This window comes from Mesoplodon bidens (assembly GCF_964165515.1).
Source record: "Mesoplodon bidens genome assembly, chromosome: 15".
Taxonomy (NCBI): Eukaryota; Metazoa; Chordata; class Mammalia; order Artiodactyla; family Ziphiidae; genus Mesoplodon; species Mesoplodon bidens.
Window position 1 is genome coordinate 74461959 of NC_138171.1, and position 912447 is coordinate 75374405.

At 38.4% G+C, this 912447-nt stretch overlaps 1 protein-coding gene across 2 annotated transcripts; it reads left to right on the top strand.

Moving 5' to 3' along the window:
• The first annotated feature begins 40272 nt into the window (after window positions 1-40272).
• PLCB1 (phospholipase C beta 1) lies at window positions 40273-739573 on the top strand. Of its 2 annotated transcripts, XM_081257139.1 has the most exons (33): window positions 40274-40691; window positions 58439-58516; window positions 275821-275889; window positions 507828-507965; window positions 538038-538117; window positions 539905-539958; window positions 541071-541146; window positions 548776-548876; window positions 550451-550617; window positions 571355-571501; window positions 583498-583655; window positions 594079-594161; window positions 600398-600482; window positions 601814-601991; window positions 606654-606721; window positions 608967-609063; window positions 611217-611301; window positions 612890-613014; window positions 616950-617104; window positions 620058-620222; window positions 622145-622244; window positions 623280-623384; window positions 624400-624509; window positions 636999-637131; window positions 639028-639081; window positions 642582-642801; window positions 647098-647278; window positions 666353-666429; window positions 666535-666624; window positions 667093-667150; window positions 667747-667833; window positions 676497-676623; window positions 736337-736446. In XM_081257139.1, exons 1-32 carry the CDS (start codon window positions 40593-40595, stop codon window positions 676590-676592), a joined length of 3519 nt encoding a protein of 1172 aa, XP_081113265.1. In that variant the 5' UTR covers window positions 40274-40592; the 3' UTR covers window positions 676593-676623; window positions 736337-736446. The 2 variants fall into 2 exon arrangements, with proteins under 2 accessions (XP_081113264.1, XP_081113265.1); XM_081257138.1 differs by lacking the exon at window positions 676497-676623 and having other exon boundaries at window positions 40273-40691; window positions 736337-739573.
• Window positions 739574-912447: the final 172874 nt, after the last annotated feature.

The following is a 912447-nucleotide window of genomic DNA, read 5'->3' on the forward strand; positions in this document are numbered from 1 at the left end:
ATTCTGGAAGAGATAAATTACTTGGAAACAGATTTTTTTTTTAGGATCTTGCTTTTATAATTTTTTTGGTGGATCCATGAGGATATTTAGTCTAGGGTTAAATATTCCCCACTACTGAGGTCCACTACTGAGTACCTTCTGGGTACTAAGTCCAATGTCTTGTCTTGTGAAGTTGGAGGTAGTTGGTACAGCCACAATTACCAGTACTGAATGGGTGCCAAACAATGTTACAGTGATTCTAATCCTTACATAGGATATTTTCCTGGCCTTGGGTAGTTTCTTTTTATGCACATGCTGATGGATGCTCTGCTGAATATTCCAGAGAGGCCCTCTACATACCTCCAGAGTTCTCCCTCTATTTAGCTCTCCCCTTTCCAGTGCTCTATCAAGAGATCTGTTGACAACTAGCTCTCCTTAGACTCAGCTATCTCTCACCAACTCATGGAATCTGTTGGGCCCTTTTTTCTCCTTCTCTGTGCCAGGACATGGAAATTCTCTCAAGGCTAAAAACTGGGTCCATTATAAGGCTCATCTGTTTTTTTGTTTCAAGTCTCTTGAGGATTACCATTTTTGGGTGTCTGATGCCCACTGTCTTGAAAACCATTGCTTCTATATTTTGTCTAGTTGTTTTATTATTTCAGATGTAAAGACAAATCTAGTCCCTATTATTTCAGCTTTTCTGTAAGTAGAATAAGGAATAAATAATTCCTTAATGTAATTTAATATATGAGTAAATTGAAACAAAGAGAGTAACTTCCTCAGGTGGTGAAGACAGAAGTCAAATGTAGATTTTCAAACTCCAGAGCATTGATTTTTGACCACTACTCCCTACAAATTATGTAAATACTATTCCAATATTTGCCACCTAATTAGCACTCAATAAATATTACTTATTTTGATATATTAACAACAGCTATTAAACTGAAGTAAAAAATTTTAATGGAACCAGAATTTTTTTTAAGGGTCAGATTAGTCACACACAATAGTTAGTTACAATTAGTAACACACAATAACAGATTAGTTATACACAAGGAACTCTAGATCTTATAAACTTATTACGTGAAATTTGTGACAAAAGTAATTCAAGTATAGACATTAAAAGGTTGTTTTGGAATAGCTAAGATTGACCAAGAAGAAATAGATCTAAATCATAATGCAATGGATTTAGATTAAACTTTAAGAAGTTTTATTTTTGAACACTTAAGAGCTCTTTACTTGAGTTACCAAAAGTTGTGAATCAGATATGCATACATGGATCTGAAACGGATTTCTCCATTGAGTTTTCCCTTGAAAGCCACTGACTTAAATCTTAACAGAACTGATTCATGAAAAATGAGCCAAAATTTCTAATTAGTTCATTTTTTGGAGATATGTGAATGAGAAGCCCAGGTGGTATGTCTGAGTTAAGAGTAAAAAAAGAAGGTAGACTTCACCAATAACCTATTGTCACTTTTTTTTTTATATTTAAAAAGGGAGTATATTTATCATTTTGTTTCTGAAGCATATATCTAAAAGTTTATACTGAATTAATACATATATTTCCCAAACCACAAAAGGCTGATAAACCTAGAAGTGGGATCTTAAAATCTCTTCTAGCCCGATGATTCTACCTGATTAATTCTAACCATTTCTCATTACTTGCTGAAGCTGGCAAGTAATACTCTGTATTTGGCCACTGATAAAGTGATGTCTGTTGCAAACCCTGAAGTGGGAAAATATATGAAATAGTCCCTCTTCTTCATCCCTCTCTGTCTCCATACAGCTAGAGAAGCTGGCCTAGTGCCTGGTACAGAGTAGGTGCCTAATAACTGGCTTCCTATGTTTCTATAAATGAACACTTGGGGGGATAAAAATCTTATTGAGGGAAGAATAATGTGGAATTTGAGAGAAAGGAAAAGAATAAGAGAGGATAGTGTAGCATGGCACTCAGAATAATTTTTCATTCACTCAGAAATAGGAAAATATGTAGAAGGGATAGATAAAACAATGGAGAATGTAAGGAATCTATTTTTCTTTTGGACCAAGATCAAGTTAACAACTTATCCAAAGGCCCTAAAAGGGATGAAGCATGCGATAAGCATAGCTAACTACCATATCAACTGACTCGTGGGACAAACTTTATTTTCAAGAAAGTTTTGAGGCTACTGAATCAAGAAAAGAAATGCAAAGCTGAAGGCTTCAACAGGATCGCAGAGGATGAAGGAGAGAAAATTATATTTTAAAAGTAGATATTCCAGGATAAGTGATGTCAGGCTTGGACAACAAATGCCTCCCCCATCTTTGGTAATTCTATGCTGACTCTAGTGGCTTTTTTCTAATTCAATTACTAATGCTTCAAATTTTTAAAAATGTTATGCATACTTAACTTCATTGAAACGGGATTTGAGTATATAAAATACTGTAAATATTTAATGGACTATCTACATATTTTATCAGACAATTTTATACAGTGAGTATAAACCTCATATTTTTCCTTTTTTTAAAAAAAAGAACTACCTCGGGACTTCTCTGCTGGTGCAGTGGTTAGGACTCTACGCTCCCAATGCGGGGGGCCCGGGTTCAATCCCTGGTCAGGGAACTAGATCCCACATGCATGCCACAAATAAACAGCCCACAAGCCACAACTAAGGAGCCCACCTGCCGCAACTAAGACCCAGCACAACTAAATAAATAAAATAAATATTTTTTAAAAACCAAAAACATGTTAAAAAAAAAACCTTCCAATATCTCATATCAACACCTCTCACGAAATTCTTCAGATGAGATTTGCTCTTTTCTTTTGTAATTTATTAGTAGTTTTGTTTCTAAGCCCACTGTACTGAGTCAATTTTTACTCACATCTGTAGTCCCCATGTGTTTTTTTCCTCACCTTTTCAGACAATAGAAATATGATTATTATGGACAATGGTTTTGTTATCTGCAACTCCCAGAAGACACAGTGCCTTAGATATTCTAAGTATTTCATCATAGGCCCCACCAATGTACATTTAGGAATGAACTGATAAGAACTGAGTGTCCACTTGAGCAAGATATTTTTGTGGTTGCAAAAATTATTCTGGAGAAATTACATTTTTCCTCCTCCTTCTTATCATTTAATAGCATGCTTTGAAGTGCATACACTTTAAGGGGAAATATGGTTTCTGTACAGTGGGGTTATTGCTGAGAGTGTCCCCACTGAACTTTTTTCATCAAACCCACATCAACTCTTTTTCTGGACCCATTTTCTTTTTGTCATAGATGTATTTAGCTCTGAATTGGAAAATAAATGGTATCCAGGGCTGAGTGACTTAGCAAACAAATGATGCATGGATATTGCAACGCCATCTACTCTCTTGAATTGTCTCACAAAATTGTTTAATGGGAAGGAGATGACAATTAACTTTTTCCAGTTATCATTTCTCTAATTCAACATTCTGTTGCTGAGTGTCAAAGGGAGCTCCACAAATCATTCAGGGGTCAACAATTAAACTCCGTGACCAGAGTTTTAATGATTTCACTTTCTCTTTTTAAATGAATTTTGATAAGCTTTAAATGTGTCTCCTTCCTTTTCAAAATATTAAGGCTGTGGGCTATGCCTCTCCTTTGCTCCAAAAACAGGGGGAAAATATCTTTTTGAAATCCTAAGGCTTCAGAGAACTTCTTTATCTTTATCTAGATGGGAGGAACCACAGTCTAAGACCAGGGCATTTGGGATCAAGAAAAACTGGATCTGAATCTCAGCTCTTCCCTTCTTTGCTGTGAGATAATAGGCAAATTACATAGTCTCTGGGTCCTTCTCTGTAATATGGGAGTAATATTAGCGATTTTTTTTTTACAGAGCTGCAATGAGGGTTAGATGAATTAACATATGTAAAGTGCCTGACCCCCCAAAAAAAAATCAATTCCTTCTGTATTCACGGTAAAACACCTACTGTGAGTTTGAATCTTGTTAACTGCTAATGGTGGAAGAATCAGGGAAGTATCAATACGTACCTTCCAGGATTTATGGCTTGCAGTGATATATGAGCCAATTTAATATTATAAGGGATTTTGTCCTCTCTTAGATTTTTTCCCAAGAAACTTGTGTAATTCATCTTAGCATTTCTCACCCATCACAGTCCTGAAGGCAACTAACTGCTGTGATACATATAAATAAAACTGGAGGAAAACCTATTAGTTTATCTGGAGCTTAGCAGATTCTTTGAATCTTGCTAGTCTACCCTAGAGGCATGCTCTGAATCAACTCTAGGTTGCCCTAAAACCACATCTTATCCTCTAAATTTGCAATATCCAACATTTTGATCCCCAAATGCTCATCAGTAAAAGCAATTTGTGCATACCATCTTTAAAATACATTTATTTATAAATGATATATATGTTCTTCTATACTGCGGCAGTTCACACATTTTAAAAACATAGATAAAAAACAAGTTGAAATGGAAGTTCCAATCTTTTCTTGCCATGTTCCAATAGATCATCTTGTACTTTCTTTGGTGTGCCTCCCCTTTGAGACAGGATGTTTTTGCTGTTGAATCTCACACGTTGGTGGAGAATGCATGAGGCAGATCAGTGGATGTTGGAGACTAGCATTGCTTTCTGTCGGCCATATTTATGACATGGCAGGTTCTCCTGATCTTATTTTACAGGGAGCTGAGTCAGGTTCCTTTACTTTGTCAACAAGGACAGGAGGAAACTGGACTCTTGGTCCATTGCCAGCCAACCCTTTTTTTGGCTTTATGCTTTTATAATCAAATATTACATCGTGTGCTTTGAGATTTACAAAATTGGCTTGAATTCCCACTCTGAGTCCTGTGTAAATGTTCTTGCCCTCTCTAAGATTTCCCCAAGCTCCAGGGTGGATTTATATCCCCACGGTTAGCTCTCCCTCCACTTTCTTACTCTTTGAAATTTTCTATCTTGTTTACTTTTGCCCAACAAGGGTTCTCTTCTCTCATCTTGTGCCACTCAGGGGAAGGACAGGGGGCACCAGCATGGGACACAGTTGTAACAGCTGAAGAGGGTGTTACATCATGGCACAGAAGAGCAGATATTTACAATTATATATTACTATCCTGTGATCTTTACTTTTAGATTCCCTTAGTCCTTATCTGTCTCTGTGCTGAATTTCCTCTTAGATGTACCTGGCCTTTCACTATGATGATATGTCAATCTCTCTAAAGATTATCCAACCATCACCCACTATCTTGGGCAAATTTTTTTCAGAGGTGAATTCCAGAACATGGGCGGGGGGGTGGGGCAAGACCATACCTATATGACAGTACTTCATACAACTGTTGATCCTAGTGTCACTACATTGATGTGTCACAATCTATTGTGAAGTGAAATGCAAGTAATTTCTTACTATCACACTGTGAATAATCTTTATTACCAAATGAGGATGGATTCAAAGTTACTCCTGCAAAAATGTCGTTCTTATTTCTTTGCATTGTAATATAAATTCTAGAGTGGAAGAGACAGGGGTAGAGTTTCAAAAAGTGTGTTGGGAAATGCACGTAAAAATGGTACATCCATGAGAGTGTGCCCCATATGTGAACATCAACCATCATTAAGGCTTTAGCAGACAGGTGTTGTTTCTCACTTATTCAGACCAATGTATCTCCAGTGTGGGGTCTGTACCCAAAGGATTGAGCAAGGTGATTCAATGAGGCAAAAAGAAAATATTACAACTTATATTGATGTTTATTTTTATCTCATGGTTTTAACTTTATCTTTTGAGTGTATGTAATGTCACGTGCAGAAGGGTTAAAACACAACCAAAATTCTCTGACATTTTTCCTATGAAGAGATAGGTCCTTGTCTTCTCCTCTTGAATTTGAATATACTTTTATTAATAGAGTATGGCAGAGGAAAGACCATGCAACTTCCCAGCCTAGGCCATGCAGCCTTCATCTTGTTTGCTGAAACACTTGCCCTGGCAACCCTGAGCCACCATGTAAGAAATGCAAATACCTTGAAACCACTATGCTGTGTGGGAATCCAAGCTATAAAACACCCTGATACTTCACAATTATAGCCGAGCCCAGCCTAAGCACCAGACATGTGAGTAAAATAGTCTTTAGATGATTCCAGCAACTGAACTTCCTAATTGAAGCTCCAGGCCTTATGGAGCAAAGTTAGACCATAATTCCTTGTCTGAGTTCCTGATCCACAGGGTACATGAGCATAAGAAAATGCTATTTTATATTATTAGGTTTTGTGATGCTTTTTCTTGCAATAACAGTGATTTGAACAAAAATGTGTAAATATATTAGTACATGGACAGATATATGTTTTGATGGTATATGAAAAAATAATTTTTACTGATGGAGTGCAAGGTCAAGAACTTTAAAGACTACTGAAGCTAGATAAACCTTAGATAGTGATCATAGGCATACAGAAACTAAAGATAAGAAGTTCGCATAACCAAACAGCCTAGATTGATCCAAGTATAGAGCTGAACAGCAGAGAGAAAATACAGCATATTGGTCAAACAAGTGGTCAGAAATCAAACTGGATAAATGCAAGAATCAAAGACTCCATGGAGATTAGATAAAACAAATGCAATTGCGTAGGCAAAGTAGGCAAATTACCTCAGATACTTTGAGATGACCTAGAGAACTAGAGGAAAATTTCAGCCCCATCAACAGCTCTCATGAAACATCTATTAGGGTAGAAATAAACTTCAGGCCAGTGAGGCAGCAGAAATAGGTAGGTAATGCTCCAAACTGGAAATAAGGGCTGAGAAGCAGCGCTGAGGACAGTCCTGGCAAGTTAGGATTTTCCTGACTGTAGGAGACCTGTTACTTTCTCCTACAGCTCTTCACATTTCCTTCAAAGTATTAAGATATAACTCACACATCATAAAATTTACCCATTAAAAGTGTACAATTCAGTGGTTTCCAGTATATTCACAAAGTGGTACAACAGTCACCACTATCTGATTCCAGAATATTTTCATCATACCATTAAGAAACCTTTGAAAATATTAAAGTGGGAGGAATTGGCCTGTTTGGTTTTAAAAATTTTATACAGATACAATAGTCAAGACTGTGGTATTGACAGAGGAGTAAGTGCAGAGAATAATGGAAGAGAATAGAGACCCAAGAGAACCAACACAAATATGCCCATCTGACTTTTGACAAATTTGCAAAAGCAATTCAGTGGAGGAAAGTAAGCCTTTTCAACAAATGGTGTTGAAGCCATAGGCAAAACATCCATAGGCAAAAAAAGAAAATGATATAAGAACCTCAATTTAAATGTCACGCTTTATCCTAAAATTAAATCAAAATTGACCACAGACAAATATAAAATGTAAATCTATAAAATTTTAGAAAAAAAAATCACACAAGAGAACCTTTGTGATCTAGGGATAGGCAAAGAGTCCTTAGACTTGACACCAAAAGCATGATTAAAAAAATAAATCATAAATTTGACTTCATCAAATTAAAAAAAATTGGTTCTGGGGCTTCCCTGGTGGTGCAGTGGCTGACAGTCCACCTGCCTATGCAGGGAACACGGGTTTGTGCCCCGATCCGGGAGGACCCCACATGCCGTGGAGTGGCTGGGTCCGTGAGCCATGGCCACTGAGACTGCACGTCCAGAGCCTGTGCTCCGCGGCGGGAGAGGCCACAAGAGTGAGAGGCCCGTGTACCGAAAAAAAAAAAATTTGTTCTGTGAAAAATCATGTTAAGTGAATGAAATGACAAGCTATATAGAATGGCAGAAAATATTTGCAAATCACATGTCTTAGTCCATTCAGGCTGCTATAACAAAAACAAAACAAAAACAAAAAAACAAAACCAAAAAACACAGACTGGGTGCCTTATATAAAACAGAACTGTATTGCTTACAGTCTTGGAGGCTGAAAGTCTGATATTAGGGAGCCAGTATGGTCAGGTCACATATGAAACAAAAGACTAGTTGGTATCTAGTATATATAAAGAACACTCAAAACTCAATAATAAAAGACCGAGCAATCCAATTAGAACATGGTCTAAAGACATGAAGAAACATTGTTGCTTTGCAACCTTGGGAGTTCCCCCAGTGAAATTTGAAACTGCTTCCTGTTCTAAGAGGGCAAGAAGAGACAGACCACTCCAGATTGGTATGTGTCAGGGTTTTTTTTAAATATTTTTTTTAGTTGAAGTATAGTTCATTTACAATGTTGTGTTAGTTTCAGGTGTACAGCAAAGTGATTCAGTTATACATATACATACATATAGTCTTTTTCAGATTATTTTCCATAGGTTATTACAAGATATTGAATATAATTTCCTGTGCTATATAGTAAGTCCTTGTTGTTTATTTTATATATAGTATTGTGTATATGTTAATCCCAAACTCCTAATTTATCTCCCTCCCTTCCCCCTGCTATCCCCTTTGGTAACTATAAGTTTCTTTTCTGTCTTTGAGTCTATTTGTGTTTTGTAAATAAGTTCCTTGGTAACATTTTTTAAGATTCCACATATAAGTGATATCATATGATATTTGTCTTTCTCTGTCTGTCTTACTTCACTTTGTATGATAATCTCTAGGTCCATCCATGTTGCTGCAAATGGCATTATTTCATTCTTTTTATGGCTAAGTAATATTCCATTGTGTGTGTGTGTGTGTGTGTGTGTATATATATGTATGTGTATATATATACATATACATATACATATACATATATATATATATACATATATATATATATATATATATATATATATATATATATGTATATATATATAACACATTCATCTGTCAATGGACATTTAAGTTGCTTCCATGTCTGGGCTATTGTAAGTAGTGCTGTTGTGAACAGCACCACTGGGGTGGGATGCACATACCTTTTTGAATTAGAGTTTTCACCTTTTCTGGATATACGTGCAGGAGTGGGATTGCAGGATTATATGGTAACTCTATTTTAGGTTTTTTAAGGAACCTCCATACTGTTCTCCATAGTGGCTGTACCAATTTACATTCCCACCAACAGTGCAGGAAGGTTCCTTTTCCCCCACACCCTCTCCAGGTAGCTGTTAGTGTTTTTTTTTGTTTTGTTTTGTTTTATTAAGTCTTGAACTGTTTCTTTTGTTTTTTTTTTAACCAAGTGAATTTTTTTTTAGAAGATGTTGGGGGTAGTAGATTATTAATTAATTTATTTATTTTTGCTGTGTTGGGTCTTCGTTTGTGTGCAAGGACTTTCTCTAGTTGTGGCAAGCGGGGGCCACTCTTCATTGCAGTGCGTGGGCCTCTCACTATCGCAGCCTCTCTTGTTGCGGAACACAGACTCCAGACGCACAGGCTCAGTAGTTGTGGCTCACGGTCCTAGTTGCTACGCAGCATGTGGAATCCTCCCAGACAAGGGCTCGAACCCGTGTCCCCTGCATTAGCAGGCAGATTCTCAACCACTGTGCCACAGGGAAGCCCTAGCTGTTAGTTTTTAATAAGCAAGGGAACTTACACATGAAACTTTTCTTGGGCAGTCGAAAGATAAGTAGATTTCTGCACCCACCCACTAGAATCGTCAGAGTTTATATAGAGGTCTTAACTGGGTTCAGTCATGTATCCAGCCCAGATGGACTCAATAACACATTGCTCTCTAAGGTTGTGTCCCTGAAGTGGCTCCTAGTGCAGAAATAGTGGGTGGAACTGCATTGCAAGGATAAAGGAGGGAGTAAGGAGCCTTAGATTGCCCAGGTCCAGCATGAGGTTGACCCAGCAGCCATGATCTCTCAATGACCTACTCCAACAGAAATTGTATCAAAAAAGATATACAGATGGCAAATAAGCACATAAAAAGGTGTTCAACATCATTAGCCATTAGGGAAATACAAATTAAAACCTCAATGAAATATCACTACATGCCTAGCATAATGGCTAAAATAAAAAAAATATTGATAACACCAAATGCTGGCAATGATGGAAAGAAGCTAGATCACTCAGCCCTTGCTGAATGGAATGTAAAATACTAGAGCCACTCTAGTGACAGTTTCTTAAAAAAATAAAACATGCAACAACTATACAACCCTGCAATTTTATTGCTGGTTATTTATCCCAGAAAAATAAAGACATTAAAAACCTGTACACAAATGTATGTAGCAGCTTTATTCATAAAAGCTTAAAACTAGCCAGATATTCAACAGGTAAATTGTTAGACACTTTGTTATATGTCTACACTAAGAAATACTACTAGCAATTAAACTATTGCTACATGCAACAACCTGGGTGGATCTCCATGGTATTATGCTGAGGGGGAAAAAGCCAACCCCCAAACGTTTTATATTATATGATTCTACTTATATAACACTACTGAAATGACAAAATTATAGAAATGGAGAACAGATTAGTGGTTCTCAGGGTTAAAGAGGGGTTGGGGTTAGGAGGTAAGTGGATGTGGTTATAGCAAGACAACTTGAGGGATTCTTCTGGTGATTCTGTATCTTCACTGTATCAATGTCAGTATTCTGGTTGTGATATTGTATTATGGTTTTCCCTTTGGGGGATATTGGGTAAAATGTACAAAGGATCTCTTTATATTATTTCTTAAAACTGGATATGGGGCTTCCCTGGTGGCACAGTGGTTGAGAGTCTGCCTGCCCATGCAGCGGACACGGGTTCATGCCCCGGTCCGGGAAGATCCCACATGCCGCGGAACGGCTGGGCCTGTGAGCCATGGCCACTGAGCCTGTGCCTCCGGAGCCTATGCTCCGCAACGGGAGAGGCCACAACAGTGAAAGGCCCGGGTATGGCAAAAACAAAACAAAACAAACAAACAAACAAAAAACTGGATATGAGCCTACAATTATATCAAAATAAAAAAAGGTAAAAAAATATAAAGATGGAACTGACACCCTCAGTAGAAGAATTGCAGGACCCTTTAGCCTGGATTAGATTATGATAGCATCAGGATGACATGATGCTGTTGATTTGTTACTACAGAACAATCCATTAAGCAAAAGAGGAAAAAGAACTAAGCTTTCCAGAAGGCAGGTGTCTAGTTGGTAAACAGTAGCCTCACAGGTGCAAGGCTTGTGTGTGAACAAAACAGACTTTTCCTCTGAAGATGCCACCCATTGGGACATTTAGCTTGGCAAGGGGAGAATGGAGTAGATTTTAGTTCCCAGTAGCTGAGGACAACAAAATCCCTTCTGATATTGTATGACAGGGATTGTACACAGAACAGAAAGAGGGGTCATTTTCAGTCAAAGAGAATGGTCAGTCAGAAAAGTGCTGCAAAGGAAACAGGAAATTTCAGGGGGACTCTTTAGGATGCTGATTGTAGAAGATGATTTGCAAGGACAACCAAACTAGCCTACCATGTTAAAAGCTCCTTCACTAAGCAGTGTACACCAGCTGTGGGGAATTTGCTTACATTTAAGTAATCTTTGACTTTAAGGTGGAATTCAGTGGGAAAAATTAGAAAGTGTTTTTAACCACATTCACACTGCAGATACTCATATGGTGTTCATATCTTGTTTTTGCTGTTTTAGTGAACTTATTTCCAAGACCAGTTTTCCTCATCTGTAAAATACCTATAAAGTTATTGGAAAAGTGGAAAACATGCACAAATTCCCTATGACAGTGACTGATACATGAAAATTAGAACTTTTGAGAGATCATCTCTACTCCTGATCTTATATGTACTTGATAATATTTCGAGTTATTCTCTGTGAAATTATCTTCTACAATTAGATGTGACAAGTATAATAGGCATTGGGGTATTATGTGTATCTTTTAAACCTGTATTGTTTTAGTTGCAACCTCATAGACTAATTACAGAATTAAAAATTTGCTATTAGTCAAATGACTAGTTATATCTGCCCTGATTGCCTATTATATTCTAGACTGCAGCTTGACTTGGGGGAAAGTTTAAAAGTTGCTTTTGTAATAGACAGGCTTTTCTATTTGCATTACATTATAACAGATGACATTTCTGGTGTTCGTCAGTGCCTATCATATCCGCACATCATCCATGAATGGTGTTTTGGATTTCTTTTTAAGGCACTCTACTTTATTCTTTAAGTTTAAGTGAAAATGAGGAACAGAAAACCAAAGTTTTAAATTTTGTTAATTTCTTATAAAAGTAAAACATACATATAGAAACAAAAGTTTAAACAAAATGGAACAGTACAAATGAAAAGTAATTGTCTCCTTCCTTCTGACTCTCTAGCCCCAATTTTCAGAGAAAATCATTTAAAAAATTGTATTAGTTACTTCCTAATTCTAAATAATTGTGTTAATTCTTCTATTTCACTTTGCAAATTTTAAACTGTATATTGACATTGATTTTAAAAAGTAACTTTCCTCATTTCTATCCCAGACCTATTTACTTCCTTCACTTTTCAACTTTTGTTAGTCTTGTTTCAATTTTCAGTTGTTTCATTGGTTATCTTTATAATTTCACATAATATATTTATTCCCAATTCTTATTATTTTCTTACTTCCAGTTTCCTCAAAGTTCTTGAATTTCCTTTGTATTTGGTTAAGGTTTACTCTCAAGTAGAGTTTCCACAAAATCAATTTGAATCTTTTCATGTGAGGAGACATCATTTTCTCTTATACTTGCTAGGCTGATAGTTGGACTGATTTGGAATTCTTCGTTTAAACTAATTTTCTCTCCAAACTTGGAAGGCATTATTATACCATTTTCTGGCATCTATCTGATGTCATTCTTACTCTAGTTCTTGGGAAATTACCTTACCGTTTTTTTTTTTCCTCTTTGAAAGTTTCTAGGTTCTATTTTTTTTCAGTTAAAAAAAAAATTGATTTCAGAAATTGATCTTTTTAATTTACCCAAATCCCAGTGAGCCTTTTAGGCAGAAGACATGTGTTTTAACTTGGCAATGAGAAATTTGTTGCTATGATTTCTGTGATTATTTCCCCCAGTCCTCAACCCCTCACCCAACTTTCCGTTTTCTTTTTTTGGAACTTCTCTTATGTATCAATAGGTGTTAAATTTCCTAAACTGACCTTTGATGATTTTAACTGTGCTTTAAAATACTTTTTCTGAGTAGTGGAGACCTTCAAGATGGCGGAGGAGTAAGATGTGGAGATCACTTTCCTCCCCACAAACACATCAAAAATACATCTACATGTGGAACAACTCCTACAGAACACCTACTGAACGCTGGCAGAAGACCTCAGACTTCCCAAAAGGCAAGAAACTCCCCACGTACCTGGGTAGGGCAGAAGAAAAAACAGAGACAAAAGAATAGGGACAGGACCTGAGAAGGAGGAAAAGTTTCCACACACTAGGAAGCCCCTTCACTGGCAGAGATCCAGGGTGGGGGAGGAGTGGTGGCCGGAGGGATGCTTCAGAGCCATGGAGGAAAGTGCAGCAACAGGGGTGCAGAGGGTTAAGCGGAGAGATTCCCGCACAGAAGATCGGTGCCGACCAGCTCTCACCAGCCCGAGAGGCTTGTCCGCTCACCAGCCAGGGCTGCTGCGGGCTGGGACCTAAGGCTTGGTCTTCGGAGGTCAGATCCCAGGGAGAGGACTGGGGTTGGATGCGTGAAAACAGCCTGAAGGGGGATAGTGCGCCACAGCTAGCAGGGAGGGAGTCCGGGGAAATGTCTGGACCTGCCTAAGAGACAAGAGACCATTGTTTCAGGGTGCGTGAGTAGAGGGGATTCAGAGCACTGCCTAAATGAGCTCCAGAGATGGGCATGAGCTGCGGCTATCAGCGCGGACACCAGAGATGGGCTTGAGATGCAAAGGCTACTGCTGCAGCCACCAAGAAGCCTGTGTGCAAACACAGGTCACTATCTACACCTCCCCTCCCAGGGACCTGTGCAGCCTGCTATGGCCAGGGTCCTGTGACCCAGGGACAACTTCCCTGGGACAACACACCTTGTGCCTCAGGCTGGTACAACGCCATGCTGGACTCTGCCGCTGCAGGTTCACCCTGCATTCCGTACTCTTCCCTCCCCCTCAGCCTGAGTGAGCCAGAGCCCCCTAATCAGCTGCTCCTTTAACCTCATCCTGTCTGGATTGGAACAGATGCTCTCAGGCGACCTACAAGCAGAGGCGGGGCTAAATCCAAAGCTGAACCCCAGGAGCTGTGCAAACAAAGAAGAGAAAGGGAAATGTCTCCCAGCAGCCTCAGAAGCAGTGGATTAAATCTCCACACTCAACTTGATGTACTCTGCATCTATTCAGGAATACCTGAATAGACAATGAATCATCCCAAAATTGAGGCGGTGGACATTGGGAGCAACAGTAGACTTGGGGTTTGCTTTCTGCATCTAATTTGTTTCTGGTTTTATGTTTATCTTAGTTTAGTATTTAGAGTTTATTATCATTGGTAGATTTGTTTATTGATTTGGTTGCTCCCTCCCTTATATATATATATATATATATATATATATATATATATAGTTTTACTTTCTCTGTTTTTGCTAGTGTGTATGTGTACGTTACTTTGTGTGATTTTGTCTATATAGCTTTGCTTTTACCATTTGTCCTAGGGTTCTGTCTGTCCATTTCTTTTTTTACTTTGAATAATTTTAAAATTTTTAATTCTTTTCCTTTCTTTCTGTCTTTTTTTTTTTTTCCTCCCTTTTCTTCTGAGCCATGTAGCTGACAGCGTCTTCGTGCTCCGGGTGGGTGTCAGGCTTGTGCCTCTGACGTGGGAGAGCCGCATTCAGGACATTGGTCCACCAGAGACCTCCCAGCTCCACAAAATATCAAAGGGTGAAAGTTCTCACAGAGATCTCTGTTTCAATGCAAAGACCCAGCTCCACTAAAAGACCAGCAAGATACAATGCAGGACATGCTATGCCAAACAACTTGCAAGACAGGAACACAACCCCACCCAATAGCAGAGAGGCTGCCTAAAATCAAAATAAGTTCACAGACACCCCAAAACACACACCAGATGTGGTCCTGCCCACCAGAAAGACAAGATCCAGCCTCATCCACCAGAACACAGGCACCAGTCCCCTCCAACAGGAAGCCTACACAGCCCACTGAGCCACAATTATCCACTGGTGACAGACACCAAAAACAACAGGAACTACGAACCTGCAGCCTGTGAAATGGAGACCCCAAACACAGTAAGCTAAGCAAAATGAGAAGACAGAGAAATACACAGCAGATGAAGGAGCAAGGTCAAAACCCACCAGACCAAACAAATGAAGAGGAAATAGGGAGTCTACCTGAAAAAGAATTCAGATTAATGATAGTAAAGATGATTCAATATCTTGGAAAGAGAATGGAGAAAATACAAGAAACGTTTAACAAGGACCTAGCAGAACTAAAGAGGAAACAAATGATGAACAACACAATAAATATAATTAAAAATTCTCTAGAAGGAATCAGTAGTAGAATAACTGAGGCAGAAGAACGGATAAGTGACCTGGAGGTTAAAATAATGGTAATAACTACTGCAGAGCAAAATAAACAAAAGAGAGTGAAAAGAATTGAGGACAGTCTCAGAGACATCTGGGACAACATTAAATGCACCAGCATTCGAATTATAGGGGTCCCAGAAGAAGAAGAGAAAAAGAAAGGGACTGAGAAAATATTTGAAGAGATTATAGTTGAAAACTTCACTAATATGGGAAAGGAACTAGTTAATCAAGTCCAGGAAGCACAGAGAGTCCCTTACAGTATAAATCCAAGGATAAACACGCCAAGACATATATTAATCAAACTCTCAAAAATTAAATACAAAGAAAACATATTAAAAGCAGCAAGGGAAAAATAACACACAAGGGAATCCCCATAAGTTTAACAGCTGATCTTTCAGCAGAAACTCTGCAAGCCAGAAGGGAGTGGCAGGATATATTTAAAGTGATGAAAGGGAAAAACTGACAACCAAGATGACTCTACCCCGCAAGGATCTCATTCAGATTGGATGGAGAAATCAAAACCTTTACAGACAAGCAAAAGATAAGAGAACTCAGCACCACCAAACCAGCTTAACAACAAATTCTAAAGGAACTTCTCTCAGCAGGAAAAACAAGAGAAGGAAAAGACCTACAATAACAAACCCAAAACAATTAAGAAAATGGTGGTAGGTATATACATATCAATAATTACTTCAAATGTAAATGGATTAAATGCTCCAACCAAAAGACATAGACTGGCTGAAAGGATACAAAAATGAGACCCATATATATGCTGTCTACAAGAGACCCACATCAGACCTAGGGAAACATAGAGACAGAAAGTGAGGGGATGGAAGAAGATATGCCATGCAAATGGAAATCAAAAGAAAGCTGGATTAGCAATTCTCATATCAGACAAAACAGACTTTAAAATAAAGAGTATTACAAGAGACAAAGAAGGACACTACATAATGTTCAAGGGATCAATCCCAGAAGAAGATATGAAATTTGTAAATATTTATGCACCCAAAATAGGAGTACCTCAATACATAAGGCAAACATCCATAAAAGGGTAAATTGACAGTAACAAAATCATAGTAGGGGACTTTAACACCCCACTTACACCAATAGACAGATCATCCAAAATGAAAATAAATAAAGAAACACAAGCTTTAAATGGTACATTAAATAAGATGGATATAATTGATATTTACAGGACATTCCATCCAAAAACAACAGAATGCACTTTCTTATTAAGTGCTTATGGAACATTCTCCAGGATAGATCATAGCTTGGTTCACAAATCAAACCTTGGTAAATTTAAGCAAATTGAAATTGTATCAAGAATCTTTTCCAACCACAACGCTATGAGACTAGATATTAATTACAGGAAAAAAATCTGTAAAACATACAAACACATGGAGGCGTAACAATACACTACTAAATAACCAAGAGATTACTGAGGAAATCAAAGAGGAAATCAAAAACTACATAGAAACAAATGACAACGAAAACACAATGACCCAAACCCTATGAGATATTGCAAAAGCAGTTCTAAGAGGGAAGATTATAGCTATACAATCCTACCTCAAGAAACAAGAAACATCTCAGATAAACAACCTAAAGTTACACCTAAAGCAATTAGAGAAAGAAGAACAAAAAACCCCAAAGCTAGCAGAAGGAAATGTATCATAAAGATCAGATCAGAAATAAATGAAAAAGAAATGAAGGAAACAATAGCCAAGACCAATAAAACTAAAAGCTGGTCCTCTGAGAAGATAAACAAAATTGATAAACCATTAGCCAGACTCATCAAGAAAAGAAAGGAGAAGACTCAAATCAATAGAATTAGAAATGAAAAAGGTTAAGTAACAACTGACACTGCAGAAATACAAAGGATCATGAGAGATTATTACAAGCAGCTATATGCCAATAAAATGGACAACCTGGAAGAAATGGACAAATTCTTAGAAAAGCCCAAGCTTCTGAGACTGAACTAGGAAGAAATAGAAAATGTAAACAGACCAATCATAAGCACTGAAATTGAGAATATGATTAAAAATCTTCCAACAAACAAAAGCTCAGGACCAAATTTCTTCACAGGTGAATTCTATCAAACATTTAGAGAAAAACTAACACCTATCCCTCTCAAACATTTCCAAAATAGAGCAGAGGGAGGAACACTTCCAAACTCATTCTATGAGGCCACCATAAGACTGATACCAAAACCAGACAAAGATGTCTCAAAGAAAGCAAACTACAGGCCAATATCACTGATGAACATAGATGAAAAATCCTCAACAAAATACTACCAAACAGAATCCAACAGCACATTAAAAGGATCATACACCATGATCAAGTGGGGTTTCTCTCAGGAATGCAAAGATTCTTCAGTATACACAAATCAATCCATGTGATACACCATATTAACAAATTGAAGGATAAAAATCACATGATCTTCTCAATAGATGCAGAAAAAGCTTCTGACAAAATTCAACACCCATTTATGATAAAAACCCTCTGGAAAGTAGGCATAGAGGGAACTTACCTCAACATAGTAAAGGTCATATATGGCAAACCCACAGCCAACATAGTTCTCAGTGGTGAAAAACTGAAACCATTTCCTCTAAGATCAGGAGCAAGACTATGTTGTCCACTCTCACCACTATTATTCAACATAGTTTTGGAAGTTTTAACCACTGCCATCAGAGAAGAAAAATAAATAAAAGGAATCCAAATCGGAAAAGTAGAAGTAAGGCTGTCACTGTTTGCAGGTGGCATGATTCTATACATAGAGAATCCTAAAGATGCTGCCAAAAAACTACTAGAGCTAATCAATGAATTTGGTAAAGTAGCAGGATACAAAATTAATGCACAGAAATCTCTGACATTCCTATACACTAATGATGAAAAATCTGAAAGAAAAATTAAGGAAACCCTCCCATTTACCATTGCAACAAAAATAATAAAATATCTAGGAATAAACCTATCTAAGGAGAAAAAAGACCTGTATGCAGAAGACTATAAGGCACTGATGAAAGAAATTAAAGATGATACAAACAGAAGGAGAGATATAGCATGTTCTTGGATTGGAAGAATCAATGTATTGAAAATGGCTATACTACACAAAGCAACCTACGGATTCAATGCAATCACTATCAAACCACCAATGGTATTTTTTACAGAACTAGAACAAAAAATGTTACAATTTGTATGGAAACACAACAGACCCCAAATAGCCAAAGCAATCTTGAGAAAGAAAAAGAGCTAGAGGAATCAGGCTTCCAGATTTCAGACTCTACTGCAAAGCTACAGTCATCAAGACAGTATGGTACTGGCACAAAAACAGAAATATAGATCAATGGAACAGGATAGAAAGCCCAGAGAAAAACTCATGCACATATGGTCATCTTATTTTTGATAAAGGAGGCAAGTACATACAATGGAGATAAGACAGCCTCTTCAATAAGTGGTACTGGGAAGACTGGACAACTACATGTAAAAGAATGAAATTAGAACACTCCCTAACACCATACACAAAAATAAACTCAAAATGGATTAACGGCCTAAATATAAGGCTAGACACTATAAAACTCTTAGAGGAAAACATATGCAGAGCGCTCTATGACATATATCACGGCAAGATCCTTTTTGACCCATCTTCTAGAGAAACGGAAGCAAAACAAATATAAACAAATGGGATCTAATGAAACTTAAAAGCTTTTTCACAGGAAAGAGTAACCATAAGCAAGATTAAAAAACAACCCTCAGAATGGGAGAAAATATTTGCAAATGAAGCAACTGACAAAGGATTCATCTCCAAAATTTACAAGCAGCTCATGCAACTCAAGATCAAGAAAACAAACAACCCATTCTAAAACTGTGCACAAGACCTAAATAGACATTTCTCCAAAGAAGATATACAGATTGCCAACAAACAGATGGAAGAATGTTCAACATCACTAACCATTAGAGAAATGCAAATCAAAACTACAATGAGTTATCACCTCACACCAGTCAGAATGGCTATCATCAAAAAAATCTGTAAAGAAGAAATGCTGGAGAGGGTGTGGAGAAAAGGGAACCCTCTTGCGCTCTTGGTTGGAATGTAAATTGATACAGCCACTATGGAGAACAGTATGGAGGTTCCTTAAAAAACTAAAAATAGAACTACCATAATACCCAGCAATCCCACTACTGGGCATATACCCTGAGAAAACCATAATTCAAAAAGATTCATGCACCACAATGTTCATTGTAGCTCTATTTACAATAGCCAGGACATGGAAGCAACCTAAGTGTCCATTGACAGATGAATGGATAAAGAAGAAGTGGCACATATATAAAATGGAATATTACTCAGCCATAAAAAACGAAATTGAGTTATTTGTAGGGAGGTGGATGGACATAGAGTCTCTCATACAGAGTGAAGTACATCAGAAAGAGAAAAACAAATAATGTATGTTAACAAATATATATGGAATCTAAAAAAAAAAGTTTTGAAGAACCTAAGGGCAGGACAGGAATAAAAATACAGATGTAGAGTATGGACTTGTGGAAATGGGGAGGGGAAGTTTAAGCTGGGATGAAGTGAGACAGTAGCAAAGACATGTATACACTATAATATATAAAATAGATAGCTGGTGGCAAGGAGCCACATAACACAGGGAGATCAGCCCGGTGCTTTGTACCACCTAGAGGGGTCAGATAGGGAGGATGGGAGGGAGACGCACGAGGGAAGAGATATGGGGATATATGTATATGTATAGCTGATTCACTTCGTTATAAAGCAGAAACTAACACACCATTTTAAAGTAATTATACTCCAATAAATGTGTTAAAAAATAAAATTAAATACTTTTTCCTTTTTACCCCTTATATCTGTGGTTTTAGTCTTGGCATTTTACCCAACACAGTAGCCAGAGTGAACTGGCCTTAACATAAGTCAGATCATGACATTCTTTATTCAAACCCTGCAGTGGCTCCCCCTTTCTCTGAGAGCAAAACCCCTGCAATAGCCAATAAAATCCTACATGATCTTCCTCTTGCACCCCTCTGTCTTCATCTTCTGCTACCTTCACCCTGCTCATTCCAATCCAGCAATATTGCCTCTTTGTTCTATCTCTATCTCTCTAGGCTCACACCTGCCTTAGAGACTTTGTGCAAACTATTCCCTCTTCCTGGAACTCCCATTTCTTTTAGGTACTCTCTTGACCCACTCCATCCTCCTTCTCAAGTCTTTACTTATAACTTAATTGCACAGTAAGCCTGGCCCCAATGGTCCCATTTAAGTTCCAAAACCTGCCCGTCCCAGAGGATTCCCAAGTTTGTTCCCATGCTCTTATTTCTTTCCTAATATGCTGACATTTATCTATTTATTATGTATATATTTATTGTTCTCCGGCAGCTAGAAGGTCAGCTCTGAAGGACAGGATTCCGTGTTTGCTTCCACTAGTATAACTGAAGAATCTAGTATATACTATCAGAACCAGGCACATAGTAGGTATTTAATTAATATTCATTGACTGAATACATAACTTTGTGTCCTAGAAAATTAAATTATTTTCTGTTCCAGCTCCTCAATGAAGCATTTTATTCAGTAATTCTATTTTGAATTTACATGAATCCTTTCTTTTTCTCAAATTACTCCTTGATCATAGCTTCTTGTTTTTCTCTTACATTCACAGCATCATCTCATATTGCTTTGAAAGTAGTAATATTTCTAAGTTCTTTTTTCCTCGAATTTTCTTAAGCAAAAAGGTGAATCCTAATTTCCAATTAATTCAGTCATTTTCATTTTAAGTTATATGGCAGTATACAATAATCGACTTGATTGTCAAAAAAAAAAAAAAGAACTTGGGAGTGAATATAAGTAGCTCATTGTTTAAAATAGAAAAAAAAAAGACTTGATTGTCACAGCTGGATATGTAAATCAAATTAGCTTAAGCAAAGAAAGGATTTTTTTTCCTCTTTTTTTTTTTTTTTTTTTTTTTGCTGTACGCGGGCCTCTCACTGCTGTGGCCTCTCCCGTTGCGGAGCACAGGCTCCGGACACACAGGCTCCGCGGCCATGGCTCGCGGGCCCAGCCGCTCCGCAGCATGTGGGATCTTCCGGGATCGGGGCGCGAACCCGTGTCCCCTGCATCGGCAGGCGGACTCTCAACCACTGCGCCACCAGGGAAGCCCTTTTTTCCTCTTTTTACTGATATAATTGAAAAATCCATGGGTTTATCTGTCTTAATTTATTGCTGAATCATCTATCTCACTCTCGATCATTTGAATACCCTCTATTCATGAGGGCAAGATGCCCAGGGATACATGGGAGCCTTTCTAAGTAGTCACAGCAGAATAGTTTCAGTGAAGTTTCTGATTGGTTTGCCTTGGGTCACATGACTAATGTTAAGCCAAACTTGTGGTCAGGTATTTGAGATTCTCTGATTGTTTTAGACCTGGATCTTGTGTTCCCAAGGTGAAAAGAGGTAAAAGATGAGCAGCTTAACCTAAACTACATGAATAAAGTTCTCCCAAACAAAGAGATATTAATATTGCTGTAAGAAGGGGAAGACAAAATTTTTGCATCAGTCATAATCTTCATGCATTTTGAGGAAAACAACTGGTGCTTAGTTTCACCTAGAAGTTTAGCTAAAGATACAGAAGAGCATTTATCTTCAGGGAAAGCCACCTGAGTACAACTAGCAAACTATTTTATTAATTGCTTTTTAAATTAGTTGAAGCAGTATCTTCAACTCTTACCTGGACAGATTTATTTTTGACTCAATGGAATCAACAGTATTCCCTTGACTTTGTGAGTTAATTTTTATAGTCTATCATAAATACTGCTTGCTGAATCTGAGACTAAATTCATAAGATTAGATAGGCAAAATGTTTATTCTTATTTCTTCAAAATCATGCCAGGGAAAATTTTTCCTGGAGAGAAGTAACACCTAAGTTTCTGATAAAGGTGGGGAGGAAAAAACACTATAATTAATTCGTTTTAAAAGGATAAGGAGGGACTTTCCAGGTGGTGCAGTGGTTACGATTCCGTCTGCCAATGCAGGGGACGTGGGTTTGATCTCTGGTCTGGGAAGATCTCACATGCCACAGAGCAACAAAGCCCATGTGCCATAACTATGGAGCCTGAGCTCTAGAGCCTGCGAGCCACAACTACTGAGCCCGGGTGCTGTAACTATTGAAGTCCCGTGCCTAGAGCCCATGCTCTGCAAGAAGAGTAGCCAACATGATGAGAAGCCGCACACCACAATGAAGAGTAGCCCTGGCTCGAAGCAACTAGAGAAAGCCCATGCACAGCAGCAAAGACCCATCACAGCCAAAAATAACTAACTAACTAAATAAATAAATAAAAAGGAAATAGGTTAAAAAAAAAAGATAAGAAGTAAAGCAAGTAACATAATAATAACACAATAATAAGTAACACTAGTAATACTTCTACTAATAACTTTACTGTTGAATATTCTTAAGTCTTTCAAAATATTTTCACCTATACTATCAAATCACTTGTTTTCTCATCTCATGAAATCAGCAGGACAGATATCATTGTGTTCATTTACCGAACAAGAAAACTGAAGGTCACGTAGGTAAATATAACATTTATACAAGCCAATACACAGTTTGTTCATGCTGTATTCGAGATCTTTATTTATGTCTCTACATCACCTGTTTGGATTATGAGCATTATGGGGGTGGATATCTTGTATTATTTACTTGTGTAGTCCCAGATCTTAGCCCGAGCCTGGCATATATCAGATAACAAGAAAAAAGTTTTCAAAATAGAATTTAGTTGCCTGTGGTCACAAAGCTAAGTCACATATGGCTGGGATGAAAACCAAGTTCTTGTGCTTTTCAATACAGCATGTAGACTGCTGATTAAATTGCAATCAACGTGTCACATATGTTTTAAAATAAATGAACACAATAACCTTGAGTCTAGTGAGATGCCATCGAGCAAAGTGTGAGTCAGGTGTCCCAGCAGGGAGAAGATGACACACTCAAGCTGAGTAAATGAGGAAGGTTAATAAAAGGACTATTATAAAGGTCAAGGAAGAAAACAAGGAAGAGTGCAGGGCACTGGGACTAGTGATAACAGCAGGGAGAATCTACCACCCCTATAGACCTGGAGAGGCAAGGAGAAGAAGTTCCAGGAGCCCACAAAGAGAGCATTACATAAGGGCAACTTGATGAGAGCTGGGGTCCTCAGGAGATGGGACCAGCTAACTTCCAGGGATCCAGAAGGCAGTGAGCCAGGAGAATAAATACCCTAACTTTACCTTCCTCCCATCTCATCTTGGTATATACCATGGCTGAAGCCAACCAGAAAACAAAGAGCAGATACTTCTATTGGTAAATCCATCCAGATTAGCATCGCAAGGGCCAGGGCAGAGAGCAGGATGGAAAAGGATGGAGAGTGGAGGGGTCAACAGAAGATATCTAACATGGAGGATTGGCTACCCCAAACCTTCAGTGACAGAAGTGAAAACTCCCTTGAGTACTTAGGCCACACTTGACTAGAGACTGAGGAAGCTAATGTACTTGGAAGGATCTGGTGTGCTAACAGGGCTGCTGCCAGTCTTTGGAAGAGGAACTCATTCTTGCCAAGAAGCATAATAGATGGGGTCTGTGGTTTAGCTCACCACTTCCATTGTGTGCAGCTGTCAGTTGTGGCTACAGTCCTGGATTCTAGAGGATTGCAGGCTGTACTATGTACCTCAGATCTTCCAGAGAACTACTGGCATACTCTGCCCGTTAAGTACAGGCACAATCTATCCACACTGCTAGAATCAAAGGATATTTTTCATTAATTGAATGTGACAGTGCATTTACCCCTCTTGTTTTTAGAGAACAAAATACTGATTCAAAGATTGTTCTGACTATGAGCTCCAAACAACACACACCACAGAAGCTAATGACTCAGTTTGGTCTATTTCTTTATGAATAGATTCTTCTGTGTGGCGTGTCCAAGTGAGTCCTAGCTTGCAAATTCTCAACACTGCTCACCCAGCAGTAGTCTCCCTTTAACTTACTTGGCATGGCTTTTCCTCTTGGGCCATGATGATTTCAGCTGTGTTGGTGTGCAACTTGTACATGCAGAATATTAAGGAAATGACCTGAATAAATCTCCTTCAAGCAAAGGGTCAGAATCAGGCTTCTGGTAACAGTGTCTAAAAACTGGGATGAAGCACATCTGTTTCCACCATTGTATGACCCTGTGAACTTGTTAACCTCTATAAACTTTGGTATTTCCATCTATGGAAAGGAGTCATTTATCTCCCCTTCCTACATCCCCAGATTTTAGAAATCTCTGAAGTGCTGCCTAATTATAAGATATTATAACCCCATAATATATAGTTATTAAAGATAAACATTAATTTTAAATATTTTAACGGGTTTACATATGCCTCTTGTTTTCTCCAGAATAGTTGCTGGGGCTTATGAAGTAGCATGTCTTAATTAAAATAAAGGAAATGTGCTTTTATTTCAACCTATCATGAAAAGTTGCATAAAAAAGGAAAAGTTACTATTAATTTTAAGATTCAGACTTTCTATGTGAGAAATGGGGATAATAGGAATTTACTTTCTGAATTTTCTCTGGAACTAAAAGAATAAGTGCTTTTAAAAAAATGAAGTGTTATAAAAGTGAAAGTTACTTTTTAGGTTAGTTTAGATGAGTCATAATATTTGATAGGTCAATTTATTTTCATGTTATGTAAATAGTGTTGTGCCACTCTTGACTAATATTAGAGTCAGAATTCTACTCTATGAAAATGGAATATTTCAGTATTTCTAAAAAGAAAATATGAAAGTCATGACCTAAGTGACTCTGGTCAAGTGGAAGAAACCCTGGATGTGCAAGAGAAAGAACACTAAAGAACTGATTTTTTTAAAAAGTCTTTTATAGGTTTAGCAAGATTTTGATTTAATAACTAGGGGTATCCATACTCATAATTTATCTATTGCTGCTACAATGTTGTGTTATAAACCACCTCAAAGCCCAGTGGTTTAAAAAAGCAGACATTATGATTGCTGTTGAGTATGGGGTGAGTTGGACAGGTCTTCTGCTATTGGCTAGGCGCATTCATATGTCTGCAGAGGTAAGTCTGTTGACGTTGGCTGGGTTCTATCGCATATTTGGAGGTGGGCTGGCTTTAAGCTGGTTTGGATGGGTTCAGCTGGAATGACTAAGTTTTTGTTCATTGGTTTCTTACTCACCTCTAGCAGGCTAACCGGGGCTTATTTTCATGATGGCTAGACGTGGTAGAGGCTTAGGCTCAAAAGAAATCTATTGCTACTTCTGCATCATTTTTTTCTGGGCAAACCAAGTTATAACACCAGGCTAGATTTGAGGAGTAGACAAAGACTCCACTGCTGGATGGGAGAAGCTACAAAATCACGTTGCAAAGTGTATGGATACAGGAGGAAGTAGAGGATTGGGGCCATCTTTGCATTCAGTCTACCACACTTCTCTACTTAGATTGTCTTGTGGGCAATAGGCAAGAGCTTAAAAACATCGGGGAGGTTTCAAAACTTTGGACATTGCTATATCAGTGTGCCACTACAACAAGCCATCTGCATAGAGCAAGCCAAGTTTGTACTTAAAGGGATCTGTAAGACATGCCCGACTACTCTTATAAATGTACAACTTTGTCTGACATACATTTTTTAATATCTGGAATATCCCATTTGTGCAACTTAAGCAATCAAATCAGATTCAGTAACTGGTTGTATGACACCTTTCTCAGCCACCCTTTTAAGAGGATAATTCTTAGGCTGCTATTTATTTTACATATTGGATTTACTTTACAGAATAAACATATGTCATTTTCTGAAAACTTCCATCTCATTTGCTTATATTTTTAGAGGGAGGAAAATTATCTTTACTTAATAATATTTGGAAATGTGGGCCTTTGTACAAAGGGCTGTTATATAGCACAGTGCTCCCCAATCTTTTCGGCACCAGGGACCGGTTTCGTGGAAGACAATCTTTCCATGGGGGTGGGGAGGGACAGATATGGTTCAGACGGTAATGTGAGTGATGGGGAGTGGCTGTAAATACAGATGTAGCTTCGCTCACTCGCCCACCGCTCACCTCCTTCTGTGAGGCCCAGTTCCTAACAGGCCATGGACCGGCTGTGGTCCGTGGCCTGGGGGTTGGTGACCCCTGATATAGCATATTTATTTGTAACTCAACACTAAATAGGGTGTATGTAGCGGGGGGAAGCTGGGGAGTATTTACAATTCTTCGCTTCTGCAGTGTAGATTATTTCTTTACTTAAACATGGAGCTTCAAAGAGGAATTTAGATCAATGAAAATAACACATTTGCTTGGCCTTTGTTAATAACAAAGATTTTTGCCTGTATCTTCACGAATATGGAAAAACTAGAATTAAAAATATTTGGGAAAGTAAAACCAGATAATTATAATAAAACCAGTTAAATCAGATGCAAACTATTATATATAGGATGGATAAACAATAAGGTCCTACTGCATAGCACAGGGAACTATATTCAATATCCTGTGATAAACCATAATGGAAAGGAATATGAAAAAGAATATATATATGCATAACTGAGTCACTTTGTTGTACAGCAGAAATTAAACACATCGTAAATCAACTATACTTCAATAAAATTTAAAAAAATAAATCAAAACAGAAAATTTTAAATTATATAATTGAGAAAACGGTGACTATAACCCCATGGATGGTTTTGGATATTTCAGAATACAGCCTGGCCATGGTCATTGCTAAGAGAAAGTTTGAAGTTATAATAAAATGTAGCCGTAATGCATTTAGAGGAGTCAACCGCTTTCTAACTAGTCATAAAGTAGAAAAATAATCTTTCACGTTATTATGCAACCTGCAACGTTTTTACTAGTTCTAGTCAGGATTAAAAATGTCAGTTAATGTATATAATATATACGCAGTGGGATTATATGAGAAATTTACTGTTACTCCAATATTTCATTGTCCAAAGTTCTAACTAGAATTCTTGTTTCTTTCAAGTATTCATTCTCCTTAGCCTGTTAAACTGCCTTTGAACCCAAAGGCCTGTGATAATCTACAGGCTATGTGTGGAGACTAAAATCCTGTGCTAATCTTCTGTTTCAGAGTTCTGTTTTGGCTTTATTTACTGAACATTAACTGATTGTCTATTGTAACCTCTTGTTCACTGAATTCACGTATTAAGTGGGGTATTTATAATATTTTAAAATAATAATTATTTTTAAAGCTATGGTGGAGAAAGGTGAGTTTAAGATTCAAATCCTGGCTCCTACATTACTAATGAGATGACTTTGATAAGGGGGTGGTTCGCCTCCTAAGCCTCATCTTCTCATCTTTAAATTGGAGATAGTAATGTTACTGATCTCATATGATTATTATAATAATAATGAAGTAATATGCAGAAAGTAAAAATGTAGTGAGCTTTCAATAAATAATGATAGCTGGTAGTCAGACTTTGTTTAAAATACACCTGTATCCTAACCCCTGGAAGAAACTTTGCTGGGAAATCTGACCAACATAAGAGAAAAGACTGTAAATGCTGTTATTTAAGTTACCCAAGGAAATATTCCAGTCTGATTATCTTACAACCACATTTAATAAGCTCTGCCCATGTCTTTAGAGCTTTTAATCAGTTTTTTTTTCTTTGCTCTACTCTTTTAAATAAACTAGCAGCCAAAAATCACCAGATATTTGTGGGAAGTGTCTGACATGAAAGATAGAGACAAAGCAAGCAGGAGAAAGCAACCAGGTGGGAACAAAGACTAGCCATGGGAAGAAAACTTTAAAAATAAACAGACTCAATTAACATCATGGATGGAATTGGAAATGAGACCAGGATGCTATAAAAATGATCAGAGAACAAAAAAAGAGCTCCTTAAAATTCAAAACATGATAGCAGAGAGGAAAACTGAAACAGAAGAGATGGGAGGTAAAGTTAGAAAATGCCACAGAATGTAGAACAAAAAGATAAAGCAGGCAGACAGGAAAAAGAAAGATAAGAAAATTAGAGGAACAATCCAGAAAGTTCAATACCCAAGACAGGAGGTGTTCCAGAAGAAGAGAAAATTAAGAAGAGGAAGTAATAAATAAAATATTTCTGGAGAATAATTTCTAGAACTTTTCCCAGAATTATGACATGATTTTCTAAATTGAAAGAACCCAATGGATGCCCAGCATAGTGAATAAAAATAACTCGAACCAAAGTTCAAAATTCATGTAAATTCAGGACATTGAGGGCAGAGAGAAAGTCCAACAAATTTTCAGAGAAAAAAAATTTTTTTCATATCAAGAAAGAGAACTAGGTTTACAACATTGGAAGCTAAAAGATAATGGAAGAAAGCCTTCCAAATTCTGAGAGAAAATCATTTCTAAACTAGAATTTTCTGTTCAGCCAAAATATCAATTAATTTTGAAGGGCAGAATAAACGTATTTTCATACATATCAGGTCCCAAATAATATACCTCCCTTGCATACTTTCTCAGGAGGCCACATAAAGATAAAATCTTTGAAATCAAAGGGTTAAGAAGAAAATGAGGAAGAATTGGGAGTTCCAACACAGTAACAAGGCAAAGGTAATCCATTCTCAACCTTATGAAGAAAAATCCCCAGAAGACAGTGGTACAAAATCTGGACGGAGAATCCAGGTTGGAGAGGGTCAGAAGTGCCCGGGAAGACATCTTCAAGAAAAAGATGAGAGAATATCAGCATGTCCTCAAGACGAAGAGATTTCAACAACTGTAGCTATGTGGAATTAACAGTAAGTACAAAACAATCTGATCAACTGAGAAAACAAGGTATAGAGAACAAAATATTGTGCAGGAAATGAAAACTAATTATGACAGTTGCATGACAGCTATGAATATACTATATATATACACATGTATGTTTAGTAATGACATGTAAATATGAAATATAGAGCTAACCAAAATTAACATAAATCTACATTAACATAAATCTAAATCTACATAAATCTACATTTATGTTACATTCATATAACATAAATCTACATCTATGGTGGGATAATCTACATCTATGTAGATCAATCTACATCTATGTAGATCCATAAATCTACATCTATGGAGGGCAGGGGAAAGATGAGGAAAGGATGATGCCAAAACCAAGTTCCTCATCTTCCTCATCTTCTCAATTCTTGATTGAGAAATCAACAGGTAGTGAACAGAGTGAATCAGTCAGTTGTGATCTAAAAGTATTATTTAACGATATGGAGTTAAATGGCAAAAGAATCAGGTAACGTGATTAAAAGTACTTAAACTGAAGAGAGAGACATTGGGTGGGGTTGGGACAGGAAGCTTCATCTATTTATGAGAAGCTTTATACATTTATTTGGCACTTAAAAACTAAGAGTTTGTATATTTGATAAACATGAAATCTAAAAAGCAATGTGTCTATGACATTGTTTTTACTGATTCAATTTTTTGAAAAATGTGGACAAATATTTCCCCAAAGAAACAGGTTTCTGAGAACTTTTAAACATGAGCACACTCACACACACACACACACACACACACACACACAGACATTCATCACTGTCACCAAGCAACTATTTTCTATCAATAAATGTGAGATGATTTTTCCCATGTGTGAGTACTGCAGTTCTTTGCCTAACTTTTGTCTGTAGATTTAACGTCACATTCTTGAGAATCAAACCTACCGAGCACATTTACAGCTAAGGCGAGTCCACAAGAAAGCAGTGACCAACTTTCTCCTCTGTCCCTTCCTCTGGAATAAAAAGCAATTATACAAATATATAACCTATTTTATTATTAAAAAATGCTTCTAAAAATAGAACTAGATAATTGGTCTCATCAAAATTTATGTCTTTGCCTAAAAGAGGGATCAGAAATGAAACACATATCAATACAAAGGAGACACATCATTATATAAATAGGAAATCTCAATATTTAAAAATTCAAATATCAACTATTAGCAACAGTGCATTTTTTTGTAGTAGCCCTGGTTATTGTACTATGAGGAAAAAAATCTATTCTCTCAACATTCAGGGATGAACAAGAGAGAGGCCATTAAGACAAACGGATTTTCTGAGTATAGATATTAAGCAGCATGTTAGATTTCTCCTGTGGTGCAATCTTAGTTTTCCATCACAGCACGTAAAAACATATTCTAATATCAGTAACTAGCCAGTTGGTATGTTACCCATGGAGTGTGGAGTCAACATGGATTTTTTGCCCAACTTCAACGGCCCATGAAAGCTTAGCGTGTGACTCCATTATATGGAGTTGACTTCAGCTGTTTTGTAAAGAGCTTACCTCTCAGGAGATGAAGCTTAAGATGTATGCCTAAAAGACACTATGATTATTTTATAAGTAATAAAATTGATTCTCCTCAATGCCAAGATATTCCTTGAGAAGAAGTTAGTTCCTTAGGAAATTGGAATCAGGACTCCAGGACACTGGAGAATCATTTGCTTGCCTGTGGCTCTAATACACTTCACAGGTACTTCTCAGCTCCTGTGTGCACACCAATCCCTCGGGCTTTTGGCTAAAAGCACACTGTGATACAGTCGGTCTGAGGTGGAGCCCAAGATTCTGTATCTCTAAAAAGCTCCCAGGGGATGCTGATGCTGCTGGTTTGTGGACCACAAATTGAGTGGTTAGGTGCTAAATGATACAATAAGCTTCTTGTTGACTAGATTGCTAGGTTTCCTATGTTGGCATAAAAGAGAGAAAACTAATTGTAGAGTTTAATAGATTGCTTATCACACAGTAGGAATTCAATTTACATCTTTTGAGAGACTATGCTCTCCTCAGATAAGTATGGAGTTGAAGAGAACCCCTAGAGGACATATCTTAGGCATATTTAATGAGAACTAAACTCTATATCTCTATATCCTTGGTGCAATTTTATATTTCATTTATACAAATAATGTAATGAGAAATGCTATTTTAATAACAATTTCTCACATATTTGCAGAAAAGATTAATTTGAATAATTATAAATTATACACCAAACATTATTTTATGGGGAACGTAATTTTGCAAGATGATTTCCTTAGATTTTTCTTTATTGTAGGTTTTGCTGTTGTCAGGCTGTTTTTGTCACTAGGGGTTGTTATGGGCCAAAATTTATATTCACTTATATTCACCTAGTTCAGACAGTTGCCTATCTTCATGTTTAAAACATATTTTGCTTCCAATCTGCTATATTGTGTGGGCTTACTTCTTTATAGTTTATTAGTAGAATTAACTAGACCTACACATTCCATGCCATAGAGAAATAAAGAAATAGGACACTTATGAGGCAATAATGCTCAGTGACTTTAAGGGAAAGGCTCAAGAAGTCTTGAACTTTTCCCTTCCTATAGAACAGGGGTTTGCAGACTATAGTCTATGGACCAAATCCAGCCTGCCACCTCTGTTTGTAAATAAAGTTTTATTGGAACACGGACACACTCAATGTGTGTGTGTCTATACTGTCTAAAGCTAATTTCAGTCTACAATGGTGGAGTTGATAGAGATCATGTGGCCTGCAGAGCCTAAAATATTTACTCTCTGACCTTAAAAGTTTGCCTATTCATTCTGCCATACAGTTAAAGAGTATATTCTTTCTAATAAATTAATTTGAATAGGTAACAGGAGACAACATTCTTATCTTCACTCAGACTAGAATTAGAATGTAGGGTGATGCAAATCTTACATTGTTTCCTCCTTTGGAAGGTGCAGTGGCAACAACATAGCTCAAATAACAGTATATATATTCTGTTTGGTGGGGAGGTTCTCTCCATTGTCTATTTGCAACTTAATTTTTCTTTTTTAACCACTCCCCAAAACAAACGTGACTACTTGTTATTAGAGTATTTTCATTTTTTTCTCTGTAGTCAAGAAAAGAGGGTGTTTTGCATCTTCATATTTATGACCTGAATTTTTTTACTACAGTTTTAAGTAAACCATTTTCCAAGTTATTTTTCTTTTCAGATTTGTAACATAATCACTGCCATCTGTTGCTTGGCTTGGCTGTTCTCTGCTCCTTGTACATATTTGTATATGGGAATCTGATATTTAATATGTACCAGTGGAGGTAACCTATACTGGGGAAATGCGTACATGTTTATAAAATATCTGTATTTACCCAATAAATATATGTACAACTTGATTCAATTTTTTAAATCTGCCTTAAATTGCTAACCTGGTACGATTTTTGTGAATGCAAAATCCCAGCTCAATATTATTCTTTATCTATATGATTCAGTTTGGCATTACAAAGCTGAGTCAGCAAAGATGTGGGATTATTTATTTATTTCCATCTTTAAAATCAGAAGGAAACTGGAATATATGTCTTTCTTTTTAGTCATGCTATTTAGTTAGATAAAGAATGAAATCATCCAAACCCTTATTCTGTCAATTCTCTAGCATATTATAATGTCAGCATTAAAGTAAAAGATGGTATTCAAGTGAGAAAAAGCACAAGTTCACAGTCTCTGTAAATCATCATAGATTGACATACATGGCAACATCTATCTCTAATTATGTAGCTGCTACTGTAGCATTGGGGCCTATTTTGAATAAAATGCAACACTATGCCAGCTCCCTCATTACTTAACCTCACAAATACTTTGAGTACAATTCTTTTCCATGAAAATCAGTGTTTCTACCCTGATCCTGAATTGGTGGAATGACTGAAAACCAGCAATTTCTTCAGAAACAGAAACCCCAGGGAAATACATGAAAAGACAAAAGGCATTTTTCATAACCTGCTGGCACAGAGCACTGAAAGGCATTTAGAGAATCGAAGTGGAACAAAACAATAGCATCAGAAGCCACAAGAGTGTTCGGTGTTTGCTTTAGTACCAGTTAGGGCTGTTTGTGGCTTCATGGGCTGAAACCTCCCCAAATTGTAGGGATTTAAATGAGATAGAAACCTTTTTCTGATTTAAAATCTAGGTGATCCAGGATGATGTGATTGTTGGGAGACCCAAGAACTTCTATCTTCCTGCTCTACCCACCTCACTTCTGACTTCCATTCTCAAGGTCACCTCAGGGCTGAAAGTTCAGCCCTCAAGTGGGCATTCCATGGAGCAAGAGGGGGAATGAGGGCAGGTGAACAAAGCATACTGTCGTCCCAAATTAGATTGGAGTCTGTTGGAGGAGGTCATCGAGAGGGTGTGACATGTTGTCCCGCGAGCTTGATCTGGGCAATTGGAGGTTCCTCACCTACCCCCTCTCCCTGAAATGTACCTTCTGCAAAATATTTCACAATGGGAGCCATTGTCAAGGATGCATCCTTGAGAGAGCATGAGTTGTTGAGACCATCTGGATGGGATACGTGACTGAACCACGTTAAGTACAAACTTTAAGATTCTGGTGGGCCGGTGCCCGATATAAGCCTGGTATGTAAATTCCCTTGATTTTAACCTGTCATCTACCAGTCTAGAGTGTCTGCTTCTTTCTTTGGTCTCTTCCTGCCCTCTGTGTACCTGGAGCAGTTTCGAATTCCCCCCCAGGGAACTTTTGAGGTTTCAAACCAACAGAATCCTACTGCCACTGGTCTCTAGGAGAATGGATACTGGGTAGGCAACCAGACTCTTTCTAACAGGGACTCCCTGATGAGCATCTTTCCTCACTGCTTTTGTATGTTTTACATAATAATATGATTGGTTATAACAAAAAAGTTTGCTCTTAGACCCCTAAGGTGGGGCGACTATAGAGAAATGACAGAATGCCAGAAAAGAGAAGTCCTGATTGGAAACAAAGTCATGTTCTTGTTTGTTAAAGCCCAAGAAAACGTGAAAAGATGGTTATCCATATTTTATAGATGTTAGTGTACCAGTAAATGGTGACTGAAGTCTTTGCATAAGAAGAGGTTCAAAATTGGGAAATTTAACTTCAGTTTAATTAAGGAGGGGAATTTTTATCTGAAACTAGTCAATAGACCAAAAGATTTTTTAAAAGTGTGAATTCATTCATATGTTCAAAAGCTCAAAAATAATAATAAATTTCCTTTAAATTCTGGTGAGATATCACTAGAGACCCAAAGGCTGGTGGTTATATTTGAAGTGAGAGAGGATTGGGGGGTGCTGATATTTATTTTTATAGAATAGAGAAGACAGAATGACTCATGAAGATTATATTGTGACACTTGCCTGTTGCACCACTCTGTCAGAGGGTCTGGAGATGGCAGGAGGGAAGCAGGGTGAGGTGGAGAGGTCTTTCCTAGATGCTTCTTGTTCTGAGGCGTTGTTTCCATGGGCCACACTCCCTAACACCTGCATTTTCTGTGAAATCGGATTCTTAAAGCATCTCTCCTTAGACATTTTTGGATCTGTGCTTCCAAATTCTTTTTTCTCAAAATGGTGTTTAAGGTGATCAGACAGATTTCAATAAAAGCTTTTACTTTAAATGAAGGATGAAACAGAGCTTAAATGAATATCGGGTCATTTTCTTTTTCAAGAAGAAAAAAACCCACCATTTTTTTAACATAACTAAAGCAATCTGAAAGCTCTTTTCTTTTGTGTGATAGAATTTAGAGAAAATACATTGTGCTATTAAGAAAGGGTTCAAAGGAGAGCCTCTGGGGAGGGAAAGCATAGATTTTTTCCATGCACCAGTGATAATTTTAAGCTGTCTTCTTTTGAGTCCCTGCCTGTCCCAGGGTTTTACTTGATAATAGAACTCACTGAGTCAGAACTTGGCAATTTCATCATGATGCCTGTTCTTATTTACCATCTAAGATGTATAAATCTTATCTCTTATATTGCTGTGAAATGTAATAATGGTAATAATGTTGCTAATGACATTTACTTCTTAGCTTGAATACTCTCAACATATAGTTCTTGTTCACAGAATTATACTGTGCAGGTGATCACGTGAAACTCACCCTGCGGTCCCTTCAGGGACCCAGGCTAACAGAGGCTCTGCTTTCTTCAATGTGTGGTCCTCAAGGTCACCGTAGGGATCATCTTCATTCCAGACAGGCAGGGATGGAAAGGGTATGGAGTAGCACAGATGGAGGGTTTTATGTACCAAAGGCTATTTAATGTAACCCAGATGTGGTTATTATAAAGCTGGTTCTAGGCGGTTTTTCCTCCCTATCTCTCTGTTATTTCCAAAAAGATAGAGTTAGAGGAACCCTGATGCTTAGATGCAATTAGAACACATTTATTGGTAATGGAAAAGAACTTTTGAATTCTAGAAGGTTAGAGATGAAAATGGCTATGATTAAAGTTTATAGAATCAATGCAGGCAGAAAGAAGTTGACTAAATCACAGACCACAGAATTAGGATGCTGCCTTTGAATACTGCTCATAAAAAGTTATTCTAGGGCACATAAAGGCAATATAGTACAACTTTAGAATAATTATAAGTGCATTAACTACTATTGATTAGCACTATGTGACAGTGACTTGCATACATGATTTCATTTGATCTTCACAATAACTCTTCAAGAAAGCGTAGTGTGGTGATTAAACATGTCTGCTCTAGGGCCAAGCTGCCTGGGATTTAATTCTGGTTCTTCCACTTACTAGCTGGAAAAGCCTGTACAAGTATTTAATCCTTCCTGACTCAGTTTTCTCTACTATAAAATGGAGATGGGGCTTCCCTGGTGGCACAGTGGTTGAGAGTCCTCCTGCCGATGCAGGGGATACAGGTTCGTACCCCGGTCCGGGAAGATCCCACATGCCGCGGAGCAGCTGGGCCCGTGAGCCATGGCTGATAAGCCTGCGAGTCCGGAGCCTGTGCTCCGTCCGCAACGGGAGAGGCCACAACAGTGAGAGGCCCGTGTACTGGAAAAAAAAAAAAAAAAAAAAAAATGGAGATGATAATGATAACCCAGTTCATGGGGTTAATGTGAGGATTAATGAATTAAAAGTTTAAAACCCTTATAGCTTTCATCATCATTATTATTTACCCATTAATATATTAGGCTTCTGTATTTCAGAAGGAGGAAGATACTTTCCCAATGTCACAAAGCGAGTCATTGGTAGAGCTGGCACTTAGAAAGTATGTCTGTTCGAATCAAAACACCCTTCCTTCCCACTGTGGCAGACCTCGAGTGAGTGATGCACTGCTAAGAGACAGGGCTACAAACCACAGTTTTCTAGAGGAATTGGGAATATTTACATTATATTGCAGTTGAAAGTAGGGAAAAACTACTCAGATCTGAGTTGTAAGTTCTAGAGGTGACTAGCATGGTGGTTGAGAGTTAAGTTCTCAAATCAGAGATCCAAGGTGTCAAACCTGGTTCCAAGTTGGGTAACCTTAAGCGGGTTAATTCACCTCTCCAAGTCTTAATTTTATAATCAATAAAACTGGGGATAATTATATGGTCCACCAGATCAGCTGAGGCTAATAGTAAGGCTTAAGCAATAAACACACTTATTGCCTCACTTATCAGGAAATCTAGATACTTGCAAAGGGCTAACAATCTCATGAAGGACTGATTAAGGCTCTTTGCATGTTTCTAGTTGGCTGTCCTCTTTACAAAGGTAACAGAGAGAGAGAAAAACAGAGAGGGCGAGACAGACAAAGTCAGAGGGAGACAGAAAGGAGCAGGCCCTACTCCCTTAATCCATTGGGCAGATTTGGGTCTCCTAATGACCTCCTAAACCAATCAGAGAGAAGGAGAATGTGATTTTATAATTGCTTTAGACCAATAGACCAATCGCAGTTCATTTCCTGGGAAGAGGGAGGAGCCACCTTTCCTAAGCACATTGCCAGCTGAACCAAATCAGGGTTTGCTTAACAAGGAAAAGGGGGTGGGAGTGTGTTATTGAACAGTAAGTGTTATGTTACCGAGTATCTGGGAAGTGCTTAGCCTAGTGCTCTGGCCTAGAGTTAATTCTCAGTAGTGGTTAGCTTTGCCAACTCCCTGAGGCTGACATTCCCGAGGGCAATTCTGTGCTCTCACATAAAACAGACCTTTTTATTGTTTTAAAAACAGAACAGATCACTGAACTGGATGGATCACAGGCCTGGCTCGCACAATTTTGGATGTTCTTACCAGTCCCTTTGCATGGCAAAAATCCCCACATGTTAAAACTACTTCTGTCTTGTATCTTAACCAGAGGTGTGGAAAATGAGGGAGTTGAACCAAGCTGCCTCAAGCCTCATCTTACATGTTGAAGGGGGTCATCCCATAGCTCTCCTGGCTCAGACTGCATCCTTCTGCTGGCAGAAGGAGTTCCCACAGTCCATGCTTGTCTTGAAGACAAACACTGTTCCGAATTCTACAGCTTTATTCTCCTTACATTCACAACAACAAGCAACAGCTGGGAAGGATCAAGACTACTAGATGAGTGACTCAACCAGCTACTTCCCACAATAATGGTGCATAATAAATGATCCCCCAGTCCCTGGCCAGATCGGTGGATTCAACAATGAGCATATATTGTCATGCTCATAAGTCTTCAGGTTGTCTGGGTTCTGGCAGATCTCAGACGGGTTGTGTTGGATTTGCCTCTAGGCTGCAGATTGGGCCTACATCTGCCCCGTATGGCTCTCTGAGACATGTTTGTCTCACGGTAATAACCAGAAACTCCAGAGGGCACATATATTTCCCACCCATCCCCACAAGTATATTTCAAGCCTTTGCTTAGGTCACATCTTCTAGCATCTCATTGGCCAATATCAATGGGGTGAATGAATACACAGGTCACCATAAGGTCACATGGCAAAGTGTGTGGATACAGAGGACAAGGAACAGAGAGAGACGATGCAATCAGCCACCACGAAGAGGCTCATTCTACCTTCTCATTTAGCCTAGAGCCCATTTCTAATCCTCCAAACTCGGCTTCTAGAGGGCACATCTCTGGTCTATCTTGCCTTCCTACATCATTCTGTTGTTAAGCCTATTTGGTCAATAATCTTTTCAGTACAAAACTGAGGGCAGTGGAGAAATAAAAGAGAGAACAGAAGAGAAAAGAACAAGTCTGGTAGGATGAATTATAAGCACAATTGAGAAGGGCAGGAACGCTGGAAGTAGAGTTGTGTTGCTGTTTTCAAGAGAAGCAGTGTGAAAATGTGATGATGCTTTCTGCACTTAGCAAGCCAAGGCCACTGGATAGAGAGTCTTTGGACAATATACTCAGGTTTTAGTTTAGGGACATGTGATCAAAATGAAATAAGTCAGTCTTTAGAGAGATTCTTTGTGGCAAGTGGCTTCCAAGGACCAGGTAAGGCCCCCAAAAAAGAGCAGGAGTCAGGGGTCATGTTCACCAGGTTATCCTTGGTGGTTATCGTAGTGCCTAGCATACAGCTGCTAATCAACACATATGTTTTGAATGCATTGAAATATTTAACAGCAAATTTCCCCATCAGATTTTGGGTAATGTTTTGACCGAGTTTATAAACATTGGGCCTTGGAAGCCTCTGGGGCAGAGGAAAAAAGACAAACACTTAAGAGAAAAGAATGTTTCTCTCCTTCTTTGTTCATATTCTGTTTCTTCTTTTGTAAAATCAACTTTATTGAGGTACAATTTACTTACAATAAAACATACTCATTTTAGGTATACAGTTCTATAATTTTGACAACTGTGTACACACACAATATGGAACATTTCCGTCACTCTCAAAAGTTCCCTGGTTCACCTTCCCTGTCAATCCCTGCCACTCCTGGCCACAGGCAACCACTGATCTGCTTTCTGTCAACATAGACTGGTTTACCTGTTGTAGAATTCCTCAAGTGGAATTGAACAGTATGTAGTCTATTGTGTCCAGCTTCTTTCACTAGGCTTAGAGTCTGTGGGATTTATCTGTGTGGTTGTATGCCCATTACTTTTATATTGCTGAATGGTATTCCATTGTTTGGCATACCACATTTTGTTTATCCATTTACCTGTTGATTGACATTTGTGGTTTCCAGTTTTGGGATATGATGAAGAAAGCTATGAGCATTACTGAACAAGTCTGTGAGAACATATGTTTTCATTTCTCTTGGGTAAATACCTAGAAGTGGAAGTTCCGGGTTTTATGATAAGTAAATGTTTAACTTCATAAAAAAACTGTTTTTCCAAGTGGCTTTACCATTTTATACTCTCTCCAGCAGTGAATGAAATTTCCAGTTGCTCCTCATTCTGTCAACACTGGTATTATCGGTCTTTTAAACTTGATCTATTCTGGTGGGGCTATCTCTTTCTTTGTTTTAAAAGAAATGAGAAATGTCTGTTGAATGAGTACAAACATCCTTACACCTATGTTCCTAAATGAGCAAGTTCCTATCAGTTAGACACCTCTCTCTCTCTTTCTCTCCTCCTCTGTCTCTGTCTGATACACGCGCGCACGTGCACACACACACACACACGCACACACACACACACACTCACACACACAGGGGCCTTCTGTCATCGTGGGAAATAAAAGCATTGTTTCTCTTAGAATGGGCTTGCTTTCTCAGAAACACAACTTAACCGAAGAATGCCCGGGCTTCAAGACCAGCGCGCTGCAAATTCTCAGGGCTGGCAAGGTTTCCCCAAAGAGCTCTCACTCCATGCCTCTCAAATGCTCTCTTCTCTACTAATAAATAATAATTGTCTTTTCAAAAAGCTGGTTTGTGGTCAGCGCTGGAGAGCTCCAGCTAGAGGGGAAAGCAGTGGGTCGCTTCTCCGCTCCCTCCGACGGCTCCATTTTCCCACCCCGTTTGGACCCAAGGACATTTCCAGGCTCGGGCTCACGTTCCCCAGCAAACCCCCAGGAACGTCTGGCTCCCGGACACCCCAGCACCCCCAGCACCCCGCCACCGGGGCACCAGGCATGCTCAGAGGCGCGGCGGCGAAGGCGTTGGCTGCAGTGAAGGCCGGGAGCCGGGAGGTGCCGCTGCGTCCCCGCTTCCCGGCGCCTGACCCAGTGCGCAAAGTTGGGCTGGAAGCCGCCGAGGGAAGGAGGGACTGAGCGAGCGCTGGTGGCGGGGAAGGGGGGCGGGAGGAGGAGGGAGGAGGGGAAGGAGCAGGGCGGGGGGGCGCCGAGCGTGTGTCATTCGCGCTCTCCCTCCATGTCTAGAGGATGTGCTGAATGGTACGCCAGGAGGCGGCGGCGGCCGAGGAGCAGTATCCGGAGGCGGCTGGCAGCCCTGCTTGGCGGCTCTTTGCCCTCCGAGGCTCCGCTTCCACCGCGGGCGCCCGACCCCGCGTGCCGCCCGAGCATGGCCGGGCGCCTCGCCCCCGCGCGCCCCGCCTGCTGAGCCGCTCCGGAGGAGGTGCGGAGGCCGGCGCGGGAGCAGAGGCGAGCGCCTCTGGAGCCGGGAAAGGAGCCCGCGCCCTGCGCCCCGTCCCTGCCGCGCTCGCCCGGGCCGCCCGGAGCCCCGATGAGCCCTGATGGCCGGGGCTCAGCCCGGAGTACACGCTCTGCAACTCAAGCCCGTGTGCGTGTCCGACAGCCTCAAGAAGGGCACCAAATTCGTCAAGTGGGATGATGTAAGTCGGGGCGGCTGGCGGGGGTGCCGGCTGGGCGCGGGGCAGGCGCGGGCCTCTCGTGGGGGTGGGGCGAGGGGTGCGTTATGCAATGGGCGCACCCGGGCGGGCGCGGGGGCTTCGGAGCGCTCAGGTCGCCGCCGCCCGGGCGGGTGGCCGACAGCGGCGGCTGGGCGCCCGCTCCTGGGTCATTGGGTTCAGTAGTTGACGTCCTGGCTGGGTCTGGTCCGCGCCCCCTGAGGTCTGAAATCTTTTGGGCCAGTGGAGCCGAAGGGGCCGGCGTTGCCGGTGACGGGTCCTGAGAGTTTGGAAAGTGGGGAGGGTGAAGTTGGGACCCGCAGGAAAGCGCTGCGGTGTGAACAAGTCGCGCCCCTCTCCGCGCGCAGATGCACCCCCTGTTACCTCCTTTGGTCCCTTTCGAGAAGGAACTGCCTGGGAGTCCGAAACTGTTGAATGATTGCTCAGCGTCTTAGCGCTTTTCTGGGCGCCCACGCGGTAGAGGCAGAGGACACAGCGGTCCAGCCGACAGGTGGTCGGTGATGCCAAACTTTAGCGCCCGGGCTCCGCAGAGAAGGGCCCTGAGAAAGGCTGGGGAGGACACACCAGGGGAGGGCTGAAGAGCAGAAGGGGGTCACTGAGGGGTCGATGAGGGCTCGGTGGGCCTGCAGGCTAAGCGGGAGGACAAGTTTCTGAGAACTGAGCTGGCTGGAGTCTTCAGTTCGAAATAGACATAGAACACAAGACATTACCTCAGTTTACCTTCATCTTATGCCAGGAGGGGCTGGGCTAAGTCCAGTACTTTACAGGAACCCTGGACCCTAGGACTTCAAGTGAACCCCCCACCCCGCGCATTGCCTTCAGACACTTTAATAATCTTGCTGAATACATGGGGATCTTCGGATGGAGGACATTAGTTTATCAATTTTATGGCCTAGATGTCATTCAACAGGTTTGATAAGAACAACCCATGGGAATAAACCTGAGCTGCTGGATCTAAGGAAATTTGGGTCCAAATGACTAAGACATCTCTTAAACAGGAGGAGTTATAGGAGAATGAGGCATTCTTCTTGCTGAAAAGATTTTCCACCTAGTAAATTATAGCCTGTTATTCTCCAGGGTATTTTTCTTTAATCTTCTTAAGCCATTTTCCAGTGTCTGAAAACAATTTAAATATTCCAGGTAGAGAATCCAGTTACTTAGCTGAGCGGGTCTGTGTCTATATTTTGTCCATTTGGAAGTGCAAACAGGACTTGGAGGCTGAGCCCACAGCTTCCTTGAAAGCTCATACCAGTTATTAAATGCTGTAGGCATCCTTTTACTATGGACTTTACACTTGTCTCTTTCTGTCCTAGTCTAATGACCGGATGCTTTGTAAATGGATTATTCCACACTCTAAACAATAAGTTCAGACAGATGAAATGCTTTGTCTGTGTCAAGGAAAAACAGAGAAAATGAAGTTCAACAACAAATAAAGCAGTCTTGCCCATCTTGAGATCAGATAGAAAGCTAATATGATGATGGGTTTACTGAGAAAGAGAATGAAGAACAGAAGGAAGAGAGAGAGAGCAAGAGAGAGAGAGAAAGAGACTATGCAGAATAAGAAGGGTATTCCGGGATAAGCTCTGGATTTACTCACAGAGATGATTTTAAACTGCATTTTAAATAATTCTCCAGATGAACCGGTTTGCAAGGCAGAAACAGAGACACAGATGTAGAGAGCAAACGTATGGACACCAAGGGGGGAATGTGGCAGGGGGGCGGTGGTGGTGGGATGAATTGGGAGATCGGGATTGACATATATACACTAATAAGTATAAAATAGATAACTAATATAAATAATAATGAATAAAATAAAATTTATTCAATGTTTGAAGAAAAAATAATTCTCTAGAATGTCTTGTTTGGAAGAAAATATGAGTGTCACTTTGAAAATGAAGTTCTTCTGTGGAAACACTTTTTGATACATCCAGGTAGATGACTTTTATTATGTGAATTTATGTCACATATATTTCTTCCTCACCTACTAATGCCAGGCCCTGGATTAGAGCCTGGTGTGATGAAGAAAGCAGCAACCTCCCTGCTGTTACCGACCTTACATACTAGGTGGAGGAGACAGAAAATTATCAAGAACACCAATGATATAGAGATTATGAGGGCTGCAGGGAGAGTGATGGAGAGGCTGCTAGTCAAACGCCACCTGCAGAAGGTGAGAAGGGCTCCCTCTGAGCATTGAACAGTGAGTTTCTGGGGCAGTCCAGTAGGAAGGATATAGACACTAAGGAGAGGGCCAGGGGAATCTCAGATCTTTCATAGGGGAGAAACAAGACTGCATCCAGGAGTCAGGTTATGTGGAATGCAATGGACTATCCTGTAAGTTCCTTGGTTGGCCTTCTTGGTCTCCATGGTGATCTGTGGAGTAAGACGGACCCAGACTTTCTTAGGATGTTTTTTTCCTCCCCAGGTGTCACCCTTCTACTCTCCCCCGTTCATATTTGTCCTTCTAGTATCAAGCCAGTTTAGGTTATCTGGCTAATTGTATTGCATATTAGTGAGACTGTGTGTTGAAGACACAGAGAGCTAGATCTTGAGTCCAAAGGCCTGGGCGTACCTGCTGATTCTTTTACCAGTCAGCTGTGTGACTTTAGCTTAATCACTTTACCTCTGTGAATCTTTGCTGCCTCTTGCTCAGACTGTGAGAATGCTACCTTTCCTACCTATTTCATCTAAACGTTGGCAGCAGCTGATAGGTAAAGCAGCCCTTCTCACACTTGAGCGTGCATCAGAAACATGTGGGGGGATTGGTAAGATTCAGACTGCTGGGGCCCACCCTCAGTTTCTGATTCAGAAGGTCTGAGATGGAGCCTGGGAATTTGCCTTTCTCATAGGGTCTTGGGTAGTACTGATGCTGCTGGTTGGGGAACCACACTTTGAAACCACTGAGATAAGGTTTGTGAAAAAAAACTTGGAATGTATGGTAGAGAGCACAGTCTTGCTGGCCTGTGTACATTTTCACTGGTTTGTAAGTTTAATTTTATCTCTGTGTTTGTATTTTGAGAAATTCTTCCAATTGTTACCTTTCTACCTACCTAGGAGGTAGAAAAAAACTCAGTGACATAATCGTGGACAATCTTTTTAGATCTTCTGGGATATTTAGGAAGTGTCTCTGATGCCCAGGTTGACTTAACTCACATTCTTGCATTTCTTTTGAATTTCTTATAGGCAATGAAACATTTTCAGCATTTTCATCTGCTTCTAGTGGGAGTGTTAGAAAAGGAAAGGAAAGAGAGAAGCTTCTCGAGAGGCTGTCTAGTCTGACTTCCTGCCTCTGAGCAGGGGGGGCTGCTGTGTTTTTCCTTTTAGCTCTGACTTTGGGAAATACCTGCTACCCACACCCCCACCCCCAAGGGTGTGCCCCATCTGCTAGTGAGGAAAAGTAAATGCTGGAAATAATTTAAAATATCTCAAATATCTGATCTCACTTAAAAATTGTAAACCCTCTTCTCTGATCTTTAAGACAAAGGATGGGCAAACTCAAAACAGATTTTCAATAGCCCATTAGAAAGCATAATGGTACATTTGAAAATGATGAGTGTGGGCCTATTTAGAATTGTGTAGAGATTCTGTCTTGTTCTTTGAGTGGCTAAAGCACCATAATCACCAGTCCTGTTGTCCTGACCACCATGTAGAATGGGGGATGTCACCCAGAGGGCGCAGTGCCCTGCATAGTCTGTTGGCTACCTACTACCAATGTCATGGTGAGGCTGTGGATCCTCTAAGGGTGGTAGCCAAAAGCTTTGACATTGGCGTTAACTAGTCACAACAGACAGCAGGGGGGCAGTGGAGCTGGAGTGGAGTCCTGGAGACATCCTGTTCCACCAGGGCCAGGCATAAACCATGCTTTTGCCTGATCCTGGGAATGTCTGCGGGTCCCCAGTGTCTGTGGGGGCATGTGGAAATATTTCCATTTTTGAACAACTAGTAATGGTGTATAGGTATATACAGTCTGAACATCAAGGCCAAGCCTTGTCCTCCAGAACTTGGCCAACAGATAAAGGACTGACCTATGGTGGCTATGTGTTTCACCAGTGATATGAAAGGATGCACCTTGCTTTTATTGTGCGTTTGTATCTTTGCTTTCATTTTGCATTTGTATACGATCAGTCTCTGGTAGTAGGAGGTGGGCATACAGGACTGGGTGCTTGAGAGTGAGCTAACTTTCTCCATCTCAGCTAGGGAGCTTGGGAGATTGTGAGCCTGGCCCCTCTTGTTTCTCTGTGTTGGACAGGATGTGGAGGGAAAGACGAAGGTTTCCCAACCCCTGATTTGCCTCAGACTCCTCATTTTCAAGTGTACCATTATGCTTTCTAATGGGCTGTTGAGAATCTGTTTTCTGAGTTTGCCCATCCTTTCTCTTAAAGATCTGTGTCTTTGTTCTACAACCTCTGGTGCATGGAGGGCTTCTCATTTGGTTGTTTTCTTTTTCTCCACTCTCACCCTCCAAATTCAGAGCTCACAGTGGGTGAATTGCTTAATGCATCTCAACCTGTTTCCTCATGTGTAATGTAAGGATTGTAGTATCTCCTACTGCACAGAACTGCTGTTACCATTAAAGGAGTGAAGGCACATGCATTGCTCTGTGTGGTGCCTGACATTCAACACTCAATAAAATAAGTTGTTAAAAGTGATGGTCCCCCAATAATTAGAGGGCCATGAACTTTATCAAGGTGGTCAGTTTGTGTTGGATGATTCTTTTATTCTATAGGTGGGAAGATCCAGAGCTTCCTTCCGTTCCCTTTAAAGTGTGTTTTGAATTTCATATTTTATGATTTGAAAGGGAAAAATGTTCTTTTACCCTTTTAAAAAATATAGGTATCTCAGAGAAAATGAATCTATGTAAAAAATGCAGGACTCTTTCTCTTTAAAGGAAGTCAGTTTCCAAAGCATCCGAAAGTTTTACTTCTACTTAAAAACCTTAGAGTACACACAACACACACACACACACACACACACACAGAGTAAGTGCACAGGTATGATGCCCAGAAGGAAAAGGAAACAGTTAAAAAAACTTTTGTAATTTAGCAAGAAAAAAATTATATAGAGATAGATATATGTAAGTCTCACATCATACATCATGTCTCAGAAGCGTAATCTTACATTCAAAGGTCATAATTGCTAGACTGGCTAAGTTGTTTGAGAAGAAGGCTGAAGAAGCTTGGAGGTTTGGATGTGCTGAGCGCCCCGTGGATTTGAACAAGTAACTCCCTCACCCCTCTCCACCACTCTGCCCTCCCCACCAAAAAACCCACAGCTAAAACAGGGAATAATAATAAAAAATCATGTTAGTATACTGCACATTTCCCAGCATCCTACACAAAAGCTCAGTTAGAACTTTTGCATTATGTAGAATCTGTAGTTGCAGTTTCCAAAATGATGACAAGGTGACACTGACAAGATTAATGAGGGAGCAGGGGAGAAGCGTTTACAAGGTGGTCAGTCAGCAGCATTGACTTTGGACAGGTTATAGGGGAAAGAGGGCAGAAACAGCCCTGGTTGGTAGGTGGTGGATCCAAACGCAGCCCCCAGAGGGCTGGCAGGTGCCCTCTAAAATACTACTTAACTATGTCCAGATTTGTCCCTTTTTCATGTCCAAAGAGCTTTTGTGAATTTCTCATCGACAGTGATTACTGTAATCTAAGTGTAAGAATATCACTTTTCCAAAGTAAGTCAATAAAGCTATTTTAAGCTTTTGATCAGAGTGTAACGTTCATGAAGTAAAACACGCAAATCTCGGGTCCACCTGGGTCAGTTTTCACAAAATGAACACTCACGTGATCAGCACCAGATGGAGAAACAGCATCGCCAGCCCACCAAGCCCCTGAGTGCTCCCTTCTGGCCCCTACACCCGCTCTCCTGACTTACAGCTCCGTAGGTTGGTTTTGCCTGTCTTGGATCTAAGAAAGCTATTTTCTTCTTATTTTCAATGAAAACAAAAGCCTAAAGCATTTTTATTATTGCTTTAGGACCCTCTTCAACAGTAACAAAAATGACTTATCCTGGGTTTAGATGGACCTTGATTAGGTCTTTATCTAGCCTAAGGTAAGGCCTGGGAAGTGAAGCAGGTGTAGTAAATGCCCCAAAGGCGAAAGCAGTTAAACAAAACGGTAGTAATTGAGCAAGGAAATGTAGTGCCTACAGGCTGTTATTGGCATAACAGAGCAGACTAGTAGAGTGCTGTTTCTGGAATATAATTTTCTCTAGTAGTTTTTCTCTTGCATCTTGCCTGACTTTGATATTCCCACCTATGGTGCAGTAGGATAATTTACTCTGGCTATTAGCATATCTCTAATCCTTCCCAGGAAACTTTAGCCTATCAGTAAATAGCTTCAAATGATATTTACATGCAATGACTGTTTAAATGGGACAGGAACGTTTTGCTTTTTTACATTGAACTAGTTAATCTGTAGTTAAATGTTTCTTTATCAGGATTGTTTCACATCATCATGAACAAGGAGTGCCTGGCAGAAAATGGAATGAGATTGATTGTGAATTGTCGACTAATGCTGTGGGTCTTCACCTAAATAACAAATATTTCGTGACTGAAGACCTTAGTTTTCCCGTTACTGGAGCTAATATGAGGTTCAAGCAGCCTTTTCAGATTGTATCATAAATTCCATCTGCCCAGAAAGATTTCATAATGCTCCCCTCCCCCCATCTATTCCATGTCCCATCCCACAGTCAGAGCCAGTGCCCCTGTATATCAGTAAGGAAAGGAACTAGGACATATTTCTGAGATTTACATGAGATTTTAAAGAAGCTGTCGATTTCTGTTAAAAACTAAATGAAATAGCATATAAAGAAGGCTAGACTCTTGAAGAGTTCTTTGGCTTCCCCTTTGATCTCTTTGTGCTCTGATATTTGATTTTATTATTTTCTTCATATGTTAATTTTCAATTTGGGGAAATTTTTATTTTAATTTTGTTCTGAAAAAATGCTTAGGTATATGCTTAGATATAATTGATGTTGACTAAATCTGTGTACATTTATCAGGAAACTAAATTCTTGTCAGTGGAGAGACATTATTCTATAAAATAAGAAAAAAATATTTAGCGTTAAAAGAGAATTAAAAGCATCCTACATATGGTTTCATTTCAAGGACTTTTTTAGTTCGCAGTACTTTCTCAGTGTTTTGTTTCTTTTCATCACAATGAAGTTTTATGAACAAGTTTAAGGAAAATGAATTAGTTAACAAAGCACTTTTACCTGAACTAGTCATTGTGGATCTTAATCTATAGCATTGATACATAGGAGATTAAGAAGTTATTTTGCTGTTAAAAAATCAAAATTTCATTGGAACTTGTTTATGAAGTAGGTAAGGGAAAGTTAATTTGATTCATTTTATAGAAGAGGCCATATAAACTGAAAAAGGAAGACCCCAGAGCAAGTCAGCAACTGGTCCCGTAGATTAAAAAAAAAAAAAAAAAAAGAAGGATACTGACTAGGATGCTTTCTCAGGTTTGCTGTTTGGTTGAATCTCACTTAGTCTCCATCCCCACATCCTCTTAGTACGACTTCTTATAATACAGAATCAGGGAATCTCAAGGTACATTTACTAGACTTCCTTGAGGCGTCTAATATTCTGGCCGTAAATTAATTCCACCAGTATGAGATGCACTTAAACAATATGTGAAGGAGGCCACTTCTCTGCATTCTTTGGTTTGTCTCTACAGACGTGTGGGATGTTGAAGGACGAAGTATGATCTTCTGTAGTCGTTCTTCTGTGTTTGGTTATAAAGAGGCAGTGGTGACAGTCTCAGATTACTCTTCTTTTGTCTTCAGCTAAGCTGGCGTGTATTTGACCCTAGCAGTTCCTCCTTGATTTCTCTCTCACCTTTCTGAATGTGGTGGAGGCAACAGCTCTCCTCAAGGGTCAGTGTTTCATGTTCTGGGGTCATTCACAGAGGCTCAACCTGAAGCCTATGTCTCCAGTCCTTCTAGTGATACTGTCAAGTACCTGTAATTAAACTCCTTTATGTTCAAAGTTTCTAGAGAGGTTTTTGTTTTCTTCATCTACCCAATACGGCCTTTTATGGTTCTAGGATTCCATGAATTTCAGTCTTAATGTGCAATAACCACTCACACATCCTATGTAATTCTCTTCTTCAATATCACAGTTGAGTAAAATGGAGTTTTGCTATAATGCTGCCTCTCAAGTTCAATACTGAGAGTGAGTCCTAATAACAGGCCTTGTTATTTATAAACCGCTCTTATTTATTTACAGTCATGCTCCTTCAGTCTTCAAGACCACCTCGAGTGGTAGGAAAAGGCCAGATGTTATTATTCCCATCTTACATAGAAGCACACTGGGGCTAGTGAGTGGTGAGTTGCCCAAGGCACACAACTAGTTAGAGCCGAAGTCAGGTTAAAAGCTAGGTCTTCTGGTTAAATTCAGGACCTTTCCAGTCTACCATGATATCTCCAAACAGGATCCTTGTGGTAACAAAAGGCTTTTAATAGAATCCAAATGATTACCAGCTGAAAGAGGTTCATTGACTTCTCCAAAGAATCCCCCTGATTTTAGGATTCGTACAAATGAGGCTTAAAACCCTACAAATGCCTCCCTCTTTGCTAGTGTCTTCAAAAACAGCATTTTTTTAATGATATGTATACAAAGCCCATTTTTGTTCCACAATGTAGGATGTGGGAACATAGGAAAACTCCATTGCTGCTTTGAGGCACAAAGACCAGGGTACAGTCTAGTTTACAAATGTTCTACATCAGTCAGTCAGTGTAAAACATGCTCACGGAAAGATATTCAGGAACCGTGTTAAAACAAAGGTCATTTTTTTCATTACCTAATAAGTGACACTTTTGTATCTGGCAAGACTCATTACATGTGCTTTTCCATCTTTTTCTTTTCCAAACATACTTGCAAATGTTGTCTTTTGTTGGATGCCCATTAAGACTGGTCCCATGGCTTCCTATGGGAAATCTTTGATGTTGGAAGATGAAAGATAAAGTGGGCATGAAGTAAGTGTAGAGGATGCCACTTGCACCCAAACGTGAGGCAGAATGGCTTGGAATTCAAGGTGCTGTCAATTGAGAGTCCAGATGTAGATTGCCAGTGCAGGAGGGTGCATGCCGGGAGGTGGTTATGCCTGGTCTATACAACAACTGGACCAGGGTTCCTCAAAGACTGTAGCTTTGTGTTATTTATCTTCTTCCCTAAGGCAAAGCATAGGCCTGGCACTGAGTTGGTGCTCAGGGAATCTTTGTGGAATGAAGGAATGATCTGGTGTGTTTCTGGGTCACAGTGGGTTCATGGGAAGGGGGAGTGTGCAGTCATGAGGGAGGGTGGTCATGCTCCCAAGACACCTGCATGACACACTGTGTGTGGCATTGGTTAGAAAGCCCTGCCCTCCATCCTTCCATTCCGTCTGACATCTCCCAGAGTCCGAGGGACCCTGTGGCCTTCTTAACTTTGGTTTCTCCATGTGAGTTCAAGAAGCAAAATATTTATTGTCAATACAGAGCTGATTGCTGTCATAGCACGGGTTTCCCGTAAGGGCTAAATATGGCTTAAGGTTGAGTGTGTAGTCAATTGTGATTCGATATTGGTTGAAAGTTGTGATGCTTAATGTATTTACATCTCTTATTCAGAATGTTACAAGTGGCTTCTGTTTTCTGAAAAAGATACACATATACCGAGATTTTGCAAGGAAAATTGCCCTTAAATTCAGAAGTGTTGGGAGTCACAGAGCAAAAGACTGACGGTTGTGAAAACATCCTCTCTATCTGGATAATGATTCAAAAGGAGAAAAATGGATATGTGAGCTTTATTGCCAAAATGAGAAAACTATTAATGACAGATAGCTTAAAAAATATTATTTATAATAAAAATTCTACCTACACTATTTCTTCTGTATAGAGGGAATGGAAGTTACTGGGACAATATTATTGACATCCTCCCTTCCCCACTCCTAGTTCAATATACTTGGGCCACCTCTATGGTCCCACCTTCCCTCCTGTCCCTGGGAAAGCTCTATGTCCTGGAGCCCATGCCTCCTGGTTTCTTTGGATTCTAGATTCATAATTATCCTCCCCTTGGACAGTATCTGTGAAAGATTCCCTTCTGTTGAAGCTCTTCTAAGAACATAGAAATATGCTTTTTAGTCATACAAATGCCAACATAGACCCCAGCACAATGTCCCCCCCTGACCACCTTCCTCCTACAGTTACTGACCTTTTTTCCTCATCCTTCCCTCCACAAGGACCATGCAGCTTCTACCCACCTTCTCCTCTCCTCACATCCCACTCACTCCTTCTCTGCCCTCCAAAGCCTTATGCTGCCTTTGCCATTGCTTTGAAATGTCTCTTGCCACAGCTTCTGGCAACCTGTTGGGTGCCAGCCCAATTGATATTTTTCAGAATCTACCTTGATTCTTTTTCTGCAGTTTCCTTCCATCTACCCGTTCAGTGTTCATACTTTAAATTTGTATGGATGCCTCTTATAAACTGGACATTTTGCTAGTGTTGTGGATTTACAAGGGTAAATGATTTGGTTCTTGCCCTCACGGAGTTGGTGCTCCACTGGGGGAGATAGATGCTCAACAAAGAGAGGTAAATGATGTTACTATAATTGTGATAAGTACTATGGGAAAAAGTACAAAAGTACAAGTGAGTATGAGAAGTTTGGAAGGTTTCCATGGAGAAATTCTGTTTAAGGAAAGACCTGAGTTATAAGTAGGACTTAAGCCAACATGAGGATGGGGAGTGTATTAGGTCAAATGTACAGGACATGTGGGCATCCTAAGGAGGGAAGGCACATGGGACTTTGAAGGACAGGGAAGGATAAGCAAATGGGGCACTTGGTGGCTCAGATAATGAGGCGGGATGGCAAGGAGTGTGTATATGCTACTTAGTCCACTGCAAAATTTTATCATGAAGTCAGTAGGAAGCCATTAAAGCTGTGTTTCTGAACCTCAGTACTATGGACATTTGGGGCCAGACAATTCTTTGTTATGGGGTTTGGCTGGTGCATTGTAGAATGTGTAGCAGCATCCCTGGCTATCTACTAGATTCCAGTAACAAAATCCCCAGTGTAACAACCAAAATTGTTTCTGGACATTGCCGATATTTCCCTGGGGTGCAAAACTGCCCCTGGTCCAGAATCACTGATTAAAATGTAAACCACTGATTTAAATCTTAACTGATTTTAAAAAGTACTGGGCCACTGCGTGCACACGTGCATGCACACACACGCACGGCCAGTAGGGACATGAAAAGATGTTCAACAGCATTAGTCATTAGTCATCAGGGAAATGTATATTAAAACCACAGCCCACCAGACCTATAGCTTCCTGAAATGATTGGTTTACTCATCTGATGCCCCCACTAAACAGCGAGCACCTTGTATGATGGGGAATCTGGACTTTCATTTGAATCCCTAGTGTAGGCCTGCAGTTATCTTGCATGGTATTTGAAGGAACATGCTTCCAACTTTTTGCTGTATTTTGTTAAAAGAGATTTTTATACCTGTCAGTAAAAGGCAACTTTTTAATGGTACTTCTCTCCCCTGCTTTGCATCCTCCACCCTGGACCTTCTTCCCTCCTCTGCTTTCCTTTCCTCGGGGAAATTTCAGACCTGACAGGCTCTGGGAAGAAAATCCTCTTCCATGCTGGTGCACATAGGAGATTTACTTCACCGATCCTAATCTCACAATCTATCATCTAAGACTGCCTTTAGTGTGTGTGTCTTTGTATGTGCGTGTGTTTCATAGTCAGGGCTGCATTGCTGACGCTTGTTGGGCATCACATCTGATTTTCTGTGACACTTGGAATTTCTTTTCCTTCCACAGCTGTTTGTGTATGTGTTTGCCGTCTTTGGCTCTGCTGCTTTCCGAGGCAAGTCTTGGTCAACCCCGGTGGAGCATGGCTGTTTTTTTTTCCCTTGTTGACTCTGTAACATTGATTAGTTGAGACGTGCACATCTCTAGCCATGTGTGTTTTCTGTTTCACAACATGAGGATACGAAATCCCTGTGGAGTCAGGATCGTGGTCAATCTTGGCCAGTAGACTTTCTGACAGTGGCACCAATGGGTGGGCTGTTTGTCTGTGGGTCTGTGAGCTAGCTGGTCCTTGACATTAGCCTTAATGGGTTATAGCTTGTACCAGTTTTGTAGGGTGTCCATGACAAAGTAGCACGGACTGAGAGTCTTAAACCACAAACATGTGTTCTCTCACAGTTTTGGAGGCCGCAAGTCTGAGATCAAGGTGTTAGTGCAGTTGGTTCCTTCTGAAGACCCTGAGGGAGGGATCTGTTCCAGGCCTCTCTCCATAGCTTGTGGGTGGCTGGCCTCGCTGTGTTGTCACATCACCTTCCTTCTGTATGTGTCTGTGTCCAGATTTCTTCTTTTTATAAGGACACCAATCCTATTGGATTAGGGCCCACCCTTAATGACCTCCTTTTAATTTAATTGCCTATGTAAAGACTGTTAACCATATAGGGTTGCACTTTGAAGTACTGGGTAGGACTTGAACATATGGATTTTGGGGTGGGGCACAATTTAGCTCATTACTAACCTGAACCTGGTAAAGTAGAACTCAGAGGGCAGCAACATATTGGCTCTCTTCAGATACTTGAAGAGTTGACACTTAGAGAAGCAACTAGATTGATTTTGTATAATTGGGCTGTCTAAAAATTTCATTCAGAAAAACCCAAATGAACTTCTTGGCCAACCCAATAGTTAGGTGTTAAAACTAAATGGTGGGCTTCCCTGGTGGCGCAGTGGTTGAGACTCCGCCTGCCGATGCAGGGGACACGGGTTCGTTCCCTGGTCCGGGAGGATCCCACGTGCCGCGCAGTGGCTGGGCCTGTGAGCCATTGAGCCTGCGCGTCCGGAGCCTGTGCTCCTCAATGGGAGAGGCCACAACAGTGAGAGGCTTGTGTACCGCAAAAACGAAAACACAAAAAAACAAAAAAACCTAAATGGTAGCTGCATATGTGGAAAAAAATCCCAAAACTTTCTAGCTGGCATTATCTGACCAAGTTTGCTTTGTGAAAAAGATTTCCCTGTTAAGGAGAAAACTTATTTTCTCGTGAAGATTTAGAGCTCCACTGCCCAGTAGAAATATAAAATGAGCCACACTTGAAATTTTAATTGTTTTAATAGCCACATTAAAAAAGCTTCAAAAAAAACAGGTGGAATTAATTTTAACAATATAGTTTGTTTAACCCGATATATTTATTTACATATATAATTAATAGAAAAATTATTCATGAACTACTTTACATTCTTGTTTTCATTGTCAGTCTTTCAAATCTTATGCACATCTTAGCCAACTCGCCACATTTCAAGCGCTCCGTGGTCTCAGGTGAGCCCATATTCAACAGTGCAGGTGGACAGTGTTGCTTTCTCAGTTGGGGCCAGATCATCTCCAAAGAAATGAAAAATGGTTCTTGAGGGACAAAATTCTTATTCTTTACTTTTTATTTTGTATAAAGCACAGTATACATATAGCATATAAATAGATATACAGAATATCTGTGATATTAACATTTCATGGAAGATGATTAGGAAAACAAATGTTGAAAAAAGCCCTAATTTAGCAGATCAGCAATGAAATTGTTGAGTGACCTTGGTGTAGAGTCTGTCCTTGACGTTTAATTCCAGTGCTTCCCTTACTAGCTTAGCTAGGTTTCCTTGGACCTAGTCATTTAAGCTAAGCCTTTATCTATTTATATGTAAAATCGGGATAAGTGTCTACCTCTTAAAATATTATAAATATCAAAGGAGAAATTCCATTTCCAGTTCATATTGCAGTGATTGGCTCAGACCAAACATTTAGGATGTGTCTATTATTTATTTGGTCAGGGAGTTTTGTAAAGAATATTCTGGTATTGGGAGAGAGTTTGGACTGTTTTGTCATTTCCTCCCAGTTTCTTTAGGACATTGTATTTATTGATTGATTGATTGATTTATTATTATATTTGCCTTATTATATTAGTTTTGGGTGTACAGCATATTGATTCAATATTTTTATAGATTATACTCCAGGGTATATAATTTGTTTTATGGTGATTCATTTATTTTCACATTTCATCTTTTTTTGAGATGTAAATATCATATAACATTGCATTAGTAGTATATGTTATTCATTTATATCAGCACATTGATGCACAAATCATAATAAAGAAGTTATAGGACTTTGTAATTTTAATATTGATTGCAGTGACTCTTTTTCTTACTGAAATATCTCTCATTCTTTTGGATGTTGAGGTTTTAAGAAGTCCCTTTACTTTGTTCCTTGACTGTCCTTTATTTAACCTAAAATCTTTTTGGAGATTCATGTAAATTGTAGAATAGCAGCTTCTTATATCATTATATTAGTCTTCATTTTTAATAAGATGGGATGAGAGTAAAATGGTTTCTGTCAATGAAAGAGGAGTAAATAGAGATTTACTGTATGTTACCCACAATTACTAACTTAAGACAGGTATGTTTATTAGTGTTCTTCTTTTCAAGGTAGATGTTTATTGGAAAAAAATACCTTATCACTTTAAATAAGCAAATTAAAGTTGAATTCCTAGTTAGAAGCCATGTACTTATAAGACACAGGGATGTCTACATTTCAAGCTCACTGGTGCTCCTGGGCATTTACATCATTGTATTCCTGATTCAAAGCCTCACCCATTGTCGGCCTGTGTCAGTGGATCTGAGTCTGGTTCCTGGACCAGTAGCAGCAGCATAACTGAAAATAAGTAGAAATGCAGATTCTCAGACTCTATTCCAGATCTCCTAAGTGAGAAACTCCAGAGAAAGGGCTCTGTAGTCTGCATTTTAACCCGTAGTCCTTGTAAATCTGATGCACCCAAAAGTTTGAAAACCACCTTCTTATGGAATACACATCTTACGGATATTGATGGAGGGAGAAAGAATAAAACATAGACCATCTGAGAGTTATCTCCATTATTCTGCAGTAAAATGCTACAGTTGCCTTGGAAATGAAGGATGGCCATATATTTCAAACTTCAACTACAGCATATATTCTGATAATTAATAGTACTTGAGATCTGGGTTGAGTAGGGGGAGAATATAGGCACTTGCAGCTATGTGAGAGGTGTGAAAAAAGGAGGTGGAGTTGAAAATGGATATTCACGTATTTCTGGGTCAAACCCTGCCTTGCATGGCAAGAATACCAAGTTCCAGCTGATCTTGGAATGTTAAAGGTGATTATGGAGGAAGCAGGCAGGGAGCCCAGATAAATGATCATTTAGTAGAGGAACTGTGGCCGGAAGAGTGGGGTCAAGAAAGTACTGAACAAAGGAGCTTTAATTTTGAAGGAGGAAAAGGAATAAGCTAGAAAAAGCAGTATCCGAAACAATGAGGCAGCCTAACACAATGTTCCAACATATAAATTTGAGCTGTTTTGCTCGGCTAACCTTAAATATTTTATTGTCTGGGATTCTTGCAGTGAATTGTCACTAAGATTTTGATTAGAATCTTATCAGATGCTCTTGTCAGACACTCTGATTAGGAAAGTAACTGACGTGAAAATGATAAGTTACACCTACAAGTTAATTCCAAATTTACCTGGAAATTGGGATGTGTGTTCTGTGAAGCCTATTGGAAACTTTTATTTCGCCCAACTCTGGAAGAGTAGGTGATGAAACAGAACTGAAAATATTGCTATGATTTACTGGAAATATTGCTCTGAACTTTTATGCATGTAATCTCATAGGAGAAGCTTCAAATATTTTAAAATTTATCCTTCCATTATAATATCAAATTTGTTTCCAAATGTCTTTTTTTTAACATTTAAAAGTAATTTTGGAATTTAAAAATTCCAGCTGAAGCTCTATGTAACAGCACAAGCCTTGTAAAAGATATTTTCAGACTGCATGTTAAGAATGAATCTTAAGACTATCAGGATAAAACAGCAAGGCAGTTGCTCAAAAAATTAAATATAGAACTATCATATGATCCAGTTATTTCACTTCTGGGTATATATGGAAAAGAATTGAAAGCAGGGACGCAAACAGATATTTGTAGGCCCATGTTCATAGCAGTGTTGTTCGCAATAGCCAGAAGGTGGAAAGAAACAACCCAAATGTCCATCAGTCAATGAATGGAAAAACAAAATGATACAGACATATAATTGAGTATTATTCAGTCTTAAAAAGGAAGGAAATTTTGACACCTACTATAACATGGATGAACCTTGAACACATTATGCTGAGTGAAATCAACCAGATACAAAAGGAAAAATACTGTATGATTCTACTTATATAAGGTACCAAAGAGTAGTCACATTCTTAGATACAGAAAATAGAATGGTGATTGTCAGGGCCTAGGGGGAGGAGGGAATGGTGAGTTAGTGTTTAACGAGTGTGAAGTTTCAGTTTGGGAAGATGAGGATGGATGGTGGTCATGGTTACACAGCAATGTGAAAGTACTTAATGCCCCTGAACTTTACACTTAAAAATAGTAAGTTTTATGTTATATATACTTACCACAATAAAAAAAGAATGCCATGATAAACTTTCATTTAATATTTTAATAAATCAGGTTTTAAACATAATCCACTAGAGTAATAATGAACATTTTTATGTGCCAAGAATTGATCCAAGTGCTTTACCCAAATTATCCTGTTTAATTCTCACAACAAAACTCTGAGGGAGGTATGATTATTATCTCTTTTTTTTCCAGTTGTGGTTGTGCAAAATGAGGCACGAGGAGGGGACAGGCAGAGATTTGAGCCCGAGGGGTTGGCCTCCAGAACCTGGCTCTTATAATAAAACTTACCCTGTGTACAAAAGCCTTAGATCTGCTCTAACCATCAGGAAGACAATCCCAAATTCCAAAATTATCTCTGCAAGTTCTAAATTTATTACAAATCTTTTTAATCAGATAGAGGATATGACATACCAGAGTTACAATGTGTACGAAAAAGTTGAAATAAACTGGTTATTTATGTCTCTTTAAAAAATGCAATTCCTGCAAAGGTCCCAGTATTTCAGTATAAAAATCCATATCCAGTGACATGTGTTTCTTTGTGCAGATGGTATGCCTTTCTGAAAATTGCCAAAAGAAAAGAACACATATTTTAGAGATGTTTAATATTATAATTACAATACAGGCAGTTTTTGCTTTATAATATGCATGCTTTAAACTCAGAAGACTGTTTATGATGTTTTATTTTATTGTGTGAAATTTAAATTTATAACAATTTTGTGTATAGCCTTCCGAATATATAGAAGATGGCCTTATTTACTGTTACCTTGGAAACAGCAATGCCTAAATGCTGTGTTTACTCTCTTCAGTACAATTAAAAATCATTTTATAGAGCAAATGTGATTTAAAATAATATCCTGAAGAATGGATTTTAATTAACTTTAATCTTATAAAATATGTAATGATGTTTAGTGTTAAAATTATTTGGAAAACCAAATATAGCTTTTTGTTAGAAAACATGCCAGTGCCTTTAAAAACTTGCCTTAATCAATAAATACATGCATCACTGGCCTTTTCCTTTATAAGTAATGTCCCAAAATTCTAATTATTAGTAAAGTACCTCAGTTATATAATTAACAATCCTATGATGTTAAAGATATCATGTTTAATTTTTTATTAGTTTTACTAATAATTGATGACCTTGGAGAAACTTAACAATTATAACTTGTTAAGTAATTCACAGGTAAGGCTTTCTATAGTGGCATATGTTGATATACGTGTATTTTCTTACATTTCTAGGACTCCACTATTGTCACTCCAATTATTCTGAGGACCGACCCTCAGGGATTTTTCTTTTACTGGACAGATCAAAGCAAGGTAAGAAGTGAGATATGTCTTTCTTACATTTTCCAGTTAGCTGCTGATTTGCGAAGCATTTAGCTTTCTATCCATTTCATGGATGGCTCTTTGTAATTTATTTAAAGATTCTACTTAAAAAGAATATCTTAGATAGAAATGTCTTGGGATTTTCCAAGGTCTGAAATATTAGCTGTGCTAAATCCTAGAACAATTGACATTTTTCAGGGTAAGAACATGGCATTGTGAATTACATTTGTTGTAGAGGGAAGTTAGCCAGTATTACTGCTGTTAAGTCTCCCACCAACTCTACCCATAAAAAATGAAGAAACATGATGAGAAAGTCATTTTTGTTGCTGATGACTGTAACTGTGGCTTTCCATTTCTCTTCATTCTCCCCTTTGCTGCTTATTAAGGGTTCTCCCAGCCTCAGCAGGAATTTGGCCTTGATAATTAGTTTTTTGTTAGAAAATCAGGAATAAGATCCCTTTAGACTATACCTTCACTTTTTCAGGAATTTCTTCCCATTTTAGCTTTCTGTCCACCATACCATGAATTTAGAATCTCATTTATTATGAAACCAATTGAGATGATTCCATATTGAATTATTAAAAGCTAGACTGTCTGCAGATCATAAGATTTCTTTGGAGTTTAATGGGTAGTTAGGTCAGAATATTCATAAAAAGTAGGTTATTATTTCCATAGATGATGCTATGGTTCTGCACTTGAACATACAAGGCCACAGACCACAGAATATTTTGGTCCTATAAGTTCTGATATTTGGAAAGATGGGACAGGCTTTATTGAGTGTGCTAAATCCATACTGAAACCAATAAAATACCTGGCATCAAACTGTGAGGTGCCTTTTCACGTTCTGGTGTTAGTTCTCTATATCTAAGGTTACTGGTGTTTGTCAGCTTAGCTTTTGGCCATTGGGGGCAACCTGAACTTCACCAGTGAGTAGTGGTATGGAAACTGCTCTGTGCAGTGGCATATTTGGGGTCAGAGTAGAGCCTGGGGAAACTCTTAGGGTGCTAGACAGTAATATCTGGCCCCCAGGGCCAGTCCTGAATGGGTCTGTTAACACGTCATCCAAAAGACAGATTTTAGCTTTGTGGTCCTGGAGTTACTTTCTGAATATGGGTGCCCTGTAATCATCTCTGGCCACAGACATGGGCCTAAAGCATAGACCCCAGCTAACGTCAAAAACAGTATTTGAGTAAGATTTCATACTGACTGTTCATGTTTATTACTGGGTGTGTTAATCACTTTGGCTTTGACATTCTGTTTGGTTTCCTGCTGTTATGTATAAAACAATGGCTTGAAAGAGGTTTTTTATTTTTTTCCTCCTAAAGGCTATTTTTAGAACTGTTGAAGCTATATTCATGAAAGATATATTTATAATGCCTAGAGCATTTTTAAAGGTTGGGTATTTGTACAAGAGACTAGACTGTCAGTTTGATTTTTTAACTTGTAAATCAAGCTTCTATAAAAGCAACAGAAGGTATTTTGGGGTTTTAAAATAATTCATAGCAACTCAGTTAAGCTCCCCTTTAAGACCAATAATAAATATTTCTTTGCTTAAGAAAGAGAAAGTGTTTAGGACCAGAGGCTCTTTGATGTACCTCTATTGTTCTGTGAACCCAGTATTTTAACTCATGCTTATTTTCAAATGTAGAAAAATCTCAGTTTTTTAATACTAACCACTTTCTCTTTGTTGTAATGCTGTTTATGACCAACTTAAACAAATACTGTGGTAGCAATACTTCTGTCTCTTTATTTATTTTCTTTTCATCTATATTAATCTTCCAGTTCTAGCCAAGAGATGGGAATTTCATTTTTCACTTTATAAGTCAACCATCAGTCATGTATCAGAATTTTGAGGTTTATTTTTTTAGTTAATGATCATATATCAGTATCTAAAAGATGAGACGATTTAAGAAAAAAATTAAACTTTCCATGATTCTAAGTTTGTCATTTTCTTCTGGCTCTAAGCCCAGTCCTGGAGTCAGAACGAGTGATGAATCCACTTCTAGGAGGTGGACTCCTGTAAGTGATATATTAGGAGCATAAATGTACGCAAGCAGAGATGGTACCTGCAAGTGAGTGGGGAGGGCACACAAACTTTAAGTCCATGTTTTTGCATAAAATCATTTGAAGGGATGGGCTTAATGTTGCAGTCAGATGATGCTTAGAGGCCCAGTTTCTTTAAGATATTTTTTTCTGACAATCAGTCTTGTTGATATGAATCTATCACATGTACTACAGAGGTTACGTCTCAAAGAAAAAATGTGATACTTTTAAGTTTATCCCCTGATTCCCTCCCTGCACCTGTTTGGAAGCTTGCGTTGGTATCTGGGTGATGTGCCTCTCTTCTCCCTGGAGCTTCTTCCTTTGTCTTTGTCCATGTTTCTCCTTGGTCCATGAAGCCTGTGCCGAAGCCCTTTGATTAGTGATCCCTTGAAGCCTACTCTGCTCAGAGGCGAGCTGAGTGGCTTAAGAAGCTCTTGGTAAAGAATATTGTTACAAGATCTTTCTCTTTATAACCCTGGAGGAGAATTCTCACATTTGACAGTTTCTCATCCATGCCTTCTCTCCTGTCATGGCCACATTGTACCATGCACCACTGATTTCAAGTCACTGGTTTCACTCTCTGTGAACATTGACATGCTTCCTTCTGTAACCCCTCCTTTGATTTGTCACCATAGAAATGATAGGTGGCAAAGAAGACAGACAGCCCAGGTGATTTAAGAACTTAAAAAACAGAGCTGGAAGGTAATTTTTAGGTAGCAGAAATGTGCTCTGATGAAACATTGAAAGAAAGTTTGGGGTTGGTTGGGAGCAGATAAATATGAACATTATCTTAAGGGATAAATGTTCATACTTTGTACCAGCTCTGGGCTTATTTTAATCATTCTTTCCCTTTTATTGTTGGCTCTGTAAATCTTATTGACTGTAATTAGCAAGAATGAGTTTCTGAATATGACTATTTTAAGCATGGTTGTTTTTCTTATGTCAGTGTGTGTTATGTAAAGAGGATCAGTTTATTTGTAATCATGAGTGAGAAGGGGCTCCTCTACAGCCTGAGTATGGAAGAGGTTGCCTACATTATGCTATGACTTTCCTTGGGAGCTCTGCCATATCAGGACCATAAACCAACATAGGAAGTGTTAGCCGTGAAGACCATGCGAACTACAAGAAGAATCTGTATGGGAGCTAAAGAAGAAAAAAGGGTCAGTGTAAAAGGCTAATAACAAAAACCTATCCTGCTAGAACATGAAACATAGTAAGCTGATGCCCTGCTTCTGTGCCAAGGTTGGTGTAAAAATAAAACTACTCACTACTAGATCCAAGAAATTCAATATAGTTCAGTAAGCTCTTCCTTGTATCCCTAAAACAGGAGCTTGGAGGAGGGGAAAGAGGAACATATAATTAAATTAACAAGGAAGAGGAGGAAAAACACATTTTAAAGGAAGGATTCCTACTACTTTATCTTTTTTGTTACAGATATTATTTATTTTTTTATTTTGTGGATAATCCACTAATAGGTTCTTTTTGTAAGAGAGTAAAGCAGTATTGATGCCTTTGACTCCTTCCCACCATTGACCCAATCCTTGTCTCTTCCAAAGTCAATTGCTGATAACAGTTTCATGGTATCTTTCCAGGTCTCCTTTTAATGAGTTTGTGCATACATTAACTATGGAAATATTTCATTTTGTTTCATTTATATCCATTTGTACCCTAAATAACATCATATTATTTTTACTGTTCCACAAACTGGCTTTTCACTTTACAGTATGTCTTACAGAACTTTTTGTGTAAGTACATATGAATCCACTTTATTCTTTTAAATTGCTCTATGTATCCTATAGAATGGATGACCAAATTTCATTTAAAAATAAAAAAAAATTCTCATTGATGGACTCTTGGTAGTTATCTGTTTCTAGTCCACAGAAAACAATCCTGAACTATAGAGTAATAGTCGGCCACGTGTATCCCTCTCTGAGTATATGGGTCAGGCGTCCCTGAGGTAAATTTTGAGAAGTACGATTGCTGATTGAAGGTTATATATATCCTAAATTTTAGTTAATGGTTGTGTCATTTTATAACTTTGCCAGTCTTGTGTGAGAGGAACTGTTTCCTCAATCCCCACCAACACTATTAAGAAACATTTTAATTTTTGCCAATCTGGTGCAACCATTGTATCTCTGCTCTAATTTGCTATTGCCTGATTTGCTACTGAGCTGTGTACATTTTCTTACATTTGTGGACAATTTCTGTTTTCTCTTACAGGAGTTACCTGCTGAATTTCCTTGCCTTGTGTTGAGAGTTGTCCAGGTATTCTGGATGTTAATCCTTTAGCTGTTAGGGACGTTGCAAATATTTTCTTCCTGTCTGTGGCTTGTCTTTGAATTTCTTAAGTTTTAACTTATGCATGACAAAAGATGACCTGACATTCTCAAATTTGATGTATTCACATTTCAACCTTTTTGCTTTTTTTTTTTTTTTGCTTTATTTAAAGCCTTTCTTATTCATCATCCTCATAGCCATCATTATTATTAGTTTAGATTTTTAATTCATGTATAGTTGTCTTAGTCCACTTAGGCTGCTCTGACAAAATACCATAGAATGGGTAGTTTATAAATGACAGATATTTATTTCTCACAGTTCAGGAGGCTGGAAGTCCAAGACCAGGTTATCAGCATGGTCCAGTGAGGACCCTCTTATGGGTTGCAGACTTCTGGTGTCCTCATGTGGTGGAAGGGGCTAAGGATCTCTCTGGAGCCTCTTTTATAATGGTGCTAATCCCATTCAGGAGGACTCTGCCCTCAGGACCTAATCACCTCCCAAAGGCCCCATCTTCTAATACCATCCTTGGGCATTAGGTGTTCGACATATGAATTTGGCCTGGGGGGTAGGGACACAAACATTCAGACCATAGCAATCATATAATGTATTTTGAACATCGATGTGAAGTTTGGTTCTAAATTTAATTTCTTCAAATGATTAGTCTTGTCTGTGGGTGGCTCCTCATTCTTTCCTTTAGGAGCCAGCTCTGATAGCACCGTCTCTTCTGTAGCTTTCTTCTGGCTGAGAGTGGAGGGTGTGGGAGGTGGGAGCTGCGTTGGTGGGTTGACCTGAGTTGATGCTCCCATTTCATTCCTAGTGCTAATACCTTCACCACCTCTTTGGGTGGCCCAGATCTACTCCTATGTTTTAATGTCTGTGGGTTTCTGGGATGTCATTTCCTACTTCCTTTTTATTCCATTTATCTTTTGTCTTCCATTCTTTCAGATTGAACAAGTACAATCCTTTCTGTGTACCCATAATCCTAGATGATAGACATATATTTACACCTGCATATCTAGTCATTTCTAGGGACCCAGGACCAGAGGAGGGCTCCACCATCTGCACCATATGCCATCTTTTTCTGGCCTATGATTTTGCATGAGACAACCATTTGGGATCCTTGTAGAGCAATGATTAAGCTTCTATTAAAGACAACTAAAGACCGCATTCTCTTATGGTAGCCTTAAATTTCTATACAGAGTTCAAAAGCAAAGTTTAAAAATTAAATATTTACATAAGACACAGTGATGTTTTCAGCATAAAAGTCCAGAATTCAAAAATATTTAAAATGATGCCTCATAGGGCTTCCCTGGTGGAGCAGTGGTTGAGAGTCCGCCTGTCGATGCAGGGGACATGGGTTCGTGCCCCGGTCTGGGAAGATCCCACATGCCGCAGAGCAGCTGGGTCCATGAGCCATGGCCACTGAGCCTGCGCGTCCAGAGCCTGTGCTCCGCAACGGGAGAGGCCACAACAGTGAGAGGCCCGCATACCGAAAAAAAAAAAAAAAGAAATGATGCCTCATAAACCTCTAAGAAAATCTAGAAATATCATGTTAAAAAAAAATAGTCTGGCCTCCAAAAGAACCACCAGGCACCACAGATTTCATTAATCATCATTTAGCAATGGCGTTTCCTCTTTCACACACACTTCCCTAGTATATCCCAGAAACATCAGTTTTGGACTTTCTTGTCTATGGTGAATGGGGTAAGACACTCAACAGTCAACTGAGTGCAGTGATATGATTATAAATTAAGAAGATCAACTCTATTCACTTTTATTTGGCAGTTTTCCCCAAACCCTGAAACAGCAACTGATTTACCTTAGAAAACAGCAAAGTACATGTGAGTATCACTCTTGGAGGGCTGGGATCATTGCTTGGTCTGCAGCAGTGCACCAATCATTGCCAACAAATCAGCAGCATCTATGGACTAAGTCTTTTCTTTCACCCTCCATGAATTTCCTTCACATAAAGAAATTAATAGAGCAGACATGGCCCAAAATCTAAGCCCACGTCCTTACTACTCCTGAGGCCGAGAGTTGGACCCCAGTGGCCAGCATTTGCATTCCTTTGCTTTTTCTGGCCTCTGGAGCTCATGTCACTGCCTGAATTAACACCCACCCAACCAAAGAAGTTTGATGGGCAAATACCACAGCTCCCTCACTTCTTGGATGGGATAACTCAAAGGTGCTAGCTTTCTGTTTTCTTCCAGTGCCCTCCAGGGTTAATAAGCCCATTTACCCTCAGTGGTAACTGGCTTGAAAACACACCTTTCTTGGGCTTCCTTCTCTTCCTGTCTCGATTCCCCATGTATCCTGGAACCACCTCTAAAATAAACTCATTTTACTAGAATCCTTGTTTAGCAACTGCTTAATATGGTTGCTTTGTACCTAACAACTTAATATAGATGCCCCATAGTTAAGGGCATTAAAAAGATTCCTTAGTAAGAGACACTGGAAACTGTTAGGTATATACTTTAAGCCAGGGAGGTTTTCTTTTCTTTTTCTTAAAAGAGTCCTGATGTGGGAGGCCAGAACTTGAAGTCGGACAGATGTGGGTTGGAGTTCTAGCTCTGCCTTGTACTCCATGAGTCATGTCTGGTGAATCTCTTCAACCATTTAAGCCTCTGTTTCCTCATCTGCAAGATGGGGTATAACTTTCTCAGAGTTGCTCATAAACATGATGCATGTGTGTAGCACAATGCTTGGCAGTTTGTAAACTCACTCTTCATGGTGGCAAACTCACTCTTTGTGGTGGCTTTTTAAAAAACATTTAATTTTAAAATTAGTTTAATTTTTTAATTAAATTTTAAAATTTCAGCTTTCCTGAGGTATGATTGACAAAATTTAAGATAGTTAAAGTATACATCTTGGTGATTTGATGGACATATCCATTGTGAAAGGATCCCCCCATCTAGTTAATTAGCACATCCATCACCTACCTCACTTATTTTTATGTTTGTGTATGTGTGAGAATATGTAGGTTCTACTCTCTTAGCAAATTTCATTTATATAATACAGTGTTGTCAGCTGTAGTCACCATACTATACATTAGATTCTCAGCCCTTATTCATTTTATAGTTGAAAGTTTATAGCCTTTGACCAACCTCTCCCTAGTTCCCTGGCACCCCAGCCCCTGGCAACCACTTTTCTGCTCTCTGTTGCTATGAGTCTGACACCTCAACCCTTTCTGAAGATTTCACATATAAGTGATACCGTGTCATATTTGCCCCTCTCTCTCTGGCCTTATTTCACTTGGCATAATGCCCTCAAGGTTCACTGTGGTGGCTTCCATTATTAGTATATAATGGACAGTTAGTCTCTGACTAAACCATTAGTCCCTAACTAATTGTTAGGGACCACAAATGTGCTGTTTTGAAAGCCAAGTGACCATCTATTTACATATATTTTAAAAGAGTTTTTCTTCTTCTTCAAGGTACTAGTAACTTGTTTTCTGTTTAGACTCTGCTGTGGTCTTTTGATCTAAAGCATTGAAACTTAGGTCTGTTTGGGCAAACAAGATGTTTATTTATGTATTTTGTAATGTTTTGGGAACAGAACTATGCAAGGCAAAAGAAGGGATTTATTGTTGAGAAGACTTTCCCACTGAGGGTAATTTGCTAATAAATACTGCATCATAGGTGAAAGGTTTTTGACCCTCGGGAATCAGAAGCATCTTATGAAATAAACTTTAAGATGATTTAAAAGTCTTGGATAGGAGAAAATGCTATTATTCACAAGAAGAATTGGGGTCCACCATGGTTGTCTGTGTCTTTTTTCCTAAGATAATCACTTTGGGATTGGATTTTCACTGCTATATTGGCACCAGGAGCTCCTTTTCCTCCATACTGATCAGATCCTTAGAGATTAAATTTTAGTGTTTGTGAGAATAATTTAGTCAGTGCTCTGTTGGATTGCTGAGGAACAAACTTATTCTCATCAGTTCTACTTCCAGATTAAGCTTTATTTATTATCAAGACTTCCTTCTTTTCACTGCCTTGAGTCCCAAAACTTTTGCCTCAATGAACTCTAGCTACTGTAGGACAGCTAATATGATTGCTTAGACTATGCAGATGCAATAGAAGAAAACATGCTATTAGAAAGGAAATTTTTACAAGGTTGTGAATCATGGTTTTTTAGTAAATGCATTTTAAAATCAAGCTGATTATTATGAAATGGCATCATTGTTCTTTCTTTGGAATCATTTCTAGGGTGTAAGTGCATTAACCTGATTTTCATGTCTCCATCATAGCACTTTATCAGGCAAATAACAACAGCAATGCTTGTTTGAATACACTGTAACCAGAGTTTATTACTCCTAATATAATTTAATTACAAAATTATGCCTCAGTTTTATGAGTTGCTTATTATTTAGCTCTTCCTAGTCTTGTAGTAGAAATTAAATTGGATGCTTTCCATGCTATGAAGTTATTATAATGGGATATTTGTACCTTTTGATACAAAATTAGTTTGAGATGCTGGATTAAAGGAATGTGTAGAGGATACATTTTGTATGTTGTTCATAATTTTATTTCTTGTTATGTGGAAAACCCATTTGCGCTTGCTGTGAGTAGAATTCACAAATACCTTGGTATTGACCCAATGTCTTGCTCCTTTGCTTGAATTATAGATGTTATAGATAGAGTGAGTCTATTTGTTTGACCTCTGGTTCCTTTTCTTGCCAATTAAAAATTTTGTGATCCTACTGATGGGGTCCTTGTCAAGCTCTTTCTATATTTAATAGCAGGACAAGCCTCTTTTTTCCTTCTGGTAACATAAATGGAGACTTACAGTTGAGTCATTTAAGCATTTACCAAAATAAAAATAGACTTAAATAAAAATATAATTATTTTCCATTTTTCACATTTTATCTTCGTTTGTTTCATTTAAATAGTTTTAAGAGGCAAAAACATAAACTTTAAACTATATGACAAACCTACAGCCAATATCATTTTCAGTGGTGAAAAACTGAAACCATTTCCTCTAAGATCAGAAACAAGACAAGGTTGTACACTCTCACCACTATTATTCAACATAGTATTGGATGGTTTAGCCACAGCAGTCAGAGAAGAAAAAGAACTAAAAGGAATCCAAATCGTAAAAGAAGAAGTAAAGCTGTCACTGTTCACAGATGACATGATACTATACATAGAGAATCCGAAAGATGCTACCAGAAGTCTACTAGAGCTAATCAATGAATTTGGTAAAGTAACAGGATACAAAATTAATGCACAGAAATCTCTGGCATTCCTATACACTAATGATTAAAAATCTGAAACAGAAATTAAGGAAAAACTCCCTTTTACCACTGCAACAAAAAGAATAAAATACCTAGGGATAAACCTACCTGAGACAAAAGACCTGTATGCATAAGACTATAAGACACTAATGAAAGAAATTAAAGATGATACAAACAGATGGAGAGATATACCATGTTCTTAGATTGGAAGAATCAACATTGTGAAAATGACTCTACTACCCAAAGCAATCTACAGATTCAATTCAATCCCTATCAAACTACCAATGGCATTTTTCACAGAACTAGAGCAAAAAATTTCACAATTTGTATGGAAACACAAAAGACCCTGAATAGCCAAAAAAGTCTTGAGAAAGAAAAACAGGGCTGGAGGAATCAGGCTCCCAGGCTTCAGACTGTACTACAAAGCTATAGTAATCAAGACAGTATGGTCCTGGCACAAAAACAGAAATATAGATCAATGGAACAGGGTAGAAAGCCCAGAGATAAACCCATGCACCTATGGTCACCTTATTTTTGATAAAGGAGGCAAGAATATACAATGGAGAAAAGACAGCCTCTTCAATAAGTGGTGCTGGGAAGACTTGACAGCTACATGTAAAAGAATGAAATTAGAACACTCCCTAACACCATACACAAAAATAAGCTCAAAATGGATTAAAGACCTAAATGTAAGGCCAGACACTATCAAACTCTTAGAGGAAAACATAGGCAGAACACTCTATGACATAAATCACAGCAAGATCCTTTTTGACCCACTTCCTAGAGAAATGGAAATAAAAACAAAAGTAAACAAATGCAACTTAAAAGCTTTTCACAGCAAAGGAGAATATAAACAAGACAAAAAGGCAACCTGCAGAATGTGAGAAAATATTTGCAATTGAAGCAACTGACAAAGGATTAATCTCCAAAATTTGCAAGCAGCTCATGCAGCTCAATATCAAAAAAACAACCCAATCCAAAAATGGGCAGAAGACCTAAATAGACATTTCTCCAAAGAAGATATACAGATTGCCAACAAACACATGAAAGGATGCTCAACATCACTGATCATTAGAGAAATGCAAATCAAAACTACAATGAGGTATCACCTCACACCAGTCTGAATGGCCATCATCAAAAAATCTACAAACAATAAATGGTGGAGATGGTGTGGAGAAAAGGGAACCCTCTTGCACTGTGGGTGGGAATGTAAATAGATACAGCCACTATGGAGAACAATATGGAGGTTCCTTAAAAAACTAAAAATATAACTACCATATGACCCAGCAATCCCACTACTGGGCATATACCCTGAGAAAATCATAATTTAAAAAGAGTTATATTAGCACAATGTTCATTGCAGCTCTGTTTACAATAGCCAGGACATGGAAGCAACCTAAGTGTCCATTGACAGATGAATGGATAAAGATGTGGCACATATATACAATGGGATATTACTCAGCCATAAGAAGAAAGGAAATTGAGTTATTTGTAGTGAGGAGGATGGACTTAGAGTATGTCATACAGAGTGAAGTAAGTCAGAAAGAGAAAAACAAATGCCGTATGCTAACACATATATATGGAATCTTAAAAAAAAATATTGTTCTGACAAACCTAGGGGCAGGACAGGAATAAAGACACAGACATAGAGAATGAACTTGAGGACATGGGGAGGGGGAATTGTAAGCTGCGACGAAGTGAGAGAGTAGCATGGACCTATATACACTACCAAATGTAAAACAGATAGCTATTGGAAAGCAGCTGCATAGCACAGGGAGATCAGCTCGGTGCTTTGTGACCACCTAGAGGGGTGGGATAGGGAGAATGGGAGGGAGGCACAAGAGGGAGGAGATATGGGGATATATGTATACGTACAGCTGATTCACTATGTTATATAGCAGAAGCTAACACACCACTGTAAAGCAATTATACTCCAATAAAGATGTTAAAAAAAAAGCAATCGATTTATTAAGTAGTTGGTGTCACATATTTTAAGGTGTTTTTTATATGCACTAATTCAATATTTTATTTTATTTTTAAAAATTTTTATTGGAGTATAGTTGATTTACAATGTTGTGTTTTTTTCAGGTGTACCACAAAGTGAATCAGTTATACATATACATATATCCACTCTTTTTTTTTTTTTTTTTTTTTGCAGTGTGTGGGCCTCTCACTATTGTGGCCTCTCCCGTTGCAGAGCACAGGCTCTGGACACGCAGGCTCAGCGGCCATGGCTCACGGTCCCTTCCGCTCCAGCGGCATGTGGGATCCTCCCAGACCGGGGCACGAACCTGTGTCCCCTGCATCGGTGGGTGGACTCTCAACCACTGTGCCACCAGGGAAGCACCCCCTTTTTTTTTTTTTTAAGATTCTTTTCCCATCTAGGCCATTGCAGAGTATTGAGTAGAGTTCCCTGCGCTATACAGCAAGTTCTTATTAGTTATCTAGTTTATATATTGTAGTGTTTAAGCACATTACTTTTAATTATTTTTTTATTATCATTGTTATCATAATCACCAATAATAGCAATCACATATATGGTGTTTTCTGCGTGCCAAACACTGTTCTGATACATGTGTACATGAGCATGCCCACACACACACATGTGCGTGCACGCACACACACACACACACACACACACACACACTTACTTAATCATTTCCATGAACCTGTGAGGCTAGGGCTGTTATCACCCCCATTTCTAGATGAGGACATTGACATGCACACAGAGGTTGAGTAATGACCTTGGTCATACGGTTTGTGAATTGAGGCAGAAATAGAACCCAGGCAATCTGGCTCTGTGTCTGGCTCTTAACTTCTTGCTTTTTAAAGACCCTGTTTAATTTTTCAAGTTAAGTGTCTTTCTGAGATTTTTTTTCTCATAGATTTGTCTGAAAATAAACCTCAGTAGGTATACTGCATGTGCATGGAAAAGGCAAAAAATATGAAGTGATTCTCAACTTGGGCTGCACGTGGAAACACTGAAATCACTGGTGGAACTTCAAAAAGTGCTGATGCCTGGGCCCCATCCCCAGAGAGTTTGATTTAATTTCTCTAGGGTGCAGTCAGGACATTGGATTTTCTTTTTTTGTTTTGGAAAGCTCCTCATTTGATCTAATGTGCAGCCAAGGTGAACACTGAGAGGAAACAAGCTGACATCACAAATCAATTCAGTGAACATCCTGAGGGGTTGTGCTCACTCTACCTTTCCTGTCCGTGACCTCATTTCTATCAGAAGTCAGACTCAGCTTGAGCACCCAGAGGCCCTACAAGACTCTGAATTACTTAGCTATGATTGAATAATATTCCCTATACTGTACTTAGAAAGGCAGGAAATTACTAGCATTTTTTAGAAAGATTCTCAGTATCCAAGATTGAATCAAAATAGATATTTTTGTTATATTCAGTTAAGATTCATTTAATTTTCCATTCCCCAAATGTTCCAGGTACTAGCTATTTGTTTTATTTTTACTGAACATGTCCTCAGCACTCAAGCCCTGTTTATTAACCTTTATGTTTATGTTTTTAAGATCCCCTAGTAGACCAAGTTACTGCTTGAATTCCATATTTCATTAAATTAGTTTCACTTTTGAATAAGCAAATGTGGTTTTAAAAATGATTTTATATAATTATTTCATATCTTAAATTTGTATTATAGATACAAAAGCAGATATCATCTTGGTAAATTATGATGCCATGTCATTTCTTATTAATTTGTAGGAATCCTTCCTTTATTGATACATAAGCCCAGCAGGGAAACCAGAGAGAGCCAGGTCATATACAGGTGTGACAGGAAGCTTGTGATGCAATTACTTCTGTGTGATACATTTGAGTGGTAAAATTTGTGTTTCTCCCTTAAGAATTCTTAGTTTTCACTTCTGTCTTCTATGTGGATTGTGATGGGAATGATTTTGCATAAGATTTCTCTTTAGCGTTTTACATAGTGAACAATGCACCTGTTTGAAGTGAGTGCCTCAATGAAAAGTTTTATGGGGCAGAACTAGATGCTATGCTAAGAAACTAAGGGCTGTGCTGATATACATAATGGATTCTATTTTTAGTTGAGCATGTGTTTCTATAGCCTGGCTTCATTATGCAAGAGGCCAGCAGTTTCAGCACTACATTGTGAATATTGAGACATTAGATGATCAGAAGAGGTGGGACTTTAGGTTGTGAAATTTTCATCTATTTTAGCCCTGACAGAGTTCATGACTAGAGGGAAAAATTAAAAATGAAACAAACAGATTAACATATACACACTACTGTATATAAAATAGATAACCGATAAAGACCTACTGTATGGCACAGGAAACTATACTCAATATGTTGTAATAACCTATAAGGAAAAAGAATCTGAAAAAAGATATATATGTATAAATTTATCACTTTGCTGTATACGTGAAACTAACAGCATTCTAAATCAACTATACTTCAATAAACAAAACAAAACAAAAAAACCCATGTTCTGGCTATTGTAAATAGAGCTGCAATGAACACTGTTATAAAGCAGAAACTAACACACCATTGTAAAGTAATTATACTCCAATAGAGATGTTAAAAACAAACAAGTTCTAAAACGACTTCAGCTTTATGGTGTTTGTAGGGTGCGTTCTTCCAGAAGCTGACCCCAAGACAAAGATTCAAGCTCAAGTACTTTATTTGGAAGGTGACCTCATGAAGCGTGAACAGAACAGTGGGGAATTGAGATAGGCAAGGGAAGACAGCCCATAATGGCTGAATTATCAAATAGGTTACACTCTGGGCAACTGAAGCTCCAACCCACTGGGGAGCCCTGGGGGACATTGTGGCACACACCACAGCGAGAGAGCTGTGATGTTTACCTATCTGTTCCCGCCTGTCAGTGTTTGAGGACATCTCCTCCCTGGGCTGTTATGTCCTCAGCACTTTGTCAGCCCCTCTCCATGGCCAAGGGGCCTCCAGATCAATGGGCCTCAGGCTTCAAGAAAGCGCTCAGACATAGTTGTGGTTAGAAGTTGTCAGTGGGCATGCGTAGGAACACATGGGCACCAGCAGCAGCGACTACTCTGTCGGCCTTTATTTTCAGGTCAGACTTTATAGATCTCTACCACAGGTGCAAACAGGTGGCTGAACCCATTCACAGGCAGACAGATCTTGCTTGGCCTGCTTAACATATTAAAATGTAAAGGCCAGCATTTAAAGAATCTGGGGAGTTAATATGTAAATCTGGATTTCTCAGAAAATCACAAGGCCTGGCAACACTGTTCACCAGTACCCCCATGGCCACATTTGACCACCTGCAATCAGGGCATGTGGGATCCAGTCGACCACTGTCCCCACCAGGCCAGCCTGCTTGCCTCATTGACATGGCCACTTAGGCTCATTTAGACTTTTGAGCATAGAGTATCAGGCGTCTCTGGCAACATCCTTTACTGGAAGTTTCAATAAGCTAATGATTACGAAGCTTCCTGTGGAATGAAGTCAGTTCTGTCACAATAGGCCTGTTGGTTGCTGTGGCGTAAAGACCGATTTTACAGTGGAAAATGGCCGAAGGTCAGCAAATCCAGGCCCTGCTCATAACTGCCAGAAGCAAAGCAATTGATACCCCAAGCCCATTTTCTTTGTGAGTTATGGATTTGAAGTGTGTGAGCCTTGAGGTCACTCCCAGCTTTAAAAGGCTATTATTCCAAAGTGACTTTCACACAGCATTGTGCTAGGTTAGATTTATCAATATGACTCCTCGGCAAAGGATTTCATGTTGAGTTGGGCCATTAATCTATGGGAAATAAAAATGGTGGGCTCTGGGACACCAGGCAGAACAACTTCCCTTTGTGGAATGAATGGCATTAACTGCATCCCCGTTCAAGGCAATGGGCACTGACTAGTTTAGCCAACTACTGTAACCTGACCTTTCCCCATTATAGAGCTTCACTGTCCCATATGGTGGCCACTAGATGCATGTTACATTTTACATTTAAATTGTAATTTATTAAAATAAAATAAGAAATGCTTTTCCTCAGCCACACTAGCCACATTTCAAGTGCTCTGGAGTCACCTGTGGACAGGTACAGTTAAAGAACATTTCCGTCACTAAAAGAAAGTTCTACTGGACGTCACTGCATAGAGATTGGGTCAGAAATGGTCTAGTCAGAGCCAGTGCAAAGCAAAAGTTTCCTTGAATTTATAGAGAAAGAACCTTTCTCTCTTTTGCTGCATCATGTCCTGCAAGGATGTTGAATGGACCTGACTTTGTTCTTTGGTTCCCAATGATGAAGATGTTCAGGTGCTCTAGATACCACTTTGGGAGCCTAATAGGTAAGCTAACCCTGCAGAAGAAAAACCAGTGAAGGACCAGATCCTCAGTGATGTCATTTGAGATATAGATCAGACCATTTCAAATCCATGAGTTAATCAGTCTCCTTCACTGTCTAAGCCAGTTTCAGATGGGATGTTGTGCTAGGTACCTTGAAGATAATGACTCTTAGTTGGAGGGTTAAATGCAGTGTTTTTATTCCATCACAGAAATCAAAGAAATGTAGTGGTAAAAAATGCTAATGTTTCAGACAAAATTGGCATAAAATCTTTCATTTTAGAATTGGACCAGGCCTTAATTAAGTTATCACATCTAATCCCTTCATTTTTCTCTCTTGTAATCTAGGGACAGGGAATGGGGTCTGGCACAATTACACAGCTAGCTGGTAAAAGAACCCAAGTTAAAATGCACATCTCTTAATTACCAACGCACATTCTTTCCACTATATCACACCCTCATTTCCCAAAAATGTAAAATATTCTAATACTAATGATTAATTCAGGTTGTGTTATTATATAGTGGTGTGGTTGAACATATGGTAAATAAACCCACTTTACAAAAGAAAAAGCAATGTTTGATCATTCCTTATTAAATTTTGTCCATTGAGAGAGATTCTCCCTTTATCATTCTCTTCCTCCCTTAATTATCTCTTGTAGTTATTTACAGAATAAATATATCAGTCACCTTCTGTTGTGCAGCAAACCACCCCCAAACTTAGTGCCTTAGAACAACAACCATTTATTTCAATCACTCCTGTGTGGGCTGATAGTCTGGTGTGGGCTCAGGCAGACACTTTTTCTTGTTCAGCCGGGCTCCTCTGGCATCTGTAGGTAGCTGGGAGATGGATGTGAGGCTCTGCTGATCATGGCTGGCCTCTCATGTCTGAGGCTGCATCTGGGATGGCTGGGATGGCTCAGATCTGGTCCAGGTGGTCCCTCATCCTCCAGCTTATTCTTGTGGTGGGTTCTGAGACAGAATGGAAGTTTCAAGGCCCTAGAGGCAAAATTGCCATATTGGCACTTCTGCCCCATTTTATGTGCAAAACCAAATCATTCATAGGGTGAGGAAATAGATGCCAGCTCTTTATATCAAGTTCTACAAAGAGGCCTGGATACACATAATGGAATGATTTGTGGCCATTTTTGCAATCAAATACAGAAAAGGAATTGTTTCCTCAAATCATAGGAGACTCTCTCTGTTATAGTGAAGTGTCTCAGTGGGGCAGAACTGACCAATGGCTTCTGAAGCTTCCTGAAATATCAAGGCAGTGCTAAATACCCTAGCCAGACAATTGTGTTAACTGCATACATGCAGCATTTGACCCTTATACTGCTGTGAGGTAGGGTTGTCTCTTCATACCCTAGACTTTGGGTCCTCCATTGATGTTCAGAGAAGAAAGGATCCCTGTGAGGTGATGGGGAAGTGGAGCCATATTCCAACCCAGGATGCACTTGGACAACACCCTGCTAGCAACAGCTCTTAAAACCAGAGTGTTTTTAAGTGTATTGAGGAATGAGGCTGGGAGCGGGCAATTGCAACAAGAGAGGGAACTCTTAATTAGTCTTCAAGGGTATGAGTTTGCTGTTATAAATCTCTCAATTTTTATTCCTGTCCTGCCCCTAGGTTCTTCAGAACAATTTTTTTTTTTTTAGATTCTATATATATGTGTTAGCATACAGTATTTGTTTTTCTCTTTCTGATTTATTTCACTCTGTATGACAGAATCTAGGTCCATCCATTTCACTACAAATAACTCAATTTTGTTTCTCTTTATGGCTGAGTAATATTCCATTTTATATATGTGCCACATCTTATTTATGCAGATGTAGAGAATAGACTTGAGGACATGGGGAGGGGGAAGGGTAAGCTGGGATGAAGTGAGAGAGTGGCATTGACATATATACACTACCAAATGTAAAATAGATAGCTAGTGGGAAGCAGCTGCATAGCACAGGGATATCAGCTCCGTGCTTTGTGACCACCTAGAGGGGTGGGATAGGGAAGGTGAGAGGGAGATGCAAGAGGGAGGCGATATGGGGATATATGTATACATATAGCTGATTCACTTTGTTATACAGCAGAGACTAACACAGCATTGTAAAGCAATTATACTCCAATAAAGATGTTAAAAAATAATATGAAGAATAAATGAATGGAAAGTAGAAAAAAACATAAAAATAATAAATTAAAAAAAAAAATAAGGGCTTCCCTGGTGGCGTAGTGGTTGAGAGACCGCCTGCCGATGCAGGGGACACGGGTTCGTGCCCTGGTCCGAGAAGATCCCACATGCCGCAGAGCGGCTGGACCCGTGAGCCATGGCCGCTGAGCCTGTGCGTCCGGAGCCTGTGCTCCACAACGGGAGAGGCCACAACAGTGAGAGGCCTGTGTACCGCAAAAAAAAAAAAAAAAAAAAAAAAAAAAATCTCACAGCTTCTGTGCTATTTTTTCCTCTTCCTAAATGATTTTGAAGTGATTTTTCTGTGCCTAATATAGCCTTTTTTTTTTTTTTCAAGTATTCCTGTGTTGGGAACATGGAAATAATTCAAAATCTGTAAGAACACTGGGCAAGTGGAAATTAAACCTCAGGATTCTTTACTTCTGGAAAATGATCGTGGGGTTTTTTCCATAGTAGAGAGGTAGAAATCTTTCTAGATCTCTTCTTCTAGCCTGGGCCACAACATGCATTTTTCTGGGATGAAAACACATGAGTTTGACCAAGGGAGAGTTTGGTAGGTTTTGTCAATGAAGCATGGGAAGGGATCAGTCCTTACTCTGAGCTCATCTTTTTTTAAGCTGAGTGTGCTCTGGGAAGATGCAGGCATCAGCGCATTTATATCTGACAGAACCAACAGAGCTGCAGTGAAAGGGAAGAAAGGCCATTATCTAGTGAATGTATATTGAGCTGGGAGACACTGAGGTTAAAACATTCAGTTTATTGCCATCTCTTTGTATTTTATAGAATTAGTCCGCGACCTCCATAATTGTTCTTTTGTAAGATACTCTGTGTAAGATCATGGACTCTGAAATCCAATTCTCTGGGTTTGAAACCAAGCTCAGCACTCTGTGTCTCTGAGGAAGCCATTTAACCACTCTGAGCTTCCGTTTCCTTTTCTCTGAAATGGGAATAATACATCTCTTTCATAGGAATCTTGTGAGGATTAAATGACATCACACATCTGAAACACTTGTTACAGCACACAGAGTAAGTGCTCCACACTTGCTAGCTACCTTTAGTAGAAATTTTAGTACATTTAGAATATATATATATATATTCTGTGTGTGTGTGTGTGTGTGTGAGAGAGAGAGAGAGAGAGAGAGAGAGAGAGAGAGAGAGAGAGAGAGAGAGAATTTGATCTATGGCAGGTGTTCAGGTACTTTTGGTTCATAGTTTAAATCTTTTTTTTTTTTTACTCAATTTGATTAAAAAGTTGGGATCTCCAAGGAATGCCAGTGTCCCAGGTTGCAGATGTCCTCGTAAATGAGTGTAGATTGGGAGGCTGTCAAATAATTAGTACGTCAACTAGATGCCTGAAGTCAGAGAGGACATGGGGCATGTGACCTACATCAGTGGATGTGAGGAATGGAAGGCTGAGCGGGAAAAGACACTTTGTCACCTAAACCAAGGATCTGGACAAGCTTGATGGGCCCACTTGCCAGGTTGGCCTTGGAAAATGAGATCCAGTTCTCTGTGTTTTTGAAAACAGGAGCCATATTTGATTTCTCTGTGTGTCTCTGGCAGCTTTTAGCAAGGCTTCTTATATTAAAAGAATGGCGATAAGGTCTCAATCAGGACGGCCTGAGGCAGTTAGAGGGAAACTGATTTAGTCCCTCTACTGGTCAATGTCAACCAGTGTTGCACCCAGATTCCCTGGGATCCCTGTGTGCCCGTTACTTTTGATGTGCTCTTCTTGTTGTATCTGAACTCTCGCTAGTGAGGCCTGCTCAGATCAATACATTATTTTATCCTCCTTGGATAAATAGAAAATCATACTCATTCTGAGGAAAAATTGGCATATCTCAAAGCCGAAAGTAGCTCTGGTTGGATATTTAAAGAACACATGTAATAAACTCTTTTAAAAACCAGAGGTAAGAAAGGGGAAGCATTTGAAAGTATAACTTTGCAGTAAATCACAGTTTCATTCAAATGTAAGTGGGAAAATTGGAACAGGAAATAATGTCACTTACAAATTTATTTTAAATCATATTTAAATTTTTAGTCTTGCAAGGACTGGGCAGGATGAAAGAATGTAATTGCTTAGAACTTCTTAGCAAAACAAATCAGTACATTAGTAAGAAGTAGCCTATGCAGTAGGCATTATTCTGCTTTCTGACCTCGGAAAACATATTATATTAAAAGGGTAAGCTAGGTACATAGAATCAAGGCAGCCTTTAATCTCTGACTTTTTATAGACATAAAAGACATGAATAGAAATGACTGATTCTAAGCAGAAAAACAAAGAAGCCCTGAATCTCTTAAGCTGAGCCATATGAAATTGCCATAATTGTAGGTCAAAATTGGTCAAACATGGGCAGTTTCACATAGTCAACAAGCCAGTCATTAGGAAGAGCAAGTGTTACTTTGCTAAACTGGCCATCTAATGATGACAGTGTAGAGCCAATATTGATGCAGCAAATAGGAGTCCACTTCTTCTATTGTTAATGGATCTGATTTTATTCTAATAGATTAGTACATGGTGCAACGTTTCACAAATAACAGGAGATAATACTCTGCTTTTACGATTCTGTATAGGCTTCTTATATTTCATCATATGCATGTAATTAAGTGCAAGCATAACTTTTGCTTAAGAGGTCAGCTTCCGATTCAGGTTTGGGGAAAATAAACTTGGAGTTAGCTTCCTACATATTTATCATTTTATTTGCTCATGAGTTATGTTCTCTTTTTGTTGTGTAGGAGAAAAACTGATTTAGGTTGCTTCCTTTGCAGTATAGGTTGGCAGTTAGTAGTACAGACTCTGAAACCCCTCTGCTTGGGCTTGAATCTCAGCACATTAACTTGTGAACTGTGTGACTTAATCCATTTGTACCTCAGTTTTCACAGAAATAAAAAGGGGATACTGATAACACTTCCTTGAGAGGTTGCTGTAAGGGGTACATGAATTAACAGAAGATGTGTAGATCAGTGCTTTCCATATTGGAAGCGTGAGTGTTTATTGTTTTTCATTGTGGTCCTATTTATGAAACTTCTGTACCTGGGCTTTCTGGAGACTGACTAGTTGCTCTTCAGCTTCAGAAGCCATCCTAATTCTCCTGTAGTACCAGAAATTCATCTGTGAGGAGTGTCACTTTGTCAATAGAAAGTCCACACAAGTTGGTGAACCTAGAGGGTGGGGTTTCCTTAATTAGTTGGCATTTAGTGAGGATTGGTTGGTGGGAGTAAACTGCTCTGAGTATTCACATGGCTGGGAACTACCCCACCTGCGGTTGCCTTTCGAATGCTCTAGTACAATTCCTTTGCAGGTGTCTTCTTACCCACAGAGCAGTAAGTGGTGGTTGGGTCTATGTACTATATGCATGTGCATCCTGTTATTCATTCATTTATCCAGCACAGTTTTACTGAGCACCTACTAAGTGTCAGGCGTTCTTCTAGGTAATACACAACAGCCTTATTTGCACTGTAAGTCAGAGGGTGTGCTAGCAACAGTGCTGAGAGCACTGGGAAGAGCTGGGAGCAGGGGTGGTGGTGACTGTGTAGGTGCTCAGGGAAGGCATCTCTGAAAAGCTAAGTTTTTTTTAATCAGTATATTTTTAATTGAAGTATAGTTGATTTACAATATTGTGTGAATTTCTGCTATACAGCAAAGTGATTCAGTTATATATATATATACTTTTAAAAATATTCTTTTCCCTTATGGTTTATCATAGCATATTGTGTAGTTCCCTGTGCTATACAGTAGGACCTTGTTGTGTATCCATTCTATATATAAAAGCTTACATCTGCTAACCCAACCTCCCCCTTCATCCCTCCCCCAATCCCCTTCCTTTTGGCAGCCATCAGTCTGTTCTCTATGTCTTTGAGTCTGTTTCTGTGAAAAGTTGAGTTTTTGAGCAGAGACTTAAAGGAGCTGGGGGACAAGCCAGGTGGAAATCTGAAGGAAGAATACTCTAGGTAAAAGAATTAGTAAGTGTGAAGTTGTGTGACCTGGGATAGTTTGATGAACAGAAAGGTGGCTGTTTGGCTGCAGCAGAGTAAATGGGGGCTGGGGCAGTAGTAGGAGACAATGCCAGAGAGGTCACTGTAAGGCAAGGTCAAGTTATGTTGGGTTTTATAGACTATTTAAAGGACTTTGGCTTTTCTCTGAGTGAAATCTGAAGCCATTATAAGGTTTTGAACAAAGGCATGAGTGTGTTTCAAAAAAGGATCCCTATAACTTATGATTTGGACAAAATGGCGTAGATTCATGTCTCTCCACTTTTCTCCACTAAGTACAACATAAATACTGGAAGTAATGCCAGAGACAACCAGCAGAGAACTCTGACAGGTACTGACAGGAAGGAAACTGGTTTGTGACATCAGGACTAGAGGAGCAACACGGTGGCAGCAGGGCATCTCCTGTTCTTCCCAACCAGCAGAAGAAAGTGACCCGGGTCCCACATTGCATTGCATGAGCTCTGATGTAGAAACACAGGGTCGCCCAGGAAGCTCCTCCGTTCCGTGAATCTAGTGGGAGTTCTTCCACTGTCACCAGGAGAGCCTGGCACCACTGGCAAGGGGGACCAACTGGGATCTCAGCTAGTGACAGAGGCTGGAAGAAGTGCTCTCCTTCCTCCCTATGTCTGAAACTCTTCTCCGTCATGAGACTCAACCTGGGGGTGGCTGAGGCACTGGCAAAATGGAACCCACTGCAGCAAGCAGCCCTGGACTGGGAAACCTCTTGTTCCCATGGGCCTGAGGCTGCCCTCCTCTGCCCAGGGACACTGGGACTGCTGGGCAGCTCCAGGAATAGAGATTCCACTGAAGGGAGCACTTGGCCTGGAGAGTCTACTTGTCCCCACAGGCCTGAGGCTCCCCTCCCTGAGGTGGACTGAGGAAGCAAACCCCTTCTGCCCCCTCAGGCCCAAGGAGCCCCTGCAGTATCATATAAATCCAGCAGATCAAAGTAATACAGCAAAGGCTCTGAAAATTAACCTGTCCTTGGAACCATAACCCATGAAAGTACACCAGGAACCTCATGATAAACTAAACAGGGTGATTGCCTGCTAGAATAAAAGATGTGAGGAGGGTTCAGAGTATTCTACCATAATAGACAAAATGTGCAGGATACAGCTGACAACTGCCCAGCATACTAAGAACCAGGAAAATGAAAATGTGGATGAGAAAAGATAATCAACTGATGCTAACACCAAGATGAATCAGAGGTTGGAATGATCTGATATGGATTTTAAAGTCGCAGGATAAAAATACTTCAACAATCAATTAAGAATTCTTTTGGAATAAATGCAAAAATAGAGAACCTCAGCAAGGAGATTGAAGTTTTAGAAAAAGAACCAAATGGAAATGATAAAACTGAAAAAATGTAATAAAACAAACATATAATAGACACATATATATATATTAATAGCCAGAGCAATCACTATGAAAACTATACAAAGATGTCCACTTAAAAAAAAAATATATATATATGTATATATATATATATATATATATATATATATATATATATATATATATATATATATATAAACATAGAATCCTAAAAAGTGTTCAAGTAACTCCCAAGAAGGCAAGAAAAGGAGGATAGAGGAGTGATAACCAGAGTAAACAAATAGAAAACAAATAATAAAATGGCAGAGTTAAACTCCAGCATATCAATAATTAACTCAAAGATAGTAGCATGGAAAACCCAGAAACAAAACTACAAAAATATGAACAACAATTTTTGACAAGGTGCAAAATCAATTTAATGGGAGAAAATCTTTTAACAAATGATGCTGGAGAAGTTGGACATCCATAGGCAATAAATAAATAAATAAATAAATACTCAATGTAGCTTCACACTTTACACAAAAGTGAACATAAATAAATTATGGACATAAGTGTATAGCATAAAACTATAAAACTTAGGGAAAAAACATAGGGAAATATTTGGACCAAGGACTAGGCCAAGAATTGAAACCAAAATCATGACACATTGAAAGAAAAGTTAGCTCTTATTAGAATTAAAATCTTTTGCTCTGTGAAATACTCTGAAAAGAGAATTAAAAGACAAGCTACAGACTGGGAGGAAGTATTTGCAAATAATACACATAATACAAGTTCTGGTATGACAGAGAACTTATATCTAGAATACATAAATAAACTCAACAGTTAAAAACCAAAACTGAACGATCCAATTAGAAAATGGACAAAAGATGCTCAAATAATCCACCAAAGGGGATGTATAGATGACACATAAACATATGACAGGATGTCCACCATTATTGACCATCAAGGAAGTGCAAATTAAAATTCCAATAAGATATCACTACACACTTCTCAGGTTGGTTAAAATGAAAATAGTGACATTACCAAATGCTGGCAAGGCTGTGGAGCCTGATCACTCACACGTCGCCAGTGGGAATGTAATATGGGACAGAACTTTCGAAAAGAGTTCGGCAGTTTCTTATAAAACTTACCATGTAACTATTATATGACACAGCAATGTCTTGAGCACTTATTTCAGAAAAGTGAAAATGTATGTTCACACAAAAAAACTTTACACAAATGTTCATAAAAACTTTATTCACAATAGCCTCAAACTGAAAACAGCCCAGATGTCCTTCAGTAGGTGAATGTTGGTACTTCCAGATTATGGAATAATACTCAGCAATAAAAAGGAACGAATTATTGGTACACACAGCAACCTGGATAAATCTCCAGGATGCTGAATGGAAAAAGCCATTCCAAAAAGATTATATACTCTATGATCCCATTTACATAAGTGTTCCGAAATGACAACATTTTAGAAATGAAGAACATATTTGTGGCTGCTCTGTGTTAGTCACAGACATATGGAGCGAGGGAGGTTGGTGTGGTTGCAAAAGGGTAACATGAGGGATCTTTGTGATGATAGTACTGTTCTATATCTTGACTGTGGTGGTGGATGCATGAACCTGCACATGATAAAATTGTATAGAATTAAATACACACATATGCATAACACACACACGCATACACAAATGAGTACAAGTAAACCTGGGGAAATCTGAATTAGATCCGTGGATGGCATCAATGTCAATACCCTGGTCGTGATATTTCACTATATTTTACATGATAGTACCATTAGGGGAAACTGTGTAAAGGGTACTTGGGATCTCTATGTATTATTTCTTAAAACTGCCTGTGAATCTATAATTATCTCAATAAGAATTTCAGTCATATAAAAAGAAACACCCAAAGTAGCACCTGAAGATTTTCAGTAATATCCCTGACCTCAGGACATCCTTAGACAAAAATAATAGTGAGTCTCCCTTTTCGAGGCATTTTTCATAATGTGATATCGTTACTACTCCCTTCTCAATAGTAAGTATGATGTTCATAGGAAAACAGCTCATGTTATATCAGTAAATGTTAGTTGCTATTGCAGACTAATATGCAAATGAAGGACAGGCTTAATTATCTGGGTGTTGTTTACATTTTAGGAAAATAATTTTTAAATATATATGACTGCTATGAGAGAGATGATTCTGGACAATATGGTTTTATGCTGTGTGATCCGACTCCAGGCTGCTACTCCCTTCTATAAAACACAAGGACAGAAATTAGCAACTCCAAACTCTGCTCATGAAAAGTGCCATGCAATGCCCAAGTCGTTGTCTTCTTCTTCTCCTTCTCCTTCTTTCTTCTTTCTTCTTCTTTCTTTCTTCTTCTTTCTTCTTTCTTTCTTTCTCTTTCTTTCTTTTTCTTCTTCTTCTTCTTCTTCTTTTTCTTCTTCTTCCTCTTCTTCTTCTTCCTCTTCTTCTTTCTTCTTTCTTCTTCTTTTCTTCTTCTTCATATCCTTATCAGGAATTGTATTTTATCTCTAACAGGAAGATGAGTTCAGGATAAAAATTTTGGCAAGTACAAAATGCTATGGAAATATGCATTTCTGGTTGAATTTGGAAATAGGTTTGTAGTAGGCCCAAAATAAGAAATATAAAATGTGTGTGATATACTTTCTGAAATCCATAGTCCAGCTTATTAAAAAAAAAGTTTATTTGTTAATTCTCTTCTTTATTACAAGTGAGAATTTGAGGTAGCTTACAGAATATATAGTACCCAGGGTAACAATAAATGAGGCTAAAAGTCTCTAAGTGTCTGGTGATATGGGGTTGCTTGATTCATGGTACTTATAAACAATGCAGCCCTAAAACTCATGCTATAGGTGTATCATTAGTACAATGGAAAACTATGATATATTAAATTTAAAAAAATGGAATTTCACTTTTACATGTTGTATACATATCAATAAATGTGTATATATGTGTATATATAAAAAGAAGAAAAAAAAACTAGAAAAAACTAGTCAGTTTGGGCTGCTATAACAAGAACACCATAGACTGGGGCGCTTAAACACAGTACTTATTTCTCACCATTCTGGAGGCTGGAAATCCAAGATCAGGGTGCTAGCATGGTTGGGATATTGGTGAAGTCTCTCTTCCTGATTTATGGCCATCTTCCTGTATCCTCACATGGCATAGAAAGAAAGAGGAAGTGAGTTCTCTCCTGTCTCTTCTTATAAGGCTCCACCCTCATTACCTAATTACTTCCCAAAGGCCCCATCTCCAAATACCATCCTGTTGGGGCTTAAGGTATCAACACTTAAATTTTGCGGGGACACAAACATTCAGTCCATAGCAATATGCTAGAATGTTAGCAGTTACCAGTAGTGGTGCTGTTAGGAATATGTGTGGAATTAATTTTCTTTCTTATGCCATTCATATTCAGACTTTCTTATGATGACTTCGTATTATTTTTGAAGCTGGAAACTAATACAATAAATGGGGTTTTCTTTTTAAGGAAAATGTCAGAGCAAAGAGAAAACTAGGATATGAGAAAAAAATGATGAAACCAGAGGTATAGCTGGTACACCAAAAAGGGCATGCATAATAACTCAAAGCGATTTACAGTTTGACTCTGAGTTTCCTAGCAGCACATACAAAGACTCTCAGTGCTGATTAGAGCAAACAGACTTAGCTATTCAGAAGTTTTATGGTGACCATAGCTAATATTATAACTACCATTGATACGGACACCTAAGAGTTTTCTCTGGTGTGTCCCTATAAAGAAGATCACGCCATCTCTTTTTTTAGTGAGTGATGCCTGCAGTAACATCTCTGTAAGACACAGAGGCAATAGCATTCACAGAGTTTGTCTCATGTCTTTCTGAAACAGAGGTCAAAAACTACTCAGTACTAGCCGTTCTAGGAGAAATAAACCATGTGAACCTTGTGTGCAGCAGCTATACTATTTGTGGCCTCAAATTTTCCCTTCTCTGTCTCCACCCCTCTTTGTAATTTCACTTTGTAGGTCCTCCCATAAAAAGGTGGAGATTATTCCCTCACTCTTTGGTTTGGACTGGCACTGTGACTTTCTTTGTCCAATAGAATGTGATAGAAGTGATGGGTTGTCATATCTGAGCCTAGACCTCAAGAGTTCTTTTGTGCTTCTGCTTCTTCTTCTGTCAAGAGAACAAGCTCAGGTGAGCCTGATAGAAGCCAGCAGATCACATGGGACAGAGCTGAGTCATTCTAGACTATCTGGCTTCCACGTGACTTGCTAGTTGATTGCATGTGTGTGAGCAAGACAAGCTGAGTTCAGCTGAGCTGGCCCAGATTGGCAGATCCATTGATATGGCCCATACTCTCATAAGGAAAGATAACTATTTATTCTATGCCCTTGAAGTTTTATAGTTTATATGCAGCATTATTGTAGTAATAGATAACAAACACATCTGGCTTCATCCATTACAAGGAAAGAGATGGACTATATAGCCTTTAGGGTTCCCATTCTGGTTCTGCATTTAACTAGATAGGTGACTTTCAGCAAATATTTTAACCTCTGTTGAGTGGCATATGTAAAATGGGAAAGAAAAAAGATTATCTGTCTAACTCACAAAATTGCTAGTGTGAAATGAAGTATCTGTGAAATAATTTAGTAGCTGTGAAGTACAATTCAAATTTAGGTTAATTTGAAACTCTCTGCTCTACAGTAATACACCAAGTTTAAGTTTTCTCCAATGTAGTTGATCTTTCACCTGCTAAATAAAACAAACAAACATAAAGAGTATTTTAATGCCATGCCAATCATTGTTAGATCAATCCAGGCATGTTTTGATATCTCACTATCAAATATAAAATTAGCTAGAGGAGAAAAATTTTTTAGTTTTTATAAATATGGCTTACAGAAGGTGATCTTTAAGTAAAATAAAGCAAAACAAGCTTTGGCTTACTCAAGGCAACTTTTTAGTTCAGAACATCTAATATGGCTGTCAGGCTCCAGGCACGTCAGGGTGTGAACCTGCCGCACACTTGAGGTATAATTTGCGTGCTCTAGTCAGGTAATGGCATGTGCAAAGAGAGAATTAATTAATAATTGGATGAATGGATAAAGAAGATGTGGCACATATATACAATGGAATATTACTCAGCCATAAAAATAAACAAAATTGAGTTATTTGTAGTGAGGTGGATGGACCTAGAGTCTGTCATACAGAGTGAAGTAAGTCAGAAAGAGAAAGACAAATACCGTATGCTAACACATATATATGGAATCTAAGGAAAAAAAATGTCATGAAGAACCTAGGGGTAAGACAGGAATAAAGACACAGACCTACTAGAGAATGGACTTGAGGATATGGGGCGGGGGAAGGGTAAGCTGTGACAAAGTGAGAGAGTGGCATGGACATATATACACTACCAAATGTAAAATAGATAGCTAGTGGGAAGCAGCTGCATAGCACAGGGAGATCAACTCGGTGCTTTGTGACCACCTAGAGGGGTGGGATAGGGAAGGTGGGAGGGAGGGAGACACAAAAGGGAAGAGATATGGGAACATATGTATATGTATAACTGATTAACTTTGTTATAAAGCAGAAACTAACACACCATTGTAAAGCAATTATACTCCAATAAAGATGCAAAAATAATTGGCTTTATTTAAATGCATTTTCACCTTTTTGTTTCATGGTCTACAGATCCCTGTAGGATTTTGAAATATAGGAAATAATTTCTCAAATTAAATCTCAACAATATTCAGTTGTTTTATTTGCAGCCACAGAGATAAAAGTGACTCTTGATATCTGATTTATTTATTTTTAAACAAAAATTAAATAAAATTTAAATAAATTTATAAAGTAATTTTTCATTTTAATTAATTTAATTTATTATTAGAATAACCAAAAAATATTACTAAGGAAAATGGTTTTCTTGGTTTGGCTGTAAAATACATTCTTTGCCTATATTATCATCTTGAAAATTCTGGATATTTCTAGTTTACAAATAATGGCTTTTTTCTAATAATGGTATATAATCATTATAAAATTTAAAATAATAATAAAATATACAATAAAATAAAATTTTCTTCAGATACTTTCACCCAGAAACACATTAACTTCTAGAGAATATAATTTCAGATATTGGCCTGTACATCTATACATATAGAAGGGTAACACATAAATAGGAATACTTTTAGAACAACTGGAACATGTGATACATTCTAATTCAATTAACATTTTAGATTTCATTTTAGTTCAAGTTAAGCATGAAAAATAAGCTGAATATAATCTAAAGGGCTGAACTCCAGATAACAGTTTCACTGAGGATAAGTTGTTTCTAAAGGATCCCTCTAAAATTAAGGAAAAAAGTGATTATAAAGAAATTGAAGTTCAAGTCAGTACTTATGTAACCAAACTTTTGCCCTTTAACCATATGCAGTTCTTGCTGTGAATAATTAATACATTAGATAATGTATGCTTCTTTTTCACTTTATTCTCACAGCCCCTAAATGTATTAGTTATAAGATTATTTTTACATTTTTAAGGCTTCTACCATGTCATGATACTCTGTGGTCATTATTCCTGAAATTATTTAAAATTAATTTAAAAACCAGCAATCAGATTAAAATGGGAAATGCAAAAAGTGCTTAGATATGAAAAAGGAGACCCAAACTTATTCATAATAGTAGAAATGCAAATTATAACCACAGTGAATTTCCATTTTTTACCTGTCAGATTGTCAATGATCTAGGAGTCTGACAACATCTTCTAATGGTGAGGCTGTGGGGAAATAGACCTTATCATGCATTGCTGGGAAAAGTGCAATTGAAGGGTATTCAGTAATATCTACCAGGACTATAAATGCATTTATCTTTCGACCCAGCAATTTCTCTTCTGGGTATTTACCTTTTTATGTATATCTGCACATGTACAAAATGACATATGTACAAGGTTATTCATCTCAGAGTTGCTTATAAAAGCATATCTTAGAAACACCCTAAGTGTCCATCAATAGGGAACTTGTTGACATAATTTATTCATTTATATTTTGCAGCTAAGGAGGAGAGAGGGGATAGGAGAAATGAGAACTCTTCATATTAATGTATAAAGATCTCTAAGACATGCTGATCAGTAAAATGTTCATGTTCAGAAGGTGTATAATAAAGGGAAGTGATAAGAATATTCTTGTCTATATTTGCATATAGACAGTTATGTATGACATTAATGAAAGTATTTGCCTGGTGTGGGAGGGGCTGGAGCAGAAGGGGCACTGGTGGACTCTAGCTCTCTGAATTATTCTGCTTTATGAATCAGTGACCATTACTTATTACAAAAAGAAAATTAAAGCATTAACTGAATGGATTCAGTTCTCAGCAGCACTGCTTTTGTCTCAGACTCTTCATTTCTGACTTCTTTCATTTGATTTGCTTTTTGGTTAGCTGGATTTTTGTCACACAGCTAATTTAAAAGAAAGATTCATGAGTATTCTATGTCCTAAATTCCTGCATGAGGGAGAATATCTGTCTATCACAGTTTTGTTTGTGAATCCTTACTTGAAAACACTTACAATCCTTTGGTCTCCCTTGTTTCTGCCTCAAAATATTGTTAGCATCATTTCACTTTCTTCTGGAATGGGACTGCGGCATTTTCACCAAAGTAGATCTTTTTTTTTTTTTTTTTTTTTTTTAACCTCTACTTTTGTTGTTGTTGTAGTGTTGGAGATTTTTTTAAGGTGGAGTAATTCACTGAAAATGGCTCATACTCTTTAATTTTACCCAGAAGTTTGGCTTTCTTTTTAGAATATCTATTAATATTGCATTATTTTGTGAATCTTTGCTTTATCTCTTAACTCTTGAGTATAAAATATATTCAGGGAGGAATTTTAGCCCTTAAGAGGTTTAATTCAAAATTTTCTTTGTGAAATTATTCCTATATTCTCCATGAGTATGTGAATGAAATACAAGAATAATCTGAAGTTTTGTATTTGTTTGAATTGCCTGTATCATGAAACTGATGCTAATGTTTTTAACTCTTTACTATATTGCTTAGGTTTTGAATTGTATGAGTGCTCTTTAATAGAGAGGTAGGTTACTTAATAGCTATATTCTTTATTGACTGTGATATAGGCATTGTAGATAAAGATTTTTCTATGTGCAGATAATACAAAATGTCTTGCAAACCTCTATGAGTTTGCCTGTGCAATGCTAAAACAATCTGATTGAAACAATAAGGGGAGGAAAGTCACCTGGGTACCTCTACGTGCCTGTAGTAGTCCAGATGATCTGAGAAGCAAGTGCCAAGATGGGATTAAATGTTAAAAGGTTTAATTAGGGGAAATGTGTGTGACTGAAACAAGGCAGAGAGCTGGGGGAGGTTGGTAGAGCCTTCTGACTGCGATGTAAGTTTGGTCCAGAGTGAAGGAGAGAGGGAGAAGAGGTTGGTTGGAAGTATCCTGGACTGGCATGTCTTTTAAGGAAGGTACAGCAAACTTGAAGGTGAATCTTTGAGGCAAAGTCAATTGTCAGAGGAGTCCCGTGTCTCCTAGGAAAGGGCCTGCCTTCATCTCTTCGTAAGTATTACTCATTGCCTGCGAACACCAGTGGGGGCTGTGGCCTCATCATAAGTGTGGTGATGGCTTTCAGAGGAGCTGTGCAGGCTGATTCCATCTTTCCCAGGCTTACACTGGGCCTCCTCCTTTGTATTTGTTCTTGGATGACCTCATCCACTCCTAGCACATGGTCTGTCACTTAGTCTCAGTCTGTAGTTTTGGTCACTATCCTATCTGACATGCCAAAACTATTTTCCAATTGCCTTCTGTATATTTCCACCTTGCTGCCCTGAAGACCTTCCCAACTCAACACCCTACAATGAACTCATGTTCCTTCATCCCTCCCCATTTCCTCTAACTCTCTATCACTGTCTTAATTCACCACTTCATCTTCCTTCCCCTTTCCAAGTTAAAAACCTTGGAGGTATCTGTATCTCTTCCTCTCTTCACCTCAAATATCCAACCAGCTGCCTTGACCTTTCGTGTATCTAAAATTCTAGACTTTGGTCTCTCCTTCCATTTCTATTGTAACAGTCCTAATTTAGACTACAAGTTTCTCTTCATGGTTAGATAGATTTAATTTAATTTGATTTAAGTAATTTGATGCACTTTTTGTTTAGCTAGATTTTATCATCTAGCTAGATTTTGTCATCTAGCTAATTTTAAAGGAGGATTCATGAGTGCTCCATTACCCAAATTACTGCTTAAGTGAATGGAATAGAGTGGATAGGGCCTGCCATTCCATTTCCTAATGGTAGTGACTGACAGGCAACTCTCCTCTTCCTAGAATTCTCATAGTTGATCACCTCTTTTTTGACAGTTCTTCAGCCGTTATGTTTGTATGAAAAGCCGAAATCTGCAATGAGGGATGCTGGCAGAGTCATGGTGATTTTTCTACCTCTGCTTGTCACATTGGTATCGTGAATGATATTTTTTTGTGTGTCATGGGAAAGTTCCAGATGCTACAGTCCACACTGCATAATCCAGTATAGAAGTACAGAAAGTATCAAAAGTTGGTAACTAAATCAGTAAATGTATAAGACTGTTACACATTTTATGGTGGTGTGTGTGTATAAATATATAGACAAGATAAAGCATTACATAATTAATTACTGTATCAGTAAGTTATTTGTGTAACAAACAACCACAGATTCTTTGTAGCAGACAGCTATGATCAATGTTTCTAGGTCTCTTGTCTATGGGTTGCTGGAGTTTAGCTGATCTAGGCTTGGCTCAGCAATGCTTGACTTCAAGTCTACTCCCAGATCTGGCTGTGGGTTAGGCTCTAGTCTTTTCTACATGTTTTCATTGTGGAGCCCAGGCTCAAGAGCCAAGCCCATAGTCATCTGGAGAAGGCTCTTCTAAGGGTGATGGCAGAAGTGCTAGAAAGCAAGACCCATTGAACAAGTACATTTGAAGTCTCTGCTTTATCATGTCTACTAACATCCCTTTGGCCAAAGCAAGTTACATGAACAAACCCAGCCTCAGAGAGTCCAGTGAGAGGAACTGCAAAAAAAATAGACATAGGGAGAGGTGAAGTACAGGGAAAAATAACGCAGTCTTACCCAATTATAATTACTGCTTTCCGTAAAAAGAACACAAATATAAAAAACCTGGGCTCTGTTGTGTGTACATGCCTTTCATGCTGTATGTTTAATCTCTTTGGGAGGAGAGACCCATTTTCCTGTGAAAATTAAATCAGAAACTAAAAAGAAGGTAATTTGTATTTTTAGACAATAGATTTTTGGCATTATTACATGCTAATTCTCTGATAAGAGTAGCCACCAGCTGACAAACAACTTTCACAGTTCCTTTGGAGACTTCCTGGGAATTGTTTATTTTCATTCACATTTGTAATCCCTGACCAATTCAAAGAGCTAAATATAGTGTGATTGTTTTCACTTTTCAAAACTAGTCTCAACCAACTATGTTAGTGTCTCATAAAATGAGCTAAATAGTCAAACATTAACACATAAGCATTTAATATGGATTCCCAGGAAGTGGATTCCTGAAAGGTGAATTTATAATTCTTAAAGCATTGTGTAGTTGACTGTTACAATTAGTATATAATTGGTGCTATTGTGATTTGATTGGTAATTAAAATATTTTGTTAAGTGTTTCAGAGGAGAAGGACTCTATAAATCAAATGATTCAGAAATTAAAATGAGACCTGTCCCAAGAGGTGAGTAGTTGTAGTATTTAAACATAATGTTGCCTAAATGAGCATGATTTAAGTTTCCTATTACTAATATTATGAAGAATTTTAATTTTCTATGTAAGCAGAAGACACTTTCATTTGAATTTTATATAGAAGCAAAGATATTACACACAGAAAATGAGTCTCTTCCTTCTATACCGGAAATGTTGGCAGGTATACTTTTATCCAGTCATAGGAAACACAATGAACTTGTGGTTGAATGTGCTAGAATTTTCTATCAAGTTGTGAAATTTGTCAAAATTGCAGTGCATTATCATCTATGTCTTTAAGAAACACGGATATGATAATGTCTTTAATTTCAGTCACTCAGTCACTCAGATTTTCTACAGTCAGGTTATTCCTGGTGAAATTCATTCAATAAATTTATCTTTTTCAAATTGGAAGGATTCAAGAAGTGACAACTTCCCACCTCTTTCATATTTGTCATTCTTAAATTCCCTTAGAAACCACAATACTTAACCATTTACCATGAGTTAAGGGAATGTTTTACTAGAAAAAGAATTGCACAAGTGTGGGAGAGAAAAAAATACAAATTTTATCAAATAGTCAAGAAAAGGTCATGATGTGAAAACCAGATAACATATTCTTAGCATGTCCTGAATTAATAATGAGCATGTGGCTTCACTGATCTTTTTTTTCCCCATGTATGGATATATAAATATATGAAAAATACGGATTCCATACCAAGCAATAAAATCAGAGTTCTTACTTATTCTTTTAAGTATTTTATTTTATTTGGCCACACCATGTGGCATGTGGGGTCTTAGCTCCCTAACCAGGCATGGAACCTGTGCCCCCTGCAGTGGAGGTGTGGATTCTTAACCACTGGACCACCAGGGAAGTCCCTGTAAGTTATTTTTTTGAAAAATTAAATTCTAAATGGCAGGTGACACCAGTACCATTGTGTTCTTGAAGTATGGTCTGCATTCCCCATTTTGTTCATAGCACACATTCCTAATCCCCTTTTTGTGAAACCCAGTTAATTATTAAATAGGTCAGAGTGTACACACTACCTGAAATTATCAGATAAGTTGTTTCTTAATATCTCCTTTGTATTTACTACTTAAAAATGTTAGCATTGTTTTTGCTTGATTCTGTGAAATTGTTCACTTCTACACTTTCTTTTCTAACCAATTGTTCCTAACTAATAATTTTGAAGTTTGAAACGCCCTGGCCTTCCCTGTCGTGCACAAATTCTGCACTTAATGGGCTTGATACCCGCATACAGCTCCGTGTTTATGATGGCACAGCAAAGTGAAGGTTTCAGACAATCATCTTGACAGTCAGGCCTCTGGGTTGGCTGGCTGCTGTGTTTATAGGCAAAGCAAGCTGGCCGCTGGGCTGTCTGCAGACAACCTGTTAAGTATATAATGCTCTGATGGCTTTTTGTTCTCAGTGCCCAAGTCACTGGCTGGTGTAAGTTGGGTATTTAAGGGTGAGCATTAACTCTCCAGGGTTACCAGGGAACCATTTAATAAGTAACCAGAGGCCTGGAGATGTTCATGTAATTCTCTAAATACCCAGGTTTTGTGCAGTTCACTGAAGGTCACTCCACAGTTTCAAATATTTAATGTCCTTTCCCAAGTGAGGGACCCAGGTCTGGTAGACAAGCTGCTTGATTCCTTATTTGTAGCTGGCCAGTACATAGTCAGCAAATCAAGTACATAATTATTATATTCTGGCAAGGAAAAGCTGATCATCAGATGAAATAGGAGTTCAGAGAGGCTAAAATAAATCTGAGGTATAACAACTTTCATTAGATAAGAGTCTATATATTCATAAGGATTTTTGAGCTGAATACATTTTGGGGGATTTTTTTAGGTAACTTTTAATTTTGATATATTTCAAACTTAAAGAAAATTTGTAAGACTAAAACAAGGAACAGCTATATATCCTTTACACATATTCACTGATAGTGTCTAATTTTTCCCACTTGTTTCATCATTCTCTCTATCTACCAAGCTATCAATCCACATGAATTTTTTTTTTTTCTGAACCATTTGGAGGTAAGTTGCAGACACTATGTCCCTTGACCTCTAGGTAATTCCGTGTATATATTCTAGAACAAAGACATTTTTAACATTACCAGAGTGTATAATTTTCAAAATCAGGAAATTTAATAATGATGCGTACTTAATTGTGGGTGTGTTTTTTTTGATAAATTATATGCTATATAGAGAAACAAGAATATGCAAGTGAATGACTACAATTCCCACATTAGTTGTGCTGGAGCAGATTGTTATGCTACAGCAATGTGAAATAAAGAGGACTTAATTATTTAATGGTCACATACTAGGCTAAATTTCATTTATAAACTTGCTAGATGATCCAAAAGCTGATTAGATGAGGGTCACTTTTTCAATAACTCCTTTGTGTCTTTTAGCCACTTCGAAGCTTTCTCTTTTTTCCCAGTGACTTACCAAGGAAATGATTATTGGCACTTAAGCACCAGTTTACAGTGTATTTGTATATCAGGTTTGAATTAAAAATCAAGGAAGATTGACTTTGACCTTAATATTCAGCCATAACTGCACCTCTTTGGAACTGAATTTTTAGGTGAACTTCATTGCTGGCATCCTTGAACTTGATCACCATATTGGATTTCTAGTTTTAAGTATGGAATTTAGTACAAATATAATGAAGATAGAATAAAAGGTTGGCAAAATCCATCTAAAATAAAAAGAACTGCTAATTTAACAATGTACCCTATGGGATAATCAGTGTAACAATATACGTAACACAAACAAAGCATACTTGTAAGAAATCAGATTTTTTAAAATGTCATAAATGTATTCAGACCTTCTAGTGTAGCACTACTGTAGTAATAATTAAGAAGTTTAAATCCTTCTTCCTGATGATTTTAGGCAGATGCCTGCCCATTAGAATCATCTGTTCCTACCTGACTCTCTCCTGTTCATTTTCCAAGTCTGTGTTTCAAGATATGGTATTATGCCAAGTGGAGTTCTTTTGCCTTAGAAACTAATTCAAAAAATGTATGGCTGAAGTGTAGACTGCTAAGTGATAGGGTTAAGATGAACACTGAGGAATAACATAAAGGCAGGTGTAGCCAGGAGGATTACCCACCTGTGAGGATGAGTTAGAGGTGCAGAAGGAGGGCCCATCTTCAGCTATACATCCAGAGTATCTTAACATGCAAGCCTCTTAGTTGGCATTGGGAGTTTTTGAAAAACAAATGTAGCATCACCTGGATGATCACGTGAGTTATGGAGGTATGATGTACATCAGTCCCAAGCCAAGTATGGAAGCAGGATGGAACTCAAATCATGGACAGGAGTAAATGCCATCTGAGTGACACCAGTGTAAGTACCTAAGGATTCAGGGGGTGAAGAGAGTGTCTTAGAGACAAATAGAGAAGACTTGGGAGGAATTGGACATGGACAAAGGTGGGAAGAAAACTTTCTAATAAATGTTTTAAATAAAATTATATTGCTGCAGAGAAACAGGTAGCTGCTGAGTGTAGCCAAATATGATGGGAGCTAGGGGTCAATGTGTATGTCAGAGATCTCCAGTTTGATGTCAGTTCTCATGAAAATAGGGTGCAAAGGAAATGGTCTCTAACATCCAGTTAGTAGAATAGACTGTCCCTAATGGGTGAATGACTTTCAAATATCCACTTTTAATACTATATATATATATATATGTATATATATATATATACATATATATATATATTTATTTATTACATCTATAACTCTGCTATGATATTTGTTCATTCATGTTACCAACGTGAGGTCCAGCCTGGGAATTTCTGCCTTTGCATACAGAAGTTATGACATAAATCACAGGAAGAATAAGATGCTGACAAAGAATATCCAGTATAAAGAGGACTGTTAACTTGACACATTTTGTAGAAGAGGCTGTGGGAAAACAAACACATTCACATGTTGCTAGTAGGAGTGTAAATCATTACAATACACATGTAAATCAACTTGGTGATATCTATCAACAATACAAATATGCTCTTTGTCCTTGAAGTCCAGCTTCTATAATTTTTCTTACATATTCACTTATGCAGAAGAACTTTTGTGCATTGTTTGTAACAGAAAAAGACAGAAGCCCAAACTAAATGTTTGAAAATGGGGACTGGAAAAATCAACCCTGGTAGATCCAGCCATGGAATACTATGCAGCTGTAAAAGAAAAGTAAAAAAGAAGAGGAATGAACACATGCTCTATGTGCACATTTGGAAATAGCTCCTAGAGGGAAGGCAGGAATAATCTCATTTGCATGTATTTACATAAAGAAACTGGAAGAATATATAAAAAATGAATATAAGTGTTGTGGGGTGGGTGGAAACTGGCAGATGGAGACAGGGGTGGGTGTGAAAGTCTTCACTGTGTAAACCTTTTTATACTTTAAAAATTTTGAACTGTGTTTACATACTAGTTAATGAAAAAAATTAAAAAGAAGACTATTGCATTCTTATAGGAATGGCAGAGACTGCTAGTTTTCTACCCAAACATCTATCCTAATTGTTTTGATTTTAAACCAGAATGTTGTCCTCTAGGTTTAAAATAATATTTTCCCAGCTTCCCTTGCAGCTAGGTGTGGCTCTGTGACCAGTAAAATATCATGAGAAGTGTTATATACATTGTCATACTTTTTACATGGATCTATTCATCCAGGAGGGCCTTTCTCCCTTGGTTTTTTCTTCCTAAATATAGATTTGATGTCTGGAGGCTCAGCAGATATCTTGGACAATGAAATGACCTTGAAATTGGAAACCATGTATTAAGGCAGCAGAGCAGAAAGATAGAATCATGAGTCCCTGTGGGCACTGTGGATCCAACGTATTGGCTCCTTCCTGTTTTCTGTTATATGAAAAAAAAAATCTGAACATCAAAACAAAACAAAAAACTAGCTCCTATCTTGTGTGCATCACTCTTATTTTGACCGTTACTTTGTGGATTATACATTACAATCGAATCCAGTATTTACCCTCAATGTAGGAGAATCCTGTTTTCCTTAAGATCTTTTCTTTTGTGAACTTCATTAGGGCACTCTCAGCCTCTGCCTTTGTTGCTCCTTCAAATTTAGTCACTCTTTGGGTTGAAATAATATGGCTTGTGATAAATCTTTCCAGAGAATCATGAGATGTGACTCTTACCTGTCACTGTGTTTTACAGTCCAAAGTACTGGTCTTGGAAAACTTCCCATAAGTGCATCATGCCATTTTTCTTTTTAATATAGATGTACAGCTGAATTTTTAAAATTTAATATGCAGTTAAAATAACCATACTTGTCATGTCAGAATAAATGTTCAAATTCTCAATCGTGGACTTAAGGATGTGGAAATACATTGATTTTTGGAAAGGGACATGTCTGTGTTATTGCCATACCTATAATTCAGGCAAAAAGTATAATGAGTAATAAAGAAAAAGACATAGAGACATGGATGAAATTTATTTCTTAGACTCATGGGATATTTGTTTAGTGGTGGGAAGGGCTGATGTATTTTCAGCAAGACATCTGTTAATGTGACTAAATAAACAGTATCTATTAAGTAAACATTAACTTTTTTTCAAAAAGATATATTGTTATCTCATTGCTGGAAGACTCACAGTTTGTTCATATTAGAAGCAGGCAATTTCATCATGGTTGCACAGTACCATATGTTTAAATCAAGATTTGCTCACTGAATAGTGATGTAATAACTTCACTAAAGAGAAATCTTAATAGATTGAAGAAGTAAACAAATTCAATTGGTGTTTCATAATATCTAATTTCCCTTAGACCTTAAATGACTTCTGGGGCCCTTATACTGATTCTAATTTTCACACACAATTTAGCAGCCTCTTTCTCTGCTTTAAGTAGAAAAAAATATTCTACAGCACATTTTTACATAATTATTCTACATTATGGAGATGGGCTTTCCCACATGCTATTAAGTAAAAAATCTTTTAGGAAAGTAAAGAAGAAACTATGCAAAAAGAAAATACTTTTTTGGAAAGAAGTTTAGAAGATATAGCAATAATTTGTCTTTATGTCATGCGATATAAGGCTTCTTCTCCTCATCATAATACAATAGTTTACACAGATAAAGGTCATATGGCCTTTATACCAAGTATATTCTTTATTCATTCATTTCTGTATTCATTATTCTGAACATATTTATTGATCATCTACTTTGTGCCAGAACCTTGGAGCTGGAGATAATAGAGTTGGTCCCTAATGTCATTAGAGCTGTGTAAAGTAGTCTTACAAGAATGAATTCCTCAATAAATGCTGGTGACTACAAACTGAGATAGGTGCTATGGTGGGAGAGTAGGCCATCCTGCAAGAGTGCATGACAAAGGAACCTGACTCAGCATATGGGCTCAGAAAGCCCTGAGCAAGTGGGAGCTGAAGCTAGGTAAGGTGTGGGTAAAAGTGGGGTGCACCTCATGTTCTAGGTGGATGATTCCTTGACAGTTCCTCAGTCTTTCCTTGTCTTTCACGTCCTTGATACTTTTAGAAAGTATTGGCCAGTTATTTTGTAGATGGTATCTCCATTTGAGTTTGGAGATTTGGGATGTTTTCTCATGATTAGATGGAGGTCATGTGTTTTGGACAAGAACATCACAGAAGTGATCCTGTGCCCTTCTCAGTGCATCATAACCAGGGAGAAAATGATCTTTTGAAGTATCATTTGACAATGGGCTGTTTGATCAATTTGCCTCTAATTTGAGCTCTGCATCCTTATTGAGCAAGCTCTTGATGGCTTGCAATTTTAGCTGCCTACTCTCCATTTTACTCACAAATTCATAGAATAAGGAGGGAAAGATGGAATTACTTTACAATTTAGCATTTTAGTCTGATATTTTTTCCTACATATGTTGAAATGGAAAACTAAAATTTCACACCCAAATATTGCAAAGTGTTCTTATAAGCTGGGGTAGGAGGAGGGGTAAAGACAGTTGCACTGAAGTGGGCTTGGGGAGGGGGGTGCTGCTCAAGTGCACCTACCCCTGCAAACAGCCTCAAAGGCATTCCTTTCAGTCTTGCTGTCTGTCAGAACTTTTGCTCCTTTTCCAAGGAATCCCTTCCCTATCCCAGTTTGCAGAGGCTGTGACACCATGGAAGAAGCAGTAGTAATGGACAAATGGACAGGCACAGACAGGCAGAAGCACCAGAACCCACTATCTAGACAGAAGCATGTTAACTTTTGAGTATATTTTGAGGTTTTTTCCTGTGTGCTTACACATAACTGTTTACAAATATACAATTATATTTACCCAAATTAGGAAAATTATACACACACACAACTTAGTTGCTTTTAATAATAGACATATTTTCCTTGACTATGAATACAGAGCAATATTATCATTTTTCAAGGCTCAGCAGTATTCCCTTCTGTATTCTATATTCCATACTGGCTTGAATTGGTCTCATATTGTTGGAAACTTCACCATTCTCAACATTGTTGCAATGGACATCTTTGCATGTTGATTTTGCATTCTGCCCAGGTATTTCCCTTTGGATAAAAGTCTAGAATTGGAATTATTAAATCAACCTTATAAACATTTGAGTCTGGTTTCATATAAATTGACTTCCAGAATAAGATTGTTCCAATTTTAACTCCCACCAATATGAAACTGTCCATTTCTGTGAACGTTTGCCAAAATAAGAAAATTTCAACATATGAAGATATCTCACTGTTGTCTCAGTTTTATTTCTTTGATTGCTTTGAAGTTGAACCTCCTTGTATATATTATACCTTCTTTTATTTTATCATTTATTTGTAATTTGTTAGCTATAGTTTACTTATTTTTCAACTAGGTTGTATGTCTTATTGATTTTATAGATTTACATATTAGTGATGTATCAGTTATATTGCAAATAAATCTTCTATTTTGTACCTTATTTTTTAACTTCATAATTACTTAAATATTACTTATGAAATAATTAAAAATGCAAATAACATAATAGGCATCTTTGTACCTATGGCTCATATTTAATATATAATAATGAAGCAATACTTTTGATTATTGTGACAGATACTTCTCCACGAATTTATGAATTTTAGCTTATTTGATCCTCATAAAAATTATTTAAGAGAGGTCCTGACTTTATATCCATTTTACAAATGAGCATACTCAGGTACACAGAGGTTGAATAAGTTGTCTAAGCTCACATAGCTACTGAATGGAGACACTGGGATTTAAAGTCAGACAATTGGTTTTTGAGTTCATGCTCTTACCACTACATTTTATTATTAATTTAAAAAATCTTTATTTATGGTGGATACTAATTCTTTGTTGAATCATTTGCACTGCAAATATCTTCTTCCACTTGGAAGTCTCCCTTTTAATTTTGCTTATGCTATCTTTTGACATGAAGAAGTATGTCATAACTGTTTTATGACCATAATAATGAGGTCAGTTTTATCAATCTTTTCCTTTGTGGGTTATGCTTTTTTGTGACATTCTTAATAAAACCCATCCCAACTCTTGTATCATAAAGGTAGGCTCCAATACGTTCTTCAAAAAGTCTCCAATATTTATTTCATTCAGAGCCTTAATCAACATGGAATTGATTTTTCCGCTTGGTATGGGATAGGAACTTCATCATTTCCATTTTGTCATAGAAAACTTATAGTCTCGGTAGTATTTGTTAATCTAATTTCTTTATAAAGAGCTTGGACCTCATATTTTATTTACTTCTAGGTGCTTTTAAAGTTTTCTTGTTACAGAGAATGAACTCATTTTGTTTACTACCTTGGTTATTCTAGTGTGTAGGAAATGCTTTTGTCTTGGAATGTTGATTTATTAACCATTAACCTTGATCAACTGTCTTTTGCATTCTAATCATCTTTTCTGAAGATTTCCTTGGATTTTCCATGTAGAAAAGTTATAAGTATATAATCTATACATAACCACATTTTTTCTTTCCAAACCTCTTTACGATTTAACTTTTTTCTTGTCTTCTTGAATCATCTAGGGTCTCTGGCACAATACTGAATAAAGGCAGAGCTGTCTGGATCTGTGTGTTTTCCCTGATCTTAGGAGTGCTTGTCATGTTTACCGTTAAGCATGATGTCTGCTTTAGATTTTTAGAAGATACTCCTTAACAAGTTAAGGAAATTCCCTTTTATATCTGATTTGCTGAGGGTTTAGAACAGTCATAAATATGTGTTAATTTTTGTCAGATGACTTCTCTGTATGTATTGAAATGAACTTTTCTCTTCTCATATGTTAGGATAAACCCTACTTGCTCATTGCTAAAATCTGCGTGCTAATATTTTATTTTGCTTCTTTATTCACAAGATAGACATAGAATTATTCTTTCTTATACTGTCCCTGTTCAATATCAAGATAATATAGCTTCATAAAATGTTTGAGAAATGTTCTTATTTGTTTGTTTCTGTATAGTTATTTAATGTTTTCTATGTTTCCAAATCTTCTCAGTTATTTCCTTTTAGTCCTTGGTTAATGTGTTACTAAGAAGGGGCTCCCTTGCCAACGTTATAAAGAGTCAACTCCCTTTATCTTATATTTTAGATATAGAATTTTGTTTGTTAACCTTTAAATCTTAAATGAGGTTCGCTCCTTATCTATGATAGGATTTCCTTCTCTATATACATGACCAAGATGGGGTTATGCAATTCTTATTTTAAAACCAGAGAAAAAAGTCCAAAGCCATTTTTAGCAGAAGCCTCAAATATATTCTTCATGGTACCAGCTGGGGTGCCCAAGAGAATTGCTATAGTTTTCAGGCTTAAAATAAATCTAAGTCTCTACCTAATTCAACAATATGATTCCCTACTCAATGTGGAAGTAAGCCTTCATCTCTAAATATAACAGAGAATAAAATATACTTGGGAAATCTTCTTAACTCATATAGACTATTACTCAGCCAGAACTAAGGATTTACTTTGCAAGCAGTTAGAATTCCCAAGCATACAGGAGCAAGGTGAATAGCGCAAAAAACAATGTGATGTTTTGCACATCTGGAGCTAAATTTTCTCTTAAGGATTTGCAATCAATGATAATACCATTGACATGATTTTAGATTAACATTGAAGGAAAATTATAACTTTTTAAAAAATGAGCAGGTGCATGAAGAACACAGTTTACTTTTCACATGAATGAAGACTCACAGAGTTTTTACCTGTGTTGGGTTTTATAGGTCCTTCTTGATTCTTCCCCGTATTTAATATGTATGTTAGAATGAAAATTTCCAACATGTTTCATCTTAATATTAATTTTATTCCTCAGCCAGTATATTCAGGAAGGCAGTATTTGGGGATGTTGTTCTTTATTTCTTGGTATTTGCTTACTTATTTTTTGACTCCCGTTAATGTTAATGTTACACTGTTTGTTACTTCAGCTGCTGTGTGCCTGCATACTGCTCACACTTATTATAAAGTCTGTTTCTACAGTGATATCTATCTGTCTCTGGATATTTAAGACATACATGCAGACATTAAAATGCAGAAGATATTCAACTATTTGTTGAACTAAATAATTCTGATATCATACATGGGAGGTTGCTTGTTTGTCTATTTAATTCAGTAACATATATTGAGAGTACATTGTGTGCCAGGCAATGCATTGTGTTCTGGCGTTTCACACACAGATAAAAATTTCATAATAGAGAGGGGAAGATTGTCTGCAACAACAGTCACATCAGATAATGTGATGATTGACAATCCAGTATCATGAATAATATGTTGAGGAAGCACAGGGGAGAAATCAATCAGTTTTTCAGAGGTTTGGGGGTGGATGTGACAGCAGAGATGAGGAAGGACATAAAGAGAAAGTAGAATTTGGTCTAGGCCTTGAAGGGAGGTGTAATTCAGATAGAAGGGGACCAAAGCATTGAATCATGGATGCTCTTTGCTTCCTTGGGGAATGGCAGATTGTATAGGGTATATATGTTGAGCAGTGAATGGTGATTATGGACCAGAAGAGTTTAGGCTGAATGGGTTTATCCATTGTGTTTTTTATATAGATTAACCTGGCAGCTATATGGAGGGTCATGTACAATGTGGGGAAAGTAAAAATCACTACACAGTTGAGAATTCAGTTCAAAGTCTGAACAATGTTGTAATAGTAATAGGAACGTGGGCGAGAGGTGGAATTGATGGCAATTTAATGTGGAGAATAAGGTAGAGAAGAAAGCAGAGATGATGTAGAGGTGTCTAGTTTGAGAAACCAGAGGGAAGGTGATGTCATAAATGGAATGGAGAATTAGAAAGAAAAAAATGTTTATTTTGTTTTATTTTATTTTAAAGTGATTTCCAGTGTGGCGATGAAGAGTAAAAAGATAGTGAATTGGGTTTTGAACAGGAGCTTACCTAACTATTTAGATGGAGATGTCAGTATACGATGGGGACGATGAACTTGGAGCTCATAAGAGTGAGATGTACATATCACCAGGACACGGGTCATGGTTGTAGAAAAGGGAGAACATGAACTTGTTCAGAGAGTGATGCACAGAGAAACCAGGTTCCTGATCAGTAGAAACTTTTAAGGTTTATCATGGGAAGGAGCCAGCCTCTTGCTGAAGAACAGTCAGTGAGATGAGGGAGAAAAGTTGGAGGATATTTTCTTGAAAATTGAAGGACAAGTGGTTCCCAAAGGGAATAGCCAAGAAGAGTGTAGATAGGAGTTGTCTAATAAATCCCTCAGCTCTTTGCCCTTTCATTGGTACAACCTTGAAGCAAGTTCCACATAGTCTTTGAGAATTCTCCTGCAGGGTTCAGCCCAGTTGCTCACAGTGAGTCACTTTTTCATCAGAATACACCTTTCATTACATTCCTCTCTTCCTGTCTCACTTCTCAACTCCCCTCCCTGGGGTCACCTCAGTATAACCAACCTGCAGTCAAATCCTTGAATCAGGGTCTTTTTCTGGGGGGAAACAAACCTAAAGCAAAATGGAAGTTTGGTTTTTTTCTTCCTAAAAATTAAAGGCTGAAACAGTCCAACTACTCACTCTTTGGACATTTTAAGAGGAGAGGCATGTGACTAGTCCATGGGGCATACAAAGGCACAAATACATACTACAGGAAATTGATAAGCTGAGGAAAGAGAGAACTTGGATGTGATGAGATAGAGAAGCCATTGATTAAGAGTCAAACCAGAGGAGGATCAAGGGCTCTTCATCCCTTGAGCAACAAATGAAGAGATTGGAATGAATCAAGTTTGAGGTGTGGTCATTCTTGATCATTCATTCTATCATTTCCGACAGAAGGAGACAGACTTGTTTTCAAGCATACCCCGGGATAGTCCCTTCATTTCAATATCTATGGTCATTATTCATTCAACAAATAATGTTTATTGGTATAAAGCACATACTATGTGACACACTTGTGATTTTCTGTCTTAAAGACAGGTTCCCCTTCTATCTTTTTTTTTTCCTTCCTTGCAATTTATTTGATAACACTTGTTGCTTCTACTTTTCTGACATTGAGCTCAGTTAAATGTATGCTACTTGTGCCACCTGTGATAATAAATTATTATCCTAGAAATACGTTTTGCATTTAAATGGAATATCCACATGAAGTTGCTGTAAATTCTTTGTGGTAAAATCCACTGATCATAATAATCAGGAAAGACAAAGCTAAAAAATTAAATAATTTAAAATAGTGATTAAGAGTGTTGCTGTGAAATATAGTGGGACTACAGAAGGTAGTTAATATTCTAAAACTTGCTGAAATAAAGAAAAATGAATTTTTCTTATCTCATTCTGTTATCTGGTTCTTCTCTGGCATCTAACTGTATTAGTGTGCACATATTGCATTTATATAATTAAAAGTCTTGTTGATACACCACCTATGGAGTAGTCTTGGCAAAAAAAATCAAACCTGACATTTATGAAACCTCTAGGTCCAACTACTGACTCTTTGGAAATACTAAGAGGAGAAGCATATGATTAGTCCATGGGGGATACATAGGCACAGTACATATTACAGGAAATAGGAGACTCTTTAGGACAATCAACCTGGTTTACTGAATAAATAAATTGCACGAAAAAAATAAAATAAAACAGAAGGAGAAACTATAGTTTAAAATACTTAAACTATAGGCTCTTCCCTGGCGGTCCAGTGGTTAAGGCTGTGCGATTCCAATGCAGGGGGCATGGGCTCAATCCCTGGTTGGGGAACTAAGATCCCACATGCTACCTGGTACAGCTAAAAAAAAAAAAATAAATAATAATAATAATAATAAACAGAAGTGTTAAAAAATACTTAAACTGTACAGTCATTTTAACCAGTTGCAATGTATAGCCTTTATTAAGATTGTGGTTTAAAAAAAGAATTATGACCTTTATGAGATAACTTAAACATTGAGTATTTGATGATATTTAGGAATTGTTGCTAATTTAAAGGTCTTTTTGTTGTGTTAAAAGATAGAATCCACATCTTTAGAGATGCATTCTAAATTGCTTATAGATGAAATTACATGATACCTGGGATATAATTTAAAATAGAACAGAGCAGTGGGAGGAGAGGATGGTCTGTGGATGGGGCAGATGGGCCATGGGTGAATAATTTGAGAGTGGTTTACAGCTCTGAGTGTTCATTATACTCTTCTGTGTACTTTTGTGTATGTTGAAAATTATACATGATAAAAACATGAAAATTAAATTAATAATATAAAAATAGATCACCTCCAGTGTATGAACAGAACATGATTTATGTTTCTATGAAAAATGTTTTATTATATAATACCATGTTTTTTTAAATTCATATGTTTGATAGAAATAAGGTTTACCAGTTCAAGACTCAATTAAAATCATCCTACGATAAGTTTCATTGCAAATCCAGCTCTGACCTTTGTTCACAGAAGAAAAGAATATGAAAATCTCACATTTGTGCATGTTCTTTCCCTTACTCATGGCTTGTATAGATGTTAGCATTTTTTTTTCTGAAGATATTTTACCCTTCTCCCATCTTTCTATTACCCTTCTTTAAATTTTAATCATTACTATATATTGCCAGTATTTTGAATAAGATGTCTAAATCTTATATGCTGTTCCTCCATTAAATTTGCTTAGTTTCAGAACTGCATAATTCAATAAAATGTGGTAGAAGTGATAGGTAATTTAATAATGGAGTATAAAGGTATTGCTATATTTGTTACATTTTTAAAGGAAATGTCCTTAATCTGAGTTGGAAATTCTTACAGTTGCCTATGTAATATAGTAATTTGGTAAAATTAATAAAATTTATTTTTGGAGCTGCATTTAGATTTTGCTTCTGCCTAAAATATGAAATACAAAATAAATAATGCATTGTACTGTGTCTTCACTAACACACGAAGTTTTTAATTATTTTTATTCCTAAGAATGGTATGTATGAAAAATTATCAGAATTGCTATGCTGAATCATATAAATGTATCCCAAGAAAATATTTCAAAAATCAAAATATACACAAAGATAGTCACTATAGTATTTTCTAGACTAAAATAATTAGACATGAGTTGAATGATAAAAAGTTGCAAAAGGTAAAAGTAAATCATGGTATTTCAGCAAATTGAATTATTGAACTGCTATGAGAAATGGATTTTTAAAATGAAGCAATATGGAAATGTTTAGATATGAAATTAGGGAAAAAGACAAGCATAATAAAATGTATGCTTTCACTCTGCTAATAAATATGTAAAATATGTTCATTTATAAAGACTGGAAGATTATATTTAAAAATGAAGCCAGCTGTTGCATTATAGTGGTGCCATTAAGGGTGATTTTTTTTTCTTTAAAATTCCCTTTTGTTGTTATCATGAAAAAACAAAGTTGTAATGAAACAAATATACAGAAAACAAAAAATTCTGCTATGAAAAGCTCTAATTATTTCAAATGTAGTTCTAAAAGGAAGAAAATGAAAGATTCATTTTAAGTCAACCCTAAGAAATACAATAAATAAATTGCAATGAACTGACACATATTTTAGGTCTAGATTATAAGAGACAATGCAGGACATCTCATGGCTCTGTCCTTCTTAAACAGAAAGGGGAAATGCTTTGTACATTCTATACTCTTAATGAATCATTGCATCAACAAGAAGATGAACTCGATCCATTTACAGCAATGACCAGTGTCCAGTACAGTGCCTGGCCCCACGTCATCACTTACAAAACACTAGTGGAGTGGTTGAAGGGATGCTCTTGAGTCCCTGCCTCCCAGAAGCAATATTTTCTACAACGATGTCACATTTTATTTCTCTTCAAGTTCCTTTTTCAATAACTGCCTCCCTTTCCCACCTACATTACAGCTCTGGAATTATAGATAAAAGTTTTCCAGTTCTGGCATTTGAGTCCTACTCTCTCTATATTCTTGAGGGGTATTTGCATTGCTGATGTAGGGAAGAGGTTGGGGAAGGAGTTGACTTTTTGTTGGGGGTTATTGAAGTGCCAGGCATTTTCAAAACATCTGGTTGTTTGTTTCCCATTGTCAGGATCCCAAAGAGTAGACAGGCATTTGAATCAAACTGTAGAAAACTGTTTTTGTTTTTCTCTTTCTTCCCCCCAGACACTGTAGGTCCTCTTCTAAGGTTTTGTCCCATAGAGTTAAAGAAACTCTTGGAACGTGGGGTCAGAAGGCAAGATCATGCTTTGGAATGTTTCTAGAGCTTATTCCTTTTTACTGTACAATTAACTTAAAATTAGAAACTCTGACAAGCTGGCTTCTTTTTGAAAGGAGATTATGGACACAACTTTTGATAAGGGCTGGCAATGGTAGGGGAAGGGAAGAGGTGTCATTTTTCTGTATATTAGTAAACACAGACATGCTTGGTTCATTCCACCACTCACATATTGCTACTGGGAAGCAAATATTTCCCTCTCTTGTTTATGCAGTACATTTAAAAAAGTTAATTAAAGGGTTTAACAGGCATTATTTCACTAAGCACACAGAAGTCTTAATAGAACGTAGACCTATGCTTAGTATCATTACATTCTTTTTTTTTTTTTTTTTTTTGGCGGTACGCGGGCCTCTCACTGTTGCGGCCTCTCCCGTTGCGGAGCACAGGCTCTGGACGCGCAGGCTCAGTGTCCATGGCTCACGGGCCCAGCCGCTCCGCGGCATGTGGGATCTTCCCAGACCGGGACACGAATCCGTGTCCCCTGCATCGGCAGGCGGACTCTCAACCACTGCGCCACTAGGGAAGCCCTTACTTTCTTTTAAGATGTAGTTTTCTTAGAGTGTGAAAATACGGTCTCTGTGCCAAGTTTACATGTGCTTTTTGACATACATGTTGTATAGATATCAAATATGAGAAATTTGCAAATCAAATTAGCAATGAGGACTAAAGTAAAGTTTTTCATTTATTTCATGAGACTTGAAAATAACTTAATAAAAAATGAAAATATTGTTTCAGATAAGTTAGTGTGCAAAATAAGCATTTTATTGATGAACTTAATTTGTTTAAGCAAAGCTACAGATCAATGAAGTAAAATGGAGCAGGGAAGAGATTTTGGTCCTGCATGATACTAACATTTTCCTCAGCTTTTGTCTTGGCTTTTTTAGTGAAGGTTATGGTCAGGTAGTCAAGATTGAATTAATGTGTTTGTTTCTAAAAGTGCTTTGCTCGCTGTTATATTTGGAGAGTATGATTGATACTGGCAGAGATAACAGTGAAGAAAAACTGGTTCTATGGACTGTACAGATGGTCTTTGAGGGGCAGCCGCCCTGGCCATAGGAACTCTGATTGCTATTTTAATTAAACTTGAGGGCAGAAGAAAAGAGCCTTTTTGAAAAAAAATAAATAAATAAGTATTGAGGTTACACAATGTGTTTAACCTTAAGGTATGTCAACAGTTGTAGAATAAAATGAACAGTTCACAGGAACAAACCAGTATGCAGTTTTACAGGTTAGCCACCAAGATGACTTTTCCATTGTAAGTGAAAGTAGGAAATAACTTTCCTTGGCACATGTAACATCTGTTCTCAGAGGAATTATTGTCTTAAAACAATGGGTATATGTAAAATGTTATTTAGGAAAAGAAAAGGAATGTGTCATTTTATGGTAATTTTGCTGTGGGGTGTTATATTGTTTTACTTCTCTAAACTTAAAAATGTGTTTTAGTCATTTTTTAAATTACAAAAGTAGTACTTGCTTAATGAAAGTAGTTGCTGATTGTCAAACTCCAAAGTCAAAATCCCAGTTGGAAAAGAAAAACCAAATGTATCTGTATGTGAAATAAAAGTATAATTTCTCTTCATTTCCTGGCCTTTACAGAAGTCATGATTGGGGTCAGTTTGGTGTGTTGCTATACAGAGTATTTTATTCTAAGTATCAATAGCATTTTAATATGTTATTCTAAGTAAGAGGAAAACTTACACATACATATACTCATCATATTTAGCATTCATGAGTGTTTATCCCAGCCCTGCCTCTATTTAAGTGCTTTTATACACATTTGCCATTTAAATTTTACAGCCATCTATGATACAGATATCATCCTCCATGTTATAAAGGAGAAAACGAGACAGAGAGAGGTTAAAAGCAACTTGTGCCAACTCACACAGTTAGTAAAAGGCTGAATGCGGATTCGAGCCTGGGAGTATGTACTCCAATGCTTAATTACCACATATAACCCTAAATAAATAAACAATATCTGTGTATGTCCAGATGTATAATATTTGTTTTTGTAATAAAAAATAGGATTACTCTATGCATATTCTGCATTTTCCTTTTTTAATTAACAATAAATCAAGCCCATCATTCCATGTTTGTGTACATAGCTCTGTTTTATTGTTCCTAAAAGTTTATGACTTTTAATAATTCCATAGTTTGTATACACCATCATTTGTTTTAGAGATCTTCTCTTTATTGAAGGCATTTAGGTTGCTTCTCTTTGAGTCCTGTGAAAACGGTGATGGACATTCTTTTATATACATCCTTGTGCTCATGTGGAGGTATTGCTGTAGTATTGATTCTTAGAAGTAGAGTTGTTGAGTCAAAAACTGTGTTGACGTACTACTAAATACTCTACCACCTTACACTCCCACCAAAGGGCAGTTTGTAATAAAGCAGGAAGGACCACCCAAGAGAAATGTAGTCATTTATTCAATAAGTTAATTGAGTTATATGCCATGCATTCAGGAGTACTATCAAAGAAGAGCAAAACATGATTCTTTCCCTCTGGAAACTTCTGATTCATTTACATAGGCCAGAAATACAGTCAGACTGACACAGGCAATTTCTGCAGGCAAGCAATTCCATAGATAATGTTGTTTCACGGTCTCATAACTTTGACCTCCTTCTAGGGACACACATCACGGGTAGCAGAGACTTGAACTCCACTTAGCCTGATCTTTTATATCCAAGGTGATCAAATGTTTTAGCTAATGTACCCTTGAAAATAATTTTGATAATCTATATGTCTCTTCACAAATGTTTAACATCTACATTTTTTAAATCTGAAGTTTAGATAGCCACAAAAGATGTAAATTCTGCCTTTATTATAAATATGAACATTAAAAAAATTGATCACCCAGAATGTCTCCCATGGAATCCAAAAGCCATAGTTTTTTTATGCCAACATTATCCAATTAGAAAACACCTAAGTTCTCTTTAACAAGAGATTTATGTTTGGGTTTTGCTTTAACTTGAACCTCTATACTACTTCTCCCATAGAATTTTAACCTAACATACTTATGATTGAAATTCTTGTACTGATTATTTTATCATTTTTCTGCAGCAAAAGTATATATGTATGTGTGTATTTATATGTGAATTAAAAAAATTCTGTGACCATAGTCTCTAAGTGTTGAAAACATTATTCTGGATGGAATATTTTAATTATTTTTGGTTACAGTTGACAAACACAACTATTTCTTGGTAAATAATTATTTAATATTCTATAATTTATATATTATAATAATTCTAAAATAAAAAGTAAAACTTTATTGGAATTATATCTCTTAGTGTGACAAACAAGGCTATCTTTTAAAAATTCATGCATCTGGGGTGAAAATTATGATTGCTAAAATGAAATAAGCTTCAGCATCTAGTGTATTCTTTTTATTAATGCACATGCTGAGAAGTATGCTTATATAAATAAATGGATGGTAATGGAAATACTTTTCTTATAGCAATGTCCCTCAAGTCTTTGGATTCCTAAGCTATGTATCAAAAAATATCATCATTGATATATCACTAAAAGTAATTTTATTAATCTATTGGCTGACAACTTAGACTTGCTTTAAATTTTGTTAAATTTAAATAATTGGAAACAATTTGACTTGTAAAAGGCTTTGTTTGCCAATTTTGAGGTCTTTTACTTTCTGAATTTCCAGGAAAGACATCAAGAGATCATTCTCTATACCAGTTAGTCTTTCACGTAGAGGCAGCATGTGAAATCTTTGTAGGTTTCAGAAGAATCGGAATATTGGTAATCTCAATACACTTTGACTATATAATATTTTCTGAGAAAAGCTTTCATCATAATTTTATTTCTATCCAAACCTTGGAGCTACAGTCTTAACTCATTCAATTTATGGGAAACGTTCATCCTATAGTCTAATTAGGAAACCTAGCCGTCATTGTCAGATAAAGTCTGACTTCATTTATAATTCAAATAAACATGTTAATACAAACAGCCATCGTGCTGCAATGATCTGCCTCTCATTTCTGAATTCTGAGTGGGAGACAGAAGAGGCCCAAAGCTTTGCCATGCATTGTTGTAGCACTCTGCTGCTGTCAAGATGTTTTCCAGCTTTGTTTCCATTTGTTCTCATGGGACTCCCCCTCAGGATGGGTGCATTCATCCTCCAGAGTAGGGGATTGGAGAGGCAAGTGTGTTAAATGAAAATTGTTAGCCCTCCCATTGCCTTACTTGACAATATATCTGAACTCAGAGTGTACTAATGATGGATGGTCCAAAGCACCATTGCAAGCTTATATATGATGTTTGGATAAAAGAGCCTGTTATCATCCCTTCATTTGGGTGCCCCTGGGATAATGCCCTTTAGTAAGATTCTGATTGGATGAGGGGCAGGCTTTGCTTGGTAAGGAGCGTGAAGGGTGCCAGGGAAAGGGTGGGTGGGAGAGAGAGTGACCAGTGTTACTAAGCTGTCTTCTCAGGTTGCTCAGACTTAAGAAAGATCAAAACTTGCTGGAATCCCATTCCCTGAAAACTCTCCATGCCTGTGTTTCTCTTGGAAAATGTTGGTGTACCCTCACATCTCCATTTGAGTAACAGCATTCTAGCTGGTGTGTCAGAAGAGTTAGTTGGTTACTAAGAGAAAAATGCCAGTGATGAGCATTAACTAATTTTCCTGAATTCGAACTTTTGGATTCTCTACACATAATTATATTCAAATGAAATTGTCAGGGGTGTGGATTGGTCTATAAAGGTCTTCAAAAAGGGAAAAGATGCAGAACTGTGGGTGTTAATGATGAAATAAATGAGGAAAATATTTACCGTGTTGTCTTTGGTTGCTAAAATTCTTTTAAGTTTTTCTTAATTTTGTATTTTATAGTGGTAGGTGTGTTTATTCCAATTGCTGTTGAAATCTATTGCAATTCTTCCATGAATTATGATTGGGAAAGATTGCAAAATCTCCTTGTGTCAATTTTCCTAAAATAAATTATTCAAAGCAGTTCATTATCTATAATTCTATCCTGAGTTGAAATAAAAATCTGCTTTCTAGGTCAATCTTCATTAAGCTATTTATATCCTTTTCATATTATAAGGCTTCTTAATTTCCTTTATTAGTAACTGCAAGCCACTGAAATACAAATGTCATTGCTTTGAGTATTTATTGATATTTGAATTCTCTTTAGCAGTTTTGCTCTGATGTCAGCAACCTTCAGTCTAGTACACATAGGTATAAGGTCTTTATTTACTGACATATATACAGTAAATAAATATATATATACTATACATATTTAGGCATATGTATTATGTATGTATATGTATATATACATATTTATGTTTTTATTTTACTTCTGATGATAGACATGCCTCTTTTCTGTAATTTGTATGACAGCAAAATGCAAAATTGTCACACAAACAGTTATTGTTGCATTTGGAAAAGCTGAAACTTTATTATCCTACTTTATGTTCAAGAACATAAAAACCTTGAGGATAAATAAATGAGATGTCAACTTAAAAAGTTCAGAACAACATCTGAATTTTTGGTTCATTATGTTAATTGATATGCAGTTTTTTCAAAAAGAATATCTATACATTTTAAATATATTTTATTCTAAACAAAATATCAAGGAAATGTGATAGGTGGAAAAAGCACTGGCATAAGAGTCCAGCTTTTCCTTCAGTTCTGTGACCTTTGCCCAGTGAACCCATCTCTGGGTCTCTTGGTGAGTCTCTTTGTCCCAAGTTATAAAATGAAATGATTGAAGCATGGTGATTATTCTTATTCCAAGTCCTGTATTTTAGGACCTCACAGAGTCATAAGTTTAATTGCTATTGTGTCTTAGGATTATAAAAGTAATATCATATAGAAAACAAAAACCATATAGATATACATAACACAAAAGGCAAAATATTTCCACAGTTTCCAACCTTGGATAAAAGCACTGTTCACTGTTTGCTGACAACTGACTGGTGTGCCCTTGCATGAATACACCATTGTTTATTTATCTATTAAAGGATATTTAGAGCACTTTTAAGTTTCAGTTACACCCCACACGCAGAGACTCCTAAAGTACATTCTTGTACAGTTTAGAATTCTTACATGAAAATGCTTCATCAAAGTATGTGAGAATTTAACTTTTTACCTGTGCTACCACAAAAGCTATGCCAAAAATCAACATTATGAATTTTTTATTGTTTGCACATTTGAAAACTGGAAGCCAAGTTCTCTCCCTTCTTGAGTCCCTTCCTCCACCCACTAAAGGCTCTGCGGCTTCCCTTTAGATTGTACACCATGTTTCCTGCTGGTACTCGAAGACTCTATATTGTCTCAAAACTTGATGGTGATCAAAAGTATATTCACTAATTCACCCAAGAATTTACTGGGTCCGGTATTGCACTGGAGGCTGAGGCCACAGTAGTGAACAAAAGCAGTATCTCCCATAGCTGCTTTTATGGAACTTACAGTCCAGGTGGTCAGGACACAGATGTCACTGAGATAGTTGCAGGAATGCATGTGGATTTTGCAACTGTGGGAAGAGACCTGTGAGTACAAAAGGACCTGTTTCAGTCTGATGGTAGTGGCTGGCAAGGAAGAGTTCACTGGGAAGAGATCTTAGCTCTGAAGATGCATAAAAGCGAATTGCTCATCATGGTGGGGGTAGTAAATGGGCTGGGAAGAAGAGCTTTGTAATCAGAGGAGACTGAACATGCAAAGCCCCTGTGGCAGGAGGCAACAAAGCGAATTTGAGGAGCTGAAAGAAAGGTGTGTGGCTGAGCTCAGAACACAAGTTGAAGTTTGGTGAAAGGTAATGCCAGAACAGGGGCAAGAATTAAGCCTGCCCTGTTGGTCAGATTTTTTTTCTTAAATGCAGTAGGAAGCTAGTGAAGAATTTAAGCAAAGGTGGAAGTCAAGGCAGGGATGGGTGTTATGTGTGTGTGTGTGTGTGTGTGTGTGTGTGTGTGTTTACAGGCAAGTAACATGATTATATATGCATTAACATAAATTGTAATAAAATATGAAAAGAACGCTTAGATTTTAAAAAGTTATGATCCTGCTTACCTTGTACCAGTTACCCATGTTAGCAGATAGTTCATAATTCTTTTGGAAGTAGTTCTTTTCAACAATGCAGTGATTTTCCAGAGTTAGCAAAGAAATACTAATAAAGTCATTTTCCTACTGGGCAGAGAGTCCCAGTCCAATTTAATGCCCATAACTAACAGTTTCAAAATAATTTAATCCTTAACTACTCGATCGAAGCTGGGACAATGGTAAACATGTTTTTAAAATCCTCGTCATTAAGGCTGCTAAAAAGCAAAAATTAAACAAAGGTGGTGGAAATAAAGAACAGCTTTAGATGGAATGTTTCAGCTTTGGGAATGATGTACAAATAATGACTTGGTAGAAATGGGTCCAATATATGCTGATGAAAGTAGCTGTGTCTTCATTCATTAAAAAGCTCCTGAGGGCCTCCCTGGTGGCGCAGTGGTTGAGAGTCCGCCTGCTGATGCAGGGGATACGGGTTCGTGCCCCGGTCTGGGAGGATCCCATATGCCGCGGAGCGGCTGGGCCCGTGAGCCATGGCCGCTGGGCCTGCGCGTCCGGAGCCTGTGCTCCGCAACGGGAGAGGCCACAACAGTGAGAGGCCCGCATACCGCAAAAAGAAAAAAAAAAAAAAAAAAAAAAAAAAAAAAAGCTCCTGAAATGTACCTCATACTACATTTTGCAGCCTTGCTTTTCCCCTATTTAGGACTAATGTCTTTTGTTTTATGGACAGATGTAGGCTCATTCCTTTTTTATGTGATAATATTCTCTGATGTGGCCTTTGTGTTGACCATTAAGAAATTGTTGGGCTTAGAATGGTGGTTTGGTGGTACTGTGCTATTTAACTTGTCTTCTATTCTCTCAGATACAAAGGGCCCAGGCACCACTTCTGAATTATATGGAAGACTGTTTGCACTTTCTTGCTTGAGGATTGTGTCTGTGGCGTTGCTAAAACTATAAAAAAAAGCCAAGCTAACTTGAAAATGGTGCAGTTATGGCTGAAATATGTCTCCCACCATCTAATTCCTTTGTGTCCTACTGGCTAAGAAAGGCTTTCCTTACCAGCTCCATACCAGCTTCTTCGGGACTTTTTACATCTCATCTACTAGGCCTAATGCAGAAGCTATGTGTTTGCCATGTGAGTTTAAGGCCACTTAGAAGACTGTTTTGTTTTTCTGATCTCTTGACTCCCAGAAAGCTCCCATCATCCCTTTCTCTCCCACCTACTGCCACCACACTACGAGTAGAAGCCAGCCCATAGGCATTTTACATTTCTAAGTCAGTTTGTGAATCTCAAAAGGTCATAAAAATATTAAACTTAAATAGCTAACAGAGAAAAAATGTTGAACAAATTCCTGGATGACTTTGAAGCTAGGATGTTTGGGGAGCATCTTTGTTGTTTGCTGAGGGCTTAGAAATGACAGAGTCCTGTCACAGAGCAGGACATACAATCCCTTTGAGTTATAGCCAGTCAGAGGCCATACTTTGTTTGGTAAGGTGGTGAAGGCCAGTTTTTTCCCCTTCAGATAGCTGACAGTTCACTGCCCCTGCCCCCTTTGGAGCACTACAGCCCTAGATTATGCAATCCGTTTGGAATTCTCCCTCAGCATTCTTAGTTTGAGGCTCAGGCTGGGTTGTGAACATTGAGAGCTTTGGTCTGTCTTGACAAACTTGAATTTGTTGGATGTTCTGTTTTGGTTATATAGACCAAGTGCTCTGGGCTCAGATCCAAAACTTGAACAAAATGATCAACCCTGGAAAGAAGCCTGAAAATCTTTGAGTACTTAAATGGGGCAAAATATTAGATAATCTACCATATTTTCAATTTTATATGTAGTATATACTTACATATATATATATATATTTACATTTATTGAAGGGGGCAGTACACACACCATGAATATAAGAGAGATATGTAGTTTATGCAGAGTTAATTTGCTGATACGCTAACCACTCAATAATTCAGTGTTGGACTTTCTTTCTTTTATTCTTATCATTTAAAAAGCTATTTGTGTGATTTTGAGGGGTTTGTTCAAATGAGCTGATATTTTAAGATCCTTTTGACATTTTACATGATTATAGGATATGGGGACATAAGTTCAGAAAAACTGGAAGGCTCTCAGTCACAGAACTGCCATATTTGGAAGTTGTTGGCAAAGTTTTATGTAAACTGTATGTTTTTGACCCAGGAAGTCTTTATAATGGAACTAAGTCCATACTTTGTACATGGACTTCTAGCCACAGAAGGAATATAGCAAATCTACTGAGAAAGATAGAATTTGAATCAGAGAAAGGAGAATTTGCAGTTAGAGATTGGAGAGAGTACTGTACAGACCTAAGGGCATGGTGGGTCTTAGGTTCGGCACTAGGCTGTAGGATTTTCTCCTGACACTTGAAACAGACAGGAACCTGGGACTACACTGGAATTGTGAAGTTATCTTCCAAAGAGCCAAAGCAGAGTTTGTTGTGTTCTGTTTTCGTCTTCACAGTTTTAAAGGGATTTGTAAAACCAAGACAGACTTCAGAGATGTATCTGAGTTTCAAAAGAAAATTTGGAGAAAAGACAGAAAGTGGGTATATTTAAGTAGAAGTAAAAAATCTGATCAAGATATATGGTGTCCACTCAGCTCAGGGTAGATTTCTGGGAAGTAGAAGATCCTTGCCCTCAAAGAGGTCAACGTCTATTAGAGAACCACACACAAAAAAGGATATAGCATAAAAGAGAGCAATTCAGATGATTTCCCTCACTATACATGAACACAAAAATATCTGTTATCTACTATATAGAAACCCAAGTACTTAGAGCTCTAAGTCTACTAGTGGAACATTCAGAAGCCAGAATAAACTGAAATGGTAAGTCAGCCAGTTTCTCTGACCTGACACTATTAAGAGCAGAGCCTCCCTGTCCTCCTGCCTCCCCAGAGACATTCTTCCTAATGTGTCATCTGTATACAACTTACCTCTGAGGTGGGTTGACTCACTCCCTTTCTCTACATAATTTCAGTCTATATGATGGTGAGTGGCTGCCGTGAAGCCTTGGTCTACCTCTCCTAAACCTTGTTTCAAATTCACCCTACTTTACTAAAGGTGACGTTATTCCCAGTCATTCCAAGACCACATTCCTTATCCACATCTTTTTAAAACCAATCGGAACCTTGACACTGAAACCAAAGTGTGTTATATATTTCTGAGTAAAGACCCCTTGGGATGCAAGGGGTCTAGGTTAGTGTTAGGAGAGAGTCTCCACAGCAAGTTGGGGTGAAGAGACAGGGTCAGGGTGTTAGGAGATGGGAAGAGTTGAAAATAAGCTGATCAGTTAGCTGACAGCGAAAAAAGCTCAGGGGAGATTGAAGGGATTGAGTCAAGCAGAAAAAAAGTGACAGGAGATGGAGCACCCCATCTCTCCCTGAGGGTGGAAGGAGGGTGGGTAGGGGGAGACCAGTACAGAGGAACTTGCAGGTGGGGGGAAGTGTGGATATATGCAATAACCTGGAGGAGACAGAAAGGAATTTGTGGGCATTTGATATCAGTGACTATAAACTTCTTGCCAAAGTACGAGATGAAGTCATCTGACAATAGCATGAGGCATGCAACTGAAGGTCCTGAGGAGAGCTGGAAAGGGTTGGGTTAACTGCTGAAGGAGGTGAATGTTTAATTCACACTTACCCATCCATTCGACAGTATTTAGATTTCTCATCATTACATATCCAAGGCTCAGAGGGACACGTGCAGTGAACCAGGCAGGTGTAGTCCTTGTTTACATCAGTGGGGAATGTGGTGTGGTACCTTGCTCTTCCAAGTCTAATGGACAGATGAGCAGCAACTGCTTCCCTGGGAGGATGTAAGAGATGGGCAACTCCATGTACATAAGTGGGTAGCATTGGTATAGGGCATTGATTCTAGAACCATACTTCCTGGGTACAGATCTCAGCTTCTACCTCTTACTAGCTCTGTGGTCTTGGGCAGGTTTTAAAATCTTTATTTTCCCTTACCTAAACTGGTAAGAAGGATAATAATACTTACTTCATAGAGTTGCTTTGAAGATTAACTGAATTAATGTTTATAAAATGTCTTGGCACATGGTAAACACAATGTAAGTATTGGTAAATAACAATAGGCAGTTAGCTAGACAAAATTCAGAATGTAATAGAGAACAGAGAGCATGAACTAGTGGGTGCGAGATAGTACCATGCTCTAGATCTAGACTATGTTTTAGAATTTTGTGGGGGGGTTGGTTGTGCAATTGACTGGGGAATATAATGGGAAAGGGCTAGCACATCCTGCACAAGTTTCAAATTTCCTAGCAGATGTTCAAGTAGGTGAAACGAAAGTTTATAATATTCTGAAGTTCCATTAACTCCATCTTACATGTAGTTGCAAGAGTAAGGTGTTACAGGGTTTCATTATGCACTGAACTTTACAGGGCTGCAACTGCCTTGCAAATTGAGGGATGATCATCCTTTATTTGGTTCAGAACATTACCAAGAATTATTCACCAATTCAGAATGTCACTAATTCAACATCAATCCCAGCATGAGTCCTGATGCAAGGCAACTCTGTCAGCCTGAAGCACTCACTGTGGTTCTCCTTATTTGTACAAAAATCCAGAGACTTCCCATGTCTTCTAGTGAAGCTGTGGCCAAGCATTGATATATTGAAATACATGTGCTTTTGGAGTAATTTACTTTCTTATTTCTTGGTATTACAATAAGAGCATTATGTTGGTCTTTAAGTCCTTATATCAGTGGATGGCTAGATAATGGTTACGTTCTCAATGAATTTTATTTTATTACCAATATTTGTTAGACGGTGGCAGAACTGGGACTGATATGGGTGGGATCCACTGGTACAAGCAAGTGCCCTGGGGAAGCGTCCGTGAGAGGTGTGGAGCCTGGGCAGTTGTTGCAGGCTGGACCATGGCTTCTGTCCATGAGGAAGGTATTTGTTAAATGGGCACAAATTGTCCCATGAGGGATTTAGTGTAGTCTTAGCTTGCCAAGCTCTGTTTACTTGAAGAGGATATTGACACTTCTCTCTGAACCTTTATAAACAAGGTAGAGGTTAATATCTTTCTGGTGGAAAACAGGCACTACACCTAAACCAGCCTTGAATGTATGTCTAAATCCATTCACATACTCACTCACTTCTGGACTTAAGCTCGGTTGCTAACAGGAGATTGTTTTCCTAGACCCCTTCCTTCTGCCAACGAGTGTGACATTATTACACAGATATATAAGAATTTGAATTGTTATATATTAAAAACTTACTCTTTCACGAGTGTAATACATTGTTATTCCTAATAAGTATATATGGTCAGTTTAAAGAATCTGGATTTCACAAGTGATTTTTTCTTCCAGGTTGCAAACTATTTGCAGACAGGGAGTCAATTTTGAATATCTTTGTGAACCTTGTAACTAAAACAGTGCCTGGCATAGAGTAAGAATGCAGTACATCTTTGACGAATGGATGAACCATTGTGTGGGGCACTGGTGAGTTTGGGAAGGTAAACTGAGCTGGAGTCATACATTCTAGGTTTTACTTCCAGATTTGTCACTCAAGTGAGTTTTGAACTTGGGTTCAAATTTTAGAATTTTGGTTTCATCATCCAAAAGCTGAGGTAATATATTTCTTGCCCAGATTATGTATAATGTTTTTAAAATCAAAAGAGAGAAATCAGATAAAACCACTTGAAAACAATAAAGTCCAAACCAAATGCAAGCTTTAATAATTCTCACAAAAAGTGTGGAATCAAATTTGGGTTTATTCACAGAAGAATGGTGCATTCATGAGGGGTGTAGTAGACTGAATAGTGTACAAAATTCACATCTGCCGGGAACCTCAGAATGTAACCTTATTTAGAAATATTATTGTTTTTTGCAGATTAGTTAGTTAAGATGAGGTCATCCCGGATTAAGGTGGGCCCTAAATCCAATAACTGGTGTTCTTATAAAGAGGAGAGAGGGGAAGAGGCCCATGTAAGGATGGAGGCAGAGATTGGCGTCATACAGCTACAAACCAGGGAATGCCAAGGACTGTCAGGGGCCACCAGAAGCTAGGAAGAGGCAAGGAAGACTTCTTCCCTGGAGCTTTCAGAGGAGCCTGGCCCTACTGACACTTTGACTTTGGGCCACTAGCTTCCAGAACTGTTTAAAGTCACCCAGTGTGTAGTACTTTGCTATGGCAGCCCTAGGAAACTGATACAAAGGGTAATCGCTTTTTCCTCTTGTGAAGAATTGGATAGGATCAGAGGTAAAATTGTGCTTCTGGAAGTTTGCCTGGTGTCCTTGGCATCATTATCATTAACCAGACCTTCGTGGAAAGAGAAGCAGCTAGCACAGGGTTTAAAAGCAGGGCATTCGGGCTTCCCTGGTGGCGCAGTGGTTCAGACTCTGCCTGCGGAGTCAGGGGACGCGGGTTTGTGCCCCGGTCCGGGAGGATCCCACATGCCGCAGAGCGGCTGGGCCCGTGAGCCATGGCCGCCAAGTCTGCGCATCCGGAGCCTGTGCTCCGCAACAGGAGAGGCCACAACAGTGAGAGGCCTGCGTACCACCAAAAAAAAAAAAAAAAAAAAAAGCAGGGCCTTTGAGACAGACTCAGTTGGAATCTGGTTCTGCCATTGGCAGCACTGTGGGGGGCTGGGCACACTCCACCTTCCAGCTGTAAAATCCAGGTGGTAGTAGCTGATCAGAATATTAAATGCAGCTTGGAATATATTTTGTATATGTAACTTGAAGTAATACCTTTTAAGGTTTACTGGTTATTGCTGTAAACTGGGTAACTTGAGGCAACCATAGTCCAATTCCATATAGTTCTACTTTACCAAGGTATCAACAAAGAACTTGATTCAGCATTCTTGATCACCGTGCCCTCAAAGCATCAGAATTCGCCTTTGTCATGATGACGATAACCAGAACTGAGAAATTAACCTCATTTGGCTGATGTCCATTCTAATTGTAGATGTCTTTTTGTTATATTTTTTAAGTTACTGCAACAACTTTTTGCCACTATTTTACAGGAACCCAGGAATAGAAAGCAGGAATTTGAAAAAGTCCTTGACCTTGCAATTGCTTTAAAGTCTTGGCTTATGTTTCAAAATAAAAGCAAGATTTTATTTTATTTATTTATTTTTTAAAATTTATTTATTTATTATTTTTGGCTGCATTGGGTCCTCATTGCTGTGCGTGGGCTTTCCCTAGTTGCGGCGAGTGGGGGCTACTCTCCATTGTGGTGCGCAGGCTTCTAATTACAGTAGCTTCCCTTGTTGTGGAGCACGGGCTCTAGGCGCATGGGCTTCAGTAGCTGTGGCATGAGGGCTCAGTGGTTGTGGTGCACAGGCTTAGTTGCTCTGGGGCATGTGGGATCTTCCCGGACCAGGGCTCGAACCCGTGTCCCCTGCATTGGCAGGCGGACTCTTAACCACTGCGCCACCAGGGAAGTCCCTAAAAGCAAGATTTTATTCCAAACTGGCTTTTTGTCAGTGTTTTTTTTTGTTTTTTCTTAATATTTTTTTAATTTAAAAATTTTTAACATCTTTATTAGAGTATAATTGCTTTACAATCGTGTGTCAGTTTCTGCTTTATAACAAAGTGAATCAGTTATACATATACATATGTCCCCATATCTCTTCCCTCTTGCATCTCCCTCCCTCCCACACTCCCTATCCCACCCCTCCAGGTGGTCACAAAGCACGGAGCTGATCTCCCTGTGCAATTTTGACAGTGTTTTTGATTGAGAGACAAGCAGGCCAGATCCTCCTCACACACTATCACTACCTTCTGTGAAGTCAGAAAGCCTTCTGGGCTTTCCTGTCCTCTGTCAATGAACGGTTCTTCATTAGCTTTAAAATCTCAGATAGCAACCCAAATGCATTAACAAAATAGGTATTATGAGAAACTTACAGAGAAGTTCAAAATTCAAATTCACAAAAAGTTTCAATATTTGAGACCTGAAAATTCCGTATTCCGTAGGTTTGTATATTTAGCTGTACTTCCGCAACATCTGCTTGTATGTGTTGTTAGACTGAATTGAAGTGGAAAGATCAAATGTCTGGAAATTTAGGCTTAACATTATTTTTCAAACAGTTTAATTTGAAAGTTTTAAAAACATCATTAATATTGTACCATGTCTTATGGAAATCATGCAACCCTATAGGCCCATTTATGTGGTTCTTGGTTCCTTAGTAGTTGTATGTTAGTTACATCTACATTCATTCTGATCCCAACAAGACAATGTTATAATTTTGCTTTAAGCAGTATTATATATTTTTAAAGAAATTCAGAGGAAGACTATCTGTAAAAAAAATTACCCACATATTTACTGCTTCCAGTGTTCATTATTCATTTCTGGTGATTCAAGTTTACATTTTGTATCATTTCCTTTCAACCTGAAGAGCTTCCTTTGGAATTTGCTTTAGTTCAGGTCTGCTGAAGAAAAATTCTCTTAGTTTTATGCTTTGAAAATGTCTCTATTTTCTCTTTATTCCTGAATGATACTTTTTCTGGATATAGAATTCTAGGGTGACATTTTTTCCCTTTCAGCACTGTAAAGGTGTTCGTCTAATTCTTGTACCCATAACAGTCATTCAAATCATTGTTCATCTGTAGGAAATATCTCGTTTTACTCTAGCAGCTTTCAAGATTTTTTCTATAGTGCTGGTTTTCAGCATTTACAAAATGATGAGTCTAGGTGTGTTTTTCTTTGTGTTAATTCTATTTGGGTTTTGTTGAGTGTCTTTAACTGCAAATTCATATCTTTCACCAAATTTGGCAAAATTTCAGCTATTATTCTTTAAATATCTTCTGTTCCACTTTCTCCATTCCTTCTGGGGCTCCAATTGCACGTATGTTAGACTTTTTTATATTGCCCCACCTTACATTATTTTAAATAATTTTATTCAACATATATCTTCAGTGTTGCAATCAGATACAAATAAATTGGCTTTCTCAACCTTGGTTACTATGGCATTCTTGGTGAAATAAATCCAATGCTTTCACTATATCCTTTTCATATGGGTTATTATTTGTTTGTTTAAAAAAAATACTGTTCAACTGTCCAACAAGTATGTGTGACCAGGCCTTTATGTAAATCTGCTAGATCACCATTTTACTCATGAGCCATATTTATAGGTCAATATTTATTGACTATTTCAAATCAAACAGCTCGTTCAGTTACAGTGATCAAGCTTCCACTGATAGGTAAATGTTCCAACCTTACTGTAGCACTGAGCAGTGCTTCTTTTAAGTGGAATTCTCTTCTGCTCCAGCCTTGTTAAGCTTTCTTGTTTACGACCCTTATAAGGACTTGGTTGCATTTCTACTATAGAAACCATAGGGCAGTTCTGAGGAGTCTTACCCTTGTAGCGAACTTGTTATTCAAATAACTTGCCTTCTTTGAACATTTATATTGTCTTACAACTCTATTTAGAGCAAGGCTGTGAGACCTCTCTGTCCTGAGTAAGACTTAAAGACTCTTTCTTACCGTCACATTGGCAAATACCCTGGAAGCCAGCCATTTGGAGGAACCCTAATTGAACATTCAAGCCTGAAGGCTTGGTAGAGTCCCAACACTGACCTTTTAGTCTTTCTTTCTTTTCTTTTTCTTAAGAAAATAGAATGACTGCTTACTATTGATTACAACGTGTATCAACTTTTAAAATTCAGCAGTTGAGTAGTAAACTTGTTTTACTGTGCACATTTGCTTTTGTTGAATTAAGTCCAGGTCTCTTCATTTCCCAGGGCATAAAATCTTGGTTAAATTCCATGGGAAAGGATTAAGTTCTGGATATATAAACATCTAACCAAATACTTGTAAAATTCAGAAAGAGCATACATTCTTAACAGTGACTCAATTCAAACACATGCATGTAGATTAAATCTGTTTTTCAAGGAGGCATACTGTTAGTAGTTTTGAAAATGACTTTTCCAAGCCCGATTCAAAGAACTCCTGTTCTTCAGAATAAAATACACCTTCCATTCAGGTGGGAGAATTAGCATCACCCCTAAAGTACTTGCTTGGAGGGAGGCAATTAAATTTTAGAAAGCACAAGAGGCATAGAATCGTTATGTGAATTATAGTGAGATTTGGCACATGTGAGGTTAGTGGGATTTTTAAAAGTAAACCATTGCTTACAGTTTCAAATTGTTTTCATTTTGAGTTATTTTGGTTAAAAATAGAAACCCAAATTTAAACAAACATCCTGCTTAATGTAAAATAAACATGTAACATAATTTGCACATTTGTTGGATGCTTGTTTTGGAAATCATTGTGGTGAAATGGAAATAGTCACATAGTTTTCTGAGCCAGGTAAGTGTGGGTTTGAATCCTGGATGACTAGCTCTGTGGCTTTGATCAAGTCACTTAACTCCTTTGAGCCACAGATTTCCTTTTTTATACGTTAGAAATGATGTCTACCTTTTAGGGTGGATTAAGGGGTAAGAGATTCAACCAGCACCCAGTGGGTCTTCAACAAATGCTATTATTATTGGGAATAGACAAGACCAGAAAATGAGAGCATTTTATTTATGACTGATAATTTCTAGGTTGTTTTCTTAGTGATGTTGCTGGGTTGAAACAATTGAGACTTTATATTAAAATCTCTTTAATTCTTAAATATGTACCACACATACAATGCATAAACCATAGATGTATGTTAATAGATTTAATGGTAACAATTACTCAATATTTCAGCTTTTTGAGGAAACTTTAAAAAAACTTTTTAATGGAGTTATACATGTAGAAGAGTACACAAGTAATAAGTGTACCAGTCACAATAATTTTCACAAAATGAACAAATCCTGTAGCCATTGTCCAGATCAAGAAATAGGACATTCCCAGCACCAACTGGAATCCCTATATGCTCCCCCCATTCTACCCTCCCCTCATCAAGGGTAATGTGACTTCTCATACATGAGATTAGTTTTGCCTGTTTTTTAACTTTATATACATGGAATCATATCATGTGTACTCTCTGATTTCTGGTTTCTTCAGCTCACTATCATGTTTCTGATATTTATTTACTTATTTTTAAAATTTATTGAAGTATAGTTGATTTACAATGTTGTGTTAATTTCTGCTATACAGTGTTTCAGTTATACATACTTATATGTTCTTTTTCATAATCTTTTCCATTATGGTTTATCACAGGATATTGAATATAGTTCTATGTGCTAGACCATAGGACCTTGTTATTTATCCATTCTCTGACATTTCTTTTTAAAGATTTACTTATTATGGAACATTTCAAATGTACACAAATATAGAGAAAGCACAGTGAATCCAAACATGTTCACTAACTGTTTAAAACCAAACTTTCTTTGTTTCATCAGAACAGCCACCTAATTTCTTCCTGCCCCAAAGCACTGGATGACTTTCCTCAATCATTCTATCATAAATATTTCAGTATGAGTCTCAACAAGAAAAGGATTCTTTTTGTCACACCTAAAAATTTAACAGTAATTACATTCTATCAGTATCCTATTAGGAACCAAATATTTCCCCATTGTCTCAGAAGCGATTTTTTTTCCAGTTAGATTTTTCACAACACGGTCTGAATAAGGTATGCGTAAACCTTCTTTTAAATGCCCAATGTAAGGTTGGGGATCGTGTTCTATTTATATACACTGAATATTTGAGTGGGGATATGGTTCTTTATCACATAAGAAGAGAGAGAAATTCTGAATATATTCAAATTACATTGGTTGCTGGGGAGTTCTACAAATTGAGATAGTCTTTTAATTTCCTGACATGTCTTGGCATTCTTCAGATCCCTCTTTGGCTTTGGAGGTGAACTTTTTGCCTGATCTATCTTTTTGCCTTTGGTATTATAGAGTCCTATTTTTTTTTTTTTTTGCTGTTTTATTCCTTTGATTTACCTGCAAAGTGACAAGCACAATGGGCTATTTTAGCTCGGCTCGTCTGAAGGAATTCATCACTGAGCCCAGAGAATGTTCCTTGAAAGGAGCTCTATAGAGAAAGCCAAAGTGTTCTCAACCTCAAATTATCACTTCTCCAAGTCGGGCTGGAATTTAACAGTAAAGCTGACACAATCAGATGTTTGTTCAAATGATTTTTCATAGAAAACATTTGAAGTTTCCAATTAAATATCTCTCAGTTTTTTCCAATTTAAGCCTCAGGTCACTCATTGGCCTTAGGTTTCTGCTTCCATACCTGTCACCTGTGCAACAGTTTGGCTTTTTGTCCCTTCCATCACAAGATGGCACCTGGGTGCAGGGGGAGGGGCATCTTGCCCTTAACAACTGTCACAGGTTGATTGAGGGCTCTCTTCTTGTCTTTTTTTTTAATTTTTATTTTATTTTGGAATATAGTTGATTAACAATGTTGTGTTAGTTTCAGGTGCACGGCAAAGTGATCCAGTTATACAGGTATCTATTCTTTTATCATATTGTTTGATGTCAAGCCAAGTTTTCTGTGGTCACTGAGAATTCAGTATCTTTTGGAGGTCATCCTGGCACCCCTTGTTGGTGACCTTCACCTTCGCCTCTAGTCACAAGCTCACCTCCCATTATGAACTCCTTGCCCCAACCCCAGGCCTTCATCTGTCCACTGATCCTTGGGACTTGTACCCTCCTGGCTGCTTTCTCTTCACCTGCTGTGGGGTGCTGACTCTGTGAGGCCACCCTGAAGCCCAGTCACCTCCCTCACCTTTGTCATTTGATTGTGCCTGAGTCATACTGAGCACGCTGCCAGGGTGATGGCTGAGCTTAGATTATACACATATGGAGAAGCAGGGAACCAATAGAATTGGTTTTGAAATCTTTGAGCCTTGGATGAGTGCTTCTCCCTCATCTTCTAGGTGTCTTTGGAGAAGTAACCAGGACTCTTTGAGCTCTTTCCTCCTTATCTCCTTTATATCATAACCTCCTACTTCTTTCTCTAGTGCTTGCAGTAAAGTTCTGTGCTTTTCAGTCTTCCAAGGTTGATTTGGTGCCTTCCTTTAAGTTATATAGGTAATGTTAAATATTCTAGTGGCCACTTTAAGAGAAAATAAAAAGAAACAAATGAAACTAATGTAAAACTATTTTTATTTGACACAATATATCTAAAATATTATAATTTTAACATGTAAATAATATAAAAATAATTGAGATATTTTACATTCATTTTTTTGTACAGAGTCTTTGAACTCCAGTGTATATGTTTTATACTTATACATGCCAATTTAGACCAGCAGCATTCAGGACTAGTGTGACCACCATACTGGACAGCCCAGGTCTAGGCAATCCAAGGTCCTATACAGGAAATCCACTAGATAACTTTAAAAGAAAAACAAACAATAAATAAACTAAGCAATTAGAATGGTGCCGTTTTGCCTGCCTTCTCAGCTTCTGAGTGAGCACATTTTAGTTATCTAACCCCAGCTCCCCAGTTCTGTACACCCTCCCTTTTTATTTTAAGGTTCATACAGCCACACTTGAAGATTTCATTATGCAGCATTTGGGAGTTAATAAAGAGAACTGGAAGCTGTACAATAAAAGTGGAAACTGTAGGACTCGAATAAAGCATGCCTCAAAGATTTAAGAATGAGAGTCAGAAGTGGTCACTTTGACTTTAACACTCACAAAAATACAAGTAAAGTATATGGGATTAGGAAACTTTCTGGAACAACCCACACAAAAGGATGATTTATCAATAGAAGGATGAGGCTAGATTAACTCCAAATCTTATCTAAAAATATGTTTATTGATAATATATGAAAGTGATAATTCTAATTAAATGTATTTCGATAAATTGAAAAATTAAGTCAGCTACATCCCCTAGGAGTGTGGCATTACTCTAATGACCACCCCCCCCCAAAAAAAAGGAAAAAATTCTACCCCTGGAGGAGGATGTTGGCTTTAGTGACCAGCATTAGTTCTTTTTCTTTTTTTAAATAAATTTATTTATTTTATTTATTTATTTTTGGCTGCTTTGGGTCTTTGTTGCTGCGTGTGGACTTTCTCTAGTTGAGGCGAGTGGGGGCTACTCTTTGTTGCAGTGCTTGGGCTTCTCATTATTATGGTGGCTTCTCTTGTTGCAGAGCACGGGCTCTAGGCGCGCGGGCTTCAGTAGTTGTGGCACATGGGCTCTAGAGCCCAGGCTCAGTAGTTTTGGCGCACAGGCTTAGCTGCTCCGTGGCATGTGGGAACTTCCCCTACCAGGGCTTGAACCCCTGTCCCCTGCATTGGCAGGTGGATTGTTAACCACTGCACCACCAGGAAAGCCCCAGCATTGATTCTTGATGTAAGCACACACCCTCCACCCACATGCATCCACTCAGTCACCAAATCTTGTTCATTATGCCCCTTCAATTCCTCTTGCAGCTACACTTGCTTCTCTGTGTCACTGTCCACTTGATTTCTGGAATGGCTTCCTAGCAAGTCTCTTTGCCTTATGTTTACATCCCTACCTCCACATTTGTCCTCTAGGCTAGTGCTTTGCTAATGCTCAGTGGCAAAGACCACTCAGTGGAGGAAAGCTTGATGAGACAATGCTGATCTAGTCTCTAGTTCAGCATCCACAGGTCAACATCATCTGCCCCTGCCTATCTCTTGAGCTTCAAATCCTGTGGTGCCCCAGGTTGACCCTTCTCTCTGAGATAAATGATCATGTAGTTTAGTTCTCATGTGTCTTCACACCTGCTGGTCCTTTGTCTTGAACACAGTTTTTCCCTTTCCTTCTCTCTACCCACCTCCCCATATTCTTCAGTTAATGTGTATGTTCATCTCATGGGTAATCTGCTCCAAAAAGCTTTTCTAGAAACCATCCACACCCCACACCCCCTACACACACACACACACACACACACACACACACAATTTAGATTGTCCCCTTTCATTTCTTAGGTAGAAGCCTATTTATGCATGTATCACATTCTTTGTTATGGTTGATATATTCTCTCCCTTTAGATCAGCATTTCTCAACCTCAGTACTTTTAACATTTGGGGCCAAATAATTCTTTGCTAGGAAAGTAGAGAGCTGTCCTGTGCATTGTGGGATGTTTAGCAGCATCTCTGACCTCTACCCACTGGGTGTTTGTAACACCCCCAGCTTGTCTCCAGACATTGTTGTATGTTTCTTGGGTGACAAAATCGCCAAAGGTTGAGAACCACTACTTAGACCTATAAACTCTATAAGGGGAGTCTCTCAAGCTGTATGAGATACTCTGAATCCATAACACTTCAGTTTCTGCACACAACTGGCATTATGTTGTTACAAATGTTAAATGAATGATTGTCGGGGAAATCTGTCATCATCAGGTCTTTCCTTGCTTTGTTCCTTTCTTCTTTTTTTCTTTTATTCCATTTCTTTGCACAGTAAGCAATGAGTTCTCATGTCTAATTTGATTTCCTGAGTGAACTCACCAACCAGGAGGGAGGGTTCAACAGAAAGGACCGTCTCTGGTCGGGGGTGTCTCCCACAGTCAGTTGGTTTGGTTGGCTGATCCACAGTAGAAGGATGGATAAAAATCATCAACCTCCTAAACTGAAGACTTGGGCTGGGAGTGAATCAGAGGTGACAGCCCCCCTGTGATACTCAGTTTTACTGTTTTAACTGTGAGTCAGAGTTGGCAGATCCGTTAGCTTTTCAAGCAGCTATTAGCTAAAGATTTTAGACTTTGGAGGAACCTAAAAGATCATGCATTCCAGTAGCCTCATTTTATCTACATGTGGATGATTTTTGGGTCCTATTCCAGTCATCATCAGCATCCTGGATGAACATAGAGTTTTGTGGCTCCATCATTTACAGCCAATTAATGCAAAGTTGCAGGACAGTGTAGTTCATGACCTGAAATCCCTAAGCTTTGTAGTCTGCTGCATGCTGCTCTCCAGGAAGTCCCCTGGCACTGGAACAGTGTTATGGTGATACAGCTTAGCTCTGTGTTACTGCTCCAGTCAAGCAGAAAGGACCCAGAAGTTATACCCAAGGTCTCCAGCATCATTGAGGTCGGCTTTTCTGCTTTGCGCTTCTTTCTAGGATCCTCTGAGAAGACTGAACCCCCACCTCCACATTCTGAAAACCTGTACTTCATAATGTGTGTCCTTCATGCTGGGTACCATTTCTGCCCAGGGGTTTCCTGTGTGTCTATATGCCAGGCTCTGATTGTCAAGGCATTGCCATTCTCTTGTTTTGGACTGGCAGGAAGATGGTGAAGTCCTCTCCCCTGTCTTGTTTCATCACTTTTGCCACTGCCTTTCTAGAGCTTGATAGCATTTGATCTCCACAGACATCTGATACCCTTGTAGCAGCTTATGTTAGCATCTCACTCTGACATTGCCTTGAGTCTGGGCTTGAAATGGAAATGTGTCAACATTTCTCTTTCGTATGTGGTAGGTAAAATATGTATAACATAAAATACTGTCTTTATCCTGAGTTCAGTGGTATTAAGTACACTCATATTGTTGTGCAACCATTACCACCATGCATCTCCAGAACTCCTTTCATTCTGTAAAACTGAAACTCTGTATGCAATAAACAATAACTAACCAAGTTCCCCTCCGCCCAAACCCTGGCAACCACCACTATACTTCCTTTTAAAAAAATCTCCCCTTTTCTCCTACCACCTACCCCAGCCTTTTGTAATCACCATTCTACTCTCTGTTACTATGAATTAGACCTTTTTTTTTTTTTTTTTTTAAGATTTCACATGTAAGTGAGATCAGGCAGTATTTGTCTTTCTATGTCTGGCTTATTTCACTTAGTAGAATATCCTCCAGGTTCATCCACATTGTTGCAAATGGCAGGATTTCCTTCTTTTTTAAGAATGAATAATATTCCATTGTGTGTGGGTGTGTGTGTTCTTTATCCATTAATCTGTCAATGGACATTTAGGTCATTTTCATATCTTGGTTATTGTGAAGGTTGCAGTGAATGTGGGAGTGCAGATACTGCTTTGAGATCCAAGGAACTAAAATTACTTTCTTGAGGAAATGTGTATACAGTTCTTCACAGCAAAAGTGGGTTGCCTCTCTAGCCCAGGAGATGCCTTTCTCAGCCCTAACACACTCTCAGCTCTGGGTAGCTGTTCTTAGCTTCCTTTGTATCTCAACCACATGGTCAGTTAGATGGACTGAGAGAAAGACCCACAAGTCACCTGGGACCTACTCATCAGTCCTGGAGCTTTGTTACAGACTTTCATTCAATCCCATCAAATATTTATCAAATACCTGCTCTGTTCTAGCCCCTGTGCATACAATTAAGATGTTATCTTTTGCTTCAAGCTGCTGGTCATCCAGTAGGACTGGAAATGAAGCAAAGACATGATTACATACAGTGTGGAATAATTATACAAAGTGATATGGTAACACAGATAAGGGGCGAGTCAGAGAATGATGATAAGAATAAATACTCTTTGGAGGGGCAGACTTTATGCCAGACACTATACTAGTCATTTTATTAAAAAATGTACCCTTCTGTTTAAAGTCTCACAACCATTTGGTTAGGTGGACAGGTATCCGAGATAAGGGAAAGCCCCTTTAGAAATTGATGCCTGTCTGAGCGTTTTTCTTTCTCTCTTCCTTCCTCCCTCCCTCCTTCCTCCCTCCCTCCTTCCTTCCTTCCTTCCTCCCCCCTCCCTCCCTCCCTCCTTCCTTCCTTCTTTCCTTCCTTCCTTCCCTCCTTTCCTTCCTTCCTTCTTTCCTTCCCTCCTTCCTTCCTCCCTTCCTTCCTTCCTTCCTTCCTTCCTTTCTTCCTTCCTCCCTCCCTTCCTTCCTTCCTTCCCTCCTTTCCTTCCCTCCTTCCTTCCTCCCTTCCTTCCTTCCTTCCTTCCTTCCTTCCTTCCTTTCTTCCTTCCTTCCTTCCTTCCTTCCTTCTTTTCTTCCTTCCTTCCTTCCTTTCTTATATATTTTTTATTGAAATATGAAATACATTTAGAAAAGTACACAGTTCCTGAACTTTTACAACCTGAGCATATCCATGTAACCAGCACCCTGACACCCAGATTAAGAAACAGGACATTCCCAGCATCCCAGAAGTCCTCACATGCCCCCAACCTAACCCTCTGTACCCCTGCCTCGCTCATCCTGCTTCCTTCCAGATGCTACTGCCCCTCCCCCCAAGGGTAATCTCCTGACTTTAACAGCATAGATTAGCTGTGTCTGTTTTGTACTTTGTGTCAGTGGAACCATAAGGCAGGTCTTCTTTTGTGCTGAGTTCTTTTACTCAACAAAGTGTTTGGAAGACTCATCCGTATTGTCATACGCAATTGCAATTCTCATTGCTGAAAAGTATTCCTTTGTGTGAATGTTCCAACATTCATTTCATTTATCCATTGTAAAGTTACGGACCTTTGGCTAGTTTCTAGTTTGGAGCTGTTATTAATGGTACTGCAATGGATTTTCTAGTGCACATCTATGTCGTGTATGTGAAAGCTTGTCTTCTGGGCATGTACCTCAGAGTGAAATTACTGAGTTATAAGCAGTCGTGTACTCGACTGCAGAGTGGAGAGGACCTGTGTACAGTGGGCTTATGAGCTGGTGGGCGCCAGCTTGGCACACCACTGCTTACAGACAGTGCATATGTCCAGCTTTAGTAGATACTAACAGTTTTCCAAAGTGCTTTTACCCAGTGCTCAGTTTCAAGGAGCAAGTAAGAGCCAGAGGGTTAAAAAGAAAGCAGGAAATAGTTTTCCAGCAATGCACAGTGTATGATTGTCAAAATTGCTTGTTACTGGTTTAGCCATGTGCATGAATTTGAAATCCTGCCATGGGCTCGCCTTGCTTATTCTCGCCTGAAATTTCCAGCCACTAATGGAATGTAACACTTTACCCTTTTTGAACTTCTTCCTTCTCAACGCAGTACCACATTAAAGGTCAACTGTAAAATTTCCACATCCTATTAAATCCTGTTCCTGGAGCCAGATATGATACTTCAAAATGATACTCCTGTTCAAAGGCATACACATACTCGTTGTCATGGGAGGATATAGTGAACGTGAAATTTTTTGTTTGAAAATCCAGAGGTTTTTTTGGCTTCAGTTGTCTTTGCTTTGACTTTGTGGATCTGACAAAAATTGATACTTTCTTTTTTTTTGAGTAGAGGATTATTAGGTTAAACAGTATTTTACTAAAAATAGACCTCTTGGCTGACTATTAGTGTCTCAAGAGACAATGTGAGTGAGTGTCTGTTTCTGTTTACCATGATGTTAAGTATCACCGGGAACGTAATGCTGACAGCTTAACCCCTTTATGTCTACAATATTATGGTTAGAATTCCTTTCCCCTCTTTGTTAGAATCTACCTTTGGGGGGTTCAGAATTACAGAATTCATCTGAATGTGCCAGATGAATAATGCTTTCTGAGGTAGTCATTAAAAAAAAAAAGTCATTTTCCCTAAAAGGTAGCAAAAAACTGCCTTTTTGCCAAGTGCAATTTGTGTAACTTCTTTTCGGGTTAAGAGGCTGTTTATTGGACGTTTCTGAACATATGCTCTGTATGTGATTTTCCTGGAAAGCATTACCTAAGATAATTTTATAGCCTTTCTTCCAACCATGTAGAAATATGTGTGGAGCTTTGAGAAAATGAAAATATTACATGCATTATTTCCTATTAATTCATATAATGTATTCCATTTATAAACCACACTGAAGAATTATTCTACTGGGTGAATAAGATTGAAGGTGTCTATACATAAAATCTAGCATTATAAGAAACATACAACATAATAAAGTAGAGATTGATCCTCAAATGTAAGAATATTCTAATATTGGAAAACGTATCTATATTGGCACTACTTTAACAGACAAAAGGAGGAGAACCACGAGATCCTGATACTGATAAGTGACAAAAAGACATGTGTTTAACATCTATTCCTAATAATTTTTAAGAGATCTTACAAATTAAGAATAATAAGATACTAATGTCAAACTGGCAACCAACATCATGAATAATAGTAACATTTTGGGGACATCCTTCCATTAAATTAAGAAGAAGCCAAGTTTTTCACTCTCATTCGTATTAGTGAACAAGGGCCAAAAAAATTAAATAAGGACTATAAATATTAGAATAAAAGTTATTTTATAATTTGCAGATGACATGATTGTCTACCCTAAGAACACAAGATCATCTGAAAAGATTAATGCTAAGAAAGAATTCAATAAGGAGAATATTTCCACAATAAATTTAAAAAATGAGAAGTTTCCTATGTTTGGTAATAAAAAGTTTGTGAAAATGATATTCAAAACAACAACCCAACCCAAAATATAAAATACCTACATTTTAAAAAATTTTATGGAGTATATGGAATTTATACATTAAAAACAATCTAAAACATACTCAAAATAATTTTAAAAAACAGTTTTAAATAAATAGAGATGCCCTATTTCTAGATAGGATAATATTTTAAGACACACATCATTCCCAAATTAAATTAATGCAAATTCAAAGGTGGAAAGTTATTTTATAAATTTGGAAAACAACTCAAGTTAATCTGAAAATTTTTGGAGAAACTACTTGAGAAACACTAAGAGGGAATTTTGGTAATCAAAATTTCAAACACAGTGTGAAACAACTAATACAGCATTTTATTGACAATGGAAACCAACACATCAGTAAAACAGAACAGAAAGTTCATAAACATACCTAATGACTATAAAGCAAACAGACAAACAAAACGAACACATAATAAAGGTACTAAATCAGTTGGGTAAGAGTGGATTGTTCAATAAGAGGCAGAATCTACAAAAGGAAAGTTAAATTTGACAGCATTATGAATAATACTTCCACATAAAGCAATTCACAAATTAAAAAAACAAAATACAAAGGCACAACAAAACAAAGCAGACGGAATATTTTTTGCAAAATAAATAACATTTAGAAGATTTAGATCCTTATTTAGTACCTAGAATATAAGAAAAACATAAAAATGTGCAAAGAATACAAATGGGCAATTAATGAAAAGAAAAGCAAGAGAAAGAAAGGAAGAAAGAAATACAAGCATAAATAAGTTTAAGAAAATTATTAACTTTACTATTAACCAAAGAAATACAAATTAAAATAGCAGTTATTTTCACCCATAAAGTTTCCTTTTTTCTAAAACTAAGAGAGCTGGTGGTTGGCAATGATGAGGTTAAATACCACTCTAAGCTATTTGCAAAGAATTTAAATTGATTCATCTTTTCTGGGTAGCTTTTGACTTATTTATCAAACGCATAAAAACCCTCAAGTCCTTTGATCAAACAATTTCACTTTTAATGCATTGTTCTAAGGAAATTTTCATGAAAGTGGGTAGAAATTATAAAGAAGTTCATCGTGTTACTGATCAATAGCATAATAAATTGGAAAATAAACTATAAATATTCAACAATAGGAAATCAGTTAAATAATTAGGATATATGTCTACAATGGAGCCTTATGCAGGCATTAAAAATGATGTTGCCAAATTAACTAATACATAAAAATGTTCATGTTCTAATGTCAAGAGAAATATGCAGACTACAAAGGAAAATGAACAAAAATATCTTATTTTTTAAAAAAGAGAAAATGCTTAAAAACTGTATGGATAGGCACCAAAATAACAGTGGTTTTCTCTAGCTGATGGGCGTATGAATGATTTTAATTTACTTACTTGTAGTTGCCTCACATTTGCAATTTTCTCTACAGTGACTATACATAACTTTCATAATTTATTGTAATAAAATCATATTTTACTTTACAAGAGATGTGTTTCAGTTTTTAAAGATAGAAATCAGGAATTGAATGATTAGAACTATTGATTAAATTCAGAGTTTGAAAGAGGAATCTTTATTCACTGGTTTCTCCATTACTTTTTTTTTTGAATAAACTGGCTTTTTCGTTAACTTCAATGCAGACACAAATAACATTAACAGTATAATCTAGGCACCGACCATAGAATTACTTAGTTAACTGTTTACTTGAACTGGATCCCAATTTCAACAATCATACTTATGCAAAGAATGTCCTTTTCTTTGCAAAACTAGTGAAGTACCAACTTGTAAAATGAAGTCTGTTAACCTGTTATAAAAAGCTTGTGTAATGCCCTGAGAAAAGATTTAGAATGTTCAAGTTGAAGATGACCTTTGAAAAATGGGTTGATTTGAATTCAATATTTACCTCTTCTCTAAGGACTTAAAAGTTTTCTCAGAAAGAAAATAAGTGCTCTGAAGACTTGACAAAATATTTTCTAAATGAGTTATGCCCTCAGGGTGCCCCCTGTAGGAATTAGAGTTGAATGAGTTGAATAAGTGATGATTTATACTCTTGAGAAACTTACTGGAAAGAGAGGTGGCTTGGAGGGTGTAGGTGGGAATAAGCAAGGTAAAACTGTGATTTCAGGTAAGATGACTTGAGGAGCTGGCAGGTTACCCAGTGGAAATATCCAGCAGGCATGTGGGAATATGGAATTGGCCCTTGAATCAGACATGTCAGGGGCGATGATCCTGATGTGAGGACTCAGTTGCCAAAAGTGAAAGCTGAAGCACAGTGAAAGTATGGGTTCCGGGTGGGTTCAGAGGCCCCTGATCACACAATTCCCAGTCTGAGAATAGTTCTTCTTATTCTGTTCTTTGAAGTTATGCTCCAGGGCAAGCCACTCACATAAACTGTATTAAGAACAATGCCCTTTTCATGCCTTCATCATGCAAGGTGGCGCATACTAGATGAGTTCTCTCAGCAGAGCCAGACAAGATGTACAAGGACTCACATTTACATGTAAAATGAGAGAAGGGAAAACAGGAGTCAGTGGACTGGTAAAAAATGGGAAGAATGAAAAGGGGCAAATTTCAGGGAGTGTTAGGCCCATGGTGTCATATGTTGTAGATTTACTGTAGATAGTAAGAACCGAGGCAGGCCACTGGGCCTCAAAGTATAAAGAAATGGAAAATCCTGGAGACAGTGGAGTCCACTGAGCAAAGGAGAAGACATCAAGGCACCGGGAAGCAGAGGCCCGTCCCTGGGGAGGAAGGAAGACTCTGCGTCCCGAGTGTAGTATCCCTGATTGAAGGACTTGTATTTCTATTTAGAGAAGCCTGAGCATTTCTATGTAGAGCAAAAGGAATCAGGGGAAAGGAGGAAATTGGAGGTGCAAGAGAAAGAGGGGAAGATTAATCAAACAGAGTCACAAGGAAAGAGAGATGGAATTGGATCAATATACCAAGACAAGAATTGGCCCTAGAAAAGAGAAGGAATGCTCATTTCTCAGGATGAGACTGAGGTAGACGAGGAATTAACTCTTTCCAGAAGAGAAGTGGGTTAAGTCATGGAATCCAACTTAAAATCTGGTTGGAATGTGAAATAAAGGGAGAGACCTGAAGTCACGAACGAGGTCTCTTGCAAGCTCACAGTCACTAAGTTTCTTGTGGTAGTGCAGAAATACTTTTAAGTCATTGTATGCAGTACTAATAATAATCTTTCACTGTGTCACCATCATCGGATGTAATACAAGGGGGACCAATTTACAGTTTTGCAAATGGGCCAGTGATGAGCATGGATATACTGCCAAATGCAGCTTGCAAACTTGTTACGTTTTGCCTCCAGTAAATTGTGTTTAGTTTTACCAAACAGTGCTTCGGTGTTTTCTATACCTGTGTTTCCTCTCTCTAATATTTGAAAAAAAAATGATAAAGCCAGGTCAGGTATACTCTGAGATAACTGTTGAGAAAAGAATATTGAATGGGATATTGAGTTGATTGGTTAACACTTTAGAAGGATATGATGCTTTATAGAGATCCTTTTTATTAAACACAGGAAATAGCATTTCATTCTGTGCCTTAGAATTTTGTGGTAGAATTGACAACACTAGAGTACTTTGAGTTCTTTTAGTCCAGAAAGGCCCAGCACTGTAGCCACTAACACACTGTAAACTGGGTCCTTTGTTGATGCTGACTTGGAAACCGTGTTAAATATCCTGCCCAAGGCTCTGAGGATTTGGCTAAAAATCTATAAAGGTATTTCACATTTGTGTCACTTCCTTTTGAAATGATAGGTAATTCCCAACTCTTTGCTTGTAAATCAGATATGGGTTTACAAAATACTAGACTCACAGATAATAAAGAGTAGTTAAGTGTAAGTATGTTACAATATGAGATATAAATTAAGACTTCCAATTAATAAATCATCCATACTTTCTCAACAAACAGAGAACTCAGAAGGGACTTTGAGATTATCTAGACTAGATCTCTAAGTTCTTAAAAAATTCATTGTAATTACACATACAATCTATGAATATCTTCTTCGTGCGAAAACCAAAAACAACACAAATGAGGTCAGCATCCTCTTTGGCACTTCCGTTTCCCAAACAAGCACGAGTGGTCAGTCTGCTGTGGAACCTTCCAAACTTGTCACGAACATTGACATACAAATACATGTATCTGCAGGAAATATGAAATATCATTTAGTGTATGTGCAATAAATAGCACCATGTTTTATGTAACTTGCTTTTTATATTTAATGACATGTCTTAGAGACCTTTGCGTATTAATAGACATAGAGCTACTTCACACTTTTTATCAGATGCAGAGTAGTTCATCATATGGATGTCCCATAGTTTGTTTCATGTCATTCTCTTCAGATGGAAATTTGGCTTGTTTCAGAATTTTCCCTATTACAAATAATGCTGGAACGCAAGTGCTTCCTTGCACTGGCTTTCTTTAGGATGCATAGAGAAGGGAAATGCTGGGCCAGAAATTATAAGCATTTCACATTTTAGTAGGCATTGCCAAATTACCCTTTAAAAGGATTGTACTAATTTTCTCTCCCATCAGCTATCTTTTAATTTCATGAATGAGGAAAATGAGGAACAGAAATTATATAACTTGCCAAATATCATAAAAATCTAAGGAATAGGAATCAGATATCCCATCTCCCTGATAGATTTCTAATGCCTGCACCAAATTTTCTCCAAATTTATAAAAGAAGAAAAGAACATATATTAAGCTAGCTTCCTTGAAACTTTGCTTTATATTTTTCCTATCTTTTACTAACTTTGCAAAACCATTTCTGATTGGTCATTTAACTCAATGAGTTGAAGAATAATAAGAATATAATTTTCAATTTAGGGGTTATGGGAAACTATTAAAAACACAAGATTCTTTACTTGTTGGCTTTAAGTTATGATTTCTGGGTTGTATGATCCTGTAATCTTATATCTGCTAAAATTTTCATGGTTGAGGTATATCCTAATATAATTGAAATTCTTCTGGTTTAGAAATTTCATTTTCATATACTTATCAACCGAGTCATCTTTATTTCTTCACTTGATGTGTTTCCAGAGTAATAAAATATGCAGAGTGAGTTGATGGGAAAAATACATACAAGTAATATACTTGAAAAATCAAACCTTTACTTTCTAGAAAAAAAATCATTTTAATGGAGTTTGGGTTCACTCTCCAGAAGTCCTTTCATATCCTAGAGTCAGGATGGGTCATAAACATCTAGTGATCCAGACTAGGCATTCAGTTAACCCCACTTGGGTTCTCTTCACCTCTTGATCTGGAAGAACATATCACTTGAACTTTCTGATATTTGAAGATAATTGGGCCCACATCATACACATTTCTGAATAACTGACATGTCTTTGTTGCTACCTGGTGGCAGCTTGATGTTGAAGCAAAATTCTATAGGAATCAAAAAATAGAAGAAATGCAATGGACTATTCAGTGGGCATGGAATAGAGCAAGGAACAGGCTAGGCATTTTCATGTATGTTCTCTAATGTAGGCTCACAAGAAACTCATATAGTAAATTTTATTTTACTCGATTTCCATATCAGGAAATAGAGCCTGAGAGGGGAAAGTAAATATAAAGTTTCCCAAGCCTTCCCTGACTCCCTTCTTGGTAGAAATCAGTGAAAGCTGGAGCAAAGAGAGCCTCCTGGAAGAAGTGGAGTGGAGTTTAAAAGTCCAAAAAGGTGGCCTAGAGTCAGATGCGGGGGGCAGGGGTAGTGCGGGTAGCATTTAAGGACGGGGAGAGGGCTTCCCTGGTGGCGCAGTGGTTGAGAGTCCACCTGCCGATGCAGGAAGATGCACAGCTGGAGGCAGGCATGGTGCTCAAATAAGGCTTAGGCAGATTTATCCACAAGGAACAGAGCCCTGTCCAACTGGCTTTGGGCAGTATAATTTTGGAGGATAAAGGGCTTTGGCAAGAAACTCAGTAGGCCCTCATGAAAAATAGCAGCCAGAAATTAGGAGTCAAGAGCTCAGATGACTACCTGTGTCTCTCCAGGAAATTTAGTGTCTCTTCCCTACTTCTTTGACCTTCTGCTACATACTTCTTTGTCTCTTTAGAAGGGCTTGTTTGCTTTGCTTCATGTGTGGCCGCCTCACTACAGCAGAAATGCACCAGCATCACTGAGCCTCGATGCCAGATTTCAAAAGCCAGATGTCCATCTCTGGTCTAGTCAGCTGTGATGAGAAGAATGGCTTTCAGTGGTCACTTCCCTTGGCCCGGGAGCAGGGTCTTTGATAGTGTGGCTCAGGCTGCTTCTCTAAGAAGGAATGATTGGCATTTGAATCACAGGAGCAAGAGAAATGGGAGATCGATAGGGTCCAACTTATAGAGAGGATCTCAAAGGCCAGTGGAAACACATGCACTTGGTTCTCTAATTGAGAGGAGAAGGTTTGCAAGATGGAGGGGTTTGGTGCGGGGCAAGTTGCAAGTGTGGAGAGACTGTGGCACAGAAGTGAGCTAAGAGATAATGGCATAGGACATAGTAACTAGACTTAGAGGGTGGGAAAGGAATGATGATGGCAGAGGAGACAGGAGCTACTTTGATAGGCCAAGCAAGATTTATTGACTGGTTATAAAGAAAAGGCAGCTTTCACCACCAGGGACAGGGACAAGGTGTGTGACTTTGGGAGATAAAGAAGGAGGAGATGGAATGTAATTTCAAAGAGAGGGAGAATGCATCTATTTGGGGGAATGTTGTCTCAGATTCATCTGAGGTCTGTAAACACCGGCCATAGGCTACAGGTTCTGTGGGAAAAGGGAATTGGATAGGATGTGAAGTCATGTTAATCTGAAGTTAAAGAATTGATATGGGGGATGGACTTTGGAGGAAAAGGGAAATCGAATCCGTGGCCAATAGCCTTCCATCCAAATTTGCATCATTGTAGGACAAGCTGTCTCTGAGTTTGTGACTGAACTTCCAGGTGGACAGGTCAGGTCATGAGGTGGTTTTCTAAGGCTGAAACACCTGAAAAATATCATGACCTAATACTGTGCTGAAACAGTGATGATAGATGAGGTCCCTGCAGTGAGGAAAACTCTAGAAGCAAGTCAAATTTTACTGTGGATAAGACCGATGCTGGAACCTGCTTTAAAGACTGTGCTAGGCTGATGGTCAGTGATTCCCAAAGTGTGCCTTAGACCACCAAAGCAAACAGGAAATGGTTAAATTTTCAAATAAGAGGAAAAATATTTCTTTCTCTTATATCAATACTAATGGGACTTAGCCTAATGCAGTCAACATTGGTCTGAAAGAATGGATGTGTTTTGGCCAAACCACAAACTCCTTTTTGAGATTCTGCCAGTTCCTGGTGGAAGCCAGGAAATATATTTTTAGGTCTCTATAACTTGAGCTAAGGGAACTATGTACTGCCTAATGGTTGTCATCCAATGGATATAAATAGAATCTTTAAGGAGACAAACCATATGCTTTGTAGTGGTTACTTTATTTAACTCCAGATCTGATTTACAATCACTTTAATTCCCAAAACCACTCAATTTTATTCATTAAGAATATGCATTGCACATAGGAATGCTTTGTAATTTGGCTGTGGAATCAGAAACCAAGAATACTTTCCTCCCCAAAACTTGTAATAAGGTCAAACACTGAAGGCTTATAATTGTTTTTAGCTGTTCTCTTAGAATTGAAAACAAATGTTATCTAGTTTCCCAAAAGTAGTATACTGTTAATAATGTATTCGTATAGTATACTTTCAATTTCTTTATCATTTTAATGCATTATCTCAAAATTAAATGTGGCAAATGCTTTAGTCCTCTAATTCCTTTTTTTTTTTTTTTTTTTTTTTGTGGTACGCGGGCCTCTCACTGTTGTGGCCTCTCCCGTTGTGGAGCACAGGCTCCGGACGCGCAGGCTCAGTGGCCATGGCTCACGGGCCCAGCCGCTCCGCGGCATGGGGGATTTTCCCAGACTGGGGCACAAACCCATGTCCCCCGCATCGGCAGGTGGACTCTCAACCACTGCGCCACCAGGGAAGCCCCAGTCCTCTAATTTTTGAAGAATTAAAAGGGCTGTTTTTACTAATTAAGATCAGATTTATGCTCCTCTGTATCAGAGATTTTTATGGTAAAAATTAATATAGCAAACTTATAATGACATATACTTCTACCCAGTGTAAAGATATGCTGCATGCCCACCAGAAGGACAAAAATTGAAAAGATGGACAGCATTAAGTTTTGCAAAGATGCCGATAACTGGAACTCTCTTGCAGTGGGAGAGCAAATTGGTTGGGAGTGTAAATTGGTTACACAACCACTTTGGAAAACTGTTTATTAGTATTTATTAAAGGAATGCTTGTGTTTACCATATAAGCCTAAGAGAAATGAGCATATATGTTCCTCAGAAGACAGTTATTAGAATGTTCATAATGTTTTCTATTTGTAATAATCCCAAACTGCAAACAACCCAATTGTGTACCAACAAGAGAATGCATAAACACATTGTTAGAATGAACTATTAATACATGCTACAATAGGGATGAAATCTCATAAATGTCATGTTGAATGAAAGAAGCCAGATATAAAACATACAGAAGATTCCTTTTGTATGAAGTTCAAGAAGAGGCAAAACTAATCTCTGGTGATAGAGATCAGAATAGTAATCTACTTTCCTCTTGAGGAAGGTAATGTTGGAAAGTGGCACCTGAGAAATTTGGGGGTGATATGGAAATGTAGATCTTAGTTTGGATGGTGCCTCCATGAGTGTGAACATATGTAAACATTCACCCAACTCTGCTTTAGAGTACTTCACCACGTGTATGTTATACCTCAGCAAGTGTATAGAATTCATGTTTTATGTTTCAGGATGATTCACAACAAATTATTTTCCTCTTTCCAATTCCAATGAGAGTGCAGAGGCTAATTCTAATGTAAAACATTGATCCTCAGCTAAATTGGGGCAGAGATGGATGCAACTGAAGTATTGAGACAAATACAGGGGGCTTTAACTTCCCTGTATTTATTGCAAAGAGTTCTACTGTGAAAGTAGTAAAATGGTGTGGCTTTGGAGAGATCCTGTTTTTTTTTTTTTTTTGCCTGTAGAACAAGTAATAACACTTTTATATTTGATACCACATCACATCAGATATATTCAAAAAGAGAAAAATATTTTTAATTTTAAGCATATTAAAAAATTTTATATCTACATATCCATATATATCCATCTCCTATAAATAAGATCATATGCATGCTTGTAGGATTCTTTAGTACAGTTTTTTTTGGGGATGATTTTCCTGTTTCTTCTCACGTCACTTCCTCTCTTAGTGTTACAACCTACTGTGTATCTTACATACTTTTCTTTAAGCTCATGTAATAAGGCACACTTATTATATATACATAGATATTTGTATGTATGTATATGTATACGTCCATAGATACAAATTTCTTTGTCTTTGTGCTACAAAAGTAGTATTATACCATACACATTTTCTTGCATCTTGCTTTAATTCTCCCAATAAAACTCCATGAAAATGCCTGCAAGTCAAGTGGTATGTCATGGTAGCCTAATAGTCCATGGAGTGGATAAAGCATAATTTACTCAACCAGTCCTTTGTATATGGGCTTTGGTTGGGCAAGGTCTTTTGTGCACTGTGTTGGGACAGCTTTGGACTCAAAAATAGCGACTAGGGTTATGTCACTTAAATTGTCTGAGCCTGTGTCTCCTCATCCATCAAAGGGGATGCATTTATACCTCCCCACCCACAATACAGGGAAACTATATGAATCAGAAAGATGGTATGGGGCTTCCCTAGTGGCACAGTGGTTGAGAGTCCGCCTGCTGATGCAGGGGTCACGGGTTCGTGCCCCGGTCTGGGAAGATCCCACATGCCGCGGAGTGGCTAGGCCCGTGAGCCATGGCCACTGAGCCTGCGCGTCCGGAGCCTGTGCTCTGCAATGGGAGATGCCACAACAGTGAGAGGCCCGCGTACAACACACACACACACACACAAAGATGGTATGTAGGCATATACATGTTTGACATGATGGGAAGAGCTTTGTCATTGTAACCATCACAATGTATTTGTGTTTAGTGCTTGTTATGTATGAAGCACCATTCTAAGGGTTTTAAGTGTATTCATTTAATTCTCATGATAACCAAATGCGACACTGTGTGTTATTATTTTTCCCATTTTCCAGATGAGAAAAGTTGAGGTAACTTATGCAAGGCCAGCAGGAGATATCAGATTCGAATCCTGCATGTCCCATTTTAATTTTTTCTACCATGCAACACTGCCTCTCAAATGTTATGCTCACTAGACATTTTATTTTATACATAAATATTCACAGAACACATAAAATAGAATGGTTCTCAAAAAATGATGGAATTACATTGTCAGTTGTAAACATTTAAAAACAAAAGCAGAAGCATGTATTAGATAGCTATTTATGTGTAGGAAACCATCAGAAATGTAGTGGCTTAAAACAACAACAATGTATATAGGTCACTATCCTGAGTCAGCAATCTGTGCTGGGCTTAGTTGGATGGTTCTTCTGCTTTTATCTGGGGTCACTCAAGAATCTGTGGTTAGCTGCTGGGTCAGCAGGGCAGCACAGCCTGGAGATTTCCTGACCGTAAACTGGGATAATGGGGACAGTTGGACCATGGGGGTCTCATCCTCCAGCAGGCTTTGTCAGGCTTATGCAAGCAGTGATAGTGTGGTTTCAAGAGGGAGAAAGGAAACACATGGGAATTCTTGAGGCTAACAATTAGTACTGGCTCACCCTGGCTTCTACCACATTCTCTAAATCAAAGCAAGTCACAAGCCTAACCTAGATTGAGCCCCTTGATGGGAATAACCACCAACTCACATGGCAGAGAGGCTAAGATCTAGGTTGATGAAAAATTTCTGTCTCATCCAATGTGGGAAAGAAAGGAAAAAATGTCTTACTATTTTCAACTCACAGAGCCCCAGAACTGGTTTCTTATTAGTATCAATACTATGCATGTGTTTGTGTATGTGTGTGTTTCTGCTGAGTATGCCTCCTATATATTATCCTCTGGCTTGCAAATAGCTGGTTTTCTTTTGGGGGGACGTTTCTTTCTGAGATAGTGGCTTACTCTGAAAGTCTAAGCTGAATCAAATCTCCCATGCTTTAGAGCCATCCTCATGTTCTTGATTAAAGTCCCTCTGTCTTGAATGATTTTAATCTGTATTTCTCAGGCAGCCAGAGAACATGATATTTCGTTATGGCTTTCCAAAGAGCAGGACTATTTGGCTACATAATCAATGTATCACGACCAAATTTTCTAATTCACATGGCTTATAATATGTGTAAGTTGTACATTTTACAGTGAGCACTGTCATGCTTTCTTTCCAAGACAGGTACCCTTGCTACACCTTCAGCATCCTCTTTTCATACTCTCTGTTCCCAGCATCCTTGCCCCATTGTGTTAAAGAAGGACACACATTCAACAGATAAGTAACCTGAGACACAGGAAAATATCTGTCAATTTCATACAGAGTTCATGGACTGAGATGCAAGATTTTCTCATTTCTTGGCTGCTGACCATATGCACTGTCTAATGTGATTTTCAGGTTGTTCCAGGATATTCTAGGGACCACCTCTTTTTTTCTTTTGAAAGCTTAAAATGATATATTGATTAGCTCATCCTTTCAACATATTTCTCCTAGCTGCAGAGAAATGATGGTGTCTTTGCATAAGGGGCCTTAGAAAACCATGTAAAATTGGTTAGTGAATGTTCCTTTTTTTGCTTTAGTCACATGGCATAGTAGATGAAAGTATGGATTCAGGAATAGACCAGATTAAGATTTGTATTCCAGATCCACCACTTACAAGATGTGTGACATTAGGCAACACACACACACACACACACACACACACACATACACATACACATACATTAGCATATGTTAGGGTGGCACATTGTGGTAAAAATTCAATAAATGTTTATTATTATTATTTTTATTGAGGTATAATTAATGTATAATATTATATTAGCTTCAGGTATACAATATAATGATTCAATATTTGGATATATTGAGAAATAATCACCACAATAAGTCTAGTTAACATCCATCACCACACATAGTTACAGTTTTTTGGTTTTTTTATCTTTTATTTTTTTGCGGTACACGGGCCTCTCACTATTGTGGCCTCTCCCGTTGTGGAGCACAGGCTCTGGACACACAGGCTTAGCGGCCATGGCTCACGGGCCTAGCTGCTCTGCGGCATGTGGGATCTTCCCAGCCCGGGGCACGAACCCGTGTCCCCTGCATCGGCAGGCGGACTCTCAACCTCTGAGCCACCAGGAAAGCCCCATAGTTAGTTTTGTTTCTTGTGGTGAGAACTTTTACAATTTACTCTCTTAGCGACTTTCAAATGTGCAGTACTGTTTTAACTATATTAGCCATGCTATACATTATATCCCATGACTTATTTGTCTTATAACTGGAGGTTTGAACCTTTTGACTCCATTCACCCATTTTGCCCACTCCCCACCCACTGCCTCTGGCAAAGAACAATTTGTTCTCTGTATCTATGAGCTATTTTTGTTTTACAGATTCCACATGTAAGTGAGAGTGTATGGTATTTGTATTTCTCTGTCTGACTTATTTGACTTAGCAAATGCCCTCCAGGTCCATCCATGTTGTCACAAAGAGCCAGGTTTGCTTTTTATGGCTGAATAATATTCCATTGTACATCTGTGCCACATTTTCTTTATCTATTCATCCATCGATGGACACCTAGGTTGTTTCCATATCTTGGCTATTGTATATAATGCTGCAAGGAACAGGGGTGTGTGTATACCTTTCTGAGTTAGTGGGTGTTTTTGACTTCAGATAAATGTTCAGAAGTGGCATTGCTGGATCAGATAGTGGTTCTATTTTTAATTTTTTGTGGAATTTCCATACTGTTTTCCATAGTAACTCCACCAATTTGCATTCCTATCAACAGAGCATGAGTGTTCTTTTCTCTCCACATCCTTGCCAACATTTGCTATTTGTTGTCTGTTTGATGATAGCCATTTTAACAGGTCTGAGGTGATATCTCACTGTAGTCTTGATTTGCATTTCCCTGACGATTAGTGACATTGAGCATCTTTTCATGGATCTATTGTCCATCTGTATGTCTTTAGTATTCTTGCTCTTGAAAACAAGGGGCAGAATAGATATATGCCCTTCCGACGTCTGATGTGGAGGCCACAGGACAAAGGTTCACTTGCGCAGACTTCCTTGTGTTTCTCTACCTTAGAAGATCCATGTCTCACCCTTTGGTAAGAGCCAATAAAATAATATATATGAAGTGCCTAGTGCTGGGTCTGTAAATATTAGCTTCCTTCCTGTTTTACTCCCTCTCCTCCTGGAGACTGAACAGTCCTTACACCAGCATTTTGTCTTAGTTTGGTTTCCCCAGAAGCGGACTCTGAGATGTGGGTTGTGTGCAGGGGAATCCTAGGGAAGGATCCCAGGAGAGAATGGCAAAGGAGTGGTGGGAACAGGCCAGGGATGGGGACGAAGCCAAATAAGGGCTCCATTTCGGGGGCAGTCCAGGCTTCAGCATGATGTTGTGGGGTGCTCTAGAGCATAAATATGCCTCAGAATATGTCCCGCCTTGAGGCAAGAGACCCTTCCTTTTCATATTCCTGCACCCGTCTCTTATTGGTCATGGGCCACCCTGGTGTAACTTCCAGACACATCTAGCTCTCCATACTGAATGGGCAGTCCCAGGGGCCCAAGGAGAGCCCCTGAAGAAGGCTATGGGTGCAAGCATTTAGAAACAGAGCACATAGAAGCTGGGGGTAGGTGCATGGAAGCTGCAAAAATGATGGAGGTAACATATCTGGGTGGGCAAGAGCTGTGTCCACTTCACCCTCTCAGAGTTTATAGGGACCAGGTAACAAGTCTCTGGTTAAATGGTGGCCTTTCAGTGGGAAAGGCAAGGCTACCGTTTAGGTCAAAGTCATGCCTTATTTTTGTAAGCGGCTACTAAAGCAATATCAATCAGCAAGAATAAGTCCATATCTGAAGATCAAACACCCAGGGAATCTGTGTCAAGCTTCAGTCTCCCCTGTTAATCTTCTGCCAGATGTGATCTGAGTGTGGCTAGGGGTATTTGATGAGCGCATTAGTGATAAAGGCAGATAGTGTTCAAGAATCAGCTTTACTGTAGTGTTCAAGAATCAGCTTTACTACTATCCCTTTTAAGGAAACAACTGGTGATTAATTTTCAGGCCATATAGGGCTCTTCCTCCTAAAAGAATGACTAAACTGAGAGATTTACTTCTAAAAGTGTAAACTTTTAACTGGAGCTTTTAGGAAGGAGCAGCTTAGAAAGAAAGCAAAGAAAGTTTCAGGATTGAGAAGGAATTCTGAAATTCCTCTTTTGGGAAATGAAATACTAAGAGTTTCATGGATATTTGTTAAAATAAAAATGAAATGTTCTGGTTACACAAATCTTCCATTATAGTCTTTTAGTTGATGAAATGTAATAATGAAAAAAATATCCAAGGGCTTGATTTAAATAAGAAATAGAGTTATTAGAAAGGAAATTTCCAAAAAGCTGCTCATGGTGTTTGACATATTAAAAAGGGCACTCATATTTGTGAAAAAATGAACTATTTTAAGTGTAATTATTTCTAATGTTCCTTATTTTGGGGTCTCATGAGAAATTAGAAATTGCTGATAACCGATTTTGAATATTTTGGAGATAAGCTAATAAAACACTTTATCTGTGATTCATGGCTTTTTATCCTTCTTACATTATTCTTGTCTGGGTTAAGGATCTGTCCATCACTGGAAGCAGTTGGAAAGAAAACTTTGCCTGAAGCTGCTTGAGAACTGGAATCAGAATCTTAAATGGTGAATGGTGGCAAGATTCTAAAATTAATTATGAAGGCTACTGAAATGATGTGACACTTTTCAACCTATTTTGTTTGACAAGAGGTATCATAAATGGAGAGCTCATTTTCCATTTCCCCTTGCTTCCCTGTGATTTTAGGTCTCATGACTCTGAAATCTGAGCCTCCATGGAAGCCATGTCTTCATGTATGTCAGTCTGAAGCAGCAAAGACGAGACAGCTTGTCTGTGTATGTGACTCTGTAGAGTCCCCAAACCAGAAGGCCTTAAGCTTCAATTTGTTTCTTTTGATCATTGGCAGATTGCTGTCTGTGCTCTCTGATGTAACTGTTTGAGCATATTAGCTATGCCCTCCCTAATTATTCATGCTTCCAGCGTTACCCATTCATAATGTATGACCATAAGGACAGTGGATTAGAAGCCTGAGGAATTTGGGCTTAAGTCTGCTGCCAGAGATTTATTGTCATTATTTTAGTTGCAGTGTATTAACAGGCAGGCCAAGTCACTCCTGTTCCTGGCTTTTGGTACATTTAGTGTAGGATTATCTGAGAAAGAGTGCATTTTCTCTGACACACCAGAAAATAAAACAAATAAGGAGTTGTTGAAAAATAGGATTTAAGTTTAAGTCTGTTATTCTGTATCTGATGGGCATCACCCCATATCTGTGAAAATCTGATGCTGGGGATGTGCAGGCTTAGATAGATGCTTTCAAGGTGTGTCTCAAAGGCTGTCTTATTCCTTTTGTTCCCCATTTAATACTTTGCAAGTTTTCCTTAGTTAATTAAAAAGAAAATCATTGACTAATCATATAGCATATATCACTGCTATAAATACCTCACCTGATGTGACACAATGTCTTATTTATTTTACTTTATTATTATGACCTGTTGACTTTTGTGACCTAGTGCTTCAAGTGCTTTTGCATTTGTAAGGTACTTAGTAATTAGATACTCTTCATCATAACTTTTGCCATCTTTGAATGGTCTTTTAAACCTTTTTTAAAAAAAAATCCCTAAATGTATAGTTTAAGCAAATTAGGAAAAACTACCTATAAAGTATACTGACAAGTTCCATTTTAAATTTTTAGTGAACTGATGCATTTAATCTTCCTTTCTCTCTGTCAGTCAACAAATATTTATTGAGCCCAGCAATATACTGGAGGTATTGCTGGCTGCTGGGTCACGGGGCAAGAACACTGATGCATTTCATCTTACTTTGAGGCTGTCAGTCCCCAAATATTTATTGAGCCCTAACAATAAGCCAGGGATTTTGTTAGCTGCTGGGGATTCAGAGCTGGAAAGACATAGTTCCCTTTTTTCACAGAATTTATAGAAGAGACACAAACAAGACAATGTAGACTTAAGGTACATACTATGATGAAGGGCTAGGCCAAGTACAGTGAAGTCTTCACAGGGAAAGGTTTTATGGCTGCCAGGGAGAGTAGGAAGACAGCCTTGGAGCTGAGACTTGGTAGATAGAGAGGAGTTTGCCAGGTGGATAAGAGCATGGAGGGGCATTTAAGGCAGGGGAAACAACATGGTCAAAAGCACAAAAGCCTGCCAGGGCCCTCAGGATCTACCAGTGACTCTACATTATTGGAGAATGAAGTGTAAGTCAAGGAGCAGCTGCAGCTGAGAGGCATGGGTGGGTGGAGGTCAGATCATAAACAGATGTAAATGCTGTTCAAAGTGGTTCATATCTTACCTACGTCCTTCTAGGAGGCAACTGTTATGGTTAAGACAACAGGAAAGAGAATTTCCCAGTAGCAGAAATTACATACTTGCAAGTGATACTCAAACCCAGATCTTCTTGCCCCTCAAACCTTTAGAGTTGGAATAGATTTTGTGATAAAGTTTGCGCTCATTTGTTTGTTGTGGTGGTGATGATTAGAATTGAGAATGGCCATAAATGAAGGATATTTATTGCTCTAGACTTAGGGATCTTGGTATGAGTGTCTTCTTATTGTTGGGTCAGCACTGACAACTGCCCTTTGCAAGTTCTTTGAAAAGGCAGGAGGCTCTGAAGGGCCTGGATGATGTTGCTTGAGGGCTCAATCAGAGATCGATATTCAAGATGAGAGAGGAAGGTAGTAAGAAATTATGGATGATGAGAGAACAAGGGTAGAATGGTACATCCACCATAGACTGGAAGGGAAAAAAAGAAACCTAAGGGGAACTTGGGAGCCTCCTGATACAGCTGCCCAAATAAGCATGGAGATGCTGTCCTTGGCCAAACTTGACTCCAAAGGGGCACTGCTTGGAATCAGGCAGCTGCTGGCCCCACGTCCAGGGGGAACATAGCTCTTCCAGTTTGTAATGAATGATACCCAGGGTTCTCAGATGGTGTGAAACTACCAGCTTCACTTGGAAAAACTGTCTAATTCAACACAGGTGTAAACGGTCACTAACAACAAGAAAACCTTACATGGTAACTCCTTTCTGTTATGCCTGCTGAGTGTTGCGATGAGGGAAAAAATAACGAGAAGAAGGTCCTATAAATCAGTAAATGGCTAATTCTGATCCAGTGATCTCATATAACATTAGAGTAAATATGAGCTTCATTTTGAAGACATTTCAGTTTTATTAAATAGCTGTTTTCATGCATAAGCAATACAGCTGGACCACACTATTCCAAAGATTACTTTTAGTAATGCCTCATTAACACACCAAGGCAAATTGAATTCTCACTTGATTAACCCTCCCACCATCACTCATTTACCTCTGCAGTACAGAGCACTGAGTGTAGAATTTCACAGGCCACTCCATTGAGCATTTGATGGAGAAGTGCATTTAGGGAACGACCTTTATTTACACCATGTCTTCCTCTCAAGGCTAAAATTAGTATCAATTCAACAGGCATGAGATAAAACAGTATCTATGGTAACATTATAGTTTTCGTTTGCCTTGCTTGTATTTAGGTGACCACATGTTCAGGTTTATCTGGGACAGTCCCATTTGAGTGACTTTACATGTGTGGGTCTATTTTTGGACTCTCTTCTAATCCATTGATCTACCTTTATACCGATACAAGATAGCTGTATTTATCCCCAGGTCACTATAATTTGTCATCAGACTTGAGCATCACTCGTTAAGATAAATCATGATTCAATGCCTAGGGCTAAATGCATTGCTGATCTAAATGAAATTGGGATTTTCTTCACAAAGAAGTTATGAGTATTGAATTGACAGATAACAGTGACTGCTACATATGTATTTAAATCATATGTTGTATTAAGTGATATTTTTTATGAATAGTGCTTTTACCTTACTCATTTCATAGAACCTCCCCCACCCTCCAAATCTTCACATGACTTTTGGGCACATTGCCTTTTTATTTTTTACCACTGGAGCATCTTTTGGAGTCATCTAATAGAGTTTTCCGGGATAAATCTATCCACTTCCATTTATATTGTTTGAAATGCAGCAATTTTTGAAATGTTATATGATACAGCCACTGGAAATTTTAGCCCAAGCCATAAATATCATTTGCAAAAAGTATGATAGTTTTTTGACCATTAATCCTGCATATATTAGAGGAGATCTGTGAAACCACTTACTGTATTTATGTTTAAAGTGATCCTGAAAAGGCCCCTTTAAATTATCTACAATATTTGCAATTGTGAGGTCATGCCCACCTGGGAATAATCCTCTTACTTTCTGTTATACTAGTTCTGTTTACGTAAACCTCTAAAGGTATCTAAACTAGGATTAATAGAAGTAATTTCAAGCTAGGTATCATCTCCAAATATTATCCTGTTGTTCAAAATAAAATAATTAAGAAAACATGGTAACATTAGTGACTTTATTAAAACCTGACTATATAAATCAGGCCCTTTGTTTCTGAGGGACACTTATCAAGAATAAAATGTTGCCACTTATACACAGGCAGGCTTATATAATTGTTTTCTGAGTAGAAATCTTTTAAAAAAATTTTACTGAAGTATAGTTGATTTACAATGTTCTGTTAATTTCTGCTGTACAGCGAAGTGATTCAGTTTTATGTATATATTATTTTTCCTACTCTTTTCCATTACGGTTTATCACATGATACTGAATATAGTTCCCTGAGCTATACAGTAGGACCTTGTTGTTTATCCATCCTATATATACTAGTTTGCATCTGCTAATCCCAAACTCCCAGTCCATCCTTTCCTACCCCCACTCCCCTTTGGCAACCACAAGCCTCTGACTACAGATCTTTGACCTTGTAACTTCTTTTGACCATGGTTTGAAGTGGTAAATTCTAAACAATTTGAAAACTGCAATCTAACATGGTTGTCTTATTTTATATGGCTATGAGAAGCTTTTTGGTTCAAATAATGTGTACCTTTTCCAGAAAATCCCTGCACATCACACATTCAAAACTAACTAATTTACCAGGACATGGGAAAATGATGTGAGGTGTCTTAACTTGCTGAAGTTTCACTTTATCTTGAATAATGAAATTACAGATCTACCTAGAATTAAACTTAATTGCACAATATTGTGTTTCCTTTGCCAATTAACCCAATGGAAGTTTGAAGTAATATATATGAAAACTGCTTTGTAATCTCAAAATCACTAGGCAGTTGTTAATTGTTGTCATTACTATATTGGAAGAACTACCTGTGGCCACTCAGAGTGGAGAAAAAGTCTTAACTGTGAGTAAAGAACAGCTCAACCCTTAGGCAAGTACTTTATCATGAAAACATTTTCCAATGATTGTGATTCATAGCAGATGGAAACTAACTCCTAAGCCAGTGTTTTCAAACTAGAGGTCTTGACCCATGAGTAGGTTGTGAAATTAGTTTATTGGTTAGAGACCAGCATTAAAAGAAAAAGAAAAGAACAGGAGAATAGAATATAACAGAACATAGAAGAAAATAAATACTAGAATTGTATGGACACATATTGTTTTGATATATATATTTACACAAACACTGGACGGAAATTAAAATGTTCTTACTGAGAATCACTGCTTGAAAACAAAGCAAAACAAATCCTATAACAGTGAATACCATTGCCCTAATCTTGTTTCAGAATTTTAAGAACATTACAGTTGTCCTTAGACTTGGCAATTATTTTATTAAATTTAAATTGTGACAAAAAATCTTAAGCGTTTTGTATATTATAAGATCATTATTTCTGAATCCAGAATAAAGGTTTTTTAATTAATATTTTTCTCATAAATCATTGAGTTATTAAGGACAACCAGATATCCAGTTTGATTCAACACGTTTATTGAGAATTAGGCATATATAAATGTTACATCAAGCAAGAGGAATTAAGATAATTATGTAATTATACTATATGTTAAGTGACAATTTAGTTTCTTCTGTGAGATATAAATATTTCATAAATAGTATTTAAAAGGCTGACACAAATTTTAAAATATTATTTGAATTATTTTTACAAATATTTTCCTGTATCAGTTAGCTATTGTTGTGTAACAAACCATTCTAAAACATAGCAACTTAAACAGCAGCCATTTATTTAGTGCCAATTCCATGGGTCAGCAATTTAAGCTGGGCTATCCTGGGTTGTTCTGGTCTTGGTTGGCTCCCTATGTGCATGGTCAGCCCTGAGCCTGCTAAGCTGCTCTGGTTCTAAGAGCTGGTTGGCTGTTGGCTGGGGTGCTTCAGCTCTCCCCTACCCCAGTCATCTCTCATCGTCAAGAAAGCAGTATCTTCAGAGGGCAGAGACAGGGCTCTGAGTGACAGAGAGAGAGAAAGTGAGAGACAGAGAGACAGAGACAGAGAGAGACAGAGAGACAGAGAGACAGACAGAGAGAGAGAGAGAGAGAGAGTGAGAGACTGGGAATAGAAAACATGCTGAGGCTAAATTGGAACTGGAATGGTGTTACGTTGGCTGCATCCTGCTGGCTAAAGCAAGTCACAGGTCAGCCAGATTTAAGGGGAGGGCACATAGACTCTACCTCTTGATAAGAGAAATGGCAAAGTAGTCACAGGGCAAAGGATAGAGATACAAGAAAGTCATTAATTGGGACCATCAGTGCAGTCAACCTAACATTGTTTTTTCCTTGCCGTCCTGTTCTTTGGTGCAATATAAAGGAATTCTTCAGACAAATGTCCATAAAGACCCTCTGTCCTGCTTCTCTCTGAGCTTCTAGTAAAAAGAAGATAAATGTGGAAATTAATCTAATCCATGCATTAGTAAGTAGAACATTTACTTAAACTGGTCAATTTTTCTCTCAATTTGATTGCAATAAATATTATGCTTTAAAAAGTCTAATATTGCTAACAGAAGGATCGTGTTTGCTCTGAGAACATTATGAGGCACGCCTTACTTAATAAATGCTTTCCTAAAAGTGTGTGGGTAAATAAAATTGTAGCTCAAACCAGATTTTTTATATTGAGACTAAAGTTTAAAGAGATCATTTTACATGTATTCTCTTTCCATAGGTGTCTCTGAAAGTCCTAGTTTTTAGATGACACATTCCCCAAAGTGACCTTCACCTGTAGAACATAATTGCTATATTTAGCCCAAAACTTGGGCCAGAAGGGCTAATGTGTCATTTAAAACTTGCAGATAAAATGAATATAATCTGCTGAGAATAGTTTCATCAACTAAGTCTAGAAATAACTAGGTACTCGAGTGATTTTTACATAATCATTTGTTTCATTTTGAACAAATTAGAAAGAAAATTAGAGGAATCTAGAAGGAAAATTAGAAAGGGTGGTGCTAAATACCTATCCATATGGTAATAATTTTACAGTATAAGGAAAACTTAAGCAAAATATAGCATTTGTGTATATCTATCTTGCCTGTGAATACTGTAGTCTATTATAATTAGCAAGCTAATATTATGAAGTAGAAGATGACTGACTCCAAAGACAGACTGCTTGGATTTGAATCTGAACTTCATCATGTGTTACCTTTGCGTTCCACATTATTTTTTTACACCTCCCAGTAGAATGGGGATGATAATGGTACCTAATTCATAAGTTATTGTGAAGATTCAATAAGGCACAGGGCAATGACCATACATGGTAAACATTCAATAAATGTTAATTCTCACTATCAGTACTTACGGTTTGTTTTTATTTCAAACTTCATGTATCTTCACGGATTCATTCCAGACTTGTTTCGACTCACATGTTCTGTCTTGTGCCAGCGGCCTGGGAGACAGAGATGAAAAACAAAGGCATTCCCCCAAGTAGCTGGAAGCATTAGATGAGCGCCCCCCCCACCCCGGCTGTTTACATGGTGATGCACCCATAAAGGGGATATCAAGCTTGAAGGTCATTGAGAATGTCCATGAGACTTGTTTCTTTTTTAAAAAAAAAAGATTTTACACATACCGTTCCCTGAACCAAGGTGCATACTTTCAGTTGTTAACTAAAGTGTATCGAATTAGCTGGATTTACTGAAGTTTACACTCAGCCTCTATATTTCTCAGAAATATACATAAAATATATTATTAACTATCTTAAATTATTATACAGAAATGTCACAATATTATGTAAGGCATGCTTTGTAGATAGAGTATATTAAGCCTTAGACAAGGGGCACAATTCTTCATTCTTTCAGTATTTAAGGATTTTAATCTTCATTTGGTGGTTCCTAATTGTCCGCTGAAAATGACCCCTCCATGCCAACCTTAACATTGACTGAATTCTTCCAAAAAGGAAAGGAAGTGGTTATAATTCTCTTTATAGATCCCGGGATCCTGTAAAAAGCACTGGTTGGTTGTGGAGCTTGCCTGGAGAACAGGCTATGTCAACAGCATAAAATCTTTACTACCGCCTTTGCTACTCTTGGTTCGGTTCCATCCCCTTCCCTTCAGTGGATTCACATTTGCTTTGAGCGTGGTGAACTATGTAGTAGGAAAAATTGTGGTGTATGAATTTCATTTGCTCTTTGAAGAAATGGGTCTTGAGTTCAACTTTTCCTGCCAAGTCCCAGACTTTGTGTCAGTCCCCAAAATGTAGAGTTGACAAAGACCTCCCATAACTGCAAGCCTGTAGAGAAATCAGAGGTGGATTCACTTTGGCTTTTATCTGCTCCTGGGTCATCAGAACAGGTCCAGCACATGCAGCATCTGGGCGACTTCCTTGTCAAAGAGATATATTGAAACATATTTAGATGGGATTGACTTTTTGGAGGGCTACTTTGAATGTGTTTTACTCTAACAATCTGATCTGCAATGGATTTGACTATGAATGGATTTGACTAACTATGAAGGAGAATTTGTTACAGATTAAAATTAATTTTTTGAGGACACAATATTTTGAAATTTCTCTTAGAATTCAAGATTCTGATGCTTGCAAATTAAAAATGGGCAGAGATTTTTAAGGCTATCAATACATTTATGAATTATGTTTTAAATTTTATTGTTATTTTTGGCTTATATAACAATAGGTTTATTGGTAAGCTGTGCTTTCTTTTTTAAAATTTAGGTATAATTTGTATAGAGTTAAAATTTACCTCTGTTAAGTCTACAGTTCTGTAAGTTTTAACAAATGTTAAATGTTGAAGTCTTGTAACCATCACCACAATTAACATATTGAATATTTCTGTCAGCCCCCCACCCCACCCCAAATTCCCATGGACCCTTTTGTAATCAGCCGTTTCCCCCCGTCCCTGGCAAAAACTGATTTGTTTTCTTTCCCTATAATTTTGACTTTCCCAAAATGTAGTATAAGTGAAGTCATACAGCATGCAGTCTTTTGAGTCTGGCTCCTTTCATGTAACATAAGGGATTTGAGATTCATCCATGTTGTTGCTTTTGTCAGTAATTCATTCCTTTTATCACTGAGTAGTATTGCATTGTATGGATACAATATGGTTCGTTTATCCATTCCCCATTTGAAGGACATTTGTTTCCAGTTTTTGTTAATAACATGTATTATCACTTAATTATGTTTTTACTCATTTTGGAAAAGGTCAAATAAGATGGTGAAAGAAGTACTTTGTGTGTACAGGGGTGAGGGTAGGGGTGGGGAAGTCTTAGTCCATTTGCATTTTCCAAATCTTAAGTTTTTCTCTAATGAACTGTTTGAAATACCTTGGTAACTCACAGAGCATAAAATGATACCTGGTTTGGCACAAAATCATTACATTGATTTTCCTGAAATTGAATCAAGTAATTTGGGGGTGTACCATATAATCATGTAACTGCCAGGTGCTCCATCCCTCAAAAAGAGTATGCCATATGGAAAAGATTCTAAATTAATCTATCAGGGTGTTAAAATAGGACTCTTCTTGTGCCAGTTTTGGCCAAGGCGTAAAGACAATGGCCACTACATTGCTTCATGAAGATCACCAGGAACAGAAGAGAGGCTTGGAGAGTCTGAGGAAGTGGAGACTAGAATTTGGTGGAGGATTTGCGGGAGAGCACTTAATGTTCTCTGATTCCCATCATACACCTTTGGTCTCCTTTTATCCTTTCCATGGGGCTTCCAGGAGGGGCAACCAGAGCCTGGCAGAGAAAAGCTAGGATTATCTATTCTTAGTGCTGAGGAGGGAATGAAAAATGAGCTACAGGAAAATGCATTGTGCCCATCAAAAGGGCTGCAGACAGAAGGGCTCTAGTCGGGGGAGTGAGGTTAGCACGTGTTAGTTCTCTGTCCATATCTTTACCTGAGGAGGTGCGTCCATTCTCAAGCGGCTGTGGGTACCAGCTGCTAACAGCTCACAGCTGACCTTATGCTCTGGAGGACTGCCCTTGGCTGATAGGAGCCTCCTTGCCCAGAGCTGCCTCGTGGTTTATACCTCCCATCAATCTGGAGGCTGCCCATGGCCACTGACTGAAAAATAAAGAAGTGTAAAAACTCAGCATCTTTGCCTCAAGGCATTAGAGCCATGCTCCAGAGCTCTCCATGGCTCAGGCTGATAATAAACTTCAGCTGAAATAAGCTCTTTGCCAAGCTCGTTCTCCTGTCCCATCTCAGTCCCTTAGAGGTTTCTTCCGAGAGTTCTCCCTCGAAAATTATTTACACAAGAATCCCTATCTCAGGCTCTACACCTAGGGCACCTAACTTAATATAGGGGTCTCTGAAGAATCCACAAAAGCATGAGAAAGTGAGAATGAGAGAGACACACACACAGACAGGGATCATGCATTTTAAACATGCGCTGAGCTTACAGAGGTTAATTTCAGCTTGCTACTGTAGCAGTCAGGTAAGAACTTTCCTGCCTCCCCCATCTCTTCAGTAAGTTTCTCGAAGTGTCAGAAACCATGATAGCAGGGCAAGAAGGAGATGCCTAACCAAGCTGTTTAGGGAAAGAGAGCATAAGTCAATCATGGACCTTTCCTTCCTCCAAGATTCTGGTTTTTTCACTGGCCTTGTGCCTTAGGAGGAAAAGCCTTAATGCAAAAGCAACATGACTTTTCCATGATCCAGGATACTGATTGAGGGACCTGGGAAAGTGTAACCAAAAATTTCATGGGGTCTGCCTAAGTTTTCATCTAGGAGCTAGAGAGTAATCAACTCACCCAGTCCATTTAAGGAGAGAGGGGGGAAAAGTGCTTAATGATTGTATCTCATGAGTCTTGCCCATGTGGTTACTTGTTACCCTAGAATAATTGAAAGGGCAAAAATTTAATAAATTGCTGGACCCTGAAAGATGAAGGCAGAGAACTTACCTTCCTTCTTAAGCTGAGGGTATGAGTATTCTAATTAGTACTGACATTAATTCTCAGTGAGATATATTCTGTTAAACACACAAGTCTCTATGCCTTAGTCATCCTGGCAGTCCCACAGATACCTCTGACAGGGAAGTCTTTTTCTCACAACTTTATTGAGGAATAAGTGACAAATGTAGTTATACATAACATGATAATTTGATTTACATATACACCGTGGGATGATTATCGAAATCAATATTAACACATACATCACCTTCCATCATTAACTCTTTGTGGGTGTGGCAAGAATGCTTAAGATCTGCTCTGCAACTTTCAGGTATCTAATGCTGGATTATTAATGACAGTCACTGACACGGCACTCTTAGTTGCTTTCTTCTTCTTCTTTTTTTTTTTTTTTTGCGGTACACGGGCCTCTCACTGCTGTGGCCACTCCTGAGGATGCGCAGGTCCAGCGGCCACGGCCCACAGGCCCAGCCGCTCCGCGGCATGTGGGATCCCCCCGGACTGGGGCTCGAACCCACATCGCCCGCATTGGCAGGCGGACTCCCAACCACTGCGCCACCAGGGAAGCCCAGTTGCTTTCTTCTTGATAGCAGGAGGATCTTTTTCTTTCCTTGCTTAACACAAGAAATACCCAGATACCTGGAGGAAAGAAAGAGTGGGGAATGAATAACCATGAAGTCCTTGTTTTATGAAAACCCCAGTGAAAGGAGAGAAACAGGAAGACACAGCTTAGAGCACAGGACTGAGCAGAAGAGAATCAAATTTAGAATTGCCTTCAGTCGTTGGAAAACCTTTGGTGTGACTGATGCTTTTAGATGCCTAGAAGCCCAGTTTCATTTTTTGAATTTCTTACGTTCCCCTATATTTCTAGTTCTAATGCAGTATAGAGGTAATAAGAGTCAGTGTTGTAAACTGACTACCTGAGTGACCTTGAACAAGTTATTTAATCTCTTTAAGACTTAATTCCTTCATCTATTAAATGGGGAAGAATTAGCTAAAATTGTATCTGACACATACTAAATATTCAGTATTTTTAATTGTTAGCTTAGACAAAACTCTGGAGTAGTTAATTGAGAAATAGCAATTATTTCATTAATATGGAGGTGCTGAGCATCATATTATTAATGAAATATTCTGTTGATCTGATATTTCAAATAGTGACATTAAATATTCTGAGGTTGTTTCCTTAAACATGACAGTATCAGTTGACTCAATTCAGAAGAAAGTTGAGTGCCTACATAATGTAACACAAAAGTTGAGAATTCAGTTCTAGTTTTATATATATATATATATATAAATATATAATATGTGTATATATATATTTCTTACTCTCTCATACATGATTAGGTTTCTTCATTAATGTGATATAGAAGGTCAATATTTATTGGCACTGAAGGATGTTTTCATCTTAGCAAGAGCCAGATATGAAGTCTCACGCTAAAAATTTTTTGTACTTTCTTCCTGTTTCCCAAGGAAAATTTAGCAATTCTCCATGACTCACCAACATGTATAGTTGTGGATGCATTATGAGAAATGATTAATAAGGAAGTCTTGAAAGCTGGACCCAAATTCTCCAGCTCTTAGAGAGGAAATTCCTCATAAGTCCAGGACCTGGCCATGTCAAGAATAACTTATTTGTCTAACATTATACATAATTCTGAATGTTTAAGAGCACAGGGTTTGGTGACAGGCATATTTGAGTTCAATCCTACCAGTCATTAGCTGTGTGATTTGGGGCAGTGTCAGTTTTCTCATCCATAAAATGGGAAAAGCAGTGTCTATCCTGTAGGACAGTTGTGAGACTTAAATGAGCAATGCATATAGAACACTTGGTCCTGAATCTGGCATATGGTAGCACTAAGGTAGTTATTATTGTTGGAATTGTCTGATTCGAAACATTTTCATTTTACAAGGGAATGATGAAGTATCGTTTAAGACTTGCCAAAGGGTGGGAGAGCTCTTTAATATCCAAGTAATGATATCACTGATAATTTCTAATTAACTTGAGGTCATTCCATATTTTTAGTGCAAGGGAACTTTTAGTAGAAGCCAGCTCTGTCATAAGTATTTTCATCCTTTCATTTATGCTTTAAAAAATGTTTTTGCAGTACATACTATTGTGGGTATATCCCAAATTTACATCTTAATGTTGTCTTGTACTTAATCTTCTTTGATTCTGCACTGCCTGCACTTCAGTAATTTCTAAAATAGAGAATTGTGGAGCATAAATACATGTATCCATTTTTTTTTTTTTTTTTTTTTTTTTTTGCGGTACGCGGGCCTCTCACTGCTGTGGCCTCTCCTGTTGCGGAGCGCAGGCTCAGTGGCCATGGCTCACAGACCCAGCCGCTCCACGGCATGTGGGATCCTCATGGACCGGGACACGAACCCGTGTCCCCTGCATTGGCAGGCAGACTCTCAACCACTGCGCCACCAGGGAAGCCCGACATGTATCCATTTTTAATCATGTTTGCTATGTCTTCACAATATTATTAACAAAATCATAATCTTTTCACTGCAACAGTGACTTAACAGAAAGAGCATGTGCCAAGACAAATAACAGTTTTTAGTGATTTTTGAACCACTGTTTTATTATTTTTATTTTTTCTACAATCACCATTAGGAAATCATATGAGTGTCATGGTAGAAATTAAGTCATCAGATTAGGGTGGAGAATTCATTTTTTATTGTAATAATAGCCATATTGACCTGGATGTTTATGTAGAGTATAAGTAAGATTGGCTAACTTTTAAAGCCCCTTACTTTATCAAACGCTGGGTTACATGCTGCTGAACCTCCAGATTCTCCTTGGACAGCCAATGACAATGCTGAGGCTTTGTGTGTTGAAAACTTTGAATTGTGTATCAGTTGACTATTGCCACAGTAATGCTGTGTAACAAGCAACCCCAAAACTCAGGGATTAAAACAACAACCACTTATTGCTTCTTGCAGTTCAGTTGTGGTGGTCCTGCTGATCTGAGCATGTCTCAGCAGGATGCATTCAAGCGTCTGCAGTCGGCTGTGGGTTAGCTAGGTGGTGTCATTGTTCTTGGCTAGGTGCTTACATGGCTTGGCCTCATCAGAGAGGATTAGGCTTTGCTCCATATGGCAACTCATACTACAGCAGGCTAGCTCTGCCGTTTTCTCAGGCTAGCCCAGTTATATTTTCATGACAACCACAAAGCAGCAAAAGAGAGAGTAGGAGTACTCAGACTTGGCATTGACACCTAAGAGCATAGGTAGATCATTCAAATTGAGTCTCAATATCTTCATATGCAAAATAGGAATAATATTCCTATTGTGAGAGATTATGTTGAGAATTGTTAAATGTGATAATGCACATCAAAGGACTTTGTTAAGGGGCAACAGAGATGTTACTTTTACTTGTAGTGTGCCAATAAAATAGAGTAATGGAGTAATAAAGAAAACTGATTTTATGCTTACTATTTTTTTAAATGGATTTTGTTGCTCACTTTTTTTTTTAATGATTTTGTTGCTTACTATTTCTATCACTTAGTTGAAATTGAAACATAAGTTTTATATCTCTATCCAGGGGATATGAAGACACATTTTTGGCTTTAATCACATCAGTTTAGTAAGATAGAGGAATGTTCACTTCATTTTAACATTATATTTTGACTTCCTCTTATAAATGCTACTTCAAGCATATGGCAAAATAAACTTTCAAAATTAGTAAGCTTTGAGGAATAAATGATGATTTAAATATTCTTTTTGTGTGAAATGTACATACTTTTTTAAATTTAAATATTTTATTTTATTTTTTAACATCTTTATTAGAGTATAATTGCTTTACAGTGGTGTGTTAGTTTCTCCTTTATAATAAACTGAATCAGCTATACATATACATATATCCCCATAAATTCTGCCTCTTGTGTCTCCCTCCCACCCTCCCTATCCCACCCTTCTAGGTGGTCACATAGCACAGAGCTGATCTCCCTGTGCTATGCAGCTGCTTCCCACTAGCTATCTATTTTACATTTGGTAGTGTATATGTGTCCATGCTACTCTCTCACTTCGTCCCAGCTTACCTTTCCCCCTCTCTGTGTCCTCAAGTCCATTCTCTATGTCTGCATCTTTATTCCTGTCCTGCCCCTAGGTTCCTCACAAACTTTTTTTTTTTTAGATTCCATATATATGTGTTAGCATATGGTATTTGTTTTTCTCTTTCTGACTTACTTAATTCTGTATGACAGACTCTAGGTCCATCCACCTCACCACAAATAACTCAATTTTGTTTCTTTTATGGCTGAGTAATATTCCATTGTATATATATGCCACATCTTCTTTATCCATTCATCTGTTGATGGACACTTAGGTTGCTTCCATGTCCTGGCTATTGTAAATAGAGCTGCAATGAACATTGTGGTACATGACACTTTTTGAATTATGGTTTTCTCACGGTATATGCCCAGTAGTGGGATTGCTGGGTCATAGCATAGTTCTATTTTTAGTTTTTAAAGGAAACTCCATACCGTTCTCCATACTGGCTGTATCAATTTAAATTTCCACCAACAGTGCAAGAGGGTTCCCTTTTCTCCACACCCTCTCCAGCATTTATTGTTTGTAGATTTTTTGATGAGGGTCATTCTGACTAGTGCGAGGTGATACCTCATTGTAGTCTTGATGTGCATTTCTCTAATGATTAGTGATGTTGAGTATCCTTTCATGTGTTTGTTGGCAATCTATATCTTCTTTGGAGAAATGGCTATTTAGATCTTCTGCCCATTTTTGGATTGGGTTGTTTGTTTTTCTGATATTGAGCTACATGAGCTGCTTATAAATTTTGGAGATTATTCCTTTGTCAATTGCTTCATTTGCAAATATTTTTCCCCATTCTGAGGGTTGTCTTTTTGTCTTGTTCATGGTTTCCTTTGCTGTGCAAAAGCTTTTTAGTTTCATTAGGACTCATTTGTTTATTTTTATTTCCATTTCTCTAGGAGTTGTGTCAAAAAGGATCTTGCTGTGACTTATGTCACAGAGTGTTCTGCCTATGTTTTCCTCTAAGAGTTTTATAGTGTCTGGCCTTACATTTAGGTCTTAATCCATTTTGAGTTTATTTTTGTGTATGGTGTTAGGGAGTGTTCTCATTTCATTCTTTTACATGTAGCTGTCCAGTTTTCCCAGCACCACTTATTGAAGAGGCTGTCTTTTCTCCACTGTATATTTTTGCCTCCTTTATCAAAAATAAGGTGACCATATGTACATGAGTTTATCTCTGGGCTTTCTATCCTGTTCCATTGATCTATATTTCTGTTTTTGTGCCAGTACCATACTGTCTTGATTACTGTAGCTTTTTAATATAGTCTGGGTCCAGGAGCCTTATTCCTACAGCTCCATTTATCTTTCTCAAGATTGCTTTGGCTATTCGGGGTCTTTTTGTGTTTCCATACAAATTGTGAAATTTTTTGTTCTAGTTCTGTGAAAAATGCCATTGGTAGTTTGATAGGGATTGCATTGAATCTGTAGATTGCTTTGGGTAGTAGAGTCATTTTCAAAATGTTGATTCTTCTAATCCAAGAACTTGGTATATCTCTTCATCTGTTTGGATTATATTTAATTCCTTCCATCAGTATCTTATAGTTTTCTGCATTCAGGTCTTTTGTCTCCTTAAGTAGGTTTATTCCTAGATATTTTATTCTTTTTGTTGCAGTGATAAATGGGAGTGTTTCCTTAATTTCTCTTTCAGATTGTTCATCAGTAATGTATAGGAATTCAAGAGATTTTGGTGCATTAATTTTGTATACTGCTACTTTACCAAATTCATTGATTAGCTCTAGTAGTTTTCTGGTAGCATCTTTAGGAATCTCTATGTATAGTATCATGTCATCTTCAAACAGTGACAGCGTTGCTTCTTGTTTTCTGATTTAGATTCCTTTTATTTCTTTTTCTTCTCTGATTGCTGTGGCTAAAACTTCCAAAACTATGTTGAATAATAGTGGTGAGAGTGGACAACCTAGTCTTGTTCCTGATCTTAAAGGAAATGGTTTCAGTTTGTCACCATTGCGAACAATGTTGGCTACGTTTTTTTTTTTTTTTGCGGTATGCGGGCCTCTCTCTGTTGTGGCCTCTCCCGTTGCGGAGCACAGGCTCTGGACGCGCAGGCTCAGCAGCCATGGCTCACGGGCCCAGCCGCTCCGCGGCATGTGGGATCTTCCCGGACCGGGGCACGAACCCGCGTCCCCTGCACCGGCAGGCGGACTCTCAACCACTGCGCCACCAGGGAAACCCTTGGCTACGTTTTTGTCATACATGGCCCTTATTATGTTGAGGTAAGTTCCCTCTATGCCTGCTTTCTGGAGAATTTCTATCAAACATGGATGTTGAATTTTTTCAAAAGCTTTTTCTGCATCTCTTGAGATTATCATAAGTTTTTTATCCTTCAATTTGTTAATATGGTTTCTCACATTGATTGATTAGTATATACTGAAGAATCCTTACATTCCTGAGGTAAACCCCACTTGGTCATGATGTATGATCCTTTTAGTGTGCGGTTGGATTCTGTTTGCTAGTACTTTTTTGAGTATTTTTGCATGTATGTTCATCAGTGATATTGGCCTGTAGTTTTCTTTCTTTGTAACATCTTTGTCTCATTGTGGTGTCAGGGTGATGGTGACCTCATAGAATGACTTTAGGAGTGTTCCTCCCTCTGCTGTATTTTGGAAGAGTTTGAGAAGGATAGGTGTTAGCTCATCTCTAAATGTTTGATAGAATTCACCTGTGAGGCCATCTGGTCCTGAGATTTTTTTTTTTTTTTTTTTGCGGTACGCGGGCCTCTCACTGTTGTGGCCTCTCCCGTTGCGGAGCACAGGCTCTGGACACGCAGGCTCAGCGGCCATGGCTCACGGGCCCAGCCGCTCTGCAGCACGTGGGATCTTCCCAGACCGGGGCACGAACCTGTGTCCCCTGCATCGGCAGGCGGACTCTCAACCACTGCGCCACCAGGGAAGCCCCTGAGATTTTTTTTTGTTGGAAGATTTTTAATCACAGTCTCAATATCAGTGCTTGTGATTGGTCTGTTTATACTTTCTATTTCTTCCTGGTTCAGTCTCGGGACATTGTGCTTTTCTAAGAATTTGTCCATTTCTTCCAGGTTGTCCATTTATTGGTATGTAGTTGCTTGTAGTAACCTCTCATGATCCTTTGTATTTCTTTAGTGTCAGTTGTTACTTCTCCTTTTTCATTTCTAATTCTATTGATTTGAATCTTCTCCCTTTTTTTCTTGATGAGTCTGGCTAATGGTTTATCAATTTTGTTTATCTTCTCAAAGAACCAGCTTTTAGTTTTATTGATCTTTGCTATTGTTTCCTTCATTTCTTTTTCATTTCTTTCTGATCTGATCTCTTTTCTTTTTTCTTTCTTTTTTTTTTTTTTTTTTTGCAGTACACGGGCCTCTCACTGTTGTGGCCTCTCCCGTTGCGGAGCACAGGCTCCAGACACACAGGCTCCGTGGCCATGGCTCACAGGCCCAGCCGCTCCATGGCATGTGGGATCTTCCCGGACCAGGGCACGAACCCGTGTCCCCTGCATCGAGAGGCAGACTCTCAACCACTGCGCTACCAGGGAAGCCCTCTGATCTGATCTTGAAGATTTTTTTCTTCTGCTAACTTTGGGGTTTTTTTTGTTGTTGTTGTTCTTCTTTGTCTAATTGCTTTAGGTGTACGTTTTGGTTGTTTTTTTGAGATGCTGCTTACTTCTTGGGGTAGGATTGTAGTGCTATAAACTTCCCTCTTAGAATTGCTTTTGCTGCATCCCATAGGTTTTGGGTCATCGTGTGTTCATTGTCATTTGTTTCTAGGTATATTTTGATTTCATCTTTTATTTTTTCAGTGATCTCTTGGTTATTACATAGTGTATTGTTTACCCTCCATATGTTTGTATTTTTTAGTGTTTTTCCTGTAATTGATATCTAGTCTCATAGCATTGTGGTCAGAAAAGATACTTGATACAATTTCAATTTTCTCAAATTTACCAAGGCTTGATTTGTGACCCAAGATATGATCTGTCCCCCAAGATATGATCTGTCCTGGAGAATGTGTCATGAGCACTTGAATAGAAGGTGTATTCAGTTGTTTTTGGATGGAATGTCCTAGAAATATCAATTAAGTCCAACTTGTTATCTTATTTATTTTCATTTTGCATGATCTGTCCATTGGTAAAAGTGGGGTTTTAACATCCTCTATTATGATTGTGTTACTGTCGATTTCCCCTTTTATGGCTGTTAGCATTTGCCTTATGTATTGAGGTTCTCCTATGTGGGGTGCATAAATATTTACAATTGTTATATCTTCTTGGATTGATCCCTTGATCATTATGTAGTGTCCTTCTTTGTCTCTTGTAATAGTCTTTATTTTTAAATCTATTTTGTCTGATATGAGAATTGCTACTCCAGTTTTCTTTTGATTTCCATTTGCATGGAATATCTTTTTCCATCCCTTACTTTCAGTCTGTATGTGTTCCTAGGTCTGAAGTGGGTCTCTTGTATACAGCATATTTATTGGTCTTGTTTTTGTATCCATTCATAGATTTTGTATCCATTTATAGACATATCCATCCAGTCTATGTCTTTTGGTTGGAGCATTTAATCCATTTACATTTAAGGTAGTTATTGATATGTATGTACCAATTACCATTTTCTTAATTGTTTTGGGTTTGTTATTGTAGGTCTTTTCCTTCTCTTGTGTTTCCTACCTAGAGACGTTTCTTTAGCATTCGTTTTAAAGATGGTTTGGTGGTGCTTAATTCTCTTAGCTTTGGCTTGTCTTTAAAGGTTTTAATTTCTCTGTCGAATCAGAATGAGATCCTTGCTGGGTAGAGTCATCTTGGTTGTCGGTTTTTCCCTTTCATTACTTTAAATATGTCCTGCCACTCCCTTCTGGCTTGCAGAGTTTCTACTGAATGATCAGCTGTTAAGCTTATGGGGATTCCCTTGTATGTTATTTGTTGTTTTTCCCTCGCTGTTTTTAATATTTTTCTTTGTATTTAATTTTTGATAGTTTGATTAATATGTGTCTTGGCATATTTCTCCTTGGATTTATCCTGTATTGGACTCTCTTCACTTCCTGGACTTGACTGACTATTTCCTTTCCGGTATTAGGGAAGTTTTCAACTATAATCTCTTCAAATATTTTCTCAGACCCTTTCTTTTTCTCTTCTTCTTCTGGAACCTCTATAATTTGAATGTTGCTGTGTTTAATGCTGTCCCAGTGGTCTTTGATACTGTTCTCAATTATTTTCATTCTTTTTTCTTTATTCTGCTCTACAGTAGTTATTTCCACTATTTTACCTTCCAGGTCACTTATCTATTCTTCTGCCTCAGTTATTCTGCTATTGATTCTTTTAGAGAATTTTTAATTTCATTTCTTGTTGTGTTCATCATTGTTTGTTTGCTCTTTAGTTCTTCTAGGTCCTTGTTAAACGTTTCTTGTATTTTCTCCATTCTATTTCTAAGATTTTGGATCATTTTTACTATCATTACTCTGAATTCTTTTTCAGGTACACTGCCTATTTACTCTTCATTTGTTTGGTCTGCTGGGTTTCTGCTTTGCTCCTTCATCTGCTGTGTATTTCTCTGTCTTCTCATTTTACTTAAGTTACTGAATCTGGGGTCTCCTTTTCTCAGGCTGCAGGTTCTTAGATCTTATTGTTTTTGGTGTCTGCCCTCAATGGGTAAGGTTGGTTCAGTGGGTTGCATAGGCTTCCTGGTGAAGAGGACTGGAGCCTGTGTTCTTGTGGATGAGGCTGGATCTTGCCTTTCTCGTGGGCAGGACCATGTCCTGTGGTGTGTGTTGGGGTGTCTGTGACCTTATTATGATTTTAGGCATCCTCTCTGCTAATGGGTGTGGTTGTGTTCCTGTCTTGCTAGTTGTTTGGCATAGGGTGTCCAGCACTTTATCTTGCTGGTTGTTGAGTATAGCTGGGTTTTAGTGTTGAGATGGCAGTCTCTGGGAAAGCTTTCACCATATGATATTATATGGAGCTGGGAGGTCTCTGTTTGACCAATGTCCTGATCTCAGCTCTCCCACCTCAGAGGCACAGGCCTGACATCCAGCCGGAGCACCAAGACCATGTCAGCCACACAGCTGAGAAGAAAAGTGAGGAAAAAAAAAGAAAAAGAAGGAGTAAAAAAATGATTAAAGAGAAAAAAAAGGCAAGAAATAAAGAAGAGAACAACAAAACCAAAAAACAAATCCACCAATGATATCAAGTGCTGAAAACTATCCAAAAAAAAAAAAAAAAAAAGAAAAAACGGATGGACTGAACCCTAGGGCAAATGTTAAAAGCAAAAGTATACAGACAGAATCACACAGAGATTCCTACACATACACACTCACAGAAAGAGAAAAAGAAAAAAAAAATATATATATATATTTAAAAAAAAGGAAGAGAGCAACCCAATCAATAAGCAAATCTACCAATGATAATAAACTCTCAATACTAAATTAAGATAAACATAAAACCAGAAACAAATTAGATGCAGAAAGGAAACCCAAAATCTACAGTTGCTCCCAAAGTCCACTGCCTCAATTTTGGGATGAGTCGTTGTCTATTCAGATATTCCACAGATGCAGGGTACATTAAGTTGATTGTGGAGACTTAATTCACTGCTCCTGAGGCTGCTGGGAGAAATTTCCCTTGCTCTTCTTTGCTCGCATAGCTCCTGGGGTTCAGCTTTGGATTTGGACCCGCCTCTGAGTGTAGGTCCCCTGAGGGAGTCTGTTCTTTGCTCAGATAGGACGGGGTTAAAGTAGCAGCTGATTAAGGGCTCTGGCTCACTCAGGCAAGGGGGATGGAGGGGTACAGAATGCAGGGTGAGCCTGTGGCAACAGAGGCCAGCGTGAGGTTGCAATAGCCTGAGGCACGTCGTGTGTTCTCCGGAGGAAGTTGTCCCTGGATCACAGGACCCTGGCAGTGGCCGTCTGCACAGGCTCCTTGTAAGAGAGGTGTGGATAGTGACCTGTGCTTGCACACCGGCTTCTTGGTGGCTGCAGCAGCAGCCTTAGCATTTCATGCCCCTCTCTGTGGTCCGCGCTGACAGCCGCAGCTTGCACCTGTCTCTGGAGCTCCTTTAGGTGGTGCTCTGAATCCCCTCTCCTGGAGCACCCTGAACAATGTTCTCTTGCCTCTTAGCCAGGTCCAGACTTTTTCCTGGACTTCCTCCCGGCTAGCTGTGGCACAGTAACCCCCTTCAGGCTGTGTTCATGCAGCCAACCCCCGTCCTCTCCCTGGGATCCGACCTCCAAAGCCCAAGCGTCAACTTCCAGCCCCCACCCACACCAGCGGGTTAGCAGACAATCCTCTCAGGCTGGTGAGTGCCGGTCGGCACCGATCCTCTCTGCAGGAATCTCTCTGCTTTACCGTCTGCACCCCTGTTGCTGTGCCCTCCTCCGTGGCTCCAAAGCTTTCCTCCCACCCAACCCCCATCTCCAACAGTGTGTGGAAACTTTTCTTCCTTAGGTGCAGGTCCTGTCCCTGTTCTTCTGTCTCTGTTTTTTTCCTTTTTCTTTTGCCCTACCCAGGTACATGGAGGGTTTCTTGCCTTTTGTGAAGTCTGAGGTCTTCTACCAGCGTTCAGTAGGTGTTCTGTAGGAGTTGTTCCACATGTAGATGTATTTCTGATGTATTTGTGGGGAAGAAGGTGATCTCCATGTCTTACTCCTCTGCCATCTTGAAGGTCTCCTAGATATTTTTCTAAAAACAAAATTCAGTGAATTTTATTTAATTCTACTGAGCTGTAATAATTATTGTATATTAAGATTGGCAGATTGTAGATTCAAGTTGAAAATGACACTTTTCTTGGTACCACATTGGTGGTAAAATTTACGTGTATTTTGAGTTAGTGTAGGGTTAAATTGAAAATAATCCTTTTTAGGGTTGTGGCCAGAATGATTAGTAAACAATCTACAAAAATAACTATTTTTTCTTAATGAAAATAAAATGCTGATGGGGATTTTGCAAAACACTATGAATCAAATTCACACACTCAGAATGCTAGTGTCTGCAAACAAATCCCCTCTTACGATCACGTTTCTAATCACACTGCATTTTTATTCACGTCTTTCTTTTTCCTCCCTTTTACTTGGTGAAATACACACTGTATTTCCTTTCTTAAATACTTTTTCTGTTAAAAAATATTTTTTTTTAGGAATTTGAAAAGTTCAAGGGAAAGCAAAAATGATAGTAGACTTAAATTCCAATAAAGGTTGATGCTGCTTATTATGTAATGGTAGGTGTGTAATAAATCTCCAAGACTGTTGATACTCGCTAGTGTTTGGGGGAACTTTGAACACAGATGTTCACATGTATTACTGCACCTTCATTTAATGAGGGAAAAAATATGCATTTAGATTGATAGAATAATTGACCAAGCAAGAGATTGATTAATCTGGGGAAAAATAAGAGGATGGAATTTGGCAAAGAAAACCTAGTGATGAGAATTATTAAGTTTAAGATTTTAAAAATTCTTTTTCTTTGAATTTGCCCTCTGGTGTGTGCTAATCTTGATGTCTGTGATTAAAATCCAACTTTTGCTCTTCTACTTTTTGAAAGTGAAAACGGGTGGATGGTTCTTGTTTCTTTCTATCAGTAATGTTTGGAATAAGTCATCTGTCTTTGGATGAAATGCCTCAGTCATATAACAGCATTTAAAAATTATAGAGCTGCAGTTATATAATTGGCCTCAATCACATCTTGTACCCCTTCTTCTGATATAGCAAAACATACTTATGCAAATATGGAAGAAATTGTCTACAGCAGACACCAACCCCCGTGCAGTAGAATGCATTGTTTTACCTAAATTCAAGATGAAAATACTGAACATTCTTCAACCATGGCCGTGTGTTACTTGTCATACCATTGGGTTTTGTTTGCTATTTAAAAAATTATCTTTACAGTAAGTTTTACTGAAAGTGGTAGGAATCATTCCCCTTGAAGCTTTGGTTTGCCTAGAAGAAATGTCAGAAAAAAGAAAAGAAAAGAGAGAGAAAGGGAGAGATGGGGATGATTCTGGCTTCCTCCCATTTTCCCCCCTGGGGTTTGGTCTAATCTCCTCATCATTTTTTGTTGATTGTATAATATTAACCATTAAGACATTCAATAGCAGATTATATGATTGAAATTTCTGGCCATCTGACTCATATAACTTGAGCTTTCATGAAGATTTTGCTACATTCCTCCCCAGTATACTCACAAAATCCCACTGTTTCATTGTCACCCTTGAGAGAATTAACCATATTCTAAAATTAATTAAAACCTGAAAATCAGATTAAATTTATTTTAAGGAAAACAATGTATATTGCTTTAAACCTGTGGTTATTCTTTGTTCCCTACATTGTTATTGCTTTCTGACTCTCTTTTGATCTAAGGCAGAGAAATTTCTGCATAAGATTATCTAAGAAGTATAGCATATAAAATAGCTGGGGCATAAGAGAGTTTGACTTATAAATTGTCTGATTAATAGAGAAAAGAGGCAAGGCAGAGTATCTTGTATTCAAAGATAAAGTTGTCCTTAAAAGTGTAAAATTAGAGCTTGAATGTCTTGGAATCAAAGGACAGAAATAAAATTAATATTAATGTAGGTGTATGGGCTTAAGCATCCTACAACCCAATTATATAACAGGGACTAAATGAGGTAACCATGGTATAACATCTTGTAAAAGAAGAAGTGAAGTTATATAATTAGTCTGCATTTATCAAGCAGCCCATTCCTCCTACATAGGCTCTGAAGAAAGATGGAGGAGGTGGATAGGGAAGGATTTCTAAGGAATAATGGCTAAGAACAGTTTGATATGTGCATTTGTTTCATCCTTTCAAACTTTTTTTGGTATCACGCAGAATATCACTCAGGTGCCTGATGACCTAGTTTCATTCTTTAAAGTTCTTGATCAAGATGGTCTTTGGAGCAAAAAAAAATGAACTCAGTGATTTGAGAAACAACCAATGCTTGCCCTATAAGAACTGAGTCTAAGGAAAGAAGGCAAGAACCTCTAACTAAGAACGTATTTATTTGGATAGATTGTCTTTAGTATTGGGAAGGAGAGTTATTAGGTGTGTAGAGAGCATGTCTTTTGTTCCTTGGGATGTGTGAGCTAGAAAATTGGACTAATATATTATTAGCACAGTTAAAGATAATGCAGGTAATATGGTATGTTTTATTAGTTCCACAGTATCATGGTAAGGTACAAAAGAGAGAAGGAAAAGTAAGAAGCTAATAAGAGGCTATATTATAGTAATCAATAGTTCTGGTTCTAAGGGGCAATCAATACAGCAGAATCATTCCAACCACCATGCTTACAGTTGTTTCCAGTTCTCTTATTCAATAGCAGTCTTAATAAGACTTTTCTCTCTCCTGTGCTATTAAATCTGAAACAAGAGAAATTCCTGATGAAGAAGTGTACTAACTGTCCTTGAGTACACCCAAATTGGAAAAATCTGAACTGATTTCCAGATTGTTTCTACTATTTTCTCCAAAGTTGGAGCTTGTCAACAGTAATGAGCCAGCTAGAAATATGTCCTGATACCATCTCTGCCAGACACCAGGAATTTAATGTCTTTTGCTTGTTTCAAATTTGGGGTGGCAACTTAAAGACCCTGATGAATTAAATGTAATTGCTGAAATTGACAACATTGTAATTAATACATAGCTATTTTGCTACCTACGTTGATGCTTCCTTTGAATGTCAAACATCTGGTGATGAAGATACAATGCATGTGTGACTTCCCTGTTTTCAAGTGAACTATTCACTCAGCAATAGAATTTTGAAACTCAAGGAACAAATAGGAGTTCACCAGTGACAATAAACATTTAAAAGTTCCTGAAACCAGCTAAAGAGGTAGCAGTAAATGGAAAATAAACGTTATCAAGCAGGTGAGAAAAATTATTTCAAATTCTACCCTTTAGAAATTACCATCATTAATGTTGGATGAACTAAATTTTAACAAGGGAGGCTGGCAAATAGCCAAGTTTGTATTTAAAGACATTTGGTGGGTAATGTAATCGTTTCATAGTATTTATCTCTCATTTTATGACTTGGCTTTTTATTTCATTAATATAAACCAAAAACGACTTACTTTTGGCTCTGATGGACTTAAATCTGAATGTTTCAAAAATTGAAATTGGCAAGAGTGAATTGAATTGCTTTTTAAACTCATATCTGATGGTTAATTTGACTTGTTTTAAGATGGGACTATATTTTACGTATATGTCATTTGGCAACAGTTATTTGCTTCTAAACTTTTACAGTGGAAAATAAATCACCAACTTGGTGGTAATGTAGATAGGTCCTAAATCAGTGAAATTACCCCTTTGCTGCTTCAGAGCATCCAGCCTGAGAATGTTTATAAGCAGGCAAACTGCCCACTGGCTGAACTGAGGTAAAGAACTGCCTCCCATGCGTTCCCTTATATATTAATTTTTCAAGCCTCCTTCAAACTATTGGATTTTAGGAATGGTAACAATTTCCATTTATTTCATGAAGTTGATTTCCAGTAGACTTCAAAGGTATTACTTTTCTACATAGATTCATTTTTAAAAATAGGGTAAGAAAATAAATTATTCCTAAAATGTTATGGTGTAAATACTGCGGGCCCTGGCTTGAGACGGATCTGGGTACTGATGTCACCTCTTCCATATAAGGTGTACTTGGGCAAAGCTGTTTCCTGGTCTGTAACATTCAGATACCAATAGTTCGAAAGGTAACAACATAGAAGATGTAAAGATGTCTCCATATATAAACACTGTTGAAAGTGTTATTCTAGGGAAGTACAGGAGAAAAATCATATATTAATAGATGCTATGAGTGCGGACAGGAGAAACTGATTGGGACTTTCAATATCAAACCTTATTTTAAATGATAAATAAACAGTGTTAGCAACTTTCCATGTTTACTTTCAGTCTTTTGTTTTTTTAATGTGGCATTGTTTTTGTAATACACACATATATTCACGTATGTGTATATGTATATGTGTATTCAGATAATGAAAATAGGACAAAAGTCAAGTAAAAAAAATCACCTGAAATCCTAATACCCAGAAATAACCATCATTAACATTGGGTTAATGTCATTCCAAATATATTTCTAAGCATATATGCAGATAAATATATAGATAAAGGGATTAAAAATTGTTTTATAAAAATAGGATCATTCCAAAGGTACTATTTTAACATGAAGCCTTAAAATTTTGATCTTGTACTGAATGCCTCTCTATGAAGTGTGAAAACATTCACCCCTAGTGTGTCTCACCCTTTCCACGTGGCCCCATGTCTCTATATTTGTAACTTGTGTTATGTTTACATTGTTACATTAAAACATTCACACAGGGAACTCTGCTCAATGTTATGTGGCAGCCTGGATGGGAGGGGAGTTTGGGGGAGAATGGGTACATGTACATGTATGGCTGAGTCCCTTTGCTGTGCACCTGAAACTGTCACAACATTGTTAATCAGCTATACTCCAATGTAAAGTAAAAAGTTAAAGAAACAAACAAAAAATTCACATTGTCCTAGAGCCATAATTTCCATGTTTGACTAGTATTAAGAGTATATTTCAATGAAATCAGTGTTCTCCACCCATCATTCACCATGGCTTTGCATTTCTAAACAGTTTGTCGTCTCTCTAAATTGGCTCTGTTTCATGGTCAAAGTCTATGTAAAGATAAATTTCAGAAGGGCTCATAGGTGCATGTATATCATGAGGTCTTCAATGTTTGCCAGTGTCACTCTTTTACCTTAAACATGAATACTACTAAACCTCAATGCTATATTCTTGGGTCACATTTGTAGCCATTGTTCCATGGTCTTCTAGCACTAGATGTTGCTGCACAAGTCTAAGGAGAACCTGAACTTTCCCTGCAAAGGGTTATTTGTTTTTTATGCCCAGATGCTTTAAACATTCTTTTCTTTATTTTCCTCTAGACTGGGATATTTTGCATAGCTTCTCTGCTTTTTTTCTTCATCTTGTTTGAATGGCCCTTTTCAAACATACTGTTTTTGTTTTTTTTTTTCCTAATAAAGTATTGCTGACTTCTTGACTGTCTCCCTTTATCTGAGACCAGAGTGCTTTCCCTTCAGAGGCTATGGTTTGAGAGCTGAGAGTTCTTAGTTCTTTCTGTTTCTCTTCAGATAGAAGGCTGGAGGGAGCACTGATGGCCGTATACATTCTTTCTTAGAATACTAGGGTCTGTTTTCCCTTCTGACATTTTGGTAAATGTCCTGTATCAGGGAGAAGGGGTATCTCCCTTTCCTATAGGGAGACATCCTCAGTATTGAGGTAACTTTCTCAATTCATTATGAAGCACTGGATGGATTCCTCCCTTATTTCAGAGAGAAGCATTCTCTCCCACATTCCTCACTCAGAGGCATGTCTGTATTTCTCAGACAAGGGAAACTGTAAGGAAACCTATTCAACTTATGTTTTTCTCAATTTGTGGTTTTGGACGCGAATTCTTAGTAAGTTTGGACTCAACCATTTGCTTGGGGGAGGGATCAGTGTTTGAAGTCAGACAGTGACTCACAACAACTCTCTGCCCCAGAAGTTTCTCTTATTTTCTTAGCTGCCGGAGCTACTGCACTGGGTCAAGCTTCATTTCTTGTTTGTTTGTTTTGGTTGTATTTTGTGTTTAACTGTTTTTGCTCTTTTTAAAAATGTATTCTGCAAGGCAGCTTTCATCCTTCATCTTAACCTGAAAATCAGTACAGGATTTTGACCTGAGCCCAGAAAGCTTCTCCTCTGGTCTTTGAAGGTGGTGTGTTGTCCCTGTGGGGAAACTCTCTGGAAGAGTACAGCCTCCTGTGTGAGCTAAGCTTCTGAGAAGGATAGTTAACCAATAGCCTCTTTTATTTTTTTACTCTTAGCTCTCGCCAGTGTCAAGTGTCCTGCATTTTCCCCAGTTTTGTTGTTGTCGTTACTGCTTAGAAGCTGAATAAGAAAGAAGACTCACACCTCCCTGACTTTCCTGTGGTTGGGAAATTCTTATATTTCTTCTTGATTTATTCTTCTTTGCTCTGAGATTTACAACCCTAAAGGGAAATGGGGAGCAATCAGATAAGACACACTACCAAGATTGTTTAAAACTCCAGCATCTTTAATGATTGGAAAGAAAAACTTTAAAAAAGAAGTAGCTAAAATAAAGTAAGCCTAAAATTGGAAGGCCTTTTCCTTTCCAAAATGTGTTTCTGCAGGAATTCGCTCAGGTTTGAAAGGCAGAATTATATCAGGTTAATATCTCCAGGTGGAGAGCTAGCTTTCTAATGCAATTAATTGACTAATATTAAATTTTTTTCCTAAGCATCCATCTTGTTCACGTATGAGAATAACGGGGTGGAGTTAGGTTTTCCTCCGTATTCTTCACTGTGAAGAGCACTGCTTGAGAAACCTGCCTCATACCATGGCTATGAGGATTAAGTGAGCAAATATTTAGAGAGCACTTGGTAAATGCTTGACGGCAACAAGGGGAGTTTCCTCATTTGTCTTTGTTCTTATTGAGCATTCTCCTTGAGGTGTTTTGGCCTTAAATGAGATTTTGCACAGTATTTAAAGCATAAACTCTACTGGTTTTCCATTTGAACTTTTGTCTGGAACATGTTGGTTTCATTGGTTAAAGCACAATGTAAGTAAAGTTGATGGGTTTTGTTGAGGACAGGCCTCAGGTGCACTTTTTATAATGGTCCCCAGCAACAGGCTTAGTCTTCTTAACCTGTGTCCAGGCCCAGGGAAGTAAGGAAACCACATATACGACAACACACCCATAGCCCTTCCATGAAAAATGTCACTGAAATTGAGGATTTGGATTGCTATACCCTTGACTTCAATCTTGACCTCACTCAAGCGTAGTTCACCGTTCATTATGTTGCATTTCTCCGAGAGGTTTATTCCCTTTGCACACGTGAAAATTAGACACGGAGTCATTTATGTATGAGGATGCCATCGTACTGAGCCACCCACAAAAGAGAAGGTATTTTTATTATAGCATCCTAAATCTGGATTATTTTAAATAAGTGATTATTTTACTTGATTTGCTTTTAATTTCTTCGTTAAGTTGCTGCAACTGTTTTATACCATCCATGATACTCAGGTGGGTCCTTGGATCTGCAGCTTGGGCACCACCTGAGACTGTGTTAGGAATGCAGAAGCTCAGGCCCCAGCCCAGACCTTCTGAATCAGAATTTTCATTTTTCCAAGATTTGCCAGAAATCCACATAGACATTAATGTTCAATGTTATAATACCAGTGTAGCTGAGACCTTCTTTGATAGGGGAAGCCGTAACACTCAGAAGAAACCTGGATATAAAAGACCTTTAAATATATGACACAGAAGCTGATAATGATAATGAATTGTAGTCTTAAAATGGTTAAAATGGTCAATATTATGTTATGGATGTTTTACCTTAAAAAAATACAAATTACAGCATGTTCACAGAAAACAATAGAGATGAAAATAAAGGTAGTACGGCTACACTCAGTATGATGAATCTCTCAAATATAAAGCTGAGTAAAGAAAGCTATATAGAACATAATGTATAACATTAAATGTATGTAAGTTCATTTATATAAATGACAAAGTAGGCAAAGCTAAAATATAGAGTATAAGGGTGTAAGTGAAGTGATTAATGTAAAAAGAAAAGCACTGAGGTAATTACCATAGAAGGCAGATTGGAGATTATCTTTACTGAGGGGGGTAAGGATCAGAAGGGCAAATGAAAGGTCCTCTGGGGTGCTGTCAGTGCTCTATTTATTTAGGTATTCACTTGATGAAATTTTAAGTGTGCATTTTAAATGCATTTTTCTGTATGTGTTATATTTCACAATAAAATGAAGAATTATAAAAGTGGTTATGTGGTAAGGATACTAGTGGAAGAACTGGATGGAGTGAGTATGATTCTTTTAATTTTGTGCCATTTCTATTTAATGTTTTTAACTATGAGGTTATTACATTTATTTTTGTTAATTTGAAATACTATATCAGTAAGCCATCAAATGACCTGGATTAGATAACTGCGAAAAAATCTTGATTTTACATATTCAATCTCTATCACCTTCCAGAAAATACAAAGACTTTTTGTGCAAATATAAATACAAATGTCTTAAAGGTAAGTATTAAATTTGGTTTCTCTTCAAAATCCAACATTCTGTATTAAGTCCCACTTGGAAACCCTACTTTTTGAACTAGGTCATTAAACACTAGGCATTTAATTATTACAGATAAAAGGAAAACTTTAAAGAAAGATGAATTTCTTTGTTCCTTTTTTCAGACCGAACACCACTTAGCCAGGGCCTGTACCAGGGTAGCAGTTCTCCCCACAGTGAGGCCTCACAGCAAGCCAAATTAACTTTCTTGTTTGGGTCACACATTACATTTCCAAATAAAGCCATTTCCCTACCGAAGATCAGGAAATGCTGATGTGCAAGAAGGTTAGGCTTCCAAGTTGAGAATATCATCTGTTACCCTTGGCCCATTGGTCGACTACTTCTTCCCTTGTCTATGTTCCTTGTTCAGGTGTCCTTCTGAATAGCTACACAAAAAATTAATAACCCCTTCTAAAAGTAAAAGTCTTATTTTGGGGGAAGATGGCATTGAAAGTTGAATAAAAATTCAGGGTAAACAATGTTAACGTGTTTCTTTTGAAAAAATACATTTAGCTCTGAAAGCAGCATCCTGTTGGAAATCCAGAGAATGGCTTATCAAGGACAGCCAGTTTAGGAAAAGTTATATACTTTAGGAAGCTTATGGGTTATATTTGGGCAACCATTCTTTACTTAAAATCACTGGGGGCTTCCCTGGTGGCGCAGTGGTTGAGAGTCCACCTGCCGATGCAGGGGACACGGGTTCGTGCCCCGGTCCTGGAGGATCCCACATGCCGCGGAGCAGCTAGACCCATGAGCCATGGCCTCTGAGCCTGCGCGTCCGGAGCCTGTGCTCCACAATGGGAGAGGCCACAACAGTGAGAAGCCCGTGAACCCAAAAAGAAAAAAAAAAAAAAATCACTGGGACTTTTTATTTATGTTTAAAAAAGTCATGTGAGTAAACCTAGGACACTTTTGTTTTAAATTGAAGTATAGTTGATTTACAGTGTTCCGGGTGTATAACAAAGTGGTTCAGTTATACATACATACATATGTGTGTGTGTGTGTGTGTGTGTATATATATATACACATACATACATATATGTTCTTTTTCAGCTTCTTTTCCATTATAGGTTATTACAAGATATTGAATACAGTTCCCTGTGCTATGAAGTAGGTCCTTGTTGTTTACCTATTTTATATACATTAGTGTATATTTATTAACCCCAAATTCCTAATTTATGCCTTTCCCCCCTTCCCCTTCCCCTTTTGTAACCATAAGCTTGTTTTCTATGTAGGACTCTTTTTAGAGCAATTTCTTCCTTTTTTTCTCCTCGGCTATGTGTTTGATTAAATTATTTTTGAACATTTTACTGTGTTGTAGGCACCATGAACTATATTCAGTAAATAATTCAGCAGCAAAGATTGGATTTTAAAAGTGCATATGAAGTGAGGATGTTTGTTTATTAGATACCTTTAAACTTTTAGACTCATTTTACCAATAAATCTTCACACATCAAAAAACAAAGATCTACACAAAGATTTCAATTAGGTAACCCTTCTTTCTCTCCTTAATTCATCTCCAAATTGACTTTGTGTCTTTGGCCTAAAAAAATTCTCAACAGTGTAGGTAGAATTTGGGTGAAGATGTTGCCTAGTGTTATTGTCTTCGTATGGTTGTTTTTAATTATTGCCTTTTACTTTTTTCCTAATTTTTCTTTTAAATTAACTAATAATAACTGCTATGCTTATCATTCAACAAATACATGTTTCCATTTAGAAGTCTCCCTTCCTTTTATCCTTTAACATTCTAGTTGTGGAAGATACTGCATACATATTACAATAACAGGCAGTATTCTAAATTATGTCTATTTAGTAATTCTGAATTTGAGATGCTTGATTTTTTTTCACTTTATTGTTGTGTATTCCTAGTATTTTTGCATCTACTTATTATTTTCATTAAAAAGAAAACTTTGGATAAACTATCAGAGGAAAATCTGACCTGGAACCTGTAAAAACATTTGAAAAATTCAAGTGTTCAAATGCTCAAGCTATCATTTCATATTTAATACCTTGTAACTATTATATACATTGGTTTGCATGTAATACAGTCACCGTGATCTCCTATTAGAATGTACCATTTTTATTTAGTACAGTTTCTCTGGCAGTGTGGATGATACCTACTATGGGGATCAGCTGTACATCCAGCATTTACGTTGTCCTTCCTACTGGTTTTAGTTTATGGTAAAAAGGGGAAGAGGATAAAGATGAAATAGAAGCAATCCAAGGTGTGTAAATCGTGCTTTCTCCCCTTATTATCCTAATCTTGGCTTTTATTGCCTCATTTGAGGACAAGATTGTGTATACCCATGCTATTAGACCTAGGTTAGGTCAGCTGGCCACATTGGGTAAGAGAGCTCTTTGGCTCTCAGCTTTTAGTCATCTGATGTTTTAAGTTTGCATTGGGAGGCAATGAAGGCGTATAAACCATATTCTCTGTTCCTTCCTTTAGCAGGAAGCTGTCTTAAGTCAACTGTTTGTTCAGATATCTGGTTAAAAATGAAATAATCTTCATTTTGTGCTATATGCAGCAAAGAAAATGACAGCAGCAATATGGAAGCAGGATATAAGTAGATTTTATTACCTCAAATCTACTTGTTTAAAAAAGAAACGAGCAGGGGCTTCCCTGGTGGTGCAGTGGTTGAGAGTCCACCTGCTGATGCAGGGACACGGGTTCATGCCCCAGTCCGGGAAGATCCCAAATGCTGCGGAGTGGCTGGGCCCGTGAGCCATGGCCGCTGAGCCTGTGCGTCTGGAGACTGTAACGGGAGAGTCCATAACAGTGAGAGGCCTGCGTACCACAAAAAAAAAAAAAAAAAAAAAAAAGAGGAAAATAAGGGAAAATAGTCCATCTAAATGGTTATATTGGGTTGGCCAAAAAGTTTGTTCGGGTTTTTCTGTAACGTACACAACCTGAAAGAACTTTGTGGCCAACCCAATAGCTTGTTTTATTTTTTTGACTATGTACTTCCCAATTAGGTCAAACACACGGCTTTCAATTAAACCTCCATTTCTATTTCTTTTAATATTGCTTTTTTCCCTCATAAAATTCATAAGGTATTATTGTAGAAATTTTGGAAAACGTCTAGCTACTGTAACAAAGATTCAAGTGTCTTATGATTAGAGTTTATTTCTGTCCCATATTACTCTGAGATAAGCAGTCAAGAGCTGATATAGTGCCCTGTCGTGTCGAGGACCTGGACTCTTTCCATGTTACTATGCTAGCCTCCTCAAACATTGCTTTTGCCTTAAGGTCTAATATGGCTGCTTCCACTCCAGCCTTCACAGCCACCTTTCAGCAAGAAGCAGAAAAGAGAAAAGAATATTCTGGACATTCCTAGAAGCCTTATAGCCTCATCACTTCCATTTAAATTCCATTAGTCTATGCTTAGTCACAGAGCAGAAACTGAAAAGCTTAATCTTAATTTCAGATAGTCATGCGCTCAGTAAAATTAGTGGTTCTATTACTACAGGAAGAGAAGGAAGGCTGAATATTTGGAAACAGCTGGCAATCTTTGCTGCCATACATAAAAGTATAAAGAAGAAGATAATTATCTCCCATAAACTTACCACCTAAAGATAATCTCACCTTTAACTTTTGGCACATTTCCTTTCATTACTTTAATGCATTCAGTATTGTAAAACAGAATTACATTGTATGTTAAAATATGCTGTCTTCGTTTTTTGTGACAGCTTACTGTTGAACACCTCCCCCCAAATTTAATGACCTTCACTACATTCTTTTTAATGGCTGCACAGTATTACATACTATGTATGTATCATAGATTTAACTGAAGTCATACTTTTGAATATTTAGATTTTTCTGAAGCCATCAGTGTTTATAAATCTTTTTGTGGAAAAATCCTTAACTTAGAGATACAATGAACATTTTAAAGTTATGAATAATTTGGAAAAGGTGATACAAACTTATACTCCCATAGTTATGTCTAAGAGTACTTATTGCACCAAGCATTTCCCACTACTAACTAGTATAATTTTTAAGGTTTGAGAGTTAACAAGTGGTCTCTTATAATTGTTTTTTTTTAACATCTTTATTGGAGTATAATTGCTTTACATTGTTGTGTTAATTGCTGCTGTATAACAATACATATATCCCCATATCCCCTCCCTCTTGCGTCTCCCTCCCACCTTCCGTATCCCACCTCTCTAGGTGGCCACAGAGCACGGAGCTGATCTCCCTGTGCTATGCAGCTGCTTCCCACTAGCTATCTATTATACATTTGGTAGTGTATATATGTCAATGCCAGTGAACACTATTGAAACTTAAAAAATGTTCTCGGTAATTTGAGCATCTAGTTTAAATTTCCTGTGTATGACATTTATCTCTTTCCCTACTTAAATTATGAAAGTTCTTTGTATGATAAAAATATTATTAATATGTTTTTAATTATGTTCAAATAATTTCCCAGTTTCAAGTTAGTCTTCTGTTTCATTAAGTATTTATATTCTTGGAAATTTGTTTTGTTACCATATTTACAAGTTTTTATTCACATTTAGTAAGTAATCAGTAAATGTTTATTTAGAAATAATGCCATCTGCAGCAACACGAATGGACCTAGAGATTATCATACTAAGTGAAGTAAGTCAGAAAGAGAAAGACAAATACCATGTAATATCACTTATCTGTGGAATCTAAAATATGACAGAAATGAACTTATCTATGAAACAAAAACAGACTCACAGATCTAAAGAACAGACTGTGGTTGTCAAAGGGGGGTGGGGAAGAGTAGGATTAGGAGTTTGAGATTAGCAGATGTAAACTATTATGTATAGGATGGATAAAAAACAAGGTCATACTGTATAGCGCAGGGAACTATATTCAATATCCTATGATAAACCATAGTGGAAAAGAATATGAAAAGGAATATATATATATATATATATATATATATATATATATATATATATATATATATAACTGAGTCACTTTTCTGTACAGCATAAATTAAACACAACATTGTATTTAAAAAAATAAATGTTCATTTAATGAGAGGCTGAAAGAGTAAGCAATTAGATTTATTAACAGGTTTTATGGTACTTGATTCTACTGCTAGTTTTTTCTTCTTTTTATCAGGACTCCCCCATTCTGAAGCTTTAATTTTTATTTCTAACTTGCTTGACTAGAATATATATTTTAGTGATACTTTAGAGAAAGATTTCATATATATTAAGCTTGATGTTCTCATGCATATCAAAATATCATTCTATTGACTTTACCCAAATACTTGGATGATTGTATAGAATCCTTCATTACAGCTATTTCCCTTCAAAACTCTGTTGACCTTCTTCCCTTATCTTCTGGTATGTGATAGGAGAGGTGCAGGCATCCTGATTTTTATTTCTTTGTAAGAGATTGTTGCTGTTTTTATCTTCCTGAAAGCTCTAAGGACTCTTTCTCTCCCCTTGAAATATTAAAAACAAAATCAAGTCATTATAATATGTGTTGACATTGATAATGTTTCATAACTTTTGCCTCGAATCTTGGGAACTATTTTAGATAGACAGATTTGGAAATGTTCCCTTCTGCCTTGTCCTTAATTCTTACTTCTTGGTCTGTCTGGCCTTAGCCTCTGGAGTATCAGTTTGCACTATTTGGGTGTATTTTTCATATGTATTCCTCATTGTTTTTATCTTTTTTTTTTCCTTCCCATACTGTGAGAGTTTAAAAGGTTTGTTTCTGCACCAGTGACTCAAATTTTCTTCTCTGACAATTATGTGCCCCATTTCTAATAAAGACTTTAATTTTGTTATGGTATTTTCCTTTCTTGATGTTGTCTTCTTTGGCTATTCAGCTCTTGTTTTGTTTCTGCCTGTCTTAGCTCCTGTTTTATCTCATCCTCTGGCCCTATCCTCTCATTGTTTATATGCTTCTTATTTCAAGGAATTTTATTGTTCCTATAAAACAGATTCCTCACTTGTTTTGCTCTATTAATATTTCTCCAAATATATGTTCCTCCTCTTTGTTTTATTTATATATAGTGCAGTATCTTTAGGGCTCAAGCTTTTAAAACTTTTTTATTCTTTTTAATATTTATTCATCTTTGAACAAAGAGTCATCTAGATGTAGACCTGACATTTGCCCATAGCCATGAAATAATGATGGTTGGATTCTTGGATCCTTTCATGTATCTATAGTAAAAGAAAAATTTTAAAGGAGTCCTTTTCTGGGTGTCATATTAATATATTTATATTGCTAGTTCAGTGACCTAGCTACTTGAAGGACATGGTGGTTTTCTCTATTTAACTTTCTTCCTGGCCTGGCCTCCTTATCAGGTATACAATGTGACTAGACATGACCTTCTTCTACCTGCTGCATCATCGAAATATACTCCGGGTCAGGAAGATGATCAAAACTTTTCTTGCATAGCTGGTTCATAAGGCCAGGGCCTCTCCACTGTGGCAGCTACTTGTAGCCTCCTCACTTGTACCCACCATTTGGGGGGTGGTTTCCTAAGATCCTGCAAGGATTACTTTTAATCATGTTATGTTTATTTCTGAAGATGGAAGCATGCAAGGTAGCCCTTGGCGTTTTCCTTCAATTTCCCTTCTGTGTAGCAGAATGTGTAGCAGAAGTTTGATGTTAAATATTGTTGGTGTTGTTTTAGGGCTAATCTATTATTTCCTGCATATTATAGTCCACTGGTGATTTTAGAATGGATCTGAGAGGCATAGCATAAGATAGTAAAGTGTGTTTTCTTAGGCTGCCATCTAAGTGCCAAGTTTATATCAATGCCATTAACTTAGCCTATAAATACTTTTATGACCTGCATAGTATATAATGAACACATCTCCATATTATTTGATATTCTGACAAAAGTTATTTAGATGATTTCCTTCTAGTCCATGAAATTATCATACATAAGTTTTCTACTTTCTCTTGTTATCTGGCCCAGTTCCACCCATAAGAGTCAGTGATTGGCCAAGGTTGACCACAGGATAGATCTGTAGGCTCCAGGTGAGGCAGCTCCCATTTGGATGAAGGCAGTTTTCAAAAAGGGTAACTATGAGCGGTTAGGAGACAACATGAAGGAGCTGGAAGATGGGCCTTAGGAGGAGCACCCACAGAATCTCATGCATGAATCCTGTGCATTCCCTTCCATGTGAATTGTATGTGTATGCTCTTTATCCATTTCCCTGTTTGCTAATTAATTGTTAATTACTGAACAAATAGTTATATAGTGCCTATTACATGTTAGAGATCTTGAATATTTGTAAGAGATTTCCTTCAGTGAACCTCCAGAGATCCACCGATCAGAGGTCTTTATATTAAGGAGAGGATCTCTTCAAAATAAGGCCATTATCTATTTTATTTCTAATAAAATGCCTTCCTAATTTTCTCTTTTCTTTGTAAGATATATGATGGTTTTAGCCTAGAGAAGTTGATAATTTACTGTTGAAATTATCAGTGGCTTTGTTTTTAATTCTTCCATTTGTTTTATGTGTGAAAAAATATCCAAGTGATCAATAAGGCTGATATATACCCAGATCCATAGTTTTCATCTTTTATTTTAATATTTACCTTTTTAAAAATCCAACAGGAATTTACTTTGAATTTCTGTGATAAGTGAGATTCAAATGAATGTATTTGCTTCAGAAGTCACCAGCTAATTTTTAGAGTGTTGTTTATTAAGTATTTCTTACCTGTTCATATGTGACTTTCTTTATCCTGTACCCAAAAGGATAACACTTCAATATTTTATAATTGTATATATATAGTGTATGTATATATGCTTATATTTATGTATACATATATATTTATAATGTTATATAAACTGGCATACAATACATTTATGTTATAATATTATTTGATATAATATGAACATAAATTTATATATTTGTGTATATATATTTAGCATAGTGTTGCAGGTGTCAGGGATGTTTAATAATACAAAATTTGTGATTAGAATAAAGAAGGAGACAGGATGCCACCAGCTTATTGATGAGTACTGCCACCGAAAATACTTCATTCTGACCCCAGTAGACTTGCTGGGCATGTGGGGGAGGGATGGAGAGCCAGATGGTGCCTGTGGTTCCATGTCAATGATTCCTACAGGGTTGGAAAGCAATTACTCAGCACTGGTCCCCTGGGAAGCTGCCGACAAGGCAAGCATGTTCCCTGCATTCGTCTCTACAAGGTGTAATAATTAAGCCAACAGAATCATAGCATCCGCCTGATAGATGTACAGAGAATCAGCATGGACCCTCTTGGCTTGTTCATCACCTCAGCGTTACCTACACAGACTATTAATTGCTCAAAGAATTTATGACATTTACATGTGACCATGAGTTTTGTCTCATTACTGCCTCAGAAACCTTAAGTACATTGGACAGTTAAAAATTTGTTTATGACCAGTGAAGCTTAAGCACTGGGGGTTAGGTAGCTTTTACTGATGTCACTCTTATGAAAGAGTTTAGATGTTTTCATCAGGAAGAGGACCAAAGGTATGTCCTGGATTTGGCCATTTTGATATGTGAAGTTGGCAACTGTACATATTAAGTGCAATATAAACTAGAGGATTTCTCTGTTTGTGATGTAATTGTCAATTACGGGTCTCTCCATGACTCAGGCTAGTTGCCAGGAAGCTGGACAGCAGCCGACCCTCGCAACTGGTACGTTGAGAATTCTTGGCAGATCTTGAAGTCTGTTTTATAGGTCTGGCCTTCCCTACTCTTGCATTCCCATCAGGAGGCCAGTGCAAATGGAAATGGGGCCTTTTGATACCCTGATTCCTCTCCTGGAGGGCCCTGGAGGCTACAAGGAAGTGAGAGAGAAGTGGCTACTCATATAGATTGGGACTTTGGCCGTGGGACACTGCAGGAAAGAGAATTCTGGAGAGAAGAGAAGTTACTATCTTCTGTTGGGGCCCCTAGAAGCAGAGCCAGAGAGTGGGATTCTCCTGCAAGTAATGTATTGAGTGAATCCTCTCAGGAGAAAGAGAGTGAGGGAATCCGAATAGCGTAGAGCTGGAAGGAAGTAAAGAAGGTGAGGGAGGGGTCTCGCCTGTCCCTCAGGAAGCTCTGGAGTAGGAATTGCCCCACGTGGACCCCAGCCCATCCTTGGCTACCAGCAGCTTCCCCAACCCAGAGGTGGGTTCCAGCCACCTCCAGCCAAGGTGGTGCTGCTCAGAAAAGGATAATTACCCCCTGAGAAGAATGTGGGTGGGAGCTGTTAGCGGGCATCTGCGGCATCTGCGGAGTTGGGTCTCCCACCCAGCACAGGGGACCTAAGTGGGGCACTGAAGCACCAGCTATAGTTTCTGACTTCACCTTCCTCTCCCCACCCCGGCAGTCACTCTATTACTCTGTGAATATAGTCTTAGCACATATCAGTGGCTGGAAGTATCTCGTATATCTATGTGTTTACTGTTTTTTGTCTCTCTCTTCCCCACTAGATTTCATAAACTCCATACCATATTTCATCAATACTCTATCACCAGCTTCTAAAACAGTGCCTGGCTCTTAGTAGATAATCAGGACATACTTTTTTGAATACAGGAATGAGTGCCAGGGGGTGGCGTGAGGTAGGATGGCAATGGGGCCCATTTGGGACCATCAGACATCTGGGTAGTGCCCAGCTGTAGTGGACAATATCAGTTCCCTGCCCCGATCACAGCAGATCCCTGCTTCTTGGTCCTGGGTTCCCATCCCCCACCTGTCACATGCTTCACTCCTAACACCTGCTCCCTGTTTCAGAGGATAGCCCTTAGCTCCTCTTCCAAGGTGCCAGGAGTGCCTAGGAGTTTCCTCCTGGAGAAGTCCTGGCCAGTGATTGACTGGGGTATGAGGATGAATGTCCAGCTCCCTTGCCTCAAGGCTGGAAACACTGATTTAATCTATCCTATGGAGTTCCCTGTAGGATCAGGCTAAGGTCAGGGCTTTGCCTGAAATCATAACTTGCTCAGCTTCTTTCTCTTCTCCACCCTGTTTTTTCCTGTCTCCACTATATGTTTCTCCTTAAGTCACAAATCACGTGTGTATGTACCTTTCCCTCAAGGATCTCCTTTTAGAAAATCAGATCTGTGATATCATGTAATAAGTCCATGAGAAAGACGTGAATCAAGGAGCTAGGAAAAATATGTAAAAGGATGACTGTGGCTTGTGCCACAAAAGAATGGTCTTATAGAAGCACTTACATGACTCTTGGAGATCACTAAAGACTTTCCTGGGGAAGTGTCTCATCAGCTGAGATAATAATAGCGAAAATTGATTGGGCACATTCATCTTGTCGAGCTCTGCTTCAAGCACTGGGCATGTGTTAGTCGGTGCTTCTCAGGTTTTATTGTGCACCCCCCCCCGAGGATCTTGTTAAAATGCACACTCTGGTCCAGGGGGTCTGGTAGGGGGCCTGAGGAATTTCTATCCAGCTCCCCAGTGCCGATGCTGCTGGATGTAGCTTAGCTCATTAATCCTCATAACAGCTCTATGATGTAGATTCTATTATTATTTCCATTTTGCAGATGAGAAAAGTGAGGTGCAGAGAGGCTAAGTAATTTGCTCAAACTTACACAGCTGGTTAGAAGTGGAGCCAGGGTTTGAACCCAGGCAGCCTGACTCCCAAATATATCATCTTAAGTGCTATAAAGGAAGGTCTCTGCTGAAAGATGAAGTTATGAGGGGGTTTGATCAGGCCAATAAGTGAAGCCAGTGATCTCAAGGTGAACAAAGCCTTGATACTATCCCAGGAAACTCAGAGTCACTGAGCTTGTGTGACTCAAAGAGAGACTTTTCTACCATTTTTCTCTTCCAGCCTCCCATCACTTGGACCCATTAGGTGCTGGGTTCTGACAGTGTTTCCCAACTGCTTGAAAGTAACTAATGAGTGAGTGCCATTGCCTAATAGAGGTGAATGACAACAGTTGTAAATAAGTTCTCAAAGATCATTTGATTTGTCTTTTGTGATATTTCAACATGTAATGTTAAACAGCAGGCAACTGGAGATTTATAACCTGATTCACTCTAATTGATTTCTTGGCTTCCTTGGGTCTAATTAACTTTTCCTGTGTACCTAAAATAGTGCAGTAGGCTTCCTGAAAGCTGTTAGAAGGCAGCTGTATCACAGTTATGAAAAATTGAGACCTGGCTTTTATTTGGTAGTTAAATAGAAATTGATTTTACTGTTGAGGTCCAGACATAAAGGAAGAAAATTGACTCCAAAACTCAACAGACCACTGTGGATTACCCTGTCTTGGTTTGAGTTCCCCCTGGAGGAGATTCTGAGACAAGGATTTCTGTGCAAGTAGTTTTTCAGAAAGGCAGTGCCAGGAAAACCCCTGTAAGGAATGGGAGGAGAGACAGGGAAAGAAGAGTCTGTAACACTCACGGTGGGTGCGTTGTCAAACTAGTTACCGCTGTGGGAGCTCCGTCTCTGGGCTTCCCTGGGACACGGTGTAGACCTTCCACTTCAGAGTAAGTCCAACGAAGGAACAAGTAAACTGGGATATTTATTCAACCCTCCCATCAGTCATGGGTGAAGGGCTGAGCCTTGGGGAAAAGGGCATGAACCCCCAGCACTTCTGGCCATAAGCCTGGCAGGCTAAGGCAGCCAGAGAAAACCCTTAATCAAAAAGATGGAAGTGATTTTTCACTTGGAGTCATAGGGTTGGGCCTGCAGAGAGGTGGTGAATGCCAAGGGGATGTGAGCAGGCCACCTACAGCACCTGTTACAATGTCCATAAATCAGTTGTGTTGCTTTGATCTTCTTTTGTGCACAAGAAACGCCCCACTCCCCACCCCCAGTTCCCAGCCTCTTGCACCTAACCTTGCCTAGATCCCAGAATCTAGACTATGCCACTGACTTGGAGACATTTAACTAAGGCAGTTACCTGTCTTACATTTTATAGTACAACACTGTATCCCAGTCTAGAAGAATAGAAATTAGACTACAGCTATGGATGGGGTTATGCAGACTATAAAGTACTTTAGGATTGTTTTCATCAGTTTATTCAGAAAGCCATCATGATGATGACTTGGCCTGGAGTGGACCCTCAGTAACAGTGTTTTGAAAAAAGAAAAAAGAATTCCCAGCCAAACTGAAAATTTAATAGAAGCTTCTATGTTGCAATACTTTTTAATGGGTTTAAAAATTAATCTTGAAAATGCAACATTTATGTTTAGCATTATCAGAGGAGAAGGAAGAATAACACAGTGCATTCCAGGCCAAGGAGAAATAAATTTGGCTCCTTCCCAGGGGCAGCTACCTCTGTGGTGTCATTTCCTCGGTCTTTGGACTTGCACCACACAGGCTGTCTTACCACCTCTCAGACCCAGCTGCTGTTTGCCCACCTGTGTGCCTTCGTCCTACCCACAGGAAGAGAAACAAAACAGAAACAGTGTGATCTGACACCAGACTCAAGGTTCAAGAAAGACTTTGCCCTCTGGTTCTATTGTCCCCAGCGTGAAGCTACTCAGAGAGGCCCAGGAGCATCTAGCTGTTGACCTGTAGGCGTCAACCACTTCCTTAGGAATAACATGCTTTATGGGCACTTTAGACCAGGAGAATGATTCACAACCTCTCTCTGATTTACTATTTGATATTGGAAATGTACGTCCATTTTTGTGTGCTTCATTACGTAACTCGATAACACATTTTCATTTTCATTTTATTTTAATTAACAAAGCGTAGTTGTTCACCATATGCTGGACAATATCCTAAGCATTTGGCAAATTAACCTCATTTCCTCTTCATCACTTTGCCATGACGTAAGTGCTGTTTTTATCCCCATTTTACAGTTGTGTAAATTGAAGCACTGAGAAGTTAGCATGGTGGTATTCTCAAGAAAACAGCATTTAGACTGATGAAATGCATGTATTAACTCATTTTGACTCCTAGGTTAATCTTTCTACCCCTCCCTGCTCCCACTCCAGATGGCTTTAGGTATGTTATTTTTCAATACATATTAGAGGGTTTTTCTGTGTTCTCTCTAGATTATTGTAAGAAAAATGGTGCCCTGGTTTAGTTATAGTGAAGGATGGTTTTAAAGTCAGTCCATAGGGGAGAAAATGCCACAGAGTCAAAATTGCCCTTGAAAATGCTCCCAAACATCTCCGAGACACTTCTCTGTGATTTTTTGTGCACAACTCTCTGTAGTAATTCTAAGGATGCTGAAATTCTAGAACAAAAGATCTTGACTAAAGAAAGGAACAAAAAGTCTAGATAGATTTTTGGGCTCTCAAATCAGCAGCTTTTAAGATAACCATCGAATCCCTAAGTATAAATGAGGGTTGGATGAATGAATCACAAAAGGTTTTGCTTGTCTGCCAAGTAGATTCCTTTCTATTTTCACATCAAGCTTCTAAATCTTAATTACTGTTAATTGGTTAATTTGTCACATTTGAGGATGTGAACTCAAGCACAATTGTACTTTACAAGTATAGCCTAGTGGTTAAGAAAAGGATCTCAAGGAGCAGAAGGACTGAGTTTGACTCTTCTCTTCTTAGATATTTAACACTGGCAAATTACATAAAGTGTTGAACCTCAGTTTCCTCATGTGTAAAATGGGCACATGATCTGTACTTACCTCCTAGGATTAACTTCCATGAAGCTCTTTGAAGGGTATCTGGAACTTAGTAAGGATGCTCTGAATGTTTGCTGCTATTATTATTCTAGAGTCAGAGGGTAATTTAAAGTGTTTGTGATGAGATTAAACTCTATCATACTGTCCTCCATAATAGTACTATGATGAATAGACTTAATAAGCTCTTGTTTCCATTACTTGAAAGCTTGGGACATAATCAATATACTCAACTTCCCTAAGGCTCACTTTCCCCAACTGCAAAATGGGATTATTATTATTTTTTTTTTGCGATACGCGGGCCTCTCACTGTTGTGGCCTCTCCCGTTGCGGATCACAGGCTCTGGATGCACAGGCTCAGCGGCCATGGCTCACGGGCCCAGCCACTCCACGGCACGTGGGATCTTCCCGGACCGGGGCACGAACCCGTGTCCCCTGCATCGGCAGGCGGACTCTCAACCACTGCGCCATCAGGGAACCCCAAAATGAGATTATTAATACTGCTTTTCTCATAACATTATTTTAAGCATTAAATTAATTAATATATGCAAAACTTCTAGGACAGTGTCTGGAATTTTTGTCTTTTTGTTATTACTTCTCTATTCCAGAACCTAGCCCAGAGTAGGTGCCCAATAATGAATCAACAGCCACAGTAGAGAAGAACTTTTCACACTAAAGTGTCATCTTTGGTTGATACTGTAGTTCCCAGGACATATTATGTGGTCTTAGCATGAACTGATTTCATATGTGGGCCATTCATTAATATTATTACTACCAGGCTTCCCTGGTGGTGCAGTGGTTGAGAGTCCGCCTGCCAATGCAGGGGATACGGGTTCATGTCCCGGTCCGGAAAGATCCCACGTGCCGCGGAGCGGCTGGGCCCATGAGCCATGGCCGCTGAGCCTGTGCGTCTGGAGCCTGTGCTCCGCAACGGGAGAGACCAGAGCATTGAGAGGCCCGCATACCGCAAAAAAAAAAAAAAAAAAAAAAAAAAAAAATTGTTACTACCACTGATCTCATCAGAAAAGTCTGTAAGCGTTGAGAAGCTGTCAAGCTCATGGTGATGGATACAAGTTTTCCAAAATAATTTTTGCTTAGAAGCTTGCATTTTATCTCTGGAAACAAATACTGTTAGTTATTTACCTCGAAGTGACAGACTCTCTTCATTAATTTTCAAGAAACTGTCTGCCACGTCCCCAAGTCTGAATAACCCCGATTTCCCTGTCAGGCATTTCTTCAAGTAAAAAAAAAAAAAAAAAAAAAATGGTTTACACGGGAAGAACAACTTTAGTTCAAAATTCAGACGATCCCATTATGCTTCAGTATCCTGCAGGAGTAATACTTCTGCATACTTCCTGTTTTGCCACACAAAGTACTTTTTAAAATATGCTCTTAATAATCAAGATTTAAGAAAATTGATAATTGTTACTGCTTCAAGAAGGTCATATTTTCTAACAGTGTGTGAGAATGAAGAATCCAATGACTTCTGGTACCCTAAAAGTGTGGTACCGTCATCTTGATCCTTGTGAATTTACCAGCAGTTTTATCCACCATTGCTTTTGTATAAAGTGTGATTGTCAACATAGTGAGGAAAGGAATAACCTCTTAGGATCATTATAAAATCCTTTTGACCCCAGGGATGCTCTGAAAAGGGTCTTAGGATAACCCAGTGATCTGTGGACCATGCTTTGAGAATCACTGAGCTGTAGACACATTCAATAGGTAAAACTGGCAGGATTCTGTCTTCAGTGAATGAAGGCATGAAAGGTATAAAAGAGTCAGGGATGATTTAATGTTCCATTCTGAAAATGGGGGTGGGCATAGGTGTCACTACAGAGAAGGCAGAGACTACAGGAAGAATAGGTTTGGGGTAGAAAAGATTACTTCCATTTGGGGGCATGAGGTGGTTGGAAGATATCCTTTTTGAGTTGTTCATTTTAGGGCATCTTGTGCAATTGTTCATTCATGAAAGATTTCTGGAGCACCCAGTGGTGCTGGGGACAATAATACTGTGTTTTGTTCTGAACTTTTTTCATGCAGGAGTCATTTTCTTAGTGAAATTGTAAGCTTCCTTAGAGGATGATCTGAATTGTACATTTAGAAAAAAAATTTTATGACCCGATCATGGTGCAAGGCAATGACAAATTATCCCAGTTTGCCAAAGACAATATTCTCCTCCTTGCCTCCCCACAATAACATACAGTTTTCCTCCTTCCTTTATCCCTGGTCAGATTAATATACACAGCTATTCTAACCCTCATCATTAATCAGGGAAATGCAAAGATCACACAAAATGGTATCTACTCAATAGATGGGTGAAAATTTAAAGTTGGCCAATCCCAAGGGTTGAGGCTGGTATGCATTAACAAGACTGCACATAGTCTTCCACTTAGGAGAGGAGATGAGTACTGCCATCTGGAAAACAATTTCACAATGTTTTGTGAAATTGAACATTATATTCCCTACAATCCAGAGAATCTGCTAGAGAGAGACCCTACCAAAAGTCTGGCACAGGTGCACCAAGATAACTCTAAAAGAAAATGGATAATAGCATGTTCATGATGACAAAAGAAAAAAAGATGGGGTTAGCAATCTAAATGACCATCAGGTGGGAAGCAGCCACGTAGCACAGGGAGATCAGCTCAGTGCTTTGTGACCACCTAGAGGGGTGGGATAGGGAGGATGGGAGGGAGGGAGACACAAGAGGGAAGAGATATGGGGATATAGGTATATGTATAGCTGGTTCACTTTGTTATAAAGCAGAAACTAACACACCATTGTAAAGCAATTATACTTCAATAAAGATATTAAAAAATAATAAAATAAAATAAATGACCATCAGTTGGAGACTAGTGATATATTCCTACATCAGGATACTATACTATAGTTAAAAGGAATGAACTGCTAAATGCAATTATATCTGGAAATCTTAGAAATACAAGCTCAAAAAAAAGGAAAACTCTAGAAGACTACATACTGTAAGATACACTTTTTATAAAGTTCAAAGCAAACAAAACTTAAATGTGTTATTTATGGATATGTACATATTTGATAAAACTATACAAGAAATAACACAGGCCTGCAGTCAACCCAAAATTTTAAGGAAATGTTTTCTTCTGGCAGGTGTGTAGACAGAAAGATGTGATATGGGAGGAAAATACAGGCCATGCAATAGTATTGGTAATCTATGTTTTATATTAGAAAGGTAGGTAAGTCAGTGTTTATTTTATTAAAATGATTTAGAATATATGCATATATCATATATATATAGTATATATATATGTTTGTAACAAAATATATGCAAATTTTGTACATATATATTTGTAATAAAATATGTATACAAATATATATATATTTGTAACAAAATAGTATTAACATGAAATAAAGGAAAAATATCCATGTTAAGGTTGTTCCTCACTATTTAGTCATTTTTGTATTTTTCACATTGTACTGTGAATGAGTTTATCTGCATGTTTCCTGAAAATTACCAGAGCTTCCAGGGCAAAATTCTAATTTTAGTCATGTTTATATCCTGCCTTAAAGAAAAACACCAATTTTTAGGATATGTAAGGCACCAAATCTGTTTGCTGACCAAAAAGAATTAGTTAATATAAATAAATAAATAAACAAACAAACAAATAAATAAATAAATGGAATCTACTTTCTGTATTGATCTGTAAGCAAGAAATTCACTGACTTTTCATTTGGCTGTACTCAGAATATATATAAAATTCTCAATTATTTGTCCTACATAGGATTTTAGGTAAATATTCTGAGGATTATATTTTATATGCACACAAGAAGGAATGTCTTTTTTTATTTGGTTTAATACTAGTTGTTCAACCTAATGCAGCAATGAATAAATTTTATATTTTTTTAAGTAGGAGAAGGATTGCTGGGCTGATTTTGACTGTTTATTGAGTGAGTTTGCCTCAACCAGCTAAGACAGGGAATTGACATCTATACTAAGATAGTTACTACAGTTATTTTCATGATAACACCGTCTGTCCAAACAATGCCACATTTTACAAACAAATATGTAGTAACCAGCCACTGAATATGTCAATCTAATTACATCAGTTAAGCTTTGCTGTGGCTTGACATGAGAAACATACACATTTATTTAGTGCAATGTTGTATTTTAATAATGTGTGTGTATGTGTGTAGAGTGTGTTCAGCTATCCTGCAGAATTATCTGGAGTCATTTCCCATAGCCCATTAGTATCGTTTAGGGAATCACAAGGATTATCATTGTCCTCATTTCTCGTACTGTGTCCTGCTCCCCTTAAACCTTCATATAGTCATGACAGTGGGGCATAGAAACAAATACGCGCTCACCAAGGACTGTGAGTTCTCTACATCTTGTCCAACTGAGGCAATAACAAGTTTATTGGCCTAGAAAAGTTCTTTTCTGTCCCTTTTCCCATTAACTTTTTAGTTGTAAACACTGGTCTTGAGGTTAGGAGGAAAGGTGATTTGAGGAAAACAAGGGAGGAAAGGGAGGGAAGATGTGAAGAGTCATTTTCTCCTGAATTATCCTTGTTTTGTGTTCCATCCTTTGGGTGTTTTGTTAAGTCAGCCAAGGTGTGTCCAACTTTTATTGATCCTGTTCTCCCACCAGCAAATCAGGGAGCAGATGGAAGATCTCTGGAGCAATTGGGCTTCTTCATAAAGCGTGGGACAGGTACAGAGAAAGGTTATAAAAACGACAGTAGCTTTGCACGTGCTGTAGCTTCATCCAGATATGACTTGTAGATGATGAAGCAATCATATGTTGGAGTAACCATATATAGAGAAAATGAGAGGGTTTAAAAGTTGACTTTTTGATACAAAATAATTTTATTCAGATACAACTTATGCTGTGTCATTTTTGCATATATATATGATATATATATATATAATTTATGTATATATATTACGTATGTTTGTGCATGTATATATAGGCATATATATATATATATATATATATATATATATATATATAATCAAGGATTAGATGGCTCTGATATGGAACTGTATCACTTGAGGACTTTTTCCTTATATTGAAAGCTATCAGCCTTTTTCCTTACCTGCAGGAAAGATAAATTTAAACTCAGAAAGGGTGATTAGTCATGTGAGTGGTAATAATGTCCAATATGCAGAGATCAGCTGAGTACATTGATGTCCCATACAGTCAATACCAAAGTAACATAGGAAAAAAACACGCTAAATAACATGTTCTCTTTAACTGTTTATTGATAAAAATTCTGAAGGGGAATGGGAGAAAATGGGGAAGGGCAATTTCATGGCAAGTCATAATAATGATAACCACTGCGGGACAGCTGAGCGAGGATGCTGTTGTTTGGCTGAAGAAAGCTTTCTTGGGACTTTGAGGATGTCAGTATCATTAATGCATGACCATGGGGAAGGATTTTAAAAGGTGAGGTACAGACACAGTTGTTAGAAATAAAAGCAAGACATTTTTCAGGAAGGTTCAAGGAATTCTGGTCAGTCAAGAGCTATTAATTTCAATGCATTCTGTGTGTGTTCTATGAGCAGCTCCCCTGAGGGGCCACCTTTGATCTTGAACCTCCACGTTCATTTCCTGTCTCTCTACCCTAGTGGCGTTCTCTTCCATTTTGTTGCCCAAAGCTTCCCTGTGTGATTTGGCAGGCTCACACCCTCCTCATTTGCCGTTTTAAATCAAAATCCCACCAAATGCCTGTGCTCTTTTATAAGATGAAGCAAGAATTTGAATCAAGATCATAAAGCTGAAAAGAGTCATTAATAGTTTCCATACTCTGTTCAACAGTCCTTGCAGCTCACAGGTACTGAGAGAAAAATACATTTTGTTTCCCTGTTCCTCAAACTATTCATTATTTTAAGAAATATGACTTAGTCATATTTCTAATATTTGTTTTTTAATCTGATATACTTTAAAGTACTGAAAAAGGCTTTATTCACTGACTGAACAAGGACCTCTATTTAGAAGTGTGGAATCTGGGCTTATTTTCCCCTTACCATGGAATGAGCCAGGGTGAAGCACTGATTCTTTATTCATTAGAGTATTTGAATTTTGTTTTGTTTTTGCTCTTTGTATGTGGTATTTTTTTTGTTGGTCAGAAAAATAAATAATTGCGTGTAAAAACCATCTATTCTTCAATTTCAGAAGTATTTATTCAGCACTTATAGTATTGTAAGCTTTGATGGTATTACACGGCATGTGGGAATTTATTTATTTATTTATTTATATTTATTATTTTAACATCTTTATTGGAGTATAATTGCTTTACAATGGTGTGTTAGTTTATGCTTTATAACAAACTGAATCAGCTATACATATACATATATCCCCATATATGTATGGGGATATATACATACATATATATATATATATATATATGTATATATATACATGTGTGTATATATATATATGTGTGTGTGTATATATATATATATATATATACACACACACGTATATATGTATATATCCCTCCCTCTTGCATCTCCCTCCCATCCTCCCTATCCCACCCCTCTAGGTGGTCACAAAGCACCGAGCTGATCTTCCTGTGCTATGCAGCTGCTTCCCACTAGCTGTCTATTTTACATTTGGTAGTGTATATATGTCCATGCCACTCTCTCACTTCGTCCCAGCTTCCCCTTCCCTGTGTCCTCAAGTCCATTTTCTACGTCTGTGTCTTTATTCCTGTCCTGCCCCTAAGTTCTTCAGAACCATTTTTTTTTAGATTCCATATATATGTGTTAGCATACGGTATTTACTTTTCTCTTTCTGACTTCACTCTGTATGACAGTCTCTAAGGCCATCCACCTAACTACAAATAACTTAATTTCATTTATTTTTATGGCTGAGTAATATTCCATTGTATATAAGCACACAGGAATTTAAATGCAGTGGAGCATCCCAAAGGACCCAACAGAGGGATGGGGCATGTATTCTCCTAAAAGGAAAAGATATCTAAAGTACCACCCTAACTATAAACATGTTTCAGTACAATTAGAGAAACACAGAGAGACAGAGAGGAGAGAGAGGGAGAGACAGAGAGACAGAGAGAGAGAGAGAAGGAGGGAGGGAAGGAGGAAAGTCGAGGGGGTGGGGGTAGACAAACTACATTTATTCATTTATTTATTTTTTTACCAAAAAAATAGCTAAAGGGAGACTGTAAAACTTCCCAAATTCTCTTAAGGCAAAGAGTCCTAATCTTACAGCAGCTGTTCTTCACATGCTTCATTCCCACAACCACTGCTTTCTAGATCTATTTTCTTCCAGGTGTGTCTCCATGAATTTTCTGATGGAAATCTATTTGGACTCTTTTCTTAGACCATTCTATCCATTATGCTGATCAACATATAAAGGATTAGGAGCCAAGCAACCCCAAAACTATGCCTTAGAACAGTGTTTTTGAGGTTTTTTGTTTGGTTTTGTTTTTGATGTAGTCCCAATAAAACATATTCTATCATGTACCTCAAGGTACAAATGAACAACATACACACACACACACACACATTTCTTTTATGCCCAGGCTTCTTTTATTCTCGATGAATAGTCTTGCTCAGGGTCGTATTCAATCTCATGAATACACCTGCTGTCCACTCCCAAATTCATATCATCATTCCTTCTCTATGCTTCTTTTGATCTTGAAGTTGTCTGACATTGCCACTTGCACGTCTGTCATGCACCCTGATTCCTCATCTGCCACTGAACCCGCAGTTTCCATACACCCCCAAATTGCTACTCCTCCTTCCTTCCTTTTTAATAAATTCCATAACTATCTACTGAGTTGCCTAAACTGGATACGTAGGGATCACCCTTGGGTACCTCTTAAACCCTTGTCTCCCACTATCTGATCTATCACAGTGTCCTGTTGATTTATATGCAGTATCCATCTAGAATCCACGCACGACCCTCCATTTGCATTTTCTCTCAAGGCTCAAAGTCTTCCCTGGATTTTCTTGGCTACCTCTTCCTTAGGGCTCAACTCTAATGTCACCTTATGTATCAGTGATCTCTTGCCACTTAATGGTGTGTCATAACCACAGAACCTCCCTGGCATACAATCCAACAGTGGGCATTTGTTGTTCACACATTTTGGGGGGTGATATATACCTTGATAACTCTCCCTGTCTTAGCTGAGCTCACTCACCTGTCCGGTGTCCAACAATGTGTTGGCTGATCTAGGATGGCTTCAACTAGGAAGGCCAGGATGGCTTGGTCCTATCCACAACTCATCCTCCAGCAGCCCAGCTGGAGAATATTCTCCAGGTGTATGGTAGAGACACAATAGCACAAGTAGACACCCCACGTCTGTTCAGTGCTCTGGTTTGTCACATCTCCCAACATCCTATTGGCTAAAACAAATCACATTTCTGAACTTGGGATCAAGGGGCAGGGTATTAGACTTTGTTTCCTGAGTGAAAATCTGCAAATTCCATGGTGAGGGGCATGGATGGAAGGAGGACAATGACTTGGGGCCATTAAAGCAATCAATCTACCACACTGGGGTCAGAGATGCTCTTCCCCCCAAATTAGAGTCTCACCTTCCCCATTTATACTGTCTCACGGCATCCTTTCGATTACATCATATCCATATGTTTGGAAGTGGTTACTTTTCAGTACCTATTTACCATTTAAAACTATTATCCTTCTGAGAAAGGAGCTCCCTTTTGTTTCTTCATTCTCAGAGCCTAACACAATGCCTAGTTCGTCATAAGTGCTTGATAGTTGTGGAATATGTGACAGAGCAGAATCAGCAGCGGGGGGTCTCAGGATGCCCCAGACTACGGTGCTGTTTACATCTGCAGGTAGAGAGAACTTCAGGTCAGTGAATTAGCCCATCCACCATGAGATCTCTGACATCATGAGCCTTTTGAGAGATGCCCCAGTTCCTGAGGCTGTGGCTGTGATGTCCCTCTCTCCATGGACCAGAGATGCAGGCAGGAGTCATTACTATAACAATGAACTCAGAGGCACCTTCCCTACCTATTTCTGCCTGTTAGACTCCTGCCTGGAATCACAGGAAGCAGTCAAGGGAGCTGGAGAAACCCTACCACTCCCTGAAAATTCAGCTCCCTGGAAATTCAACTCTCCTTCGAGGAATGTATCCTAAGGCAATGTATACCCTGCTAATGGCAGGTGAGGCAGTATCATCTTCTGTTCAAAGGGCAACATTTTTGTTAGTAAAATTTTCTTGCAGTTCAAAAATAGGCCATTTCAAAGAGCTGAGTTTGGTACTTCACAATTTAATAGTTAAGTCATTCTCTGTCTATTATAAAGAGTTTTCAAGAGAATTCATGGTGAACTAGGATGCCCTTGAAAGGTCCATAATACTCTTCTTTTCTGACCAAATAGCGAATGCAAGCTACATTAGAACAGCTGAGCACAGCTGCATGGATTCAAGAGGAATCTATATCCTTTGAGAGAAAAGGCAGCCAGAACTCTGGTAAAGAGAGCCCCCACCCACTGCTCTACCAAGACCTGCCGTTATGCATCCCGTCCCATCCCCCACATGCTGAACAAATGAAACTCCCACTGCTGCTGGATCGGGATCCCTGTCATCCTGCTGCACATGCTGTTTCCACCATCTGGAATACCCTCTTCCTCCCTTCCTGCCAGTCCAGAGTCTATGCGACATCTAGGCACTAGGTATTATGGAAATTTAAAACGTGCATATGCTTTGACCCAGTGCATTTGTCTTGAAGGATTTATTCTAAGGATGGAATTGAAGTTGTGCTTTGAGATTGCATGGCAAGACTCCAGAACATCAGCAGTATTTCTGTCATCTCCAGGGATGGGAATTTGGTGACCAGGGACGTGGCTTTGACATCACATTGCCTGGATTCAAATCCTGGCTCCACTATTTGCCGGCTGTATGACCTTGGCCAAATCAGTTAACCTTTTGGCCCCAAGTATCTGATACATAAAATGGAATTAATATTAGCAACTACTTCCAGGGGCTGTTGGGAAAATTTGAAGTATCAGTAAACGTGATGTATTTTGAACACTGCCTGGCACCCAGTAAGAACTCGGTGCATATGAGCACTTATAGTTTCCAGTATTTTTGGATTTTTCTTCATTTTTCTTGTGCAGTTGCTACTACTAGCAGAGTTAGATCCTACTCTTTGTTGAGGCCTTTTACCTGGGGCTTTAGCTAGTGTAGATGTTCCATGAATAATTGTTAACTTGTCAAGAAAAATAATGAAGATTCTTAAACTAAACTAATTTCTCTTAGAGGAACACATGCCAACTCTTTAATTTGGGGAAACTACTTCTCTTTTATGATATCATCTGAAGATGTCATGATAGTTATTCAAGACATTGGCAACTGGATAATAGGCCCAGATATGTGGTCAATTTAAATTACTATGAGTCCAATTTAAACAGGCTTGATTGGGCCAAAATTAGCCTTTTAATTATACTCTATCTAACATCAGGAGTCAGTGTTGTGCTTTATCTATTTAAAACTTTGGCTTTCAATTAGAAATGTAATAGCAATGCATCGCATCTTCTCATTGCATGTGCAGAATGTAGCTTTCTAGTTTATTTCTCTCCTTCGATTAAAGGGCATTCTAATCACAGCTGCTGAGAGAAGTTGCTAGTTGCATGCTCTGATGCCTCTTTCAATGTTTAACTTTCTTTTATTTTTTAACACTCTTATTTATTCATATTCAAACTGTGTCTGAGATGAATTAATTCTGTCTTCCCTTTCAAGTAAAACCCAGGGTCCTTTTTTATTTTCCAAAGAACAAGTTTATTTATCAAATGTCATATTGTGTCATTAATGTAGTATCTGGACAATGAATGGAGTCTTAAAGATGGTAGGAGACAGTCTTGGTGTAAGAAGATGAAAAAGGAAAATAGACAAATAGAATTACAATGGATTGCATTGATTGCAGGTAGGGAATCTATTACAGGGCTTGGTGTACATGGAAAGAGTTGGTGGTCTCTCCTAGGAGAACAAGTAGAGGTGAGGAATATTCTTTCCTAGACCAGGCAGGGTTGACCCCATCTCAGTGTCCTGCTGTGTATCCCTAAAATGGAAGGTCTTCTCCCATGAACAGCTCCTGAAAATATGAGAACATCTGGGCTGAAAGAAGGCTTCCTGTTCCCTCTTTGTTACATTAGTCTTTATATAGATCTGGGTTTTCAGATGAAAGGTCATGATTTTATCTCCTGGGTTATTTTGTCTCTGGGTTGGTTTGCCTTTACAGCAAGGGGAGCTGCTACTTCCTGACCCTACCAAGAGGGCTGGGCTTCACCTCCTGAGCAGATGGAAGCTAGAAGAATACCACAAAGATAGATATAAATTTTAAAAGGGGTTTGGGAGAGAAACAAGGGAAATTCAAGGGTGATAAATCATGTTTTTACTACCCTTCTTATATATGGTGTATTACTTCTTTCAAAAAGAACCAGAGAAGCACAATACAAAGAGGGTCATTTTTAAATCTCCAAACAGAGAACATTCTTTTTTTTTTTTTTTCTCCAAATTGGCCTTTTATCTCCAGTCCTAGGTAGAATTTTTTTTTTTCTGGCAAAATCAGCAGGAACTTCCAGGTGGCTAAAATCCACCCCGCATGTTGTTGCAGAGAACATTTATAGCACATTGTTCAAAGCAGAATAACTGAGAACGACGGGGGGCTCTTGAAATATGCCTCTTTGAGCCCCAAATTGGAGACCTGTTTTTGTCATTTCAAAGTTTCGACTGGGGTCTAGGATTCAAAGCAAATACCAGCTCCTGTGGAACACAAACCTTAATTAATTTCCAGCAGGAGATGAGTGATTGCCAATAAGCCATGAATTAAAATGGAATGGTGCACCAAAGGCCAGGTTCTCATCTTAAATGAATAGCATTTCTTGCTGTTTTCTTGAAAGATCATCTCATACGGAGAGGTGAGCAAGCTTCCACGCCAGCTCTCCAACTGTGAGGGGTGAGCAGTACTGGCAAACGCAAAGAACTAAGTTCTGGTCCAGCAGAAAAAGAGGAACACACCTGATGGACTCAAAGGCATTTTGTTAGTGTCCGCAGCAGTAATAGCTGTGATATTTATGGAGCATTTATTTTCCTGGACTCATTATTTCTCATATCATCATAAACCTCGGTCTTGGGAGGGTTCGTGAGGGTTGTCTGTTCCCATCACTCAGTGGAGGCTTGTAGGGACCACTTGTGCCAAATGCATATCCAGGTGCTGCTTGAATCCTCCTGTGACCTGAAACTTCCTCCCTCTAGGAACAGCCTGTTTCATCTCTGAGCAACTCGGCCAGTTTCCATTTTTTCCTAAACTGGAGCCAAAATGCATCCCCTACTGCTTTAATCCACGGAGGCTGATTTATCCCTGAGGGCCAAACACAATGAATCAAAACCCTTGTCATGCTTGACAGCTCTTTAATAAAAGGGAAGGCAGGTCTCGCACTCCCCCTGAGGTGCCTCCTTTATGGGCAAAGCATCTCTGAATCTTTCAAACAGGCTTCATTGGGCATGATTTGTGTGTGAGTGTATGTCCACTTGGTCTTGGGCAAATGATAATAATAGTCTTTATAATCATAAATAGCACTTACAGTGAGCCAGGCAGTGTTCTAAGAGCTCACATACTCCCCACCGCAACCTTATGAACTGGTTACTAGGATTATCCCATTTTATAGATGAGGAAAAATGAGACAGAGGTTAAGTAACTTGCCCACCAGGATTTGAATCCAAAATTTACACTCCTAACCATGACATTTCAACATTTCCCCTGCTCTTGTCTATTTCAACCATACCTTTCCAGAAGACAGGAGCCATTCACAGTTTCCTGTGGGAAGCTGATATTTCTAACATTTGCTCCACACTGGACATGTGCCTGTAATTTGAGATTTATTGTCTTGATTAAGCCTCTCAACACTCAGCAAACATTATGAGCCCCATTTTTCCTGCTGAGAAATGAACTCAAAGTGGTTAAAGATAACAATGCAGTAGAGTCAGGATTTGAACCCAGGCACTTCTGGGTCAAAACCATTCTACGGTCTGCCTTAAGATCCATGGCCAGTTGAGGTTTGCCACAAGCTTCAGCCACCTGTGGTGAATGAATGAGGAGATATTTCCTGCAAAGTGGAGCGGGGCTATCTCGACTAGTGTCCCCTAGTTGTGTGAGAGATGGGGCGAGGGGACTTCTAGTTTATGGTTTGACCTCAGGCATTCAGAGGCAAAATCACCACAAAGCTGGTTCCCTGAACCCCCTTCAGTCTTGTTATTTATCTTTTCCTTAATCCTGAGGTCCTCACCTCACATGCACTGCCATGTAGATTCAGCCTTTAGCAACTGTCCAGATTATCTACTGAAATGCTCATTTCTGTGCCAGTGCGATGGCTAGCTTTGACTTTTATAGAGCTGCATGCAAAGAGAGAGTCTGAGAGTGAGAAGCTTGATTTGTGGGTTGCTAAAATAACTTGGGTCTGTGAATGTGGCCCTCTAATGATGAGAGGCAAGTAGCAGAGGGTGTGCAGGGATGCTCCCTGGAGTGAACCCTAGGAGCCTAAATGAAGGCCTATTCTTCCATGTCTGCCACGGACAGGACGGTTAGGGGTTTGTGGAGATTAACACATTCCTATTTTGGAGCGTAAATACTCTCAGAGGATGTGAAGCCAGTGGATAAATGTCATAGAATAAATTGCTTCATTGGGTTGCAATTTACAGAGATTGACTTTAGGGAATAAGTGATTTGTTGGAAAAGAAGGAACCCAAGAGGGTGGAAAGATCAAAGGCCCATCTTAGTTATGAATCATTAGGGCTGGGAGGTCCCACTTGGATTCCTGGACACGTTTAGAAGGAATGTCCCAGAAATACCACCTGCAGGTCACTGGTCATGCCAATCTGTGGAATCTTGTATACAAGTCAAGTATAAGAAAGAAACTCATTACCTTTTGATCACATTTACTCAAGTGTTGGATGTAATGCTAGGTCAGCTTCTCACTTTGGGCAAATTCTTTAATGTCTGCAATCCACAGTGTTTTCATCTGAAAGTGAAGCTTATAATACTAACTTTTTGAGACTTAGGGATTGAGCTAATGTCTTACATATCAGAGACAGACTAGTGCTGACACGTGACGGATGCTCACTAAAATATAATACTATTAAAATTATTGTTGTTTGAATATTATGTTGTGGACTTATTGAAAAGTGAATGAAGGGCTCTCCTCTTATACAGTTTTCTTTTCAGTTTAAATAAACACTTGATTTGGAAACAGGGAATCCTTACAAGTTACCATGAAATGTTACCATCTGAGAACTGCCCCTGCGATTTATAAACATTAACCAAATCCCCAAGAATTAAACTAGAACTGAGTGCTTTCTTAACGAGGCAGTTTGGAGTTTTCAGACACATCTTTTTTCCTTTAGCTCGTTTGCAAATACTTATCTCTGATTTAAATCATTCAAATGACTTCAAAAACACAATGGAAGCAGTGCAGAACTAACTGTTTCCAACTGTCAGTTCTGGTGAGGGATGATGTAAAATGGGACGTTTAGCTGGCATCCTGCAATGGTCTCTAAATAGAATAAACAAAAGCATCATGTTTAGTGGCTAAAAATAGTGTTTCTTGTAAATGCAGTGTGCCTGGAGATCTCAGGGTGGGAGTGGGTGCCTCTGGGAATGGGCAAAGTGCCTGTGGGCAGGGGCACTCTGAGGGTCAGTTAAAAGGTTCTTAGTCTCTGGATTCAACTTTAATTGGATAAAATTAAGTAAAAATGGCCTTTCTTCTCTCTCCGATGTCATCTTCAACTGAATTATGGACTGAATCTGCAGGGGTAAATCTGGTGGGAGAACTGAACAATCCATTGATTTACTACAGATGATCAGTTGGAATAGTCCACTGAAGACCTGACTGCAAAGACGAGACTGCTCCCCTTTACCTTCAGACAATATTTCAATGTTAATGAGACTTTTTGTTTGTTTTTTTGTTTTGTTGTTTTTTTGGGGGAGTTCAGCAGATTCCCCTCCCTGCCCTGCTAATCGTTAATTATGTTGTTAGTTAAGAACATGTGTACTTGACTCATGGAGCTTTATTTCTTTTCTACAGATTATACAGTAGAGCTATTTATTGTCTGTTTTATAGGGAGCTTTAAATATCAAAGTGGTTAATCCAGAAATTTTTTGCTTGGATTGAACAAGCAAAATACATGACTGTTTTCTGCACAAGACCTGCTTTGAATAAGGGGACAGTGTTGCATAGCCAACAATGAAAAGCCAGATCGGATAGGAAGGCCATACAGAATTTTTTTCTGAGCAAAACATTTGCTTTCAATTTATTATTCAATACATGCATATATAGCACTTACCATCTGCCAGGTAATCTATATTCTTTGCAAACATTATTTAATCTTCATAATGATTAAATGAGTGAAATACTATGAACTTTCCCATTTTACGGATGAGTAAACTAAAACACACAGTGAAGTTGAGTAACTTGTCCAAGACTGTATACATAGTAAGTGAAAAAGGTGGGATTTGAACCCAGGCAATGTTCATGAGCTCAGTCAGCACTCTGTCTGTACTTTTGTTCATACCTCTTGATTAAGATATAATAATGACAATAAAGCCTGCCAACATAAGCATTGTCACTCTTTTGCCTTTATAATGCTGTTCATTCAGAATCCCAGATAGAAATTCTCATAGAAGCTTTCTTTTTAATATTAAAAATAGCCTCAAATTTGGGGATTTAAAATAAAGATCCAAATAGAAAATTTCCAAAATGTGGACTTAGAAGTGAGTATTATTGGGAGAAAACATTGTAGACTTAGAACCAAGTATTACTGGGGAAAACATTATGTTTCAGTCAATAGTGTGGTCTTTGGGATCATCACCTGATGGGGCTGGGAGGCTCAATATTTTTTTCTCTTTGTTTTTGGAGATGAAGAACCTGAGATGTGGAAGGGAGAGTGGCTGGACCAGGGTTTTACGTCCCACTAGTGATAGAGATCCATCTGGGCATATGATTCCCAGCTCCTAAACCAGCCTTTCTGCTGGACCATTTTCCTGAAATAGCTTCAGACATCACAGCCCAGAAGCCAGGTCAAGGACATGCCAAAGTCTGAATCCAGCAGATGCCCTTAGTCTTTTCTGTATTCCCCAAGCAGCTTAAAGCAACTTCACAGTTTTTCCATAGGACCTGGAGCAAGGTGGGTGCAAGGGCTGTCTGACTTTTTGGCAGGAAGGAGCCAGTTGTCTTTTGAAAAGATGAACAGCCGATGAGTATCACCTGGACTTGTGTTAATTGATGATGAGTTTTTTAAGTTGGTCCAATCTCAGTTTCCCTACCTGTCAGTGATGGTGTTGGATGACCTTCTAGAGTGAGCCTGACTGGTGCTTGACTTTGAAAAACCAGAGTGAGGAAACCCTTTGGTGGAGCACAATTACCATATGCCCCTTGCCAGTTTTCAGAGGTTGGGAGACCACTGCAGGGTTGGGGGCTCCATTGCTGCCTGTCTCAGTGTAGGATGTCATCTTGCCTTAACTGGAGGGGGGCTTTTCTCTCAAGCCATCAGCACCTTGCAAGGTGTCCAAGCATTCCTCCCATCTGTCTTGGGCTGGGGAATGGATGGCACAGTGAGTCTGATGAGTGTCTTGGGCTATGTTTGAGGATTGTCCACGTGGGACTGGCTAACTGGATGGGGGCCTGGAGAGATTCTCCGAGCAGAGATGCGGGCACTCACACTGGGCAATTTATGAGCTCTGGGCTGATTGTGGATTATGGGTGGCAACTCAAGGGTCAGTTTAGTGCTGATTTGGCTTTCCTGAAGCTCCAAGGTACTGTTAGGATATCAGGGGTTTTTAACATCTTCTGAGTCCTTGGCCCCTTTGATGAAACCCTTGGAATAATATTGTTGTTTTCAGTACTTTATTGAGATAAATTTACGTATTATAAATTGAACATATCTTATGTACAGTCATGACAAATGTAAACATAGTCACCATCATCCAGACCAAAATAAGAACAGTTCTATTATCCTAGAAAGGTTCCTCATTCATTTCCCAATTAATCTTCCCTACCCTAGAGTCCACTACTTGTTTCTACCAGCACAGACAGTTGTGAACTTCATACTGTTGTCTTTTATGTATAGCTTATTTCCTGCCTTATCATGTTTTTGAGCTTAATCATGTTATTGTGCATATCAGTGGTTTGTTTTCATTACTACATAATTACATAAGGTTTTTGAGTATATAATTCTATACATGCAAAGGAAAACATTTTGAAATACAATTGTCAGCATATTTTTAGAAAACATTGATTATGTAGTTTGGTATGTATGCCTCTTTATTAATGCATTAATATCAAGCTCTAGCCATGGGTCTAATAGTCTAGTAACTACTGTAATTGTGAAGTAGCACTGAACATATGCAGTGGACATCTGGCATATCTGTAACATCATATGAAAACATGTCATTTTTTATTGGTGGCAAAATAACAAATATTACCAATATTAATGTGGTTTATTATCTACATTCTTAAAGAAATTACTTTGTTAGAGGCTAGTAAAAATAAAGATATTTTGCCATCCTAATCACTGGCCCCCTGAATTCCGTGGATGCCATGTTGTAAACCCTGGTGATCTGTGGTTGTTACGTGGGATGGTTCTCCTGGCTGAGTCATTCATTGCTTCTCTTCACTTTTTTGGCCTTTGAAATCTCTAATAAAGTCTTTGGGGGCTGGACAGCGGCTTCATCCAACTCCTCTCTTACATGTGGAATGGGAGCTTTTAGCCAAAAGGTCTTTTCAGGTCTCCATTTTCATACAGCCCTAGGCTGTCTCTCTGAGTAGACTCAGGGAGGCACTTGGGATAAGAGAAGGACTTCTGTGAACAAGAGGGTATGGTTTTCTAAGAGAGCTTTGATTAGTCCTTGGAAATATCCCTCCATGAGGCGTTGAGAGGGAAATTCTCTCTGCCCCCAGAAGAACGCCCAAGACATTCCTAGACCACAAGGGTCATGCCAGTAGAACCAAGGACAAGAGAATTCCTGTGCCCACGAAGTAGCTGACATAGAAAAGCATTTATTTTGTTGTTTGAACACAAAATATAACATTTGAAGATTTCTACAAATATATTCCTTAGATCTGGAAACAGTAACTAAAATAATGTCACACATTGATGTCTATATTCTAAATGGCTAAGATTTTGTCAGCAGAGGCTATGAATGAGAAACAGAGGCCCCATGATGACCTAGTCCATTCAAGTGTCAAGTTTAAGTCTCCTGGTTCAGAATTAAAGGGAGCCATAGGGTGAGAAGCAATCTGTGTCCATAATCCTGTCGACAGCACTTTTCTTCAGGCTTTGATTCAGAGCTCATCTGCTCCTTGCAGATAACCCGATAGCCCGGAGCTCAGCATTGCCAGGCTGGTTTCCATGGAGCTGATGTGCATACCAAACCAGGACTTGTAGTTTTGTGTTTGCCTCACACATTTCCAGTGCTAAGTGTTCTTCTAAGAAAGGGATTAGCTGCTAGCCAATTGAGAGAGTATGCCAGAAATAAAGCACCCAGGGAATTATTCTTCAGGTTATATTACTGCTGCTATACCCAAGAACAGAAAAACGGATGATTGGCTTTCTTAGGCCAGCACTGAGTTTTAAAGATAAAATGTCTCCAGTGAGGTCTGTAGTGGTTTCTTTCTTTCAATTTTTTTTCTTATTATATCTTTTTTTTTTTTTTTTGCGGTACGCGGGCCTCTCACTGTTGTGGCCTCTCCCATTGCGGAGCACAGGCTCTGGATGCGCAGGCTCAGCAGCCATGGCTCGCGGGCCCAGCCGCTCCGCGGCTTGTGGGATCTTCCCGGACCGGGGCACGAACCTGTGTCCCCTGCATCGGCAGGTGGACTCTCAACCACTGCGCCACCAGGGAAGCTCTGAATCAGCATTTTAAATCAGCTTTAATCATCAGAACTAAAGCTGGAAAAAGTTTGGTTCTAAAATTTCTCCATTGAGGACTTCCCTGGTGGTGCAGTGGTTGAGAGTCCACCTGCCGATGCAAGGGACGCGGGTTCGTGCCCCGGTGCGGGAAGATCCCACAAGCCGCGGAGCGGCTGGGCCCGTGAGCCATGGCCGCTGAGCCTGCGCATCCAGAGCCTGTGCTCCGCAATGGGAGAGGCCACAACAGTGAGAGGCCCGCGTACCGCAAAAAAAAAAAAAAAAAAAATCTCCATTGAATACCACTCAGCAACACAAAGGAGCGACGAGTTGATGCAGCCACATGGATGAATCTCAAATACATGATGCTGAGTGAAAGAAGCCTTTGACAAAGGAGTATATACTGTTTGATTCTATTTAGAGGAACTTCTAGAATAAGGGAAATTAATCAATGGGGAAAAAAGGAACAGTAGTTGCTTCTCAGTGATGGGGGCAAGGATTGGAGTGAGAAAATGTTTCATATTTTGAAGGGGTTTGGGTTACATGTGTGTGCATTCAAAACTCAGGAAGGTATACTTAAGATTTATGTGTTTCACCCTACATACATTTTACCTCAAAAGAATAAAAGAATAAAGTTCTCCATTGCAAAATCTGGGGTTATTGTATCAGATATTTAGAAAACCTAGGAGCTCCATGGCACAACTGGTTAGCGTGTGGTACTTGTACACAACAACTCGACTCTGAGAAAAAGTGGCGTAATCAGTGACAGTTCAACCAGCAATATTTGGAAATTATGTGTGGCTGTGTTCATTCTGCTACTTCAAATATTTACCTGAGTCTCTAGCTACCTGTGGAAAGGAGTCTGCTTCCAGAAAGCACTACCTTGGTTTATAATTTTGTTTGGTCAGCCATGATTTGATTGGATGGGAAAGTGGACCATTTGGACTTCGTTTTGATCCATCTTCCTTTTTAGAAATGTGAGGAAACGTATCAGTGACCATGCCTTTGACTGGGTGGCATTTGATCACCCAGTTTCTCAGGGAAAGTTTAGTTTTTATCTCTTTTAAATGTATCAGTTCTCAGACAGTGGCCCGTCTGATGGCTCAGAAAGTCTTGGCTTCCTAAAATACTACTACAACCCTGGAGTGATCTTTTGCTTTTACCAATGCTTTGACTTTTCTAAGTTGCCATTTGAACTCGGCAAGGAAGCTGAGGAAGTGGTACCTGAGGTAGTTGAATCTGATGGAAGTTGGCTCTGAAGTCCTGCCTTGAAGTTATGGTTGATCCATATTACACAAGTGACAGAAACATGAATGTACAGATGTGGGCTTAGAATGTGAACAATGAAGTACACCTAATGTCTAGGCGGGAGGAGAACGCATTCTTGATCTCCATCTGCTTGATGGATTTTCTCTCTGTTGATGGCCCTCTCTCCTCTCACCACTCAACCTCTGAGTCCATGCTGCTGTAGAAATCATTGTGGTGGCTCATCCAGATTCCCTTCACAAGGCTGTGTATCTCCATGCCAGCTGTGAGTGGTTCTGAGGCTCACAGCTGCCTCTCTTCTCAGAGAAGTACCCTTGGCTGATGGCAGCTGTCTTGTCAGGGAAATACAGATCCACCCCCAACACACACACATACACAATTCTCCCTGTTGCCACAAGTAGTAAAAACTCTGTGGTGTGATTCATGCTCCAGAGCTCCCTATGGGACTGGGGTAAAGACTGCACTCAAACACGTGTCTTCCTATTTATCTTCCCCATGAAAATGGTGAAAATCCTCAGCAGAACTCTAAAGGACTGATTCAGATCAGGATTCTTGGCCTTCCCCAATCAATAGACTTTAACCAGAGGCCAGTCAAGAAATTCAGGCAAGGTTTTATTGGGGCCCCTGCAGCTTCAGGGGGGAGTGAAAACAAGCAACAGGTTCCTTTGCTCGATCCCTGAGGAGGAGGGGGGCCGAGTTCGTTCCCTATAGGGGGTGATGGTAGGGGTGTGTCCAGGGGTCGGGCTGGAGGTGTGGCTTAGGTGGTTTGCCTACCGTTTTGGTGGTGTTGAGTGCAGGGGGCATGTGCAGTACGCTGATTTTGCTCCTGACACCCTGATTTTGCTCTCGGCACTTCAGAAGTGGCAGTTGGGGTTTTTCTGGTCTTTTTGTAAATTATCATCCATAATTTGCCCCAATTGAGCATGCACACAGTTATTTTTACTCCCTTATAGTTTCTTTGTATTCTGTTGCTCGAGGAGACATTTGTCTAGGTGCAAGCTCTGCAGCCAAGGGTCCCAGGTCCCAGGTCCCAGTCTGTCTCAGGACCAAGGCACCCACCTTAAGGCAGCAGCAGTGACTGCCTCTAAGATGAATTTACATGTGCATAGTTGGGTCCATGTAATTAGGTATTGGCCATTTTCATGTTTTTCCTGCCGTGAAACCAGCTGATTGTTGTGCTTGGGGAGAGCAACAATTCTTGTATGAAACAGAACCGAGAGTATTTAACCTCCCACATGTTAATACTGGAGGGAAAACCAGGAAAAGCATGTTTTTAACATTTTACTTCTCTTGCTTCCCTACCCTATCTGAAAGGGCATCACTGATGCTCATTCCATCTGTAGAACTTTTAACAGGAGGGACACATACAGAAATATAAACCCTAACCTTGAGCCATTAGAATATTCATCCCAGATATTTTGTAGCTTCTGGAAGCCAAGAGCCTCTATGTTTTCCCTCTGGGGAAAAAATGACTTCACCCTTCAGTTGGCTCTACCATGTATTGAAAGGGCCACCATTTGTTGCAAAGTGACTGTTCTCTTCAAAATAACTGTGATTATAGAGTCACAGAAAAAGTATAACTGTTTATTCTGCTTACTTTACATTGAAAATAATGTTTATGCATATTTGTATTTTAATGAAATGTGAAAGGAAGGGAAATCCATTTCTTTCTCTTTAGAGTAAAATTTGGGTTCCCTGGAGGGCTTCTCAGCCTGCCTGCAGTATAAATTTTATTTAAAGCAGAAAATACCGGCAGTTTTTTTTTTTTTAAGTAAAGGGAAGCAACAATAACAACAAAATGCATCAAATATTTGTTTACAGAATAGTGCTGTGTAGTGAGCTCAGGAGTCTGTGGTTCACCAGGAGAGATGAGGCTCATTTGGTGGTTCTTCTGGTCCTGGCCAGGCTCACTGATATGCCTGGTGGTCAGCTGGTAGTTGACTCATGGCTGGAGCCATGGAGACAACTGAGCCATCTCTCTCTCATTCTCCAGCATCCAGCCTGAACATGTTCTCCTGGAAAGCAAGGATGAGAGCAAGCAAGTCCACTTACCTAGTTTTCATGCCCCTGCTTGTGTGACATTTGCTAAGATCTCATTGGCTAAACTGTGTCACATAGTCAAGCCTAGGGTCACTGTAGGAGAATCTATAAGATTAGTGGCCAAAGGTGTAAATACTGAGAGGGACAAAGAATTGTATGCATTGAAGCACCAGCTTTACACAAATCCATAATTTTATCAAGTGAAGCAGAAACCTCCCTAGCTAGAACCCTAAAGAACTTGATATTTTCTATCTTTTCCTTTCCAGACACCTGCTTCTACTCATTTTGACCTTTTTCATTTATCATTAGAAATTTTGCACCCATCATTTCTCCTTCTTGAATTATCTTTTTTTCTCTTCCCTTTATCTATCCAAATCCTAACTATTTCCCAAAACCCAGCTCAAATTCACTTTCCTGGAAACCAAATGCCGGTGTCATTGCTCAACATTTACAAACTACCTTATTTAATAATTATTTTTATGTGTGTAAAGGTCTGGATTACTCCAATATAAGTTCCAATAAGTTCCTTAAAGTCAAGGACCTTTAAGTCCTTAAATTATGTCTTATAATTATTTGTGTCCCCCAGGTGTGCTTATTCTATAGTAAGAGCTTAATAAGTATGTTGATTAATTTCCTCTTCCTTGTCTCTACCAACATTATCTACTTCTCTGAGTTAGCATCTTGAGTGTCATCTTCAGTCAATTAGTACCAGCTGCCATAGCTGTAGTATTGAGAACTCCATAACCAGGAAGAGTTGTAATAAGCATCATCATCGATTAGTAATATCTGCCATGGATACAAGAAGAGGATAGGCCATTCATATTTGGTACCAAAACAGTTCTTAGTTCTTCTCTGAATAGCATTACATGTTCTAAACTCTGGAGGAAAATAGTAGTAATAGTCATTCAAAAGCCATACATTCAATCAAAGTATCTTCATAAGCATTAGTAAAATGCTAAGAATGGGGCCTCAGTCAACCAACCTGACTTTAAATTATGGTTTTGCTGACTTCTAACTCTGTGCCTTTGGGAAAGCTATATAATCTTAGGTTTCCTGAGTTTCCCCATATGCTAAGAAATGACACCATGTGACACAAAATGCTTAGGATTGTTCTTGGTCCCTAGTAAGCACTCAATAAAAACTAGCTACTATTTTATTACTAAGCAGTAGTAAAATTTACAAGGAAGTAAAATATACATTTAAAATGAAAATAAATATAACTCCTGAAGTTGGAAATCTTAAATGATGGTAGTTGATGAGAAGAATGGAAGGTTAGTGACCCTGGGTCTAACATTGCTTCAGGCCATTCTCAGCATACCAGGAACCACGTTGAGCAATGATTCCATCAGCACCTAATTTCAGTCAAGTTGAATTCCAGTTGGAAAACCATTAATATAGATTTGTTATAGGGTTTTATGACAATTATAACTTAGACAATTGTGGGAGCTACTAAACAGTCTCTGTAGGTCTGTTGTTTGCACATCTGAAGCTGGAGCTTGAAGGGAAGATGGGTGTAATGTAGGAGAGAACAGGACAGGCTGGACCTCGTGAGTATGAATGGGATGGATGCCACCAAAACAGACTGGACCTGTGACAGTTCTCACTTCCTCCGAACTTGACAAACAGGTGTTCTGCAGGAGAAGCCTCATCATGGAGCTGAACATGAGACTTAGCAGGAGTGGACAATGTGAGAGCAGGAAAAGGCAGAGCAATTGCCTGCCCATTAAGTAAGCCATCAAATAAGTGACAGAAGTGACAGTGAACATGAACTACAAAGCACAGTGTGACCCTCTGAGTGTGAGGAACAGTATGGCTGCTGCTTCACTTCTTCTTCTAACTCCTACAAGGCATCTTCTGTGACCCACCCTAATCAGAAACATCCAGGGAAGGAAACTGGGGAATTTTGTTCAGCCCAGCTAAGCTGACACATTACAGAGTCACCACGTACCTCTAGTGACCATGTTTTGCAGCAGAAAGAGAACTGGCCTTCAGACTGGGAGATCTGGCCATGTGACTTTAGGCAAAACCATGTAACCTCTCTCTCTGGGTTTTAGGTCTTAATACTCTCATGTGTAATAGTGAGTGTAGGGTGGACTTTTTCATCCTTAAGACCCCTTCCAGCTCTAAGTCTATACTTTGTCATCCCACCTCCATTATGTTTCTTGTGTCTGCCAGTCTTGTTTACACATTTCCTGTGATTCTGTCCCAGGGCAGTCAGCTAAGCCAGAAGCAATGCCAGGCAAGCAGAAGGAGCCCGTGTGTTTGCCTAAGCTCTCAGAGCTGCTGAGGTAAATGCTGGGGGCAAACGGCAGTTGTCAGTGATGGAATTAAATATTTACCATGTTAACCATGACCACTCATGGATTTCAGGGCAAGTTGACCATACTGACTGAAACGTTTCACTCCAGTTTTTCCAATGATGTGCAATCTTGACTAAATTTTCCAGCTCTCAGAGGGCTGCACGCTATTCAGCAACATTAATTTCTTTGCCTCCTTCCAGTTACGAGCAATTATCATCGTGGCAGATTTACCTTCCTTGAATAAGCACGTGCACACTTTCTTGAAGTCTGGCAGGGCTGACGCCCTCCACACAGAGACCCACTTAGGGTTTCGACATGAACTTGACAGAGTGCTCCCGCTGCAGAACCACACTGCAGAGCGTTCTGGGGGAAGGTGTTATCATGGAATACTCTGGAACAGAAGATTTCAAGAAAGTTGAAGGGAACTGGTTTGGGGTCTCTTACACCTTTCCCCTCCCGCCCAAATTGGTGAATTAACCAGTCATGGTAAGGTACTAGTTACTGGTTCACAATCTCTTATTGGCAATCCCCTCTTTAAGAACTGGCATTGCCTGGAGAGAGCTATCTTGCCCATAGTCACGTCCTTTCCTGCCACGCACATCCAATGAGTGTTGATTCCAGTATATGAGACCCCACTCTCTCTGTCCAGTTCAGGACGACTCTGTAGGGCCATCTCAATTCAGAGCCTTAGGGAGGTTGGCTGAGACTTCTTTAGCAGCTGTATCACAGCCTAACTTCTCCTTCTGCCCTCACCAGCTCCCTTCCCTTCCCTCCCCCTTCTCCCTTCACCTCCCTTATATAGTTGCTGATCCCACACGCATTCCCTAATAAATGCTTGTGTAAAAATATCTCAGCATCTGCTTTCCAGGGAACCAAAGCTGCAACTGCAGTGACATGGTGAGACATTAACGTTTGGGAGGCAGAGACACCTGGGTGAAAGCTACCTAGTAACTCATAGATCTTGGAAGTGGAGTTTCTTTTCCAATTTATAAATTGGTTTTGTTGAGAGGATTAAAGGCCACTCACTTAGTACAGATCTCTGGTCCCTGTTGGGAACATAAACACTCTCACAACACTTATTACCTTCTAGCTTATCTAATTTGTTCATGTATTATGTTTTATGTTTTTTGTTTACTTTCTGTCCACCCTCCCCTTTGCCCAAACACCCACAAACAAGAATGCAAACTTCACAAGGACAAGCATCTTTGTTTCGTTTGCTAACATGTTACAAACACATAGTGGTGTCAATAAATATTAAAAGAAAGAATGAATGAATGAGTGAAAAGACAAATAGAGACACAGGGAGACCAGTTGGGAGGCTGTGACAGTAAGGTAGGTGAGAGGCGATAGAGGCTGAATGACACAAAATAATGCAAATGAGAAGAAGCGGAAAGATTCTAAGGTTTTGGGGAAAGTACAGTACACAGAAGTGTTTTAAAAACAACCTCAACTTCTCAAACTTGAGGGTGCATCAGATTCCCCTGGAGGGGTTCCTGGGCCGCATCCCTAGAGTGTCTGATTCTAGAGGTCTGGGGTGGAGCCTGATGGTTTTCATTTCTTACACATTCCCAGGTGATGTTGCTGTGCTCATCTGGGTTCACACCAGCTTAGAATAGCCTGCCTCTGGCTTCCCCCAGGTTTCCAGCCTTATCCCCTGTCCTGTCCCCTGTGCCCACCCTGCTTCCTTCACAAAAGTCTCCTTCCAGTTCATCAGACTCATCACTGTTTCTCCTTATCTTCCTTTCGCTTTGAGATCTTCACACCTTTGAGACCTCAAAGCCAAAGCGCTCAAAGTGCTCACTTGGCGAGTCCTTGGAGATGCCTTCCTGAGCCTCCCAGGCTAGCATAAGACCTTCTGTGAGTCACTGCAATAAGCAATTTGTAATACCAGCCTCATTTCGATAATGCTTTCTTTAAGGAATGTCCACCATCATGGACTGGGAGCTCCATGGCGGCGGGGGCTGCGTCATGCTTATTACACGCTCTCTCCTCTTACCTACTGGAGTGGTTGGCACAAGTGAGCACTCTCGAAGTATTTGTTGAATGAGCAATTTTACCCCCTGCCCCAAACCCATGCAAATATGTGAAGTCGGGGAACTTGCAAATCCTTTGTATCGCAAAGTGAAAATAACAATTCTTATACCCGAGTTGTTACCAGATTCGATATGCAAAAGAGTTCAACATCCAACCCAGGCTGTTGTTAAAGCTGTACAGCAGGAGAGGATCCTCAGCCTCTTCTGGTACTTGCTTTTAGTATTTATTGTTTACCCATCTTGGTTCAGTTTAACAAGGTTTTTGGTTATTTTGTTCATTGTAGACATAAGGAGTAAAATGTTAGTGTTCACCTGGTAACAATAAAACTTCATAGTTTTAAAGATAATTATTAAAAAACCCATTCATCTGCTCTCTTTTAGATTGTTTTAAACTCTCATTATTTATTTCCTCTTGAGCACTATTGGCATTATTTTCCTTCCATGGATAGTACATTAAGAGTTATTTCTTTTCTTATTTTTTTTTTTTAATTTAGCATCTCAACTCCTATATTAGAATGCAGAGACCTGTTAACAGTGAGCTTGGAATTCATAAATAAAGTGGCAGTTATAAACAGACATTATTTCTCTAAAGCCTGATTTCTGTGATACATCCTAGTATTCATCCTAGGGCTTTAATCAAAAAAAATTTGTAATTTTTTGTATAGTTTATATGACCGTCGGGTTTTTTTTTTAATTCTTTAACTATATCAGAGATAGATATTTGTATTTTTTTCTGACATTACAGTTATTCAAGTTCATTATTAACTCCTACTTTGATTTTCCAGGGGAAAATACTTTTATTGAATATAATGAACCTGAATTAAGACCATTTTGACTAGTCAAATGCAGATCTTCTGAACCTTTCATTTCAGAACATTTTTAAGGTACTAGACTAGCTGTTGTTTTATAGAAACTCCTCATTCTTTTTTTTTTAAAATAATATTCTGTGTTGATACACAGTTACACAGATAAATTAGCAAAGGACCAAGGCTGCTTTATTCATCCCTGGGTTCCCACTGGTTAGCACGGTGCCTTCCACATGGTAGATGCACAGTGAATGTTTGTTGACTGATTGTCATTAACAAAGTTTTATTGTTATTTCTTTACCCAAGGGCACTGTGTTTTCTTGTGTGTATATTTTGTGGGTTTGCATGACAATATTATGTTCCTTGAAAAGCAGACAAGAAAAAGTTAGAAAAAAATGATGTTTTTGGTGAACCAATAAAATGCTTATCTTTGGGTATAATTTTGTGCTCTGATTTTCAAATAATATTGAGAGTCAAAGAGTAAAATCCTTAAAAAAATAATGATTTATAATCCATTAAGTATTAAAAGTGAGAGTGGTGCTCCCTGCTTGTTTTTATAAAATTGTCATTTATTTTTTGTTTGGCCAAGGTGATATATTTTTACCCTCCTTCCAACAGCTAAACTGTCCTACTTAAAGTAGGCTTTGTTTAGTTGTACTGTATTATATCTACGTCTACTCAGTATATCTTTTTTGTAATGTAATGTATTATATATATATATATATATACACACACACACACACACACACACACACACACACACACACATACACATATATTTTAATTATGCAGTGACTGCTGTTTTACAGCTTCAAGAACAGAGGTCTTGGAGTCACAAAACTAATGTTGGAATCTTACCTCCATTATTGTATCAGTTATCTATTGCTGAATCATGCTGTGTAAAAAATTACTCCAAAACTCGGTTGCTTAAAAAAATAAACATTTATTTAGCCCCTGTATCTGTAGGATGGAGATGGACAGGGATCAGCTGGACAGTTCTTCTGGTCTTCTGGTCTGTCTCACCTGTATGTCTGTGGTTGTTTGACTACAGTGACAGGGGTGACTGGGTCATGGGTCTCACTTCCAGTGGGATGACCCAGGCATGTTCACACATTGACTGGGCTGGGCTCTGAGATAGAGAGAGATAGACAGAGAGAGAGATAGAGACAGAGACAGAGAGAAAAAGTGCAGGCCTAGGCTCCACATGACATACTCTCACTTCTGGTGCATTCTTATGGCCAAAGAACATCACAAGGCCAGCCAGATTCAAGAGATGTGGAAAGAGACCCAATTTCTTGATGGTAGAGGGTATGGTTACAGGGAAGTTGGTGACCTGGGGCCATTTATGCAGTCTTCCACAGCTATTTACAAACCAGCTTGGAGCAATTTCCTCATACCTCACCTGGGTAAGGGAGGGTTCACGCTTTTCTTTTCCTTATTGTGACCTCATGGGTGGTGCATTACTTTGGTGAAATAGAGACCCTCCTCACTCAACCAAGGCACTGAGTGAGCCCCATGCCTAGGGTCACTACGAATGAGATGAGGGGAGGAGCAACCTCAGTGAAGATATTATCACCAGGTTTGTAGTGACAGGGTAAGATGTGTGACTTGGTATTGTGGCTGTCTGGGTACACCTGGATTTAGAACAATGCATGGAACCTTTTCCATAAGTATATGATACATGAATAAATGTTCTTCTCTTTGTGTTGTTATTGAGTTGTTATTAATAAAGTAAGTATGTTTTAACTTTAGGATCTTTCATTGGAGCATGGACCCACATACATATGAAATTGAGGATTGTGGGAATCAACCACAAACATCTGAGAGTCTGTGTAGCTGCAGTTAATGCTTATGGAGGGTCTGTTATATGACAGGCTCTGTTCTAGCTCCCTTCTATTAGCACATTTGAGTTTTAGAAGGTACATGTAAGGCATCATGGAAATTCCCCGTTTTGCAGATGAGGAAATTCAAGTTCATAGACATTGACTTGCTCCAAGTTACACAGCTAATAAAGGTCAATGGCGAGATTTGCCCTCAGACAGGATTGTTCCAGGCTCAGAGCCCTAAACCATTGCTCTGCAGCTTCTGCTTCAGTGAGTACTTCCTTATGTGGTCCCCTTTCCTTCAAGCCAACTCTCAGGGAAACCAAACCATGACTTTCAGATCATTCCATGGACATTGTTCATCCAACTCTGGCTTTGCCCTGATACCCACTCAGTACCTAAGTACAGTAATAAGACTTTCCTTTGCCATCCATTCACATGTTATCTTATCGAGGAATGTCAATCATTTTTATGAGAAGTAGTTTTTTTCAGCTTTACTGAGACCTGAGTGACAAATAAAAATTGAATATATTTACACTGTACAACATGATATTTTGATATACAAATACTTTTTAAATGGTTACCACAATCAAGCTAATTAACGAATCCATCACCTCGCATAATTGCCTTTTTTTATGGTGAAAACATTTGAAACCTACTTTCTTTACCAATTTCAAATTACAAATTATTATTGACTAGAGTCACCATGCATACATTAGGCCACCAGAACTTAATTGTCATGTAACTGAGAGTGTATATCCTTTGATCCATACCTTCCCTTCTTCCCTACCTCCTAGTTTCTGGTAAGCTCCATAAAGAAAGAGGGGAGATAAATAAAGAAAAAAGGAAAAATAAAAGGGCAGAGAGAGAGGAAGGGGTGGAGGGAGAGGAGAAGACAAGAGAAGAAAAGAGAAAAAAAGCAAGCAGAGTGGATGGCAGTATTTTTCTATTGTCCTCAGTTTTGGGCTCATCCAGTCATCACTATGAACTTCTCTGAGAGCACACATCATTGAAATAAACTATTTAGGTAGTAAACTAATTTTCTATGTTCAAAAGAAGATGGTACACAATCTCACAACTCACAAAAGTATTCTTCTCTCTTTATTTTGTTTGTATAGTTCTGTACTTGTTCCCTTTTATAACAAAATGTAAACACATGTGAGAAAAATTCTGATTCAAAACAGATTTTAAATCAGGAAGCCCTTTGCCTGCTCCGAATTGTTATTCATCAGACCCCTTATTGTCATATTCTCTAAGCATTTCATAAATGTGTTTTTCAGTCCTCTGGTTTCCTCATATAAACCTTCATGTCTGTTGCCTATGTGCTTGGTATATTTGTTAGTGAAAATCAACTCTTTCAATAAACACTTTTGGTGCCTTGGAGGTTAGGAGAGAATCTGAAGCAACTGGAGGGATGATATGGGTCCTGAGATGGGAAAAGTAGGCTTCTGATAATAAGCCAAAGAGGGCAAGGGGTCTTTTAAATATTTTATCAGTACTCTGTGATTCTCAAAACAGCACAGGGTTAACAACAAAATTAGACTGGCTTTGGTAATGATAAATGATCTAGAGCTGTGTTAACCAAGTCATCAAGATGTCTCCATGTAAGTAAAAATCCCTAATTAAAAACCACCATCATATATCTGGTCTACCCTGAGCATGGCGTTGGGGAGGACATGGGCTGCTGTAGCATGCATGTCGGTGCCCCGCCCATGCTCCCTTGGCAGTATCTCTGCTGCTAGCTTCTTGCTGTAAGTACTTGTGACTTTCTAACTAAGAGAGCTCTCTGGCCTCTAAAATGTTCTCAGCATGTGCTGGGCAGGCTGAAAGTGTAGAGAGTTAAAGCATCTGGAAGCAGCGCTCTGCCAATTACAGATGGGCTTCGTAGAAGCCAAATCCCTCGGCTCTCAGTTGGGATAAATCTGTGGTACTTTCTCCCCAGCAGGATGGAGACCCGTTACCAGCAACAATTACCTGTTTAATAAAAAACCAGCTTCTGGCTTCCTTCACCTTCCTGCCCTGCCTCCCCACTTACCTTGTTTCTTGGGATCACTTTTCCCATACAAACTCCTTGCACACCAGCCTTTATCTCAGGTGTGTTTTGTGGGGAGCCCTACTGAAGACATCTATCATAATATTCCAACAGTTAGATGACTGAAGCCATCCTAATTTTTTTTTTTTTTTTTTTTTTTTTTTTGTGGTACATGGGCCTCTCACTGTTGTGGCCTCTCCCACTGCAGAGCACAGGCTCCAGACGCACAGGCCCAGTGGCCATGGCTCAAGGGCCCAGCCATTCCACGGCATGTGGGATCTTCCTGGACCAGGGCAGGAACCCGTGTCCCCTTCATCGGCAGGCGGACCCTCAACCACTGCGCCACCAGGGAAGCCCCCCATCCTAATTTTTAAATTAAGTTTTTCTGTCCTTTTCTTTCCTCTGTCAACCCTTTTCCCTTTCTCCTTTTCCCTTGCATTGTAAGGTTATGCCCCATCCTACAAGGTAAAAATCTTTGGGATAATGTATAAGGAACACACCAGAGAAGGAATAATGTATAAAGTAAGAGAGTAGGTAGGTAGAATGCAGCACTGGAATCTTAATAATTCTTGTGGATGATGCCCTTAAGATAAACCAAAACATTAAATTCTAAGATAGAAGGTGGTTATAAAAATAGAATAAAGAGATAGGAGATATTCTACAAGCATTTCTTAAACTACTTTTAAAGAGCTTTAGATCATCAGACATAAAGTAGAAAAACACTTATCTAAATCAACACATGGTATTTCTCAGAAAGTAGAGGAGCCCATAAATTTACTTCCAATGTTTTGAATGAAAAATGGCAGGTGAAGGTATACATTTGGAAACGCTTCCTCAGAATTCTCCTTCTCTGGGTAGAATGGGCAGCCTACATGGTCTGTCAGGGGACAGGAAGTAGCTGCTACTGACCAGGCAGGCGTTGAATTGTTTAGGGCTGCACCACACGTCAAAGTGTGATAGAACTGACATAAAAAAAAATATACCTCACGTTGTGTTAGAATTGAAAGGAACTGTTTGTGTTCATTAGAGAAGTGAAACTTTTCAAAAAAACTGCCTGCTGCAGTCAGAGCTCCATCCCACTGAGTGAAAAGGGTTTCAAATCCAACCCAGTTCACCGATTGCTTTGGAAACACAGTCCCAAGAGGGATTTGATGCCAGAGTGAACTTCACACACCTAAATAATTTGGCCCTTCTTTTCTTTCTAATATGTTTTTCATCCTTTCTAAAATATAGTCTCAGATACTTTAAAGTAGGACAATTTATTTACAAGTATATAATGTGACAGTTATCAACTGATATATAATATACCACCCCAAACTTAGTTTTATAAAACAGAAATAATCACTTGTTATCATTATATACTATGGTTCCAGGTTCATGTAGGTAGTCATCATTGGAAGTCTCTCGGGAATTTGCACTCAGAAGGTACCTGGGGCCAGTGTTACCTCAAAGGCTTCCTTCTCCACTCATACATTTGTTGTCTGTCTGGGAAGACTCCAACAGCTGGGGTGAGGAAGAGCTGGGGCTCCTGAGCTTGGATGTCTATTCTTTCCATGTGGTCTTTGAGCAGCATGGATTCAGGAGAGCTGGGCTTCTCACTAGTGCCTCAGTGCTCCAAAGGGGCAATGTCTCGAGAGAGAGAACCAGGCAACCAGCTGGCTTGCCCTTTGGGACCTAGGCTTCTGTAAGTTAGAAGCAAATCACTAAAGCCCCATGTTTAAGAAAGAGACTCCACCTCTTGCGGGAAGGATTATCAAAGAATTTGAAGACTTTTTTTAAACCTTTCATCATTACAGGGCCTTATGTAAGCCCACTGGCTTGTAGCATCTGGCCTAATGCCATGCTCAGTCATTGCTGAAAAAAAGTGGCTAATTTAATATATCAAAATTGTCATACAGCAATACTTTTGCTAACTTGAATGTGGAGTACAGCTGTTCTTTTAAACATGTCTATCTAGAGGGAAGGGTTAAGTGGGAGAACTGGAGATTCAGAAGTAAGATGTTGACTTCTAAATCAAGAAGAAATATGTACTATTGTTTTTTTTCCTTGAATTCAGCTGACATCTACAGTGGCCGCTATAAGTGTCACCGTGCTAGGCTGCTGTGATGAATACAGCTCACTAACACAACATTGTAAATCAACTATACTTCAATATTTTTTTTAATTCAAAGAGTATTTATAATATAGATGAACTAAACAGAAGGGAATGATGGTGAGGGATAAGGGAACAGAAAGAAAAAATAAAAATAAAATAAAATTATAAAATAACTTAGTCCCAGGTCTTTCAGGAGCTCACAGTCGTGTGTGTGTGTGTGTGAATGCACACAAGCGTGCACGTGCACAAAATTCATTAACAAAGATTATTTAGCCATCATTGCAGAAGTTGCGCTAATGAAATATTATGGAAAGATATGTGTTAATATTCTGTAGAAGCATCAGGCAAGAGTTCCCAACATTCTCCCAAATCCATAATCAATCCAAAGGACATTTTAAACAATAGGCTTTGTTAGAGAGGGTACAAAAAAGGTTAATCACATCTGGTAATAATTACCTGGTTGATATTTTTTCTGTCCTACAAATTAGGATTTATGTATCATAAATATCATGCAAATGTTTGCTGAATTAATGAGGCTTTACCTAGTATCATTGGGCAAAACCTGCCATTGAGAGATCTATCTGGGGACCGGGGACTTCCTGAGCTCTTTTGAGAGAGAACTGTTGAAAGGGAATAAAAGCACTAATTTCCTCTCACTTCATTTTATAAAAGTGTAATCGATATAAAGCGGCATTTTCTCATTGGTCTTCAGTGTTATTTTGGTCTCAAGAATGCATAAACGTTAGTATCCCAACCTATTTCCAGAATCACTTTCTCAATGAGCAGACACAAGTTGTGTTTACTTGTTAGGTTCTTTCTCTTAATTATTTAAGTTATTTTCCTCTCAGAGTTTATAAGTGGACAGAGGATTAGCTAGGTAGAGCGGGTGCCATCAGCATCTCCTCCCATTTCCCTCAAACCTTTCGCTGTGCTCCAGCCCTTTTCCAAAAGCTGGGATCTACAATGTGTGTCTGAATGCTGCTCCTTTTATTTTTTCTCAAAATTCTGACTGCTGCTCTGCTAGAATGTGTAGCAGCTGGATGTGCCGTTGAATTTGGTAACCACAGGAGCAGTCCTTAAACAGTGACTTTCCTGAGTTGGTGTATAAATGCCTGGGCTCCCTCCAGCCTTGGGCATGATAATGTGACACGTGTTTACTCGGGCTCTGAGAGTTCTAATGAGACCTTCCTGAAGGTCTGCAGAGCTGCCTTTCTTGATATCACACTTTCATTGGCTTTTGGGCTCTCCCTCTCTCTCCTTTTCTCTCCCTCTCTCTCTTGCTTTACCTTCCAAAAAAAAATGACCGTGCTCAAATCCTTGTCACAACCGCTGCTTCTGAAAACCCAAACTAAGATGCTATGACTGGGGTGCTAGGTATTTGCCAGGTATTCATAGGGACTTTCCACGTAAGCAGAATTTTCTAAATGATTTTCAAAGAATGAAAATGTTAAATTAAAAATGTTGATGCTATTAGACACTGACACAGTAAGGAGACACATTTTCAGTTATTTTCTTGTGAAACAGTGCCTTTAAATAGAAGGTTTTTTCATGTAACAATCATGATATATGCAATTAGAGACACCAACTATTCACAGGAGTGGAAGTTATGGCAGTTAAAAGGTGAGATGGAAAAGAAGAGACATTTCAGACTTTTGCTATAATAAATAAACGACTTAAAACTACACATAGTTTTCTTGGTTAGATAAATTATTGCATATTCTTTAAAGCAGTAGTTTAGATTTCCAGACACAGGTTTTCAAAGGAAGGAAAGCCATTCTGAGCTAAGATTTTGCATTTTAGACCATTATTCTGGAATCTTCTCTTGAGATAATTTTGTTGGGTTGTGGCCATCCCAGCGTTTCATGAAGCTATGTTTCCACTGGAAAAGTTTTAAATATTTTAACAGCGGTACTCACTTGTAAGATTCATAGTATGCTTGAAGCTGGTGTGCCATGGTGTTAACCCACCTTTCTGTTTAAATAAGTTCTTATTAGATACCTGTGGAATCAGGAACTGACTTGAAAAAACACTTATGTGGCACTTACTATGTGCCAGGCACTTGTCTGAGAAATTTATTGTGTATTAACTCATTTAATCCTCAGACTTGCTTGCACATTTAATACTATTGCCTATTTTAGAGATTGGGCTCAGGAAGGTAAGGTAACATGCCTAAGGTCATGTGCACATGATTTGGTGGAACAGGATTTGAACCTTGCCTATCTTTAGAGTCCATGCTCTTGAACGTATGTGAGGTTCCATCTAGGGCTGTTTTCAAGGAGTTCCTAGTTAAATAGGAAGGCAGTGGAGAAACAAATAATTACAGAATTAAGTGATATAGTAGAATGCTCAGGAAGTGCTAGAAAGTGCAGAGGATGAAAGGCTGACTTTGCCTGGCATATTTGGAAGCTCCACTGAGGATAGCACCCTTGACCTAAATTGCAAAGGACATAGTTCGTTGAAGAAGCTGTTATTTCCAGGGAGCAAAATATTTTAGAATATATTGAAAATATGTGTGCAGCTACAAAGGACTTATACCCACTTTTCTACTCTAGTTAAGAGTAATTAAATGTTTATTCTTTTAAAAGAGATTTACCCTTTGGGATTATGTAAGTAAATATTTTGCTCCTTGTTAAGTATTCCTGCTTGGAATTGTAAATATCTGCTGATGTGTTTACCTGGGTCTCTAACTTCAAAAAGATTCCTAACCTATTTTCTTAAAACTCTTGATACTAAGAATTAATTCTCTGGGAAATTATGGAGTAAGTATTGACCTCTAAGAAATAAATTTTTAATACAAGGTAATTTATATGGATTTAATGTTGTGTTGTTGCTCATTTGTCAGCTTGTAAATGTTCACCCATGTACCTAGAATAAGACTATGGAGCTGGAAGGTCTGCATTCCAGCCCAGCTTCTGAAGCAGAGCAGAATGATGGCCAGGGTAGGTAATTTGCAATTGTTCTAAAGCTTTCTAGGAATGATAGGTTATGGTTTTTCTTGGCCTATGATTAAACCAGTCCTGAAAAATACATTTCTTTCTCATGACTCAGAAAATTGTTCTTGGTGTAGGTTATTTACATCTTCAAAGTTCTACTGGTGACTTAATTCAACTACTAAGCAATGACATTCTGAAGCCACAAAGTGCCTGTTACTAGACATACCTTCTGTCCAGGTAACCCCCAATGTTTTCTCCTTTTTAAAAACAAACTTTAAAAAGAAATCAGAGCCAGGTCACATCTTGTTTCTATTTTACTTCTGTGGCTTTCCAGAAATTTCTCAAACATATACCTGGTTATCAAGCCTGAAACATACACTGAAACAAAAGTTAATATTTGATATTCAATAAAAGTTGAATGTTGACATGGCTACTTTCAAGGGATGTAAACAGAAGATCTAAACAAGATGGAAGGTTTATTTCTTTTCCATGTTCTACTTCATGTCTGAACCTATGGACAATTTAAGGTGACCCCACCCCATGTGGTTGTCCAGATACCCTGGCTTCTTTTATCTAGATTCTGCCGTATATATGCTGGAGTAGTTCTGTGGCTGAACATGGGTTACAGCACCATATCCTCATTCCAGCTGTGGAAAGGGAGAAGAAAGTGGAGGACAATAGTTTCCTTTTAAAGATGTGAGGTAGAATGTTATATATCCTGATGCTTACATCCTATTGGTCAGAACAGTCAGATGACCATGCTTAGCTGCAAGAAAAGATGGGACATGTAGTCTCTAGCTCAGTGGGCAAGAGTCCATCCAACACTTAGAGGTTGCACTTACCTAAAGGAAGAAAAGTAGCTTGGATATTGAAGAGCAATTAGCAGTCTCTGCCAAAGAAGGCTTGCTCAACATAGTTTAGTTTGGTGGAAAAAAGGGTTCTTCCTAATTTCACTTCACGCATGTTCTATATTCCAATTTTTAAATGAACTTGTGGTATACTTAGGCCTCCAGATACTTTTCTGAGACTTTTCTGTCTGGTAAATTATTTCACACATGGTTGAAAAAGTATACTGTCTTCTAGTTTTCACCATATAAAACTAGTTATCTTTAATTCATTTCACTAACAACAAATATATATTATATATAATACATACATAGTGATATATATAAACATATATGTAGTAATACACATACGTGCAGACACAAACACCTACATGAGAAAGTGATGAGGGGTAATTTTCTTATACGGTTCACCAGACGTTTTTCTCTCATTTCTTTTGCTGGACTTCTTTGTCATAGCTTAAATTTGAATTCTGTTGCTCGTGCAGACAGTTCAAAATGGAAAGTGGAGGCAGATGCAGGAATTGCAGGTGTCTGCAGCCAGTCCTTCTTGTCACTGTGTTGGCTTTTATTATCTTAATTTTTAAACATATGAGTCATGGGTTTTTTTGTTGTTGTTGTTTTGTTGTGGTTTTTTTGGTGCATTGCCTGATAGTGGTCCTAAACATTCCATTCTGATTTTAATTTTTGTTCTACATCATTTCTATTGGTATGTTTTATATATTTATTTATTTACAGGACTTATACATATATATTTTAGGTATTATTATATAGGACTTATATGATTTTATGAATCAAATAAATTTATAGACATATAAAACCATAGCTTACTACAACTCTACTGCTTTTCTACCTTGAGCATATTAAAGTTGAAGCTGTTTTAAGTTTTGATATGCTCTGAGATAAATGCCCCAAAATAAAATATCTCAAGAGAGTTCTTGCTGCTCCAGGGTTCCTAGAGGACTCCCTTGGGGAAGGAGCAAGGGAATTGCTTAGAAAGAAAAATAAACCATAAGCATTACATTATGGTATTGCCAAATAATCCTGGACATTTAGTCAACTAACTAAGCAGATACAAAAGACACAGCATTGAGTGAAAAGTCAAGGAAGTGCTTTCAACCTTGAACAGTGCCAACATTTTCAAAATCCAGTGTCAAATAAGAATGAAACATTCCAAAAAGAGTCATGTACCACAATGTTCATTGCAGCACTATTTACAATAGCCAGGACATAGAAGCAACTTAAGTGTCCACTGACAGATGAATGGATAAAGAAGATGTGGCACATATATACAATGGAATATTACTCAGCCATAAAAAGAAACATAATTGAATTATTTGTAACGAGGTGGATGGACCTAGAGTTTGTCATACAGAGTGAAGTAAGTCAGAAAGGGAAAAACAAATACTGTATGATAATACATATATATGGAATCTAAAAAAAAACAAAAAAAAAAACATGGTTCTGAAGAACCTAGGGGCAGGAGAGGAATAAAGATGCAGATGTAGAGAATGGACTTGAGGACATGGGGAGGGGGGAGGGTAAGCTGGGACGAAGTGAGAGAGTGGCACTGACATACATGCACTACCAAATGTATAACAGGTAGCTAGTGGGAAGCAGCTGCATAGCACAGGGAGATCAGTTCGGTGCTTTGAGACCACCTAGAGGGGTGGGATAGGGAGGGTGGGAGGGAGGTGCAAGAGGGAGGGGATATGGGGGTATATGTATACATATAGCTAATTCACTTTGTTATACAACAGCAACTAACACAACAACATAAAGCAATTATACTCCAATAAAGATGTTAAAAAAAAAAGAATGCAAGATTCAGGTGATATCCTCACTCAATTTGCTAGCTTTTGGAGCTCTTAAATAGCAAAATTTAATTCTGTATACCTGTATTTATAGCCAGTATTTTTTTTTTTTTTTTAATTTTTTGGCTGTGCTGTGCAACATGCGGAATCTTAGTTCCCTGACCAGGGATCTAACCTGTGCCCCCTGCAGTGAAACCGCGGAGTGTTAACCACTGGTCTGGCAGGGAAGTCCTGGCCAGTATTTTCTGTATAAGAGACGTTTGGTTTTATATGTGTTCCTATTAATCTCAGCCTCTTCCAGAGAAGATTTCTAAAATGTTTACTTGCTTTTCTACCAGATGTGTTTGGAAATGGTTGAAACTCTCTCAACCAGAGCTGCCAGATCTTTGAAGACAGACAGCATTTTGTCCCATTACCCTAAAATAAAGAGTCATTTTCTATCTGCCGCTTTTACAGCCATTGTTTCCTTTCCACCCTTGCATGCAGACAACTGGAATGTTGGCTTCTTTAATCTGCAAGAAATGTCAGTGATCTAGCTTCCTCTTGAAGCTACCATATTTTGTCCCATGTGCAATGATAATGCCACAAATGGCAATGACTTCTTCCTCTGCTAGTGGAGCCCAAAGCTAGATTTACAGTGATACTGTTTAGTATCGTTCTTTTATGAAAATCATCATTTGATTTGGGTTGTGATTCACTCATAGAGTTTGCTTCAGAGTCGACCCGTGCATTATTCAGAGCTCTGCCCCAGCATGTACTTAGTTAGTTAGGTCTCTTTAACTCTAGACTGGCTCACCACAGTGCCAACTCATGAGGGCCTTGCATTATGAATTTCATGAAATCTCCTACAGCTGAAATGTGCAATAAAATAAGCATTACTTCAGTGTTTGTAAAGGAGATGTGTTTCAGGCTGCTTTCTTGTCATTAAACGCTTTTTTGTATTTAAAATAGGAAAATAGGTAGGCGACAAAGTCTTCAGGAATCATTCTTCCCTGGTTGCAAAACCCACTTAGTTAAAGACCCTCCCCCACTCCTGCTAAGAAAAAAATGTAGGATACAACTTGGGAGCCTTAGAATGAATGGAAACAATTATTTGCTTATCCAATTGCTGGGCCTTGTCCTTAGAATTGTACACTGTATTAACTCAATCATTACAGCAGCTAGAGGGGGCAGACCTTACTCTCATTTTCTGTTTTAGATGGGAAACTGAAGCACAGAGAGGTTAAGTAACTTGCACTGTCTCACAGCTGCAACCAAAAAGCTGAGATGTGAACCCAGACCATCTAATTCCTGAGCCTGTATGCTTAACAAGTACACAGTTCTTCCAAGTGTTGTATGTAAATGCTCAAGAGGCTGCATTTTATGGCCATAGAAGAGCCATGCTGCATTAGTATAGAGTGTTCATTGAAAGTCTCTCGAATGTTACTCTAGCTGACTGGGTGGGATTATTCAACCTCCTTTCATGGGTTCAGTTGCATCAGACCAGCACTCATATCTCATATCCACTGATCAGTTCTCAGTTCTGTAATTCTGATGAACATATGTCATTGTATGGAGCTTACTTGTTTCTGTAGAAGAGACTGGTTCAGGATATCTGTTTTCTCAATAGCATTCAAGCTTTCCTGCAAAGTCAGCAATGTTCCACAAGCCTATTTTAAGGATAAACTCGTTGTCATGTAACAGATTCTGAAAGACTGTGTCTGGGCATTTTGATGGCATTTGTTGTTGGTTGAGTTGAAGGAATATTATCTGGGTCTATGATAAGAGCCTCTTAAGTCCTTTGCTGTGTCATAAAGGATGGATGTAAAACAGAACGAACTATGAAGGAGAGAACTAGGAAATACGATGTCATATTCTCCCAGGGCATAAAGTAGGTTTTCGGTGTACCTTGCATAGTTCATATATCTTAGGCACTTCTTGAATATATGAGGTTGCACCCTAAGACATAGCCATTTTTGAAGGTCAAAAACAGCCGACTAGAAGAAATTTCACTCACACACGTGCACACATATGAACAGACTCACATGTACATACATATCGAAGGATACTTACGCTGTCAACTCAGTCAGTAAAACAAACAAAGCTCAGAAGTACCCAGTGGAGGGCTTCCCTGGTGGCGCAGTGGTTGAGAGTCCGCCTGCCGATGCAGGGGATACGGGTTCGTGCCCCGGTCCGGGAGGATCCCACATGCCGCGGAGCGGCTGGGCCCGTGAGCCATGGCCGCTGAGCCTGCGCGTCCGGAGCCTGTGCTCCGCAGTGGGAGAGGCCACAACAGTGAGACGCCCGCGTACGTACCGCAAAAAAAAAAAAAAAAAAAAAAAAAAAAAAAGTACCCAGTGGAATTTTGCTTCACCTCTAGATGATATTAAAATCTTGCATAGCTGAAATTGAGTTGGCTGTGAGAACTCATTCTTAGGGTTCTATCTGAAAATAATATTTTTGAGACTGAGACTTGCTTTTGGAATACTATGCTTGCCATCCTATTCTCAAGCCCAAACTTATACCCTAAAATAATGATACTCAATCCATGTGATTTTTTTTCCTTATTAAAATCAGGAGAAGCATGTTACCCAGAGCTGACATATGAGATTTTTTTTTTTTTTTTACACTATTCTGCTGATGACGAAGACACTGCTCTTGGCAGGCTGATGCCTTTCATGAGGTTCTGTGGTTGGGGGCATGTCTGTGCCAAAGTGATGGGAGCGATTTTTCATGCCTCATCTTTTTGACAGAAGTTACTGAGGTGTGATGTCCACATCCACCAAACCATTTCATCTTTAACTATCAAGGCTCCAACGGGAAGAAGAGCTTTGGAGTATTTTGGTCCTAAACAAAGAGCTTGTCATTGGAGTAAAGTTCCTGTTTTTCGTTCAGCTTTGTTTTTATTAAACAAGTAAGGTCAAGTGCTCACAGCAGGTGGGGACTTACCTTCAATTTGGGGGAAATATCCCTTAAACTGGAAGAGGCGTTTGCGTATGGGAAATTGACGGCTTCTGGAAAGGTACTCTGTAGACTTCTGTATTTGCCTCAGGTAGCTTAATATCACTTCACTTTGTAGAACTGTGGAATATAAAGTAACAGAGATATGAAAGCACCACAGGTAAGACAACTGGCCCAAGAATTGGCAACTGTGGCTTTGGGACTCATGTCTCCTATTTTTTTTTTAACATCTTTATTGGAGTATAATTGCTTTACAATGGTGTGTTAGTTTCTGCTTTATAACAAAGTGAATCAGTTATACATATACATATATCCCCATGTCTCCTCCCTCTTGCATCTCCCTCCCACCCTCCCTATCCCACCCCTCTAGGTGGTCACAATGCCCCGAGCTGATCTCCCTGTGCTATGCGACTGCTTCCAACTAGCTATCTATTTTACATTGGGTAGTGTATATATGACCATGCCACTCTCTCAATTCATCCCAACTTACTCTTCTTCCTCCATGTGTCTTCAAGTCCATTCTCTATGTCTGCATCTTTATTCCTGTCCAGCCCCTAGTTTCTTCAGGACAATTTTTTTTTTTTTTTTAGATTCCATATATATGTGTTAGCATAAGGTATTTGTTTTTCTTTTTCTGACTTACTTCACTCTGTATGACAGTCTCTAGGTCCATCCACCTCACTACAAATAACTCAATTTCCTTTGTTTTTATGACTGAGTAATACTCCATTGTATATATGTGCCATATCTTTATCCATTCATCTGTCAATGGACACTTAGGTGCTTCCATATCCTGGCTATTGTAAAAAGTGCTGCAATGAACATTGTGGTACATGACTCTTCTTTAAATTATGGTTTTCTCAGGATATATGCCCAGTAGTCGGTTTGCTGGGTCGTATGGTAGCTCTATTTTTAGATTTTTAAGAAACCTCCATACTGTTCTGCATAGTGGCTGTAAGAATGTACATTCCCACCAACAGTGCAAGAGGGTTCCCTTTTCTCTACACCTTCTCCAGAATTTATTGTTTGTAGATTTTTTGATGATGGCCATTCTGACTGCTGTGAGGTGATTATAGTTTTGATTTGAATTTCTCAAATGATTAGTGATGTTGAGCATCCTTTCATTTGTTTGTTGGCAATCTGTATATCTCCTTTGGAGAAATGTCTGTTTTTGTCTTCTGCCCATTTTTGGATTGGGCTGTTTGTTTTTTTGATATTGATCTTAATCCTTTGTCTGTTGCTTCATTTGCAAATATTTTCTCCCATTCTGAGGGTTGTCTTTTCACCTTGTTTATGTTTTCCTTTGCTGTGCAAAGGAAAGTTTCATTAGGTCAAAACTAAGTTTCATTAGGTCCCATTTCTTTATTTTTGTATTTATTTCCATTTCTCTAGGAATTGTGTCAAAACGGATCTTGTTGTGATTTATGTCATAGAGTGTTCTGCCTATGTTTTCCTCTCAGAGTTTTATAGTGTCTGGCCTTATAATTAGGTCTTTAATCCATTTTGAGTTTATTTTTGTGTATGGTGTTAGGGAGTGTTCTAATTTCATTCTTTTACATGTAGCTGTCCAGTTTTCCCATCACCACTTATTGAAGAGGCTGTCTTTTCTCCACTGCATATTCTTGCCTCCTTTATGAAAGATAAGGTGACCATATGTGAGTGGGTTTATCTCTGGGTTTTCTATCCTGTTCCATTGATCTATATTTCTGTTTTTGTGCCAGTACCATACCATCTTGATTACTGTAGCTTTGTAGTATAGTCTGAAGTCAAGGAGCCTGAATCCTCTAGCTCCGTTTTTCTTTCTCAAAATTGCTTTGGCTATTTGGGGTCTTTTGTGTTTCCATGCAAATTGTGAAATATTTTGTTCTAGTTCTGTGAAAAATGCCATTGGTAATTTGATAGGGATTGCACTGAATCTGTAGATTGCTTTGTGTAGTATAGTCATTTTCACAATGTTTATTCTTCCAATCCAAGAACATAGTATATCTCTCCATCTTTTTGTATCATCTTTAATTTCTTTCATCAGTGTCTTTTAGTTTTCTGTATACAGGTCTTTTTTCTCCCTAGGTAGGTTTATTCCTAGTATTTTATTCTTTTTGTTGCAGGGTAAATGGGAGTCTTTCCTTAATTTCACTTTCAGATTTTTCATCATTAGTGTATAGGAATGCAGGAGATTTCTGTGCATTAATTTTGTATCCTGCTACTTTACCAAATTCATTGATTAGCTCTTGTAGTTTCCTGGTAGCCTCTTTAGGATTCTCTATGTATAGTATCATGTCATCAGCAAACAGTGACAGGTTTACCTCTTCTTTTCCAATTTGGATTCCTTTTATTTATTTTTCTTCTCTGATTGCTGTGGCTAAAACTTCCAAAACTGTGTTGAGTAATAGTGGTGAGAGTGGGCAACCTTGTCTGCTTCCTGATCTTCGTGGAAATGATTTCTGTTTTTCACCATTGAGAACGATGTTGGCTGTGGGTTTGTCATACATGGCCTTTATTATGTTGAGGCAAGTTCCCTCTATGCTTACTTTCTGGAGGGTTTTTATCATAAATGGGTGTTGAATTTTGTTGAAAGCTTTTTATGCATGTACTGAGACTATCATTTGGTTTTTCTCCTTCAATTTGTTGGTTATTCAGTAGCATATTGTATAGCCTCCATGTGTTTGTATTTTTTACAGTTTCTTTTTTTTCCTATAATTGATGTCCCATAGTGTTGTGGTTGGAAAAGATACTTGATGCAATTTCAGTTTTCTTACATTTACCAAGGCTTGACTTGTGACCCAGGATATGATCTATCCTGGAAAATGTTCCACGAGCACTTGAGAAGAAAGTGTATTCTGTTGTTTTTGGATGGAATGTCCTATAAATATCAGTTAAGTCCAGCCTGTTTAATGTATCATTTAAAGCTTGTGTTTCCTTATTTATTTTCATTTTGGTTGATCTGTCCTTTGGTGAAACTGGGGTGTTAAAGTCTCCTACTATGATTGTGTTACTGTCAATTTCCCCTTTTATGGCTGTTAGCATTTGCCTTATGTATTGAGGTACTCCTATGTTGGGTGCATAATTATTTACAAGTGTTATATCTTCTCTTGGATTGATGTCTTGATCATTATGTAGTGTACTTCTTTCCCTCTTGTAATAGTCTTTATTTTAAACTCTGTTTTGTCTGATATGAGAGTTGCTACTCCAGCTTTCTTTTGATTTCCATTTTCATGGAATATCTTTTTCCATCCCCTCACTTTCAGTCTGTATGTGTCCCTAAGTCTGAAGTGGGTCTCTTTTAGACAGCATATGTCCAGGTCTTGTATTTTGTATCCATTCAGCCAGTCTATGTCTTTTTGGATGGAGCATTTAATACATTTACATTTAAGGTAATTATTGCTATGTATGTTCCTATTACCATTTTCTTAATTGTTTGTTATTGTCGGTATTTTCCTTCTCTTGTGTTTCCTGCCTAGAGAAGTTCCTTTAGCATTTGTTGTAAAGCTGGTTTTGTGGTGCTGATTTATCTTAGCTTTTGCTTGTCTGTAAAGGTTTTAATTTCTCTGCCAAATCTGAATGAGATCCTTGCTGGGTAGAGTATTCTTGGTTGTAGGTTTTTCCCTTTCATCACTTTAAATATGTGCTGCTGCTCCCTTCTGTCTTGCCGTTTCTGCTGAAAGATCAGCTGTTAACCTTATGGGGATTCCCTTGTATGTTATTTGTTGTTTTTCCCTTTCTGCTCATAATATTTTTTCTTTGTATTTAATTTTTGATAGTTTGATTAGTATGGGTCTTGGCATATTTCTCCTTGGATTTATCCTGTATGGGACACTCTGCACTTCCTGGACCTGATTGACTATTTCCTTTCCCATATTGGGATAGTTTTCAACTATAATCTCTTCAAATATTTCCTCTGACCCTTTCTTTTTCTCTTCTTCTTCTGGGACACCTATAATTCAAATGCTGGTGCATTTAATGTTGTCAAAGAAGTCTCTGAGACTGTCCTCAATTCTTTTCATTGTTTTTTCTTTATTCTGCTCTGTGGTAGTTATTTCCACTATTTTATCTTCCGGGTCAATTATCCGTTCTTCTACATCAGTTACTCTGCTATTGATTCTTTCTAGAGAGTTTTTAGTTTCATTTATTGTGTTGTTCATCATTGTTTTTTTTTGCTGTTTAGTTCTTCTAGATCCTTGACAAACGTTTCTTGTATTTTCTCCATTCTATTTCCAAGATTTTGGATCATCTTTACTATCATTACTCTGAATTCTTTTTCAGGTAGACTGCCTATTTCTTCTTCATTTGCTTGGTCTGGTGGGTTTTCTGCTGCATATTGCTCTGTCTCCTCATTTTGCTTAGCTTACTGTGTTTGGAGTCTCATTTTCACAGGTTTCATCGTTCCCATTGTTTTTGGTGTCTGCCCCCAGTGGGTAAGGTTGGTTCAGTGCCTTGTGTAGGCTTCCTGGTGGAGGGGACTGGCACCTGTGTTCTGGTGGATTAGGTTGGATCTTGTCCTTTTGGTGAGAAGAACCACGTCTGGTGGTGTGTTTTGAGGTGTCTGTGACCTTATTATGACTTTAGGTAGCCTCTCTGCTAATGGATGGGATTGTGTTCCTGTCTTGCTAGTTCTTTGGAATGGGGTGTCCAGCACTGGAGCTTGCTGGTCATTGAGTGGATCTGTGTCTTAGCATTGAGGCAGAGATCTCTGGGAGAGCTATCACCGTTTGATATTCCATGGGACCAGGAGGTCTCTGGTGGTCCATTGTCCTGAACTTGGCTCTCCCACCTCAGAGGCTCAGGCCTGACACCTAGACAGAGCACCGAGTCCCTGTCAGCCACACGGCTGGGTTCCAAGGGCTTTCCACTCTCTGGACCTGCCAAGGCTCAGCCAGGACCCTCTGCTTCTGCTCTGAGAATGGCCATGGCAGATAGAGGGCTGGTGTTTGGGCCAGACTTGATGTCCTGCCTGCTGCCTGAGGTGGGTTCACAGCCTTTGCCTTGCATGGCCGGAGCCGCCATTTCTCCTATTAAACCATCGATCTTCTTGGCCCTTTGTTTCCTCATCTGTAAAACAAGATGACTCAAAACCATGGACTGGAAAGTGAGGTTGGGTGCTGGGTTTCTGTTCTTGGCCCTAGAGTTTCTGGCCGCTGAACTGGCAGAAGAACACAGAAAGCATTTGACCTTGCTTCCATCTTTCATGATCCTCCGTGCTGCCCTTGGTATTTAAATGCACATGATTCTACTGCCTTGTCGTCAGTAGGGTTTGCACTCTGGGCTGCTTTCCAGCAGTGGGGATGGATTCACCCTGATTCATCTGCACTTTCTTCCCCAGATGCCTCCTCTCTCTGTTTCTATTGTAGAAATGAGCAAATCTGCTAAAGTCAAAGAGCATTTATCTGTTCTTTGTAATCAGGCTAATGTGGACAAACCCAAAGACACCCCCAAATTCATAGAATTTAAGTGTGATGTATATTAGCCAGAAAATTCTGTAAATTTATAGATAATGTATTATTTATTTCTTGTGGCATGATATCAATAGCCAAAATTTATTGTACATTGTCTTCAGTACTTTCCATGTATCATCTCATTTAAACTTCATTATCCCCCGATGTGAAAATGGTGGCTCTGAGGGACTAAATTCTTTTTTGATGTCACATACAACCATCAGTGGCAGAGACAAGTCAGACTCCAGCATCAGTGCTTATAACATCATCCCTCTTTGTAGCTAATGTCACTCTCTGCTCTTCTTAATATTTGTCACCGGCCTTGTAGTTGGAAACTGTCAACTGTGATTCAGACTGGGGTGCTGTCTCTAGGATATCACCCTCAAGTCACAGGAACTATTCGTGTACAAACTTCACCATGTGTAAAATGGGGAAATAACACATATACAATTGCAATCATATTTGCCTAACTTACAGGGTTCTTATTAGGCTGGAATATTTATGCAGCTGCTTTGGAAAATGCAGAGCTGTGGTACAGATGGCTAGAAAAAACACTAAAAATACCTACTCCTTTCCATAATGTAGGGTTATTGTTGGAAGAAGTTTTCTCAGTGCAGGACTACCTGACCATTTTCCACCAAAAAAATGTGAGGAGTGATGTGTGATGCTTCCAGGCTGATGTGGTTACACAGAGGTTGTTCCATCCTTACCAACTCCCCTCACCACCCTGCCCCTGGCCCGAATGGAATGGAGGGAATTCCAGTCATGTGTTAAATATGATGGAGCCAAAGACATAAGGAGATGGGGTTCCTGCGTGATCATCTGGAATTAAGCCATCTGACAGACACACCTACACTGGATTGTAAGGAATAATCTTGCAATGAATTAAGGCACTGAGATTTTATCTGTTATAGCAGCTAGAGTTACTTAGTCTAACTACCATAAAGGCCAAGGACAAAAGTACTGTTGCTTCAGTCTAGGTCCAAAGTAAAAAAAAATGAGGATTCTATTATTGTCCAGCCTTTAAATTGCTGAGCAAGTATCAGCTCAGGGCAGTGTTTCTCAAATAGAACAGTTTTGCCCTCGCCCTCCCTCTGCAGGGAGCATTTAGCAATGTCTGGACACATTTTTGGTTGTCACAACTTGAGGGGGCACATCTAGTGGGTAGAGGCCAAGGATACTACTCAACATCCTACAGTGCACATGACAGCCCCTTACAACAAAAATACCATATGGCTCCAAATGTTAATAGTGCTGAGATTGAGAAACCTTAGAAGCATATTTGGAGCCACAGCTATGAACAGTTATAGTGCTCTTGAGACGTGTAGCAAGAACTGGTGGAGATATTGTCCAGTTCCTACTCCATTGGGGTCCTGTTTTCTAGGTCTATCATTCAGGGCACATACTCTTGACAAGACCCTTTTGGTCCTCAGGTAGCATGTCGTGGGGGAATAAACATTGGGTGGAGTGGAAGACTTTGACTTTAAAGCTGGATCTTTCTGTTAATAGCTGTATGATTTTGGGCAGGTTAATAAACCTCCTTAAGTTTTACTTCTTTCATTTGTAATAATCTCATAGTTTATAAGCATTAAATGGAATGATACATATTAAAACATTTGTTATAATCTCTGACATAAGAAGCATTCAATGTCAGTATTCATTTCCTTCCCAGGACTTTATAAATGTGAGAAAAATAGCTTGTTAACAAGATCTGAAACCACACAGTGGTATAAATCAGAAATAATTTACTGAGCAGCATAATGTTCCGACCCATATGTTTATACAATGTGAGTTTATTAGTTGAATAAACAACTGGTTTACAAAAAAAACCTAAACTAAACTTAATGTTCAGCTGTACCTCATATAGTTCTAGCTTTAATTCCAGGCCCTTCTTGACAAAGAAGTGGGAAACCCTCTATTAGCAGTGAGCTGGAAAAATGTTACTATGCTGACCACTATGCTGTGGTCATTCTGGTTCTTTGTAGCCTTTTGCTCTTTTGTTTCTCTTTCATATCCTAAGCTAGTCTGTGCCCCATACGTACGTCTGCTCCATGCTTTTCTGTGCATGGCTGCTCGTGTTCTTGTATCATGGCTGATAGGCTAGTGCAGAATATGCTCAGGTGTTCTTTGCAGTGGCTCTAAGTTCAGACATTGGATTAGAATCTTTATCTACTTTCCCATAACCATAGGTATTTCTGAACCAAATAATGTCAGCACAGATTAATGCAGTGTTCAGACTTAATGAACAGGGGTCTACCCATCAAGGCTTGCATTATAAATGTCTCTTTCTGTTGCATGGGGAATATTTTCTTTGCTCCACTGCGATGATGTATGTTTTCAAAATAGCCGTGGAAGTTGACAAGAAAAAATATCTTTTTATACCAGGGCTTCTGAATAAATATTTTTGTGTGGGAAAAGTGGATCAACATACATAGGAAAAATATAATGTGTCTGAAGTTCCCTGAGTGCTGGACGTGACCAGCTGGGGTATTCAACTGACCAGGTGACCAGCTGGGGTATTTCAAACTTCGTGTGAAATTGTCTTTTTTATAGTTCCATGTATCCCTTAACATGGAACTATAAAAAAGACAATTTCACACGAAGTTCTAACCCTCAGCCCCTTAAATATTTCCTTGTTCTTCATTTATATTTTCCGGGCTATTATATCAGTTGTCACCTTATTTGTAGGAACTCAATTCAAGGTTCTTTACTGTTCCTGTTGGCTAACCTTGAGTGTCTGTATGCATATGACCAGAACTCCCTCCTGCCCATCCCCCAATGCTTTTTCTCCTTCTGTCTTGGGAATTGCTTGGTGCCCCTGCATGGTCTTCCTTCAAGGACTGTACACATGATAGTTATTCTTTTGTTTCTGTTCTGTGCAGTCAATGCCATTATAGGGCCCTTCCTAACATTTCCAATACATTTGGGGCATCTCAGAAGAAAAAGACTATAATAACTTATGTGACTTAAGGACTAATTTCTTTCATGACTTTTAAAATGACATTTCAAAATGAAGATTTTTTTTTTGCTATACGCGGGCCTCTCACTATTGTGGCCTCTCCCATTGCGGAGCACAGGCTCCGGACGTGCAGGCTCAGCGGCCATGGCTCACGGGCCCAGCCGCTCCGCAGCATGTGGGATCTTCCCGGACCGGGGCACGAACCCGCGTCCCCTGCATCAGCAGGCGGACTCTCAACCACGGTGCCACCAGGGAAGCCCCAAAATGAAGATTTTATTAGCCGAGAAGAAAGCAGTCCTGGAGATCAACTGATTGCTATTAATAGTGCTTGTCAGGGATATCTGGGTTCTGGCACTGCTCCTAAGAGACCTGTTGACAGTGTGGAGGGATCTAGAAGGGGGAGGTAAGGGTGGTAGAAGAGCAGGAGCCACTGACAACATTTGGAGACTTTAGTCTGGAGGAGAAAAGTCCAAGAGGTGGCAGAGAGTTATTTTCAGCTCTGTGAGGAAGAATTAATAAAACTGACCTTGAATTTTCCAGCTGACAAGAACTAAGAGTAAAGGGTAAAAAAAAAAAAAAAAGTAGTCACAGATTCAAACAGAGCATATAAAAGTTGCTTACTAGTGGCTACAATCGGGTGATATCCTCCCAGAAGTTTTTCTATGTAAACTTAAACATACACCTACCTACTTACATATATATATATATATATATATATATATATATATATATATATACACTTTATATCGTACGTATATATTTAACCATATTTTAAAAAATGATATCGTGGTCTATATATTTTTCTTAAACTGGGAGGCAAATTTGGGCTTCATATAATAAAGACCTTCTAAGAATTGGGAATATCTAGGAGTGGAACAGCTGCCTCATGTGTAGTGAGCTTGCCACGAGTACAGGTAATTAGAATAATATAGTCCAGCTTGTCTCCAAATTTAATAAGCATGCAGATCCCCTGGGGATATTATTAAAATGCACATTCGGATTCAGTAGGTCTGGGGTGGGGTGTGAGATTCTGCATTTCTGATAAGCTCCCAGGTAGTGCTAGTACTAGAACCATATTCTGAGTAGCAAGATTCTAACTGAACATCTCTAGGGATGCTTAGAATGGATGCCCGTCTTGGGTTGGGATAAAATAGTTCTAAATTCCCTTCAAACTGGAATGTTTTATGTTATCTCGATTACGTATACATCTATGGAAGAGAATGTTTGTTATATATAGGTGTTTTCATTTACTGTTTCACCATCACATAACAGCTTTCTTTTCTCTCCTTTTCTCTTTTCTCTAGTACAGACTGCACCACTATGCTGATAATCATGTTTATCATCTTTCCTATTTTAACATTCAAAACAAGCATTATAATCCTTAACTTCCACTGGTTCCATGTATCTTTATTTAGAAAAAAAATATGTATTTATATTAAGATTATTTCTATGTGTCTAAGTTAATTCCCATAGTAATAGAAGTGTTATATTTTTTTCCCTGTGAGAGCAACCCTGTAATATTTAATTTATTATTTAGACATTAATCTGTGTATTTGAAGCAAAATTCTTCACTGATGGAAGCTTTTAGACTGGAAAAGCAGATAGCTGGATCATGCCAAGGCAAGGGCACAGAGCTATAGAAATCCTCAAAACTGCTGCAGGGTGTGTGGCCTGGGCTACCCTCCTGGACAGCAGTGTGACACTTCACTGTGAAACTAAGGATATGCACACCAGCAATACCACTCCTTTGATATACATGGCACCATGCAGATATCATTTCTTTTCTGGTCTAATTCATATAATATGACTGCTTGTTTTCTTTGCTTTTGGTCTGGTTACTAACGATTTGTGCATCTCTTTGTGAGCTTATTCCTTATTGTGTGTTGTCTGTAGAAGTGTTATATTTAAGTGCTGTCCCTAGTAATGCTAATAGAAGGAACCAGAATAAAAATAATAATAAATATTAATGGCTGAGAACAATTAAGCACAGCTTACATCATAGGCACTACTTTAAGGGTTTTATATTCATTAAATGATTCAATCTAAAATACAGACTGATGAAATAGGCACTATTATTATCCCTTTTTATGGCAAAAGAGAGTGAGGTGCAGAAAACTTAATTAATTTGCCCAAGGTCACCCAGCTGTAAGTGGCAGAATTAAGATTTGAACCCAAGCAGATTGGCCCCCAGTTGGCAATATCAACTATTACAGCCAGATTAGGAAAATTCATTGGGGTGATATGAAATAAGATAGTAACTTAAACTTGTATCAAAGTGTAGGTTTTCATTTTATTATCATTAGGGTGCCATTTTTGTGATAACTTAGTCTTTTAAATATACATTACTTAGCATTTGAAAGATCCATGCTGCATTTTGTAAATTCTAACTTATTTGTGAAATGGTCTTAAACACATGGAATCTGTTGGACTAACCAATTTCATAACGTAAAACTTAAAATAACACTTGTAGGATGCATATGAGACTTTTGTAAATGTATTATTATAATTTTATCACATTTGCTGAAAGTAAAGGATACCTGCATTTCAGTATTGGTTTGAGTAATTTAATTTTTTTCTTTGCAAAATTACACCATCTTTAAGAGAGAAGTTTATTCAGATATGCAGTTTTTTTTTCCAAAGAGGGTTATTTTCTTAGTAAGTTAACTATGCTTAAGTCAGTATTTACTCTTTACATTTTTTTTTTCCTGTAAGCAAGATGAAAAGAAATAATTAAATGAATAAGAGTGAGTTCCTGGTATCTCAAGCCACACAGGTGTCCATAGTCAGGAGATCGGCCCATTTCAGCACATGATGGCCATTGCTAAGAGCTGGAGAGGAAGATGAGCAGTGAAATAGGGCCTATGCCCCAAAGGTTCCTGTGACCGAGATTCTGGTGCCCAAGAATCTAGAGAGACTAGAATGTCAGTGATGTGGGGGCATTGGTGTTCCTTGTGGAGTGATTCGCAGTTCTGGGAATTAGCAGGGGCTGTTTGTTTCTATTTTCTAAATACTTAAGTTTATTAAGTTTGAATAATATATAATATATTCCCATGATTCCAAAAACATGAAAGGCAGGATTTTAACAATGAGAGGCCTGCTGATTATTCAGAGCTTGGCACATTCCTAAAGAAAGCTCAAGTACTGTCCTTTTTCTCTGTGGGAGGATACCCTGCCAATGGAGCTCCAGCATCATAATTATTTTGTTAATGTTAATGCTAGGTATGTCTTTCTATCAATACCCTCTTACAGGAAGAAAGTGATAAAATGGTCCACTACAGGGATAGTTGTTGAGTAGCTCTGGTGTGGGTTCTCTGATGCGTTGATCTCTTTGCTTTTTGTGATGTGTGGTGATGGTCAAGAACCTGATTAGCAGACCTGGGACAAGGGTGATAAACTTAAAAGTCATCAGTGAAGAGGTTTCCTTTCCCCAGCCCTCAGAACAAGGGCAATTTTTAATATTTTTATTTTGTACACTATGGTTCTTCTTTAAGACACAATTTATGTACAGTATAATGCACAAATCTCAAATATATCAATATCACTGAATGAATTTTGACAAATGTGTATACCTGTATAGAGTAGCTCAAGATGGAATATTATCATGGCCCCAGATCTTTTGCCCTTTCCAGGCAGTATCTCTCCTGCTACTCTTGCACGTACAGGAATACCCAGGGACAACTATTATCCTATCACCCAGCTTAGCTTTACCTATTCTTGCCCTTCTAAGTGGAATCACACAGCATGTTTTTGTGTGTCTGGCTTCTTTCACTCAACACAGTGTTTTTGAGATTCATCTGTGTAGCTGCATGTTGTGTTGCTCTTATTTATTGCTGTGTAGTATTCCTTTGTGTGACTTTACCACAATTTGTCCATTCTCCAGTGGATGGATGTTTGGTTTGTTTCCACTTTTGAGCTATTGTGAGTAAAGTTGCTATAATCAATACCATACAGACTTTTTGTGAAGATACCTTTTCATTTCTCTTGGGTAATTACCTAGGAGGGGACTTGTTGAGTCATAAGGTAGGTGTCTATTTAACGTTATTAGAAACTCGCAGTTGTCCAAAGTGATGGTGTCACTTATACTCTTACCAGCAGTGTATGAGCAGACAAGGATGGTCCTGATCACAGTGAGAAGCTTCCTCCACTCCTAATGTGGGCACCTTCTCAGTCTTATGTATCCCTGAGCTGGAGAGAGTAAGAGAGAGTAATGGGCTGGGGATGGGAGGCACTGGAATTAGAGTTAGTGCACTGGAGAGCTAGCCATCCTTCCCCTGCCAGCAGGACGAGCTCGTTTGCTCCCAGAATCTCTCCCCAGCCCAGTGATGCGTTCCAACCTTCCATTAAGAGTTACGCACTACTGGGCATATACCCTGAGAAAACCATAATTCAAAAAGAGACATGTACCAAAATGTTCATTGCAGCTCTATTCACAATAGCCCGGAGCTGGAAACAACCTAAGTGTCCATCATCGGATGAATGGATAAAGAAGATGTGGCACATATATACAACGGAATATTACTCAGCCATAAAAAGAAACGAAACTGAGCTATTTGTAATGAGGTGGATAGACCTAGAGTCTGTCATACAGAGTGAAGTTAGTCAGAAAGAGAAAGACAAATACCGTATGCTAACACATATATACGGAATTAAAAAAAAAAATGTCATGAAGAACCTAGGGGCAAAACGGGAATAAAGACACAGACCTACTTGAGAATGGACTTGAGGATATGGGGAGGGGGAAGGGTAAGCTGTGACAAAGCGAAAGAGAGGCATGGACATATATACACTACCAAACGTAAGGTAGATAGATAGTGGGAAGCAGCCGCAGAGCACAGGGAGATCAGCTTGGTGCTATGTGACCGCCTGGAGGGGTGGGATGGGGAGGGTGGGAGGGAGGGAGATGCATGAGGGAAGGGATGTGGGAACAGATGTATATGTATGACTGATTCACTTTGTTATAAAGCAGAAACTAATTAAAAAAAGAAAAAAAGAAAAAAGAAAAAAAAGAAAAAAAAAAGAGGAAAAAAAAATAAAATAAACTACTATTTTTTAATGCAAAAAAAAAAAAAAAAAAAAAGAGTTACGCCATCGGCAGACTGGCTGTGTTACAGAATTAATTCCGGGACTGGCTTTCAGCCCACCTGCACCTTGACCTCATCTCTGCTTGTTCTCTCTCCATACCCACACAACATTCATCCAGCTTCACAAAACCTCTGTCCTTCTATTTTTGGTAATTAACTTCATTGGCCTTCTATCACTGAAGCGTCAGAGTCATGAGTTCTCTCACTTAATAAGAAGTGTGTAACTTTGGGCAAGTTACCTAACATCTCAGTGCTTCTGTTTCTTTGTCTGTGAGATGGGGATGGGGATGGGGATGCTGTGAGCGACAGAAAGTTGATGCAGCTGTTCCTGCCTGCAGAGGACGCTGCACAGGCTCTGGTGCCCTTAGTGTGTGCTCAGTAAATGCTGACTCTGCTGATGCCTGCACGACCCCCTCCTGCTGTGCTTCTTACCCACTCCCCTGGGTCTCTTTAATTGATAATTCTAGTAAAAAGCCCTCCTTGGAACTGCCTTACGAATACTTATCCAAGTCCCTTCCAAGGCTCAGCCAGAAACTCACTCTGAGAAATAGTTAAGATGAAACAGGAACCATTTCTACTGCAGACTTTAGAGTTCCTGCCAGTTTGACCTGGGGCCCTGTGGATTTCCTCTTCCCTATTTCTCAGGATGAGGAGTAAACTTTAAGGATGCTATACTAAATCTAGATCTCCCTTTTGCATTTTCGAGGATTTTAATGGACTGGTACACTCTGGTCTTGACATGTAGAGTGCCTCCCCCTTAGCACATGCTGAGCACGTGAACACTATTCCCTAGGATCGCATGGATGTCAAGGGTGCCTTTCAGATGACAACAGAGGGGACTTAGTGGGTCCTGGGAACAGAGAGGTCATTGCTTTTTTTTTTTTTTTTTTTCGGTACGCGGGCCTCTCACCACTGTGGCCCCTCCCGCTGCGGAGCACAGGCTCCGGACGCGCAGGCTCAGTGGCCATGGCTCACGGGCCCAGCCGCTCCGCGGCATGTGGGATCCTCCCGGACCGGGGCACGAACCCGCGTCCCCTGCATCGGCAGGCGGACTCTCAACCACTGCGCCACCAGGGAAGCCCCATTGCTTTTATTGTAAACTCTGCTGCCATCTAATAGCAGCTCCGTTTTTTTCCAAGCTCTCCATCTTGCAGCATTCAGGCAGGATGCCCGTAACCAGTCTGGCTCACGTGGTCACTCCCTGCCACCTCTTGCTCCCGCTTGGGTACCCTGAGGCTGCATGCGGACCTGGCTGCTTGCCCCATGCACCGTGATCCCTCCCCCGGAACACACGCCCCATGCTTCTCTTCTCCATGCCTTTACTCACCTCACCCCTCTCTCTGGTGAGTGCTTCCTTTTCACTGTCTTGGGATCACCTGATTTTCTGTCCACTTCGCGGCAGGACTCTTTAGTGAGCCCTCCACTCCTGGTCTCTACTTGTTCCCCTTCCTTTCTCTCCCCAACTCACCGCTGGAAAAGGTCTTTTCACAGTCACCCTGGTCCAACATCTTGTCATCTGTTTTCATCTCACTTGGTCCCTTAGCATCACTTGATATAGGACACGGCTCCCAGACCTACTTCTTCCTCGAAATTCTCTCTTCTTGTAGTTTCTGAGGCACCATCCTTGCTGCTTTTTCCTACTGAATTCTCTTCTCCTAGATCGTCATGGCAGAGCCACTTCTCATGGATTTAACCAGCTTGCAGAGGCCTGCTTAGTCCTGGACTGTCCTAACCAGAGCAGCTTCCATTGCTCCTTTGCCTCACTTTCTAACTTAAAAAAAAAACAAACCAGCATTTATCCATACCTGACACTCTCATTGATTGATACGCATGTTAACATTTCATGGGACAGTTTCTATCAAATCGCACATTGGGCAATAATGATAGGTGACATTTATGATGACCATGCTAGTGCACTTAGCACTTTGCACTTTGCATACGTTAGTTCATTTCATATTCATGATAACCTTGTGAAGTAGGAAGTATTATCTTCATTTTACATATGTGGAAACTGAGGTACAGAGAAGTTCAATAACTCGTACTTGGTGTCAGTAACTGTAGGTATCAGAGCAAAGATTCAGATCTGGACATTCTGACTCCAGGATCTGTGAGCAGAATCACTGTGGTGAAAACTACTGAATTATGCTGCTTCCCCATGCTTTCTGAGAGGACACAGGAAGACTTGGGTCAGAACATCTTCAGTGACACCAACTGGGGAGAACCAACATTTTATGTTTCCTCTGGAGCACTGAGAATTTCAAGGTTTGGTTTTGTGATGACTCAAAAAGTAATAGATCAGACACAGTAAAGTATTCATTACATTTTGCACTGAGTGTGGCAGAGATTCATTACGTGATAAAGAAGTGCATTGTAAGCCTTGCAATAATGTCTTAGGATACGAAAATACACATTTCTGAAACGTGTAGTTTATAAATAACAAGATATGTTAACTTACTTGTTAACGAATCAGTAATCTGGGCTAAACCGGAACTAGCTCCCAATTAAAACAAAATAAAGACAATGAGCTGGTCTCTATTTTCTGCCCTTTGACTCTCCACTTAATCATTAAAGCTAAGGCCTTCTCGAATTATTGGCAGGGGACAGCTGGCAATAAGGCATTTTGCAGCTAGAGAGAGCAGGCGTCTCCCACCTGTTGGGTTTTGTCTCCCAAGATGAACTTTGCCTCCTTTACCCCAATCTGAAGCACAGATTGTTAGCGTTCCTGTAAACTGTTGATCTGTGCCTGGCAAGCCTGCATGGCCCTGGGCCAGAGCCAGCTGCCCCAGAAACCCTGAACTGGGGCTCACCTGATTCCAGCAAATCCCATCTCTGCCTGCTGGGTGGCTCCTTATGGCACCCTCACCTCCTGCCTGTGGTTCCCAAAAAAGAGGCCAAAACCTCAGTGGAAGTGTTATATTAATGGATTCATATATCCCCCCCTCCCAGAAATGTTTGCATTTGGGGTGAAGAGGACAGTTAGAAAGGTTGATTGTGGAACCCCACAGGATGAAATATCTCTGTCATTCAGCCATGGTAGACCCTGAGAACCCTCAAATCCCAAAAGGCCAGCAAAGCAAGTCCCCGCTGGCATCTGAAGGGTAGTTTTATATGATTGGATTACCAATGAAGTGTCAGAGCTGTTCACTAACCTTCCCAAGCATCCCTCCAGGCTGTACCTCTTCCCCATACCCACAGCGGCTCCTTCTTTTAGCATCTTATTCACCTCCTAGTCCAGCCTTTCAAACTCTAATGTACCTATCAAGCACCTGGGCTCTGGATAAGACACAGATGATGACTCGGCAGGTGTGGGGTAGGGCCTGAGAGTCTGCATTTCTAACCATCTCGCTGGCTGGAGCCCTCTCTTTGAGAACCACTGCCCTCATTTATTAGAGCAGCCCCCGACTTGTCTCCCTGCCCCTTCTACTTCCTTTATCAGTGTCCTACCACCAGAATTCTCCCTAAAATTCTGAAAATGCTAATTTTGTACACTTTCTCACCTTGTTAATATAACTGCTAATGAATCTCAGCGGACCATCTAATGCACTTCTAGATGCTTCGGCATGGTATCACACACAGCTGGAAATAAGCATCCCTGAGACAGAATTTTGTCATAAGCCTGCCTCTCTGGTTAGCTAATGGCAACTGTGAGCCAGTGCTCATGTCTGCGTTTATCAGGGCTTAAGCAATCCTTTATTTCAGGGACTTCTGCAGACAACAGAAGCATTTATTGAGAATGAATAAACATACACTAGAGAATGACGTCTACAAACTTTTTAGTAATCCGTAATCAAAACATAATACCAGCAATGGACTCATTAGACCATACATCAAACTTCTTCTGTCAACCCCATGTCCAATGTCTTGAGAAACTGACCAGCGTCAGCAAGAGATGCTTCTCCACTCTCTCCTGACCTGAGCTGCCCTTTGCTTTGCAATAGTCTTACTAATTCTCTCCTGTGAGACCCAAGCTATTTCTTTTCCAGGCTTCTAGATGCGAGGATTATTTGTTGTTGTTGTTGCTTGTTTTGTTGTGGGAATCTTGGTCCTAATTCTTTTTCTCTGAATCTGTAAATAATCCAAGTGCAGTCCATAAAGAGGCTTGACTGGCCTCCAGAATACACTGCCAGATGCTGGCTTCCAGCTTTACTAACAAACCCAAGAGCTGGATTTTGTGGGTTTGTTTGGTCTCGTGGTTTGTACCAACTGGGCACCCTGTGCTTGGTCCACCTTCTTCTCTGCACACAAGTACAGAAGAGGACATGTTATTCCTCTCCCTTGGGTGGAAACAGTCACTTTACTTATGGAGTCTGAACTAAAATTTGATTTCCTGATTGCCTGATGCTCTGGCTTTATCTGTGTAAATTACTATTTTACCATTTCATGGCCAAATTCTTCTAGGCTTCTGAGAGCATCTGAGCCCTTGGTGGCCTCGGTCTTCCTCTCAGCCTCAGCTCCTGGCACTGGGATGCCTCTACCCCAGGGTCCCTCAGGAAAGTCACAAACTGATACCTCCCTGCCTCTGCTTATTTACTTAGTTCCCTCTTCTCAAAATGTCCTCTGCAGTGGCTTCTCCTCTGGTTCCACCCCAACCTGGTGAAGCCCACAATGCAGGCCTACTCAGACCATACACTGATCTTTTTAAGCCCAATGGAAATCAAGTGGTTTGTCCCCAGAAGGCAATAGCCTCTAACTTGTCTCAGTTTTCCTTTTGTCTGTTTTTCCTAGGAATGTGTGTGAGAGAGGGAAGGGGGTATTTGCTGCAGGCAAATATTTGAACATCCAGGCAGATTTAAGGGGAGCAGGATATAACAGTCTGTCAGTGTGGGCACAGCTGATGCAGACTTGGCATACGGAAAGGAATTTTTGTCCCTTAATGATCTCTGCTTTCTTTTTTTAAATAAGACCTAAGGCAATTAAAAGCAGAAAACAACTCTAACCAAACTGATATTTATTTTTCAGTATATTTGGTACACTGTATACTCATTCTCCATATTTTTAGAGTTTTTGAAAAGTAAAAAAGCTTTAAAACTGTCAAAGCCAGCTCTTCCTTCACTCTTCACTATGCCTTAGGAGGCAAAAGGAAAGAGCTGGGCTGTTTGCCCTAGGTTTTTTATGCATTGACACAGATGCATTTGAAGGATTTGAAATGAATTGCAATTTGAAACTTGAGTTCGTTTTACTCTTCATGTTGTTTTGTGTTTTCACCCATTGGTACCCTTGACTGATATTATATATTGTTCATGTCAGGGAACAGACCACGGGTTTAGGACTGATGTTTTTGGGGAATAGGGCAGAATGTCCTTACACCTAAAAGGGAGCTAAAAATTCATCATGTCTGAGGTTTTAAGATAGTATTTTTTAAATTATGCACCTATTAATGAGCAGCAGCTTCCCTCTTTAAGACTATGAATTTGGAAGCCTTGAATAGCAGATGATGTCAGTCTACTGACCAGAACCCTTTGGGGTCAGTGCACCCATCCTTCTGCTGTTACAGGTACTGGCCTGGGCATTAGGGGATAATCAGCAGCACCCACGTCCTCTACCCATGGATGCCAGTAATGCCCCACCAGAGTGGCAACCAAAATGCCTCCAGACTTTAGCCAAATGCCCAGGGCTCGAGGAGGGGAAGCAGTGGGCAGCAAAACTACTCCCTGTAGGGAACCATCGGTCTTCTGAGAATCTAAAAGTGAGCTGGGCAAAAGCTAGGTCTTTCCCTAAAACTTTTCCAGGAACAAAGGAGAGCAGAGATATCCTGCAAAACAAAGACTACATTCTTTTATTTTTTTCACATGGTATCACCATTTCACTTCCCTCCAATTTTAACTGAACTTTTACAGGGAAGACTTCCTCAAATGTCCAAAATGGCAGAAGAGAGATGAGATGCTATCTACTTTGAAGAATGCAAAGAGGTTAAAAACGGTCCTGGTTTAAAGTAGGGAGGCCAAGGATATTCATGTTTTACATTAGATTGTGGCAGGATACAACATTTTAAAAGAGGTTTAATAGTTTCCCAGACTTCTACGATATTTTTTGAAAGAAAATAACGTATTGAATATAACTGCCTGACATTATAAAGATGGAGACAAGCTATTCAATATGTTACCCCCAAATCATGGGCCTGACTAAACTAATTTTAACCTTTTCTTGCTGATAACTTTCACTCTTTTTTAATCTGCATTTGCAGCTCAACCCTTCAAATGTATCCCTGACAGAAGACCTACACATGATAGAGATAATTAAGCCAATCTGATTTTCAGGGCTTGAATAATTAACTACAATGATTTTGACATTTTAAGAATGTTATGTTGACCTTGTACTTTGCTCAGTGAGGAGAATTAAATGCAAGAGATGTGCATCAGAGCAGGGCCCTTAGAATAATAAAGATTTAATTTATAATGTTTCCTAACGTTCTCTTCTTTTTGGTTTACACTGCCCGCATTGTGCCTTTTCCCAAAGTAATCATTAGTTATTATTTGAACTATTAAACACACACCTCCTTCATTTTTTATTATGTTGTTCCATTAATCAAGGCAGTGACAAGCAAAATTTTGTCCCAAAATCTTAACCTGCTTTAAAATAAAACTAATGTTCACTTTTTAAATGAGCCATTGAACATATTCCCTGAATTTTGGGGTGAAAAATATTCTCCTATCTTGGGAGCTAAAATTGCACTTGACAGTTGCCTTTGGAATGTGTTCCTTCTCCCAAAGAGACAGGCAACAGCAGGAGTTGTGTCCTTGGAACACTTCTTCAGTTCCAAAAGGTAATTTCCATACTCTCCAGAGAGAAATCAAAGAGGAAAGGCAAGAATCATCTGAAAGAGAACCCAAGAAGAAATTACACAGCTTGGTAGAAAGCTAGCCAGCAAGAGAGAGAGACGGAGGATACAGAATTGTGAGAGAAATGGGAATTTTCAAGTGTTTGCAGGGTGGAGGAGAGATGACTGTAAACAAAGCCATGAGCTAAATATAGAAACTATGGAAATAAATAGCCCATGCTCCCTGGATAGCCTTAGCTTTGATGTGAAGCAGTAAAGCAGCTCCAAAAGTGTTCCTGTCTAAAGCTGTAAACAGGAAAGCCTTAAGAATATGCTGATTAAGAGAAACAAATATGTTTTACCTCTGGATTTTGCTATTTATGGAATAAAAAACAAGACTGTCAGAGTAAGCATTTTTGTCTAATTAAAATTCTAGAGCATATGGAGGGGAAAAGGCATACCATCCATTGTTTTGAAATACCTATCACACAATCTGTTGCAGTGGAGCTTTAAAAGAGTAGGTGCCTCATTCTAATTATCCTTGCTGACCAGGAAAGAAACCATGGCCATGAACTCTGAGGAGCAGGACTGAAACCAAACCAGAAGGTAGAGTGGGAATGAAGGGAGAATCTAATTGGAGCTAGGTGACATATCTAAAGTACACTTCATGTGTACTTTCTTTTTTATTTCCTTGGCTTGGTTATCATGTAAATTTCCATTAGTTGGGTGACACTGGGTACATAATGGACAGGGGCACTTAGTTTATTTGCTGTTAGTTGAGAATGTGGCTATTTTAGGGGAGTTGGAATGGTCAAAAAATATAAGTAGAATAGTTCCTCAGAATACTGTTATACCTACTGTTTCTTTTAGATGTACTTATGATTTTTACTTACAATGTTACCATTACAGTGGACTGGCTTAGACCTTAGAGTTAAGACAAAACTTAAGGATGATGAATTTTTAAAGTTAAGTTTCCATTTAATTCTATGATGACACCTACATCTACACATCTACAAAATCTCAAATTTGCTTTAGTTTCAAGTCGTTGGAAGACAAAGAAGTCCCAGCTCCTTAAGAAGCCAGGTGGTAAGGTGGTAAGTCATTCCCCAGGAGAAAAATAGATGGGAGTATTCTGGTGGGAGATGTGATTGTAGGAGCACTGCAAGTTTCTGTTGAAAAAGAGGTCTTTGGAGTCATGGCTGAGAGAGAATATTCTGGAGAAGGTCATTGGGCAATCCCCAAAAAGGAGGAATTATTCATCCAGTGACTTCACTGTCTTTTAGCAAATGCTTATTTCAGGACTGTTGGATACACAAGTTGTGTTGATTCACACACACATATGCAGAAAAAAATGTTCTTCCACTAGACAGAGGAAGTCTGCTAGAAGTTGGGCCATATCCATTCCCCTTTACACTTCCCAGCATCCCTTGCAGCTAGGTGTGCCTATGAGACTAAATTCTGGCCGAGAGGTATAAGCAGAAGCCTGTGAGACTTCTGGAACATCATTTTCTTATAGGGAGGGCGTGTGCTTTTTCAACCTTCCCCCTTTGCTGTAGGACTAAATGTTGCCAATATGAACTGTATTTGAGCAGCCATCTCTACCATGAGGTTGGTGTCATATGCTGAGGATTGAGAAACTGTCAGATAGAAAAAGCTGGGACACAAACCACCTAGTGGTGCAGCCCTACCAAGCCTGGGCTCCTACCTCCAGGACTTCTTTTATCTGAGAGAGAAGTAAGTCACTATCCTGTCTAAGCTACTGTTATCTTGGTTTTTTTTTTTTTTTTTTTACTTATAGCTGAACATACATTAACGGTTGCACATTCATTATGATTATAAGTAGGATTAAAAAACATTTATATTTAGAAATTTAAATCATTTCCCCAGTTCATGCTAAAACTAGGGCAGTATCTTTCATTAAAAACAAATATTAATCAATTAAATGTATTTGATTTTATGTGGATTGAAAAGAAGTATGAATGGAATTTTGGCCTTTGAGAGACATTCTTTAAAGTGAAAAAAAAATTTAAAAATGTGCCTACACACACACATGCATACATACAAAACACTATAAAACAACCCATTGTGTAACAGTTCAATCCAATATAACCAGTGGAGCAAAGAGCAAAAGATTAGCACAGACAATAAAGTCCTCAGCAGTTCAGAAGAAATAGCTGAAAAAGACTGAAAGAGACTGGAGAGTTTGGGCAGAGAACTAGATTTCGAAGATTAGAAGAAAATATTAGACAGGTGACAAGAAGAGGAAATGGGATACAGTGAATATATTGTCAACAAAATGAAAGAATTTGTATTATCTTAATATGACATATTGGCAGTCAGAATCCTGGTTAAAGGATCTTTTGCTAATGCTCATTTCTTTCAGCTGGTCTTGATGGAATGTAACACTGCCATGATAGACCACACAGTTCCACTGGTGGCATTTTCAGGAAAACTGTGCAGTTGGTGTCTGGATTCTTTCTATGAAGAATCCTTACCGTTTCCATTTCAACTGGCAATTCTGTGGTCAAAGAGACGAATGGATGACTGCAGTGTGGTGATTGTGTCTGGAAAGGAGAAAAGTACAACAGGATGCTTTGGTTTCTGTTGGCAGCATTTCTCACGGAAGTTGGAAAGTTAGGGAATTTAAAAAGATGAAGCGAGAGGAACTAAGTAAGATGGAGAAATGCAACAAGGAGGTTTGATGGGATCAGATGGAGAGAGTCAGTACTCTGAGGAGAAGAAATATGGGGTTGGTGGGGGCTGTGGAAAAAGTACCAATTATGGCCCAATTGAGGAGGAAGAGAATTAGTGAATTAAAACAAACAAACAAATAAATAAATAAAATTGTCTTTACTCACAAATGACATGATATTTTATGTAGGAACCCCTGAAGAAGCTATGAAAAAACTCCATCTTGGGCTTCCCTGGTGGCGCAGTGGTTGAGAGTCCGCCTGCTGATGCAGGAGACACGGGTTCGTGCCCCGGTCCGGGAAGATCCCACATGCCGCGGAGCGGCTGGGCCCGTGAGCCATGGCCGCTGAGCCTGCGCGTCCGGAGCCTGTGCTCCGCAACGGGTGAGGCCACAACAGTGAGAGGCCCGCGTACCGTAAAAAAAAAAAAAAAAAACTCCATCTGGTTATAATAAGAGAGTCCAGTAAGATTCTAGGATACAAAGTTAATGTATCAATATAAAAAGTCAATTGCTTTTTGTATTGGAATCAACAATGAAAATTGGAAGTTGAAATGTAAAAAAAATATAATTTATAATCACACCAAAAATTGAAATAATTAAGGTTAAGTCTAACAATCTACGTCAAGGATCTTGCATGTGAAAAACTACAAAACACTGATGAATGAAGTCAAAGAAGATCCAAATAAATTGGGAGATATTCCACACTCATGGATGGGAAAATTCAATATGGTAAAGATGACAGTTCTTCCAACTAAACTACAGATTCAATGCAGTCCCAACTAAAAACCCAGAACAATTTTTTTAAGATATCAACACTCTTAAAAAATTATATGGTAATGCAAAGAACTGGGGATTACCCAACTCAGTACAAAAAAGGAAGAACAAAGTTGGAGAACTCCCACTATCAGATTTCAAGTCTTACTATACAGTTATAGTAATCAAGACTCCTGTATTAGAGAATGTGTGCTGAAACTTCAATGAGATTCTGTCTACCAAGTCAGAGAACTGAGTTAAGCCAAGTATGTTGAGATTCCTGGAGTATTAGAATCCTCAGCCATCTAGGGGTCTCAGTCTCACCATCTATAAAATGGGGATAAAATTAGTTTTTCACTTACTTACAATTTTTTCCCATTTTTAACTTTCTGTGTATGTATTTTCAATGTTATCCAGAGAAACAGATCTATCTATCTAGAAAGAGAGAGATACATTGTAAGGAATTAGCTTACATGATTATGGAGGCTGAGAACTCCCACAATCTGCTGTCCAAGTCCAAAGGCCTGGGAGCCAAGGGAGTTGATGGTATAAGTCCCGATATGAGTGCAGGAGAAGATTGTTGTTTCAGCTCAGACAGTCTGGCAGAGAGGGAATTCTTCCTTTCTCTGCATTTTTTGTTCTATTCAGGCCGTTAGGGGATTCGATGATGCCCACCGAAATGGGGAGAGCAGTCTGCTTTCTCAGCCTACTGATTCTAATGCTCATCTCATTCCAGAAACACCCTCATCTGGGCACACCCAGATGTTTGACCAATATCTGGGTACACCGTGGCCTGGTAAAGTTGACACATAAAATTAACAATCACAATGTGTCTGTGATGTTTTATAACCTAAAATAGTGGAATTTGACTTTTTTAAAAAAGGTCATATAAGCCCTATATAAACTGGAGTAGCCTAACTATTATAAAAGATAAACTCTAGAATGTCAATGGCTTAACACAAGTATTTCTCATTCACTTAAGAGTCCAGTGTGGGTGTATCTGGTCTGGAGACAGCTTTTCTCTACCTGGTGATTCAGGGACCTAGGCTTTTTGACCACTGTGTAAAGGAAGAAGGGGAAGGAAAAAGGCTCTGAAATGATCCTTATCCCTTCTATTTACGTTCTGTTTATGAAAACTAGTCATGTGACCCTCCTTAAATGAAAGGCATGCTGTGACATGTGGTTTATGACTAGGCAGTGATTTTGCTGTAATTCTCTACAGTGTGTAAGGCAAAGTGCAAACTTGTAATGGAAAGTTAGTCACCTCTGTCTTAAAGCCTGCACTGCCCATCAATGCTGAACTGCACAAGCTCACCCACCTGGGTATAGGGAACAGTAGCACCATAAGAATACAGTCCTTCAGAAATCACCAAGTAGTATGGTGCAGTTAAACCCTTAGGTTTCTGTGCCCTGTAAATGACTTAATACTAATTCTATCAGAAAATGTTTTAAAAGCACTTGGGGGCCTCCCTGGTGGCTCAGTGGTTGAGAGTCCACCTGCGATGCAGGGGACATCGGTTCGTGCCCCGGTCCGGGAAGATCCCACATGCCGCGGAGCGGCTGGGCCCGTGAGCCATGGCCACTGAGCCTGCGCGTCCGGAGCCTGTGCTTCACAATGGGAGAGGCCACAACAGTGAGAGGCCCACGTATCGCAAAAAAAAAAAAAAAAAAAAAAAGCACTTGGGTATGCTTACATATTACTAAAATAATATTAAGGAAATCACTCATTCCAGTCTCAGCATTAAATGATACTTTATGTTACAAAGAACCCCTCCATGCTGTATTTTTCTTCTTTAAAAATAGATTTGCAGGGCTTCCCGGGTGGAGCAGTGGTTGAGAGTCCGCCTGCTGATGCAGGGGACACGGGTTCGTGTCCCGGTCGGGGAAGATCCCACATGCCTCAGAGCGGCTAGGCCCGTGAGCCATGGCCGCTGAGCCTGCACGTCCGGAGCCTGTGCTCCGCAACGGGAGAAGCCACAGCACGGAGAGGCCCACGTACCGCAAAAAAAAAAAAAAAAAAAAAAAAAAAATAGATTTGCAGAATGGATATGACATAAAATGAGGACCATCATGTCTGAAATTTGTCTTTATATTTGCACTGATAAGTTCTCTTTCCCTCTTTCTCTTTCTTCCTCTCTCCCCTCACATCTCAATTTTCAATTACTCACGTATTTTATTTTAAAATAGCGTCTGATCATTGTTAACATCAGTGATTTTCTTTAAAGAAGATGAGATGCTTTTTCTGTGTGCTTTAATCTAAATATGAGCTTTTATAAGTCAGGGAATTATTAAGAACAAGAAAGCCTGTCATATCCACATGCTATTTGTTACCAATTTATGTGTGTCCGTGCCAGTGGTTCTCAAACTTGAGAGTATATCAGAATCATCTGGATCGTTTTTTTATAACACAGCTTTCTGGATCCCACCCCCAGAGTGTCCTATTCATTGGGTCTGGGATGGGACCCAGGAATTTGTTTTCCTAACAAGTTCCTAGGTGATGCTGATGCTGCTGGCCCAGGGACCATACTTTGAGAATCAATGACCTTTCTATCAAGTAATACCAAATAGGTAGGCATGATGACATTGAATCTACACCTTTGGACTATTTGATGTGTCCCAGCTTTTGTACTAAAAAAATAATGCCAAAAGACATACAGTGCTTAAGACTCAAGTTAATTTAATTCCATAATCATAAGGCAGAACAGTACCAATTTCAGTACATGGAGAGTTCTGTACTTAATTTTGACTGACCCACATAGAGCAAATGTGATTCATCTGACTTAAAATTGAAAACCCAAATAACCTCGGTTGTGAAACACAATATATTTTTATGATGGGGCCTAAAAGGAGACAAATTGGTTATTAGAATGATAGGAGTGATTTGGCCAAAGGTACACAGGGAGTAAGTTGCTCAGACATTAAGCAAACTAACAAGAAAATTATGAAAACTTTACGAATAAGCAGGGTGGAATATTTTCACTAAACATGAGTCCAGGGTCTGAGCTATACAGATTTAATAATTTTCTCCTGAATATTTACTTTCTTAGTTATACAGGGGAAGTAATTCTGAGGAAGATTTATTTGTAAGGTTTACTTTCATCTAAGCAAGAAGAAATCTATTGTGCAATAATAAAAAAAAAAAAAGGTCTGTTCTCTGGGTGTTCAACACTTATGTTAAGGATTCATGAGTTATTTATTTAGAAAATCACATACCCAGGGACATTGACCCTGTTCAAAATTTAGGCTTTATAGGAAATTATAAAATTCAGTTGCTGTATACTCTAGAGAGTAAAGTAGTTCACCCTAACATGAAAAACTGTGAAATGAAAGAACAAGAATTACAGTGGGTCCCTTTTTTGTAAGTATGGAGCCTGCCTGGAATCAGCCTACAGGACTCGCTTCAAAAGGTGAACAGTGATGACGATCAATAATGTGATTTTTCTAGGAGATGATCTGGAACAAGAAGATAATTCACATACCAAGAAGGTAATATTCAGACAGCCAAGGAAGCTAATGATTATTTCTTCTGACTATTCTGCCCTTGATGCAAAATTTTAATACAATTATCTTTTTCTCAGTTATATTTACAAAGGAGACATTAGCAATGAGAATGTCTTTATTTGAAGAAAGGAGAGGATACAAAGAAATTCTGCCCTGCCTTCTGCCAGTGACAGTTTTATTTGGGAGCAGTTCCACTCTCCATTGCTCCTTCTTTTATCACCCGATTTAATATTTCAGAAAAGTTATCCAAGAACGGGTTCTTGTGGTTGTCTTTCTTGGCACCATTCTATGGCTTCTCTGTGTATTCAGAGTGTTCTTCTGCCTTGAGGAGGTGAAGTTCATGCCTAAGCATGTACAGAAACCCAAGGTCCAGTGCCCCTCCCAGGGCCCTCAGAGTGAGTTTTCAGGAAGTCAAGTTGGCACACCTGCCATCCATCGTCATCAAGCAGCGTCATCAGGAAGGGAGGTGGCCCTGTGGCCCCACTGTTTCTTTCCCTCTCTCCCATTTTCAGTCTTGGGTGTGTCCTTCCTGCCCTGACTCTGTCCAGGCATGGCCAGCCTATGAGATGACCCCAGCATATCTGCTTTCCTCGTACTCTTGCTCCATCACCTCACAGAGCTACCAGAGATGGAAAGCTCCATGAATTTCTCGTGACAGTCAAGACACGGATGGGTGGGGAAAAGACAGTGTCTTCTATTAACTGTCCTCTGTCTTGTTTCTACCTGTTCTTCTGAAGCTGTAATTGGAGTAAACATAAGGCCTCATAAAAAAGTTTTACACAGTATGATTTCCTTTCTTGTTGTGGAGTGCAAATGCAGAGCATAGAGGTATGTCACCCCATCCTTCCCTTTTCGTCTCCAAGCTGAAGAATTCCAACAAAATCATGCACTCAAGCTTCCTCTTGACAAGTAGCTCACTTCCCACCTCCCAGTTCTGTCCACATCTTACTCTGGCAACTAAAAGTTCTGTATTCCCTCTTTAAAACATTTTAGTGTTTAACGAACTTACAGAGTTCATTAAACTTAATGTTTAATGAAATTCCCTCCTTTCCATGTTAGCTACTAAAATCTGATTCCTATAAAACTGTAAGCCCCAATTTCATCTTCTCGTCTAGATCTGTGCCATCTCTGTGTTATCCCAAAATTCCTGTTGGGTGACCTTTACGAAGTCACTTGACTTGTTCTTGAACTTTATCCTTGTTTGACCCTTTAATGATTATCAGCTCTTTTCTTTTCCCTCTTCCTACAGGGTTCTCCCCTCAAGAGCTGTAACTCTTCAATTTCACAGTCTTCCCATACATTGCCTTTCAAATCTGTCCCACACTAGGTCTGACTGTGTTTGCTTTTCACTTAACTCCCTCGCCATTCATAGAGAGGTAGTAATACTAAACTGGTAGTGTTTGTGAAGAACACTTAGAAAAGTGATGTTACTTATATAAAAGCTTTTAAAAATGTCATCTTTATTCACTTTTGAAGTTTTAATGAAATTATGAAATGAATTACTTTTCTTCATCTTTGGAGTAAAATTTGTATGTTTAAGGTTATATTTTTTTTAAAGAAGGGAAGCCAGAGTAGCTGGTTGAAATGGAATAAATCCTTACCAAAAAGAAAGTGACCTAAAATATAGTGGGTATGAAAATATTTCTTTTTATCCCTGAATATGACAAAAATGAACTCTGGTTTGGGAATTAGGTAAGCTGATGCTTTTTATAGTTTTTTCTCACTAAGAAAAAGAGAAAACTATTTGCACATTAAATTAGATGATATATATTCATATATGTATTTCCTAGGAAATAGTCAAAATATTTTAAAACCTGATTAAAGATGATACAAGATAAAATACAGTGTACAGTGACCGAGAACTCACTGCTTCAAAAAATGCTCATTTAGTAGATATATCATAATGATTAAGACTGTTTTCAAAGAAAATTTAAGGATTCTAAAAATCTGCAGAAATATATCAAAAGCCAAAGACAATAATAAATATACCAAATATATACAGAAATATATCAAAGGCCAAAGATGATAATAAATATAAAAATGTGATTCAAAAAATTGCATTTATGTGATTCAGAATGCTTTTGAGTTTAAGAATAACTTCTAAGTTGATTATTTGCAAATGATAGCTGTCTTGGATCATGTTCTCCAAAGAGACCTAAATACAAGTGGCTGCGCACAAGAGATTTATTAAGTAAGGGTTTCCAGGAGATAAGAGTAAGAGAGTGGAGGAAACAGGACAGTGAAGGAACAGAAGCCAACCCAGGATGAGCTTTCAGGTGAAGTCCCAGCCTCAGCCTGGGAGTGTGTTCTGCCCCAAGGCAGGGTAGCTGGGCTTTCATGCCCCTGCACCTGTCACCCCTAGCTGTAGCGCTCTGAGCAGAAATAGCCTCCCAGGCATTTCCCGTTCTCTGTGCAAGGGGGTCAAGTGCTCCAGGAGGCCAAAGACAGTCAAAGGTCAGAGGGTCAGTTGTTAGGAGGGAATCAGGCAGGCCCTGGGGAATGGATGTCCAGCCAGTAAAGGGAACCAGCAAGCATCAGGGTGGGTGTTAATAGTTTCCTATAGGAGCTTTATTAAAATTTCCTGGAAAGTAGAAAATCACCCTGGATTTAGTGAACTTTCTATTATATAAAGTTCTTGACATGAACAGCTGGCTTCATTACGTGTACTTACATTATGGTTGAGGTTGGTCAATAGTTGAATGAAAAAGAGTTTACCTCTGGTGAAATTACAGCATCCAGGCAGGACCTTGGGAATGATGTGTTCACTGACTAAGTGACTATTCTTCTAGGGACAATTCATTGGTACTCCCCATTAGACATATCCAGTCCTTATCCCAACAAATGAGCATTGGAAGAAGCTCAGCTGGATTCCTTTTGTCTTACCAGAAAGCAAAAAGTGATCTTAAGAAGCAAGTCTTCTTTGAAAAGAAAAAAAAAGTGACATTATTACATACTTGTCAACTTCAAATATTTCATTTTAGAAGCTATATTAACTCCTTGCATGTTCAGGGTGTCATGTGAGATTAAAAGTTCATCAAAATCCTATGGTTGCTGCTTTTCCTGCATGCCATAAGTTCTGGTATATTGTGTTTTCATTTTTGCTTGTTTTAAGATATTTTCTATTTTCCCTTTTGATTTCTTTTTTGATTCATTGGTTGGTTGTTCAAGAGTATGTTGTTTAATTTCCATGAATCACAGGTTTTAAAAAAGCCTTAGAATGTCCTTGATTAAGCAGTAAAAATTTTATTAAATCTTAAAAAAAAAATCTTGTGGTTGCCAGAATCCTGGGAGAGGCATGGCAAGGTAAAAAACAAACTTCTGGGCAGGAACATTTGTGATAATATGTAGGAATGATTAGCTGAAGGAGAAAAATGAGACAATCTGGTTAGACATTACAGTGTGGCTACCAGGGAAGGAAAGGATAAATGCCATTTTTGTATACTTCAGAAAATTTGGAAGTCATCAGACATTCCATGATTGTGTAATTGAAAAGAAAAGGAAATACATCAGTTGCCAGGTCAGTTGTCTCATGCACAAGGTTGAATCACAACATCAGGAAATAGGCGAAGCATCTTTAGAACCTCTTCTTGACTTTGTGTGGGCTCCAGGGCACAATGAGGAAATCACTGCTTTAATCTATAGTGTTATTGATGCTACCAATAAAGACAGTAGTCTGAAGAAGACTTTTCTCAAACAGTCTTATTATCAGTTCTCTCATTGTTTCTAGGATTCTGTTGCAACTGTTTCTTAAATGGATCTAGGCAGCTTGTCCAATATCTTACAGAATGTCCTACAAGTTCTAGCCCTGGGGAATTAGCCATCTCTATGCGTAGCTGTTGTCTTCTCTTTAATATCTAGGACAGAGGATCTCAAACTTCAGATTGCTTCTGAATCATCCCAAAGTTTAATTAAAATACAGATCGCTGGACCCCACCCCAGAGGTTCAGATTCAGTAGGTCTCGGGTATTACCTGAGAATTTGCATTTTGCACATATTCCAAGGTGATGTTGATGCTGAGCCTGTTGGTCCAGGGGCCACATTTTAAGAACTACTGGTCTAGGGAAATGAAAGAATTTAAGTCATATAAGCAGATAAGTGATATTCTCAAATATTACAGTAGGATAAGATTAAGAGACTAGAAGCAGCTTGCACTACCAGATTAAAAAAAAACTTGGCTGGTTGTTCAGCCATAGGGAAATAGGTGTAGACCAGAAATAACATTTTAGATGATTTAAGGGGAAAGTCTGGCTATGTTTAAATTATCTGGACTTCTCAAGCGGAAATAGCTTGCCTGATTAATCGATATCATTTCCATATTTCTTTTCAAGAGACCTTTTATGGAGATTGGATTTTATGCTCACCCAAAATACCCACAAAGATAGTTTTCCACAATTATGACACTATTTGCCAAATGATGAATGCTGTTTCTAGTTAATCTGATTAGACTGAAATCAGGACTTTTGCTGAGCACAGGCTTAATAGAAAAATGTGACAATGCAATCTTTATCACTGTAATACAATTAAAAAAAAACTCTGAGTCTTTAACAAATGCAATATCATTATTTGTCCATAAAAATGCATGAATCCCTCCATGAGATGCCTGTTAATAAATACAAACTAGGAAAATAAAACATTGGTCATCAACTTTCATTATATTCTGAATTTATCTTTAGCATATGCGTAGATCTTCCATGTTGATTATAGAGTGTTTTTTTTCAGTTTTTAAAACGATAACCAAATAAGTTTAAAATAATCCCAGTTACTATTATTTTAAATCTCCCCAGTTTTTCATTTATCATTTTAAAAAATTGCTAAAAGATATTTTCTGAAGTAATATGGCCTAGAAACTTTTCCTTCTGCAATCGTACATGCATGGAATTATGAATGTATCAAGTTATAAACATACATGTTGTTAGAATTAAGTTTTATTAACATTATATCTTAATAAAAGGTTTGGTACTATGGACATAATTTTATGTTCAGCTGCGTTACCTTTCAACTTAAGCAACTTTTCATTATTAGATGAATATATAAAAGTTTCTCAGGGCGCTAAAGAAGGAAGTAAGAAGGAGGAAATTTGGCTATTGCATAACCAGGAGCTGAACTGTCTTGCTGATTATGTGCAAAGGAAAAGTTAAATAGTTATTTGCCAATACACTTCACATTGCCTTGTGGGGACCCAGCCTCACAGCCTCTTAAAATTACTGTTACATTCTATTTATCATGATATTTTTTTTCTTGTACATGAACAAAGAAATGTTATTTTTCTATTTGTATCACTCAGTTAATATTCATGCTATTTTATTAATACTGAAAAATAATTCTTTAGCAAAAAAATCGGTCTGGGGGAATATGAATTATTTTCCTATCCTGTACTCAGTCTCAATGATCTTGATCAATGGGTATATTTTTCTCTGGGACTCAGTTTCCTCATCTGCAATCTCCCCCCATTCCCAAAGTCTGTGGTTCCATTACAGTAATTGTTTCCTGTTGGACATATTCAAAAAAAATGACAGCATTGCAGTCATTTTTATACTGGGAAGGGTGCCAACATATGTAAAGTCATTTGTGTTTTAATTAAATGCAGTAGAAAATGGAAACAATGGGGGTAGTGTATTAGTTATCTATTGCTGCATAACAAATGACCACAAACTTAGTGGCTTGAAACAACACACATGTATTATCTCACAGTTTCAAGTGGGTTAGGGTCTCACCTGCCTGGGGTCTCACAGGCTGCAGTGAAGGTGTCTACTGGGCTGTGTTCTGTGGATCTGGAGTTCCTCCTCCAAACTCATTCATGTTGTTGCCACAGTTCAGTTCCTTGTCACCATAGGACTGAGGCCCTTAGCTCTTACAGGACTTCCCTTTTCATAGACAATACAGGACAGAGCCAACACGTAAGCATCTCTGCTGCTTTGAGTCTCTCATTGCTGGATCTCTTTTGAAAGACACCCAGGATATCTCTCTTTCAGTTAAATTTAAGTCATCTGTTCAGAGACTTCAATGACACCTGCAAGATGCCTTCACATTTGCTGTATAAGGTTACATAATCATGAGAGGAATAGTCCATCACATTTGCCATACTCTGTTGGCTAGAAGCAAGCTGCAGGTCCTGACCGCATTAAGCGGGAGGGGATTGCACAGAGGCATGGGCGTCAGGGGCGGGAGTCGTGATGGCCAGCTTGGAATTCGGCTTGCTACAGGTGGGCAAAATGTTGGGTTCCTGATGCAGTTGTTTAACTGACTAGCAATTGTCACTGAAGGTCTCCGTCAGTTCTCTCATCTGCAAAGGGGAGGAATATAATACTCATGACAGTGGTGCTGCCAAGACTGGTGAGATAATATGTACGAATTATTTTACAATTCTCGGCACGTGGTTGGTTCTCTGTTGTTAAAAGTATTATTGCTGTTGTTATTATTAATTATATTATTTGACTTTGCCTCTTTTAGTGATAGGAACCTTTTATCTCATTACATTAATTTTTCAGTTTTATTTCATTGGCTCAAAATTGTCAATAGTTACAGTTCATAACGCATGAACTAGTTCATTGCTTTTTCTCCATTTCAAATATTAATCTTATTGATATTTCACATTTAACTGCAACATTAAAAGTACAACAAATTTCCTCTACAAGTTGCCTCTTACTTTGTTCTCTTATTTTGTTTTATGAACTATCTCTGGAGTACTAGATTTTCATATCACGTTTTGTTTGTTTCTTTGTTTGCATTCTGTGCTTTTCTTCTAGATGCTTTACGTATCCATTTTTGGCTTTTCTACTGGGGTCTTTTCCCTTTCACTTAGAATGGGAACTATTACAAGAATAAGGATTTATATCTACACAGGACTCCCTGCTTGCTAGGTGGAGATCTCAGTTTAATATCTCAGTTGATTGAACAGCAGCCCACTGAGAAAGGTATTGCTGATGTTGGCATCTCTGTTTGACAGATAAGGATTCAAGGCACAGACATCTATGGTAACTGGCTTAATAATGCATAGGTTACAAATGATAATTCTGAGAGACAACTTAAGTTTTCTGCCTTCTAGTTCTATGAAATTTGCACCATATTAAACCTAGAATTTCTTAAATAAAGAAAGCCAGATGTATCAACTTTCTTTTTTCTCTGCTGCATTGGTATTGATGACCTGGGCATCTCATTTCCTTGGATGTTTCCTACTCTGAGTCTCCATTGCAGACTGGGAAAAAAAGAGAAAAATCGAGAATAAAGACAACAAGAGACCAGGTGAAACAGGGTTCAAGGATTTTTTGAGAGGTATACTAAATACATTTTCACTCCCTCAGAAGTGGAATCAAGTTAAGGAACAAAGAGTCTATTTTATCTGTTTCTCTTTAAAATAAAACACTTCATTAACTGACTCTAAAGTTGTTTTATTTAAACATTGGACATTTTAGGCGGGGTTGGCAGTCAATAAAACATATTAATGTCTTTTACTTTTGGGTAATCGAGGTTGAACAACTTAATGCATATACCACATGGGGAGGTATACATACCCAGCCATTAATATCTTCCCTGTATAATGTTTATGACTGTAATCGTTGCTCTGATTATATATTGTGTGAACCTGAAGCACATTATTATACTGGGTGACAAATGGAATTTGGTGACAATGCACAGAAATTGGTATTCTGGAAGAGGGTTGAGTTTTAAATTGTATTCTTTCTTGAGTTTTCAGTGCATTTCATGGATCATCTACTTCACAGTGTGTTGGTGGTTGATGGATTGAAATCCTTCTGCTGAATAGTAAATATCAGAGACAATTTTGGCTTCCCTTAGCTCGTCTGTCTCAGTTTTCTCATCACGCATTCAAATTATCAAAAGTAAATCCTTGATTACTGTTAATTCACTTTTGTCCATACTGACCTAGAGAAAAGGCACATCTGTCAACACTTCAGGGCATGTATCGGGGGTCCTAGGAATGTGGTCTCCAAGCTTTGCAGGGGCCATTGTGGGCCTTGGAAATAAAGGGGTTCTGTTCATTCTTCCTTTGCTGGTTCAGGTAGTCCACAGGCCTTTGGGCACCCCAACAACCTTTCCTTGTTGGATGGGCTTAGAGGCAAGAGAACAAATTTCCTCCTTTCACTTTTCTAAATGCCTCTAATGTTATGAAGTGTAACACAAAAGATATATAGTGTAGCATTTTCAACAAAAATAAAACAATTTCAATGATTGCTTGAATTTCTGAACAGAGGCATTTATTCTACAGAGTAAAATTTAATGCTAAGGACACATTAGAATAGGAGTTAGTGGCATTTGTCATTCGATAGTTTATGTTTAATAAGTCAAATCTGAGCCTAGGTTATTCACCATTAGGCACACTTTTGCATTCAGTAGGTGTAAAATTTTTATTTGACAGCTCCCTATATAAAGAAATGACTGTTTTAAGTTCATCATACAACACAGTATAAGTAGTGTATAGTTTTATCAATCATGTTCATCTAAAAAGCCTTATAATAACAACCCTGTGAATTAGTACATCAATGCTTTTCAGTATGCTCCATGGACCAGTGGCAACAGCATCACCTGAGAGATGCAGATCCTCAAGTTTGTCTCAGTCCCGCTGAACCAGAAACTGATGGATGGTGCTCAGCCAATCTATGTTTTAACAGGTATTCTAGGTGACTCCAATGCAGCCTTTGATATAGAAAGTATTATCATACTCATTTTATAGAAGATATAATTAATGCTAAGTGTGGTCTGATAATTGGCCAAAGACATGACTAGTTAATTTTAGGGCCCTTCTTCAAACCCAGGTTTTCCACTTAAAAATCACGGGGCTTCCCTTTCTTAAAGAAAAGAGTAGGGCTTCCCTGCTGGCGCAGTGGTTGAGAGTCTGCCTGCTGATGCAGGGGACGCGGGTTCGTGCCCCGGTTCAGGAAGATCCCACATACTGCAGAGCGGCTGGGCCCGTGAGGCATGGCTGCTGGGCCTGTGCGTCTGGAGCCTGTGCTCCACAATGGGAGAGGCCACAACAGTGAGAGGCCCGAGTACCGGAAAAAAAAAAAAAAAAAAAGAGTAAAGGAATAGTAAATCCCATAAACTGGAAAACAGTAACTCTTAATTGAGAAAGGAAGCATTTTCCTGCTTTCTCATCATGAAAGTGGGATGTTAAAACTATTAACACAAGAAAATTAACCTAGAAAAGTTTTAATGACACAAGTAACATTTTTGTGGTCCCATGCATTGAGTTCCTCATTTTCTTTTTAGTGGAGGAGCAAATAGGATGTAGTTAAATCCCAGAGGTGTGGCTGTTGTGTGTTAATAGAAGTGGGAGACTATTTTAATCATGGCTTTCTAACCGAATGAGTCCGTGGATGGATTTCCACCTGGGTCTTTCCTATGCCACATTACCCACGCTGAGAGTGCCCTGCGGTGGTTTTCCTGCACGCACAATTTTACACATGCTTCAGAGTCGCTATGCTATCAGAATGAAACCCTAGGGCAGCTGGCGCTAACTACCCCCCTGTGACTTGAGAAATGAATGTTTCCTCTTGAACTGAAAGTAGAAAACAGCGTTCATGATCTGTAATAGAAAAGTCTATAGAATGCTGCCTGCTAAGGTCTATTTCCTTGTGAACTCAATTTGGGCTTTGTGTGTAAAAACAAATAAGTAAAGTTTAAGTCTATTGTTAATTCAACTGGAATTTCCTTGAATAGAAAATGTTATACAATTAGGAAAATGTACCGTGTATGTGTGCGTGATTTTTATTCTGCATATATATAAAACGTCATGGCACATTTATGGAAAAGTGCATCAAACCATCAAACATACATGTCCGTGTTTTGTGAATAATTACAAAGAGGATGTGCAGATAACTACTGCTGAGGTCACACACAGGACTCCTGACTCTGTGCATTTGTAACTGCTGTTTCCTCTCCCTGGAACCCTCCCCACCGAACACACAGAATTATAAGGCTGGCAAACTCCTTTTCCTCCTCGTGCATCAGCTGAAAAGATGCCATAGCCCTTTGTAGTCCACGTCTGCAGTGCACTTTGAAATGTCTCCTTTAGAGTATAATCATTAGCTTTGTGCACGAGCTCCTCTTTGTATTTTGAGATATCATTCCTCAGTACCTAGCCTGTACCTAACACACTGCAGCATTCAATAAGTAATGCTCGACTGAATTAATGACTGGCATTTCCACTTGGATAAAGCCCTCAAGCCAGCATCTCCAAAATGCAGTATCATTTTGTCCAAACTTCCAAGTCCCAGCGAGGAAGCTGGAACCCCTAGAGCTGTAGACGCCTCCTGACTTTCCTTTAGTCAATTCTACCTCCATATCATCACTCTCTTCTTTGTCCCTAACACCTCTACCCTCATTTGGTCTCCTGTCTCTCAACACTCCACTCAGTTCTGGTCTTCTAGATAAAGCCTCTTCAAGCTTGGTTCTCTTCTTGTTTCTCCTCTTTTAACAAATGTTTTTGCTGTCATTGCCATGGAGATGAAGAAACCTGGGCCAAATGCTCCACCTCCTCACGTCTGAATGCTTTGTATGCATTTGCCTAAGTGAGGCCTTGAGTCCAGCAGTTGATTCCATTGGTTTCTAACAATCACTAGGTGACCTTTGATATTGTGGCTGGTGCATCCTTGGGGGAACCATGGCGCCCGCTACTCTGTCTTGCAGGATTCTTGCTGGGTTGCCACCTGTCACGCCCCAGGCTTTGGGAGGGTTTCCACAGAGTCATGCACAATAGAGAATGGGTTAAAAAATTCACTAAAATGGGGGAAAGCAAACTCTCAAGGCCAGTGTGAGCAAAAGAAGAGAAGACGCTGTTTCCTGGTCTCCCTGCAGTCCACGGAGAGGTGTGCGGAGCCAGGTGTTCTGTTGGACCTGCTGTGTTGTTTGCACCCCAGTGGAGAGATTCCACCTCATCTTTGACCCTTATTATGCTGCAATCATGACATCAACCTTAGGCTCAGGAAAATAATCAGACCATTTTGCACCAAACATTTGGAATCAGGGGCAGCTGTTTGAAGGAATTGTCTGGGAACCCATGGTGCCAGTCCTTGTAGATGTTGGGGCCTATGAGAAATTACAGCCGCTCCTGTCCAGATGCATTTCCTCCCGCTGGGAGATGGGGGTAGATGCCTGAATCCCACTGGCTCCTTCTCTAGAAAACAGGTTGGATGGCTCTGCTTATTGCACCACAGTCTCATCTGGCTGGTGGCAGAGTTCACCGTATAACTCGGTGACGTGTGTGTCCCAAATTTCATGGCTCAGTGCCCTTAGCCAGACTTTCAGGGTTTCCATCCTTTTGCCCAAATCCCTTTCTGGTCTCATCTCCCATGATTTTTCTTCATATGTTCTGTGCCCCAGCAATGGAATTCTGAATGTTGTCCATGTGGATCCCCTCCCCCACTGCCACTGTGCCTCCCTTTGTGATCTTCCTCACTCTTGGATGCCCCCTTATCCCCCTCTTCTTCCCACCCACTTCCCATGCATTTTTCTCCTGCTCTGAGCACTAAGGGCCATAAAGACCTCAAGGTTATGCCCGAACCTCTGGTCCTCTCTTGTCTGGATATTTGCTCATGTGGTACACTCCAGCTGGGTGAGCCCCTTCCCTCCCCACTTCTCTGTGCTCCACAAACCTTTTTCTGAGCCTCTCAAGGAAAAATGATCTTTTCTCTGTTGACCACACCCCCCACCCCAGCAGTTACCTTTAAAGTTGGCATTAGCATGCTCTCCCTTGTCTTATGCGTATACTTTACTCCACAGGTCCATCCAGAGAAGCAGCCATATCTTATATGTCTTGTACCCTAGAGTAACTTGCATGTTATAGGTGTTCAATAATATATAATGAATAAATGAAAAGATCAGGGCATAAGGGATGTGTGCAGAAGGCTGGGGTGCAGGTAGGGGAGGCAGGTCTGCGTCTTTACCTGGCCAGGTGGGCTGGGTATCCTGTGAGCTGAGGGGAGCACCTCCTTCCACTTCCCCATCCTAATCCCCCACCCCACTCACAAATCCTCACCTGCACTCAGAGTGACTCTCAGGATTATTTTTCAGCAAGGGAACAGGAAGGCCTGATTCATCATGACTTAGGGGTGGCTTGCAGGATAGGGTGGGGACCCAAACCACACATATGATAAATTCCCAAATGTATTATGACATATATATATATATATATATATATATATATATATATATATATATATATAACTGAAGAACTAGCAGGTAGCTATCTTTTTGTTTCCATTCCAATTCGATTGATAGGCAATGCATGTAAGAGGAAAAATATCCCAACAGCGGATAAATTTTCAGGCCAGTCTTAAGATAATATTATTTTTAAAGTGATGTCAATGCTATAAAACAAAGAAAAAAGATCTGTGTGTATGCTTAACGATTTCACATTTTTGCCTTCCAGGAGACGGAGCTGTTAGATCTCAGCCTTGTCAAAGATGCCAGATGTGGGAAACACGCCAAGGCTCCCAAGGTAGGAAGTGGAGTGTAGTACACATGCCAGCTGCTGCCTTGATTATTTAGCTGTGTCCTGGTATCCATTAATTGCCCCAGTTAAAATTTTCTCTGTTGTAGATGTTATAAAATGCAATAAAACAGCCAGTCCTTTCAGAGACCAGTATGCTCTCAACACTACCATTTTTGTTAAAAGACGGAAACAACGAGCAAATATAGAGGCAGTTGGACATGGGGCTTGCTTTATGCCCTCAAATCTTATTTTTGTTTTGGAAAAAAAAAAAAAAAACAATGCCAAAGTTACTGGGTAATTCTAAATATTCAAAACGTGCTTAAAAGTATTTAAAAAATTCCTTGAGCCTCGTAAGCATACGTGAACTAACCTTTTAGACAGATAAACAAGACCCTTTAGCTCAAATGCTTTGCAGTTGGAATCATTCCATCCATGAAGCCAGAGAGTGTCAAATCTTTCTGCAAATGTTCCTAGTGAACACCCGCAGACTTTGGGATCAGTTATGTGGAATGTCAACTAGCTTGGGTTTGAAAAACTTACTGAAGAAATATCTAAAGCAGTGTTTGCAGTTTATTTAGTTTTGGAAGATGGTTTAAAAATGTTGAATATGGGACTTCCCTGGCTGTCCAGTGGTTAAGACTCCGTGCTTCCACTGCAGGGGGCGTGGGTTCATTCCCTGGTCGGGGAACTAATATCCCGTATGCCATGTGGTGTGGCCAAAAAAAAATTATTGAATAAAACATACATATATTTTAAAAATTTAGATTATCTGGTAGGGTATAGTAGCAAGATGTGTTGACTTGCCATCAGAGTGGGAAACTACTCTTTACTTTATTTAAATTTTAGTACTTTAAAGACTTCTTTTGTAGCACAGAGAGAATATTGGCAAATAGGGAAGTACAGGTGCCATTCAGGGACTCTTGCCTCCTTCCATAATTGGTATAAAACTAGCGATTTTCTATTTGAGTATCTACCTGCAACTTTTGTTTTATTCCTTAAAAAGTCAAAACACTTTCTTTGACATCAAAAATTAGCTGTTGCTGTGGAGATGCAGGAAGGGAAAAAGTCACCTACAATGATTATTCTTCAGATACCTAACAGTGCTGTAGTTGCTGGTAAATTTTTTCATAGAGCAAACAGGCAAATACTGTTTTTATTGCTGAAGGGGTTAAGATGATCTACAGGAAAATGTGGAAAATGAAAAGAGAGAAAAATCGGAATTATTTTCAAGAAGGTTTCTATAAGTGTTTCATGTGAAAACGGCCCATTATTTACATTCATCTCTTAGTAATACAATGATATTTCAATGGTTTGGTCTTTCGGTTTTGTATCAAGCTTATCATCATTAATGCTTTGTTGATGATTTAAAATTGTTCAATTTTCAGGGTAGAAAACAAATTTTTTCTTCTTCTCTCAACAACATTTCAACCAGGTTTCATGTAAGCCTGTTATTGATAGCTCCGAGAACTATATTGATAACAGTTATAAAGTTTGTCTTTCAACGCAAGTTTATTGGCCTAACTTGAAGTTTCATTGTCAATATTGGTTAAAGACAGTTGCCTACCCTCTGTCAGACCCCCTTTGTTTCTGGGCTTAGGGAATTCAAGTCAATTCTTCTGACACATGGAGACTTTCTTTCAGGCTTGACTCTTTTACTGCAGCCCACAGCCTGCTTATCAGTTAAGTGTTTCATTTCTGTACGTGGTTTGATAAATGTCTGTTGAATGATGAGAAATGAACAGAACTAGGGTGTGTACTCTGCTCAGTTGATAAACCACTATTAGATTCTAAAAGGCTTTTATTGAGGACAGATTTCAACACTCAGAATGCTCTGGTTTTTACTGGTTTTTTTCCACTAAGATTTGCTTTCTCTGTGGATTATCCATGTTCTTGGCTTTTTTTCACTTCCTATTCCCTGCTGGGGTTCAAACACCTCAATCTATTTTAATATTTTCAAAGCCGGGTTCTGTCACATGTTACCTATGTGGAATTCCTGAGACTTCTTCCTCACTGGCTAAATAGTGATACTACTAATACCTAATGCTACTAATAATAAATGACTACTTCATATCATTGCTGTAAGGATTAAATAAAATAATTCATTGGCAAAGATTTAGGAGAGAAATTCTCAAATTTAAGAGCCTGTAGAATTACCTGGAGAGCTTTAAAAAAAGGCTGATCCTTGTTGTCTACTTCCAGAGATGCTACAAGAATCTAATTAAATGTGCAATGTGGCATCAGGGTTTTGAAAAGTAAATTTGCCACAAAATTTGAACACCGCTGCCTGAACTCATCACCACTCTATAGTAAATACCCATTAAGTAGTAGCCACTGTTGTTGGTATTATCATCATTATATTTGTGTTTATTATTATTAAAATTACAATTCAGATTTGCAGGAAGTCAGATACATTTATTTCCCTCAACTTGGAAAAGTTGATGTTATAAAGAGAGATTGGAGCAGGGGCTTGGCTGAAAGGGGCTTGGTGGATAGACAGGCAAGAAAGAAGTAAGTATTAATACAAGTTCTAAAATCTTTAAGTTGCACAAGAAAACCTTGGCTTGAACTGGATAAATAAAAAGATAATTTATTAAAAAATGATTGGAATCTATTGAACAATTCAATGGAATTTCTGGGTTTAGATGAATTCGCATTCAGCTGCTCAAACAATTGTCACCAAAGAATAGGTACCTCTTTCTCTCACCAAACTAGCTTCCAAGGGGCTGGAAGGGATTCCCTTTCCATCCTCAGGGTCCCCATGGTGGCCACCTCTGCACACCATCCCTGGCAGCTCCCAGCTTCCCATGTGGCAGCAGTTCTATGTGGCAGGGACCAAAAGAGAAGCTTGTTTCCTCCAGAGTATTCCAGAATGATTGCAGCATAGCCACCTCATAGAAGGGGGCATATGGACCGGAGGAGGAAAACTAAATAAGAGGGGACCACTGTGTTGGCTAGAACAGAAGCAGCAGGACAATTACAAAGTGTGAAGACACCAACCAGTATGGAGTGAGAAAAGCTTGGGAACTTAGGACAAGAAGGCAATATAATATGAAGACAGATTGAGTGGAAGACTTTCTGCGGGGGCTTATAGATCAGAGAGGAAGGCAGAACATGTGTGGAGCAGATACTACTTATCAAAATACCCAGGCACCCTGCAAATATTTATCTGTGTATTCATATTATTTTTGTTTTTCACAGCATCTCATTATATAAAAATTTACAATCTAGTTGAAGATGAACTGTTTTCTATGCCTGCTGTGATTTGAAATAACATTTATAGGACATGAAAAAGCTTCTACGTGTTGCCCCATTAATGAATTTTAAATGTAGACTCCCAACACAATGCATACGATTCCAGATCTGCTTTTCTGTACACAGCTTTTGTTCAAGTTATCAGTTTTGAAATTTCTCACTGGAGAGAAATTGGGAGATTTTTATCCAAAAGGAAAAATCACACTAAAAAAATCTTATCCTTTGAAATCTAAAATGTATTTGTGTTTCCTTTCTTGCTCTTTCCGTTGTCTCCCCGTCCACCTTCCCTAACTTGCCGGCCCGCCTCCCGCCCCCAGGTTTATGAAGCACATGTAAAGAGAAAGGTTCTGTGTTATATACATCTTGTCTATGCCATATACACATGCTCTCTGGATCTTCGTTTCAAAAGGATCTTTGCTTTTGAAAGGAGTGTTTATCACTGTGGTTTCTGATCTGTTAGTGGCATAGCATTAATAAAATGAATTAGGCCTAACTAGAATGAAAAATATCAGTGTATTGTGCAGAGCAAGTTTTCTGATACTTTTTTTGTGTGTGTGTGAGTGTATGTTCTAGAACACAACAAGAAATGTATTTTTTCTATAGGCTATCTCAGAAAGTGTTCAGCATTTCTGAATGCATTTCTGATTAAGATAGTTTCTTTTTCTTCAGGATTCTTAGGAATTATTTCATCCTTAGGAATGTTGAAAAGTAGATGGGACTAGGAAACTGAAGATGTTTTTGGGTGGTTTTGGTTGCCCACTCTGCCATTAACGAGCTTAAGTTGTTCTTTCTATCTGTACCTCTACTTCCTCATCTATGAAATGGGCGTCAGGGGAGCACAGGATTTTAGGTGTGTAAGTCTTGTTAAGTATTGATTCCAACTTTTAAGGGCAGTTAATCAAGCCAAGGTACTCCATCTTACAGATTATAAAACATGTCCAGCAGGTTTACATAACCTAAAACTTCTCACTTTGGTCATAGCAAATCAGGTGAACTTAAGAAAAAAAGTCAGGTAACATTTGAACCACGATAAGGTCTTATGCAAACAAAAAGAAAAGAAAAGAAGAAAGACATGTCAGATTTTTCATGTGAACTTCTTGAAAGTTCTAGGATTGCTTTGGATTCCTGAGGGAGTAATACCACAGTTACAAAGTCCCTCCCAGGTTTTAGTCCATGAAAACGATGTGCTGCCTGTATTCAAGTCTCCATATGCATGCAGCAGTATCACTGAAAAATATGTCTATGGTAGTACTTTCAAACTGTATTTTGTGTAAAGAAAACTGCTTCTTTTGCTTAACTGACAATTACCTAGTTCCTCCTATCGGTAAAAGGCAGTGTATTTCAAATGTGTGATATTAATTTGAACACAGATACCTTGAATATATCGAGGTCACAATTAAATTCTAGGTGGCACAGGTACTCCCTACTTTTCGAAAGTTCACTTTACACCACTTCGATTTTTTCGAAAGGCCTACATTAGTATGTGTTTTAGCTAAATGAAAGAAATCTGAAGAGGATTTTCACTTTTACAGAACATGGCAAAAAGCAGAAAAATAGCATTCAGCTTTTGTTTGCGGCAGAGGGCCGCTTATAGAGGCAAGCCTTGAGCGGGGCACCACCAAGCTCCTTCCCTGGGAACTGTACTCAGCATCAAGCCACCCCAGGTTTGTGCTATGTCTGTGAGCATCTCTGCTTTTTCTCAGTTTATTTTGTGTCCCCCTTAGCAAGATGTGTCCTAAGGTAATTGCTTCTTCACTTTATGCCATTTCAGCTTGTGCAAACTTTCACAGGGATGCTCTACTTTTCGATAATGGGGGAAATCTGTATATAATATCACCACAATCACATAAGGTAGATTAGAGTAAAATTAATTTTAAAAAGCTGATCAGGTTTTGTTTTCCTAATCCTTATTTACAAATGATGGCTTTTCAATTTCATTATTGTTTTGACAAATGGACATTGAGTACCTGTTTCTGCCAGCCACTGTTCTGGGCACTAGGAAAACAACAATGAACAAAAAAGACAAATAACTCTGTTCTCATATAACATTCCTTTTCAGAGTAGAGAACGTTCTCATATAACATTCCTTTTCGGTGGTAGTGGTAAACTGGCTTTCAAAAAAAGAGAAAGAAAGAAAAAGAAAGGAAGGAAGGAAGGAAGGAAGGAAGAGAGATGGAGGGAAGGAGGGAAGGAGGGAAGGAAATCCCTGGTTTGTTGTGTTTCCTGGTTTCCTTTGGGTGAATATTCCGAACCTGATGGGTTTCAAACCACACTCTGACATCACCGAGAGTTGGAAAGCAGTATATACCACAGCCTTCAGCCCTGTGAGCAGGCTCCCTCTGGCACCCCTCTGGGTGAGGGAAACAGATAACTGATAAGTCCCACAGAGACAAATACAGCAAGGACAGGAGACCATAGACCATGAGTGATAAAGAGGCTTCTTGTTTAATTGAGCCCTAGTGAGTAAGTTCTCTTGATAAGATGAGATCATATAAGCAGAGACATGAATTAAGAGAAGGAGAAGCATTCCAGGCAGAGGGCACAGAAAGAGCAAAGGCCCTGAGGTAGGAACAAGCTTGGCATATTTGAAGACCAAATATGAGGCCAGTATGGCTACAGTGGAGTGCAGCAAAGAAAGGTGAAAGTCAGAGAGGTGGCTAAGGGCCACATTATTTTGGGCTTCGTAGGCCATGCTAATGATTTTTGGCTTTTCCTCTGAGAAACATGGGAAAGGATCTGAATGTTCTGAGCAGGGGAGAGACAAAGATCTGACCTAGCTTTTGAGAACATCACTGGCCACAGCCTTGAGAACAGACCACAGAGGATAAAGAAAAAAGCAGAGAGACCAACTAAATGGCTGTTGCAAATATCCTGGTCAGTGTTGATGATAAATTTCGACCAAAAGGTGTAGAAAAACACCAAAATCTGAATATGTTTTAAAGGCAGAACCACAGGATTTGTCAATGCATTGGATGGGAAGTACTGGGAAAAGAAAGGATTCAAGAACAACTCTGAGTGCTTTGACCTGGGAAAGTGGGAGAATTGAGTTGCCATATCCTGAGATGGGAAGGAAGAAGCACATTTAAACAGAAAAATTCAGCTTGGTTTTTGGATATTTAAAGTTTGAGATGCCTATTAGACTTCTATCTGATATCATATTTGGATCTACAAATCTGGAGGTCAGGGGAAAGGTTGGCCATGGAGTTATAAATAACTTTGATTCTTTAAAGCTCAAAGCCAAGGGAGGTCTCCTAAGGAAGGTAGGTGTCCAAGAAAGTTCTGGTATCTAAACCCTGGGACCTCCAGCATTTAGACTTTGAGGAGATGAGGAGGAACCAATAAAAGAGACTGAGACTGGTATATTCCCCCAAAGAATGGAAAGCAGGAACCTTAAAGATACTTGTATACCCGTGTTCATAGTAACATTACTTACAATGACCAAAAGGTGAAAAAACCCAAATGTCAATCAGTAGATGAATGGATATACAAAATGTACTAGATACACAAAATGAAATATTATTCAGCCTTAGAAATGAATGAAATTTTAACACAGGCTACAACATGGATAAATTTAGGAGAAAGTATGCTAAGTGAAATAAGCCAGACACAAAATGACAAACATGTGACTCCACTTATATGCGGCAGCTAGAGTAGTCAAATCCATAGAGCAGAAAGGAGAATGGCGGTTTCCAGGGACTGGGGGTAGCGGGTAGGGGGAGTTACTGTTTACTGGGGACAGAGTTTCAGTTTGAGATGATGAAAGTCTCTGCAGATAAATGGCGGTAATATTGTGCAACAACCTAAATTTACTTAATGTCACTAAGCTGCATCACTTGACAACCATTAAAATGATAAATTTTATGGTATATATATTTTGCCACAATAAAAAAAAAAAGAAAAAAGAGAGACTGAGAAGAAACAGCCAGTGAGGAGGGAGGAGAATCAGAAGAGAGCATATCTTGGACACCTAAAGAAGTATTTCAAGAAGGAGGGAGTTGTCATTTGGGTAAAATGTTGGAATTTCCTTCTAGTCCTTTTTTTTTCACTTTTACATACTTGTAACTTTATTGAGATATCATTTTATATATGCTTTAAATGTTTTCCCTATATCAATAGCATCAAATATATTATTTATTTAAGGGCTGTCAAATCTTCAATAGCTCATCATAGAATCTGGATGCCAATATGTAAATCTCATAATGAGCTGTTATTTGGATGTTATACAACAGTGGTTTCAATGAATCATCCATGAGTACTGGAGTTGTGCTTTATTTACTGTCCCCTTTTGTTGATTATAAGCTATTTCCCTGACTTTGAACAGATTTCACCATTGTGTGAAGCCACAGTCATGAAATTTGGTGTAGATATTTGAGGTTTACTAAAGAATAAGAAAACCCTTTATACAACAAAATAAAGGTTTCTCTCTCTCTCCATTCAGTTGCTGAGGAGATTTACCTTCAGCCCATAATCTTGGTTCCAACTATTTCTTAATTTACCTGACATGGTGCAATAGTTGATTTGGGGGTGTGGGGTGTGCATTTTGGGGGGTAATTTTGTTTACATAAATGTTTATTTACATCTTTACGAAATGGAGAAAATAGGGCTAAAAATCCACAGAATTATCAGTGTGTGTGTAATGGTTTTGACAACTATTCACATTTATCTCCAGATGTAAATTATATGGCATAGTTCCTTTTTCATGTTCATTAAATTCCATAGATGTCAGTGGTTTCCTTGGAAACGAAAACCTTTATATAACTAGTTGGAGATTTGGTAGCAGAAATATCAGGATGCTGAGGGAGGTAAGGAATGGTTCCCTCAGTAGATCTTTACATTTAAAACTCCTCTGTCTTTTCCACCTGCCCCTCAACCTCATGGCTGTTCAATAGTGAACAAGATAAGATTTTTAAAGCTGCCATTAAAGTATGGAATATCTTCTCTAACGGTTAAAAACTTTTAACTTTTTTATAAGCAATCACAGCTAAGCTACGTCTTGTCTGGGATGTTGATATAAATTCCCAAATTTGAGAAGGCATTGGATTGTCTCTTATCAACAATTAAATCTGAGCATTTGAGTGATGCCACCATTACTCAGTATATATATATATATATATATATATATATATATGTGTGTGTGTGTGTGTGTGTGTGTGTGTGTGTGTGTGTGTCCATCTGTAAAATATGGTGAACTAAACATGTGTATGGCTGAATAAAGATTCCATTTTGCTTTTTTTTCATTTTGCTTTTAATAATAGCAAGCATCTGTCTTAGTATCTACTGCCACAGAGTTCAAAAGGCCCCTGAAGAGTTGTGGAAGGGGAAGGGGGAGGCCGCAGTTCTGGCAAAGGTTAATAAAAGATGAAAGACATGGCAGCTAAGAGCATTCTCACGATGACCAGAGTGGACCCCTTGTCGAAGACAGTATTCGTTCCATGTGGTAACTAAACCCCAGGTCTTTTCAGAAGGTTCCGACTCATTCTATCACTGCTTCTATCTGGTGTTAATTTCAATCTAAGTCCAATCTGTTTTACATACAATGGTACAGAGTTGCATTTTGGAAACATTTCTCAATTTTAATTCTTTTGAATGAAATATTACGCCACCTTGTGGATATACTTGATATTAATTTCTTAAGTTAATTCAAAATAGTGAACTGCTCTCTAAGCCAGGGTTTTCAAACTTTGGTTCTAATATAAAGATATGAGAGGCACCGGAGGAGTTTTTAAAATCTCGATGCCCAGGCCACATCCATATCAATTAAATCAAAATGTCTGATGTGGGGCTTAAGCATCACTTTTTTCTTTAAAGCTCCCCAGCGATTCCTGTGTTTAACCAAATCTGAGAACCATAGCTCTCAGTAAAGAGTGTCAGCTTAAATGGATGTTTCTCTTTTTAAAGTAAGGACTCTATGCAGTAAGGCATTGAGAACTTTCCTACAATATTCTCTTGTCAAAAGGACTACTTTTCAGTCTAGTCTTCCTTCAACTTGCCCAGCTATACTTAATATAATAAGTGTGCCATAGTACTTGTATGAGAGTTTTCCAGCTGCCATAACAAAGTACCAAAGACAGGGTGACTTAAACAACAGAAATTTATATTCTCATCATTCTGGAGGTTTGAAGTCTGAGATCAGGTGTTGGCAGGCTTGGTTTCTTCTGAAGCCTCTCTCCTTGGCTTGTAGATGGCTGTCTTTTCCCTTTGCCTTCATATGGTCCTCCCTGTATACCTATCTGTGTCCTGGTTTTCTCTTCTTATAAGGACCCCAGTCATATTGGACTAGGGTCCACCCTTATTACCTCATTTTAACATAATTAACTCTTTAAAGACTTTATCCTCATATATAATCATACTCTGGCAGGGGCAGTTAGGGATTCAACATATGAATATAGGTGGGGGGAGCACAACTCAGCCCATAACTGTATTTTCTCACTACATTACAAAGGATTATTTCACAATAGATCTAATATAAATAAGTAGATTTTTTTCTTTATAATCAATAGTCAAAATGGATATAAATGTGTAGCTGGAATCATTTCAGAAATAGATATCATTTATTGCTTTTACAGAGGGCCTTTATTGCAGCTTAGGTTGTTTTTGTTTCATCAGCACGGTCATACACATTCTTCTATACCCCAGACCCCCAATAAGTGTCTTTGCACATCTAAGTTCCTAATACAGTATAGTCATTATGTGTACAAACTTTGGGGTCAGATGCCCAAGCCTCAAAGCCAATTACTAGCTATATAACCCAGGAGGTTATTCCATATCTCTGAGATTTAGTTGCCCTGTTTGACTTTTGGAAATAATCTCTATGTCTATCTTATCTGGTTACTATAAGGACTCAGCATTACAATGCATGTAAAGCCCTTAACACAACTCTCATGTTCATTGTATGTGTTAAATACATTTTAGTTATCATCCTTAATGACTTTTAGTAAGTAAATAAAATGTATAACTGATGCTCATGTGATGTACTGTAGTAGGCAAAAGCAAATTAGAGTTTCATAATTTACCTATTTACAGTATAACTCAGGTACTGCTATGGGCTACTCCACATGAGAAATTTATACTTTTGTAGCTTTACTTAAACCTACCTGTGAAAATCTATTTTTATATATTAACTGTAGAAAACTCAAAACACATTTACCTTTGCAGCCAAACCACTGTCCACAGCGAACCATCACAGCAACCCATTGTACTAAGGTTTACAGTTCTTATTTAGAAAACTGCCTAGATGAGCAAAGAGTTAAATAGATTTTCCCAACAATCAGAATAATTTTAGAGCAATTTACTTTCAGTTAAGAGCAGTTAAGAACATGTTGGTATCTTTTTCTGTGTAATGAAACTGTTGAAGTAAAATTGGAAACACTGTTTGGAAATGGAAGACTACACTTAGGGTTAGAGAGACCAAATTCAAATCCCAGTGCACGTATTAACTGAGGGATCCCAAGAAGGTTTCTTAGCTTCTCTGTGGGAATAATACCCATTAGATAGGGTTGTCTGGTAAGTTGGAATATAGTTGGTAACGAGACATGCATCCTAATAGTGGACACACTTTAGGAGCTCACTCCTTGTGACTTAACTGCCTACCTGCCTTGGGTTCAATGTTGGTTTATTCTTCTTAGCACTCAGTGAGTCTGATGGGTAATTAAGCATATATATTACTTGAGCTACCTTCTTGTTGGAGATTAGGTTCTAAAGTATTTTTCATGTAATTTGACACGTGACCAACAGGGAAAAAAACTGGAATGTGATTTGACTCATTATATAAGAGAAGAAAAAGTCGGGGGAGTAAAAGGAATGTTTATGACTACCATGGAGTCATTGTGAGAATTGAATGATGCATATGCCTGAAATGGCTTCGCCAGTCACAGTGTGCTATATAGTAATATTAATTTGTGAGCAGCTTGGTAGAATGGAAGGAATTTAAGAATATGTACTAGGTCTTACTGTATAGCAGAGAGAACTATATTCAATATCCTATGATAAACCATAATGGAACAGAATATGAAAAAAGAATGTATATATATATATAGCTAAATCACTTTGCTATTCAGCAGAAATTAACACAACATTGTAAATCAACTATACTTCAATAAAAATAAAAAGAATATGTACTAGAAATTCATTTTTATCATCCTTCAATGGAAAATGACTGAAAATTCCTAAATTCCTTCTATTTACCACAAAAGCATAAAATCCCAGATTGCGGACTTGGAATATGATACCTAACACACAGTAAGGTATTTTCATGGATGAAAGAATACTTTCACCGTAGTTTTTCTCGTTCCTTGATGTGAACACAATTAACATTCTTAGCTGTCTAAAATGTGAAATTTCAAGTGCCTGAAGAAATAGCCTTGATTTTGTGTAAAGAGTGACATTTAAAAGACAAAATGACGTAGTGAAATATTTGCTACTTCATAGATCCTTGTTAAGGGCAGAAATAAAGTTTTCTAAGGCTACTGAACGTAACATCCATAGAGATTAATAGGAGATGGAATAGCCTAACTAATTAAGCAGAATATGTGTTGTTTGCCTGTGAAACAGGATCATTGGTTCTAACAGGTCAGAAAATTCCCATTTCAGTCTCACACACCAACACATTGTCTCCATGCCATCCAGATGTTTCTTGATACTGTAATTTGTATTCGAGCTTTACCGATTTCAGGAAAGACCAGTGGAGCTGGAAGAAGAGCTTGTTGGTCACTATTGGCTGTGAATGGATGTAATGTGAAGATGATTCACTTTGTTTTCTCTTAGGGACAGAGAAAACTTTAAAAAAAAATAATTAACTCAGTATTTCTCTAAGTGAGTTCCTTGGAGTACTAATAGTTGTTATGAGATAGAAGTGTCAGATAAGTTTCTGAATGTTGTTTCTTTACTACAGGACTTCTCAGAGCCTGTGATATGTTAGACATGGATGGGGCCGTTTTCCTTTTTTTTTTTTTGGACAACAGGCCCCTTTGTTAAGCATATCTCATAGGACTACTGTTATGCTGAATTAGCTTTGGTGAATGTTTCTATAGTCAGTTCTTATGAAGTTAATCATACTCCATATTGGGACTGGAACACCAGTTTAAGAGTGGTGCTTGTTCCTACAATAATGCAGATACCTAATTAGAGATGTTTAAAAACCAAATTCTTGAGTGATCTAAACCATACTTTTACCTTTCTTTAGGTAAAAATCCCTTGATGATATACAATTGAATTTTCTCTTGTATTATATCGTGTATTGTTTTTAATTTTAAACTTTATTAGCATTATCCCACTTTTTTTTTTTAACATAGACCTTGGCTTATGACAGAAGGTCATCAGCATTGTCAGTACCTCATTTAAAACACAAGAGTTCAATTTATTTCCACAGTATCTGGGATGTAGTTTGGCATTTAGACCAGCTTAATGCATGGTGCAATGCTAGGGTGGGATTCCAGGTCTACTGATAATTCTGGAGATCATTTTCCTACAGCTTTACATCTTATCATTTGTTTAAAACTGATACCACTTAGATTTTTGGAAAGATCTGAAGTCAAGATAAAGCTTGAATTGAGGGTAAATTAAAAGTAAGTAACAGTTGGGCTTCCCTGGTTGTGCAGTGGTTAAGAATCCGCCTGCCAATGCAGGGGACACAGGTTCGAGTCCTGGTCTGGGAAGATACCACATGCCTCAGAGCAACTAAGCCCATGCGCCACAACTACTGAGCCTGCGCTCTAGAGCTCGTGTGCCACAACTACTGAGCCTGCGTGCCACAACTACTGAAGCCCGTGTGCCTAGAGCCTGTGCTCCACAACAAGAGAAGCCACTGCAATGAGAAGCCCACGCACGGCAATGAAGAGTAGCCTCTGCTCGCCGAGATGTTGCACACAGCAACGAAGACCCAACGCAGCCAAAAAGAAAAGTTACTTGGGGAGCAATAATTTTTAAAACCATCGCTTCTTCCTGGTTCCCTTATGGGAGTGTGTGTGCGTGTAGTTGGGGGCAGGGGGAGGCAGTGCTGATTCTCTGATCACATGAATTGACTTTAATACTCTGAAAATGAGGCTTTAACTCTGTAACCTCGTGTTAAAGGGACAGCAGTCGTTCAGAGCCCGAACCAGTGTTATCTTTGTGGCCACAATCGGTCATCAGTTTCTTCATATCTTGATTTCCTTATTCATAAAATGAAGTTCATAATACTGTTTCTCAGGGTTGTTGTGAGGATTAAAGGCCATAATATATGTTTCATAGGGCTCTGTAACCATAGCTATCGTTATCCCAAAAACCAAAGGTCATTGGCACATACGTTTAATAGACTTGAACTCAGGGTCATTATTTGACAAATTAGACTCTTTGCTTGATCAGCTATAGTTTCAATTTTTTCCTTTAGATACTTACATTTGCCATCTATATTATGCAGTCTTTTCACTTTCTGTCAGTTTTCAATTTTAATCATATCTTGAACAACATTTAAAAAAAAACTTTGCTCATTATTCATATTTCAAATATTTAATTTTTAAATTGAACATTTCCTTACAAGAAGTTTTCAGGATTTGTAATATATGGTCAAAAATTGCCAAGCATAACTTTTCTTTTTACAAATATTAATTAAAAATTAAATTTCATTGTTTGTAGTTGAAATTAAGTATGTCCTTTTGTATCTGTGCATGAATTACATTTGCTTTCATCCTTAGAGTACCTTAGTGTGAATTTAATAAAGAAGTTTCATGGGTTGGGACATACACAAAGATCTGAGAAATTAACTATTGCCTTGATTATTTTTGTCATAGGTAAACCCCTACTGTCTAAAATAGGAATTAATGAGTGAGATTTATTTATTTATTTTTGGTTGGGTACTCTGAAAACATGCTTCTATATTAAGTTCCACCCATGCAGTTTTATTTAAAGATTAAATAATTTAGAAGGCATTGTCTACATATTTTTACTTACAAATATAGATACCAGATGAAAATCTAAATAAAATTAAGATCTCATATTAGTTTTGTCTCACACATATGCTGAAGTATGTCGAATAGCTGAAAACTGAAAATCAACTTCTTCGTTTACACATCTTTAAAGTCAATAATGGTTTCAAGTAAATTATCAACATACAACATTGAAAAAGAGAAGCTCTTAGAACATCAGAAGTTAAAAGATGATTGAATGAGATATTTCATGAGTTAGTGGTTGATAGAAATTTTGGAAAGTGTGTTAAAGAATAAATTGTGTCACTAATAGCAAACTAGACTGGATATCTAATTTTGTGGCTACCTGCTCAAAATTTCATAGTTCCTGTTGATAGTTCTTAGTCAAATAATTTATTTGAAGGATACTGTAGAGCATTTGAAATACTGTAGAGGTGTGACTAGAGCCCTTATTTTTTTCCATAAAAAAAGCAAATTATTATTCCAGTGCAAAAATTTTAAAAAGTCATATAGATTGATTCTCTGCTCTGTAAATATTTCCCCAGATACTTAAGTTTGCTACATTACTCTAAAATCTTTAAGTAAATTCTTACAAATGTTCTAAGAACCAAGAAATTCATCATGCTTCTTTTAATCACATTTTAAAATGTTCTGCTTTTTAATTGACCAATATTCATGCCCAATTCAAGATTATGAATTGAGAAATTATAAAGTTACAAGAGAAAAATAATATATTGTGCTGAAGGAGACCTTGCCTTTGTAAGTTGAGCTAGTTTCTCTGGCAACAAGATGTTACATGATAAATCATGTATCAAAAACCATATAGTTTTGGAGGTGGTGAGGAGCAGGAAATTCAGGGCTGTCATCTGACTTCTGTTGATGGTATCTTTGCCACAATGAATAAGGTGTGGCCTCGTTAACTCAAGGGCAGAAATTCAGGCTGTGGTGAATCCAAGTCCATTCACAATATTTCCTTTAATCATAACAAAACATATTGCTTTAATCGCATTTGTTAGTATTAGTTGCATGTGGAAAAAATTTCATGCACTATTAATTCTTTTCTTTTCATGCACTATTAATTCTAACTCTACATTGGAACGCTAGAATTATGCCATCTTGGCTCTAAATAAATCCTCTTGGCTCTGGCTGAGAAGAGAAAACCAATTATTTTAGGGGCCAGTCCTGAATTATTGCCTTAATACAGGCTCAGTCACCAATAAAGGAAGCTTGCATAAAGAATAGTTTAAGAACAAGTTGGAAGGGCTTCCCCGGTGGCACACAGTGGTTAAGAATCCACCTGCGAATGCAGGGGACACTGGTTGGAGCCCGGATCTGGGAAGATCCCACATGCCGCGGAGCAACTAAGCCCATGCGCCCCAACTCCTGAAGCCCACAGGCCTACAGCCTGTGCTCCACGACAAGAGAAGCCACCGCAAAGAGAAGCCCATGCACCGTCCCCGCTGTCCGCAACTAGAGAAAAGCCCACGTGCAGCAACGAAGACCCAATGCAGCCAAAAACATAAAATAAATAAAATTTTAAAAAAAATTACAAAAAAAAAAAGAACAAGTTGGAGAAAGTGATGGAAAGGGATTCTGTCCTCAATTTTGGCAACATTGAAGATAATTACAAAAAAATTCCTTTGAAAAAATACTTAAATTGCCTTAAAGCTTGAATAATTGCAAATACGCAAAAGAAAAACCGGGTCATGTGTTTATCTTCCAGAAGATCACACTGTGTTCATCTATGCATTTGCATACATGTCATAGTAAAGTTCTTTTATTTAACATAACAGCTTAAGTACAGCCATGGTGCTAAATATTTTTTTTCATATTTATCACTTCTATAGCTGAATAATAATACATTGAAATCATGTGAATATTTACCATCAATTTACTATTGAATAGTTACACAATTTCCATTTTATTTTTATTATAAGTAACTTTGAAGCAAACATCTGTCATTTTGCATTTTTCTTCTCTATTGTTATTTCCTTAAATTGTAGTCCTAGCAATGTAATTACTTGTTCAAATGCATCTGATTTAACCCATTACCATAGGGATCTTCCTCATTTTCTCTCCTTAGGGCGCCCTGTGGGTGGCCATGCACTCCCTGGTGTACAGCTAAGGAGGGAACTCCATATTGGTCCTGGAGATCGTTTTCATTCTTTTATATGACAGTGTATTATTCCACCACATAGTGTACTGTAGTTTATTCAAACAAACAGTCTTATGTGATGAACATTTAGGTTGTTTCCAATATTTTACTGTTTGTATGAGGCTGCAATTTATAAAACAAAACAAAACAGAAAATAGCTCTATGTATGTCTTGTCATACATATGCAGAGGTTCAGTTTCAGGGTAAATTCCTAGGATTGGTTATTTTGCTAACTTCTCCTTCATAGGATTTTTGCTTTGTTTCATTTTGTTTTTATCATTTTCTATTCCCCCTGCAATGTATAAGATGATCTTTGCCCCCTCAACCCCAGCCTTAACATAAAGTATACTGTCAAGTTTTAGATTTTTGTCAGTTTGGTAAGAAATGCTATCAATATAGTTTTAACTTGCATTTCTCTTACTATGCTTGAAATTAAGCATCTTTTCATGTGTTTAAGAGCCACATATATTTTTACTATGAATTTCTGTTCATATATTTTGCATTTTTCTACCTGGTCTCTTAGCCTCCTTAATTTTTTTTTACAGCTCTTTAGGAGAATTATCTCTTTATCTATCATAGAGCTGCAAAAATGCTTTCCTGGTTTGTCTTTTGAATTTGCTTATGGGGCTTTTTGCCATGTAAGTTTTTGTTTGTATTTTTATGTAGTCAAGTTGTTAATTATTGCTTTTGGATTTTGAGTCACAGAAAGTCTTTTTCCATATCTAGTTTATGAAGAAATTCACCCATAGTTTTTTCCTAGTATGGTTTCATGTTTTTACATTTCAATCTTGGATCATCTAGAAGTTTTTTTATGTTGTATGTTGTGAGGTATGGATCCAATTTTATCCTTTTCTAACTTGATATCCTTTTATTACAACACTATATATATATATATATATATATATATATTTTTTTTTTTTTTTTTTTTTTTTTTGTGGTATGCGGGCCTCTCACTGTTGTGGCCTCTCCCATTGTGGAGCACAGGCTCCGGACGCACAGGCTCAGCGGCCATGGCGCATGGGCCCAGCTGCTCCACAGCATGTGGGATCTTCCCGGACCGGGTCACGAACCTGTGTCCCCTGCATCGGCAGGCGGACTCTCAACCACTGCGCCACCAGAGAAGCCCAAAACACTGTTTTTTAAGACCATCATTTGTCCTAATCTGGTGTTGAGGTGTTTCAATATAATTTAAAAATCAAATTGTATTTTTCTTCAACTTGCTATACACTTGTGCCTAGACCATTTATTATAAAGTCCATTTTTGGCACCATTTATTTAGCAGTCTAACTTTTGTCCTAGTGAGTTGAGATACTACTCTTTTCATATATAGTATTTCCACATGCGACTGAGCCTATTTCTGGACTATATTCTATTTCACTATTCAGTCTGACTATTAATATACACTATAGTACTTTAAATTCAGATTCTACAAGGGAAAGTTGGATTCTTAGTCCAGAATTACAACAAAAAATAGGAAGTTATAATTTTTTATCAACCTATTATGTCTGCTGAATTTTGCTTTCAATAATATTCTCTCCTCTACTCTTAACTCCTCATGGAAAAATTATTTTTCTCTAAGACAATTTTTGTTTGTTTCATATATTTTATGTAGCTATGGCATGCCTTTGCTAATTTAAAAAAATAATTTTTTTAATTTTATTTTTTAAAATCCTTAGAAAACAAAAAAACAAAATCATTATCAGTTAAGCAATTGACATTGATATCTTGTAAATTTAACCACGAGGTCCAGGAAATAAAAACAAGAGAACATGGGTGCTTATTCTATCTGTCTTACCAATCTGACTTTTAGAAATCTATGCCATCGTTGAGTTCTGTTCTATAATTTCTGAGCACGTTTTACATAAAAATAACTCCTGTGCATTATTCATGTTGACAGGCCCTTTAAATAGTCGTATAAAACGTGGGAGCAGATTAATGCTGCATCTGCCCTGTGCTTTTTAAGTCCATCAATTTTATGGGATAGAAATCTTGCATAATGTCAGAAGTTTTTTTACATTCTCCATTGCTTGTGGTGGCATAGGGAAGTACCCGAGCTGCATTATGTGGGTGAAAATGTCACATTTTCTGATTGGATTTTTATCTAAGGAAGGTGAGAGCTGTCAGTTTCACTTCCTAACTGTTAGAACCATGTTCCAGGTTGACTAAGTTTTCTTTTAAAAGAATGTCAGGAATAGCAAGTGTCTGTGACCTGTCTATTTGAGTCAGAATTTTTCTTGACAGTGATTACCATTCTTACCGTTTATAACCTTTGAGATGTGAAAATTCAAATGACATTAGCCATTTGGGTAGCAGTGGAATTGGTCTGGTTTAATGTACTTAAATTGTTTTTATTTTTGGAAAAAAGTAATTCATGCATCTACTAAAAAGGTAAATTCCAACAGTGTTAAAGGTTATCATTAAAAAGTATACACTCTACCCTCATTTCTTCTGTTCCCTTCCCAGAAACAGCAATTCATAGTTATTTCCTTTTTTTATTTCCCAGGACATCTATGCATTTACCAGCCCAATTAAAAAATTAAATTCTATATAAATGATGGCATACTATCAAATGTTATTTAAATGCAACAATGTGTCTCAGAAATTAAACCATATTATTACACATATATCTACTTCATTCTTTTTTTAGAAGCTATATTTTATTTTATAGGTGCATCAACATTTATTTATTGAGTCATCTCTTAATAGGTATTTTGTTATTTCCACTTTTTTGCTGCTCCAAAAATGCTTCAGTATAGATTTATTAAATATATTTTGGGACATAATATGGGTACATTTGAATTTCCTACAACTGACATTCCTGCATCCACATGCATTTTAAATTTTGAAATGTGTTACCATATTGCTCTACAAAGAAATTGGATCTATTTATGCTTCCATCAATAGCATTCAAAATTACCTATTTGTTCACATTCTTACCAGCATGGTGTTTCATTAACCTTTTTTTGATTTTTGTAAACATGGTAAATGAAACATTGGTAGCTCTTTATTATTTAAATTTGTATTTCTCCCATTATGAGTGAAGAAGAACCTTTTTCTCCTGTGCAATATATTTGTATTGTTTCATATAAACTTTGCCCATTTTCCAATAGATTGTTGTACTTATTACTTTATAAGATATTTTGATATATTAAGAGCTGTCTGTCATGTATCGCCAACTTTTTAATTTGACTTTGTGGAATTTTTGCTTTCCAGATTTTTTTTGGTCATTAGATTTATTAATCCTTTTCTTTATGAGTTTTCAATTTGGAGTGCTACTTATAGAAGTTATCCGTTCTAAAATAATAAAGATAATTTTGTGATTTCTTCCGATGTTTTTATGTTTTAATTTTTGTGATTGTGTCTTTACGCCATCTGGACCTTATTTTATGATGGTGACAAAGAGATCTTCACTAGTCAGGATAGGCTAAGGTAGTCCCTTATAAAAAACAACTGCTCAATGTCAGTGGAAAAACACATCAAAAGTTTCTCTCCTCCCCTGTTTGCTGAAGGTCTGAAACACATTCCAAGCTACCCTCAGCAATGTAGGCTGTTTCTATTTTGAGCTCTGCCATCTCAACAAGAGGACTTTGCTTTTGCTGGGTAAGGAGAAGAGAAGCAGCTGGAGAATCAAGAGGGACTTTTCAGTGGGTCAGCCCAGAATTGACACCTGTCCCTCTGCTCACATTTCATTGACCAGATCTAGTCACATGGCCCAGCTCAATTGCATGTGGGCTGGGAAATGTAGTCTCCAATATGCCCAGGGAAGAAAGGAAAACTAAACAATAGTGAACTGGTAATGTCTACTACAATACCAATTTTATTGAACTCTGCATGGCTGCCCCATTGTCCAACATTAATTATTACATAATCTATTTCTTTTTCTCACTGATTTGAAATGCTATCCTGATTATGTACTGAAAGCCTGTCTATATTTCCATTCTTCCCTTTGGTATCATTGACCTTTCTATATATTTTAGACTAATAATAAAGTGTTTTAATTATTATAGCTTTATAATATATTATTATTTAATAGATTTAGTCCTACTTCATTAGTTTATTTTTTTCATTTATTTTTATTTTCATATGAATTTCAGGATCAATTTATATTATTTTCCAAAAATTTCTGTTGATTATTTATTGGTGTTACTTAAATATTTAGATGAATATAGTAACAGTTTATATCTTTAGCATACTAAGTATTTCCATCCAAGTAAAGAGTATGTCTTTACTTTTATTCAAGTTTATATCTTTAGTTTATATCTTTAGCATACTAAGTATTTCCATCCAAGTAAAGAGTATGTCTTTACTTTTATTCAAGTTTATATCTTTAGTTTATATCTTTAGCATACTAAGTATTTCCATCCAAGTAAAGAGTATGCCTTTACTTTTATTCAAGTTGTCTTTTATATCCCTTCTTAATGTTTTCAAGTCTTCATCATAGAGATCATATACATTTAAAATTAAGCTTTCCATCATTTTGATGCTGTTCTAAATAGAGCTTTCATTTACATTTCTAAGTGCCTTGTATTTAATGAAGGAAAACTGATTTGGGGTGTATCATTGTATACCCAGGAACTTCATTGAATCTCTTTGCAATATTTTTCACTTGATGTTTTCATTCTGACAGGTATGCAACCATACCCTATATAACAAATGATAATGTTGTCTCCTCATTTCTAAATTTTATATCTATTTTTTCTTTATCTTTGAACTTAAGTTTATGTACTTTGATGATTTGGTAAAGTTCTTATCCCTTTATGGCTGGGCAAAAATTAATCAATATTGTATACAATATCATTTTATTAGATTCTGAACTCTTTTTGAATTAGAACTATCTAATTCAATAAAAAATATTGAATATCTCCCACAGGAAAATCCCTATGATTTGTCCCAAATGATATAAAAAGAGAAATAAAACAAAGTTCTTGTTCTCATAGTTCTTATACTTGAAACAAGAAAGCAGCAGGAAGTATGCAAATATCTATAATTCAGATTCAAATGTGGTTAATGATACAGTTGGAAGGCAAGGAAACATTCGGGGATAGCAAGATTTTAATTTTCCCCAGTTGGGCTGGGAACTGATATGTCAGGAATGGGAGAAGATGGGCAAGGCATCACTGCAAAAGTAGCATTTAAATGGAATCTCAATAGATGTTCAGAAAGGAGACACGAGGTGCATTGCTCAGGTGGCCAGTTGAGATCCAGGGGCCAATCTGGACTCATTTTTGAAGTTTAGTTTTATTCAACACCTAGAATAAATATACCCATCCACATTCAATATCATTTGGAGACTGCATGTCTGTGAAAATAAGACACTAGTAGCTCATTTGTCTTTAATTGAATTGAATGTCCGTTCTATTGGAAATTAGGATAATTTCTTTTTCATTAATTTCATGGGTTCTCTATAATTTATTTTTTTCTTTTCTTTATTTCTTTTTTATACAGCAGGTTCACAAAGATCAAGAAGATGCAAGGCAGAAATAGAGACACATATCTATAATTTCATTTATTGTTCAGAATCTACCCTAGACTTTGACTTATAAATCAGGCTTTTTTTTTTTTTTTTTGGCTCATAAGTGTTTATATATGGACAGAGGTTTTCTACTTTTTATCTATTTTTAATAAGTGAAGAAGGCAACATTCATTTTGTAGCAAGAGTAAAATTGTTTTTTTTCTTTGCAGACACATTTTAGTTTAATGCCAGTCTACCTTCATTAAAAGCAATGAGTTTTATGATTTTATGGGAAGAATAATCTGTGCTAAGAGTTAACTGACTAAGTTTTTGTTTCAGGGCTTTGGTCAAATATCTGTATATCTGTAAGCCAGTTGCTATCAGTTTCCTATTGTGTTCAATCAAGATATGGGATCATAACATTCCTAAGTTCCTTCTGTCCTGAGTGGTTTTAACCAATCCCAATTTTGCCTTATATGTCCAATGGTTTGTATTTCTCTATGCAAAGCACATGTTCTGGTGCTGACCTAAAGATAAGAGATTAAAAAGTACCTAGTACAGAGGACATAAGAGACGGATCCCAAGATTATTTTGTCTTCCATTCCTTCTTTCCTTTTTCACCTTACTCCTCAGAGAAGCAAGATATCAAGCTCTTTGGGAAATAGAAACATTATGATAAGTTATTATACCTTTGGTTTATTGTATACATCAGAGTCTTCTCACGGCACCTGTATCTCTTGATGATAAAGGCTCTTCAGTGTTGTTCCCAGTTCGAGACATACTTTGTGTTTCTCCAGAAAGATGCCCTAGCAAGGCTGTGTGTAAGAATCCACAAAGATCCAGTCATAGAAGTGACCCTGAGTATTCTAGGACTTTGCCTTTAGATATTTGAATTTATTTCCCATCACATTCTTGATTTCAAAGGTTAAGCTATCTAATCTTCCTTGTGCTAAATTAAAACCCCTCGTCACTTGTTTCCCTTTCCTTTTGAATACTCTGCAGGATAAGAAAATGTGTATTATATGAAGGAGATCATAGGAGTCTTACTCTTCAAAAATCTTACCACATTAAAAAATAATGGATGAAGTATTTTCTTGCCATTATATTATTTCTACTACCAATAAGGGAATGGTGCGTTTTGAAATAGTGAAGCCATTTGATTCCATACATCAGTAGCAATCTGATTATGGTGGCTGGGGTAGCAGTCTATGATTTGAAGATTCAAATTTAAAAATATAAAGATCCTTTCAATTATCCTTCCCCCCTGAAATACTAGTATTTTCTAGTGGTATTTTTTTAAAAGCAAGTCTTAGTTTTCACAAGATATATTCAATATTGAATCCATAAACCATAGTAAGAATATTCTGGAAATATGACTCTAGCATTTAAAAATGGCAGAATTCTTGCTGATTATGACTAGAGTTTGGAATCTAAACAATATACCAAACCACACACATGTCCAGATTAGCAAAAAAAGCAGTATCTCTCAACTGCGAATCAACCTGCTGCCTGATTTCCTCTGATATTGTCAGCAGTCCTCTACTTGCTTCCAGCAATTGTCCAGATGATTATTCTCTTTTTCTTAGTTCTCAATACAGAAGGCAGAAGTCAGTCTTATTCTCAAGCTCTACCAAACCTCCCCAAAATTCAGGGTCATAAAACAATAAATATTTGTTATTGCAAATGAGTCTACAGGTCAGCTCCATGGTTCTGGCTTACCCTGGGTTAACTTATATGTCTATGGTCAGCTGTGGGTTGGAGAAATGACTCTGCCAAATTTTGTTTGGGCTTTTGCACGTGTTTTGGAGTCACCTGGCTCTAGGTTGATCTGGGCTGGCCTCCACCCATCTCTGTGTGTCTTGCATCCCTCAGAGTCAGTCTAGCCTCGACCTGTTCTCATGGTGGAGTCAAGGGTGCCAGAGCAGGCTAGCCTGAGAGTATTCTCAAGGTGAAAGCAGAGGGCTAAGAGAGAGACTAAAAGCACACAAGGCCTCTGGAGGTCTAGACCCCAAATGGGCATCCCATTAATTATGCCACATTTTTTAGCCCAAAGCAAGTCTCAAGGTCAGCTGAGATTTGAAGGTGGCATAATAGACCACCTCTTGATAGGAAGAACTGCAAAGTCACATTGCAAAATGGTGTGGATACAGGGAGAGTGGGGAATTTTGGCCAGTTTTGCGATCAGTCAAGCTTGATTGTTTCCACCGATATCAGAACCATCTGAAACCTGGATAATCAGTGGCCAAAACCCTTCTTTGTAAATGTTAGTATTTTTGAGTTGGCTTTTACTAGCTTACAGAGCCAGCTGTTAAACAAAGCTATTAAATTACATAAACTTTAAAGTAAATACATTACACTGAAAAAAGGATACTACTAAACCCCCACCACTCCCTGATTATTTTTATTATTATCTATGTTCTCAAGGTTATTTATAACAATAATATCTAAATGGTGGAAACGCTATATAATGGATCACTATTACATATAGCTGCACAAATCTGTGCTATCATGTTGGTAGCTTGAAACTGGCCATGGGAGTATTTACGATTCTGGAATTGGCAAACACTACTAATCAGGGCCCTTTTTTCTTGTTTTGATATCTGCTTGTTAACATTTACCAACACATCAGTGACTGTAAGTGTGATGGAGGATTTGGAGGCTTAAGTCAAGTCCTTCTTGTACTTTGTAGCATGAGTTACAGATTCACCTTATTTATTCTTTTTTTTAAAAATTGAGATATAATTGACATAAACATTACATTTGTTTCGATATTGGTATGTATTTTGAAATGATCGTCACGAGTCTTTTTAACATTCATCACCACACATAGTTAGAGGATTTTTTTCTTGTGATGAGAACTTTTAAGAGATACTCTCTTAGCAACTTTCAAATATGCAGTACAGCATTAGTAACAATCCTCCACAGTAATCCCCATGACTTATTTTATAACTGGAAGTTTGTGCATTTTGAGCCCCTTCACCCATTTCATCCACCAACCCCCACCACCCGCCTCTGGTAACCACAAATCTGATCACTTTTTCTATGAGTTGGGTTTTTGTTTTGTTGTTGTTGCTTTTAGATTCCAAATACAAGTGAGAGCATACAGCATTTGACTTTCTCTGTCTGATTTATTTGACTTAGCGTAATACCCTTAAGGTCCATCCATGTTGCCACAAATTCACCTTATTTATTCTTTTATGTTCTGCTTTCGTTTAAGAAAGGAAAGGTATGGATGGAGTAATTACAGAAACGAAATCTCCTAAACGTGAAGTTTTTAAATCAGTGAACACCATGGTGGTAAAAAAATGCTTTTCTCTTTCTTTGGTAAACTCAAATGTCTGTAACTGAAAACATAAATTAATTCAAGTTACTAGTGTTAAGGTACAAGCCTAACCTTAAGCTTATATGGAAGGATAAGGCAGGCAGTATTTCACATGATAGCCATGGTCATAGCTTAGGGTAGATGCATGCAGGAAAATAATTGCCTTATATTAAGTGCTTTCAACACATTGATTTCAGGATGAGTTTTTGTCTTGAGAAGCAACAAAAAACAAGTGAGTTACTGCATTTTATCTCCTTGTTAATGGAGACCAGGGTATTTATTTTCCTGAGTCAGATGGTTTGATGTTTGCTTTCCAGTATTCCTGTACAGCAAAAGGTAATTCCATCTACACAAAAACCTGTCAAGCAGAGAGCCTTTTCAGACAGAAAATTCACTGAAAAAGCACTAGAAAATAGATAAAATACAAAAAGTAGGGCTACTCTAATTCTGTTCTTTTGTTGTACCAACTTAACTATGAATTCCCAGAAAAAGCAAGAATTGCAGCACTTCTGTGTGAGGGATCAGCTTGGCTGAGCTGTTCCTTATTTTTAAAATCCATTTATTAGGGGGGCTTTGATTAATTGTTGGACTATGGTATGGCATGGTGGCAACTTAGGATAAATGATATGATGTTTCAGAGTGAGAAAAATTAGACTGGTAACTAAGTAAAGAATCAGGATTCTATCTCTAAGCCTCTTGTAGCTCTAAGAAGGTCATTTTCTTAACTTTCAGCCCATAGCCTCCTGATACTTTAATTGTTACAGATAACCAAGGGGTGAAAGGTAGAATGAATCATCTGATACTAGAATGAGACATCAGTGTGAACACATGTTTAGCTTAATATATATACAGATAGATTAATAGGGAAATAATTATAGATATGTGTACATATACAGGTATATATATATATATATATATATATATATATATATATATATATATATATATATATATAATACACACACACACACACACACACCTATATTTTCTCAAGCTCTGCCCATTAACAAAACTTAGGAGCAACAATACCACCCAGAAGCAATAAGCACATCTCTTGCCCAGATCTTGGTTTCTAATACCATTCTCCAATAAAAGAACCAGGGCTTCTTGGAGAAGTGGCTGATTTCTGGAGCTGTGACAGGGAATTTACATGATAATCCTGGATCATTTGTGGTTCCAGAAAGCAAGTAAGTAAGTTCTCAAAAAAGTAAAAAATGAGGGTATGTCAATGGAACACCAGAGCCACCTGAAGTATCTCCTGATGGTCATGCTGGAACCATGTGAACAAGAAAATAAATAAGTTAATATTAGCTTGTAACCCAAAGTATTAAATAAACATCCATGAATCCATGCTGATGTAATTATGTGATTTAATAAAAATTTTAAATGCTAGTTAATAGACAATAATAGAAAATTCTCCCATACAGAAAAAATCCAAATAATTAATGTAAGTAATGCCCCCTTAATAGGGTGGATTGTAACTCGAGACTTAAGTGTGGACTTCACATAGTGCCTGCCTTCCAAAGAGAACAGTATGGAAACAGGGAGAAAGAGTAACTTTACGGTGGGAAAACCTGCCAGCCACTGCCTCAGTCAGGGGATCAAGGTCAGCATATCAGCATTGAGTCAGGTTGATGGTATGTAACCTTTATATGATGTCATAAAGGTGACACTTTAGCTTGTGACTTTCTCCTTAAAACTGATAATCTGGTCCAGTCATGAGAAAAACATCAACCAAACCCAAATTAAAGGATATTTTACAAAATGCCTGAACAGTGCTTCTCTAAACCATGAAGGTCATCAAAAACAAGGAAAAGTCTAAGAAACAGCAACAGTAGGGTACCCTAAGGAGACATAAAGACTAAACATAATGTCTCAATATTATCCTGAGTGGAATCCTGGAACAGAAAAAAAAATGTAGATTAAAAACTAAGGAAAAATTATTGAAGTATGAGCATTAGTTCAAAATAATGTATCAGTATTGGCTCTTTAGTTGTAACAAATGTATCATATATTTGTAAGTTACAACTGGGGAAACTGGATGTGGGTGTAGTTGGATTCTCTCTACCATCTTGGCAACAGTATTGTATATCTGTTGACAGAAATCTAATATAGTTGCTGTAAAAACATTCCAAATTGGAAATTTATCATTTTTATTTTACTGAGGTATAACTGACATATAACATTTTATTAGTTTTAGGTGTATAGCATAATGATTTGAAATTTATATAAATTATGAAGGAAATTTTATTAAAAAATTACAATGACATAAATGCTAGATTTCCCTTACCAAATATTCTTATATTTTAAAGAAGATGCTTGGACATATTATGGTGTTCGGTTTTAAAGTCAAGTGTCTGTAGTGTAAATCTGTAGGTAGTAGATAACAAGCCATGCTGAGTACAATGATGCTTAATTTTGGAAAGCTTTACACCTTGAAGCATATTAGCATTTTAATCTAAGTAGTTGAAATCACACTGTAAAAAATTCAACTGTGTTATGGTCTATTTCTAGCTGTGCCACGATCCAGCATGGCAACTGAGACAGATTTCTTCATCTCACACTCATCAGCTTTTCTGCCAAAGCCACGCACATATTACAACCTGCTCAGGACACTTGTGAACCCCGTATATCTAGTAATAGTAATAATAACTATTTTTCTATTACTAATAACCATGCAATTTCATTACTAATATTAATCCTTTGTGTTCTGTGTGAATAAACCCTCTAGAACCCAAAGTACAGTTGATTTTCTATCAAATAAGTCTAATTTTCAATATTTTACATAGTGTTGAGCTTTGAAATTTAAAATTTTCGGAAACAAGTAGCATTGTAGTGTGTTGTAGATTGATGGGGAGAGATCATACCCATATCCACTCACCACGTGGTCCCAGCTAAGTTAGCTGAGATGCAAAAAAGATCTGTCCATATCCTGAATCCCAGAAGTTGTGAATGTTACCTTATTCGGAAAGGGGTCTTTGAGGGTGTCATTAAGTATCTTGAGATGAAAAGATCATCCTGGATTATCCAGGTAGGTCCTAAATCCAATGAGAAGCATCCTTGTAGGAGACACACAGGGAAGACTTGAAATAGACAGAAGAGAACGAGCTAGCGTGAAACAGAGGCAGAGATTAGAGTGATGCAGCCACAAACTAAGGAATGCTTAGTACCACCATAACCTGGAAGAAGCAAGGAACAGAACCTCCCCTAGAGCCTTCAGGGGAAGTACCACACTCTGCTGACATCTTAATTTTGAACTTTTTGCCTCCAGAACTATGAGAGAATAAAGTTCTGTTGTTTTAAGCCACCAAATGTGTGGCAATTTGTTACTGCAGTCGAAGGAAATTAATACATTGAAATAGACAATTTATCACATTATCTAAAACCATACCATCCAATATGGTAACCACTAGCCACATTTGAGATGTAGCTGGTCCAAATTAGATGTACTGTACCTATGAAATATCCAATGAATTTTGAAAACTTAGTATGACAAAAAGGCATGTAAAGTAGTTCACTAGTAGCATTTTATGTTATTAATATATTGAAATAATATTTTGGATATATTAGGTTAAATAAAATATATTATTAAACTTAATTTCATCTTTTTTTTGCCTTTCTAAAAAATGTGGTTACCAGAAAATTTAAAAGAATACATGTGGCTCACATTATAGTTCTATTGGACAGAGCTACTCAAATACAACAGTGAAAACATGTAGAGGTCTGTCTGTAAGAAGTACAACCTTGCCAATCCCAGTTCACCATAAAGTCATCCTTTTACTCTTTATTCATCCTGTAAAAGAATAAAGACTCTTATTGTTTTGCTGTTTTCAAGTTCTGTTACACAGCTTGTTTGGGGTACAAACTCAGACATCCTGTTTTTCATTTTTGTAGTTAAACTGAGTCTGTAAAGACAATCCTTTTAGCAAAAGCATGTGGATTTCTTACCTGACAAACAGGCATTTTCCCTCATGACCTTGTCATTTCCTCATTAAAAAACTGACAAACTTAATAAGAAAACTACGGATCAGCTTACCCTAGTTACTGCATGCTAATGAATACATTGCAAGGTTTATTCGTCAGTTTTTGCTGCAGTAAAACTGCATGAAAAGAAAAGAACCTCAAACTCAATAGTTTACAAAACATGCATTTATTTTCTCGTCCAGGGATGTGTAACCAGCTATGTTATGCTGTGCTATGTTGTGTGGTGGCTGAGTGTCTCAGATCTCAAACTGGGTTCAGATTTTCTCTTCTGGTCTCTGTAATCTCTGTGAAGTAGTACTTACCTGAGGCTGTTCTTCTATGGCAGTGCCAGGAAGTGAAAAAGATGAGCAAAATCCTCCCTGCCACTTAAAACCTTGAATCATGTCTGGCATAATCTATTTCCACCACATTTTATTGGTGAAAAACAGTCATATGGCCAAACCCAAAGTCAGTGGGACAGGGATGTATACTCTACCTACTGAACCCCACTATGGGGTCCCAGTAGTGAAGGAGTGAAAAACTGAGAACAATAATACCATCTACCACACAATCATACACTGTTTTCCTCTTCTGCCTTTCCTTTCAATATCAGGTTTACATTAATCAACTATCTAATAGGTGATCCAATTCTTCAGCAGGAAACATGGGACTCAGAAATGAGGAAACAGCCAGGCCTTGCCTTATAGAACTTTATAGTCTAATGGAGAACACAGGTCCATTATTTAACACATTTTACTTCCTCATCTGTAAAGCAGAGATAACACTGTTGCCTGCCTTGTACAGTTACCAGGAAAATTCATGTGGTTACACCTAAGAAGAGTGTGCACAGCACCTGGCACATAAAGATTATAAAGATTATAGCTGTTGTCTGTATCTGTCTCCTTGTCCATTTAGCTACTTAGTTTGATCTTAATTTAAAAGAATGAACTATATCTGTATTTATATGTACTTTGCAAAGAAAACCAACATGGAAGAAACACACCAGCATATTAATAGTGCCTACATTTGGGTTTTGGCATAAGGAAGGATTTTTTTTCTTATGCATTTAGGTAGTTTAAAAAATGTCTACAATGATCTATACACATTTTAAAAGGTAATTTACCCAGTGTATTGGATCACATTGGGAAATTCCAGCTCCAAATTGTTTGTTTCCTAAAGACTTTCACCAAGTTATGTAAATAATTATGCAAAGATTAAAGCTTGTTTTTTTTTTTCTTTAAATTATTTATTTATTTATTGCTGTGTTGGCTCTTCGTTTCTGTGTGAGGGCTTTCTCTAGTTGCGGCAAGTGGGGGCCACTCCTCATCGTGGTGCGCGGGCCTCTCACTATCGCGGCCTCTCGTTGCGGAGCACAGGCTCCAGACGCGCAGGCTCAGTAATTGTGGCTCACGGGGCTAGTTGCTCTGTGGCATGTGGGATCTTCCCAGACCAGGGCTCGAACCCGTGTCCCTTGCATTAGCAGGCAGACTCTCAACCACTGCACCGCCAGGGAAGCCCAAAGCTTGTTTTGTTTTCATAGATATCACTTGGATTCTTTAGAAATTTTTTATTGTGTATATATGTGAATTTGATTTCTAATAATTGATACAAATTTTATTTTAATACTACATCTGTTCAAACTCTGTAACCAATAAAATCATCCATTTCTTTCTTGCCTTACCCTCTGTTGTTTAACATGGTCAAGTATTACTTGATTTCTTCTCTTGGACAAAGATGGGTGTGTACTACCACAATAAACACTCATTATGTGCAGGGTCTCCCAGGTTCATTTTAATTGTAAAAACTTAATGGCATGAACACAGAACAGTGAGCAATCTGTTTTTTTTTTTTCTTTTTTCAAGTTGTCAACGTAAATAAGTTAGGGCTTTTGAAAATATGAGCTTCTGCTTCCACTAGCAGTTTCAGTAATTAATGTGCAGAAGGTTTATCAAACATTTGAAATAAGCTGAGTATTTTGCTGAATTTGTTCCAGATCTTGGAGTTGAGTCGATCACTACGTGCTACTTTTCAGACACTTGTTCAAAGTACTCTAGCTAAATACAAAAGGAGTAAGATTGGAAGGTTCACATCACTGCTGTTTGACCACGAAGGTAAAGGACAACCAGAAGACAGCCCAGTTCTAGATCCTTCTCTATTTGCAGTATCAGAAGCATTTTAACATGTTCTAAATCTTTCATTTTTTGCAACAATTCCTGTCTCAAATTCGATTTTAAAACTCAAGAGCTAGAATGATTGAAGTGGTGCCATTTCTAGCACCTTCCATGAAAGTTTTGCCACAGCATATTCTGCCATCAACTGTAGCTTTCTAAACCTATTTGCATTTCATTATAATCAAGCGATTCATGCTGCATTTGAACTTTGGGTGTATCTTTATTTTCTAGAAAGATTGTTATCTAACAGCCAATTTTGACTTCCTGAGACATTAATAGATTAATTGAGAAACAAACAAGTATATTTCTAAAGCATTTACAGCTATTAGAGAGATAAATTATTATGTGAGTCAATAAAAAGTATCATTTTTATGAAAAGGTAGTTTGAGAGAGCACTATCAGGACAAAAGCAGAAATCTGTTTTGTTTTGTTTTTTTTCATTAGAAGTGCCCTATTTTCTCAATCTTGACACTACGAGATGAATGACTTCTTCACATATTCTGGTTAATAAAATTGAGAAAGATTATTGCTGTAGTTCATATTCTAAGAGGACATTTAAGCCATATCAAATTTAGGGTGTTTGCCCCAAACTATCTGACTGAATATGTTATTCACTAAACCTACAAAAAACAGACTAGAAATAAGGATAGTTATGGAGGGTCTATTGTCTTGATGACCTTGGAGTTTCGACCAATTCTTTTAGAAGAAATGTATCCACAAGATGCCTGTGAGCCCCCCATTGCAGAATTTTTTATGAAAGTGTAAAAAATAAATCCACAAACAGTGTAGGGAATTGGAGGGGAGTAGGAAGGAAAGATTAACAGAGTGAAAAATCAAAGAAAAATAAGATATCTGAGAACATCTCTCCAATGTTTAAAGTAATTCTATTCAATGAACTTTTTGCACTACTGGAAATATTCTCTGTCTGTACTCTCCAATATGGTAGCCACTTAGCCTCATGTGGCTATTGAGCACTTTAAAACGTGACTAATGTGACTGAGGAAACTGAATTTTTAATTGTATTTAATTTCTAATTTAAATAGGCGCACGTAGCTAGTGGCTGCCTTAGGGGAATGCGCAGGTTCACAGTTTTACCACTCACAGTGTGGTCTTTGCACCAGAAGCATCAACCACATCTGGGAGCTTATTAGAAATGCAGACTTGGCTCCCACTCAGACCTGCTGATCCAGAATACGTGTTTTAACAACATCCTAAGGCAAGTGGTATGAAAGTTTGAGAGGCACTGCCCTAGAGCAATTTTCACTTGCTAATTAATCACCCATTCAGAAAAAATCTCGGTAATCTCTATTTTTACCATGCACTAACAAACATTAGCAACATATTCATTTTACCCTCCAAAGAGTGTGTGATGCAGTAGGAGTGAGTTGTAATCCCGTTGGAACTGCTTACTTTAAATCTTTTCCAAATGTGAACAAAATGTACCCCCTTGATTGATCCGTTGATTCATCCACTTATGAAAGAAACACAGAGTCCTTACATGGAAGGTGCTGTCTGAGATTTATTGAGCATCTCTAGTTAAATTTGGGCATGTGTTTTATTTCTCTGCAGTGACAGGAAAGGGGAGGAAATAAACAGATTACCAGGTTCACTCTTGAGACTGAGATTAAAAATTACCATTAAAAATTTTAAAGCAAGAAAACATCTTCAGAGCTAGAATTGGAGAATGATGTTGATTAAACAGTTTATTGTGTTTGACTCTTTACCATATGTCTTAATTTGAATTCCCCTAAATCTGAGTCTGAGATAGGAACTTGGGTACAAGAAGTCTAGTTGACAATAATCCCAAGAACCACAGTGAATGGAGTGGTGAGAGTGAAGCAGGGGCGGGAAGAAGGACAATAAAGGGCACATTGCTGTGTGTTACAGATTTGGGAAACTGAGGTTCGGTCCCTCTTGGGGGACATCTGAGAAGCTATAGGTATTTGAGGGAGGAAGACGTCAGCATGTATGGGAACTATCCACCTAAGCTTCTGGTGACTTCCTGAGTGGTGGTGGAGGTGTGGCACACCTGCAGGGTCTTCTCCACCATAATGTAAATTGCTCCTGTAATGGGATGCTACCCTGCAGAAAGACATCAAGGGCTGTTGGGAAGTGAGAACTAAGAGCCAGTGAGACACACAAATCTCACCTAGGTCTCCTGTTGTTTAATTATCTGGCTTAGGTACATTGCTCTGGGCCCCAGAGTACAGCAGAGGCTTTGGATTTGGTAATCAGAGAGATTACTCCCTGCTCTGAGGTCAATATTCTTCTGCACCCTTCCTTACCAATATCTGTTATCTCTATTTTACTGAAACTTACCTTTTTCATCTCCTTCCCTATTCCTCCAGAGAACATTAAAAATAACCTATAGGCTAATGAATCTCAAAAACACAGGTATGATTTGCTAGAAGTTCCATTTGGCCCATGTGTGTTTAGCTACTTCTAAGTTCAAGACATTGTGAGTATTTGAATTATATTTGCAGAATCAAGAGAATGAGCATGCATGGTATGATAAAGGAGATTTTCTGTTCTTTGTATGGCTTCATTTATGTTTATCTCAAAAATGATTTAAAACCACTTACATAGGTGCCTAGTACAATAAGTTCTGGATGGATAGAAAATAAGGGCAAGTATTTATAGAAAATAACTCTTTTAGATTTACAAATGTTACAGTAAATCAGATTTAGCTATATATTATTGAGTTGACTTTCCTACGTAGAACAAAATTCTAAAGGCTCTACAATAAAATCCAGGGCAAATGGTCACACTAATTGCAGAGGATGCAAAGGTACATTCACTTACCTTAAGTAACCTAGTGTCCCTTTGGGAGGAGGTAAGATATATCCCCAAGAATAGGGAACATAAGCTTATAAGAGCACATATTTTATGCACAGTCACATGAGTAGGACTAGAATGAGATTCTGTATATATTTGGGAGAATGTGTGTGGAAAGCCCAGGGGAGACACAACGCTGTCTTTTAGCATCCTCAGCAAGGACTCTTTTGGACATGGGGGCATTTGAACCAAGCCTTGAAGAATTACTGACAGGTGTAGAGACTTCCAGGGAGATTATGCAAATAGTGCTTGGCTTGATTGTGTTGGGTTTAGGGGACTGTGTGTAGATTGCCTGACTGAAGAAGAATATTTGGCAGAAAAGAGAAGACACAGTTGGATATACCAGGGGGAAACATGAGTGCCAGGGCTAGAACTTTAGTGGCATAATCCTTGGGATCTCTTCTACAGCTGAACAGACTAGGTTCAGTATACATATACTTTTTGCAAAGTGGAATTGATCATGGCAATAGGACATTATTACCCCTATAGTTCATTTTCTTTTTAGTCCCGTATAAGAAGAGTGTTTATTCATTAAAGAGTTCATCCATTTATTTGCTTTTGTTGAGTGCCTTGGACTAGAACTGCAACACTGAACAGAAGAGCTCACCCTACAGGTAGATAAATGTTCAATGCAATAAATCTTAATAAAAGTGCTCATGAAACTATATACGGTCTAATCCGATTCTCTAATTGATGTGTTATTTAATTCTTATTTTCAATGGAGTCCCATATACTTTGTAAGAAGACAGAATGTCTGGCAGAAAATCTTACAAGAGAAAATCAGAAAACCAATATGTCAGACACTAGAAGCCCATTTTTTATTCATGCATAATAGTTCTTCTAGCAGGATGTTCTGATGCATGCTGTAATGGGCCTGCAGACCTACCTCTAGGAAAGCCAGGCTGCCCACAAGCATTATACATGGGGTATCACTCATCTGCAGTCATTTTGCTGGAGTGGGCAGCAACCTGCAGTCCCTGAACTCTGGCTGGATCCTTTCCATTAAGTCCAAGGCCGAGGCTCCTGTGCAGTTCTCTGGTGAAGGATGCCAGGGTCTTCTGCAGGTCAGCTGAATTGAAGGTTGGAGGTGGTGAGAGTCAGACATAGACTCCTGGTTGTCCTCACTGCTCCCCCTTTCATTCCCATCTTTCTTTACAAATTGCTTGATGTACAGTTGTGTGGGTCCCACCAGTAGATGCAAACGTGCCGATCTTCCACAGATGTCTTGACCAGTTCCCACGGTTTTGTAAGATGGAATTGCTCTAGTAAACCCTACTTCCATGTCATTTTGAGTGGCTCTGCCTCCCTGATCTGTGCCGGTTGCATTAGTACCTGTTCACTCCACCCCCTTCATCAGGCCACCTCCAAGCCTTAAAGCATCACACGACACACTTCTATGATTGAATATCTTCAGAACATTAAGATCATGGCTTTTTGTTCACCTGCCCTAAAAAGACCTTAGAAATGAATATATGGAAGTTCTTAGGCTGTTGAAATCTTCAGTGAGTGATGAATGGCAATCCCTTATCTATCAAGGGGGCACTTTTTTAAAAAATAAATTTATTTATTTATTTTTGGCGGCCTTGGGTCTTCATTGCTGCTTGCGGGCTTTCTCTAGTTGTGGTGAGTGGGGACTACTCTTTGTTGCAGTGTGCAGGCTTCTCATTGTGGTGGCTTCTCTTGTTGCGGAGAATGGTTTTCAGGCGTGCGGGCTTCAGTAGTTGTGGTACGCGGCCTCAGTAGTTGTGGTTTGAGGGCTCTAGAGCACAGGTTCAGTAGTTGTGGTGCACAGGCTTAGTTGCTTCGCGGCATTGTGGGATTTTCCTGGACCAGGGCTCGAACCCATGTCCCCTACTTTGGGAGGCAGATTCCCAACCACTGCACCACCTGGGAAGTCCCTCAATGGAGCACTTTCTAAATGCTTTCTTTGTTCTCTCTTTTTCTTTATTTTTTCAAAGATGATCTTTGAGTTTTGCAAAAGTGTGTTGTAATGAGAAAATCAAAATCTTTACATTTTAGAAAAAGGGTAACTACTTTGTGAACTTCTTATCTAATTATAGTCTATTTTTCATACAACTGCTAAGTACTCTTGATTCATGGGTTGGCTCAAACACACTGATGACCCTGTTTATCTTACCCAACCATCCTGGGGAGAAATTGGAAGAAATGACACCCTTTCTCCAAAGCCTCTGGAGCCTCCTGCCTGCACAAAGGAGAGGGGGCAACACTGAAATTTCTCAGAGTCCCAGGAGAACCTTTGTGAAATCCCCATCTGTATAAAATACTTCGAGTATGTTTCCATTAGCTCAGTAATGTAATTTCCACATGATTATTGCAGTTAAGCTCATAATGTAATTTTCACATGATTATTGCAGCTAATGATTATGTAAGCATCCCTGATCATATGGAAAATTAAAGATGTTAAATTAAAATATTGACACTGATGTTAGTGGGTAATGGTTGTTTATAAGATGTATAAGTTTTGAAAACTTTTAAAATGTAATCTTTTAAAAATCAAAGTTAACATGTCTTTGATGTACAGAATTAAACATGTGACACTCATTTTGAACCTCACACAATGCTTAACAGCTTTTGTAATACTTTTTTTTTTTTTTTTTCGGTACGCGGGCCTCACACTGTTGTGGCCTCTCCCGTTGCGGAGCACAGACTCCAAATGTGCAGGCTCAGCAGTCATGGCTCACGGGCCCAGCCGCTCTGCGGCATGTGGAATCTTACCGGACTGGGGCACGAACCCGTGTCCCCTGCATCAGCAGGCAAACTCTCAACCACTGCGCCACCATGGAAGCCCCTCTTTTTTTTTTTATTGAAGTGTTGTTGATTCACAGTGTTGTGGTAGTTTCAGGTATACAGAAAAGTGATTCAGTTATATATATATATATATATATATATATATGTATATGTATTCTTTTTCAGAGTCTTTTCCATTATAGGTTATTACAAGTTATTGAATATAATTCCCTATGCTATACAGTAGGCCTTTGTTGCTTATCTATTTTATATATAGTAGTATGTATCTGTTAATCCAAAACTCCTAATTTAACCCTCTCCTCTTTCCCCTTTGATAACCATAAGTATTTTTCTATGTCTATGAGTCTATCTGTTTTGTAAATAAGTTCACTTGCATCATTTTTTCAGATTCCACATGTAAGTGATATCATATGATATTTGTGTTTCTCTGTCTGACTTACTTCACTGATGAATATGATAATCTCCTTGTCCATCCATGTTGCTGCAAATGGCATTATTTCATTCTTTTTTATGGCTGAGTAGTATTTCAGTGTGTGTGTGTGTGTGTGTGTATGCCACATTTTCTTTATGCATTTACCTGTTGATGGACATTTATGCTGCTTCCATGTCTTGACTACTGTAAGCAGTGCTGCTGTGAACTCTGGGGTCCATGTATCTTTTTGAATTAGAGTTTTTGTCTTTTCCAGATATATGCCCAGGAGTCAGATTGCTGGATCATATGGTACCTCTATTTTTAGTTTTTTAAGGAACCTGCATACTGTTTTCCATAGTAGCTGCACCAATTTACATTCCCACCAACAATGTAGGAAGGTTGCCTTTCTCCACATCGTCTGCAGCAATTATTATTTGTAGACTTTTTGATGATGGCCATTCTGACTGGTGTGAAGTGGTACCTCATTGTAGTTTTGATTTGCATTTCTCTAATAACTAGCGACATTGAGCATCTTTTCATGAGCCTGTTGGCACTTCTGTAATACTTTTATGGGGCTTCTGCATTTGTCATGAGAAAGACCTTTTTTCTGAATCAGCTTATATTTTCAGAAATGTGACTTCAGTCACAGGTCTGAGACAGTGCTTGGCTTATAAAAAGCATCCAAAATGTTAGTGATTATTAGGATAATTTCGCAGGGAGGGAACAGTAGGAAATGGGACCATTTGTTCAAAAGTACGGTTTATTTGTAACTCAGATGTTTATGTATCCAGTTTGCTTATAATGTCTGAAAATTTTGAGGTAACTCTATGGTCTTAACATTGTGGTAGGTTTGTCATTGTCTTTGATTTGTAGGCCTCAGGTATCTACGTGAGCAGCATTTTGTATCTGAAATTATTATAAATGGATTTACATGTTAGAAATGAGCCTGTCAAAGCTCCATTATTAAATAAGGTCACAGCAGTAATTCTGATTAATGGAGCTGATTCTTGACAGCTCTGAGGATACTTCCAAGACCTTTATAAATATACACTTTCATAACAGAAAATGCCCCTCATTTCCTTACCTGTAAAGTATGGGTAATAAATACCTGCCCTATGTATTATAATGAAAGTGAGAGAGGTTCCTGAATGAGCTAAATGAAAACAAACAAGCAGAGCTGAGATGCAGGTACCGGGCCTTCAGTCAGTCAGTTTCAATGGTCTACACATCCTGTTCCTGACTATGATCCTTGCAGAAGACACGACTCCAGTTTGTAATTTTTAACTATTCTGTGAACCCCCAGGTTTGTTCGGGATTATTTGAAACCATAAATATGAAATCTTAGAGTGAAAAGATTCTACTGAATAGCTATAGTGGCATTTTTTAATGCTATCTTCAGTAGATACAATTTTGGAAACCCTGTACATTAAATCAATGCACTTAAGTAGCTAAAAGAAGAAAGTCATAACACAATGCAAGACTGTACTTCAAAAATTCCAAGTGTATCTGTGAGAGTAACAGAAAGATCCAAATCAGAAAGAAAAAATTGCCATCATTGTTCGGAATTTCTTAAGCTTACTGGCAGTGCATACTTTTCTGTCTGTTTGTGTTTTAAATACCCTGATGGAATAGACCAGTTTGACAATCTGAAAAAGAAATTTAAAAACTCAGCTGTCAGGCAAATATCATGTCCCTAGCAAGAGGCATACTGAGGAAAGGATATAACTTAGAAAAATGACACAGGGCTCAGCTTTCCCAATTAAGCTAGTGAGAGGAATGAACAGCATTGTTACAGTGTGGGAAAAATGAATCCTATAACCTTATAATTATTTGTGAAACTCAGGGATGCCATTAATTTTCTTAGGTTATATGTTACACAGCTTTATATGCATCCACTTGTCCTTGTTTTTAGGCAATAAATTGCCAAATTGTACAAACGTAGCCTTCTGGGTCTGAAAGCTTGTGGAACCTGTCATTTCAGAAAGGGAAAAGCAGAAATAGGAGTACAAAACAATGGGAAGTTTTGTGTTTTATTTATTATTTTCAAGATAATCAAATCCTTGAGAGAGTTTCCTTGGAAATAATAGAAGTTTAGGTTCAGAAGGAATCTACAAGGTCCTCTCACCCTACTGGAGGGGTAACGGACCCATCAGATGCTCTTCAAAAAAATGCTCCCTGATCTAATAAACTTGGGAATCCTCATATACTATATTGCTCTCTTGGAGAATAACAATTCACATTACCATGTTAAAGGTTCTGATGAGTCCTGTCTTAAAGAAACCATTTTAAGTTTAACCTAGTGACTCCCAAATTTATTTGACCAGTGTCCTTTTTATGCCCTAAACCTTGGCACATGGGTAAATGTTTATTTAATCTGACCTTGAATATGTCCTGAGTACTCAACCTGTGATCTTTGGACTAGCAGCATCAGCATCACCCAGAACTTGTTAGAAATGTAGAGTCTCTGGCCCAGCCCCAGACCTGCTGAATCAGAATTTGCATTTTAACAAGATCCTCAGGTAGTCCATGGGCAGGTTCAAGTTTGAGAAGCACAGGTCTATTTCCATTCTAATTAACCACCTTCACTTCCATGAAGTTAGAGGCCTACTGAAAAAATACCTCCTGCACAGAATTTAAATAACTGGGGAACTACAGGGAAGTTGTTGAACCCAAGCAGTGTCTGCATGTGCCTTCTCTCTAGTTTCTGTGATTCTGGGAGATGTCTTTGGAGACCTGCTCTGTTGTTCATTGGGTTATGAGTGATGAATCTCTAGATTACAAACAGTGAGCAGCAGAGCCCATGCCCTCGCCTAGGCACGGTGTCAGCTGATGGAGTGTATAGAACCAGATGTATTGAACCAAAATCAGAGCATGACTAACACTTCAAAAGAAGATATGCATATGCACAAAAAAGGAAAGAAAGTACAGAATTGCAGCTTGCTGTTGAAAATTGCAATGGATGTTATAACTTTCAAATATGATTACTGGTTTGTCCTGGAAGGTGAAACATTTATGAGAGATCAAAACACTGCTCAATATGCAAAACTTCCGCAGAAGTATCTCTACCAGAAGCAACTAAAATAGATACAATTTACTGAGAAGAGGCAAAAGGGACCTTTCTGGGGTGATGGAAATGGTATCTTGATAGAGGTTCCATGGGTATATGCTTTTGTCAGATTTGGTGAATTGTTCACTTAAAATTTGTATATTTTACTGTATATTAATTATACCTCAATAAAAAAGTAAAATATTTTATTTTATGAAATTTGAGTACAATTGGTATTAGATGCAGCAGTGTGGGCTGTCAAAACTCCTTTGATGAAAATGTGCATTTGGAAATGCCCTTTACTTGGTATAGGTATAGTATTGCATTAGAGGGCATAGCCGTATGGATTGTGTAGGCTGGTTTACATTGACCTCATAGGCAGGCCAATCAGGGTGCCAGCTCTCCAGGGAAGCCATACACAGGGGTTGTAGAGTAGCGATAAAATGGCAATGATAAATGTATTGTTTTTTGGACTGCTGGTTTTGAAGACTGAATGATTTAATATTTGTAAAGAACTTAGAATAGTCCTAGCACATAGCAAACACTGTAAATGTGTTTATTAGGTAAGTAAAATGGCTCCAATAAAGTAACTACTACAACCACCATTACTCTCATCTCTGCCAGTTTTATTTTCTCAACAGCACTTTTCACTGTTTAAAACGATCCTGTTGTGAATCTTTTTTTTTCATGTTATTGTCAGTTACCCACCCACCTATTCCATGAGCCCCAAGATATAAGGAACCAACCTGTACTGTTCATTGCTGTACCTACCCTCCGCCCCACCACCCGGCACTAGAACAATGTCTTACACACAGTAGATGATCAGTAACATATTGAATGAACGAATATGTGAATAAAGTTTAAACAAAACCAGTTCTTAGAGAAGTGAATTCTGAGATGTAATCTCATTTTCTTAAATACTGAATAAATTATTGTGGACCTATCAAGAGCACTTAGTGATATGTAAATAGATTCCTGGAGCTGAGGTGTCTGCTTTGATGAGATCAAGAAAGTCTCTTGAATAAAAGAGCCAACAGCTGGAAAAACCAAGACATGAGCATTCCAGGTAGAGGGAAATGCCAGTGCCAAGCCCTGAATATTGAATGGTTGTAGCTCATCCCAGAATCTGAAGAAAGTGTGAATATCAATACTTAGACTAAGATTTTGTCTCCAGAGAAACAAAAACTTGTTTTTCAGGAAACTTTATTACAGCATCTAATTATGCTAGATTTACCTTTTTTCCCTTTAGGATATACATCAACTAAGATTAAGGCAGTTTATATTATGACTGGGAATAAAGCCAAATTAACAACAGGAAAGTTTTGACCTTCAAATCTGGCAAGTGCTATATTTCCATTAACCCCTGCACCTGGCTTCAAACTGCAAGGGGAGGGACCTAATCATGTTCCTCTGTGTACCTTTTAGTATCTTCCCAAAGTAACTTGCACTTAATAAGCACAATTAATATATAATCAAGTTATATAAATTGAATTTAAAAATGTAGACCACATGCCCAAGAGCTTGAGACCCAGGATTTAAAGAAAGGCTTAGTGTTTCACTAAGACTTTGCCTGCTGGAAGGACAGAGAGTCCACCACACAATCCAGAGGTTGGGCCCATTCCTTATAGCTCACAATTTTCTTACTGACCTTGCTAGGCCTGCAGTTCATCTCCCTCGCCAAAAAAAACAAAAAACAAAAAACAAAAAACCTCCAAAACATAGTAATGAACAATAGATTTGCTTCCAGTATCATGAGTTTAGATAAAGAAAAGAAAAATGCACAGGGGAAAAAATGTAGTGTCAGTAGAATGGGCAGGATTATTCACTACTAGTTTGTATACTCCATCATCAAAAATCACTTGTAAACTACAAAGATGTACAAGTGAGTAAAGGGATCCACAGACAACACCTGGGAAGACACAGAAACTTCTCTTTTCTTACTGGATGTCATATTGGTTTCCTGAAGGCTTTTAAGAAGCCTTCTCTTTCAGGAACCATCAATGGCACCTGAATCACAAATCTAATGCATAATCCGCAAGTTCTCTATTAACTGTCATGGGATAGACTGAAAACTTTTTCCACTTAAGATAAGCTGCTGGGAGCAAGAGTTTACAACACTGCAAAATATGTTGTGAAGATTTATGTTTGAGTCAAAGGATGGGAGTTCAAACGTTTATTTCCAAGGAGCTCAGATAACACACGTTTGAAAGATGACAAGATATTTGTTCAATAACACATTTACTGTTTTGTTGAGATGAACTTACCTTCTGTGATTTTCACCGTGCAACACTGTTTTGATAGGGGGCTGAAGGGGGTGACTTGTTTTAGCATTTGCAGAACATTTTAGGGGAAAAAAATATTTGATACAAGATCAGATGATTGTCTCTTTCAACTATCTCCTCTGACTTGTGCTTCTGCATTTTTTTATCATAAGGATACATTAGCCCTCTGGGTTGCCTTCTGCCTTCCCCAACATCATTTTCAGAGCTGGAATTAAAACAATGTCTGTCTAGCATTTAACAGAACTCATCCACCTGTACACTTACCAACACTCAGAGAGACCCAATCAAGTCAGCTAGGACAGTGCTTTTCAAGCTACAAAGTGCATCCAGATCCCCTGGGGAGCCTTTAAAAGGCCCTTCTGATTCCACAGGACTGGGCTGGACCTGAGATTCCATATACGTAACAAGGTCCCAGGTGATCTCATGGACTACACACTGAGTAGCAAAGGTCTAGAAGGAAATCCATGTGTCTTCTGGAACTGATCCCTTTTTTCTTTTTCTTTCTTTCTTTCTTTTTTTTTTTTTTTTACGAAATCTGGTTTTAATCCTTGAAACATCATTGCGTATCTTTTGCCTCTGAAATGGATGGATATAAACCTCCTAGGCAATGAGTGCCAAAGAAGTTAGTCTTACACACCATCAGCAGCCATGTCCAGGAGAGCTGAGTACTTAATTTCTGGATTTTCCCTTGCAGTGGGCTGGTGTGTATGTCTACACTGCATTCAATTTTAGAAAAAAGAAAGTTTTTGCAAATTTCTTCAAGAGAGAACACTTCTCTGCTGTTTTTAAAACCTACTTCTCGGGCTTCCCTTGTGGTGCAGTGGTTGAGAGTCTGCCTGCAGGGGACACGGGTTCGTGCCCCGGTCCAGGAAGATCCCACATGCCGTGGAATGGCTAGGTCCGTGAGCCATGGCCGCTGAGCCAGCACATCTGAAGCCTGTGCTCCGCAACGGGAGAGGCCACAACAGTGAGAGACCCACGTACTGCAAAAACACAAAAAACAAACAAACAAAAAAAACCCTACTTCTCATTTTCCTGGTATCTTCCAGCAGGCAATGGAGAAACCTGATTAACCTCACCCCTCTTTCACTTTGAGTTTCATGGTGACACTTTTCTGGCACCATCGTCAGCAGATCCTGCTTTTATGTGGAGTTGAAAGGACCACGGGAAGCACTGCTTCTTTTCTCTCGGGAAAATCCAGGGACTCGCTGGCAATGTGATTTCTTTCCCTGAAATGTGGAAGGATGATTGGCAAAAATGAAACATAGCACAGCAGTCATTCTTCACTGGGGGCCAAGTCCATGAGCAATGACGTACTTTAACTCTTAGTAGTTTCTGGACAAGGCTTAAAATAAATCATAATCCTAAGGAAAGAAAAGTTCTATTTCTTTCCAGTGGTGTCTGAGAAAATAGGAAATCTATTACAATTTGATTTTCACTCCATTCATGGAAAACCAAGCAAGTTAACTAGTTTTCTTTATTTGTTTGCACACACATATGCTTGCATATGTACACACACACACACACACACCACAAACTTGAAGTTCAGAATAGAAAATTGATGAGGAAAATAGAATATAAATTTAAGCTATTTTACAGTCTAAGCTTCAGACCCTTATATAGGCTGAGATATTCAGAGCACAGAGGAAAATAATGAACTGGATGAGGATGAGAAAGTGCCAAAAGTGGAAAAAGTTTGTTATAACAAGATAACAATGCAGATTAGGAATCTGGATATACCCAGATTCGCAGTATAGACTCATGGAAGATGAAAGTCCAGTTTGTTCCCCCTACTAGAGAGTCTAGTAGGAAACCAGGCATCTGAGGATTTGAAGATTTAAACCTTGAAATTTGATTCTCTAATTATAATTGGTCTTAGCTAAGTTAGAAAATACAGGGGTGGGATGGAGCTTGAATGGAGACGGGAGAGTTGCACAGACAGCTGTCTGGAGAGGGAGACAGTTAAAAAGACTGTTTGGGCCCAAATGATTCAGGACATACTCAGCTAAAGCTTCTATGACCTGAGTCTCAAAAAACTAAATCTGAGTTTGACAGTAAGGGTTTTTATGGCTATGTTTAGATAAAAGAAAAGAAAAATGCACAGGGGAAAAAATGTAGTGTCAGTAGAATGGGCAGGATTATTCACTACTAGTTTGTATACTCCATCATCAAAAATCACTTGTAAACTACAAAGATGTACCAAGTGTCATTAAGAACAAAGTGTGACAGATTAAATAAGAAAGATGAGTTTAGAGATCTCAGTGAAACGTGACCGTGGACTCAGGTAGTCCAGTCTGTCTTTGGGAAATGATGGAGAATAAATGTGGTGTCAGAAGTTAGGAGCTTCTTTGACTTCCATCTAGAGTTTTGCTTGGCATCTTTCTCAAATACTTCTCAGAAATATTAAAATTAAGTGGAAAAAGTTTTCAGTCTATCCCATGACAGTTAATAGAGAACTTGCGGATTATGCATTAGATTTGTGATTCAGGTGCCATTGATGGTTCCTGAAAGAGAAGGCTTCTTAAAAGCCTTCAGGAAACCAATATGACATCCAGTAAGAAAAGAGAAGTTTCTGTGTCTTCCCAGGTGTTGTCTGTGGATCCCTTTACTCACTTGTTTCCTATCCTCTTCTCTCCTGGGAACATGCTCCAGGTAGGAGAGACCACCTTCCTGCCAGTCTTGGACATTTTAGGTATGTGCTGGGAACACCAAAATAGCTGCTGCAAGTAACTACTCAGTTAATTTTAATTTCCAGAGTAGGAACAACTGACTTGAATTTTTTAATTTTTTGAACTCTTTAATAACTAAGTAAAATAACTTGTGGTGGGAAGATAAGAGAATTTCCCGTAGACCTTTTGAACTAGAGCTCATAGATTTCAGTGCCGTCACTGGCTAAGGTGATACAATGAGGTTATCAATCAGTGCTTTTCAGGCCTTGACCTGAATGATTATGAATTCCATTTTGAGGGTTGGGAACTACAATATTAAAAAATGAAATAGAATATAATAAAGTCAAATATAATATAGTGGAAAACACCAGAGCATATCACAACTAATAAGGTTAAGTGCTGGTTTGCGTATGTTTCAGTTACATATATACCTGTGTGTATGAGTGTACTGAGTGGTGATGTGCATTTTGACTGAGGGGCGTGATCAGAAAAATGTAAAACTACTGACAAACACCGATGTATTTCCGTTAGAAAGATTTTTAAATGAAGCTCTTTATGGTAAAAGGAAAGAAGAACACAGAATTTTCAGGATCTACTCTACAAAGGCACTTTTATCCTTTCAACCTCTGATTATTAAGCATTATGTTTTACTGTGTTTATGGATGAACTCTCAGTGGCCTAAAAAGGTGAATTAACTTCAGTGACTTAAAAATATAAATTACCTTGAGTCTTCCCTGTTGCTTGTAAGTGTCAGAGCCTGAATTCGAACATGAATCTGCATTAGCCACACTAAATCCATATGTTTGTTAGAGTTCAAGGTTGGGCAACAGAGGGGCAGGTCAGCTTGAGAAGCTGTAAGCGTATGATGAAGGCTGAGAGTCTGAACCATGGAGTAAAGTCAAGGGTTATTTACTTTGTGGTTGGGCAAGTAAAAGTGTGAATCTGAAGACACGTCTGAAACTAGAAGATAAGCCCATGGGAGAAGTAGGAAAATGTGACGTGAGTTTGAGTTATATTTGCAGAAGAGCAAAGCTGAGTTCACGATGGAAGAATTTCTACGTAAGTAGAGAGGGTAGAGGTGATCAGCAAAGGCTGAGGTTGCTGGAGAGAGGCTGCAGATGATGTGAAAGCCAGGCATGTTTAGAAGCGAAGGGAATAGGAAGGAGGTTCTCCCAGGTCAGTTTTAAGGCTGAGATTATACTTAGGAAAACTGGGCTCATGGTTGGAGCAGGCTGAGCTGGTGCGTCTGTGGACAGTAGCCTCAGGACCACCCTGCCTGGGAACAGGATGGACCCAAAGCTGGGCTGAGAGTGCAAGTTGCAGGTGCATGTTTAATGAATCTAGCTGAGAGAATTAGGGAACGAAGGATGTTAGGATTCAAACTGGTTCTGATGTGAGAGTTTCTTTTTCAAAGACGAAGCTAACAGAACTCTAGCAGTGCTGATGATGAAAATTTCTATTTTTATTTTTCATCAAAAGAAAGAAGAAAAAGTGGAAATTAAAGAAAAAATCTTTTCCCATTGTTTCCCATTGTTTATCTTTATTGGTTTAAAACATGAAAAGAATTTATATTATGTTATTATTACATATTATGTATTACTAAACAATTATATATTGATTTAATATGCATTTTTTAAACATCTTTATTGGAGTATAATTGCTTTACAATGGTGTGTTTGTTTCTGCTTTATAACAAAGTGAACCAGCTATACATATACATATATCCCCATGTCTCTTCCCTCTTGCGTCTACCTCCCTCCCACCCTCCCTATCCCATCCCTCTAGGTGGTCACAAAGCACTGAGCTGATCTCCCTGTGCTATGCGGCTGCTTCGCACTAACTATCTATTTTACATTTGCTAGTATGTATAAGTCCATGCCACTCTCTCACTTCGTCCCAGCTTACCCTTCCCCCTCCCCATGTCCTCAAGTCCGTTCCCTACATCTGTGTCTTTATTCCTATCCAGCCCCTAGGTTCTTCATAACCTTTTTTTTTTTTTTTTAGATTCCATATATATGTGTTAGCATACGGTATTTGTTTTTCTCTTTCTGACTTACTTCACTCTGTGTCACAGATTCTAGGTCCATCCACCTCACTACAAATAACTCAATTTCCTTTCTTTTTATGGCTGAGTAATATTCCATTGTATATATGTGCCACATCTTCTTTATTCATTCATCTGTCGATGGGCACTTAGGCTGCTTCCATATCCTGGCTGTTGTAAATGGAGCTGCAACGAACATTGTGGTACATGACTCTTTTTGAATTATGGTTTTCTCAGGGTATATGCCCAGTAGTGGGATTGCCGGGTCATAGGGTAGCTCTATTTTTAGTTTTGTAAGGAACCTACATACTGTTCTCCATAATGGCTATATCAATTTACACTGCTACCAACAGTGCAAATGTGTTCCCTTTTCTCCACACCCTCTCCAGCATTTACTGTTTGTAGACTTTCTGATGATGGCCATTCTGACTGGTGTGAGGTGATACCTCATTGTAGTTTTTGTTTGCATTTCTCTAATGATTAGTGATGTTGAGCATCCTTTCATGTGTTTGTTGGCAATCTGTATATCTTCTTTGGAGAAATGTCTATTTAGGTCTTCTTCCCATTTTTGGATTGGGTTGTTTGATTTTTTGATATTGAGCTGCATGAGCTGCTTGTAGATTTTGGAGATTAATCCTTTGTCAGTTGCTTCATTTGTAAATATTTTCTCCCATTCTGAGGGTTGTCTTTTCATCTTGTTTATGTTTCCCTTTGCTGTGCAAAAGCTTTTCATTAGGTCCCATTTGTTTATTTTTGTTTTTATTTCCATTTCGCTAGGAGGTGGGTCAAAAAGGATCTTGCTGTGACTTATGTCACAGAGTGTTCTGCCTATGTTTTCCTCTAAGAGTTTTATAGTGTCTGGCCTTACATTTAGGTCTTAATCCATTTTGAGTTTATTTTTGTGTATGGTGTTAGGGAGTGTTCTCATTTCATTCTTTTACATGTAGCTGTCCAGTTTTCCCAGCACCACTTATTGAAGAGGCTGTCTTTTCTCCACTGTATATTTTTGCCTCCTTTATCAAAAATAAGGTGACCATATGTACATGAGTTTATCTCTGGGCTTTCTATCCTGTTCCATTGATCTATATTTCTGTTTTTGTGCCAGTACCATACTGTCTTGATTACTATAGCTTTGTAGTAGTCTGAAGTCAAGGAGACTGATTCCTCCAGCTGTGCTTTTCTTTGTCACAGTTGCTTTGTCTATTCGGGGTCTTTTGTGTTTCCATACAAATTGTGAATTTTTTTGTTCTAGTTCTGTGAAAAATGCCATTGGTAGTTTGATAGGGATTGCATTGAATCTGTAGATTGCTTTGGGTAGTAGAGTCATTTTCACAATGTTGATTCTTCCAATCCAAGAACATGGTATATCTCTCCATCTGTTTGTATCATCTTTAATTTCTTTCATCAGTGTCTTATAGTTTTCTACATACAGGTGTTTTGTCTCCATAGGTAGGTTTATTCTTAGGTATTTTATTCTTTTTGTTGCAGTGGTAAATGGGAGTGTTTCCTTAATTTCTTTTCCAGTTTTTCATCATTAGTGTATAGGAATGCAAAAGATTTCTGTGCATTAATTTTGTATCCTTCAACTTTACCAAATTCATTGATTAGCTTTAGTAGTTTTCTGGTAACATCTTTAGGATTCTCTATATACAGTATCATGTCATCCGCAGACAGTGACAGCTTTACTTCTTCTTTTCTGGTTTGGATTCCTTTTATTTCTTTTTCTTCTCTGATTGCTGTGGCTAAAACTTCCAAAACTATGTTGAATAATACTGGTGAGAGTGGGCAACCTTGTCTTGTTCCTGATCTTAGTGGAAATGGTTTCAGTTTTTCACCATTGAGAACAATGTTGGCTGTGGGTTTGTCATATATGGCCTTTATTATGTTGAGGTAAATATGCCTACTTTCTGGAGGGTTTTTCTCATAAATGGGAGTTGAATTTTGTTGACAGCTTTTTCTGCATCTACTATTGAGTTGATCATATGGTTTTTATCCTTCAATTTGTTAATATGGTGTATCACATTGATTGATTTGCATATATTGAAGAATCATTGAATTCCTGGGATAAACCCCACTTGATCATGGTGTATGATCCTTTTAATGTGCTGTTGCATTCTGTTTGCTAGTATTTTGTTGAGGATTTTTGAATCAATATGTATTATTAAGCTTTTTTTAAATTTAATTAATTCTAAACTCCAAATGAGATAGAAAAGAAAGCAAAACAGTCAAAAATGCTACTCAGTTTTATGCACTATTCTGAATGTTGAAGTTCTTTATGAAAATTAACAGAACCTCTAAGATTATTATCAGTAGGTGATTTTCATTGTCACTAAGTAGGCATAAAGATTGGATTATGGTCATGATCTGAAAGCTATACTAGAAGAATGTTTACCTGAATGGAAACATCACTCTTTTTTGTTTTGAAAAAGAAACAGAAGCAGAGGAAAAGCAGAAGTACTTGGAGGAGAAAAAGAAAAAAACATCTTTCCAACAAAATGCAACAAATGTATGAATCCAAAAGTGATTTTTAAATACCATAAATTGTTTCACATTCTTTCTTGATAAGTTTTGCCACCAAATGAGTTTACTACAAACTCATGGCCCGATTCGTGGTTTTCAGAGGTTTTAGGGTTTCCAGATTATGGGTGGGGGATTATAGACCTGTATTTGGTATGCAGAGTTTTGGCAAGGGGCTTCAATATTCATTCTGATGTCCCCTTTCTGGGTTTCTGTCTGTGTCAGCACATTCTTCACAATGGTGTAAAGTTCTCCTGACAATTTAGTGTCAGCAAAGATTACTTTGGAGGTCACGTTTTCACATGAGGGTCTTGGAAAGAGCAAAGTATTAGTTGAAATTTAATTTAACAATTTGATTTGAAGGGGCTTAGATGCTGTAATTAGTCTGCTCAGGCTGCCTTTAACAAAATACCAGAGAATGGATAAACTACAGAAATTTATTTCTCATATTCTGGAGGCTGGGAAATCCAAATTCAAGATGCCAGTAAGATAAGTTTCATTTTGAGGCTCCTTCTCTTGACTTGTAGACAGCTGACATCTCCCTATATGTGCATATGACCTCTCTATCGTGTGTACCAGGAGAGTAAGAAAGAGGGAGAGAGATAGAGAGAGAGACGTCTCTGGTGTCTCTTCTTATAAGACCACTAATCCTATCATACTGGGACTGCACTCTTGTGATTATTGGATTTTCATTACTTACCTACATATAGTCACATTAGGGGTTAGAGTTTCAACATATGAATTTGGGTGGACACAATTCAGTCTGTAGCATAGGCTGAAATTCAGAAATGCCTTTCACTGCTTACCAGATGCTTATGTGCTGTGGTTTGTGGCAGTTTTTCTTTTAAATCCTATTTTTTTTCAATTCCATGTTTGCTTCTTTTCTAAGAAATTCTTTCCCACATGATCAAAGAGACAGGAACCTAAAAGTGGCATTTGAAGTTTTCAACATTAAACCTTTGATCGATGGAGCCTAGTTACCAGTAGAGCAAGGAGAAGAGAGATCACTCAATCATCTAAATTTGCAGGGCAGAAGTGCCAAAATCCAGTTGGCATGGAAAATATTTCCTGTCCTGAGTTAAATTTAGTACTGAACCCACCATTTCTGGATGATTTCTCCCAGGGGTGCCTGTAGGGGCCAGCAGTGTGTGACCCCTTCTGCTTGTGCCATCTGTAGGTTTTCTCATCACACATGGGATCCATTCACCAGTCCTGGCTAGAAACAGTTTCCCAGAGTGAACGGATTCAGCATCATGGATACAGTCAGCTGAGGTTAAACAAGCTTCTAATTAGACCCAGGATGGTTTATTAACACGGTTAGCTTTCTGGAGGACAGTTACAAGAGGAAGCAAATTCCTTGCAGCATCCTGTCTTTTTTTTGAGCAATGTTAGTTGATCAATAGGGAAACCTCAGAATCAGGAGTGTAATTGTAAACATCTAGGAATTTAACTTTCTAATAACTGTAAAATTTTAACTGTAAACTTTCTAATAACTGTAAAGGAATATGTAACTTTCTAAGAACTGTAGCACAAGAATGGATCCTAGAAAAATTGCTGGGAAATTAATTGTTAAAGTGCTGAAGGTTTCAAATTTGGGAAGAATATAGTTATTTTGATTTGCAACATGAAAGCTGTTTTTGCCCATGCTTTCTGGAGGTTTCCTGAAAAGAGGGGACCTATGAATTGCAAAGTCAAGCATAGACTGTGGAGTGACATTGTTGGTGTCATATTCTATCCTTGTGACCTTTGCCAAGTTCTCTAATCATCTGTGTCTCAGTTTCCTGAGCTGTAAATGCAAGTAATAAAAAGCAACTGTCTCACAGGATTGTTGCAAGGATTAAATGAGAAAATCTACAGAGAACATAAAAGGGGAGCTGGCATCAAGTGAGTGTTCCGTAAATGATGGATATACCATCATCATCATCATCATCATCATCTTCTATATTATCAGCACCATTATCATCATCATCATGGATGGGCTTTATCAGATGATAATCATTGTATCCATCTGATAATGTTCCACTGCTAATTGCCCCAGGAGTAGTGTGAAAGAAGTCTGTACATAGGTGCTGAAAGTGTTTAATTCTAACAGTATGATATCTGCAGTATCTGATGCTAATGGTATCAGAGGATAAGCTGATTCTCTGGAAGAAGGGTATACTTGCTTCTATTGAAAAATATGAATTAGTCAACCCATCATACTTTTTGTTCTTGCCCTTATTACCAGAAAATTACAACATGATTTTCAATCACAGTGGCTATTAGTTTCTGTGACTAACATGTTTATTTCTTTCCTTTCTTATGAATTTGATTTTCTGTTCATAAGCTAAAAAACACACACATTCTAAAATATGTGTACCAGGAAGAGACAGGAAGTTAGCTGACAATTGTTTAATTCCTGTATTCATTCCAGTTAGTTAGTGTCTGCACTTCCTTCTGAAATGTAAACATTTTTGGAAGTATGGCCTCTATCTTGTTATTTTTCATTCTTTCATTCATAAAAACTTGGGTGAAGATGTCCAAAATGCTAGACACTAAGGTTTCACAGTGGTGAAGCACCTGGTCTCTATCTTCAACTGTATAGCATTGAGCAGAGGACAAATTTATAAAATAATAATTATAATAATAATAATATCTACTATCTATATGAACATGTAAGATCAGGAGGGTGAGAATTTCTTTCTTATTCACTGCTTTATCTCTACTCCTAAGAGAGTGCCTGGAACAGATTAGATGCTCAATTGATATTTCTTCAATAAATTACTATGCCAAGCATTTTACATATATTAAAAATATAAGAACTAACATATATTGAGCAATTCATATCTATATGCTAAACACTATACTTGGCATTTCACAATACCATGAGAAACAATTATTAATACTTTGAAACCAAAGTGAACATTAAGGTCTAGAGAGATTATATAGTTTGCCCAGGGTCACGCAACTAATAAGAGCCAGGCAGAGGGCTGGTTCCAGAGTCCATACCCTTAACCAATACCTCCATCTTTTACACTGTCTTACCCTAATACCACAGAGGTGGAGAGATAGTTTCCCCCACTTCATGGGTAATGAAACTGAGACTTCCTAATGCAGGACCTGCTTAGTGAAAGTCACGTTCAAACTGACACTCTCAGTACTCCAAAGTATACACCCTTCCACTATACCACCCAGCCTCTCATGCACATAGACAACTAGACCTATACATGTTCTAATGAAAGTCTGTACACATTGTACTGGGACCTTGTCATGTAGTCACAGTTCTTGATTCCATGACATGTGACATGCCTGAAGTAGAATACCTGTTGAGTTGAGCTACAAAGTTAACCCATTGGTGATGGAATTTGGCATGAAACTTACAAGCTACCCATTGATTTGCATTGGTCACCCTTCGCTACACTGCTTAGTTCTTGTGTAGATATCCTCTAAACATTAAGGCAGTTTCTATTCTTGCCATAGAGAATTGTGGAACATAGATGTGTTAGACAGAATTCTGAGATGGCCCCCCCTAACCCCCACCCTGTGTTGTCCATTCTCTCCATAATTCGCTCCCCTGGAGGGTGGGCAGGATCTAGGACTTTCTTGTAGCCAACAGAATATGAGAAAGGTGAAGGAATTCTCTGCAGATATAATTAAAGTCCCAAGTCAGCTGATTTAGAGTGAATCAAAAGAGATCTCCTATCCTAGATGGGTTTGACTTAATTAAGTAGAAGCCCTTAAAAAAATAGACTGGGCCATTCCTGAGATGAGAGCCTGTCCTCACAGACTTGATGAAGTTGGTAGCCATGTTGGAGGGGCCCACATGGAGAGGACATGTGACAGGTTCTAGGAACTGCAAGCAACCTACCTCTGGGATCTATGGAAGCCAGTAAAAAGCCAGGGCCTTCAGTCATACAGCTCAAGAAATTGAACTTAGCCAACAACCTGAATGATCTCAGAAGAGGACTATTCCCCAGTCAAGTCTCTCGGTGATAACACAGCCTAGCCTAGCTGACACCTTAATAGCAACCTTGTGAGCCTCTGACAGAAGATTCCGTGAGGCTGTGCTCAGACGTCTAATCTGTGGACACAGAGAAAATGTGTGCTGTTTAAGCTGCTGGATTGGTGGTAATTTCTTATGTAGTGATGGAAAACTAATACTGGTGCCTTAGTGTCACGTCAGTTGTAATCCCAAAAGGTTAGTTAATGCCACCATTATGTCACTGGCCTTATTCCTGTGGTTTCATTTCTTACAAGTAAACTTTTGGATTCAGTTAAAAGTTAATGTTCCATTTCCCCTTTATCAGATAGACTAAAATTCAAAGAGTTTTTTTCAAGGAAGCTGTATGTTCTAAAATACCATTATTGTGGTTGAGTAACTCCAGGTGGAAAGATGAACTATAACAAGATTTCAAGCATCTCTAAGGATAAATTAGAAAAATGCTAGGTGATCCCAAGATGAGCTGTGCTAAATTTCCTCTCCATATGAGGTAGATAATGATGTGTTTCTCTACTTCTTTTGAAAATTCCATCATTAAGAATATTGAATATAATATGTGAGTACATACATTATTGTTTTTGATCAATGACTATTACTGCTTCACTAAATCTAGAAACCTCACTTTGTGTTCAGAAAAACAAGCAAGCTCTTCAAGGTAAGCTTTCACACTCTTACTACATGGGAAGAGAATTTTAATTAAACAAATCTGTTATCACCTAACACTGTTCGTCTTCCTTCTCTCCCTCTCCTTTCTCTCTTCCCCCATCATTTCTCAGATCTTAATATCTGTTAGCTCCCCTCCACATAATCCAATCCCCCACCCCCACTCTAGGTTTACATCCTTCTAGCTCCAAATTCAACAGAGAGCCCTGGTCCCATATACTCCAGCAAGAACCCTGGCATAACTTTCATTGGACCAACTTATGTTGTGAGCCAACCCTTGACCTAGTTGCTCTGGCCATGGGCTTTGATGATCTGGTAGCCAGGCCTGGAATTCACGCCCTTCCCTATAGTCAGGAGCAAAGTTGGTTAATCAAAACCATGTGGACTGGAGTTCTGTTTTCGAAAAAAGGGAAATGGATGAAAAGTTTCTTTTACAGAAACGACTTCCAAAAAAAAGCAGAAGTTTTTCCAGGGGGTGGAAGTTGAGAAACACATTTAGAATCATCTGAAGATTGGAGGGAGTTGGGGATAGAAGAAAGGACATTCTAAAGCACCTATTTATTAAAATATCACCTACTAGTACAAGTAGAGGCAACTAGATCAGTGGAATAGAAAAGATTAGAAGCTGTTCAAATAGGCATGACTCATTTAGAATGGCTGCATGAAATGCTATTTCATTATAAAGCTATTGTTTTAGAAACGTTTTTAATAAACTATACACAAACACATGAACACAAAATCTTACAGTTCTTAGTGCATTTAATATTTATTTCTCAAAGAGCCAGTCATCTAGTAGAGTGACAGCTTATTGGATTCACATCAATTTATTCTCTCTGATGTAGTGTCTATTTCTAGCAGTATTTTGTATTATCATGAACATTTCTGAGCTAAGATGGCTGATAAAAATGTGCATATGTTAGCTGTGGCAGTGCGCACAAGAATGGCAAAGAAAAATATCCAATTTGATGTTAAAATACCACTTTTACTGGGTCTCTGGGCACTCACAAGATGATGATCAAGGAAATACTAGGGAAAATTAACAATTATATAGTTATTAGGTATTAGGGAAGATCTTTGAAAACTTAATAGATCATATACTCACTGCTGCAGCCTCAGAAGACTGACAGCTGGAGAAAAAGTGAGATTGCATCTCTATATAGAGACTATGCCATAATGAGGAGGTCATGCACTCAAACATAAATAAATCTACATGAATAATTTTATACATTTGATATATTTATAAATACGTTTTATTGCATATATTTATCATTTATGTAATTACTGTATTCTATATAATTTATATATTTATATTACACTTTTATTTTTTATATTTTAGTATTTTAATGTGTATGAGTAATTTCATATATGTTTATTTTTGGTAATTAAGCACCAGGTGTAAGTGACATTTCCAATTAATTGGGAAATGGTATCTTTTGTAAGGGTTTTGGGACAATGTATAAACATGTAATGTGAGTAATTTTGGCACCCTGCCTTACACCATATAAATAAATAAGTTCCAGTTGGCATAAATATCTAAAACATTGAAGGAAATCCAAAATTGCTAGAATATGCAAAAAATACTTTTTATAATTGTGGAGGGAGAGAAGACATTTCTAGACATGATACAAAACCCAGAAACCAGAAAGGAAATCATAGGCAGATTATCTGTTTAGCATTGTTGACTGTCTGATTGGCCAAAGATGCAACAAAGGTAAAAGATAAGTTATAGACTGAAAGAAAACACATATGATATATATTTATAACTATTATATATATATATATCAAATCAACATGAAATGAGGTTCTTGGGCATCTCTGAATGTAAGCCCCACTTGTCTCCTATCTACAAGGTCTAGAGTGCTTCAGGAATCAATTCCTACTGCCCCTGGCCAGGTGCTCTGAGGTCTGCGTCTCTATGGCTTCTGTACAGCAATCTTTCCCAGAGGATCCTTGGGACCCAGCTCCTCACCACCCCTTCTCAACAGAGCCACAAAATTCTCAGTCCTCACCCCAAACCACAAGGAGAGTATCTCCTTAATCACTGGCCACAGGCTATCTCACCTGGTCCCATGATGAAAGAAGCACACCCCCTGTTCTTCTTTGACGATTTGGCACACTCCTGGCCTTACATGTACCCTCCAGGAACTGACTGTTTACTCTTTGGATGTTAACTTCACTCCAGAAAGAAAATTGTGAAGAAAAGAGGGTCAGGAACATACTCTCAGAAGGCCATCTCCTCCGAATCCCCCTCTCTGCAGTTAGTTTTGAGCATCTCTTTTTTTTTTTTTTTTTTGAAAAGTTTACTGAAAACTTTTATTGTAATCAAAAGGTGACATAACGGAGTTGTAATGAATTCAGCAAATCATTCTGCTGATATTTTAGAACTGATATCAGATTTTGCCAGGCAATTAAAAAAATTCAAATGTGAAAATTTCACAGTACAGTAAACTCCACCCCAACTAATTCATGGTGGTTAAAAATAATAGGCCCTAGCAAAACCTCTCATGTTACATGGTCACAACTCACAATTCTGTACAAAAGTTCGTGTTATAAAGCTCTGATGTAAAAATCAAATAATCAAGCAGCAATATTTTAAGTGCATCTCTTGAGAGCCTGTAAGGTTCCTTTAAACTACGTTTGTATCCCCAGTGCTTTGCATAGAGCAGGCATTCAGGAAGTATTTTAGCAAGACTGAGCAAAGGATTTAACAGTCGACAGAGAGCAAATTGCCGACTCCCTCTATCTTTTCCATCCACAGGATTCAGGTTTGGTGGCTGAAGTAGTTGTAGTAAAGATGTCAAGCTTTGAGGTATCTAGTGGACATTAGCACACTGGCATGTTTCTTAAGACTAAGGGATTCTTTTATTGACCCTTTCCAAACAATACCTAAAACAAAAACCTCTTATTTTAAAGCCTTCAAGTGATGACAGGATGTATTTTTCCCTAAAATTCATAAATACAAGTAGCATAAACCGTTATTATTTCATAAGAAAAACTGTGCTACAGAAATACTCAGATGCTTAACCAAGGGAGCTGGGTTTTCTGTCACATTTTTATTTGAAGTCATATGGATCATACTATTTAAACCACATCCCAAACAGGCATCTATTACTCTTTAAAGTTGTGTGGCATTTGGATATTTAGATTTATGACATTTAGGTATTTGGATAGATATGTGGGTAGCAGATCTATAAGTAAAACTTAGATCTTTTCTAATTTTATCCTAATTCTACAGTATTTTCTAAATTCTGCCTTCTATTTGATTTATACATTTCCCTGCCTTTTCTTTTTTTTTCCTATATTATTGGCCCTTATCCAGACATAGAAAACTCTACTTATCATGTACCAAAAATCTTAAATTTTTAAAAATGTCCTTTGACTAAATCATCCCTTGTCCTCTTCTGAAACTATTATGATCTTTACTTTCTATTTTATTTGAATTAACAATATCTTAGAGATTTGCAAGCTTATTTGTGGGTGCATATATATTATCTTGTTAAGTATACAGGAGTGATGCATATAAAAGATTATGTTAGTTTCAAAGAATTTTGCGCTAAAGAAATGATAAGAATCCTAAATAATAGAATTTCACATATTCAGAGCTTCTTTCATTAGAACATTTGAAATATGAGCTGATCACATCAAGGTCACCCTGAAGTAGGATGATTTAAACTAGTTGTGTTTGGACAGGAATACCTTGTAGCTTGAAAGCCAGCAATCAATCAGTGACTGGAAAACATATCTCAAAGGCTGGAGAATTATTTTAATGGTGGCCAATATTCTGCTGGCAAAAAGGCTTAAACATTTGAGAAGCCCATAGCTAATATTGATATGAGTGATGATAAATAAGGACACATTAATTTTATTGTTCTGTTTTCTTTCTTCAAAAACCTTTGGACTTTTTTATTCACATTTTTATTGTCTAAGAAAACTTCTTAACAGTTATAGCTGGGACCTTGAAAGGAGAAGGGAAACTCAGAGCAAAGGGGTCCGCAGAGATTCCTTATGTTTTTTGGACTTTCTGCAGGAATTGATTGCTATATGTTATTCCGTCTCACACCTTTTAACCGGTAAAACACTTATCTCTTCGGGGCTTACTCGTGTTTCCATATATCTGGAAAGTTTGTATATTACAGCTAGCACACAGCTAAGAAATTAACACAGATGCACTATTTTACAGTAGAAGGGACTTGAAACAGAACAAATTCAAACGACTTTACTGCAGTCATTCAGCAGAATAATCTTTTCCAAAAGGCATCATCACAAGAAATCTGATTATGTCCCTGCAAATAAGTAGCTACATCTCTTAACAATGTTCCAATTATTATTATTGTACACAATTAAAGATAAATCATTGTTTCTAACTGTTGATATTTCAGTTAAAGCAGTATCAGCATTTGTTCATTGAAGTCAAGCATGGTTAGCTCTGCCGAATTTGAGTGAAAATTTCACCCATGTGATTCTCTTTAATAAAAAATAAATTCAGAATTACATGGTAGTATTTGAAATCTATGTGCAAATATCAATTTCAAACTTACAGACCATAATAAGATACTTACAGAAGAGCCTGATAATGAAGACCATCAGCCAAAGACTTCCTGAATATTATATAAATTTCTGAAGAGTAGAGTGATTTGCTATAAGAGAGAATTGCTTTGAATACATTTTCCAGCCAAGGCTTTTGATACTTTGCATTGTACTCGTTGCAAGATAATCTGATCACAGAATAAGAAATTTGATCCGTGTAGTTCCAACTCATGTCAGTAAGAAATAATAAATACTCCTTATTCTGGAGGTTTGCTGAGTGACTTAATATTTATCTAAATATAGATGGTCTTGCATGAACACTGAGAGCTATGTTTGCTTACTAATGAACCAGGCAGATATGAAACATGAGCAATGACTACCCAGGGCAGAAGGTGTCTCTGAAATTATTCATGCTTCCAGCAGAAGTAAGAATTCCTATGGGGGATGGGGAGGGGACTGTTGCCTCTTCAAACTTTGCTTAGGAAGGATGACCATTCCCCTTGGCTAGCTCAACTATGAAGCTCTTTGTATTGGAAAAATTCCTTAAGCCAGTTTAAATATCAATACAGGAGGATTAAGTAACTGAGCAGCAACAATAAGGCACCTTACCTCTACCTGTGATATAATTAATATAAAGAAGCATTGTATCAAGATAAATGAATGTGGACAAAATAAAGATTTGGTTTCAAGAAATATATTTTGTCTAGTTCTAATTTCACATAAAAGAAAATAAGGCACACTGAATATAACTGAATCCAGAATATACATAGAAATAAAATAATATTCCCTTTGTGTGTATGTTTGTGTGTAGAAGATATAGTTTAATGATTCTGTCATCTTTTATTTTTATTTTGAGAGTTTTCTAAAGAAGTCTGTATATGTTTTAATAACTTAATTTTACCTCTTTATTGTTTTAAGAATTTTCCTGATATTTAAAAAAAATGTAAAGCCCAGTTCAATGAATAGCTACATTAAAAGTTCAGGGGCTTCCCTGGTGGCGCAGTGGTTGAGAGTCCGCCTGCCGATGCAGGGGACACGGGTTCGTGCCCCGGTCTGGGAAGATCCCACATGCCGCGGAGCGGCTGGGCCCGTGAGCCATGGCCGCTGAGCCTGTGCGTCCGGAGCCTGTGCTCCGCAAGGGGAGAGGCCACAACAGTGAGAGGCCCACGTAACAAAAAAAAAAAAAAAAAAAAAAAAAAGTTTAGTGAAAGCCCCAAATCAAAATTATCTTCTTTTGCAAGTAATTCAGTGGATATTCTTGACATCAATTTATCAAGATTTACAATACCATCTATTCAATTCTTCTTGGTTTTATTGATGAAACCCAGGAGATTCAAGTACTTTTGCCATGTTGTAGAAAAACCAGTAAATCAGCCAAACATAAAAACTGAGCATGCTGGGATAATACTATTTAATTATGAAATAGCTACTGAGTCATATTTATTTCCTTGAACATTAGTACAATGCAATAAAACTCAGTAAAGCCCAGTTTTCCAGAGAGTAGAAAAAATTGCATTTGACATTTTGATATAAAAACTGTACTGTGAAGTTTAATGCAAATGACACTTGATGGTGGGTCCTGGCCTTGGACTACATTTTTCTCAAAAATTATTGGCTGGTGTGGAAGAGGCCAGTTCTTCCATCTCAATGGGATGAGACCTCTGATTTTTACCTGGTAATGGAAGAGTATACCATTCACTATCAATTTAAAAATCACTTTTACCAATGTGAAAAAGAAATTGGCAAGAAAGCTTATAGACCATTAGCCAAACTGGAGAAGGGACATATGCTTATTTTTCACTCTTTGCTGCCTCCCAATCACTCCCTCTCACCCAAAATCCAGTTTCTACCATTGTCTTCTCCATTCCGTGGGTGCCCTGGGAAGGTGACTCTCGGGGAAAGTTTGAGTTTAGCCAGCGGGATACCCAGTCAGGCTATTAGAGGGTGTAGGGATAGAGATGTGAGGTGTTTATCCTCTACTCTCCTCTCCTTCAGCACCACACTTCTGGCAGTGGCAGAATATCTCTTCAACTACAGCTCCCAAAAGGCAGCCCCTCTTTTATGGCTCCAGCTCTGACCACATACAGTCAGTCATTCTCTTCCCATCACACCCCCTTACTTCCACTTCAGGCCCAGGAGTTATGACAGCTCCCTAAAGTGGCTAACCCTGCATGAACCAGCTTCCCGTGTTGGCTGTCCTAACTTGCCCTATACCTCTGAGTTCTATACCTTCATTAAAGCCTCTTCACTTAATATATATTCTCATTAAAATTTTGAGGGTGTGGGGGGCTAGGATCTTGACTGCTATGGGGTTTTTAAGTCCCTGGTTTTGGAACACTTAGGAAAGAACAAGTTGAGCATTAGGAGTCTGCATGAGTAGGTCATTTAGTCAAGCAAATTAGTATAGTCATTCCCAATGAATGGGTGTTTATGATGGATTATATCTCAGTGTTATAGCCTTCCTCTTCTTCTGATCAATTATTTTTATTAAGCAGTTCTATGAAGCCATCATAGAAGATGCTGTTTTCTTTTTCTTTTTTTTAAATAGATCTTTATTGGAGTATAATTGCTTCACAGTACTGTGTTAGTTTCTGTTGTACAACAAAGTGAATCAGTCATATGCATACACATGTCCCCATATCCCTTCCCTCTTGAGCCTCCCTCCCACCCTCCCTATCCCACGTCTCTAGGTCATTGCAAAGCACCAAGCTGATGTCCCTCTGCTATGCTGCTGCTTCCCATTAGCTACCTATTTTACATTCGGTAGTGTATATATGTCAATGCAACTCTCACTTCGCCCCAGCTTCCCCCTCCCCTGTGTCCTCAAGTCCATTCTCTATGTGTACGTCTATTCCTGCCCTGCCACTAGGTTCATCAGTACCTCCTTTATTTATTTATTTATTTTTTTAGATTTCATATATATGTGTTAGCATACAGTATTTGTTTTTCCCTTTCTGACTTACTTCACTCTGTATGACAGAATCTAGGTCCATCCACCTCACAAAAAATAACTCAACTTTGTTTCTTTTTGTGGCTGAGTAATATTCCATTGTATACATGTGCCACATCTTTATCCATTCAACTGTTGATGGACACGATCTTGAGAAAGAAAAATGGAGCTGGAGGAATCAGGCTCCCCGACTTCAAGCTATACTACAAAGCTACAATAATCAAGACAGTATGGTACTGGCACAAAAACAGAAATATACATCAATGGTACAGGATAGAAAGCCCAGAGATAAACTCACTCACATATTGTTACTTAATTTACGACAAAGGAGTCAAGAACATACACTGGAGAAAAGACAGCCTCTTCAATAAGTTGTGCTGGGAAAACTGGACAGCTACATGTAAAAGAATGAAATAAGAAGCTGCTATTTTCAAATGTTATGTGATGCACAATTTGGAGATATGGTTGATTCATTGAATAATAGCATGAAGACTCAAAGAGGTCTCAGTGATCTGGAATCCTGGATGTGCAGAATTGGAGTTTCATTGAAATTGCACACAAATTACAATAAGAATGTATGAATGTCAAGAAACTGAGTGATTTGCTTTGATCATAAATTCAGTGTGAAGTAATATTGTGATTTGGCTGTTTAGAAATATTCATCACATTCTAGAGATCATTAAAATAAGTCAAAGACCAACTATAATCTGCACCAATCAGACCCCACCTGGAGACATGCTTCTAGTTTGGGGCACTACCATGAACAGGTAACAAACAAGAGAGCTGTGTGGCAAATGGTTCCAAGCACAGGATTTTTTTTTTTTTTTTAAATGCTTGGCTTATTTATTTATTTATTTATGTCTGTGTTGGGTCTTAATTTCTGTGTGAGGGCTTTCTCTAGTTGTGGCAAGCGGGGGCCACTCTTCATTACGGTGCGCGGGCCTCCCACTATCGCGGCCTCTCTTGTTGCGGAGCACAGGCTCCAGACGCGCAGGCTCAGTAGTTGTGGCTCACGAGCCTAGTTGCCCTTCAGCATGTGGGATCTTCCCAGACCAGGGCTCGAACCCGTGTCCCCTGCATTAGCAGGCAGATTCTCAACCACTGCGCCACCAGGGAAGCCCCAAGCACAGGATTTTGAGTGGCTGGATTTTAGTGGCCTGGGTTTTGCTATCAACTCTTTTAGTTACTAGCTGTGAAATTTGGGACTGCTGCATACCTCATGTTCCTCATCTCTTAAGTGGGGATCCCAAGACCTTGGAAGTAGTCATTGAGAAAATGTACATAAAGCTGTGCCAACAACATTCCAAATGCTCTACAAATAATACCTAGAATACTACTGATAAACACTAGGGTGTGACTGGTCTGGAAACCAAGCTACATGAGTAACAGTCCAGGAAACTGGAGAGAGTTTTGTTTCTAGTAGAAAAGACATGCTGAGGGAGGGGCTCGGCTTCTTCAGAAATGTGAAAGATTGTTCAGTAGGAAAGAGAGTTGCCCTAGGGAGTCAGAAGGAGACTCTCAGTGCAAATTACAGGGAAATGTAATTTTGCCCAATATCAGAAATACCTTTCTAGTTTCTTCATGTCCATCAAGGAAGCAGGCTAACGAGAAAGTCTTTTTGAGTTATTTGTCAACAAAACTGGATAATTACAATGTGGAATATGATTTTAGCAGGAAATCCTGCGATAAGGGCTGGTGTGGGGGGAGGGCCATGACAGAAGGAAAAGGTGACAAATGACCTTCAATTCCCTTTTGGGACTCTATGATTTCCAACTCTGTGTATATTGGACAGAATATCAGGAAAATGGCTGCAACCTTTGTTTGTATTCATGTTGCCTCTTTCAAATCAGCCCTTTGGCAGTAGCCCTGAGACATGTTGTCCCAGCTAGGCTTGGTAATCCCACCTATATTTTCCTGTGGAGAGGATTTTGCCTGCCAGATTTTGCCTTTAGGTGGCACACAATGGCTTCTATGTCACCAGCTTTGTAGACTTCTTCAAGAAACTGTTTCTGGGGCTAGAAGCTTACTAACTTGGGCTAAATCCCTTTCAAAAGGGATTTCTTTTCTTGACCAGAATGAAAAATATATTGAGCGGGAGAAGAAACCTCGCAGTGTTTGTGTTTTCTTTTGTCCCTGCCAGGTATTTTTACCCTGATTGAGCCGGCTCTGGAAACCTTCAGCACACATCAGTCTTGTGTCTATTTCTGTTTGTACCACTAGGAGTTGATAATTACAGCTTTTCAAAGATACTCAGCATATGCCATGTTTTTGGTGAGAGCAAAGCCTTTGCGTGGAAAAGTGGCTGATATACTTCTAAGTAAATCTGTAGATGTGTTATGTTTAGAAGGCAGCGGAAGAAGGCTGAGCTGGCAGAGTAATTGCTGTGCTAGGGCGCCACTGAAGACAAATAGTGCACCCAAGATTGTGAACACCCTGTGTTATAAAAACTTGTTTCAACATCAAGACTCCTACTGGGACAGAAATAGCAATGTCTACCATTTCTGAGCAAATTTGGAGAAAATGTCAGTGTAATAGCTCAAGGATAATTCATTTTCGAAAAATGGACGTCCTTTCTACTGGCTACTTCTTTTTGGAGGGACATTTTTAGCTTCTCAAACTGTGCTTTCATGCCCTGTATGGATTTTAGCCATTTATATGAGTGGTGATGACAACAAAGTAAAGAAATGAGTCTCACACAAATCAGTCTCAATTATTTAAGGTCAATAGGTGGCTCCTAGTTAAGAAAGGAAATTCTGTCTGTTGAGAGGCATGGCACAGGCAATTGGGTGGGCTGAACTGGGAGGTCCCTTCCTGCCCTGATATTTTCTGATTCCATGAGCATAGCAACTGCCAGGGAATGTGACATTTCATAACTCATCAATGGGCTATTTCAAATGCCAACTAAAGTGAGAAGTGGAGTAGAATAGTCTTCAATGAAAATTAAATGAAAAGAGTAACAGAAATTGGATATATTTCCTTGGTTTGTTGAGCATTTTTGGCAATAAAAAAGATGCTTGAAAATATTTCTTTAGGAAAATGAAAACAATTCATTTCCCTGAATGCCTACTACATGCTAGGTCCTTTATTTTATATGCATTATGGATTCTATTATTATCACCATCTTATGGATGAGGAAACTAAGGATTGTAGATTATCTGTAGTGGTGTCATGGAGTTGACACTAAACAAACACTCTCTCAGCTATTATGTCATCCTGCATCTCTATAACAGATGGTGAGTTATCAAGCACCCTTGGCCCCTAGATATTGGAGCAAATGTCATAGACACTTCATTGCATATTGCCAGTGCTTCACCTCTAGTGCACGTGGGAGGGAAATTGGAAAACCAATCAGTGGGCAGGTGCAACATAGAATACAGGGGATTTAACATCCTCAATGGACAGCTCTTAACCAATGGAATGATAGTGGGTAATTTCTGGGTAAACACACAGCCCGAGGCACAATTTCTGAGGGTGGCCCCAGCAGGACTGAGCCACCACTCAGTGAAAAGTGGTAATAAACTCATTTCTGTATCTTTCATTAAAAACTCTTCCTTCCCTCTCTCATTGTCCATACTCCTCTTTTCTGCTTCTGGGGTCACCTCCTAAATCAACTTCCTGTACTCACATCCTTGTCTAAGATGCCATTCTCAGGGGAAGCCACGCTAAGACATTCCCTAAGTACAATATGTGTAACCGCTATATTTGTTATAGGCGTAACCCCACTAATGGACTACAATGTCCATTGCACCGTGGGGTTGACTATCACAAAACCTAAGTTAATGGAGGAATATTTCCATGGCATCAAATCGCTAATTACATAATGGAAGTTAATGATAATGTATTGAACTTTGCTCTTTGGAATTCAATTATTCAATAAAATAAAAGAATCTATACCCTTTGAAGTCTTCAAAAAGCCTAATGATTTAGCATGAATATTTCAAGATCATTTTTCCTAGGCTTCCTCCCAGACCACTCCTGGAAGTGTCTGCTATTTATTTCCTTTGTGGTCTTAGATGTGTCAGAGATTGTAGGTGAAATGATTGTGTTCCTATTCCCTTTGAAAAATTTAATGCTAAATCTCTTACACCTACTTCAACCCTAATATTTAGCTCTAATGGATTAAAACAACTGCATCTATTTGGGGAAGTGACTGTAGTGAACAAAATCATCACATACATTTTTCTTTCAATTTCTTGTCAATCTCTGAAATTAATGGAAAGGTAGAAATGTCCATTAGTTGGGACCATTTTTTGGTGGTGTTTTTTTATGTGAAAACAATGCATTTCAGGAGTGATAAGACTTGTCCACTATTGTCTCATCAGAATTCTACCAATGTACTACTGTTTTCTTTTCATCTCTCCTTTATTTAATCTCTGCTCCTCAACTATCTGGTGGATTTACTTTATGCTTCAAGGAGAGTACTGGATTATGCATACCTTTCTTCCTTAGCCTTATAGAAAGCATGCTCCCTTTTTAAGGATTCTCTTTTTAGTGAAACATCCATCAGAGATTCCACATTTTTGTGCCAACAACCAATCTAGCTGCATGATTTTCTTTGAGGAATTATACCATCCTCCATTGATGCCATATGACCAACTCAATACTATTGGGCTAAAGATAAGAACTGGTTCCTGGAAGCATGGACAGTTGACAAACATTCTTGTGGTATTAGAACAAACACCAACTAGTAGAAGCCCCCAAACTAGACTTCATCACTTTGCTGCTAAGTTGTAAAGAGTGGGCTTGTACCTGATGAAAATATTTTTGCAAATTTGTATGTGATGCCAGGGGGATATGCAACAAAGAGCAAGCAGAGATAAGATTCTCACTGCTGCTATGCTCAAGAACTATACTAGCAGTGAGCTGAATGCTAAACTTTACAATAATATAGAAACTGTATGCTTCTTTTTCACCAGTGATAACACAGTCTTCATTTTTGAAACACATGGTACTCATTCATGGATTCTATATTCAGCTATACCTATATATGTTCATATCACAAGATTATTTTCAGGTTAAAAAATCACTCTATCTTTGTGGTAAGAAATAAAAGAATTAGCTCAAAGAATAAAAATTGTAATTTGTATTTGGATATAAATTTTAAGTGGACTTGCTTATTTCTGACTCATCCTGTGAACCCCTTTTAGCTTGCCTTCTTTAAAAAAAAAGCATCTACTTCTTACAAGCAATTTCTTTCCTTTCTTCTTTCCTTCTTTCTTTCACTCATCTAAAAATCCTGTACTATAGATGTTTGGCGGAATTATTTTAGTTTTTATATCCACTACAAGATTCCCTGGAACTCAGTCATAGAATTCTGTCCTGTTTTTAAAATTGCTACCAACTATAATAAGAGATCTACTAGGAAAGTTTGAAACAATTTCAATTGTATTTTGTTAAATGGTAATATTCATGAAACAGCTGTATTTGAATGGTTCTGAATTTGCAAAACAATATTCTGTTTTAATTTTTAACTCTTTTCTTATGCCACTGCTGGAAATAAATACTTTCTGGTAGAAAAAGATTTTTCCTTTTTTATAGTTTTCTTTTATATTTTCATTTTTACTCACCTCTTAACCTTTTTTTGCCAGAGCCAGAAGTTCAAGAGAAAGGTGAGCAGGGCCCCTCCTGGGAGTTTGTTAGCCATGTGAGAACATATGCTAAAATGACTTAAAGAGATTCAATACAGCCTCTGGAAAAACTTTTAGGGAGAAAAATTAGATTCATTTCTCAGCTCTGCCATTAGTTAATTATCTTGGGCAAGCATCAAGATCCTCATCTGGAAATTGAAGTTCCATTTCCAAACATTTATTGCATTTCTCCAAAGTACTAAGCATATATTGGCATGCTGGAGATGTAAGATGAATAACATATAGGTGGTGAATTTCAGGAACACCACAGAAGACAGTATGAGCTGAAAAAAATAATGGTTTGTATGCCAGAATAGAGCCAGCTTCTACAGTGAAGAGCTCTGTTAATACTGCTCAGTGAACCCTGGAAAAGAAGCATTTGTTTCTGTACAAAGAGACAGGGAGCAGAAAAAGTCAAAGAGAATAAATGATATTTGATTTGGATTTTGAAGGATGAATAGAATTATACCAAATGAATACATTGGAGAAAACCTTTCCTCATAGTTGTGGCATGAGTTAAATAACTCAGGACTGAAGGAGGGCTTGTGAGTAGAGTGTATGAGATGGAAATTTTGTTGGCATAATGATGATATGTGATCAACAACACCATCTTCGCTTCCCCATTAAATGCCCCTGAGCACACCAGCTGTCTTGGACACCAGAATTCCAGTGATGAGAATGTTCCTCTGTTCATTTCAAACTTAGGCACAAATTTGTTCACCCAGGACCCTGCTATACTTTGCATCCTTGTTTCTTCATCTTATCTACTCCTCTGTGAGTGAGGTAACCCAACTGTGGAAAGATCACTCTGTTTCTGGCACAGCATCCTTCCTAGGATGCTTCTTCCTGCAGCTACACTTCACCTCCAATATTTGGGCAAGAAGCCCACTGCCTCTGAGTCCCAGGACCCCCTCATCAAGCCAGTTCCGTGCCCTGTAGATTCTGACGGGAGCTCAACAATTACAGTAACTCATGTAGCCATCTCATAGGGCTGTTGTGAAGAACAGAGATGATAATACATGGAACCTGTTCACTTGGGAGGTAAGCAGACTTGGATTTAAATCCTGTTTCTGACCGAGGGAGCCAAGGCAAATTATTGAACTTCTCTGATCATCAGTTTTCTCCTCTGTATGATGGGGCTAATAGCACCCACTTGGTATAAATGCTCTGAGAGTTTTCATCCAACTAATAGGGACACTTGCTATATATAGGTTACTATTCTAGGGCCTGGAAATACAGCAGAGAACAAAGTCCCTGCTTTATAGGACTCAGACAGGAAATGTAATATCAGGTAGGGATTGGAGCCAGGAAGAAGAATAACAAAGGGTAAAGGGAGAGAGAGAAAGGAAGAGTGAGAGTACTATTATTGCAAAGGGTGATCAAGGAAAGCCTCATGTCCACATGAAGAGAAGGAGCCAACCATGCAGAAACCTGGGAGAAGAGCATCTTAGGCAGAAAGAACAGCAAATGCAAAGGCTCTGTGATGGACTGAATTGTGTCCCCAAAATTCCTATGTTGAACCTCTAACCTTCAATGTGACTGTATTTGGAGATAGAACCTTTAAGAAGGTAATTAGTATTAAATGAGGTCAGAAGAGTGGGAATCTAATCCATGGACTGGTGTCCTTATGCGAAGCAGAAGAGATCTCTGTTTCTGTCTGCACGTGCAAAAGGAAAGACCATGTGAGGACACAGCAAGAAAGGAGCCGTCTACAAGCCAGGGTGAGAGGTGTCACTAGAAACCAACCCTGATAGCACCTTGATCTTGGACTTCCAGCCTTATTTCCTCAACAGTGAGAAGATAAGATTCTATTGTTTAAGCCACCCAGTCTGTGGTAGTATTTTGTTATAGTAGCCCAAGTAGACTAATGCAGGCTCTGAGGCTGAAAGGAGCTGGCAGGGGGCTGCAGCAGAGTCAGTGGTGGGAAAGAGGTCTGGGAAGTCAGGTGGAGAAGGAGCCAGAATGCAGGACCCCTCTGCTCTGACGAGGAGTCAGCATTTTACGCCAGAGGTAATACATGCTGGAATATAAGCTTCCAGAAGTAAAAGGATAGGATGTATGTTTTTTAAAAGGTCAGTCTGGCTGTGTGGAATTGACTCTGGGCCAGGGAAGGCATGGCCTTGGGGAGAGCAGTTGGGTGGATGAGGGTGTGAACCTAGAGTAGAGATGGAGAGAAGTGGCTGGGATAAATTTTGGAGATGGAGGTGTAAGAATGCAGTGATGGATTGGATGGGAAGTGATAAAAAACAATTCAGGATGACTAACAGGTCATTGGACTGAGCAGTCGGGGGAGTGATAGTGCTTTGGTGGAGATTCCTGCTCTCATGTCTGTAACACTGTGCTCCAGATTCCAGCATGGCTCACTCCCTCCTGTGTGTCTTCACCCAAGTGTCACCTACGAATAGAGGCTTCCATAACCAGCATTCTTAAAATTGCACTGTCTCTTCATTTACTTTCATGCTTTACTTTTCTCTATAGCATTTATCCCCACCTAACATATTATATATTTTACTCACCAACTTTGTTTGTCTTCTAGAATGTACACCTCATGACAGTATATATTTTTGTCTGTTTTGTTTACTGCTTTTGGTTCATCGTGCCTAGAACATTGTCTGGCACATAACAGGTAGTCAGTAAATATTTGTTGAATATACAGATGAATGAATGAAAGAATGGGTGAAGCCTGAGGAAGAGGAATCAAGAAAGCTGTCAAGATGCCTACTAAACAGCCAAATGGAAATATCTAGTGTGTCATCACCCATGTGATTAACTGAGATAAGGCACATGCAATGTGTGGTGTCCTGCCTGCCACATAGTAATGATTATTATTACAAGTATTATAATTCTATTTCTAAGCCCACTGCGTCTGCCTCTTACTGCACTTGGGTTGAAATTATCTATGAACTGTAATTCTTAGTTCTATGACTCTGTGGGTATGTGGTTGGGGGGAAAGTGGTGAGGGAAGTGGCTACAGATCACCTTTGTCCTTTTGTAGCCACCCACTCACCACCATCACACAAATGGACGCTTATGCAGATTCCCTACTTTCTTCATAGGCTCTCATCTTTGTGCTGAGTATTAATTCTCATCTGCATTCAAGGATCTTAATCAAGCAGGGGCAGTAATCAAAATTTTGTGTACAGCAAAATCAAAGCTTTTGACATCAAAATCAAAACCACACGGAAAATTAGAGGAATACGTGTTATGGTTTAATCAATGACTCTGATCTTGCTTTCACAATTGATACAGAGAGAATCAAAGATTAGGTTTAAAAGTGGCCAAGAGGAAAGCATTATGAATTTATCTCATAAACTTAGCCTGTTAAGACTTTTTTTTTTTTTTTTTTTTTGCGGTACGTGGGCCTCTCCCTGTTGTGGCCTCAACCGTTGCGGAGCACAGGCTCCGGATGCGCAGGCTCAGCGGCCATGGCTCACGGCCTAGCTGCTCCGCGGCATGTGGGATCCTCCCGGACTGGGGCACGAACCCGTGTCCCCTGCATCGGCAGGCGGACTCTCAACCACTGCACCACCAGGGAAGCCCAAGACTTATTTTTAAGTAATACGATTTTGCTGTATGTCTCACTATACTACCATTCTCTTTTGGCACATGAGGACCAAAAACAAAAACAAAAACAAAAAAAGAAAAAGAAAAAGAAAAAACCCGTAAAAGAGAAAACTTTTAGTATCTGCCTTTACGTAGTGCGTTGCAGAATGACCTGTCCCACCCCCGACCAAAAGAAGTTCTTTACAAGTGACATGATATAGGCATCAGAAAAAAATGGCTAATGTGCTTATTCCACAGCAATAAGCAGACTCCTATCTTTGCTGTGCTTTGCGAGCAAAAGATTTGGGGTGATTTTTTGTTTCTTTCTGAGAAGTGACAACATCATTAGTTTATTTGGTGGCACTGTCTTATCTTCACAAGTTAAAGAGTTGATATTTTTTACCTGACCCTCCCCTTAACAGTAGCAGTTAAGGAATAGATTTATCTTTTAAAGGATGCATTTTCTGCTTTTAAAAGTTTATAATTCACATATGGGAAAGTACATAAATTCTAATATAAAAGGTAAGAATTAACATGCATAGGAGGGAAAAAATCATTTTACCATCTTCACCTCTGGTGCATTTTATCCAACAGTATTCTCCTTGGACTTCTGTAGAGGTCGTTAGATTTCTTAACCTATCGCTGTTTTATACAGGAACGTATTTTTACATGCACATCATCTCCACTTGCAAAAGGATCTCCTAATGAGGTCATGCTTCTTTATAAATGTACCGAGAGAGTTCAAGTGTGGAGCAATGTCCACTGTCATTCAGTGTCTAAGTCTACCTGGGACATGAGATGTTCAATAGGAGTAATGTGAGCTTTCCAGAAGTCATCTTGACCTTGTGTCCCAGGTCCACCACATAGCAGGTGTTCTTAGTTATTGCTGTGATTTACTTCCTAACCTGTTCTTCTCCATGAGCATGCCACCTAGAAACCTGGAGTGATTCTCAGTTTTTCTCTTGTCTCTACCCCATCTTGTAAGTTGTGTGTCTGTAACATAAATATCATCTCTCTTATTCTGTCCTCATTTCTGTCCCCACTGCCAATGTTTAGGTCTTTAGCATCTTTCATCTGGGCCACAGTGATGATTCCCTAGGCATACTCACCTCATGGATTGCCTACCATCCATTCATCTTCCATCCTGCTGCTAGAGTAACATTTCAAAAATTCAAGTTAAATCTCATTAGTTCCCCATTTAAATGTTTTCACTGTTGTCCATAACTAAAGGATAAACTTACAGACTTGCAAGTTTGTCATTTGAGGTCCTTCATCATCTTCCTGGCCTCTTTGTTCAAAGTCATGTCACACTTATACTCCCAAGTGCACACACCCCCCCCCCACACACACACGCCACTCTACCCTCCAGACACACTCAGCCACCAGTACAACCCTTGGTGTGCCATCCTGTGCATAACTCTCAGTGCCTTAGCTCTTTGTAAAACCTCCCTCTCCATCCACTTACTGGATCACTTTATAAAGTTGATTTTAATATGTGTTAATGAAAATAAATGAAGACCATGCAAATGTGAATAAACAAAAGCTATTCATTTAGAGCTTGCAAGGATATCAGCAACAATTACTTGCACTTGGCAGAGACTCAAAGGCCAGCAGAAGAATAGGAAACCTTTATAGTAAAACAAACAGAAATTTGCAGGTGGACTTTTCCAGGAGGATTTTGGCATGGGGAAGCTGAAATTGGGCTAACTAGAAGTGGGCATTTGATGCACTTGGTTTGGGAAGCATACTCGGCTTTCTCTGGTTGGTTCTGAGTTGGAAGGAGAGTGGGGAGAAAAATAGGAAAGATGAAAGCCATTGACCAAATCATGATTGTTTGTGTCCAGTTGCTGCAGAGGTTCTGGTTTTGCTTCCTGGTCTAGTTACTGGAGAGTTTGTGGTGTGGCTCCTGGTCTGGTTACCACAGAGGCTGTGGTCAGAGTTCTGTTGTCATGTATGGCCTGGTCATTATCTGTTTGTATATTCAGTCTCTCATGGTCAATCAATTTTTGTTGAATGAGTAGATGAACATTTCAGCTTAGTAAGTGTTCATTCCCACCACTTCCAACTTGATAAAATTCCAATATCCTAGCTTATCTCTCAACAAATTATATGTTCTTTTCTTAAGGTGTAGGTCTTCCACATATGTCTAGATGTGTTGATTCCAAGGGAAAGAAGATTTCCTTGTCCAGAGAAATGTCCCAAGCCTTTACCCTTAAACACTAGGCAATTCCACCATCCTTAGATGAAACAGAAACTTGGGAACACATGTTTTCTTCTGTTACACTGTCCATTCCTATTGCTTGTCTGATTTGGCCTGCTTACCTCATTAGCATTACCTGCCTGGAGTAAAAGACAGTTAAGATTGTAGTTCTGGACTCTTATGTAACTTCTTCCTTCAGATAAAGAAGCTGACCTTGAAAGCTAACTTTTCCCACTAAAAAACAGTGATAATAACATGCCGTCCACTCCAGAAATGAGATCATGCAGATGAAAAAAATAATGTTTGTACAGAGCTTGGCACTCTACTAAATATTCTAATAACATGGTGTCCACTCCAAGAAGTGTTTAGATCTATTTCAACAGAATTAAAAGCCAACATAGGATAAAATGTAAATCGTCTGTCATGCTTTTTCATGGAGGCATGAGGCTACATTGATACCATTTGACAGTTTCAAAGCTGAGGTCTAGCAAAGTCTCTGAAGAATGTTATTGGTTTGGAGGGGAGGAGGTGATGTTGGTATTTGTTTAAATCCATCTTTGTAGAAAAACAGTGGGCTACAATGTGAACCAAAAAACACTTATGCAGCTAAATCACAGAAATCTGTCTACTCATCTCCAGGGGAAAGTTTTGGCTAAGAAAGTTAATTTTGTCTTAAGGCATTTGCATAGTAATTGTATTGGGCCTGACTGTGCATCTGCATGGAGATCATTTTTTTTTTCTTTCAATCATGTTCTTTGGACAGGGATTAATATAGTTCCTAGAGAATCATTATATAATAGATTATTGATGTTGAGTGCTTAATTACTTTTCTGGTTTGGTCCTTTATAACTTGATGCTTGAAACTCTAGCCTGCTATGTGTTGCACCTGCCTTTATTGTTGTTACCAGGTAATGGTCACTTGAATTTTGTGTGTGGCCTTGGTTTGGGGCACTAGTGAATGCCCTCACATAGTGTAAGGTTTCAAGTATTATTAGAGAATGATAGTTAAATATGCTTTTATTGACATAATCCAGTATGAATCAGAAGGGACCCCACAACTACTTTCCTGGCATCCCCTGAGAGCTGGGAAGGGATCATCTTACACATGGCTTAGAGTATCATTTTTAGATACATGACCATGTGCTTGCCGACACTCAGTGCATCTGCCTTAAGTGCACCCCACTCAGCCCTGTGAATGCATCCTGTAGATTATTCTGCCTAGTCAAGGTTCATTGGAAACATTCCCTCCTCTCAAACATTCATCAAAACACAAAGTGAATGCATTATCAGCACCAATCACTGTTTGAAATTCAAGGTCCATGAAATTACTTTAACATGTGCAAAGTCTCTATTTGATGCCTGGCATGTAGGTCACCCATAGTTGATGACCATTACCTTTATTATTGATCTTTTAGTGTTTGTTCTGAATGTAAAGTCCTCTGTATTCTGTTAAATGTTCCTCACTGTTGCCCGCACCCACCCACCAGCCCACATATTTTACTTGGTAAAAGTGTTTGGGGAAAGCTCTTAAAGCTTTTCTCTAAGAACCCATTTAATATGTTAATGTTCACATGGGTCACTGAGGGCTCTTGCTATTGTTCTGATTCAGTAGGTCTAGTTTGGAGCCTGAGATTCTTCATGTCTAACTAGCTCCCAGTGATGACGATGGTGCTGAGAGCACCCCTCGAGTAGCAAAGCCCTAGAGCAGTGCCTTCTAATAGAACTTGCTGCAGCGATGGAAATATTCTGCATCTGCATTGTCCAAAGCAGTGGTCACTTGCCCCATGTGGATGTTGAGCACTTGAAATGTGGCTAGTGTGACTGGGGAACTGAAATTTTATTTTTTGAATTTTAATTAGTCTACATTTCAATAGCTGCCTACCATATGTGACTATGGCAGAGGACTTAAGGTTTTTATAGTTCATTGGCTTTCCCCAGTCTCGAGAAGGGTGATCTCGAGATTGAGGGCTTCTTCCTACTTATCTCTGAACGTCCAGGATCTTGCACAGGGACAAGCACATTATGTGTGCATATAAATGGCCTTCCTAATAAGAGATCTACTCTCCAGTTATGGGAGCAGATTCATAGAACTGTCATATAGTAAAAAAGGTTCTACTTTAAAGCTATAACACATAGTGGGTAGGTAGTTCTGCCTCCCCCAATTATGGGATAATTTCTGGTAAGTCACTTAATCGCTCTAAACATCAATTGACGCATCTCAAAATAGCACTCATGATTATGGTAATACCTACCACACAGGGTTGCTGTGTTATTCACATGAAATTTTTGCCAAATCACTTTTTCAAGTGGTATTGGCTCTGCAAATGCTAGTTTTTGTTGTTATATTATCATATGTTCTTTCCCTCCCCTAAATATTTATATTTTTGGTGAAACAATATAGAAATATGCCTTATGTGGACAGGACTGCTGTCTTAATTGAGAGGTGAAATAATCACACAAACCCATGTGCAGTTTTGTATGTTTCCTCATGTGGATAAAACAGTTCTGATGGTCAAGGAAGAAGGCTTTAGCAAGTTTCTCTTATTGTATTGCCTTGTAATTTAATTTATGTGGAAATAAATATAGCATTTTTGTTTCAGGTTTTTGTGTTGTTTTACTTAATTCCCTAATAAAATTGGGGTCACAAATGTCTTGCTAAGTCTAATTGTAATTGTACGAGCCCATCTTATCTTAAAAATACACCATTCTAACCTGCCAAATACCTAATTTCCCACTTGTTTGTAGTGATAAACAACAGACATTTTCTTAAGCAGATTGGCTTTGGGATAGCCTTTTTTATTTTTTCACATCCTCTTTTGATAAAGCTTTGCCAGCTTCATGGCTATAAGAAAAATCACAGTAATTAACATTTAGCAAGTGTGCAAAGCACTATTCTGAACACTATGCATGTATAAACTCATTGAGTTGTCATGAGACTGAATAAACCTTTTAAGCTCTTTTACTGTTTATGAATGTGGTGAGTTCTAAAAATATTGATGGCCTTCTTATTACTGGTGATGGCCTGGAGCAACTATCCAGTGACCTTTGTACAGTCATGATTTATAAATGGGTTGAACTGAGAGCTTCACCAGAATGATTTAAGAATGATTGATTAAGACAAATCAAGGCATTTCAAAAAAGGACAGATTGATTTTATGTTTCTTAGTTGAAGTGTTTATAGCTTGTAATGCAGCTGTCTGCTTTTATATACTCTTAAACAAGCTCCATAGACCTTATTAAATAATTTAAATGTTTTGCTTAAAACTTGATATTGCAAGTGAATTCAACCTCCTCTTTGCATTCATCAGTGTTTCTTTATAGACATTTTACCTTCATTCTAGATTACATTTTAAAGTAAATCAACCAGTCTGGTTAAAGGTAATATCCATGGTGTGTTAACTGTTAACAGTCTCTCAAGACTGAGTTAATCCTGTCTTAGGTCTGAGTTTCTATGGCAGGAAAAAGACCTAAACTCTGACTCTCTCACCCCCGCTGCAGTGTGCTTTCTTCCCTGCCTCGCTCCACAGTAAGACTTAGATGCAAAATACTTGATTTTCCTAATCGCCTCTCAAATGTAATAGACTATGAACTACCAATAAGCAGAAAACAACTAGGGAGGACCTCCTTCCATGAATAGAAAGGCAAAGAATTGTGAGAGCACCTTTCTGTGTTATTCCAATATCAAATAAATGAGAAGTGGAGGTCTAGTAACCATCTTTTGACCATGGAGACAAAATCCACAGGGTGAAAATATCAGAGCAGAGAAAAATAAAGAACCCAGAACCCTAAACGGCCGTGACAGCCCTACAAACCTGCAGACATCTCATTATGTAAGAAAAAGAAAACCCTATATGTTTGCTGTTTTCTCTGAGCCAAACATCCATAACTAGGAGTTCCACAATTGAAGCAGAAACCAGAGAATTGCAGGCTACTAATGTAGAAATATGGTGTAAAAAATGACCATATGGTGTAAAACATGACCAGAAAAATGTAAAAAACAGTTCTGGACAGCCTCTGATAACCTGATATCTTTAAAGCAAGAGAGATGTCTCCATGAGGTATAAAGAGACCCAAAGGGAAATTTTTATATCTGCGGATTGACTATAAGATGTTTTGAAAGTTATCTAACACCAGAATCCTTGTAAGAAGGCTAAATGTTTCCTCATGCAAAGACATCACCATTTCCTGAGTCGCCAAATTTCACCTCTGGACCATGTCTGAGAAAGAGAGCAGAACGTTTTCCCTTTAACTAACTTGAATCTGTATGTCTCCATAAACTTCCATGGATCAGTACTAACTTTTCCCTTGGAGCCGTCTAACCAGTTGATTGTATAAAAGGCACCCAAATATTTGAAGAGTATTTTCCTGAGGTCATTTAACTTCTTCATTCTCCAATGGAAAAACTGCCATTAATTCATGTATTTGCACAATGCACTCTGGTTTCTAGGCACCTTCCTATCCTGATGTTTTTTATTTTTTCAGATTGTTCATTTGTCTCCTTAAAGTGGGGTTTCTACAAATGAAGGCATTTTTTCCAGCAGCAATCTTACCTGGCACAGAGCAGCATATTAGTGTGTGTGTGTGTGTGTGCACACACGTGCACCCATGCACACACATGCTTTTGTGTATTGAATATATACTAAAATGTTTATAATATGTATAAAAGATTCAAAGAATAATAAAATGAGTGTGTGTATAACTACCACCAGCTTGCCCTACCTTAGAAACCCTCAGTGTATCCCATCCCAATCCCCTGCTTTTTTTCCCACCAAAGTAACCACTGTTATGAATTTCGTGCTTATTTTTACCATCCTTCTCTTTATAGTCATACTACATACAAAACAGCTCTAAAAATATATTGTTAAATTTTACATGTTTTAGGATCCTGTAACAAAAAATCACACTGAATATAAATGGAATCATATCGTATACATTCTTGTGAAACTTGATGTTTCATTCAATATCATTACTTGAAATTTATTTATGTTGGTGCAATTAGCTACTGTCATTCATGTTTCACTGTTCTATATTTGTCTCAATTTTTCCAGGTTTATTTATTTTTTTCTTTTCCCTATTGAGCTAGTTTGAAATTATATACTATACTCTTTTTCCCCAACCAAGGATTGAACCCGTGCCCTTGACAGTGAAAGCACAGAGTCCTACTCACTGGACCACCAGGGAATTCCCCTGTACTCTTTTTTCTAATCTCTTGGTTACCCCGGAAATGTTTAGCCTAATACTTAATTCTTATTTGATCAACATCTTTATGTTTGTCTTAAGTAATAAAAATGTGTTAAGCATTTAAGCTTCAGCTATTATCCAGTATTTACTTTTATCTTCTTTAACCACACAAAATAGATATTTTAATATAATCAATGCTTATTTAAATTCACTCCCATGTTTACTAGTTTCTTAGTTTTCCTCTCTGTGCATCTCTGACTTTGCATTCGGAATTATTTTCCTTCTGCCTGGAGTATTCTGTATGAATGCCTTTAGTGAGAATCTGTTGTTAAACATTTTCCTTTTTTTTTTTTTTTAATGAAAATGACTTTCTTCTATCCTTTATAATGAAAGTTAGATACACTGGGTTCTGGTTCCGGGTTGACACTGGTTCTGTCTTAGCATATTGACAAGAGTCTCCCACAGTCTGGTACCCACTGGAGCTGTTGGCAAGCCAGCTGTACATCCAATTGTTCTTCCTGAAGTTACCTTTTCTTCTGGCTGCTTCTAATATTTTTATGTTATCTTGTGTGTTCTGCAGTTTGACTGTAAAGTTTCCAGGTGTGGGTTTCCTTTTAATTATCCCTCTCAGGATTTGTTCAGCTTCCTAAAATGAGGACTAGGTCAGTCAGTTCTGAAGCATTTACAGCTGTGTTGTCTTCACTGCCTCTCCCATTTCATTTCTCCCGGGGGTATATACGAAGGAGTGCATCATATGGTAACTCCATACTTAAAATTTAAGGAAGTTCCAGACTGTTTTCCTAAAGAGTTGCACTGTTTTACATTCCTACCAGCGGTGCATGACAATTCTAATTCTCCATATTCTCACCAACACTTGTCATTATTTGTCTTTTTGTTTATAGCCATTATAGTGGGTGAGAAGTGGTATCTCACCATGGTTTTAATTTGCATTTACCTAATCTTAGTGATGCTGAGCATCTTTACATGTGCTTATTGGTCATTTCTATATCTCCTTTGGAGGAATGCTTATTCAGATTCTTTGCTCATTTTTTTTAAATGGGTTACATGTCTCTTAATAAATGAGTTGTAAAAATTGTCATTTTTTTGGGTAGGTTTGTATGTTTTGTTCTTGTTTGATTAACCATTTGCTATTGGTTAAAAGTGAGTAATTAATGAAAAAATAAATGAAAAAATAAAGGAATGGGTAAGGGGATAAGAGAGAGAACTAAATAGTGTGGAATACTTGCAAACATAACTAAGTTTTACCAATTAGGAACAGGTTAATATTTGTTTTACTAGCATAGGGGAGGGAGAAGTTTCCTTTGACCTTCTTAGGATCCCTGGCTATATCTGAAAATTAAACTGACAGAGGCAGATTAACAGGCAAAAAGCATGCAAATTTATTTAATGTAAGTTTTACTTGACAGAAGAGCCTTCATAAGAAAATGAAAACCTGAAGAAATAGTTGATCCTGAGTATTTTTATGCCAGATTTGATGAAGAGTGGACAGTCCTAGAGTAATATGATACATGAAGGAGTGCAGATAAGTGTGATAAACTCGGGAAAACTTAGCAAGGCCTATGTTTTCCAGAATATTCCTGGCATCCATTTATCTTTGGACCTAAGGTTGCTCCTTTCCTCCAGGTGAAGGGAGAGTACCTCTTTCTGGAGGTTTCTTTGACCTGTTTCAGGGAAGACGGGCAGAGGGAAGGTCAGAATGACCTTCCCCTTTCTGCTCTTTTCTCAAACTCCTATAGTTTAAAATATTCAATTTGCCAAGGTGCCATATTTTGTGGTGGTGTGTCCTGAACCCCATCACTAGTTGGAAAAATATCATGGGCAACCTACATGTTGGTTTTAATATAGTAATTAATTCATATCTTCTACGCTATATTTAATATCACCATTTCCCTAATTGGTCCATTGAATGTTACTAGGTGTTAACAACGAGAGGTTCTGTAGCTTAATATGCCTAGAACCTCAGACCCGATAAATAGAATTCAGTGTCTTTACTAAAGGGCTTCCTTGAGCCTTTAATATTTAAATGAACAACATAAATGTTCTGTATGGAGGCTGGGCTTCAGTCTACAGTAGTCTCCCCTTATCCTTGGGGGATATGTTCCAAGACCCCCAGTGGACACCTGAAACCTATTTATACAGTGTTTCTCCTATATATACGTACCTATGGTATAGTTTAATTTATAAGTTAGGCACAGGAAGAGATTAACAATGATAACTAATAATAAAATAGAACAATTAAAACAATATGCTGTAATAAAAGTTATGAGAATGTGGTCTGTCTCTCTCAAAATGCCTCATTGTACAAATTTAATGCCTTTTCACTATTAACTATGCACTCATCATGCACTGTGGCTATAACTGTTGCAGTTTAACAACAAAATCCGCACATTTTTTTTTTCCTTTATAGTTTCACAGATAGAAGATTCCTTCCTTTTGTAGATCTTAGCAAGCTGAGCATACAATTTTTTTTCTTTCTTTATGAAGTAGAGAATTTTTACCTTTTCACTTAAAGGAAGTGCTTTACAGTTCGAATTGTCAACATCACTTCTTGTGCTTTTGGGTCCATTATTAAGTAAAATAAGGGTGAGTTGGACACTGTTATTGAGATACTATGACAGTTAATCTGGTAACCGTGGAGGCTACTGGCTACTGTGTGAATAATGGGGGCAGAGGGGCAGGGGACAAAGGGAGGTTTCACAACCTCCCTTGGAACAAGAACAGCTGAGATATCACACTACTCAGAACAGTAGCAATTTAAAACTTATTGAACTATTTCTGGAATTTTTCATTTAGTATTTTCATACCAAGGTTGACCAAGGGTAACTGAAACCAAAGAAAGTGAATAGAGGGGATTACTGTAAAACTCTCTTCTTTCCCTAATAATCTTGTTTTGAGATTCATGTTCTAAGGAACATACTGAGGAAAGCATTGCTTTAAAGACATTAATTTCCCTAAAGAGAGAGACTTGCCATAGTGAGCTCTGACTGTGATAATAAGACAGGGATGATGGCCATGTGAAGCAATTGATAAGTTGCCTGTTACAAGGTCAGAATTAATATTGGAAGGAGCCTGACATTTTACCAAATGAAAATTAACATTAATTAAACAGAAACAGGAAAAACCTGGGAATATTTGAGACAGTGATTCCTCTCCACTAGCTGCCATGTTTATTTTTCACTAGAGTTCATGACTGACCCCCTGCTAAGTGAATTGGAGTTTGCAGGCCTTCTTTGTTAGGTATTTCAAAGAGCTCTAAATTCAACACATAGGTGTACGCTTTCACCAGCCCTCCATTTATGGCCTGTAGTCTAGCTGGGAAAGTTTCTCTGTCTGTTAAATTAGAACACTAACTTTTTTAATGAAGCCAATGTAATTCTGGAGAATCTTCTCATTTACATAATATTTTGGTGACTCTGATGTTTTCTTGTAAATGTATAGGGAATGGAGCTGTTTCTGGAAATATGAATTGAGAGTTTATATGTTCCTGACTCTCTTACTGCCCATATCAGAACCACAACAAAATATCCTTTGCCAGTCCCCATTGCTGTGGGATATAGATATAAGATATAAAAGATTTTTAAATGATTCCATGTTCATAATACATGAAAAAAAGAATCATTTAACAAATTTCCCCTAAGGATACTAGCGATGTCTTCCTTAGGAAATTTAGCTTTTATTTTTTGTTTTACTTTTGGTGAAGTAGCTGAACTTTTGTTTCAAGGCAAATTAAGCATAGACAACTTGATTGTAAAGATATTATTGTTTGCAAACCTCTGTGGAATTTATTTTGAGTCAAAATAAACCATTACATATAACTCAAAAGAAAAGTGTTTTTTTCTTTCACTGTTATTTTATTTCATTTTACTTTATTTAATATTTTGCTTATTTCATTTATTATTCATTTTATTTTTGTGCGTATGGTATCAGGGATGGTGTTCTGGCGGTTACTTAGTTTTATCGTTAGGTAGAAGGTAGATGGTATGTGAACCAACCCCTGATGTAATAGTTAAAGTCATCTCCGCCAGCTACACTGATATGATAAAACTTAGTCTGACCCCAGATACTCCATCATTTTGTAGAATGACTCTCTCTGGAACAGAGAAGTTTTCTTAATCTTTGAGATCTGTAGACTGAAAGAAAAATGCACAACCTAAAAGTTGAGAATTATATTTTATTTGGTGGACTTTCTGAGGACTTCAAGCACAGGAGACAGCTTCTCAGAATAGCTCTGAGGGACTGCTATGAAGAAGTAAGGGGGGAGCCAGGATATATAGGAGTTTTTGCAATGAAGACCAGGTAGATGGAACATCAAAAGATTACTGTTAATTAAAGAAAACCAGATATTTCAAGTTAATGAATTTAGGACTTTTCTGTGTATGGGAAGATGCAAGAGTCTGGGTTCATTGAAATCATCCCTTTGATATGTACCTCAGCTACCTGGGGCCAGTATCCTGTTTCTCTCCATCCTGAGTCCCCTTAGGGTGTGCAGTTGGGGGTGGCTGCAGTGGCTGAGGGCTTGGCAGTGGCAGCGGTTTGTCTCCATCCTGAGTTTCCTCAGAGCTCACCATATGCCAGCTATAGTGGCTTGATGGCTGTGACATCCTTTTTTACTGATATGGCAGGTAACCTTTTCAACAGATCTTACAGTGATCACTCAATTATTCTGGATAATTGAAGAATGACAGATCAAAGCACTGGACTATAAAGACAGGATGTAGGAGAAGGATGAGGAAGGGGGCGGTTTTCCTCTGATGCTGGATGCTGGAAAAGATGAACTTCCAAATCTCAGGAACTTGACACTAGAGAATTCTGTTTTGTTGTTTACAAAATGCTCCTTATGGTAGACTGTTCTCTTACAGGCCGTGGTTTACAGACCCAGGATTCTTACATTTTGTAGGTCCATCATCTTCAAATAGGGACTTCCAATTTACTCTGCTAGGCTGCAGCAGGCCAAAAGGGGAAAAAACATGGAGGATTACCAATGGAAGGTTGTTGTGAACACATATTTTAGCTTTTATTCCACTGGCTCAAAGTTAGTGTCACTCGACCACATCTTCCCTCTGGGACAAGGGGTCCAACCTGATGCCTAAAAGAGGAAATGGGTTCTTTTGAACATGTAACTATCTCTGCCACAACTCTCTCAGGATATTTGCTTTTTTGTATTTATGGTGTTGAAATTAATTTGAGTCATGAAATAGAGTTAGTTATCTCCAAAGGAAATAAAATTACACATGCACATTAATTATACATTTAAAACCAGCTTAATAATTAATATATAACATTTTAAGTAATTTCCTTAATAAGTTCTTTTCAAATTCCTTCAAAGATGTTTTTTGGCATTCCTGGAAGGCAAATTTTATTGAGCAAAGGCTCTGGTCTCAGTTTAAAAAACAAATAACCAGCTTATTTTTGTATCTCTGGAATCGCCTTACAATATCAAGACTGAATAGCTAAGCATCACACCTGGCTAGAGAATGGATTTTGACAGCCCAGCCTTGTTAGTTATCATTCAAATGGGTACCGTTAGCAGGAAGATGAAGACGTCTGCCATAGCTCTATATGCTAATGGAAGTAAAGATCTATCCAAGTTCCCTGGCCTCCTTTTTGAAATAGAAAATGACATCATGTAATTGGTTTTGTCTGAATTGCTCAGTGGGTGAAAATGTGATTCACAGGAGTTAAGGCCTGATGTCATTTTTCCCAAAGCAGACTGTCAGGGAAGCTGGGTGCTTAGCAGCCTGATTCTTGGAGCCAGCAGCAGTACATAAAACTGGTGAAGAACTTTAATCTCATTAGTACAATGTAGTGAGTTTCTTCTAAAATGGAAACATGGCGGGTTATTTTTGAAAATAGGGAATATGCTCCAGAGCACTATTGATACCCTTAAGAGAACTTGTTGGGTTAAAGAATTGTCTGTGTTGGTCTGGTCACTGTCTCACCTAAGCATGTATTCTGGACTAGGTATGATGATCTTCAGCTTATTCCAATCCTGAGTGGCAAAGAGGGGCAGAATATGGAGATTTTTTTATTTACATATTTAGCAATACTGACCACTTGCTATGTGCCTGGTAGTAAGCTAGGTGCTGAAGATTTAGCTGTGAATACAATAAAATTTTTCTTCTTATAGATAATAAGCAAATAAAAACATAATCTAATACCAGGTCGGAGCTAAATGCCAGGAAGAAAGATGGGTGGAGTGCTAGAGAGGGATGGAGTAATGACATGTCATGGAAAAAGGTGGTCTGAGAATATGACATTTAAGCAGAGAGAGACCTAAGGAAGTGAGGGAAATATTATGTGGAAATTTGGGGGAAGAAAATTGCAAGTGGTGGGAACAGCAGGGGCAAAGGCTGGGAGGCTGGGAGCATGATTGACAAGTTTATAGATCAGCAAAAGTGAAGGAGAGGGGCTGGCATCTGCCAGTCTCCATCCCAAAGAGCACCTCAGCAGTCCCCAAATGTGAGTCAAAGCAGATGCCTGCATCTCAGGCTGATGCTCCAAGACAAGCAAATGAGCCTCTTCCAAACACAGTCCGGGAGCCCCTTGCTGGGCAACTTCCCTCCTGGCCCCTGAGGCAGATTCAACAAAGACATCCAGATGGCTCTTTGTGGCATTTTGAGAGCAGACCCTGTTGGAAGCCGTGTGGCAGACAGAGTCTTGGTGCTCCAGCTGGGTGTCAGGCCTGTGACTCTGAGATGGGAGAGCCGAGTTCAGGACACTGGTCCACCAAAGACCTCCCAGCTCCATGTAACATCAAATGGCAAAAGCTCTCCTAGAGATCTCCATCTCAATGCTAAGACCTAGCTCCACTCAACGACCAGCAAGTGACAGTGCTGTACACCCTATGACAAACAATTAGCAAGACAAGAACACAACCCCACCCATTAGCAGAGAGGTTGCCTAAAATAATAATAAGGTCACAGACACCCCAAAACACACCACTGAACGTGGTCTTGCCCACCAGAAGGACAAGATCCAACCTCACCCACCAGAACACAGGCACCAGTCCCCTCCACCAGGAAGCATACACAGGACACTGAAGCAACCTTAGCCACTGGGGGCAGACACCAAAAACAATGGGAACTATGAAACTACAGCCTGCGAAAAGGAGACCCCAAACACAGTAAGTTAAGCAAAATGAGAAGACAGAGAAATATGCAGCAGAAAACCCACCAGACCAAACAAATGAAGAGGAAATAGACAGTCTACCTGAAAAAAAATTCACAGTAATGATAGTAAAGATGATCCAAAATCTTGGAAATAGAATGGAGAAAATACAAGAAACGTTTAACAAGGACTTGGAGAAAGAAAGAGCAAAAAAACAATGATGAACAACACCATAAATGAAATTAAAAATTCTCTAGAAGGAATCAATAGTAGAATAACTGAGGCAGAAGAACGGATAAATGACCCGGAAGATAAAATAGTGTAAATAACTACCGAGGAGCAGAATAAAGAAAAAAAGAATGAAAATAATTAAGGACAGTCTCAGAGACCTCTGGGACAACATTAAACACACCAACATTTGAATTATAGGGGTCGCAGAAGAAGAAGAGAAAAAGAAAGGGACTGAGAAAATATTTGAAGAGATTATAGTGGAAAACTTAACTAATATGGGAAAGGAAATAGTCAGTCAAGCCCAGGAAGTGCAGAGAGTCCCATACAGGATAAATCCAAGGAGAAAAACGACAAGACACATATTAATCAAACTATCAAAAATTAAATACAAAGAAAAAATTTTAAAAGCAGCAAGGGAAAAACAACAAACAACATACAAGGGGATCCCCATAATGTTAGCAGCTGATCTTTCAGCAGAAACTCTGCAAGCCAGAAGGGAGTGGCAGGACGTATCTAAAGTGATGAAATGGAAAAAACCTACAACCAAGATTACTCTACCCAGCAAGGACAACATTCAGATTCGATGGAGAAAATAAAACCTTTACAGACAAGCAAAAGCTAAGAGAATTCAGCAACACCAAATGAGTTTTACAACAAATGATAAAGGAACTTCTCTAGGCAGGAAACATAAGAGAAGGAAAAGACTTACAATAACAAACTCAAAACAGTTAAGAAAATGGTAATAGGAACATTCATATCAATAAGTACCTTAAATGTAAATGGATTAAATGCTCCAAACAAAAGACATAGACTGGCTGAATGGATACAAAAATAAGACCTGTATATATGTTGTCTACAAGAGACTCACTTCAGACCTAGAGACACATACAGACTGAAAGTGAAGGGATGGAAAAAGATATTCCATGCAAATGGAAATCAAAAGAAAGCTGGAGAAGCAATTCTCATATCATACAAAATAGACTTTACAATAAAGACTGTTACAAGAGACAAAGATGGACATTACATAATGATCAAGGTATCAACCCAAGAAGAAGATATAACAATTGTAAATATTCACGCACCCAACATAGGAGCACCTCAATACATAAGGCAAATGCTAAGAGCCATAAAAGGGGAAATCGACAGTAGCACAATCATAGTAGGGGACTTTAACACCCCACTTTCACGAATAGACTGATCATCCAAAAGGAAAATGAATAAGGAAACACAAGCTTAAATTATACATTAAATGAGATGGACTTAATTGATATTTATAGGACATTCCATCCCAAAACAACAGAATACAATTTCTTTTCAAGTGCTCATGGAACATTATCCAGGATAGATCATATCTTGGGTCACAAATCAAGCCTTGGTAAATTTAAGAAAAATGACATTGTATCAAGTATCTTTTCTGACCACAATGCTGTGAGACTAGATATCAATTACAGGAACATATCTGTAAAAGATACAAACACATGGAGGCTAAGCAATGCACTACTAAATAACCAAGAGATCACTGAAGAAATCAAACAGAAAATCAAAAAATACTAGAAACAAATGACAATGAAAACACAATGACCCAAAACCTATGGGATGCAGCAAAAGCAGTTCTAAGAGGGAAGTTTATAGCAATACAATCCTATCTCAAGAAAAAAGAAACAACTCAAAGAGACAACCGAAGCTTACACCTAAAACAATTAGAGAAAGAAGATCAAAAAACCCCCAAAGTTAGAAGAAGGAAAGAAATCATAAAGATCAGATCAGATAAGAAATAAATGAAAAAGAAATGAAGGAAACAATAGCAAAGATCAGTAAAACTAAAAGCTGGTTCTTTGAGAAGATAAATAAAATTGATAAACCATTAGCCAGACTCATCAAGACAGAAAGGGAGAAGACTCAAATCATTAGAATTAGAAATGAAAAAGGAGAAGTAACAAATGACACTGCAGAAATAAAAAGGACCATGAGAGATTACTACAAACAACTATATGCCAATAAAATGGACAACCTGGAAGAAATGGACAAATTCTTACAAAAGCACAACATTCTAAGACTGAACGAGGAAGAAATAGAAACTATAAACTGACCAATCACAAGCACTGAAATTGAGACTGTGATTAAAAATCTTCCAACAAACAAAAGCCCAGGACCAGATGTCTTCACAGGCAAATTCTTTCAAACATTTAGAGAAGAGCTAACACCTATGCTTCTCAAACTCTTCCAAAATATGGCAGAGGGAGTACTCCCAAACTCATTCTACAAGGCCACCATCACCCTGATACCAACACCAGACAAAGATGTCACAAAGTGAGAAAATTAGAGACCAATATCACTGATTAACATAGATGCAAATATCCTCAACAAAATACTAGCAAACAGAATCCAACAGCACATAAAAAGGATCATACACCATGATCAACTGGGATTTATCCCAGGAATGCAAGGAATCTTCAGTATACCCAAATCAATCAATGTGATAAACCATAGTAACAAATTGAAGGAGAAAAACCATATGATCATCTCAATAGATGCAGAAAAAGCTTTCGACAATATTCAACACCCATTTATGATAAAAACCCTCCAGAAAGTAGGCATAGTGGGAACTTACCTCAACATAATTAAGGCCATATACGACAAATCCACAGCCAACATCGTTCTCAGTGGTGAAAAACTGAAACCATTCCCTCTAAGATCAGGAACAAGACAAGGTTGTCCACTCTCACCATTATTATTCAACATAGTTTTGGAAGTGTTAGCGACAGCAATCAGAGAAGGAAAAAAAATAAAGGAATCCAAATTGGAAAAGAAGAAGTAAAGCTGTCTCTGTTTGCAGATGACATGGTACTATATAGAGAGAATCCTAAAAATGTTACCAGAAAACGACTAGAGCTAATCAATGAATTTGGTAAAATAGCAGGGTACAAAATTAATGCACAGAAATCTCTTGCACTCCTATACATTCATGATGAAAAATCTGAAAGAGAAGTTTAGGAAACACTCCCATTTACCATTACAACAAAAAGAATAAAATATCTGGGAATAAACCTACCTATGGTGACAAAAGACCTGTATGCAGAAAACTAGAAGACACTGATGAAAGAAATTAAAGATGATACAAACAAACAGATGGAGATATATAACATGTTCTGAGATTGGAAGAATAAACATTGTGAAAATGACTATACTATCCAAAGCAATCTACAGATTCAATGCAATCCCTATCAAACTACCATTGGCATTTTTCACAAAACTAGAACAAAAAATTTCACAATTTGTATAGAAACACAAAAGACCCGGAATAGACAAAGCTATCTTGAGAAAGAAAAGCAGAGCTGGAGGAAATAGGCTCCCAGACTTTAGACTATACTGAAAAGCTAGAGTAATCAAGACAGTATGGTACTGCACAAAAACAGAAATATAGATGAGTGGAACAGGATAGAAAGCCCAGAGATAAACTCATACACATTTGGTCACCTTATTTTTGATAAAGGAGGCAAGAATATAGAATGGATAAAAGACAGCCCCTTCAATAAGTGGTGCTGGGAAAACTGGACAGGTACATGTAAAAGAATGAAATTAGAACACTCCCTAACACCATACAAAAAAATAAACTCAAAATGGATTAAAGACCTAAATGTAAGGCCATAAACTATCAAGCTCTTAGTGGAAAACATAGGCAGAACACTCTATGACATAAATCACAGCAAGATCCTTTTTGACCCACCTCCTAGAGAAATGGAAATAAAAACAAAAATAAACAAATGGGACATAATGAAACTTACAAGCTTTTACACAGCAAAGGAAACTACAAACAAGATGAAAAGGCAACCCTCAGAATGGGAGAAAATATTTGCAAATGAAGCAATTGACAGAGGATTAATCTCCAAAATTTACAAGCAGCTCATGCAGCTCAATATCAAAAAAACAAACAACTCAATCCAAAAATGGCAGAAGACCTAAATAGACATTTCTCCCAAGAAGATATACAGATTGCCAGCAAACACATGAAAGGATGCTCAGTATCACTAATCATTAGAGAAATGCAAATCAAAACTTCAATGAAATATCACCTCACACCAGTCTGAATGGCCATCATCAAAAAATCTACAAACAGTAAATGTTGAAGAGGGTGTGGAGAAAAGGGAACCCTCCTGCTCTATTGGTGGGAGTGTAAATTGATACAGCCACTATGGAGAACAATATGGACGTTCCTTAAAAAACTAAAAATAGAACTACCATACAACCCAGCAATCCCACTACTGGGCATATACCCTGAGAAGACCATAATTCCAAAAGAGACATGTACCACAATGTTCATTGCAGCTCTATTTACAATAGCCAGGTCATGGAAGCAGCCTAAGTTTCCATCGACAGATGAATGGATAAAGAAGATGTGGCACATATATATAATGGAATATTACTCAGCCATAAAAAGAAATGAAATTGAGTTATTGGTAGTGAGGTGGATGGATCTTGAGACTATCATTCAGAGTGAGTAAGTCAGAAAGAGAAAATCAAATACCATATGTTAACACATATATGGAATCTAAAAAAAAAAATGGTTCTGAAGAACCTAGTGGCAGGAAAGGAATAAAGATGCAGACATAGAGAATGGACTTGAGGACACAGGGAGGGGAAACAGTAAGCTGGGACAAAGTGGGAGAGTGGCATGGACATATATACACTACCAAATGTAAAATAGATAGCTAGTGGGAAGCAGTCGCATAGCAGAGGGAGATCAGCTCAGTGCTTTGTGACCACCTAGAGGGGTGGGACAGGGAGGTTGGGAGGGAGATGCAAGAGGGAGGAGTTATGGGGATATATATATATATGTATATGTGTAGCTGATTCAATTTTTTAGAAAGTAGAAACTAACACACCATTGTAAAGCAATTATACTCCAATAAAGATGTTAAAGAAAAAAGAAAATTGAAGGAGAGGGAGAGGGGTAGGGAGTATGGTCGGGGGGCAGCAGGATGGGAGGAAAACCTGAACAGCACTGGTGTTGACCATCATAAGTGATTGTATGTAGAACCATAATGCTATGCCTTTGAGGCTTCTCTTTCATGAAGAAGCACCGGGAGCAATGATCCTCTGTAGTCACTGACCTCTGCATTTGTCTGCAGACTACAATTGGCCTTTGTTGGGCCTTGGGTGATTGGTTAAGTTTAGGAGGTCCTGAGTTCAGGCAATGAGGAGATGCATTATCCATAAAGAACTTTAGAACAATTATAAGCTGTCTTAAATTTGATCTACTCTTTATTATCATAATGCTTAAACAATTTCAGGGGTAAAATACTCTTCCCCACAGGGCCAGAGTACCTTCATCTTCCTGCATCCCTTGGTACCACCACTGCTTTCACCTTGAAGTTGGCCAAGAACAATCAAACACTGACTAAACAAAAGCCTCCAGACATCTAATAATAATATATAGGTGTTTAAAAAAGAAGACTGTATGTATTCACAGACACATATACAAACACACACACACATACATACATATTCTTTAACATATATAACAAGGACAAATCATGGCGTATATAGATTTAAAATGAAATTTGAATTTATTTTTTATTTTTATTTATTTTTTATTTATTTATTTTTTAATTTTTTTAATTAGTTTCTGCTTTATAACAAAGTGAATCAGTCATACATATACATCTGTTCCCACATCCCTTCCCTCATGCATCTCCCTCCCTCCCACCCTCCCCATCCCACCCCTCCAGGCGGTCACAAAGCACCGAGCTGATCTCCCTGTGCTCTGTGGCTGCTTCCCACTATCTATCTACCTTACGTTTGGTAGTGTATATATGTCCATGCCTCTCTTTCGCTTTGTCACAGCTTACCCTTCCCCCTCCCCATATCCTCAAGTCCATTCTCAAGTAGGTCTCTGTCTTTATTCCTGTTTTGCCCCTAGGTCCTTCATGACTTTTTTTTTTTTTAAATTCCGTATATATGTGTTAGCATACGGTATTTGTCTTTCTCTTTCTGACTTACTTCACTCTGTATGACAGACTCTAGGTCTATCCACCTCATTACAAATAGCTCAGTTTCGTTTCTTTTTATGGCTGAGTAATATTCCATTGTATATATGTGCCACATCTTCTTTATCCATTCATCCGATGATGGACACTTAGGTTGTTTCCAGCTCCGGGCTATTGTGAATAGAGCTGCAATGAACATTTTGGTACATGTCTCTTTTGGAATTATGGTTTTCTCAGGGTATATGCCTAGTAGTGGGATTGCTGGGTCACATGGTAGTTCTATTTTTAGTTTTTTAAGGAACCTCCATACTGTTCTCCATAGTGGCTGTACCAATTCACATTCCCACCAGCAGTGCAAGAGTGTTCCCTTTTTTCCACACCCTCTCCAGCATTTATTGTTTCTAGATTTCTTGATGATGGCCATTCTGACTGGTGTGAGATGATATCTCATTGTAGTTTTGATTTGCATTTCTCTAATGATTAATGATGTTGAGCATTCTTTCATGTGTTTGTTGGCAGTCTGTATATCTTCTTTGGAGAAATGCCTATTTAAGTCTTCTGCCCATTTTTGGATTGGGTTGTTTGTTTTTTTGTTATTGAGCTGCATGAGCTGTTTATAAATTTTGGAGATTAATCCTTTGTCAGTTTCTTCATTTGCAAATATTTTCTCCCATTCTGAGGGTTGTCTTTTGGTCTTGTTTATGGTTTCCTTTGCTGTGCAAAAGCTTTGAAGTTTCATTAGGTCCCATTTGTTTATCTTTGTTTTTATTTCCATTTCTCTAGGAGGTGGGTCCAAAAGGATCTTGCTGTGATTTATGTCATAGAGTGTTCTACCTATGTTTTCCTCTAAGAGTTTGATAGTTTCTGGCCTTACATTTAAGTCTTTAATCCATTTTGAGCTTATTTTTGTGTATGGTGTTAGGGAATGATCTAATCTCAAACTTTTACATGTCCCTGTCCAGTTTTCCCAGCACCACTTATTGAAGAGGCTGTCCTTTCTCCACTGTACATTCCTGCCTCCTTTATCAAAGATAAGTTGGCCATATGTGCGTGGGTTTAACTCTGGGCTTTCTATCCTGATCCACTGATCTATCTTTCTGTTTTTATGCCAGTACCACACTGTCTTGATTACTGTAGCTTTGTAGTATAGTCTGAAGTCAGGGAGCCTGATTCCTCCAGCTCCGTTTTTCGTTCTCAAGATTGCTTTGGCTATTCGGGGTCTTTTGTTTTTCCAAACAAATTTTGAAATTTTTTGTTCTAGTTCTGTGAAAAATGCCAGTGGTAGTTTGATAGGGATTGCATTGAATCTGTAGATTGCTTTGGGTAGTAGAGTCATTTTCACAATATTGATTCTTCCAATCCAGGAGCATGGTATATCTCTCCATCTATTTGTATCATCTTTAATTTCTTTCATCAGTGTCTTATAATTTTCTGCATACAGGTCTTTTGTCTCCTTAGGTAGGTTTATTCCTAGATATTTTATTCTTTTTGTTGCAATGGTAAATGGGAGTGTTTTCTTGATTTCATTTTCAGATTTTTCATCATTAGTGTACAGGAATGCCAGAGATTTCTGTACATTAATTTTGTATCCTGCTACTTTACCAAATTCATTGATTAGCTCTAGTAGTTTTTCGGTAGCATCTTTAGGATTCTCTATGTATAGTATCATGTCATCTGCAAACAGTGACAGCTTTACTTCTTCTTTTCCAATTTGGATTCCTTTTATTTCCTTTTCTTCTCTGATTGCTGTGGCTAAAACTTCCAAAACTAGGTTGAATAAGAGTGGTGAGAGTGGGCAGCCTTGTCTTGTTCCTGATCTTAGTGGAAATGGTTTCAGTTTTTCACCATTGAGGACAATGTTGGCTGTGGGTTTGTCATATATGGCCTTTATGATGTTGAGGAAAGTTCCCTCTATGCCTACTTTCTGCAGGGTTTTTATCATAAATGGGTGTTGAATTTTGTCGAAAGCTTTCTCTGCATCTATTGAGATGATCATATGGTTTTTCTCCTTCAACTTGTTAATATGGTGTATCACATTGATTGATTTCCGTATATTGAAGAATCCTTGCATTCCTGGAATAAACCCCACTTGATCATGGTGTATGATCCTTTTAATGTGCTGTTGGATTCTGTTTGCTAGTATTTTGTTGAGGATTTTTGCATCTATGTTCATCAGTGATATTGGCCTGTAGTTTTCTTTCTTTGTGACATCCTTGCCTGGTTTTGGTATCAAGGTGATGGTGGCCTCGTAGAATGAGTTTGGGAGTGTTCCTTCCTCTGATATTGTTTGGAAGAGTTTGAAAAGGATGGGTGTTAGCTCTTCTCTAAATGTTTGATAGAATTCGCCTGTGAAGCCATCTGGTCCTGGGCTTTTGTTTGATGGAAGATTTTTAATCACAGTTTCAATTTCAGTGCTTGTGATTGGTCTATTCATATTTTCTATTTCTTCCTGAGTCAGTCTTGGCAGGTTGTGCATTTCTAAGAATTTGTCCATCTCTTCCAGGTTGTCCATTTTATGGGCATAGAGTTGCTTGTAGTAATCTCTCATGATCTTTTGTATTTCTGCAGTGTCAGTTGTTACTTCTCCTTTTTCATTTCTAATTCTATTGATTTGAGTCTTCTCCCTTCTTTTCTTGATGAGTCTGGCTAATGGTTTATCAATTTTGTTTATCTTCTCAAAGAACCAGCTTTTAGTTTTATTGATCTTTGCTATCGTTTCCTTCATTTCTTTTTCATTTATTTCTGATCTGATTTTTATGATTTCTTTCCTTCTGCTAACTTTGGGGTGTTTTTGTTCTTCTTTCTCTAATTGCTTTAGGTGCAAGGTTAGGTTGTTTATTCGAGATGTTTCCTGTTTCTTAAGGTGGGATTGTATTGCTATAAACTTCCCTCTTAGAACTGCTTTTGCTGCATCCCATAGGTTTTGGGTCGTCGTGTCTCCATTGTCATTTGTTTCTAGGTATTTTTTAATTTCCTCTTTGATTTCTTCAGTGATCACTTCGTTATTAAGTAGTGTATTGTTTAGCCTCCATGTGTTTGTATTTTTTACAGCTCTTTTCCTGTAATTGATATCTAGTCTCATAGCATTGTGGTCAGAAAAGACACTTGATACAATTTCAATTTTCTTAAATTTACCAAGGCTTGATTTGTGACCCAAGATATGATCTATCCTGGAGAATGTTCCATGAGCACTTGAGAAAAATGTGTATTCTGTTGTTTTTGGATGGAATGTCCTATAAATATCAATTAAGTCCATCTTGTTTAATGTATCATTTAAAGCTTGTGTTTCCTTATTTATTTTCATTTTGGAAGATCTGTCCATTGGTGAAAGTGGGGTGTTAAAGTCCCCTACTATGATTGTGTTACTGTCGATTTCTCCTTTTATGGCTGTTAGTATTTGCCTTATGTATTGAGGTGCTCCTATGTTGGGTGCATAAATATTTACAATTGTTATATCTTCTTCTTGGATTGATCCCTTGATCATTATGTAGTGTCCTTCTTTGTCTCTTCTAGTAGTCTTTATTTTAAAGTCTATTTTGTCTGATATGAGAATTGCTACTCCAGCTTTCTTTTGGTTTCCATTTGCATGGAATATCTTTTTCCATCCCCTTACTTTCAGTCTGTATGTGTCTCTAGGTCTGAAGTGGGTCTCTTGTAGACAGCATATATATGGGTCTTGTTTTTGTATCCATTCAGCCAATCTGTGTCTTGTGGTGGGAGCATTTAGTCCATTTACATTTAAGGTAATTATCGATATGTATGTTCCTATTCCCATTTTCTTAATTGTTTTGGGTTCGTTATTGTAGGTCTTTTCCTTCTGTTGTGTTTCTTGCCTAGAGAAGTTCCTTTAGCATTTGTTGTAAAGCTGGTTTGGTGGTGCTGAACTCTCTCAGCTTTTGCTTGTCTGTAAACGTTTTAATTTCTCCATCAAATCTGAATGAGATCCTTGCTGGGTAGAGTAATCTTGGTTGCAGGTTTTTCTCCTTCATCACTTTAAGTATGTCCTGCCACTCCCTTCTGGCTTGTAGAGTTTCTGCTGAGAGATCAGCTGTTATCCTGATGGGGATTCCCTTGTGTGTTATTTGTTGTTTTTGCCTTGCTGCTTTTAATATGATTTCTTTGTGTTTAATTTTTGACAGTTTGATTAATATGTGTCTTGGCGTATTTCTCCTTGGATTTATTCTGTATGGGACTCTCTGTGCTTCCTGGACTTGATTAACTATTTCCTTTCCCATATTAGGGAAGTTTTCAACTATAATCTCTTCAAATATTTTCTCAGTCCCTTTCTTTTTCTCTTCTTCTTCTGGAACCCCTATAATTCGAATGTTGGTGCGTTTAATGTTGTCCCAGAGGTCTCTGAGACTGTCCTCTGTTCTTTTCATTCTTTTTTCTTTATTTTGCTCTGCAGCAGTTATTTCCACTATTTTATCTTCCACCTCACTTATCCGTTCTTCTGCCTCAGTTATTCTGCTATTGATCCCATCTAGCGTATTTTTTATTTCATGTATTGTGTTTTTAATCGATGCTTGATTCATCTTTAGTTCTTCTAGGTCCTTGTTAACTGTTTCTTGCATTTTGTCTATTCTATTTCCAAGATTTTGGATCTGGGAAATAGAATCTTGGATCATCTTTACCATCATTATTCTGAATTCTTTTTCAGGTAGACTGCCTATTACCTCTTCATTTGTTAGGTCTGGTGGGTTTTTATCTTGCTCCTTCTCCTGCTGTGTGTTTTTCTGTCTTCTCATTTTGCTTATGTTACTGTGTTTGGGGTCTCCTTTTTGCAGGCTGCAGGTTCGTAGTTCCCGTTGTTTTTGGTGTCTGTCCCCAGTGGCTAAGGTTGGTTTAGTGGGTTGTGTAGGCTTCCTGGTGGAAGGTACTAGTGCCTGTGTTCTGGTGAATGAGGCTGGATCTTGTCTTTCTGGTGGGCAGGTCCACGTCTGGTGGTGTGTTTTGGGGTGTCTGCGTACTTTTTATGATTTTAGGCCACCTCTCTGCTAATGGGTGGCGTTGTGTTTCTGTCTTGCTAGTTGTTTGGCATAGGGTGTCCAGCACTGTAGCTTGCTGGTCGTTGAGTGAAGCTGGGTGCTGGTGTTGAGATGGAGATCTCTGCAAGATTTTCGCCGTTTGATATTATGTGGAGCTGGGAGGTCTCTTGTGGACCAGTGTCCTGAAGTTGGCTCTCCCACCTCAGAGGCACAGCACTGACTCCTGGCTCCTCAATTTGGGATGATTTGTTGTCTATTCATGTATTCCACAGATGCAGGGTACATCAAGTTGATTGTGGAGCTTTAATCCGCTGCTTCTGAGGCTGCTGGGAGAGGTTTCCCTTTCTCTTCTTTGTTCTCACAGCTCCTGGGTCTCAGCTTTGGATTTGGCCCCTCCTCTGCGTGTAGGTCGCCGGAGGGCGTCTGTTCTTCGCTCAGACAGGACAGGATTAAAGAGCAGCCTCTTCGGGGACTCTGGCTCACTCAGGCCGGGCGGGAGGGAGGGGCACGGAGTGCGGGGCGAGCCTGCAGCGGCAGAGGTCGGCGTGACGTTGCACCAGCCCGAGGCGTGCCGTGCGTTCTCCCAGGGAAGCCGCCCCTGGATCCCGGGACCCCGGCAGTGGCGGGCTGCACAGGCTCCCGGAAGGGCGGTGTGGACAGTGACCTGTGCTCGCACACAGGCTTCTTGGCGGCGGCAGCAGCAGCCCCAGCGTCCCACGCCCGTCACTGGGCTCCGCGCTTTCAGTCGTGACTCGCGCCCGTCTGTGGAGCCCCTTTAAGCAGCGCTCTTAATCCCCTCTCCTCGCGCACCAGGAAGCCAAGAGGGAAGAAAAAGTCTCTTGCCTCTTCGGCAGCTCCAGAGTTTTCCCGGACTCCCTGCCGGCTAGCTGTGGCACATTAGCCCCCTTCAGGCTGAGTTCTCGCCGCCAGCCCCAGTCCTTTCCCTGCGCTCTGACCGAAGCCCGAGCCTCAGCTTCCAGCGCCGCCCGCCCTGGCGGGCGAGCAGACAAGCCTCTCGGGCGGGTGAGTGCCGCTCGGCACCGATCCTCTGTGCGTGAATCTCTCCGCTTTGCCCTACCCAGGTATGTGGGGAGTTTCTTGCCTTTTGGGAGGTCTGGGGTCTTCTGCCAGCATTCAGTAGGTGTTCTGTAGGAGTTGTTCCACGTGTAGCTGTATTTCTGGTGTATCCGTGGGGAGGAAGGTGATCTCCGCGTCTTACTCTTCCGCCATCTTACCCGGAAGTCTGAAATTTGAATTTAAATTTAAAATATTTGGAATCAAAAAATCCTACATGGAAAATGTTAAATTATTAAGGTAGAGAAACTAATATATACTCAGTACCTATTATGTGCCAGGCTGGTTTTTTTCTTACATTTTCATTGGTTCAAAATCCATTTTGTGGAACTTACCTGTGCTGCTGAAGAAATAAAGAAAGACATAAGTGATATGCTTGCAACAAACCACAAAGTATGGCTTGACTATTCCAATTTTACAAACAAGAAAACTGAGGTTTGGAGGAGTTCAACCTGTACTAGGTCCACAGAGCTGGTAACAAAGAGCTGGAACTTAAATGCCATTGTTCCTACGCCTTGTCTCTTGTTTGAAAAAAAACAAAAACAAAGTTCAGATACTTGCGCTATTCTTAATTGTTTGAGATAATTGCCATGTGTGAAGTATTGCTATCCACATGGACTATTTGGATGGATGGCATCTAAGAAGATCTATTTTTTAAATATATATTTATATATTGATTTATTTTTGGCTGTGTTGGGTCTTCATCGCTGCGCATGGGCTTTCTCTAGTTGCGGCAAGTGGGGCCTATTCTTCTTTGAGGTGTACGGCTTCTCATTGCAGTGGCTTCTCTTGTTGTGGAGCATGGGCTCTAGGAGCATGGTCTTCAGTAGTTGTGGCTCACAGGCTCTAGAGCGCAGGCTAAGTAGTTGTGACGCACGGGCTTAGTTGCTCCACAGCATGTGGGATCCTCCTGGACCAGGGCTTGAACCCGTGTCCCCTGCATTGGCAGGCGGATTCTTTACCACTGTGCCAACAGGGAAGCCCAGAAGATCTAATTAATATCTGCTCAAGAGCAATGTTTATATGCAGTATAAAAACAATTAATAAGAATCTAATACAAGTAGAATCTGCTCACCAGAATTAATTAATACTGGGATAAATGGTAGAGAATATATGATCTTGTCTTTAAGAGCAAGTCTTCATCCCCCTGTGGTACCTTATATCAGTGATTCTGTGACTTACAATCATGCACATGGCTGCTTCTCCACACCTCTCCTGGGACAATATCTAACACCATGTCACATACCACTGCTTCTCAAATTTTAAGATGCATATGAATCTTAGGAATGTTGTTAAGCTGCAGATTCTGATTCACATGTCTGGGTGGGGCCTGAGATTCTGAATTTCTAACAAGCTCCCAGGTGATGGAGATGCACTGGTCTGCACACTTTGAGTTTAAAGTTGTTACAGTCATTTCTGGCACCAACCAGAAGCTGTATCTTGGACTCCAACTCCACCATTGGTTCCTTTTGCAAGAGTGTTTGCTGGGCAGACCTTCCAGTAGAGCAGTTTACAGGGTTTGAAGAAGGTATAGAGTAATGGTAGGGGGATAAAAGGAAAGGAGTAAGTGTTCCAATGGATGCTGTACCTCATTCCTAAAGCAACCACAAGCCAATCATTTACTCCTTGTCATGAGGGTCATAGGCAGCAAAGCCATTGGTCACCTTGAGGAATGAGTATTCTGCTCTTTGGTATAAGCTCAGTTTTATCTTGCTGAAACAAAACAGAAAGAAGCCAATAGTTAAAAAAAAAATAAGCCAATAGTACATTCCCTCATATTATTCATTCTGGCTGGATGCTAAAGTTAATTTTCTTAAGTGCTTTGGCCACTGTATTAAAATTATCCCTTTTATGAAATGGATTAATGTGAATCATTTGAAAACATGCAAGAAAATTTCATTTGAGCATTGCTTCTGAAATTTTAATGAGCAAACAAATCACCTTGGAATCTTATTAAAATATAAATTTTGATTCTGTGGGTTTGGAGGTTTGGGGTGGAGACTGAAATTTTGCATTTCTTAAAAGCTCCTAGGTAAGGCTGACACAGCAGATCCTTGGGCCACTCTGAGTAGAGAGGCCTTAGAATGCTTGACTTTGTCTTGCACTAAGATGGCACTTGTGTGTATGTGTGTGTGTGTGTGTGTGTATGAGGTTTTCAAAGTGGAGAGGAAGTTATGTATTGACAGATAGCTTGAAATGTTGGAAAGGAGGAATCCTCCTCATCACACAGGCCGGTTATTAAAGATTTCACAGTCACATTATTTCCTTACCATGAAGGACTATTCAAACACCAACATTACAAGAAAGGATATTTTTCAGTAAGATGATGGTCCATTTTAATTTTTCTGAGGTCAAGCTCTATTTTAGATCACTCAGCAGATTCTAAAAGCATAGATACTCAGGGCCCACTCCAGACCAACTAAATCAGAATCTTTGGGCCTGGATCTAATGAGTCATCTTTAGACCAGCAACATCAGCAGCTTATTACACATATAGACTCTCAGGCCCCTTCCAGATCTACTGAATACAAATGTGTAGTTCAAAAAGTTCCCCAAGCATTCCAATCCATGTTCATTTTCCAGAGACACTGCTGAGTGGGAGGCAAACCTGGATAGTTGCCACAGCAATGTAATTGTAAGGTATTAAACACTTCCTTTCCTGTCTGATAGTTTGGGCCTCTGCCTGATATGAAGAACAAAAGAAGACAGACAGATATAATGGTACTTTGACTGAACCTGAAGCATCTGGGATGGTGTAAAATAATAGGCAGCAGGTACAGAAAAAGTACCCATTTTCCTGTAATGAGCATTTTTACATCAGCAATTCCATCTCTTCTTAGCTCTTCTTTTTTTTCTTTTTTTTTGGAGTTTATTAATTAATTAATTTATTTTTGCTGCATTGAGTCTTCGTTTCTGTGTGAGGGTTTTCTCTAGTTGTGGCAAGCAGGAGCCACTCTTCATTGCGGTGCGTGGGCCTCTCACTATCGTGGCCTCTCCTCTTGCGGAGCACAGGCTCCAGACGTTCAGGCTCAGTAGTTGTGGCACACGGGCTTAGTTGCTCCGCAGCATGTGGGATCCTCCCAGACCAGGACTCGAACTCGAACATATTTTCAATAGTTATAACTTTCATTATTTTTTTCCTCAAGGGTATGGATTATGGTGTTTCCTGGTAATTTTTGCTAACTTCAAAATGGAAAGCATAAAGGTTTAATGAAATATTAATATTTTAAAAAGTTTTCCTGCTAGTAATGATCTAAAAACTGAAAAGTGTTCATTTGAGCAGGTTCTTGCCATAAATTAAAAACGCTCAAAATTGCTTAGATGTTATAGACTGATATTTCATGAACTTCATTCAACTATACTTCTAAAATCTTCACTATGTGGTTTATAGATAGAGGCAATTTTGCAGTCTGGCAGTAGTTATGCCTAATTCTATAGATAAATATTATTTGGAATTTCTGTTGTCATTAACTTTTACTTGTGGGAAATGGGATTTATAACTCCAGTCTAAATAAGTGTTCTCTATTTTGGGGTAATAATATTAATGTGCTAATAAGAAGTGCATGTATTCAAAATAGTACAGAATGATATGCCCAATAAATTCATGTATTTGTCTTATATCTTTACTTTTATTATCAACTCTGCTTATTTGACCTTATCTACTTTAGAAGGCTAATTGTAACAAATTACATTATTATAGAATAGGTGTAGGCCACCAAACTGAACATTTGTATGGAAACATTTTTATTTAGATTGTAGATAAATGCAATGTATTCTCAACAATAAGGTAGTGCTGAAACATATTACAGAAGATACAGTATTTCTAAACCTCACAAGAACTTGTAAAACACCCGCTTACATGAAATAATTTCTATGCTCTGTCAGCTTTGATATTATAAAACCTATGGCTATTAACTGGCACTGGAAGTTGTAGGAGGAAAATGGTTGTGTGCTGTATATGCCTCCACTGATAGAAGATATTATCAAATGTGTACCACTCACTAGACTGCAGACTTGTCTACGACACAGCCATACCCTACTCACTTTCACAGCCCGAGCAGCCATATGAATAGCATCATGTGCTCACATCTCTCTTGGTCCCCATCTTTTCTACGGCTGGGTGTGGGTCAAGTAAACGTTAGCAGACTCCACCATAGTACAGTTCCTGCAGACACCAGTCGGTACCCACAAAGCACCTCCATGCTGTCATGTCTTAGTTCTGGGATTTCTGTGTATGGGCATCCCCTGAGCTGAGCTCCAGCATATGATGCTCGTGGGGAAATATCTAAATATTGGTTTCTAGAGGTTTTCTGAGTAGTGGGACAGTAGCCAAGAAACAGAGGAGAAATCAGCTAGGCCAGCAGCCTTCCCCATTTCTGGGGCTCCAGATACTGGTTCAAAGTAGTTCAGAGACACAAAGGGACAGCATTAGGGTCAAGTGCTACCAGAAGGTTCCACAAGCCATGACTTGGTTCCTGAGTGGGTGGTGAGCCAGGGTCCCTGTCCAATGCTCCAGCTGGGCAGAGGGTAAAAAATCGGGGGTATGATTAAGCTCATATTCAACAGTACAAAATGAACAGGAAAATACCAACACAAGTTTGCCTGACAACTGGTAGTTCAAGGAATGAGAAAAGGAATGAGGAACAAACTTGAAGCACTGGGAAAGGGAGTGGGGAGGAGTTGTTCCAAAGGAGATCGCTAAGAAAGGGATATTTATCCTTGAATGAGTGCTCTGGTATCCGACCGCAATTTAAGGTAGTTTTCGTGGGGACAGATTACAGCCGTTGGGTGCAACTTCTGTCACAAATGGGGAGGGCACGGTTCCATATCTACTGATAACTGCTATAAAAGGGAGGTTTCCTATCATGTGCTCCAAATTCTAACCAGGCAATAATCCCAGGGAATCCGACAGTGCCTGGATTGAGGGAAGCTTCTGAAGACAGTCTGAGAACCACGATAGGAATGGTGTTGAAGTTGGCTTTAAAAAGTAAAAACAGAGAACTCTGCTCAACATTATGTAACAACCTAAACAGGAAAATAATTTGAAAAAGAATAGATACATGTATATCACTTAGCTGTACACCTGAAACTAACACATTATTAATCAACTATACTCCAATATAAAATTAAAAGAAAAAAATAAAAAGACTGATCAATTGGTGAGAAAAAAAAATAGGAGACAAACTGTCTGCTATTTCAGTTCAGGGAACTGAAACTGAAAGTTTACTTTTGCAGACAGTCAAATTTTAAATGTATTTGTTATTTGAAAAATTAAATTGTAGTGTATTAAGTTTTTATACTATGTTATCACCAGGCAGATAACAAAAATCTCCACAGATATTACCTTGAAAGTGTCTCGAGGTGTCTTCTGATATAATTGCTAACAAATTCCTAGTAAAATTGAACTAATTTGAAAATGCTAATTATTGTGAATTTTTGGATGACTTCCAATACATATATTTTATTTTGAAAGTATTGGGTTTTTTTCTCTAAGAATACTAACACTCAATATCCATCTTATCTTTCATTTATAGCTGATTATTGTGTGCTATTTGTCCTGTACTTAAAAGGTAGGGCTTTGGGAAGCCCTGTTGCTACTAGTGGTGGTTGCATTTAGTCTGACCAAACTGAATGCTTAATAAACATTTTGTATTGTTCTTTCTTGGCTGTACAATTAATTTAGCTCATTTTTGTTAATTTTCTCAAAAGGAATCATAGATTACCTTATATGTAATAGTCCTTAATTACCATTTTAGAGGGAACTATTTTTATATGCAATTTGTTTTTCCCCCACTAGATTGTGCCTTATTTATCCTTCTTTGTCTTTTACTTTGATAATATTACATTGAACATTATGTAGTAGGCACTAAACAAATAAATAATTTGAATTGGTTCTTTGATCTGAATTCACAGATAATAAAAGCAACTGAAAGCCAGTGCTTTCTGTGAATAATTTTTTTCATTTTAACCAAGTTGGAGTTGGTGTCTACTTAAATATCCCTCTCTTATGAAAGAGGAAAAATTAAATATAGGAAAACTTTCAGGCTTAGAATTAAAAAAAAAAATAAAGCTTAATAGTGATGTGAATTTTCATCAGCATCCACAGCTAAGAAATTATTTAAGTATGTTATTTATTCACAGTTTAATAAAAATCTGTGTTTTTCTACAGCTTGACTTATTTTGTGCTTGAAGGAAAATTTAAAACTGATTCTGTAAGCCCAGGGTGAGATGTATGTCTTTTGTCTAGCTTCACAAAGCAGCATACCATTAACCTGAAGTAGTGAATAAAAAGGACATTTCTCAAAAGTATATATTTGTATAACATCTTATAATACACCCTTACTGAAAGTAATAAGAGCAATATTTTCAAAACTATTTAGCTCTCAAGTCAACCACATACAATCTTGATTGTAGGGAAATGTGTTCCGTTTTTGAGACTGCTTCTTGCAGGTCCCATTTGCACTCAGAAAAATAAAAAGCAATTTAATTACAAAGGACTCGATTTTATATATTGGAAAAAATATAAAAATGTGACTGCTTGACAAATGGGAGTGTGTGTAATAAAGTGGGTTTTTAAAACTTATGCTCAAAACATAATCAGAAAGTCACAAGAGTGTGAGCCTCATAAATAACATAGAGATATTTGGCCAATATAAGCAGAGCAGGCAGTCTGACTTTCTTTTTTACCTCTTTCTCTAAAGGTCCTCTTCTGAATTGAGCAGAGTTGTTTGAGGGTGGGGAAGTGGTAGTGGGAGAAGCTTTTCTCTCCACTTATCTGAAACCTGTAACATCACTCTAGTCATCTATGGTAACAAAAAGAAATGAGACAGGCTAAATAAAACCTTAGTTGATTAACCAGACCAGTATTATTTGAGAGCACAATTCTCTACACCAGCCCTCTTTTTCCTCTAATAAACATTAAACTCAAATACATAAAAACATGTATTCTCTTTCCAATTCTGCTGTAAGCTCCTTGAGACAAAAGTCTTCTGTCCTCTATTTTGTCCTCTTGACCAACAGCTGATACAATATTCTATCCATAGAAGACCCTCCAGAATGTTTTCTGCTGAGATTACTGATCTTACTCTTCCTAAATGTGAGGCTTTTGGCATTTAACTAGCCTTGTACCTCAGTCTCTTCAACCATACAGTGAGGATAATAATTCCACATGCAATTAGCATTGAAGATAATGGGTACAAATTACCTGGTATACAGTAGGGCTCTAGGCTGATGCACCCTCTGTCTCAGCATAGAGTTTCCTGATTATTCTTGTTCCATCCTTTCTCACTATTTCATCTCCCCTACTCCATAATGTGGCACGCACACATACCTTATAAATGCACATATATTTTCTTTTTTTTTAAATTTATTTTACCAAAATATAGTTGATTTACAATGTTGTGTTAATTTCTACAGTACAGCAAAGTGATTCAGTTACACATATATATACATTCTTTTTAATATTCTTTTCTATCATGGTTGATCATAGGATATTGAGTATAGTTCTCTGCACTATACAGTAGGACTTGTTGTTTATTCATTCTGTATATAATAGCTTGCATCTGCTAAGCTCAAATTCCCAGTCCATCCCTCTCCCACTTACCCCCTTGGCAAGTCTGTTCTCTATGTCTCTGAGGCTGTTTCCTAGATAAGTTTGTTTGTGTCATGTTTTAGATTCCACACATAAGTGATATCATACACATATATTTTCATAGTTTCATTAATCACATGCCACATGCTAACAATACCAGCTTAAACTGTTTCATCAAATTGTTAAAGTTAACATTAGTGATATGAAGTTGGTCCTCAAAAATATGGAATACATTTTTTACAGTGATTTATTGTTCAATATTATCCTCCTAAATGCCTGCCAAGTGACTTGCCTGATCAGCCTTCCTCTACTTCAGATCAAAAGCACTTGAACCCATAGTTCTTCTTTGGGGCCTTTCTAATTAAAAGTATTGAGGTCAGTACCTTAAATTTATAAGCAACTTTGGGGCATTTGATTTGAGTCAGGTTAGAACAATACTGTCCAATAGAAATTCAATGACAACCACATATATAATTTAAAATTTTCTAGGCAAACAATGTTGCAGAGAATGTACTACCACTTCAAACAAAGAATTGTATCTTGCTAAAAACATTTAATTCTTCTGGCTGTCTTGCTTCATTCTATAACGGATCAAAGACAACTGAGACAAAGTATTATATATTCAATAAAATAATTATAAGATAAGAATTGGAACCCCCAAGATAGGAATAAATTAGGAAACCAAGAGCAAAGAAAATGAAACACAAATACACAGACCTAACACCCAAGCTGGCTCACATCTTAGGGCCTTTGCACATGCTCTTTCCTATTCTTGGACCAATCACTTTCCCAGATCTTTTGATAGCTTCTTCTTTCTTATGCTGTGTGTCTCTCTTTGAGATTTCACTATCTCCAAGATGTTCTCACTGACCACCTTTTCTGAACAAGCTTTCAAGTCTCTTTTGTCACCTCCGTTTGCTTTATGTTCTTTGGAATATTCATTAAAACCAAGTAATTTCTTGTTCACATATGTGTTTATATTTTGTTATCTTTCTTCCCCAATTCTGATACCAACTCAAGGAGAGCAAGAGTGTTGCTCACTACTGTATCCCCCAACTTTGAAAATTATGCCCAATATAAGAGGACTCTTTATAAATAATGTTAAGTGAATAAGTGTTCTTATGACATTGTTATGTGGCCCTAAGCTTTCTGGAAGTCAAAATGAAGAGAGGAGGATTCTTCCCAGTGCTTGTATTGCACGGGACCCCATTCGGTGGGTACTGACTGATGCAGTGAGCAAGGCTCCTTATATTCCTACAGTAAACTTGAGAACAGGAGCCTTACAGCTATTTCTTAAGGTTTCTTCAATCACAATTAAAAAGAGGGCTTCCCTGGTGGTGCAGTGGTTGAGAGTCTGCCTGCCGATGCAGGGGACACGGGTTCGTGCCCCGGTCCGGGAAGGTCCCACATGCCACGGAGCGGCTAGGCCCATGAGCCATGCATGGCCTCTGAGCCTGCACGTCCGGAGCCTGTGCTCCGCAATGGGAGAAGCCACAACAGTGAGAGGCCCGCGTACTGCAAAAAAAAAAAAAAAAAAAAAAAAAAAAATTAAAAAGAATGTGAAAGGCATAATTGTCAAATAGAACTTTGTGCAGGAGACAAACTTATATGATCCTCATCTGGGGCTTTCTGCTAGGCTGGCTCCATCTGAACATAGAACTTAGGTTAAAGGAGTAAATAACTGCATATTCCTCAATTAACCCTCCACAAATCTCATTTCTCTCCAATGGAATTTTGATAGGAGCTGGGAAACAAACAAACAACAATAACAAAACAAAACAAAAAATAGCTATTCATTAGTTTTTTTTTAAAGTTTCCTTTTGTTCTTGTATTCATGATTCATTTTAACTCCTCAAATAAATTGTAAGCTGCTTAAGGGCAAAAACTAGCATACTTAATATTTCTTCTTATCCCTAGGACATAAGATGGCCCCTCTACAAGACAGGTATTAATTAAGAATCAAGGTTTGGTGATGCTAATGCTATTATATGGATTCATTAGTCAAATAGAAATCCATTATGTACATAAGCAAATTTTATTATCTGTACCCTTTCAAGGCAAGTTCTGAGAAGGAACATTAGCCAGAGTGGCACAGAACTTCAGAGTCAGAGGTCCTCAGCCAGGGAACTTGGGCCTGAATTAGCACAACTAATTAGTGGCAGAGCCTCATTCTGCTATACCAGTGTTAAAAGATAAACTGGAACATATTTAAAAAGCTAAGATTTTATGAGCAAAAATCAATTTGAATCAGCAACACCAACTGGAAATAGTAAGGAGTACTCCACTGACAGGAGCCGAGGAAAGACTCTTATAGAGAAGATGTGGAAGCAAAGCAAGGAAAGTATTTGATGGGCTTTAGCATGAGCGATTGCCTTATTTGGGAATGTCTATTTGGCTGTTTGTGATTCGTTGTAATTAGGTTTCAATTTCTTAACTTTGAAGCTTAGGTTTTTGGTTTGCTGCTAAGGCATTAAGGTCATCTCAGTCTAGTGGCCTTATTGTTTAATTAATTTAATGCCAGTGATTCTTCAAAGTTAGTGTGTTATCTCAGTTACATAGGGAAAACATTAAAAATGTAGATGCCTACTTCATACATATGCAGGATGCACAGGGATGTTATTTAAACCCTCCTCAGATCTTGGAGGGATACACTGAGATTCAAGGAGAATAAATGAGGTATCTGGGAAAAGTAGAGAAACAAAGACAGAGGGATCTACTAAAATGAAGGAAAAAAAACTACTCCCAAACTTAAAGGCTTGAAACAACCATTTTATTATTGTTATTGCCATGGGGGTGGGCAGAGCACTGTGGGTAGAGACTTGTCTCAGCTCCACAATGCCTGTTCCATCCTGAGCCAGAGAGTGGAAACAGCTGGGGGTGGTTAGCATCTGTTTTTCTGGAGGCTCAGACCTGTCTAAGGGTTTCTCACCTTCCCTCCCAGCGTGGCAATATCAGGTAGACAGGCTTCCTGGGGCTCAGGGTATTCTGAGAGGCTCGAAGAGGAACCTGTCAATCTCCTAAAGCCTGGTCTCAGAAGCTAGCACAGCACCACTTCCACTGCATTCTGTTGGTCAAAGAAGAGCCCACCAAGAATTGGAGATGGGAGGGAGAGACAGAAACACTTCCTCTCCTTGGGAGGTGTGTCAAAGATTTCATGACTTTCAGTCTACAACTCGAAGATGTCATGACCTTCAGTCTACAACTCGTACAACCTTGAGAAATTCTAGTCTGACTTCACAATTGTAGCAGTACATTTTTTTCTAGCTCACCAAATCAAGAGCAAGAGTTGGAAAGTTTTCTAACAATACAAAATATTGATTTTACACTATAAACCCTAAAATATGTGGGATTTAAAACGCTTTTAAAATTAGACTTGGATAAGTTTGTTAATTTTTTTTATTAATATATATGATATAGGATTGCAGTATAATTAGTCCTGTGTTAATTTATTATAGATTGATTTTTATTTGAATATGTAACAGAGAAAGGAAAATTTAAATGATAGATAAAATGTTTCAATGTTATGTTAGGAAATGGAAATTTTTTTTAGTGTAGCTATTTTAAGAGTTTTTCTGGTTATTGTTAAAGCCAAAAAAATGTTACATTGTTATGAGGAAAGAAAATATAGAAATTAAACTTTACTGAATTGAATGCAAATGTCAACACATTCAATGTTTATAAGTGTCAAGTGGAAAAATAATCTGGGTGGAGTTAGAAAAGTTAATTTCAGTGTAGGCATAAAAATCTCTGGAGCATTTTATACTGAAAATAAAATGCCAAAGCATTTCTAGGCCAATGAGAAAGCCATTGTTGCTTACCTTTTTTTTCTGTCCTACCCAGTTCCCTCGCTTTTGCTTAAACCTATGCTCTCAGAGTTTTCACAGGCTTGAATAATCACCTATTGTCTTAAACTTGAAGGATACATAGTACTTTTAACTCAGCAAAATATTCTAGTAAGGGTGGTTTCCCCCAGGCCATTGCATTTTAGCTAACTGAAAATTAGTCCACTTTCTCACACTTTAGTCTCTTAGCAGATTAGCCATCTACAATGGGGAGACTTTTGTTTTGATTTTTGTTGTTGATATTTTAGTGATTTCATTAAGAATGTATTTTAGAGCACTCTTAGATTCCCAATTAAGTACCTGACTCACCACTTTTATACCTCTCCTGTCTTTAACTGTAGGTGACTTTTATGGTATATTGTTTTTTTTGTTTGTTTTATATTAAATAATGATGGTTTTGTAACTAGCAAAGACTCGCTGTGTGGTTTTGGTATTAAAAAACAGAAGAGAAACATTGAAGTGGATTATTTATATGGGTTAGACCAAAACAGTCATTGCTTCCACTGGAAATGCAATTAGTTGTAGACTTTTATAAGAAGTTTTTGTGTACTGTTATTTCTTAAAAGTGGCTAAATGCTATTTCCAAATGCTCATCATTTGGAAATAAATGATATGCTTCTTGGTAATGCAGATGGCTTTCTAAATAAGGACATATGACTTGGATTTAGGAAGAGTCAGTGTGAACTGACTCACTATGGAATAGATGCCAAATACAGTTAAGATTTTGATTTCGTAATGGAGCTCAAATTTTTGCTATTATCTATAACAAATCCATCTTCTCTAACTGGCTTCCCCATTTTACCCAAACCTTTTACATCATCTACTTCTCCAGCAGTTACTTTGTAATAAGCAAGTAAACTAATTTATTCTTCACTCTTATGGCATAAACTAAACATATTCTTGAAAGATATATAGTTGTCCCGGATGGTAACAGACTGGGATCACATCTAATTTGCTGATCAAATCCAATACAATGAGAACTTAATAGGCAATCAGATGATGCTTATTAAAGTCCTCTCAAAGACCTTCTATGTAAAATACTAAAGGAACTGTAGGCTTTTAGTCCTGATGTTTGTCAATAGTGGCATATTTAGAAGGACCCTTGTTTTGATGAATAATAAAAATGAAACTTCCATTCTCCATAGGAATGAATAAAAGAGAAGTAGCTTGATGGTGTCTATATACCCATTACTTTGAGTTTCTGAATGATTTTCTGGGAACACAGAAATTTGTTATGTAATTAAATAATATAGTCTAACCTATTTTGAACAAACCACTGCAATGTACACTCCATAAAAATGAGATTTTGTGGGGGTTTTATCTACTACAGTATCTCCAAAACCTAAACCATTGCCTGACATATAATTAAGTTCTCACTATCTGTTGGATAAATGAATGAAACTCAATGTCCTGGCAGTTGTGAAATCTGGACATTGCTATTCTAACTCTATAATTTAGCCAACACATGAGGAAGCATGTTAGTTGATCAAGCTGTCCTTGTCCACTAGTTAAAAAGAATCTTAATCTATTCAGGACAGTTAAAGCAGAAAAAAGCCAAACTCCAACCGAGTATCTCAGGTATCTGTGATTCTAACCCACTCAAATCTATACATTTGTCCAATGCCACAGTTACTTTCCTAGTTTAATCTTTCAAGTTGGAAAAACATTTGAGATTCAGAAAGATAAAATAGCCATGTAGTAAATGCATTTTTCATTTTTTTCTTCTCAATTGCTCCTATCCTAAAATCTTCTTGAGTTGCTGACCCTTGTGCAGGTATGTAAAAGAGAAATCGTATTTGTTTATGAACATTCTCTATCAAAGCACCTTCTAAGCACTTTTGTAATTCTGATGTGAACAGTAGAAATAGATCTTTGCATCCTGATCAGGAATGGATGCAAGTGACATCAGGTTTGTTTTTTCACAAAGTCCTAGCCCTTTAAACTCTACATGGAAAGAAATCTTGTCGCATATACAGCAACAGACATCTTGACAGAAATGTGAACGTTTCAACTGCTTTAAGTTCACAAATTCTTCCTAACATTTCCCTCTTTCTCATATTATAAAATGAGCCATGTGACTTTGTGTACATGTGGATATGTGTGTGTGTGAGTTCAAAGGCTTATCCAGTTACAAGATAGAATCAGAAGATGGAGTCCTTGCTATTCTCAAGTTATTTTTTTCTTTGTTCATATATGTGTATTTTTAAATTTAAGTATAAATACTTATACAAGACATGTTAGAGATATTTTGTGAATAAATCCTAAAATTTTCAAAATAGGTCATGCACAACATTTGTTTTTCCTTTGGGTGCTGGTTTGGCCATTCTTGGTTGGATTTCTGAAAGTAAGGAGTAGAGGTTTTCCAGCTACACCTTTATTAATGCTTCCAGAAGACATAGAAATGACTCCAAATACTCTTGTCCTGGACTTCCTCCAGGAGATCAGCACTTGCCTTGCAATAACCATCTGTGATTATGACACGGGTTTAGAAGGGTTTGCAAGAACTACTTTGTAATATGGGATTGGTCTTCTACTTCCTCTGGGATGACTGGAATTTTCAACACAGGACAAGTACCAAGTCTTTCTTAATTGGTTTGAATCAGATAGGGAGGGGACAAGCGGATATGTGGTACTTCCAGGTCGGGTCTCTTCTTAAGCTCCTCAGAGAATTTCTACAGCAACCCAAGGCCTATCTGTTTAGATAAAAGAGACACTTTGATGAAATTATTTGTTTCACTAGATAACCCCCTTCAGAGGTTGGCCTGAAGAAGATGGAGTATATTTTTTAACATCTTTATTGGAGTATAATTGCTTTACAATGGTGTGTTAGTTTCTCCTTTATAACAAAGTGAATCAGCTATACATATACATATATCCCCATATCTCTTCCCTCTTGCGTCTCCCTCCCTCCCACCCTCCCGATCCCACCCCTCTAGGTGGCCACGAAGCACCAAGCTGATCTCCCTGTGCTATGCGGCTGCTTCCCACTAGCTATCGGTTTTACATTTGGTAGTGTATATATGTCCATGCCACTTTCTCACTTTGTCCCAGCTTACCCTTCCCACTCCCCGCATCCTCAAGTCCATTCTCTAGCAGGTCTGAGTCTGTATTCCTGACCTGCCCCTAGATTTTCATGACCTTTTTTTTTCTTTTTAGATTCCATATATATGTTTTAAAGATAACCATTTTATTTTTTAAACAGCTTTCTTAAGGTATATTTATACACATATTTATTTTTGTAAAAACATTTGAGGGCAGAATATGAAGGACCTATTCATTGTAGAAAATTTGAAAAATACAAACAAATATGAACTCAGAATTCTCAGATAATCCCCTCTTAAAAATTTGGTCTATTAACCCCAATTTTTTCCTTTATTGATCTATATATACATAAAGTAATTGGGATAATATTTGATATAGATTTTTATAATTTGAATTTTCATTGAAAACACAAAAAAATTAACCTCTCATCATAAATTCTTCAAAAATCTTATACTATTATTTATGATGAAACAATATGTTTGACCTTTACTTCAAAATGATCAGAGAAGGGGAGTCAAGCCAGTGAAGGAGATATAGATAAAACAAGCTTGCACTTAGGTGATATTTGTTAAGGTTGAGTGGTGAGTACTTATGGGATCTTAATGTGTTTCTTCTGTATACTTTCATATGTTTGATATTTTCTATGATAAAACTATGTACAGCCTTGTTTTGAGCAGTTATGCTATATTTCAATGCAGATGTTTATTAAAGATTTAGATTGTTGATAGTTCCTTACTGTTGTAAACAGCACTGTGATAGACAGAAAGTGGGTTTTTTAACAATAAATGTGTTGGTGCCTGGTCCACATCCCTTTCTCTAGGCTGGTGCACCCAGCTCTCAACTAGACCCCCCAGATCATTTAAAACTTCATTGTTCTGTCAGTAACCAATGGGCATTTTTAGAATTTGTCTGTCTCCTCATCACAAAATAGTATCAAAATTTGTGGAACTGCATTTGGTGGCTGTATTGTTTCCCATTAAACATAGTAAAATTCCAAATAGAGAAATTCAGTGTATCTATGTAAATTTCCTAGATTTACTGACTCTGTTCTGGACAGTGTTGTCATAGAGATCAACAGTTAATTGATGGTTTATATTATGAAAAATATAACATGGTAAAGATTCATAGTCCTGTTTAATCTCAGCAGTGGCATGTTAAGAAGACAAATGGAGACTAGGAAACATTTCCCTAAATACAATACCTCATTTTTTGTGGTTCTGATAAGCAGAGTTTACAGCATGAAATAATTTAGTACTCATTGAGTACCTTAAAAGTATGTATACTCTGGTAGGGACTGGGAACCCAGGGTAGTAGAATATGGATCCTACTCCCAAGAAGACAGCACAATCTATTCTGGGGAAGGGATGGGGTGACATGGTAGTTGAGGGTGAGCTCAGACCTGTAAATAACTTATAAGTAAACGTATATACACCAGACCTGTCTATAGCATGGCAGAACACAGGATGTGACTTTAGCAAGGGAATGAGCAAAGTACAAAGGGAACTCTGAGGAAAGCTCTGCTGAAACTGAATATTCTTTTTCTCATTAAGGTTAGTATTACATAACTAAAATACTTCAGCTGAATGACCTAGAAAAATAAACAGTCATGGGAAATGAAAACGTCTTCATATCTTTATACAACTGTTCATTTTGTAGAACGCATAACTTGGTGGCACACCTTTTCTTTTTACCACTTGCTCCACTAAATTCTTGGAGTTCAAAAGGTATCTTTTTGTTTGTTTGTTTTGTTTAACATCTTTATTGGAGTATAACTGCGTTACAATGGTGTGTTAGAATCTGTCATACAGAGTGAGATAAGTCAGAAAGAGAAAAACAAATACCATATGTTAACACATTTTTTGGAATCTAAAAAAAAAATGGTTCTGAAGAACCTTAGAGGCAGGACAGGAATAAAGACGCAGACATAGAGAATGGACTTGAGGACACGGGGAGGGGGGAGGGGGAAGGGTTAGCTGGAGGAAGTGAGAGAGTGACAAGGACATATATACACTACCAAAAGGTATCTTTGACGTAGTAGGTTTTTCAAGATGTTTATGTTGTAGCAAGTTATGGTTTGGGGGAGGGAAGTGATGAAAACCATAACTGCCTCCAGAGATCTGGTGGGTCCAAGCCATGGATTGGTAGGGTCCTGGTGACCTAAGGTTGGACAGAGTACAGTTGCAATGCAGCTAATCACAGTACCAGGATAATTCTAAAAAGCTGTCACTTTGGGGAAGTATTGGTTTGAAAGATAATTTTCTAGGGTGATCATGTTCACCCTGGAAACTTCCACCTCTGAATCTAAAGAGGAACTCTTGCTTCTCTGCAGATTTGGGATTCTCTAGGATGTTCTTCCTCTAAAGAGGAGCTCTTCCTTCTCTGCAGATTTGGGATTCTCTAGAATGTTCTGGGGCCCCAGTGATTCCATTGGGGTAGATATTTGGCTTATTTGGCTAAGAGTCTTTCTTCCTTGCTGACATCTGAGGATTGATTCACAGTGATACAGTCATCTCTGGAGGTAAGATAAAAGGAATCCAGGTAGAGCACTATATAAAGTGTCTTGAACAAGGCAAGAGAGGACTCTAGTACTGTGGTAGGTTGAATTATTGTCAAAATATTTGCAGCCCCTTCCATCTGTTCTTCCCTATCGAGCCCCTCCATTTTAAAGGACTATCCTTCATTCCCCACTGCTCTAAGGATGGAACATATGTCTTGCTTTGAACATTGATATGTAAGAGAAGCAATGTAATCCATTTTCTTGCAAAAGAGACATTAGTGGTTAAGTTGTGCAATCTCTTTGGTCATTCAGCCAGAGTCTGGAGCTTCAGAATCATTTTGTCAATTTCTACAAAGAATTTTGGATTTTGATTGGGATTATGTTGAACATATAGATGAATTTAGAGAAATTTTACTGTTTAAAAAATACTGAGTTACCTGACCTATGAACATGGTATGTCTTCCCATTTATTTAGTTTTTCTTTAATTTCTTTCAGTGATGGTTTTCAGTGTACATGATTTTGGAACCTTTTTTTTTAAGTTATTTGTTGCCATATACAGAAATAAAATTTATAGAAATAAAATTAAATTTTATATTGATCTTGAGTACTACAATTATGCTAAACTTGTTTATTTCTTATAATAGCTTTTATAGATTCCACTGGATTTTCTACAGAGACAGTCATATCATTCTTCCTTTCTAATCGAATTGCCTTTCCTTATTGCATTGGCTAGAACTCCCAGGACAATGCTGAATAGTAGTGGCAAGAGTGGATCTATTTGTCTTGTTCTTGATCTTAAAGGGAAAGTGTTTATATTTTCATGATTAAATATGATATTACCTGTAGGCTTTTCATAGATGCCCTTTATCTAAGTGAAAAAATCCCTATTTTGTTGAGAGTTTTTATCAGGAATGTATGTTGGATTTTGTCAAATGTTATTCTGCATCCATTGAGATGAGCATATGATTTTTCTTTTTAGTTTGTTATTATGATGAATTACATTGATTGATTTTCAAAAGATAAGACCACTTTTGCATTCCTAGGATAAAACACTCATTTGATCATTCAATATTGTTTTTTGCATATATTATTGGATTCAGTTTGCTAAAATTTTGTTTCCAAATTGGCATCTATATTGATGAAGGATACCAATCTACAATTTTCTTTTCCCATGATTTTGTCTGATTTTGGCACTGGGGTAAAGCTGGCCTCATGAAATGAGTTGGAGCATTCAATTTTCTTTTAATTTTCTGTAAGAGTTTGTAAATAATTGGTATTATTTCTTTTTTTGTATGTTGGGTAGAATTCACCAGGAAAGCCATCTGGGCTTCTAGTGTCCTTTGTGGGAAGATTTTACATCTCACCTAGTGTAATTTTATTTCTAGAAGTTTGACTGGGTCTTTTTTTTTTTTTTTTTTTTTTTTTTTCTATTTTTGCAGTATGCGGGCCTCTCACTGTTGTGGCCTCTCCCGTTGCAGAGCACAGGCTCCGGATGCGCAGGCCCAGCGGCCATGGCTCACGGGCCCAGCCGCTCCGCGGCATATGGGGTCCTCCCAGACCGGGGCACGAACCCGTATCCCCTGCATCGGCAGGCGGACTCTCAACCACTGCGCCACCAGGGAGGCCCTGACTGGGTCTTTTTTTATACCCTCCATGTCTTTACTTAACATTTTGTACATGTGTAATAGAGTCATGAAAACTGTTTATTATGTCCTGGTATGCTAATTCTAACATTTGTATCTGGTCTAGGTCACTTTCAATTGCTTGATTTTTCTCCTCATTATGTATTCTATATTTCTACTTATTTGAAAATCTGGTAATTTTTGATTGGATACCAGACATTGTGAATTTTACATTGTTGGGTACTGGATATTTTTCTATTCCAATGTCTTTGGCTTTGTTCTGGACACAATTAAGTTATTAAGAAAGTGTTTAATCCTTGTGGGTCTTGCATTTAAGCTTTTTTAGACCACAGCAGTGTTCATTCAACCTACTGTTAAGTATTTCTCATTACAGAGACAAAACCTTTTTGTTTTGTCTCTCCAGAGTTCTTTCTCTCTGCAGCTCTCTCTTCTCCAGTCCTCTTGACTTAGTCTGCCTAAATTCTCAGCTCCAACTCCTCACCTCAGGGAATCCCTGGAGTCTGCCTGGGTTCCTTCTCTCCGAACCTCAGACTGCCAACTTCCTCTAGACAATAGCTGGGTCACACGTAAGACTCACCTCATTTGTTTAACCATCACCCAGAGATCACTGTTCTTTGTAATTTGATGTTCTGTGTCTTGAAAAGAGTAGCTTCATACATTTTAGCTGTCATTGTTGTTTCAGGTAGGAGGGCTATTCTGATCTCTGTTACTCCATTCTGACTAGAAGCAGAAATGACTAAATTGATTTAGAAATCAGTACATATTCATGGTTCAAAGTCTGGTGGGCTAAAGAAGTTGTCTCCAAATTGTATTATTTATCTTGGCCACATCATTTACTACTGTCGACTTAAAAAAAACACACAATGTGAGAGTTGCGAGTTAAGTTTTAGTTGGGACAAAATGAGGACTGCAGCCCAGGAGACAGCATCCCAGATAGCTCTGAGAAACTGCTCCAAAGAGGCAGGGGGGAAGGTCAGTATACATGTGATTTTCGTGAAGGGGGAGTACATGCAACTGAGCACATATTTTTTTTTACAGAAGGTTTCTGCTAGTCTCATGTGGGTTACTGCTAGTCACGAGGAGTAGAAGTCACAATGAAGGATTTTAGTGCTTTTCTAAGTATGAGGAGATACAAGAATTGGACTCATAAAATTGGCTCCTGAAAATATCTAACTATCTGAAGACCTGTTCTGCCAGTTTTTCCCAGAGCAAAGAGTACCTCATTTCTGCTCTCCACCTGAACTCCTTTCAGGGGGTGTTGAAAGTCAGCAGCTGCAGCAGCACATGATTTAATCCTTGTAGAGGTAGATGGCAAATGCCAATTCATAGTTGACACTAACAAACCTGCTCATTTTTAATGAATAGCTGCTTTGCCAACCATTTATATCCAACCAGTACCTCTCTGTTTGTTTTTCTTTTAAAAAATTCTTGCCCACTTCCTATTGACTTACGTGGAGTTCCATTATTTAGGATTCTGAAAACAGCCTTTCTGTCGTGTAAAGAAGGTATTTAACTGCATGTATGAGTCACTCACTTTTGTATAGTTTGAATAGCTAACTGTATCTTCCAAAAGGAATTCTGGTGATGTTGATAAACTGTTCAAATAGGTCTTTTGTAAGTTTGCATCAAAGAAAGTTTTATGGACATGTTTGGCATAACTGTCTTTTCTTACCTTTTTAAAAATAACATGGCATAATGGTAAATAATTTAAGCAGGAAATATTTGGGTTTTTTTGTTGCTGTATTTTTGTTTTGAGTCAGATTTCCACCTGTACCTCTGTTAGGGAATAATTTTAGCAGCTTATAGTTTCAGTGTGATAAAATGGGGGAAAATGATGCATTTCCTTTGGGCTTTGGCTTGAATTATAATGTAGACTTAAGTCAGGAACTAAGAAGATCTGCCTTGGAATACATAATAGGATTAAATCTAAGCACAGATATTCCCAGAGGTAGATTTTTTCATGTAATGACTTAGTCTTGAATTTGGAAATTTTTTTCATGCCTCAATTTCTATAACACAAAGTTTATTTTATATACATTCATTTTTTTCTGTTTATTTCTTGATTTTTTTTAATTACATACATACATGAGTAATGACAACATTCTCATTGTAAAGAAGTCAAACAATTCAAATAAAATAAAATTCCCCTGGTGTCTTCTTATCTCCAATCTCTTTCTTTCCCAGGAAGTAATCATTGAAATTAGTTTGATGTGAATAACTCTCAATGATGGTCCCCAAATCCTCTTCTGCACCTATACCTGCCACCTTTGAGGTGTGAACACTTATGGGCAGCTCTCTTCTTTTGTTAAAGTCTACCCATGCATTACGATTTTCTGTTTCAATCAGTCCTATGCTTCACTCATCTTTCATTGATTTCTCAAACTTTCTGGTCATCAAGGGCACTACTTGTTCTATTGCTTGGAAGATAAATTGGTAAAAAATGAACACTAACTTTTAAAAATATATATTCCAAAAGCAATTTCTGAATTTAGGACAAAAGTAAATTAATTTAATTTTTGTTTAATTCCAAGATCATACATCACTAGATTTTAACACTAGATTTGATTTTATGGCAGGTTCCAAATGTGGCACTATTTAGGGTAGATGAAGGGCTCTGGTTTATTTTTGGTCTCCGGAAAAGTTATTAAATCTCTGTATGATTTTCAGAACCTAGCAAATGGGAAGGTTTTAATACTTCATTTCTTGTAAAGTTTTCAGAGTGCTGCTTAGTTTGGCATGATTAAAAGGTGAACGTCAGGTAGTCCTTACTTTGATTTGCATTTCCACTTTAGAAGATTCTGAAACTGAATAAATAATAATGAATTGAGCATTTGATAAACTAGAAGATTATAAGAAAACATTTTGGAGCATTGTTTTCCTTCTGCTTTTTAAACGTTTCTATTTCTTTTTCTCTAGAGTTTTCGGTAGATGTTTGGAGGTATTTGGGGTTGAATTATTATGTATTTAAGGAATTCTAAGACAATAATTACCAGGAAATTAACTCAAATTACATAAGAATGTATTCTAGACAAGATAGGTCTTGTATTGTTGTAGTGGGGGAAATGCCAGGATCCATCACAATATTTTAAAATTAGTAATGTATTTTAAATACTTGAACATTTTCTTTCATCTCAGAAGCTAGTCTGCTCTTAAATCAGAAAAGAAAGCCAGCTGCCAGAGGGAAGGAAGTACTTTAGGAACTAAAAGAGGAGAGAAAATAGGCTTTTCTCAGTCTGTAATTCTGGGTGTTCTTTAAATGTGTCAAAATGCTCCCCTTGTCAGTTTTTTTGGTGTAAATTTCTACTTCTTTATTGCTCAAAGGGTTCTATAATTCTTTTCCCTCCAAAACAAGTTGCATACTCTCCCCCTAACTTGCTCGCTTGCCCTTCCATCTTCCCTCCCTTTCTCCCTCCCTCCTTCCCTCCCTCCCTCCCTCATCCCTCCATCCCTTCCTTCCTTCCATCTCTACATCCTATGGTTTACATACCAGCTCTACTTCTAGATTCTTTTGGACCTTGAGTAGTAACTTAACTTTTGACTTTCAGTCTCCTGATCTGTAAAATGCAGGTGATACTTACCTATGTCAAAAGTTTCTTATGGGGGCTTCCCTGGTGGCGCAGTGGTTGAGAGTCCGCCTGCTGATGCAGGGGACATGGGTTCCTGCCCCGGTCCAGGAAGATCCCACATGCCGCGGAGCGGCTGGGCCCGTGAGCCATGGCCGCTGAGCCTGCACGTCCGGGGCCTGTGCTCCGCACCGGGAGAGGCCACGGCAGTGAGAGGCCCGCGTACCGCAAAAAAAAAAAAAAAGTTTCTTATGATAATGATTGAGCCACAATACCATAATACGTGAGAAGACCAAACATGGTGTTTAGTATCTAATACTCAATAAATATTATTTTTCATTTTCTCTGTCTCTTTTTTTATGCTACTCTGAGATTTTTTTCTTCATCTGAGATTTAGTTCAAAATCTTAAAAAAAAAGTCTTATGGAGAAGAGGAAGAGTTATGAATCCATGAACAGAAGGAAAAGAACACCATCAACAGCAATGAACTGAGAATATTGATCACTTATTATAGCTGGTCATCATTTTAAGCCCTTCACTTGCATAAATTCATTTAATCTCATTACAATCCTATGAAATAAGGGTTATCATTATGTCTAGTTTATACTTAAGGAAAAAAGATCTTAGAGAGGGTAAACAAGTAACTAATAGAGTAAAAATGTAGCATTTTGGTTTCAGACCCTGCAATCTCAGCTCAGCTGGAGTTTGGAGCAGAATTGATATTCATAAAATGTGATCTGGCTCTACTTGGTCTGGCCTTACTTGTCTTTCTTATCAATCATGCCACTGACTTGCATTGGCTTCAAAATCCAACTTCTTTCCTACCTCAGGGCCTTTGTATATGCTATTTCATTCTCTCTGCAATTTTTCCAGATCTTCCAAGCTCAGCAAAATATTATTTTCCCAAAGAGCCTTCTGTGATCACTCTCTTCAAAGTAATAGAGTCTTTTCCCACCAACCACTCTTGGGTTTCCATAGTTTGCTTTGTTCAGAATACTTATCACAGTAGGATATTATCATCTATATTTACTAGGTTTTATTCCCTGTCTTCTGTCTGTCCTCTGAAGGAGGTAAGCTGTAACAGAGCACAGACATTGCTTTTTCACTTCCTGCTTTGTTTTCTGTGCCAAGTATTATCACTGGCATATACTACATGTGTACTGTGAATGAACAAACAAGAGGTTTGTATTTTACACTGCCGTGAAGGTTTGTCCCAGGCTTACAGCATTTAAAGAGAATTTACTCTTCAAAAATGTGGGGTCATTCAGATGTATCCCAACTTTGCCATGATTTAGTAACTAGAGATTTTCTCAGTTCTGTCTTTCTTGTGGGCCTTTTAAGGAGAAGCTGATGGACAGTGTCAACAGACTACACCTTAAAGCCACTTATAAAGGTAGATTTTCCAGGGTAGTTTTTGGCACAGAGTTGACTAAGGACATTTTTAAATGCTGTCTACATTGATATAACTTGGTAATCGGTCAGGCAAAGCCTGTGGTAAAGTGGACCCTAAGTTAATGCATGAACCCCACAAAATATAGTCTTTTGTTCAGTACCAAACTTTCATACTCATATTGATGCTTCAAAAATTAGCCTTCATGCTCATTTTTATAATAATGCTGAATGTAAGTCAACAGATAATATCTTTTACAGATAAAAGAACTGAGTCACAGAAGTAAGAGACTTACTTACATAAACTAGCCTGTATAGGGTCTCTATGTACTAGGTCTGAACTACTTTGAAGATATTAGAAGCTTGCTTGACATAAAGTTATAAAGGACTATTTCAGTTACAGGGAATGTTTTATATAATATATGTGTGTCTGAGGAATGTGACAAATAATTATACATTAGATGTGTTAATGAATTTAATTGCTTGGAAATGAAGGAAAAGATCTACAAAATTTTTATTTAGGCTCATGCATTTTATGTAGAAAAAAAACATTGAAATTTGGAAGCAAATAAAAAAACTGCATCTTATTTTATATATACCTGCTGCCCATATATTAATTGCAAGATGTTTTAAGTATTTTAATTTATTAAATGCATTGTTGAATATTTGAAACACCCATATGATATTTGTTACTGAACTTAAAAATGGTATATGAGGGTTTAGCTAAATACCATCTGTCCAAAAGTAATTTTGGAAAGTAATTTAGAAGATAATATTTTGAACACAATTCTGGCAACAATTATTAAATATGTTTTGAGGAGAAAATTACTATCCAAATTCCCCATCTTATCTTGGCAATTTCTGAAAAACAAGATAAAGATTTTATTTTCTTTTTAGTTTTTGAAGGCTGTTCACAGCAATTAGAAGCCAATTAATTATAAAAGATTTAACCATGCACTTGACCATAAAATGTATTGGTTGTGACTGCTGGATTATAGTTTCAGATGATTTTATGTAGATCCATGCATTACTCTGACTTACTGATTATTATGATGATTATCTGTGTGAATGATCAAAAAAAAATCCCAATAAGATTAAGATATTTTTCTTGGTAAAGTACAGACTATGTTTGAATAAATCAATAAAGTTAAATAAGGTATGGAAAAATATCTGAACACCTCATGAATTTTTAAAGTCAGTTAATAAATAGTAAAAAGGCAAGAAGCTCATTAACTACAGACTTTTAGTCATTTCTTAAGGAGTGTTTCTCTTTAATCACTGCATTCATTTGCTCATCTAGGGCATAATATTTTTCACAAGTACTTAAGGTCCTCATTTGTCTTTTTTTTTTTTTTTTTTTTTTGCGGTACGCAGGCCTCTCACTCTTGTGGCCTCTCCCGTTGCGGAGCACAGGCTCCGGTCGCACAGGCTCAGCGGCCATGGCTCACGGGCCCATGGGATCTTCCCGGACTGGAGCACAAACCCGTGTCCCCTGCATCGGCAGGCGGACTCTCAACCACTGCGCCACCAGGGAAGCCCCTCATTTGTCTTTTTATGTGATATTGACTTTCTGCATATTTTTTTTTAATTTCTTGGTCACTAGTTATCTTTTAGGTTATCTTAAAGTCCACCACAAACATTTATTCTTATAGTAAGCTAAATGCCAAGAATTGAAATATTCATTTTATAGGTTATTTTATTTAAACTTCAAAATAATTCTATGAAATAGATACATTTTTTCACTCCACAAATATTTATTGAGCAACTAATAAGTATGAACTCTTCTAAGACCTTGGGACACGTGGTAAAATAAGGTTGTCAAAGGTCTCTGCCCTTATAGAGATTCCATTCTGAAGGGGAAGAAATATCCAATAAAGAGGATAGTCACAGTTTGTGATGCATTACAAAGGACATATGACACTGTAATAGTGACCAACTCATGGACAGTAGGTGAGCTTTTACTTCATCACAAGCTACCTCAAAATTTAGTGACTTAAGACAACCCTTTATTTAGGCTCGTATTTCAGCTGGTTGCAGTACAGCTAGGCTCAGCTTGCTGGTTCTGCTGATCGAGGCTGGGCTAAGTTGATCTCAGTTGGAGGCTGGCCGAGGGTGTCCTCAACTGAGATGTTTTGTGTCTGCTTCCCAGGTCTCTCCTGTTCTAGCAGTTGATTCCAGATTTTTCACTTGATGGTGGTTACATGGGTCCCAAGCACAGCAGAGATCCTTATAAAAGTTAACATTCCAGACTTTCCTTCATTCTTCTGAGTGTATGCCATATACAAATTGATCAGATTATCCACAAACCTTCCTGTATCACTTATCAGGGTTGAAAACCCATGAGAAAAATAAGGTTCATTCTGCTGATGGAGTGATAGTAGTGAGCTTTTCAAAATCTACCCACAAGCCAAGATGTATGTTCTTTGAATTTTGAACCAGTATGTGATTTTCATTCAGAGAAAAACTATTTTACTATGACCACCCTAATGAGTTAGACCTACAATAACTTAGGAACTTATGGGCTATTTCAGGCAAGGGTGAAAAAAAAATGATTCAGAGAAAAATACAAGTATTGCTTTTTTCTAATATTCTCCTGCTTCCTTCTTACTTTAAAAATGGTCCACATCAAAAAAATCTTTAAAAAGAAAGTTATGCTTGGTCTATACTATAGTCTATTAAGTGTGCAATACCATTATGTCTAAAAAACAATCTACATACCTTAATTTTAAAATATTTTATTGCTAAAATATGCTAACCATCATCTTGAGCCTTTGATGAGTCTTAATCTTTTTGCAATGGTAACATCAGACATCACTGATCACAAATCACCATAACAAATATCATCATAATGAAAAAGTTTGAAAAGCAGTGAGAATTACTAAAATGTGACACAGAAACAAAAAGTGAGCAAATGCTGTTGGAAAAATGGCGCTTATAGGACTTGCTCGAGACAAACCGTCACAAACCTTCAATTTGTAAAAAGGCAATCAAGTGAAATGCAATACAAGGAGGTATGACTGTACAGAGTCAGTGCCAGATAATTTGTAACAGGTGTTCAGTGAAGAGGAGGTAAAGAAGGTCGTCATGTAGCAGAGACCCATATTTCTATACTCTGGTCCATAAAATTTAGAGTATTTTGGTTCTTATTTAAATTCACATAACATACATAAAATGAAATCAAGTAGGGAAAAATGCTATAATGTTACATTTGAATTAGAAATATCAACTCATTATATAAAGAAAAAAAATGCTTCTTAGTTCTGTCCACTAATCATTTAAACAATGGTATTCCAGTAGCAGTACCAGACCTAGCACCCCATCTTGGTTTTTCACATGCTTATTAGCCATTTGCATATCTTCCTTTGTAAAGTGTCTGCTCAAATCTTTTCCCTGTTTTTATTGGAGTGTTTGTGTTTCTTATGATGGAGTTGAAGGACTTCTTTCTGTATTCTGGATAGGAGTTCATTATCAGATAGGTTTTGTGAACATCTTCTCTGATTCCATGGCTGTATTATTTATTTTCTGGGTGAGCAGTTTTTAATTATGATGAAGTACAATTTATCCATTTTTTTCCTTTTATAGTTATTGCTTTTCTGTGTCTTGCCCCAAAAACCTTTGCCTACCAGTAAATTACAGATATACCGATACTCTTCTTGTGTTTTCTTCTAAACGCTTTATAGTTTTGCTTTTTATATATAAGTCTATGGTCTATCTGAAATAAATTTTTGGATGTATTTCTTTCATTAAATACCATCAAGTGCTTAATCAGAAAAGAATAAATTCATATAATCTTGTATTCTTGGTATGTATGCCAACATCTCTCTTTCAAAGTTTGTTGAATTAAAGTACTCAACTCTCCTACACTTCTAATAAGGGAATAGGTATGTAAATTTGTTGCATTTTAAGAAAAACAGGACTACACATAAAAGTAAATATTTGTGGAGGTTTCTATGTGATTCACAGTTTTTCTCTTTACTGATATTTTTCATTAATTCACTCAACAAATATGTATTAAGCACTTACTATGTGCTAAGCATTGTTTTAGGTGCTAGGGACACATTGATAAATGAGGCAGGAATGGCCCTGCTCCCCTTGAGCTTATAGTATGTTGGATATTATGTGGACAACTCAGTTTTTCTACTTTTTAAAAACAAGCTGCTGATATTTTTAACAAAAATCATAATATAAGAAATTTACCAAAGGAATTCAAAAAACATTACATGACAATTGAGCTGGATCCAGTATTCTAGAAAGGTTTTATTTTATTTTTTAGCAGTTTATTCATTTAGGAAGAGGTCACTTTGATTTGAAACATCTGTAAATTCAGCCCATGAGGTAAAAAGAAGCTAAAGGCAAAGAAGCAGGGTCTAAGCAAGTACACAGAACATGGTAGAGACCTTTAAATTCTCTTTCTTACCATACAAATTGGTCTCTCGAGAATTCAGATATTTACAACCAATACAACAAATGTTTGGGTATGGGTTCTATATACTATTCTAGGCTACAGAATTGTAAAGATATTTAAGATATGTGAGAAACCGGTCCTGCCTAAAATGCTAATATCTTTGCTGACATCTAGAGCTTTGCATGCTCCCTTGTCGTATGAGCAATGATGGTAGAAATCACAAAATGATAGGGATCACGGAAGTTGTACTGAGAATTCTCTATGTGTGCAAAGAGTTCATAGTCTTTACACATTGCTTTTTTCTTGTAATATAGGAAAGTAAACTTTTACCAAATCTTCATCTTTATTATGTGTCTCTTATTAGTGATTACAAGCCCATGTGCAGATGTTTTCCTGTCTGAATCCAAGTCTTATAGTCACTCTTACTATTTTTACTGCCTTGGGCAAGTGGCTTAACCACTAAGACTTAGTTTCCTCCTCTGCAATGTGGAATTCATGGGGTTGGCCCTCACTTGCTGGCAGGCTGATCATGAGGCTTAAATGAGATCATGCCTGAAATAATTTACAACAGAGCCTGGAGCATCAGAAGCACTCCCCAAATCTTGGCTATTTTTATTACTATTTGTATTTGTATTCATTTTTGCATTAGTTCTATTATATGTGTATAAAATGTGCCACTGTTTACTCATGTAGCTTGAAAGAATAAAAGAGAAAGGTCTCCTTTCTGTTTCTTGCTCTTAGTTAAGGGACAATGTCCTCTTTTTAAGATTTTCAAGAATCTGAAAAAGAATACATATGTATCTGAATCACTTTGCTGTACACTTGAAACTAACCCAACGTTGTAAATGAACTATACCTCCATTAAAAGAAAAAAAAAAAGATTTCCAAGATATCCCAACAGTTCAAGTCCAGACAACCCATTGGGACACCAAGACTGATCCCAGTCCCATCCCCCATTCTCACACTGCCAGCTGCTCTAGAAAAAATGCTCTGATGTAACGTGGACCAGCCAGACAGAGGGCACATTCCACTCACAGCCTGGGACAGATAATGCTTCTTCCACAGAAAAGACCAACCTCTGCCAAACCAAATCACTTGGCACAATTTCCAACTCCAAATTCACTTCTTCACTTATTTGCTTAGTAACTGTCTTCTCGGCAGTCAGCCAGCCTGAGAGAGACAGTGGACGTGCCTTGCACACAGCAGGTTCCTAGCAGAGTGCCTGAGTCCCTTAGTGTGCTCCTTGAAGAAACCAAGCCAGCAAAGTGACCTCTGCATTGGAAGCAGCGTGCTCCAAGCAGGTCACCTCCACTGTGCCTCCCTATGAAGCCTTCTGAACGTTCTCCCATGGCTTGAGGCTGCCCTGCAGAGAAGCCCACCAGCTTGCTGCACAGTCCCTCTTCAGCTACTGGACAGTAACCCCGGCCCTACTAGATTTTCAGGCTGGGTCAAGGGAAATGTCAATCTGAAAAATTCCATGCCATGGTCTGGTCTGCTGCATGATTCTTCTGTGGAGCTAATTTTCCCTTAAATTAGTGGTCTTTGCTTGGCACTGTGCAGTCTTAAGATCTTAACATGTAGTTCCAGACAGTCTTCTTTCTAAAAGATACTAAAAGTGCAGCAGTGTGTATCATATGCTACTATTTGGTGGTGGGGGAGTTATACACATACTTTGGGGTTCTCTTGCTTCTATTTATGCCTGTGTTTTACTTCTTCTAAGGTTGATACTTTCTTCTAAGGCATGAAGAATGCAATTCAAAAATAAATAAATAAAAAGAAATAAAATTTATTGTCTATGACTTCCCTTCCTTGTTGAATTAATTTAAGTTATATATCTTCTTTATTACTAAGATTGTTTTCCATTTTTAATGTATATAATGACTACTGTTTAAAAAGTACTGTTGTGTAAACTAAAATTAACAATGTTCTATGGGTTGGCTCTAAAGATAGTATAACTATTAAAAAATATATATTTTTTTAAAGTATTCCAGAAGGGAAGAATACTGGACATTAACTGTTCTGTCATATAAATCTTTTCTTATTCGTGTCAGCACTGTCACAGTAAATGACCAAGGTGGTATTAATAGCCAAACATTTTTTCTGAAAATTAATTTTCTAACATCTTTCAATTGACAAGGCCAGATGGACATATTTACACTTTGAAAATATTTTATTGTATTATTTGCAGATAAATAAATCTACTATATATATATGTGTGTGTGTATATATAAATATATATATGTATGTATATATATATGTATGTAAGTATATGTATGTATGTATATATATATATATATATATATATATATATATATATATCCTTGTTTCGAGGAAATAAAATGATTATTTTCTGGCACACTGACTTGAATTTAATTAAGTACAGCTTTTTTTCTATCTAAGTGCATTTATCTATTGAACATTTTCAAGTTCTTGTTATTCTTTAAACAACTGCATTCTCATAGATTAGAAGAAAATAACAGCAACTCTATTGTTAGTTCTAAGTGGTTTTCCAAGTGCTAGTCTCCAAACTTTGGAGAAAATATTTTGTTCTCTGTGCCTTTTTGCAGAATTCTTAGACTACTCGCTGGTAGAATAGTTGTACAAATCCCCAATCCAATACAATATTTTGACATTTTGTTGATAATTCTTAGAATACATTTGCAAAATTAGTTTAATTTTATTTTATTCCTGTGTCTCATGTTTTCCCATCTCCTTTCCCCGAGTCATAGAAAATTCATAAACCTTGGGCAGATTTGGTGTCCTCTCTTCTACTCAACTTCAGCTGGTCACCTCTCTTCCACAGTCCTGGGTGTGGCTGAACAGAAGGACCAGTTATGTGCTGGGGAATCTTGGCAATTGAGTTGACCATTATCTGGACCATGAAAAATGAGACCCACCTAAGAACTTAATATGAAGATCAAATTAGTTAGTAGAGGGGAGGACACATTGGACAGTGAACCACAAAAGCCACCAGTAGTAGTAGAATACTAAGAAGTAATCTTTCTAACCCCCAATTGATGAAGTGTTTCTTCCAATACACCTCCAACAATACAATGTGTCCAAACTCCTTAGAATAACATTCAGCTCTCTAACAATGGCGGTAGCTGCTTGGACCAGCTATTTCTTCCATTTCTTAGAGATACTGCCCATGGTTTTACCTTTCCCTGCAATTCCTGGCAAGATACTTCTGTCCAATTCCTACACACAGTTCAACCCCTGTCTCCTCCTTGACACAACCTCTTCCCTCCAACTCTGTTCATTTCTCTCTTACCTGAAGGTTTAGCAGACACTTTGCTACATGAATGTACATGAAACATACTTCACAGACCAAATCTCCAAAATATCAGCTTTTGTCCCTTCTCCTTTCTTTCCTATTGAATCAGTCACGTGGACAATTTATTGGATGAATATGGAGAGAAAAGAAATTTACTTTATTTCTTATCTCACAAACTTTTAATCAAGTTCTATTGGTTTATTTTCCCTTTCCCTGATAAATTATGGTGATTTAGATTGTTATCATATATTTACACATAGTCTCTTTTTAAAAAGATATTTAACATGACAGTGTATATAGTACGCTACCACTGAAATAAAGTGTAAAAGTCTCTGGAAGTATAAGTGAGTATGAATGGGAGAAAATATTTGCAAATGAAGCAACTGACAAAGGATTAACCTCTAAAATTTACAAGCAGCTCATGCAGCTCAATATCAAAAAAACAAACAACCCAATCAAAAATGGGCAGAGACCTAAATAGATATTTCTCCAAAGAAGATATACAGATTGCCAACAAACACATGAAAGGATGCTCAACATCACTAATAATTAGAGAAATGCAAATGAAAACTACAATGAGGTATCACCTCACAACAGTCAGGATGGCCATCATCAAAAAATCTACAAACAGTAAATGCTGGAGAGGGTGTGGAGAAAAGGGAACCCTCTTGAACTGTTGGGAGGAATGTAAATTGATACAGCCACTATGGAGAACAATATGGAGGTTCCTTAAAAAACTACAAATAGAACTACCATACGACCCAGCAATCCCACTACTGGGCATATACCCTGAGAACACCATAATTCCAAAAGAGTCATGTACCACAATGTTCATTGCAGCTCTATTTACAATAGCCAGGACATGGAAGCAACCTAAGTGTCCATCAACAGATGAATGGATAAAGAAGATGTGGCACATATATACAATGGAATATTACTCAGCCATAAAAAGAAAGGAAATTGAGTTATTTGTAGTGAGGTGGATAGACCTAGAGTCTGTCATACAGAGTGAAGTAAGTCAGAGAGAGAAAAACAAATACCAAATGCTAAAACATATATATGGAATCTAAAAAAAAAAAAAAGATTCTAAAGAACCTAGGGGCAGCACAGGAATAAAGACGCAGATGTAGAGAATGGACTTGAGGACATGGGGAAGGGGAAGGGGAAGCTGGGACGAAATGAGAGAGGGGCATGGACTTATAAATACTAGCAAATGTAAAATAGATCGCTAGTTGGAAGCAGCCGCATAGCACAGGGAGATCAGCTTGGTGCTTTGTGACCACCTAGTCGGGTGGGATAGAGAGGGTGGGAGGGAGATGCAAGAGGGAGGAGATATGGGGATATATGTATATGTATAGCTGATTCACATTGTTGTAAAGCAGAAACTAATACTCCATTGTAAAGCAATTATACTCCAATAAACATGTTAAAAAAAAACCTAAACAAAAAGGAATTGAGGGTTAAGACGGGGCTGATAGAATCAGAGGTTGGAGAGAGACTTCACTGTATACACTTTTTGAATTTTGAATCACGGGAGTATATTTCTCATTTAAATATTAAACAACAAACATTTAACATAAAATTTTAAAAGTCTAGGAGAATCTAATATAAAAGTTTTATTCACTCAAGTAGTCTGTAAATTCCCTGACTCATAAGCTTACAGGGGAGAAAATAATGTGGTCAGCTTTGTTACTGTTTCCACCTTTGTCTATTTTTCCTACATTACTCAGTATGACACTTCTGACATCTCTAGATCTGGAGCCAGGACAGGGAGAGGAATCAGGGGAATAAAGGTTTTACTTCAAAAGTATAGTTTTAATTGGGTATTGACAGAAGGGCTTAATACAAAGCATACTTCTCAGTCAAGCTCCACTGCAGTCAAATTCCTCTGTAGATTGGTAGGTGCTGTGCTCCATATCATCTTCACTCTGAAGTCCCTGTGATGGAGCAGCCACTGTTTGTTGCATCAAATTACTATGCCAGTTGCTGTGGCAGAAGGAAAGGACAAGTGACAAATGATGTGCTAGCTCTTAAAGTGTCCACCCAGATATGACCCAGGCCGCCTCAGCTGACATTTCTTTGGTCAAAACCAACCACAGGGCTACACCTAACTTCAAAGTGGGTGGAGAGATGCAATACCTCCATGTGTTCAGAAATATCAAAAATGATGGCAAACACACTGATAAATATTTTCTGAGAAATATGTCAAGAGTGGAATTCCTTTAAGGTACTTATTTAGTTGTAATCTGGGCCCCAAGATGTTTTGGGTTACACATGTAACTAAAAATTAATAAGTGACTATGCCTCAACCCTCCCCCCACCCCCCGGCCCAGACTTTCTTCTCTTTCTCTGTTCTTGTTCTCTTTCTTTCCTATGTCACCAGAAAAACAAAACAAAACAAAATAATACCACCTGGATGCCCTCTAAAATATTTGGTACCCCAAAAATATTGAAAGCAGGTTACCAGTGGATTGTCCAATATCGCCAGCATGGCATTGAGACACGGGCAGTTGTGTTCTTTGGTACCTTTTCTCTCCAGAAGGAAGATACAGGGTAGTTCTTACTGTGATGAAGAAACCACAAGCCTTTATTCAAGGAGGACCACTGGCAATTCTTTTTGCCCTACCCTTCCATCAACGGTTCCAGCAGGGCCATTTCTTTTTCTTGTGTCTGTTGCCTCCTCTCTGAATTAGGACAACACACTCTTGAGACTCAGCAGTTTGCTCTATGTCAACCCACTGTGACTAAGAGGGGAACATGGGCTGGGATGTAGGGAATGGATATTGGTTTTAGTTACCCCTCTGGAGGCATTTTGAATTAATGCAACTGGTACATAAAACAGCAATGGAATGTTTATGTCCTTTTCCAATTAGTGGAGGAAAGGAGTAGAAAGAATAAAGAAACAGAACCTAGTAGTCTGTTTGGTGTGTTCCAAATATAAATTTAAAAGCCTCTGAAATCTTTGCAATGACGAATTTCTCATTGCTGAGATATCGAGTGAAATGCTCTGTAAAATATATCCTGTTTTGCTAGATGTGATGGAGACAATTTTCTGAAATTGTCAAATTGCTTGGTGAGATTAACTCTTCAAGAGACCGCTGGAAATTTTAGCATCTAAAAGAGAGAGGAGGGGAAATACAGTTGGCTCAGTTGAGAGGCAGTCCTTTGGAGCTGATAATTATGTCACATCTGTTTGGAGATACAAGTTGGCCTTTAAGGGAGTGAATGGAGTAACAACTTAACGATGGGTTAGATTACATGAAAATTACTTGCTATTATTATTGGAGAAATCTGTTAGAACAGACAACTGGGAAAGCACTGCTTTCCATTTTTCTTGAGGGAACAACTCTTGACAAAGCAGGAGAATTTAACTTGCTTTATTGGATGTAAGTTTTAACTCCGGTGTGTGGATGGAGATCATTGCACCCAGTCTGTGCATTTCCCTGTTTTCTCTTTCCTTTTCTTTCTTACTCAGGTGCTGTTCATTCATAACTCGGTTTGATGTAACACTTGAGCCAACAGAGCATTATGTGGTTTTCAGTTGCCTTCTTTGGTTTGCAGGAATTTTAGAAACAATCATTTGCCTTAAAAAAACTGAAAAGCTGGTTTAAATATATATATATATATATGAGCATATAGTCCATAATTCTAACCTGGTATTTTTACCTTTGTGGGTTTGAAACTAAGTCAACGGAAATTCTTTATCTAATAATAACTCATTTTCTCTCCCTAGTATTGTCTTTGAGATATTAGAAGGCTTATAAACAACTCATTCTTTCTCAGTGTGAATTTATCTATATCACCCTTTTTGATGGTATTCTCTATAAGGAACATGGAAATTTAATATTTTAACATGTCAAACAACTAGCAAAGAACTTCTCTATGAATAATGAACTTGAAAATTATCCATTTTAATAAGCTGAAGGACATCTCAAGAAAAATCAACTTTAATGAAGCTACAATTGTAGATGTGTTTAAAAGGACACTAGGTCCAGAATTTCCATATGTTGGCTGCTTATTTATAGGGTGAATTGCCAAAGAAGAGTTCAAAAAATCAGTCCATCTAAATAACCACAATTAATCTAAAAATGCTCTCTATAAACCCAGGAAAGTTATGAAAAGAGTGATGCTTTACTCCATTTTATTTTATATAATCTCCGATGACATTTGTTGTCCAGTTTATCATTTGTCCAAGATTTTTAATTTTTAATAGTATGCTATTATGGAAATTTTGTTTTTAAAATAGCTTCAATAAAACTATTATATATGCCTATTAATATAATAAAATGTACTTCTTAGACAAAAACCTTTTAGTCTTACAAGTGTCATGGTTTGAACAATAAAATGTAAGGTCACAGTCTCACTAGGTAGAAATTTGACTTCAATAAATTTGAGGTTACTTCCTGACTGTCAGGATGTGAGAAAGTAACTGGGAAGTAACAGTTGCCAAAGATCAGAGTAAGTAACAAGTTGCAAACCCTTTAGGATAATGAAAGTGTTAAGGAGTATGTTTTTCCCACATGCTACAATCCACAGTAAGCAATGATTAAAGTCAAGGTAGAATGGGAATTTATATTTAAATAAGTGCTATGACTACATTATGGAACACTTACCATCATTTCTGGCAACGGTTATAATTTCTGACCTATAGTGGAGGATTGCATAATGCCTTGTTTGATTGACTGATTAATGTAGATCTCATGGCTGATAAGGGGTAAAGAGTCTGAGAAGATTATCTAGGAATGTAAAAGTCGTCATTTTGTCACTATGTATGAGTCCCAAGTAAATAAATGCAGTGAGAGAGAGAGGGAATTGTATTTCATATGCATATAATGAAAATTCAGTAGTAGCCTCAGCAACTGTTTAAATCAACAAAGAGGGTTTTTTTGGGTGGGGGGATGGGGGGTGGTATTTTATCACTGACATTATTAAGAATTGCCAGGGAAGGATGATAATAAAAAGCAACCAACTTATAGTTATAAATGCTTAGAAGTTCTTTCAGATAATTCATTCCTCTGTTATCTGCACCTAGAGCAGCCTACCCTTGTCTACATGACTGCCTAAACAGTCTTATATTTTAATTATATTTTTCCTTTAATGTCAGTTAAAAAAATTATAACTCATTGGCTACCAAAGCCTTACACTTTTTTAGTAGTAGCAATTCAGTGTTAAATCTTCACTAGTATTTAATAATCCTAGGTGTCTTCGTGCTGTACTGCAGCAGAAACATCATGCTAGTCCTCTGCCTGGGTCTGGCTAGACAATGGAAATGGTGCCTTGCTTCAGAGTGCCTCCAAACCACATGTCACAGGAGAGAGCACTAATCCTTGTAAGACAACTTGGAAATGAAGTCATCAATTTCAGCTGAAACAGGGAGATTATTGAACATATTTTCCATGTGCTTTGGAAATAAACACAAATTCAAAGGAAAAATCCTTCAGTGAGGTCTAATCAAAGGCAGTTGATGTTTGCCATTTTTTTTGTATTCTAAGAGAAAGCTGGTTAATGTTATTCATCAAACTATATTATTCTTTCTGCTTATAAAATACAGTGAAGAGGGAGTAAAGAGAAGAGTGGCTAGATGAGTTAATTAACCTAAAGTTGTTTCAGTTCTTAGACAATGGCACCCTCTAGGAAAGACACTGGCATGAGAAAAACCATTAAAAATATTAGAGGTCAGTTAAAAAAATGTTATTTTGGCAATATTAAGACTATTAAGTTGAGGTGACCTCAATCTAGCTTTCATTCTGAAGACCCAGGAGTAAATGTACATTTTCAAGTGACTGCTTGATACGATATTGCTCCATTAATCCACTGAAGAGCTTGTGTAGACATGAAAAAGCATTGCCATCTTTTTTGTTGCTTGTGTCCTTGCTTATATTTCTGCTTTCTTTTGAGGGACTACATTATGGAACACTTTCCATCATTTATGGCAGTGATTATAATTTTATGACCCACAGTTCAGGACTGCATAATGCTTGATTGATTGACTGATTAATGTAGATTCTGTGGTTAACAAGGGGTAAAGGGTCTGAGAAGATTTTCTAGGAATGTAAAAGTCATCGTTTTGTCTACTATGTATGAGACCTAAAGATTTGGTAATTTCATAGTGAATCTAGTATCAAGTATAATGAAGATCTTGCTTATTCTATTAACCAAGTGAGTTCAGAACTGGGACAGGTTGCTTCCAAGTGAGGAATATTCCACTAGCCAAATTGAATACTCTATATTCATAACAAACTTAATTGTGTGAAATTTTTTAGGATAATACTGATCTCTTTTAAACTGTAATTTTAAAATTTACTGTTCTCATAGAAGAAGTGAATTGATTTTTAATTACTGTTCTGCAGAAGCTAATTAAACTTCAGCTGGACTACTTGTAAAGGAGAGAACTTTTTACCATGATTTTACCTAAACTTCTTGAGATAAGACAACCACTATTTTAAATAGAAGCAGTAAAAAAGTTTTGTATTCTGAAATTTCAGTCTATATGATTGAAATATTTATTGGATTTGTGATTAAATGATCAGTTATTTTGGAATTAAAAGTTGAAGTTTTAATCAGAAATCTATAAAGTTAAGAGTGCAATCATCACTTTTAGTATATTTCTTATTCATTGAGATAGTGTGAGCATTTACTGAAAAAACGATGTAAATAAGCTGTAAATAAGTTACTCTTTCATATCAGAAATCACATTTAGACATAGGTGCTTTAGTTACAATTCTTAAGTACTTTTAATACATTTCATAGATTTTTAAGCTAGTATTACTAAATAGTTTTTTTTTTTTTCTCTGTGGCTGTATTTGGAGAAATTATTGAAGTTTTGTAAATATAAACCTACTACAACTGTTCCAAAATATTTTTTAAATGAATTGCTTTAGATTATTGAAGAATTTGTCAATTTTCTCCCCTTTTTAATTTTTAATTTTGTGGTTTCTTTTTTTAAATGTTTAAACAAAAGGATTCAATATATAAACCTGACACAAACAAGTACATACTATATTATTCTATGTATATGATGTACAAGAACAGGTAAAATTAATCAAAGAGAAGAGACTGGAGGAAAACTTCAGGGATAGTGGAAATATTATTTTATCTAAAAGGAGATCACACAGGGATATAGATGGGGACAAATTTCTTCAGCTATGAACTCAGTATTAGAGCCCTGGTAGTAATGAAGAGAACACACATACACTCACTCGTTTACATTCAGGAAAAGAAGTCTAGTAAGTGAACATCAGGGTGCAGAATGAGCGTTAGTTCATGTTAAGTTGCAATAAGACGAATTATATTTTCTCTACAGTGTAAACAGTTATCTTCATTTAAATGCACAAAGTGTGTTAGAATACACTGGACAATTCAAAATGAAGACATATACTACATGTACAGCAAGTGCTGAAAACAAAAGAATTACATCCCTGTTAAAGTCTTGTAAAAATTCTATTCCCTTTCTGCCAGTTGCTGTCATTAAATAGTCTGTGAAATAAGATGGTGTTCCCTAAAACTTACTGGGAGAGGATAGGGCCAAACTACGTTCAAACAAATGATAAAGGGCTACCAGAGCTGAGGAAACAAAATCATTTTAAACTTTATTATTAAAAAGAAAGATTATCTATTATAAAATAGCAAAAAATCCCATCTCTAATCAATATTATACCCCATAGAGTAAAGCCCTTTCTTTTCTCCCATAATGTTGTTTCTGCCATAACAAAGAAAACTAAGGTTAAAAGTTAAAACAGTATATTTTAGTTTATTCATGATATATTGCATATAGTGTGCATGAATGAATACTCTCATATTATCTTTTGCTTCACATATAAAGAAATTATTTAGAAAGGGAAATTAGAGGTTTGCTTCTCAAACTGTTATATACAAACAAATTACCTGAAGATCTTGTTAAAACTGAGATTCTTCTACAGTACTGCTGGGGTGGGCTGTGGTGCTAGATTCCTAACAATTCCCAGGTGATGCTAAAACTGCTGCATAGACCACACTGTGAGTATTTAGACTTTGATTCAGTTATATAGAATTACCCCCTGAGTTTTACCATAGAAGTTTGGATAGTAGATTGTAATACATCTTTATAATATGAAGGAGCTATTTTTTTTTATAACAGCTTTGCATATTTCAATGTGCATATGAATCTTGCTAAAGTTGGATTCTGATTCTGCAGTTCTGGGTTGGGACCTACAGATCACACTTTGAGTAACCAGGTCTTAGATTAAAAGATATTCAGACTCGCTGATACTGATTAACTTATAAAAGTCAGAGATGAGGGTGGGGGAGAATGAAAGGCAAAATATTAGTCAAGGCACAAAATACAGTTGACCCTTGAACAACATGAGTTTGTACTGCGTGCACTTATATGCAGATTTTTCTTTTCAGTGAATGAGTAGGTACTACAACTTCGCGTCCACAGTTGGTTGAATCCATGGATGAAGAACCGTGGATAAGGAAGGCCCACAGTAGAGTTATACAAGGATTTTTGACACTGCGGGGGTGGGTGCCCCTAACCCCTGTGTTGTTCAAGGGCCAACTGTATTGCTATGTAGAAAATGGTATAAGTTTAAATATATTCAACCCTGGAGAAACAACCCCACACTTTTAATAGTACCACTACTTCTTTACTGTTTCTGTTTTAATGTGACTATAACAATAGCCCTTCAATTAGAGAGCTGTTTCAGTAATAGCATCTGCTTTATTAGAAGAGTGGTTTTATTAAACTAATAACTGTTAGCATGAAGACATCATTACTGTAAATTATATTTATAATTATGACAGTAAATATACTCAGGTTGTATATAATTGTTAGAAAATTTACCCTAATTATTATTTACCTCTCCCACGGCTTTCTTGCTGTCATACACTCTGAATTTGTGTCAGTGTAGGCCAGCTTTTAGATGTAGCTGTTTTCCTGTATCTCATATAGCTATTCAAACTGATGCATGGTCTGTCCAGAAGCTTGGGTCACCAGCTTAGAGAGTAGTTAATTAGAACTTTCTCGCCAATTTCTACTTCCCACAATGTGGGTCAGGTCAATGTTTAGGGCCTTAATCAGAAATAATTTGGTCTCTGGCTGTGCCTGGCACTGAGGGACGCACCAAATAAAGAAAAGTTTAAATAAGAAATGCACACATTAAGTGTTGATGCATAGCAAACACCCCTAAGTGCAGAGGATTAAACCAAAACCCATTTTTTCTCACTCCTGTCAGGTCAGCCTGTCATGCTTACCTAGACTCAGCTCAGAGTGGGGATTAGGTATGTGTGTGTGTGTGAGGGGGGTGTCTGCTCTACACACACCCACTCTGAGCCATGCCCTCCTCCTAGCGATGGCCCGTGCCTATGGGAGCACTTCCAACAATGGAAGCACATTGCAAGCCTCCACTGTGTCATATCTGCTAATATTATTACATTGGTCAAAGCCAGCCACACAGGTCAGCCCAATGGCTAACCACTATGCTCCTGATGAGGCTGAAGGAAGTCACATGACCAAACCCAACTTACATGGAGCAGAGAAATGTCATCCTCCCATGGGATAGAAGGGGAATGAGTGATCCTCATCCTAGACTGTAGGATAACAGTCTAACCTACCAGAGGCAGTTTTCCTTTTATATGTGTAAGTACAAGTGATATCTAAAGTCTGTGAGTCAGTTATTTTTATAACATGCCAAATAGCCATAGCTATATTTAGCCAAATCAGAAACATTGGGATTGCTTTGTTTCTTTAAGAATCTCAGGTTTTAATAGGCAGGGAGCAATTAATGTCCTAACATCTGAGTATGCATTATTGTTTCAGTTTAGTTTTATATATTACTAGTCACAAATAAGGGCTTTTTTTTAAAACATCTTTTTTGGAGTATAATTGCTTTACAATGGTGTGTTAGCTTCTGCTTTATAAAAATGTGAATCAGCTATACATATACATATATCCCCACATCTCTTCCCTCTTGCATCTCCCCCCCTCCCACCCTCCCTATCCCCCCCACAACCAGGTGGTCACAAAACACCAAGCTGATCTCCCTGTGCTATGCGTCTGCTTCCCACTTTCAAAAGGTCTGGTGACTAAAGTCTCAGGCAAGAGAGATATAACAGTCGAGTCATGGTCAAGGTTGTAGAGCATTCATTCAACCAAGAAACCATTCATCAAAGCTTTTCCATGTACCCTTTGTTATGGCCACAGAGTTGAATTCAACACAGTTCCAGGCTTTACAATTCTTACACTATTTACAGACAAATGAACAGAACATTCAGTAGAAGGTGGTAGGCTCTATATACTGTGTGTATGCCACCTCTCACAGAGAGTGAGTTTAACCACCTGATGGAAGGGGCGGGGGGACAGGCTGGATCTGAATGTTGACGGATGAGAAAAAATTCACCAGGAGGATAGAGGAGTTAGGCATTCTGTATAGACAGATGACATCATGCTCCATTCAGGGAACTGCAAGTAATGGGTTAGGAGTGTTGTTTCTGTCCAATACCTTCTCCCTGACATCCTGTCCCGAGGGTGTTAAACCCTGAAGGGGCCTGTGTCATAAGCCTGGAGCCTAGTGAAGATACAGGAACAAGACAGGATTGCCAGAACATGAAAAGATATAAAGCAGAAGTAGATGCTCTAAAAGGCATTGTCTATGTTTAAAACTGGAACCAGTGCCAGGCTGATGAGACCATAGGGTCATCAGTCAGAGCCACTGGAGTCTGACAGCCAGTGAGAGTTCACCTTCCTATGAGCAGTGTTAGTTTGATTCAGGATAGAGAGAAATGAAGTTAGAGGATCCAGTGATTCATGTGTCCCAGAAACAGCTTCAACAGCTCCAGCAACATTCATGTTCTTCCCTCTTCTTCCTGGGTACACATTAGGTTGCATTTTGAGCCTGCCTTGTAGTTAGAGGGCCATATACCCGAGCTCTGGTCAACAGAATGTGAGTGGAAGTGGTGGACCCACCTCTAGAGCCAGCCCATCTGCTCATCACAAACAGAAGATTCCGAGACCAGGAGAAGAGCTGAGGGGAAGATGGAAGGAGTTTGAGTCCCTGAATGACTGTGTGGAGGAGAGAAGCATGTCTTTCTTAACCCACGTGAACTATAAAGTGATCTTAGTAATTAACTTGTATTGTGCCACTTAGATCTAGAAGTTTCTTAGCATTATTAGCCTACATTGACTAATAAAATCAGAAATACTGAGTTTGCTTTGTGTCTCCTCTCTCCCAGCTTCAGAAATACTACGTGTTTGGGGATAAAGAACTTTCTCATAGATCACAGAGGATCCTCTCAAAGAGGTGGGAGGAAAGATAGGACTGAAGAAAGAAAACCCAGCTGGGGAGAAAATGGAGAATGGAGACTGGGTATCACAAGGTGGCCACTGGGCTCTTCACTAAGGGAGCAGTTAATGTTTTTCTCCCAGTTTAAGTTCAGAACCTTGTCGGTTTCAGAGGGAAGTTTCATTAATTCATTGATTTATTCAGACATATATGCATCCAGTAAATACTTACTGAGCATTTACTACAATGCACCAGGCAATACGGCTGGGGCTGAAATTGCAAAATGAGCAAAAACAGACACAGTCCTTTTCTCAGTAGCTTCTGGTGTGTAGAGAAAGAAAGAAATTACAACTGTGGTGAATACTGCAGAGGGGAAATAGGCAACATGTGAGTGTGTTTAGTATGAAAGAGGAATAAATCTATGGGAGGGAAAGATAAGGAAAAGCTTCTCTGATTAAGGGACTTGGAGCTGAGATCTGAAAAAAAAAAAGTAAAAGTAAACTAGATGAACGAGGATGGGAAAAAGGAAGTCGGAAGTAGAAAATATGAAACAAAATACAAAATATCATCAATAACAGCAAAGCCTCTTCATCCTTTGTAATCCCTTCCCCACTCAATGATGATTAAATGTTTAGGGAAGGATTTGCTCTTAGCAATCTGAATATTTTTGTATAATTGCTCCCATTTTGTATAATTGCCTAATTTTACTAGAGCAAATAAAGACAGAAGACATGAAGACACACTAGGAACCAAACATGGAACTCTACAACTCCAGAAACCCATCAAAATGATATACAAATATTCTATGTAGATGTCCTACTTTTTTCCCAAAAAATCCCATATTGAAAATTAATTTTTGTATCTATAATCTCATTTAGCTCAATAATTTTAAGGCACTGTTAGAACAACATTCATTAAATCTTGAAAAATTTTTAGTTCTCACATTTCTTGTAGGATATTTCCTGACCCATAATGTGCAAAAGGACGTGGTATTTGGCCAGAGCAACCACTGTAATTTCTGTATCATAAGACAGCCTGACTCAGCTCTTTAATAATAGTTTCCTTTTTAAATCATGAATGCTTTAGAGTTCATGTTTTAGTCAAGGGGGAATTTGGGTTTTCTCAAGCCTGACAGACACAGAGAAAAGCTACTTAGAAAATCACAGTTAGGCAACAGAGTGATAACAAAAGTCCCTGTAGTGGTTATTAGCACTTTGCCTGAAGAAAAACTGTTGGAGGATCCTCTTAACTTTTTAAGTTACAGAGGCATCAGAAGCTAACACATCATTGTAAAACAATTATACTCCAATAAAGATGCTAAAAACAAACAAACAAAAAAAAACAAAGCAAAACAAAAACACTGTTGAAAAGTTCTTAGTGAGACAAAGACTTGATGAAGGAGAAGTTTATTTTGGAATTTCCTTTTCAGAATTTCAGGACATCCCATTGGTTTATTTAAAGTTAGCATCCAGTTTGCAAAGATAGCAGATTGTAATTGAAATTTCCACCATAATCAATATCTAAAATTTGTACTAGGTGATGGGACAAAGCCTGCAGTTTGGATAAATCATAGAAACATAGGACACTGTTATCTAAGTACTCTTCCAGTTATCTGTACTCAACTGTTTTTTTTTTTTTTTCTGTGTTCACCATCTCTCTAAAGTTGGATCTAAGATTCAAGTCACAACCTATGCATCTTTTTGCTAATAATACTTTATTAAGGTATAATTTACTTTCAGTAAAATCTGTAAGTGTTAACTGTGCAGCTCAAAGAACCTTGACATATGTGCCAACCTATTTAAAAATCACCCAGTTTTGGAATATCACCATCATAAGTTCCATATTGCCCTACTCCAGCTAACCACACCCCACCTCCAAAGGCAACTACCATTCAGTTTGTACGGCCATAAATCACTTCTGTCTGTTCTTGAACTTCATATCAATAGAACTATAGAGTATGTAGTATTTGGAGTCTGGCTTCTTTTACTCAAAATCTGTGCATTTTGAGGAGTTCTGAAACTTTAAAGATACCCAGGGCTTCTGCAAACATGGGATGCACACATAACTTCATCTATCTATACTTGTCAGAATTAACCTAATACTTCTTAACCTGAAAGTTTCTGATTATGATGACATGTTACTCTAGGCAGGGACTTTGTTAAGTTAGTTACACACTATTGAAGAAAGCTATCCTGAAACAAATTAAAAATAGAAATAAAATTGTAGGCAGTAGAAGATACCTAATCTTCTTAGAGATAAGCTCATCCTAAGTACTTTTCAAGTGCAAAAGAAAAGACATTATAAAGTATTCTTATCCATGTATTAAGACTACTCCCTTAAGGACCAATCCTAGGTAATGCTTCATCAACCTTGTATCAGTTACTTATTCTTGAATTTCAAAAATTCTTTTTTTTTGATAATTTTTATTAACTCAGAAATTTTCATTAATTCAGGCAGGCCCTCCTTATCATTTGTACAAATTAGTGAGGTGGTTATATATATGTGTAGTCCTGGAGATTCATCTTAAGAAGGAGAAGGAAGAGAAAGAGAAAAAGTAAATGTATTAAGGGCCTACTGTGTGCTCATGGTCCAGGGTACTTTCTCCTACATTCATAACTTAAATCCTTCCAATAAATTGTGATGCACAGAATGCAATACACCCAATGGAGTACTAGTTAAAAATCATTGGTACTTAAGCATGAGCTGCATTCTAACAGTTCACCTCAAAGTTAATATTTTACCATTAAAACACAGATATAAGTAAAGACTACTTTTCTAAAATGGTCAATATACCGTTATGTGGATAATAGAACATATTTTATCAAATCTAAGAAGCTGCTGACTATAAAAGGCACCCTTATTCATGTAACCAGCACTAAAGGGAAAAATTGCCAGTTATTATGGTATATCACATTTAACTTCTGAGATCTTAAAATGTGCAAATATGTCTTAGAATTAATGGAATACAGTGCTTGTGTAGAACTGGAATCAATAATATAGCCAAGAATCAATAATTGAAGTGCGGAGGAGAATCAAGAGCTCAGAGCAGTGAAAATATTCATTCAAAACCACTTACAGCAGAATGAGGAAAGTAAAGAGATGCTGGGAGACTCAGCTGCTGCCCTGAACCAACAGTAATAATAACCAAAAGGAAGAGGAAACACAAAAACCTTCAAGAAAGGGTGAAATTTATATTTAAACCACACAGAAACCAAGCAGAGTTCAAGAGTGCAAACTAGATCTTCTCTCTTAATACAGGATGTCTCCACTGTAGCAAATGTAGTTGGTGCCCTGTCTAAATCACCCAGCTGCTGTGTGTGCCTTTGCTAAAGCTCAGATTTGCAAATGCCTCTGAAAGATTGTCCTTGAGTGACTGGGGTCACCTTCTGTTGAGGCGGTGGGGAGTCTCCTATTATCCCCATGCCTCCTAAATCTTATAAGCAAAGACTATCCAATCCTGTGGTATGAAAACCCAGCCACCTTGTATCAAGGCTAGATGAATTCTGAGATGCAGTTCACACTCCAGAGTTCCCCTTGGGAACAGGCTCCTTCTCCTGTTCTAGCCTGCTTTCCCTACTCTCTTACTGGCTTCTCCTGAGAGCACCCTTTATAAGGATCCCTTATAAAGGTTGCATCACTTTATAAGGATCCCTATCTCAGGCTCTGCTTCTAGGGAACCCAGCTTAAGATAGACTTTTTATCTATGTTGTAGTCCTCGTGCTGCCCTGAAGCTACACTAACAGCTGTCTTCTCCCAAAGACAGGCAAAGTCAATTTAAGGAAAGTGACTGCAGTGATGAAACAGATTGTCTTCCATGCGTGGAAAGCAGACAATGCTGTTGTAAGCACATGTAATTTAAAAACAAAGAATTAAAATTCCTTATCACAATAAATATAAGAATAAGCTTTAAAAAATGTTCTAAACCACAAAAAAAGTGAAAAATATTGTACATTATTCTAAACATAGGAGGATAATTAAGACAAGAATATGAAATGAAAGTTTAATATTTATTTGAGACAAATCTACTGAAACAAGAAAGATAGGGGGATACCTCTGCTTCTCAAATGAGGACATCTCAAATTAAAGCAAGGCCAAATCAAGCTGGCTGAAATGCAGGCCAAACTATCGGTAGAATGTTGGCCATAAAACATGGTTTATGGTTCTCAATGGAATAAGCAGTTCAAGATATCACTATAGATTCTCATCATCCTCTACCAGAAAGAAATGGTCCATTGTGAGGTACTGGCACCTTACATGTTTGAGTACCTGCTATGTGCCAGGCATCAGTCTAGACAATCAGGATATGGTGGGAAAGAGGATGGGTAAGGCCCAGAAAGCTTGTGATTTTGTGAGGGTTCAGAAAAAAAGATCAGAATGTCCATGGAACAAGAATTCGATTGAAGAGGAGGCTTTGTAAATGATCATATACATACATACATACATACATATATAGATATATATATATATATATACCACCCTCAAAGACCAAAAAGGAAGGAAAAGCACATGATCATCAGCAAATAGAATGGAATAGTAGGAGGATTTAATTTAATTTAAAGTCTCAGGAAGATGTGAGACAGAGCAATTTGTTTGGTAACAGTGATGGTGTCAGTGAACATCAATTGCGTTATTTTTTTTTATTTTTATTTTTTTGCGGTACATGGGCCTCTCACTGCTATGGCTTCTCCCACTGTGGAGCACAGGCTCCAGATGCGCAGGCTCAGCGACCATGGGTCACGAGCCCAGCCGCTCCGTGGCATGTGGGATCTTCCCGGACCAGGGCACGAACCCGCGTGCCCTGCATCAGCAGGCGGACTCTCAACCACTGTGCCACCAGGGAAGCCCCCTCAATTGCGTTATTAACCCAAGGTTTTAGATCCACTGGAAGGAGACAAATGGTATTTGCACAGCGTCTAGAGGGTGGAGATGACACTCAGATCAATGTGCAGTGGGAGGGGGAGGAGATCCTCGTGTGTTATGAGAGTTTATGTGAGACTCTGAGTGCGTGCGAGATGCCCAGTGATACAGAGAGGCATAGACTTGAAGGGATCTGAAGACCACGCTTATGGCTTCTTGTGCCCAGAGGCCAGTATGCAGAGCACATATTACATGGAATAAGACAGGACAGTGTTACCTTTCAAGATTTAACAATAATTAATTAGTTTGTTGTTTAATTAATTCATTTTAAAATTCCCAAAACTTCCAACATACATTTCAATGTTTTGTGTAAAATTTGAAAAATCACAACCAAACAAAATTACAAAAGACAGAAAAAAATCTCCATTCATTTCAGTGTCATGTATTAAAAACCTTTATCCATAAAGTGAAAAGATTGTTTTATTCAGATACCCCAGTCACAACTGTAATATTCTGTAAACTAATATTAGAGAAGACATTTAAGAAAAACAGATATGTAAATACCACTCTATGACTTTGGCAATTCAGAAAATTCAATAAATCATGAGGAAAATTAATCTCTCTGGGTTTTTTTGGAAGGGATGAGAACACTTTTTTTTTTTTAAACACGATTTTCCAGGCTACCCAAGTCTGGGTCAATTTTTTTAATAACTCAAGTTTGCTAATCAGTTATGGCACTTGTTTCCCTTATTAAATGCAAATTAAGATGAGAGTAACATTGTGTGTCTGTCTTTTCAAGGTCATGTTTGGCCAAGAGAGTATCAGCCAGGGTTTCTTTTTCCTCTTAAGCAAGCAGCAACGACCTGATTAAATATTTATAAGTCCAGTTAGGTAAAGTTAAATGGAGCAGAAGATATAATTAAGAAGTAAAATCAAGTATCACACTGCAGTGTCTATTTACATTATATAAAACATTGGTATCGTAAAACTTTGGGCACTGTTTTTAAGCCAGATTTGGGTTGTTTGGTATGATAAGTGAACAGTGATTTCTAAGATTTATTAATCAATGTTGCAAAGTTTTCTAAAAATACTGAGTAATTTATGCCCTCTCCATTTTCTCCAGAAATAGTTCTACTATTCCCCAGTAGGGGTGGGGTGTAAGAGGGAAGTGGTGACTGTTATGTTTTACTGTCACAGCTGTGGACACTGCAGCATCCTCTTCCAAAGTGCTATCATAGACACCTTTGGGGCTTGCTAAGAATATCTGGAGAGATGTGAGCAGAGGTTAAATGTTTGACCACTTGCTTTCAGAAAAAAAATTATAAGGAAATCATGATTAGCAACATACATCCCTTCAGTTACTTTGACAGCCTTCCAGTGACCATGACATTTATGCAAATTTAAAAAAAAGAAATAAAGAAAAGAAAAGAAAAAAATAATTTTTCAATCTCAGATTGAATGCTGGTGGATGGAGAGGTGAGCATAAATTCATTATCAAATATCTTCTTCACCCACACATAGATAGGAGGAAAGGAGCTAACTGCAGACCAATTACAGAAGGAGCTTAACCTTGGCAGAAATGGATGCTCTTTAATTATAATTAGTATTATGTATTCATAAGCATTTTCAAGGTTTGTATTTATTTGTGGTTGAAATGTCATAAATATTTGTCTGCGTGGTAATATTCTAGTTAATTTGATCATAATGTCGATAAGGCCAAGTTCAGGTAATCAATCTCAATCAGGCTAGTTAGTTTCACACTAAAAACTGTACCAAGGGGACACAGTTCACTCCACCTCTAGCTGACCGTGTTGTGCCTTTGGGCCCTAGGAGATCGTGAAAAGCAGATCTCAGGGTAATCACTCTATACAAATACTGGAAAAACAAACTCAATTTTAACACCTTACCAACAGTCAGTTGTGTTGCTGTTGTGTATAGATGAAGTAGAACTTCAACGGAAAATAGGTTGTGTGATAGATTAATAACACCCAAATTAAGTGAAGTAAAATTGAGAAAAATCAGTAAAAAATGAGGGAAAATGAAATTTTCTTTTTACTTGGGGGCTGAAGAGGGATGTCAAGTTTTCCTTCAGTAACTCTATCCTGTAAAATCGTTATGAAACTTGTTCAACTTCTCAAATGCAAATAGGCATTAGGTTACGATTTTCATTATTCTTTTCCTAAAGTATCAGTTGAAGTCTTGCATTACTATGAATGATTATCCTTAAGGTGAAAGAACAGTGGTTACTTTTGGAGTGGTGTAGTAATGAGTAGGGGTATGTGGGTAGCTCCTGGGACACAGTAAATGTTGTATATCGTGATCTGGGGAGGGGTTACCTGGTGTGTTAACTGTGTGAAATACCATTGACTTGTGCACTTATGATTTATGCACATACAGTTTTACCTCTTTTATATTCCAAAAGTTTTTTAAAAGATTTCTTTCATTAAAGTATAGTTGATTCACAATGTTGTGTTAGTTTCAGGTGAACAAAAAAGTGATTCAGTTATATAGATATATATTTTTTTCTTTTCTTTTTCAGATTCTTTTCCATTATAGGTTATTACAAGATATTGAATATAGTTCCCTGTACTATACAGTAGGACTTTGTTGTTTATTTATTTTATATATAGTAGTTTGTGTCTGCTAATCCCAAACTCCTAATTTATCCCTTCCCCCTTCCCCAAACTTAAACATAAGTTTGTTTTCTATGTCTGTGAGTCTGTTTCTAAGTTCATTTGTATCACATTTTAGATTCCACATATAAATGATATCATATAATATTTGTCTTTGTTTGACTTACTTCACTTAATATGATAATCTCTAGGTCCATCCATGTTGTCACAGATGGCAATATTTCATTCTTTGTTATGGCTGAGTAATATTCCATTGTATATATATATATATATATATATATATACCAGATCTTCTTTATCCATTCATCTGTCTGTCAGTTAAAGGAATTATTTTTTAAAAGTTGGGTTCCTATATCCCTTCCTATAAACGAAGTTGTCAAACAGACCTGAAATTTTATTTAAGTACTGGCTGCATTATTTTCTTTGATGTTGGCATGTTTCCTGGATACGTGCATTTTTATCAAAGGTATTCTAACATTTTTCTTTGATTTTTTTACTGGGACCTTGTTACCGTAATGCAAAACCTGTTTGCAGTTTCCAATATATTATAAAATTAATATCTTCTTCCCAGTTGGGATTAGAAAATCACTTGGTTTTAATGGTGTCCCAAGCTTCCAGCTACCTTCAAATATAAGCCCTAGCTTTAATTTATCTTTCTAGCATCCATTCCTGGGCAGTGAGCATCCTTATTATCCTCCAGTATGGTAAAATATTCTGTGTAAGAGTCTCTCTACTCACAGTATACTTTTGAATCCATACTGTTTTTCTGGCATTGGATACTCAATTCATTACATTCTGTATAATTTTGTATACTGATGTCTTGGGGAGTAATAATTGCATTTTAATGAATAAATGGCTTGGATTAGCAGTAATATGAGGAGCTGTGCTCTACAGTGTTAATATACACCCACTGTTTCAGTTTTCTAGTAAAGCTGATAATGACTGAAGAACAAAGGTGATTCAGAAAATCATGCCTGGCAACTGTATCTGTCATCATGTTGACTTTTTGTTTGTTTGTTTGTTTTTGCGGTACGCAGGCCTCTCACTCTTGTGGCCTCTCCTGTTGCGGAGCACAGGCTCCAGACGCGCAGGTTCAGCGGCCACATGACATGGGCTCAGCCGCTCCGCGGCATGCGGGAGCTTCCCGTACCGGGGCACGAACCCGCGTCCCCTGCATCGGCAGGTGGACTCTCAACCACTGCGCCACCAAGGAAGCCCCATGTTGACTTTTGATGCTTCATCTCTAGCAGTTTGCATTTAGCTTTTATTGAAGAGTGGAGAAAAGCAGCGTCAGTGCAGACATCCTCTGATGCTTGTTTAGATCTTTTACCTGGTGCTCAAGCGTTTACAGTTCTAAAGAACTGGTCTCTAGTAATCTTTAAAGCATGGACTATGATATCAGACATAGCTGGGTGATGTTAGTCACACCTGGTTACTCGTTCTTGCTGAGTCTTGTACTAGCCTTGTGAGTTGGGCAATCTAGTTTCCAGTCTTAGACTCAGATTTATTATCAGGAAATGGGTATAGTTGTATCTTTCTTATTGGGTTATTGAAAAGATCAAATGAGATTATGCATGTAAATTCCTTAGATAGCACCTGGTGTGCATTCCTGAGCTCAACAAATGGTGACCTTTATTTTTATTAAATACTGTGTTGTAGCTCATTCCAATCAATATCAGAAATTAAGCTCTACTTTGTCTTTTAAACCTTGCATATGAGAATAAATAGGTATAATGGTATGATTTAAATTATGTAAAGTTTAAACACAAGCACAGTCATTTTATGGGATCAATATCAGAGTAGCAGGTCCCTCTGTGAGGCGTGGTAGCGTCTGGAAGAAGCATGGAGTTTCTAAGGTGCTAAAAATATTCTTTCTTGATCTAGGCCATAGCTATTGAATTTTACATGTGTAAAAATTTATCGAGCTGTACACTTAAGATCTATCCTTGTTAAAACTCGTTAAAATAGAAAGAAGTGGCTTAAAAATAGTACATTTCAGGGCTTCCCTGGTGGCGCAGTGGTTGAGAGTCTGCCTGCCAATGCAGGGGACACGGGTTCGTGCCCCGGTCCGGGAGGATCCCACATGCCACGGAGCGGCTGGGCCCGTGAGCCATGGCCGCTGAACCTGCGTGTCCGGAGCCTGTGCTCCGCAACAGGAAAGGCCACAACAGTGAGAGGCCCAAGTACCGCAAAAAAAAAAAAAAAAAAAAAAAAAAAAAAAAATTGTACATTTCTCAAATTTATTGAGGGAGTATAAATTACTACAGACTTTTGGGAAAGTAAGAAGTCATGATAATACTCTAACTCTGCCCCTTTTGTCTCAAATAAATATTCCGACAGCAGAAATATTCCCACAACAGCTAAAAATTAATTGCATGAAAAATTTAATTGCAAAATTTCTTATTTTTTAAAAATAAGTAGTATTGAAAACAATATAAATTAAATGTCCAATAATCTAGAAAAAAATACTTATTTGGTGATGTGTCAATTCCAGAATTATGCAGTCATCCAAAATAATTGCAATATGGTGGTGCAGCAATTTTAGAGGACTCCTTAGCAGTGTTTTATAAAGCTAAATATACATTGGCCCTATGACCCAACAATTCCACTTCTGGATCTTTACACAATACAAATGAAGACATATGAGTCCACACAAAGACTTGTGCATGAATGTTCACAGCAACCTTATTCATAGTAGCACAAAGCTGGAAACAACCCAAACACCCCTCCATAGGAGAATGGATAAATGGTGGTATATTCATACAATGCAATACTACTTAGCAATTACTATAACATGAATGAATCTCAAAAAAAGTTAAAGAATCCAGATACAAAAGATTACATGCTGCGTGATTCCATTTATATGTGTTCCAGAAGAGGCAAATTAGTCTGTAGTAGTAGACACTAGAACAGTGGTTGCCTATAGTTGGAAGATGGGGGATTGCCTGGTGATGGCCATAGTCTTCACCTTGTTTGGCAGAATCTGCAGCAGCCATCTTGTGACCTTGAGGGTTTGCCCAGTAGAACTGTAAAGATACCAGTCTTAAAATTGTTGAGCTGATGGGCCTCCCTGGTGGCGCAGTGGTTGAGAGTCCGCCTGCCGATGCAGGGGATACGGGTTCGTGCCCCGGTCTGGGAGGATCCCATATGCCGCGGAGCGGCTGGGCCCGTGAGCCATGGCCGCTGGGCCTGCGCATCCAGAGCCTGTGCTCCGCAACGGGAGAGGCCACAACAGTGAGAGGCCCGCATACCGCAAAAAGAAAAAAAAAAAAAAAAAAAAAAAATTGTTGAGCTGGTGACCCAATGCCAAGACTCATATACTTCCATACTTCTTAACATAAAAGAAGGTAAAGTCATATTTATTCAACCACTGTAACCAATAACATCCTATAAGAGAAGACTCAAGGAAATGCTGTTCTAATTTATGTCAATGTAACAAGGAGTTATTAATGAGGGCTGCAGGAATTCCAGAAGCCTTCTGGCAGTCTCTCTGGCCTTATAGAATGATAGGGATAGAAGGGACATTAGTATTTATAGAAAATGACACCAAAGCCCAGAGAGGTTATGTGTCTTGCCCAAGGACACATACGGCCAAGTTTAGGTCATATAACATCCAATTCTCAGTCTCCCATATGAGGAAAAAGAGATTAAAAGAACTGTGACAATTCCCAGAGAAACTGAAAGGGTATTTCCTATATAACTCTAAAATAGCACAACATATAAGATAAAAAAGTTTGAGGAGAAGCTTTGACACTGAAAATATAGTTCTACACAGGAGTCTCCTAATGATGTCTCATTGTGGAGGCACAGGTGGATCCATGTGTGGATAGTTGCATGTCCAGTCCCTTCAGTATCAGATATTTATCACAGCTCAAAGTCACACACTTGATGTTTTTACTTTTCACTGAAGTTTTTACCTGTTTGTTCTCGTTCTATATTAAGAAGTGTTGATGATAAGTTTAAATTGCATTCTCATCACGAAATTTATGAAAATCTGTAGCAATTTCATGCTTGTATTTAATTATGTATCCATTTATCATTTTCCAAAAAATTAAAATATGCAAAAATATGCCCCTGTGATCTTTATGGCATTATTAACAGTTTCCTTTATCTACGAGAAAAATATAATTTTAATTTTCTCCTGTGTTATTTAAATATGTTCTACAACTCCTCCTGCAGGAGGCTCTGAACAGCAACACTTACCCCCACAACTTGTCACATATGCCCAAGGAATATTTGTAGGTGTTTTCAATAACCCTGTTGCTTCTTGTGATATGCTTTTATAGATAAGGAGAAGTTCCATCTTTTAAGAAAGTGTTATTTCTATGGCATTTGACTAGTCATTGCCAGATTTTTGGTTCAGTCTCTGGACAGAGCCCTACTGAATGAGAACTGGGCGGTTTTATTTTCTATTTTTTAATGTTATTTTGTTTATTTTATCAATAGTTAATATAAGCATTGTGTTGCAGTCACAAAATTCAAAATGAACAAATAAATGATGAATGATAAAAAGGGTGTGAGTCAACCTCACATCTTTCTCCAGTCATTCTGTTCCCTTCCCCAGAAATAATATTTTCAAATAGTTCAACATAGAAACTTACATACATATATATGTATTTTCTTCATCCTAGTTTATACATATATTGTTGACATATTATACACAATGTTTTATACCTTTTCTTAAACTTAACACTGTCTTTGAGATCTTCATGTATTGTCATAAAGAGCTTGAGCAATATTTTCTGTAGCTCCATTGTATTTCATTGCATAGATGAACCATAACTCAATCAACCAATCCCTTAGTGATAGGAGTAGGATGTTTCTGATATTTTACTCTTACAAATACTGCTGCAGTGAATAACCTTAGATGTAGATTATTAAGTGTGTTTTGCAGTATTCATTCTTATAAGAATATGTGCTTTGGCAATTTTAGTTAATATCACCTTGCTCTCTGTAGAGGTTACTATGGTAATAAAGCATGTTCCTGGAACCCTAGACACTCCCTGCAGGCCCCTTTAAAAACCCATCCCTAACACTCTTCCCACTTCCAATAGAGATAAACACTATCCTGAATTTTTATTTATGATCCTCCTTTTCTCTTTCTGCTTTTACCACTTCCATATATGTGTACATTTCTAAGTAGCACAGAAATATGTATAGATTCCTAAATAGCATATTATTTTTAAATATAGGTACATAAATAGAACCATACAGTATAAATTCTTCTGTAATTTGCTTTTTCCTCAGAACATAACAGTTTTGATGTCATTCATGTTGATCCAAATAACAGTAGTTCTTTCATTTTCACTTGTGTGATGTGCCATTGTAGGAGGAACACGCTGCAATTCATTTATCCATTCTAGTGATAGACATTTTTGTGCTGATTAACATTTTTACTATTTCAGCATTGCTATGAATCTTCTTGTCAATGTCTCCTACTGTACACGTTTTCAAAAGTTCTGTAAATCTTGGAGTATAACTTGGAGTGCAATTTCTGCATTGTGTGTGCTGTGTGTGCTAGGTATTTTCAACCTAGCTATGTTATTATTAACTTTTCCAAACAAATGGTCTAATTTACCATCAGGAGTGGGTGAGGGTTGTTGTGGCCCCACAACCTTGCTAGTACCTAAAGTCAGGCTTTTCAATGGAGTGGGTGAGAAATCATATCTCACTGTGGTTAAAATGCACATGTTGTGGATAATAATAAAATTGATCATCTTTTCAGATGCTTATTTAGGTTTTTGCTTACATGAATTGTCTCTTCAAGTATCCTGCCCATTCTTTTTTTATTTTCTATTGGGTTGTTGGTAATTATTTTTCTTATTGACTCATAAACTGATCTTTATATACTTTGGATTTAGGTATCTGTCAATTATATATTTTTTAAATCCCTAAGTTGGATGCAGCATTCCCTAATTTCAAACCTGTCTTATTCTCTCTAATGTAAATATCTAAGACTAGTTGATTTATCTTAAAGTATTAGTTTATCTTAATCTTACAAACTTTGATGCATGGTATGTGTGCTGTATTTCATCTCAATATGTATAGTCTAATTTCCATTATTATTTCTGCTTTGACCTATAAATTGTTTAGAAGTGTGTTTTTATATTAATAAAATTAAAGATGGGCTATTTCTTGTAATTTTTTTATTATTTATCTAAATTAAATTGCATGTGATCAGAGAATGTGTTCAGTATGATACCAATACTTTGAAATTTGATAACATTAACTTTATTGCTATGTAATCAGCTTTCAAAAATGCCTACATATGCTTGAACATAATGTATATTCTCCACTAAATCAAAATTCTAAATTACACTTTTCAAGTATTCTATATCTTTACTGTTAGACCCACCAATTACAAAAGAGTCTTATTTGTCTATTATTAGTATAACTAATGCTTTCAGTTTTTATATACAAGCCTTTGGTTTGTTCTGGGTTTATTTTGATATAAAGTGTGAGGTAGGGATCCAACTGTTTTTTCCAGATCCTAATTATAACAATAGCTTTTATAATATATATTTATACAATAGTGGAATATATAAATAAATGTATATAAATATGTATTTATTTAATATATTTTATGTATAAGTAATAAATATAAAATATATTTATACAATAGTGGAATAATTCATTATTTTCACTACCTATTTATTATGTCACCTTTATTATATACCAACTTATCATGTTTTTGGTTTACTTGAGGATCTCTATCCTATTCCATTGATCTTTATATTCATATAAGGATGAGTCTTTTTGATTAGATGACAATCAGCAATGAAAATTAAAATTGGGCCCTTATGGAAACATATGTATATGTATAACTGATTAAATTTGTTATAAAGCAAAAAATAAAAAAATAATAAAAAAAAAATTGGGCCTTGATGGAACGATACACTGAAGGGCGAGAGGCAGACAACTGAAGCAGAGACTTTAGAAAGATGGATAGGATCATAGTCTTTTTTGCCTAAAGAGGAGTAAGCCTAGAATGGATGAAAATGCAAGTTTCATCAGAAGGAAGTGCACATTGTTAGCAATTTATTTAAATCGTATAACAAAGTACTCTGCAATGCTTTGCTCTTTAAAAGGCATCATATTATGGAGATAAACATCACACTAAATTATACTTGTAGCATGTACTCATGTCTCCAGAGAAACGGGTGAATATGGTTAATGCATGTTTTATGCTGTTTTGACTCTAGTCTAAACCAACTAGATTAAAGAAATTTAGTTTTTGAACAAAAATGGCAAGACATGGTGGTTGCAATTAGAATGTGATGTTAAAGTTAATATATCTGTATTCCTTATACCTAAAACACACCCTCCTAGTAAATTAAGCCAGTGTTTCATGTTTGTACTTATAATCTATTCTCTAGGATACGTGGAGTTCATACAAATTAATGTTCATTTACATAATTTCATCGATGCTTCTTCCACCTCTAGTTCTCCCCTTCTTACGCATTAAAAGAATTCATCTCGACCACCCCAGGAGGCTGTGGGTAGAAGGGAAAGAGGGATAGAAAAAATAGTTCACCAAGATTTTACAAATTCTTCCAGGATAAAAAATACATATTTTGAAAGTGTTGTGATGATGTTATATCAAAAACAAAATTGTTACCACTCATACAAGGTTTTAGGACCTATGAATTTTTTAAAGTTTAAGTCATTTTTTAAATAACTTTTAGTTTAATTTCACTTGACTGTATTTTTAAAAACTAGAAATTAAAAGTAATATATAGAGAGCAATGTTAATAGTGAATTTAATGGTGAAATCTGATCTACTGGGTTTTGCTCAACCTAATATCCAAAGCCCAAGTACTAATTAAGTTGGGGTATGGAGAGGCCTGTTACATTCTTAGGGACATTATTATTTTTTCCTTCCTTAGTGTAGGAAGTGCCTTATTTGCCAATCTAATGTTTTATGAACCAATTCTATGCTGCCTGAATTTATTCCTATTTAAATAAAACAAAACGAGCATTTAAATTGGAAACTTACTGAATTCTTCTGAGCTATTGGTAATATCAGATTCTTCAGCAAGAAAGCTGTTTTGTCAGTTGCTAAACACACAGACACTGCATAATCTTGCCCAATAAAAAGCCAGGTCAGGTACACATTTTGGTGGTTGCTAGGCAGCTGTTATAGAAGTAATCCCTTCCAGACCTTTGGCTCACAGGACTGCATTTCACACCAACCTCCCCAAACTTGCCAAAGAGTTGCTAGAGAGGTTTGTCATTTCCCTGTCATAAGCACACCATTGGTGTGTCAGCTTTTATCAGGGATATTTCTGGGAGGTAAATATGGTAAATTTATATTAACTGATTCTGAAGATTCACATTGAACAGAAATAGAACAAAGCCATAAAGCCATTGTGGAATTTGAGAATGTGGCTGAGAATATATTAAGATTAAAAGGCAATCTCTATTACACTTCTATTTTCATGAAATTTGGTAAAACTTCTTCAGAAGAAGAGGAAAAAGTGGGACAGTGAAAAGGAGAGAAGAAAGGGAAGAATGGAGGGATTCAGGGAGGGAAGAAAGGAAGGAAGGGAGGGAGGAGGGTAGGGGAGATGAAAGGAGAAAATGCACGTTTTAACACCTCGATAAATACTGTATGTGAATGTGAACTGTCATGGAATATTCCCTATGTGGCAGACGTTTTATGCTCTTTGGCTAATTGTACTATGTCAATTCCTTTTTAAAAACATATTAAAAACCATTCAGTTTTATTAATAAACATACATTAAGTTCACCTATAGTCTAAATAAAGCCTTTCACAATTCATTGTCTGATCTTCAATAAAAATTCAGATTACAAAAAAAAATTCAGATTACAAGAATTCATGAACATTCTTCTCCTTCTGATATAATGATCTGAAAATTGTAATTTTTATGGTTTACATAACAGAGGCTAATATTTAGTAAACTTGGATGTACATTAATTCTATGACCTCTTAGGCAAGGGTTACCTATACTTTTCTTGGATATCTGTGAATATGTCTTTTTTTTCAACAATGTTAACTAATATTTATGACTTCTATCTGTTGATTTTATGAGTATTTATCAGGATTTTAATGAACTGCCATCTTTTCTTACTAAAAAGTAAATGGCACAACCATTTAAAATTTAGACTGATAATCTGTCTTACTTTAATACAGAGGATGATTCCCTGAACTCTTACCTAATAGTCACCTATGGGCATATTTAAATCAATGACAAACATCATCTCCATTTAGTTTTCACTGGACAAACCTCGCCCACATAGTGGTTGAGAGCTTTGGCCATCATACCTTGAGCAGGAATGGAGTGGATAAGGCAGACCTGTGGGAGGGGCTTGTAGATTCCTTGAAAACAAAGCCAGTTGTGGTAGCCCACTGAGAGAGGTCTGCCCCACTCCTTGAACATCATGCAACTGGAGTAAAACAACAGGAGGCCATGTTTCCAACCATCTGAGAAAGAGAGTCATGCTTGATAGCTTTCTTTCAAAGACAGGGGATGTTCACAGCAGGCATCAGAGAGAGCAAAAAAGCCATGTTTTAGATTCTCTTCCTGACACAAAACAACTGAAATTTTTGTTTATCTTTGGGGGTGGCAGGCACGAGGGGATAATGGGGCTTTGGTAGTGATGCAAGGGAACAAGAGGGCTGCAGTTAATTATCCATCATGACAGTATAGACACAGTCTGGGGAGCCTGCTCTGTCTTCCCTGTTCAAGGAACAACCAGAGCAAGAAGCCTACGATTTTCCCAAACCAGCAAGTCCTTTACATTGAAACAGTTTCACTCTTTGCTTTCTGAATTCAAATACAGACTTCCCTTATGAAGGGCTAAATTTGGCAAACTGAGAAAAACAGCAAACTAGAATGATATTTTCAAGTCCCTTCTCCTGGTTGACAGAAATAGAACAATTCTTTTTGAAAATAATTTTTCAACTTTTAAAGTAAAAACAAAACAAAACAAAAAAGATAGATGCAGTTCAGAATTTATTTGCTGACCATTCTATAGGAGGGTAGATTCTCAGACAATAATTACAATTAGCAAAATAAATGACTTTAATATAACTGCCTAAGTATATTATATAGCTTAAATATACTATTTTGTTATAATTCATTATACTATATTAAATAAACCTACATCTATACTAAAATGTGTTGCTGCCCTATAATTCATATAACTGTAAACCTTTTGGGGAAGGAAATTTGGCAGTATACATCAAAAGCCATGCCAATGTCATTCTCTTTAACATAATAATTCCATTTCTAGGAGTTTAACTTAAAGGAAAACGTTAAAAATTGAATAAAATAATATTCATGAAAAGGCTTCAGTTATAATGGTTAGAAAGGAAATAATATAAGTAACCAGAGTAGGAGGTTTATTATGGCAGTGGCTCTCAAGGGCAGGGTCAGTTTTGTCCCCTAGGAGACATTTGGTAATGTACAGGACTGTCCCCCTCAACAAAGAATTACCGGCCCCCAAATGTAAATAGTTCTTCTAAGGTTCAAAAACTCTACCTCAGGGAAATTAGAGGACACTGACTCAAAAGAAAAATATGCAATCTTTAAAGGTCATATCATAAAGGATAGGCTTTGACATGGAAAATCATTTTGATATAATATGAGAGAAAACAAGATATAAATGTATATATTCATTACAGTCAACAGCAATTTACCATGAAGCTAATGAGACCTAAGATGAAGGGCCTCTCATTTACATAAACCCCTTCAAAAGCTCTTAGAGACTTTGTACAATGTGTTTCATATGGTTATAGATTTTTGAAAAGAAATTTTTCAAGTTAGATTATTTAAATTTCCTCTTGAACTAAGATTTTTCCTTTTTTCCCCATTATGTTTTACAAGCTTAAGGTACCACTAACCTAGATCCCCTTTTGGTTATAATTTTAATATAACATAATGCACATGATCAAGGAAAAAAGAAACGAAAACCTGATGGGAAATTCCCAAAATAGCTAACTGCAATAACGTAAGGCTTGTAGGGTCAGGGAAATGTTTTCTTCTTCTCTAGTTTCTGAATGTTTTGCAAAGCTGTTGTACTAGTTTATAACGAAAGAAATTATTTTTAAGAGAAAGAAAATTATAGACATATGAGAAGAAAAATACGTGGAGGAAAACCACCATTTTAAGCTCCTTATGAGATTTTTATGGTTTAAATCTTGATCTTCTCATGCTGCCCCTTCTGTCCTATAATTTACCCTGGTCTCTGTCACTCGTACTAGTGTTCAAATCTTGGCCTAAGAGAGCACATGTTCCAGTCACCTATTGCTATATAACAAGGCATCCCACAGCCTAACAGGTTGTCTGGTATTTGCAGGGTGGTTCTCCTTAGGGTATGTGGTTGCAATAAGAGGGTGGTTGGAACTAGAATCATCTGAAGGCTCATCTGGGCTAGACGTCCCAAATGGTCATCACTCACATGTCTGGTGTCTCAGTGCTCCTGCCTGTGGCCTCTCTGGACAGTACAGTAGCCTGGTCTCCCTACATAGCAATCAATAGTCCAAGAGGCAGGAAGAGGAAAGTGCCAGTCCTCTTAACCACTAGACCCAGAACTAGGAGAGCATCACTTTTACCATATTCTATGGTTCAACACAATCATAAGTTAGCCCAGATTGAACAGGGTGGAAGAATAGACACCTTCCCTCCCTGGTGGATTGTCATGTGCATATAGAGAAGGAACAACTTGATGGCAGCCATCTTTGAGCACCAGCCAGGGACATGTGGTTTCTGGAATTGACCCAATATAGGGAGGGGTCTGCAATATAGAGCAAGGACCTTCCCTACAGATAGGGATGTGATGAAAATTCCTACCATATGATGATATCCTCATGTCCATGATGTTCAAAACTTTTCTTCCTTAAGTCCAGGAACATTTCTTAAGAAAAAAAAATCAGGATTATTGGGAATAACCTCAACAGATGTCAGACTTCCCTTACTTCTCAATAAATTTGGATGTTCTGCATTCACTTGAAATATGACTTGTCTTACCAATCCTAAGCATGCCCATTTCTTGTTTCTCAAAGTAAGGCCCCCATTACTAGGAAATGACTTCACAGCTGGGCACCATTTACTCTTCTACTCATGCCAGTCCTGAAGATTCTGTTCTTAAACCTGTGTTATACTGTTGTCACCTATGAGAACATCTTTAAAAGTTAATGGATCTATTATAAAGGAAAATGGGTGAGTCTTACACTGGAATCACAGTTCCCCTTTTCCTCAACTGTTTAGTACTGCAACAGTGTGAGGAATTTTGACTGATGGGTATTGCAGATTCTCCTGGGCATTCAGAGGAAATAATGAATTACATGTGGAAATGAATTGCATTCTCAAAAAACAGTATCAAGACATATCCATACTTACAACATGAAGAATATCTGACCATCAGCTATAGAAACTAAAAAACTCTTAAGCAGCATTTTTCCAACTAGAATGCTCTAAAAAAAGGACCTTCCTGAAATCCTCCAGTGTAATTTTCTATTATGAAAATTAATCACAATAGAGCAATTACATCTAGCTGAAATTTCTAAATATTTACTTGTAATAGCACATAGATATATATAGATATATATATGGATAGGAAACTAATATTTGGATTAGAAACTTCTTTACAAGAGAAGATGCAGACTACTTTCTACTGAAGAAAAGTGTCTCAAGCTAAAAAAACTACCTTTCCATGATTGTGGAGTACCTGGTAGAGTAACTAGTGGATGAAGCAGAGCTCACTAAAGGCCACCTGAGTCAGCACTGAATTAATCAGGATTCTTGGCTAGTCTCCCTCTTTACTGGATCACTGGGAATTCTTATTATGTTTCTAAATGTATGAGTAAGTGATCAGGGCTGTTGTTTGCTTTGGGGATTGATATTCCATGGATTCAGTTAGTCTTACTTTCAATTAATGAGCAAATAGTCAAGATAATTATAATATGTACACATTTAATGAAATAAAGAGACAATTTGCAAGTATCAACACAGAAGGACAGACTCAGTCCACTTATTAGAAGCATGCCACAAATTAATCAGCATTTAGCATTATTTTACTTTCTTTGTCCCACATTTCATGCTACTTCTGACATTTCTGTCAAAGATCTCCAGCAATCCTATTTCTTGATATCAAAGCACAATGCCTCAAATCTGTGACTGTAAGATAATAAATTTAAAATACTTTACAGTTTCCATCCCCCATTGTATTTTATGGCTAACTTCTTAACCATCTTGCCCTTAAAAAAGTCATCAAGGGCTTCCCTGGTGGCGCAGTGGTTGAGAGTCCGCCTGCCGATGCAGGGGACACGGGTTCATGCCCCGATCCAGGAAGATCCCACATGCCGCGGAGCGGCTGGGCCCGTGAATCATGGACGCTGAGCCTGCACGTCCAGAGCCTGTGCTCCACAATGGGAGAGGCCACAACAGTGAGAGGCCCGCGTACCGCAAAAAAAAAAAAAAAAAGTCATCAAATATTTCCACCATACTCTTAATTCTCACAGCTGGAGCAGAAATGCCATTTAAAATGAATAGAGAACAATTTCTTCAGTCATTTATATGGCAAAAGGAACCACTTATGAGAGTGCTAGGCCTGATGTCATGAAGACTCTAAAGAAATACTCCCGGGAAAATAATTTAAAATCATGTGTCTCTGATTTTGGATGCATTTTCAAACGAACTTCTATAATATGTTTTCCCAACCTGTAACATACCTGTTCGTGTTCATTTATTCAACGACCAAATCAGACACCCAATCAATACATATTTGTTAACTATTCTAGGTGCAATGCTGATGCTTAGGTTATATAATTAAAGATAAGTTACCGTCTCTCCCTTGGAGAACAGGGAAGGACTCAGCTGTCTTGTTTGCTGTCGTATCCCCAATGCCTGAGGTTATGCTTGACACAGAAGAGGCACTCACAATGGTCATTATTTCCTTCCTTCTTTCTTTCTTTCTTTCCCTTCTCTCTTCCTTTCCCTCTTTCTCTCTTTCTTTCTGCTTGTCCTTTTTTCTTTTTCTGTTTTTTAAATGAGTGACATTTTAAAAACACAACCAGTGGAAATACACAGAGATAAGAAGATAACAAGCCTAACAGACCGAGATTTGACCAAGTGGTTTTCCATATCTTAACAGCCCTCGTAGGGTTGAGGTTATGTCAGTCTTACTCCCCAGTGAACCTCCAGCATTACCCCAGTGACTTGACAAAAGAAGTAATCAATTAATAATTGATATTGAAAGGAATGATTCAGTATATTTGCCACCTAGGACAGCATACTCATGGATGCTCATAAGAATCATATCAGTCTATTGAAAAAAGGTTAAGTGATGCCCTTTATACTTTACTCAAAGGAAAAAAAAAAAGGTTTAAAGTTTTTTTTTCATTCATCTGGAAAATTCATTTACACCAAAATCCTTATTTAGCTTTGGTGTATGGTGAATGAGCGGTTACTTGATATTCTCTTGCTTTGTCAATAACCGTTTCATCTAGAGAGCAGGGTGGGATTTCCCATTTCTCTAGCTTTCTTGACATGGTAAAGCTTCTGTCAAAATGTGTTCTCTCACTGGGAACACACTCCGCAGTTTGCAGAAGCCCACAGGTTGTTGAAACCTAACCCAGTTGTAAATCAAAACATGGAAAAAGTCTTGCATATTTTAGAAGACAGAAAAGAAAATAACTTGTCAGCCAGCAATCAGAAGCACATTGTATCTCAGAAAGCCTGTCCCTTGTACCTGTTGGGCTAAATGGCTCCTTTCACACAAACCTTCTTTCCAATTCATTTGGAGCCTCCAGACAACTCCCTCCCTCTCGTCTCTCAAATTACCCCACAAGTCTCAATGACACCACAAGTTTTAGTTTTCCTTTAAAATGTTTCCAAACCACTGGAACACACCTCATCATAGACCCCTATTGATGAAAAGTAGGATGGAGGTTGTGCCAGATATAATTAATGATTAGAATTATTCCCACCTTCTCCATATTGTTGATAGACAATGAATAAAGGCAGCATTGTTACACCTACAATTGATCTGTTGAAGTTAAGACTTGTTTTTGACTCATGAAAATACCACCTTTTGCCAGGGCTGTTCTAAGCCAATGATTTAGAGCCCTGATTCCCGATATTTATTTTTTAAAATAATTCTCCTACTGCTCATGCAATGAGGCATGCTATTATTATTATGACTGCCTGGTTTTGGACAGTGCACGTGTGTCGTACGCACAAACTCATGGAAAGAAAAAGCATACAGATCTTGCGTTCAAGTAGAAAAGGAAAAGACACCATCATTGTTTTCATTCTGTCTCTTCTATTTTAAGGAATGAGGTTGTTAGCCCAGTCAAGCACTTCTGGCTTAAGGATAGATTGTGTGAGAAGCTGTATGAGTAGAAATTAGGAGTTAAGGCTTTGGAACCGGCCCCATGAGGGTTGGTTCTAAAATGTGGGCTCCACCATCTAGTAGTGATGTGACTGCTCGGGAACTACTAACCCCCTTCAAACTCTGAGGGAGGTTTTGAAGGTCCTTCCAAGATGTTTAGACTTTCTTCTGCAGTCAGAAGAGAGCCTTTGCAGAAGAGTAACATGGTTAAGAGGGAAGACTTGAGATAACTTGCAAAGGAGAGACGTCAATGACAGGGCTTGCTAAGCTCCATTCTCCTTCTGGACACACAGACGTGCTCTATGTCTGGCACTGTTGATTCTCCTCATTTTATAAACAAACAAACAAACAAAGTTGCTGTAAATGACTGTGATGATTGAGTAATTAACCAACAAATCCAAGTAAAGAAAGAAAGACGATGAAATGGGGACATGTAGACTGACTGATGAGAGTTCAGGACAGGGTCCATAAGTTACTTATCTTTTGAATAATTTATATTCATTTTTTTGAGAATTACCTGAGTAAAAGACATAATTTGCTCCATGCCTCATGTAATGATTTAATAATCCAGTACTGAATCAACAGTGACCTTCAAGCAATGTCTCAAATCCAGAAGCCACAAAGAGTTCTGAGATGTAATTTTCCCTTCAAACTTCCCTCCATTTATATTTGCATAAGATTTTGAAATAGCAGTACAATTTAGATCAGATAAAGAGGAATGAGGTGGCTTCGGCTAGCTGCAGAACAGAGATGTGACTTCATTACCTAGCTATGAGTAATTTTCCCCCCAGTAGGAGGTAGAATTTTGAATAGGCTGCAAGCATATTCTGTAGCAGGAGCACTGCACCCAAGATGCTCTGTCAATGCAGGCATTCATTTACTTAACTCATATAGTGGCCTCAGATGGTCACCCTTCCTCTTCTTTCTGCCATGATGAATGCAGCTATGAATGGCCAGGTCAACAGTCCGGAAGTGAATGGTCCCCAGGCTTCTGTGTTTTCATGACCTGTTCTTTCATAGACATAAACTTGGCCATGTGGAACCCACTGGTGTCTCAGGCACTTACCTAATCTTTGCCTAAACAGAAAGGGCATATTTCTTAAACCCCAGGAAGCGAAACACAAAAGCAAGGGTCAGTGGGAATATTGGGAATAACCTGGTGAAACTGGCAGCTACTTTTGATCATTTTAAGCAATAAATGTGTTCTCCCCACATTCTCCAGATTAATGGCTCACTCTTGTCAAATGCCTCACTGGGTATTATGTGGATTTGCCTAAGAATCCTTGTAGCTGTGAATATGGTCTGGGCCCTTTTTCTTTTTATAATCTTCAGCAGACAACTGTTCTGAAATCACATGCTGGAAGCTCTTGACCAGAAATGGGGGAGAGAAGGGGAAAGAACAACATTTAAAAAAATCGAAGAGCTTCAGTGACATTTGCAAAATTGCCTTTCTTTCTGATTTGGTTAGAAAATTATTTTTCAGATTCTAGGGAGTTATTGTTCTCACATACTTCATAGAATAATATGCTTCAAACCAAAAAGGCCCTTCGAGGTGATGTTCAGTGTCCTTTGTACAGATCAGGAAACTGAGACTCAAAGTTAATTGACCTACATTACAGTTGTGAATGCAAAGCACAGCTTTAAATGTTAGGCAGACAGAGAGCAGATCAGTGGTGGCCTGGAAATGACTAATGGGCTACAAAGGGTGATAGAAATAGTCTATATCTTGACTGTGGTGGGAATACATATGGATTGTCAAAACCCATCTAATAGTACAGTTAGAATGAATGCATTCTATTATAGGAAATTATCCCAAAAAGTTAAAAAGAAAAAAAATGTTAGGCACATCCTAACCAGGACATGACATGACATGACATAACTTAACATAACATAACATAACATAAAGTAGCAGTGAGATAAAAGCTTTTGCAAAGTGTCACTGTTGAAGCCACACTTCTCTCCAAACCTGGGGAGAAATGGGATGTGTGGCATGTACAAGATTGTGCACTTCAAACAATCATTCTGGGAACCCAAAAAGCTTGGGAGTTGGCAGAATAAAAGAATAGAGAATCCAACGAGTTACTGAAATGAAGAAACACCTGGTCAGCGTCTAGAAGACAGATTCTGTTTCTGCTTCCACTTCTATTACTTCCCAGCTTTGTGACCTTGGCTAAGTCACTTCTTCTCCTTGAGAAGGCAGTTTTCTTCTCTCTCAAGTAGTGATCAGAGCACCTGTTCCCACTTTGCTCTTTAAAGGTCAAGTTCAGCGTAAGAGCTTTCAAAGTGTTTTGAAAGTTCCAAGTAACCATATACATGTAAGTGATTGCTAAAATTTCCTTCTCTGTTTGCATTCATATCAATGAGACCAAGAAGCTGGAAATGACTCCAAATATAAGGCACTAGTGACACTGACAAAATTTCAGGGCCTGGTCAGCTTTTACTGATGTTCATGCAAAATTCTGTGCTGAAGTGTTCCCAAAATAGGTCCAGCCTCCACACTTCTAATACATATTTTAGGTAGATTTTTCTCAATAAAAGACAAAATGGTGAAAAGCAAAAATGTGTTTTGTAAAGAAAGGGCACATGGAACAAATTTGAAAGTCACAAAGTAGATTTGATATAGACATTTACATTCATGTATCCAATGACATTTTTTGACCATCTGGCATGAGCAAGGCCTAGAAGTATATACAAAGATGAAGAAAACACAGTCAAGGAGAAGGATAAATAAAACACAGATTCATTGTCATCTGGAAGGATGGATCATATACTTCTAAAAGTAACTTGAGTGCAAAACCATATGTGGAAAATATTATCAGAAAAAAATTAGTGCAATGGAGTTGGATAAGGGGGTAAACACTTGTCTCTTGGAAGCCTTCATGAGAAAGGTGGTATTTGAAGTGAGCATTGAGGAGTGAGTAGGAATCCCGTGAGAACAAGAAAGGTATCCCAGGTGGATGAATAGATTGAGCCAAGTCATAGAATTGGGAGAATACAAGGCATTTTTGGAATGATATGATGGCTGGTTTGGCTGGAGAAGAGTTTCTGTTCAGGGCATTAGTGTGGGAGGTTAGGCTGAAGAAGGGGAATTGACGACAGGACCATGGAAGGCTTTATGTGCCAGGCTTTCTTGGCTGGAAATGAGAAACAACTGGAGGTTTCTGAGCAGTAGTATGACTTGAAGTGTGCCAACGGAAAATGAATTTGGCAACTTTGCTCTAGGTACACTCATGTTGGGAGAGACCACTGCTAGGGAGGCCAATTAGAAAACAAATACAAAGATCAAGGGGAGAGAAAATGAGGTTTTGAACTAGTATAGTAGGTAGAGATAGGAAGGTAAGTGTTGCAGGAAAATGGAATGCGAGAGGAGGGTTATGTCCCAGGTCTCAGGTGAGACCCTGGGACGGGTCGTCAAGTGAGGGTCCTTGGCTTCATCCAGGAAATAATTCAAGATCGAGCCATAGTAAAGTGAAAGCAGGTTTATTCAGGGAGATACACACTCCATAGGTAGAGTGGGGGCCATCTCAGAAGGGGAGAGCAGCCCCGAGGTGTCCAGTAGTTAGTGTTTATGGGCTGGGTAATTTCATAGGCTAATGAGTAGGAGGAATGTTCTAACTATCTTGGAGAACGGGTGGGGATTTCTAGGATTTGGGCCACTGTCCACTTTTTTGGCCTCTTATGGTAGGCCTCAGAACTATCATGGCACCTGTGGGTGTGTCATTTAGATGCTAATGTATTACAATGAGTGTATAGTGAGGCGAAGGTCTACTGAAAGTCAAATCTTCTGCCATCTTGGGCCTAGTAGGTTCTAACCAGTTTTGGTGACATCCTGTTTCTCTTAATGGTTGTGTCATTCTTTTAATGGTTGTGCCCTGCCCGCTTCCTTCCTGTCTCATAAGCACAAATACAAGTAACATTGGTATTTAAAAAATTTGGCTGGACTTTAAAACTTCTTGGTGTTGGAGGTCAATAAGGAGTATCAAAGAAGACGCTCAGATTTCCAGCCAGAAAATCCTTGGAAGAGTGCATTGGGTGAAAGATAGTATATTTATTTTTAAGACATGCTGAGTTAGTGGTGCAAGTGGGACAGCTAAGATTATTGGGTATTTCTTTTATACTGTACACATATACATGTATTATCCTATTTAATCTTCCAGATGCTTTGCAAGAAGAGTAAGGTCATACCATTTTACAGATAGAGGGATTTAAGCTCAAGAGGTACAGTCACCTGCCTAAGGTGGCAAAATCATCATTCAAAAAGAAATCTAAATATTGTGTTCTTTGTATATCACCACTGCAAAAACTCTAGCAGACAGCTGGATGTGGAATCCACATAGTGGCTTTATTGAGAAAATGCATTTTTCCCTTCCCTGACACAGTACAGAGCACTATAAAATCTATTCAATACATCTGCATAGTCTTACAATCTCTAGAGCATAGAGGTGATTTCCTGGTCCAACGATAATTTCTAATGTATATCAAAGAATCATTCCAGTGAATTTCTCAGTAGTATTTTGCTAACATATGATGCATACAAATTAGTTCCTAAACTGCATTTTGAGAGTACACTGTGATTCAGAATATTCTTATATTGCCAAGAATGCCACTCTGATTCTACACGCAAATCCATACCATACACTAAAGATCTGGGGGGAAGGTAATGTAATGCAACTTGTGTATCAAAGGTCAGTCACCCCCTAAACAGACCTTGCTACAAAAATAAGTATATTCAGAACACAGATGATGAATCTCAGATCTGTGGCTGAAATTAGAAGTTGATGATATCCTAATAAACATCATTACCATTGTTGTGTTCTGGCTTCTTATTCAAGTTGTGTGTTTGTAGGAAATGACTAGTATCATAAAGCTTCCTAACAAAAATCACATTTCTATTTTGCAAATAAGAGTTTTTTTTGTTTGTTTTTTGTTTTTTTTTTTATGCCACAGCAAATGAGTTCTTTTTTTGAATTCAGCTGTACTTTTCTGAATATTATCTGCTGGTAATGGCTTTGGCTTATCTCTACTCCGCTGTTTCCAGATAGCCTATTTTGCTATATGTATCTGAAGGTGTATAATTGCAGCTCCTGGTTGGACATCAAGGGTTAGCATTAATTAACAGTTACTGGTAAAATGTCACACTGATAAAACAAATGCATACATTTCTAGAATAATAACTTCAATTCTTCTCTGAAGAATCTGAAGTGGCAGGCTATCACTTCACAGAAGTTTCTTATTTTCCCAGACTTGTACTAAAGCCAGCTTATTGTTTCTTCAGGCTACTAAGCATCAAGCAATTTGTTTTCTGTGCTCATTCTGTCTACTCTTGCTTTTCTGTTCACTGAAGCCCTACAGCTGACTCCAGGATCATTTTTTTAAATAAACAATTACAGTACCTTTGAATATGGATATTATCAAAAAGGGATCTAATTGTCCATCACAGATTTGGACCAGACAGTTATTCCGTATAAAACCTAAGGTTGATTCTAAGGAAATAATTCCTGCATGGGGACACAGGTCAAATGCATTATAAAAGCACCGCCTCCTTGGTTTAAATGGTGTCACCTGCTTCCATCCAGTTTTGCAGACTGGGAATTTAAAAGTCATCCTTTATACTTTGTCCTTCCAACCCATTTCCAACACATTCAGTGTTCTGAAGTGTTACTTCTGGAATCCATCCTAGTAAGTCCTAGATGTATTCATTTTTCTCTTTTCCACTGCCCCTCTCTGTCCGTTGATGTTTCACAGTGGCTTCCGAACTAGTCTCCCTACCATTCGCTTGTGCTCCTCTCCAGCATTTTTTCCACACTATAGTGAAAGTGATATTTTCAGATTAACAAGTACATCAATTGAGCCCCAGGTTGAAACCCCTTCAATAGCTTTCATTGCTCTGAGTACCAAGACCAAAATCCTTATCATGACCTTCAAGGCTCTGTGTGTTCTAGCCCCACTTCTCCAGACCATTTGTTACTATTATCCTCTTCTCTGGGGGGAAGAGATCCCCTCCATCAAAACTGCTTCTTCTCTCCCATCTCTTCTCTTGGATAATTCATTTCCTTTGTCTTTGTATCTCAAGTGCCACTTCCTCAAAAAGTCTTCCTAACTACCTCACACCCCCACCTCCAGGATCAATCTTTATCTGTCAATCATCTATGTATCTATCTATCTATTTATCATCTATCTCTCCATCTTTATATGTACATATTCAATAGGACTGACTCTATGTACTTCAGAGCCTTTATTTCCATTTGTAAATGTATATTTATTTGTGTCCACAATCTCCACCACTAGACTGTAAATTCCATGAGAGCAATGGTTATATCTGGCATCGCTTAACTTTATATGTTCAACATCTAATTCAATGTCTGGCACAGGTGGTTCTCATAAATATTCGTAAAATAAGTTAAAGTGTTTTGCTGTGCTTTGAATGTAGATCAAGAAGACTTAACCACTGGCAAAATACTAAATTCCAAGAAAATGAAGTACTTTATCACTTCTCAGCAAATGGTTTTCAGTGATGCAGAGAGGAAAAGGAAGACATAATTCTTGAAGATCAAAAGAAATTAAAAGGGGTATGAGGAGGTAAATAAAGCACATAAAAATGAGACCCTTCCTTTAGCTACTCTTATCTTATATTTGAAATAAAGTGAAATTGAAGAAGATTGTCTAGGCCCAGGTTGCCAGTGCTTGCTTTTATGTATTCTCATTTTTTTTTAGCCAATTAGTAATTAAAAGCAGTTCAGGATCCGTTTATGACCCATTGGAAAGTCCAGATGGCAAAGGGACATTTGAGTTTTTTAAATTTATTTTACTGAAGTATAATTGATTTACAATTTGTGTTAATTTCTGCATATAGCAAAGTGATTCAGTTATACAAAACATTTGATTCTGATTACTAAAATAAGCCCTAGCTCATACATACCCCAAACCTCCCTTCATTCTCTGGGCCATCACAGTGCCTTCAGTATATTCTTAGAGTCAAACTTTAAACCAGTACTTTGCTTTTGTTTTTTCTATGGTTTCTTGTGCACCTTACATGAAATTCACCACATATAATGAATTAAGAGAACAACTCCATGCAGTTAAGAGGGAGAATCCCAGCTAACAGCTCACTCATATTCTCTCTCTCTTTTTCTCTCTCTCTCTCTTTCTCTTTCTCATTCTCTCTCTCTGAATGATGAAATATTTACCAGAAGCAGATTAAAAGATACACCAATTTAGATTCTAAAACAAAGAATGACAAGTGGGATAGACAAAGAACAGACATTAACACTTTGCATCAAATAAGGTCTGGGGCTCATTGTCCTCTGTTCCCAAGGTTCTTTCAACTGATTAACAGGAATAACTTGAATTAAGTGTAATATCATAAAATATTAGTGACTGCATTTCACCACAAATCACTCATAAATTCCTCTCTTGCTAAATTAGGGGCTTTTAGTTTAGTATAACTGAAGAGTAGAAATTTTACCTTTAGGTTAGCTATAACCAAAACTACAAAACACACACACATATCTTAATATTATTTGTAGTTAATTTGACACCTGCCTGACCTGATTTAAAGTAAATTTCTTCCTTTGATTACTGGGTAGAGAAGAACTTGAAGCTCTATTCCCCTAACTCAGTCTTTATTACTTCTCTGAATAGACATCCTTTGGCCCTTGGTGTCCCACTGATACATGCTAGATTTGTAGGGATGTGGTTAGAAGAGAGAGACAGGAGAAGGAAGGATGGAGAGAACAATCAATACCTGATAAACTTCTAAGAAATCTTGTCAGCATTTCAATTTCAGCTGCCCTTACAAACAACAGTATGCCTACTAGAATACCATGGATTGGACTTTCCTGGGATAATGCTTACATTTCTGCCTCTGCTTTTTTTTCTAGATTGAAAATGTTCATTAGGAAAGAAATGTAAGACCAAGCCTCTCCACCCCCACCCCCAAAGCACACACACACAATTCCATAGTAAATATTTGCTCTTTGACCAGATATGTGTGGTGGATTAAATTCCAGGCCCAGAGCCATATGCCAGAGCCACTACCCACATCACCACCCCCAGGTAGCAGACATTTAACATCTGGTCCTGCATTCTCAGATCCCCATCCAGGTTGTAAGTTTTATAGCTGGAAAAGCATTTTCACGCTGATTTCATAGTGATTATGTGTTAATCACCTTGGGGAGTTATTAAGAATTCAGGATAACCTTGGGTTGGCAAGCAAGGAGCATGTGTCCAAAGGACAGCTATTCCTGAGATGCACCCTCATAGATGTGATAACCCCGGAAAACAGTCCGATTTGCATCCATAACTGCCTTCTACGGAGTGGGGCTGAAGCTTCAGAAGCTGAGTTTTCTTACAAATGCCCAAGTCTGGGCCACAGATAAATCAGATATCAGTACTAGGGTGATTTTATAATCTGTATTCATTTTATAGTTTCTCATGACACACACAGTAATCACGAAGTTCAAAAGACACACTATTTACACTATTTACAAGTGTGAAAAAGGCAATTTCAGGGTTCCTTTTGGTTTTTGTTGTCATAAGGCAGGATTTAGATCCAGCTTCTCATTATTTAGATTCGCTGCTGAAGTTTTAGTGGAATGCCAAAAATTTCAGTTAACGAATGTCAATAAATGATGTCAACACAACTCCAAGTTCAAGGTGGAATAACTTCTTGAAATAAAGCAAGAATATGATGCACAGAAATCTTGTTTTGAGTTTTTTTTTTTTTTTTTTTTTTTTTTTTTGTGGTACGCCGGCCTCTCACTGTTGTGGCCTCTCCCGTTGCGGAGCACAGGCTCCGGACACACAGGCTCAGTGGCCATGGCTCACAGGCCCAGCCGCTCCGCGGCATGTGGGATCTTCCCGGACCGGGGCACGAACCCGTGTCCCCTGCATCAGCAGGCGGACTCTCAACCACTGCACCACCAGGGAAACCCCAGAAATCTTGTTTTAATATCCACAAACTTCTCAGCCCTTGAAGTCTCTTTGTTAAAAAAAAAAAAAAAGAAAGAAAGAAAAAACAGGTCTTCCCTGTTGGTCCAGTGGTTATGACTCTGCGCTCTCACTGAGGGGGACGTGGGTTCAATCCCTGGTCAGGAAACTACGATCAGTGCAGCCAAAAAACACCACCAACACCAACACCATATTCTTATACATATATAAGTATACTTTTCTCCCATGTGACTGTTTCTTACATTTGTACACACACACAGTAAAGTGTTGGTTTTGGGTTTTTTTTCTAATCTTTAATTCTTGTCTACAATTGTTGATAGCATTTGGAATGTGGAAATGTTTTAAAAAACAAAAAAAATCAAGCAAATGAAGCTAGAGAAAAATAGGAGCCTTAATAAAATCATTTACTAACCCCAAAAAAGCTATTCTACAACTACATACTCATTAAAATGGCTAACATTAAAAAAAAAAATTCTAACAAGAGCAAGTGTTAACAAGAATGTAGAATAACTGAACTCTCAGGCAGTGGGATGTAAAATGGTTCAACTACTTTGGAAAACTTTTTGGCAGTATCTAATAAAGTTAAATATATACCTACCTACCCTTGACCCAGCAATTCCACTCCTAGGTATTTACCCAAAAGAGATAAAATATATATCCACATACTGATCTGTAAAATAATGTTCATAGCACCTTTATTCAAAATAAGCCCAAAAAGGAAAAAAACCCAAATGTCCATCACCTGGTGAATGAATAAACAAATTGTAGTATACATATATCAGAATACTACCCAGCTATAAATAGGGATGAATTACTGATACAAAATGATTGAATCTGAAAAATATACTTTTCAGTAGAGTTGAAGAGATACAAAAGAGAATATATTTCACAATTTCATTTATACTAAGTTCAGAGATAGGCAAATACTCTATAGTGATAGCATGATTGACTCTGTAGTGCAGGACGGTTGGTTGGAAAAGAGCACGAGGAGAGTTTTCTGGAGAGATGAAATGTTTTATACCTTGGTCTGGGTTATGATTACTTACATGGTCCTCTTCAACTGCCAAATTACACTGATCTGTATGTTTAATGTGTGCATTATCTGTATATAAATGACACCTCAATAAAGGGCTACTAACATTAGCTAAAGTGATTACCCAGCTTCTGAGCTCCTGTTTGACTATATTATGTGTTGTTTTTATACATTAGCTTGGAGGCCAAATTCAAATTCAGCATATGGCAGGATCTAATTCATGTGAAATTACTGGGATGTGTACTGTTCCATTTAAGGAAACTCTCCAGAAAATTGAAACTTCCCCCTTCAAGTGCCAAGCCTAAAAAAAAAATAAAGAAAAAGAAAAAAAAAGAAAGAAAGAAAAAACAAAGAAAGAAAGAAAAGAAATAGTTAACCAGTTTCATGTCAAAATCTCCTGTGATTGCATTTTTTTTTCCTTCTTGGTAGTGCCTCATATTGACCATCTCAAGTTGCATTGGCAAAGTATTTTTCCCACAATTTTAATATTCTTCAAAGTAGCTGGACAAGTATTTTCTATACACTAGGACATTTCATACATTAGAAAGATTTTCACCGTGTGGAATGTACCACAATTCCCTTTGCTTGTGTCTTTCTCTAGTCCTATTGCTTGATATTAATTAATATGTAGAATTCTTTGGGACTCGAGAAAAGCAAAATGATTAAACTGGGAGAGAAGAGATGGATGTGATCACAGGGTCAGGTTGAGGGAAGCTAACAGACACCCAAGTGATCAGACACATTAACCCAAATAATTTTTCTTTTCTTTTTCTTTTTTTTTTAATTATTGGAGTATAGTTAATTTACAATGTTGTGTTAGTTTCAGGTGTACAGCAAAGTGAATCAGTTATACATATACATACATCCACTCTTTTTTAGATTTTTTTCCCATATAGGCCATTACAGAGTATAGAGTAGAGTGCCCTCTGCTATACAGTAGGTCCTTATTTGTTATCTATTTTATACATAGTAGAGTGTATTAGTCAATCCCAATCTTCCAATTTATCCCCCTCCTTACCCACTGATAACAATAAGTTTGTCTTCTACATCTGTAGTTCTATTTCTGTTTTGTAGATAAGATCATTTGTACCCTTTTTATAGACCCCAAATATAAGCAATATCATATGATATATATCTTTCTCTGTCTGACTTATTTCACTCAGTATGATGATTTCTAGGTCTATCCATGTGGTTGCAAATGGCATTATTTTGTTCTTTTTTAAGGCTGAATAATATTCCATTGCATATATGTATCACATCTTCTTTATCCATTCCTCTGTTGATGGACATTTAGGTTGCTTCCATGTCCTAGCTACTGTAAATAGTGCTGCAGTGAACACTGGGGGTGCATGTATCTTTTTGAATTATGGTTTTCTCCAGATATATGCCCAGGAGTGGGATTGCTGGATCATAAGGAAGGTTCCCTTTTCTCCACACCCTCTCCAGCATTTATTGTTTGTAGGTGTTTTGATGATGCCCATTCTGACTGGTGTGAGGTGATACCTCATTGTAGTTTTGATTTGCATTTCTCTAATAATTAGTGATGTTGAGCATATTTTCATGTGGTTTTTAGCCATCTCTAAGTCTTCTTTGGAGAAATGTCTATTTAGATCTTCTGCCCATTTTTTGATTGGGTTGTTTGTTTTTTTTGATATTGATCTGCATGAGCTGTTTGTATATTTTGGAGATTAATCCCTTGTCAGTTGCTTCATTTGCAAATGTTTTCTCCTATTCTGAGAGGTGTCTTTTCATTTTGTTTATGGTTTCCTTTGCTATAAAAAAGCTTTATTTATTCCCAATAAATAAAAAAGTTTATTAGGTCCAATTTGTTTATTTTTATTTTCATTAAAATACAGTCTCTTCATTAAGTGGTGCTAGGAAAACAGGACAGCTACATGTAAAAGAATGAAATTAGAACACTCCCTAACACTGTACACAAAAATAAGCTCAAAATGGATTAAAGACCTAAATATAAGGCTGGATACTACAAAACTCTTAGAGGAAAACATAGGCAGAACACTCTGACATAAATTACAGCAAAATCTTTAACTTAAAGAATTTTTCAATCCCAACATTAACCTAGATGTTTGGTTATTACCAGACAGATCTTTGATCATGCAACAATGGGCTGCCCAGCGTATCAACAGACATTCTTGGCCACTTAGTAAATTTATCTTCATTTAAAAATCATTCCTATGACTCACTGTCTCTTTCATGTAATTTTAGTGAGGTCTAGAAATTATTTTAAAAATTATTTCTGAAAATAATATTTATTATTTTTTGATGGAATAGAGAAAATTGGATCTATCTTTATTGGTAAGAATTTTTTAAGTTGTCAGTAACTGATATTTGAGGCAGATATAGAAATTATAGTCTATTCCCCTCCAACTTAAGCAATCTTCTGATGCTTTTGATGAAGCCCTAACAACCAAATAGCTCCTGTAACATTTGTGATGAGAGCACATGCCATATCCTACACTGACATACACACTGGACCCAACTTTATCATTAAACAAAATGCTTCCCCTTGCCTTTTATTTGTCACATTTGAAAGAAATACTTAAGAATTGAAAGAAAGCCAGAGATTTATAGAAAATGCAAATGTATGACTTTTCCAGAGAAGTCTTCAGACCAACCAGGAGGGAGAAAGTATGTCTTCAGAAGTACTTAAATCATAAAAGCTACCTCAAGTAGCTCAAACCAAGGTCCTACATTGAGTGAGGTGCCGCGTTCCAGGTTGTGGTGGATGGTTTTAGTCTGTGAGTTGGTGCTTCTGGATTATATGATATAAGTGTGGGGAGAAGGGAGAGAAGAGAGGGAATGTGTGTCCAGATTGTGTCAGAACTGCCTCTTTTACTTCAAAGCTCATACCTTTGCTTGACCTGCCTTTTGAATCCCATTCAACCTTATTAAAAGTACAGGGTTATGAGTGTGACGTTTAGTGGTCAAGTCAGCAAAAATAGCAGATTGGGAGCTCCAAGGGTCCAGCCCTCCACAGAAACACCAATAAAACTAGCAAAAAACTGTCATAATCAACTCTATCAGAACTCTGGAAAATAGCCAAAGGTTTAAAGGAACCAAGCCAGGGACTTCCCTGGTGGTCCAGTGGCTAAGACTCCATGCTCCCCATGCAAGGGGTCTGGGTTCGATCTCTGGTCGGGAAACTGGATCCCACATGTCACAACTAAAGATCCCACATGCTACAACTAAGACCCAACACAGATAAATAAATAAATATTAAAAATAAATAAATGAAATAAAGGAATGAGCAAAAGGTGACTCAAGGAAAAGGCCACTTAAACACTATAAGGGAGCTTTGTGGCATTCTACCTTAGCCTTGTCACCCATCTCTCCTCAGCATGGTGGTGGTGTAGATGGCAGCCCATGTTCTCAATATGGGTTCCTGGTTCTAGAAGGAACAGAGTGAATCTTGTTATCAAGGAATTGTGTTTGTCTGTTTTGATATCCAGGGGTTCCCTGAAGGAATGACACAAGGTGTTTGCTTTTTTTTTTTTTTTTTTTTTGCTTAATTTGAGGTTCTCTCAGGACAGAAAATAAGTTATGCAGAGGGCATTCTTCAAACACATTGAAAGACAAATGAAAAAGCTGCTCCCACCAGGGACAAAAGATTACAGTTGGGGCAAACATTAGTCATGCCTAAAGCCTAAGAGGCAAATCTGCAGAGAGAGTTGCTTTGAGGAATAATTGTTTTGAAAATACCCCAATTTAACAAGGAATCTAAAAAGCCATGCAGATGCCCAGAATAGGATGTATGCTGAGAAAAGATTCGAGGAGACTTTCACCTCCAACTTTCACCTCCAACTGATCTTTAGGTTCCATGACAGCAGAAAGTCACAGCTAAGATAGAGCTGTAAAAATTGAAAGAATGTCTCACAGGACTTGAATAGAAATTTCTCCAAAGAAGATATACAAAATGCCAAAAAGTACATAAAAAGATCTTCAACATCACTAATCAAAATCACAATGAGGTACCACTTCACACCCATAAGAATGAGTACTCTATCAAACAGAAACAGAAAATAACAAGTGTTAGTAAGGATGTGGAGAAATGGAAACACTTGCACATTGCTGGTGAGAATGTAAAATGTTGCAGTCATTGTAGAAAATAGTAGAACATTTTCTGTAAAAGGTGAACATAGAATTACCATATGATCCAGCAATTCAACTCCTGGTATATATCTCAAAGTGTTGAAAGCAGGGATTGGAACAGATATTTGTACACTCATGTTTATAGCAGCAAATATCTGCTCCAATCAAAAGGTGGAAGTAACCCAAGTATCCACTGATGGATGAATGGATAAATAAAATGTGATGTGTAAATACAATGGAATATTATTCAACCATAAAAAGGAAGGAAATTTTGACATGCTACAACATGGATCATTATGCTAAGTGAAATAAGCCAGACACAATTTGTGTGATTTCACTTATATGAGGCAGCTAGAGTAGTCAAGTTCATAGAGGCAAAAAGTAGAGTGGCAGTTTCCATGGGCTAGTGGGAAGGAGAATGAGGAGTTATTGTTTAATGAGTATAGCATTTCAGTTTGGGAAAATAAAAAAAAGTTCTAGAGATGTTGATAATGATGACAGCACAACACAATATGAGTTCACTTAATGTCACTGAATTATTATGTATACTTAAAAATGGTTAAAATGGGGGCTTCCCTGGTGGCACAGTGGTTGAGAATCTGCCTGCCAATGCAGGGCACATGGGTTCAAGCCCTGGTCTGGTAAGATCCCACATGCCACGGAGCAACTAAGCCCATGCACCACAACTACTGAGCCTGTGCTCTAGAGCCTGCGAGCCACAACTACTGAGCCCACGAGCCACAAGTACTGATCCTGCACATCTGGAGCCTGTGCTCTGCAACAAGAGAGGCCACGACAGTGAGAGGCCCACACACTATGATGAAGAGTGGCCCCTGCTTGCCGCAAGTAGAGAAAGCCCTCACACAAAAACAAAGACCCAACACAGCCAAAAATACATAAATAAATTTATTTTAAAAAATGGTTAAAATGGGAAATTTTATGATATGTATATTTTGCCACAATAAAAATAGTTTATAAAATTCACTAAACAAAGAAACAACCCCAACCCATAGCAAGGAGCAACAACAAACCCTGAGGAGGGGAAAGAATCTGATTTCCAGAGTCATCACATAATAATATTCAAAGTGTCTACTTTTCAACAAAGAATTATGAAGCATGCAAAGAAACAAGAAAATATGGCTCATTCACAGGAAGAAAAAGAAAAAGAAATTAACTGAAAGTCTTCCTGAGGAAGAACAGACATTGAACTTACTAGATAAAGACTTTAAATCAACTCTTAAATATGCTCAAAAATATAAAAGAAACCATGGTCAAAAAAGAACTAATCTAACTAATCATACACTTTTCCCATCCAATCTTTGGCCATATGTGTATATTTTATCCAGATCATACATGTGCAATTTGAAATTCTACAAGAAAATCTTTAGGCCGCAGAATGATCTTTCCTTGTTCACTGAGGAAAGACAATAAGAATAAACCCTCATATCAGCAGGATAATTTGGATTTGTCACTAGAAAGAACTTCTTGGTCAGTAGAGTTAAACTGTTCAAGAGGTGAATGTGCTGATTAATCAAGTTATAGCAGACATGAACAGAGTCCTGTCTAAGAGGTCGGGTGATGGGGAAATGGCCATGGAGAGACGGCCTGGGATTGGTCAAGGGTGGTTCCAGATAGAGTGCTGAACACGACTGGTAGAAATTACTTGCCTATTCATATATCTTTCGCTTAGATGTCCTTCTGTATATACTTTACCATGTTATTGTAGTTTGTGGATATATCTTCTAGCCTAAAGGAATGGAAATAGATTTACATTTCCCATTGTACAATTTGGTTTCTATAACTTAGAACATAATATGATTATGACTCGTGTAAATAAGATTTGCAGTTCGAGCACAGGGATGATATGTAATTCTAGGGCCCTCATCCTTAGTCTGTGTTTCTAAGACAGTTGGGACATGAGCAGCTTGAAGACACTTCTCTTAGTTAGTTCAAGTGGATGCCAAGCCTCAAAAAGCATTGGAGACTTGAAATCTAATGGGTTTGACATTTCAGGTAGATGTTCAAAACCACTTTCTATTCTGTCTAGATGTCACATTGAAGTAACTGCTATGGTTTAATTCTATGAATACAAGTAATACAATGGAATATTACTCAGCCATAAAAAGGAATGAAATTGGGTCATTTGTAGAGATGTAGAAGGACCTAGAGACTATCATACAGAATGAAGTAAGTCAGAAAGAGAAAAACAAATATCTTATATTAACGCATATATGTGGAATCTAGAAAAATGGTACAAATGAACCGGTTTGCAAGGCAGAAATAGAGACACAGATGTAGAGAACAAACATATGGACACCAAGGGGGGAAAGCGGGTGGGTGGTGGTGTGATGAATTGGGCGATTGGGATTGACATAAATATACTAATATGTATAAAATAGATAACTAATTAAAAAAAAGTAAAGTTTTTTGTTTAACTTCTTTCCGTCCTCATTACCTTTCCTCATTTGTGTCCAATAAGTTTGCTTCAATGCCTCAGTTTGCACGAGGGTTAACTTTCATTAACAGATGCAATTAGAGAGTGTGGTTTATAGAATAAATCTGCTTTATACCCTAACCACATAGACATCAAGATCATCAGTGCAATTGATTAGAAATCCTTTAAAGAAAGTCATTTCTACAGTTAATAGATTTTTTTATATAAAACTAAGAACATTCACTACAATCAACATATATGAACTAATAAATCTGGACCCCCTCACCCCATCACCTGAAATTATAGAGCTAGGTCAGTTTGATATTCTTGCAGCAAGTAATTCTCCCTGGCATGAGATGAAACAAAGTCTGCTTAAGCGTGCTTTCCGTTTTCCTTTTAGCAGATCTTCCCCTGGGTGAAGAAAGATGGAGGGGAGGGAGAGGTCTTTGCTCAGTTCGCTCTTGGCCTGTTTAACCACACTCCATCATAGCTAAGTATGGAAAGGCTGCCTGCGTGGGAAGTATAAATTAAGACCCACATCCTACTCACATCTTGAGCCTTGTCTCTTTACAGCAGTGGTGCTCAACCATGGCTGTTGGTTAGAATCACCTTGGGTGCCTTAAAAATTATAATGTCCAGCCCCACTCCAAGATTTTGATGTGCTTGGGCTGGGGTGCAATCCAAGGACTAGGAATCTGAAAAGCTGTTCAGTGATCTAAAAGTATGGTCACGTTTGAGAGCAGCTGCTTTATAGGAAGCAGTGCTTTACCTAAAACAGGTAAAGCAAGGGTGTGCCTGAGACTTCGGGAAAGGAAAGACACTTATCTCAATAAGAGCCGTAAAGCAGACTAAGTGTCCTCTGCTCATCGAAATATTTTTTCCCTCTTTTTGCATATTTAAGTAGAAACCGTGCCAGGGCAATCTCATTTTCTCTGGCCGCACTTGTTTTATGAAGCCAACCAGTCTAACAGAATGGTATGCAGTCTTTTTGCCAAAGAGTACACCAACTCCTCTATGGACAGGAAATTGCTCTTCAAAAAAAATGGGTGGCATTTTTAAGAAGTGTAACCCCAGTTTAAATATAACCAACTGAAAGTCTAAGCAGTTAGGCAACATGGCTTCACATGGGGGTAATCTTAACATTAGTAAAACCTGAAATGAAATTATTTCTAGAATATTGCAAATCTCAAATTACTACCTTTGGTAACATTTTGGGTGGTACGTTATTTTTACTAACTAGAGTAAACTCTAATCCAGGAAAAGTACATCATTGAGGCCAATCTGTGGACCATTAATGGCATTACCTCTCCCACTTGCATGAAACTGCACCTTCCTGGTGACTTATAGTGTAGACTTATGAGACTGAGCCAAAAAAAAAAAAAAAAAAGAGTGTACATATTATGTTTCATCAAAAGGCAAGAAAGTAGCCAATTTGTAAATAATTACCGATTGGAACAGCCCTTCTGTGAATTGGCAAATAAAACTTGCATTCACACAATGGATTGAAAAGTTTTGCTTAAGAATTGGAAAGCAAGTTATTGATTTTTTAAAAAATGGTGTGGGGGGAGTAGAATAGCTTTATAGAGGGAAAAAAACAAATCAAATTAAAAGGTCTCATTTGAAAAATGATTTAGTTTCCATCTACAAGGGGTCTGGCCTTAGCTAGAGCAGGAGGAATAAAAGCTCCATCATTTCCCTCCTCCCAACTTTCAGTCTCCTGTGGGAGTTCTCATTGTCCAAACTCAAAAGGAAGCTGGAGGGTGAAGGCTGGTGGGTCACTTCATTAAGGTCTGTTCCCTGGGGCCCAGAACTGGGTGGGGAAGGCTGGAAAGTGGGTCTGAATGTGTACACAGAAAATATACAGTGTATTTGCTCAACCAATATTCTTTCTCTCCTTCTCCTTCAGTAACATTCACGGTGGCACTGTAATCAGCTAAAAGTCTAGGTTTGGTCATGTGACTACTTTCTGAGCAATGTGATATAAGCAAAATCCTAAGGTGGAATTTTAAGGAAGGTTTTTTCCAAGAGAGTAAAGACAGCTGGGGTTTGCAGTTTATCCACCCTCCCTTTCTGCTTCCTGATGCCTTATACTACAGAGGTGAAGATTGAAGCTTCAGCTGCCATTTTGGACCAGGAAGCAACCTTGCAGTTGGAAGTCATTGCTAAGGATGATAGAGCAGAAATTTACAAGGGGCTTGGGTCTCTAGTGAATGAAACTACTGCCCCAGACCCGGATCCCAACTTTGGGTTTGTTCCATAAGATGGAAAATTAATTCTTATATATTAAAAAGAATCCTCAATGGCTCAAAAGTTTCATCTCATTATTTATTTGTTATCAATTATATAATTAAAGTATGATACAGATATTTTAAAATCATTCCTTTTTAATTTTTAAAGTTAGTTTTAAGCCCCCAACCTGTTTGTGATTTTACATAATATATTTGACTGCCTTACAGTAGCCACTCTCTGCTTGTGAGCTATATTCATTTGAAATGAAGTTTGTGCCTCATTAATAGATGGAGACATCATTAAATATAAAGAATGTCTCTTTAATGGATCAAGTGAATATGTGAACAAAGCACCCCAACTTACATTGTTTTTTTCAGTCTATGAACCAAGTGCATACTTCATCAAAAAGTTGCTTTTTTTCTAATAAACACAACAACAGATATCCCAGCACCTTCAAAGTCAAAGAGAAATGATGCAATGATGTGTGATTTATCCTTGAAAATGTGAAAAACATTTCTTCGGAATCATGTGACTATGAATGAGATCATGATCATTATTTAAATACCACCAAATAAACATAACATTTCCACTGGACACCTTTTAAGCAGTTGGAGTTTCCATAGAATATATTTTAGCTTTGTTTTGCTTGCTTGATAATCATAACACTAAATTTAATAAATAGATATATTACTGAACTTCCTGGGAATGTTCCCAGTGATGTGCACAATTGACTCTGACACATGACTATTTATCTATAATACTTAAGGGTACTGAAGGCTGTTTTAGATTTTCTGGACCTCAGTTACCTAGCTTGAACTATCTTGAAAGTTAATTCACTTCTTTTTCTTTTTTAATTTTTACTGGAGTATAGTCGATTTACAATGTGTTAGTTTCTGCTGTACAGCAAAGTGGATTGATCAGACTACATCTAGTTTTTCACAATGAATGTACTATTGGTATTCGGGGCCATTATGTGATATGGACCTGGAAATTTTTCTTATAAAAACTGGAAAGGAGTAGCCCTCTGACCCAGCTAAAGTGCTAGGGGTTTCCAGGGTAGCCTCTTGATTTGTGTGTTCTTAACCTTGAGCTCCAAGTGGGATGGGCCAAATCTGGGGTTAAGTATTAGAGTTTGGGAAAAGTATTGCAATTACAATGAAATGAAGACTGCTAAAACAGTGACCCTGACAGTGGTCTGTGGTGATTTCATTTGGTCTCCCCCTTTCTCTTGAACCCTTTCACTCAATTGCATTAACAACTTTTAGCCTAAATTATCCAGATGCCTCAATCTTCACACTTCATTCTGCCCTTGTAGGACAGCCTGAGTCCTGAGTTCATGATGTTCATAGATGGAATATTCTACAATAACGTCAAGATCTTGATGGAAGATCTCTCTAAATTGTGATGGCAAAAATCCTCCTTGCAAATTACAAATATTTTGAGTGAACATCATGATGCCCATAAACCTGTAACTTCATTGGTATAAACCAAAAACTATTTTATGGTACTTTATTTAAAATAGATTAAGCAATAATCATTATTAGTAGGTGGTACCTGCTTCTATTTTGCTTAAAAGCAATGAATGTTTAAATGCCCATTGAAGTTGTTAACATTTCTTTAAAGATATTATTTAGAAGTTGTGACTTAGCAGTCAAAGCTGTGGCTTTAAAGTAAATTTATACTTTAAAGGGAATTTATGATCAGTTGAGTTTCAGATCTCATGCTCAAATATCTAAAGAAGTTAGAAGTTCTAAAATGCAGTGTTTGGAAATAACATGCATGTATCATTGTGATATTGTCTTGGCAACAAACTTTCTTTTAAAAGAAGAATTTCTTTTTACGTTATCAATCCTTAGAACAGAAGGTCATATATACTTGGAAAACAGGCTCTTCATGAAATCTGTAAAACACCATTTAAACTCCAAGTGAACCTCAAACAGCCCAAACCAAATATATGCTAGAAAAAGTGTATTGTGGTTGTTGGAAAACTTTAAAATATGAAAAGTTCTCATTACTCTTGGTATTTTACCTCTGAGAATTTTCTAGCCAAAGTTCTATTTGAACTGAGGTCAACAATCAGTTACTGTGTGGGCTTTTCTTACAGGATAAATTTAATGAAAGGGCCTAGTTATTGCAACAGATGCTGCCTTCATTTCAAAAGATTTCCTTAAAGCATGATGATTAAGGCCTAGGGAGAAATAAATTTTTACTTATCAAAAGCTCTAAGAAATCCCCTAGAGAAAAAAACTAAGTCCCAAAGCCATGATATAATGAATAAATACTCCTTTTAGCTTAAAAATCATAGCAAATTGTTAGTTATTTTTGCTTCTTTTTCTTGAATGTGCTTTTGGAATTTTAAAAGACTGGTGTACATTGTACAGAGTACTTCTGTCTGTCTCTAAAGAAAAGTGAACTGCTTTATTTTGAATTTTGTCATTCTTTTTTTTTCTTTTTTTTTTACATAGAGTAGGGAAGTTTTCAAATTCTTCATAAGTATTTTTTAAAGCCTAAGTAAGTCATTATACTACAGTAAATCTCATATGATATGTGTCTTAAGACACATTCCCTAGAGAGAAAGCCTGAGAGAAGGTTTTGGGTACAGAATTTATTTGGAAGGTGATGTCAATAAGCACCAGTGTAGGAGTGAGGAGTGACACAGGGAAGGGAAGGGAGCCAACATAATGTGAGTCATCAAGCAGATTTCCACTATGGACAACTGGAACTTAATCCCACTGGGGTGTTCTGAGTGAGAATGTAAAAACCTGACCTTACTGTTATCCACATGAGGGAAAGGGAGCTGGGGTAGTTATACAGCAATTTCCATCAGTCTTTGAATGATGGATGCTTTTGGTTTGTGAGGGAGGGCATTTGACTCAGCTACTTCCTGCTCATCCCATACTTTGGCCTAGTGGGCACCAGCAACAAAGCTTTTTTTTTTTTTTTTTAAACATCTTTATTGGAGTATAATTGCTCTACAATGGTGTGTTAGTTTCTGCTTTATGACAAAGTGAATCAGCCATACATATACATATATCCCCATATCTCCTCCCTCTTGCATCTCCCTCCCACCCTCCCTATCCCATCCCTCTAGGTGGTCACAAAGCACCGAGCTGATCTCCCTGAGCAAAGAACTTCAACTGTTTTCTGTGAAAGTAATTGGTCTTAGTACATGGGAGTGATGAGGCCCCAGAAGATATTGCTAGGACACTGATAGCATCTACCACAATGAGTCTGAAAAGTTGACTATAAATTCCGACTACAAAGTGACAAAAGTTTTCCAGAAGAATAAATATCAATACATATCAGAAATTATCCAAATACCAGTTAATCAGAGAAGATGCAAATTAAAACATATGAAAAATCAATTATTAGGTGCATCTAAATTTTTGTAAAATGTAAGTTTGTTATAAAGTCTAATACAGGCAGGATACTGATGATATTAAAATATTTAAATCATTTTAAAAAGCAATATGGCATTGTATTTCAAGAAGTAAAGCAATTGCCGTACATTTTGACCTAATAATTATATTTCTGGGAAATAAACATTAAATAAATTAATCAAAGCATGAGAAAAGTGATAATACCCTATGTGTCTGAAAAATGGACAAATGGTTAAGTTATAGTATATGCAATCAATGGATATTTATATATCAAACAAGATTATGGTTGTGAAGATAAGTATTAGCATAAGAATAAATGCTATACTGTAACAATAAGTAGAAAAAATAGTACACAAAATTATATATGCATTCTGGTTACAACCATCTTATCTTTAAACAGCATTAAAATTTCCTAGAAGAAAATACCCCCAAAATGTCAACAGTAATTAGAATTTAGTGTCAATGTCAAGTACAATGTTTTATATGCAAATAACAGAAAATCCAGCTAATACTGGCTTGAGCAATGAAAGAACTTATTGCCTTGTGTAACTGGAAAGCCCAGTGGTCAGGCTTCAGGTTTGATCCAGCAGGTCAATCAGGTCATTGAGTTCAGTTGCTTACTTTCTCTTCACTCTGCCTTCTGGAATGTCTGTTTCATATGCAGGCAGGCTCTTCTCTTGGTTGTCATTTTGACATCAGCAGAAAATAGAACTAGGTGCTGCCTTGGTCACACTGAGGCTCAGAATAAAGTTTCGTTTCCTCAAATATTGAACAAAATTGCAAAGTTCTGGGTTATATGCCCATCACTGAATCAAAAAATATGGCCAGATGATAAGATTGGCTTTAAGCCAATTAGGGCACCCCTCTACAACTGTGCTTGGGTCAATTCAACTCTAAATCCATGGCTGCTTCACAATGAGCATAAGTGCTGAGGAGACAATGCCAATATCTACTACTATATGTAAATATACATGTATATATGTGTTTATACATGTGGGTACATATATGCATGATATAGACATACATACACACCCATCTCCAGAGGAAGCACAACTGAACTACCAAGCTGATTCATTTGTTTATTTATTCATTTAGTAGACCTGTATTTACTAAGTACCTGTCTTGTTTCCAGATACTATTCTAGGCACTTCAGACACAACATTAAATGAGAAAAGGAAGGTCTCTTATCTCATGGAGCTGACATCTCTGTGGGAGAAAACCAACAATAAACAAATAAATGAATAAACAAGAAAAATGACACGAAGGAATTAAAGCAAGATGCCTGTTGCAGTAACAAGATGGATATATATATATATATATTTGGAGTGGTTGGTTAAAGGACTCTTTTATTTAATTTAATGTTTTTAACATCTTTATTGGAGTATAATTGCCTTACAATGGTGTGTTAGTTTCTGCTTTATAACAAAGTGAATAAGCTATACATATACACATATCCCCATATCTCCTTCCTCTTGAGTCTCCTTCCCACCCTCCCTATACCACCCCTCTAGGTAGTCACAAAACAATGAGCTGATCTCCCTGGGCTATGTGGCTGCTTTGAAGAGGAAACATTTACGCTAATATCTGTATGAAAAGAAGAGCTTCCCAGGCAAAGATCAGAGTGTAGAGCACATCAAGAAGGTCCATTAGAGTAAGAGGCCTAAAAGTGCAAGGAATCCTGAGATTCTGGAGAAACCACAAGAAGCCCTGTGAGGCAGAGATATGGGGTATGAAAAAGAGTGTGGGTTGAGTAGAGTTTGGAGCAGTACGTAGATACCAGGGTATGTAGAACTTTGGAAACCATAGTAGAAATTTGAGTTTCATGCAAAGAACAATGAGACACATTGGAGCATATTTAGCAGGGAAGAGCAAATCTCTTTGCACATCTTTAAAAGATCTCTTTAAAAGATCTCTTTTGAACCTACTGCCAGTTTTATATATCTTTTCTAAATTTTTGGACATTAGAACTGTTTCTAAATATATTTTTTCCTAGTTTAAAACAATATATGTATGGATTTTATGTATACATCTGTTTTACAAAGTGGTTGTACGAATTTACACTTCCACCAATAAAGAAAAGAGCTCCCCCAAAAAAAAAAAAAAAAGAAAAGAGCTCCCAATTATTCACATCCTCATTCATGAGTGTTAGACTCTGGCCATGTGATCCTTCTGACCCCTCTGTAAAAAGATCAAGCTCTCAATGGTTTCACTTTGATCTCTGCTAATCAAGCCATTCTCTAAGCTCCCAAAGGCATAATGAGTTTTTTTTTTTTTTTTTTAATTTTCATTTGTTGTTTCTGTCTGAGCAGAACTCTAGAGTATCAATCGGTGAATACAGCAATAGTTTCTGTCATGACTTTCAGGACAAGATCAAATATAAACAAAACAAAAATCCAAGAATTCCACTCCTCTTTAAGCCTGTTATTTCAGGAAAATTGAGCACTTACATTTTTCAGTCTGTAGTTGATGAACATCATTTCATGGGCAAAAGAGGAGTAAGATAAATGTGGATCTTTTTAGAATTTCCTCTAAGACTTTGTTTTTAAAGTCTGATTCATGTTTGAAGCATAGAGATTCGATCTCAAAAGTTCATAGCAATCAGTGTACACAGCAAACGAGAAGGAATCAAGAGGCAAAGAGCAATCTTATCTAAAATGATAAGGTTAAAAATAAGGAATCTTCAGCTCACACAATGTTAGAGTCAGTAGAAAATTGAATTAATAAATATTTATGATTCTTAATTATTTTCTACCACAAAACACTTAATGGTGGAAAGTATCTTAGTCTGATGCTGGTCCTAAGTCAAGGATTTGAATAGAAATAGTTTATTTTGAAGGAGTTTCCAGGAAATAGCACTGGAGGTATGGGGGAAGTGAGACAGGGTAGGAATGTAGTCATATAGGATGTTATCAAGCTAGTTACCACTGTGGGCAACCAGAGTCAATCCCACTGGAAACTGGGAGACAGGATCAAATACGATCCTCAGGTTTTCCTGCCTGAGATGCAAGGGAGCTGGGGTATTTATCCACCAACTTCCTTTAGTCATTGGTTGAAGGCTGTTTACGGGGGATATTAATTCTGCGGTACTTCCAGCCTGCTAGACACTAAGCAGTCTCTGGCCACAGGAAAATCACTCCACCCAAAAAGATACAAAGGCTGGTAGTTGAAAGATCAAGTCCAAATGCAATCAAATGGTAAAGGGGAACATCAGAGCGGCACGAACAGAGGCCTGGTGGGAGGAGACACAACGGTAATTAAAACAAAGCTCCTCTAGTACTTGTTTCTAATACTATTCCAAACAAGCCCACCACAACCCCGCTGGAAATCAGCCATTGTGTCTAACCCAATGACTGCTATATGGGGACACAGAGGCTCAGTGACATTTAGGGACTTGCTCCAAGATGCACAGATGTAACAAAGAAATCAGACATCATGATGTTTATTCTATGAGTCTGATGAGCATCAGTAAATTGTGCATCTTCAAATATTTAGAGAGGAAGAAAATAGCTGTCTTGGACTTTCAATTGAAGCATTTCAAAGTGGGGACCGTCTAACTTATCCTTTCTTCCAACTAGAGTCAGAAGCAGACACGGAGACTAGAGTAGACAGCATCAGGACCCCAAGAGGTGTCTTCTTCTCGCCATGGAGGCTGACTATTGTGCCCGCAGAATACGTCTGTGGGTAGATAGATTCCGTGTGACTCCCATGTTTTCTTTCTTGACTCAGACATAAATTTAGCAAAGGGAAGTCATGAGAAGTGAGGAGACTACTCCTTTTGTCCTTTGAACTAGACCTGGACCAAGCAGTGACCCCACCTTAGCATTTCATCTGGAGATAAGTTCTCCTGCTTTGGGGTTTTAGTCATCCCTTTGGTGGACAGATTTGATTCACCATTAGTGGGGAAACTCTTGGCTGTTTCTCAACTCACCCAAGAGTGCTAGCAGAGGGGGTTCATATTCATCTGTCTTGTTTATAAAGTAAGGCTGGATTTCAGGTAGAATTCTGACCTGTAATCATCTTGCTTTGATTTGCCTTTGACCCAACATCATATAAGAGTTGATATCCACCCCACCTTCAGAAATTGTGGTCCCTGCCACTTGTTTTATCCCTTTATTTTATACCAATAACAAGCTTAGAGATGTACATCAATCACCACTTGAAACTGGTTGATCAAATTGAGTAGGAAACAAACCTTCCTGCTCCATGGAGGACACCCATACTTCAACATTTGCATATTCAATAAGTCATAAATAGACTAGACTAATTTATACAATACAATAAAAATATTATCCCAGTTAAAATCATATATGCTCTCACATATTCAGGGGCAGTATGCTTTTCAAAAAAATTGTTTAGGAAATATAATTTCTTTAATTTTATAAATTACTTCACAATTGATCAAATTAATATTTGAAAAACATCTGATAGTTGGTGGGCATTTCTACCTAATTTTCATTAAAGGCAAGTAGTTGAGCCTGTCCTCCTGAAACACTTAAACTGATTTCATATCTTAATGTTTTTTAAATGCAGTTTAGGATTTCAGAGACTGTGCTAGGCTGTGAAAGGCATTCCTGTGAGCCCATCTTTAGGCTGGGATGAACAAGGTGTAAAGCAATAAATAAGAGACCAAGGAGAATAAAAGAACTCTCTCTGACTAGACATTCTTAATTCTAAATAGAGTTTAACAGGAAATGACACAACAATGACATACTTTTAAACAGTATTTTCAGACAATAATTTAAATTTATGATTTTCCAATTTTTCATATAAGTATTATACATATATATGTACTTTCACATAAGTGCATACATGTATATGCATACATACATAAAAGTAATATATACGTATATATGTGTACACACGCTAAAATAATGGAAGCTCATTTTAGAAGTATTTGAGGAACATGGATCTGTAGGGATCAGAAAATAATTCATTACTCATTTTTCTTAGTAGTATTTTTAAGCATTCATTCATTTTTCACTTTAGCTGAACTAAAATTGAATGTGGGATTGTGTTTCCTGCCATTTTTTGTTTTAAATTTTTAAGTGGTATTCATTAATGATCTACGTAATATTCTATATATTCCCTAAATTTCTCAGATTTTAAAACCTATGAGTGATGGTGAGTGAGACCTGTAGCTGAGATGAGGAGCAAACAGAGATTACTGTAGGAAGTAAAGAAGTAATATTGCAGAACTGACCTTAATTCTCTAAGGCCAGGTCTTAGAAAGGGAGTAAAGAACCCCAACAGAGGAACAGAGGGTAAAGCAATGAAGGGCAATGATGAATGTTGTTAAGGAAACAATCAAATCATGTATTATCTGTAGATGTCACAGATAAATATTTTTAAGTCTTGAAAGCAACCACATTCAGTCACAAGATAGTTTCACATATTCTTTGATGACCTTCTAATATAAGCAATCTTATACCGGCAAAAGAAAAAAATAATTAAAAATTCTCTCCCAATATGGTGTCCTAGTTTAGTATCTAAGGAGTCTGATGAAAACTGACATTAAAAAAAAAAAACAAAAAAAAAACCTTCTTTAAATAAATTTAAAAGGCTAAACGTGCATGCATATACAACAAACCATGCTAATTCTCTTCTCTTAGCTAATTTATAGGTTATCAATTACTGTTGGCTTTTTTCCCTCTTGTCTTCCTTGTTTGATTTTGTGTTCAAAGTTAAAATGCCAAGGAGCTCATTACTGCTTACTGTGTTTGGTTGTCCTGTGAAAACCACTTGTGCTTTGTTTTTTTTGTGGTACGCGGGCCTCTCACCATTGTGGCCTCTCCCGTTGCAGAGCACAGGCTCCGGACACAGAGGCCCAGCGGCCATGACCCACGGGCCCAGCCGCTCTGGGGCATGTGGGATCTTCCTGGACTGGGGCACGAACCCATGTCCCCTGCTTCGGCAGGTGGATTCTTAACCACTGTGCCATCAGGGAAGCCCCCACTTGTGCTTTTATATACACCAGATTCTCATTACAACTGAGTCCATGCAATGTGGGCTGTGGGGCCTCCGCCTTTGTGAACATGTCCTAAAAAATTGCTCCAGCAACTAGTAAATCTGACCCTTTAGGCCATAGAGAGCTCTTTCATCCCTGTATTCTAGTAAAAGTTACTAACAAGTAACTATAATATTAACTGTTGTAAGCCTTTGTAATTTACTTTTGGTGTACTCATTTCTTTGTCTTCACTGATGAATAGCTTAGTTAGGGCAAGGACAATGCAAACATTGTGCTTTTGTGTGTTTTCCAGACACCAGTCCAGTGCTTGGTATATATTATATCTGCCATTAATATTTTTGCTGAATGAACCAACTTTGTTTGGATGGACATGAGACAGTCACTTCTGTATAATACATTCTTGTCTCCAGGGTAATTAAAGCCATAATTTCAGTGTGTGAAGGTTATAGGTGATCAGAACTGAACAGTCTTTGATCTGTTGAAGCACAGTGAGTGAAGGAAACAAAGATATTGACCCATAAAAATTAATGAATAAGAAATAACCTCTCCTAAATAAGAAATGGAATACAAAGGATCTGTTGATTGGTCACAAGGACCATAATTGGAAGTTATGATGGAAAACATATCTAACGTATTTGTAAGAGAAGTCAATATGTTACAGATAGAAAGTTCTATGCAAAGATTGTTCCAACTATTATTGTTTAAAGGACTATCCAGAGTGTAGAAATTAGATTAAATTTTTTGGGGGAAACAGCCCTTCCTGTTCCTCAGTTATTTCTCTCTTTTTTTTTTAAATTTATTTATTTTTGCTGTGTTGGGTCTTCGTTTCTGTGCGAGGGCTTTCTCTAGTTGTGGCAAGCGGGGGCCACTCTTCATCATGGTGTGTGGGCCTCTCACTATCGCGGCCTCTCTTGTTGCAGAGCACAGGCTCCGGACGCACAGGCTCAGTAGTTGTGGCTTATGGGCCTAGTTGCTTCGTGGCATGTGGGATCCTCCCAGACCAGGGCTCGAACCCATGTCCCCTGCATTAGCAGACAGATTCTCAACCACTGTGCCACCAGGGAAGCTCTTTTGTTTTTTTTAAACATTACACTTTTCTTCTTTGTCCATTACCACTCAGGGTCATCAAAAAAGAAATCAACCATGACCTGGATTCCTGAGAAATAAATCACACTGTTTCATATCTTCCAGTGTAACTTGAAGCAATGATTCAAACTCTTCTTTAAGCCTCTCATATATAAGCACAAGTGAGTAGATCAATAATAAGATGGATAATCATATACAAACCTGAGTATATTTCCTGTAGCAGTCACAACATCTTGATAGGAATAAATATTAGTTCAATGGAAATAATTTAATAAACCTATATCTGCATTCCCAAGCTTTATGCAGATGATAGAATATTAATCTAGTTTGTTTTCAGAGTACTCATTTCCCTTTAGGTGTACTTGCTGCTTTTTACTTTGTTGGAAGATTGATTGCATTACTGGCCCCATTTCTTCACTGTCACCACCCCCTGTAACCATGCCCTTAGACATGTAACTTTATAATTACCTTGTACTCTGACTTTGAGCTCAACAATGTGACTCACAGTGGCAAATGAAATGTTGGCAAATGTGAAATTCACAGACATGAATTCACAGTGCAATTGGGCTTGTTCTTAGAGTTGCCCTCTGACACCATGAAAAGGATATGCCCAGACTAACCTGCGAAAAGAGGAGACACATGGAGCAGAGCTGGTATCCACAGCTGTCCCAGTCAAGACCATCCTAAGTCAACCAACAGCACATCTACTTGCAGGCATGTGAGCATGCCAGGTCAGGACCAGCAGAACCACACAACCGACCCACAGAAGTGTAAGCAAATAGTTACCTATTGTTTTAAGTCATTATGTGTTGAGGCAGTTTGTTTCATGGCATTAATATGATAATTCCTACCTGACACAATTTGATTTCTCAATATGTAAGTATATAATTAATTGTTTCTTATTAATTGAATGTATGAAAGCACATGGACAATGAACAGTGATTCCTCAAATATGTCCATGATTCTATTTTAAGGATATGGTATCAAATTAAAGTAAAAATCACAATGCATTTTTTTTTACAAAGTTCTGAGAATGTTCGAACTGTGATCTCTTCCTTTTTTCCCATAACAAGAGTTAAGCAACCATAGAGGAATCCAGCTGGCCTATATCTTGAGTTCTCTAGAATTATATGAAGTTTTTCCAATTGATAATATGACAGTAGACTTTAGTAATGCTCTGGAAGGCAGTCTCCTCAGCTGCATGGGATAGAGTAGAATAATGAATGTTTATTATTTCTCACTATTCTGTGGGTTGACTAAGCAGATCTGGTCTGAGGTTGCTCGGTAACAGCTTAACAGCCATGAATGGCCTCGTCACATGTCTAGGGTCTCAGCTAAGATAGCTGAGACCTCTCTCCAAGAAATCTTTTATCCTCCAGTGGGCTGACTTGAGCTTGTCCATTGGTAGCAGGAGGGTTCCCAGCAGCAAGGGAGGGTAAGACCAACGAGCAAAAACCTTTAAAACCTCTGCTGCAATCACATTTACTGTTGTCCCATTGGCCAAACCCAGAGTTGGTGTCAGGGGAACGAGGGGTCGGCAGTGGGGAGGGGAACCTGGCAAGGGCATTGTTACAGAGAGAAGAATCATGGTGGCCATTTTGCAAAGAGTCTACCTCTTGTATCATACCTAAATCTTCTTGATGGGGGACTAGAACTCTACATGCCCATTTCTGCAAGCTATTCAGTAAGTCCTACACTCTGGCCCATGCAAGACAATTCCACCCCTGTTTTAAAGTGTAGGTTTTATTATTATTAGTTATGGTGAGACCAACAGATCAGAAGACAACTGCCATTGGAAAGATAGTTTGCTACTCATAGCTCCCAAAAGGAGGGGGCACACCATGCTACAGGGTGCCATATGGGGAAGCACCAGGGTCAGTCAGGAGATGGAAGGAGCAAAGGGAAAATGTGGGCAAGAACTTTACTGTGGTTTCCACTGGAAGGAATGGGCAAGGCTGAGGATAGGCTGGTTTGAATAATTTCAGTTTGCTTTGGGGTGTAAGAGTTGGCCTGGGTGATTAAGGCAGGAAGTATAAGGGCCCAACAGAGGAAGTCGGGGGTTGGAGGGTAGGGTTCTGGATTTGTTGGTTTGCATATGAACCTTTAGTGTGAGTTGTTTACTATTCTAGGAATTAGCTTGCCCCAGAAGGAGCAGTCCCTTCAGTGTCAGCAAGGCCCCAGATGTCAAAGCATCAGAAAAGCAGAAAATAAAAAGACATGGTTAATACACCACCCCACTTCAAAATTATATTCCTAAAGCAATTACTGTTCTGAGAGACAGAAGTTCAGGGAGTCTGAACTTTACTTCATAAAATCATGTCAATTGGCCCTGCTGGTGATACAATGACCACAACATTCTCAAAGTATTTTTTAAATGATTTCTCAGTCCCATATGAGGTGTGTAACATTGACTTCTTGCTATACTGTCTCATTTCTAGGATTTTCTTTCCAGTTTTAGACATTAATGTAGGACCATCTTAGCATTCTGCTAAGTGCCCACTCTAAATGTGTGTGAAAAATATCTGACATGCTCTCTGAATGCATGAAAATTTTGGGGGGAAAGAAATGTCAGATAAATAGAAGGCAGCATTAACTAAATACACTTTAGCGATGAATTATTTGGTACCTACTATGTGCCAGGCACTGTGATAAGTGCTGTGGGATTTTAATCAAATGCCATTTAGGCTCTCAAGGGGCTCACAGTTTACTGAGCAATCAGGAAGAAACAATGTTAAAACATGTAGCACTTTATGGGGTCTGCTAAAAGTTTAGGGTTACCTGTCCAGGGTTGAGGAGTTTCTCAGGATGCAGGAGGAATTTTCTGTGCCAAAACTGAGATAGCCCCAGGCAAACCAGGATGGTTGGTCACCGTAGTTCTGCTTGGTCATACCACCTGCAAAAAATGGCTAATGATGGGACTTCCCTGGTGGTCCAGTGGTTAAGACTTTGCCTTCCAATGCAGGGGGTGTGGGTTTGATTCCTGATCGGGGAGCTAAGATCCCACATGCCTTGTGGCCAAAAGACCAAAACATAAAACAGAAGCAATATTGTAACAAATTTAATAAAGACTTTAAAAATTGTCCACATTAAAAAAAAATCTTAAAAAAAAAAAGGCTCAGACGTAGTTCTCCTCTGAATTCAGAAATTTCGACTAGAGAGATCTGGACTTCTCCAAACTTGTGTATCTCAGCTACCATTCAGTTATGTTGACCATGAATCCTGATTTGCCAGGATAGGGAAGAAAGTGTGGATGCTATAAGCCAGTGTTGTGCTCGTATCAACTCGCACGAGCTCACAAGAGCTGGTTCTGCTCATTGCTTCCCAACTCCACATTGAGTGAGTCATGCTGATAGATCAGAATTGGCCATGCTGGGAGAATTTATATGATGGAAATTGGCAAATAGTACTATAAATCAGGGCTCCTCTCCTCCATGCCCAACCCCAGAGCTGGGTTTTAAACATTTACCAGCACACCACTGCCCAAAGCTGAGTTGAAAAATCTGGCAGCCCAATAGAGATGCAGTTGATGCTCTACTCCATCGCTTTCCTAAGGCAGTGCATCCATCCCCCAGATGCTGTGTGTGCTGGTTGCCAACAACTCTTAGTTACCCCCTTCTTCTGAGAAGTGTCCTCAGCTGACAGGAGCTGCCTTGCCTGTAAATGCATGGGAGGTAATACCCTGTACCCAGTGGTGGCCTGTAGCCAGTGACGGACTTATGGAGTGATATCAAAGGTCAGCCCTCTTGCCTCAAGTCGGGAGAACACTATGGTACCATGCTTGTGCCAATACCTCCTCTGAGATCAGGCTGAGACTAGTCACCAGATGGAACCACATCCTTGCCCACCTGCTTCCCCTTCCCTATCTTGCTTCTCTTATTTCTTTATATGTTTTCCCCAAGAGTCTCCCTTAAAAAAATCACTGGCTTAAGAGTCCCCATCTTGACCTGGAGATGATCATACTAAGTGAAGTAAGCCAGACAGAGAAAGACAAATATAGTATGATGTGTCAAATCTTAAAAAAAAAAAGGTACAAATGAACTTATTTACAAAACAGAAATAGACAGACAGACATAGAAAACAAACTTATGGTTACCAAACAGGAAAGCGGGGTTGGGAATAAATTAAGAGTTTGGTATTAACATATACACACTCCTATATATAAAATAGATAACCAACAAGGACCTACTGTATAGCACAGGAAACTATACTCAATATTTTGTAATAACCTATAAGGAAAAAGAATCTAAAAAAGAATTATATATATATATATATATATATATATATATATATATATATATATATCTGAATTACTGTGCCGTATACCTGAAACTAACAGAGCATTGTAAATCAACTCTGCTTCAATTTTTTTAAAAATGGGCAATAAAGAAGAGTCCCCATCTTAGGCTCTACTTCTAAGGAACATGACGTAACATACCCAGCCCAGGAGAATCTCTAGAGAATGAACATTTGATCCCTAGTATATCTCATGTACTAACTTATGAATTGTTGAGAGAACTTTTTGATCTTCATCCTTCCTTTGAGCAAAGAGCATCCCCTTGATTCTTGAGCTTTCTGGAATCTCATTTGTAATTTTCCTTCATTTCCTTGTGCATACCTAGTAGTAACCACAAAATGCTTTTGAGGGCAGTTTTCAGTTTTGCATTTTGAACTTTGGATCCTCCTTTATTTAACTAAATTGGGAGAAAGAGAAATGAAATTCCAGTGTATTCACATGACATTTAAGGTAGAGAAATTTAGTGGCAGTAGGCAATCACGTGTAGCAGCCATTTATGACTGAATTATACCATTTGTAACTACTTAGCATGCTGAACCATTCCTCTCTGTCTGGAAAAATCATAAAAAGGGACCCGTCAGCACTCTGAGTCACTGCTAAGAAGCTTATGAATCCTCACACCTGCATTTAAATGAGTGTTTGCAGGGCACAAATATAAAGACCTTAGAAAAATGAAATGAAGCACTCTAGCAGAGAAAAACAATATTGGTCTTTGTCTACATTTGTAAATTGACTGCAGGAAGAACACTTCTGGAATTAGCTTATTAATAAGAATCATTTTGAGTAACTTTTTTACTTCATATGTTTTTTAAACGAGGGTAGATCATATAAGAATGATTAAAACCAAGTGGCAAATTTTGATAATATCCAAAATATGAAGGAATAGTAAATGGTAGCATACTTTGTTCCATTCCAAGTAGGAATTCTGTAAATATGTGAATACATAAATCATATCAACAGTAGGATTCAAAACCAGGAACTGTGAATACCTCATCTTTAGTTTCTACTTTCTTAAATTTTACATTTTATTACAGTATAACTTACAGCAAGTATAGTGAATAAATCTCAGGTGTAAGTCTTGATAAATGTATAGACACACACACACACACAATCACCACTCATATAGAAATTGAGCATTCCTGGTACCCCAGCAAGCTTCCTCAATTACCTCCCCACCAAAAGGTAACCACCATCTGACCTTACACTGTAGATTTTCCTAGGTTTTCATGTTTCTGTGGAATAATTTTTTCCCTGAATAGCAGCAGGAGTCTAGTCATAGCACCTCTTGTTGCCTATTTCAATCATCCCTTTAACCCACCATTATCTGAAGAATCATTAGCCTTTTGCTACTTATACTCAGAAGAGATCACCCTCCCATTGTCCCCACTGGGCATCCTTACCCATGCTATGGCCACATTCTCAATGTGATCCTTGGAGCTTTTGCCCACTTTCTGGGAGCAAAATACATGCCAGACTCTCAGTGCTTCTGTTCTAGGTGCATATCTACAGGTTCTAGGACCTGTATCTAGATCCTTTCAGGAACTCTCACATGCCAGAGGTAAGACATGTCCTCAAGGCAGTGCCACCATGCTGTCATATGAGCAAGGGCCATATGGCAGTGGCAGACTCCATTGCCAGTCCTCCAGTTTACTGACTCTTAAATGTGCACACCTCAGAAGATGTCACAGTTTGGCTCAACCGGAGACCAGTCTCTTGCAGAATGGTTCAAGGTGAGGTACAGTTGGAAAAAACTACAACCTCTTCTATTTGCATGATGCTGTATATGCATTTTATTCCATTATAACCCAACAGAGCCTAGTTTCTGGTATCCCATGTTGGTTCATGTCTCCCTGACTTTAATCATATTACTACATCTTTTTAGAACTACCAAGTTTTTACCTTTCTTGACTTCAGTTCTTTTCTTTCTCTCAAGTCTTGGCTGAGTTGTCACATCCCAGGATCTCAAGTTTAGCTGAGTTCCTCTTCTCTGGGTCCTCATGTTAATGTGCTAGTTTTTAGCATTACTTCCAGTGTTTCCCAAACTTGAGGTGGCCGCTGCTCCTTGACAGCTCCAAGTGTTCAAATATTCTTCATTCTTTAAATTCAAATTTGGATACTATCTCCAAATTTCCAGCTCTTCTCTAATGAAGCTTATTGCTTCCTCTCTATACAAATTTGACAGTTTGTTAATACCTCCTCATGGTTTTCACATTTTATATTTCCTGCCAAATTATAAAAATGCCTTGAGAAGAGGAACCATGTCTTATTCAATATTGTATTCCAATCCACTCCAGCACCCAGCTCAGCACCATTCAATTAACTCCGGCTGAATGCATGCAGACCTGAGTGAATAAGCACGCCTCATTGATTAATCACATCAGTTAAACTGGGTCAAAGACATTTTTATTAAAGCGTTTCCATTGTCTGACTTTTGGAAAAGCAATATGACCTACAGAATTGACATGCCCTTGATATCACAGAGGATGTGTCTGAAGAATCATCTTTCTGGATCACTTCACCAACTCCACCCTTTGGCTTTTGTTCCAGGCACATTTTTCACAAAGAAACACGTTAAACAACTAAATGTGATGATGGCAGATTTATTATCAACATGATATGGAGTAGAGAAAAACAAATTTGCATTTAAAAGCAGATAGTGGGCCAGTGGCTAGGCCAGGCTTGCTAATTTCCTCACTTCCTTATGGCCTTGTATAGTCTGATGCTCACAATGACAAATCCCAATGGGCCATAGACCCTAGTGGTCACTCTCAAATAGGAAAAGCTTGGAATTTTAAATTTGCAGATTCAACAGGTCTCCTTTGCCCATTTGTTTGCAAAATTTGTTTTGATGAGAATTAGATTAAGAACAATTTGTTTCCCATAGAAGTACACCATAGGCTGTACATGCAGCACTACCCTCAACCCCTCTATACCTTTTAAGCAAACAAAGCTCACAAATTTTAATTTCAAAATCCAGAACCATGATATTAACTCAAAAGTCTGAGTTGCAAAAACTGGGACACATATAAACAGTGTGGAATCTTTGAGACATATATCTCCAGCATCACATGGTATGTTTTAGTTTAGTAGTTTGTAAAAGTATAGAGGATGAACTTTTGCTGTAAGTTATATAATGATGATATTTTTATTAAATCTGCAGGCCTAAAAATATCTTTTAGTAGATGAAAGTATTTTAACTTACAAGAAGCATTATATAGTTTGTAAAATTGTGCCAAAATTTTAAGAGCAAAAAATGATCTGCTTTCTTTGCTATTTTGGAGGACTAATGCCAGAGCTATCAAATTTAAAAACTTTTGGGAACTCCAAGAGGGGGATCATGAAGGATCTACTTAGCTCTGAGCGGTACCAATAGAGAATTCTCCCAGGGCTTATACTAAATGAGTTGGGTTATTATTAATTAGTAAGAATTAAAACAATTATCTGATAATGCACAGCACTGCTCTTAATGTAGTCTGCCTAGGGACCCTCTCAAGAGGGGGTCTTGCAGTTTGACTCTTTGCTTTCTTATATAATAATATCAATATGGTCCAAGCAAGGGGGAAGTCCAACAAGAATGTATTCAAGCCCATTCAAAAGAGGTCTCCATGACATTTCAAGGAGTTAAGGAAAAACAGAAAAACAAACGTGTGAGCAGAGACATTCCTTTTTGAAGACATTAAGAGTCTTTTGTTTTTCTATTTTCTAATTTTTCTTTCTATTTTTGAGAGTACTTGCATTCATCCTGCAGGCTTACATGGGGAAGAAATAATATAGTTGTACATTTGTCACCATTGTGTCCCAGCTTATAACACTCTTACCTGAGATTATAAATTTTTCAAGTTAGTGGAGTTTTAATACAGAATTGCTCATACAGAGATTTGTGTATGTAACATAATAATTAAAACCCAAGAGACAAGTAATACATGAAGTCAGAGGCCCTGGGTTCTAGTTTTCCCTAGCTGGGTGGCTATGGATTAATTATTAAACATTTCTGATTGTTCCAGTCCATGACTATAAAATAGAAATGTTGAATCATGTGATTTCTCAAGCCACTTTAGCTTTTGAAATTGTAAGATTTTACATAATCACTTCAGTCCCCATCAAAATTAAAATTTCCAAAAAAAAATTGAAGCCACGTTTGCTTGTCCCTTTTGGTGTTCGGGTGAATAGCCATAACTATCAGTTACTATAAAAAAATAGCTGAGACTTAATGTAAGATATGATTCAATAAATGCTTATTGAGTATGTATTACTTCATGTGAGGCTCTGCACTTGGACTTGTAGACAAGTTCAAATATATTTAAAACATAGCTTCTGGCATGGTGTCTGGTCTGAAGAGGCCTCCCGGGGAGGTGGAGAGATAAAGGAGATATTTAGCAAAATTATTTTGGGGAATGGTGGAATAGTCACCATAGTAGTGATCCGTCTCTCCACCAGATGCTTATATATTGCCTTGGGATTTGTTTTAACTTGGTTATTTTCTCAATTCTGTGTGGAACCAGAACTCATGTTGTATTATTTACATAGTAGATGTTACCAACTGAACTTTGTCCCCAGAAATTCATACGTTGAAGCTTTAACCCCCTATGTGACTATATTTTGAGAGTGCCTTTGAAGAGGTAATCAAGGTTAAATGAGGTCATACGGGTGGTGCCTTAATCCAACATGACTGGTGTCCTTATAAGAAGAAGAAGAAACATCAGGGATGAACATCCACAACAACAGGCCATGGGAGGACACAGTGAGAAGGCTACCTACCATCTGCAAGCCAAGAAGAGAAGTCTCAGGAGAAACCACACCTGCTTATGCCTTCTTCCAGTCTCCAGAACTGTGGGAAAATAAATTTCTGTTGTTTAAGCCTCCAAGTGTGGCATTTAGTTATGGCAGATCTAGCAAACTAATTCAGTTTATTTCATGCAATTTCATGTTTTCTACACTGTTGTGCTTCTGATGTTTATAATCCCCTTTTCAATCAGGAAAGTGGAGTATCTATATGGGGGAAAGACTCTTGTCCCCACCTCCTGCCCCCCAGCACAAACACCCTGATATAAATATCTATCAAAACAACCCAAATTTGGTAAGTGTCTTGTGAGTGATGTCAGGCTTCATGACAGGTCAGCAAGGGAGAAACCCCTGGGTATCTAGAGTGCCCAAGGCAGGCTCTAAAGATACTGAGCTGGACCAGGTTAACTTCCATCACCACTTTTGCCTCTGGGCTTAGCTGTGCTCCCTCCTCCAACTTCTTAGGGCAGAAAGAATGGGTTAAGGCATGAACATGTTTTGAAAACTGTTCCTTGATGTGCCCAGTCCTAGGTGCTTGAGTTACATGAGTGACCAAAACAGACCGAAATCTTGCCTTTCTGGAATTTATACTCTGGTAGAAGGAGGAGAATAAGACACCCCCTGCCTCTGAGAAGTTCATCTTGTGGCAAGATAGCCCTACTTAAACTAATGGTATCAATAAAATGATAGAAATAGAGCAAAGGAAGCCTGAACAGGGAGTTTTAGAAGGACCTAGAAGGAGCCTGAAGATTATTGAGCTGATGATTCCTTGAAGATTTCATTTGTCCAGAGAGTACCAAGAAAAAAGCCAGCCCAATATGCCTATCACAAACTCTGAAATAATATCATCTGAATTGTCTTCTTTATATTCAACTTACTGTATAAATGTAAAATGCAGAAGAAACATCAGTTGAATTATTTTTAGCTCCTTTTGTAGGAATTTAATTGTTTATATAACTAAATATAGTCCAGTAGTAGGTAAAATTGATAGTCTTTATTTTTTCCCCCACAAATTTAGTACCTTCAAACAACACAAATTTATTATCTTACATTTCTGAAGGTCTGAAGTCTGACACGGGTCCTACTGGGCTAAGATCAAAGTGCCAGCAGTGTGTGTTTCTTCCTGGAGGCCCTGGGGAAAATCTGTTTCCTTGCCTTTTCCAGTTTCTAGAGACCACCTTTATTCCTTGGATTGTGATCCTGTTCCTCAATCTTCAAAGCCAGCAACATTGGACTGAGTCCTTCTCACCCAGACTTCTCTCTGGTTCTCTTTTCTGAGTCCCTCTTTCAATTTTAATGACCATTGTGATAACAGTGAACCCTTGAACAACATAAGTTTGAATGGTGCGGGCCCACTTATATGCAGAATGTATACAAAGGATCTGCAGTTGGTCGAATCAGTGGATGTGGAACCGTAGATACTGAGGGCTGACTGTCAAGTTCTGTGCAAATTTTCAACTGTTCTGAGGGTCACTGCCCCTAACCCCCATGTTGTTCAAGGGTCAACTGTACATTGAGCTCACTGGGATAATTCAAGATGATCACCCTAGATCAGCTAATTAGCATCCTTAATTCCATCTGTCTTTAACTTCCCTTTGCCTTGTATCCTAGCACATACACAGGTTCCAGCAATTAAGAGATTTTGGCAATCCATTACTCTGTCTACTACTCTAGTGTATTACATATATTCTGATCACCAGGAAAAAATAATAATAATAAGCAGAAAATAAACCAACTGAAAGAAAAAAGTTTGTCTACCCGGCAACCCTAGAGAACAGAGAAAATCAAAGAGCTCTATTTTTCATTTCAATCATTTTGACAAGATAATAATGTAGAAGGCAAGATAAAGAAAGACAGATTTTTTTTTGAAGGCACAATTCAGATTCAGTGTTCCCTCAAGTAGTGTCCACCTGTGCGTATGGGGCGGGTGGTGTCAGTGATAATGAGACATTATCTTCCGAGCACTTGCAGTAGATGTGCTCTACACTGTAGAGCCATGTGGGAATTCCCACTTGAGAAGCATTTGCTGTTATACAATTTTCTTGCCTGTCTTCTCCTCACACTGTACACACTTCAGAGGCAGGTATCAGTATTGTGCACAGCTCTTCACATATTTTGGTGGGTGACTAAAACACATTTCATTATATGCAACTCCTAGTCACCCAAAACATTATGGTAACAATAACCACTACCTTTTATTGAACCGTTACTAACTAAGGGCCAAGGCTCTGTGCCAAGTGCTAGACATATATTATCTCATTTAAAGGTGACAGCAATGCCACAGGGAAGGTACCACCACGCCCAGTCTCACCTTGACTACACATTAGAGCCACCTGGGCAGCTTGTAAAACTCCCAAAGCCCAGACTGCATGCAGGCCAACGAATCAGAGCCTCTGAGGGTGGGATCCAGGCGTCTTTTTTTTTTTTTTTTTTTTTGCGGTACGCGGGCCTCTCACTGCTGTGGCCTCTCTGGTTGCGGAGCACAGGCTCTGGACGCGCAGGCTCAGCGGCCATGGATCAGGGTCCTAGCTGCTCCGTGGCATGTGGGATCTTCCCAGACCGGGGCACGAACCCGTGTTCCCTGCATCGGCAGGCAGACTCTCAACCACTGCACCAGCAGGGAAGCCCCAGGCATCTTATTTTTTAAAGCTTCTGGGTGATTCTGACATGCAGCCAAGGTTGAGCCTAGGTCCTAATATATTGGATCCCAAGCCCAAATACTTTCCTTTGCCAAGTAAGCCAACTGCCCAGGCCCCTCCCACCTTCTGCCCCCACCATCCCCATTGTGACGCTTGCCAGTCTCTGCCATGGACTCTTCTACTCCCAGTTAGATTCTTGCCCACTTCACACAAGCTGAACATTCTTGAAGTCTTTAGTATGATCCCAGTGACCATCTGACATTGCTTCCACCTAAAATACCCTTACTGTTCTTGGTATTTTTTTAGTTTTTTCTTGGGAGGGGGTACCTTTATCATTAACAGTACTAGTATTTTGCAAAATTAATTATAATAGCTTGAAATTTACCACGTTATTTTATATACCAGACATTTTGATGGACTTTACATGGCCTTGTGACACTTTGCGGAAGGTTCTGTTATTGTGAGTGAAGGGAGGATGACCCTCAGTGACACTGCCTGCAGGGGGTGACATTCAAGACCAGACTGGGTTATTTCAGAACATCAGCTTGTACCCTCCCCTTAGTTTTCCAAAACTGACTGCTAATAAATCTTTCTTGAGCATCTTGTTCACTTCCTGAAAATATGCATTAGCTAGTGGTGTTCCAGGGATAGACCACCACATGAAAAGACAGTGGGCCCTTAAACAATGGTTCATTTGAATTGTGAGGATTTTTTTTCAATAGTAAATACTACAGTCCTACAGGATCTGAAGTTGGTTGAATCTGTGGATGCAGCACCTTGGATAGGGAAGAATTGCATATAGGGAAGGCAGACTATATAGATGGATTTTCAACTGCATGAATTGTGGGCGCCCCTGACCCCCACATTGTTCAAGGGTCAACTGTATTTCCTCAGATCAGGGCTTCTCAGAAGTTCATGTGCAAACAAGTCACCCAGGGATCCTATTAAAATGCAGATCATGACTGAGTAGGTCAGGGGTGAGCCTGAGATTCTGTATCCCTCCCTGGATCCCAGGGCATGTGATGCTGCTGGTCCACAAACCACACTCTGAGTTGTGACCCAGTGTCTGTGAACTGAGTTAAGTTTTCTGAGAGCACTGTTACTCTCTATTCATTGTTGCATCTTTCTCATACACTGATTTGCAAGAATCCCCGAGTATGTCCTTGAGGAAGCAAAAAAAAAAAAAAAAAAAGGCACTTTTTAGACAATGGGATCACTAAGAGCTCAGTGCTTTAAATGAATTTTACAACTAGAACAACAGATAAATTACCTTTTCTAGAAATAAAATATTTAATCAACTACATCTTTTACCCATTTTACATTAAACCCATGTCTGTTTTATTCTTAGAAAACAGTTCTTCACCCAAACTGGGTTCTTAAAAAGGCATTTCTTACAGGAATAACATATTATCTTAATCTCTGATTTGTTTTAAAGTGGGTTCTACATTTTATATTCCATATGCTAGCACCTTGGTACTTTTTTTAGGATGTGCCTGTGAATTTTCATTCAAGAGGATGTACTCCTAGGTGCAAGATTTTTATATTTTATACAGATTTTTTAAGGCAATTAATAACCCTGTAAAAATACAAGGAGAAAAAGAAGACTTTTAATGAGACTAAAACTAACTTAAATGTACCAAACAAGAGAAAAAATAAAACTGACCTCATTTTTAATTCATTTCCCAGAGTTGTGATTCCCAATGTGAAATGTATATAAACCACAGATTTTAAAATAATACTGGTAATAACAGCAATGTTAAAGAAAACCAGAGCCAGACAAAAATTAAAGTGGTAGAGGCAGATTTTATTCAGGAACCTTTTCAATAAGGGAGAGGAGACCATGGTTATAGGACTGGGCTCAATTCTGAATACAGCAGGGCTGGTGGGGATTTATAGCCAAGGAGCAGGGTTGGGGCAGTGGATGGAAAATTCCTAAAAGGCAACATCAGCGGTAAGTGTGAATGTTGTCTAAACTGATTTCACAGGATTCTTGCTGAAGGCAGGCCAGGATGGTCAGATACCAAGGTTATGGATGAGGAATTTGATCAGATATTGAGGTGGCCAGACGTGAAGGGTGGGGGGTTCTCTCCAAACTGACTTAGCACCATCTTTGCTTGAGGAGCCTGACTGGAGTTAGGTCAAGGAGGGTGTCTTATCAAAAGCAACGTTAAAAACTCACATTTAATGAGCACTTCCTTTTTACCTATGTACTAATCAGTAGGCAAAACAATAAGCCTCTTAGGCAAGTGCCCTCTGAACCCTTGTATAGATGAGGAAATGGAGAAGTGGAAGAGCTTACCCCACTTACAGAGCTTGTACAGGGCAAAGCCAGACACACTCAGGTGTTCATTTCTAAACTAGACACCTCTGAGCTAGTTTTCTTTGTACTGGAGTAAAGTGGAGGGGCTCATACTCATTGGAAAGCTTTTAGACGTTGATGGAGTGCCACGTTTAAAGGAAAAATCATCCAAACCTCCTAATGTTAACTGGTGTGCTCTCCCCTTGCTTTTAGACAAGGCTTGTTCTGGAAGACTTGTTACTTTCACAGTTCTGTTTATCCCTCCCATCCTCCCTCCCTCTTCCTAGCACCACTACCTCCACCACTACCACCATTTTATCTCCTAGGACTGTATGAGTTCCAGGTTTAAGGAGACCTGAAGTTCTAATGTCATGTTCTTAAAAACACATTTTAAACACATTTTCACATGGGGCATCACCTTTTGTAGCTTCAGATCCGATAAGAATTAAAGTTCTCTGATAAGACTAGTTTGAAAGCTGATCGTAAGAGACAAAGAACAATTTTCTAATATCCATAAGGAGGTTCTATATATAGGAGAGTGTTTGACACCTTTGGTGGGCCTTTAGTTTTAATCAAACAAAGGCAAGGTTGACTCTTGCAAATCCCAGAAGAGGAGCTCTTATAACAGACCTTAAACAGCCTTAATTTAAAGCAGGCATATAAAATACAAAATGGTATTTAAAGAGGTGTAGAGATATTAATTAAACCGGACTTAACTGAAATGCCAGGAATATCATCACTTCTGAAAATTGAATTACTGAATGTCAACGGTGAATTAAAATGAATAGACTTATCTATCTCTGTCCAAAGGTATTTTATTCACAAAATGTGTAATACATGACAATTAGTCAGAGGTCATGGATTCTAGCTGAAACCCAATCAAATTCTTCAGAATCCTAATAGAGGAATGCATTCAGGTCAAAGAACATTAACAGAAAAGCTTCCATCACTGAAAGGGCAAGCAGAGGGAGTCTTTAAAGAAGTGCTAGAAATATGCTCAATTGTTCTCTTCTTGATCTATTGTTCTTGATGATGTAGAAAACCTGTGTGCTGCAAGTTAAGCTACATTAATTACAGTCATGTCAAATATGTAGGCCTTTCTTTTTTTTAAAAAAAAAAAGCTTAATTTCTATGGCTTCTGAAAGTGAGAGAAACTGAAGGCACTTTTAAAAACTGGTATATCTGTTGAGAACTTTTTCTGCTTTTCCCAAACAGTAGAATTTTTCTAAAGGCTTGCCTGTTGGAGAACCGGGGTCCAAAGGCAGTTAAAGCTCCTGTTAGAGGTCCAGCATCTAGCACTTTTGTTTTGTTTTGTTTTTTGTCCTCAGTACACCTTGGTTTCAAAAAGCCCCAGATATATAAAATTCACTGTTAAAGCACCACATTGTTTGTGTACTAGGATCATTTGAACTATATTAAGAATTCTGAAACTATGGAGAATGAAAGAAGATTTATTGTCTATGATAAACAGGATAAATGTTCTAGCAAAAAAGAAATTTTGATTTTCACCTGTTATTTAAAAACATGAAATGCTCCAGATGCTTTTATTTATTTGTTTGTTTATTATTATTATTTTTGCTCATTGACCTTAACTCATATGAAAGGAATCTGTCACTAAAAGTACATTTCAAGAATCACGTGCCCTTTTTTTGTATACATCCCTCTAAATCTATGACGAAGCCCAGTGTTTACGGTTTTGAAAGTGGCTCTAATCCAAAATGAGGTTAACATTTGCACTTTCCCTGAAGTGGGACTCCAAGATGCAGTTCAAACAACCTTTTGGGTAATCCTCCCTAGTGGGTTTTAGCATCGCCAGCTGGCTCCAAATGGGCCATTTGTTCTCTCTACAAAGAGGAGAGAGCCTTAAACACTTAAACAAGAGTCAGAGCATGTCAATTCAGCTGTTTCTGAATTCATAGATCTGTGGTTATCACAGTGGTGCAGTCCCTAGACCAGCATCCTCTAGGAACTTTTTAGAAATTCAAATTCTCAGGTCCCGACCTACTGAATCAACACTTCTGGGATGAGGTTCAGCAATGTGTATTAACAAGCCCTATAAGTGATTCTGATGCACACCAAAGTTTGAGAACCACTTTTGTAGACACTTCGTTCTTTCTTTTTTTTTTTTTTTAACATTTATTTATTTACTTAGTTGTGCTGGGTCTTAGTTGCAGCATGCAGGATCTAGTTCCCTGACCAGGGATCAAACCCATGCCCTCTGTGTTGGGAGCATGGAGTCTTAACCACTGGACCACCAGGAAAGTCCCTGTAGATACTTGTTTCAACTTGATACTAACCAATAATTCTACCATTTAGAATTAGCAGCTTTCATTTTTATGATCATTTATGTTGGACAAGTAAAAGTGACCAGTTTCAACTACTTAGAGCACCAGGTTTTATTCTGGGTTGTTGAAAATGTTTTGGAACTAGATAGAGGTGGTAGTTGCATAACACTGTGAATGTAATAAATATCACTGGATTCTTCACCTTAAAAATGGTTAATTTTATGTTATGTGAATCTTACCACAATGTTTTAAAAGATGTAATATAAATGAAAGCATTTTGAAATGCAACTGCTTCAGGCATGCCAGTCTAGACAATAAACCTACAGATTAAAAAATTCTCTAACCTATAATCATGTGATTTGGGGTACATCCTAATTTTAATATTTTTTCCTAGACACATATGAGGTATTTTAATTGCACAATTACTAAAGTTTACTATGTGTACATGGAACATAGAGTATCCATAAAGCTGTGATTTAAGTGATGGCCATGGAAGGTTTCTTATTAGAATTTCTTCATGAGTCAAACCATAGTTTCAACTCTAAACAGAACAAGGGAAATTTTTTCTTGCCTATCATTGTTAGCGTGAGGATTAGAAAAGAGGTAGAAAGAATAAAAATGAGGCTTTTAAAATTAAATTTCAGGAAATGTCTTATAGGGCCTCCACCCTATGACTCATTTATTCTGTGAGTAGAGTTTTTTTTCCTTATGGAGTCTACATTTTTTATATTATTTTCCATTATGATTTATGATAGGACACTGAATATAGTTCACTGTGCTATACAGTAGGACCTTGTTTATCCTCTTTATGGAATCTAGTATAGAATATTATCTTTTATAATATGCTCTGAGAGTGTCCCCTGCAGTTGTGCATCACAGAATTCTTGGAGTATTGTGTTTTGTGGGTAAAGGATTTGTTAGCTACTGAACACATATGTGTTTCATTAAGGAATTTTTTTCAGTAAATAAAAAAAAATCTATGAAGATTTACTTAATGTGAAAAACAAAAATCAATTAAGGCTTAAAATAACATTTTATTTTGTTATATAACCCTATAACCTCATCTCCCAACTATCTATTTATCTATCTCTTATATTTATAGATATAATGCATTATAATTTAGAATATTAGAAAATATGAAAAATATTAAAAAAAACAATTTTCCTGAATTTTCACAACTGAGAAATAACATCTGCTGTATCTCATGAAAGTGTGTATGTGTGAGCACACAACACACATGCTTGCACAGATTACAGTCAATAACACACAACATATTCCAGTTTGAAACGTATTTTCTCCTTAGCATATCATATTCTCCTTGACAAGAAATGCTCTTCCACAATATTAATACAATTTTAAAGGCTGCATAGTATTCCAACCTAAGGACTTAATTTACTTGATTAATTGCCCACAAATGAATATAATAATTGCATCACTGTGACTAACATCTTTACATATGTGTTTTTGTGATTTTGCTGATTATTTTTCCATTATATTGATACGTAAGATCTCTTTTTACACTAAAAATGTCAGCCTTTCTATTTATCTGTCAAATATTTTTCCCAGTTTGTCATATTCTTTTTAATTTTGGTTTTAATGCCTGTTTTATGGTCAACATTTTCTTTCATGATATTGTCTTCCTATCCCATTATATAAGACACCTGTACTTTCATCATCATGGTTTTGTTGTTTACATTTAACACTTTATTTGAACATCATTATGATCTGTGAGATGGTAAAGAGATCTAAATTAATTTTTCCAAATAATTAAAAAATATTTAATTGAACGATACAATGCTTTCATCACAGATTTGGAAAAAAGCTTATCAGACTAGGTGTGTAAAATAGGTGTGTAAAATGTGCCTTAGTTTCTTCCTCTGACAAAATGAAGACACAGCACCTCCCTCAAAAGGCTAATATAAGGGAAGAATTTAAAAGGTGTCTGACGCAGAATAAACACTTGATCATCATCAGATTACCACTATTGCCATGATATGTAACATTTAATTATTATTGCTCTCTCCAGCTCAACATGCTACTATTCTTTCTAGGACATTTACATGTGTATTCAGAAGTGAGTGGTCTGTGTTTCTTGTGTTTATGTTAACTTTGTCAGGCTTTGAATAGGGACTTGATAATTTCACTTTTTTTTCTATATTATAAATGTAAAATTTATTTTACATTACATTTCATTTACATTACAATTGAAAGAATTCCTCTCAAACTCTTATGAGCCCTGAACTTTTCTTTAAGACAAGACTTTGAAAACCATTTCAGGGTTTTCTTTGATTTAGGGTCTCTTAAAAACTTACTCTTCTTTTGGATCAGCTTTGGTAAGATTTTTGTCTAGAATGAATTATTAGGAACATGCCTGAAAGAAGACACCAGTAAGGAAGTTGTTCTAACAGTGTAGGCAGTAGATGTTGGTCCCTTCTCCTAAATTCATCTCTTTCTTAGTACTTTCAGACTCAGTAAATGACCACACCTTCATCTCTATCAGAAGTCTCCCTGGGAGCCCCTCTTAATTCCTTCCTTTCCTCAGTACCACCTACCACCATCCCCCCATCCCATCCCTCAATAAGGCCAGTTGCCTCGTATCTAGATCACATCTAGAATGCATTCACTTCCATCCCCATTGATTCCACGTTAATCCAACCACCATGAAATAGACTTTAAAATAGCTTCCTAACTGGACTCCGAGTCTCCAGCTTTGCACACAGCAGTGTGAACTTCCAAAAATATAAATCAAATCATGTCACTTCCCTGCATTAAACCTAACAGCTTTCCTGTGTTCCAAATACAAATCCAGACTCCATCCCTACAAGAACCCAGATGACTTGGCCCAGCGTTCAGCCCCCATCCACCTCACCACAGATCACTGTCCCCTTCTCTTGCTGTGTTCCAACCTCTCTGGTCTTTATGTTCCTTGAACAAGCCAAAGCATTCCCACCTCAGAGCATTAGCACTGCCTGGAACATTCTTCTCCAGACTTTTGTGTGCCTCATCCTTCTGCCATCTGGGTTTTGTACTATGGGTACCTCCCTTGCCACTCCTTCTAAAGGTATCCCCCTACCCCCAATCCACTCACGACTCTACCTTCTCTCGTTTTATTTTCTTCATAGACTAACCACTTTTTGAAATTTTATTGTTCATTGTAGTTGTTTGTTTACTGCTCTTCTACACTATAAACATGATAATGTGTTGTTTATGTATCTCTGGCAGGTGTTTGCCTTCAATAAATATGCATCCAGGGAATGCGTGAATGAATGAATGAATGCAGTCAGGATGATAAAACAGGTGAATTTAAGAGATTGAAGAATGAGAATATTTAAAAGTTAGATATAAAAATGACTACAAAATATGTACATTAAGCCGTACACTTAAAATTAATGCACTCTGTACTCTTTAATACATGTGTGTTATCCCTTAAAATAAATCCATGAATATTTGATTTAAATAGCTAGAGAAAGCACAAAGCTTAAATAATATGCCCAACTCAGAAGGTTCCATTTTCACATACTTTAGGACATAACAGCCTGTGCAAATTAAACATTTATTTGAGAATAAGGTTGGGTATTTTGTAAAGATTTGGGGCTCTACCGTGAGGTTGATAAACAAAATTGCTCGCTTTGTTCAAGGTAGTAAGTGGACCTCATAATGAGCTGGTAATCATCTCTGGTTAAAAGAAAAGGGTATGCCCATAGGGCAAACTTGTTTCAGCCCAAAAAGCATTTTATCATGCCCATCTAAATTAGATAGCTTTACATTACCATGTGACATTTGTTAAATATCCAAATGAAATAGTCCCTGATGTTTAGAAAATGATACTTAGATTTATAGAGTGGTTCCTTGAATAAGACAGTAATGTTGTTCATAAGACGTCTCATAAATGGATTTCATATGAATCATTTGGCACAGAGACACACACAATGTAGAAGCTCAAATCTTTTCTGAATAAATAAGTGAATGGGGATAAAAAATAAAAAATTAGAGGTAATTAGTCAGGCTCTAAACAAACCTTTACTTTATTTACAGATCTTAATATTTGAATTGATTCAATTTTCACTTTATCATAATTGGAAGACTGCAACAATTGTCAATTAATTGTACAACAGTGACGGGCTGTGTAATTCAGTAATATTAGCTCCTAAAATGTTTGAGACATATAAATACAGACACCCTAGTCTTTTAAGTGTACCTTAAAAAATGGGGCCCAGAATTTCTGGAACTTTTAAGCTCAGGCAAAATTAAATACCTTTCTCTGATTCCCTGCCCAATAAGAAAAAATTTATTGATTGGAAAGTGTTCTTTTCCTCCAACTTTTTTGCATTATTTTACTCATTTACACAGCAGGGAGGTCAGTAGAACAAAAACAGTGTTGGTTACTGGGGCTTAGATTCCTGATTTTAGATAGACATATGCTGTAACTATACATTTCCCAAAGAAGCTAGACCTAGTTCAAGCATTTATATTTGTGGCTTAGAGCATAAGAATGAGGAGATTACAAATTTAGAAATTCCCCAGCATTTGGGAGAAGTGGGCAAGGTGAGGTTCAGCCAAAGGGAGTTAAGTCACTGGGCCAGGCTACCTGTATCCTTCAAAAGCTGTGCATGTTATAATTGCTGACTCCAAGCCATCTACCTAGTTAGCCTCTGCTGTTCTAAGCATCTCCTTCCCCTTCAATTCACTACCTATTATTAGGCCAAGAAAACCCCATCACCTACCAAGAATAAAAATATTTGAAGCTTTCTCCAAAAACTGAATTCCATGATTCACCCATGTCTTCTGTCTGAGACATAGAGCAAATTTTTCACAGCATGGTGGGGGGAGGTGGTGGTACACAAATGCTTTAGGGGGTGCATGAGTGAATATTTGTATTCACACCCCAACTAGTTAACCCCTCCAAAGTGTACAGTTCAGTGGCTTTTAGTATATTCAGAGTTTTACAGTCATCACCACTATACAATATTAGAATATTTTCATCACTCTAAAAAGGAGTCCTCTATTCATTTACAATCACTCCCTTTCCTACCTCCACCCAGACCCTGGTAGCCATTAATCTACTTTCTGTCACTATTGATTTGACTATTCTAGAGATTTAATGTAAATGGAATCATACAATATGTGGTCTTTCATGACTGGATTCTTTAACTTAACATGATATTTTTAAGATTCTTCCATGTTGTGGAATGTAACAGTACTTTGTTGCTATTCATTGCTGCCTACTATTCCACTGTAGAGGTAGACTGCGTTTTGTTCCTACCTTCACCTTTTCATGGACATTTGGCTTGTTTCTACTTCTTGTCTGTTTTGAATGATGCTACTATGAACTTCCACGTACAAGATTTTGTTTGGACATGTTTTCATTTCACTTGATTAGGTATTTAGGAGTGGAATTGCTGGGTCACATGGTCATGCTATGTTTAACACCTTGAGGAACTGCAAAGCTGTTTTCCAAAGTGGCTGCACCATTTTCTGTGGCCACTGGCAGTGTATCTATTAAATCCCTTATCAGATAGAATTTAAAAATATTATCTCTTATTTTATGTGTTGTTTTTTTTTTTTACTTTTTTATAGTGTCCTTTGAAGCACAAAGTTTTCAGTTCTGATGAAATCCAATTTATCTCTTTTTTTCTTTTGTTGCTTGCGCTCTCAGTGTCTAAGAAACTACTGCTGAACCCAAGGTCACACGATTTACACCTGTTTTCTTCTAAGATCTTTGTAGCTTTACCTTTTACATTTAGGTCTCTGTTTTATTTATTTATTTATTTATTTATTCATTTATTTATTTTTTTAATTTTTTTATTTTTTTGCGGTACGCGGGCCTGTCAGTGTTGTGGCCTCTTCCGTTGTGGAGCACAGGCTCCGGAGGTGCAGGCTCAGCGGCCATGGCTCATGGGCCCCACCGCTCCGTGGCATGTGGGATCTTCCCGGACCAGGGCACAAACCCATGTCTCCTGCATCGGCAGGTGGACTCTCAACCACTGCGCCACCAGGGAAGCCCTCTGATTTATTTTGAGTTAATATTTTTTATATAGTGTAAGGTTTATGTCCAGTTTCATTATGATAATGATAAGAAGTTTCATTTTAAATTAGTGTATTTTAATTAAGAAATTTGACAACTAAAATAAAAACCTTAAATGAATGCTAAACTGTAAGCATCTAAGAAATGTGCCATATCTTTTTCAGGCTTTCTAGAAAAATCAATCTAGTTTCCATATTACTAAGGGAATTTATACTTAAATTTTAACTTTTATTTACTTTTAATTTATAGAGGGTTAGGATGGAATAGAGGAGTATACATAGATACACAAATATGTTCCAAGCTCTGTGTGAATGCAAAATTTTATTTTAAAGTAAAAGCCCTTGTGTTTTTTAAGGTCAGGAAAGCATGTATGAAAGATGGACCTCATCAAGCCCCATCTTCTTGAGTTATTAGTTATGAAATACAGAGGAATACTTTGTCTTTGGTAAGGTTAAGCCTTAGTGTTAAAAGTCCTTATATAAGGTTAAAATTAAAAACTACATCAGTATCTTTAACAAAGGGATTACCAAGAGAGATTTCCACTGTACTCAGTTCATTCACATCAAGTTACCTGCTGTCTGATTATCTGAAAATGTTAGAAGCCTCTATTAAGACTTTATTTTAATAATAAATAAAATTATGGGTTACTCAATCCCTGGAAACATGATTTCCATATGTTTTTCATTTGTAGAAGCTGTAAAAACAACTTTTTCATGAGGACTAGGATTACCAGGAGGGCTAATAACATGAACTAGAAGAAATTTTATTGGCCAAATACAGTTTATGAGGTTTTATTGGCTGAGTGTGCAGGGAATACTGACTCTTTGATCACTTTTCCTAGTATTTCTACTGGTATTTTCAGAACATTTCCTTTGCACTATTCATGTGTCTGCAAACTCTTAAGAGATACAGTCTTAAGGAATCTTTTCTACCAGCTTTGTAGCTGGTTTTAACTTCCTTAAACACAATTAGGTGGCCTTCCTCAATGCTCCAAAAGCATTTATCCCATTACACACTAAGGATCTATGTACATTTCTCCTCTACCAGATCATTAGAACCTTAAGGGTAAAGATTATACCTCAGTAATAAACATACCCCTAGTATAGAGAATGGAAATACAAGCATAAAGTTTGTTGAATTAAAGCGGGGTGGGGGGAGTACAAATGAAAGAACACCTGAAATTAAAAAGTATTTTTATAGTATTTTAAAGCTCTCAGAATATTCAGTTGTACATAGGTGAATCAATTCTTGTACTAAATGTCACCTAAGTAAACATTCACAGTTTTCCTGGGATTCTGTGATATAAAGATCCAAAAAGCAATTTTGAAGAAGGCTGACCTTAAGGCCTCATCTTTGTTGTTCACTGGATGGGCAAAGTAGGGAAAGGGTGGTATATAAATGTGAGCTAGTTGTCTCTCCTCAACCCAATGCCCTATACGTTTCAGGTCCCATATTCTCATAGCCTTGTTTTCCTGCACCCTGCAGTTCTCTCCTTTACCATGACCAAGTGGAATTCTAGAGCAATAGGAGGACCATTACCCTCTGCTTACACAGAAGCATTACATGCCCTGTGTTCCCTGGGTGCATTCAGTTATCATGGACCCATAAACCCCATAGCTCTCCTTAAAAGCTATATATGTGCCTACATGTATGTACACTTTTCTTCAAGTACTCAGGTGTTAGAACATGATCATTATGGAGCCATTTCAAGGTCTTCTAAGGGTGTTAAGTTCAACAATAGCAACATTTGGGTACTGACTTCAGGGACATTAGCTGTACTCATTAAGCATCCCTATGGGTATTGTAATAACCTCACAAGGGGAAATTCAGAACATAGTCTAGCGCTGACTCCCTTCTGTGCTAGTATGTAACCTTCAGTCAATATCATAAGATTCTCTTATGAAGTCTAGCATTAGTAAATGCTCATCTATAGACTGTAAAGAAACTAGTAGCATAAGTTCCCATTTAAAAGAAAACTTGATTCTTAGTTGTTTTAAAAAACATTTTCCTCATTATATTTTTATTGATACTACAATGATGTATTAAAAGTGCATGGTCCTTGTAAACATTTGTAAATTACATAAAGGATATTGAAGAAATAAATGCTTATAAATTGAATATTTCTGTGATGTCAAGATAAGGAAAGTCTTTCACACATGACAATAAATCAGAAAATAATTTAAAAGACTGATAGATTTGAATATAAAATTGTTTTAAATTTCTATAGGGGAAAAATACATCATGACAAGAATTTAAGGCAAATGATTTAGAAAAAATATTACAACATATATGCCAGGGAAAGGGTCAATAAAAGCAAAAGTTTCTTATAAATTAATAAGAAACAGAGAAATATCCTACTAGAATAGAGGGGTAACAGCCTGAACAAACAGTTCATACTATAAAAGACATGTGAATAGCCAATAAATAAAGAGATACCCTCACAAGTAATTTTTAAAACAAATAAAAACAGTAAAAAGATATAATTTTTCTTCCAGTAGACTGCCAAAATGAAAACATTGCCAATAACCCATGATTGTGACCTCATCTGCTATTTGTGGGGCTGTAAACTAGTAAAGACTCTTTAGAGAGCATCTGGCAATATGTACCAGAAGTTAAACACGGATACCCTTGACCCTGCAGTTCTCTGCCTAGGAATTTATCTCAAACAGATCTTCAGTCAAGTACATGATAACATAGATACAAAGATGCTTGTTAAAGCATCATTTATAATAAAAACCTGTCCAATGATGAAAGATATATTAAATAAATTGTGGTACATCTGTATAATGGGAGGCTGCAGGATCAATTAAAAAGGCAATATATACCTGTATTTATATAAACATTCCAGTAATATATTAAGTGGCCAAGTTAAAAATAAATATGTGTAGTTTGGTCCCATTTATATACAATTATTTGGATATTTAGGTATGTGTCTAAGTAGAGAAATGTTTATTTTTTTCACATTTTTATTGGAGTATAATTGCTTTACAATGTAGTGTTAGTTTCTGCTGTACAACAAAGTGAATCAGCTATATGCATACATATATCCCCATATGCCCTCCCTCTTGAGCCTCCCTCCCACCCTTCCTATCCCATCCCTCTAAGTCATCACAAAGTATCGAGTTGATCACCCTGTGCTATGCAGCAGCTTACCACGAGCCATCCATTTTACATTTGGTAGTGTATATATGTCAATGCTACTCTCTCTCTCTGTCCCAGCTTCCCCTTCCCCCACTGTGTCCTCAAGTCTGTTCTCTATGTCTGCATCTTTATTCCTACCATGCCACTAGGTTCATCAGTACCGGTTTTTTAGAGTCTATATATATGCGTTAGCATACGGTATTTGTTTTTCTCTTTCTTACTCCACTCTGTACGACAGACTCTAGGTCCATCCATCTCACTACAAATAACTTAGTTTCATTCATTTTTTATGGCTGAGTAATATTCCATTGTATATATGTGCCACATCTACTTTATCCATTCATCTGTCAATGGACATTTAGGTTGCTTCCATGTCCTGGCTATTGTAAATAGTGCTGCAATGAACATTGTGGTCCATGTATATTTTTGAATTATGGTTTTCTCAGGGTGCATGTACAGTAGTGGTATTGCTGGGTCATATGGTAGTTCTGTTTTTAATTTTTTAAGGAACCTCCATACTGTTGTCCATGGTGGCTGTATCAGTTTACATTCCTATCAACAGTGCAGGAGGGTTCCCTTTAGAGAAATGTTTAGAACTACACAGTTCAACTTGTCAACCAGTGGCCTCACATGATTATTTAAATTTAAATTAATTTAAATCAGATTAAATTAAATGAGATTAAAAATTAACTTCCTCAATTGCAATAGACACATATCAAGCATTCTATAGGCACTTGTGGCTAATGGCTACCATATTGGACAGCACAGATACAGAACAATGCCATCAACACGGAAAGTTGTATTAGGAAACACTGATCTAGAAAGATGTTTTCCAACATGTTTTCAGTGGTTGCTTCTGGGTGGTAGAATTCAGAGTTAATTTTGTTTCACTATCCTTTTCTAAATTACTTGAATTTTTTTATAAGTGTATGCCACATCTTCATATTCAGAAGTTATTTTCATCTGAAGAAAGAAACAGCATCTTACAATGTAGATATGAGCATTGCTAATAGTTTGTTATATTTCCTTGAGTGCTCCCTGTACTTATAGTTGCACAGAATTAACACCATGTGTACCAGTTCTTAGGGTTGCTTTTATACCTAATATTATACCATCAACATGATTTTTAAAAGCTGCATAAAATTCCATCCTATATACTTAAGTGATTTTTGTTTTATATGTTGCCTTAAAAATATTACTAAAATATTTAAGAGTTTTGCAAATCACTTGGATTTGGGGAAATCAAATTCATAATGAAACTCATAGTTCTTTTGTTATAGTTACATAAACATCTAATATATCACACTTTGAAGATGCTTTTTTTGTTCTAAATCACTATTCAAAACCACCCTCATAAAACATAATAGCCTTAGAAGTCAGTGTTTTTGATGAAGTACCTTTATAATGCAAACACCCACTTCCACTGTTGAATGTAACAATACACAGAAATCTTTGTTAACATCTGTCTTCTGTGGAGACTTATCCAAAATGTATCGCCTCTCTTTAAGTCCTTTAGAAGCTGTTCTTTAAATGTACATCCTTCATTTGGCTTCCTGGGGCTACATTTTGATACATATAAAAGGATTTAATGATGTGAATCAAAGGGAAAAAATATTTGAGGGATTAAAGAACAATGACCCAAAATCCACGGAAGAGGAGAAAGTGTAACAAATCCACTTGTAACAAATCCATCTTACTCTGCAGGATGTTTTTGCTGTATTTAGAGTTCTATCCAGAATAAAACTGAAATCAGGGACTCTGTTTCTGTAACCATTCTCTGGTAGATAAGACTTTTGCAAGTGGATTTATGATCCACAAATAGGAATAGTCTCCAAAGCACCTCAGACTTAGCGTATTAAAAACCCAACTCATTACCATACCATCTACTCCCCCAACACCTATTCCTTCTCCAGGTGTCCCTGTGTCTCTTGGCTACACCACGTCTCAGTTGTTCAGAACCTGCTAACACCTCCATCTCTTCAATCCCAGTACCTAATCCAACATCAGATCAAGCTAGTTTTGCCTCTTCCGTGTCTTTCAAATGTGTCCAGCTACACCATGATGCCCCTGAAATGCTGCAAGTGCCTCCCTTCCAGTCTGTCCTCTGTATTCTAGCAAATCACACCCTGTTCTTCCTCTGCTTGAACCCATTCAATGGCTCCCCTTTGTTCACAGACTTAGAACTCCCTAAGCAGCACAGACCATACCTCTTAGTATAGTCTGGCTCCCTACCTATCTCCCAGGTTCATTTCACCCAAGCTCCCTTCCCGCTTTGAACTTTCTCTTACTTTGAACTTTCTCTTACTTGATCGTCTTCCTCCACCCACAAGGCATTTACATATGTTGTTTCCCCTGACTGAAGGGCTTCTTACTACTCTCCCTTCACCTGCTAAAGACTCTTCCTCATTTTTCAAATTTTAGTTCACCTAATACTTCTTTAAGGAAGCTCTCCCTTATTCCATTAAATATATCATAACAAGCTCTGTCTTGTTTATTTAGACTCTTTGATTAATTTAATGCTTCTGTCCTCACAAGATTATAAATATCACCAGGGTGTATAGTATCTGTTTTTTTCCCTAATGTAGCTTCATCAACCAGCACCATGCCAGGTAAACAGCAGGTACTTATAAGCATTTGTTCATGGGATGAATAAAGAACTTGTGGCAGATACCCACAAACACTAGGAACACTCTAAATGTTCTTCCACAAAGGAGCCTTTGGAACATCTGTCAATAGCAGAGTGTCTCTAGACAACCAGACTCTCTAATGAGGAGAAAACCATGCTAGTCATTGTACTTTGGAGTGAAATGCTCTTATTACATTTCACTTTGAGTTGGACTATAATTGTATTTGAAGGTGAGAGTTCAGGACCCAGCCCTATAGGTTTAGAGCCCAGGAAGCTGGGATCTACCCAACAGAACCATTCTAGGGGAGTACCCAGAGTGAGGTCCTCTTACATGTGTCAGATAAGGACCGAGGAGAGGAATTTGTGACAATAAAGCAATTGTGAAGCAATCTCCAGCCAGGAAGAAAACCAGAAAGAAGCTAAAATAGATAAATTGATGCCTATAGAGATTTGGGGGTGATGCTGTTCAAACGGACACGTTTCCCTATTTCCCAGAAGCATAGCAGTCTCTTTTAACTTTTACACACCACCTCTGGACACAACTAGTGATGAGCTGGAGCCAGCTCATACCAGTTCATGATAGTCAATTGTTAAATTTTTGGTAAATGTGCTACTGGTTGTTAAACACAGCCATTATTATAAATTAAATAAGATGAATTTGCAACTAAATAAATTATATTAAAAACAAAGGTAATAAATACTCAAAACTCATCACTTTCTATTTATTTTGTTATATTTTATGATTATCTATGATCTTGAGGCTATTTATAGCTCTTGTATCTGTACAGTGAAATATTATATAATAGTATGCCACATCTGTAGCACATCTGTATATCTCTTTCCTCTTCTGAATCCAATGATGTTATTTGGGTAGTTTGAAATTGCCTATAGTGGCAGTATTTACATCATGAAAAGTGGTAAGTGCTACAATTCAGGGATATGGGGATTTTTGTTCTTGTTGTTTGTTTGCTTGGGTTTTGTTGGTTTTTTTTCCTTTGAAAGCCTTAAACATGTACCAGCATACCATGAAATGCAACCTATTCATGGCTCAGTGCAATCCATTTTTTGTAATTAATTGTTGAAACTAGCCAACAATGCTAGGAAATCACTAGATTGAAGTGAAACTCTGAGCGAATCTTCCAATATCTTCTACAGTATATTTCACAAGAAGGTATCAAGTGGGAATCTTTAAAGAAAAGAAAGGAAAGTGCATGAATCCTCTTACTCCCACTTTGTAGACAACTCTGTTTCTTGAGTCCCTAAGTCAGTGTTTGCTATGAATTAATCATAAAGCAAGTATTTGAATGAATTGGAGAACTCAAGAAGTGGAATAATTTGAGTTGATCCTTGACAGTAGGATGATTTATCTTTATATGAAACTGGGTTACATTACAGTTCATCCTAAAACAGTCCATGCCTTAAATGTTGTCTTCTTAAGATGATATAAAAACATTTAGTTTGCCAGTTTCCAAAGGCTTTACAAAATCCCCCAAGGAATACTTTGGTAGGGGAGAGAAAAGATGACTGAGTGGGAAGGACAGAAAAGGTGAAAAGAGGGATAAATGATATTTGAGAACAAAGTTAAAATAAATTACTTCAAAAGTGATTAGTGCAGGTCGACAAGTAAAATGCAAAGAATTAGCTACTAATGTCCTGGGAATACTTACTTGTTTTTTTGTACAATTTTTGTAAAATTTTGAGAGCCTCATAACTCATTGAATTCTTTTTACATTCCTGTTTAGAATTGTACTAGCAATCTTGGCGATACCGTAATGGCATGGAGATATTATTAACCTGCCTGATTTTACTGACTAGACACATTCAAATAACTCTCAAGATAGCTGTTTTCTCATGGAAAGTTGAGGCCTTAGAGATGACAACTTTGGTCTTCATGTGTAATGTTGGATTATTTGATGGATGGATAGCAAAGAATTTTAGAAGACATTTTCTTACTTTCAAAGAGAAGCACACACATAAAAAGATATATTTAAGACAGGGCTTATTTAGATGCTATTTGTTATTTCTTATAAAAGTAGACATCAGACCTCCTCCAGACTTTGAATTTCAAAGAGTTTTATATACCTGTGTTTCTGAAGGGATAATACATTATTGATCTTTATTCATTATGGAATATAGTTAACTCATTTATCTAGAGTAATGGAAAATAAAAGAGATATAAATAAAACAAAGAGATAAATGTGAAAATCAAATAATATTTAATCCTGAAATATTTTTAGAACCTTTAATAGACACACATTCATATCTATATTTAGACACTGCTAGATAACTTATCTATTTACTTCAAACTCCTTTAGTTTCCTATAGCAAATTGACAGGAAAATTTCTTTCCTTTAAGCTCCTATATCCCTTTTATAATTTTAATAAGAAAAAGATAAACAGCTGCAATTTTTCACTGCTATTTTTCATGTCATACTTAAAATAAATTAATTACATAAGTCACCACAAAAATATGTGAATTCTTTCTTTACACGTGACACAGTACAGTTTGCAGATTCAATTTTGATTACCACACTAATGTTTTAAGGTGAGAAGACCTTTCTTTATTATCATTCATTTTTAGTAAAAACTAAGCTGAAACTCAGAGAAAAAATTTGCCTAATTTTCAAAGCTAGTTGAGCACAGGAGCCAGAAACATAAAAGTTCTAGAAATGTCTTTTAGCACTCTTTAAATTATGCTTCCCATGGAAGAGCAAATTAAGGAAAATATAAAGGAAAAGTGTGTGTGTTTAAATATAATATAATAAATAGATACAAATGTAAATACAAATATAATTCTTGCTTGATAAGTCACATATATATATTTGTAGTAACATGTTCTGGTGTCCATAAGAAATTAAATTATTCAGTAGATGCCCCTATACTGTCTTTCATTTTCAGGCTATTGATTTATTTTTCACATACTCACAGCTTGTTATGTGCTGCCCTGAGCACTTAACATATAATTATTCATTTATTCCTGAAACAAAGAAACTGAGTCATAGAAGGATTAAGAGAACTCACGAGGTTACATTGCTTTTAATTGGCACATCTGAAACTCAGAGTCAGATAGACAGGATACAATTTCTGCTGTCTCCCTCAAAGTGTCAGAAGTCCTTAGCATCTACGCTAAGCATATGGATTTTCCAGAAACTGCAAAGGGAGCATTGTTTGTGTTTGTCATTGCTAAGGAATTGTTGAGCCTTCTTTTTTTAATATGCTAGATTTTCCCTTCTGTTCTGAGGTTTCAGAAGCCCCTTTGGTACCCTCTAATTGTATCAAATACCTTACAAGGAGGCAGATCCCACAACAAAATAGGAAAAAAAAATATCTCACCAATTAAAGAACTCATGGAGCAGAGAGAGCTTAGTAAATATTATCTGCATTCTTTTAACAAACACGCCTCATTATTCTAAAACTTAGAAACAATGATAATGAAACTTACCCAGAAACACCATGCTCCCCCTCAACCCACCCCACCCCCCAAAATGTAAGGCATGTCACCCACTCTGTGGGGGATTTTAACCAGGAAGGAACATATGAGGGCTAATTGCCTGCTTTGCACACACTGCTAGCCCTCAGTACCTGTGGCTTTTTATGCACTGGAGTGGAAATGACTGTGTATACGAATTTTACTAGGAGTTAGGTGGTTGCATGTGTCACAGAAGGCCTGGGGAGAGTTTGAAACATGAATGACAAGCTATCTATACTTTAGAATTTTTAAGTTTGACAAATACTGACTCGATGAGGAAGAGGAAACTCACTTCTTTTCCCACTGACTTTAAAAAAAAAAAACTGCTATATATTTCATGCACTTTGACTTTCAGTAAAGATTACTGTACAAATGATGATTGAACTTGGCTGTTTGGCTTCCATTCTTTCCTAGCAAGACAAGTGGTAACACTAGACCATATTTCTTTCCTATTTTAATTTCACATTTGGATTATTTTGTATCTTTAGGAACTGCCTAAAATATCACTAAGGGAGACGACTTGAATGGATGCTGATTTATTTAAGTTTATTCTGCCATTTGAAATATTTGCACTATTTTTATATCAACTCCGTCAAATTGGCTACGCTTTTTAACACAATGTGATACAGAGAGGGCTTAGACTTTATGATCAACTGTACCTGGCGGCAAACCTTCCTTCCCCCATTTTATAAAACTGGGCAAATTACTTTACCCACCCCCAAACCTCAAGAGTTCTCATTTGCAAACTGAGGGGAAGAAAAACATAGCTACCTTTCAGCATTAGTTTGCAGATGAAGCAGAGGGAAAAATATAGAAAAGCTAGGATGGTGCTTGACAAACGATTACTAATTAGAACTTACTGTGGCTATATTTATTATTTTTTATAGAGAACTGATCAGTTAGGAATCTAAATCTATTTGCCCTAATGAAATTCCTTCAAATGTAGATCCCATAGAATACATGAAGTTTAATCAATATCAGGACCAAATTTTATTTTACAGTCATTCCTTCAACAGTGTAACAGACATTTTCTGTGCACCCATATTCCACTGGCCCACCCCAGTGTTTACCTGTAGAGTTCCTACATAGTCCTGAGAATGTTTTCTGGCCATAATACAAGGGAGTGGGTATCCCAGGAGAGATGCTCCATCAACAAAAGACGGGAGTTGACAGATCAGTACTCCAGTTTCCAGGATCCTTGGGGGTGTGTTCACACTGTCTTAGGGTGGCGCTGGTTGGATTGAGCCTCAGTTGCCCAAAGTGGTAATCTGCTCTATATCCTACATACTGTAAACATGCTATCTATTGGTTTTCTTTCCTCCTTGTCTTACTCTCTCATTGTACTTCCTGTGATCACCTCCAAAGTAATGTATCAATACTTGCCCCCAGATCATTGACTCAGGTCTGTTTCTGAAGTATCAAGACAAGCATCCTGTTACCTGAGCATGTTTACTGTGACCTAGGAACCTAGCTCAGATAATGCAACTTCTTGAAATAACAGCATTTGTGTAGCTCTAACAAGTATCACTTGGACATCTCTACATTCTAGGACTTACTTGTTCCCAGGAATCTAGGCACCTTATTTTAATCCCCTTTTTCTTCTCCTTCTGAGTGTCAGCTGGCTGAACGCCTCCAGCACCAACTTCCTCTTCCTCTTCATTCTTTGAAACTATGTAGCTTTGAAACTATGTTAAAACCACACCCTGAGCTTGTTCACTGAAAGGAGGAAAACCTCAAGCAGTTAAATTTTACATCAATCACTAGAATGCTAGTTGGAGATTTTCCTTGAATTTATATCTCTCTCCTCTTTAGCCATTCCCAAGGATAAACAAAATTTTAGCTGCATAGATATGCCTATGATCAAGGGGAATATTTTTCAGGGTGATTGCATTTACATTTCTTCTAAACTATTTTTTTTCTTTTAGATTTGAAAAGTCTGTTAGTTTTTAGCTCAATAAACTCATGCCTGGCACCTTCAGGACACTTTATTTTGGATGGAGATGCATAGCCAGGCCAACTAAATGTTTTCTTCTCCTCCAACAGATTTTTTTACTTGTACATGGAGGTGTCCCATGAGTGCAGTGAAGACTGTGTATACAACTTCATCACCACTCTATCCAAACAAGTATAAATAATCTTTTTATGATAATGCCTCTGTCAGATATGAAGGGCTGAACTGCTCTTTTTCTTTCTAGTATTTGCCCATAGTCACTTTTCTTTATCATAGTCAGTCTGTTCTCACTTTGTTATTCCCTCCTTCTAAAGAAATAGCTGAAAAATATTCAAGCCACCCCCGTCCTCACTTACAGGGAAAAATGGATAAACAACGTCCTCCAAGTCTTCCCCTCTGTGTAGGAGAATGTTCATGGGACCACATTTCAGAGTTTAAAATCCATGCAAGTGGAAACTGTTTTATCTAAAAAGGCTTGCTGGTTGTGTGAGCTGCCTAAACTACTGGTATATCCTGAAGAAGAGAATAGTATTCCTCATGATGTTCAAAAAAAGAGCAAAACTTTTGCAGTGAGAGGTGTGAGAATAAGTATTGATTCCAAGGGGTTTGTTCATCTATTTTTTATTTTCCAAAAGGTAAATGTTAAATTCAAAACCTTGATGGAAAACCACCCTTGACATAAGATTATATCTTTCCTTTACAACAGATTTAAATAAAGCATAAACATGCTAATGCCATTTTAATCTAACAAGGAATCTATCTCTTTCATTTCTGACTGTTGTACTGAGTGTTAATAGAAAGACTTTTATATACCTGGTTCTTTTTCTGAATGATGGATTAAAGTTACATCTATATAATTTTAATTCAGATCAAAAATGTTGTATTAAGTGCTGGGAATAAAATTAACCTAATATGCAAATTGTTCAATAAGCCTAACATCCAGTAAAGATATATTTTATGGGGATGAAAAATGAGTGAGGTATATTTTCTGCACCAAGAATGTTTTTGGTATCAAAATGAAATCTAAGGTCTTGAAAGACTTTTTTTATTTTGCATATATCTGACATAAAAATAAAATAGCTTTTCTTTGAAAGTCATATATATTAAGGAATGAAGGTTGAAACTGGGATTTGACTCTTTTAAAAAGCATCTTTTAACATGTGATTATCCTTTTTATTAATTTCTATTTTGTTGAATGATATGTTATAATTATAGTAATGCATACCTGTGTCTAAGGTGTAGACGGGTCTTGACTTTCTTCAGTTGCCTAGTACCTGGAAATGGGAATCATTAATCTGAGCAACTTCGCTTTCTTTGCAGCAGAACTGAGGTAGTTTAATCACAAATCCCAATGATCAAGAGAAAATGAACTTATTTAGTCAGACAGTCTCTATTTTGTAACTCTTATGGGAATGAATAGAGATGATCCTGCACTTAACATTAAAATTACACTTAAATTATAGCTGCCAGGATTCTTAGTTGGTCTGGCTAATTCCAATGGTGGAGACACATGTAGGATATTCTCTGGGGAAAGCAGGCCTGAGTGCCAGCTTAGTGACACTATGAAATTTCAAGTTCACCTCACCTCTTTTTTTCTTTTCTGAGCTACATTCTTTAGTGTTCTGCAACAGAGAAATTGGACATTTTTATAGAGTTGTGGGGATAGCTTGTTTTCTTTGTAAAATTTTCAAAGAATTTATATCATTGCAGGGACCAAGAAATATGTTTGAACTTGGTAGTAACCTACGTAAGTAAATCCTTTTCTGAAAACTGGTCAGGAAGTTCAATCAATAAGAAACAGAAATAAGATTCCTTAGTAGAATAGATTTTGGGAAGAGGGTGGTTTTATGCAAACTGTCTAGAGGTTTTTGTTATTGTTACAACATATTTTGATTTTGTTTGTTTTTGAAATGCAGCCACTCATATCCCCAGACCTGAGAAACAACCCCTGAGAGACAACCATTTTTTAGACATATTTACTTTATTTTTGTTTGTTTTTGTTTATGTTTTGGCCATCCCACGTGGCTTGCGGGATCTTAGTTCCCAACCAGAGGTTGAACCCTGGGCAGTGAAAGCACCGAGTTCTAACCACTGGACTGCCAGGGAACTCCCTAGACATGTTTACTTTAAATCCTTCCACTTACAAGTTTCTCCAAACACTGGGTGCCTTGCTGTTTATTCTTCTAGATAATTTCCCCCTTTTGCCTATTCTCTGAGGGTCTTCTTTGCTGAAAACAACTGAGGGCAACTTTTGGTACTTGAAAGGACAGATATCTTTTCCAAGTATACCCTTCACATAACAATCTGCTCAGTAATGAGGAATGAGATTTGAAGCCACCACATCAGCTTAGGATGTTGTGTTCAAAATAGAAAGCGTACAAGTAAAAAGAAAAGTGAAGTCATGTCTTAAGAGAGATTTCTAACATAACAATGTTTGGTGTTGATAAAAATGAAATAGATGAAGAAAAAGTATAATTTTAAAGAGAAATAAAATGATTAATGATGGAAAAGAAAGTAAAATATAGTTTAAAAATTAGTATGATCCATCACCAAGAAAAGGTATTAGTAAGAAAGTTTGTTATATATTTAAACAATATCTCTTCTTGCTTTCAGAACTACATAACTTTAAAATATTGTGGTTTCTCTTGAAGTTCTAAATTTTATTTCTAAAATTTCTTGCTCCTCCAGTTCATGCTCAATATTTTTAAAAATTTATTATTGATATATAAATGTTAACTATCTCAGATGTAGACAGATATATAACAATGAACCCTCAAATACCTACCCCTCAGATTCAATCATCATCATCATTTTGCCAGACTGCATTATCTTCCCAATCCCATACATATATATATATATATATATATATATATATATGTAACCATTAAACCATTAGTGGGAAAACTTAACAGAGCTGCCACAAAGAGTTGGTCATCTTTCTCAAAACTTCCTGTTTACTGTACCTAACAGTATTGTTAGGGACAGTGTGAATCCGAGAATCCCTTTTCCAGAATTTTTTTCTATTCTGGACACCTTCCCTCGGTCCTCTGTACTTGCCCGGGGTTCCTATTTCTCAAGGAAAACTCAAATGAATCCCTGAGCCCCACACCTAGTCCCTGAAGTTCTGAGAGGTGACACTCTTTAATCCATCAACTATTAATAAGTGGGCAAAAGTATTTTTAATGGATATGTGAATTAGGCAGGGAAGTAGTATAGAAGGAAGAGAAAATACTTGAAAGAGAAAAGAGCCAGAGGGTGAGTCACATGACTGTCAATGGAAGGAAAGAAAGGATAGAAAATATAGAGCGCATTCAATTCCAAGTATTGTCCCATTAAATGTTGTAGACCCAAAGATATTGATGGACTTTGTAATCACTGATTTAACGCTAGGGATTTATAATTACAAGTTTCAGGTGGTTTCTGAAGTTTATTTTTCTCTTCTAAGTACACACAAAAAAATTTTAAGTACTGATCAAATGTATTTTCTCTTTGAAATTTGCCTCAATGGTGATCAAAACCTGAGATGCAGTTAATTGTTTCACAGAACAGCTGGTATCATTCTTTAAGTAGCCTTCACAAAAAGTCCATTCTTTTGGAACATTCTCCTTTAATCTTTCATTAATGGTAAAATGTTAAACATTTCCCTTTTTGCTATGATTGTTTATTTAATATTTTTTTTACTGTGTTCCTCTCCTTTTCTAGGTCATGCAAATTGATACTTTTGTGATAGCATTTGATCTTTCAAGGAGGGCTGATGTCTTGATAAATTATCAGCTTGTTAGTCAAGTTGAAGTTTTGATTATATGGGGCACAGCTTTGAAATGGGATTTCCTCTCATCATAACTTACCTGAAAATGTTCCTCTTCATTCAGCTGAACAGAGGAGAAAGTTTTATTAATTAAAGAGATAATTAATGTCACCAAATCAAATAACTCAGCTCGAAAGGTTTTGTTGTTTCTTTCTTGGTTTTTTCAAGTCTGCTTTTTCTTTATAAGGGTGCTGTATATAAAAACCTCAGAAGGGAGATCAGAATAACCATCCTAAGTCATTAAGCGCTGTTGGCCCAGCATTTATCTAAATAAATAAGAATGTAAGTTGTTTCCTTGCTCAGAAGCTGGCTGAAAATTTGCTAAGTGATTGATTTGATGCTAATTTTCTGCATGAAGTTCTTATCTTCTTCAAGGCCTGTATGAAAGGAAAATAAATTCAGCCAAAATGACGGAGCCCTATGTAGATTTTGTTTTGAATTCAGAAAGTTTGGAAATCTCCTTTGCCCAGCAGGACTAGATCTCCAAGGGACCCATACTTATGATATCACAAAGAAGGCAACTTGCTCTTAAAAGACTGCAGAATTTCTCTATGTCCACATCCCAGTACTTTTTGAGGATAGAACTGAAATAACATATCCATGGCAGGCGCCGCCATGTGGCTCACTCGAACAGTCCTCTCTGTCAGTGTTCAGTGTGGAGAAAGTCCACGCTGTGACCCTCAGCTAGGTTTCTGCCCCAGCCCTAGTTGGCATTGTTGTGTTTTGATTTTGCCAAACCACCCTCTTCATTTCAATGTGTTCATGAATTGAGGAGAAGGATGAGATTTTACATTTCAATATGTGATTCATGGGATGATTGGAGGAAATAAGGGGAGAATTGTGACACATAAAAATGTGTTACTGAATGACAGTGTGACAGAAAGAGCTCTTGACTTAGGACCGTAAGTCTTTTTTCCAGCTTTATTGAGATATAATTAACACACAATATTGTGTAAGTTTAGGTGCACAGCATGTTGATTTGTTACACTTATATATTGCAAAATGATTACCACCAGATTGTTAGCTAACGCCTCCATCACCTCACATAATTATCATTTCTTTTTTGTGGTGAGAACATTTAAGATCTACTCCCCTAGCATTTTTCCAATATATAATACAATATTATTAACTATAATCACCATGCTATACATTAGATCCCCAGAACTTATCTTGTACCTGTAAATTTATACCCTTTGACCAACATCTCCCCATTTTTCCCACCCTCCAGTCCCTGGTAACCACTACTCTAATATCTGTCACTATGAGTTCAGTTTTTTTTAAATCACATATAAGTGATATCATGCAGTATTTGTCCTTCTCTTTCTGACTTATTTCACTTAGCATAATACCATGAGGATTGGGACTTCTCTGGTGGCGCAGTGGTTAAGACTCCACGCTCCCAATGCAGAGGGCCCAGGTTCTATCCGTGGTCAGGGAACTATATTCTACATGCATGCCACAACTAAGGAGCCCACCTGCTGCAACTAAGACCCAGCACAACCAAATAAATAAATTAATATAATATAATATATTATAATATAAAAAAAAATACCGTGAGGATCTGAGGATCATAAATCTTTATGCAGAAATACTCTCTTCACAACCTTTGGGCAAGTTATTTCACCTCTCTGGGCCTTTCTGGGTTGAAGGACTTCAACTCATACCAGTTTCTAGTAAGAATAAAAGGCAACTTTACCTAGAGATTATCATACTAAGTGAAGTAAGCCAGACAGAGAAAGACAGATATCATATGATATTGCTTATATATGGAATCTAAAAATATGATGCAAAGGAACTTATTTACAAAACAGAAATTGATCCACAGATGTAGAGAACAAACTTATGGTTACCAAAGAGGAAAGGAGGGACGAGGGATAATTTAGGAGTTTGAGATTAACATATACACACTACTATATATAAAATAGATGACGAACAACGACCTACTGCATACCATGGGGAACTCTACTCAGTTTTTGTAATAATCTATAAGGGAAAAAAATCTGAAAAAGAATATATATACATATATATCTCCAAATCACTTTGCTGTACACCTGAAACTAACACAAGATTGTCAATCAGCTATACTTCAATAAAAATTTAAAAATTAAAAAAAGAATAAAAGGCAACTTTGTTTTTAAGTCATTCTAACTCTAATTCTTTTGATATTATGCTCTAAAATCTCTAGCTAAAACTAAATATTTCAACATTTATTATTATCCAGGACCCCAAATTACGTGAACTTCTGGATGTGGGGAACATCGGGCGCCTGGAACATCGCATGATAACAGTGGTGTATGGGCCTGACTTAGTTAACATCTCCCATTTGAACCTCGTGGCTTTCCAAGAAGAAGTGGCCAAGGTATGTGGATTGAAACTTCTGGAGCTTGTCACCTCAATCTGAATCCGTATGATATTGTCCTGATTCTTATGAAAGACTTTGAGTTTTTGTCATATTTAGCATGTGTTAAAATTCCATCTAAAAATCATTCTGCTGCCAAGTAGAAGTGTAATTCAAACACTTCCAAGTAATGACATTGGCTTAGAATAATGGATATTTTACATTAGAAAATAAGGCATTTGAAATAATTTCTTTGCAAAAGAAAATATAGATGAAACCACATTCCATTTCACCTAAACCTCTTATCCCAACCCATTTTCTCTTAGCCTTACCATCTTCTTTCCATCCCTTTCCTAGAGGGCAGACATTTAAGTACCTATTTAACTTCTTTTACCATGTGCACACTTAACCCATGATTACACACATAGTAGCTGCTCAATTAATATGGGAAAGAATGAAAAGTTTAAAATTTTAAATAACAATTTAAATAATAATAAATATTCATTCAGCCATGGACTAGAAAGGTGAATTAGGCATGGCCCTCTCCATTAAGGAGCTGCTAGTTTACTAAGATAGTGAGTCTTTCAGATGCATACAGAAATAACCAGAACAAAGGCAAGATATATCAAACAAGAAGCTATGAACTTCTGGGAAACTTGGACTCAAGTTTGATGCTTTCTCTAAAAATGTCCAACTGCCATTAGAAGAGAACTGAAATGAACATATTGAAAGAAAAGATTTCTTTTTCCATGTTTATGGTTTATAAGATACTAGTGATGATCCTGACCCTTCATACAATTTCTTTCCAGAGTTAAGAATATGAATCTAGGAACACTTTGAAGTCTGCATATCATGTCTGTGCCCTTACACAGTTCTCATATGACGGATCAGAACTATGGGGTCATGTCAGGCCAGTGTTCATTGCCTGAGCATTATGATCTATAATTTTTTAAGCCTCAGTGCTCTGATATTTTTTTGAGCTACACCAGATAATCTGACCTGACCTCTAATTCTTTAGTGATTACGGTAGAGGTTTATTCCCAAAAGTTGCATAACATCAACTTCAATTCTTATAATGGAATAAATAAAGTGCCAACTAGTTTTGACACACTGAGGTCTTTAGAAACTACTCATCAAGGCTGTGTTACAAACCCCATCTATTTTCTCTCTTTAAGAACCAAGTCACCCATTTACTTCTATGGTATCATTTATGCTTGGAGAGAGACTTCTGTTCAGTGAAACATTGTCTGCGTGACAGCATCGTACTTGCTTGCAATCACTCTTATTCTGGTACCTGCTGGTATTCTGTTGAGTGTATACACTTCACTTCTCAATATATGTATGGATGGTTGGATGGATGGATGAATATAGATAAACAAGTACTAAATATTTCTAAAATATTTTTAAACTATCATTCCTGAAATACAGTCGTATTCAGTTTTTTTAAAAAATGACCAATTCATGATATTCATTAACTCTCAGTTAAAAGCATTCACTAAATGACAGTGACTTTCAGGGAGGCTTTTACTGTGAGTGAATATAGTTTTATATTACAAACCAATCTGCATATCTTATATTGCATTAAACCTTTGTGTGGTTGAGTTGAAAACATTATAATTTCCTCCTCTCTTTAATTTCCTGTGGGCTTCTGCTCACTAATTGCCTTTAGGGATTTTGATTACTGAGCCCTGTAGTATTCCCTCTCAGAACTGAATCTATAGACGTTTTTCCAGCAGCTACTTGCTTAGTATAATTAATGAAGATACAGAATATGTTGTGCCTTCCCAGACTGTGATATTCTATAGGACAATTTTCCTCAATTGAAATTGCTCAGCCAGAAGATTAAAATTTGCAAACACCATGTACTCTGAAAACTTAATTTCCACCCTTTTAATTGTCAGCACTGTCTCATAACATCACACCTTCTGTTTAGTCTTCGGAGCCAACATACCTAGTACCTTGCATAGTGCCAGCACCAAAGTAAACAGTTTCCTTCATTATGTATAACACCCGACAGGAACCTGAGTTTCTTTGAAAGTCAAATGTCTTCAGAAAAATTTGTTTACCAAGGGATTCTGGCTCATTCATTCATTCAACACACATTTGTCAGGTGCCTTCTGTGTTCCAGTGTCAGGGACACAGCATTCTGGAGGAAATAAAAAGATAAATCACGATGATGAAGTACACTTACTGTACTGTACAGACCTAAGATGGAGGTCTGTGTGGAAGGATATAGCAGGAGGAGAGGGTATGAGGATGGGGGAAGGGGATTATTTCTTCATGGAGTGCTCAGAGAAGGCAAAAATCTGAAGAAAGTTGCAACAATATCATAGATTCCTGAGAAATCTCTTGAGTCGATTAAAATTGTTTTTTATCAGAACCAGGACTTCAGCTTTCCTAAATATATTATTCCAGATTTGCATGCTTTCTTTCTTACATAAATCACTTGAGATTGATTTTTTTTATTTATTCTTTAAGACAAGTGACTCCTTTCAAAGGTGGATTTGGGGAAAACTGTCTTTCAATTTTTCCCTCTGTAGTTGGACTAGAAGAGTGGTATCTTTTGCAGTTAAGTAAAAGTCACTCTCCTTGTTATGCAGCATGATTTGCCAACTCTCTGTGTCCTAAAGATGGACTTTCCCTGATCCCTCGAGGGATACCTCCCTTTAATATACCTGAAAAATGGGTGGTTTGTTTCACATTTGCCCTCTGAGTCTCACACTTATTCCTGCATCTCCTGCTGCCCTGAGGACCAATGAACACATCCACATTTGCTACTCCTGGAACTCCTGGACTTCAAGCCCCCTCTCCGGGATGCCCTGAGCCCTCCTCAGAGCTTCAGGGGGGAGGTGAATACCATCATCCTTCCCTTTACTCTCCCACTGTTAATTCCCAACAGTCCTCCACGCACAGCTATGTGAATCCTGGCAAAGGTGGAGGTACCAGCAAAGGAAACTAGCAAAGGCAACAGATGTCGATTTCTTGTATTGTGATGTAGGCTTCTGAAGGACTTTGGCTTTTATTTTGGGAGATGGAAGCCATTGGAGGGTTTTGAGCAGATGGTGGACTTGGTCTGACTTAACTCTTTAGTCAATAATGGACCGCAAGGGCAGAGGCAATATTGGAAGCAGGGAGATCAGGTAAAAAACTACAGAAATATTTTAAGTGGGTTATTAGTATCTTGGACCAAGGGGGAGCTATGTAGGAGATAAGAAGGGGTCTGAATATCTATATCTACATCTACTTAAAGGAAGAATCCAGAGCATAACAATCACAATTGTATGTTGCATGTGAAAGAAAGAGAAGAATCAAGGATGATGTTAGAGTTTTGGTCCAAGAGACAGGAAGGATGGAAATGCCACTTACTTCATAAGGAAAGTTTAAAGTAGAACACATTTGGTGGTATACAACAAGGCTTCAGCTTTGATTATGTTCAATTTGAGATTATTATTAGATATCCAAAGAAACATGTTGAGTAGGCAGTTAGATATATGAACCTGGGGTTCAATGCCAAATATAATGCAACAGTTTGAAAGTCATCAGGTTATAGATAGTATTTAATGAGACAGGATGAGCTCAGCCAGGAAGTGACTGTAGATAGAGAAGATGTCCAAGACCTGAGTCATTGATACTCCAACATGAAGAGATTGAGGAGATAAGAAAGAATCAGAAAAAGTAGGCTGAGAAGGAGTAGCCAGTGAGGTGGCAAAGAGGCCAGTATGTGTGTTTGGGAGCCAGGTAAGCAAAGTGTTTCAAGAAGAAGAGAGTGATCAACAGGATCAAATGCTACTCATAGGTCAAGTAAGATGAAGGCCAAGAATTGATGGGTGGATTTAAGGATATAGAGGTCATTGGTGACCTTGATTAGAGCAACTACAGTGGAGTAGCAGGGTCAAAGCCTATTGGAGAGGTCTCTGGGGAATATCAGTAGAGGCAAATTAAGAAACCAAAAGAGATTGCTCTTGTGAGAAGTTTTGATGTAAAGGGCAGGGGAAAAATGAGAAAGATGCTAAAAGGGGGAAGTGAGACCAAGAGATAGTTTTTAAGATGGGCGAAACCACAAAATACATGTATGCTTGTGGGAATGATCCTGTGGAGGGAAAACAATGTAAGTGAGTCAGAGAATTGCTAGAGCATGTCCTTGAGCGGTCGAGAGAGTGGTAGGATCTAGTACAAGGCTCAGTAAACTACAGCCTGAGACCAAGTCTGACCCACCACTTGTTTTTATAAATAAAGTTTTATTGGAACATAACAATGCCTATTTGTTTACAAATTATCTATGGCTGCTTTCACTAGACATAGTTGAGTAGTTATGACATAGAACATATGGAGTACAAAGCCTAAAATACTTACGCTCTGGTCCTTTACCAAGAAAAAGAAAATTGTTGACTCTCTCTTATTCACAGATAGAGGGGCTGTGCTCAGAGAGGAGCAAGGGCATTAAATCAATAAGAGGAGGAAAACTGGAGTCCATCAGTAGAGATGCTGGTAAATCATCCATGTAATAGAGGGAACTATAGATGTTTTTTGATTGCTTCTGTTTTCTCAGTGCCAAAGACAGAAGTCAGTAGCTGAGAGTAAGGACTATTAAATCCTCAAGGCTTTTTTCCACACCAGTTGGCGAATTTCTTTAAATATCTGACTGGTAAGGTTAACACGGACTGCAAAATACAGATCATTTACATCAGCTCCAAAAAACAGTGCCATTTGAACAAGTTAACTGATTTATCAGGTCAATGCAAAGTTTTCTATTGGTCAAGAAGTCTGAAGATAAAATAATTCTCTTCTTCCTGCCCAGTTCTAATCCCCTTTCTAATATTGTGCTTTCCTTTGAGGTGGGAGACTACATAGAGATGTCTAATTGTGCCTACTTCTTCCTGCAGTCATGCAACCTAAACACCATTGTGTAGGTTAAAACAGATTGCTCTGAGCCAGGAGCAGGGTTCACAGGATTGCCATATGCTGATGTTTACTGTCAGGTCTCAGGGATCCAGTATGTAACTCGTGGGAGATCACTCTTCATCAAGAGAATTTCAGTAAGAAATGAATCTGTCTCAGGATTAGTAAAGAGGAATCTCTGTGTGCAAAGGCAACAGAGGTGGAGACTTCCCTGTTTGGATTTAGAAATCTAAAATGATTTTCAGCATGTCTTCCCTCTGGGTTCTGGTCCCTGGAGGCTCACCCTGTCACCCACCTGCCCAATTCCTATCCCAGATCCTTGTTCAATCCAATGGCCTATCACCCCGAGAGACAGGATTTGAGATTCCAGCTCTGATATTCAGTTCTAATTGGTTAGATATTCTGATAGGCCCCCTGGGTAGATACATTGTTGAACCACCACCCAGTTTGGCAAATTTCAGCCCAGACATTGTTTCAGTGTATTAAAATGCAGTGGATTATGACAGCAAGGACCCAGGGGGTTAAGATTGAGATGTCTAATGACAGAGCCATGAAGGGGAAATTTCATGTCCACTTCTCTGCACAAGAATTGAAAGACGCCATTGTTTCCAATCCTTAATATTTTACACACTGAATTCTCTTGATCATTTATAAATTGGAAAAACAAAATAAAAAATATTTTTTTGTTTAGCCATGCTACTCGTAGGGACTTGACCTGATTCTTTTTTAACTTTGATTGAAATATAATATACACAGAAAAGTGCACAAGCTGTAACTATATAACTTGATGGATTTTTGAAAAAAGCACACACCCATGTGAGCAGCACCCCAATAAAGAAACAGAGCATCACCAACACCCCAGGTGTCTACCCTATTAACACACCCTATTTTAACCTGCAACTTTATAAATTAGTTTTACCTGTTTTTAAAATTTCTGTAAATGAAATCATAGACTACGTTTTCTTTTTGGTCTGACTTCTATTACTCAAAATTTATATTTATGAGATTCGTCTACATTTTGCATGTGGTTGTACTTTGTTCATTCTCTTTGCTAAATAGTATACCATAATTTATTTATCTATTCTATAGTTGATGGACATTCAGGCAGTTTCCAATTTGAGGTTATTACAAATAGTGTTGTTATAAATCAAAACTACAACAAGGTATCAACTCACACCAGTCAGAATGGCCATCATTAAAAAGTTTACAAATAACACATGCTGGAGAGGGTATGGAGAAAAGGGAACTCTCCTACCGTGTTCTCCTACAGGGAATGTAAATTGGTGCAGCCACTATGGAAAACAGTATGAAGGTTCCTTTAAAAACTAAAAGTAGAGTTGCCATATGATCCAGCAATCCCACTCCTGAGCATATATCCAGAGAAAACTATAATTCGAAAAGATATATACACACCAATGTTCATAGCAGCACTACTTACAATAGCCAAGACATAGAAGCAACCTAAACGTCCATCAACAGATGAATGGATAAAGAAGATGTGTTTTATATATGTGTATATATATATATATATGTATATATATATATGTATGTATATATTCACACACACACACACACACAGTGCAATATTACTCAGCCATAAAAAAGAATGAAATAATGCCATTTGCAGCAACATGGATGCACTTAGAGATTACGTACTAAGTGGAGTAAGTCAGAAAGAGAAAGACATGGACTTACCCAGTGGTCCAGTGGTTAAGACTTTGCGCTTCCAATGAAGGGGGCGTGGGTTCAATCCCTGGTTGGGGAAGTAAGATCCCACATGCCATGCAGTGTGGTTAAAAAATTTAAAAAATAAAATAAAATAAAATAAAAAGAAAGACAAATACCATATGATATCATATGTGGAATCTAAAATATGGTACAAAATGAACCTATTTATGAAACAGAAACAGACTCACAGACATAGAAAACAAACTTATGGTTACCAAAGGGGAAAGTGGGTCGGGGAGGGATAAATTAGGAGTTTGGGATTAGCAGATACAAACTACTATATATAAAATAGATAAACAAAAATGTCCTACTGTATAGGATAGGGAACTATATTCAATATTCTGTGATTAAACCATAATGGGAAAGAATATGAAAAAATATATATATATATATGTAACTGAATCACTGTACACCAGAAACTAAAACAACATTATAAATCAACTATACTTCAATTTAAAAATAAAAACAAACAGTGTTGTTATAAACATATGCCTTTCTGTGAAGTATGTAATTGATGGCCATAGGTCTTCCTATGTCTAACCTTGATGGATATTGCCAATTTCCCAAACTGGTTGAGCCAGTTAGTTTTCTAAATGTTAATTCACTCATGCAAAAAAAAAATCTTTAACAGAGGATCTCTGTCTGTTAAATTATTAGATTTTGAAGTAACTGTCACAGAATAAATGTGCTCTCCAAAAATATGTTCTATAAACTGACATCAGTTTTCAGTAGCTATTTCAGAATTTGGGGGTAACCTCTGTCACCTCTGCAGGTATGAATATCATAGGCAATCTAGTTTACTCATTTGGGGAGTGTGATCTGGGATTTCCTGGAAGTTTACCTTAACTGCATCCACACCATTTGCTTGCCCACCATCCAAATAACTTGCAAGCTCTCTGAATTTCCTAATTAGCTCTCATATCTCTTTCCTCATCCTGCTCCCCCCGCCCATCTTGTTCAAGTTCTTGATGGGTCCCATCTGTAGATGCCTTCTACCTCCTTTCCTAGAATCCTCTCTTTGCTCTCCAACTCTGTGTGTCTATCTGCTAGGAATGATCCTAAAAAAACCTCAAACCTGATCATGCTTCAAATAATTTTCATTGCATATTACCCACAAAATGAAGTTTTCTGCCCATATCATTCAGTCATTCATTTAATGAACAAATATTCATTGAGGGTGTAGTACGTGGCAAGTACTAGGGATTTATCCGTGACCAAAACAAACGTAGCCTCTGCCCTTAGGTGCCAGTGAATCACCACTTGGACCCTAGCACCATTCTGCCTCAACTGTTCTTAACCACCTGTGATTCTTTCTTCCTTTATAATGGTAATTCTTTGCCCTCAGAAGTGTGTGCTTTCCTAGATGTCCCTTCTCATTCTGTCCAGGAGAATTTCCAAGCCACCGCAGGGACTCAGCTTACTCATCCATCTCCCCTTCTATTTCATGTGTTCACGAAAAACTGATGGTTCCTTCCTGTTCTTTGATGAACCCTATGCATATTTGCTATTGCATTTCTCACACTTTAATTATCTGTCAGTGTGTCTGACACCCTACCCTGGATTTGTGAGCTGCTTAAAATCAGAAAACATAGCTTAGTCATTTGTGTTCCCAAGATCTATCTTAGTGCTTAGCTGGTATTAGGCACTCAATAAATGTGTGTTTTGGCAGAAAAATAAAAAGAAAGAAAGGAAAAAGGAGGGAGAGGGGAAGGGAAGGAGCATGAAAGGGAGAAAGAGGCTTATGAATTCTTGAAAGCAATTGATAGATCATGAAAAATTGTAGAGCCATGGAGACTTTGAGCATCATACACTCCAATATCCTCATTTTTGAGTCCAGAAAATTGAGGCTTCTGAGCTAGTTGCTCCAAGGTCCCTTCCCCCCAGCACTGACCTCTCCCCAAGGTTTGCCAGGATTCTTGGTGGCTTCCAACCTCTTCATCTTTCCTGATCCCAACCTTGTTCCCACTCAAATTCATTGTCACTGTCATCTCCCTCTACCCACCAGTTACCACATGTTTTCTGGAGAAAAGAGAAAATATCTTCAGCTGGCCAAATAATTGAGGCCTTTTAGGGGAAGGAATAAGAGAAGGTGCCACAAAGGGGGTGGGGGCTTTTTTTAAGAAAAAGAAATTATAGTCTACTAAATGAAATAGAAAAGAGAAAGAGGGACTAGTGAAGGGTCCTGCCACAGCCTCCTCTGGCCATTCTTGTTATAGAACTTGATTCCTCAAAAACCTTGGGACTTTTCTTAGACTGTCCTTCAAATTAATAATATAGATATTTAAAACTGACCTCAATAGACACAAAGTTCTTACATTTCTTTTTATTCTGAAACATGTACATTGAGATAATAATTTTCAAACACTAACAGATATTCTGTACAAAATGTGAAGTTGATCTCATTTCCTTTTTGAATTTAGCACCAACTTATGGTAAGTGAGCAATGGATATGTTTTGCTTTTCTTTAAATGAAAATAATTAAGAAAAAGAGAATGAGGTACCATATATTCTTTTCAGCAATGTATTTTGGGACATAATGAAAACTGTGCTGATTTCCTTGGGGATAGACTATATGTGCCAAAAATATTGCCATACTGAATATATATTGCTTTTTACACATGTGAAGATTTAGCCCTCTTGGTTATTGTGTTTTATGTGATCATCATTCACTGCTATTCCTGGCCTTCTCATATGCCTATGTCATCTTAGGATATTCCCCCCACCCAATCATAAATAAGGACCAAGTTCTTGACAGGTCAATACATTGCACTGTTAGTCTTGGGATTTTACAGTTGTGGATGTCCTTTGTTGGAAAATGAGATTTACCCCCACGTTCTGCACTTGAGTTTTGGATGAGTGTGGGGCAGGTGAAAGATGTACATTATAAACTTTCAACTTGTGGAAGTGTTACCCATCTGGAACATCCATATAAAAGTTTAAAAGTTCAAAAGTAAAAAAATAAAATAAAATAAAAAAGACATTCATTAAAAAAAAAATAGAGGGGAAACAAAAGGCAACTCAGATGATAATCTCTTCTTACACTCAGATAAGAACCAGCAATTGCAATTCTGTTGATTGTGGAAGAAATCACCCTTGCCCACCTTCCCCTGCTGTCTCTTCTCATTCCTTAAACAAGAGCTTCTTTTGAACCAGGCATTGTTCAAGGATGCCATGAAAATGAATTAATGCTTAACTTAAGGGAAAGTACATATGCAAGGACACAGAAATGATCATGATTTCAGACTGTGGGCTACTGTTAGTCCACTTTCCCCAGGAAAAAAGACAGGAAACTGCTTAAGCAGCAGCATCTTCACTTTTCTTCCATCCATTCCATAACACAGAAATAAGCTGCTTCCCACTCGTTCCTCTGCCTCCCTGTCTTCTGAGCCTGGCAGCTGAGAAAGCCCTAATTGTATTATCTGCATACCTTACCTTAAAGCAGGCACAAAGATACATTTAAAAAAATCAGGGCTTCCCTGGTGGCGCATGATTAAGAATCCTCCTGCCAATGCAGGGGACCCTGGTTCGAGCCCTGGTCTGGGAAGATACCACATGCCATGAAGCAACTAAGCCTGTGTGCCACAACTACTGAGCCTGCGCTCTGGAGCCCATGAGCCACAACTACTGAAGCCTGAGCAGCCTAGAGCCCGTGCTCCACAACAAGAGAAGTCACCACAGTAGAAGCCCGTGCACTGCAATGAAGAGTAGCTCCACTCGCTGCAACTAGAGAAAGCCCTTGTGCAGCAACAAAGACCCAACACAGCCAAAAATAAATAAATAAAGAAAAAAATTTAAAAATCACCATAATTTTTTATTATGAATACACAATGATGAAGAGAATGGATAGGTCACTAAGACATGACATAAAGGAAGAAGAAATCTAAGAAAATTTGGCTTACATGTTTAATTACTGTGGAAAAATACCTGCTATCCTTTGAAAGTGGCATGTTGACCTGTTTCATCTAATGCCTTAATGTCAGTTGTTATGTTTAGGTTTCCAATGCATTAAATGCTCCCAAGGAATAAGATGTTCCTAAGAATAAAACATTTTTTTTGAAAATACTTTAAAATAATCTTCCTATTGGCTATATAATAATAATCATTCATTCATTCACTCAACAAATACTTAATTTCCTACTGTGTACCAGGTACAATGTTGACTGCTGGGGATAAACTAAATAGACAAAAATGATTGTCTTCATGAAGCTTACTTAATGGTGGGTGTAGGGTGATGATAACAAAATAAATAAGATGGTGATAGGTGCCAGGGGGAAATAAAGCAGGGAAGAGAGATAGAAAGTGTTGCAGGGGTGTGTGTATTTCAATTTTAAATAAGTTGGTCACATAAGGTTACACTGATATGATGAAGAAAACCGTGAAGATGTTGGAGTGTGTCAAGTGGTTATCATGGAGGAGAGTGATGCTGAGATAGATGTGACACAGTGTGTTGGTGGAAGAGAGTGATAAGCAGGGAGGAGAACAGGGAGAGGTGAGAGGAAGAGGCTGGGGGATGTGACAGGTGACCCAAATAGTGGTGGGTGGCCACTGTGAGAATTTGGTTTTACTCTCAGTGACGCAGGTATCTATTACATCATTTTGAGCAAGGGATGGATTTGGGTGATGTATTTTAACAGGATTGTTCTGGTTGCTCTGTTGAAAAGCCACAGTAGGGCTATAGAAACAGAAATAAGGAGAGCAGAGTGCTTGGGTTAGAGATGGTGAGAAATGGTTAGATTCTGGATGTATTTTGAATGTGAAGCCAAAAGAGTTACTGAATGTATCAGATACATGAAATAAGAGAAAGAGAGAGCTAGGGATGATCTCAGGGCCTTTTGGAATTTCATTTATTGAGAGAGGGAGTGAGTTAGGAAGGGAAAATCAGAAATTTGGTTTTGGACATAAAATTTAAAGCAGTGTTAGCCCAAAACAGCAAAATGAGCACAGGTGTGATCTCTTATCTCTCTTGAGTTACTGTGAATATGATGATAAAAGAATACAAATACACAATGATGAAGAGAATGGACAGGTCACTAAGACATGACATATTTTAGTAAGTTTGCAGGAGAAGAAAATGGAAAGAGGAAAGTGTCTGATAGAGTCAAGAAGACCACAGTCTAGGTTACATAGAGAGTTACAGCCAAGAAAGCTCCTGACCTACTCAGAAACAATTGAGACATACTCTAGACTCGAGTTCTACCAGCCCAGCAGAACACGGAGTAAGAATTGGGGGTGAGAAAACTAACCTTCCACTCCTTCCTCCTGATGCTCATGTAGAATTAATCAATAACCAATTACTTCCTGGGTCAAAGATCTGAATGTCTGTCTTTTATGAAATTGAACAAATAATTTGAAAAATATTATGGTGGCTAGCATTGGAGTTCAGGATCCAGAGTAAAGCTCTTCTCATTCTAGCATTTGTGGGTACTACACCATGGTGGCTGGCACCCACATGCTCACTGGGAAAGAAGTCTGCAAGCTGGTCATTCTCACTCCCCCACCCAGAGCTCCCAGTTGGCCCTCCTATTGCCCCATCTAAGATGTGAACTAACAATAAAACATCCACAGACTGTAGAGAAATGCTACAATACTGAATGACAAAGGAAGCCAAGATGAACAAAAAGAGAATAATAGACACACAGGATAATTAAAGAAACAAATAATTAAAATAAAAAATGAGAAAATATCTTCAGAGAGAATTTTAAATATATTTTATCCTTAAGAAAATAACAAGGACTTCCCTGATGGCGCAGTGGTTAAGAATCCACTTGCCAATGCAGGGGACACAGGTTCAAGCCCTGGTCCAGGAATATCCCACATGCTGTGGAGCAATTAAGCCCGTGTGCCACAACTACTGAGCCTTTGCGCCACAACTACTGAGCCCGAGTGCCACAACTGCTGAAGCCCGTGCACCTAGAGCTGGTGCTCTGCAACAAAAGAAGACACTGCAATAAGAAGCCCACACACTGCAACCAATAGTAGCCATGAGGGTTTTGGACAGAACCACTTCAAGAATATGGTTGAGTGACATGAACACTATGGAAAGGATGCTTTGGGTATTTCATATTGGGGCATTTGATGGACATTTTCTCAGTTGTGCAAATTAGCAATGACTCAGGAAACTAGCTGGAGAGAGAGACGGGTGTCTCCTCAGCTGATGCTCAAAATATGTGAGACTCACAAAGATACAACTGAAAACCTCTCATCATGAAAACATAACCAAAGCAAACATTTTTCTCTTTTCTTCCACTCTGCGCCAAGGATGTTGCACTTTCGGGTGTTTTATTTCTTTCCATTTGAAGAATTCTCTTAAGGTTCATTTTAACTTGATATCACCACATTAAACTTTTCCCATTGGGCAGGAGAATATCAAAAGGTGTTAGAACAGGGCTAGGGATATACTAGACCGTTAGCTCTCAAAACGTGGATCCTTACATCCACATCTCGTACACTGCACTTCCAGGCATGTAAACTCTTCCTTAGACCATCAGGATAGAGCAGTGCTTCACTTACCCAGGGAAAGATAATTGGGCAAGAATCTTCAGAATACAGCCCAAAACATAAAACAAAGCATAAAGCATATCTATAAAGCCAATGCAGATGCTCTAAGCCCTAAAATTAAAGTTTCTGTACTTTATTAACTGGAAAGTCCCCTCAGCCCCATGCTAAACACAGGACTGTGAGTTCTTATAACTTATTCCAGCATAGTTCAAATTACAAGAGGAAATGTGTAAAGCTATTATCCAAAACCCTGTAGCAAACCATGATGAATGAATACTTATGACAATGAAGAAGACATAAAAATTAATTTCACAAACAATAAATTATAAAGCATGGATGTAATTCTGTTTCATTTACACATTCATTCATTCATGCAGTCAACTCAGGTCAACAAGTATGGATTTATTCCCCAGTGTATAAAAAACTGGCTGCAGGGCTTCCCTGGTGGCGTAGTGATTGAGAGTCCACCTGCCGATGCAGGGGACACGGGTTCATGCCCCGGTCTGGGAAGATCCCACATGCCGCGGAGCAGCTGGGCCCGTGAACCATGGCTGCTGAGCCTGCGCGTCCGGAGCCTGTGCTCCGCAACGGGAGAGGCCACAACAGTGAGAGCTCTGCCCGCATACCGCAAAAAAATCAAAAACAAACAGACAAAAAACTGGCTGCAGAACTATGAGATCTCACACAAGTTGTGGGATGATGCACATCCTTTTCTTCCTACTCCTATGAATGGTTATATGCAGTGTTTTCTATACTCCTCCAGTTACAATGATTTGATTGTCATGGACACTAATAAGTTCTTACTCAAATAGATTGTTCTAGAGGTAGAGCAATCAGAGACCTTTCCCAGGATTTTTCATATTGGATATGAGGAAGTCAATCAGACTCTCTCTGGTGGTGGGAGGCGCCATATGTGACAACTCTTGGTGCAGTTGGTGGCCATGGGGAAGAAGTTGGTCAGTCAGGAAAAAAATAATGACATCAGGAAGAGAGAGCAGTGAAAAAGCAATGAAGAGGGCTTCCCTGGTGGCGCAGTGGTTGAGAGTCCACCTGCCGATGCAGGGGACACCGGTTCGTGCCCCGGTGCGGGAAGATCCCACATGCCGCGGAGTGGCTGGGCCCGTGAGCCATGGCCGCTGAGCCTGCGCGTCCGGAGCCTGTGCTCCGCAATGGGAGAGGCCACGACAGTGAGAGGCCCGTGTGCCGCAAAAAAAAAAAAAAAAAAAAAAAGCAATGAAGAAATCCTCCCTGGTATCCAGACCACAGTTTCCTGATACTCTGCAAACTGCAGTTTGTCAAATTTTTCCTTCAGTTACAGGAAATACTCAGTGTCCTTGGCAAATTCTCCTATTTCCTAGGCTAGTTTGAGTTGTGCTTTTGGCAACTGTAGCCTAAAGTCATTTGAAGAACATGCACCTTTCCTTGATATTACATTATATGAGTAATATGGATTCTAGTGTCCCAGTGCTGATAATACTGGGTTGTAATATGCTTCCTGGTATCAGTAATTATATTGTATTTGACAACTATTTCTCTTTGAATATGAGATCAACATTTTGACTATAAAATATAAATCTTCACTGCCACCCAAAACAGAGGAACTGTGCCGGAAATTTTGCCAAAATTCTAAATACTCTACATAGACCTGTAAACACAGTTACTTCTCAGACAGTCTTTTCTGCTTTTAATGAAAGCCTTTGCAGCTCATATTCCATCTTTCACCATGAAAAGATTCTTTACTGTGCCATTAAGACAAATGCACGGCAAGATGAATTCTGATGCCTGCCAGCAGGTGGGAGAAATGTGCTCAGCCATGCAACTCAACCCTGAATGAGCTGTGCATTGTTCCTTCTTACTCAAATCCCAACCTGCTACCTGATGCTGAGCAGAGGTAATGGGAATGACACCCTTATAAGTGATGGCAATAGGGGTTTGCCAATAAATTAAAAATAAATGGAGAGCTATTAAAAATTGTTAGGACTTTCATATGTCTCACAAATATTAAAATACCCTGTTTTAAATTATTATTTATTCCAGGAACCTTTTATTTAAAAAATACAATAGATTGAGACTTCCGAATCAGGTATTTTGGAAATACCTGCTTTTAGATTATTGTCGTCTGTCACTCCTTTTACTTCATTAGGGTAACCATTGACTCATAATTGCTTATAAAATTATAGATTATAATTTTATATATATACCTACAGAGAGAGAAAGAGATTTGGTATTCCTTTTAGAATATTCTCATTTCCCCAAAGAACTCACTGAACAAATACATGTTTTTGAGGACAGAGTTCACATTCTGCCTTTTCTCTGTGACTCTAGATGCTTGGTATCAGTTCACAGCCATGGACTGGGTGCCTGGCATGCCACGATCACGGGTGACATTTACAAGACACAGTTACTATGTTTAATTTTGTTTCTATCTATAGGACTAAGACTGACCACCACCTTGTGCTTGAGCTTAAACCTCAAACAAACAAAAAAAAAACCCTCCCCTTTTTAAAGACAATGAGTACAAATACCCAAAGAAAAAATGGGTTAAGAATGTGAGCAGGACCCCGGAGGAAGATGGCGGAAGAGTAAGACGCGGAGATCACCTTCCTCCCCACAGATACATCAGAAATTCATCTACACGTGGAACAACTCCTACAGAACACCTACTGAACGCTGACAGAAGACCTCAGACCCCCCAAAAGGCAAGAAGCTCCCCACATACCTGGGTAGGGCAAAAGAAAAAAAGAATAAACAGAGACAATAGGATAGGGACGGGACCTGCACCAGTGGGAGGGAGCCGTGAAGGGGGGAAGGTTTCTACACACTACAAGCCCCTTCGCGGGCGGAGACTGTAGGTGGCGGAGGGGGAAAGCTTCGGAGTAGCGGAGGAGAGCACAGCAACAGGGGTGCGGAGGGCAAAGCGGAGAGATTCTGGCACAGAGGACCGGTGCCCTCAGGCACACACCAGCCCGAGAGGCTTGTCTGCTCGGCCGCCGTGGCGGGCGGGGCTGGGAGCTGAGGCTCGGGTATCGGCTTTCAGTCGGAGCGCAGGGAGAGGACTGGGGCTGGCGGCAGGAAGAGAGCCTGAAGGGGTTAGTGCACCACGGCTAGCCCGGAGGGAGTCCGGGGAAAGGGTCTGGAGCTGCTGAAGAGGCAAGAGACTTTTTTCCCTTTTGTTTCCTGGTGCGCGAGGAGAGGGCATTAAGAGGGCTGCTTGGGGAAGCGCCGGAGACAGGCACGAGCCGCGGGTAAGGCACGGACCTCGGAGACGGGCGTGGGCCGCCGCCGCCCGCCGCCGCGGCCCGCCGCCGCCGCTGCTGCCGCCGCCGCGGGGCCTGTGTGCGAGCGCGGGTCACTGTCCGCCCCGCCTTCCGGGGGGCCTGTGCACCCCGCCACTGCCGGGGTCCCCGAGACCCGGGGACGGCTTTCCCGGGAAAGCGCACGGAGCGCCACGGGCTGCTGCAACGTCACGCCGGCCTCTGCCGCCGCAGGCCCGCCCCACACTGCGCGCCCCTCCCTCCCCTCTGCCTGAGTGAGCCAGAGCCCCCGAATCAGCGGCTCCTTTAAACCCGTCCTGTCTGAGCGAAGAACGGACGCCCTCCGGCGACCTACGCGCAGAGGCGGGGCCAGGTCCAAGGCTGAGACCCGGGAGCTGTGAGAGCAGAGGCAGGGAAATCTCTCTGTGCAGCCTCGGAGGCAGCGGATTAAAGCTCCACGGTCCATTTGATGTGCCCTGCGTCTGTGGAGTGCATGAATGGACAGCGAATCATCCCAAATTGAGGAAGTGGACTTTGAGGACAAGATTTAAGACTTTCCCCCCTTTTCCTCTTTTTACAACGAATTATTCCAAATTAAGGAGGTGGACTTAGAGAGCAAGATTTCAGACTTCTCGCCCTTTTCCTCTTTTTACAACGAATTATCCCAAATTGAGGAGGTGGACTTGGAGAGCAAGATTTTTTATTTTTTCCCCTGCTCTCTTTTTGTGAATGTGTATGTGTAATCTTCTGTGTAAGATTCTCTCTGTATAGCTTTGCTTCCACCATATGTCTCAGGGTTCTATCGGTCCGGTTTTTTTTTTTTTTTTTTCAATAATTACTTTCTAATTTTAATAACGCTACTATATTTCATACTTTATTCTATTTTACTTTACCTGCTCTTTCTTTTTTTCCTACTCTCGCTTCCTCCCTTCCTCCCTCCGCTCCTCCTTTCCTTCTTTCTTTTTCCTTCCTCCCTCCCACCCTTCTTCTTTCCACTTTCTTTTTCTTTCCTTCCTCCCTCCCTCCTGTCTTTCTTCCTTTCCTTCCTCCCTCCCTCCCTCCTTTCTTTCCTTCTTTCTTTCCATCCTTCCTCCCTCCCTCCCTCCTTTCTTTCTTCCTTCCTTCCTTCCTTCCTTTCTTCCCTTCTTCCTTTCTTTCCCTCTCTCTTTCTTTCTTCTACTAATTCTTTCTTTCTACTTTTTCTCCCTGTTACTCTGAGCCGGGTGGATGAAAGGCTCTTGGTGCTGCAGCCAGGAGCCAGTGCTGTGCCTCTGAAGTGGGAGAGCCAACTTCAGGACACGGGTCCACAAGAGACCTCCCAGCTCCACATAATATCAAGCAGCGAAAATCTCCCAGAGATCTCCATCCCAACACCAGCACCCAGCTTCAGTCAACGACCAGCAAGCTACAGTGCGGGTCACCCTATGCCAAGCAACTAGCAAGGCAGGAACACAACCCCACCCATTAGCAGAGAGGCTACCTAAAAACATAATAAGGCCATAGGCACCCCAAAACACACCACCAGACGTGGACCTGTCCACCAGAAAGACAAGATCGAGCCTCAACCACCAGAGCACAGGAATTAGTCCCCCCCACCAGGAAGCCTACACAACCTACTGAAACAACCTTAGCCACTGGGGTCAGACACCAAAAACAACGGGAACTACGAATCTGCAGCCGGCAAAAAGGAGACCCCAAACACAGTAACATAAGCAAAATGAGAAGGCAGAAAAACACACAGCAGGTGAAGGAGCAAGATAAACACCTACCAGACCTAACAAATGAAGAGGTAATAGGCAGTCTACCTGAAAAAGAATTCAGAATAATGATAGTAAAGCTGATCCAAGATTCTATTTCCATGATCCATAATCTTGGAAATAGAATAGACAACATGCAAGAAACAGTTAACAAGGACCTAGAAGAACTAAAGATGAATCAAGCATCGATTAAAAACACAATAAATGAAATGAAAAATACTCTAGATGGGATCAATAGCAGAATAACTGAGGCAGAAGAACGGATAAGTGAGGTGGAAGATAAAATAGTGGAAATAACTGATGCAGAGCAAAATAAAGAAAAAAGAATGAAAAGAACAGAGGAGAGTCTCAGAGATCTCTGGGACAACATTAAACGCACCAACATTCGAATTATAGGGGTTCCAGAAGAAGAAGAGAAAAAGAAAGGGACTGAGAAAATATTTGAAGAGATTATAGTTGAAAACTTCCCCAATATGGGAAAGGAAATAGTTAATCAAGTCCAGGAGGCACAGAGAGTCCCATACAGAATAAATCCAAGGAGAAATACACCAAGACACATATTAATCAAACTGTCAAAAATTAAACACAAAGAAATCATATTAAAAGCAGCAAGGCAAAAACAACAAATAACACACAAGGGAATCCCCATAAGGTTAACAGCTGATCTCTCAGCAGAAACCCTACAAGCCAGAAGGGAGTGGCAGGACATAATTAAAGTGATGAAGGAGAGAAACCTGCAACCTAGATTACTCTACCCAGCAAGGATCTCATTCAGATTTGATGGAGAAATTAAAACGTTTACAGACAAGCAAAAGCTGAGAGAGTTCAGCACCACCAAACCAGCTTTACAACAAATGCTAAAGGAACTTCTCTAGGCAAGAAACACAACAGAAGGAATATACCTACAATAACGAACCCAAAGCAATTAAGGAAATGGGAATAGGAACATACATATCGATAATTACCTTAAATGTAAATGGACTAAATGCTCCCACCAAAAGACACAGAGTGGCTGAATGGATACAAAAACAAGACCCATATATATGCTGTCTACAAGAGACCCACTTCAGACCTAGAGACACATACAGATTGAAAGTAAAGGGATGGAAAAAGATATTCCATGCAAATGGAAATCAAAAGAAAGCTGGAGTAGCAATTCTTATATCAGACAAAATAGACTTTAAAATAAAGACTATTAGAAGAGACAAGGAAGGACACTACATAACGATAAAGGGATCGATCCAAGAAGAAGATATAACAATTGTAAATATTTATGCACCCAACATAGGAGCACCTCAATACATAAGGCAAATACTAACAGCCATAAAAGGGGAAATCGACAGTAACACAATCATAGTAGGGGACTTTAACACCCCACTTTCACCAATGGACAGATCATCCAAAATGAAAATAAATAAGGAAACACAAGCTTTAAATGATACATTAAACGAGATGGACTTAGTTGATATTTATAGGACATTCCATCCAAAAACAACAGAATACACATTTTTCTCAAGTGCTCATGGAACATTCTCCAGGATAGATCATATCTTGGGTCACAAATCAAGCCTCGGTAATTTTAAGAAAATTGAAATTGTATCAAGTATCTTCTCCGACCACAATGCTATGAGACTAGACATCAATTACAGGAAAAGATGTGTAAAAAATACAAACACATGGAGGCTAAACAATACACTACTCAATAACGAAGTGATCACTGAAGAAATCAAAGAGGAAATTAAAAAATACCTAGAAACAAATGACAATGGAGACACGACGACCCAAAACCTATGGGACGCAGCAAAAGCAGTTCTAAGGGGGAAGTTTATAGCAATACAATCCCACCTTAAGAAACAGGAAGCATTTCGAGTAAACAACCTGACACTGCACCTAAAGCAATTAGAGAAAGAAGAACAAAAATACCCCAAAGCTAGCAGAAGGAAAGAAATCATAAAGATCAGATCAGAAATAAATGAAAAAGAAATGAAGGAAACGATAGCAAAGATCAACCAAACTAAAAGCTGGTTCTTTGAGAAGATAAACAAAATTGACAAACCATTAGCCAGACTCATCAAGAAAAAAAGGGAGAAGACTCAAATCAATAGAATTAGAAATGAAAAAGGAGAAGTAACAACTGACACTGCAGAAATACAAAAGATTATGAGAGATTACTATAAGCAACTCTATTCCAATAAAATGGACAACCTGGAAGAAATGGACACATTCTTAGAAATGCACAACCTGCCAAGACTGACTCAGGAAGAAATGGAAAATATGAATAGACCAATCACAAGCACTGAAATTGAAACTGTGATTAAAAATCTTCCATCAAACAAAAGCCCAGGACCAGATGGCTTCACAGGTGAATTCTATCAAACATTTAGAGAAGAGCTAACACCTATCCTTCTCAAACTCTTCCAAAATATAGCAGAGGGAGGAACACTCCCAAACTCATTCTACGAGGCCGACATCACCTTGATACCAAAACCAGGCAAGGATGTCACAAAGAAAGAAAACTACAGGCCAATATCACTGATGAACATAGATGCAAAAATCCTCAACAAAATACTAGCAAACAGAATCCAAGAGCACATTAAAAGGATCATACACCATGATCAAGTGGGGTTTATCCCAGGAATGCAAGGATTCTTCAATATACGCAAATCAATCAATGTAATACACCATATTAACAAGTTGAAGGAGAAAAACCATATGATCATCTCAATAGATGCAGAGAAAGCTTTCGACAAAATTCAACACCCATTTATGATAAAAACCCTGCAGAAAGTAGGTATAGAGGGATCTTTCCTCAACATAATAAAGGCCATATATGACAAACCCACAGCCAACATTGTCCTCAATGGTGAAAAACTGAAACCATTTCCACTAAGATCAGGAACAAGACAAGGCTGCCCACTCTCACCACTCTTATTCAACATAGTTTTGGAAGTTTTAGCCACAGCAATCAGAGAAGAAAAGGAAATAAAAGGAATCCAAATTGGAAAAGAAGAAGTAAAGCTGTCACTGTTTGCAGATGACATGATACTATACATAGAGAATCCTAAAGATGCTACCGAAAAACTACTAGAGCTAATCAATGAATTTGGTAAAGTAGCAGGATATAAAATTAATGTACAGAAATCTCTGGCATTCCTGTACACTAATGATGAAAAATCTGAAAATGAAATCAAGAAAACACTCCCATTTACCATTGCAACAAAAAGAATAAAATATCTAGGAATAAACCTACCTAAGGAGACAAAAGACCTGTATGCAGAAAACTATAAGACACTGATGAAAGAAATTAAAGATGATACAAATAGATGGAGAGATATACCATGCTCCTGGATTGGAAGAATCAATATTGTGAAAATGACTCTACTACCCAAAGCAATCTACAGATTCAATGCAATCCCTATCAAACTACCAATGGCATTTTTCACAGAACTAGAACAAAAAATTTCAAAATTTGTTTGGAAAAACAAAAGGCCCCGAATAGCTAAAGCAATCTTGAGAACGAAAAACGGAGCTGGAGGAATCAGGCTCCCTGACCTCAGACTATACTACAAAGCTACAGTAATTAAGACAGTCTGGTACTGGCATAAAAACAGAAAGATAGATCAGTGGATCAGGATAGAAAGCCCAGAGATAAACCCACGCACATATGGCCAACTTATCTTTGATAAAGGAGGCAGGAATGTACAGTGGAGAAAGGACAGCCTCTTCAATAAGTGGTGCTGGGAAAACTGGACAGGGACATGTAAAAGTTTGAGATTAGATCATTCCCTAGCACCATACACAAAAATAAGCTCAAAATGGATTAAAGACTTAAATGTAAGGCCAGAAACTATCAAACTCTTAGAGGAAAACATAGGTAGAACACTCTATGACATAAATCACAGCAAGATCCTTTTGGACCCACCTCCTAGAGAAATGGAAATAAAAACAAAGATAAACAAATGGGACCTAATGAAACTTCAAAGCTTTTGCACAGCAAAGGAAACCATAAAGAAGACCAAAAGACAACCCTCAGAATGGGAGAAAATATTTGCAAATGAAGCAACTGACAAAGGATTAATCTCCAAAATTTATAAACAGCTCATGCAGCTCAATAGCAAAAAAACAGACAACCCAATCCAAAAATGGGCAGAAGACTTAAATAGGCATTTCTCCAAAGAAGATATACAGACTGCCAACAAACACATGAAAGAATGCTCAACATCATTAATCATTAGAGAAATGCAAATCAAAACTACAATGAGATATCATCTCACACCAGTCAGAATGGCCATCATCAAGAAATCTAGAAACAATAAATGCTGGAGAGGGTGTGGAGAAAAGGGAACACTCTTGCACTGCTGGTGGGAATGTGAATTGGTACAGCCACTATGGAGAACGGTATGGAGGTTCCTTAAAAAACTACAAATAGAACTACCATATGACCCAGCAATCCCACTACTGGGCATATACCCTGAGAAAACCATAATTCAAAAAGAGACATGTACCAAAATGTTCATTGCAGCTCTATTCACAATAGCCCGGAGCTGGAAACAACCTAAGTGTCCATCATCGGATGAATGGATAAAGAAGATGTGGCACATATATACAATGGAATATTACTCAGCCATAAAAAGAAACGAAACTGAGCTATTTGTAATGAGGTGGATAGACCTAGAGTCTGTCATACAGAGTGAAGTTAGTCAGAAAGAGAAAGACAAATACCGTATGCTAACACATATATACGGAATTTAAAAAAAAAAATGTTATGAAGAACCTAGGGGCAAAACGGGAATGAAGACGCAGACCTACTTGAGAATGGACTTGAGGATATGGGGAGGGGGAAGGGTGGACTGTGACAAGGCGAAAGAGAGGCATGGACGTGTATACACTACCAAACGTAAGGTAGATAGATAGTGGGAAGCAGCCGCATAGCACAGGGAGATCAGCTCGGTGCTTTGTGACCGCCTGGAGGGGTGGGATGGGGAGGGTGGGAGGGAGGGAGATGCATGAGGGAAGGGATGTGGGAACAGATGTATATGTATGACTGATTCACTTTGTTATAAAGCAGAAACTAATTAAAAAAATAAATAAATAAACTTAAAAAAAAAAAAAAAAAAAAAAAAAAGAATGTGAGCAGGAAATTTGCAGAAAAGAAAAAGTGGAACAACCCTGACATATGTAAAACAAGGCTCAACCAGGCAGGTGAATCAGGGATGCCAATTAAGACCAATCCAAGGTCCCACACTGCATACATCAGATATGCAAAAAATTTCTGAAAGGCTGATAATAGCAAGTTGTTTTTGAAAATGTAGGAAAGTACAAGCTCTCCTACACTGCCAAAAGGAACACAGAGTGTCCTTACTGCTTTGGTGAGCAAGCAGCTGCCTCTAGTACTGCTGAAGATGCATGGATCCTAAGAATACATCATGATAATAACCCTAGAGAAACTTCTGTCTGTGGCCTGAGTCAACAAAAAATAGGTTTGTGCAAATAAACATTTTTGAAGGAAAAAACCACATATGTTCATCAACAGAAGAATGAATTAGCTATACATTCTTATAGTGGAATAATATAGTAGTTAAAATTAATGACCTAGATCTACATGAGAAGCAAGGACACGTTTTAAAGACATAATGTTGATTGCAAATAGCCATTGGCCAAAAGATGCATACAGTATGATATGATTTATGTAATACTTTAAATAAACATATAGGAGTCCATACCAGGGACTGGCAAACTTTTTTCTGTAAAGGGCCAGCTAGTAAATACTTTGCCCCTTGGGAGTCTCTGTTGCAACTACTCTACTGGGCCACTATAGCATGAAAGCAGCCATAGACAATACATAAATGAATGAGCATGGCCGTGTTCCAGTAAAACTTTATTTAGAAAAACAGGTGACAGGCTGGATTTAGCCCTCAGGGGTTTGTTGAACCCTGATAAAGACCACTGTCCACAGAATCCATATGAAAATAGATAAGGTATTGATATCTGCTTTTCAAAATAGAGCTTGCTCCTGGGAAAGTGAGAAGAATGGAATCAGGGAGAAGCACACCATAGAATAAGTCTGCACTGCAGTGTCTTAAGAATATAATTTTTATAAAGCACGGAAACAAATATCACAAACTGGTAACATTTGTTAAACTTGGATATGTGTTAGTTACGCTGTTCTATGCATTTTCAGGTGTAACAGAGATACGTAATGCTAGAAAAAGGAAAGATTAAAAAATACATTAAAATACTAAAGATAGCATGCATCAGAACTATGGGAAACAGAAATATCTGCAAGAATGATATTTCTTCCAGAAGGTTCTGTCTTAGTCTGTATACCACTTGTGTTCATAAGTTGAGCCAAAAAGTTAAGAGGTGTGAATTGTCGATGGGAGAAATTTCTCTCTGTTCTCAGAATTATGAACGGTTGTTGAATAGCTTCATGACTAGTATTTGGATCTAGGGCGGCTAGATCTAAAAGTTATTGAATCTCTCTCTTCACATTAGTTCAGTCACATTCAAGTTGAATCTGTGAGTTCCTCTATCAAAGTTCTAAGACTTTAGAGCTGCATTTTGTGATGGACCTCACCCCTCTCTCCATCTTATCATTTTTCCTCTACCATCATCATCATAGCATAGTGGTAAGGTGTATACTTTATGAACTTCACACTTTATTTCATCACTGTAACATAATGGTAAAGTGTTCAGACTCCAGAGGCAAACTTCCTGGGTTCAAACCTCGGATGTGCCTCTAACCAGCTGTGGGACCTTATGCTAGTCATTGCATGCCTCTGTGCCTCAGTTATCTCATTTGTCAAAATAGTGTGGTAATAACAGAGTACATCTCATAGGGTTGTTGTGAGTATTAAAAAGTTAATTACTGGGCTTCCCTGGTGGCACAGTGGTTGAGGGTCCGCCTGCCGATGCAGGGGACACGGGTTTGTGCCCCGGTCCGGGAGGATCCCACATGCCGTGGAGCAGCTGGGCCCGTGAGCCATGGCCACTGAGCCTGCGCAACTGGAGCCTGTGCTCTACAATGGGAGAGGCCACAGCAGTGACAGGTCCGCGTACCACAAAAATAATAATAAATAACTAAATAAAATAAAATAAAATAAAATAAAATAAAATAAGATAATTACTTACAAAATGCTTAGAACAGTACGTAGCTCATAGTAAGTGCTAAGTCAGTGTTTTAAACACAGCATAGTTAAGTGGATTTATTTATCATTTTTATCTCTTTGAACTGTATGTAGCAGCCATCTTAAAGTGTTCTAGGACAAAATGACAGAAAGCACAGTATCTAAGAGTACAGGTTTTGGAGCCCAAGAAATCAGTGATCTAACCCCAAACTGTGATCTTATTAACTCTGAGGATATAAATAAATTTTATAAGTGCTTTGAAACTTTGAATCCTCATCTGTAAAATGAGGCTAATAACAGTACCTGCCTCCTAGAGAATTACTGTAAGAATTAATTAAGTTGTTGGATGCAAAGAATTTAGCTCAGTACCTAGTAAAAACTCAAACAATACCTATGAGGGTAACTGAAACTTGTAAAATAATTGTTAGTAGTATTAAGCAAACACATAAATCCTATGGCAAGAATGACAGAAATTAAATAACTTTAGAAATAAAAGTACATTAACTTTGTGACATGTTAGGAAAACTTAATGGTGGCAAGACTGGGATCTCAGTAACGACGCCGGGGTGAGGGAATTGCAGAAATCATCTTGTGGTGGAAGATACGAACACGTGCATTTAAACTCCAGGTGAAATCCCACAGAAGTTGATCTTTAGATCCATTTCCTCTAGTTCAGGTCTGTAATCCCCATCACAAGAAGAGATCGATCCTACGGCAGAAAATGTCACTTAAGAAGCTTCAAGGTTTAAATAGCAGGGGCTGACCCAAGCTTAGTAGCAATCATCAGAACTTTGCCTCAGAAAGTAGAAAAACAAATACTCCAGATTAAATAAGAAGCTGTCCTTCCAATGCCATACTAACTAGGGCCCAGCGCTGGATTTATGAGAGCCCTGCCAGGTTGGGAGCCGTCTACCCTGCAGCAAAGCATATGTCATAATCTCATGATGAGCGGAGGCTGAGGCTGCTTTAAGCTGCTCTGGCCACATCTCTTAGCCATGTTGTTCTTAATACAGCTGTAAGGGCTTTTTGGTTATTCTAAAACAAATGACCAAAATATTTCTTTATTTGCTTGGGAAGCAAGTAGACAAAGATTAGAATAATGCTTAAAGTTCTGACCCTGGCCCAGCAGTACACTTCAACATGCATAAAATATATAAAAGTTTCTTGGAAAAAATGCAGATTTTGAGTCAGAAATCTGGTGTGGAGCTGACAGTCCTACATTTCTATCAAGCTTTCCGTCAGTGCTGTAAGTCCTCTTGCTACTCATAGCATCATCTGACATAGCCCTCACTTGGGATACAGATTCTTTGCCACCCCCTCCCCAGCACCTGCATCAGCATCTGCATTTTAACAAGACCTCCAGTGATTTGTATGCACATGAAAGTTTGAGAAGCCCTGCTCTAGAACGTATGTGAACCAATTTCTCCAACACTTTGGTTGCACATCCCCTATTTACACAATGTAGCTACTTCTGGTACCCAAAAGTCCTGAAATTTGTTATCCATCTGACTCTAACAGTGCTCTACCCATATCCCCTCCAATTCATTCACCATTTTCATATAAAACTCCCCGATGGGGATGGGCTTTCACTTCCAACAGCCAACACCCATGTCTCTTTGTTGTATGCACCCTCTGGATGCTGGAACCCCCTTTGCCTACTATCGAGGAAAGCAGGAAGTGCCTGGGGATTTCCATCCCCTCCAGCAAGCCCTGACCCAAGACTAACAGGCACAGGGATCACCATACTCCAGCTCCTTTTCTGCTCATCAGAAAACTCAAGTTTCAGGAGTGGTCTACACAGGGAAAGATTAAGCCAAAATTACCATCTGCAGAGTTTGCTTGGTATCTCAACTGTCTGCCTTCTTCGCTTCCCAATCCTTCTCATTCCCTTATAATGTTGCCAGGGAACACTTTGTAATAAACCCGTTTCTCATAAATCCTTGTCTCAGGGTCTGCTTCTGGGGAACTCAAAGTAAGACACATGGTGTTTTAGCTCAGTGTAATATAGACTGAGACCAGTACCCCACCAAGGATTGAGTTATTTCTCAAGTTGCTTTGGTTACTGCTTTAGACCCTGAATTTTGATTCAGCCTGGGTCAGATTTTCTGCATATCTCACAAGGCTGCAGGAAGTCCATGGATTCTAGGAATTCCACACTTGGAAATTTAGATGCTCACATTCCGAGAATGTGGTAAAATAAATTATGCCTTACTTTCTGAAACAGCTGTGGCTGTGCAGTGAAGGTGGTGATGATGCAGTCCTTCAGCTGGCTTTATAAAGGACCCATAGAAAGAGCGAAGGATCTAGAAGACCTGCCTTGACTAATGCTGCAGCCACGGCTCCCAGCTATGTGTGGCTGTTGAGCACTTGAAAGGCTGCCAGTGCAAATTAAGACGGGCATTCAGTGCAAAATGCACAGCTCATTTCAAAGACTAAAGCACATAAAAAGAATTATATAATAGCTCAATAATTTTTATGTTGATTACATGGCTAATAATATGTTTGAAATATTGGGTTAAATAAAATATATTATTAAATGTGTTTCACCTGTTTATTTCTACATTTTTTAAAGTGGCTACTAGAAATTTAAAATTATATGTGTAGTTCACATTATATTTCTGCTGGACTAGATGTAATAGAGGTCTTATCTTTCAGCCTTAAAGGTCAGACCCAATTAAATCTCCCCAGCTCTTCATAATGCCTTCTCTGTACCTATTTCTGCTGTGGAAGTGGCCCCCAGTAAACATACAAAATGGTACATTGCCCCCAATTATAAATACTTTTACCAAAGCATAAGGTTGCCATGGATCCAGAAAAGTCTAAAGTTCGACCCCTAGTCTGGAAAATATTATACCAGAAACATATTTTGAAAATCAATGCCAGTAGTTATTACTCTTAGTTTAAAATAATCTAACTTGAGGATATTTTATTTTAAAGCTGATAAAAAGTTATTCCAAAGCTTTTCTGTGTGTCCATCAAGTTTGTTTCACTGATAGCTCTTCTGTGCTGTCTTCCCCAAGCCCTCCACTAACAGTCCATAGAATCCAAAGCCTCACTACATCTCACCTGGACTGTGACAGCTTCCTAATTGAGTTCCCCCGTCTGGTTTCTCAGCCACAAATCCACCCTGCATTTGGCTGCCAAATAACCTCCTTAACCAACCATCTAGCCCCGGCTCTCCTTACCTTCACCCTAAAAGAGAGGCCTTCAGTGATATTATATTTTTTTGCCAAATTCTCTCCAGAAGGTCTTCCCTGGTGGCGCAGTGGTTGAGAGTCTGCCTGCTGATGCAGGGGACATTGGTTCGTGTCCCGGTCCGGGAAGATCCCACATGCCACGGAGCGGCTGGGCCCATGAGACATGGCCACTGAGTCTGCGCGTCCAGAGCCTGTGCTCCGCAACGGGAGAGGCCACAACAGTGAGAGGCCCGCATACCAAAAAAAAAAAAAAAGAAAAAAAATTATCTCCAGAAAACTGAACAGACATTAAATGCTCTCCATACTCTCATCCGAGCTCTACTTCTTTTTGTTGCAACTTCCCCTCTTTCTTCCAATTCCTTTTAGGCTACTCCACATTCCCACTAAGTCCTGCTGCTAAAACATACCAAAAAGAATAATGTAAATCTTCTTATAGCACATAGAGTGTTGTCATCTGGGATTTTTCTGTAAAGTCCAAGTATTTCAGGTGATAATGTAAGCTGCTTGATCACACTTATTTGTGCAAAATTGACTTGCATTTAATGTGAATGTTTTCCTGCTTAATTTCATATAACCTCAGAATTTAAAAGACTTCAAGGGAAGTTAAAGGTCTTTCATTTGTGTGACAGTTTTTACTGTGCTGATTTTTAAAATAAACTCAATATTTTAAAGTAAAACAAACACCTAAACAAACAAAAAACACTGCTTAGAGTGCCCTCTTACCTCTCCCATGACTCTATATGCCAAGTTCTACCTCAAATGTTACAGTATTACATGGCAGTATATTATCAGGGCCTTAAATCAGGAGGCAAAACACAAAAGACCAACAAAGCTATAGTAGAAATAATAAAACTAGGTGGAAAAGCTGTTGAACTAAAAAAACATGATTTCGTTGAGGAGGGAGCCAAGTCAACTACAACATCAGATGATCACATTACTTAGCTCTTATGTCATCTTCTCTTACTTTTTATCAGCCTGGAATGTTAATTGTGTGCTCAAAATCATCACCCAGAATGGAACTTCAACTGTTTTTTGTAGATTTGTTCTTTCCCATTTTCTTGGAAGCTAAGAGAGATCAGTGGTGAATGGTGTGAGGTAGGGATTGAGATTAGGTCAGCAGTAAGGAATGGACTCAGCTCGGGTGTGGGGGGCAGTACTGGATATTGTATGACATTGTGACTGTACCTAGTTTAGAGAATTTCTAGAACTGTAATTAACATTTAAAGAGTTCCTGGTATAGTTGCTTTGACTTGAGTAGTAAAATAGGAAGATCTTATTTGCAGGTGTGTTGAAAAGATAATTGACTATATTTTAAACTCTTTATCTGTTTATAATGCAAGGAAAGGAATAAAATATACTTGATTATTAAAGGCAACATACCAGGTCTCTATCTGTAGGGATTTTAAAAAGCAGATAAAATTTGTTTATGGGTAAAGAATATTTCCTTAGGAAAGGAGTAATCACTCAGGGATTTGAATTTAATTATGTCATTTTTACAGGATAAAAACAGGAAAAAAAAAACCCTTAGGCATACAAATTGAGCTAATTTGTCTTCCTAGTAGCCTAGCTAAAAACATGTGTCTAATGACTGTACAGTAGTTAAGCTAATGCAAGTGTGATTTACATTTTTCAGGAATGGACAAATGAAGTTTTCAGTCTGGCAACAAACCTGCTGGCCCAAAACATGTCCAGGGATGCATTTTTGGAAAAAGCGTAAGTAGCTCTAATTTTATTGCTAAGGGTGCTGCTTCATTTGAATCAGTTTCCTTTCTCCTTTGTGAGTCTTTTGTTTATACTGCACTGGCTTCTCACATTGATAAACATAAATTTCCCTCTGGGACTTGTTAGAGAACTGATACGTCCACCATTTCAAACTGGAAGACTTCCAATAAAGATCGCTCTTTCCTCTGAGCCACACATCAGGGTTACACTGAGCTTGCCTGAATGTCAATGCCTTTGACACACAGTAAGCAGATACTTCTAAATCCTGGCAGCTGTGCTCAGAACCAAAATTATTCATCTCAGGGTGTCTTCAGCCCTACATCTGCCTGTGTTGTATCAATTATTAATCTGAGGAAGAGAATGAACAACAACAATGATCTTAGACTCAATTCTCTCGAGTCTAAGATCTCTGATAGATGCTACTTAAATCAATAGGCTGATGTCCTGATTCCTATCCTTATAGACAATCACAACAACTGTTAGTAAGAGAAGAGAACGGAGATGTAGAGGAAAGAGCAAAAGGAAAAGGAAAAGGAAAGAAAGCAAATCAGGATTACCCAGTCGCTCTCAAATTACAGTCTTTCTGAAATTTATTTGACCAAGGAAAATAATGATTTCTGCCAGATGAGCAGCTAGGAAAGCTGGTGTGTTCAGTTTGGAAACAGTGGGTATCCAGGATTTTGGGGAGCCTTGAAATGAAAACCACAAGCGGAAACATTACTAGGTGGTCCTCTATTTTATTTAATAACTTTCTTCTTCTGTAAGACATACCCATCATTCCAGACCAAAGACTCCAGACCACATTTCTTTCATACTCTTCTATGAAATCCTTTTACTGTTAGTCAGTACTCACAGGTCTTCACTTAAATGCTCTTTCATGTCATCATCTCATCTCCTTACTTTGTCACCTTCAAGACCTTCCTATGTGCCTCCCCCTTCCCTCTTCCTCTATTCCTCATTTTTTAAAAATTGTCTTTGATCTTACAATTCTTCATCTAACAGACATTTCTGGAACATCTGTTGTGCCATACAATGTTGGTGGAAGGTGACACAGAGAGAGATAAGATGTTTTACCTGAAACATAGCATGTTATAGCTCGTAAAACATCTAGCTGGCTAACAATATCTATTGCAAATGTCCATTTCAAATAGGCATCTCCCTATGAATAGCTGCTATGGACATTCTAGAACATGCCTTTTGATGAACACACTGTAAGCATTTCTGTTGCATCTACACCTCGGTATGGGATTGTTGTGTCATAGCATGAGCTGCTGGTGGTCCCAGTTTACACACCCATCAGCAGAGTTTGTAAGCTCTCCTGCCTCTTCTCTCTATCCACATGTCCAGAAGCAGTGGAAGAGAAAAATGTAGTTGTATATTCACACAATAGAATACCATACAGCAACAAGAGTGAAAGATCTACAATGAACAGCAAAAATATGGATGGATCTCAAAAACATAATACTGAGGGAAAGAAGCCAGACACAAAAGATTGTGATTCCATTACGTAAAGGGCAAAAATAATCTGAGTTGTTTAAAGTCAGGATAATGGTTCCCACTTTGGGGATAGGCCCTGGAAGGGGGCATGACAGGGGCTTCTGGGATGCTACTAAGGTGATAATATTCTTCTTCTTGATCTGGGTGCTGATTGCAGAAACTTGGATGATTGGTGAAAATTCAGTGAACTGTACATATGCAGGAGCCCTTTTCTATGCATTTTATTCTTCAATAAAAAGCTTTTTAAAAAACTAAACACTTGTTTTCTGCTTCTCCAACAGCTATACTAAACTTAAGCTGCAAGTCACTCCAGAAGGACGCATTCCTCTCAAAAAGTAAGCTTCATGAGCATTTCCCATTATTCTTTTTCTTTTTCTTTTTTTCCTCAAAGATGTGAATATGTGTGCCATGGCTCTGTTTTGGTCCAAGTAGGAGCATGGGAATGTGTGGTAACCCTGTTCTCCCACACACTCCATATGCACATCAGTGCAGCTGGTTTTCTCATAGAGATTTCCTGGGCCTCCCCACTTCCTATGGCATCATTCTCGAGAAACACCAAAGCAGGAAGGGGGTGGAGGGGATGGGGGACCCTTGCTGTTAAACCTAAAAGACCATCTGAGACTCAGATCTATTCTAGGAATAGAAATTGGGCAACCACAATGCCTCTTTCTTCCAAGATGACACTAGCCTTGAAGCAGGAGTTGCAAACTCAAATGTCAACAGAAGCCAGGCAGGGAACATGTATGATGAAGCAGGCCAGGAACAGGAAGGAAAACTGAAGAGTGAAACCCCATCTCAAGGAGACAAGGACAACTCAACTCCACCATATTCCCTGTGGGACTGGTGGGCTCTGGATGCTAGATTTTCTAATGTTTCAGTGGAACCCATATATCCAAATTGTTATATTAAATTGTTCAGTACTTAAGTTATATTTTTTAAGACCAAATGACTGACCAACAAAAGCACATCTCTAGAGCATGTTCAGTCAAAAGTCTTTAACCTTTGGCCTACTAACTCCAACTGGGCTTCTGCTCATAAAAATGTTACATTATTAATAATAATACTATTAATTAATTGTTTATTATTAATAATATTAGCAACATACACCTTTAGAGCAGTGAGTAGCAGCAAGGAGACAGAGTTGTCAAGGATGTTGATTTTAGTGCTTAATAAAATACCAGGGGCTATTTAGTGCAATGTTTTTTAACTGGGTCATCACCACTGTCTCAAAATATTGATTTTATTTTAGGCACTTTGATTTTACAAAGCACACACATGGATCTTCCAGAACACATAGGCTGACGCTAGAATAATCAGTATCTTTTAATTCTCTAAAGATGAATTATAAGGAGGTTTGATTGAATGGAATGTTTCAGCCGGTGTCATCTACAAGTGTGACCCAAATGCCTTTTAAGCATCTCTCACGTGGTGTGCTTTCACTTCACAGCATATACCGCTTGTTCTCAGCAGACCGGAAGCGAGTTGAAACTGCTTTAGAGGCTTGTAGTCTTCCATCTTCAAGGGTGAGCATGTTGCCTTCCTGAAACTAGCACTGCTAAATAGCCCTGAATTATCATACTAAAATATATCTTAAAAAAATAAATAAATAAAAATAAATAAAATATATCTTGCCCCAGTATTATCCAAACATTTTTAAAACTAAGAAGTCCATAGGACTTATTTGTTAATATGTACAATGTACGGGGTCACTGTATTAGTTTCTTTCACTCCCATAACTCCAACATTTTCAATTAGAAAGACCCTTTGCAAGTTGGAAAAAAAATAAATAAATAACCTATTAATACAAAAAAAGTACCGGTCAAAAATATTAATGTTACTAGGAATTTAAGCTTCTTATTAATTATAAATCCTTTCTTGATGTCTGTTGAGATATTAGCTAATGATTATAGATTATGATCAGTAGTATTTTAAAATATTAATTTCATCTTATCCCCCTTTTTAAATGTCTAGGTCTAATATATTTAAGTTAATAAGCAATTAGAATGGTAGTACATTTATAAATAAATATATTTATGTACATTGCAGGGTGGTTCTCAAAAGGCTTTTGCAAGAGAAGTACAGGATCAAAGCAGTTTGAAAATTGCCTACTTTGCTCCTATGGTAGTCAAGTAGATGAGAGGATAAGCTTTTTTTTTTTTTTCTCCCAATACATTTGAGGCACTTAATATACACTGACCACTTAAAATAAAGTAATTTGCCTTCATTTCAATGCATTTCTACATACCTGGCTCTAATTATCGTTGTTCCTGGGATAGCTGGGTCTGTTGCATAAAACCTTTTTCTTGTGCTATATGCAGAACACTCCTTTCTATTATGAATTATTTTTATCCCAGTATCTAAGCAACAAGTAAGCAAGAATAACACTTATAACCAAAGAAGAAACTTTGAGTCTCTTGAAACATGCTGGCAGCGTTGAAGTTGCACTGAATGAAGTTGAGAAGCCATTCTTAAATGTACGGTTAAGTTATGAAAAGTATTGAGAGCTGTTTCATCAGTTACATCAGCCAATTCTTGTGAATATTTTTCAGAAAAATGAAGTTTATTAACGACTTTGGTCAGTAACAGAAAAGAAAAAAAAAAAAAAGTCACTCTCCACTATTAGTTTCTTCCTATCTGTGGAAAAAGCTGCTGATGCTGCAAACACTGGGCAGAGCTGTGGAAAGGCCCCCAAACATTTAACCTTCACTTTAATAAAGCAAAAGAAAATGATCAAACCTGTTTATTATTGATCTTTCGTTTGATGCTTTAGAGCAGGGAAGATATAACGGTTAAGGTCTTGTCCTTGACTCAACAAATATTTTTTTTATTTGACCTATATTTTTTCTTTTTTTTAATTGAAATACAGTTGACTCACAATGTGTTAATTTCTGTTGTACGGCAAAGTGATTCAGTTATATATATATGTGTATATATATATATATATGTGTGTGTGTGTGTGTGTGTGTGTGTGTGTGTGTATACATTCTTTTTCATATTTTTTCATTATGATTTATCACAGGATATTGAATATAGTTCCCTGTGCTTTAGAGTAGGACCTTGTTGCTTATTTATCCTATATATAATATTGTAGTTTGCATCTGCTGATTCCAAACTCCCAGTCCATCCCTCCCCCACCACCTTTCCCCTTTGGTAACCATAAGTTTGTTTTCTATGTCTCTGAGTCTGTTTCTGTTTCATACATAAGTTCATTTGTGTCATATTTTAGATTCCACATATAAGTGGTATCATATGGTATTTATTTTTCTATTTCTGACTTACTTCACTTAGTATGATAATCTTAAGTCCATCCATGTTGCTGCAAATGGCATTGTTTTGTTCTTTTTTATGGCTGAGTAGTATTCCATTATGTATATATGTACCACATCTTCTTTATCCGTTCAGACTCAACAGATATCGCTTGAGCTCTTACTATGTGCCCTCCATCGCTGAGAATATGGTAGTGAGCAAAATGAAGTTCCAGTCCCAGAATTCAAGGACCATATACTCTCTGGAGGTGCTAGTCAAACACTTTGACTGACGTGTGTAAATTGGGGGGAATGCCATGAACAAAAGGAATGGAGCACTGCCACTGAAAATAAGGGAAGTTCATTCCAGAAAAAGAAAACAATGTGTGCAAAACCCTGAGGCTGGAAAAAAATTTACTGGTTTGAGTAACTGAAAAAAGACCACTGCATTTAAGCATGAAAAGAAAGTGTGAGACACAAATTTAGAAAGACATGCAAAGAATTTTTTTTTTCCTCTGCAGTTGCTCCTGAATTGACCTTTACTGGATAACATCTTGTGGAAAAAAAAAAAAAAGATAAAAAATGTTAACTTATTACTATAAAACTAGCTAAGGGAAAGAAGGAATAGAAAAATGAAGCTGAATAGAAAATCAAATCCATCAATCAGTCCTCTGTAAATTGCAATTTTCTAAACAATTGGATTCTGACAATTCAGTCGATAAATACAAATTGAGTTTTTACAATCCACTATGTCTATTATAGGTTCACACTTTCAAACCAATGTCAACTGGAGACATTTTTAAAGGAAAATGAGTTTCAAATAACAGGAGTTATGTTTAAATTGGAAAAAAAATATTTGTCTTTAGTAAATTAAATGTTATGACAATTTTCTGAGAACAAATTGGAGATTTTTTAAAAAATATAATCAACCTCCATCATTAAGTTTTGAAAGCTCATTATTCACAGTAAAGTATATTTTAGTTGGAGGACTCGTAGAATTACAATGCTGTAAAAAGATCTAAAAACCAAAGTCAGTTTCAGAGCTAGGAAATAAATGTTTCCCTGAACTGACTATATTTTAAATCCTTGTTGTAAGTTCATATCTACAGAACAGTGGCCCTGGGAAATATCCACTAATTAGCAAAGTTATACTGACAAGAGGTGTTTTAAACACTCCACAGAAGAAAAGGTTATGTAAATGGTAGACAGTAGTACATATCTGGGAGCCTTATATAGCCAGTGGTTGTTCAAACTAGATTTAATTGTGTTCTGTAAATAGATACATTACCAGAAATACTGTGGATATCCTGTTGAGATTTTTTAAACATTATCTTTGTGCACATTGTTAGGGATAATTAATTCACTTGAACTTGTATCCTGACCAACATGATCCATTGAAATAACACATTCCTTAAAGGGTACTCCTTTCAAATGCTTGCTAAAGTTACCTTAATTGTTAAAAAGTAGTACTGTATCTAAAAAGAGAGACAAAGCAATTACTGTCTTCTTTAATAATCCAAACGTATTTTCCAGTGAGAGCTTTGAAGACTTTTCCATATTCAGAAAACTACTACTTTACTCACAAACTTTCTGAGAACAGAAAATAGTGTGTTTGCACCAAATTCCCTTTGATTTAAGGCTTTATTAACTTGAAAAAAAAAGCTCACTGACATTTGGAATCATATTATAGTCTTGGCATAACACTGATCTTTTAATGAAGAAGATAAGAATAAATCCATACTTTTTTATAAAATAAAGTTTACCATAGTTATCAACATACATGTAATACTAAAGAAAACAGCGATTATTTTGGATTTAAAGAATTCCATAAATTTTACTAAAAAATACTATGAATAAAATTTACAAAAGAACTTCTCCCAGGATAACTGTAATAGGTTGCCTTTCTCCTATGCCTTATACTCAGAATGTAAATTAGAAATTATAGTTATTCATTCAGCTGTGATTCTTACAATCACTAATATCACAATTCCATTTTAGAACCACATTATGTATTCAGTTCATTATCAGTAGTTTACTTGTAATTATTTCATGTACTCTCTGGCTGTCTCAACTTTTGATTTATAACTTTAGAACAAAAATACTGAGAATAGATTGAAATCCTGAATTTACCGGAAAATAATTCATTGATTTGTGAAGATAAAATCTGTATGTGGACTCCTTATCCATTAAAGTCCACTGAATTAAATTAATATGTTTTTGAATAACATTTCTGAATGTTAAATACCTGTTCATTATAGAATTGTTTTTTAAATCTACAAATGTATAAAGAAGAAAATACAAACAGTATCCAAAAACTGATATGCAATTTAGTTTTCTGGATTGCAGTGTGAGTTGAGGAATCAAGAGACCTTACTTCAAAACATAGCAACCGCCCCACCTCCCCCAATTTGATGCCTTAGACAAGCTTTGTAACCTCCCATCTGTTCAGTGTATGTATCTGTAAAAGGGGTCCCTAACCATGCCAACCTCATAGAGTTGACTTGGGATTAACTGAAAACATTCAAGTAAAGCTCATAGAACTATATACTTGACATACAGTAAGTGCTCAATAAATATTAATTCCTATTATCCTCTGAGTATTTTTTCATATGCATATATATGTGAGTTTTTTCTCTTTTTTTATTTTCAATTTGGCATGTGGATATGTCATAACCTGGTCTTTGGAATCTGGAAATATAAATGCCACCAGTACTATCATCAAGTTTTTTGTTTAATCTTTTCTCTTTTGAGATTCTTTGTATACAAGCATGGAATTGAAGCAACTACATTTTTAAAGTAAGGAAATTCTTTGTAGTTTCTGGAATAAATGGGCCTGATTCTGACTGTATTGATCTTCTTAGTTCTCCCTCAAAAAGTTTGGATAACAATGGCAACAAATAATCACTGATAATCTGTTTTGTATTGGAACCATGGTGTGGTGAGCCAAGTCCTGGACTACGAGACAGAAGACCTAAGATCTGGTCCCATACCTGGGTTCAACCAACAGACATTGATTAGGTGCATATTATATGCCAGGCATCATTCTTGGGACACAAAGGAATTAAATAAGAGATAGTCACTTTGCTCAAAAACACACAGTCTAGTAGAGCATCAGAAATATAAAAAATAAAGGAAAAATCGTGTGATGGATGCTCTAAGGAAAGTATATAAAGGTGGATTGTGGACACAAAAAAAGAATGTGTCATCTCTACCTGGTTTGGTAAGGAAGGGTTCACAGAAGAGTATTTGTACTTTGGGTACAATCTTAAGAGTATCGGACTTTAAGTTTCCTCCTGCTTAAACAGGACAATGAATCTATTCTATCCACTTCACCAAATCATGAGGTCCAGGAAAAGAAAATAGGTGAATGACCTTTGTGAATTTCAGCCTTATTTAAAATATACAGAATTGGTAATTGCCTGTAGCTTTTCCCTAAGTATCTCCCCCATACTCTTTCACTTGAGTTTTCAGTGGTGCTCATTTTAACTTATTTCTCCAAAATATACTTTCTCCCATTTTCACCCACTGACCCTAAAGGGTATCCTCATCAGTCAAGTTGGGCAAGAGAAAAATGAAGCTGTATTGAAATGTTTGTCCATTTTCTATGTGCTAACATCCAGCTGGTAATAAAAATAATACTGTATTTATTCAGCTTATTTCATCAATGTGTCCTCTCTAATAGGAAGTTCTAATTCATAGCTGGTAAGTAAACATGGTTAGAGTTTTAGTAAAGCATATTGCTCTATGAAATTATGTTTATGGAATATTATGCAAATGGATTTAGTTGAATCTGATGTTCTGTGGGGAGCATACTTGCTGTCAACTTCCACTTCTGTCATAAATTACCCTCATTCATTTAGTAAATATTTATTGTGGACCTGCTATATGTTACAGATTGAGCAGTTAACAAGCAACACACAAGTCCTAGCTTGTGTTGATCTGAAGGTTAGCAAGTAATACAGAGAACTGTACAGCTGGGAGCACAAAACAGTTAAATAAGTACTGAAATATGAGATAAGTGTGGTGTGATGGTAGCACAGAATGGAAGACAAAACCTGGTCTCAGAGGAAGAGATTTTAAGCTAAGACAAAAGGGAGAAAAAAAAAGAAGTCAGTAAGAAAAGGAAAACAGTGATTGATATCCTTAGACAAAATCTGTTTATTTGTATGCTGAGGGGAGGAGGAGGTAGAGTGAGCTCTAAATAGTAACTAAACAGTAAGGAGACTGGGAGAACAAATTTGGGGTTCATCAAATCCAATAAAGTCTGATGCTTGAGTTGGCCGACAGAGCCACTGAGTATTTCCTTGAGATTTGTTTTTAAATCTCTCTTCCCTGTATCTCTCAGCCAAAGAGTAGGAGAGAGAGGCTCATTTCTGGCTATTTTAAAAACTACTTAAAAGAGACATGGGAGTCTAACTCTGAGAGAGGGTGGCACTAAAAAAGTGTGCATTGTCCAGCCAAAAGGTTTTCTTTCATTTTGTATCAATAAATTAAATGTAATTTTGGAAGCCTGTTTATAGGTTATACTTGTCCCCATCTTTTGAGTGGCAAAACACCATGAAACAATTTATGGGAATTTCCCATTGTTCTAGGAATTGGCCACTTGTGCTCATGATTTCAAAGTTGGTGTTCAGGTAACTGAACTTAATGGTGTAATGCATCTTGCTGGATATAAATGATACATGTGTTGTTTGGTTGTCTCAAAATGCTGTTTTGCAAAATGGATTTTTTTTTCTGCCCTATAAATTGATTTAGTAAAGAAAATATTATTTTATTCGTTCATTTCTCAAATATGGGACTCCTGCTGTTTGCCAAGTGGTGAGCTAAGTTTTCTTATCTGTTAGCAAGCAGTGTAGTCTCAGACCATAATTCAGACAATAATTTGTAGATATTTCTGTAAAGGTACATTTCCAAAAATAAGAATACGGTAAAAGGAAGGGTGTTTTCTTTGGTTTAAGGACTTGAAAATAAAAATAATCATATAAACACATACCTGAAAAAGGAAAAACGGCATGAAGAATGTCCTTCCTGTTAACAAAGGCTTGAATACATGCTTCCGGTTTCCATGGCAGCCCGACTAAACAGAAAAATAAGTCATAGAAGTCACTTTTTATATCAATGACTTGCTTTCCAAACAATAGCACCAAGAGGAATCAGTAAGAAATAATGACTTATGTCCTACTTATGAAAAGTGTTTTGCAACTTATCAGATTACTTAAACCAGAAAGAACGTTGTTTGAAAAAAAGACACAAAATTGGGATTTTATCTTTTCATTTTGAAAATGTCTTTCTCCAGGTTCTTTACATTAAAAAAAAAAAAAAACATTCATTCAAAAGTCTGCTAAACAGCACATAAACAATGTGAATGTGCTTCATGCCACTGATTTGTACACTTAAAAATGGTGAAATGCTATATTTATCTTCTGTATATTTTATCACAATTAAAAATGAGATTAAAGTCACCAAAAACAGCAACCTAAAAAAAAAAATCTGCTGAACAGACGCTGTTTTCACTAGGTCTAACCTTATTTATTGAATGTACTTCAGAAATTGCCTTAACATCCCTTTAGAAGGAGAAAATTCTTAAGCTTAAAATATAATGAAAAAACAGAAAATAAGGCTTTTGATACCTCAAAGCCAGTGTCCAAGTGAACTACACCGCTTGCCTCATAGATGTTTTCTGAATGTTCACCCTGGCCTCCTATTTATCTTATGGAAAAACCCCGAACGAACTTTTTGGCCAAGCCAATAAAAGAAAGAAAAGAGAAAGGAAGGAGGGAGGGAGGGAAGAGAGAGAGAGAGAGAGAGAGAGAGAGAGAGAGAGAGAGAGAGAGAGAGAGAAAACTGGGAGGATGAAAGATAACAAAGAAAAAGACCACTTACTGACCCTCTTGTTTTATTCCCCAGAATGAATTGATACCTCAAGAAGATTTCACTCCAGAAGTGTACAGAGTTTTCCTGAACAACCTTTGTCCTCGACCTGAAATTGATAACATCTTTTCCGAATTGTAAGGGAACACATTTTAACTCGTTTTGTTCCACCTTGGTGATGGTACTCAGGGTGCTAGCTAGGGCAGGATTTTGAGCAGTAGAGGGAGATGGCAGAACCTGTTTGTACACGATAAATAATAGCAGTGGTTCTGTGTAATGTGATGGTGGCAATCACGCATTCCTACCCCTGAGGTTCAACCACTTTTTTTTAATTAATTAATTTATTTGTTTTTATTTTTGCCTGTGTTGGATCTTCGTTGCTATGTGTGGGCTTTCTCTAGTTGCAGCGAGCAGGGGCTACTCTTCATTGAGGTGCACGGGCTTCTCATTGTGGTGGCTTCTCTTGTTGCAGAGCACAGGCTCTAGGCGCACGGGCTTCAGTAGCTGTGGCACGCAGGCTCAGTAGTTGTGGCTTGTGGGCTCTAGAGCACAGGCTCAGTATTTGTAGCACATGGGCTTAGTTGTTCCACGGCCTGTGGGATCGAACCCTTGTCCCCTGCATTGGCAGGTGGATTCTTAACCACTGCACTACCAGGGGAGCCCTCAACCACCATTTTTAATGAGTGAAGTTGGCTATGATTTGTTGCAGGGTGTCTCTGTTTTAGAATCCTCAGGGGGCTCTGTGTGGTTTGAAGATTATGGCTAGAACAGAGAAGCATCTAGGCTTACTTTGTGGAGATAGACTGTTACAGAAAGAATGCTGACCTGGGAACCCGTCATATTATCTCTTTGCATCACATTAATGAAAGGAGAAGTTTGGATTACTAAGAACCTTCCCATCTGAAAATTATTTGCTTTTATGTTAGAAATCATATAGGCATTACTTTTTAAAAAATGAATGAAAAAAAAAGAAAAACACATCAAAACACCAAGGCAAATATGGGGAAGTAGCAGTTTCTTGATATACTGAAATCTATGTGATGACAGACCAATCCAAAACTGACAGACTAAATAAAGATTTCTTCATATGAAAAACAAGCAAACAGTGCTGCTGAGAATAATATCAGATGTACTCACTTTGTCATGTTCATTGCCATCAATTATTGATTGAACATCTGCAATATCTGTACTATTGAACTTGTCTTTGGGTTGTCAACAGGATTGAAATGGGAAGTTTGAATCACACTGTATTGCAGAGTTATAGATTCTTGCTGAAGCATAATTTTAATGAAAAGAAAAATGTGCCCAAACATATTGGGTGTTTTTAATAATGAGAAATAAATACATCTTTAGAAGATTAAGTGGGATATGAGAATTTGATGACTAAACCAGAAGTTTAGCTTCATAATCAAAAAACAACCCACGCTCTGTGTTCCATTTAGAGTGGTGCATCTTCACACACAAGATACAGTATTTCCCTATTGTGGTTTTCTTATGCATATGGTATAGTTCAAGGGCATTGGGATTTGGTGGCAGTGATTGAAAAAGGTTGTGATGGAGCAACACAATGTTTTTAGGGCAAGACAGGAACTCCAGTACAGGATGCTCTTGCCAGGTATGGCAGGAGTTTGTTTACACATAGCTAATGCAAATATATGAATGAGACTTGGTGGAAAAACCTTCTAATTTTCTTGTTTTTAATTGTTTTTAGTGGTGCCAAAAGCAAACCATACCTTACGGTTGATCAGATGATGGATTTTATCAACCTTAAGCAGCGAGATCCCAGGCTAAATGAAATTCTTTACCCACCTTTAAAGCAAGAGCAAGTCCAAGTGTTGATTGAGAAGTATGAACCCAACAACAGTCTTGCCAGAAAAGGTCAGTCCACCTTTTCCCACACCAGAGCAAAGATCGAGTTCTAATTGTGAGTGGGCCACTCTTGGTAGTCATGGACATCAAGGATTATTCAGGAGGGTTTCCCACATTTATATGCTTGCTTTTCTTTCTGACTTAAATCACTGGTGGTTTAATCAGAAGATTTTTTTAGAGTTTGGTATGTGATGTTTTTGTTGTTGTTATGTATATATGTGTGTGTGTGTGTGTAACATTGTTTTTTAAATGTCTAATCATTTGTTTTGTTTTAAATTTTCCCAGTTACTGAATGCATCTTGTTTTCAGACAGGAAATTCATTGTCTTAAATGTTGCCCTTTTGGGTCTGTTTCTAGCTCTGCGACATGACCCATAGATTTTTCTAAATCTCTAAAACTGAAGAGAATATTCAGTCCATTAGAAGCTTATCTTATAGTAGTTTATAGTTTACACTACTGATGAATTTTTCCACTTGAAAAGATATTTTAAACTTTGGCCTTCTGTGTTAAAAAAAATTAGTGTTTTTAGGGAGAAAAAAAACTGGTATCAGAAAGACAGCACTAAGATGCCTGAAAGTTATTGAGAAATTTATATTTTTGATTCTGGAGAAATGACTTGCCAAAATAAGATCATGAAAATTCAGCTGCCAGGAGTTTTCAACTATATGTGGCATCATGGTCTCTAAACTGGATCATCCTTTACCACTAAGACCAAGTTTCATCTGGATTGAAATTCCTTCACTGAGAATATTAGTGTGTTATTACTGATGTTATTGTAAATTGACTAGATATTCCATAGGGAGGAAAATAAAGTGCAATTAACCAATTATTAAGAAATAAATTGCATGTTAATATGCAAGTAATTTATAAGTAGCAAATAGCTCTGGCAAGCTTGTGGTCATTAATAAGATGGTTATATTAAAACTATCTTCTAAATGAAAATTGAGAGTATTTATTAAATATCAAAGTAAACTCTTATCACTAATTCTATCTTACATGTTATTAGTTGGGAATTTATAGATGAATTATTTTAGTTTTTAGTTTTATCATTTTACATATTTTAGTTTTAGTCTTAGTTTCTTCACCAGGCACTTTGCCTTTGTTGTTGTCATCATTATTACTGTTGCCGAGGTCAAAGGAAACAACTGACCCAACAGTACCTGTTGGCGTTTCCAGGCCTGCCCCTCCAACCCCCTCAGATCTGACACCCTTTCCCTGATGTCACAGAGATGGGATTTCTCCTTTCATTAAACCAGGAGAACTCCTTGGAGATTTCTCATAGATAGCTTGACAGTTCCTTTTTGAAATCCAAACTTCGCCAAAAATAACTAACACAGTGTTTTAACAATTCTGACAAGACTTCTAAAAACGGTTAGCCCATGACACCAGGAAAACAAAAATCTTTTGTGAAACCAATGAGGCACTTCAGAACCTAAACTTTTCCCTTTTCTCCTCCCTTCATACCACTTTGCTGGTGGTCCAGGCTTCATCTAGTGCGTGATGTCCCCATACATCATACTCTGATGACTCGGACAAAGTAGAGGATACAAAGGAAAATACAATAGATTATTGTAAAACTCTATCATCCTGGAAGAACTGATTTTGATTCTAATGGAAATTAAGACTATATCTCTTAACAGTTGCATGAGTATTTAGTTCCATCTTATAGCTGTACTAAGTGTGAATTCCATAATCATGCAGACATGTAAAATTCAGGTATATTTAAAAAATAGCAACTTGATTTTTCTACAACTTAATATGATATTGATCACGAAGCCTCTCTGTCAGCACTGATGTGATTTTTTTAAATCACAGTATTCATTTCTCAACCCCAAAACTCCAGTAGGAAGATGAACTTGAGATGTCTCACACCAAGTCATTTTGTTTGCTGCTTTGGCTCTGTTTATGTGAACAAAGAAGATTAGAGAAGATTGTTTTATTCTAGCAATTGTTGTTTCACAGTCAAAAGGATAACAATTTTGAAATCTTTATTTGTAGGAATAAGAAATTGTTGAGTTAGACCTCAATTCTTTAGTAATCAAAAGTTTGAAATATTTTTTCCAAGGATGAAAATCATTTTTTACTTGATTTTGCAGTTTATAATATCTGATGTTTGACTTTAAGATCTTTACAGGAACTCCTTTTTATATGCAACGAAGTACAATTTAAGAAAGTATTTATTATATGGCTTCAATGATGACTGATATGCAAGGAAATTAGCTCTCACTTATCATGTGACTTTCAAAATGTGCGTTTTCATTTTACGAAGAAGAAAACCAAAACTTTGAGGTCAAATGACTTACCTAAGATCTCATACCAAGATGCTCTTCAGGAAAGCAGAGTTTTTAACTTTCAGTCAACTAGTTAATATGTTTTAATCAATAAACACATAAGAAAATAAGTAGGGAAGTTTAATATTACATTATCATTTTTTTCTGTGGCACCTTACATTTTTACTAGTTCTTCAAATGTGTCCAAGCATTAATTAAATTGACCACAAACTCAGTTTTATTTATCAGAGAAAGACACTTCCATATTGCCTATATTTGATATAAAATCATGGGAATAAGATACATACAGAAAATCCGCATATAATAGCATAAATAAATAAATAAATAAATAAATAAATAAATAAATAAATATATATATATATATATATATATATATATATATATATATATATACTATCTGATACAAGAAACATTTTAAAGTCGGTGTTAAACAAATAAACAATACACAAAATTGACATATGCTGTTTAGTTTTTATACCATTTAATATAATTTTGACATAAAAGGTAATCTTAAATTAATGAAAAATTTTCAATGTGGCTAAAAGCCTAATGGCTAAAGCTGAGCTTAAGTGAGCTGATTGATGGCACAACACCTGGAAGTGTGAAGTGAAAACCCAGAAGAGCTGACCAACAGTGATGCTCTGTTGACCCCCTGTCATGAGGACATTACCCACATTCCACGCTGGAATTTCTGTTTCTGTAGTGTATATTGGTTATAAATAATCAGAAGGTTTCTGTGCAGTCTAAGGCCAAATGTTCACATGTTTGGGTTTCACAGAGTTGAAATCTTGCTGCAGAAGATACTATTCTCAAGGGAGTTAGGTTTATTTTTACAGTTTAAAATCACACACTGAAAAATGTTGAGGCCCCAAGTCAGCAAATGTTTCTTCCTTACCATGTTGTTTGCACTGTAGGCCTAACCGTGCTTAACGCAGGGCTACACAATGACTCCTGCCTCTTCCAAACAAAAGGGTCATGAATGTCAGTTTGAAGACTCATGTCTCTTAGAGTTATTTTGTTTATAATTTAAACTCTTTAGAAGAAAGGCATTGAGTAAAATTAGCATAAAAAATGAAATAGTTATTGGTGCCTTAGGTAACAGGCTGCAGACCTCTAGATTCAGCAACTTTGTCTATAAAAGAAGGTCAAATTATGATTAAACGGCCAAACTGAAAGAAAAGAGTTAAGTTTGTTCATATGTTTATTCTTCTGTGAAGAGCAGGTGTTCATGAGTATTTGTTAAGCAATTGAATTAATATAACAGATCATAATATTAGCAGATGTTTCAAGCTACGTTTCTTTTTTATCAGCAGTTCTTCCTCTTAAATGTTTATACAGTGTAGTATAAAAAAGCTTCCCTGCTTTGTTGCAATTAAAATGAAACTAAAACTTTTAGTATTTGATCAGTACTCCATGAGCTAATAGTTTAATAGTTGAACTCAAAATTAATAATAGCAGGACAATTTGTTTTTAAGCAAACCAAATAGAAGTTCAGGTATAGCAAGCATGTTTGCTCCAAATAGACCTAAGCTAACAATGATTTGCATACTAGAAATAACCTTATTGCATTTTTAATATTGTTTTATTTAAAAATATTTATGTAAGTGAACTATACTGTGTCATTATTATCAACAACCAGAAGCACCCAGAGTGTGCTAGAGAGAGCACTGGACTTGGAAACTTGCAACCTGTAGTATTAGGTGGAAATACTTCAGTTGAAAAATGACAAACTTAACTCAGGCTGAAGCACAGAAAGGAACTGACAGGTATATATAAGCGAAAAGTGAGGGTGTTAATGACTTCAGGCATGACTACATCCAGGGGCTCAAATGACGTCATCAAGACCTGTCATCTCCCATCATGTTCTCTGCACTGGCTGTAATTCTTGGGCAGACTCTCCTGAAGTGACAAGAAAGCCACCAGCAGCTCCAGGCCTACCAATCTCATAGTTGCAACAAAATACCAGAAACCAGAACATGGCCCAAGCCAGCCAGGACCACTCCTGAACTAGGATCATTGCGGCCTGGAGGATGGAATGTATTAATTGGACAGAATTTGGTCACATGACTCTTCCTAGAGCCAATAAGGAGTCAGCTACCTGAACCATGTGGAATGACAGTGGGAGAGGGGTGGTTCCCTGAAATTCACCTAGAGTGTGTACCTGGAAAAAGGAGGACTAGTCACCAGGCAGATAAAAACAGCAGATCCCACTAAAACTGGTCACAAATCAACAACTCATCATCTCTGTTTACCTTACCTTAGGAAGCCATTTAATCTCTTTGACCAGTTCCACCCCCTAGTTTTCTGATCTTTGAAAATATTCTGAGAGAATTTCTGGGAGAATTAAGTAAGTTTCTTATGATAAGAAGGTTGTATGTATTAATTGTTACCTATTAAACCCTTGTTGATCTGAACTAATGAAAAATGAGAATTGGCATTTGTGCCAAATTATTTATGAGTCTGGAAGTGAGATTCAGAGCACTAGGCAGAGGCATTTCTGGATGTTGCTGTCTCTTGGCTAACAGGCTTATTTTACTTATTGCAATTAATAAAAAAAATTAGACTTATTTGGTGATGAAACCTGAAAAAATATGGTGAGTCATATCTGTGCACAAATGTTCATTTCTGACTCATCAATATTTTATCTATATTTTTATTAAAATGGAATTATAATTATAGTTTAAAACGTAATGATTTACACTGGAATCTTACTATTTACTTTATCACTTAATTTTCCTAATAGAGTTTTTAAAATTTTTATTTTCCTAACACCATTTCCCTTTACTAGGTAGAAGTTATAAAAAATAATGGTTATTTTTATTAATATGTATTATGCATTCTTGAGACATCAAACATGCCGTAATTAAGGAAAGAGACTGGCACTGTATTATGGTTAAGCCAGTTAACCTCAGGCAAGTGACTTCACTTGCTTGAACTTCAGCTTCCTCATCTGTAAAATGGGATGATACCAGTTCTAGCAAACATCAGTGCTTATCCTGTATCCCTCGGAATACATGGTTCCAACACAGTCAACAGCATCTTCTGCAAATCTCTGGGACTTTCTCTCAGCCCAGCCACAGACAGCCTACAAGTGCCCAGGAATTCATGGCCCCAGAAGTAATTTTCACTCAGGTGGTAGTACCTCTCTTCCTTGCCCCTTGTCTGGGACATTTCTGATACGTATTCTTCACATTCTCCCAGAGTTCCCATGTATGAATGAGCCCCAGTTTCCCACAACTGCAACCTGCTTGATTAGGTTCCCTTTATTTGCTGCCTTTTCTTCCCTTCTCTTTTCTCCACTCCCCTACTGTTAGTTCCTGGGTTATCTCCCAAATAACCTGCTTGCACTCAAATCCTTATCTCAAAGCCTACTTTTAGAAGAACCAAAACTAAGACAAGCACTTCGCAATAAATGGCCTTAACAGAATCTAAAGTGAAAGATGGGTAAGGTCAGAGTAGCTGAGCATTGAGAGAAAAAAAAAAAAAAAAAACGGAAGGGCTGTGCCCATGGCTCATCCCTTCCAGCATGTCACATGTTGTCTTAGCTGTTACCATTCCTGAAGTCCTGGCTGGTAGCCTCAAAATCACGGGATCTCCTGTCTACAAGGGACTTAGCCATTTAGCCCCAACTCTCAGGTCATAGAAGAGGCAGCTAAGGGACAATGTTGAGAGTAGGACTATATTTTCTGTGTCCCAGTTCTTTGCACCACTCCAGACTCCCACGTGGAGCCCTCCATTAGGCCTTGCTCAAAAAACGCAATGCCAACTCTTTAGAAGTTAGCAATTTGCATCCATAGCAGTGGTTTTCAGACTGTCCTTGACATAGCATCCTTTTATTTGTGTTTGTTTCTTCTCACAATGTCTCATAGGATTGGTCAATGTGTAGGAAGAACCTTTAGAAGCACTGTTTTGGTTGAATGAGCGGAGCCTGCATTGTAGCTGGTGATGGCTGCCCTACTCCTGTTTATTCTCCTGCTCCAGCCCATTCTCTGCAGGCACTTCTGCCCAAACCCCAAGAGATTCGAGATGCTCAGTTTAAAAACCACACATCTGGAGGAGATATTCACTGGCCTAATGATCTTCTCACCATTAAGCTGGCATTCGTTTAAATATTTGTATATAGATGACCTGTGTAGCAATAAAAGAAAAAAAAAGAACAGAAATGAGTGAACAGAGGCAACTCAAATGAGATAGATTTTCTTCCCAAAAGACAAAGACAGATGAAAGCTGTTGGATGTAGCCAGTTCTTTTCATATCTTAAGTTACTACACTAAGAAAGCTGCCAAAAAGCCACTCTAGTATTGTATTGATTACAATCCCATTTAAATCCCACCTATTGACTTGTTAGCCTCTGTGGAAGGTCATAGAAGAGTGACATTACCATCTGTGAGTATATTCCAAGCTCCTCTTAGCTCTGTGTTTTGTTTATTCATAGACTTCTCTGAAGTATTTGAGACTGGCAAAAATGAAAAAAAATTATTTTCAAGATGGCCATTATGGGGCTTCCCTGGTGGTGCAGTGGCTGAGAGTCCGCCTGCCGATGCGGGCGACACGGGTTCGTGCCCCGGTCCGGGAAGATTCCACATCCCACGGAGTGGCTGGGCCCGTGAGCCATGGCCACTGAGCCTGCGCGTCCGGAGCCTGTGCTCTGCAACGGGAGAGGCCACAACAGTGAGAGGCCCGCATACCACAAAAAAAAAAAAAAAAAGATAGCCATTATGAATTCACTGTTCATCAGTTGGCTTGATAACTTCCTTGAATTTCCTTTCTTGATTGCATTTCCTCCTTTCCCAGGAGGGAGGAACTGGGCTTGAGGAAAGCACAAAAAAAACAGGAGTCCTTGTTTTTTTCTCTTGCGTCCTTTCTTTCTGTGACCTCAGTGTCCACTCAGAATTACAGCTCTAGCCAGAAAGCCACAACCATGTCCATTCAAAGCTGAAACAGCTTTTGTTCAGAAAACAACCAGTCAGGAAAAAAAAAAAAAAAAAAAAAAAAAAAAAAAATATATATATATATATATATATATATATATATATAAAGACAAAAACCAATGCAAGTTTTAAAGAGGTGCAGTAGTGAACTTGGTAGAATAATCCACCCATCTGTTGAGTGTTTTTAAAACCTCTTTCCCTCATCAGACTATACCTTCCCAAGATGCCTTGCCATTGTGGGTGAGAACTAAGGGGACAAAGCAGATAATGGCTATTTTCTCCTAGAGGTAACCTCCCATCAGAACAAAGCATTAATAATCACTGACTGTTACACCTTTTCCCTTGCCAGCAGGGGTGAGGGGGCAGGCTATGGCTCAGTTAGAAGGAATGGCTTAGCAGCTTGCACTGTGCTGCAGAAAAGCCAGGAAGCCACAGGCATTGGACCCCAACATCTACTTTTCCCAGAGCTGACTTTTGTTGATAGTTGATTTTACACCAAATAAGCGGGAAGGAAGCTGATTGAATGCAGAGAGAATCAACTCCGTGGAAAACATATGGTGACCACAAGGAAGCCAGATGAGGTGAGGGGTAGACTGTCTAACCTAACACTTCACAGGAAAGCTGAAAAATGCACCGTGGCAATGGGTGAAATGTCGGGAAGCTGAGAATGACCAATAATTTCATTCATTCATTATAGAGATTCTAGGAGCCCTGTCTGAACCACTGCAGTCTGTAGGACTCCATTTGCAAAAGCAAAATTACCTGCAGAGTAGGGATGGCACCATTTTAAGAGGAAGACTTAACTGAGGATGTTTGAAAACATTAAATTTCTCACCTAACACCCTACCTTACGTGTAGAAAAGGAGTCCAAAATGCTTCTTATTAATGTTATTTACTGTTACCTAAAAACTGGGTTCGCCTCTTGGTGGGTATTGAGCCAATAGACACAGCCAAGCCAAAGATTGGGAGAAGGAAGGATTATTAATTGTAGTAAATAAGGAAAACACCAGGGATCTTTCCTAAAGCAGTGTCTCCCCTAACAGCAAAATTGGGGAAGTTTTAAGCTAAGGCTACTTGCATATTCATGAAGGAGCTAGAGCCAATGAGAATTCAGCATAAAATTGAGGCAAAAGTCGAGAGAGTCCAAGCTTTAATTGATTGAAGTCAGGAGGGTCAACATCACAATTCCATCTTCCACCTGGGAGGGGGCCTTAGTTCCTGCAGAACTCAGAGATACATTATTACTATTTATATCCCTTGAGGAGGAACTAAGACTCTGCTTTATCATTGCACTACTCTTTGACTGCCTTTTCTTTGTCCCTGCATTCCTTTGTTTCCTTAATATCATTGATTCCTGAGACCTGTTCAAGGGTAAGCGTTGTAGCCAGGCTTAGATCACTAAATGGCTTAGACCAAAATGGGTTCTTTTATGTCGAGAAAGCCATGCCTGGTTCTCTTTCTCCAGGGACTCCGCCTAACCTATCTGCTTACACTACTTGCCTTTGTTTAGGTTTCCCCAGCAGTGACCCTGGGAGAAGAATCCAAATATAAGGAGTTTATTTGAAAGGTGATCCCAGGTAGCACCAGTAGGACAATTTAGGAGGTGAGAATGAGGAATGGTAGGCAACCATTAAATGTTGCATCATCTCTCAGTCCTGGGCAAAACTAATGTCCATCTTACCCAAGGAACATGACATTCTCATTAAGGATCTAGAACATTTTGCTCTCCTTTGTGTTATGGTCAAGAACCATTGTGAAGGGTCTCCTCCCATGGAACAATGTGATGGTGCACTAATAAAATGCGACAGACTTGTTCCCTATCCTCTGAGAACCTCTAGCCCTAAATGATCAATCAGCCATTACATAAATCTAGTGAAAAAGACTCCAAGCCCATGTTTAAGAGAGTAGGGTACCAATCTGGATTCTCTTTTTATCTAGCCATGTCAACTTAAAAGGACTGTTTAATCTCACTGGGTCAAAGTTTATCTGTCCTGGGCTTCCCTGGTGGCACAGTGGTTGAGAGTCCGCCTGCCGATGCAGGGGACACGGGTTCGTGCCCCGGTCTGGGAAGAGCCCACATGCCGCGGAATGGCTGGGCCCGTGACCCATGGCCACTGAGCCTGCGCATCCGGAGCCTGTGCTCTGCAACGGGAGAGGCCACAACAGTGAGAGGCCCGCGTACCGCAAAAAAAAAAAAAAAAAAAAAAAAGTTTTATCTGTCCTGTTAAATAATAAAATGCTGTCTTACCTACCAAACAGAACAGTGTGATGTAAATAAATTGCAGATGTGAGAATACTTTGAAAAAGGGAAAGTGCTAAATCAAAGTTAGGTGCTATTATTAAGAACTTTCACACAAAACCACATTAACAAGTTCAGCTGAATACAGGGAGAACTACAGGGCCACAAAAAGCCAGGACAGCTGGGTCGTGGGGTTGATCTGCAAAGGCTTTTGAGAAGAGCACATATTCATTTAGTGGATATTATTACACGATATCTTGGACTTGTATTTGTACATAATTATGGTAATTGATAATTAGTAATTTTGCAATCAAGATGGAATATGAATGCATGACACTTTTCAGCCTAAGATAAAAAAATAATGCCTGAGAACATGTATAGAATATACTAACTCCAGGATTGAAAAGAAATGGATAAAATAGGCAAAGAAACCAGCAAAGTTCATACACTATACAAAAACACAGTTAATTGGCAAATGTAATAGGAAATTCTGTGCCCAAGCAAAGAGAATTGAAAAGGGAACATTTTATAGATTATTTCTGTAAGCAGGCAAATAGATTTTGGTGAGCCATGGGATATTAGAACCATCTGTACTTACTTTCTCTGAGCTGGTCTAGCAGAACTCACATAAGGTTCAAAGCACCAGGAATAAATGTGAGCCAAGGAAATACCTTCTCAGAGCTGTGCTTGGAAGTGATTTTAGGAGGTGCTAAGCCGTTGGACCAGTAGCTTTCCAACATGCCCTGGTAACATTACATTAGGACTGAGGATTGAATGGTGATGAATGGATTCTCAACCATCTAATCTCAGTGACATCCAAACATGTGAGTGCCAGATCCTGCCTAATTGGCATTTGGCTCAACAAAGTGAGGCTGTTGGCCATGCTAGCTGGCAGACACATTGTTCAGTTTGCCCATCCTAACTGTGTGATGATTCTGTAAGGATTTATAGGCCATCTGTCTTCCAAGGCATAATTTGTCAAGATTTCTCTGTGCTTCCATGCTTTGAAAGATGTTATTTGCATGTGTTTGGCTATTCCTTTTAAAAGGTAACCTGTATATTTATTTTTCTTTGCAAAACCCACAAAACAATATCATATTTTCTGTTTAGCATTTCTGTTGTCCTCACATTGGCATAACACATTTTTTTGTTGTTGTATTTTATTTTTCTTCCTACAAGTTAGACTCATGGATTGGAGAATAAAAATGTTAGAGGGTGCCTTTGAATTACTTGTGGAGATTAGAATGTAAATTGAGTCTGGAAAAGAATTTTAGATCTTGATAGACAAATCCAAATCAAAGAGCTAATCCTCACGCCTCTACTAGATGGGTCATTTGTCCTGCCTGAGCCCAGCTTCTTTTAACAAAAAGATTAAAGTCACACGTTTTAAAGAGGTAAGTAAATCATGGGAAACAGCTCTTCCTTGGTCACATTCAGGGCTATTTTTAGGACTAATCCATGTCGCCTCAATTGAAGCCAACAGCTACAGAGGCAGGATCCTCTCCTTTTCATCATCCTTGTCCCTCATCCAGGCCAGTGCTGGGAAAGTTATGTGGATAAACATCATCAGTTGCACTCACCACCATCTGCCTTTCTGTTGCCCTGGCACCACCTCCAGATCCAGCTCTCACACTGAGTACCCCTGTGACCTTAGAAAAGTTGCTTACCTCTCTAAGCCTCAGTTTGCTCATCTGAAAATGGGAAGTAAAAAGTACCTCTCTTATAGGATTTCTGTGCCTGCCACATGGTCAATGCTCAGGTAATGCTAGGTCTTCCTGTTATGAGGATGATGATTGTGATGATGATGAGGATTACGATTTACCTTCTCCTAGTACTAGATTATGTGCTGTACAGCAGGATAGCTGTAGCTAGTAGTTAATGGCATGGAACACAAAGCCTGACTTTGGGTTCAAATCCCATTTTATCCACTTGTAAGCCATGCAATCTTGGGCAAGATACCTGAGTTTCTCACTCATAAAATAAGCATAAAAGTAGTACCCACTTCATAGAGTTATTATGAGGATGGAATGAGTTAATATTTGCATATAGTAAATAGCATATAAAGGTGTATAAAATAATATATGGGAGATAGACTAAATTCATGAATTTCTTCAAAGGCTGGCTCTCTTTTCCTTTACCATCCTGCTTGCACGTATATAAATGTACTTCCTTTCAAGTCAGAATCCATTCCTTTTTTTTTTTTAAGTACTATATTTGTAGACACAGCCAGCCACATTTTCTTTCTTTGACTCTCCACAGAATTATTTTTCACTTTAGCACTTCGCCACTGTTACCTTACATCTGCTTTTAGGACAAACGAGGTAGCAGTTCCATGTTGGTGCTTTGATGCCATGATGAGGTCATTTCCAAGGTAACCATCCCAGTAAAAAACACACACTGAACAGGAAAGAGCCTGACTTTCAAAACTTTCTAGTCACCTTAGTAATGTGCCATGAATTCTATTTAGAGATTAGCTTGCGACCATGCCCTGTTGTCCTTTTCCCTTTCCTGGTCACAGAGCCCATGTAAAGTGTCATGTGAAAGTCTGGTGCTCAGGACTTGCCATCAGACTCCTCATCTGTGCAATGAGGAGCATCAGCTTTTGTTACATAACCCTATTGAAAGTCACTTTCATAAGCTTCTAGGTAGAAGGTGAGGGTTATGGATTTATTTCAAATAAACTTCTTACTTGTGAATTTCAAAAGAAATTCTAGCATTGCTGAGCAAAAGTGTTAGAAGGAGAAAGTATTGACAGGGCAGGTAACTTGTCATGTCAGTGTCATGAAGGACAATCAGCTCTTTCGTTGTTTAAGGATTGATTTGTTCTGTTGTGAATTATCCTAGTCCCCTATTTCTATGTTGATGGCTTTAGACATTTAATGCCATCTGATTAGTGTTTCTGCCAGGGACGAGGCAGAGGGATAGAGTAAAGATAAAACTCTCCTTCTGTTCCAGCCACTGGGGAACACCAGGGCTTGGAACTTTCTAGAGCATCTCCTAGAAGGGAGCCACAGGCTTCTCTCTTCAGGACTTGGGACTTCCCCTAGGCTTGGGGACAAGTAAGCCTTGGTAGAAGAGTGCCCTCAGAACCAAGCCGAAAAGGTACTCTTAAGTTCTCCCTTCTCTTCCATCCCTCCATTCCCTGAGACAAAATTAGAATGCTGTGTTGCTGCCTGTATTGGAGAAGAGTGAGAGGGTCTTGGAAAGTATAAGGGAGGAAATATCTTGTCTGTTAAATACTCCCGCCTGATAAATACCTGGGAGCTCAGGCTGCCTCTGTGACTCTGACATTCTACCTGGAAAAAGACACAGCAAGGAAAACTTGACTGACAAATTATCCATATAGTGCCATCTATGGTGAGATATTAGTCACTGCATACTTCTCACTAAAAAGATTTGAATGAAAGACAACGAAGGAGATCCACAATAAGTCCCTGACCAGGCAAAGCAGGTCTACAGCAGAAGACCTTCAGTTTCTCCCATCTGATTTATTTTGCCTAAAAAATAGTAGGAACAAAAGGATAAAGCATGTGAAATCTGATTTTTTTAACTTAATCAACAAAATTCTGCAGTCTGGTATAGTAGAGAAATCATGGATCATCAGGATAAATAGAATGAATAGTCTAGACATATTCAACTAATTAAACTCTCTCTTGAAACCACACTAAAATTGCATTGTATTTTTTTAAGGCATAATCTGGCAAGGGTGGAGATAATAGGGTAAGATACAATAATTACACAATTTTGGCAACTACCTATAGGTTTACAGCTATAACACATCTGAGAAAACTGATCATAGGTTTAGAGTTACAGCCTAAAATAAGGAGGGTTGGTTGACAGCTGTTTAAGGAATAGTCAGAACTCCCACCTGGGAGAAAACTAAAGGTTTACCTTCTGGAGACAAGAAAGCAGAGGGTCTGAGGATAACACAATCCCAGGTGAAGGCGGGGTTACCCTTTGAAAGCAAAGAGATAAAGTGATCATAAACATTCTGCCCCTTCCCCCATTTGGCTCTGGAAGGCTGGCATCCAGGCCTTTATTTTCCTGGCAAGTGATTAAACAGATCTTCTCTCAGGACTTGATCAGCTCAAGAAGAAATAACTAAAGGTATTGACATTAGGGGTTACTCCAAAGAGACAAAGACTGATCCCTCTACAATGATGCCTTATTAACTCTTATACTTTGCAGGTTCATATTCAGATATACAGATGCTTTGAAAAGTCCAATCAGCTTTTTAGTCCACCCATTTGAAATATGAACAGGCAATTAAAAATCACTAGACATATGAGGAAAACTTACTTAAAAAGTAGAAATAAGCAAGAATAAAAGTAACCTTAGGGAAAACAATGACTATGTAGTGAGAAGAAAACTTTAAATATACATATATCATTAATATTCTTAGAAAGGTAATAGAACATATTGAACCACTGAAAAAAGAACAATGCTACTTTTTGAGGAAATGTCAGAGAACATAAACTGGCTCTTAGATATTAAATAGAGGATAGCAGAAACAAAACACTCAAAGAAGAGTTGGAAATAAGGTGTGGAAAGCTCCCAGAGAGTAGAGCAAACAAATAAAATGAAAAATTGGAGGGAGAATATATGAAAAGGTAAAATTTGATCAAATAATATTCCAGAAGAAAGAGAACAGAAATTAGCATCGAGATAATTTATTAAAATGTTCCAAATAGAAGAATAATAGCTTTCAGACTACAAGGGCTCCAGGAGTGTCCAGCACAGGGGATAAAAATAAACCTATACCAAAGCACATCATTGTGAAGTTTCCAGAAACTGGAACTGAATAAGATGCTAGAAATTTCCAAAGAGACAAAATAAAAAAAACAGGCCACATATGTTTTTAGGATGATGAAATAGTAATTCTTCAAATCTCTTAACCCACTAGAAGCTAAAAGACAATGAAGCAAATTTTCTCACAAAAATCTAAAAGAAAATTTTCTTAACCTACAATATTATACCCAGATAAACTAACAATAAAGTATACAAATGTCATAAAGCCATTTTTAGATGTACAAGGCTCAAAAAACTTAACATTCAGGAACCCTTTCTCAGGAAGCTACTGACAAATGTGCTCCCACTGAAATGAAAAGCTATCTATGAAGGAAGAAGATGCGGTTTACAGAAAATAAAAGAGATTCAACAAAGAATAGAATTTAAAAAATGCTAATTGATTAATCTAAATTGTATTAGGTCATAAGACTCTAGGAAAGGTTTCATCAAGAAAATGAAACTGGGAGAACACTTGTTTCTGAACATATTGCAAAGAGGTTTAGATAACTGTGTCTTCTTCCTGGAGAGACTTAAGCTGAAACATATTTTCTTAGATGCCTGGAACAGGAGGTCAAGCTGGAAAGTTCTGTTGGAAGTAGGTTTCAAGAAGTCAATTAATAAAAGGGGTCAGGACCTGAGAAAATGGGAGAAACAGTCCACAAACATCTTTAGACTGTTCCATTCTGTTCTCCAGAGCTCCCTTTTCTGGACACAGATCTTCCTCTTCTTAATTTTTCCCAAGGCCTGGGACTTCCCTGGTTGTCCAGTGGTAAAGAATCTGCCTTCCAATGCAGGGGACGTGGGTTTGATCCCTGATTGGGGAACTAAGATCCCACATGACACAGGGCAACTAAGTCCACGCACCACAACTACTGAGCTTGTGTGCCTCAACTAGAGAGGAGCCCCTGCACCACAACGAAGAGCCCATGCTCCATAATGAAAAATCCTGCATGCCTCAACGAAGATCCCACATGCTGCAACTAAGACCCGACACAGCCAAAAATATAAAAATAAATTAATTGTTCCCAAGGCCCATAGGATGGCCCCAGGTTTAAAGAAGGCAAGGGAGTAGCTTGTTCCCCAGTATATATCCAAAGGCCTTGGCATGCACTTGTAAGCATGAAATGCATCCAGCTGTGTGTCCCTGGATATACCACAAGGTTTAAAAGCATCCCTGGAAGGTCTCATTTTGTCACAACAAAATTTCAAATTTTTGTCTTCCTGACATTTTCAAGAGGACACCAGTGGAGCCTCAGTCATCATCTACCCCAGGGGAAGGAGAGAGGCATAAGGAGGCAGAGGTACAGTTCCTGGCCATGGTATATGTGTACAGCCGCCTGACATTTGAGAGTTTCTCTGCAGCGAAGATATTGCTGAAGAATGACAAGCCATATAAATGGCCATTGGGGACGATCATTTTGTCATGCCACTTTCCTCTCATATCCCTTTGAAGATGGTTCCTCCCCACTGAAGTCAGATCTTTTCACATTTGATCACCAGCCTTCCTTTTTCAATATACACTAGAACTTCTTTTGAACGAAAAAGCTTCATAGAGCAGTGTTTTCTCCATTCCTTGAGACTTATATTTTTCCTACTTTGGCTCTAAATGGTTCAAATAATATAAATGCTTATAAAGATCTTTAGGTGTCATTATATGAATGGCATGTCCACTTGGAAGCATATCAATCTTTTATTAAGATAATATAGAAAGGACTTTATTTTTAGCCTTTGTCAGCTGACATTATCCTTCTGAACTTAACTTTTCTTCCTGTTGTTTTTATTCCAGAAAATCATCACATTGTTTTTAATTGTGGTTTGATGTTTTATAATCTCATTCTAATATGGACATTTTGTTTTAATTTAGCTGGTAATCATCCAGAGTGTATTAAACCACTTGAATTCATAGAACTTTAGAGCTGAAAGAGACATAAGAGCCCATCTAGTTTTCTGATCCTATGGTTGAAGAGTTTGTCGCTGATCAATTACTGCTGGCAGGAATGGAAGCCGCATTTCTTGTACTGTTACTAATTTGACTGGTTTAGAAAAACTGTTTTTCCCATCTTAGTTCTCAAGGCTTTTAATTTTTCTATGTGCCTTAGTGGACTTGAAAAAAAATCGTAAGCAGTTTCGCAAAACCAGTGACGGGTTGGTGGAAAAGTACTGATGCATTTAAGTCAATAGCAACAACAGTATTCCAGCTGTAGGTTACATGCAACAAAGGAAAATCCTCTAAGGGTCTGTTTTCGTCCAAAAGCCTTTACTGGTCAGAACTATATTTTTAGGCTAATTCATTATGCCAAAAACATCTACATTTTTGCAAATGAACTCTTGACCCCTCAGCTGATGCCTTGCAATTTATAAACCTCCAACTCCTGATCTTTACTTTTTCATTGGCTTTTCTTGACTTTGACATAACTCTGCCTAGTCATTTGGTATATCAAAAGTCTTGCACATTTGCTCCTTTAGTTAGCAAGGCGAGCTTTGGGGTTGAAAAGTTGCTCTGCCTACTTGCAGTCTACAATCATATTCTGAACTGTCCTCCAAATGCATATATTGTTCCTATTCAAAGTTAGGTAAATTCCTCAGTGGGGGATTTTTAAATTATTTGACATAATTAATTGTAAATAATGCTTACAAACACTGATTCACCTAACTCTTGTTTTTACTACTTTTTTTTTTTTTTTTTTTTTTGCGGTACGCGGGCCTCTCACTGTTGTGGCCTCTCCCGTTGCGGAGCACAGGCTCCGGACGCGCAGGCTCAGCGGCCATGGCTCACACGCCCAGCCGCTCCGCAGCATGTGGGATCTTCCCGGACCGGGGCACGAACCCGTGTCCCCTGCATCGGCAGGCGGACTCTCAACCACTGCGCCACCAGGGAAGCCCAACTACTTTTAATCTATGTTAAAAACTCTGTTAAAATCTTCGACTCCTAGGAAATAGTAAAAGTAGAGAAGGTAACCCAAAGATTATATTAATTGACCTTTAGGACTTTAAGCAGGTTTATATTCAATTTAGCAATATTTTAATAGGTTTGGGGTTTTTTTTTGGGGGGGGGAGAGTTTGCTGACACGCATATATGTATGTATCAATATCCCATAGCTTTCTTTGAAATGGGTTTGTCATCGTCCTGATTTTCTCATTAATGAATTAAATAAAACTTTGACACATGTTCTTTGGCATGTTGCAGAGCATAACTTAATTATAATATCCTGGTTTGAGAATAACAAATATATAGCTTGCATACCCCCACTTTTCTGAAGTGCCCAGAAGGCACTGGAGACAATATAATGGAAATCCATGCTAAAAGTTAAAATTAATTTGTTATCCATGCCGTATTGGCATATGTTTTGTTTTAATTACTTTTAAAAGTTGCTGATCACACCAAGGGATATTTATTCCCAAGATACCAGATACAAACACAGCCTCCACCAGAACCATAAAGATGGTATGTCTTGGTCACACCATATTGTATTGCTGTCATTTGCATGCCTTTAGAAGGAGCATATACTTGTGAGTTTTACTTGGGTACACTTTATTCCAGGAGTCACATTACTTTATTTTGTTGGCCCCTAAAGCCACTTGCATTTATTGCCTGTCCTTTGAGGAACAGCTGTGGTTAGAAATTGAGATGTATGAAACTGTCATTTGCATAAGTTAAAAACACCAAATATTAATAATTTTATATGATTTGACCCAATCAGATAAAAGAATCAAAATTATGCCATCTTTGGTGATCTCACGGTTTCAAAACCATTTATTTTCTCTTTTGAATCACTAATTGTCAAAAGTAAGTGCTGATTTTACAGCTACAGTGCACAGAGAATCATGGTAGATTCCAAGAGTGACAAAGATAGAAACACACATCCTGCTCTGGAGGAGCGCATGCCTGCTGTTCAAGGGGTGAATGGTCTTATTTTCTATTAGATTATGAGCTATTTGAAGGCATAGTCTGTGCTTTGCTCTGCTTTATTTTTCTGTGTATTCATCACATTGCAGGCGTTCAATAAATGTTTGTTAAGTGAGTGGAAGGTAAAGAGATGGGAGAAGGAAGGGAAAGATGGAGGGAGGAATAGACACTCATTTGAGAAGAAGGTGACAAGATGGCGATAAATCAGAGTAAAATGATTATTGTCCACAATGCAGATGAAGGATCACCCCAAACCTCAAACAGAAGACTGAAAGTCACTTAACAAAAAAGTAAATAAAATAACACCCATTTTTCTATTTTAAAAAGTGCCAGCTCTCGAGTGCCAAAGCATGGAAATACCCAGGACCCGGGACTCCAGTAACACTGATGCTCGAGAGGATGGGCCACCCTGGCTTCTAAAGCTTAATTTAAGCATCTCAGATCTTCATCTTTTGTATACCTGCTCTATGATTTTCGTTCCTACTAATGAAAGGAACGAAAAGGAAGACTATGAAGAAATTAGATTTTTTAAAAAAATACTTTATCTCTAAATGTTTCATGTTTCAAAATATTGTTGAAAGCTATCTATTGAGATAACTTTGGCCCTAAGAGGCACTGACTTTGGTTTGTTTCCAAAAATTGAAACCAGTCTGAAAGAGTATATGCATTCCACCATAAATGAATTTCAAAAGAAGGCTTAAAAGGCAATAACCAAAGTGTTCTCATCAATGACAGCATGATTGGAAAGATCACCTTGGTAGGTGATGGTTATTTGGAGGTATAAACTATGGCATCTATAAGATTTTTCTTTTTGTAAGATACAGCTCCACTCGTCAAACGCCAATAACCAAATTTCTTTCTATTTATTTATTCCTGGAAAATATTAAAGGTGATTTAGCGAGAATGTTTCCAGAATTATGAAACATACTCATCGGTTATTTTGATAAACTTATTGAATGTAAAAAGATTTACACTGTGGGTAAACAGTCAGTGCTAACTTTTCCATTTGCAGATGACACATCTCTTACCATACAAGAATAAATAATGCTCAAATCAATAAAAAATATAATTATTAGATATCATGTTTATCCCTACGAGTTTGGCATAGGGGTGAAGAGAAGGCAAACCACTGGTGAAAGAGTAAATTGCTAGAACTTTAACAGAAAGCAAATTGGTTATGTGTAGTAAAAGCTTTAAAAATATGCATAGTCTTTGAACCAGCAATTCTATTCCTGGAAATTCATTCTCAGGAAATAATTAAAAGTTTGTACAGAGATTCAGTTACCAGAGTATTCCATACAATGTCATTTATACTAGTGAAAAATGAGAGACAATGCCAAAGATAATGGAATATTACCTAGTTATGTGAGGGCTATATATTTTATAATATATAAAACGTAAATGTTATATAATTATGACAGTGTTCATAATATATTGTTCAGTTAATATAAACAAAAGTTTCTAAATCATATACAGATATATAGGATTGCAGCTTCATAAAAGAATTGCACACACACACACACGTATACACACTTTTTTTTTTTTTTCTGGAAGCATATACAAGATTTTAATAGTAATTGTCTCTGAAGGAAGAGTTAGGCATGTTCAGAAAAGTTTTACTTTTCCTCTCTGCTCATCTCATTTCCTAATTTTTCTTCCATAAACATATACCACTTTTATATTAATACAAAACTTTTTCAACAAGGAAAAAAACTTACTGCCCTCTAACATTTACTAGCAAGATCTTTACTGCTCACAAATGCACTGGTGATTGTGTTTGTTTTGTTTGTTTGTTTGTTTGTGGCTTTGATTGTTAAGGTTGAAGAAACAAACTATGATGATGAACCAAAATCATGAAGATGGCCCTTTCTATGTATTATATAAAATTCACTTTAATAAAGAATTATCTCAGTATTTAGTATTAGTCACATCAGAAAGGTTACAACAAAAGAAAAATTCTAAATACAATCTGAATAAACTAAATAAAGTGAGTCATATTTCTTTCATTTGAAGTAAAGTCATTCTAAATAAGAAATTTAAAGACCTTCTTTTTTATGAGCATTGAAATTTTTATTCCTCAGTATGGTCATCTTTATTTTCTGTTTTAGAGAAAAAAGATCATTATTTGAAAACATTTTCACTTTATTTTAAATAATAAAACCACTTGTGAATAACTCTTTTAATTATAAAAGTAACATATTTTCATGATAGAACATTGGGAAGTGCACTCCTAATTCTATCACCTAGAGATAAGCACTAATAACATTTTGCTGTCCATACACAAAGTTGATAAGCATTCTTATATTTAAAAACAGGAGATCAGTGTTCAGGTATTTAACTCCTCTGAAAGTCTGTGATACTCATGTAACTACATTTTCCTCTATTATTTCTGGCATTTGGAGATAAATGTAGTGAAATAGCATGATCCTAGACTACTGTTTATCCACATTAAATTGCAATTGGGGCTACTTCTTCCATCTTGGATGCTACCAGAGTTTTCTGGAAAAAAAAAAAAAGTTAAAGCAACATGACGCCAGAAACCCATGAAAATAATACATTCACATTCTTCTTAACTCTTCATTTCCTCCAGGACAGATATCAGTGGATGGATTTATGCGCTATCTGAGTGGAGAAGAAAATGGAGTCGTTCCACCTGAGAAACTGGATTTGAATGAAGATATGTCTCAGCCACTTACTCACTATTTCATTAATTCCTCACACAACACCTACCTCACAGGTATGAGTTCATAGTTCTTTGACAATTATTTTAGCCAGTCTCACCAAATGTCACAAACCTCTGCTTACTGTTGTTCAGAAATGGAGGCGTATTTCCTTTCGCTTCCTGTGAAAAGCCTCTGAGAACTGGGATGACATGAGCAGAGGCTCCACTCACAAGCAACAGTATCATTTCTTCACATCTCTTCCTAAGTTTTCATGTCATCTAAAATATATTCATATCTGGTATCTTCAGACCAATGGAATTTTTGCATAACTGAATTCTTTCTTCAGTAGACTTCAAGCCACTTATAAAGCCACCTAGTTCTCTGGACTGTTTTCATCTACAGGAAAGTTCTGTCCTAAATAACTTCCACTCAAGGCAAATTAATAATTTTGCTCAGGTGGACAGGGCTTTAGATATAAACAAATTTCTTTGTGAGTGACAACTTATACATACTTTGTTGCAAATATTATAATAAAGGAGTGTGTTTCCTAACTTAACCCTAAATTGAGCACTGCCATGGTTTTTAGTAGATTGTTAAATATTAAAACATATTAAACATATTAAAAATATTAAAACGTATATATAATATATATTATCTCAATATAGTTTAGAATAAAAATTTTAATAAATACCAATTTCAATAAACTAAAAGTGTTTTTATAATCAAAATACATTTCTTGCAGAATACTCTCTTATTACCAGCCTTAGAAAGACTTTGTAAAAAAAAAAAACAAACCTACTGGTTAAAAAAAATGGACTTTTCAAAACTTTGTCACTTTCTTGCTTCATCACCCAAATGAATATAAGACTGCCAGACCTTAAGACCCACAATGCAACCAAAGTCTGGGGTCTTATTTGGTATCTGTAAGTTATAGGTACTTGCCGTGCCTTGGGGGAGGTTTTGATGTGCTTGTGGCTCATTGCCTAGGGGTGTGTGGTTTGTGTGGTAGGATAGACCAGCAATGCCATACACATAATGGCAGGGAGGTCCAGGCACTAGGTATTCATGAGAGTGTTCAAGAGAATTTCACAGGGTTCAGCCATCTGGCAAATAAGCAGTTCAGTCTTCTGAATTCCTTAAGGGGATCCCTTCCTCTAGGCACAAATGTATGTTGTGCTAGCATCAAATCCAGCGTTAGCCTGGTATCCCACACTTGGTGAAAAATAGCTTAGAATAGAAATGACTCTTGGACAGAGATAGCAATGTGGCCCCTGGACTGCTAGAATGAGCTACTTCAGGATGATTCCATATCATTTGAGACCATCTTGTCAGAATCATACACTCTGAGTTCTACAGGCAGTTGAACTGCAACTTGCATGTTCTTCATGAAAATCGGACTGCTCTCATGCTACTTGCAGCCTGTTTTGTTTCAACTACATACCTACTAAAAGAGATTCATGCTTTAAAACTAATTAGATTCATGTTTGGCTCATCCTAAACCCTATTCTTGTCATTTCTTACTGTATAACCAATCACACCAAAACACAGGGACATAAAACAGCCACCATTTTATTTTGACCATATTCTATATGTCAGGAATTCAGACAGGACACAGAGCAGATGGCTTGTTTCTGTTCCCTGGTGTCTTGGGGTACAGCTGGGAAGTGAATGCCTGGGGTGACACAAAAGCCTTGGTTGTTGGAATCATCTGGAGGTTTCACCACCAACATGTCTGGACCTGGGCTAGTGACCCAACAGCTGGGCTCAGTTAAGACTGATGACCTAATTACCTAAAATTGGCCTCCCCATGTGTCTTTGTCTTCCTCACAGCATGGCAGCCCCAGGGTAGGTAGACTTTTTACATGGCAGCTTATAGCTGCAAAAACAAGTGTCCCCAAAGAACATGGAGGAAGCTTAATTGCTCTTTTGCACTTAGCCTCTGAAGTTCCATACTGTCACTTCTTTCTTTATTTGTCAAACATGTCACAAACCTACCCAGCTTCAAGGTAGGGGACATGGACCACAGCTCTCAATGGGAGGAATGTCAGAATATTCTTAGTCCTGTTTTATTTTTTTTATAAATTTATTTATTTATTTGTTTGTCTTTATTTTTGACTGCGTTGGGTCTTCGTTGCAGTGCATGGGCTCATTGTTGTGGCTTCTCTTGTTGTGGAGCACAGGCTCTAGGAACGCAAGCTTCAGTAGATGTGGTGCGTGGGCTCAGTAGTTGTGGCTTGCAGGCTCTAGAGCACAGGCTCAGTAGTTGTGGTGCACAGGCTTAGCTGCTCCGCGGCATGTGGGATCTTCTTGGACCAGGGGTCGAACCCATGTCCCTTGCATTGGCAGGCAGATTCTTAACCAATGCGCCACCAGGGAAGCCCCTTAGCCCAGTTTTAAAATTACTACAGGTTTCATAGCTTCAAGAAGAGAGTGTCCACTTTGCCCACTTTCTTGGATTCAGTTTCTTAGACTTACTACAAAAATTTTGCAGCTCCCACTCAAATAGCTAAGAATTTGTAAAGGATTGTTTCCTTCCCAGAGGTCCTTAATCTTATTTGGTATCATTGATGTATCTGGCAGTCTGGTGAAGCCTATGGACCCTTCTAAGAATGTTAAACGCATAAAATAATGTACATAGAATTAAAGAGGAAAAACTTCCATTGAAATATTTTGATCAAATATTGAAAAACAAATTTGGATAAAATTGTATATATTTTATTAACACAATTTTTAAAAATTGCATAAATAATATGTGTGATATTTGCAACAATTGGAATATGATATGAAAAGATCTGTGATTTCTACTGGTGACAAAGTCACTGTCCTGCTAGTACTACAGTGATTTGTGGCCTACATTCATAACTTAAGAGAATGTTAAATTGCACATAGTGATTTGAGTTAAAGATGTAATCTTTTTTCTCATTCAAGTTTGAGGAGGTCTATAGAACCTCAGGTAAAAGTCTAGATCTTTGACTTGACAGGATCCTAAGGAATATAACATTAAAGACTTTGACACATGATTGAATCTTGCATTTATCTTGTACTTAGGACCCCAAAATGCTTAAAAGTACTTAAACATATGTTCAGTTAAATTTTGGACACTGCATGTTGTTTTATCTATCTGGAAGTCACACTATGCAATAATTTTACCAATAGTTTTTTTTTTTTTTTAAGTCCAAAAATGAATATATTTACATCCATTAGTATCTGTATTATTTGCCATATAACAAATCAGGCAATGATACCAAAATGACTGAATGACAAGACTGACTGGGTATATATACGTTCTATTCTTTTTACCTTCTTCCAGAGTATATTAATTTTTCCCTTTTTGCATATCATTATGGACAAAGTTTTCAGAGTTTACATAGGTTCACTCAACCACAGCCACTATTCTCCTTTTGATGTTCAAATCATCTCAGCTTTGGTCAGTGGAAACATATTTTAGGCTGGCTTCTCTCTCCTCTTGACATGACCCAATGATCTTTGAAAAATGTCCTTGTTTTCTGGCACATAAAGATCTTCCAGGCTCATCTTTCTGCACCACGCATGGAATCAGACTTTTCCCCCAACGATCCCTTGTTCCTTTTAGTGTGAAAAAATATGCATATGGGTAACAGCAATTTGAACGCTGTGCTATGGAATGTTGTTTCTGGACCATTTCAGTGAACAAAGCAAGAAAAGATACATTTTTCTTCTTGTTAAGGCACTATAATTCACATAAAGATTTCTACTCCTATCTTCCAATTTAAATTCTTGATTCTATAGCTGTGCTTCTTATATCAATCTTGATACCTAACAAATTATACATAATTACTCATTTGCTTTACTGACAACACAATAATAGTTCCAAGAAAATTGTTCAATATCAACACAAACAATAGAACTACAAAATACTGTTCAATTTTTCTCAGCATTCTTTTTGTTTTTTAACTGCATTTTACTAAGGATTTTTAGTCCAACTAATTTCTTCCAGAGTCATTCATTTGCCCTCTCTCTGATTAACTTGGTCAGCACAAATATGGTAGAGAACTTGGCTCCATTGTGTCAGTTGGGTTTGGGGTGTTACCATATTAATGGCCAATAGTTTTCAGAAAGTAGAGTTTTCAGCTACTGTAAAAGAGAAGGGTCCACTCTACATTTTGCTGAAGAAAGAACTCAAAGAGCTGTCTCCAAATTTCTGTACAATGATTTCATATTATGACCATCTGATATACATGATTTCTGACTAAGTAAACCAACTCTCTCCCCAATTTTTAAATTTCTAGTAGGATTAGAATTCACATCTTTTTAAATATTCAATTTTTAAAGCTATGTTACCTATGTTAGACCATGTTCTGATCTTTAAGGTTTTTTTTAAAACTTATCTTCCTCACGTTTCTGAGACATATATTTTCATACCAAGGTTTGCATTATGTAAATCTCCATTCTTACAATATTACCTTGTCCCAATACCAGTCAAAATCTCTTATCTTCTTGCAGGGGAACTAAGGAGAATTCCATATAATTAATTTTAAAATTTACATATAAATTCTAATATAGGTTCTTGAGGTTTTGCCTAAAATCCTCTTCTAACAGGTAAATTTTGGTTTTACTCCATATGATATTATTAGTGTCCTTGTTTTAATTATAGAGAGTCAGAACTCTTATGTCTCAGAGACCTTTGGGTAAACATCTATAATATAGAAATTCAAACTTCCCAAAGCCTATTAAGAATGTTATAAAATAAAATTATAACCAAGGTATAACCCGATAAAATCCAGTTAAATGTTAAAATCAATACCTAGAAAATGAGTTAGATTTTATACTTTACAAGCAGTTCCAGAACAAGTAGAAATATTTTCTACAGAGACGTTATTTCATGGAAGGGGTATGTGATGGAAAAAGAAAAGTTTTCCTGTTCAAATGAGATTTTAAAATGCTAGATTCAAAAAACGGTTGGCATCTACTGCAGTATGTTTCCAATATAGGGGAAAAAAGCTCACAGATTCACTCACACTAATGTTATGATCAACCCTCCTCCCCCAGTCATGACCATGCTAGGTACTTCCTTGGAGCATTTTAAGAACAAGTATTCCTGAGAAATGCCAGTATAAATTCAAATAAGGAGAACTTTAATATTTGGAATGTTTTCTTTTGAGCATTCAAAGGAACCATAGAGATTAAACATACAGTATAAAAACCAATCAATTTAGCAATGCATTATTATTATGATGTCTATTTCTCTGCTCATTATTGCCCCTTTGTTGACTGTCAAGACACCCAGAAGGAAAAATAAAATCCAATCACTGAGAGAAATACATTCACAGAATGAGTTGATGTTTAACTATGATGGTCATTTTCTAGGGTTTTGGATAGACTTGGCAGTACATCAGGTAGTGATTATGGAAATTTAAGTTATTGTTTTTCCTTGAGGAATCTACCCTTATGACTCAAAACAAGATTCTCGGGGCTTCCCTGGTGGCGCAGTGGTTGAGAGTCCGCCTGCCGATGCAGGGGACACGGGTTCGTGCCCCGGTCCGGGAAGATCCCACATGCCGTGGAACGGCTGGGCCTGGTGAACCATGGCCGCTGAGCCTGCGCGTCTGGAGCCTGTGCTCTGCAACGGGAGAGGCTACAACAGTGAGAGGCCCGCGTACCACAAAAAAAAAAAAAAAAAAAAAAAAAAAAAAAAGATTCTCTCAGGACTGAACAGTGTGCATTCATTTCAATTACAGTTTTTCAGCTCTTCATAAATCTTTCCATACTCTAAACCATTTGGGAGATAATGGCTCCATATACTCAGGAAAAGCAAAGTGGCATATCTCTGAATAATTAACATTTTTATTCAACTTGGGAAGTAAAACATTAGATTGGAGGTTTTAGTTATCCCTCTGATGAATTAAACTATCTGATTATTCAATTCCACTCCTAAGGTATATGTTCTTGTCTGAAGAAAAGTTCAAAAAACGGTATAGTTTTATCCTTTAAGGTATAGTTTTTCCCTTGCCAATCCACTACCAACCCATGCTTAGTGTCACTCCCTCTCTTTACATCTCTCCTACTCATTTAGTCCTTAGCATATGCAACTTTTTTTTTTTTTTTTCCGGACGTGCAGGCTCAGCGGCCATGGCTCACGGGCCCAGCCGCTCCGCTGCATGTGGGATCCTCCCGGACCGGGTCACGAACCCATGTTCCCTGCATCGGCAGGCGGACTCTCAACCACTGCGCCACCAGGGAAGCCCACAACTTTTTATAATTTATTTTTGGTTTAAAGCACACACAAACCTATGAAAGTTGGGTGGTAGAATGGAAAGAAGTTGAGCTTAGCAAATAAACAGACCAAGTTTCAATTTGCCTTTAAGTAAATTAAGTCTTCTAAGCCTTAATTTCTTCATGTGAAAATGAAAGTAAATTGAAACAGCCAGGGTATTTTTGGGCTATGAATAAGAGGATACTATTACTTAATGGCTTAAACATTAAGAAATTTACTACCTCACACAGCAAGAAGTCCAGAAGCAGAGTGGTTGAGGGTTGATTAAATCAGGAATTCATTGATGTCATCAGAGACCCAGATGCTTTCTATCTTTTTGCTCCTCTTATGGTTTCTTTTCCTTTTTTTTTTTTTTAATATTTATTTATTTATTTTGGCTGTGCTGGGTCTTAGTTGCGGTATGTGGGATCTTTGTTGCAGCATGTGGGATCTTTACTTGTGGCATGTGGGATCATTTAGTTGCAGCATGCAGACTTCTTAGTTGTGGCATGCATGCGGGATCTAGTTCCCCGACCAAGGATCAAATCCTGGCCCCCTGCATTCGGAGCATGGAGTTTTACCCACTGGATCACCAGGGAAGTCCCATCCTCTTATTGTTTCAAGATGACTGTGCACCCTGATCATTGCCTCCATAAAAAATAAGCTCCAGGCCCAGGGAACATCCGCATCTTGTGGCACTTTGTATGAGTGAGGTTTTCCCCAACCCACCCGGCAGACTTTCTTTACACCCTATTAGATGTAACCCAGAGTTAAACCATACAGCAATGCCCTACAATAAGTACTAACATGGACCACAGAACCACTGTGATTGGCTGAGAAGAATTAAGATTTATCCCAGGGCTGGAGAGGGGACCCTGAAGCATATCAGAACCTAAATAGATTATTCTGTTGGCAAGGAAAAAGAGAAAGAAATGACAGCCAGAAGTGTAATAGTGCAGTGAGGGTGTAAACTTCCTGGCACATAAGAGCCTTCTTCTTTGTTTCTACTTGCCTCTTTACCTAAATGGTAAGGTAAGGAAGATGTCTTGTGTCATTTTTGTATCCAAAGCAACCAGTATTTTGCCTCCCACAGAGAATACTTGAGAATATGCATATATCCTAGTGATGAGGCTCCTGTAATCAGTAAGGCATATGCTTAAAGTTCTTTGCCCACTTGCCTAAGCCATCCCATGGCAATTGGATCTATGTTCAAAAGAGGTTCATGGTGATAAACCATAATGGAAAAGAATATAAAAAAGAATGTGTGTGTGTGTGTGTGTGTGTGTGTGTGTGTATATATATATATATAAAATGAATCACTTTGCTGTGCAGCAGAAATGAACACAACATGGTAAATCAACTATACTTCAATTAAAAAAAAATAGACCTTAATGGTCTTACTGGGGCAGCAGACAGATAACGTAGAAGAGAGAGATCAGATCAAACTGATGGCCCTAGAGACGGTCAAGATGAACAACACATCCTCTGTATTTTGGATAGTTCCCTCAAGTGTAGCTGTTGGTTTCACAGCATTGAAAGCAAGGAGAAATGGTTCCCATATCCATTTATTGAAGGGGACAGTGTTTATTGAAGAAAGCCACTGGATTAACAAAAGTTTCACAATATGGAAACTTCTTACCCTAAAGACTGAAGAGAAGACAGTAAATAATGATAAATATAAATAGAGGCAATTAATCATCACACTCCACAAGATGAGAAATTTCTCAGAAGCTTGTGTTAATAGACACATTGTTATTTTCAATTTTCTGGGCTCTTCCATCCATGGATGCCTTGGGTAATCTGAGACAAAGCTCAAGTGAATGAAGCCAGCTGCCCAAAATGAATGCAGTCAAGTGAGAAGTTTCAGAGCTCTGACTCGGGGCAGTATTATGAATTAATCTGAGATGGAGCTTCAGCTCCAAAGTTCAATCATAGGCTTGTAATGTACTCCAGAGGGTGTTCACAGCCAGGCAGAGATGATGCCAGATGCTAGTTTCAGAAACAACAAGGGTTGAGTGACTCATGACATATCATTAATCCAAACCTGTGGCAATCCCCTGGCCCCAGAAGCTTTATTTATTGGATCTAATCAAATGGAAATATAATGGTTGGATAGGATATAATAATGAGGAGTTAGGAATTTTAGGGAAGAAAAATAAATCAGCTTTGAGACTAAGCGGAAAACGAGAGAGTAGTGGCGAATATTAATTCACATATTTGGAAAAAATCTCCATAAATGAAGGAAAACATACAGAAAACCTAATATGCATTCCAAGCAATAGGACAGTTATGGATAAATGTGTATTTTCTAATGCTTTCTTTGGAAGATTTCCTTTTCTAATGCAGATTATTCATTTTAATAATGAACAAATTTACCTTAGAGGAATTATTTTGGGCTTAGATGTTGGACAATAAACACAACACAGGCACACAGGCACACATACACAAACACATATACACCCTCCTCCCCCATTCTTTTTTTTCGCAATCATTTCCATCTCTAACCCCATGCCTTACCATGTCTTTCAAAACATTAACTGATCAACATTCAAAAAGTACATCAAATTGCTTCTATTCTCTCTCTCTCTCTCTCTCATATATATATATATATATATATATATATATAGCAAGCAAATCCAAAGAAATGTTTCTGGAAACTTCTTGAATCTTTTATGACAGAACACTCTAGTGTGGGTTAGGTATTTTTCTACCTTCAATCTATTATTAGATTGAAGCAACTTGCTTACTGGCAAGTTCTTTACTGGCAACTCCCTTACAGAAGTTAGTAACACTTAACAGAATATTAATGAAAATGCACATTATTGGATATAGTCAGTAATACACTTAAACAGTTTCCTAGGTAGTACACAAGAAAATCTGCTCCACTCTTGAATGGCTGTTCAGTGGTCTGAAGGAGCTAGCATTTTTAAAGAATTAACCTGATAATTGTTTGAATTCTTCACTTCTTTAGCTAAAGTAGCCCTCCTTTAAGTTTAGGAATAACATATAAATGATCATCTTTTCCCCTTTACTACCACTCTCCATTTTTCCTTTATGCAGCAAAGACCTTTATTACAACAAACTTTGAAGCAATTTTAAATGGCAAATTGATTATCTAGCATCAGGAACTTTCTAGATTATTTTGTCAGCATTTCTGCTTTTGCAAACACTTGTGTATTTAAAATGTCCTATTTTTTCCAGTAAAGAAAAGTGATTATGCAAACCTACTTAATCAGCCTTTCAGTGCATTTACTAGGGCTCTAAAGAACCGAAAAATGTCACCCTTTTGTTATGCTGATATCGGATGTTGTGACATGCATATAAAAATAAAATTTAACCAATAGGTTTAATCCCATTTTCTTTGTCCTGTGTGTCTCCACTGGAAAGATCTTGTCCATTTCAAAGTCATTTTGACAGTTTTCATCAATATGTCATCTTTTAAATGACTGCTAAAAAAAATGATGGAAGCTTACAGTGTATAAGTCACAGAAAATCTTTAATATGGAAAAGCAAAAACTTCCATTTGTGTGTTTGATGTTGGGCTTGTCTCAAAACTTATTTATTATTAATCTTTTTTTTTTTTTTTTTTTTTTTTTTTTTTTTTTTGCGGTATGCGGGCCTCTCACTGTTGTGGCCTCTCCCGTTGCGGAGCACAGGCTCCGGATGCGCAGGCTCAGCGGCCATGGCTCACGGGCCCAGCCGCTCCGCGGCATATGGGATCCTCCCAGACCGGGGCACGAACCCGTATCCCCTGCATCGGCAGGCGGACTCTCAACCACTGCGCCACCAGGGAGGCCCTATTATTAATCTTTTAAAAATAATTTATCAAGGGAATTCCCTGGCTATGCAGTGGTCAGGACTGAGGGCTTTCACTGCCGTGGCTCAGGTTCAATCCCTGGTCAGGTAACTAAGATCCCGAAAGCCACATGATGCAGCCAAAATAATAATAATAATAATAATAATAATAATAATAATAATAATAATAATAACTTATCAAAAAATTAGTACCTTCCATCGACTTCTTAAATGAAGCAGAAATAGCTTGGCTTCTCTTTCTGCCCTCAGATTTCTTGGGTTCCTTGATTATTACAATTCTTATCACTTTACTAGAGGATTTCAGTTCTCCTTCCAAAGGTTTTTAATTTTGATAAATTTTATCTATTTTCTTCCTTTGCTACTTGTGCTTTTGGTGTCATATCTGCGAAACCATTGACTAATTTAAGTCACAAAGATTTACCTCTACATTCTCTTCTAAGAGTTTTATAATTTTATCTCTTACAGTTAGGAGCTTAATTGATTTCAAGTTTTTTTTTTTTTTAATACGATGTGGTAGGAATCCAACTTCATTATTTTCCATTTAGCAATCCAGTTGTCCCAGCACCATTTCTTGAAAAGATGATTTTCTGCAATGAACTGTTTTGACACCCTTGTTGTAAGTCAATAAATGTGAGAGTTTATCTATGGGGTCTCAATTCTATTCCATTGATTTATGTGTTTAATCTTATGCCAGTACCACGCTTTTTTTTTTTTTAACATCTTTATTGGAGTATAATTGCTTTACAATCGTGTGTTAGTTTCTGCTTTATAACAAAGTGAATCACCTGTACATATACATATATCTCCATATCTCCTCCCTCTTGCGTCTCCCTCCCACCCTCCCTATCCCACCCCTCTAGGTGGTCACAAAGCACCAAGCTGATCTCTCTGTGCTATGCGACTGCTTCCCACTAGCTATCTATTTTACATTTGGTAGTGTATATATGTCAGTGTTACTCTCTCACTTCCCCCTCCCTGTGTCCTCAAGTCCGTTCTTTAAGTCTGCGTCTTTATTCCTGTCCTGCCCCTATGTTCATCAGAACCTTTTTTTTTTTTAGATTCCATATATATGACCACACTGTCTTGATCACTGGAGCTGTGTAGCTAAGTTTTGAAACTGGGAAGTGTGAGTCTTCCAAATGTTTCCTTATTTTTTAAGATCATTTTGGCTATTCTGAGTCCTTTAAATTTCCATATGAATTTTGGGATCAGCTTGTCAATTTGTGCAAAAAAAAAAAGCCAGATATGATCTGGATATGAATTGAATTTGTAAATCAATATGGGGAGTAGTGCCATCTTAACAATTTTGAGTCTTCTGCTCCATGAACATGGGATGTCTTTTCATTTACTTAGGTCTTGTTTCTTTAACACTGTCTTGTAATTATAAGTTTTATACTTCATTTGTCAAATTTAAATTTATTCCTACAAATTTATTTCACTTTTGCTAAGAGAATATTTAGCTATCCTAAGCATTTGTGCCTTGGACAAACATGACAGAAGGTTTGACTTTTATAATAGAATAGCCTGTCAACAATACCCCTTCATAGGGAGGGTCAGAATTAAAAGACTGAGTTTTGAAGTTATAATCCTGATCCTCCACTTACCAGCTTTGGAAACTTGGGCAAATAATATGCTCTATGCTATTTTCATTATTAGAAAATAAGCATTTAAAAGTAAAGGTAGTTCTACCAGGTAGATTTTTATGAAGATTAAATGTAGTAATATATGTAAAGTCCAAAGAACTATAATTGGCACATGGTAAGCCGTTAATAAACATGAGTTATTGTTATTGTTACAATGCTCTCCTCCTTCTATTCTCTCTTCCCCAAACCACTGCTAGGAAGCCACAGTTCCATTTGGGATTGTGCCACTACCTTCTGGTATGCTGAGGCAGGAGAAAGACTGAGAACTGCTCAAGGTCTTGAACTCTGTTTTCCTATTGTTGATGAGCTTTTCTAGGAAGCCACCAGTGTCTTCCTTGCTTTGTGGGAGTCTGAGCTTCATTTCGTTGGCGTTTTACAGCTGGCCAGCTGGCTGGAAACTCCTCCGTCGAGATGTATCGCCAAGTGCTCCTGTCTGGTTGTCGCTGTGTGGAGTTGGACTGCTGGAAGGGAAGGACCGCAGAAGAGGAGCCAGTCATCACCCATGGGTTCACCATGACCACGGAGATATCCTTCAAGGTAGAGTGAATGAATATTGCTAAGAGAGGAAGCTGGGGAGACCTGACAACTTTTTGGGTAAAGTCTGCTAAGGTGGAAAGTCCCAGTGGTCCCAATTAAGTCCATAGGCTATTAATCATCTATGCAATTTCAGAGGCTAAAATTTAACAATTCACCCATGATTAACTGGTATCAGGGGAACTTCTAACCAAAATCTAAAGAAACTGTCTCGTTAGAGGAAATATCAATTTATTTGTCTATTTAACACTCATTTTTTATTGCATTTTATCTTTGTGAAATATAACATACATAAAGAATACATAAAACTTATCTGTACAGTTCAACCAATGGATATAAAGTGTACACACATGTATTTACCACCTAAAGCAAGAAGTAGAAAATTATTGGCACCCCAGAAACTCCCATGTACCTATTCCTATTAGAATGACCTCCTTACCTCCAGAGATGACCACTTTCTTGACCATTATAGTGATCACTATTTTGCTTTTCTTCAGATTTGTACTAGTTTATGTGCAGCTCTAAACAATGTAGTTTCACCACTGTTTTAACTTGATATAAGTGGATTCATGCTGTAGTATGCATTATTTTGTGTTGTGCTTTTTGAACTCCATGTTCTTTGGGAAATTCAACAATATTATTGCATGTTTCTCTAGCTTCTTTGCTTTCTTGATGATGATGATGATGATGATATTTGGACACCCAAGCCCAAATATCCAGGTTCTATTCACATTCCCTGCAAAGAGCTGTCCGCAGGAACTTGGGGTCATTTGGGCTGGGGAAATCTGGTGTCCTAGGTAACTAGAGAGAGGTCTAGAAAGAGGATATGTGGGCTTTTGGCGACATGTTCCCTTGGCTGACTCAAGTTTCTCATCTCTTTGGAAGGGATCACAAAAGAAGGGCCAGAGGATAACTCTAGAGCATAGGGTCCCAAGGCATGAGCCCCATTACCTGGGTTACTTGGGTCTCAGGGCAGTACTGGTTCTGGGTCACTAACTCTTGCCCTAAGTAACCAAGGAAACAGAGCTCAAGTGGGTGGTAGGTAAGGTGGATTGGGGAGAAGGCCATTGAAAATGGGGAGGTTGGAGTGCTGAGAGGCCAGAATATTGGATGAGTTAGATGTTAACATCACCAAGACTGGTGACAAAGCTCTGGATGAAGAAAAAGTGAACCACTTGCCAAAGTCTTTGCTGAAGGAGGGGACATTCAGTAGATGGCAGAACTGAAGAAGTGGTACAAGCTGGTTTGGCTGCTGCATGAAAACTGGGTTTGGTTTTTTTTTTTTTTTTTTTTTTTAAGATAAGAAGATTGAAAGGTAATATTTCAGAAGTAGCATTGGGAGCAAAAATATTTCCAATATCCAGCCTTTAGCCCTGGAGCACTTGGGATGTGATAAAATAAACATCTGTCTTTTGAGAGGGCAGCAAAAAGAAGCAAGATTTTCAAGGGACAGCCAGGTTTCAGTTTAGACAAATGAATTTCCTGATCAAAGATACTATACTTGACAGCAATAAAAATGTGCTCAGAAGGAATATTAGCACCTTAAAATATATTTGCTATGTTGTGAAGTTGACTTTTCATGATTTCTGAAACTTAGGCTATTACATAGCAATTAGTGAAAAATAGCACCCGTCATTAAATTTTACAACAAAGTTTAATATGGAGTTGACCTTAGTTCTGATCAAAATCTTTGTATCTGCTTCTGAAGTTGAGCCCTCTTAATGTCATTTGGTTTTTCTTTAATGGAAAATCAATGGGTTACTGTTCCATTTCCATAGTCCCCCACCTTCCCAGCTCCTGCCATGGTCCCTCGTCAGCTAAGATACCAGCCCTAACCTATTGGGCTCTTTTAAAAAAGTGGGGGACACACGACCCTTGTGTGGAGTGGATGCAATTTGTGCTCATCCATCTGTTGATGGATGGACAGGGTCCTGGAAAGGGAGACAGCACACCCTGATGGAGCCGTTGCTGAGCTAGGGGACTGATGGCCTTGTGCACACACCCACTGCCAGGAGGGCCACCCAAACCCCCACCCACCATCCCCTCAAGAGTCCCTGTGAGGAGCAATTATATTTTCTTAAGCATTTATAATCCTCGAGGTTCTTTGATTTCCTTTGGGGGAAGGGGAGACTGTGGGTGGTGGGGGGAGATAAAGCACATTCTAAGCCATATTTATTTTGTGTGAAACTTTGGCTTCTTGGCCTTGGCCATCAAGTCAGCTTAGAGTGGCTCTTCCTGTTCACTGGACCGTACAAGTGGTCCTTCAATCACATCTGTGATCCCAGAGTCATGGGCCGATTGAGCATCTATTCCTGGGCTCCGGAAGCACAACTTCCCACCACATACACACACTTGCTGACAGATTTAGGGACTGAAAGACTAAATCTAGCCCAGAATTCTGCTTCCTCTCACTGCCTGCTGGACTTGGGGGTGGGGGGGGCTGCCAAAAAAGAGCAGGAAACTCGTCATCCTGGTGGTTGGTTGGTACAGCTTTGCTTCCTGCTATTGTGCATTTGCAGGATAGATAATTCTGGCAGAGATGTGGGTGTGTGTGTGGTGGTGGTGGTGGTGGGTGGGGATGAATGTGAGGACTAGAAATGCCAGCCTGTTTTGTGGACAAATACACAGAGCAGGAATTCTCTGCATCAGGACTAGGACTAGAGTGAGTCAAGGAAGCATCTCTCATGCAAAATTTAAGGAGGTGCTTATTCTCACTGACATATAAATGCGGACTTGGCACCTGAGATTGAGTGTCTCTTTAAATTTTGCACTTTCACGCCTCACTTGCCTCACCCAAGTCCCAGCCCTCTCTGCCTGATTATCAGCAGGCAGTCTGCTTTTCCAGAAACTACTGTGTAAAATGACTTTGTAAGACAGGATGCAAAGAGAAATGGGGGACAAAGCTCCATGTGATCTCTCTCCCCCTCATCACCCCTTTTCCCCTCACTCACATGGCTGGGCTCTGTGTGGTCCCCTGACCATGATAGGTAGGTCCTGCCTCACAGCCTTTGCAAGGTTGCCCCTCTGCCTGAAACACTCTTCCCCCAGGTATCTGCATGGTTCACCCCTTACCTCCTCGAAGCATTTCTCAAATGCCACCTTCTCAAGGAGGCATCCTGGGACATAATTAATACTGTGACCAGTACTCCCACACTCCTGATAGGCTCCCCACCACTTTATTCCTTCTATTTACCAAGAGGCACTTATCACCTTCTACCACTCTGCTTAATTTACTCAGTTATCATGTTCTTTCTTTATTGTCTGTGTCCTTCTGTCAATAAGAGCATTGAGCTCCACAAAAGACAGGGATCTTTCTTTTGTTCCCTGATCTGTCCCAAGCACTTTAAAAAGAATCTGGCATATAGTAGGTGCTCAATAAATTTTTAATGACTTTTTTCCATCCCCAGGAAAATAGACAAATTATAGTATAGCCTTCATTTTTAGTCTTTCTTGCCTCTGTTCATCAGATAAATGAATTTTGCCTTTCTCCATTTTTGCTGTGAAATTCCATATATCGGTAGGTGGTGAAAAGATTCTCCCAATGTTTGCCAGTTTGGGCTATCCTATAGATTTGGACCTGATCTTCACGGTGTAATCAGACTATATTCTATAGCCACAGCATGTATTGCAGCAGCAACATAAACCAATTGCAAAAGTTCATCATTTTTATGTCACACAGTTTATCTGCTCTGAGTCTATGTAACCTGGAAAGCTTCCATGCGATCTATGATAAATCCCCAAAAGCAAAAGTTCCTGTTGGCATTTACCGCCTGTTTATTCTTGGGCCAAAATAAAAAATTGTGCTCTGGGAAAACAGACGTGCTATAATTCAGCCTCTTTATGGAAGATTTTTTTATTTTTCACTCTGGATTTATTTATTATATATCCCATATATCGGCTCTTCACTTTCTTTGCCTCATTGCCTGAGCCTTTCCAATGGTCATGACATACAACAGTTTGCCACGTGGTCTGCAGACTCTCTGCTTCCACTCAGTCTCCTCCACCCCACACCCATCCCCACCCACCTTCTCCATCCCCGAGCTGCTCCTTTCTCTCACCCCTCCTTTGCAACCAGCAATTGCATAAGATGGAAAACTGAGTAAAGTGATGAAATACATAATTAAAATATATTAAATTTGAGTATGTGGTTAAATGGAGCATTTCTGAAAATAAAGTGTTATTCTCTGAGAGAGTAATAATTTAGGATGCAATTTAACTGCCACATACGTGCTCACATAAAATGGATATCCAAATACACCCTGCTGTTGTCCGTCAAGGGTAAAAGATTTCAAGGGCAGTTTTTCCCCCTGGAGGTTGGTAACTGAGCCATATGGTTTATAGATTATTGGATCCAGTGTTAGAGGTCTCTGAAAAAATGATTTGGGCTTAATGAGGAGCAGTCGAGCAGTCAGGTACTTTCAAATCCATTGTCCACTGAGGACAGCTTATGTAAAAGAACCAAACTTAAAACCTAGACTAACCTTATCCTCAGTGATCAGGTGCTCCGTGCAAAGTATTAGAAAGGTATGAAAAACCAAAAGGGAACTTCCAGAGTTTTCAGGTGCTCCCAGCTAAAATTGTTAGATGAAATTCAGTAAATGTTTTCTTTAAATGTTCCAAAAGCTTTCCTAAACTGGTGACTAGAGTTGTGGTAGAGATGGGGGGAGGGAGGAGGGAGAGGCTGAGAAGGAAAGAGAGAAAGGAGACCATAGAAGTTTAGAATGCAGCTCTAGGGCTGACGGCCAGGGTTCCAGTACGCCAGCAGTGACTGGCTGCAAGGCCAGGAGAAGCTCCCTTACAGGCCGAGCCTCTTGTTCTAAGCCATGTCTGTATATTAAGTAGGGTCGCTGCATGCTGTTGTTCTAAGCATTCAGTGAGCTTACTTAACATACAGACATGGCTTAGAACAGTGCATGACATGCAGTGAGTACTCTATAAATGTTAGCTACTGATATTATAATTGAAAAATTTAAAGCCACACTTTAGCTTTCCTTCTAGAAATATAATGGTAGGGTATTATATATGCAAGGAGTTGTTAAGTCAGGGTGAGGGCAGGGAGTTGAATGAAGTCATTTGTGAAGCTGCCATGGTAGAGGATGTGGGTGACACCCAGACACAACCCCTGGCATCCACTTTACCTCTAGGAAGAGGCCAGAAGCCCAAACCATGTGACAAATGAAAACACAGTCCAGCCTTGGTAAGAGGCCCCGTGGGAGCTGAGAAGAGTGTAACCAGTGAGCTTGGAGGTTTCACTGCAAACATGGGGTCCTTGGTCAAGTGCACAAGACCAAACATGTACAATGTCAGAGGTAGGAAAAGGGAAGAAATAGGATACATCAGTCAAGAAACTCTAGGAACCCCAGAACCCTGTGGCAGTTCAGGGTACACCAACATCCCTGCTGTGGGAAGAGAGAACCGCACCCAGAGAGCTAGGAAGACAGGTAGGGGCATGAACTCTCTACAGATGTCTGTAAGAGGAGGCCCAGAAAAACATGGACATTTCATTGGCTAAAGATAAAGAGAGATAGGCCCTTGGGTTTTCACTCACCTTCAGGCCTGACTCTCACTGGCCCAAACGTGATGGGTTGGGTCTATGATCAACATTCATTATTAACAGCAACTGGAGCAGTATGCATATAGCCAAAGTTGTCAAAGACTAATTACACTATCATTTGAAAGACTTTTTAAAATTTAAGACTTGATCTTGATTGGAAATTTTGCCCAAGAAATTATTAAAGTTAACCGGGCTATTGAGTATGGAATCAACATTCAAATTCCTGTAATACAAAATTACATTTACCTTTGGTTACAGTCAAATTTTAAGATTTGCTTAGGCCAATGATCAGACCTATCCAGGGGCTGATAACCTATCTTCTGCAGCCCACATTCAGCCTGTCACTTGCTTTCGTAAATTCAGTTTTGTTGGAACATAGGCACATCCACATGTTTGCATATTATCTGTGGCCACTTTGGGGCTACAAAGGCAGAGTTGAATATTTGCCACAGAAACCATATAGCCCACAAAGCCTAAAATACTCACCACCTGGCCCTTGATGGAAGAAATGTGCTGTCCTCTGAAAGAGTCAGTAGAGAAATAAATGGGGACACAAGTAGGCAGATTGTGTCTCTCTTCTATTAATGATTTTAAGAGTCCATTTATTCATTTGGAAATATTTAATGAGCAGCTATAATGCTCCATAGTAGTTTCTACATCCTAGGGGCAGAGCAATGGAGAAAACTGAGTTCTTACCCTCAAAAAGCTTACATTCTAGTGTGGAGAAATAGACCAAAATAAACACACCACATGGCACATGGAAATATCCCTTTAAGACAATGTTAATCAGTATTGAAGGCAAAGAAGGGCTAGAGGTATGCTATTTTCAGCAGGGTGGTGGGAGAAGACCCTGGTGATGTGGCATTTAAGCAGAGATCACCACCCCTCAAAATTAAGGAAGTAAGCCTTGCTGTCAGATAAGAGTATTCCTGAAAGAAGTAACAAGGATAAACAAAGAAATGAGAGATGAACAAAGAGATGAAGTAGTGCTTGGTCTATTGGAGGGAAAGCAAGAATGTCAGTGGACTGTAGCAGTGTGAGCAATGGAAAGGATGTATTTAGTGAGATAGCAGGTGCAGGATCTGATAAAGAACTTGGATTTCACTCTGTGAAATTGGAGGCCATTGAGAGTTTACTCCAAAGGAATGAAATCGAAATCATCTGACTCATGTTTAGGAGCAATCACTCTGGCTGTGGTAGGCAGTACAGGAGGCAAACATAGAAGCAGCTAAAAGCTTTATTAGTCAGCCTCCACTAGGTTTTGCTGCAAAAACTAGAAACTCCAGAATCTCAGTGGTTTAGAAACACACAGGTTTATTTCTTGCTCAGGTTAGATGTTGACTGTTGCTGCCATCAATATTGTCTGCAATCTATACAGAAAGAACAGCCCCAATATGTGATATCACGAGGCTCACAGCAGTGGGGAAAGAAAGGTGACAGAACCCAAGATGGCTCTTGAAGACTCTGCTCAAAAGAACGATGTGCCATTTTCACATGCATTACAGCAACCAAAACAAAACAGGGCCATGCCTATGGTCAACAAATCTCACAGGAAGGATAGTGAATATGTGGGAATGACAACAGAATCTATCCCAGAAGTTACTGCAAGGGTTTTTGGGTCAGGATGATAGAGGTGGAGGTGCTGCTACGTGGTTATATTCTGATTATATTTTGGACAGGATTACAGATGAATTGAAAGATGTTATAATAAGAGGAATCAAGGATGGTTCTCATGTGTTTTGCCAGTAGCAAATAAAACAGGGCCAAATGTAGGAAATAAACAATACTCCCCATACTTACTACCCACTTCCTTTAGATATCTATTTGCAATTATTTTATTTTTTTAATCAAAGTAGAATTGATGTAAAATGTTGTGCCAATTTCTGCTGTACAACAAAGTCAGCAAAGATACTCAGTTTTATACATATATACATTTTTTAATATTCTTTTCCATTAGGGTTTATCCCAGGAGATTGGACATGGTTCCTTGTGCTCTACAGTAGGACCTTATTGTTTATCCATTCTCTATATATAATAGTTTGTATCTGCTAATCCCAAACTCCAATCCATCCCTCCCCCACCTACCTCCCCCTTGTCAACCACAAGCCTGTTCTCTATGTCTGTGAGTCTGTTTCTGTTTTGTAGATAGGTTCATTTGTGTCATATTTTAGATTCCACATGTAAGTGATATCATATGGTATTTGTCTTTCTCTTTCTGACTTACTTAGTATGATAATCTCTAGTTGCATCCTATGTTGCTGCAAATGGCATTATTTTGTTCTTTTTTTATGGCTGAGTAATACCCCATTGTATATATGTACCACACCTTCTTTATCCATTCATCTGTTGATGGACATTTAGGTTGTTTCCATGTTTTGGCTACTGTGACTAATGCTGTGCAATTCTTTTGAGGGCTTTGATCTTAGTTGGTTAAGGTCATTAGCTGCATGGGAGTTACTGAAATGGTTAAGGGAATAAACTCTAGAGTCAGACAAACTTTCCTGGGGTTTCCTGGACTCTCCTCTCTGTGACCCTGGGCAAATTGGTTAATATCTCTGAGTTTCCATTTTATAATCTGTGAGATGACAGATAATATTTTCCTTAGGGAATGTTTATAGCAGGAGATAAGATCTGTATCTGGAATGCAAATGCTCATTTAATGGCAGCTCTTGTTTGTATTAGTTGGGTTTAGGGTGAATGGGGAGGGGGCACCAGCAAGCTGAGTAACCTTAGTTGTTTTGAGAATATCTGCCCATCACGAGCTGTGTCCTTTACCTCCTCTCGCTGCATCCTTGTAACAGGCTTGTGGAATGAGGCTTATCACTCTTACTTTACAGGCCAGCAAGCCAAGTGCACATAGGCATTAAGTTATTTTTCTCAAGGTCACACAGCTTGTAAGGATAAGAAGAAGGATTCAAACACAAGCCTGTTGGACTCCAAAGCCTGTACTCAAAAAAGTCAAATAAAGAGTTTAAAATTTGGGCATTGCTTACTATTTATAGTGTACTTATTTTTGATGGTATCAACTATCATAATGGACAAAAGGCAATCTGTGGATTCACTTTTAAGAAACAGTGAGTGATTCTTTTGCTCTGTGCAGGCAAATCCTTCTTAGAGGATATATGCAAATGTAGTACAGAATTAGAAAGCCTTATTTATACTCTGGGGCTGGAGAAATAGCTTTCTGGCATGGATAGAAAGCAAACTACGAATTGTTTAAGGAAGGTAGAGAAGATGATGGAAAAGCCTCAGGCATAAGGGATCAGAGTTCCTACTTGAGAGGAGAAGATGTAAAGAATAAATGTAACTAAAAAACAAACAAAAAAAATGGATGTGAAGCCACAGGAGTATTGGCATTGATATAATCAAAAATAAATGAGATCATCCTTTAATACCAGTTCAATAAGGAAAACATTTTGAAAAACTAATGCCCAAAGCTGGTGAATGAATATTCATTGAAATCTGGTCCTTCATATATTACTCTAGGCAATCTAAGATGAAAAGTAATTTGGAGAAACACAGGAGACTGTAAAAATATTCCTATTTTTTAATTTAATAGTTCCCCTTCTAAGAATCCATTTCCTGAAAATAATTCAAAATATCAGGGAAAAAAATGAAGAGGTTCTTTGGAGAGTTCTTTGAATGATAGCTCTTAAAATATGTCTGTCCAACAATTGGGTAGTGGTTAAATCAGTTATGATACTGCCACTCCCTAGAATTTTATACAGATACTAAAACTATGACCTATATATTTTTTCTAAATACAGACTGAGGGATGAAGTACTGGCACATGTTACAGCATGGATGAACCCTGAAAGCAGGCTCAATGAAAGATGCCAGACATAAAAGGCCACATATTGTATGATTCCATTTATTTGAAATGTTAGGAATAAGCAAATCTATGGAGACAGAAAGTAGATTAGTGGTTGCCTAGGTCTGAGTCTGTGGGGTGGGTTTGGGGAAATGGGGAGTGACTGTTAATGGGGATATGGCTTTTGGAGGGGTGATAAATATGTCCTAACTTAGACTGGGATGATGGTTGCACAACCCTGTGAATATTAAAAACCATTTAGCTGTACACTTTAAAAGGGGGAATTAGATCTCTTAACGATGGTTAAAAATACAAATAGAGTATTTACTGTAATTAAAACTATGTTATACAGATATACGAAAAACAAACTAGAAATAAATATAACCAAATGCCAGCAGTGGTTTGATTCAAAGGGTGAATTTAATTTATTTATTTTTGCTGTGCTGGGTCTTGGTTTCTGTGGGAGGGCCTTCTCTAGTTGTGGCAAGCAGGGGCCACTCTTCATCGCGGTGCGCGGGCCTCTCACTGTCGCAGCCTCTCTTGTTGCGGAGCAGAGGCTCCAGATGCGCAGGCTCAGTAGTTGTGGCGCACAGGCCTAGTTGCTCCGTGGCATGTGGGATCCTCCCAGACCAGGTCTCAAACACGTGTCCCCTGCATTAGCAGGCAGATTCTCAACCACTGCACCACTAGGGAAGCCCCTCAAAGGGTGAATTTATGGGTGAAAAATGTTGCCTTCTCTTGTCCAAAGTTTTTATAGTGTGATCTGATTTCTTTCATTATATATATAAAAAAGTAGATATAATTACCAAAGAGGAGAACCATTCACCCTCACAGTTATGACTCCCCCTCCACCCAAATCCAGTTTTCTTTCTTTTATCTTCCTAAATCAAGAGTAAGAAAATTTATAATCCAGTAGCCTGCAAACCACTTCTAGCCATTTTAGGCCATTTGATACAATTCTATGAATGAAAAAGACAGTGATATTAAAGGGTGGAACCCCAAAGAAAAAACTATACACATTAAAATTCTGTCTTACTGAATATAGGTGTTCTCATTTTTAGGAAGTGATAGAAGCCATTGCTGAGTGTGCATTTAAGACTTCACCTTTTCCAATTCTGCTTTCATTTGAGAACCACGTGGATTCGTAAGTATTCAACACATTCAGTAGGGAGTCTTTTCCCCAAATAGGGCATGTTTAGTCATTGTTCATCAGATATAAGATTATTTGATGTTACTAATGGTGTTCCTCAATTATGCTATATATTAAGCGGCATGTGTTCATCTGTATATAATGGAATTCATTCATTTAAATCTCGTTAACATTAAAAAGATCCATTGGACTTGTGGAATCTATTTTCATGCCATGGTAGGATTTAAATTAAGGACTCCTCTTTTTACAATGGAGTGAAACCCATTTCCTTGTATCACAGGTGTGTCTATTTCAGGGGACCACTTTTATAATCCTCCTTCGTTTGCTTCTTCTATGGTGTGCAGATTTATAGTCAGTTTTACCACCCTAAAATGGCCAGTTCTGTACATGCTGGAGCTGGTGTAGAGAAAGCTAAATAAATTAAAGAAATTCTATTCTGCCACTTTGAACTTACATAGAACTCAGACCACCAAATTCTCCCTCCTTCCTGTTTTCATTGGTTTCCCCTGTTTGTTAGTATTTGTAAATATTTTCCTATTTCATAATAGCCTACACTTTTTGCTGAGCTACACAAAGAATAGGTAATTTTGACTTAACTCTTATACTCATTTTATGACAAAGGATCAGAGTAAGACACATCTACATCAAACACCTGGATGTTAGTTTATCATATACTTATTCCATCTAAAGAGCCTCAACATGAAAGATTCTCATCTATTACTGAATCAAAGTTCAAGAAACTAAAATTCTAGTCCCTGGAATTAATGTCTGAAGACTATGCAGTAGTGACCATCACTGCTCAAAAGAGTATTTGGTACCGCAAAAAAAAAAAAAAAAAAAAAAAGAGTATTTGGGAAGTCCTTTGTTTCATGCAACCACCTAAGCCAGTTTTCTCAACTAAAAGCCTACAACACCTTTCCTAATTTGGCTCACAAGTTCCTTAGATCCTTTTTTATCCTCCTTCCTATCAAAAATCTTTCCCAGGTCACTGATTCCCTTTGTCCAACTAATTTGCAACACATGCTTCAATTCACTAATTCTTAAAGGATTTACTAAACCTTAAAGAACCAGTTAGGTAGTGACCAAATTTCAGCTTGAGGAATTTCAAAGTAGTTCAATGTGATCATTTGTTAATGTATATGTGGAGACGTATACCTTATTTTGAAGTAACCAAATTATAACTCTCTGTATTTCTAGCTTACCCTCAGGAAATCCATACTACATTTACCAGCTCATGACTCTGTTTCATTAGGAAACAGTCATCCAGTGAATAATGTAATCATTTGGCATATAGTTTTTCTACCACTTCTGAGGGCCAACTGAAGAGACAAGAATTTATTCTGTTTCATTACTATGTCTTTTCTAAGTAAAGGGAGAACCTCTTTAGGTACTGTATTTAGTACTTCGTTTTCTGTGACAGCTCTGATTTGCATGTGACTTTCCTCATCTCAGCCTGTCCATTTGTAATTGGGCTCTACAACGCCTTAGCACCTTTTTTTCAGGCACTCTAGTTCCTAGACAATCAGTCATTTCCTTTTTGGAGAAATATCTCCAAATCTAGCACATTTATTTTTTTCAAGAAATGTTTCTATATAAATTAGACAAATTGAAAAACTCTGCTTCCATTCTTGATAGGCATACCCGCTACATTGGACTCTGCCATGCATCCAGAGAGGTATCAAGAGCCACCACTACCACAAACATAATGACAGCTAATATTTATTGAATGTATATTATGTGCTGAGCAACGTTCCAAGCATAAGCTCATGTAACCCTCACCACAAAGCCAGGTGCTCCTAAGAATAAATATTATTACTTTTATCCCTATTTTACAAATGATGAAACTGAATCCCAAAGAGGGTGAGTTACTTCCCCAAGGTCATGCAGCTAAAATGTGGCAGGGGTTCAAAGCTGGCTAGTACGGCTTCAAAACTCATCTGTTTAACCAACTCCATCCCCCACACCTAAACAAAAGCATCACAGCCTTCCAAACATCGAATTAAGACAACCAGAGCATCCCACAAGGCAACTGCCTGTGAGTGGTCACATTTTTGTGGCTCGTGACCCTTAACCACAGCATATTTTTTTCAGTCTTCAGCCTCAATGCTACAGAGAGCCAAACTGAGCATGAAAACTAAATCCACATTGAACACAAAATCAAAAAAGATTGTACCATAATACAGCCCTTTCTGGTTTAAAAGTGAGAAATTTAGCTGTTAAAAGTTCATTAATAATGCATGAATACAAAAGAAAACAGGATAACAACCTTCCCTGGATGCCATGATATTGATCCCGAACCACTGAGATAACCGAATGGCAGTGAAATACTGAGATACTGAATTCTATTGTGGAAGGAAGTTTTTGCTTCCTATTTCCATTGTCCTTGAGCCTCACACACATATCAACATCATTCAACTGCAATTCTACCCTGGGTGGACTATCACACACCCAAAGAAAACCTGCAAGCTTTTCCTTTGCTGGTAAAACCCTGTGCTTGACATGCAGGCCATCCCACCTCATTGCTGAAAGAACCCGTGGCAGACACCATTCATCAGCAACAGCAGTCTTCCCCACGAAACTAGATACACTCTCAGAATCCTACCCGACACGGTCACAGCCCCCAAAATATCTGAAACCTATACGTTACCTCTAGCAGCAGTTCTTTATTTTCTCCTTTGTGCTGTGTATACAAAATACCAGATTCAGAACCCTGGCCCCAGGCCACTTGAGCCGTACTCCAAAACAAACCCACACTGGAAGAAAGGAAGAAAACCTCTTAATTTTCTGGTTCTCTCTCCAAATATTTGAAATCACCTATCCATGGACAACAAGGAGAAAGCTGCCATGAGCCACTGGTGACTTATCCTTCTCCACCTGCTACATCAGAATCCCATAAAATGCAGATTCCTAAGCTTCCCCCCCATACCTTATTTGAATTTCTGCAAATAAAATTTGTTTAAGTCCTAATTAACTGATGGGACACCTAGTTTGTGAACTAGCATTTTCACTAACGGAGTTCTCCACTGAAATCAAGTGCAGAAACCACTAGCTCTGGTTCAGCCACAGAGAATGTGAGATTTTGGACAGGTTCCTTAATAGCTGTGAGTTGTAGATCCCTCATCTATAGAGAAGGAGGTTGGTTTAGTTCAACTTGGAAGATGTGGCCCTGTTCCTTGGTCAGAAAACTGAACACTTTGCCAGGTGTTTAAATGTGTCCAGATGGGTCTGCTGTGGCCTGAAGATCAAAATGTATTTGTGAATATTTTCCTCTCGCTTCGTCTCCATGGTAGCTGATGTTGATGTTCCAAATGCTTCAGGATTTTTTTTTTTGCTCTCTCGTGGCCAACGCAATGTCTTGTTTCTGCAGTTCTGGCCCCACAATGAAAGTCGTTTTGTTTTCCTCTGACTTTTTCTATTCAGTTTGCTCTCTGCTCTGATTCAGTGCCCTGTCAGGTGGGCATGTGTGTTTGTGGAGAATACGAAGAGCTTGATTATCAAATAGCACATTTTCCTTTCTCCTTGGACACCTGCCTCTTGCTCTCTCCAACTCAGTGATGCTGAAGCAGGTTTTTTTAGAAGTCTAGGTCAGACAGATGCTTGCTCTTCAAAGTGGCATTGATCCATCGACCCGCAGCATCTGCGTGACGGGGAGCTTGTTAGAAATGCAGTCTCGAGCCCCACCTCAGACTTTGCCTTGGAATCTTCATTTTCTTAAGACCCCAGGTGATTTGGTGAAGTGTCAGAGCACAGTTGTAAACACCAGAGTCCATTAACCACCTGCCTCAGAATTACTTGCAGGCTTGTTACAAATGCAGGTTCCAGGGCTCTGCTCCCAGCTCAGTGTATCAGGGGATTGGGCACAGGGCCCTGCTACCTGCAGCATTAACAGCCCAGTTGATTCTTTAGTGGAATTGAGTAAGATTTTGCTCCAGCAAAATCCTTCAGGGCCTGATTTGGGGACAGCTTGGCGGAGGACAGAGGACTCTGCCTGTCACCTGCTTAGGGGCACCTGGAACACCACCCCGAAGTCCCTCTACTGGTGAGCCTATGGCTCCACTAGAAGTCCTGAAAGCAGGGTGTTGGGGTACAATGCTTCCTTTTCCCTCCAGGCCTCTGATTAAAGGAACTTGGGGCTCTCAAGTTCCAGCCCTCAAGAAAAGTGTCATTTACTTAAGCACCTGGTGACTTGGTTCATCCATCACAGTGGTTCTCGAACTTGAGTGTGCATGAGAATCCCCCAGAGGGTCTCTTAAGACCCCCTGAGCCCTGCTTCCCCAGAGATTTCTACTCAATTTGCCTGCCTTCCTAGGAGGCCTTGAATCTGCATTTCTAACCAGCTCCAGGCCCTGTGGATGCTACTGGTCTATGGACCACACTTGGAATAGCAAAGCTCTATTTAATAGTATCATTCCATGAAAGTGAAATGGGAGGGTTGGACAACTTCTTTTGTGCAACCTGGAAAGTGTAGGCCCAGCACAAATGGATTTGTCTCAGCTACAGACACAGAGCTCGCTGGCTTGGTGGAGCCCCAGGGCCAGCAAGGGTGTCTGAATTGTGGACGCCCAGGGCTGCTCTGCTAAATCAGTCACTTTTCTGCTTGTTCCCTAACTATAACACGTCATTCCTAAACAACCAGTCCCAGTGCTTTCCAGGATCAGTTCTCCAATTGGTAGGTTTTCCTCCCTCGGTCATAATGCTGGGGAAATCTGCAGGATATTCTGAGGGCTACATGAGCTGCCCAGTAAAATCTCTTACAGGTCAAAAAAGGCATGATGAGAATTTGGGAGTTTGTCATGTAGGTCTTCTCTGAATCTTTCCTTTGCCTCCCCTTGCAGTTCCAAGAAAGCAGTGACCTTGGGCTCATATTTGAAGCCCAGAGAATTCATCTGATCCCAAAAATATATGTTTTTTTAAAAAGGGTGATATAAATAGTGTTTTTCCCTGTAGACCATCGCAGTATGATTTGAAACCACAAAGCACCCCCCTTCCCAGGAAAAAACAGTTCACGATCCAGGTTTAACAGTCATGGTAGAAGGAATGAAAATAAGAATCACATTTTATAATCGATTTGAATTGTAGTTAAGAAGGATTTTTATCACTTACCTATTCTTACTACCGTCCCACTTCTGCTGAAACATATTAACATTGCAGCACATAGAGACAACTATTGGAAATCAAGTCCGACAGCCTATAGGTCAAAATCACAGTCCATAAAACCCGATGGAATTGGATACCTTTATAATGATGTTTAACACCCTACAGAATGAGAATTGCTTTTTTAAAAGGTCAAGGGAAGCAGGAGTTTTGAAAGACTAAGGAAGTTCCCTCATATCAACTGTGTTTACATGTAAGCAGACACTCCTTTGTCTCTTCTAGCTGGTGGAGCCTGCCTTGCATCTCTAGGATCAATCATCTTACATTTCAAAGTGTTTTCATCTATTACTTCACTTCATCTTCTCAGCATCCTCTGCCCCTTTCCAAGAACAATTACTTTCCTCTGCGTTTTATAGATCCCGAGTGGTTGAGAGCCTGGAGCTCAGCTCAGTGAACCCAGCAGCTCCAACCTTTTCCAATCAAACCAGGTTCCTACTGGCACCTCGTCAGGCTAACACCACATTTGCTTCCCTCTAGTGCACAAAAGGGCTGCAGACACCCTTCCCCAAGGTGCCTGCGTCTCTTGTCTTTCCTCCAGGTCCCCCTCCCAAGTGGACACACTTCTGCCTGTCAGCCTTTTCTCGTCTGCATTTTGAGATTCTCTCTCCCTCTCTCTGTCCAGCTCCCTCTCCTCTCTCCCCTCACCTCCTTGTAAACACTTCTTTGCAGTGCAGCTCTGTCCGTTAGACACATTTCACCCAAGAATTCACGTAGAGTTGAATGAGTTACACCCCCCAAGTATCTGGCACTTGACTTAGAATCAGGACCTTAAGCAAAAGGGACTGAGTCTCTAACTCTGCGACATTCAAACCTCCAGTGACAGGCAGGTGACCTTCTATCCTCTCCATCTACGTCCATGCCGCTCATCTTTGTGAAGAGCCTCCTCTGCCCACTTGTGTGTGGCATTCAAATCCACACAAGTCAGAATTGTAAACAGGGATTTAGAATAATAAAGACAATCCTGACAGGTAGGAGGAGGAAATGACCTGTCTCTGTAACTGATAACACAACGTCATCCTGTCTGGCCTCTTTGAATAACCTTCTTGCTTCCTTGCTTTCCTTCTCTCTCCCCTCAGCCCAAAGCAGCAGGCCAAGATGGCAGAGTATTGCCGGCTGATCTTCGGGGATGCCCTTCTCATGGAGCCCCTGGAAAAGTACCCAGTAAGCAGTTTTGATGCTCATCCCGAAGGAATGCACACCTTCTTTATGATTGGATTAGGGAGAGACTTCCTTACATTCTTTCCATGTTTATGTTTCTTGGTATGAGTTGACAATGAGCCCTCTGACCAGTGGAGGCCGGCAGGGACCTCCTGAGGGGGACAGACCTGCATCTGTCCTCTTCCTCTGCCCACAGCTTTCTCCCTCCCTCACTCCCCGATGTGAGCCAGTCAGGACTGCAGAATTCCCACAATCACAATCAGCCCACAGAGGGAGTCCCAAGGGACAGGCTCTGGCCACCTCCCAGGGAACCTCATCACACCCCTTTGAAAGAAATGGGTCAGCAAAATGGGACATTGAAGGTGGCACAATGACATTCCGGCCTACCCCTGCTGGCCACCCCTCACTTCCTTGCACTCTCCCAGCTGAATCCAGACCTCCTATTGCCGTGGTAACAATCCTTGCTTTGAGAAGGAAAGCAGCAGAAAGATCGTCAAGTAGCCTCTTCCTTCTTCAACGCTTTCCCCAGTCTCCACACATCCTTGCATGATTTCATATCAGTCCCTGGACTGGTTGCAAGTGAAGAATAGAGGGCCTGCTTACAGGAGTTCATAGATTTCTAAAAATAACCTGTTTTGGGACTTGCATACGTGCTGTCTGTTACAATATATAACCTTCTCAAGGGAAATTGATTTTCCCATAGATGTACAAGCTGGACACACCAGAAAGAAGGCTTGCAGATAGCTTGAATCTCAGGGCAGCCAGGAAATCTAAAGCCACCTGGTCCACTTCTGCTGATGCCAAGAAGATGTGCCACTTAACTACCTCGTGCCAGGATGAGGATTTTGCTGTTTGCAAACTGCATCTGAAAAGTTGATTCTAAGGGCTTGCCTGGAAACACCTGCCTGTCTTTACCATCCTCCTGGCAGATGCCACACTCTAACTGGCTTCCATCCTTTGAAAATCCAAGCCAAGGCTGTACTATCTGTACTAAATCACGATGGTTGGATTCAGAGGGTCCATCAGAAAACTCATGAACCTTTAGGTTAACATGCCAAATCACCCAGTACATTTCTGTGGTGTTATTCATGTAGATTTCTCATGGAAAAATAATTACAGTACAGTAATTAAAATATACGTTTCATGTGAAAAAAGCAAGAACTATGAACTACTACATAAGACACCCTTAGAGCAACTTAATGAGCTGTGTTGAGGTAGTAAAGAATAATATAGAAGCCCTTGGTATCTAATGCAGTCCTGGGAGTTTGTTTTGGGGAAGGAACTTGAAAGGAAGAGACAGTGTTTTTAAAGAATGTGTCTTTTCTTTCCATTAGCTGGAATCTGGAGTTCCTCTTCCAAGCCCTCTGGACTTAATGTACAAAATTTTGGTGAAAAATAAGAAGAAATCCCACAAATCGTCAGAAGGAAGTGGCAAAAAGAAGCTCTCAGAACAAACCTCCAACACGTACAGCGACTCCTCCAGTGTGTTTGAGCCCTCGTCCCCAGGAGCTGGTGAGGGGCTGGTGGGCTCTCATTCCCCTATTATGTATGGATTTAAGAATTGCTGCCCTGGAATTAACTTAGAAGGACTTTTAACATTTCTACCTGGCACAGTTTTAGAACGTGTTGTTTTTTTGACTTCTGTTATAAACCTGGAGGCTTAAAACTACACAAACATATGAACACCCAGTTCTGCAGGACAGAAGGCTCACATGGCCCCACTGGGCGAAACTCTAGGTGTCAGCAGGGATGCTTTTGTTTCTGGAGGCTCTAGGCAATATTATTCCCTGCATTTCCAGCTCCTAGAGGCCACCCACATTCATTGGCTTGTGGCCCCCTTCCTCCAGCTTCAAGCCAGGAATGTCCCATCTCACTTCTTCTGTCATCGTATTTCCCTTGGACCACAGCTGGAAAAGGTCCTTTGCTTTTCAGAACTCATGTCTTTCCATTGGGCCCATCCAGATAATCTAGAGTAATCTCTTGCATTTCAAGGTCCTTAACTTAATCTCATCTGCAAAGTCCCTCTTGAAGTGTATTCACAGGACACAAGAGATATTCATAGGACATGGGCATTTTGGGGGAGGCCATAATTCTGGCTACCACATAAGCCAAATAATCTTTGGAGTGACCATGTTATTTTAAGCTTCTCAAGCGAAGGGATCCCTTGACATTAACCACAAGTCTGGACACAAGATATTCATCAAATGGATTCTCATTGATGATGTGCTGAAGAGTTCTGGGCCATTCAACTTATCCATATTCTACAGAGCTCTTTTAAAATATGAAATGGTAAAGTTAGTTGAATTATCTATCAAAGCTACTAGGTGATATTTACTGTCACTAATTTTTGGTTTAGATTTAAGTTGAAATAGATTTTTGTGATTGATGATGAGAAAAGAATTCAAAGTGGTCACCCATTTCCTTTGAATTATTTGTCATTTAGTCTAAGTTCTTTTCCAACTCTAGTCAGTGTCTTGGCAATCTTAAAAGTGCATTACAGATATGTTCACCCTGATTGGAGGGTGAACAAGTAAAGGAAACTTTAAGCGTAAATCTAGAAAGTTCTTCAATAAAAAGTTTAGCTAACCTTGGAATAATCATTTTTGAAAACTGTTTGGCAGCATCTACAAAAGCTAAGCTGAACATATGCATATGAACCCCCTCTGCCCCAGAGAATTCTATTCCTAGGTATATACGCAACAGAAATGCATGTAGATGTTCACCAGGAGACATTGGTGAAGAATTGCTTAAAGCAGCACTATTCAGAATAGCCCATCAACAGATAAATACAGGGCTTCCCTGGTGGCGCAGTGGTTGAGAGTCCACCTGCTGATGCAGGGGACGTGGGTTTGTGCCCCAGTCCTGGAAGATCCCACATGCCGCAGAGCGGCTGGGTCCGTGAGCTATGGCCGCTAAGCCTGTGCGTCCGGAGCCTGTGCTCCGCAACGGGAGAGGCCATAGCAGTGAGGCCCGCGTACCACAAAAACAAACAAAAAAAGAAAACAAAAAAAACAGATAAATACATGTGCTATATTCACCCCATGGAATAATATGTAGCAATAATGATCTACAGTGCATACAACAATATGGATGAATCTCATTTTAGAAACATAATGTTGAGTAAAGAAGTCAAATGCAAAAGATAAGTATCCACTGTCTGATTCCATCTATATAAAGTACAAAAACAGCAGAACTAACCTGCACTGTTAGAAGTCAGGAGATGGTTACCCCTCGTGAAAAAGTGACTAAAAGGGACCCAAGTAGGCTTCTGGACACAGTTATGTTTTGTTTCTTGATCTGGGTACTGTTTCCTAAGGTCTGTTTGGTATGTTAAGGCACTGTACACGTGTGGTATGTGTACTTTTCTGTATACTTATCACATGTCAAGTAAAAGGTTTAAAAATAATTTTAAAAAATTAAAATACAAACTCTATGGCATTCAGGAAAAAAAAGCTTGGCCAAGACTCTGATTTATCTTTTCCTGTATTTTTCCATTACAGTTACCAATTAGTTTTTTCTCCCCCCCACCCCCGCAGCTGCGTTGGGTCTTCATTGCCGCACATGGGCTTTCTATAGTTGTGGTGAGCGGGGGCTACTGTTAGTTGCGGTGCGCGAGCTTCTCATTGCGGTGGCTTCTCTTGTTGTGGAGCATGGACTCTAGGCGCCCGGGCTTCAGTAGATGTGGCTCATGGGCTCACTAGTTGTGGCTCGTGGGCTCTAGAGCACAGGCTCAGTAGTTGCGGTGCATGGGTTTAGTTGCTCCACGGCACGTGGGATTTTCCGGGACCAGTGCTCGAAACCATGTCCCCTGCATTGGCAGGCAGATTCTTAACCACTGCATCACCAGGGAATTACTTTTATTGTTTAGATTAACATCCTTGTCCACAGATGTTATGTGATTCCTTGAAAGAATTTTTTTTGGGGTAGTTTTTAAATGTGTGTTTCAAACGTTATTACACAATTCTGATTCTTTTTTCAAAAATAACTTTTGTTCTCAGTGAAAATGTTCTTTTTGAAGTTTTGGAAAGAAAAGTCACTAACAGGCCACCTATTTCTCAGCACGATTCTATCTCTAGTTTTAGCGAGTAAATTGTATCTTCCTTTTCATGTGGGAGCTTGTCGTTTTACCATCTGCCTTCCCCAGTTCTCTTCCCTCTTATTAACCGGATGCATAACACAAATAACAATTTTTAACAGGCAGTGAACATTATTGCTTAGTTCAGAGAAAGAGCAGCAATCTGTTACTAATTTGGTAGATTTCCTAAGCTAGCCCCATACTCTGTTGTGCAATTTTCATTTATTTCAATGGAAATTTTTGGACATTTAAATATGTAGGTAGGGCCCTGAATAAACAGCACTGCTAATTTACCATTTGGTTTGTAGATGTTTTCAGTATTGGGAACTCAAATAACTTGAAAAACATGTTTCTTATATCAAAGCTAATCTACTTATCATGGCGCCTGTTGGCCAGATCTTCCCCCCAAGAGATCCAGTTGTTTGCCTGTACACTTGTCTTAAAGAACTAGAATATATTTTTTTAAATTTTTCAACAAGATTCCTCCAGAAACTTATAAGGGAGAAATCAGGTCCCTGCTCATAGAGCAAAGAATGACAAATTCTTTCCTTTCCACATAAACTAGAGAATGGCCTGATTATTTGAAATTCTGGTGTGTTGCTAATGTAAAATGAAGCACTGTCCTGCTAAACTTCTTAAATTACTCAATAAAAAGAACCCCTTCTCTAATTAAATAAATAAATAAATAGCTACAAAAACTTGAGGCTACAAATTTGACTCTAAAAAATTTTGTGTCAACCTCCTAAAAGAATGTCTCTAATAGGATGACCTATGTTTTCTGTTCAAAGTGGAATTGGTTCCCCTTATTAACTAACCAATACTAACATCATAAAGCAGTTGTATGTGGCTTTCTTTAATAAACAAGCTGCAAATAATAAGCCATGCTGGTCCCAGACATCCTTTCCCTCTAAAGGTTACTTCACTAATGCTAACTGCTATCATTAGTAATCGATTGAACTTTGTCAGCCAAATGAAAACATTTATAAGCTTCTTGGAGGCAGTGCTGTGAGCAGTGTCATTGATAGAGATTGCGCAGGGCAGCTAATTTGTAGAAGGCAGGGAGGGGAGGTACTGGCCCCTGTAGGTTGCCTCACTGTTGAACCAATATTGCCATCTTCTGGGCTTATTATCCTATTGCATTGTATGGACCCTGACAGAAGTCAAATCAAACAATTTAAAAGTATGCTTTCTTCACTTTATACTTGAAAATCTTTTTACATAAGTGATATTACTGGGTCTGACTGAATCCCAGAGCTGGGAAGAATGTAATGCCTCATACCAAGCTGGTGGAATCATCCACCTAAACTTTGGAGAGAAAAACAATTTATTGAAATGACTGTATATTGACTACATGTGAAGCTGCATTATATCTGACTGAGGTAGATTTACAGGCATAATTATTTTAAGAGTTCACCCATTTTATCCTGCCATCTTAAACAGAACATCTCCATTTTTAAAGCTATGTGCATTGTTTAGACAACAATGCCTCCATCAAATAAGCCTGCAGGCAAATCATAAGATACAGGTGGTACCTTACAGTTTTGTAGAATCAGGTGTGCTACTATAGCCTCCATTCCTGTCCCAGCTCTTGTCCTCTACCTCGGCTTCTGTGATGTCCTCTCTGGCCTTGGAAAAATAGCTACAAGGTCACTGAGCTCTGGCCAAGCATCACACAGAAGAGTCAGGACCAGGAAGAAGAGGGAAATGTGGTAAAGTGATAGTTTATCTGTTTTAGGGTCATGGAGACACTAAAATAGAATGTATACATCAAACTAGGATATGTGCACCAGAGAGAGCTAACTGTATAAGATGCCTTATGTTTTGTAAAACATATAGATAAAAATGTAAAGACAAGCATCTTTTATAGAACTTGGAAATTTCAAATGGTATTCACAAATCAAATTTAGAAAAATAAATCCATATTCAAAATGTCAGTATAATTCTGTGTAATTAATAAAATTAAAAAAAAAACCCAAAAGAATAACTTCAGAATGGTGAAAGGCCAACTTCCAAGGAAATTTTGGGTAATGCGCATGTCACATGTGCCTCGAACCTGTAAATGCTTATTTACTTCATGATCTGTTATTAAAATTTGACAGGAGAAGCTGATACGGAGAGTGACGATGATGACGATGAGGATGACTGTAAAAAGTCTTCGATGGATGAGGTAGGTTTCTAGGGCTTGACTTCTGGTCACAGAAGCTTTCAGCTAACTTGCCCATCCAGACTGCGCCCTCTGGATTGTAGCTCCTGGTCGCCTTCTGCCATCTAGTGGTGAAAAGAGTTTGAGAAATGAAGATGCAAACTGGTCGCTAGAGGAACAAGCATTGCATTAAGCAAAGTTCTCTATAAGGAACAGTGTTGCTGAGGCTGCCTTCCATCATATGTGGTATGTTGAGAATGAATTCAAAATTTGTGACCTCGGGCTTCCCTGGTGGCGCAGTGGTTGAGAGTCCGCCTGCCGATGCAGAGATCATGGTTTCGTGCCCCGGTCCGGGAAGATCCCACATGCCACAGAGCGGCTGGGCCCGTGAGCCATGGACGCTGAGCCTGCGTGTCCGGAGCCTGTGCTCCACAACGGGAGAGGCCACAACAGTGAGAGGCCCGCGTACCGCAAAAAAAAATAATAAAAATAAATAAATAAATAAATAAAATTGTGACCTCCAACTGCCCGCTTCAATTTTTGAGGCAATTAAATGGATTGGCAATGGTCCAGAATCCAGAGAAGACATGAGCTTTGGAGAAATGTTTATAAACTCGACATTAATTTCGTTGTTATAATTTTGACCCTTTTTTGGCTTATGGGATCTTAATTCCCCCACCAGGGATTGAACCCAGGTCCCCGGCAGTGGAAGTGCAGAGTCCTAACCACTGGACCGCCAGGGAATTCCCCATTGTAATTTTAGAACCACTAGCAGTATCTACTGACATAAGCTCAAGCTTCCCAAATAACTTCATCAGCTCAGAAATATTAACTGCACAGAATCCAGAAACAAATCAAGGATAGGTCCATTGGAATTTTAAAACTTTGTTTTAGTCTTGTTCAAAAAGTTTAAGCTGAATCTGCTTTCAAATATATTGGAAAGTATCTGTCTCAGTATTTGTATCTTTACATTTTAGTTAATAAAGATAAATAACAAATAATAAGTTGTTCTCACATAATGTTCTTCCTCTTATAATTATTTCCTTTAATATAGTCTAAATTTTTGATTAATTATGTTTCCCCACTAAATTTCAACTCAATATCCAGAAGGAAAACTGTTACAGAGTAGTTTTTCCAGAATTATTTCAATTGTGTAAACTTTTTGTCAGTGATTTTTGATCATTTTAAAACTATCTTACTAGCTGGATGGCCGTTTGCAAATGAATATTTTCCAATTAATATTTAACCTTAATATTGCTACAGAAGTTTTCAAAAGAAACCATGTCTCCATGTAGTTTCTCTTCTAAAAATGGGAGAAAATATTAGATCAGCCTACAGAGGTCTGTCCACATGAATACTGCAATATTGGCTTTCTTCTTTCTTAAATACTTTATCAAAGTGGTATGTAATACATAAGAGTAGCTAAAGTAACACCAGGTTTTACTATGTGCCAGATACCGTTCTGAGCTTTCACATAAATTAATTCATTTAATAATCACAAAAACCCTACATGCTGTTGGAACTGATTTTATCATAATTTTACAGGTGAGCAAGCTGAGGCACAGAACAGTTAAGTGACTTGCCCAAGAATGCACAGTTTCTAAGTGGTGGGCTTGGGATTTAAAATTAGACAGTCTGGCTCTAGACCCTGAGCTACTGACCTGCACTGTTTTGGGCTGCTTGCCTAATAGGTGCCCAGGAACCAGAAAGGGAGGAACAGAGGAATGTTTGTAAAAAAAAAAAAAAAAGCAATATATGTTTGCCCATCCCCACCCACTTCCACCGGCAACGTTTTTCTATAACAGTTCGTGATTCAGCCAGTGGTCACCTACAACTCACTTTCGTATTGTACAGTGAATTCTTGGTATGTAACTTCAGACATCACCTGTGGACTCCTTGCTTTGGCAGATGAGACACAGCTCAGGGCTTCTTAAACTTTGCTGTGCGTTTGAATCACCTCAGTAAAATTCAGACTCTGGTTCAGGAGGCCTGCGCAGGGGGCTGAGAGGCTGCATCTCTCACAAGCTCTCAGATGGTGCTGATACCGCTGGTCCCAGAGTGCCCCGGGAGCTGCCCCTAAACCTCCCTCCTCCCATCCTGCAGTGTGTAACGTGAGGTGTTGCTTTTCCTTTCTCCCGTAATCCATTTTCTGTTGGCGATAATCGTTTTCAGAAGAGGCGTGAAAATCTGCTCTCTTGGGTCATTTGATCATTGCCCTGGGAAAACATAATGCTGACTCTGGGAACGTTATTTTTACTCCTGCTTCCAGGGGACCGCTGGGAGCGAGGCCATGGCCACAGAAGAGATGTCTAATCTGGTGAACTATATTCAGCCAGTCAAGTTCGAGTCATTCGAAACTTCAAAAAGTAAGTTTTCCCTGGAGAAAAAGCCCTAATGTAGCATATGATGAGTATATTTTAAACACAAGGTTATTAGACCAAAAAATGAGATGCTTATTAGAACTATTCTATGAAGTCTTGAGTATATGTGTGAATTTACTATCTGTTTTTTTGTATATCTAAATAAATATATATAACTATATATAAGTATATTTTATGTATATATATATATATATATATATTTATAAAACCATATGAAAAAGTATTCCTTGATATGTTTTCCCAAAATTCTTAATAGAGCTAGAGGCCATACGTGGTTATCTAAAAGATATTAGACCAGAGTACAGCTAACTGAGTATTTTACATTATTTTTCATTTGTGACCACATGGGCATTCCATCAATTATATAAATGAGAGTGTTGAAATAAACTATTTAACCATCCCCTCGAAAGGAAGCAATCAGAGACTTGATCAGTCTCAATATTGAATAGAAATAAAACCAAATCAACCAGTTCATCCACATTCCATTTGTTCAGCCTATGTTTTATATATTTAGGAGAACATATCATTAACTTCACATTACTTGGTGTTTTCCGCTCATCCAACTACCCATCCATACTGGATGCAAATTATATATGTACATTATCTCTCCTCATCCTAGAGAAAGGAGCCCTTTTATCAAATCGCCCTTTGTGTTTGCATGAACTGTAAAATACTATTAGGTTAAGAGAATCCTTGGGACAGTTTAGCTACTTTTATAAGCATATGCTCTTAAAAGCTGAATTTTTTCTTAAACACAGCAGTCTCTTATAAAGGAGAGTTTTATAGATATACTAAACTCTAAGCCTCTACATTAACACACTTATGTGTAATTGTATAATTTTTCCCAAAGAGTCTTAACTTCATAACATATGGTATCTAGATCTCTACAACAAAGAATTTAACTTCCAGTAAGATTTATACATAAAGATTTCAACAGTTTGTTTGATGTTATAATTACTGGTGTTTCTTACTACAAGCTGTTCGTTGTGAAACATACTATAAAGTAGTTATTTTTATATTACTATAACTTCCTTTGGCTGTAAAATGAGTTTTCGTAATTCATGAGTCAAAAGCTCCCAGACAAGTAGCTAAACTGAGAAGGGGCTGATATATTTAGGTCCTTAAGAACCTGGTGACAACATCACCAGCGAAAGATTTACAAACAAGTACTTTTCTCCCTGTGTTTTATATCATTTTCTCACTTTTTTAAAAAGAACACTGCACATATTTCACAAAGAATGTATTAAATTGACTTAATTTTAATTAGCAGTCATGCTTAAGATAGTCATATGAAAGGCTTTAATTATGGAAAGTGGGCATCAAAGAGGAAAGATGCCTCAAGGTAACTCAGTTTAAATCACCGAGCTCCAGATAACACATCTTAGTCTGTATGTAACAGTGTGATTTCTTTCTAGATGGGAAGAGGACAGAGAAGCTGTTTGACTCTTAATCTTTCTAAACTAAGATAACTTTGTTTGGTTTCTCTCACTCTAATTGGAAGCTTAGCTTTCACTTTCAAGATGTTTCTCTGTGTCCAAGAATATTGAGCCCTCTAGTACATTCACCTCTACAGCCTCTGTCATCTAATCTGAAAATGAGGCTATCAGACTGGAAAATGTCCAAGGAGACTTCTGCTTTAAAATAACAAAATTCTTATGTCAAATTAGTTGTTTCTAAAGGGTCTCTACAAACTTGAGGCAATGACAGTGTGGGTATAAAAGAGAGTCAGCATCTAGCAGGAGTGTACACACGGTCTGTATTGTTAATTCTCAGTGATGGCTTCCAGAAAGCAATCTGAATGGATTTAGAGCAACAGATTCCCACAGGGCCCCTGCTCTTTTGACAAAATAGCTTTCCTGGCCACACTCTCCAAGTCTAAAATTCATTTTCCCACCCTAACGCCATCATGTCCCTAACTTGCCCAACACCTGGCCCAGGTAGCAAATATTAGAAGAGGCAAAACTAAGACTCAACTTTTGTTACAGGTAAATAGTCCACTGAAAACAACATTAAATATAAAAGTTGTTTGAGGATTCTTTGCCCTCAACTTCACAGAACATTTGTCTACATCTTATGTGCTATCATTTATAATATTGAATTTTATTTCTCACTTTTTGTTGTTGTTGTTGTTAACTCAGAAAGAAACAGAAGCTTTGAAATGTCTTCCTTTGTGGAAACCAAAGGACTTGAGCAACTTACAAAGTCTCCAGTGGAATTTGTAGAGTATCCTTGATTTGACGGACGTCTGCTGAATCGACAGGAGTGAAATGGTGTTATTTGTTTAATTTTTTGTCTTTAACAAAGGAGAAAGGTGCATGAGATGGCTTAAGTCTGTCACCTGGGCAATAAATAGTTTCAGGTTTCATATGTAATGGTGAGTGGGATAGTCTGGCATGTGGAAAAGAGAACTGGCCTTGGAGTAAAGGAAGCCCAGATTTCCAGGATACCTTCAGACCACCAACCTCTTTATCCCTTGGTAATTTGCATAATCCTTCTGAGTTTTCTCACCTGTAAACAGAAATGATGATACCAGCTTTATGGCTTGCTGTTGGGTTATGGACAACATATGTAAAATGTGTGTGTATGCTTTATGCATATATAAAATATGACAGGTATAAAGTGTATATATTATATGTATATAATATAGACACATTTTTGGTGTCTCACATCCTTGCATGTAATAGATGTCCAATCGAAAAATAGTTGGGATGATGATGATGAGAAAATACATTACTAATAATGGCTTCGTTTGATACTCCTGACAACACAATTTTTTTAGTTTTTATCCCTGAATCAAAATGAAATGACACAGATCTTTAAAATTTTTTCATAAAACAAATATTAAATGTCCCAAACAGCCCAATTTCATGAAAGTCCTATAATAAAAAAGTCACCTTTAAAACTCATCAACAATAGAGGAAACAAGTGTAAACTCCATAAGCAAAGTGACAGTACATCATGATCATTAGTATTCATCAAGTACTAACTATGTGATAGACCTTTTGTTATATGTCTTATTTAATCCTTACAATAGCTGTATAATGTAGGAATTCACATCTTTTATCGATGAGGAAACTGAAGCACAGAAAAGGGAAATAACTTGTCTTGAATCATACAGCTAACAAGTTCCAGAATTTAAGTTTCAAACTCTATTTGGCCTAACTCCCCTGCCGAGCTCAGAACCTGAGCTAACCTCTACCAAACTTGGTAATAGAAATAGTCAGTTGTGTTTTAAAGACATAGCATCCTTCAATAACTAAAAAGTTCTCAGGATGGAAAACTGATGACGGTAGGAACCAAAATATGAGACAAGGTCAAAACCTTCTGTGCTATATTTACCTTGTTATCAATCATAAAGAGTACCACAGTCTTGGCCAATAGCATTCCCTGAGAAGGTTAAGAAAATGAGCAGAGAGCATTTCAAAAATAGCCGTACAGTTCATGATATCTGCTTCTGCCAAGCACAATATCATCCTGTCACGTGACTTGCTATGCTTGGACTTCCTCATGTGTCTTTAATTGCTAAGCCAGTCCTTAATAATCTCCACAAAATCACATTGACTCAACCATCTTTGCACCTCATTACTTTTCACCCACAGGGCTCTGCAAAGGTGATGCTACATTTCTATTATAAAAGCACATTTATTCTGTTTGTTCAGAAAGCTTTTTACCTATTTCACCCACCAGCCCAGTGAGATCATCAATCTTTAATTCATTTCCCCAATGGAGAAAGATGGAAGGCAGCTTCTCAGCTAATATTATTGGCTAATTCTTTTTATAATTGTATTCACTACTTAACATGATGGTCCAGATATAACAAAATGCAGCTTAGCAGGATATATCCAAAAGGAACACGTGTGGATTCATCCAACTACATGCCCCAGCTCTTCTGGAATGCAGGCTGCCAAATGGTTGCACTTAATTTCCAAACAGTGGGTAAGTAGCACAATTAATGTTCATTTCCTTTCTATTATAAAGCCACATCTCCCCGTGGCTTTATAACCATTCCCAAGGAGAAAAAAACTGTCAGACTTGACTGAAAAAACAAACAAAAGCACATTTTCATAAAGGAAATACCATTGCAAAAAAAAGTGAATTTTGAAAATTGAGAAATTGTCTTCAATGGTTTATAAACAAGTCTTTATTTCTACTTGTTTTGCATTATTTTCAAGCAAAAACTTTTATGCTTTTTAAAGTAATATGTATTTATTATAGAAAATGTAAAAAATTCAAAAATACCATAAAGAAAAGAATAAAACTGTGAGGAATGTTACCACTCAGAGATTCAACATTGTTAACTTTTGGCATTGTAATCTGTAAGGTTTTTTGGATACGCATATACATGCTTTTTCACTTAATAACTTGTTTAAATATATATATCTTTATATATATTTAAATGTGATACAGAGACATGAATTTTAATAGCTGTATATTAAGCACATCTCACAATTCACTAAAACCCATTTCCTATCACTGAACGTTAGGGTATTTTATTCCTGCTATAAATAGTGCCCTGAGAACAGCCTTGAATATAAATTGTCAAGTCTATCTCCTAATGTTCTTTTGGAACAGCTCCTTGAAATAGAATTAAAAGAAGTGAACGTTTTAAGAACCTTTCTGCACAATGCCAAATTGTCCATCAAAAATGTTGTACTAGGGCTTCCCTGGTGGCGCAGTGGTTGAGGGTCCGCCTGCCGGTGCAGGGGACGCGGGTTCGTGCCCTGGTCCGGGAGGATCCCACATGCCGCGGAGCGGTTGGGCCCGTGAGCCATGGCCACTGGGCCTGCGTGTCCAGAGCCTGTGCTCTGCAATGGGAGAGGCCACAGCAGTGAGAAGCCCGCGTACCACAAAAAAAAAAAAAAAAAAAAATGTTGCACTAGATTTCTCCTCCATCAGCAATGTATAAGTTGTTCTCTGTCACTTGAGATCTTGGTTAAGTATTATCATTAAATAATAACAACAACAATAATAATAATAATAATAATAATAATAATAAATTCAGAAAAATACCTCCTTGTCCTTTTTTATTTCATTCCTTTGATTATTGTTGAGGTTGAACATTTTAAGTATGTGTTTTGATTTTTACATTTCTGCTTTTATGAATTGACTATTCAGAACTCTTGTCAATTTTTCTATTCACTTATAACAGTACTTTTTATATAAAGGTCATGTTGTCTTATTTTGTAAAACAGATGAGATCAGGTTGATTAATGTTTTATTTTATGGAATCTTGGTTTACTCTCATGATTTCAGGCTCCACACCCAATGATCCATCCATATTTACTCCTATTTCTTTCATAGTTTCTTTTTTATCTGTAATTTAACCTGTTCATCCATACAAATTTAATTTTCATGTATAATCTCAGTAAGAGATCAAACTGAAATTACAGTTTATTAGATGTAGCCTTTTATATTTTTTTAGTTTATTTATTTATTACTTTATTTATTTTTGGCTGCGTTGGGTCTTCACTGCTGCCTGTGGGCTTTCTCTAATTGTGGAGAGTGGGGGCTACTCTTTGTTGTGGTGCATGGGCTTCTCATTACAGTGGCTTCTCTTGTTGCAGAGCACGGGCTCTAGGGGCATGGGCTTCAGTAGTTGGGGCTCGCGGGCTTTAAAGCACAGTCTCAGTAGTTGTGGCGCACGGGCTTAGTTGCTCTGCGGCATGTGGGATCTTTCTGGACCAGGCCTCCAACCCGTGTCCCCTGCATTGGCAGGTGGATTCTTAACCACTGCGCCACTAGGGAAGCCCCTAGATGTAGCCTTTTTAGTTGTTAATTTGGGTACATTTTTTCAATGTATAGTCTTCTCCATTAATAAATTTTTCACCCTCCTGGAGCCACTAACTTACTGTTATTATTATAATGTTTAATAATATGGTTTAATACATGGAAGTGGAAATTCTTCATGGCTATTAACATTCAATTCTTCTTTCCTTGCCAGTGGGATTCTTTTTCCAAGTAAATTTAGTTTAATTGTTATTATCTCCTGCACTGAAAAGAAAATGAGATTTTGATTAAAATCACATTAAATTTATATTAGTTTAATTATTATGTTCCCCTCTCCCCCACTGGAAAAAAATGAGATTTTGATTAAAATCCCATTAAATTTATAAATTCATCTGAAGAAAACTGACAACTTCTAATTTTTAGGGGTTTTTTTAATCACAGAAAATTATTATATCAAGTTTCTCAACAAAATCACTCATCTTCATTAGAGGTATAGTTTCTCTAGATGAAATCCTTTTTTTAACATTATGTTTTTCACAGATTGTTTCTGGATATTGATATTTGTATATTTATTTTATAAATAAATGTATTTTATAAATGTTCATCTTCCTAAACTCATAATAGCCTATTTTGCCAGTATATTTTATTGTTTTTTCATATACACAGTTATAATAATTTAATCACATCTACTTTTTCTCCCTTCTTAGTGCCTTGGACTGACCATTCTAAAATAATATTAAATAATAGTATTAAGAGTGGGCACTTCCTCTTCATCTTAACACTAACGGGAATTTCACATTGTGATACCAATGAGTAGATGCTGGCTGTGAATTTGAGACAGATAGTCTTTTACACACTAAATGAATCTACACTTGCTTTAAGTGACAACAGTGTTTTAGGAATTTATGTTGAATATTATTAAATGTCTCTGACATCTATTGCGATGATCGTATGTTCATTTCTTCTTTTGTGAGAAATGTGATAAATTATATTAATAAATCTCCTAATATGTAAGTATCCTTTTGTTCCCAGGATAAATTCTATTTGCTTGTATATTATTTTTTAGAACATATGTTTTTCTAATTAATTTTTTAGACTTTTGAAGTTATTTTTTTTTAAGTATGATAAGTCCATCATTTTCTTTTTTTGGTACTCTGTCCAATTTTGGTATCATAGTCATATACCTTAAAAAATGAGAGATAAAATTTCACTTATTTTCCCTGCTCTAAAAATGGTTTGTTACATGGAACATTGGAATGATTCTACCATCACTTCTTTACTGTCCACCTAAATAGACTCAGATAATATGGAGGAAATTGGCAGTTTCCCAGATTCCTTATGACTTTAAGTATCTTTTTGTTTGTTAAGCTCTAGCAATTGCAACAAATGTAGACATTTATTTCATACATTGACTGAGTCTTAGCAAAACTTTGACCAGGAATCTTTGTCCATTAGAAACTAGTCAGTGTGTGATTACATACTGGTAGTAAATAATCAAAGAAATGAAAATTTTTAAAAGAAAATATTTTTTCTTTCTTATAACTGAAAAAAGAAGAATTTCACCACTTCACCACTGTTGGTGAAGTATGAAGAAGTCCATCCTCAAAAACATGGATTGTAGGTTTAAAGTGATTTAAACTTTCTGAAGGGCATCTTAGCGAGAATTATCAAAAAGCTTTTCCAATATGCATATTTTCTGACCTAGAAATTTCACTCCTAAGAACATCGTTAATGATGGCTTCAAAGATTTCATCTCAACGATGTTCATCAAAACATTATATGTAATGATAAAAACTTGGAAGAGAGGGGGCTGTTATAAACCGTGTATTCAGACATATCTATTCAAAAGAAGTTTATACAGTTGTTAAAATTAAAGCAGACGAATATTTAATGAAATGGACATGCTGCATTTTCAAAATATATTTGAAGTAGAAAAACAGGATATATACCAACCTGTTGGCAGTGGTTTACCTCTGGATTTGGAGATGACAGCTCAATTTCTTTTTCTTGTCTGTATTTCCTGTTTCTATAATGATTAAATCTTTCTTTTTAAAGGAGGAACAAAAGTGGACTGTAATACAATCTTGCTTTCTTGCTCCAAGTAAAACTACAGTCACAATAAAGTTTGTGTTTTTGATATGCAGACCTGGCTATGCAAATAAACATGGGAATGTATGAATACAATGGGAAAAGTGGCTACAGACTGAAGCCAGAGTTCATGAGGAGACCTGACAAGCACTTTGATCCATTCACTGAAGGCATTGTGGATGGGATCGTGGCCAACACTTTATCTGTTAAGGTATGTGTTACCCTATCACACAATTGTACCCAGCAAAAGTCTTCAACACCACCTATTTTGTGTAAAGTAGTTCAGTCATGAAGAATTTAATTCCCAGCAAAGTCTTCACTTCTTTATTACATTTTTTTTTCTTTAAGGACTAAATCTGAATTAGCAGTTTTCCAAAGCTACATGCATAAAGTAAAGGGACTAAGCCCAACTTTTAATAGGATAAAAATCAGACCCAAAATTAATAAAACTAGTTGGTGAGATTCACCATGGCTTGTCCTTTCTTTTGGTGTAAAGATCCCATGGTGAAATTTACCATGAAAATTACTGACTCATACTGAAGAAATCTTCTGGTCATTCCCCCCCCCATTAGTCCTAGGAAAATAGCCACACTGAGCAAAGTTAGAGAAAAAAGTATTCTCTCAATAAATTGTTAAATATTGAATAAAAGCTCTCAAGTTACCATAGCATGGCTTTTGAAAATCTATCAGAGTATTCAGGGATTTATAACACGTAGTAATGATATTAAATACAAGAATCATGTCATTAAGCATACATCTGACCCTCAAAACATTAATTCCAAATGATTTCTGCAGTCTTTGAAATTGATGTTACGGGAGATACAGTTTTTTTTTTTTTAGTTGTGAGAAAACATTTTTAATACTATGAATGGGAAATCATTTTTATAAAGAGCTTTTAACATGAATCCTATAAGCCCATGGTTGTTGTATTTAAGTTTCATTCACATTTTAAAGTTTCATTTCTTTTCTGTTTAACTGGATAAGTGCAGCACTAAGAAACATTTTTTAATTGGGCATAAATGCAATTTTCCAATTGACCCTAAACTAAAGGCATATAAAGAACTATGCAAAAAAAAAATGCTCTGTCACAATTTCACTAATTTATATCTACCCTAATCTTGCTGAGCCCATTTTACTTTAAAATTTATGTCATTTACACCAACGATTAAAAATAAAATTGCAATGTAGTGTCTCACAGTGATATCATTTGAAATTATTTCACACTGTATATCTGCAGAGTGAACTTGGCAGAATCAGAGCTTCAAGATTATATTTAGTTTAGGAAATTGTTTTCAGCAGAGGATGTTTAATTCCTGTCAAGTTTAAGATAAACTCTTAAGTATCACACACTGATAAAATGTTATTTTTAGAATCCTTGTCAATTGTAGTTATAGTTGGGTCAACTTAAAAATATTTTGACAAAATAATAATCTTTTGTCCTCATTTGTCAGCTCATCTGGTTTTATATTTTTGCTTGCATATTTATTTTTTCTTGAAAATTCCACCATGACAATGTAAGCAATTATAAACAATGACATAGAGACAGGATTATAAACAATGACATAGAGAAGTTGAGGGGAAACAGTTGAGTTCCAAGCAGGTGTACACTGCTGCTTGAGTCCAGAATGGAGACAGTGTTCTGGAGATGTTAGTGTCCTCTGAATGGACAGGCCATGATGCATCAGAGACCTGAAGCTGAGTCCTGCCTTCAACATTACATCTGGAGCCAGGATGTCGCTCACTTCCGCCTAGTACTACCTTTGTTTTGAACCCCTGACATAGACTTTATCGTGTCAAGATGGACTTGTGAGCTCCAGTGATGTTCCATCATCCTATTTTACTGATGAGAACATTGAAGCTCAGTGTCATTAATTTAGTTAAGAACTCTGCTTTAATTAAAATCTTAAGTACACAACATCTTTGATGCATCTGAATTCCCAATGTGACTCGCTTAACTTGGAAGTTTCAAACGTGTTGTAAAATGTCAGCTAAGTTGTTCTTAAGAAGAACCTGAAATTAAGCAAAGAGATTGTTGCCTGCAGGTCTCATGCACCCAGGCAAAGAGAACATTCAGGAGAAATGAGCTGTCCCAGGGTAAATCCAGACAGCCTCTTCCTCATGGCTTTCTCTCTATCTTGTATGGCATCTCTGACCACATCAGCATATAGCTGCCTTTGGCCTCACTCAGCCTCTGATGGCCATCCTCAGGCCACCACTTGTCTCATTTCTGGCCCAGCCACAATCTTGGTAATTTTGTCTGCTTTCACCAGCCATAGCTCAGAAAGTGAAGGTTTGTCAACAAGACAATCCAGATCAGATCTCTGGTTCTGCTCCATCAGCACTTGCTTTCTTGCTCCCCTCTCTGTTAAAGCAAAGGACACCTCAGAGTCTGAAAATTCAGTTAGAAAAAGAGGCAGACGTGGGAGACATTTTATGAACATGTAATTTTAAAATCTCATTTAACTCCACAATATTCACTAATTTTATAGCTAGGCAAAGGATACCCACAACTGTGTGGATGGCTAACCAGGTGAGGTTAGGAGTGATGATAAATTGGGCAATGGTTTAAGGTCATTATTTGTTTTCAGTATTTTTTTTATCATCATTGTGGCTTTTTATTTAAAGTGTAACAGCTTTGAGAATTAGAATAGCATGATGTTATAACCACTCTTTCAATGTGAATTTCATGAACAAGAGGAAGTTTTTTAAATGCTAGACTTTCTAGTGTGTTATGTTTTAAATTTGTACTCTTAAATGACCTTTTAATTTCATTTACAATCATGCTAAAATGAGAATTTTTTTCTCTTAAAACATTTTTAAGTATTAGAAAAACATTTATATTCAGATAAAGGCTCTACAGATCAATCTTTAACATTTAATAGATGTATCTCTCAAATGTAAAGGCATAATCTCATCAAACTTTTGATACTTATTCATTTATTTCCTCCTATAAAACTTTGTCTTATTAATTGACTTCTAACCTCAGCATTTTCAGTATTCCTCTACAAATTCCTTAACTGAAAAATAAATCATATTTGTACTCTGGTTTCTATTTTATTTGGATTATGGTTCAACATTCAGCATCAACATTTGTACCTCCCTAAAGTATTCTCTTATATCATCGTTATTCATTTATCAAGAGTTCCTTTTTTATTATTTTCTAGATTATTTCAGGTCAGTTTCTCTCTGATAAGAAAGTCGGGACTTATGTGGAAGTGGATATGTTTGGTTTGCCTGTGGACACACGGAGGAAGGCATTTAAGACAAAGACATCACAAGGAAATGCTGTAAATCCTGTCTGGGAAGAAGAACCCATTGTGTTCAAAAAGGTCGGTCTAGTGTCCTTAACATGACATGTTACTGCATCTTCTAGGTGTTTTACACTGGGGAAAAAAATAAAATGAGGAATCATTTGTTGCTTCATTTGAGAATTTACACATTAATAATGCAATCGCATTTTCAAAGCTATCTTAAAAACTATTCAAGATTTCCATGAGTCACTTTTTTTGGATTTTTCATAATTGCATTGTAAATCAATTAATTCTAGAATACCTCATTTGGAAGGCCAGAATAAGATATAAATTTAACTCATAGCCTCTCATAATACAAGTGATAAATGATATGTTTTCACTATAATTCAAATGAAGTAGAGTGGGAAGTAGGGAATAGTATGGTAGCCGAGAGAAAGGAAGTCCACATTTCCTTTAAAAAGTATATTAATTAAACTCCCTAGAATCTCCAGCCACTGGCGCTGGTCTTTGTAGCTTGTCTGGAGTCTGTCTGATAGAGTTATAATCTTTTATATTCAACTGGGCTTTCCCTCTGCCTTCACCAGAAAGCAAATCTTTTTCACACACAAAGGAAGATGCTAAGTCCAGTAGAAAGTAGAGTGGATACTTACCATACCCTTTGCTTTTATCTGGCCAAAATATCTACAAAGGCAGTCTTTTGTGGAGAGAATATCTATGGTAGAGGTCTCTGTACTTCAGAGTATTTTTTAATATGCTAATTGGATTTAATAATACTGTCTGCTTCATAGAGTTATTATAAGTATTCCCTAATACACTGAAAACATTTAGAAAATATCGAACACACTGGAAAATCAATAAATGTTAGTTTGTTTATGTTACCAAAGAAATAAATATTTAAGGATACAATTTGCCTCATGTTCTTGACATGGGATATGTGTACTCCATATGTTTTACATTGGGGGGAAAAAGTGAGCAATACTTTTGGCTAACTTGGAAATTTACAAATATATAAATCAATCCCATTCTGAAAGTTATCCTTGAAAGCTACTTTTTAATTTTTGCTTTTGCTCCAAAGTATAAAAGTAATTTGCTTTTAAAATATAATAGTGAGAGAGAATAAATGCTGGTGGGCAAAATGGTATCTGCTCCAGAGGCTCCATCTGGATGATTTGGGTCTACAAATGCCCCTCCTAACCTTACTTTTAGAGAGCCCCTGTATCTCTCCATTCCCAAAGATGGAGAAGGCTACAGAGTAGTAGGCACCAGCTGCATACCTCCCACCATGTGATAAACCCAGGGTTGCTTTGGCCCGAGGCTAATGAGGCATGGGGTGTTTGCAAAGCCCTCTCCAGAGAGGTTGCAAAACACAGAGGAAAGTTAATAGTATCATCAAGTAATCGCACCATACACTAGACTTTAAAATGCACTCCTTCTTCCCTTTGATCTTGTTCTAATGGATAATGCCCATGACATTTGCTGTGACCTAAATCCCTCACAAGATTGTTGGAGAGGAAAACTGAACCAGAAGAGAACAGTGGCCTGGAATATCAAGTATAAGGGGCCAATTATCCCTGCTCCTTGAGACCCCATCTATCCGGCTTGCATATTCATGGGACTCACATACAGATGAGATTAAAATAAAAAATATATATATATAATAGTGAATGCTCAAACAGTGATAAAACCACCAACTCTTGGTATCTAAATATAGAACTTTTGTCATTTCTACCTTGAGAATGTTCATGTCAAAAGAAAATGGTCTATTTGTTGAACAGATTCCTCATTTGGACAAGGTGAGGAAACATAGATGAAGCCATATCTCTGGTAATCCTTCTCTTTTGGAAAATCCAAATTATAGACCAACAACTTAACTTTTTATCAATTTGCTCAGTAGAAACTTCTTGGATTTGGAAAAGTGGGGCCAGTTAAAATAATACCTTTCTAATTCTTTCTTGCAGTTGCTCCTACTTGTAACCACATGTATTGTTAATGTCCTATAGGTAGTTCTTCCTTCTCTGGCCTGTTTGAGGATAGCAGTTTATGAAGAAGGAGGTAAATTTATTGGTCACCGAATCTTGCCAGTACAAGCAATTCGACCAGGTATGGATAGCGTGGTTAGAAACTTTTTATCAAAGTTGTCGAGAAAACCATAACTTCCTTACATGATTGTTAAAGAATGATCTAAGGGGCTTCCCTGGTGGCGCAGTGGTTGAGAGTCTGCCTGCTGATGCAGGGGACACGGGTTCGTGCCCCGGTCTGGGAAGATCCCACATGCCGTGGAGTGGTTGGGCCCGTGAGCCATGGCCACTGAGCCTGCGTGTCCCAAGCCTGTGCTCCACAACGGGAGAGGCCACAACAGTGAGAGGCCCGCGTACCACAAAAAAAAAAAAAAAGAAAGAATGATCTAGGAAGCTATTTGTTGCTTTGTTATGTGAAAAGGACTATAAATTTATGTATTTAAATCTGGCAGTTTTATGTTTTTGTGACATGCTATGATCAGTAGGCAAGTCAACTCTTGCCAGTTAATTATGTGTTACAAACTATCTGAAAATTCAAAGGCTTATAACAAGTGTTTTATCTTCATGCTCACAGGCCTGTGGGGTGGCAGGGTTTGGCAAATCTCAGCCATGTAGCTGTGCTTTAGGCTGTGGGCTGGGCTGGGCTTAGGTCTTCCCACAACTGCTCATTCAGGGGCCCCAGCTGAAGGAGCAGTGGCGCCCACAGACATCTCATGGCAGCCCAGTGGAATGCATAAGGGCACACCTGTTTCTGCAAGTGCATTTTAAGCCTCTGCTTGTACTACATCACTAACATCCCATTGTCCAAAGCAGGCTAAGCCCCAAGTCAAGAAATCATATACAAGGGATAAATTTGGACCAATAATTCAATGTATGACATATGGTTTCAAATTCTCTCTTGTGGGGATAAACATAGTGAAAGGAAAAAAAAATCAGCATCAACATTGTTTCCCTGTCTGATGAGAAAAATAGTACCTTACCACTCAAAACCATATGATTAAAATGAGAAAGAAGTGAGTTGTTTGTCACCCAAAGTCACCTAAAATAAACACACATGTCAAATAGATGTTCCTGTGTTACAAGAAAATATGATGCACAGTATGATGTCACCCTCCAGGCTATCACTACATCTGTCTGAGGAATGAGAGGAACCAGCCTCTGATGCTGCCAGCTCTCTTTGTCTACATAGAGGTGAAGGACTATGTTCCAGATACATATGCAGGTAAACAACCTAACTCAAAAGGATATTTCCATCTGGGGTCATCCATATTTTTGTGACTTAGTGGAAAGCAAAATGGACCAAACAAAGGCAGGAGATGCTGGCCTCAGAATTACCTCTATGTTTGTATGCATGTTTAGAGGTAAATTGATCAAGCCTTTGTGAATAAATTTTAGTTTAATTTAAGTACCCATAAAGTTTTGACCATTTGTATCCATTGGGTAATAATATTCTCATGGGCCCAATACTTTCTAACCAGTGCTACCTGATACTATACAGTCTATCTAGGCCTGTGCAATGAATTTGCCTTCAGCCAGTTTTAGAACCCTGATCCTTTCCATAGGTGAAATCCTAAATTAGAGGAATTAACTTAGGATGATGTCAACCAGGAATCATAAATTTAAATGCTTATACTGTCAAGTGGCCTGAGTGCAAGATACTGGGGAGTGGTGGAGACTCTGGTAATCTTGGAGCACATGCCCCATCCAAAGATGGCAGCCATAACTCACTCCAGCTAGACAGTATCATGTGCAAATCAGACCCATATTGCCAAGTCATTGAGTTTTTCAACAGTTTGGAAAGCAGTCTTCTTATGTGAAATGTCTCCATTATGAAACACCATTTGGCCCAAATAAGACAGGTGTGTGGGCCTTGCTGGAATGCATGAAACACTCAAAAATAAACTATAAAATTTGGAGTATTGAGGCATCCTGAGTTGGAGCTTGTCCAGTTTGGCTCTCAGAGATGACCTCCTTTGAGTTCTCTCTTCCTGAGTGTTCAGCAAAGGGTCCTCACTCTTGTCTATTTCCAAAATGTTGGATGGATAAGTAGATAGTCATATGGGTATGTGGAAGGATGGAAGATGGGTGGTGAATCAGTAAATGGATAGGTAAGTAAATAGATGATGAACAAATGCATGGATAGATGGGTGATTGAATGGATGGATGGATTGATGGATGGATGGTGGATAATCAATATCTCCAGGACCTTGGATCTAAAATGTCTCTTCCCTATTTAGATGTGATTGAAGCTTTGTCAAATCCAATCCGATATGTGAATCTGATGGAGCAGAGAGCTAAACAACTGGCAGCTTTGACGCTGGAAGATGAAGAAGAAGTAAAGAAAGAGGTGAGAGGGTGTTCTAGTTTTGGGCACAGCGTGAAGCATGATTACCACATCTCGTTGCTGGCTTTGCCTACATAACGTCACCCCTCAGGAGAAGAAAAGAGCACATTGGAAAACCACTTTGATGGAGTTCAGCCTCATCTCCCAAAACATCTATATGATACCCTGAATTTTTCGTATTTCATTCTCTTTTGGCATTCTGTGGCCACCACCAGCATCTTATTTTGTGACCACATTAAACAGTACACATCTTGCTGTTTCAGGGGAAAGTTTCTAGATAATTTCTTGTTGATTAAAGGTGAATAAGGCACTTAAAAAAGAGGATGATGATCAAGTTATTTGGTGTTTTCTTTTGTCTTTAATTTAAAGTACAGGGTTTTCAAAGTGCTTTTGTGATTTCTTACAATACATAAGGTACTTAACACAGTGCCTGGTGTGTAGTGTGAGCCATGAAGTCATTACTATTATTACTGTATATTTATGTATTATAATACATATTCCCAAAATAATTGGTGTATTATTCTAAATTAGATGTCATTTTGCAAAGAATAATTAAGGAAGGTTCTAGAAATATTAGAAGTAAGTTTAAAAATATGAAGTCTCTGTGTAGACTGAAATAGAATTTAATGATTATTGGAGATGACAGCAATATTATAAATAGTGATAGAAACTAGCTATTTTCATATTTCATTTGAATGTTCAGAGGATAAATTCAGGGAACCATGAGAAAAATGGAGAGTTATCAGTATAGAAAAAAAAACTTGAAAATTGTTTGGCTAAGTATAACTAATAGCAAGTCAGTTAAAATTGACATTATTTATTAAATCATCTTTTTCTTATTCCAAAAGAATAAAGAAACCTAGACTTATCATAGAAAAAAATTTAAAATAAAAATGAGAAAAGAAAATCCCAAATAATTCACCTATAATCCAAACACCCAAGCCACCTAGAGATAACACTGTAACTATGGGGTATATATGTAGCTCATCTTTTTATGCACAATTAGTACTTTTTCATAAAATGGGATAATATTCACAATCTGTGTTTTAACCTTTTATTTTCACTTAATGCAAACATTTTGCATGTCTTAAAATATTCTTCTAATAACTTCATAATCTTCTATCATACATATGTACATAATTTATTTTTCCAATCTCCTATTGTTGGATATTTTGAATGCTTCACTATTTTAAACAGATCTTCAGTGAACATCACATAAATATGTTTCTGAGCACATTTATGATTATTTCCTTGTTTTTTGTATAGAATTTTAGAAATTTTTGATCTAAGATGTTGAGTTAATTGAACATGAGAGAAAATGAAATGTAAAAAAGAAAAATATTTAACATCAGAGTAAAATTTTCTGGGCTCTTATTTATGCTGCAGGCATCATATCCTATAGAACCAATAAATACATATCATCCTCTGTGATGAAATTTAGACTGGAAAGTTTTATAAATAATGCTTTCTGCTGTATGCAGTATCATAGGGAAATTTTACACTGCTGGATAATTATGCCTAATGGTAGACATGAATTTACTTCCAAATTAGGAGTGTGGGATTAACAGATACACACTATTATATACAAAATAGATAATCAACAAGGACCTACTGTATAGCCCAGAGAATTCAATATCTTGTAACAACCTATAATGGAAAAGAATCTGAAAAAGAATATATATATATATATATATATATATATATATATATACACACATATACATATATATGTATAACTGAATCACTTTGCTGTACACCTAGAACTAACACAACATTGTAAATCAACTATAATTCAATTTTTTTTTTTTAAAAGCTATTTGGGGAGAATGTAATACTAATGGTTATAAAAATACAGAAGTAGAATTTTAGGTTAACATTATTTTAGTTTCTCCTCTAAAAATGATGATCATAAGGATTTTCAGTAATGCTGATTACACTCAAAGAATATTTGAACATTTTCAATTTTAGAAATAATTTTAGAGGCACTGAATCACATAGATTCCATATGGCAATAGAGAAAATACAATTTTTTGCTTTGAAATGTCTAAACCCTTAACTGATCTCTTTTTTTTTTTTTTGCGGTACGCGGACCTCTCACTGTTGTGGCCTCTCCCGTTGTGGAGCACAGGCTCCGGACGCACAGGCTCCGGACGTGCAGGCTCAGCGGCCATGGCTCACAGGCCTAGCCGCTCCGCGTCATGTGGGATCTTCCCGGACTGGGGCACGAACCCGTGTCGCCTGCATCAGCAGGCGGACTCTCAACCACTGCGCCACCAGGGAAGCCCTGATCTCATTTTTAAAGCTTGAGAAAAAAAATAATTTGCCCTACCATGTAATGCTGGGAGAGGAAAGTCATTTCACACCTTTGAACACCAGTATGCCCTTTATCTTGTCTTGTAATAATGTCAGTTTGTTTGAATGAGGCCACTGAAAATAAGTAACTGTGGTTTTCTCAAAAGAAAATTCTATCTAGGACATGGTAGGCACTGGAGACACTATTTTAGCAGCAAAGACTTTTTTAGTATAATCCTTTTAACTTGGTAGTTATAAAGGTCATTTCTATTTGAAAATGAAAGACTTTGTTGGACTACAAAATATTCCCAGAATTGAAACAGTCTAATAAGTTATCTTCATAGAGTACTTTGCAAACCAAATAAGTAGGGAAGTTGAAAATTCCCCCATGCTTTGAACAGCAGACATTTTTTCAGATCATGTGAAATGATAGATGATAGATGATAGATAGATAGATAGATAGATAGATGATAGATAGATAGAATTACAAATATGTATATAATTACAGTATATAATTGGAAGTTAAGGGATAACAGAGATTTGAGTTGCTGGATTTATTTTGTCTCTTTTAAAGTCACAATTCAGGATGGTGTGTTAGTAAAGTCATAGAAGGTTGCCTAATCTGAATCATAACAAAGGCTTTATAATATTTACAGTTATTTCTCTAAATAAAATATTGTTTAAAAACAAAGAAACATAAAGGCCTCTCAGTAATCTTGCAGATAGTGTTAACACTTTTGGTGTATGTCCTTCCAGCATGTTTTCTATGTATATATTTTTTTTCTTTACAAAAGTTCTTAATTTAAAAAAAATGTTCCACAGCCCTAATAGTTTAATGTGGTTAATAGAGATGACTAATGAGACATCAGTAATATTTTTATTTTCTATTTTTAAAATACACCTCTAAAGAGAATAAAGTAAATATCCAATGTACTGACTGCAAAATATTATGTGATATTCCAAATGCAATATTTGAACATAACTTGTTTTTAGCACATCAAGGAGTGCAGAAACATTTTACTGAGTGCTTACAACGTACCTGGCACCATTCTGAGCCTTTTAATGTTTATTAACACGTTAAGTCCTAAAACATCCATATTTCTTAACAAGTATTTTTATTGCCATTTAACAGATGAAGAAACTGAGGCACTGAGAGATTCTGTTCCTTGTCCAGTGCCACACAACTACTAAGGAGCAGAGCTGGGGTTGAAATCCAAGCAATCTAGCTCCAGAACTCATGTTTCACACCAACACTTCTAGAAGTTTAATGTGCAGACCAAGGCATCATAATAACAGCTGATCCCATCTGATAACATGGGTCTGGACTAGGGCCTGAGGCTCAGCATCTCTGACCAGGCCCAGGTGATGGGGTAACACTTCCATTGTCCACACCTTGAGTAGCAAGGGTCTACACTACACCACATCGCACTACCTCAATAACAAAACTGTAATTTTCTACTAACCTTTAATAAGGACTAGCCCTTTTTCATCTTTCTGTCCTCTGTAGCAGGTCACCTGGATGACTGACCACAGAATATAAGACCTTTACTTTAAATAATAATCCTTTGAATTGAATTTTCTGTTGAATCAAATGTCAAGATTTCTCCCTTTAAATCACTGGGTATTTTTAGAACTTGTTCTTCAGTAAGTTAGGTTTATATATGTGGGATCTATTCAGCTAGTTTGTACACTGCCTACTGGCCCTTTATCACCTGTGTGTTCATGATACAAGTGAAGGTATGTGAGTGGTCTTCACATCCTTTTGATATTGAAAAGAGAAAGCTGTTCGGTAGTATTCAAATTTCATTTATTCCAAGAGGCTTATTTTTTTAAGTTGTCAGATTCATATGCTCTTATAAGTGAGCTGAAATTTATCTAAAATAATTAATTTCCTAATTCTGTGTATGGCATTGTGGGCATCTTCAATGGGATTGATTATTTAAAAAGAAAAAGATCCTATGGTATGGTATGAATTTTACCAGTAGGATAATCCAACAGCAAAAAAAATCCAAGGTGGTGCTCTCATAAAGTTAGTGTTTAAACTTAATAAGGCCTTGGGTGTCATTTAAATTTTCCCAGATGGGAGCTTGACGCTTTACCCACTGTCCAAGAACTTGGCACTAAAATCAAAGATGAGGTTTAGTGGTCATTTTGGGTTCTCTTCCTCCTCAAATAATGATTTAACAAAATACCAACTTACATAAAAGAGAAACAGATAATAGAGGTAGTTGGGGAGGTGGGAGGGGTTATGCTTTGGCTTATAAAAAGCTCTAAGTCCTGGGGGTGTAATGTACAGCATGGTGACTATAGTTAATAATACCGTGTGTATACTTGAAAGTTTCCAATAGAGTAGGTCTTAAAAGTTCTCAACACAAGAAAAAGTTTGTAACTATGTGTTGTGATGGATGTTAACTAGACTTATTTGTGGTGATCATTTCATAATATATACAAATATGGAGTCATTATATTGTACATCTGAAACTAATATAATGTTATATGTCAATTATATCTCAAAAAAAGTCTGTACTTAGAAAAATACATACACTAAATAAATGTTTCTTGATAATGATGGTGATAGTCCCATAGTTTGATAAAAAAAATATTAAGAAATTTTCTCTTTTAATATTTTTAAATTATAGAGCAAGGCCCATTTCATTCTAACTTTTCACTTGCATGTGTATAAAAATATGCCACATACATCACAGAAGTAATGTCATGTCATTTTTAAGAAAATTTGTATGGAGTCACATGAATTTATTTTCTGCAAAGACTCAGAAGTGTAGTATTCCAGGTTTAAGTAAAATACATATGTGCTGTGATCTAAAATAAAAATTTGAAAGGAAAGGAAAAACATACCAACTTACAGAAACAATAGTTTCTCACCATACATGAACTTTAAAGCATCCAATAAAGTAGGAAGAGAAAGTTTGCCTTTTAGGTAATGGCCTTTAGATAATGACCCTGTCCCTTTCATTTCTACAGAGTTTTGGAGTTTACAAGGCACTTTGATTGGATACCCTGGGTAAAACTGAGCCTTAACTAGGACAAACATATGGTCCCCATTTTTAGAAGAGGGAACAGTTGCTTATAATGATAGAGTGACTTGCTTAGTATCAATGGCCAATAAATGGAGGAACCAGGGTCTTTTTAAATGAGATCTCAAGAGAAGACCATATATCCACTTGAGTTAAAACTACTCAATGAACAGTTCAATTCCACTGCTGTTACAAACCTCCTCCATAACAATTTTTAAAATTTCAATGGATTCTAATGAGGGGCTTTGGTTTCTTCTGCCTAAAACAGCGATGAATCCAGAATCCATGCCATGACCAATACCATAGAGATTATAAAAGCATGACTAAATGACAAAGTTTTTCACTCTGTTTTACAGCAAGGTTTCTCAAATTTTAACGTACATACGGATCACTCAGGGATCTTGTTTCAATACAGATTCAGATTTAATCGGTCTGGAGCAGGGCACAAAATTCTGTGTTTCTGACAAGATTCCAGGTGATGCTCACGCTGCTGGGCTGGACCATATTTTGAATAGCAAAGCTCTCAGATTTTAGTATGTATCGGGATCACCTGGATGACTCCTAAAAGCACAGATTGCTGGGCCCAACCCCAGGATTTCTGTTTCAGTAAGTCTGAGGTGGACCAAGAATTGGCATTTCTAACAAGTTTGTAGTGATGCTAATGCTGCTGGTCCAGGGACCACACATTGAGAACCAATGCTCTGGAGCCCTGCATCTGTCTCTCACAAGCACCTGGCTCTCCCCACATGGAATTGAATAACCATTAATTCCGTCCACTCTAAAATGTCAGTTCAATCTCAGGAACCTGGGAAGAGCTACAGGAGAAACTCTCCTTGGGGAATTGTCCAGAATCTGTTTTGTGAGTGATTGATGATAGTCTTTGACAAATGATTTGCTCAGTTAATATAAAAGATACATTTCCAAAAGATGAATGTGAAGGGTGTTTGGCCCATGTTTTCTTTAAAGGAGGAATCCTTGATTTCTGCCTAACTCAAAGAATTCATTTCTGCTGATTTCTTTGGAGACTGTATCAAAATATTTCCAACAAATTAAAGCTGGTAGGAATGGTAACATATGCAACACAAAATAGTCAGCAGAGCTGTGCCCTGTTACCCTTTAATCTCTTTCTAAATAAGCTGTTGCAATTATGAACTAAATGCAGATTCTCTAGCCACAGACACAGAAAGAGCAGCATCTTCATATTTTTCACCCATTGATTCATTCATTGAAAAATATTTTTTAACATAACATTTAGATGGTTCTTTAGTTTCAGGATTTTGTCACTGATACTACATCTATTGATTATACATGAGGAGGAAACAAACTGTGGATGTCTTCATGCACTCATTTAATAGAAGTTTTTTTTAACATGCTGCATCAGTCACCATGCTGGGCAATATAGAGATATAATGATGAGAAAAATCAGATGCTCTCATAGTCCTTAAAGTCTGGAGAAAGACTGTAATAAAAATTTACACATATTCTTGTAACTTGCAGCTGTCACTAAAGCTTCAACAAAGAGATACCATGTGAATGCTGATGATTTCTTTGTATGATGACACATATGATGACAAAAACTGAAGTCAACAGATGAATTTATTCAGCTCCTTAAAGCTGTCTTTTGTTTTAACTCACTTTGGTAAACTCTTAAAAATATCAGAGTTTTGTCATGATTTATTAGAAAAATTTTCAAACATACACAGATGTTGAAAAAGAACACCCATATATCAATCATCTGGATTCCACAATTCCAATTTTGATGCATTTTCTTTATCACATATATATCCATCTATAAACCCCTCTATCCTTTCATTATTGCAACTGATTTTTGATGCATTTCAAAGTAGGCTGCAAATATTAGCGTACTTCATCCATCAATGCTTCAGAACACATACATCAGGATATAGTTTTTAGAAATGTTCTGAAATTTTTAGAAATGTGGGTAGATGTATTATCTAATTTCATTCAGGTAATATAAATTTAAGGTACCAATTGTACATGTGTTTAAGCAAGCTCTTTCTTAAGGGAAAGGCTAATTTTGATGAAGCCACATCCACTGCCCACATTTGTCCTGAGTGGACTGGATTTCCACATGATGAAATTATGAGTCTTGCCCCCAATATTCTGGAGACACTGATGACCTTGCCCTTGCCCTCACCCATCTAGTATCCGAGTCAAGATGCTGTCATCCTAACCACTACCTGGAAGGGACTGTACTTTTTAGATGACTCAGGCAGGACACCGACACCTCCAGTAGCTCAGTCAACACATTCTGGTGTTTGCAAGACCCTTAACTTACCATCTTAACCACCCCATAAATTCCCCAAATTTGAGTTCTCTCTTGCTTCATCATCAGATCCAAATTTGCAGTGCCTGGGATTGAAATCTTTTCAACTAGCATACCAAATGGCATCTCCCCCTTCTCTAAAACTTGTAAAAATGGCCTTTCCAGTTATACTTTTACTGATCCACTTGTGTTATATTTTAAGGTGTTTTTGTTTATTTTTGATATAGGAAGGATAGAATTATTATTTTTTATAAAATCTTGGCTTTAAAATTCCACTGTTTCATGTTTTGAAGGAAAAATAGTGTAATACTTTCATTTGGCCACTGGAGGGCAGTGACCTACTGCTGCTGTAGTTGATTTTTCTCTACCCAGCTAAGCAAAACTTGGCGCAAGTGAAATATCAATTTCTGAACCTTCTTTCCTTGAAATTTGTTTAATTGGATCCCAAGAGTCTCACCATTAAATTGAGAAAACTGATATTTCTAGTTCTTTTGTTTCTACTGTAATTTCCAGTGCAATGCGAAAGAATTTCAGGCTTATTTCATTCAAGTGCATGAAAAAGAATATTTGGACAAAAACTGGGGAGAAAACAAGTCACAAGTGTTGACTTCCACTGATGCTTGTGAGTGGGGCAAGGAATTTGGTTTTTGCATTTCATCTCATATATCCACAGAGTGGGAATTATTCAACCTTTCAGTGATGACATCAAAAATTTAATTTTTAATACCTGAATGCCTTTTCAGTGCAACAGAGTAAGCTCTTTGAGAATGGTCTTTACAATTATACATCTCTGTATCTCCGCAGTAACGTAAGTTACGATTGTGGTTCCTTAAGTTGCTATTATCATAGAATACAGGGTGAACTAGTGCAGTAGAAAAATTCAGACTTTAGACAATTACATATATTCAAACACCAGTCACACCCTTAACAGTGTGGCTTCTAGCAAGTCTTTAGTAAAGACTTTAATAACGCCTCTGACCTCTTTGCTGTATAATGGAGTTGAGTGGCTGCCTTCGCTGTCTGGCTGTGACGAAGCTGGCGTGTGTAACGGTGCCTGGCACGCGGTGATCTACAGCTGCTTCTATGGTCAATCTCCAATAGGGAACAGCCAATTCAAATCTGTATATACAGCCCTTCGTTAGCAACATATTTTAAGCATCAGTCCGATATATTTGCCACTATAGATTCTCACTAAATTAATAAAATCTGTTTCGAGAAAATCCTAAGAGGTCCCTGACAAGGGTCAGTCTACACAAGGAGCCCCAAATTCCTTAGCCCAGCATTCAGGGTCCTCCTTACCCGCTCTGTTCTCTCCACTTTTGCTGGGTCCCTGGGACGAGGAGGTGGGAGGCGGGGCGGGGCTGCAGACCAGTTGACCCCGCCCACTGCGTTTCCAGCGGTGGCTCTGGGTACATTGCTGACTGACACAACCCCGAAAATCCAGGCAAACTCTCTCCTCTGAGCAGAGGGTACAGATGGGCAGCTTCTGGGCCACATGCTCTCTGAAGATGTGCTTTGTTTGGCCTCTCAGTGGTTTTAAATTGGGAGATATTGCACCAAAAAGTCAGTTTCCCAGCTTTCCTCGCAGCCTAGGCAATAATTGGCTGGAATTCAGTCGCCCCTCCCAGGAGCTCCCCCTCCAGGTCTGGGCACAGCCTCACTTTGCCCTGTTGCGTGAAATCTAGTCCGTTTCGCTCATTTCCATCGTTTCTATTGACTGCCTGTTACTGTACAGTGCCAAGGGTGCCCCTGCACCCCCCAGGGTTATGTGGTGCCATGCACCCTGCCTGGAGGCATCCCCAGGACCCCTGGACCAAGCATTTCTCCAAAGCTTACCTCAAATCCAGCACCAAACCCTGGTGATCTCTTGATCCTCAGTTGTAACTACAAAGTGTTTGCCAGTGTGTTTCCTCAACATTTATCTATTATTTTAAAAATGCCTTTGAATTCATACATTATATCAGTTTCTGGAATGTAATGGCTTTGTCTTACATACCCTTGATAAGCAGAGCTTCTATTTCCTGCATCTTGATTCAAGTTAATGATTGAACTTGATCTCCCAAGGGCACACAGCCCCATGGAATGCCTGCAAACCTGATACAGAAAAAATAAGCTTGCTGGGTTCATTTTGAATACACCTCCAGCCTGAGACCCCCAGGGCACTACACCTAGTTTTCAAAAAGAAGCCACACAGTATTGACTTCAGGGAAGCTGCCTTTCCATCACCTCCATTCTTCCCTCCATCAAAATTTTCTTCTTCCCTGTCCTCTACCAGAGGGCTAATTTCAGCCAGCTGTCACGCTGGGAAGAATCTGATTCATCCCCACCTGTTTCCAGAAACCTGCCTCGATATAAAAAAATGGGCAAGATCAGCTGCCCATGGAACAGGAGCACCTTCTGTCCCTGTTTTCCAAGCAGCTGAGTTTGGTGACCATGGACACCCCCTATGGCTGGGAGGCTGGGAAGTTTTACCCTCACTGTATTCAAGCCAGAGGACCAAAGCCAATGGGTAACTTTGCTGATGACTCAGTGCTCTGTCCAGCACTCCCTTTACTTCAGTCTCTCCTGTGCAATGTAAATGCATTTCCTTTATGAATTATGTGGTCAAACATCTATGATAGTTCAGTCTTCTCAAGTATCTCCTGCAAACCCAAATGCCTACAGGACTGAGGCAGGTAAAGTCTGAATGAGTCACAGGGGAGTGTCCTTAAAGAGACAGAAACCCCTCCATCCTCATCCAGAGCGGGAAAGCAGACCCAGTGTTGCCCAATCTGATTTTTCAACTGAAGCAAGAGATCCATTTTATTAATGTAAAATCTCCTTATTTTTAAAATCTGGCAATGTTGGGTGAACATTTCAGTGCACTCCATTTGGACCGTAGAACATTTCGATGCACTCTATTTGGACCATAGAACATTTTGATGCACTCCATTTGGACCCTAAGCCTCCAGTTTGCAATCTCTTGCTGAACACAAAATATGCAATCCCTCCCCTTGGCATAATGATTCTAGGGAGACTTTTCCTGATGGATGTAACTGAACAACACAAACATACCAGAACTTCCCCATTCAAAGTAACCATTTTTCAGAAGACAGAGTTCTGCATCCTGAGCTCTATAGGCTGCCAAGGTCACTGGCCTAGGTTCCTTAGCCCCCACTCCGCCCCCTGTCCCACCACTGACCCCAGGCTCATCCCTTACATCTCAATGCCATCAGCTCTGAGCAGAGCAGGCTGTGGTAGGTAAACAGGGATTGTTTGTTGAATTAAAATAAGTTCTGCCATCACCAAAAGCAGTGTTGTAACTTGTGTTTTAAAGATGCTTTGGGGGGCGGCTTCCCTGGTGGTGCAGTGGTTGAGAGTCCGCCTGCCGATGCAGGGACGCGGGTTCGTGCCCCGGTCCGGGAGGATCCCACATACTGTGGAGCAGCTGGTCCCGTGAGCCATGGCCGCTGAGCCTGCGCATCCGGAGCCTGTGCTCCACAACAGGAGAGGCCACAAGAACAACAACAACAACAACAACAACAAAAAGATGCTTTGGGGGGACAGATTAAAAGCCACTTATGACAATGTGTCATTATTTTCATTCTCATCTTACATTTTCTAAAAATGTTATCATAATGCAATCTGCTGTCTGTAATTACATAACAAAATGTCACAACATTGAGCTCCAAATGACTCTTGGGCATTTCCTAATATATTTTCTTAATGTACCACAAAGTAGAGCATCGGGATAGCCTCACTGTCAGTAAAATCTCCCTTGGACTCAGAAGGCAATTCTGAGACAAGAGTTGCAGAACCCTGTAAAGCATCACTAAAATGGCATATAATTACTGAGGTAATTATTTTATAAAGATCGGCATTTACTCATCAAACATTAAACGTTTGCTCTGCACAGGGCATAGAAGACTAGCTGCTGGAGGGGATGGAGTAGAGATTTCATAAGTTTTAATGTATCTGTTATTATTATTTATTGGTAGTATTATACAAGCTTAAATGTTTTATCTATTTATTTAACATGCACAAATTTACTCTGTGCCAGGAATTATTCTAAGCACTTTATGAATAGTAACTTATTTGATCCTCTAAACAACCTTACAATATAGATAATATTATGATCACCGGTACATACATATCCCCATCTATAAAGATGAGCAAAGCGAGGGCAGACAGTTAAGTGACTTGCCCAATATCACAATACTAATAAGTGTCAGGGCCAAAATTTGAATCCAGGTAAGTCTGGCTCCAAAATCGATGTTTATAACCAGTGCATCAATTAGCTACTACTGCATAACAAACAATCCCCCAACTTAGTGGCTTACAACGTCAACTACTTATTATTGTTCCTGAGTCATTTGGTCAGCTGAGCAGTTCTGTTGATCTGGACCAGGTTCAGCTAATCTTACGTGGGCTCACTTAAGTGTATGTTGTCAGCTGAGGGCTGGCTGGTCCAGGACATCCTTGTCTACATGACTCAGCTCTGCTCCATGTGGGCTCTCATCCTCCATGGCTATAGCAAGGGTCTGAGAAAGAGAAGAAACATCTGCAAATGGCTTTTCAATCCACTGCTTACATCAAGTTTGCTACTCTCTCATTTGACCAAAGCAAATCACATGCTCAGGTCCAGAGTCAGTGCTGGAGGACAAGTCCAAGAGCAGTGGGCATAGAAAAGCATAAATATTGGGGCCTTTAATACAATTAACTGGCCAAAATCATGGTTCAATACCATGCTGTTTTTACCCTGCTTTCCGCACAGTTTCAGACGTGATATTTCAGAGTCCAAATGAGTTGTGAAAATGCTATCAAATGTAGCTTTGTGGGTTTAGGAAGGTCACAAAAGAACCATAAGTGTGAAAAATTAAAGGATATTTATGATTTTAGGCTGATCCTGGGGAAACACAGTCAGAAGCTCCAAGTGAAGCCAAGACAACTCCAGCAGAAAACGGGATGAATCACACTACATCCCTGACACCCAAACCACCCTCCCAGGCTCTCCACAGCCAACCAGCTCCAGGTAAACACTCTGCTGAGAGAGCTGTGCTACATGACTAGGAGCCTCTAGTTTATATGTGCCACTGAAGGAGGTACCATGATTGACTTAGAGAAAACACCACATGGGCAAAAATGCATGGACTTAGGAGAAACGTGCTCCAGAAACGTGTGATGAGGGAATGAATGAGGGAAGGAAGGAAGGAATGAAGAAAGACCAAGAGACTCATAAGTGCTCATCTGGCTCTGCTGACAATTTACGAAGCCACAACAATATATCACCCAGATTTCCCATGTCTTTATTTAGCGATGGATTATGGTCCATCAGCTGGCAGGGTGTGTGAAGGGTTCTTCAAGCACCTTATATGCAGCTATGCTTCAGAAGCACATTCTTAGTTCTACCTCACTAAGTTACGTTTCTGCCAAGAATTCCTTCGCATCTTTCTCTACTTCCTTTCACCTCTTTTAAGCGCCTATCATGTGCTGAGCACGCTGCTAAATGCTTCACGTGGATTATCTCATTTAACTCTTAAACCAGGCTTCTGAGGGTTGATTCTACCACTGCCCCCATGGTGCAGGTGAATAAATTGCAGTTTTGAAATGACAAGATACTTCTTAAAGGCCATGTTGCTAATGAAGAGTGAAGACAAGACTGACACCAGTTCTCCACGATCCTAAAATTCTTCCTTTTAGATTCTATGCTCCTACTGAGACTACTTAAGAAAGGAGGTTGTTCAGATTCATGGTAATAAGGAGATAAATTGTGTATAAAAAGAAGTGATATTTTCAAATGAAGTTTTTATATACCAAATACAAACATTTAGTGTGTTTCTAGAATATGAATCATTAATTTAAATAGTGAATATAACCTTGTGCTTTTGAGAGTAAAAGATAATTTAGCATTTTAGCATTTGATTTTTTTTTACCTGGGTGCTTTGGAATCATTTGACTTACAGAATAATTTTTAAAATAGCACAGAATACATTGCAAAACACCCCTCTTCTCTGGCATTAACATCTGTCAGAGTCAGACCAGGAAATTAACATTGTCACAATACTCTGAACTAAAACACAGACCTTGTTTGAACTTCACCTGCTTTCCACTAATGTCTTTGATTGTCCCAGGTTTGATTGTCTCAGGATCCCACATTGTACTAATTGTCTTGTCTCCTTAGCCTCCTTGAATCTATGACAGTCCCTCAGTCTGTCCTGTCTTTCATGTCCTTGACACTTCTGAAGAGTCAGTTATTCTGTAGATTATCCTTCAATTTGGGTTGGCCTGATGTTTTCTCACGATTAAACTAAAATTACCCATTTTTGGCAAGAACATCACAGAAGCAATGATGTTCTGAGAACATTATGTCGGGGGTATCTTATGTTGCTGTGTCGCATCATCAGTGATGTTGGATCCCTTGGTTAAGGTGCCATCTACCAGGTTTCTCCACTGAAAGTTACAATTTTCCCCTTTGTAGTTAACTGATATCTCAGTGGAGACACTTTGAGACCATGCAACTATCCTGTTTCTCCTTAAACGTTTGTCCAGTGATTTTGGCACCCTCTAATGGATCTTGCCTGCAACATTATTCCTGCCTGCTGGTCAGCCTTTGATTTTTAAAAGATCACTTGTCATTTCTGTTATGGCCAGAAGGTAGCAGTAGCCTAAACTGAATTTGTTGACAGAGTTTTGATTCAAAGTGGAGGAATGGCCTTTCTATAACTGGAGCATATAGATTCATATTTAATTAGGTTTGCCCCAAAGTTACAAAATGGAGACATTTCTTAGAATATTTTTAGGATAATTTTCTCCCGCAATTTGTAATTTCTTCATAAAGAGACTTAGAGTCAAGAGCCAAACATCGTTTTACAGGAAGAAACAATTTTTAAAATTAAAAGAGGCTATTATTATTTTTCTTTTATTTCAGGCTCTGTAAAGGCACCTGCCAAAACAGAAGATCTTATTCAGAGTGTTTTAACAGGTAAATACCACCTTTTTTCCCTATGGAGTTAGGCAGCTGAATATTATGCAGGGTAAGTATTTAGAGGAGAGGAGATTTCGTCTTTGAAATATAAGATCATTAATATTTCTCTTCTAAAACCATCTACAGATACATCCTACTTCAAGCCATGTTACACAATATAATCACAGAGAAGTAACCATACTTGGCAAACAGGACCCTACTGGTATAAAAAAAATAACATAATTTCACAAGGTATATTTTAGAATCATGGAATAGTTTCATACTGGAAATGTGACCCAGTGAATAGGAATGCAATCTTCCCAAAGTGCCCACAATAAAGCATATTTTAGAAATGCAGAATATGAACTGTTTGTGACCATAGAATACACAGAGTTTAAGAATGATGATACAGTTTGGGAATATTTCATATTTGGTTAATTTGTTAAACTAGTGGGACTAAACGCTTTCTTTAATACAATTAGCAGTATGTAGCACTGTATGGTATGTTGGCCCAACACACAACAGAAATGTACACAAAAAACAGCACTATGGATTAGAACCAAAAACTGTAAACAACTTAAATATCCACATACAGTAGAGTGGATAAATTGTGGTATAGTCACAGAATAAAATAGGATACAGATGTAGAAGTAAATAAACTATAGTTACACACAACTACATGGATAAAGTTCACAGCATAATGTTGAAGAAAAGAGGACAGACACCAAAGAACACATTCTTTATGATTCCAGCTACACGAAGTTCAAAAACAGGCAAAAGGAATTTGTGTTCTTAGAAACATGGATTTGGATTATACCTAAGCGGTGGGAGGGAGGGCTGGAACCCAAAAGAGGGTCTCTGGGGTGCTGATAATATTCTGATTTTGATCTAAGTAGTGGCTACAGAAACCTCTTCACTTTGTGAAAATTGAGAGGGATGTGTACTTATGATTTCACCAAAATAATATATAAAATATGCATCAAAAACTTATTTTAGGAATGTATGAAAAGAAAACATGTGTTTAAAGATTTAATTCCATGGGAAACAATACAATGTTCACACATAAAACAAGAGACAGAAGTGTAAACAAGAGCATGATTCCAATATTATTTAAAAATACACAAATGCAGGGCTTCCCTGGTGGCGCAGTGGATGAGAGTCCGCCTGCCGATGCAGGGGGCACGGGTTCATGCCCCGGTCCGGGAAGATCCCACATGCCGCAGAGCAGCTAGGCCCGTGAGCCTTGGCCGCTGAGCCTGCATGTCCAGAGCCTGTGCTCTGCAATGGGAGAGGCCACAACAGTGAGAGGCCCGCGTACTGCAAAAAAAAAAAAAAAAAAAAGACAAAACACAAACGCATAGATGAAAGGTGAGTGTCTATATCAATATATTAGCAGTGATTATCTCTGGGTGGTTTATGAGTGGTATTTGTTTCCTTATATAAATGGACATTACCTTTATGCTTAAGGACATATTCAAACAATAGCCTTTCATCCACAAGCTTTTTAAAAAATGATACTTTCCGTGGAATTATTTTTAGTCATAGGTTGGAACATCTTGAACCCTGTTGCTAAACTTGCCACAGCTGAAGTGCTGCACACCATTTTTAAAGAAGTGAGGTTAAATCTGTCACCCAAACTGCAGCAATTCCTTAGGATTATAAATTTTAATATAATCAGTCATTATGCAACCATAATGAGTCCATCTGGGCCTGAGGGAAACCATTAAATAAATGTACCTGATTCTCTCCCTGGCCTCTTTCTCAAAAGGAATCGAATGTCAGGAGAATAGATACATTATTAAAAAGGGAAACATATTTCAATTGCTTAAAGACCTTATCATTTAAGAACATAAATGGTTATTCTGATTTCAACGTTTATCCACTAGATATATCATTTGCTATTCAGGTCTGTTGTTATTCATGGCATATATTATTTCTGAATCTCTTGACAGTTCTAAATATTTATGATAACTTATTTTTGTTCCCAGAAGCAGAAAATTCACATCAAAGGATGAAAACATGTGAACTATGACTTAATCTAGGTCTAAATAAATGATAATTCATTGAATTTAAGGCACCATCCTTTTTAAGGTACCTCACTACTCATGGATGGCCAAGAAAGAAAAGCACCAACAAACTGTGACACTCCACTGACTACACGATGCATCTTAGTTTTAGAAATGTTAACATATTTTTTAAATGCATATTCTTACAATTGATTAAACAAGTCAGTAAAACACAGACTGTTTTAACATCAAGCTCTGTCACATTAAATGTTTTCTTGGCATTAAATAAAACACTATGTAGTGATATAAACTACCACCAACCCTTATGGTGCCTTTGGGCAAATCACAGCAAGGACCTTCCCTCACTTTACTGATCTATAATGGAGCAATGTTGTGATAAATATACAAACCTACAATATGTATACTGTGAATAGTGCCGCTTAGAAATGGTGCTGTAGAACCTGTACAATCATTTGTTAAGCCTCTAACAGGCACACTGCCAGAAACTATGTTAAAAACTTTGCATTCATTCTTTTATTTCATCATCACCATAACAACCCTAAAAAGTAGAAATTGTGTGATCTTTAAAGTGGATCCTGTTAGTGCCCACCAAAATCCCCTTTACCATCTGTGGCACCCAGCTCCCAGCTGTAGTAAACATTGGCTACTAACAGCTTATAGCTTCCTTTGCTTTTGAAAATTGCCCTCCCTCATGAAAGGCACACTGATCATGAAGAGAGATTTCTTATCTGATAAATATCTTACTACTCTGTTGATCATGGAGCATAGCTCATTATATCCATTTGAGCTATTTATTACACAGCTATGTCTCTGACAATGCCTTGATACATTTGATGCTCTAGGCATCAAAAATTTATATAAAAGCGGGTGCAGTGCCATTTGCAAACATATTAGCAAACCACAGGGATAGCTGAAGCTTTTGTGGGAGATCTTTTATAAAAAAAAAAAAAAAGAAAGAAAGAAAGAAAATTGCCCTCAGCCAAAAGGAAGCCCCCTCTCCAGGAGCTTATTCCTCTCCACAACTGACATTCCCAAATAGGCAAAAAGCTGGCTTTCTTGCCTCAAGGTGAGACTAACTCTGTAGTACAGTTCACGCTCCAGAGCTCCCCGTGGGATCACGCAGAAGCCGGACTCCAGCCGAGACCACATCCTTGTTTAGCTACTTCTTCTTCTGTATCTGTGCCCTCACTCCCCTCCTACAGAGAGCCCCCCTTGGTAAATCACATGTACCTGAATCCCTCTCTTGGGCTCTGTTTCTAGAGAACCCAAACTTTTTAAAAATTATGAGTAAAGAAATTGTGTCTTTGAGAAATTTGGTAACATAGTCACAAAGTTAGCAAGCGATAAAGCCAGCCTGGAACACATGTTTGACTTCCAAGCTCTGCTCTCAAGGTCCAGTGGGCTGGGGTCAGAAAAACACTGCTCAATAGCAACTGCTCTGTCCTCTCAGCCCTTCCAGGCCTCTCAGCTCTCATAACCCATTTGTTGCAGAAGTAGAAGCGCAGACAATTGAAGAGCTAAAGCAACAGAAGTCGTTTGTGAAACTTCAAAAGAAGCACTACAAAGAAATGAAAGACCTGGTTAAGAGACACCACAAGAAAACCACTGACCTTATCAAAGAACACACTACAAAATATAATGAAATCCAGAATGACTACTTGCGAAGGAGGGCAGCTTTGGAAAAGACAGCCAAAAAGGATAGTAAGAAAAAGTAAGTTGAAGGGGTATTTTTTGTTTGTTTTATAGTATAAAGGAGGAGAGTCATTTACATGGATGTGCAGTGTTTTTGTTTCTTTTTTCCAATGGACAAACTACAATTAATTTAAATGATTTTTTATTGAAGAATGTAAGTGTTGTTTTTGATTATTTGCTATTATAAGAAATGTATTAATAAATATGTATGTATAAATCTTTTCATATATTCCTATTTTCTTAAAATTTTAGAAGTGGGATCCCTAGATCCATTTAAAGACTTTTCTGTTTCAGTTTGTAACTATCAGCAAGATATGAAAGTGCAAACTGATGGAGAAAAAAGTGATGTCATGAGTATCTTAATTTGCATTTCCTTATTGAGTTTTTTGGCATATTTACTGTCAATTTATATTTATTCCTTTGCAAATTTTCATATCACAGTCTTTGCTTGATAGTTCTTTTTTATTATTTTTTTATTTTTATTTTTTAATTCTTACTATTTATTTGGTTGCACTGGTTCTTAGTAGCAGCAGGCGGGCTCTGTATTTGCAGCTCACCAGTTCCTTAGTTGCAGCATGCATGTGGGATCTAGTTCCCTGAACAGGGATCGAACCCAGGCCCCCTGCATTGGGAGTGTGGAGTCCTACCCACTGCGCCACCAGGGAAGTCCCTCTTTTTATTTTTTTAATTGAAGTTTAGTTGATGGATTTTCAGTATTTTGCACCACGTTTTGGATCTACACCACTGTAAGAAGGAAAGCCACCCAACTCCCTCCACTCTCTACAGCTTTTGTGTCCTCTCAGCTCACTTTTGCTTGTAGACTGAATTTCTTTATTTAACCAAATTCTGAGACTAGATATGCAGGAAGTCCTACACTTGAGTTCTAGCCTGTAGGCCCAAGACCAACTGGCTGACTTGCCATATTGCAGCTGCCAACCTGGGGGGTCTGACATTTTTCTGTGGACTAGAACCAAGCTGAAGGGGCAACTTGTCTTATTGAAAAGAGAACCTCTACTGCCCTTTGCTGCCCTATCTGAAACCCACAAAGCCCTGTACAGATAATCCTTGTTTGGGACCTACTCAGTTATCACCCCAAAGTGCCTAACGTGGTAATGTGGGGAAACTATGTGAGCATAGAAGCTAAGAGTCAGGCAGGCTGTACCACATCCTTCCATCCTTCCCTTCACTTCCTTATTCAATAATCTGATCAGGTTAGAGAGACGGGTAAGAGGCATTTTTCAGATGTATATTGTGACATATGATTTAACATGTGCTTAACTTAAAAGCACAATCAAAACCCAGTACCTGGGTTTTTAAAAGCAGCAAAATCATCATTTTTTAGACCTGGAGAAGCCTTAGAAGCCATCTAGGTGAACTCTTATCACTTCTTCAAGGAGGAATCTGAAAACTAAAGGCTTAACATTTACCCACAGTTACAAAACAGTTCAGGCAAAGCTTGGCCTAAAACTTCTAAATTTTTATCTTAGTGATATGTATGTAGTCATTTGTTTATTTCTGTATTCATTTATTTATAAGTCATATCCTGCAAACTTCCAATAGAATATTAAAATAACATCATAGACATGTATAAAAATCCTATAAAAATAGAAAAAAAAATGTACACACATACATATGCACACAGACTGTCTACCAGTTACCAGATCTGCTGTCCAATACATGAGTCACTAACCGCAAACAGTGACTCATTGGAATTGAAATGTGCTTCAAGTATAAAAAACACACCAGAATTCAGACTTCACTAAAAAAAAAAAAAGACTCTCATATTTTTATATTGATGTGTATTGATTTTAATTACGTGTTGAAATGATAATATTTTTGATAATCAAGCTATGTAAAATATATTATTAAAATTAATTTCACTCATTTCTTTTTATTTTTTAAGATGGCTACTAACAATTTCAAATTACATATGTGGAAAAAAATCATATATGTGACCCGTGTTGTATTTCAGCTGGACAGAAGTAATCATTTAATGTAATTTCTCTCCTTGAACACTAAAGTTAGCTCTTAGCTTCTGAGAAAAGGAAATACGGGTTAGACAATTCTCCTTATCTGATTAAAGGAAACTTGCTTTTCCAAGAGGGACAAACATTTTACTGGTATTAAATTACAAAAGAATTCATCTCTTGGATCATACACAGGCAACATTAAGCAACAGGGGATAATATCTTCAACCCTGTTTTTGGAGAGGATGCAGAAACATTCGTCCCTTGGTTATTTTTCTTTACTTTCCCTCAAAAAACAAACAAAAATCCCTAAGCATCTTGTGTCAAAAAATACATCAGGAGAAACTTTTTTTCAAGAGGAAAAGACACTGAGGTCTGATTATGTCTGTCCATTCCCTATCCCCCCATGATACACATTAAAATCCTGAAAACTCCTCAGAGTAATAAATGGACATAATGTCCATTATATTCTTTTTTTTTTTTGCCAGTGAGATTTTTAAATCTCACTGATTTTCTTCTTGTTTTGAAAGTATAGTTATTTTTCACAAAATATATTAATATGTAATGGGCTTATATTTTCTAATGAATTAATAAATAATTTTTAGATTTATTTTTTATTAAGGTAACATTGGTTTATAGCATTATATGTTTCATATGTACAACATTATATTAGATCAGTTTCTTATTCAAATATCCGTAGTCTCAACTGGGTTTTCACATAATGTGAAGAGTAGATCATTCAAAGATGGTTTCTGTCACACACTGTGCTGTTCTCAGAACACAGACTTTGCTCTTTTGTAGATGTCTGTCCTTGGGTAAGCTGCACTGCTGCTCCCCCATACTGTGTCCTTAGGAAAATTGTCTCACTGAAACTCAATTTCCTCAAATGTAAACAGGAGATGGTCACACCTGCTAGCTGGGTTGTTGTGAAAGCCAGAAGTAAAGCAGAACGTCCCTGGCACCTGCTGAGTGGTCAAGAAATGTTGCCCTGTTGCCTCTGCTATGGTGGTTGTGGCTCACTGAAGCAACACTTTATGTTCTGGCTACACCAACTTCCTGCTGCAGCAGATTATATATGTATCTCGTGTTCATGCCAAGACGGAGGTCACCCCTCCAATGCTCCTCTCCTCTGATGTTGATAAATAGACTTGTACTCATGCCAGGATGGAGGGCCACCTCAGTGCTGCCATGTGATTTCGATGTTTAGAAACCTTTGAGGGAATTCTGCATCCCTTATTTGACAAAATAGGATCCGAATACTAGCTTCTACCAACTGCCTCTCCATGTGGCACCATTGTGTTGGCCTAATTCAAAGAAAAAGTAAGAGGAATTAGCACCAGCTGATTCAAGAAACCTCTTCTACTTGTTCCACTTGGCCACAAGTGAAAACATGGAGACCGAATCTGATGTGCTGGGTATCTTAGGTGGTTCTTTCTGCAGCAGTTTCCATATAAATGAAAAGAACAGACCTGCTCTTGGTACCCCGTTTCCAGCACTGTCTCTCATTCTCTTTGTCCTACAAGAAGTAAGAGCACAACATTTGAAGGAATCACACCGTATGTTTTAATACAATAATGTTCATGAGAATTGCTTTGTTGCGTTTCAACATTTGTCCTAAGCATCAAAATATCTATTAATTCTTTATGAATAACTCAAAGAAAGTCCCCCTGCACAGAGTGAGCACTCAATAAATATTTTAGAATGAACCCAATTCATCCTCCTTTCTCTTGGAACCAAAGTGCCATTTTGGGTGGAGATATCAATGAAGTTAGTTCAGCCCCCAAAGAAACTTATTTTAATAACAAATCTTGCTATTAAAACATGTTAAGAAACAGAACGTGTCAGCTGGGAGTGTTGCTGTCCCATGACGTCCACACATGCTCTCTGTTGTCAATCTACATTGTGTAGATGCAAAATTCATCACCTTTTCAACTCCCCCTACAGAATCATCAATGCAGCAGAGTGTACAGGAGAAATGTAGGTGGAAATTACATTATACATGCCACGTTAAAAAATAAAAAATAAAAGGCTTAAAAAGTCCTTATTAGACATTGTTTTTCCCAAGGGGGGTTTATCATTCTCTCCACCAGCACTGCCAGGGCCCCCAGCCACCTGGCTTTCCTTTTCTGCCACTACCTCTTTCTAGAGTAGCACAAATTTCATCTACTTTCTGTGTTTGGAGACTTTCTGCTGCTAAGCTTGTCCTTGGGGTATCAGCCTCTGTCTCAAGTAGTTTATCGAAATATTTATTTCCAAACAGAGTCTCTAGGGGGGACTCTGGCGAGCAGCCCTCCCTCCACCTTGCTCTGACCTACATGTTTTGTGAGTCAAGCTCTGTGTCTCTGCAGATCGGAACCCAGCAGCCCTGACCATGGTTCATCAACAATTGAGCAAGACCTAGCTGCCCTGGATGCCGAAATGACCCAAAAGTTAATAGACTTGAAGGACAAACAACAGCAGCAGCTGCTTAATCTTCGACAAGAACAGTATTACAGTGAAAAATACCAGAAGCGAGAACATATTAAACTGGTAAGCCTGAAAAATGTGATTTCTGTTTCTATAGCTAGAACCCTCTTTTCTATAGAAAATTTTTGATGCCCTTGGACTACGTAACAGGAAACAGCAGCAGTTCTGACTGGCACTTTCATTTCGCTTCCTGACTGAATAATCTTATTTTGATGCCAGGTTGTAGAGGGAGATAAGAGGCATTTCTCAGATCCATATTGTGACATGTGATTTAACACGTGCTTAACTTAAAAGCAGGATCAAACCCCAGTACTTCAGTTTTAAAAAGCAATAAAATCATCATTTCTTAGAAATGGAAATTGCATAGGCCAAATAGTATCCACCATACTGATATTTTACAAGCCCCACTATTCCAGTATCTTTACCAAGTTCCTCTCTGTTCTCCAGTGAAGCTATGTTTTATTACTTTTATTTTCACTAACTCATGTTTGGGCTATAGTAGTTTTTTTTGGTATTTTTGAAATCACACAAGATAATTACACACTTATCTTTAAGAAAATTAAGAACATGCTGCAAATAAATGTTCACTTTTTATGTAGTAGTGTAGCTTTGCAGTGATACAAAGAGAACTGTACAGTCCACTCTCCTACATTTAGAAAAGTCAGTATTTAAGTGGCCTGTGTGGAATGTTGTCTACCCAATTCCTGAGGCTCCCTATGAAAGGAAATGCCATCATCTCCATGAATGATCAGTTTTGTCCTCCAAAATGTTTTCTCAGGAAATGTGACAATCCACTGTTTTTTTAATTGAAATATAGTTGATTTACAATGTTGTGTTAATTTCTGCTGTACAGAAAAGTGATTCATTCATATATATATATACATATATATATATATATATATATATATATACACATATATATATATGTATATATATATATTCTTTTTAAAATTCTTTTCCATTATGGTTTATCACAGGATATTGAATATAGTTCCCTGTGCTATACAGTAGGACCTCATTGTTTAACCATTCTCTATATAATACTTTTCATCTGCTAGTCCCAAGCTCCCAATCCGTCCCTTCCCCACCCCTCCTTGTCAACCACAAGTCTGTTCTCTAAGTCTGTGCGTTGGTTTTTGTTTCATAGATAGGTTCCTTTGTGTCATATTTTATTTATTTATTTATCTACCTATTTATTTATTTATTTAAATTTTTATTTTTAAAAATATTTTTATTTATGTATTTACTTGGCTCCGCCGGGTCTTAGCTGCGGAATGCAAACTCTTAGTTGCAGCATGTGGGATCTAGTTCCCTCACCAGGGATCGAACCCAGGCCCCCTGCATTGGGAGCATGAAGTCTTAGCCACTGGACCACCCGGGAAGTCCCCATGTCATATTTTAGATTCCACATATAAATGATATCATATGGTATTTTGTCTTTCTCTTTCTGACTTACTTCACTTAGTATGATAATCTCTAAGTCCATCCATTTTGCTGTAAATGGTGTGATTGCATTCTTTTTATGGCTGAGTAATATTCCATTGTATATATGTACCACATCTTCTTTATACATTCATCTGTCAGTGGACATTTAGGTTTCTTCCATGTCTTGGCTATTGTGAATAGCCAATAGCCATCGGCTATGAACATAAGGGTGCCTGTATTTTTTTGAATTATAGTTTTGTCCAGATATATGCCCAGGAATGGTATTGCTGGATCATATGGCAAGTCTACTTTTACTTTTTTGAGGAACCTCCATACTGTTTCCCATAGTGGCTTCACCAACATATGTTGCATTGTTGTTGATGGCTTGACACAGAGTAGGGACATGTTAAATGTTTGGTGACAGATAAATTAAATGAATCAAGCAATAAAGTAGCCTTGAAAACAAGCTTGTGCCAAAAACAAGTTAGTAAGCTTAACAGAAATTAAAGTAGTGTACCCAGGGGAAATGGGTTCTCAAAGGTGTTTACATGACCTGTTCATTTCATTTTTGAAGGCCTGTCCATGTAACAGAATTCTGAGGCTGTTTCTGCTTATAGGTTGCAAACAGTGTATGGTTTAGTCATGACTATGTAATAGATGGATCAGGGTATTGCTGTCATTGTAGTACTGGCTCCCAGTGACAGTATGCAAATGAGCAGGTCAAAATCACAAGAGGAGCTTATCAAAAATCAGATTCCACTTGGTCAGGTAGTGTCGACTTGAGCATGCATCAGAATCACCTAGAGTGCTGGTTAAAACACAGATTGTTGGGCCCTACACTGAATTTCCAATTCAACAGGCCTTGTGTAGGGCTGGCGATGCTGATGCTTCTGGTCCCAGGCCCACACTTTGAGACCCACTGCTCTATACCTAAATGTGAGGCTCAAGGACTTATTTTTAAAACTCCATGTGCTTTTGATGGGCTGCATTGTTTGTGAACTACTGAAGTAAGATCAAGCAGTGAAAGAACATGCGGGCAGAGGTCAGGTTTAGTGTAAACCGGGGATTGCCTTGACAGACCTGAGAAAATCCAAGTGAATTTTAATGGGAGATAATAGCTTTGGGAGCTACAACCACTGCCACCTTTCTTTCTCAGTACCCCATCCCTAGGACTCCAGAAAATAATAACAGTAATAAAAATTAAAATAGCAACTGTGTATTGAACACACCCAATGGGAGGGACAATATGCTGTGCTAAACCATTTGCAGAAATTGTCTGATTTAATCCTCACAACACTGGCATTTGGTACTCTTTTCAGCCCATTTTGCAGATTAAAACCTTACAGAGAAATGTAGTGACTTTCCCAAGTTTCCACAACCAGAAAATGGAAGAGTTGGGATTTGAACTTGGTCCTCAGACTCTAGAGCCCCTACTTTATAACCATTGTTCAGATGCCTCCGAATTCAGATCTCACACCAATGTTCTCAGATGACCTCACATCTACTCACACAGAGCACAGAACACACACAAGCCAACTCCTGCATTAGGATGGCTGAGATACCATGACTCTCTCTTTTTAAACAGCTTTATTTCACATTCCTTGCAATTTATGTATTTAAAGTGTACAGTTCAATGGTTTTTAGTTTATGTATATTCATAAATATGTACAACCATCACCAATTTTAGAACATTTTCATCACCTCAGAAAGAAACCATGATTCATTCATTCATCTAGTCAACAAATACTTAATAGACAGCCACTCAGCAAATACTTTTAAATAGTAGAGGATAAAAATTACAATCCTAGCCTTTATGGAGCTTACATTCTAGATGTGGGGGTGAGACCATAAACACAATAAGTTGGTAAAATATGTCAGTTGGTAATAAGGGCTTAGGAAAAAAAAATCAATCCTAAGTGGAAGACTAGGGAGTGGGTGTGGGGGAAGGATGAGGAGCGTGGTTTGAAATTTTACATAGAGTAACCAGAGGGTTACTCACTGAGAAGCCAGCATTTGAGTGAGGAGGAGAAGGATGGGCCCATGCAAACATATGGGGCAAGATTTTCCCAGGGAGAAGGATTAGCAAAGACAAAGACTCTGGGTTGGGAATGGGCCTGTGTGTTGGAAGAACAGTAGAGTGGCCGTGTTTGAGGAGGACTGTAGGGTCTTAGGTCAGAGAGATGGGACTTCTGGGGCTGGAGACAGATCTCTCAGGTCTTGTAGGCTCCTTGTGGCCTCTGTGTTCCACTCAGAGCACAATGGGAACCAGTGGAGGGTTCTGAGTAGATGAGTGATGTGATCTGAAGTAACTTTCACAAGGATGGCTCTGGGGCTGAGCTGGGAGTACATGGTGAGGAATGGGGCCCCAGGAAAGTGCCATCCAGAAGCACAGTTCAGAGGAATAGGAACCTGAGGGTTAGAAGTCTTGGCGTTCTCCCGCAGACTACTGAAGTTGACTAACAGGGTCAATGTTACTTCAAAGACGAGGCAATCCAGCCATAATCATCTGAAGTTTCCTCAGAGTGCCAACCTCTGACAAGATTCATTCCTGAAGGAAAGAAACATGGCAGTTCATAAGAGACATGGCAGAATAAGAGGGAAGACCAGTACTCACAGAACATTCCTGAAAAAAGAATTAAGACTGTGAATTAGGGCTTCCCTGGTGGTGCAGTGGTTGAGAATCTGCCTGCTAATGCAGGGGACACGGGTTCGAGCCCTGGTCTGGGAAGATCCCACGTGCCGTGGAGCAGCTGGTCCCGTGAGCCACAACTACTGAGCCTGCGCGTCTGGAGCCTCTCCGCAACAAGAGAGGCCGCGACAGTGAGAGGCCCGCGCACCGCAATGAAGAGTGGCCCCCGCTTGCCACAACTAGAGAAAGCCCTTGCACAGAAACGAAGACCCAACACAGTCAAAAATAAAAATAAATAAATTAAAAGAAGGCTCTACATTAAAAAAAAAAAAAAGTGTGAATTAACACAGAAGCCCAGACATCCCAGAAAGGCCTCCTGGGAGGAAGGAGACTTGCATTTCAGAAATTAGATTCAGAAATCACAGGCAACAGCTACACAATCTCAGAGTTCTGGGAGGCATATGTGAGGGTGAGCACCACATCAAATCCCACCAGATGGGGGCATGAAAAGCTGCACAACAGATATTCCCCTGAAGGAGGAGGTTGGTGGGGAACTGGGGAAGACCAAGCTGAACTTATAGGTGGGAAAATCCCACCCGAAGGGCCACTGGAGCAGGAGAGCTGGTGGAACTGCCACTCGAGGTGACAATCTCAGAACATGTGCCTCTGCCTCCTTTTCCCCAAGAAGGAATGAGTGTGTCCACAATGAAAGCTTGAAAACGTTTTCAGAAAAACATACATATACATCCAAGCCAGCCTGGCCCTTTCAGGCCAAATATAAGCAACTTACTCAAGATGTTCCATCCTTCACCACTGTGATTGTGGATTTGGGTTTAGATAAAGTGTCAGTGCTCTTGAACATACCTGTATGGGCCTTTGTTAAGAAGGTTAAGACCCAAACACCTGGGATTTAGGACCACACAGAGTTTATTTTATGGTCATTTCAGGGCATCCACAACTTACACTACATGCCTTTAGCTAACATGTGGCAGAACTTTCTATCAACTCCATTTGTAATAACTACAGATTGTTCTGCCAGGAAGTCTTTTGACTGAAAGGCACCTAGAAGTGTCAGTTCTATCTTTGCTTGTGGTTCTGAATTACCAACAGGCCTCTTAGGCTAAATTAGACAAGTGGAAGTGTAATTAAAAAGCAAGTAGGCCCCAGGTAAAAAGGAGTATTTTGGTGATGCGGAGAATTAGGCAGAAGATATTTTATCTCCCAAAATTGCTTTGGGAATTAAATGCAAATGTGAACCCACAGTTCAAGGATTGAGAAAGAAACCATGGCATCAATAAACTCCCGGCCAGGGCTTCCCTGGTGGCACAGTGGTTGAGAGTCCACCTGCCAATGCAGAGTTTGTACCCCGGTCCGGGAAGATCCCACATGGCGCGGAGCGGCTGTGCCCATAAGCCATGGCCGCTGAGCCTGCACATCTGGAGCCTGTGCTCCACAACGGGAGAGGCCACAACAGTGAGAGGCCCACGTACAGCAAAAAAAATAAAAATAAACTCCCTGCCAAATGTGCATTACAACTTAATATCTGCCAAACCCTCTGATAGACACTGGAGGTAAAGATGAGGAAGGCGTGGTCAGCACATGCACAGGGATCATGTACTACAGTCATAAATACCATGTGATAAATGAAACCATAGACAACTATCAACAAACTGCTATGGAGACACAGATGTGGGAACAATTTGCCTAACCATAGAAATTAATAAACACCAAGAGAATATTTTTGAGATAACTTTTCATGTTATCATAGGAGGTGTTAAATGCACACCAAGCTTCATAGACTCTATAGCTCAAAGGACTCAAAGAACTTGTTCTACCTGTCTAAATAAGAACCATCATCTTTAAAACTCTACATCCAAGCAGCTCTGCAGCCCAGTTACTCAAAGTGTGGTCCCCAAATCACCTGGGAGCCAGCCTGTTAGACATGCAGAGTCTCAGGTCCCACCCCAGACTGCTAAATCACAATTCGCATTTTGATAGGAGTCCCAGGTGACGTGTTACACATTCACATTGAAGAATCAGGTTTTAGAGCCATTGATCCTTATCTCTGTTCAAAATGCATTTTAAAATAAGTGTAAATTTCCTCTTGGTTGAAATAGGAAATAAATCGTGCTCTCCACTCTTCATAGCTTGACCATCAAGCTGGATGGTTATCTCTTGGTGACAAAGGCACAGGTCCTATGGAATTCACTCCTGTGATTTCCTGTCTGTGTTCATTATAGAAGGAAACAGTTACTTTCAGTTAAGGGTGAGTGAAAATAAAGATGTAGGTTCCCCAACCCCACTGAAGTTCTTGCACCCCCTGAAGTCTCCTCATAGATATCTTGGGGGTCTGTGGAGCCCAGTGAAGGATCTCTGTTCCAGGAAAGAACTCTATGGCTGGGGAATCTGCTCTAACTTACCTGTTTTTCATCAACTGCCATAGGTTGACCCTGGGTTTAGTCATACCATCAGGGTAAGGTCTTAATTTTAAATGAGAGTTTGGTAAGTGATAGAAATTCTTAGGGGGTCCCTCTGAGGGTTCTCGATCACTCTCAGAATCAGCCCCAACATCACGTTCAAGGCTCAACATCCATCGCCTACGGAGAGGAGGTTTTGTGGTGACATCCATGGGGTCACTTCTCAATTGCCTCAGGGTTTGACCCGCCATTTTGTCTTCTCTCTTCTTTCTCCTTTTCAGTGGCATCAATAAAAGATTTCCTCATTCTCTCTCACAGCACCATACTCTTTATCCTATGCAGAGGCTTGTTTTGTTTTGCTTTACTTCCTACCTTTTCTCCTCTTTCTCGTATTTTGTCTCCCACGTGTTCCAAGCCCATTCATTTCTCCTTTCCTTCACATAGACCTTAATGGTCGGGATTCTTCTTATACATCCTCCTGCCTGTCCCACCAGCAATCATTCCTGGGCATCAAACCAACACTAGTAGCTGTTGAGCTGAGTGCTTCCAATTCCCTTCCAATCCTGGGGAATGAAAGTTGTGTTTCACAGTGAAAGCTCTGGGTGGATACTGACCAGCTACTAATGGAATGGCCCATCAGATGTGAGTGGTGATGAGTGAGGGTCTGGAGTCAAATGTCCTCATTTCTGGCCAGTGCTCCCCCAGAGTAGCTGTGTGACCACTCAGAATTTCTGTTTTCTCATCTTTCCAATGAAGATAAGAATATCCTCACTTTATTGAACTTTAAGGAGGAATAATGAGATAATGTGCACAAATCATTGTTTTTAATGAAAGCCCCTCACCTCCTCTTTTTTTCTTACAATACATGAATTGGCTAGGAAATCTTGAGTTCAAATATAAATTTGTATTTGCAGTTTTTGACATCCTGCTACAGCCTGAGGGTGCTCATCATCTTCCTTTTTGATGATTTTTATTAGCACCATTTGCTGCTGCAGCCTGTCTGAGAGCCAACATTGAATTTTCTCACTTCTATGGTCGCTCAGCTGAAGTATATGTGCCAGGAGTAATTGCAGTGTCAGGAAGTAACTAACTCTACGGTAGTGTGATCTGTCTTCCTTCAATATTCTGACTTTAATGCAGGATCATCTTTCTTGGGAAATAAATGATTTAGCTTTTCTGAAAACTTTACATTCTCTACCAAATAAGAAATGACAAATCAATACAAGACTTTAGTAATGAAATAAAGAATGAAGCAATTTGTCAAAATGTGTTCTTATTTGTTAATTTCCCTAATCATCATTGGGTAACCCTAATAGAATTGATTTTTTTCTAAAGATAGATAGATATGGATATATAAATAGAAATGATATTTATCTTCATTTCTATTGATTTAATCATGATCAAAACTGAACATATGTGGGCAGAAGACCTAAATAGACATTTCTCCAAAGAAGATACACAGATTGCCAACAAACACATGAAAGGATGCTCAACATCATTAATCATTAGAGAAATGCAAGTCAAAACTACAATGTGATATCATCTCACACCGGTCAGAATGGCCATCATCAAAAAATCTACAAACTATAAATGCTGGAGAGGGTGTGGAGAAAAGGGAAACCTCTTGCACTGTTGGTAGGAATGTAAATTGATACAGCCACTATGGAGAACAGTATGGAGATTCCTTAAAAAACTAAAAATAGAACTACCATATGACCCAGCAATTCCACTACTGGGCATATACCCTGAGAAAACCATAATTCAAAAAGAGTCATGTACCACAATGCTCATTGCAGCTCTATTTACAATAGCCAGGACATGGAAGCAACCTAAGTGTCCATTGCCAGATGAATGGATAAAGAAGATGTGACACATATGTACAATGGAATATTACTCAGCCATAAAAAGAAATGAAATTGAGTTATTTGTATTGAGGTGGATGGACCTAGAGTCTGTCATACAGAGTGAAGTAAGTCAGAAAGAGAAAAACAAATACCGTATGCTAACACATATATATGGAATCTAAAAAAAAAAAAAAAAAAAAAAGTCGTGAAGAACCTAAAGGCAAGACGGGAATAAAGACGCAGACTTACTAGAGAATGGACTTGAGGACATGGGGAAAGGGAAGGGTAAGCTGGGACAAAGTGAGAGAGTGGTAGTGTATGTATGGACATATATACACTACCAAATGTAAAATAGCTAGTGGGAAGCAGTGGCATTGCACAGGGAGATCAGCTCAATGCTTTGTGACCAGCTAGAAGTGTGAGATAGGGAAGGTGGGAGGGAGGGAGACACAAGAGGGAAGAGATATGGGGATATATGTATATGTATAACTGATTCACTTTGTTGTAAAGCAGAAACTAACATACCATTGTAAAGCAATTATACTCCAATAAAAGTGTTTTTAAAAAATGAGCGTATATCCATGTGTGTATTGTCCATTTGTATTCCTTTTTTCTACAAACTGTTTATATCCATTACCTACTTTTCTGTTGGATTGTCTCGTTCTTTTGACCCACAGAGTTTATGCTATCTTTTAGTTTATTATTTTTGGGAGGTGGGGCAATTTAGAGAGCATAAAATATGCTCATATAATTGTTTAAGTCAAAGTTATTGAAGGCCTACTGTGGTCCTCATACTGGTGGGGGGATTCCTGTGGACCAAACCTAAATGTTGTCTCTGCCCTCAAGGGCTTACCATGGTTAAGAACACAAGTTGTGAAGTCAGATGGACCTAGTAATAGTATACCCATCTTTATCCATTAGCTTTGTTGCATAACAAACACCTCAAAACTTATTGCCTTAAAACACAACTATTTACTTAGCTCATGTTTCTATGTGTAGCAATATGAGCTTGACTCAATTGGATGTATCTTCTAGTCCTGCCTGTGCTCATTCATGTGTCTGTGGTTCAGTTGCCAGTTACTTAGAGGCTCTGCTCCTGAAGGTTGGCTGATTGTCAACTGGTCCAAGCAGATAACTGATACACATCTCTCATCATCCAGCATGGTTAGCCTGGGCTTGTCCATGTGGAAGTTGGAAAGGATTCCAAATGAGAGCAAGCAGAAGTAGGTAAAGTCTCAACAGATCTTACAATTTCTTTCTCCAAGCAAGTCATAAGACTTGCCTGGATACAAGGGATAGGGAAATAGACTCTATCTCTTATTTAGAGGAACCACAAGTCATATTGCAAAGAGTGTGAATGCAGGGTATGGTGTAGAATTAGGCCTTTTTTTTTTTTTTTTTTTTTTTTTTGCAAAAATCAACACATAGCCCTCACAGTTTGGATGTGAGATTCAATAAAATAATCCATGGAAACTTAACACAGTGCCTAGAACATAGTCATCATTCTTTACCAAAGGACAATTTGTACAAGATTTAAAGTGAGGAGACATGACTTTCACTTTTAGTTATGTAACTTTAGCTAAATCATTTCACCTCTTTGAGTGTTTGTATCCTTTTTTCTAAATAAAAATTTGTACAAGAGTGCTTGTAAAGTTTCCCTCTAACTATAATGCTAGTTTCACTTAGTTTATAGAATGCAGAGATGATTCAACTCTCAGATCTATTAAAATAATAATTAAGGATTTCAGTTTAAAGCAATAAAAAAATCTTGTTTTTACTTTTGTGTGCACACAGTATGTCTTAGTATATTTTTTGTGTTAACTGATAACTATTTAGGTAAGATTGAGGGAAAAGAGTCAGTAAACAAAACCTATCCACAAAGGCAAAGAAAATAATAGTTTTGACTTGCATCAACCTAAAGAAGCTTAAAGAACAGAAGAAATTCTGCTGAAAGGAAAATTCCAAAATAGAATTCACAAGTCTGACAATTTAGTTTGTGCCCTCTGGAATTACAAGACTCATTGCACTCCATCTGGTAAGAGAGAGATGCTTGAAACGATATATTTTGCATTAAGGAAAAAAGAAGCTGACATGCTGTGCTACTCATCTTCATGGGCAGCTCTTCTGGTTCTAGCTTTCAAACAGACTATTGAAATATTAAGCCCTTGATTTGTTGCACTATTTCAGTTACAAACCACAGGACAAATCATGTCTCTTTTAGTCAGATCTCCTTTCTTAATTATTTGAAAACCTCCACTTTGCACAGTATAGTTATTTTCCCACATTTGAGTGATAAGCAATATTTATTTCATCTATTCTAAATTAAATGGTCTTAATATCTTTCAGAATTATGAAGTCTGATCCTGAAATTTTGGTGGTTTGGATTTTTGTTTCCAATTGGTTTAATCAGATATAATGATCTCAACTAACTTGATCCTATACAACCATTTTCTCCTTTTCTTTTAATTTAATCAAAAATCCATAATTGTGTCATATGTGATACTACACCAACTTTTCAAAAACTCTTACGAGTAACTTCATTAACCTTTTATAATTACAAAGGGGTAATTCTTTGCCTGTTATAAATTTGTACTTAAAACTATATATGAATCATTTTAAGTGAAACTTCTTTTATTGTAAAAATGAATTCCATTTATCATTAAAATAAATATTTCATGGCCATAAATATCTACTTTTATGATTTTCAGGACATTTAAATATCATCATTCAATTTTTAAACAAAAAATTTTAAAACACACATAATATAATTTTAAAATTTTGCTATATTTTACTGATCAGGTAACAAGGCCCAAGAATTAAGACGGCAAAACCCAGGCATCATCTACGATGATAAAACACATTTACTAGAGCTTCCTTTACCAAATTTCTTGATTTTTTTAAAGTTTGAAGATATTTCCAGTTGATAGCCTTATAAAGGAATACCAGAAATATCATTCAAGGGAGTATGCTACATTGACCCATTTATATTTCCCAGAAAGCTAAGAAGCTGACATTTACTTTGGCATATTTTAAAAGTGAAAAACAATTTTAAATGCTGTAGATTCATTGGACCAACTTATTGACATTGACTAGGAGTCATGCTCAGATTTTGACTTTCATTTATTGTTTTGCCCAGCAAGTAAAAAGAAAATTTCAAGGATTCCTTAAACCATTAGATTCAAATAAGCAGCTATAAATTCTGTTTAGATATGGAAATTTAAAAAGAAATGAATTTCATAGGTATGAAAGACTATCTCAGAAAAGAATCAAGGTGGTTGGTCTTTTAGTCCAAGACTTTCTGCTGCTTCTGAGAAAAGAAGTGAGCTGGTGGGGAACATGAGCTCCACCTGGACAGGACTTCTCTGCCAACTCCCAGTTGGACCATCAATACACAGTATCCAGCACATCATAGGTGCTCAGTAAATATTGGTGGAATGAATGAATAAATATTTTTCAATTTGATTGGACAGGAAACACGCCAGTATAAAATTCCACCTAGTTTTTAAATTATCAGTAATGCGTTTAATCAGTAGATGATTTCTTAGTTTAGAAGCATCATAAATTAATTCTTTGTAGAAGAAAAACAAGCAATTTATGGTGAAAACTCAGAGTGGATGCTTTGACTAGCAGAAAAGAAGGTGCTATCTTCTCCACTTATGAGTGAAGGGAGAAGGAAGATGAGTTTGCCTGAAGTATGTACACTCTACACTTGGCTCTTTGCACATTTTCCCAAATTGTCCTTCTTATAAGAGGCTCTAAACATGACAATTTCTGTCCACATATTTTTCTATCCCTTTTAAGTTAGAGTCAAGGAATTAGTCTCTTCCTTGGAAACCATTCCCTCACCATCAAATGACTAAACCAAGTGAAATTCAGCATGGAGCTGAGAACAAGCATGAAATTATATTCCCCAGAGATTTCCTTTTTCATTCCATAAAAGGTATGGAACATTTAACTAGGAGAGTTGTCATGAGTGGTAAACAAACAAAATAATTGAAATGTCTATTCCTTTGGGCCAGAAAAAGAAATCATATTAAAAGTTAAAATTAAATGTTGTTTACTGCTTTTCAGTTTACCATGTACTCTCGACTTCTTTCCCCCTAGGAATTCTAAACTAATTTTTTGTTCTTTTCTATCTTCAGTGAGTCTTGTGGCTAATATATGATTGAACGGTTCTTTGAGTAGAGCCTGTCTGCTAATAAATACAACAAAGTGAGAGTACCCTTAGGTCAGTTAAAAGGCACTTCAATTATTGTGTGAAAAATCCCTCTTCTGGGTCCTATTTTCACACTTCATGAAATAGAAATCCCGGACCCAATGCTCACAGGTTCTTTCATCTTATTTGGGGATTAAGGAGTAAAAATTTTTATTTATTTATTTATTTATTTATTTATTTATTTATTTATTTATTTTGTCGGGATTCCCTTGGTTACAAGTGACAGAAACCTATATTGGACTCACTTAGACAAGAATAGTATATACTAGAAGAGTACATAGGGGAAGGTCATGTAAAGAAGGGTTGACCATCCACACAGGAGAAGGGAAGGGATAAAGAGACGCCTACCAGAAACCACTCACAGCACTTCCTATGTTTGTCTGTCTCTGTCTCTCTCCCTTTCTCTCCTGATTTTCTCTGCATGTCAGTATTATTTTTGTCCAAAGCAGCACACAGGCTTCCCCTTGTCAGAAAATATAGGCATCAACCCCTTCCAAGTTATATTTCTTTCGCTAATGACAGGTTGGAACAATCTTGGGGCAAGCCTTTTTAGTGTGATATGACTGGACAAGCTAGCAACCTTAGACCAATCACCTGTGGCTAGAGTTGGGATATGACTGGTCCTACTTGGATCTATGCCTCCCTGGACCAGTTACCTTGGCCCAGAGATGGGTGTAAAGAACACAGCAGTTCCATGGAAACCACATTAGGCACAGAACCAGTTCTCAGAAAGGAGAGGAAGTTCTTTCTGAAGTAGTATTGGGTAGAGAAAACTATAGTTGAGCCCCACACTCTCTCTTTCTAGGGTAAGAAAGAGATAAATTATTAATGCCTAGACGTAATCTCATTGCCAGTTTAATGTGAGTCTGACAATAGTGTCATATTATTAACAAAGTCATAATATTAATCACTGTCTCCTGGACTTTAAGTAGAGGAAGTTTAAATGAAAACAGTAAATGCTGTAAGAGCAGAATTATAGTAAGAGTGATCTTTTGAAAATAGCTGAAAAGGGCAGAATGTTCAGGGAGGGGTCTGTTGTATGTGAGAGTTGGGGAGACTAAGGGGAGCTGAGCAGAGTGGAAGAACATTTGCAATATTAAACACAGAGATATTGTCCTTTTTTAAACATATTCTTTGGGATTCTATGGAGACACTATTTTCATTAGTTTCGTGCAAAAGCCACACACACACAAAAAAATGCCTGGATTTCACAATAAGGCATTTGTTCTTAAAAGGAATGAAACTTAGCTTGTTAAATATCAAAATTATGTAGTTTAAGAAGTATTTTCAGTAAGACAGCCCATGGCTTGGACATGATGCACCATAGCCATCACCAAGGTCCGGGTCAATGTGGTCCTTAAACTTAACAGATTTGATTCACAATATATATATTTTTTTCTTTTTCAGTACACGGGCCTCTCACTGCTGTGGCCTCTCCTGTTGTGGAGCACAGGCTCCGGAAGCACAGGCTCAGCGGCCATGGCTCATGGGCCCAGCCGCTGTGCGGCATGTGGGATCTTCCTGGACCTGGGCACGAGCCCATGTCCCCTGCATCGACAGGCGGGCTCTCAACCACTGTGCCACCAGGGAAGCCCCACAATAATTTTTGAGTGCATATTTTATGTAGAGCCTGGTGTCCAAAAAACCATATTAAGAAAGGATGCATCAGTGGCATTCTTTTCGAGAGAAATAATAATGTACATACACACAAAGGCAAATATGTATAAGTGATATCAAAAAAGCTAGTGAAGGACTAAGGACTAGAGTTATCTGGGCAATCAAAGGGCAATCACCAGTGACTGGTTTAAAAAGGAAAGGGACATAGACAAGGGGAAACACTGGCTGGTGCCTACTCCCTTATCAGGAGTTGAGCAGCACAGTCCAGTGGAATTTCTGCAACCATGGGAATGCCCTACATCTGTGCTCTCTCATTCAAATGGGAATATCATCCAGGTGGAAAAATAACATGAGAAAAAGTATAGAAGCAGGTATCTGCCCAGACAGTCTGAGAGTAAAATACTGCCTAGTTTATTGAGTATGCTGAATGCTAATCAGGAAAGGAAATTTAGAGCTGGAGTGTAACATATTTGAGGATAGAGAGCCAGTTAAGGCTGGGGACATACAAAAAATACTATTTGTGATATGGAGCAGAAGGACTATGGAGAGATTGAGGGCAGGGAGAGAATACTTGCAAAGTCCAGACAGGAGTTAATGAGGATCTACACCAGAGTGCTGTTAACACAAAGCCAAGAGATAACATGGTGACAGGAGAAATGAACAATTCTCCAGGACTCAACAGATGGGGAAAGCACCCAAGAGGGCAGTCAAATGTAATGCACACTTTTAACCTGAGTGATGATACTTAATGGGAAAATATGATGACTTGCCTTCTGTGAAAGATGTTGAGATGCTGATGAGCCATCCTCAGCTAGAGATTGTCAAAGGCAGTTGATGCAAAAATGAATTGAAGCACTTAAAAGAGTCAGAGAAGAGTGACTGTGGGAGTTGCTGGACATACTGTAAATGAAGGAAAGAGAGCTTCTTATGAGAGTGGTTGGCAGCTGGAATCCTATCAAAATGATAAAGTCACGATTCCCAAACCATGTGCCACATCACTCTGAGGCACCACGTTGAACTCACAGGGGCATTGTAGGATATTTTATATTTTTGAAGGAAACAGAGCAATATCTGTTGGATTCTGTGCAAAGTACTACTATTAAGTTATTTGGACCTAACCATTTAATAAATAAATAGAACTGTTCCTTTATTTCTTTTGGCCTAGGGGGTGCCATGAAAAAATTACTGAGATCCTAAGGATACAATGAGATAAGAAAATTTATGAATCTCTAGAATAATAAAAGTTCAGTCCTGAGACATGGCCAATGAGTTTAGTAACAAAAAAGTTTTTGTAATCTTAAAGCAAAATCAGGTAAATGCCGGTAGTTAGAATGGAAAAGATGGTGGGGTTGAAGACTGTGGCAGTGGGGCATTACAGCTGTGGAAGCAGCTGTTGGTCTTCCATTTTAGGGATGGAAAGGAAAGGAAGGTCAAAGGTTGAACAAAAGTTCAGGGTTCTGGGAGGATAAGAAAATAGAGATGTGCTTTTAGGCACAGGGAATGAATGTATCCAGTGCAGAAGAAAGTTTGAGAGAAGAAAGTGAAATGGTTGTCCTCCCACAGGGAGAAGAAGATGGGACAAAAAGAAAAGGAAAACCTTCCTCTGGGAAGGAAGGGTAAGGAGACCAAGCTAAGAACCTATGACCTGGTTTAGTAGGAATTGCACATGTGTCTTCTCTTCCAGCTTTCACAGCCACCCCAGGAAAGAAACATTATCCCTGACTCAGAGGTGAGGAAGCTGAGTCTGGGGTAATGAAGACAATGCAGACAAAGTTCTGCAGCTCTTTTGAGACAGAAAAGAGGGAATTTGAGAGGGTGCCTTAGAGACTGGGTGACTTAAACAATGAATATTTATTTCTGACAGTTCTGAAGGCTGAGAAGTCCAAAATTAAGGCACGAGTAGATTTGGCCTCTGGTGAGAGCCCACTTCCCAGTTTATAGATAGCTTTCTTCTAACTGTGTCCTCACATGTTGGAAGGGGTGAGAGAGCTCTTGTGGTTTCTTTTACAATTATGGGCACTAATCACATTCATGAGGACTCCACCCTCATGACCTAATCACCCAAAGGTCCCACCTCCTAATACCATTACACTGGGGGTCAGGATTTCAATATATTTATTTTGGGGGAACACAAACATTCAGTGCATAACAGAGGGCTTCTTCTAAACTGTCTCCATCTTCCCCAATAATGTGCACATGAATTTCCTGGGAATCTTGTTAAAACACAGATTTTTGTTTAGTCCATTGTGTTAGGGCCTGAGAATTTGCATTTCTGCTGTGTTCCCTGGTAATGCCAATGCTGCTGTCTCCTGGACCATATTTTGAGTAGCAAGATCTAGAAAGCTAACTCATCAGCTCAGTGTTTCTAGAATAATGCCAGGTCTTTAGTAGGCATTTGACAAATATTTGTTGAATTGTGACTAACTTGAATAGTTTAGATAAAGGTGTGTGTTCTGGGAGCAAAGGAGGTGGGAATTAGTTCTGAGAAGAATAAAAAACAAGTGCAGCTGGTGCAAGGGAGGGGCAAAAAGGAAGGCCAGGGGATGCAGCAGACAGGAAACTTTTGCAGAACCTTGAGGGAAGTTGGTGCTGGCAGTTGTGTGGGGGCTGAAAACAAATGGAAATAAAACTCAGAATCAAGTGGGTAGAAGAGCTGGGAGATCTCAAGCTCAGTGGTTTCATTGCCCGGATGTTGCTGTTGCTGAGGAAGAGGGCAGGAGTGGGGAGGAAAGCTGTAAATGTGAACAGGTGCTGCCATAATCAAGAAACGATTCTGGACTAGGGTGAATGATGGAGATGAGAACACGGAAACAGAAGCATGAATGTCACTGAATTCAGAAGTGTTGCTGGGAGACTTAGCAGTGACTATAGAAGGAGGGCGAGCTCACTGAGACTCCCTAAATCTGGCAAAGAATCCACATCATCTGAGGAGATTTTGAAAACACTGATTCCCAGGCCCTGCCCCTAGACATGTGGAGTCCATAGGCCTAGGAACAGGTCCTGGAATGTGTATTTTTAAGAAGTTGCTCACAAGGGATTCTGAGGTTGCCACCAAGGTTGGGGCTCCCCTGATAACCCTCTAACTCCTTAGGCTGAACGGGGGAGGAGAAAGGTCCTCTGGGGAGGTGAAGGCCCTGTGTGTACCCCTCAGCTAGAATAGAGGTGCTGCGGGAATCCACAAGGAAATGGTCAGAGTCTTTGCACAGCAGGATTTTAAATCTAGACGGTTTGATAAATGGCATTACTAAACTACAGTATTTCATGATTTCTTTAATTGTGACAGTCATGATTAGGTAACCTCTTTTGAATGATTTTCAGTGATTTCAAATAGGCTTTCTGCTGGCCCAAGCTCCAGTTAATATTTGTTCAGATCTAATCCACTTCACAGATGAGTGCATCAAATTTCATGTTAATGTCAAGTTAATGTGGATTCTTTATGGTAATTCTGTGAGAGAATTTCTCCCGCGATTTCTTTTATTCTCTTAGATAAGAAGAGGTTTTTAAAACAATTTCTAAAATCACAACAAAAGGCAGCTTGGGGGAGTGGTGAAGGCCACAGGCTGCGGAGGCTGATTTATTTGGGTTTGTACCCAGCTCTGCCAAGTACCACCAAGTACATGAGCCCAGAACTTGAGTCCCGTGCGTCAGTATCTTCATATGTAAAATGAGGACAATAGCTCTTACCTCACAGGACAATTCTTAGGATTGAATAAGTTAATACATTTAAAACTCTTCAAACTATGCCTGGCATGTGTAAATTACCAATGAAAGTTTGCTAGTGTTAAGATTATATTGCCTTGGTACTTTCATAGCTAATATATATATATATTATATATATAAATATACATATATACATATAAAACTGGTTAACTCAGTCTGCTGTATGTGAGAATCTCCATCTCTGGGGAACAGAATGGACCTTTCATAGGAAGCCCACACCATCTATTTGATGCTCCAGTAAGAAGGGTTGAGTCCAGTTGCTATTTCTGCCTGAGCAATGGCAGAAGGTTCCATAAGTTTTTCATGTAGAATAAAGAAAGAGAAGTGACTGGAAGTTACCCACACAGGACACAAACATCAGTTTCTAAGATGGGTAACTCATGTCATTCTTGAAGCAATTAAGCAAGGAATGAAAGCTGGAAACCAAGAATTATAATTTACAGTTGATTACATCTTACATTTGTATCACACTCAGTTTTATTTTAAGCTTCATAGTACCTCCAAAATATAAAGGCATTGGTTATCTCATTTATAACCAAGAAAATGTAGGTTCAGAAAATATAGGCTCCATGACCAAAGTCATAGTTGTAGTGAGTCACAGAGTGTGGATTGGTACCTGGGTCCACGCTGTTCGTTGTCTTTGCACTTGACAAAGACAAGCTGCAGTAACTAACCCAATAATTTAAGAAATCCTGTTTAATTAGAAACAGATAAAAAGAAGAATTTCTTATTAAAACCTAGATAATGTAATGGTTGAAAATTATGTCCTTATTACTTATGTAAGATGTCTGATGATTTTAACTATTGGTTTTTGTTAAAATTTATTTATTTATTTATTTATTTTTGGCTGCATTGGGTCTTCATTGCTGCATGCGGGCTTCCTCTAGTTACAGCTAGTGGGGGTTACTCTTCGTTGCGGTGTGTGGGCTTCTTATTGTGGTGGCTTCTCTTGTTGTGAAGCATGGGGTCTAGGTGTGTGGGCTTCAGTAGTTGTGGCTCATGGGCTCCAGAGTACAGGCTCAGTAGCTGTGGTGCACGGGCTTAGTTGCTCCGCGCATGTGGGATCCTCCAGACTAGGACTTGAACCCGTGTCCCCTGCACTGTCAGGCAGATTCCTAACTGCTGCGTCACAAGGGAAGTCCCTTAACCATTGTTAAACATTAGATTTTCTAACCTCAGATACTGTTGTTTGATGTGGAGGGGGAGGAAGGGAAAAGGTGCTTTGGTTGTGATAATGTAAAATAGCCAACTTGCATTTTCTTTCCTCAGCTTATTCAAAAATTGACAGATGTTGCTGAAGAATGTCAGAATAATCAGTTAAAGAAGCTTAAAGAAATTTGTGAGAAGTAAGCCTTCATTCTCTTTACAACGGATTTGTATCTGTAAAGGTATTAAACACCAATTGCTATTTGCTTGACCATTTTTCCATTTTACTTCCATTTTGCCTTCAGAGAGAAGAAGGAATTAAAGAAGAAAATGGATAAAAAGAGACAGGAGAAGATAACAGAAGCTAAATCCAAAGACAAAAGCCAGATGGAAGAGTAAGTAGAAAGAACCCCCTTTCTCCCACCTTTTACCTGGGAATTATTCTACAGCAGAATAACAGCTTCCAACCATACAAAGACCCATCTGTGAAATTTACCCTCTAATTAACCTTTTTGAAGATCCCTTTTATAAGGTTTTTCATAGTAAACTCAAAGAGCAGTTCAATAAAGGTTTGAGGTGGCCACAGGGCCTGTAGGTAAAGGCTGAGTAAAGACCCACCCTAAGGAAAAGGCTAAATCTTCACTTCTGATATTGTCAGACAACCCTCCTGGCATTTAGTGAAAACAGAGCTTGTGCCTTGGGTGGAACCTGACCTTTGTTCAGAGTTGGCAGATTGGTACCTTCCTTGCAGCAGTAAGAAGGATGTTGAGAGTTCTGTAAACTTTCATCTGGAAGCCTGAGGTTCCCATGTTTGTTGATGATGGATGAGTTCATATAATGATCTCTTTGTCATTTGCTTTCAGGGAAAAGACAGAGATGATCCGGTCATACATCCAGGAAGTGGTGCAGTACATCAAGAGGGTATGTCATGCCGATGAATCTCTCTCTCTTTTGCAAACCATGTATGAATGTTTGATAAATACCATGTGAGCCTATGGAGAGAAAAGCCGTGCTTCATTGTAACTCTTTATCACCAGCACCCAGCAGAGCTACTTCCCAGAGCAGCCAGTCTGTAATCAGTGTTTCTGCAAGTTTAATTGCAAACCTCTATGTAGAAAGGTTAATCTGAAGATAGACGTTAAGAATCATTTCTAGAGTCAGGAACCCAGAAACATGATGTCAAGGGGACCTTCCGCAAAAGAACGTTTAGTTGTCACAAATGGTAGAGAGGTGGCAACCTCCAAAGGTTTTTCATTAATTTTTAAATTGGTATTATGGACATTTTCAAACCTTAACAAAAATATGAGAATGGTATAATCCATCAGTCACCTCACTCCCACCCTCTGTGTACCCATCACCCAGCTTCAATACTTTCAGTCTCCTACCCTTATAAGGTCAGTTCTTGACCAGGATATGAAATAAACATATGCCACAGATCTGAAAAAGTTTTAATTTTTTCTGAAAACATTCACTTGAATATTTAGATGAAAATGATTTTCTTTGTAACTTTCTTATAGTTAGAAGAGGCACAAAGTAAACGGCAAGAAAAACTTGTAGAGAAACACAAAGAGATACGTCAGCAGATCCTGGACGAAAAGCCCAAGGTAAACTGAATGGAATAATAATACACAGTGATTTCATTTTCTTTCCATTTAATTAGAATAAAAACTCCCTCATTCAGGTATGTCTCACACAGTCTCAGACAAGTTCTTGCATGTGAAACTCATGTAACTTTCTCAATGATGGTAAAAATCTTGATAGCAATCACCGGTCATCTTTAAAAATTGCAAATGCACGAAACCCAGATCCTGAGATTTGGTTTCATTTGGTCTGGGATGTAGCTCAGGCATAGATATTTTTAAAGCACACCTCCCCCCGCCACCACCACTACCACCTCCCCACCAGGAAAGAGAGAAATTAGACAAGTTTCTTCAGCTCTAAATAGATGATGTAATATTGTAGTGGCAGACTCTGTCCAGCAGAGGATGTCTTGTACCAAAGTCACCCTGGTTTTTAAACTAACAAAATATTCTCATAAACCAGAAAAAAACAAATGCTTTTTCACCCATCATACTAGTTTATTGGGGCTCCACTTTAAAATTACCTTATGCTTATTTGGTCAAAATCAATCATTCTATGAATACTAACTTTAAACCAACTGAATATCTGTAAATCAAATACTTTCAGGTTAGCATAATCTCAGTTTTAGATCATTCTATCCATTTTGATTCATCATTGAATATTTTTCTGTTGTGAAAAACGTGATTTTCCATTTTCCTGTTCTTCCATCTGCAGTTTAAAATATCTACTCTAAAAGTCACTGCTATTACATTTCTGCAAAGATCAAATGTTAGTTTTGTTTCATTGTATAGTCTGTTCAATATACTTCTTATAGATTGCTTGTGGCTAATTTAAAATATATTTTTGTGGTTGTTTCTGCTCTTATTGGGCAGAACGTTTATTTAATATTTTTAACACAAAGTTTTTAGGCTTGGGAATATAGATTCTCAAACAGTAGTGAAAATCTAAGAATTAATAATTATTGAGATATGCTGCTCATTTTTGTTTTTTATATAAATAAAAAATTATGTTTTTAATTTTTATATAAAAATACATTTTTTATGTTTTTTTTATAAATACAATTTAAATATTCTTAGGCACCCTCTCAAGTTGATTATGCACTAGTAAGGTAGAATACATTTTAACATAATTTTAGACTTTGCAGTATTTTCCATTTAGGATTGATTTCTTTTTAAATGCTCAAAGGTTTGGAGCCAAAGATACAGGTTTGACTGAAATTTCAGAAACACCTTAAGAATAATGAGTGATATATTCAAATACATACATTTTCAATCCATGTTGTCTGAATTTCAATTTGTCTTTACTTTGTACACTGGTATGGTATACTTAGCTTATGGTTGATATTTCATTAGCCAATTTTTATATTTCTAAGACATCTCTTTTGGAAAATATTGTTATTCCCACACAGTTTTGTTTTGTTTTCATTTTTGTCCAGAAATGTCAGCTACTTTACTCATAAATAAAATGTAATCACAAATGTGTTTAAATTACATAAATATCAGTATAAATAACCCTACAAAGATTTTATGTTACTGCTCTAACTCACCATGATTAAAATCAAATTTAGTAGTAAATTTCTTCATTGGATATAACCAAACATTAGAAGAACTAATAACTGTTGGAAAATTTATCAGTCAGGGTGTATTCAGCAGCAGCTTTACAGAAAACCCAATTAACACTGGCTTAAGCAATAATATCATTTAGTAAGTCACATTACTGGAAGTTCAGAGGTATTGAAACTTGAAGAATAGTAAATTTAGTGGTTCAATAACCTCATCAAGAATCAGGGTATTTTTCAGAATTTCCACAGTGTTATCTCAGTTTATTGCCTTTCATCCCCAGGCCGTAAACCCGCAGTCACAAGACAGCTGCCTTAGCTCCATGCATCATAACCTTACAGAAAACTATTCAAAGCCAGAAAAAGGAGTGTCTTCATCTTGTAACTGATTATAGGTTTGAGGAAAACTTTCCTAAATCTCCTCAATAGACCTCCCCTCACTGGCTAGAATTGTGTCCATGTCCATTTCTAAGCCAGTTATGAGCATAAGAATGTAATTTTCATGATTGGCTTAGAGTAATTAAGACTTACTCAAAAGGGTAGAGGGATTTCACCTTCTCCTCAATTCCAAGATCACCAGGTACCTGAACAAAACTGATGTTTTCTTATCAAAAAACTAGAGGAGAGATAACAGTTGGGTAGGTAATTAACAGTGTGCACCCTACCATATGTATAGCAATTTTCCATTTCTTTTTTGGCCCCTGAGAAAGAGATCTGAAGTGTTTCTATGAATTTTTAGTCATTCTGTTGCCTTTATTTTTGAGTGTAAATAGGTACCACAATGATTTCTCTTTGCTCTTCACCCATGAGGCTGCTTTTAATGACCATCTTATTGTGTCTGGATTTGAAGGTTGCCCTTGAAGATTGTTGGTTCCACGTCAAACTAAAGCATTTATTGAGAGGTTTTCTTCACGGCCTAAACATTTTGTGCTTTGGAACCATGACTTTAATAATATAATAAGAAACCATGACTGTTAATATTGTAAGACACAGTGGCTAATAAAGGGAAATGACCGTGACCAGAAAGAGCAATAATAAACAGTGAAATAAAACAATAAGATCAAGTGTAGGTCATGTGGAGAAAAACTAAAACATGGGATGGCAAACTGAGCAAATGAAACGCCAGGCCAGCAGAGCAGTTATCTGTGCTCCTATAATTACTGGATGTGGACCAGAAATAGAACAGCACTGCTTCGAAATAATCCCTCTTCACAGCAGTATTGGAGTAGCCTTTGAAGCCTGACATAGATATGAGGGAAATTAACAAAAATTAGAAATTAACAAAAGTAGAAATTAACAAAAGTAGAAACAAAATAGAAAGAAGACCAACTCAAGGAAATGAATGACCAGCAGTATCTATAAAATAGGTTAACTGAGTGAGTTCCATTCAGTCAGAAGGATGAGAAGATGGGGTGATTTTATGACATCTAGAAATTTATGAACTGTTCCATCACTCAATGTTGGACAAGGAAATTGAGTTGACACTGTAGTAGGTAATATTAAAGTTAGTTGCAATCTTCTTATGAAGAGGAAAGCATGCCAAACTTTGCCAGAAGTTGCTGAGGGGAATAAAGTTCCTCCTTCAAGTGTTTTGTAGGTGGGATACACAGTTTTTAACTAGAAACCAAGAAAGGCTAATTTTTCACTTATGGCAAAAACATACACTATATGGCATCATGTCTCTTCCCATTCATCAGTGTCTTTCACCTTACTATCAATTATAACGTTTACTTACTCTTTTGAGGGGACTTTTTAACGAACCATCTCCATAACCTCATAAAACAGTCGATAAATCTGTAATTTACTTTTTCTCTGACATTTAATTTGTCTTTAATGCTTCTTAGCACACACATTTTCTGTTTTAATGTAGCTCATCAGCAAGAGAGAATTCCAAGAAGCTTTAGGGAATTTTAATTTCTACCCAAAAAACGTTTCATCATGTAGCTACTGGCTTTATTTTTTCCTCCACCAGGGGAATATAGACTGATCTTCCTCCTTTCCCTGCCGACATCTTTGTAACAGGATGAGTGACTCATCCCTCTGCATGAAGTTAGTCTTGTCAGACCCCCCGCTGGGTCCTGAGACAGAACCCTAAATGCAGCTATTTCAGTCCTGCCTTCCCAGTGCTCAGGGAGAAAGAGACTACTTTGGGGATTTAAAGTAGATGCTTCTCTTTTCCATGATTCATTTGAGCCTCCTCTAATCCTCTGCTGCTTGATGGGGAAATGTGCATTCTCCCTGCCAACAACCATTGGACCCTCTCTTAAAAGCCAGACCAAAGAGTGCTAACTGGCTGCTTACCTTTTATGTTTTACTCTTTGTCAAGTCTTGGCTGACCTACCCATTGGTTTGCTTTTTTGTTTGTGTGTGTGTGTGTGTGTGTGTGTGTGTAAGAAATTTCATTTTCCTTTGTTTCAGTGTGAAGAATTGCCTTTAAAAAAATATATAGTCATTCACTATTTTCTTGAAAGTAAAACTTACACATGCTTGATTTCCTTCAGGCAATACTCAAATATTAAAATAGTTTTTTAACTCCGTTTTTCTCCTCTTGATTTATTTTTGAAATTAACTTTAATTCTATAGATTTCTAAACCCATAAGACATTATTATTCTATATTATACAGGCAGTGTTCATTCACAAGCTTCTTAGCTAGACATTCTTTCTTGTGTCTCAGATCATCCAGTTGGGATCATTATCTTCTACATCCTTTGGAAGTTCCTTTTATACAGTCTACTGGTGATAAACTCCTTGGGTTTTTTGGTTTGTTTGTTTTGATTTCTTTCTGAAAATGTCTTTAATTTACCTTTATTCTGGAATGATATTTTCACTGGGTATAAAATTTTAGGTTGGCAGCTATTTTCTTTTAGCACATTGAAGATGAGATTCTACTGTCCTCTGGTCTCTCTTGTTATTGAGAAGCTAATTCTGACTCTTAGTGTAATTCTTTTGGTGATAACTTGTATTTTTACTCCTTTGCTTGCATTTAGAATTTTTTCTTATGTTTTATGAAAATTTCTATAATGTATCTAAATATGCATTTGAGGTGGCTGGATGGATAGCTTTCATCAGTTCTGTAAAAACTCAGCTATCGTGTCAGCAAATTGGCTTCTATCACACTTTCTAAAAATTTCTTTCCATCACATTATTTACATATAAAATAAAATGGACCTTCTTATTCCATCTCCTCTTTTAACTCATTCTAGTATACTCCATCTTTTTGCCTCTCTATGGTACCCTGTGGACAATTTTCTTTCTGACCTTTATTTTAATTCCCTAATTCTTTGTTTATACTGCTACTTCACTCATCCACTGAGTTAATTATATATAGCTTTTGAATTTTATGTAATTCTAGAAGTTCTATTTGGTTTATTTTCAAATCTACAATTTGTGTGTCTGGCTTATAGTAAGGAAATTTTCCTGTGAGATTCCTCATTCCTGGCCAGCCACAGGCTTTGAATTTTGTCCTCATCCTAGAAGGCTGTCAAAAGATGAATTCAAAATATCCAGCATTAGCAAAAGCCTGTCAGGACAAAAGCAGCTTCCCTGCCTGTTACCTGTCTAGGTTTGATGTTCCTTGGAGTTTGGGCCTGATCACTCTTTAAATTTTTGTGATTCTTAGTTTCTTTAAAGAATATAGTTTTTAATATCAAGTTCATCTTTTCTAGTTGTTTTCAGTGAGAAAGATGGCCCAAATAACCAAACCAGCCATTAACAGAAATATAAAATTCCCACATAGTGTCAGTTTGGACATCATTTGAATATCTGTATCAGTCAGGGTTCAACTAGAGAAGCAGAGCCAGTAACAGATTATGTGTGTGTGTGTTACAGGGAATTGGCTCATGTAATTGTGGGGGCAGGCTATGCAATCTCCACAAGGCCATCTCTCTATCTAATGCTGGACCCTGGCAGGCAGGCAGGCAGGCAGTCTGGAAGAGAAGACCATGCGTGGGCTTGGCAACTAGGATAACCTGCAGAAGCTGAAATTCTGTCACAGAGCTAAATACACACACACACACACACACACACACACACACAAATGCACCTGATCCAGGAGTCAGGAAAACTAAAGGAAGACCCAAGGAGAAGGAAAAGTGATTACAGGCCCAGTTGCTGCTTCACCCCAACAAGACAAGTCAACAGATCAGCAACAGTGCATGTGTGTTACAAAGTAGCTGCTGCCTCTCTCATCAGCCCTCCAACTCTTGGGAGAGTCTTCCTTGTAACCCACTCTAACTGGGAACATACAGGAAGGAAACCCTGGCATATGTCCAGCTTAGCCAAGGTGGCACATTACAAAATCATCACACTATTATTTTTAAATCAGAAATTTTCTTATTAATTTTTTTTCTTTTTAAAAATTAGATTATATGATTATAGGGATCCAACATGGAAACAAATCTCTAGAGCAGAGAAGAGGCTGCTCCTTAGGCCTGCAGGACATTCCCCAGGCTGCTTCATGGATTTCTGTTATCTGTTGGCCCCTGCAAAACAACTGAGTTTGAGATTTAAATAGAATGGGGACTGAGATTCCCATGGATGCCATTGATTCCTCCCCCTTTTCTCCATCCCATTAACTTTCTTTCCCCTTCTTTTGTCTTTATTTTCCTTTCCTAAAGATGAGAAAATACGGAAGTATAGTGATGGGTGTATTGGATGGAGGGGAGGGCATCCAAAGACAATACCCACAACCTGCTAGAGTAGCCAGTGTTTGTGTTGATGGGGTTGAGTCTTCCCAACAAGCACTGAGTTTAGCATCAGGGATAGGATGAGATGCACTTCAATCTCACTGACTTTCATCTGCCTTCCTATCATAAACTGGAAGTCCACAACCATGGATAAACCACAGAACCTTTGGGATTTACTTCTGTTTATACTCCGTGTGCTGTCATTGTGCACAACTTATATGAATTTTACCAACACACATTAGATGTTTTGTTCCAAATGTATCTCTAGTTTGTTTTTAAACCCCTGCTTTGGTATAACCAGCATAACAAAAATAGTCAAATACATTATTAAATGTAAGAATTTAATTGATCTCAGGAAACCACTATCAGATTTTTCTATGACCTTAGACATTTTAAGGGGAAGAATGGCCAAACTCAAACCAAGAGAAATATTTACCTGTAGAATATCCAAAGAGGAAATGTATTAGTGCTTTGAAATATTTGATGAAGCAGTATGTGGAGACTAGAGAAAAGTCTAATGCAAAAGGGCATATACTGAAGAAAGTTTCCGTTCAAAATAGGAAAGCAATTTCTCAGAGCAAGAGTCACTTTCTCTATTTTCCAGTATTATGCCTAAAGCCAGATTAATGTAACAAATCTACCACTTAGAATCCTGAATATACATTTTCTGTCAACAAAAATCAATTGACACAAGCTTTTTCATTTATTATAATCATTTGCTGAGGATAATCTTTGAATTTGACAAGGAATTTGAATTTGTAGCTGAAACCAAGACAAATAATATTTTAATATTTCAAAGAGTTTTATCCATAGAGTTGGTTTTATCTTTTGCTAATATTTATGATAGAATAGTAAACAGTTCATCACATTTCTGTTAGTTTAGATAGATTCTCCACTACATATTCTCTATGGCCATTTCACACACACACACACACACACAAACACACAACTTGATACACTTGGGGGGAATCTTAGAATGTTTAACCATTTGGGCATCAAAATAGATTTTGACCTAGTTAATCATGCAAGTATATGGAAAATCATGTCTAAGATAGTAGCCAGCAGAACGTAAATGTTTTTTGTGACATACAGAAAACAGGAACTATGTTAACTTCTAGCTTTAGTTGAAAAGGATTTCACTAGGTTTTGGGAAATACAAAATGAGCTGTTTTAATTCTTAAATTTTTTACAGGGGTCTTTGTTTTCAATGGAATCAAAGCAACCCTAGGACTTGCAAAATATTATGAAGCAGTTAGAACATCTTTATAATTGTTAAGCTGCCAACTGCAGGTAAACCATCCTAGCCAAAGCCACCACCATCTCTCACCTGGATTTCTAAATAGCCTGCTTCCACATGTGGCCACTCACAATCAACTCCCAACGTGGCAGCCAGAGTCATCCTTTGAGAACATAAATCAGTCCACTCCTCTCTTCAAGACCCTTCCATGGCTCTTTTATTTCTCAGAATAAAAGTCTGCAAGGTCTGACATGATCTGACCCCACTCAGCTGCAGCCCCTCTTTATCTCCTCGTTGAACTATTCTCTGCTCAGGCCATCCTGGGCTCCCTGCTGGGCCCCAATAAGCCAGGACAGTGCCACCTTGAGCTATTGCACAGACTCTTTCCTCTGCCCAAAATGTTCATTGCCCAAGTGTATGCTTGGGCAACTCTCTCCTGTCTTTCAAGTCTTTGCTCAAATCTGTCTTCTTAATAAGGCCTTCCATGACCACTATTAAGTTTACACCACCCTCCACCACTCTCCCATCCCTGGCATCTCCTTTCCCTTTTATTCTGCTCTACTTTCTGGTGTTTATAGCATTTGTCACCCCTCATTAGGTCACTGAATTCTTTCTTAAGTGTGTCACTCAGCGTTGGTCCCTCCCCATTAGAATGTAATCTCCATGATAGCAGGGGCTTTGACTGTTTTGTTCACTGGTGCTTGAGTTCTAAGCATCCAGGAGCAATTCCTGGTTCGTAGTTGGTGTTCAATACATATTTTTTGAATGAAACATGTCGAGGGCTAACAAAACTAATTTTGTATGTTAAAAAATAGTTTTCTCTCTTGGAGAGAGAAAAGTAAAGCCATTAAGCTCAGACTCATTGGGCTGCATTGTTCAACTGCTGTCCATGACTCAGTGCAGTCTTTTCTCAGGTTTCTTGACAGTAGTGAGATTTTGTGGAGTATTTCTCAAAAGTAGTAGTTGTGATCATACTTAACATCTAATTCTTACAAAGGTAGAGAAGAATGAAAGAGAATTCAATTGCCAATTCCATTGCATTTTTGATGGGAAATGTTGAAGTAGATAAAGGAGCTTGAGGTTTTAAATCTCCCTTCTAAAAGGCACTCAAAGAGAACTCCCAGACAGATAATTTGAAACAGAAGATGACTCAGAAATCAGTTTCAATGTCACAAAAATGACAGCCTCCCTTTTTTTCCACACAGGGGGACGGTTCCTCCTCATTCTTGTCGGAAACTTGCCATGAGGATCCCTCTGTTTCCCCCAACTTTACTCCCCCCAACCCTCAAGCTCTCAAGTGATGACCAGTGAGACCGGTGTCCTTCCGGCCAGGTAGGACAGGATGGGAGGGGTCGCTTTTGAGAGAAGGGTGGCATGTAGCCATCCGGTTTACAAGCATCGTGGACTTGCTCCTTTGTTCTTCACCCCCCTTCTCTTTACATTCCCATCTTTTTCCTGCTATAGTTCAGGTGGGTGATGCCTCCCTCATCTTTACGTGCCTTCCTCAGGTATTTATTGCTTCATCATTGTTCTCTCTCCTCCTGACATAAATTCCATTCTTCCATATTTTCTTCTTCTTCATTTGTCTTTTTGTTTCTCTCTTTGCTAAACTGGCTTCCCCTTTGATCTTGATCTTTCTCTCTTACACTCACACTATTATTTCCACTTTTGAAACATTTTTAAAATTCCTCCTTCTCACAGTACTGGTTTCCAATCTTATTACCTTAAAATCCAGTGAGATTAAATTAACCCTCAGGGAGTCTTCTTGACTCACTCCACTCAATTTACCACTCCTCTCCTTTTAAAACTACAGTAAAAGTCATTGTATTCCTACACAGTATTTTTGGGTTAAGGGGATAGCTCAGGAGTTCCTGATTCTCTAGAATCAAGAGCTCTTGAAAATATCTAACCAATAGGGATGCTTGGGCCAGGGGCTGCTGGCTAGAGCAAATTGAAGTTTGAAAATTAAAGAGGACTTTAACTTGCTAGAGGAAATATATCATGAAATCTATTGGATTCCTTTGTTAATAAGAAAACTGGACTATGCCATTGCAATGGGTGTATATTTCAGGGAGAAAAGAGGCTTTATAGTGATTATAAAAAAAAAACTTCTATTCTGATATATTGAAAACAGGGTTGTAGTGAGATTTATAATATTTTTGTCTTCAAGCACTTGTTGACTTGTGAAACACTGCATTTCAGAAATATGTTGAAGAATTAGTGAAAACAACAATTTTACTGAGAAAGAGGTGTAAGTTATTTCTCATCCTTTATATCAATTGCCACATACAGTGATGCTCTAGCTCAATTATTTTCATTTTGAATGAAAAAATGAATTACCTGGAGATCTTATGAAAATACAGATTCGGATTCAGTAGGTCTGGATGGCACCTGAGATTTGTATTTCTGACTCACTCCCAGGGAATGTCCTGGATGCCACATCTCCAGGGACCACATTTAACCAGCAGGGATCTAGTACATTCCTTCCTCCTGGCTGGAACACCTGGAAGGAAAAGCTTTAAACTGCCTTCATGGTGTTTTATTGTATTTTAATTTTTTTGCCTAATCAAGAGCTTGACCCTTTGATATCTTTTTATTTTGTACTGTTGATTGTTATACTAGAAAGAGAAGCACAGGATGTCATTTGAGAGCTAAGCCACGCCCTTAGCTTTTAGCTATGACTTCTGTCCATGTCTTCCCAGCAGTGATGATCTCGTCCCTGTGGTGACCTTGTGATAAAACTCACATTGGAAGGTGGGGTGGAGGAGGGGCGAGTACTATCAATTTCCCCAGGAAGACGTCAGGGGGACCTGGAAGCTGTCTTCCTCATTGGGCTATCAATGTTTAGGCTACCTTTTAAGTCATCCATTATAAGAATCAGCGGATTATATTTTGCTGCACTTGCTGTTCCTGTCCCGTATTTTTGAGAGTTATTGTGAAACATTTAACAACCCAGATAGAGTATTGAATTCTCTCAGAAGAGTTAAATGACAGTGGAGCTCAGACACATGACTTGGGTTTTGTCTTTCGAAACAAATGCAGTAGAGACGTAAAGGTTACATTTGTGTCACTGTACTCCATCAGGCTTGTGAAGGCTGGTTCACAACCTGATTTCCGTTCAGAATGTCAACTGACCTTCCTACTTAGCAAAAAATTATTTCAAAAGATAGATATTCCCACAATACCTGGACATTATAAAAAATTCTTTAGTCACATGGTTAGTTTGACCCCTTTAGCTTCCCACATATAAAAAGACAACATAAAAATAAACCAATTTCACATTTTCCATGGAAAAATAGGTCTCATTGCTAAAATAGAAAAAAAATAAATAATTACACTATTTTGTATTTGAAAAAGAACAAAATATTCTTCTTTTATAGCGGTGTATGGAAAGTATATTTCATACCATATTTAATATTTCCCCAAAGGTTCCTTCCACACCTTAAACATCTCCATTGATAGACTAAAGCTGAAAACAAAATGAATGAATAAAAAGTAATTGTACATAAAGCCATCACACATTTGCCAGAAAAGAATGAGTTTTTACTAAAAAATTGATCCCAAGAATACTCATCATATAAATACTTGAAATTTCACATTTTTAAATTTGTGAATGCAAACCTTCAGGGATGAAAATATATTCCTTGTTATCAACTAAAGATTAATATGTGAAGCTGAACAGCTTAGTCATACTTTTAACCCTGGTAACTTCTATTTTTTAATAAATACAAGTTATTGTAGAGCAAGATTAAAAAAAGGGATGTTTGCTCATTGTGCATATGTATTAACCTTTAGATAAAGAGCTATAAAATGACCAATTAAAAAAATAATGGTAATAAAAATAAATAAATAAATAAAATGACCAATTTCTAAAAATGCTAATGGTATAGCTTTGGAAAATCATAAGTTTATGTCAAGTATTAAGTGCTTGCTTTATTCTAAGCTATACCTATTTCAATAGGGAGTACAAATGCATGAAAACCACAGTTCCTACAATCTGTAAAACAAATAAAGAGCAATTCAAGGCCATAGAAGGACATTAACTTTTTTTTCCTGACACTTAAATAATAAAAGCAAGAACAACTAGCATTTACTGAGCACTTACTATGTTGACAAGCACCTTCTAAGCACATTACATGTGTCATCTTATTCTTGCCATTATGTAGTTGAGGGAACTAAAGTTTTTAAAGGTTAATTACTTTACTAAAGTCATACAAGAAGTGCCAAACCTTGGAGACCCCATGTTTTGTATCCTTCAGTTTTCTCAGTAAATATCAGAAGCTATGATTTTGTGATCTAGTTGTCAGGGGTGTGAGATCACTTTCTCACATTTCGTGGGCAGGCAAGCAATAAGGGTGCACCGTCTGTACCTCAGTACACTCATATGTAGAATGGAGAGACTCCCATCCTCTCTGTTGAAGGAGGCAGGTCTCTGAGTGGTGAGAAGGGGTAGACACCTGTCACATATAACAAAGCCTGTTTTGTTTGCTGGTGGCATACCCCAGCCTCCACAAGATCATGACCAAATCTTGCCAGGGATTTAGCCTCCAAACTGGTCACAGGAGCAAAGGAATTAACCATCATAGGCAGGATGTTCAAGTTTCTCAAAATCACTTGTTTTTAACAAACATCTGGGAGAAGAACATCTCTCAGGACTAGATGTTAGAAAATTTCCAGCCCAGTGAAAACAGACCTTAACTCCAGGAAGCCTGTACTTGAGAGGTGAGCAGCTGTTTTCTGTGTTCACCGCATCCAGCGGGAAAGCACTGCCAAGCAGAGGGGGGACTCTGAGGCGTGGTGGTGCCCGAATGGGTGGGTTCAAAGGATTTGACACAACCTTTTTCCCTACCTGCTGAACATGCACTGCTCCCCTGTGTGAAGCATCGGGATTGAGGTCAGACACCCTCACCTCCTCCCAACCTTGACTTGCCTTCTTCCTTCACATCTCCACTCACAGGCACCCAGCTTACGTGTACTGATGCTGAGCTCAACCAGAGACCCAGTGGTCTTGCTTCCCTTGAGATCCTCTTCCCTCCACATTTTCTCTCCACATTCTCCCCTCTTAAATCCTTCTCTTCCCCCAGCTCTAGAACAGCATCCTTGTTAACTAACACCTACTTCTCCCACTTGAAAAGTCCTGTCCTGGATTATGAGAAAGAAGTTTGGGCCCACACTAGGCTCTGTGCCATGGTCTATTTGTATTTGTTAGGGAATTATTTTTATGGCTTTTGTTTTTTCATTCAAATAATATTTACTCAGCCCTACTATTTACTATTTGAGGTTACTAGGAAATCCAAAGGAACATTTGGAAAAGCAATATCTCCTTTTAGATTGTATCTACATCTCAGTTAAAGCACAGAAAGGGGCTTCTCCAGAGCATGTGACAGATGACCCTGTTCTCCTTTTGCTCTGGAGTTAGAGTGAGGAGAACTGCTTTGGACTAAATCGTGAAAGATTTAAGCAAGAAACAAAAGTTTCCGAGAGGTAGAATATCTAAATAACTAAAGGGATTCCCAAGGGTTACTCTGTGTCTCTTTAAAGATCTTTAAATGTGGCAACAAAGAGGCTGTCTGCAAGCATGGAGTTGTGTACCAACTGGGTGACCTTTTTATGATCTCCTTTAGTCCATGAAGGATACGGTTAATTAAACTCAGAAGTTTGCCACTAAAATAATAGGTATGAGATCCAGAGAATTCAAGGTGTTGGAGGACTCATTAAATAAGGTTGCATAAATATCATGCTGAAAGATTTAATGAGTCCATAGGGTCAGTTATAGAACAATGAAGCATAGATGACCTAGAAAAAATAAATTAGAATCGATATTGTGCTTCTGAGTTAACAACTATAGATTGCTATATGAACACCTGAGAGAGAAATTCTATAATTATATCTTAATTCTGCATGTTGGTTTTCTCATCTCAGGGAAAATGAAAATTGTTTAGTTTTCTTTTACTTGTCAGTAATAAAAATAAATTTTTATATATGTGTTCATTTCTGTGATCTCTAGGAACCATGAATGCTTAAGTAGCTACAACTAGATAAATAGTGTTAATTTTTTCCTTTAATTCAACTAATATTTATTGAATGCTACTGCATAGCAGGCACTAGGCTGCATGCTGGGAAAATAAAAGGATGTAAAAAGATGCAACCTTACCAACCCCCCACTCAAGTTACAGTCTAGGGCAACACTGTCAATAGAACTTTCTGCAGTGATGGAAATGTTCCATGTCTGAGAGTCCAATGCAGTAGCCACAGGTAGTTACTTAGTGTTTGAAATGTGATTAGTGCAACTGCGGATTGAATATTTAATTTCATTTAAATTTAAGTGTAACAGCGGTATGGCTAACATATGGGCAGCCCAGGAAGATAAGATGCTGAATCTAAATTTCTAATGTATCTACCTTTCTACAAAGGATTTGTGTTGGGACCAAACACTATGATCATTATAATAATAGAGCTCTTTACAGGGGAGGAAGGGCTGACTCTTCTTGGGGAAACCAAGGAAAGCTTCCCAGAGCTGGTAACCTTAGACCTACAGGAGGAAGTGGAAGTTTATCCAGCAGAGGAGCAGGTAGGAGTTCCTCATGACATTGTGACAAAGCCTGAGGTGCAAGGATCACATTACTGCTGCGGAATTGCATGTAATTTCATAATTCACGTGTTGTATTAGTTAGTCTGTGCTGCCATCACAAAATATCTCCAACTGGGGGTCCTAAACAAGAGAAAATTATTTTCTCACAGTTGTTCAGTCTGAAGTCCAAGATCAAGGTGCCAGTAGGGTGGTTTCTGTGAGGCTTCTCGCTTCCTGGCAGGTGGTGCCTTCTTGCTGTGTCCTTACATGACCTTTGACCTGCAGTCAGGCACAGAGTGGGAGAGAGAGAGACAGAAACTCTGGTGTATCTTCCTCTTCCTATAAGGACACCAGTTCTATCAGATTAGGGCCCTACTCTTATGACCTCATTTAACCTCCTTAAAGTTTCCATCGCCAAAAAGAGTCACATACAATGAGGCTTCAACCTATGAATTTTGAGGGGACACAATTCAGTTCATAAAAGATGTTTCAATAAGCAAATATCTTCTTCTCTGTTTTTCTTTTCTTTTTTTCCCTGAGAAAAGGAAATATATACCTCACACTCAGCTCACACACATATATAGAAAACTACCACCTACTGATCTAGCATCCAATGATTTGAATCCTTGTGTTTTATTTGTCTATTAATAGATAACATAGAGTTCTGGAAAATTAACAAGCAAAAAAACATCTAAAGCAGTGTCCACCTCTCAGAACTCAAATGTAATCAAATATTGCTTAAGCAAACAGTAATAATTTTCCTTTATTCTCTGAGGACAAACCATTGATGAGCTGGAGCTGGTCATACTAGCTCAGAGGAACTCATTTTTAAATTTTCCAGGAATTCTGTGAGCCAGTTGTTAAACACAGACACTACTGAAAAGTAAATTATATAGATTTACAATTAAAAAATCATACTAAAAACAAAGGCTCTATAAGGGAAAATAATCCATATAAAATGGAATCACTTTGCTGTACACTTGAAACAAACACAACATTGTAAATCAACTATACTTCAATTTAAAACAAAGAAAAAAAAACAAAAAATAAAAACAAAGGTAACAAATATCCCAAATTCACCACTGCTAATTAATTAAGACATTTCACTATTGCCTGTGCCCTGGAGGTAAGTTACATCTCTGGTGCCTGTAGGGTCACTGCAATGGATTCCTACCACACACCTCTTCCTAACTTTTTGTTCAGGGTCCTCACATTGGTAGCTTGAAATTGGCTACAGCGAGTATATTTACACCATGGAAATCAACAAATGCCACAAACCAGGCTCTTTGTTCTTCCCTAGGAGAACAGTGTATTCAACATTCACCAGTACACCACTGGCACAAACCTTACTGTTTTATGGCATAGGTTTTTCCCAGAATTGTGCAGAGTTCCTTTTGCAAACATTATTACCCGTCCATTGTATACAAAACTTTCTACCGAAACATAATTTATTACCTTTTTTAAACTTTTTTTTTTTTTTTTGCGCTACGCGGGCCTCTGACTGTTGTGGCCTCTCCCGCTGTGGAGCACAGGCTCCAGACATGCAGGCTCAGCGGCCATGGCTCAAGGGCCCAGCCGCTCTGCAGCATGTGGGATCCTCCCGGACCGGGGCACGAACCCATGTCCCCTGCATCGGCAGGCGGACTCTCAACCACTGCGCCACCAGGGAAGCCCATAAAGAGGCCATTTTTTTCTCTGCTAAGTTTTAAGTAACAATAAATGAAGTAGAATAGAAAATTGCTGGGGTAAATAACAGTTTTCAGATGAAGTTTTATTTTCCGTAGGAAACATTTCTCTCCAAGTTTGCTTTTATTCCAAACAAGTAAGAAGTGGCTCAGGCTTTGAAAATGAAATGCTAATTCTCATTCAATCTTTTATTAAAACTACAATTAAGCCACACCCGTGTTCTCTAAACTCTGCAGCCCAGGAGGTGAAAGTGACTTGTCTGAGGTCACAGAGGAGCAGCACTCAATGCCTGCCCACATCTTTCACTCCAAATTGACACCCCAGTACCTCTTGCTTTCTGACTACAACCATGTTCATTTATGATTTCTTTTATCATCATCATATTGTATGAGGCTGTTATGAGGGTGATGAGAAAAGAAGATGTTCAAGCAGAAAAGATGAAGTGACTTGAAGTTTTCACCCATTCTCCAGGTGTAGCTTACATGCACAAAAAAAATGAGAATCATGAATCTAGGTTGAATTGAAGCATAGGATGGATAAAATCCTTGGCATTGAGAGGGAAAAGAGAAAGGATCCCAGGACTTAGTTCCAGATAACTCTTCATTTTAAGAAGTCTGGTGGAGGAAAAAAAGCCTGAAAGGGACAGAAAAGGTACAACCTGTGAGTTGGGGGGGAAACCGAGAAGAATAAAAGGCATTCCTATGAAGGCAATGATACATAGTGTCTACAGGACTCAGTAGACGCTACTTTAGTGATCACGCGTCCTTTGACTTTAGTGACCAGGAGGTTATTGGTGCCCTGGGTGTGAGTGAGGGGTCACGGGAAATGTGGGAGTGGAGCAAAACAAGAGTGGAATGACCAGGAGGTAAGGAATAGGAGATAGCTTACCTACCACCCTTCTCGAAGCCTAGACTTGAAGAGAAGCAGAAATCTGAAATAGTAATGAGGGATGTCAGGAATCGGGGGGAAACCCATTTGAAGAGAGATGAATGAGTACTTCTAACCTATGGTCCAGTCTAGTTTATCATGAGATTACTAAATAAAATGATTGCCAGGGAAGAATGGGGAAAAAGAGATTTCACCCATCTATTGCTTGGCGGTGTTGTGTTTTCCTCTGGTGAATCAGTATTCAGCAGAAGGACAGTATCTTAATGAGTGTGCAACATCAATTATTCAGAACTATCAAGAACAATAAAGAGCTTCCCTACACACTGTTTAAAGGTTAGGTTGTTTTCTCTTGCTAGTTAGTACACTGATTGTGATCTTCAAAGCTGGTCCAGAAGGGCACAGAGACTGCATGGCTGCCACACAAAAGCATCTATAGGTCAAGAGACTTTCGCATTTACCATCCTGTAATTAGAATTCACTCCGCCTTGTGTAGCAGTGAAATTATTTTGCACATGATAAGCTGATATATTTTCTTTTCCTTTTAAGCTTCCTCCTTCCCTCTCTGCCATCCACCCCACCCCACCCTGCCCTGGCAGAGTCATGGCTCCAGGAAAGGCAAGGCTGGGACTCCCTTAAGGGGAAGACCCTCATTAGCAGGGCAGAAATCTTGTCAAAGTGAGATTTCAAGAGAGGAAAGGGTTTCTCCAAATTTCTTTAGTTTCTTTTAACTCCAGGCCTGAAGGGCTAAGCCTTACTAAACACCCACCCTAGCACTCAGGATGTGACAAGAGGAAGAGGAGAGCCTGCCTTTTCCAACCCTAGGAGTTGTGGGGAAAAGAAGGGAGAGAGGATAGAGCAGGAGGTAAGATTTGTATGCACCTCTCTGACTTCTACCCTCTGGGCCAAAATCTGGAAGATTCTGGATAGGGCTCAAGGCTCCCATATCATGTGTGCCTTAGAAGGGACAGGAGCATTCCTGAGTGCCTCAGTGATGGGAAACAGTGGTGGTGAGGGCCCGGTGGAAGCCTAAGAACAAGACAGAGGTTCCGCCAGGTCCATTGGACCAGACCATGGACTCAAGCAGTGGCTACCAATCAATCACCCCAAATGACCAGGAGGCATTTGTCCATGAAGAATTTTAGAACAGGCCCTTCACAGCAGAGACCTGTGAGTATGTAAGAGAAGCCTGCCACCTTCTCTTCTCCCACTTTGAAGACGCAGAGTTCTATAGAGACTTAGCCACCATCTTGGGAAGCTAAAAATGGGAAGGACATCTTTGAAAGATTGCACTTCACCCAAAGAGACTGATTTATGCAAGAAACTTTCAAGACCAAGCCCATAGGGAGCTGGAATTTTTAAGCAACTCTAAGGAAATTGTCTATTTCCTTTAATAGTTAGAAAGGCTAGGACAGCTCCCCTCGCTGTCATTGGAAAAGCAGCTCCTACACCTCCAGGGAGAGTGGTTTGGGAAAGTGTTTCCACTGTGACTTAAATGACAACCATTTCACGGGCAGGCAGCTCAGGGACTGCGGTGGGCAGTGCCAGCCACTCAGAGTCAATTGAAAGGCAATGGGTCGCCTGGGAGTTTTCTAACCTGATTGCAGGTTTCCTGGACACTGTGTCCTCTCCTAACCCAACACCTGCTGTGACACAGATGTTTGTAATGAGGTGAATAACAAACAGTTTTGCGGAGATTGGGTCATATGGAAAGAAAAGGAAACCTTGCCCTGGTGGCGCCTGCCTTTTCCTGTTCTCTCCTATCATTTTCTCTACCAAATTGAACTCTGATCAAATACTTCAGCAAGATTTTTAGTCAAAACCTTTAAATACACATTTTTAGAAGGAGACTTTTTTGCTGTTTCAGGGCTGAAAATTATGCTCAGTTCTGCTGAGTTATAACCAGAAATTTGTTTTTTAATGTCCATTTCACATGTAAGAGCTCAGAATATCCTTATGTTAAGAGCAGCTCTAAAATAAAATATTCCTAATAGACAGATTAATTAGACTGGCTTTTGACAGACACTGCTCTGGTGTTATTTCAATGGGTTTATCCCACAGGTGTATCCATAGGTGCATGTGTGTCCCTGTGAGAGCAGAGAGCCAGCGAAGCTTTCCGTGTGACCTGCCAGTCTCCTCTCCATGCTGACATGACCCTTAGAACTGAGGCTCAGCTGGGGCTTTCAGAAATAATCACTTCCTTTTCTTTAAACCTTGTGCCTAAATATATTGTTCAGTGTGTTGGCAGAGTTTATCATGATCATTTACATAACTACAATTCCTGCATATTTAAATCCTACTGGCAAACTAAAATGTGAAAAAGCTATTATGTGAGATTTTACAAGAGCCCAAGATGAAGAATAAAGGCACCTAGGATGGCCCTCAACTGCACTGCACTGCCGTCATTGTGTTACCAGGATTCTGGCCTTCAGGAACATTCTATCTAAGGATTAAAGCTAATTTAGTCGGAAAACCTACAGATTGTATATTGAGAACTGTTTTATCACATAGATTTCTAATCTTGAAATTATAGTACTCACTTATCAAGGAGTAAAATAGAAAATAGGCTTTGTTTTTAATTTTTTTTCTCTCTTGAAACTTGAGGTAGTGGGTTTGAAAGTAGCTCTCCAATCCTTCATCTGTCCATTTGTCCATCCATCTATGATACATACTTGCATATATATATGTAAACATATTTTATATATATTTAAAAATATATATTTCATCTATATTGCACATATTGATATATACATAAACATATTTAAAAGGCAGACTTACTCATTGTTTTGGTATATATCTCTAATCTAAACAAGTCTGTGTTGGTACTTAATAGTTTATTGTCAGTGAAATTGTATTACAATGCAATACAATAAGGGTATGAATGCCCCTAAATAGCCTCTTGCCCACTTTGAGCTTTGCACCATGTGCATTACCTACCTCTTAAATTTGTTAATCCATTGATTTTTTTTCACAACACATGTAAATGTTATTACACACATCCTCTACTATGACACCCACAAACAGATCCTCAAATGAGCACACCTCTCTATGGCTTGCTTCACAGCTATCTCCACACTGGCTATCCAGGTATAATGTTCATTATTTTAAAAATCCGGTCCCCTTTAATTTCAGATCACGTCCTTCCCTTCTCTGTTGTGCAGATGTCAGATAAATGTGATTTCTGCTGTATTGCATTGTTTGTTCCAGTCTTCTTTCCTCTGTGTTCCTTTCTTTATTCGTTTTCAGCTGCTATTAATTTATACACAGTTAAAGTGGGAGGGAAGCATATTAATTGAAAACTTGATTACATAACCTTGAGGGTTTGCTTGCATGTCCAGGAATGGCATTTCCCCTGATTGATTTATCTGCCCTGACTTAATAGAGGATTTTTCCACTGGTCTGACAACATCATGTGTTCAGGCTCTAGTGTCATGCTTTGCTATTCTCATTATTCACACAAAAATGTGTTGATGGGCTGTGGACAAATTAAATTTATAATCATCCAAAGGTGGGATAAAAGAGCTATTGCTAACCCTGGTGATCCTAAGGTACAAAATTTTAGAAAATTACATAAACAATAAGAATTGCAGAGGGTTTTGAAAGAAACTGAGCTACACCTTCACTTAGCAGATGTGAAAAGAGGCCCAGAGAGGTCCACTTGCAGGTGGACAACTGAAAACTTATGTAAGAAAAAAGAATTTTATTAGACACTGGATGAAATTTGAATATTAAAAGTCAAAAGTTTTCTTCTATAGCAGCAGTGATCTCTCCTATATATATATAATATATATACATATAATAATTATGTAAAAAATAAAACCACAGAAACCATAAAATATAGAGCATATATTTAAAAACAAATTTATGTAAACTATGTATAGATATTCTTAAGAAGTCTTGTGGATTTCTGGGAGACAGATTCCTAGAAGTGATATGTAAGTGATTTCTCATAAAATGATAATGAAAAAAAAAAAAAAGAGTCCAAGGATACAAAAGAGATAACGGTGTTTAGAAGATCAATATAAAATTGGAAGATAGAAGTCAAATGGAAGGGAGGTAACTGATTTTGCAGAAGAAGGAAGGAGAAAGCTAAGTGCCTGGAGCACAGGATCCCAACAGAGAGGGGCACCAGAAAGAAAACTGAGGGAAGCAAATTATCAAAGAAATATGATAAGAAACATTTTTCACAACTGAAGGACATTAGTTACCAGATCGAAAGGCTCAGCAAAAAGAAGGGAAGAATCCACAGTAAGTCCCAAAGCTGGGAAGTTTTGGAACATCAGAAACAGAGGGAAACTTCTAAATGTTTCCATAAAGAAAACTACAGGTCACAAGTTGAAAGTCAGAATGGGGTCAAGCTTCTCTACAGAAACTTTGGAAAGTTGGAGGGGGTGAAGCAATGTCTCTATTAAATGATTTAATGCAGAATTGTATATCTGGACTCTTAAGCAAGAGACTAGAACTGAAAATCATGTGCAGACATGCAAAATAGAATACCACATGTATTTTTCTAAAATGCAGAACAAACTCTATGCTTCTCTCTGTGTATATGCATAGATATGAATATGAAGAATAGAGAAGTTCTGGACATTTACACACCAAACTTTTGAACCGTGGGTAAACTTGAGGAAGGAGCTGGGATTGGAAAGGTGGTCAAGGGGTACTATACAGCTCTCTATTTTGTGTATTTGCAAGTGTTTCTTGAAATAATGTATCTATATTATCTGGGTGATCAAAAATATTCTGAATTTTAATGTAAAAGTCTCCATTACTGCTAAAAGTTAGTTCTAAATGGGAGATTGTTTGAAATTTTAAGTTTTTCTCTAACTGTTCATCTGGATCCACTTCTTTCAAGTGCCCTCTTTCTATTTCTAGCTTTAAAAAAGCCAATTTAGTCTAAAAGGAGCCATTATGGTTCCTGGATATCATTGCATCTCTGCTAATGAGCCCTTCAAACTTGATTGGTTTTTAGTAGAATTACTGTGATTCTGAAGTCACCTGTTTTCCTCAGCCATATAAAAACCTACATCCGTTGCTGATAGGATCTAAGATGTGAAAACATCAAAAAGCAAGCTGGAGAGACCTGAGTTTCCAATAAAAACAAATAAAGACTCTGTATAACTTTTAAAATACGTTTAAATGAGTCAAGCCATGGAAAAGAAATTAAGGAATGCTCAAAGGACAATTTCCAAGTGAAAGCAGGAACCCAGAGGGCAGTAAAGCTGTCTTTCAGTTTAAAAGTATCTGTCATGTTGACATTGAGCTTAGATTTTTCATGATGTGTGGGTAGTGGGAAAACAGAAAGTGAAGTAGAGTGAAAAATATATTAAGAGACCCACTACATAAACCTGGAACCACAAAGGGCCACACAACCTCAGAGTAGTCATGAATAAAAAAATAAACCTATCATCTCAAAGAACTGCAGGAAAATTTTTGATCTCAAAACTAGATGTTGAATAGAGGTAGAAAAAATTCTTCCTGAGAATTCATGATTACAAACTCTCCCTCATGTGGGCTTGAAGCCTGAATTCAATTCACACCATCTGACAAACTCAGAAGTTAGTGTAAATCTGTCTCATCCTGGAAATCCTCTGATCTCCTGGCATAGTTTGTCTATAAAGGAGTCTGTCTTCAAATCAGTGCTTAAGCTATTACTACATTTAAAGTTCCAAGAAATGTCAGCTCATCAAAGCAATTACAATTAATATAAAGAAAGTCCATAAGTGAGAACCAGCAGAAATAAAAGATAGTGTAAAAAGCCCTGTAAAAACTTAATATTTTGGAATTATGAGAAAAAAATGTCAAACAAGTATTGATATTTTTAAGACTGACAATAAGAGTAAAGATTAATTGACTTAAAAATGATGTATATTTGAAAACAAACTGATTTTCTATAAATGAATATATGTTTAAAATTCAATGCATTATTCCAACAAAGGAGAGAGAAGTAGTAAATTTTTAAAAAAGATCTATAATATTATCCAGAATATAGCAGAGTGTCAAAGAGATGGAAAATATGATAGAGAGATTAAAAGGCATGAAGGATAGAGTGAGAAGAGGTGAGCAAAAATGAGGGCAGTAAAATATTTGAAATATCTGAAGAGGTTATGTTTCAGAATTGATGAAAGACACAAACTCATAGATTCAGGAATCCTAAGCAAGATACATTTTAAACAATTCTATATCTAAATACATCATATCAAAATTTCAGAAGACCAAGGAAAAAGCAAATATCTTAAAAGCAAATAAAGAGAAATTACTTTTAGAGAAATGACAATTAGATAGATAATTGATTTCTCAGCTGTTAACAGTGGAAGCAAGAAGATAGTGGGATAATATCATCAATGTGCTGAAAGAAAATTTTTGCCAATCTAGAGTTTTATACCCAGAGAAATTATAACTTTAGAGTGAAAACAATAAATGCATTTTCAGCCCTGCCCAGGATGACTGGAGATGGTGGGGGGAGAGTATGGCAGAAAGGGCTGAGAGTTTGCCACAAGTAGACATTCACTAAAAGAAATAATAAATCTATATGCTAGTCAGAGGAATTAAATAAATACAACATACATCAAAACATTCCATTTACAAATAACAGAAATTGTCAGTTCAGCTTGTTGTTGTTGTTTTATTTAAAAAATGTTTTTTTGTTTAGTTCCTTTGCTTAATAAGAACATGTCTGAAGAATAAGGGTTAGGAAAGAAAAGGAAAATATATATCAGGCAAATACTAACTGAAAGAAACGTGCTTTAGCTATGTTCACATTAAATAAAATGGATTTTAAAGCAAAAGCAAAGAGGGCTTCCATGTAATGATAAAATGTTCAGTTCTCAAACAGAATATATACTTATGTGCACATGATAATGTACTCTTACAATGGTTAAAGCAAAAATATTGACAGTATTGAATCTACCACTCCTAGAAAATATTTATATTTCTCTCAGTAATCAATATTTCAAGCAGACCTCCCAAAATATCATCAAAGTATACAAGATTTGGATAAGACAACACAATTAGGAACTTCACTAATGTTTGTGCATACATATGTATATGTGTGTGTACAATAAAATGAAAGCAAATACAAGGAAAACCTCATAATTAAAATATTCCTATTGGACAAAGATGCCCCCTGTTATTCCCTTCTATCCAAGTAAAAGAAAAAAATGGTATAACATTTAAATAGTAAGTGAAGAAAAATATAATTTGCAAATGCTATGAATCTCTATTAGAAAGGATTTCCAGAAAAAGTCTTTTAATTAATGAGTTTAGCAGATTTATTGACTATAAAATCAATATACAGAAATCAGTTGCATTTCTATAAATAAGTAACAGGCAGCTAGCATAACTTTAAAATTCACAATATTATAGCAGATATACTATACCCTCTAATAACCTTAGCAACACGTATCGAAGGTTATGGGAAAGTATATAACATTTTATTGAAAAACCTCAAAGGCCTGTTATAATAAGCTAAGGAATTAGAAGAGTCGATAGCATAAAAATGAGTTCTTCCAAACTGATCTATAGATTAAATGCAATGCCTTAAAAATCCCCTCAACATTCGTAGAATTTGACAAGGTGATTCCAAAATTTACATGGAGGGGCAAAGGCCCCCAAATTGCTGTGACACTCCTGAAGCAGAACAGAGTGTAAAGACAACACACATAAAGAGTCATTATGAAGATAAACAAGGTCCTACTGTATAGCACAGGGAATTATATTCAATACCCTGTGATAAACCATGATGGAAAAGAATATGAAAAAGAATACACACACACACACACACACACATATCTGAATCCCTTTGTGGTATAGCAGAAATTAATACAACATTGTAAATCAACTATACTTCAACAAAATAGTTTTTAAAAGAACCATTATGAAAATATAATAATTAAGATATTGGTGGAATATTGGCAAATTGAACATTGGCACAAATAGATGGTCAATAAGCAAATGCACAGAGATGTGAAAACTCCACTTATGATAAAGTTGGCACTGGAAATCAGTGGAGAAAGTCAGGCTTTTTGAGAAATGCTGTCAAGACTATTGGTTATTGATATGGAAAAGAAACAAAATTGGATCCTTACCTTGAACCAAACACAAAAATCAAGTCCTGCTCTTGATTGCTCTTCCTGCTGTCAACCACCATCCCTCCAGATTTCCCTGTGGCTGGTTCCTTTTTCTTCAGTCCTCAGTTCAAATATCAACTTCATATAAGGACCTTCCCAGACTACAAAATAGACTCTAACCTCCTTTCTCTGTTTTCTTTTATTTGTGGCACCATTCACTCTGAGAATATCCTATTCATGTGGTTACTTGTTTATTGCCTGTCCCACTTCCACACAAGGGCCACATCCCTTTTATTCTTGCCCTAAGTACTTGACATATAGTCAATTAAAAATAATGGAATGAATTAATATTTTTGCCTAAATATTTTTGGGGAAAAACTAGCATTTATTTATTTTTTCTTTTTTTATTAATTTTATTGGAGTATAGTTGATTTACAATATTGTATTAGTTTCTGCTGTACAGCAAAGTGAATCAGTTATATATATACATATATCCACTCTTTTTTAGATGCTTTCCCATATAGGTCATTACAGAGTATTGAATAGAGTTCCTGGTGCTATACAGTAGGTTCTTATTGGTTATCTATTTTATATATAGTAGTGTGTATATGTCAATCCCAATCTCCCAATTTATCCCCCTTTCCCCCTTGGTAACCATAAGTTTGTTTTCTACATCTGTGACTCTATTGCTGTTTTGTAAATAAGTTCATGAGTACCATTTTTTTTAGATTCCACATACAAGTGTTATCATATGATATTTGTCTTTCTCTGTATATATATATTTTTAATTTGGAAAACAATAAATTTCAAAGAGCCATTTACTTCATTCATTCATTCAGCAAGTATTTATTGAGTGTCTACTATGTGTTAGGCCCTGTGCTAGAAGCCAGCATGCAGAGTGAACAGTTAGGTAGCCAGTAACCTCATACTGGGAATGGATGGGCCTCCAGCTGTTAGGTGCAGGGGCTTATGAAGATTAGAGTAAAATCAAGAATGGAGTAATTTGGAGGCCAAGATACTGAAGAGCTAAGGGCAAGAGTATGGGTATTTCTCTTCACTAGTTCTATAGTGACACCTAAGGACAGAATGAAGATAAAAGGCTGAAAATATCAGAGGTAAGGAAAGCTTTAGGACATAAAGGCCATCATTGCATCAATGCCAGTTTCCAGCAGAAAGCAAAATTAAGTGGCAACAAAACATGAGTAGCTGGATCAGTTTCTGAAACAATGGTCCTACATCTCCCTAAACAGTTCCTCATAAATGTCATTGAAAACCCCAGCTGGGAAAACCCTTCTGAATCCCAAGACTCATTAATGAAATCATGCTTCTACTTTTGGTCTGTAAGAAAGACCAAATGAAAGAAAAATGAGAAGTGAACTGGGGAGAACAGAGATGTTTCTATAATATTCCCTGATACAATGTTATATTAGCTTCCTAATCAATTAATATACACTTTACCCAGTTTTATATCATACTGAAATATTAATATTTGATTTGACATGTTTGTGGCCAGTTTTGAACAAGGCCATTTTGAACCAGGTATGTCTTGATGTGGGGCACATGCCCCAGTTGTGTCTTTGTTTTTATGGGACTCTCTGATTCATTCATATTCTTTTGATTTATACCATTTCTAATAGAGAACATGTTCAAAGCAAGAAGGCTTTCTATATAAGGGGTGCACTTATCCTCTACAATCTCTCTGAGATAGTTCAGAAAACCCTGAGGAATTTGCACATTCTAACGACCATGGGACACTTCTGACCATGTCATAAGGTCATCACAATTGTCTGCTAGTGACCTTTTGCTCCTTAGGTGCCTAAATGGGCAATCCTGGTTCTCATTGGCTTTTGTTACCACCGCACTAGGTTGGCAATGACACCTACCAACACATCTCATCACCCATCCTTGGGGAATCAGTTTTGAATCTTACCTCCTTGCTTGTTAAAACTGATGCATTCAATGGACATATATACACTACCAAATGTAAAATAAGTAGCTAGTGGAAAGCAGCCACATAGCACAGGGAGATCAGCTCCATGCTTTGTGACCACCTAGAGGGGTGGGGTTGGGAGGGTGGGAGGGAGACGCAAGAGGGAGGACATATGGGGATATATGTATATGTATAGCTGATTCACTTTGTTATAAAGCAGAAACAAACACACAATTGTAAAGCAATTATACTCCAATAAAGACGTTAAAAAAAAAAGAAACTGATGCATTCAGCATTCAGACTGTTCATGTTGAGTATAAGATAACCAATAAATAAATCTGTATTTTTAAACTCAAAACCTCAATTCTTTCATTTAATATTAAACCACAGATTGTTGAACCTCTAAGTAGGTCACACATTGTGTTAAGTGATCCAGCTCCGTCCTCTGCCATCTGGTTACATGAATCAATGTCAGATGGATGTAAATATATCTCTGAGAGGGGACCTTGGGAAACAGTGCTGATATACCAAGCACAGACCCCAGGACATTTACCTACTCCCAGAAGAATGCTTTCAAGGTAAATCCAAAGACATCACAGCACAGGTTTAAATACTGGCCACATGATTTCACTGTCTATTATTTTCATTTGATGCTAAGAGTCTGAATAAGCTCTATCTCTGTTTCATTTACCTTAATTTTATTGCATGCCCAGAAATTCAGGGGAATTCAAGGACAGCAGGGAGCGAATGAGGAAGAGTGTGTGACAGAAACTACAGGTAGTCTCAAGGGCAATAATAATAATAATAATACTGAGACAATGAAGCTTGTGTATCAAACTGGCTATTGGATTGTCACATAACCACCAGAACTGGTTCCCAACTTGGACTTCAGAGCTTTACTGGTACAGTTAGGATTGGGATTAATAAGTATAATTATAGATGTTTCCAATTAGATGGAACACAGATGACAGTAGTGTGTACAGAGGAGAAAGATAAAAATCAATAGAGAATGGGCTTCCCTGGTGGCACAGTGGTTGAGAGTCTGCCTGCCGATGCAGGGGACACGGGTTCGTGCCCCGGTCCAGGACGATCCCACATGCCGCGGAGTGGCTGGGCCCGTGAACCATGGCCGCTGAGCCTGCGCATCCGGAGCCTGTGCTCCGCAGCAGGAGAGGCCACAACAGTGAGGCCTGTGTACCGCAAAAAAAAAAAAAAAAAAAAAAAAATCAATAGAGAATAAGTGAGGAAAATTAGATCAAGGGAAAATAGGAATAGAAAAGTAACTTAGAGGCAGGAAGGAGTGAGTTAGTAAACCACACACAACACACACCCCACAATAGCCTGTATATTGGTTGGTGTTGACAGAGTCCATAGGTCAAAACTAGCTGTAACGGAGCAAAATCCTTGGAGTAGTTTGGGCTTGCAACGAAGGTTGGCATTATACACCTTCCCATACCCAGCAGCCTCCATGTAATTATACTATCCCCAGATCCTCATTGTTGTACTCATTCATCCATTCAAACATTTCTTAATGTATTAATGTGCCAGAACCATGCCAGCTTCTCAAGAAACCATAGTTTGTAAAGTAGACATGGTCCCTGATCTAGTGAAGCTTACAGAGAAGTGACAGGGGTGACAAAAAACAAATAATCACATAAATGAATGTGTAGCTAAAAACTGAGATACCTTCTCTGTAGGAAAGGAACATGGTTCCAAGAAGAAAAATCCAGAATTGTCTGGATGGGGTAGGTATAGAAAGGTAAAGATCAGGCAGGACTTCTTGGAGCAAGTAATGTTTGAACTGAGAGCTGAAGCTGAGTAGGAAATAACTGAGTAAATGATGTGGGGTCCAGTGGAGTGAGAAGGAGTGTATGGATGGAGGAAGTCCTTCGGGGGAGAGGAAATAGTACATGCAAAGACAATGTGGAAGCAGGGACCGTGGTGTGTTCAAGGAACTGAACTGCCCTATGGTAGATAGGGCACAGAGAACAAGGAAGAGAATATAGGATGGGGAAAGAAAGTTAGACAGAAGTGAAACCCGAACAGCCTTGGTTGCTGCCTTAGCAATGTTGGTTTTTATCCTAACAAGATTTAATCCACAGTGGAAGTAGTGATATGACCTGATTTAAGTTTTGAAAAGATTTCTATTGATTGAAGTGGAGAACAAATAGAAGGGAGGAAAGGGAAAACAGGATGCAAGAGATTTGTTGGGGCTATTATATTAGTTCTGGCAAGAGACAGTCGCAGCATGGACTTGGAGATGGAGAGAAGTATAAGGAGGGGAGAGGTAGGACTTAGTACTGGGTTGATGATAGGTTGTAGGGCAAGGGAGGAGTCAAGGAATAACCTGGATGTGTAGTGTGTGCAACTGAATGGGTATTGTCACCCATCACTGCAGAAGACAACCAAACTTGGAATGAGGGCAGGGTAGTGTTGGACATGGTGTGACTGAAATGTCTTTGAGACATCTAAGTAGAGAAGTGATGTAGATGGTGAGATATACCAATTTGGAATTGAGAGAAGTCTTCTGGAGAAAAAAGATTTGTGAATCAGATATAGATATAGATATAGGTATAGATATAGATATAGATGGAGGAATGTACAAGCATGGATGAGGTTCGCGAGAGAAAGACTATAACAAGAGAAAGAAAAGGCCTCAGACAGAGCCTTGAAAAGCTTTCAAGGAGTTAACTGGCCTGGCATTATTCTGAAAACAACACTAAGATTGTAGGGTCAAGTCTTTTTTTTTTTTTTTTCCCACCACTAACTTACACTTCTTTCCTATTATTTTGTTTTGTTTTGTTTTACCAAGGATAGATATCTATCCTCTATCTCTCACTCTAGAATTTCCTTTGTTAACCCTGAGTTGCCTCTGCCAGGGATGATAGGAGAAGTTTCACCATAAAAGGGCTTAATTAAGATGAAGAATACTTTATAATTGGGTTAGAGTTTAATGAATAGAACTTTATATATGTGCTAAATGATGCTTGTTACCAAAACTATTTAAGTGTTAGTGATATTATGCTTTTGTCTTTAATGGTCAGTTACTCTGTCCTTGATCTGTGAGATCAGCATGAGGTGCTGCCCAGAGATGCTCTGAGATTTGATTTGAAATGACCTAGGGCTTGCAATATAATTTACTTAGAAATGATCACTATGCATATTTTAGAAGAGGACATCCCTTCAGTCCGTTTTGCAAGTTCATTATTGCAAACAATGGCTAAAGAAAGTATAGGCTTTTGTAACAGATAATTGAGGAAACCAACAGAAAATTTTAAGTTCATTTTATTGTCCAATATTGTGTTTTCATAGTAGACATTGCATAAGAGGGAAAGATCCTTATTGATAAGCATGGTTTTCTTTCCATGATTATTTGTTCACTGGGTAGTGATGGCATGCCAAGGAAGAGCTGCATTGTGTTCATGGGTGCACATGTGTGCTATGGGTATTTGCATGTTCTCTATGTGTTTGCCCATGTTTATTGTGTAATTAAAACAAGACATCAACTGTGATCTCCCCAGAAGGAGCAGTAACCATATAACTTAAGCAGCAAACAGAAGGATTTGTTTGTTTGTTTGTTTGTTTGCTCTCTGTTTTAATGTAGGCAAGGAATAAGAATGTTTTTCAAGATAATATGAAAGAATATTATGGAGCTGCACTGTCCAACAGGGAAGCCACTAACCATAAGTGGTGATTCAAGTTTAAATTAATTAAAACTAAATAAAATTAGAAATTAAGTTCTTCCATCACACCGGCCACATTGCAATAGTGTCTACAGTATTGGACAGTGCCAATATCCAACTTTTCCACCATCACAGAAAGTTCTATTGAACAGCTCTGAACTGAAACTGGGATCAAATCCAGGCTGTGGCCAGTTTTTGCATAGCCCATGAAGTAAGAATGATGTTACATTTTGAAATGATTGAAAAACACTCAGAAGAATAATGTTTTAAAACACACAAAAATCATTTGAAATTCAAATTTGAGTGTTACTAAATAAAGTTTTATTGAACACAGCCATGCTCATTCCTTTACATCCTATCTGTGACTTTTCACGTTGTAACAGCCCCATTGAGTAGTAGTGACAGAGACCTTATAGCCTGCAATGTCTAAAATATTTACTCTCTGGCTCTTTATAGAAAAGTTTGCCCAACTTTGAGCTAAGGGATGGAATGTAGCAGGGTCACAGATCACTTTATTGGTGACTGTTCTGTGTGGTTTGGAAAAGGAAATCAGGGGAAGAGAACATGTGTCCAGAGCTCTTGCCCTGATTTGACTGCTGTGGGACATTCTCCTGCCTTTTAGGATTTGATGGTGGAGTGGAGTGAAGGCTCCAGAAATACTGGAGGTCGCCTTTAACATGAATCCAAAGGGCTTCATTGAACCCTCAGCTTTCTCAGTGTCTTTTCTGTAATTTTTTTAAGATACTGTCTAAAGCTCACTGCTCTCTGTGGTTCACTCTCCTCATTGTCAAAAGGCAAATTAAGTTCTCTCAAAGGCTTGACAACAAGAAACAAGGAAATTCAGTTACCCTCTTGACAGCAATGCCAATTATCTTTTTAACCTTCTCTTAGGCTAATGGCTGAGAAAATGAAAAATTATTTTGTAGTGGGACCTGAGCCAACTCAGCACCCATCTGCTCTCATTCTACCATCCCTCCCTATCTCTTGAGAATGGGCTCACTACGAATATGTCGTCTCTTATTGGGTCATGCTTAAATCCATGCAAGAACTTCATGAAGTCATTCTCCGTCAGAAATGCCACAAGGCTATTGAGAATTTCTGTAGGACTAGGATTGTATCTTCTGTACCTGTGAATTGACTGGTCCACGAGAGGTCACCCTAGGGAGCCCAGCCAATCCATTTGATAATGCTGCTGGACAAGGTTATATCTGGGACGGGGGGAAGAGGTCCTCAACAAATGCATTTCTAGTTTAAGCCTCTAACCCCTCAGTATTAGCTTTAAGCCTAACGGACTTCAAAGGAATAAATCATCAGGAAAAGTCCAGGACCCAAAGGATTGCTGTCCAGGTTTCCCTGGGCATGGCTCAGGTTCAGGAACAAGTGCATGTCCCCTCCTCAGGAATGTGTGCCCTCTGACCTTCCTCTTGTTGGCTGTTGGGGGGAATTCAGGTTAAGACAACGGTGCAATGGAAAGAACGTGAACACTTATACTTCATTCTCTAGGATTTCTGAGCCTGATCCCTACATACCTACCTTAGTTTGCACTCTTTCTTTACATCCTCTGTCCAATAGATGTATTCTGAGTGTCTTGTAGGTGGATTTGAGGACACTGATTTGTTGGAAAGTTAAGAGGAGCACTCCTAGAAGGAGTCATTGGACCAACACTTCAATAGCAAAAGGGAGGTAGTAAAAATCATCCATTTTGACATTTAGATTTCTCATTGACATGCAACTGACTTATTTAATTCTTTTTAATATTAAAGAATGAGGAGAGTAGAACAAACTGTTTGGAAATGGATAAGCCATTTGTTTTTTGGGTTTTTTTTTTTTTTAGCCATTTGGTTTTTAAACCAAAAAAAACCTAGAGTAAAAAATTTCATTACTGAAAGGATTTTGAAATTATTATTGAGATGCCTAGAGCACACAGTGGCAGTTTTGGAAGCACTAGATCTTTTTTCACCACTTAGAGTACCTAAGACCAGATGGATGGCTTTGTCAGAAAATATCATGAAGCCAACCTGTCTTTGATAATTATTTCAAATTGTCTACATCTATAATCTTAAGTCTCTTTTTAACTGCTTATTTGATCAGTGGTCTTTGATGTATAACTACTGGACCAATAAATGGCCTGTTAATAATGAAACAGAGTCTTAGCTTCACCATGCATCATTTCTAGAGGATGTGAGTGCTAAGGCAATAACAGATGTGTGAGTAAGAGTGAGAACTCTAGAAGTTGTGGGAAGAGGTTCCAGGTAGAGGGACAGCAGGTGTGGCTGCCCAGAGGCAAGGGGATCATTGGAGGAAATGGAGGAAGTTCATTACCATAGAGGTGAGGCTGAGGAGGAACATGGGTTCAAAACAGTCAGATCATTGCAAGAAGCAATAAGGGCTTGAAGCTTTATCCACGGGACAGTAGCAGCCGTTGAAGACACATGGTCTAATTTCTGTTTTAGTAGAATCTCTCTGTGAACTGGACAATGAATTAGAAAAAAGAACCAGGAGATTTATTAGAAGGCTATTCCTATAATCCGTAAAATGGTGATATTCTGTGTTTATGTCCTTGAAAAGAAAGCACAGGTAAGGATCACCCAATGTATGTTTGGTAGAATATTCCACAGCAAGTCATGAAGGAAGATAAAGAACACAATTAAGAGACTGCTAACTCATTACCTCCATTTTCCTTTATGTATCAGCTCAAGCACACTTTCTAAATGAAACTAAACTTTATCATTACTTTTAAAAAATATTTAAGAGTCTCATGATTACCTCTTGAATGTAAATCTCCATGTATTCATTGTAATCAAACCTATTCAAAGGCTGGCATCAATATACCTAGGCAGCATGTATATTCTAGCCCAGATTTCACATGGATGACACCAGAGTCCCAGACATAACCTTTAGAAGCAATGCTGTTCTCCACAGGTGGGGGCCTCCACTACTCTCAGAGTATATTACATCTGCTCAAGTTCAGAGCAGCCTGGATGAGGGCAGCCCTGCTTTTTCACTGGCCCACACAACTGTCTGCCACTGTCTAATAAGCTATCCCATCAGGTTTTATTAGGACGTTGACCACAGGCTAACCAGTGATTTTTCCTTTTTTCAAGACTTACTTAGAATATCCCTGCTATTTATCCAAATCACTGCATGATTTGACCTTGGCTTCCTGTGCCTTCGGGTTATCAACATGAAGGTCAGGTCATTACAAAAGAGTGGGGTCTATCACTAATGACCTCAGGACATACCTTAGATATTGGGATGTTGAATAAATCCCACCAGTTCCTTTTATTATAATGTGCCTCTTTTTCTTGAAAGCTAAGCTCCGAAATAAAAGAATTTAAATGGCAATTTATTTTTTAATAAATGAATTTTGTGAAATAAATTTCATGAATACTTCCCCATTCTTCCAGTTAAAACATAATTCTCATGGGGCTTTAAAAGTCAGGCTAATGAATTCACCTAGTAGCTATTACTTACCATTTGTATATGATATTTTAATAGACATTTTATTGACCGAGGGATGGTGAGGACTGAGGCTTAAGTGGTTCCATTTCTAACAGTAAAAAAGAAACTATTTCTGGCTATAATAAAATTTAGTGGTCTTAAAATTTAAATAGAACAGTTGTTTATAATTACTCAGGGAAATGGAGAGTTATATAGGATACTTAAATAGATTGTGGATCACTTGGTCCTAAAAAGTGCCCATTATAATACTTTAAACAAATTAAATTTTATTTAAAAGTTTCAAGTCTCCTGAATGTCAGGGGAAGGTGAAAATGCAGTCAGGAGATATAAAAGCTAGCACCAGGAAATACAGCCAGAAATTATGAACTTAGATTTCTTTGCATGTCCTTGTATGGCATCATTGCTTAAAAGATGATCTTGATGACCACTGACATTTTATAAACTTGAGTGCAAAGTGCAGTGTGTTCCTTTTCCATGGACTGAAGCACATGATAGCCCTTGGGCCAGATTGTAAGAATGCCTATCATAAGATTATAGGAAATGAGAGGAAAAAATCCGGATTGAAAGACTGACCCACACATGACTCCCTGTTTTAAAGAAAACTTTTGATCTTGCTTTCAGCACATGGCTTCCTGAGCAAAGATCTTTAATAAGTAATTGCTTAAAATTTAGCCACATGGATTAATCTTAGTCCCTAGGGAAACCCAAGAGGATGTGGACAAAGGCTCACATCTCTCAGAAAGCACCCCCTGTTGGCAGCTGGAAATACAATCAAGACTTGTCGTTGTAGAATCATAGTGAACTCCAGTTCTTTTCAGAACTCTAGTGAGTTGAGAGGTGGTCCCCTAAAAGATATGTCCACATTCTAATTCACTGAACCTATGAATATTACCTTATTTGGAAAAAGGGCCTTCGAAGTAGTAATTAAGTGAAGGATTTTGTGATGAGGAAGTCATCCTGGATTTCCCAAGTGGTCCCTAAATCCAATAGCACGTGTCCTTATAAGAATGAGACAAGGATACGGCAAAGCGAATTTACGCCTGAAACTAACACAGCATGGTAAATCAACTATACCCCAATAAAAATTAAAACAAACAAAAAAGAACAGTGAGGCAAGGACACATTTGACACAGAGAGAAGAGGAGGAGGCGATGTGACCACAGAGGCAGAGACTGAAGTGGTATAGGCCCCAGTCAAAGAATGCTGGCAGCCACAAGAAGTTGAAAGAGGCAAGAAACCAATTCTCCCCAAGAGCCTTAGGAGGGGGTATGGTCCTCCCAACACCTTGATTTCAGGCTTCTGGCCTCCAGAACTGTAAGAGAATACATTTCTGTTGTTTTAAGCTACCCAGTGTATGGTAATTTGTTACAGCCTGCACAAGAAACTAATATGCTACCAATGCATTCTATTCCCTCTATTTATTGGTACCCTCCCTAATGTCTGCTTTTCTGGGCGAGATTATCTTGAAGGTCTTTTTCCCTTCCATGCTGGAATATACTCTGTGGCAGTAGTCTAAGCCATTACAACCACATTTCTTATAGATTGTATGTGTGAAATCTGCAGAGGTCAAAAAACAACATTTAATCAAAAGCAACTCTTGAACAAGTGATTTGCTTTTTTCTCAAGTTCATTCATTCAACAAATATTTGTTAAGCATCTATTATGTATCAGTCATTGTCCTGAGTGGTGGGGATACACTGGGGAAGAAAATGGACAAAAAATCCCTGTTCCCCTGAAGTGTTCATAGGCAAGCAGTAAGTGAAATAAAATTATAAGATGATGGGTAGAAACAAAAACTACAGAGAAAATTAAAGTAAGAGGAGGGATGGGGAGTAGAAATTCTGCATCCTTACTAGGATGGTTGGGGAAGGCGTAACTGAGACAGTAAGCTTGAGGAGGTGGCTCTCCAAAGAAACCGAACCAATAGGAGATACAAAAGGATTTATTATAAGGAATTGGTTCACATGCTTATGGAGGCTGGCAAGTCCAAAATCTGCAGAGCAGATGTCCCAGTTCAAGTCCAAAAGCCAGAAGCTGCTATAGAACCAGGAAGATGCTTCAGTCCAAAGGCAGGAAAATTCTTTCTTACTTGAAGGAGAGTCAACTTTTAGTTCTATTCAGGCCTTCAACTGATTGGATGATCCAATGGGATCTAGGTTTAACATTATGTATCGTGTCCTAAGAAACCTGGGAAATAGTTATTACCACCAGACACACACACACACACACACACACACACAGCATGAAGAAACAAAGAGCTCAAACCAGCTAAGTGACTAGTCTTACAACACACAGGTAATAGAACCAGACATCAGGCATGATTATGGCAGATTCTAAAGCCTACTTTCTTTCCATTATTTTATTAGTTTATTTTCATACTTCTGAAAGAAACTACTAGAGCTGTCGACTCCAAAATATTCAAGGCTGATCTGTGTGTTGTTTTTCTTCCATAGTTTCCCCAGTGTTCTGTTCACATTTCACAGAACTGCTGAGAATCCTCCAGCATTTGCAGCACTGCCATAGGGCCTGAAAGTACCTCGCAGACTGAATTGAAGCAGCATTAATAGGTCTCCTCCTATCTGAGCCCACACACAGCTCTGCACCTCAGTCAGCCAATCCAAAAATAGCGTGAGCATATAAAGATGAAAGGACATGATCCCTGCTTTCAGTTCGCTGGTAATCTCATTAGGGTGATATAACCAAGTGAAATGATGAGATGAGATAAGGGCCAAGCTGTGTGACATTGACCTTAGGTAGACAAAAATTCAATAACAACAAAAAACAGTGATTAGTCTGTGGAAGCTGCACAGGAGAAAGGACGTTGTGAGTTGAGTGGAGAAGGATATTGCAAAGATCTAGGGAAGGTGGGAAGTCTGCAAAGGGTCAGAGCAATTGAGCAAATTATTTCAGAGCGAAACATCGACTCCCTCTTTTAAAGTTCTAAACTTTCATAACTTCATAATAACTTCCCAATAACTTTGGCCAGTATGCTTTTTTTTTTTTTTAGAGGCAATAAATTCACAAATGCTGTAAGAGCAAATTGAACATGAAACCCTAGGTTGATTTCATTTTCTTTTTTAATTTAGCAGAGACCTCTTTGGACTAAATCTTATCAAGAATAATCTGACCTGAGCCACCCATTGTACAGAATGACTTCCCCTTCTTTTTAAATTTGGAATCAGTTGTTATTTTATATGCAGGCATAGCATCCCACAACAATTATAAGTAAAAAAAAATAAAATAAAAAAATAATAAAAACCTTTCCATCAGCATTTTCTATGATTGCAATTTGTATGCAGAAGTAGCCTGGTGTTATCTCATGAGGCAATTTCCTTAAAATATGTGAGTAATGGCAATTAAGTCATTGTATGGAGTCATTTCTAAAATAATACACTTTGTCTTGTTACCTTAATTACCTTAAGCTGTGGCCATATTTTAAAGAACAGAATGTCTTCTCATCACTATTATAAATACAGGACAAATTATTTTTCCCCTTGTGGTAATCATGAGGCTAATGTGCTTGCCTTTTTCCTTCTAAAACCAATCTTTACTAACAAGAAATCAGCGCAATCATAGGAACTGGGATCAACAGTTCTCTTGATTCTGTGTTCAGTTGAATCCCGGGTTTTTTCTGCCTTCTTAGCTCTATCCTTCCATAAGACAAATCCTTTTGCTGGCAGGGCCTCTCCAGCAGCACATGGGTAAACGTGTGCAGGCAACTCCTGGTTTGTAATCTCCACTCTTAACACTTGTGCTAGTAGATATTAAAATCAGAATTCCAGGGTAAATGCCAATAAAGGCAATAAATCTGAACTATGCAGGCCATAATTTCTATTGGTTGTATTTATACGCGTGGGGCTATCAGGTTCTACAATTCCAATTTCTAGTTCTCTACTGACTGAGCTCATGTCCTTGAATGTGTGATTCATACTTGTGGTAACACCTTGGAGTCATTTTATAGGGATGCTGAACTGGTTTGGAGAGGCTTTAACTTGATTCTTTTGCTTCGTGCAAAAAGCTAGTTATCTGATGTGGTCTCTGTTTTGGAGTAATAAGGGGGTAAATGTAAATAAGACATTAACATTGTCCAAACTTTCTCATAGTTAGAATGAATACCCTTTGTTTGTAGTTTTGAAAGCATCTTGGCTTGTGTGGCCACTGTTGCCTAATGTAATAAAATTAGGATAAAACAAGGAAATGATGACATCATTGTAAAATAGAATGAAATTTGACCACTGGAAATACCCTACTTTACAACATTCTCAAAGCCTGGAGAAAATGGCCAGGGCCAGCTTCCTCATGCACAAGGATAGGCAAACAATCAATAAAAATGCTTACATAGAAAGTAAATAATGAGATCTTTAATATGAATTTTCAATATTTTATCAATCTTGGTGGTTTTGGTCAACCTTATATCAAATAAACAGAGTTATTTATTGTTATCATTACTTGCTAATAAGTACTGGTTTTGACCATCTGTAGGTTTTGTCTTACAATTTAGTCAGAAATGTGGTTTTGAATCATATTAAGTGCATTGTGGCAATGCAAAATCTTCTACTGAAGCATTTTGTTTTGTGTGCTCCTATTTTTTGATTGATGTATAGCTACTGTACAACATTATATAAGTTACAGGTACACAATATAGTGCTTTGCAATTTTTAAAGGTTATACTCCATTTTTAGTTATTACAAAGTACTGGCTACATTCCCTGTGTTGCACAATACATCCTTGCAGCTTATTTTATACCCAATGTTTTGTACCTTCTACTCCCCTTCCCCCATCATGCCCATCCCTCCTCCCTCTCCCCACCAGCAACCACCAGTTTATTCTCTATATCCTCCCTGTCCCCACCAGCAACCACCAGTTTATTCTCAATATCCGTGAGTCTGCTTTTTTGATAGCAAAAAATATAAATTCACTAATTTGTTGTATTTCTTTAGATTCCACATATAAGTGATATCATTCAGTATTTGTCCTTCTCTGTCTGACTTATTTAACTTAGTGTAATGCCCTCCAAGTCCATCATGTTGCTGCAAATGGCAAGAATGAAATTTTCATTCTCTTTTATGGCTGAGTAATATTCCATTGTATATGTATACCACATCTTCTTTATCCATCCATCAGGTTTAATTCATGGAGTTGACAGTGAAATGATTTTGGAATAACAACAGGCAAAAATATGAAAGAGAAGAAATCATAAATTCTAAATACGTATTTTTTAATTTATGTTAACTTGCACAGTAAGTTTTTAAAATATCAGGAAACATACAAAGTTTACTGTGATGAAACTATGAGTATTTGAATTTGGAGAATGACAATATTTCACCCATTTTTATTTTACCAAGTTGTGAATAAATCATGGCCTGATGGCATCATCTAGACATAAATTTTGAGAAACTTCTACATTATAATTCTATAGAAGCTCTGTAAGGCAGTATTTCAAAATTAGGACCTGGCTTTGGAAAATTTCATTTTGTGAAGATTAAAGTTAGATATTGGCAATCCAAAGACTTTTACTTTTCTGCTGGAACAGAATTAGATGTTAAGGACAGTAGTTTAGGGTACCTTAGTGTTTTAGTGGTATCCAAATTTTTTGACTTTATACCCCTAGAAACTGAACGCTCACACACAGGCATATTTAGTTAGTTACTGTATGCTTAGAATAACACATTCATTATAATACATTCATTATAAATGAATGTATATGTAATATATAAATATATTTTTAAATTATAATGAAATAAAAATAATGAAAAAGGATGAGGTAAAGATGAAAATCATGTTTTATTTTATTTGTTAATGATTCAAAATGCCTCTTTGCTCTCCAAGTGAGAGTAGATGTGTTTGGATAGACTTCATTATTTTCAAAACCCTTGGTTTGACTCTTTGATTCAGAAATCCAATGTTCTGGCTCTAAGTTTAGCTTTTTTCAATATTTGGCTTTAACGTCCCTCACTGCTGGAAAAAAAAAAAAAAAAGATCCCTCACATAGATTTGAAGATTGAAATGGAAGAAGTGCATCCTTTGCTGTGCTTACTGCATTATTACACCCTTTTTATTCAATTCCATTCACCAATTGTAAAGGTTTGACTTTATGGTGGATGATTAATTTTTAAGTGCTCTGTTCATTACAATGGCTTTTCACTTTCATTAACATGCTATAGGCTTAAGGCAAGGTTTGTTGTTAGCTATAGAGGAAGCAAATCTATATTTCAAAGAGTCTTCTTTTTTAAACTGATTCTCCTGTGATACCTGATTATTTTCACCTTTTAATGTATGAAAGGGGGACATGAAAACTTGGTTTACTTTTGTTTACCACTTGCACTGTTACTAATATGGTTCATCTCCATTTCTTTGCAGGGATTTAGTCTTTCTGGTGAGGGTTTGTTAGTTAAAATAGGTAAAGTAGCCTGTAAATCCACTTAACTTGGCCACATGTGAACAGAACATGTTGCAGGAAGCTGAAAGTGAATGTATAAGCAAGGGCACCACTGTCTAGCCCTCAAGATGTGAGACCCTCCTCTTTCCTCAGAAGGCCTTCAGCACTATGTGGCACCCATAACCATCAGACAAACACCAATATGGCACCAGTGTTGAACTTTATACAAGGTATAAATGAAGTTAAATTCTCTTGCAAAAAGAAGTTCTGGTACTCTTTTCCCATATTTCAATGGATCATTTCTCCTCTGAGCATACACATGCCTCTTTGAAGACTACAGGTTTAGGGCATTAAATTGCTTTCTTTCTTGCCAAGACAACAGATCATGAATTCTTTTGGTAACTAGAGAGTTCTGGTATTTTGTAGGCAAGAAATATACTAGAAGTTCCCATATCTAAGCCTATTAGGCTTGTCAATTTTTTGCTTTATACGGTTTGAGGGTAGAATTATTGGGTACATACATATTTAGTATTGTTATGCTTCCCTATTAAATTAATGTTTTTATCAATATGAAATGTCCCCCTTAAGTAATTTTTCTTGCCTTAAAGTGATAGTGTCCAATAGAGAAGCCACTAGCTATGTGTGTCTATTTAAATTTAAATTAATTAAAGATCAACTTTTATATTCAGTTCCTCGATTGTACTATTCATGTTTCAAATGCTCAATAGCCACATGGCTAGTGGCCACCCTATGGGATAGGGCAAATAACATTTCCATAATTTCAGAAAGTTCTTTTGGACAGGTCTATCTTAAAGCTACTTCATCTGATATTAAAACAGCCATGCAGCGTTTTTTGTTTTTGTTTCTTGTTTTTTTTTTTTTTTGGTTGATGATTACATGGAGAATTAGACAAATCTGCAATCACAGATGGAGATATTAACATACCCCTCTCCTTTACTTACAGAACAAGCAGGGAAAATAATCAATAAGCATATAGAGGATTTGAGTAACACAATTAACTAGCATGGTCTAATTCATTACATCCAACAACAGTACCATACATACTCTCTTAAGCACTCAGAAAATTTACCAACATGGGCCACGTGCCAGGTCATAAAGCAGGTCTCAAAACCTCACATTATTTCAATCATGCAGTGTGTTATTTGACCATTGTGGAAGTTAAGTTGGAAAATCAATAACAGAAAGATAACTAGAAAATCTCCAAATACCTGGAAAATAATCAACATGCTTCCAAATAATGTAGAGGTCAGAGAAGAAATCAAAATTAAAAGGAGAACATATTTTGAACTGAACAGCATACCAAAACATATGAGATGAAGTTTATGCAGCTCATGCAGCATTAGGAGGGAAACGCATAACTTTAAACGCGTATATTAGAAAAGAAGGAAGAAACTCAAGCTCTAAGCTTCCATCTGAAGAAAGTAGAAAGGAAACAGCACTTTAAACCTAGAGAAAGTAAAGGAAGCAAATACAAAAAATGAAAACAGAAATCAGCAAAACAGAAAACAAGCAATATTAGAGAAAGTCCATAGGGATAAAGGTTTGGTTTATTAGTCTAACATGATTAATAAAATTGATAAACACCCCCTCCAAGACTGATTTCTCTCTAAGGAACATAATTGCATTGTTGCCCAGATACAAAGAAGTTTACTTTGAAATTATAATTTACTAAACTTCCATCCAAGTCAATTCTCTTTCCATTATGACAGCTTTTTAAAGCCTGTTTTTCATCAGTTAAGTTGAATCATAATGATAAAAACGTAATCAGGATGACAAAAGTGCTGAGAGAGGAAAGAATGCTGAGTAAATCTGTGAACCTGATGAGGACAGGGGGCGTGACATTTAAAACAATTCTTTCTAATGACCTCAATGGACAGTGTTGGGAAGGAAGAACAATTAAATATTAATTTTTTAAAGACAAAAAAGATCTTCTCTTCTATTTCACCTTTCAGACAGCTAGGAGGACTTGACCAACAGACCATGAATATTGGTTTTAATAGAAGAGCCAGGGCAGAACAGTAGGTAGAGTTGTTTGCCAGGTCTCCCCACAGGGCAGGCATTGATTGTTGACGTCACACGGCAGGAGTTATGTAATTCTACAATCAGGAAACTCAGAATAACTGGTGGCACAGAAAAGAAACACTCCTACGGTTTGGGTTTTGCTGGCACCATACTGTTTAACCTGTTAATCAGTGATTCTCAAACTTTAATACAGATGCAAATCACCTGGGGAATCCTATTAAAATGCAGGCTCTAAGTTAGTAGGCCTGGGTAGACTTTATAACGAGTCTACCTTTATAGTCTGACTTTATAACAAGCTCCCAGGTGATGCCAATGTTGCTGGCCCATGGACCACACTGTGAGTAGGAAGACGAACTCAGAAGCACAAACTGGCAGCCCAAACACCAAGTCATGACAGTAGTTCTTTCACTACTACTGTGTGGAATTAGCTACTAACATATACAAAGTATGAGATTTCATATGAGCATCTGAAGCTTCCCTTGAAAATTGGGAAGAGCCGGCAAGAGTGAGCCTTCTTCCCTACATGGCAGTAGTCAGCTGGAGCCAAGTAGAGGCTGTCACTTTAGGGACACCATGATTTACCCTCTGTGACAATCCCCATCTCTGTGACACTGACCGCCTGCCCATGATCCTTCGCACTGTTCATCTGCCTTCCAAACCTCAAGGGCTCTCAACCTTGGCTAAATATTGGAATCACAGGGGAGCTTCGAGAACTACTGATGCCTTGGTCCCACCCCAAAAGATCCTCATGTCATTGGTTTTGGGTGAGACCTGTTTGGTTTTTTTTTTTTTTTTTTTTTCATTTTTGGCCACACTGTGTGGCTTGTGGGATCTTAGTTCCCTAGTCAGGGATTGAACCCAGCCCCTCAACAGTGAAAATGTGGAGTCCTAACCACTGGACTGCCAGGGAATTCATGAGGCCTGATGATTTTAAAAGCTTCCAGTTGATTCTGATGTACAGCAAAGGTTGAGAACTTCTGTTTAAATTTAGCAAACATTCCAGCAAGATTCTCAGCCACCATCCTCAGATTCTGATTCAGAAGGTCAAGACCACCTACTTCCTAATATTTGTAGGACCTAAGACAAAAGGAAACTCTGAGCTCATGACCTTCTCCCTTCCCTTCCAAGGCCCCACTCCACCCCGTTTCTTCTTGCACCATAGAGGATCTTCTGTACATAGAAGTGGACACCCCAGCACATGTGTCCAAGATCTGTCCTTACTCCCATCAAACATCCCCCACTTGGTGATGCCTTAGACTTAGGTGTATGCAAAATGGCAGCAAAGTTCTGCTCTTAGGAGGACTGACTGGGGAAAGAAGAGTGTAAGGGACTAGAAGGGGGGCTGGGGGCCAGTTGGGAAGGGAATCCTGGTATCCCAGTGGTGTGTTTCATGACACCCAAATTTTCTGAGACCAGCTGGGTGTCCTACAATTCAATTCTGATACTACTCAGTGTTAGCACAGACCCCACAGCTTAAGAGTTCAGTCCCACAAGTCTGCCCCCACTTGAGATGCTCACAACAAATCTTGGGCTACCTGTACTTCTGACCAACCAGCTATAAATTGGGGGTTTCCACAACCCCATCTTCATGTTTGATAATTTGCTAGAACGGCTCACAGAACTCAGAAAGGCACTTCACTTCCATTTATCCGTTTATTAAAAAGGGTACAAATGAACAATGGATAAAGAGGCACATGGCGTGAGGTCTGGAAGGATCCTGAGTGCAGGACCTTCTGTGCCCAGAATCTAGGGGTGTGCCATCCTCCCAGCAAGCTTTCTCCAGCCCAGAAGCTCTCTGAACACTGCTGTTCAAGAGTTTTTATAACCCAGTCTCCAGCTATGTCCTTTCTTCCCTGGTGGTTGGTACTGGGGTCTGAAATGTCCAATGGTCTCATCACTTGGTCCTTCAGCCCTATCCTGAGATGATCCAGGGCTCGATTCTAAGTCACCTCATTAGCATTAAGTCAGGTGTAAAGACACTCCTATCACTTAGGAAATTCCAAGGGTTTTAGGAGCTCTGTGCAAGAACCAGAGACAAAAACCCACCTGCATACTCCAGCACTGGGGAGGCCATGTCTCCAGATGAGCTTGTGCAGTGAGGAGCACATGCGTGAAGGACGGCTGGAAGGAGTCATGAAGGCCAAGGAACGGGCCCCTCTGCCCAGAACTAAGGGTGCTCTCGTGGGAGGTCTAGGATGAGTCTGAGAGTTATTCACATAGTCTCACCCAGGTGATTCCGAAGCAGATGGTCCGCAGGGTACACTGGGAAAGACAAACTCTGCAAGAGAATCAGAGCTAAAGAAGAACAGCTTTCCTTCTTTTTTCTTTTGTGCCCAACAGTCCTCAGTAAAAATCAGATCCTGGAAACCACACTCATAATGTCAAACCAGGAATTCATCATACTTTTGCAGATGGATCATGCTTTGGGGGCTTTGAAGCCAAAGAGTTAGAGTCTCCAAACAGTATATTTGAGGAGAGTGGCCACAGGCCTCGAAAAAATTAGAGATTTAGGCTGGCTACACTCCCTGCTCTGGGAGCTCTTTCTGCTAGAATGCTGTTGTCAAACGTGGACTTAGAAATACAAGAGAAGCCAAACAGCCAAGTGGGCACTGCCTTCATCTGGATGTTTCCCCAGAAAGTAGAACCCTCCTTGGCTTCAGGATTTTGAATAATGAGAGCTTATGTGAGCAAGTTCTTTTCAGGGGCCCAAACACTGAGCCATCTCCTGTGATCCCCTATAGTGTCTACAGGGCTGACTCAGCATCCTCACGTTATGCACAGAAACTGAGACACAGACCAGCCACTGGCCCAAGCCCCTGCAGCTTCTCACTGACAGAGTTGAGATGTGAATCAAGGCACCTGGCCCTGGAACTCACATTCTCCAAACCACCACCATCCACTGCCTCCTCAAAACACACGTGTGTAAACGTGTCACCATTTTCAGCTGGGAGCTGTGTGACTCCCAGCAGAGTTTCTGTCCTCAAAGTCCAAAGGAGACAACACTGTGAAGGTTAATGTTTGTTGCAGCCAGAGCAGGCCTTGTAGCTTCAGGGCGAACCAAGTTGCTCAGAAATACCCACAGGAACATTTTCTACTTGTGCTTATGGAACCAGGAAATGTGATTGGCATTCAAGAGGCTGTAGTTGTACCACAGTCCTCATGAATTGTAGATGCACAGGAACTTCCTGGGACAAACTTTCCTTAGAAACCAGGCTGGACTCCCTTTACTTGGTCAGGAAGAGATAAAAGGCTAAATTTCCCAGGGCAGCTGATTTGTGAATGTCATCCTAAGTATCTGAAGAAATTGGAATAAAAATTCCCCAGCCTACTCTTGGAGCCTGTCTCTGACAACCCTCTTCCAAGCAAACTCCATAAGCCAGACGTTGCAAACAGACAACCAGGCTGCAATAACCAGCAAACACAATTTATTCGACTCACACATTGTTATAGTGCTTTTTCTTTACTATAATTTTCTTTTTGATTGGTCTCTAACTTTAAAAAATCAGGTGATGGGCTTCCCTGGTGGCGCAGTGGTTGAGAGTCCACCTGCCAATGCAGGGGACACAGGTTTGTGCCCCAGTCCGGGAAGATCCCACATGCCGCAGAGCTGCTGGGCCCATGAGCCATGGCCGCTGAGACTGTGCATCTGGAGCCTGTGCTCCGCAATGGGAGAGGCCACAAGAGTGAGAGGCCCACGTACTGCAAAAATAAATAAATAAATAAATTACAAAAATCAGGTGATTTTTCATTTTAAAATGTTTTCTGGCTCCTTTTCAAATATTGGAAGTCATAGCTGCATTGAGTCAATGGTACCACTTGGCAGTAATTGGCTGGAACAGAGGAGTGGGTTCCCCCTTTAGATGAGCATGTGCTCCCTTTAGCCACAGTCACTATCATTCATTATTGCCTTACAGTCACATACCACCATCACCACCATTGCTTTGTACTCCTAACTTTATATCTCTTCCTTCTATAGGCATTTGCATTTAATAACTACAAATTTCCTGTTATTGAAGATCCCTTGTCATTTATGATATGTGTATTTGCTTCTATATAAACCTTGCTTCAACTAGGTCACACTAGCCTAAGAGATAGTCATTGCTTGTTCATTGCTATAATGGGTTGCAAAGTAACACTAAGTGCCCATCCAAACTTTAGTCTCCAAGTTTCCTACCTTAATGGCATGGTTTGCTTTTTGCTTGCCACTTCACACGTGTGGTGGTAGATGTCTGACACTTTATGTTGATAAAGATTCCACGGCTATCCAGACTGACCCAAGAAGACTGACACAATTGATTAGTGATGTCTGCCATGGTCACCATAGTGGCTGCTGTCTATCAGAGCCATCAGCCTTATGCTTTTTTTCTTTATTTTGTGCTTCTGCTCTGCCTCTTAATTATTCTGTCATTTTAGCTACACCTGGGATTCTGAATGTCATTTCTAAACAGTAGCTACTGACATTAGTGAGTGTCTTCTCATTAGACCTCCCCAAAGAAAGGATGATTATTTTTCTAACTGCTAATTGAAGAACTTGAGAAAATTGCCCCATTACAGACTGTTCCTCTTCATCAACAACAAAACCATCCTCCAGGACAAAACCGAGGAAGACCAACTGCCTCTAACCGAGCAAGGGTCTAATGCCAGCCTAGGGCTATTCCACTAGAGATGAAAACAGCTCCTCTGCCCACTTTGTTCAATTACTTTATTCCACTTACTCTGGAACTGACATCACAGCTGTGTCCCAAGTAGTGGAGGAGATCCTCACCCATGCAGGACCCCAGCTGGCTGTATCCCAGTGTTCTCAGAGTAAGCCTGTGGGTCCAGGAAATCCCATCTCCTCACCTTTCCCTTGCTCTCAAGTCATATCAGCCAAGACTTAGTCTTAGACAAACAGCGAACTGCGAGTTGAGGCACTTCCTCTTTCTGGGGTTGACTGTTAAGTGTGAGAAGGGTCACTTTTACAGCGTAAGATGGGAAAGTACCAGAAGTCCCCACAAACCTCCAAAACCATTGTTTTCTTTCTGATTTTCTCCACTCTTTCCCCTCTGTGTAATGCTTGTTGTTTTCTTATACTCTTCACTTGCCATTTCTATCTCCCTAGTGCTAGATACCACAGGCAGAGGAAGCTTAATACAACAGCACAATTACATCTAAGCAGCCCCCAGACAGCCCCCAGTGTCCTGAAAGTGAGCTCTGATTTTATCACGGCCCCTGGGTGGCCAGAAATTACACTGTCATTTACAGTGCAACAGTCCATAGACCAGTGGGGAAATGAGGACCAGGGAGGTAAGTTGAGCATCACCCAGCTGGTGAATGGAAATATCCCTAATAACAACCTCTAACAACTGCATGAGTTTCAAGATGGCACAAAAACATCTACATATTGAAGTTTCTGAAAAATAGCTTATCCAGAAAAAAAAAAAGGAGAAGAAAAAGAACATTTAAAAGAAATGATGGGCATGTAAGAAGTAAAATACATTACTAGTCCCTAGGTGAAAGCCAGGGAGAAAACATTAAATGCCCAGGTCATAAGTGAACAGCTTGACAAATGTAAACGGTTATGAAATTACCACTTATATCAAGATACAGAATATTATCAGCATCCTAGACCTTTCCCTCATGCTCCAGTCCAATCGATACTACCTCCATCATGAAGTAACCACCATTCCACCTTCAGTCAATATAGAGATTATTTTATCTAGAAGTTTTGGGATATTAACAGACTCATAGTCTGTAGTCTTCTGCATCTGGCATCATTTATTTGTTGTATGTAGCCATAGTTGGATTTTTTTCATCATTATACAGTATTTGAATACATCACAATTTACTTACCCATTTCACTCTTGATAGACGCTTGGGTTGTTTCCAGCTTTTGACTATTATAAGTAGTGCTGCTGTGAGCCCTTGTACAGCAGAGAAAAATGTAAAGGCTTAAGGATAACTACCTCTAAGTTATAAATTCAGTACAAGAAAGGGAATGAAAACATTTCCCTAGAAATATTATCTTCTATGTGAATCTCCTAAACAATGACACCCAGAATGGTATGTTTCTGCCGCTTCAACAATCTCCTGTGCTGAGACATTTTATATGATTAGGTGGGCTCTGGCCAAAGTATTATTCTACAAAGAAAATGCTTCCCCCAAGCTCTAAACATTACTTGTCTTAAAGCATTTCTAGTAGAGAATTCCCCGTTTTTCGAAAGTTCACTCTATGCCACTGAACTTTTATGAAAGACCTATATTAGGACCTGTTTTGCTAACAAAAAGAAATCTGAAGACCCCTCGCAGACAAAATAAATAAATACATAATAAAATATTTAAAAATGTGGGCTTCCCTAGTGGCACAGTGGTTGAGAGTTCGCCTGCCAATACAGGAGACACGGGTTCATGCCCCGGTCCGGGAAGATCCCACATGCCGCGGAGCATCTGGTTCTGCGCGTCCGGAGCCTGTGTTCCGCAACGGGAGAGACCACAACAGTGAGAGGCCCGCGTATTGAAAAAAAAAAAAAAGAAATCTGAAAAGGATTTCCACTTTGAAAAAAGGCGAGAATAGCATTCAACATCTGTTTTACAATGGACCCCAAGCCAGGAGAGGGGCACCGCCAAGCTCCTTCTCCGGGAACTACTCTCAGCGTCTCAGCATCAAGCTGCCAGAGATGTGAACTGTGTCTGTCAGCATCTGTGCTTTATCTCGATTTATTTTGTGCATCTGTTAGCAAGATGTGTCCTAAGCTTCTTCGCTTTAGGCCATTTCTGCTTACAAAGGTTTCATAGGACCGCTCTACTTTCGGATAACGGGGAGACCTGCCCATTAAGGTACCATTTCACCACTAGAGGGCAAGAATGACTCCGCAGCACTTGCCTTTCCCAGACCTGAAGTCAAAATGATTAATCACAGGGAGGCAAAAACAAGAAGCCAGAGAGAAAAGAGGTGAGCACTCGAAGGCAAAATAAACACCCATACACTTAAACTTTCCTGGGTAGGGAGGATATGAAAAAAATATCACCCGCAAGTCACTTTCTAACTTTATTTCCATCTTTCCTTTCACCCTCCATTTTTAAAAAAATCGATGCCACGGTCCTCAGTTGTTGAAACTACCACTCAGTAGGGTGGGAGTGAGTCAGATCGCAAAGGGCATTTTTCAGCACAACTTAGAGTCTTGATTAGGGAGGGACAGGGGGAAGTTTACGTAACCCACAAAGCACTAGGGGTTCTCAGCAAGCAACAGGGAATCCTGCCACCTCCTCTTCCTTATAAGTGATATTTCTTCCAATAAAACCACAGTGTTTACTAAAATTGAGGCACTGGTGGGTAAGGTTGCCAGCTGCCCACACCTCTCCTCTCTCCATCCCCTTTACCTCCTACAAAATTAACCAAGATCACAGACCAAGATGTGTTGTCTTTGCAGGGGGAGGAAAGGTTGGGAAATTCATTATGAAGGCGAGTTGCCTTTAGACTATTTATAATAGATTTCTACTAGAAAAGGACATTTGGCTGACAACGTTTTCTTCTGCCTTCGCATGACCAAATACAGTAAGAATTCAAAATGAAAACTGAAAAGCAAGGAAGAAGAGCCTACAGCTGAAACAGTCTGTTTTCACATCTCACACTGGCGAATGACAAAGTCAGAAAGGAGCCCCCTGTGTATTCCCTGTCCCGGTTATCTCCTTCTGCTTCTCTGAAGGGCTAAGAAGCCTTTTCTGTTAGCCAAGACTCCTTTGTGCTGCAGCTTAATTTTCCTGGCGTAATTTTAAATACAGATCATGTCTACAGTGCAGCAATTAATGGATAGCCTAAAGACTTATTATTTCAAACTAATTGATATGTAGGAGAAGTTTAAATAACTTAACAGGAGGGGGAAATTTTAAATGATGTGTGCATGGTGAAATTTTGAATTTCTGTCTGTTTTGGAAGTAGCAAAAACATCTGATTAAGTAGGGGATGTGACTGAAATGTAGAATTGATCTGGAAATCTTTCCCTATTGACATTCTTGAGCTTGTGATTAGAAGAGAGAAAGATTCAAACATTTCAGAAAAGGGGGATGTGGGGGTCAGGTCCTCCCCCCAACCCAGCCCCACCAATTCTAGGGGATTGTCTTATAAGAGAAATGAAGGCCAGGGTATATTTTGAGTTGTGCTTTTAGGTAAGCAATAAGTAATGGGAAAACTATGCCAGTTTTCCATTGTAACTCTGTGGCCAAATCTTCTTGATTTAAACTTGAGAGGGAAGTCTGTAAAAGCCAAGTTCACCCAGCTGCAACAGAACTTACTCCAAATCACCAGTGCTTCCCCACACAGGATTGCCTCCAACTTCTAAGAAATGTAACAAATATGCTGCAATTAATGACAGTACTGGCAAAACAGAACAAAGCAAAACAACCCACTTTTCTAATTTCCTCATTCTTCATTCCAGCAAGTTTAATAGGAAAGTTCAGAAAATTTATCTGAAGAAAGAATATTCTTTAAATGAAACAAAGCAGGAACATTTTAAGAAGCAATTGAGACCTACGATGCTAGATTATGTTGGCAACATTTTCAAGAACAGAAGTTGGCGTTTGTAAGGAAACGAAATTCATACCAAGAATAAACCATAGAGGAAAAAAAATCAACCTACTTTTGAAATGTTCTTTTTCACACTGCATTCGTGTCATGAAAATATCTGAATGACTTTGGCCAAGTCACTTAAACTTCATGGTCTTTGGCCTTTTCAAATATAAAATTGCCACATGGGTTGGTGACTTTTCAGGACCCTTCAGTTCTAACTGCCTACTTCATTTTAGGTAGCTCTACCTACTTTTTAATAGATATTATATCAGGTGTACAGAATTGTATAAATAATAATCTTTAGTCATGACACACCCTTCTCACTGGTTTGTACAAGACCATATTGGTCTATTTATAATATAATAAATACCCTTGAAATACTTACACAACACAAAAACTAAAACACTGTTTTTTTCCCCCCTCTGGTACCCCTGCTTCTTTTTCCCCAGCCTCAATCCTCCAAAGTAGTCATGGATCTGAATCTTGTATATATTTGTTGTATTTTTATATTTACATAGGTATAGATATACATACATGCATTATACACATAAATGTATGTATATGTATATACATATATATATACACATGTCTATCTACATCATATGCATATATTCCTATAACAGTTTTTTTGGTTTTGGTTTTTAATTTCATAAAATATGAGTTTAAAAGTATCATACTGAACAATGATAACATAGGTAAAAGTATCATAATGAAATATTGCTCTGTATATAATCTCTTGAGACCTATGTTTTTCACTAAAATATATGACTAACCCCAACAGCAATGAGCACATGTATTCACCAAAAGATGCCTACAAGAATGTGCACTGTTTGTAATAGCCCCAAACTGGAATCAGCCTGATGTCTATCAAGTGTTACATGGATAAATAGAGCATAATATATTCACACCATTGAATATCATACAGCCATGAGAATGGACAATCCACAATGGTACACAACATAATGGACCCTTTCACAAACAAGACATGGTATGAAAGGATCTAGATACAAAATTACACACAATATTATTACATTCATAGGAAGCTAAAAGGGTGGCTACCTTGGGTTGGGGACAGGTTGAGGTGATTATAAGGTGGCAAAAGGGGGACTTCTCGAGTTCTGGTCATGGTCTCTTTCCTGATCTGGTTGCTGGTTAAATGGGTGTGCTCAATTTGTGAAAGAAAAAACACAAATCCGTACACTTATTGCATCAGCTGTTGTTGCATAACAAATACCACTCCAAACTCAGTGCCTGAAATAATAAGCATTTAGTATTAGTCACAAGTTGGGGAGCTGAGACTCTTCTGGTCTTGCTTGGTCCCCCTCATGTGTCAGCTGAACTCTGCTGATCTTGGCTGGACCCTCTTTCATGGTTGGGGGTCAACTGGCTCTAGGCTGGTCTAGGATGGCCTCAGCAAGATCAGGTCTCTTCACCTTGTCTCTCATCTGCCAACAGGCAAGCCCAGGTTTATTCACATGCTGGTGGCAGGGTTCAAAGAGCAAGAGTGGAAGCACAGGAGGCTTTTTGAGAAATAGATCTAGGGCAGTGTCACCTTTGTCATAGTCTCTTGACAAAAAAAGTCACAAGTGAGGAGTGAATAGGTGTGTCCTTTTAAAATATCAATCTACCACACTTGTGATATAATGCACTTTTAACTATGCATACTAATAAAAATTTTTAATAAAATTAATTATATCTATATACAGTTTATCTATATTGTTGGATGCAACTCTAGTTTGTTTTGACTTCTAACATTTTACACCATGAATATATTACAATTTATTTATCCACTCCTTTTGGTGGGCATTTTAGGGATTTTCAGTTTATTGCTGTGATATGTGGATCTGCTACAAACATTCTTGCACACGTCGCCTAATACAGAAATTCTGTTCAAGAGATTTTCTTGACTGTATACCAAAGTGTGGATTTGCTCTGTCATAAGGAATATGGATCTTCAGTTTTACAAGAAGATGCTAAATTGTTTTCCAAAGTAACTCTACCACTTTATACTTCCCTAAGAGACCCTTTGATCCAGACACTTGCCAACAATCAATATTCAAGTCAGACTTCTTAAGAGTTCCCAATAAAATGGGAATAAAATAACATCTCATTGTGGCCTTTGCCTTTCTCTGATGAGTGAAAAGAATGATAATCCTTTCATTTCTATTTCTTTGTTGTGTCTCTGGTTTTGGCCACACATGTTTCTTAAGTAAAATGCCTATTTGTATCTTTTGTTCATTGAAAAAAATAGGTTATTTTTTTCTTATTTCTTTATAGAAATGTTTTTGTATATTCTCGATACTACATTTTTGTTAGATGTGTGTGTTGTGAACATCTTTGCCAGGTTCATACCTGTTTCTTACTTTGTTGGAGGTATCATATGATTCACAGATTTCTTAATTTTAAGTGTTAAAATTTGAGTAGCAGTGCTTTATAAAGTGACTTTATCCCACACAACTGAGTCGGAGAACTTTTCCTTCTAGAGATGGCATTCTGGCTATCTTTGGAAACCCTTTTGAATTTTTACCTCACACTTCTATTAATTCAAGAACCTGTTGGGCTTTTTTAAAATCTCTCTGGACATTTTCAGGATCCCTTCCTAATTCTGAGGCATTGGTCAGATATTTCTTTTTTTTTATGCATTTTTTTTTCAGTCGACACACACACACACACATATATATATTTTTTTAATTAATTAATTAATTTATTTTATTTTTGGCTGTGTTGGGTCTTTGCTTCTGTGCGAGGGCTTTCTCTAGTTGCAGCGAGCGGGGGCCTCTCTTCATCATGATGTGTGGGCCTCTCACTGTCGTGGCCTCTCTTGTTGTGGAGCACAGGCTCCAGATGCACAGGCTTAGTAGTTGTGGCTCATGGGCCCAGTTGCTCCACGGCATGTGGGATCTTCCCACACCAGGGCTCGAACCAGTGTCCCCTGTATTGGCAGGCAGATTCTCAACCACTGCACCACCAGAGAAGCCAAGTCAGATATTTCTTGTTGAAGTCTTTTTTTTTTTTCAGTGTAGACTCTAAGTCTATTAGACCATGTCATATATTTTCAAAGGTATAGACTATCCAACTGAATAAATGTCTACTTGGATGTGGTAAGACCTGGATAACACAGTGGGAGTAGGAGAGGGAAGAAAAAAAGAACATAATATCCTCTTCTCCATTCTACCTACCATGACAATGTGTATCAATTTTGCCTTTGTTCTTCCACTATTCTATATAAAAGCATCTACCAACTTTCTGCTTTAGTGAATCATTGAGGGAATACAAATATATGGCTTCTTATTAATGCTTGATAGAAAAAGAGGTTATTGTAAGTAGAAACTGTGGTGTAAGAATAATTAAGTTTGAATTCTGACTTCATTATTTACCAGCTGTGTGACATAGCCACTAAATGATAGTAGTATTTACCTCATAGAATAATGTAAGAATTCAAAGAGGCAATCCATGCATATAATTCATGCCAGTCACTTAACCTAGTGCCCAGCATATAATAAATGCTTAATAAATATTCATAGTAATAGTCATTGTTATTTGACAACTATGACAGATAAATTACTAAAAGCCTAGTGGAAGAAAACCTTTGTGCTTAAGACACTGGTGATTAGTTCATTTTCATGTTTGGTAATTGGAGGCTTTGATTTCATGGATTAACTCAGATGCAAGTCTCCGCACAGTGATTTACAGTTCCCAAATCAATAATACGTACTGATTTGGCAATTCATCTTGTATGACTAGCTCATGTTATTGTGTAACTTTACCTTGGCTCACCAATTATATTTTAAGTTTTTAACCCTTAAGAGACAACTGTTAAACACCATTCAGGATTCCCCAAGCCAACCACCACAGAGCCAGCCATTTACATTAGTAAGTGCTCAATAAATATTCATTAGTCAATTCAATGATTAACTGTAGCAATTCATACACCTCCACAGGGACTTAAGTGGGTAAAGCAGGAAAAACATCTGAAGGCTGTTATCTTCAAGAAATTAGTATATTATCAGTGTGCTTCCATTTGTTTCTTGAACATAATTTTCCTGATGTCTTAAGAGAACTCACAGGAAGAACTCCTATACTAATAGAATAACCATTCATTAGTTTTCAAGTTCAATGAGAAACTAAATAACTCCAACCAGTTGCTTGGCTTTCAACTCATCATTTTGACCTCATAGTAGACATAACTTTCTCAGAAGAGTCCATACCATCATGGTGGCCACGACAGACGCATTTGCAATTTTATTCTGTTACGTGTTTTCCAAAAAAGTTGGTTACAGATTTATTAAGTAAATATTAGACATAAAAATAAATATTTTAGGGGAGTAGGATAAGAAAGTGAATGGGGGGAGGGATAGATTGAGGGTTTGGGATTGACATGTACACACAGCTATACTTAAAATAGATAACCAGCAAAGACCTACTGCATAGCACAGGGAACTCTGCTCAATATTCTGTAATAAGCTAAATGGGAAGAGAATTTGAAAAAGAATAGATATATGTATAACTGAATCACTTCGCTGTATACCTGAAACTAACACAACATTGTTAATCAACTATACTCCAATATAAAATACATTTTTAAAAAAGAGTGAATAGAAATTTATGTCTGAGTAAAGGTGAAAGAAAGCCAAATCACCAATTCTATTTCTGATTATATTTTAATCCAAAAGACCATATTTTAAATCAGGTTCCATGTCTTGATTAGTGGTATTTCTCCTTGAAAATGTTGATTGCATTTGGCTCCCAAGTCTGAACTGCTAACATACTTGCATAAAGCAAACAAGTTTAGTTTGTATGTTTGTATTAATGACATATGATCAAGGCACAGGAACTCTTAGTAAAGAATTATGCACTTACTATGTTTGTTTGAAATATAAACAAAGGATAATTTATTACTTGGTGAGGTGGGTCATTTTCTTTGAGACAGAGCATTTGGTTAGAAGGCAAGCTAAAGAGAAAAACGTATCAACTTGATTTATTAGAAAAACATTGAAAATAAACATTTTAACAGATATTTCTTTTAAAGCAGAAAGCTTTTCCTTTAAACATACATTATATCTCTGGAATTGTTACTCAATTATTATTTAATGCAAAGGCTATTTTCTTAGAGGTATCATTATATTTCTGCTACTAAATTCAGTACAGTAACATATTTCCTCTTGCAAAATACATTTGATCTTCTTTTGATGGGATAAACTGTTTCTGAATATGCTCAGTACATCATACATTATTTATTCATCTCAATGTTCAGCATAATTTTTCTTGACAGTCTTTCTCTCACTTGAAATGTTATGTAACAAAAACACCAAAACCAATTGGCATTTGAGTTTATCCCTCTGTTCCATATGCTGCTGAATGAAGAGGGAAATAAACACACATAATCACTCTGCTGGGCACATTTCAGACACAGCCTATCTTTTCTCCTGTACATCAATGTCTCTTCTCCACAGAAATAATTTCACAGCAGTTTTAGATTCATGCTACATTATATATGACCACTGAGGTTACAATCTATATAGCAGAGACCCAAAGATATCCAAATTCACATTTACTTGGATTGCTGCTTGAACTTAATGTGCTTCAAGGCCAAATAGATCTGTGTAGATTCAGAAAGGAATGACTGTTCTTCAACTTAAATCTAGGCATTGGACAATTTATGGTAGATCTTTAGCTCAAGTAATTTATAAGCAAGTCAAATAATATCAACCTGCATTATATGTCAGGGCACATCAATCCCAAAATTATAAGTAAATCCCTGTAATTTTTACACCTAATGCATGCCAGCTAATAAATTCAAAAACTAAGTGAATGTCTTAGTTTGCGTGCCCACAAAGGCAAACTCTCAGACAAGGATTTGAGTACACGAATTGATTCTGAGAAGTGATCCAAGGAAACTAGTAGAGGGTAAGGAAGGGAGGCAGGAAAGGGAAGGCAGCAGTAAAAAAGTGTGTTTGTTATCAAGCAAGTTACAACCATGGGCAACTGGTGCTCAACCCTATTGGGAGACTATGTAGAAGATGCACCTTAGAGTTATTCCATCTAAAGGGTAAGGGAGCTAGAGTATATGCTTATGCCAACTACTGGGCTGCACTTCCAGGCAGCTGTGCTCTCTACTAGAGAAAGCAGGCAGTTGGAAACAGGACAGTCTACATTGTAATGGTTAGTCTAAAGGCTCTAGGCTGGACAATGACTGTCACTGCTATAGTTACTTCTGAATTGAATGAGAAACCTCCCCGCCACCCAAGATTATATTGTTACAGCCTCAATAATCCAGATTTCAATGTCATTGAATCCAGTACTTTCCATCTGATATATGTACCTTGACAATAGTCATATCTGTTTAGGTTTACAAAATACTTTCCAAATCTGAGGCTAAATTTTTAGCAAGACTTAATCACTAAATATACAAATGGTTCCCAAGAATCTACGTATATAAGACTCTCCTGTAAAGCTACTTTAATTTCTAAATCAGTAGTTCTCAAACTTTGGGATGTAACAGAATCAGCCAGATGGTTTAACAATACACAGATCACTAAGCCCCCACACCCAGAGTTCTAATTCAATAAGTTTGGCATGGGCCTGATAACTTGCATGTCTAATAAGATCCCAGGTGATGCTAATGCTCTATGTAACTTCACCCACTTCACTTGCCCCAGGCCTAATCATTTTTGTTTTACCACTATTACCAAAAGGATACTATACATTTTAGAGAAAGGAAATTTTTAGGAAGCCTTGAAATACACTTTCCAGATAACTGGAAGTGTTAAGCAGAGGAAGTTTTTTCCACCTCGAAGAAGTCAAGGTTGTAATCTTCTATCCACAGTTGAAAATTCTATAATATTTACTTGACTGACATGTATAGAAAGATGGTCATTCATAGGTAAGGATTAGATTGATAGGTTTTCTGAGTGGGATTTCATTTAACACTATGAAAAATTATGCATTTAATAATGTTTTTATTATTGCTTGGTCACTGATCTGTGGAGTATTTCCAACTTTTACAGTGTTTTATTTTACTTAGCCTACAATTAGACAAAATAGTCATGTTTTAAAAAGATAATTTAGAGTTCTTATGTTGTTACTTTTTCAGTTATTTTAGAATGTAATTGGATTTGCCACAGAGAGTAAGAGGGAAAGGATATGGGTGAGCCTTTGATAAATTTAAGTGGCAGTCACCTGAACAAGTGTGCAAAGGGACAGGAATTTAATGACGTCCAGTACTTCTGGTCTTAGGTAATTCCTACTCTGGGATACCAAGGAGAGATGTTCACTTCCTCCTCTGTGCTACTGCTGTATATTGCTTATCACTTTATCATGGTATTTATCTCAGCATATCACATTATTATTTTATGTTTCACATCTCCCACTGGCCTGGGGACTCCTTGAAACCAGGGCTGTGTCTCATTCATGTCTCTATGTCTAGCATTAGTCACAATGCCCAGTACACAGAAGGGCACTCAGTAAATTTTGGATAAATGAATGAATAAATCAAATAATTCATGAGGGAGTAAAGGCAAAAAAGTGAGTAAATGTAGAGAATGAACCATGAATTGATGGCATTTGCCATCCACCCCAGTATTGCAAGTATTGGGACATGTTCCCTAATTTGGGGTTAGGATGGCTTTCTGGCCAACAAAGTCACCTGAGAACTAGAACAGGTTTGGTAGAACCTAGTAGACTTTTCTGTCACCAGTAGCTTTTCCTAAAGTCATTTATCACTGTGTAAGTAAGGATGCCTATGACCCATTAGAAGGGATTTCAATCCCCTAGATTGGGTGATTTGAAGAAGTCACCCAGGTATTTAGAAGCAGCCTTGGGCTTATCCACACCAGGTGATGGTCAGCTGATGGCAAGTTGGAAGCAGAAATTAAGATTTAGCTGACTAGTTCAGCTTTGTTCTCTAAGCAGAAGAAAAAGGAATAATGTCTTAAAATTGATTTGCAATATTACTTAATTGAAGTCTCCCATTTCTGTCCTTATAAGAATAGCTTCATGATAGCCGTAGACTATATATTGTGTTGGCCAAAAGGCTCTTTCGTGTTTTTCCATAAGATGTATGGAAAACCTGAACGAGCTTTTTGGCCAACCCAATACATTTTAATCCAGTGATAACAATGGAAGAAAATGGAGATTTTTTTCACCCAACACTTTTCTTGTAGAAGAGAAATAAAGATTGATGGAAAATTATAATGCCCCTGGGATTCATAACACTAGCTCTTTCTTATAGCTATAAAGTACTCGAGATTTATTATTAGGATTATTCTCTAATTTTACTTTAAATCCAGAATAGCCAAATATGCCCAAGCAACCTTAAGAGACCATCTTTATGGCATAAAATTGCCTAATAAAGATGAATCACAAATTGGAGAAACACTTGTCATAACTACACATATTCCCTTAATCTTAACATAAACCATGCAACACAAATTATATATGTAAGAATGTATTGGTTAGCATAACACTGGCTGCTATAACAAACAGCACCAAAATACAATAGAATTCTATTTCATTTTTCATATAACAGTCCATTGTGGATGTTTCTAGTTGGTAGACAGCATGCTTCCACATGGTAATTTAGAGAAACATATTTTTTTCATAATGTGGCTCCATCATCCTCTAGGACTTTGCTGGAAAAGGGAAAGAGACAGTAGAGATGCCCCCATATGCCTTTTAACAAGCTGGCACTGACATTTCATTGGCAAGAACTGGTCAAGTGCCCCGCTAGGTGCAAAGATAGTTAGGGGGCTTGTAAACATTGTTCTTGTCTAGGCAGCTGCCACCCAGGAATAGCAGACACTATGAAAGGGTGAATGTAAATGCGGGGGATAACTTGTCATCTTTTACCATGTAGACCAAGATAATGGAATTCAAATCTACTATAGCTAGAATTACTCTGAATTGACTGCCACTTATATAAGACCCCAAAGATAAGTCAGCAGAGTAACCATTTTATGTTCCAAATCACCTCTGCAGACCTCATGAAAAAAAGAGATCCATCAGAGAAAGGATTTGGCCTTAAAGACTTAAAAAAGAGCATTTCTATAAAACACCTTGTAATTGGGTTTATCAGGTTCCCCATTCCAAATCCTGTGGGTTTAACAGTTACATCACCAAATTTTGATAAAGGAGGAAATAGGAAAATAGGCATCTCAAATTATTTAGCAAGTCCCTTCCAGAGGAGCTGCTTAGAATAGGGTCAAAAGCTTATTCCAGGTATAAGTGTCTTTTTCTTCCCAGTGAGGAGCGCCTTGCCACAGATTCAGAACACCAGTGCGATGTGGTTATGTCTCCACTCATGCAGCAAAGAGGATGGCAGCCAATCCCTGAGCTGGGAGGACTCGGCAGACTTCTGGGTAGTTGCCTATCACGTCCAAAGACATACTTATAGAATATATTACCCAGATACTCTGGAAGTTGCAAATTGACCTGCAAGGTGGCTTTTTTTTTTTTAATTTCTAATTTAGGTGCTAACACTGACAAACCAGAAGATTTAACATGAAAATCCATATTGCTAGCTTCCTTTGAAAAATCAGATGAAGCAACCTTGGGCAGGTATATGGCAGCAATCTAGTTGGCAATTTTGGGTGGCTCCTCTTTGTAACCAAGGGCCCAAGGACCACCCTCTGCAATCGCACAGTTCTTGCCTGGCCCCAATCTCTCATTTACCTTTCTACCTGGCCCCATTTCAGTTTTCTGTTTCTGAGAAAATTCATTAGAGTTGCCAAGTTGACCTGATATGGATAATTCAGGAGTAAAAACCAGACTGCTCCAAACCCCTCCAAGGCCAAGAGATCAAATGTCTAGTTTCCCCTCAGATTGAGTTGTAAACGGTCAACCTAAAACCACAGTAATTTAAGCAGAAGACGTAAACATCATGTTTAGGAGTGACCATCTAATTAGAAAATACTTGCTCCCTAAACATCAAAATCAATTATCCTTATAAAACCTGAGTATGGCTAACCACTCTTGAAATGCACATTTACAAAAAGAAAAAGAAAAACCAAAACTAATTTTAGGTGATTGGGAGAAGAGCATTCTCTAGGGATGTGGCTGAGTTCATTCTAGGACACAACACAGCCTGTCTCTTGCTTTTTAAATGCACAGGCTTTAAATCAAGAGGGAGAGCAGTTTTGGCTGGGGCTCAAGTGTGGGTAATTAAGAATTAAAAGCAGTTAAGACAGGTGTGTGCAGGTGAGGACACTGATCTGAAGGGAGGCCCACATCAGGGCAGGACCTCCTTGAGAATAAGTCTTGGGAGGCCACACTGGCAGGTTTGAAGGGCTCCCAGCACAAGACTTTCCTAGGAGGACATTTCCCTGGGACTCCCACTTCTCTGAGATGATTGCAGCACCATCTGCACTATAAACATTTGTTTCTAATGTGACTCAGCATAGGAACTGAAATCATAATGTAAGTTCAATTCCTCCCTGCTGGTGGTATTCCACTTGATGGAGAAAAAATACACACTTCATCTAAAAATAATTAGCCCTTGCATGGCTTTTATTTCCATTGACTTGAGGCTTTTCATTGATTCTTTTAGGGTTTCTGTGGTTGAGAGAATGGGATTCTTCTGGTATTGCCTTCTTAGCCTCTGTCCAGTGCACATAAATCACACTTTACTGTCATGCCCTTGCTTCTGATGGAGCAGCTAAATCAGGAGCCACAAACTGAAGACTAAACTGAGCTTTTCATTTGACTCTTGGTACTTGTTAACATTTTTGAATTTGAGTGTGTTTTTTTTTTTTTTTTTGCGGTACGTGGGCCTCTCACTGTTGTGGCCTCTCCCATTGTGGAACACAGGCTCCGGACGTGCAGGCTCAGCGGCCATGGCTCACGGGCCCAGCCGCTCCATAGCATGTAGGATCTTCCCAGACTGGGGCACGAACCTGTGTCCCCTGCATTGGCAGGCGGACTCTCAACCACTGCGCCACCAGGGAAGCCTGAATTTGAGTGTTTTAAACATGAAATACAATTCCAGTTGGCCACAGGTGTTGGTACTCCTCTACTGCCTTATACCAAACCTACTTCACAGATTTATGTTGTTTCTTGGTCCCCATGGATATTTGAATTTAGAGATTTTGAAATTAATATTCCTGTATTAAATTTATTCATGCATGAAAAGTCTTAAGAACAGTGCATGCCATACAGTAAACACACAGTAAATTGCAATTACTACTTTCATTGTATTACCATCATTATTTTTGTGGTTCTATATTTCATTGCAATTTGCTACCAATATTTACTAGATTGGTTCTATCCCAAGAGATCTTTCTTTTTCCTTTAAACTGGATTTTTTTAATTCCAATTTTCCATTTGCTTATCCTTTCTTGGAGTATCCAACTCTTTACAGAAATAGTCTGATTAAATTAGACTGCACTTAATGGCAAACAGGAAAACAGCCAGCTGACCAAGTAAACAGGTCCTAAACTGAAGAATTACATAGGGGGAGTGAACAGCCAGTGTCTTCCAAGCATGACAGACACAAACAGAAAAGCCCAGTGAAGGCTTAGAAATAGACCAGGTTAACTGCAGCTGGATTAGAGCCCCTTTTGTTTTCCAAGAGACTGAATAGGCGCACCTTGTTTTACTGCACTTCACTTTATTGCACTTTGCAGATACAGCTTTTTTTTTTTTAACAAATTGAGGGTTTTTGGCAGCCCCGTGTCAAGCAAGTCTATCAGCACCATTTTTCCAAGAGCATTTGCTCACTTCTTGTTTCTATGTCACATTTTGGTAATTCTCACAATATTTCAAACCCTCCACCAGCAAAGAGATTACAACTCACTGAAGGCTCAGAAGATTGCTAGTAATTTTAGCAATAACATATTTTTAATTAAGTTATATACATTGTTTTTTTAGACATAATGCTATTGCACATTTAGTAGACTATAGTATTGTATAAACATAACTTTTATATGCACTGGGAAACAAAAAATTCATGTAACTTTCATTATTACAACATTCGCTTTATTGCGGTGGTCTGGAACTGAAACTACAGTATCTCTGAAGTATGCCTGTACTCTATTATTAACAGGGCATGTCAGTAAGACCCTATGCCATGGAACCCCTCCTCAGCATCACTTTTCATTAACAGACACTACCCAGTTATTTGTGACAGCAACTTTAATATCCTAGACACATAAGGAAAATACATTGAAGTTATTTGTTATTCTTCTATCAACACACAGAATATCAGGTTATTAAGGTTTTCACAAATCCTGTTTTTACAGAGGGAAAGGGTTGTCCTGGAATGGTGGGAATGGAGCCTGGATTAGGAGGCAAGAGTTTGGTGTTCAGATCTTGATTCTGCACTAAACCACCTGGGTGGTAGGCTTCAGTTTCCTTATTTAAAAAATAATGGTTAATAATGTGCAGAATGTGTATTCACTCAAGTATCTTAGCTTCCTTAGTCCAGAGCACAGGTCTTCAAAGATTTCGACCATCTTTTGGTAGTTGAAGTACAATAGCAACTTTCAGTTTGACAAGGTGTCTCTGGACCATGATTAATCATTTTGGTAGAATCAAAATTGTTTTTCTCTTTCATATTCATTTTTATTCCCAGATATGATAGTCCTCTGTTGAGTCTTCCTACAGAAAGCACCAAACTAAAAATAGAGAAGTCCTAGTGTTACTACACCCAACTTGGATCCACTTGTTCGCTGCACAGCAAAGCCAATCTACTGACACTGGGTTGTAGTGAAGGAAAGTACAGCATTTATTTGCAGGGTGCCAAGCAAGGAGAATGAGCAGCTCATGCTCAAAAGACCCGAAGTTCCCAATGGCTTTCAGGGAAGGGTTTTTAAAGGCAATATTTGAGGTGAGGGCTGCAGAGTGCATGACTTTCTTCTGATTAGTTGGTGTTGAGGTAACAGGGTGGTGTCTCAGAATCTTAATCATCAGCCTTCTGGTTCCAACCAGTTTGGGGTCTATGTGCTTGTGGTCAGCATGTAGGACTCTGTTTTATCACTGACTATTGTTTAAGCTGTCATTACTTCTCTTGCTTAACTGTTTTTCCTTTGTTTCTGCATTCCTTCACTTCACTAATTAGTAACTGCTTCTGCCTGCTCTTTGAAACTCAGGGAAGGCCTAGGAGACTAAAAGCCTTTTTCTTCAAGCAAGAAACAGGGGACATAGAGGAGCTTTTGTACCCAGGAGGGTCCTGCAGGGTTCTGCTCAGTTTCAATCTCCCCTTTTCTTTGATACTCCTCAATCTTAAGGGGAACCAGGGTGGGGTAAGAAAGGGAATAAAGTTTTGGATAGAGAGGTTAGTCATAAACTTGGCAGGGGAACTCTGTTTTAGGGGGACTTGATTTCACTAGACCTTAATAGCAGGCATCTATAAGGAGAGAATACTCCAGCTCTAACACAAAACTTTCAAGGTCTAGAATGCACATGTTAGCTGGGATGAAGTGGCTTAGCAAGTAGCATAATTTTTGCCTTATGTTTTAGTATATAGTCAGCCCTCCATATCCATGGGTTCCATATCTATGGATTCAACCAACCTCAGATTGAAAATCTTTGAAAAAAATTTCAGCAAGTCACAGAAAGCAACACTTGAATTTACTACATGCCAGCAACTATTTACTTAGCATTTACATTGAATTTACAACTATTTACATAGCACTGACATTGTATTAAGTATTATAAATAATCTAGAGGTGATTTAATGGGAGGATGCTCATACGTTATATGCACCATTTCATATAAGGGACTTGAGCATCCTCAGATTTTGGTGAGGCCTTCACCACAGAATTTCATGAACATTTTTGAGAGAAATTATGGGAGTCATGCGGGAAATGCTACAATAATACTGCATAAAAACACAAAACTTCTCTGACAATAATAAATATTTATATAGTTCACGACTTTACAGAGTTCAGCTGATCTGGGCTGAGCATAGCTGATCTTAGTTGAGCTCTAGACTCCTAATAGATGGAGCTTTTTAGAAACAGAGCCAGATCTTGCCCTGTATAATTTTCATATTTTCTTATAATAAACAGGTATTCCATTGATAAGAAGAAAAAAATAAAGAGAAAAGCTCTAAGTTGAAATTCAAGTAAATGCACATTTGTAATGCATTCATTAATAAAGACTTTTTTTTAAAAGAGTGAAATATATGGCATTTAATATACATTTAATTTAGTTTATAAATTAATCATATTAATTTATTAAACTAGTTTAGAGTATAATAAAATCTACTACTAATCCATGATAAAAGGAAGAATCTACCAAAGTTATAATTTAGCCACAACTGGGTCAATTTTTAAATTAAAAAAATATAAAATTAGATTATTATTATTATTGTGATATTGCGATTGTGATTTATAATAAGGAATATACATTTGGTCTTCATCCCAGTTCCTGGCACAGAGCTCCTGAAACCCTTGAATTTCCTAAGTGTTAAGAGCAATAAAGATGTCTTTTGTTATGTTAATGAGGTGACTTTGGGGAAGCACCTAAGGATGGGGTTGGTTGTCAGGGGACCTAAGCTAATGATTGGAGGGTTGAAACTTTCACATCCATCCTCCTGACCTCCTCCGGGGAGAGGGCAGGGGCTGCAAATTGAGTTCACTGGCCAGTGGCCAACCAGTTACATCAGTCATGACTACATAGAAAGCCTACACAAAACCCCAAAAGGACAGGGTTCAGAGCTCTTCCACATTGGTGAACACATGGAGACTGGGGAGAGGGGTCCACCTGGAGAGGGCATGGAAGCTCTGTGCCCTTTCCTCATACCTTGACCTGTACATCTGGCTGTTCCTGAGTTGTGTCCTTTTACAATAAACCAGTGAGGTGCAGTGGTTGAGAATCTGCCTGCCAGTGCAAGGTACATGGGTTCAAGCCCTGGTCTGGGAAGATCCCACATGCCACGGAGCAACTAGGCCCGTGAGCCACAACTACTGAACTTGAGGAGCAACTGGGCCCGTGAGCCACAACTACTGAGTCTGCGCATCTGGAGCCTGTGCTCTGCAACAAGAGAGGCCAGGACAGTAAGAGGTCCATGCACTGCGATGAAGAGTGGCCCCCACTTGCCGCAACTAGAGAAAGCCCACACACAGAAATGAAGACCCAACACAGCCAAAAAAAAAAATAATAATAAATTAATTAATTATAAGAAACCAATGATCTAGTAAGAAAATGTTTCTCTGAGTTCTGTGAGCAAGTCTACCAAAGTAATCCAAGTGAGAGGATCGTGGGAGCCTCCAAACTATAGCCAGTCAGGCAGAAGCACAGGTGACAACCTGGACTTGCAATTGGCCTCTAAAGTTGGGGGAGGGGTGAGGGGCAGTCTTGTAGGACTGAGCCCTTAACCTGGGGGATCTGACGCTATCTCCAGGTATATATAGTGTCAGAATCGAATTCAATTGTAGGACACTCAGCTGGTGTCACCGAGAATTGCTTGGTGGTGTGGGAAAAAATACCCCCATATCTGAACTGGGTGCAGAATCATAACTATTAAAATCAGATTATTAAAAATTACCAGAAAATGTTAGTTTAAGTGTTTATTTGGCATTTTCTCACATTTCATTTTTTTTTTCATAAGTTAAAAATGGAAACAGCCTATCGAGCACCATAGGGTCTTGTCCACCAATGACCTAAGAGAAATCGGTGTCTAGGTCAGGTGCAATATATCTACACTGAAGGTCCCCCAGTCTAACCTAAATGAAATCCGCTGTTTCTTAAACATATGGCCCCACGCTTTTCTCCCTTTCCCTACAGTTTTTGGAAACGAAACTTTAACTGCATGCTTTGCTGAACTAAAATTGAGGCAAATTCATGACGAGTTCTGAATGGTGGTAAATGGAAACTGTCAGACACCAGGCTGAGATTTCACTTATGCCAGAGTGTGTCAGTGTAAAAACCGCACCTGGGGAGAAACTGGCCATTGCCTTCTTATATCTGATGTTCCAGAGGGTTGTCCCCAGTGCTGAGGGTGGAGCTGTGTGTGAAGGTGCCTTTACCACATCATGGCAATGTGAATCTCAGGCCCTGTGGGTATCTCTCTCATAGAGTGTTTCCTTCTTGGTTTATTGGAATTCACATGCCAGCATGACATATTCATAAATACCCAATATTTGATATTTGGGGAGAATAGGGGACTTTCAATACTCAGGCCAAGCCATTTTTATCAGGCACTTTTTGATGTGGAAAAAATAAAAGCTCATTCAAACAGATCCACAATCTATTATTCGAGACTCTTGGGACCTCTTATTTTCCGAAATTCATATTTTTTCTGATTTTAGAAAAGGAATATGATGCATATACCATAAGCATTCTATCCCAAGGGCGCCCAGGTCACCCTCATAATCAAACAAATTAATATGTCTACAGTACCATGTATGGACATTCACAAGAAGTGGGATTAAATAAGGATTATTAATAGCATTATATCAAAGTCAATGATTTTGTTACAAATTTATAAAAAACTTCTCAATTTCAGAATTTTGGGGATCTTAGAATTGCAGATAAGGGATTATGGATCTCTATTAAGTTTGGCAAAGTTAATACATAGTACTTAATACATAATAATAAGGGATTACTGATCTGTACTAATTTTGGCAAAACTTCTCTGACATAGAAGTGAGAACAAAAAGGAATTGAACTAAAGGGGATATTCTCAAGCTGCTGGCACTGAAGAAAGGGGGGTCAGGACACTGCAGGGCAGATGACCTGAGGACTCTCTTCATCCCAGGTGGTTAGGGGTCAGACTGCACTGAAGCTGCAGATAGAGGACATACAGCCAGGATTGAGACCAAAAGTAGGATTGGGATCTCAGAGTAGAACCAAGACAGGAAGACCGTCAATGTGTCCAAAGTAGATCAGCCACATCGGCATCACCCGGGAGCTGCTGAGAAATGCAAGCTCTTGGGCGTTTAGGAAAAGCATTTATTCTCTCACGCCATTTCTAAGATTAAGCTCCCTGCTTCTCATTCAATAAGCAAAGAGAATTTTATTCAAAATCCTGGGTTTCATCTGGGCTCTGAGCGGCAGAGCATCCTAGCAGGCAGCACCCACCGCCCCTCACCCCACTTCTACCAGATGCCCAGCTTTGACTTGTTTTATGGCTGAGGCCAGCATAAGTCTGCATTTGAAGAAAGGGTTCTGTGACTTTCAAAAGTCTGAAAATTCTCCAGAGCATTAAACAGATAAATTTGAAGGCAGTTTAAAAGGTAGGTAAAACAGTTTATTAAGCAAATAAAATTTAGAAAGAAAAAAAGGAATCAGAATAAACAGGTGATGGCATTAAAATCCTCTGGGTGAGGCTGCACTTCATAAAGATAGAAGTTCAGGTTAGCTATATGAGTATGCTCAGTTTGTAAAATGCATTTAGCTCCTGGTTAGAAACAGCTTCTGGGTGAGGCTGCACTTCATAAAGCCCACGCCTTGACCGTCTGTCCACTCCAATTGACTTTGTGGCTCTCCCAGCCTGATTCATGGCTGACCTTGACACCTTCAGCTATTGGTAGTTGCCAGTCTCTATGCTTAAGAACTTCACATCATTGCATATTACTTCTGTAAACTTTTTCAACAGACCCACCGCTGCATGTGTGTGTGTGTGTATTTATTTATATTACCATCAGGTCTTTAGCTTTATTATGCCTCACATAACCTGAACTTGACTTTTAGCTGTGGACAAATGACATGTCCAACGAGCCTTAGTTTTACATCATGATATTAAAACTAATGGATCCCTCCCCTCTTTGTACATCTCTTTCAAGGAGTTTCTACATGGGTTGTTATAGAAGCCTAAATGACATAAAATCATCCTCTTTCTTGCTGTCTCCCAGCTGCAGGTGGAGCTAGAGCAGGAGTACCAAGACAAGTTCAAAAGGCTGCCCCTGGAGATTTTGGAATTCGTGCAGGAAGCCATGAAAGGGAAGATCAGTGAAGACAGCAATCACAGCTCTGCCCCTCCCCTGCTGACCTCAGACCCTGGAAAACTGAACCACAAGCCTCCTTCCAGTGAGAAGCTGGAAGGAGAAAACCCAGGAAAAGAATTTGATACTCCCCTGTGATTGTTTCTTCCTGGCCTTCAGAACACGCATGGCCACTCCAGCTCCATCGGACTCTCTCTTCTTACAAAGATCACTGCCCAGGAGCATCTTCCTGAGAAGCAACCGTTAGATTAAAATCCACACTGGAGGGAGAGTTCCAGAAGGATCCATGCAGCTTCCCCATACCCAGGCTCCATGTGTTATGTGGAAACTACTGCAGGTCTACTAGTGAAGGGTGCATGTATGTGGTGGGATTTTGGTTTTCTTTCCAGTAATAAATTCAAAGCAGGCAACTTCCATGGAATATATAATGAAGGACAGTGTCTTCTTTGAAGGAAAGCAAGCTCATCTTTTTAGTTGAAGCTCTGGTGTACAGTATGTCAAAGTAATAGGAATAGTTGAGAAATGCATAGCACTATTTAACACTATTGAACAGCCAACTTTGAACATTTTTTTTCCTAACTGCCCCTCAACTACCATATCTTCGAGTTAACATGCATATTAAATTGTTTCATCCTTTGTTTTGCAAGCACTGGCGGCTTGCAATTTGCTAATTTATTTATCACAGAGACATCAGTGTATTTGTTGCTGACATGGCTATATTGGATACCATAGTGATCAAATAAGCTGGTTTTCTGCCTTGATTGTGTCCTTGTCCAGTGAAGCCATCCCCAGACTTGGTGACATGGCTTGTACATTTGGCTGTGTGAGCAAGTTGGCCACACAATTCCAGGCAGTGTGCTATCTGAGTCGACTATTTGCACTCAAAGTCTGGGTATTCGTTGGTCATTGGCTTAAAATCATTAAACAACTACAAAGATCTTTTTAATTGAATAAAAATAGTTGAGCTGATGTATGATGATCAGAGATTCAATCAGAGTGAATAGGTTCCAGCAGTTATTTTGCTGTCTGATTTTCTTTATGGTTCATTTATTTTTAATATAGAGATAAAGATTAAATATTTATCTAGAGACTACACAGACCCACATAAATGGTATATGTTATCTCCATGCATACATGTATGCACTCAGCCATATAAGTACATACATATACACCACATACACATGCCCACACACATTCATATGAGTGTGGATATGAGTTTCTTAATTGGCAATAACCCAGATCTCTTCCACAAGACGTAAAACCAAATTCAATGATAGAGAAGAAAATGGTCAAATATCTACATTATGTGGATATTAAATTACATTAAAATTCTAAGAAACAATTGATGGAGGCTTTGATGTAAGTTGAGGTAGATTGAGAACTTAGAATATGACTTTGATGTATATTTTGTAAGATCAAAAACTGGATTTTAAGTATTTTAAGCTTGTTTTAATGGTCAGAATATATAAAAATGTATAGGACAGCAATATGGAACTGTATTAGTATCTTCCATAATTTTAAAATCTGACGGATTTCAATTTATTTCTCACATAAAAAAATCTTCCATTATATATTTACTATGTACATTTAATAACTGTCTTTTTGTTAAGTTCCTATGTTAAGTGGCATAGGAGAAACAAATTATATTATGGTAAAACTGATTTAAAACATTATTGAAAGGTCTTAAGTAAGAGAGAATAATTATATAGAGGAAAATATAACTTAGAGATTAACACAAAGAACATTGAAGTTAAAGCCCTGAAGCAAGATGTGCAGTTTTATTTTACTTTAAACCTGTCTGATTGTAGCTTAGCAAAACATTTTAAAACACAAAAACTAGTTGTGTCCTGAAAATTGTGTTTTAAGAATTTAATATTTTTATGGAAATTATTCTATTTAACTTTAAGCAATAATTAAGGATCACAATTAAGTTTTAATCAAAATGAGGGCTTAGTTCAAACATTAGGAAGGAGTGTTTGATTAAAAAACACATCTAGGGAAAAAAATCCCATCCCCTTTGGAGATGATTATATTTTGATCTAAAGGATTTATGGTGTTAATTAGACACTTAATAAAACTTAACTTCCACTGAATGAGAACTCTTTTGTAAATCATTCTACTTTTGCACCTTGAAAGAAAGGCATTAATCATAAGGAAGCAAGAATGGTCAAAATAGAATGCTGCATTTTTATAAACAAAATTACAGACTGGCTAAAATTGCAGAAGAATGAACTAATAATAGCATTAATAACCAAATGCAATGGTAATTATTACAGAACATTGTATCACATTTTAGTCCAGAGATAGACTAAAGTTGAATAACCTTGACTTACACAAAACTGTTTTGGTAGTTGGATTTCATTACCTTAGCAACTGTAGTCATTTTGCAATATGTTTGTATTTGGCCATTTCCTGTAATCACATTTTTATATCTGTAAAATGACACTTTTTGAAGTTGTGGGGGTAGCGTGTAACACTGTCCATCTTGCATCATTGAAGTTACTACAGTGATACTATCATTTAATAATATTAATATTACTTGAAATAGACTAAGATAAAGAAAAAAGGGTCTATATGATGTGCAGTTTTGTGCCTTTCTGTATTTGCCTTGTTCTTTGTTGAATGTGTGAAACTCCGTACTGTGGTTTTTCCTATAATAGAGAGTAGAGCTGTGTATTAAATTAGACTATGCCCTATGATACCCTTACACTACTGAGAATAGCGTGGTTTTGGCCATGTACTGAGAATTTTCAGAGTTCTAATGACATGCCATGTGTTTTTGTTTCTTAACAGTTCATTTTACCATTTCAATATCACCATATAATAATTAATACTCCTATGATAGATAAGCTGTCATTAAATAATTTTGAAAGAAAGGGCCATTGCTTGCATTACTTTGAATTTAATGTTGTGCTTGTGCACTGTATAAATATTGTTTGTGATGGATTGGACATTGTGACTTTTGCCTTTTCAGAAGAAAAAAAGATAGGACAAAGTATTTGAAGCTCTTAAAATGTACATATTTTGGTTCTTCTATCTCAAATTATTTAAAATGCATAATTCACATTTTTGTAATAATTCTATGCAATTTTGTGGCATGATGTTTCTTCCACTTGTAATTTTATGTGCTTTCATCACAAATCCAAAGGAAACAATAAAAATTTCTTAACACAACCCAGCTGTTATTTCGTGGTGTTGGGGCCAAACTTCTTCTGATGGGAAGGAAGGTGAGAGCAGCATTGATGCCAATTTTTAGCGAAGTAATGCCCACCTTGATGGGGCACATCAGTGCCTGTGCAGGAAATCAGGAGGCTGCAATGCTTGGGTCGGAGGGCACAGTTGTCATCAGTCCACCACCTCCTTCCAGGAATGGCGTTAAACTTGCCCATTGCTCCCATATTCAGGATCCTCCCTTTCTCCCTCCTTCCTTGACCAAAGCTAAGAAAGGCAAAATTGTCAAAAGTTTTTTTGACAAATAGTGGATGTGACAAGAACTGACAGAGTATTTGATACAAGTTTCTTTATACAACAGATAAAAAAAGAGTTGGCCACACTGATTTTTGAAAAAGAAATATACATTTGAGTTATGAGGATGTCTCCAAATGCAATATGTTAGTTAGTTATGGCTATGCTACACATTACTCCAAAGCCTAGTGGATTAAAGCAATAAGAATTATTTCTTAATCTCTCAAAGTTTTTGTGGGTCAAGAATTCAGACAGGGCAGAGCATAGATGCCGTGTCTCTACGCCATGATATCTGGGGCTTTGGCTGGAAGATTAGAAGGCTGGGAGCTGGAATTTCCCAAAGACTAATTTACTTTCATGTCTGGTGGTTGATGATACATCACTGAGAGAGTAACTGGGGCTCTGGGCTGGACCACAACACGTGTCCTCTCCACATGGCCTGGGCTTTCTCACAATATGGTGGCTGGACTCCAAGTACGAGTTTCTCAAGTGAGAACCAGGCAGAAACTGGATCAAAATTTTTATGACTGAACCTCTACATAGCATACTATCGCTTCTGCTGGACCCCGTTCATTGGTGTTGTCACAAGCCCCTTCCCAGATTCAAGGGGAGGGAACAAATACAGACCCCATCTCGCTTTGGGAGCAGTGTTGCTCACACTGAAGTATATGAATATATAGGCGTCTTTGAAAAATGTAATCTGCCACATACAGTATACACCAAACTGAATTTCCTTACACTCAAACCTGCTCCACATCCTTTGTTTCCTTCCTCAGTGAATAAAACCAATATCAATTCAGTTGCCCAAGCCAAAAGGTGGGCATCATCCCTGACAGCTGGCTCTCCATCATCCCCTTTCCAATAATTCACCAACCTGGGTCAATTCTGACCCTGTGGAATAGTCCCCAGCTTCGTTCACTTTCTATCCTCTCTGCTAATACCCAAGTTCAGCCACCATCCCCCCCCGCCACTGCCTACCAAGGTTCTAAACGGTTTCCATGCCTCAAGTCCTAAATCATGTAACCATTTCTCCATACTGGAGCAAGACTGATCATACAAGAGCAAAAATGGAATTAAAAGCCTTTAATGGACCCCAGTGGTCCTCAGGATAAAGTCTAAATCCCTTAATAATTGTTTGAGATCTTACATGATTTGGTTCATACATAACTCTCCACTCCTGCCTTATGAACCATCTCACCTCCTGGGCTTTTTAAATACTATTCCCTCGACTACTTATACCTTTTCTGTTCCTCTTTCCCTTGAACCAGTCCTGAAAACACACTTATACACACACTCAGGTTCTCTCTTTTCCTTGTCTCTTATTCATCTTTAGGTTTATAGACTAAATGTCACTGCCTCTAGAAAGACTTCTTTGATCCACCCAAGCTCCCCATCATCTGTGCTCCCATTGCATCCTATATCACTTATTTCTTGCTGCATAACAAACACCACCAACACTTGGTGTTGTAAACAACCATGTTCCATTGATTGTGAGTCTACAGATAAGTGCCAGGCTATGCTGATCTGGGCTGGGACAGGCTGATCTCATCTGGGCTCATCTGTACATCTCTAGTCAGCTAGGAGTTGGCTGGTGGCTGATCCTGCCTTCGTTCTTTTACATGTCTGGGGCCTTGACTGGAACAACTGTGCTGATCTGGCTCTTCTCCATGTGCTTTTTCCACTCTTTGGCAGGCTAGCCATGGGTTTTTCACATGTCCAGGGCAGGATCTGGAGAACAAGCAAAAGCGTTCAAGCCCTCTTGAAGTCTAAACTCAGAACTAATACACCATTACTTCCACCACATTCTATTGGTGAATGTAAGAGACAAGACCAGCCCTGATCAAGATTAAAAAGCTACTATGGTGTTATAGGGAAAATGATGTGGACACAGGGTGGCTACTAATACAATTAATCCATGAACACCATGTACTTTCTTTCACATATAGAGTGCATACCAACTGCAACGTACTGGCCCTCTTACTTAAATACATCCTCCATTGACACCTTTGATGTCAAGGGTCATGTCTCATTCACTACTGAATCCCCAAACCCACCATAGTGAAATTTCTCATTAAATACTGCATTTGCAGTGAATAAATTTGTTTACCCATCCAGCTATTAGTACTAAGGTAGAAAAAAATAACAATTGATATGTGAATAATAAATGTCATTAACTCAAAGCTACAGTGTTGTTTAGGCACCTCATGAGTCAGCAGCACCCTGATAGGAGGGCTAGACCACACAGAGCCATGTTCTTTGACTTTTACTTACGGCACCAACCCCAAAGCACAAAACTACTTATGATAGATGAAATTAGGTCAATCACCAAATAGTAGATTCTGGATCACAGGTGGGGAAAGCTAGGCTCACCTTGGATTTCAGGCATACCAACAGCTTCTTTCTGCCCACAAGAGAGAACTCAGGAGCCATTCTTTGTCTCCTGGAGTCCCTGCACTGTTCATTTGTTTCTTTGATCCTTCTGCATATATATATATATATATATATATATACATATATATATATATATATATTTTTCGGTATGCGGGCCTCTCACTGTTGTGGCCTCTCCCGTTGCAGAGCACAGGCTCCGGACGCGCAGGCCCAGCGGCCATGGCTCACGGGCCCAGCCGCTCCGCAGCATATGGGATCCTCCCAGACCGGGGCACGAACCCGTATCCCCTGCATTGGCAGGCGGACTCTCAACCACTGCGCCACCAGGGAGGCCCTGCATATATTTTTAATTACAGTTTTATTAAGCTATAATTCACATACATAAAGTTCACCTTCTTAAAGTACACATTTCAATGGTTTTTAGTATAGTCAAAAGTTGCTCATCAATCACCACTCTTAATTCCAGAACATTTTCCTCTCCCCAAAAAGAAACACAATACTCATCAACAGTCACTTCCCATTCCTCCTTTTCCCCTCTTTCCTCTCCTTAGTCCCTGGAAACCACTAATCTATCTTCTGTCTCTGAGGATTTGTCTATTCTGGACATTTTAAATGATTAGATTTATACAATATGGGGTCTTTTGTGTCTGGCTTCTCTCATTTAGCATAAAAATTTTAAGGTTCAGTTTTCAGCATGGATCAGTGCTTCATTCCTTTTAATAGTTGAATAATACACTATTGTGTAGACATTGTATTTCTTCATTCATCACTTGATGGACATTTGGTTTGTTTCCACTATCTGACTATTATAAATAATGGTGCTATAAACACTCATGTATAAGTTTTTGCATGGAAATATGTTTTCAGTTCTCTTGGGTATATACCTAGGAGTGGAACTGCTAGTTCAAATGGTAACTCTGTTTAAGATTTTGGAGCTGTCAGACAGTTTTCCATTTTACAGTGCACCATTTTACATCCCCAGCAATATATGTAGATTCTAATCTATCCACATCCTTGCCAACACTTGTTGTTTTCTGCCTTTTTGATTATTGCCATCCTAGTGGATATGAAGAGTATTTCACTGAAGTTTCGATTTGCATTTTCGTGATGACTAATGATGTTATGTGACTTGGTCATATGCATATCTTTGGAGAAACGCCTATTCAAATCCTTCGTGCATCTTTAATTGGGTGGATACTTATTTTAAAATCTTGGTCCCCTTTCTTGATTTTTGTCCTCCAGTCCCTTTTGTACCTGTCTACCCCAAAGCTTAGTCTAAAAAGCCTCTCTCAGTTATCATTCTTCCCTGGGCCACTGAAGAGCTGGAGGTTATTTGGAAAACGGTGCTGGTTATTTTCTATGTGAAGTCAGAAAGTCACTTGTCTGCTTTTTTTTTTTTTTTTTTTTGCGGTACGTGGGCCTCTCACTGCTGTGGCCTCTCCCATTGTAGAGCACAGGCTCCAGACGCGCATGACTCATGGGACTAGCCATTCCGCGGCACGTAGGATCTTCCCAGACCAGGGCACGAACCCATGTCCCCTGAATCAACATGCAGACTCTCAACCACTGTGCCACCAGGGAAGCCCTGCTTTTTTTTTTTTTAACTGAATGTCAAATATTTGTTTATTTTCCCAGATTTCACTCTTCCTTTTAAAAACAAGCAGCAAAATAAGTCTCATAAATGTGGGTTGAATTCACTGGGATTCAGTGACATTTTATGGAAGGAAGTTTATTAAGGACAAGTGTCATGGGATATTGCCATGAAAATATTTGCCACATAGCCTTTAAGAATTGAAGTGAATTACATAACATGCTATCAAGAAGCTTAATGTGTCAATAATAAATATATAAATAACAAAGAAAAGATCTTGCCAAATAAACCCTGACTCTTCATCAAACATAAAGGAACATCCCAATTTCAGAAAGGTTAAAAGTAAAAGTGTATCCAAGCATACTACTAAAGAAAATCATCAAATCACAAGGGAGGAAACAAAAAGAAAAAGAAATGAACAGAGAAGAAGGACAAAAATCAATGGGAAAAAAAGTAATAAAATGGCAATAAGTACATACCTATCAATAATTACTTTAAATGTCAATGAAATAAATGTTCCAATCAAAAGACATAGAGTGGCTTATTGAATTTTAAAAAAAGACTCATCTATATGCTGTCCATAGGAGACTCACTTCAGGGCTAAAAACACAAAGACACTGAAAGTGAGGGGATGGAAAAATATATATCATGCAAATGGAATTGACAAGAAAGCAGGGGTAGCAATATCAGACAAAATAGACTTTAAAAGAGAGGCTCTAACAAAAGACAAAGAAGCGCATTATATAATGACAAAAGTATCAATACAAAGAGAGAATATTACACTCATTAACATTTCATCAGAGAAATGTAAATCAAAACTATGAGATATCACCTCACACCTGTCAGAATGGTTATCATCAAAATATCTACAAATAACAAATGTTGGCAAGGATGTGGAGAAAAGGGAAGCCTTGTATGCTCTTGGTGGGAATGGAAAGCAGTAAGGCGTTCCTCAAAAAAACAAAAATAGAACTACCATATGATCCAGCAATCTTAATTCCTGGGTATATATGCAGAAACAAAGAAAACACTAATTCAATAAAACACATGCACCCCAATGTTCATAACATCATTATTTACAGTAGCCAACTTATGGAAACAACCTAAGTGTCTATCAACAGATGAATGGATAAAGAAGATGTGGCATATTACTCAGCCATAAAAAGAATGAAATTCTGCCATTTGCAGCAATGTGGATGGACCTAGAGAATATCATACTTAGTGAAATAAGTCAGACAGAGAAAGACAAATACTCTATGGTATCACTTATTTGTGGAATCTAAAAAATAAAACAAACAAATATATATAGCAAAACAGAAACAGACTCAAAGATATAGAAACCAGACTAGTGGTTGCCAGTGGGGAGAGGAAAGTTAGGAAGGGCAAGATAGGGGTATGGAACTTGGAAATACAAACTACTATGCATAAAAATAAATAAGCAACAAGGATCTATTGTATAGCACAGAGAATTATAGCCATTACTTTGTAATAACTTTTCATGGAGTATAATCTGTAAAAATACCAAATCACTATGCTGCATACCTGAAATCAATATAATACTGTAAATCAATTAGACTTCAATTTTTAAAACAATTTTTAACAATTTTTTAAAAAGTAAAAGTGTATCTTAGAGCCAATAAAGTGTCATAATTTCCTTTCTCTTTTTATTTTAAAGAAATATCTGCTTCATAAGAACCTAAGGTTGTACATTTCATTTATTTAAAATCATCAGAAAGCCCAGTCTCCAGAGAGCACAGTATTCAAAGTAATACCAGTCCAAGACCCAAAAAATAGTTGAAAAGAAAATAAATTTGTTCTGAAATGTCTATAAAATGTACCAAAATAGGATTTGATTCATAGCATACTACAAAGTCTCTTAAAATTGCTTTTCCCATTTCTTCTTGTTTCTCTGTATGTGATTGTCATATATAAAGGAGCTTTGGTAGTTCCCTGGTGGTCCAGTGGTCAGGACTCAGTGCTTTCACTGCCGTGGCCAGGGTTCAATCCCTGATCAGGAAACTAAGATCCCACATGCCGGGCTGTGTGGCAAATCAATCAATCAATTTAAATTTCAAAAAAAAAAGCTTCCCCCCAAATCTCCTTCAAACATCAGTCTGTGTGAGCTCTTGCTTTCTCTGCCCACAATCTTCATCTTTGGATTTATTCTATTTTCTTTAACCTTCTGAGTAATCCTTTAACCTTTCCAATGTAAATCATTCTCGCCTTCCTGAATGCTCTAGTGTTGCCCATTTCAGCTCCCAAAAGACTCATAAGTGAAGAGGGCAAAAATAGAATTATTCTTACACTGGGAGAGACTGTAAATAGTCCAATATCAACATTTTTCCAGTAATACATTCAGTGAATACAATTCAATAGACACATACTATGTTCCAGGCACTGGTTCTGCCCTAGGTTCAATTGGGTTAGAAGCTCAGGTTTCTTGGTCATAATTGTGCCCAAATAAGTATATCTTTAAGGCTACTCCCTCAAAATGAATCATATTGTGTGTCTGTATCCCCAACACAGTTAAAAAGGAAAGGTTTACTTCTCTTTTATCATGAGAGTGCTACACACATGCATGTGTATGCACACTCACCCAGATGGGGACAGAGGGTCTTCAGCATCAAAATGACATTTAATACCTTTTTATCCTCCAAGAGTTTTTTCCCTAAGTCCCCAGTTACCTGAAGCAAAGGGCAGCCCCAGACCTGGGTATACCTGAATTTTCTCCTGAATATGTTAGATGCCACACTCTGCCTTTTCTATTCCAATGGCTGTAGACTTTGGCAACATGTAAATAATGTGAAAGCAAGTTTTTATGATTAAGGAATCAAATTTATTGAATTTTATTACTGAAAGTTGAAACAACATGTATGAACAAAAACAATAAAAGAATGTACTATTTTCACGGAATAAAAGTTCAGTAGTATGAATTATTCTATCTTACTATTTGCTAGATTCTAATTCTGGGGTTATAAGGCCATGCTCTTTATTTATTACCTACTGAAGCCCCACATAACCCAAGGGAGATTGGATAACCACGTAGCTTAAATTAGTTATTCCAGGTGTCCATGCCCACCCCAATCCTCTCTGCTCATCCCAAGTTCTTCTCTGTCCATTCAGAGCATTGATTTTACAGTGGCCTCTGAGAAAACTATCATTTTCAACTAATAATCCTACTTCACGATTCTTCTGACCCATCTTTCCATTCATGATACTCTCTTCAGCTGTCTCTAAACTACTGATATCTTATCTATTGAGTTGTTTGTTTGTTATTTCAGTTATTGTATTTTTTTTAAATTTCTACATGTTTTATTTGGTACTCTTTTAAAACTGTTAGGTCACTTTCCATAGTGCCTGTTCTCTGAAGATTATTTCTACTTGTCTTTTTTCTTTTAGGTATATTAAATTGTTTTATATCTGTCAGTTGCCCAGTTTGGTTTCTGCTGGTTCTTGCTTATGTTTTATCTTCTTCTGTGCTTAATTAATTTTTACTGTATAGTATTTATTTTCCTTGAAAAGTCATTTATGAACATTCTCTGAGACCTAAAATGGAGATATATTCTGACAGAAAGAATTGGTGTTTTTTTCTACATGGTGTCTAGGGGAGTATCCAACCCAAGTACTTTCTGCGTTTTTTTTTTTATTATTATTATTTTTATGTTTCTGAACCATTAACGTATGTGATGGTCTATTTTAGGGATGGAAATTCTTGGAAGGCTAGTTTGTAGACACAATCTCTTTGGGACTATTTTTCCTCCAGCCAAGAATCAAAGAAATTTTGCAGTCCCTATAATAAATACAGGATTAGGATTACTTCTGATTCTCCTTTATTCTAACATTGAACCCCTTGGGGCACTATCTTAATGGGTGAAGGGTGTACAGTTACGACTCTCTGATTTGAATGGACTCTTAGGCTTTAATTTTTATGTGTCTCATCCAATGAGTCCATCAAAATTGAAGTCCACATTTGTCTGAATAGGTAAATATTCTCAGGATAAAACTGGCTTCAGTACTCTGCTTACTTCCCTGGATTCCAGCTTTCCCTTATATTTTGGCCCAGTAACGATTTGCTAACTTGTCAACTCTTCATTACCTCTAAGAAAATATTTTGGTTTCTACTTTATCTAGCATTTTAGTTATTCTCTGAAAGACAGTTACTTAGTTTCTATTGGGTATATTTTGAAATTTTTAAACTATTTTCCTAAAGAACACCTTTGATCCTGACTAGACCAGGTCCTGCATCTGGATAACATGAAAATATCACGTCAATACCTGGCAAAGTAATCAATCAAAGTCAAAAAATTCTAAAATTTAAGTGACTCATTCATTGCTTGAGGACACTCTTCAGTCTGCCTTACACATCTCAGCTGAAATAGCAATTAGATAGGGAAATATCAGATAGAGATGGCAAAAACTCTCCCTGTAATCTAAAAACCTTCAAGTTGTCAAAGGTATGTATGATATCCTTGTAAGATAAATTTAGCATTTAGGGCTCCAGTTTCTCCCTGAGATCTGTAAAAACTCATCTAGCCTGGCATTTCCGTGTTGGCTGCACTTCTGAGAAGTCAGTTATTCTCACCAAGGCCAATTTTAATTTATACACACTAAATTACTGCTGAATTTTTTGTGTGATTTTTTTATAGAAGGTGCAATATCAAATTTAAGGACTAATGACTTTCAAGACAGTGTTAAGAAATCTGATTTTGAATCACCAGATTACCTAAGGAAAGAGATGTTTTGGTTATATGATATTTTTCACTAAGAAATAAGCACAAAATTGATACTTATTCTTTATTGTATCTCTAGTGTTTATTGTAACACTAGGCCAGGCACAATGAATAAAGTATGACAGGAAGACAATCAATAAAGTTTGAGTGAATTAATTAATTGTGGCAGATTGATTGGAAAAAATGGCATTAATTCTTTACAGCCTCTCTATGTTTTTGTAATGTGATTTTGTAGATTCTGCCATCAAGGGGGTGATGTCTTGTCTCCAAACTTGAATCTGGGTTTTGGCTAGTAGAGTGAGATGACTCCCATAATCCAGTTCCCAGACTAGAACTCTACCTTTTGGAACTCTGAGATCACCATGAGAACAGGTCTGGGTTGCCTACTGGAGGATTGAACCTTATGAAGCATAGTTGACCTCATTTTCCCAGCTGAAGCACCGGATGTTACATCACACCAGGTGTGTGATAGAGCCCAACCAAGATTAGCTAAGCCATCTAGCCAACAAGCTGCTGATCATGGACCCATGAGTGATCCCAGCTGGCCCAAAGCAGCAGAACCACCCAGTCAACCTGCATATTTGCAAACATTAATAAATGGTTTCGTTGTCAGCAGCTAAATTTTTAAGTGGTTCGTTACACAGCTATAACTAACTGATACAAAATCTTTGTTCTAAGACAGCCTAAGGTGTTTTAGAGGAGAGGACACCACATTGGGATAAGAACTCCTCAGTTCCAGTTCAGTCTCTGCCATAAGCTTACTAATCTTGAACAAAACACTTCAACCTCTCTATGCCTCAGATTTGATGTTCCTTTAAGTTCTAATCTTATGTATTGTGTGGAATCCCCCCAAATGCTTTACTCTATATTTTGCCTAAATAGTGAGAAAATAATGAGAAAAGTTGGTTTTTTAAAATAGTTGAGCATTTATCAAGTCCCCAAGGAATCTGCTTGTATCAAGTATTGGGAATTGTAGGAACTTGAGCTGAATGTGTTCTTACTCTTATCCACCACCACCCACCCCTGAAAGTATATTTTTAGAACAAATCCTTATTGGAATCTGCCTATGATTTTTGTTTTCTTTTGATTTTGCCATTCCATTCTCAAAGAAGAAGTCAAACAAACAAAATCTATTAAAATAAGCATCCTTGTTAATCAAGGCTTTAGTGAACTTTATACTATACCATCATCCCAAAGAGGGACACAAAACAGATTTAGCAATGGAACAAAAATACCACTTTATTATCCATCTGGCTTTTATTAATTGATTATATTATTGGGGTAGAGAGATGTAGTAAATTGGACTTCACAGTCTTCAATTCTGAAAAGCATAACGGATTCATGGACACAAACACACAGATCTGTGTCTATAAAAGGGAAGTCCATGTAACAGTGATTCTTAATATGTAAGGATTAGGAACCTCTCTGAAGATATGATGAAAACTAGGAACACTTGATTCAGAAAAGCCCACGTATGTACACATTCACGTGATGGACTTTTTTGTGTTTTTGCCTTCTCAGCACCTTATAAACACTGTTCTTGTGCTTGAAGATTTTTCCACCTTATCCCCAGAATAGACGCTAGAAATTCACTTCCTATAGTTGCAACTATGGTACAGACACATAGCCTAGGTTCAACCTTTCAGGTACAAGTGCACAAGACATTTAGAAGCAAGTGTAACACAGATCCTTTCTGGCTAGGACAGAGGCAAAGACTGTGATCTTTCAGAAACAGTAGTGGGTAGAGGTCCTAGCACTGTGCTCCGTGGCAGCTGGTGAGGTGCGGTGAGTCTGTGCAAGAACAGCGGCGGTAGTTCTTCCCCAGAATAGTCTGCAGTATAATGCTGGAGTTGTTCATAGCTCTGTAGCTTCCAAGCCTGGTTCTCAGACTCTTTCAGGGATGCAGTGAACTATCTAAAGCCCTTTAATAAATTCTTAAACTATGTGTGCAACAGAGAGCTCTGACAGATACACACATAAAAAACAGATTTTCCACATAATTCCAAGATTTTGTACAAGTTTCCAAAGACCATTCATGGTTTAGCTCTCTTAGAATAGATAGGTGCTCATACATTAATAATATAATATATGTAATAGTATAATACAGGTGGAAAGTTAAAAAGGAGAATGGAGAATGGAGGCAGATAGGACTTCTTGGAATGAAAGAATATGTGTTGGGTGGAGTAACAGACTTGGGTCTAGCCTTCACTTTGCCACTAACTGCCTAGTCATTCAGCACCAGGCGACATCTAAGTCCCCTGCCCTGAATCTGGGTGGCATGGTGACCAATAGAATGAGATGATAGTAATGATGCATCACTTCCAAGGCCAATGCAAACAAGGTGATACAGATTCTGCCTTGTAACCCTGGGACATCCTGAGCCACCATATAAGATTTTGAACTACCAGAGACCAGGATGCTGTGAGCAAACCCAGACTGAATGGAGAGGCATGTGTGGTGCACCTGAGGTACTAAAAGCCAGTATTACCTGCCAGATAGACCTCCAGAATTTTTCATGAAAATTGATAAATTAGCCCAGGACAATAGGCATCAACAAGGACTGTCCTGGGCAAAATTGATATATGGTTACCCTACTGAGCATCGCCTCTGAGCTAAACACTTGGGTGTCTCTTTACTGCTAGATTTCCTTAAAACTGGGGGGACGGTTGTTGAGCTAGTAGTTGTCACAATTCCCAATTCCTGGTGCTTAAGGATAAGACAAGCAACCAATTCACACAAGACAGCTGAAAATGAATAACAGAACATGGCAGGGACTTCAGCAAGCTGCAAAACACAACTAGAGGGAACAACTCAGCTCCCATATTTATTATCAGGAAGAAATGTGAGCTCACCATTTTCCGACATTCTGATTTATTTTTTCAAGAGACGCTAGAAATCTGAAAATCTAAGTTAAAATTTTCAACTTAAATTCAAAACATTTTAGACAATTTTAAGGTCATCTCTATGAGCTCGAGAATTTCAATGAATTCTTCAGGTTTATGGACCAAATTAACTTAAATATTCTGTTGCCACCTTTCAGTATCTGCTAATCCTGGTTCTTCATGGCCTCACTTTGGGGACAGCTGTCATCTTTGTTAGAGTGTAGCTCACTGTGTCACAAGTCACTGTTTTTCCTTGTCTCATAGTTCCAGATCGAAGCTCCCTTTCTATTCCTTGTGTAAAAGGAGTTTTAACTCTATCATGTCAGTTTACATAAATGTCCACCCAGGTGCAGAAAAAACGTAAAAATCATTAACCCCATGTATTAATCAGCTATTGCTATCATAATGTTATGTAACAAATATCCTAACAGCTTATAACAACAAGCATTAATACCACAATCACAAATCTGGGCTGGGCTCAGCTGGATGGCTCTACTTTAGGCTGTGGGTCCACTAGACTATGCACTGAATTCAGATGTGCTCTTTGTAGGAGGGGCAGCTATCCAGACGCTCTCCGGCAGATCACCAGAGTGCAAGAGCCAAGCTGAACTGCACAGGTTCAGTTAAGGCTTCTGTCTGCCTTATACCTGCTAACATTTGATGGGCTAAAGCAAACCCCATGGCCAACCCCAAAATCAAAAGAGCAGAGAATACTCTACCCAGAAGAGATAGGGGAGAGAAGTGAATACTTAATCAAATAGAATCCAAACTCTCATACCCAAGAGGTCTTTTCCAAAAGCTCATTTTCTTTCTAAATAATCTCCCCAAACAACCTCTCTCCCAGGCTTTGCTGGCTCCCTGTGGAGCTGACGAACTCTTGGACTTCACCACAGTGGACTTTGGCCTGCTGCAAAACATGTGGTGGGTGGCAGCAGATGCTGAGGGCTTGGAAGCTCTCAGTACAAGTGCTCTAAATTAAGAACAAAGCATTCCTCGGACTACGTCAAACTTTAAAAATAAGCCTTTGCTCCATACACAGCTAACAACCTTGGTGAAGACATTCAAATGCCTCATATATGATGTTCAAGTAATTTCTTGGGAGCAGTTACCATAAGGTTTTTCCATGCCATCTGTGCCCCGCCTCTGAGGTCTCTTGTTCCCCTTGTTGTCTTGGGTCCTTGTTCCCAGGTAGCCTGTTCTGCACAGAACATGATCCTTGGCCGGTTCTGCAGTTGTAATCTGTGCAGGCAAACTTTTTGGGCACATTAACAGATGCCAACCTAATGTAAGAAACCTGAAAATAGGTGGTACCTTGGGGGAATTTCTTTGATATGAATATTGCTTACTTAGTCTGCTGTCATGATGCCTTCTATGGAGAAAAGTCAAGGACTTTCATGGTATTATTTCACTAAGGCAGAGCCTCATGGGACAGGAGCATAGGGCACAAGCTCCTTTAAGATGTCTTTTTCTAAAGAAATTGTGGAGCAAGGTGAACCTATTGCCAATTCGAGCCTGAGTGAAATCACACATGCACACACCACACACACACATACACACACATTACCTAATGTCTCATAGCAGACCCTGGAACAAAGGTGCACAAAAAACCTTGAAGGAAATATTAGTCAGAAGTGGATTGACAGATAGGATGGACTGCCCCAGTGATTCCTTATTCACTTTAGAACCCAGAGATAACTGGACCACCTCCTGGCCAATCTTGGTACATGATCACATTCCAAAGAAATACAAGTCCCTAACTTTTTTTTAAAGTACATTATTTTAAATCTTCCAAGAATACTCAAAGTAGTGTCAAAGTTAGAGGTAAATATGATGATCGCATAATAAGACTCACTTGTCTCCCCATCACCAGCTTCTTGAAGTCCTGCATATCACAGCAACTACTTAACCATATTTGTTTCCTCCAATTCTTCCCATTTCTCCAAAAATCACACACACACACACACACACACACACAAAAAAAAAACCTAAGCAGCCAAACAAGGATTCCCCAGAAGGTAGAGAGGCAATGGATGCATATCAGTGAAATGTATGTCCTGCTCACACTTGCCATGGTCAATTTCCACACCACAGACTGGTGTTGGTTCCTACACTAGGCCCAGAGCTTCTCTGGTCAGATGCCACATTCAAAGCCATGCTCTGTGTTATATAAAATAGATAACACGGACCTACTGAATAGCATAGGGAACTCTATTCAATACTCTGTATATGGGAAAAGAATCTGAAAAAGAATAGATATATGTATATGTATGACTAAATCACCTTGCTGTGCACCTGAAACTAATACAACATCAACTGTACTCCAATATAAAAACAAACAAACAAACAAACAAAAAAAACAGACTGTGTGATTAAGAAAACAGAACTGCAGCCTGAAGACCTTGGGTCAAAACTGTCCCATTACTTAATTAGCTGTTTGATTTGGACAAGTCCCTTTGTTTTAATTAACCTCTTTCTCCAACTACAAAACAGGAACAAAAATTCCTACTTCACAGTATCATGGTCAAGGTTAAATGATACAATGAACATGAAATCTGGAGACAAATGGGCACTCTACAAACCTGTGCTGATTCTGCGAGACAGTCCAGGTGGGAAAGATTACCTAGATAAGCCATTTCTCAAACTTGTTTCCTCATTTATATCCTGACCCTAGAAAAATATTAGAGATTCCTGAGAAATAGAGCGCCAGTTCACTGAAGCAGTCTTTGGGAAGTGGTACAGCTTTCACAGGGCAGGACATCTAGTGTTGAGAGTTTTTCCCCATGTACTAAGAATACAGTTATAGTTAACAAGATGGTGGAATATGAATTAGACTCCCTGGATCATCCTTGGGACAGAGAAACAAACTCCAAGGAGCCAGGTACCTGCTCTCTGAGGCTCCCCGTGTACTCCTCTGTCCCACTCGGAAGTTTGCTATGTTGGTGGTCCTTATAAACTGTTGTGAGCTTTAGTTTGTCTCTGCCTCCTTTTACTATATAAACAGTGCCTGAAATGTCTGGTCCTTGGAGAGCATTAACCAAGCTATCCGGAGTACAGAATAGATTGCTGGTTATCCAACTTGGTGTCAAATCCAAGAGGAGGTTTTCTGAATTGAGGCAATTCAGGATGGCTACATGGGCTTGTGCAGTCTGTGGACCCACTGAGGGGGTAACAGAGGATGAAATGAAGCCCTGAGTCATAATCTCAGCAGAAGGGATGTCGTCTCCATAACTCGACTGCCTGCATTTTTTAAAGTAATTCTCACCGAGGTTCTGTAGGTGCTGGCCACAGTCCTGGAGAGTTTGATAAACCTTCTGATTATTGATCTAAGGATATTAGGGAGAGACTGAAACTTATCAGAACTCCTTAGAGGAAAGATGCTATTATGTGGACATGATCCTTAATTGCTTTCAGGACTTTTCATGGAAGCCATTACCTATCAAGGAGAGAGAAAACTTAGATAATGGCCACAGACCAAACTCACATATTGAGTAGAGGGCCTCAGAAAAAGAGAAAGAAGTATGCCATTTCAAAACAACAAAGGTCAATTTTCACAGGTGAGTCAATCTGGCAGGTTGTCAAGAATTGGTGGTTTCGTTTCAGTCACTTAAGCTATTGAACATAACAGGAATTCTGACTTCTTCTCACTGTTAGACAGTCCGCTCCATTAAGAAAACAGCCATCTGTTGGAGCCGTATGCTTTCCAGAAAAAGAATTCTTTCTCATTTTGTACCTGAATTGTTGAAAGTTTCAATAACAAGTTTGTAAACAGAAATATCTTCTCGGGCTTGATAAGACTTCCTTCAATATGGAAAGAGAACTTCAGTGGAGGTATCTTTTATAAAAATTACCACAATGCTTAGAAATGTATATTTGTCTCGCACTAGATTCTGAATCACCATCCCCCTCTCCGAGTACAGCAACGGAAAAAATACTCAACACCCTGTGTTTATTAGGACAGAGTAAGCTGTGGTCCTGCATGCCCAACTGAATTTTCTGTCCTGAATAATTAATTCATCATTAGAAGTAGATGCTATTAATTTTAGACTATACTGTAATAGCTTTCATTTCCTAAGGGAGCAACTGGATTTTGCTTATAAACCAAACATCATTCCACCCTCGGAACTAATTTGACTAATTTCTCCATTTTCATCATGATTAACCATTCAGTTATCAAGGTCTTCAGATACTTTATATTTGCAATGTTGTCCAAATCCCTCATGCTAAAACGTCTCTAACCCCTTAGTCTCCTGTCTCCACATTCCCAGTTCTAAACAATGCCACCAGAAAGACATTTTATTAATTACATTTATCATGTCATTCTATGGCTCCCACATTCCCCCCAAATATTCATGCTACTTAAACTAGTGTTGCAAACTCAGAGAAAAGCAGAAACGAAAGACTAACAGAGTTCTGAGACTGATCAAGTCCCTACTTCGGCCACACCTTAGTTATATGGACAACAAATCTCTCTTTTTCACTTACGCCAGTTCAAACTGAGTTTCTTTCATTAGCAAGCAGAGAAGTCCTGACAAATACATTAGGAATATCCTTCAGAATCCAGCATAGTCCTAGGCCCACAACTGGTTATTTAATAAATACATGTTAAATTCATATAGAAAGGAATACAATGTGATATTACACAACCTAAAAGAATGACTAAATTTTAAATAGACAAACAGGGGCTTCCCTGGTGGTAGAGTAGTTAAGAATCTGCCTTCTGGGGGGCGGCGTCAAGATGGCGGACTAGGAGGACATGGAATTCGTGTCTCCGAACAACTAGGGCACCTACCAGGCACTGGTGGGGGACCACGGACACCTAAGGGGACGGGAGGAACCCCCAGTGACCAGGTAGGATGTGGGGCATGGGGGGAGTGAGGGGAGAGGAGAAGTGGAGGCGGGACAGGACTGGTACTCCTTAGGGGCGGCTGGGGGAGGGGAAGGAATCCCACACCCAAAGGGAAAATTGGGGAACCATTAGGAGGGCAGAGGATCAAAAGGGAGATTGGCCAGGTTTCCCTTGCCCACTTGGGCCCCCAGGAGGCTGCTGAGATCCCAGGCCTGAGCCTCTGCTCACCAAGGGCCCTTCCAGCGTGAGGGTCCTGAGGGAGTAGGAGGGAGGGAAGGGGGAGCAAAAGTATAGGCCGGACCTCTGGGACCTGGACCCCTGAGGGGTGGCTGGGGGAAGGGAGGAGTTCCTACACCCAGTGGGACCCACCCACGGTTAGGGGTCCAGCAGGGGTGGGGGATACCCTGAGGGAGACCATGGGAGTGGGACACGGAGGAATGGAAGGGAATGCGGCCACTGCTTTCCCTGTCCACTTAGGCACCAGGGAGCCTCTTGGGCTCCCTGGTTTCAATTATATTTTTATTTCTCCTAATAAATTTTTTATCTTTTAAATTTTATTTGGATTTTTATTCTTTGTTATTGTGTTACATTTTGTTTTTTGTTTTTCTGTTTTTGTTATGCCACATGGCTTGTGGGATTTGGTTCTGAGGTGGGAGGTCAGGCCCGAGTTCCTGTGGTGAGAGCTTTGAGTTCAAACCGCTGGACTAACAGAGAACCTCAGACCCAAGGGAATATTAATCAGAGTGCGGCCTCCTGGAGGTCCTCATCTCAGCACCAAGACCTGGCTCTATCCAACTACCTGCAAGCTCAAGTGTTGGGGGCCTCAGGCCAAACAAAGAGTAAGACAGGAATACAGCCCCACCCATCAAAAGAAAACAAAATGAAATGACAAAAAATATGTTACAGATGAAGTAGCAATGTAAAAACCTACAAGATCAAATAAATGAAGACAAAATAGGCAACCTACCTGGAAAAGAGTTCAGAGTAATGATAGTAAAGATGATCCAAAATCTCAGAAACAGAATGGAGAAAATACAAGAAACATTCAACAAGGATCTAGAAAAACTAAAGAGCAAACAAACAGTGATGAACAGCACAATAACTGAAATTTAAAATACTCTAGAAGGAATCAATAGCAGAATAACTGAGGCAGAAGAATGGATAAGTGACATGGAATAAAATGGTGGAAATAACTGCCAGGGAACAGAATAAAGAAAAAAAGAATGAAAAGAATTGAGGACAGTCTCAGTGACCTCTGGGACAACATTAACACAACAACATTTGAATTATAGGGTTCTTAGAAGAAGAAGAGAAAAAGAAATTATCTGAGAAAATATTTGAAAAGATTATAATCGAAAACTTCCTTAACATGGGAAAGGAAAGAGTCAATTAAGTCCAGGAAGCGCAGAGAGTCCCATACAGGATAAACCCAAAGAGAAACATGCCAAGACACATATTAATCAAGCTATCAAAAATTAAATACACAGAAAAAATATTAAAAGCAACAAGGGAAAAACAATAAATAATATACAAGGGAATCTCCCTAAGGTTAACAGTTGATCTTTCAGCAGAAACTCTGCAAGCCAGAAAGGAGTGGCAGGACATATTTAAAGTGATGAAAAGGAAAAACCTGCAACCAAGATTACTCTATCCAGCAAGGATCTCATTCAGATTTGATAGAGAAATCAAAAGCTTACAGACAAACAAAAGCTATGAGAATTCAGCACCACCAAACCAGCTTTACAACAAATGCTAGGGAAACTTCTCTTAGCAGGAAACACAAGAGAAGAAAAGACCCACAAAAACAAACCCAGATCAATTAAGAAAATGGTAATAGGAACATACATATTGATAATCACGTTGTATGTAAATGGATTAAATGCTCCAACCAAAAGACACAGACTGGCTGAATGGATACAAAAACAAGATCCTTATATATGCTGTCTACAAGAGACCCACTTCAGACCTAGGGACACATACACACTGAAAGTGAGGGGATGGAAAAAGATACTCCATGCAAATGGAAATCACAAGAAAGCTGGAATAGCGATACTCACATCAGATAAAATAGACTGTAAAATAAAGACTGTTACAAGAGATAAGGAAGGTCACTACATAATGATCAAGGGATGGATCCAACAAGAAAACATAACAATTATAAATATTTATGAACCCAACATAGGAGGACCTCAATACATAAGGCAAATGCTAACAGCCATAAAAGGAGAAATTGACAGTAACACAAAAATAGTGGGGGACTTTAACACCCCATTTACACCAATAGACAGATCATCCAGACAGAAAATAAGTAAGGAAACACAGCTTTAAATGATACAATAGACCAAATAGACTTAACTGATATTTTTAGGACATTACACCCGAAAGCGGAAGAATACACTTTGTTCTCAAGTTCACATGGAACGTTTTTAAGAATAGATCACATTTTGGGTCACAAATCAAACCTCAGGAAATTTAAGAAAATTTAAATCGTATCAAGCATTTTTTTGTGCAATCACAATGCAAGGAGATTAGAAATCAATTACAGGGGAAAAAACAGTAAAAAACACAAACACATGGAGGCTAAACAGTGTGCTGCTAAATAACCAAGAGATCACTGAAGAAATCAAAGAGGAAATGAGAAAAACAAACGACTGTGAAAACACGATGATCCAAAACCTGTGGGATGCAGTAAAAGCAGTTCTAAGATGGAAGTTCATAGCAGTTCAATTTCACCTCAAGAAACAAGAAAAATCTCAAAGAAACAATCTAACCATACATTAAAGAAACTAGAAAAAGAAGAACAAAGAAAATCCAAAATTAGTAGAAGGAAACAAATCATAAAGATCAGAGCAGAAATAAATGAAATAGAAACAAAACAATAGCAAAGAGCAAAAAACCTAAAATCTGGTTCTTTAAGAAGATAAACCAAATTGATAAACCTTTAGCCAGATTCATCAAGAAAAAAAGGGAAAGGATGCAAATCAATAAAATTATAAATGAAAAAGGATAGATTACAACTGACACCACAGAAATACAAAAGATCATAAGAGACTACTACAAGCAACAACATGCCAATAAAATGGACAACCTGAAAGAAATGGACAAATACTTGGAAAAGTACAAACTTCCAAGATTGAACCAGGAAGAATTAGAAAATATAAACAGACCAATCAGAGGTAATGAAATCGAAAGTGTAATTAAAAGTTTTCCAACAAACAAAATTCCAGGACTAGATGGTTTCACAGGTAAATTCTATCAAATATTTAGGGAAGAGTTAACACCTATCCTTCTCAAACTCTTCCAAAATTTGTGGAGGGAGGAACACTCCCAAACTCATTCTATGAGGCCACCATCACCCTGATACCCAAAACAGACAAAGATATCACAAAAAAAGAAAATTATAGACCAATATCACTGATGAACATAGATGCAAAAATCCTGAACAAAATACTAGCAAACAGAATCCAACAACACATAAAAAGGATCATACACCATGATCAAGTGGGATTTATCTCAGGAATGCAAGGATTCTTCAGTATATGTAAAACAATCAATGTGATACACCATATTAACAAATTAAAGAATAAAAACCATATGATCATCTCAATAGATGCAGAAAAAGCTTTCCACAAAATTCAACACCCATTTATGATAAAAATTCTCCAGAAAGTGGGCATAGAGGGAACCTACCTCAACATAATAAAAGCCATGTATGACAAACCCACAGCAAACATCATTCTCAATGGTGAAAAACTGAACGCATTTCCTCTAAGATCAGGAACAAGACAAGGATGTCCACTCTCACCACTATTATTCAACATAGTATTGGAAGCCCTAGCCACAGCAGTCAGAGAAGAAAAAGAAATAAAAGGAATACAAATTGGCAAAGAAGAAGTAAAACTCACTGTTTGCCAGTGACATGAAAATCCTAAAGATGCCACTAGAAAACTTCTAGAACTAATCAATGAATTTGCTGAGGTTGCAGGATACAAAATTAATGTACAGAAATCTCTTGCATTCCTATACACTAACAATGAAAGATCAGAAAGAGAAATTAAGGAAACACTCCCACTTACCATTGCAACAAAATAATAAAATACCTAAGAATAAACCTACCTAAGGAGGAAAAATACCTGTACTCAGAAAACTATAAAACACTGATGACAGAAATCAAAGATAACATAAACAGAGGGAGAGATATAACATGCTCCTGGATTGGAAGAAATAATATTGTGAAAATGACTATACTACCCAAAGCAATCTACAGGTTCAGTGCAATCCCTGTTAAATTACCAATGGCATTTTTCACAGAACTAGAACAAGAAATTTCACAATTTGTATGGAAACACAAAAGACCCCGAATAGCCAAAGCAAGCATAGAAAGAAAAACGGAGCTGGAGGAATCTGACTCCCAGGCTTCAGACTATACTAGAAAGCTATGGTAATCAAGACAGTACAGTACTGGCACAAAAACAAGAATATAGATCAATGGAACAAGGTAGAAAGCCCAGAGATAAACCCATGGGCATATTGTCACCTTATTTTTGATAAAGGAAGCAAGGATACACAAAAGAGAAAAGACAGCCTCTTCAATAAGTGGTGCTGAGAAAAATGGACAGCTACATGTAAAAGAATGAAATTAGAACACACCCTAACACCATACACAAAAATAAACTCAAAATGGATTAAAGACCTAAATATAAGGCCAAACACTATAAAACTCTTAGAGGAAAACATAGGCAGAACACTCTATGACATAAATCACAGCAAGATCCTTTTTGACCCACCTCCTAGAGAAATGGAAATAAAAACAAAAATAAACAAATGGGACCTAATGAAACTTCAAAGCTTTTGCACAGCAAAGGAAACCATAAACAAGACCAAAAGACAACCCTCAGAATGGGAGAAAATTAAAGCAACTGATGAAGGATTAATCTCCAAAATATACAAACAGCTCATGCCACTCAGTATCACAAAAACAAACAATCCAGTCCAAAAATGGGCAAAAGACCTAAACAGACATTTCTCCAAAGAAGATATACAGATGGCTAACAAATACGTGAAAGGATGCTCAACATCACTAATCAGTAGAGAAATGCAAATCAAAGCCACAATGTGGTATCACCTCACACCAGTCAGAATGGCCATCATCAAAAAATCTAGAAGCAATAAATGCTGGAGAGGGTGTGGAGAAAAGGGAACCCTCTTGCACTGTTGGTAGGAATATAAATTGATACAACCACTATGGAGAACAATATGGAGCTTCCTTAAAAATCTAAAAATAGAACTACCATATGACCCAGCAATCCCACTACTGGTCATATACCCTGAGAAAACCATAATTCATAAAGAGACATGTACCACAATGTTCACTGGAGCACTGTTTACATTAGCCAGGACATGGAAACAACCTAATTGTCCATCAACAGATGACTGGATAAAGAAGATGTGGTATATATATACAATGGAATATTACTCAGCCATATAAAGGAACGGAATTGAGTTATTTGTAGTTAGGTGGATGGACCTAGGATCTGTCATACAGTGTGAAGTAAGTCAGAGAAAAACAAATACCGTTTGCTAATGCATATATGTGGAAATTTAAAAAGTGGTACTGATGAACCTGTGGCAGGGCAGGAATAAAGACACAGACATAGAGAACAGACTTGAGGGCACTGGGGGGGGAAGGGGAAGCTGGGATGAAGTGAGACAGGAGCATTGGCATATATATACTGCCAATGTAAAAGAGAACACTAGTGGGAAGCTGCTGCATGGCACAGGGAAATCAGCTTCATGCTTTGTGATGACCTAGAGGGATGGGATATTGAGGGTGGGTGGGAGGCTCAAGAAGGAGGGGTTATGGGGATATATGTATACATATAGCTGATTTACTTTGTTGTACAGCAGAAATTAACACAATATTATAAAACATTTATACTCCAATAAAGATGTGAAAAATTAAATAAATAAGAATAAATAAATAAATAAATAAATAAAATACTCTGCCTGTCAATGCAGGGGACACAGGTTCGAGCCCTGCTCCAGGAAGCTCCCACATGCCACAGAGCAACTAAGCCTGTGTACCACAACTACTGAGCCTTCACTCTAGAGCCTGCGAGCCACAACTACTGAGTCCATGTGCCACAACTACTGAAGCCCGCATGCCTAGAATCTGTGCTGTGCAACAAGAGAAGCCACTGCAATGAGAAACCTGCACACCACAACAGGGAGTAGCCCCTGCTCACCACAAGTAGAGAAAGCCCATGCGCCGCAACTAGAGAAAGCCCACACACAGCAATGAAGACCCAACACAGCCAAAAATAAATAAATAAATAAATAAATAAATTAATTAATTAAAAATAAATAAATAGACAAACAGTACCAGTGTTGGCAAAGATGAGCAATTGGAATGCTCACACAGTGCTCGTGAGAAGGAAAATTAACACAACCATTTTTGAAACCTATTTAGTATTGAATAAAACTGAATATATAGCTATATGGTGGGACTCAGAGATGCCAACTCTAAGTGCAGACACAATAGAAATGTAAATAGTGTTCAACAAAAGACATACAAGAGACCACTCTTAGTAGCCTCAAACAAGAAACAATTCAAGTGTCCAACAGTAGTTAAGTTGCAGAGTATTTATACAAGGAGATATTATACAGCAGTGAGGACAGATGAACTTCAGTAATGTAACAACATAGATAAATTTCATAAATACAATGTTGAGCAAGAGAAGTCAATGCAGAAGTATACATAAAGCATGATTTTATTTATAAAATACAAAACAGGAGAAACTAATTCTCACTGTTGGAAACCAGGAAAGTCATTACCCTTGTGGAGGAGTTTTGATGGGAAGGGGACATAGGGGCCTTCTGTATTGACTCCATTGTGTGTAAACTCATGGTTTGTAGCACTTTTATAAACTTTTATGAAAAATGTATTTAAAGAAATTAGAGTAGAAATGGTGTGGTCGTTCCCTGGACTGTTATACCCCAGCCAGTTTCCTTGTCTCCCTCTGAGTGCCACGCCTGGCACATCCTGTCTCTGCAGCAGAGGGGGGAGGAGATGAGAACTGTGAGAAAGACAGCTATGCCCATAAAGGAGCAAAACCATAAAGAGAAAACACTTCTGTGACAAGGGAAAAACACGTTCCCCAACTTTCCCCATCTGTCACACCATATGCAGCATCATCTATCAACACCAAATTTGCTGTGTGTAGTTGAGGACGCTCCTTCCATGTAGGAGAATAACTTGCCTCAGTTAGATCTTAAGATGAACAGTTTTGAAGCTTGATGTTCTGTGAGTCAAGTCATTATCATTTCAAGCAGTGTCGAGTCAACAAAATTGGATCCTGGACCTATCAAAACCCAGAACTCCACACCTAAAATCTAAAATCCCAATCACTCTATCTCGGTCCACAATCTTTCAACTTTCTTTCTCCTCATTTTTCTACACTTGTACTTTTTTTTAGACCTTGACCCATAGGCCATTCAAATCTCAGGCATTATATAACCACCTTCTATGCATGGTAATTCCCCTAACCCATCCTCAGGGATTTAGTAATTCCAGTCAGTCTGATCATTAACTTTGATTCTTTTGCTCTTTTGATCTTCAATGACATTTGCCTAGAAAAACCTCACTCCTACTATTCAGGTTGTTTTAAGCCCTGTAACTAATCTTTTGAAATCCAATAGTGAAAAATCATAATCTTATTATTACAAATTCAGGTTCTCTGACCAATGCTGGGCTTTTATCCCCACCTAGTGATTCTCTTTCAAGTCAATAGTCAGTACTGTCTTCAGTTTCCCTCGAGGGCAATTTCATATTTCCACCCATTCCCTCATTTCAGCTACTCCGGTGACTTTCTTCCTATTTCCATGAGAAAATGCACCTGGTGAGATCTCCCTCCTGCAGGCTGGCTTCATGGCTGTTCAACCTGTGCAGTCACCTAGGGCCCAGGCTTGGTTTAATGCTTTGCCAACACTGTCTTAAAATTCTTAATAATTTTTGAATATAGGGCTTCACACTTTCATTTTGCCCTGAACCTCACAAATCATGTAGCAGGCATAATGCAGGCCCTCCTGCAATATATTGAAATCTAATCTCTTATTTGATGGTATTTGGAGGTGAGGTCTTTAGGAGATAATTAGGTCATGAGGGTAGAGCCCTCACAGATGGGATTAGTGCCCTTATAAGAACAAGCCAGAGAGCTAGCTTGCCCTCTTTCTGCCAGGTGAGGACACAATAAGAAGTAGACAGTCCACAACCCAGAAGAGGGTTCTCACCAGAACCCAACCAAGCTGGCATCCTGATCTCAGACTTCCAGCCTCCAAAACTGTGAGAAATACATTTCTGTTATTTATAAGCCACCCAGTCTGTGGTAATTTGTTATAGAAGCCCAAACTGATTAAAACACTAGTACTATGAATGACATTCAGAATGTACTCGATTAATGCTTAATAAATCACTTTTAGAGATTCCATATAATTCTGTGATTATTTCAGTTGATTCTTAAAGAGTTTTATATAGGAAGCAGCACAACATACCCAATGGGTTAGAGACTATATTAAAAGAAACAGAATCCTATAAACCTAAATGGTTTGTGGTCATTGGCACCTTTAAGAATCTGGTTAAATCCAGACTCTGTCCCTAAAGAAATGTTCATACAAATCCAGGGGTTTGTATACAATTTTGTTAAATCCCTAAAACTTATTCATAGTCTCTGTTTAATATCTCAGGTTTTAAACTTGAGTTCCACTCTCTCCCATGTACTTCTTGGCCTGAGAAACACAAGCTCTACCTCGAAACTGGGCAACAGGGAATTAGGTACCACCACCAGCACTTCATGACCCAAAATTATGGACAGCTTTGCCAGCAAGGTTTCAGCCACCGTTCACTGGAGAAATTCAACACACAACCCACTCCCAACCTTGCTCCTAAATAACCCAAGGCAGCCCTCACATATCCTGGCCTATGAGGCAGGAAGCACCACATCCTTGCCCATCTCCCTGATCCTGGGTTGAACCCAAGGAACTTCAGTCAGCTTGGCTGAGAGCTCCCTGCCCTAAACTTCCCCCAGCTGAGAGGTGGGCCACTATCAGAGTTGCTACTCTGGTTCCATACATTGTCACTTGGGACTAATATGGAAGCAAGAACCCCTCCCTCTGCACTAGCTTCTCTCCCCTGTAACAACTCAGCAAGGACAGCTTCTGTGCTGCAAGCATGTTCCCTCCAGCATAATCTAGATGCTGGGATGACATGAAGGTGGGAGATATGATTTCTCATAAATTTCCATATGTAAAGCTGGAAGTATGCAATGACCCCTGGGCAGACACTAGACGGCATGGAGCCTTGGAGGAGAAGAGAGGTGGCCAAAGTCCTACCTACTATGGCATTTCAAGGTTTGAAGCAGGGGTAAGAAATTTTTTCTAAAAGAAGCAAATATTTTCAGTCTTGTGGGCTTTATGTTCTCTGTCACAACTACTCAACTCTACCTTTGCAGCAGAGGGCAGCCATAAACTGTCCCTAAAGGAATGGGTATGGCTGGATTTGACCTCCTGGATATAGTTTGCCAACCTCTGAGTAAGCACTTCATTCTGGGAAACTGCTTGTAGGCACCACAAGATGTGCTTGATGACACAGGGACATTCCATCCTTTCAGTCATGTAGCCCCCAGTCGCTGCACACAGGGAGAAAGCAGGAGTTAGTAAATGCTAATTTACAACCTTCAGATCTCTGTGCCTCTTAAACTAGCAAACTTGGTTATGTGAAGCCCACCCCTGGCTGAGCAAAGGTGTCTGAGCCTCAGAGCCCAGAGCCGTTTTAAATTCTCCAAAGTGATAAATGCCTTGCATTTGAGATCTTTGGGGAGCGGCCGGATTTTACTCGTTTGCTTGTAGCACAGTATTTCCAGTAGTATCTGTTCACCTCCTTGTTGAGATAGCACTTCAGGTATAGTATATGTGTAGAGAGGATGAGCTACTACAACTCAAGTGATATGGTGCTGAATCTCAGCCCAGTCTCTAACGTTTTAGGAACCATTTAGTCTCCCACCTTCAATCAGGGATAAGGGGACGTGTCCCTGGCATCCGACAGAGCATCACGAGACTCGAGTAAGAGCACATGGGAAATGATCTGCAAAAGGGGGAATCCTGACTCTTATACCAAGTTACTCATGATGCACTACACCCTCAAGTGTCTCATCTTTAACATAGAGATTGCATACTCCCCACCAAGCTATGGTGAAGACTAAACAAGAAAACCCTGTGAAGGCTGCAGCATGGTCTCTGGCGCATTTTGAAACCAAGACTAGCTTATGGCCAGTAAACATTGTCACAAGTAATCAGCTGCTGGGCCTGCTCCAGGTGAAACAACCACAGCCCGCCAAAGCATTCCCTGGATGAGTTGAGTTTAAAAAGCAAGACAAAGCCTTCTGTAACACCATGTGAGCCATCTAGTTTAGGAGGCAGACTCTTTTTTTTTTTTTTTTTTTTTTTTTTTTTGCAGTACGCTGGCCTCTCACTGTTGTGGCCTCCCCCATTGCGGAGCACAGGCTCCAGACGTGCAGGCTCAGCGGCCATGGCTCACGGGCCTAGCTGCTCCGTGGCATGTGGGATCTTCCCGGACCGGGGCACGAACCCGTGTCCCCTGCATCAGCAGGCGGACTCTCAACCACTGCGCCAACAGGGAAGCCCAGGAGGCAGATTCTTAAGGTTAATGGTTTCATTTCATCTGGCCTTGAAAACACATTTCATTATTTATTATTGCCTGCTATTTTCCAAGGGACCAACAATACTCTCTAAACTCAAATCTGCTGGTGTTTTGCTATGGAGAGCCTTGGGAAGAAAATTGTTCTTAAGTTTTTAAAGAGGAGCGGCTCTTTCAGACTTGTTTTTAATTTTCACCTCGATACTTAAGTATCTCCTCTTTCATTAACTCATTCCCTCATTCATTCAACAAATTTAACTGAGCACTTATTGAATGCAGGACCATTCATAGCAATGAATGGACCTTACATCACAATGTGTCTAAGAGATAATAAATAAAAGTATTAAGTGATAATGTATTCAGATGCCGATAAGTGCAATGGAGGAAAAGCAAACAGAATTAGGGGGACAGGAATGCTGAGATAGGGGAGTCTGGCTATTTTATGTAAGATGGCTGAGGAAGGCTCAAGAGGTATCGAAGCCAAGACCCGGGAGATATGAAAGAACAAGCTGTGCAGATATGTGCAGGAAAGATGGTTCCCGCAAACATGAAAAGGAGCTGCAGAGTGGTTTGTTACCTCATCAAAGATCAAGGAAGTCAGTGTCTGGAGAAGAGTGAGCAGGGGTAAGTGGGGTGAAGTGCTGAGGTCACAGAGGAGAGAGCAAGGGCCATAATGTGGTGCCTTGTGGGTAGGTTGGGAAACCATATGATGATTTCAAGCAGAACGATACCCTCTCTTCACTGGCTGTTTCCTGGGTGGAAGATAAACTGTAGAAAGACAGAAGTGGACATAGGAGTCTACTGACAAAATCCAGAGAGTAGAGATAGAGCTTGAGAACAGGGTGATATCAGTGGAGAAGATGAAAAGTGTTAGATTCTGAATATATTTTAAGCAACAGTTGCCAGAATTTGCTGATGGCTTGGATGCCAGGTATAACAGAAGGCTAGAAGTCAAGTCAAGAAGACTCCGAGGTCTGCAAATTTAAGGTGAGCAGGCTCCTCCAATATGAATTTGCCCCCAAACCACCTGTGATTAAAATTCAGGGTCTGACCCAGCAGCCTAAGAAGGGCCTGAGATTCATCATCTCTCACAAGCTCCCAGGTCCTATTGGTGACGCAGGTCCATGGACCACATTTTGCACACTGTTAAAGGATTCCATGCATCTTACTGGTAACAACCTGGACTCTGGAGCCAGAATACATTGGTTCACGTCCCACTGACATTCCTAACAATGTCACCATTGGCGAGCAACTGCCCTACTCATGTCTCAGTTTCTTCACCTGTAAGATAAGGATCATTGTGAGAATGTCATGAGATAGAAATATAAAGTTCATAGAACAATGCTTAGCACATAGTAAACAGATAATACATATTATTTTTTACTATTATCATCACTATTTTCATTATTTCCTTTTGGCCAGACAAAGTTTGCCCTTTCCTCAATCCTTTGGTTTGTAGTGTGTTTTTCCTAGAAGAGGTGGGAAGATTTGACTGGAAACCAAGAAGTATGCTAAAAGACAAATTGTCTAGACATGATCTGTGTCTTTGGACATTCTAAGTCATTAGAGATTCTCTTAATCTAGAATGACATAGACCAGAGATTATCAAGAGAAAAAGAAACCAAATTATTCAAAACACTCCTACCATGGCAAAGGTGATGTAATAATATCTCTATCCTCATGTAGTTCAAAAGGCTATATTAGTCACAAAAGGTTTTCTAAAAGAGAAACCAAAACCCTCAAGATTGTGTCAGAGAACATCTTGTTTCCCAGTAAAAGTCATTTCAGAGTGGAAGGAGCCAAGTGGCAGTGAGAAAGTCTACACTTAAGAAACTCAGAAAGGATTATTCAACATAGTATTGAAAGTTTTAGCCACAGCAATCAGAGAAGAAAAAGAAATAAAGGGATCCAAATGGGAAAGTAAGAAGTAAACCTGTCACTGTTTGCAGATGACATGATACTATACATATAGAATCCTAAAGATGCTACCAGAAAACTACTAGAACTAATCAATGAATTTGGTAAATTAGCAGGATACAAAATTAATGCACAGAAATATCTGGCATTCCTGTACACTAATGATGAAAAATCTGAAAGTGAAATTTAAAAAACACTCCCATTTACCATTGCAACAAAAAGAATAAAATATCTAGGAATAAACCTACCTAAGGAGACAAAAGACCTGTGTGCAGAAAATTATAAGACGCTGATGAAAGAAATTAAAGACGATACAAATAGATGGAGAGATATACCATGTTCTTGGCCTGGAAGAATCAACATTGTGAAAATGACTCTACTACCCAAAGCAATCTACAGATTCAATGCAATCCCTATCAAACTACCACTGGCTTTTTTCACACAACTAGAACAAAAAAATTCACAATTTGTATGGAAACACAAAAGACCCCGAATAGTAAAACAATCTTGAGAATGAAAAAGGGAGTTGGAGGAATCAGGCTCCCTGATTTCAGACTATACTACAAAGCTACAGTAATCAAGGCAGTATGGTACTGGCACAAAAACAGAAACATAGGTCAGTGGAACAGGATAGAAAGCCCAGAGATAAACCCACGCACATATGGTCACCTATCTCTGATAAAGGAGGCAAGAATATACAGTGGAGAAAAGACAGCCTCTTCAAAATTTATTTTATTTTATTTTATTTTATTTTTTTGTGGTACATGGGCCTTTCACTGTTGTGGCCTCTCCCATTGTGGAGCACAGGCTCCGGACGCACAGGCTTAGTGTCCATGGATCACAGGCCCAGCCGCACCGCAGCATGTGGGATCCTCACAGATCGGGGCACAAACCCATGTGCCCTGCATCGGCAAGCAGACTCTCAACCACTGCGCCACCAGGGAAGCCCAAGACAGCCTCTTCAATAAGTGGTGTTGGGAAAACTGGACAGCTACATGTAAAAGTATGAAATTAGAACACTCCCTAACACCATACACAAAAATAAACTCAAAATGGATTAAAGACTTAAATTTAAGGCCAGACACTATCAAACTCTTAGAGGAAAACATAGGCAGAACACTCTATGACATAAATCACAGCAAGATCCTTTTGGGCCCACCTCCTAGAGAAATGGAAATAAAAACAAAAATAAACAAATGGGACTTAATGAAACTTAAAAGCTTTTGCACAACAAAGGAAACCATAAACAAGACCAAAAGACAACCCTCAGAATGGGAGAAAATAGTTGCAAATGAAGCAACTGACAAACGATTAATCTCCAAGATTTATAAGCAGCTCATGCAGCTCAATTAAAAAAAAAAAAAACCCAATCCATAAATGGGCAGAAGACCTAAATAGACACTTCTCCAAAGAAGATATACATATTGCCTACAAACACATGAAAGAATGCTCAACATTATTAATCATTAGAGAAATGCAAATCAAAACTACAATGAGATATCATCTCACACCAGTCAGAATGGCCATCACCAAAAAATCTAAAAACAATAAATGCTGGAGAGGGTGTGGAGAAAAGGGAACACTCTTGCACTGTTGGTGGGAATGTAAATTGATACAACCGCTATGGAGAACAGTATGGCAGTTCCTTAAAAATCTAAAAATAGAACTACCATATGACCCAGCAATCCCACTACTAGGCATATACCCTGAGAAAACCATAACTCAAAAAGAGTCATGTTCCAAAATGTTCATTGCAGCTCTATTTACAATAGCCAGGATATGGAAGCAACCTAAGTGTCCATCATCAGATGAATGGATAAAGACGATGTGGCACATATATACAATGGAATATTACTCAGCCATAAAAAGAAATGAAATTGAGATATTTGTAGTGAGGTGGATGGACTTAGAGTCTGCTATACAGAGTGAAGTAAGTCAGAAAGAGAAAAACGAATACTGTATGCTAACACATATATATGGGATCTAAGAAAAAAAAAAAAAAAAGGTCATGAAGAAGAGCCTAGGGGTAAGATGGGAATAAAGACACAGACCTACTAGCGAATGGACTTGAGGATATGGAGAGGGGGAATGGTAAGCTGTGATGAAGTGAGAGAGTGGCATGGACATATATACACTACCAAATGTAAAATAGATAGCTAGTGGGAAGCAGCTGCATAGCACAGGGAGATCAGCTCGGTGCTTTGTGACCACCTAGAGGAGTGGGATAGGGAGTGTGGGAGGGAGGGAGATGCAAGAGGGAAGAGATATGAGAACATATGTATATGTATAACTGATTCACTTTGTTATAAAGCAGAAGCTAACACACCATTGTAAACAATTATACTGCAATACAGATGTTAAAAAAATAAAAGAAAAAAAATGAAACTAAGAAATGTTACAGGTAGAAGTAGATTGACTCAGTGACCTCAGGGGTGGTTTCTGAAATATGACATGCATGTGACACCTGCTGTCCTTAATAACCATAAATTCTTTGCTTGTAATTTAATACTAGGACAGAGAGTAAATATGCTCATTTGGGCTTTGTGTGGGCAAATCCGAACAAGAAAGCTCTTGTTTAAGCAGGGCAAAACTTCCCCTTTTCCAACATGCTACATGTATTAGTGCCAGTACTGGTTGTGACAGCCTAGGCTTTTGTCCCAGAATAGCTATTAAGAAGCCTGATATTAAATGAAATAAGTAGAGAAATCATTGCCTCAATTAGCTTTGCAGAAACTGTAGAGGGAGGGATAGTGGAGGAGGCTAAGTTAGTGCAGATTCTAAGCTCAGTCCTGCCTAAGTATGGCCTCAGCCTCGTCTGCAATAAGTCTCCTAAATAGTTGGTCATATAGATTTTGTGAGAACAGACACCACCTGAAAAATCTCTCTTCCAGATTTTGATTTTAGTGGTTTTAAAACATGACCTCAAATTCTTTGGGACCCCTCCCATCAAAAGGTGGACTCTATGTCCCCTCCACCTGAATCTGAGCCAATCATGGTGGCTTGATTGAAATCAATAGAATACAGCAGAAATGACACTGCTTCCAAAGCTAGGTACGAAAAAGTCATACAGCTTCTGCTGTGTCTCTCGGGGCACTTGTTCTGGGGAAGGCAGTTGTGTAAGAAACACTATTCTGAGACTACCATGCTGGAAAGGCCATATGGAGGTGCTCCCATCATCAACCTAGACGAGCTGGTGGCTGATAGCCAGCATTCACTGTCAGCACGTGAGCCACCATAGACATCTGACCCAGTCAGGACATTGGATGACTCTAGCCCCACTGATGTTTGACTTCAGCCATATGAGAGACCCCAAGAGAACGCTTTCCAAATTTCTGAACCACAAGATTGTGAGCAAAAATTAAGAGAACGTTAGGCTGCTACATTTTGTGGTAATTTATTCCTGAGTTATTGAGACAAAATAGTTTTCCTGGGGAATGAGTTAATAGTAACAGGAATAACCATCTGCACTACAAGCAAACAGCTCTGCCAGACTCTAAGCTCTCTGAGGGCAAAACCACATCCACTGTGTTCCCTCTTGTATCCTCAGGGTCAAACACATAGCATGTGCCCATAAGAAATCTGGAAAATGTTTTATTGCTTGTACTTTGAAATAATTTAGCTTTGATTATTTTTTAAAAATCATAGAAATAAATTTTTACTAAGAGTCCCTGACTGACTTCAGGTGGTAATGTTTTCTGGTTATAGCTAAAACAGGTATTACAAATTAGAGCTATTCCTACGTACAGAGACCTTAGAACATAAACCTATATGTAAGAGTAATCTGGGGGCTTCCCCGATGGTGCAGTGGTTGAGAATCTACCTGCTAATGCAGGGGACACGGGTTCGAGCCCTGGTCTGGGAAGATCCCACATGCCGCGGATCAACTAGGCCTGTGAGTCACAACTACTGAGTCTGCGCATCTGGAGCCTGTGCTCCGCAAAAAGAGAGGCCGTGATAGTGAGAGGCCCACACACCGTGATGAAGAATGGTCCCGCTTGCCACAACTAGAGAAAGCCCTCACACAGAATCGAAGACCCAACACAGCAAAAATAAAAAAATTTAAAAATTTAAAAAAAGTAATCTGGGGCTAATTTCTTAAATACAGACCTATGCTTGATAATTAGTCATGTTTACCCTCCTGCTTTCAGCTGTAGTCATTTGTTTATTCAGACAGCATTCCCCCTTTGGTGTAGATCTAAGGTCCCCAGTCAGAGTGTGTGACTCCTCACACCTCACACTGGGACACACACACACACACACACACACACACACCCTCACACACAACTAAAATTTGCCTCAATTCAGACAAAGTGGCTGAGGTAATTTTCAAAATAAAACAAATTGTCAAATAGCACAATCAGAAGGTCAGAAGTCACTTAAAAGGAGCAAAGACTGATGGTTCTAGATACAGCAGATGGGCTAATTGCCATCATTGGTCAAGGACTCGGTCCTGAGGCTACAGGCAGTCAAGGATGAAAACTTATTGGTTTTATGACCTGATCTCAGATGTGTCTCTTCAGGCAAACTCTTCCCAGGAACCAAACTCTACTTTAATCTGCATATTTGTAGAGGGGACAATGTCTCCAGTCACAGTTTTGGATAAGACATAGAAATATATCATTTAGGTGAGTCATTCTTGCTCATAGAAATGACTGAGAATATAGCCAATGAGCGGGACACCCAGGGAAGTGGGGGCAGGGAGGGTATCTTCACAGGTGCTGCTATGACCCCGCCCTAATGGCTTAGCTGTGCAAGTGCTGACCTCCTGTTGGGGCGCCCTTGAAGCTGTTTCCCAGGACACAGTTCCCTGAAAGGAAGAAGCTCTGCTCCAAGGGGGCCTCATCAGACACCCCTCTATCTCTCCATCTCCAGCCCCCATGGTGTACTTCACAACCTCCCTCCACTGTTGTCCCTCTGCTACCCGTCTGCTTGGGGTAATGAAAAGATGGCTCCAGATCAGACGCCCATTGAGCAACTGGCCCACCCAGAAACTTAAGAACCTCCTCTGTGCCCAAAGTGGAGGTGGAGCTGCTCCACTTCCCCTCCATCTCTTGCCAATTACTTTCACTTGTGCAAAAGTTTCAGCAACCAGAACAACACATGCATGGAGCTGTCAGGCACAGTAAGCAAGTACCTCTTCCTTCCAGGTAACCAGTCTCTTGGGCCCTTCTCACCTGGCTGGGGGGAGGAATCTTCTTCTTCTCTTCTTCTTCTCTTCTTCACATCCTCTTCTCACGTCTTAAAGGAAGGAGTAGCTTTCTACCTGAAAACTCAATCCTGACGTCTACAACAAATTCCACTAAGTCTTTATATGTAAGCTGGTAGTAAGGGAGGGATGAGAAGATGCTTGGAGGAGCAATGCTGGTCCTGACCCTCTGAGATGTGTCTGGCATCTCTTCAGTTTCTGTGTATCAATAGTATTTACCTCCTACCATCTGCCATTCAAAGACAACAGGAAAAGTCCTGGGTAAATTTCTGCTTATTGTGGATGCCCCAATTTACTCTCTGTATGGGTTTGGTTGTCTGTTTCCCCTTCCAGTCTGTGACCTCCTTGAAGGCAGACATTTTGTCTTACCATCCAGCATCTAACATATCAATAAATATTTCAGTGAACAGAATCAGTTAAGATTGGGATTGGGATTTCATTTACCTTGAAACTTTTACTTCCAGTTTTCATTTTAGAAGAGTTTTGATGATGCAGGTTCTAAGAACTAATTATGTAGGTATTTCTGAACTTGTCAAAAAGCTGAATCAGGAGAAATGAAATGTGTTCTTAGAAAAATCAAAGGATGGTTAGGTGGCACTGATAGAATCAGAGGAGATAGCCTCACCTGGCCTCTTCCAAAGTAGAGTGGCAGGTGGCTAGAAAAAAAGAGGGTTTGATTCCCTGAGCCTAACAGGTGGGTCTCCTTTTGTCATTTTGAAATGGGATCAATAACAACCTCAGAGTGAGCAGAGATGAGTCTATCTACTTGTGGGGACCTAGGTGTAAGTAGCCCCACCGTAACTACAAACGTGATCCCCATGCCTTGGAAGGGCCAGTTGTAGATCTGGAATGTACACAGCAGCTGTGGTCCTTTAGAGGCAGGCTCAAAAAGGATTCTGGCATTCTTTTTAAATCCTCATGCAAGTGCCAATTGGTATATGTTTGTAGAGAACTTGACGACTATTACTAAGAGCCTGAATGTATACACTTTAGATCCAGCAATTCCACTTCTAGGAATTGTTCCTAAAGAAATTGTCAGGAACGAGACACTGATGTATGCAAAAGAATGCTCATTGACATGTATTAATTAAATTACCATATTAATTAATACAATGGGATATTATGCACTTGTTAGAAGTCACATTATAGTTAATAAAACATGGGAATGTTCATGATACATTAAGTGAAAAAAGCCAGGACAAAATAGCACTCTGGTATGATCTACTTCTATGGAGGACATGTGGAAGAAGATAGATAGGAAAAAAATGTTAACAGGGGCTATCTCTCAGGAGCAGAGAGATTATGGGGGGTGGTTTTACTTTATTTCCCATACTTTTCTAGGACCTAGGTGTAAGTGGTCTTTTCTTTTCTTTTTAGTAAATGTATACTTTTTAGTAAATGTATACTACTTTTTCAATCAGAAGAATACAATAAATACTATTTTAAACAAGAAGAAATAAAATCCAGATGAGCAATTAATTTATCATTTATGGTTGAAGACAATAGGACTGAAGGAGATTTGGCCCAGAAGGGATTTGTAGTGGGGAGAGAAGGATTACCAAAAGGGATTACTTTGTTTTATTGTTTTTGTTTTTCTTTGCAGTACGCGGGCCTCTCACTGTTGTGGCCTCTCCCATTGTGGAGCACAGGCTCCGGAGGCACAGGCTCAGCGGCCATGGCTCACAGGCCCAGCCGCTCTGCGGCATGTGGGATCCTCCCAGACTGGGGCACGAACCCGTGTCCCCTGCATCAGCAGGCGGACTCTCAACCACTGCGCCACCAGGGAAGCCCAATTACTTTGTTTTGATGATAAGAACATTCCTCCAGTTGTGATCTGAAGGTAAGTCAAGCAACATTCCAATTGTGTGTGTGTGTGTGTGTGTGTTCACAGGAGAATTATGAAAAGGAAGAAGAAGAGGAGGAGGAGGAATTTCCTGGGATTTAGCATGGCAATAATATTGATAGATGAAACTACAGGTTTACCTCTTGATAACCCTGAGTTATATTTATCAGTCAATATTTATCCATGGATCACAGGGTTTAAGAGCTTGGGCTCTTAATTGAGCTCAAGTTGCAGCTCTTTTACTCATCCACCATGTGACCTTGGAAAATTGTTTAATGTCTCTCAGTTACCACTTCAGGAAAATGGAAATAACAACAACAACAACAACAATAATAATAACACCCACTATATATGGTTGTTTTGAAGACTGAGTGAATTAATACATGTAACACACTGAGAACACCATCTTGCATATAATACAAGCCTAATAAAAGTTACCTATTACAACTATTGTTATTGCAAATAACTTCTTGTAACACATTGCAGTGGAAAACCCCAGCCTGGGAGTCAGAAAGCCTGAGCTTGAGGACAGATCCCACCACTTGAGAGGAGTGTGACTTACACCAAGCACTTACCTTTTCAGAACCCCCTTCTCCAAGATGGGGATAGCTGTATCTATCTCCCCTTCTCCATAACAGCATGGGATGGGTGAGGTATAATTATTAAAATCCTGATCAACAGAAGTAGGCTGGAGAGTTCCCGCTGTTCTTTTCCTGTGAATATAGGATTTTAAGATTCCCCTGTGTAGAGGCTTTTAGCCTGGCCTCGTTAGGATAAGTCGAGGCTCTGGGATAATAACCAGGTGTCTGGTTTAATAGCTTTTAAACTCTCACCTGCATGGTGGAAATATCGAATGCAATTACAATAACTCATCTGTAAGAATCAGTTGCAGGAATAAGACACACAGCACTTTCTCCTTCATTTACAATCATGACAAACCAGAAATCGTCTAAGTGCTCAACAGAAAGACTTGGTTAAATGGATTTCTTTCCATATGTGCAAAGGGATGTTTTGTTAGGACATTTTAGACAGAAATTTAATGGCAAGGGAAATTGCTCATTACCTACAGTCAACAAAGCAGGCTCATAAAAACACAGCTTTAGATATAACATGGGTGGGGTATGTATGGAAAACAAAGATGTGGTTAAGTTTTAAACTTAACCTATTGATGTCCTGCTGTATGGAAAGGGATTTGGGGAGCAGGCCATTGATGAAAGAAATTTTCACATTTTAAATTCTGGGGAAGTCATTCTGGCTTATACAGGAGTTACCTTGCATTATATGCTAACTGAAAGAGCCTGTTTGTGACCTATCAGACATACATTTTACATCTGCTTTAACTATTAAAGAAAAGGGCACATTGACCAGAAGTAAATAACGTCCATGTTAAAAATAAAGACTGAATGCCTCTCTTCCTGGGAAGAACTGTGGGCACTTCGTTGATAATAAGACTCCCTTCCCAGGTGCCAAGGCCATACTGACTCACTGTGTACGTTCTGGTCTGCTTTTTTTCATCCTGGAAGAAATGTTTCACTGACTTATTTAATATCCTTTGTTCTGAAAAGATACAAAACTGTGCTGAAAACCATGCTTCTCTGGAAGAGTTTCTCACAGTAATCTGGCTTCCGGGCTGTAGTCCTCCGTTTGGCTCAGATAAAACTCTTTCCTTTTATTGTTGATTGTTTATTGATTATTTTCATTGACACTGGAAGCCAGGACTGCTCACCTACTGACCTCAAGTCAATAAGGAAAATCAAGTCAGCATAACAAAACTTCATAATGATGCCCAGAACAGGCAGAAGACAAATGCTCTTTTTGCAAACAGGGACAAATAGAAAGATTACAAACAGACCAGGCAGGGATTTCAGAAGGAAATCAGCCTTGTAATGTGGGGTGCATTTTATTTCAGATATTCTGGTAGAGAACAAACAGGAGTCCAGAGTAGAAGTCCCTCACTTCTCTCATCATCCCATGGCTTTGGAGCTCACCTAACCCCATATCCATCTTCAGAACCAGCAAAATGGAGAAAGGTCAAGAAGTGAGCAAGTCCACTGGAATACCCAGGACGTACTCACTATACGCTGAGACAGTACAAGAAAGAACTTGGGAACTGTCCTAGATAACTATGCTGAGGGAATTTCTGCCCGGCCCTCTGAATATAGAAACGCTTAAAGCTTAGTTAGAAACAAGAGAGTGACTTTCCTTTCACCAGGGGAAATGAGAGAGTGAGGTAGACATTGGTAATCTATACATTGCGGACATTTGGGCAGTAAGGGACAGTCTCCAGTTAGAAGAGCAAGTCTTTCTCCACTGAGAGGCGTCTACTCTCCTTTCCCCTTTCCAGAGGTAGCTAGAAATTCAGCCAATGGAACAGAAAAGGAAGAGGCTAATGTGAATTAATGAAATTGATTCCACAGAGACTGTCACATGAATTCCAAGTTTCAATATGCCTAAATGCACCTCGGATTGAACTAAACTTTATTGATCACTATGGAAGACTGAATGTGTTAATGGCCCAATTATTTTTCCTCTCTATATTCAAGCCCCTTGCCTTGTGAATTGCTATTCGATTCCTTCTGCTAAAGAGACCGAGTCAGTTACCCCAGTCCTTAAATCTGGGCTAGGCTGTATGACATGCTTCAGTTAACAGAATGCAGTGGAAGTGATGGTGTGCTACTTCTGAGCCTTGGCTCCAGAGAATGTATGCATTTCTATTGCCCTCTGTGCCCTTGTTATCAGCATGATGACATTTTCAGGCTAATCTGCTAGAGGATGAGACATAAATGGAAGAGAACCAAATCACCCTGTCATCCCAGCCAAAGCTAGCCTAGATCAGCTGACAGCCAGGCTAACCCCAGATACATAAATGAGTCCAGTCAGGAGCAGAGCTGCCCAGTTGAACCCCAGCTGACCCCATATGTGTAAGCAATCAGTTTATTGTTGTATGTCACTGTGGTTTTGTGGTTGTCTGTTACACTGTTGTATATGGTTGCAACCACAGGTCACTGACATAATTGCTTACCTTATCAGTGCTCAATTTACCACCATCTAAACCTCTGAATCATCTGTAAGAGATGTATTATTATTTCTACTTTGCAGATGAGGAAACTGAGACAGAGTAAGATTAAGTGATTTTCCCCAAATCACAAATATACTAAGACAAAGACTTTTCATACTCCAAGTCCAAGGATCTCTCTAACGCACTACAGATGAATTGGGAGAAGAAAATATATTTATATCATATTTTTAAAATAAATATGAATGCAGATTGACTGTCTGGGTTAAAATTCTGGCCCTTCCATTTACTTGTTTTAGAACTTTTTGCAGATTTCTTAGTTTTACCAAGTCACAGAATTCATTTCTGTAAAATGTTAATTAAATGACCTATCTTGAAGTTAATTCATTCCCCACATATTTATTGAGTGATGACTATGTCCCAAGTACTGTTTTTAAGTGCTGGAGATCCATTACTGATGGAAAGTGCTAAGGTCCAGGGGCCATAATATAGCCAGCAAATTTGAGGGACAGCCTAAACTTCAGAAAAAGGAGAGGATTTGGGTTTAGACAAAACATCTTGGCCAGAAACTTGAAAGAAGAAGAGTTTCTCTTGCTAAGATTTTGAGCTAAACTCCTCCATTTGGAATTAGGATTAAGAGAACAGTGCTTGAGGGGGTTCTGGGATCTCAGAGCAAAGAGGAACAGAACAATATCCCTTCAATATTTCTTTTCTAGGAGATTCATTTATGAGAAGATCCATGAAAATATCCATGCCTTGAGAAGAACAAAATCACTAGAACTAAAGGGAAAATTTTTTGTTACAGTGGACATCTCACAAAGAGCTAAGTCAACAGATGAATCAATGAAAAGATGCCGGCCCTGCTCCCCAACATACCAGTAATTCATTCTAGAACACTGGAATAAATTCTGGGGAGGGAATACTTTGGAGACCACCTCCACCCCAATTAAACGACCTTGATATACTAGAAGGATAGAGCTTCAAAATGCAAATTATTTCGACTTATAGAAAATAAAATGATATATTTTTGCACACCCAATTTTGAAGTCTTAGATTCTCATTTTACTTAAAACCCATGTTAGCTGTTACTACAATTGGTTCTTATAAAATAAGGTAAAATGTAATATCCCACATGTTCTACAGAAGAGATGGCTAGCTCGCCACCAATGTTTGTGCTCCCTACTCTATGATATTGTGCTTAACTGGAAAGCAGCTGCCCACAAAGAGACTACATTTCCCAGAATTCCTGTGTCTCAGCAGGGTCATGTGATTAGTTCCCACCAGTGGATTGAAGTGACGTGTGTCCTTTCCAGACTGAAGTACCTTCCCTACCTTCTCTTTCCTTGTTCGCTATCTAAATTGCAGAGGACTCTGAGGCTCTGGGGATGCAGAGACAAAATAGAAGGAAACTGAACTCCTAGATGTCACCTGCAAGGCCACCCACTGACCAGGAACACCTGCATTAGACTACTATGTGGGCAAGAAATAAATGCCTCTTATCTTGAACCACTGATATTTGGGAACTTATTAGTTACAGCAGTTAATATTATCCCAATTAATAGAAAATCACCCCAACAAATCACAAAATGACCCAAGCCAAAAGGCAATGTGTACATCTTAAGAAACTAACTCCGGAAAGAAGTAATTCACCTGTGGCAACTTGTAGAGTTAATGCTAGATTAATTAGAGGTTTCAGGAGTAGAATTCTTCCTAAAATAGCACTGCGTAAAGGTGAGTGTTAAGGAGTCTAAGTAAAGAGAATCTTTAGGTTTAACACAATGTTCCCTAGTTTTATACAAAAGAAGAGTCAACTAGTCAGGTGGGGGTCTAAGTTGTAGGTGGATATCATAGCCTGTTCCTGACCCAAACCCTTGCTAATGCCAGAAGATCTGTGTTTACTGCAGTCATCATTGCTGTTGGAAAGTGTTAATGAGCTTGCTTTTTTCCAACAGGTGTGAATTGCATAGATTCTGTTTCCTAATATGAGTCTAGGGTCACTTGATATTTTCACATAAAGAGAGTTGCCTCACGGCATGGCTTCTGAAGCTAACATGAACTTCTTTATCATAAGCCCACTAACACTGCAAACTGCAGTTCAAAATTCTGATTTGGTTATTCTTGTGAAACCTCATGAGCTCAATGATTTCCTTAGCTCAATGTTTTCCATGCCATAAACTTACCCTCATCAGGAAGCACAGACATTTTTAGAGCTGTATCCCAAAGGATTCTGAGGCCCAAAGGATACAATGACTCAACCAGGATCATTAACATGGTACACATTTGGCCAACTCTGTATTTTTTTGCCATTAAAAAAGTTTGTCAAAGACAATGGTTGCCATTCCAAAAGTCTGCATAGTGAGTGATCAATAATAAGATCACTGTAAACCCATATTCCAAAAATCTACCACATCAAATGCTCAAGATCTTCAGTGGAGTGATTCCAGCTATAGCTGAAAATTTTTCATTAAGCTAAATGAAATATTATAAATTTATTGAGACTATCAATAGAAGAATAGATTATGGTATAAATGATAAATTATGGTAAATTATGGTAAATTATAGTATATTGCCACAATGGCATACCATATTGCAATGAGAATGAACAAAATTCAATTACATCTGACCACATGTACAAATATCACAAGCATAATATTGAGCAAAAGAAGCCCACACAAAACAATGCATGATTTATGACACTTTTTATATGAAGTTAAAAAATAGGGCAAATTAATTTACTGTGTTAGAAGTTAGAACAGTGGTTACCTTTCAAGGATGGGAAGAAACTGGAGGAAGATACATAGGGACTCCTAGGGAATTGATAATGTTCTGTTTTCAGACTTGGGCTCTTTTTCCCCAGGTGGGCTGAGCTTGTAAAAAATTCACTGAGCCATATTTAGTGCATTTTTCTATATATAGGTTATACTTCAATAAAATGTTTACTTAAAATGTTTACAAAACCCTTAAAGACCCTTGTAGAGATCCCTCAAAGTTTGAGATCTCAGGTAATGAATCACTACCTTACTCCCCATATACTTTTTTAAAAAATGCATCTTGGATTTTGTCATATGTCATCAATTACATTCAACCAGGTTAAAACCATTTTACAAAAGTGGAGTTTGGTCAGATGTTTTGTAATTAGACTCCTCTTCTTCCTTCTCACCTATTGTGGTTTTTTATTATAAGCAAACATCACATTTTAAAGTGGTGACTAAAGTTCAAATGTGCTCTGTGCTTCATAGATAATGTGTGGAAGTAAAACCAGACCTTGCTTGACAGTGTGAAGCAGTCATGGTTTTTATATGATCAAAAGAGTCAATACTGCAATTAAAATATTATCTCTAATACCCCAATGGGAATGGGAGGCAACCAAGGCTTGGGCCTCAACCCAGTACTTCCATTATGCTTTTTGTTTGAGTCTATCCTAGTGACACAACTAAGTCACAATCAGTAAGTGTAAAACATTTTAAAGCTGTGTCATTTCACCACCACTCCCAGCACCTCTACCAAGCATCCTGATATGGTTACAGTCATATCCACCTGGTATTGTGACTGTCTGTACCTTCTGATTTTTATTGCTGGCAGTATTGCTACATAACATGTTACTCCCCAAATATAGCAGCTTTAGTGTTTTTGGTTTTGTGGGTTAGGAATTCAGGAATAGCTTAGCTGGGCAGTTATCTCTTGAGATCTCTCATGCAGTTGCAATCATATAATAGCTGGGTAGCAGTCATCTGAAGGCTCGACTGGGCTGGACATCCAAGATGGTTCACTCAGATGGCTGGCCAGTGAGGCAAGCTGTCAGCTGGGCTCAGCTGGGGCTGATAACCAGAGCACTGACAAGTGCTTGCCCAGCATGATGATCTCTGGGTAGTAGGTTTTCTTAAAGGGTGCCTAAACTTCTAGCTTCCCTGCAGTGAGTGTTCCCTGAGAAGATAGGGAAACTGACATTGCCTCAGAAGATGTGCAGCATTGCTTCTGTTGCATTCTGTTGGTTACAAGTGAGACACAAACCCACCCAAATTAGAGGGGAGGGGATTAGACCCCACCATTTGAGGGGAGGAATAACAATGAATTTTAAATTATTTTCTAAAGCTGTCACAGTATGTGACCAGGGCAATAACCATATTAAATTTAATTGATTGCTTCCTTATACTGATGTTCTCTGGGGTCTTCACCCAGAAAGTTACAAGTAGTCATAGAAATGCAAAACAACTAACAAAAATTTTTCAATATTTATTATCAAAGATACAACGAGATGCTCCCATTTAATGAAAACAGATCCTTGATCCTATAATTTTGTAGGAGAAGCATTGTTATCAACTTGTTTCATTTGAAGAAGCTAAAACCTAAAAGGGCTCACAGGCTCCTAGCTGTTAAGTTGCAGGGCTAAAATCTGAACTTACGTTTTCTGACTCTAAGTTCAATATTTATGGCTATGACCCTGAGAGTATAGAGTTTACATGAGTGTCAGTCATTTCAGGGACATATTCTGCACCAAGACCCTAGATGCTTTGGACATGAGTATATCTTACTTCCTAGCACTGTATCCTGGGATATTCTGACCCATTTGTTTAAGCTGGACCTTGTACTAGTGCCATCTGAGCAAAGTACTTGCTGCTCTTCTGAGCAAAGAAAATGGAATATACAATCTTTAGATGTTTAGAACTGCATCAGACCTATGCACCCAGGAAGGAAGAATATTTTACTCTGAGGGTAGAATATCTTTATCAATTGCCTAGCCAAAGGAATTGAGGATTAATAAGGATTAAAATGGTAAGCAAGATGAAACTAGATGGAGTTCCTGAGGGCTCAAGGGACAAGACTAGGATTCAATATGATCCTAGACAAATTAAAAAGCAGCTGATTAGAAATGAGATAAAATACAGTGGAAACAAATGTAGGAGATGGCTCATCTCAGTGAAAATCCACTTAGCTGCAAAAGTGGATAAGACTGTCTGGATACAAGTGTGGTAGATACTCGTCTGTGCCAGAGCCAACAGGCACCATGTGATGGGGGTGGGCGGGAGCACCATGTGGTGGCAGTCAGCAATATTAGTTTCAGCTGTGGAACCCATGGGAGAGAACAAAAATATTACCTCAATACATAAGGGTTTTCTCTGACTCTCCCAAATTAGATCACCCACAGTTGTAATACATATTCAAAGTTCCTTTGTCTTTTCTTCAGGGGCCCTTATCACCATTGAGTTTTTTTTTCAATTTTGGCGCAATTATTTGACTAATATTGTCTTCCCACTAATGGTGAGTTCCACAAAAGCAAGGTCTAGATCTATTTCCATCCTGTATGCAGTGTCCGCCACAGTGCCTAATATACAGTTGGTGACTCTTCAATGTTTATTGAATAAATAGATTATATTTATATTAGGAGGAGAATAATTTAAACCATGGGTGAGCAAACTATGGACCACTGACCAAATGTGGCCTGCCTCCTACGCGGGCCTCTCACTGCTGTGGCCTCTCCTGTTGCAGAGCACAGGCTCCAGAAGCGCAGGCTCAGCGGCCATGGCTCACAGGCCCAGCCGCTCCACAGCATGTGGGATCTTCCCGGACTGGGGCACGAACCCGTGTCCCCTGCATCGGCAGGCGGACTCTCAACCACTGCACCACCAGGGAAGCCCCTGCTTCCTGTTTTTGTTTGGTTTGTAAGCTAAGAATGGTTTCTACTTTTCTAAAATAGTTAAAAAAAAATCAAAAGAAGATTAGTATCTTGTGACATGAAGATTATATGAAAGTTTTCTTGGAACACAGTCATTTCATGAATCTACATACTGTCTATGTAACATGTAGCTTTTGCACTTTAGTGATTTTGTGCTAAAACAATCGTGCTGAGTAGTTGTAACAGAGACCCTATGGCCCACAAAATCTAAAACATTTACTCCCTGGCTTTTTACAGAAAAGTTTGCTGAACCTCTGATAAAATCTTGCTTTCATCAAATATGTTCCATCAATGGGGAACATATTCCTAAGTTTTCGGCTGAAACCGAACAAAGCGATTTTTGTGGTCCCCATTTTGAACCATAGAAATAGTCACTCTCTTTTTTCTAATAGGATGTTGGTTATAAGAAAGAAAGTGCTCAACTTTCCAGAATTAAGGAAACAGTTATTGAATTAAAAATTAAAGTTTGAGAATCATGTAGACTAGGGTTTGGCAAGACCATGAGCTTTGGAGTCATGGAGAGCTGTGTTCACACCCTCTATACGTGTAGTCTTGGGCAATTCTCTAAACTGCAACTAACCTTTCTGTAAAGTGGGAATAAAATTATCTTCCTTGTAGGAGGCTGCGGTGATTAAATTAGATAAGATAGACACCGTCTAGGTATGTTTGCTTGTCCAAAAGTCCTTCTCTGAGAACTGTTTCCCCAACCGCAGGGGCAGCCTATGCAGCCTCTTTCGACCTCCTCTCCTCTGGCCACAATTGACTAGACAAAGCATGGACACCTAATACAAAGTCTGTCCTGGGCCAACTAAATCCTTTCCCCTGAATTATTGAAAATGGAACATACAAATTCCAGTTCGTTCATTTGAGGCACTTGGACTTCAGCCACCTGTTTGAGCCACAATCAAATGTGGAAGAAACTGGTTTGCAGACTGGGTATAATGAACACATAGCAAGTTATTTTTGTGGAGAGAATGAAAGTAGTCTCTTCCTGCTGGGATGGGGCCCTCCTGCACCATTCCCTGTGGCAGCTGGCATTCTCTGCTCATGAGTACAGGGCTGAAGTCATAAATCCTGCCCATGGAGACACGTCCACCTTCGTCTCCAAGCTGCATACTCATCTCAGTCCCTCAAGCATCCACACCACTTTATGGATAAGTCACAGAAACAGGGGAGATAAAGTGTCCCTTATATTCCACTATTTATGCTAAACATTCACTGCAGACCTCTTCCTTTGGAATCAGAGACATGAGACTGGGAAAGAAAACAACTGCACCCAGAGAGAGAGGTGACCCCAATCCCATAAAACCAGAGCTTTGGAACTTGAGCATCAAGACCAGTGAGTCTCGGGAATGGTGTTCCCAAAACATATCGTTAAAAACTGAGCTTCCGATAGAGGCTGTCATAACAACTCCCTGACCGCATACCCTCAAGGTCTGAGGATTGCTTAAGAATGGGATACATGCAAGAATTTATAAGAATAGATGAATTTATAAGAAAAAACAGAAGCAAAGGAGCCAGGGATTTCTTTTGCTACAGATTTGTCAGAGAAACATATGGCAGCTCGGAAAACCCTCTATTGCTAACAACTTTCCATCTCCTACTTTCATGCCCTTGGGTTCAACCTGATACCTTTTGCCCTTGGTTCAGGGAGATAATTATCCACAAATCCTGCTTTTCTTTTTTTAAATACATCTTTATTGGAGTATAATTGCTTCACAATACCATGTAGTTTCTGTTGCACAACAAAGCAAATCAGCCATATGTATACACATGTCCCCGTATGCCCTCCCTCTTGAACCTCCCTCCCACCCTCCCTCCCCCACTGCAAAGCACTGAGCCAATCTCCCTGTGTTATGCTGCTTGCTTCCCACCAGCCAACTATTTTACATTCGGTCGTGTATATACATCAATGTTACTTTCACTTCGCCCCAGCTTCCCCCTCTCACCCCATGTCCTCAAGTCCATTCTCTATATCTACCTCTTTATTCCTGCCCTGCAACTAGGTTCATCAGTACCATATTTTTCTTTTTGTAGATTCTATATATATGCGTTAGATACGGTATTTGTTTTTCTCTTTCTGACTTACTTCACTCTGTATGACAGACTCTAGGTCCATCTACCCCACTACAAATAACTCAATTTCGTTTCTTTTTATGGCTGAGTAATATTCCATTGTATATATGTGCCACATCTTCTTCATCCATTCATCTATCGATGGACATTTAGGTTGGTTCCATGTGCTGGCTATTGTAAATAGTGCTGCAATGGACACTGTGGTGTATGTCTCTTTTTGAATTATGGTTTTCTCAGGGTATATACCCAGTAGTGGGATTGCTGGGTCATATGATAGTTCTAATTTTAGTTTTCTTATGGAACCTCCATACTGTTTTCCATAGTGGTTGTATCAATTTACATTCCCACCAGCAGTGTAGGAGGGTTCTCTTTTCAGCACACCCTTTCCAGCTTTTTTGATAATGGCCATCCTGATCGGCATGAGGTGATACATCATTGTAGTTTTGATTTGCATTTCTCTAATAATTAGTGATGTTGAGCATCTTTTCATGTGCCTCTTGCTCATCTGTATGTCTTCCTTGGTGAAATGTTTATTTAGGTCTTGTCCCCATTTTTTAACTGGATTATTTGTTTTTTTGATTTTGAGCTCCATGTGCTGTTTGTATATTTTGGAGATTAATCCTTTGTCTGTTGTTTCATTTGCAAATGTTTTCTCCCATTCTGGGGGTTGTCTTGTTGTCTTGTTTATGGTTTCCTTTGCTGTGCAAAAGCTTTTAATTGTCCCATTTGTTTATTTTTGTTTTTATTTCTGTTACTCTAGGAGGTGGGTCAAAAAAGATCTTGCTGTGGTTTATGTCAAAGAATGGTTTTCCTATGTTTTCCTCAAAAGTTTTATAGTGTCTGGTCTTACATTTAAGTCTTTAACCATTTTGAGTTTATTTTTGTGTATGGTGTTAGGTAGTGTTCTAATTTCATTCTTTTACTTGTAGCTGTCCATTTTTCCGAGCACCACTTATTGAAGAGGCTATCTTTACTCCATTGTATGTTCTTGCCTCCTTTGTCATAAATTAGGTGTCCAAATGTGCGTGGGTTTATCTCTGGGTATTCTATCCTGTACCATTGATCTATATTTCTGTATTTGTGCCAGTACCATACTGTCTTGATTACTGTAGCTTTGTGGTACAGTTTGAAGTCAGGGAGCCTGATTCTTCGAACTCCATTTTTCTTTCTCAAGATTGCTTTGGCTATTCAGAGTCTATTGTGTTTCCATACGAATTGTAAGGTATTTTGTTCTAATTCTGTGAAGAATGCCATTGGTAATTTGACAGGGATTGCACTGAATCTGTAGATTGCTTTGGGCAGTATATTGCCCAAATCACAATATTGATTCTTTCAATCCAAGAACATGGTATATTTCTCCAATTGTTTATGTTATCTTTGATTTCTTTCATCAGTGTTTTATAGTTTTCTGAGTACAAGTCTTTTGCCTCCTTTGGCAAATTTATTCCTAAGTATTTTATTCTTTCTGTTGCAATGGTAAGTGGAAGTGTTTCCTTAATTTCTCTTTCAGATTTTTCATCATTACTATATAGGAATGCCAGAGATTTCTGTGCATTAATTTTGTATCCTGCAACCTTACCAAATTCATTGATTAGTTCTAATAGTTTTCTGGTGGCATCTTTAGGATTTTCTATGTATGGTGTCATGTCATCGGCAAACAGTGACAGTTTTACTTCGTTTCTAATTTGTATACCTTTTGTTTCTTTTTCTTCTCTAGGACTTCCAAAACTATGTTGAATAAGAGAGGCAAGAGTGGACATCCTTGTCTTGTTAATGATCCTAGTGGAAATGCTTTCAGATTTTCACCATTGAGTATGATGCTTGCTGTGGGTTTGTCACATATGGCCCTTATTATGTTGAGGTAGGTTTCCTCTATGCCCATTTTCTGGAGAGTTTTTATAAATGGATGTTGAATTTTGTCAAAAGCTTTTTCTGCTTTTGCAATGATCATATGGTTTTTATTCCTTAATTTATTAATGTGGTGTATCACATTGATTGACTTGCATATATTGAAGAATCCTTGCATCCCTGGTGTAAATCCCACTTGATCATGGTGTATGATCCTTTTAATGTGCTGTTGGATTCTGTTTGCTAGTATTTTGTTGAGGATTTTTGCATCTATGTTCATCAGTGATATTGGTCTATAATTTTCTTTTTTTGTGTGATTTTTTTTTTCTGGTTTTGGTATCAGGGTGATGGTGGCTCTGTAGAATCAATTTGGGAGTATTTCTCCCTCTGAAATTTCTTGGAAGAGTTTGAGAAGGATAGGTGTTAGCTCTTCTCTAAATGTTTGATAGAATTCATCTGTGAAGCCATCTGGTCCTGCACTTTTAGTTGTTGGAAGATTTTTAATTATGCTTTCAAATTCATTACTTGTGATAGGTCTGTTTATATTTTCTAATTCTTCCTAGTCCAATCTTGGAGAATTGTACCTTTCCAAGAATTTCTCCATTTCTTCGTGGTTGTCAATTTTATTGGCATATAGTTTTTTGTAGTAGTCTCTTATAATCCTTTGTATTTCTGCAGTGTCTGTTGCGATTGCTCCTTTTTCATTTCTAATTTTATTGATTTGTGTCCTCTCCCTTTTTTCTTGATGAGTCTGGCTAAGGGTTTATCAATTTTGTTTATCTTCTCAAATAACGAGCTTTTAGATTTATTGATCTTTGCTATTGTTTTCTTCGTTTCTATTTCATTTATTTCTGCTTTGATCTTTATGATTTCTTTCCTTCTACTGACTTTGGGTTTTCTTTGTTCTTCTTTATCTAGTTGTTTTAAGTGTAGGGTTAGATTGTTTATTTGAGATTTTTCTTGTTTCTTGAGGTGAAATTGAATTGCTATAAACTTCCCTCTTAGAACTGCTTTTGCTGTGTCCCATAGGTTTTGGGTGGTCATGTTTTCACTGTCATTTGTTTCTATGTATTTTTTAAATTTCTTCTTTGATTTCTTCAGTGATTTCTTGGTTATTTAGTAGCTCACTGTTTAACCTCCATGTATTTGTGTTTTCTACAGTTTCTTTTCCTGTGATTGATTTCTAATCTCATAACATTTTTGTCAGAAAAAATGTTTGATACGATTTCAATTTTCTGAAATTTTCCGAGGCTTGATTTGTGACCCAAGGTGTGATCTATCCTGGAGAATGTTCCATGTGCACTTGAGAAGAAAGTGTATTCTGCCACTTTTGGGTGGAATGTTCTATAAATATCAATTAGATCTATCTGGTCTATTGTGTCATTTAAAGCTTGTGTTTCCTTATTTATTTTCTGTTTGGATGATCTGTCTATTGGTGTAAGTGGGCTGTTAAAGTCCCCTACAATTATTGTGCTACTGTTGATTTCTCCTTTCATGGTTATTAGCATTTGCCTTATGTATTGAAGTACTCCTATGTTGGGTGCATAAACATTTATAATTTTTATATCTTCTTCTTGGATTGATCCTTTGATCATTATGTTCTGTCTCTTTTTATCTCTTGTAACAGTCTTTATTTTAAAGTCTATTATATCTGATATGAGTATTGCTACTCCAGCTTTCTTTTGATTTCCGTTTGCATGGAATATCTTTTTCCATCCCTTCGCTTTCAGTCTGTATGTGTCCCTTGGTCTGAAGTGGGTCTCTTGTAGCCAGCATATATTTGGGTCTTGTTTTTGTGTCCATTCAGCCAGTCTGTGTCTTTTGGTTGGGGCATTTAATCCATTTACATTCAAGGTTATTATTGATATTTATGTTCCTATTACCATTTTCTTAATTGTTTTGGGTTTGTTTTTGTGGGTCCTTTTCTTCTCTTGTGTTTCTTGCTTAGAGAAGTTTCTTTAACATTTGTTATAAAGCTGGTTTGGTGGTGCTAAATTCTTTTAGCTTTTGTTTGTCTGAAAAGTTTTTGGCATTAGTGCTGTGGAAATCAATGGCCATAGCTTTTATAGATGCGCATGCAGTACAGAGTAATACAGTTTATACTGCAGTATGTAACCACAAAATGACATTTCTGGGACTTGTTTCAGAATAAATCCATATTATAACTTAAAAAAATAGATAAAGCAAGTTTGGCAAAATCTTGGTAATTGTCTAATCTAGAGATGGGTATATGGGAGTTCATTGTACTATTTGTTCTACTTTGTGTATATTAGAAAATTTCATAGAAAAATATTAAAATTATTTTAGAGTTAAAAACATTAGATTTTAAATATGCTAAGTTGATTAGACAACAGCTCCAAAAAGCCAGTTCATCATGCCTGCTTGTAAAAAAAGCTTTAGAACAATTTATTTGCCAAAAAAAGTGAGAGAGATATCTGTCTCGAATGATGTGGACTGGCCCAGAAATAGGGCAATGGACCAAAAGGTGCTTTAGGGTCCCTCGTCCCACCACACACACACACACACACACACACACACACACACACGCTTATCAGCTCTACTACACTATATTGGAAACTGAAGTGTTTCTCCCAACACAGAGGCCAAGGTATTCTCCTGCCTGAGAAAACTTAGAAAATCATCAATAACCCGCATGTGTCAAAGAACCACAATATTTCCTTAAATCTCAAGGTGGGAGAGGGAATCACATTACTGATTTCTTCTTTTTCCAATATAGGATGCCAGTGGAAATGAGTGATTTGGTGTCTGTGTCTTCGAGTGTTCTGTTGGTGGATAAATCAGTCCCTGGAAACTCTCCATGCTGCCCTGGCCAGCTTCCTTCCACAAGTACAGCCACCAACCTCCTTTGAGTCCAGTTGCTCTGTAAAGCTGGGGGTTTTCCAGATTGGAAAAAATGGGAGAAATAAAGACCAGATATGTCCTAGCCAAAGTCAGAGACTATAACTTTTCAGCTGCATATTTGATGTCAAGAAAAGGAAACTGGAAAGAAAGAGGCAGAAAACAAAGGCTCCAGCAAACCGAACAAGGAGATCCTCTCTAAGGCACATGTGCTTTCCACTCCAGAGGCAGCAGGAGAAGATGTTCCCTCCATCCCTGAGTGGGCAAGGCTGCCTGAGGTTAGCACAAAGGATGAGCAGAGGGAGGGAGGAGAGAATTCCGTGCCTCTTCAATCCATTTATTCAGCCACTCATGGCTGTGGCCTGAAACTCCAAACTCCTGCCCATTCAGCCTGGAGAACTGACATGAGGAACTTTTACTTGAAAAAAAAGATGATTCCTGGAGGCAAGTAGAGAGAAGTGGGTTACTGAAAGACAACCTAAAGAAAGGAGCAAGGTGGCACCTGGCACAGAACCTGGCTCATGAGAGGTTCTCCATAAATTCATTCATTCTTTAGAAAAGATGCTGAGTGGGTGTTTACTATGTGCTCTGTATTAGGAATTCAGCCCTGAATGAAATAGACCTAAGGTCATTTCCTGGAACAGAGAGTCTGCTGGGAGGATTGGTATTCTCTCAGATAAATGTACAATTGCTAAGAGTGATAAGCAGGACAGCACTGATCTAGAGGAGCTCTGGGATTTTTTTCAGTGTTTTGTGCCCAGAGGCACCCAATGACAAGATAGCAAGGTAACCAGGAGTTCAGAATCTAGAAGGAGACTCTCTGGATTCGAATCCCAGTTCTACCACTCCCTACCTGAAAGACTAAAAACCAGTTATTTAACCTCTCTGTCTCACTGTTAAAACAGTGATGATGACAAGAGAGTGAATATGAGAACCAGCTTAGGTCAGCTCTGTGCCCCGGGACTCTGATCTCTAATGACTGTACCACTCAGCTCCCTTGCCCTCTGACTTCTGATTGGATTTGACCAATAGGAAGTGATTCCAGGGGATTGGACAGCCAAGGCAATGCCCACATTCTCCTGTCTCGTGGCCATCTTCTAGAATCCTATTAGCTTTAAAACCCCACCTCCTTCAGGCCAATGAGTGATAAAGACTGCAGCTAGCAGGACAACTTCCCCTGTTAGTTTCCCAAAATAGTCCCTTCACCAAACACCTTTCGACCATCCCTTTTGAGTGTACCCTGTTCTTTACACTGGGGTCCTCACCGGAGAACCTTAAAATAATGCCTGGCCCTAGATAAGCATTCAATAAACAGAAGCTAAATATTATCCAAGTGAAACTTTGTTTTAGATTTGTGCCATTTCAGAGAAGATGTCTAGGACTTCCACACTGAAAATATACTGAGGGGAGGTAGCCTAACTTTTCCCAAATTCTCCAGGAACATATCAAAAGAGGATAAGAAAGTTAGGACCCTTCAAAACACGAACATCAAGTGGCCATGCCTGTGTATGGCCACTTGATGCAATAAGTATTAGTAATACTTACTGCACTTGAAGCAATAATAATTTTAATCACTCGCAGCCTTTGCCTTGTGTTCAGAGATCATGGTGTCATCATAAGAAATAATAATGCTGTAGGCCCTTTCACAGTGATGAGAAAAGGGAGATTTTCCAGCAAGAGAGCCCCAGCCAAATTTGAGGCCATTATTTACCCACTTAAGACAGAAACTATCCTCTCTGGGCTCTTAGTGATCTAATCCTTTAAGCCTTCTGCTGGCACTGGAAACAATGTTAATCTTTGAGATCAGGCCCTTTGGTTTTTATAATCCATGGGAATTTGAAGATGATAAATGTGTGGAGCGCCTGAAAGTTCCTGACATGTAATTGGAGCCCGAGGGGGAAATAATTAGGATCGAGTCATGTAACTCCATCAACTCTTCTCGAAGCCTCTGAATTATGTAAGTCCCTTGCTGCCGCATCCCTCCTCTGCATGCCCTATTTTGCCATGGAACAAGAAATAAAAGCAGAGGCAATGAAAGGCAGTGAAAGAAAAGATCTGCCCAATATGACTACTTATTAACATCTGTGGTGAGAGATCTGATAGGGAAAGAACTCCAACTGTTGTCACAAACGTAAAGCACGTTCAGCATCACCTTGAACTTAGGCTTTCCCAGCCACCCCCCGACCCTTGGCCACCCTTGCCAAGGATAACTGGCAGCTACACGTAACAAAGAGCACTCTGATCTATTCTTATGAATAAGAGTTGTGGGGGCAGTTTAGTTCTCCTTATGGTGGCTAAGGCTACAGTTTTGAAGGTAAGAGGGTGAACAAAAAGTTTCTTTCATTTTGGCTGTAACTGTCACTGTAAATAGGGCATCTGCTCAGAGAACGGGCTTTTGTAGGATGTCCAAGTAATGGCCATGAAAGGTTTAGCAAAACCTCAGAAGATGAATTCTTATTTCTCTAGTTGTCAGAGGCACTAACCTAAATTTGTCATCCAACCCAGGCCAAGAAGAGAGCATGGCAAGAGCTGGGTGGGCACCACCTGGGGCCAGAAAAGAGGTTTACCTTGGTTGGTGCTTGCATCTGTTTTTTCTCTTCTCTCACCTACAGTCTGATGAGACATTATCTGACTCATTTTTATTCAAACAGACTTGGTAGGAACACACATTGAGCCAGAAGGGAAAGATTATTGAGACCACCCCTGACTTTTAAGCCCAAATAGCTCTGAATAATATCTGGCATTGAGTGTGTGCTTAAAAAAATGTTTGCCGGATACAAGTGGAGTACATATGTGAGTTTTTGTTGTGAAGCAGACCAGCGCCTGCTGGTGTAGCTCTTGGTTTGTCTTCTCTTGAGTTAGCCAACATCTTGGTGGGCTTTTAATCCCTGAGGAGAACAGACTCATCAATAAACAGGTGGAACAAGTAAATTCAGGTATAAGACACAATCTGAAGAATTGTGGACCCACCCTATTTCCAGGCTCTTGAAGTTCTACTATTGCTGAATCACTCTAGGGGGAAGATACTGCCTTCTCAAAGGACTCCTCTGGGGAGTAAATCCCATGTGATCTTATTTTTTTCCAACACTTTGGACTTTTCAGTTTGTTTTCTCTTCCTTTAACTCACTTGATTCTCAAAACTGTTTTTTGACTTAGGTAGGATCTTTAGTGGTAATCACTGTGCATAGTAGAAAATTGAGGGCCTGCCATCTTGAATTTGAGTAAAATGAGTTTCTAGAAATTTGACTCAGGGATTCCAGAACAGGTGGCATTCAGAGTGTGCATGTATTTTGCAGAGCAATTTCTTTCAATACTGGAGACTTTGAACAGTGGGAAGCCTCAGGACCCCTTGGTTGGGAGCTGGAAGCAGAATCAATCAAGAGCTGCAAAATAACTTGGCACTTCTGCCTATGGTACATTCTGAATAATTTAGCTAACTATTCTCAAATTAAAAGCAGAGCCTAGACTCCAAAATAATGAACAGGTTTTAAGAACACCTCACATGGGCACTGTCTGGGCACTGACAGAAGGGCTTTAAATGCAGCTTTCCTTCCAACCAGCTGGCAGTGATGTTGGTGGTCTTGTTGCGGAGGCTGGTACTTGTGCCTCTGCTGGTCCTGCCACCTGCAGACAGACTTCATCATGTGGGTTGATTAAACCTCCTGATCGGGAAGTTTCTTGGAAAGTTCCTGTGTAGAGCATGGCAGTACAGCCTCACTTCCAAATATTTATCTACACATAGGCAGAAAGCAGTGGGCTCAGAAGGAAGAAATGAAAGAATTATTGCCAAGTGTAGGGTCTTGAAGAAAATCAGTTCATCAATTCAGAGGAAGCAGAATGTATAGCTGTAGGAGATAGCACTCAGGTGCACTCAAGAGACATTCCTTGGGCAACTTCTGCTCAGTAAGAACTCACCTTTGGATCTGTGCTTTCAAGTGCCTTTCACTGCATTTCACCCTTTGGCTTCTGGTTTGGCTTGACCTGAGCTAGAAATTAGTTTCTTTTGTTAACACTGCATCTTCAGCTTTCTCCTCTTTGGCCTGCTTCCCCATTGCCTTCTTTCTTTTTTTGAAATGTATGTTTTTTTCAGTTTTATTGAGAAATAATTGATGTACACCACTGTGTGTGATGAGAACCCTTAGGATTTACTCTTTTAACAGCTTTCCTTGTGTATCTATCTTACAGCAGTGTTAGCTATAGTCATTGTGCTGTACGTTACATCCTTAGTACTTTTTTATCTTGTAATTGGAAGTCTGTACCTTTTGACCACCTTCCTCCAGTTCCCCACCCCCCACCCCTTGCCTCTGGTAACTACAAATCTGATCTTTTTTACTATGAGTTTGATTTGTTGTTGTTGTTGTTAAACTCCCACATATAAGTGAGATAAACAATGTTTGTCTATTCTCTGTCTGACTTATTTCACTTAGCGTAATGTCTTCAAAGTCCATCCATTTTGTCACAAATGTTAAGACTTCCTTGTTTTATTTATGGCTGAATATATTCCATTGTATGTAATACCACTTCTTTATTCATTCATCCATCAATCAACACTTAGGTTATTTCCATGTCTTGGCTGTTATAAATAATGCTGCAATGAACATGGGATTGCAGATATCTTTTTGCATTAGTGTTTTTGTTTCCTTTCCATATATTCTCAGAAATGGAATTGCTGGCTCATATGGTAGTTCTATTTTTATTTTTTGAGGATCCTCCATACTGTTTTACACAGAAGCTGTACCAATTTTCAATCCCACCAACACTGCACATGGGTTCCTTCTTCTCTACATCTATGCCAGCATTTGTTATCTCTTGTCTTTTTGATAATGACCATTCTAACAGGCATGATGTGATATCTCATTGTGGTTTTAATTTCATTTCCCTAATGACTAGTGAAACTAAGCATGTTTTCATGTACCTGTTGGCCTTTCTTATATCCTCTTTGAAGAAATGTCTATTCAGGCCCTTTGATCATTTTTTATTGGGTTATTTGGGATTTTTTGCTATTGAGTTTTATGAGTTTTTAATATATTTTGGATATGAACTCCATATCAGATATATGGTTTGCAAATTTTTTCTCCCATTCTGTAGTTGTTTTTTTCACTTTGTTGGTGGTTCCTTTTGCTGTGCAGAAGCTTTTTAGTTTAGTTAATGTAGTCCCAGTTGTCTATTTTTTATTTTGTTGCTTGTGCTTTAGGTGTCATATCCAAGAAATCATTACCAATACCCATATCAAGGAGTTTTACACCCGTTTTCTTCTGGGAGTTTTATAGTTTCAGATCTTACATTTAAGTCTTTAATCCATTGTGAGTTAATTTTTGTGAGCCATGAAAGGTATGAGTCTAGTTTTATTCTTTTACATATGAATATCTAATTATCCTAGCACCATTTATTGAAGGGACTGTCTATTCTCCATTAAGTGTTCTTGGATCCCATGTCAAATATTAATTGCCCATATATGCTTGGGTTTATTTTGTGCTCTCCATTCTTTGGTCTATTTTTCTGTTTTTATGCCAGTACCATACTCTTTTGATGACTATAATTTTATAGTATAGCTTGAAATTAGGAAGTATAATACCTCCTGATTTGTTCTTCTTTCTCAGAATTTATTTGGCTTTACAGGGTATTTTGTAGTTCCATATAAATTTTAGAAGATTTTTTTCTATTTCTGTAAATAAAACCACCATTTGAATATTATAGGAATTGCATTGAATCTGTAGATTGCTTTTGGTCAAATTAACATTTTAACAATATTATTTCTTCTAATCCATGAACATAGGATACCTTTCCATTTATTTTGTCTTCTTTTATTTCATTCATTAGGGTCTTAAAATTTTCAGAGTAGAGATGTTCCACCTCTTTAATTTTATTCCTAAATAATTTTTGCCTGCTATTTTAGATGGGATTTATTTCTTTTTCAGAAATTTTGAATTCATTAATCAGATCTAACAATTTTTTGGTTGAGGCTTTAGGATTTTCTATATATAAAATCATGTCCTCTACAAATAGAGACAATTTTGCTTCTTCCTTTCCAATTGTGATATCTTTTATAACTTTTTCCTGCCTGATTGCTCTAGATAGGACTTCTAGTCTTATGTTGAATAGGATTGGTGAGAGTGGGTACCCTTGTCTTGTTCCTGATCTTGCAGGAAAAGCTTTCAGTCTTTCACCATTGAGTATGATGTTAGCTGTAGCTTGTCATATACAGCTCTTATTATATTGAGAAATGTTACCTCTATGCCGAAGTTTGTTAAGAGTTCTTATCATGAATGGATGTTGAATTTTGTCATATGCTTTTTCTACACCTACTGAAATGATCCTATGGTTCTTTTCTTTCATTCTATTAATGTGATGTATTCCATTGATTAATTTGCCTGTGTTGAACCATCCTTGCATCCCAGGTATAAACCCCATTTGGTTATTGTGAGTGATCCTTTTAATGCCTTGCTGAATTCAGTTTGCTAGTATTTTATTGAGATTTTTTGCATCTATATTCATCAGGGATAGTGGCCTATAGTTTTCTTTTCCAGTAGTGTAATTTTCTGATTTTGGTATCAGAATAATGCTGTTCGTGTGAAAAGTTTGGGAGTGTTCCCTCCTCTGATTTTTTGGAAGAGTTTGAGAAGGATTGGTGTTAATTATTCTTTAAATGTTTGGTAAAATTCACAGTGAAGTCATCTGGTCCTAGGCTTTTCTCTGTTGGGAGTTTTTGATTACTGAAATAATCTCCTTACTAGTATTTGATCTATTCAGATTTTCTATTTCTTTCTGATTCAGTCTCAGTAAGTTATATGTTTCTAAGAATTTTTTTTCATTTCTTCTAGGCTGTCCAGTTTGTTGGCTATAGTTGTTCATACCTGTTGCCTTCTTTCTAACACTCACCTGACCAGAAGCGACATTTCAGGGAAATTTCACACCCCATTCTTACCCAGATTTATCCCATTGCCCTCTTCACCTGGGGGTCAAGAAAGAGTTCTCAGAGTATCTCTGAATTCTGCTAAGGAAGAACTGTAAACTCTGCAAAGAAAGCACCATGGAGAGGAAAATATTCCTCAGAAAGCTTTTTTTTCTTAACTCTATCAGTTATCTATTATGCAACAAACCATGCAAAACTTCATGGCTTAAAATGGCAAACATTTTACCTCCCAGTTTTGAGTTGGCAGTTAGGTTGGGCTCAGCTGGGTGGCTCTTCTGGTGCTATGTCTTGGCTCAGGCATCTACAGACTGGAGCTGATCAGCTGGAAGATTATGTCTTCAGGGTCTGGCTAATCTAAGATGGTCTCACTCATATATCTTATGGTTGACTCACTGTTAGCTGGCGTGCTTGGGGCAAATGAATCATGTGTTTCTCATCCTCCAGCAGGATAACCTGGGCTTGTTCATAAGGCAGCTTGATACAGTTCTGGGGGAAACTAGACGTGTGTAAGACCTTTTGAAACATTGGTCAGAACTAGCACATTACTTTCATTGCGTGCTATAGACCAAAGAAAGTCAAAAGACCAGCCCAGAATCAAGAGTTGGAGAAGTAAATTTGATGGGTGGGTATTGCTCCACAGGGAGGTACATACAGGAAAGAGTGAAGAAGTGAGGTCATTTTTAATGACTCAGACATGAGAACAGAACTACTGACTAAAGTAGTCTTTTTTCCTGACCCCATAGGCCTTACACTCTGCCCTTGGAGCCTCCAGAAGCAGTTCAGAGAGGTCAGGGTGCCTAACAATTCCATCTGTATAAATCAACAAAATGGTTGTTGAATGGCTGCTCTTTCCAAAAGTTTCTCATTAATGACATCACAAGGTGAGAGAAGTTGTAGACCATGCTGTACATGCATAAGCAAAACCCTTGATGTGACCAGCACAAGGTCTTGGCCTGTGAGGACTTTGCACTCCAGTCACGTTTTCCTTACTGAAAGAGCCATTTCATGCTGTAGCCTTTCTGATCAGATTCTTGTATTCTTGGTCCTTGCCCTTCAGGTTCAGTTCTGGGATGCCCAGATCTTCTACCAAGCTGGATGTATTGGACTTATCATTCAGTCTGCGTAGAGAGGCAGATGAAATAAAGACCCTCAGGCCTATTGAGGTTATGGCTGTGTTTTTTTGTGTTTCAAAGTATAGCCAATTGTGTTCCCTAGACTGATGAATGACATTTTCTACAATCATCTAAATTGAGGGAGGTGTGGGGAGGTGTATATAACATCTTCTATAACATCTATTATCCATTTCTATAACATCTTCATTTATTGCAGTAATTCTGCTCCTTCAATATACTGATTCACATGGGCATGCCTCTTCTGCATCAGGACCAGAACTCTATGTATACAGTCACCAAAATAGCATCCCTGTCATGCCATGGCTGGGTCTCCCTAGACTGACAATTCTGTTACATGCTTCCTTCATTGCTCAGAGTTAACCTGGATGTACGGGCTGCTGGACCAGATAATATGTGATTGAGACCCTCATGTTGGTTTTAGTTATGAACAGGGCTACACTTTACTCTCCTTCTTATACTTACTGTCTCCCATCAAATGGAAAAAATAATCAGAGAGTAGAATATTCCTCACAATTACAGGATATTAACCTCTGTTACTTACAATTTCTGTGACAGAACCACAATCCCACCTCCACATAGAGCACCTCCTCTCTGTATTTGGAATTTTACCCCCAATCACCTCATCCTACTGGTTTTTCCTGATGCCAGCCTCAATTTCTACTCTCATGGTTAAAAAATATCTAGCTGAGCTTTGTTTTTAAGTATAGGTTTTGTTGTTTTCCAGTTATGGTGAGGTCAACAGATCAGGAGGAGGCTGCCATTGAAAAGAGTTTATTACTCAATTTCTAAGAGGAGGGGTCATGCTACATGCCACAGGGCCACATGGGGAGGCACCAGATTCAATCAGGAGGCAAAGGGAGTGAGGAGAAAGTGTGGGTGAGAGCTTTCTTGTGTTTCCATAGGAAGACATGAGCAAGGCAGGGTAAGCAGGCTTAGGATTAGCTAGTCTGAATAATTTCAGTGGGCTCTGAGGTGTAGGGGCTGTCCTGAGTTGTCTGGTGCCTGGCCCAGAGTGATTAGTGCAGGGGAATATTGGTCTGGAGCGTCAAAGCTAGATAAAGGGGCTAGTTTGAAGTTATGAGCTTTGGATTGGTTGGTTTGCATTTGAAAGGTACACTTAGAGGTAAGTTATTTGCTATCTCTAAGAACTGACCAGCCCTGGGAGGGGCAGTCTTTCCCCATCAGCAGGGCCCCAGATGCCAGAGCATCAAGAATACAGAAGATAAGAAGATATAGTTATACAAGTTTCCAACCCTTTCTAATAGCCATTTTCAGAATAAACCAACTATTGACTATTTGTGGTCCCTAGAGAGCCCCTGCACATAGGGCACCCCACCTCCACTGTGCTCTCTGCCTACTTTGCACCAACACTGGAACTTTCCTCACAGTACTAAGAGTTGGATGTACCTTCCCACCTCCGCCTCCCACTGTCCTTCCCACTGGCTTCTACGTGCTTTGATTCAAATGGCCTGCACCTGTCACTCTATTCATAGACATGTTTTGGGCCACTAGAGCTGTTGTTCCCCCTACTCCCAAGAGTGCTAAGTGCCTTACAGTCCGTGCATTCACCATTCTCCTTGCCCCCTGTGACAATCAGTCTAAGACTGACTTATATGTAATGTAAAAGCGAGCTCCCTTCCTTCCAGTGGGGGCAAACTCTGAGGTGTGTATTTTATGCTCCAGAGCTGCCTTGCAGGATCAGCCTGAGTCTGGGGCCTCACCAGAAACCACATCTTCTCTGGCCTGTTCTCCTTCCCTGTCATGTATCCACCACACTCCGTTTCTGGTTTCTTCTGGGCATGATGCATTTTGAAAAAAAAATCACTGCACACAAATCCTTATCTCAGGATCTGCTTGTGGGAAACCTAACCTAAGACAAAGAGGAAACTAGAAGAATCTGTGTGGGCTATGGAAGATGCCTGGTGGAACTATAACCATCCACAAGCCTTGTAGACAGCTTAGGTCAAATGCTCAAAGACGTCCACCTCAAAACCTGTTATTATGAATCGGCTTTCTTCACCATCTCCCCAGTAAAATCAGTTTCCACGATGAGTCTTGGGGTGTGTGACTTCTGGGGGAAAAATCCCCACTGACAGTCTCATAGAGATGCCTCCTTACCCTGTCTCCCAGACCATAGCTTATTGCAGCCATCCTGATCCAAAGCAGCCCATGTTGGCATTTCAGTGGTCTGTGTGGCCCAGCCTGATAACATAGAGTAGACCAGTGAGATTCAATTCTTGGAAATGCAGATTTGTAAACAGAGGGACTAAGGCAGTGAGCAGCAGAGTAAGGACCTGGCGAATGCAACCCATGTTTCAATGATGAATAGACTCAGGAATATCATGAGGTATGCCCAGGGAACCCATTTCATTGACTAAACATCCCACAATGTTTTGATGCTATCCTTCCTGAGTGCATCACATGTAGGAGAAATGTTATCAACATTACCTTTCTGCAATCTTCTCACAAAATAATCTAGACAGTCCTGTGCCCCTTTCCTTGTTTACTGGCAGCACTGTATTTTGTTTTTTTTTTTTTTTTTTTGGCTGTATGTGGGCCTCTCACTGTTGTGGCCTCTCCCCTTGTGGAGCACAGGCTCCGGACGCCAGGCTCAGCGGCCATGGCTCACGGGCCCAGCCGCTCCACAGCATGTGGGATCTTCCCGAACCGGGGCACGAACCCGTGTCCCCTGCATCGGCAGGCGGACTCTCAACCATTGCGCCACCAGGGAAGCCCAACAGCACTGTATTTTTTTGTGGGAAATATTTTGAAGTGCTTTGGGGAATATTAACATGTCCAGAGCACTCTTTGTTTCACGAAAATGTCAATGCAGCTGCAGATGCTAAGGAGCCTTAAAACTGAGGGAGAACAAGATAAAAATCCATATACTTATTGTAAAATAGCATACATTTGTCCCCCCCCATTAGAGAAGAGGAATGGCAGACTGGGGGTGGGTTATGCTCCCAGCCAGGCCTCCCCTACATAGACCTGCCTTTTGCTTCTTTGTTCCTTCCGGGAAAAGGGATGCCTGGGAGGGAGAAGGGGGCAAAGGGGATGGAATGCTGTCATGTTGTTTTTTTGACGTTTCTGTTCTTCCCTTTCCCTGGGGGCTTGAGATATCCTTTGCAGGTTGTTGACTATAAAGCCTCGATGTTAACTCATTTGAAACACTGGGCACAAGAGCATTTTCCCTACTTACAGTCATTCTGGGTCTAATCAAATAATTATCGCAGCAGCTGTATGCCTCTCCCCACGGACCCTCAGCCCACCCCTGAGTCATCTTCAGCTGTGGTGGGGACAGTTCCTGATCGCTTCATCTGCTACCAACCTGAAGCATCTGCTTCTTATTTTTTTACTGTTTGAGGGCTTTCACCAGAGCCTCAGAAGCTGCCTCAGCCCACCTGAATAAATTGAGAAAGCCAGTTGATCAAAGAGATCAGGAGAGAAATCAAGTTATCATAACTACTACGAGCTTATATGGTGCCTTTTGCAAATTTCAGAAAGGTTTCATTTCCTCAAGACACTTTACTTTCATTTACTGAAACATTTTGTAATATAGGACAAGGCACTTTTAATGCCACCTGCCAGAAAATTGTCATAATAAATACAAAATGTATAATAGATAAGATGTTCAAGGCTAACGCTGAGCACCCAGCTTTCACAATCAGATATAGTGACTCTGGTTTTACCTTGGTTCCAATGTCAATTCCTGTTCCACTGTGGATCAGCTAGGTCAGGTTCCTAATCTCGGATTCTGGTGAGAATTCTCACTGCATTCTTTCTGTCCTTAAACAGAGTTTGAGCGGGTCTCTGGCCTTAGACTAATAACAAAAAAGTCCTCTGTCACCTCTCTCAATTACTATGGACAGGGCAGGACTCACAGGGCCAATGGTAAAATCAGTTACTAGTTTTCAAATTTGCTAAATGGATATTGATGAACTCCAGATAGGAATCCAGATAAATAACTTAAACAAATTTTTAATTATATGAACTAATTCAGGTACATATAATTCTTAACATAGAATATAGATTTTTAATAGTGTTTCTCTTTATTTAGAAAAATTATGTGTACTAGTCAGGTTTCTCTGATGATAATGCTCCATAACAAACAATTCCAAAAATCTCAGCAGCTTGAAACAACAAACGTTTGTTTTACTATCACAGGTCTGCTGGCTGACTGTGGTTTAGCCATTTTGGGCTGCACTGGGCTGGGCTGGACCCCAAATTGAGTTAAGTTTGGGTCTTCTCTATATTCTCTCCAGGCCTCAGGCTAAAGGAACAACAGCTACCCAGGGCACACTCTTCTGAGGGTCAAGAGCAGGAGCATAAGAAGCCAAGGCAAACCATGCAGGCACATTTAAAGGCCCTGTTTGGACATCCCATGTCAAGTCTATTCACATTTCATTGACCAAAGAATATCCTTAGGCTGGGTCCAGTATCTGAGGAGAGGGGACGTATACTGTGCCCAGTAGAGTGGGAGGCACAGCACAAACAGCAAAGGGTGTGCACGTGTAATTCTATTACTCAAAGGGAGTGAAGCATTAGAAATCTACCACAATATGGAAAATTTTAAACATATCCAAAAGTAGAGAGAATGTCATAATAATTCCCAATGTACCTATCATACAGCTACAACAACCCTCTCACTACTAATCTTGATTCACTCCCCCTCACTCCCTCATTATTTTGAAGCAAATCCTGGATATTATGAGTGCCTTTTAAGGGAAGAAAGTGAATCTACATTTTTGCAGGACACTTGAGATTACTTAGGCTTCAAAGAGTTTATAAAACAATAAAAGGGATTTACTGGTAAGTTCATTTGATGTGAAATAAAGCATAAGAACATGTTCAACAATATTGAGAGTTGATTCCAAGATGCTGTCATGGGCAGTTTACACTGACTATTGATGAGTTTTATATTTAACTGCCTGGTCTAGTTGGAATAATGAATAGCACAAAAAATAAATACCTAAAAGTAAACGCCTACTCTTTATCTAGTTCATGAACCCTAGTGACAGAAGAGGAGGAATAAGAAAAAGAAAAAATTTAAAGTAACAGAATTTTAAGATGCAAAACGATGTTAATTTATCTGTGGACTAGAATAGTATTGCTTTTGGCCAAAATCTCACTTCCTCAAGACACTTTATTTTCATCTATTGGAACATTTTAAAATAATAGACAGTTACAAAAATAAACTTCAAATGTGTTACAAATGTCAAAGGAGAACAAGATTTTTAAGTGCAAAAATGAGGAATATTTCAGCGTGTTTAATAAAAGGAATCCTCAGAACAATTTATTAAAATATTATTTTTAACTCATATTTTAAATATCTCAACTTCTGAAATGGCTAATGGAAATACATTTTTAAAGTCATGCATTTGATTACTATATAGTTTGCTAGAGATGCCATAACAATACCTCAGGCGGGGTGGCTGAAACAACAGAATTTATTTCCTTAGAGTTCTGGAGGCTGGGAGTCCAAGATCAGGGTGCTGGAAGGTTTCTTTTCTCTTGAGGCCTCTTTCCTGGGTTTGTAGATGGCCATCTCCTCGCTGTGTCCTCACATGGACTTTTCTCTGTGTGTACACATCACTGGTATCTCTCCCTCTTTTTATAGGGATAAGTACACCAGTCATATTGCATTAGGATCTCACACTTACGACCTCATTTAACTTTAATTACATCTTTAAAGACCCTATCTCCATACACAGTCACAAGGGGGAGGGTGGTTTAGGGATTCAATGTATGAATTTTGGGGGGAACACAATTCAGTCCATAACAATTACATCAGTCAGTAAGTATTATTACAACCTTTTATAACCAATATCACTACTAATAATAGTTGATTAGCTTACAACATAACTAATATTAGTTAATAGGTGGTAATATAGCATTCACTACCCACCAGGAACTCTTCTATGTGCTTTCAAATACTGTATTAACTTCATTTTAAATAAATCCTGTTATGTATGTACTATAATTTCCCCATTTTACAGATTTTCATCTCATTACAGATAAGGCACAGAGAGGCTAAGTAAAGAAGTAGAGACAGCCTTGCCAGTTAATTTCAGGATGTCCATTTAAACCTGAATTTCAGATCAACAACGAATAACTTTTTAGTATACGTATGTTCCATATATGACATATCATATGCTTATACTAGAAAAAGGGTATGTTGTTGACCTGAAATTCAAATTTAACTGGGCATCCTGTATTTTTATTTGCTGAATCTTGTAACGCTAATTAGAGGCAAGGTGTGTTTTCTACTATACTGGAGCAGTGGATTTTAAGTTCTGTTCAAGAGATCCTAGAACTTTCTAGAAATACATTTGGAGGTTGCCGAGAGGGCAAAAGGGAAGATTAATAGTCAGATCTGCCCTTTCAAACACAGCAACTCCTTTTTAACCTCTTTTATACACTGAAATTTCCTATAAATGCTCATTTGAGAAAAAAAATATATTTTCTTGACCTAAAAAAAAAAGAGTTTGCAAGCCATTATATTTCAGATAAAGCTAGCATACATTTTGGGTTGGTTTTCCTTTCTTCTTCTTCTTTTTTTTTTTTTTTGTTATGGTTTTGGGTTGTTTTGGGGGGGGTTATTTTCCAAAAAATTTACCTTTGGCTTCTCCAACCTTGATATTCTCTAACTCAGTTTCCCCCACTAAGAACAATCAAGGTTAGCCATTTGCTTGGAGGACTCTGAAAGAATTTGCAATTATAGTCAAAGACCTACAGGCCACCCAGTTTTTGTAAATAAAGTTGCATTGGGGTACAGCATCATTCACTCATTTACATATTATCCACAGCTGCTCTGGGGCTACAAAAGTAGATTTGAGTAGTCAAGAGAGAGACCATATGTCCCAGAAAGCCAAAAATATCAATATTTACTATCAGGCTCTTTACCAAAAATTTTTTGCTAACTCCAAATCTGTAAGAATCTGCTTCTGATGGCTGATGGAATAGTTTAGAAACAAGTTGTCATGAAGATTGTTCTGAGTTTAGAAGAAGTAAGATTACCTGGGCAGATTGATTTTCTATGATAACTCAGTTACTTTATGTCACTTGGAAAAACTGTACTATAAAATAGTACAGCTATTAGACCAAGTGTTTCTATTGAAGTTTCAGTCACATGGATTGTTGCTGGTAATGACCTGTAGTTCTGCAGAGATAAAATAGAAATGAAGTTTTACTGGGACAAACTCTATCATTATTTTCTGCACCGCTTGTGTCCCTTCAAAAATGATCCATGAAGCAGAAAGTCCATCATTTCTTCCCTGATTTCAGATCACTCTCTGAGTCAAGTCTCTAACAAATTACAATAATCAGCAACATTAGAATTACAGACAAGGTATTCCAGGCCACTGGACACTTAGAATAACATAAAAGGGTTTAGGTTGACTATCCCAGGATTAGCAATGGAAATTTTAATAGAGCTACTGTGTCTTTGAAGTCACATCTTACCAGCACCTTTGTCTTCCTTCATGAAAAGTTGTCCATAAATGCATTATCCAGCACTAGACCCTAGAGAATTCAGTTCATAATTTCCTGCTTCATGTAGCATTTTAAACACTTATTCCCTGTAGCTCCCCAGATTCTTCCTGAATAATCAATAACCATAATTATTCTAGGGCCGTGAGGGGAAGTAATACCATTTAGAGAAATGTTAATACTATGAAAATCAGATGGTAGATCTAGCTGGTATGTATATTGGTGATATTAACTTTCTTTCCTTTTTCTTGTCCAAAGAAAGTAAGAAAATATTTTAAAGGAAGGATGTTATGATATAACTTAATTTTTTAATGCATGAAAAGATAGTCATATTCATTGAAACACCAATTTTTGCACTATTATCATGGTTTGAATTTCCTTCCCTTTGAAGCCTTGAAAGGAGTATATTAATAGTAGTTTTCAAAAACCTACTCATTATAAATGAGAAGACAATCCCTTTACAACATTTATGATGTCTACAGAAATATGTTAGAAACCACCTCCCTAAGAATGAGACATCCCTTGGTCCAAACAAGGATCAGTCATTTTAGAGACTTCTTGAATGTGTAAAACATGGTTTAAACAGATGGGGCAGTTAGGGAGGCCAGTGAGTGCCACCTTGTTTGATTGGTGTTACCTTGGTGCTGTGTCTGCCTTGGTGTTTCATTTGGGATTGGCATTGGTCCAAGGACACTACCTCAGAATGAGGCAAACTGATTTATGTCCAGGGCTCAAAGAATAAATCCACCCCCTAGGGCCACAGCAAGATGTAGGTGGATTTCCAGATAGAACTTGGGAAGAAGTCATCCCAGGAGACCCATCATGAGGTTGGGTGTTTTCCAGATGGAATGAATCTCCACTTTCTTCCTCTAATAGATATGGAAAAAAAATAATCAGCTTGTGAGACTCTACACTTAAAGTAGAAGAATGAGGGTATTCAAAAACCCAGACACAGCCCCAGTCAAGCCAATAAACTACGCTAAATACAGAAAGTTGTCCTAAGCCATGACGGCCTAGAGCCACTGCTTACTATTGTGTGATTTGTGTACTGTACTCCAGTTAAGAATCTTTCATGTGGACTGTGGTATTACAACTATTTGTGCCAGGGTAATTCTTTTTTAAATATCCCTTTTTTCTTTTGTTCTCTGTGAAAGAATAATTCATTCATTCATTAACAAGATGTGGATTTAGTGTCTTCTATCACATAGCAAGAGCTATGGATACCAAGGTCGTTAGTGACCTTGATAAGAGCAATCTCCACAGAACGTGGGGCAAGCGTGGACTAGGTGAGGAGGCTGCATTCAAGGAGGGGGCACAATGAAGCATTGTCCACGAAGGGGAATAGAGACATTTCACAACAGTTGGAGGGAGAGAGGTGGTGCTTTGGGTTGAATCATGTCCCCCCAAAGATATATTCAAGTCAAATCTTGATCCCTGTGAATGTGAACTTATATGGAAATAGGGTTTTGCAGATGTAATACTTAGTTAAAATGAGATCATATTGGTGTCAGGTGAGTCCTTAATTCAGTATGGCTGTTGTCCTTATAAGAAAAGGGGAAGAAACGGAGACACACTAGAGGCAGAGTTTGGGGTGATGCTGCCACAAGCCACTAAACACCTGGGGCCACCATAAGCTGAAAGAGGTAAGGAAGGATTCTCCCCCAGAAACTTTGGAGGGAAGATAGTCTTGCCAACACTCTTTGATTTCTCACAGGAATCTGAAGCAGATCATCAGCTGAGGGGGTGGAGATGTATGTGTCTTGGGGATGGGGAAGGGACTGAGCAGGAAGTTAGAAAAGAGGTTGGAAGATGTGGAGGAGTCACTTGGGAAACCAGGACATTGAATATTCTTGGGAAGTATTAAAGGATTCCAGGCCCATTTGATATTAGTGGCCTTAAATTTGAAGTAAGACCAGTCAGCATGGTTGTGTGTTTCCTTCACAAACACTCTGTGGTTCTGGGGCTGGTGTGGACTGGGCACGTATTTAACTTTAAGAGGGGTTTTGTGTTGGGTTATTTCTTTTTTTTATTTTCTTGCCAAGTGACTATGAAGAAGCTGGAATTAAAATAGATCGCAAGGAGTGACTTTAATAATTCACCAAAGTGAGCAACTTATTGTAGATTGGAGATTTTGCTGAGAGGTCAGAGAGTAACTGAGTGGAGCCTGGGAGTACCAGTCTCAGGAGAACCCATCAGACACGGCCTGTATGTCTCTGACCCAGGCCAGGGTACAGAGAAGTTGCTGGAAGAAAGCAATCTTATTTTTGGTTTTTGTAAAAGGAAGGGATAAGGATGTAGAGGCAGATTCCTGGGTCTGGGAAAAGGGGAAGGAGAGGAAGAAGGGGGAGATTCTTCGAGACTGGGCAACACAGGCAGGGCTGGGGGCCCCCAGGCCTGAGGATCCAAGACAGAGCCTTGAGAAGGGGAAGGACCTCCAGGGACTGCTGCAAGGACACCTGGGGCATCCTTCTGGCACTGAGGCCCTGGGCCTCATAGAGGTCTCTTGTTTCCTGGAAATCCAGTGGTTTCAAAGCTCCGCGTAGGCTCAGACAATTGGCCAACCATCATGGACCGAGGAAGGGAGGGGCCTCACCAAATGCTTCTGTGCCTGAGACCTCCCCTCCTCCTTACTCCAGGTTTGCCGTGACCTTGTAGCTGAGGTGGGGGTGAGGGCCCTCATACTAATTCAGAGGAATGTCCAGCAGCCTAATGTCACAGGGGCTCAGAGTCAGGTAATTTGATTTTTAAGAAAATTAAGAAAGGTGCCATCTGTGTCTCAAAAACACTGTGTTGAAGGAAAGAAGCCAGACATTTATGCGAAGTTCAAAAACAGGGAAATCTATGATGATAAAGATCAGAACAGCAGTTTCCTCTGGCGGGGAGGAGGGGGCAATTGACTGAAGAGGGGATGATGAGATTTTCTGGGGTGATAGAGATGTTCTTCTCTTGACCCAGGCAAAGGTTATGCCTCCATCAACTTGTATGTGAAGACTTGTCCATTTCACTGCACATACATTATGTCTCAGTAGAGTATTGACTTGTGCTCCAATGGAACCTCATGAAGGTAGGAAGAAGCAGGGAGGGATGGAGGAAGGAAAGACAGAAATAAAGGTGCCACCAATTGTTTACCCCGGGCTGTCACAGCTGAGTCACACATTTTACATATTTGCCGCCTGTTTGCTTCACAAACTTTTATTGAGCACATGGTCTGTGCCAAGGGCCAGAGAGAAAAAGTGGAAGCGAATAAGTAAGTACACAGGGCTCAGACCTGGTGGGATTAGTTCTGTCTGGGGGTGAAGGGGCTGTGCTCCTGGGAAAGGTTTGAAGAGGGGATGAAGGGACACATGGGCTGCAGGGATGGTGGTTCCTGAGACCCGAATCCACCTGTGCTCACACTTCCATTTTTCCTTAAAAACCTGAACATAAACCCACGATCTTGAAGCCCAGGACTTCCCGTGGAAGATACTTGTGACTGACGCTGATGTGATGCTAAGCCTGGGAAACGATTCACAGGGACACAGGCTGCCCTGAGGAGACTTGGGAAAATGACATTTCCTCAGGCTGGAGGACTTCCTGAGGTGACTTTCCAAAACACTGGGTTAAATTTGCTTGATTGTTTATCTTCTTCAGCTTTCTTCCAGAAAAAAACATGTCCCTCTGGATCTTGATATCAATAAAGAGAACACTTGAGACTATTATAAACATTGATGGACACTTGTTTAGGGTAACAGAAAACAGCAACACCACTCATTGAAAATGACAACACACAACCTTTCATGGGGCCGTTTCTCTGCCACGAACTTAAAGCTTAAATAATGTCAACTCTGGCTTCTCAGCATTTTGATCTCAGAGAAAGAACTCATTACCCATCCTCTCCTGTCGTTTAAATGAAAACTTCCCAGGACGCCATTCATCAGGAGTTTGGAAGTAAAATTTAAATGTGTTTTGTAAGGCAGCATTTTGCTGACACCCTATAATCTAGGCTGTAACACCATTTTGCTAAGAGGCGGAGGTTTCTTGCTTCCTGTTCTTCAAATGAATTGGAGATGTCCTGAGACAGTGGTTCTCAAAGTGTGGTCCCTGGCCCATCACCGCCAGCATCACCTGGGAGCTCATTAGAAGTATAAATTATCTGATTCCACCCCAGATGTACTTAATCAGAATCTCTAGGGTTGCACCCAGTAATCCATGTTTTAACAATCCCTCTGATACATGCTGAAGTTTGAGAAATGCTGTTCTGAGAAAATTAGAAGCTAGGTTCTCTCTGGTACCAGTTCAGTGAATTCAGCTCCCATTAAAGACTTTCAAAATAACAGTTACTTAAACAAGGTAGAAGTTCATTTTTCCAACATATAAAAGAAGTTCAGAGGTGGATGTGCAGAGCTAGTATGAAGGCTCCATGGTGTCAGAGGAAACATAGGTTCTTTCTATTTTTTTGCTCTGCCATCCTTAGTATATGTTTTCCACTCTCGAGATGACTTTGTGGTTCAAAATGGCTGCTGGAGCTCCATATATTACATCTCTGTTCCAGGCAAGAAGCAGGAGGAAGAGGGAGAAAGAAAGTAAGGTCCATTCTATCTGTTTACATCTCTCTAAAGCAGTTTTCCCAGAAGTCCAACCCAACCATTCTTACTTATATTTTGGGGTCTCCCATAGTTTTTGGGAATACAGTCTTTTGCTTGGATTAAAATTACAGTTATTGAGTGGAAACTTACTTTCTCTGCCACCACAGTTCCAGACCCTCTTCCATACAAATACACACAACTCCAGATATAAAACAAGGTCAAATTCTTATATATCAAAGAAAAATCAAATGTGATTTTGACTGCATTTTTTTAAATTTTATGAAAGAATATGAAATCACATAGCCAGAATCTCATAGTTTATCTTTTTCAAACTTTTCATTTCACAGATGAACAAACTGTGGCCACAAGAGGTAGATTTTCATGTCCATGGAGTACAGAGATGATTAGGATCAGACCTGGGGTACTAGAACCTAAGGGAGATTGGAATAGATGTGTGATGGTTAAGTTTATGTGTCAACTTGACTGGACCATGGGGTGCCCAGATATTGGGTCCTACATTATTCTGGATGTGTCTGTGAGGGTGTTTCTGGATGAGATTAGCATTTGAATTGGTAGACTGAGAGAGCTGATTGCCCTCCCCAGTGTGGGTGGGCTGAATAGAATGAAAGGCTGAGTCAGAGAAAATTCTCACTTTTTCCTGACTGTCTTCAAGCTGGGACATTGGTGTTCTCCTGCCTTTGGACATGGACTCACCTCAAAACCATGGTTTCTCCTGGTTCTCAGTCCCTCGGACTCAAACTGGAGCTGTACCTTCAGCCTTCCTGGGTCTCCAGATTGCCCACTGTAGACCTTGGACTTTTCAGCCAACATAATCCTGAGCCAATTCCATATAGTGCATCCCTATATCTATCTATCTATCTATCTATGTATCTATCTATCTATCTAGCAACTAGCATCTCCTACTGGTTTTGTTTTTATGGAGAACCTAGATGAATACAAAATCTGAGCCTTCCCAAAATACATTCTGAAGCAGTAAACTCATGAGAGATTCCATGAAAAGAGAACTCTTTGGTCAAGTGTTATCAGTCAACATAGCAAAGAACCTGGAACACTATAATTAGAAAAAAAAAAAAAGGCTGATCTTCTTAGAAAAGACATCTACATATCTAACAGGCATACTGCTTATCATTTAGAGTGAGTTCTTAGAACAATAAGAAATAAAATTGCTGCATTGATGGGGTCTTCCCTGGTGATGCAATGGTTAAGAATCCACCTGCCAAGGCAGGGGACATGGGTTCGAGCCCTGGTCTGGGAAGATCCCACATGCCATGGAGCAACTAAACCCATGAGCCACAGCTACTGAGCCCTCATGCCACAGCTACTGAAGCCCACATGCCTGGAGCCTGTGCTCCACAACAAGAGAAGCCACCGCAGTGAGAAGCCCGCACACTGCAACGAAGAGTAGCCCCCGCTCGCCGCAACTAGAGAAAGCCCATGCACAGCAAGGAAGACCCAAAGCAGCCAAAAATAAATAAATTTATTAAAAAAAAAAAACCTGTTGCATTGGGAATAATTTCTATTGTAAGTTCTCGGGAATTATTTCTGAACTCCTGGGGCCTGCTTAGACTACTGTAGGGTCCACTCATGGCACATGGACCAGTCATGACGCCTGCATTCTCAGCCTGGGGAGAGGGCAAAGACTGCAGAGAGGAAAGCGGGGTGAAAAAGAGGTGAATGGGGTAAAGAAAAGCAGTGTGCCTGCCTCCAGATCACTTTGACACAAGAATCCTGATTAACTCATGCATTGCTTAAACCATTTCCAGATTTTGTACAGTTTGAACGTAGGCCACCTTCCCCAACACCCCGTCGCTCAAGGCGATAGCAAGACCCTTGCAATCTAAAGGACCCTCGGGGGGCCTCCCTTTGTAGTAACTGCAGCAATGGTGCTGGATCATGTAGGTTCACTCCCTTCCTCACTGGGACTCTTGCCAAGGCAGCTGCAGCTCTCTAGCAGCTGTTTAAATAATCAGCTAGAACGATAAGGCCGGGGCTGCCCTTTTGTTATTTCCTTGGGACTCTGTGCTCAGGAAAAAGCTCCCCTGAACTGATGGGTGTGGCCAGGGCAGGACCACATGGAAATCAAAAGTGGGAAGGAAGGGAGCCACCTCAGGAACTTCACCTGAATGAAATGACAAGTGAGCAAGGCACTGGGTGGGAATCATCAGGATCCTTTGGGAACTGTGTTTTCAAGAGCAGAAACCAGTGGCTGTCCACACCGGTCATGTCCAGCAATAGTTTAGAAAAGAAAATGACATCAATATATATTGGAAGGATTAAATCAAACAGGAGGCAATCTCTAAGTGAAAGAATTGCATTATGGGAATATCAGTGTTAGATACTCCTTTCGAGGTAGTAGTGGGTGCTGCTTTTGCCCACTCAGATTTCCTTACTGGCTGCTAAGAGGATTCGCTGCTAACAAAGAAAGTTCCTTTCTCCAGAGAATTACCCTGGGATGAACAGGGATCACGTTCATTACCCAGATGCACCATCCCCTTGGGGAACAGCCCATGGTTGATGACACTTGGGTACAAAATGCCAGCACTCTTCTCTCAAGGTGAGACAGCTCCGTGGTACCACCCATGCGCGAGAGCTCCCTGTGAATCAGGCCAAGCTGAGACTCTCCTTAAGGACACATCCTTGCTCAGGTCCCAGACTCATCCTGCTTCCTTCACTCCCCATCTCCTGAGAGGCCCCCTCAAAAAAATCACACACACCCAAACGCTTGTCTCAGGCTCAGCTTCCAGGGAACCCAACCTAAGACAGTCACTGAGTCTAGAAATCTTTTATGGAGCGATTCTAAATCCCTCTTGCTTTAGTTGAAGACCTCACATAAATTTTTGTTTCTATCCTGTGGTCACTACCCAAAGTTAAGAATTCAAAGAAAAGTCTAATCATATTTCTTCATCCTTATATTTACCCTAATGATCAGTGGTTTCCCTGTTGAATCACTAACTTGCTGAGCCACTTTACATCTGCTTTGCAGTCTGCAGCACACACATAATGCTGGGGATAAAAAGCCGTAGGAATACAAATATGCTGCATCCTCCTGAAGCCTCAATTTCATTCAAAGATTTTGGAGGTAAAAAGCAAACAGTTTTAGGTTAAGGTAAGCATCAATACACATGGAATAAAGTTCCATATTCACATGAATTTCTAAGATGAAACAAGAGATGTTAAAGATGTTAAATGAGCTTTCTATGAGCTGCTTTTGGTTCTGTCCAGAAAAACTCTGGACAGTATCCAAAGAGATATAAAACATGTCCATTCCAAATTATGGTTGTAAGAGATCAGCAAGAGAGGGAGACATAAGCTACAATTTGAGCCAAAATAGTAAGTGGTCCTAGGAGATTGTTCCCTAAAGCTGAGCTTCTGAAATTGTAATGTGCATAGAAATCACCCAGGGGTCCTGATTCAGCAGGGCTGTGGTGGGCTCCAAGTTTCTGCATTTCTATCAAGCTCCCATGTGATACCCAAGTTGCTGGTCCCAGAACACTCTTAGAATAGCAAAGCTGTAGAGCCCAGCCTCCCATTTGTGTTTCCACTGGGCTTCAAAACATGGATTTCCCCAGCCTGTAGAGAAGGGATGAGAGTGGAGAGGAGGTGAACATCCTGCTCCAAAGTGCCTGTCCTTCAGACATCAGGCCCTGGTGGCCACTGTGTGAGATGCTGGTGGGATCTCCTGTGTGAGCCCTGCCCCTCCCCAGACACAGCCAGGCGGTAGCCACACTCTTATTTTGGAACATGGGGCTGGAAGGAGGAATTGCTCTCAGTCCAAGACCCCACTGGGTTATACAGTATATCCTTGTAGCTTATTTTATACATAATAATTTGTACTTTTTAATCCCCTACTCCTGTACTGCCCCTCCTCCCTTCCCTCTCCCTTCTCCCCACTGGTGATCACTGGTTTGTTCTCTATATCTGTGAGTCTGTTTCTTTTTTGTTATATTCATTAGGTTGTCATATATTTTAGATTCCACATATAGCCAATATTTTATAATAACTATAAATGGAGTATAAACTTTAAAAATTGTGAATCACTATATTGTATACCTGTAACTTATAGAATATTATAAATACATAACTATACTTCAATTAAAAATATTAAAGACTCCACTGGGCAAATGTAGAGGTCAATCTCTCAATAGTCTCCTGTGAGCAGAACAGATGTTCAGCCAGTGTACCTTAGGAGGACTGTCTAGTTGTTAAGATCTTGAGACACCTCCCTATTGAGGGTAAACAACCACTGTCCTGAAACCCCAGAATGCCCCCTGATTCATTCATAGAAGACCTGCCTTCTAGGTCTCTCCAGACCTTCCCTCCTGCACCATGGCTTGTCCATATTAAGGTTTCTAAAGAGTTAGAATATCAACCCTGACTGCAGGAATAGGTGAGAAGGACATTACCATCTGAGTAATAAAATCTTCACTGCATACCTTTTTAAAAGTGAGGTAAAATTCACATAACATAGAATTAACCATTAACCATTTTAAAGTGTACAATTCAGTGGCATTTAGTACAATCACAACATTATATAACCATCATATCTATCTGTTTCCAAGATATAGTCATTACCCTAAAAGGAAACCCCATAACCATTCATCAATCACTCCCTGTTCCCACCTCCTGGCAACCACTAATCTGCTCTCTTCCTCCATGTATTTATCTCTTTTGGATGTTTTATATAAATAGAATCATACAGTATGTGACCTTTTGTGTCTGGCTTCTTGCACTTAAGTTTTTTAAAGTTCATCCACGTTGTCACATATACCAGTCAGTATTCTTTTTTAGGGCTGAATAATATTCCATTGTATGGATAAATCACATTTGTTTATCCGTTTGTCACTTGGGAGACATTTGGGTTGTTTCTACCTTATGGCGGGTGTGAATTGGACAACACATTCTTGGAACTCCCCCTCAGATCCATTTTTGATCCACAGAAGGAAATAGTGTTCTATCACCTTACCTGAATAAACCTTACTTTTTGGACTTTGACTTAACTTCTGGCAGTTTAAGACAATTTGCTTAATGCTCAACATGTGAAAATTTCTGGAGCTCTGAATCCACTATTCTGTGGGAGCCAAAAGCAGTTCAAAATAGGAGCTCCACAAATGTCTGAACAATGGCATTAGTGGTCCAAGGAGCCTGCATTGGATGAGTCTGCTTGACCCTGGCTGGGTTTGTTACTCTGTGGGCCCCTCTGCCTAAGCTGGGGTTCCCCCAGATCAAACCCTGAGACAGGACCATGGGTGCAAGGAGTATGTGTGGGAGATATTCTCAACAAACATGAGTAGGGGTGATGATGGCAAAGTGAGACAGGGAAGGAGGGAAAGCTGTTAAAAGATGTATTGATGAGCAGATTACCACTCAGACACCTGGGGCTCATTCCTTCTGAGACTATACCACAGAATAATCACCCTAGAGGCTGCAAAAGGTGGGCTATTTATCTACCAACTCCTGTCCTTGATTGGTGGTAGATTTCTTCTGAGCCTGTTAAATCCGTGCCAGTCCAGGCTGAGCACAGCCACCCTGAGCACCCTTCTGGGGCCAAGGAAACCCTTCAGGCCAATAGTGTAGCAGGTGCTTGAGATAGGGAGCCATCCACAGGACAGAACATGTCTCCAGAGCTACAGCAGACCTCGGGCAGCTCACCAACCATGGCTGCTGCAGTGAGAGAGGAGCTGAGTGGGGAGAGGAGGATGTAATTCAGGCCCGGGCAGGCTGGCCATGGGCACTGAGAGTCTTCTCAGAGGAGGCGAGGCCCCTGCCTGGAGCTGCCTGAAGCAAAGTCACCACAAAAACAACTATTTTTTTTTGTTCAGGACTCAACACCGACCTCCTAGGAAACAAGCCACAAAAGTCAACTCTGCCAGCAAAGGTGATGGCTCCGTGGAGGGACAGAAGAGGACTATTTTTTGCACTCAACACAGAGGCATCTTTGTTGGGTGGGGGAAGGCTGGAAAGAAAAGGAATTCACTGTTTCCTGCCCCTAGGTTTTCCTGAGGAGCAGGGTCTTAATTGGAAAAGTGGAAGGAAACTTGATAACCGGATAAGGAGCAATGGGTCAAATGGACACCAGGCCCCTTGACCTCTTAAAGTGATCCAGGACATTTTCCCTGATGTTCACATCATCCTATCAGTTCTACGTAGTGGTTTATTTCATTTCATGATATAAATTCAGTTACTTAAATTCATGATAGTTAGCACTTCATAGAAACCTTAAATCAGAACCTCTCTGCTTACTTATCAAGCACAGTCGCGGGCTGGGGTTCTGAAGTTTGCGTTCCTGCCGATGGACCCCACTAGACTCTGGGGAAGCCTATAACCCCCCTTATCAGAATAACGGTGTTGTCATTTTAACAGTTCTACTGAGATGTAATTTCCGTGCCGTAAAGTCCATGTGTTTAAAATGTACAATTCAATTGTTTTTCATAAAATTACAGAGTGCAATCATCACCAGAATCTAATTTTAGAACATTTTTCTTCACCCCAAAATGAAACCCCACACTCATTAGTAGTCATTCCCCATCTCCCCTCCCCCAACCTCCGGCAAGCACTGATTTGCTTTCTGTTTCTATGGATTTGCCTATTCTGGGCATTCCATATAAATGGAATCATATATTATGTGGCCCTCTGTGACTGTATTCTTTCATTTAATATGATGTATTTGAGGTTTACTAAGGTTGGAGCATGTATCAGTGTTTCATTAAGAATGACATTAAAATAAATAACCAACAAGGACCTACTGTATAGCACAGAGAACTCTGCTCAATATTCTGTAATAACCTAAATGGGAAGAGAATTTTAAAAAGAATAGATAAACGTATATGTATAACTGAATCACTTTGCTGTACACCTGAAACTAACACAACATTGTTAATCAAATACACCTCAATATAAAATAAAAATAAAAAAGAATATTTTAAATGCATAAATTTAAAACATAGGGTTACAAAGGAAAACAATTTCTTAAAACAGTTAAAATATCTTAATACTTTAAACAACAGCATGTAGTGGTGGGTATAATAACCACCATAATTACTAATTAATTAGGAGAATGTAAACAGGATTTTGAGAGAGCAGCCACAACTGTCATGTAATAAAAAAAAATCTGTGATGTGTCCTAGTGACAAATTCCCAGATTCTTCAAAGACTGCTGTGGTGTGCTGCCTACATTCACAATTGAAGGAAGTGCTACAATTCAGTTAAAAATTATTAAAAGACAGAATTTTTCCCATCCTTGTACAACGGCCCCCCTGGATTCTATACATGGACTCGGGGGTCTTTGGATTCCAGATGACAAAACCCTGATAAGACTAAAAGCTGGACTTGGAAGCCACACTAAGCACTCTGCTTGATTTGAAACCTGTTTTAGCCATCTCCTGGCTGTGTGACCTCCGGCAAGTTACTTAACCTCTCTGTGCCTCGTACCTCATTTGTAAAACAGGGATAATAAAATGCTTGAGAAGGTTAAATGAGTTACTGTAACATTCTTGAAATAGTGTATTTCTGTAACAAGTACTCAGTAAATATTATTTATTTTCATTATTATTTGAATTTCTATACTCTGGGCTGACCTTTGCCCTGGAGAAACTCATAGTGTATTTTTAGGGTGAGACACATAAAGAAGAAAACGTCTAGGGAATGTATTACAAATTATGGTGTATCCACCTAGCTGAGTTGGGGGCAGCTCTCAGAGTAGGTACTATTTGAACTATGTCTTGAAATGTAAGAGTTTGGAAAGCAGAAAAGAACGGGAAAGGAATTCCCAGTAGCAGCATGTATGTCCAAAGACAAAACAGTTCAGAAAATATGCTTTGATAAGAATTCTAAGTACAGTGGTCAATATTAAAAAACTAAATATAAATGTTAAATGAAAAGGCTATACTTATATGTACTCATTATGTGGGTCCCTATTGCGGAAAATTTACGCGGGCTGTCACAGTGGGGATTCCAATAAGGTGAGAATGCTGTAAACCCAAGTATAGATTGTGATCCATATAGAACTCCAGAGCCCCCATGATACAGTCTCTGGTCCTTTTCTTTGGAAGCCATTATCTTCATTTTAATTTAAAAAATAAACTAAAATATCTTCATACCAATAGACCATAACTTTCCCAGAGCAAGTCTGGGTTGGGTTCATGGCTGCATCCTCATTACTGAACACACTGTTACATTCAGTAGGTGCTCTATAAATGTTTTTGGAAATGGCAGATCCCCTTCTGGTCTGCTGAGATGCCGGTGAGGGACCAGTTTCTAGAACATATTTGAGAAAAATTGAGCCCTCAGAGGCAGGATAATAGAAGCCCCCTGGAAAGAGGTTCTTGGCCTCAAAGTGTGAAAGCCACTAAGCGCTGACCCATTTCAAGCTTTGCTGAAGTGAAGGTGCCCATTAAATGAGCAAACACAACTACCCTTCCTCAGCTCCTCACTCAGTCCCCTAGAAGCCACCTTTCCTTGGCGGCAGTGGCCTAGATGCTGCCATCAGAATGATGAAGGGCCATCCATCACTTTGCGTAGTCTCTATGATCCCTCACCCCATTTTGCCCCAAAAATTTCACTGTGAGGACTGGGCTTCCCTGGTGGTGCAGTGGTTAAGAATCTGCCTGCCAATGCAGGAGACATGGGTTTGAGCCCTGGTCCGCGAAGATCCCACATGCCGCGGAGCAACTAAGCCCGTGTGCCAAAACTACTGAGCCTGCGCTCTAGAGCCCGCGAGCCACAACTACTAAAGCCCACATGCCTAGAGCCCGTGCTCTGTGCCGAGAAGCCACTGCAATGAGAAGCCTGAGCACCACATCAAAGAGTAGCCCTTACTCGCCGCAACTAGAGAAAGCCCGTGCACAGCAATAAAGACCCAACACAGCCATAAATAAATGAATCAATTAATTTAATTAAATTTTAAAAAATATTTAAATAAATAAATAAAATGAGGACTTACTCACCATAAATATTATTGTAGCCCCAGAGGCAGCATGAATAAAGGGAGAGGAAGAGCTGGGGGTTGGGAGGGAAAGTACCTTAGCTTTGTTCCCCTATAGTCAGAGCCTGAGACATGGATTGAGGAGCCTATGATTTATTGAGGGAGTGTTCTCAGGGGAAGGGGGATAGGGGTTAGGATACGGGGTAGAAGAGAGAGTGCAGCGAGGATGTGGACCCACTGGAGTTCAGCTTCAACCCAATCCCTCAGGAGCTCTGGACCTGAGCAGCATGACAGAATTAGTCCACTTGGAGGACAGGGGCTGGCCCCACATCTCCCTGTGTCAGCAAGTCACTGTCTGCAGACTGTAGAAGTAGAGTGAAGGGGTGGAGACAAGGGATTTGCTCCCATCAGGCCCAGAGTAAATCTCTAGAGAAGAGGCAGGGGTGAGTCATGACTAGTGAACTGTCACAGAAGCTTCAGGAGAGGGTCCAAGGCCTGGTAACAGAGATGGAGGCAGAGCACAAACAGTATCCAACAGTGAGCTTTTCAAGCTTTGCTGAAATGAAACTGCTAATTAGATGAGCTAATATGACCACACTTTCTCCTCTGAACTTACTTTTCTCTATATATAATCTGGATATATAGATATAGATACAGTAGTGAACAAAACAGTAGGTACATATATGTCAATTAGGGATCTTCTGTTATAAGCTACAGGAACCAACTCTTTATAACTCATTAAATAATAACTCATTTGAGTGATGCAGGAGAACTAGGCTGGGAAACAGGACAGGGAAATAGACCAACAGTAGGCATCTAAGCAGCAAAAACTACTCCATTACCTGGTATGGGCACTATCAGTGGAATAAATGTGGAGTTTTGTTGTTGTTGTTATTGTTGTGTTTTTTGCTTAATGTTTTAGATTCTCACTTTTCTCCACCAATTAGATCTATGCTCAGAGCCACACAGGTTCTGAGACTATGTTTTAGGACCTTATATTAGTCAGCCTTTGCTATGATTAAGCTGTGTAACAAGCATCCCCAAAGTCTCAGTGCTCTTCAAAAGCAAACCTTTATTTCTCAATCATGGGTTTGCAGTTTGGCCACAGACTTTCTGATCCAGACTAAGAGTAAAATGCACATATTCTCTACCTATCGTTCCTTCTAGGCTTAGGGAGCACTGACTGTCTGGGGCATACTTTTCTCACAACAGAGCCCAGGAGTGCAAGATGCCAAGCCATCTTGATTATGGAAGCTCCTTTTGAATGTGCAGGATGTCATGTCTGCTTCTATTTCATTGGTCAAAGCAAGTCACATAAGCAAGCCCAACTTCAATGGGGTAGTAAAGTATACTCTCCCATGGAAGGGGTAAGAGAGAGGGAGTATTTTCTGAACAATAGTGCAATAGAAGACATAGAACTCCTCTGGGGTGAGATGGAGATTAGGGCTCTGGCTCCCACCCAGGCTTCAGCCAAAGTAGTTTACTTTGATCTGTTTTGTATCCTGGGCTTGAGTAATATTTTATCTGAAAGAAGTATTCCATTGCTTTAAAAAAAGGAGTTTGCAAGCTATTGATTACAAGTCTCTTATTTTGCCAATGAAGAATCTGGGGTCAGAGGGTAAATGCCTTGCTGATTTGTATCTGTGCCAAGACCTGAGCTATAGGATTTGAAGTCAACCAGATTTGGATTTTTAATCCCATCTCTACCATTTCCTAGCCAAGACATCTTGGACATCCTCCCACCATCACAGGCAAACGTCTGTCGAGGACCCTAAGTCCTAAGGCCCTCCCATCGCTGACCATACTGAAGGGATGAAATGCATTATGGGGCCTCAACCTGGCCCGGTGGTGACCTGCACTCAGTTGGGGAAGGCTCTCTGCTCTCAACCATGTCCCTGGGATGAGATGGACTATATTGCAAATGTGCACTGTTTGCAATATAGTTAAACTGCTGGGTTTCCCACCTTGCCCTTCTCCCTCACCTTCCCTTGGCAAAGTCAAGGGACTCAGGCATACACTTTTCTCCCCTAGTAGAGCACAGACTTTTTGAGGGAAAGGGTTACTCTTTTTGTGTTTATTTCTCCCCATGCCTACACCTCACACCTCTTTTCCACAACACAACAACAATCCTACCTGTACACATCAGGGACTCTGTAAGTGGTTATACATTAAATAATGATTTTTCTTCTCATGACACACAGGCAGCTTTCTGGAGAAGACATGACTTCAAGCATGATTTCCCAGAAATTCTGAAGGTTCTTAAACTAGAGTTGAAAGTCTTATGCCATCTGCAAAGGCTCATTTGCAGATACCGGCCCAGCCCAATTACACAGAAACAAAGAAACAGAGTTAGTCAAAACCATTAGGGCCTTTGGCTCTCATTTCAAATAAGCAAAACAAACAAATTCCAATCCAAGTAGGAACTGGTTCTGCAGTCCTTGTCTTTCAACTTTCCAAAGCCAAGTACAATGTTTGAATGTTTCCTTCTAATGTATTTCCTTTTATTGTATCTTCCAGATGGCCAATGGATCCTAGGATAGTAAATAGACATGACCATTTAAAATGTTGACCTAATTTCTTTAGCACTTTTCTCGCATCACTTGTGCATATTATAGGGGGAAAAAGTGTAGCTATTACATTGTTCTATAATAAATCCAGCTGTGTTTTACCCATATAGTCACTCTAAATATTGCAACTTCTGGTTACACACAGGTTGACCACAAGGGCAGTAGGTATATATACACACACAGATCTTCTACCCAACATTCCTGGTAAGTAACCAAATCCATCCTCCACCCTGAAATTCAACAGCCTTGTGGTTAAAATGGATGCTTTGAGACATGATGAAAGATTTATGTCAACTTCTCTGGTTCTTAGAATTCATAGGCTCAGACTTTTCCATACCCAGCTTTCTTCTTGTATCTGCTTTGCTAAGACCAAGATAGTTGATGAAACTACCTAATTATGAAGAGCTCTTCCCACCCTATCCATTTAAATTTCACAATGTAAGCAAGAGAGATAAAATCACCAGTGGGTCTCCTTCAACTCACGCTGCCTTTCTCTCCACTGCAAATGTCAGGATTGTTCAGACAACCTGTTCACAGTGGCCCTAAACCAGACAACACAGTGATGCCCTCCAAGAGTGCCTCATGGCTGAATAAACTTAGTGCTTTTAAGAAGTCAAGGAAAAAGCCTAATCAATAGGTTGAATCTCAAATGCCTCAGCAATAAATAAAGCAGGGCACATATAAATGCCCACAACTTAATCCTGAACAGCAAAAACAGCAGAAGCTCTCCTTCTAGATCCAAGATGGTGGACCAAGAGCTGATCCTGCAAGAAGAATCATCTTAGAAAAGTATTTCACCTCCAAACTTGGCCTTCAACTTTCAGTTCAGATGTGTCCTTCTTTCTGACGATTTTCTCATCCTCTCCTTTCCAGATATGGTTAATCATATCCTTCCATATCATACCTAAGAACCTTGTATGTACTTCCACTGCAACATTAATCTCACTGTATTGTCATTTTTAATTTATACCTCTCTCTCTTCTACTAGCCTCTGATCTCCTCAAGGTCAAGAATAGTGCCAAGCTACCCAAAGAACTTACTACCATGCCAGTTCCTTAACATAAAATTGTGGGTCTTTCAAGCCAAATCACCTAGTGTTAGTAAATTATTTCTTCCCTCTGGAACAGTGAAAACCAGGAATCAGCAACTGTAACCTCTTCTGAGGGTTTAGAATCAAGAAAAAGTGGACACAACTCATCAATGCCTGATTCTGCAGAGCTGAGATATTACTTTGCCTGCTTCTTCTAAGCTTAGCCTGCCCCCCGCACCCCACCCCATCGTATAGCCATAGATGAAGGAGTACACAGGCTCTTGTTACCATGAGTACTATATGTGCCCTCTGTGGTCACAGTTCATTGGACAAGCTCAATGGTCATTTAACCCCCCAAATTGGGGAAATTGGATTATATGACTGAGGGTTTGAATGAAGAAGCCTGGGAATTGAGAATCCCTATATATAAGGTCCTGTAGACTCAAGATGAAGCATCCATTTACTATTTTATGGTCACATGTGATGAAGAATGATTACACAGAAAAGCAGGACAGTGAAGCAGACACAGAGAGAATCAGAAAATCACGTTTCACATGTCTCCAAAGAGAGACAGATAGACAGAGAGAGACATAGATAGAGAAGTGAATATTTATAGTTTTCTTTTTCCCAATCCTTGTCCCTTGGGAAGCCTGCTATTCTCCTGACTTTGAATTCCATGAACCACCCCACCACCATTTATTCAATATTAATTTTAGCTGACTTGTTTGGGTTTTAATTTCTCATATGTAATAAGGTATCCTGCAAGATAATTCAATCTTGATCCAATATAGCTATTATTGGTATATGCCTAGAAAATGAGGTTTGATTAATTATGTTCAGAGCAGTAAAAAAAAAATCTGTCTTCAGGGCTCACCCATGAAAATAACCTTAACAACCAGATATCATTTATCTTGCTTCCTATTCTTCGTAATGTAAAGGTCACAGGTTTTTTCAGTCAAACTAATCTGGGTCCTAATTCTAGCTCTGCACATTTAATAACTAAGTCAATTTTAAAAAGTTATGTAACCTCCCCCACCTTATTTTTTTTAATTTTACGCCTAGTAAAGAAATTTTCAAACATGCCCCAAAGTAGAACAGCATACTGAAAACCTAGACTTGCATTACCCAACTTCAATAATTATCAACATAACATCAATCTAATCATGAGAAAACATCAGGCAAACTGCAACTGTGGGATGGTCTACAAAATAACTGACCAGTACTCTTCGAGTGTCAAGGGCATGAAAAATAGGACAGACTGAGGGATTGTCATAGACCCAAGGACAATTGGTGACAGAACAATTAAATACAATGTGGGACTCTGGGTTTGATCCTGCAATCGTAAAATGACTTGGTAGGAAAAAAACAGAGAAGAAATTAGAATAAAATCTGTAGGTTAGTTAATTATGTTATATCAATGTTAATTTTTGGGTTTTGATCATCATTCCACAGTTACATAAGATGTTTACATTAGGGGAAGTTAGGCAATATATATTCAGGACGCTGTGCTAAAAACAACACAACTTTTCTTTAAATCTAAAATTGTTTCTAAATAGAGTTTTAAAAAATAATATTAATCAACATTCTGCCACTCTTGATTCTTTTCTTGAGTCTTGTTTCTTCTACTTGTTTTTATTTTTGGTTTTTATTTAATTATTTTTTTGCTGGAGTATTTTAAAGCAAATTCAGACAGGATATAATTTCACCAGTCAGCCTCTGACAGATAAGAATTCTGTTTTATAACATAATTGCAATAACATTACCACACCTAACAAAATTAGTGTGAATTCCTTAATAACTAATATTCAGTCCATGATCCATTTTACCAATGTCTCAGACGTGTCTATTTATGGGTTTTTTTTGTTTTGTTTTTTGGTAAAATCAGGTTCCAAAAAAGATCCCGACGTTGCTTGTGTTTGCCGTGTCTCTTAAGCCTCTTTCATCTGTGAGTTCCTGCCCCTCCTCTTTTTTTCATGCCATTTATTGTTTTTAAGAAATGAGGTCATTTTTCCTGTAGAATTCCCCATATTTTGCTTTGGATGGTTGTAAGCTTGTGATCTGGCTCCTTATTATTATAAAATGGGGACAATAACACTTACCTCAGAGCATTTTTGTAAGGCTTAAGTGAGAAAAAAAGCCCAGAGCGTAGTGGTGAAAAGGGGTTGAAGAATGTTCATCTCTGATCCCCATTCACCACCTCGTCCTCCAATCCTTTCCAAAGATCTCTAATTTTTTTGGTTTTGAATAGTCACCAATTATTTAACAGTAAGTCTTCATTAGACTCACTCTCAGAACTGTTGCGGGTAACAGATGAGTTATCATGAATGATGTATAATAAAGACCTGGCCCTAGAACGAGAAAATGCTCTCCTGACTCTAAAAGTGACCATGTGGCCACAATTCAAAGTGTGGTCCATGGACCAGCAGCAGCACATCCCCTGGGAGCTAGTTAGATGCAGAATCTCTGGCCTATCCTAGACCTGCTGAATCAGAATCTGCATTTTAACAAAATCCCCAGGGTTTTCTGTGGGTACATTGCAGACTGAGAGGCTCCGGTCCTTAGAGCACTAAAAGGTTGTTTGATGCAGAAATTGGGGATATCCTTTCTTTACCCTGACAGAGAAGTTCTAGTCTCCCTTCAAACTGTGGAGGCCTTAGAAGGTCTGTCTCCTTTCCCTCAACTCCTGCCTCCCTTTAAATTCCAACAGGAGCTGGCCAACTAGAGGATGTCTGTGAACAGAGGTCAGCAGGAGGTGAACACTTTCTTTCCTTCCTTTCTCCACTGACTCTCCAAAAGGAGTATCGGGAAAGAGATGGCAGTGCTTAGGGGCTGTAGCCAGCATTTGGGTAAATGAGCTGTGAAGTCTCACTTTCCTCAGCTGTGCAAAGGAGGCCTAGAGAAATCCTCGAAAGAGCTGCCATTTGCCCACAGATTTTGCTCCCTTCAGAGCTGCCAACCCTGAGGACTGTAGGATAGAAATGTTCTTACTTTGATTTGAAGAGATGCCCCCAAGTGGAACATGTCAGTTGACCTTGGAGGGTTTACAGGGAACATGGTTCATCCTGATCCCACAATGATGGTCTCCTCACAAGGGAAGAGTGAGGGTTTCAATTATATCAATACCTGAGCTTATCAGGCTGCATACATTTTTGACTTGGCAGAAGTTTGGTTTTGTTTTAACATGGAGTCATAGTAAACATGTATGAAGTATTGTAATCTTGCCTTAGACTTCAGAGTGGAACTGATACCTGACCTTAGAGCCAAACCAAATTAATGGCTCTAGGTATTATAGCTTTTATTGAAAACATACCTTTTAATTGCATACTAGTATATGAATGCATCTGGAACATTTTAAAGTAAATACCAGACATTGTATCTTTTCATTCATAATTACTTAGGTCTGAATCTCTACCACAAGGATTTTTTAAAACATAACCAAAATATTAGTTTCATACCAAAAATGCACAATAGTCCTTAATATCTTCTAATACTAGTTCATGTTCAATTTCTCCCATTTTCTCAATTTTCTTCTTTTTACCATTTGTTCAGAAATTAGGATCCAACCACAGTTCCATAGGTCACATCTGGTTTATATGTCTCTTACTATAGAGTAGTCCCTTCCTTTCCCCATTGTTGTTGTTTTAATGCCATTTATTTGTTGAAGAAATGGGGTCATTTGCCCTATAAGATTTCCCCAATTCTGGATAAGGGTGATGGTTTCCTTGGGATATCTTGTAACATATTTCTCTAACTCTGTATTTCTTGTAAATGGTTAGATAGCTATTACATGCTTCTAAATTAGTATCAGGCAATGCAAAATTCTTGCACTTAGGGGCTGCCTGGGTTGGGTGTAAGGAAAGGAGCATGGCTTTGGGGGTCAGCAAAACCAGCTTTGCTCAGGCTTCATGGACTTGACCTTGTCACTTGAAGTCTGTCGTGCCATGATCTCTCACAGTGTGGTCCTCTTTCTCACAAAAAATGTTGAGTATGCAAGCTGTTACTGTGAAAATTCAATATTTGCCAAGTACTGGTCCAATATACAGCCAGTGCCCTATAAATGTTTATTTGTCTTTTCCTCTCTGAGCCTCACGCTTCTCCACAGTCAGCTGAGGTGACTGGACTGTGTGGCCTAAGTTTCCTCTCCAGCTTCGAAATTCCATGACTTCTGTTACATTTTATTATCAGAGATTGGGTCAGTTCAGTTGGCATGGAACAGAATCCACTGTTTACTTATGCTCTCTTTCTAATGTAAACTGCTTAAAACTAAATTTTAAATTATTTTTTTCATGCAATAAATATTCATTTGTCACTGACTTGCCCAGAGATACTTCTCTGGGAAACATAGAAATCATTTAGGTGTGGTTCTTCCACACAGCGGCTGACAGTCTGGGAGCTGGGGAGGAGATACATGTAAGAGGTAGAGAAGCTGAGCTGAGGTGTGAGGGAAGTGCTTTCTCTACCAGGGCATCAAAGATGACATCAATACTTGGCTCACGTTGGAGGAACTTATTCCGTCAGTGAGGGTGAGCTTGGGCTGGTCTAACTGCTCTCTCTCATCATGCTTTCTGCCCTTCTTGTGACCTAAGGCAAGCTGTCTGTGGTTTATAGAGGAACAGTCTACAGACAGAAAGAAGGGATTGAGACCTAAGGACAGTGTCTGTGTGGGGAAGCCTGAACTCTGTCATATCCAACCAGGGGATCAGGATGCTGTCTTGAAGGCCAGCTTTGTAGAGACACCATTGAAAGACCTAGGAAGGAACAGCTGGGCTCGGGGACCATGAACAATACTTAGGGAAGTTAGCCAAAGAAAACAATCCAGTGAAGAATACAACGTAAAAGAAAAGGAAGAAATCTGTCTCTAACAGTGAAAAGCAGACAGAGCAGTAAAGAACGCTTCGTTTTACGTAATCAGCATTTTCTAAGCTGCGCCAAGATAGCAAAGTCAGTATAAACAATTTCAGTTACATCAAGAAACATCTGAGCTTGGCAAGCGGTTTCCTGCTTCAAGGTCTCACCCTCCATTTTCTTTGCAGATTATTGCTTTTCACACACCGTACAACACACACACACACCTTCGCACACCTGCAAACACAGAGTCTATGCACACACACTCCCACCCACACACATGTATACTAAGGCTACTTAATATTTTATTGCATATGATAATACTAGTGGTGTGATATATATTAAGTACACAAGACCCATATGTCTATGATATATAAGTATGATATAATATATATTATTAGGTAGAGTGAGGCCCTGAGATTTGTGTTTCCTACAGTTTTTCAGTCCTCTCAAGCACAGCCTTCACAAAAGCCTGTAGAAGGCTTGAGATAAATGTAAGTGCACAAAGGCATCGGAATGGAATTTTATCACTGACTTTCCCTGAATCGGAAAAGAAAAATCAAAATATAAAAACGTCATGAAATAACAGGACAATCATCTTGTGACAAATGATGACCGCAAAATAGCCATCTGTCCTCCTTCCACACGAGCACATCAAAGAACCCATCTGAAAGTATTTCTTGATACGAAGAAGAAAATATAAGCAGTGTGTATATATCAGGAGAGCTTTTAAGAAAAAGAGAGAAAGAGACTCGCCGATTCCAAAGTCCACTTCAACACTCGATGACATTGTTGGACACATCATTTAAGGAGATGTGATTGGATTTGAGATGACTTTATCAGAATGCAGCAACAGGTTTTACCAAAATCCCCCATGACAACTATCTAGGGCATAAAGAACCTGGATTTATCCACTGAGAAACACAACATACCCCTACCCCTTCCCAACCAATGGTTTGGTGCCCAAGTAGCTGAAACAAAAATCAGATCACTTACATTCTGTCATGTCCAGAAAATTCTCAAAAATAACTACGTAACACTCATCAACGTGACATGAGGATTTAAGTTCACATTCAGAAAAAGGGACTGAGGCTTGAAGTAACTTATGTATGCATTTAAATATTTGACAGTCCTCTGAAGAGACATCCCACTGTCACTCCTATACTAGGGGGTCAAAAAATATTTCAAGTAAAGAGCAGATAAATATTTTCAACTTTGCATTCATAGAGTCTGAATTGCTCGCAACTACTCAAGACAGCTATTGTACTATGAAAGAGATCCTAGAAAATATGTAAACAACTAAGCATGACTGTGTTCCAATAAAATTTTACTTAGAAGGCAGGGGCTGGCTGGATTTGGACAACAGGCTATAATTTGCTAACTACTGTCCTGTGTAATTTTCTATATTTTTCTGCCTAATTAAAGCAGACTTTCTTTTTTTTTTTTTTTTCTTTTTTTTGTGGTATGCGGGCCTCTCACTGTTGTGGTCTCTCCCGTTGCGGAGCACAGGCTACGGACGTGCAGGCCCAGCGGCCATGGCTCACGGGCCTAGCTGCTCCACGGCATGTGGGATCTTCCCGGACCGGGGCATGAACCCATGTCCCCTGCATCAGCATGCGGACTCTCAACCACTGCACCACCAGGGAAGCCCCAGAATATCTTCTTTAATATGCACGTTCACAGAAAAATAAAATAAAATAAACACAAAAAAGACAAGCAAAACTCAATAATAGGGCTTCCCTGGTGGCACAGTGGTTGAGAGTCCGCCTGCTGATGCAGGGGACACGGGTTCATGCCCCGGTCCAGGAAGATCCCACATGCCATGGAGCAGTTAGGCCCGTGAGCCATGGCCACTGGGCCTGCGCGTCCAGAGCCTGTGCTCCGCAACGGGAGAGGCCACAACAGTAAGAGGCCCGCGTACCCCCCCCCCAAAAAAAAAAAACCAAAAAACAACACCTCAATAATATAAATTTGGTTGGCTTGGAAATAGCAGGCAGCTTGTTAATTATTTTTATATTATTTTATTTGGGGGGATGATAGAAACATGATTTCGACTGAACTCTAGTCTATGTGATTTAGCTACCTGTTGAAATTGGCATGGAATGTAATGTCCGTGATTCTTGATATATTTTGGTGGGGAGCATTTCTTTCTGAACATTTGCATTCTGCTCTCAACTTTGGACTTCTAAGACCACATAGATTTTCTTCTGAGTTAATGGAATCAAAGTCTGTGTTTTGTTTTTGTTTTTGTTTTTGTTTTTTGTGGTACGCGGGCCTCTCACTGTTGTGGCCTCTCCCGTTGCGGAGCACAGGCTCCAGACGTGCAGGCTTAGCGGCCATGGTTCACGGGCCTAGCCGCTCCACAGCATGTGGGATCCTCCCGTACCGGGGCACAAACCCTCGTCCCCTGCATCGGCAGGCGGACTCTCAACCACTGTGCCACCAGGGAAGCTCAAGGTCTGTGTTTTTATTGTAAGCATTTGATAGAATCAGTGCATGAGACGATGATTTTTCTTGGAGGTTTGGCTCTGAAATACTGGCCACCTGCATGATGGTTTTGGCTCTAATGTCAGGCTGATAAAATTTGAGAATACCATATTTCCGACTTTCACTTCCATTGTAATTGTGAACAAACAAGGCTAGGAACCACCATTTTGCACAATGATGATACAGAGCATAATGTAAAAGAGCTGTCTCACTTTGCATTTTATTCTTGTTTTAAAGGCCCTGTGAAGGAGGATCCGGTTCTGAGTCAATCAAGGGAGACCCACACATGCTGAGACTAAGTGGTATTTGGCATAGAACAGTGGTTTTCAACGAGGAACACTTGGCCAGGTCTGACAGACATTGTCTGAAGATGTTTTTGGTTGTGATAACTGGGGTGCTATTGGCATCTCGTGGGTAGAGTCCTGAATGTTGCCACACAACTTACAATGCACAGGACAGTCCCCACCACAAAGAATTATCTGACCGCAAATTTCAATATAAGAATCAGACCTACCTGGTAGTACATGTACCCCTAACTGCAATAAATAGCATGCCAGCTGAGGTGGTTGTACACGTACACAAAGCCCCTCACAGTGAGGGGAAGAGCTTCAGCAAAGACATGGGGAGCGTTTAGACTCCATTTGTTATCTTGGCTCATCCATGAAGTTGTTTGAAGTGGGCCTGACCAGTTTATCTTGTGGAGGGCCTATGGCCCCATCTCACAGCCCCACAGGTACTGGTGGTCTACATGCCCACAGGCTTCCATGTTGATGTGTGTGTATGTGTGTACTTGGTGGGTGAGGATAGGCTTTGCAGGGTGTGCCAGCCCAAATATTGTCTCAGGCGAAACTGGACCAATAGCCACCCATTGGGCAAGACTCTGAATGCTGCAGAAATCCCCAAATAGCCAAAAGCCACCAGGGGTTTTCAGAGCATCTTCAACCCAAATAATCTGACTTTTCCTGAGATAGTTCTGGGGATCCTGGAACAGGCCTAAATTCAGGGCCAGAGATTTACAGAAAGGAATGTGAAGACCCAGCGTCAGTAAGATATAGGCTCAATTCCCAAGGTCAGTGTTCTATTCTGGCTCTATTCTGCATATCACTAAAGAATCCACATTCTCTATCCTTATGATGGATGGGCAGAGGGTCACTTTTACTTCTTGTTAGTTTACATTCAATCATGTACTTTCCAGTTATGAATGTTAGCTTATAGGCATGCCTTGCTGAAAGCAAAAAAAAAAATGTCTTGAAAATAAGACTTGCAATGAATTATTGTCAGTAGAATCCCATTTAGGTGTAAGCAGGGAGATTATTATTCCAAGTAAATTACTTATTGAATATCTTGGGAACCTGGGCTAATTTATCTACTCTGGATTTTCATATATAATGTTTATAGAGTGATACAACAGGATTGCATTAAGGCTATTTTAAAAATAAATTTATATATCCCTCTACTGAATCCACCTTAAAGATAGTTATCTTTCTTGAAGAAAAAAGGTATTAAATCCACAAAAACAGACATGTAGACACATGCCTTCTACTTCTTGTGCAGTAACATTTGCAAGCTGGAAACGTCTTCTGAGACCACCCTGAACTACTTTGTAAGCTAAAAAGTGTTATCAAAATGTTATTTTTTGTCATTATAAAATGGTCTCTGAGAGTGACAGGAAATTCACTTAGTATGAAAATCATCATCAATCTGCCCAAATTAATTTGTAAAGTACAATTTTAATTGTGTCCTGCCCAGATCGTGATCCTTTGGGATCCTACATGATGCCAGCCACATGGCCTATAGACTAATATCTTTGGCACACCTGCAACCGATTAGCAACATCTGGTTGGGATGCTCTGACCCAGGGGAGTCTTGAGAATGCATCAGAATTACCCAGAAGGTTTGTTAAAACAGAGATCATGGGCTCCATCTCCAGATATTTTTATTCCTTAGGTCTGAGATAGGGCTGGAAAATTTGCATTCTAACAAATTCTTAGATTCAGTAGATGCTGAATCTGCTGGTCTGGGACCACCCTTTGGAAAATAATGTTTGGCTTTTGGCTGGGGTCAGCAAATGTTTTCTGTAATGGGCCAGATAATAAATATTTTAGGTTTGGATAGCCATATGGTCTCTGTCACTACTACTCAACTCTGCCATTGTACCCTGAAAGCAGTCACAGACAATATGTAAATAAACAGGTATAACTATATTCCAGTAAGCCTTTATGTACCAAAAAAAAAAAAAAAAAAAAAAAACCCAGCAAGGGCAGGATTTGGCCAGTGGACTATACCAACCCCTGGCCTGTGGGATAAAGTGTCTCTAGGTGAGATTTTTATTCTCATTTTCCATTATTCTACATGGGGTTTCAGCCGCAATAGGCCCATCTTGTTCACCAGGTTATGTGGGTGGGGTGTGTGTGGGTGGGGTGTGTGTGTGTCTGTGTGTGTACTTTCACAGTGTTGTCAAAATATTATCATGCACCAGGAATGGAAAACAGGAGAGATTAGTGAGAAAAGAAGACAGAGAATTAACAAGGAGAAAACCATTTTAACTAACCAAACTGAGCCCCAAACTAAAATATCTCTTAGTTGTAAAAGGTATTTAAAAGGTTTGAAAACATCTTTTCAATGTTCCCCCATCCTCCAACTGTTTTTTCCTACTCCTAACTTGGGGGTCATACAATCTTTCCAGGATGGCAGTCTTTTGGGTTTTAGTGCATGAACACTTTCCTAAAGCTTCAGTTTCCAAACCTGATGGAAAAGCTTATTGTGAGTTATATGCTACCGCTATCACAGGAGAAAAGTGGCTCGAAAAACAAAAACATTTCATGGGAAAAAAGGGAGGCTTTGGAGTTTCTGTTATTGACGCTGTCTTTGCAATACATCTAAAACCCTTCAATGCTTCTGAGTTTCATCTCCCAAGCCCTCAAGAAAAAAGGCAATTTCAATTCCTCCCCTGTCTTTATCCTTCCATTCAAACAAACCAAAAATACTGTATAGATAGCTTGTATTTTTAGTTCACTCAAAGGCACTAAATCCACTGGATCAAAAGTCATTTTGGTTTCTACAGTTTCATTAAAATTGTAAAGGGAAGGACAGGCATGAGGTAATCAAATGAATTATTCACTTATGTGACCACAGTCTCTTAATTAAGTGCACTGTCTCTACAGGTAAGGGTCACACATAAAAAATGTTAAGTTGTTTTGAATGGTTTCACTATTTTTCATTTAAATCAAAAATAGAAAAAGAACAATGTTATCTTCCCAGTAGAGAACCAACTCAACCATAAAAGAAAGGGTAACAAAGATTAATAATAACATCAAGCCGAATTCAACTTTGTAATTTCCTTTTTATGATACTATCTCATGTAAAATTACACACTCTATAGACATATGTTATATAGCATCTTCCTATGGCTTCAATCCAAAATGAATAATAACTCTCCTTGAGAAATGGCTGTGAACAAGTTTCCTTCCCTCCTTTGATCTGGAATGCCATGCAGATTATCGAGAGAGTTTCCATTTCCCTGTTTCCGACAGACACTCAGTTAATTCAGTTGCTGACATTAGTACCAGCAATTGGAACAAATTCTGAGCCACTCAGTGCAGAGTCTTGAGTAATCAATATAGTTTTAAAACAAAGCAGAAAAATCCTGAAATTAGACATAATTATAATGCAGTTGGTAAAATGTCATTAAGAGAGTACAGTCCACTGTACTGTACCCTACTCCTAATTGGAGGAGTAGGGTAGAAATATTGAAAATGTTCAAAATCACTGCGTCTGAAAAATTACTTTGGAGCTCGATATTACTCAAAGACAGGACTGAATGCTTGATTTTAATCACATTATATGACACTTACACAAAACACAGAGCAGGCAAGGAAACTCCACACTTGCAGGCTTATAGAATCATTATCACTTACCTGTTCCTGCTTCCCAGTCCATTAACTTGTAGGAGTCCAGAGACTAAGCACCACTGGTAGCTCTTTGTCTTCCTTATCCACTTTGGTTTCATATTTGTCTTTCACTTTGTTCTGAAAATCAAAATCCTTAAGGAGAAATCCTTCTGGAGATTTTTCCTCAAAGGCATTGCAACAATTGAGATTTGGTTCAGCTGGATCATACTGGTTGACAAAGCACAGGGAGCTGGGCTTCTGTGTGGAAATGTAGGTTACCTTCTGTGCTTGGGTGTTGGAATGTTCTTCCAATAAGTAATATCCTTTTTCTTCATCATTACTGGGATTTTAGTTCTAAAGGGAAATCATATAAAAAGTAGGTTACCATATATCATTGTTCATGTGAACTGTATAGAATCACCAGTCTTATTCTCTAAGTAGGCAAGCAAATATTTTTTGATTTTACTATTCCTTTCCTTGAGACAATTTTAATTTTATATATTACCTTAAGTTTTATTTCCAGATGTGTGACTTCTTAAGAAACGTTTTTGAGATCATTGATCTGCCAAATGTGTTCAGATCCATATGCTCTATGTTTCACAATAGACCACTGATTCCTAACTACAGCTTTATGACACCACAGCATTGACCCCAATTATGCAGTTTTATCAGGGAATGTCTCAAAGCCCTAAGTTCATTTATATTCTCCTAATTGAAACATATGTGTATGTGTGTGTGTGTGTGCGTGTGTGTGTGTCTCCACATAGAGCAGAGTAGTTTAAAGGCAAAAGGATGAGGGATTTTTGTAAAATTCAAACCACAAACTGACTTAATGTAAAGAAACTACAACTGTGTCCATAGATTTGAAGTACTACCCATTCTCAAACCAGCCATTTTTAAAACTATTTTCTAATATCAGCAGATTATATACAAAATTAGCCTGTGCGCTACAAAAATGTCAATGTCATGAGAGACAAAAAAAGGTTGATGATGTTTTCCAAATTAAAAGAGACTAAAAAGATACAACAATTGAATAAAATGCCTGATCCTATAATAGATACTGGATGGAGGAAAATATTGCTGTTAAACACATCAAGGCAATTAACAAAATTTGAATATGTATTCTACATTAGATAATAATATTGTGTCAATGTTGTATTTTCTGACTTTGATCATTGTACTATGGTTATGTAACAGAATACACTTGTCTGGGCAAATACATGCAAAAGTATTCAGGAAAAAAGGTGATGTCAGCAACTTACTCTCAAATGGTTCATCAAATATGTACGTGTATATGTGCATATATACATACATACTACACACAAAAACATATATATAGAGAGAGAGAAGAGAGAGACAGAGAAACAGAGAGATACAGAGAAAGAGGAAAAGCAAACGTGGCAAAAAGTTAATTGGTGGGCCTCCCTGGTGGCGCAGTGGTTGAGAGTCCGCCTGCCGATGCAGGGGATACGGGTTCGTGCCCCGGTCTGGGAGGATCCCATATGCCGCGGAGCGGCTGGGCCCGTGAGCCATGGCCGCTGGGCCTGCGCATCCGGAGCCTGTGCTCCACAACGGGAGAGGCCACAACAGTGAGAGGCCCACATACCGCAAAAAGAAAAAAAAAAAAAAAAAAAAAAAAAAAAAAAAGTTAATTGGTGAATTTAAGTGAAGGATATATGCAAGTTCATTGTACTATTCCTTGAACATTTGACTTTTTTCAAAATAAAAAAAGGTTTTCAAATATAAGCACAGTTGATAATTAATTTTGATGCTAGAGAAATGTTACTAAGATATTTTCACATATATCTGGGTTTAATTTAAATTTCCCTCCACCACGATTATAATAAAGGTGTTGCATTTTTCCAGTAGATGAGCTAAGCTCAAAAGAAACAGCCAGCTATGCAAAATCAGGGCTTCTTTGCACAAAAGCACAAGACTAATACTGTAACTTCCACCTAGAAAATGCTCAATAACTGATCTGGCCATGGATGGGTGTTGAAAGACTGTTGAAGATGTGAAAGATTTTTGTAATCACTGTGACTGATTCCCCAACTGAAAACAGGAAATGACATAAACACATATTCAATATGGAGAACTTTGCCTTCTTCCCACTTTAGCTACCAGATGGCAGAAAAGTAGAAGATAGTCTTTAGGGAATATTAGCAGCTCAGGAGAAAAGACCCCAAAACACCATCACTGGGAGTTTCTCAAATAAACAGCCAGATTCTCCACCAGCTGTGCCTCCCTGTGGGTTGAGTGTTACCATTTGCTGGAAGGCTGAGCAGCTTCCTGAGACTTAAGACAAGACTCCAAAGCAAAGAGCTTAAGACACGACTTGTTTCAGTTGTAATGCTGTCAGCAAGGTGGCTGAGCTCACGCAAAAACATCCACAACAGCTGTAGCTGGAATCAGAGTTGAGCCAAGAGACTGTGACATGGGAAACCGGAAGTGTCTTCTACAGGCCACTTTTAGGAGGGGACTTCTGCCAATACTCCCTCCCCCTCACTTGCTACTCCCTAAAGGAGAGAGTTGATTAATCCAACTGGGCATATACTGATCTTTATTGGGCCAAGTTACTGTGTCCCCAAAGCCTCATCTCTATTTTCTCTCTTTAACCACCTGGTTAAGCTCACAGCTAACCACCTGGTTAAGCTCACAGTTAAGGCACAGCTGGTCCTTTTGCTTGTTTTTGCATTCCTCAGTTTAGTCATGACAGGGACACCAGACAGGGTCTATCTAAGGAGACCATCTGTATTCTCTCTGTTCTGGCTTTTTGCCCTGCCACTGCTCAGGTTAATAGGTAGATCTGTACTGTAGGCGAAGAGGTCTTTAATTTATGGGATGGAGCAGAATCTTAGATCTTCGGTTTTAATGGATGGATGGAGGACCAAGCAGGATGAGAGGTCACCAGAATAAGACTGTCAAAAACAGCTGATGTTTATATTAACTGATGTGGAACAGGAAAGAAAAATTTAATATTATTATTTTTTTTAATCCAAAAGGATACTGAAATAATGACAGTGGAACAACAGACTGTTTATCAGGAAGATTTGAAAAATAATCTGGTCTAATGGATGGATTAAACATTGAGGAGTCAGGTAGATATGAGGAAATTATCTAAAATGCAACTAAGAAATTATCTGAAGAGCAAAAGATGGAAATTATGAAAGAGAGGTTAAGAGAAGTAGATGGTAGAGTGAGAAGTTCCAATACACATCTACTCAGTTTCAGAGGGAGAAAACCAAGTGAACGTGGGGATGAGGAGAGAGGCAATATCTGAGAGATAGTGGCTATCATTTTCCAAAATTGATCAAAGTTCATGAAGTGCAATAAATTCCTAGCACCTCGACATACTTTACTAAGCAAAGAAGAAAAGATCTAAAAGCAACCAGAAAGGAAAGACACATTACTTACAAAGAAATAAAACTCAGCCAATTTCTTCTAAAAAATAATGGATGAGAGAAACAAATGTGATGATAAATTCAAAGGGAGAAGATGTTGGTCAACCTCGAATTATATACTCAATAAACATCTCTCAAGAACAAGGGCAAAATGTAGACATTTTCAGACAAACAGAAACTGAGAAAGCTTAACCTGGGTTGGTGTTTGTTTTGATATTATACTTTAAACTACACATTTTCATTATATCATTCATTGCATACTTCATGTGAGAGACAGAAAGAAAGACATACACAGAATGAGTGGGTTTGCTCACGACAATTCCCCTCTAACGATCTTCTAAAGAATGTGTTCTAGGAAGAATGCAAATTATTCTAGAAAGATACAGTTGAGATATGAGAAGTAATTGTCAGCCAGAAAAATGGATAAAAGATGAAAAAAGCCAAGCAATTATTCACAAATAATAAGAAATAATAATAAACAATTATTCACAAATAATAATAAGATTTTGGGTCAAGATAGACCCAAAGTCCTGAACAATAAAACATAACTTGAGTGGATGGTTAAAGTGTCTTAAAAGTATTGTATTGTTCAGGAGGCAGGTAAATATACTAATACTCATTTTAGGTTATTGTTAGGTTAAACAGTGATATTAAAGTTTCCAGGGTATTTTCTAAAACAAAAGGATACTAATTATTATTTTAGGAAAGATAAAATTAGTACAGAGAAAAAAGTTAGAATTAGGTGAACATTATTTCAAAACAAAATAAGAAAGGAGAACATAAAAGCAATATTTTTAAAATAGGTCAGGTAGAAAGGGCAAAATGAATTGGAATAAGTGAGTTCAAATATATCAGTAATGACGATAAATGTAAATGAACTAAACCTCCAGGTAATAAACAAATATTATCATATTAAGCATATTTTAAAAGACTATTAAATTTTTTAATCAAATATTCAAATTGATCTCCTCTGAGTTTGCTCTGGACAAAGAAGAAATATGGAATTTGAAATCCTACAAAGAAAGGTGTGGTAAAGGTGGATCTTTCAAATTACTGAATTTATTTTTTTTTCTTTTGAGAAATTGACTAAATTTTGAACTGGAAAACCCATTTGAAACAATTTTCTCAATCTCCATGTTTTGTTCTATGCAGTGTGGTTCCTATGGAACTCAAAATAACTCCAAGTTAACCAGCTTGAGATAAACATGTTCGTGTAGCTCGTATTTGTTTATTTATCCACCCACAGCGAATTTGTTTTTGTAGTCCCCGGACAAGTGGTCATTTCACCCACAGCCACTTACCCAGTGTGTACAGTAAATAATGTTAATATTATTAATTAGCTTAATTCCTGGGTTTACCCACATTTTATTGGACTGACATTTTTTTAAAGAAAATACCACCATGGGGTTTCTGGTGGCATCAGACCAGGGATTAGATGTGACAGTAAGAAGGAGTAAGGAGTTCAATCCCCCTCACCTTCCACTCTGCTCCATTACCATCTCTGGCACCTAACCACACCTCCTAATATATAGGTGAACCACTGTGGCCGTGAAGAGAATAACTTAAACTCCTTCTAGACAGAAATTTCACAACTAAGAAAGAGGCAAGTATTTGAGATTATTATAGAGGGAAAAAAACAGAGTTGGTGTGAAAGATGAATGGTGGAAGAGTATTACAGGAATGGAAAAAAAATTAAAGGAGGATAAGCCTGGCCTTGCTGAGGGTGCTGTGCCGGGAAACTTTATCTTTCCTTCTTCTGCACAAACCTTAAATACTTGGGAATGAGTTGATGTATTTTGTCCCATTTACTACAGCTGGTAAACAGTCTCCAGAAAAAAAGCAGGTCGGGTAGCCAAAGGAAGAATGCCAGAATATAAAAAAATGCCGGGTGGGGGCTTCCCTAGTGGCACAGTGGTTAAGAATCCACCTGCCAATGCAGGGGACACGGGTTCAAGCCCTGCTCCGGGAGGATCCCACATGCTGCGGAGCAACTAAGCCCGTGCGCCACAACTACTGAGCCCATGCTCTAGAGTCCACAAGCCACAACTACTGAGCCTGTGTGCCACAACTACTGAAGCCCGTGCACCTAGAGCCTGTGCTCCACAGCAAGGGAAGCCACTGCAATGAGAAGTCCGTGCACTTCAGTGAAGAGTAGCCCCTGCTCCCCACAACTAGAGAAAGCCCACACACAGCAACGAAGACCCAAAGCAGCCAAAAATAAATTAATTAATTAAATAAATTTATTTAAAACAATGCCGGGTGGAAGAGCAAAGGTAAACTTCTGAGTCCTGGTGGAACCTTCCCTACCTAGGGACCGGAGCAGCAGCTGAAAATATTTATGCAGACTTGGGGATTTTGGAAGTCTGGGTCTCCATCTCCATGGGTATCCATATTCTTTCCCTTTAAAGAAATGGCTCATCTTCTAACTGAGCATGTTGCCAGCTTTCTATTACCCACACCACCATTCCATCATGACATCCACTAGGGACCTAGAGAGGAATGTTTCCTTAATTGAGGAAGAGTGTGAGATCATAATCTACACTCAACAGGTCCTGAATATAAAGAAAGACAGTGGGCCTAGGTTTAGCAGTTAATGTAAACAGGAAATCGGGAAAACAAGGAGTCTCTCTGTGCTTCAGTTTCCTCATCTATAAAATGGAAATAATAATCTCTAACTCTTAGACTAAAATTAATTCAATATAAATAGTGATGACCAGTAAGAATTTATTGTTCCCTAATAATAATTCTCATTACATGAGTATGCACTTGAACTGGTGCCCCTGGGGCATTCCTATATGCACATGGAAGGAGAGAGAGCTCATGGTAAAACTGAAATAACCATATTAATTGAGGCACAAACATCTCTGCTATCGGGGTTTAGTCTCAAAAAAGAAAGAGTTTAGGAGAAAGTGTGTCCTGACAAAAAAACCAAAAAAACAAAAAATAAATCCAATCAAAAAATGGGTAGGGCTTCCCTGGTGGCACAGTGGTTGAGAGTCTGCCTGCCGATGCAGGGGACATGGGTTCATGCCCCGGTCCAGGAGGATCCCACATGCCGCAGAGCGGCTGGGCCCGTGAGCCATGGCCGCTGAGCCTGCGCTCTGCAACGGGAGTGGCCACAACAGTGAGAGGCCAACATACCGCAAAAAAAAAAAAAAAAAAAATGTAGAAGACCTAAACAGACATTTCTCCAAAGAAGACAGATAGATGGCCAACAGGCACATGAAAAGATGCTCAGTATCACTAATTATTAAAGAAATGCAAATCAAAACTACAATGAGGTATTACCTCACACCAGTCAGAATGGCCATCATGAAAAGTCTATGATTAATAAATTCTGGAGAGGGTGTGGAGAAAAAAGAATCTTCCTACACTATTGGTAGGAAAGTAAATTGGTGGAGCCACTGTGGAGAACAGCATAGAGGTTCCTTAAAAAACTAAAAATAGAGTTGCCATATGATCCTGTAATTCTACTCCTGGGCCTATATCTGGAGAAAGTTCTAATTCAAAAAGATACATGCACCCCAATGTTCATAACAGCACTATTTACAATAACCAGGCCATGGAAGCAACCTAAATGTCCATCAACAGATGAATGAATAAAGAAGCGGTGGTATACATATACAATGGAATATTATTCAGCCATAAAAAAGAATAAAACAATGCCATTTGCAGCAACATGGATGGACCTAGAGATTATCATATTAAGTGAAGAAGAAAGACAAATATATCACTTATATATGGAATCTTAAAAAATAATACAAATGAACTTATTTACAAAAGAGAAATAGGCTCACAGACACAGAAAAAAAATTATGGTTACCAAAGGCGATAGCAGGGGGGAGGGGGAGAAATAAATTAAGAATTTGGAATTAACACATACACACTACTATATATAAAACAGGTAAGCAAAAAGGACCTACTCTATAGCACAAGGAACTATACTCAATATCTTGTAATAACCTATAATGGAAAAGAATCTGAAAAAGGATATATATATATATATATATATATATATATATATATATATATATATATATATATATATGAATCACTTTGCTGTACACTTGAAACTAACACAGCATTGTAAATTAACCATATTCCAAATTTAAAAAAAGAAGGAATTTAGGAGAAAGTGTGTCCTGACTGACCACAGAGAGAAACAAACCCAGGAGATTCAGGGGCAGATGGGATGAGGAAAAGCAGGAACCCCAAGCATAAAAAATGATTGCTTGGGGCCAAGGGTAGATGTGCACCACTTCAGGGGCACAGGCTGAGCATTGGTTAGATTGGGGTTAGAGTTAAATGTCAAGCTCTGGTAAAGCTGGTAATGTCACTCTGAGTATCAAACAATGGCTTATATGTTACATAAAACCAGCCTTCTCACTTTTCAGATTCCTATAGAGAGTAGACTGTGTGACCAACAAACTCTTAAAGTTGGGTTAACCTAGAACTGGGTGGGAATACTTAGAGAGAGTGTGTATTTTATACATAGATGGGTGATTACATTAAAGAATAGAAAATAATTTTCTGGCCAGTGCTGATAAGAGCCCCTTCACTCTCCATTGCAATTATCGGGATAAGCCAGAGTGTTTTGTTCCTTGTGCTCGAGGCATGAGCTGCAAATACCGTACTTAAAAAGCATTGGCTCTTATCTTGGAAAGAGCCAGTGGTTTTTCTCTGTTATTATTATACTAATTCTCTGTTGGTAGAGGGTCAGGTTCATAGACTCCCCAGGGATTCATCTGAGACCTTTTTGTGGGTTCTGATTGAAAACTCTTCACTGGATGAGTGAGTTCACTGTAAAGTCTCAGACTTTCATTGTTGGGACTGGAGGTTTCATGCTGCTTTGTTGAAGCTACTCCAAATCCTCATCTTTTCTCATCATTTAATAGAGAGCTGGAAGGGAAGACATAGAAAAGGATTGTTAGTCAAGTGAGTGCCCTGGAGAGGTCCATGAAAAGTCTCAGGCAATTGGAACAGTCTCTTGTCCCAGCAGAGGACCCTTCCCTTGTGGCAGGATGACTTACTCTCTGGCTGTATCTAAATGCCCTGGAGTAAAAGATTTTGAGAACTCCTGCAAAAGTTGCTTTGGCTCACGGTGATAACCACAGCCCTTTTAGAGGGCAATGAGGCCATGCTGGTTAGATGCTATGTTTGGCTAAGGCCATGTCTACACGTGTGGTTTCTCAAAATGTCCTGTCCAGTCAGCAACAGCAGCAGCACCTGAGAACTTCCAAGCCATATTCTTGGGCCCCATCCTGGACCTATTTATTCAAAATCTCTGGGGATGGGGTTCAGCAATCTGTGTTTTAACAAGCCCTCCACGTGATTCTGATACACACTAACGTTTGAGGACATCTGAGCTATGGGACCAACTACTGTTTTTACTGGATTGGCCTGTCAGGTTAGCTGGACCAAAATAATGTTTGCATATCAAAAAGTTCTGAATTATTGAGAAGTTTACTAACTATAAAGTAAGTTTCTCAAACGAGCCCTCCTACATTGTTGGTAGGAATGTAAACTGGTACAGCCATTATGGAAAACAGTATGGAGGTTCCTTAAGAAACTAAAAATAGAGCTACCATATAATCCTACAATCCCACTCCTGGGCATATATCTCAACAAAACTATAATTCAAAAAGATACATGAACCCCTATGTTCATAGCAGCACTATCTGCAATAGTCAAGACATGGAGACAACCTAAAAGTCCATTGACAGATGAATGGATAAAGAAAATGTGGTACATTTATACAATGGAATACTACTCAACCATAAAAAAGAATGAAATAATGCCATTTGAAGCAACATGGATGGACCTAGAGATTATCATACTAAGTGAAGTAAGTCAGACAAAGACAAATACCATATGATATCGCTTATATGTGGAATCTAAAAAAATGATACAAATGGACATATTTACAAGACAGAAATAGATCCACAGACATAGAAAACAAACTTATGGTTGCCAAAGGAGATGGGAAGATGGATAAATTAGGAGTTTGGGATTAACATATATATACTCCTATATATAAAATAGATAACCAACAAGGACCTACTATATAGCACAGGGAACTATACTCAATATTTTGTAATAACCTGTAAGAGAAAAGAATCTGAAAAACTATGTATAAAACTGAATCACTGTGCTATACACCTGAGACTAACACAACATGGTAAATCAACTATGTTTCAATTTTTTAAATAAAAAAATAAAAATCTTGTACTCCTACTGAAAAATAAATAAATAAAGTTTCTCAGGAGGCCTAACTCTTCTATAAAGTTGTGTCCCAGAGCTAGAGATAGAGCTCTAGACCATTGGCAAAAAATAAAAAGTAAAAATAAAAAAAAGTAAACACTGATACCACGTCCAACTCACAGAAATTCTGATGTAATCGGTTTGACGTTCTATCCAGGCATCAGATATATCCCCAGTTGACTTTAATGTACAGCTGTAGTGGTCTGGTTGCCAAAAATGGCCACAAATTCTATCTCTCCTGGTATCTGTATCCTTTGTAATGTGCCTTTGTCGTTCCTTACTCCTCCCATTAAGAGGAGAAATATGACCTTGGACAGGTAGAAAACATAACATAAGCAGAGACTTATAACATGTTTACTCATCAGTGCTTACTCATTTGTTGCTTTGGAACATGGGACACTGTGTAATACAGCTTGGAGGATAAGAGACCCAAGTGGTCCAGCTGTAATAACCACAAACATCAGAAACACAGCCAGTCCCAGCCCACTTGCTATCCATAAATGTGTGAGCAACGCCAACAAAGATAAGCCAGACTTGAGCCAAGAACTGATTTTCTATAATGAGCTAAATAAGTAGTGGTTGTTTTAAGCCACTAAGATTTGGGGCAGTTTGTTAAGCAATCATGGTCAGGTAGAAGATAACGCTTGCAGTCAATGAAATGGTGACTCCTAGAAAGTGAATCATCAAGCTGAGGAGATCATTCCAGACACCCCTAGCCTGAGGGTTGCATGGCTTAGCTCACCAGGCCACTCTGAGCTTCCTCCGTCTCTCCCTTCAAGTAAGAATGCCCAGTTACCAGACCTTCCACAAGTCCCCTGATTCACTCAGCTATCACTAAAGGCAAAAGGGGAACTGGACCATGAAAGCATAAAGGGTTTGGAGAATTTCAAGGAAAATAGAGCACAAATTTGAGTCCAGACATGTTTTTTGTTTGTTTGTTTGTTTTGCAGTACACGGGACTCTCACTGTTATGGCCTCTCCTGTTGCGGAGCACAGGCTCCGGACATGCAGGCCCAGTGACCATGGCTCATGGGCCCAGCCGCTCTGCGGCATGTGGGATCTTCCCGGACGGGGGCACGAACCCGTGTCCCCTGCATCGGCAGGCGGACTCTCAACCACTGCGCCACCAGGGAAGCCCCAAAACATGTTTTTAAAAGAGAATTTTGAATAGAATATTTATTGTTAAGCATCTGAGGTAAAGCTTGGTTTCTGGATTACCCCCAGCTAAGATTAAGGAAAGCTTATGAGATTTGTATCTTGAATCATCCCAGAATTTTTCAGTACGTGTAAGGAGATGTATTTCTTGACAAAAAGGAGACCAGTAGGAAATAAATGACTGAACATAATCTCTTGTCTATAATGCATCATGGCTACAATACTCTTCTGCCACTCAGCATAGAATAAGTGATATTTTAGCCACAGTGTGGGTTGGGGGAGGTTTGGTTTGACTCACTTCTTGCCCTTGGCTCTCTCTTTATCCTCATTTGGCTTTACTCCTTTCTCATCTTCTAACTACTGTCTTGTTGCTACTGTTTCTATTCTTGCTCTAGTCCACTTAACCTTGTACCTAACTCCTTTTTTACCTTGGATTTAAATATTCCAAAATGTCCACCCTAGACTAAATTAGTGGCCCATTTTCTATTTGCAGCCTTCCTGTATTTACCTTTATAATAAGGCTTTTCACCTATATTGAGGTCACTCTAGACTATGAACAGCTTCAGAGTAGGAAGTATATCTTATCCACTGTTGCATATCATATATTAGGAAAGCGTTTGACTGCAAGTGACAAAAACCTGACTAGCAGAGCCTTAATAAGTAAGATTGATTACCCCCACAGACTGAAAAGGAATCTGGAAGAATGCACTTGGTGGCTTTGATTCCTATCATTTCAGTTGCCAACAGGAATTTTGGCTCTTTCTATCTTCCTGCTTCAACATGCTTAGTTCATGATTGATTTCATTTCACCCCTATTATTACTTTTATCTTAATGGGTGCAAGATAGCTGCTGTGCTTCCGGGTCTACAGTTAATTCAGGAAAAGGAAAAAGAAGAAATACCAGCAAGGTTTATACTTTTTTCCTATGAAAGCAAGTCTTTCCAGAAGTTGCACAGCAGAAGTTTGTTTAGGTCTCATAATTTAGAAATGTGTCTAATGGGCATCCCTTGCAGCAAGAGTATAGGGCAGCAGATGCAGAGTTGTTGTTATGTGTGCAGCATACATATTTGTTGAATAAGTGTATGAGGGAATTGCATTTCAAATAAAAGAAGATAAAACTTCTCCCTTTAAGGATCCTGGACTCTCAAATCATGAACCCTACAGAGGTATTTAGCCTAAAAATTGGCACACCTGACCCATTTGTGGCACTCTTAATGAAGTCCATGGTTTGTGGGTTTCATACATGGGACGTGGGTTTAGCCATCTAGGTGGTATAAATTATGGAATCCAGCCATTCTATGGTCTAACTGAAGGGCGGTGTAGAGAAGTTGAACCTGAGAAAGTTATCTCAACATTAGAAAAACTTCTTCTAAGGGAAATTCATGTGCAGATTTAAGGAAGCAATTGTCTAGCACCCATATTTTTGCCCATCGAAATATGCAGCCAACTGATAGATGTAGACATCAGTCAGAGATCAAAAAATAACTTTTATGATTGAAAAAGGCTAGTTCAAGAAAGTACCTTCTATCTGCTATCCAATATGGCTCCTTTGAAACTTACATATGAGTTACAGGTATTTGGGGAAATACCATCCTCCCCATGGGGTCATGTTCCTGAAAAACTTACATAAATAACAGATGGGGGGCTTCCCTGGTGGCGCAGTGGTTGAGAGTCCGTCTGCCAATGCAGGGGACACGGGTTCGTGCCCCGGTCCGGGAGGATCCCACATGCCGCGGAGCGGCTGGGCCTGTGAGCCATGGCTGCTGAGCCTGCGTGTCCGGAGCCTGTGCTCTGCAGCGGGAGGGGCTGCAGCGGTGAGGGGCCCGTGTACTGCAAAAACAAACAAACAAACAAACAAAAAAACAGATGGGAATGCATGCTCTTTGCTGGCAAGCTGATCCCACAGAGCAGTACCTGAGTCAAACATGCTCAGCTTCTTCTGACCTCACCTATTAGTTGCTCCCCATAGGGTAAGGGGTGAGGGGATGGAGAGAGGCCAGCGTGTTACTCTAGTAGAAATTATTGCCTCTCCCAGTAGACTACAGTATAAAAATGCTCTATTACCTCCTTATCTAGGTACACCAATCAGCTGTTTTTGCTAACACCTGCTGCTAAATCAGCCAGGTGTAAAGGACTTGTATCTTGGGGAACTCCATGGTAACATGGATAGAGAACTCTGTGGCAGATGGAAGATATTTATCCAGAGAGAGTGTTTGCTAGTGGCTCCTTACAAAAAGTAAATAATTAATGATGGTGGTGATGATGAAAATATTAGCAAGGATTCTACTCTGGAAGTTACTCCAGAAATGAGGAGAGATGGATTTCATTTCGAATGAAATTGGAAAACAGAAACCAGAAGCATTAAAGGCTACATGTCACTGTTTCTCTTTTTCACAAAGAAATCAATATTTTGAGAGTTAATGCTGTTTTTTGTTGTTGTTGTTGTTTCTGTTTCTTCTAATTTGCTGTTACTGTGTTTTATGATCATAAAAACTACTCAGTTTCCTTAGTGCGGTGTCCTCTATCTCTCATGAAACCCTGACATCAGCATGTGAACAATCCCAGGCTAGCTTGCTGGAAGAAGAGAGATCACATGGGAAAGGACCCATTTGTACTAGCTGAGGCCATCCTAGACTAGCCTTCAGCCAGGTAACTCCCAAATATGTGAGAGAGCCTGACCAAGATCAACAGAGCGTCCTCCTTGATCTATAACTACCTGCGAAGGCAAGGCTACAAGGACACTCAGCTGACCTGGAGACCTAGGAGCAATAATAAATATTTATTACTTAAAGGTATGGAATTTTGGGGTGGGTTGTTATGCAGCAGGAGCTAAATGATGCAAAGCCTTGTCTTAGGGACTGGCAGTACAGGTTTGACATAGACAAACCACCACAGTTTCTACCAACTACTCAGTTGGTTTTAGAAGATAATGCATTTGGAATCAGACTTCCAAATCAAACACTAAACTTTTTTTTTTTTTTTAAGTTGCAAAACTGCTTGCCTGCCTGATATATTCGTGGTGTATCTCTGTGTGCAGAGGTAATTTGAACATGTGTTTGTTGTGCCAATTGGTTGAATATCATTAAATATAAAACCTACCTGGCTGCTAATATTTTGATGAATAGCAGTGGGTGGGTTGTTTTAAAAGTACCTGGTCATTTCACTAAAACAACTTTTAATTCCCTGCTTCATACATTTCAAATCTCTTTATAAGGAATCCAAAAGTTCCCAAGGAATGGGCCCAGAATATAGAGTGGAGTAAGTTATTATCCTAAGTTGTGCATTCTCATTGGGGGCAGTATGGCCCCCAAAGGAAAGAAAATTGGTTCTTGGGGGGCAAAAAACTTAGATGCTGCAATGGCATGTAGCCTTTCAAGGAGCTATAGTACATAAACAGATATATAGTAAATCCATGATATTAGAATTTCTTGGGGGAGGGGAGGGGTGACATAATATACAAAAAAGTCTAAAAAGTCTCCTTAAAGGAGGCAGTAATAAAAAAACAGTTAAGAAACACTGTTCTAAGCAGAGACCAGCATCAAATTGTCATGGGCAATTCCTTCATCATATCCTCTTACATTATTTATTTTCCTCTTAACTAGATTTGAAAATTCCTAAGATTTCTCTGTCCCTCAGACTCTAAATTAACTGGTCTTCTACTGGAACAAGTTAAAATTTACTACGTATGTTAGCAAAGTTAAAAAAGAAAGTAGATAGAATTTTAACTGACCCAGACATTCTGGTGGATTAAAGGGAATGAAAGGAATTTTTCTAGCTGAGAATGAACCTTTGGAGTGGAGAGGCAGGAGAGGTGGACAAAGAGGGAAATAGGGTTGGGAGGACTGTAGGGAGGGAGAGTATTGAGACCACAAGTGACAGGAAATAGACATAGGATGAGCAGCATGGTCCACAGGTGTTAAACTAAAGTTCTACCAGTGAGCACTCAGAATGGTTTTACAAAGTCAACACAATACTTATTTTTTAAAAAATGGAACATCTTTAATTGGGGCAAACATTCTCTGTTTGGCCACAGTTTCTAACCCTCAATCCAAATTACACCTTCATATTACCTATTTGGTTTCTTTCAGAATCTGAGTTTGCAATCCTTGGTTGTTGATGAGAAGCAATTAAAGTGAGAATCCAACACCTTAGACCAGGGGTCCCAACCCCCAGGCCATGGACCAGTGCTGGTCCATGGCCTGTTAGGAACTAGGCCACAGAGCAGGAGGTGAGTGGTGGGCCAGTGAGCAAAGCTTCATCTGTATTTACAGCTGCTCCCCATTGCTCGCATTACTGCCTAAGCTCTGCCTCACATCAGATCAGTGGCAGCATTAGATGCTCATAGGAGCACAAACCCTACGGTGAACTGCGCATGTGAGGGATCTAGATTGCACACTCCTTATGAGAATCTAATGCCTGATGATCTGAGGTGGAGCTGAGATGGTGATGTTAGCACTGGGGAGTGGCTGCAAATACAGATTGTCATTAGCAGAGAGGTTTGACTGCACAGAGACCATAACCAATCAATTGATTGCAGACTCATATCAAAACCTTACCAGTGAGTGGCAAGTGAAAACGAGCTCAGGGTTCCCACTGATTCTGCATTACGGTGAGTTGTATAGTTATTTCATTATATATTACAATGTAATAATAATAGAAACAAAGTGCACAATAAATGTAAAGTGCTTGAATCATCCCAAAACCATCCCCTCCCCCCACCTCCCCAGGCCGTGGAAAAATTGTCTTCCATGAAACGAGTCCCTGGTGCCAAAAAGTTTGGGGACCGCTGTCTTAGACAGTGGAGTCTGTAGATTCCAACAGCCCCAACCCTACCCTGGATAAACAAGTTACTCAGCCTCTTTTCTGTCTCTATTTCCTCTAAAGTATAAACAGTAACATCTAATGTAGGGGGTTTTGTGAGAATGAATGGGGTTAGCACGTCTGCAGTGGATAGCAGAGTAGCTGGCACATTGAAGGTACTCAGTATATCCTGGTTCATTTTTCCTACCTCTTTCTCTCTCTTCTGTCCATTTTTCTTCTGCCCCATTTTCATCCTGTAGCTCTCCTCCTTCTTTCTCCTCATGTTTCTCCTCTCTTTCTCTCCTACTTCTGCCTGAAGGGCTCACACTTCCAGGACTTGTGAGCTCAGCTTCTACTCCTTAGAAAGGACCTTGCTTCCTCCAGTATTAGAATGAGCCCTGCCTCCACCCCCACCTGCAGCCGAATCCTACTGCTGGCTTCACACTATGGTGATAAGTGGAACAAGAGGGGCTCTCCTTTCCAGACTTGGGGCTTCTAGAATGAATGTCATATCCACAAACAGAAGTTCCATTACAAAATCCATGTAAATTGGTGCAACCACTATGGAAAGCAGTGTGGAGATTCCTCAAAAAACTAAGAATAGAGCTACCATATGATCCAGGGATCCCACTCCTGGGCATATATCAGGAGAAAACTATAATTTGGAAAGATATATGCATCCCTACATTCATAGCAGCACTATTCACAATAGCCAAGACATGGAAACAACCTTAATGTCCATCAACAGATGAATGGATAAAGAAGATATGGTGTATATATATACAATGGAATACTACGCAGCCATAAGAAAGAATGAAATAATGCCATTTGAAGCAACATGGATGGACCTAGAGATTATCATACTAAGTGAAGTAAATCAGAAAGAGAAAGACAAATACCATATGATATCACATTTATGTGGAATCTAAAATATGACCCAAAGTAACTTATCTACAAAGTAGAGGCAGACTCACAGACATAGAGAACACACTTCTGGTTGCCAAGGGGGAAGAGGAGTGGGGGAGGAATGGATTGGGAGTTTGGGACTAGCAGATGTGAACTATTATATATAGGATGGATAAACAACAAAGTCCTACTGTATAGTACAAGGAGCTATATTCAATATCCTGTGATAAAGCATAATGGAAAAGAATATAGAAAGAATGTATATATATATATATATATATATATATATGCATAACTGAATCACTTTGCTGTATGGTAGAATTTAACACACCATTGTAAATCAACTGTACTTAAATAAAATACAGTTTTTTTAAAAAAACTTGTATTCCAAATACCAAGAAATAAAGAACAAAAGTGATTTGAAAAACATTTCTACTCAAGAAGATAAAAACGTCCAGCAGCTGCACCTTCTTAACCACAAAATCAAGGGAAGTTACTTTATTTACTTTACTCTTTCTTCTTTTGGCTGAAATTGTTTGCTATGGTCAATACTGAAATATAAATGCTAAAGAATCTAAGGGTTTTATTTTTAAGTGGTGATTCTCTGGAATTATCCTGCAGTCAGTGCCAGTTGAATTGTTTCATTTACTTCTTTGTGATACTGCTCTTTATGTAAAGTTAATAGTGTGAAGTGTGTTGAAGAAAAACAACTTGAATTCTTTTTCCTTTAATAGTTTCTAAAACAATCGAGAAGATTTCTGTAACCATTAATGAGACTCCTTTTAATTTTTTTTCTAATGGGTTATCTATCTTCTCTACATGAGACTTTCCTGGGTAATTGATTCTATTATTGTCATTCCACTTTTCAGCTGTGAGATTGACGCTTGTTCACACCATTTGGGAACCATTTTTATCTCTGTTGCTTCCCCCTTATCATTTCAGATGCTTGTGTGCATATTTCTTAAAGAGAAAAATTCAAAATAAAATTTGCTCAACATATAAGGTGCTAAGATGTTCTCCCTACCCCCCATGTGATTGGCCTTGACTTTAATACCCTCAGGGGCCAGAGCCTTGCTACTCAGGTTTGAAACCCCAGCTTAAAGCTCTGCACAGAAGGACTCAGAAGGTGAAGAACAGCCCTCATGACAACTAGGCCACAACATTTCTCACTGAACATAAACAACTCTCAAAGCACATAAACAGGACAGGGACAAGGCCACTTGGCACCCTCAACAAACCATTAACCATGGCCCCCTCCTGACTACCAACAATACATCTAGCTCTGTTTAACTTTCCCATCTCTCGGAGAAAAATTATTCAGATACCCCAGCTTGGACAACATCCCCCCAAAACTGGCCCCTGTTTCCTTAAACCTATTGTAGAATCGTCCACCATGAACCCATATCCATAAGACCCTCCCCATAATGCCTCATGGCGGAGTCTCCTTTGCTGCTGCAAATTAACTCAGGCTCATTTTATTTGACTCAGGGTGTGTTCCAGAAGAGCTTTAACAGTCAGTGAGCTTTAACAGTAGGCCCTTAATAAATGCCTGATTAATAAATTTTCTTTAAAAAAGAAAAAAAAAAGCACACTTTTATGAGTACAGGGACTCCTCCTTTTCAAACTCCCTCTAACTTCATTTCTGAAGCACTGTTCTCTTGACCTTCCTACTGGCCCCTCTTCTTCTCTGACTCCTGTGTTCCTTTTCCTAAATCTGCCCATTTTAGGTACCAACCTAGGATGCCATCCATGTCTCTCTTCTAACTCACAGTTTCTTCATCTATAAATTCAATGTACATTATTATATATACTGTGGTCGAAATTTCTAGTTTCCTGCCAATATTCATTATTTCTATCTTCCATAGATAGCGATTAAAAATTTTATTATGGAAAATTTAAAACATACACTAAAAGATAGAAATTAGTATAATGACCCCTATGTACCTATCACATAGTTTTAACAATTATTGACTCATGACAAATCTGGTTTCATCTGTATCTCTCATCCCAACCCTGCCATATTATTTTGAAGCCAATCACAGAAATATCATCCATTCTGTCATTTTATTCAGAAATATACCAGTATGTATTTCTAAAAGATAATGACTTTTCTGCAATGTATCACACTTAAAAAGTAATAATAGTTCATATCTTCCAATATCCATCAGTCTTTGACTTTCCCTCAATGTTTCCTAACTTTCTTTATTTAAATCAAGATCCAGGTAAGGTTTATACATTACATTTGGTTGCCATAATCTACTCCTTGAATTTTTTGGCCCTTGACATTTTTTATTGAATAAACCAGGTTTTTTTGTCCTGTTTGGTTTCCCACAGTCTTGAGTCTGATGATGGGTATCACCTAGATGTTGTTTGGCATGTTCCTTTGTTCCCTGTATTTCCTATAAATTGGTAGTTAGGTTTAAAGACTAAATGAAAATAGATTTGAGTTTTTAAAAAGAGTTCTTCACAGTGGTGGTGTGTATTTGCTTGGGAAGCACATAATACTTAGCTTTTTTATGATGTTAACAGGTACTGAGGATCATTGTCTAAATTAATATGTACCTAATTTTTAGGAATTGTGCAGTGACAATACTCTGATTCTGTTTTTTCTTCTTCATTTCTTAGCTAGAAAATGTTAGCTAGATTTCATTACAAAATAAACTTCCTCTAATCAACTGTTTGGTGACCTGAAATATAGTTCATATTACATTGTTTTCAAAATAATCATTTGTTCCCTGGAGTCCTCCAAAGGTAAGCAAATAGATGTTTTATTCTGCTATTATTTTGGTTTTGGATTTTGAACTAACTGATATATTTCAATCTACTGCAGTTACTAACCTTATTAATGGTCTGTTATTTCCCATTTTTGGTCAGTGACTCTCCAAGTTCGTTCCTGAGACTTTTGACAGGCACTTAGTAGCTTTGATAACTTCCTTGTTCTGGGCACATCGTGGACACTTCCTGCACTGGACCCAGAACTAGACATTTTCCAGGTGCCTTTAGTGGAGCAAGAGCATTTACAGATAACATTCTTACATAAGAGGTACTTGTTTTACTGAGTTTGTTGTTGTATCCAGCAAGGCCTTTTCAGTGGAGAGATCTAGAAAATATTTGTGTGTGTGTGTGTGTACATATATCTTTTTATAAAAAAGAAAATGTGTCATTAATTATTAATAAAATTTCAAATTCAGAACTACAGACTTTTTGTCTTAACTTTATTGATTTTTACCTCCCTATGACTTTTCTTTCTGTCTAAAAATCCTGCTTCTTAATAACACTGAGCAAAATTATTCATGGCTTTATTCCACTGTCCAAAGACTCAGAATAACAATTAATACCACCATCAATATATGATTACTAAAAAACCTTTTTATTACAATTTTGGTTTTGTCCATAGGGTACAGCTCACTAAGAATGTACTATCAAGTTCCTGTGTTTTAAAGTTACTCAAAATAGGGTGGTATGTGACCAAATAAATTTATAATCAGATTTATTTGTTTCATTTTGCATTTGGTGTTTAGTTTTTAATTTTTAATTTTCTTCTATAATTATATAAAATATTTACAAGGATCCAAACTAGCATGCGATCTATTCAGAAAAGTCAACTTCTAGCCTCATCTCTTCCAACTGTTCCTTTCCTCCCTCTATAGAATACTAATTTTTAAATTGTACTGTTCATCTTCCAACTTCTTCTTTTTTTTTTTGCGGTATGTGGGCCTCTCACTGTTGTGACCTCTCCTGTTGCAGAGCACAGGCTCCAGACACGCAGGCTCAGTGGCCATGGTTCACGGGCCCAGCCACTCCGCAGCATGTGGGATCTTCCCAGACTGGGGCACGAGCCCATGTCCCCTGCATAGGCAGGCAAACTTTCAATCATTGCACCACCAGGGAAACCCCCAACTTCTTCTTAAAAGCAAATGTGTATGTATATGCCTTCCCCTTCTTAGATAAATGGTAGCATACTCTACTGTGCTTTTTCACACTCGTTCCAGAGATTCTTCTCTAAGAGTTTATAGAGCTATTTCTCCTTCCTTTCTACAGCTGCATAGTACTCCCTATGTAGAATTACCTGTTCCCTTTTGATGGATATATGTGTTGTCTTCAATGTTGTTTTTATAGATAGCACTACAAGGATCCCTCAGAATAAAGACCAGTCTTCCTTGGAACCATATATTGACACAGACTAAATTCCTATCAATGACTCAAAAGTGGAAGTGACATATTCAACTTTGGGTCATACTTTTAAGAGAATGGATGCGTTCTTCTGTCCTCATCCCCTTTCTTCTGGCTGGATGTAGGCATGGAAGTGAGTTTAGGGATGATAGAACAACAAAAGAGAAGGACCCTGTGTCCCTCAGACCATGGAGCATCATATCTGGATCAAGGCCTTCACATCCAGCTCAAATTTTTACATGAGAGAAAAATAACTGTGTATCTCCTTTAAGCCAGTGTTGTTTGGTCTCAGTCATACATAGCTAGAACCATGTTCTAACTAATACCTTTAATTTACAGGGTTGTTATGACACATGCAGCTTGCCTAATAAAGGGAGGGCATGTCCTTAGGCCACTTATCTAGTTGGTGTCCTCTCCTGCCTATCAGCTGATAATTTTCCAAATCTCAGTCATCAACCTAAACCTTTCCAGATCCCTATATCCAATTCCTTAGTAACATCTCTACCTCAGACACAAAGTATCTACAAATGAACCTCTCTCCCTTCTTCCTCCTTTATTTGTATCCATGGGGAACAGTCACCATCTCCTAAGTTGCCCAAGGCAGTGACCCAACAGACCTTCATCTCTCTCACCTCCCATATCCAATTGGTTTTCACATCTCATTATTTGACTTCCTAAAAGGTTCGCATATCCATCCCGTCCTCTACCCCACTAAGCCTTCACTTCCTTATCCATTGTTTCAGTTCAAACCTGTGGCATTAGTCTCTTTGACTCTTGCCATGGACACCTATGTGGTTTCCTTGCTTCCAGTCTTAACCTTCATCCTATTAAAGTACTTCTTGTCATTGTCAGCACAACTGTTTATCTGACTAGAATGGAAGACATTTGAGGATAGTAACATTGTTTTCCTTCTTCATATCCCTAGTACTTAGGAGAGTAATTGGCACACGACAGTTACTCAATAATTAAAATGAATCCAGAACACTTACCACCAGGTACCAGGCACAAGTCCAAGACCGTTATGTGAACTAACTTAATTCACCCTCACCATAACCCTGCAGGTAAGTATTATCATTATTCCCACTTTACAGAAGAGGAAACTATGCATAAAGTAATTTAGTAATTACCAAATGTATTCATCTAGGAACAGATGGAAAAAGAATGATCCCCAGGTGTTTATTGAAAAATGAAAAAAAAACAGTTGTATGAAATGATAAATATATCAGTGAAGACAGATTATTCTCTATTTTATGATTAGTAAGACTCTTATCTGAGTTGATTTGCAAAACCTGCTCACCCAGAGATACCAGAAAGGTATCTGGAAAAACCTGTGGGACCCCAAAATGCATCCTCTGTCTTCTCACTCATACTGGATATCTCACAGTCAGAACTCATTGTCCTATCTTGAAGCTTTGTTCTCTTAAGTCACCAAGGCACTTTGAAAGAGAAATAGTTTTAGTTACTCACTGTCATACGTTCCTGAGTGTGGATGAGAGAAGACTAGTTTAGGAGAGGTTTGGACGGGAAGGAGCATGAGGGTTGTAGTCTCCTGAGTTGGGTGGAAAAGAAGAAAGACTTTAGAATATAATGACCAGCAACATCAGATACTAAATTCCCCTATGTCTGGATTCTTTATGAGTTTTTACTGCTGAATGTTTATTGGCTTTTATGTTTGTTTTGATGTCTTTTTAATAAAAAGGTCTGGATTGCCAGAACTGGAAATGAAAGGTGATAATGTGGAAATGTACTGTGTCCATAAACTCACCAGGGATGGAGGAAATCTCACAACGCCAGAATTTATGAGACCAGACAAGGCCTGGCTACCCACCAGGAACTTTTAATCCTCGTGCCTGATGATAAATTACACCTTCATTTTCAGGGACCATTTGCTATAGAAAAGCAAATTAACTCAGTAATTTTTAAATTATACCCCTGAGGTTTCACAAAGGCATATCCAATCTGGTAATGTTTTGGTCCTGAGGCCCTAGCTTCCTGATTCTTCTCTGATTGTACTAACTCAAGTTGTTATTATTTGATTCTGAAGGAAGTTCCATTATTTTTACAGGCTTAAAGCCCATAATGGTAGAAAGCTAGGAATTATGAACGTTTTAATTCCTTACTTTTGTCATGACTTTGTCCTCTACCTGTCAGTATTGAGTTTCCTTAAGCCAAGTTGATCCTCAGGATGTATGTATTTTAAGGGTTTGGGATATTTGGTTTTATTACCTAACTTGTATTCACGTCCATGTGGAAGAAAAATTACAGCTTCTTTTATGATTGTATGTTGTATGCCATTAATTGATGACTGTTGATAATGTAATATTTGAATCAATACTATGTGTTTTGTTTTTTTAAAACATCTTTATTGTAGTATAATTGCTTTACAATGGTGTGTTAGTTTCTGCTTTATAACAAAGTGAATCAGTTATACATATACATATGTTCCCATATCTCTTCCCTCTTGCATCTCCCTCCCTCCCACCCTCCCTATCCCATCCCTCTAGGTGGTCACAAAGCACTGAGCTGATCTCCCTGTGCTATACGGCTGCTTCCCACTAGCTATCTATTTTACGTTTGGTAGTGTATATATGTCCATGCCACTCTCTCACTTTGTCACAGCATACCTTTCCCCCTCCCCATATCCTCAAGTCCACTCTCTAGTAGGTCTGTGTCTTTATTCCCATCTTGCCACAACCTAAGTGTCCATCAACAGATGAATGGATAAAGAAGATGTGGCACATATATACAATGGAATATTACTCAGCCATAAAAAGAAACAAAATTGAGTTATTTGTAGTGAGATGGATGGACCTAGAGTCTGTTGTACAGAGTGAAGTAAGTCAGAAAGTTAAAAACAAATACCGTATGCTAACACATATATATGGAATCTAAGAAGAAAAAAATACTATGTGTTTTTTAAATTAATGTTTCTTTTCAGCTCTGTTGAAGCGTAATTGACATATAAAGCTGTAAGATACTTAAAGTGTATGTTGTGGTGATTTGATATACATACACATTGTGACAGGATTCCATCCATCTAGTCAATTAACATATCCATCATCACACATATTTATCTTTTTTTACGGGGAGGTGGGTGGACAGTGGTAAGAACATTTACATTCTACTCTCTTAGCAAATTTCAGTTACACAATACAATACTGTCAACTGTAGTCACCATGTTTTACATTAGATCCTAAGACCTTATTCATCTTACAGCTGAAAGCTTGTAAATTTGTGCCCTTTTACTAAGCTCTCCCTATTTCCCTACACCCCAGTTCCTGGCAACCACTTTTCTACTCTCTGTTTCTATGAGTCTGACTCTTTTTTTTTTTTTTCAGATTTCCATGTATAAGTGATACCACACCCTATTCGTATTCCTCTGTCTAGCTTACTTCACTTAGCATAATGTCCTCAAGGTCCATTCATGTTGTCACAAATGGCAGGATTTCTTTCTTCCTCATGACTGAATAATGTTCCACTGTATATATATATATATACCAGATCTTTAACTATTCATCTTTAACTATTTAAGTTATTTCCAGGTCTTGGCTATTGTAAATAACTCTGCAATGAACATGGGGGGACAGCTATCTCTTTGATATTCTGTTTTCATTTCTTTGGGATATACACCCAGAAATGGGTTTGCTAGATCATTTGGTAGTTCTGGTTTTAATTTTTTGAGGAAACTTTCTATTAAATAAAGTTTTCTAAAATATGAAAATGCTAAAGTATTCCCTGACTCCTCAGCTTAACTAGGCACTGTCCTTGCAGTTAGATCGAGGAAAACAGATTTCCTCTGTGAGATTCTTTTTCTTTCTGTTTTCAAAGTTGTTCACTCACTCATCCACCATCCCTTCATTCATTGAGCACCAAGTGTGTCCCAGAGCCTGTACCAAGGGATACAAGTCAGACCATGTCCCAGTCTCATGCTTGAGTGGGTCTTGCAGACCAGGTAACAGACAACAGGCAGTGCAAGCCTGAGAGTAAGTAGAGTGCTATGTAGAAGGCAAAGGCACCTGGTGGCCCAGACTGAGCTCCGGGGGTCTTATCAGTTCTCTCTCTCTCTTTGCCTCTCTTCTTTTCCTTCCTTCCCCTCTCCTGTTTCTGCTCTCCTCTCCCTGACCCCCACAAAGCATTCCTCTCTCTCGGTGTGTCAGCATCATTTCATCTTTAGTCAGATATGCTTCCTCAATATGGCCACCCACTGCCCATATGCATCTTGCCCCAGTTTGGCAACCCTAGTAGAAAGAAAATGTATTTTTGCTCTGTGCATGTGTGAATCCAGGAAAACACTCTAATGGGCCCTTCTTAAGTCACATGTCCATTTTTTGGACCCATCCCTGTTGCCAGAGCAATGGGGCACTATTTTTGGCCTGGTCTGAGCTATATTATTTTCTGTATGAAAGTGTGTGAGGTAATATGATTGTGAATTCCAAAGAGCCATCTAGAATAAAGAACACAAATTTCACCATACCCTTTACTCACTTCTGAGTACTTATCACAACTCATACAATATTGTTGTGTCTTAGTTGTTTGTTAACTGCCAGTTCCTCTAGAACTAACATTCATGAAAGTAGAAAATGTGGGAAATATTCTGCTACTGATACATACCCCAGAAGTTTATATTCTTATTCTGCTTGAATCCTATCTGTATATCCCTGTATCCCTAGCACCTGGCATACAGTAGGCATTTAATACATCTTTCATGATTGAATGAATAATTGATTCTATTGATTTACTCTACTTGCCTGGAATGGTCTTGCTTGTATCCTGAAATTTTCTGTTTTAATTTTGTTGGAATCTTCGCATCTTTTTGGACTAAGGTATTAGAGTGCAGGGGATGAGAGAATAGGATTATGCTGTGGATTCAGGCAGATATGAGTTTGAATCCAAGTTCTATCACTTCCTACCTGAGTGTCTGATTCTTCCATAGGACTATGAAGATAATGTCTACTTTGTACTAATAATTTGGCAATTAAATAAGGTAATGATGCAAAGTGTTTATTATTGTTCTGTGGTGGGTTTAAAACAAGTCTGCAAATTATTTGTCTCTCTTCCTGTCGTGAGATGGAGACTAATTCCCCTCCCTCAAAGATGGGCTGGCTCTTCTAATGACTCCCCTCTAAAGGATAGAATGTGGTGGAAATTACCCTGCGTGACTTTCCATGCGGGGTAACACAGCTTTGGAGCCCTAAGCCGCATCTGAGAAGTCTGACCACCTCAAGTGACCATGTTGGAGAGATGGAAAGAGAGAGAGACCCACCCGCTCCAGCCCACAACTGTCTGTATCCTCCTGGTCCAGGCACCAGGCATATGAGTGAAGGAGTTTTCAAGTTGACTCCACCCTGTCCGCGGCCTGACTGCCCAGCCACCGTCAGCCTGCAACTGCCTGAGAGGCGGCAATCAGAACCGTCCTGCTGAGCCCAGTCAACGCCCGGAAGCAGGGGAGATAATGATCATAAACAGTTGTTGTTTTATGGCAGGAAAATTGAGTCAGTTTGACACAGAGCAATTTATAGATAATCAAAATACTGGCTGGATAGTAGGTAGTCAGTAAATAGCAACTTTAAAGTATAAATCATAAACCACATACCACCATCTCAGAACAGAGTGTATAGTAGGTACCAAACAAAGGAGGCAAATATTAGGGTTAGCTATCTTCAGGAGTAATTCCAAGTTGTTGTAAATAAATTAGAGTTGGCTTTATACTCTGTATATTTGATTTAAAGTAACAGGTGTGAGACAATGTAGCCCAATGGTTAAGGTCACCAGTTTTGGAGACATACCACTCAGTTTCAAAACTTACTGTTATTTCCTAAGTGCATGACCTCAGATAAGCTGCTTGTCCTCTGTAATATTCTATTTTCTCATAAAGCAGGAATTCTCAAGGTATTTTTGTAACAAACATGAGATTGAATAATTCACATAAACTTAGCCCAATGCTTGGAAAACAGTGCCTGGTAAATGTTAGCTATTATTATACTGGGAATCTAGCAACCTCCTGGGCCAAATGGCCATGAACTTCTGAACCATGAGATATGTTCATGAAGGAGAGAGATAGAGACCCACCCATTCCAGCCCTTATTAATTCCAAACTGTCACCTGTAGATGACAGTCCACAAATAAAATGTGTGCTTGATAAAATGGCCTGCAGATGCCACCTGAGGATAGCTAAATTACCCTAAGGTAACAGTTAACATTCTATAGCATGTTTGTATTATGTTTTTTATTGGGTAATATTGTTGTTGCCCAAGCTGGCATTCTCACTGTGTCACATTCTTCTGGCTGTGAATTTACTCCCTGCACTTCATAAACTCTTTGAGAATTACATGAAATGTTCATTTTCCTGGAACAAAATGTATGTCTATTGTGAAATTCTTTCATTTAAACTAGTGAAATCAGAACCACAGAACATTAATTTTTTAGAATTCTGCCCCGTAAGAATAGATTATAAAGCTTTGCTTTACTCAAATGATGCTTCAGATTTCAGTGACCTTCTGATATGTGTTGTTCTTAAGTTTTGCCATACATTCATGGTAGAATGGAGGAGCGCACAAATATTAACGGTGCAACTTTTTTTTTCTTTTTATAAATTTATTTATATATTTTTGACTGCATTGGGTCTTCATTGCTGCACGTGGGCTTTCTCTAGTTGTGGTGAGCAGGGGCTACTCTTCATTGCAGTGTGCGAGCTTCTCATTGTGGTGGCTTCTCCTGTTGTGGAACACAGGCTCTAGGCACGCAGGCTTCAGTACTTGTGGCATGCGGTCTCAGTAGTTGTGGCTCATGGGCTTAGCTGCTCCATGACATGTGGGATTGTCCCAGACCAGGGCTCGAACCATTGTCCCCTGCATTGGCAGGTGGATTCTTAACCACTGCGCCACCAGGGAAGTCCCAATGGTGCAACTCTTGAATGTGCATTTAGTGTTTTAAACCTGGGGCTATACCTAGATATTTGGTAAGCTTATAGCTTCATATCTCTAAGTGAAATCAGTTTTTAAGTTATTCTTCTCAATGTTCAAGGTTTGCTTCTTACTTTCTGGCTTCAGTTTTATTCCTCTTGTAGACAAAAAAAAAAAAAAAACAATACTACTATTGAAAACTACAAAGTAGATGAACAAAGGAAGTGACTCAGCAAAGGGAAGCCCCAGGAGTTCCCTTCTCTCGACCTTTCTTTCCCTCTAATTCTTTCTGTGACTTTGAAAAAAAGAATTTTGTCTCCCTGTCTTGCTGTCTCTTTCTTACTTCTTAGTGTACCAAGTGGGAACAATGGCTTCTCTGCAGGGAGCAGATAAACGTTGATACCCTGGGATGAGAGCTTTAGGACGGTGGATGTTTGTGCAGTCATTTTATAGGCATTACACATGGACATATGGCATGTTCCTCATGGCAGGAGCCATGTTTTATCTATGACAGGATACAGGAGAGGTGGTTTTATGTGTTGCGGTATCAGGAAAGAGTTTTCTGAGTGTTTGTCAATGGGTGACATGTAAAGGGGAATAAAAGGTTAAATACAATGTTATTGAGGTCGCTAAGTTTTTTGGGATAGGAATATATAGGGAAATTTAAAAGATGGATACTTTTGATGTTTGAACCATCTAACTGACACCTCCTCATATGAATATCAAGTCAAAGAGAGTGCAGGAAAATGCCTTATGCAGGACAGCATGCATCAGACAGGCACAACTTACATGCAAAATATTCTATTTGTACTTTATCCATCATGATAACAAGGCTCATTGTCCAACACCGGACTCAGAGGAGACATATACTATATTCATCTGAGGACTTGACACATGGTAGGTCCTCTTTCTTCAAACCCTACAGTACTCCAGCTCAAGAAAATGACAGTGGAACCCGTGTCAAGATTGAATCTCAAATTGTCTCAAATCACGAGAGTCTTTTCAGTACAAAGGGGATTAAAAGGGAGGGCTTAGATTTTATGGTTGCAGGAAATTAAGGGAAAAATGCCCTTGAAAGGTAGGAACTGTAAACAGGATCATAAATTTGATTCCAGAGTCTGTATTTGTACATCCCAGCTGAAACAGAATAAAAAGCATAAAGAAAATAAATGTATATATTTAGAGGATCAGTTTGTCAAAATATATTCAAGTGTCTTATTAGCCACTGAGTTGTTTTACAAATAATAATAATAGTAAAGAAAACAACATGCACTTGCACAGCACGGACTCTGTGCCAGACACATTTCTAATTGCTGCACACATATAAATGATTAATTAAATCCTCAGAAATGAAATATGAAGGGCATAAGTAAGTTTTCCAAGTTCTCACAGAACTGTGGTTTAAACCCCAGCATTGTGGCTCCAGAGTTTGTCCTCTTAATCACTGTAGGTGTTTTGGCAAAGCTTTAATTGTAAATCAATGAAACAGATGAATCAAACACCATGAACTGCTGTATGCAGTAGATTATTTGGTAGATTATGCCTGAACATAATGACCAGAGTATAAAAAGTCCAAATGGAACCTCCTAATAATAAAGGAATTTACTCATTCAAAAATTCAATCCTTATTTAATTACTGTGAGGGACCCTGAGGACACCAGAATAAATAAGACTTCCAACTCTCAGAGGGACTCAGTCAGTCTTCCAGGGAGGACAGAGAGATAAAGTGAGGATTTAAATACAGGGTCGTAAGTACTAAGAGGGTGTGTATCATGGGAGTATAAAGGAGAAGCTCCTGGTTCAGATGCTCCGGAGGAAGGAAATCAGGAAAGACATTGTGAAGGAGGTGATCTCCAATCAGAGATCCTGGGAAGACAAGATTTTAACTTATGGAGGAGAAGCTGAGGGTTTGCAAGTTTCGGAGGAGTGAAAGTGTCCAGATAAAGAGGGCAGCATAAGAATCAGGCACTTCTCTTCCAGTACAAAAAAAAAAAAAAAAAAAAAAAGAGTTAAATTAAAAAAAATATTTTGAATATATGTGCCCATTACTTTAAATTGGATTCAATAAAGTTAGCAACTACTACCCCCTTGTTTTGGAGTGATGTTGAAATAATAAAGATTATGAAATGGTTATTCTTTTTTTCCTCCTTATTTCTAGAATACAACACTTTAAGATGTGATATTTCACATCTGTGTGTGTGTTAGATGTGTGTTTATGCCCATGAGTTAATTATTTAAAATCTTTGGGAATTTTAACACCATGTGAACGCCTGAGGCTAAACCCAGGTGATATATATATATATATATATATATATATATATATATATATATATATATATGTAATTATATATACACACACATATACCTTTGTAAGGATATATATATATATATTCTGCCCCAACATAACTCATATATATATATATTCTTTTTTACATTGTGAAACGAACATCCATCATGTCTCTGTGTAACCTCGTTTAAAAGGCACAATTTTGTTTATCCCTGAATGGCTATATACAACCACTAAAAAAATTCCAGCAATGTGTTTTTAACTTGTTTCAGTTATACAAGCGGGCGTTCTATTTTGCAATCAACAAAAGACCACATTGATAGTGAAACTACTGAGAACATTTTGTGAATTTTTAAAGAATGTTTTTTGAAGTTTTAGCAAAGGCCATCAAAAGCAACTGCATCTTTCTGTTGCAAAAAAAAAAACGTGTACAGGTGAAAACTAAGACACGTCTGAGACCGTGCTAGTCATCAGGACTGAAGTCTCTCTCAGAAACCCCAATAGGTGTAAAAGTATGCTCTCCCACCCATGCAGTGTAGGGATTCATTTAACCTGGCTGCCTTCTACCTCAAATTAACATGACGGTCTTAAATTAACGTTATTCCCTATGACACTGGGGTTTAAAGGAGATCCCTTAACTTCTTAAAGCCACTAAGACATCCTCTAGGTATTTTTTACTGCTTGATAATTTAATCATAAAGCACCAAGCAGTGCAGCTAGTGAATAATTCTATGAGCAGTGCAGCTCATAGAATTATACATTTTAATGTATCCACTGTATTTCTGAATCCTGAAGGATGTTTTGGGCATCTTGTTCTAGTATTTCTGCCCAACAATCTTCTAGGCAGAGCAACATTGGTGTGCTGTTGTGTCAGTCTACATAACTCATTAAAAAGAAATGAGAAAAATTCAAGAAAGTAAAAGAAAATCCTGACCTGTAAGTGTGTTTCATGGGCTGAATTCCACTGTGGTTTGTATGCATATTAAAATTGTGGTTTCATTTTCTTATTCAGTATTATTACGAATAATAATATCATGGGTAGAAACACAAAGGTGTGAAGGGAAAGTAGGAAAGCAAATTTTACTTTGTGGAAATATGATTAGAACAAAATTGAAGTGTGTTTTGAAGAGAGATGTAGTTATATTTACATAACATGGAAAGGTACCCAGAAATGGACACATGACCATTTTCATTTTCTGCAAAGATTACTGTCTCAAAATAAAGTCCCAGGCACCCCATACCTCGTCCAACCAGATCCTGTTACCTTAGAAATTTGTGTCGGTGATTTCTGGGTTATCCTAGGGGCAATATTCGTGATGTAACTGAATATAAAATTGCCTCATTCATTCTGCATCACTGGGTAAATTAAACCTTTAGGTAATGGAATCCTCTCCCTTTCAACTACAAAACTTTTTTTTTTTCTTTTTTAATGATGTTACTCTACCGCTCAGGGTTTCAGTGGCTCCATATTACTTGGAAGTAAAACGGCTGAACTCCTGATATATCCTACAATGACCGCTTTACTGTCTTTCTAGCATCTTCTCTACCATACTTTAAAGTCTATGCCCCAGCCATGCAATTGTTTAATGATTCCATATCTTTATTAACACTGGCACCTCTTACTGAAGTCTACCTGATGAAATAAAATTCATATTTTAAGGCAAGACAAGAAAAATTTAAGCATCATTTTTTTTCTCTGCCCATTTGGACCTCCTCCCTTCCCTCTAGTGTGCATTGTGCATCTGTGTTATGCATTAACCAGACTTCCCCAATGGCAGAAATACCTGCTCAACCATGAAGATCAATTTTTCTTTTTCTCGAGCCAGCCACTTACCTCCTTAAAAGATAGCATTCCTTTCTGAATCCTGTAAATGTTCACAATGATTCACCACTCACCTTATGCATGCAGACATCTTTGGTGAACTTTATGTACAATGACAATTTATCATTTCCCTTAAAGATAGTGATTGATGCAGAACAGACAGGCCAGATGACTTGGGGAGATGCTGGGTTGCACCTAATGGAAGTTTTTAACTTAGATACTGACTTATGACCTTATTAATGATACCTGCTATGTTATTTGTATTCTGCCTATTGTTTCTTGCATTACCAAATGTGTGACTGAGCCTCAGATAAAATTAATGATGATTAGGCAACTTGACCAAATATATATTCCTATAAGATCAATGATTCTAAGTGTAATTCTAGATATGGGAAGAAGCAACAAGAGGGAGCCATTTCCTGGACCATAACAGACATAAGACAGGTGGTCCAGAAGCTTTGGGCCACTGTTAACAGGGCCTAGTCCAGTAATAGTACACTGAGTGACCTATCAACAAAATCCTTGTCTGACCTGGGAATGAGCATTCCTAGTGCCATGAGACAAATCGGTCAAGAAATGACTCCCAAATCTTGGTCGAAATTAAAACCAAAAGGGAAGGGATTGTCAGATAAAGACTGTTGCCCACCATCCAGTTCTACAAGGATCAAGTCATTAGCACTGCAGTCACTGACCTACAATACACCCTGAAAGGAATTCAAGGTGAAGATTAGGATGAGGCACTTTGTGCTCTGGGAAAACTGACAGAACTGGCCCTCAGATAGTTAGATATTTTCAGGAGAAAATTTTATGAGCCCAGTGTCTTTCATCTTCCCATACTTAGAAAGACACTAAAACCATTAACTAAGATATCTGTTCCTCACAAATAGAGGTAACCTTCTACCAAGATGAGTACTTGATTGCACGTACCCCTTTGCCAAAAGCACATATATACAGGCCTCCCCCTTTACCTCTTTGCAACAGTTCTCAGAGCTCTCTGAGAGACTGTCTCCCAGGTTATAATCCTCACGTTGGCTCAAATAAAAAATTTCACTTCTTTCTTAGATTGACTATTGATTAATTTTTTCATTGAGATACTCCTTCTCACTCTTTTAGTTCACACTTAAATTATCCTAAGACCTCTCTCTGCCTGCTCAGGGCCTGTGTTTGTTTATTTTCCCCCATATTTTCTGTTGTCATCTGTTTCACTCTTTGCTTTCTCCAGGACAGTGGAAACAAAATTTGAGCTTGCATCAGAATCACCTGGAGGGTCTGTTGAACTGCCAAAGGCTGGACCCCATCCTCCGTATTCCTACATCCAGTGTGGGGAGCTGTATAGGAGCTCTGCATTTCTAACAAGTCCGTAGGACATGCATATGCTGCTGGTCCAGGATTATAGTTTGAGATCTAGTGCTCCAGGAAATCACTTTCCCCCTCTTAATTGCTCTCAAACTTCCAATAGACTTTAAAACCAGGTAACTAATACCCCCAGTTCTAGGCTCTTTTCTTGGCAGTACAAGGTAGAGGAGAAATGACCTGTAGTTAAATGAGCTTTTATTCCATCTTGATCATTCATTTTTGTGGATTCTGACTATAGCTTCAAATTTTTACAGTTATCAACCATGCAAAACTCACCTATAAGACATCTTTGAACAAGTGTTCTCAAACTTTCACGTGTATAAGAATCTCCTGTGGAATCTTGTTTACAATGCAAATTCTGACTCAGCTGGCCTGGGGTGGGGTCCAAGATGCTGCATCTCTAACAAGCTCCCAGGTGATGCTGATGCTGTTGGTCCATGGATCACATTTGACACGTAAGGTGTTAGGGTGCTTTCAAGGGAGAACTCCACCCAGACCAGTTTTTGACTTTGTTAAAAATAAGATATTATGCAGAGATTCAGTGGACACTCCTAAAGGTCAAACATTTTGCAGATAGTAATGGTCTTCTGTGAAATCCTTGTGATTGCTTGGTACCTTGTTTTGCAGCGTATGTTGCCCTCTTTATGATGTGGCCATAGTTAGGTGGCATTTGTCTATAAATTCAGCCTTGAAGCAAGTCCATGGCAATCGAGTGAGTGCCAAATACCAAGAAGCCTCTCTTGGAGGGACAACAGATGGTTGCCAATGGTCTTCTGTCACTCTCTGTGATATTCTACACACCAAGAGAATTTGCTTGACAAAACAAAAGGAGCAGTGTTCTCCTACCCCACAAGGTAAGACGTCATAGGAAATTCTCCTCACTCTGGAATTAGGAGAGCATTCTCTTAGTTTCCTTAGAAGCAGAGCCTGAGCCATGCTGCACATAAGTTATCCAGGGAGTATTCTCAGAAGACACCTGTAAGAGAACCAGAAGTAGGCTAGAGAAGGGGAGGGCACCGAACAAGGATGTGGTCTCAAGACCCATAGCCTGAATCTCATTAGTGAGGCTCTGGAGCATAAACTGCACTGCAGATTTGTTTGCCCGTGGGGCAAAGGGACCGAGCTTTTGTGATCTCTGACTAGTCTTTGGCCACTTGAGGGTGGGAGAGCTAACCTGCCAGGCTTCTCCGGGCAAGGGGGCTCCCATCGGCCAAGGACACTTCTCCAGAGATGGGTTCAGCTGTGGGTCATTATCAGCAGCTCTCACCACCGGGATGAGTGTACAGGATGGTAAAACGGGTTGTGAGCTGGGCACCAATGGACACAGATCACTTCAGTTCAGGATTTTCCCCAAGGACATTGAAGTTAGAGGCAAACAGAGACCCAGAGGGATGTGAGACAAGCAAAGGGCAGCCTGAGTCCTTGTTTATGACCCAAGAAACATGGGTACGTTTAGGACCCAAAAGTGAATCGGGAGCACCAGCCAGGAATTCGGGGAAATAGGGAGATGCCTTGGGTTCCTCTTGGCCTAACAATGCAGTCCCTGTTCTGCAAAGACTTCCCCAAGAGAAAGCTTGGCAGGGCTGTGGGCCTTCTGTAGGGGTTTCCTATCACACTACTTTTTAGCTGGCTTTACCTACTCCGAGTTTGTTTTCTCCTAGGAAATCAAAGAGGACTTCTGTCCTATCACATGACAAACATTTTATATTCTTGACACCAGCCCAAGAACCAGCAAATGCCAAGCTCCCAGGCTTTCCTAAATGAAAGATTCCAAGACCTAGAAAATCCTTTCCAGGGCTTTTTCTGTGGGGGAAAAAAAAGAAAGAAACTCTTTACATTATTTTTTTTAACCCAGTGTCTATGCATTTTAAAGTGAATTGCATTTATTTCCTATATCATACCTTTCTAGTTTTAAACAAACTTATGTAAAATAAGGGAGAATTTATTTTTAAATGACTTAACAATAGGCAATGTTTTGTCCCCAGGGTATACACATTTTGAAAATCACTTTTGCGCTAAAATTGTGTAATGTTTTCTAGTCTTGGAATATAAGTACCTTAGGAAGCAAACACAATGTATTCAATCTATTCACCACCTTAAAATTAAATTTAAAAAAAGGGCAGAACTCTATTAGTAAGGAGTGAAAGACATTGTCTAGACAGCTTCCTTCAGGCAGAATAAACAGTGGCCGGCCCAGATGGACGCTTCGCTCTCTGGAAGATGCACTGTCATACACAGCTGAAGCCTCGGGAGGAGGGTGTAGCTGGGGAGAACTGCTACATCCTGACAGAGCAGGAGATCTTCAGGCTTCTCTGTGTCCCCTAAGGTGGGCAGTGCTACCTTCTGCTGTAATGACAGACATCTGTAACTCTGGAGCTGGAGATTCAGAAGCACATTCATTCTTCATTCCAGATTGGGACTTAAGAGATGCCAGATGGAACTCCTGGTCTGCTTTCCATCCTGCCCCATCCCCAATCCTGCCCAGTTCAGTGAAGACCCATTCCACCAGTCTAGCTGCCCAGACGAAAATAATTTCAGTCATCTTTGCCTCATTTCTTTTTCTCACAGCCCATGGCCAATCCATTAGCTAAGCTGTTGGCATTACTTCTAAAACCAGAATCTGGTCATTCACACCATTTTACCATGGTTGTGGCCCAAGTTGCCACCATCTCTTGCTTGGATCATTGGGGTTTCTCCCTACATGGGTATCTCCCTACCAGAGCATCTCCTTACTTCTGTATTTGGCCCAAGACACTCTTAACAGGGCAGCCAGAGTGAACCTTTGAAAACATAAATCAGATCATATCACAGTCCTCTGCTCAAAACCCTCCAATAATTCTCTTTGGTCTTTAACAAAACTGCCAGGCCTTATGGGGACCACTTCCCCCACCCCCTCATATACCATTTTACTCTTTTAACCTCCTTACTTATCATCCCTCCACTTATTCCCTCCCCAAACTAAGCCACACTGGCCTCTTGCTCTTTCTGGACCATCCCAGGCATGAGCTCATGACCTTGGGGTCTTTGCCTAGAATATTCCCTACCAGATATCTGTATGGCTGGCTACCATGCCTCAACAAGTCTTTACTCAAATATCACCATTCTTATTGTCTGATCTCCCTATTTAAATAACAAAGCCCCTGCCAAACACTCAGCCTCAAGAATAAATAAATCAGCAGGATAGACATGGCACCTGCTTTTACAGGGAAAATAATTTAGAGTTGAACTGTCTAATACGGTATTCACTAATCACATGTGGCTGTGAAAATTTAAATTAGTTGAAATTAAGAAGAATGAAGATATAGTGTTTCAGTCACACTAGTCACACTTCACGTGCTCACTAATCTCATGTGACTGGTGGCTTCCAGTTTGGACAAACCAGATGTGGAGCAGCAGCCTCACAGGAGTTCTATTAGATAGGCTGATAATTTCTTGATAGATAATTCAGGGCTCATGGACTCCAATTCCCTCATTTACAGGAAGGGAAGCTGAGCATCAAGGAAACAGTGATGTGAAAGATCACACAGCTAGTTCACAGCAAAATCCACTATTAAACCCCATTGTGATTCCCCAGGCCAATGTGCAGATAAGCAAGAGATTGAAGTGCAATTTACTTCTCTTGACAAACAAAAATATGAAACAAAACCAAAAAAAAAAAAAAACCCTCCCTTTTCCTTCTGGTGTGAATATATTCAATAACAAAGAAAGAGGGGATTATCAAGTGGGGATTTGTCTCTTTTTTTTTCCTGCTGTTGTCTGAGCTCTTTTCTTATTTGTTAGGTGTTTCCTCCTGCTGGAGTTTTGGTTAATGCAGAGCTTTTTAGAAGCCAAAAAATCCAGATGGATATTTTCCTCTCCTTTACCTGGTGGCTGAGCGGTGGTTATTCAGATGCTCCTACCTCGGACTTTTCAGGAGAAAAAGATACGTAGCAGCTCCTTTCGTTCCCTCAGACCCCTGTAACTGCAGTGTGGTGGAACTGCCCTTGGCCTGGGATTCCCACTGTTTCCTGTTCATCTTCAAATCCCAACTATCTGTCCTTCCTCCAATCAATGTGAGCTACCTACTATTCCTATCTTTTTTGACTCAGATAAGCCAGAGTTCATTTCTGTTGCTTTCAGCTAAAAATCCTGACAAATCAAATGCACCAATTAAATTAAACTTAATTTGCTTTTAAATGAATGTTTCCTGCTATTTGGATTTATACTGAACCTTGAAAATCAGGCCATTTTTCTGGCATCCATGGAGGCTATTGCTTATAGCTGAACAGTAGCCATAGAAGATAAACTGCTCAGACCTTCAAGCTTCTCATTCTTTTAGAGGAATTAGCTGAATCAATTGATTGGGCATTCAATGATTAAGAAAAGCAAAATGTAACCATTTCCAGATTCCTGGGTCATTCTAGTTTTGAAAAGCCCTTTAGGGATATACTTGGAAAGCTGAGGCTTAACGTGCTCTGTTGCTTCAGAAGTTCTGGTGATAAATATTTGTGACCTGTGCAAAATTAGGCATCAATACTGTCAGTCATTCTAATCTACTCAGGAAATTTGTCCAAAGGGAAAATGCAGTGAGCAATGTTAAGCTGGTAAGAGAGCTTTCCAAGTTTGAGAGTATCCACAGGGTAAAACTGTTCATGAGTACTTAGGAATAAAATAGTCTCATATGTGAATTTACCATATTTAATTTCCATTCCCCAAATGATTGGGCATTTAATTTTTTTTCTAAAAGGAAAGAGTCTGTATCACCCACATTGACCTAATTGATATTTATAGCCATCTTACCCAATAACTGCAAAATGCATATTCTTTTCAAGTGCAAGCCACAGATCTCTTGAGATAGACTAAATTCTGGGCATAAAAAAAACAAAACAAAACAAAAAAAAAACCTCTATACATTTCAACTGATTTAAATCCTATAGAGTGTGTTCTATGGCCATGATGGAATTAGATTAATAACATAAAATAGCTAGAAAAACTTCAAATATTTGGAAATTCAAATAAATAACTCACTTATAAATAACTCAATAGTCAAAAAAAATCACAGTGGGTATTTGAAGAGATTTCAAACTGATTGATTGATTGATTGGTAAAAGTCTAAAGGAATTCAAGTGAGGAATCTTTTAACATCAAACTCCAAGATAAAAGTAATGATTAAAACCTACCTAAGGTTTGTATAACACTTTACAGTTTACATATATTCTGACATCATATATTAATCTTCACAACTGCTGTAGGGAACATGCTAATATTCATGGGCAGGACATTAAACATCTCCACATTTTCAAGGTATCATAAAGAGGCCTGTTGGTCTGCTTATTGACCTAGGGAGGGGTGATCTTGGTCCTTGTCCCAGCTTCTGGCCTGGCCCCATGGTCTCCCCCATTCAGCCTCCACTCTCTCTGTACCTGAGCTGATTCTGTTGCTTCCCTTGCAATATATCATAGCATTCAAGAATACTTGTGCATGGACTCGTGTGTCTACCTCTTTGTTGGATAGTTTAAACCAAGGTTAGCTGTGACTTAACCTTTACAACTCAGTAAATGGACCAGCAAATACCAAAGGTCACACATGGCTCGTGGCTTTCATGTTGGACAAAGCAGAAGCAGAACATTTCCATCATCACAGAAAGCTCTATTTGAAATTGCTGAATTCAGTTCAAGACCAATGCTTTTCCATTAATGGCAGCTTTTGCTATTTGAACAGATTTGCTATTGAAAAATTTCCACTTGAAGTTGTGACCACATTTTCATAAGAAGTACTGAAGAAAGGGCTTGATATTGACATAAACCTGAGAAATGAAAGGGAAAAATCATGAAAATAAATGTATTTCATATATTTTTAAAAACAGGTTAAAATGATAGCTTTGTGCTAGTTTTAGAGCAGACAGTGAATAAATCAAATTCTAACTTTAGCGTATAAGTAGTTATAAAGAATTATGTGTGATTAAGCATTCAAATCACATTTGACTTTTTAGCAGGATCATAAAAAGGCTATTTTTTTTAAAATTGAGGGCTTCATCAGGTTTTCCATTGGGCCCTCTTAACTTGATATTTTAATTGTTCACCTCTAAAGTACATATTTGATCAAAATTATGTTCTCGTTTCTCTTCTTGTTAATCCTGTGAACATCTCATTTATCAGTTTTGGGGGAGGGGGTCAAAATTCATCAATATCACATTTATTGACATCATAAAATTTGGCATCTTTTACCAGATTTTTAATTCCTTTGGCAATTATTCGTAATCCAGTCACATAATATTATTGAATGTCATCCACCACACGACTGAGAGTAGAAGATAATGTTAAGCAAAGAGAAATGTTTGATTCGGAATTAATTTTATATGTAGTCACATGGGCTCCTGTAACTGCAGGGAGGTAAATCATTAATATTCAGAAAACAAGCATCTCTCCCCACTCCATCCTGTGACTACTTCAATATGAAACATTCAAGACAAAAGAAATATGTGATTTAATTAAATATTATATTATCAAATGAGTGTCATCTTAGGAGTCATGCATATTATGGCCAAGACTGCCTGGGTTCACTGATGTCCATGCTCTTCTCTTCCTTCTAGACACACTGCACTCCCCAAGCCCCTTGCAATCAAGTGGATCCATGTGACTAGTTTTCGCCAATGGAATGTGAGCAGAGTAATGGGGGTCACTTCTGGGCTAAGGTAGTGAAGAACGGATGAATATCTTCCATGTTGTCTTGCTTCCCTCATCTGCCAGCCAAGTGCAAAGGATCCAGGGAAGGACTCCAAGACCCTAGGCAATGGTGGTTCTCTCCCTTAAGAAATAAACCTCTTTGGGTTAAGACACTGAGACTTTAAGGGTTTTAAGTTATAGCTAAGTCTACCTTGAATAATACCGTGGGTAAAACCATACACTGAATTGGTATATCTATAAGGGGGTTATGTTAAATGGACTGAATTTGTCCTGGAATTTGGCAGATTTTGAACAGTTACAATGGTCCATTGTACAACAATGTATTGAGTACTTATTCTATGTTTAGCAGTACGTGGAGCATGTCAGGAAGTATCTAGAGAGAAGAAGCTGGAAGAGGAGGATAAATAGTTATTTAATCCACGTTCATACCAGCTCACTCACCTTCATTCCTTTCCTGGGTCATTGGTAGCAGCCACTCATTGCTCTTCCCAAGACCATAATGGCCTAACTGTAATCCATTGTTTAAATCACACCACAGTGGTGTCTCCAAAGTGTCAAGCTAATCACATAATTCTCAATTTAAAATGCTTCAGGTGCCTCTCTTTTTTTTTGAAATAAGTCAAGATCCTTATCATAGTTTACAAAGACCTCCCTTCATGATCCGGCCTCTGCTTGCCTATCCAGCCTCTTTTCTTGTGACCCTCCTGCCCCTTCTCTCTGCGTTTCAGCTGGATCAGGAGCTGCTTGAAGTTCCTTGTACAAATACATGCTCTTGGAAACCACTGTGCCTTTGCACATTCTGTTCACCCTGTCCACATTCTTCTTCCACTCACTTCCCCAAAGCAGAGTAGTTCTTTCAGGTCTCAGCTTGGTATTGTCTGTGTTAGAAATCCCTCCTCTGTGTCCCATTACATATTGTATCTTTCACTCACCCCTGACTGGACACCGCATCATATTTCTTTAGTCTATCATAGTCATGTGTATCTCCTACGATTTTATGAACTCCTTTAAAATGGTGTGATTGCCTACCCTTTACCTCTACAGTCTTATATTATAGTCTTGTCATAGACAACATGTTTGATAAATGTTGAATGAATACATGATTAAATGGTATCAGCATTTTATATGGTAGAAACACATGCAATAGAGTTCAATACAAAGTGATATATACAATGAAATTCTGAATTAAATGAAGTTAGTTTCCAACTTGTATTCTATGAGGAATATGTTCAATAGGCAAACAAACAAAAAAAAAGTATTTGCAGTTGTGATAAAATTAAGCATTTTGAGATTGGGAGATTATTCTGGATTATTAAGGTAGGTCTTAAACTCATTCTCAGAATCCTTATTTATAAGAGGCAGCAGAAGGAGATTATCCACACACAGAGAAGGCAGTGTGAGGACACATCAGAGAGAGATTTGAAGATGTTGTCCTTGAAGATTAGAGTGATGTGACCACAAATCAAGGAATGCCAGCAGCCACCACATGGTGAAAGAAGCATAGAACAGATTCTCCCCTAGAGCCTCCGGCGGGGGGCAACCCTATGGACACCTTGATTAAGATGATACTGATTAAAGACTTCTGGCCTCCAGAACTGTGAGGGAATACATTTTGGGCCACCAAGTTTGTGTAATTTGTTACAGCAGTCACAGGAAACTAATATAAGGCAGGAAAAAACAAGGCCTATGTTTTCTCAATTATTAGTAAAATATCCAGGAAACAGGTGGCATTTGAACTTGACCTTGAGGTAATTGCTATATTTTGTCAAGTTAGATGTTAAAGGTTCATTCCAGGCAGAGATGGATAGCTTTCACATTAGCAAAAGTTTACAAATTTGAAGAGAATAGTAAGAGTATAAATTACAGTAATGCTAGCTGCTGTAACAAATAAACCTAACATTTCAATGGCTTAACACCTTAAAATTTTATTTCTGTCTCCCAGAATCCAGTGCAGATGTTGCCATAAGTATGTGGTGAGTAATTTACTCAGTCCCTGAGGGACTCATGCTGATGGAGGCACTGCCGTTTACAACACGTGGCTTTGAGAGTTGCCCAGCAAATTAAAAAAAAAAAAAAAAAAAAAGCATAGAGAAACCTACATGGGAAATCTTTATGCTTCCAACGTGAAACTTTTGTGAACATTCCATTGTCTATTATTATGGACTGAATGTTTGCATTCTCTCCAAACTCCTATGTTGAAATGGAATCCCCAACATGATGGTTATTTGGGGATGGGGCTTTTGGAAGTTAGTTGGGTCTTGAAGATGAAGCCCTCACGAATGGGATTAGTGCCCTTATAAGAAGAGGCCAGAGAATTAGCTTGCTCTTTTCCTGCCATGTGAGGACATGACAAGAAATCAGGAGTTTGCCACCTGGAAGAGCATTCTCACCAGAATCCAGCCACACTGGCACCCTGACTCAGACTTCCAGCCTCCAGAACTGTGAGAAATAACTGTCTGTTGTTTATAAGCTACACAGTCATGGTACTTTCCTACAGCAGCCTGAACTGGCTACATTTCAGTCACACAGCCACACATAACTTCAAAAGAGACTGGGAAATGTAGGCCATCTGGGAGCCCAGAAAGAAAAGAGGAAACAGATTGGAGAATACACCGTCATTCTCTTGGTGCTCAAATATTTACTTTGATTTTCTTCCCACACAAGAACATATTCCCTCCCCAAGGAAGACAACTCAAAGCTCCATTCAATCACTACAGCCAGCTGCATTCCAAGATCACAGGTGATGACAGAGACCACATCATCCAGAACCCAATGACCTACCATAATCAAATGACCTATTATCTGAAAAGACAAGTTATCTGCAAACTCCCACAACACACACTAATCAATGATCCAGGAGAGACCAAATAAATGTCCCTTTCATGAAAGGGACACTGGGAGACACACACAGAGATCATGAGATCCTGATCAGCAGGCATGGTGAAATCCCTCCCACAATGAGTACCTTGAGGGTTGGGGGAGTACTTGATAGACCTTGATTCTGCCCTCTGGGGGCAACCCCCATGTCCATGGTCCCATGTCCATGGATCTGCCCTCAAAGAGTCTCTTTCTTTCTTTCGTTTATTTTTCTTTAATTAGAGTATATTTGATTTACAATGTTGCATTAGCTTCTACTGTACAGCAAAGTGTATCAGTTATACATATACATATATCCACTCTTTTTTAGATCCTTTTCCCATATAGGTCATTACAGAGTATTGAGAAGAGTTCCCTGTGCTATACAGTAGGTCCTTATTAGTTATCTATTTTATATATAGTAGTGTGTATATATGTCAATCCCAGTCTGCCAATTTATCCTTCCCCGTGCCCCCCTGCCACTTTTCCCCCAGTAACCATAAGTTTGTTTTCTACTCTGTAAATAGTCTCTTTCTTGTCCATAAACATCCATGGCCATATCCAAGGTGCCCAGAGCGTATACCTTCCCTGGGGATACACAGCTTTCATAGCCAGATTCTAGCTGGTGCAACTTTCAGGTCTCTGAGCAATGTTTTGTTTTGTTTTGTTTTTCCCAACACAAACTTAATAAGCTTATACTCTGCATGTGATCCCATGCTAGGCACAAGTACAGTGGTTTAAAAGCATAGGCAAGGGACTTCCCTGGTGGCGCAGTGGTTAATAATCCACCTGCCAGTGCAGGGGACACAGGATCCATCCCTGGTCCAGGAAGATCCCACATGCAACGGAGCAACTATGCCCATGCATCACAACTACTGAGCCTGAGCTCTAAAGCCCACAAGCCACAACTACTGAAGCCCATGTGCCTAGAGCCCATGCTCTGCAACAACAGAAGCCCACACACAACAATGAAGGGTAACCCCCACTCACCACAACTAGAGAAAGCCCACGCACAGCAATGAAGATACAACACGGACAAAAATTTTTAAAAACTAAAATTAAAAATATAAATAAAATAAAAACACAGGCAAGTCCCTCTTTTCATGTATCTTACCTCCTAGTGAAGGAGACAGACTGAATGTTGTTTTAAAGTTCAAACGATACAAAAATTTTCAGTCTTGGCTCACAGTTTCTTTGGCAATGCAGTTGCCTAAAAAATTTAGTACACTCACGTCATTACATAGTTCTGGACCTAAACATAGATCTCAAATCTGTTTTTCATTACTTTTTGTCCTAGACCCCATGCCTTTCTCTTTAGCTAATGGCAGCTACTTTGAGGCCATGTGAAACCATAGGCTCGAGGTGAGAAGGTAAGGCCATTTATCTGATCTTTTTCACTGGCTGAATCTCTTTGTTCAATGATGAAGTCTTCATGGAACTTTCAGAATCAAAACCTTTCCAGTTTTATCTACGTGAAAGTCCAATCCTGTAATAGGGATTCTTTCAATTTCCTTTGATATTTGCATTGAAACCAGCTATTACTTGTGTAAGCCTATTGTGATCTTCTAACATCTTGCTAAAATCTATCTGCAGTTGCCAACACACACACATGCTCACTTTTCCATTTATTTTCGCTAGAGCAGTGGTTCTCAGAATTTGGTCCCCAGAGCAACAGAGTGGGCACCACCTGAAAGGCTTTTAGAAATGCAAATTCTCAGTCCAGATATACCAAATCAAACACTCTAGATGTGGTGCCCAGGAATCTATGCTTTCACAAGCCCTCTGGGTGAGTCTGATGTACAGCACAACTGAGAACCATTGCTCTGTGGCTACAGGAATGGGCCTTCCGTGATATAACAGGTGGAAACTTACATGGTTGGAGCAGGGAGTTCATGGTGGTGGTAGAATAACACAAAATCATAAAAAGAAAGAAGGGCAATCACCCAATATGTTAAGGTGATTATTTTCAGATATTGAGAAATTCAACTTGGTTTTTCCTGAACAAAAATTTTTAGGTAAGAATTACAGGCTCTTTGAAGATAATCCTGTTCCTCTGTGATCATTGTGCAAGCAGTGGGCATTAATGGTTTCACTTTAGATGATGTCATTGCAGATGCTCCTATTTCCTCTGGGATCAGTTTTTTCCCCATTCTGTATGGCCCCAGGAGTATTGTCTGTCAAACATGGAATTCCATGCCTTTGGTCAAAAAGGAAGGTGTATGACTCAGGCCCAGCTGTATCTGGTAATCTATCTCTGTGACATTAGCAATTATAAGGGGGAAGGACATGTGACACAAGCATGATCAATTGGAGTCTAATCAGAACTACTAACTAACTAACACTTGGTACTGAAGGCCACAGTTGTCTGCTCACCTTTTCACAGGTCAGCTCCAAACTCATCATTTATGGTGACCTGAGCCAATAAGGTCCCTCTGCTTTAAGCAAGTTTGAATTGAGTCCTCATATATACAGCCTTGGTAAGATGCTTGACTTCTTTCCTGATGTAGCTTAAAATCGAGTCCTAGACATTCTTCTATAACATCTCTACTAGAATGGAAAGGGAGGGGAAAAGCAATTTTGTTTAGTATGAAGCAAGTAAGTCTTTCTCACTCCCTTTTTTCTTGTATTTTTTTTATAGTTTTAAAACATATGTATTCATTGTAGAGATAAGTAAAAACAAGAAATGGATGGAAATTCCCTGGTGGTCCAGTGGTTAGGACTTGGTGCTCTCACTGCCATGGCCCAGGTTCAATCCCTGGTTGGGGAACTATAGGATCCTGCAAGCCCTGTGGAGCAGCCAGAAAAAAGAAAAGAAGGAAAGAAAAAGAAAGAAAGAAAGAAAGAAAGAAAGAAAGAAAGAAAGAAAGAAAGAGAGAAAGAAAGAAAGAGAGAAAGAAAAAGGAAGCATTACATAAAAAGCTCATTTTAAAAAAATCAGTATCCAGTGTGCCACTAAGTCTTATCAAAGCTCTTCTACTATTTATGAATTTGGTGCCTCACCCAGACACTCAGTTGACATAAGCTATGGCTGCTCATAGTTCACAGATGCATCATTCTCTGGAGAATTTCCCTTGACCTATGGGAACCACTTTACCTGGAATGGCCTGGGAAGCTGTGCCTTTTCCTGGGAGGAGCCTCCAATCAGTGGTTGATAAAATGGAAAAAAATCCCTGCCCCCCCTTGCTTTAAGGGAGAACATTTGCAGTGGCATTCATGCTTCAGAACTCCCTGTAGGACCAGGCTGAGTCTAAACTTTAGCTGAAGGTGATCCTCTCTAGCTTCTTTCCTGGTATTGTCCTGAGGGTTTCTCCTGAGAACATCTCAGGTTCTGTTTCTGGGGAATATCATCTAAGACATCATTTTTAGTCCCTTCATATTTCTTATCTATTTTTTCCTTTTCATTTCAATTGAAACTACCTTCCTCCTCTACCTTTCAAGGTGTACATACAACTCAAGTTTTCTTCTGTACAGAAGGGTCAACTTTAGTGCACTACACCTCTATGAAAAATGCTTTTGAAGAACCTGGCTCTGTTATGTGTTCTATAAAGGCTACCTGAATACTCACTCCCATCTCCCATCCATTCCAAGTTTCTAAAGCATTCTGCTTGGATCTTTAAAGCATGATTTTACTGTATTTAGGTATTTGCATGCCTGTCTTTCTTGAGAGAAAAGTTTATCTTTCATCCATGTTCTCCTAAAGTGTTTTTTCTTAATTTTCCTTTCAGGATGCAAACCAATAATATGCACTGGTGGGGATACCTTAGCTACATCCTTAAGATCCTCTCAATTCCACCATAACAGGGCTGGCACAAGAGTCCAGAGAAGAGCAGAAGGATCAGGTGAGATGAATTCACCTCAAGAAGTTATGGACATTGTAGGCGCAAAGGGGATAGGGAAAAGGGTAAATTAGAAGGAGGTCCTGATTTGCAGGAGCATAACAATTACTCATGGGCAGAGATGGCTTTTACTGTATAGGAAGATGGGGGCCAGGTCTTCTCCTGTGTTGATCAGGTGGCAGGAACATGGTGGCAGTAGATGACTCTGTTGGTATACTCGCTATATGGTTAGAGTGTACTCAGGTCCTGATCAGGGTTAGGTTCTATGTGAAAGACACCAGGGTCTCAAGGCTAGTGAGACCAGCTGGGGACAGCAGGTATTTTCATGGCTCCCTGTCTTATTCCCACAGGGGGATTCAGGGATTAGTTATAAAGTAGGAGATAACTATCCATGGGAGGGTGTCATCCTGGATTGGAACTCATAAAAGGAAGACTATGTCCTTAGGTTATATAGCTAACTTGTGTCTGAACTTTCCCATGGCCCATCAATGGAAGGCAACAGACAAGCCAAAAGGTCCTTGGAAATTCTCCCATGTATTCCCAGCTGTGATTAATCAGGGTACTGGTACTTGGATACATGGATTGGGCAATTTGGTATCATTTTTTTTTCTTTTCTTTTCTTTTTTTTTTTTTTTTTTTTTTTGTGATATGCGGGCCTCTCACTGTTCTGGCCTCTCTCGTTGCGGAGCACAGGCTCCAGACGCACAGACCCAGTGGCCATGGCTCACGGGCCCAGCTGCTTAACGGCATGTGGAATCTTCCCGGACCAGGGCACGAACCCATGTCCCCTGCATTGGCAGGCAGACTCTCAACCACTGCGCCACCAGGGAAGCCCTGATATCACTTTTTGAAACCCTGTCTTGAACTGAATGTCTAATATATTTTTTCACAGCTATGCCTTTAATTGTAACTTTAAAGGAAAAGAAATGTTCGCAGTGAAACATTAGCACATCACTGGTTGTCAGCTGTATTCAGATTTCAGAGATATTAAGATGTGAAAAGCTATATATCTTACAACCAACATAATGCAGGAGTATTTCGACTTTGGTGAAAAACTCTGACTTAGGGAGAAATGATTAGTGGAGAAATGAAAGTATTAGCAAAAAATAGAATAAGATGTCCCTCAATCGTGCCGCACTGCCACCCCCAACAACAACAATCTGGCAATGATCCACAGTCAAAAGTGCCTTTATAGAAGCTGTGGGATCCAGAACCACATGCCAAGGTACTCAGGAGGAATCTGATCCATGTGTTCATTGGGTAATAGGCATAGGTATCTTGGTCTAGGCTGTGGAATCTGCAGTGGCCCATGAACTAGCTCTAGTCCTTCTTGGCCATGGAATGGGAACCTCTAAAGAATGTTATCTCAGGCAATCACAAAGACAGCCTTTGTGGAAGTCCAGATTTCCAATTGAGAAATTCCAGCACACCATTGGAGCAAAAAATATATGTGTGTGTATATATATATATATATATATATATATATATATATCAGTTTGGATGCATTGAAAAGGGTAAGAGGGACAGCTTGACTTTATCCATATCACCCCTCCCCCAAGGTGGCACAGATTAGAGTCCAGAGAGATCTTTTTTGCCTGTGATTTCTCCCATGGGGTATGAAGGGCAGGGAGTGAGAACATGTGAGTGAGTGTCCAACTTCTCCAGCTGTGTCAGATGATGCCAAAGAGGCCCATTTCCCTTGTGCTGAATTGTGACTGTCTGGGAGGGAGTGGCTGGAAGAGCAGCAGATAGGACTCTGGAGGGCATTAAAGTGACACAGATACTACTAACTGTATCATGGACCCAATCAAAAAGCCCACCTATGAGCCACTGAACTCACCTCACCTGCAGATACCCCCAGCTGGCACATGGACGACCCCAGGACTCCACATACCTCACCCATACACATCTCCACCCTCTGGCCAGCTCCCTGTATGAGCTCATAGGGGTGGTGATGAGAGCAAGTTTTGGCAGATGGTTAGTGAGCACGTGCAGAAAGCAAACCCAAATATGTGGGCCAAGGAGAGACCACAATTTTGAGTTTTAGTGACACCACCATTGGGAAGGCAAAAGGGAGGCTGTCAGCACATGGCATGGTGTGTTGCACAAATGAAAGGAGGCTTACAAGCTTAAGAATTTTGCCACAAGAGGGAGCAAGAAATGTGGAGCAGGCATAGCCATAGAAGGTCAAGGAAAGCCTCAGGATCTCTAGCAGGGCTGATGGAGGCATTTCTTTCCCAAAGACAGTTAGTAACTACTGGAGGAGGTGACTACTACTTCAAATGCAAAGACAGCAAGGCAAAATTTCAAGAAATGTGAAAAATCAAGGAAATATGACACCATAAGAGGATTACAATAACCTTCCAGTAATCAATCCCAAAGACATGGAGATCTGCAATTTACCTGATAAAGAATTCAAAGTAGCTGTTTTAAGGAAGCTAAAAGAGCTACAAGAAAACACAAAAGTAATTCAATGAAATCAGGAAAACAATACACAAACAAAATGAGAATTTTGAGAAAGACATAGAAAGCATAAAAAAGAACCAAACAGAAATTTTGAAGCTGAAGAATACAGTGAATTAAGTGAAAAATGTAATAAAGAGCATCAGCTGTAGAGTAGACTAATCAGAAGATAGAATCAAAGATCTAGAGGACGGGAACTTTGAAAAACCTAGTCAGAGGAGAACAGAGAAAAAAATTTAAAAAGCAAAAAAAGCCTACATGATCTATAGGACACCATCAAATAAACAAATATCAGAATCATTGGAGTTCCAGAGGGAGAGAGAGAGAGAATGAAAGTTCATTAAAAAAAAATAATAATAGTAGCTGAGAACTTCCCAAGCTGGAGGAGAAACTTGAACATCCAAGTTCACAAAGCTAAAAATCATATGATCATCTCAATAGATGCAGAAAAAGAATCTGATAAAATTCAACATTCATTTATGATAAAAATCCTCAACAAATTGGGTACAGAAGAAACATACATTACCATAAAAAAGCCCCTACATCATACTCAACAGTGAAAGTTTAAAAGCATTTCCTCTAAGATCAGTAACAAGACAAGGGTGGCCACTCTCACTACTCTTAGCTAGAGCAATCAGGCAAGATAAAGAAATAAAAGAAATTGAAATAAGAAAGGAGGAAGGAAAGTTATCATTATTTAAAAATGATATGATCTTACATATAGAAAATTCTAAAGACTCAAACCAAAACTATTGAAACTGATCAATGAATTCAGTAAAAAAAAAGCAGGATATAAAATCAACATACAGAAATTAGTTGCATTTCTATACACTAACAACAAAGTAACTGAAAAAGAAATTTGAAAAATTGTCTCATTAACAATGGCATCAAAAACAATAAAACATACTTAGGAATAAATTTAACCAAAGAAATGAAGGACTTGAAGAAGTCACAACCAAGTGAAAGGATATCCTGCATTCATGGATCAAAAGAATTAATACTGTTAAAATGTCCATACCATCCAAAACCATCTATAGATTCAATGCAATCCCTATCAAAATTCCAATGGACTTTTTCACAGAAATAGAACAAACAACATTAAAATTTATGTGGAATCACAAAAGACCCTGAATAACCTAAGCAATACTGAAGAACAAAGCTGGAAGCATCATATCTCCTTATTTCAAACTATACTACAAAGCTACAGTAATGAAAATAGTACAGCACCAGCATAAAAATAGACACAGAGGCCAATGGAACAAAATTTGAGCTCTCATGTGATCAGTTAATGTTTGACAAGGGAGACAAGAACACTCAATGGGCAAAGGATAGTCTATTCAACAGATTATGTTATGAAAACGGGATAACCACATGCAAAAGAATAAAATTGGATCTCTATCTTATACCACTTACAAAATTAATTCAAAAAGACTTAAGCATAAGACCTGAAACCATAAAATTCATAGAAGAAGCTACTTGACATTGGTCTTGAAATAATTTTTTAGATATGATACCAAAAGCACAAGCAACAAAAACAATCTACTTGAGTCTAATAACAGCTTATTAATTACAGAGTCTTTGGGAGTATTTCATGAGTTGATACAGAAAGATACTTGACACAGTGACTGGTACATGGTAAGAGATAGTGAGAGATATTTTGGGTGCCTATCCAACTGCCTTTCTTCCCTTTCTCCCTCATTAAAAGAACCCCAGTTTTATTGACCTGCCTCAGAAGACCCTGACCATTAGAAGACTAGGATTTTCCTAAGCCTACAGGGATAAATAATTTGTCTAAATCAGTTTGATTTGTTTATCTCTTGTCAAGTGATTGATTTAGGCATAGGTATGTGATGTAATTCTGGCCAATGAGATATGTGGAGACGTGTTTTGTGAAGGCTTTAATAATGGGATACATGATAAGGATGTTTTAGAAGTTGTCATCTGCATGTGAAGCATGGAATTGCTGCAACCATCTTGGTAACATGAGGTGAGCAATATCACCATGCTGAGGGTGATAAGACAGAAACAAGGAAACCCCTGGGTCTTTGCAGATACTAATGAATCACTGAGCTCACCAAACCTAGAATTCCCTACCTCTGGTTATTTTGCACAGTAAACAATTAATGGTATAATTGAAGCTATGTCAGTTCAATTTTCTATTACTTATAGCAGGAAAAGTCTAAAATTGATGTAATGCACAATAATTATGAACTCAACATTATTTCTGTTGCTGTTGTTACTTGTTTACTTGGCCTCTCTGTTGCTTAGGTTCTTCGTCTATTAAATGAAGGGTGAAAAGATGTTTACTTTTGTGATTTGTTGATAGGATGGATGAGATAATGCATACAGAGTGTTTAGGCCACCAGCTAATCCAAAGAAAGTGCTTGACAAAGGGTCAAAAGATACTCCTTCTCTTTTTCTGCCTCCTTCTCCTCTTCCTCCTATTATTTTATTGTTGTTATTATCACTGTATAGTCCAGTGTTGTAGATTGTATTAATTTTTTTTTCACAATTCTATATTTGCTCTGGGGACATGCCATGGCTCACTATGAGCAGGGAATACTACTCTACACTGTATGGACTTGACCATATGTGTTACTTTGGCCAATGGAATGTGAGCAGATACAATCTATACAATGTATGTCAAAGGTTTGGCATGTACTCATATAGTTTTGTTTGTTCTCTTGCACTCCTGTCATTTGCCATGAGAATAACATGGGCCAAGTAGTCTCTATTCCTTCAGCCTGGGTCCTAAAATGAAAGACATGGGAGCAGATCTAATCCTATACTTCAGTCTGAAGCAGAGCTGGTCCAGCAAGCTCCTAGACAGGCATCTGGGCACAAAATGTTTGTTCCTCTAAGTCAATGAGATTTGGGGGCTGTTTATTATGTAGCATTATTGCAGTTTTTAAAAACTGACTAATATAGCCCTTAAAGCCCAAAATGAATAGAACTTCAGAGTGTTCCCCAAATTTGCTGCCTGGTGCAGGAAGACCTATGGCATCTGGAGTAGACCCTGACATAGCAGAAAGGCTGATTGAGACAGTGGATTTGGGGCTCTGCATCTTATCTTCTTAGTGGTAAAAGGCTCAGGCTACTAGATAAACTTCCTCATCACATCTTTAACTACCATGCATGGAGCAGGTTCTTCCTGCAGTAAGTTTCTTCAGGGCCTCCATTGAAGGTAATTGAGATGAAGTAGGCTAAGCTTGGTTTGTGAATAGGGAAAGGATTTGGACACTGTCAGAGGCATCTCTTGATTACTCTGTGTGCAACATAAGTTACTCTAAGGGAAGTGAGTCTGAGAATCTGGAACTAGGGCCAGATATCGAGAATGCAGGGAAGTTAGCTGGTGAGACACAGAAATGGGAGCCAGAGCACAGAAAGGTCAGCAGCAAAATGCTCCAAAAATCCTGAGTTGAGAAGTGAGTGGAGGTCAGTTCTGGAGAACAGATGAGGCCTGGAGTGTGCAAATGAGGCAAGTTAAGTGTCTGTCTGGATCAAAACCATGACCCACTAGTTCCAAACCATTTGAACTGGATCTAGCTGCTTTTGAGTGAGCACTGGAGCCAAGGTCTCAGATTCTACAAAGATCACAGTGATTCCTGAATCTGGTTTCCTGTCTGGTGCTCCCATGCCTCTTGTACTCAGCTTCAGAATTTCTCATCCTGCTCCTCTGAAAAACTGAGCCTGCTTTAAATTCCAAATCCCTAGTTGAGTCCATGCTTTCTGACACTGTTGTCTCCTTGTCTGCATGTCTGCATATTGCCTGTTGCCAGGTTCCCATCCTGTCTGCCAGGAGCTCAACAGGCTTTGTCTTCTTGGGCCTCTCATAGGACACACCTGGAGGAGCTGGACCACTGACCTCCCCCTGCCACTGAGCCATCCCATCCCATGCTCCACCCCCCAGTTTGTCCTGGCTCATGCAGGAGCATCCACAATGTTCTGCCTGGTCCTCAGCTCCTGGCTGCTCCTCACAGACCTTGCTGTGCCCCACAGCCCAGGATCTGACACATGTAAGCCAGAGAAATACCTACAGCCTCCTTGAATGACTTTTCTGATCCCTGAAATTATACTTTTATAGATGCAGTCCTTTGGTTCACATTAAAATATAAATCCTCTATGGGAGAGACCCTATTAAGCCTTGTAGGGAATTACTAACTTACATCTTAATGTGAGTGAGGTTATTGGATTTTTCCCCCCTTTAAGGCAGTCTTTGATGGGGGAAGGGGAAAAGTAGAGAAAGCATAATCACCAAATCGAGATGTAGGGTCAGAAAGATGGTTGTGGAGACAGGGAAAGGACACAAGAGTGGAAATTTTGGTCCACAATTTTGTCTGGGGAATTTAATGTGAATAGTGGTTCTAGGTGCCTCTTTTAACCTCGATGGGTAAAGTTTTTTTTGTTTTGCTTTGCTCTTTTTGAGATTTAACTCTTATTGGGTCATTTCTGTGGTGGAGTGATACAAAATATTTGGAAAGCAAAAAGATTAGTGGTAAATATGGATGCATCCTTATGATAAAAATCAGTCAGGATATAGGATGATGGATATAAATGAATCACAAAACTGTCTGGCTATTGTGTCAGCTGTAACTAAGACAACTCAAGAGAGTGGGTTTATCTAGGAAGGCTGATCACTCTGCTTGATAGTATAGTGAGTGTCTTATTTGGTCATTCTATTTTAAGGGCTGATCCAAAATATGCATTTTCAGAACTTACAGTTTTGCTGGTACATGCAATAGCTCAGCCGCAAAGGACTGACTCTTAGCTCTCAAACTCTCAAGGGTATGAGAGGTAAGTCTTTCTAGTGTGCATAATATTTTATACACTGTCAGCACACCTGCCTGCTAGAATCAGAATCATAGGGAAGCCAAATCAGTGGCTAGATGGTAGCTATGGAAATGAGTGGTGGAAATGTGGGGGAGGGGTGAAGAAAGTCTTGACGGGGCTTTTCTGGTGGTGCAGTGGTTGAGAGTCCTCCTGCCTATGCGGGGGACACGGGTTCGTGCCCTGGTCTGGGAGGATCCCACATGTTGTGGAGCGGCTGGGACCGTGAGCCATGGCCGCTGAGCCTGCCTGTGCTCTGCAACGGGAGAGGCCACAACAGTGAGAGGCCCACGTACCGCAAAAAAAAAGAAATTCTTGACAGTTAAGATTAAATACTTGTAGGTGCCAGGAACAATGCTGAGAAGTTTATTTCTCATTTAACCCTTAAAACAATCTACAGATGAGGTGCTTTCATTGTTCTCCTGTTGCAGGTGAGTAAGTGAGGCTCCAAGAATTTAAGTCTTTCTCCAGATCCTCAGACTAGAAAGTCTGAGCCATTGAAATCCAAGTAAGTGAGTCTGTGAAACCAAACTTAGTGTCTCTGGCTACATGGAAAACCTGGAGGTGGACCTAGACATGGAAAAATGGGTGAGCAACAGGAAGGGAAGGCAGCCAGGACTCGAGTCCAGAAGGAATGAAACCAAATGGTGGTTCAGTGTGGCTCTCAAAGCTGGGTTGACTGTATAAAATTGGTAGGTTAAGAAATGCTCTTGGTCTTCCTTGATGTCAAAAGAACCAAGTCTTATTTGACATATAAGTACGTGTCTACATGGGTTGTGTTCTTCCTGTGAACTGAGAATTGTTTAAGTGAAAAATTAAGCAATAAGTAATAAAAATAATGATATTAGCCACAAAAAAGAAGAAATGCTCCTCCAACAACCACATGCTGCCCCATTTCACACACTTGAAACAAATTGGGAAAGAGAGGACAATTTGGGGGTTCTCTAGAGATGAATCTCTGCTCTGAAACTTTTGGCGTTAGGATTCTTATTGTTTTTATTGATTTTGAAAAATTTAAAGTAAACTTTATAAATAATTTATTACAAACTCTATAAAAAATATAAAAGCAAAACTTTAATCTGATAGACCCACAAGAGAAGTAAAATGAAATAGTCAAGGATTGACTTATCATGGTATTTTTTGCATCTAAGGATATTTTAGATATTTGTGAGGGGAGACACTGTATGGAAAAATAACTTCAATACTGTCTGTGTCAATAACATGGAAGAGGCATCCAAATATGGTACACACTTAAATAACCTTATCATTTCAAAAACTTCCATATTGAATCTAATTTTATTCACTGAGGTGACATGAAAATTCTATGTTAACTGGGGAACCAAATTCATAGGGTTATTCAACCAGGGTAATATGTCCAATAAGAACTTAGTAACGTATTTTATCCAAGTCGATCATAAGTAGCTGAGCAGTAACTTCTATCCAAAGTAACTTAAGACAAATCAAGAAACTCTACTGGCAAACAATGAAAGTTCCATAATCACATTTATGTCCTAGTGCTTATAATATGATCATTCTTCTTCTATAGTCAAACCTACTATTTTTTCCTAGATAAATTTTAGGAATAATTCTAGAAATCAAAGTATAATGTCTAAATACACAACCCAATCAAAAAATGGATGGAAGATCTAGATAGACATTTCTTCAAAGAAGACATATAGATGGTTAAAAACACATGAAAAGATGCTCAACATCACTAATTATTAGAGAAATGCAAGTCAAAATTACAATGAGGTATCACCTCACACTGTTCAGAATGGCTATCATCAAAAGTATCTAGGAACAATAAATGCTGGAGAGGGTATGGAGAAAAGGGAACCCTCCTATACTGTTAATGGGAATGTATATTGGTACAGCCACTATGGAGAACAGTATGGAGGTTCCTAAAAAAACTAAAAATAGAGTTACCATGTGAGCCAGCCATCCTACTCCTGGGTATATATCCAGAGAAAATCATAATTTGAAAAGATACACGCACAACAATGTTCATTGCAACACTATTTACAATAGCCAGGACGTGGAAGCAACATAAATGGCCATCACCAGAGGAATGTATAAAGAAGATATGGTACATATATACAATGGAATATTACTAAGCTATAAAAAAGAATGAAATAATACCATTTGCAGCAACATGGATGGGCCTAGAGATTGTCATACTGAGTGAAGTAAGTCAGACAGAGAAAGACAAATATCATACGATATCACTTACACGTGGAATCTAAAAAAAAGGTACAAATGAACTCACCTACAAAACAGAAATAGAGTTACAGTTGTAGAAAATAAACATATGGTTACCAGGGGATAAGGGAGGGGAGGGATAAATTGGAAGAATGGGATTGACATATACACACTGCTATATATAAAATAGATAACTAATAAGGACCTACCATATAGCACAGGGAACTCAACTCAATAATCTGTAGTGGCCTATATGGGAAAGGAGTCTAAAAAAGAGTGGATATATGTATATGTATAACAGATTCACTTTGCTGTATACCTGAAACCAACACAACATTGTAAATCAACTACTCTATGCTCCAATAAAAATTTTAATAAAATAAAATAAAATAAATACATGTGCATAACAATGTGTGCTGAACGCTTACATTTATCTACATTAGGAGCATTCTTGTCATGTACTACTATCTTTTTCTTGCCTTAGTATTTTCAATTAGTTTTTCTATTTTAAACAAAATAGGGCTCTAGAATAATAATGTGGTCTTAAAGAACATTCTGAGATAATGAAATGTTCTATATGCATGCTGTCCGACTCAGTAGCCACCATCAACACGTGGCTACTGAGCATTTGAAACTGGCTAGTGTGACCAAGGGGCTAAATTTCAAGTTTTATTTAGTTTTAATAAATTTAATCAAAATAGTTATATATGGCTAATAACTACTGTATTAGACATATAACTCTAGAACATAAAAATATGCCTGCTTAGAGAAAACCAAAAGTGGAGAGAGTTTTGTAAGAAGCTCTTTGTTATGCAACATCTTTGATTCTTAGGTATTATTGTTCCTATTTTTCAGATGAGACACTAGTATTCAGAGAGATGAAGTGTTTTGCTCAAGGTTTTACAACTTGTCCAGATCAGAGACATCAAAAGCTCAACTTTTTCAAGGAATCCTTACTGCTTTAAATGCATAAAAGCATGCTTCTATTGTTAGGCTTTATAGGCTCAGTTTTTTACTATTCAGAATTCATTATTCCTTGAAATGAATATTTTAGAATATTAGACATTGTCCTCAAATTTTGAAGAGACTACTTTATAAGTGCACGTACAGTGACAGAGTATAATAAGTGTTGCAAATTATTTTTGGGAAAATTTATAATCCCACCAACCAGATTAGAGAGTGTCTGTTTTGTCTGTATTAAGTATGGTCATTTAAGAAAGTCTTTGCCAGGTCAATGAGTGGAAGATACTATTTTGTTTTAAATTTTTACATTATTCAATTACCACAAGTGGGGCCAAACATTTTCCCCTTGTCTAATTCTTCTGTAAATTGTCTATTCCTATCCTTTTTAGAGACCATAACATATATTTTCCTGAGGGCTCCTCAGTTGTAGATCTTCCAAGGCTATGAACTGTTGGAAAAGTGTATTCAAGAGAAGCCAGGCCTTTACTGAGGTTTTTTTCCCTTTTGAATACAGAGGCATAACTTTAAAAAGGAACTGCTTTGGATGGTTGCATGGGCAGCTGCCCAAATATTTAGGGACTATTCCAAATTCTTTCCGTTCCTGGGCTTCTAAATATCGAAGGTTCTTAAGAAGTTTGTGGATATACAAAAATGAAAACCCCAAATCATCATAATCATCATCATCAATCAGCAGTGATGAGTGATTCCATTATACAATGATTAAAGAGGAACCATCCTAGTATATTTAAATGTTTATTTAGATGCTTAACTCCTGAGCAGATTAACCAGGGGCTAGAGAAATTTATTAGCTTAAAAGATGCTACCATTTAAAGATTAATAGGAGAGAAGATAAACAGCTGTAAAACATACATAAATGTTTGACAGCAAAAAATTCATATTTTATAGAACTTCAGGAATATATCACCGAGTAAAGTGAGTTACACCTGTGGAATGAAATTTAGTGATGATGACAGGGGTTAGTTGCACACTGAGTTTAGTACCTAATTAGTGAATCTCAAAAGATAATCATTTATAAAATGGAAATCAGTGAGAAACTGGGAAAATCAGCCTTTCTCCTGTTCCTTCTCAATCATCTCAACGTGAAGCAATATGTTGGGGCATCACGTTGCTCAAACTAAGATTCTGTAAAATAGACAGTTTATTTTATAACTAATTAGAAGGCTGATATTTGGCAATACCTCGTCTGATTTATTCACAAAGAAACTTGGCTGTATTTGGAAAGGTTCCAAGGTAAGAGAACCTTCTTCTAGAATCCATTTTATTTCTTCAGCATCACTGTATTTCTTAAACATTATGTAACAAGTGCAAATGTTCATTTTTATAGTTTTTCCTCCCAGTCTCTTAAAAATATACACATGTAACTGAACAGTCTCAAAGAGGAGGCGTACAAACATGAAATGATTTCCATTTTTTCCAGGTGCAACTTCAAATGTTCTGGGCTGATTTGCTCCCCCCACTCCTAATGGAGCCTGGAAATATTCTAAAACTTACTGGCTACTTTCTGACTAGTCAGGATAGGGTTGCTTAGGCCAAGGTGACAAATTAATTTGAAAAATTTCAGTAGTTTAGCACATTAAAAATGTATCTTTTACTCATGCGAACTCTAGTAAGGATCTGGTGACTCTTCAAGGCAGCATATGTCCAAGTGGTGTCCGCTTCCACACTGTGGCTTCATCATCTTAGCTCATGGCTTCCAAAAGAGAAGAGAGACTTGTACAACTCTGAAAGCGAGTGCTTCATTCATCCACCTTAATCTCAGTCCATGGATTCTGTTTTAATTTAAAGTGCTGATATTTATCATAGGTTCCTCTGCATGTTTTTTTTATTTTTAAGAAAATTTTGAAATATTTAAAACAAGATTTTAAACTTCAAATTTTAATAATAAAATATTCATTTTATTAATTTTAAATATTCATAAATGTTTTGAAACATAAGTCATTACTGAGTTTGGGGGCAGCCGTACAAATTTGGTGCCTGAAACAAGTGTCAGCCCTGCCCCGGGTGGATAATGTTCCTTGCTCAGCAGCCTGTTTCTGGGGTCTGTGGCCATGAGCTCTGACTTCTGGCACTTCTTCTTATCCCCTCATCCTTTTCAGCCACGTTTGAGATTGGCATTTGAGAAAAGACTCCCCTTAGGGGCTCAAAAGTTGCTTTATATCCAAAATAGTCAAAGATTTATGTTTTCTTGGCAATATATTTCTCTCAAAAAACTAGCAGGCTTATGATCTATTTGCCTGCAATCAGTTCCATGTGATTGATGACCACAACTGAGGTTTTCTTGGTTGTGATTCCTAAGCCTTTTTCACTTCACTTACTCAGTGCCATGCTTCTTTGGAAAAATGTCTGTTCAACAACTCTGCCCATTTTTTAATCAGGTTGTTTTTGTTATTGTTGTTGAGTTGTATCAGTTCTTTATATTTTGGATATTAACCACTTATCAGATTTATCATTAGCAAATATCTTCTTCCATTCAGTAGGTTGTCTTTTTCTTTTGTAGACAGTTTTCTGTGCAGAAGATTTTTAATTTGATTTAATCCCATTTGTTTATTTTTGCTTTTGCTTACCTTGCCTGAGGAGTCATATCTAGAAAGATATTGCTAAGACCACTGTCAAAGAGGGTACTGCCTATGTTTTCTCCTAGGAGTTTTATGGTTTCCCCAACAAGGGCCTACTGTATAGCACAGGGAACTATACACAATATCTTGTAATAACCTATAATGGAAAAGTATCTAGAAAAGAATATATGGGTTGGCCAAAATGTTCCTTGGTTTTTAAGTAAAATTAAAAGACATATTTTTCATTTTAACCAAGAACTTTATTGAACGACATAGTCACTGTTTTGTTCCACTACCTTCTGCCATTTTTCAGGCAACTTCATAATTCCATCTCCCCAAAACTTTTTATCTTTTTGAGCAAAGAACTCTTCCAGGTGCCTTTTACAGTCTTCCAGGGAGTTGAAATTTTTTCCATAAGAGAATTTTGTAAAGACTGGAATCAATGGAAATCCGAAGGTGCAATGTCTCGTGAATTCGGCAGATGAATCAGAACTTCCCAGCCAAGCTGTAACAGTTTTTGCTTGGTCATCAAAGGAACATGTGGTCTTGCTTTATCCTGATGGAAGATTATGTGTTCTCTGTTGACTAATTCCGGATGCTTTTCGTGGAGTGCTGCTTTCAGTTCATCTAATTAGGAGCAGTATTTGTTGTAATTAATTGTTTCATTTTCCAGAAGGAATTCATAATAGAGGACTCCCTTCCAATCCCACCATATACACAACATCACCTTCTTTGGATGAAGACTAGTCTTTGGTGTGGTTGGTGGTGGTTCATTTCATTGCTCCACGATCTCTTCTGTTCCACATTATTGTACGGTACCCACTTTTCATCATCCATCACAATTTGTTTTAAAAAAAGGAAGAGTTTCATTACATTTAAGTAGAGAATCACATTCAGAAATAGTCAAGAAGGTTTTATTCTCTTAACTTATATGGAACCTAAACATCAAAGCGATGAACATAACCAAGCTGGAGCAAATGATTTTCAATGTTTCATTTGGAAATTTTGAGTATGTCAGCTATCTCCCACGTGGTGTAACATAGACTGGTCTCAATTAATGTCTCAGTATGATCACTATCAACTTCATCTGGTCTACCCAACCATGGAGCATCGTCCAGCAAGAAATCTCCAGCACGAAACTTCACAAACCACTTTTGACACGTCCGATCAGTCACAGCACCATCTCCATACACGGCATAAATCTCTTTTTGTGTTTCAGTTGTCTTTTTACCTTTCTTGAAATAATAAAGCATAATATGCCGAAAATGTTGTTTTTTTCTTCCATCTTCAATATTAAAATGGCTACACAAAATTTCACCAATTTTGATGGTTTTTTTTTAAAATGCATGCTGCTATGACAGCTGTCACAATACAATCTAACAAAATTGTTTCCAATGAAGTAAAAGAAAACTAAGCACTACTAGAGCCATCTTAGGGAAAACACCAAATGAATTTTTGGACAACATATATATATATATATGAATCACTTTACTGTACACCTGAAACTGACACAACATTGTAAATCAACTATATTTCAAAATTGTTTTTTTAAGTTTTATGGTCTCAGGTTTTACATTCAGGTCTTTAATCTATTTGGGGTTGATTTTTGTGTATGGTGTGAGACAGCGATCTAGTTTCATTGCTTTTGCATGTAGTAGTCCAGTTTTCCCAACATCATTTATTGAAGAGATTATCCTTTCTCTATTGTGTGTTCTTTTCTCCTTTATTCAATATTAATTGTCTATGTATGCATGTGCTTATTTCTGAGTTCTCAGTTCTGTTCCATTGATCTATGTATCTGTTTTTCTGCCAATACCATGCTGTTTTGATTACTACAGCTTTTTAAAATAGTTTGAAATCTGGGCATATGATTACTTCCAGCTTTGCTCTTATTTCTCAGGATTGTTTTGACTATTCAAAGTCTTTTGTGGTTCCATATAAATTTTAGAATTTTTTATTCTATTTCTGTGAAAAATGTCCTTGGAATTTTGATAGGGATTGTGATAAGGATCTGATAGTAGATTGCTTTGTGTACTATGGACATTTTAACAATGTTACTTCTTCCAATCCACGAGTGTGGAATATCTTTCCATTTATATGTCTCTTCTTCAATTTCTTCCAAGAATGTCTTACAGTTTTCAGTTTATAGGTCTTTCACCTCCTTGGTTAATTTTTTTCCTAGGTATTTTATTCCTTTAGCTGTGATTGTAATTGGGTTGCTTAATTTCTCTTTCAGCTAGTTCATTGTTAGTATATAGAGATGCAACCAGTTTTTGTATGTTGATTTTGTACTCTGCAACTTTACTGTATTTGTTTATTATTTCTAATATGTTTGTGTGGGGAGGGGAGGTGTAGTCTTTAGGGTTTATTACATATAAAATGATGTCATCTGCAGATAGTTACAGTTTTACTTCTTCCTTTCCAATTTGGATTCCTCTTATTTATTTTCCTTGCCTAACTGTTCTGACTAGAACTTCCAATACTGTGTTAAATAGAAGTGGTGAAAGTGGGCATCCTTGTCTTGTTCATGATTTTAAGGGGATGGCTTTCAATTTTTCACCATTGACTATGATGTTAGCTGTGCCCACATACTGTCATCTTTGCCTTGAGTCATTTTGTCAAACTCAACAGTTTTACTGGGTGCTATGTACTCAGTCTTTGCCTTAAGGTCCTTTAATCAATTGGAGTTTATCCTAGTATTCTTTTTATTACGTGAGATCTATTTTGAGAACCCATCTCTTTCTTTGGGAACTGGAAACAGAAGACTTTTCCAAACCTTCAAGGCTCTGAATTTCAGGAATCTCTGTAGCTTTTCTCATTACTACTTGCAAATTGGCAGTTGTTTTTTGAGCTCATCTCTTTCTTGTAACATCTTTACCAAATGCAGCCAACATCAATCAACAAATAAAGTTCTATTTTCCAGTTTCTACCCCTGGAGCGCAAGCCCATTAGGCTCAAATGCCTCCTGTCTTAGGCACACTAATGACTCCAAAAGATGTCCATACCCTAATCCTGGAAATCTGGGAAAATGCTATTTTATATGGCAAAGGGGGATTAAGATTGCAGATCGAACAATGTTGTTAATCCTGGACCTTACCTGGGCAATTATCCTGCACTATCTAGATGGCCCCAATCTAGTCATGTGAGTTCTTAAAAGTAAAAGAGGGAAGCAGAAGAGTTGAGTCAAAGACAATCAACATGAGGATTATACCTGCCCTTGCTAGTTTTGGTGATGGAGGAAGGGGGCCACGGGTCATGGAATGTGGAGGCCTCTAATACTGGGAATAACACTTAGTTCACAGCCAGCAAGGAAATGTAAACCTTAATGCTACAAGGAGCTAGAATTCTGCAGGGAACTGGATTCTGCCAATAACCCAACTGAACAAGGAAATGTGATCTGAAAAACAAAATGCAGCTTGCTGCCACCTTGATGATAGTCTGGTGAGATTTGTGTAGGACTTCTGCCCTAACAGAACTTTAAAATAATAAATTTTTGTTGTTTTAAGTCTAAGTTTGTGGAAGTTTGTTTCATCAGTGATGGAAATCTAAAATATCTCCGAGGTTGTCTCTGACAAACATTTTAACAAATATTTTGCTCCTGCACACATGCATAACTGTCTCTCCAGACTCAGATCCATATTACCTTATCACCCACCCATTGACTGATAAGCATCTATCAAGTATTTAAGTTTATGTTATGGTGACACCCCACTTCCAGTTTCAGATTCTACATTCATCAGAATAGGTTGTTATCCTATTACAACATATCCTATCTTGGTTAAATGAACCAGGAACCCCAGTGACCTCAACAAAGGTCTATTTCTTACTTACGGAAAATCTGCTGTGGGACCAACAGAACTCCATGGCATCCCCTTTCTGGCTCAGAGATCCAGCCTGCTTCCATCTTATGACTGTTTTAATGTAATACATACCTTTCAGAGGACCACAGCAGAGGAAGAACACACTGGAAGTCTCCAAGGATCTTAACTTTCTCAGATCAGAAATGACACTTGTCACTGTTGCTTATAGCCATTGTCCAGAATTAAATCACAGCTCTGTATACCCTTTAGAGGGATGAGAAATGCAATTTTTCTGTGTGCCCAGAAGAGAATTGATATTAGTGGTTCTCTCTAATAGTGGTATCTTACTATGCTTCATCATTTTAAATGAACTCAGACCGGTCCATGTGAGAAGTAGGCATTGCACTTAATATTTATTCAGTCTCCCAAACTCTGGGACTACATCTCAGGCTCTCCCAAGAACTTCATCCTCAAGCCCCACTTAGCACAAAGTGAGCTACAGGGTTTGTAGTCCAGCTGTTGCCCAACTCGACGCCAAATAAGATATCAGTCCTCCCTTATAATGAGCAAACTCAAATTTTTAGGAATGGTTTGCTCAGAGCATCATCCTTTCCTTGATTTGATGTGGGACAAGAACTCCTCTCCTTTCTCTCTTAGATGGGAAGTGGGTAAAAATCCCAGTTTGCCTTACTTACTCCATGACTGAAGTTGCCAATGATTTCTTTTGCTTTTTCTTTCCCCAATCTATCTAGGAAAACAAAATGGATATAAATAATCAATAAGGGTATTACTTTGTTATATCTACTGTATAGAGTTATTCCTTTATAGTACTACCACTAAAACATTATAGAAGTTCAGAGAAAGAAAGAGATTAACGAGAACTAGAAGTAGTCCAAAAGAGCTCCTGAGTTAACATTCACTGAATCCTTAGAGGTGCCAGGTACTGCGTTAAGCACTTGTGATGGTTAATTTCATGTCTCAATGTGACAGGGTCATGAGGTACCCAGTTATTTGGCCATACACTATTTTGAGTAAGTCTGGGAGGGCGTTTCTGGATCAGATTAACATTTGAATCAGTAGACTGAGTAAAGTTGATGGTCCCCCCTAACATGGGTAGGCCTCATCCAATCAGCTGAAGACCTGAATAGAACAAACAACGTGAGTAAGAAGGAATCCTCCTGCTTGACTGTGAGCTGGGACATTGGCCTTTCCAGCCTTCAGACTCAGCCTGAAACATCAGCTTTGGTCTCAAACCTGCATGCTTTTGGACTGGAACTTACTTACACCATCAACCCTCCTGGTTTTGGGGTCTTTGGGCTCAGACTGGAACTACACATTGGCTCTCCCTGGTCTCCAGCTTGCTACCTGTAGATCTTGGGACACTCCAGTGTCTATAATTGTATGAGTCATTTCCTTATAATAAATCCCTTTATATATATATATATATATATATATATATGTGTGTGTGTGTGTGTGTGTGTGTGTGTGTTTATATACATATATGTTTGCATAAATATCTTTACATACATATATATATATATATATATATACCAAGGATTCTAGGAGACTGCCCTGCCTGAGGTCCCTATGAAGCTTGCAGTGAGTCATGCTGGGGAGGGAAACCTTGTGTAAGTGGAAAAAAAGACACTATGCCATCTTCTGCAATAGATTACAAGAAGAAAAAAATAAGTCAAATAAAGTTATATGTAAATAAAGATTTTCTTGAGGATAAAATTTTGCTGAGGCATGCTCTGTATAGCCCCCATAGATCTCAACATCAGTCTGGGCATCTAATAAAGAACCAATATTTTTCCTGATATTAACAAAATTGTGGAGAAACTGGAGTAAGAGAAGCCACCTTGATGGGCACTACCTAAATTCACTGAAACCGCACATGGAAAACTCCATTGCACTGTTGAGTCCCTCATATACCTACATGTAATTTTACTTAACTCATTTCTGCTTCTATTTATTTTTATTTTTCTAATATTAAACCCAAGGCTGAATCAACCCAGTTTTAATGCCCATAAAGAGATGGGTCTTGTGCACTGAAAAAGGGTGGCTATGCCCTGACGGAAATGATATTAAAGTAGGAAAGAGAAAAATGAGACCAAAGTTGTTCATTCCAGTAAGCAGATGAAACTACAGCTATGCTTCCTTGGAAAAGCATCAATGTGGTATTAAAAATAGTGAGAAACAGTGGGCAATAGATGTTATCCATCCTGGATGACACTTCCAAGCTTCTAGATCTGCATTCTGGGTCTGGAAGCAATAGGGTCACCTTAAGAAGCAGCACAGAAGCTACTGACATTTCAAATAAGATTTAAGCAAAAATAAAAACCTTTTCCACATGCTATAAGCAGTTTCAAAGAAATGATTTACTTTGGGATTTTCAGTAATCCACGTTAGTTCTCAGAACTATTCTTCATTCTCTTTTTTTTTAATAATGAATTTATTTATTTCATTAAGATGTCAGAGAGTTAATCCAAGTAGTAATCAGTAGTTTGCCTCTTGAAATACATTTTACAGCTACAGTCTAGATGTTTTCTTTGCAAAGTTAATGAATGGCACTTGTGTTAACTTAATATTATTTGTACAGTCTCTCTGTATCAAAAGTTTCCCATTTGAGGAAAACCTGGAAGAAATGGACAAATTCTTGGAAAAGTACAACTTTCCAAGATTGAACCATGAAGAATTAGAAAATATAAACAGACCACTCACAGGTAATGAAATTGAATCTGTAATTAAAAATCTTCCAACAAACAAAAGTCCAGGACCAGATGGCTTCACAGGCGAATTCTATCAAAAAATTAGAGAAGAGTTAACACCTATCCTTCTCAAACTCTTCAAAAAAATTGTGGAGGGAGGGACACTCTCAAATGTGTTCTACAAGGCCACCATCACCCTGATACCAAAGCCAGACAAAGATATCACAAAAAATAAAACTATAGACCAATATCACTGATGAACATAGATGCAAAAATCCTCAACAAAATACTAAATACTAGCAAACAGAATCCAACAACACATTAAAAGGATCATGCACCATGTTCAAGTGGGATTTATCCCAGGGATTCAAGGATTCTTCAATATATGCAAAACAATCAATGTGATACACCATATTAACAAATTAAAGAATAAAAACCATATGATCATCTCAATAGATGCAGAAAAAGCTTTTGACAAAATTCTATACCTATTTATGATAAAAACTCTCCAGAAAGGGGTCAGAGAGGGAACCTACCTCAACATAATAAAAGCCATATATGATGACACAGCAAACATCATTCTCAATGGTGAAAAACTGAAAGCATTTCCTCTAAGATCACAAACAAGACAAGGATGTCCACTCTCGCCACTCTTATTCAACATAGTATTGGAAATGCTAGCCAATGCAATCAGAGAAGAAAAGAAATAAAAGTAATACAAATTGGAAAAAAAGAAGTAAAACTGTCACTGTTTGCCAATGACATGATACTATACATAGAGAACCCTAAAGATTCTACCAGAAAACAACTAGAGCTAATCAATGAATGTGGTAAAGTTGGAGGATACAAAATTAATGCACAGAAATCTTGCATTCCTATACACTAATGATGAAAAATATGAAAGAGAAATTAAGGAAACACTCCCATTTACCATCACAACAAAAAGAATAAAACACTTAGGAATAAACCTACCTAAGGAGACAAAAGACCTGTACTCAGAAAATTATAAAACAATGATGAAAGAAAACAAAGGTGATACAAACAGATGGAGAGATATACAATGCTCCTGGATTGGAAGAATCAATATTGTGAAAATGACTATATTACCCAAAGCAATCTACAGGTTCAATGCAATCCCTATCAAATTACCAGAGGCATTTTTTACAGAACAACAACAAGATATTTTACAATTTATATGGAAACCCAAAAGACCCCGAATAGCCAAAGCAATCATGAGAAAGAAAAACGGAGCTGGAGGAATCAGGCTCCCTGACTTCAGCCTATACTACAAAGTTACAGTAATCAAGACAATATGGTACTGGCACAAAAACTGAAATATAGATCAATGGAACAGGATAGAAAGCCCAGAGATAAACCCATGCACATATGGTCAACTTATCTTTGATAAAGGATGTAAGTACATACAGTGGAGAAAAGACAGCCTCTTCAATAAGTGGTGCTGGGAAAAATGGATAGATACATGTAAAAGAATGAAATTAGAACATACTCTAACACCATACACAAAAATAAACTCAAAATGGGTTATAGACCTGAATATAAGGCTAGACACTATAAAACTCTTAGAGGAAAACATAGGCAGAATACTCTATGACATAAATCTCAGCAAGATCCTTTTTGACCCACCTCCTAAAGTAAGGGAAATAAAAACAAAAATAAACAAATTGGACCTAATGAAATTAAAAGCTTTGCACAGCCAAGGAAACCATAAAAAAGTGAAAAGACAACCCTCAGAATGGGAGAAAATATTTGCAAACAAAGTAACTGACAAAGGATTAATCTCTAAAATATACAAGCAGCTCATGTTGCTCAATATCAAAAAAAAAACAAAAAACAAACAACCCAGTCCAAAAATGGGCAGAAGACCTAAATAGACATTTCTCCAAAGAAGACATACAGATGGTCAAAAAACACATGAAAAGATGCTCAACATCACTAATCATTAGAGAAATGCAAATCAAAACCACAATGAGGTATCACCTCACACTGGTTAGAATGGCCATTATCAAAAAATCTAGAAACAATAAATGCTGGAGAGGGTGTGGAGAAAAGTGAACCATCCTGCACTGTTGGTGGGAATGTAAATTGACACAGCCACTATGGAGAACAGTAGAGAGGTTCCTTAAAAAACTAAAAATAGAACTACCATATGACCCAGCAATCCCACTACTGGGCATGAGACATGTACTACAATGTTCATTGCAGCACTGTTTACAATATCCAGGACATAGAAGCAACCTAAATGTCCATCGACAGATGAATGGGTAAAGAAGATGTGGCACATATGTACAATGGAATATTACTCAGCTGTAAAAAGGAACGAAATTGAGTTATTTGTAGTGAGGTGGATGGACCTAGAATCTGTCATACAGAGTGAAGTAAGTCAGAAAGAGAAAAACAAATACCGTATGCTAACTCATATATATGGAAATTTGAAAACGGTACTGATGAACCTAGTGGCAGGGCAGGAATAAAGACGCAGACCTAGAGAATAGACTTGAGGGCACAGGGGTGAAGGGGAAGCTGGGATGAAGTGAGAGAGTAGCATTGACATATACAGATTACCAAATGTAAAATAGATAACTAGTGGGAAGCAGTCACATAGCACAGGGAGATCAACTCGATGCTTTGTGATGACCTAGAGGGATGGGATAAGGAGGATGGGAGGGAGGCTCAAGATGGAGGGGATATGGGGATATATGTATACATATAGCTGATTTTCTTTGTTGTACAGCAGAAACTAACACAATATTATAAAGCATTTATACTCCAATAAAGATGTGAAAAAAACGTTTCCCATTTGTTTCATCTTATTTCCAATGATAAACATAGATTTCAAGAACTAAGTTTAGAAAAGCCTCTTTTCATCTCATAAATTTGAAACATTTCCTCATTTACTCTCAAAGTTTAGTGTTTACGAATCCTTTATATCTATCTGCTTTTCTATTACATGGTATATTTTAATTCACATATTATTCTTATATTTAAACTATATATGTTATTTTAAATTTAAATTAATTTTATATTTATATTTAACCTCTTATACTACTTACTACATTGATATCCAGAACATCTAGGAAATGTTTTAACAGACTTTTCAAATAATATATTTTAATCATATATTTTATTCCTCCTAGATACAAGATTAATCAAGGCATCTTCCTGATTATTTTAGCCACAATATAATTTTCAACCTTTCTCTGAAAGGTACAAGATTTTCACTTATCTCACAGATAGTCCAAGTGTTTGATCACTGTGAAAATTTAAAGCTCTTATTAATAGGAACTCCCTATTGCAGTATAGAATTAAATTTGCATAAGAACAGGTGACTTACTTTTTCCTACACTGCTTTTTCCTCCTCTGTGGTAGACAGAATAATGTCCCCTCCACAAAAAGCCCATGTCTTAGTCTCTAGGACCTATGAATACCTTTCCTTATGCGGCAAAAGGGACTTTGCAGATATGATTAAATTAAAATTTTTGAGATTTGGGAGATTATTATAGCTTATCTAAGTGGGCCCAATGTAATCACAGATGTCCTCAAGGGTGGAAAAGAGAGGGAGAAAAGAAGGTCAGAATGATGCAATGTGAAAAGTGCATTACTTTCTGTTGCTGATTCTGAAGATGGAGGAAGGGGGCCATGAGCCAAGGAATGTGGGCTGCCTCTAGGACGTGGAATAGGCAAGGGAATGGATTCTCCCCTGGAGCCTTCAGAAGTGGGAGGTAGCCTTGCTGGCACCTTGATTTTAACCCAGGGAGACCCATTTCAGATTGCTAACCTACAGAACTGTGCGATAATAAATTTATGTTGTTTTAAGCCACTAAGATTATAAGTAATTTGATACAGCAGCAATAAGAAACTAATATTCCTCCCTTCCTTCTTTATATTTTAGCAAATAGCTATTAAGCATATTAGACATTGGAAATGAAAAGAAAACTCAGTTAGAAGATTGAAAGTATTGCTGCTCTTTCTCCTATTTTAAAATTTAGAACTTCGGTATGATCCAGCGATTCCAGTTCTGGGTATATTTTTTTAAGAAAATAAAGAGACAAATTTTGAAAGATATGTGCACCCCTATGTTCATTGCAGCACTATTTACACTAGCCAAGATATGGAAGCAACCCTTGTGTCTATTGATAAATGAATGGATAAGGAAGATGTGGTTAATGGAATATTAACCATAAAAAAGAATGAGATCTTGCTATTTCTGATGACATGGATGGACCTAGAGGGTATTATGCTAAATGAAATAAGTCAGAGAGAAAAAGACAAATACCATATGATTTCATTTCCATGTGGATTCTAAAAAGCAAAACAAAAGAAGAAACATAACAAAATAGAGACAGACTCATAGATAGAGAGAACAAACTGGTGGTTGCCCAAGGGGAGATAGGTGGGGGTGGTGGTGAATGAAATAGGTGAAGGGGATTAAGAGGTACAAACTTCCAGTTAGAAAATAAATACATTACAGTGATACAATGTACAGCATAAAGCATATTGTGAATAATACTGTAATTACTTTGTATGGTGACAGATGATAACTAGACTTATAATGCTGATCATTTTGTAATGTATAACAATATCAAATCACTGTGTTGTACACCTGAAACTAATATAAGATTGTAAGTCAGTTATACTGCAATTAAGATATTTTAAATAAATAAAATAGAGAACTGAAATAATAGAACATAAAATATTTAATGATACCCAAGAAAATGTTCCAGACATTGTAACTTTGAATCTAGAGCTTAAATGTCATGCCATCTCTCACCACTAAATATTACCACTGATGCAAAAATATTCTAGTAGTATTATTTTACTTGAAAGATAAAGAAAGAATTCTTTGTGGATGTGGCTACATAAATTAATCACCTTTCAGGGGGAAAACATTAGGCTGGCCTCAGACTTTGTCACAGCAACATTAGATGCTAGAAGCAAGTCCTGTAAAGTCCTGAAGGAAAGACAAGGTAAACCAAGAATTTTATATAAAGCCAAACAATCATTCAAGTATACAGTGAACAAACAGACATCTTGACATGCAATCATTAGGAACTATGAATCCCACAATCCATTTAAAAGATACTAGAGGACAAATTTCAGCAAACCAAATTTTAAATGAAGAAAATAGAGCAAATGGACTACCAGGGAATTCATTTAATCATAAGACTAAGACTAAATCAAATACCAACCAAACCCTGAAAATGTAGGAATAATATAAGTAACATTCAGGAAAGGAAGAAGGAGAAAAGGTGGAAAGTAGTATAAATATACTGATAATCTTTACAGCCAGTATCAAAGATATTATTATAGACCAATAAAGCAAGTAACAGAAGTGAAGATATATTTAAAGCTACAAAAATAAACACTAACAAAATAATGTAAGTAACTAAATTTTGGGTGGTGAAGAGGAGGAAGAGGAATGGGGAAGAAGTGAAAACATATTACTTTCAACATTGCTTATAGCAAGGAGTAGTAATTAATTGTACTGATATAAATTATGGCACATCCATAAAATGGAATGATATGAAACCATTAAAAAGATTAAGGTTGCTCTACAAGTGTGGATATCACTTCCAAAATAGACTAAATTTAAAAAGCAGTATAGTGTGTAAAAAGTAGAAAGAATACATTTATATAAGTTGGTATGGTAAGACTCATAGGCACAGGTATATGATTTCCTCCTGGTACTTGAAGCCTTGTGGGTGGGAAGTAGTCCTTACTTTTGAATTTTGTATCTTGTGTCTATATTACCTATTTAAAAAATACATACTGTTATTTCTTTTGCAAAAAAAAGAGTTGGAATCCTGATTTTTTGCCCTCCGGAGTTTCACACTCCTTTGAGGTGAAACAGACAAACAGATAACTCTAAACAATGAGGCAAGTGCTATAAAATAGAAATGTACAAGGTGCTTTGGGGAAACATAAGAAGCTTAATTCCTCCTGGAGGGGTTAGAGAAGCTGAGTCTTGAATGGAAAGAAGAATGGTTTGAGATATTTATAAAACAGAGTCAATCAATATTACTTAGTGACCGCTTGAGGCGTAATATGAGGCTGCAAAAGAAGTAAAAAATGACTCACTGGTTCTGGTTCCAGCCACTCGGTGGCTTGCAGGGCCATTCATTTTTAGCTCAGCAAACATTTATTACTACCTCACTATGTTCCAAGCACCATGTTGAGCTTTGAGGATTAGAAGTTAGATAAGAAATGCTTCCTACCCTCAAGGAATGTGAAGCAGTGTGGCAGATGGCTATGATGGCCTCAGTTATCCACTCTTCCCTTTGCAGCACCCTCCCATCATGGACAGATCACCCTGCCCTGTCCCTAAACATGGGACCCAACCCAGTGACTCAGCTGGGGCAATGACATGTTAGCAGACAGGACACAGAGGTTGGGGTCCCAGTAAGCCATCGACCTGAGCAAGTCACAAGAGCCTCTCTGAGACTTAAAATGTTCATCCATTAGGTGAAGTGATTGGATCGCATGATCCTCTAAATCACTTCTGGGTGGAAAGTTGTAAAAATCCATTGTTTTTTATCTTGGCTAGCATGAACCACAATGGCAAAAATGACTAAAAGAGGGAGATCAAAGAAATTTATTTTTGCATGTGGGTGAAAATTTTGGTCTTCCTGAGACATGGAGGAACAATCAATTTAACTGAATTGTGCTTTTGTTGTGATTCCAACCACATGGAATCAGTGAAGGAAAGAAAAGAACATTGAGTCTTGTTGAACGTGCAATTGATATTTATATTGTAAGTTAATGTATTTTTCTAATCTTGTTGCTGCATAACAGAGATGGTAGGAACAAATCAATGTATTTTTTTAAAAAGCTGATTTGTTCACATTGAAAAAAATGGAGAGAAACATAAAATCATGCAATTAGGCCAGCAGTTTAGCAGCCTCATTAAGTGGTGTGTATATTTTCCATACGCTCTCATTTCATTTTATGTAATCTTGCCATAAACATCAGGTAGGTGGGAACCAGTGCACTCATTTATAAACCATATCCCATAGGTCAAATGCTGACATCCATATTTGAAGCTTTCTAATTTAAATCTAACAGCACATATTCCTTACACGTCAAGGAAAAGATTACAAATGTTTTGGCATCAGAAAAGAATAATTTAATTGTCCTTTGACTTACTTGGGAAAAACCCTTTTTTATCCAGAAATATGTCATAAATTAATTTGCACTTTTACATAAAACACTGAGGAATTCACTTTACCATGTCACAACATAATCTTTATTTTCACAAAATTATCCATTAAATATGGAGTACTTAGTATACTACTGTCCTAGTAATAGGGAATACACAAGAAAGTGGGATGAGAGTGTAGGATCGGCTTTCAAGGACTTTCAAGTACACTTTTTAAAAAATCCCTGTAAAATTTTACCATCACAATAGATTGGATAAATACGTTTTGATACATTCATACAAGGATGTACAATGCAACAATAAAAATGAATAAACTATAGGTACAAGCTGCAAATTGGATGAATCTCACAGACATAATAATTATGACATAATAATTATCGAAAGAAGCCAGGCAGAAGAGTACATTCTGCATGATTCCATTAATATGAAGTTCAGAAACAAAGAAGACAATTCTATGGTGTTAGAATAGTGATTAGTACCTGTGGTGGTGATGATGGTGGTGGTGGTGATGGTAGTGGTGTGTGTGCATGTGTGGTATTGACTGGGAAGGAGTATGAAGGAACTTGTTGGGGTACAGAAAATGTTGATCCTGGTGGTAGTCATATAGGTATTTATATAAGTGAAAATTCCTCAAGCTCTCATTTAAGACTTTAAATATATATATATATATATATATATATATATATATATATATATATTTATTTATTTATTTATTTATTTATTTATTGGTTGTGTTAGGTCCCAGTTGCGGCACGCGGGGTTCTTTGCAAAGTGTGGGCTCTTTGTTGTGGCGTGTGGGCTTTTCTCTAGTTGCCGCGTGCAGGCTCCAGAGCGTGTGGGCTCTGTAGTTGAGGCACGTGGGCCTTCTAGTTGTGGCACGTGGGCTTAGTTGCCCCGCGGCATGTGGAATCTTAGTTCCCTGACCAGGGATCGAGCCTGCGTCTCCTTCATTGGAAGGCAGATTCTTAACCACTGGACCACCAGGGAAGTCCCTCATTTAAGATTTTCATGCTTTATTGCATATTTTATACTTCCATAAAAACTATTATCACCATCATCATCACCATCATCACCACCATCATCATCACACAGCGGGTTTGAACCTCTATATTCTAGTAAAATTCTAAGACCAGATCACACATGGAAAATTCTATTCTCAAGTCAAGTTGTTTGGAATGCAATTAAACGCTCTTCTCTACTTTTCTTCCTATCTTCCCTTTACACTCCAATCAACAACTGATTTGGGACTTTCCTGGTGGTGCAGTTGTTAAGAATCTGCCTGCCAATGAAGGGGACACGGGTTCGAACCCTGGTCCAGGAAGATCCCACATGCCGCAGAGCAACTAAGCCCGTGCACCACAACTACTGAGCCTGCACTCTAGAGCCCATGAGCCACAACTACTGAGCCCACGTACTGCAACTACTGAAGCTGCACGCCTAGAGCCCGTGCTCCGCAACAAAAGCCACCACATGAGAAGCCTGCACACTGCAATAAAAAGTAGCCCCACTCGCCACAACTAGAGGAAGCCTGCACGCAGCCAGAAAGACCCAATGCCGCCAAAAATAAATAAGTGAATTAATTAATTAATTTTAAAAAGAGTTTAAAAAATTGATTTAACAGAAAGTTTAGTGTTTTGTTCTTTTTTTTTCCCAACTGCCATTGTATTCTACATAAACTGAATCCTTAGGCAATTTTCTTGATTATCATTCTTTTTGGTTCTCAGTGTCCCTAACAAGTTTTAGTGGAACAAGACACACAGGTTAGGGAGGAGACATCCTGGGGCAGAGACAGCCCATGTCAGGTTGCTTTGTGTGCTGCCCACTTTTCAAAGATTATGTCCTTAATTAAGGCAAACTGGACAAATGGGCCAGTGGTGATTTTTTTCATTTCCAAAGACCGCACGTAAAGGGCTAGGTGGAAGCTGCGATTAATGTACCACTTTAAATCAGGACAAGAGTTGTACTGCCCTTTCTCTAAAAAGAATGCAATGTGATCTTTTGCAAACACAGGTGGGACTATTAACTTAAAGGTCCTCATTTTCTCATATCCTCTACATGTTGTTTCGTATAAAGCAACAATAACACATAGACTTTATAAAAAATTGAGATAAGGAACTGAATGTTAATTCTTGTAACAAGATGTTGCCCCAGAACTGAAAACTAGAGCCTTTTAAGTACAAAGACATGTTCAGGGATCCACATTCTTGAGAAAGAACTGGGTCTAGGCATCCCCTTGTGACGGAAATAGCTCCATCTTATCTGCTTCCTTCCTTACCAACTTTTTAGGCTGGCCAGGATGGGCAATTTTCTCTAGTTTCTCTACTTCCAGCGGACACTGTAGAAGGCTGTTGGGCTCACTTTCCTGTAGGTGCCCCACCCTACAGTGGCCTGCCTGGCATGTGAGCCCCAGCAGTAAGATGCACTGGGCTCAACCGCCATGGAGAGAACCATGGGGCTTGGAATAAAAGGAGAAGAGCTAGAGGGAGGGGACTTGTGGGAGGTCCAGAAGGACCCTCCAAGGGCCTCACTATGTCCTCCACAGCAGAAAGCTGGCTCTGGGGACACCTGCCCCAGTGTCACTGGTCTCTTAGCCAGAGAAGCAGCCACAGTGAGTCAAGCAAGGACCACGATGGCCACAAGGATAGACACTCATCCCTTTCCTTCCTCTTTCCTGCTCTACGCCGGAGGAACTAGGCCTTGAAGTTCAGGTGGCAAGAGCAAGGGGCAGGAGAGAAAGTGTTTAAGGGCTAGATCCTGTGCCACCAGCCTTCCACTTCAAGGAGTAAAGGATCCAGCTAGAGCCTGCAATGGGGACTAGATTGGACTTAAGTCGAGTCTGAGGTTGAAGACTTAAAAGTCTAAGTTTTAGAACTGAAAATGATAAAATCTGCCCATGTAGAACCACTGCTGTGTCCTTTTAATGGGCTCCCTGTTTGTACTCTTGTCCCCATGGGCATTCTCAATGAAAGCTCTCTATACTGTCAACCAGATCGTGTCCCCACCCTGTTCTACACCTTCCAATGGACTTCCATCACACTTAGACGAAAGCCCAAAGTCCTTTCTATGGCCTTCCACGGTCTGGCTCCCTGCTGCCTCTGTGACCCCAATTCCACCCACTCTGTGTCTCAGTCTGCCAGTCTGGCCTCTTTTCTGTTTCTTGAGCATGCCGAATACACTCGTGTCTCAGGGCTTTTGCTGTTCCCTCTGCTGGAAACACTGTTCCCCAGATATGCACACCTCTCTCTTTATTCCCATCTCTGCTCAAATGCTGCATCCTCAGAGAGGCCGTCCCTGATCCCTGTCTAAAACAGCAGTCCCCCGTCCCACCTCAAAAATCCTTTTGCTTTTCCTTTCTGTCATAGTTCTCAGCACTAATTGATGGCATACACTTTTAATATGCTATTTATTGTTTGTCTCCACTTAGAATATCTAGCTTGATAGGGGTAATGATTTTGTCTCTTTTGTTTATCTCAGTGTCCTGGGCAAAAAAAAAAAAGAGCCTGGCCCATAAAAGGTTTCAAAAATGTTTGTTGAGTGAATGACTGTCTGAAATGTTATTAAAGGGAAGAAAAGACAACTTCAAAAGAATCGAATTGAACTTTGTACTTCAAAATAACATTTAACTATTTAAACCCTCTAAATTGAGGTTCCTTAATAAACTCAATATTAAAGACCTAGCAAAACAGAAAATGACTGCTGTGATTTGGTTTACCAATATGTAAAACTAAGATAGGCTTAATCTATGACACTCTGAGTGAACCCTAGGGCAGGGGGGTTACTTTTATGGAAGGTGGTGTATGTAGTAGATTCGGGGGAAAAAAACAAACAAACACCAAAACATAAAACCTCACTATTTTGTTCTCCTCCCATCAGAAATTGAAGTTCACTATTTTTCCATACTTTGAGTCTGGACATGACCATGTGGCTCCCTTTGATCAATAGGACATTAGCAAACGGAGGTATGAAATGCTGCTGTA

Bases quoted from the DNA above. Each gene is read 5' to 3' on its own strand.
- PLCB1 (XM_081257138.1), top strand. From the start codon at position 40,593: ATGGCCGGGGCTCAGCCCGGAGTACACGCTCTGCAACTCAAGCCCGTG. The intron at 507,966-538,037 runs GTATGTGGATTG...TACATTTTTCAG, and splicing joins TCCAAGAAGAAGTGGCCAAG to GAATGGACAAATGAAGTTTT. The intron at 666,625-667,092 runs GTAAGTAGAAAG...ATTTGCTTTCAG, and splicing joins GACAAAAGCCAGATGGAAGA to GGAAAAGACAGAGATGATCC.